Here is a 1,138,594-nt window from a genome sequence, read left to right as displayed (position 1 = left end):
CGTATGGAAGGGATAGAAGTCCTGGCTTCGTAACTTCATGCATGGTTTAATGTGCAGAATGGATTCCTGGTTGCATGTCTCACTCATTCTCCTCCTCCTTCTTCCCTACTCTGCTCCGTTGTCTTTATAAAAGCACTGACAACAAACGAGTTAATTCACACCGAACAGCAACCAAAAGGGTTATTCCAGACGACCTCCAGGGAGATAGATAGCTCAAGCCTTAGCCTCTCTGCTACGGCATCGCCAAAAGGTAAGTCTTGTCTTATCATTGCTGCAAATAACATATGCCCTTTTCTATGCTTTCCAGGTGGGTCGAGTTCCCCTCCTTTTCCTGGGTGAAGTATTAGAAAGTAAAAGGATAACGTTTTGACTAGTTAGTTACTGAATCTGCTAACAGAAGGGACCTTTCTAATTAGTTTATACAGCGTATTCATGAACCGATGAGTGACCCGAAAGTTGCATAGTTCTTAGCAGTTTACTCCATGAAATTAACTTCCCAGTATGATCTTGTAAACTTAATAATCAAAGCTTTAAACTTAGATACACTAAAGTCACAAATTTCTTGAATTCATGACCTAGGATGTTCGGTCTTGATTATCTTTTGTAGTTCTTCTCAATCGAATCTCCTAATCCCAGTGCTTTGACAACTTCCAAATAATGTCAAACGGTGATTTTGTTTGAAAATCTGGCCAGAAATAGCCATACTCCCAAGAAACCTCTTTCAAGTTTAAGCCATTACTAGATAAAGTTTGTTATCACTTTAGGCCAGTGATGGAGCCGTTTACGCCGGACATGAGGAATTGGTGGAAAGACTGGGAGCTCCGGTTAGTCGTACTCTTCAGCGCATTCATACAAGTAATTCTTGTCATCCAAGCACCGCGAAGGAAGTCCATAGGTAATGGGAAGCTCAAAGCGGTAGTCTGGGCCATATATTTAACCGCCGACTGGGCTGCGGTTCTTGCCCTCGGCATTCTCTCGAACCGACTAGCGGACATCAAGGAGAAGACGGGGAACATCAGCCCGGACGTCCAGCTCACCGCCTTCTGGGCCCCGTTCCTCCTACTCTACCTGGGTGGAATCGATTCAATCACTGCCTATTCTTTGGAAGACAACGAGCTTTGGCTCCGATACCTTGCAACGCTGGTTGTGAAGACTGGGCTGACGTGCTACATTTACTTCCTAGCCTTGAGAGGCTCCCCTCTGGCGGTCCTGGCCGCAACCATGATCGCAGTTGGGTTCACTAAGTACGGGGAGCGGACAATGTCCCTGTACTTAGCGAGCAAGAATCAATTACGAGACTCCATGCTCTCTCCTTTAGAATCTGGTCCCATATACCCCAGGATAATGGAGAAATACAGCCTGAAGAAAGATGAGGGGTACGACGTGATGGTTGATCAGGTTGTCGAGATTGCCGCCCAGGAAGATCTCTCTGTCAAGGGAGATCGACAGAGCTTACCATTCCTAGCAGCAGCTTGCTCAAGATTTTCAAGCTCCTCTTTGTCGATTTAATCCTGAACATAGAAGATCTCAGCAACTGCAAATCCTTGTTCATGGAAATGAACTCTGAGGATGCTTTCGAGCTTGTCGCCATTGAGCTCAGTTTCATGTTTGATCGACTTTACACAAAGGCAAAACTTCTCTACAGTATTTGGGGCATTGCTCGTCGATTTGTTACTCTATCTTTGACCTGTGGTGTACTTGTCTTCTTCTGCGTGGTGGAGTGGAAGAAGCACAAGAGAGTTGACATCTGCATAACTTTCTCACTTCTTGGAGTGGCTATTCTGATAGAGATTTTCATGACCTTGTCAATGATTTCATCGGATCATACAACTATTTGGTTGCTTAAGGGCCAAAATAGTTGTGAACGTCAGGTTATTAAGTTCCTTCGCTTTCCGTGGTGTGAACAATCCAGGTGGTCGGATAAAGTGGCACAGTTCAGCCTTCTAAATTTCTCTCTCAGAAGAAAATCATGGTTACGTGTCATTAAGCTCGAGAAGTTTGGAGAGACGGTGGAGAAGCATTTCTGCATAAACTATAAGAACTTCAGGAATGACTTGAAAAAATGGATTTGCAGGTATCTCAAGAATGAAAAGTTATGCGATTCAAATTTTAGTCCGACGTCAATCCCATTCGACGTAGGTGTGATCCTCCACAAGAACAACCAGTCTGACATGAAGTGGACTACAGGCAGCGGGTTCGACCAGACCGTCCTCATCTGGCACATTGCTACCGAGGTCTGTTACTTCTCTGACCGAGCTGAAATGGCCAACAATCAGGGTGACCTGATGACAAACTACAAGATGAGCAAGATGGTCTCTAGGTACTTGATTTATCTCCTCGTCATGCACCCTTCCATGTTGCCAACTGGGATAGGCTTCCTCCGATATGCTGATACCTCACATGAGGCCGAGAAGTACTTCAAGGAGCAAAGGTCGAAAATGAGACAGAAGCGTTCAATGTGCGCTCAGATTGCCAATCTGTTAGAAGTGACGCGGAGGAGCAGGGACCTGGCGTGCCCTGTCTGCAAGCGGCCACATAAATCCCCAAAATCAAAGGATGTCTGCCAGGCTGGTAACTGGTTGCGAGAAGTGAAGACCCCAATCTCGCCGAGCATGATCAAAGGTGGGAAGAGCAAGTCAGTGTTGTTTGATGCCTGTCGCCTCGTGTCGCAGTTGAACGAATTGGAGAAGACCCAAAGGTTGAATTTGATTAACAAGGTTTGGGCAGAGGCACTTCTGTATGCAGCCTACAACTGCGAAGGCTATGAACACTCAAAGAGGCTGAGCGAAGGCGGGGAGCTTTTGAGCCATCTCTGGCTTCTCCTGGCGCATTTCGGCATTTCCGAGCAGGTCAATACCTCCGAAGGCCATGCTATTGCCAAGCTCCTCACGAAATAAGAAAAGCCTCACAATCCACAGCGCAGTTTGCATGTGATGATTTCATTCCAATCCATCTGTTCATATTATTCCCCTATAGCAATAATACGCATGTTTGTACTTTCAGGTTATACAATACGATACAGACGAAAGCGCAACACCAGCAGTACATTAAGTTGCGCGGAGTTTATTTTTAAGGGATCCGGTTTCATTATTGACAATTGCATGTACTTCTTACTTATTGTTTGTGTCGGATTCATTGCGGAGATATGCAACAAAAAAGAAGTTAATAAATTCGATGTTCAGTTCAATATCTTCACTTGTGAGACAAAGATAAGCGTGGCATTTTCAACACGACGTGATAACGATAGCCGCTGACTTTTCTTTGTAAGTGCTCGGGGAGGCTTGGGGCGGTTATTAGTCCCGGTCAGTCATCTAACCAAATAAAAGACTAAAATGATGTTCCGTGAAATGTTTGGCTGAAACAAGAGGTTGCGGAATGATAATTATTGAATGGAAAATTAACATAGAGCCGTTGAAGGCCGAGCTCAGATTTATCTCTCTTGTCATGTAACTTGGCAGAGGGATTGAGAGAGGAATGTGGAGTGATGGTTCTTCGAGGTTCAAAAGAGAGGATTGAGTGGGTGGAAAGGTTTATATGGAATCTATATCTATATCTATATATTTATATATCTATCTATATTTATATTAATATCTATATCTATACTTTTTATAAGCTAAAGTAAAGTTATAAAGAGATCTACAAAGAGACGTAGCAAAAAAAAAAAAAAAATCTACTCTCAAGGGTGGGTGAATTTGTCAACTAACTCCCTTTTTTTATTTTCTTTATATTTACTTAAAATATTAAATATTTACTATTTTAACTATTAGAATTCACCTATGCACTAGCATCAAACCGACTTCTTTTTTCTTATTCATTTTTAATATTGTTGTGCTTTTTAAAATTCCCCCATTCTCCATCTTTTCACGAAAAAAATCCCATAAAATTATCATAACTCCAATTTCTTTTTATTTCTATTTTTCTTGCTCATTTAAGTTTCACAGAATATATTTATTATTAAGGTGAGGAAAAATATCTATTTTTATTAAGAGAAGTCTTTGAACATCTTTTTTTTATTATTTAATAATTAGCATGACGGGCGAGAATTGGCAAGAGCGATGCTACGGAAGAGGGGGAAGAAAAGGATCAAGGAACTGTTGACTTTAGTGAAGCAAAGAGCGTTAGAAGGCGATTGTTGAAGGCTGATGGTATTTTAGGAATTTTAAAAGTATTAGAAACATGTGATATTTTTAAAGAGAGAAATTATATATAACTGAAATATCGATAGATTTTATTTCACACTTTTTAAATTGAAAGCATCTCCGACTTTACCATCACTTGAGTTTCAAGCTGTACTTTTGTTTGCTTTATTCAGGGGAAACGTACTAAAAACAATTTAGGATCTCTTTTGTTCCCCGAGTAACATGTTTTACACCCTTTCTGTGGTCAAGTCTTAAGATCCAATTAAGTTGATCCGAAGGTGTGACAGGGATAATTAGGTAACGCCAAGATCTGCATACGGGAAGCACACAGCATTACTTTTTCTTAAACATGTCTATCACGTCAAAGACCGAACGCGACGGAACAATATGATACTGCTATGCACACGCTACGCTAGTATTGGCCAGGATCATATGTATCACCATTGGCACCTTTTAAGTTTTAAATATCCCTCTCTCTTGCTCGGCTAGTAGAATGTGTCCAAAGGTTTCTTGACTGGGAGGTTAAGAAGCCCATTCTCCTTTCGAAGTGGAGAGGATCTGAACAAGAGAAAGAGCTGCATATATCACCTGATCGCATAATCAGTCGCACAACAACATCAATTAAATAGTCTTCGTCAATGAATATATATTAAGCGTACAAAATTGATTTTTGGTGGAGCATTTTTCGCTCTTTTTTTAGGTTATACAAGGAAGGCTCATGAGCCTAGTACAATAAAATACTAATAGCAAATAAAGGGGCCGTGGAGTCCCACCACGAGAATTGAACCTGTAACCTCCGGGGACTGCACCCTCTTTCTCGAGTATTTTTCACTCTTTCCCTCTTTCTTTTCTCACACTTTATAAGACGATGGCCTGTCCTAATGGGGCTCATCTCTGATCTCACACTTTAAGTCTCCCAGAATTCAGGCGATCTGGTGCAGAAGACCGATCCAGTAAATTAACCCGTCCCTAGTTGTCGCAAATTTGCTTCTTTACTGTGGAATTGGCAAAGGTTAGCTTCTGGTCCAATTATCCCTCAGTACATGTATGTTTGCTGTATGTTTATTATCTTCATGGGACACATTCTCATTTGGTATTTGTCTGTTGCTTATGCGATTTGAAGTGCTGATAAATAATTAGCAAAGTACTCTCCGGAAAACAATCTTTTTCAATATTCGGATAGCAATTGGAGCCTGAGCTTCAATAACTAGCCACAGGAAGGTACCACAGGTTAAGGCCGGTTTAGGAATTCCGACTTTGCTCGTATTGTAAAAATGGAATTAAGATCTAGCATCCGTCACGGTTCCCCTGAATCCTTTGACCTTGGTGGCCAATGATTGCGTGATCACATCATAAAAATTTCCCCAAGTTTTATCCGTGACAAAAGGCTAACATTATGATTTTAGGACCACGATGGAGCTAGTTAGTGCAGACATCAGAAACTGGTGGAAGGCATGGGACTTGCGGTTGGTTGTCCTCTTCAGCGGCCTCCTGCAGGTAATACTTGTCATCACGGGCAGCCGAAGGAAGTCCATTAATAAATCCCCCCTTAAAGCCTTAGTGTGGTCCATCTACCTAACTGCTGACTCGGTCGCAACTCTTGCCCTGGGCATCCTCTCGAACCGGCTAGCAAACATCAAGGAGGCGACCGGGAAGATTGATCCCAATGACCAGCTCATCGCGTTCTGGTCCCCATTCCTCTTGCTCCACCTCGGTGGCCCCGACACAATCACGGCATACTCCTTGGAAGACAACGAGTTGTGGCTCCGTCACTTTGCTCGGCTGGTCGTGCAGACCGGGCTGGCATGCTACATATTTTTCCTGGCCCTGACGGGGTCCCCCCTCTCAGTCCTGGCCTCGGTCATGATCGTCGTGGGGTTCATCAAGTACGGAGAGCGGACCCTATCCCTATACTTGGCTAGCAAGGACCAGCTGCAAGACTCCATGCAAACTCCTCCTGAATCGGGTCCCATATATCCCAGAATAGTGGAACAGCACAGCTTGAGTAGAGAAGAAGGGTACAACGTGTCGGTTGATAGGGTTATCGAGGTTCAGGCACCAGAAGACCTTTCCACTGATGGGGATGTTCATGACGAGAAGGCAAGCGATCTGCTCAAGGCCTCCAGCCTCTTCCAGATCTTCAATCTCCTCTTTGTCGACCTGATCTTGAGCCTCAGTGATCTCGGCAGCAGTAAGTCCATGTTCAAGGACATGGCCTCTGAAAATGCATTCAGGATAATTGAGATTGAGCTCAGTTTCATGTTCGACATTCTGTACACTAAAGGGATAATCCTATACAAACGTTGGGGTATCCTTGGGCGCATTATAACTCTTTGTTTAACCTGTGGTGTGCTCGTGTTTTTCTTCGTGGCTGAGTGGAAGAACTACACGAGAGTCGATATATGCGTAACTTTCTCTCTTCTTGGCATAGCTATTCTGCTGGAGATATACAGCATCTTGCTAATGGTTTCATCCGATTGGGCAAGGGTGTGGGCTCTCAGAAACCGAAATCGATATGAAGCTAAGGTCATTGATTCTCTTCAGTTTTGCCGACAACCCAGGTGGTCGAACACAGTGGCACAATTTAGCCTTCTGCGGCTGTCTCTTAGCCAAAAACCTTGGATACTCCAGAACTCGCCAAAGCTAGCAAAGTTCTATGGGAAGCTGCAAATATACTTCAATATATCCTACAAGCCCTTCCAGAACAACATGAAGGAGTGGATTTGCAGCCATCTGAAGGAGAAAGCGGAACTGCTCAATCCTTCCAACATAAGGGGGGCTGACGTTAGGACGGTGTCTTCAGTTTATGAAGCTGGTGGTATCCTCCGAAAGAAGAACCACCACGAAATGACATGGAGCACCGACAACATCGAGTTCGACCAGAGCATCCTCATCTGGCACATCGCCACCGAGCTCTGCCATTTCTATGACCGGAAAAGGATGCGCGAGAGGCACGGTGAAGCCATGACGAACTACAAGGTGAGCAAGATAGTCTCGAGGTACATGCTTTATCTCCTCGTGATGCACCCTTCTATGGTACCAACAGGGATAGGCCAGCTGCGCTATGCGGATACCTCGCTTGAGGCTAAGAAGTATTTCGAAGACCAAAGGTCTAGGTCGACGAAGCAGGACACGGAGAATAAAGCAGCCTTGGCTAGGTGGCTTGACAAAATATTGAAAAGGAAGCGGGAGAGCGAGAGCGAGAAGAATTGCTCGTGCAGTGATGTGTTGCACAGGTCAGCCAAGTCACGGGCTCTCTGCGAAGCTTGCCACTGGTTGCTCGATGTGAACACCGAGCTCCCTCCACACCACACCAAGGGTGAGAAGAGCAAGTCAGTTCTATTCGATGCTTGTGAGCTCGCATCACAACTGAAGAAAATCGATGGTCCAAGGAAGAGATGGTCATTGATCAGCAAGGTGTGGGCAGAGGCGCTTCTGTTTGCGGCTTGCCACTGTGGAGGGTACCAGCACGCAAAGAGACTGAGCAAAGGAGGAGAGCTTTTGAGCCATGTTTGGCTTCTTATGGCACACTTAGGCATCTCCGAGCAAGTGCGAACCTCTGAAGGCCATGCCATCGCGAAGCTACTCAGGAAGTAATGCGATTTGACAATGGAAGAATAACACGAATAATAAGTTTTCCCTTACTTTTTTCGACTTTCGATCCCAATGCTTAACATATTTGGCATTTTTATGTAAGAGGTCATTGTTGGGAAGGGTATTCTTGTCACAGTTCGACATAATTTCCCCTAAAATTTTCGATATTCCATTATAAAAATTCAACTTGTTAAACAATCTCATAAAACTTCTAAATCAGCAGCTATTTCCAGCCAACTCATATCATACATAAATCATCTCAAAATAGCTTATCCCCAAACAAACTTCTGATATATTCCTCACAACAATACGTAAAAAGTTGAATAAAATGTTTCTGGTCGTAACATACATACAAATATTGGATACAAAATTTCCATACCTATAAGATAAACTAGATTAGAGCCCGCGCATTGCGCTAGAATAATTAATAATTTTTTGATAGAAACTAATATTTTAAATTAAATATATTATGAATTTTTCAAAAAAAATTATGGATTTAGAAATTATTTCACTTGAAATTAAATGAGTTTATTGGAGGACTAATCTTTCATCCAAAGATAGAAAGTATATTTTCTAAATATCCATTGACATACATATATAAAAATATTTAACTCATATATACATGATATATCTTTCCTCGATATTAAAGGAATACATATTATTTAAGATAATTATGCTAGAAGAGCAGAACAATCGAAAATTGTACATTTCTCATAGATGGAATTACCATATAATTTCCATGTATAACCAACTGGTAGTGAAAATAAAATATATCTTGCAAGATAATAATTTTAAGATTTATCTAATAAATAGTACCTAGTATAAGATTAAAAAAGAAAATCTATGGAAAATACAAAGGACAATATTAAAAATTAATCATGTTAGATTAGATCAACACAATTTTTATATTTTATGTGCAGACCCGAATTTCGTCTCATCGAGTCTTGCATGCGTACGTATAGTCACACGGCTTGGGAGTATTCACCTTTACGGGGGATGCGTGATGAACGCATGTGAGAATGAGTCGCAACTACCTATTTACAACTCGGAGGTCGAGGGCCGATGAGTTGTCCGGGTCTAGGGGTAAAGATACACCTAGTTTGCTAAGGCAAGTGGTATGCGAAATCGAGAATTCCGAATTCGGGGGTTCTGTTACGTGCAGGTCCATATCCTACACGTCCTATCGGTACTCTGATTTATCTAAAGTTTGCCGTTTTTAGTTTATTTATCGTATGGATTAGGTTATGCTCGTTTTACTTGGTTTAACACCGTAAATTCGTTGAGAAGCGATTAGACTAAGAGCCCAAGAGAGGGGTAAACCCTTGTGTCGAGGGTTCGGCCTGCCATCCTTGCGTCTTGGTTCGCCGGGCCATGATGACCAGTTTCCCGCACAGGCCGAAACCAAGAAACATAAAGCTTACTAATCTGTAGGGGACGTAGACCGACTCAACCGATTCAGCACTCGGACTATTCGCTCGCCGACCGGGATCATTACATGAATAAATGTACAAATAAATTCCTTACACTGTACTCTCAAATAAATACAAATTACATCAAACGGATCTCATTCGGTTTGTGGTTGGCCAATATTTCGCTCGCATTCATTGTGAGTTTGTAAGACCAAAATTGAAATTAATGCGATGCGGACTTGTGAGAGCCGGGGGTCGAGTCCGACTGAACCAACGGGTCCCAAGAGGACTGAATGGTCCTCGAGATGACCATAGGGTCGGTCGAGCTCTCGGGTGGTTGTCTAACCTCGTTTCAGGCGCCCCAGCCCAAGTCATCCTCTGTTTAGATACTGTTGGAGTTGAAACGGTGACTTGAGGCTGGACCTAATATCGCGCTCGGGTCGCGTGTACTCAGTATATGGGGGCGCTGGACCCCATGATGGATGGTTGGGGCATTGGACCTCGTATTGTTCATGTCCTATGGGTTCGGACTCGACCCTCAATAAAACAGACAGGGACATATAGGAAACAAATAAGCACAGATAAAACAAACAAGGTGTGAATTAATTGTCATGTTTACATGATTATTAGTTTATTGATCTGGGGTTGCTTAACATACATGTTTCTATCCTAAAAAGAAAAAAAAAAGGAATGGGTACACATGGTGAAGATTGGCATGGGCCACCCCGAACGGTTTGTAGCATTGGGCTTTACGTAGAAAGAACTCGACGGATATGATGTCTGTCGTCAAGCCCTGAGTGTTTCATTTTAAGTTTATCTGTTTTATGATATTGACAGATTAAAAGATAATGAGCGGAGTGTTTTTTGCCAGAATCCTGAAACCTACGGTTTTATCCTGTCTGTTCTCCCATGTTTGATTATGTCGATTCGAAGTTAATATGTTTTTGCATTTTATCCTAATCTAAACCCAAACTTAGAAAGGTGGGAACGCGAACCACCATGATGGTGCCAAGAACCCTGCTCTCAATCCCGAAGGAACTGGGCAGCCTTTCACAGGCCTTCCTCGCTCGTGTATCTAGTCCACGTTCCTAAGCGTCCGAATCTATGTTAGAATGGCAGAAACATTTCGGTCGAGTAAAGAGGGTTATGTAAATAATACCTGCACCTACATGGACTGCCCGTCTTTACTCGTGGCTCGGAGTGTTGCGATCACTCTAACCCTAGAGTTGTCGGTAAATCATAAACTGATCGTCATGCCCTTAAGTTAGAAAAATGATTTTGTGAAAAGAAATAAGAGATTATGTGGTGTGGGTGGTTGAAGCTAGTAGCCAATACCGACCGATCCCTTGGATCATCCAGGGCCGTGTGGACCCAGAAAGAGTCTAGTGTCAGTACCCTATTTTGGTCCACCGGTTCTAGGAGGGGACATCAACAGGGCTCCCAGCTACGACTCCCAAAACTCTAACAGAAGATGGCCCGACAAACCTCGGGTTACTATTTATAGTTGGGTCCTCAGGGTTAACCAGACAACCCCGAAGCATAACAATGAAGAAGACCTCAGGGTCCTCTAAAGAGCCTAGAGAGCAACCAGAGAGCCCAGACAATGACTGATCTCGAGTTAGCAGAAAGTCGGTTCCTATAGCACTATTCACCGCCGACTTACAGGGCCATCATAATGTATCCAATATGAGAATCTAAAAATCCCTCATGGTACCAAACTGATGAATAACACCTTTGAGCACACTCTGCAAATTAGCTGCTTGAGCTGGGGCACCCCCTAGTATTCGCAAACGGCTCTTCCAGTCGGGCTCCCGAGACACCAGCTTGCCAGGCGAATCGAGGATGCCTAAAAATAGGTTTAGCTAGCCCTAGGGGTTCTCAAGACCATGAGATATGCTTCAGACTAATCTCCGAAAATCATCATCGCCTCCCGAATGAGTCCCGAGTGGGAAAATGGGGCCATTTTAACGAGACTCTCAAGCAGAGGGCTAGTCTGGTGAAATGTTGACACCCGAGGTCTGGCCTGGCCAGTCCCGGTAATCCCAGGGACAAGGGAGGATATTTCAGTTCAGACTGCACAAATCATTTATGTTTTCAAGTAGCTCCCAAATCGTCTCAAACGCCGCCAGGCAAATCTTTAGGATCGGATTCTAACAGGCGGAGAGCGCAGTGGTCTCTGGGCACCTTGCTTAGGTCACCCGAATTGTGCACAGATGACTCCCGAGCCTGTGGGCCCTTAAGTCATCGGTCTAAGCAGAATATGTCGATATTAGGCTCGATGGAATTCTCCTCTCGCCGACATCGACGATGGCACTATCCATTCATGTCACAAAACTTGAATGTGCAACCAACCAAAACTTGAGCTTCCTTGACTAACCTCTATGGCCGGCCACCCTCCCATCTCCTTTCGCCGATTTGAGGAACCTTGTCCCATATCTTGAACACAAGACCATCCATCCGATCCATCTCTTCTTCAACTTCCATGAAACTTGTTAATCCGGCTATGAATAGTAACTCAAGGTTTGCCGAGCTGTTTTTTGTTAGAGCTCAGATGTTGTGGCCGGGCACCTTGTTGATGCCTCATCCTAGAGCCGGTGGACCAAAACGAGATGCTGACAGATAGATCCTGAACCGGTGGCCATTCCCTTTTTGAAACCCATAATTTTTAATGGAATACCGAGACACGTAGTACGTGTAGCATGGATATCTAGGGATGACTCATGCGTCCTGACTCGAGTTTGGGCCAAATTTGAGGCTGATTGAGTCAGAACATGGGAATTCTTCTTAGACCACTTTCGGGTTGAGGTATCAGTTTCTCGGCTCCTTCGGGGTCCACACGACCCTGGAGGATTTAAGGGATCGCTCGACACTGGCTATCGACCATGACGGTTTGTATCGCGCGGTCTCAATGTACCTTCACGCAAATACATTTTTTTCAAACTCAAGAGCATGACGATCGATTCATGACTTACCGACAACCCTAAGGTTAGGGTGATCGAAACACTTTGAGCCACGGGTAAAGACGGGCAGCCCGTGCAAGTGAAGGTCTTATCTGCATAGCTCTCTTTACTCGACCGGAGTGTTTATGTAGTCCTAACATAGATTCGGGCGCTTAGGAAAGTGAATTAGAGACGCAAGTGGGGAAGGCCCATGAAAGGTTGTCCGGTCCTTCATTGGATATGAGCAGAGATCTTGGTAAACTCGTGGTGTTTCACGTTCCCATTTTCCTAAGTTTGTGCTAGATCGGTTTTATCCATCATAAAACACAAAACCAGACTAATCATACACTCGACATAATCAAACACAGGGAAACAGGTGGGACAAAACCCTAGGCTTTAGGATTCCGACAAAACACAACTTTGTTATAACACATTAATCTGTTGGTATCATAAAACAGACAAACTTAAAACAAATCCACACATTTGGGGCTTAACAACAGACGTCATGTCTATCAAGTCCCTTCTTAAACAAAGCCGAATGCTATATGCCCTTTTAGGGTGGCCCTTGGTCGACTTTCACCACGCATACCATCCTGTTTTTATTTGCATATGATAGAGACATGTTTGCTAAACAACTTTGGTTCATAATTTGTTAATCACGTAAATTTGACAAATAACACACTACTTGTCTGTTTTATCTGTTTTCATCTGTTATTGTTTGCTTTCTCGTGGGTCGAGCCCAATTCCATAGAACACGGTTCACACTGAGTCCAACGCCCGAACCATCGATCCCGGGGTCCAATACCCCAACTATCGATCATGAGGTCCAACGCTCGAACCATCGATCACGGGGTTGAACACCCCCACATACACTGACCTCGTGGAACCCGAGCGCGGTGTGAGTCAAGCCTCGAGTCACCATTATGACCCGAGTAATATCCAAGTGGAGGATGACTAGGGTCAGGACGCGTAAAACGAGGTTAAACAATCACCCCGAGAGCTCGACCGATCCCACGGACATCTCGAGGACCATTTGGCCCTCCAAGGACCCGCTGGTCTGGTCGGACCCGACCTTCGGCTCTCATCAGCTTGCGTTACATTAATTTATATTCCGGTGTTTCAAACCCACGATGAGCGGGAGCGTAATATTGGCCGAATGCAAATCGACGGGGATCAGATTATTTGTATTGAAATTTATTATTGTGAGTACATTGTGAGAAATTTATTTGTACATTCATTCTTATAATAATCCTGGTCGGTGAGCACAGGGTCCGAGAGTCGGAGCAAGTCGAATCGATTTACAAGTCCCCAAGATGAGCAGAACACATGAGTCTCGAGCCCGGTCCACGCGATGAATCGGCCATCATGATCCGAATAGTAGAGACGCGAGGATGTGGACCGCGCCCCTAACACGAGGATCCGCTCCTCTCTCGAGCACTTAACTCAAATCGAGTTGTTTTCACGAATTTATCGCGTCCAACCGAATAAGACGAGTGAAACCTAATCAAGCGGTAAATAAACTATAAACGACAAACCTTAGACAAATCAAAGTAGCAATATGTCGTGCGGGATGCAGGCCCGCCCGTAACAGAACCCTCGAATTCGGAACTTTCGGTTCTGCATACCATATGCCTTAGCAATTAGGTATATCCATTACCCCTAGACCCAGGCAACTCTCTAGCTGTCAACCTCCGGATCGTAAATAGGTAGTGACAACTCATTCTCACGCGTGTCCGTCACGCGTCATCCGAGAAGGTGGATACTCCCAAGCCGTGTGATCGCTCGCGCGCACGCGGGCCTTGACTAGATGAAATTCGGGTCTGCATACTGAGAGACTGGTCGATCCACCCTGAAAAGGTCCAAGAAGAACTGCGACATTCCGACTCGAGCTGCCTCAAAACGGGCCCAGACTCAAGTCAGGACACGTAAGTCCTTTCTGGATGTCTATGCTACACAAACCACATGTCTTGGTATTTTATTAAAAAAATTATGATTTTGAAAAAAGGCGCGATTACCAATTCATGATTTATCGACGCAATTATAAGTTAACGGCCGGTTCGTGCAATTTATGTACATGTTGAGTGGATTAATTAGTCGAGGTGCAATTAGTTAATTTAATGGATTTACTGAATGCTTTTGTTGTGGATTTCGAATCACTGAATCGGTTATTGATGAACTGTTCGATTGGAATTCTAATTCCCCATCGTCTCGATTTTTGAAAATGACTCGCGATACGAGGATCGTAACAGGTCCTCACGGGCCAAGGAATCTTGGTCAAGGATGGCCGAGAGCCCCTTGGGCCCATGTGGGCCCGTGATGGTTATCATGACCTGAGTCCATGGAATTTTGTGTCTAACCTGTTAAAAGATCAATTAATCGTCAAATTGGCATTGGCACGGACATCGAGATTACACAAAAATCGAGAAACGAAGTCAAATTGAGAGGAGGAGGCCACCATTTGACCCAAGGTAGGTCAAAAGAATCTCGTGGCCGAGAGGCCCATTGACCCGTCTCGGGTCTCATGCGGTCTCCTTACTCTGATTTTTAAAGTTTCTTGCATGCTCCTCTAATTAAACACGATAATGAGCAAGTATACATGAGGCTGGCACCGCCATAGACCCGAGCTGAGCTGGCGGGGTCTCGGCCACACCCTCAAGGGTTGGCTAAGACCTCATGGACCCGGCATGGGTTTGGGGCAATCTCTTCGACCACAGTTCGCATGCAACATACATGAATACACATGCAATATATGATATTGAGCGAAATCGATAAAACGGTACTGGTATGTAGAACGAGGTAACGTAAAACAGGGGAAATGATCAAAATCGGAGAAGAGGAGTCCACCAAGGACCCGTGAGAGTTCAAATAAGCTCGTGGCCTCCTCCAAGAGGAAGTGGCCGAGAGGTCTCGTGGACTGTCTCGAGTTGAGGTGGCCTTCTGGGCCACAATTCTAACCTCTCTCGTCTTGCAACATATATTACACCATCACATTATCATTTAAACGAGCTCGCAACATAGTTCAAACAAAACATGCATTAAGTCGGTCAGGGACCGCCTTATCACCCCAAAAAACTCGAAAACTAAAAGTCCTAACTTATCTGAAGGGTTTAAGGATGTTATACCTACGCCTCGGGGTGTGAAAGAGATGGCTCGGAGGCTCGAGAAAGGTAGCAAGGAGGCTAGAGTTCACGAGTGGCTCGAGCGAGATGAGAATGGACTCGGCTGGACGGGATGGTGGGCACGGGTGTAGAGGCTGTGCTCGATAGCTCCCGGTCACTGGCAGGTCCCTAGCGAAGGTTGGAGGTGGCGCTCTAGCCATTGGTTCTCAAGCTAACTTGAAAAGAAAGAAAGGCTCGAGAAAGAAAGAGAGACCCGAGAGGAGGAGGAGCACAGGTAGAGCTGTGCATGGTGGAGAGACTCTTGGACTGTGACCTCCTTGTCATGGGGAAGAGAGAGGGTCATAGATGGCCCGTCAAAGGATGTGCACGAGAGACTCTTGGACTGTGAACTCCTTGTCATGGAGAAGAGAGAGGGCCATAGATGGCCATCAAAGGATGTAGGCATGACTCACCTTAGTTGTGGGGAAGAAAACTCGTCGAGAAATGGGAAAAGCTTGAAAAACCCATGACTGTCCAGAGCTAGAACATGCTGAAGGAGGCCTCAAATGGAAAAATGAACATCGTAAATGGACTTAGGAGGTTGAGTACGTGTGAGATATGAAGTTTGTTTTGAGTTCGGGTAGGGTTGGGGATCCGAAAACCGGGATGGTTTCTCGACAAATAGAGATGGATTCCGGTGGGATGAGGGCTGCTGCAGCTCCACCGAAAATGAGAGGGTTCAGAGAGGTCTTGAAGCTTGAGAGAGTTTAGAGCAAGTGAAGTTTAGAGAGATGGCGTGTTCTAGAGAGTGGTGTTGTTCTTCCTTGCTTTTTTCTTTTGTATTTGTTTCAAGAACAAAGGAAATCAATCAAGAGGTGAGGAGAGGTAGTGGGCTACAGACGCAAATGAGAGGGAGGAGGAGGGGAGCAAGATCCACTCTCCATGGAAAATGAGAAGGGATAAATCGGATGTCGTCCTCTTGTGTTCAAGATATGGAATAATGGTCCTTAAAATGAGGAAAAGAGAAGTAGAGGGGAGCTAGGGGTTGGCCGGCCATGTCTTGATCAGTGGGGGCCTACAGATGTGCTTGGGGAGTCGGGGAACCTCGGGTCTCGGTCAGTTGCGTGTTTAATTTTTGTGACTCGTACGGACGACGTCTTGTCGATGTCGGCGAGGAGAGGATTCCGTTGAACCCAATATTGATGTGTTTTGCTTATCTCGATAACTTGAGGGCTAAGAGGCCCGGGAGTCGCTTTTGATTAATTCGGGTGATTTGAACGAAGTTAATCATTTCTGTCGACTTTTCGAGTGTCAGTGGTCTGTGTTGGTCGTTTTGGTATGCTTTGCAATCGAGGAGGAACCGTGCACTCTGCAGCCCCGAATACAGATGGCAATTAGGGGACGACTAGAGAAGCTACAATCGGACTTTTCTAACTATTTCTTGAGCGTCTTGAGGGGTTTGGAGCTCACTGTATTCTTCGTATGTTGAAATCAGACCCCGAAGATTTGTTGGGCGACATTTAGTACCCTTCTGGAGCTACTCGGGAAGCTTGAATGATTTATTTTGTCTGATCTGAAATGTCCTCCCTGGTCCTTAGGGTCACTCGGATTGGTCGGGCCTGACCTCGGTTGTTAACATTTCGCTTGATGAGCCGCAGCTCGAGAACCTTGTTGGAAGGGCCCCCTTTTCCACTCGAGAATCACTCGTGAGATGATGGTGATTTCCAGAGAGCAGTTTGAAGAGTGCCCCATAGTCTTGAGAACCCTTGGATTTGGACGAGCCCGACCTCGAGAGCTCACGATTCACCTGACAAGTCGACGGCTTAGGAACCTCATTGGAATGGCCCATTTTTCCACTCTGGAGTCACTTTTGAGGTGAAGATGATTTTCGAAGAGTAGTTTGAAGAGTGTTCCATGGTCCTGAGAACCCTTGGGACTAGATGGGCCTGATCTCGGGCGCTCACGATTAGTTTGATGAGTCAATGACTCGGAAGCCTCGTTTGAAACTATCCGTGATTACTCGGGATTGCTCTGGCTCAAGCAGATGATTTGCGGAATATGCTTGGAGGTGCTCTTCATCAGTTTAGCACTATGAGGGATTTTTAGAGTCTCATATTGGATACTTTCTAATGGTTCAGTGAACCGGCAGTGAATAGTGCTGTTGGAAGCCGTTTGCTAGGTCAAGATCATGCGTCGTTCGTACTCTCCGATTGCTCTCTGAGATCTATGAGGAACTCCCGAGACTCTTTGCATGGTTGTGCTCTGGTGTCATCTAGTTGACTATATTGACCCGACTATGAATAGTAAGCCGAGGTCTGTCAGGCCTCTGTTAGAGTTTTGGGGAGTTGTAGTAGGGAGCCCAGTTGATGGCCCCAAAGAGTCGGTGGATCAAAACGGGGTGCTAATATTGTGCGTCATTTTTTAATTGAAACTTCGTAGCAAAAGAATTATTGACCACTAAAATAGTTCAAAAACACAAAATTTATAATGGGGAGTGATGGGAGTGACTTAAATAGTATCGTAAATTTCTTCATTCCAAGAATTTTCTAGAGAAATAATTGCATTTAAATATAAATCTTGTGATTACAACTAAAAGAAATCATAAAACTGTATAAATTGGACAAAAAATAGTTAATTTTGATAGAAATATTCTTAAAAATCAAGGAAATTTGAAAAGATAATGCTAACTCCATCAATCTTCCCATAGTACATGCCTAACTGTAGTTTGTTCATCGAACAATATAAAGCTAACCATAGAGATTTCAATAGAACAAAATATAATATCTAATTTAAACCTACTTAAAACTACTCTTTAACGTAAATATGCTAATACTCATCAAAATAATGTTAATAAGATTGTGTATGATGAATAATTAATAAAGCTTGGAATGCAAGAAGAACTTTTACGTAGAGTTAATACCACTTGTTGGGAAAGGATCACCGAATACTTATAGACAAGGAGTTAATTTTTCCCGCATTGTGATTTTCAATGTGGAAAACCCAACATGGGAAAAACTACAGGACGAACTTCGAATCAACTTACAATAGCGGTTACACATAGTTTTTTATCAAGGACAAACCCTTGGATCCGAACTCAAGAGACACACTTTCTTCAATCACAAAAACCAAAATTCGTCACCCGAAAAAGGCAGTTCACAAATTCAGCCAAAAGAGCACCTACAAAATTCAAATTAAAATTTTGAATTTTCAAAACCTAGCCCCAGAAGTCCTGATGCCATTGCCAAAATTTCATCTCAATCGGAGTTTGTTTGGCATCCCGATCAAAGCTTTATCTCGTGCTAGTCGGAGCTCCTTAACATGTGATTTTCTCCTATGTTCTTTCTATATGCTGCTACTTTGCTCTGCTTGGCTGGTTATCCTTGTACATATTAGCATATGTCGCTTGCACACATAATAATCCTCTGAATTCTCAACATTTATACAGAGAATGCAAACATATACTGATATAACATAAACGACACTATTAATAAAACTTGGAAGACGTATATGCATATGGCCAAGTAAATTATTTTAATGTCCTTATCAGGCTATATTCCATTATATATATATATATATATATTTATATCTATTATTCTACTACATATTTTCTTCCCTTGTATATACAATCCATATATTCTACTAGATAATTAATTAATAAAATTTAAAACAATCTGTATATATTTCCTTACTCTATGATGATGATATGACAAAGTGAGATAGCTCTGTTTTTTATTTTTGATGATGTGGCGGCGTGAGAATTCGGCTTCGACTTTGTTTTCATATATATATATATATATGTAGATAAGTCCATCTAAAAAGTTCTCCAAGATGATCCCCGATTTCATAAATGATTCTCCTGCGTAGCCGGGATAACTCCCTACTCATCGGAAAAATAATATGCAAAGTTTGAGCTGTATCTCAGTGAGCATAAAATTTCAAAGTAAAATGAACTATTAAATAAAGATTTATATTGAAACAACCAAGTATATATACATATATATAAATCATTCAATATCAAAGTTCAGCAATAATTCAACATCACATTACTGTCGGATCAGCGGTCTAGCGTCCTTCAATATGTTTAATGAAAATAATCATTCCTTGAACTGTTGAATTCAATTACTTCAAACATTAATATAACTTTACAAGGTTTTTAAGCTCATACCTTGCACGGGTTTTATAGACAAAAACTTATAATATTTAAAAAATTGAAGTAAAACTTATATTATATAAACAATTGAATGTGCGTCTATAAAATAAGAAATTAAGTTTAATAGTAATTGTTAATATGTACTATCTATAAAGTATATCACGTACAACATTTATTTCTATTCTATTCATTTTAACATGATAAATTTCAAACTTATGAGTACAACAAATATTTATTCAAGACATAATGGCCCAAAAATAAATACAATATACAGTGAAAAATATTCATTAGCTTCTATCGTCGGTAAGTTTATCTAATTTAAATTTTTAGTGGATAACTGAAAAATATTAGAAATCCTAAGAAAATTAGAGAAAATAAAAGTGCACATGATCATACAACATCATGCTATCTAGAGTCCATGATCTTACTACACTATGTATATATATTTCCAGAACATATATATTTATTTTTTATTTTGTTATTGTGAATTAATATATTTATTTATTTATTTTATAAACGTATCTATATATCCAGAATCTAATTTGTTAATATGAACGTATATATATATTCATTTTATATATGTATATATATTTGATAAATATTTTATTAATATAAATTAATAGTGTATATATTTACAATTATGCTACTATTTAATTTATTTGTATTCAACTTTATATATAGATATAGATTGGAGTTTGATTTCATTGGGCAACCTTTTGAATAGTCGTTTATGTAAAAAAATCCTATCTTTTATGATTTTAGATATTAAATTATTTGTATGAAATTTACTGTTATTGCTAATGATTGAATAATATCATTTGAAATAATAACAACAGTAGTAATAGTAATAATAATAATAATAATAATAATAATAATAATAATAATGATAATGATAATAATCATAGGCGAGGCTTGGTTACTTAGTGAGCATGTGCAGCTTACCTCTATTAAAAATTTTCCCCAGGTTCGAAGCCAGGAGATTTGTCAAGGTTAGAATCATAGGACGACAATTGCGAAGAGTCAAAGGCGTCTAAAGGATCTCAAACTCTTTTAACTTTTTTTGATGTGCACCCTGTTATTCGGGAGCCCAATGTGCCCCGACTAATTGAGTTCAAGTAGGATTGGCCATAGGGGGTAAAACTCTCACAACGTGGATTTTTCTATTCATAAGACTCGAATCCTATACCTTACTTAAGGGGATATGCACCGAACCACATGAATCAACCCACGTGGATTCAAACTATTTAACTATATGTTTTAACTAGGTGATAGCCGCAATTTGTACAACAATATTTGAGCAATTCTTTTATAATTAAATGTAAATAATCAATATATATGACACGGATAGATAAAAATAAAAAATCAAGTAAATACTTCCTCTAATCTTATAATAGAACGACAAATATACAGTAATCCATCTTAAAGTGATATCATGTAAGAGTAAAGGAATATAAAATACTAAAGCAAATTAAAGGTATATGTATAAAATGAATTGTCAAGTCCACCATTTGGAAAATTTTCAGTGCATTGAATTTAAAAAAGTATCTAGTATCTCGATGTGTTTTTTAAATACCTAGACTTTTAATATTTTCAAAAAAATACTCATATCTATATGCCAAACTGTACAAATAATATGGACATATATCCAAAGTTCATTATATCAAATAAAATAGCAAAAAAACATTTAACTAGAATTTGAATAGGCAAATATACGAATCTCCTCATTCAAAATTAAATTCCCAGTAAAATAAAATAAACCACGAACTAAGGATTTTAAAATAACGGCCTCTCGAATGACTGAGGACGTCTTACCAAGAGTTTAGAGTTATCAAATGGAGCTTTGACATTTCACAATTCAGCTTTTATATATTATAGTTAATAACCACGCGTTGCGGCAATTTTTGTCAATTTTTATGTAACAGAGAATAAATAAATAACACATATAAATATACTACTAATGTAGATAAAAATAGACATAATAAAAGCTATATATTTTACTGAATAAACATTACAAATTGTGAGTGAGAGTAAAAGAAGAAAAATCATGATGATAAGCAAATATTTACTCTAGTCTTACGAAAATACAAATAACAAATATATCAAGAGATAATGTTATGTATATTTGCATGTATAGAAAGAGTGGTAAATATCGTGTAAGGGTTATGGTATTGGAAATATATTGAATAAAAAAATATGCGTAAAATTGATTTTCAAATCTTCCATTTACAGAATATTCAATTACAAATTGTGAGTGAGAGTTAAAAAAGAAAAATCATGATGATAAGCAGATATTTAGTCTGGTCTTATGAATATACAAATAACATATACATTAAGAGATAATGTTATGTATTTGCTTGTATAGGAAGAGTAGTAAATATCATGTAATTATTGTGTTGGAACTATATTGAATACCAAATCAGATTGAACTTGCAAAAATCACCTATCTTGAAGAAGTTCTATTCAATCATCAAGAAAACTTTTATGGTGTGTTTGGTTTTAGAGTTAAGTAGAGTTGAGTTTTGATTTTAATTGGATTGTAATGATTGTGTTGTTGAATTATGAGAAAAAATGTGAAAAAATAATGAATAGTAAAGTAATAATTGTATTGTTGAATTGTGAAAAAGTAATTGATAGTTGAGAAAATTTAATATTAAAAATTGGATTGAATTGTTAAAAAATTGAAGAAAAGGGAAAAGGTAATAATTGTGTTGTTGATTTTTGTTGTGTAGTGAGTAAAGTTAATGTTAGAATTAAAATTTAAAAAACATGATTGTAAAACAAAACGGAACGAATATAATCCAAAAAAAATTCTTTAATTATATGATACCATGTGCAAAAATATGGATATACATGCAAAATACACTGAATATAATCCAATTAAAATATTGTGAAGGTTCATTTAACTAAAATAGAAAGATCAATTCACGTATTTGAAAGTTATCAAATGGAGTTTCCACACTTTGCGTGTCACTCACGTGCATTTAAGGGATACCAAATGGAGCTTTCACATTTTGCGCTTCAACTTCTATATTATAATAATATATTGATTTGGATATGTTAAGTTCTTACTTTTGTAAAAAAAGTTTAGTTTGGGCCTATTTTTTCAATAAGGAAATAGGGGTAAACGCCCAAAGATATTAAAGAGTACAAAGGCAGGGTGTGACGACCTCAACAAGATCTTCTAACAACAAAGTACCTAGGTAACAACAAAGTACCTAGGTCGTAGGAACTGAATCAAGAACATGTACACCAAGTGCACTATAAAAAAGTGACATATACCAATGGAAATCTATACTAACCGAAGATAAACTGCAAGTATAGAGAGCCCATACCAATAGCTTTGTCAATCATTGGTATACATGTATACTTTATTAATGAGTTATATTAAGAAGTATATACTGATGTCTATTGGAATAGATTTTTCAGGGATATACCAACTATCAAAATCTATTGGAACAGACTTTTACCAGCCGAGTTTTCCCAAAGCTTATTGATTGAAGGTATAGGCCTTGAAAATCCATTTCAAAACACATTATTACATACTTCTCATTGGTAAAAGTCTTGTTAAAAGTCTTTTCCAACAGATTTTGACTATTAGTATAGTCCTGAAAAATCTATCCCAATTGATATCAATATATATTTCTTAGAGTAAATAGGCAATTTCGTCCCTCACTTTCACAAGTTGCATCAACTTTGTACGATTACATCAAATTCGTCCCCGATTTTGCACAGTTACATCAATTCAGTGCCTGACTTTCGCAACACAAGTCCCTGAGTTTTGGCGTTACATCAGATCGATCCCCAGTGACATCAATCTAGTTTGAGTGGCTGAGGGGTAGATGGCGTTACTATTCCGTTAATTTGTTCGAGGACTGAATTGATGTAACGCTTGGGCAAATTCATGTAACCCTAAAATTAAATGATGTTCGTTACATCACTTATATCATAAAAACCTGAGGGCACGTTTCAGCTCTCCGAGACCCAAAAACCCAACAACTTCAATTTATTTCCAAAAATATGATAAATATTTATATTTCCAGAAAAGTCCTAGAAAATTACTAAAAATAGGAAATTGAAATACGAGTTCTTAGGCGCAAAAATCAGTAAAAATGGAGATCGGAGCGTGTCACATGAGCCTCCCGAAGTTGCTGGGCGTCACAAGCACGAACAGCACCAGATAGCCTAACGGGTCAACTTCGGTAGAGTGTTTCTATCTCCACAGGACTCGGATTTCTATGTTCTAGGTGTTTGTGGAAACCTCAAACAACGGGCTACAATTTAGAATCAAACGGAAGCGAAAAATATGGAGAAAACAGATCAAAAAACTAACTCGAATCCTCTATTCATCATATCCGCAGTCGACTTTAGAATGCGATAGTTTTCAAACGACTCGACCAAATTTGGTTCTGTAAGATCCTATAGCATCCTATTGATCTAAGCAATGAAATTATACAGTAATTCTGATCAAATAACATAGCTACGATGATTTGCCATTAACGAGCCTTCAAGCTTTCTGTCTCTAAAACCTAACGAGCTACACCTCAGCTTATGGAGTTGAGGGTCACCCCGTCACCCACCGCCCCAAAATCAGTCAGATTGAAGGCAGTCGCTCTCAGCCTCGGGAATGGTCAGGCCGTAACAGGGGATGCCACGCCAGCCCCGCGCCATCCGAACAGGGATCCTCCGGGAACATTGCGCTTCCACAGGAAAATCGACTCAAAGGCGGCGACCCAGAGGACGGCGAAGAGGGCCTTGTAGGACGAGAGGCAGGCGGATGCCCAGAACCTGCAAAGGCCATGGGCTTCGATCATTGCTATGTGGGTGTGGAGGAAAGGGGCAAAAGACTGGGAGGAGGGTCTGCTTCCGTTGTGGTTGCTACCGGTGGGGATTTAGAATTGAATAGTGGGGGTGAAGGGATTTAAGCATTGGCGAAGGGATTTGCTTCTGTTTTGAAGGTGGGTTTACTGTATGGTAGTAATCAGAATCATGTGAGATTTGTGCAGAAGAAGAAGAATGAGAAGGAGATGAGGAAGAAGAAGAGTAAACAAAGACAGATGGGTTAAATATTTTGGTGGGACTAATTTAATGTAGCACAAGGACCAAATTGATGTAACAATTTGCACCATTTAACCCCATCAGTATTAATACTTAACGGCGGACCAAATTGATGTGGCAAGGGGCCAAATGGATGTCGCATTGGGTCCTGATCGATGCAACCGCCTCATAGAAGGACCAAATTGACGCAATTGTAGCACTAACTGATGTAACTGCAGAAAGTCAGGGACTAAATTGATATAACTGTGCAAAGTCGAGACCAATTTGATGTAACCGAAAAGTTAAGGACTAAATTGATGCAAGAATGCAAAGTCGGGGACGGGTGCAAAGTCGGGGACGAAATTGATGCAAAAAAAAAAGTCCGGGACGAAATTAATGCAACCTGCGAAAGTCATGAACAAAATTGCCTATTTACTCTATTTCTTAATATAACTCAATGTAAAGTATACATGTATACCAATGATTTATATATATGTTGGTATAGGCTTTTTACGAACAATTTATCTTCTGTTGGTGCAAAACTTCTGTTGGTATATGTCTTGTTTTTTAGTGGTGGTGAAAGAATGGCTTGTCGAACAACTCAATCCGTGCAGGATTTTCCCTAACGAAACACATATTGGATATGAACCTCCCATTACTTAGCAACCAGTCGTCTTATATCTTCAGTCAGGGAACAGCGAAAGGGTCCGCTGGTAACCTTCCCTAAATCATATCATGAGCAACCAAAGAATTGATTTCGAGGACGGTCCACTGACAACCCTAAGGACCACGCAAGTTGAAGGCCTCAATAGACTCCCAACAATTCAGCTGTTATAGAAGAAACTGTTGGAAGATGGAGAGGTTTCGAGATTGGGTTCGTAATGGGGGGTCGGGACTGAGAGATATCTTTGAGGGCTGCGGTCTCCGATTTATTTGTGTAGTGAAGTCTCGTGTCCAGTCCGAGGGTGTTTTCTTGTGAGGGTTTTATCACGTATATCCGGCATTCGATTATGTTTTCCTTGTTACCTAATCTCGTGTTTTGAGCATCTTGTCACAATAGAAACGATTCCAATACTCTGCATAAAGCCGCCCATCCAATTCCAATAGTCATCTCGAATAAGATCTCCACCTCCTGTAGGACCCGGATTACCTCGAGCAGCTCCAGCCTAGTTTAACTTGAACCAACCACCTGGAGGTCCACTCCAACTAGTCATCTTCTATTTCCTAACAGCCTTCAAAACCTTAAATTTTATTACCAACTTTTTGGGGAATGTCAGTAGTTTTCTTTTGAAAACCTTATTTTCAAATATCGAAATCTTCGTAGAACTTTTTCATTTTAATGTGGAGGCTTTACTTGCTATTATGTTTAAATTTGACGGCCAACTGCCTGTCACTCGCAATCTTTTTATCCTGAAGAGAGATGTGAGACTTGATTAGCCCCCCTTGTTAGGAGGCATCTTTGTCCCCTTAATCGAGCAACTCAGTCAGTTTTGTGCTAAAGTAGTAGGTTTTTGAGTTCAGTGCAAGCAGATTAGGGGGAATCTGCAAATGGTCAGCAATTGCCCATCGAAACGTGACTTTGCCGCCAACAAATTCTTCTGCCAGTCCGGGGTTTACCCGGGTACATTTTTCTGGTGGATCATATAAGATTCGATGTATAATAGTTAACTGAAATTTAATCCATCAAGAGATCATTATTCGGACTTTGATGAACACATATACCGTACCTCATAGAAAATATAGAAAATCATTCAGTTAACTATAAGGCATATATTGCACGAAGCAGTACCAACAAGCAAGGTTGCTCGGGTTAATTATTACAAACAACATGTGGTATAATTGGAACCTATCCATGCATAATCGAGGAGAGCGACACGTATAAGGATATAATCTTTTCCACAGGACAGGCTGCAAATACAGATTTTATAGGTATACGTACTATATATATGGTTGTATGTTGAGCTTCTTCATCCATTAATCCTGGGCAACAATCTCGACACATTTGATGACGATCCTCTCCTTCCACTTGTCGTCTACTTGCTGCAAAGAGATATCTAACATCCCGATGGTGTTGTACGCGGTACGGAATGTACCAACAAGCAGTCTTTCCCACTTATCCAGGCTTGAAACACTTCTTTGAGTTTCCTGCTTGCTTCCGTCCGGAAGAACAAGCTTGACGTTGAGGGGAACATTCAGCATTTTCTGTTCCTTCACTTTCACCACAAAATACACATTATATGTCGCGCTTTGCTGGAGATTGACAGTGCTAAACCGGGTCCGCGCCTCTAGCCATCTTACTTTAACCGATTCTGCTACTTCAACTTTTCGATCTCTGCAAGTAAATTGCGAAGGGGAAACTCAATATATTACAACACCAATCGACACAATAGGACATATTTCAAAAGAGCGGGACACTCAATAATCATATAGCTAGGTCTGAGATAATAAATACACTATGAACATCCAATTTTTATTAATAATCTCTTCATAATTATTAGAAATTCGTAAAATCAAATCTAGCACTTACTCTGTCTCCTGGTCCTGATCCTGGTCCCAGATCCAGCACGAATTATCATCGCTTCCGGTGATTTGCAAACGCCTCGCATACAGTGCGAAACAATCCTTGCCACTGTTGCTTGCCCAGTATTTCTGCACCCACAATTTAATTGTGTGATTTTCTCGAACTAAGATACTATTTCTGTTCACCAGAGTAATCATCAGCAACCATGTCCTTGGAAATGACCAGCCCGCATCATCTTACCGAAACCATTTTAGGAAGCCCCCTTTAGATGTAAAAAGACACATAGTTTTTCATTTTCTATTCACAAACATCAATTCAACTGGCGTGTCCAGGCCTTTCCAGCATTTGTTGATGTGAGGTTCATCACATAGTCGAACCCAAGCCCGATAACACCTGGCCTAGGTGATGACAGCACAAACACCGCTTAAACTTGGGGAATGCTTGTGGGACCATAGTCACTCCGTATAGACACAGTCCGAGAATCTGAGAAGACTATGGGCAGGAAAAAAGAGAGGTGATTATGCAGTACAGGAGCTAACAGTCAATCTGTTACCAACTTACCAATGTATTGCTGAAGAATAAGCCATCCTGGAGCTTCTTCCGCAGATCACGTTGCTGGTCAGGTTTGAACCGGTTCTGCGGATCGACCCTAATGCGCGCATAATTCAGAATAGCATAGTGCTTCTGCTTCAGCGGCCACTCCTGCTGCGCCATCCGATGTCTGCTACGTTTTCTCTGTTTTCTTTTTCTGTATGGAATAATATTTGCCCACTTCTTCTACCTTCCTATCTCCCTTGCTTGCAATTATCTGCAGAGAGAGATGTTCCATTGGCTTGCCTTTTATAGTCCATGAGATAGGCCTCCTGGGAAGTTCTATTATACCCCGGGGACCACATACTCTTTTTTTCCTTCTTTTTTTTTTTTCCAAATATCCTTAGGCCATGTGGTGGTGTATGGATTGGTTTGAGTGGGCCATTCACGCTCGGCCTAAAGGATTCGCACTTCACAGGGATAAACATGCGGCTTGCACCCGAGGGAACTTAAATATGGGTGGCTTTCGAGGACAATTGCCCCACTTAACCACCGGGCCAAACCACTTAAGGTTCCTGGGCTGAGGATTGCTGGTTTTGTATTCTATTCCAAATCTGTCAAATTTTCCATCTTGATGCCCCCCACAATTAGATACCTAGAGTGTACAGTTTCTCCGGATTCAGTACTTCACCTTTATAATTTTGTTTCTTGGTCACAAATGAGGCTTACGAATTAATACTGAATAAGAAGAGAGGAAATAGAATGGCACGGAACCCCTCCGTTACCAAAACCACTTGTCACCCAATTTCGTGTTAAGATCGAGTACTGGGACTGCACTAAACCCCTTCATTCCTTGCGCGGTACTCACAATTGAGATATTCTTTTACTGATATGGATTAATTCAGTAATTTGTTTAATGATATATTTCGCAGAGAGGGGGAAGATAAATCATCGGTGCCGCAAACAAACTGACCCAAAAGGTTTTTTTTTTCCCCTGGAATCAAATGTCGGTATGATAAACGCTTTGTGAGCTTACCGCTTGCAAAAGCAGAGGTACCGATTCTAAGTTGGAGGACACGTAGATTGACAAGGAAACTCACTTGCACATAGAATTTTTCTTCCTGTTCCAATCTTCATGTTCAAAGCAAAGAACAAAAAAAGAAAACAAACACGGATTGAGATTCTAAGGTAGGACAATGGAGGCGAATAAGCACCCACGACTCTTATTGAAGAACAAGCTTTCTGTCCATTTCAAGGATCAGATTCACTCAAGGCCGCCGGTTTCCACCACTACTTTGACAGAAAGTTTTCCGTATAGCGGAAAAAGTAGACAGATCATTTTAAGAAAAGCATGAAGAGATTTGAAACATCACGTTCACACCCCTTTAGAAATCGGACTTACACATACAATCCCTTCGGGTTTCATGAATTGCATATGCATATCCTTCACATTCATCTATACAACCCATAATCTCAGTTTGGAACTGAATCTGTCAAATCATTGTTAACGAGTACACCAGTTACTTAAGTGTATACAATGTCTAGGCTGCTTTCTCCATTTTCCTTTGTCGACAATATATTTGTTTGGGCTCGTACCTTTTTCCTCGTACTTCATTATTCAATTAATACACTAGGACACGTACGTTAATAGAGATGAATGTGCCGTGTCACAATTTTCATCATATACTGACCCTTTGTCTTTTCGACACAGCCTACCTATGATATGTTGGCTAGATATCAAGAATTATTAACATTATCTTCCTTCGGAAAAGCATTTTATTCACCATGCAGTAAGGAAGGATCCTTTTCCTTGGGTCCTAAGTAAAATGAAGAAACACCCACTTGTAAAAGGGGGAATAGATTCTAATCTAAAGAGCAGATAAAGAACGAATTGATTCACCAATGGTAAACTCCAACTTAGCTTATTTAAAATTTCCAGGAAAAAGGCGACAATTATCAATTCAGATGGTGTGAATAAGAAGATAATCCCTCTTCGACACTACAACCTCTCCGCCGATTATCCATGAATTTTCGGGATGGAAAAACCCGGCTGAAAATTCTGACCCATTTTGCTTCATTGAACAGGAGGTTGTCCTTTCTGCTAATAGGCAATTTAAAATAAAAAGAAAGTACAAAAATCCCATTATGATTTGAGGTCAAGATAAATTGCACCATGTATTTTTATTAGGAACAATTAGCCCCATGTGGTGTACTCCGTTGGCTATAGGGGTTACAACGTTAGTTTTTTTTTTTCATTTTTAGTCCTCAATCTTTAGCCTGTTAATCATTTTGGTTATAAATATTTTTTCTTTTATTATTAGTATCATCAACTTTCCATTTTTTTCATTTTAGTTATAAAAGAAAAACGAAAAATAGGAGGAGTCGGGGATGTCGATTGGCGGCCCTAGCCCCCCGAATCAACCGGTGGCACCGAGTCTGAGTTCTCGATCCATTCGTGGGCTGGGGCCGCCAATCGACGACCCCAACCCCACCACTGAGGTTTACAGTACCCACGGAGGACGCTGGCGACCTCTATGGAGGGGTTGGGGTCGCCAATTACCCGCAAATCGAATGGGAACTCCAACTCGGAGTCCCCGGTCAATTCAAGGGTTAGGGCCGCCAATCGGCAACTCCTACCCCGCCACCGAGGTCTTCGGTACCCACGGAGAATGCAGGCAACCTCAGTGGAGGAATCGGCGATCTTGACCCCTCCTTCACTGTCGATTTTCTTTTTATTACTAAAATGAAAAAAAAAATGGAAAGTTGAGGATAGGAATGATAAAAGAAAAAAGATTTAGAACTAAAATGATTAAAATGCTAAAGATTGAAGAATAAAAATGAATAAAAAACTAACGTTGTAACCCCATATGGCCAACGGAGTACACTATAGGGAGGTTAATTGTCCCTAACAAAAAACACATGGTGCAATTTGTCCTGATCCTAAATCACATGAGGGTTTTTGTACTTTTTCCAAAAATAAATAAAAACGTGGGTTCAGTTTTTCCTTTTGGAGTATTGTTGAATGCCTCTCTGTCTCTGAGATTTCCTTCGCCTAGCTTTAGAGAAGTTTATGTACTTTTTTTCTTTTCGAATTACACGTTTACCTACTTCTTTCAATTGCCATCAATCATAATTTTGTTGAGTATGCTGGCGAGACATTCATCGACCCTTAGTACATTCCAAAAACCGGACAAATACTAATACTGCGAATCTGATCACTCAAAGTAAAATATATCTAATGCGTCTTGCATACTCAGTATGGTGAATCCAGTAGTCCAGGACAGGAGTCCATCCATGGAATCCCTCCTCTGAAGTCATGCTATCATTGTTGCATATACGATTTGGTGCGGTATTGCTTATATATGGGCTTGACTAAATTTCATTGGCCTGATCGAGGATATGAATAATCATGGGCGTGCGTAGTAGATGGTTTTGCAAAGTGCCCCCAATTTGGGTTACGATTTGAGTAATGGATGTGATTCACCGGTAATCCGGTAAGTTTAGTTCGACAAAAGAGATGATCCGCTAAAACAAAAACATGTCTAAATAAGGCAAAAGACATTGCCACCATCCACTTAGTACATGGGAAGTAAAAAAATAATTGGATAAGGTTGACAAGTTCAAAAATGGAAGTTCCATGTTCTCTTTCCCTCAAAGGCCGTTAGGGCTTTCCCATCCTAAGGCTCTCTTGTTGTCAACCAAAAGTCTCCCTAAAATCTCACAACCATGAAGGATGCACAACAAACTAGTGAGAGAAATCGAAAATTCAGCAAGCGGTTCACGAGAAGTATTACATTGACACGGGAAACTATTGTAGGGCATCATTTTGCGGCTAAGTAATGGCCGTGGCGCGCCTTCTCGGGCCACTGACTTTCTTGTGCATTATTCTCCTCTTGATCACCCTAACACCTGAAAGGACTGATGCGATGTCCCAGTCCGATGCTCTGCTCAAGCTGAAAAGATCGTTCACGAATACGAACAGCCTCGACTCCTGGTCGCCTAGCTCCGATCCCTGTGAGAGGACATGGGAAGGAATCATTTGCTACAATGGAATCGTTACGGGGCTTCGGCTGGGAGAAATGAACCTATCGGGGAAAATCGATGTCGATGCCTTACTTGCAATCCCGGGACTCAGGACCATCAGTTTTGTCAACAACTCGTTCTCCGGTCCGATTCCTGAGTTCAACCGTATGGGTACATTGAAGGCCATTTACCTATCGGATAACCAGTTCTCCGGAGAGATAGCGGGGGATTACTTCGCGAAAATGGGATCGTTGAAGAAGCTCTGGCTATCTGAGAACCAATTTACCGGGAATATCCCCTCATCGATATCGCAACTGTCACATCTCATTGAGTTGCATCTCGAGAACAATCAATTCAGTGGCGAAATACCATCTATCGACATACCAACATTGACGTCCCTCAATGTGTCCAACAACAAACTCAAAGGAGAAATTCCTCCAAGTCTCTCAAAGTTTGACGAGAGTTCATTCGCTGGGAATGCCGGCCTTTGCGGAGGAAAGCTAGGCCAAGAGTGTCCTAAGGAAGCTGAGGTGCCTATGCCACCGAACGGCAATCAAGGGTCCGGTAGCAATGACACTTCGAGCAACAATCAAGGCACTGACAGTGGAGGAAGCCATAAGAGTAGCTCCAAGATTATCATTGCGGTAGTCATAGTACTGGTGCTGATTTTGATTGTTGCAATATTCGTGATCCTCAGGATGCAAAGAAGGGGAAAGGTGGAAGAGGCCAACTTCGACGTGCTAGCCAAGGAAAGTGCCGATGAACCGCCCATTCAGAGAATCACATCGGGATCCAACAGGAAGGAAATGGAACTACCTAAAAAAGGCAGCCTGAGCAACTTGAGCCGCAAGGGATCCAACAGTCAGTCAAGGGGATCGGTGAGCGTAGATCTCGTTCTGTTGAACAGAGAGAGAGGGAACTTCGGAATGGCGGATTTGATGAAGGCTGCGGCAGAAGTGCTTGGAAACGGGGGACTGGGGTCGTCGTACAAGGCCGTGATGTCTAATGGGCTTACCGTGGTGGTGAAGAGAATAAGAGAGATGAATGGGAAGGAAAAAGATGAGTTTGACATGGAGATGAGAAAGCTTGGGAAGCTACGGAACCCGAACATCTTAGCGCCTCTGGCTTATCATTACAGGAGGGATGAGAAACTACTGGTTTGTGAATACGTTCCGAAAGGCAGCTTGCTTTACTTATTACACGGTATGCGATCTCGTGCATTAACAGCTCTCTGGCAATTTGTGTTGACATGCCATATTTTGTTCATCAATTCGTGTTGTTGTTCATTGATTTTGAGTTCTATCGCTTAAAGAATGTGCGTCAGTCATGTAAATTCAAGTTGGCATGTTCATGTCTCGTCGTGTTTGAACTGTCCCCTGCAGCTTCGAGTTCATAGTGTTCTTGTTATAAGTTCATGCATCGAGACTTGTTATCCTGGCTCCTACACCTCAGCATGCACTTTTTCTGAGTTTTATTCTAAGAAGCGATCGACATGACGTTTAGGTGATCGTGGACCTTCCCATGCCGCTCTTGATTGGCTGACGCGCTTGAAGATCATCAAGGGAATCTCCAGAGGAATCGGTGTCATACACAACGAACTTGCTTCTTCAGACTTGCCCCACGGCAATCTTAAGTCGAGCAATGTACTTCTTGGAACCGATAATGAGCCTTTACTTGCAGATTATGGATTTAAGCAATTGCTCAACACGTCCAATGCCCTACAATCACTATTCGCATACAAGGCCCCTGAAGCTGCACAGTATGGGATGATATCTCCCAAATGCGACGTTTACTGCCTTGGAATCATAATTCTGGAAATCCTTACGGGGAAATTCCCATCACAATACTTGCATAACGGCAAGGGTGGGACTGATGTGGTTGAATGGGTGATAGCTGCAATCTCCGAGGGAAGAGAAGCCAAACTGTTTGACCCCGAGATCACAAGCTCGACGAATTGCTTTAACGAGATGGAGAAGCTACTTCACATTGGCGCAGCTTGCACGGAAACTAACCCTGAGCTACGGTTAGACATGAAAGAAGCCACCCAAAGGATAGAAGAGATACAAATCGAGGGGAACCACGACGTGAGAGCAATTCAGGTTTTTCCATCGCTTCGAGATGGATATGCCGACAGTCCCACCAGATCGGCTGAATTACACAACCCATCGGCCCGCCGAGAAGATGATAGTTTCGTGTTCCCTATATCATAACTTACTAGTGATAGCTATTAAGGATCTCGTTCCCAATAGGCTTTTAGAGATCAGAACTACTTATTTTGTTTTCCATGGAGTTTAAAGCATTAGAAATGAGTTGTTTCGGGACAATATTGAAATGTTAATGCTTTCGAGAGCAGAGAGGGCGCACAAGATTGTAAAGATTCTTGTGCTGAAGTACATATTATAAGCTGTGAGATAAATCATGTACATTGTGAAACCGTGCTGCTTCTAACATACTACTAGTTTCCACGAGAATTTATGAAATCTCAAAGTATTAGCATCAAGATATGCGGACCTCTCGAGGAACCGAGCCTGCAGGGTTGAGTTTTCCCTTGAGGGTGGTCTGGGCCCTGTTCCTCCTCTGGCACCTCGGAGGCAGAGGCGCGATCACGAACCACTCCCTGGAAAACAATATCCTGTGTGGTAGAGCGACCCTCTCAATCTGCTTGTCCATGTGCTCGTGGCCCTCTGCATTCTCGTCAAGTCCTGGAGAGATGAACTGCTTGATCATTCGCGGTTCTCGTGCTCTTTATAGTCGGGACAAGTTAAGTATGGGAGAGGACTCTGGTCCTTAAGTCATCCAAGTTTGGGGAAACTGAGATGTGCTAATTATGCTACCACATGGAGATATTGGTGAAGATCTATGGAAGCTAATTATTCACCGGCATGCACCAAGTTACTCTTCAGAAATCACATTCCGTTCCGAGAAGAGGAACGTATTACAGATATGCTATCGCTCCAGAAACCCGACTTGGAGATGTTCAAGCTGGCAGAGATCGGCTTGGTTTCATCTACGACCTGCCGTACACCAAGTTTAACGGACTCTCAGTGGTAATGTTCCTCTATTTCCACGTTGTTTAGATTCACCCACATCGACTATTACAAGCTACCTTATCAGACGAGAAACAGTGATATTGCTGTCACTTACACGTTGATGATCGAAGCCGTAGCCACAGTTCTCGGCACTGATATATTATTTTTGCATCTTCTAATTGAGCAATGTAGTGGTTAGCCAAGCACCAGAAAAATTCAGTCTAAAGAGCTCTGTTTGACAATTCCTATGTTTCGCATTGTTGAACAAAAACCGATTTTATCGAGGGGTTTCTGGGTATTCCTCATTCCGAGGATCCATACAGCACTCCTCATGGAATTAGAGCCATGCTGGTGGAAATCGACAGTCATGCTCAGCAGGCTCCAGAATGAGCAACAACAGGAACCCTCAGGCTGGTATTAGCCGAGAGAGGAGACAGCACGACCAAGAAAAGACGCTTAACACAGATATCTGCAAATATGATTAAGACAGAGATAACATTTAGTTCCCCTTTCCTCTTGATAAAAATGATTGCTAGTATCACATATACGATCATATGCAACAATCTTAAGAATTTCACCTACAATGAAGTAAAAGCACAATGGAATCAATATTAATATCTACGTAGGCACTAATCACACAACTAAAATCAACACAAATACATTAGGCGAAGAAAAGAATGTATTTCTTGCGAAGACCCCAACTCGCAGGTGTTGATCTAACAGCGAAATTTGATCCACCGCCTCGCACTGATCCTCCACGAACCAATATAGTGTCATGATTATGACCTAACCGACACCCAGTGGGCGGTGATTCCAGGGCAGAATTCTCTAGAGCAAATTGCGGGATTTCTACCTGTTCATTGATGATAACTGTGATACAAGATAAGCCCCTAGTTCACTCAGTCTTGTCTTCTTCCATGTCGTTGTCAAACTCTCCATCACTGCCCTTCAAAGCTCTAGTTTCATCTTCATCAGGGGTCGATAAGTACGGTTTGATCTGGGTCATGTTTGTCTCGTCCTTCTCAAACTCTTCACCCAATTCCTCAGAATAAGCATACCTGAGGCAATAGAACAGAGTAAAAATGGAGAAACAATGTCCCATGGGAGCTCGTATTTCTTATCCAAAGACTGACGGATTCTAGGGTATTATTATTGTAAGCAAGAAAATTGGATTTCATGAAAGACTTGCAGTTATGTTTCGGTTATAAGTGGAGTTGGTGCAGAAATAAACAAGATACAGTGAAGTCCTTTTACCGCATAGAGTTCTGAGAAGGTGCCCAGAGGATACAAATGATGCACAAAAGGGAGAACGACAGAACTTGCCAGAATGCCGGGATGATCCATGCATTTTGCCACCGCTCGTTGTAAACATCATTGGCCTTAAAGTAAAGCTGCATGACATGGTCAACCGCATGGGTAAGTTGTTAACCCCTCATACCGAAAAATACAACCAGAATGCAGACAAATGGCGTATATGTATATTGGCACAGAACACTGCATTTTCCTAATCCATATATAAGCAAGAGATCAGATTACAATACTGGTATGAAATTTAAAACATCTCGTTCCTTCAAGCAAAAAGAAAAATCTCATTCCTGCCAACCTGTTAGATAATGACCTAGCAAAAATTCAGATAGTATTTTCAGCTTGCCATTAGAGCAAAGCATCAAGAAACTAAACTGTAGGTCCACTGCATGTCGATATCTCACACTATTTTTTAAAGTCAGCATCCATCGTTTAGTTGTTGGTGCGAAAAGTATTTGAATCATAGATGACAGATGGAAATAGCAGAACAAAGTCGAACCACCTAATATGCATAATGTAACGGTCTATGATCTTGAAAAAGCTTTACCTCATAACATATCCAAAATACAGAAAGAACCACGGCAACTGCTAAGGCATTAGTGAACTTTCTGTAGATATCCAGTTTCACAGTCATCCTTTTGACCTGCGACAAGCCATAGAGAAAGCATTACAAATCAAACTTGCTGGCGGAATATAGGTATACTGAATGGTTAGAGGAGAACCTAGATGACTAATATCAGTCCATGTAAAATCATGGGAAAGGAATAGATAAGTACGGTGAAAGAGATCTAGATCAAGTACCTGAAGCTTACTCAGAGTAGCATTGAGAGAAGTGAATATCCAGAGAATGAAAAAGGCATCCAGAAATGCCACAGGAAGCACCAGAAACAATCTAGCCTTTCCCGAAACATCGTTGACTGCGCCAACATTTTCTACCAATTCAAGAGCTTCAGAAGCCAAAAAGAAAGTCAGCCCCACCATGATGACTTTCGAGGTAAGCCCGCCAAGAGTGGGTCTCACAACACCATAGCCCATTGCCACAATTAGGATGATAAGGCGTGATATGGTCCGTTTAACTGTGCCGAAAGTAACGGCCCATACAGTGATCCAAGTAGGCCTGATTCCAGTCTGATTGAATGCAGCATAGTCAAAGTACCACATTAACATCTCAAACAGGCCGAGAATCACAACCAGGGATATACAGTTTTGCAATTGAAGAATTTCTTTCCAGAATCGTGCGTACTGAGAGAACCAGAAAACTGCGAGGATCACAAAAGCAAGAGACATGAACCGATAGAAGTTCATGAGTGGAGCCATTCGACCCGGCAGGTAACCAGTAGGGTTCTTCCAGACAGTCTTCCCCGCAAGAGCTAACTCTCTGAGATTAGGGTCACAATGGATAAAATACAAGTTGTACATGCCGGTTCTAGTGATAGGTATCTGTGTCTCCGTCATCCTCGCAACTACTTTATTCTTGTGGAATGAGACGCCAAACACCCTGGGCCAATCTGGGTCCTTCGAAGACGGGCGGCGAATGATTTGTCCCTGCGTGCAAACACCCAGCTTCGCAAGATCGGCCGTGCAACAGACTTCTCTCTGACCCCCGTAGGCCGAACCTCCGATGGTCTCTCTGTCTTCCACCTCGAAAACAACAGCCTGCACTGACCCCGAAGTAAAGTTTGCATTTCCCTTGGGCCTCCAGAACGCAACTTTATCAAACCTGGTACAGAGTGAATTACACCAGTTGGTGTTAAAAAAACATGATTTTGAGGGACATTCGAGGAACAAAACTTTTATTCGTAGCTCATGATCTTAGGACAGGACTACTTCTTGGGTTGTTTCTGTAGCTCATGAATTTGCAGAGAAGACAAGGGTGTCATCAAAACCGACAAAGGCTAGATCCAAAACCTCAGGTGCGGCGTTTCTCTTTCAATCAATTGACGGTAAAAAGGGGGAAGAAAAAAGTCCAAACTTCTCCTCCAATTCGCGTCAATGGGGAACAGAATCAAAGCACATTGATCTCACGAAGCGACAACAACGTCAGAAAAATTCATCTCGAACCTGATGTATGAGGTCTCGTTCTTGTCAGGGGAGGCAGCGACGATCCCCTCGCTGCCGCCGTGGACGACGAAGGCGTTCCCCCGGCTGACGAACCTCTCCCCTATGTACTCGTGGACGGACCCTTCGGTGACGACGAGGCGCCAAGCCAGGAGGAGCAGCAGAGCAGAGACGGCCGTTCCCCGGAGCCGAGTCATTGAAAACCACAGCTACAGAGAGAGAGAGAGATAGAGGATAACAATGGCGGATCGGGAGAAGAGACGATGAGTTTGGTGTGAAGTGGAGAGAGCTGAAGTTGAAGGCGAAGTCTCAACTCTCTCTCTCTCTCTCTCTCTGAGATGTGGAGTGAATGGGAAGTGAGAGCTGAGCTCCGAAAACAATCCAGCTGCGCCCGGGCGTATACGCCTCGATCCCCGAGGAAGAACCGACCGACACCCTCGCAGTGCCCCTCGGGGCCATGCACCGGGCGCATGTACAACTACACCCCGCTCAACCATCTCTGACAGGAACTCGAGTCTTAACCGATCTATAAATCCTAAACCGACCGCTCGTACAGTTGAAGGGAAACTCGGCACATTTGCTCTAAGGAGAGACTCCATTTCCGGCAAATATTTGAATTTGGTAGAAAGAAGTACCGCGAGATAATCTTCCTTCGGGTTCGTCGTCCATTCGGGACTGGGAGTACCATGGCAGCAGTTATGTACCGCTTCAAACTCGAAATATTGCAAACTGACCATTTTTATAGTACTCATCGAGATGCCCATGATGCCGATATGGTGTCCCATACTATCTATCAGACGCCGAACTTCACTGCAGTTTTCACTCTTGGGAGGCGTTTCCCCTTTGGGTGATAAGGCCCCAGTCACATCATCAAGAAATAAGTGTTTATAGACTTCAAGGATGTGAATCCACATCGTAGAAAGGGAAAACACAAAACTATAGGGAGTGAATTGGTTATCGACTGACTAGACGTGAAACTAAAACTTCATCGTATGAAATGTATTTCCCCCAGAGAAGTAGGGAGCAGACTCAATGGACTAAATCAACAGGATCCTGCTTCGAACCAGTGAAAAAAAATGCAATACAGCAGGAGCTCGATAGCTCGAATACATTTCCTCAAGGCAGGCAAAGCTAAAAGGATGAGAATACAAGAAGCGAAATCCACCTAGGCATCCCTCCACCCCGACATTGTAACCCGTAAAGCGTGGTCAATTCCCTGTGCTAGAATTCACTGAGAAAGGCATTTGTTCATTTGAAGGAGGATTTCAGTCGAAATCCAAGAACTCCATTCTTTTCCTCATAGTTCCTTTGAGGTCGGTAGCCTCCCTCTCAGCCTTCTGTGCCTGCCCATACATTCCGATCCAGTTCAGCATGCTCCATGTATTAACCACGGATGTCATATATAAGATACGAGAGATGGTAATTTTCAATGTGACAAGAGTCCAGAGGCTCAAGACTCCAGCCATAATAACATTAAGAATATCTGTAACAAGACATTAAAACAATCGATGAGGCGACACAAACATGATTCTCTCAAAACCAGCGTCTCTTCCCCAGTTTTGTCAAGAGAGTCATTTTTTTTAATCAAATAACACAGAAAAATTACCAGTTTCCGACCCTAGCGAACATAAATTACAGTCTGCAGCAGATACATGAATAAGTACGTATTTTGCATTAATAATCGGTTCCCCTCAAATATAAGTACCTGGGAATTGTTCAGACATTTGACAGTCACATGAGTCAACCATACTATAGTTCTCAAGTACACAGAATTCATAGTTTGAGTCATATGAGTAGAATGTGAGGAAATGTTCAAACTACCGAGTCCAACAAAAAGATAATGACAGCACAATACAAATCGAGATGAACACAAGACTAGACTCTCATCCAATCAAGAAAAGGTTACAGTTTCTAAATTTTATATACTTATGAATATCAAACTAAAGAACCAAGAGGATATTTCAAGGCATGATAACAGAACAGAGTACTAGTACTTACCCTTCTAATTTCAGCTACTGAGACCTCCGTCATGTGAGGCGGAAGCTCCTCTTTCTCCGCATCGAGTTCTCCAATCAGCACAACGTTTTCCCCACGGATCACATATAGACCCAGTGGGATGTCGCAGTACAAGTCACCAACAATAACTCTGTCACAAGCGCCTTCTAGAACAGCATTTGCTGCAAGCAAACAACAATTGAAGATGCGAACAGACTCAGCAATGATGGAATATAATCAACGAGGCAGGTATAATACGAATAAAAGACCCAAAAAGGAAAAATGTACCAAATTGATCAAAGGAACGAAGTACACCTAACAGCTTCCGACCGTCACGGAGCAGGATCAGAAGTTTCCCTGTATTAAGGAAATAACAACCCGAATAAGCAACAAGATTGCAGAATCATCCTTAACTATGAAGTTGGGGATGATGACGTTTCACGGATGGAAGCTTTTCGATATATCATCGCAGGACTTTCTCGGCCGCCTTATTGGAGGCAGAGCTCACTGAGGACCGGCACGACAAGAGGACCATATGCTTATCCAAGATCTTCTCAGTTCATTTTTAACCTCACTAACGTATTCCGAAAAGTCATGACCGAAGTTACCAGATCCCAGTTCTGCTCCCGAATCTAAGTTCATCAGCAACAAATAAGTGTAATCCATCAATACAAAGAATCGCATGACCGGCATGGGAACAACTACTGCCGCATGCTGCTGTCCAGCGTACACTACAACCATACAATTCTTTCAAGCTCATCAAATCAAATTTCATCGAACGTTCATGCCAAGTGAAGACGAAATGGGAGCTGAGAGCTTACTGTCGAGGTAGCTGGCAAGAGAAGTCGAGAGGTAGAGATCTTCCGGGCCCGCCCAAGACATTGATGGTCCGCTTCAACTTCCCAATCCTAACCCACAATTGGCATTGCATAACCCTAAAATCCCGAAATCAATCCCAAAGATTCGAACTTCGCGAAATCCTTCGACCTACGAACTCGAGTGCCGCAAACACAACAGCAGCAATCCTCGATCAGGGAAAAGGCCTAATTTTGCAGAAGGGTTTCAACGAAAGAGACCAATTTCTTTGGGAAGAGACACCCAATCGAATCGGAAGACTCCACCGAGAAGATACCGATTCGTCTGATTTCGGGAGTGGAGAAGACGGGAGGGACAATTTTGTGTGCTAGGGCTTGGGATCTTTCAAGTACTACTGGGAAGTAGATTCTGTACTACCAATCGTGCCGTGGGAAATTCTACCGTTACTTTCGGGACCGGTTCCTATTTCATTACCCTCGTTAGATTTTAATTTTTTGTGGACGTCACTTCCCGTGAAAAGTTGATCTAACCGTTACAGAAGCCTCATAGAAGCTAGTGGAGGAGAAATTCTGGTAAGAACGATCGGGGAGCTAATACCCACCGCAAATGGCTTCGACATGGCAAAAGAAAACCCAACTACAATGGACCTTGTTCAGTCTACATCGGTCCTCCAGGGGCCTGGTTGAGGTCATTAGGCTAACCTTATTTTGGTCGCCAAGGCCCATGTCGACTAATGTCCGGTGACTCTGGTCTTGTCCTTGAAAAGCCTGAGCGAGGCAATGCCTTCCTCTTTTGGATCACTAGGAGTCCGTCCAGTCTCTTGATGGTCAAGACGAGGGCTGGCAGCTCAATAGCCGAACCATGGTCAAGCCGACCTCCATCGGCCAGCTAAGGGCTTATCTCATTCCAGGTGAAGGTGTTATCGCACTTGCATGAGCATTCGAGCAGGGCCAGTGCACCATTACAGCAATGGCGTTGCTCGATTGCAGATGCAAGATTGATAATGCGAGTTGAATACAAGGCCGGCGCAATCATGTCATCCATCCCTGCAGCGATACCGCGTGGAATCCACTCCCAATCGTGGGAAGATCTATCTTTTGCGTATTACAAAATACGGAATTGTCACTCGTTTTATGGAGTTCTGCTCCTTGATCCTTCCGATGAGTTGATCTACCCTTTCGAAAAGTTGAACCCACACGAGATATCAAAGCTGATGTGCAGCGAATGACATGCTTTAATTATTAATCTCTCATAAACTACATGATGAAAAAGGGTTAAACTCAGCCCCAAAAAGTAGAAGAGTGCAGAAAATTATATATATGAGATGAAAAATGTAAATCTCTTCTAACTTGTGCAGCAAAGACTGCACAAATCCATGGACCGGGTGATTCTTTTTTGCCCATTACCATGTGCTGCACTGAATTAAACAGATACAATGCAACCATGAAAAAAAACGGAATCCCGTTAGAAAAAGTCTTATCGTGATCTCGATCATTTGGTATGTTGGGGCCACAACCAATTTCCGGACTTATTGATGCTTTTAAATGCTTCAGTTTCCCAGCTGTACGAGTCTCAGCGTTTTGATTGACTTCTGAATCTGCATATGAACTGCCAGATGTTATAGGTATATAACATGTAAACAAGCCGAAAGAATTGATGATAAGACGATGGACTACTTCTAAGAGTTTTAGTTAAGTACCGTTTAGAATTATGTTCATATTGCAGACGGCGCCTTGAACCAGCCGATCATATCTCCAGGACAATATCTACAACCATATCCAAGAGCACGATGAATGCCCATTCTCATCGCATGCTTAAATACACGAAAATATCACAACGTACAGATTAAGCTTAGCATTCAAATTCTGAAGGAAAGGAATGAACTTACAGTCAGAATCTGTCCTAACCCATTTAGATCCATCATCACTGATCTTTTCCTTCTTCTCATCGTCTTTATCTGCTTTCGGAGCAGGCCTGTCCTCTATGTACTTTTTAACGGATGATGCCCGTGAAGAGTTCCGCGGGTAGATCTTCTTGCGAAGCATTGTCCTCAGAAGCTTCAAGAGAACGTCATTCCAAAACAACATCAGCAAACACAAGTTAGATTAACCAGTTTTGCGTTCTGCATCTTTGAAAAGTTGTATTCATACCTTTTCCATGCGAGATTCTTGGAGCGTGTCTCTCAAGCTTGGTGTGGGTGCGAACCCGCTATGGCAAACAAACATTTTTTTGAGAAGGAAAGATACGGACTTCTTCCCAATAGCTTTCTTGCTATTATCCGTGCAAATCTCCTTACATTTATGAATTATAACGCTAATAGTCCGTTCAATCTCCTCATCTCTGTCATCTAAATCAGTTGCAATTGAGCTGCTGATCCGCCGATCGACCTCTAAGCTCGACGGGCAGTTTAGAAACCTGTCCAGCGGAAGATCAGTGGGCTCCTTCTCTGTTTTCAATGAGGATTTTCGGGTCAAGAGCTTCGTGAGCGCTTTCTGCAATTTCCCGACCTCCTCGGGGGTGAAATCGGAGAGATCGGGAGATGATGATGGCTCTTCCTGGTGTTGCTGGGTTTCCTGATTCTGGGTCTCTCCCAAATCACTATTTCCGAAAGTCCCAATCGCGAGCAACCCATTTGGCCAGTCGCTGAATTCCTCTCTAGATTCTTGTTTCGTGTGACGATCTGTGAGACAGAAAGTTCACAAAAAATTTTGGTCATTCATTTCCTGGAAGTTAAAGCAAAGGAAAGGATTCGTTCAGGCTCCAGTTTTGATTCCTCTTGACAAAATGCAGTCCAAATACATATGAATTGCAGATATGGGATACGAAAAGCTTACATACATTGAGATCAGGTAAGGTCTATTAACTGTGAAACTGGCTCGGGTTCCGCCAAAAAAAAAATGACACCATATGAAGGATTTTTACAAGCAGTGCAGACTCAGATTCAGTCAAATTATAGCCTGGGGATAGTTTTCTACTTAAATGATCTGATCGGCTCCATTTCACGAACTGAACTTCCAGTCACGGGATTGTACTCAAACCATAATGGAAATAAGTGTTCACCGACACGACAAATCACAGATGAATCGGGGTGATCTGCCTTTTGGAAGGAGCATTCAAAAGGAAAAGGCCAAAAGGTGGGAAATGTTAAACTCGACGTGTAACTTGGCCAACAAGGTACAGCGATAGGAGCACGAACATGCATTCCTGAGCTAATAAGATAAACGGAAACGAAACTAAGGCTGAACGAAGTGAAAAATGCCACGACTTAAAAGCTCTGCATTGGAAGAACAATTAAACGGTAAGATATTGCTTACAGTTAGAGGATGAAGCTGCAGGACCAAACTGCCCGTGTCCCGGTTTCCCATTTAGCTTGTTCTGCACCCAACTGAAGAACTGCGAAAATCCAAACCCACCGACCACATCACAACTCTCACCATCATCAGCAAATACACAACAAGCATAGATGAATTGAATCGACGAACAAGAAAGCGATATCGTTACCTTCATGATCAGTATGAGAAAAGACAAAGACCCTTTTGCTTCTTTCCGAGTTTGAAGCTCAACAGAGGCAATGGGGGAAAACGGTGGAAGCTCGGGTCGGGATAAATCAAGAAACAGAGGCAATGGAGGGAAGTTTGTGATAAAAATGACCAATGAGGATTCAACTTTGGGGTTGTCAAAGTTTGATGAATTTCATGGCCGGAAGATTCAAGTGGGGGTTGGGGGGTTCAAGTTCCCAGCCAATGAATCTTCGGACCCTTCTTCCCAAGTTCATCCGAAGTAAGATTTCCTTCTCATAGTTCACAGCTAATATACCCACCTGCAACAAGACATTCATTCCATTCTGTATCAGGCCCTCCTCATCCCAATGCCCTCTGCCTTAATCTTTGTGCAAACTAGTCATACTACGTGCCATTTTTACACCCTTCTCAAATTGCAAGCTCGGTCCTGATCTTTCCGTGATGCGCTGATTGGCCCTGCGACTTCGAGAGATGTCAAACCTGCCATCTCGAATAAAAGGTTCGATAAACCGACGATTTTAGGCGAGATGATTGGACATGTTGGTGTAGAGTAATGACCTATGAAAGAAGTACATACATTTTGAACACCTAATAGTTGTTGACGCCGTGTGTCGTATGTTAATGTTTCTTACGCTCAGTCTGAGGTTGCTGCTAATATTCATGAAAAGTACCGAAACATTTCATAAAAGCTAAAGTAGCTGAGAATGATTGCTAATTTAAAATTCTTGAACACTAAATCGGATGTGGTTGAATGATACTTAAGGTTACATTACAAGAGCAAATACAATTCACAAGTCACTTATCAATCTATCAGGCATAAGCATATATATATAAATCCAGCAGCCAAAATTAATCCGTAGTTCAGAAAACGCTCTAAGGTGCTTCCCGGATCTCTCGTCCCACTCTTATGTCTCAAAATGAAAGGAAGCAACGATCTGGCAGGGAGGGTTATCGGTGAAACTTCAAGAAACATGAGGGGGGCATCAATAATTTGCTACCAATAGAGGGGTGGGCTTGTAATTTACATAGTAATTTAATTTTCTCTTTTTATATAAAAAAAAGGGAAAAATAGAGAAATTGTCTTCCATAGTCATTGTACACAAGGAACTTTGAGAGGATACTACGGGGGGAACCTTTTTCTGGAACAAGCCCTTCCTTTACTGGGGGCCACCCCCAAAATCAAGAGCCCTCCTAACACCAGCCGTCGGATCATGATCGTGTGGTGATCCAAATGAGCAAAAGCTGTAACCACATCTCAATGGACGTACTAAAATCCAATGGTGTTGGGCTTGACACGAGTGAGCCGATGAAGATTGTTGTTGTTGAGGCTAATGAGGGAATTGACGCGAATAATTATCTTAGACCAAGTTCACTGGCATTACGATCGAGTTCACTTAGTTAAGGTCAATTAACATTTCTTTCGTTAAAAAGTTATACACGATATCGTCGAAGTTCTGCACCATCTGCCTTTTTTTTTTTTTTCTGCTGTCGATGGTGTCCGGCGCCGTAGCAACCGACTAGTCCACCAGGCGGTATATTGTATGGTCTGGGGCCTGCCCTTAAACCCCAGATGCCGACTCCTAAGAGAATAGAACCATGAACCTGGTCTACTGCTTGTTGTCAGCTTATCAGCGGATCTAACTCCTCCTTGGTCTGCACCATCTGTCTTAATTAATAGTCACTGAATCATCCAAAAAAGAGATATTAAAAGAGAATAAATAAATCTAATTGTAAGAAGTGCGGTCTTGATAATACCGTTTAAGTTTTAAGAAAAAAAATTTCTATCCAACTTAAATAAGCTAAATTTCACCAAAATGTTAACGAAATTGCTTTTCGTGAGACAGAGAATAACAAGTTGGTACTAGTGCTTCGGCCACGGTTTCCTGGCAAGGAGCAATGAGCAACGAGCAACTTGCATGTATCTCAATTACTATCATATTAGCTAGGTGAAACATATGATAGGTTAGTCACCAAGTACAACGTCACAAAACCCATAAAGTACATAAATATTAATATCAAGAGAACAATCCAGAATATACGAGTTTATAAATGCCACCAGATACATGGTAGTTTATCCTTAAAGAAAAATGCTACGTTTGTCCCAAACACGCCTTAAAACCTTTATGTAGCGAAAATGCAAAAGTACATATATTCAAGATAATACTATTATTGCACAAGAGCTAATTCACTCGATGGGTCGTGCTACTTCAGATTGTGGTTTCATGACAATTAAAGTGGAATTGGAGAAGGCGTACAATCGGCTAAATTGGGCTTTCACTAATGATACTCTCATGAAAGCTGGTATTCCTGACAAACTTCGAAGTACCATCATGGATTGTGTTACATCTCCTACTATGCGGGTGTTGTGGAACGGGACGTCAACAGATGAGTTCTCAATGGGACGAGGTATTCGACAAGGATGCCCATTATCACCTTATTGATTAGTCCTATGTGTAACGGCTAGCTCATTTGATACCGGATGCAGTCGAAGCGGGTCGATGGTGCCCTATGAGAGTTGGTAGACAGGGTCCAATGATTTCCCATTTCATATCTGCTGATCATTTATTATTATTTGCGGAAGCGTCGGAGGACCAGATGATTGAAATTTGTTCGGTGTTGAATCAATTTTGTCATGCTTCGGGTCAGCGGGTCAGGCACTCGAATTCGGTTGCCTTCTTTTCCAAAAATGTTGAACTCCACAGACAGGAAGCTATTCTGCCGCATAGCTCTTTCTCGCGCACGGAGGATCTCGGAAAGTATCTTGGTATTCCCATGGTTCATGGTCGTGTGAGGAAGTCCTATTTTGACTCCGTAGTTGCTCGGTTCCATCGAGGCTGAATGGATGGTCAGCTTCGATCCTTTCCATGGCAGGCCGTGTCACACTCATCCAATCAGTTCTTACAGTTGTTCCGAGTTAACCGATGCAGGTTATGCAGTTGCCCGTGAGTGTATATAAGGAGCTTGATAAACTTTGCAGAGACTTCAGAGGGGGTCATGCTTCGGATCGTCGCAGGATTCATCTCGTCAGATGGGATACTATTACAAGACCGAGAAATCTTGGAGGGTTGGGTATTCGAAGGTTCAGGGAGTTCAGTACAACGCTTCTAGGTAAATTGGGATGGAGTTTATTGACCCGACCCTCTTCCCTTTGGTCCCAGGTATTACGATACAAGTATGTTAATAGGGAAGGTCGTGATCATTCTTTGACCCGCCTTGTTCTTTAATTTTCTTGGGTCGTTGGCTCCGTTAACTTACCGAAAAAAATACATATATGCGCCAAAAATAACATCATCTTTCATGTTATTCGATATTGCCCAAAGTTATAGCTATCCTCTCAAGTGAAGTCGCATCAATATAAATAGTAAGTATTGCACATTACAATATTTATTGATATTTATTGGTAATTTAAATTACTAATCGAAACTAGCTTCTTTCTTTCTTTAAATATAACGTTTATATCAATAGTGTTGTTTCTGATTGTACCGTCAAAATTAATGGGATTAACAACCCCATATTCACTTCAAACCTCAATGCTTTCAACGGTTGATATGCTTGCTCTAAAGAATTGCCTGATGCATATGGCTTGTTGGCTTCTAAAGCACAACTTTCCATGTAGCAAAACCGTTCAAATCATCAATTAATTAATCAGTTAATAATCATATGAACTTGAAGATTAGTGGATCTAAACTTAGATACGTGGCGCAGAGTTAGATCTCATCTCATCATATGACAGACCAACACGTGTATCAAAGACGGGTCGGGTTGACTTCCTACAACCATCTAAAATTAAATTTCCAAATGTTAAGGGGCCAATTGGGCCATTGCTCTTTTCCCATGAAACCCAATTATGTGTATTTTAATTTTCTCCCTTTATAACTCGAAACTAATTAATAATCATAAACAAAATAATAATAATAATAATAATAAAAGAAAAAATGAGAGGAAAAGATCAATGGGGGCCTTTAGTATGAGCACCGATTGGTTAATACAATAATCAATGGAATCTAAGCCAAACCCTGACTAGGACATAATTAATTAATAATCGGATTCATTTAATTTTCTTATTGGTGACTTCCGTACACTAAATATGTAATCAAATTTATGTTTATTCATCTATAAAAACCAAATGAAGAGAGAAGGTTTAAGACTCAAGTCCGAAGCTTCTGATCGGTGAACATGATGAACGTACATTCTTTGCTTGGACCACCTCTTAGAGTTGCTTCATGCTCATATATATAAAAATTGGGATTAATCGATTGATTATGTGGTTCTGGTGGGTTCACGTAGTTTGCTCAAAAGGAACTGATTAGGGTTGAGAACCCGATAAGCTAGGTGTCGGATGTTGTTTGGCCTTGAGTACTGATAATATTTATTATATATATTTAGCAGCTAAAAGTAACATAATTTTAGCGTTATCTTTTTCGGAAATGCTTATTGAAAAATAGCACAAATTTAAATCACGTGATCACAGTTCAGACACATATCAACAAAAAGACCTGAAGTAAGTACCTCTATTAGTTTAACATTTGAAAGGACTGAAGGACGACATACAGATTATCATGTTAACACAACATAGCTTGGAAAAATATAATAACAAAACTTCCGCCAGTGCAATGACAATCAAGCTCATCCTTGCCATGATTAATCTGGAAATTAAGCTTACAGGGTACTTCTTTTATGGTTTTCGGTTCGATTTTTTTTATGACAGGTAATATCATGATTAACTATTTACAACTTTAGTTGTCTATTTATATATAAAAGAAACTAGCTACTTCTAATTAAGTAATGAGTCGATAGTATTAGAAATTCGGACATGACCAGTTTGGTTGTATAATTAACTCATTATCAGGTTCTGCTTCATAGCTAAAAGTTGGATTGTAATTTCATCTCTTTTAATTACCAGATAATTCCATTTGGATATGTTTGAAACATTAATTAGTGTACTAGCGAGATAAAGATTAATTCCATCCATCTATCTAATAAACACAGACAAATTTATGAGAAACCAGTTTCGGTTTTGGTCAAAGCAAAGATATCGTGGCAACTTCCCTAAAACGTCTTTCGAGATTGTCTAGGCTGATTTGCAAAGTCGGATCCCTTCTCCCAGCTTCTCTCTATATATATAGTCAAAATTCCAAAGTTGAACCAATCTTGCATTCCCTAAAACGCAAAAGTAAATCAAAATATCTACCCCGTATCGTCATGCATTTCGTCAAATCCGCTCTGTGATAATCTAAAGACTACTCCCCAAGCGTACAAAAGTTGTCTCGAGATGCATGTCTAACCGATCGAGTATACATGGAACCAAGTAGAAATCACTCCCACCAAGAAACCAAATCAGATTAAACTAATGAACACAAAAATTAATTGAAAAAATAATAGTCTTTTGCATGTGCCAAGTCTGGGCTTTGGGGAAAGCAAGAAGGCTAATCAGAAACAGAAGAGGGGAGGGTTCTAAGGGTTTCCAAAATTGGAAATATTGACATTTTGCCAAATCGAACTATGACCTTGAGTGATGTGGACATCTCTCATCCAGGAAAGTGGGGGCCACAAGGCCTCTCTGTTTGACCAGCTCGACTTTTGATTGGCCCTTCTTAATTAATAATCAAAAGAATTCAAATTAATTAGATTAATTCAATTCTCGACAACCTTCGTTATTATCGAAGCCAAGAAGAGGATGACAAACAAACAAACTCCCTGCATGCATGTGTGTGCTCCAAAGGGTAAAGTCTTGCACTATACTGTATAAGATACACGAGGGAATGATAGGCCTCATCTGTCCCGAATCATAGTTCGATAAGGGAACCTCAAACCGGGTTAGCCCGTGAATCCATGGATTCAACTTTCATCCGAATGATCCCAAACATAAAACTCAGGTTAGTTTGATCGGTCAATGTTCAAATCTTTATCTTTTCGGAGATTGAACTCGCCAGGAGTAGTTCCTAAAACGTAGTGGAAGCAGCAATATGTCTCGAATTTTGATACTAATGCATGTGCTGGCAATAACCCCGTAAAATGTCAAGTACTAGTCAATGGTGAAGGAATTTGCTGATGAGGAGAGTATGGATTCGATAAGGAACCATTCCCATTGTGTTATTTTAAAGGTCGCAGTATTGTTGGACATCCAACTGAATCATTATCGGATAAGGACCCATGAAACTCACATATTCTGGTCCTGTTTCCCAGCATAGTTACGATAACTTCAACTTTACTCGTTTATGGTGTTGGAGGACTTCCCTCAACCCGAGAAACATGCCGATTTCAAGTGAGCCAACATGGAATTGAGGACAAACAAGCAGTTTTCACTGAGATGAATTGTTCAGTTCATATGTGATATACGCACATAAGATTACAATCTTAACTCCGAACTCTTGTTCCTTTTGCTTTTCTCTCTCGTTTTGCAACTTACTCTAGACGATTGGCTGGGGCAAAATAAGTTAATTCGATAAGAGGCCAAGTCCGAGAGATTCACTAAATCGACATAACTCCGGACATCAAAAATTAAGCTGCACACAGGAATGACAAAGGCTATGCCTAGATTCATCCATGACTCTTGTCGTCCCATTTTTTGTGCCTTCATAACTTTCCTGCACATTTTGAAAAATTACTGAGCCAACAGAGACATTATTGCTCTTAACAGTGCATTGATAATGTACAATTTACCAAATCTTCTCAGGAGAAAATATTAAAAAGAATTTATAGTTAAATGATCCAAATAATCTGTCCGGTATTTCTTATTTTAGGCCAAGGTTCTCAATATCTGACCAGGAGCTCCCTAGCTAATATAATTTATTGTCTCTCTCTAGAAACGGTACTGAAATCATAGGCAGATTTGAGTACGGACCGAGTAGTTGCAGAGCAGTCATTTCATGCGCAAAAGGACTATGCTTTTGTACATCCAATCTAAAGTTCATCGTGTTGTATATCTCCCCTGCCTGTAAAAACAAAGAGGCAAAATGCAAAAAAGTTGGGATTCTGACATGACTTTCTTGCTTGGATCAAAGATGAAACTAAAATTTGGCGCACAATTATGCATTCATGTAACAGTCCACTGATTCTGGAAGTCTGTTTTCTTAACATCGATTTATGGCTAAGCTTGGGCCTTTCTGTGGAAAAATATCAAGAAACATATTCACCGCGACAAATCAAAAGGAGAAACTTATGTAGACTATGCAAACAAGAAGTCAATGACATACAGAGTAAAATTTACTTCATGATCTATTCAACCCATTCAATCTAAAACAGTAACCATCGGGTCAAAGAATAGGGCTCTGTAAAGGGAGGGCAAACCACTGACTCGTTGATGTGTCGAAGAAGAAGGATATCTCTCGCTGCGCTGATTGAGGAGAATCTGAACCATGGATGCAGTTCTTTTCTACATCAGTTCCGCACATAGCTCTGATACTGCAAACAGAAAACACAGAATGAGCAGATTGTCTAATAACAGACTCATTTGCATGTAAACACGAGGATTCAACTACATCAAAGGCAACAGAAATACATATTAGCAACTCCAACAACCTCAACCGACACAAGGTGAAAGGATCAGAACTAGAAATGAATGCACATGGTTTGTATATGAGTATACCTATTAGGATGAGTGATCTTAGCTTTGCTTCCATCTGTTGGTCCAATCAAAGCTCGCCAGTCAGAAATAGCATTCTCTTTCTCCAAAACCATAACCAAAACAGGGCCACTGACACAAGGCATTGGCAAACATACAAACAGATAGTAAATAGCAGGACAAAACAAGTTTATTGATGTGTAATATCATGAGTTTTACGAAAAAAGTGATATATTAACTGTCAAATTCTGCCGATACATTGATTAGAATCATAGCAACTCTATCCAAAGAAGTAATTAAAATTACTCTTAACAGCACTAAGTTTAGCCTCAAATACAGATTTGGGATTTCAGAACAGTATCTCACTCTTTATAGATAGTATTTGACATGGCAGATAAGAGGAACAGAAATTTTGTCCCACTCGAGAGAACAACTAGCTGTCAAGAATCCTCCGGTGCTTTCCAAAATTTTCCAGTTGAAGTTTTAATCATAATTGTGCCGAGAACAAAATCATAAATCAAGTTGCAACATAAGGGGATGATACCAAAGAATGAGGAGTGCTATTCATCAACTGGGGAAGAACTGTACCTGGTCACGTACTTGACGAGGCTATCAAAGAACCTCTTGGTGGAGTGCTCAGCATAAAAGCTCGACGCACTATCTTTATCTAGCTGAATGATCTTCTCTCGTGAGATCTTAAACCCCGACTGAAGAATGGTCGCCTTGATTGCATCAGTATGGTTGCCGAGTACTCCATCTGGTTTAATGATGGCCAATGTTGCCTCCTTTTCTGTACTCCAATCGCAAAAGGACCTGCATTTGTGAAGAATTTACACCAACAGTTACAAGTAAACAAAACCCTTTAACCCAACATTTCAAACTCCATTTAAAAATGTCACTGTCAAGGTCGAGCAAACTCAAAACTATGGTTTACGAGGTCCAAACTACTAGAGCAACCATTACTATAGACCTAACAGGATCCGAGATTTTAGTGCCACTATCTTATCTTTCTTCCCCTGTTCCTACCTATCATTTTTCAGATGGAACCTGGTCCTAAAGTACATCGAAACTCCTGGCCCTGCTATTTACATAGGAAACAGAACCGAAACTACACATTTTGACCGAAATCAAATTGACGTTGAGTTTCTACAGCATTTCGGAAACTTCAACTTAAATCGGACTACGGAAAGCTTCCAATATCGAGTACGAATAGAGCACACCGGTACCATTTTCAATTAAAATTGTACAAGGAAGAGGAAGAGCTTAATTGAATGGTAAAATATGCTGCCTGGCACACTAACGAAAAAAAGAAATCCATTTTTTCCCATAATTTCATCTGCAAAATCTTGCATTTATCCCAAATATTACTCAGCACAGCTACTACACAGTTTCTGCATGAATATGTTAATGGTTCTAATAGAAACAGTAATGAGCTTCAATTAAGCTCTTTAGTTGGTTCAGAGCTTATAGTTATGAGCTGACAATGAGTCCCAACTCGGTAATTGAGACGAAAGCTTTCCCAAATCATGGCAAATTAGAACCCTAGCTGAGGTGATTGATTTACCTGGAAGCGAGGAGGAGGAAGGTGAGGCAGCTCGTCGGGAATGGAATCGTATAGGCATTCATCAGAGGCATCAAACAGCACACTCCACACCCAGTGAAGCTGCAATCATCAAGCAAACACGAACGGGCACAGAAATCGAAGAATAAGAAGAAGAAGCAGAAGACGAAGTCACAGAGCTCAAAGCCTCAAATCATCAAATTTCAGTGTGAACATTTCTGATTTTTCAGTAATTAAAAAAAACGATTTTTTTCGGTAGGTAAAAAAAACAATTTTTATCTTACCTTCTTATTTTAATTTCCTTATATTCTGATAAATTTTACGATTAACAACCTAAAAAAACACAACATTTGCACTTTTTTTCTAAATATAGCACGTATTTTAGAAAATAACACAGAAAGACACGACTTCTGTTTTTTCCCTAAATATAGCACGACAATTGAAGAGTAACACAGAAAGGTACGATATTTGTATTTTTTCATAAATATAACACGATCTTTAAAAAAGAGCATAGAAAGGCACGGTCTTTAGGCACCATCTTCTTTTTTAACATGCTAGAATCGCAACTAAACCTGAAGGTTGTGTCTTTCTGTGCTTTTTTTAAAGGTCGTATTATATTTAGGAAAAAAATACAAAAGTCGTGTCTTTTGTGCTACTCTCCAAATGTTGTACTATATTTAGTAAAATATGCAAATGTCATGCATTTCTGTGTTATTTTCTAAAGATCGTGGTATATTTAGGAAAAAATGTAAATGTAGTCTTTTTATTAGGTGATTAACCTTAAATTTTATACATTTTGGGATTTTTTTTCAATAATTACTTAAAAAGTTGTAATAATTGTGTTGTTGAATTATGAGAAAAAGTGTGAAAAATAATAAATAATTGAGAAAAAGTAATGATTGTATTGTTGAATTGCGAAAAAAGTAATGAATAGTTGAGAAAAAATAATGATTGTGTTATTGAATTATAGAAAAAAAATAATGAATAGTTGAGAGAATTTAATATTAAAAATTGAATTGAATAGTTAAAAAAATTGAAAAAAAAATAAAAAAGTAATAATTGTGTTGTTAAATCGAAAATAAGTGGAATAAGTGGAGTAAGGTGGAATAAAGTTAAAAAAATTTTGTGCTCCCGAACATGCTCAAATTACTGTTAGTGCAATCCTTTGCTTAGACATATGGTGGAGGCCATCCGGCAGCTGCTGTCAAGGGAGTGGGAGGCGTCCGTTAATTACGCCCCGTTTGGGTTCAAAGAATCCTGATTTTAATTTTAACTTTAACTTTAACTCAACACACTACACAACAAAAATACACATTTCCCAATTTAAAAATTTTAACTTTAACTTTAACTCAACACACTACACAACAAAAACACACATTTCCCAAGTCAAATTTATAATCATATCTCATTTGTCATTTTCCACAATCAAAATCAAAATCAAAATCAAAGTAACTTTAACTCTGAATCCAAACGGCCCAAGGTTTTCCGAGAAGATAAATATTGTGCAAATTGACTTGCTCAACGAGTGATTTCTCTCTCTTCTGGTATTCATAGTTTATTTTCAATTTCTACTCGTTTAGATTCTTTGTTGTTAAGTGATATTTTTGGAATTATTACACTCATTCGCTTTACGCTTTAATTTATTTATGGGCTCTTGCCCTATTAACTTACTAAAAAAATTTATGTCAAATCATCCAAAGTGACTGCAGAAACACCTTTATTACGAATATTACATTAAGAGTTGCTATGGGTGGTCTATAAGCGAATTTCTCTTTTACCATAAGCAGTGTTTTGTTGAATTTTTCAAACGATGTTTTGGATTGCATTTGGCAATACAATGTGATTTTTCCCATCATATTAATCGGTTCGGTGACATTCTTATAAGATCTGATCATAACAAAAACGCATTAATCTTTTGCTGGAGACTGTGTCACAAAGCGATGTCCCTTTTTATGGTTGTTGAACAATATCACATTCCCAAAGCATATTAAGAGGTCCAAAGACAAAATAATATATTCTCACTTGTAACTTACTATTTCTAAGTGTTACTATAAATTTATTTCCCTGCTTTTCTCAAATTTTATTTTTTTGAAATAAAAGGCATAGTTTAAAAATTGAAAGGTCGATTGCAGAAAAAAGAGTCATTTACGATCAATTCTATTCTAGTAAGACATGTTTTCAGCATGATTTTTTTTTATAAGTGTTTACTGCATGAATACAAAATTTGAAAGATGCCCTGTAATTAGTGATAACAATATGCAACATCCCAAATTTTTCACGTGTGCTTTCCCATTTTACCAATCTTCACCGTATTTGGTTACAATGTAATCATTAATATTTTTATTTGATTATTTGATTATAAAGATAAATTTAAGAAATTAACTTTCCATGTGACCATTTTTCCTTAAGCTTGCTAACATAATTCTGATTTGCGTCTTTCTTTAGTTTCTTCCACGTGGGCCACTTATATTTATGAATTCCACCGCCTAACTTCATCGTGCTTTATATTTGTTGTTTTTCATTCTTCTGGCCATTTTACTTCCATGGCCAAAACACAAACTGAGAAAGAGTTTGAGAACGGAGGGAAATTTTAGAAAAGCATAAACATGATTGATGCGTTTGGTTTCAGAATTAAAGTAACTTTGATTTTGATTGTGAAAAATGGCAAAGGATTGTGTAGTGTGTTGAATTAAAGTTAAAGTTAAAATTTTTGACTTGGGAAATATGTATTTTTGTTGTGTAGTGTGTTGAGTTAAAGTTAAAATTAAAATTTTTATGATTTTAACTGCGAAACCAAACGGAGCAATCTATATGTTCGATATTTTATTGTTTGGGGGCTAGAAGCGCCTTGTGCGTCTAAGGATCGTCTAGGCCGAAATAGTAGTCAACTACGGCTCTTCTCAAGGTGGCCTTGTCGGGATGAGTAATCTATTCTTAAATTGGTATTTTTATTGTGCTTATAATCAGTTTACTATAATTGCATTGTCATGGTCATATTAATGATTCAGATCATGCATGTATTTTTCTATGACTGATTATGATATTTGTGAATGAATTATTGAGATTTTGAGATGTCGACTTTGATTGATGGAAATTGATGAGTCTTGTAGCGCCCTTAGCTAATCGTAAACCGAACAGTAGGAAATGGCTACCTGGAGCATAGAGGTTGCCAGTGTGGAGCCACCACTGTAGTCGGGAGCTAGAAATGGACACAAGGACGATCTGAGTTTTAGAGGTATCGGTGATATTTTTATGATATTACTAAACCCGTGCTATGATCCGGCTAGTTTAGGTTGTAGTTATTTACTTGGCACTAAGCTCACCTCCAAAATACATTCCCTCAACTGTTTTATAGGTCAAAGTGGTCGTGGATACGAGACATTTTATCAGAATTTTCACTGGTCCTGTCAAGATTGTAATTTTATGAATATTATTTTATATGTATGAAAATTCTTATGTATTTATCAATTTTCATCTTATAAATTTTTTTGGATTTTACATGTGATTGGACGAATTTGACCAAATAAATTTTTATTACCCGAGTGGGCAATGGCCGAAGATGTAGTACCGTTTGTGCGGACTATTCATCAAAAAGAAAAAGGAAAAAAAAAAAAAACAACAACAACAGTTTGTGCAGCCTGCAGACCATCGGATTCAGGAAACAGAGATTAAGAAAATGTTCAGTCCCTTGCAACTTTGACATCACGTGCTTGTTCTGTCAAATCTGGCTCCCCTTTGCCTCCTCTTCTTCTTCTTCTTCTTTTCAATCTGGATTCTGGATGTATTATGCCACTAGATTAGCGTTTGAGAGCATAATTCCAAATTAATTACACTGCACAAGATGGATTGAATTCCTATGAATCCTTCATCAAAGAAAAGAAGAATTTCCGATGATTCCATTACGAGATACAAGGGAAGTGCGCGGAGTTGGTCATCGTCTCGGGCTGATCCTAGCTTTCTTTGCAGTTAACTCGATTGGGTGTTCTCATCTCAAACGACAGAGAAAATCTGTATTTACTTTCATTGTTTTCTAATAATTTAATATCAGCTTATCCCAAACCATCTTGTATATTCCGATTATACTCATATGAAATTGCTTCGAGCAAATTATTGATGCCCCATTTGAAGAGCCCTATGGGACACGAAGGGTTAACAAGTTATCACAATAAAAGACATGAACGTGCCCACATGGGATTCATATAATTATTTTTTGGTGAACAGATTCTTGTATTTTTTTAATTATGTGGGAAAAATTGGAACGAAATATTATTTATTATCATGTCAGAGGAAAAAAAGAGCATCAAAATTATTTTTTAATTGCTCGGTAGACGTCCACTGGTCAGAAAATTAATGTCATGGGTACCATTAATATTTGCTCCTTTTCTTCTTCTTCATCTCTTTCTTGACTGCACTTCTCTTTTTCTTCCTCCCCCATCTCTCCGTGGAATGCCCTGGTCGATGTCGTTCTCGACTACGGCAATACAAAGGAGATACATGCATGCGGAGCATATATAGAGCTATCGGGGAGATGGAGAAGATGGACTGCAAAGGCGGGCTGAACTTCAAGTCTTCTTCTTCTTCTTCTTCATCTTCTTTGTCCTCAACATCATCGTTCGGGTCATCAATGATCGGCCCCAAGTCAGTCGGGGAGTGTCGATATTTATGGAAGGAGGAAGCAGATGGTCAGAGTTCAGTTGCCTGAGAGAGAGATTGCTTTTGTTGATCGAGGTGCCCCGCATTCGATCTTGGAGACTTGGAGATTGGGAGTCTTGGGAGATTCAAAGAATGACAAAGCAATCAATGAAGAAGATGGAGAGGGATTGGAGGAGCTGATCAATGGTTTAGGTAATCCTCTGCCCATGCTATGGCACCATGCCGCAGCATAGGAAAATTTATGGTTCTCTATCAAAGTCGTAATATCGCAGTGCATGCTGCAGCATCATCTGAGAGCTTAGCTAATATCTAGGCGAGCTTGACCCCCAATCCAACTCGGTTTTCTTTGTGTTTTTCCGACTAGAGTTTACCTCCTTTGACTCGGTTTAGGACCTTTAATATCTCTTTGACTTTCTCTTGTAAACATAACAATAAAAAACTACATTTATGCATCTTTGAGAGAGAGAAGAGGAGAAGAGGTTAGGTTCTTGCAATTTGGGGCTTTTGGAATCTTTGAGTGATCAAAAGTGTGTACACTTGTAATCTCCTGATCTTCTAGTGGATTTCTCCATGCTCTGGCGCCGTGGATGATTCTTGCTTCGAGCTTTTCCACGTAAATCCTGGTCTCTTGATTCTCCTCAATCTCTACTCTACTTTGTTACTTTGAGTTGTTGCTTGGCTTGCTCGTGCTTGAGATTCTCGATTTTGGGTTGTTTCCGCATTATTGTCACTACAATTAGTATCAGAGCCTAGGGTTGAGGATGCCGACGAGGTTTGAAGTAGAGAAGTTTGATGGGTCGAATGATTTCAAGTTGTAGAGGATTAAGATGAGAGCTTTGCTCGTTCAACATGGGCTTGATGGAGCACTTGATGGAAAATTACTGGCTAGTGTGAAGGATGAGGAGAAGAGTACATACATGATCAAAGCCCTTAAGTGCGATTCAATTGAGTTTGTCTAACGAGGTGCTTCGGGAGGTGTGTCACATGAAGTCGGCTCCAAAGTTGTGGAAGAAACTTGAATCGTTGTATTTGAAGAAGTCGTTGCCAAATAGACTATATTTGAAGCAGTGGTTATATAATTCTTGATGGCTCTGGGCATTTGGGTTGTCGATCACATGTACTTGTTCAACCAAATCGTCATGAACCTCCAAAATGTTGAAGTTGAGGTTGACGATGAAGACCAAGCTCTACTCTTGTTATGCTTGCTACCGAAGTCGTATGAGAATCTTGTTGATACGATGTTATATGGTAGGACGAAGCTCCTCTCAAAGATGTGAAGTCATCGTTACTCTCTAAGGAGTTTATGAGGAAAGTGGTTGAAATTCAATCGGGCGATAGCGACGATCTTTTTGCACGGGGTTCGGGGAATGAAAGGAATCCTCAAGGCCAAAGGAAGTCAAGGAGCAAGTCAAAAGGGAAGAATGTGATGTGTTGGAATTGCAAGGAGAAAGGGCACCTCAAGAAGAATTGTCCGAAGATGAATGGGAAAGGCAAGAGTGCTGGTCCTTTGGCCATCGTTGAAGTAGTTGAGAGGGATTCGGATGAGGGGGAGATTGTTCTTGCAGCAACTACAGACACTAAAGCCCACGAGGATGCGAGTGGTGATGTGGTCGCTACCATATCGGATAGCTCGAAGACTAATTAGATCTTGGACTCGGGATGCTTCTACCATATGTATCTTAACCCAGAGCTCTTCACCGTGTATGAGAAGATTGAAGTTGTTAAGGTTCTCATGGGCAACAACAACGCCTGTAAGGTGATTGGTATTGGTACGGTGCGGGTGAAGATGTTTGATGGGATGACTAGAACATTGTGTAATGTCAGGCATGTCCCCGAGTTGAAGAAGAATCCGATTAGTTTGGGTACTCTTGATAGCCTTGAATATGAGTACAGGGGGAAATGTTGAGTCTTGAAAGTGTCAAGGGGCGCCCTTGTGGGCATGAAGGTTGTAAAGAACAATGGCCTATATATACTGCAGGGAAGCACCATTACAGGAACTTTAGCCGTGAGTTCATCGGATCAAGATGCAATCACAACAAAGCTTTGGCACATGAGGCTCGGGCATATGAGTGAGAGGGGTTTAACTGAGTTGAGCAAGAGGGGATTACTTTGCGGTCATAAGATAGAAAAGTTGGATCTCTGTGAGCATTGTATTCTCGGGAAACAACGCAAGGTGAAGTTCAACACCGGAGTTCATCGAAACAAGGGTATTATGGACTATGTTTACTCAAATATATGGGGTCCTTCTCAGGTACCATCTAAGAGCGGGTACATGTATATGCTAACCTTCATCGATGACTATTCAAGGAATGTTTGGGTATACTTTATTAAACATAAGAATGATGTATTCTTGAAGTTTAAGTGTTGGAAAGCACTTGTTGGGAAGTAAACCAGGAAACTAGTCAAGCTGTCAAGAACTGATAATGGCTTGGAGTTTTGTAGTAATGATTTTAACAGGTTTTGCAGTGAGCAAGAGATCGCGAGACATCCGACAATTACGAGAACGCCACAACAAAATGGTGTGGCCGAGCGGATGAACAGGACAATCCTTGAGAGAACCCAGAGTATGCTCTGATGTGCAGGTCTCGAGAAGGAGTTTTGGATATAAGCTTGCAACACAGTTGCTTACCTAATTAACAAGTCTCCATTGGCCGCCATAAAGTGCATGACCGCAAATAAAAAGGGGACGGGTTCACCTGCCAACTATGCTGACTTGAAGGTTTTCAGGTGTCCAGCTTATGCTCATGTCAAAGAAGGAAAGCTAGACCCAAGAGCCAAAAAGTGCATCTTCCTAGGCCATGCAGATGAGGTGAAAGGGTACAGGTTATGGTATCCGGATGGTTCGAAACTCATCATTAGCCGCGATGTGACCTTTGATGAATCGGCTATGTTGAAGTTGAGTCAAAGCACTGAAAGGAAAGAGGTGGAGCATGAGAAGCGGGTAGAGTCCAGCGGGAAGCAAGTGGAGCTTGATATTGAACCATTAGAAAATTCACGAGAAGTTAAGGAAGTCCATCCCGAGCTTCCTTAAGGGCAGCCGCAACAACAACTTCTCCAAGACTATGTTCTCATCAAAGATAGGGAGAAGAGGCAAATAAAACCTCCCCTGAGATACGAGCAAGTAGATCTGGTAGCTTATACATTGAGTATAGCGGAAGAGATCGAAGGTGATGACTCGTCAAGCTACATAGAAGCTATTCAAAGCATGGACTCGGTACAGTGAGGAGAAGCCAAGACAGAAGAGATGGAGTCACTTCAGGAAAATCAAACGTGAGAGCTTGTGAAGCCTGCCAAGAATTAAAAGATTGTGGGGTGCAAGTAGGTCTACAAGAAAATAGAGAGAATCCTGCGAGTAGAGAGTTCGAGGTATAAGGTAAGACTAGTGACAAAGGGCTTTACATAAAGGGAAGGGATAGACTTCCATGAAATAATTTCTTTGGTTGTGAAGCACACTTTTATCAGGGTGCTACTTGCATTGGTGGACTTGTACGACTTCGAGCTCGAGCAACTCGATGTCAAAACCACGTTTCTTCATGGAGAGCTTGAAGAGCGGATCTACATGAAGAACCAGAGGGATTTGTATTTCCTGGAAAGGAAGACCATGTATGCTTGTTGCAGAAGTCCCTTTACGGGCTTAACCAATCATCCAAGCAATTGTATAAGAGGTTTGATTCATTTATGTGCAATAATGGTTTCTCTAGAAACAAGTATGGTTGTTGTGTGTATATGAGAAAGCTCTAGGATGGCTCATATATTTACCTGTTGTTGTATGTTGATTGCTGCGAAGAATATGGATGAGATAAACATGTTGAAGTCTCAATTGAATAGTGAGTTTGAGATGAAGGACTTGGGAGCTGCGAAGAAGATACTTGGCATGGAGATTTGCAGGAATAGAGTTGCAGGGATATTCTTCCTATCTCAGAAGGGCTACATCGAGAAGGTTTTGTAACGGTTTAATTATGCTAATTCCAAGCCGGTCGGTACGCCCCTTGCTTCGCACGTTAGTCTATCTGCAGCCATGTTACCATCTACTGATGAGGAGGCTCGGCACATGTCGAGGGTTCCCTATGCTAGTGCGGTAGGAAGCTTGATGTATGTTATTGTTTGTACTAGGCCTAATATAGCTCAAGCTATAAGTGTGATTATCCGTTACATGGCTAATCCAGGGAAAGATCACTGGAGAGCGATGCAGTGGATTCTACAATATCTCAGAGGTTCTGCGGATGTAGGCTTGATGTTTAGTAGAAGCAAAGATGTCTCGTACGGGATTGTTGGATATTCAGACTCGGATTATGCAACGGACAGAGATAAGAGGAAGTCTATAACCCAATATGTCTTAACTTTGTTGAGTTGTACTGTGAGTTAGAAGGCGGTTTTGCAATCCGCGATCGCCTTGTTGACAACAGAGGTAGAGTACATGGCCATGGCGGAAGTGGTGAAGGAGAGTATTTGGTTGAAGGGACTCATTGGGGACTTTAGTATTGATATTGAGAAGTCGGTGATGTATTCTGACAGTCAGAGTCCCATTTGCTTGACGAAGAACCAAGTCTATCATGAAAGGATCAAGCATATCGATGTTCGTTATCAGTTTATCCAGGAAGTTGTTAGTCAGGGAGTAGTGGAGATTGAGAAGGTCGAGACAGTCGAGACAGTCGATAATCTAGCGACATGTTGACGAAGCCCGTGACCACGAACACGTTCAGGCACTGCCTAGACTTGGTGAGCATTTGCAGAGCTTGAGGTGGAGCCCCTATGGGGCAAGCGTAGAGCTAGGACGTGTAAAAATTTGCTAAAGATCGGTAAGGTAAGATTGAATACGATGCAAGGTGAAGATTTGTTGATCGAGGTGCCTCACATTCGACCTTGGAGGCTTGGAGATTCGTGAGTCTAGGGAGATTCAAAGAAATCGACGAAGATGATAGAGAGGGATTGGAGGAGCTGATCGGCGGTTCAGTCTGCCAATGTTACAGCACAGTACCGCAGCATCACCTGAAGGAAGATTTCTGGTTCTCTGTCAAAGTCGCAGTATTGCAGTACATGTTGCAGCACCGTCTGAGAGCTCAGTTGAAATCTGGGCGAGCTCGACCCGCGACCCGACTCGATTTTCTTTGTGTTTTTCTACTTGAATTGAGTATGGTTCACCTACTTTGACTCGGTTTAGGACCCCCTTGTATCTCTTTGGCATTCTCTTGTAAACATAACCATAAAAGACCACATTTATGCATTTTTTAAAGAGAGAAGAGGAAGAGAGGGTTACGGTTCCTGCAATTTGGGGCTTTTGGATTCTTTGAGTGATCAAGAGTGTGTACACTTGTAATCTCTCGATCTTCTAGTGGATTTCTCCGTGCTTTGGTGCCGTGAATGTTTCCTGCTTCGGGTTTTACCATGTAAATCTTGATCTCTTGATTCTCCTCCATCTCTACTCTACTTTGTTGGTTTGAGTTGTTACTTGGCTTGCTCGTGCTTGATATTCTAGATTTTAGGTTGTTTTCGCATTATTGTCGCTACAGCTCTTCTTGAGATCCTGCTCTCTCTCTTTATAATTATCACATAATCCATGAGTTTGGCTTATGGGTCATATTAAACCACTATCACATATCACATAACATTTAATCAACAGTGGAAACATAACATAGCCCGAATAGGGCACGGTTTAAGGGCTAAACCAAAGTTATGCAGAGCCTTAACAAGTAGAAGCATAGAGCATCCCTGGGTATAGTTAGGCAATGCAAATCAATTTGCTCAAGTTCAAGAGAGAGAAAGCTAGTTCTCCTTATGAAAATTTCGTTTTTTTTTTTCGAGAGTATGGGTTAAAGTTAATCGAAGGTGTTCAAGTTGCTTCCGAATACTGCAAAGAGTATGTTTCAAGATCTTTTATTATGTTCTTTTTCGTTTGTTTTATGATTACTTCATTTGATTCGACCACACTAGATGTGTCTTGCAGACTCGATGATTTTATCGGGGCTAACACGGATCCTCTCATCATTCCCCCGTAGGTCTTACGGAACTTGAATATTGCTTTGGTCATCATATGCATATTACTTTCAATCTAATCCTTGAAGATTTCTTATGTCCTCCGGGGAGCGAGCAAAATCATATGTTTACCTCTTAGTGGACTAATCTAACTCGAATTGAATTAGTCGGGACATATTATACTTCTAGATACTAAAGTGCACACATGGGAAAAATGTTAAACATTCAGGTGCAAATGACACAAAATGAAAAGATCAGGGTGCCAATTAATTAAACTTTAACCATTTCCTTTCTGCTGAAACAAACAACTGTGCGTACTGATTGGAGATATCCTGTTTGCACTTTTGACAGAGAACAGGAAGCTTCATGTCTATACTATCAGTGGTGCAAGCGACTTCGGTACTTTCTATCTTTTAGCAAAGGAGGAACCAGGACTGTTGGATAAAGGGAGGCGCCCCTATCTAACGGTCCCGAGGCCCTTCTCGGACGGTCCGGCCTGGGACCATAAAGTTATCCAATTGATTTACATCAATATACAAGTTGGCCCTTTATGGATCATACATGATTGATCCATATGCCTTGATCGCATTTTGCCTCAAATTTTATGGATCATAGACTGAAGGACGTAGATGTCAATTAATTGTACAATCATCAGTTGCAGGAGAAAGTTTTGCGGTGAAATCCCAAGGATATGTTGCTTCAGTGGTTGCACTTGCCAGATATGTTGACCCGTCGAGGCTGCTTGACAGAAACGACTTGTGGGAGTTTCCATTGTTGTCCAAGGACGACATGCTCATGTCAATGTGAAAGTGTCACCTCTTGCTGTAAGTGCGACAAAACTTGCTGTCCTTCGTGTTTCCTATAACAAGTGATGAGCATAAGATTGAGCAAGTTACAATGGTTAGAATCCGTGGAAGTGCTTTCCTGTTGGAAGTTACCATTTGTTTTTTTTTTTTTTTGCTTTTTGGAGAGTCTTAATTGCTTTGAAGTTTACATTATGCGAACAGCTAGGATAAAAAGATTAGCATGATTCGGCATTGCAAATTGAGGTTCATCCGAGATTCAGTCAGTGGTGAAGTATAAGATATCTATCGTCAAAATGACGTCGCCGAGTATATATTGTTATCGGATTACCTGATGAGCCAATGATGATCATCAGAATTGTCATCGGAGCGCTCCGACTAAGAGGATGATGCTTCTGTTTGTTAGAGTCAATGTCAGCAAAACCAGACAGATAAACCAAATCCACCGGCCTCAAGCAAGCAAACTCCATATGAATTCTTTACAAAACCAACCAATGATCCGCCATGATCGAGCTGGGTGGATGGTCGTGTATGAGTTGCGTTGCTTCACTCACCAAAATTCGAAGACGATATCGTATCTTATCTGCGAAGGCACCTATCTGATCTTCCAACTGGAGCAAAACTATTTTGGCTAAGGTTAGCTGTGTTTGCACTTGGTGCTGCGACCTAAGGCTGCTATATGGTACGTAGAGGTAGAGAAATGAATTTCCTGAGATAGTGAATGCCGACGTTCTATGAAAACTTACGATATGTGCTAGTGAATTAACTTACCGAACTCTATTGATAGCCATGGAACAATCATGCATATTATGCAATATATATAATTTAATGAGAACATTTAGGCATCAGATCGACGGGGAAATTAATTAATAAGGGGATCATGAAATTAGATTTGATTATAAATTATAAGAAAATTGACCATTGCCGAATATTTATCTATATCTATTCTATACTATATTAAAAGTTCTGATCTAACGTTTACTTTTCGGTAACACCCATTGCAAAATTGAATTGAAAATTGAGTCATTATATAGGGACAAATTATTAAATTAAAAACTTTCTTTTTTCGGTGAAATCAAGAATGTCACCTACTCTTGTGGCTTACATCTATCCTTGATATTCCCTGATATTACTTGTTGTCAGCCTATTGTCTAAAACTATAATCACATGCGAACATTGTCTTGAGTTTCAAATCCGTACATCGTAGGTAAAGTTCACCCACTAAAAATTCAATTTTTTGTGGGCCATATTCTCGTGCTTAAATTAGAATCAAAAGTGTTGTTTGAGTTATTAGCAATTCACCCCCGTAAGGAGGAAAATACAAGTTCGAACACCGGGAAGCGCACTTATTGGGAGAGAGAATAACCTTTAATACTCGATTTCCCGACTGGATTAATCAGATCCCATTGGGTTCTGAATACCAGGGTACACACCTAAAAAATTATAATCTTTCTTGATTAACTATCAACTCCAACTCTTCCCATTATTTTCTCTTCACCCTCTTCCCTTCCTATTCAATACGTAATCCCATTCATTTATGATGATAAAAGGAAATTATAATATTCTTTAGGGTTTTAAATGGATAATAGAAAAATTAACAACGCCGACATGAAATCTTAGTGTATGCATATAGTGGTCAATAATTGTGAATATATATTTCAATATTTTGTGGATTACTTTTCAATCTTATAGTCCTTACAAAATGAATATAAACAACTAATAAAGAGCTTTGATTGATTACCTGCCAATCCTACTTTTCATTTTTGTTCTGCCATCATTAACAATACAAATCCATTACTAGTAACCATGGGAAGCTAATTTCCCACGTGTTTACACGATATAAATCGAATCATTTTTCGAACCGGGCAGACATGTGGATTGAACAAACTTGACATACTTGTATTGCAAACCTTCCTCATATTTGTCATCTATACATATCTATTTTAATAAAAGGCCAAATTTTCTTTAGCACGGATACTTCCTACATAGGCTCGTTCGATAATCTTAATTCATACAAGACGCATACTATCGTTGTAATCCGATTTTTCAAAATTGATTTGAAAACGTCCGAGATAGGAGATTTATCGTCTAGTAATTGGTTGAGTACGAGCCAAAGGCGTAGGTCCCACTTGCATAATTTGGTCGATGCAACCCCATGCCTTTCCAAATGATCACCAGTGCCTTTCTACCCAAAAGGCCACCAATCAGAATGATGCATCCAGCAAAACCATCGATATAAAAAATGAGGGACACATTAATTATGTCAAATTTGAATTAAAAAAAATTACATTTTTTTTCCTTTGTTTTTCCAAGTAAAATTTACAGGTTTTCCATGTGAGTGTTATTTAAGTCTATTTTAGAATTCCTTTATAGGTTCTAAGGTTGTTTCTCCCGGAATCTGATAACTGGACAGACAAAACTCTGCATAACTTTATAATTAGAAGATCATTTCTCGATCTTTAGCTAATATACTTTCATTGAATTGTTGGAGTTTGAACTGAATATGTTTCCTTTCCTTATGGCCAGATTCAGCAAGACTGTTGTCGCCGGTCCATCCTCGGACTCATTACCACGAGACCAATTATGTGACACTGGCGTTTAGGAGTTTATTATTTTAATTTATCTTCTGTGAAATCGATAATTACGAGTACTTAATTTTGAGTTAACTATCATTTTCGTTCCAAACTTTGAATCAGTGTCATACCTAAAGTTTTCAGATGCATCAAATTTGTTTCTGAACATTGATTCTATCCATCAATTCAATTGAAATTCTCAATGAACATCAACCACAATAAAAAAAAAAAAAGAGGTTCAATTAAGAAAATTTCAAATTACTTTTAGAAAATGCTTTCTCAGGTTAATAGGAGGGAGGGAGAGACCGGTAGCAGAGGGCTCTCGGTCGACCACCACCCTTAGATGAGGTTGCCTTTCTTTTAATTTTTGTCAATCTCTTTTAAATTGGACCTCTTATTTGTAGACGTCGTTAACGGCAAACGGGTGGTCGAACATAATCGATAGATGAACACATATCTCAGTGACGAGTTCGATGACCGAAATTTCACGGATAAAATTGATTATTGATTCAAACATTAGTGACCAAAATGAGAGCGAACTATTTTCATTTTTTACTGGACAAAGATCCCATGTTCCATCCCATCTTTATGTAATGTATCTCCCAAAGATTCTCTCTCTGTTCACTCCGATAAATACGGAACCAATACTTCCTCAGTCTCATCATCATCATCATCATCATCTCTCTCTGCCTCTCCAATGGCGGATTTCTCTCTGTTGCCTTTCTCCTCCATCTTCTTCTTCCTCCTCCTCTTGCCTCTCTCCCACCAAATCTCAACCTCGGATCACGAGGAGCCCCTGCAGACCTTCATCGTCCACGTCTCCAAGGCCCACAAGCCCGCCCTCTTCTCCACCCACCGCCACTGGTACTCCTCCGTTCTCCCCCGCCCCTCCCACCTCCTCTACTCCTACGACCGCTCCGCCTCCGGCTTCTCCGCCCGCCTCTTCCCCTCCCAGGCTGCCTCCCTCCGCCGCCTCCCCGGGATCCTCTCCGTCGTCCCCGACGCAGTCCGCCACCTCCACACCACCCGCACCCCCCACTTCCTTGGCCTCTCGGAGGGCTCTGGCCTCTGGCCCGACTCTAATTACGCGGACGATGTCATCGTTGGGGTGCTCGACACCGGGATTTGGCCCGAGCGGCCGAGCTTCTCCGACTCGGGCCTGTTACCCATTCCGAGCAGCTGGAAGGGGGCCTGCGAGGTCTCTAAGGACTTTCCCGCCTCCGCCTGTAACCGTAAGATCATCGGGGCAAGAGCCTTCTACAAAGGGTACCGAAGCTTTTCTCGACTTGAGCTGATTTCCGATATATTGCATTACATTTGGTACGAAGAAATGGAAACACAAGTTAATTCAAGCTCATGTTTTGCCAATCCCTTATGGCCAAAGCCTTCAATTCTTATTTTATTGGCATCCAATTGAGGCTGTTCTGATTCAATTCAGTTGTGATGATCTTATATCAAGTATTTCGAGTTCACGCTTGAGCAAAAAGATTCTCTCTAATTGAATTTCTATAATGATTGAGTATCCGGTTGATGCCTGCACTTGAGCTAATTGAGTGATGGTAGTATCCGATCGATGTTTCGTTAGTTACTGATGATTCTGTGTTGTATCAGATATGAGGCCTACTTGGGGAAGCCCATGGACGAGTCGAAGGAGTCCAGGTCCCCGAGAGACACTGAGGGCCATGGGACCCATACAGCATCTACAGCCGCTGGATCTCTGGTCAAGAACGCGAGCTTCTACCAGTATGCACCTGGGGAAGCCCGGGGGATGGCAACAAAGGCCCGAATTGCTGCCTACAAGATCTGTTGGAGGTTGGGGTGCTTCGACTCTGACATATTAGCAGCCATGGATCAGGCAATCGAGGATGGCGTCCATGTGATCTCCCTCTCGGTTGGTGCCACTGGTTATGCCCCACAGTACGACCATGACTCCATCGCGATTGGGGCGTTCAGTGCAGTTCAACATGGAGTCTTTGTCTCGTGCTCTGCCGGAAACTCTGGCCCGGGACCTTTCACTTCCGTGAACATTGCCCCGTGGATTTTGACAGTTGGAGCTTCTACTATAGATAGGGAGTTCCCGGCTAATGCTGTTCTTGGTGATGGAAGGATCTTTGGAGGAGTCTCCCTCTATGCTGGCGAGCCTCTTGGGGACACGAAGCTCCCGTTAGTCTATGCAGGAGATGCGGGGTCCCGGTATTGTTACACCAGGAAGCTCAATGAGTCCAAGGTTGTTGGGAAGATTGTCGTGTGCGATAGGGGAGGGAGTGCCCGGGTCGAAAAGGGGAGTGCAGTGAAACTTGCCGGTGGGGTCGGGATGATCCTCGCCAACACCGAGGAGAGCGGGGAAGAGCTAATTGCAGATGCACATCTCATTCCGGCCACTATGGTGGGTGCGACTGCCAGGGATAAAATCCGTGAGTACATTAGGACGGATCAATCCCCAACGGCAACAATCGAGTTCCTGGGCACAGTGATTGGGTCATCCCCTGCAGCTCCCAAGGTTGCTTCCTTCTCCAGTCGCGGCCCTAATCACCTAACGGCAGAGATTCTCAAACCTGATGTGATTGCCCCAGGGGTGAATATTCTGGCCGCTTGGACAGGCGCCAGTGGGCCTACCAACTTAGATATCGACCCAAGGCGGGTCGAGTTTAACATCATCTCAGGGACCTCGATGTCGTGCCCCCATGCAACTGGCCTTGCAGCCCTGCTCCGGAAGGCTCACCCGGACTGGTCTCCCGCTGCGATAAAATCCGCCCTGATGACCACAGCTTATAACTTTGACGATTCTGGGAAGAACATTAAGGATCTTGCAAATGGGGAGGAAGCAACCCCGTTCATCAATGGGGCAGGACACGTGGACCCAAACCGGGCCCTTGATCCGGGGCTCGTGTATGACATTGTCTCGAAGGACTACGTAGCATTCCTCTGTGCGATCGGGTACGATTCCCAGAGGATCTCCGTCTTTGTCAGGGAGCCCGTGAGCACGAATTCTTGTGAACAACAGGTCCTTGCTTCCCCAGGGGACTTGAATTACCCTTCATTCTCCGTCGTGTTCCAGTCGGACAATAACGGCATGGTTAAATACCAGCGGGCTGTGAAGAATGTTGGGAGCGCATCGGATGCTGTTTATGAAGTCAAGATCAATGCTCCAAATGATGTCGAGGTGAGCCTCTCGCCTAGCAAGCTCGTTTTCAGCGCACAGAACCAGATTCTATCCTATGAGATCACATTCTTGAGCCTCGGGTTTGGGTCACCGGGTCTCAACTCTCCAAGGTTTGGATCCATTGAATGGTCCGATGGAACCCATCGGGTAAGGAGCCCGATCGCCGTGAGGTGGCACCAGGAATCAGTCAAGTCCGTGTGAGCTGCAAAATCAGTCGAGTGCTTCAGCTAATGACGCAGTTTCTCGAGGATTTCTTGCAGTTGCTCAGGGATTTTAGCCATTGTAACGGGTTATATGCGTGTACATTTGTTGTCTCATACCCAGTAAGAAATTATTCTCGTCCTCGGCCTAACAGATCCTGCAATCTGACCGGTTACAAACACGGATGGGTCTCGATTCGGTTTATTGAGTCGCATGATCTTGTATGTGAATAGTACTTAAGTATTTGAAACCGGTGATTTTGTTTTCAGTGGTAACATGTCCTTTTGATTTCACAAACATCTGGACCTACAAAATAAGACCAATAGGTAGAGGGGCTGGGCCTAACCATATTAACTTCTTGGACCATCGAAAAAGTCAAATGGATGTATCCTTAAGATCATTAAAAACAACAATAATAAAGAGAATGAATTAATGTGGGCGTAAGCAAAAATTTTGTGAGCAGGGATTCAACCGATTAAGTTCGATCATCTATGTGCAATATATATATATATATAGATAGGGACGGGGTTTTGAACCGGGCCACGTAAGATAAAGGAGGCCTTATATTGAATACGCATACCTATCCCAATTAATTGGTGAAGGATCTTTGACTTAATATATGATAATTGACACATTGTATATTATGAAAGGAATCGTAAGGTTTAAGCAATTTGTATGAGACAAGCCTTTTGATTTTCTATCATTGTAAACCTGAATTGTATAGGAATTCTAAAAAATTATTTGAGAAAAATATGTAGAAACTATCTCCCTATTATATTCTTTAATTGCTCTCTCAAGAGAAGAAAAGGTAATAAATGAAGAAGAATATAGATTGAGAAAATTATCAATAGACATTTTCCAAACTTACAATAATAAACTAATTGGTCTGCGCATAGCACATGCCAATTGACTGATTTGTTATTATTTTTGGGGGGTAAATAGAGGAGATGCAATATGGCTATTTCAAATTTTAGAATATAATCACAAGCGAGGTGACAAGTTCGGCATATGGGTATAAGCAATTTGATCATCCTCATCAGATGAAGATGATATGGAATTTCAGTCTACGATCAAATTCTTTTTTCTTTGTTATTTTTAAATTTTTTTAGTATTTTTTTGTTCCTTTTTCCGCCTCTAGAAGAATTCTTTTCCATTACGCAACTTGAATATTTAGTCAAAGTGAACTAATTAATTACCATATTAATTTGGTTCCAAATTGTTCCAGAAATCGAATTTTTAGGCAAGTAAATAATTAACCATTGAGCAAATTAATATATTTCCAAATTCCTTTTTAGGAAGAATATAAGATTTAAATACTCAGAGTTATCATTTCACGAGGCGCTACACATAGTGCAATCTTCCAGTTGTAACGCAATATTACATGTTAATATCTATCATGTCGACGCATTATCAACAAATATAGTATATAAATAATTTATTGCAAGCTATATATATATATATATATATATATATTGTATATATATGACATTATGTACGTAGGTAGACGGCATAAATCTCAATATACCCCTAAAGTTTGCACACAATTTCAATTCGACTATTTTGTATATAGTTCTCCGAGTATTGTACTCGATACTTTGCCGATAATCCACCACGAACATCGCTGATATCTGACTTAGCATGGATTGTGTGACGAACTGCAAACACTACTTAAAAAGTCTTAAATAATCAGAAGAAAATTAATCTATATGCATTCTCAAGCAGGTGTCAGAAAAAGGAGACTTTCAATCTGTAAATTCTACTTGGATTAAACTAAAAATCAATCGATGATATTTTTGAGTTTCTCATGCATCATAGACATGTAATTTTTAAATATACAGGACAGGGGAGCTGTATATAGATACTCATGACAAATATGAGACTATCGGACTCACCAAATGAGGATTCTGTTGACTAGAAATCATGAGATTGATAGTTTAATTTTTCTCAATAAAACTCGCATACCCTTTTATTATTTTTTCTTTCTCTTACTCTATCGACCTCTCTTATGACTGAAAATTCTGGACAGATACTTTCAGAGACGAACTAAGAAAATTAAAACTTCATGAGCTCAGCTGCTACGAATGCGAACTATGGGATCGAATCGACGATTCTAATATATTGCATGATAGGGAAAGCACAGCTTTAACTAAACTCGTCCGTAGCGAGGTCCCATAGTCCCAAAAGATTCTTTCGTCTCATTCAGTCAACCCCACAAAATAAATACAAACCAACACCTCTCTTGCCCTTAATATAGTCCGTAGTTCCCTTTGCCTTACCACACCAATAGATCTCTTCCTAGAGGATAATGGCCACCGTCGGGAACTCCCTCTTGCAGTTGCAGCCCCGCCGAGGCATCAGCCTCCGGCTCCGGCGCCGCAGGAGTCTCCCTACAGTCAGGCTAGGAGGCGAGAGGCCGCGGCGGGGAGGTCTGCTCCTGAGGAGCTCATGGAGGAGGATGAGGCTGAAGTGGCTGAAAATGAAGTACCAAATCATGCTCCGACGGATGAAGGAGTACTACCATAAGCTGATAAAGGAGATCGTCGAGGCCAGTGCCTACACCGAGGCTTTTCAGCAGAGGGTCCTGATGGAGGCAGCCTGCGCAGTCCCCGTGATGGCCGGGGTCAACTTCACAAGCTTCCGCTCCGACTCCAGAGCCATGCCTGTAATTATGTGAAACTTTCCGGATCCCTTTATAATTCTAATTCTGTTTATCTTTTTCACCTAAGGAATCCCTTTACTATCTGATCACTCATAAGTTTCTTTTTTTTTCCTTTTATTTACTTATTTTCTTGTTCTTGATCTTATAATACATCATGCTATAAAGGTCCACAAGTCAGAAAGTAAAAGAAGGATGAAGATGAAAGTTGTGCAGTCTCTATGTAATTCTTTTAATTATTTGATTTTAAAAGAAAAATATGGTCGAAATTTTCTTTATTCAGCAACAACACAAGATGTTCTCAGTCCACAAACTGAAACTTGTCCTGATTCGGATAGTAACTTGGTATTGATTATAGAATACATTCAATAGGTTTCAATTTTTTACCATAAAATTTGTCCACCGAAAAATCATTATTTCGATGAGCCACGATTTTCTTGATTAAATATGATGGAGTTTTAGAGTGGAGAACGTGGGAGCCGAGGATTGCTTAAACTATTGAACTGATTCTCAGGTAAATATCAGAAATAAGGAAACCCGCAAAGCTTCCAGGAAACTTCAATCCCAGCATCAAAATCTTGGGATTTGAAGCATTCATTTTAACTTGATTGGAAAATTATGGCCTAAGCAGAGGATCTTTTTCAAACTTTTACAATATCATTTTATTTTTACTAAAGGGTAATATATTATAATTCATTATTCCTGAGCTTCGTTCCTCCTAATTATAAATTTTTCATAATCATGCACTGGAAGTTATAATATATATATATATATAATTCTTAAATTAGACGATGGTAATTCTTGACTCTTGGGAATGAAATATAAGAAAAATCTGGTCTTTTCCGAGCAATGCTAATCAAAGTAGATCAATTGAGAATTTTGTTTAAAAGCCCAACAGTTCAGAAGTTTTAGATTTAGGTGGCTCATGGATGAGGGCGTCCAAAATACTGCATTAAAGCTTCATTCGACACTACCCACGTAGATTAGTTTAGATGATTCGATTCGAGTCTTATGAATGAAGAAAATTTACCATTATGAGAGTTTTATCTTCAGTGGACCAATCCCAGTTCAAATTAAGATTAGTCGGATATATATAGTTTCTGAATACCATGTAGTACAATGCGGGGGCAAAAAAAAAAAATAAAGAGCTTTGTTTGGCACTTTGTAACATCATCAGACGTTTAGCATAGTCAAATATCACTTGATCGGCCTATGTATGGAGAGCTCTAGTATGAGCAATATGCAATCATGATCGAGTATCTCGGATCTGTATAAGAGATTAGTGTCGATAAATTGGAAAAAAAAAATACATGCGCTTATGCGTCAGCAATCTAAAAAAATAAATACCAAAGATATGTAGTTCATTATTGAATAAGTGTTAAAGCTTTTCCTATGATCTCCATTAATATATTGAACTATAAGGGCAGCTGATAATTTAATGAATGCCTTGGACTGTAGGTTGGCTACATAACTAGACAAATCGAACTGGCTAAGCTAGTCCTACCACATATTAATTCAATCCAGCATATATAGATCACTGCATACATCATTTGATGCAACTCTTTATTTATTTATTTTATCTATTTATTTATTTATTTATGATGATGAGTATTTGACGTCAATTTATATATAATTAATTCAAAGTTAGCTTAATTCCCTGAAGTTGAAAGGGCTCTAACATAAATTGACTCTATTACTAAGAGATCTTCATACTTTTTCGGTCAGAGAATGATATATCGTAAATTTATTAGTTATCTCAAATGATATGTTGAGGAATTAAGAATTAATAAGATTGTTATAATTGGTAATTTTTATGACAATTGATCACGTAATTAGCACTGATTTACTTATTTGTTTCAATTTAATTAGTATTTTTTCACATCACATGATGAAGTAAAATTACCGAATAATCTATCAAGGATTAGCAGTTTATTGAAGCATTAGTGAAATTTCTGTTGTCTTTAAGTAATAGGAATTTATCTAAAAGCGACATAAAGTCCATGACATATTCCCAATTGAGAGAAGCCAATAATCGAACATCATTTTGGTACTGCCATGTCAAATTAGTCAGATTCAGCCAAAAAAAATCAAATTAGTCAGAAACAAAAGGAAAGAGAATGGACGTTTATTATTATTTTTTTCTTAAAAAAGAAAAATCGAAAGGATTAATGGCGTCAGCCGGTGAGAGATGATATTTGTAATTTTTTTGGGTCAAATCGAGAGAAATTCTTGCCTCTGGTTGAGACTGATTTTGTTCGGCGTTCAATTTATTTAGACCACGAAATGCTTCAAATAGATTATAAATTCTTATATTGCAAATAAAATCTACTTACATGGAATATAATAATTTGTTAACTACACTGTATTTCGTTGATTGATATTTTGAAACCTTATGCAGAATGCATTGGAGGAAATACTGAAAATATTACCAACATTAATGATTGTTTCTCTATATGAGAACAAAAACATTAAACTGTCCAACTATTTTTAAATTTTGTACCACCGAAAATAATCATCAAAATGGTAAATACAGCCTGCAAGGCACGCAGAAAGTTTATTTCTGAATTATTGTTTTTAAATCTCTATTGAAAATGAAAACAAATTTATATGCAGTATCCCTATTAGTTTATAGATTTAGTTCATCCGTGATTAATTAATCGGATAATTTCGTCGGCTTATTATCTTAATTGATTAAATTATAATTCAGCAAACGACAATATTGTACAAACAAAGGAGGGGTCTCGATCGAGAATATGTGTTAAGAAAAAAACAAATAGAGTTACTGCTGAAACTGAAACATCATGTGATATCACCAAAATCACCAATACTTCATCACTTGTGTTCAGCTCAAAGATGCTTTTGATTCAAATAACTTTTATTCGTCCTTTTTTTTTCCTTTAATTTTTTTTTGGGCCCAAAGAATTTGTTTTTAATATTAAAATGTTACAAGAATATTACAAGAACAACACCTCATTTTGGCAAGATAATTTACTATAAGCTATCGACGAGTGAGACCCCATACAGGGAACAATACTCCGGAGGCCAACTTAAAGTAACCACTTTTTTCAATCAGATCACGTGACTATTTGGCGGAGGATAATCGATAATTTGACCGTTTATTTATTATTTTTGTTTTCGAGAATCATCGAGGATCATTATTCTTGTAACTTGAACATCTCGTTGGGGTGCTTTATTTTTTATTTGGACCCAAAATTAAACAATGTGACCCACATTGGGTTGGTTTTATATGCTTAATTATTTTCTCTTTTGGCCTCGCTTAATTAATAATTAATGTTTGCTTGCATTATGTTCACGATTGACCTACACGTATATAAAATGCAATTTCGTCAGGGAATCACCTAATCAGTGATCGAGGTTGATTCTCATAAATCTTTGAACAAATAATATATGGCTGAAATATATTTGTACATATATATTTTTCATAAGGGTATGTATATATGTATATGTCTGAATTATATATATAAATAAATATATATATATAATTACACAGGCACTGTTGGCCCAATACATTGGGCCAGCCCAGAGAAGTTGGCGGGCTGATAATCCAAGTTAAAGTTGAAACAAACCTCTTAGGTAGTTTTCTCTCCATCGCAATTGAGCGACTGAACAAATATTGCAATGTGGCAGAAAAAAAAAAAACAAAGAAACAAATATTATAAGCTTCATACTCCCGTTAAACTCGATATGCGGGTGCCGATGATAGACAACGAACTAACATTTATTGATGAGAATGTCTTTAGGTGTTACTTCATTCTGTGGAGTTGATTTTATAGCCCTTAATGAGCACGTTGTGAGCGAAAGCAGAGAGTCGATCAATGACTTACCGTCCTATATATATTCTTTTTTTTGCATACATTCAGTATTCGTCACTTGAGTAATAAGCCCAATAAACAATGTCGTGGATAAAATCAGTCAGTTGTCTACGCCTTTCTGACTCCCTGGTTAATCAGCAGAAGTTCTTAAGCATTTCCTTTTCGTCGACCCGACGCTTCATTGTCCTTATGATTTTTGTATCCTGCAATTCATACAATACCGTACCGGTTCCTTACTAAGGATATGATTATGGACACACTTCTTGTGCCTTAAAAACCAGAATGTTCACGACCATGTTCAAGAACGTGAACGGCTTGAGATTTCAACTCCAAGAGAACATTTCGAGAAGAAATTAACCATTCTATCGTCGTCTGTCCACAGTCTAGATCTCTCTTGCTACTGATAGTAACTTCTCGTCCAGTTGATTGAAAGTGACAGAGAAACAAACGGCCGAGATTCTGCAATTGAAAGTAAAATGAATCATTAAATTTATCTGAATATCCACCAAGCTTAGTGTCAGTCTATTTTTGCCTTTTGGTATCCTATTTGTTTAATTTGACAAAAGTTTTATAGCAGTCCATCTCAACGTGTGATTTTTGCCCCTACTTTGAAGCCTGAATACTGTGTGTATGGGTTCGTTAACAATCACGAATAACTCGACTACTTGATATAAGACGAAGTCGACCGACGACATGAGAATGAGGAGAACAGTTTGCCTGAAATCTGTTCAGGAGATCGGATGATCTCCCTCGGTCAAGGTCATAATCTGTACAATGGAAACAGGGATTAAAATCATACTTCATCAAATGATCAAACAACTTTTCGTACGATGAGAGTTTGTATTGCATATGATCTACGGCGTCCATATGAGACGGTTACCTTCACTAGAGTTCGGCACGAGCAACACGTTTTCATCTATTTCCAATTAATATGCAACAACATTAGATTTATAGGTGGGTAGATAATGATGTTTAGCCAATGAATTTGAGGCTCCTAGTGGGTTTGAGCATGACTTCAGAGTGTCTATCACACAGAGACACTAACTAGGCCGGTAGTGGTCCCCTCCACTAGCATGGTGCACATGATCAATCGTACATATAATTATGTTTCTGGAATTCATCACACATTCTGTTTTAAACATGGGAACCCAGCAAAAATAAATAAATAAACGTGGGTCACTACATAGATCTTACTTTCAAGTGAAACAAATGCTTCATCGAATCACTAATGTGTGTGTATATATATATATCTTCTTACGTGACTCGTGAATTCAATTGATAGTATGACCTATAGATGTCGTGAGTAGTTATAATTTTCCCGCATATACAGAACAAAGAAAGGATTCATAATAGAGTTGTTCGTGCATGGTCTATGACATCTCACAAATATATCTACATATTTATGCATCAACTTCTCCATCATGAAGTTTGTATAGACATGCCCTTCGACATTTAAGTAATGGAGACAGAGCTCGAGACGTACTACCTTATCTCCAGCCGCAGTTCACCCGATTAGCAGAGTTTATAGTCATAAATATATCAGGTACTCCTTTATATTTCAATATATATCAAAGGGCCTTTTTTTTTTTTGCTTGAAAGTGATATTATCAAAGGGACCATATTGAAAAAAAAAATTCGTACATCTTGATTACTAGTAAAGGGCATTTTGGGTAATCCGGATAGATGGTCGGAGCTTGTATGAACATCATCATCGCTTTGGTGGACGGTGATGAGTTAGGTATATGAAGTTTGACTTTTCCGGTCACTTTAGCCGGAAACAGCCAGTTGGGTCAAGATTTGGTATTTTTTTCTTCACAGAGCTCCGTCTAAATCTCTAAGTTAACAATATTGACAATTCATTTATATAACCTTTGAAAGATCGAGAAAATTTCCACTTTTAGTTTTCTTGTAATTTATTTTATTATAAACTTTTGATTTATCGAGAGATGACCATAGAATTATCACACAATGAGAAACAAGAGATCTTCTAAACTCGTAGTAAACTGAGGTGTTTTATTAATTAATCACGTCGTGTAATACATGGGCTCGGAGACCCTTTATTTATATCTTCCACGGCGCCAACGATCTGCTTAATTATATTACTTATTCGACCTAAATATAATTAGTCTTCCTTAAAAGATTATAATTTGAATAGAAAGGTCAATGGTCAAATGATCTCAAGTGGCCCTAGAAAATGAGATAGAGGAAGACTACATAAATTAGGTGACTCCTTTTTGGGAAAAAATAAATTAGTTTTTCGTATATATATATATATCGATCATACTTTTAATAAAATTTTCCTATTTCGTCGACTTCCTTCCTTGCTTGTTAAATTTCATCTTCCTATTCGCTTCCCATGCTCAAAATTTCTTGTTCCGTCCCTGATCATTTATGTAAATGCCTTGGTCAAAGTCTAATCAATAATATAGTCAATTAATGGCTAATTGTGACACACATGGTGAACACAATTTAACGGTCAAATTTGGAAGAGACCACGAGGGAAGAAACCTGTTGGCGTTTCGACATTTGTGTTTCCTTTGGAGCACCCAATATTAAGACTACATTGAATGTTGTCGAGGAACGCTCCTCTTTCCAATGTCTGCTGCAGAATTTTATATATAAAAAAAGTCAATTATTAAAACCTTTTTTTTTTGGTCTTTGACGAATCATATACACTCGGATTTTTTTTCGGTAAGGTATATACAGTCGGATTATATTTTTGGAAAATGATTTTCAACTCAATTGGAAAAGAGTATATATAGAAAATTAAACGACACATATATCATCATATATATTGATCCAAACTCAAGGAAAATACGTTAAGTAAGGAAAGTACATAAAATGATCATTTAAGGTCATACGTAACATCAGATGTAGATAAGCGGTTAGGGGAGGATTTTTAAATTTCCCACTTATGATTTTTTCTTTTAACCCTAAAAGTGTCAATCCAAGCATGCGTATTTGAACCGATGCGCTTTAGATTCATAGGGAAATGCAAATAGAGACGGGTACAAGGACAAAGAAAGATGATTCTAGCTAGTCGACGCTTATAAAATAACGCATATTAAAATCGACTTGCAACAATGTTTGCAACATGATCAAGAGAAACATCTTCAGCTATAAAAACTAAACAAATTAAGTCGATCCTTATTGGGAAGAATGTGTGGAACTTAAAATATGCAAAATAAAAAATAAAATAAAATAATTTTGCGAAAAAATAAAAAGGTATGAAAAATGGATGGCACGATATGCAAAAAGGACAAACTGAAATACAGCATGAGACAGTGAAATCTTGTAAATAATCATTTCCGATATGAATTTGCCCGGAGACTGCTCGGCCGAGTGGAGGGGCCGTCCAAAAGGGTATTCTCATCACTCTCGTTTGTGGAGGGATTTGAAGTAATGCCCAATAAGTCCAAACCATTATTTTCGTTCGTGAAAGATGATGAGGAAATTCTGGCTTCGATCCCCTATCTCACTGGAAAAAAAAATGATAATGGAAAAGAAAGAATTTTATTTTCATACGTTATTATTCACTTTTAAAAGAAAGAAGATTCGTTTTTAAGTGTTTCGAAAAATTCTTTAAACGTGTTTGAAAATGTATGTTTCTTTAAAGGATTGATGATGAAAAAGTCCGACAATCATCAGTGATGAACACAAAGTACCCAAAGATCATCTAACTCAAACCAATTATTGAGCCGAGCCGACTGTATGTACCGTAAATATGTCCGAGCACGTAACATATTATAATATTTCAACCCGACTTGTAACTTTTCCGTCGCATACAAGATCTAAATAAAGGGGACATTGGTATTTGCCAAAGGAAAAATCATGGTCACATTTACTTAGTTCTGGCTGGCCTTTACTAACTTTAAGAAGATCTCGAATCTTACTTGTTTTCGGACGGGGAAAGCAATAGTGAAGCACCACTATTGCTTAATCAGTTTGTGGGGACCTAAGTACTATAATCACCTTCAAGTAACATCGTTGCATTGCCCAACTCATCCGTTAACGAGTCGGGGTGACATACGAGCGGTACTGCTCCCAATTGCCTATTTAACATCGAAGGTGCCTGCAATAGTACTCCCCAGGAGTATTCTTCATCTGGAATGGATTTCACTTGCGGTCCAAGATTTGATATAAAGCTAAAAAATTAAGTTAGGTTTGTATAGATGTTGTCAACGAAACTGCTGTCACGCACGATATATATCACGCAACATCTGATCAAGATATCGTGTGATCCTAAAATTTCATGGGGTACTTCATCGCTTTACTTGTGGAAATAGAATTTTGGAGGACTGGGCCAGATTTGGTACGCCTTTTACTTTTCTAACACCCGGTCAAAAGGAACTTCTTTACACCATAATCTTCTATGTGGGTTTATAGATTGACCTTCTCCTGGTAATCTTCATATAGTGTGTGTGTATATATATATATATATATATATATTTCAATTAGTCTGACATAGGTGGATACGATCATTCTAAAAATTGACCGCTAATGTCATTATATATACCGATGTGTTTGGACTAATGGAAGAACCGGCAACGTACACTTTCAGTGAATCGACGGTATTGGTCTCTCCTCATGCCTAGTTGGGGAGGTTATCTAGTGTGGAGTAGGAGTTGCACAAATCAAATTTGTTTTTCCATAATGAAAACATTTCAACGTTCTTATATTAGTCAATGCAACATCCAAGTAACCTTCTTCGGCTAATTAATTAACTTTGCCTAATTAGTTATTCTAGTCTGATTATCAGCCGTCATTATTAAATATTACGTGTTTGAATTAATATGAATTTGTTCAAAAAGTTTGACGCTTATTCCCCTTAAATAAAATCTTGAATTCGAATCTTATGAATGGAGAAAATCTATGTGTTGTGAGAGTTTTGCTTTTTAATAGACCGTCGACTGGATTAATCGGAGTCTGTTGAGCTTTTAAATACTATGGTTAAAAAAAAAGTGTTTAACACGTAATTGAATGCCCCCCCCACCAGATGCAATTTGATGAAAGGTATCAAATTCACGAAACTAAAGTAACGTTGAAAGGACAATAATAGCGTACCTTTGCCCTTCCATTTTGCCCATTCTGCATTTCAAGGCTGCTGTGCCCATTTTGATGATGCATGCTTACGTCTCCATCTACCTATCTATCTATCTATCTATCTATCTATAATAATAATAAATAAATAAATAACATTAATAATAATAATAATAATAATATGAAAAATAGCACCAGATGGTGCAATTTTTTTCTTTACTTTCACCTCTTAACACGCTTTTAAACTTTAGCACGTCATAGCACAAAATGAATTTTCTTATCAAATTTAACACGTCATTAGGGATTTCCTTGGAAATACCATTAAAAAATTGAGTTGACCATAACGGTAGGTCACTCCTGCACGAAGAATAATATTAAAAATGTTAAAAAAAAATCCAACCACAAAAGTAGGGTTTCATGTTTGACCACGGGCTTACCCCCTACCCAAATGAGGTCGCTCGCTCTGGCCGCTACCCCCCTGTGGTGAGGTCATCAGAGGCCCAAGAGGTCTTCGACGACCTCGTTTAGGTAGGGGAGGCGGTTGGTGGCCAGACATGAAGCCTTACCCCTCCCCCTTACATATCTTTTTAATTTTCTTTATTTTTAATCTTGTTTCACCCACATATCGCATCCACATCGCATGGGCGTCTAACGGGGAAGGCCAAGTCAACATTCCATCGCAATTTTTAACTTGTTAGATTTGACCAAAAAAATAACTATTTGTATTATGACGTTCTAAATTTTAAAAGCGTGTCAAGAGATGAAAATAATGAAAAAATTGTGATATCAAGTACTATTTTTTTTCAAATAAATAATATAGTCCATTTGGATTTTAATAATTTTCTTTTACTTTTGGATCATTATGATGGGCAAAGACAATAATCTAATAATAAATCTAAGGTCCTTTCAAAACCTTTTTATTATTTTTATATATTTATTTATAGATGTTCAAACTCAGACGGCCACTTAAATAAATTGCTCTAGTGATACATATCTTTTAGAATCAAAGGCCATATATCAAGAATCCCGCGATTAATTCGAATGACATTTCATTCTTCCTAATATCTTATCTAAGCAATTCGATTAGTTAAGTTAAGTCGACATATGCTGAGAATAAACATCCCATCCCGTGCATATCTTCGGAATAAAGCTAAAAAATTGACGTAAATTTTGACTATAAAATCCACATTGAAAATATAATTTTAGGGCATAATCCACTAAAGAGGAAGCAAGTAGGAAATCCCACGTAAAGGAATACTTGGCAGCCTGGATAAATTACTGGCGGCACGCATGCAAATATTCCCTCATAATATATAGGTTGTGTTTGATTTTAAAATTGAGTAGAGTTGAGTTTTGGTTTTAATTGGTTTATAATAATTGTGTTGTTGACTTACGAGAAAAAAAGTGAAAAAATAATGAATAGTTGAGAGAAAGTAATAATTGTGTTGTTAAATTATGAAAAAAGTAATGAATAATTGAGAGAATTTAATATTAAAAATTGAATTGAATAATTAAAAAATAAAAAAAATGAAATAAGTAATAACTGTTTGTTTGTTTTTATTTATCCAATAATCCTAACATTTTAATCACTCTTGCCATCATAACGTACATTTTTTTTTCAACAATACCCTCCATTTTCTTCTATAGGAAATTTCATCCCCATTTAATTTGCTCTTATCAGTGTTTTTAAGACCCTGACCGCACCGGTCAAGGAATTGACTGCAAAGAGGAGCTAGGAATTCGATTTGATATCGACGATGCATATATGAATTATTTCTTGGATAATGATGATCACATGAATGGATTATTTGTCTATCTATTACGCGGGATCAAAGTGATTATTTGTTGAGATTTCTCTACCATAATAAAACTATTTTTGGCGCAAAAAGTACCCTTGGTATCTCAAATGAACATTACGTATTCTTTAAGTGTGAAGAAGATTATTATTTTTAAAATAATTTATTTCCAGAAAGTATAGAGTATGAAATGTCACTCCACTAAATGAGCAACATGAAGTTAGATGTGATGCATATTGTCCCGTAATTTCATTTTCAGTGGCCACGAAGGATTCATCAGAATGAGGGAGGCGGGCACCAAAATCTCATTGCAAAATTATTGGATATTTCTTCATGATGATTGGTCGGTGAGTCCACATGAAGATTATGAGTTGACTCGATTGAGATCCAAGGGTGCCACTTGCCAAGTTTTGTTGGGGGTATTATTATCATCCCTTCGAACACAACTTATGCATGTTGAATGTGAAATTTGCAATTATATAGTAAAATTACGATATTCCTGAATCGATTGTGGCCATATCATATGGAATTTGAGTTGCATTGGTGTATCATATCAGAAATAACCATAATGAATATAATTGGGAATGTCTCCGGTCTAATTCCACATAGTTGCAAACTTCCCTTTTAGTTTTTGATCTTCAAATACGTAGGGAATTCAATTTGATTTGATACTCCCCCACACATCATTCCTTTATTCGTCTAAACTCCGCATGCTTTTTACATGGAAATAGCTTCCACTCCTTTTCTATATTATATCTCTCAAATTTAAAGTAACAAGTCAATTATATGTGCGCAATGCACCGGCCATTAAGTTAAATAAATTTTAAAAGTATCTTGATAATTTATATTACATAAATTCAAGTAATTGGATCATTGCAATAATATATGCATGTATTAATGAGGAGATAAAATTAAAAAAATCTTATCAAAAAAATATTTAGAATGTCTAAATTCATTGCAGGGGACTCAAAGGGACAGGCAACTACAAGTTGGGAGATCTGTCCAGGAAGCCTACTTGAAAGCTTCTCGTTGAACAAATTAGGAGCTCGAATCAATATATATATGTAGACTATGTACCGGTCCACATAACACACGGATTTGTAGAAAAATTAATAAAATTTATTTTATTTCACTTTTATTTATGGAGAAATATTTAATTTATCTAGAGATTTTTTTATATTATTTTTAATATTTATCCATAATGAATTTTTTTAGGAAATATATATTGCTCCGTTTGGTTTCGTAATGCGATTTTAAAATCACAATTTTAACCTAATTCTACTCACAATAAAACAAAATAACTCATACAAAGTCAAAAAATGAGCCCAATTTATATCACTTTTTCCACAAACAAAACAAAATAACTCATATAAAGTCAAAGGGTGGACCCCATTTATACCACTCTTTTTCAAAATCAAAATTTAATTTTAAAATCCTACTTTGAAACCAAACGCAGCAATAATATCTATTCGCGAATTCAGAAGCTTTTAAATTTTTAATAAAATAATTAATTATGATTATTATGGCTAACCAATCGAAGAGTCATTTAACTATGAGTTATCAGGGAAAATCATTAGGGGGGATGACCAAGTGGTTTCAAGTTTACTTCTATGTGGTTTAGAGACTCCGGATCTCGAGTTTGAATGTCTCCCGAGACATATGCTGGGGTGGGTACTTTGGCTTGGACCTGACCATCTTCGACTTCTGTGAACTCTACTAGATCCCTGGTGGTACTAGACCGACGGGACCGGTACTTGCGCTAATTGTTCAGTTCGTCTGATATGTTCGCGGTTGAACATGAGAGCCCGAACATTATGTACCGGGAGTCGATGATGTGGCCATCACTGTTGGCAATCATATTACCTATCAAAAAAGAAAGAGCTATCAGGAAAAGCCTAATGTAGTATCTATTTATTATGCTTGCCCATATATATATATATTATACTATATATTTTGAAAAACGGAATCAGAGACAAGATCATCTAAGCAGTTTCAGAAGAATTCCATTTTCAATGTCAAAATTTCTTATGATTCATCCAATATCCTTATTTTTTGTCTTGATCTACGTGCTTAGTCGTTGAAAATAATAATAATAATAATAATATAGTTTTTCTCTTATATTTTATAAGCTGACATCAATGTGAAATTTGTTAGCACACAAGTTGAAAGTAGTGTATATAGCAAGAGTTTGAAGACATGGTCGCCTCGTTATTCCAATCCAAGAAGTAAGGAAAAGAAAAAAAAAAGCTTGCCTAGTGCATTAATTCTAATTATGTTTTTTTGGCTAAATATAATTCGCAATTATGTTATTCAAACGATAAACTCGACATTAGTTTGTAGGACTAATGTCGAACAATGCTTGGGTTCTGTGACTGAATTTTCAGTCACGGTCTAAGTACAAAATATTTACTTTTATTGTACAATAATTTTGAATTTTATACAAAAACTTTTTGTATAAACTGTACAAAAAATTCTTGTACAATAAGAGTTTTGGTTTTGTACTTGGTCTGTGATCGACTGAAAATTCAGCCACGTGACTCACGAATTTCCCCATTTTGCATAGCAGTAGATTCTTACAATTTCGACGGGATAGGAGGAATGACTTCTTTGGTACATAAACTGTACACGAATAATAAAGATAATAAGATGTGTCCTTTTGAATGCGAAGTAGTTCATAAATATGAGTTGATTCAAATAATTCGATATTTGTTTTCCTTAAATAAGGTTTTGGCTCTTGTGAATGGAAAAATTTATGCTGGAAGAGATTTATCCATTTAGTAGGTCGACCCGGCTCAAACTAAATTAGTTGGAATCCGTTGGACTTTTGAATACTAAAATATATACCCAACAAAGAATGTGAAGCATACGTTGTTAACGGGGATATAGGAAAGAAACTACTTTCCAACATATACTAAAGCAATTATTCATAAAAATAAAAATAAAAACTATTGTGCTTCACAAGGTAAAAATAATAATAATAGTTTGCAAAGATAATGATCCAAAGCTTTAATATGTCTAAAAATTATTCTTAGCATCGAACTTTTATAAGATCAAGAGACAACTTTGGAGCTAGTACTCGATATATTTTGATCGCAAGTCGAAGAAAAACGAGGTTATGTAACTAATGAACAAACGTCATCAAATTTAACATGGAGCGCGTAACAAGAGATATTGAAGTATGTATTAATAAATCCAATTATCCAATGCATAATTTAACTCGATATATCAACTCCCAAGTGATGATTTAATCTAATCATCTTTCCCTTTCGGAGTATTATGCATAAAGTAAGATATAACACTATATGACATCTAAAAACAATAATAATATATTGAAAATAGAGATCACTTTGCAAGTTGGTCATTAATTATAAATACTTATTTAAAATATCGAAACAATTGTCTCTAACGGCTGTGGCCCAAAGTTGCTCTAATTGCCTTTGTGTGTCCTAAAGTTTCACACTAAATCTATTTGGCACCATAAAGTTTACATATACGCATTCAAACCCTAAAATTTTATGAAAGGAATATTGGAATTAAATATACATATCATGTTTAATTGTTGCCAAAGAAACCATCTTGAAGGGATTTTGGTCGAAAAATTCATTAAGTTTCCGCATGTTATGGGTGGGCGTATGTTAAACCAAAATAAAAACACAAAGGTGGGTATGGGATGTAGACGTTAGGGCGCATACTAACTTAATTTGAAACTTTGAGGTGCAAATTGAGTAGTGGCAAAATTTAGGGGTACATGTAAGTATCGAAAAAAATTTAGGAGTACATGTGAAACTTCAGGGGGCAGGAAGCTTTTTGTTTTCCTCGATCATAAGGAGCCATAAGTGAAGTAGCAAAGGGACAATAAAAGAAAAATATGAAATCCCTTTAAAACGAGTCCAATGCGAAATTTAACGAATTTCACAAAAAAAAAAAGAGAGTGTCTATATCACTTTAATAATACACTCTTATTTTTCTTTTTCTTTTTTCTGGGGAAGACGAGGACAACATTTTTTTAAATAGGTTCCGACAAGGACAACATGCTCAAAGGAAGTGATGCAAATTAAAGGACACAGTTCACACACGAGGCAGGGACATAATTGTCATTTAATGGAAGTGAAGGGCCAAATTGTCAACCGAAATCCTGGGAATGACATTTGGGGGCATCCCACTTTCTCCCCCGCTTCCTCTTACCGCGTCAGCGGAATCGGGGCTTAGGATTATGTTTTGACTCAGCAGCCTATTCCCTTGAAGTTTGAACTCTCAAAAATCCATTAATCAAATGGGAAATTTATTTTTACAGAATTAATAATAATAATAATAATATTTATAAAAATAAATTAATAAAATACCCAAGCACTATGCGTGAATTACAAGAGCATGATATTTGGTTGGTCTATTAGGCAAATTACAAAGGAAAATAAAATGAAAAAGGCATAAGTAAGAGCATTACAATTGTAGTAAGCTATCCTAAAATCAAGAATCCCGATTAACCACCTTCCTGCAACAATTCAACCACGGACCTAGTAAAAATTGGGAAGGGAGATCTTCAATCCAATTCATTAATATCGGTATACTTCATATTCTATTGACGATATAAGCGGTGTCGATGGCTAATATGGACTTTTCATATGATGATTCTAGTGATCTTCTTACGAAGTAAATTTAATGAGGAGATGAAAACACACCCAAGCACATTGTACCGGCTTTTACTCAACGAGTTTCCTCAATTGTGAAACTAGTAAATACTGAATCAAGCCTTCGCATCAAAAGATGGGAAAAAATGAAAAAGAAAAGCAAAACACGACTGAGTTGATTGCATGATTTTGATCCCGTCGACGCTATCGGATTTACTATATATGTAAAAGAGTTCATGACAAAATCGAACAAGAGTACCTGAAACACGCGAGAACTTCCACTACGACCCCAGCCTTTTCGAGTCACTAGTACACCAGAGAATACCAAAGAATAGATAGATCAATAATTACTTGAGATGGAAAAAGGGAAAAGGGAAAACATTGAATGAGAAAAGGGAAAATGGAAAACATCAACATTAAGTTTACATTTGGTTTTCGAGTTGGATAATGATCTAATTTAACTTGATTTTGTGTAACGATTGTAAGTGTTGACAAGTACATTAATGCATGTAAATATATATGTATGTATATATAGATGTAAAAGTAAATGTGAAATTTGTTATTAAAAAATTAATATATTTATATAAATGTGAAAGTAAATAAAGAATTTATTATTAAAAAATTAATTATAAAAATGATGCGAAAAAAATTCGTGAGGAAATTTATTATTAGATTAGAGAAATAATATTGTGGAATTATGAAAAAAATAAAATTAAATTGAGTAAAATTATAATTTCGAAAACAATCCAAAGCCATGATTTCCAAAACAAGAGAAATTGAAAAACGTGTGGACGGTGTGATGAAAAAAAAAAAATTCTCCTTTTTCTCAGCTTTTCCATGTCGTCGTCTTCTTCTCTCTCTCTCTCTCTCTCTCTCTCTCTCTCTCTCTCTCTCTCTATACTTTTCCATCTGCAGATATATAAATTGAAATCCTACAGATTCCCACTCATCCCCACTTCTTGCCACCCACTACAGTTCCCTCCATTTCCACCTCCATTTCCCTCCCCCCAAATAAAGAAACGCCATTAGAGCCCACCAAGCTCATCAGCAAGCTCACCACACTCTCTCAGGGAAGAGTACCCGGGACCGAGGGAGTGGTAGATCACATGGCGCTCAGTAAAGAAATCGTGGGTAGCTCCCTGATCGAGCGGTCGTCGCTGGTCCCCTCGTCGAAACTGCGGTGGCAGAGCAGCCCCGTTTTGGTTCCGCTTAAACAGGGGAGGTCCGCGGACCTGTGGAAGAGGAAGAAGGTGGGGGCCGTGAGGGCAGCGGTCAGCGAGGACCTGGTCAAGGCGGTGTCTCCCACTCCGCCGGAGAAGGGGCCCGCGGCTGCGGAAGCGCAGGCGGCGTCGAAGCTCAAGGTGCGGGCGGTGGTGACGTTGAGGCAGAAGAACAAGGAGGACCTGCAGGAGACAATTATCAAGCACTTGGATGCCTTCACGGACAGGATCGGGATGAATGTCGTGCTTCAGCTCGTCAGCACCGAGGTTGACCCCAGTAAGTTCTTGAAATCATTTTCTTGATTTTTCCTTCGTTGATTAAGCCATGTTTGATTTGGGAAGAAAGTCTGAAACTTTTCGATTTCGGTTTGTTCTGAAGAGACGAAGGCTCCGAAGAAGAGCAACGAAGCAGCCCTGCGGGACTGGTCGAAGAAGTTAAATGTGAAGGCGGAGCGGGTTCACTACTCGGCCGAGTTCACGGTGGACTCGAACTTCGGGGTCCCCGGAGCCATCACGGTATCCAACAAGCATCAGAAGGAGTTCTTCCTCGAGAGCATGACCATCGAGGGCTTCGCCAATGGCCCTGTTCACTTCCCCTGCAATTCCTGGGTTCAATCCAGGAGAGATCACCGGGGGAAGAGAATATTCTTCTTTAATAAGGTATTGCTTTCTTCCTATGCTTTTATCTTTGGCCTGTTGCATTGGTGTTCGTCTCGTGCCGATGCCAGTTTACGCCGATTTCGAGCCTAAGTTATGCAGAATTGGTTTCTTATGCAAAACGATTAAGGATCTCTCCGTGTTCAGGGTAAGCGGTTCTTCTAGTGTCTTATTACCTTGAACTAAGGCTAGCAATTCGAACACACAACGATAGTTAATGAGAGAAGCCGCAAATTTCCGATCATGAAGCTCGTCGAGGTTAGCGAGGGCTGCGCATGTAATTTGACTGGGCCGGAAGGGGTATCAATGAAATTTCTCAGGTGATGGTCCTGTCAGCTGGCTGCTCTGACTTTCAGGATTGATCATGGCTGCAATTCCACAAAGTCATACTTGATCAGACCATTACGGTCAACATCACCTACCTCAACTTTCACCTTAACCTCCTTATTTGCAAGTTGAACCTTTCACCCATAAAGACTTGTCCTCTCTTGATCTTACGTAAAGGGTCGACATGTTTCGTCACGTATAATAAAATTAGCACATAACAGCAACATTTGCTGACAATTCTGCAGTGAACATTATTGGCTTATTGATTTGTCTACTTCTGTTGGCTGGAGCTGATAAGGACGCGTTATTTATAGTTTCCTTAGCCTCAAAAGTGGATCCAAACAAGATTCCTCTGTACCTGTCCCTAAGATGAATTTATTATATCTGTTGGGGGCAAGCTAATTGAATTAAGCCGAAGACTCACATCTCTTGGAAAATATGGCCTCATCTTAAGACCACCCAATGTCAATTTACTGCGTGAGAATTATTGTTTTCAATCGAACTTGTTGCGCCATTCAGTTCAAGTACAGTTTGAGCACCGAGCCTCCTGAGGTTCGACTTTTCAGTCAACATTGGTGCATGCCTCTGTATTGACTCAACTTTGTCTGATTATACATATGCTGCAGTGCCTTAAGGCCTATTATTGGACTGTACCATGCTTAAACTTATATCGTAAATAGTTAACAGGTCTGAGGTTCTTATCCTTGGAGCCTCTTTTCCTAGCCTAACGTGATCTCTGTTGTATGCGATTCTAGTTTGATTTACATTGTTCTTTGAGTTTCTTAGCATCAAACAAAGCAAATTGTTCTATTGTTGAAAATACTCTCCATTTTCCGAGTGCAGCCTTATTTGCCATCGGAGACACCGGCTGGGCTTAGAGCATTAAGGGAAGAGGAGCTGAGGAATCTGAGGGGAGATGGGAAGGGTGTTAGGAAGCTGTCAGACAGGATTTACGACTATGATGTGTACAATGACTTGGGCAACCCTGATAGGGGCATTGATTTCGTCCGCCCGACCCTTGGTGGATCCAAGATCCCTTACCCCAGAAGGTGTCGCACTGGCCGTGTCCCAACTGATACTGGTAAATAAATCCCTTTACATACCCTATCAATAAACTTCTCAGTTCTTGCTTTGAATACCGATACCTTACTGGACCCATCATTCGGCACATTTCAGACATAAATGCCGAGAGCAGGGTGGAGAAGCCACTCCCTCTATATGTCCCGAGGGATGAGCAGTTCGAGGAGTCAAAGATGGACACTTTCTCTACAGGCCGACTCAAGGCTGTCCTCCACAACCTGCTTCCGTCCCTGAAGGCGAGCCTCTCTGCCAATAATAAGGATTTCAATGGCTTCGCAGACATAGACAGCCTCTACAAGGAAGGGCTCCTCCTGAAAGTTGGGCTCCAGGACGAGCTCCTGAAGAAGCTTCCCCTGCCCAGAGTGGTCCAGGAATCTAGTCAGGGGCTCCTCAAATATGCCATCCCCAAGATTCTCTCGAGTGAGTAGTGGTTTTTCTTCAATTGCTTAATTAACTTTGATGAGGGAAATGTTGCTTGCTGGTCGCAAACATGCATCGTAGTTTATATTTTCCGGTGAAGAACTTCTGAGAACACTTTTAATCTGCCAAACCAATATATTTTTTATTCAGGATTAACTCAGTAATCTTATGCTTGCTTGGCCTATTTATCAGAGGACAAATTCGCATGGCTACGGGATGACGAATTCGCCCGGCAAGCAGTAGCCGGGATTAATCCAGTGAACTTAGAGAGGCTCACTGTGTTCCCGCCCCAAAGCAAGCTCGATCCTGAGATTTATGGTCCCCTAGACTCCGCTCTCAAGGAGGAACACATATTGGGGTATCTCAACGGCATGTCCGTCCAACAGGTAAGCCTAAATGGGATCACAACATTACTTACCAAAAAAAAAAAAAAAAGAGGGGGAGTTACAATTCTACTGTTTTTTGTCCTTTTTTAAGTAATTCTTGGAAAAATTCCACAGGCCATTGATGAGAACAAGCTGTTCATAGTGGACCACCATGACGCATACCTCCCATTCCTCGACAAGATCAATGCGCTTGATGGGCGTAAAGCCTATGGGACCCGCACCATTTACTTTCTGACCCCACAGGGCACACTGAAGCCCATTGCCATTGAGCTCGCTTTGCCGCCTGGGGGACCCAGTTCCCGAACAAGGCGGGTTGTCACACCTCCAGTTGATGCTACCGCAAACTGGATATGGCAACTTGCGAAAGCTCATGTGAGCTCTAATGACGCTGGGGTCCACCAGCTTGTGAACCACTGGTATGCTGGGCTTCATATTCTCATTCAATGTTCGATCTTGCATTTTGTGTGTTCCACAGCTAATCCTGGTTCGGCTTGGTTGGCTACAGGCTACGAACTCATGCTTGTATGGAACCATTTATACTGGCTGCGCATCGGCATATGAGCGCTATGCACCCGATATACAAGCTTCTTGATCCACATATGAGGTACACGCTTGAGATCAATGCGTTGGCCCGCCAGAACCTGATAAATGCAGATGGTGTCATCGAGGCTTGCTTTACCCCTGGGCGTTACTGCATGGAGATCAGCGCTGCAGCATACAAAAACTTCTGGCGGTTTGACCAAGAGAGCCTTCCTGCTGATCTGATCCGAAGGTAAACACTGGTATATTATTTCTGATTTCATTTTCCGTGAAAACGGCGATACTCATGTAATATTTTACTGCTCTTTTAATTATCTTATCTATGTTCCTTTGCTCATACAGGGGCATGGCAGTGCTGGATCCTACACAACCCTACGGGTTGAGACTTGTGCTCGAGGATTACCCATACGCTGCTGACGGTTTAATGATATGGTTTGCGATAGATAAATGGGTCCGGACCTACGTGAACTACTATTACCCAGATGCAAGTGTGGTGTCCAATGACCGGGAGCTCCAGACTTGGTATACTGAATCGGTAAATGTGGGCCATGCTGATCTTCGACATGCTGACTGGTGGCCAAGGCTGGCGAGCCCGGAGGACCTGGCCTCGATCTTGACAAAGATCATATGGCTGTCGTCCGCCCAACATGCAGCCCTAAACTTTGGGCAGTATCCCTATGGGGGTTTCGTCCCAAACCGACCGCCCCTTATGAGGAGGCTCATCCCAGAGGAGGGCGATCCTGAATACACCAACTTCGTGGCCGATCCGCAGAAGTACTTCCTATCCGCGCTGCCAAGTCTCTTGCAGGCCACGAAATTCATGGCCGTGGTGGACACTCTCTCCACCCACTCCCCTGATGAGGAGTACCTCGGGGAGAGGCAGCAGCCATCGATCTGGTCTGGTGATCCTGAGATCATCGAGGCATTTTATGAGTTCTCCGCGGAAATCGGACAAATAGAGAAGGAGATCGAAAGAAGAAACAGTGACCCAAAACTCAAGAACCGGTGCGGGGCAGGGGTCTTGCCCTATGAGCTCCTTGCGCCCAGCTCGGAACCGGGTGTGACATGCAGAGGCGTGCCAAATAGCATCTCAATATGAGCCCGAACTAGGAGCTTACCTACGCATACCTCTAGTCATCAGCAATAAAAACGCACCTCCCTTGAAAAAAAAAAGTGGGTTGGCTCAATGAGCAAGTCGGTTAATTAATTTGTATTTAGATGATTAGATGTTGAGCGAGTCAATTTTGCACTTGTTGGTATGTAGTCTGTATATGAACTAGAATCCCTTGAAGCATAGTGTTGTATCAATCAATGTATATCAGATCCAATTGAGTTCCTTGATTTTGCCGACCTCTATCACAGGTCTTCATGATGAAAACACAACTTACCAACTCATAAGATTGCCCGTCCTGACGATAACCGACTTACTTTGTAAACAGAGACAAGCACTGAGCTTGTTTACCATTCGTACCAGTAGTTGGTCTTGACTGTCAACCATGCTCTAGCCCAAAGAGAACGTACCGGGTTTTAGGGGATGCATCTTGCATTCACCACTTGCCTGTCGTCATCAAGAGATCGTCGCTTTGAGTGGCTGTGACATGAACTACTGCATTTGTTCATCGATTTCAACCCCGAATTCAACCAGCAAAATCTTTTAATCTGTACAGCTTGGGAGAAGCAGATATTTGATGGCAAAAGTCCTAAAGCGGGGGGAGAAATTCGAACAAATGCAAACAACCAAAGCGTGGGAGACTGAAACCAATGGATCAAGGGAGAGCCGATGCGAGCGTCCATGAGCTCTAACATTGTCAGATCCAATAATGGGCCTGGGCGGTTCCATATTGGGCCGAGGCTTGCCAAATTTAGCAGGCCCAGTTACCAATATCAATAATTCCTCGGAGGGAAACTTGTCAAATGGTAAATCGACAAGCATTAATAATAGTTAAGGAATGGTCTCGGATTTAAGCGGTTCTGCGCTTATTCTGCTTAAATAAGGTGTAGGATTCGAGTCCTTATTAATACAGAAAATCCGTGCTGGGAGAACTTTACCCATTAGTGGGCCGACTCAACTTAATTGAATTAGTTGGGGGCCAAATTAAACTTCCGAATACCATGGTTTACAAAAAAAAAATAAAATAAAGATCCTTACCGAAAAAATAATGGTTAATCAAATTGGGAAAAATCATTTATAAGATGTTCCCTAAGGATCATTACTAGAGAGAGATCTAATTGTACATTTATTAACTGAAATTTCTACCATCAACATATATATATATATATATATATATATATATACATTTTTGATAACGAGGAGTTTATTCTCACCGGGTCATGAACACCACATAAGCTCATAGATCCAGATAAGTTTATGAGCAAGCACATCTATGGGTGGTCTCACCAAGGGCTACGTGCCAAGGAGGGATTCGAATCTATGACCTTATGAACTACATAGCGTATGCATATCTTAATTACTTGCGCTAACCCTCGGGGGTTTACTATCAACATAATTATTGTTACCCAAATGAAAAAATTTAATTTAGTGCAATGGCACAAGATGTCAAGATTTCACATGAACCGAGAGATGCCATACTCGATTTTGTCAATATGACTTTATACATCCCTTTATTTAGCTATCCTTTTATTCGGATTATAATCGAAAAAAGAAAAATATTTAATTACATAACTTCGCCGCCTTTCTCTTCTTTATATTTTTTATATTTTTTGGTTATAATGAAATCCTGTGATCCTAGTATAACAATAATTTTTTTTAATGAACGAATATAACAATGGAAAAATTCAAAACAAAGAGACACGAAGAGTTTTATTAACGATGATCAAACCTGAGACCTCTTGACTTGAGATAAAATCAAAAGCAAGGGATATAAATTGTCGTGTCGTCCTGGTGCACTTCCAAATTTTATTACTTCAGTTGGGGCCAAGTCCTTCCTCAATATAGTTGTTCGAGATGAAGAAGACAAAGAACGTTTTACACATATGAAACGATTGCAACTTCAATCAATACTTACGCGTTTGGGAATCTCGGGATACAAAGCACGGCTCTCATTTATTTATTTTCTTTTTTTGTGTTTGTTTTTTCGTGTAATGCGGACGCTTAATATATTTTTTTGAAAGAAAACTTTCTAATCAATTCGGGAATTCTTCTGACACTGACTTGTCAGAAAAATTAGAAAAGATAAAAAATTATAAACCCGTGTTTCACGTTTGTTTTCGTAAAATTTTTCGATTTTATATTACTTAACTCAATTTATTTTCAATTCAACAACACAATTATTACTTTTTAATTTTTTTAATTTTTTAACAATTCAATTTAATTTTTTAATATTAAATTCTCTTAACTATTACTTTTTTTCACAATTCAACAATACAATTATTACAAACCAATTAAAATCAAAACTTAATTTTACTCAACTTTAAAATCAAACACAATTTAAACTTCTGCAATATACTACTATCATTGTTAATAAATCGAGACGAGCCGAGGGTCGATATAGATGCGGTCAGTATCATCGTGTCATGTACTTGGACACATCGAGATATAGATGGACTTTATCAATTATTGATCGGTGATGTACGACGAACGCTGTTGTTTTCCACCCCTTTGAAATTGTTCATTTCAAATTATTTAGAAACAGAATATAGGAATCTGAAATTTACTTCGAGAAAAAAAAAGAAGTATGTGAAATTTACTACAAATCCATGATACCTCCTCGCAACTTCTTTCTCTTTCTCTTGAGTAGTTCTTTTTTTTTTTGGTTAGGTATTTTGTTAGGTTGCTGGTTGCCAAGGAAATGACTTCTCTATGATACGATAGTTCAAAGGTTATGGGCCTCCCAAATTAAGGGTAACGGAGGCGTGCAAAGATTTTTTCAGTCCGGGTAGAAGTAGCTGTGAGATCCACTGGGAATTCCGGAACGAGTACGCTATGCTAAAGGGCTAGGGTGAATATTGCAGATGAGTGGATCTGGTGGTCGACAATCGTTCGAACTTGTGCACCCTAGATGGTGAGACTTCAGTAGCAATTAAGTATCGCTTTAGCATAAGTCGAGTCATTGGTTCTAATCCAATTTGGACTTAATTGGAAAGGTGTGTGTCTTGGGCATGTCCCTTTTCAAATGATTTTTCCTTTCCTTTTATGATAAAGAGGAATAATAATCTAATTGATTTAAGAATAGATTATCACTGTCGTCATCCACTTATTCATTATTAACCGTTTTTGTCCCTGACATATTTTTACCACCATTTAGTCCTAAACGTTGACATTCCGCCTAACATTTATATCGTTCTGTGACGGAAAATATAACTCCGTCCATGAATTTTTCGTCACGAAAATTAACAGCATGGTATAAATGTTAGAGTGAATGTCAATGATTGAGGTTAATTGGTGGCAAAAATATATTAGGACAAAAATAATGTTATGGATCTTCTTAGAATTCAAAAAAAAAAACAAGAAAAGAGGACCGACTCCCTACTATCAACTAGTGTAATCTTAGCATTCAATGGATATTCTTGAAAAATATCATTTTTTAATTATTCAACCATTTCATTTTACCAAGTTCAAATGTTAGCCAGATTAATCAACATATACACGTTTCAATGTAATAATAAGATGTGATTGGGACGTTGCTTACTTCAATTGATATAGTAAAAAATTTATTTCATCAACCAACTCTTCGATTTTCCCAATTAAAGGGAAAAGGAAGAAAATAATATAAAAAAATTTCGGTAGGAAAAATAATATAAAAATTAGAAGTTGCTAACTTGAAATTATGAAAGATTATTTTGCTGCAATCGCAGACACTGATATGGAGTATGGTCGCGAAGCACCCGAGGAAGGAGGTTGATGATAAAGACAAACAATATTTTCTACCACAACTTCTGAAAGCAACCAGGAAAATATCTTTTTTGAAGTTAAATTTTTGTCCAAATATGATATATTTTAGATGTAAAATAGTAAAAATATTACAAATGCATTAGATGTGAGAGCTCGTTTTTTTTTCTGAATGAAAGAGAATTTTAAATTATACAGACATATTAAATAATGATATGTAAACTACTTGCATTAATTTGAGTAGAAAAATATCATTGCTTTTGACGGTTTTTAAAGAGTTTGTACGATATCTAGCTATAATATTATTAGGAGAGTAGTGTATATGCTGAAACCAATTCCATTCGGGCTGGCCTCTATTATTTGGAAATATCAAAAGAGATACTTCTACTTTTAGTCAGTCCCGAACGTTATATTTATTGAATTTTCATTAAACTTATATGGATATGTGTCATTTTCACTTAAAAACTCAAGGTATTAAGTGGTAATACCCAAACTTCATATAAATCTACGATTTTCTCCTTAATTTTTCAATGTAAAATAATAACTTTCAATATATTTATGTGAGGAAAATTCGACAATTGGTACAAGTTTAATTTTAGCCAGATTAATCAACATTTATATGTTTTGATGCTATAATAAGATGTGATTGGGACGTTCCTTATTTCAATTGATATAGTAAAAAATTTATTTCATCAACCAACTCTTCGATTTTCCAAATTAAAGGGAAAAGGAGGGAAATAATATTAAAAAAAAATTCGGTCGGAAAAATAATATAAAAATTAGAAGTTGCTAACTTGAAATTGTGAAAGATTATTTTGTTGCAATGGCAGACACTGATATGGATTATGGAGTATGATAGCCAATCACAGGTATAGGTGGTTGATGATAAAGACAACAACATTTTCTACCACAGCTTCTGGAAAGCATCCGGGAAAATATCTTTGCCCTCTTTCTCGACCGGATAATGTCCTTCCGGTGGAACATGTCCCAGGAAGGACACTGACATGGAGTCCTTTCTCTTCTTTGATATGTGTACGCATGAACTTTCAAATAATATTTTTCATATTTTTTTAGTGAAATCACGGTATGTAGAAGGGTATGAAAGAAATATTTCTCAATATGTACCTTGATATATTCGGAAGCTCAACGTATCTCGATTAATCTAGTTTGCCCACTAAAAGATAAAATTCTCTCAATTAAAGATTTTCTCCATTCGCAAGGTTCAAATTCGAAATATTATTTAAGAGGAATAAACGTCGAATCGATTTCATTTATTAGCATTATTGGTGAGATTAATTCTTTATTAAATAGAACACATTACCAATCTCTTCTACTTACTTCCCATTTCCACTCCATATATACATACACACACCTACACTTGCACTTGCACTTCCACTTCCACTTCCACTTCAAACATTCTTAGCCCAACTTCCTCGTTGTACGAACTAGTAACGGCGCTTTACCTTTCAAATATGGACATTCCTTCCAATTGGGCTTCATATACTGCTGCATGGCTAGCAACCCTTGCCCTCATCCTCCTTTCCCGCCGCTTCTGCCGTGGCCGGCAGCTCAACTTGCCCCCCGGCCCGAAGCCTTGGCCCATCATCGGGAACCTCAGCCTTATTGGTCCACTTCCCCACCACTCCATTCATGAGCTCTCCAAGAAGTACGGTTCCTTGATGAGCCTCCGTTTCGGTTCCTTTCCTCTAATTGTGGCCTCATCTGTGGAGATGGCACGGGCGGTTCTCAAGACACATGATGTAACCTTCGCGGGACGGCCCAAGTTCAATGTTGGCAAGTACATCACCTACAACTACTCCAACATCACCTGGTCTCAGTATGGCCCGTACTGGCGCCAAGCACGCAAGATGAGCATGATGGAACTCTTCAATCCGAAGCGCCTTGAGTCTTATCGGTACATCCGAGAAGAAGAGATGAAGGCCTTCCTCCACGACCTTTATGACATGAGGAAGAGCCCGGTCACCTTGATTGATCACTTGTCTGACCTCAGCCTCAACGTGATCAGCCGGATGGTTCTGGGGAAGAAGTACACTCAGAAAACCGATGGGTCGATCATGAACCCAGAGGAGTTCAAGAATATGATCAATGAGGTGTTCTTCTTCAGCGGGGCGCTGAGCATCGGGGACTCGATCCCTTGGATCAATTTCTTGGACTTGGACGGGTACATAAAGATGATGAAGGCGTTGAGCAAGAAGTTTGACAGGTTCTTGGAGCATGTTTTGGATGAGCACAACGAGAGGAGAAGAGGTATGGAGGACTACGTAGCCAAGGACATGGTGGATGTGTTGCTTCAGCTGGCTGATGATCCCAACCTCGAAGTGAAGCTAGAGAGACACGGAGTTAAGGCATTCATTCTGGTGCGTATAGTCGATTAACTCTAGTACTTCATTCATTCCGCATTGATCCACACTTTTTAAAAGTTCAAATTTCGTTCAAATATGATATATTTTAGATGTAAAATAGTAAAAATATTACAAATATGTGATTTTTTTCTGAATGAAAGAGAATTTCAAATTATATAGACATATTAAATAATGATATCTAAACTACTTGCATTAATTTGAGTAGAAAATATTATAGCTTTTGACGATTTTTAAAGAGTTTGTACAATATCTAGCTATGATATTATTAGGAGAGTAGTGTATATGCTGAAACCAATTCCCTTCGGCCTGGCCTCTATTATTTGGAAATATCAAAAGAGATACTTCTATTTCAGTAAGTCCCGAACTTTTATTATTATATTTTATTAAATTTTCATTGAACTTATGTAGATTTGTGTCCATTTTTCCTTAAACACTTAAACTATTAAATGGTAGTACCCAAACCTCATATAAATCTATGACTTTCACCTTAATTTTCCAAAGTGGGATAATAACTTTCAATATATTTATGCGAGGAAAGTTTTACAATTGGTACAAAATCTTTTTGAAATGTAACACTTTCATATAAAAAGTAAAAATTATAATAATTTCATACAAAACGTTTATATTATGTTTCAATATTGAGCAATCCATTAATTTTTGTAGATGTGACTCTATAGTGGCAGTTGACGTGTCCGATAATGCTAATGTGACCTGCCACACCATTAAAATATCAACAAAAAAAAGAAGGGAAAGTTCCGTTATATTTCAAAAAAATGATAAAAGTTTTGAAACATACAATAAAATTTCAGAAAAATAACAAAAAAATTTCAAAAAATATTAAAAAATACTAAATGAAAATATTTTTCAAAGAAAATTTGAAATCACCACTATATACATAAATTCAACAATTTTTTTTAAAAATAACAAAATATTGGAAAAGTATCATAAAAATTCAGTAAAATAACAAAACTATTTCAAAGAATCCTAATATTAAAGATATTTTTTTCTATAAATTTTTTAAAAAAGACCACATAATCTTAAAAATAAAATGAAATTTTTAGAAAAATAAAAAAAATTGAAAAGGTACAATAAAAGTTCAGAAAATAACAAAAAACTCTTAAAAAATACTAAGCCTATGTTTGGTTTTCGAGTAAGATAAATGATTCAACTCAACTTGATTTTGTGTAATGATTGCAAATATTTATAAATATGTTAATGTGTGAGAATATATATATATATGTATGTACACACATATATAGATGTTAAAGTAAATGAAAAATTTATTATTAAAAAATTGATTATAAAAGTGGATAGAATACATATGAGTAAGAAATTATTATTAAATGGTAGAAAAAGGCAAATAGAAATAATTATATTGATGAATATAGGGATGAATATAGTTGAATTGAGTTGAATAAAATTATTATTTGAAAAACAAACAACTAAGTGGTGTTTTTGAAAATTTTGTAAAATATTATATATTTGAAAAACTTTGTTATTTTTCTGAATTTTTTGTAATTTTCCAAATTTAGTTATTTTCTGAAATTTTATTGTATTTTTACATTTTCTTATATTTCTTAAATTTTGATTGTATTTTTCAGATTTAGTGATGTTTCTTAAAAGATTTCTGAAAAAATATATTCTAATTTTCTTATTTTTGAACTTTTTACTATTTTCTTGAAATTTTATTGAATTTTCAATATTTAGTGGCTCTTTTAAAAAAATTCCGTGAAATTTTATTGTGTTTTTAAAAATATTTTCGTGGTGCTTTTAAAAAATTCTCTGAAATTTTATTGTATTTTCCCATTTTTTATTTTTATTTCTATATTAACGATGTGACATACCATATCAGCATTGTTGGACACGTCGACAGCCACCGTAGAACCACGCTAGCATAAATTGACGAATTGTTCAACATTGAAATATAATATAAACATTTTATATGAAATTGTTATAATTTTTAGATTTTGTATGAAAGTGGTACATTTCAAAAAGGTTTTGTAACAATTATGGTATCACCCCAATCTTTGCTTGTCTATAGGACTTCATAGCCGGTGGAACAGATACCTCAGCTGTTAATGTGGAGTGGGCTATGTCGGAGTTGCTGAGGAAGCCGGAGATCATCGAAAAGGCCAATGAAGAACTGAACAGGGTAATTGGAAAAGAAAGGTGGGTCCAAGAGACAGACATAGTGAACTTGCCCTACATTAATGCTATCATCAAAGAGGCCATGAGGCTTCACCCCGTGGTCCCGATGCTCGTTCCTAGGCTGTGCCGGGAGGACTGCAAGATTGGCGACTACGACATCCCCAGGGGCACTAGGGCGTTGGTGAGCGTTTGGACAATCGGTAGGGATCCAGAGATCTGGGGCGACCCAAATGAGTTCAGGCCCGAGAGGTTCCTAGGGAAGGAAACTGATGTGAAGGGCCAGGACTTTGAACTATTGCCCTTCGGGTCAGGCCGGCGAATGTGCCCAGGGTATCCCCTGGGGCTCAAGGTGGTCCAGGGGAGCCTCGCTAATCTTCTACACGGGTTTGAGTGGAAGCTGCCCGGGGAGATGAGGCCTGAGGATCTGGACATGGAGGAGGTCTTCGGTCTCACTACTCCTAGGAAGGTCCCTCTTCTCGCCGTTCCTAAGCCAAGGCTGCCTCCTCATCTATACTCTATGTATTAATATCTACGTACGGAATCAGGACGGTCTCATGGTGTTAGTCGATCTTAATTATATTAGGTTGGATCGGTAATATTAAGTTCCTGATTTCATCTTTTATATATTGGCTTTCATCGTGTGGGGATGACTGAAAAAATGCTTGCTTAAGATTTTGCTAAGTTTTGTCACAGTTCCATGTCCCAAAAGACCAGTCCTCTTGATAAACTCACAACCTAAGGATAACTAACCAACCAAATTGCAGAACGGGGCAAGGTCGTCTTTGTCTTGATGCTAACCGACTTACTACGTTCATGGGGCGAGCCCATTACATTTACGAAGTAATAATGGGCATGTCATGTCACGCACCGACCTTGCTAACCGAGTCCCTCTGAAAGAGGGAGTCGGTAAATGTTTCGTGTTAGAAAATGGTGTAATTAACTGCGCTATATCCGAAAGAGAACATATCGGGTGAAGGGAATGCCCACTGAAAAGCTGCAGATGGTAAATGCAGAGAGTTGCTGCGACATCATGCAATCAGTTCATCAAACCCATTGCAGCTCCACCTCGAGCCCATCAGAAAAACTCTATTCCTCCACAATCGGGATTGAACTGATTCGAGCTCCTCCGCAGCATTCGTTCATCGACTTCAACCCAGATTCAGCTGGCTAAAAATCATCTGTCTATGCCGCTTGCAAAAAGGTGGCATTTGATGGCAAAAAACCGAAGCCGGGGATCAAACTGGACGGAATGCGAACAACCAAAGCACGGAGACTGATCCCTCCAGGGATCAAGGGACGTCTAAGCAATAGAAGCGCGGGTTCATGCCCAGTAAAATTGTCAGATCTGATCATGGGTCGGGGCAGCTTACCATATAGTATATTGGGCCGAGGCCTTCCAAGGAAGGGTAAGCATGCGTTAATGCAGTGCTTTTTTTTTTTTAGGTGAACTAAAAAAGACACCTGTTTCGTTTATTTATTTTTTCTTTTTGTGTAATAATACCTAAGCTTAATTTTTTTTGGTGTGTTCTTTGGTCTTTGATATTCGAAAATCCAAAAAATCCAATTAATTCAATGCGAGTCAAGTATTAAAAGATAAAACTCTCACAGTATGAATTTTCTTTATTTACAAGACTTAAATTCGAAACCTAGAATTGGATTAGCCGGTATTCGTTGGACTTTCGGATATCATGGTGCATATCGAAAAATGATCAGCATCAAAATTAACTAAGCACGGAAGCTTAATATAATTTCTGAGATTTTGCTATAATATTCAGGCATTCTTCTGATATTGTTTGTCCGGAAAAAATGTTAAAAAATTAAAAATAAAAAAGATACGATAATTATAAACACCTGTTTTATGTTTCAGAACACATTTACTGATTTGTTTCTTTTGGGTCCGCAATTATTCTACCAAGCCTCCATGGTTGATCGGGAAGGAAGAGGGAGGGGGATAAAGGAGAAGGTAGAGGGACGAAGAAAAAAACGGCACTGCCGAAACAGAGAGGACGATCTCAGCTTTCCATTGACGGCGGCGCCCGGCCGGAGCCGGACTCGCCAGCGAGAGGGTTGGAACTTGGGGTAAATATTGTATTAGACAGATATAAGTTAATTCTGCATAATGCTTTTATTTGCAAATCAAGACATTAAAAGGGTTGAGGGCTGAGATCGATATTTCGGCATCCAGTTTCTTCCTCGATCTCTGTCAAATTAGCTTATTGACCTTCAGAGATATGGTCGGGGTCATTTTGTTTCACGTACTTAATTGGAAACTTTAACGTATAAAATGTTTGTTATCCAGGCCACTGGCCTTGTTTGTCATGTAAGATATACTATTGATGTCACGATCAACATTGAAATACGGATTGAACGTTATCAATTATTGATCGGAGATGTGCAGCGAACACTGTTACTTTTCAATTTCTTCCAAGTTCATTATTGCAAAAATCTAAGAATAGACTACATGTATATAAAATTTTATGAACGGAATAAGTTCACAGGGAATCGGAGTTATAACGCGCAATATCTTTTAGAAATCTAGAACTATATCCAGGACATGTTTGCAAATTCTTTAACTTACCACGATGGGTTTGAAATTTCTAATTAACCACATTGGGTTAAAAAATTTTAATTAATAAATGTGGAACTATATCCAGGAAGGTTTAAAATTCTATGTCCACATGTTTGTAGAAAACATTACTAATATGTACAACACATTGTTACAATTCGAATTGTAATGTGTTGGTTTAGGTAATATGTAAAACATTACGAATTGTAAGATGAGTTGGTTTAGGTAGTTTGACATTGCTATCTTTAAATAAGATTTCGGATTTGAATAATGTAAATGAGAAAAAAAAATGCATGCTAGGAGAGTGTTACTCTTTAATGGACCAATCCAATTCAAATTGGATTAATCGGATCCCGCTGGACTTTCGAACACCAGGTACACACTGAAAAAAACCCGATTTTGAAAAAGTTATATTCTTTATTGGACTGTCACGGCTGAACTTTTTTTTTTATTAGAAAGGAGGTCAATGGACTTATAAGAAAATTGAAATCCTCTTTCTATATACACACATTTCCCCACACTTTCACTTCAAAACAATCTTTAGCCCAAGCTTCCTTATCTTACTACTAATTGATCGATGTCTCAGTTCCTTCCATTTATGGAAATTCCTTCCAATTGGGTTTCATACTGCCTCATGGCTAGCAGCAATCCTTGCCGTCATCCTCCTCTCCCGCCACTTCCACCGTTGCGGCTGGCAGCTCAACTTGCCTCCTGGTCCGAAGCCCTGGCCCATCGTCGGGAACCTTAACCTCATCGGCCCACTACCCCACCACTCCATCCATGAGCTCTCCAAGAAGTATGGCTTGTTGATGAGCCTCCGGTTTGGGTCCTTCACTGTGGTCGTGGGCTCATCCATGGAGATGGCGTAGACAATCCTCAAGACGCATGATGTGACCTTCCCAGACCGGCCCAAGTTCAACGTGGGCAAGTACACAACCTACAACTACTCCAACATCAACTGGTCCCAGAATGGCCCAGACTTGCGCCAGTAGCGCAGGATGTGCTTTATGAAGCTCTTTAACGTGAAGCGCCTTGAGTCCTACGAATACATCTGAGTAGAAGAGATGAAGACCTTCTTCCACGGCCTCTACGACTTGAAGGAGAGTCCAGTCACCTTGAAGGACTAACTTAATGATACCGTGGATGATAATGGCGTTGACAATTCCTTAGCACCGAGCATTCTTGTGCGATCAAGAATCTCCCGTATGTCGTGATGCCGCGAGAGAAAGAGCCCAGATTTATTGTGAATCACTTCAATGCCGAGAGAATGGTGGAGGTCTCCCAAGTCCTTGAGTGAAAATTGTCCTGCCATGGCTTGGACGAACTCAGACAAGAATTTTTTATTATTCCCAGTGAACAGCAAGTCATCAACTAGACAAGAAAATAGCCCATGGCACCATTTCTTGAATAAATGAAAAGCGAGGCATCTGACTTAGATTGAACAAAGCCATAAGACAAATGAGCTTAGTGCCTTGTACCGAGCACGGGGGGCTTGTTTTCTTGAGCCGGCAAACATGAGACAGATGTGATGGATCAATAAACCCAGGGGGTTGAGCCATGTAAACATCATCAGTGATACCACCTTGCAAAAATGCATTATTCACTTCCAATTGGTGGAGTTACCAGCCCCGAGCGAGAGCAAGACAAAGTACAGTACGTATGGTCGGGGGTTTGACCACTGGGCTGAACGTTTCATGGTAGTCTATGCCCGGCCGTTGATGAAATCCTTTAGCAATCAACCTGGCTTTATAATGAGCGATACTACCATCTGGGCATCGCTTAACATGAAAAATCCATTTGCATCCCACAACATTTTGATCAGGCGATGTCGGAACTAACTCCCATGTGACGGAGGAAGAGATGCCTGATGTAAAAGAGTAAGACCGGTCTTGCCCATATGACGGTGACGATGCTTAGTAATGCCATTATGTCGAGGGGTGTGGGGTGGAGTTTGTAGATGGTTAATTCCATGGGTGGCAAGGATTCTTTTTTTTTTTTTTTGATACTCGCCCCCTTCAACAGAATAGAGTGAAAATAATTTTTGAACCAAAATAATTCTCAACCAAGCTATTGAATTGAGGAAAGAGAGAAGGCAGTTCATAGACACCATTCCTGTTCTGGCTTCGGGTTAGAACCCGCCCCGTTGATTCATCCTTCAAAAGAAAGAAGCCGGAGAAAAATTCAACTGAGGTGCTATTGGTCTTGCAAAATTTCGAAACAGAGATTAAATTCTCTTTAAGAGATGGGACGCACAAGAAATTAGAGAGAGTATAAGGAGAAAAAATAGTTGAACCAATGCGTGTGATCTTCAAACCTGATCCATCACCGATGATAACCTCTTCTGATCCATTATGTCTTGAGTGAATTGACAGGTTGTCGAGATCTGAAGTAACATGATGTGTGGCACCCGAGTCAATTAACCATCCTTGATTTGGAGGAATCGATGAATGGGCAACATTAGCGGCAGGGGCACCATCGAAGCCCAGAATACGCTTGGCTTGATAACATCTCTCGGCAACATGTCCTGGTCTGTCACATAACTGATAGAAAACTTTAGATTAGTTATTAACCTGACCACCAAGTGTGTTACCTTGGCGATGACGCTGATTCGAAGAATGACCCGAATTGTTCCCCCAGTTACTCTGTTGGCCGTGGTTTTCATTGAATGAAGACCCCATGAGTTCCGTCCTTGGCCTTCTTTTGTGGAGCTATTCTTTAACGAAGATTTGTTAGTATAGCGGGCACATACCAGAGTTGGCTCATGATTGACCTCTGCTATTTTCAAAAACTGCTCATAGTCCGTCAATTTATCACAAGTGGTACGAGTGAGCTTATCTTTCAAGCTCATCACTCGCGAGCGAGAGCAACGGGCATACAATTTAGCCAACTTATTCCAGGCTTCGGAAGAGGTCTTTGCAGAAGCGATTAACGGCATGACACCTTCAGACATTGAGGCAATTATGGCATGAAGAAGCAATTGATCTTGCCGTACCCAACAGGTATACTCGGGATTTGGCTGTCCTGTAACGACCTCAGGTGGGCAAGGACAAGAGTTGTTGATGTAACCCATGAGATCATGCCGACTAGAAGAGAGTTGAATTGTGCTCTCCAGAAAGGATAATTGGACGAAGTGAGCTTGACAGGAAGCTGCGTTGTGGTATTGATGGAGGTGGTGTTTTCATCAGCCATGGCAAAAAGAACTTGTCGGATCAGCACTTGTCGGAGCAATTTTGCCCTGGTACCATAACAATACTGAGATAGGAAAAGTATCTTGTATTCTCGTTATATCGTACAAAGGTTACATGGCCATATATACAAGATTGAAAAAGTTTCGGAAGAACAAGAAAATGGTAATTACAATAAATTACGTTATTTCAGCTTCTATGAGTGCAGTTGGTAAGTAGTTAGCATTTACTATTTATTCTTATTTTACTCTTACCTTCAATTTGGAAAGTGCTGTTTGTAGTCGCCAAGTTTTGGTCCTTTCTAGACCGACTGGTTGAAGTTCCTTTATTTTTTTACTAAATGTGAATACATATTTTGACACGAAATCAAGAACTTACTGTGTTGAACTGTTTCTGTTATTGATTTAGGCAATACTAAAGAATACTGGAGGTGTGTATATCCGAGTCTAGAAAAGATATCTCATATTGCTAAAGAAGAAGTATTTCAAGCTAAATGGTGGCTTATTATTGCAGGTGCAACTCCAAGGTTGGAATGGGTCCATCGCAAGTACGCCTGAGATCTTTTTGTCTAAAGAGACCTCCGAGAATTATGACAAAGACAGAATTATTGGCAAAGGAGGATATGCCATCACCTGTAGGAAAATCTTGGCTAATGATAAGATCATGGCAAGTCAAGAAGTCCAAAAAAGTGAATCAAGCCAAATCAAAATATTCGTGAATGAAGTGATCGTATCGTCGCAAATGGACCATCGAAATTTTGTTAAGCTTTTGGGCTGCTGCATAATGCCTTGCTGTGCAGCAATGACAAAAGCGGAAAGGGGAAAGGTACCTTAGTTAAGGTCCCTCCCAATGATTGCTTCCTTTCTTTATTCTAAACTTCTGCTAGCCATTCCATGAGAGTAGTAGTTTTTAAAGTCATGTCAAATTCTACCTCATTCCTATATTTTTCGATCTATTATTATTTGTTTGGTGTCTTCACATTTATATTTTTCATCTTTGGGCTCATCGTAATCTAGGTATTAGGAAGCTTATATTAGATCGTGAGACTACCCTTTTTATGGCTGAATATCATGAGACTAACTTATTGAAGACATGATTATACCCTGGATGATTAGTTTCATTCAATTAAAACTGTATTTTCTTTTCGCTTTCCTTTTCCCCCCTCTTCCGGTGGACCGTTTTGGACATTTTTTTTATTCTTATAATTTAGCTTATGATGCAAATGTACAAGAAGAAATGCTTACAGTAAATTGTTTCTTTCTCTTTATATGTATATCATATATATCAGCATCTATGATGGACACTCTAAATTTTCTTTTGATAGGTTGATGTGCACTCTAAATAATCATGCGTTTGATGTGTGATTTTGTAGTTACTTATGTAGAATATCACATTAGAAAAATTGGCAAAAAAAAAAAAGAGAGGATGTTTTACTAGCAATTGGAGCTTGTATACTAGCAGGGATGTAATTGTGTTTTTTTAGCCAACAAGATTAGACATTCAAAATGATAATATGTTCGTACAACTATACTATCTGCTCAAAATTCGATAGGCGAGCCCTAACACCACGTGTCTTAATTATGTCTCAAACTAAAGCTATATAGTTATAGTTTGTAGACATCTGTAGCTACGGATTTCTTAATTCTACCGGCACATTTTTCGTTTATAAGTAAATGTCTCTTTAGTTAAATTTTTTAATACATCATTTTGTTTTTCATAATTATGTTGTATAAGTAATATGTAAACAAGATTTATTGTTTTAGCCGTTACCCATATCAAATTCAATAAAATAATTAAACAAATACTTGTGAAAAATGTAACGTATAAATCACCTATCCATATTGTGACATATAAAGTACACTACTTGTATCATATTATACTGAAACTAAATATAAAGGATATATTGAATCTATGCTGGCACGTGCAACGCAGGTGCTGTTACCCTAGCATTCTAAAAGACAAGTCTTAATTCATGATGAAGATGCATTTTACCTATCAACCTCTCTAGCTATTGTTCCATCTGCAAATGGATTGTTATTCTACTGTTTTTTGTCCTTTTAAGTAAATCTTGGAAAAATTCCACAGGCCATTGACGAGAACAAGCTGCTCATAGTGGACTACCATGACGCATACCTCCCATTCCTCGACAAGATCAATGCGCTTGATGGGCGTAAAGCCTATGCGACCCGCACCATTTACTTTCTGAACCCACAGGGCACACTGAAGCCCATTGCCATTGAGCTCGCTTTGCTGCCTGGGGGACCCAGTTCCCAGACAAGGCGGGTTGTCACACTCCCAGTTGATGCTACCTCGAACTGGATATGGCAACTTGCGAAAGCTCGTGTGAGCTCTAATGATGCTGGGATCCACCAACCACTGGTATGCTGGGCTTCATATTCTCATTCAATGTCCGATCTTGCATTTTGTGTGTTCTGCGGCTAATCGTGGTTCGACTTGGTTGGTTACAGGCTATGAACTCACGCTTGTATGGAACCATTTATACTGTCTGTGCATCAGCATATGAGGCTATGCACCCGATATAAAAGCTTCTTGATCCACATATGAGGTACACGCTCGACATATGAGGCACTGCATGGACATCAGCGCTGCAGCGTACAAAACCTTCTGGTGGTTCGACCAGTAGAGCCTTCCTGCTGATCTGGGTATATTATTTCTGATTTCATTTTCCGTGAAAATGGCGATATTCATGTAATATTTTACTTCTCTGGGCATGGCAGTGCCGGATCCTACACGACCCTACGGGTTGAGACTTGTGCTTGAGGATTACCCATACGCTGCTGACGGTTTGATGATATGGTTTGCGATATATAAATGTGTCCGGACCTACGTGAATTACTACTGTGAGACCCAGAAATTTCTTTTTCCAAACATGCATACATTACATATACATACATATGCTTATATATATATATATATATATGTATTATATATGTACACGTTGCTGGAAAAAAAAAAGAAAAAGAAAAAAAGAAAAGGTAGAAATGGGCCCCACGTGGCCTTCATTTTTCCCTGCAATCCCTTCCACCGCCATCCATTTTTCCTTTCAATTGCTCTCTTTTTATTTCATTTTTGCTCTGTTTTGAGCTGTGGGGGAAACCGAAGAAGGAACAGAGTGAGAGAGAGAGAGAGAGAGAGATAGAGAACGAGACAGAGGGCAATGGAGAGAGTTCAAGGGAGAGGAAGCTAGGAATGGAGGCGATGGGAGATGGTCATAACGAGGAAGACGGGGAAGGCTACATAGAGAGGTCAAGGTAAGTGGAATTAAGAAATTGGAGTGACAAATTGGGGAAATTATGCCAGAAGGAATTTAGGTTGGAACTAAATAGGTTATTAGGTAGATGATTCTTTTTCTTCCAACTTCTTTTTCTATTCAATTGTGTTGTTCATGTTGTGAATTTTAAATTAATAGTTAATTAGATTGTTTAATTAAATGGTGGAAGAGGAATATGATATGTAAGAGTATATGGGAGACCTTAAATGTGTCCTTTCGTGCTGTGTTGGGTGAAATTATATAAGCTATTCTAGTTTGTTGGATAATTTCCCCGAGCACGATAGAATTCTTCCTCCTAAGACTGGTTTGGTGCATAGGCTAATTCTTAGCTGGTGACATGGGTTCGAATTGGAGAAGTTAGACTGGAATGTGTTGCTAAATCATGGAAGTGAATGCATGATGAAGTATTATGCTATGTATGTATGCATCAACCAATTGATATGAGCATAGATATGCTGGGATGAGGAAGGTTATATGCTTTAATGATTCTTATCCTTATAGTAATATACTATACTGAATTGTTTTGGTTAATGGATTGATATTTCTTATTAAATCCTATGGATGATAATTCATTCTTCGCACTGAGTTCTTGCTGATCTTGGCCTGTTTGGGTGGAAATTATAGAATAAGGTCGAATGGTGATCTCATGAGAGCGTTCAATTGACGGTTGTGAAGTTTGTTTTATAGTAGAATGTTTTGCTCAAATACGACTTAGAGGTCTTGAATTGATGTAGTGAATGTTCAGAAGCCTCCAGTTAAGCTCCCTTAATAATGTTCAAATAAAATATATGTAATGTGCAAGTTGATATGAATTGAATTATATATGTGATTTGGTGAAGTAGTTAAAGAATAATGATAACTGTTTGATTTGTATTAACTAGATATGGTTAGTGAATTCAATTATATATATATATATATTGTTGTTAAGTTACTAAAGTTTTAGTATTGCTATTTTAGCTTAGACAAGTTATTATAAATTTTTATAAATAATATTGGGTAGGCAATGCTAGGAGAGAAAGCTATATTGTCTTGAGTTTCATGATGTTGGATTTTTTATATAGAGTATTATCTGGCTGTTGCTATTACTGTTATTATATATATTTTTGGTCTTTTGTGAATCCCTCATTTACCTTGAAATTGCCAAGAACAATCAGGTTTGTTTAAATGAGAATTATAGAGATTATTTAAGTAATTTTTGATATAGATGAGAAATGGATATGATGAATATATATATATATATATATATATATATATATCGGCACTTATTGGAAATAATAGGCTAAAGGAGATTGTGGGAGGTACAGTAGGCCCGTAATGGTGCTATGTTAATTATTTTCTAAGTTTATTTTTGCAAATAATAGGAATCGAGGACTTTGAAGGTTCAACCCAATGAGCTATCTTTCTGGGAGTTATCGGTGAGTACTTCATTCTATTGTGAAATGATATATATATATATATATATTATGTGAGTACTCTATTCTCTTGTAAAATAATATATTATAGTTATATAAATTAATTAAGAAGAATATTGTGATAGTTAGAGATTAAGAAATTGGTCTTGTCATGTTGTGTGAATTGATTTGAGAGATGTTGCCTTTTATGTTTCATTTTAATTTGGAATATGCAGTGTGATTGTGAATGTTGATTGTGATGATAACATTCTGTCATTGTACTGTGATTGAGATTGTGCTTGTGTATGATAATATATGAGGTGAGATGGCATGGTTGCAATTGAGTATGCTTGTGTTGTTTAAATATACCCTAGGACCGCTAGACCCGGCGGATTATAAAATGAGCCTGATCGGCTGCTGGACTTGGCGGAATATAAATAGGGGCCTGATCGGCCGTTGGACCCAGCGGAATATAAATATGGGCTTGATCGGTCACTGGACTCTGCAGAATAGAAAAAGAGGCCTGATTAGCTGCTGGACCCGGCGAAATAGAAAAAGGGTTCCAATCGGCCGCTAGATCCGGCGGAATATAAATTGTGGTCAACTCTTATCGCCAGAGGTTTATAGGCGGCCCCCGCTTATGAGTTATGGATATTGCGAGTTGAGGATGATATGAGTGAGATGTGCGTGATTACGGTACTATCATAACTCTATTGCGAGGAAATACAACCCTATGGCTATATTCATTGGTTGTGTTGTATATTGTTTGTCTAGTATGATTGTTGGAGGTGTGATAATTGTTGAGATTGCTGGATATGTGATGATTGTTGAGATTGTCTGAAGTTGTTTTGTGAAAGTCGTATTATTGCTAGAGTATGATATGTCAAGTTATTGTGTTGTGAGTTGTTATGGAACGCTAATAAATGGATATTTGAAGTTTATATGATATTGGATATTAGAGAAATAGTTGGAAGAATTGTGTGTATTTGTTAAGACTTAAATTTAATTACTATATTAGATAAAATTAATTTTGTTAAATATGTATATATATAACATATACCGCGTATATATGCAGGTAAGCTGATAGTTGAATTGAATGTGATTGTATTATTTATTTGAATATTTGATTGTTTGCGATTGAATATTTATTTAATAATAAATTATTTTATTTTGGAATATAGTACTCACTAAGGCGGAGCTCACATTACATATATTTTTTAGATGAACTAGGAGCTAGAGTAGCAGCACATGATAACTCTTTTGATAACGGGATCAGCTCGAGGGACTAGGTAAGAACCTTAGTTATTTGATAAGTGTTCTTTTTGTATATAATATATTTAAATATGTTATGACTTGAAATTTTTGTTTTGTTTGGTTTAGTGATTGGTTGAGAAAAGAAAATTACTCTCTTTTGAGATGTATATACATATTAGAGCTTGCTGGATTGGTTTTATATTTTTGAGAGTCTACTAAAAACTAATTTTTATGTGAATAGTTATGTGGTAACGGATATCGAGGAAATATAGAAGAAATTCAGCTGAAATTTCGGGTCGTGACAGCTACCCATATGCAAGTGTGGTGTCCAACGACCGGGAGCTCCAGAATTGGTTTGCTGAATCGGTAAATGCGGGCATGCTGATCTTCAACGTGCTGAGTGGTGGCCAAGGATGGCGAGCCCGGAGGACCTGGCCTCGATCCTGACAAAGATCATCTGGCTCTCGTCCGCCCAACACGCTGCCCTAAACCTTGGGCAGTATCCCTATGGGGGTTTCGTCCCAAACCGATAGCCCCATATGAGGAGGCTCATCCCAGAGGAGGGCGATCCTGAGTACACCAACTTCGTGGCCGATCCGCAGAAGTACTTCCTATCCACGCTGCCAAGTCTCGTGCAGGCCACGATTTTCATGGCTGTGGTGGACACTCTCTCCACCCAATCCCCTGACGAGGAGTACCTCGGGGAGAGGCAGTAGCCATCGATCTGGTCTGGTGATCCTGAGATCATCGAGGCATTTTACGAGTTCTCCGCGGAAATCGGACAAATAGAGAAGGAGATAGAAAGAAGAAACAGTGACCCAAAACTCAAGAACCGGGGTGGGGCAGGGGTCTTGCCCTATGAGCTCCTCGCGACCAGTGCGGATCTGGGGGTGACGTGCAGAGGCGTGCCAAATAGCATCTCAATATGAGCCCGAACTGGGAGCTTATGTACGCATACCTCTAGCATCATAAGCAATAAAAACACACCTCCCTTGAAAAAAAATGTGGGTTGGCTAAATGATCTAAGTCGCTTAATTAATTTGTATTTAGATTATTAGCTGTTGAGTGCATCAATTTTGCACTTGTTAGTGTGTAGTCTGTATATGAACTGCATAGTGTTGTATATGAACCAGCAAAAACTTTTAATGGCAAAAGTCCTAAAGCGGGGGAAGAAAATCGAACGAATGCAAACAACCAAAGCATGGGAGACTGAAATCAAAGGATCTAGGGAGAGGCTATGCGAGCGTTCACGAACACTAGCATTGTCAGATCCAATAATGGGCCTGGGCTGTTTCATGCTGTGAGAGTTTTACCTCTTAATGGATCGATTCGGTTCGACTGGATTAGTCGGGGTCCAATTAGACTTCCAAATACGATGGTTCACACAGAAAAAAAAAATTTAAGATCCTTACCGAAATAAATAAGCCATACCGAACAAATAATGGTTTATCAAATTGGGAAAGATCTAATTGTACATTTATTAACTGAAATTTCTTCTATCAACATATATATATATATTTGATAACAATTTATTTTTCCCGGGTCCATGAACACCCCACAAGCCCATGTATCTAGGTAAGTCTATGTGCAAGCACATGTGTTGATGGTCTCACAAAGGGCTACGCGCGTAAGGGGGGATTCGAATCTACAACCTTGTAAACTACTCACATAGTGTATGCACATTCTAACTACTTGCGCTAACCCTTGGAGATTTACTATCAACATAATTATTGTTAACCAAATGAGAAAAATTAGTTAAGTGCAATGGTCCAAGATGTCACGATTTCACACGAAACCAAGAGATATCATACTCTATTTTTGTCAGTATGACTTTATACATCCCTTTATTTAGCTTTCCTTTTATTCATATTATAATCAGAAAAAGAAAAAAATTTAATTAGATAACTTCGCCACTCTTCTCTTCTTTATATATTTTGATCATAAAAGAAGCCTGTGATTCTAGTATAACAATATTTTTTTTTATGAATGAATTTAACAATGGTATTAGAATATATTTCGGGTATTCTTACCCTTATTAAAAGATACACATACCATGTATAAATATTTACCTTGTAATTCTGATATTATAAATATATGATGAAGCCAACCCTATTGGGTACGGCAATAACCATTCACATGGTATCAGAGCAAAAATAGTGGTTCAAAAAAAAAAATTCCTCACCGTCAGCCCCTCCAATCACCTCACATCGCTTGTCATGGCCTCAGAAAGAGAAAACCCCAACACCAACCCTTCTGCCTCCTTTTCACCTAACCCATCTTCTGCAGATTCAATATCCCTCAATCCACCAACTGCTCCACCATCCCTCTCCGCCCAAATTCTTCACACAAACACCGGAACCATCGCAACCCCTAACATCACAAATCTGATTACCATCACTCTGACCCAGAGGAACTACATCATATGGAAATCCCTATTTTCCACTTTCTTACTCTCTCATGATCTATTCTCTTATGTTGATGGCAGCTTCCCCTGCCCAGAAATCTCAAATGCCAATCACACTGGATGGATGCGCACAGATCAACACATCCGTTCTTGGATCTTTGCAACCATCGCTGAGGATCTTCTCGAAGAGGTGCACGACCTGCCGACTGCCAAGGCTGTCTGGGATTGTCTCCAGGCCCGATTCATTGAGCGTACACGCTCTCGGGCCGTCGACATCAAGATTCTTCTTTCCCGTGTGAAACTCACTGATCAAGGAACAGATAAATACCTTCGTGATCTGAAGGTGTTGGGCGATGAGCTTCGAGAAATTGGAAAACCTCTATCTGATGAGGACTTGGTTACATATGCTCTTGCAGGTCTCCCCAAGGAATACGAGTCCTTTGTCACCACAAATGCCAACGATCGGGACCCACTGACCTTTGAGACTCTTCGAACAAAGCTCACGCATCAGGAAAAGAGGCTCAAGCAATTCTATTCGGAGCCAACCTCCGTTTCAGTCACAACTCAGCCCACTGCGCTCCAGATCCATACCCAAAGTGCACGAGGAGGTACTGCTCGAGGGGGTGGCCATACTCGTGGAGGACGTGGCAATCGCGGTCGCAGTCGAGGTGGTCGTAACAACAATCAGTGGAGTAACAGTGGCCCCAACTGGGGCAATAGTCACTTGACACCCCAGATGTCTGGTGCTCGTGGAACTGGTGGACGAGGGACTTACAACCGAGGAGGCTTCTTTCAATCTCACATGTCCAGAGGTGCACCTTTCCAGTCTCCGAATTTGGTAAGGTCGTTCAATAATCCACCTTCTGCTAATGATGGAATTTTGGGACATGGCCCTGCTGCTGTGATTTGTCAAGTTTGCAATAGCCCAGGTCACACTGCCATTCAATGTCCCGAGCTATATAGTCATAATCCTGCCTTGAGTTATCCGAAGTCCTTGGCTGCCCTTAGTTTAAATGATACATCAACTCATGAGGCTTATCTTGACTCTGGGGCCTCCAACCATATGGTCAATACCGAAGGTATTCTCTTTCATTCGACTCCATATTCTGGTTCTGATGGTGTTATTGTCGGAAATGGATCTTTACTGCCAATAAAAAGCATTGGTTCTGCAACAATTCCTGCTATTGACACTAAACTTCAGCTTAAAAACGCTTTCTACGTTCCTGATCTTGATTACAATCTGGTCTCCATACAACGTTTGTGTAAAGACAACAATTGTTCTGTCATTTTTACTGACTCGGGGTTCTTTGTTAAGGACAACAACTCGGGGAAGATATTGCTCAGCAGCCATTCTGATGGGTCTTTATATCCGATCACACTGCCTCAACCTACTGCCCTTATCACCACCGCAACTTCTTTTACAACTTGGCATCGCCGTCTAGGCCACCCGAATAAAGTTCCCTTGGGAATTATTAGATCTCGTAATCTGGTTTCCAAACTCTCTTCTTTTAAGGATTTCTGCATATATTGTAATTTGGGAAAGTCTACTCGTTTGCCTTTCTCAAATGTTGAGCATTTATCCTCTTTCCCTTTGGAAATAATACATGCCGATGTATGGCAATCATCTATTTTATCTAATATGGACTTTAAATATTATGTTATCTTTGTCGATGATTTTTCCCGATATACGTGGATTTTCCCACTAAAACGCAAATCTGAGGTATTTCATAATTTTTGCACATTCAAAACACAAGTCGAAAATTTTCTTAATCGGAAAATTAAAATTTTTCAGTGTGATGGCGGTCTAGAATTCAATAATTCTCAATTTCGTAATTTATTTCAAGAGTCAGGAATTTCTCTTAGAATGTCATGCCCACATACACCACAACAAAATGGTGTTGCCGAACGTAAGCATAGACACATTGTTGATATGGTTCGTACTTTGCTAATTCAAAGTCAATTACCTCCAAAATTTTGGGTAGATGCAGCTTTAACTGCGGTTTACATATTTAATCGTCTACCATCTCCTTTTCTTCAAAATCGGTCTGCTTTTGAAAAACTATTTAAAAAAATTCCTGACTACAATTTTCTAAGGGTATTCGGGTGTGCCTGTTTTCCAAACCTCACTCCATATGTTGCTCACAAATTAGAACCCCGTTCGAAAGAATGTGTCTTTCTAGGATATGCTACAGAATACAAGGGTTATCGTTGCTTTGATCCAGCTGAAAACAAAGTTTATACGTCCAGACATGTCAAGTTTAATGAGACTTGTTTCCCTTACCAAAAATTAATTTCGGTCGCCCATCCTTCTGTTACAACTCATTCTCAGACCACAATTCGTCCCTTGCCCATAATACAATTCAACCCAGCTCGCCACAGCCCATTACAGCTCAACACAGCCCAACAAAGCCAAACGCAGCCCACAGACATTAATCAGTCCACTGTTCCAACTGGACAGCCCGATCACCTATCTGCTGATCCATCTGTGGCCTCACAAGCCCAATATCAGTCAGCCCAATCCTCCTCCACTCAGCCCGTCTCTGCCCAGTCGCATTCTACCTCATCGAGTCGAATCTTGCCCAATTCTCCTGATCCGACCCGATTACCTCTACTCCCTACAATGGACCGAGCCCAACGCATCACTCTACCGCCCACATCCGTCAATCATCATCCAATGATAACTCGTGCAAAATCTGGTATTCACGAACCTAACACTAAATTTTCTTTATTTACTTCCTCATACAATTCTGTTGTGGAACCAACATGCTACTCACAGGCAGTTAAAGATCCTAATTGGCGTCAAGCCATGGCCGACGAATTTAATGCACTTATTCAGAATGGTACCTGAAGTTTAGTTCCCCCAAATCCTCAGGTAAATGTGGTTGGTAGTACTTGGAAGTACAGGATTAAATATCGTGCTGATGGGTCAATAGAGCGATACAAAGCTCGTCTTGTAGCTCAAGGGTTTCGTCAACAATCTGGTATAGACTTTCATGAAACTTTCAGTCCAGTCGTCAAGCCCTCTACCATTCGTCTAATTATTTCACTTGCTCACTCTTACTCATGGCCTATACGTCAATTAGATGTCAAAAATGCTTTTCTCCATGGATTTCTAGCTGAGGAAGTATACATGCGTTAACCTTCGGGATTTGTCCATCCTCAATTTCCACATCACATATGTCACCTTCATAAATCTCTATATGGTCTGAAGCAGGCTCCTCGAGCTTGGTTCACTAGGTTCAGCTCTTTTCTCTCAACTTTACAATTTCATTCTAGCTCAGTTGACTCCTCCCTATTTATATATCACAGTGGTTCTCACACAATCTTACTTCTTCTTTATGTTGATGACATAATCCTTACAGGAAGTTCTTCTACTCTTCTAGAACGTTTCATCAAAATTCTATCAGATGAATTTGCAATGAAGGATCTTGGTCCTTTACACTTTTTCCTTGGCATTCACGCCACTCGTTCCTCTGACACGTTATTTCTTCTCAGCAGAAATATATTTCTGATGTCCTTTCTCGTTTTGGACTTGGTAAATCAACAGCGGTCAAGACACCCTTACCGTCCCGAACTCACCTATCACTATCAGATGGTGATTTATTGGATGATCCTACTGAATATCGCAGTATGGTTGGTGCTTTACAATATATTACTATTACAAGGCCTGACATTTGTTATGCAGTAAACTTGGTTAGCCAGTTTATGCACGCTCCGCGCACCACACACCTGCAAGCGGCGAAGAGGATTTTACGATATCTTCGTGGCACGTCCACCCATGGGCTTCGTCTCCGTCAGTCTCCTAATCTTCAGATAACAGCCTACACCGACGCTGATTGGGCTGGGTGCCCAAATACTCGGAGGTCAACAACCGGCTATGCTGTGTTTGTCGGACCAAACCTGATCTCTTGGCGATCTAAAAAGCAACCAACTGTCTCTAAAAGCTCGACGGAGGCTGAGTACCGAGCTCTAGCCTATGCGGTTGCAGAAACCTTGTGGATCCGACAATTGTTGCTCGACATTGGCCTGCATGCTCCAAGTCCAATAATAGCATGCTGTGATAATATTAGTGCCACGTATCTAGCCGCAAACCCAATTCAACACCAACGGTCCAAGCACATTGCAGTGGATTACCATTTTGTACGGGAACGAATTCAACGAGGGGATCTTCTTGTTCGCTATGTTCCTACATCAGATCAGTTGGCAGACATACTCACTAAGAATCTCTCGGTTTCGGCATTTCAAACACACTGTCGCAATCTGTCAGTGTCTTCGCCCCCAACAGATTGAGGGGGTGTATTAGAATATATTTCGGGTATTCTTACCCTTATTAAAAGATACACATACCATGTATAAATATTTACCTTGTAATTCTGATATTATAAATATATGATGAAGCCAACCCTATTGGGTACGGCAATAACCATTCACAAATGGAAAAATCAAAACCAAGGGAAGAGTTCCATTAACGATGATCGAATCTGAGACCTCTTAACTTAAGATAAAATCAAAAGAAAGGGAACATGATTGACGTGTCATCTGGGTGCACTTCCAAATTTTATTATTTCAGTTGGGGCCAAGTGATTCCCCTAAATAATTGTTCGAGATGAAGACGACAAACAACATTTTACACATATGAAACAATTGCAACTTCAATCAATACTTACGTGTTTGGGAATCTTGGGATACAAAGCACGGCCCTCATTTATTTATCCTAACAAATTCGGGAATTCTTCTGACACGTGTTTCATGTTAATAAATCGAGACAAGGCAAGGGCCGACAAATTTCTCCTTGCAAATGCTCTTCCACGAGCTCTAGATATGGATGATCAACATCGAGATATGGATGAACTTTATCAATTATTGACCGGTGCTGTGCGACGAACACTGTTGTTTTCCACCCCTTGGAAGTTCTTCAATTCAAATTATTTAGAAACAGACTATAGGAATGTGAAATTTACTTCAAGAAAATAAAAGTATGTGAAATTTACTACAAATCCATGATATCTCCTTGCGACTTCTTTCTCTCTCTCTTTCTCTTGAGTGGTTCTTTTTTTTTTATTATTATTTATTTATTAGATTACCATATGCTAAAGGGCTAGGATGAATATGGTAGACGAGCAGATCTGGTGGTCGACAATCATTCAGACTTGTGCACCTTAGATGGTATCGCTTTCACCTACGTCGAGTCATTCAGTCTAATCCAATTTGGACTTAATTGGAAAGGTGTGCGCCTTGGGCATGTCCCTTTTCAAATGGTTTTTCTTATCCTTTTATGGTAAAGAGGACTAAATAATTCATAGTCATTATTTGATAATGTTATGGACCTACATAGGATTCACAAAAAAAGAAGAAGAAGAAGAAGAAGCAGAAAAGGACCGACTCCCTCCTATCAACTAGCGTAACCTTAGCATTATGGATATTCCTGAATAATTTAATTTTTCAATTATTCATCCATTTCATTTTACCAAGTTCAATGTTAGCCAGATTAATCAACATTTATATATTTCACTGCAATGATAAGATGTGATTGGGACGTTCCTTACTTCAATTGATATAGTAAAAAATTTATTTCACCAACCAGCTCTTCGATTTTGCAAATTAAAGGGAAAATGAAAGAAATAATATTAAAAAAAACATTCGGTAGGAAAAATAATATAAAAATTAGAAGTTGGTAACTTGAAATTGTGAAGGTTATTCTGTTGCAATCGCAGACACTTACATGGAGTATGGTCGCCAATCACTGAGGTAGGCGGTTGATGATGAAGACATCATATTTTCTACCACAGCTTCTGCAAGCAACCAGGAAAATATATCTGCCCTTTTTCTCGACCTGATAATGTCCGTCCCGTGGAATATGAGTCCAAGGAAGGACACTAATATGGAGTCCTTTCTCTTCTCTGATATGTGTAGGCATGAACTTTCATATAATAACTTTCATATTTTTGAGTGAAATCACGGTACTTAAAAGGGTATCAAAGAAATATTTCTCGATGTGTACCCTCATATATTCGGAAACTCAACTTACCCTGATTAATTTAGTTCGCCCACTAAAGGATAAAGTTCTCACAATTAAAGATTTTATCCATTCGTAAGATTCAAACTCGAAATATTACTTCAGAGAAATAAGCACCAAACTGATTCCACTGATCATGATTGTTGGTGAGATTGATTCTTTATTAAATAGAACACATTACCAATCTCTTCTACGTACTTCCCATTTCCACTCCATAGATGCACCCACCCTAGCACTTGCACTTCAAACATCCTTAGCCCAACTTCCTCATTGTACCAACTCGTAATGGCGCATTACCTTTCAACTATGGACATTTCTTCCCATTGGGCTTCATATACTGCCGCATGGCTAGCAACCCTCGCCCTCATCCTCCTTTCCCGCCGCTTCTGCCGCGGCCGGCAGCTCAACTTGCCTCCCGGCCCGAAGCCCTGGCCCATCATTGGGAACCTCAACCTTATTGGTCCACTTCCCCACCACTCCATTCATGAGCTCTCCAAGAAGTACGGTTCCTTGATGAGCCTCCGTTTCGGTTCCTTTCCTCTAATTGTGGCCTCATCCGCGGAGATGGCACAGGCGATCCTCAAGACACACGATGTGACCTTCGCGGGCCGACCCAAGTTCAATGCTGGCAGGTACACCACCTACAACTACTCCAACATCACCTGGTCCCAGTATGGCCCGTACTGGCGCCAAGCACGTAAGATGAGCATGATGGAGCTCTTTAGTGCGAAGCGCCTCGAGTCTTATGAGTACATCCGGAAGGAAGAGATGAAGGCCTTCCTCCATGACCTTTACGACATGAGGGAGAGCCCGGTCACCCTGATTGACCACTTGTCTGACCTCAGCCTCAACGTGATCAGCCGGATGGTTCTGGGGAAGAAGTACACTCAAAAAACCGATGGGTCGATCATGAACCCAGAGGAGTTCAAGAAGATGATCAACGAGGTGCTCTTCTTGAGCGGGGCGCTGAGCATCGGGGACTCGATCCCTTGGATCAATTTCTTGGACTTGGACGGGTACATAAAGAGGATGAAGGCATTGAGCAAGAAGTTTGACAGGTTCTTGGAGCATGTTTTGGATGAGCACAACGAGAGGAGAAGAGGAGGTATGGAGGACTACGTAGCCAAGAACATGGTGGATGTGTTGCTTCAGCTGGCTGATGATCCCAACCTCGAAGTGAAGCTAGAGAGACACGGAGTTAAGGCATTCATTCTGGTGCGTATAGTCGATTAACTCTATTACTTCATTCATTCCGCATTGATCCACACTTTTTAAAAGTTCAAATTTTGTTCAAATATGATATATTTTAGATGTAAAATAGTAAAAATATTACAAATATGTGATTTTTTTCTGAATGAAAGAGAATTTCAAATTATATAGACATATTAAATAATGATATCTAAACTGCTTGCATTAATTTGAGTAGAAAAATATTATAGATTTTGACGATTTTTAAAAAGTTTGTACAATATCTAGCTATAATATTGTTAGGAGAGTAGTGGACATGCTGAAACCAATTCCATTCGGGCTGGCCTCTATTATTTGGAAATATCAAAAGAGATACTTCTATTTGGAGTAATCCCCGAACCTTTATTATTATATTTTATTAAATTTTCATTGGACTTATACGGACATGTGTCCATTTTCCCTTAAACACTTAAGCTATTAAGTGATAGTACCCAAACCTTATATAAATCTATGATTTTCTCCATAATTTTCCAATAATCTTTTTGAAATGTAACACTTTCATACACAAAGTAAAAATTGTAACAATTTCATACAAAAACGTTTATATTATGTTTCAATGTTGACCAATCCACCAATTTTTGCTGGCATGGCTCTATAGTGGCAATTGACGTGTCCAACAATGCTAGCGTGGCGTGCCACATCATTAGTATATCAATAAAACAAAAAAATTGGAAAAATACAATAAAATTTCAGAAAAATGAGACAAATTTAAACATACAATAAAATCTCAAAAAAAAATTGTTTCAAAAAATATTAAAACTATTTTTTCGAAACAATATTTTAAAAAACACCACTAAATAAAAAATTCAATAAAACTTCAAAAATATAAAAAAAATCCCAAAAATACTAAATGAAAAGAATTTTTAAAGAAAATTTAAATTCTCCGCTATATACATAAAATGCAACAATATTCTTAAAATAACAAAAAATTGGAAAAATATCATAAAATTTTAGTAGAATAACAATATTATTTCGAAAAATACTAAAACTAAAGAATTTTTTTCTATAAATTTTTTTAAAAATGCCACATAATCTTAAAAATTCAATGAAACTTTTAGAAAAATAACAACAATTGAAAAGATACAATAAAAATTTTAGGAAATAGTAAAAAACTCTTGAAAAATACTATGCTTGTGTTTGGTTTTTGAGTAAGATAAATGATTCAACTCAACTTGATTTTGTGCAATGATTGCGAACGCTGACAAATATGTTAATATATGAGAATATATATATGTACATATATATAGATGTGAAAGTAAATGGGAAATTTATTATTAAAAATTGATTATAAAAATGGTTAGAAAAAATATGAGTAAGAAATTATTATTGAATGGTAGAAAAAGGCAAACTAGAAATGACTATATTGTTGAATATATGGAAGAATATAGTTGAATCGAGTTGGGTAGAACTATTATTTGAAAAACAAACAACTAAGTGGTGTTTTTGAAAATATTGAAAAATATTATATTTTTGAAAAACTTTGTTATTTTTCTGAAATTTTTTTGTATTTTTATTTTTTTTATATTTCTTAAATTTTTTTTATTTTTTAGTGTTGGTTCTTAAAATTTTTCCGAAAAGTACATTCTAATTTTCTTATTTTTTGACGTTTTTTTTTCTATTTTCATGAAATTTTATTGAATTTTCAATATTTAGTAGCGCTTTTCAAAAAAAGTTTTGTGAAATTTTATTGTATTTTCCCATTTTTTATTTTTATTGTTATATTAACGATGTGGCATGCCATGTCAGTGTTGTTGGACACGTCAACAGCCATCGTGGAATCACGTTAGCATAAATTGATGAATTGTTGAACCTTGAAACATAATATAAACGTTTGTATGAAATCGCTACAATTTTTAGTTTTTGTATGAAAGTATTACATTTCAAAAAGGTTTTGTACCAATTATGGTATCACCCCAAGTTATGCGTGTCTATAGGACTTCATAGCCGGTGGAACAGATACCTCAGCCGTTACCGTGGTGTGGGCTATGTCGGAGTTACTCAGAAAGCCTGAGATCATCGAAAAGGCTACTGAAGAACTGAACAAGGTAATTGGAAAAGAAAGGTGGGTCCAAGAGACGGACATTGTGAACTTGCCGTACATTAATGCCATCACCAAAGAGGCCATGAGACTTCACCCCGTGGTCCCGATGCTCATCCCTAGGCTGTGCCGGGAGGACTGCAAGATTGGCGACTACGACATCCCCAAGGGCACCAGGGCCTTGGTGAGTGTTTGGACAATCGGTAGGGATCCAGAGATCTGGGGCGATCCAGATGAGTTCAGGCCCGAGAGGTTCCTCGGGAGGAAAACTGATGTGAAGGGCCAGGACTTTGAACTGTTGCCCTTCGGGTCAGGCCGGCGAATGTGCCCAGGGTACCCCCTGGGACTCAAGGTGGTCCATGGGAGCCTCGCTAATCTTCTACACGGGTTCGAGTGGAAGCTGCCTGGGGAGATGAGACCTGAGGATCTGGACATGGAGGAGGTCTTCGGTCTCACTACTCCTAGGAAGGTCCCTCTTCTCGTCGTTCCTAAGCCAAGGCTGCCTCCTCATCTATACTCTATGTATTAATATCTACGTACGGAATCAAGATGGTCTCATGGTGTTAGTCAATCTTAATTATATTAGGTTGGATCGGTAATATTAAGTTCCTGATTTCATCTTTTATATCTTGGCTTTCATCGTGTTGGGATGACCGAAAAAAATGCTTACTTACGATTTTGCTAAGTTCTGAAAAAGACCAGATTTTGAAAAAGACCAGTCCTCTTGATGAACTCACAACCTAAGGATAACTGGCCAACCAAATTGCAGAACGGGGCAAGGCCGACTTACTATGTTCACGGGGAGTCCCTCTGAAAGAGACAGTCGGTACATGTTTCTGTTAGAAAATGGTGTAATTAACTGTGCTATGTCCGAAAGAGAACATATCGGGTGAAGGGAATGCACACTGAAAGGCTTCACATGGTAAATGCAGAGAGCTGCTGCGACATCATGCAATCAGTTCATCAAACCCATTGCAGCTCCACCACAAGCCCATCAGAAAAACTCTATTCCTCCACAATCAGGAATGAACTGATTTGAGCTCCTCCGCAGCATTCTTTCATCGACTTCAACCCCAGATTCAGCTGGCTAAAAATCATATGTCTATACTGCTTGCAAAAAGGTGGTATTTGATGGCAAAAAACTGAAGCCGGGGAGCAAACTGGACGGAATACAAATAACCAGAGCATGGGCTGATACCCTCCAGGGATCAAGGGACGTCTAAGCAATAGAAGCATGGGTTTATGCCCAGTAAAATTGTCAGATCTGATCATGGACAGGGGCAGCTTAACATATAGCATATAGGGCCGAGGCCTATCAAGGAAGGGTCAGCATGCGTTAATGCGGTGCTTTTTTTTTTTTCCGTGAACTGAAAAAGACACCAGTTTCGTTTATTTATTTTTTCTTTTTGTGTAATAATACCTGAGCTTAATTTTTTTTGGTGTGCTCATTGGTCTTTGGTATTCAAAAATCCAAAATATCGAATTAATTCAGTTCGAGTCAGGTTGATCAATAAAAGGTAAAACTCTCACGGTATGAATTTTCTCTATTTATAAGACTCAAATTTGAAACCTGAAATTGAATTAGTTGAGATCCGTTGGATTTTCGGATATTATGGTGCACATCAAAAAATAATCAGCACGGAAACTAATTAAGCACGGAAGCTTAACGTAATTTCTGAGATAGAATTTTGCTATTTTATTCAGGCATTCTTCTGATATTGTTTGTCAGGAAAAAATATTCCCAAAAAAAAAAGATACAATAATTATGAACACGGGTTTTATGTTTTAGAACACATTTGCTGATTTGTTTCTTTTGAGTCCGCAATCATCCTATAGTAGGTATTTTTTGCTCAAGCAGATAAATGAATCCTTTATAAATCTACAACAAAAACGGATACAGGTTAAAATGTCTAATCAGAAATTACTAGACCGGAGACAAGGGGTTTATTCATCGGGTAAACTACAAAGGAAAAATAGGAGAAACATCAAAGAACGGATACAATTATAATTTGTTATTTTGAAGCCGTCGGCTCCAATCACTATCAGTATTTCATTGTGGATCCTAATAGTAATCGGAAAGGTGGACATCCTAAATCCACAATGAAATTCTACTTCAAAATAAAGTAGATGGCTAGGATATCTAGGGCTAGTATCCGAGCGCAAGATCTCACCAATAATAACAACCAACAGACACAATCAATCTACCCAATCCTTAATAGCTCAAGCCCTAAGTAATCAACCCAAGGAGCATGGTTGGTTCATACCAGCAATCACCACAGAGTCATCGGCAACCAAACCAAGGAAGCCTAAAGCCTCCTTGATTGGATTAGACCAACGATTACACAAGGAGCTGATACCTGCAAAAACAACACAAAAAAAGCAGAAGCCATAAAAGATTGGTTTTTGCATGTGGAAAGTAGAACAATCAGACTATTGTTGCGATCATATGTCATAGTAGGCGAGGATACAATCGCGGGGAGAAGACAAAAGACCAAGAGAAGAATCCATCACCGGAAAGAGAGGAAAGAAACCGATTAGTCTGGGTAGGTCGGGTAGGAGGAGGCCACGGTCATTGAGTCGTTGCAGCTGCCTCCGATGCGGGTGAAAACAGTGCAGCTTGGGGCCATTGGGCAATTCTGGAACTGTACATTGGGTTTAAAATTTTTAATTAATAAATCTGGAACTATACCCAGGATGTTTAAAATTCTATATCCACATGTTTGTAGAGAACATTACTAATATGTAAAACACATTGTTACAATTCGAATTGTAATATGTGCTGGTTTAGGCAATATGTAAAACATGATGAATTGTAACATGGGTTGGTTTAGGTAATTTGATACTATTCTTTTTAAATAAGATTTTAGATTTGAATCATTTAAATGGAAAAAAAATGAATGCTGGAAGAGTTTTATCTTTTAGCGAGCTGATCTAACTCAAATTGGATTAATCGGATCTCGTTGGGTTTCCGTATACCAGGTACACCCCAAAATAATGCATGATTTTGAAATAGTTATGTTCTTTATTGACTGCCACAGCTGAACTTTTTTTTTCTTTTAATTACAAAGGAGGTCGATAGGCTTATAAGAAAATTAAAATTCATTTAACGAAAAAAGAAAATTGAAATCCTAATATCTAATAAGTGGCATAAGTAGTCCTGTGCCAAATATCGAACCAGAATCTCTTTTAATTATACGTGAGAGTCGAAGCAAAATTAGTCATAGAGGTGGTCTACACAAAAGGAAAATATAGTTTAAACAAGATAAATTCTCGATCTCTTCTAGTTTAATTTTATTATTTCAGTTGGGGCCAAGTTATTCCTCTATATAAATGTTCGAGATGAAGAAGGCAAACAACATTTTAGGCGAGATGAAGAAAAACAACATTTTACACAAATGAAACAATTGCAACTTCAATCAATACTTACGTGTTTGGGAATCTCGGAATGCAAAGCACGGCTCTCATTTATTTATTTTCTTTTTTTGTGTTTGTTTTTTCGTGTATTGCGGCGCTACATATTTTTTTGAATGCAAACTTCCTAATAAATTCGGGAATTCTTCTGACACTTGTCAGAAAAATTAGAAAAGGAAAAAAACAATATATTAAACACGTGTTTCATGTTAATAAATCGAGACATGCCGAAGGCCGACAAATTTCTCCTTGCACATGCTCTTCCACGACCTCTAGCAAAGCTTGAGATGCGGTCGGTATCATTGCGTCACGTAATTGGAAACTGGAATGTATATATGTGTATATACTTCCCATTTCCAATTCATATATGCATCTTCCACTTCCACTTCAAACATCCTTAGCCCAATTTCCTCGTTGTACGAACTAATAATGGCGCATAACCTTTCAAATATGGACATTCCTTCCAATTGGGCTTCATATACTGCCGCATGGCTAGCAACCCTTGCCCTCATCCTCCTTTCCCGTCGCTTCTGCCGCGGCCGGCAGCTCAACTTGCCCCCCGGCCCGAAGCCTTGGCCCATCATCGGGAACCTCAACCTTATTGGTCCACTTCCCCACCACTCCATTCATGAGCTCTCTAAGAAGTACGGTTCCTTGATGAGCCTCCGCTTCGGTTCCTTTCCTCTAATTGTGGCCTCATCCGCGGAGATGGCACGGGCGATCCTCAAGACACACGATGCGACCTTCGCAGGCCGGCCCAAGTTCAATGTTGGCAAGTACATCACCTACAACTACTCCAACATCACTTGGTCCGAGTACGGCCCGTACTGGCGCCAAGCACGCAAGATAAGCATGATGGAACTCTTCAGTCCGAAGCGCCTCGAGTCTTATCGGTACATCCGAGAGGAAGAGATGAAGGCCTTCCTCCACGACCTTTTCGACATGAGGGAGAGCCCGGTCACCCTGATTGACCACTTGTCCGACCTCAGCCTCAACGTGATCAGCCGGATGGTTCTGGGGAAGAAGTACACTCAGAAAACTGATGGGTCGATCATGAACCCAGAGAAGTTCAAGAAGATGATCAATGAGGTGTTCGTCTTGAGCGGGGGGCTGAGCATCGGGGACTCGATCCCTTGGATCAATTTCTTGGACTTGGACGGGTACATAAAGAGGATGAAGGCGGTGAGCAAGAAGTTTGACAGGTTCTTGGAGCATGTTTTGGACGAGCACAACGAGAGGGAAAGAGGTATGGAGGACTACGTAGCCAAGGACATGGTGGATGTGTTGCTTCAGCTGGCTGATGATCCCAACCTCGAAGTGAAGCTCGAGAGACACGGCGTTAAGGCATTCATTCTAGTACGTTTAGTCTATTAACTCGCCTACTTCATTCATTCCGATTGATCCGCACTTTTTAAAAGTTCAAATTTTGTTCAAACATGATATATTTTAGATGTATAAATTATAATAGTAAAAATATTACAAATATGTGATTTTTTTTCTGAATGAAAGAGAATTTAAAATTATATAGACATATTAAAAAATGATATCTAAACTACTTGCATTAATTAGAGTAGAAAAATATTATAGATTTTGACGATTTTTAAAGAGTTTGTACAGTATCTATATAATATTAATAGGAGAGTAGTGTCCATACTGAAACAAATTCCATTCGGGCTGGCTTCTATTATTTGGAAATATCAAAAGAGATACTTTTATTTTGAGTAAGTTCTGAACCTTTATTATAATATTTTATTGAATTTTCATTGGACTTATACGGACATGTGTCCATATTTTTTTAAACACTTAAACTATTAAGTGGTAGTTCCCAAACCCAATATAAATCTATGATTTTCTCCTTAATTTTCCCAAATGGGATAATAACTTTCAATATATTTATTCGGAAAAAAATCTATAATTGTTACAAAATCTTTTTGAAATGTAACACTTTCATACAAAAAGTAAAAATTTTAACAATTTCATACAAAACGTTTATATTATGTTTCAATATTAAACAATCAACCAATTTTTTGCTAACATGGCTCCATACTGGCAGTTGACATGTGCAATAATACTAATCTGAAATGCCACATCATTAATATATCAATAAAAAAAATTAGGAAAATACAATAAAATTTCAGTAAAATGATAAAAATTTTGAAACATACAATAAAATCTCAAAAAACAACAACCATTTTTCAAAAAATATTAAAATTATTTTTTTCAGAAAATTTTAAAAAAACCATTCAATAAAAAATTCAATAAATCTTAACAAACTATAAAAAGAATCCCAAAAATACCAAATGAAAATATTTTTAAAGAAAATTTTAAATCACCACTATATACATAAAATACAACAATTTCTTTTAAAATAACAATAAAATGAAAAAATATCATAAAATTTTAGTAAAATAATAAAATTATTTCGAAAAATAGTAAAATTAAAGAAATTTTTTCTATAATTTTTTTTAAAAAGACCACATAATCTTAAAAATACAATGAAATTTTAGAAAAAAAAATGAAACGATATAATGAAATTCTAGAAAAAAAAAACTCTTGAAAAATACTAAGCTTGTGTTTGGTTTTCAAGTTGGATAAATGATTCAACTCAACTTGATTTTGTGCAATAATTACAAACGTTGACAAATATATTAATGTTTGAGAATATATATATATGTACATATATAGATGTGAAAATAGATGGGAAATTTATTATAAAAAATTGATTATAAAAATGGTTAGAAAAAATATGAGTACGAAATTATTATTAAATGGTAGAAAAGATACAATAGAAATAATTATATTGTTGAATTAGGGAAGAATATAGTTGAATTGACTTGAGTAAAATTATTATTTGAAAAACAAACAACTAAGTGGTGTTTTTGAAAATTTTGGAAAATATTATATTTTTGAAAAATTCTGTTATTTTTCTTTTTTTTTGTATTTTTCCAAATTTAGTTTGTTATTTTTCTGAAATTTTATTATATTTTTACATTTTTTATATTTCTTAAATTTTTATTGTATTTTTCAAATTCAGTCTGGTTCTTAAAAGTTTTCTGAAAAAATGCATTCTAATTTTCTTATATCTTAAATTTTTCTATTTTCTTGAAATTTTATCAAACTTTCAATATTTAGTGGCACTTTTAAAAAAAATTCGTGAAATTTGATTGAGTTTTTTAAAAAAAATTTGTGGTGTTTTTAAAATTTTTTCTAAAATTTTATTGCATTTTCTTATTTTTAATTTTTATTGTTATATTAACGATGTGGCATGGCATGTCTGCATTGTTGGACACGTCAACAGCTACCTTGGAACCACGTTAGCATAAATTGACGTATTGTTAAACATTGAAACATAATATAAACGTTTTGTATGAAATCGTTATAATTTTTAGTTTTTGTATGAAAGTATTACATTTCAAAAAGGTTTTGTACCAATCGTGAAATTTCCCTTATTTATGTGTGTCTATAGGACTTTATAGCTGGTGGAACAGATACCTCAGCCGTTACCGTGGAGTGGGCTATGTCGGAGTTACTGAGAAAGCCTGAGATCATCGAACGGGCTACTGAAGAACTAAACAAGGTAATTGGAAAAGAAAGGTGGGTCCAAGAGACAGACATAGTGAACTTGCCCTATATTAATGCCATCACCAAAGAGGCCATGAGACTTCACCCTGTGGTCCCGATGCTCATCCCTAGGCTGTGCCGGGAGGATTGCAAGATTGGCGACTACGACATCCCCAAGCGCACCAGGGCCTTGGTGAGTGTTTGGACAATCGGTAGGGATCCAGAGATCTGGGGCGACCCAGATGAGTTCAGGCCCGAGAGGTTCATCTGGAGGGAAATTGATGTGAAGGGCCAGGACATTGAACTGTTGCCCTTCGGGTCAGGTCGGCGAATGTGCCCAGGGTACACCCTGGGGCTCAAGATGGTCCATGGGAGCCTCGCTAATCTTCTACACGGGTTCGAGTGGAAGCTGCCTGGGGAGATGAGGCCTGGGGATCTGGACATGGAAGAGGTCTTCGGTCTCACTACTCCTAGGAAGGTCCCTCTTCTCGCCGTTCCTAAGCCAAGGCTGCCTCCTCATCTATACTCTATGTATTAATATCTATGAACGGAATCAGGACGGTCACATGGTGTTAGTCAATCTTAATTATATTAGGTTGAATCGGTAATATTAAGTTCCTGATTTCATCGTTTATATCTTGGCTTTCATCGTGTTGGGATGACTGAAAAGAAATGCTTACTTAAGATTTTGCTAAGTTCTGTCATAGTTCCATGTTCCAAAAGACTACTCCTCTTGATGAACTCACAACCTAAGGATAACTGGCCAACCAAATTGCAGAACGGGGCAAGGTCGTCTTTGTCTTGATGCTAACGGACTTACTATGTTCACGGGGCGAGCCTATTACATTTACGAAGTAATAATGGGCATGTCTTGCACCGACCTTGCTTACCGAGTCTCTCTGAAAGAGGGAGTCGGTACATGTTTCTGTTAGAAAATGGTGTAATCCGAAAGAGAACATATCGGGTGAAGGGAATGCAAACTGAAAAGCTTCACATGGTAAATGCAGAGACCTGCTGCGACATCATGCAATCAGTTCATCAAACCCATTGCAGCTCCACCACGAGCCCATTAGAAAAACTCAATTCCTCCACAATCAGGAATGAACTGATTCGAGCTCCTCCGCAGCATTCTTTCATCGATTTGAACCCCACATTCAGCTGGCTAAAAATCATCTGTCTATACCGCTTGCAAAAAGGTGGCATTTGATGGCAAAAAACCGAAGCCGGGGAGCAAACTGGACGGAATTCAAATAACCAGAGCATGGACTGATACCCCCCAGGGATCAAGGGACGTCTAAGCAATAGAAGCAGGGGTTCATGCCCAGTAAAATTGTCAGATCTGATCATGGGCCGAGGCAGCTTAACATATAGCATACAGGGCCGAGGCCTATCAAGGAAGGGTAAGCATGCGTTAATGCAGTGCTCTTTTTTTTTATCCCCGGGTTAACTAAAAAAGACACTGGTTTCGTTTTTTTATTTTTTCTTTTTGTGTAACAATACCTAAGCTTAATTTATTTTTTTTTGGCGTGCTCTTTGGTCTTTGGTATTCAAAAATCAAAAATCTAATTAATTTAGTTCGAGTTAGGTCGAACATTAAAGGGTAAAGTTTTCACGATATGAATTTTCTCTATTTATAAGACTCAAATTTGAAACCTGGAACTAAATTAGTTGAGATCCGTTGAACTTTCAGATATCATGATGCACATCAAAAAATATCAGCATGGAAACTAATTAAGCACGGAAGCTTAACATAATTTCTAGGATAAAATTTTTCTATTATATTCAGGCATTCTTCTAATATTGTTTGTCAGGAAAAAGTATTCCCAAAAACAAAAGATACAATAATTATAAACACGTGTTTTATTTTTCAGAACACATTTACTGATTTGTTTCTTTTGGTTCTGCAATTATCTTATAGTAGGTAGTTTTTGCTCAAGCAGATAGGTGAATCCTTTATAAATCTACAACAAAAACGAATACAAGTTAAATGTTCAATCAGAAATTACAAGACCGAAAACAAGGGATTTATCTATCGGGCAAACTACAAAGGAAAAATAGGAGAAACATCAAAGAACAGATACAATTAGAGCTTGTTATTTTGAAGTCGTCAGCTCCAATCACTACATGTATTTCATTGTGGACCCTAATAGTAATTGGAAATGTGAACATCCTAAATCCACGATAAAATTCTATTTCAAAATAAAGTAGATGGCTAGGGTATCTTGGGCCAGTATCCGAGTGCAAGATCCCACCAATAATAACAACCAACGGACACAATCAATCTACCCAATCCTTAATAGCTCAAGTCCTAAGTAATCAATCCAAGGAGTATGGTCGGTTCATACCAGCAATCACCACAAAGTCCTCCGCAATCAAACCAAGGAAGCCCAAAGCCTCCTTGATCGGTTTAGACTAGCGATTACGCAAGGAACCAATACCTGCAAAAACCAACACGAGAAAAGCAGAAGCCATAAAAGATTGGGTTTTTGCATGCGGAAGGTAGAACAATCAGACTATTGCCACGATCGTGTGTCATAGTAGGTAAGGATACAATCGCGGGGAGAAGACGAAAGACCAAGAGAAGAATCCATCACCGGAGAGGGGGGGGGGGGGGGGGGGGGGGGGGGGGGGGGGGGGGGGGGGGGGAAGAAACCGATTAGTCTGGGTGGGTCGGGTAGGAGGAGGCCACGGTCATTGAGTCGTTGCAGCTGCCTTCGATGCGGGTGAGAATAGTGTAGGTCGGGGCCATTGGGCAATTCTGGAACTGTACATTGGGTTTAAAATTTTTTATTAATGAATCTGGAACTATACCCGGGATGTTTAAAATTCTATATCCACATGTTTGTAGAGAACATTTCTAATATGTAAAAAATATTGTTACAATTCGAATCGTAATATGTGTTGGTTTAGGTAATATGGAAAACATGATGAATTGTAACGTGGGTTAGTTTAGGTAGTTTGATACTATTTTCTTTAAATAAAATTTTAGATTTGAATCATGTAAATGAAAAAGAAATGCATATTAGAAGAGTTTTACCCTTTAGTGAGCCGATCCAACTCAAATTGGATTAATCGAATCAAGTTGTGTTTCCATATACCAGGTACACCCCAAAAAAATGCATGATTTTGAATGAGTTATATTCTTTATTGGTTGCCATAGTTAAACCTTTTTTTTTTCTTTTAATTACAAAGGAGGTCGAGGGGTTTATAAGAAAATTGAAATCTTTTCAACGAAAAATGAAAATTGAAATCCTAATATCTAATAAATGGCATTAGTAGTCCTATGCTAAATATCGAACCAGAATCTCTTTTAATTATACGTGAGAGTCGAAGCTAAATTAGTCATAGAGGTGGCCTACACAAAAGGAAAATATAATTTAAACAAGATAAATTCTCGATCTCTTCTAGTTTCTTCATCTTTCTATATATATACACACACATTTCCCCACACTTTCACTTCAAAATATTCTTTAGCCCAAGCTTTCATCTTATTACTAATAGATCGATGGCTCAGCTCCTTCTATTTATGGACATTCCTTCCAACTGGGTTTCATATACTGCTGCATGGGCCCTCATCCTCCTCTCCCGCCACTTCCACCGTCGCGGCCGGTTGCTCAACTTGCCTCCTGTTCCGAAGCCCTGGCCCAACATTAGGAACCTCAACCTCATAGGCCCACTACCCCACTGCTCCATCCACGAGCTCTCCAAGAAGTATGGCTCGTTGATGAGCCTCTGGTTCGAGTTCTTCACTGTGGTCATGGGCTTATTCATGGAGATGGCGCAGGCAATCCTCAAGACGCATGAAGGACTACCTGTCCGACCTCACCCTCAACGTGATTAGCCGGATGGTCCTGGGAAAGAATTACGCCAAAAAGACCGAGGGAACATCAATCGTGACCCCGGAGGAGTTCAATCATATGTTCATCCTCAACGGGGTGCTCGGCAATGGTGACTCGATCCCATGGGTCAATTTCTTGGACCTGGAAGGGTATGTAAATGGTAACAATACTGAGATAGGAAAAGGATCTTGTATTCTCGTTATATCATACAGAGGTTACATGGCCATATATACAAGAGTGAAAAAGCTTCGGAAGAACAAGAAAATGGTAATTACAATAAATTACTGCATAAAATAATCCCATAATTATTCTTGCCTAATGCTAGCTGGTGATTGACGGTAATCTTGCTGAATCATCAGAGGAAATAACTCCATCAGAGGATGAAGGCAGTTAACAAGAAGTTCAACAGGTTCCTGGAACATGCTCTTGATGAGCACGAGAGGGGGAGAGGAGGGGAGGGCTATGGCGACAAGGACATGGTTGATGTGCTGCTTTGGCTTGCCGATGATCCCAACCTCGTAGTGAAGCTTGAGAGGCATGGAGTCAAGTTATTTACTCTGGTATGTCGATGAACCCGACTACTTAATTTGTTCTGTAATTCGCTTCTATAAAGTTATAAATTTGTTCAAACACGATTTGATTGGCAATTGCCGACTTTATGATGACCCAACTCGAGACAAAATGGGTCTCTTGGCCCATATACTGATGAAATTAGGTTTATGCATATGTCCACTCAATGGACCGTCTGAATTATATGCAGATACTGAAGTCCAAAATTGGAACAAGACATTTGCATGAATGTGACATATCCGTTTGTGGGTATTAGAGAGGAGATTTGGGGGAAAGAATTCATACTTACTAAAAATTTTCACCGAACTAATGAGATGCAGTTCAGTTAAAAATTAAAATGCGTTAGTATTCTAAGTACTATATTAGTTCGAACTCTTTGGTGATTAGGGAGCAAGTAAACTGAGGAATGTTATCCTATTTATTGTCGAATTTGCTTGAGGTAAAGATAATAGTACTGTAACAGTAAATTTGCGGATAGATAGTGTTTCTTTGAAACCCCGTTAGGGTCGCGATGATGAACCCAGATCGAAAGTTCTGATGTGCTTAAGACTTGAACCGGAAGCATGTCAAAATCAAAGAATTTGTCATCAACATAGAATCAAAAGATCCTAATTTAATTCTCACTAGTGAACTTATTGAACCTCTACAGTTTTGTCTTCTCAATTATTTTTCTCTAACCTCATGGTCTTCTCATTTTTTTTTCCTGAACAAATAGCCCTCATCTTTAATTGAAAAAAAAAAACTGACCCTAGTAATGATAACGACTCTATATTGTTAGAAAAGCTAAAATTCCAAATAAAAAATATACTTATATATATAGTTTGCCGGATTGCCCAATGTTTCCCTGATTATTTGTTGCTCCACTTTACAGTTTCGTTTGGATGAGCTAATGGGTGCTAAGTATGCTTGTAGCTGTTGAGAGGTCATGAGTTTCCCCAACGAGGAGGGAAGCCAGAGTGGATAGCCCCGCCAAATCCAGGAAGGAGGCCTTGGCTGAGGTTGCTCAAGAAGATTGCTGCGTCTGACCATTTGGTTTTGCAATTTGAGGTACATTCTTCTGCTTTGCTTTACTTAAATCTGATTGTAGAATATATTATATGCTTCCTACTATAGTTTTGTGAAATTCAATGATCATTTTAAGCAGACTTAGCTTATAATGTTGACCATAACCCTTATAAAGTGAGATGACTCTTTATAGGAGTGAAACCTCTAACACAGAGTAATGGCATATGGTAGCAAGCACCCTTGTTTCTAAAATCCATGATGCACTTTACTGGTAGAAGATAGTACCATTCAGTTCAACAAAGTGCTTCGTGTTGTTTATTTGTATTTCCTACGTAACCTCACCCTTTAGAAGTGGATCCACGAATAATGTTTCTACATCTTCATTCTTGATGGCTGGTTACTCTAGAGGGGAATCATCATAGACCAGAAACCAGTAATCTAGCTTTTTTTTAAGAGATTGGAACGTGTTTATCCTTTTTTTATGTGCTTAGTTTTTTGCTTATTGGGGATCAGCCTGTTGTTTTTCTTTTTATTCGTAAGGGACATGATAACATCCTCTCAAGCAACATGATTGTATTTCTGTTGTCTCTGTTCTGATGCCATTTTCTACTGCTTATTTCGCTCTTCTACAATCTTTTTCTCATATTTTCCTGCTGACGTGCTCACTGTGATTGTTTTATTGTAACTGTCCGTATGACATGTCACTTTATTGGTATTACACAGTTGATATATCCTAAGGAAATCTAAATGTAGTTGGGTTCCTGGAAAAGTCTAACCTCTTGAAATGATTTCAGTCTAAGAAATTTATGTCGCTATAAACTCTTGTTCTATACCCCCGTTATTCGTTCCCCCCTTTGTAGAATTTTGTATAGACTTTTACAATATAGGACGATGTTATTTTAGCTTCTATGAGTGCAGTTGGTAAGTAGTTAGCATTTACTATTTATTCTTAGAATCTTATTTCACTCTTACCTTCAATTTGGAAAGTGCTGTTTGTAGTCGCCATGTTTTAGTCCTTTCTAGACCAACTGGTAGAAGTTCTCATTTTGAAGTTCCTTTATTTTTTTACGAAGTGTGAATACATATTTTGGCACGAAATCCAGAACTGTTTCTGTTATTGATTTAGGCAATACTAAAGAATACTGGAGGCGTGTATATCCGAGTCTTGAAAAGATATCTCATATTGCTAAAGATACATCTTAAATCATGATGAAGATACATCTTACCAATCAACCCCCCGATAAGATCGCATCTCTTTCTTGATGCCAAACGACTTACTGTGTTGATGGAGCAAGTGCAGACCTTGTTTATCGAGTCTTCTAAAAGAGGGAGTCGGTGCGTGGTTTGTGCTAGAAGTTTGGTGTCAACTGGGCTCTGGCCTAAAGAGAACATATCTGGGGAGGGGCATGCTTATTGCGTTCACCACTTGCGCGAATCACCATTCTCAGTGTGCAAAAACACAGAGCGGCTGCGACATGATTCGGTCGTCAGTCCATCAAATCCACTGTAGCTCCGCCGCAAGCTCATCATAGAAATTTGCCCGATGCAGATTCCTACACCGTCCTGATTCAACCTCCTCCGCTGCATTTGTTCATTGATCGACTTCTGCCCCAGATTCAACTGGCTAAGTCATCTATCTATACAGCTTGCGAGAAGCTGGCATTCGATAGCAAAAATCCTAATGCTGGGGAACGAATTCGATGGACTGCAAACAACGAAGCATGGGCGGGGACAGGAACCGATGTATCAGATCTGATCATGGGCCCAGTTACAAACCTCAGCTCGCAAAGCTCAATGCCAAACTGACAACCATTAAATGATTAATCAAATTCGAAAATCATTTACAAGAAAGATATCTATGTCAGGATCATAAGTATAGATCTAATGCTGCATAATTAACTGAAAATTCCACTAACAGCATAATCAAATATTAGTTGAATGACTTCATAAAAGCTGCTGCTTTTTCCTTCTTGCTTTTTTTTTTTTTTCCCTAGTGACCCCCGGAAGTGGACTCATTCTATTAACTGAAACTAATATGTCCGGCATCGATACAATTCTACTTTGGATCTATACTCTTCTTTTCCAATTAAGAAAGAAAAGGACATTAATGATGAAGACTGTATGAAATATAAATTTATATGATAACCCTCTCTAATTTACTCCTCCATAACCCTCCTTAACCCGCGATCCAAACAAGCATAGAAGATATGTATGTAACCACTGGCACAGGGTTACCGATCAACTAATGCCTTAACCACGGAGTGATTTCAATCAGTTCTGACCCCAGTAATATAGGTACATATACAATTTGCCAATTACATTACGTCTAATGGTCGTTTATTATTTTTTGGACGTGCATATCTTTAACATTAAAATATAAGATAAAAAAAAGGACGGATTCACGTGTTTGTGTGAGGTCTGAGGTGCAATCGTAATCACTCGTGGTGCACGTCCACTTTTTTGTTCTTTTGCATTTTGGGCCAAAAAATCTTCTGTTTAATTCCAATATGGAGACATGACTGAGCTATCCATGCCCCACTGGCCGTTTGATCGAGCAGCAAAAAAACACGTTTGAGAGTGACCCACCACATATAAATTGATCGACACCAAACAATGCTTGCTTGAATGAAGTTGATCGGGCTCGTCACAAGCTTTTTCACGATAGCAGCATAAATTGGCTTGAGGATATATCTTAATTGGATCCTGGCACGTTATTATTGCACATCTTTGAGATGCTATAAAATGATGAGCGTGAGCATAGGCAGAGTCTGAGATGATGAATCCCATCCCATGCCACGCCCATAGTAGGGAAAAAAAAAACTGGGGAAGTAAGTATTACAAAACGCAAAATCTGAAGCTGAAAGGGGGGGGGGGGGGGGGGGGGGGGGGGGGGGGGGGGGGGAGGGAATCATCCGGGAATATCAACAATACGAAAAGAGGTGATTCGGCACAGCCGCAACCTCTGAATGGAGTCGAGAGATTTTTTATTCGGTTCTAATTGGTGAGCCTCTCATTACTCTTTATTTTCATTTCTCTAATTTCATACTAAACTTATTGGTCTCACTTATATCCGCAGATATAAAAATCATCGTTGTCTATGTTTGGTTATGCTTCTCCTTCTTGGACAGATCATTGATGATATATACGTTCATACAAAAGATTAAAGAGATCCGGTCTCACTTTATCAGGAGTTTATCATGAATTGGGATCCATTGGCCGATCGTGCTTTCATCCTAATGGACTCCATTATACCTTGCCTTGAGTTAGCATTAAAGTTTTTTTTTTAAGGATGCACTATAAGAAGTGGCAAGATATAAATGTAGTAACATAGGTAGTATTTCAATAAAAGTTGCTACTAACCTAAACTAATAAATGGGTAAATTCACCATGGCAAAACCATTGTGTTTCGCCTAAAATTCGCGATCCACTCGTATCAGGGCACAGTCCCAAGGTGTGAGTGAGGGCGAAACCACCAGCCGTCCTCACCGGACTAAAGCGTTGCACCACGGTCCCTGGGGTTCGTAGAAATAGCCAGCGATTGGGTTTCCGTTGTTGATGTCAGTTGGGAGGTTGTATAGATAGTGTAGACGATGTCACAGCTTCGAGGGTTAAGACATTTAAGTTCTCCCAAATGTGTGCGCAATTTATTGCCCAAAATTTATATGAAACGACTCGGAAGCCGGTCTCATGATGTCGAGACAACTCAAGACCAGTCTAGTGAATAGTGGTCACAGACTGGGGAAGGCCCGTGAAGATGTGTCTCAGCTAATATAGCCGAAAAAGATGAGCTTCGACTAGGAAGCCGTAGCTAGGGGAAAGCCTCCTTGTAGGTGGGTCTTGGCCAGAGGCAGTCAAAAGTGAAGTCATAGCCCTAAAACCGCTCGTGGAAGGATAAGATCACGGTCCTCGAAAGGTCCGTGTTGGTGGGTCTCGAGTACAAGGTAGCAGAAAAGAAGAGCCTTAGACCAGAACCTTTGACTTTATGGAGACCATTCTTAGCCCAGAAGCCTCGAGATGGATAGAAGGGATAGAATGGAACTGAGAGCTCCGGTGAGGAACGGTGAGAGAAAGAACGGAACGAGATGTTCCAAGTGGTAGGTGAGGAAGAATGGAGTCGAGGGCTCTAAGACTGAGGAGAAGAATGGAACCGAGGGTTCCGCGGGTAGGTGACGAAGATCAAAGGTAGAAAAGGTGCGATATGTAGATATTGAAGTGCATGTGCGATAAAGTAAATGATTGATGAATGTAAAGATAAATTAGATAAGTATTGTATTGTTGTGTTGTCGCGAGGACTACAATGAATGGCTTCGTCTACTCTTATAGGGCGCACCTAGGAACCCTAATGAGTAGAGATTCAAACATATTAAGGAAATAAACGAAAGAAAGCATGTAAAATTCGGACTGCCTAAGCAGCTAGCTAAACTAGGAAACATAAATAATATATCTAGCCAGGATATGAAAATTGCCAAGGTAAGACAATGTTCTTGTCAAATCTTCAAGGAATTTCCACGATATGCAATCCTTTGTCCAAGGAAACACCTCTGGATGTTGAGTAAGGGCACCGGCTGTACTTCTCATGCCTTACACGGATGCATCAACTCGCATAGGAAAGAAAACAACGCAATTTCCTTACATGAGCTTCTTTCCCTTGTGTGTCTGACTATTCCCATGTCTAATTTGATTCGCCAAGGAAATAATCCTCAACAGCCATGTAGAATCGCCATCCTTCCCGTATGTATGTCCAGGTTCGTGCGGCAATCTCATCTTGAAAAGAATCGGGGATCCTTTCCTTGTGAGAGCCGTTTAGCTGAAACTCTTAGCTAATTCGAACAGATCAGCCCAGCAAGAAATTACCATAATCTCCTTCTCAAATGACCAACCCAGCTGTCTGGATCGGATAATGCCGCGGATCCTCGAGTCGGGTCATCAAGGGCTCAATCATGGGCCGCCTCTTTACACGGGCCCTTTATGTGTCCAAAATGCAATAGTCGAGTCGTGGGCTTAAAATGAATCAAAATTTGACCAATTAAATTCATTAAGTCATCACGTCCATTACTAACTAGTAATATTCATTAGGTGTGAAAAATTGGTGTAAACACATTGATATCATGATCTGGGTGTCCCACTGTAAATGGACAAAAACCTTTTGAGGCATATATGGATGGAACTCAGGGGTAACTATTATGCAAATTTGACCCAAAAAGGAAAAAGAAAAAGAAAAAAAAAAGAAAGCAACAGACACGCCAAAAGGGAATTATAAATGTCCACTACGATAGCCAATGTATATAGTAGTAGTGCACGTAAAATATTTGTAAAAATCCATCGGTCCTAAAAGTGTTCGGGGTCCAGTCCAATAATTCAAAAGGTAGCGTTGCTCATTCCTTTTATGTTCACTGGTTTTTGTATATATTCTTGTCGTTGGAGTGTAAAGACAATCAATTCGGAACTTGGATGTGCTCTTTTTTACGTACTCTCCTTTTACAAGTCACGTGTCACTGCATCTGACCCGAGTTCTTTTCTGTAATCTGGCGAGGGCGGACAAAACTAGCCGGAGGCATGCTTACTCTTTGTCAATCGGGCTTTACTTGTCATGAGTTCTATACTCTGACTGGATTAAGATGAGGCCCGTAAATTGCTCTCGACTTTGATCTTGGTACAGCGAAGGTCCATACAGATGCGAATATGTTATGGTGGCATATAAAATTCCACCGAACTTAGACGTGATTGAACTCTTATTCAATTCAAAAATTCGAGCTAATACATGATGATATACAATCCTCTTACATTATGAGATTTTTCTATAAGATTTTTTTTTTTGGTGGATAGTCGATCCCCCCAATGCAGTACCAGCATTAGTATAGATAAAAAGCAAAACTTTTTTACTTTATTTATTGCCCAATTGTTTGTATGCATAACATGTCACCTCCTTGTTCACGTTGATCGACAAGGCCATTTCGATATCAAAAGCCAAATAATTGTCCAAGGACACCATTTTTTATAATGGCCATCATAGACTCGAAGAATATACATATATATATGATACTTTTTAAAGCGATGTGATCAGTCTTGGGTGGCTAGTGGAAAAAGGGAAAGCCACCGGCAGCGGAGACTCTGGGTCAACCAGCACATTTCCTAAGTCCTTCATGCTGTTCCCTTTCTTCTTATTAAAAATTCTGCATAGTTTTACCGACACGAGTTAGTTCAAGCGGTTCGACACTTATTTCACTTAAGTAAGGTCTTGAGTTGAAGTCATTGTGAATGCAAAAAAATTCACGCCGGAAGAGTTTTACTTTTTAGTGGGCCGACCCAGCTAAACTAGATTAGTCGAGACTCTATTGGAATTTTATGTACCATGGTTAACGCCCAAAAATTCTGCATAGCTCAATTGCATTTTTATATAACATGACTCAATTGCATTTTTATTCATTGACAAAGAGAAGAAGAAAAACATATTTGGCTTGCATTTAGACTATGACAAGATTTGGATCTCTCTCCGTCTCGATTTTTATTCAGTTTTTCTCATTATAAAATAAGGTGGATCATGCCGAGATCACTAAGTCCCTTCCATGAACAAGTTGTTCGCTCTAATGAGAACCATGCAATTATGGAGTCACACCACATTGAGATGAAGACACTTGCGACGAGGACCGGACAGAGAGGAATTCAAACTATAGGTGGGAATTGAGAAGGACAGCAAACTTAAGGGGCAACCAAAGGATGTTTTCCTGTTGAAAAGTTTACAAGTCAAGAGTCAACGGAGCCCATATTTCCAGTGTCATTTCCTCGCACACCCTGAGAACTTGCAAAGCAAAGTATGGCAGTCCTCTTTCCATATTTCAGTCATCTGAAAGTTTCATGGAAATTTCATGGTAATGATTTATTTAATTTCAATTTCCTGAAGTGATCATTACAATTTTTATTATATTACCCGAAAAGATTCTCTATTTTCAATGCAGACGTGATAAATGACAATAAATTGAATTGAACAAAACGCAACTCTATTTCTTTTTTTGTTTCCCCTTTCTTGTAGTATTTTAAAATAGAAATTAAACTTGCTGAAATATTCGGAAAATGATCTTCTGACACTTATTTGTCATAACAAATAAAAACAAAAACTGCTCGTCTTTTTTTTGGGTCCGCAAATGTTTTCCAACAAAGGACTTTATTAGCGTTCGGATCAACGACAAGTTCAATACACCGACGAATAGTTGCATACATCCATATGTACATCAATATATATACTTTCAATGCCATGATCAACAAGAAAACGTGGACTGAACGTCATCGATCAATTATTACCACATTAAAAGTAATTAACCTCTTCCCTCTGATATTGTACACTCGATCGATCAAGGCGCTAAAGACAGTATCAACATGTATGTTGGTCCAGTTCGAGATGAATAATGTTTTACCCATTATTTGAAAACAATTGTTCATAATCAGATGAAGGGGTCTGATACCAATCCCCGAAAATAATGTTATGTTGGATGAGAAAAGATATATGTTTACCAATATGAATTGATTCAAGTTATTCAGCCGATGTTTCTCTTAAATAAAATCTTAATTCAATTCTTGTGAATAGAAAAAATACATACTTGAAATGTTTTACTCTTTTAATGAACCAGTCCAGTTCAAACTGAATTAATCTAGATCCATTAGGCTCTCGAGTATTATAATATATATATATATATATATATGTATGAGTGTGTGTTTTGCAATGTTACCAAAATACTGGTAGGTGAGGAAAACTTCAAGGAAAGAACCATTTTTCAATAACAAAATAAAACACAACTTTCCACTCTCTTTTGGTTCTTCAATCCTTCTATATATACCCACACACACCTCACCACACTTCACAACATCCTTAGTCCAATTAAGCTTCCTTATCTTCCTACTAATTAATTAATGGCTCAGTTCCTTTCAATGATGGACATTCCTTCCAGCTGGGCCTCATATACTGCCGCATGGCTAACAACCCTTGCCCTCATCCTCCTCTCCCGCCACCTCCGCCGCCGTTGGCAGCTCAACTTGCCTCCCGGGCCGAAGCCCTGGCCCATCATTGGGAACCTCAACCTCATCGGCCCGCTGCCCCACCGTTCCATCTGTGAGCTCTCCAAGAAGTATGGCTCCTTAATGAGCCTCCAGTTTGGATCCTACCCTGTGATCGTGGGCTCGTCCGTGGAGATGGCACGTGCGATCCTCAAGACCCACGACGTGACCTTTGCGGGCAGGCCCAAGTTTAACGCGGGCAAGTACACCACTTACAACTACTGTGACATCACCTGGTCCCAATACGGGCCATACTGGCGCCAGGCACGCAAGATATGCATAATGGAGCTCTTCAGCGCAAAGCGCCTCGAGTCCTACGAGTACATCCGAGCAGAAGAGTTGAAGGCCTTCCTCCGCGACCTCTACGACTTGAGGGAGAGACCGGTCACCCTAAAGGACCACCTGTCTGATCTCAGCCTCAACGTGATCAGTCGAATGGTCTTGGGGAAGAAGTACACCCAAAAGACCGAGGGGTCGATCGTGACTCCAGAGGAGTTCAAGAAGATGCTCGACGAGCTGTTCCTCCTCAATGGGGCGTTCAACATTGGGGACTCAATCCCGTGGGTCAACTTCTTGGACTTGGAAGGGTACGTAAAGAGGATGAAGGCGTTGAGCAAGAAGTTCGACAAGTTCTTGGAGCATGTTTTGGATGAGCACGACGAGAGGAGGAGAGGCGTCGAGGGCTACGTCGCCAAGGACATGGTGGATGTGTTGCTTCAGCTTGCGGATGACCCCAACCTCGAAGTGAAGCTTGAGAGGCATGGAGTTAAAGCCTTTACTCAGGTAATGCTGAATAACTCAATCATTGTTAGTTCAAACAACAGATCTTATATTATTACCGACTTTAATAGTAACCCGACACGAGATGACATGAGCCTATTGACCCGAATACAAACGATAATAGTTTTACACAAATCCCGTGTTTCCGAATGGACCAACATATATGCATAATCAGATGATACTGTCAAAATAATAAAACAACGGGACGCTAGCTCTTTTAGTTTTTTAAAATAGATTTCGAATAAATTTAAACGGATTAGGAAGATCGACGACCGTCACACAATGCCTCTGTTTTCTTTGACCCAATTTCATGAAACTCAGTGTTGTCGAGATGACAATCCCATATATGGTTTTCTAAGCTACTCGCTATATCCTTTTTTTCTTTTTTTGAGCCGATAATAATATAGTCAAAATTTCATTAAGAAATGGGAAAAAAATTCTAACTGTATTATCGATGGTATTGAAGCAACATTTACACCCAAAATAGTTGTTATATTAACCATTCAACTCCTTTAGATCAGATATACAAGAAAATTGGTGTCATTTCAACTAAAAGTGGGCTCAAGATATAACGATGTGGTGTGGAGGGATGAAATTGAAAATCTTGTCTGCTTTTGTGGGCCATAGGTGGAATCGCATATATTATGTTCAATTGAACACCGAAGGTCGCATAATTTAAAACAAAAAAATTGTAATGCAGCGACTTATATTCTCTCTTACAATCAATATATTTCAGATTCAATTATCAAGTTAATAAGATATTTTATTTTATTTTTCAATTTCCTCCATTTATCGTTGTCCAAGACTCTCTAAACTTTCAATTGCTTTCAGAACATGAACGAAATCGACAAACAATTAAGAGTGCGTTTGGATTTAAAGTTGAGTTGAGTTTTGATTTTAATTAGTTTGTAATGATTGTATTATTGAATTATGAGAAAAAATGTGAAAACATAATAAATAGTTTGAAGAAAATAATGATTAAATAATGATTGTGTTGTTGAATTGTAAAAAATTAATGAATAGATAGAGTAATTTAATATTAAAAATTGAATTGAATGATTAAAAAAATTTAAAAAAAAATTAAAAAAAGTAATAATTATGTTATTGAATTGAATATAAGTAAATTTAAGTTGAATTGAGGTGAAATTTTTTTAAAAAATAAACACACCAATTGGTTAACAGTGATAGTGGCAGTTCGGGATTCAATAACATAATTATTAAAAAGTAATAATTATGATATTGAACTACTATTTTTTTTTAAATAGTACTTGAATCATTAACAGTGATCCTTTCAGAGAGAGCAAGCTAGCACGTGTTGGTCTTACTTATCTGCCGCAATTGGTTTATGTACGTTTATGCGTGTCTATATATAGGACTTGATAGCCGGTGGGACTGAGAGCTCGGCTGTCACCGTGGAGTGGGCGATCTCGGAATTACTGAGAAAGCCAGAGGTCTTCAAAAGGGCTACCGAAGAACTGGACAGGGTGATTGGAAGAGAGAGGTGGATCGAAGAGAAGGACATTGTGAACTTGCCCTACATTGATGCCATCTGCAAAGAGACCATGAGGCTCCACCCCGTGGCCCCAATGCTCGTACCTAGGCAGTGCCGGGAGGATTGCAAGATTGGCAACTACGACATCCCTAAGGGCACCAGGGTCCTGGTGAGCGTGTGGTCTATCGGACGGGACCCTGAGATATGGGGCGACCCCGATGAGTTCAGGCCCGAGAGGTTCCTTGGGAAGGTGATCGATGTGAAAGGGCAGGATTTCGAGCTGTTGCCATTCGGGTCAGGCCGGCGTATGTGCCCTGGCTACACCCTTGGGCTGAAGGTGATCCAGGCAAGCCTAGCTAATCTCCTGCATGGGTTCGACTGGAAGCTGCCCAAAGAGACGAGGCCCGAGGATCTGGACATGGAGGAGATCTTTGGACTCTCAACTCCTAGGAAGGTCCCTCTTGTCACCGTTCCTAAGCCTAGGCTGCCTCCTCATCTATACTCTACGAATTAAGTAATCTCGCTCTATGTATTAAACAATCTTGGGATGGTTATAGGATCGACGTTCCTCGTCCTTATGATATCAGTTTTGAGCCGTTATTTTAGATTGTAACCAGCCTGTCTTATGTTTTGTCACCCACTGCGTAAGACTAAGAGAAAATGCTGGGTTTGCTACATATGTAATTGATCCTTGTTTTTCTTTTTTTTTTCTTGTGGCTTATCAAGAGGAGAGAAGTCTCTAAATTTGATGTTTCAAATAGAAATCAGTAATCGGATTGAAACTTCAATAGTAACGGCAGTCAGCTGATACATATGGAAGCCGAGCCCGAGGGAATCAAAAGAACGATCAGACTGCCCGGAAGTGGTCCGAAGAGAACTCTCGTATCTCAACCCAAGCCGCCTGAAATCAAGCAAACGCCGAGTCAAGACACGCAAGTTTTCCCGAACATCCATGCTACATCGGGCCACGCGCCTCACTAATTTGCAAAATTTGAGTTGAAAAATGGCAAGATTACCCGTTCTTAAGTTATCGACACGGTTACCGATTATTTGTCGATTTATGCATTTTTGCTTAAAGCCAAGTGGTTTATTTAACCAAGTTAAACTTCCCTTTTTGTCTCCGTGTGTGAAATTTTTAAGTTAATTAAAATTTGTCGAATACTTTAATTTGTGGGTTTCAAGCCATCGAGGTAGCCATTGATGGACCGCTCGATAAAAGCCCTAATTCCCGACCGTCTCGAAATTAAATCCAATTTTAAACCGACTGTATTTGATTAATCCGGCTCATGTGAGGTTCTAATTTAAATTACAAGTAAGACTTTAAAACACATGAACCATGGACACACAATCACGTTAAATTCATCGAACATTGGAAGACCTATCGCATGATATTAAAATGGAGCTTCATATCTAATCCCAAGAGGTTCTCAGGATGGGTTAGCTCGAAAGATCCTTGACTACCGCATACCAAGGCAACCTTCAAGTCGAAACTCAACCTAAGCCTAGGTAAATCTCCACGTCGTCTTTGAGACCCACAGGCATTGACCTACTATCTTCTTGTCTCTCCAACTTTCTTCTCTCCATTCCAAGGCTCGAAATGACATACAAGACAAGAAACAAACACGAGAGAGGCCGGGCAAAGACAAGTATTCGAGTCATGAACGGGATCAAGGAAGATATACTTGGCAAAACAGGTTCTAAAACCTCAATTTAAATCTGGCCGTGACTTCAAAATTGCACATACCGACTCTATGACACCCAAAACGGCATGATGAGTAAGAGAAAGTGACCCCAAAGCATAAAGGCATGGCAAAGGCTCTTTATACGATTTAAGAACGACCAAGATGAGCTTCTAAGGCCATTAATCAACGAGGTCCAGCATGTAAAGTGCGTTCAATCTAGTTCGACACGATGAAACACGCAATGTTGGACCTCTAGGGACTTCACAATTCACACGTTAGATCAAAGAAGACCAAGACAAAGGATTAAAAAAAAAAAAAAAAGAGCAAGCACAACTTATCGCTTCCACAAATGAGCCCATGATAAGAGCGCAACCACAAGCCTTTGATGCCATATCGAACAATTATAGAGCGGGCGAAGAACCATCATGCATGCAATCCATATACATGTATTCCCAAGTCAATCACCTTTTAACCGAAGATGCACAAACGGATCGAAAATTATCACTCAGCTCAGCCATACATTCAAGCGCAGCAACAAATCCTGAAACTCATGCTCAAACATCACAAATTGAACAAAGAAACGTCCCCTAGTTCGGCCACACCATCGGGCTCAATTTTTTAAACACGATAGTCAAATCGATTAAAAAACTGTCACATAAACTAATCAAGCACTTCCATCAAGCATACATAACAAGTCGCGAAACTTGGAGCCTCACCAAACTTCACCATTAATCGGGACAGGGCTATGGGCAGAAAGGGCAACGGAGGAACCGAAGCTTGGACTTCGGCTGGCGAGGGATATGACTGAATAACTCGACTTGCAGCTGCATTGAGAAAGGCGGAGGTAAGGTCATAAGGAGCCTTCCCTCACAGCAGTGGCGGCCTAGGTCTTTCCTGCAAGGAGAAAGAGGGATAGCAGTACAGAACCGAGAGAAACAAAGACAAGCAAACACGGACAATCGCTGAGAAAGTGGGAGGAAGGAGTGACTTATCTCGGTAAAGAGGTCACGGTGGGGATGCTGCTATGTTGTAGCCGAAAGTGACAGAGAGAATGAAGAGCAAATGATGATGACAGTGAGTTGCTTGCAGAGAATCGGCTGGATGCTCCGTCTTCATTTTTGCCCGTCCCTCCCTTTGAACGAGAGAAGACTGAGAGAGGAGGAGTGAATGATAAGGATACGTCATCTCAGCTATCAGTCCTCCTCCTCTGACCCGGGAGTGAAAGGGCGAGGAAAGATGGACAATGTCGTGAAGAAGAAGATGAAGCCAAGGATCCAGAGGGCGCGGCAGTTGCAGGGGTTGTCGAAGAAAAAGAAAGAGCTGGACGGGATGGAGGTGGCAGGTGACAATGGTGAAGGCTATGGGGACCGAGAGTAAAGAGAATGAAGAAAAGTAGGGATGTTCGTGAGGCAAGGACTGATGGGAGGTCCGAATGAGGTGACCAGAAACAGAAAATGAAGGGGGGCTTTTGTCAACCGAAGGAGAACCGAAGAGGGAGCAGTGCAGCTGAACTGGAAGTTGGTGCGTGTAAAACTGAAGCAGTTATAGAGAAAACCCGGGGTCATGAAGAAGCAGAGTAGAAGAAGGAAAAAAAACGTCGATGGTGAAGTGCTGGTCTCTTCTCTTTCAAGAAGGAGGGCGGAGATCACGGGAATGGATGCTGGAGTGAAGAGGATGGGTGCTGGCATTGATGGAGATGAGCTGGGAGGTGATGGGAATGTTGTAAGCTCGGGAAGGAAAAGGCCAAAAAGTGATGGCCAGAAGGTAGAAAAAGAGCTGAGTCCTCTGTTGGTGGAGAGCGAAAGGCCGAGATGAGGAACCGCAGGACCAGAGCTCAGGGAAAACGGGAATGAGCTGAAAGCTAAGACCCTCATCTGTCGGTTTTTTCTTTTTCTTTTTTTTTTTTCCTGTTCTGTCCCTTTTCTTTTTCCCCACGTAAGTCAGAGATCCAGATGTTAAAAGAGATCAGATTGCATGATAAGGGAAGGAGAAGGGATCAGAAGGTCAAGATTGCATGTCTGTCTTTCATGCAGGTACGAGAGTGATCCGGAGGGGAAGATGTAGCCGCGTGAAGTTGCAGAGCCACTTGCAGGGTGGCTGAGGATGAGGGCTGCAGAGCTGATGCCGTGAAGAGGTGGGGATTGAGTGATGGTCCGGATCGGAAGCTGCAGGTTCCTGAAAAAGAAAAGAAAAGAAAAGGAATGACAGAGGAATGGAAGGAAGTCATCAGAGTGTGTAGGTCGTGGGCCCGATCAGCCGCAGGAAGAACAAGAAGAGGAAGAAGGGGAAGGAGAAGAAAGAGACAAAAGAAAAAGAAAGAAAAGTCAACTGATAAGGAAATAAAGAAAGATCATTTGTAAATTTATTATTATTATTATTTTATTCGTACGGACGTTTGCGGGTGAAATTCGATATTTCGATATTCGTCGACATTTTCAGAATGGTTTAAAATTGTAAGATTAGAAAAATAATCAGCTGTATGAGAATTTTAATTTGCTTCGATAGAGGTCAAATCCCGATAAAAATGGTCATCGACTCTCTGTCGTGCATAAATCGTAATTGCTCGATTATTTTCGAAATTCATATCTTTTCAATTAGATTTTCAAAAAATGTTCCAGGAACACCGTTGCTTTAAGAAAAATTCAAGGATCGTCTTTATGGAGAAAAGTGTTTTTCAATCCCGATCATCGTCCCGAATTTTTAAAAAATCCAAATTGATGCGCGTAAGACTTGGAATTCTTGTCTTTTCGATCGAATACCCGAAAGATGATCTGAGATCACCGTTGTGTTCAGAAAAATTCAGGGATCGATATTATGTCGAAAAATATTTTTTTAGTCTATAATATCATCCTGAATTTTGAAAAATTAAAATAAATGCGCGTAGGCTTGAAATTCTCATCTTTTCACTCGAGTATCGAAAAAATGATCCGAAACTATCATTGCATTCGGAAAAACTCAGGGATCAATTTTGTGCATAAAAATATTTTTCGACCTCCAGTTTTGCTTCGGATTTTGAAAACTGAAGCTGATGCGTGTGAAATTTATAAATGTCTCGTGGAGTTTTTTTCTAAAAAATCATAAAATTGGCTCCGAATTAGAAAAATGCCCAATTTTCAAAAATTGTGAATGTTCGAGTAATTAGCTGAAAATACTTCCCTATGATGAATGACAAAAATGACGATTTTACCCTTCTCTGAAGTCGATGGACCAAAACAGAGTGCCGCCATAATACATCGACAAATCGTTGCATACATCCACATGCACATCAATATATACACTTTCAATGTCATGATCAACATGAAAACGTGGATTGAACATCATCAATCAGTTATTACCGCATTAAACGTAACTAACCTCTTACCTCTGATATTGTACGCTATATCGATCAAGGCGCGAAAGACATTATCGACATGTACAAGTCGTTGTTGGCACAGTTTAATATGAATAATGTCACACACATTTGAAAACAATTGTTCATAATCGGATGAAGGGGTCCGATACCAATCCCCGAAAATAATATTATGTTGGATTAGAAAATATATATCTTTGCTAATGTGGATTTGTTCAAGTCATTTGGCGCATGTCCTCCGTAAATAAAGTCTCAGTTCAATTCTTAAATAGAAAATCCATACTTGGATTAATCTAGATCCGTTGCACTCTCGATTATTATAATACACATGAATAAATATATATATATATATATATATATATATATATATATATCAGTGCGTGTTTTGCAATGTTACCAAAACACTGGTAGGTGAGGAAAACTTCAAGGAAAGAGCCATTTTTAATAACAAAATAAAACACAATTAATGATTAATAAATATCAAGTTCCCGCTATCTTTTGGTTCTTCAATCCTTCAATATATTCCCCGCACACACCTCACCACACTTCAAAACATCCTTAGTCCAATTAAGCTTCCTTATCTTCCTACCAATTAATTAATTGCTCAGTTCCTTTCAATTATGGACATTCCTTCCAGCTGGGTCTCATCTGCTGCCGCCTGGCTAGCAACCCTTGCCCTCATCCTCCTCTCCCGCCGCTTCCGCCGCTGTTGGCAGCTCAACTTGCCTCCCGGGCCGAAGCCTTGGCCCATCATCGGGAACCTCAACCTCATCAGCCTGCTGCCCCACCGCTCCATCCATGAGCTCTCCAAGAAGTACGGCTCCTTAATGAGCCTCCAGTTTGGATCCTACCCTGTGATCGTGGGCTCATCCATGGAGATGGCACGTGCGATCCTCAAGACTCACGACGTGACCTTTGCGGGTAGGCCCAAGTTTAACGCGGGCAAGTACACCACCTACAACTACTCCGACATCACCTGGTCTCAATACGGTCCATATTGGCGCCAAGCGCGCAAGATGTGCATAATAGAGCTCTTCAGCGCAAAGCGCCTTGAGTCTTATGAGTACATCCGGGGAGAAGAGATGAAGGCCTTCCTCCACGACCTCTACGACTTGAGGGAGAGCCCGATCACCCTAAAGGATCACTTGTCTGATCTCAGCCTCAACGTGATCAGCCGGATGGTTTTGGGGAAGAGATACACCCAAAAGACTAAGGGGTCGATCGTGACTCCGGAGGAGTTCAAGAAGATGCTCGACGAGCTGTTTTTCCTCAATGGGGCGCTCACCATCGGGGACTCAATCCCGTGGTTCAACTTCTTGGACTTGGAAGGGTACGTAAAGAGGATGAAGACGTTGAGCAAGAAGTTCGACAAGTTCTTGGAGCATGTTTTGGATGAGCACGACGAGAGGAGGAGAGGCGTCAAGGGCTACGTCGCCAAGGACATGGTGGATGTGCTGCTTCAGCTTGCGGATGACCCCAACCTCGAAGTGAAGCTCGAGAGGCATGGAGTTAAAGCCTTTACTCAGGTATGCTGATTAACTCAATTATTGGTAGTTCAAAGAACATATCTTATATTATTACCGACTTTAATAATAACCCGACACAAGATGACATGAGCCTATTGACCTGGATACAAATGATAATAGTTTTAGACAAATCCTCTGTTTCCGAATGGAGCAACGCATATGCATAATCAGATGACACAGTCAAAATAATAGGACAACGGGACGACATTTGCCTGAATGTGACCTGCACGTCGTTTGCGGAAAAGCTCAAATTCCGATTAAAAAATGTATATCAATTTTCATATGACATGTGAGGGGTTCTTGTTTTTTCCATTCCCAATCAACGGGGTATTATATTATTTCCGGTTGGAAGATATTTCGGCACGCTAGCTCTTCTATTTTTTTAAAAATAGATTTCGAATAAATTTAAACGGATTAGGAAGACCGACGACCATCACACAATGCCACTGTTTTCTTTGACCTTATTTCATGAGACTCAGTGTTGTCGAGATGACAATCCCATATATGGTTTTCTAAGCTACTCACTATATCCTTTTTTGATTTCTCGAGCCGATAATAATATAGTCAAAATTTCATTAAGAAATGGGGAAAAAAATCTAAACTATATTATCGATAGCATGTAAGCAACTTTTACACCCAAAATAGTTGTTATATTAACCATTCAATTCCTTTAGATCAGATATACAAGAAAATTGGTGTCATTTCAACTAAAAGTGGGCTCAAGAAATAATGATGTGGTGTGGAGGGATGAAATTGAAAATCTTGTCTGGCTTAGTGGAATCGTATATATTATGTTCAATTGAACACCCAGAGTCGCATATTAAAAAAAAATTGTAATTATATTCCCTCTTAAAATCAATATATTTCAGATTTGATTATCACGCTAATAAGACATTTTATTTTATTTTTTAATTTCCCTTCGTTTATCCTTGTCCAAGACTCGCTAAATATTCAATTGCTTTCAGAACATGAACGAAATCGACAAATAATTAGGTGACAACTACAACCACTTTTTCCTTTTTAAGTGAAACGGTCTCTACCAGCTAATTGAATTATTGATGTAATTTATCTGCCTCATTACTGTTCTTGCCTCTGATCATGTTATTCCGATTTGCGGCTTTCTGCAATCCAAATCTGTTTCCCAAAAAATATCTACTCCAAATTTGTCTGGGGGCGCACAAACTTTTAATTTGATGCAATAGTACTCGAATCGTTAACAGTGACCCTTTCAGAGAGAGCAAGCTAGCACGTGTTGGTCTTACTTATCTGTCGCAATTGGTTTATGTACGTTTATGTGTGTCTATATATAGGACTTGATAGCCGGTGGGACAGAGAGCTCGGCTGTCACCGTGGAGTGGGCGATCTCGGAATTACTAAGGAAGCCAGAGGTATTCAAAAGGGCTACCGAAGAACTGGACAGGGTGATCGGAAGAGAGAGGTGGGTCGAAGAGAAGGACATTGTGAACTTGCCCTACATTGATGCCATCTGCAAAGAGACCATGAGGCTCCACCCCGTGGCTCCGATGCTCGTACCTAGGCAGTGCCGGGAGGATTGCAAGATTGGCGACTACGACATCCCTAAGGGCACCAGGGTCCTGGTGAGCGTGTGGTCTATCGGACGGGACCCTGAGATATGGGGCGACCCTGATGAGTTCAGGCCCGGGAGGTTCCTTGGGAAGGCGATCGATGTGAAAGGGCAGGATTTCGAGCTGTTGCCATTCGGGTCAGGCCGGCGTATGTGCCCTGGCTACACCCTTGGGCTGAAGGTGATCCAGGCAAGCCTAGCTAATCTCCTGCATGGGTTCGACTGGAAGCTGCCTGGAGAGACGAGGCCCGAGGATCTGGATATGGAGGAGATCTTTGGACTCTCAACTCCTAGGAAGGTCCCTCTTGTCACCGTTCCTAAGCCTAGGCTGCCTCCTCATCTATACTTTATGAATTAACTAATCTCGCTCTATGTATTAAACAAGCTTGGGACGGTTATAGGATCGACGTTCCTCGTCCTTTTGATATCGGTTTCGAGCCGTTATTTTAGATTGTAACTGGTCTGTCTTAGGTTTTGTCATCCACTACGTAAGATTAAGAGAAAATGCTGGCTTTGCTACATATGCAATTGATCCTTGTTTTTCCTTTATTTCTTGTGGCTTATCAAAAGGAGAGCAGTCTCTAAATTTGATGTTTCAAAAAGAAATCGGTAATCGGATTGAAAGTTCAATAGTAACGGCAGTCAGCTGATAGATGTGGACGCCGAGCCCTTTTTTCGTTTTGCCGCTCGAACGCGGTGATGGAGGGGTCGGTTCTGAGGATCGAAGTTCTTCTGTATATGAAACTATGCACTGCAGCAGTCCCAATTTCGCTTCCTAAAGGAAATGCATATAAAATTATTCTCATGAATGTATATAAAAAGGAGCCATGCACATTGATGTAGATAGAATAGTTTTCTTATGTTTTTAACTAAATTTATAGTTATACAAGAATTAATGATTGGTTGATTAATTTCCACCTATCCTTGAGCCTAATCACATATTTCCAATGCTTCTAAATTAATGAGACCGAGAGAGAAGAGCTGATGAGGCATATATATACATATCTATGTATATGTAATATATGTAAAATTCACATAATAATAGTACACCGAAAAATTTTGGATACTCTTGTCATAAATAGTTTGTGTTGTTCTATTCTTTATATTTATATTTATATATAAATTTATTGTATAATATTTCAAGCCTTTTTTTTAAGTTCAATTCAGAAAAATGAACTAAAAATAAAATGTTCAAACGCTCGCGCGTTGGACTAATTTCCACGAATCCTCCAGCCTAATCACATATTTCCAAAGCTACGCAATTAATGAGACCAAGAGAGAAGAGTTGATGAGGTTTATACATACATACCTCTGTATATGTAATATATGTAAAATTCACATAATAATCATACAACGTGAAATTTTGGGTACTCTTTATATAAAAATTTCATGTTATTCTACCCTTTATATTCGGAAAAAAGATAGCAATGATCCTAAAAGTTTACTAGTTTTTGAGTTTAAGTCCTATAAGTATGACTTTGCAAAAAGTAGTCCTAAGACGTTTAGAAAAGTGATAAATTTGGTATATCTTATAACCGACTGTTAACGGTTGTTGACGTGGACATAACACTATTAAAAACAATCTCAGTTGGCCGTCAATCGGTACATGTGGACTAACCATCGCATGCCAGGTCAATAATTCTTAAGGATTTATAAAAGACCATAATAAATTTAGAAAAATAGAATAAAATTAACTAAAATAAAATAAATTTTTAAAAAATGTAAAATAATAAATAAGCAAAAAATATTTGAAAATAAATAAAATTAAAAAATATTTTGGTGCTTTTTATAAAATACAAAAAAATAAAAAAAATAGAAATATAGTTTGAAATTTTTATAAATAAGAAAAAAATGTAAAAAAGCAAATACAAAAGAATTTAAAAAATGAAAAAGTAATTTGACATTTTATAAAATAAGAAAAATGTAAAAAAAAATTAAATCAAATCAAATAAAAATCAAATAAGAATTAGAAAAATGTAAAAAAAATACAAAAATAAAATAAAAATGGACCGGAGGAGGGAGCCTTTCCAGCCTCCCATCCCTCTTGACGAGGTCGATGGGGCCTCCAGTGCCTTCGGCGACCTCACTGAGAGAGAGGGGATGCCGGAAGGGCTCCATCGATTTGGACCTCCCCCACCCTTGACGGAGGCACTAGAGCCCCTATCAACCTAATTTAAGTGGGCATTGGTTATGAGCTAATTTAACATATATTATTGGGATAAATATTCTAGTTACATAATGAAAAGTTGTCTTGTTAATAAGTGTTAAGGGTATCTCATATTCAGCGGATAATTCGAAGACCCAAAAGCCAGTAACGAGATTGGACAAAAAAGGAAGGTGCAAGATCTCAGATTTTCCTGAGATTATGTCTCCTATTTTGTCTTGGTTTCGTTGCATCCCTTACATTTTTAAATGGGAAAATTATCTCTATGGGATATTAAAGATAATTCTAGAACATCTGTAGAATATTTCAAAGGGGAAATATCATAGAATTATATCAAGATATCGTTGAGAAATCGGGAGGATATTGTCTCAAGGGAGAGGGTCTTGTATCAAGACAACACTTGCGGGAATCACGGGTAATCTTTTTGGGAGTTCTCGGGTTTACTCTCTTGGAGTCTCTAGGGTTCAAGTGAGAGAGTAGTGAGAATTGAGAAGATTATAAGGCTCTTATCAGATTTGGGTCTTGTAAAGGGATGTTGGGAAACACGACTGCGATCTTGAAGTTGTGTTCTCCGATTTTATTGATCTAGTAAAATGTCATGCTTTTTCCGTGGACGTTTTCCTCACTCCGAGGGTTTTACCATGTATATCTCAATATTCATTATTCTTTCTTCTCGCTTTAAATTCCTTGAATTCGGCATCTTTCACAACAAATTGGTATCATAGCTACAGTCTAGGAGCGGGTGAAGTGTCGAGAGCCAAGTTTGAGGTGGAGAAGTTTGACGGATCGAACGACTTTGGGCTATGGAAGATCAAGATGAAGGCTTTGCTGGTGCAACATGGCCTTAAGGGAGCATTAAAAGGAGAAAAGAAGCTGCCCGCGGTCCCGTAACAGGTGGAGAGAAAGACAGTGATGTCGAAGGCTCTAAGCGCCATCCAGTTGAACCTATCGAATAAAGGTCTATGAAAGGTATACGATCAGGACTCGGCAACGAAAGTGTGGGAGAAGTTGGAATCGCTATATCAGCGGAAGTCTCTAACGAGCAAGTTGTACTTAAAACATCAATTGTACCATTTGAAGATGAGTCTAGGACCTTCATAGGAGATCGCGTGGACCTCTTTAATTAAATCGGGATGGATCTCGCGAGGGAAAATGTCAAGATTGAAGACGAGGATCAGGCTCAATTGTTGTTGTGTTCTTTCTCGGAAGCATATGATAGTTTCATGAATACCATGCTATATGGTTGGACAAGCATTAGAAGATGTTAGGGCATCATTGAACTCGAAGGAGTTATAGAAGAAGGTGATGGAGCACCATGGATGCAAAGGTGAGGGCCTAATAGTAAAGGGCAAATCGAGTGAGAAGGGGTCTTGTGGCATGCGCAAGTCAAGGGGTAGAAAGCCAATTTGCTAGAATTGCAACGAGGAAGGCTGTCTTAAGAGAGATTGCTCGAGGCGAAGAGGCAAGTAAGGTGAGCTCTCAGGTGATGTGGTAGTAGCAGAGGAAAGGTATGAGGAATGAGATATTTTGACAGCAGCAGATGTCGAAAATGCAGGTGCCAAATTCTCACTACATCTGGCACTTCAGGTATCACGTGGGTTCTTGACTCGGATGCACTTTTCATGTTTGCAATGATAGAGGATTCTTTTTTACTTATCGGTTTGTAGAAGGTGAGAAAGTTCGAATGACTAATGGTGACATGTATGATGTTGTCGGAATGGGCGAAGTGCGGATCAAGTTGCATATTGGCAGTGAGATGTTAGATGTTAAGCATGTCTCGGGGTTAAAGAAAAATTCAATCTCGTTGGGTACACTTAACAAGCTTGGCTATAAGTATAGGTGCCGAGGTGGAGTCATTAAAATCTCGAAGGGCGCACTCGTGGTAATGAAGAAACCGTTGCAGAAAAGCATGTATGTTTTGCAAGGAAAAGTTTTGACGACAGCGGTCGAGTGTGCGGCTCCTGAAGAAAAGTACTTGGAGTCACTTAGAGATGGCGGTGACTTGCTCGAGACTAATAAGGTGGAAAAGCACAGGTTGCACACGCATAGTAAGGCCTTGAAATTCCTTATCAGTAATGTGACTTCTGATGTTTCTGCTTTGGTCAAGCAGATCGAGAACACAAGCCGAGGAGAGGTGGAATAGCCTGGGAGGAAGATGGAGTTTAGGTTGAAAGCTCCGGTAACTCAGCCAACTGGCATGACAATCCCTCGAAGATAAAAATAGAGGCCTCTCCACGCACTAACCTGAGGAGCCAACTTTTAGATATTATAAATAGATTGTCATTACATAAATGATTTATATCTCTTCTCCGTATAATCTTTTACTCCATTCTTCATTTTATTCTCTTAATTTTTGTCCCATTTTACTAGCAAAATCTCATAATTTACAATCAATTCATTCAATATTTCCTTTTTTAGAGGATCAATTTTCACATTTAGAGTGCGTTAGATGTATTAATTCCCTATCCTATCAATTTTGAAATCTTGGATCAACCATTCGCTACTGGGTGAAGGATGTCTCTTCTTTATATTTATTACGTTTATCAAGAGACTAAGTTCAATAATAAAAATATGTGATCGAATTAGACCCCCACGAAGAAAGAGAATTGTGCTTCCTCTTAACATAGTGTTATTTGTCTTATTATATCTATATATATTATGTAATTTAAATTCCTCTCACGAGAACACGAGAGTTCTCCATTCGATTAATTAGCGCAGTTTCCGTTCGTGACTCTCAACTCAGGATGATTGATTATTCACATACCCTGTAAATTTGTTCACATTTTCATAATAATTTGTTTTTCAAATTTTATAATTGATTATTTATTTCAAAGTTTTTGTTATTATAGAATTCATGAATATAATAATATCAACATAAAATATAAAACTGCAAAAAAAGTCCGCGGACTCGAATTAAGATGACTGTTCATTAAGAACACAAAATTCCAAATCCAACCCTAGAGAGAGTCTCCTTTTCTTCCCTGCAAACAGAGCGTCAAGCCTCACACAGACTCCAAAAACCCTAGTCGCCCTACCGGCACTGCTCCTTTGAATTCATCCAATCTTTCTTCTCCGAGCAACGATTCCCATAGCTCGTCAGCTTCAATTCTTTCCAATCCTTATTCCTCTGGTTCTCTACCCCCGGAATCGAATCCAATCGAATCGGGACAGTCAAATAACCGCTCCTTTCTATCGACTCCGACGGTTACGTCTTTTGGGTTTTTCATTGTCGACTTTAAACGGAGCTGGAAGCCGGGAAGGTTTCCAATTGAATAGGGCTTCTCAACGTCCTAGGGTTTGTCGACCTATGGACCCTCTCGAGGAAGCGATAGTGATCAGTTTCGATGAATCGGGGAACATTGACTCGGGCTTAAAGGCACAGGCGGTAGCATACTGCCAGCAAATCAAAGAAACCCCCACAATCTGTCGTATTTGCATCGAAAAGCTGCGATTCTGCAAGCTCGTCCAGGTCCAGTTCTGGTGCTTGCAGACCTTACATGAAGTCATTCGGGTTAAGTACTCCCTGATGGGATTGGACGAGAAGGACTATGTCCGGAGCTCTGTCCTGTCCATCGCTTGCTCCGACGATAAGAATGTGGGTGTCCTCGAGGGCCCTGCATTCATCAAGAACAAGCTTGCCCAGGTCTTTGTCACATTGATCTATTTCGAGTACCCCGTAATCTGGTCCTCCGTATTTGTCGACTTCTTACCGCATCTGAGTAAAGGGGCGGCCGTGATCGATATGTTCTGTCGGGTCTTGAATTCTCTGGACGATGAGTTGATTAGCCTCGATTACCCTCGGTCCCCCGAGGAAGTGGCAGTCGCAGGGCGGGTTAAGGATGCGATGAGGCAGCAATGTGTGGCGCAGATCGTTAGGGCTTGGTACGACATTGTGACGTTGTACAGAAACTCAGACCCCGAGCTATCTTCGGGTGTATTAGATACTATGAGGAGGTACATTTCGTGGATTGATATCGGATTAGTTGCTAATGATGCATTTGTCCCCTTACTATTCGACTTGGTTTTGCTTGACGGGCTGTCAGAGCAGCTCCGTTGCTCAGCCGCAGGTTGCATCTCTGCTGTTGTCTTGAAGCGGATGGATCCACAGTCGAAGTTGTCCCTACTGGAAAGTCTTCAAATCAGTCGTGTCTTTAGTTTAATTACTTATGGTGATTCCGAGCTTGTGCCAGGGGTTGCTGCATTGCTCACAGATTATGCAACAGAAGTCTTGGAGTGCTTGAAAAGAGTGAATTCTGAGGAAGCAAAGAGGGAGTCCACAAAGCTATTGGATGAAGTACTACCCTCTGTATTTTATGTTGTACAGAACTGTGAGGTCCACTCGGGATTCAATGTTGTGCAGCTCCTGTCAAGCTACATGGCCACAATGAAGGGCATTTCTACCTTGAAGGACAAAGAGCTTCATCACGTGGGCCAGATCTTGGAGGTTATCCGCACTCAGATTCGATATGACCCTGCTTATAGGGAGAACCTTGACTCACTGGATAAGATTGGCATTGAGGAGGAGGACCGGATGGCTGAGAGTCGAAAGGATTTATTGGTGTTGCTCCGTAGTGTAGGACGTGTAGCACCTAATCTTACTCTTCTGTTCATTAGGAACTCGCTAGCTAGTGCTGTCTCATCCTCATCTGATAGAAATGTCGAAGAGGTTGAGGCAGCCCTTTCCCTCTTTTATGCCCTTGGGGAGTCTCAAAATGAGGAGTCGATGAAGAGTGGGAGTGGACTCTTGAGCGAGTTGGTGCCGACGCTTTTGTCCACAAGATTTCCATGCCACTCTCATAGGTTAGTGGCGCTGGTTTATTTGGACACAATCACAAGGTACATGAAGTTTGTTCAGGAGAATCCCCAATACATCCCCATGGTGCTGGCAGCTTTTCTCGATGAGAGAGGGATACGCCACCCAAATGTAAATGTTAGTCGGAGGGCAAGCTACCTCTTTATGAGGGTCGTGAAGCTCCTGAAAGCAAACCTTGTGCCTTTCATAGAGACAATTCTGCAGGTTGATAGATACCGTCCCTTTTTTCTTTAAAATAAAATTTTCAGCTTCAGTAAGTCTAATCACATTTGGTTGCATTGTTAGTGTCGTTAGATAGTGAAGGTTTAGCAGATTGATGGAGGAGCTTGTGATTTACAATGCTGTGAATTAGTGGAAAAACAGTCGGGAGTGGAAGGGAGGTGAATTTGAAAAATAGTCGCTTGTTGGACCTGTTTCGGCAGAAATCAATTTTCTAGAGTTGGGAGATAATGTGTTTTGCTATAGAGGGACTTTCTTGTTTCGGATCAGCCTGCTGATAAAGACAACTCTTCAAGGACAAAGTTGTGTGTATCTAATGGAGCTCATGCTAGACGGTTTAACAAATAAAAAATGAACAATTTTTTATTATTATTATCTAGTCTGTCAACTGAACACAGTTGATTACTTAAAATTGAAGATTTTTATTACCAAAAGGGAACTTGAAGTGCTGGTGAAGTCTATTTTTTTGTCCTTAGAGGGAAAGCACTGAGGTAAGCTAGAGAACATGTCGGAAAATATTTGAGTGTCCTGCTTGAATAGTATGATGAGCTGTGATGATAGGATTGGGAATTGTAGGAAGTGCTTTAGCATATCATATTGCATATCTGTCGCATTTTGGTTTGTGTTCACACGTTCAATGGGACATTTATGATGACTTTTGTACAGTACCTTTATCAGGGTTTGCAGGATGCAGTTGCAAGGTTTACAAATACAGGCTATACCTCTAAAGAACTCTCGGCATCTGAAGATGGGAGCCACATATTTGAGGTAGGATTATTTCCTGGCAATTCTTTGGGACATGGCCACCATTGAGCTTTTTGGATTGAGTAGGAGGAATTATGTCAAAAATGCTGACTCTTGTTTATACTTACCGATAACATTTGTAACAGGCAATTGGGTTGCTTATTGGAATGGAAGATGTGCCTCTTGAAAAGCAATCTGAGTATCTATCTTCTCTTCTGACCCCTCTGTGCCAACAGGTCTGTAAATAAAGTAAAATCAATTCTCCTCCTCTTAGAGTGGTTAAGTGAATATAATAATCAATCATTTCTTTGTGAATGCGGTCTGCGTTATTTATGTTACGAACCAGGTTGGATCTCTGCTTTCAACTCCCACAGATAGTATGGATGAGTCTTCTGCAAAGTTTGCTATCATTCAGCAAATAATCATGGCAATTAATGCCCTCAGCAAGGTTGTCTTCTTTAACTTCTTGCCACCATACTAATTTTTGATTTACTATGTTTCTGAATCCTTTGATGATGAAACGCCATAACTTTCTTTAGGGAGCTGGGGCTTACTCTTTCCCGCTCTTCGTTTGATATTAGGTTGCTCTACTTTTTCTTTTCTGATCTTGCACATGCATTGATAACTTCATCACATGTCTTTGCATTTCAGGGCTTCAGTGAGCGCCTTGTTACTGCTAGTCGACCTGCAATCGGTCAAATGTTCAAGAAGGTTGGTTTTCAGGATCTTTACTTTTTTCTAAATTATTTTTTTAAGCATAAGTATGCTTGAACTCGTGAATTTCCAAGTTTGCTCTTTTTAGTGGACTGTGTTTGACCATAAATAACATTTTGAAGAGGGCGTCTTTGTTCTCCCTATATATCGTTGTCATATCCTTCCATAATAATTCTCACAGAAAATATCAAAAATGATATTTCAATATTTCATTGGATTGAAGAAAGGGATTTTAGATGTGCATGCCATTTCATTTCCATTTTGTTATGGCTAGTGAAATTTTAAATTTGCTAGACTGTATTTTCCTTCTTTTTTTTTTTGGTGTTTTCTATTTATGCTAGTTGCGCAAATGGTATAGACATGCTATATTACTGAAGGGATATTGTGCGGACTACTACACTTCTCGGACTAGTTATCGTGATATTTACTTGCTAAAATCTCATTTGCTTTCTTTTCTAATGTAGACTTTGGATATTCTCCTTCAAGTACTTATTGTATATCCGAAGGTAGAGCCTTTACGTAATAAGGTAAGATCTGTATATAGTGTGCAATTCAGTAGGAGCACATCCTATTTTCAAATAATACTGCAATCCTCATTGTGGTATATGTGGTACTTAGGTTCTATCATTCATACACCGCATGGTGGATACTCTTGGAGCATCTGTGTTTCCTTACCTCCCCAAGGCATTTGAGCAGTTGCTAACGGAAAGCGAGGTATGTAGTCAAATATTCAGGGGTAGTCTGTCATTTTCTTTATCGGGAAAGATTTTGTCTCTCTACTTGGTTCTGAACTTGGGGTGAAATTTTTGACTGACTATTCTTGATTTCTCGCCCAAGAAAATAATTTTCATTTAAAGTAACTTTTTAATGCAGCCAGAGGAAATGGTTCGCTTCCTCGTGTTACTCAATCAACTCATTTGCAAATTTAGCACCTTAGTCCAAGAAATTGTAGAGGAAGTGTTTCCAGTCATTGCTGGTAGGATTTTTGGTATGATTCCAACAGATGCCATTCTTTCAGGACCTGGCACTAACACTGAGGTATGAAGGCACCGAGCCGTTTTAATGTATATTCATTGGAGAAACATCAGTTTACTTTTCTTGTCGAATCTGTCCATAATTTTTTTTCTGTCAAGGCTTATTCATAGTGAAACTATATTTGATTTCTCTTAAATTGTTGGTAGGAATTCCGCGAGCTGCAAGAGCTCCAGAAGTCATTTTATACATTTCTTCATGTGATAACAATGCACGGTTTATCATCAATCTTCCTTTCACCCAAAAGTAGGGGTTATCTGGACCGACTGATGCAGTTATTACTCTATACCTCTTGCAATCACAGAGACATTCTTGTGAGGAAGGTACGTTTTGGAGTTTCAAATTGTCTTATTGTCCCGTATTTGTATTTGTATTTTTTTTTTTTGGGGGGGGGGGGGGGGGGGGGGTGTGTGGAATTGGAGGATTTTGAAAGGGTGATTAGGGAGGATGGAAAAGCTAGTTCCAACTTCATCTCTAGCAAAGTTTAATGCTATTTCTAGTAGTTAGTGCGTTTTATATATATATTTTTGCTTTTGACTTTGCTTCTTCTCAGAGTAGTCAGCCTTCTTAGTACGGCTTGAGTTCTAATGTGATTGCTCATGCATCATGCAGGCATGTGTACAGATATTTACTAGATTAATAAAAGATTGGTGCACTGGGCCAAATGAAGAGAAGGTATTGTCTACTCTCCACATCGCTCTTGTTCTAGTTGAACCTGCAACTTGATCCTTGGAATCATCTCTGTTTGCACTGAATTGGCAACATTTATTGCAGGTGCCTGGTTTTCAAAGGTTCGTCATCGAGGCCTTTGCAACTAATTGTTGCTTGCAAAGTGTGCTTGATAAATCCTTCGAGTTTCGGGATGCAAATACTGTAAGATAATTTCCTTTATATTGCTTCTCCTCTAATAATTGATATCCGTATGTTAGATTTACAATTTTTCTATTAAATTTGGTGTGGACTTAGAGGATTGTGCAGGTTCTTTTGTTGGAAGCCAATAGAGAAGCCTATTCTTGATTAACTACACGAACAGAAAACCCTTAGAATTTTCATCATTGATTTGACCAGAGCTTAATGACTTGTTTGGTGCATTCCAATGGAAAGAGGATTCAGCTATGAAATTCTGTCGAGGATGCAATTCCATTGTCCCTTGTGACTCCATTGTATTAAACGGGCTGTTTCAGATATTTTTGGCCTTGGCTAACTTTAATGTTAATATAGTATTTTATGAAATTTCAGCCTTTCTGAAAAATTGAGTTGCTAAAGAGATATCCACTTAACATCTGATTATGGATATGCATTTTGATTTGTTAAATTGGATATCTGTTGCAGCTTCTCTTGTTTGGAGAAATTGTATCAGCACAAAAGGTCATGTATGAGAAGTTTGGCGACGATTTTCTTGTTTACTTTGTCTCGAGAGGTTTCCCAGCAGCACATTGCCCTCAAGATTTGGCAGAGCAATACTGTCAAAAGTTGCAGGTACTTGAGGTAGCTCCCTTGCTTTTTTCTTCAATGAATAAACTACAAGGCCCATCCGAGATAAACAAGTAATATGGAAGAGTAGAATAATGTTATATCCTCCTGATCACACCTGATCTCTCCCATAGATTGATCCCTTGGATATAATACTTGAAATTGCAGATGGCATGCTGCAGTGTGTTCTTGATCATAGTTGTCCATCTCGCGATTCTTCTTTGTCCTTCCTCTTACACCTTTAGTTTGCCTTTGCACAGGGCTGTGACATCAAAGCATTGAAATCATTCTACCAGTCCCTCATCGAGAATCTAAGGCTTCAACAGAATGGAAGCCTCGTCTTCAGATGACGGACTAGCACGAGAACATCTGAGAAGTTCCTTCACTGTCATTAAAAGGACATCCTTTGCTTTTACACAGAAAAACAAATTCCCCCACAGCAGGGAAAACACAATTTTGTCACAGCAGGTGAGATTCGAATATTCACGAAGTGGCTCTGTAGCTCGTTGTCCTTCCAGCGCATGTGCTGGTTTGGTTTTTATGTCTTTGCTGACACTGGTAAGAGATGCTGTGTAGGTGCCTCTTCCATTTGTAAATATCATTTTGCGGCAGATCCGAGGATGGGAAGGTGCATATACTCATTAACCCGAACCCAAACCCGAACAAGGAGGATGATGAGGTGTAAGAGCAAGCAAGAAAAAAAGATTTGATTGTTGGTTTTCATTCAATCTCGTGCTGTGATTCAAGCAGTTTGTAAATTTCCGCGAGGATGGTTGCCTTTTATTTTTTGAGATGGTAGCCGGTTTTGTCCATAGTAATTCTTTTTTTCGAGTTTCTGAATGCCGATTCATTCATTGCCCTGAATCTTTTCCTGTTGATCAATAAATACTGTCAGATTCTTTTGCCCTGTATCTCTTATCCAAACTTTGGTCTGTCTATGGAGTTTCTCCAGTCTCAGGATGCGACTTGACAACGAGTCAAAAATAGATAGGTGCATGAGTTTTACGTGAATCCTCCCTCTGGCTTGATTGATTACGAATCCTTTGGTACTCAAGTCGGGTTCCGCTATATCGATCCGGCTGGGGGAGTCTCTGATTGACGGTAATATTTTAAATGATCTTATCTCAAATGATGTGATGATGAATAATCAATAAGAATTTTTTAATAAAGAATAATTATAGTAATTATTCAAGTGATTAGCATTAAGTTTATAATTTCATGATTAGCGTTTTTTTATGTAATGTGGTAAGATCACCTAATGTTTTCTCATGGTTGACATCCATGTTTGCAAAGGGGTCGATTTTACAGTTATAACAGTTGGATCAACTTCGGAATGGGATGAAAACACGTGCCGAACTTCGACCAAGTTGGCTCTGTGGTTGGGTATACACGTGTGAGATGTACTAGCTGACCAAGTAGGCAAGCAGTAGCCAGTCGCTTCTGGTTGGCGGGCCACGTGGTGGCTGTTAGCCACACCAAAAATGAATCAAACAGAAAAAAAACAGCTGCTTCACAATGTTTTGCTCTAATCAGAAGCCCGACAGGAACCCGCGGGTGTCCCTATCAGTTCCCTCCTGAGCACGGTCCGGAGAGGGCCGGAAGATTCGTCTACTGAAAGTCAAAAGTCCATCCTACCCCTGATACTTACTTTCAAGTTAGACCGACCGATGAATAGAATCTCTAGAGGTGGGCCCCCCTATATCTTTTGGTGAATTTTCATTGGTCGCTTTTAATTTTCCTTTTTTCGTAATAAAATATATCTGAAATCTATCAAAAGAAATAAATGAAATATTTGAACCTCGCAGTGCGGCTGTATATGCTCAAGACAGACATGACATTGCATGTTGATGTTTTCATACACGGTATATGAAGACCAACGAGGAGATATAGATTATCGCTCGTTTGATCCAGATTCTATTCAATTAGAATATGGTGCAGACAGTCCAAGAGATAATCTGGACATGATTTAATGAAAAGACACACCCCACTAGTGCGATAAACTAATGGTTAATTGATGGAAGTCGATTATACTCTGAAATGTAGTAACCACCGCAATGCAAATAAAGTATCACATATGGATAGGCAAGATAGAAAATATTGGATGGTGGGCAGCTTTAGATAAAAGGCGGGATTACATCAATATATGCATCATCAAAAATGGACAATCTCCCGATTATTATTCCTTAATTAATGTTGAAGTGCATAAATTATATGCCTTTCCAATGTTTCTGTCGTTCCAACTATCAATGGAATAAAATAAACTAACTGGGAAAGATAAGCATCGAGCAAAAATAAACTTATCCCTGAAACATAATCATTGTTATTATCAACTTGGCCCACTCAACTTTAGATTTAATAGTTCTCCCAGATAGCGACATGATACAAATGAGTAAATCTAACGTCACCACACCGCGAGTTTGATATTAAAGATATCTATTTCAGTACGGTCATATAGTTTATGTTAATTAATATTTTGAGATAAGTGTTTGATATTAAAGATATCCATTTATCATACAATTTATGTTAATTAATATTTGAGGTAATTTGGAATGGTCAGATTTTTTTATTTTTCTCATTGGTACATTTATTTATTTATTTATTTAGGACATAGGGCTCTCCAAAATTTTCAAAAGGAATTCATTTTCCTTTTTCTTTAAAGCTAGCTAAAAATCTTAAGAAAATTGCTGTAGGGATTAATCTATTATAGTTTTTTTAAAAGGTAGGCTATTCGAGCATGTGCGATGAGGAATCTCCATTCGTGTGATGTGAGTCCAGCACATAAATTTATTAGTATTGTAGTGGTAGAAACATATATTGTGTTTGAAACTTTTCATCCAACTTTTCTTATTTTTATTTTGCTTTTTTCATATTTTATTTTTGCAAAAAAAAAAGACATCTTTAATGTGGACTTGACACCATTAATTTTACTTATGTGGTAATCTATCAGTGATTCCAAATTAAAATTATTTAAAAAGTAAAAGAAAAGAGAAATTAAAATAAAATTAATTAATTAAATCTTAAAAAATAAGGTCGAGGGGTTGGAAGGTCTTTGAGAGAGGGATAGATCAGGGGCTCCCCCTTTTGGGCCCGTACAAAGTGACACATATATCATGTCCAATATGTAATATAAATACGAAACTTTTAAGATAAGAGTTGCAATTATGTAACTCCTATTACTACAAATTGTAAAAATTGTTCTATTTTTATATTATTGATACGCGAAATATGTATTATTTAATATAAATATTCATATGAAAAATTGTATTGGATTTAGCATTATGTCGTATATTATTTTTGAATAAATTTTTATGAAAAATAAATAAGATCATCTATACAAATATATTACAAATAAATTTAAAAGTTTCTATTAAAAAAAGAGTAACATATAACAACAATAAATTTATACATTCAACCAATTTTACATCTACAATATATAATACCACAGATAAGCCATAAACATAATAAGCCATAAAAATGTAAAGATTTTATTTATTTATTTACGATAAATTAAAAAAAATATCAAAATTGTTTGCGCGTTGCGCGGATATCAAATCTAGTAAAAAAAAAAAAAGAAAGAAGAAGAAGAAGGCATTGTGTATACAAAATAGATCCGGCAGGGGCAGGAGGGTAGAGATGTAATTGCACTATTCCATATTTCCTGGCCGTGAGGCAATCCCATTCTCTGGAAAAATTTACGAAAAGAACTCGCTCAATCTCTCATCGCTCGTCTCTCTCTCTCTCTCTCTCTCTCTCTCTCTCTCTCTCATGTCTCCCCTCCCGGCCCTACAATTTCATTGCGTGTGCGACTCTAATTCCTCCGATTGTTAGTACTACGGCTGTAATTCCTTCCCATTTTCGTCCTTCGTGTAGTATTTCAGCTCAATTCAGCTCCGGATCAGCTTAAATCTGTACATGCTGGTTTCCCTTTTTGCGCTTCTCTGTTCATTGGGGCTGCCCTTTCCACCAGACCCATCTCAAATCTAGCTTCAAGGTTGAACCTTTCCCTGGAAAATCAGGCATTTCTCTGCAAGATTGTCGGTTCTGGGAGGAAATCAGCTCGAAAAATTGGGGGGTTTGTGGAGGAATTTTGTTGGGTTCCCTTTGTTTCTTTCAATTCATTGATTGCCGGTGTATGATTGCCATTTGCAGCCCCTAAAGATTCCGATTCTGCAAATTGTCTTTGAGGGAAGGCTGAATTTGGGGTTTACTGACGAAGGTTAGTATTCCATGGCTCCGACAATTGCTTTGTATGCAAGCCCACCGAGCACTGTGTGCTCCACAACCCACCAGATCAACTCCAATGTGTCCTACGATTTCGATTTGAACTCGAGGCCATCCACCTCGTCAGCCCCGTCGCAGAAGCCGATAGTTGGAGGCCTCTCTTGCCTATTCGCTTCACCGTCCACGGTGAAAAGCTCGTCTTCCTCTAGCTTTGGGGAGGAACTGGGCTCCTTCAGGCATGATAAAGGTGAAGAATTGAAGGAACTGAGCAGCTCTTTTGGGTACTCGTACTCGTCCAGCGGCAGATTTGCTGGGTCTTTTAAGAGAGATCATCATCAAAGCCCAGTGTCTGTATTGCAGGGACCAGTCTCTTGTAGTAGTAGTAGTAGTAGCTCTAGTGGGTCTATAAAGAGTCCCCCGATGAGGATCTTGCAAAGTTCTGCCGGGTTGTTCAATGGGTTTGTTAGGCACGCTTTGGGCTCTTCTTGTGTCGACTATGATTCACCAGCTATTGAGATCTGTGGTGGTGGAGGTGGTGGAGCTGTTGATATGGAGGAGTTGACCTTCAATTTAGAAGGTGCGTTTGGAGAAGTTAAGTCTACTTCGGAGCCACATGTGGAGGAGTTGCTATTGGGTGCCCAGTTGAGGCATGATATCTTCTATGATGACTTTGTAGTTAAAGCATTTCACGAGGCTGAGAAAGCGCATAGAGGGCAGGTAAGGATGGCAGCTCATGTTAATTTTCATGTTTCATAGGACATTAGTCTTGCGTTGATTACTGTGGATTACATTTTATTTGTTGATAGCCTAGATAAATTTCTGTGGAAGATTTTTTTTCTCTTGGGAGTATTACGATGTGGTGCTCAGGAGCTTTTCTTGCTCTGCTTTTGATGTAGATGCGTGCGAGTGGTGACCCTTACTTGCAGCATTGCGTGGAAACAGCAGTGTCACTGGCACTCATTGGTGCTAATTCAACAGTGGTCGCTGCAGGGCTATTACATGACACACTTGATGATTCCTCTGTGAGTTACACCCATATTCGCAGGACTTTCGGAGCTGATGTTGCCGATTTGGTTAAAGGGGTGAGAGATTGTGTCAAAACCTGTTCACCTTATTGAGATACTTTTTGGATTAGCAGTGCCTTTTGAAGCTTCCCGCTGTTCCTTTCTGCTCTGTATATATATGTACATGTATTTAGATCACAAAAGATGGAATCCGTCTATGACATGTTTTGCATTCACAAGTCAGCACATTGATATATCAGTATATGAATGGACGATGTCCATTGCATGTCATCATTATTCTGCAAATTCTTTGCATCAGCATATAGTCAGCAACCTTTATCCTTAATATGGATGTTTATGAATATTTCTACGATCACCTTTTGTGAAGACAATCATTAATTCAGTAGTAATGGTTGGAGAGCTCCTAGTTCTTTTATTAGTGCATGAACATCTACTTCTTTTTGTAACACATGCAACATACAAAATAAAGGCAGATCACGTGGTTGTCCCGAACTTCAACTTTGCTGATAATGTGTATCATTGTCTTTGCATCTTGTTAGAAGTTTACCCCCTCATTGTCTCTCTTTCTATGTATACTTCTATTTGTTCAGTGATCAAAGTTCAACTGCTTTTGTCCCTCTTTGGGCTTGGTTAGGTATCTAAGCTAAGCGAGCTGAGTCAGCTTGCCCGGGAGAACAACACTGCGAGCAAAACTGCTGAGGCAGACCGCCTTCACACCATGTTCCTTGCAATGGCAGATGCAAGGGCAGTCCTCATCAAGTTGGCTGATCGCCTACACAACATGGCAACACTTAGCGCGATCTCGTTGCCAAAGCAGCAGAGATTTGCAAAGGAGACCCTGGAGATATTTGCCCCCTTGGCCAATCGGCTTGGGATCTCAAGCTGGAAGGAGAGCCTGGAGAACCTGTGCTTTAAGCATCTCAATCCTGAGAAGCACAATGAAATCTCATCTCAGCTCGTGGAATCTTATGATGAAGCAATGATTACTTCTGCTAAAGAGAGACTGGAGCAGGCACTCAAGGAAGAAGACATCCCCTTTGACTTGTCAGGAAGGCATAAGAGCTTGTACAGCATTTACACCAAGATGTTAAAGTATGCTTTTTCTGTCAGTTTTTTTCTCTACATATATACACGCACGCATGTATTTACATATAGATCAATTGGCTTCAGTGCGAGCTGTCCATTTCTTGAACATTGTCTCTACACTAGATGCTGTGTCAATATTGTTTGCAAATAATATGTCAAAAGTTTGCAAAGAAGCTTCTGCTGGTCGTGCAGATGAGCTATTTTGTCAAACATCAGTACAAAATGCAGTAGTAATTTTAATTTTTCTGTCTCTCCTATTATTCTCAAGGAAAATAGAGAAAATTTTGTGGAATTTATCATTGGATTTGACCTATCAAGACTGACAACGGACATGTTTGTTATTGTGCAGAAAAAATCTCAGCGTCGATAAAATCCATGATATACATGGGTTACGTTTGATTGTTGAGAACGAGGAAGACTGTTACAAAGCATTAAAAATTGTTCATGAGCTGTGGTCTGCAGTATCTGGAAAGTTCAAGGACTACATATCTCATCCCAAGTACAATGGGTGAGTTGGTTTTTAGGGTCTGTCTATATTTCTTGAAACGTTGGACATTAAGAAACTTTTATGCACATTCTCTATGCTTATGATAGAGAATTGAAAGTGACAAGATAGACACATCTGAAAATACTCTTGTAGATCTTGTCTCCATTGAAATTCAGGTAAAGTCTAAAAAAATCCACCCCAGTAAAACTGTGCATTTGTTTCGGGCAATTTATAGAATTTGTTTTTTCTTTTTACTATTATATCAACGTTTAAAGAAATCCACTTTTTTTAGTTCAAATGATATATGGAAAACTTGAAATGTTTTCATTAGCAGATCATGGGGGTTTTACTTATTGTGGTATTGAATTGTGCTAATATGTAGGTATCAGTCGCTTCACACAGTTGTGATGGGGGAGGGGACTGTGCCACTGGAAGTGCAAATCCGCACAAGGGAGATGCACTTGCAGGCTGAGTTTGGGTTTGCTGCCCACTGGAGGTACAAGGAGGGTGACTGCAAGCACTCCTCGTTTGTGCTCCAGATGGTGGAGTGGGCTCGCTGGGTCATAACATGGCAGTGTGAGACAATGAGCAAAGATCAGTCATCCCTCACTTATGGTGCCAACTCTATGAAGTCATCATGCATGTTCCCTTCTCATTCTAAGGACTGTCCTTTCTCGTATGAGGCTTGCTGTAATAAGGAAGGGCCAATATATATTATCATGATCGAAAACGACAAGGTTTGTTAATTTAATCTACTGCCTCTATTCTCGTCCTTTTCTTCCATGTAAGTTGCTGAATCTTGGGTGGTTTAATAATTTTTGATGTCAAAAAAGAGTTTGCAACAAGAGGAAGAAAACTTGGGGGTATTTTTTCAGAAATGAATAGATCGAGTCTCTCTCGAGGATTCCGGTTACCCTGAGAGCACAGCGTAATGATCAGATTGTCGAATAACGCCTCTCAGCTATTTCTGTTCTGCGATTTCCTTTTTCTCTGTTGTGAATGTGCCAATCTGAGCTTCCGAATTCTTTTGGCAGATGTCTGTACAGGAATTGCCAGCAAACTCGACAATGATGGACCTGTTGGAGAGGATAGGGCAGGAAAGCACAAGATGGTCTCCATACAGTTTCCCCCGCAAGGAGGAGCTGAGGCCCAGGTTGAACCGGGAATCAATGGATGATCCCACTTGCAGGCTCAGGATGGGAGATGTCGTGGAACTCACCCCAGCTCTTCCGGAGAAGTCCCTGACAGAGTACCGGGAAGAGATCCAACGCATGTACAACCGTGGGTTAGCTGTGGCATCCTCTGGTCCCTCGGTTAGCACTGCTAGTGGATGGAGGAGCTGATCGGTCTTTTACAATCAGTGTTTCTCTGGGAAAATTAGGAACAAGAAAGGAAAAATCCATAGCACATTGACTTGGGGACAAAACAAATCAATTCATGTTCTTGGGTTCATGTTGTATATAACTGTAGCAGTGTTTAGATATTGACTACTGTAAATTTAGGAATGAATTATGAAATATTACTCTTCATTTTCACTTCATTGCCATATTGTGAGAATTTCTCTGGACCAGACTTTCGTACGCTCTTACTTTAGATCTTTCGATCGTGAATTGAAAACCAATATCTGATCTACATTCATGGAAGATTTGCCCGGTGGATGGTTAGTTCAGTCGTACGGTATATGAGATTTGAGACAAATGTGGCTTGGTTTCTGGGGAGAGGATCTTAGCCGCCTAGGTTCAGTTCCGAGGTATACAGTTGATATTCTGGAAAAAGGAGATCTCAAGTAGGAATTAGCCCAATCAATGAACCGATAATTCTCTTTCTAGTTGAAACAAATACATTACGATATGCATAATCCTACATTATTTTGAACAATTAGCTCGTTACGATCAAATAGGTAGAGCAAGCAACTCCTAAATGTCAAATCCCTATTTCCACAGGAATTCTTGAACCGAATGTTGCCAAGAGAGCACCATGACCAACATGACCAGAATCCCACCCAGCCCCCAGGATGAACTCCCGATTCTCAACACCCAGGAGGGATCCGAGCACGGGAGCATCGAACTCGATCCCATCGAAGGATGAGAAGATGAAGGCGAGGACGAGGCTGTCCGGATGGCGATTATTAGCCCTGCCAGAACCACGGGAAGGACGAGTGCTGAGCTCCACGCCGAGTCCTGACGATGCCAGAAGTCCTTACTGCCCCTCACGTACAATGGAGAGAGCACGACCGCTGAGACTAGGGCCAACACCATGGCCATTGGCCTCTGAGAGGACGAGCTTTGAGTTATTGTTGGGTTGTAATAAGTGTGGGTGGCCATTGTGGTGGTGCTGCTGAGCTCTGGCTGGCTACAGCATCAAGGGCTTAATATTAAGTGAGGGAATAAGCTCACTTAGGGACTACTTATAGTGACAAAAAAAAAGGAGAGAGCAAACACCGAACAGTGGAACTCAGCGGGGATCCAACGGTCACGAGAGTTGATCATAGTTTCTTACATACCGCGTTGTTAAATATTCAACTGATAGGAAGACGAGTTCCGGGGCGAAGGAATCTATGTGGAAAGTTTTCAACAGAGATGGCAAAAGTGATATGGAGCCGACCATAAATTTGGAGAAAAGTGGATTGTTTGAATTATAGGGGATGGTGGGACACACGACACAAGGGCATGGTTGAAAAAGTGAGCAAAAAAGATGGGGTTATTTATTGATAGAGCTCTTGGGAAGTAAAGTATCAATTAAGAGCTGTGTGTTCACATTGGGCTGCAAGTGATGCTGGCTTGGCTAGCTGTAAATTCACCTTGGAAGTCTCCAGTTCATCCTCTTTTCCAGCTTAAGTTCCTTGCTTTTGACTAAACCCTTTTGACATTTATGAGGATTATCTTAAGTTAATGAAGTAGAAAAGCTATGATGTATATAATATGACTGATGGCGTTCGTCACAGTTCGGCGTATAGATGGTTGAGGAAGATGCTTGAAACTTTCTGAACTTCGAGTTTTGTTATGAGCTTCTAGCTTCTTCTCGGATCAGCATTTGTGATGTAGATGTTAAAGTACATACTATAGTATAAGAGCTTGCAAGAGTGTCCGGTATATACAATTTTTCCATTTTCAAGTTCGATCATTAGTGGACTATTTCCTTTGCATTTGGTGCATGATTTAATATGCACGCATATAATCTCGTCCCGTCATGCATGATTGTGGCTTCACGACGTCAACCATGCCCAGAATAGACCGAGCTTGGCCTGCCTAATGCAGGCCGCGGCCTTGTGGGAGGCGAGCATCGACTTGGGACTTGGGGTTGCTGAATGCTAGAGTGGTGATGAGGACGTTGAGACGTCCTTTCAATGGAGGGATATTTTGGAAATTCTGAAAAGTAGCAAGGGCAGATGAGGCAATTTATAGGTTTCACTGCATGATCTGAATACAATTTTATTCAAAATGTGATGAAAAAGAGAAAATGTGGTTTGATACATGTTTTGTTTAAGTAAGATTTTTGGTTATCTCCTGTGAATAAAAGAAATTTACGATTGAAAAAACTTTTATCTCTTAGTGAGTGATCTAATTGGAATTCGGGATTGGATTTTTAAATACTAGGTGATCCATAACTAAGAAAAAAAAGAAAAAGGAAATGAAATTAAGAAGAAAATATCAAAATCACTGTCACATGAAGAAAAATCTCCGTGAATATATTTTGTCGGAAAAGAATTTCATTTTTCGTTGCCATTTAAAGGAAAATAAAAAAATAAAAAAGCTTGGAAGTCGGACCATGGAGGCATCAATGCCCATATATCATCCTTCGCAAGTTGCAACATGAAGTGGGACAAAGACAATTAATTATGAATTTCCATGTATGGTCCTTCCCAGGCTTCGTGCAGTGGCTACGCCAAGACAAGTTCATACAATAGACAGCATTTATCAATGGAGATAACAGTCCGAACGTGTCAATGACTTCCAGAATCATTTTGCAGAATGTAATTGTTCTGTGGGCGGCATTGACGGCGTAATCGGTCGCACATGATATGATGCAGCATAGTTTCATCGGCTTAATTTGCCCTCGAAACATCACCATCAAGCATTATATGACTTTAAAGCATTTTTAGGGAGATTATACCCATGCCAAAGTCAATGCTTGCAAGAGAGGAAGTGACGTGGGCTGCATAGACACCGTAGTCGGTTGCACATGATATGGTGCAGCGTAGTTTCATCGGCTTAATTTGGCCTCGAAACATCACCATCAAGCATTATATGATTTTAAAGCATTTTTGGGGAGATTATACCTATGCCAAGTCGATGCTTGCAAGAAAGGAAGTGACCGGTAAAACGTTGTTAAAGCCTGCAAGCAAAACATTTGAAATGAAGAAATTTGCGGCATAAAACGAAAAAAAGAAGAAAAGGATAATAAAAAACAAAAAGAATTTGATATGAGAAATAAGTGTAATGTAGTGGCTCACGATCTTACACGGCATTCGAGAGGATTGTGATTCGATTTTCGTGTGATATTACTCGTATCCTTTATCATATCTATTATAATTAAGATTTCTTTTTTATTATATTAGATTCATGTATCTCTCTTATAATAATAATAATAATAAAAGTTTGATAAAGGAATGATATTTGTCAAGATAAAGGATGATTTCAATTCCCTATAAACCTATTAAGAGAAGTTTTATATATTTTTCGACCATGAGTGCCATAACGAAATTGATTTCAAGAGACGAAGTGACGTGGACAGCATTGACAGCGTAGTCGGCTGCACATGATATGAAGCAGCATAGTTTCATCGGCTTAATTTGCCCTCGAAACATCACCATCAAGCATTATATGATTTTAAAGAATTTTTGGGGAGATTATACCTATTCCAAGTCGATGCTTGCGAGGGAGGAAGTAGCGCGTAAAACATTGTTAAAGCCTGCAAGAAAAACATTTGAAATGAAGAAATGTACAGCATAAAAAGAAAAAAAAAAAAAAGAGGAAAAGGATAATTAAAAGCAAAAGGAGTTTGATATGAGAAATAAGTGTAATGTAATGGCCCACGTTCTTACACGGCAATCGAGAGGATTGAGATTCGATTTTCGTGTGAAACTACTCGTATCATTTATCATACCTATTATAATTAAGATTTCTTTTTTATTATATTAAATTCATGTATCTCTCGTATAATAATAATAATAAAAGTACGATAAAGGAATGATATTTGTCAAGATAAATGATGATTTCAATTCCCTATAAACCTACTAAGAGAAGTTTTATATATTTTTCGACGAAGAGCGCCATAACGAAATTGATTTCAAGCCCATAACGATCTTCAAGCCATGGAATTTTTGGAACCGAGTAAAGTCTGAGACATTGTTAAATTCACGAAGAGCTGATTATCGGTATACGTGGCCTTCACTTTGCACATATAAATTATCTGTTAGATCACACAGAAAAAAACCCTTGAAAGTCTAAGGGCTGGAATAATAAAACTTAGAAACCATCGGAGGCAATGAAAAGAAAATATTAAGTAAAGAGGTCAAATTTAGAAGACTAAAGAAGTTCAAGCGCCAAAGATTTAATTATATAATAATCACATTTTTCTTTTCGAATTATGAGAGAGACCCAAGAATAGCGAAACCCAAATAAAAGGGTACATAAACCTAAAACCTTATATTTCCATATCGGTGATTTTTATCATTGCACCGAACGGCCTTCCTTAGTAATCATAAAATTTAAGGATAACAAATATAAATATAAACGTGACATTCAAATCGATATCCCTAAGAAGATTCTCTTGTTGACGTTTATAATCGGCAGTGACAAATGTTTGTCTCTTGCCTCATGCAATCCCTCATTTTCTTCGTCCTAACACTTTCATGAGGATGATCCCAAAGTTACTTTCCCATTAAGGTACGATCCGTCTAACACTAACAGTCTGTATTTTAAGCAATACATAACATGATTTTCACGCGATAAACAGTTCCGGGCATTCCATACCGTCCGCATTCTTGTCGAGAGCCCTCCTGGAGGCTAGAGCCTTTCTAGTATTTCTAGTCATACCCAATCTGTCGGATTAAACACGTGAATCCAAAATCCTAAGCATAAATCTGAATTGGCAACATCCATATTGAAAGAACGACAGCTGAATTTTACGGTACTGTACGAGTAGACGATATCGACGAGCAATAACTTGCCAAGATTTTGGCTTCGACTCATATGATTGGTTCAGTGCATGATTATGGATTGGTCTTACGGTCTGCATGCCATCGATTACGACTCCTCCTCGGTTGCGGTAACCCGAATCCCTTTTTTTTTTTTCCCGTTTTTGGGTTTTTTTTTTGTGGGTCCAGGTATACCCGATGGCTATATATTTATATATAGTGCCAAACTTATTCAACTGATTCAGTTGGCCCTCTTATCTGAAACAACGGATTTTTGTAGCATATGTAACCCCTCTGTCTGTCTGTCTCTCTCTCTCTCCCAGCCTGAGCCATATTCTCATGGCTTCCATGGAGAAGCTCTTGTCCATCTCCCTCATTCTCGCCTTCTTCAAGAACCTTATCTCCATTCTCCTGAACCTCCACAGGGCCCAATTGTTGGTTGCCCTCGTTGACGCGGTCCTGTCACTCTACTTCTGGTGGTGGTGCGGGCTCTGCCCATGCACGGTGGACATCGACCGCGAGACCACCGTGAGCTTCTGGGTACCGCTACACCGCCGGATTGGGAAGCCCGTACTCATCCCCATACACGGCTACGGCGGGAACTCCCAGTGGCAGTTCCTGGCCCAGGTGGGCCCCCTCTCCCGCAGCTTCAATCTCTTCATTCCTGGTAATTAATAATAACGATAGGGGATTCAATTTCTTATTAGTATTAAGAGTGCATGTAACTTGTGATGCGTGGTCTGAATAATGTTTGAGAGGGTAATTTTTTTATTTCACTAATCCACAAAACTGGATTTCCATGGGATTTTATTATTGAATAAATGACGGTCCGCTTAGGAGTTACTGTATTTTAAGATTCGCTTGTATGATATACAATTTCATGTCAACGTCTTTTATGAAAAATCAGATTTGCTCTTCTTCGGCAAGTCCAGCACGAAGTGCACGGATCGGACCTATGAGTTCCAAGCGAGGTGCATTGTTGAAGCGTTGAAGAGAATGGGTGTGGGGAAATTCTCTGTTTATGCTATCAGTTACGGGGGATTCGTGGGCTACCGGATGGCTAAGATGTACCCGGATGAGGTGGAGAAGATCATCATTGTGAGTAGCGGGATCGGGTGCACGGAGGAGCAGAAGAGTAAGCAACTCAGGAAGATTGGGAGGGATCCATTGGAGCTCCTCCTTCCCAATAATCCGCGGGACCTGCGGACCCTAATAGACCTGTCGCTTTATAAGTACGATCCGTTCAAGTGGGTTCCTGACTTCTTCCTTCGGGAGTTCATTGAGGTGAGTTATAAGTCACTCCAATTGTTCATTGCCCCGAAGCTGAAAACTCTTATGAGCTCTGCCTAGGAATATCCAAAGCAAACTGAGTCGTGTGTGATGGCGTTCAAGTAGAGCATCAGGGGCACAAAAAATATTCCAGTGATTCAGCTCGCATTAGAAAACAACCAACCGACACTGATCTTCAAGCAACTGAGTCGATAAGGGCAGACATAATTTGTTATTTAACTTTTGGATTTGTGTGTATCACAGGTAATGTGCAACGAACACCGGACAGAGAAGTCAGAGTTAGCAGAACACTTGCTCTCTGGATCAGCAGAAAAGGATCCCTCGGTGTTAACTCAGGTAATGACATAATCATAGAATTGAGAGCTTCGAATTATGCTCGGAATTCATTTCCATTAAGTATTGAGGTTGCCTTCGTGGATTGTAGGAGACACTGCTTGTATGGGGAGATCAGGACGAGGTCTTCCCAGTAAGCTTTGCCCATCATCTTAAAAAGTAAGAGCTTACGCCTGTTCCCACACCAAGTTTCTTTTTCTATGGAATTCGTTTGATCCGTATTGATTATTAGAAGCTACCATCCATTTGACAGGCATTTAGGGCCAAAGTCAAGGCTCGAGATCATCAAGGATGCTGGTCATGCTGTAAACATCGAGGCTCCTGGACACCTGAATGACTTGATAGAATCCTTCATCTTAGGGGAATGATTGTCAAGGATCAAGTAGATGAAGCTAGAGAAATGAGAGAGGAAATTCTTTTGCTCGACTCATAAGTTGTCGGGCTAAAAGGTAAGACAATTCCTTGAGCCCATGAACTGCCCTAAATCAGGCAGTTCCAGATCAGGCCAATCACGGCAGTTGCTCATTGAGGAACTCGTAACAACCAATGACCTTTGATTCAATTGGACAACAAAGACCTGGTTAAGGGAAAGAGATTCGTCCAGCCTAAAAAAGATATCATGTTCAGCAGAGACTGGGAGAAGAAAGTGCTGGAAAAACCAGAATTAGAAGCACACCACTGCCCTTAACATGACTGCAGCATTAAGGATCATATAGTTCTTGTTCTCAGAGATCATTGAACTGAATTTCACCATATTTTCATCCTGAAATAAACTTGTGTCCATGCTGATACATATACAAGTAATGCTAAGTTCGGAAAGACCGATGGCAACAATCATTCTATTTGTATTAGGAATATTCCTAATAATTTTATTACAGTTTACTTCTCTCCTGGCAACTGATGAAATCTATTCCAAGTAGAAAAGCCATATTCTATTTATTGCAATAAATTGCCACCAATCATATCCCTAACTGACTGCAGCTTCACTACAGCTTCCTTCATGTCCATCCTCTCCCCGGGCAATTCCTTATAACACAAGACGCCGATCTTGAACACCATAATCAGTGCTTCTTCATATTTGCTCTGAGATCTCCACTGAGAATTTTCCCTGCCGTTCTCTTGGTGATTCTCGAGCACTTCCTCAAGGAGGACTGGGTCAGTCACCTCGGCCACTCTCTCTGGAATTGCCCTCTCTACGAAGCTGTGGAGGCTCAGGTCTTCTGTGAACATCTCAGCCGTTGGTCTCTTCCCAGTGAACATCTCGAGCAACAGGATCCCAAAGCTGTACATGTCTCCCCATGTTGAGACCTCGCCAGCAAGTCCATATTCTGCATCAGAAAAATAGCCCCTTCTGTTTATAGCTTCCTGGTTTCCTAGGAAATAAATGAGAGCTCGGATTTGCTATTTCTTTAACAATCAGATACATCAATAGGAAAAGACAAACATTAGCAGCTGATTTATCTCTACAATCAAATTGCTATGAAGATAAGTCATAAGTGAACTACCTGGAGCCACGTATCCGATTGTTCCCCTAAAGGCATTAGTGCTCAAGCTCGATTGGATCACCTCCATGTTCCTGTCATAGAGGAGCTTTGCCAAACCAAAGTCCCCAACTCGAGCCACCATTTCCTCATCGAGAAGAATATTGCTTGGCTTTAGATCACAGTGAACCACTGGAGGATACACGTGGTTGTGAAGATAATCCAATGCATGAGCTACATCGACTGTAATCCTAAGCCTCTCTCGGAAATTCAAATTTCTGGCGCCACTTCCATGCAACCACTTCTCAAGGCTACTATTGGGCATGAACTCATATACCAGCGCCTTGAAGTCATTCCTCGCAGAATCAATGCTTGAGCAACAAGTGATAACTTTGACGAGATTCCGGTGACGAATGTTCCTTAAAGCTTCGCATTCAGCTATAAAGCTCTTCGTGGCCCCCTTCTGCTGAAGATCGAGGACTTTCACGGCTACAAGGGCATTTTCAGGGCCCAGGCAGCCTTTATACACAGAACCATAACTCCCAGTACCAATGAGATTGTCCGAGGAGAACCCATCTGTTATTTGGAACAGTTCCAAATAAGAAATCTTCTGTAACCTGTCCTCCAAGGAAGGACTTTCCACTGTCGTTTGCTTTGCCTTCTTTCTCTTGGTGAAAATGAGAATGAAAGCTAGAGAGGCCAAGGAAGCAACAATGCAAAGGGTTATGATTATTATCCTGAAATGTAAACGCTGCCATAGTTTCTTCGAATGGCTTGCCGATTGGCAACGATGTAAACCCATTCTTGGATTTCCTCCGCAAAGCTTGTCATTCCCAGAAAGTGAGATCTCGCTTGCATTCCTGAAAATCCCTTCGTTGGGGACTTCACCCTCAAGATTATTGAAAGAGATGTTTAATACTCTTAAGAAGCGCAAGGAGCCCAAAAAGTCCGGGATTCTTCCCGTGAAGTTGTTCTGAGAGAGATCGATTTCTTGAATGCCCTTGATGTACTTTAATGAGGAAGGGATAGAACCCTGAAAGGAATTCCTACTTAGATACAAGACCTCCAGGCTATCACAACTCTCTATCGAACTTGGGATCTCACCTGATAAGTCATTGTCTGACAAGTCTAGGAGTCTTAAGTTTCTGAGATTCCCGATTTCAATGGGAATTGGACCAGTTAATTTGTTTACGGATAGATCCAGCCAATCGGACAATGAAGAAAGGCCGATGATCTGTCTAGGAATGGACCCAGAGAGGCTGTTTTGAGATAGGCTGAGCCTCTGCAAGTGCAAACAGTCCCCTAAGCTTGAAGGTATGCTTCCCTGAAGATCGTTCTCGTCTAGACCGAGCTCTATAAGAGAACTCAAATTCCCAAGAGACTCTGGAATTTTCCCAGAGAACCTGTTCCCGAATATTGACAAAACTTGTAAATGTTTCAGGTACCCAATAGAACTAGGAATGCTCCCTGTGAACAAGTTTTTCTCCATCCCAATCATCAACAAATTCTCGAGCTTGCTGATCTCGCTCGGGATTTGGCCCAATATCCTATTTCCTCCCATGAGCAAATAGTTAAGTTGGATCGAAAGGTTAGCTATTATATGGCCAGGCAAAACACCGCTTAGACTGTTGTTATTGAAGGCAAGAACCTCTAGACTCGTACAGTTCACTAACGAATACAGAAAGTCGAGGTCGGTTCTGTTTCCAGTTCCTAGATTATTCATCCCAAGATTTAATTTCACGAGATTCTTCAAGTTCCCCAAATTGGTTGGCACTGAGCCTGCAAGATTGCTATTACTCACAAACAGCCACTCAAGCTTCGTAGCATTGGCTATTGACACTGGGATACGACCGGTGAACTTGTTACCGCCAAGGAGGAGCATCCGGACATTCGGGAGAGAGAACCCGATATCCTGCGGGATTTCCCCCAAAAGTTGGTTCTGGGAGACGGAGAAGTAGTCCATGGAGGAGATATTGAAAAGCTGGGGAGGGATTGTGCCTGTCAGGAACCGGTTTGCTGCGACTTGGAACATTTCAAGCTTCTTTAGGTTGCCGAGGTCACTGGGTATATCCCCACTGAGGGTGTTCTCTGACAGGGATAGCTGCTTCAGAGATGTCAGGTTTGAGAATGATCTGGGGATTACACCAGTAAGGTTGTTCACAGCCAGGCCCAGTCCCCTTAGCCTCAAGAGCCTACCGATCTCTTCGGGGATGGTACCTTCGAGGTTGTTGACGACCAAGTCGAGGATTATGAGTCTAGAGCAGTTACCTAGTTCGACCGGGATATTCCCCTATTGGTGACGGCAACGGAAAATAAGTACATGTATCTTGAAAGAACTTTGACAAGGAAACCTCACTCTTTGCAGAATGAAACTAGTATTCATGAAACGAATGGCAAGTGAACCGTACCTGCAGGAGGTTCAGAGTTAACCCCAAAGATTGGAGCCGAAACAGTCTACCAATTTCTCGGGGAATTTCGGCGTGGAAGAAGTTGTTCCTGAGATTGATGCTTCTTAGGAAGGACAAGTTCCCAATGTAAGGCGATATTGTTCCTGTCTGTACAAAAAGCGGGGGCGAACAGAACAGGACTTGAAAATTCAGTATGGGATTAGACAGACCATCATATCAGATTGCAATATTTTGAACAAATTCTAAGAGCATGTCATGACGACAAAATTATGTACATATGCAGATGTATAAGCTAAAAAGGCATTTACCAAGTTTCGGGCTTCGAGGTCGATTGCAATGACCCTCCCATGTCGGCGGCCGCAGAGCACGCCGTCCCAGCTGCATAAATGGGCAGAATGGTTCCATCGACTCAACGCTCCAAATGGGTCCTGAGATATGTCGCTCTTCAGTCTAAGCAGAGCTTCCTTGTCGGAGTCGGGGCTGAGTTTAGTGGCCGAGTGGGAGCTGGAGATGAAACAAAGAGCAAGGCAAAGGTGGAAGATGAGTGTGTAAGGAGTGATGTTGACAAAGCTTGTTGAGTCCATCTTTGCACACTCCCCTTTGATCATTCGTCCCATTACATGTGGTTTATATACCACTCTTTTTTTTTTTTATGGCACTATTAATTTACAGGTCTTCTATAAGTTTGCATCGAATGGAAGGTGCCAGTTTTGAGCACGCAAGACTGGTTTTATATGCGTAAAACCAGTAAAATAAGTCTATGGGCCACTACCACTGCCACCAGCACGGTGATCTAGAGTGTGTTTTTTTTTTAAAAAATGTTCAACTCAACTCCACTTATATTCAATTCAATATCACAATCATTACTTTTTTTTCATTTTTTAAATTTTTTTAACTATTCAATTCAATTTTTAATATTAAATTCTCTCAACTATTTATCATTTTTTCACAATTTAACAACACAATCATTACTTAATCATTACTTTCTCTCAATTATTTATTACTTTTTCACACTTTTTCTCATAATTCAACAATACAATCATTACAAACCAATTAAAACCAAAACTCAACTCAACTTAACTCTAAATCCAAACACACTCCTAGTGATTAAGCATCAAGCGCTCCACTTGAACATCATGAGTTCGAATCTCATTGAGGACGTATAACTCGCCACTATGTAGATGTATTATGGAATGGCAATGGTCGGCCCATAATACTTGATCCAGTGGCTTTGGACTTAATTTACTAGTGTGTTGATGGGGTTACGGTGATCAAGTTGGGCTAAAGTCTCAGCGAGCTATGGCGAAAGGAACATTCCGTGGCGGTTAGGTTTTCTTAATTGGAGCAGTCTTAGCGGGCTAATAACCCGACCTAACCATTTATTCAGAGGAAAAAAAAAAAGAGTCTATCAGCCACTTGAACTAAGATCAATTCATACATATGGCGAAAGGAACATTCCGTGACAGTTAGGTTTTCTTAATTGGAGCAGCCTCAGCGGGCTAATAACCCGACCTAACCTTTTATTCAGGAAAAAAAAAAAAAGACTATCAGCCACTTGAACTAAGATCAATTCATACATATGCAATGTTTTGAGACGACTTACAGATGCTTGATTCCTAAAGTTTCGGCTTCTAGGAAGGTGCCTTGGCCATGAATTAGACAACGGATAGTGAATATTTTTCATAGGGCCTCAACTTTTTTCTGTCCTAAATATAGTAAAATACAAAAGTTATTTGAAATTAAAGCATTTCATTTATAGCAATTGTGAGTTTTCCGTTGACTTTTCCATTTTCCATCCGTTTTTCCGTTAATTTTCCATTAACTTTTCAAACATTATTAAAAATATGATAATATTAGACAAATATCTATAAAATATAAAAAAAATAGAAAGGCTCGACAAAATTAGTCGGAGCTCAATTAAATTTCGGGATATCATGATTCACACGGATAAAGAGAAAGGCTAGGTGGGGTAGAACGTTGAGTCGATATTGGCCCAACATGGTCAGGATATTGTCCTCAATCTCTTTATCATGACAATTATGTAAATCCTTGGCGGCGGTGAAGAACATGTCGACCCCGTCCCTGGATAGCTACATGTAGCTTCCTCTTCAATCATATTTTATTTTTAAAAGTTTTTTCCATTTTATATTTTTAAAATTATTTTTTGTTTTCTTGAAAGTATGAATATTATTTTTATAACAAAAAAGTTCACGGAAGTTAAACATGGCTATAAACAAAGTTATTCTGAAAGTTCATGTTTTAATTTCAAAAAAGTTTTGGTTTTGGTTATAATCTTTTGTCAGTGGAAGAGGGAGACCAAAGCCTAATACAACAAAGAACAAATATACAAAAGACAAAACCGGGCATGGAGGCCCCAAGATTATCACGGTTATCACCCACCAGAAGCTGTCTGATGCCTTGAGGCGGATCTCGAAAACAATGAAGACCAACCAGGAGGGCAAGATAATAGTTTGGATACAGCAAAATAATTCTATTAGATCATAGTGTCTCGCCAATTAATCGGTAGAAGAGTTGCCTTCTCGAAAAATGTGATAGACCTCAACCGCTCAACCTCTCCTCAAGAGCTCTCTAATATCTCTGATCAGTGGAGTTACATGGAAGTTTTGATTCTGGTTATTTTTCCCTTCTTTTTGATATTAACCCTTTTCAATAACAGAAATGTGTATACATTACATTCTGATCGAAGGAAAAAAATGTATACATTAAACCATTGGTACGGTGGAGTTTGTGGAAGATACACCACCACATCATCATCATCATCTTAAAATGGGGCCGTTTGGATTCAGAGTTAAAATTACTTTGATTTTGATTTTAATTTTAATTGTGAAAAAGGACAAATGAGATGTGATTATAAATTTAACTTGAGAAACGTGTGTTTTTGTTGTGTAGTATGTTGAGTTAAAGTTAAAGTTAAAATTTTTGAATTGGGAAATGTGTATTTTTGTTGTGTAGTGTGTTGAGTTAAAGTTAAAATCAATGAACTCTGAATCCAAACGGGGCATAAAAATTCCTGGATCCCACCAAGGAGGCGAGTTGGGAGTTTTATCCCAATAACACTGTTTTTTTTTTCTCGTTGTTATTTCATGTTTTTATGCTCTACTACGAGAATATGGTATCCAAAAATTTCAATGAGTCCAAACTAATATAGGTTCGAGTCCTATTGGCCCACTAACAAGAAAGAATAATATTCATGGATTTTTTTATATTCATAAGATTCGACCCTAAGATCTTACTTACGAGGAAGAGATATCGAACCACCTACATCAATCAATGTTGATTGACATTATCTAATTTTAAGTAAAATAATTTGAGATGGATTTACCACGAAATGGTAACGTAGTGGATGACAAATGGCCTTCCCTCTTATCTTTAGTTATTAGTATTATTTGTTCTTTGTGAAATTTCTGATCTTTCTATTCTTTCTCATCATCTCTAGTATCTCTTACATGCGGAATCATCTAATCACGTCCATTTAAAATAAGAATACGAAAGAAAAGAAAACGATGACATACGTTGCAAAAAAGATACAATCACACAAAAATAGGTAGTTATCTTCTAATTTTATATTAGTATTCTCTCATCTTTTATCAAACACTTGCTAATTAATGATTTTCCCATATCATGAGTACCATCATAATTTCATTTTTACGAGGAGCACTCAAATTTTGTGAATTATTCTAGATAGTATTTTACCATCCTTCCTTGAAAAACATATGTAGGACTTTTACTTCTTATGTTCAAATTAAATCTTCCTTAATTACCTTCTCAAGGTGATATTAGATCCACACATATAGAGTGCTTATCATTAATATTCCATAAGCTACTCAGTTATTGAAAACTTCATATAAAGTAGTCATTTAATTCCAAATTGTTATTCAATGAACTTAAATATCTAAATTGTAACTCCTTGAAAATTAAAAATTTTAGTTCAGCGAATGTGGGATTTCATAGCTCATACAAATGCGATATATGGCTTATGAAATATAGTCAATAATTCGAGAAGATATTCCAACAACATAAAGATGATATAAAATCATGATAAAAATGTAATAATAACATTATTTACTGATATAAATATATAAATAAATTTATTCAATAATTTGAACAGTTTATAATTTATTCAAATAATACTTAACAAGTTATTATCCGGTCGTGAATTCCGGGTTCTCTTTTCCTAGTACAATTAGTAATGTGAAAGGCCCATAAAAGTCTATCGTCCTTTTGACCCGTGAAGACATGACATGAGGAATGAGAGTTTGATGTGACAGCCACGATGGCTTTATTAGCAAAGCTAGAGAGAGAGCTCTCGTGGCTATAGCTGCTCCACTCCGGGAGCTTTCCGGGGCCGGTTTCACCCGGTAAACCACACCCCTCCATCCACTTTTTCCTTTCCTCCTTCTTTCTTTCTTTCATTTTTTTTTTTGCGCCCCCAATAGATAAAAAACTCGATATGACATAGTCTACCTAGATTATCATGATCCTACCAAAGCGCATAGTGAATCAAAATAACTCCCATAGAGTAGAGGATAAGGATCTACTAACGAGAGCGCTTTCGTGTTTATGTCGAGTTTCAACCCCTTAACTTCCATTTTGGAAGACAAAGTCCATTACTTGCCGGGCTACCACCTTGGTGGTATTAATATGTGACTTTTTTCTTTCTTCTCATATATTAATAATAAATCAAAATATATAATAAATTTATTTATGAATTTATTATAATTTTTTGTATATTTAATAAATAAAAAAATTATAAAAAGGGTTTAATAATTAAATATATAAACGTGGAAATTATATTTGCGAGTTATCACAAAATATAAATAGGTTATCGCTATTTATAATAACCAAAGTTAAATTTGTGATAACTTATTCAAAATAAAAGTCATCACAACACGTGATTATCATGACTCAATTAATGATAACTTGTCAAGTTATCACTTATTGTTTTGAGATTATTACAACATATATACTAAGATTATCACAACTAGTGATAACTAGTTATCACGAAATGTAATGAGGTTATCACAACTTATGATAACTAAAGAATAATTTGTTCAATAAGGAATTATCACAAAATATATTAAAGTTATCACAATACATGATGATTAAGGGTAATTTGTGATAACTTGACAAGTTATTAGTCATAATAAATTATTTTTATAAATTTAGTAAAATATTTTTTATAATTGTTAAAATACTTTTAATAAATATAAATTAATTTATTTTCAAATTAACTAAAAATACAATAATATTCTCTAATTATTTTTTAATTAATATTTATTTTTTATGAAATTATTTTTTAAAAATATTTTATAGTTAATATTATTAATATCCTATTTATTCTACATTATTTACCCAAATATTTAAATAAATAAGTTCTTTCACAAATTTCCCGTGCTGGGCTCCCCAATCGATGTGCTTGCGGATGCACTGAGGACCTCCCCTCAAACATCTTCTGCGCTTGTTTATTAGAGATTCATTAACTCTCACGAAGCTTATCCGATGCCACGGTGTACTATTCGGAGTCCAAATGAATATAATTAACTGCACGCTAAAACCCTTGAATTTAGTCTGTTATATTATATTTTGCAATAAACTGTGTTTATTTAAATCCCTTCCCGAACAGTACAGGGGTAGACCGAATAAATATCGTAACTCTTATTTCTATGTGCAATGTGAGAGAGTACTGATTGGAAAGGACAAAGACCTCGAAAAGGGCATGTGGGGTTATGGGATTACTGATTTAATTAATTAGGTAGCCTCATATTTATTTCCATTTTTTACAGGCCTGAAATAATTTATTCATAAATAGATGCCTAACCTTTTTTTTTTAAAAAAAAAAGGACGTCAACAACAAAAATTAGTATGTGATTGGCTTATCGATAATCAATTAAGTATTCGATAATGCAGCATAATCAGGTGTATGTGATGCAGTTACTCTTTCAATAATGTTTTCTGGAATTGGATGTATATATATTATCATGCTTAGATAATACAATGTACACTTCTTAATAATCTTCGCTGGATTGAATAAAGAAAATCCCGATAATAACATTGGTTAGTTAAAAAGCTAATAGTTCGGTGGTCCATCTCAATATGGTTCAAAATCGCTACCATGAACGAATAATCTCGAACTAGCATCACTCGGGAAACTTGACAAGCCCACACCTTATCAGGTGATGCCAATGCTAAGAACTGTCATATCAATAGATATATATCATCAGGAACCCGAGTGACCTAATTTATTAGGTATTACCTAAAAATGCCCATACATGTAGACAAATTTTTAGTAATTCGATTTTCCCTCCCGATGAGCTAAGAGCAACTGGGACTGTGCCTTTTACAGCAGGGAATCCATTGAATGATAACTAAATTGTCCAGTAAAGTTGGGCCAACTTCGAGGTGAATAACATAAAGAGCAAACCAAATCTGGAAATCGTAAAACATACAGATACGTGGTTTGCAGATTGGTCATTGAGTATCATTTGCATGCCTTACTTTGATTTGATCTATTAGTTTTGGTGGATCAGCAAGCACATCGATCTTGAGATCTGTGAACAGAATGGAAGGAGACGGGGGGAGCATGACACCCGCCACCACGGGCCAGCATATTTGTTTCAGCGATGAATGATTGCAGATTTTATTGTATTTAATTGTTTTATATGCATATTTATTTCATTTAAATTACATCGGACCAATAGGACTTATTTTTAATGGAGTCGAGCCCATAAGACTTATTGAGAATATATAGGATCAGCTCGTGAAGTAACGTCTTTTTGGAAGGGATTACACCTAGAATTTGTAATTTTGTTTATATTTCACTATAATGTTTATATATCTATATTTTCATTTAAGGCTTAACGACCCGATGGGGATCGATTTTAAGAGGGCTGACCCAATAAGCCTTAATGGATCGGCTATCATATATATAAGTCAGTTCGTTTTACATCAATTTTTAAACAGTTCAGCTATCAACGATTGAAGATTTTAATGCATTTTATTGTTTTTTATGCATATTTATTTCAATTAAATTGAATTGAACTGATAAGTCATGTTTTTAGTGGACCCAACCCGATAAAACTTATTGGGTCACTATTAAGTCGGTTCGTTAAGTAAAGTCTTTTAGCGGGAGCCCATCAATATTTTTTTATTTTCATTATATTCACTACAACGTATCTATCTTTTTCATTTAAGGATTATCGACCAGATAAGGACTTATTGTAAGCAACCCAATGAGCCTTAACAGGTCACTAATGGTTTGATTTGTTATGCTTCGATTTTTTAACGGTTCGTCTATTGAAGATTGAAGATTTATTGTATTTTATTGTTTTTTTATGCATATTTGTTTCATTTAAATTGAATTGCACCGATAAGTAATCTTTTTAATGGAGTCTACTCAATAAGACTTATCGAATCACTATCAGGTCGGTTCGTGACACTAAGATTTTATTATTTTCTCTATATTTCACTACAATGGACATATATTTTCTCTTTTCATTTAAGGTTTATCGACCCGATAAGTATCTCTTTTAAGTTATTGACCCAATAAGGCCTATCGAGAAATTATTGGGTTGAATCGTGAAGGATCGTCCTTTAACGGAGAGCCCATCATGAATTAAAATTTTGTTTATATTTATTATTTTCTTTATATTTTAGTACAATGTACATAAATTTATTTTCATTTTAGACTTATCGACCACTTGAGGATCCATTTTAAGCGAGCCGACCCAATAAGTCTTAACAAATCACTAACGGGTCGGATCGCGGTGCTTCAATTTTTTAACGGTTTAGCGATCAGTGATTGAGGATTTTATTATATGCATATTTGTTTCATTTAAATCGCAAGGACCAATAAGACCTGTTTTTAATGGAGTCCAGCCGATAAGGCTTATTGGGACAGTATCAGATTGGTTCGTGAAGTCTTTTAGCAAGGATTCGACCTAATTATAATTTTATTTATATTTCATTATAATGTACATATATCTATATTTTCATTAAAGGCATATCGATCCAATAGGGATTGATTTTAAGAGAGCTGACCCAATAAGCCTTAACGGACCGGCTATCATATATATAAGTCAGTTCGTTTTGTGTCAATTTTTAAACGGTTCGACTGTCAAAGATCGAAGATTTTAATGTATTTTATTACCTTTTATGCATATTTGTTTCAATTAAATTGAACTGGACTAATAATTCATGTTTTTAATGGACTCAACCCAATAAGGCTTATCAGGTCAGTTCATTAAGGAACATCTTTTAGCAGGAAGCCCATCAAGATTTTGTTATTTTCATTATATTTCACTACAACGTATATATATTTTTTCATAAGGACTTAGTTTAAGCGACCCAATAAGCCTTAACGGGTCACTAACGGTTCGGTTTGTCATGCTTCGAGTTTCTAATGGTTTGTCTATTAAAGATTGAAGATTTCTTGTATTTTATTATTTTTATGCATATTTGTTTCATTTAAATTGAATTGCACCGATAAGTAATTTTTTTAATAGAGTCAACCTGATAAGGTTTATCGAATCACTATCAGGTAGGTTCGTCAATAAATGTCTTTTAGCAAGGAGCAAGGTTCAACAAGATTTAAATGAAAAAAAATATATGTACGTTGGAGTGAGATATAAATAAAATAATAAAATCTTAGAGCACTCTCTGCTAAAAGATGTTCATTCACGAACTGACACTATTGTGACCAGATAAGACTTATCAAGTCGACTCCATAAAAAACATGACTTATCGGTCCGATTCGATCTAACTAAAACAAATATGCATAGAAAGTAATAAAATACAATAAAATCCTCAATCTTTGACAGTCAAACCGTTAAAAAATCAAGGTATCACAGCCCGACTCATTAAGGCTTATTGGGTGGGTTCGCTTAAAATCGATCCTTATCGGGTAGATAAGCCTTATATAGAAATAAATATATGTACGTTCTCGTGAAACATAAAGACAATAATAAAATCTTGATGTGCTTCCCGCTAAAAGACGTTCCTTCACAGTGACCCGATAAGTCTTGTCGGGTTGACTTTATTAAAAACCTAACTTATCAATCCGATTTGATTTAATGCACCCAAATCCCCATTGCTTGTTTATGCATCGGATGACCTGTCTTGCACGCTTGCATAATCTTTTTTGTCCAGCAAAATCATGGGAGTTTGAGGAGGAGGGTATAGTAGTGTTAGTGACACGTGAACTCGCCTGAAATCAAGAGTTTTGATTTTTTAAGTTCAAAATAAGAATTGAACATAAAATCTCTCTACTGACATAATTTCAAGTTTTACTTTAATTTAATGGGACGTTTAGCAAATAACCCCTATTATTATCTAAACTTACCTTTCCGGAGCATCAAACTACAGAGAATTACCTCGGCTGATGCTTTTCTATTAAACACTTCAGAAAATTGTCCACAAAAGAAACGCGCATTGCAAGGCTCTGCTAATGCTTTTTTAATAGTCGGCTAAAAAATTTGATAACGTGCGTTGCTTTTTTGTTTTTGTTTTTGTTTTTGTTTTTTTTCCCTTTTTCCTAGTTTTATCGACCATACAAACATCTGTAACTAATCATAATCATCGTCGTCATCATCATCATCATCGTCTTCGTCATCTTAATCATCATCATCATCGTCATCGCCATCTTGGATTCCACTTCAAATATTCTTCCTAGTCTTCGTCAATGTCTTTTATTTTGTTTTAATAAAGAAGATTCTCAAATTGCGGAGAGTTGGATTTGTCCTGTCATTAGAGAAATAGAAGAAATTTCCCGACAACTGACAGGAAAGGAGTAATGAAGAGGCGTAGAAAACTTTACCATGGAAATTGAATTTACGACCATATGGCTCTAGAAAAGGATAAAGTGTCACTATGGCTGCATTCAAGTTTCCATTCATTCTGCTTTCGATTTTGATGGTAATATAGATATTATAGTAAACCTCTTCAACGAGATTTTCATGTCAGGCACCCCACTACAAGACGTTCCTTCGCGGTAACCCGATAGTCCTTCTCTGGTCGACTATATTAAAAACCTAACTTATCAATCCGGTTCGATTTAAATGGAATAAGCATGCATAACAATCAATTGAATACTATGAGGCTCTTGGTTCAGCTCTCCTAAGGCTGGAATTTCGGCCATATCTAGTGGTTGATGGGCTGGGCTGGGCGGTGATATCACTTACCCGTTCTTTCGAGTGAGGCCCTCGGTCTGATCGTGAATCCTCTGCGCTTGTGTTTCTGAGCACTAGGGGTATATGCATGAACCTTTTGATAAATAATAATGATAATTTTCATGAGCCGGTCGAGAAAGTACAAGATTAATTCATAATCATAACGAGAGTTCCTCATTCATAGAAATAGATAATGAACAAGGACATCTGAATGGTGTCTCTTGTGCCAATAATAACAAAGAGCAAAACAAGAAAAGGAATGAGCAGCTGTAAATTGTAATGCATGAGGTTCTAATTGAGGGGACCCCCACTGGGTTGAATTCGGATTACGAATACTTATAAGAGAAGTTGGCAAATGATTATTCAATCTATGTCCTAATTTTCAAGTTTTATAATCTTCATTGTCTAGCATCTTAAACACAGCTATAACCGCGAATATTGACTCGTAAGCCTTTAAAACGATTTTAATGATATGCAATTTGATTCCTTTCTTCTGGTGAATATATTTGTTCCTGAAGGACACTCCACCGACACCAATCATCATCAATTCATCTTAGATATAATACTAAAGAAACCAATGGCATCATTTTCCTCCATATATAGCTTCTGCCGGAGGCAAGGTATGCCAGAAACCTTTTCCAGGGGACTAAATTCACAATTTGGTCCCTAAAAGAAACACCTTGCTACAAATTGGTCCCTGAAAGATTTTTAGTATATTAATTGGTCCCTCCGTCTGAAATGTCAGAATAATTTGATCCTTCAGTCCAAGTTTTCATCCAGTCTCTAATGGAAATTGCTGATTTGGCTTGTTATCTGCTGACCTAGCCCGTTAAAAGTCACGACAACAATAAATCCCCTAAAACCACTTCGTTTTAGGTAACTTATTAATTTCTTTTCAAATAAAAAATAAAATAATTACTTTTCGAATATATATATATATATATATTTATTTATTTATTTTGAAGGGGCAGATCACACTGGAGTACCCCTGCACCCACTCTCCCCCCTCTAGGGAGCTCGTTGCAGGAAGAGTCGTCTCGGCGGAGGTCGAGCTTCTAAAGGCTGGTGAGGTTGGGTTGATAGGTTGGAAGCTGCAAAACTCATACAACATTTCTCTTCAGGTCCACTCTCTCTCCCCATCTCTCTGTCTCTCTCTTTACTAGTTTTCCATTTTCTTTTACGGGGGTTCAGATCAACAATGGCCTCCATCTTCACCTCTCAGGAACGGCGAGGCCAACTTTGGGAGCTCTACGCATGACAGCCACCATATATATTTTGAATCCTTTTCGACCCAATTTCCGACGGGTAAACTTTTAGGGCAGGCTCGTTCAGAAATCGGGTCGCCAGCCTTCATTATGTTCGGCAAGCCCGCCATCTTCTTGCTCCTTCCGTTGAGACCCAGGAGCCACCTGACCCTCGCAATCGAAAATGAAGAAGAAGAAGAAGAAGAAGAAGAAGAAGAAGAAGAAGAATAATAATAAAAATAGGAGGAGGAGGTGGTGTTGTAGCTCTGAGCTCTCCCAGTCACGAGGAGGTTGAAGTTCAGAATAGGGCAAGGGTTCGGTATTCGAGGCGTCGAAAAAGTCACTAATCAAGGGTCGAAAGGGTCGTCATGTCTTATAGGCAGCATGGCTCTAGACAGGTCAGGTCAGGTCAGCATATAACGGGCCATGTAAGTTTTTTTCTGTTAAGGACTGGATAAAACATTGACAGAACAGAAGAAACAAATTGAGCTAACGTTACAAACGGAAGGACCAATTTGTAGCGAGGTGTATCTTTTAGGGACCAAATTGTGAATTTTGTCTTTTCCAGGGGCAGAGATTTATTTAGGCTTTTTAAAGGTATCCAGACGTTGCTTGCTACCGCTACCTCCCTAAAGTCACAGAGATGATATATCTTTACTTTCCCACCCAAAGAATTTCATTCTTCGCTGACGACTACGTCCGGAGGGGTCGAAACTGCAGCAGCTTACTGAGATCGGTGTTCCCATGTACGCTTCACTTATCTGCTGAGAATTGTTTACGTTGCCACTCATTGTGAAGGTGACATCAGTTGACAGATCATCAACTTGTCCTGTCCCCATTTTGCACCTTTTAGTGTTGCAGAACAGGTCCTTTTTATCCTCGGTCCATTTTTTGTCCATAAACGTTCACTTCAGCTTAGTCTGGGAATTTTAATCATGTTTTAGGGGGAAGTAGTATGTGATCTTTTGCGTGCTTGAGGCGTCATAGGACAGCTTTACAAGCGCATACTGCTAATATCCTTGTCAGGACTTTTTTGCTCCATTATTCATGTTGGAAATTCAGACATTCTGGAGTTCTACGTGAAACCGAGGAAGAGTAACTTACATCATCTAAGGCTCTTCTAGCATGTGTTGCTTTAGGTATAATGAAGTAGAAATTGCTGTTCCCCTGCACCGACTTCTAACGGAAAAAGAGGCTGTGCTTACGATCTTGTGATCTATTATTTTCCAATCACGTCGCTGCTTTTGGCTATTACTTGCAAATGCCTTTTCTGCTCAACAAGAAGTTGGAGATCCTCCGTATGACATGTCAATGCTTGCTCTATTAAAAATTTTTCAGGAATCATTCAGTCCGGTAAGGTCGCAGGTAACTGTGAGCCCAAACTACCAAATGCTCCAACTCAACAAGAGGTGTTAGTGTTACGTACGCAGTTGAACAATGTCGATTGGTATCTTCCCTGTCTTGAAAACATGTTTCTTTGCATTCAATTCGAAATAAAATTTCCTTTTTACCTCAAAATGCCAGTGATTACTGATTATGCTTCCACGAATTCACTCTCTTTGTCAAATGATGTTTTCCAGCAGTTGCTAGCACTCTGATCCTCCTTGCAACGAGAAGGGCCATCGAGATTTTCCCAGAGAATGTCAAGAACTTGTGGAGCAAATGGCAGCTCCGCGTGCTGGTCTTACTCAGCCTCTCTTTACAGATCATCCTGATAGCCTTCGGTTCCAGAAGGAAGTGCACAAGGGCAATCTCGGTGTCCTTTCTCGTCTGGATGGCATACTTAACAGCTGACTCCTTTGCAAATCTCTCGCTTGGAAATATCTCCAGCACCCTCGGAGATGATTCTCCAAAAGCGGAAACAGTGCTCTTGGCCTTTTGGGCTCCGTTCCTTCTCTTACACCTCGGAGGCCCCGACACAATCACAGCATACTCCACAGAAGACAATCAACTGTGGTCGAGGCACTTGCTTGGCCTCATCACTCAAGTAGGGGCAACTCTTTACATTTTCCTAACGACCTGGAGTGGCAGCGCTCTCACGTTCTTAACCATTCCGATGTTTGTTGCTGGCACAATCAAGTATGGAGAGAGGACCTGGGCTTTGAGATCAGCAAGTTCCGATAACTTCAAAGTTCCTGCATTGTTATCTCCGACCCAGTTTGGGATTGACTCCATCAGTCCTGATGCCAAGTACCTTCATGAAGCGTATTACCTTTTCCTCATGTTCAAGCATCTCTTCACAGGCGTGATCCTTACTTCCGATGAAGCTGAGCATAGCTTTGCTATCATAAACAAGAAGTCAGCGACAGAAGCCTTCACAGCGGTAGAGATTGAGCTTGGATTTATGTACGATACTCTCTACACAAAAGGGGGGATTGTTTACTCTCCTGTTGGTCTTCTCCTCCGCTTCATTAGCTTCGTTTTTTCCTTGTGCTCGTTGATATTATTCTCATCCATCGTTGATAAGAATTCTTTCTCCCGCATTGATGTGATCATAACTCAATTACTGCTTGTGGGGGCCATTTCTTTGGAGGTTTATGCATTATTTATGGCTATATTTTCCGATTGGACGATGCTTTGGTTAACAAGAATGGGGAAACCATGTACCAGTTTCATGTTCCGGTCGATATCCTCCTCTCGGGTATTTTCATTCTACAACAAGAGGTGGTCAGACAACGTGGGACAGCTCAATCTTATAACTTATTGTGCAAGGGATAATTTGGTGAAGTTCGTTGAGGATGAGCCCTCCGGGTACCATTTCATGCTGAAAACACTGTGGGTCACGACTTGGGAAGGTGTCAGTACCGACATGAAGGACTTAATTTTTCAGCAACTTATGGAGAAGCACAGGAGGTGCGTTGAGTCAGGCTTCGATCTTAGAGTTGTGAAGGACCTGCTTTCAGAGAGAGGTGATTATGCACTTCGAAGGAGAAACATCCTTAATGAGCTCCAGTGGTGCACAATTAGCACAGAATTTGAGCGTGAGCTTCTCCTCTGGCACATTGCCACCGATCTCTGCTACTACTCGGACCTCAAGGAAAGCGGCAACACGAACTGCGAAGCAAGCAGATTGTTAGCAAATTACATGTTCCACATTCAAGTCTCGTGCCCGCTCTTGCTGCCCAAATGGATTGGTAACAACAAGTACATTGAAGAAACTTATGCGCAAGTAACAGGTTTCTTCCGCAGCAAATGTTTCAAGACCGACGCTGCAGAAGCCCGTGTGCTGTTGCTTCGGGAATATAAGCCAAGTTTGCATTCCCTGCAAATGAAAACGAGTGGGTTGGTGATACTTGATGCACTCAGGCTAGCTGGGGGACTGAAGGCTCTCGTTAACGAGCTTGGGTGGAGCAAGGAGCAGCTGTGGGAGATGGTCTGTGAAGTGTGGGTCGAGATTCTGATATATGGAGCAGGACAGTGCGAGTGGGAAGCGCATGCGCAGCAGCTTAGGTGGGGCGGGGAGTTGCTGACCCATGTCGGGCTTCTAATGGCACATTTGGGTATCACAGAGCAGTTTCAGGGGCGGAAGGTTATCATAAAAATTCCCGAAAGAATGCCCGGTGACCTCGCAGGGAGAAGCATTGACGACCCAATTTTCCATGAGTTTCCAGCATGAGGATTACAATCAAGAACAGGCTTCTCGTGTGCTATATTCAACCTTGAGAGAGCTGAGTTTAGTTCTCGCAGAATTCTTACAGTTTCTTCCATTACTCCGCTATGTACTTCAAATGCAAATTTGATTTTTGACTGTTCGATCATGTAATTCACGTCATAACCTTAAACCGCGTTCAAGGCAGTCACTGAATCTATTCCTATAATATCAGGCAGCTAAAAGTCTAGAGTAGGATTAACTCAGTCAATTGACTGTGCAGATTACAACCAGTAAAATGTACAAGTTAACGAATAACTCAGGATCTTAGCAAATGCCTTTGAGATAATAACTTAGTATCTGTGTTTGGAGATTCATGGAGTTCATATCCATCGACCAGATGCAGCTCACTCTCGAAATTCAAAATCTGTTCCTCTGAATGATGAATACAACAGTACATCATAGTCCATATCTCCGTCATTGTGCTGGGAGTGGATTTGGTGACCGAACTGCTGTTGTTTTACTGAGTTTTAACAGTCGAACTCTTTCAGTGCTGCCTAGATAAGTCCTTTGTATGGTTCAGAATCGACAGTCTTGATTAAGCCTGATCCATTAACCGTGCAGTATTAGAGCTATCTGAGTATGAGCTGCCATGCGGGTGTTGGAACATTTGCCCGGTACCGGAAGAGGTTCAGATACCTCAATCATTGAACATCAAAGACACCAGATTTAGGGAAAAGTTCTTGGCCAACATAAAATTAATGACCGATAATTGATAACATTAAGACCTTTGGGCACATGTCCAAGTGCTGACTACACTAACAACAACATAAAAGATAAACATTTGATTTGAAAAAGACCTCTTGAAATTAAACTATGATTTACTTTGCACATAAATCCAAATAGCATAAGAGGACAACAAGAGAGCACCCCCCATGGAAAAAAAAAAAAGACATAAAATTGAGAGCTCGGCCGGCTCGTTGACAATTCAAATCCAACCCATCCCTATCTACGATATTAAAAAATTATTACATTGCCTCAATTTAATTAGACGTATCGATCATAGTATATTAAAAAAATACGTGAAGTTTGGATGTAGCAGTAAAAAAAAAAAACGCATCCAATGTCAGAATTTTTATCAGTGATTGATTGCTGGTAAATTTATATCGTATTACCTTGGTTTTTCTATTTTTGTCTGACTTTTGCTTTGTTGAACTTTCTTGCCTTCAATGGTCGTTTGTAGATTTCAACTACCACAACCGTCCAAACACAATAAGTTAGATACAAGAACAAAGAAGAGACAATGCTTCCTGCCTCCTCCATGAAAAGTTTCTACTAGCATATTGCTCATCTATCTATAGCTAAAACGATGAACACAAACACGGTCGATCATCACAGTTTCCGATACGCATAGGTTTAACACGTCTTCTGCAGAATATGCGATGTGTCTCACGTTGAATGACCCGCCTAATATGTTCAACCGATCTGGTTGTATTCATACGGGAAAGTTACTATATAATACACAACGTACTAACAGTAGATGGTATGAGGATCACCAGTGGTCACGGAGTCTATATTGAATATCTCTTGTTTTCTATGATCATATCATGAATGAATATGAGTATGTACTTTGCGCATAATGATTTAGTTAACCTTTATTTGGTTCGATCTATGCGATAAGTTTCCGCGATGTTCATTGGCTTTAGGTTTCAATCGAATGGGGCCATCACAATGTCCAAGGAAACAGCACACCAACAATTAGAAATATGCTGTCCACCGGCCCTTTCCCAAAATACATCACTCCCAATAAATATCTTCTTTTTTTTTTTTGGGAGGTTAGTTTTTTATCTTTTATTTGTTTAAAAGAGTTCTTAGTAAATTTCCAATCTTCCCTCTTTAGTCAATGACTGATCAGACACATACACAACCTTAAAACACAATCCCTCTTTCCCTCTTTTATCAGCTCATATCTTCTCATTGCAAAATGACGCTTGGAGAAGCCGAGCCGAACCCAATGACGGATCACATCCTCGACTGGCTTGAAGGATCGGTCTCGTTCTTCCCAACCTTCCTGGACGATCCTTACAACTCCGACGATTATCAATGGTGGGAACCGAATCAAGAGATCAACCAGGATGTGCTCTATACTTGCTCTAATAACACCGCTTCCAACACTATCCCCACTGCCACGGCCTCGACGACGACTACCGCTAGTACCGTGTGCTTAAATCCCACGAGCCCTGGTCAGAGGCTCAAGAGGAAATCACCGGAAGAACCGATGCCAAGGCCATCTCTGGGTCAGAATCTGTCTAAAAGCCAGAGCCAGCAGATCAACGAGGCGGATGCTGCAGGACAGGGAAAGGCCATGCCTGCTAAGAAATTATCAACCGGTAAAAAGGGTTCCGGGAAACCTGCTGGACGTGACTGCAATAATGCTAATGGTAAAGATGGGAGGTGGGCGGAGCAGTTGCTTAACCCCTGCGCCTCCGCCATAACAGCCGGGAATGGGTCAAGGATCCAACACCTTCTGTATGTCCTCCACGAGCTCGCCTCCCCGTCTGGTGATCCTAACCATCGACTCGCCTCTCATGGCCTTCGGGCTCTGACCTATCATCTCTCCTCCTCCATGTCCATCACGTCCACCTCGGTGTCTCCAGTCACGTTTGCATCCTCTGAACCCCGCTTCTTCCGGAAATCTCTCCTCAATTTCAATGATCACAGCCCATGGTTTGCATTACCGAGCAACATAGCCAACTCTTCTATTCTCCAGGTGCTAGGTGAAGTACCTGACAAGTCGAGCAATCTTCACATTGTCGACCTTGGAGTTTCTCATGGGGCACAGTGGCCGACTCTGCTCGATGGTTTAAGCCGGAGTCCAGGAGGGCCTCCACCGCTAGTTCGTCTGACAATCATCTCTGCGAGCACAGAAAGTGATACTGGAACGCCCTTCTCCCTTGGCCCACCTGGGTATGACTATTCCTTGCTCCTACTAGATTTCGCCAAGAAAATTAACATCAACCTACAGATAAACCGGCTCGACAATCATCCAATCCAGAAGTTGGACTCTAATGCCATCAGCACGATTCCAGGAGAAACACTAATCGTCTGCGCCCAGTTCAGGCTCCATCACCTCGACCACAACATACCCGACGAGAGATCCAGCTTCCTAAAGGCCATCAGGAATCTAGAGCCGAAGGGAGTGATCCTGAGCGAGAACAATGCAGAGTGCAGCTGTGCCAACTGTGCGGACTTTGCAACCAGTTTCTCCAGGAAGGTCGAGTACCTTTGGCGGTTCCTGGACTCGGCAAGTGCCACCTACAAGAGCCGAGAGAGCAACGAGAGGAGGATGATGGAAGGCGAAGCTGCGAAGGCTCTGTTCAGTAAGGCCGAGATGAATGAGGGGAAGGACAAGTGGTGCGAGAGGATGCGAGAGGCCGGGTTCTCAGAAGAGGCTTTCAGGGATGACGTGATCGATGGGGCCCGTGCCCTGCTGAGGAAGCACGACAGCAACTGGGAGATGAGAGTGGAGGAGAAAGATGGCTATGTGAGCCTGTGGTGGAAGGGGCAGCCTGTCTCCTTCTGTTCACTGTGGAAGTTAGGGGCCAAAGTTTGATTTGATCAATCTGTTTGTTTCAGTTGAATTGCAAAATTTTTCTCCTGTTGTGTAAATTCCAGGAGAAGAGTAGTGGATTGCACTAATGGCTATTTTAGTTTGTTTTTTCTTCAATGTATAATAAGGTTACATATCTAGAAAGGAGGTGTGATATAGCAGCACACGCTCTCGCCTATAACCAAGATAACCAAGATGTTTCGGGTTCGATTCTTGAGTCGACCAGAATAAGGCTACATGTCCAACACCGAAGCAGTGTTCATGAAGAACCAAAACTAATAGATCAAATCAAAGAAAGGCATGTAAATGATACTCAGTGACCAATCTGCAAACCACTTATCGGTATATTTTACGATTTCCTATACGTTCGAAATGTTCTGTGATTTCGGTTTTCTCTTTATGCTGTTCGCCTCGAAATTGGCCCAAATTGCCTAGACAATGTAGTAGTTATCACTCAAATGGATTCCTTGCCGGTAAAGGCAAAGTCTTGGTTGCTTTTAGCTTTATTGGGAGGGAAAATCGAAGTACCAAAATTTGTCTATATGTATGTGTATTTTATTTTGGGTAATAAATCAGGTCGCTCGTGCTCCTGGTGCTATATGTCGATTGATATGACGGTTCTTAGCGTGGGTATCAGTTGGTAAGGAGTGGGCTTATCAAGTTTCCCATGTGATGCTAGTCCAAGATGATTTGTTCCTTGGTAGCGGTTTCGAAGGTGAAAGGTAGATTGAACCATATTGAGATGCACCACAGAACTATTGGCAGTTTATCTAAACGATGTTATTATCGGGATTTGCTTAATTCGATCCGATGAAGATTATTAAGAAGTGTACAATGTATGTAGCTAAGCATGATTATGAATATACATCCAGTTCCCAAAATATTAATGTAAAAGTATTTGCATCACATCCACCTGATTACGCGGCATTATCGTATACTTAATTGATACGCGGCATTATCGTATACTTAATTGATAATTGATAAGCCAATCACATACTGATTTTTTTGTAATTGACTTCATTTTTTTTTTTGGGCTCAAAAGGGTAGGCGTCTAATTATGAATAAATTATTTCAGGCCTGCAAAAAATGGAATAAATATGAGGCGACTTAATTAACTAAATCAGTAATGCCATAACCGCACATGCCCTTTTCGAGGTCTCTGTCCTTTCCAGTGGATTCCATCACTGATGGATTATATAGCATTATCATCTGCCTATGGATTAACCTAACGTTCCCAAGAGATAAGTATGTACTCTGACATCGCACATAGAAATAAGAATTAATGAGTCTCTAATAAGCACATGTAAAAGATGTTTGAGGGCGGAGGTCCTCGGTGCATCTGCAAGCACATCAATCGATAAGCCCAGCATGGGGAGTTCTCGATATGCCCGTTAGATGTCTATGCGACTGTCGGGAACCTTTTTGATCCGCATAACAAGCAGTCCAAATGCTAAAGAGGCAGAACCAGCAGCATGGATTCTCACTTTTAAACTATACAAGTGGATATTCTCGGCATTTATCATAGACTAAGTTACATCGAGCATAGTTAAATAATAAATACAATAAGCTTGGAAAGGAGAATCCCATATAAATGAAAACCGGAAATCCTTTAGGATATGCTATTGATTTCTTTTATCGGCAGATCGGTTCCCTTGTTTCCTCTAGGAATTTGAACTTATGGAACAAACGAGCTCTTCACACAGTTCCAAGGTACATAAAAATCGGAGCATAGCTTAAAAAGGACCCATAAGATCATTTGGGCCCCGTGAATTGGCCCAAGATCTTATGGACTTGGCAAATTCCTAGAGATATCCACATGCGGTCCTCATTCCTTTCCCTCGACTTTACCAGACGACTGTTAATGGCCGCGGATCCAATTTGACCGAATAGCTGAGATTGCATCGATCCAAACAGAATAGGTTGGAGCTCAAGTATCTCCGAATATCCGATGGAATGCCGCGCTCCAGCATGTTTCTTGTGCAGTTGCTCATCAGGCTTAGGGTTGATTTCATGGGATTGGCAAAAGTCCCCGCGCTTGTTATAGTAGATATGCGCTCATGGAATTGGCAAAGAAATGCTCCCGGAAGATTGATTTCGATTCTTTAGAGCCACTCCTGAGCACAGATTGCAGCATAGAAGGTGGCGCACTGCCCGCAGTCTGACGCATCTTCCTTACAATCAAGTGCTTTTCCAGTATCATGGACTCCAGCAATGTTCTACAGCTCTGCACAAGATTTATCAGCGACAATTTAGACCGAACTGTAAAGTACAAGCGTTGAATCATCGATTGCCTAGCTAATACAAATCATCTAATGCGTACCTGGGGGTTCAGAACATCCAACTGTTGGATTATATTATCCTGCAGAAATGATAAAGTGAGACTTCTATAAAGAGATACTATTCGGGAAACAACCAGCTTTTATAGTGAAGAGGCTTAATCACCAGTTTAGAACCTCGTATAAGTGGACTAAATTTTCTGCTAATGATATTGAGATAACAGATTGAGTTTCCTAATACCAACGGGATAACCCTAAAGAGAATCTGTGCACAGAATAACACCTAGCACAACAGTAATTTCAATCTGAAGTGAAGGCACGTTGAATTGAGAATTTATTTACCTCTAATATTCCAGGATTCAGCATCACGATACCGAGGACTCGCCGTAGAAGTCCTTTGTAGACAACTCTGTTGATCGTTCCATCACCATTCATCCAAGGAACTATGGGAACACAGAACTCACTCAAAGAAAATTTCTTAATTTCCAGATCAATGTTGCTTTCTGGGGGATTCACATTGTTGTGATAAGAAGAGCTTCCAGACACACTTGTGTTTTGAACTTCACTGAGGGTCCCATCTGTCTCCTCGGGAAGATTAAGCAAGGTGACTTTATGCATTTGATCAGTATCAACGGGAGTATCCTGCTTGGCTTTATCATCAGAATGATCGTGATTGGGTTCATGAATTGAATGGCCTTCACTGCTTCCTCCTCTTGACTCAATTGATGATTGCTGCCCTTGATCTTGACAAGTATCAGGGAGCAAGCTCAAGAAGTACTTGGGACGATATAGAGCATCGACTACACGAACAGCATCAAAGGCATTAACCTGTATTTTGAGAAGAAAGAAGATTCATTACATTAGGTCGTATACAGCATTAGTTTGCCATTTAAGGTTAGGAGAAAACTAACCTTAACAACCCTCCCAAAGGATTGGAGCACATCTATGAGAAGCTTAAGAGCTTTTTCTCCTGAGAAAGTACATACAAACCGGTTCAAAAAGTGGAAACAATTTATCATTATTTGCCAGCATGTTGATGTACCGTTACATACAGTACCAAACAGAAAAAGCATTCATACCAGGCTTGTGAGCAATTTGTGAGACTTCTTCCATGCTCAAACCTTGGTCACCAGCTCTCTGAATTGCACCATACATGTTTTTGAAGACTTCGGGACATAAGAATCTTCGGGATTCAGGGTCAGAAGGCATCAGCATTACTTTCTCTGCATAACATGCCATAGCATCCCAAGGTGATTCCACAGCATTTATTGTACTATTACACAGATCGGGCGATCTAAGAATCTCTCTTATGTGCCTATCGGGAGTGGAATCACTTTCTCCCTGCTCCACACCAGTATCCAACTCATTAAGAGGAGGATCCAAAATCACTTCGTGAGGATCAAACTCTGCGTTTCTTGATGATAATTCCACGACTTTTGCTCTTTCAATTGCCTCGCGACGAGCACAGACCATGATGCCTGGAAACCCTTTGTCCCTGCGAGCAGAAACATCATCTGCTACATATTTTGACTTTTTAGTCCTACTACTGTCAGGTGATTCATCAACAGCTCTACGACGTTTGGAGTTCCTCGGGTCCTCGGCTTCTCCAACACCTTCCTCAGGTAAGAGTGGAAAAATAGATATTTCGCCATGAGATACTAGAGAAAATAAATGAACAACATCCCCACACTGTAAATCACCAGCAAGAGCAATCTCCCCTTCATTAAGATCCTTTTCCCTCTCATGAAGCCATCTGGAACAGCGAGAAATTCTTCTTCCGGTATTGGCAGGAAACATGGATCTTGACATGTTCTGAATGAAATTTAGAGGAAGTTCATATTGCATATTCCCAGTGCCCCCAATCTGCCCAGAGAGAAAAAGTTAGAAGACGTAGACGCATACTAATGGAAGAAAAGCGCAACAATGATAGTCAGTTCTAGATACAGAGGCAGAAAGGCAGGCATTAATCAAATACATAAGTGATATATTAAAGTCTCTGATGGTTATGATCTTCAGTTGCAGGCATTTCCGGATCCCTCGAGATTAAGAATGACATAATTATCTTCCTATACTTTACCAGCAATTAGAAGCAACTAATTAAAACAGAAACTACATGAAATAGTTGAGCTCTACCTAAGCATTCACCACAGGCCTTAGAGAGAAAAACAGGTATGCTTTCATTTAGAACTTGATAGGTGGCACCACCAAAGGGGGATCATATATGGTAACGGAGATATTAACTTTTCTAGCTTTTGGGTAACTACATAATATGCAAAGCAGAAAAATGCACGATCAAACAAACATGGAGTCTTCTACCAATCTAAGACATTTGTCATGTAAGTCAAGCTTACAGATAGAAGCAGCATTTACCAGGATCTTCCTCTCCCTGAGGTATCTAAAAGCTGCAAACAGATCATGCTCCGAATAATGCCTCAAAGATTCTGCCAAGATATTTGACATTCCAGGTGCTGATGAGGTGTTCAGAAAGATGAGCTTAAATAGCTCTACAGCATTAGAGACGGCCAAAGATTCGTATATATGTCTATTGACTGGATATTCTTTGTTGAAAAGCCTGGTAAACTTCTTCTGAAGGCGACGGCGCTTCGATCTAGAAAGAGAGCCTTGTTGATTTCCTTTATCTTGTTCCTTCCAGTTATCCTCATGAGGACTGCCTGAAGAAACAGATTGCCGAACTTGGGAAGCCTGCATGTGTAATGATATTTCTTTAAATAGCACTTCATCACTAGGAATAATAAACTAGTTTATATGCTCTAGTTGGGCATAACGATGAATACAAGAAGTTACAGTAGATTGTATACTCATAATGTCAATCGATAGCAGTTGAATAATGAACAAAATTTTATAGATCCAGCAGTCCATGCAATGAATCTGAAAAGTTGGAGAAAATTTTCCACTTTTCCGATTTTCATTTTCTGAAAAATATAGACATTAGGTTAACAAGATAGTGTTGGTTCACATTGTCAAGTGCATTCTAACAAAGCTTCCCTTGATTTTCTATGTTTATCAAGAAGGAAAAGGGGTAGAATGCTCCAGAATAGAAAGAAAGCTAAATTGCTCCTCCTAGCTAACTCTAAATTTTCCTGGATCAGACAATATATATATATAAGAAAACTGGGTGATGTATGGGATAAGACTATTTCAAGAACTACTGTTGTACAATTAAACAGCTTCCAGAAAGTTGACAAAAGAGTATCAGAGTAACAGGCCTGCAGAGAGACAGAACAAATATTTAAATCCCAACAATACTATGAGAAAGAGCAGAGAATATACGTAATGTCCAGAGCGCTTATTCAGATTAGAGAACTCCTCGGAGTCGGATTGAATTTCTTTAGAGGCCTCTAAGTTAGTGATCCTCTTGCATCGTAGAACCTCCTCAAGAACTCGCTTAACACTCGGACAACTAAAATCATCCCACTGCTCTTCGTCTTCAATAAGTTGAGCCTCAACAGGAATACTTCTATCACCATCTCCTGTCAATGAACTCCGCACAAGGAGTCTGATACCATCTCCGATCTTGTTGTGTAATTTCTGCAAGTGCCTCACATATCGTTTACTGACTACGTTAATGAGCCTCATCAGAGCTCTCCTGAAGACTTTATTTTTCTTTAAACATGCTATTCTTTTGCCACAAGCACTTGGCGGCGCAGGAAGGTCTGAAAGTGACGACCAACCTGCACGTTGAAATTTTGCTCCTCGCTCTGCACGGTGTTTAACATACTGAATCACCATTTGCCTGACCAAAATAGAAAGTCAAATTTGAGCAGAAAGAGAGAGAAACTAAGTGAAAAAATAGACAAATATATGTACAGTTATAAATTATATCTCCATATACAACGAAGGAAGAAAAATCCCAACGGACCTCTAACTACACATTTTTTATAATTAAATTGTGGAAAGCTTCAGTTACAAACCAAAACAAGGTGAGTTAGTTATATTATCACAATTTAATCCTTAAATATATTATTTGAGGGATTCTAAAATGATAAACCACTTCTACATGATCAACTATCTGTCTGTGGTCTACCTATTCGCAGCCAAAAGCCGGTCCTTTACCCAGTACTTTATAAACAGCTTACCTATCCGCTTCATCTGTCCATGAGGACCTCTTCTGTCTTATTGGCTTTGTATTCTCATTTGAACATCCTTTCATTTCAATGTTGCGTCTTGGTTCCTCCGTACAGAAATCATTACGGACTGTCTCATGTTCTTCCAGAGAGACTACTGTCTCAGCAAGTTCTCCTCTAAAACGATTGGCGCCATCAGAGAATCTCACAATATCCTCATGGTTCAACTGGTCATTCACTGGATCAACATTATTATTTGCTGATGGCACTTTCGATGAGCTCCTACGTTTTCTGGTGGCTGAAACAGGTTGAGTTGCTGATGTTTGTGTCTGACCCCCTTCCTCGGCAACAGTACCTTGAAACCGAGTGAGACGTTTTTGGCGTTTATCATGATAAACCCGTAGAACCTGCATCAAACCATACCGCAGAAAGGAAATTTGAGCCCACAAGAATGCAAATTATGCTCTATTTGCTTTTTCTCTGGTCTTTCTTTGTCATTTTCCTTTTTCCTTCATGGTGAGAAAGATCAGGAGAAAACATGCTGAGATGCACTTCAAAGAAATGTTGAGCAAATATAGGCTAGCGATTTATGAAGTGTTCTTAATGCCTTCTTTTCCCATATTCACTTTGCTTTTAATTAAAAGGAAAATGACAGGACCTGCAGAAGTTTCTCAATTTAACCAAATAGATTAAATATTGTTAGATAAGCAGCACAAACAAACCCATCATAGTCAAAATACATCGCTCTGCATTCAGAGGTAAAACTCCTTACCAGCTTTGGCGTCACCAAGACCTCATTTAATCCCAACCTTTCCTTTAGGGACATAAGAGATATCCTTACCTGTTCTAAGGTGAGATTGAGATCTTTGGCAATCTTCTCACACTCCTTAAAAGAAAGTTTTTCACTGGTACTGTCCTTGACAACACGCTTTAGAAGCTCTGCACGTTGCTCAGCTGTCATTACGCGAGCTGATGCCCATGATCGGAAATAGAAAACCTGAAAAAATGAACCAAAAAAAAGAAGAAGTAAAACACTAGTTTAATGCCAAAAGCTGCATCCAAAATTGCAAATAGAGACAAGAAGCTGCAGAAAATGTAAAGAGTAACCAGAGCTCGTAAATGAAAACAGCTTAGGACTCCTAAATAAAGGGTCTTAGTGATGTATGAACAAACTTAAGTAACTTACCTCATGGACTGTCGATCCAGGAAATGCATGTATAGCAGCTTTGGGGTCAGCAGTAGCATAACAGTACTCGAGTGTATGCCAATATTCATCCACAGCTTCCTTACTAGATAAAATGAAATCATGCCTGACCCGAGGACGAAGATCAAGAGAAATGAAATTGAAAGAATGTGCCAACATTGACAGTGGTTCCTCGATGTAAGGTTTTAGCTCCATTGCATGTGTAAGAATGGCATGTGGAACCTTGACCCCTTCCTCTCTATGTCCATTGTTCACAAGTCGGATCAACTACAAAATAGAAGCCTATGTAAGGAACTCTGGCAGAAAATTTTCATAGAATCAAATTGTAGGAAAAATTGCAGCAACATCTAACCAGAGCTTACAGTTAAATATACAACTAGAATGTGATAGGACAGTTTATCATAAACTACATAGATGCACGAGCTGAAGACAATTTCAATGAGTAAAATCCCAAAAATACAAACAAGTAGTAACGTACCTTCAGCCGCCTTAAAATGTCAATGACCAATGATAGTCTAGCTGTGGCTAAAGTGTCCATCAAAATCCTATACTGCTCTACAGGAAGATCCACCAATCGCAAACCACTCCTGCACTTTTCCATCATATCATCAAATTTCTGAGCAGACCCTGCAACCTGGAGAAATAGCTCGACTGGAATTGCTTTAATAGCTTCTTCCAGAGAAAACAGCCAGTAACTGCTGTGAGGATTGCTTGCGCTGGACAATATGTCCAAATTATTATCAGGCAAAGAATGAAGATAATCCCAAATAAAGCAATGCAGCAGCTTTGCTCGGATCATTTTTGCCAACACAAATCCATTAGCACGCATAGCTTCATGTTTAGTATTTGATGTTGCATCAGAACCCACAGAACTCTGAATCCTTTGGACACCTTCTAACACGGGGACAGATTCACAGTCCTTTGACTTTGATGAGCCATGCCCACGACTCTGCATTTCGAAGGATCTCAGCCTATCATGAATTTCACTGAGCAGTGGAGGAGATAAATGTTCAACCGATGGGTGCAAAATCACTTGAGTCCTACGATTACGGCTACAATTTGTAAAGGATGGTACACTAATCTCAACACATTTGCAGTGACCTTGTTTCTGAAGCTTGTTTACAATTCGATCAATGGTCTTCCTATCCATTGTTGTGCATTTGTCCTTCTCGAGACTCACTAGCCACTTGTAAAGCTCCGCTCTTAAAATGAATTTCTCCTCCTGCGAAAGAGGCATTAAACAAAGATTTTTTATTAAATGCATCAGAGGACAATGGAAAATAAGGGGTAACAAAACAGAAGCTTGACAAGCATAGGGAGGCAAAGACCTGAACCCGTCCCAATATTCTTTGCTCCCTTTGGGTTGCGTCAGCTGTCTGTGATAGACAAGGATACCTTTGAGACAACCCCGATTTAGATGATTTTTGGGAAGCAGGAGTTTCATATAGAGTTACACTATTTTCATCTGATGGAACCACCAAGGCAAGATCTAAACCAACACCAGAAACTCCCGGCTTGGGGAGAACCTCTTGTCTGTTGAGCGCCTCATCTGCCTCACCATCTTCTAGAATTGCATTTTGAAGTTCTTCATCATTCTCTCTTTCACCCGTTTTTTCAGCAGAGATCAACTTGCCCTCGGAAACTGAAGGAGTGCAATCCAATAGATTTGGAGCATCACTCCCATGACCATCCAGGTTTAATGCCCGACTCTCATTATAAGCACTCTTAGACTTGCAGGGCAATGTATTAGTTGCATCTCCACCAAACGACTTTGGAGCCCATACTCGATATGCCACACCTTTACCATGATTTTCAGCAGCCAGATGCATCCCAAATCTTGAGACTATGTTCAAAACTCGAGTATGGTTCCTTTTGTTATCAAGCCCAAGTCTCTCACATACCTGCTTAAGTGATGAAAAATATAAAGGTGGTCCGTCCACAAGAAGTAGGAGACAAAAGCAATAACAATATTTCCCTATAAAGTATAAACATTGAGAAAATCTGCAAAATTAGAGGAAAAGTATGGACCTCCTTAAGGGTCACTCCAACCGATCCTTCAGCAATGACCATGTCAAAAACTTGATGCTCCAGTGGAAGTTCAATTACTTGTTCACTGATATGACGTTTCCTCCCAAATTGCGCCACCTCTTCATTCTTACCATTATTTCCAGATGAAAATAGGTTTGGCTCATTTGTCTCAACTGGAAACTTCTTCAGCAGACGTAGGCAAGAGTGGACCTGCAAAACGTTCAGTCTTTTAAGCACAGAGTAGATATAACCACGGGTAATCCCTAAAATAAAATAGAGTAAATCTCTCATAGCCACTAAAGAATATGCCAGAACTTTTGCTGCTTTCAAAACTAAAGCGAAGAAATGACATGATGACACAAAGCCCAAGTATATGAAAGACCTCCAGAACTTTTGCAGCTTTCAAAACTAAAGCGAAGAAATGACATGATGACACAAAGCCCAACTATATGAAAGACCTTATTCCAGTTATGAGTTGATATACGTAATCTCAGTATGAGAGTGATTAACACCCATAACTCATTATATCAAGGACAAGACAGAGTTGCAAATGAGCGATTTGAATATTTGGATGATATAATATCACCTTCTCATTCACTTTAGCCTCAAGTTCCTCCACTACACCAGCATCCTTCAATCGGCGACAAATCTGAGACAATGACATGTAGGAAACATTAGAAATACCAAAAGGTAAAACAAAATGCAACCATATGCAACTAAGAACAATATATATATATATATATATATATTATATGTAGCATTACAGTTCTCCAAGCCTTGTGGCCTGCAGGAGCTCCTGCATAGCCAAGATCACGCTTGATATCTGAGACAACAAGAACCTTGAATAAACAAAAAGTGCAGTTAAAAAAGGGTAATGGATTGATAACCTCAATGAAACAATAACAGCAGTTGAAAGGAAAGATTTACTGATAATTCAAAACCTGGCAGACCTTGCCTTCCGCCGATTCAAGTTTATCACAAACAGCTTGCATTGCTGGTAAGTAATCCTTCACGATCATGTCCTTAGTAAGATCTTCAGTTGGACATCCTCCAATAGCAAGAGCCTCACTGGCATTTCTGGAACTCCCAGCTCGCCCTTCCTTAGTAATTTCAATTTTCTGCTGCAAGCCCAAGTGCTTTGCATATCGATGCAAGTATACAACATTTGTGGTCACGCATGGACCATTCCTCGACTCCCCTTCACTGAAAGCCTCTTTAGTCCTCAATACTGCTGACTGCCTCATTATAAGTCCCCGAGATTCTAGGTTCTTTAGAATATAAAATATGTACTTCCCTTCCATGTTAAATTCCTTGCCCAGCTGACTTTGTGTTACACCATTCTCCCTGTTCACACCAAATGCAAGCGACAAGAATCGTGAAACAATACAACGTGGAGCAAGATAAAATTCAATCTTTTCATTAAGCCAAAGTTAGCTACTATGATAGCTTGAACAACCAATTGCAGCACCATTTTCATATGTGCCCAGGTCAAATATAAGCCCTGCGAGACTGTACTATGCTACCAGCATAAGGATATTTACTTCATTTTGATTTTCCTAATTCATGCAATCAGGAATTTTTCTAAGCCAGCAATCCACGCAACAGAAATGATCACAGAAAGGATCAAACTTGCAAAAGGATGGGCAGAAAAAAGCTCACCGAGCAGCAGCAAGACGCTCGAGGGTCTGTCGTTGACGCGAAGAGATGTTTGCGGAGGCGGATTGAGCATCATAGAGCCCGACGAAGTTATCCCTCAAGCTCTCCCTAGCCACAATCTTCAGCTTCATCTTCTCCGCGTCCTCAACGCACTGAATCGAAGGATCAGTCGGGGCAAGAGCCGCATTGCGAGCGTGGAACTCAAGCCCGGGGATTTTGAGGAGGTTCGCCCACACGGAGCTCTTGACGCCCAGCGAGAGGCCGAGGCCGGCGGAGGAGAGCTGAGGAGCTAGCTTGGGCCAGAGGGACGAAAGGGTGAGGCCGGTGGAGCCTTGGGCGCAGATCTCTTCGAGCGCGGAGGATGCCACGGAATCCATGGGAGGCGCATGAAGCCGAGGAGCGGAAAGCCGGGGACTTTGCCCAGAAGCTCTGTGTTGGCGGGAAGCAGAAGGGGGAGACGAGGAAGGAAAAAAAGGAAGTCTAGGGTTCGAAACTCTGCAGTTGCAGAAGAAGAGCTTCCATTGACGAAGAAGTGGATTTGATTCGTCTGTGGAGCCGACGACTGTTCATCGAACTAAAAAGTTTTGGCCAGAAAAAGGAAGAACTAAAAAGTTGCGGGGAAGAAATCGAAATGCAATATCAACCCGTTGAACTTTGAAACATTGAAAATGGGCACCAGAACTTTTCATTGTTTGGAAATGAGCCCCTTCTATTCCATCTGCGAGAATCGAAAAAAGCCTCACGGTAGTTCGTGTTGTGATTATGAATCGCCTCGTGGATAAAGTCGACTCACCAATGCGACGTCTCAGTGTAATGACGATCCCACAGTCGAGCATGACTACATATGAATAATACGATAATCACCGTGAACCAAAATATTCATTCAACTCATTCGCCTCTTTTCTTCGCTTATTCAGTGAGGCTTCGCTAATAATGGTCATAGTTCGAGAACAATTATGGGTTGGCATTATTGGTCCATTGTGATTTTCAGTGGCAATAACGGCAAGCATCATAGCAAAACATGTAACAGTTACGCAAGTCATTCGCGACAACACGAGGGGAGCTTATTTGAAATTCAAGAAAAATGAATAAAATTAATTTATACAGCATAACCTCAGAGTCAGATGCAGAAAAATAAACTATTTATTTTAAAGTCACATTCTTGGGTAAACGGGTAATTGCCAAGTGGATTCCACGTAAAAATGTGTGGGTGCAAGAGACCAACAGCACAAAAATCAGACATCTATTAACCAAATAATTAATTAATTAAAAAAAATAGATATCTCCGACACGGACATTGAATTGAAGACGACGAAAAACGTTTCTCGCTACGGTCAAGCAAACCCCTCTCTCTCTCTCTCTCTCTCTGTGTCTCTCTCAATCTCTCTCTGCGTTTCTTTCGTGGATGAATGAGATTTTCTGGCCAAGTCCATCAGTTTCAGACTACAGAGAGAGGCAGAGGGAGATTCAGCTCCGGTTCAGGCAGAATTCCTGGACCTTCCTCCGGTGGATGATTTCTCCCTTCTGGTCTCTGCGTCCCATGAGAAGCTTGATGGTCCGCTCTTGCGTCGAATCCATGAATCATCAGGTGAGGGTTTCTCTTCCTCTCCGTTAATGTCTCTCGCTTTACTCCTTTTCAGTTGCGCCCGTGACCTTGTGAGCTGATATTAAGGTTCTCTTCATCTCTGTGCTCGAGTTAAAAGAGGAAATTTTTCAGATAATGCGTCATGCCGGCTATTGATTCTTCATATGATACGATATTTGAGCTGAATTTTGGCGTTGTAATTTGATGCAGTTCTGACTGTAAATTGCTTGCTGGATGGTGACCTATGGGTTTGTGAAGTTTTTCTGTTTTATTTGTGTGTGTTGATGAAATCAAAGGGCTGCCAAATGAGATAGAGGCAGATAAATGTATGACTTTTTGTTGTTTCGCGGGGTTCAGTTGGATAGTTATGTTAGTCAAGATTTGAAAGTGCCTTTTCGGGTTCTTTCTTTCAATTGTCTGGTAAGAAATCTTTCCCTGTGGCAGCTGAATCGAATCAGCGTCCCTTATGGGGAACAGCAACTTAGAAATCCCATCAGTCTAGCTGCGTCCCTATTCTGTTGTTTCTTTTCGAAAAGATAGAAGAACTTCCTGCAGAAAAGTAATTTTAACGCAACCCGTCGTGGGATAGAACCGAACGTTCATGCCATATCATTCTCTTTGCAGTTCTTGGTGACCTGATGAAAACGGATAGCTGCTGCATCATCTTTACTTCAACCAAATATTTGAGTTGGCAAAGGAAAGGGGCTGTGGGGTGTTATATTTAGTGGTTCCATATGTTGGTCAAAGCTGATAGGAATTTCAAAGATTTGCGTGAAATCTTTTTTCATAATTTTTCGGAGGCATGAAATAATTCATCAGTCCCTGCCCCCACCCAACATAAATGCGTACACAGCTCAAGCCCCGGAATGTGCTAGATCGACTAGAAAATTACCTGTTATTTTCATTTTGGACAAGTGGTGAGAGATGTGAGATGTTTGCCGAACTCTTATTCTTCGCACTCTCATTGTATTCCTTTCTTTTCCCTTCGTGTTTTTCTCTTTGACAGGAGTAGCATCAGTCTTAATCGGAGCAGGAAATGGAAGGTGATACATTTTCCAGCATGAGTGATGGGACACAAGTAGATGCCAAGGTCTTGCAGACATTTCAAAAAAGCTTACTGCAAGTCCAAGACATATTGGACCAAAACAGGGTGCTCATCAACGAGATCAATCGGAACCATGAGTCAAGAATCCCAGATAACTTGAGCAGGAACGTGGGCTTGATTAGGGAGCTGAATAACAACGTCCGCAGAGTAGTCGATCTGTATACTGATCTCTCTACCTCAGTGATGAGATCGGTGGAAAGTACCTCGGAGGGAGAGTCCAGGTCGAATGGAAAATCCAACCCGAAGAGAATCAGATCAGGGTAAAACTTGATCCAAGTCGAGTTTATACAAGAACCATCTACTCTTTCATAACAGGAATAAGAAAATCTGAAAATAGAGGGAATAGGGGTTCGGTTTATGAAGGTGTCGAGCATAGTTTCTATTACCATAGCAGCCACAGTTTAGGTCTTAACTTTATTAATACTTCTCATCATTTATACTTGAATAAGATTTTGATAGTAATGCTGTTGTGATTCACATGAATTCGAACTAAAGTTGCGGCATCTTAAATGGATCTGTATTGAAGCCTTGGCTATGACCTGTTTCCCGCAGAAATTTTCTGATGAATATCAGATGTTGAGTCAGTTGATCTGCACGTTTAAATTTCTTAGTGTTGATAATTGGACCTTTTGAGTTCACTTGTACTATAAGGCTGAGACGAGTTCAGGTAGCTACCTGTGACGGGGTACCTATCCGTTGGGCTTCAAAATCTGGTTGGAAACCTTTTCAACGATCAAAATCCCTCGAGGAGTTTTATGGCACAAGATAAACCATTCGTGCTAGTGGAGTTCGCTGGTCGTGTTGCTTTGGACCAGCGGCATCCCGGCTGGAAACTTGACCACCGGTTTTGCAAAGATTACTCTTTGGCATTCTATTCTAGGCACCTTGGTTTGTATATAATTTAACACAAATAAAAATGAACATGTAGTTCTGCAGTTGACACCGTAACAAATGATCGGGGCGGTTTTTGATTGGTCATTGTTTCCATGAAACTAACTCAGCTGGATCGGGAAGGCACATTCTGAGCATGTAGTCTCAACTCACGAGCAAGAAAATCAGTTATTATAAACAAAAGATTACAAAATTAACTAGCCACTGAACCCCGATGACAAGTTTTATTCGATGTATTATAGTTAAGAGGTAATATGGAGTATTTCACTTGCAATATGACCCAATTAATGGAAACTTGCAGCCCAATCTATGTAGCTCATTCATATATTTCTATCAGGAAGCTCGGACGAATCAGCGTAATCCAATTATGATAAAAATTGACAGAAGACTCGTATATTCACACCCTAAAGCAACGAAAAGAAAACATAAATTCTCCCAGGCTGTACGACTATGGAGATTCACTTGGACATGGTCTGAGTCTGGGGAGGAACCGACTTTTGTTGATTGGCTTTCCGCTCCGGCTCCTTCTGCTGTTGAGCAACTGTTCCTTTCCACCCTGCAGTGGCAATTAATATTCACCCAAGTTCATTCCAAATAACAAATAGATAAAATTATTAAGGTGGTTGTGCATCCTACAAGAGTTGAGTCTTAAGACGCTTAGCATATCAACAACAGGGACAGTAGCCTTAGCAGTTAGCACAATTAAGATGACACTCGATGAGACCTTGATACTTCAAGTACTTAAAAGTCGGTTACGATGTAAAGACTATGCTCAGGCATGATAGTCCAGTTTTACACAGCAACCTTCGACTATTAAGTAGGTTGGGACTAAATGGATGAATTAAGACTTCAATTTCTTAATGGGAGTGGTGTTCGAATAATGTAAGGTATGAGAGGACCGCCTTTTTACATCCCGAGAGCTGGGTCCCGGCCTCTCCATTTGAGCTTTCTGAACTCCTGACAGAGGGCGCAACAAGGGCAGAAGATATGAGTAACGGTATCAGAACATGGAGCTGCTTTCAGATGAAACCTCTTCCTCAGTCGTTCCCTGTCGCTGCAGCCGATAGTCCATTGGCAACACAACAAAGGCATCAGCAGAAGGTATAGACGGCCCGCTTCGAAACAAGCTGCTCGTTCACCCAAACTGAAACATCAGTCAGCCGCAACAGGCAGTAGCCCCAGTCGTGCAGGCTACAAGGCTCGGTTTCTAGTAACTGTTAACCATGACATGTGAAAAGCGAAAAGAACAACAGAAGTTCGATATGATAATAAGCTTCAAAAGATACATAGTGCTGTCTTTCCCCTCAAATCATGGAATGGAAATTAAAGAGGGGAAGGGATGGGGCCTTACATGTTTTTCCCTCATCAAGGACTTCTCTGATCTGCCCGTACATTACATAAGGACAAAGCGCCGTTAAAATTGCTGCCAACGTGTACCATAAGATAGATTAGTTTAGTATCTGGAAATTATAACAGCACAAACTACATTGGACACGGCGAGGCCAAGAACTTGAGTGTGCTTATTATTATTTTTCGGTAATCACCTTGCAAGGTCTATTCAGAGCTAATCAAGCAAAGCCCCTTTTGCACTTTCATTACGCATAGCTAAACATTCCTACCTGCTAAAAGGCTCAGATAGACTTTGCAGCGATAACAAGGGCTGAAAGTACGAGGAACAGATTGTACACACAACTTGGAAGCCCCCGGTTAATTTGCCTACTCCTCTCCAGACATAATTATACACATGACATATGACATATGATCAGAAGTTACAGTTTCTTGGGTTTTGGAGGCAGCTGCATAACCCGGTTGTCCATGGACGGGGATCAAGAGCGGGATTGGGTAGGTGATCCCAACAATTGCAGCATCTAAGCATTATTTCTAGTACGATTTGTTTGATGTCAGAGACCGGAAAGTTGTTAGAGCAGTGAGGAGGATGTGCTGGGGTCTGAAATTCGCCATTGCGTTGCTGCTGCAGCAGCTTATGCTAGACGTTCCATCCCCTTGTGGAAGCGGCCAATGAGGGAAGCCAACGCCATAGACGTTCCAGGCTGCTGCCTGCAGCTACTGCTTGACATTCGAAGGTCGAAGCTGTCAGGTAGGAAGTCAATGCTATCTGCTATGGCACTTCGCAAGCTCGTGCATGAAGAGACCAAAAAGGAGAAATAAAATAAAATAAAAAAGCAGGAAAATGAGCGGAAAAAAACTCATTTATGCAATTGTGTCGGAGTTAAGAAACATTAAATTCAATATTTTATGCAATATGGTGATACAAACTGGTTAGAATCAGCATGATTTCCTGTGTATTTTGAGGAAAAAATATTTCCTCGAAAGAAACTCTTTTTGTAAATTTTTTCCAACGAATTTTCGAGGGGATTGGCCTCCAAAATTTCGGAAGAAAATTCCCTCGTAAATTTTTTTCTTTTTAAAATCTTTTTTTTTAAAATTTTCCCCTAAGAAATTCAAATAAAAAATCCAAGTGGGCCCGAGCACATAAATCGGGCCGCCAATTGAGCCACTGCCCAAACGAGGCCAGTTGAAGCCCAAAGCAGGGCTCCAGCATTCTTTGCATGAGGGAGAGTCAGACCGTATTTCCTTGCCCCTTGCCACTTAGGCTATGACTCTCTTTTTTTCTTTTTTTCTTTTTTTTATTATAAAAAAGGCTTATGTGTCTAATATAATGAAAAAAAATTTAATATCTAATAAAGGGACATGAATAGTCCGTTCGAGTATCGAACTTCAAATCTCTTAATTATCATGCGAGAGTGTGAGTCACTGTATTACACATTTTTTAATGGGCTATGCCTCCTTAATTGTCATTTTTGTGATATTTTTCATTTATTATATATTTAAGTAATATTTTTTATTTACATTATGAAACTTTTATTTTTTAAATTAATATTTAATTTTCATTTTTATGACTTTCTATTAATTTTTAAAATATTTTTGAGAAAATTTCTGTTAGAAATTTGTCAAAATATTCACAAGGAAATTAATGAGATAATCTTCTTGTTTTTTATTTTTTTTAGGGAAATTTCCTGAAAAATACTTTTAATTTTCTGAGAGAACTTTCGAATAGCAATTTTTTAAGGGAATTTCTGTTAAAAATTTTTTAGGAAACATTCCATCGGAAATTTGTCTCAAAAATTTGCAGTAAAACAGTCCGTCGGAAAAATTTTCTCTATTCACTAGACTTGAACCTAATACTATTTCTTAAGAGAAATATGTATCAAACCACTTGAAACAATCCACATAATTTATATTGACAGGTTAAGTTAAATTTATTATACACTATCGTGTGAAGACTTGCTTCCGTGTTTGTGCAAACAATTAGCTCCCAAATTGTTTTTACAACTATTCACAATAATGGATAATACTGATAATTGATATATGCATTTACCTTTTTTCAGTATACATATTTCTTTTTTATCTTTTCATTTACCAGAGAAAGTGATTTTTTTATTTTTTTTTATTTTGTAGTTCCCCACTTATCCGTGGAAAATTGACTACGTGAGCAATTGTGAGGGTGGCAGTTCTTGCTAATTTTATAGGATGTTTTCCATTTTATATTTTTGTCGGTAGACTATTTTTTTATTCTTTTATTTCCTTCAAAGTAGGAGAAGTAATTGAAGAATGATAAGTAAACTATAGAAAAAATTTAGTTACAAAATGAAAATTTTCTAAATAATAATATAAGATACTTATCCAAAAAAGGAAATAAATATGTAGTTTATTGAGTTCTTGTAGCATAAAAGTTCATGAGATTATATTAGAGAGTGTATAGCTCAGTAGTACGTGCATTCACTTAATAATTAAAAGGTTGTATGTTCGATAATTAGTGGGACTATCTTTATCCTTTTATTAACTTTTAAAATTTTTATTTTTTATACTAAATTCATAAAACTTCTTTGTAATCGAAAAAAAATCATGAGTCATTATGTGTACCACATTTAAAAGTTAAAAACATTTCTTCAAAGGTGCCATGTTGGATGAATCCGTTTTTTCGTTGCATGACTTTATGTCTGAAAACCATTAAAACTAATATAAAAGGCGGAAAATTATGGTGCCGTATCATGGAAGTGCAAAAGGCCAAAAATCAATTATGTTACCTAATGTCTAATGTCCAAAAATAATTTCACAAGTTTTAAATTCTTCAATTAAAAAATTAATTTTTTTTGGGAAAAGTATAAAGCACCCCATGTCTACTATATCTTCGTAATCCTTTTTTTGATTACATTGAAAATTCATGAGTCTAGTATATACGAAAAAATATAATTTTTAATAGTTAATAAATATCACAGATAGTCACATCACATTAAATTTTATTATAATTACTAAATTAAGATGTATGTCACCATACCCTCTTTCTTTTTTGGATAAGTACTACACCCTCCTCTGTCTTCATCAACCTTTATTTCATCTCTCTAAAACCAAGTTTAGCGGAAAAGATAGGAAGAACTTGTGAGCAACATTTTTTGAGACCTGATGCGAGCTTGACTGACTTTGCTCTGGCGACAAAAGATGAAAAGTGGTTGATGATTGATGATAAGTTGATGACTTTATTGGTGTTAGCAACCAGCAAAATTAGATAGCGATTGTCGTAATATTATATTTTTAAACTTTTTTTCAATAGATAGAAATTGTTGGGAGATATTATTATTATAATTTTAAAAAATCAAATATTAAATATTATTTTTTTCTCTTAATAAGTGTACTTTTTGGGATTCGAATTTGTATTCTTATTCTTACGATGGTTAAGACTGCTTTCTACTCGATCAACATTTTATTATTTTACATTTTAACTTCTTTCTTAAGATTCATCTTAGTTAATTCCATTCCAGTAATTTCTAGTTAGATCCATGAGCTGGCAGCTTAATTAATTGGTTGCGAAAGAGTTTACGCGACGCATTTTATTTAGTTGACTTTGATCCTTGATAGCATTGAACACCAGTATATGTTATAGGCACTGATTCCACAAATTAGTCATATTTTGTCATCTTCCGATTTTTTTTCAAAATAAATTCATTATAGCGTCCTTCAATGCCAGTACAAAAGAGGAACTTCAACATGTAAAATGGAGAAAGTGCACGAAATATTTGTCGATTCTATCGGAAAATGTTAGTCACCAATTCCACAAATTCATTATATTTTGTCATTTGCAAATTTTTTTTCAATAAATTCATTATAGCATAGGCTTTCCATCTTCCACAAATGCATGTTATTTCGGTTTCTAAAAAGCGAGATGACATAACTACATAATAACACTTATCAAATTGTTATTTGTGGTCATGCGAAAGGTCAAGCGAGATAGTCCTCCTCCATCCTATGTGGCATCGTGTGATGAGTCAACTATTTTATATCAATTTTAGAATACGCATGTTGAATAAGATATAAAAGATTAGCTTACACATAACTCCGGATTTCAATGTCAATTTGAGCCAGAAAGTTCATTAACTTCTCATGAACAAACTTGGAAATCACATACGCGCAACAGTTGCTAATTATCGATATATAGTTTCAGAAACGAAATTCAGAAGAAGACGGCTTTTGGCTTAAGTTCTTGCCCTTCGTCATCGAGTCATGAATTGATTTTGTGGAGGAATACTAATGTCCAGGTGACCATTATTGGGCGCCTGCTGTTGAGCCATTATACCTTTCCATCCTGCAGATAAATTTGTGACCAAGAAATTGGAGAACTCCAATTACCAAATCAATAAGAATAAGGCAAATAATTTCACAAAATCGAAGCCCCATAGGATCACCGAACGGTGAGCACCATTGGTGAAGATTATGAAGGGGCGATAAAGAGATTAAAAACGAGTGCGGGTGGGTTACCTAGAGCAGGATCATGGCCTCTGTTCTTGAGTTCTCTAAACTCTTGGGAAAGGGCACAGAAGGGACAGAAGATGTGGGTGATCACGTCAGTGTGAGGAGCTTCCACCAAGTTATAGTTCCTCCTAAGTTTCGCCCGGTACTTCGATCCCATCAGCCAGTGCGAGCATAATCCCGGCATCATCACTAAGTAAATATATCCCCCCAATGCCCAATCTGCAAATTCCCAAATCACAGCCCAACAATGAAAATCAGTTTGCGAATTGGCTAACTCGAGATTCCTCACTGACTGCCCAAATAAATACGGTATTATGAAACTGGCTTTTGCTCCTCAAAGTACAAAACCAGGAAAGCAATTACTACGCCAAGAAAGTACATAATACATACACATTCCAAGTGGCATATTTAGGATTACATCAGACTTACTCATCTCCCCAGAGCATCCGATACCTCTGCTATCTGTCCAAAGGTCACGCAGGGTAAGAAAGTTGACATGATAGCTGCAAAAATAAGGTAAAATTCAGACACATAATAGCCTCTCCATGATACTGAGTTAATCTCGGAAGTAAATAATCAGAGGTATTCTATCACTACCACTTCTTGGATGCTCTTGACAGTCGAACAACCCTGTCGTCCATGGATTCCCGACAGCAATATTCTCACTGACTCCCTGACAGATTGAAACATCTCCAGGATAACAGCTTTGAATCTGGGTCTGTCCTTGTTGTGGAACTGCTGCTGCGGGCGGGGGCTGAGCAGATTGATGCACAATCCCGTCAGGCTCAATTTGCTCGAGCTTTGCCATCTGATCAGTTGGAGACCTAATCAAGTTCCCTGGCTTACGATAAGTTCAATAGCTGCTACACCCCTCTCTGACCGGTATTTAATCTCAGTGTGACCAGGAATTTGAATGATTTTACAATCAGCTTCTCCTTGGACAGTCTGTCTCCATGAGGATATTCTAGCCGATGAATTGAGAGCTCGGAGACAAAACTCAAATAATAAAGAAAGCAAGGAAAGCTCACAAAGATGACCCAACTCATCGAAGAAATAATATTTTCCCTTAATGTTCTTAACAGCTTAACAATCCAATGCTTCAACAATTTCCTGCAAATGATCCTTTGTCCACATCTGTTTGGATCGTTTCCCATTTCCAAAGGCAACAGCTCGCTCTTCTGTTTATTGGTTGCTTTCATCATTGAAAATCACTAAAAACTAATACTGGAAAGTAACCTCATTTTCTCTAAATTGTCATTCTATAACTTGTTTTAGAGGGAAGAGACGGCAACTATCTCCAGCCCAATGATAAGAGATAATTGCTCAATCATCATGACTGAGGAGAAAGAAATTCAGAACATACCCGGTGCTCAAAATTAACACGACTCCCCTATGTTAACTATATAGACTAAAACTGAGGCAAAGTCACATACATATAATAGATTTATACTGCACCTAAAGCATGGGCATATCCGCGAGCTACTTGATCTCATGAACGAATAAAGCCATAATTTTCTCCGCCCTTAGGGTATTGTCACTGGAATGTTCCATAAAACGATCATTTGCCTCGCCACTTCTTCCACCAGGAGAAGGGACTTCCTTGAGTTCCTTGATGCGAGGGAGGCGGAGTGAGAAGATCAAGCATGGTTGCTCTCTCATTCCTTGTCAATGGAACACCTCTAACAAGGTTCAGTGCCATTACGTGGACATTCGTCTTCTGCCTGTGCCTTTGGAAAGCCCATACCCCCATAGCACCTCCAGCAACCAGCAGCTGTAGCCAAACCAATAACCAATCAAAATACCAAAACGGAATGCAGGAAGTGGAGGAAAAAGTTTTCTTTCCACCCCCTCTCCCACCCCCCCACCTTTTTCCACAAATGACATTTAACTAACCGGAGATAGCCACAAAGCTGCAGTCTGATAATCGAACTTAGGAGTATAAAGAACGGTCTCCCCAAAATCATCCTCAAGCTTCTTGTAAATGTCTCTGTCACTTTTTCCAGCACGAATCTCATCGCGGATCAACTGCATCAAGAATTGCAGTCCATCATGACAATTTGAAGTTATAACATAGTAGCTGTAAAAAGGACTCGTAAATCTAAGAGGAGGCAGCATCTGAGGATTCTTTTCATTTTATGCGCCAGGCAATGCCATTTACTGGAACAACATTTTCCAGAACTTTTCATACCATTTCTGCATATGGACTAAGTCGAATAGCCTCCCAATGTGACCTCAATGCCAGTTAATAGTTTATCTCATATCCTACACTAGAAAAACTAATTATTGCTGGGCAGACTCCTACTCAAAATGTTTCAATAAATCTTTATATGAACTTTCATGATTTCACATTTAGAATTCTCATTTCTACCAACCATTGCTAGCCTAAATTTCACTTAATGTCCTACCCCTTTACATGTCTTTCAGATCCTGCTTCCATCATTGATGATCATTTTTCTTTTAATTGCTCTATAGTTCCTCATTTTTATAAGCAATAAAAGCAGCAATAAGGTATACTGCTAATCTGATAGACAAAGGTGCGTCTCAGGAGAGGGGACCTTCCTGAGGAGAATAGCAATATCAGCCTGTGAATCTTCAATCGACTGGCTTCCACACTCAGTGCAGCGGACATTGTGACTGATGTTCCTCGCACGAGCATCGATCACCTGTGCCTTCTTCACTTCATCCTCGCCATCCTCCATTCTTATTGTTTTCGCTATAAAACTTCAAGCAAACGCCGCTAAAAGATCTCTAGTATGATTAACCTGAAAAGCAACAGGCACCATTCAGTCAGTCACTCATTTCATCAACATCCTCTGTGCGAGTGAAAGCAGGTAGTATACCTACATCGTTACATGGAAAGTTCTATTAGGAAGAAGATCCCTATAGCTCAGCATGGTTTTGAGCTTCCTAATCCTCTTGCAACGTGGTTCATGCTAGTGATGGGGAAAGCGGGATCGATTTACTAGGGGAAACCGTTTGTCCTAGGTTGAGTTCTATTTATGTTTATTTTTATTGCTCTAGTTTTAGATTTAGATTTTGCTTTAATTAATTCACTCCTTCCAACTATCTGATAGAATAACTGTTTATTTAGTAATTAGTGAAGGTTAGATTAGTCTCTATGGGAACGATAATCAAATTCACTTTGTATTACTTGAGTGATACGTACATTTGTGTGCATGCATTGGTTTTATTGCAACAGTGTTATAACTGATTAGAATATGTTTAGGATCGTTATTCGAGCCAATTTGTTTCTATGGTTGAATTATATCGATTGCTAAACACATTTCTCATGGCCATATCCTAAGACATTCTATCACTTCAGAAGTCATTTAACCCTAGCATCTTACTTGAATTTGTAGGAACATAAAAAACTCTAAATAAAACATTAGAAGTTCTTTAGGAGCATAGTGGGTATATCATTATTTACGTAGAATTCGTTTATGTAGAGTTGGAGTATGCAAAGTAAATCAAAACTGGATTATAATTAAATGTACATATAATTATTGCTCTAGTTTAATTTGGTTCATGAAACAATAACAACCCAAAATTTGTACAGACTCACATATGGCATCTTCCCTATCTGTAGATAAACATATGGTTTCTCAGGACGAGCTTAAATCAAGAATATTGTGAAGATATGATTTATAGCAGTGATTTGCTTAACTAAGATCATGATAAGGAGGTATGATATTTTTAAGGTTTGCTCAATATGATCTGTCCTGTCCTTGAATTGTCAAATCCAACCCTCACAATGCGTTGGATATTGTTGGACTCGACACTTTGCTTTGGTTCAATTGGAACATGTTAGTTACACTTCTGTTTCAGCTGTCAACTTTCAACTCTGTTTTGGACCTGAAATTATCTATTTTGTTCTGAAGTGGTGCTGAAACTTTTTGTTCTATTCTGGCATGCTTCCCCTGAACTTTCTGTTCTTACTTACATCATATCACAAGATTCAATTGAAATCACCAAGATTCAGAAACAGAAATCGCAATTTCATCTGGAACCATCATTCAGAAACAGAAATCACAATTTCATCTGGAAGACTGGAGCCATGAAGATTCAAGATTACCCATAAATAGAAATCGCCTATTATGATCTCTGGAACCATGAAGATTATGAATCTGATTCAGAAATCAATTAGAAGGAACAAATTCAGAAATCAATTAGAAGCAAGAAATTCACACACCATGGAGATTCTGGAGAATCTCGTTGCTGTGACTCACACCGCGTGAGGAGGCCGTAGACTGTCAGGGGGTCGAGACGTCGACGAAGGTGATGTCGTTGGGCGATGAGTCGGTGACAGCGGTCAAACCGTCGAAGCTCGTCGACGCAGAGTTGGTCACTGGGCAGAGGCAGAGCAGAGTCGGTCACTGTGGAAGCGGAATTCGGACTCGGAACCACGGACCCACGATCACCGAGCTTCAAGCTCGTCGGAACAAAGAAGAAAATCAGGCGAAATTGCTGCAGAAATGTCGAAGACGGGGAGGCTCGGTCACTGTGGAAGTGGAATTCGGACTCGGAACCACGGACCCACGATCACCGAGCTTCAAGCTCGTCGGAACAAAGAAGAAAATCAGGCGAAATTGCTGCAGAAATGTCGAAGACGGGGAGGCTCGGTCACTGTGGAAGTGGAATTCGGACTCGGAACCACGGACCCACGGTCACGTAGCTTCAAGCTCGTCGGAACAAAGAAGAAAATCGGGCGAAATTGCTGCAGAAATGTCGAAGACGGGGACGTCGGGGAGGCTAGGGCACAGAACAGAGGGGAGAAACTGAGCGCTGGAGAAGAAGGGGAAACCGAAGGGGGAGAGGGGGGGGCGGGGGCGCGGGGAAGCCTATCGGGCTGAGGCCTGGGCTTCGCCCGAATCAGGCTTGGGCTTCATGTGAATCTGGGCTGAATCCGGAATCGCAGAATCGGCCCGATTCTGCGATTCCGCGATCCAACACCCGATTCACATGCGATTGTACGTTTTCCGACTCAATCCCCTTACTCGGAATCGCATGGCCCTCTTTGAATCGTAGAATCGTACGATTCTACGATTCGAATCATGATTTTGAAAACCATGCTTTGGTCCATCCCTTTGGTCGTTTCAACAAGGCCTAACATGAGTCACTTAGCACGTAGACATTTTGAGGCGACTGCGAGTTAAGGGATTGTTCCACTTGACTTGAGCACCCTCCGGCCGCACGCTTCTGCATTTTGGATGTGATTATGAGGACATATAACATCATGGAACACATGATGGCCCTTATTATAATGATTTTGTTATGAACAAGACATCCTATGAGTAAATATAAATCCAACGTGATGTTTGAACGAGCCTAGACATTTAGGCCGGAATCTTTTCAATAATTAGTTTTCCGAATTAGGACCGTCTTATAAGGAAGAAATTTTAAGAAAACGAATGTGAAAATTGGCATTAAACTGGTTTCGTATCATATCAAAAGTTAAAAAAAAAGAAGGTAATAATCCAATATGTGTAAAAATAGAGGAAATATGCATTTAATGAGGTGTATTAACAAGGATAATATATAAATCCATTTAAATACATATAAATAAACATAATAGAATATTTTACGACACATGCATAATATGTATATATCTATATATATTATATATAATAACTAATTATTTGTCAATCTCATGCGCAAACAATCTCCCAAAGAGGAAGTCTCGTGAATTTGCATGATCTTGATTATGTAAATATTATGTAGTGGAATTATAATGAAATATTTAGTGAAATTTCGTTTGATACAATGAATATACCGAGGAATTTATCCATTAACCATTATAAGAAACATTCGAGGTCTTATATATGTGTGTACATGTATATATATCACCATTATAAAAAAAAATTCATGGTCTTATGTATGTGTATGCGTATACAAATATATATATACAATATATTGGAGAATTAAAGAACGGATTTCAAATTATACTAGAAAAAACCCCGTGCCATAATTGATTAAAATAATAAATTACAAATAATTAAGAAAATAAATTGTATTTCTTGTGAAGTTACGAATCAACTTGCCAAGTTCGAAAAATTGTTGGGCAATGCCAATTTTTTAATTAAGTTAGTTTGAAACATAACCTAAAAGATAATTTTAAAAATGAAAATAATAGAGTTAGACGAATGAGGGGGAAAAAGTTATGGGAGGGAAGAGAATAAAATTACAATTATAATCTTAATTTAAGGGTTACTATTAATTGAACTTATTATGCTAAAGGTATTTTCAAGAAGCAAAAGTGAGAAGAAAGGAGGTCTTTGGCTTTATAATATGGTAGAGAAGAGAAGAATATATAAATACGTAATGATTTTTAAATGAATATATAAAAATAATAAATAAATAAAATAATGCAGGTTAGCTTTTGGCTAATCTATGTCTGTAGTTTTTCCGGGAACCTATCTGTTGATTCGTCACAAATTCGAGAATCCAAGTATTAGCACCTCTAAAATATATATGAATACTAGATACTCTTTTCATGTAAAGGAAAGTGAAGTTTCTCTCACTCGATAATTTCTTAATTTTCCACTTTCTTTCTCTAATAATGTTTTTTTTTTTTTGAGTCTATCCATATATCATACGTGATCTTTGCAAGTCAAGCGATTTTTTCAATTAGTTATTCATGACTATAAACATTTTTTCTATCTTCTCTCTTTATTATTTTTCTATTTGATCAGAATTTATTTTACTCATTTTTATTTATAACATAGTAAATTTTGAGGTGTTATTTTTCTGCTCGGTCATTGTAGCTGTTAATATTTTTTCTATATTCTCTTTTCATTATTCTTTAATTTTGCATGAGAATTTTACTTTTATTTATTTATTTATTTATTTATAAGTTATAACATAGTAGATATTAAGGTGTTAAAATCGTTTACCACATGCGAACAAAAGTAGGATCTAAAACTAATACATCAATAATTAGAATGAGATTACAAGATAGCGGGACACCATAAACACATGGAGTAATGAAATCATCAATATGAGGACAAAATCACTATGTTTGTAGGATGCTTTATTAATTTTAGATTTTCATAATAAGGTTCACAACATAGAATATCATTTATCAATTTTATCTAGATATATGACAATTCATCTAATTTTCAAAGTTTAAGAAATTATTATATTTAAAAATCAATATTAATTATCTTCTATATTTTTCGAGAAAAACTTTACCTTTCATATTAGGGCCATATATACACTTCAACATTGTAATCCAAAAGTATTTTAAGACTTTTCCTTCTAAAATATCTTTTATGTGACATATATTATAAATTTAACTCTCTTAATTTACAATATAATATAGTTTTTATGGATATTATACTTTTTTCTGAAAATTTTTTACCATAACAAAGTAGGAATGTGTTCATAATTTAAATGTCAATATATATGTATGCAAATTTTTAATACACACTATCCAATAACTATGTTAGTAAATGTGATTCATTTACTTGTTATAATTTATGTCTATACATATCACCAAATCGAAATTAATAATTTTCTAAGTAGGAATAAATTTATTTTTTCAAATCTAATTTTCTCATTTATTATTTCTCTAATTACTTCGACTTTTTAATGCAACTATCATTTTCCTTGGCAAACAAAAGAATTATCTTACAGTACTTATTTTGTTGCCACCGCCGCATTTAATCAAAATCGGCGATTTCATTAATAATTTTTTGTTATGATAAGGAAATAATTAATTTTTCTTGACTATGTACTTCAATAATTATCTTTTGCAGTTACTTGCTTTCCTAAAAAATTATTTTACATTTAAGCTATATCTCTAATTATCTAATTATGAAATTAGTATTATCTGAATTTTGAATTTAGCAAGTCGATTTCAGACTTTCACTTTCTTAAACTATATAATTTTTATTGTTTTATTTTGTAATTCCATTATTAAAATTTAATCACCACCATTCGCAGCAGGGTTCCTCTTCTAGCCAGTACATGTTTATATATCTATATATACAAACAATATATAAGCAAGCAAAAAAGAAAAGTTTGGGACATTACAATACATGGAAAAGATTAAAGACATTTCAGCTCGGAAACGCAACAGCAAAAGGCTTCCGGTATTAAATGACGCATCCTCATCAAATAGGTCACCGGTGACACGCCCTCTTGATTAAATGACACTGTAGAAGAAAATAATATGGTATGGATAAGAAACTGGATATTAAAAAGGCAGAGAACTGAAAGCAATCCTTAAGGATCGTATAAGGAAGTAATAGACACGATGTCACTAATGAATTTGAAAAAGCTAAGTGCTTACTAACATGGATTGGTTTAAATAGTTCAGCGCTTGCCCCTTAAGAAAGATCTCGAGTCTGAGTTTCGTGAATGGAGAAAATTCACAATGGAAGAGTTTTACCCCTTAATGAACCAACTCGACTCAACTGAATTAGTCGAGTCCAAATTGGACTTCCGAATACTATGTTAAAAAAAAAAAGAAGAAAAAAAGAGGAAGCTAAGTGCTTGCCATATGTTTTCCCAATTCTTTATGGTCAAAAGGTAAACCCTTCAGTGGATGTCATTTTGGGAAGAACAGTGATTTCGTGGTGCCTTCCTACCGTAAAAGAATATACTTTTGAATATTAAAACTCGTCACACGAAAAGCATTACATTGTTCATACAATACTAAGAAATCTGCTACAGTGGATTTTCCTCTGCGGTTCTGCAACGTATTCAGCTTCAGTAATGAAAGCGTGAGTCTTCTTTCATGTCACTCCATCTTTAACAGGAACCCATACTGTATATTTGGTGTCGCGTTAGATTATCTTTTACGGACAGATGAGGTTAAGACTGGTGGATGAGAAAATCCGATGAGCATCCGACAGGAGGCTGGTGATGAGAATCCGACTGTTGATTGAAAGAAACAGCTCTCTGTATAAAATCAAAAGGAAAGAGTGCTTTGCAGCTGCAGCTGCATGCACTCTTCCCTTCCTATATAGCAGCTACAGCTGGTCCTGAAGTCACATGACGATCCATCCGACATTGTTGAGAAGCAGTGCAATGGCCAAAGCGCGCCTTCTTCAAGCCCCGTTGATGTAGTTAATCAACCAGGCAACCCCGGCTAGTACCCAAAGCTTGAAAGCCAATGAAATCAAACAGAATGATTTCAAATCTTATCAAAGTGCATTCTCGCGGATGACTACTGGGACTCTACAGCAATATCTAATACATACGGAAAGTTCCATTTAAACCAGAGAAATAAATGATTATAATGGAAAAGCATTCCTTCCCATTCAGTCGATCAATTAATAATATTTGATTTAAACATTAAAGGGACCGCAGGTTGTTTCCTGGTGCCTTCCAACCAAAGAAGACTGATAGAAGACTCCTATTGACCCTTGCAATTTCTTGTATTCGAGCTTCTGTTTGTTTTCTCACACATGCTTTTCTGCTACATCATACCAAGAAACCTGCGAATTAATTTCCTCTTTCCCGATTTCCACACACAAGAAGCAACAGCTTCATGGATCCATCCGGCAGCAGCGAATATATTGGCACTGTGTTCCGGAGAACCTCTGGGACCTGAATTGCTCTTTGCTTCACTGAAACTGGAAGCACTCGACTCACTTTTATCTGACCCATTTCTTTTTGGTATGTAGAAAGGAACACTTGTTGTTTATTTTATTTTATTGTGAATCCTGTTATCCGGAAGCTCAATTGGACCCCGATTAATGTAGTCGAGTCGGATAGGCCCGCTAAGAAGTAAAACTCTCCCCACATGGATTTCCTGTGTTCACAAGGGCTTACGCCCGAGACCTTACTTAAACAGAATAAGCGCCGAACAGCAGGAAACAACCATGCTATATAATCCTTTTCCAGTCTTTTGACCATTTTAAGGGATTCGACCATACTATGCCATCTGAGCCACAAAGTTCATTCTCTATCATTGTCTGCAGTCTGCTTCAACGGACTCCTATTATTATTATTATTATTTAACAGGGGGAGTAGGTGGTCCGCATGGGAACCTGAACACATCAGAAAGTTGACAAACTTCTAAGATCATTTGGGTCGGAACCTCCACCTCCTCCTCCTCCCAATGTTCACTTTATACTTTCTTTTACCGATTAGTATAATAATGATTGATCTAGTGGGCTTTTTCTATGTGCAGGGTGCCAGTCCACTTTTGTTCAAACACTTTTGCTGTTTTATGGTTAAAGTATACACACACAGTCGAGAGTCAAGTAAGCCACAAGAAATCGGACCTTTGGTGTTGTATACTAAGATCATTTGCCAATCGACTGACCATCCAAAAAGGACACAGGTAATTCTAGATTAATGATAATCTTCTTTCCTGTAAGCATTGTTTTCCCCCTCCAACCACCCCCCCTCCTTTGAAGACTTGCAGGTATTGGTGTAAACTTTTATAGCATATATTCTGCTGATGATTAGTTTTCAAGTTCTATGTGCTGCATACACATGTTCGTTGATATTTAGATAATTGAGTAAGAGTGGATCTGTATTTGCAGAACCCTGCAGCAGCTGATATGGGTAAACCGAAGCATTCGTCTTGGGAACATGTGAAGTCGATACTCGATCCTGCTAATCCAAATAAAAGGAGGTGGCAATGTAATTACTGCAACAAAGACTATGCGGGAGGGGCTTTGAGGATCAAGGTGCATTTGGGTTTAGAGAGAGACCAAGGAATTGAAGTTTGCCAGAAAGTCAAGGAAGGACAGATGAGTCAGGTGCCCAAGAATGGAACAAGCTCGGCTACAGAGAATACAGAAGCTACGGGTTTTTCATGCAGTGGACTCATCTTTAACCAAGACAGCGAAAGTGCCATCGTTTATGGTGAATAAGAATAAGATTTTGATAGTAATTCTGTTGTGATTCACATGAATTTGAACTAAACTTGCGATATCTTAAATGGATCTGTATTGAAGCCTTGGCAATGACCTGTTTCCTGCAGAAATTTTCTGATGGATATCAGATGTTGAGTCTGTTGATGTGCACGTTTAAATTTCTTAGTGTTGATAATTGGACCTTTTGAGTTCACTTGTACTATAGGGCTGAGACGAGTTCAGACAGCTCCCTGTGATGGGGTACCTATCCATTGGGCTTCAAAATCTGGTCGGAAACCTTTCCAACGATCAAAATCCCTCGAGGAGTTTTTATGGTACAAGATAAACCATTCATATCTTGAATATGAATCGGTCCTAACAACACGATATCTTGAAGTTTGCCAAAAGATGTTGTGCCAAGCAAAAATTGGAGTTCGGCCTCTATCTGATGAAGAGGCATGGACTTTGTTTGCAAGGACGCTTGGCTCTGATGTTGTATCTCCTAGACGGGAACCCATCGCAAAGAATATTGTGAAGGAGTGTGGAGGTTTGCCTCTTGCTATTGTCATTATGGCGGGAAGCATGAGGGGAGTGGACAGTGATCATGGATGGGAAGGTACACTGGAAAAACTAAAATAACCAGAAACCTTGCAAGAAGAGATGCAAGCAGGAGTTTTCCCGAAACTACAGCACAGTTATAACCGCTTAGATGCGAAGAAGCAACAATTTCTTTTACTGTTTGCTCTGCATCCTGAAGATGCTGCAGTCCATAGAGAAGAACTGATAGAATTTTATATTGATGAGTGGGTGATTTGTGGCGATAGCCGGTGGAAGATGTACAATGAAGGCTGCTGAATATTAGATGAACTTGAAAAGGCTTGTCTCCTTGAATCACATAGTCTTCAAGGTTAGGGAGAGATGATGGTAGGATGCATGATGTGATTTGGGATATGGCATTGTACATCATGAATGCAAACGGCCCATGCAAGGTGGGAGCTGGCTTGTCTCTCAACCGGATGAGGATGAATGGATACCTAATCTTCAAAAGGTCTCATTGATGATGAATTAAATAGCAGTAATTCCACCCATATCACCATACTGTCCTCAACTTTCAACTCTACTGATAAGCGATTGTAGAAGCCTGTGTAAAATCTCGGGATGTTTCTTTGAGCGGCTACAAGGATTGAAGGTCACCAATTTGAGTGAATGCCGCATCAGAGAAGTTCCAGGGTCTATCACGAACTTGGAAAAGTTGTACGCTCTAATACTCAGAGGATGCTTTGAATTATCTCTACTTCCTTCTCTGGCAAAGTTGACATCAGTAAGGAAGTCGGATCTCCGATGGTGAAGAGGTATTAAAGAAGTACCAGATTGGTTGGAGATGTTGGCATAACAGGGACGGGGATTGAGAGGACACCAGATGGAGTGGTAGGCAAATTGCTGAAGCTACAGGTCCTTGGAATGGGTTGGATTGAAGTGAAGGGGGAAGAAGTTGGGAAATTGAAGAAGTTGGAAGTGCTCCAATGCCGTTTTCGAAATGCGAATGAGTTGAACAAGTACACATAGGCACAACACGTGACGATAATAAAGTCATAGGTTCTCCTCATAGGAGCTTGTACAGATGTTTCGTATTGGAATGATAGAATTGACAAGATGGAAGTTCCCTGGGGATCTTTTCGGTTGGATATGGAATGAGAAACTGTTCGGAAAAATTTACAGGCTTATTTCGGACTCGGGTGTATCTGCAACTCAAAAACTTAAGACAATAACGATGCGTTTAGATTCAGAGTTAAAAGTAACTTTAATTTTGATTGTGGAAAAGGACAAATGAGTTGGGATTAAAAATTTGACTTGGAAAACGTATGTTTTTGTTGTGTAGTGTGTTAAGTTAAATTAAAGTTAAAATTTTTTACTTGGGAAATGTGTATTTTTGTTGTGTAGTGTATTGAGTTAAAGTTAAAGTTAAAGTTAAAATCAAGTTGATTTTAATTACAAACCAAACAAGTCATTATCTCTTATTAACTTATGGATTTCCTCTCAACATTTTCACGTGGAATTACCTCCAACACTCACTCTCACCATTTTCCATGTAGGAGAGAAACTGTCTCAACAAAAAGTAATTATTTTGGGTGAAGGACATTGCGCAAGAGAAACTTTCGATATCCCAATGGACATTAGAAGACTGCTGATTGAGTGTTACGGTTGTGTTGGGGCCCGAATTGCTTCCTCTTCTCCATAACATCAAAATATTAGTATTGGTATGGCCTCCAATATGGAGGAGATAATAGCAGTGCCATCCCTTTCCCCACCACCACCGCATCTTCCAGTAGCCACGTCCACCCTGCAGCTTCCTCTCATCGGGGAAATATTTGTTGAGGGACGTCATAAGATGAAGATGGTGCTAACTCTTGAGTTATTCATGCTCCTCCCCAACCTCCACGCAATCGGTGTTAGTGACTGTAAAGAGGTGGAGGAGGTGATAGGCGGCCAAGAATCAGAGCATCGACCTACCGCTAGCTCTAGCAGGGACACATGCACGAATCCCTCCACATCGAGAAGGCTACTAAGGTTAACTCTATATGATCTGCAGGAACTAGAGAGCATATGCAACTGGACTCCCATTCGCGATTTCATTAAGGTTCTTGAAATAGGTCGTCGTCCAAAACAGAAGAGGATTTCCATGCTCGATGACTTCCCACCTTATCTTCCCCCTTCTTTCGAGAGGGTAGTGGTAGATCCTTACGAATGGTGGGAAGCATTGGAGTAGGTCCACCCCTGAGGCAAATCTCGCCATCACCATGAATGGCGGGAACATCACCATGGCAAGACTGGCCAAGTTTCCACTTAAAGGGGGAAAAAGGGGGAAGAAAGAAGAAGAAGAAGAAGAAGAAGAAGAAGAAGAAGAAGAAGATTCTGTCATGCTCAGATTTCATCAATCATCTTGATTTGATTTTCCTTGAACGTACAACACCAATTTTTTATTTGCGTATGGTACGTGGATTTAGTTCTTTCAAGTCAATTGTCTCTCTGTTTTTTTTTTTATTTGCAGATACTAAGAAGAACTCCGAAGTTCATGTATTCGAGATTGAATAGCCTAGAAATCCTCTATTATACCATCGACCATCTTGAGATATCGCGATGCGAGGCAGAGACGGCCTCTGTTTTTTCAAGGATGAATAAGACTACAACAATGTTATTAATCATGTGATAATATTTAAATTCAACGTAATTGAGCACAAAAGTAAGATTTTAATTATGCTTTAACATAGCCATATACGGCTATAATACATATATATATATATATATATATAATAGATGATGATGACATGCACGATGCGTGGGATTGAAAAAGAAATTAAAAATTCTAATAAATATATTTTAGTATATATCTAAACAAAGTGTCTTTTGAATTAGTAGGAGATATATATAATCCTAAATAAAGATAAGAATACTAGTAATTAATATCAAGTAGATCATCTCTCTATATTTGGAATTAAAAAAAAAACTCAATATAAATTAATCTCCTAATAAAAGTATGGTCTACGGAAAAGTTATAATGAAAAATACTAATATAGACATTTTGATAGAAAAGTGATAATAAAGACTTGATTTGATTATAAAAGACATAACCAAAGCTACATGTATTACACACATTACAAATTGTGAGTGAGAGCTGAAGAAGAGAAAAGTAATCTTTACTCTATTCTTATGAATACACGACTATCACATAGATTAATAGATAATAATCATGTAGTGTATATATTTATATATATGCGAAAAGTGGTAGATATCATGTAAGGATTAGGGTGCCGGAAAAACTATATTGAATCAAAAGATGATGTGCAAAATGAATTTTTGATTCTTTTATTTATAGAATGTTTGAAACATTGAACTTGAAAATTTTCGCATATCTTGAGGAGTTCTATTTAGTAATCGAGAAAATTTCTTGATATCCTACATATATTGAATATATAAAATATTTTTTGGTATAATACGTACGTAGAACGGAGACAATATACCTACGCATATTAATATAAAAATGAACAAACATATGAATCTCTGACTTAGAATTAAATTCTCCAAACGGCTAAAAAAACGATTAACCATGAGCTAAGGCCAACCAATGGAACTTTCACGACATTGCTGCTTAGCTTTTATATATTACTAGAACTTGCATTCATGCCACGTGCAATTGATAAAATAATCAAAATTATATTAGAAATTTTCAAGGGGAAAAAAAAGAAAGTTCTATTAAAATGAGAAAAAAAGTAAAAGCAATGGAAGGTGACTGTCTATAGAATTAATGAAGGAGGAAACGAGGATGGACCCAAGATTTGGACTTTGAGGGGAGATCCTTAAAAGGGCGAACAATCGATAGTTTTTCCTCGTTATTAGAAGCAAATATAAGAAATTTTATTAAAATTTAACAAATTATATGTAAATTTTTCAAGACATAAAAATTATTTGGGGACTGAGACCCCGCCTCCCAAATAGGAAAGGAGAGGGACATGGGAAGTGTGACACATGGTGTAAGGAGAGGAGATGGGAGAAAGTTGTGTGGAATTGTAATTTTGTCCCTATATTTGATATGTTTGTTTCTCTCAATATAGTTAAGAGTTTTAAAGATAATATAGTGAAATCTCCATAAAATAACTAGTACGGGCACCAAAAGCCTATATTTGATATGCTATTTTTGTTTCTCTCAATATAGTTAGAGTTTTAAAGATAATTTAGTAAAATCTCTAAAAAATAACTAGTACGGGCACCAAAAGTTTCCTTTATATAGAATGCCATTAAACTGGCGATTTTACGTAATGACATTTAATATTTTCAATTAAAGTGTTCAATCCTTCATATTAGAATTTCGTGCCAAACTATTTTATTAATACCAGGTTGCAATCCCCCGTGATGACGCGGCCAAATAATTTTTCTTTAATTTTTAATTTGAATTCTCAATAATGTAATTAAAAATTATGACCACAATACAATAGACATTAAGAAGCCCGCTACTTTTAAGTGGACTAATAGAGAAGATTAAGGAGCAATACGGTGTTATTCCGATTTACGGCTCTAATACCATAAAGATTAGAAGAGAAGAGTTGACTGAATCCTCACTTAATTATGTGAGGTGACTTTTATTGCAATATATAGTCGTATACAATGTTCTATCGTGGAAACTATCTATACATGACTAAAATATGTAATATGTACAAGGTAAGCAATAATGACACAAGATATAAGAAGATTTTGGATAATCTTCTCTATTATGGACTAATTTTTTTTGGATGAGTAAATGGACAGACTTTATCCGTAATATAATATTGATATTCATTAAAAGTATCTATTCGTTACAGCTAAGTCAACCAAGTAAGAATTAGTCTCAATCAACATATTAGCTTAAACTTGTGTAATCCAACAAAAAGATAAATTTTAAAATCATAAATAAAAAGATACTACTTTAGTTGGTGATACATTTAAATAGGCCTTACTTACACGCGTTGGTTTTAGGTGATACGGTGTTGCGATTGGAGAGAGATTTTTCTCTCAGTGAATCTACCCCACTCAAACCTATATTAATTGGATTCGTTCAACGATAGAATATTAGGTGGTGTTGCTAATTATTTTGTATATTTACATTAAATAATAAATAATAAATGAAATTAAAAAAAACACGGTGGGATCCCAAATAATTTTTTTTCCTAAAAAATAAGGATTGACCCCAATCGAACCTAATTAATCGGGTTCATAGGACATTCAGATATCAAGTGGTGTCACTAACAAAAGTTTATATACGTAAATTAAAAAAATTGGAAATAAAAAAATTTAAAATTGAAAAAAAGAAAGAAAGAAAGAGGGGGTGAGGTCTCACGGATGAGGAAATCCACCCCACTCGCCTCAAGTGGCGATAGACCCATCATGATTTCTTTACTAGGCTGTCACCCGCACAATGCCGTCTGTTGAAAAATTTTTCTTCAACTTTTAATTTGAATTTTTAATAATTTAATTATAAAATCATGATCACAGTATAATTGGCTTTAAATAGTCCGCTAATTTTAAAACTTTACCTATAATGAGGGTAAAGTTTGTCCACTTAAAATTATTGTCGTCATTACAGCTAAATCAATCGAGCGAGAATTAGTCTCAGTCAACAGATTAACTTAAACTTGTGTTAATTGACAAAAGGATGTTTTTAAAATCTAAAATAAAAAGATGCTATTTAAATTGATGATACTTTAAAATAGGGCCTTTTACTTACGTTTATTAGTTTTAGGTGATTTAATGTTGTAATTGGAGAGTAAGATTTATTTCTTAGTGGATTGATCATATTCAAGCTTATATTAATTGGATTCGTTTGACGTTCAGATATTAGCCTATTAGGTGGTGTTGCTCGAAAAAAATAATTTGTATACTCACATTAAATAATAAATAAAAAATTGAAATTAAAGAAAATAAAGAAATCCTCCTTGAACATAAATTGTTCGGTTCGTAGGACTTTCGAATATCAAGTGGTGTGCCAATTAAAAGTTTATATACTTATATTAAAAAACTTAAAAATTGGAAATAAAGAAGTTAAAAAAAAGAGGGTGGTCCGACGAGTGGGGAAATCGAGTCCACTCGATTGGTGGTGGAGACGGATCGTAATCATTTTTTTTTATATATAATATACGATATATAATATATTATAATATAATAATATAGCGTAATGTCCCGATGGAATGATTTCTTTATGTTATCTGTTTTGGTGACGGTAATGAGGAATTCCTCAACTGACCGAAACTGAATCGGGTAATATCAGAGGACAGCATACTGTGTCGCGGCGGTTGGCTCGTCCCCTCGGCTATCAACGTTGGCCATGAAAGCAAGAAGTTTGCTGCTACGGAGGATGGCGACCCCAACCTGCTGCTAATCATCTTCTTCGGCTTGTCGAGTGTGTCTCTCTCTCTCCCTCTCTCCCTCTCTCCCTTCATCTATTCTGATTTTGCAGTCTTTTCCTCTAGCTTCGTGGGCTCTCATTCACCTCAATTGCTCCCAAATGTTTCGTGAAATTCGTCTTCTCCTCCAACTGTAGTCCGTCGGTGTCTCCGTATCCGGGTTCTTTCCGCCATTTCCGAGCATAATTTCGCGACAATCTTAATTTATTATCTCGTTCAGGCTTTTTGACGTCGTCCCTCTGAAAGTCTCCGTTTTTCAATTGCGCATATACAGTGCAGCAGCAGACTGACGTAATCATCCCGAAACGTAATGGGTGAAATCTTTTGATTTCGATGGCTAGGGATAATTCATTTCGCCGGTCTGCTCAATGATCTCTATGTATTCTATTGTCCTGTCGGGCTCTGCAAATTTGGCATCACGTGTGAAGTCCTTCGTATTCGAACAGAGCACTGTTTGAAGAACATGTTGGATTAAAGATTGCTGCTTTCTCCTGGATACTTTCACGCCACCTTAGCAATGAAACTGTTTGATTCGCATTGCCACTTGCAAGACCCGAGGATACTCGCGAGGGCACCCCGACTAATTGAACTGGCGAGCAATCACGGCGTAGTTCGGTTTGCTGTTAATGGGGTCCACGAGAAAGACTGGTACTTGGTAAAGCAGATGAGTGAGGACTTCCCCTGTACTGTCCCGAACTTCGGACTCCATCCTTGGTATGTCTTGGACAGGAGCCCTGACTGGTTCAAGACATTGAAACAGCTTTTCGAGGTTACTCCCACAGCCGCGGTGGGAGAAATCGGGCTTGATAAGGGCTCTCATGGGAAAAAGATCGATTTCGACGATCAGGTTCAAGTGTTCGAGCGACAGCTGGAGCTTGCGAAGGAGCTGAATCGACCGGCTTCAGTCCATTGCGTCCGTGCTTTCGCGGATGTCCTTGGCATTATGAAAAGCGTCGGGCCCTTTCCTTGCGGCGTAGTGCTCCACTCCTACTTGGGCTCGGCAGAGATGGTCCCTCAGTTTGCGGAGCTGGGGGCTTACTTCTCATTCTCGGGGTTTCTCATGTCAATGAAGGAATCGAAAGCAAAGAGGATGCTGAAGGCAGTCCCGCCAGAGAGAATTCTTCTGGAATCAGATGCACCTGATGCACTGCCCAAGTCAGAGCTAGAACCTCTGATTCCACTGGATAGTGACTCTGGGTCCCGTGAAGAAAGTTCGTCTTCGGACATCTCAGGGACTGAATCGCTCAATCATCCTGCCAATGTCCGACCCGTGCTTAGTTACGTTGCGCGGTTACTTGAAATGTCCACGGAAGAACTTGCAGATCGAAGTTATGAGAATGCAATGCGGGTTTTTTCCTTTTAAGGTATGATGCATTACTTCATAATCAATTCGCGGGATGCTTGAAGTCATCTCTCTGGACTGTTGTTTCATGTTATATCTAAAGTATCTTCAGGAGTTTGGGTGGGGAGTCATCCCCAAAACGAACTTCTATAGCCCGTGTATCTTTCTGTAGAAGATGTGCTAAAAGCTTATGATAATCACAACGTGATCTGTTTCGAAGTCGAAGTTCTATGTGAGCTGAGCTTCAATGTGATCTTTTCTGGATTCTTGGGATTAAAGATATGGATCGATATTTCTTCTGTGGCACTTTCTGACGGCATTTAAAATGCCGAGCGACATCTCCTCGGCTTCTGGCTACGGAGTGCTTCTGTTATTCTAGTTTCCCTCGTTACCTGCATAGCTATACTAATTTCCTTTCCCAGTGGATCCCGTGCTCAGTAGTATTGTATGCATAATGCATAGAGAGTGGTCTACTTGAGCTACTGTCGAGCTCTCGAAGCTTGGTGGCTCCAAGCATCGCATCATTTTCCGTGACCGAGCTATGCGAGTCTATTTAAACTGCTGTCAATCATGTGTCAATATGTCATCTTACGCAAACTGCAGGACTAAATCCCTTCTTTGAAACACTGAGATCTCGTCCGCTACATCTGAACAAGACCGACTTGAGTGCTGTCTCCATCGATCTCGAGAGAGTTCTATGTAGTGCTTCGTTTACTGATTTAACATGATACTTATTTTGACTGCACAGGTGCTGTAACCCTTGGATTAATCGCATGAAGCCGGCAAGACATGCGATCAGTCATCGGAGCTTCTCCAGCCTTTGATCTCACTGGTGCCAAGGTCACATGTCCTTTCTGCAGATGTAAATTCTATATAGACAGTGGTTCTGTAGTCTTATCATCGAACATATCGACCAGAGCAATGCATGCTTCAAAACTGATATTTGTGCATTCCATGCTCGGATCACGAACATGGCAAGAAAATTTCAGAGACAGCCATCCATCGGCCGTTCTTTTGAAGAAAAAGTTGGTGAAAATCCCCGGTGCTCTATTCCGCTTTATCTCGAACCAACCAAGCAACATCTCGAGTCGATTAAAATCGGACTGTTTGCACTTGTCATAACTTATAAGCAAGCGAATATCTCCATCTTGCCTATCACCGCCATGATCGAAATTACTGCAGAATCAAAGACCAAATAGTTTGAGCCAGTCACATTACGAACAGGACAATCTGTTGCGAAGAAATGGAATTTGCAGTCCTCCTGAGATAACATGGTGGATTTTTTTTCCTTATTTTATATATCAGGAAAAAAGGGAAAAAAAAAGAAAAGAAATCTACTTTCTATTGAGAATGAGAATAAACTCCGAAAATAAAAATATTTGGAGTAACTTTTCAAATTTAAATTGACGGAAAAACATATAAAAAGTCAAAATTACGCGGCGTCATCTTTCTTTCCATTGGCGGACAAAAGTTCACGTACGGCAAATTCCGCATGGTGGAGCAGTTATTCCCTGCATCAAGTGCACCAGTCTCAAGCTTAGAAAGTCAAAATCCACCAATCAGAGACAAGAGATTGTTGTTTCCCAGCTTTATATCGGGTACGAGGATGAAGAGAGCCAGAGCTGCTGGTGCAGACGATAATTCCTTTATAGACTCGAACAGGCGGATTCCGTAGGAATTATTGATTACAGTTGGGAAAAGTTTTCGAGTCCGAAACGGCGAGAATAAAATTTCTTCATAAATCCTCTGGTTAGAAAAGCGAGCAAGAGAAAAGATATAAACTTCAGTTTAGCCCCCAAAGTTCGTATGAAGTCTCAAAATGTTCTCTCGGTTCGATACCGTACCATTTCCTTATAATTTGTCACCGAATCCCAAACACACAAATGCAGTCGGAGTTTATTGACGAGAATGTGGTCACCATTTGAGGATGAAGACTGCGAATCTTTCTCAATCCCTTAGTAATATAACAAAATCATACTAATAACATTTATGCTGTCAGCATTTAATATTAAAATTGTATGACATATGTCGTAGCATGGATTCGATTAAAAAATGCATTGTTGATACTCAGTCATAGATTAAGGTCGAATTGTGACGAATGTCGAATCCACCATTCATCGCCCATTTTGTGATGATTAACGTTACTCATTTCTCCTGACGGTCTAGGCGGTATGGATAGAGTATGAGAGGGTAGTCACCTTAGTTGGCCGAGTTGAACCGAGGAAAGTAAAACTACGAAGAGCATTCTTGAGATGATTACAAACTATAGGGGTCAAATCGAAAATATATTGAGCCCTAAAACGATGAAAATCCGAAGAAAGCATCCGATTTTTATCCCAAAAGAATTCCTTTTCGTGCCACTGAAGCTTCTCTGCTCTTCTTCTCCTTCTCCTCGAAACTCGCTCTTCAACTCAGCTCAGCTCAGCTCCACCGGTACATCACTTTCTGTTGATTCCTCATCAGCAGCGGTGACTGAGTCAACTCGGCAGCGTCCAAAGTCACACTGTGAGTGGGGAACTGACTGTTCCGCTGCATTGAACTAACTGTCCTATTTATTCGATTATGATGTAATTTGTATGCAAATTGAGCGAGTTTGCTGCAAATGTTGATCGGTTTCTTGCGCATTCGCGTGCTCACTTGGCTTAATTTTGTGGAACTTGCATTGATCAGAGTGTGTGCTCTGTATGCTCATTCTTGATGGTTCTGTAATTGGGATGCATGCGTGATTGGATTTCAGCACTTGATCTTCTTCCTTCGGAGTGATAATTCATGAGCTATCAGATTGTTGTATAATTTGATGAATTTTTGTTTTTGGACAAGTTAATTTAATGGACTTGAGCACTTCTGAATTGCTAAATGCGTGGGATTTTATGCAATATGCATTGTGATTTCCAATTGAAATGGGTAATGTTCATTTCTGCTATGCGGTGTGTAATTTTTTGTTTTCCATTTTTGTTTGGTGATGATCCAGGAGCTGCATGATTGAACAACGATTCACATGCTACTTTGTGTTTACACCTTTTGAGCTTCCAGTTTAGTGTATTTTAGTTGCATGTGGTGGATTTTCCATGGAAACAGTGGTTGGAGTAGAGGGGAGTGACGACGGAAAGTTCGAAGACAGCGAAATCGAAAAGTTTATATATGACACATCTCCACCTAAACAGGCTGAGGACCCGGTTGTCTACAAGCTTGTTCGGGTAATCTTTTCTCTGTGATGGAATTTATCTTTGAAGTGGTATTGTTTTGATTTAGCTTTCAACCTATCCAAGTCAAAATCTGTTTTTCCAAGAGAAATGGTTCCCTCATACTTGTTTTTTCAGTTCTTAGTTTTCTCAGCAACCAATGTTCTGTATCCCCCTTAATAAGTTTGTAGGAAATGTCACTGTAATTCCTTTTCTTTTTTGGTATAAAAGGGCTGGGAATCTGATAATTCGGTTGTTCTATCTGTATTACTGTCTTATTTTCCATCTCATCTCCTCTTCTAGTTGAGGTGGGAATCGGGATGAAAAATTGGAAAAGAAAAGTGCTGCTTATATCACTCATAAGATGAATTTCTTGCGGATTTTGCATGAGCACTTTATTTTCTGAATTGATGTACATAGCATATCTAGCTCCGATGTTGTTAGGCAGATCCAGTGCTCTACAAATATAGATTATCACATCACTTTGGCGGCGCGACAATAGTGCAGATCATTTACATATATCAATACAACTTGTCAAAGCCGCTTCAGAATTTTGTTGGCTACTTTTGTGTGCTGACTGATCTGAAAGTTGAATTCTGATTCATTATTGGTCATATATCTCCTGAACTGAAGGTTGAAGGTGATGGAAGCCTAGTGCCTGCCACAGATGATGAAATCATGGAAGTGGCAGATCTGCTTAAAGATGAAAGTATCGACATGGACATTGTTAACGACAACGACAAAAACATGTGCATCACCATTGAGGAGTCTTCTAACGCAACTACCCTGTTAGAAAGCTCAGGTTTCTACATGAATAAACCCCAGTTATCTACCTGTGTTACTAGATGAGCTTATTTTACAATTTGGTGATTAGAGAAAGGATGATGGCTTATACATCTCCTTTAGTTTCATGATGTTTGTATGTTGTCTTAATTTTTCTTTCTATTTTGAATTTCAATCATGATTATTTGTATCGATACTACTTCCTTTTCCCCCTCTGTTCATGGAAGAGTTGCAATGACTATATATACGTAGAAACAACATACAAAATGTAACCGTGAACCACTGGATTTTCATAATAATGCTTCAAAAGGAGAGTGGAAAAGAAAAAAGAAAACTTTTGCAACATTTGGCTGGCCATCCTCTAATGCTTTATTGGGAAATATATGTCAGGTTTTCTACAATGTGAGAAGGATGAAACTGATGCAGGAAACATAGATGCAATGGTTCAGGTACTGGTCTGCTTTCTCACTAGTTGACCGCCCCTTTTTCAATTAAATACAAGTCAATCAGTAACTGCTTTTAGGAACTTCCTCTTATGGATGTGCACATGTTACTATATAGATCTTGGTAAATTGAATTGTTGTATCAATCTATAAGAGTGCGTTTGGATTTAGAGTTAAGTTGAGTTGAGTTTTGGTTTTAATTGGTTTGTAATGATTGTATTGTTGAATTATGAGAAAAAATGTGAAAATGTAATAAATAATTGAGAGAAAATAATGATTAAGTAATGATTATGTTGTTGAATTGTGAAAAAGTAATGAATAGTTGAGAGAATTTAATATTAAAAATTGAATTGAATGGTTAAAAAAATTTAAAAAATTTAAAAAATGTAATGATTGTGATGTTGAATTGAAGATAAGTGGAGTTGAGTTGAAAATTTTTTAAAAAACAAACACACCCTAAAAATCTCGCGAGAAGATCAACAACATTTTTTCAAATAATGAAGTTCCTTTATATTTAAACCTTTGTCTTCAGTTTGGTTAATCTTTTGCATTGGAACCATCCAATGAGTGTATCTGTTCTTTTATGAGCTTACCCTCAATCTTGTGAGCATTTTTCTGCTTTTGGCAATAAGCTTAGGACCTCTACTTCAGTATTTCATTGTCAAATTTACCCTGTCTTGATAATTTTGTAACTGTCAGTTGCAACTTGCAATGCCTCTCTACTTGGCTTACTTATCCTATGACGAGTGGACACTTATGCGTAGGTTTCTAGCTTGTTGGGCTAGTAATATTGTTCTTGATCCTTTCTCGGTGCTATAAAATCTCTTTTATTAGAGAATATATGGGAGACAAGAAGATCATCTCCTTTTATCTCGACTTATTATTCTGCTGATTTGAATCTGAGCTGGTTGACCAACCGGTCTGGTTTTCTTCCTCACACTGATGAGAAACTGCAATGCTTTCTCTTGTAGGATAGTGCTGTTCCTTTATTGGATAATTCAGATGCCAGGGATATTATCCGATACAGCGATGCTGGAGAATGCTCCAATCCTCCAGATCCAATGGGAAGTGAATTGTCACCTGCTGCTGTCTCTGGCAGTTCGAAGCCCGACTTTTCAAAACTAAAGGGAGAAATTTGCCTCGATAACCTGTCTATTAGAGAACTTCATGAAACTTTTAGGGCTACATTTGGGCGAGAAACTACTGTCAAGGACAAGGCTTGGCTGAAAAGGAGAATTCTCATGGGATTGACCAACTCGTGCGATGTCTCAGCGACAAATTTCACCATAAAAGATAACAAAGTACCGACAACAGGAAATGAAGGAAACTCTAAGAAAGAATGTAGTCTGGCTAAATTTTCTGGTCCAGTTAGAGCAATGGATGAAAGCAACAAATCCTCAGCAGTTGAGAACATTAACTATGAGGAAGATTCTCAAGTAGTATCTGCTAAGAGATTGAGATCTCATGTCTTAGTTGATAGTTACAAACCGGATGGCACAAATCAGGAGGAAGCAACTGCCAAGAGAATGCGGAAGCCAACGAGAAGATATATTGAAGAACTTTCAGATGTAGAATCCCGAGAGCGCACTAGCAGGCTAACAAGTTCATATAGGGGTTCTGGGCAGGGCTCTCCTCAATCGTATGCCACAAAAAGTGTCCGTTCTGATAGTAGAACATTTGTTACAAGGCTGGATTCTTTTGCTGGGTTTCAAGTGCCATGTGTCTCTCGACTCAGAAGAAGCCGGCCAAGGAAAGATGTTATGAGCCTTATGGTACTCATGAATTCTCAATCTCATTTTCTTGTTTACGAGGCTTAAATACATTAGACTACTTCTTTTTGTCATTTAAGTTTGACAACTTTGTTTTATTAGAAAGCATGGATTACTTCATCACTAATCTACCTTTTTCTCCCTTCTGATTTAATGAATAGTCTAGTCATTTTTACTATTTGGCTTGTATATGATGCCTCCATTTGTCTTATGCGGAAAAACTAAGCTTCTGATATGGCATCTCTCGGTTTCGGTAGTTACGTTTCTTGAATATAGATCTTATCATCAATTTACCACTTCTCCCTTCCAATTCAATGAATAATCTAGCAATTTTACTATTTGGCTTACATATAACGCCTCTATTTATCTTATGTGGGAAAACTGGTATCTCTAGGTCCGGGTAGTTATGGTCTTCAAATACATATCTCAGAATTTTTACCTGCAAAGAGATTGAACTTATATCTTGGACTTAGTACCTTAGAGGACTAGCAATGGCAAAGTTATCAGAATAACACGATCAGCTTGATTTTCATTCTTTGCTGTATTTTGTAGAAATTCCATCATAGCAGTATGGGAGCAGCAGCAAAGATAGTGAAGAAGGCTCTTCATAGTTATCAATCAGCTAATGAGGGTGGGAACAATTATGCAAGAGTCAATTCTATTCCAAAGCAGGTGCATTTTCTAGTTAATGAGATTAGTATCTCTCCATTTCCCTGTGTGGGGTGTTGAATCTGGATCATATGAATTCCCATCTAAGGATTCTGGTCTGAGGATAACTTTGCTATGCTTGTCAATTTTTCCCGCATTGACAGCATTATATTGTTGTAATTGGCATTTAATCTCCTTGTTTTTGGGTCCAAAGCTTCAAACATTGACGATCCTATCAATGCAATAATATAAATGCGAACTGGAGCTCAAATATTATATCTATTAGGGATAAATTCATACTCATCGTAGTTTAAGGTTACATTGAGATTTCCATAGTGAGAAGATATCACATATATATTCCTAGTATATCCCTAAGAGTATCTGTGGTTTATTACATTCTTCAATTAACCTTCACTTCAATTGATTCACTCTGATAAAGGATAACCTTGATGGGAATGTGATAATATCACGCAGTTTGCTATAAATAGGATTACTAACTTGAAACTTTATTCTGCCTTCAGCTTGTGGAGGAATCTGAGATATATGGACACACCGCGGTTACAAATAACACTGAGGGAGACCAGAATACGACCCAAAGAGATTCAGGCTCATCTGAGGATGTTTCCAACGATAATGTGGTAACTGTTCCGACGGCAAAAGGAGGAATGAGAAGAAAACACCATCGAGCTTGGACTCTCTCTGAAGTGATGAAGCTAGTTGATGGTGTTTCCAGGTATGGAGCTGGGAGGTGGTCCGAGATCAAACGTCTTGCATTTGCTTCATATTCATACCGCACCTCTGTTGACCTTAAGGTATAAAACAAATTATTTTCTGCTTGAAAGAAAGTCGATTCCCAAATATTTCTGTGCTGAATATGTTTCATTTTTTGTAGGACAAATGGAGGAACCTGCTGAAAGCAGCAAACTTTGCTTCAGCCCCTACAGATCTGGTTAGCAATATTTTCAGACATTCTTGGCTATGTTTAGTATTAATAAAAGTAGTCCTATAATTTCTAGCATTGTCGCTGTTTGCTTTTATGTCATTTATTGCTCATTAGGCTAGGTTCTCTGTCAGGTTGTGAGCTCATTTTATTTTTCTTGCTTCTCTTTTTGTCTCTCGTCATGAACTTCCCGAGTTTATGCTTTTGCTTTTCCTGCATCACTAGATTCTGATTCCATTTAATCAAATTATACTTGCTTCTCTCAATTAACAACTGCATGTTTATCTCTAATACTAGATGAACTCGAGGAAACATGCTGTGACTCCAATTCCGGCCCCTATCTTATCCCGTGTTAGGGAGCTTGCCGAGAGAAATGGCCAGGCCTCTCCTTCGAACGTAAGCTCAAGCAAATTCGGGCTCAGTGGGAGAACTCCGACTGGATCTGCACCAGGGTACTTGTGACAGTCCAAGTAAAACATCCAAGTGAGTAATCGCCTCGGTCTCTAACTCTGGATAATAAAGATGGCCCCATTGTATGTAACTTGTAGGGGAAGTATATTGGAGGACGACGATCAGTCTGTGTCATATGCTGACATGGGTGTATCTTTGTGTGCTAGTTTCAATTGGTGAAGGTAGGTATGTTAGCTTAGCATTGTAAAGTGCTTGGATCTTTGCCTTTAAAGTGACTTAGCAAACTGTCGAAATTGTTAAGTGAGAGCCAGCTTCTAATTGTCTATACTTAAGATTGATGTTTGTTGTGTGCATGAGGGTCGTCAGGTATGCTTCCACAAAAGCTTATAAACCATTCGGGTTACAAAGCTTACTGGGCTGTACCACTTGAAAATTACCTGGTTAGTACCAGGACGTCCGTTGGAACCAGCAGTATCAACCATTGCCATTATGTCTTCAGGAATTGCTCGGGAATCACTCTCACATCGAATTCCAATTGTTTGGATGAACTGAGCTTTTGCACTATTGAAAATTGATGACTAAAGGAAATTGTACCTGATACCTACCATTTTGGGATGACTTCGAGCGACTCCACTGGTACAGAAATACGGGGCCAGACTTCGTAATGAAACAATTCTGCATCAGTCGAGAAAGTTGCCTTTCAAAGAAAGGATGGTTTTGGTATCTAAATCATGGATATTGCCTACACGATAATGACATTTTATTTTATGTATTAATTTAAATTTGGTTCACATAAAGGAGAGGGAGAATATTGGGGGATTTTTCCACTCTCACGCCATCCTCCTTTTTTCTTTTTTCTTTTTTTTTCAAAAAAAGATTAATTATATATATTTTTATTTAAATTAAGTGTAAATAGTTCTTCCAGTGTGTATCATCTACCATTCAAAGTTGATTGGATCCGATTAATCAAAATTCGAGGAATATCGATTTACAATCATTGGTTTTTTTCAATTATAATATTCGAATTTGAAATATTATTTCAGGAAAGAACCACTGAATCAGTCAAAAACTAACCTACTCCATATGAAGGGGCAAGTAGGACTGATTTTTCTATTCTCACCCATCCTTCTTTTTTTTATTTTTTAATTATTAATTTTAAACTTTTTATTTAATTTAAGCGTACTTTTTTTTCTGGTGCGCAACACCTACTCATGTCAGGGGTGGCAAGTATGGGGGTTATCGCAATCTCACTCAACCCTCCCTTCTTCTTTTTTTCTCCCTTCTTTTTTTTCTCCCAAAAAAGGTTAATTTAAAATTTTTTATTTAATTTAAGTGTAATAGTATTTCCGATGTGTGCCATCTACCATTAAAAAATCGAATGAATTTGATTAATTTAAATTCGAGCGATGTCATTCTACGATTATGGATTTTCTCCGATCATAAGATTCACACTAACATCGCTTGAGGGACACAAGCATTAAATCAATGAAAAACTAACCCATATTGTAAAAAATCTATTTCAATTAATTTATTGCCAATTTAAGTCTTTTTTTATTCGTGACATTACAAGTGCCTTTTATGTTCTTTAAATAATTGGTACTTTAAAGTTTTCTTATTTAATTTGGGTATACTATTTTTTCGACGTGCACGATCTACCTTCCGAAAGTCTAATAAGCTCGATCAATCTAAATTCAAGCGATATTGGCATACAACTGTGACTTTCTTCGATCAGAAGATTTGCACCTGAGACATTACTTAAGGGGAACAAGTACAAAATCACTTCTGCGTTTGGTTTCAAAGTAGGATTTTAAAATCATATTTTGATTTTGAAAAAGAGTGGTATAAATAGGCCCACCTTTTGACTTTGTATGAGTTATTTTGTTTTGTTGTGGAAAAAGAGTGGTATAAATGAAGTCCACTTTTTGACTTTGTATGAGTTATTTTGTTTTGTTGTGGGTAAAATTAGGTTAAAATTGTGATTTTAAAATCACATTTGCAAATCAAACAAGCCTAAAAAACTAACCCACATAGTAAAAAACCTGTTCCAATCAATTCATCACCAATTTAAGTATTTTTTTTTATTCGTAACATCACAAATGTGTTTATCTTTTAGGTGAAACGTAAAGTTACGTCAACCTACTGATCGAAACTAATTTTCGCTTAGGCATAGACTTGATGGTGACACGAGATGCTTTTAATAAATTTGGAATCTAACGGCACGTTCACTTAAAATTAATGGGCAATTTCAAACTTATATATTATATTGCAATCACAGTTATCTAATTATATACTTTGAAAAATCTAGATAAATTATTATCAGCAGAGAGTTGTTAATTTTTATACATCAATTTAATTCTTTCATTAGATTCAGTTATACTCTATATTAATTGATTATTAACAGATTATTATGATAAATAAAAAAATCATGAAAAATGTCTTCGACCGCAGCACCGCCCGGGTTGATTGTATCTTAGTTGTCCATAATTGTAAAATCAAAACTTGACTTGCCACAAAACATACAACATGATCGCGCTTTTATCGCCCACGAATTTGAACCGCGATATTAAGATTGATTTGCTCGTCTCTTGCTTTTTGCTTGCACGCCAGTTTTCTTGGAGAGAACATCTTCATCATCTACGGCTATAGGCTCCACTGGTGGAACTGAACCGATGCAACTTCAAATTCCGATCCATCCTACAGCGGCAGAAGTTTGCAATATGTATTAACATCGAGACTGAACACCGATCGCAAGTTAAAAGGATGTTCAATTTATCAATTTACCTTGAACTTTGCCTTCAGTTCGGCCTTTTCTCGGTCCAATAACAAGGTGTGAAAGCATTCGGTAATATATTGTCAAAGTAAATGGCTAAGAAGAACCTCACAAAGAAAGTTGCCAGGAGCCATAGGTAGATTTCATTCTGTCAGGAAAAAGAAGAACAACTCACTTCGAAAGGACGAATATACAAACATCGAATAAAGTAGATGCCGAGAATTTAGTATTGATGACGTACGATTGTTATCACACACTCGGTATCATTCGGAGCACGTTCCATGCGGCCCTTCCAGCTGATTTCAGGATCATTGGGGGTGGAAGTTGCATTAGCTAGTAGCTTCACAGCTTCGGCGAGAAGATTAGAAGGAAATAACGACCAGATAATTCTATTCGTATATGAGTAGCTGGTGCTATAAGGGAACCCGAATTTCATCAGGAGCTGGATGATGAATTGAAAAATATGTTAGAGATGTTAATATCGAGTGTTAAGAGAATATTAAGGTGGGAGAGACTTTACATGTTCTTGCAGGAAACCATCAATGAATATGGTGCAACCGACCATCCCGGATGAAGAGGACTTGCTGAGGAAGGTCGATAACATGAAAGCAGAACCAATCTGATGACATAATTTTCCACGGAAAGATAAACACGTTAAAGGCAAATGCAGAACACACGAAACCGAGAAAACGAGTCAAAAAGAGAAAAATAAGGGAAGATGCCATGTTGAACTAGAAGATGAAGAAGCCACGAGAGCCAAGAAGCCGAATCGAGAAGGCCCTTTAAGGTCATCACCTGCATAACCGAAAAACCTGAAGGGAAACTTCGCTTTTGAAGATTATAGGTTCCCGAATTCGGTAGTACTAAGATGAGCAGCAGAAAGCCGATCCATTTCTGTACCACTCTTTGCTCTTTCTCGATTATCAGGCAGTTGATATGGAACCTGAAGCTGACCATGGCGATCGAGAGGAAGATGGTGTGCCCAATGTGGCCATAGCAGGGAAGGTCTCTATAGCAAGATGTGGAAACTCCTTCAGTGTGATTTTCTAGGTGAAGCTCGGTACCCAAAAACTTCACCGAAGATCATATAACGAAGCATAAAACATTAGCAAGACAATTAGCCGAACGTACCTCCAATCTTAGACCTGTCGATCTCTCGCTGGGCGGCGAGCGAAAGGGGCATCCCAAACTTGGAGGCCGAATCCTTGACTTGGCCATACATCATAATAGGCCTGGAGTCGATATATATTTCATGATTGAGAGAAGTCATAGTCACAGTCACCTAAGGGTTCTTTTTGAAATGCAGAGCTACAGGGCACCGCGTAAGATGATCATATAGCCACTGCTTCGCTTCCTCGAGTGTGCGAAATGATAAACCTACAACATTAATCCAATCAAACCGAATCGAATCATTGAACAGAGAACTCCATTTTTTCCAATAGTCTTTTTGCTAAATATTCCATTCCCAATAGTTGATCATACGAAACCATAACTGTACCTTACTGGGCGTATGACTCGGTTGTTTATTATTATTATTTTGGGATGGAAAAGGGCGTAAGACTCAGTTGAAAAATCGATCATTCAGGTAATATACTAATAATATGTATCTCATAGTAATTTTTATAATAGTTTTCTTTTTCAGCCAACTCTCTTTTATTTATCTGCAATCTCATTGAGACTTTGATTGATTCAGGTAGATGTAGTATGAACATTTCAAGAAATTAATTGTTAAATCCTTCTCCATTTAAATAGTATAGATATAGATATAGATATGGACACTTATGCTAATTTGTTTTAGTCGAATCACCCGTTTATCAAGTTATTCCGAACCCAATAGAAAGTCTCAAATCACATTACCTATATTTACATATTAATATTTACCTAGTCATAATTAAAATACTTCTAGTCTATCCAAAATATGTCAATCCTATGTTAATACACACTCGATTTTGGTCCGGTCACATTGAGGTCCTATAGATTGGAATATTAACATTTAAATACTGAATATAACCGTTGACGCTCGATTTTGGTCCCGCCGCCTGAAGGTCCTATATATTTGAAATTTTTTATGGGTTTAGAGTCTTTCGACCGTACCAGCTTGTATTTGCACTGATCGAGTAACCAACTCAATACTTATTTTTTGAATTCTCGTGTCGTATCAAAAATTGCCGCGTAGTAAGCCGGCGAGGCCCGACGTGAATGTATACCCATAGGAAAGCAGAGGTTTCATGGGCTGGACTATTCTCCGTTCCTTTTCAGGCCTAATCCATGGACAATCTCCATTGAAGGCCCTCTTCTTCTTCTTCTTCTTCTTCTTCTTCTGCTTCTCCCCTCTCTCTCGCTCTCTCCCTTCTGCAACTCCGGCTTGCCGGCGTCGATTTTAGTTCACCTGTGCGTCGGTCCGTCTCCTCTATCCGTCTGTGCTCTCCCCGGTTTTAGCACAGGAGGAGCTTCTAGTACGGAGATTAATCGCTCATCAGCTCAATCAGCATAATCATCAGCCACAAATAAAGGTGCTGCTTACAATCCGATGAATTGAGCAGAAGCAGCTGCTCAACACTGTTCTTCGAGAACCGCTTTTCTCTTCTTTCTTTCGATTGCTGCAAACGTGCTCGTGATTGCTTCAGTGGATGGGAGCAGTGTGATTGACTATCTCAATGTGATTGGGTGAATTGGGCAATTGGGTAGCTGAGCTTCTCACCGGAATGTCTTTTGGGCCGAAAGTTTTGTTCTTGCGGGTGGAGTTTGATGTTTTTTACTTACTTATAGTGAAAATTTGATGTCTTTGAATCTTCATGGGCTTAATTTTTTCCTTTGAACTTCGGCTTGTTCATTGATTGTTCTTGAATTTTCAGCTCCCTTGTTTGTCCTTCAATCCAAACTACTCGTTTGCCTGTTTATACCGGTGATCCATTTAGACCTGTGTTTTTTTTCATGCGTATGGTTGCCTGACTGCTTAACGATTTGTGAACTTTATTATCTGATATTCATGTTTCTTTATCAGCTGTTCTTCCAATTTGTGAACTTTATTAACCTTGTCGCATGTCCTGCTTTTGTATGACAGATATAGTTCAGGAAAATGGGTATCATTGAGAAGATTAAAGAAATTGAAGCCGAAATGGCTCGAACACAGAAGAATAAAGCGACAGGTCTGTACTCTGTTTTGTCTGAGTACTTGCAGATTGGAGTTACTTACCATATAGCAATGGTAGAAGATGAAATTATTAATTCTTCTGCAGTCATAACACATATCTGTATGTCTGAGCCTGACGTTTCTTGAGGTCGGCATTATAGGAATATTCCTGCATTTATCATTTTAGTTCCTGCTTTTTAATCTGTGCTCGGTTTTCAAGCATATCGTTTTACAACAATATGTTTGCTCTGGCATTATAAATCCTTTTACTTTCTCATATGCAGAGTATCATCTCGGTCAGCTCAAGGCAAAAATAGCAAAATTACGGACGCAATTGCTGGAGCCTCCAAAGGTGATGTGTCTTCTGGTTTTTCGTACAGTTCTTGTTGTAAATTTGATGAATCTATTCAGTGTCTGTTGACTAGCTTATACGCATCCACGCCGATGATACTGAATATTGAGAAAACCTTTTTTTGTCTACCTCCTTTACTTTGTTTTTTCCAGTCAATTAACTTCTTTCCTTGTCAAAGTGACTGAGGTTATATTGTATCATTATGATTTAGTTTGTATTTCTAGGATCCATCTCTTTGCTCTGTATCATCGATCCTGCTGGTTTCGTATTAGCGAGAGGACAATTCTTTTGTTATTTTAAAAATACAATTTTCATTGTTGTTTTTTAAAGAGAATGTCTCCTTTATCCTTCTCAGAATCAAAGTTCGTAGAATGAGTTAGCCTCTGTCACTCTAGAAATGTATTTCATGGTGATATGCGAATCACCAGATCCTTATACTTGATTAAACGCTTGTAGATTGTTCATAAAGTGGAACCTTTTAGACATGATTAATCTTCAACATAAAATTTTTTGTTGAACTGCATCAATTAACTCGTTGAACATAGTATTTAGGTTTGAGGTAACCAGATTGCAGTCTCTTTGGCTGATTTGCTGATCTGATATATGACTGTTTTCTCTAGCAATTCATTATTAGTTTTGGTTTGTGCTCCTTAATTCGATTTTGATCCCATGTATTATTTCGAACTTCACTCAAGGTAATTAGCTGATATTTTCGTCAAATCTCTGCACCAGGGTTCTAGTGGAGCTGGAGAGGGATTTGAAGTTACAAAATATGGTCATGGACGTGTGGCCTTGATTGGATTTCCAAGGTATACCATTTTTTTTAACCTCTAGCATTTCTTAGAATTCAACTTGTGCTTCAGGATGTTGTTTACAGTTTACCAATATTTGGAGGGCATTCCTCAGAAGATTTGTTTGCTGTCATAAAGTTCCTGTATTTAGAGATTTTTTCCTCTTGTTTATTCTTGGCTCTCTCTTCTGATGGATTTTAACTTTTTCATCTAGCAAGTGCTCTAGTAATTCTATTGTTCTGACACAGTCCTTGTTTAAATAGAGCTTGCTGCATTAGATGAAAGTCAAAAAAATGCAACGTTAGTGTATAATCTTTTGCAATTTAGATGTTATTTTTTGTCTAGGTGAACGGAATAGATCAATTTTTGTGAGGCCTTATTAGCAGGAAAAAGTGTAATCATTGCTCCATAACACATATGGCAGAATTAGATTCAAAAATTGAGAATCATAATTCCACCTTATTTGTGGCATCCTAGATGTGAACAGAGTTCTGCCAGTGCCATCTTTATGTTGTCTGTGAAAGGTTTCTAAGAGTGAATGTGTTTCAAAAGCCAATTATTCGAACTCGATTCTTTTTGATATGCAGTGTGGGAAAGTCAACACTCTTAACTATGTTGACGGGCACACATTCAGAAGCTGCTTCCTACGAATTCACAACGCTTACCTGCATTCCGGGAATCATTCACTACAATGATACTAAAATTCAGTTGCTAGATCTTCCTGGAATTATTGAAGGTGCTTCTGAAGGCAAGGGACGTGGAAGGCAGGTAATGATAACAGACACAGAATCTATTGAAACATGGCTAGTAACTGCTTGTTTAGTTATTATCACTCTAAACTGGATTCATATTCATGGTTTATTTCTTATGATTTATTTTTTTGTTGTCAAGCTTGATTTGAACTGGAACCAAATATTTCTCTCAGGTTATTGCCGTTTCCAAGTCTTCAGACATTGTGCTGATGGTGCTTGATGCCTCAAAAGTAAGTAAAAAATCTGTATAATGCATTGAAAATTGATACTAGTTGTAGATCTGTTGAGAGGTATTTCTATTTCCGTTGGGTTGCACGGTATCACCTATAGCTTATGCTCTCGCTCTCTCTTAGCATTTATATTTCTTTTGCTGTTACAGAGTGAAGGTCATCGGCAAATATTGACGAAGGAGTTGGAAGCTGTGGGTTTGCGTTTGAATAAGAGACCACCTCAAGTAATGGTTCACGATATGCGGGCAACATACTTGCATTTAATTTTACTTTCATTTATTTCTTCCAGAAATTGATCTTATTCAACCAGGAGAAAGAATTAGTTATGACTGGCTGGGCTTTTGTTTGGTTGGCAGATTTACTTCAAAAGGAAGAAAACTGGTGGTATTTCGTTCAACAGCACTGCTCCTTTGACTCACGTTGACGAGAAGCTCTGTTATCAGATTCTACACGAATATAAAATTCATAACGCCGAGGTACCCAATCTTATACTTCATATCTTTTGTTTATCAACCAAAAAAGTGGCTTTGACTTTGGCAAATGGAATTTGTTCCAGTTGCTCTTTCGTGAGGATGCCACTGTGGATGATCTCATTGATGTAATCGAGGGAAATAGGAAATACATGAAATGCATATATGTTTACAACAAGATAGATGTGATTGGTATTGATGATGTGGACAAATTGGCTCGGCAGCCCAATTCTGTCGTTATTAGCTGCAATCTGAAGGCAAGTACTGGATTTTACCAAATCTAATTTTGTTTGGAGCTCTTTGAATGGGTTTTCGAAAAATAATTAATTAATTAATTTTTGCCCATTATGTTGTTCAATCAGTTGAACTTAGACAGACTACTAGCAAGGATGTGGGAGGATATGGGGCTTGTGAGGGTCTACACGAAGCCACAAGGCCAACAACCTGATTTCACTGACCCAGTGGTTCTTTCTACTGTATGCACTTTCTACAACTCTTATCTCGCTGACTCCATATATCTTCTAAGCTTTAACATCCTCTTATTTATCCCCTTACATACTATTCCCGTGTGTTTGATATTAATAGGATAGAGGTGGCTGCACAGTTGAGGACTTCTGCAACCACATTCACAGAAGCTTGGTGAAAGATGTGAAGTACGTGCTTGTTTGGGGCACTAGTGCAAGACACTACCCACAGCACTGTGGCCTCAGCCATGTGCTTCAGGATGAGGATGTTGTTCAGATTGTAAAGAAAAAGGTTTGTTGGAAAATTCGTATCATCATTGTCATTCTAGTATGGTTCCTTTATCTATTGATATTTACCAGATATATGCTGCCTCTTGAGCAGCAATTCCATTCGAGATCCGGTACAGATCGTTTGAGTGTTATGTTATGGACTGTGGAAATAGACGTCGGGATTCACCTGGTTCCATATTGACTGGATCCTGTCAGTTTTAACGTTTGAAAAGCTCGGGCAATAAAAATGTCGTGAAGAGGATTCCATCACACAATGGTTAAACATGACTATTGATTGATGTAGATCCCATGTTGATGGGTGAAAGGAAACCACCCCCCCCAATCAACAGTGATGATTGATCCAGTTGAAAAGAATTTTTTCTTCTCGGTCTAGACAAGAATCTGCGCATTTCAAGGGCCACAGATACTGAAAGCAGAAATGATGTTCTCTGCTTTGCTGTTTGCAGGAAAAAGATGATGGAGGAGGGAGGGGAAGATTCAAGTCGCATTCAACTGCTCCAGCTCGTATATCCGACAGGGAGAAGAAGGCTCCATTGAAGACATAATAACTTTCACCCAAATGCCAGAGGTTCCTCAGTATTTTGAGGGCATCATGGAATATTTTTGGTAATTCATAAGCAATATGAACTCTTACTCGAGTAGTTCTAGTTCCGGCTATATTAAGATAATTGTTGTAGCCTTATGTTGATGAATCTACCCTGAGAAACGGTAATGTCTTTTTAGATTTTGTAATCTTAGAAATGTAATTCATTACCATGGATATTGAGTTTGTGATGATAATTGGACTTCACATATTTGCTCATGAGCAATCTGTTCCGGTAATAATTTGGTTTAAAGTGCTTCAAATGCACGGCTGCTCAATTCCCAGGAGGCTGTAAAGCAGGCTTCCTTATATGATGAGTAGTTCCCATGTAAGTACATGCGAACTGCGATAGCACCTAAAATTCATCCACTGTAATTCAGATTCTCGTGATCACAATGGGCATCAACTCATTCGTGGTGCACCACAAACGACCCTTACACGGAGAATTTGCGCGTAGTCAGCGCTCATAGGAAGCTGCTTCCTGGAGATTTTCTCATTCCCCTCAAACTTATCAGCCTCTTCAACTTTTCTGCATCCTCCCACCTATTCAGGGATGCATAAATATTCGCCAAAAGCATGTAATTTCCGGTGTTCTCGGGCTCGATTTCGAACAGCCTCTTTGCTACAGTTTCCCCTATTTCAACGTTCCCGTGAACCCTGCAAGCTCCTAACAGAGCGCCCAAAATCTCAGGATCATTAAAACCTGAACCATTTGCAACAATGCTATACGCTCTCTCGAGTTGCCCTGCCCTTCCGAGTAGATCGATTATGCTGGAATAGTGCTCTATTGATGGGTTAATGCCGAAAACTTGAGTCATCATAGCGAAGTACCTCATCCCTTCTTCTACCAATCCTGCATGGCTACAAGCACCGAGGACGCTCACAAATGTGATCTGATTCGGCTTGATTACATGTTTCAGCATCTCGACGAAGAAGCTCAGAGCTTCCATGGCCTTACCATGGTCAGCAAGGGCCGTAATCAACGATGTATAAGAGATCACGTCCCGGATCTTCATACTGTTGAATTCTTTCATTGCCTGGTCGATATTCCCGCATTTCGAATGCATGTGGATCAGTGCGTTTGATACATAAACTGTTCGACCTGAAATCAGAAGAAAACACGCATGACTATCAAAGAGGCATTCCAGAAGCAGATTTCGAACACTCCCGTATATATATCCACTAGACAACAAGAGTCGGGAAAGGACTCACGGCAAATTCCTTCCTCGATATGCTTAGCCAATTCGTTCGCCATTTTAACATCAGCTAGTTGGGTGCACGCTGAAATCGCCCCTACGGCTGCAACCTCGCTGACCGTAAGATTTTCTTTCCTCATTTCCACGTACAGCTCTAGAGCTGCTTCAGCACGCCCGTTCTGTGCATAACAAGCCAGCATTGCTGCCCAACATTTCTCGTCCTTTACTTCCGCCTTATCGAATATTGCTTTCGCCTCATCCACATTACCGATCTTCCCATAACCTGATATCATAGCAACCCACACAACTGAATCTTTTCTCGGCATCTGATCATACAGGTCCCTTGCCGGTCCCATATCTCCAATATTTGCATATCCAGCAACTACCGTGGACCAAGAAACGATATTCCTCTCCTCCATTTGATCAAACAACCTCCTCGCCTCACTCATCATGCCCATCTTAGAGAACCCGTGTAACATTGCGGTCCGAGTGACGATATCCTTCTCTCCCATCTCATCAAACACAGCAGTGGCATCGGATATAGCCCGATTTTTCACATACATGTCTAGGAGGCAAGTTTCCACTACCTTATTCCCCAAGAAACCCGATTGCAGAACTCTAGCATGGACCTGCCTGCCTTCAAGCAACACAGGTATCCTAGCACAGGCAGTGAGCACCGATGAGAAGGTAGTCCCACAAGGAGGCATGCCGTCCTGCTGAAATCTGGCATAGACTGATATGGCCTCGGTAAACTGCTTGAGAAGGACATGAGAGCGGAGGAGCAAAGCAAGGAGGGAGTGTGGTTTGGTTTTGCACTTGGGAATATTGTCGAACAAGTGACGGGCATACCAGAGGTTGTCGCCAGGAAAGCATAGAAGCTTCGACAGCAGACAACCTATGGTTTGGCGGTGTTTAATGGATCCGTTTGTCGGAATTTTCAATAAGACAGCGTGGACTTGTTTCAGTTGGGTAACGGTTTTGCTGACACGGATGTAATGTCTGATAAGATAGTGGTCGATTGGCAATGACTCAGAGGAATTGGACGGCATGAAGACAGATGAAGCTTTCTAAAAAATGCAAGTTGGGCTTATTCTTATGTAGGAACGAGGGGAGTAAAATGTAGATTTATAAGGCCATATCTGTCATCTGTTCGAAGCCGTAAAATATGACAGAAAATAGAGCAAATTTCCCGTAAGCGAATATTGCCCCTTGCTCCGATACATGAGGCAGTGTTTCTTTTATTAGCGGCACAACATTTCATATACAAAAGAATCACAATTATCCATGGAGTACATCGATCTATAATAATGTTATAGGTTCTCAACTCTCTTAATGTCTCATAATCGCACTGTAACAACGTATTCTCTCGTCTCTGACAAATTTTACATTCTTCTTAGATTATCCAACCTTGCCTGCAAGTCCTCGTCTATACCGCCTTCTCCAGTTCCTGCTGCCGATTCAGCTTGAGCAACTTTGTTCTTCGCAGCCGGCGCAGCAACAGCTCCCGAGGGTGCATTTAGAAGCTGCATTATAAACAGAAAAAAACAGTAAGGATGCAACAACCTGCTGAAAACTGCATTATATTTCTACTTTTCTGTTTTCTCAAATTACTTAGTGAAGGCTCCAGGTTGAGAAGATAAAAGATGGAAGTATCGGATATTGTACCTCCGAGTTCATGTCAATTCCGATTTCATCCAGCACCTGATTCACTAGCTCTTCAGTTTCTTCCTCTTCTTCATCACCCTCCATGGCATCATCTATGGCATCTCCCATAACCTCACTCACCAATTCCATTCGCTCGTTTTGTCTCTCAAATTCTTGCATTATCTTCTGCAATGACGGCAGGTTCATCTGCCTATTCATCTGTCCCATTGCCTTGGTAACACCCTTCATAGCCTGGCCCATTGCTTGAGTTGATTTTAAAGTCTGACAGGTTGAATTCAGGGGCAATTTCAGCCATCTCCATGATTTGCCAAAAGTATACAAAAATAATCTATAAATCCTAGGCGCACACACATGCACATTATATATATATATATATATATATATAAATGAGAGAGAGTTAAGTACCTGAATTCTCAGGGAAACCCCCTGAAGTTGTGATTTGAGCTTATAAAATTTCTCAATCTGATGTCTTGTTCTTATAAGGTCCTTGGCCATTACCCTGACAGCCCCCTGAAAGAGAAATAAAAAGATGAATACCTTGAAAAGCAACATGAAAAGCGATTGTAGCGTACAATTAAAGACTGGATCACTCAAATCTTACTGATAACTAGCAACTACTACTAAAAAGATGGTATTTTCATAACTGGAAAGTGCAAATGTATATCGCGATGAGTTTCGCAAGTAACACCATTTGTGCAACTACTCTACATAGACCAAGCATACACGATTGACACTCCTAAAACCTCACAATCTTGCTATTAGAAACTAGATTATTTTTTCCCCAACGAATGAGGAGCCTTAACAGATGAGTCTTCTTTATTGTTTAACTTCCACCATCCATCTGAACAAGAGTGTAAATGCAAAGGTGATATTGCAATAATGAGCAACATACCATCTGCCCTTGTTTGGCATGTTTCTTTATATCTACGATGAGCTTCTTTTCCTGTGCTTGCAGGCCTTGTCGTTCCCTCTCTATCTCCCTAATGGACTTATCTATCATTCGTTTATTTTCCCGCAGAAGCTCTGCACCAAAACCAAAAACTCAGATTCATAGGCGAATCTTCCAAAGTTCTTCTGAGCAATCAAAATCCGAACTTCAAGCATGAATGAGTTCAGAAAAATAACAAGCCATGACATTATCCTCCTAGTGACACATCTGATTGCAGATAATCATCACTGGAAACTCAAACCCGAGTCATCCTCATGCACAAGCTTTCCGATTTCAACTAACACGTGAACAATTACCAAGCGAGGATACAGTTTGAAATTACAAACCTAGCAATCACTAAACAGCCAAAGCTTACTCAGCTCACAGAATCAAGATATGATATCAACATTCAAGCACTGAAACCACGACGGAATGATCAAATTGAAGCGGAAGCGCGAAGGATGTTACGGACTCCGATCGAAACAAAGAGATCACGAACCAAAGAGGAATCGATACGACACAATTAGGACGAACGTGCCTGCGGGAGTCTTTCTCTGGCCGAAGAGGAAGCTCATCCTGAACGGCCGGCGGTGGAAGGAAGCGAAGATATTACGCCGGTGGAGCTCTGTTGCTTTTTCTTCTTGGCGGTGCTTTGATTCCACACTGTACAACAGTTGATGGAAGAAAGTGAATAGTGAAGGGCCCGTTTGGGAACCGCCACCCCCCACTTGCTAAAAAAGGAAAGCGGTTCCGCCAGGCTTTTTCCGGTTCGAGGCGGAGTTGATCAGGAAGTACGTAAAAAAATATCGACTCGAGGCTGCTAGCGGATCGATTGGATTATCGAATACCGGTTATTCCCGGAAGTCCATCCAGAGTCTAAAATCGGGTTGTTACGTGTAAAAGTCCGAGGCAGATGAAGGTCAATACAGTCGTTTTAACAACTTAAATAAGTTATTCTGCTATCACCTATCGACATACTCGCTGATACCAACTTGCTGCATCACATTGTTATCGACTGGAAGGCCCCATATCTGCCTCGAATAGGGGGGTCCAAGAGATCATCGCTCGAGGATTTCTACCACTCCCATCGGTCGGTATCGTGACGTCGCCGAGATTTTTCCGGTACTTTTCAATCTATCATTTTGATCCACATTAGGATGGACCAATGGGCCCTTCTTAAGTATTGTTTCACGTCTTGGGCTTAGGGGAAGCTAAGCACCATATCTGAAGCAAGTTCGTGGACTTGGGCCAACTAATTGCAAGCAACTGCCCCAACATTAGATCTTCATCGTCAACAAATGTCAGACAGACCTATGTTTACAAGGATGAATCGAATCATTCGTGCTACCTCGTCCCTCCTAACCTCACCAATTCTGAGGATATATTTCAGCTCGGGTGTTCGGAAATCATTGTTAAGAGCTTATCCGACCTTCTCGGTATGTTCTTTTGCCTATCTACATTTTGCAATTGGACATTCCACGCGTTAAGAACTCTGGAGTCATGTTTGATTTGAAGGAAGAGATAGCTCGGAGACCAATTGGAATGAGATCTCCGGTTAAATTTGGGGCAGGAATTATTGGGATGTGTCGTTATTTTCACTGTCGGGCCCAGGGGGATAAAAGGAAGTGGGATAGTGGGATTCACATTCATCATGTTTCCTAGCAAGAAGATTCTTCTTACGGAATCAACTATGGTCACCGTAATGTCTTCCCTGCATATAGTTGTCCTTTCTTTGACCCCTTTGAATCCACCCGTCGTGTCCATTCAAGTGGAACTAGTCGTCGAGGTCCTCGAAACTCTGTTCATGCAACATTATGGACGGCGCCTAGAAAATCGTTCATCGGAGTCGACCGACGATGTTGTAATTTTCCCAAGCCATCTAGGCCTTGACCTTTACCAAGTCCTTCAGATTTGATTGGAAGCCTCACCAAGTCCACCTACTTTCGAGCCCGCTCCATAATAAGCATAACACCATTACACGGCTAAGTTTTGGATGTACATATTTACATACAGTTGTGCCCTTAATTTATTGGATACTTACAGTAAAAATGGATTAGCAAGTGTCACGTCATTGGCCATCCGGTGAACAAAGAGCACGAGGATTTGGAAAAAAATTCTTCTATTCTCTTAGGAGGCTGGTTCAAACTTTCAATAATTGTCCCATCAATTTTCTATACTATGAATCTATAATACTTTGTTTGGATAATATCTTATGAAAGGTTATGGAGAGGTGGGTTGGGATGCGTTATGAAGGGATGGGATTGAGTGGGTTATGGAGGAATTCTTTAATTCTCCATAACTTATATTTGGAGAAATTTCATTAAAAGGTGAGGTGAAATAGTATGAGAATTTGAAAAAAATTTTGATTTGATTATATTTTATAATGTTATCTCCCTGAACTTATCTTTTTATCCCTCTATAACACTCCAAATTGGCCGGATTTACATCTAATTTGGATAGAAGATTATGGGGGGCTGTGGAGAGATTAAAACAATCCATGTTTGGCAATTAAAAAATAGAAGGCTATGAAAATTTATAATGGGATTACTTAAACCTCCATAACCCACCCAAAACTCATTCTTTCATTTCACCAATTTGGAGTGTTACGAAGGAATAAGTTGTCGAAAGTCATTTTTAACTGTCATCTTTTTACAAAATTGCAATAATGCAACTATCCAAACATGAATTATGGAGGATTAAGAATATCCTCTTATAAATCATCACACCCCATCCCTCCGCAACTAATCCCACCCCATCCCTTCATAACTCATCTCACCCCATAATCCAAACAAAGTGTTAAATACAAAGGTTGTAAAGGGTTATAATGAGATTAGTTACCTTCCATAATTCTCCACTCTTAAAAATTTTGAAAGGTAAACATAGATTATTATTCCCTTCATAACTCATCCTTTCATAACCATCCATAACTTTCAATCCAAACAAGATATTAACAGTCAAAAGAGGTCTAGAACTAGGCCCTCAAACGGGCCAAACTTATTATAAGCTTCCCGAGGAGCGATTCTTCCTCAAAGATGGCTTTCAATAGTCTGAATCTTGCTAATCAAATCAATATTGACCACTCTGCAATATCGTTGGTGGTGGAATTTTGTGACAGTAATCATGAAGAATTTGTCTCAGGGATGGGGCAAATACCAAAAGACAACTAATCACTAGCCGATATAGATATAGAATCCTTCCCTGCCTAATTTTCCCTCATCACGTAGACTTCTCTACAGTTATGAGTAAGCAAATATGGCAAAATTTGGAAAGCTGGGTCTTAGGTCTTACGTAACTCGAACTTACATATACACACACACGCACATATATATAAAAATCCAAATTCTGATTTCAGTTTCTATCAGGAGGACTTCTGTTCATGATTCTGAACTTCAACTGGTAATCTGAGTTTTCGTGGTTGATTCGTCTAAGTGCGAGTTCGGGCCTTACTTTTGACACAGGAAACGCTTGACTTAGGATGTTTCAATTTCTACTCATCAGTTCGAAAGACTATAAACAAGGTGCATACGTGTGACCACATGTATGATCCAATGTTTGTTCCAAGTTTATATGAATCTTTCCGGACTATTGTTCTAAACCATGGATGCGTTGGCAAGCTCGACCGACAGATCTCACCAAGGAAAATACTGGTTTATTTAATATAATAGATGAAAAGAGCTTGTATTAAGATATTCTTCATAAATTAGCTAGAATGCATGTCTGTCACAGATTCGAGACATTGCATCAGATCAATGGTCATTTGATACTATGGTCCAACGAACTGATGTCTCTCTTTCTCGATCTATGGTGTAATATTTCTTCCTTTTTACATGCTATAGTGAAAATTGTTCACTAATTGTCACTCTCATCGCGATGTGTCATGGTCGTAATTATCATCTTCAATGGTTCATTAATCATCGGCGTACCGTAGTACCCACGCACGAAGAGCCCCAACCCTCCATATTTGCTACGTCTAATTTTACTGTTCAGTTCCTTTCTTTGTAGTTATAATAATATTATGATACAGTGCCCTTATAATTCCCCATCAAATTGGCACATCCGATGTATAACCACGAAAACATATACTTTACATATATCTTCAAGTGGTTCATAGGACATGCTGTAGTTTCTAATGGAATATAGGCATTGATGGTGGCTGCCGTAGATAATGATCATGACATGCTCTAGGTTTTAGGGTTTGGTTCAAGTAAAGTAATGGCTCTTTTGACAATATATGTAGCTTACTAGCTAACATGTACAACGGGTCTCAATCTCAATTAGCTATGAAATGAAAATTTTAGGGTGCATAACCATACCTAAATTTACTATATCCATTGACTCTCTTCTTTTTTCCTATCTATTCATTTTATTTATTACAAAGAAGCCCATGAATCTAATATAAAAAAAATGAAGAAAAAAAGAAAGCTAAATAAAAGAACATTGATCGATAGTTCCACTGATGAAAATCTAATACGAAATCTCTAAATTACCGGACGATGGCTTGTGTTACTGCACAATCTCTTTCTCTTTATTAATGTTTTATTGATTTTATCGCACAACCTCTTTCTCTTAATTAATGTTTTATTGGTTTTATCTATAGATTATATCACTAGATATTTCGCTACTGGTTGGTGTCACGCCATGCAATTTTCTTTAGTTACAAACTGGCATACATGTGTATTAATTAAAGAAAATATTAATCGTAATGCATCTTGAATGCGTGAATATTTCAAATGTTCTTTCCGTTAGCGAAACCTATCGGAGGTTCCGCACCGAAAGAAAACCCGTCTTTCGAAAAATTCTAGTGTGAATGAACTAAAGCAAGAGCACATCAGATAATATAGTTTTCCCCGAGCCAGCTTCACAAATCAAAATCAGGGGTGGCTTTTGCTTTCTGGGGACGATGAGCTTATACATGTATGCTTTCTTTCATCTCCTCTCTTCCTCTTTGGTGCTGAGATAGACTCGCACAACACAAAAGAGAAAAAGAAAAGCTGCCCCTGAATGCCTTACTGCTATTCTGAGTACAACATCAAACAACATTCTCCCTTGGGATCATCACCAAAAATTCCCTCTCTCAACTTTCTCTTTTTTGCACATACCCCTCCCCTCTCATCTTTTTCTCCTCTTTTGCTAAAGTTGCTCTGCCCCTCTAATTATCTTCGCTTTTCCAACCATGCCCCTCCCAACCCCGACCGGCCTCTCAATATATACTCTCAGAACCTAAAAAAAGTTTGCGACCTTGATATAGATTCAATTTAAGTATATGTTTAGTTCGATGCCGGTGTAAGAATTTCTTTACCTTCGTATTACCAAATTATATGATTGATAGAGTCCATCACATTCAGTTTAAATTTGGGAGAAATATATGTTTTCTAGGGACTGATTAAGGTCTAAATAGAAAGTCTAGGACGTTTCTAATTCGGAGAGATGTATGTTTTCCATGGAAGCGTGAGACGTACACTTACACTGCTCTAGCCGGGTCATCAAATAATTTAAATTACGGTTGAAAATAATATTATCACAAGTACTGTCTGGCTAATATGTCAATATGATCTTGAAATTCACAATGCAGGTTGGATTGTATAAACCTGGACCACATGTCTAGGACAAATCTGAAATAGCAAGAACCGAATGCCGAGCTTATAATTTCGGACCAGAGCGATTGTTACTGTACTACATTTCATTTTCATGATAGCAGAGGAGTTCAGAGAAGAAATCTTGAGGGTATTTCGGACATTTTGATCAGAAAGACGAGAGGTGCCACACGTGGAGAAAGGGACAGGTGTCGAGGAGTGAGTGGTCCTGAGGGCAAATAATGGGGGCAGAATGATTTTTTTTTTTTTAGGGGGCCTCCTCCGGGTGATGTTTGGGAACCAAAACAAAGCGAAATCGTGCACGGGGATGCGTGCGGAATCACACGTGTGCGGGCGCGACAGTCATACGACACGCAGCCCCCACAGGGACTTGTCACGTGTGGCTGACATGAAAGCCCAAGAGCCTCCCCCAAAAGGTCAAAAACAAAAACAACAATAAAATTGAGGCGTTAAATTAGAATGTGTGTATCGACATTTATTTATGAATTGATGAATTTCTATGAAAATATAAAACTAAATTATGATTTTAGTAGAAATGTAAAAATAGTCTAAATTCATACTGGTGGTTTAGGCACATTCATTTTTTGATAAGTTTTTTTTATATTTTTTATAAATGGTTTAGGCACATTCATAGGGATATCCTTCATCGATTGACTTTGTACAATGAGGAAACTCTTAAGAACATTTTTGTGATGTCCATTACCATAGTTTCATGCATAGCTTCTTATTTATTTAGTCCATCTTTAGCTTAAGAACGTTATGATGATCGGTGTAGATAGTAAAAAAGAGGGGGAAAAAAAGGCAAAGGCGATATTGGAAAAAAGTGGACTCTAGAGGTACTATTGATTAATTAAGCTGAGGGATCAAATTATGTATCGATTTTTTTCTAGCTCGTTCCGCAAAGCTGTTCCACCTCTTTTCCTTTTTCACCCACATGTTGCCATGCGAGAAGGGCATGGAATGTCAAGAAGGAATCCTATTGACTTTGTTTTGGCCTAGGATGTTAAGCTCATGGTTCTTACTTCATCGTCCAGAAATGAAAGAAGGCAAAAGCTCTGAGCAAGGACATTTAATATGTGGCACGTACAATCGCCTGATAATTTAAAAAGTTTTGGGTTCGATCTCATATATTAAAACTATAGTATTTCTTTATTGAACTTTTATTTCATCTTATTTGATTATGAGTCTCTCCTATAACAAAAACAAAAACAAAAAATTATGATCTACAACAGCAACATATATTTGATAGTTTGATTTTGGACTCAGAATTAGTATTAGTATCTCCACAATAATCTTTAATTTGTCATTCATACCTTCACGATTTTGTCATGAAATTTAACTGGCACATTAAGGGTGTTTCTTTTTATTTATTTATTCATTCATGCAGAGAATTACTATAAAAAAAAATTTGACAGCCAATATCGTTTGATAACATAATGTAACTTAATTTAATTTAACTTAATTTTTCATTCAATTCAACAATATAATCATTACATTTTTATCTTTTTATTCCAAATTCTCTTTCATACATTTCTTATCTATTATTTAAATTCATTTTCTAACACTAAATTATTTTAACTATTCAACACTTTTTTCCTCAATTTTAAAATTTTTTCTTCAACTCAATAACACAAGCAATGCTTTTTTATCTTCTTTAAATTTTTTCATATACTTTTTTTCAATTATTTTTATATTTATCTCTTTAAATCAACTAAATCAAATTAAATTTAATTTAACTTCGATACCATACCAAATGCAATATGTATAATTCAAAATTGTGAGACAGCTGCTTTTTCTGGCAGGCCCGCCGCTTTTAGCTTTTCAGGTTACCGTTGGGAAACAAACATTCTCCACCGAGCCTTGTGCGGCTTGATTACTCTGTCCACTCCTAATTTGGATTTGGTGATTCGATTGATCAATCTCTCGGTTTGCATCACGCATCTATATAGATTGACCCTTTCGTGATGAGAATAAAAACCGATACCCGAATTAGAACTTGTCTCAACTAATACAGTAAATCACTAAATTCTCAGTTCAATTTTGCCTGTTGAACTTTCTATGTTCTTTCCTCTTTTCTATCATCTTCTAAGCGCACACAACTTTTTCTGTAAGGTGAAAATAACTAGAAGACATTTTACCCAATAAATAAATAAATGACAGTATGACACGCCATTTGTAATTACAAACGAGCTAGCTAAGAATTGTCGCCATTATAATTTCAATAAAAAAATTCATGAACTAGGGAACATATTTCGACAACTACGTTATCCCCAGCAAGGCCTTCGTCACCTAAAACTGTGTTCAGTTCCCACTTGTTGTTTTCATAAATTATTGAGAGCAAGTCGAAGAGGGGGCAACAAAATTAACACCCACTGACACATATCCATCACACGACTAGGAGATGCTATCAAGTGAAAATATAGCGTAGTGGAGCACGTCCCAGGTTTAATATCCAGTGGGACTACCTGTGCTAATTTATTAGATATTTAGGAGCCGTTTGGATTCAGAGTTAAAATTATTTTGATTTTGATTTTGATTTTGATTGTGGAAAAGGACAAATGAGATGTAGTTATAAATTTGACTTGGGAAACATGTATTTTTGTTGTGTAGTGTGTTGAGGTAAAGTCAAAGTTAAAGTTAAAATCAAATTCTTTGAAAACAAACGAGGCGCTACGGATTTTTATTTTAATATATTTGGGCCATAAGCCTTCCGAAAAAAAAAAACGATGGAATGCTCTGATATGATCTCCATCCCCAGCCCTTCCCATCAATTGCAAGCAAGCCACATACCTATGTGACCCCTCGTGCATCCTAATCGGTTGACATATTGAGTCGAGTTGTACCTATGGTAGCGTTTTTGTGGTTCCAGCTATACTGTGACCTAATTAAGATCTTCTCTATCCATCGAAAAGCTGATGGAAACAAAACAAAGATCATTAGAAACTATATACGTGTGAGATGTGCAGTTTTTCAATCATTTAGATCGGTGTAGGTAGCTATGGTAGATATGTGGTTCAGCTTCTTTAAGCATACGTCATTAAGGACGAATATAGCGATAATGGTACCATTTAATTACTGAACTCATCAATATCTCTGCCTCTATATTATTCAAACCCGAGTTCTGATTGGAACGAGACCGACTTAGTTAGACTTGCTAGTCGAGTGTATAGTACCCAAAGAGATATTTTATTCAAAAAAGAAAAAGAAAAAACGTAGAAGAGGCTCATATTCACAGGTAGTGACCTCAGCCCTTTTGGGACAATTCTTTGGAACATTGAGCTATACACATGACCCACCATGAACCCCCAGTGAGAGGACATGTAATGAAGAAGGTCCAGCCAAAGGGATCAGCTAATCACTTCCAATTTTGTGACCCTCATGGATTAAGGTCCTACAGAAACTATAAAATTAATTAGAGTTAGGGTTTCTCTTTCCCTTGGGGGATTAATTTCGTAATAATGTGGATGAGTACGTAGCTAGGGTTTGGTGCCCAGTGACTCTGTCGTGCATGGTTGGTGAGTGACATGCAATACATTGGCACTCAGGAGAAAAGCTATGATAGCTACAGTTCATTTGAATGCAATTTTAATTGATTTTACGAGTTTCCAAAAGGTGGCCAAAAATTGGGCCATCTCCCACGCATTCAAGTTGTGCTTAAAGAAAGGAAAAGGACGAATGAGAAAAGTGTACTCATATGTCCCCTTCAATCTTATCGTGTGATCTAGGAGGACGGGAACATATCGTTTCTAATTTAATGCAAGAACTATTCTTACGATATCATATGTTTTGCTTTTCTACATACGTGCCGTTCGCCATAAATGACATGTTTGAACCAAAATGGTGAGAGACCGAAGTCCAGATCGGAAAGCCAAGAATGCTTGCCACACAAATTTTTCATTTTTAAATAGATATTTATGTATTAGACTATTTTGTGCGTGTATGGTTGATATATAACTGAACTCTTGACTGTATACTATAACTTGCAACCGAATTTCGATATAACTAATAATATAAGCGCCATCTAATATTCATATATTTGTACAGAGGATGGGAAATGGTAAATGTGAAATAATGTTTTCTAATTTACTAATCGAAGATTCAACATCAAGAAACGAAAAATGGTACTTGTTGTACAACTATATGTACCTTTTTATTAATTATTAGGATATTTTTTATTAAGCTCATGATTTTCCTTTGTAACCAAAAAAAAATTCAAAACAACAAGTTTTGGGTAACCTTCTAACCTCATATTCATGTTGGTTAAATTTTCAATACAGAAGTGAATTTCAGCCAAAAAAATAGAAGGAAGGGAAAATGATCATTCCATATTAGTTGGGCCAAGATTTCTTTTGAAAAATAAGTCCGTATGATCGTGGTTAGTTAAAGTAATTTGATGCCTATCTTCCTTAAATAAAGTTTAAGATTTGAATTTTATGAATAAAAAACATTCATGATTAGGAGAGCTTCACATTTTAGTAAACAAATCCGGTTCAAACCTAGATAAGTGAGGACATATAGGGATTCTAAGAAAGTCAGTATGTGTTGGTGCAGGTGCTGTTGTATAAATTTACTCACTCGTAGCTACAATTAATTACATCCTTGTTCCCCATAACACCGACCTATGTTTAGGGATAATCTTCTATAATTCAATCGAAATTTTTTTGTGCGAGTATGTTTTATTTTTAATTTCAGTATTTAAGTTTCTTTTTCTTCACTATAATTAATTTAAATTAAAATAATTATGGTGGGATTTGTCGAATATTAATTCTTTTATTTTATGTATGCTTTTACATGTAAGCCAATCTTTTCCACGATCATGATTGCACATTCCCTGCATGTTCTTACAATGAATGAATTAATTAATTAACATTTCATATTAGACCCCAATAAATTTTATTTATTGTTTCTCTCTTTTTTTTTCTTGTGCAAATTTATGTGCCATTTTAAGCCTAGGAAGGCACTTTTGACCATAGAGATATAGCCTTTTCCTTTCCGTACATTATTTAATATAAACTACCCACAGCAATAATGGTATAAATTAATTAATTAACCAAGAATCTATTCAAAGAATAAGTATGATAACTTCATTAGAAGATCACACTGTTATGATTTAGTGGTCCTTAAACTCTTCCCCGATCGACTTTCCATTCACAATCTCTTTTGATTAGACAAAAGTACATCTAGGGCTACTAGCTAGCTACTACTATATTCATATATATATATATATATATATATTTATATATGTGTAGTATCAAAAAGTTCTTGTTTTTGGGCTTGGACGCATGGGAATAAGAAACCATGACTACATTTCTAAGTAACAACTATAATCGAGTGGCTTTTTTGCAATCTATTGCTGGTTTTATATGACTTTAAGCTTAATCATGTGTATGTGCATACAAATAGAAGACATGCAATTATCATGATATAATCGTTTTAATACACACATTGATCGATCTTCGGGAGGCATGCATAAAGATGAATATTTATAAACCTCTCAATATGTGCATAATATATATTAACAGCTGAATTAAGGGGAGTCAAGTCCAGTTTGGACTTAGCATTGTGTCTTGATTTGAAAAAATTATTGTGGAAGTCGACTCTAAGATTGTCCAACGCCTTTCTGTTAGCGGAGAGGATGTGGCTCGACTCATCTCCGCTCATAGTCTCTTCTATCTGTCACCTCTTATCCAAGGAATGACGGGTCCATGTCATTCCGATATTCAAGGAAGGCTACCTTTGTATTGACCGATTTGCTCGGAAGTCGTTGAGCCTCTTATGGGGTCCTCAATTCCTTTCTTCTTCATCGGAGGGCATTCAAACCCTCATTTCGGGTAATATCATTAGATTCCATACCTTCCTTTTGTATTTCTTAATTTTATTTCGCTTCTCCGATCAGAAATAATATATGCATAATAAATCATGTCATTGTATCAACTAAAGACTAAATTTTTTTATAGCAGACAAATATGATAATCTGGAACAACATTTACTAGACCAAACTTTTATTGTCTTTTTGAGGAATAATAGAAGGTACGTACAAACGAAATTTGTCACACTTGTTGGAGCTAGACATGGCTAGCTTTGTCAGAAGGGTGATTGTCTGATGCAACAAAATTGTCAAAGGGAACATAGGACCATAGCATGATCCCTCTCGAAAAATACACTGTACGAGTTTACTCAATTTTACTGTTGGTCACTTCAGGCATGGAGTTAAAGGTTCTGATGATCAAGAACAAGTTTCTTTTCACGGAGCACTGTGGACCGTTGGATTGCTCTGATTATGTATGTATATATGTATAAAGTATAGGTGAGCCATGTGATACAACAGTCTAGAAAGACATTGAACATCTACAGTTCCCCCATACCATTCTAGCAGTCTCCAGGAGCAACTTTCAATGCCCAAATGATATTTGGGAAGTTTCTAAAGTAAAAGAGGACACAAACACATGGAAATTGTGAAAAGGAAAAAGAAAAAAAAGGTAACACATATATAACTGAGAATACATGAGATTTCATTGCATCTCAAATTATTGATGTTGTTAGATTCAGAGCAGCTTCTGTTTCAAATCTTGTAGCTAAGTTTGAAGGTTATCGTTTTACGAATTGCTTAAATTTGAGAAAGTTGGTTTAGCTATTCTTTTATTTTTCATTCTGTTTATTATAACAAAATCTGCTGGACTATTGTAAATATGATTGGTTTACTCAGGTTGGATTGATATATCGCACTTATCCAAAAAAAAAAAAAGCAATCCACTAATTGTTATGTGTGGAGTTATGGAGCTTGAAGTACTGTGATTCCGGATCGAGAGCCTATTGGTGATGTAATTAGGGTTTGTTCCCTTTATAAATAGTAGTTTATATCTCTTGTAATCTTAACTAAAAAAAAATAGTAGAATACCTGACTTGCCGGCGTCCCAAGACGTAGTCAGAATTTCTTCTATGACGAACTGGATAATCAATTTCGTGTGTCCTTTTTTGCTTTTCATTCATATTTTCTTCTACTATCGTATATTTTTTCGTAACACCATGGGACTGTACCTCCTGTATCACTTTCTTTTCTATTTCTGCTAATTCCTATACAAAGCTCTTGAGCCATTCTTGTAATTGAAAAGTTCATATAATAGGAACCATATTTTTCTTATATTTTTTCGATATCTAAATTCAATAGCACTCATTCACTAAAACGAGATAATTCAAGTGGTTCAGTGTTTGTTCCATATAATTAAGATTTTGGATTCAAGTCTCATAAATAGAAAAATTCACGCTGTGAGAATTTTACTACTTAGTGGACCGGCCGAGTTCAAACTGAATTAATCTGGATATTTTAAACTTTCGTATATCAGAGTTCAGGTTGAAAAAAAAAAAGTCGTCTAGCACTTTAAATCATAAGATGCTCTTGGCTTACCCGATTTATCATTTCTTTAAATTTCACATTTTCAGTTAATTAAATAATAAAAGATAAAGATTAGGGAAGGACAGCTACATATATAATTATATTGAAATTTAAATACGATTTGATTTTTGTTTGTCTTTTATCTATTGAAGCAATTGATGAGGGAAAGCAATATATAGCTTTTACTTTGTGTGCGATGAATGATGAGACTGAGAGAGAGTGGAAGATCTGCCTTTGCTTTTAACCTCTTCTTCTTCATCTTCACCCTCCCCTCATCTCCTGATCTCTCTTTTGCTCTTTTCCCCAAATTTCTCGTGTGAAAGCGATTTTTGAAATCTGCCATTACTTTTTTATTTCTTCCCCTCCCCTCCTCTACTCATTCAAAACAAAAAATCCCCAGCCCCAAAGATAAGAACAAGGATATTTTTGAAGCCGTCATTACGTATATTTACGCAGTTGTGATAACGAACCGAACCATTCATGCAGTTCTAGCATATCAAATGCCACACGCCGTATAATCAAGTTCCATACAGAGCCAGAACTCATCACGCACCGTCACTTAGACCGAGATGAATTTATTTATTTTTTGGTAAACGACCAAGATGATTCTTATTGCATGTTAAGTTTTAACAATCATATAATCATCATGGAGAGAATTAAAGAAGCTGATCACATACCTATATATATACATCAATATACAAAATGCAATAACCATTATATATATGTAGATAACTAACAACACTTTGTGAACATTGAAAAGGACTGCCAGAAATTAAAGAGAAATATTCTAACCATAAAAGAGAGAGCAAGCAGATCTTATTCCCATGTAAACCCCCCCACACCATTCATTAATCTATTTAAACTTTTTTTTTTTTAATTTTCTTGGTGTTATACTATCAAACCGTTGGCAATGGCTCTGTTAGTGTCTAGATTGGTTGTCTCGTACACTGGCAATTCCTCACTATACCTATACCCACCAATCCCAATCCCAATCCCAATCCCAGAAAGATTTTCCAATTCAAATAAATCAGAACTTGCACAGCTTGCTCCGTCGTCATCGTCTTCTTCTTCTCGATCTTCATCATTAATCGATTCTTGATTTTGCCTCATTCTCGGGTAGCTCTTCACCGTATATTCAGCTTCCTGTTCTTTAACTGGGCTTTTTGGCCTCAAGTAGGGGTCTTGATGGTCCCCAAGCAGAACACTTTTCTGCCCGCATGGCCTGGAGTCTTCGTCAACAATCACACTCACGGGGCAAAACCTAACAGATCTTTTAGTCCCGTCGTTGCTCAACTTCCCTCTTGACGAAGGAGTTTTGCTTAGGCAGGACCTCGAGAATGAGGACGCGGAAGAGCAAGTCGATAAGTGACCCGACTTGGGCAATTTCCCGGGGAAATTCTCACCGTGCCCACTCGACATCTTCGCCTTCTTAGCATTGAAGAGAGCGTTTAGGAAGCTCGCGAGCTTACCGCCCGGTGAAATGGGTTGCTTGTTATTGTTGCCACTCACTCTCTTGAACTCTCCATAGATCTTCAATGCCTTAGACTTTGCTTTCACAACTCCTCCTTCGTGCTTATGGACACTAGGCCTAATAACTTGATTAACTCGAAAGTTATCATCCTCACCGAGTGTGTCAATTACCCGAGGCCTAACAGGTTGATCGATGGTGATGCTAGTCCGGATGGGCTTGAGCTTCTTCATGGAGTAGCACGAGGAGGAAGACCTCGACTTGCTCTCACTGCGGGAGGAATAATCCGACTCCGACGAAGAGAACCCTCCTTTGTTTGAGCTCGACTCTGAGGAGCTCGAGCTGGAATTTCTGAAGCTTCTAGGACTCCTCTGGAGATCGGTCATGGAATCCCGATGGACAGTCGCCTTCCTGTTCCCTTGCTTCTCCGTCAAGTTCTCAATCACATAGGCTCTTTGATGGTCATTGGTACCAGTGTTTGGTTCATACCCTTTCAAAGCCCCACCTACATATATTTGTCCGTCGTCAATTAATTAAAAGGACCGGATACATGACAATTGGAAATATAGGACAATATTAGCACACGTACTAACATATATAAATGTAACAAGTATATACGACTCAAATCATCAGATATTGTAGTGATATTATTAGCACACAAAACATATATGATGTGGAGATATATACCTCGGTGGTGGGGGGTGGTGTCTTGGTGAAAGAACTGTTGTTGGTGATGATGTTGAGGTTGATGATGAGGATGAGCTCCTCCTCCTACTCCTCCTCCTACGGCTTCATCGATGGAGCGGTAGATGGCGTCGAGGAGAGTGGAAGAGAAAGATGGAGAATTCTGGTAGTAGTACTGGTCTGATCTTCTGATGTTGCTGTGAGCAGCAGCAACATTGTAGTGGGGATGATCCCTCATTGATATTTCCTCACAGTACCCTTCTTCCATTATATCTCCAAACTCATATATATATATATATATATATGTTGTATACCGGTGTATGCAGAGATGTAAAAGTGAAGAGAGGGTGTTAAAGGGTGAGTGAGAACTGTATGTCTAGCTAGGAAGAACTAATAAGATCTTTTCTTTTTCCCATGTCATGACAACATGTGAATGGAAGAAAGAAGAGAGATGCAAAAAGAGCTGCTAAAGATTCAGAAGCAGAGGGACTCTACTCCTCATTAATGGAGTTCTCATGGAGATAGAGAGAGAGAGAGAGAGAGTAATGAAAGCCAAAAGCCACGCCTTGAGAGAGGTTAGAGAGGTTAGAGAGGGAGAGACTCTTCTTTTCCCTTTTTCTTCCCTCGGAGGTCTTATAATATAGGCTGCAAGAAGGGAAGGGAGGGGGCGCAAGGGTCCTAGGAGGGACCACGCGCCAGCTTGGCGTCGACTGACGTGGCACATAATTATTAGGTGTTCCTGTCGACAAATCTATCTATATGCACCAGGGTGCACGATTTTAGATGCATAGTGCGCTCAGCTAATCACACGATTTATGAGTTGATATAACTAATACTAGAGCTTGCCGAGAAAGATGGTATAATACTGTAGTCAAGGACGGAACCAGAATTTTCATGGAGAAGGCAAAAATGTTATTTACATAAATATTTTCTTTCATAATGACAAAATACTAATTTTACATTAAAAAAAACACATACTTTTTTGGCTAAAATTTTAAAAAATTCAAAGTTCATGGGGACAATTGTCCCCCTAACTATACATTGGCTCTGCCCCTCACTGTAGCGTATCTTTTTCCCTGAAAATCAACAATTTTCAAGTTCGATTATCATAATGTGAGATTACTCGTGTCTTTTTATTAGTTATTAGAATTTCTATTATTAAATCATGAATTCCCTTGTAACTGAAAAATATATTAGAGCTCACAGCTGTTGAAGTGATTGGAACTCATTCTGTCATTCATGCACTAGTTTAGTGCATATAAAATCGATATATATATATATATATATACATATATATTTATGAGAATATGCATATGATCATCGATCTCTTTTGGCCCTTTGAGGCATTGAGGATCCTAGTACCCCTATTCGTGAACATGAGCACGCGATCTCACCGCTTGGTGAGTTGGTTGAGCTCCCAAAAGTCCTGAACACTATGGATCCATTGAATTGTGCAGTTCCATGAAGTATATATCAAATATATGTCTTTGAATGATGCAATAGATATTGAGGCTTGCGTTATATTTTTATATTTGTAAAAAGTTAAGAGTTACGTATTTACTATCTATAAATAAAAATATAATTATTTAAACTCATAAACTTCTACAAATTTTTTTTGATATACTCTTCCAATTGAAGCGACTTGCGATGCTTTCTTATGCTTGGAAAAAAAAAAAAGTAGCGATAAGATGATCAAAGCTTATGATTAAGACCATGTAGAGAAAAAGAGGATGTTGATCTAAGCACTAAAGCCCATCGCAACCATTGGGCCCTTGAAACGCTTCTCTTTCATCTACATCTCTTTTCACCTTTTACCCAAAAAAAAAAGACATAATTTTAATTAGCAATTCTTTTTTTTGGGTTTTTGTATGCAGATTAAGGGGCAATGCTTCAAATCTTCATTAAAGTTGCATATGAATGTGAGATAAAGGCTAGTTCTCTTTATAAGAATGGCAAAGAAGAACTCTATCTACGAATTTCTGAATAAGAAGAGGAAAAAGGGAAGGAAAGTAATGCTGCTTCTTTTTTGGTATAGCGATAATTCGAAGGTATAAATGGATTCTTTGGTATGGAAATCTAATTTTACCCCGGATTAGTCTTTATACAATTCATCTACACGAGAACTAATTTATTCACGTAAGAAAAATAACTTTTCACACGGCTTCTAGTGATATCAGATGACTCAAAACTATGTGCATAGAAAAAATTATCGAACCAAATCAAGAAAAAAAAAAGAAAAGACTGAATATGTTATGTGCTAACTCAAGTAGAAATAGATATCTACCATCACAAAAATTCACATGTCAGTATATATGTACACTAAATCCCCGACTCCTTTTGGGAAAAAAAAATGTTATCTAAATATTAGAGCGGATGTATGGCCTGATAATGGGAAGATGTACTGGGATTTGGTTAATTTACGAGAAATAGATTTCAATGTTAGGGGTACTGATAATCAAGTGACTCTGCAAAATCGAAAGCTATGTTGTCTATTTCCTATCATTCTACATTTTCAAACTTCCAGTAAAATGTATTTATCAAAAAAATAAAATAAAATAAAGGGTACGAAAATTCTAATAAATAGATTATACTTGAGACCTTATGATTCTAAGTCGGTAATTTATACCACTGCACCAAACCCCGGCAGTAAATAACCTAAAATTAATTAAAGCCCTCATAAGAAAAGTTAAAACATGCACGCGTGTGCAATTGCTCTTTATACACAACTTTTCCCTTCACATTGGATTAAGCCATCATTCATATTCTTTCATACTTCCATTATAATATATTTCATATATATGTATATGTATGCCTTCAAAATCACGAAATTGCTCCATTATTATCATAGGGTACCCCACAAATATGGACTACCCTATACACACACACACCGGCCAACTATATTATTATCCTTAAATAATCAATCAACTCTGCAAAATCAAAAGCTATGTTGTCTATTACCTATCATTATACATTTTCAAGCTTCAAGTAAAAAAAAATGCCAAGAAACAAGATTTTAAATCAATCACCTCGCTCATTCCACGCGATGGCTTTGTGAGAAACCCAAGATATAGCTGGATTCATGTGCATAAAGATACTTTTAGTTCGAGGGAGTTCTATATACCAATACTTGTATTTGCATGTAGACTCCATTATAACTAACATAACATTTGGTAACAAAATTAAATTTGATTTGAAGAAATGGAGACAAAAGTAGTTGGGAAAAATATGCAAAAGAATTTGAAGAAGATATAAAAAAAAAGAGAGTAACGATTGCATTGTTGAATTGAGAAAGAACTATTGAAATTGAGGAAAATATATTGAATAGTTGAGAGAGTGTAGTATTAAAAAATTAATTTAAATAATAGAGAAGAAAAATTATTAGAGGAAATTTGAAAAAAAAAGATAAAAAAGTAATGATTGTGTTGTTGAATTGGAGGAAAAGTAAAGTTAAATTAAATTAAGTAAAAATCAAATTTTATTGCCAAACATGGCATTATTTATATATATTGTTATTATTCAGTTTTTCTAGTGGTGGGGCTACTTATCAGTTATCATGTATATATGGTAGCGAGTCATTCATCCAATAGTTTGATTTGTAAAGGTCATTTCTCGTCGGATGAAATTAATGTCATCAGCATTTTTTGTACTCTAGCAAATGATGTATATAGCTATACATACATATTGTACTACCTCAAGGTTTAATTCAATGCTCACTATGAAATACATGTTTGAAATCTCTTGGAGATTCCTTTGGGCATAGGTATATTCCTACTATGACCACTGAGTTGATGTAGTGAAGTTTTCGACATTTTGATTAATGACTATTTTCTGAAAAAGGAGCCAATTTTGCTAATCAAGTTCTTTGTCCATTTTAATTGAATACTTATACGAATATTAATTAAATCGATTGTTATGAAAGAGAGACTTTTCGTATTCACTATTTATGATAATTGATGTTAGAAATGCTCATATTATATCCTTATTGTACTGGAATCATGAGATTCTATCGAGCATTATGGGATCGAACATGTGCATCGATGAAAGTTTAAAAAAGTTGGCTAGGGTCCTTGGCCTCATCATTCGTTCTCGAATTAACCCCATTTTCATTCGTGGGTCAAATTACTTTTGGATTGTAACGCTATCTAGATCCTCCATGGCCCATCTGCACATAATTTCTTGGATCCATAATGGACTACAATTTCTACCAATAGGGAAATCACAACTATATGCAGACCATTTAACACTCCTAGTGATCATGAATGCAATTGGCCCTTGGATTGTTTCATTAATCATCCACTCGGGGACCTTGCTACACATTATGGCTTTATTTGACTTATAAAAATCATCCTCTTGGGGACCTTGCTACACATTATGGCTTTTTTTTTTTTGTGTGAGAGCGTGGTATTCGAATCCCAATGGACCCCGACTAATTCAGTTAAGCCGGGTCAGTCCATTAAGGGATAAAGTTCTCCCAGCGTGAATTTTCTCTATTCACTAAACTCGAACCTAAGACCTTACTTAATGAGAACAAGTGTTGAACGGCTTGAACCGACACATGTTGATACACATTATGACTTTATTTGACTTATAATATATCTTGATTAAGCCAAAAAGGAAAAGAAAGTTTGATGATTCTTGTTTGTCTACTTTGTAGTTTTTGTCCGTCTAGAGTTTCCCATTTTCATATTTTCTCAATGATTAAAACACATACGTTGTGAAGCAATGTACTTGAGGTTAATCTTTACCCTGGTCACAAAATGCTTAAAATAGGTTTTGAATTCATGCACTAAGTGCAACCTTTGACAGAACAATTTGTCAATTGCACTTATTGCTCTTTTATGTTTCGTAACCTCATATGCCAGTCTGTCATTAAGATTATTTTTGGATACGACCTTGTTTCTCGTCCTTCGTTTCTTCAATTTTAACCGCTTCCCTGTGATCCTTTCTGCATCAAGATATTGCGAGTGTTTTGGAATGAGCTAAAATGCTTAAAAGCACACACCGTAGTAGACTCGAACTTTTAACGGATTGAGGGTGCACGCGGTAGCTTGTAAGAGTGTTGGAATGGATATAATGTCTTTGGCATATGTCTCATTATGAGATGGCAATTAGGTGGAAAGCAATTCCATCATTTTGTTGGTCATGCTATGTGTTGTTCTTTTTGCATATGAAAGTGTGTTTTGAGAACTTCTTTCTCCCTATACATAGCTAGTTAGCCGCGCTGGAACCTTCCACTTGTTTATCGAGCTTTGGTCACTTAGTGCCATTAAATCACATCAAAGTAAAATCCAATCGATTAGTTCATTATTGATGTTTGCGGTTACGAGCACAATATGGAGGAGTAATCAAATGATAATTACTATTTAATCAAGTGTTGTTATTAACGGTCTGACTTGCGAACACAACGAATACGAAACACGGACTGCGAGTCTTGTCAGAAAAGACATGCCGCGAAACTGCTAAAGAAATTAACCCAGGAGAATTAGTCATGATATAATAGAACGCATTCCGTAGTACATTCGTATTAGAGCATAATTAGGACAAGAAGCGGATGTACTCGAATCTCTGAATCCATGAGCTGATTTGGAATCACAGGCAGAGAAGTTTGGTTTAATCAGCAGTTGCAAAGGCGTCCGGTGCAGATGTGCATGGAGAGGCCCAAAACTTCCATGGCTGGTAGATTCAGTTGACAGTTGCAGAAACCGTTCTTTCGGAAACCGTATGTGAATCTTCCACCAGACGTTAAGGTCCAGTAGCTTTCACAAGGCGCGAAGGTTGTGGCTCCACTAGATCGAACCATGGAGCACGGAAGCCATTGGAACATCGAGAATTAAACATTGTATCTCCACCTCGTTTGGACTAAACTGGGATGGGGATAATTATGATGAGAATAGGCTATGCACTTCAAAACACTTTGAACCTGTGCAACGGAGTCGCCACAAGTCAAATCAAGGTCTGGTTTTAGCATTACTAGCCAGCCACCTGATCCCTCAGACAAGTCTTGGTCGAGGTAGCTCGACCTCGATGTAATGCATGACCTCGATGTAATGCATCAACCCAATCGTTTCTAACTATCTGTTAATAACCATTGAGATGTCTTCCTTAGCACAAAAAGTCCATGAATTGAAGGGAATTTACGATTGTGCTGTACCTTTACCTAATTTGAGAAACACTCTTTGCCAGTACATGATTCGAAGACTTATCGATGCAATCATCATGTGTTTTACTTCAGTGTCTGACAACAATCAAGGTTAACTGAGGTTATTATTAAACCGTGGATCTTCTTTACAGGGGAAAAAAAAAATCAATTGTTTTCTGTGCAGCAAGTTCTGCAATTATCGATCTAAACAAGCAGTGGAGCATTTCTAAGCTAATTAAGATTATAATAATTAAACTTCGATCCCCATACTGCGTCACCAATCTCAGAGACCCACAACCCTTTTCCATTGCATTACACCGACGAACCATCTCTCTGTTAACGAGTTGTTCAGGTCGCTTACTGATGCTGTAATCTGTTTCTGAAATGCATTCACATAAGCTTAGAAGAGACATCCCGACGTGTCTGACCAGCCCGAACTGGGGGTCCACGATCTTTCAGTGTGCATGAAAAATACAGGCAATGCACTGGAAGCTCAGGAAAATACATCTAACCTGAACAAGTAAAGGTTTGGCACAAATTTGAATAGTATGAGAGCTTTGTGTACTCGAAGAAGATGTACTCTGAACCTAGGACTGCTAAATTTTAGGGTTGTGTTTAAATTAAGAAAGTAGAAGTTGCAAATCTCTAAGAAGAACCTCTTGTGCTATAAGATATGTTCCTCCACCCCTGGTTACAAGTACTGCTCCTGTATCCTCGCTCGGTTCTCCTCCCACCACAACCTCGCATGCATCTCACCAAACCTTTCTCGGCTGCATCAGAGATAGAGAAACGTGTTAAAAAGTCAATTTATATTGGTCTAAGCAGAGTTCGTGCAAAGAGAGAGGTTGATATATCATTACCTGAAACGGACTCGCCTAAGCTCCCGCACTCCGCCTGGCAGTGCTCGGATAGTGATGTAAACCCCCGGTTCATCTTCTTCAACCCATTCTGTCTCCATATCACTGGCATTGCTCACGGAAAGTTCTCCAGAGTGGTCTCTCGACGAAATGGAGCCATCGACTGATGACGTCTCTGTTTTTGCTACACTAGTGCCCGAGACCTTTGGGGTCAAAGCCAGACCTGCTGAGTCATAGTAGTGCCGAGATTGCATTGGGCGTTGATCAAGTGAGTCTGATGACGAGTACTTTGTGCCTGTTGGACATTGGAAATTACGAGGTAGGCGCTCTTTGCTCAGAGCTGGAGTCACGGGGCTGTCCTTAGCAGATTCATTCTTCAAGCCCTGAATGAGGGAAGGGAAGGTCATTTAGAAGACTGGAACTACACTCGGCATTCTTAGCTCCTACTGAGATTTTCCTAAAGTTCCCAGGGATCCAGTACGCCCAACACAGTAGAAAAATTTCTCGCTAGACTTTCAGGAACTAAGTTTCAGCTGCAGGCAGACTCACCTCATCTTCAGATCTTGGTGGGGCTGGAAGAGGAACAGCTTGATGATTGAGATGCTGAACATTGTAAAGTTCCATGACTTTATCATAATTCTCTGTCCACCATTTCTGAGCTTGCCATTTGTTGAACATTTCACGGCTGATTAAATAGTAAAGTATCAGCAACCTCTTAAAGGGTAAAACACTCCAAAGCAGAAAAAGTTCCGATCAAATCAGACAAAGCCAGTTAATAACTGGTACAGATGGGTGGTAAATTTACGGCCCAAAATATATACACATCATGCAAAAATCAGATCTATCGGTTTGTCCCATAGTTTGAGGCTTTGAGCGGGGTCTAAGCTCTGCAGGTGAAACTCCAAACCTGCTTTGCGAATCAACTAGGAACAATTACCCATATACTAGAATTAAACACATGCAATACCAGGATCCCCCAGTCAGACGCAACTAAAAATGAACATTGCCATGCCTATATGATAAGTATCTTCCTGACCTTAAAGAAATATGAAGACAAGTATTGGTACTTTCACTTGAAGATACTTCATCAAAATGTAGAAGTTTGCCAAAATTCAACTAAGAATTTACTGTGGACTCGAGTCTAATGTCACCTAAATTCAATGTTAGAGTGAGCTGCATGACATCGTAGGAGAGGGAGCTGAAATCTCATGTTAAGAGTATCTATCATGTCGGAGACATCTGGAAGACCACTAGATAAATCTGCTATAATATGGACAGAGGCCGGATAGACAAAATCTCATTCAACTTCATTGCTGAGCAGGAACAAATAATGATACTTAATTAGTACTTTGGGAGGAGATGAGAAAGCAATTTATGCTCAAAAGATCATTGAAATGGAACAAATCCAAGAGCCTTGAAGCAAAAATGTAGGAAACCCCACCATCCAGTGACACACAAGATGCAAGTGCTATTACTTTCAACTATCTCACCCTTTTTCACGATGATTACAGAATAATAAAAATTTAATAGTGATTATTTTTATTTCCATCTTAATTGCTGCAACTGGATTAAGCCAACATCCTTATTCAATGTATCCAAAAAGTCTCATTGGTTTGATAGAAGGGTGCTGCTCGTACCAGATAAGTCATAGCTGAAAATTTGATAATAAAAACAAAGTTAGCATCTAATTGAAAGTTAAAGCCTCAATTATGGACTGGGCTATCCAAACAAAGTTAAGACTTTTTAAGTGATTCTAATCTGCTAATTGCTGAATCTGAAAATGGATGAGGAAGATGGTCCATGTTGCATCATTCAAATAATGGATCTTATTAGTGGCAAAGATAAATAATAAACAATGGATCATACTGGAATGCAAGTCTTCTCTTCTTGATTGCCAGCTCCAGGGTACACTGGACCTGCTTGTCTAGTAACTTTTATTTTATTTTCCTTTCAACGAACTTCTTGGACCTGTTCAATCACAAAAATCTCTCCAAACAAGTCCCTCAAGCTATGTCCTTGCTTTTGTTCTCTTACCCAAAATTCGATATGGATAGTTTCTAATGTCAACAACTCTTGATGGACTGGGAAGCTAGAGATATGAGAAAACAAAGGTGCAGAGGCTTATATGGGTTGAAAAAGAAGGGAGATCAAAAGAAAGATGGGATGGTAATATCAAAAAGTCAGAAAAGTTGTGATGTACAATTGACAGAGGTTTGACAGCAGAGATAGTTTGTGCGGATGTGAAAGGAAATTAAAGCATGTGAGTTTTAAGGGTTTTTGAAACTGTCCATTATTTGCTCCAGATTCCAGTTGTAGGTGTTGGTTTGATTAACTAGCGGACAAATGAAATCAAGATTTGAGTCCTAAAATGTAAAGGAAGTGACCTCAAGACTCAAAGTTTGATGTAGTCTTCAAACCAAATCATCAAACAGAACTTCTTTATAACTTACAGGTGCTCACCAACTTTTCATGCTTCGCACAAAAATGTTACTTCACTATAGAAGTTATTTATATGAAAAAAAAACTATGGCATCGAAAAATATTCACATGGCTAGATTGGACATATACCCACCAAACGTCATGGTACATACACTATCAGTAAACACTCGTTAGCATCACTTGGGCCCCAGAGAATCTTCAGTTTCATAGAAATTTTAAGAATTAAATTCGGAAAAAGTCTTCTCGAATTTAGAGAGTCAGAGATGAAAAGTACTATCAGACGGTCGTAGGTTAGACAATGCCTTCATGTAATGTAAGCGGGAAGTATGCTTTCTTTGGGGACCACTTCAATCATGCCAAGAGAAAGTGATGTAGCAGAAAATCACAAGAGATTCCCATACAGCAAAAGACAAGGTCCTATTGAGTCCAGCATTCAAGCCCACAGAATAAAGCCACGCTAGGAATTAGAAACAAGTGGCCAAGTAAAACCAAACAAAATGAAGCCCTTCATGAGCCGATCCACAACCAGAACCAGTTCACTTAAGGAAAAACTCAAAGTTGTTTGCATCCAAGTACAAGTCCCAACAGAGACTTGTTGAAGCGTGAACACATCCAAACAAAGGTGATATCAAGCCAATCATCAAAAACAAATGGGAATCACAATAGCACGAAAATAACACATCATTTTTGTCAGGTTCCAACAGAATGAAACGAGTGTAAGTACCTGAAACGTATCCGTTTGAGGTCATTCCCTCCTTGAGGTAACGAAACAAAAGTGATCAGCACGCCAGGCTCCACCTGTGCAACCCACTCCTTGGGTTCATCTTCCTCCATGAAAACCACAGATTCCGTGCGCCCACTAACGGATGCTGGGGTAGTCTCGCCACTCGAAAGAACTTTCAACCTGGCCTCCATTTCTTTACCCCACAACCTCGGGGTGCCAGTGCCAGTCCTGCGGTAGGAACCATGGAATCGAGCCGAATCTGATGCGGCATCAGAGTCTGCATAGTTATGTTTGTGGTTGTTATTTGATCCTGAACATGGCTTGCAGTTCCTGTACGCCCCCGAAGCCTTCACAGCCATATCCTTGATCTGGGCAATTGATTAATTTTCTATCAGTAAAACTTCCAAGGACAGAGTCCACAAAACATTATAGATCTCGACCTGGATTCTTCAAAATCAAATGAAAGTTCAAGCGAAAAATAGGTGACCCCAGAAGCAAAATTTAAGCTGCACCATCCGGAATTATTTAGTCGATGTGGATTAACCCACCAAAAAGGCGAGGGCTTCCCAATCCAAATCAGCAATCTTTTCCACCAAAAAAGCAAAATTCAACCATCATGAGGACAAAATGTAACTCTCCTTCAAGGCTTGCAGCTCAGCCTTTAGCTGCCAGAAGTCCTTCTCCTTCGTGTGTTTTGGGAAAAAAAAAAATATTTGCGATTTTCTCGGGAAAGAAATGGAGAAGCTGAGACGTGAAAATGACCTGAGAAGTGAGGGCCTTGATGGCTTGCTTCGTTCGAGGAGTGGCCGCAGCGTCCTCGTCGTCTTGCTGGTGAAGGGATCCATCGTTCAGCCGTTGCTGCTGCTGCTTGGAGCACGCTATGCAGGTCAACATTCTCTCCCAGTTCTGCAGAGGAACATTCACATTCACCACCAGAGCAGAGTCCACGGATCAATCACTCATTCAATCAATCCATCAAATCACTCAACGAAAAAGAAAGAATCTTCTCTCCGAAACGGAATAAAAAATTTAATAGTGCAGGCAGGCTGAGGATCAAACAGGAGCAGCAGCATACATACACGCACAGATTAAACAACGAAGCCGCCGTACGGATCGGTCTCTTCCGATTTTTCAACGCAGCAACCAGTGAGAGCAGCAGAGGGAGATGGTGAATTTGAGGGAGGTGGGAGGTGACCGTTAATGGCGGAGATAGGGCAACAATGGAACGGGGCGAATCGGGTGAGGAGGGATCGGGAGGCGTTAATGGAGGAGGAGGAGGAGAGCAGGCATCATCACTGGCTCCATTTTCCACAGCGTTCACACGCGCGCGCACTCACTTCAGAGTTCAGAGTTCAGACCACTCCCTCTCCCCTCTCTCCACCTGCCTCTGACTCACTGAGTCCGTCCGCCATGGGAGAGAGAGAGTAATGCACAGAGAGAGAGAGAGAGAGAGAGAGAGAGGCAATGGCAATCTCGGAGTTAATGAAAGGTGCCGTTGAGCGAGATTTGGGCGCAGAGAGTGAGAGAGAGAGAACAAGCAACACCTCTCTTCTTATTATTTTTATCGATTTTAATTTCGTCGCGGTTGACGTGCTCCTCACCCGAGCCGGTTTTCGGATCCATGAACGCTCCACGAGCCGATTCGAGGAAAGCCTAACCTCATGAGAGAATTCGTGTTGATCGATGGCTATGTGATGCACCTGGATGAGAGCGCGAACAGACGAAGACGAAATGTGTACCATAGGTTGTCCTGTGTTCCGCATTATCTTTGATGGCACTGTCACAATCAACCATTTTGGCTGAACGCGCCATATGTTCTTATAGGACTTATAGGATTGATTATTTTTGTAAACATGTGGCATGTCTGCGTATCTGTATCTGTTCGTGTGAGCTCCGTCCCTCGAGCTCAGTGTCGTCTAGGACCGCTAAGTACACGTCGGCAGACTTCCGCGAACTTTGACTGGTATTAACGTATACGAACAAGCTCTAGAGATTGGACACCCGAGATGTATGGTGTTCCATTTTGTTTGGAAGTGTAGTTGATTGGCCCGGTAATTTTTGAACCAAGGGTGTACGCAATTGAGATGAAATTGTATAACTAACAATTCCCACGGCCACACAAACAACAAATGATGTCTACTCATGGAATGATAATCCGGACAGTGCCACCCACCCGCGGGCCTGAGGCTGCAACGTATGATGATCTCATGGGACCCACAATATTCCGTGGAATGTTCATAAAAAATTGTAATATTATTCCCTATAATTTATAAAATGATTAACGACATTTCTCTTTTTAAAAATTAATCACATACCACTCCTACTTATTGCTGACGTAACAGTAAGAGAACATTCATTTTGCTACGTGCATCCCATATACTGGACTGCACAAATCGAAACGTTACCGATTTATTTACCCTACCCAATTTAAGGAAAAACAATATAAATTAGCGAAATGAGGGTGGTGTGTGGCTAATTTTCAAAAAAATAAATGTCGTTAGTCATTTTATAAACCATAAGAGGTGTCATCGAAATTTATCAAAAAATTGTATATATACAAATATTCATTTCCTCTTTTTTTGGAGGACAGTACTCATTTCCTCTTTTTTTTTTTGGGTAGGAATATTCATTTCCTCCTTGCCATATTCATTGGTTGGTTTAATGCGACATTTATAGTCACTCGGATATTTTTGGTACTTTTTCAGTTTAATTATTTAGTATTTAGTATTTTAATAATTAATATTTTATATTCTTCATGAATAGTAAAGGTAATAAAATATTTTCTACCGAAAAAAAGATAATAAAATATTTGTACGAAAGTACCACACATTAAATCTTTTTTTTTTTGGTGAAAACAAGAGCGACGGGTGGAGGTGCGGGGAAAAGTACTAAATGTGTCTTGTGAATAATTTTATAGCAGAATTTTCACAGTCATATACTAGAGAATGGGATGCATCACACTAGTACATTTTTCCTAAAAATCAAGAGGTTTTCAATTTGCCTCTCACTATGGAAACTTATTATGCCCGTTTGTATTTTTTTTTATATTAGAAGCATGAGTTTTTTTTTCGATTATAGAGGAGGTTCATTGATATAATATAATGAAACAAAAATTTCAATATTTAATAAAGTTATCAGATGGGAGCGTACGTCACTGCATTACCTCCTATTTCACATTATCCTCTTTTGGCATCGCATGGGTCTTTTTTACTATGGAAAAATATTCTATACCTTGCTGCTATTACAATGAAAAAACTCATATTTTTGAATAATGCTTGGATAATTCCGCTATAGTAAGTTTTAATTCTTGGTTTATTTATTTATATGCTAAAGGATATCCAAATTTAACCTTGTAGTTCAAAGACAGAGGTCCCGGATTCACTCAAAATCTTATTGCTCCCACACGGAAGCCGAACACGAATAATTATGTAACTTCCATCAATTTTTGACCACATTTTTTTTTGGTGAATAATTTTTTACCACATTTCCTTTGATCCCAATCTTAGGGTATATTAATTAGTGCAAGTAATAATAATCCGACCTTTGAGGTGGTATTGATTTCCTTCATGGACAGGGACCACATACATCAAAAATCTTATCCTTATATCTGTTATTAATTTAGTTAATATATACAAGATAATTTCCGGTTACAAGGGAGATTGTGGCATAATACAAAAATAGAAATAGTAAAACTAAATAAAGAAGTATGGAAGTCCCATTGACGAGGATCGTGAAGCGAAGACTTGTATTACTACACTAAATTCCCTTCTTCATGTACAAGATAATTTTGATTGATAATTGTATGCTCTTCCTCAAAATCCGGGAAGGCAGCTTTTGGTTTCGTCGACTTGGCTGATTTGGCCCAACTTCGGAAGGAAAAGCCACATAAATTTGAGCTGATTAGTTTGGAATAATTTCATCGACAACATAAGAATCCTATTTACTCTTTTTCTTCTCATTCATTCATAATATGAAAAGAGTACATACATGATAAAATGCTCAAGAAATAAAAAATTATAATGTTAGAATAATGGATCCTTTTAGGCATATTATATAGAAGAATTTTAAATGAAACACCAAACAATATAATGACACATATAACGTGGCATCATTCTGAAATTCTCATCAAAACCCTCTATCGACACGCGTAGAACCCAATAGAATCGGGAGATGATCCTCAAGTCATAATTCCATGTAAACTCAGCCATCTGAAGCCAATGTTTTGATAAGACATCAACATCAAAGCCATAATTCCTATTTGCTAATTTTAAATATAATATTATTCAAAGATATATTTACCCACTTGTGAGTTGCCCTCCCACTTTTACTATTCTTACAGCCGTTAAAAACGCCATATATATATATATATATTTGTAGTTTAAAGAAAAATTTTAAAAGATTATAAAGGATAACGATGTAATAGAAAGAAAGCAATAAGATTCTTACTATTAACAAAAACTATCACTCAATTAATTATAGAAATTTAGTTTGTTATAATTTTATTTGTATTTTCTCGTGTTAATCTAATTAAAATCATCAAATAATTTCTCTTGGTCTAAGACATAAATGACAAGCACTTAAAAAATTCTTTATTTCCTCATAGAAATCACAATTTTCCTTATTATTTGTTTTTTTTACTCTGTTATGCGATATATTAAGGCAAATAATCTTGAAACTCGTTGGCTTAAAAAGAGGAAATTAATTTGGAATATAAGGTTTAGTGCAGCAACGTTATAATGAAAGAAAAAGAATAACAAAGATAAAATTAGAGCAAAGGTCAGTCCAAGCGCATAAGATGGAGTCAATTGATGAGCGACATCTGCGAAATTGGGGGATTAATTTTACGGGATTGAAGAACGCGTGTGAATATTTTCCGAACCCGCAATTTTCTTTCCGCTATAAAGCATAAGCTAGCTATATAGCTAGGTTTGATGACATTACTATATGAACAAAAGGAGTGAAGCGCATGTGGACTAATTGATGTCATAGATCCATGTAATAACGATTGTTCATGGTCTAGGGTGGCGCATATATTGCCTTTTTTTCTTTTTTCAATAAGTATCTTTAGGTTCTTGAAAGAGAAAAAGGTTTGAAGGCGACCCAAAAGCACTGATTTGGTGATGCACCTAACCATTTGAAATTTCATTAACAAATTTATTTAGCAAAAGGCAAAAAGAAATTGTTATTTGCTAAAAGACCGTACACTTGATCTATAAAGGGACATCATGCACTCACTCCCATAATTGATCTCAAAAAGCCTCTAATTTGAGTAAAATCATTAATCCCAAAATATTTCCCATCATCAACAAGTATTGGTTCAAATAGTTCGATATTTATTTCTCTTAAATAAAGTTTCAAGTTCAAGTCACGTGAATGAAGAAAATTCATATTGAGAGAGTTTTACTCCTTAATAAGTCGACCTAACTCGAACTGAATTAGTCGAAATCTGTTTGGCTTCTGAATACCATGGTATACATTGAAAAAAATATTCCCCCTCCACCCAAATTTCTCCAACAGAAACCATATGCACCTTGATAATCGAGGCGCCATGATATACATAAAAACCGAGGATTCGCCCCGATTACAATCTAATTATCCTTTGGTTTCTCGACTGAAATATGACAAACACTGATTTTGCTCACTCTTTTTTCCCTTTAATCTTTTTGTCTATTCTGGTTAAGATCAGTCATCTAATGGACAAACAAGGCCCCGTGAATAGTATATTTTGTCCGTTTTCTATAGCCAATATCAAGAGCATAGTACCCGAAGCCGAGTAAATCAGAAAGTTGCCCGACCTATGACAATGTGACAAGATATCAATATGGGTTGAGTCAAGCAGTTTGGTACTTATTCATCTTAAATAAAATTTCAAATTCGACTATTGTGAATATAGAAAATTCATATTGGAAAGGTTTTACCCCCTTAGTGAATTGACCCAGCTCGAATTGAATTATTCGAGATCCGATGGGTTTTCAAATATCAAGTTATACATCCAAAGAAACAATGCGATGAAGATCAAGTGCACGTAGAAATAACTAATGTGAAATTGAGAATTCATGATCCCAAGAACGATATTATCAGTTGAGAGAAGTACAGGAACCTCCTTTTCTTTTTTGTGGTTCGTGCACGTTTGGCTTTATATTATTTGCATGACATGTCTATGTCCTCTTGCTTCTTTTTGTTTTGTCCCGCACAGACCCTTCCCTTAGCTTTTCTTTTTGGCTGTGTTAGGAGAGATCGTGGATCGATCTTTGACATGAAGATCAAACTAGCTATATGGAACTGTGCGGGCATCTCATCTCCAAAGCAAAAGCAGACACCAAATCATAAGCCCCCTTTAGGGAAAGTGTTGTGGGATAAAACAAAGTTTCGGTTAGATTCTATATTCATATCGTATGTGTCTTTAAGGTTTCCAATCAGAAAAGCAACTCGATTGAGTATCTTTTTTGTTTTACTCGTGTTGGCCCGAGTCTTTCTTTTCTAACTTTCGTAATAGGATGTAGAGTTTGATGGAGATGAAAGCAACCATAATTTCTATCTTAATACAGCTTAGAGAGAAATTACTGGCAAGGATCTGATTATCTGAAAGATTCTCGACGTGCCCTTCCGGAAAACTATAACTCCTACACATCATGAAGGTCAAGCAAAGGCGAGCGGTTCCTATCCATCATCGTTTGGATTTGGAAGCGACGACGGATTGAAGAGAAAACAATATAGTCTATTATATATAACCTAGAGATTCCATGAAAAAAAAAACTAATTTTATGTCTGATCGGACATAGAACGAGGTTCTATGTCCCACTTAATGGTAAGTGGATCACACGTACAATTAATTAAGTTCATGGTAAATTTATGGTTGAAGAAAGGCAAAGCAAAAGAAAAAGCTCCTAGAGTGGTTTTCCAAGTAAGTCTAGCTATCTATCTACATAAATATATACATGCATGTGTACATATATATGTAATATATGTATAATTCACTTTTGCATTGGTCCTTTTGTACCTCCTTACCAACTAAGTATTGGACCTGTTGGCAATTTACTAAGCAAAGCTCATAGTTCTCATAAAGCAAAAAGAAAGAAATGTTGGAAACTTGCATATAGAGAAAAGGGTTATATGAAATCTTTAATTTGAAAATCTGCATGGGGAGGAGATGATGATGATTGTGCTTTGCTTACAATAAGAGAGAGCTTTCCATATGATCAAAATGCGAAAGGTTGTCCATTGGGATGGAAGGTCTTTAAATTAAAAAGCATAGAATAGAGCGGAGAAGCCTTTTGTTCTTTTAGCTTTGCACATCCAAATGCTTAACTGTCAAGGCTTGATGGGTTCTCATATGGAATGAATAGAATCATCGACCAATATGTTGACATTGAGGATGAATATAAGTGGTGCATTCTCAATGTTTAGTTTGCTTGCTAATTAATAATAACTACCTCCTTAAAAACTGTTTTTAACTATGATTGATACTCGGCCATAAACTTCACGACAAACAACTCTGCAGAGGGAGCTCGTACGTACGTGTGATATAAGGACGACTATGTGCAGTGTGATTAATGAAATCTTCCTGCATATGCAGTCTCGTCATATTTCAACGAAATTTGTGATAGTTTAGACAAGAGTAATTAACTGTACTGGAAATGAATTAATTTCGAGAATATTTGCGGAAACAGCACTCAATGTAAGAACATTTTCCTCTTTCCTAAGCTTATGTAGTCGCATGTTTGCCTCCAAATTTGTCGATTTAAATCTTGAAGCAATAAAATTGGAACGAGAAGGCCGCCAGATGAGAGCCATGATCGGGCCGAAAATTCCAATTATTTCATGGGCCTGGTCTCTGGATCCAGATGACAACAGGATCGCAAAAATTGCGGAGCCCAATGTCGAGCAGCTAATTTGATTTTTATGAAGATCTTAATTTATGCCAATTAACTAGCTAGCCATAATATTCCATTTTCAATCTTTTCAGCAAACTTCTCTTTTTCTCCTCCTAGCTAATTTTATAAGTTCACCTTGGCTTGAACCTACAACTAAGTCGAGATCTATATCTAATCTAGATTCAAATTTAGGAAATATATAGAGTTAGAAATCTAAATTAAGGCTAGAAAGGTCAGCACCTAAATAATATTTACTTATATATGTAATTTAAACTAAAATTAGTTTAACAATAGCAAAATTAGAAAGTTGCTTTGTTTGGTTTGTTAGTATGATTTTAAAATCACGCTTTAACTTAATTCTACTCACAATAAAACAAAATAATTCATACAAAGTCAAAAGGTGGGCTCCATTTATATCACTTTTTTCTACAACAAAATAAAATAACTCATACAAAGTCAAATGGTTGGCCCCCTATATAACCATTTATACAACTCTTTTTCAAAATCAAAATCTGATTTTAAAATGTTATTTACAAACCAAACGCAATATTTATGGTGCGTTTGGTTTCAGAGTTAAAGTAACTTTGATTTTGATTGTGGAAAATGACAAATGATTGTGTAGTGTGTTGAGTTAAAGTTAAAATTAAAATTTTTGATTTAGGAAATGTGTATTTTTGTTGTGTAGTGTGTTGAGTTAAAGTTAAAGTTAAAATTTTTGTGATTTTAATTGCGAAACCAAACGAAGCTAAATACTTGTTTGGTTTGCAAATGTGATTTTAAAATCACAACTTTAACCTAATTCTACCAACAACAAAACAAAATAACTCATACAAAGTCAAAGAGTGTGCCATATTTATACTATTTTTTTCCACAATAAAATAAAATAATTCATACAAAATCAAAAGGTAGGCCCCATTTATACCACTCTTTTTTAAAATCAAAATTTGATTTTGAAATCCTACTTTGAAACCAAACACAACATTAATAGTGTGTTTAGTTTTAGAGTTGACTTGACTTGAGTTTTGATTTTAATTGGGTTGTAATGATTGTATTGTTGAATTATAAGAAAAAGTGTGAAAAAGTAATGAATAATTGAGAGAATTTAGTATTAAAAATTGAATTGAGTATAATAGAGTTGTATATGGGTTTATGTATGGGGCTCACCTTTTTTATTTTGAAGAGTTGATTTTTGTTGTGTAGTGAGTAGAGTTAAAGTTAGAGTTAAAATTTTAAAATCTAATTACGAAACCAAACGGATATTAAAATTTCGTTGAATTAACTTTTATTTTTATGTTGTTTTAAAAAATGCTATTAACAAAATTAAAATTTATAATATAAATTTTTTGAGATTTTTAATTGTCGCTCTAATTAATAGGGACAATTTGATAGGTATAACATATTTTATAGTGAAAAAAAATTTAGAATAAAATGCACTACCTATCCCTCCAGATTTTCTTGAATGACAAAAAGCCGCAAGCTTGATCAAAATTGATACTACCCTACGATTGACCTAGTTCACTACAGGAACCCTTAATAGAACCAAAGAAAAAGTCAACTTTTAACTCTCTTTCATACCATGGTTAAACGATAAAAATAAAATAAAAACTATAGAATTTTTTTTGAGGTACAGTATTTTTTTAAAATTATAATTCTTTTAATATATATATAATTTAATAAGATGCATTTATTTATAGAACAATTTTTAATTTTTCTATTTTTGTTTAAAATACTTTAAACCCACATGTTGCGGGCTTTTTGTCTAGCATGTATATGTTTATGTATGTATGTATTTATGTATATATGTGAAACTTGAGGTGCGCTCAATTTGATGGCCTCAAAGTATCCAGATTATTCATTGGAATTTTCTCGATTTTTAATACTTTGAGTTTTTTATAATTATTTAAAATTGTAATGTTACAAACAAATATGCCTGAGAGTACAGATATAGATTTTGAACTTTTACATTTTACTGAAACTTTAACTTTTGCAAATATATATTTTTTCCCGACAAATGAATATAATTGATAATTGATAAGTTGTTGGATCTTGCATAATATTTTTAAAAATTTCGGTCTTCAAATAAGTGTTATCTAACAAGATTTTTCCGTAAATTATTTTTGAATTCTTAAAATTTTATTTGAATTTTTCATTTTATAATAATATAATTGATAAGATGTGCGGTAATTTACAGGTACTTTTTGAAGTTTGATAAGATACAGTTACTTACTGAATACATTTTTAAAACTTGAAGATTTATTTAATTATTTCGAAATTTTGAAACCGCGAATGGCATGGACCTTTTGCACCCTAAGAGCTTAGATGATCAAGAAGGAAGATGATATTTTTGGTTATAAAGGAGATACATGGGTTTAGTATATTGAAATAGAAAAAAAGAAAACTTTAATCGTTATCTTTGTATATATAAACTGAAGGGAAATATTTTTAAAAATTTTAGTTTTCAAATTGGTGTTATCTTCATCATAGTTAATTTCAAAAAAAATATTCTATAATTCTTATTTTATTTTCATTTTAGTGTTTTCTCATTTAGCCATTCTATTATTTCAGTTTGTTGCGAGAAGAAGGACCTCAACATAGTAAAGCTTTAAATCACATCTCATGAGGATGATGAACATAAACGGGAACACCTCCTTACATGAGGCAGAGGTGAATGTCCGCTGCGACATTGCCAAAAACATGATTCCCGACCCGGACGACGAAACCTGGTAAAATCTGAATGAGGATGGTAAGTCGCCATTGTATATTGCAATCGAAACGGGAGATTTCATAATCAATGAAGTTCTGCTGGTTGTTCGTGTATGTGAGGTGCTTAAGAAATTTGGAGGACATCCCCTTGTCCATACTGCCATTCTCAAGAATCGATTTACTATTATAATTTCTTATGAAATCAAGGCCCCGTTTGATTTGTAAGTTTGATTTTAGAATCATGATTTTGATTTTAACTCAACACACTACACAACAAAAATACACGTTTTCCAAATTAAATTTATAATCTCATCTCATTTGTCTTTTTCCACAATCAAAATCAAAATCAAATTTACTTTAACTCTAAAATTAAACGCACCACATGTGTTTCTTGCTCCTCTTCACTTGTAGGTTAATGTTTTTTAGAACACATGCATTCGAGTCGGGTGGGTTGCCTTTCCCAACTTGATTATTCAGAATAAACACACTCCCCTCCTCTCCATCCTTCTTCTATGTGGCATCTTTCTCCATTCCTCTTCGTCTTCTTCGCCATTATATTACTTATTTAAATTATTTTGAATATTATCTAGTTTACATAATTAAAAGGTTTAAGGTTAAATACGTAAAAATTTCCTTAGTATTATATGATGACGTGGGATTGCAAAAAAGTTTCGTTTCATATTTTTAATGATATAACAGCAGAATTCAACTTAAAATTTTATTTTTATGTATATTTTATTCATATATATATATAAATAGATAGATATATAGATATAAATTATAAAGATATTTAGTAAATATTACTTATTAACTGTGAATGAACAAAAATAATCAGAATGTGAATGTGAAAAAGTTTGAAATTTGGTTTTACCGTACACACATAAATATAATGAACGATAATATTATTAATTAATATTAATTAATAAACTGATAAAGACATCTCGACGTTTAGTGACGAATAATGGTGGCACTTGGCGGTTAATTAGCTGATAATTCCTCATCCACTGTTCGCTTCCCTTTCGATCGTAGCCTCTCGCGTCCTCTTGCCGGTCCCATCCATCAACGACCAGTCAGTCAATGGCTCCTTCTCCTTCATCCATTACCTTTACCAACCTAACGAACGTCGGTAGCATCAGAGACCCTCACCCTCGTCGGGTTTACTTTATCTCATCTCCACTATTCGGCCTTCTCTCTTCGTCGTACTCTGTCCCTCCTCCTTCCCGCTCTCCGGTAAGCTTCGGAGGAATATATCTTTTCCGTTCAACCGATTTCCCGGCGAATGAGGAGCTTTCAGCTTTAATCTAGAATCCGTTCCTTTCCCTTTCCGCCATTTCTGCTTCCTGAAGCTTCCACGGAAGAAACTGAAGATTTTTGTTTTTGGCATTGTCTTTATTGAATCTGAGCAATGAATGCTCCGGGCAGTCCTCGGATACTGCTATATTAGTAACTGGTCCGAGCTGGTTCCTCGAAGGGCGTCGCTTTCCCGACTGTGAAACAGCTGCAATTGCTTCTAAGGATCGAAATGAGTTTCCTTTTCACGAGATACATGAGGATTCGAGGTGACCCGTGCCTGTCCTTGGATGCTTTTCGAAGATGTTTCGAGCTGGGTTTGTGAGGAAAAGTAGGTTGCTTTCTTATGTTAATATGCTCTCGGTCGGATGTGATGCCGAGGGGAGCTGAAGGAGTCGTGAGATACTTGTAGGAATTGTTGCAAGATTTGTTTTTTTGAAGAAAATTGCTTCTGCTGGAAAATAGCAGTAGCTTGTTCTTGGTTGAGATAATTTTTCTCGAGAAGCAGATCTCGGAAATCGGAATGTCTTTGATTCGGCGGAGGAAAGCTGCTCCGGAGGCTGAGAAGGCCTCGAGCTCGCAGGAGAAGATCCCTGAGGACATTAGTATTACTGAGGAAGAGGAGTATAACAAGAAGGAACTTGGTGCGAAGAAGAGGAGCTCGGATGAAAAGAAGAGCAGCAAAGGAAAGGACAAGTGGTCCTGTGTTGATGGGTGCTGCTGGTTCATTGGCTGCATATGCACGACTTGGTGGCTGCTGCTGTTTCTGTACAACATGTTGCCTTCTTCGTTGCCTAACCACGTGACGGAATTCATCACGGGGCCGCTGCCCGATCCCCCGGGACTGAAGCTGAAGAAGGAAGGGCTGAGGGCGAAGCATCCGGTGGTGTTCGTGCCTGGTATTGTGACGGGTGGGCTGGAGCTATGGGAAGGGCACGAATGTGCAGAAGGGCTGTTCAGGAAGCGGATGTGGGGTGGCACATTTGGAGAAGTCTACAAGAGGTATTAATTTTTTGGATATATCAATCAGTTCATAGACATGGTTGTAGTTCAGGTGTTTTTGGTTTGTAATCTCGAACAATGTTTCTTGGTATTTGTTCATAGCTATTTATGACACGAGTAATCAAAGTTATAATTATTGTCTTTATAGAAAAGGAAACATGGCAGAGTAACCTTTTAAAGTCATTAGGAGAGAGACTTGGAAGAAGATCAGAAGCAATGCAAGGGTAATCTTTTCTTCAACTGTGTAAACTAGAGAAATAAGAGAAGTTTGCCTATTAAAGCTGGAAAAAGTTGAAACCTTCAGCTGACTTATTAAATATACAGCTGGATGAGTCTATGATCTTTCTTTTGTGGTCATATATAATGATGATAGAGGTCTGGGAAATTTGTTCGGATGGTTTGAGTAGTTGGTGGTCTCTTTGACTGGTGAAGTCGTCTGTTAGTTTCCTTTCTTTATTGGACTCTGTGGAGTCTTCTTGAAGCTAAGGCAAAAATGTGCTTTCTACGGAAATATCCTTTTTATGAACCTTGTACATGTCCTGTCCTTTTCTGTTCCACCTTTGGAACAGTATTGATGCCCCAACTTTGAGGAGCTGCATCATAAAACTAGCAGATTAGAACAAAAAAGTTGAGATTACATTTTAAAGATTGATCTATTAATCTGAGGAAATCTCGACATTTTCTTCGCTTCATGGACTTTAGGTGTGAGTAGGTTGTGTTGAGTTATTGAAGCTGAAGAAAATGTTGAAATCGAGATTTCTCTTTTATGCAGAAGAGTAGTTCAGTCCTTCACTTGCTGATTTTCTTTTGTAGACCTCTCTGCTGGGTAGATCATATGTCACTGGACAATGAAACTGGACTGGATCCTCCGGGTATAAGGCTTCGGCCAGTAAGTGGACTAGTAGCTGCAGATTATTTTATGCCAGGTTATTTTGTATGGGCAGTTCTGATTGCTAACTTAGCTAGAATTGGGTATGAGGAGAAGACGATGTACATGGCTGCATATGATTGGAGACTCTCATTTCAGAACACTGAGGTATAAGGGTTGATGACCTCCTCCTACAATATGCTCTAATTTCTTTCAAGCACTCAACATCATTTTGAATTTATTCCTTAGTTCTGATATATTTAATTATCCATTTCCATTGATCAGGTAAGGGATCAAACACTGAGCCGCATAAAAAGCAACATTGAGCTCATGGTGGCCACAAATGGTGGAAATAAGGCCGTTGTGATTCCCCATTCAATGGGTGCTCTGTACTTTCTACACTTCATGAAGTGGGTTGAGGCACCGGCTCCAATGGGGGGTGGTGGAGGACCTGACTGGTGTGCAAAGCATATAAAAACCGTGCTTAATATTGGTGGACCATTTTTAGGAGTTCCAAAGGCAGTGGCTGGGCTTTTCTCTGCTGAAGCTAAGGACATTGCCGTAGCAAGGTGCTTACTTTACATGTTAACGAGTTGCCTTTCAATCTCTTCCAGTATGTCACATTTCTGCTGAATTAACTCATTCTTTTCTCTGTATTCCTGACACAAAATTGGTCTCTTTTACTTGTTCCAGGGCTATTGCACCAGGTTTTCTTGGTAACGATATCTTTCGCCTCCAAACATTGCAGCGGGTGATGAAGATGAGCCGTACATGGGATTCTACTATGTCAATGATACCAAAAGGTGGGGATACAATATGGGGTGGTCTTGATTGGTCACCTGAAGAAGGTTATCGTCCTAGCAAGAGAAGAAAAATCACCAATCAGTCAGAGGTCAAGTTCGAAGATGAGAATGAGAGCTTGGTCTCTAATCAGAAAGTTAATTATGGAAGGATCATATCTTTTGGAAAAGATGTTGCTGAAGCTCCATCATCTGAGATTGAGAGAATCGATTTTAGGGTAAGTATAGATATTTTGAACCCACTGAGACCATTTTACCATAATCCCTTGTTGGTTGAGTCAAGGAGAAGAATGATTCTTCTCTAAAGTGCTAAGTACATAGTAGGAGTTGATATGAAGATTGTAGATTTTGGTCAAGACTCTTAGTAACTTTTCTAACAAAACTTTGGTGGAGTCATCCCACCAAAAGCTGCCTTATCACTTCGCAGTTTATCCTTATCAGCATTTTCATTTTAAAGATGCTCTTCTTATATATCGTTTTCCATTATACAGGACGCTGATAAAGGTCATAATGCTGCAAACAATACCTGTCGTGATGTTTGGACGGAGTATCATGACATGGGAATTGAGGGTATCACAGCTGTTGCTGGCTATAGAGTCTACACTTCTGATTCACTTCCGGACCTGCTTCAATATGTTGCTCCGAAAATGATGGAACGTGGGAGCAAGCATTTCTCCTATGGAATTGCAGACAATTTGGATGACCCTGAATATCAGCACTATCGATATTGGTCTAACCCCTTGGAAACGAAGTAAGGATTCGCATACTTTGACCGTGTTAGTTGTCAAATTTCCTTAGGTCATTTGGTATGAATGAATGGAATGGAATGGAATGAACTTTCCGTCCTCTCACTTCCAGTCGTTTAATTCGTTTCACTTTTGAGAGCTTGAATGATCATTCCTTGAGATAATATTTTTCTTTTAACTTGAAGGAATGAACATTCATCCAAGAAACTTGAGGAATACTTGTTCCACCATTTCAAGAAAAGAAGATTGAGATTATGAGAATGCATTTTTTAATGTTTATAGTAATACATTATACTTATCAAAAAGAGAAGGGGAAAAAAAAAGGCATATTCATAAATGTAAGTACAAGATAGGTTAGAGGTGTAATATATTAATTATATACTATCATGGATTCACTATCAACCAAAAAAAAAAAATCACATTTCTCTGTTCATACATTACATTTCTTTCTATTATACCCATTCCATTCCATTCCTTCGTACCAAAGGTGACCTTATTGAGATATTGCTTGGTTTATCGACATTATTTTAATTATCTGGTGGATGCACTTGTTTAAATTGGATGACTGCCAATTAGTTTGAAGGAGGAAATGTTCTTTTCCCCCAAATGAATTACCAATACTTGGAGCACTTTAACATGCCTGACGAGGTTTCTAAGACAAGAATCCGTTCAAAGGAAAAGTGAATTGGGTAAATTTATATTAAGCAATAAAAACTTTATTCTTGATGTGAGTTTCCTACAAAGTGCAGTACCTTGTACAGTTCTGGAAGCTTGGTGTTCTTTTCACTGGGCTTTCCAACTTATTCTTGGGCCGCCCTGCATCTGGATTTTACTGTTTTATATTGCTTCTATGCTGATTGGCTTGATTAAATACCCAAATGCATGCTTTAACCTTGCAGACTGCCGAACGCTCCTGAAATGGAAATCTTTTCCATGTATGGGGTCGGGATTCCAACTGAGAGAGCTTACATTTATAAGCTGTCTCCTGCTGCTGAATGCTACATCCCATTCCAGATTGATACATCAGCTAATGGCGAGTATGAAGATAGCTGCCTCCAAGATGGAGTGTACACTGTGGATGGGGATGAGACAGTGCCCGTATTAAGTGCAGGCTTCATGGGCGCCAAAGGTTGGAGGGGCAAAACTAGATTTAATCCTTCGGGTATCCGAACTTATGTCAGGGAATATGATCATGCCCCACCAGCGAATCTGTTGGAGGGCCGTGGAACCCAGAGTGGAGCACATGTTGATATTATGGGGAACTTTCAATTGATGGAGGACATCATTAGGGTGGCTGCTGGAGCTACCGGGGAAGAGCTGGGGGGCGATCAGGTTTACTCCGATGTCTTCAAGTGGTCCGAGAAGATCAACTTGGCACTCTAACATCATGTGGTACGTGCATTCATGCATATTATGCTATACAATAAGTGAGGAAATGAAGCCTCATTTATTTGGATGATAAAGCTGCGCTTTCTGCTGCTTTAGCATCATCAAATTTTTGAAGACGTGCTCTTCTTCTTCTTGTAATATTTGTTGCCTGGCCATATTTATCATGATTCCGATGTGTTTCTGGTGCAGATGCGCCGCATCAAGTGTTGTATTATTTTTTTTGGCAACTCTCATTCTTGACAGTGTATGTAGCACAAGTGTTATAATGTCCACGTTTCAATTCATTTACTAGCTGTCTGCTCAGTTTTTGAATATGGTCGTTCCTCATGATCGACGAGCTGGTCTCCGACATCAATTGCACCGGCAAAATATAGAAAGGAGAAACAAGCAAACAGACAAGTAGGATACGGTTCATCCAGCAAATGCCCAGGAAGGTCTAAAACAAGCTACATGCATGCGCAATACACACTCCGAAAGAATACTACTATCTGAATCCGGCCTTAAAAAACTTTTATCATACACCAAATGGCTCAAGAGTTTCATGTAAGTAAGGCAGCAAGCAGCAATTCGACTCCCTCTTCAAGCTATCCATGGTCCTCGGAAATTTGCCAGACAGAGAAGCAAGCTGAAGAACAGATGTATGGTTGTGAGGCTTTATACACACACACACACACACACACACACACACACGCACACACACACACATTTGCTGTTGGACCGAGTAAATGTGATATAGATAATACGTTTCTTATGTTTGGTTGCTGCTAGATGTCTTTGACTCGGATGGAATTTGTCGTATAAGCATGAATATATCTAACAAATATAAGCTGGAAATTGAGTAACGTGTTTGATTCCGTATTACATATGGATTGTTACTTATGATTTGTTTAGACAGCAAAATCACCATATGCGAATTAGATGAGAATCAAAGAGGGAAGGAAGGAAGGAAGGAAGAAAGAAAGATGATAATGAAAGGTTCGATGTAAGAGGTTACCTTCTAAGCGCTACAACTGATGGTAAAAGAATTTCCGGACCAAGCAGAACTTGAACGAACATAACATCGGTGCTGTCCAAGAAAAATCAAGATGCGGAAAAAAAATGAAGGGGGTTAAATCTATATATATTGATAGATAATGACAAATCACCCAGCGAGAGTGAGTTAAGAATTAATGAAAATCACAAATCACAAAAGAAAAGGATGATCAAAATCGAAAGGGTCAGAAAGGACTTACCAAAGTTTTGAATGGTACATCACCATTCCAGATCCATCCATCAGCTATTGGTTGGGATGAAGATAGCTGCCTCGAAAATGCGGTCTCAACCGTAAAATGGGATGAGACAGTGCCCATATTAGGTGCGGGCATATCCAAAGCATGATCCATAACAGATGCAGGCCTCTCCGAAGCATAATCAGTATATACTGGGAAAGGTGCTCCCAGAATCAATAAAATTTATGAAACACAAAATGGTTCAAGAGTTTCATTTAAGAAAGGCAGCAAGCAGTGCGCAACTATCGGCGTGAGCTTCCTTCCTCTGCAAGCTATCCACACGGTCCTAAGATATTGTCCAGAGAGAAGCAGCAGTGAGCTGAAGAACATATGTACGTGTGGATGTCAAACTGATCTAGGTCTTGGCTGTTGGACAGGGTAGATGTACGTGAGACCATACATAATTTCTTCTGTTGATTGTTACTTGATGTCTGCGATTCAAAGGAAGATGGTGGCATGAGCATTTCACGGATGAGAGTATTAAGATAGACAATTGAGTAACAACATGTTCGATCGCATATTACATACGGATTGTTACTTACGATTTTTTAGAGATATACTGAAATTGCAAGTGAGTCCAAGTTAGATGAGAATTACAAAAGAAAGAAAGATTATAACCACCAAAGATTCAATTTAAAAGGTACCTTTTTATTATAGAAAGTGTCAGTTGTCCGCCATATAGAGAAATTGTCTTCAGTCTCCCGAGTCCTTAACGAGCTGGCCTGGCCCGCACACCCCATACTGTCCCAAGGACAAATGAGATTATATTATAAATTTGACTTGGAAAACGTGCATTTTTGTTGTGTAGTGGGTAGAGTTAAAATCAAAATCACGATTCTAAAATTAAACTCCGTTCCCAAACGGAAGTAACCATATAATTTCTTCTCATTTATGAAATCAATACCTCTTTTTTTTTTTGTAGATGGTGATGGTCCCGCCGTTCTTGTAAAGGAATTTTTCGGCCAAACGATTTAACAAACACATAGGGTTCAAGGGCGGTCTTGGCCTCAGGGTGGACCCACTCCAGAGATTCCCACCATAGTTTTTCTGTATTTCCATCCCCTTCTTCCTCTAGTACTATCTCCTCAAGAGAAGGGGGAGGAGAAGCATTATCTAGCATTTCAATCCTCTTCAGCTTTGGACATCTCCGTATGTTAATGACATGTATGAGATCTCGAAGTCCGGTCCAACTGCATATGCTCTCCAGCTCCTCAAGGCAGTACAACTTCAAGGTCAGCTTTCTTGTACTTAATTGATTGCGAGGAGAGGCTGCTGTAATGGGCGACAAGAACAAGCTGCTGGTGGCTCCGTGGTCTAATTCTTGGCCGCCTATCACCTCCTTCATCTCTTTGCAATACCAAACCTGGATAAACTGGAGGTTGGGGAGGAGCATGAATAACTCAAGAGTTAGCACCCTCTTCATCTTTGAACATTCCCAGACACATATTGATGTAAGAAGAGGAAGCTGCAAGGGGAACGTGGCTGCAGGAATTGCGTTGGGTGGCAGTGATGATGTCAGTGATTCTTCTTCGTCTGTTGCTCCTCCTATTATACTCTCCAGCTCCTCGCATTCGTATATATAGAGCTTTTCTAGTTTCTTGAAGTACCGCACCAACAGATGCTTCAATTTTAGACAACCACGGATCTGTAGCACCTTGAGATTGGGGCAGTGGTCTCCTTGCTGTGATAGGAAAAGAAGTGCCGACACCTCCCTGCAGTCAAATATCTGGAGCTCCCCCAGGTCTTCAAGTCTGCAAATATCACTCCACGTCCCATTGTAATGCTCAACTGCCAATGTCTTCACATCTCGTGGGAGATGAAAAGTCTCCCCCATGCTGTATTGTCCAATATCACCCAAAGCTATGGATTTCTTACCCCACATGGAATTGACTTTCCCGAATTTATAATCCTCTTCGTCAATTGGACACAAACGTGGACCTTGATCATCATATCCATGAAATCCTATGATGAGAGCGTAGGACTTTATCATTGTTGGGTGTTGTATATGCTTGCTCTGCTCATTACCATATTGAAGACGACAATAAAGTGACTCCAACTTCTTCAATTTTGCAATTTCTTCTCCCTTTACTTTTATATAATTCGTAGTTAGATACTGTAGCTTCTGCAATTTACCTATTACTCCATCACTTATCTTCTCAATCCTTGTTTTTGAAAAGTCGAGATATGTTAGATTAACCAACATCCCCAGCCCATCTGGCACTTCTTGCAAACATTCGCACCCTTGGAGGTCCAACTTCTTTAAAGATGTCAACTTCGCCAATGAAGGAATAACATATAATTGACAGCATCTTTTGAGTATCAGTGCGTTCAACTTTTCCAGATTGGTGATAGATTCTGGCACTTTTCTGATCCCAGTGTCGCTCAAATCAATAACCTTTAACCCCGGTAGCCACTCAAAGAAGCAATCTGGAAAATCACCCAGTCCCCAACATCCACTTAGCAGCAGAGTTGTGAGTTTAGGACAATTCGGTGACATGGACGAAACTACTTTTACTCTACTCTTCATCAACGAGACCCTTTGAAGATTAGGCATCCACTCGTCCTCACCGGGCATGTCATCCAAATGCAAGCCAGATTTCACCATGCAAGGGCTGTTTGCATTCATGATGTACAATGCCATATCCCGAATCACATCATGCATCCTTACCCCTTTTGTAAGAGCAACAAAACCACCACCATGTATTGGTACATATTCTAGGAGACAGGCCTTTTCAAGTTCATCTAATAATCGGTGGCCTCTGTTGTGCATCTTCCACCTGCTATCTCCACCAATCACCCCCTCATCGATACAAAGTTCTATCAATTCTTCTCTGGGGACTTTCCAATCCTCAGGGTATAGAGCACACTGTAAAAGACATTGTTGCTTCTCTGCATCCAAGCAGTCGTAACTGTATCGTAGAATTGGGAAAACACTTGTTTGCATGTCCTCTTGTAAAGCTCCCGGATGTTTTAATGTTTCCAGTGTGTCTTCCCATACATGATCACTGTGCACCCCCCTCATGCTCGCTGCCATAACAACAATAGCAAGTGGCATACCCTTGCACTCCTCTGCGATACTCTTTGCAGTAGGTTCCCAACTAGGAGAAAGATCAGAACCAAATGTCCGGACAAACAATGTCCACGATTCTTCGTTTGATAGGGGCTTGACGCCAATTGTCTTCTGACACAACATCTTCTCACAAACATGACGATTTCGAGTTGTCAATACAAGCTGAATGCCATCTTTCATCACCGGAATCCCTACATCTTTGAGCTCCAAATGCTGCCACAAGTCGTCTAAAATAATTAGGGACTTCTTCTGCTTGCTTAAATGTTTGTACAACAAGGTTGGCCTCATCACTTTGTCCGCATCCTTGAAAAGGTCTGGCACATTTATTGCTTTCGCAATCTTGTTTTGCAGCTCGTGGATACTGCAATCTTTTGACACGGTGACCCATAATACATTACAAAAGTCAGCATTGGCGCATACTTTATTATAGAGGTGCTTTACAATTGTGGTTTTCCCAACTCCCCCCATCCCATATATGCCGACGTGTAAAATATTTTCCTTTGTTATGTAGTCCCAGATCTCATTGACGACTCTGTTAAATTCTTGACCCACTAGCTCTGGAACTAGGATTGCATCACAAGTCAAATCTGGAAAAGCAGCACCAGTACGCTGACCACTCTCCCTGCACGTATCTCGATCAACTTGCATTGCATCTGCCTGGTGGTATTCCTCTGGCAGATCAGGACTATATCGCAGCAAACCAGATTGTACTCCCGGTCCCGGGTTCTCTCCACCGATGTCAACCATTAGCTCACGATTCAAGGTCGAAGCTGACATATTATACTGTTGCGGCATAATATTAGATGGATCCACAGGTGGCTGAGAATCCACAACAGCACTGAAATAATTTATGGTGGCCGCAAGTATAGTTGAGTCCCCCATTGACAGATCTGAGGTATGCGCTGAACAATCCATTTCTGATTCTATAGACCTAATAGCTCCACCGAGACTGGTTTGCGGCGGAATATTTAGGCTTTCTTGATTAAAGACGAGTCCACCGCTTGGAAAACCTGCAACTTGAGCATTCTCTGCAGCTGAACTCATTCCATTCTCAGGCACCTGACTCATATGTCCTTTCTTGAATTTCTGGCAAGGTTCGATTCCTTGGCCTATCACCAAACCCAAATGCACCTGGATCCTTGCAGCCCCTCCCGAATAGTCTTTGTTGCAATAATTACATTGCCACCTTTTTTTAGATGGATTAGCAGGATCTTGTATCGGCTTTACATATTCCCAGCACGGATGCTTTGGTTTACCCGGTTTTCTCGGTTTACCCATATCAGCTGCATACAGCCAATAGAACTTAGAAACTAATTATCAGCAGAATATGTGCTATAAAAGTTTACACCAACACCTTGTAGTCCTTTAATAAAAAAAGAAAAGAAAAGCAATGCTTTCAGGAAAGAAGATTATCGTTAGTCTGGAACTACCTGTGTCCTTAGTGGATGGTCAGTCGGCTGGTGATTAGTATTCAATATGAAGGCCTGACTTCTAGTAGCACTTTACTTGAAGCTCGTAGTGTGTGTATACTTCCGAAAAATAGAAAAAAGAAAGTGTGTACGTATCGGACTGGGACACTCTGCTGCACATAGAGAGGTCACTAGATCAGTAATTATTGTTGTTATAAAGTGATAGAGTGAACATTGGTAGGTCTCAGACCTCACATCAAGCACTGGAACAGCAGGAGGAGGAGGAGGTTGTTGTGTCGACTCAAATGATCGTGGAAGTACCTGTTCGAATTTCTGATGTGTTCTTGTACGTTCCCATGTGGACCACCTTCTCACCCTGTTAAAAGGAAATCAATAGAAGTCTGATGAAGCAGACAATGACGAAGAATGAACTTCACAGCTCAGATGACATAGTATGGTCGAAACCCTTAATGTGCTCACGAGGCTGAAAAAGGATTTCATATATAACAGCAGTAAACCATGATGGTCTTTCCCTTTGGTGTTCCCTCTCACTTCCCATCAGACTCAGAGGTAGAAAAGTGAGTTGTCAGAGCAACTACTATTAGGCCATGTATGATATAGGAAGAAATGGAAATGTCATGGAAAATCTGCAGTAGATCCTATTCCATTCTTTGCACTCAAGTTTCACTAAGCACGTTTCATGTTTATCCTGTAAAAGATAATTCTGGTTTATTCCTCTGTGGCAAGTGTAGATCTCCCGTCACCGGCTGGTCTTGATGATACCCTTTCACCAGCCGATCGGGCGCTTATCAGATATAAATCAATATAACTTATTCATCCGGCATTCCTCATCCATCCCCAGTGAAACAATCGCCTTATTATCCCGACATCAAAATAAATAACGTTTGCTCCTTTCCACATATCAAAAGAAAATGATCAAATAAAGTGAGCCGAGTGCTTACAGTTTCACTAAAGCCAGAGCAATTCAGGTCCCAAAGATTTCCTGCAAGACAGATGAATATATTCCCTGCCGCCGCCTGAATGGACGAAGCTGCTGCTGCTGCTGCCTGTCATATATGGAAATTGGCACAGAGGAAATTATTCAGGATTCCTTTGCAGATTTCTTAGTATGATTTAGGAGAAAACATGCAGAAGCTAGAATATCAACCGCGGGTCTGTAGGAAGTCTCCAATCAGTCTTCTATGGCTGGAAGGCATCAGAAATTCTGGCCTCTTTATTATTAAGAATAATTATAATAATTAAATAGTCGCTTCGCCTCCCGTTGTCCCTATTGGACAATATATTTTGCCATATATCTTATGGAACCTCCTCGATAACCCGTCACTCAAAAATACTAAACACTTATGAGGTCTTTGACCTTATATATAAATCTCAAATCTCCTCCTAATTAATGAATTTGAATTCGCCTAATTATATTTTTCCATAAATAAGCATATAAAAATTATTTTGTGTATGGAAAAAATTCGTATGGTTGACGGACCGCTTGGATGTTGCAGTACACTATTAGATGGATCAACATGTGGCTGAAAATCCATCACAGAATCGAAGTCATCCATAAGAGACTCAAGTTTAGTCCAGTCGAAGATTGACAGATCAGGGCTATATATTGGAAAATACATTTCTGCTTATATAGACCTTAGGGGTCACTGAATTCCACCTAGACTTGCTTGTGGCGGAATAACAGTTGCTGAACTGTTCTCCTTTACATCCCACGATAGGTACAACTGGGAAGTGGATGGAGCAATTAGTTTTATGCTGCGTTTAATTTTAAAATAAGGTTTTAAAATCAGATTTTAATTTAAAAAAAGAGTGATATAAATAAAATTTATTATTTAACTTTATATGAATTATTTTATTTTGTTGTAAAAAAATAATGATATAAATGAGTCTCACTCTTTGACTTTATATAAATTATTTTATTTTATTGTGAGTAGAATTAAATTAAAATATGATTTTAAAATCTTACTATCAAAACAAACAAGCCTAATCATATGAAGAAGCGGTAACATTATGGAGATTCCGTTCCATCCTCTGCACTCTTTCTCGTTACCAAACTTTTGCATTTACTTTTACACGTTTCATTAAGCAAATTTCATGTTTGCCCCAGAAACATGATTGTCTTGAGCCCCAGTGTCAAGCGTAGACCTCCCGTCACCGGCAGGCCCAGCTGACAGTATGTACTCTTTGACCAGGCCATCGGATGCTTATCAGATATAGATTAATGGGAGCTTGTTCGGCCACCCTTCGTCATTATCTTCACAGAATCTCTTTTGCCTTGCCCTCACCCCAAAATTAAAACAAACAATATGTGTTCCTTGCTACATATCAAAACATAAATATCGGCCAAAATGAGACCAACTCCCCCCCTCCTTCCTTTAGCCCCAGATTCGGGCTCATGCGTAGCCCCCAGAAAGCCAACCCACGATCCCGCATGGTTGTGGACCATGGTCGATTTTGATCCCGCGAATCCCACATCGGTTATGCAAGGCGGAGATATGAGATTTATATGTAAGGTCAAATGACCTCACTAACAGTTAGCATTTTTGAGTGATGGACCTAGTGAGGACATTACAAATGGTATCAGAGCAGTGCAACAGCCGGAAGAGTGGGAGCTAAGTGCTAGACGAATAAAATGCTACATTCGATGGACTGAGTGGGAGCCACCTCTAGAATCCCACATACCCGATGAAGTGTCATGGGTTTGTATATAATTTGTTTGAGTAGTTTGAAGAGGACGTCAAGCCTTTGAGTGGGGGATATTGTAACACTCCGAAATCCCACATTGATGGAAAAATGAGTTAATGAAGAAATCCCACATTGATGGAAGAATGAGTTAGTAAAATGGTTTATAAAGATCAACCTATGGGATTACTATTAATTTGGGCTTAAGCATTTTGGACTGGTGATTGGGCTCGACAAGTCGCTAGGCCAGTCCCGTAGATTGGGTCAGGTCGTTACACACACCCTCTATAAAGTAAAATCAGCTTTCTGAAGATATATGAATTAACATTCGAATGGAGAAATAAAACTGATTCATAGAGACGAGCGTGAGGTTGGCGAAGGAAAATATGATGGAACTCCAATTCTCTTCACGTCAACATATTGATCGACTGAACAACATTTGCTGATCTATCTGGCATAGTTAAGTCCTTAAAACACATAAAGAAAGTAAAATCTGCTTTCTGAAGATATATGAATTAATATTCGAATGGAGAAATGAAACTGATTCATAGAGACGAGCGTGAGGTTGGCGAAGGCAGATATGATGGAACTCCAATTCTCGTCATGTCAACATATTGACCGACTGAACAGCATTTGCATCTCTGTCTGGCATAGTTAAAATTCTTAAAACACAAAGAATTTGATAGCTGACGTTTCTGGAGAATACTCTTGAGTGTTACAGTACTTAACAGAGCAGGCAAACGGTCAACATATGTTTCAAGTTCTTCAAAAAACAGTGCACTATATCTGCAGAGCAAATGGTTCAGAATCTCCTCATCACTATATCACATAAGCAGCGGTTTGCTATCTCCAACTTCCTTGTCTTTTAATCTATCCACGATCCGAAAATCTCTCCCAGCAGCAGCAAGCTAAAGAATCAGATTTCAAAATTTTAGATTTTGGTTAGCAAGACTTTGCAACTGAAACCTGACATAGCTAGATTGGCATAAAACTGAGACAGCACTCAAAATTTTCAAGCAATCGATGACTACAGGCAGTGAGACACAAGGTCCTGGACCAGTATAAGCAGGACAATCACGAGATGCAGTTCAATACTCTATCATTATATATGTGCATCGACACTATCATGTACTTCATAGCACCCTCATTTTGGTATAGCAACATACAAAAATATAAGCATTTCTGCTCGAGCTCGGTACAAAGAACAAAGCAAGAGGATGAGCGATTATTGTCACAGAAGACGAGAAAATCATCACATCAAAGGGCCAGAATTACAGGAGAATTACAGAAGATGGATGACGAAAGGGTTAGGACAAGGCTCGACTGCAAGCTTTGCATCAGGGTGCTTACACTCCCATGGTTCCCACCGAGAGTGAGTTAAGAATTAATGAAAATCACAAATCACAAAAGAAAAGGATGATCAAAATCGAAAGGGTCAGAAAGGACTTACCAAAGTTTTGAATGGTACATCACCATTCCAGATCGATACATCAGCTATTGGTGAGGATGAAGATAGCTGCCTCGAAAATGGGGTCTAAACCGTAAAATGGGATGAGACAGTGCCCATATTAGGTGCGCGCATATCCAAAGCATGATCCATAACAGATGCAGGCCTATCCGAAGCATAATCAGTATATACTGGGAAAGGTGCTCCCAGAATCCATAAAATTTGTGAAACACCAAATGGTTCAAGAGTTTCATTTAAGAAAGGCAGCAACCAGCGCGCAACTATCGGCGTGAGCTTCCTCCCTTTGCAAGCTATCCACACGGTCCAAAGATATTGTCCAGAGAGAAGCAGCAGTGAGCTGAAGAACATATGTACGTGTGGATGTCAAACTGATCTAGGTCTTGGCTGTTGGACGGGGTAGATGTCCGTGAGACAATACATTTCTTCTGTTGATTGTTGCTTGATGTCTGCGATTCAAAGGAAGATGGTGGCATAAGCATTTTAAGGATGAGAGTATTAAGATAGACAATTGAGTAACAACATGTTCGATTGCATATTACATAGGGATTGTTACTTGCGATTTTTTAGAGATATACTGAAATTGCAAGTGAGTCCAAGTTAGATGAGAATTACAAAAGAAAGAAAGAAAGATTATAACAACCAAAGGTTCAACTTAAAAGGTACCTTTTTATTATAGAAAGTGTCAGTTGTCCGCCATATAGAGAAATTGTCTTCGGTCTCCCGAGTCCTTAACGAGCTGGCCTGGCCCGCCATACTGTCCCAAGGAAAATCAGGATGTTAAAAAACGATTCGCCGAAAAAAAAGGTAGAAATACGAAGGGGCTAAATTCTTCTAAAAATGAACATTAAGTAACCATATAATTTCTTCTCATTTATGAAATCAATACCTCTTTTTTTGTAGATGGAGATGGTCCCGCCATTCTTGAACAGGAATTTCTTCTCCAAATCTTTTGATGTACACACAAGGCTCGACTGCAAGCTTTGCCTCAGGACATATTATTACCTTCTCGAGATAAGGGGGAGAAAGGGACCCTGTCGAGCATTGCCATCAACTTCAGTTTTGGACATTTCCTTAGTTCAAGGACCCTGATGAAATTGCGAACGTCACTCCCGCTGCTGCATATGCTCTCTACTTCTGGCAGATTCTGTAGATCTAAGTGTAATAGCCTTCTCGATGTGGAGAGAGGCGTGCATGTGTCTCTGTTAGAGCTTGTGGTGGGTCCATCGTCTAATTCTTGGCCGCCTATCACCTCCTTCATCTGCTCGCATCCATAAACACGGAGAGTCTGGAGGTTGGGGAGGAGCACGAATCAGTCAAGAGTTAGCACCCTCTTCATCCCTCCCTCCCTAATCCTGCTGTCGATTACGACCAGCTTTCTCGTAAAGGAAATTTTCGGCCTAACAAAATAACAAACACATAGGGTTCAAGGGTGGTCTTGGCCTCAGGGTGGATCCACTCCAGAGATTCCCACCATTGTTTTCCTACTACTCCGAATAATACCATCTACTTAAGAGCAGGGGGAGGAGAAGCATCATCTAGCATTTCAATCCTCTTCAGCTTTGGACATCTACTTATATAAATGACATGTATGAGATCCCGAAGTCTAGTCCAACTGCATATGCTCTCCAGCTCCTTAAGGTCTGACAAATTCAAGGTCAGCTTTCTTGTACTTAATTGAATGCCAGGAGATGCTGCTGTAATGGGGGACAAGAACAAGCTGCTGGTGGCTCCGTGGTCTAATTCTTGGCCGCCTATCACATCCTTCATCTCTTTGCAATCATGAACATGGATAGTCTGGAGGTTGGGGAGGAACATGAATAACTCGAGAGTTAGCACCCTCTTCATCTCTGAACATCCCAAGACAGATATTGATGTAAGAAGAGGAAGCTGCAAGGGGAACGTGGCTGCAGGAATTGATGTCGGGGATGGCACTGCTATTATCTCCTCCATATTGGAGGCCTCATTAACTCGAATCCGCCGGAGGTTATGGAGAAGAGGAAGCAATTCAGGCCCCACCACATTCTTCATCTTTGGGCAGCTCTCGATTTTAATTGATTGGAGTTGGGAGAAAGCGTCGTCGGGTGGCAGTGGTGATGTTGATGATGTCAGTGATTCTTCTTCGTCTGTTGCTCCTCCTATTATACTCTCCAGCTCCTCGCAGCTGCATATCTCGAGCTTTTCTAGTTTCTTAAGGTACAGAGTACTACTGCGACTACGTCCTGACATCACCAACAGATGCTTCAGTTTCGGACAATGGGAAATGTAAAGCTCATTGAAATTGGGAAAATGGTCTCCATGCTGTGATAGGAAAGGAAGTTCAAGTGATTCTTCTTCGTCTATTATACTCTCCAGCGCCCCGCAGTCTTCTATCACGAGCTTTTCTAGTTTCTTAAATTACAGATTGTAGCTGTGTCTGGGCACCAACAGATGCTTCAATTTTGGACATCAGAGATCCGTAGCTCCTTGAGATTGGGGCAGTGGTCTCCTTGCTGTGATGGGAAAGGAAGTGCTGACACCTCCCTGCAGTCAAATATCTTGAGCACCCGCAGGTCTTCAAGTCTGCAAGTCTGAAACAAAGGTATTTGCAGAGAAACTTTGAACTCTGCTCTCTATATGCCACTAGCAAGGGGACTATTCATCTTGGAGGAATGCCGCATATGTTCGATATCTCAGTGAGACTAATTCTTTAGGTAGATTTGTGTATTCCCAGTGTTTTCTGTATTTACAGATTAATATTCCTCTCATTGAGATATCTGTATCAACACACCGTCTATAAAGTAAAATCTGCTTCCCGGAGACATGGAATTGATATTGAAGGGAGCAATAACACCGATTCAAAACCACAAGCATGAGGGCGGCAAAGGCGGATATGTAGGAACTCTAAGTCTCGCCATGACTAACTTAACAGCCTTTTTGTCTCCTCTACCTGGAAATTTTAAGATTCTGAAATCAGAGGAGAAATTTTTAGGAGAACTATGAATTGGTAGCAGAGTTATGCAGACTCCAAACATTGAGATTACGGATTTCTGCGGGTGCACAAGTTAAGTTACACCTCCTCGATAGGTGACATAGTCACGTATCTGGAGATTACTTAACTGAGTGTTAGAATACCTGACAGGGCAGGCAAACAATCGACATATTGTCCAAGTTCATAAAAACAACACACTTAAACCTGCGGGCGATGGTTCAGAATCTCCTAGCAAGCAGCAGTTCGGCTTGTAATTTATCCACAATCCGGAAAATTTCCAATTACTTTTATTGAAAACCTCATTCAATGCCTGGACGGGAAGCCTCTTGCCCTGGTAAAAGCTGAAGATGGACACGTAAGGTTTGAGGGCAGCCTTGGCCCCAGGGTGGACCCACTCCAGAGCTTCCCCCCATTCTTCATCTTCAATTTATTATTATCTCCTTAAGGGAAGGGGGTGGAGAAACGAAGATTCCATCATCAACATCTAACATTTCAATCCTCGTCAGCTGTCGGACTTCACGTATCCCAATGACATGTATGAGATCCCGAAGTCCAATCCCAACTGCATATGCTCTTCAGCTCCGGGAGAAGGGACAAATATAAGGACAGCTTTCTTGACCATAATTGATCAGGAGATGCTGCTGGAATGGGGGGACAACAAGAAGCTGCGGCTGCTTGTGGTGGTGTTTCTGACCATTGCCCGTGATAAACTTCCCCTTTAGCCCTAGCATTCTCATTGGGCTCTTGGGTCAGGATCCAAAACATAACTCCCACGGATTTGGGCTTGTCGGTATCCCCCCAGGACGCCTATCCATGATCCCGCATGGTTGTGGGCCAGGGTCGGCTCTGATCTCGCAAATCCCATATCGATTGTGCAAGGGGAAGATATGAGATTTATATGTAAGGCCTAATGACCTCACTAACTGTTAGTACTTTTGAGTGATGGACCCAGCGAAGACATTACGAATGGTATTAGAGCAGTGCACTAGCCGAAAGAGTAGGAAATAAGTGCTATACAAACAAAGTGCTACAACCCATGGACTGGGTAGGAGCCACCTCTTGAACCTAGGAGCCACCTCTAGAATCTCACTTGCCTAGTGAAGTGTCCTCGATCTATATATAATTTGTTTGAGTAACTTGACGAGGATGACAAGCCTTTTGAGTGGAGAATGCTGTAACACCCCGAAGTCCCACATTGATGGGAAAATGAGTTAGTGAAGTGATTTATAAAGACCAACCTATGAGATTACTAGCCATTTGGATTTAAGCATTTTGGGCTGGCCATTGGGCTTGACAAGTTGCTAGGCCAGTCCCGTAAATTGGGTCAGTGGTTACACACACCCTCTTTAATGTAAAATCTGCTTTCCGAAGACATATTCGAATGGAGAAATGAAATTGATTCATAGAGACGAGCGTGAGGTTGGCCAAGGACAATGGATTGATTTAACAGAATTCTACACACTCTGCACACTGAGATTGCGGGCACATATGTAAGTAACACCTCCCGATAGCCGACGTATCTGGAGAATACTCTGAGTGTTACGGTACTTAACAGAGCAGGCAAACAGTCGACATATGTTTCAAGGTCTTCATAAAAATATGCACTATATCTGCAGAGCAAATGGTTCAGAATCTCCTCATCGCTATCTCCAACTTCCTCGTCTTTTAATCTATCCATGATCCGAAAATCTCTCACAGCAACAGCAAGCTGAAGAATCAGATTTCAAAATTTTAGATTTCGGTTAGCAAGACTTTGCAACTGAAACCTGACATAGCTAGATTGGCATAAAACTGAGACAACACTCAACTTTTCAGCAGTCGATGACTACAGGCAGTGAGACATAAGGTCCAGGACCAATATAAGCAGAAGAATGAGCGATTATTGTCACAGAAGACGAGAAAATAATCACATCAAAGGGCCAGAATTACAGGAGAATTACAGAAGATGGATGATGGAAGGGTTAGGACAGGACTTTGATTACCTTAATAGGCCATCTGATGATGCTCTGCTGTCCATTGTTCCATTTGAATGAATCCACCTCCCTACAGAAAATGACAGGGACTTATTTATTAATAATAATAATATAGTTCACGAAACAAAATTCTCAAAAAGAAATTGCCTTTGAAAATAAAAGACAAAGAACGTACTCATTAGTTTGTCGGTGCTTTTTAAAATTTTTTCTGAGTTAAAAATTTGGTCAGCAGGTGAAAATAAAATAGTAGCTATATCATTGGCTCCTCCGGCACAGTTTGGGGGCTCCGTCCCTCCCTCATTGAGACTGCTGCCGGCTATGCGCCATTTCCTATATAGGAATCTTTCTGTAGGGCCAAACTTTGATGAAACATAGGGTTTAAGGGCAGTCTTGGCTTCAGGTAGGACCCACTCAAGAGTTTCCCATCATTCTTTTTATGTATTTCCATGTAGTACGTTTATGAATTTCACAGAAGAGTAATTTCTCAAAAATAAAAAAGGAAAAAAAGAATACCTTTTTAAAAATAAAATACAAAGAAATATATTAATTCATTCGTCGGTGTCCCGTGGGAAAAAGGAGTAGATAAAAATAGTACCTTGACGGGTATCGTTACTTCTCCTGAGCACAGTTTGGGTCCAGCCCTCCCTCCCTAATCCTGCTGACGATTACGACTGGTATTCTCGCAATCGGGGAAACAAATAAACAAACACATAGGGTTCAAGGGTGGTCTTGGCCTCAGGGTGGACCCACTCCAGAGATTCCCACCATTGTTTTCCTACTTCTCCGAATAATACCATCTCCTTAAGAGCAGGGGGAGGAGAAGCATCATCTAGCATTTCAATCCCCTTCAGCTTTGGACATCTCTTTATCTTAATGACATGTATGAGATCCCGAAGTCCGGTCCAGCTGCATATGCTCTCCAGCTTCGGGAGAAAGGACAACTCCAAGGTCAGCTTTCTTGTACTTAATTGATCATCAGGAGATGCTGCTGGAATGGGGGACAAGAACAAGCTACTGGTGACTCCGTGGTCTAACTCTTGGCCGCCTATCACCTCCTTCATCTCCTCGCAATCATCAACACTGATAGTCTGGAGGTTGGGGAGGAGCATGAATAACTCAAGAGTTAGCACCCTCTTCATCTTTGGGCAGCTCTCGATTTCAATTGATTGGAGTTGGGAGAAAGCGTCGGGGGCAGTGGTGATGTTGATGATGTCAGTGATTCTTCTTCGTCTGTTGCTGCTCCTATTATACTCTCCAGCTCCACGCAGCCGTATATCTTGAGCTTTTCTAGTTTCTTAAGGTACAGATTGCAGCTGTGTCTGGGCACCAACAGATGCTTCAATTTTCGACATCCAGAGATATGTAGCACCTTGAGATTGGGGCAGTGGTCTCCTGGTGGTGGTGGAGAAGTTCGTTCCTCCAACTGTCTCTCTGGCTCTTCTGGCTGTCCCCCACTCCCACCCAGTGCTGACAGCTCATCGCCCCCTGTAATCCATAGCTCCTCCAGCTCTTCAAGTCCCGTAAAACTGGATATATTCCACGTCCCCCCATAATCTCGAATCCACAATGCCTTCACGTCTCTTGGGAGATGACAAGTTTCTCCTATCTTATACTCTCCTTCATACATAATAATAAATTTGTCACTGTTAATAAATTTTAATTTGTCAGCACAATGTCCAGGTACTCCCCGTCGATAGCTGAGATTTGTACGAGCTCCTATGATGAGACTGTATGACTCTATAGTCGTCGCACGCAGTGTGTACTCATTCAGCTCATTCACGTTTTCAAAACGGCATCGGAGTGCCTCCAACTTCCTTAATTTTCCAACTTCTTCTCCCTTCACTGCAATATCATCCGCTTCAAGGTGCTGTAGCTTCTTTAACTTACAGACTACTCCATCTGAAATCCTTTCAATCCCCGTCTCTCTTAAGCCGAGATATGTTAGATTAAACAACATCCCCAAACCATTCGGTACTCCTTTAATATTTTTACACCCTCGGAGGTCCAACTTCCTTAACAATGTCAACTTCACCAAGGATGGAATACGAGATAATCGAGAGCACCCGTCGAGTACTAGTGCGTTCAACTTTTTCAAGCTCATGACAGATTTTGGCACTTTTGTGATGCGAGTACGGCTCAAATCAATAACCTTCAACTCCCGCATCCGCTGAAAGAAACTAAAGATTAGGGCTAGAATGGCTGAATACCTCAGTTTAGGTGAGGTGATTATATTCTATTATATAGACACTATACATAATTGCTAAAGGAAAGTACATAAATGTATATTGATACATGCCTAGAATACAACAATTATAAATGGAAATCTATGATCGCATAACATTCTCTATTACTCCCCAGCAAGCCGAACGGGGAAGTCTCCACGTGAAGCTTGGATCGAATATCAGCAAAGCGGAATGACAATAAACCTTTTGTGAGTCCATCAGCTAGCTGATCGCTGGAGTTGATAAAATGAATAAGAAGTTGCTTGCCCATAAATTTCTCTCGCACAAAGTGATAATCAATCTCAATGTGCTTAGTTCTGGCATGAAAGATAGGATTCGCCGTAAGGTAAATCGCATAAATATTGTCACACCAGAGAGTTGGAAGATGACGTTGTGATATTCCCAGTTCTTTAAGAAGGGACTGTAACCATAAGATCTCCGCAGTAGCATTTGCAAGACTTTTATACTCCGACTCAGTACTAGACCGAGCTACAGTCCGCTGTTTCTTGGAGCTCCAAGAGACTGGATTGTTTCCAAGAAAAATCATAAACCCACTGACTGAGCGACGATCATCAGGATTTCCTGCCCAATCAGCGTTAGAAAAACCATGAATGGACGATGTAGAACTGGGATGAAGGTGAAGTCCATGAGTGATGGTGCCCTTTAGATACCGCAAGATTCTTTTCACGGCTTGCCAATGAGTAGTGGTGGGACAATGCATGAACTGACAGACTTGATTAACTGCATAGGCAATGTCAGGTCTAGTCAGAGAAAGATACTGCAAGCTGCCTACTACACTTCTGTAGAGTGAGGGATCCTCAATAGAACTTCCATCATGAAGAGAGAGCCGAGATCCTGTAGTAACGGGAGAGCTGATAGGCTTGCAATCTTGCATAGAGGTGCGAGCAAGGATGTCATGAATATACTTGGACTGAGTGAGATAGAGTCCAGTGGAATCCCTGCGAGCCTCCATGCCAAGAAAGAAATGAAGCGATCCAAGATCCTTCATAGCAAACTCCTTCTGCAGAGCAGTGATTATCGACTGAAAAGGTGCACCTGGTGTCCCAGTCAGAATGATGTCATCAACGTAGACTAGGAGATAAATAATGTATTGTGGTCCTCGGAGCGTGAAAAGAGAGGAGTCAGCCTTGGAATCTGAGAAGCCAAGACGCCAAAGATAGGTGCTAAGTCGCTGAAACCAAGCCCTAAGAGCTTGCTTAAGCCCATACAGAGAACGACGGAGTCGGCATACATGACCAGGACGGGAGGGATCAACAAAACCAGGAGGTTGGTCCATATAGACTTCTTCAGTGAGATAGCCATGGAGAAACGCACTCTTGACATCCAACTGTTGAATAGGCCACTGAGAAGAAACAACAATGGAGAGGACTGTCCGAATGGTGACCGTCTTGATAACTGGAATGAACGTTTCTGAATAATCGACCCCTTCCCTCTGATTAAATCCTTTTGCCACTAGTCGAGCCTTGTAGCGATCAATAGTGCCGTCAGCCTTCTGTTTGATACGATAAATCCACTTACAGCCAACAACATTGTGAGCAGGAGATGGTGGAACAAGATCCCACGTATTATTCTGAAGTAGCGCCGTATACTCCTCCTGCATTGCTGCTCGCCAAGCCAAATGTTTACGTGCTTGAGCAAACGATCGAGGCTCCTGTAATTCTGCAGAGACAGTGAAAGCAGAAGGATGACGAGATATCATAAAACGAGGAGGAGGAAGAGTTCCATCCTTGGACCACGTTGTCATCCTGTGTGTATTCTGAGGAACAGGTGTAGCATTAGAACCCACGGTTTCCTCAGCTGGTACTGTAGATCCTGCAGACTGGTCAGAATTCTCAAGAGTGGGGATTTGTGGATCAGTAGGAGTAGTGAGAGAGTTACGAGAATCATGAGGTGGTAGTGAAATAGATGAGGGGACAGGAATATGTGTAAAGGTGGTACAAGAAGAAGAAGGAATAGACGTACCAGCAGCACATACAGGTCCAGGGGAGGACCCTAGAGCTCTCCCCGAGATAGGTGACACTGTCTTGTAAGGAAATGAATGCTCATCAAAGACTACCTTAGTTGACAGGAAAATTTGACCTGTGATGGGATTAAGACACCTATATCCCTGATAGTGATAGGGATACCCTAGAAATACACAAGGCTGAGACCGATGTTCTAACTTATGACGAGTGTAGGAACGAAGATATGGATAACAAAGACATCCAAACACTCGTAAATTGGAGTAATCTAGAGTGTGACCATGAAGGACTTCATATGGTGATTTGAGTTTAAGAGACTCGGTAGGTAGTCGATTGAAAATGTGTACTGCGGTTTCAAAAGCATAGTCCCAAAATTTTGTAGGAAGCGAAGAATGAAAGAGTAATGAGAGACCCATATCAATGATATGACGATGCTTTCGTTCAGCAGACCCATTTTGCTGAGGTACACGAGGACAGGAGATTCGATGAAAGATGCCATGACTCTGTAGTTCAGACTGAAAATTTGCTAATAGAAATTCCTTAGCACCATCAGATTGAAAATATTTGATTCGATATCCATAAATATTCTCAATTTGAAGGCGAAAGGCACGAAAAACAGGAAGCACATCATGTTGAGATTTTAGGATATAGAACCAGGAGAATTTGCTATAATCATCAAGAAAATGAATATAGTAATGATGTCCAGTATGGGAGGTAACTAGTGCAGGTCCCCAAATATCTGTATGAATAAGCTCAAACAGAGATGTGCTTTTATGATGAGTCAAAGGAAATGAGTTATTTATTATTTTCCCTTGTTGACAAGCAGAACAAACATAGTCAACATGGTCATTATTAAGAGAACAAGAGGGACTCAAAGCAGGACGAATGATGAGGAGTGACCAAGACGCTGATGCCAAAGAATACTAGAACTAGATGTGGACAGATGAGCTTGAGGACTGTCAGTGTGCTTGTCTCTCTAGTGAAAGCAATAGAGCCCGTCCTTAACTAGACCATGCATAAGCTCCTGGCGAGTATGAAGGTCCTTCATAAGAAAACAGTCCGGGTGAAGCTAAAAAAAACATCTATTATCCTTGACAAATTTAGATATAGAGATAAGATTTTTGGAAATATGCGGTGCATATAGGATATGATTTAAGTGTAAAGGACGTTGGGAAATTTTAATGGCAGAGGAACCAGAGGCTAGAACTGGAAGTGCTTTACCATCACCTACGAAGACATTATTTGAAGTCGGAATGTCATCACGGAGATTAAGATTGGATAAGTCTGATGTCACGTGATGTGTAGCACCTGAATCCATATACCAGTCGAGGTCATGGAGTCCCGGAGAGGAACTGTGGGTACTAGCCTGAGCCCCAGAAATGTGACTGGATGGACAAAATGGTGCTGTGTGACCTGCACGATTACACAACTGACATAAGACCGCGGATCTGGGCCCAGAGTACTGAGCCGACCCAAAAGAAAGGTTGCTGAATGAAGCTGGGCCTCGGGCTGAATAAGTAGATGAGGTGGGCCGGTGTTGGAAAGACCCAGTTGGTCCAGTAAACATTTGCGGATCGCGAATTGGACGCGCGTATCTACCCGAACCGAAAAATTGATTAAATTGTCTGTCCGACCCGGGAGCTTCTCCTCCTCCACCCGACAACGAATTAGGGTTTTCGCCCGTTTCTCTGCTCGCCCCCTCTCCTGATGAATTCCTTCCAGAGCCGCCCTTGCCCTTCCCTTTCCCTCCTTTACCATTTCCTTTTCCATTCCAATTGCCACGACCCCCTTGGTTGCCACGACTATTCACATAATTAATCTCGGCCGGGACTGGTCCCAGAAGACCCGAGAGGGGCGCGGGAGAAGACACGGCAGTGGGCATCGTGTTCTGGACTGCTACATAGAGACGATGCTCCTCATGGCCGACCAAAAGAGATTGAAGTTCCTCAGTTGTCATGGTAAGCATCCTCTCCGATTGGGCAAGGACGATCGGTTCCCAGTCGGAACCGAGTCCTGTATAAATACGGCTGTTGATTTCTGCAGACGTTTTTGGCTTTCCAATCTGTACATATCGTAGGGCATGTTCCGTTCCTTTACCGTGTTAATGAATTTCACCATTGATTGATCTCCCTTTTTCAGGTCACGCCATTGTTGATCTAGAAGGTCTTCTTGTGCAGCGATTTGGGTGAGGAATGCAGTGGCAAGTGACGTCCAGGCTTCTGAGGACGTTTTAGCAGAGAGAATAGTTACACCAATTTCTTCGGTGACTGCCAACATTATGCAGGTAAGAGCAAAATTGTCCCTTGACTGCCAAGTGAGATAATCAGAATTTGCATTGACTGTGCCATCTGCTCCTGTTGTGGTTCTGCTTGGTATTGTGACTTTGCCCTCAACATAATCAAGTAGCCCATATGTAGTAAGCAGTGGAGTCATTATTCCTTTCCAATATAGATAATTCCTGCCATTTAGTTTGACAGGTATGGTTGGAAAGGACGAAGGAAGAGTAGTGAAATTTGAAGAGGAAGAGGGAAGAACTGTGAGGGTTGAGGAGGAAGAACTATCAGCCATTGATGCCGAAGAGAAGAAAGATAGCAGATAGGTGAGTAAGAAGAATAAGCAGAAGCAAGGAACCGAACCAAGTGGGTGTTACCCTGCTCAGGCTCTGATACCATAAAGATTAGGGCAAGAATGGTTGAGTACCTCAGTTTAGGTGAGGTGAGTATATTCTATTATATAGACACTGTGCATAATTGCTAAAGGAAAGTACATAAATGTATATCGATACATGCCTAGAATACAACAATTATAAATGGAAATCTATGATCGCATATCATCCTCTATTAGAAACGTTTTGAGATTCTACGCAAACTCAAACAGCCGCTTAGCAGCAGAGTTGCAAGTTGAGGACAGTTTGGTGATTGATAAGAGAGGATTTGTCCATGAAATGGGTAAAATTTAGACTCGGTTTTATGTTGTTTTCATGGTATCTGATGCTTGGATGACGATTTATAGGAAAATTGTCCAAGAAAAGAATTGAAGGCAATTTGATGCATGTTCGGGATGAATTGGAGACCATTGAAGTATCTAGATGGAACTTGCAAGGATACAAGGACTTCTGGTTAGTGGTGCACCACGTGCACAACCGATCCGAGAGGGAGTTTAGAATCAATTCTCGATTTATTTGCAAATCTTAGAATTCCCTTTCAGTTACAATGGGAGTTTTTAGGAAATCTTTAAGATATGTTCATTATTTGTTTCCTATTTTTGAGGGAGATATAAAAACCTATGGATCATTTAGGTTTAGGGTTTTTTTTTTGGCTGGAAGTTTAGTTTTCTGTGGAGAGAAACTGGGAGAGGAGGCTGGCGGCTGCGGAGTGTTCCTCCAACGATCATCAGTTTTCATGGATCCCTGCATAGCCATGCGTGGCTAATTTGTTTCGTTTGACTTGAGAACGGAAACCTCACGGTTTGGTTGTGAGGAGCAGGTTTTAATATTTCGATTTCAGCACTTATTTATTCTTGGATGTCATCGTTACAAGTATTCTGTCATGGTTGTGAATAGGATATTTGTAAATTAGCTTATCGACGACTACTACGGTGTTTGTAGAAATCGATTCGAAGCAAGACTAATTAGGAACAAACGGTAGTTGCTGCCCTAATTGGTTAGAGAATGATAGGACGAGTCAATTAATTGATGAATCAATTAATCGCTCAGGTTAAGGCATCCTTGCGCTTAAAGCTGTCGCTTAGTTAATTAGGGAATCGGTTGATACCTTGTTAACTAGTTGATGAACTTACTAGTTAGACGGTGTTTTGACTAGTTAGAATTTAGATGCTAGTTGATTCCTTGCGGTCGCGGGAATCGAATCTTAGCTGCTGAAATTTACATTCTGATGCTTCTATGATCAACCAAACGCTAGGTGGTTTTCGAACTCAAGTCATACGTCTCTCGATTATTGATTACTTACTCTCCCTTGCACTTTTAAATTGTTTTTGCTGCAATTTAGTTTCTTGATTATCAAAATTCCCCTATCGTTACTTTGCTAGCTCATTGGTTTAGAGAATCTTTTAGCCTCCTTTGGGATTTCGACTCGGCTCTCACCCTTTTCTTACTACAAGTTTTGGGGAAACCGATTTTATTTTGGGGGCTTCGACAGGCCTTGCCAAATTTGGCGCCGTTGCCGGGGAGGCAATTTAATTCTCTTAATTGTTGAGCTAATATATGCCCCGTTCTTCTCGTACAGGTGAAATTATCTTTGATCCAGAGATCGAGAAGACCGCAAGGGCGAATCGAAGAGCCAAAAGGCTAGCCGACGGGCTCGTGGAGCCAACCTCTTCTTTCGACGACAGTGAGAGTGAAGAAGAACAAGAATTGACTGCAACCACAATGGCTAGAGAACGAACATGGAGGGAGCTAGCAGCTCCTGACTTGAACCAACAACCATTGTGTATTACATACCCAGAAACAGAGGCCGCCTTCGAGCTGAAATCAGGGCTGATACACCTTCTACCTACCTTCCACGGACTTTCAGGAGAGGACCCACATAGGCATCTCAAGGAGTTCCACACCGTGTGCTCCACGATGAAACCCCGAGGGGTGACAGAGGAGCAGATTAAGATGAGAGCTTTTCCTTTTTCCTTAGCTGACAAGGCCAAGGATCGGCTCTATTACTTACCGCCGGGGTCCATCGCTACATGGAACGATCTGAAGAGACAATTTATCGAAAAATTCTTCCCAGCTTCGAGGCTAGGCACCATCAGAAAGCAAATCGGTGCCATTCAACAATTCTCAGGCGAGACGCTATATGAATATTGGGAGCGGTTTAATCAACTCTGCGAGAGCTGCCCCAATCATCAGATCTCAGACCAGCTCCTGCTCCAGTATTTCTATGAGGGTTTGCTCCCTATGGATAGAACCTTATTAGAGGCAGCAAGTGGAGGAGCATTAGAGGATAAAACGTTACGTGAAGCTCGAGATTTGATCTCTAGAATGGCAGCTCATTCTCAAAAATTTGGAGGTAGACAAGATTCAGTTCCCAGTAGAGTGAACGAGGTGGGAAGCTTGAGCCTAGAGGGCCAGATATCAGAATTAACAACTTTGATGAAGCAAGTGGTATTGGGCCAAGTACAAAACACCAAGAAATGCGGCATATGCTTCCTCCAAGGCCACGCCACCGACGCTTGCCCACAGCTACAAGATGAACCTGATCCGCAAGCAAATGCCATTAGCGGGTTCTCAAATCAGCAAAGGCGGTACGATCCATACTCCAATCAGTACAATTCGGGATGGAGAGATCACCCCAATTTGAGATATGGACAGCAGAATCAGCAGACACCACCACAAGCTTTCAGATATAAGAAACCCGATCCTCCACATAACCAGGAATCAAACTCTTTGACATCATTGGAAGACATCGTCAAGAGCTTAGCAACTAGCACCCTTTCATTTCACAAAGAGGCAAGGGCGAGCATTCAAAATCTGGAGAAACAAATGTCTCAACTTGCCACCACCGTAAGCAAACTAGAAGGTGCGAAAGGGAAGCTACCATCCCAAACGGAAATAAACCCAAGGGAGAATGCAAGTGCAGTCACGCTAAGGAGTGGGAAGGTGTTGGAACCTGCAGTTCCTTCTAAAAATCGGGCACAAGACAAAATTGATGAGGGTGAAACAAAGAAAGAGAAGTCGGTCGACGAGACGAAGGAAGACATCATTAACACTCCCATCCAAAAGATAGTCATTCCTCCACCATTCCCAAGTCGATTCGCGAGAGCTAAGAAAGAGGAAGCGGAACAAGAAATTCTCGAGACCTTCCGGAAGGTAGAAGTGAACATTCCTCTACTCGACGCGATCAAACAAGTGCCCAGATATGCTAAGTTCCTCAAGGAATTATGCACCAACAAGAGGAAACTGAGTAAGGGCGAAAAAATAAGTGTAGGGGAGAATGCATCGGCCGTCATCCAAAGGAAATTGCCACAAAAGTGCAAGGATCCAGGTATGTTTACCATTCCATGCACTATAGGTGAGAAAAGAATTGAGAAGGCCATGCTAGATCTAGGTGCATCCATAAATGTCATGCCTTTATCCATTTACAGGACTTTGAATTTAGGGCCTTTGAAGGACACTAAAATTATCATTCAGCTTGCTGATAGGTCTAATTCATACCCAGAGGGAATGATTGAAGATGTGTTAATTAAGGTCAATGAATTCATCTTTCCCGTAGACTTTTATATCATTGACATGGGTGACAAGCACAATTCTAACTCGTCACACATTTTGCTTGGAAGGCCATTCATGAAAACGGCCCGAACAAAAATCGATGTGCATAATGGGACACTTTCTTTAGAATTTGATAAAGAAACGATTACATTCAACATATTCGATGCTATGAGACATCCAGATACTTTGGAATCTATATCTTGTGTTGATGTAATTGATTCGTTTGTTCGAGATGTGGCAGAACAGATTTTTGTGCAGGAAGAGGTCGATTGGGCAATCCAACAAAACAAGGATTATGATGCCCAATGGGAAGAAGATGGAAGAGCAAAAGATTCAATTCAGCCTTTAAAATCACTTATAGATGTGTCGAGAAGGTTTGAAAGTTCAGTTTTACCATTACCGACTTCCACCGATCGGCTTCTCCCTTCTATTGTGCAGGCCCCCAAGTTAGAATTGAAGAAGCTTCCAGAGAATTTGAAGTACGTTTATTTGGGTGAAAAGGAGACCTTACCAGTCATCATCTCAAAGGAACTAACAAAGGTACAAGAAGAACAACTAATTCAGGTTTTGAAAGAGAACCAAACCGCCATTGGATGGACGCTCGCAGACATCAAAGGCATAAGTCCCTCTGTGTGTATGCACCGAATCTTATTGGAGAAAGATGCACAACCAAAGCGAGACCCACAGAGGAAGCTTAATCCAACAATGAAGGAAGTCGTTATGAAGGAAATACTTAAGCTCCTGGACTTAGGAATTATCTACCCCATATCTGACAGTCAATGGGTAAGTCCGATACATGTGGTTCCTAAGAAAACAGGACTCACCTTGGTGAAAAACGAGCGGGGTGAGTTGGTTCCGACAAGAGTGCAGAACGGGTGGCGAGTGTGCATTGACTACCGAAAACTTAATGCGGCTACTAGGAAAGATCACTTTCCTTTGCCTTTTATCGATCAGATGCTTGAAAGGCTAGCTGGTAAGTCATACTTCTGTTTTCTCGATGGGTATTCGGGATATTACCAAATAGTGGTAGCACCAGAAGACCAAGAGAAAACAACTTTTACCTGTCCGTTCGGTACTTTTGCTTATCGTCGTATGCCTTTTGGATTGTGTGATGCCCCTGGAACATTTCAACGTTGTATGATGAGTATCTTTTCTGACATGATAGAAAACTGCATAGAAGTGTTCATGGATGATTTTACAGTCCATGGTGATTCTTTTGATCGTTGTTTAGCTAACTTGTCCAAGGTCTTGCACCGTTGTATTGAGTCGAACCTAGTACTTAACTATGAGAAATGCCATTTTATGGTGACTCACGGTATAGTTCTAGGTCATGTGATATCTTCTAGAGGCATTGAAGTTGATAAATCCAAGGTTGATCTAATTTTAAATCTGCCATACCCATCTAACATTCGAAGTATTCGAAGTTTTCTTGGCCATGCAGGTTTCTATCGGTGATTTATAAAGGATTTTTCAAAGATAGCTCAACCATTGTGTCATTTACTTCAGAAGGACACTGATTTTGTATTCGGAAAGAATTGCAGGGAAGCGTTCGATAAGCTCAAGGAGCTCCTTACATCAGCTCCAATCATCCAACCACCTGACTGGAAGCTCCCTTTCGAAATCATGACCGATGCAAGCGACTACGCTATAGGAGCTGTTTTGGGGCAACGAATGGATAAACGCAGCCATGTGATCTATTATGCCTCCAAAACCTTGGATGCAGCGCAGCGCAACTACTCGACCACAGAGAAGGAGCTTTTGGCCATTGTATTTGCATTAGAAAAGTTTCGATCATATCTGCTAGGATCGAAAATTGTTGTGTTTACTGATCATGCTGCACTTAAGTTCTTATTGGCCAAGAAAGAGTCCAAACCTCGGTTAATTCGTTGGATCCTTTTGCTGCAGGAATTTGACTTAGAGATCAAGGATAGGAAAGGATCTGAGAACTCTGTGGCAGACCACCTGAGCCGACTTGTGCGAGATGAGGAACCCCTTCCTATCTCCGACTCCTTCCCAGATGAACACCTCTTTCACGTGCAAGGAGAAGAACCCTGGTATGCCGATTTGGTAAACTTCATTGTAACAGGTACATTTCCCCCTGGATTAACTAAGGCAAGACGGAACAAGCTGCGTAGTGACTCTAGATATTACATATGGGATGAACCATATTTATGGAAGTTGTGTAGCGATCAAGTCATACGTCGTTGTGTTCCCAACAATGAGATTCATTCCATCCTAGCACATTGTCATTCATATGCATGTGGTGGGCATTTTGGGCCCAAGAGAACAGCTAGGAAAATTATGGATAGTGGATTCTATTGGGAAACGTTGTTCCGTGATGCACATGGATTTTGTAAGGGTTGTGAAAGGTGTCAAAGAGTCGGGAATATATCTCGTAGGAACGAGATGCCTCAAGTGCCCATGCTATTTTGTGAAGTTTTCGACGTTTGGGGCATGGATTTCATGGGACCTTTTCCTAGTTCATTTGGTTTCAACTACATTTTGCTTGCCGTTGATTATGTCTCTAAATGGGTTGAAGCAAAAGCTACTCGGACTAACGATGCTAAAGTTGTTGTAGGATTCTTGAAGTCTAACATCTTTAGCAGGTTTGGAATTCCACGAGCCATCATAAGCGATCAAGGAACCCACTTTTGCAATCGCTCCGTCGAAGCATTGATGAAGAAGTATGGAGTCCATCACCGTGTAGCCACCACGTACCATCCTCAATCCAATGGCCAAGCCGAGGTGTCCAACCGGGAAGTTAAGAGCATTTTAGAGAAGACGGTCAACCCATCAAGGAAGGATTGGAGTTTGAGATTGGATGATGCGCTTTGGGCCTACAGAACTGCGTATAAAACTCCAATAGGTATGTCACCGTACCGTTTGATTTTTGGGAAGCTTTGTCATTTACCGGTTGAAATTGAGCACAGAGCCTTTTGGGCGGTCAAACAATGCAATATGGATTTGAGGCGTTCCGGTGAGGAAAGAAAATTCCAGTTGCAAGAACTGGAGGAAATCCGCCTTGAGGCATACGACAATGCAGCCATGTATAAGGAACGCGCTAAATTGCTTCATGACAAGGTACTCCTTCGGAAGGATTTCTCCATTGGCCAAAAGGTATTACTCTTTGATTCAAGATTGAAACTCATGCCCGGTAAGTTACGTTCCCGGTGGAAAGGTCCTTTTGTGGTTTATAATGTGTTATCTAATGGGGTTATTGAAATTCAAAACTTGGAGACGAACCAAATTTTCAAGGTGAATGGACATCGATTGAAACCTTTTGTCGAGAATTTTGCAGTGTCTCTATTGGAAGAAATGCGTTTATCGCACCCCATCTACATGGATTAGCAGGTCAACGGCATCGTCGAGCTAACGACATTAAACTAGCGCTAATTGGGAGGCAACCCAATCTTGAATTTTCCATTTTATTTTAGTTTCCCTTATTTTATTTATTTATTTATTTTTTTACGCGGACACATTGCACTGATCGAGTCTTATCCGATTCTCTAGGAACACAGTCCACTTCCTACCTCTTCACTACTGCCGCAGCGCTTAACTCTCCAGCTACCCATGGCGATCCAACACCCGCACTTGGACCGCTACGAGAAAGAACAGAGGCACCAAGGTCGGATGTTGGAACGCATCCCTATCACCGTCACCACAGCCCCACCAGTCGTAGGGGAGTCTTGTTCCTCTTTCTTTTACTTTGTGTATCTCATTCTGTTTTATAGTTTGTGTTTGCATCTTGCATATTGTGTTGTGTTGTCCACATGGAGGACCATTTGCGTCTTAAGTGTGGGGGGTTTTATTCTATATGCATATCACTTACATCTCATTGACATTCACATGTTGCATTCTAGATAGTTGCATACTCATGACATTTGCATGATAGGGACCCCCATATGATTAGCAAGATTATACATGTTTGAGTGAGATTAGCTAAGTCATGTGATAGATGAATTGCCTAAGAGAATTAGCCCATAGCTCGAGTTGTGAATCCGGTACCGAAGCGTGTTGATACAGTAATAAAAAAAAACACCTATGTGAGGTCTTGGGCCAATGATTGATACACCTCTCTATCAATCAATTTTTTTGATTGAATGTGTCATTTCATGATTAAGTACTCTAGAACTTGCTTGGAATCTTGTTGAAATTTGTTTAATTGCAAGCATGGAAATGATGAAGGCATAGGATTATCGATTGAGCCAAACAACCTGCCCATCATGTTTATCCCCTTAGTGAACCCCTTTGAGCCTTGGTGACGTAAGCCTTTCCTTTCTTCATCCATATTGCCTTATCCTAAACTATGCACAAGACGTCTTTTTAGAAAAACCATGTTCCTTTTTTCTTCATGATCATAAGGAAAGTCGAGCATTTAGCTTAGATGAATGGGGGAAATGAGTGGTGAATATTTCGTGTGCGAGAACAATGAGATGAAGTTATTTATTCAAAAAAAAAAATTAAAAAAAAAAAAGAAAAAGAAAAGAAAGAAGGGCTGTAAAAAAAAAGAAGAAGAAGAAAGAAAGGCTGCAAATGAAAATGATCAAAAGAAAGAAGAAAAAAAGGTGCTCATCCATATCGGTATCAATTGCACATCATCATGGGATCTGGAATATAGGGAGAAATGTGTTAATTTGTTTGAATCGTGTTCTAGTAGTCTAAATGCTCTGCTTTTCTTATGGTTGTCTTGTGCTTATATGAACCTGAATTTTTCCACCTCTTTTTGTCCAAGCTACATTACATTCAGAAAAAAGTCCTTCAGATTCATGTCTTGCAAGTTATTTATAATGGAGATGAGATGTAAAAGCAAGCTTATGGTAGTGCATGCTCATGAAATTGGATTTGAGTGACAAACACATAGCCTAAACACTTGAGAGAGAGCGCATACACATCCCTAGTGAGGATTTACTATGTCAACATGTTAGGCGACGTTTCTTGGAGTAAGAGGGAAGTTCATTTATGCAATTTTATGCTCTCAAATGATTTAGTTGTATACTCATTTGGGTATGTATCGTCTTGTTAATACTGGGGAGCTAGATTTTTCTTTGATATCTTACTCGAGGACGAGCAATGTTTAAGTGTGGGGGAATTTGATAAGAGAGGATTTGTCCATGAAATGGGTAAAATTTAGACTCGGTTTTATGTTGTTTTCATGGTATCTGATGCTTGGATGACGATTTATAGGAAAATTGTCCAAGAAAAGAATTGAAGGCAATTTGATGCATGTTCGGGATGAATTGGAGACCATTGAAGTATCTAGATGGAACTTGCAAGGATACAAGGACTTCTGGTTAGTGGTGCACCACGTGCACAACCGATCCGAGAGGGAGTTTAGAATCAATTCTCGATTTATTTGCAAATCTTAGAATTCCCTTTCAGTTACAATGGGAGTTTTTTAGGAAATCTTTAAGATATGTTCATTATTTGTTTCCTATTTTTGAGGGAGATATAAAAACCTATGGATCATTTAGGTTTAGGGTTTTTTTTTTTGGCTGGAAGTTTAGTTTTCTGTGGAGAGAAACTGGGAGAGGAGGCTGGCGGCTGCGGAGTGTTCCTCCAACGATCATCAGTTTTCATGGATCCCTGCATAGCCATGCGTGGCTAATTTGTTTCGTTTGACTTGAGAACGGAAACCTCACGGTTTGGTTGTGAGGAGCAGGTTTTAATATTTCGATTTCAGCACTTATTTATTCTTGGATGTCATCGTTACAAGTATTCTGTCATGGTTGTGAATAGGATATTTGTAAATTAGCTTATCGACGACTACTACGGTGTTTGTAGAAATCGATTCGAAGCAAGACTAATTAGGAACAAACGGTAGTTGCTGCCCTAATTGGTTAGAGAATGATAGGACGAGTCAATTAATTGATGAATCAATTAATCGCTCAGGTTAAGGCATCCTTGCGCTTAAAGCTGTCGCTTAGTTAATTAGGGAATCGGTTGATACCTTGTTAACTAGTTGATGAACAGCCGCTTAGCAGCAGAGTTGCAAGTTGAGGACAGTTTGGTGATATGTAGGATGGAACTACCATTATGTCATTGCACATCAACGAGACCTTCAGAAGGTTGCATTTCCAATCATCCTCATCCTCCGGCACATCTTCCAAACCGAAGCCAGATTTCACCATGCATGGGGCGTTGTTCGCGTTCATGATGTGCAGTGCCATATCCCGAATCACATCATGCATCCTAACTTGTCTATGGCCATCACTATTTGGCTCCAAGAGGCATGCCTTTTCAAGTTCATCTAACAATCTGTGCCCTTCGTTATGCATCTTCCGCCTCCTATCTTCACGAATCACCCCCTCATCAATACAAAATTCTATCAGCTCTTCTCTAGAGATTGACCAATCTTCAGGATATAGGGCACACGTTAAAAAACACAGTTGTTTCTTCTTATCCAAGCGGTTGTAACTGTGCACCAGAATGGGGAAAACACTCTCTTTCATACTCTGTTCCAGAACTCCTGGTCGTTTTAAATTTTCCCGCGTGGCTTCCCATACATGATCCTCGACCTCTCCCCTCATGCTTCCCGCCATAACAACAATAGCTAACGGCAAGCCTTTGCACTCCTTAACAATATCCTCAGCAACAAGTTTCCGACTAGGAGGTAGATCAGAACCAAGTGTCTATACAAACAATGCCCATGCTTCTTCATCAGATAGAGGTCGAACTCCAACTTCCGCTTGACACAACATCTTTTTGCAAACAAAACATGGTGAATTAGCTTAGATCCGCAAGGCGTAACAAACTCCCCCATTCTAGCTCCAGCATCCTCGCTGGGCTCTCGGGCCGTGGTCCAACACATACCCCCACGAATTTGGGCTCGTTGGTAGCCCTCAGAACACCTACCCTCAATCCTGCATGGTTGTGGGCCAAGGTCGGCTCTGATACCATATGTAATGTTCTCGTTGGGCCCGTCACTCAAAAGTGCTAACTGCTTATGAGATCATTCAGCCTTACATATAAATCTCAGTTCTCCCCCTTGCACAACCGACGTGAGATTCGTGGGGGTGTGACATGCTATTTGGGAAGGCCAAGTTTCCGAAAGACACCGCATGCGAGGGGCCAAAGTTATGCTGCATATGTTCGATATTTCAGCGACACTAATTCTTTAGGTAGATTTGTGCACCCTAAGGGTTTTTCATATTTACGAATTAATCTTCCTCTCCTCATGTTATCTGTGTTTACACACCCTCGGTAAAGTGAAATATGTTTTCGGAAGATGTGGAAGATATTGAATGGAAACAGTGAAACTGATTCAAAGACCACGAACACGAGGGCGGCTGAGCAGATGTGGTGGAACTCGGTTCTCATCACATCAACATATTGACTAACCTACCAAGTTACCAGCATATGCATCTCCTCTGTCTGGTAAAATCACATTCTGAAAACACAGGAGAACAATAAGAACAATAAATTGATTCAGCAGAGTTCACCACATCCACAAATGACACATTTGACATTCACCGATAGTTGATTTTCTAGTATCTGAAGAATATTTAGCAGAGCAGGCAGACACACACATATTGTAGAAGTTCTTCATAGCAAATGTTGATAATTCAAAGAGCAAACGTTTCAGAATCTCCTTAGCAACAATCACAGAAGCAGCAGTTCACTATCTCCGACTTCCCCATCTTTTAAGCTATCCACAATCCCGCAATCTCCCACAGCAGCAGCAAGCTGAAGCATCGGGTTTCAAAATTTCAGATTTTGGTTAGAGAGGCTTTGCAAACAAAACATGGTGAATTAGCTTAGATCCGCATAAACCATGACAGTGCTCAAATTGTCCACAAGTGAATGACATTAGGGTTGTGATGCATAAGGTTCCAGGCCAAATATAAGCAGGAGAATTGCGTAAAATGTGGTTCAGTGCTCTATTCATCATAAACGTATATACATGCATCGGCATATTTGTGCACTTCAAACACACTAATTAATGGTGTGATGGCATACAAGAATATCGGCATTTCTGCTCGCGCTTAGTACATAGAACAAAGCATCAGATGGCTGATGAGCCATTGATTATCCCCGAACAAGAAAATCATCACATCAAAGTGTGGGAATGACAGGAGAATTACAGAAAAGATGGATGATGGAGGGGTTAGAACACTAGAGGACTTTAATTACCTTAATAGGGAATCTGATGGTGCAATCCAATGCTACTCATTGCCCCCCTTGAATGAACACCCCCCTACGAAAGGGGGAAAAAAAAAGGAAAGGTGTGTTGTAGATTAATAGTATAATTTCCACGAACACAAAAGTCGTGAAATAATCAAGGTGATTTATGTGGGATGCGCGGGTTACCGTCTAGTACGTTTATTAATTCGGAAGAATAGTACTTTTTTAAAACACCAAATAATATAGTAGTTGTCAGAAAACGAAATTTAAAAAAACAAAAGAACACTTTTTAAAAATAAAAGACAGAGAGATATTAATTCATTCGTCGGTACCCCTGTGGGAAAAAGGTGGAAAAATTTGATCAGCAATTGAAAAATAGTACCTCCGTGCCATTTCTTCCTGCCGTCGCACAAGGTATTCTAACCGGCTCTCGAATAGAACACAGGGTTCAAGGGTAGTCTTGGCCTCAGGGTGGACCCACTCCAGAGATTCCCACCATTGTCTTTCTCTATTTCCATCCACTTTATCTATTAGTACTATCTCCTTGAGAGAAGGGGGAGGAGAAGCATCATCTAGCATTTCAATCCTCTTCAGCTTTGGACATCTACTTATCTCAATGACATGTATGAGATCCCGAAGTCCGGTCCACCTGCATATACTCTCCAGCTCCTCAAGGTCGTCCAACTCCAAGGTCAGCTTTCTTGAACTTAATTGATCATCAGGAGATGCTGCTGGAATGGGGGACAAGAACAAGCTGCTGGGGGAGCCGGGGTCTAATTCTTGGCTGCCTATAACCTCCTTCATCTCCTTGCAATTATGAACACGGATAGTCTGGAGGTTGGGGAGGAGCATGAATAACTCAAGAGTTAGCACCCTCTTCATCTGTTGACATTGTTCAACATAAATCTTTGTAAGAAGAGGAAGGAAGAGGGTAGACGTGGTTGCAGGAATTGGTGGTGGGGAAAGAGATGCCATAAGGTCTGACAAATTCAAGGCCAGCTTTCTTGTACTTAATTGATTGCCAGGAGATGCTGCTGGAATGGGGGACAAGAACAAGCTGCTGGTGGCGCCGTGGTCTAATTCTTGGCCGCCTATCACCTCCTTCATCTCTTTGCAATCCCTAACGATGATAGTCTGGAGGTTGGGGAGGAACATGAATAACTCGAGAGTTAGCACCCTCTTCCTCTCTAAACATCCCGAGACAGATATTGATGTAAGAAGAGGAAGCTGCAAGGGGAACATGGCTGCAGGAATTGATGTCGGGGATGGCACTGCTATTATCTCCTTCATATTGGAGGCACCATGAACATGAATCCGCTGGAGGTTATGGAGAAGAGGAAGCAATTCAGGCCCCACCACATTCTTCATCTTTGGACAATAGGAGATTTGAATTGATTGGAGTTGGGAGAAAGCGTCGGGTGGCAGTGGTGATGTTGATGATGTCAGTGATTCTTCTTCGTCTGTTGCTGCTCCTATTATACTCTCCAGCTCCTCGCAGTCCCATATCTCGAGCTTTTCTAGTTTCTTAAGGTACAGATGGCAGCTGTGTCTGGGCACCAACAGATGCTTCAATTTTGGACATGTAGAGATGTGCAGCTCCTCGAGATTGGGGCAGTGGCCTCCAGGTGGTGGTGGTGGTGGTGGGGAAAGGGATGGCACTGCTATTATCTCCTCCATATTGGAGGCCTCATTAACTCGAATCCGCTGGAGGTTATGGAGAAGAGGAAGCAATTCAGGCCCCACCACATTCTTCATCTTTGGGCAGCTCTCGATTTTAATTGATTGGAGTTGGGAGAAAGCGTCGGGTGGCAGTGGTGATGTTGATGATGTCAGTGATTCTTCTTCGTCTGTTGCTCCTCCTATTATACTCTCCAGCTGCTCGCAGCCGCATATCTGGAGCTTTTCTAGTTTCTTAAGGTACAGAGTACTACTGCGACTACGTCCTGACACCACCAACAGATGCTTCAGTTTCGGACAATGGGAAATGTAAAGCTCATTGAAATTGGGAAAATGGTCTCCATGCTGTGATAGGAAAGGAAGTTCAAGTGATTCTTCTTCGTCTATTATACTCTCCAGCTCCCCGCAGTCTTCTATCACGAGCTTTTCTAGTTTCTTAAAGTACAGATTGCAGCTGTGTCTGGGCACCAACAGATGCTTCAATTTTGGACATCTAGAGATCCGTAGCTCCTTGAGATTGGGGCAGTGGTCTCCTTGCTGTGATGGGAAAGGAAGTGCTGACACCTCCCTGCAGTCAAATATCTTGAACACCCGCAGGTCTTCAAGTCTGCAAATATCACTCCACGTCCCATTGTAATGCTCAACTGTCAATGTCTTCACATCTCGTGGGAGATGAAAAGTCTCCCCCATGCTGTATTGTCCAATATCACCCAAAAATATGGATTTCTTACCCCACATGGAAAAGGGATTCCCGAATTCATTATCCTCATCGTCAAATGGATCCGGAAGTGAACCTTGATCATCATATCCATGAAATCCTATGCTGAGCACGTAGGACTTTATCATTGTTGCATGCTGTATGTGCTCGCTCAGCTCATTCACATTTTGAAAACGACAATAAAGTGACTCCAACTTCTTCAATTTTGCAATTTCTTCTCCCTTCACTTCTATATAATTGGTAGCTAGATACTGTAGCTTCTGCAATTTACCTATTACTCCATCACTTATCTTCTCAATACTTGTGTCTGAAAAGTCGAGATATGTTAGATTAACCAACATTCCCAGCCCATCTGGCGCTTCTTTCAAACTATGGCACGATTGGAGGTCCAACTTCTTTAAAGATGTCAACTTCGCCAATGAAGGAATAACATATAATTGATAGCATCTTTTGAGTATCAGTGCGTTCAACTTTTCCAGATTGGTGATAGATTCTGGCACTTTTCTGATCCCAGTGTCGCTCAAATCAATAACCTTTAACCCCGGTAGCCACTCAAAGAAGCATTCTGGGAGATCACCCGATTCCCAACCTGCACTTAGCAGCAGAGTTGTGAGTTGAGGACAATTCGGTGACATGGACGAAACTACTCTTATTCCACTCTTAATCAACGAGACCCTTTGAAGATTAGGCATCCACTCGTCCTCACCGGGCATGTCATCCAAATGCAAGCCAGATTTCACCATGCAAGGGCTGTTTGCGTTCATGATGTACAATGCCATATCCCGAATCACATCATGCATCCTTACCGCTTTTGTCTCATAACCACCAACATGTATTGGTACATATTCTAGGAGACAGGCCTTTTCAAGTTCATCTAATAATCGGTGGCCTTTGTTGTGCATCTTCCACCTGCTATCTCCACGAATCACCCCCTCATCGATACAAAGTTCTATCAATTCTTCTCTGCAGACTTTCCAATCCTCAGGATATAGAGCACACTGTAAAAGACATTGTTGCTTCTCTGCATCCAAGCAGTCGTAACTGTATCGTAGAATTGGGAAAACACTTGTTTGCATGTCCTCTTGTAAAGCTCCCGGATGTTTTAATGTTTCCAGTGTGTCTTCCCATCCATGATCACTGTGCACCCCCCTCATGCTCGCTGCCATAACAACAATAGCAAGTGGCATACCCTTGCACTCCTCTGCGATACTCTTTGCAGTAGGTTCCCAACTAGGAGAAAGATCAGCACCAAATTTCCGGACAAACAATGTCCACGATTCTTCGTTTGATAGGGGCTTGACGCCAATTGTCCTTTCACACGACATCCTCTCACAAACACGACAATTTCGAGTTGTCAATACAAGCTGAATGCCATCTTTCATCACCGGAATCCCTACATCTCGGAGCTCCAAATGCTGCCACAAGTCGTCTAAAATAATTAGGGACTTCTTCTGCTTGCTCAAATGATTGAACAACAAGGTTGGCCTCATTGATTCATCCGCATCCTCGAAAAGGTGTGGCACTTTTATTGCTTTCGCAATCTTGTTTTGCAGCTGGTGGATACTGCAATCTTTTGACACGGTGACCCAGAATATATTACCAAAGTCAGCATTGGCGCATACTTTATTATAGAGGTGCTTTACAATTGTGGTTTTCCCGACTCCCCCCATCCCATATATGCCGACGCTTAAAATATTTTCCTTTGTTATGTAGTCCCAGATCTCATTGACGACCCTGTTAAATTCTTGACCCACTAGCTCTGGAACTAGGATAGCATCACGAGTCAACCCTGGAAAAGCAGCACCGGTACGCTGACCTCTCTCGCTGCACGTATCTCGATCAACTTGCATTGCATCTGCCTGGTGGTATTCCTCTGGCAGATCAGGACCATTTGGCGGCAAACCAGATTGTACTCCCGGTCCCGGGTTCTCTGCAACTCTGTCAACCATTGGCTCACGATTCATGGTCGAAGCTGACATATTTTGCTGCTCCATGGCATGCTGAGGATTGGCCTGAGGGTTTGGACATGGCATAATTTGGTTATCATACTGTTGCGGCACAATATTAGATGGATCCACAGGTGGCTGAGAATCCACGGCAGCAGCGAAATCATTTATGGTGGCCGCAAGTCTAGTTGAGTTCCCCACTGACAGATCTAAGGTATGCACAGAAAGATCCATTTCTGATTCTATAGACCTCATAGGTCCCTGAATTCCACCGAGACTGGTTTGCGGCGGAATATTTAGGCTTTCTTGATTAAAGACGAGTCCACTGCTTGGAAAACCTGCAACTTGCGCATTCTCTGCAGCTGAACTCATTCCATTCTCAGGCACCTGACTCATATGTCTTTTCTTGAAATTCTGGCAAATTTCGATTCCTTGGCCTCTCTCCAAACCCAAATGCACCTTGATCCTTGAGGCCCCTCCTGCATAGTCTTTGTTGCAATATTTACATTGCCACCTCCTTTTAGATGGATTAGCAGGATCTTGTATCGACTTTACATATTCCCAGCACGAATGCTTTGGTTTGCCCATATCAGCTGCATACCGCCAATAGAACTTAGAAACTAATTATCAGCAGAATATGTGCTACAAAAGTTTACATCAACACCTGTAGTCCTTAAAAAAATAAAATAAAAAAAGCAATGCTCTCAGGAAAGAAGATTATCGTTAGTCTGGAACTACCTGTGTCCTTAGTGGATGGCCGGTCAGCTGGTGATTAGTATTCAATATAAAGGTCTGACTTCTTGTGGCACTTTACTTGAAGCTCGTAGTGTGTGTATACTTCCAAAAAAGAGAAAAGAGAAAAAGCGTGTATATATTGGACTGAGACACCCTGCTGCACATAGAGAGGTCACTAGATCAGTAATTATTGTTGTTATAAACTGATAGAGTGAACATTGGTAAGTCTCAGCCCTCACATCAAGCACTGGAACAGCAGGAGGAGAAGGTTGTTGTTTCGACTCAAATGATCGTGGAAGTACTTGTTCGAATTTCTTATGTGTTCTTGTACGTTCGCACATGGACCACCTTCTCACCCTGTTAAAAGGAAATCAATAGAAGTCCGATGAAGCAGACAATGATGAAGAATGAACTCCACGGCTCAGATGACATAGTATGGTCGAAACCCTTAATATGGTCACAAGGCTGAAGAAGGGTGTCATATATACCAGCAGTAAACCATGACGACTCTCACTCCCCATCAGACTCAAGAGGTAGAAAAGTGAGTTGTCAGAGCAACTACTATTAGGCCATGTATGATAGGAAGAAATGGAAATGTCATGGAAAATCTGCAGTAGATCCTATTCCACTCTTTGTACTCAAACCCGGCATGAATATTATAAGTTTCACTAAGCACGATTCACGTTTACCCTGTAAAAGATAATTCACCAGCCAATCGGGTGCTTATCAGATATAAATCAATATAACTTATTCATCCGGGCTTCCTCATCCATCCCCAGCGAAACAATCGCCTTATTAACCCGACATCAAAATAAACAGCGTGTGCTCCTTTCCACATAACAAAAGAAAATGATCTAATAAAGTGAGCCGAGTGCTTACAGTTTCACTAAAGCCAGAGCAATTCAGGTGCCAAAGATTTCCTGCAAGACAGATGAATATATTCCCTGCTGCCGCCTGAATGGATGAAGCTGCTGCTGCTGCTGCCTGTCATATATGGAAATTGGCACAGAGGAAATTATTCAGGATTCCTTTGCAGGTTTCTTAGTATGATTTAGGAGAAAACATGCAGAAGCTAGAATATCAACCGCGGGTCTGTAGGAAGTCTCCAATCAGTCTTCTATGGCTGGAAGGCATCAGAAATTCTGGCCTCTTTATTGTTAAGAATAATTATAATAATTAAGTAGTCGCTTCACCTCCCGTTGTCCCTATTGGACAATATATTTTGCCATATATCTTATGGAACCTCCTCGCTAACCCGCCACTCAAAAATACTAAACACTTATGAGGTCTTTGACCTTATATAGAAATCTCAAATCTCCTCTTAATTAATATGTCATTGAATCTTATATATAAATCTCAAATCTCCTCCTAATTAATGAATTTGAATTCGCCCAATTATATTTCTCCATAAATAAGCATATAAAAATTATTTTGTGTATGGAAAAAATTCGTATAGTTGACGGACCGCTTGGATGTTGCAGTACACTATTAGATGGATCAACATGTGGCTGAAAATCCATCACAGAATCGAAGTCATCCATAAGAGACTCAAGTTTAGTCCAGTCGAAGATTGACAGATCAGGGCTATATATTGGAAAATACATTTCTGCTTATATAGACCTTAGGGGTCACTGAATTCCACCTAGACTTGCTTGTGGCGGAATAACAGTTGCTGAACTGTTCTCCTTTACATCCCACGATAGGTACAACTGGGAAGTGGATGGAGCAATTAGTTTTATGCTGCGTTTAATTTTAAAATAAGGTTTTAAAATCAGATTTTAATTTAAAAAAAGAGTGATATAAATAAAATTTATTATTTAACTTTGTATGAATTATTTTATTTTGTTGTAAAAAAATAGTGATATAAATGAGTCTCACTCTTTGACTTTATATAAATTATTTTATTTTATTGTGAGTAGAATTAAATTAAAATATGATTTTAAAATCTTACTATCAAAACAAACAAGCCTAATCATACGAAGAAGCGGTAACATTATGGAGATTCCGTTCCATCCTCTGCACTCTTTCTCGTTACCAAACTTTTGCATTTACTTTTACACGTTTCATTAAGCAAATTTCATGTTTGCCCCAGAAACATGATTGTCTTGAGCCCCAGTGGCAAGCGTAGACCTCCCATCGCTGGCAGGCCCAGCTGACAGCATGTGCTCTTTGACCAGGCCATCGGATGCTTATCAGATATAGATTAATGGGGAGCTTGTTCAGCCATCCTTCCTCATTATCTTCACAGAATCTCTTTTACCTTGCCCTCACCCCAACATTGAAAACAAACAATATGTGTTCCTTGCTACATATCAAAACAAAAATATTGAGTAAAATGAGGCGAACACTCACAGTTTCGTTTAAGCCAGAGAAATACAGTTCCAAAATTTACGAAATACGGCGATCAATTTGCTGCAGCTGGAGAGATGATGCCGATGCCTGTAACCGGAAAACAGGAAAAAGGCAGATTCCTCAGTATGGAACTGGAAACGAGAATGTCCTCCTCTTTAGCTTACGAGGGACTGATGCTTCTAGTACAGGAAAGAAGATTGTTATTAGTTGACAAGTACCGGTATACTTGGTGCGCTCTCGGTCGGTTGTCAATGACCTTAGTTCCTATAGAAAGGCCCGAGCCACCGAGGTCTTGGCCACCTTACTTGACTCCCGTGGGGGGGTATGTATATCAGAATATGACACCCTGCGCAGAGAGAGAGAGCGGTAAGTCTTGTGCTATATGCAAAAAACTGAAGTTGCTGCGGTACTGCTACTTGCCCTAACTCATCAGTACAAGTAAGGAGAAGGTGAAAATGGGTATGTCCCGGTTCTAATTTATCTTAAATTGAGAAGGAGGTTTTGACTCAACAAATATTAGAAGTTGGTCGACTTCCGATAGATTCAGGTCCCAAGCAGAGCACCTACTCGCCCAGTTAAAAGAAGATTAATAGGAGTCAGACGAAGCAGAATATACAAACAACTCCAGGGATCGGATTGAGATACGCTAGAATTCAAACCATTTTCACTGTCCTCCCCCATTTCCCAACAGAGGTATAAGGGGAAGTGATCGGACCATCTAGTTTTAAGAAGTTAGGCCATTAGACGAAATGTCGAAATGGAAACACCACCATATACGAAACATAATTTTCCCAAAAGTCCATTCTATTCTCTTTACTCTTATTCCTAACAAACTCTTTTAATTTTCCGTGTTTCATAAAACATATTTCATGTCGTTCATGAAGACATATTTCTAGTTTATGCTGCTGTGGCAAGCATAGACCTCCTCCCATCAGCAGCACAGCGGGTTCAGATGATACCCTTCACCATCCTATCGGACGTTTATTGGGTATAGATGATGTATTGAACATATATCATCCACCCTTCTCCTTATGCTCACAGAATCTCTCCTTCCTTCTCCTTAACCCGACATCATAATAAACAGCGTGTGTTCCTTTTGCATATCAATATGAAATGATCAAGTAAACTGAGACGAATACTCACAGCTTTGCTGAAGCTTGGGCAATTCAGCTCCAACAAATTTCTGGAACACTGAGAAGTAGTCGGAGGGATGAAGCCGTTGCTTGCCGTCAATGGAAATTCGGAAATAGAAGCATAATCAGATTCCTTAGCTGATTTTTCTAAATATGATTGAGGAGAACAAAGTTAGTGACAAACACAGAGAAGCTGAGAGACAGGAAACTGTGCTGGGGTCAACCGAAGAACAGTTGGTAGGAACGGACCAGGAAACTTCTTCTGGATCACGCGGTTCAACTAAAATTTTTTTTTAGGTGATGCTCTCTGGACATGCGAGCGTCAACCACTTTGAATAATTGTTCCTATTTTGAACCAACTAATTGATGTTTACTCATGTCATATTTTCTCATTACACTATTATGAGGTATAATTATTTAAAAATTTTGGGAAAGTACAAAAACTCACTTGTGATTTGTGATTGGGACAAATTACACCATGTATTTTTTTTAGGGACAATTAGCCCATATGGTGTACTCTGTTAGCCATAGGGGATTACGACGTTAGTTTTTTTTATTTTTTGTCCTCAATCTTTAAAATTTTAATTATTTTGATTCTAAATCTTTTTTCTTTAATCATTTATATCCTCAACTTTCCATTTTTTTATTTTAATCATAGAAAGAAAATCGAAAGGGAAGAAATGGTCAGGGTTGCCAATCCACCGAGATCACCGACGTCCTCCGTGGGTACCGACGACCTCGGAGGAGGGTCGGATCCCCCAGTCGATTCGAGGACAGGGGTCGCCAATTGGCGGCCCCAGCCCCTCCATAGAGGCCGCTGGTACCCATGGAGGTCACCGGCGACCTCGATGAAGAGGTCAAGGTCGCCGATTAACGGCTCCATCCCTCAAATCGATCGGGGGCTCGAAGTCGGAGTTCCTGGTCGATTCGAGTGTTGGGGCCGCCCATCGACGATTCCAACCCCTCCACTGAGGCCGTCGATATCACGGAGGTTGTCAGTGACCTTGATGGAGGAGTCGAGGTCGCCGATTGGCGTTCCCAGCCACGAATCGATCGAGAACTCCAACTTGGAGTCCTCGATCGATTTGGAGGTTGGGGCCGCGAATTGGCGACTTTGATCCTTCCACCGAGGTCAATGGAAATTCGGAAATAGAAGCATAATCAGATTCCTTAGCAGAGTTTTCTAAATATGATTGAGGAGAACAAAGTTAGGGACAAACACAGAGAAGCTGAGAGACAAGAAATTGTGCTGGGGTCAACCGAAGAACAGCCAGTCTCCTTTGGTAGGAAGTAGGAACGGACCAGGAAACTTCCTCTGGGTCACGCGGTTCATATTTTGTTTTTTTGGGTTTACCCTTTATCCAGAAGTCTATTAAGATCTGACAGTAGAAAGATCGAGCATTAAGATTATTCTCCCTCTCAATAAATATATTTTTTGAGATTTGAACTTGTATTATTCGCCTTATAGGGTAAACTGTTCACTGCTCAACCAATACTTTTATTGATAACTAAAAATTTTTTTAGGTAATGCTATCTCGACATGCGAGTACTAACCACTATGAATAATTATCATAATTATTTCTATTTTGAACCAACTAATTAATATTTTCTCATGTCATACTTTCTCATCACATTATTATAAGGTATGATTATTTAAAAATTTTCCATGTCATTGGATTTAGCTCTTGACTGAGAGGGAATGAAGGAATTTTCATTGGGCTGCGACATGAAGGCTTGGAGAAGGCACATTTTGGTCATTGCATTGCGAGGAAACAACGTTGGATGGACTGACATGTTGATTGGGGACCAGCTGTAGCTGCTACGAAATCCTGGATAATTTTAGGAGAAAACATGCAGAAGCTAGAATATCAACCCCGGGTCTGTTGGAAGTCTCCGGTCAGTCTTCTATGGCTGGAAGGCATCAGAAATTCTGGCCTCTTTATTGTTAAGAATAATTATAATTAAATAGTCGCTTCACCTCCCGTTATCCCTATTGGACAATATATTTTGCCATACATTTTAGGACAAATTACACAAAAAAAACCAAATTTTATAAAATATCTCAATTTTGTTCTAAATTTTATTTTGTAACAAAAAAAATATTATATGTTTTGAGAATCGTCTCAGATTTGACATCCCGTTACCATTCTGTTAAGTTTACCATCTATTTGCCTATATGGACTTCACGAGACCCACAAAATTTACACATCATCTGATCATCTTCTCTTTTCTTTACAAAAATGACTTAAGTTTTCAGAAAAGTCTCAGTTTTGTTCCAAATTTTGATTTGTAATTTAAAAAATATATATTTTAAAATTTTCTCAAAAATGATCTATGAGAGGAGATGCTAATAGGGGCCGACTTTAGGAGCAAAAAGATATGATTTTTTTCATTACAAACCAAATTTATGATGAAATTGAGATTTTTTTGAAAATTTGATTTTTTTTATTTAATCTATCTTACTTGTTTATTAATTTATGTCTGAAACTAATAGTCCACGTATGCAAAATTGACGGAATTTATAACGAATGTCATTTTTTAGACAATTTAGAAAAATTATAGTTTATTTTGTTACGAAACTAAATTTATGACAAATTTGTGACGTTTTACAAAATTTAAATTTTTTTGTATAATTTGCTCTACATGTTATACAGCCTCCTCGCTAAACCGTCACTTAAAAGTGTTAACTGCTTATAAGGTTATTAATCTTATATATAAATCTCAAACCTCCTCCTAATTAATATATGTCATTGGGCCTTATATATAAATCTCAAATCACCTCGTAATTAATGTATTTCAATTCGCCTAATTATATTTCTTCATAAATAAGTATATAAAAATTAATTTGCGAACGGAAAAAATTCATAGAGAGGACAGGGCCGCTTGGAGAAAGCACACCTCGATCATCGTTCCGTTGCAGTACACTATTAGATGGATCAACATGTGGCTGAAAATCCATCACAGAATCGAAGTCATCCTCCGTAAGAGCCTTAAGTTTAGTCCAGTCGCAGATCGACAGATCAGGGCTATATATTGGAAAATACATTTATGCTTCCATAGACCTTAGGGATCCCTGAATTCCACCTAGACCTGCTTGTGGCGGAATATTATTGGCTGTCTTGATTGAAGACGGGTCCACCGCTTGGAAAACTTGCAACTTGTGCATTCTCAGTCGCTGAACTGTTCTCCTCTACATCCCATCAGAGGTACAACTGGGAAGTGGATATGGAGATTCCGTTCCATTCTCTGTACTCTTTCTCGTTACCAAACTTTTGCATTTACTTTTATACGTTTCATTAAACAGATTTCGTGTTTGTCCTAGAAACATGATTTTGTCTTGAGCCCCAGTGGCAAGCGTAGACCTCCCGTCACCGGCAGGCCCAGCTGACAGGATGTACTCTTTGACCAGGCCATCGGATGCTCATCAGATATGGATTAATGGGAGCTTGTTCAGCCATCCTTCGTCATCATCTTCACAGAATCTCTTTTGCCTTGCCCTCACCCCAAAATTGAAACAAACAATATGTGTTCCTTGCTACGTATCAAAACATAAATATCGACCAAAATGAGACCAACTTCCCCCCTCCTTCCTTTAGCCCCAAATTCGGGCTCATGCGTAGCCCCCAGAAAGCCTACCCACGATCCCGCATGGTTGTGGGCCATGGTTGATTTTGATCCCGCGAATCCCACATCGGTTATGCAAGGCGGAGATATGAGATTTATATATAAGGTCAAATGACCTCACTAACAGTTAGCATTTTTGAGTAATGGACCTAGTGAGGACATTACAAATGGTATCAGAGTAGTGCAACAGCCGGAAGAGTGGGAGCTAAGTGCTAGACGAATAAAATGCTACATTCGACGGACTAAGTGAGAGCCACCTCTAGAATCCCACATACCCGATTAAGTGTTCTGGGAATTTGTTTGAGTAGCTTGACGAGGACGTCAAGCCTTTGAGTGGGGGATATTGTAACACCCCGAAATCCCACATTGATGGAAAAATGAGTTAGTGAAGAAATCTCACATTGATGGAAGAATGAGTTAGTAAAATAGTTTATAAAGATCAACCTATGGGATTACTATTAATTTGGGCTTAAGCATTTTGGACCGGTGATTGGACTCGACAAGCCGCTAGGCCAATCCCGTAGATTGGGTCAGGTCGTTACACACACCCTCTATAAAGTAAAATCAGCTTTCTGAAGATGTATGAATTAACATTCGAATGGAGAACTAAAACTGATTTATAGAGACGAGAGTGAGGTTGGCGAAGGAAAATATGATGGAACTCCAATTCTCGTCACGTCAACATATTGATCGACTGAACAACATTTGCGTCTCTATCTGGCATAGTTAAATCCTTAAAACACATAAAGAAAGTAAAATATGCTTTCTGAAGATATATGAATTAATATTCAAATAGAGAAATGAAACTGATTCATAGAGACGAGCGTGAGGTTGGCAAAGGCAGATATGATGGAACTCCAATTCTCGTCACGTCAACATATTGACCGACTGAACAGCATTTGCATCTCTGTCTGGCATAGTTAAAATTCTTAAAACACAGAAAGAATTTTTAGAAGAACAATGGATTGATTCAACAGAGTTCTACACACTCTGCACACCGATAGCTGACGTTTCCGGAGAATACTCTTGAGTGTTAGGAGAATACTCTTTGAGTGTTACAGTCCTTAACAGAGCAGGCAAACAGTCAACATATGTTTCAAGTTCTTCATAAAACCACGCCCTATATCTGCAGAGCAAATGGTTCAGAATCTCCTCATCACTATATCACATAAGCAGCAGTTTGCTACCTCCAACTTCCTTGTCTTTTAATCTATCCACGATCCGAAAATCTCTCCCAGCAGCAGCAAGCTAAAGAATCAGATTTCGAAATTTTAGATTTTGGTTAGCAAGACTTTGCAACTGAAACCTGACATAGCTAGATTGGCATAAAACTTTCAAGCAATCGATGACTACAGGCAGTGAGACACAAGGTCCTGGACCAGTATAAGCAGGACAATCACGAGATGCAGTTCAATACTCTATCATTATATATGTGCATCGACACTATCATGTACTTCATAGCACCCTAATTTTAGTATAGCAACATACAAAATATAAGCATTTCTGTTCGAGCTCGGTAAAAAGAACAAAGCAAGAGGATGAGTGATTATTGTCACAGAAGACGAGAAAATCATCACATCAAAGGGCCAGAATTACAGGAGAATTACAGAAGATGGATGACGAAAGGGTTAGGACAAGGCTCGACTGCAAGCTTTGCATCAGGTTGCTTACACTCCCATGGTTCCCACCGAGAGTGAGTCAAGAATTAATGAAAATCACAAATCACAAAAGAAAAAAAGATGATCAAACTCTAAAGGGTCAGAAAGGACTTACCAAAGTTTTGAATGGCACATCACCATTCCAGATCGATACATCAGCTATTGGTGAGGATGAAGATAGCTGCCTCGAAAATGGGGTCTAAACCGTAAAATGGGATGAGACAATGCCGTATTAGGTGCGGGCATATCCAAAGCATGATCCATAACAGATGCAGGCCTATCCAAAGCATAATCAGTATATACTGGGAAAGGTGCCCCCAGAATCCATAAAATTTGTGAAACACCAAATGGTTCAAGAGTTTCATTTAAGAAAGGCAGCAACCAGCGCTCAACTATCGGCGTGAGCTTCCTCCCTCTGCAAGCTATCCACACGGTCCAAAGATATTGTCCAGAGAGAAGCAGCAGTGAGCTGAAGAACATATGTACGTGTGGATGTCAAACTGATCTAGGTCTTGGCTGTTGGACGGGGTAGATGTCCGTGAGACAATACGTAATTTCTTCTGTTGATTGTTGCTTGATGTCTGCAATTCAAAGGAAGATGGTGGCATGAGCATTTTAAGGATGAGAGTATTAACATAGACAATTGAGTAACAACATGTTCGATTGCATATTACATAGGGATTGTTACTTGCGATTTTTTAGAGATATACTGAAATTGCAAGTGAGTCCAAGTTAGATGAGAATTACAAAAGAAAGAAAGAAAGAAAGAAAGAAAGATTATAACCACCAAAGGTTCACCTTAAAAGGTACCTTTTATCATAGAAAGTGTCAGTTGTCCGCCATATAGAGAAATTGTCTTCAGTCCGCCATACTGTCCATACTGTCCCAAGGAAAATCAGGATATTAAAAAATGATTCGCCGAAAAAAAAGGTAGAAATACGAAGGGGCTAAATTCTTCTAAAAATGAACGTTAAGTAACCATATAATTTCTTCTCATTTATGAAATCAATACCTCTTTTTTTGTAGATGGTGATGGTCCCGCCATTCTTGAACAGGAATTTCTTCTCCAAATCCTTTGATGTTCACACAAGGCTCGACTGCAAGCTTTGCCTCAGGGTGCTTCCACTCCCATGGTTCCCACCATTCATAAGGACATATTATTACCTTCTCGAGGCATTGCCATCATCTTCAGTTTTGGACACTTCCTTAGTTCAAGGACCCTGATAAAATTGCGAACGGCACTCCAGCTGCTGTATATGCTCTCTACTTCTGGCAGATTCTGTAGATCTAAGTGTAATAGCCTTCTCGATGTGGAGAGAGGCGTGCATGTGTCTCTGCTAGAGCTTGTGGTGGGTCCATCGTCTAATTCTTGGCCGCCTATGTGAGACCTGACATTATTTTATTTTATTTTTTATTTCACATAGTTGGGATATATGTATACACACACGTACACTTACTTACAGAGTATATATATATATATATATATATATATATATATTATATACGTGTGGCTGGAGTTTAAAAAAAAAAAAAAAAAAGAAGATGCGTGGAATGGGCTCCACGTGGTCCTAAGACCACTGCCCTTTCCACCGCCATTTACTTCTTTCTATTTCCTCCTTTGTTCTGATTTTGGGCTGGAAGAGTCGAGAGAAAACAGAGAAAACAGAGAGAGAGAAAGGGATGAGTGGCGAGAGAGAGAGAGAGAGAGAGGCTGTGAGCTGGGGACAAAGCAATGGAAATCGGAAGAAGATGGGGTACAACAGAGGTAAGAACCGAGTAGTTTGAGAAATTGTTTGAGTTTATGTTGTTCGAATTCTTCTTTTCATTAATCATTTCTCTTGAAACCGGGTAATAACGTGTGATTTCTTGGATTCTAAAATTTGAATTTGAGTAGAGCAAGGATAGGTAATATGCATGAGTAGAAGGTCGATAGTGTTTATTTTGATTGAATGGGAAATTTAATTGTGCATGCAAACTGAAGCTGATGAGCGTCCTTGACTCCGTAATTGAAATGGTTATCTTTGGGGCCGTGATGATGACATGCAATGAGATCAAAATGTGAGGTAATATATTTAGGGAGCTGTCTGTATTTTGGCTTCGCAATTCTGAGGCAATTCGCAGACAAGGCAAGGTTCCATACTCGGTTTTTAGAGTCTAGAAGGAGGAACCTGGTTGAGGCTCGTTAATGGCAGCTTGATGTGTAGATGTTATTAGTTCGGAAATTTGATATGGTTAGGCTCCTCTGATCATTTGAATGGCGTGGCTTTTTACGGAATTTGATTTCGTTATACGGTTTGAAAGTTATCGCGATTTTTTCAAATTCTGAAAATCATAACGAAACGTCAACTTCAACCGGCATTTTTGAACTGATTTCTTCATATTTTGGCATACCGTTTGTTTCTAAAACATAGCCCACATTGTAAGCTTTCCAGAGACTCCAAGATTGTGGTATTCGGAGAGCCGAACTTCCGAAGTTGGGCTATCGCACAGCCCGGGTCTGTTCCGTAAAGCCCGCATCAGCAACTTCGGGAGGCTCGTTAGGCTCGCTCAGATATCGGATTGCGGTGATTTTTGTTTGTACAGATTCGTGTCTGAATCTACTAGTTTAGATAATTTTTCGGGATTTTTAGTAATAGCGATACTAATTGTCATATTTTTCCGTAATGTGTGGGTTTATCGAATCTTCTTTCCTCAAATCCAAAACTGACCACTTTCATGTTCTTTAAGCTCGATCTTCCTTGCTGGTCATATCTGATTTTTGGTGTTTGTTAAGTCGATTTCTATCTTTTCAAGTTAGAGATGTTATTTTACGAACATTTGGACTTTTGACCGCAAAATTCGTTTTAAAGGTGCTGAATCCTTGTTAAATGATCAGAGGAAGTTTTAGGGTTTGGCTTAACGGGAAGAGACAGAGGATGAGAGAAGAGAGCGTAATCGAAGAAGTCGGTGGATGGTGAAATGAAATTTTCTTTTGTTGTTTGCCTTGTTAGATGATACGAAGTAATAGAGGTAGGCTTAAATTACTTAATTTCAAAAGTATAATTTTTAGTCCTTGCACCAAATGAAAAGAAGTTGTCTTTAATAAAATTCTTATGATGAATTCAGTCCTTTATTGATTAAACTATCCTACTAACGGTCAATGTGAAATCATCTATTTATGTACTTAAATAAGGTGTCAAATGGAGATTATTAAGTGGAGCTTGAGCAAAGATGAGAGGATTATAAGGCAAAATGAATAAAACATAAATAATTTTGCGTTGTATTGAAACAATAGGCTCTAAAGGAGATTGTGGGAGGTGCGGGAGGCCTGTAATAGTACTATGTTAATTATTTTCTAAGTTTATTGCAAATTATAGGAGTTGAGGACTCTGAAGGTTCAACCCAGTGAGCTATCTTTCTAGGAGTTGTTGGTGAGTACTTCATTCCATTGTGAAATGATATATATATATATATATATATTATGTGAGTACTTTATTCCATTGTAAAATGATGTATTATAGTTATATAAGTTATTTAAGAAGAATATAGTGATAGTTAAATTAATGAATCGGTCTTGCTATGTGGTGTGAAATGATTTGAGAGGTACTGCATTTTATGTTTATTTTTATTTGAGATATGCAGTGTGATTGAATATGTTGATTGTGTATGAGATATATGATGATAATGTGGTACCATTGTAATGTGATTGAGATTGTGCTCGGGTATGATGATATATGAGGTGCGATGGCATGGTTGCAATTGTTTGTGCTTGTGATTGTTGTTTGATTATAGCCATGGGACCGCTGATCCGGCGGGATACAAAAAGGGACGCTTAGACTGCTGATCTGGCAGGATACAAAAATGGACGCCTAGATCGCTGATCCGACGGGATATAAAAATGGACGCCTAGACTGCTGATCTGGCGGGATACAAAAATGGACGCCTAGACTGCTGATCCGGCGAGATATAAAATGGACGCCTAGACTCCTACTGTCGGAGGATAGTGGGCAGCCCCCGCTTATGATAAATGAAAGGAGGAATTTATGGATATGAGTGCGGGGTTACGGTACCGTCACAACTCTGTTGCGAGGAAATGCAACCCTATGGCTATATTGATTGGTTTGTATCGTATATTGTTTGGCTGGTATGATGGAGATTTGTTGATTGTTGAGATTGTTGAGATTGTTTGAAGTTGTTCTATGAAAATCGTGTTGTTGCTAGAGTTGGATCTGTTAATTGATTGTGTTGTGAGTTGCTATGGAATGCTAATGAATGAATGTTTAATGTTTATGTGATATTAGGTGTTAAAGAAACGGTTGGAAGGGTTGTGTGAATTGGTTAGTAGAACTTAAATTTAGTTATTATATTGGATATAGTTATTATTACAGTTTGTGTATATATATATATATATATTGTGTATGTATGCTGAGTGAGTTGATAATTGGATTGGATGTGATGATATTAGTTATTTGATTATTTAGTTATTTGCAATTAAATATTTATTTAAAAATGTCATTTTACTATGGGATATAGTATTCACTGAGATGCAGCTCACACCTGCATATATTTTTCCAGATAAGCTTCTAGCTGCGCGGAAGAAACACTTTTTGATATCGGGGATCAGCTCGGAGAACTAGGTAGGGACCTTAGTTATTTGATAGATATCCTTTTTGGTATAGAATGGATTTGAAAATGTTACGACCTGAAATTTTGTTTAGTTGTATTACTGATATGGGTGCGAAAAAGAAAATTTCTCTCTTTTGAGATGTATATACATATTGGAGCTTACCAAGTTGGTTTTATATTTTTGGGAATTTTATGGAAAGCCAGTTTTAGATGAATAGTTATGTGGTAATGGATATCAAGGAAAGATAGGAAAAATTCTGTCGAAATTTCGGGTCGTGACAGCCTATCACCTCCTTCATCTGCTCACATCCATAAACACGGAGAGTCTGGAGGTTGAGGAGGAGCATGAATGAGTCAAGAGTCAAGATTAAAGGAAGAGTGCAACTGCAATTTCCGATCACTGTCCATCCACTTCCATCACCAATTGCAGCAGAGAGGCAGCCTTCGTCTAGCCTATGTTCCTCGACTGTGAGTCCCGGTCCGACTGATGAGTAGATGTCCAATCGAGACCTGCACTCTCTTGTGGGGGAGCCTGTCAGTGGCTGGACCGGCAAGCATAGCCCCTCATTACCAAGTCTGGCTCGGGAGCGATGGTAGCAGCACCAGTGTTTAGCATGGCCTATGTTCAGCACCAGTGCTCAGCAAGGCTAGTTTTTCATTACGGTCTTACATTCTACTTTATTTTTATTAAATTTCGGATTTATAGAAAATATATAACTATGATAAAGCTTAATTAAAATCTTACTTTCTTGCTTAATTATGCTAAATAAATTCAAATATTACCACATCATTAATTAATAATTAATAATAATAAAAGGATATTAAATAAGAAAAAAGACAGATTATTCTTCTGAAAAACACCGGTCGGCGTTTCTGCCTCACTCTGTGGTCTGTTTGTCGCCTCTCGAAATCTCCTTCCGGCCAACCGCCGCTGACCCCGGCGACCACCATCGACTCCCCCCCAGGCTTCCACCCTCTGTGCGTCAGTTGTCTTCCTCACTCTTAGGCGCTTCAACATCAAATTTCAAGTTCGTCGCCCCACATGCTCTGTTATACTCTAATTTACTGTCGGTATCATGACGGGTCCATTTCACCTCGCGAGAGAGCTAACCCATCCTTTCACTCGATTTTACCCTTCAAAGAATTGATCGAATTCGGTATGGTTTCCAGGCAATGATTGGTGATCTCTGATTCCTGGTGTGGAGATTGGATGTGAATGAAATGCTTCAGAGCTAGGCACCTGACAATCCGCTTCTTCAGAGGTCAGTTATGGCCACACTAATCTGAAAGTAGGAATGCTTCCATTTGGGTTGCACAGAAGTCCTGTGCCTCCCATTTTCGTGGATCTATTGAATAGTTTGGCACTTTGCATGAGCCGTTATGGAAATTGTTGAAGTTTGGATTTTTCCTTGTGAGTAGTGGCAGAGGAATGGAGTTGCAGGGACTAGACAACAAGAAGAAGCATTCCTTGAGATCTAAACAGAAGGCGGACCTCGGCTCGGTCCTCAGGAAGTCGTGGTACCACCTTAGGCTGTCGGTGAGGCACCCCTCGAGGGTTCCCACCTGGGATGCTATCGTCCTCACAGCCGCCAGCCCTGAGCAAGCCCAGCTCTACAACGGGCAGCTCTCCCGAGCCAAGCGATTGGGCCGCGTCTCACCCTCGACTGTCACCCTGGCCGTGCCCGATCCTCATGGCCAGCTTATTGGTTCCGTTGCTGCCAGCGTCAATGCCATATATGCTCTCGCCCTTATCCTTCTTTGCGCGCGCTCTCTCTCTATTGAACGGACTCGAGGTCTACCCAAACCGCTCAGACAAAACATGTGGGGTGCGGCTCATTTGGCGCCCTCCCTCACTTGCCTCTGCTTATTCTATTGTCCAGGCATGATTGCACTGTCATGGTTATATCAACATTCTCTCCCCTCCTCACAGACAAATGCAGCATGTAATTCGCAAGCTTTGCTCTTTTTGTCGTTAACTTCGATTTAATTCGTCACAATCTACTTGCCATATGACATAAGTCGTCGCTATACAAATTAATGGATGGAGAGCGATAAGTCGTCGCTATACAAATTAATGGATGGAGAGCGATGCTCTCCAAGAAAAAAATTGACCTTTTCTAACGAGATTACTAGACCATGACATATTCACTGCATATTATTTAATTCTGAAGAATGAATTTGAGGATTTATTGTACAGTATGCACCGCTATTTATGATTAAGATTCTTTCGTGTGTATCCGGTAATGAGTTCAACATCCTGCCCTTTTTCTTTTAAAGTTCCATTAAGGATTAATACATATATATATATATATATGTCTATGAATGTGCTTATTTTCATTATGGAATAAATATATCATCAGAACCCAATAAAGTTGATTTTCTTAATTGAATACATTCTCAATTGACGCGTGCGAGGTACTTACATATATATATATATATATATCAATTACCTATTATTTATCCTCTATTATAAAATTAGATAGCTCAAAAGAGTGCTTGATTTTTTTTTATTTCTTTTTATCCTTCTAATATATCTAGACATATTTGAATTCTTACTGCATGTCCTTTCAAAGGAATTAGACCATCCTTATCCTTTTATTATATGTAGACTATATAATTCTTACTCTCCATTATGTTACAAGCATTCATCTCTTTATTTCTCTTGATTATTCGTTCAAAAAAATTATCATTATAGTATAAGAATCTCCAAAAATACAAATATTTCATTTGAATATATAAATAGATCTTTCAAATGTATTTCTCGAATACTTTTTTCACATTTATCTTTTAATTTATTACACCAATGTCCCTCCAATTTAAATTAAATTTAAGAAAAATCTCTCACCCTTCTGTAATATATTTACCTTTAAATCCTCATTGCCGACGAAGCACCCACTTTTTTTGAAGTTTCGTGTTACTTTATATTTGCTTCCATATATCATTTAATCAATATATGTTTTCCCTTATTTCTCCACTATTAATTAACAATCTTTGGAATATGAGTAAAATAATAATTGAAATACTTCTCCTTTCTTTCTCTCTCGATCTGTCGACCGTCTCTTTCATCCTCATCTCCGATCTGTTTTCATTTTCTGATGTCTGACACAGATAGAGATTATGGTTGTTTAGCAAGGAAAGGGGCCCCCGGGGTCTCAACTTCCTCCAAATTTTCCAGGATAAAGGCGCATTTGTGAGGCTAGAGGTGAGGGAATTAAAGTTTGCGAAGCAGTTGATGAAGATACAAACTACTCTGCCATCTCTTGGCCAGAGTAACCTCAATGCACCAATGCAGGTGAATCCTGATGCAGAAGAAAGCTTTCATCCACGCATCATCAAAGGCAACTGGTGCAGCTTCAAATTGAAGCATCGTATACACTCAAAGATATCAGAGTAATTAAGATTCAAACGGTATGGACTGCAATCTATAAACAGATCTAAAATGAAAGTTGACAGTTAACCCCACTAGAAATCTTCTCTCACGATCGTAGATTTTCTCACTAGAATTTGAGACATTATCTGATAATTTTGAAGGCCATTGACCATCATTAGCCAAAACCTTTCCATGCTTTTCGTTTTTGTCCCTCCTTTTCTCCCGGCTGTTTTGATCCTTTATATTGTTACATGCCTTTTCTGTCTCAGTCCTCTGTCAGTTTGCTCTGTGACACCGTTAGCTTAGTAAAAATGGTTTTCGATTCAAAAGATTAATAACAAAATAATGCGCAAAATAAATCCGAGACAAAAAAGATTTTCGAAGATGGTTTCTACACTGTGGATGGGGATGAGGCGGTGTCCGTATTGAGCGCAGGCTTCATGTGTGCCAAAGGGTAGAGGGGCCAAACTAGATTTAATGTTCGGGGATCCGAACTTAGGTTGGGGAATACAATCACGCCCCTCCAGCAAATATTTGGAGGGCCGTGGGATACAGAGTGGAGCTCATGTTAATATTATGGGGAACTTTCAATCGATAGAGGACATCATAAAGGTGGCTGCTGGGGCTACAGCATCATCAAATTTTTGGAGAGCCAAGAGGCTGCCTTTTGTACTGCTGCAGTATCATCAAATTTTTGGAGGCTCGAGAAGCTTTGCTCTTCTTCTTCTTTTTGTTGTAATGATTTTTGCCTGTGGAATGTGTGTTTCTTGTGCAGATGCGCCCGAAGTGTTGTATTGTTTATCAGCAACTCTCGTTCTCGTTGCAGATTATGTAGCACAAGGGTTATCCATGTCTGCATGTTAATTCATTTGCCAGTTCTCTGCATGGTTTTTGAATATGGTCGATTCCTCATGATCAACATGAGCTGATCTCCGACTTCTTTCCTTCTATCCATTGACAAAATATAGAAAGGATAAAGGAGCAAGCGAGCAAACAGAACAAGGTTCCTTCTGCAAAATAATAACCAGGATGGTCCAAACCAGATACAGCTGGCCATACGCAAATCATACGGGTATGTAATGCATGCTCCAAAAAAGTACTATCTGAATCCATAAAATTTATAATCAAACACCAAATGACTCAAGGGATTCAGTTAAGAAAGTCAGCAAACAGCAATTCACCATAATTAGCTTCCTCCTTCTTCGTCCTCAAATTCCAGAGAGAAGCATCAGCAAGCTGAAGAACAGATACACGAGTATAAGCATACTCTGGGTTGTCGGGCTGAGTAAATGTAAGGTTATACATTTGTTCTGTTTGGCCCAAACTCAATGTCTCTGATTCAAAAGGTAGTTCTCATATGAGCATGCAGTTACCTCAGTGAATATAAGCTAGAAGATTGAGTAACATGTGTACTTATGATTATTTATATTAGAGATAGCAAAATCAACGCATTGAGAATGTTCCTCAATTTGATGAAAATCACAAATCACAAAAGAAAAAAAAATGAGGATCAAAGGGTCAGGAAGGACTTAACATCCTTGAAGGATGGCAGATAATTTCCAGACTGTTCAAAGTTTTGAAACTTGTATCCAACCTTCCTTCCTTTAAATTCTAGCACAAAAAAATCCCAACATCTTCTCAGATTGTTGTGCGACAAAAGAGGAAGATGTGGGTTTCATTTCACCTCATGTTTTTTATAAGTGGAAACCTGGCCAGTCTCTCAGAATATAGAGTACCTGCTATTCCACAGATGGTGATGGTCTCGCCATGCCTGGATAGGAATTTATGTACTTGGATATTTGTGTTGAAGACAGAAGGCTCGATGGCAAACTTTGCCTTCCTTCTCCAATGATCCCCACCATTTGTAAGTTTGTACGTACTATTACCTCCTCAAGAGGAGGAGGAAGAGGAAGAGGAAGAAGGGAAGCCATGGAGCACTGGGATCCTCCTCTTCAGTTTCGGACATTGGCTTATTTTGAGAACCTGGATGAGATTGCAAATGGGAGTCCAGCTGCATGTGTTCTCTAGTTCAGGCAGATCAGACAGAACTAAGCTTAGTAGTCTTCTTGATGTGGAAGGAGCTGTGCATGTGTGTCTGCTGCTGTTGGTGGGTCCTTGCTCTTCTTGGCCTATCACCTCCTTCATTCGTTTACACCTGGAGACACTGATTTCCTGGAGGCTGGGGAGGAGCATGAATAACTCAAGAGTTAGCACCCTCTTCATCTTTTCACATCCCCTAACTTCTATTTCAGTAAGAAGAGGAAGGAGGGTGGACGTGGTTGCACGAGGAGGAGATGGTGGTGGGGATGGCATTACTATAATCTCCTTCATATTTGAGGCGTTAGAAATGACAATGCTCTGGAGGTTACGGAGAAGAGGAAGCAATTCAGACCCATCACATTCTTCACCTTTGGACAATTGATGATTCTAATAGATTGGAGTTGGGAGAAAGCATCAGATAGCAGTGGTGATTCTTCTTCTTCTGCTGCTGCTCCTATTATACTCTCCAGCTCCCTACAATACCATATTGCAAGCTTTTCTAGTTTTTTAGAGTACGTACTGCTGCAGCTATGTCCGGGCACCAGCTGATGCTTTAGTTTTGGACTTTTATGGATGCGAAGCATCTTGAGATTGGGAAAATTGTCTCCTGGTGATGGTGATGGGAAAGCGTCGTGCTGCCTCTGTGGCTGTCCCCTGCACCCACTCAGTGCCGACACCTCACCACAGATCTTTACCCAGAGCAACTCCTAGTTTTCAAGTCTGCAAGTATTACTCCACTTCCCATTGTAATGCTCAATCTTTAATGCCTTGACGTCTCTCGGGAGGGGAGAAAGAAAAATCTCTCCTACGCTGTAATGTCTATCATACAAAACTATGGATGTATTACCCCACATGGAATCGCGATACAAAGATCTCCCCATCACTTCCATCCGTTGAGATTTCCAAACTGAATTTTCACCAAATCCACGAAATCCTATGGTAAGAATGTATGACTTTATCATTGTTGCTTGCTGTATATACTTGCTCAGCTCATTCACATTTTGAAAACGACAACAAAGTGACTCCAACTTCTTCAATTTTGCAATTTCTTCTTCCTTCACTTCTATATAACCAGTACCTAGATACTGTAGCTTCAACTATTTACTAATCACACCATCTGGTATCCTCTCAATCCTAGCGCCTGATAAGTCGAGATATGTTAGATTAACCAACATCGTCAACCCATGTGGTACTTCTTCAATATTTCCACACCCTCGAAGGTCCAACTTTCTTAACAATGTCAACTTCGCCAAGGAAGGAAGAAGAGATAATTCAGAGCAATCTCTTAGTGTTAGTGCATTCAACTTTCCCAGGTTCGTGATAGATTTTGGCAGTTTTTTTATTCGAGTATGGCTCAAATCAATAACCTTCAATCTCCACATCAGCTCCAAGAAACGTTCTAAAACTTCATGTAGTCTTCTGCAGCTGCTTAGCGGCAGAGTTGAGAGTTGAGGACAATATGGTGATATTGATGGAACTACTCTTATGTCATTCCTCATGAACGAAACCTTTTGAAAGTTAGGCATCCAATCATCCTCATCCAGCATGTCACCCAAATCCAAGCCAGATTTCACAGGTTGCAGTGTGTATCCATGACGTTCAATGCCATATCTTGAATCGAATCATGCATCCTCACCGCTTTTTCCATGCTAAATGCATCAACATCTGATTTAAGGAGAGAGATCTTTTCAAGTTCATCTAATAATCGATGTCCTTCTTCGTACATCTTCCACCGGCTATTCCTACGAATCACCCCTTCATCAATACAAATTTCGATCAAGTCTCCTCTACAGACTGCAGGATCTTCAGGATATAGAGCACACAGTAAAAGACATTGTTGCTTCTTTGCATTGAGTTGTTGAAACTCTGTCGTAGGATTGGGGAAACTCCTATTTGCATGTCTTCTTGCAAGACTATAGGTTGTTTTAGTTTTTCGAGTGTGTCTTCTCATTCATTATCACTGTCCACTCCCCTCATGCTTCTGCCATAACAATAATAGCGAGGGGCAAACCATTGCACTCCTCTAAAATACTCTTTGCAATTAGTTCCCGACTAAGAGATAGATCATTGCCAAGTGTCCCGACAAATAACATCAGTGCTTCTTCTTCAGATAGGGTTTGGACGGTAATTGTCTGTTGACACAACATCTTCTCACAGACACCACGATCTCGTGCTGTCAATAGAAGCTGAATGCCATCTTTCATTACTGGAATCCTTACTTCTTTGATCTCAAAATGTTGCCACATATCATCCAGAATAATTGGAGACTTCCTTTTCTTGCTCAAATGGTTGGACAATGTTGATCTCCTCACTTCATCCACATCCTTGAAAAGGTTTGGAACCTCTACTGCTAGAGTAATCTTGTTCTGCAGCTCATGGATACTGCAATGTTTTGACACTGCGACCCTGAATACATTATTAAAGGCAGCACTGGCATGCACTTTATTATAGAGGTGCATCACAGTTGTGGTTTTCCCCACTCCCGGCATGCCATATATGCCGACATGTAAAATATCGTCCTTTCTAATGTGGTTCCAGATTTCATTGACAATTCTGTTAGATTCTTGACCCACTAGCTCTAGTACTAGGAACGGATCTTGATCAACTTCCATTGCATCTGCTTGGTGGCACTCCTCTGGCAGATCAGGACAATTTGGCAGCATACCTCTCGAGTTCTCTCCACTGACGTTGACCACTAGTTCATGAATTGAGTTTGAAGCTGGAATATCTTGCTGCACCACCGCATGCTGATGATTGGCGTGACAGCTTGTAGAAGGCTCAGTGTGGCTGTTGTGCTGCTGCAGGACAATATCGGATGTATGGTAGTTCATGATCTCATTGAGGACTCTGTCAAAAACTTGACCCACCAGCCCTGGTGCTAGAATTGCATCCCCTCCTGAATCTGGTGCATCACGAGTCAACTCAATAGAAGGCTGTGGAAATGCTGCACCAGCACACTGATCTCTCTCACTGCATGGATCTTGATCAACTTGCATTGCATCCTCCTGGGGGCGTTCCCGTGGCAGATCAGGACTATTTGGCAACAAAGTAGATTGTAGTCCCAAGTTGTCTCCTCCGGTGTTGAGCACTTGTTCATGAACTGAGGCTGGAGCTAACATGTCTTGCTGTTCCGCGGCATGCTGAGGATTGGCAGGACTGCTTGGAGAAAGCACATCTTGGTCATCGTTCTATTGTAGTACACTATTAGATGGATCAACATGTGGCTGAAAATCCATCACAGAATCGAAGTCATCCATAAGAGCCTCAAGTGTAGTCCAGTCGCAGATTGACTGACCAGGGCTATATATTGGAAGATCCATTTCTGCTTCTATAGACCTTAGGGGTCCCCGAATTCCACCTAGACTTGCTTGTGGCGGAATATTATTGGCTGTCTTGATTGAAGACGGGTCCACCGCTTGGAAAACGTGCAGATTGTGCATTTTCAGTCGCTGAACTGTTCTCCTCCACATCCCATCAGAGGTACAACTGGGAAGTGGATGGAGCAACTAGTTTTAATCACTTAACCACGTATAATATGAAGAAGCGGTAACACTATGGAATGTGTTCCCTGCGTAAAAGACTAATATACTTCTGAGGAAATTCCGTTCCATTCTCTGTACTCTTTCTCGTTGCCAAACTTTTGCGTTTACTTTTATACGTTTCATTAAGCAGATTTCGTGTTTGCCCCAGAAACATGATTTTGTCTTGAGCCCCAGTGGCAAGCGTAGACCTCCCATCACCGGCAGGCCCAGCTGACAGTATGAACTCTCTAACCAGGCCATCGGATGCTTATCAGATATAGATTAATGGGAGCTTGTTCGGCCATCCTTCCTCATTATCTTCACAGAATCTCTTTTGCCTTGCACTCACCCAACATTGAAACAAACAATATGTGTTCCTTGCTACATATCAATCCAAAATATCGAGTAAAATGAGGCGAACACTAAACAGTTTCACTTAAGCCAGAGGAATAAAGTTCCAAAATTTACGAAATACAGCGATCAATTTTCTGCAGCTGTAGAGATGAGGCCGATGCCTATAACCGGAAAACAGGAAAGAGGCAGATTCCTCAGTATCGAACTGGAAACAGGAATATCCTCCTCTTTAGCTTATGAGGGACTGATGCTTCTAGTACAGGAAAAGAAGATTGTTATTAATTGACAAAGCAAGAGAATGAGCGATTATTGTCACATAAGACGAGAAAATCATCACATCAAAGGGCCAGAATTTCAGGAGAATTACAGAAGAAGGATGACGGAAGGGTTAGGACAGGACTTTGATTACCTTAATAGGCAATCTGATGATGCTCTGCTGTCCATTGTTCCATTTGAATGAATCCACCCCCCTACAGAAAATAACAGGGGGTTATTTATTATTAATAATAATAATAAAGTTTACACAAACAGAATTCTCAGAAAAGAAAAATGCCTTTGAAAATAAAAGACAAAGAACATACTCATTCATTTGTCAGTTCTTTTTAAAATTTTTTCTGCGGTAAAAATTTAGTCAGCAAGTGAAAATAAAATAGTACCTTTACGTGTATCATTGGCTCCTCCGTCACAGTTTGGGGGCTCCCTCCCTAATCCTGCTGTCGATTACGACCGGCATTCTCGTAAAAGGAATTTTTTTCCTTCTAGCGAATAAACAAACACATATGGTTCAAGGGTAGTCTTGGCCTCAGGATGGACCCACTCCAGAGATTCCCACCATTGTTTATCTCTATTTCCATCCACTTCTTCTATTAGTACTATCTCCTCAAGAGAAGGGGGAGGAGAAGCATCGTCTAGCATTTCAATCCTCTTCAGCTTTGGACATCTACCTACCTGAATGACATGTATGAGATCCCGAAGTCCGGTCCAACTGCATATGCTCTCCAGCTCCTCGAGGCGGTATAATTCCAAGGTCAGCTTCCTTGTACTTAATTGATCACCAGGAGATGTTACTGGAATGGGGGACAAGAACAAGCCGCTGGTGGCTCCGTGGTCTAATTCTTGCCCGCCTATCACCTCCTTCATCTCCTTGCAATCATGAACAATGATAGTCTGCAAGTTGGGGAGGAGCATGAATAACTCAAGAGTTAGCACCCTCTTCATCTTATCACATCCCTCAACAAATATTTCCCTAAGGAGAGGAAGCTGCAGGGCGGACATGGCTACAAGAAGAGGTGGTGGTGGTGGGGAAAGGGATGACACTGCTATTGTCTCCTCCATATTGGAGGCCATACCAATACTGATACTTTGGAGGTTATGGAGAAGAGGAAGCAATTCAGGTCCCACCCCATTCTTCATCTTTGGGCAGCTTCCGATTTCAATTGATTTGAGTTGGGAGAAAGCGTCAGGTGGCAGTGGTGATTTTGAAGATGTCGGTGATTCTTCTTCGTCTGTTGGTGCTCCTGGTGCTCCTGTTATACTCTCCAGCTCCTCGTAGTGGTATATCAAAAGCTTTTCTAGTTTCTTAAGGTACAGATTGCAGTTGTGTTTGGGTACCAACAGATGCTTCAATTTTGGACATCTAGAGATCTGTAGCACCTTGAGATTGGGGCAGTGTTCTCCTGGTGGTGGTCGAGAAGTTCGTTCCTCCAGCTGTCCCTCTGGCTCTTCTGACTGTCCCCCATTCCCACCTAGTGCTGACACCTCATTGCACCCTGTAATCCGTAGTGCCTCCAGCTCTTCTAGTTCCGTAAAAATGGATATATTCCACGTCCCGCCATAGCCTCGAATCCACAATGCCTTCACGTCTCTTGGGAAATGACAAGTTTCTCTTATCTTATACTCTCCTTCATCCATAATAATAACTTTGTAAAAATTTAAATTGTCTTCATCATATGTAAATACACCCCGCCAATAGCCAAGATCTGTACGAGCTCCTATGATGAGCCTATACGACTCTATAGTTGTTGCACGCAGTGTGTACTCATTCAGCTCATTCTTGTTTTCAAAACGACATCGGAGTGCCTCCAACTTCCTCAATTTTCCAACTTCTTCTCCCTTCACTGCAATATAATCCGCTTCAAGGTGCTGTAGCTTCTTTAACTTACAGACTACTCCATCTGGAATCCTTTCAATCCTCGTCCCTCTTAAGCAGAGATATGTAAGATTAACTAACATCCCCAAACCATTTGGTACTTCTTTAATATTTATACACCCTTGGAGGTCCAACTTCCTTAACGATGTCAACTTCGCCAAGGATGGAATACGAGATAATTGAGAGCACAAATTGAGTACTAGTGCGTTCAACTTTTTCAAGTTCATGACAGATTTTGGCACTTCTGTGATTCTAGTCCTTCTCAAATCAATAACCTTCAACTCCTGCATCTGCTGAAAGAAACGTTTTGAGATTTTACGCAATCTCCAACAGTCACTCAACAACAGAGTTGCAAGTTGAGGACAGTTTGGTGATATGGAGGGTGGAACTGCTTCTATGCGATTGCACATCAGGGAGACCTTCTGAAGATTAGGCAACCATTCCTCATCATCCGGCACATCTTCCAAACCTAAGCCAGATTTCCCCATGCATGGGCCGTTGTTCGCGTTCATGATGTGCAGTGCCATATCCCGAATCACATCATGCATCCTAACTTCTCTATCTCGTTCACTATATGGCTCCAAGAGGCACGCCTTTTCAAGTTCATCTAACAATCTGTGCCCTTCATTGTACATCTTCCGCCTCCTATCTTCATGAATCACCCCCTCATCAATACAAAGTTCTATCAATTCTTGTCTAGGGATTGACCAATCTTCAGGATATAGAGCACACGTTAAAAAACATAGTTGTTTCTTCTTATCCAAGCGGTTGTAACTGTGCACCAGAATCGGGAAAACATTCTCTTTCATACTCTGTTCCAGAATTCCTGGACGTTTTAAATTTTCCAGCGTGGCTTCCCATACATGATCCTCAACCTCTCCCCTCATACTTCCCGCCATAACAACAATAGCTAACGGCAAGCCTTCGCAATCCTTAACAATATCCTCAGCAACAAGTTTCCGACTAGGAGGTAGATCAGAACCAAGTGTCTGTACAAACAATGCCCATGCTTCTTCATCAGGTAGAGGTCGAACTCGAACTTCCGCCTGACACAACATCTTTTTGCAAACACCAAGATATCGTGTTGTTAGGACCAGACGAACACCATCTCTTTTGACTGGAATACCAACGTCTGCAAGCTCAAAATGTTGCCACATATCATCTAAAATAACTAGACACTTCTTTTTCTCCTTCAAGTGGTTGAACAACAATGTTGGCCTCATCCCTTCGTCAACATCCTTGAAAAGGTTAGGGACCTTGAGGGCTCTGGCAATCTTATTTTGAAGCTCGTGTATACTACAGTCTTTTGACACTGTGACCCAAAATACATTCTCAAAGGCAGCACTGTCATGCACTTTATTATAGAGGTGTTTCATGGTTGTGGTTTTCCCCACTCCCCCCATCCCATAGACTCCGATGCGTAATATATCATTTGTCATTAAGTAATCCCAGAGCTCATCCACAATCCGTTCTTCACTAATTTGGGCGCCAACATCTCACACTGTGTAGTTTCCCTTGCAAACGAGTTCGGTGTAGAAGAAGGTAGAACTGAAGCACTATCCCCATTGTCTTCATTGTTGGGATCTGGATCAATCCGCATCGGATCAAAGTGATTGGTTTGCTCGAGCATAATGCTATTAGCTTCACGGACTTCAACTACCAGATCGGGCTCATCTTGCACTGGGTTGTCTCCACAGGAATTAACCTCTAATATCACCCACGGTGGTACATTTTGTGTGCTTTCAGGAAGAGATAGCTGAACATTCTCAGGTAGCAGAACATGACCATCTGGTTGCACGGATTGGATCTCGAGTGAGAGTGCATTTGCATTTTCAACCTGCAGCTCCTGTACATACAAACTCCACTGATCCTCTTGCAAAGGTGGCAGGTCTTCTAGTTGGGGGGTGCTGTGTTCAGGCCAACTCGATCGGTCTGCTGCTTCTGTGACAAAGCTTGAACATGGGATGCTACTTCTTTCACTGTTGTACACATGAGCATTTGATGGACCTTCCACCTCTGCTCCCCCGCAGACTTCTCGCAATAAGTTTGCACTAGAATCCCCAAAAATGCTGTGTGAATAAGAAATGTCATCTAGATTGTCCCTCGATGCAAATAGCAGAGGTAGGCCCATCAGGTGGATTGGGTCAGGACTCTGCTGCAGTGGCATCGGTGCATTGGGGTTGCTTTGGCCAGGAGATGGCAGAGTAATCCGCAAATCTGCCACCACCTGATGTGGGTTGACTTGAGCTGAATTGGTTCCAGCATCCACCTTTCTTCTCTTTGTACTCTTCTCAAGAGCCTCGTTAGCTTCTTTCTTTGTAGCTTCATCAACTTCACTTTCACAAACTTTAATTCCTTTTCCTTCAACCTTACCCAAATGCGCCTTTATCCTGGAAGCTCCCCCAGAAAATAGTTTGTGGCAGAACTTACACTTCCAACGATCCTTGGCTTCACCTTCATTCGGCATGACTTCAGCGTGATCCCAAAACTTGTCCCTTGGCTTACCCATGCCAGCTACTGATCCTCAGGCAACTATAAAACCAAAATACACATATATTGTGCTCAGAACACTATGTCATGAACTGTAACTCATGGAAACAGAACATTTCCAATGAATCTGATCATCACATGCATCATCGAACTTATGCAAACAAAATGAAAATTGGCAAGAAAAGATCGTCTCTAGTCGAAGAACCTTTACCTTTACCGTTCTACTACTGATGAATGAAGATTGGCCAATAGCAGAGCTACAATGAGGGAAAAGCTTTGCTAACTTCTCTTAAACCCAAGGACAGAAATATCTGTGGAGAACATAGACGTAACATGTTACAACTCCAACAGCATGCTCCATTAAAGGCGGAAACATAGTTGGCAGCAATATACATCTTTATGTGCATTTACAAGTGACAAAACAACTATTTGATAGGATAACATGATTACCATTAGATCCCCGTTGCTTACCTTCAAAAAAGGGTTATTCCAATCTCCATGATCTCAAAAATGATTGACTAAAAAGTTCCAAGTTATTCTGCAGCTGCATTCCCCACAGAAATGGATGAATCAAACGATGAAAAACGACTCCACTGCTATTAGTCCCCTCTCATCCCTGTTCCATTCCCATCCATCAGTGACTGGGTACACCTTTCCTCACCTAAAAAGCCATTCAAAACAGAATCAGAGCATGCCGAAGAGGTTCTCATCAAATTTCGTAACCATATGTATATAGGAGCATTTTAGTACATGCACTTTATTTAGCTCGGTTCCCTCAAAAAGGACCTGTCACACCATGTCGTCATCTACCCAACAAAATCAAAGTATGCTATCTGAGTTAAAGAATATATGAAGTAGCCATCCCAGTAACGTAGCACTCTCTATCATTAGTTTAACAGTGTATTTAAATTGAACCACAAGTGAATTTCTATGAATAGCACATCGGTCATTCGAAAGTTGCATAATAGGCAAATAAACAAAATAGTAACATGGGATGAACAACAAAGCCAGAGCTCACCTGACCTTGTATTGTAAGCTTGAGGTTCAGCTTCCAAGCAGAGCACCCACTCGCCTTGTTAAAAGAAGATTAATAGGAGCCAGACGAAGCAGAAAATACAAACAACTTCAGGGATCGGATTGAGATATGCTAGAATTCAAATCATTTGTTAGAATGGTCACAAGACTATATCAGCAGGAATCCATAATGGACTTTATTTTCACTGTCCTCCCCCATTTGCCAACAGAGGTATAAAGGTTAGTGATCGGACCAACTAGTTTTAAGAAGTTAGGTCGTTGGACGAAATGTCGAAATGGAAACGCCACCATATACGAAACTTAATTTTCCCAAAATTCCATTCCATTCTCTTGAGTCTTATTCCTAAAAACTCTCTTAATTTTCCGTGTTTCATAAAACATATTTCATGAAGACATATTTATAGTTTATGCTGCTGTGGCAAGCATGGAACTCCTCCCATCAGTAGCACGGTGGGTTCGCCATCCTATCGGACGTTTATTGGGTATAAATGATGAATTGAATATATATCATCCACCCTTCCTCATTATGCTCACAGAATCTCTCCTTCCTTCACCTTAACCCGACATCATAATAAACAATTTTCCTTTTGCATATCAATGTGAAACGATCAAGTAAACTGAGACGAATACTCACAGGTTTGCTGAAGCTTGGGCAATTCAGCTCCGACAAATTTCGGGAACACTGAGAAGTAGCCGGAGGGATGATGCCGCTGCTTGCCGTCAATGGAAATTCGGAAATAGGAGCATAATCAGATTCCTTAGCAGATTTTTCTAAATATGATTGAGGAGAACAAAGTTAGTGACAAACACAGAGAAGCTGAGAGACAAGAAACTGTGCTGGGGTCAACCGAAGAACAGCCACTCTCCTTTGGTAGGAACTGACCAGGGAACTTCTTCTGGGTCACGCGGTTCAACTAAAAAATATTTTAGGTGATGCTATCTTGATATGCTAGTGTTTAACCACTCTCAATAATTATCATAATTGTTCCTATTTTGAATCAACTAATTGACGCTTTCTCATGTCATATTTTCTCATCTCATAATATATGATTATTTAAAATTTTTCCATGTCATTGGATTTAGCTCTCGGCTGAGGGGGAAGGAACCCAACATTCATTCTGTGGATATTTCTGATTCATTAGTTTAACTCTCCGGTATTAGACATTGCAGAAGCCCGATTAAAATTGCGCGAGGCCATTCCTTTTGATTTCGGAAATTGTGTAATACCAGTGGTTGCCTGGCTGATTGGCTGAGACACGAAGGCTTGGAGAAGGCACATTTTGGTCATTGCATTGCGATGAAACAACGTTGGATGGACTGACATGTTGATTCGGGACCAGCTGTATCTTCTACAATAAAGGAAGAGGGTAACTGCAATTACCGATCACTTTCCATCCACTTCCATCACCAATTGCAGAAGAGAGGCAGCCTTCGTCTAGCCTATGTTCCTCGACTGTGAGTCCCGGTCCGACTGATATGTAGATGTTCAATTGGGAGCTGCATTACCAAGTCTTGAGTAGATGTTCAGTAAGGCGTATTAATAATTAATCATGTGGTAATATTTATTTTCATTCTACTTTATTTTTATTAAATTTCGTATTTATATAAAATATATACCTATGATAAAGCTCAATTAAAATCTTACTTTTTTGCTTAATCATGCTAAATAAATTCAAATATGACCACATGATTAATCATTAATTAATAATAAAAAGAGGATATTAAAATAAGAAAAAAGACAGATTATTGAAGTCGTCTTGTTCTTTCTGAAAAACACTGGTCGTCGTCTCTGCCTCACTCTGTGGTCCGTTTGTCGCCTCTCGAAATCTCCTTCCGGCCGACCGCCACTGACCCCGGCGACCACCATCGACTTCCCCGACCAGGTTTCCACCCTCTATGAGTCAGTCGTTCTTCCTCACTCTTCGGCGCTTCGACCTCAAATTTCAGGTTCGTCGCCCCACATGCGCTGTTATACTCGAATTTACTGTCGGTATCATGGCGGGCCCATTTCACCTCGCAAGAGGGCTAACCCATCCTTTCACTCGATTTGAGTACCCTTCAAAGAATTGATTAAATTCGGTATGCTTTCCAGGCAATGATTGGTGATCTCTGATTCCTGGTGTGGAGATTGGATGTGAATGAAATGCTTCAGAGCTAGGCACCTGACCATCCGCTTCTTCAGAGGTCAGTTACGGCCACGCTAATCTGAAAGTAGGAATGCTTCCATTTGGGTTGCAGAGAAGTCCTGTGCCTCCCGTTTTCCTGGATCTCTTGAATAGTTTGGCAGTTTGCATCAGCTGTTATGGAAATTGTTGAAGTTTGGTTCTTTCCTTGTGAGTAGTGGCAGAGGAATGGAGTTGCAGGGATTAGACAAGAAGAAGATGCATTCCTTGAGATCTAAACAGAAGGCGGATCTCGGCTCGGTCCTCAGGAAGTCGTGGTACCACCTTAGGCTGTCGGTGAGGCACCCCTCAAGGGTTCCCACCTGGGATGCCATTGTCCTCACTGCCGCCAGCCCTGAGCAAGCCCAGCTCTACAACTGGCAGCTCTCCCGAGCCAAGCGATTGGGCCGCATCTCACCCTCGACCGTCACCCTGGCTGTGCCTGATCCTCATGGCCAGCGTATTGGCTCCGGTGCTGCCACCCTCAATGCCATATATGCTCTTGCTCGTCACTACGAGGAGGAGCTGGGCCTTGCCATTGATCCCAAGGTTGGTAGCTTCATTTCACATTAATGGTTCCTCGATCCTGTGTCTGTTTCCTTTCTGTTAATGCCCTTTTCGGTTTTTGTGATTGTCTCCTTCCCTATGATCGGTCCTCGTTGGCAAGATTCAGTTATGCCCTCTACTACAGTTCTCCTTGATATTAGATGCTTCGTGATAGTCTCTTTACTTTCTCATATTGGGAATTATTGGCAGGTGACAAATTCAAATGACTGCAGTTCTGCATCACAGCAGGAAACTACTACGATCCGACTGGTAGGGCATTTGACCAAAAAGCATATACTTCTACTTCATGCTGGAGGTGATTCTAAGAGGGTCCCCTGGGCTAACCCCATGGGAAAAGTTTTCCTGCCACTTCCATTTTTGGCTGCTGATGACCCTGATGGACCGGTTCCTTTGCTTTTTGATCATATACTTGCGATTGCCTCGTGCGCCAGGCAAGCTTTTAATCATGAAGGTGTTTTCTTTTTATCTCTATCTTTCCCAATTGATGGAAGATGAGTTGTGCTGTTCCTATATAATTATTTACTTGCTGATCCACTTGCATGCCCCCCCCCTGATTCTGAAGGTGGCTTGTTTACTATGACTGGGGATGTTCTACCTTGCTTCGATGCATCCACAATGGTTCTTCCAGATGACGCATCCTCCATCATCACAGTTCCAATAACACTTGATATTGCTGCTAACCATGGGGTTATAGTGGCTTCTAAAAGTCATGCCGATGTAGAGGCTGTGAATTTAGTCGACAATCTTTTGCAGAAGCCTAGCGTGGAAGAGCTAGTTGAAAATCAAGCTATCCTGGAAGATGGAAGAGCCTTGCTGGACACTGGACTAATTGCTGTCAGAGGTAAAGCATGGGAGGCCTTGGTCATGCTTGCATGCTCCTGCCCACCTATGATTTCAGAGCTTCTAACATGCAAAAAGGAGGCAAGCCACTCTCTTTAGGCTTTTTTTTTCTCTTATTTTCTTTTACCTTCAAATTTTCGAAACTGAAAGACACGTAGGAAAGATTTGATTATGCTAGTGATGTCATAATTCCTAATCGTGTTTTTTTTTTAAGATAATGCTTACAGCTCTTTAGTTGCATTAAAAAAAAGTATATGATTTTGTGCAGTTCAGCTTGTATGAAGACCTGGTAGCCGCTTGGGTACCAGCCAAACATGACTGGCTGCAAAAGCGACCCTTGGGTGAAGAACTTGTAAGCAGATTGGGAAAACATTGCATGTTCAGCTATTGTGCCAGTAAGTTGTTCACTTCACATAACACTAGCTTATTTAGATCGCTCATTATGAACGGGCCTTTGATAGTGGTGTTGCTGTCTCAATTGCGATGCAGATGAGCTGTCATTCTTACATTTCGGAACCTCTGGCGAAGTTTTGGATCATCTTAGTGGGTTTGGCTCCGCAATTGTTGGTCGAAGACACTTGTGCTCCATTCCTGCAACAACTGTAGCTGACATTGCTGCATCTGCTGTTGTAATTTCTAGCAAAATTGCACCTGGTGCTTCAGTTGGTGATGACTCTCTTATATATGATTCTGCAATATCAGGTCTAGTTCAAATTGGTTCGCAATGTATAGTTGTTGGTATTAATATTCCCGAAGAGAAAGACAGGATAGCAGAACCATTTCGATTTATGCTACCGGATCGTCATTGTTTGTGGGAAGTTCCTTTGGTGGGATCTGCTGAGAGAGTCATAGTCTTTTGTGGCCTCCATGATAACCCAAAAAATTCCCTGTCCAAAGATGGCACATTCTGCGGGAAACCATGGAAGAAGGTCTTGCAGGAGTTAGGCATTGATGAAAAGGACCTCTGGAGCTCAACAGCCAATCAAGACAAATGCTTATGGAATGCAAAGCTATTTCCTGTGCTTTCTTATTTTGAGATGCTTGATTTGGCAACCTGGTTAATGGGCTTATATGATCAAAGAAGTGAATCATTGGTTCCTCAGTGGAGAGGTTCTCGCCGTGTTAGTTTGGAGGAGTTGCATAAATCAATAGACTTCTCTAAAATGTGTGTTGGCTCAAGTAATCATCAAGCAGATCTTGCTGCTGGAATTGCTGGAGCCTGCATCAGTTATGGGTTGCTGAGTCGCAATTTGTCTCAATTATGTGGAGAGATATTGCAAATGGAAAAATCCGGAGTTGAATTATGTAAGGAATTCTTAGGTATGTGTCCCCGACTTCAAGAACAAAACACAAAGATGCTTCCGAAGAGCCGGGCATACCAGGTGGAAGCTGATCTTCTTCGAGCGTGTGGAGAGGAAGTTGCGGCTACAGAACTAGAGGACAAGGTTTGGGCTGCAGTAGCTGATGAAACAGCTTCAGCTGTGAGATATGGTTTCCGAGGTAGTTTTCTCGCAGCACTTTCCAAGACATTATTATTGTGATTTCTAGTTCTTTGAAGAATTTCTGTTTGTGCATTTGCTCGATTATTCTATAAGTTACAAATGTTCAGGGAAAATGTTTTTTGCGTGACCTTGCAGCAATTTCTTCTTGTCGGTATGCTTAACGAAGTTTCTTTGCTGTCAGAGCATCTCTTGGAGCCCCTCAGCAGTTCAGCTCTGGACTGCAACATGAATGGATCTGTGGAGCAAATATTCCATTCTAAAAAGGTAGTAGTTGAATTACCAGTTCGTGTAGATTTTGTTGGAGGGTGGAGTGATACTCCGCCATGGAGCCTAGAGCGTCCAGGTTGTGTCTTGAATGTGGCAATTAGCTTGGAAGGCTCTCTCCCAATTGGTGCGATCATAGAGACCACAAAAGAAAGAGGTGTATTGATTAGTGATGATGCTGGAAACAGTTTGCGTGTCGACGATCTTTCTTCAATTGTTGGTCCATTCCCCAGCGACGACCTTTTCCGATTAGTGAAATCTGCACTGCTGGTGACTGGAATAATTCATGATAAGATAATTGGATCTGCGGGCTTGCGCATCAGGACGTGGGCCAATGTTCCTCGTGGTAGTGGGCTGGGGACTTCTAGCATTTTGGCAGCTGCAGTTGTGAAGGGACTTCTTCAGATAAGTGATGGAGATGCAAGCAACGAAAATGTAGCAAGAATTGTTCTGGTTCTAGAACAGATCATGGGAACAGGAGGCGGGTGGCAGGATCAGGTTGGGGGTCTCTATCCTGGGATTAAATGTACCACTAGTTTCCCCGGAGTGCCTTTGCGGCTTCAAGTTGTCCCTCTTTTGGCTTCTCCACAGTTGATAGCTGAGTTGCACCAACGGTTACTCATAGTGTTCACTGGTCAAGTAAGCATCTTCATCTTTACCTTTTATTTCTGCATGGTGGTTTTGTAAGAAAAGAAAGCCACGGTTCTCAGCATTGCTAATTATGTTACACTCGATGACAGTTAGGTGCATGAATGCTGAGGGGCGTTATTGTTTGCGTAATTCTTGATCGGGATCCTAACGACAGAATTTCATACCAGGATGCAATGCATTCTGCGGATGTGCAAATTTTCTTGATCCGCTGTTGTCTCGAAACTTATTGCGAGAGAAACTGTCATTGCAGGTTCGTCTTGCACACCAAGTCCTACAGAAGGTGGTGACGAGATACCTTCGGCGGGACAACCTTCTCGTTTCAAGTATCAAGAGGCTCGCCGAAATGGCGAAGATAGGGAGGGAAGCTCTGATGAACTGCGACATAGACGAACTCGGGGGGATCATGCTGGAGGCTTGGAGGTTGCATCAAGAGCTCGACCCTTTCTGCAGCAACGAGTTGGTCGATCGTCTCTTCACAATCGCAGATCCCTACTGCTGCGGCTACAAGCTCGTCGGAGCTGGCGGCGGCGGTTTCGCAATGCTGCTGGCTAAGGACGCGGAGTGTGCTGTGCAACTGAGGGAACTCATCCAAGACCCTTCCTGGAACCTAAACGTGACAGTCTACAACTGGGAGATCTATGTAGAGAAATGAAGCATCCACGAGAAGGCAAAACTCATCACCACATTGATTTATTTACTATTATTTTCATTATTATTATTTCTTATGTAAATCTAAAATGTAATATTGAATAAATGGAGAATATGGGAGTGATCATTTTGATTTGGGTGGGCCTGAGAAATAATAATCTCCCGGGCCTCCGCTGGGACGGGCTGGATATTCTTTCTAGTTGTTCGATTTTGTGCCATCGGCTTTCCGAGCACGTGATGAATTGATTCATGTGACACTATTGTGTTTTACATTCGTTTGCTTCGAACAGCTCCAGAGGATAATATCCACCGATCTCTCTATCTGTGAAGATGCTGCTTGTTTTTCATGCATTTAAACACGAGAGGACGAAAGAGCATTTCTCTCTTCTTGGCCTATGCTTCGGGGCGGACATGATTTTGCTCGATTGATTGTTCATTCAATTACGAAGGAGTTGAGTTCGTGTGGGCCAAAGTCCCTCATAGGATTCCTTGATGGAGTTAGGAATAGATGAGGAAAGGAATCGGAATCCTAAGGGAGGAAGGAAGACTTGGGAATGCAGCAAGCAATGAGTCGGAATTCCAATATGCTTTGATTACTTTGTAGGGAATGGGGTCCATTTATGTCCCTTGATTATGACTTGCTTTTATTCTCCGTCCTTCCGCAATTCCTTTCACTACTCCCAAAAAAAAAAAAGCAATTTTAAAGGAAAACCTTAAAATCTAATAATTGATTTCATTACATATATTTTTCATTTCACCGAACCAAAACCTTATGTCCTGTTAAGGTCAATGAGTAATGTTGTCAACAAATTAATAATCATTCAATGTAATAATAATAATTATTATTACTTTTATTATGAGCAAGAATAATGTCTTCCTCATCTTTCATGAAAATGACCCCTAAAAGGGATTCAAACAGAGTGGGGATGTATTTGGTGGAGTTTGTTAAGCAGATCCCTGCTTAAGATTGACCAAATTGAAACCTGCCAGGCTTGACTCAACAGTAATATTATTAGTTATTTCCGGGGAAAAGACGTGGAAACTGCAGCGAAACCCGATACTCAACGACTTGAACACACACATTTAAACAAAAGGTATAAATTAATAAGATCAAGTAAAATATCGAACGCAGCTGAAAATCAGCCTGAAATTGAAATTATTAATATTAAATAATTGACTAGACCCAAATATTAACATGAGCATTTATATTGTTAATTCACTAGTAATTAAAAGCAATTTACAGTAAGCAGCGCAACTGACCAAAGTCAATGAGAAATTTTCAGTATGAAAAAAGAAAACGAAAACAAAAACAAAAAACTGATTTTGTAGAACTGAACGGCATTGATAAGAAGCTGCGGCGGAGACCGCATTATACAGAGAGAGAGAGAGCTGTCGGAGTGCGACCGACAGAGAGAGAGCGAGGCGGAGGACGCGGCGGTGGCGGCCGAGGAGGAGGAGGAGGAGAGTGGGAGTGGAGATGGGACTGCTGAGCAACAGAGTGGAGCGGAGCGAGATCAAGCCTGGCGATCACATCTACACTTACAGAGCCGTCTTCACCTACTCCCATCACGGTACGCTCCCGCTTGCTTCTCTCCCGTAAAAGTGTTCGATGATGGTCCCATCGTTCATCACCCAATCCCTCTAAGCACAATTTCGCGGTTTGTTAACACTTAGCTCGAGCTGACTCCGATGTCATTGCCCAGTTCAAAATTTGGGCTTGAGCCTTGATTTTGTTGATCCTTCGAAACCGAGTTTGTCTACGATTGAGAGTTATGGTTTCAATGAATGTATGATGTCTGCTAAGCCTATGTGGTCCGGCATCAGGGATCTATGTTGGGGGAAGCAAGGTGGTCCATTTCCGGCCTGAGCGGGACGTGAATTCTTCGATAGTGGAGGCTTCTTCCGATGCGACGTTGTCCGTCCTGTCATCCTGCTCGGTCTTCCCCGACTGCGGATTCAGGCATCCCAGCAGCGGGGTGACTCTCACCTGCCTCGATTGCTTCCTCGGAAAGGGATCCCTCTACTGCTTCGAGTACGGGGTCCAGCCCTCGGTTTTCCTAGCTAAAGTTAGAGGCGGCACCTGCACCACCGCTGCTTCTGATCCGCCCGAAGTCGTGATCCACCGGGCAATGCACCTCCTTCAGAACGGGTTCGGCAACTACGATGTGTTCCAGAACAACTGCGAGGACTTTGCCCTCTACTGCAAGACTGGCCTCTTGATTATGGACAGGCTCGGGGTCGGGAGGAGCGGGCAGGCTTCTTCTGCGATAGGAGCTCCATTGGCTGCTATCCTTTCATCTCCTCTGAAGCTGCTGATGCCTAGTCCCATTGGCATGGCAACAGTAACGGCAGGGATGTACTGCATGAGCAGGTACGCCACTGATATAGGGATCCGATCTGATGTGATCAAAGTGGCGGTGGAGGACTTGGCAGTTAACTTGGGTTGGGCAGGCGGTCCTGTGGAGGAAGTGGCTGAGGATACTTCTTCAGCTAGATGATAACTGGACTCGGTGATCTCTGACAATGAGTTAAATTTACATTTCATCCATCGATATGCATATATGGCACCATGTGGACAATAATAATAGTAGAAGTAATGTTAATAATAGGTACCGTATTTGGTCGTTCCTGTTCAGTGATTGTTCATGAGTGAAATGTCAAACAGGGGCATAGTGAGATTGCAAGTTGCCCCTGCCTCATCTTTCGTGTTGCCACAAAAAATTGTATAGTGACAGAAGGATTGTACTGGGCAACCTATCTTGCTGTTGGTTTTGTTTAGTGATGCTGAGTGTCTTATAAATTATATCACGTTGTTTCTTCCGCTTGCTGGTTTTATTATGTCTAGTTTTCGTCACAGGGATGCTAGTTTCTTTGCTGATACCAAAGATTAGTAATGATGTGCACAAGTGCACCGGTGTAAAATAGGAGAGACTAGATCTATTATAGATAAAGGTCTATTGAGAATGTGAATACAGTTGAAGCAACTTAAAAAAAAAAAAAATTTACAGTCGAAGCAGGTTTAATCTGATGTCTTCAAGTGTATACGGTGCATCAATTTGAAGCAGCACCAGTTGCCTCAATGTTGCGTGGATGATAGCTATCTTTTGCACATTCCTTCCGTGGTTTAGCATGATCTTGTTTCGAGTGACTGTTGGTTTGGTAGTAAATAGCGGATTTTTTAATATTGAGTATGTTTTAATAAATGTCCTTTGGATGTCTGATAATTGAGGAATAGGCCAACTAGGTAGATGGATGTAGTTGAGGTCGGCACATTATTTGCACAGGAAAACTCACCTTTAAGTGAACAACAGGCAAAAGGAGAAGGAAGCCGAAGCTTGATTGGAATGCTGAGGGTAATTTTGAGGTGATAACGCGTAAATTAATATCTAGCTACTGTTTCTGTGAGGGTTAGAGATTGCAGTGGAGACTCGAAGAGGTACTATATGGATCTGGTATATCAAGATTTGATCTCTCTTTTCATTCCCTATCATTTGTTTTCGAAGATTGTACCATGGTTGTTCTGTTTTATTTCCTTTTCGGTACAGATTTTACTGAAGTCCGATATCAACAATGATCTGAAACAAAGGTATTTGCGCAGAAACTTTGAACTCTGCTCTCTATATGCGACTAGCAAGGGGATTATTCATGTGTTTGATAGTTATGCAGCATGTGTTTGATATTTCAGCGAGACTAATTCTTTAGGTAGATTTGTGTATTCCCAGTGTTTTCTGTATTTACAGATTAATATTCCTCTCATTGAGATATCTGTATCAACACACCCTCTATAAAGTAAAATCTGTTTCCCGGAGACATGGAATTGATATTGAAGGGAGTAATAACACCGATTCAAAAACACGAGCATGAGGGCAGCAAAGGCAGATATGTGGGAACTCCAAGTCTCGCCATGACTAACTTAACAGCCTTTTTGTCTCCTCTACCTGGAAATTTTAGATTCTAAAATCAGACGAAAAATTTTTAGGAGAACAATGAATTGGTAGCAGAGTTACGCAGACTCCAAACATTGAGATTACGGATTTCTGGGGGTGGCCATGTTAAGTAACACGTCCTCGATAGGCGATATAATCACGTATCTGGAGATTACTTAACTGAGCGTTAGAATACCTGACAGGGCACACATACAATCGACATATTGTCCAAGTTCATAAAAACAACACACTTAAAACCTGCGGGCGATGGTTCAGAATCTCCTAGCACTGCAACACAAGCAGCAGTTCGTCTTGTAATTTATCCACGATACGGAAAATTTCCAATTACTTTTATTGAAAACCTCATTCAATGCCAGGACGGGAAGCCTCTTGCCCTGGTAAAAGCTGAAGACGGACACGTAAGGTTTGAGGGCAGTCTTGGCCTCAGGGTGGACCCACTCCAGAGCTGCTCACCATTCTTCATCTTCAATTTATTATTATCTCCTTAAGGGAAGTGGGGTGGACAAGCGAAGATTCCATCATCAACATCGAACATTTCAATCCTCATCAGCTGTCGGACTTCACGTATCCCAATGACATGTATGAGATACTGAAGTCCAATCCCAACTGCATATGCTCTTCAGCTCCGGGAGAAGGGACAAATATAAGGACAGCTTTCTTGACCATAATTGATCAGGAGATGCTGCTGGAATGGGGGGACAACAAGATGCTGCGGCTGCTTGTGGTGGTGTTTCTTACCACTGACCGTGGGGCGTGATAAACTTCCCCTTTTAGCCCTAGCGTTCTCATTGGGCTCTTAGGTCAGGATTTAAAACATAACTCCCACGGATTTGGACTTGTTGGTAGCCCCCCAGGACGCCTACCCACGATCCCGCATGGTGGTAGGCCAGGATCGACTCTGATCTCGCTAATCTCATATCGATTGTACAAAGGGAAGATATGAGATTTATATGTAAATCTTAATGACCTCGCTAGCAGCTAGCACTTTTTGAGTGATGAACCTAACAAAGACATTACAAATGGTATTAGAGCAGTGCACTAGATGGAAGAGTAGGAACTAAGTGTTATGCAAACAAAGTGCTACTACCCACGAACTGGATGGGAGTACCTCTTGAACCATAGGAGCCACCTCCGAAATCCCACTCACCTAGTGAAGTGTCCTAGTTCTGTATATAATTTGTTTGAGTAGCTTGATAAAGACGACAAGCCTTTTGAGTGGAGGATATTGTAACACCCCGAAGTCCCACATTGATGGGAGAATGAGTTAGTAAAGTGATTTATAAAGACCAACCTATCAGATTACTAGCAACTTGGGCTTAAGCATTTTGGGCTGATCATTGGGATTGACAAGTTGCTAGGCCAAGCCTGTAGATATATGAATTAATATTCGAATGGAGAAATGAAATTGATTCATAGAGACGAGCGTGAGGTTGGCGAAGGACAATGGATTGATTCAACAGAATTCTACACACTCTGCACACCTCCCGATAGCCGACGCATCTAGAGAATACTGAGAGTTACAGTACTTAACAGAGCAGGCAAATAATTAACAATTATTGCGGGCACACATGTAAGTAACACCTCCCGATAGCCGACGCATCTAGAGAATACTGAGAGTTACAGTACTTAACAGAGCAGGCAAATAGTCGACATATGTTTGAAGTTTCTTCATAAAAATATGCACTATATCTGCAGAGCAAATGGTTCAGAATCTCCTCATCACTATATCACATAAGCAGCAGTTCGCTATCTCCAACTTCCCCGTCTTTCAATCTAATCCATGATCTGAAAATCTCTCACAGCAACAGCAAGCTGAAGAATCAGATTTCAAAATTTTTTAGATTTTGGTTAGCAAGACTTTGCAACTGAAACCTCACATAGCCAGATTGGCATAAAACTGAGACAAGACTCAAAAACTTTTCAGCAGTCGCTGACTACAGGCAGTGAGACATAAGGTGCAGGACCAATATAAGCAGGAGAATGAGCGATTATTGGCAAAGAAGACGAGAAAATCGTCACATCAAAGGGCCAAAATTACAGGAGAATTATAGAAGATGGATGACGGAAGGGTTAGGACAGGACTTTGATTACCTTAGTAGGCAATCTGATGATGCTCTGCTGTCCATCATTCCATTTGAATGAATCCACCTCCTTACAGAAAATAACAGGGATTTATTTATTAATAATAATAATAATATAGTTTACACAAACAAAATTCTCAGAAAAGAAAAATGCCTTTGAAAATTAAAGACAAAGAACGTACTCATTCATTTGTCGGTGCTTTTTTAAATTTTTTCAGAGTTAAAAATTTGGTCAGCAGGTGAAAATAAAATAGTAGCTATATCATTGGTTTCAGGGTCAACCCACTCCAGAGATTCTCACCATTCTTTTTTCTGTATTTCCATCTAGTACGTTTACGAATTCCATAGAAGAGTACTTTTTTAAAACACCAAACAATATAGTTGTTGTCAGAAAACGAAATTTCTCCACAAAAAAAAAAGGCAAAGAAACATATTAATTCATTCGTCCGTGCCCCTGTGGGAAAAAGGTTGAAAAATTTGATCAGCAAGTGAAAAATAGTACCTTGATGTGTATCATTAGTTCCTCTAAGCACAGTTTGAAAGTGGTGTAAACGGTTCCTTAATCCTGCTGACGATTCCGACCGGCATTCTCGTAAAGGAGTTTTTTGTGTAAACGTTTCAACAAGCACAAACACATAGGGTTCAAGGGTAGTCTTGGCCTCAGGGTGGACCCACTCCAGAGTATCCCACCATTGTCTTTCTCTATTTCCATCCACTTCTTCTATTAGTACTATCTCCTTAAGAGAAGGGGGAGGGGAAGCATCATCTAGCATTTCAATCCTCTTCAGCTTTGGACATCCACTTATCTGAATGACATGTATGAGATCCCGAATTCCGGTCCAACTGCATATGCTCTCCAGCTCCTCAAGGCGGTATAATTCCAAGGTCAGCTTTCTTGTACTTAATTGATCACCAGGATATGCCGCTGGAATGGGGGACAACAACAAGCTACTGGTGGCTCCGCGGTCTAATTCTTGGCCGCCTATAACCTCCTTCATCTCTTTGCAACCAACAACAATGATAGTCTGGAGGTTGGGGAGGAGCCTGAATAACTCAAGAGTTAGCACCCTCTTCATCTGAGCACATCCACTTAATTCTATTTTCCTAAGAACAGGAAGCGATTTTGGCACCACCATAGACTTCATCTTTGGACAACCGGCTATTTTAATAGATTGGAGTTGGGAGAAAGCGTCAGGTGGCAGTGGTGATGTTGATGATGTCAGTGATTCTTCTTCGTCTGTTGCTGCTCCTATTATACTCTCCACCTCCTCGCAGCATTCTATCTCGAGCTTTACTAGTTTCTTAAGGTACAGATTGCAGCTGTGTCTGGTCACCAACAGATGCTTCAATTTTGGACATCTAGAGATATGTAGCTCCTCGAGATTGGGGCAGCGGTCTCCAGGTGGTGGTGGGGAAAGGGATGGCACTGCTATTATCTCCTCCATATTGGAGGCCTGATTAACTCGAATCCGCTGGAGGTTACGGAGAAGAGGAAGCAATTCAGGCCCCACCACATTCTTCATCTTTGGGCAGTCCTCGATATGAATTGATTGGAGTTGGCAGAAAGCGTCGGGTGGCAGTGGTGATGTTGATGATGTCAGTGATTCTTCTTCGTCTATTATACTCTCTAGCTCCTCGCAGTCGTATATCACGAGCTTTTCTAGTTTCTTAAGGTACGGATTGCAGCTGTGTCTGGGCACCAACAGATGCTTCAATTTTGGACAACAAGAGATATGTAGCTCCTTGAGACTGGGGCAGTGGTCTTCTGGTGGTGGTGGAGAAGTTCGTTCCTCCAGCTGTCCCCCACTCCCACCCAGTGCTGACACCTCATTCCTACCCAGTCCCATAAAACTGGATATATCAACAGTATTCACCTCCGAAATCATCAATATCTTCATGTCTCTTGGGAAATGACAAGTTTCTCTTATCTCATTCTCTAGTTCATTCATTATAACATCTTTTCCACTATAAACACCATAGAAGCCATGTGGAAGTCGTCCTATGACGAGATTGAATGACTCTAATAGTTGTCGCATGCCGCGTGTACTCATTCAGCTCATTCACGTTTTCAAAACGACATCGGAGTGCCTCCAACTTCCTTAATTTTCCAACTTCTTCTCCCTTCACTGCAACATTATCCGCTTCAAGGTGTTGTAGCTTCTTTAACTTACAGACTACTCCATCTGGAATCCTTTCAATCCCCGTCTCGCTTAAGCAGAGATATGTAAGATTAACCAACATCCCCAAACCATCCGGTACTTCTTTTATCTCTTCACAGTCTCGGAGGTCCAACTTCCTTAACAATGTCAACTTCGCCAAGGACGGAATACGAGATAATCGAAAGCACCCGTTGAGTATAAGCGCGTTCAACTTTTTCAAGTTCCTGACAGATTTTGGCACTTTTGTGATTTCAGTATTGCTCAAATTAATGACCTTCAACCCCTGCGTACGCTGAAAGAAACGTTTTGAGATTTTATGCAATCTCGAACAGTCATTCAACAACAGAGTTGCAAGTTGAGGACAGTTTGGTGATATGGAGGACGGAACTGCTTTTATGCGATTCCGCATCAAGGAGACCTTCTGAAGATTAGGCAACCATTCCTCATCATCCGGCACATCTTCCATACCCAAGCCAGATTTCACCATGCATGGGGCGTTGTTCGCGTTCATGATGTGCAGTGCCATATCCCGAGTCACATCATGCATCCTAACTTTTTTACTACTCTCTGCAGTATCTCCAAGCAACCTGAATCCTTTATCGTGTCCCTCCAAGAGGCACGCCTTTTCAAGTTCATCTAATAATCTGTGCCCTTCGTTATACATCTTCCGCCTCCTATCTTCACGAATCACCCCCTCATCAATACAAAGTTCTATCAGTTCTGGTCTAGGGATTGACCAATCTTCGGGATATAGAGCACACAGTGAAAAACATTGCTGCTTCTTCTCCTCCAGGCGGTTGTAACTCTGCACCAGAATCGGAAAAACATCCTGTTTCATACTCTGTTGCAGAACTCCTGGTCGTTTTAAATTTTCCAGCGTGGCTTCCCACACATGATCCTCGACCTCTCCCCTCATGCTTCCCGCCATAACAACAATAGCTAACGGCAAGCCTTTGCACTCCTTAACAATATGCTCAGCAACAAGTTTCCGACTAGGAGGTAGATCAGAATCAAGTGTCTGTACAAATAATGCCCATGCTTCTTCATCGGATAGAGGTCGAACTCCAATTTTCGCTTGACACAACATCTTTTCGCAAACATCAAGATATCGTGTTGTTAGGACCAGCCGAATACCATCTCTTTTGACTGGAATTCCAACTTCTGCAAGCTCAAAATGTCGCCACATATCATCTAAAATAAATAGACACTTCTTTTTCTCGCTCAAATGGTTGAACAACAACGTAGCCCTCATCCCTTCGTCAACATCCTTGAAAAGGTCAAGAACCTCGAGGACTTGGGCAATCTTATTTTGAAGCTCGTGGATATTGCAGTCTTTTGACACCGTCACCCAAAATACATTCTCAAAGGCACCAGTGTCCTGCACTTTATTATAGAGGTGTTTCATGGTTGTGGTTTTCCCCACTCCCCCCATCCCATAGACTCCGATGCATAATATATCATTTTTCATTAAGTACTCCCAGAGCTCATCCACAATCCGTTCTCCACCCACTAATTTGGGTGCTAACATCTTGTGTTTTCTAATCTCCCTTGCAACCGAGGTTGACCCAGAAGAAGGCAGTGGGAGAACCGAAGCAATGCCCCCATTGGCTTCATTTTTGGGATCTGGATCAATATGCATTGGATCAAAATGATTGGATTGCACGGGCATAACGGTAATAGCTTGGCCAGCTTCGACTACTGGATCAGGCTCATCTTGCACTGGGTTGATATTAACCTCTGACGTCCCTTGTGGTGGTAAATTGTATGTGCTTTTAGCAAGAGATGACCGAGCAATCACAGGTAGCAGAATGTGGCCATCTGGTTGGAAGGATTGGATCTCGGGCGATGCTTCATTCACATTCTCCCTTTGTAAGTCACGCACCATCAAACTACACTGATCCTCCGACAAGGACAGCAGTTCTTGAGGTTGGAGAGTGCTGTGTTGATGCCAACCCGACCTGTCAGCTTCTGCAGTATCAAAACTTGAACATGGCACATTACTTTGGTCATTGATGTATCCTTGAGCATCCAATGGACCTTCTACCTGTATTTCATTCTCTAATTCTTGCATCCTTGCACCCACAATAGATTCCCCAAAGCCAGAGCTAGTCGAGATGTCAACTAGGTCTATGTGCTCACTTTGCCCAGAAAATCCAACTCTTTGAATTGCATCAGGACTCCTCTGCATTTGTCCATCGAGGTTGCTCTGGCCAAGAAATGGCAGAGTACTTTGCAAATCTGCCACCTGTGGGTTCACCGGGGTTGAACAGGTTCCAGAATCCAGCCTCCTTCTCCTTCTAGGCCTTTTATTTGAATCCAGCGCTTCAAGGGCCTCCTTAGCTGCTTTCATTGTAGCTTCATCAACTGCTTCACAAACTTTAATTCCTTCGCATTCAACCTTAGCCAAATGCGCCTTTATCCTAGAAGCACCCCCGGAAGATATTTTGTTGCATAACTTACACTTCCAACGAGTCCCTTTATCTTTACCTTCACCTTCATTTGGTATGATTTCGGCGTAATCCCAGAACTTATCCCTGGGCTTACCCATGCCAGCTACTGAACCTCAGGCAGCTGAAAAACCAGAAAACAGAGATCCTACCATAAGAGTCATTTTTGCACAGACAAAAGCGCATTTCTTCAATTCTAAATTTATCCTGTCATTTGAGAAGCCCAACGTCAACAATAAACTAGACGAGAAATGAAAAGGACATATTAATAATCAACTAAGAATTTATAATCTATAGTATATAATACATAATGTAAAGTAGAATTAGTACATTTATTATGCATTAAGATATTAATATAAATAAATATTTTTTTTAGAAAAAAGATTAAGTAATTTTAATTTTGTTCTCTAGGAAGTGATCCATAATAAAAACCCTTGAATTTTTAATGCAACGAATGAATATAAGTTTTCATTATAGAAGTTTACACTCTAAAATATTTTAAAAAGATGTCGTGAATAAGTTTTCTACTCTTACTAATATTACACCAATTTAAGTATATGTATAGTTTTAAAATCGATAATGTAATAATGAAGAAATTCATGTGCATTATAATTTATTTAATCTTATCTTTATGTTCCATATAGAAAATTTAATACACTAATAATTTTTCATTGGCAACTTTACATATGAAAAAAAATTTGAATATCGACTGTAAATTTCATTATAATTTCTTGTTGGTATCTCTAAACTTACAAAATTTACATATGTAAATATATTATTGTAATGTAAAATGATTGGAAGAGGTTATTTTTAGAAAAAAAAAAATTATTACGCATATCTATTTATTATTTATTTATTATGGTATCTTATTTGAAAATTAACTTGAATAATTTATATAATATTGGATTTATAGTTATGCAAACATTCTCTAGTCTCCAAATGAAAATATAGTACGTTCATTAGAGAAATCATTTTGTAAAAGAAGTAAAAATAATCTTTACATAATTGTGTTTTTATGACCTTTAATTATGCATACAATTTGTAGTTTTTTACTAAAACCATTGGAATACGAACTTATCAAAAAGCAAATGCTTCAATTGTAATATTAATCTTCTACGGTTATTTTAGTACAAAATTAAATAGAATAAATATATTTGAAATCCGTGCATCACATTGGTAGTAGATTAGGTGTGTATATATTTATATATATATATATATATATAACAAAATTGCCTGCTGACCTAATTAGTGAACCTGGTAAATATTTCTAACTAAAAAAACAATTAATTTCCCTAATAAATATTAGCATTATTCAAAAAATAAATATTGTTATAAAATTCAAACTATAAACATAAACCAACAAGTATTTAATTTGATGTCATACATCACTTCCACTGGAAAAAAAAAATTCATAACACATAAGATTGAAATCAATTATGACAAGATGTTGATTCTATAAACTTATGGTAATATAAGAATATTAAAAATAAACATCTGAGATGAGGACAATTATTTAAAATGTGCAAATCAAATTTGTATAAGAAAATTGTAAACTAAATATATATCATAAATTCATTTAATATATAGACTATTTAATAAATCACTATGCATAGTAATAAAAGAGCCGTTACTTTCAAAAAGTTATTAAAGTGTTCAACAGTCTAACTCAATGAAAATTATTGTTTAAAATTTGACATTGATTATTTAAAATTTTTACTTTTCAAAGTAAGAAAATATGTTTTTAAAAAATGAGTTATTATTATAAATAATGATATAAACATTTGGAAATGAATATATATCACGTAACAGCTAGAAACACTAAAAGAACAACTATCTGATCATACATATAATTTCCAAATATATTATACAAAACACTACTTTTTATATTTATGTTAAAAAAAAAAAGTAACTATGACTTAATTTGTGAGTTAACATTTTGTGAGTAACGATGTCCTTAATTTTTGCTTTCAAGTAAATGGTGAAAAAGAAATTTCCAATATGATGTTTGAAATTAATATATATGATAATATGAATTATTTAACAATAATTAAATATAGTATAAATATTAAATAAAATAATCAGTTGCAAAATCATTATTTAATCATTTAAATTAATTCTAAGTTTTTTTTACAAAAAATTATCCAAGATTCATTGAAGACTTTCAATTTTTAAATTATCAGTTGTCAAATATTATTACTCTTAATAAGAAAATTTGTCTTTTATAATAAAAATAATTAAAATAAGAATGATAAACTTATAATAAAAACAAAAATGATAATAAATACATGAAAGTGAACATGTGCAACGCAAAAGATAGAAAACTAGTTATTTAGTAAAAAAATTAATCCCCATTCATTAATTTTATATGATCTTATAATATAAGAATAGTCTTTAATGTATATCTATATATTTAAGAAAACAAATTCCCAAGCCAAATTTTTCATTACTGATGGAAACAAAACAATATCACATATATGAATCTGACCATCACATCCATATGGCCAAATCTACATGACTTACACTTCCAACGATCCTTGGCTTCACCTTCATTCAGCACGACTTCTGCGTGATCCCATAACTTGTCCCTTGGCTTACCCCTGCCAGCTACTGACCCTCAGGCAACTGTAAAACCAAAATACACATCTTGTGCTCAGAACACTATGTCATGAACTGTAACTCGTGGAAACAGAACATATCCAATGAATCTGATCATCACATGCATCATCAAACTTATGCGAACAAAATGAAAATTGGCAAGAAAAGATCGTCTCCAGTCGAAGAACCTTTACCTTCACCGGTCTACTGCTGATGAATGAAGACTATCAGTAGCAGAGCTGCAATGAGGGAAAAGCTTTGCTAACTTCTCTTAAACCCAAAGACAGAGAAATATCTGTGGAGAACATAGAAGTAACATGTTACAACTCCAACAACATGCTCCATTGTAGGCAGAAACATAGTCGGATGCAATATACATCTTTATGCGCATTCACAAGTGACAAAACAACTATTCGATAGGATAACAGGATTACTGTTAGGTCCCTGTTGCTTACCTTCAAAAAAGGGTTATTCCAATCTCCATGATCTCAGAACCGATTTGACTAAAAAGTTACAAGTTATTCTGGAGCTGCATTCCCCAGAGAAACGGATGAATCAAACTATGAAAAACAACTCCACTGCTTTAGTCCCCTCTCATCCCTGTTCCATTCCCATCCATCACTGACTGGGCAGACCTTTCCTCACCTGAAAAGCCATTCAAAAACAGAATCAGAGCATGCCGAAGAGGTTCTCATCAAATTTCGTAACTAATATGTATATAGGAGCATTTTAGTACATCCAATTTGTTTAGCTAGGTTCCCTCAAAAACGACCTGTCACACCATGTCGTCATCTACCCAACAAAATCGAAGTATGCTATCCGAGTTAAAGAATATATGAAGTAGCCATCCCAGTAACTTAGCACTCTCTATCTGTAGTTTAACTGTATATTTAAAATGAACCGCGAGTGAATTTCTATGAATAGCACATCGGTCGTTTGAAAGTTGCACAGTAGGCAACTAAACAAAATAGTAACATGGACGAACAACAAAGCCAGAGAGCACCTGACCTTCAGCATGCACCCTTCGACTGATGATATCCAGACACACTACCTGAGCGACAATATCAACAAGCCTCCAACCATTGAAGGTTATAGTTTCTACAAATAAATGTCGAGACGACTGAATATGCAGGAATTTCGGACTTGGAAAGACATTAGTACCAGCACAACCAGGCTGGATGCAGTACTGAACTTGCCCTTGTCGATGGTGAGGGTTGGTTCAGTTGCAATATCTTAGAATTGTCCAACTTCTAGGTAAGTTCAGGTTCCACATGGACCTGCCCAGTCAGACAAAGACAAAAAAGGAATGAATCCACATCAGAGTGATTAGATTTGGAGAAAACCTCTCTTGGCTAAGGAAGCAATTTCTCTGTTTCGGACCATTTCACAACCGAAAGAAGAAACAACTAATGGAAAATTTTTCAAAATGTTTTTGTATTTTAGTTTAGGCATTTAGTATTGTAAAAGTACATATGAAGTCGACCTAATTTTAGTACTTCATTGTAAAACGACATTGAAATTCGTTTAGTATCGTGAAAGAACTGTAAATTCTAATTATTTGGTATTTTGTGAATAGAAACAACTACTAGTCTTCATAACTTCGAGTACTAAAGTCTGATCTAGTTTTAGTACCTCATTTATGTTCGAAGTACTAAAGTCCATCTAATTTATTTGATTGTTTCTTTTTAAGTAAAGGCAGAAATTTTTCCAGAGAAGAAATGAACGAATAAAATAAAAAATAAACGTAGATTTGAACTATTCTAGAGGCCAAATTTCCCGGCGTGAGGGTTGATATAGTAGAAAACGCCTTCGCATCGCATCTCGGAATCGTGGATTCTCTCTCTCGATTGGGGGCCTGTAGCGACAATGGGAGTTGGAGAAGCTGCCATGGATGAAATCACAGAGAGAGAGAGAGAGAGAGAGAGAGAGATCTATCTGTTCCTGCTTACATTGAAATAACCAGACTGCCCTGCTGAAGCTCGGATGCGTCACAACGCCGAACTTCAGATATTTATCCCTACTTCCTTGTCCCTTCACGGGATCCATCAGTCACCAACCCAAAGTAACGATCGAAACATATACTATGAAACTGGTTAGAAAGAAACACGTACTCACAAATTTCCGCGGAGGCAGGGCAAGTAGAACTCCAAGATCTCCCAGAGATGGGGCGATCACCAACAGAAAGATTTCCAACAAGCTAGCACATCATTGAAACTCGGAAGCAGATGAGCCGAGTGAAACCGGCATTTTGAGAGAAAGGCGACGACTTTAGGGAAATGACTAGGAAATTGCTCCGCAGAAGGGAAAGTGTTCTCGTACTGGATTTCTTTGGATTTCTTTTTTTTTTTTTTAAATAAAAATCATGTCGGTGCAGTTGGATTTGATTCCGCTGCAATGGGGACGCCGCACATAAAAACCTTCTTTTTCTTATCAGTGGGGACGCTCTTTTTTCCACATTAATTATGGAAATCATAGTTTTTGAAACCTGATCGGACCACTTAAACGATCTAAAGCGGAAAACATGGAAAATGACTAGGAAGTGACTAGGAAACTTCATGCCCCGGGGTGGGGAGGATGATGATAAGTGGGCCTTGGGATGCAGGGGCTCGTTGACTTTACCTGAGGCCTGCATCCCATAGTTTATCAGAGTGGGCTGCCACTCATAAATGTCTTCACAGACACGCTGTCTCTGTCTCTCCTCACAAGGGAAATCCCGTTCGGGTCCCCACCCCACTCCTCGATAAACAAACACCAGCAAGTTGCCTGTTGGGTTGAGCCACGAACGAGGAACATGATACCTGAGATTTTACTGAGTCATCATCATTAGTTATTTATTAGTTATAAAACTTGCACCCAACTTTCTGTTTTTTTTTTTAGATAAAGAAAAAGGGTGAATCTTGAAAATGTTGTGTTAAGTGACCGGTTCCATACCATCTCTGTGAAGCTTCCCCACAATTGCTCAAGCACTTTTTCTCACAGCATCGACGGATGCTCTGCCCGTTTATCCAAATTTGACCTTTGCCCATCTCCTCCTCCCCCACCCCCACCACATGTTCAGAGCCAATGGCGTGTTGCCAGCTGGGGCATTAAATAGAAATCTTTTTTACTCTTACTTCGTAATTAAATAGAAATCTCCTCTTCATAAACTTCGAATTCAATAGCTTTATTTATTTATGTTTAGTCTTTGGTTAAATTTTGATTTGTAGAATAAATGTAAATTTCAAACTAATTTCCTCTTTTTAATAAAATATTTATTCCAATTTTACTATAGTTGTTGCTTTAATAATTGAAAATCCTTCAATATTTTCATTTTTATTCTTAATTTTTTTGTAATTCAATTGAGATCTTTCTTTAATCAACTTTGAGTTCAATATAATTAATTATTTATTTATTTTTATAAAGTTTGATTTGAGTAGTCATAAGAATGATAATATTAATATTTTGAGTTTCACCACCCTTTATTTGATACTTGATCAAATATATGGTAATTCTATCCTATGAGATTTCTTTTAACTTTTCACTTGTTTTAATTTTACTGGATAATTATCTTAGATGGTATAATATTGAAGAAAGATATTCCATATATTTCTACTTTAAATATTTTTGTATATGTATATTAGTAAGAGTAATAAGGGAATATACTTAGATCTCGAATTTTACATATTATAATGAAACCAAAAAAATATATTAGTATCCCGATCATTGTAGATAGCAAATTATCGACTAAAATATCATGGTGGCGGATCGACGTCCTAATTCCTCTAGTTCAGATGCATTCTTTTTTTTTCCAGGTAATTAAATAATGGAGACAATTTTACCATTTTATTTTGACATATGAGTGGCATATGCTCTTTTTTTGGACGGAATTTTGATCGGAAATTGGTTAAGGCGACATCTTACTTATTTTCCGATAAGATCAAGAGGTGTTCTGCAAATATTTGAAGGTCATGGAGCAAATCCAAACTCTCCTCATTGGTCGGGAGGAAAGTCTTTATTTTTTTCACCATTCCGTGACTTTTCCCATTAAAAGCCTTGACTTCGAAACTATCATGGGATCTACGTCAAAGGAAACCCAACACATGCAATTTCTTTCTCTATTACGATAAAACCGAACGGAAATTAAGAATTTCAATCAAAACATAGATCAAACCGGCTGAAAATTAACATTCGAAGAGAAACTCAATCTCACATGCATTGCATTCTTTTTGTTGCATTTTTTTTTTTTTGCAGCATGTTGCCTCTTCCTCCTTTCACGTTGAACATCTCAGCTAGGCATATTCTTTAAACCCTATAACATTACAAGTTCATCACGTTGAGGAGAAGAGAAGAGAGATGGAAAAATGACCCAATTAGAATAATAGAGAAAATAGATCAAAATTTGGTAGGAGTCCTGCAATAAAACGATAAAGAGATAACGGGATGAAAGAAGTTTTTAAAAGATAATAAATTAAGGTTAAAAACTAACCGGATGGAGAAAGAAGTTTTCGAGGCTAACGAGGGGTTGGATTCGTTGGTAAGCTGACAACAAGAAGTAGGCCAGATCCAGGATTTGCGAGAGAGAGAGAGAAAGAAGTTTTCGAGATGTTGTTGTTATTGCTTTCAAAGCTCTTTGATTTGCTTACTTTTGCACTTGTTAGCCCTTTTTCCTCCTTTAGCTTGCTTGGTGTTAGTTTCTATTCTCTTTGCCTTGAACTCAAAACTCCCCTGATATTGTATGCTGCCCAGTAGCACCTTTCTGGAAGTATGTCAGCGCTCATTGATGCAATATCAGATTTTTCAACACAACTCAATACAGAGGAGTCTTCGGTTCAGTAATGTTTAGCCTCAGATCTTACCACACTCCTTTCGCTTTGTCAATTATATTCCTTTAGAAAACCCGAATTTCAGCCCCAATGTATCGCGAGGACAATTTAGAAGAGAGATAAGAGATGGAGATAAAGAGAAAGAGAAGAAGCAAAGGAGAGGAAAAGATGGACAGGGGAGAAAGAGAGGAAACACGGAACAGTGAGAGATGGAGACCAGACCACAGCAGCGAAAATCAAGAGAAGAGGAGAACCTGAGACGGAGACGAGTCAAAGTTGGTCTAAACTGAATTAATTAATTAATCGGTTCGACCTGACTTGTGCAATCCAATCAGTTTAAGTTTTGTTTATACGAACCTTACAATTATTACACATCAGCATATTTAACAGAAAAGGCTACGGAAGGTGAAAATAGAAAACTAACAAAAGGTAGTGGATGAAAATAGAAAAAAATTAGGCAATGGATGGAGATAGAAAAGTAATAAAAGGTAATGGGTTAAAACTATACTTTTCCCTATTTCATAATATATAGTCTCTTATTAAGCAGTGGAATATACACAGTACATACAAATAACCCAACAAAATATATTATATTGGTTATATATATATATACATATATATATATTGGTTATATACAACAGAATATTACCTAATAAGGACATTATAATTTGCATGACCATTTACATAAACATAAATGCCGCTCACATTTACTAAAAAAATATATAGATCATATAACGCCATATATGTATATATATTGATTTTCTTTGCCTATAACATTCACTACCATTTCAATTTATATAAAAAAAATGAGTATGCATTTAAGAACGTTTAGAATAATTATAATTAATTATTTCATTGGAAAAAAATAAAATATTGATGAAATATAAGTTTAAGGTAAGTTAGAGAGGTCCGGTATCACAATTATGTAATATAATTATTATATGAACCAAAACAAAGTAGAATCCCATATTACAACACAATTAGTTCGATATTCACGTAACGAAGATTTCAAAATAATGTATTTGTTCTTTATAACATCACATATTACTTAATATAATCTATATATTTAATCAACAAAAACAACTGCACAACGCGCAAATATTTACCTAGTTTATTTATAATGTAGTTACTTAAACATGACTATATATTTTTGGATCAAATCCAACATGCTCTTTATTTGAATATCAAGGTATGTACAAGCCCACACTCTTTGGGCCATAGTAATAGATCCAACAGACTTACAGTCATAGTATAGGCGTGCATGTCTACATACTACACTTTGTACTTTTTCTCAAATCTCACACGAACTTTTTGAAATGATGTCAATTCTCCTATTGATTTTAACGGATTTTACTTAAACATGGCATATTTGGATTGAATGAGTGTACCCCATTGGATTTATTTAATATTTAACTACTATGAAAATGAAAAATAAAAAAGAAAAATCGATTGTGGCCGCCACACCCCAATCGAGGTCAACAACAAACTTTGTCATCACCGGTGACACCGATTGGGGCGTGGTGGCCGAGATCAAGTCGCCACCAGCCCCATTCAAGAGAACTCCCGAAATTGGAGGTTTTTTCGATTGGGGCGAGTGACACCTCCCCCCCCCCCCCCAATCAATGCACGGGCTACCGTGCATTGATTCCCCTGATGAATTAGGATGTCGATTTCACTCCCCCGATAAATTAACTTCCTTTTGATTAACTTCCTTTTGATGATCGACCATTAACTTAATAATAGGTGCTGTATTTGGTCGTTTCGTGTTCAGATATCGTTTATGAATGAAAAGTCAAATGGGGGCATAGTACTTCATCTTTCTTAGCACCATGAGATGCATTATGACGGAAGGATTGTACGGGACACCCTATTCTGCTGTTGGTTTCGTTTAGTGATGCTCAAAGTCTTATGAATTACCTCCTATTGTTTCTTTGGCTAGCTGGTTTTCTTATGCCTAATTTTCGTTCCAGGGGTGCTAGTTTCTCAGCTGATAACTAAGATTACACATGTGCACGAGTGTACTGGTTCCAAGTAAGAGAGTAGATCTGCTAATAGATTAAGGTCTACTGAGACTGTGAATACAGTCGAAGCAGGTTTATTCTATCATTATATTCTATCATGTACATCATAGCACCCTATAGCAACATACAAAAAAGCATTTTTGCTCGTGCTCGGTACAAAGAGCAAAGCAAGAGAATGAGCGATTATTGTCACAGAAGACGAGAAAATCATCACATCAAAGGGCCAGAATTACAGGAGAACTACAGAAGATGGATGACGGAAGGGTTAGGACAGGACTTCGATTACCTTAATAGGAAATCTGATGAAATTTTTAAAACACCAAACAATATAGTTGTTGTCAGAAAATGAAATTTCTCAAAAAAAAAAAACTTTTAAAAAATAAAAGACAGAAAAATATATTAAGTCATTCGTCGGTGCCCCTATGGAAAAAAGGTGGAAAATTTTGTTCAGCAAGTGAAAAGTAGTACCTTGACGTGCATCAGCACTTCCTCTCAGCACAGTTTGGGCCCATCCCTCCCTCCCTCCCTCCCTCCCTAATCCTGCTGTCGATTAGGACCGGCATTCTTGTAAAGGAATATTTCCGTCTACCGAATCAACAAACACATAGGGTTCAAGGGTAGTCTTGGCCTCAGGGTGGACCCACTCCAGAGATTCCCACCATCGTTTTTCTCTATTTCCATCCACTTCTACGGTTAGTACTATCTTCTTAAGAGAAAGGGGAGGAGAAGCATCATCTAGCATTTCAATCCTCTTCAGCTTCGGACATTCATGTATCTTAATGACATGTATGAGATCCCGAAGTCCGGTCCAACTGCATATGCTCTCCAGCTCCTCAAGGCGGTATAATTCCAAGGTCAGCTTTCTTGTACTTAATTGATCACCAGGATATGCTGCTGGAACGGGGGACAAGAACAAGCTTCTGGTGGCTCCGTGGTCTAATTCTTGGCCGCCTATCACCTCCTTCATCTCTTTGCAATTACTAACGATGATAGTGTGGAGTTTGGGGAGGAGCATGAATAACTCAAGAGTTAGCACCTTCTTCATCTTTGGACAATTGACGATTTCAATTGATTGGAGTTGGGAGAAAGCGTCGGGTGGCAGTGGTGATGTTGATGATGTCAGTGATTCTTCTTCGTCTATTATACTCTCTAGCTCCTCGCAGTCGTATATCACGAGCTTTTCTAGTTTCTTAAGGTACATATTGCAGCTGTGTCTGGGCACCAATAGATGCTTCAATTTTGGACATCTAGAGATCTGTAGCACCTTGAGATTGGGGCAGTGGTCTTCTGGTGGTGATGAAGAAGTTCGTTCCTCCAGTTGTCCCTCTGGCTCTCCTGGCTGTCCCCCACTCCCACCCAGTGCTGACACCTCATCGCACCCTTTGATCCATAGCACCTCCAGTTCTTCCAGTCCCATAAAACTGGATATATTCCACCCCCCGCCATAGCCTCGAATCAGCAATGCCTTCACGTCTCTTAGGAGATGACAAGTTTCTCCTATCTTATACTCTCCTTCACCCATAATAATAACTTTGTCTCTATTAAAAAAATTGAAATAGTCGTCATCTATACGAGCTCGATATGCGCGAGTCACAGAACGAGCTGTTATGACGAGACTGTATGACTCTATAGTTATCACAAGCAGTGTGTACTCGTTGAGCTCATTCACATTTTCAAAACGACATCGGAGTAACTCCAACTTCCTCAATTTTCCGACTTCTTCTCCCTTCACTGCAATATTATCCGCTTCAAGGTACTGTAGCTTCTTTAACTTACAGATTACTCCATCTGGAATCCTTTTAATCCTCGTCCCTGTTAAGTAGAGATATGTAAGATTAACTAACATCCCCAAACCATTTGGTACTTCTTTAATATTTACACACCCTCGGAGGTCCAACTTCCTTAATGATGTCAACTTCGCCAAGGACGGAATACGAGATAAATGAGAGCACAAATTGAGTATCAGTGCGTTCAACTTTTCCAAGTTCATGACAGATTTTGGCACTTTTGTGATGCTAGTTCCTCTCAAATCAATAACCTTCAACCCCTGCATCCGCTGAAAGAAACGTTTTGAGATTTTACGCAATCTTGAACAGTCACTCAACAACAGAGTTGCAAGTTGAGGACAGTTTGGTGATATGGAGGGTGGAATTGCTTCTATGCCATTCCTCATCAAGGAGACCTTCTGAAGATTAGGCAACCATTCCTCATCATCCGGCACATCTTCCAAACCCAAGCCAGATTTCACCATGCATGGGGCGTTGTTCGCGTTCATGATGTGCAGCGCCATATCTCGAATCACATCATGCATCATAACTCTTCTAGCGCCCGCACTACATGCCTCCAAGAGGCACGCCTTTTCAAGTTCATCTAATAATCTGTGCCCTTCGTTATACATCTTCCGCCTCCTATCTTCATGAATCGCCCCCTCATCAATAAAAAGTTCTATCAGTTCTCGTCTAGGGATTAACCAATCTTCGGGATATAGAGCACACGTTAAAAAACATAGTTGTTTATTCTTATCCAAGCGGTTGTAACTGTGCACCAGAATCGGGAAAACACTCTCCTTCATACACTGTTCCAGAACTCCTGGTCGTTTTAAATTTTCCAGCGTGGCTTCCCATACATGATCCTCGAACTCTCCCCTCATGCTTCCAGCCATAACAACAATAGCTAACGGCAAGCCTTTGCACTCCTTAGCAATATCCTCAGCAATAAGCTTCCGACGAGGAGGTAGATCGGAACCAAGTGTCTCTACAAACAATGCCCATGCTGCTTCGTTTGATAGAGGTCGAACTCCGATTTTCGCTTGACACAACATCTTTTCGCAAACATCACGATATCGTGTTGTTAGGACCAGATGAACACCATCTCTTTTGACTGGAATTCCAACGTCTGCAAGCTCAAAATGCCGCCACATATCATCTAAAATAACTAGACACTTCTTTTTCTTGCTCAAATGGTTGAACAACAACGTTGGCCTCATCCCTTCATCAACATCCTTGAAAAGGTCAGGAACCATGAGGGCTCTGGCAATCTTATTTTGAAGCTCGTGGATACTGCAGTCTTTTGACACCGTGACCCAGAATACATTCTCAAAGGTAGCACTTCCCTGAATTTTATTATAGAGGTGTTTCATGGTTGTGGTTTTCCCCACTCCCCCCATCCCATAGACTCCGATGCACAATATATCATTTGTCATTAAGTAATACCAAAGCTCATCCACAATCCGTTCTCGACCCACCAATTTGGGCGCTAACATATGACACTGTGCAGTTTCCCTTGCAAACGAGTTTGATGCAGAAGAAGGTAGAACGAAGGCATCGTCCCCATTGTCTTCATTGTTGGGATCTGGATCAATTCGCATCTGATCAAAATGATTGGTTTGCTCGAGCATAATGCTATTAGCTTCACGGTCTTCAACTATCAGGTCAGGCTCATCTTGCACTGGGTTGTCTCCATAGGAATTAACCTCTAATATCACCCGCGGTAGTACATTACGCGTGCTTTTAGGAAGAGATGGCTGAACATTCTCAGGTAGCAGAGTAGGAACATATGGTTGCACGGTTTGGAACTCGAGTGGGAGTGCATTTGCATTTTCGACCTGCAGCTCATGTACGTACGAACTGCATTGATCCTCTTGCAAAGGTGGCAGGTCTTCTAGTTGGGGAGTGTTGTGTTCAGGCCAACGCGATCGGTCAGCTGCTTCTGTGACAAAGCTTGAACATGGTATGCTACTTCTTTCATTGTTGTACACATGAGCATTTGATGGACCTTCCACCTCTGCTCCACCACAGACTTCTCGTAATAAGTTTGCACTAGAATCCCCGAAAATGCTGTGCGAATTAGAGATGTCATCTAGATTGTCCCTCGACGCAAATGGCAGAGTAATCCGCAAATCTGCCACCATCTGTTGTGGGTTGACTTGAGCTGAATTGGTTCCAGCGTCCACCTTTCTTCTCTTTGTACTCTTCTCAAGAGCCTCGTTAGCTTCTTTCATCGTAGCTTCATCAACTTCACTTTCACAAACTTTAATTCCTTTGCCTTCGACCTTTCCCAAATGCGCCTTTATCCTAGAAGCTCCCCCAGAAAATAGTTTGTGGCAGAACCTACACTTCCAACGATCCTTGGCTTCACCTTCATTCGGCATGACTTCAGCGTGATCCCAAAACTTGTCCCTTGGCTTACCCATGCCAGCTACTGACCCTCAGGCAACTGTAAAACCAGAATACACACATCTTGTGCTCAGAACACTATGTCATGAACTGTAACTCGTGGAAACAGGACATATCCAATGAATCTGATCATCACATGCATCATCAAACTTAAGCGAACAAAATGAAAATTGGCAAGAAAAGATCGTCTCAAGTCGAAGAACCTTTACCTTCACTGATCTACTACTGATGAATGAAGACTGGCAGTAGCAGAGCTGCAATGAGGGAAAAGCTTTGTTAACTTCTCTTAAATCCAAAGACAGAAATATCTGTGGAGAACATAGACGCAACATGTTACAACTCCAACAGCATGCTCCATTGTAAGCAGAGACACACTCGGCTGCAATATGCATCTTTACGGAAATGATCCATAATGAAAACACATGAATTTTTTATGCAACGAATGAATATAAGTTTTCATTATAGAAGCTTGCAATCTAAAGTATTTTAAAAAGATGTCGTGAATAATTTTTCTACTCTTACTAATATTACATCAATTTAAGTTGGATTTTTACTCCATATTGCCCATAGTTTAACCTTTTTTAAATCTATCCTATGCTTTAAAAATTGTCAAATATATCCCATAGTTTACATTTTGCTCCAAATCTATTCCTCCGTTATATCTCCATCAATGTTTAACGGCCTTGGCACTGTGGCCCCTATTATCCGCGATAGATTTGAGAAAAAAATTAAAATTATGAGATAGATTTGAAAAAAAAACCATAGGATAGATTTGAGAAAAAAATTAAAATCATGGGATAGATTTGGAGCCTACTAACGTTTCATTAACATAAAAGATAACGCCGGAATAGATTTGGAGCAAAATGTAAACCATGAGATTTATTTGACAATTTTTAAAGTATATGATAGATTTGACAAAACCGGTAAACCATGGGCTATATGAGATAAAAAAAAAACCCCATTTAAGTATATGTATAGTTTTAAAATCTATAATGAAGAAATTCACTCGTATTATAAATTATTTAATGTTATCTTTATAGTCCGTATAGAAAATTTAATACACATATTTGAAAATCAACTGTGAATTTCATTATAATTTCTTGTTAGTATTCTAAACTTATAAAATTACATATCTAAATATATTATTGTAATGTAAATATTGATTGGAAGAGGTTGTTTTAAGAAAAAGAATTATTATGCATATTTATTTATTATGTTACTTATTTGAAAATTAACTCGAATAATTTATATAATACTGGATTTATAGTTATGCAAACATCTCTAATTTCCAGTTGAAAATATAGTATGTTCATTAGAAAAATCATTTTGTAAAAGAAGTAAAGTAATCTTTTCATGATTGTGTTTTTATGACCTCGAATTATGCATACAATTTGTAGTTTTTTACTAAAGCTATTGGAATACGAACTTATCAAAACGCAAATGCTTTGATTGTAATATTCATCTTCTAGGGTTAATTTAGTACAAAATTAAATAGAATAAATATATTTGATATCCATATTCCATACATCACACGGGTAGTAGATTAGGAGCATATACATACATACATATATATATATATATATATATATATAACAAAATTGCCTGCTGACCTAATTAGTGAACCCAGTAAATATTTCTAACTACAAAAGCAATTAATTTCCCTAAAGAATATTAGCATTGTTCAAAAAATAAATATTTTTATCAAATTCATACTATAAACTTAAACTAACAAGTATTTAATTTGATGTCATACATCACTTCCACTGGAAAAAAAAAAGTTGATAACACATAAGTTTGAAATCAATTATGACAAGATGTTGATTCTATAAACTTATGGTAATATAAGCATATTAAAAATAAACATTTGAGATGAGGACAATTATTTAAAAATGTGCAAATCAAATTTGTATAAGAAAATTTTAAACTAAATATATATCATAAATTCATATAATATATATACTATTTAATAAATCACTATGCATAGTAATAAAAGAGCCATTACATTCCAGAAGTTATTAAAGTGTTCCACAATCTAAGTCAATGAAAATAATTGTTTAAAATTTGACATTGATTATTTTAAATTTTTACTTTTCAAAGTAAGAAAATATGTTTTTTTTAAATGAGTAATTATTATCAATAATTATATAAACATTTGAAAATGAATATATATAACGTAACAGCTAGAAACACTAAAAGAACAAACTATCTGATCATATATATGATTTCCAAATATATTATGCAAAACACTATTTTTTAAATTTATGTTCAAATAAAAAAAAAAGCAACTATGACTGTTGGTCATAATATAAAAAGTTAACATTTTGTGAGTAATGATGTCATTAATTTTTGCTTTCAAGTAAATGGTGAAAAAAAAGTTTCCAATATGATGCTTGAAATTAATATATATGATAATATGATTATTTAACAATAAATACATATAGTATAAATATTAAATAAAATAAGCGGTTGCAAAGTCATTATTTAATCATTTAAATTAATGCTAAATTTTTTTACAAAAAATTACCCAAGATTCATTGAAGACTATTTCAATTTTTTAATTATTAATTGTCAAATATTATTACTCTTAATAAGAAAACCAATCTTTTAAAATAAAAATAATTATAATAAGGAATGATAAACTTATAATAAAAACAAAAATGATAATAAATATATGAAAGTGAATGTGTGCAACGCCCAAGATAGAAAACTAGTTATTTAGTAAAAAAAATTAATCCCCATTCATTAATTATATACGATCTTATAATATAAGAACAGTCTTTAATCTATATCTGTATATATAAGAAAACAAATTCCCAAGCCGAATTTTTCATTTCTCATGGAAACAAAACATTATCACATAGATGAATCTGTTCATCGCATCCATATGGCCAAATCTACATGAAACAAAACAATAATCGGCGACAGAAAAGATCATCTCAAGTCAAATAACCTTTACCTTCACTGGTCTACTGCTGAGGAATGAAGACTGAAGAGTGGCAATAGCAGAGCTGCAATGTGGGAAAAGCCTTTGCTAACTTTTTTTCGGTTACAGGGGAGGCCCATAGGCCTAGTGCAATGAAATAAAAATTCTAATAACGAATAAAGAGGTATAGATAATCCCACTAAGTATCGAACCTGGAACGACTGCGCTACACCATCTTTTGATAAAGCCTTAGCTAACTTCTCTTATCCCAGGGAGGTAGAAAATATCTGCAGAGAACATAGACATATTACAACTCCAAACAACATTTATACTTTCAGTGCAGGCAGGGACGCAGTCGGCTGCAATAACAGGGCTTCATCCACATTCATGCGCGACTTAACTATGATTCCGATAGAATACAGGATTACCATTAGGCCTCTGTTGCTTACCTTAAACAAGGGTAGTTCCAGTCTCCCTGATCTCAGAACTGACTAGTTCCAGGTTATTTTTGGGCCGCATTCCCCAGCGAAATGCAAACAATGATGAAATAACACACTGGGCTGGCCTGCTGTCACCTGAAAAAACCAATCAAACATTGTCAGAGCATGCCGATGAGCTTCTCATCGGATTCAATAACTATCCGTATGGGGAAGTAACTAGACGATGCACAGAAAACATAATGGGAAGGATATAAAACAATCCATTCCTTTGGTGGTGGTGGAATTGAAGTAACTAGACTGCCCCGTGAAGTTCAGATGCGCAATAACGCCAAAATTCTAATGTTTAGCCCACATCCTTGTTCCATCACAGTATCTATCACAATTTCCGCAGAGGCAGTGAAACCGGTTGAAAAGAAACATACACTGAAACTGGTTGTAGAGAAACATGTACTCACAATTTCTGCAAAAGCAGGGCAAGTCAACTCCTCCAAGATGTCACAGATATAGGACGATCACAACTCACCAGAGGAAAGACAACAAGCTAGCAGATCTCTGAAACTCGGCAAAAGAAAAATCTTCCTAGCAGATGAGCTGAGTGAGAAGGTTTTCGACAAACTTCTGGATTGTTTCTTTCAATTGACTTCCATATGATCCTAACAGGGATCGTTTGGGTAGTCTTTCCTATACCAGGTACCGAACACGCAAAGCTGCTAAACAGAACACCCTACTCACATTTCAAAACAACAAACATCTCTTTGGGGGAACAGCAATACCATTCGCATATCATCGTATTCTTCTCGAAGCAAAACGCATCACTTTAACCATGGTCTCAAATCTCTCAGGAATTCTTACCGGCAGGGCGGTAGCACATAAATAAGAAATTGGTGAGAGTGAACATGACACTGACATGTAAACAAAGGCAACAGCAACTGAGCATGTCTACTCCAACATCTTGCCGAAAGAAACAGAACAATCATACGTTGGAAGATAAGAGGGTAGCAGATCGCCGATCACAGTCAATGCTATCCCTCGAAGTCGAGAGCCAAGAGAATAATGAAAGTTACCATATCTAATCTCCAGTTTGTAGATCTTCGATTTGTACACAAAATTGAAGAAGCACATAATCCACTTACAGTCTCCAACTAAGGACGATCCTCGGTGGAGAATGAAACCTGATTCCCATCAGATCGTGAATGTGAAGTCGAAAATAAAAAATTTTGGCAAGTCGAACGATGGAAGTGGAGAATTTCAAGGAAATTGTTCCCAGTTCACAACCTATGGTCAACTTATTTGGAGTTCTTTTATAAGAAAAGACATATTGGGGGCAGTTGGATTTGGCTCCCCTGCAGTTTTTAATTCGAAAAATACAAAAATAATAATATTAAGGAATAATGACGAAAAAATCACCAACTTTGCACTTTTTTTCTTAAATCTAACATGAACTTTTTGAAATGACACATAATATCACCAACGCACCTTTCATTCTTACATCTAGCATTCCGTCAATCCTCCCGTTAATTTTAACGGATTTTACTTTGCGGCGCCACGTGACGCATTTGGATTGAATGAGTGGACCCACTGAATTTATTTAATAATTAATTATTTTGAAAATGAGAAAAAAAAAATCTAACGAAAAGGGAGGAGGGGGACCAGCGGGCCACGGTGGCCTCAATCACGGCGGCCGTCGGCGGCGAACTTTGTAACGATGGAACCACATATTATGAAATTAGTTAGAAAGAAACATGTACTCACAATTTCCGCGGAGGCAGGGCAAGTTGACCTCCAAGATCTCCCAAAGATGGGGCGATCACCAACAGAAAGATTTCCAACAAGCTAGCAGATCATTGAAACTCGGCACACGTAAAAATCTTTCAAGCAGAGAGAGCTGAGTGAAACCGGCAGATTGAGAGAGGAGGGGGGGCGGGTGTTTAATGCTTCAACAAGCTTCTGGTCAATGCTTTCACATTGGAAAGGCGACTTTTAGGGAAATGACTAGGAAATTGCTCCGCAGAAAGTGTTCTCAGTCTACAATCCTTATGGTCATTTGGATTTCTTTTTTTTTTAAAAAAATAAAAATCATATTGGTGGTGCAGTTGGATGTGGCTCCAACAATGAACTAGACAAGAAATGAAAAGGACATTAATAATCAACTAATAATTTATAATCTATTGTATATAATACATAATGTAAAGTAGAATATTAAGTATATTAATATAAATAAATAATATTTTTAGAAAAAGGTTAACTAGTTTTAATAAATAATTTATTATGCAGTGTCTATCTTCCTCCTATCTATGTAGTTGCAATTGACTATCCATTTTGCAAGGCAACTGCTTGGGCTGCACCGGGACATATTACGAGAACCACCTCAATCCGGTGGAACCTTCTTTTTCTCATCCTGCATTGAACAAGAAAGGGTCACACTTCGCCACTGGCAATTGTTTTAGCTTCAGTGGGGATGCTCGTATTAGACCACACTTATAGTTGTTCAAAATTATGAAAATCATAGTTTTTGAAGAACGAGAAAATAGTAGTGAGACATGTCTTCTGAAGAAGCAACCTCCTTAAAAATTTTACTGGAATCAAAACATGATAGTGTGGAGGTTGGGGAGGAGCATGAATAACTCAAGAGTTAGCACCCTCTTCATCTTATGAGATCGTCCAACACAAATCATTGTAAGAAGAGGAAGGAAGAGGGTAGATGTGGCCGCAAGAATTGGTGGTGGGGATGGCGTTACTATTATGTCCTCCATATTGGTGGCATTAATAACTTGAATCCACTGGAGGTTATGGAGAAGAGGATGCAATTTACGCGTCGCCACATTCTTCATCTTTGGGCATTCCCTGATTTCAATTGATTTGAGTTGGGAGAGAGCGTCAGGTGGCATTGGTGATGTTGTTGACATTGATGGCAATAATGCCATTGCTGGCAGCTGTACTGATTCTTCTTCTGCTGCTACCTCTGCTGCTATTATTCTCTTCAACTCCCCGCAGCCATGTATCGCGAATTCCTGTAGTTTCTTTAGGTACAGAGTACTACTGCAGCAGCTACGTCCGGGCACCAACAACAGATGCTTAAGTTTTGGACAACTCGAAATGTGCAGCATCTTGAGATTGGGAAAGCGGTCTCCTGGTGGTGGTGATGGTGGTGGTGGGAAATGAAGTCCCTCTCCCTCTGTCTGTTCCCAACATTCACCCACTGCTGACACCTCAGGACACATGTCTATCACTAGCACCTCTAGTTCTTCAAGTCGTGTAAAACTGCCCAAAACATTATTACACGTCCCATTGTAACACATTGCCATCAATGCCTTCACGTCTCTTGGAAGATGACAGCTTTCTCCTATATTGTACTGTTCTTCACCCAAAATTACACCCTTGTTCAGAAAACGGGCAATAATAGTCAGAAATCATTAACATATGTGGATGATTCCAATGGCTTTGATCTGGACAAGCTCCTATCAGGAGATGGTACGATTTCATTATTGTCGCATGTTGTGATTGTGCCTGTGTGTACTGGTTCAGCTCATTCACATTTAGAAAACGACATCGGAGTAACTCCAACTTCTTCAACTTTCCAACTTCTTCTCCTTCACTTCTAAGGTGTTTGTCACAACCCAAAATTTCAATGGAGTTTTCCTTAAATTTCTTCAATATCCGTTACCATATAAACAATTCATATAAAAGCATGCTTTCCATAAACTCCCAAATATATGTAACCAATCCAGCAATATCTAATATCTATATACATCTCAAGAGAGTACTTTTTTCTCATCAACATCAGTAACTCAACTAAATAAAAGTTTCAGGTCGTAACATATTATAGCATTCTACATGACTAACTATCTACACTATGAGTGGGTCTAGCTACAAAATCTTTCACGCTAATTCTCGATGTCCAAAAAGATTTTCACGTGCTGCTAGTCTAGTTCCTAGCTCATTTGAAAAATATGTGCAGAGGGCGAGCTGCATCTCAGTGAGTATTAAATTTCACAATAAAATGAAGTATTATACTTGTTTATGCATTCGCATCAACAATTACAATCATATCACTTATTTCAAATTTCTAATGATATATATATACCTACTTTCCAGCCTGAAACCTTTCTCTTACCAACCAATTTAATATTACATAACTCAAGCAATCATTCTTAAGCAACAAATATTAGCCATAGGGTCGCAATCCTCGCGACAGAGTTTCTACAGTTCCGTGACCCCGCACTCATATCCACAAACTCCTCGTTTTATTTCTCATGAGCGGGGGCTGCCCGTTATCCTCCATGTCACGACCCGAAATTTCAGCAGAATTTCCCCCATATTTCCTCCAATCCATTATCACATAAAAACTATTTACATGAAAAACCTACTTTCCATAAATCCCCAAAATATATAACAAATCCAGCAAACTTTAATATGTATATATACTTCTCAAGAGATTACTTTTTTTTTTGCACCCACATCAGTAATACAACTAAACAAAATTTTCAGATCGGAACATTTTCAAATCCATTCTATACAAAAAGAATATATATCAAATAACTAAGGTCTCTGCCTAGTTCTCCGAGCTGATCCCCGATATCAAAGAGTAGTTCTTTCGCCCAACTAGAAGCTTATCTAGAAAAATATATGCAGAGTGTGAGCTGCATCTCAGTGAATACTATATTGCACAGCAAAATGACTTATTATTAAATACATATTTAATTGCAAACAACCAAATATTAAAATAAATAATACAATCATATCAAATCCAACTATCAGTTCACCCACACATATACGGTATATATATATATATAGATACAAACAATAATAATAATTATATTTAATACAGTAACTAAATTTACGTTCTACTAACAAATACACACAACTCTTTCAACTATTTCTCTAATATCCAATATCACATAAACATCAAATATCCATTCATTAGCATTCCATAGAAACTCACAACACAATCACCTGACAGATCAAACTCTAGCAACAGCACGGCTTTCACAGAACATCTTCAGACAACCTCAGCAATCATCACATCTACAGCAATCTCAATGATTATCACATCTTCAACGAACACACCAGACAAACAATATGCAACACAACCAATCAATATAGGCATATAGCTATAAGGTTGCATTTCCTCGCAATAGAGTTATGACGGTACCGTGACCCCGCACATCTCATTCGTATCATCCACAACTCCCAATATCTATGTCTTATCAACGGGGGCCGCCTATTAACATCTGGCGGTAAGAGTTGATCTCAATTTATATTCCGCCGAGTAGAGCGGCCGATCGGGCCCCTTTTTCTATTCCCCCTAGTCCAGCGACTGATCAGGCCCCTATTTATATTTCGCCGGGTCCAGCAGCCGATCTGGCCCATATTTATATTCCACCGGATCCAGCGGCCGATTAGGCCCATTTTATAATCCGCCGAGTCTAGCGGTCCCATGGCTATAGTTAAACAACAACACAAGCATAATCAATTACAACCATGCCATCTCACCTCATATATCATCATACACAACCACAATCACAATCACAATCACATTACAATGGCAGCATGTTATCATGACATATCTCATACTCAATCAGCATACACAATCACACTGCATATCTCAAATCAAAATGAAACATAGAAAGGGTAATATCTCTCAAATCAATTCACACAACATATCAAGACCGATTTCTTAATCTCTAACTATCACAATATTTTTCTTAAATAATTTATATAACTATAATACATCATTTTACAAGGGAATAGAGTACTCACCGAACACCTAAAATGGTTCATCAAACTTGACTTTCAATATGTACAATATTGGTGTCCTGAGCCCCTATCAATTGCAAGCATAACAAGAAAACACATCATGTCTCATATAATTCCATCTATATATATATATATATATATATTATGCCTAACCATTTGCAATTCTCAAGAGAAGATAGATTCAAACCCATTGGCTCTTAAATTCTAAGCACTCATGCAACTATAATGGTTGATCATATAATCAATAAAAAGGTCAACAAATCAAAAGGTATATTGAGGCGGCAAGTTCGTCTTAATAAACTTAACAGCACAATCCTTATAATTCAACATACTGAAATCCTATAAACTCACACAAGTTAAAACATAAATCTTAAGCTTAGAAACTCATTGCAATCACTTCTTCTAATCGTTCTACCTCCATTCCATCCTATTCACTTCCCATCAATATTCTTTTTGCAATAATAAGAACCAATCGATAACTGACTTAATCTTTTCCTCAAATCATCATTTTAATTTCACAATGTCAAACAATTAGTTAAAGAATATTAAATTGCTAACACAACTACGTTAGTAAAATATTAAATCTATCATCAAGCCCAATAAAGCATTTCCATAATTAATTAAATCATAAATCAACAACCTCCAACTTAATAACATAACTAACATTGCCCAAGCTATAGCAGCAAATGAAAGCTAAATAACTTGACAAATCTCAGCTTGTATTAGTCATTTAACCACCGTTAGAAATCCTAAAATCAACTATTAAACCAACTTCTTCAACTCAGCACCTAAGCAAACATATCAATTGGAATCATCAAGTAAAAAGTAGCATATAAACTGAATCTTCCATTGACCCCCATAAAGCATAATAAATCTCATTTAACAGAAGTTTAAATAGAGCCAAACCTGTAGATACATCTATCTTTCATCTAGAATGACACATCAAGATAGAATAATTAAACATAAAATCAACATGCGAACTAAATCCTCCATTGATCCCCATAAGCTTAAGCAACTTCATTTTAAGACAACCATATTCAATCCAAATGAAGGGGAAAACTCTAGACTTCACTAAACTCAGCAATTATCTAAACTAAGACCGTGGAAAGCTAACTTAGAGCAAAATCCCGCATCACTAATCGGAGCTCCTAATTGAGCTAGAACGAAGGGAAATGGCCCAATCCGCATCTAACCAATGAATAAGAACGTTTAAGGTAAAGAGAATCAACTTACTTCAAGAACCCAAGCGTAGCCTTCTTCCTTTTCTTCCTCCATTCGGTTTCTTCCCCTCAACCTATCCTTCCTCTTCTTCTTCGAGTAGGCTCGGTTCTCTTCCCTGTTCCCCATCCTCAGGTGAGCTCCATCCGATTCCCTCAAAACCCCCCCCCCCCCCCCCCCCCCCCCCCCCCCCCCCCCCAATTCTCTCTCTCTATTTCCCTTTCGGTTGAGAACACTGCTCTCTCCCAAATTAAAACCCAAGACAAACAAAAAGGGCTGAAGGAGGCATGGGAAGCTTCAAGAAGGAAAAATAAAAAAAATTAATTACAAATAAAATATTATGGGCTTAAGGATATTGGAGGCCTTGTGGGCTTAATGGCCTCAGCCCATAGATTTCCTTGAGATATATATATGTGTGCATAGTATGCATGTACATGTATAAAAAAAATGTGAGGTTACACACTTCAGCAGTAGGAGTCTAGGCATCCATTTTATATCCCGTCGAATCAGCGGTCTAGGCATCCTTTTTGTATCCCCTGGATCAGCGGTCTAGGTGTCCTATTTATATACTGCCGAATCAGTGGTCCCCTGGCCACAAACAATAATATCACCACACCGCAATTGACCGAATTCATTTACAATAAATTCTCAAAATCCTCATGCCATCTTCATTCAACTTATCTCACTCAAACAAGCATTGATATAATTAATTTACAAGTTAGTTTCATTCCATAGTGAAATAAAAATACTCACAAAGACCCCAAAATGATAACTCAATGAGTTGAGCCTTCCGGGTGTATAGTCTTGGTCTCTCAGCTCCTATAATTTATAAACACAGTTAGAAAATCAGGTATCAATATGTATATATGTTTATGTATCTCCAACTAAATCTGTCCATGAGTCCCTAGTATTGAAATTGACTTTACAAAGGATCATTCACACCAATATGCACACATGTGTATCAATCATATCACTTACCAGGGCTTTTGTAGTGATTAGAATCAATCTCACTCAACTTTCACAGAACCAATTCACACAAATGTCAACTCAACTTAGCCACATATACATAGATATCACCATTTCATTACGGCAATACTCTGAATTTAGCCAAGCAAACCATTACCAAACAGAACTTGGATCTCAAATATAGAGCTTTTGCCTAAACAAACATATTAGTTGAAATTATCGGGTTTAAACCAGCATATAAGCTCAATCACAAAGCTTAAGCTATTTCATCTATAATCTTATCCCTTCAGTTCAAAACAAATTAAACAAAATTCAACCTTCACACATAAAGCAAACCACGAACAGCCCACTTTCTTAATCAAATTCAAGCAGCAATACATTCCTTAAACTGAGCTAAATTGAACTAGATTAAGCCTCTAATTATATGTGAGCCTAATGCCCAACGACACCCTAGCCATGAATAACATTTTTGCAGCATAGCCTAATTCATTTTGCAACACATGGAACCATAAGCTCAGCTAAACGAAAGGAAATATGAACTAATCAGCCTCTAAACTTGGTGAATAAGAATGCTTAAGCCATGAATGCAAACTTGCAGCAAAGAAAACTAATGCACTGCCCAAGACAGAATGAACCCTGAGCTGACTATAATGAAGGAAAGATTGGCTTATTCTTCAGCTAACTTGATGAGTACCAATGCTTAAAGGATGGAAAACCAATTTACAATGAAATCCACATCAATAGTCGAAACCAAAACCGAGCTAGAACGAAGGAAAACTTGCTCAATCCGCATCTAGACTAATGGATAGGAACGTCTAAGATGAGGAGAATCAACTTACCCGAACTAATTAGCAACCTAACATCTCTGGCTCTTCTTGCAGCTACCTCACGAACCTTCAACGAAACTCACTCTCGCTCTCCCTCACTCTCTCTCGCCTGTTCTCCTATTTCTCTCTCCCTCTCAAGTGCTCTGTTTCCCCCGCAACAAAAACAGAACAAAGAAAGAAAAAGAAAGAAGTAAATGGCATAAAAACAAAAGAGGTGGAAAGGGTGGCTTAAGACCACGTGGAGCCCATGCTATGCACCAGCCACCTAAATGTATAATATATGTAATATATATACATAACCAAACCATATGCAAGTATATGTGTATGTATGCATGTTTACGTAAAGTGTCGGGTCTCACAGTGTTGTAGCTTCTTTAAGTTACCGATTACTCCATCTGGAATCCTCTTAATTCTCGTGACAGGTAAGTCGAGATATGTAACATTAACCAACATCCCCAACCCATCTGGTGCTTCTTTAATATTTATACACCCTCGGAGGTTCAACTTCATTAACGATGTCAAAAACTCTTCTTAAAGAAGAAGAGATAATTTGTTACATCCTGTGAGTTTTAGTGCTTTCAATTTTTCCAGGTTCGTGATAGATTCTGGAACTTTTTTGAACCACAAAAACTCAAATCCATAGCCTTCAACACTCGTATCTGCTCAAAGAAACATTTTGAGATTTTCCACAATCTCGAACGGCAGCTCAACAGCAGAGTTGATAGTTGAGGACTAAGTAAGTTCTCTGCTTTGAGTGAGAAAATTTCCGATTGGGAGAGCTTAACCATCTAGTGGGCCAACCCTGCTTCCACACTGAAAAAAGGATAGTACTGGATAACCCATTTTGCTATTGGTTTTTGCTTACTGATGCCCAACGTTATTTCATGTTGTTTCTTCAGCTTGCGAGTATTCTTATCTCTAGTTTCCAATGCAGGGATGCTACCTAAGATTTCTAGTGGTGTCAACTGTCAAGTTAGAGAGCTGTTTATAGATTAAGGTCTATATAGTCGAATCTGATCAACTCTGATATTTTCAAGTGCACACGATGAGTCAATTTGAAGCAGCACCAATTGCCTTCAACATTACCTGGATGCAAGCTACTTCTGCATATTTTTACTGTGGTTTAGCATAATCCTGCATCGAGTAGCTGTTGGTTCGGAAGTAAATAGCTGATCTTTTGATATTGAAATATGTCTAATAAATGACCTTTAGATTTGTGTGATGATTGAGGAATAGACAAATTGGTAGATCGATGCACATAAAGGTTGGCAGATGTCTACACCTAAAAACTCAACTTTAAGTGAACAGACAAAAGGAAAAAGGAAGTGGAAGCTTGATTGGAATACGGAGGGCAAGTCCGAGATAATAATACGTAGATTAATTTCGATGCAGCAACTATTGTTTCCGAGAGTATTAGAGATTGTGCTAGAAGCCCGAAGGTGTTATTGAATGCAGTATATAAAGTTTCAACGTCTATCTTGATTTCCCCATCATTCCTTTCTCTGCTCAATTCAGAAGATTGTACCATGATTGTTCTGTCTTATTTTTTTTCAAGTATAGATTTTACGGTCGATCGATAGCAATACTGACCTGAAAAAAATTTATTTGCATAGAAACGTCAAACTCTGCTCTCTATATTCCATTTTTGGAAGGAGAGGTATCCGAAAGAGGCCACTTCTGAGGGGACTATTCATCCTAGAGTTATGCCGCATATGTTCGATATTTTAGTGAGACTAACACTTTAGGTAGATTTATGTATCCCAATTCCTATGTGTTTTCTATATTTAGAGATTAATCTTCCTCTCCTTGAGTCATCTATATTTACACAATATAACATCCTCGCCGGGCCCATCACTAAAGTGCTGGCTATTAGTTCCGCATATAAATACCAGATCTCCCCCTTGCACAACTGATGTGGGATTCGTGGAGCATGACAAACTCCCCCCTTTTAGCCCCAAAGTCCTCGCTGGGCTCTTGGGCCGAGGTCCAGAACATTACTCCCACAGATTCGGACTCGTGGGTAGCCCCCCGAATGCTTACCTCGATCTTGCATGGTTGTGGGCCAGGGTCGGCTTTGATCCCGTAAATCCCACATCGGTTGTACAAGGGGGAGATATGAGGTTTATATGTAAGGCTCAATGACCTCACTAGTAGCTAACACTTTTGAGTGATGGACCCAAAATGGTATCAGAGCAGTGTACCAGCCGAAAGAGTGGGAACTAAGTGTTATACGGACAAGTGCTACACCCGACGTACTGGGTGGGAGCCACCTCTAGAATCCCACATGCCTAGTGAAGTGTCATGGGTTTGTATATAATTTGCTTGAGTAGTTTGTCGAGGACATCAAGCTAATCTCACATTAATGGGAGAATGAGTTAGTGAAGTGGTTTATAAAGACCAACCTATGGGATCACTAGCAACTTGGGCTTAAGCATTTTGGGCCGGTGGTTGAACTTGACGGGTTGCTAGACCAGTCCCGTAGATTGGGTCAGGTTGTTAATCACACCCTCTATAAAGTAAAATCTGCTTTCTGAAGATATATGAACTAATATTCGAATGGAGAAATGAAATTGATTCATAGAGATGAGCGTGAGGTTGGCGAAGGCAGATATGATGGAACTCTAATTCTCGTCACGTCAACATATTGACCGACTGAACAACATTTGCGTCTCAGTCTGGCATAGTTAAATTCTTAAAACACAAAAAGAATTTTTAGAAGAACAATGGATTGATACAACAGAGTTCTACAAACTCTGCACACCGAGATTAATAGTTATTGCGGGCACACATGTAAGTAACACCTCCCAATAGCCGACGTATCTGGAGAATACTCTGAATGTTACAGTACTTAACGGAGCAGGCAAACAGTCGACATATGTTTCAAGTTCTTTATAAAACTATGCACTATATCTGCAGAGCAAATGGTTGAGAATATCCTCATCACTATATCACATAAGCAGCAGTTCGCTATCTCCAACTTCCCTGTCTTTTAATCTATTCACAATCCGAAAATCTCTCACAGCAGCAGCAAGCTGAAGAATCAGATTTCGAAAATTTAGATTTTGGTTAGCAAGACTTTGCAACTGAAACCTGACATAGCTAGATTGGCATAAAACTGATACAGCACTCAAACTTTTCAGCAGTCCATGACTACAGGCAGGGAGACAAAAGGTCATGGACCAATATAAGCAGGAGAATCGCATGATGCAGTTCAATACTCTATCATTATATATGTGCATCGTCACAATCATATACTTCATAGCACCCTAATTGTGGTATAGCAACATACAAAAATATAAGCATTTCTGCTCGCCCTCGGCACAAAGAACAAAACAAGAGAATGAGCTATTATTGTCACGGAAGACAAGAAAATGATCCAATCAAAGGGCCAGAATTACAGTAGAATTACAGAAGATGGATGACGGAAGGGTTAGGACAGGACTTTCATTACCTTAATGGGCAATCTGATGATGCTTTTCTGTCCATTGTTCCATTTGAATGAATCCACCTCCCTACAGAAAATAATAGGGAGTTATTTATTAATAATAATAATTTAGTTTACACAAACAAAATTCTCAGAAAAGAAAAATGCCTCTGAAAATAAAAAACAAGGAACATACTCATTCATTTGTCGGTGCTTTTTCAAATTTTTTCTGAGCTAAAATTTGGTCAGCAAGGGAAAATAAGGCTGTTGCCGACTATGACGCCATTTCCTATATAAGAATCCTTCTTTAGGGCCAAACTTCAATGAAACATAGCGTTTAAGGGCAGTCTTGGCTTCCGAGATTCTCACCATTGTTTTTCTGTATTTCCATCTAGTAAGTTTATGAATTGCATCTAGTAAGCTTATGAATTGCATAGAAGAGTACTTTTTTAAAACACCAAACAATATATTTGTTGTCAGAAAAAGAAATTTCTCAAAAAAAAAAAGAACACTTTTTTAAAAAAAAGACAAAGAAATATATTAATTCATTCGTTGGGGCCCTGTGGGAAAAAGGTGGAAAATTTTGATCTGCAAGTGAAAAATAGTACCTTGGTGTGTATTACTTCCTCTGAGCAGAGTTTGGGTCCATCCCTCCCTCCCTAATCCTGCTGTCGATTACGACCGGCATTCTCGTAATAGGAATATTTCCGTCTAGCGAATAAACAAACACATAGGGTTCAAGGGTAGTCGTGGCCTCAGGGTGGATCCACCCCAGAGATTCCCACCATTGTTTTTCTCTATCTCCATCCACTTCTTCTATAAGTACAATCTCCTTAAGAGAAGGGGGAGGAGAAGCATCATCTAGCATTTCAATCCTCTTCAGCTTTGGACATCTACGTATCTTAATGACATGTATGAGATCCTGAAGCCCGGTCCAACTGCATATGCTCTCCAGCTCCTCAAGGCAGTATAATTCCAAGGTCAGCTTTCTTGTACTTAATTGATCACCATGAGATGATGCTGGAATGGGGGGCAAGAACAAGCTACTGGTGGCTCCGTTGTCTAATTCTTGGCCGCCTATAGCTTCCTTCATCTCCTTGCAATCATGAACATGGATATAGTTGAGGTTGGGGAGGAGCATGAATAACTCAAGAGTTAGCACCCTCTTCATCTTATGACATCGACGTAATTTTATTTCCCTAAGAACATGAAGCGATTTTGGCCCCACCATATACTTCATCTTTGGACAATTGTCAATTTTAATTGATTGGAGTTGGGAGAAAGCGTCGGGTGGCAATGGTGATGTTGATGATGCCAGTGATTCTTCTTCGTCTGTTGCTCCTCCTATTATACTCTCTAGCTCCGCGCAGTGGTATATCTCGAGCTTTTCTAGTTTCTTAAGGTACAGATTGCAGTTATATCTGGGCACCAACAGATGCTTCAATTTTGGACATCTAGAGATCTGTAGCACCTTGAGATTGGGGCAGTGGTCTCCTGGTGGTGGTGGAGAAGTTCGTTCCTCCAGCTGTCCCTTTGGCTCTTCTGGTTGTCCCCCACTCCCACTCAGTGTTGATAGAGCCGGCAATATTTGACACGACACGATAACACGACACGGAGTTAAATGGGTATGGGTTGACATTTTTTGATATTCGGTCTAAACGGGTTGAACCTGTATAACCCGTTTATACACAATTAAACCTGTTTAATCGTGTTATTTAATTGCGTAACCCATTAACCTGTTTATCTAACTGAATTTACTAAACTATCCTTACATAGTTACACTAACCCTAATTTCGAAATTACCTCCTTCCATCCAGAATTTCCAGCCTCCAGTTCCATCGTTCTGTTCCAGAGTAGGGGTCCTGTAGGTTCGATATCACCAACGCCGTTCTCTCCCCAGCTCGTCAGGTAGTGGTCGATTTGCTTCTGATTGACGAATTAAAACCCTGATCTCGGGAAATTCAGGGCTTTAGGGTCCTTGCTCCGATCATGGTGGCACTGCCCGTTTGCATCCTTGGTTTCTCCTTTTAGTGCTCGTTCTTACATTCTGAAGGCAGAGGTGAGCTCTCTGGGTGATACGGAACCTCTAGTTTCATCTGTATACTCATGACTGCTTGAGGGTCCTAATACTCCAATTTTGCTTGTGCAGAGTCGTCTTTGCGAATATGTGATGAAAAGAGTTCAGCCTCTAAAAAAAAACAGGCTCATCCCGACAGAAAGCCTGCGATTGGTCAAGTTCCTAAAAGCCAAGGTAGTGGCACAATGTAGAATAGAGACTGTGCTTAATCCAAAATTGCAATTAATTTCTTGGTTTCATCTTCATGTTGTATGTCATAGTATTTGAAATTCGTAATGGGAAGTGGAAACTCTTTCCAAGTTCCTGTCTTTATAATTATAAACTTACTGAAAGACCAACAGTTCAAAACTAAAGGGAAATTAATTAATTTATGAAAATAGGAAAAATTGTTCCTTTGGAAGTCAATTTGTTTTTTGTTTTTATGGATGCAGTTCTTGGTGAAGTGCAAGATTTTCTGGGAGTCTTATCTGAAGCCAATAAAAAACTGCAACTTGAAGCGAAGGTGTGAATGATCGTCTGACCGGATCTCCTCAGAATCATACTGGATTTTTATATGAAAACCCAATTCTTTGATGCATTGATCGTCTGAACGAAACCTATTTTTTGATGCATCCTTGTTGCATTTACTGTTTTGATCCTTAATTGCTCCGAGGGGATGTCCAGCTTCCATTTCTGTCTCACACTTAAATGAGTGCAGAAGAAAGAATTTGTTGGGTATTCATATCAAGTGAGAATCTAGGAGCTTATTTCTTTCCGGGTATTTTCGAGGACCGTGTTTGAGTGGAATTCTTTCCCGTGTTAGCCTGTCTTTGTTCCAGATTTTGCATTAACCAATTTCTCATTGTCTATTTTATTTAGGGATAATGAGTTCAGAAAATAATTTGGAGGTAAACTTGGAATCCTCTCAGAAGGAAAAATCCATGGCCACAATAAACGAAGATGATGATGTAGTGGAGCTCGATATAGACGAGATCCAAGACACTGCAACAGGAACTCAGGCAGGGGCATCGAAAGGCAAACGAAAAAGAAGATTGACCTCACATGTGTGGCAATTCTTTGAGAAGTTGGCAGAAAAGTCTATTGATGGTAAGAGTCGCTGTAAGTGCAAGAAGTGTGGCGCTATTTTCCTTTGTGATAGTCAATATGGGACAGGAAATCTGAAAAAACATAGTGAAAGATGCATTCGTAATGATACACGAGATGTTGGTCAGCTGCTTATGAACCATGATATGTCTTTGAGAAGTACTACATTTGATCCTGAACGCTTTCGTGAGCTGTTGATTGCTGCCATTATTATGCATGATCTGCCTCTTGTCTTTGTGGAATATGCTGCAATTAGGTCTATATTCTCATATTTGCGTGAGAGTGTACCTGTTATATCTCGAAACACTGCAAGGGCTGATGTGTTGAAAGTATATAAGAAAGAGAAGTCACGGGTTAAGGGCTTGCTTGAGGAAGCTAGTGGTAGGGTTTGTTTGACATCAGATTTGTGGACATCAATTGCTACTGATGGATATCTCTCTTTGATCGCACATTTTATTGATAACAATTGGATTTTGCAAAAGAGGATTCTGAATTTCTCCCCGATGCCACCTCCACATACCGGTGTGGCATTGAGTAATAAGATTACCTCTTTGTTGGCTGAGTGGGGTATTGAGGGAAGATTGTTTTCTATTACTTTGGATAATGCTTCTGCCAATGACGCTTTTGTGGGCTTGTTGAGATCCCATTTAAATTTGAAGGATGCACTCCTAGCCAAAGGTGAATTCTTTCATCAACGATGTTGTGCCCATATCATTAATTTAATTGTGCAAGATGGATTGAAAGAGATTGATGTTGCGGTAGACAAAGTGCAGGAGAGTGTCAAGTATGTTAAGGGATCTCAAGTTAGAAAAGAAAAGTTTCTTGAATGTGTGAAACTCTTATCTTTGAATTCGAAGAAAGGCTTGAGGCAAGATGTCCCTACTCGTTGGAATTCAACATTTCTTATGCTTGAAAGTGCATTCTATTATCGTTGTGCATTTTGACACCTAGAGTTAAGTGATTCCAATTATACAAATTGTCCTACCCCATTGGAGTGGCAGAAGATTGAGAAGATAAAGAAGTTTTTGGGGGTTTTTTTTGAGATCACGAACTTGTTTTCTGGGAGTAAGTATCCAACCACAAATATGTTCTTTCCTTCCACTTTCAAAGCATATATGATGCTCAAGGAGTATAGTGATGGGACAGATGAAGATTTGAAATCAATGTCGTTAAGGATGCTTATGAAATTTGAAAAATACTGGTATGAATTTTCAGTGATTTTATCAATTGCGGTGATATTGGACCCCAGGTATAAACTTGAGTTTGTGGATTGGAGTTACAGAAAGTTGTATGGTACTCAATCTTTAGAATTTCAGACTGTTTGAGATAAATTATTCTCATTTTATGAAGAATATACAACACATGAGAGGGAGAATCAAACATTTGCATCAAAAGAGAAGGTGGTGCCAGATCCTTATCAAGAGTCCGAATCCGTAGATATGCTGGAAGTAAATTTTTTAATGATGTTATGTGTTACTTTGTCAATATTTGTTTTGTTCTCCCTATATATTTTCACTTTCTTGTTGTTAGTTGCACTTGGAATACGTTTATCATTGGTCTTTCCTTGTTATTTTTAATTTTTTATCAGGAGTTCGATGATTATGCTGATAATGTGTATTCAGCATCTTCGAAAAAGTCTGAGCTAGAAAAGTACTTAGATGAGACAAGGAGCGATAGAAAGACAAATTTGGACATTCTTGAGTTTTGGAAGATTAACTCCCAACGATATCCGACAGTTGCAAGGATGGCTCGTGATGTTTTGAGCATTCCCATATCCACGGTTGCCTCCGAGGCAGCATTCAGCTGTGGAGGTCGTGTTCTTGATCAGTATCGGAGTTCTTTGAAACCCGACCTTGTGGAAGCACTCATGTGCTCTCGAGATTGGCTTTATGGATTAGCCGGTAAGTTTACTTTTCATATTTGATTTTTACAGATTTTTGTTGATCTTTCTCTTTTTTGAATGTAGATGGTTGTGGAATCTCCGTGAATCAACTCACAGAGGATGTGATGAACTTAAACATTAGCGAGGAGCCATCAACTCAAGGGTCCAATACTGTGGTTAATTAAGGGAGAGATTAGCTCTTGGGAACATCAACAAGTATATGAAATGGAATATCTCTTGGTATATTTCACGCGACCTTACCCGTGGAGCTGACTCATAGTAGGATTTGTTTGGTGCATTTTGGATTAGAGTAGAAGTGTAATTCATGGATTATGTGACTCTCATTTTCGGCATTCCTCATGCTATATGTTGTGTTCTCTGCATTCTATATATTCTAATTATTAGCTTATGATGGGTTCTTTCTGGACCTACGTTGAACCCGGTATTTTGGTCTAAGTTCGGAATTTGAGAATTCTAATTCATAAGGTTTTAGTATTTAATTTCCTGGTGTCTTTCTGTATTTCGTAAGTGGGTCTCGGTTGTTATCGGATGATATGGGATTTACCATTTTCTTCAGCATATTTTCTTGTAAACGTGTCCGGTAAACGTGTCCGGGTAAACGTGTCCGGATAAACAGGTCGTGTAAACGTGTCCGGATAAACGGATTGATCGAATAAACGTGTCGTGTAAACGTGTTCGGATACCGGTTATAATCGTGTCGTGTATACGTATACCTATTATGACACGTTTTGATAAACGGGTTTAAACGTGTCGTGTACGGGTTGACACGGATATAATCGTGTCGTGTACAAACCTGACCCGTTTAATAATCGTGTCGTGTACGGGTTATGACTTCGATGACACGAATCCGTTTAGACACGACACGTATAAACATGACACGATACGAATTGCCACCCCTATGTGTTGACACCTCACCGCACCCTTTAATCCGTAGCTCCTTCAATTCTTCAAGTCCCATAAAAGTGGATATATTCCACCTCCCCTCATAGTCTCGAATCCACAGTGCCTTCACGTCTCTTGGGAGATGACATGTTTCTCTTATCTTATACTCTCCTTCACCCATAATAATAACTTTGCCACCATTAAAAAAATTTAAGTTGTCAACACCATACGCAAGTACACCCCGCCAATAGCCGTGATCTGTACGAGCTCCTATGACGAGACTGTAAGACTCTAAAGTTGTCGCACGCAATGTGTACTCATTCAGCTCATTCACGTTTTTGAAACGACATCGGAGTGCCTCCAACTTCCTCAATTTTCCAACTTCTTCTCCCTTCATTGCAATATAATCCGCTTCAAGGTGTTGTAACTTCTTTAACTTACAGACTACTCCATCTGGAATCCTTTCAATGCTCATCTCTCTTAAGCTGAGATATGTAAGATTAACTAACATCCCCAAACCATCTGGTACTTCTATAATCCTTATACACCCTCGGAGGTCCAACTTCCTTAGCGATGTCAACTTCGCCAAGGACGGAATACGAGATAGTTGAGAGCAGAAATTGAGTACTAGTGCGTTCAACTTTTTCAAGCTCATGACAGACTTTGGCATTTTTGTGATGCTTGTATTTCTCAAATCAATAACCTTCAACCCCTGCATCCGCTGAAAGAAACGTTTTGAGATTTTTTGCAAACTCGAACAGTAATTTAGCAGCAAAGTTGCTAGTTGAGGACAGTTTGGTGATATGGAGGATGGAACTACCATTATGTCATTCCACATCAAGGAGACCTTCTGAAGGTTACGTTTCCAATCATCCTCATCATCCGGCACATCTTCCAAACCCAAGCCAGATTTCACCATGCATGGGGCGTTGTTCGCGTTCATGATGTGCAGTGCCATATCCCGAATCACATCATGCATCTTAACTCCTCTACCGCCTGCACTATATGCCTCCAAGAGGCACGCCTTTTCAAGTTCATCTAATAATCTGTGCCCTTCATTATACATCTTCCGCCTACTATCTTCATGAATCACCCCTTCATCAATACAAAGTTCTATCAGTTCTTGTCTAGGGATTGACCAATCTTCGGGATATAGAGCACACGTTAAAAAACATAGTTGTTTCTTCGTATCCAACCGGTTGTAACTGTGAACCAGAATCGGGAAAACACTCTCTTTCATACTTTGTTCCAGAACTCCTGGTCGTTTTAAATTTTCCAGCGTGGCTTCCCATACATGATCCTCGACCTCTCCCCTCATGCTTCCCGCCATGACAACAATAGCTAACGGCAAGCCTTTGCACTCCTTAACAATATCCTCAGCAACAAGTTTCTGACTAGGAGGTTGATCAGAATCAAGTGTCAATATAAACAATGCCCATGCTTCTTCATCAGATAGGGGTCGAACTCCAATTTTCACTTGACACAACATCTTTTCGCAAACACCAAGATCTCGTGTTGTTAGGACCAGACGAACACCATCTCTTTTGACTGGAATACCAACGTCTGTAAGCTCAAAATGCTGCCACATATCATCTAAAATAACTAGACACTTCTTTTTCTTGGTCAAATGGTTGAACAACAATGTTGGCCTCATCCCTTCATCAACATCCTTGAAAAGGTCGGGAACCTTAAGGGCTCTGGCAATCTTATTTTGAAGCTCGTGGATACTGCAGTCTTTTGACACCGTGACCCAAAATACATACTCAAAGGCAGCACTGTCATGCACTTTATTATAGAGGTGTTTCATGGTTGTGGTTTTCCCCACTCCCCCCATCCCATGGACTCCGATGCATAATATATCGTTTTCCATTAAGTAATCGCATAGCTCATTCACAATCCGTTCTCGACCCACTGATTGGGGCACTAACATCTCACACTGTATAGTTTCCCTTGCAAGTGAGATCTGTGCAGAAGAATCAATGTCCTCATTGGCTTCATTGTTGGGATCTGGATCAATTTGTGTCGGTTTAAAATGATTGAGTTGCTCGAGCATAATGTTGTCATCGGGCTTATCTTGCACTGGGTTGTCTTCAGAGATATTAGCCTCTGTCGTCCCCTGCGGTGGTACATTGAGGGTGCCTTCAGCAAGAAATGGTTGAGCGTTCACGGGTAACCGAACAGGACCATCTGGTTGCAAGGACTGGATATCGCATGATGGTGCATTTGCATTTTCATCTTGCAGGTCACGAACCATTGTACTACGCTGATCCTCCAACACAGGCCGCATGTGTGGTGGTGGGAGAGTGTCGTGCTGATGCGAACCCGATCGGTCAGCTTCTCTAGTCTCAAAGCCTGGGCATGGCATATTATTTTGGTTATTGATGTCCCGTTGAGCATTTGATGGACCTTCCACCGCTGTTTCATCCCAAATATCTTGTAATACAATTAAACTAGATTCCCCGAGACTCCTGGACAAATTAGAGCTGTCGTCTGGATACCCCGGCGCAAATTGCTAAGGTAGGACTGTTTTCTGGATTGTGTACAGACTCCCTTGCGGTGGTGCATTTGGGTTGCTTTGGCCAACCGACTGTGGGTTAACTTGAGCTGAATTGGTTCCAGTTCCTAGCCTTCTCCTCTTTGGACTCTTTCTATTTGATTCCCACGCTTCAAGATCCTCCCTGGCTTCTTTCACCGTATCTTCATCAACTGCTTTGCAAACTTTAATTCCTTTGCCTTCAACGTTACCCAGATGCGCCTTTATCCTGGAAGCTCCGCCGGGAAATATTTTTTTGCAGAACTTACACTTCCATCGAGGTCCTTCACCTTCATTCGATATGACTTTGTCAACTTTTTCCCAGAACTTATCCGGTGGCTTACCCACCTTTGGCCTACCCACCTTTGGCCTATCCATGCCAGCTAGTAACCCTCAGGCAGCTGTAAAACCAGAAACAAAGATCTTGTGTTCAGTGACACTATGTAATTTCCATAACTCGTAAGTGGAACTTATCCTATGAATCTAATCATCGCATGCATGATCAATACTACGGGAAACAAAATGAAAATTGGCAAGAAAAGATCATTTCAAGTCAGAAACCCTTTACCTTCATTCACTGGTCTACAACTGATGAATGCAGACTGGCAATGGCACAGCTGCAACGTGGGAAAGGCCTTGCTAATTTTTCTTATCCCAAGGGCTTAGAAGTATCTGCAGAGAACATAGACATATTACAACTCCAACAACATGCTCCATTGCAGCTTTTAATTATGCACCTATTCGGCTGCAATACACAGCTTTATGCGCATTCACGAGCGACTCAGCTACTATTCCGATAGGATAACAGGATTACCATTAGGAATTAGATTCCGATAGGACGATCTGTCACACCATGTTGTCATCCGCCCAATGAAATGGAAGTATTCTATCTGAGTTAAATAATAGATGATGCAGCCATCCCAGTGACTTAACCTCTCTATCTGTAGTTTAATAATATAGTTAAATGGAGGAACAAGTGATTTCCTATGAATTGCGCATCAATTGTCTGCAAGGAGCATGATAGGAAACTAAACAAAAAAGTAGCATGAGACGAAGAACAAATCCAGAGAGCGCCTCACCTTCAGCATACACTCTTTGACAGATGATAGCTGGGCGCGCTACCTCAGCTACAATGTCAAGAAGCCCTCCAACCTCCAAAGCTTGTAGTTTCTATGGATAAACGTCGAGACAACTATGTATGCAGGAATATCAGACGTGGAAGGACATGAGTACCAGCACAAGCAGGCTGGATGCAGTACTGAACTTTGCCCTTTTTGATGGTGAGGGTAGGTTCAGTTGCAATATCTTAAAACTGTCCAGCTTCTAGTTAAGTTCAGGTTCCACTTGGACCTGCATAGCAAGACAGAAACAAAAGGAATGAATCCAGATCAGACTGTCGATTTGGAGAAAGCCTCTCTTGGCTGAGAAAGCAATTTCTCCGTTTTGGACCATTTCACAACTGAAAGAAGAAACACCTAATGGAAAAATAATTGAAAGGAATGCTTCATGCACAAAAAGCATCATGGGAAAGACATAAATAAAAGCATTCCATTCCTCTTGTGCTGGTGGAATTGCAGTTCAACCTAGCAGGGCAGATCTATCTATTCCTGCTTACTTTGAAATAACCAGACAGCCCTGCTGAAGCTCGGTCGCGTCACAACCCCGAACTTCTGATATTTATCCCTACTCCTTGTTCCTTCACAGTATCCATCAATCAACAACCCAAAGTAACAACCAAACCACATACTATGAAACTAGTTAGAAAGAAACTTGTACTCACAATTTCTGCGGAGGCAGGGCAAGTTGACCTCCAAGATCTCCCAGAGATGGGGCGATCACCAACAGAAAGATTTCCAACAAGAGAGCAGATCATTGAAACTCGGCAAAGGTAAAAAAAATCTTCCAAGCAGATGAGCTGAGTGAAACCGGCGAGAAAAAAGGCTTCAACGAGCTTTTGGGTAGTGACCCCTGCAATGGGGTAGAACAGAAAAGCATACTCACAATCCTGCAAAAATTGGAAGTGTTCTCTGTTCACCGCCCTTATTGTCAGTGCTTACACGGTGGAGGCAACTTTAGGGAAATGACTAGGAAATTGCTCTACAAAAGTGAAAGTGTCCTCACCCCACGGGTTTTGCTAACATGATTCCATATCACCGTGACACGTTTAGTACTTTCAGTTCAAGCGTTTAGTACTTTAATTTAAGTATTTAGTACTTTTAGTAATCGTGATTATACAAGTGTTTTTTACTTCTACTTTCAATTTATGTGTTTAGTATTACGATTGAAGTGTTTACTATTTTGTATAATCCATCACAAATAGCAAAAGTATTAAACACTTTAACTAAAATACTAAACATTTGAACTAAAGTACTAAGCGCGTCACAGTGATACGGAGTCATATTAGAATTTCCCCTCAGTCCACAGTCCTTATTATGGTCATTTTGGATTTCTTTTATTAGAAAATAAAAATCATATTGGTGCAGTTGGATTTGGCTCCGCTGCAGTGCCTATCTTCCCACCATCTATGTAGTTAGTAAGGCAACTGCATGGACTGCATCGGGACATATTACTCGGACTAGAAATCATACCATTGAAATTGAAAATTAATTTTAAGTCAAGAAAAGAAGTAACACACTGATTTTTCAAGTATAGGAAAACGCATCATCTTAAATAATTATTTTTATGTACTTATTCGAGGAAAAAAATATAGTTTTGAATAGGTACTTTTTTCAATTACTTGTTTATCTAAAACAATTATTTAAGATTTGCATTTTCTTATAATTGAAAAACCGGCATATTACTTCCCTCTTTCCACAATATATTTAGGATATTAAAATTCCAGTCTTGGTGACATATAGTTTTTTGCGGAAATCATTTAATTTTTAAGTGAAATAATTTTAATCCACAATATATATTTCTTGAATAAGAATTCATAATGTACTTAGTTTTAATCACTTATTGTTAAAAAATAAAAAATAAAAATCTTTCTCACGCAACACGCGGGTTATCACCTAGTTTTGTTTAAAAAGAATAAAAATTACTTTTTAAATAATTTTTTATTGAAAAATAGTTTTTGAATAGAAAAATTAATTAACCGAAGGACTAATAAAACTTACACTATTTGAAAAGGTTGAGCACAATTTCAGCTCAAATAAAAATTTAGGACGAAAAAGAAAAAAGTTCAAAAGGTTGAAGAGTAAAATACTCAATATGGCCGTTTCCCTTTCTTTTCTCTGCTCAATTCAGAAGATTGTAGCATGATTAATTGTTCTGTGTTATTTCCTTTCAAGTATAGATTTTATCGTAGACCAATATTAACACTGACCCAAGATGGCGTGCAATAAGTGGTATCATGTGTGTCATTGCGGGTCCGCTTTAACATCCGTTAAGTTCATGTCAGCAAATTGCTGGAAAATATAAATGGAGTTAGACAACTGGACATGTTTGAGACAAAAATTAAGATACCGGTACTTTTGTGAGACAAAATTTAATTTTTTTTTTAAATCTAAGACAAATGTGAAAACTCGAGCTTGATGATTCTTTAATAATTATCTTGAATTATTTATGAAATGCTCGGTTTGGTTTGCAAACTCTCATTTCCAATAGAAAATACTGTGTATTCATTAAAAAAATTACTTTGTAAAAGAATTTAAATAGTTTTTTTCATAATAGTTTTTTTATATCAATCTTATGGCCTTAAATTATGCATACAATTTAATATTGTACTAAAGGTATTGGACTATAAACTAATTTTCAATAAACTAACTCTTCAATTGTAACGCTTCAATTGTAATATTCATCTTTTAATCCTCATTCATTGATTTTATAACATAAGAATAGTCTTTAGTTTTTTCTTTTCTAATAAAGTTACTTGAACATGACTACAATAAAAAAAGACAAAAGTCCGCTATTATAATTTTAAAATTTCAAAAGTATTTTCGAAAGTGCATCGAAAGTATATATATTGCTGAAAATAGACGTATCTTATGTTTTTTTAAATATATATTGCTGAATAAAAATGTGTATTATAGAAAAAGAAAAAGTATACTTTTGGTCCTTTACATTAAATGCAATGTCAATTTCGTGCTTTTGTTTTTTTTTTTTGGTGTAGTCCTTTTTTGTTTGTTATTGAATTTCGTTCTTTACATTTTGATAATTGTCTTATTTGGTTCTTCAAAGCTCGTGTGGTAATTAATTTCATGACACGTGTATAATTTCTTCTTAAGCGGCCATACAATACATTTATTTTCAATTTTAAATATTAAAGACTAATTTTGAAATTTTCAAAAACAACAAAATAAAAACCCAAACTAGGGGAAGTAAGGGCCGCCACTGCCCAAGCGAGGTTGCCGGTGGCCTCCGACGACCTTGCCAGCTCTAATGGTGGCTTAAAGGTGAGCCACCACTACCGCCTTTGTCCTTTTCCTATGTCTCTTCGAAGAGGGAAAAAGAGAGAGATGAAGGATAGAGGGAGCGGAGGCGGCTCGAACCAGATCATTGCCTCCTATTTGAGGTCATTGGTGGTTTCTAGTGGCTCTGGTGACCTCGAATAAGGGCAAGTGGCTTGGGGATGAGCCACCTCCTCCGCCTCCATCATCACTCTATCTCTCTTTACCAGAATTCACTGGCAATCTCAAAGAGGGGGCAGTGCTCCAGATTGAGCCACCTCCGCCTCTTCTATCCTCCCTCTCTTTCTCTCTCTCTTCAAGGAGAGAGAAGGAGGACAAACAAGACGGTAATGGCTCATCTTTGAGCCACCACCGCAACTATGAGGCTGCCAAAGGCTGCAGAGACCATTGGTGACCTTCCACATGAAGCGATGGTGGTCGGCAAGAAGCCACTAGTGCCCACTCTTTTCTTGGTTTGGATTTCTCATTTTTTATTATTAGAAATTGAAAATAAATGTGCTGTATGGCCACTTGAGAAGAAATTATACACATGGCATGAAATTAATTGCCACATCAGCATCGAAGGGCCAAATAGAATGATTTTCAAAACACAAAGGACAAAATTGAACAAAAAAAAACGAAAAGAATGAAATTAAACTTTTCACTTAATGTAAAGGACCAAAAGTGTATTTTTATGTAGAAAAAGATGTTTTTATTACATCTCTTAAGAGATATCGCACTGGAAGAGTGTGACAGAGATTATGAAACAAAACATATCCTATTATCCTAATTCCTAAGATTATCAAAACATACTTTGTCCACATACATCAGAAAATAGAATAAGAATTATGCGATGTCTCCAAGCACATTGAAAGGCGAAACGATGATTATGAAATATGGAGAAAACCAACCGTGAACTCACACTTTCATATACGTGTAATAGATACATATAAAAGAAAACTGTGTAATGTTTCGTGACTTGTAAAAGCATAACATATCCTATGAATCCGATCATTGCAGTTATGGCGAAATCTTCAGGAGATAAAATGAATAGCAGCGACAAAAGATCATCCCAATTCGAAGAACATTACCTTCACCGGTCCACTGCTGATGAATAAAATAGTTACGTTGCAATGTGGGAAAAGCCTTGCTAACTTCTCTTATTCCAAAGGCAAAGTAACACACATAACACCTCCGAGCAACATATATACTTTCAGTGCAGGCAGAGACGCAGTTGGCTGCAATAAACAGGGCATCATCGGCATTCATGTTCAACTTAACTATGATTCTGATAGGAAAACAGGACTACCCTTAGGCCCCCGTTTCTTACCTTAAAGAAGGGGTTGTTCCGATCTCCATGATCTCAGAATTAATTGACTACAGACAGTTTCGGGTTATTTTCGAGCTGTATTCCCTAGCGAAATGCAAACAATGATAAATGGCTCCACTGCTACTTAGTCCCCTCTCTTCCTTTTTCTATCCCCGTCCATCAGTGACTGGGCAGGCCTCCCCTCACTTAAAAAACCATTTAAACAGAGTCAGAGCATGCCGACGAGCTTCTCATCGGATTTCGGTAGCTATCCATATAGAGAAGTGACTGGACTATCCAGAGAAAACATCATGGGAAGGATATAAAACAATCCATTCCTTTTATGATAACAGAATTGAAGTAACTAGAATGCCCTGTGAAGTTCAGATGCATAACAACGCGGAAATTCATCTTTTGCCCTCGTCGTTGTTCCTTCGAAGTATCTATCCCACAACCCAAAGTAATATTCAAACCATACAACTGAACCGATTTAAGAGAAACATGTACTCACAATTTCCACAGAGGCAGGGCAAGTCAACTACTCCAAGATCTAGGGACGATCACCAGAGGAAAGACAACAAAGCTAGCAGATCACTGAGGCCCAACAAAGAAAATTCTTCCCAGAAGATGAGCTGATTGAGAGTGTTTCAACAAACTTCTGGATCGTTTCTTTTGATTGACATCCACTTGAACCTGACAGGGATCGTTTGGCTAGTCTTTACAATACCAGGTTCCAACCCCGCAATGTTGCAAAACAGAAAACAGTACTTGCATTTCAGCAAAACAAATATCTCTACGTGGGGAACAGCAATACCATTCATATATCATCATATTCTTTTCGAAGCAACGCGCATCACTTTTCCCGTGGTCTCAAGTCTCTCAAGAATCCTTAACAGCAGGTTGGTAGCAAATACATAAGAAATTGGTGAAAAGTGTACAACATACTCACATTTCAGCAAAGGTGACAACTCACAGAGCATGTCTACTACAAAATCTGGTGTCTAACTTAATCTGGTCCGCGTTATAAAGCCAACTGCATGGATGACACAGGACAAATTAGCACCAGCAGGACTAACTTAATCTGGTGTCTAGCCATGGATGGCCATGAAGCCCATAATTCTCTCAACCTGACCACTAAATGGTCAGGCCAAGGCCTCAGCCTCCACCACGGAGGTTGCAAGCTGTGAGTGTCAGCTCTATCTCTATGTGCTTGATTTCCAAAATCAGACCTTAACTTTGATTATTGAATAGCCGTCCCTTATCTTCATAAAATTTTAGATTTTTGCTGATGGAGTAATTTCTTTTCGACAATCAGCACTTCAATTTTATTTATGCGATTACCAATTTGGAAATGGGAAATGGAAAAAACTTCTCCATGCATCATGTGTTAGACAGACGATGTGCTGTATGAGCAGAAAGTAGGACGGATGTAGGGGTCCACTCTAATGTGGTCAAAGTATCCATCAACGACTTAGCAGGTAACTTGGATTCAGGGGGCGGTCCCCTGGAGGAAGCAACCAAGGAGACTTCTTCGGCCTAGATAATTGCTGAGACTTGGTGATCTCTGAAAATGAGTTGGAATCGCATTTCATCAATCAGTGTGCATATATAGCAGCAGATAGAGACTAATAATAGCAGAGATAATGACAATAAATAATAGGTGCCGTGTTCCTGTTCAGAGGTTGTTCATGAATGAAATGTCAAGTGGGGGCATCGTAAGATCCCAGGTTGTCCCGACATCATCTTTCTTAACACCACGAAAAATTGTATAATGACAAGCGATGTGGATTGGTTCAGGTGATTTGGGGCATTGTTTCCTTTAAGCAAGATCTCTACCTTGAGTGAGAAAATTTTAGATTGGGAGAGCTTAATCATATAGTGAGCCGACCATGCTTTTGCACACTGAAAAAAGGATAGTAGTGGATAACCTATTTTGCTATTGGTTTTGTTTACTGATGCCCAACATTATTTCATGTTGTTTCTTCAGCTTGCAAGTTTTCTTATCTGTAGTTTTCATTGCAGGGATGCTACATAAGATTTCTAGTGGTGTCAACCATCAAGTAACTGAGCTGTTTATAGATTAATGTCTGTATAGTCGAATCTGATCAACTCTGATATTTTCAAGTGCACCCGATGAGTCAATTTGAAGCAGCACCAATTGCCTTCAACATTACCTGGATGTAAACTATCTTCTGCATATTTTTACTGCGGTTTAGCAAATCCTGCATCGAGTAGCTGTTGGTTTGGAAGTAAATAGCTGATCTTTTGATAATAAATGACCTTTAGATTGGTCTGATGATTGAGGAATAGACAAATTGGTAGATGGATGCAGATAAAGGTTGTCAGACGTCTACACCTAAAAACTCAACTTTAGTGAACAGACAAAAGGAAAAAGGAAATTGGAGCTTGATTGGAATACTGAGGGCAAGTCCGAGATAATAATACATAGATTAATTTTGACACAGCAACTATTGTTTCCGAGAGTATTAGAGATTGTGCTAGAAGCCCGAAGGTATTATAGGATGCAGTATATAAAGATTCAACGTCTATCTTGATTTCCCTATCATTTGTTTTCTCTGCTCAATTCAGAAGATTGTACCATGATTGTGCGGTTTTATTTTCTTTCAAGTATAGATTTTACTGTCGATCATATCAATACTGATCTGAATCGAATTTATTTGCAGAGAAACGTGAAACTCTGCTCTATCTCTATATTCCATTTTTGGAAGGCAAGGTATCCGGAAGAGGCCACTTCTGAGTTCTGAGGGGACTATTCATCTGGAGTTATGCCGCATATGTTTGATATTTCAGTGAGACTAACTCTTTAGGTAGATTTATGTATCCTAATTCCTAAGTGTGTTCTATATTTACAGATTAATCTTCCTCTCCTTTAGTCATCTATATTTACATAGTGTAACGTCGTCACTTGGCCCATGACTCAAAGTTGCTAGCTACGAGTGAGGTCATTGGGCATATAAATCTTAGATCTCTCCCTTGCACAACCGATATGGGATTCGCTGAACGTGGCAAACTCTCCCCCTTTTAGCGCCAGCATCCTTGCTGGGCTCTGTGGGGCGAGGTCCATAACATTACTCCCATGGATTCGGGCTCGTGGGTAGCCCCCAAAACGCCTACCCACGATCCCCCATGGTAATGGACCAAGGTTGGCTCTGATCCCACGAATCCCACATTGGTTGTGCAAGGGAGACATATGAGATTTATATATAAGGTCAATTACCTCACTAACAGCTAGTACTTTTGAGTGATGAACCCAGTAATGACGTTACAAATGGTATCAAAGCAGTGCACCAGCCGGAAGAGTGGGAACAAAGTGCTGTGCAGATGAAGTGCTACACTCGACGGACTGGGTCTGTATATAATTTGTTTGAGTAGCTTGACGAGGACGTCAAGCCTTTTGAGTAGGGGATATTATAACACCCTAAATCCCACATTGGTGGGAGAATGAGTTAGTGAAGTGGTTTATAAAGATCAACATATTGGATTACTAGCAATTTGGGCTTAAGCATTTTGAGCCGGTGGTTGGGCTTGACAAGTTGCTAGGCCAGTCTCGTAGATTAGACCAGGTCGTTACACACACCCTCTATAAAGTAAAACCTGCTTTTCTGAAGATATATGTATTAATATTCGAATGGAGAAATGAAACTGATTCATAGAGACGAGCGTGAGGTTGGCGAATTCAGATATGATGGAACTCCAATTCTCGTCATGTCAACATATTGACCGACTGAACAGCATTTCCATCTCAGTCTGGCATAGTTAAATGCTTAAAACGCAGAGAATTTTTAGAAGAACAATGGATAGATTCAACAGAGTTCTACACACTCTGCATGCCGAGATGAACAGTTATTGTAGGCACACATGTAAGTAACACCTCCCGATAGCCAACATATCTGGAGACTACTCTGAGTGTTACAGTACTTAACAGAGCAGGCAAACAGTCGACATATGTTTCAAGTTCTTCATAAAACTATGCACTATATATGCAGGGCAAATGCATCTCCTCATCACTATATCACATAAGCAGCAGTTCGCTATCTCCAACTTCCCCGTCTTTTAATCTATCCATGATCCGAAAATCTATCACAGCAGCAGCAAGCTGAAGAATCAGATTTGGAAATTTTAGATTTTGGTTAGCAAGACTTTGCAACTGAAACCTGACATAGTTAGATTGGCATAAAACTGAGACAGCACTCAAACTTTTCAGCAGTCGATAACAAGAAGCAGTGAGACATAAGGTTCTGGACCAATATAAGCAAGAGAATAGCTCGATGCAGTTCAATACTCTATCATTATATACTATCAGGTACTTCATACCACCCTAATTATTGACACAGAAGACGAGAAAATCACCACATCAAAGGGCCAGAATTACAGGAGAATTACAGAAGATGGATGACGGAAGGGTTGGGATAGGACTTTGATTACTTTAATAGGCAATCTGATGATGCTCTGCTGTCCATTGTTCCATTTGAATAAGTCCACCTCCCTACAGAAAATAACAGGGAGTTATTTATTAATAATAATAATAATAATAATAATATATTTTACACAGACAAAATTCTCAGAAAAGAAGAATGCCTTCGAAAATAAAAGACAAAGAGCATACTCATTCATTTGTCGGTGCTTTTTAAAATTTTTTCTAAGGTAAAAATTTGGTCAGTAAGTGAAAATAAAATAGTGCCTTTACGTGTATCATTGGCTCCTCCGGCACAGTTTGGGGGCTCCGTCCCTCCCTCATTAAGACTGCTGCCGGCTATGACGCCATTTCCTATATAGGAATCTTTCTGTAGGGCCAAACTTTGATGAAAAATAGGGTTTAAGGGCAGTCTTGGCTTCAGGTAGGACCCACTCTACAGATTCCCGCCATTGTTTTACTGTATCTCCATCTAAGTACGTTTATGAATTTCACAGAAGAGTAATTTCTCAAAAAAGAATACCTTTTTAAAAATAAAATACAAAGAAATATATTAATTCATTCGTCGGTGTCCCGTAGGAGAAAGGAGTAGATAAAAATAGTACCTTGATGGGTATAGTTACTTCCTCTGAGCACAGTTTGGGTCCATCCCTCCATCCCTAATCCTGCTGACGATTACGACTTGTTTCTCGTAAAGGAATTTTTCGGCGAAACAAATAAACAAACACATATGGTTCAAGGGTAGTCTTGGCCTCAGGATGGACCCACTCCAGAGATTCCCACCATTGTTTATCTCTATTTCCATCCTCTTCTTCTATTAGTACTATCTCCTCAAGAGAAGGGGGAGGAGAAGCATCGTCTAGCATTTCAATCCTCTTCAGCTTTGGACATCTACTTATCTCAATGACATGTATGAGATCCCGAAGTCCGGTCCAACTGCATATGCTCTCCAGCTCCGGCAGAAAGGACAACTTCAAGTTCAGCTTTCTTGTACTTAATTGATCACCAGGAGATACTGCTGGAATGGGGGACGAGAACAAGCTGCTGGTGGCGCCGTGGTCTAATTCTTGGCCGCCTATAACCTCCTTCATCTCTTTGCAATCATCAACACTGATAGTCTGGAGGTTGGGGAGGAGCATGAATAACTCAAGAGTTAGCACCCTCTTCATCTTTGAACATCCCCAGACATCTATTGATGTAAGAAGAGGAAGGAAGGGGGTAGACGTGGCTGCAGGAATTGGTGGTGGTGATGGGGAAAGGGATGGCACTGCTATTATCTCCTCCATATTGGAGGCCCCACCAACTTTAATCCGCTTGAGGTTATGGAGAAGAGGAAGCAATTGAGGCCCCGCCACATTCTTCATCTCTGGACAATTGACGATTTGAATTGATTGGAGTTGGGAGAAAGTATCGGGTGGCAGTGGTGATGTTGATGATGTCAGTGATTCTTCTTGGCCGCCTATAACCTCCTTCATCTCTTTGCAATCATAAACACTGATAGTCTGGAGGTTGGGGAGGAGCATGAATACCTCAAGAGTTAGCACCCTCTTCATCTTATGAAATCGCTCAACATAAATCTCTGTATGAAGAGGAAGGAAGAGGGTAGACGTGGCTGCAGGAATTGGTGGTGGTGATGGGGAAAGGGATGGCACTGCTATTATCTCCTCCTTATTGGAGGCCTGACTAACATGAATCCGCTCGAGGTTATGGAGAAGAGGAAGCAATTCAGGCCCCGCCACATTCTCCATCTCTGGACAATTGACGATTTGAATTGATTGGAGTTGGGAGAAAGCATCGGGTGGCAGTGGTGATGTTGATGATGTCAGTGATTCTTCTTGGCCGCCTATAACCTCCTTCATCTCCTTGCAATCATCAACACTGATAGCCTGGAGGTTGGGGAGGAGCATGAATACCTCAAGAGTTAGCACCCTCTTCATCTTATGACATCGTCCAACACAAATCATTGTAAGAAGAGGAAGGAAGGGGGTAGACGTGGCTGCAGGAATTGGTGGTGGTGATGGGGAAAGGGATGGCACTGCTATTATCTCCTCCATATTGGAGGCCCCACCAACTTTAATCCGCTTGAGGTTATGGAGAAGAGGAAGCAATTCAGGCCCCGCCACATTCTTCATCTCTGGACAATTGACGATTTGAATTGATTGGAGTTGGGAGAAAGCGTCCGGTGGCAGTGGCGATGTTGATGATGTCAGTGATTCTTCTTCGTCTATTATACTCTCCAGCTCCTCGCAGTGGTATATCTCGAGACTTTCTAGTTTCTTAAGGTACATACTGCAGCTGTGTCTAGGCACCAACAAATGCTTTAATTTTGGACATCCATTAATACCTAGCAGCCTGAGATTAGGGCAGTGGTCTCCTGGTGGTGGAGAAGTTCGTTCCTCCAGCTGTCCCTCTGGCTCTTCTGGCTGTCCCTCATTCCCACTCAGTGTTGACACCTCATCACACCCTTCAATGTATAGCGCCTTCAGCTCCTCAAGTCCCATAAAACTGGATATATTCCACGTCCCGCCATAGCCTTGAATCCACAATGCCGTGACGTCTCTTGGGAGATGACAAGTTTCTCCTATCTTATACTCTCCTTCACCCATATAAATAAGTTTGTCACCACATGCATATCCCAAACGCCAATATTTGAAATCTGTATGAGCTCCTATGACAAGACTGTATGATTCTATAGTTGTCGCATGCCGTGTGTACTCATTCAGCTCATTCACGTTTTCAAAACGACAATGGAGTAGCTCCAACTTCCTCAATTTTCCAACTTCTTCTCCCTTCACCGCAATATAATCCGCTTCAAGGTGCTGTAGCTTCTTTAACTTACAGACTACTCCATCTGGAATCCTTTTAATCCCCGTCATTCTTAAGCAGAGATATGTAAGATTAACCAACATCCCCAAACCATCTGGTACTTCTTTTATCTTTATACACCCTCGGAGGTCCAACTTCCTTAACGATGTCAACTTCGCCAAGGACGGAATACGAGATAATTTAAAGCACAAAGTGAGTACTAGTGCGTTCAACTTTTTCAAGTTCATGACGGATTTTGGCACTTCTGTGATTCCAGTCCTTCTCAAATCAATAACCTTCAACCCCTGCATCCGCTGAAAGAAACGTTTTGAGATTTTATAAAAAAAACAGTCACTCAACAACAGAGTTGCAAGTTGAGGACAATTTGGTGATATGGAGGGTGGAACTACCCTTATGCGATTACTCATTAAAGAGACCTTCTGAAGATTAGGCAACCATTCCTCATCATCCGGCACATCTTCCAAACCCAAGCCAGATTTCACCATGCATGGGGCGTTGTTCTCGTTCATGATGTGCAGTGCCATATCCCGAATCACATCATGCATCCTAACTCCTCTACCGCCTGCACCATATGCCTCCAAGAGGCACGCCTTTTCAAGTTCATCTATCAATCTGTGCCCTTCGTTATACATCTTCCGCCTCCTATCTTCATGAATCACCTCCTCATCAATACAAAGTTCTATCAGTTCTTGTCTTGGGATTGACCGATCTTCAGGATATAGAGCACACGTTAAAAAACATAGTTGTTTCTTCTTATCCAAGCGGTTGTAACTGTGCACCAGTATCGGGAAAACACTCTCTTTCATACTCTGTTCCAGAACTCCTGGTCGTTTTAAATTTTCCAGCGTGGCTTCCCATACATGATCCTCGACCTCTCCCCTCATGCTTCCCGCCATGACAACAATAGCTAACGGCAAGCCTTTGCACTCCTTAACAATATCCTCAGCAACAAGTTTCTGACTAGGAGGTTGATCAGAATCAAGTGTCAATATAAACAATGCCCATGCTTCTTCATCAGATAGGGGTCGAACTCCAATTTTCACTTGACACAACATCTTTTCGCAAACACCAAGATCTCGTGTTGTTAGGACCAGACGAACACCATCTCTTTTGACTGGAATACCAACGTCTGTAAGCTCAAAATGCTGCCACATATCATCTAAAATAACTAGACACTTCTTTTTCTCCTTTAAGTGGTTGAACAACAATGTTGGCCTCATCCCTTCGTCAACGTCCTTGAAAAGGTTAGGAACCATGAGGGCTCTGGCAATCTTATTTTGAAGCTCGTGGATACTGCAGTCTTTTGACACCGTGACCCAAATACATTCTCAAAGGCAGCAATGTCATGCACTTTATTATAGAGGTGTTTCATTGTTGTGGTTTTCCCCACTCCCCCCATCCCATAGACTCCGATGCATAATATATCATTTGTCATTAAGTAATCCCAGAGTTCATCTACAATCCGTTCTCGACCCACTAATTTGGGTGCTAACACCTCACGCTGGGTAGTTTCCCTTACAAATGTGTTCGGCTCAGAAGAAGGTAGAACTGAAGCACTGTTCCCATTGTCTTTGTTGTCGGGATCTGGATCAATCCGCATTGGATCAAAACGATTGATTTGCTCGAGCATAATGCTATTAGCTTCACGATCTTCAACTACTGGATCGGGTTGATCTTGCACTGGGTTGTCTCCGCAGGAATTAACCTCTAATATCACCCACGGTGGTACATTACGTAAGCTTTCAGGAAGAGATGGCTGAACATTCTGGGGTAGCAGAACAGGACAATCTGGTTGCACGGATTGGATCTCGAGTGAGAGTAGATTTGCATTTTCAACCTGTAGCTCATGTACGTACGAACTACACTGATCCTCTTGCAAAGGTGGCAGGTCTTCTAGTTGGGGAGTGCTGCGTTCAAGCCAACCCGATTGGTCAGCTGCTTCTGTGACAAAGCTTGAACATGGTATGCTACTTCTTTCATTATTGTACACATGAGCATTTGATGGACCTTCCACCTCTGCTCCACCGCAGACTTCTCGTAATAAGTTTTCACTAGAATCCCCAAAAATGCTATGCGAATTAGAGATGTCATCTAGATTGACCCTCGACGCAAATAGCAGAGGCAGGCCCGTCAGGTGGATTGGGTCAGGACTCTGCTGCAGTGGTGCTGGTGCATTGGGGTTGCTTTGGCTAGGAGATGGCAGAGTAATTCGCAAATCTGCCACCACCTGCTGTGGGTTGACTTGAGCTGAATTGGTTTCAGTCTCTACCTTTCTTCTCTTTGTACTCTTCTCAAGAGCCTCGCTAGCTTCTTTCATCGTAGCTTCATCAACTTCACTTTCACAAACTTTAATTCCTTTGCCTTCCACCTTACCCAAATGCGCCTTTATCCTGGAAGCTCCCCCAGAAAATAGTTTGTGGCAGAACTTACACTTCCACCGATCCTTGGCCTCACCTTCATTTGGCATGACTTCAGTGTGATCCCAAAACTTGTCCCTTGGCTTACCCATGCCAGCTACTGACCCTCAGGCAACTGTAAAACAAAATACACATATCTTGTGCTCAGAACACTATTTCATGAACTGTAACTCATGGAAACAGAACATATCCAATGAATCTGATTATCACATGCATCATCAAACTCATGCGAACAAAATGAAAATTGGCAAGAAAAGATCGTCTCAAGTGGAAGAACCTTTACCTTCACTGGTCTACTGCTGATGAATGAAGACTGGCAGTAGCAGAGCTGCAATGAGGGAAAAGCTTTGCTAACTTCTCTTAAACCGAAAGACAGGGAAATATCTGTGGATAACATAGATGTAACATGTTACAACTCCAACAGCATGCTCCATTGTAGGCAGAAACATGGTCGGCTGCAATACATATCTTTATGTGCATTCACAAATGACAAGACAAATATTCGATAGGATAACACGGTTACTGTTAGATCCCTGTTTCTTACCTTCAAAAAAGGGCTATTCAAATCTCCATGATCTCAGAACTGATTGACTAAAAAGTTCCTAGTTATTCTGGAGCTGCATTCCCCAGAGAAATGGATGAATCGAACGATGGAAAACGACCCCACTGCTATTAGTCCCCTCTCATCCCTGTTCCATTCCCATCCATCAGTGACTGGGTAGACCTTTCCTCACCTGAAAAGCCATTCAAAACGGAATCAGAGCATGCCGAAGAGGTTCTCATCAAATTTCATAACTATATATATAGGAGCATTTTAGTACATTCACTTTGCTTAGCTCGGTTCCCTCAAAAACGACCTGTCACACCATGTCATTATTTGTCCAACAAAATCGAAGTATGCTATTCGAGTTAAATAATAAATGAAGTAGCCATCCCAGTAACTTAGCACTCTCTGTTTGTGGTTTAACAGTATATTTAAATTGAACCACACGAGTAATTTCTATGAATAGCACATCGGTCATCTGAAAGTTGTATAATAGGCAACTAAACAAAATAGTAACATGGGACGAACAAAAAAGCCAGAGAGCACCTGACCTTCAGCATGCACCCTTCAACTGATGATATCCGGACACACGACCTGAGCGACAATGTTGACAAGCCTCCAACCATTGCAGGTTATAGTTTTTATAGATAAACGTCGAGAAGACTGAATATGCTGGAATTTTGGACGTAGAAAGACATTAGTACCACCACAAGCAGGCTGGATGCAGTACTGAACTTGCCCTTTTCGATGGTGAGGGTTGGTTCAGGTGCAATATCTTAGAATTGTCCAACTTATAGGTAAGTTCAGGTTCCACATGGACCTGCAGAGTCAGACAAAGACAAAAAAGGAATGAATCCACATCAGAGTGATAGATTTGGAGAAAACCTCTCTTGGCTGAGAAAGCAATTTCTCAGTTTCGGACCATTTCACAATCGAAAGAAGAGACCTAATGGAAAAATAATTGAAAGGAATGCGTCATGCACCAAAAGCATCATGGGAAAGACATAAATAAAAGCATTCCATATCTATTGTGCTGTTGGAATTGCTGTTCCCCTAGCAGGGCAGATCTATCTGTTCCTCCTTACTTTGAAATAACCAGTCTGCCCTGCTGAAGCTCGGACGCTTCACAGCGCCGAACTTAAGATATTTATACCTACTCCTTGTTTCTTCACGGTATACATCAATCACCAACCCAAAGTAACGATCGAACCATACACTATGAAAATGGTTAGAAAGAAAGACGTACTCACAATTTCCGTGGAGGCAGGGCAAGTTGACCTCCAAGATCTCCCAGAGATGGGGCGATCACCAACGGAAAGATTTCCAACAAGCTAGCAGATCATTGAAACTCGGCACACCTAAAAAAAACTTCCAAGCAGATGAGCTGAGTGAAACCGGCAGTCTGAGAGAAAAGGCTTCAACGAGCTTCTGGTCAATGCTTTCACACTGGAAAGGCGACTTTAGGGAAATGACTAGGAATTTGCCCCGCAGAAGTGAAAGTGTTCGGTGGAACCTTGCTTTTCTTATCCTGCATTGAACAAGAAAGGGTCACACTTTGCCACTGACAATTGTTTTAGCTTCAGTGGGGACGCTCGTATCAGACACCACTAATTGCTGTTCACCAATTATGGAAATCATAGTTTTTGAACCTGATCGGATCAATTAACCGATCTAAACGGAAAAGACATGGAAAATGACTAGGAAATGACTACGAAACTTCACGCCCCAGGGAGGATGATAAGTGGGCCTTGGGATGCAGGGGCTTGTTGACTTTACAGGGAAATCCCGTTCGGGTCCCCACCCCCCTCATAAATGTCTATGAGGGGGGCTGTCTATGTTTATCAGAGCGGGCTGCCACTCATAAAGGCCCCGTTTGAAATTTGGGTTTGATTTTAGAATCGTGATTTTGATTTTAACTCTACCCATAACAAAACAAATTACACTCATCAAAGTCAAAATAATGGGCCCCACCCATAAATATGTACACCACTCCATTTTAATACAACTCTATAATTATAATATTCTCAAATGAATGTGGGCCCGCAAATTTGACCAAATACTCCGTAAAATCACAATCAAAGTCAAGTTAAAATCAAACTTAAATTTCAAACGCCACCTAAATGTCTGCACAAACACGCTGTCTATGTCTCTCCTCACAAGGGAAATCCCGTTCGGGTCCCCACCCCACTCCTCGAAAACAACCAGCAAGTTGCCTGTTGGGTTGAGCCACGAACGAGGAACATGATACCTGAGATTTTACAGAGTCATCATCATTAGTTATTTATTAGTTATAAAACTTGCACCCAACTCTCTGTTTTCTCTGAGATAAAGAAAAGTGTGAATCTTGAAAATGTTCGGTAAGTGACCGGTTCCTTACCATCTCTGTGAAGCTTCCCCACAATTGCTCAAGCACTTTTTCTCACCGTATGTTCCTGCATAATCACACCGACCACAACTTCCAGAGGCTTTATATGCTGGCCAATATCGACCGATGCTCTGCCCGTTTATCCAAATTTGACCTTTGCCCGTGCTCCCCATGTCCAGGGCCAATGGCATGTTGCCAGCTGGGGCATTAAATAGAAATCTTTTTTTTAATCTTACTTCATAATTAAATAGAAATCTTCTCTCCATAAACTTCGAATTCAGTAGCTTTATTTATTTATATTTATTCTTTGGTTAAATTTTGATTTGTAGAATAAATGTAAATTTCTAACTAATTACTTCGATATTGTTTTTTAATAAAATATTTATTCCAGTTTTACTATAGTTGTTGCTTTAATAATTGAAAATCCTTCAATATTTTCATTTCTATTCTTAATTTTTTTGTAATTCAATTGAGATCTTTCTTTAATCAACTTTGAGTTCAATATACTTATTTATTTATTTTTATAAAGTTTGATTTGAGTAGTCATAAGAATGATAATATTAATATTTTGAGTTTCACCACCCTTTATTTGATACTTGATCAAATATATGGTAATCTATCCTATGAGATTTCTTATAACTTTTCACTTGTTTTAATTTTATTGGATAATTATCTTAGATGGTATAGTATTGAAGAAAGATATTCCGTATATTTATGCTTTAAATATTTTTGTATATGTATATTAGTAAAAGTAATAAGGGAACATACTTAGTATCTCGAATTTTACATATTATAATGAAATCAAAAAAATAATACTAAATGAATTTCTATAGTTTTTTGTTCTTTTCTTTAATTCCTAATTTTCCATAAAACTCAATCATATCATATATATATAACATGATCAAATTTTACATTATTTAACATTACGAATAAGTTTTGATATTTCATGATTTTTATCTTCAAATTCCTTAGTAATCGTCCATGCAACGCGTCAGTCTTCATCTAGCATACATATAACAAAGTCTCGAACTAAATTCTCATGTCATCACATCATCAAAAATATAAACCGGAACTCTCTTATGATGCCACGTCATCATTTGTTCTAAGGAAATTGTATGTATTTATTACGGAAATATTCTCATGTAGATAGTCCTAACTGAATATGTTTCATAATATATAGTTTCTTGTTTAATTAAGTAGTGTAATATGTAAAGCATATACAATTAGCCCTACAGAATATATTATATAGATTATTGTACAATGGAGTATTACCAAATAAAAGCATTATAATTTGGGATAAATTGCACTAGTGATTCAAAAGGTTTTACAGATGTTTCAAGATGGTACAAAAAGTTTTTTTTGCTACTTGATGGTACAAAATGTTTCAAAGTTGTTTCAGTATAATACAAACCGTCATCTCGTCATTGACGCCGTCAAGCCGACGTTGACGTGACCACTACATGTCAGCTCCTTTCTGACGTGGCCGAAACAGTAACCTCTCTCTCTCTCTCTCTCTCTCTCTCTCTCTCTCTCTCTCTCTTCTATCTCCCCCTTTTTCTCTCGTCTCTGAAGTTCAAGGATGGGTTGGTAATGGAGTGAGGGAGGAGATCTGAAGATCGTGGATGGGGTTGAAGTTTGTCTTTTTCGCTGGTGTGACAGCGACTTCCTCGAGCTCGACAATGGTGTCCTCATCGGCGGGGGCGGCAGCATCCTCTTCTTCTTGTTCTGCTCAGAAAGGAAAATGGTTAGGGTTTTGAGGTCTTTGACAAGGGGAAAATGGGGATGGACGGACAATGGGACTAGAAAACAAAGTTTGGTGCACCCATTGCCTCGAACAACCCTTCACTCTCACTCCGTCTCAGATCTAAGCAGCTCTGCAAGTTGTAGAGCTCTTCATCAACAACAACAATGATGGACGGTGAGTACATAGTTGAAATTACAACTTTAAAACATTTTGCACCATCATGTAGTTTACGTAAAACCTTTTATACTATTCAGTTACGACTTTAAAACATTTTGCACCATCATGTAACATCCCACAAAAACTGGTAACAGTCATCTTCTTCCATTCTCCACATCAGTTCACTGTTTCAGCCATGTCAGAACGGAGCTGACACATAATGAGCCACGTCAGCGTCGGCTTGACGGCGTCAATAGAGATATGACAGTTTGTACTATACAGAAACAACTTTGAAATATTTTGTACCATCAAGTAGCAAAACAAACTTTTTGTACCATCTTGAAACATTTGTAAAACCTTTTAGACTACCAGTGCAATTTATCTTTATAATTTGCATAGCCATATACATAAAAATATAGATAATAAACATATAATAATGTATAGATGCCGTTTGCATCATGTATGCGTATATGCATATATATGCCAAATTATTATTTTTACTAAGGAAATTTTTATATGTTTATTACGGAAATATGCTTACGTAACTAGTCCTAATTGAATATGTTTCATAATATATAGTTTGTTATTTCATGGGGAACAATATAGTTTTAGCCCACCATCTTTAGTCATTTTTCTATTGTCGTCCACCGTCTAATTTATTTTCTATTTTCACCCATTATCTTTCACTACTTCTTTTTAGCCATTACCTTTTAGTATTTCATTTTTAAACTAAATACACTTTACCTCCCGACCTATGATGAGAGTTTGAATTTGCCCCCTAACATTTAAATTTTTGCATAACACCTCCCGACCTTACCGAAAAATAAGTAAGATGCTCCCTTAACCAATTTCCGATCGAAATTCCGACCAAAAAAGAGCACATGTCACTCACATGTTAAAATAAAAGAATAAAATTGTCTCCACAAATTAATTACTTGAAAAAAAAAATAGAAAGCATCTGAATAAGAGAAATTAGGACATCGATCCGCCACCATGATATTTTAGTCGATAATTTGCTATCTACAATGTTCGGACGAGTAGGAGTAAGAGGCAGAACAAAAAGATGAAGTTCTACATATCAGCATCGGGATCAGGAGAGTGACGATATCGAACTCCAGCGCAGGGAAGGCATCGGCGGCGACAGTGGCTCCCGCGTGCCGCCACACCAGTCGGACTCTGCTGCCGGTGGTCCTCGTGCTCCGAATCGTGCTCCCCGCCACCTGCTCGTCCTGAACCGATACGGTAATCTAGCCACTCTCATCCCACAACCTCCTATCGTGCATACATTTCATACACCTCGAACTCGTTTGTATATCTCCCAGGAAGTTGATTGTGCTGAAATCACACACCTCTCTGCTATCAATTAATATCATCATATCGGGTCAAATCGAAGCAGAAGTGATTTTTTGTCATTAACAGTAGATCAAGATGAAAGCTTTGTGGATCATGATGGGATCGACGCTCTAATTCCTCTGATTCAGATGCATTCTTTTTTTTTTCCAGGTAATTAAATAATGGAGACAATTTTACCCTTTTATTTTGACATGTGAGTGGCATGTGCTCTTTTTTGGATGGAATTTTGATCGGAATTTGGTTGAGGCGACATCTTGCTTATTTTTTGGTAAAGTCAGGAAGCGTTCTGCAAATATTTGAAAGTGACGAGGCAAATCCAAACTCTCCTCACATTTAACTCTTTATTTTTTTCAACATTCCGTAACTTTTCCCATTAAAAGCCTTGACTTCGAAAGTATCATGGGGTCTACGTCAAAGGAAACCCAACACATGGCAATTTCTTTCTCTATTACGATAAAACCGAACGGAAATTAAGAATTTCAATCAAAACATAGATCAAACCGGCTGAAATTAACATTTCAAGAGAAACTCAATCTCATATGCATTGCATTCTTTTTGTTGCATTTTTTTTTCTTTTTTTGCAGCATGTTTCCTCTTCCTCCTTTCACGTTGAACATCTCAGCCAGGCATACTCTTTAAACCCTATAACATTACAAGGTCATCACGTTGAAGAGAAGAGAAGAGAAGAGAAGAGAGATGGAAAAATGACCCAATTAGAATAACTGAGAAAATAGATCAAAATTTGGTAGGATTCCTGCAATAAAACGATATAGAGATGACGGGATGAAAGAAGTTTTTAAAAGATAATAAATTAAGGTTAAAAACTAATCGGATCGAGAAAGAAGTTTTAGAGATGTTGTTGTTATTGCTTTCAAAGCTCTTTGATTTTCTTACTTTTGCACTTGTTAGCCCTTTTTCCTCCTTTAGCTTGCTTGGTGTTAATTTCTATCCTCTTTGCCTTGAACTCAAAACTCCCCTGACATTGTATGCTGCCCAGTAGCACCTTTCTGGAAGTATGTCAGCTCGCATTGATGCAATACCAGATTTTTCAACACAACTCAATACAGAGGAGTCTTCGGTTCAGTAATGTTTACCCTCAGATCTGACCACACTCCTTTTGTCAATTATATTCCTCTAGAAAACCCAAATTTCGGCCCCAATGTATCGCGAGGACAATTTAGAAGAGAGATAAGAGATGGAGATAAAGAGAAAGAGAAGAAGCAAAGGAGAGGAAAAGATGGACAGGGGAGAAAGAGAGGAAACACGGAAGAGTGAGAGATGGAGACCAGACTACAGCAGCGAAAATCAAGAGAAGAGGAGAACCTGAGATGGAGACGAGTCAAAGTTGGTCTAAACTGTTTAATGAATTAATTAATCGGTTCGAGCTGACTTGTGCAATCCAATCAGTTTAAGTTTTGTTTATACGAACCTTACAATTATTACGCATCAGCAAATTTAACAGAAAAGGCTACGGAAGGTGAAAATAGAAAACTAACAAAAGGTAGTGGATGAAAATAGAAAAAAATTAGGTAATGGACGGAGATAGAAAAGTAATAAAAGGTACTGGGTTAAAACTATACTTTTCCCTATTTCATAATGTATAGTCTCTTATTGAGCAGTGGAATATACACAGTACATACAAATAACCTAACAAAATATATTATATTGGTTTTTTATATATATATATACATATATATATTGGTTATATACAACAGAATATTACCTAATAAGGACATTATAATTGGCATTACCATTTACATAAACATAAATGCCGCTCACATTTACTAAAAAAATATATAGATCATTTAACGCCATATATGTATATATATATATATATTGATTTTCTTTGCCTATAACATTCACTACCATTTCAATTTATATAAAAAAAAATGAGTATGCATTTAAGAACGTTTAGAATAATTATAATTAATTATTTCATTGGAAATAAAATAAAATATTGATGAAATATAAGTTTAAGGTAAGTTAGAGAGGTCCGGTATCACAATTATGTAATATAATTATTATACGAACCAAAACAAAGTAGAATCCCATATTACAACATAATTAGTTCGATATTCACGTAACGAAGATTTCAAAATAATGTATTTGTTCTTCATAACATCACATATTACTAAATATAATCTATATATTTAATCAACAAAAACGTCTGCACAACGCGCAAATATTTACCTAATTTATTTATAATGTAGTTACTTAAACATGACTATATATTTTTGGATCAAATCCAACATGCTCTTTATTTGAATATCAAGGTATGTACTAGCCCACACTCTTTGGGCCATAATAATAGATCCAACAGACTTACAGTCATAGCATAGGCATGCATGTCCACGTACTACACTTTGCACTTTTTTCTCAAATCGAGCACGAACTTTTTGAAATAATGTCAATTCTCCTGTTGATTTTAATGGATTTTACTTAAACATGACGCATTTGGATTGAATGAGTGAACCCCACTGGATTTACTTAATATTTAATTATTCTGAAAATGAAAATAAAAAAGAAAAATAGAAGGAAAAGGGAGGAGGCGATTGTGGCGATTGGGGGATAGCGGCCGCGATCGAGGTAACTGTGGCCGTCGGCCCCCCTCTCCCTTTCCTTATGATTTTTTTTAATTTTTTTTCTAGTTTTTTTCATTTTCAAAATAATTAGCTATTAAATAAATTCAGTGGGATTAACTCACTCACTACGAATTTACCACGTGGCGCCGATAAGTAAAATCGATTAAAATTAACGGGAGGATTGATGAAACGCTAAATTTGAGAATGGAAGATGAGTTGGTAATTTTACGTCCATTTTAAATGAACAGATGAGGGCTGCATTTGAAATTAAAAACAAGGCCATGATTGATCTCCCCGACAGATAAGAACATTTGGATTTACTAGGAAGCTAATAATTTGACCCGCTGTCGGCCAAAAAAAAAACATTTCACTCGGTGGAATGGGGCCAAGTGCTTTGATTCCATTACGAAAGCTCAGAGGGGGTTGCGTGTGTGAGTTCGAAACCCGGCTTTGATCGATCAGCCACATGCTGTTCTCCTCTCCTCGTTTCTACTTATAATGAATTTGTTGAAGTTGAACAGTCAGGTTAATGGGGACCATTCGTATGCTTCCATCCCGATAAATTTTCCAAGGACGGGATATACTGGACGAACAGGATATTGTTTCCGGGGTAGCATTTGCTTTACAAGAAACTCGTTCCGCATCAGAAGGTGAAATTAACCTAAAAAAAAGAACCTCGTGAAATTACTGTTATCTCCAGAAATATGAATACAGCCCCACAGAATGAAACTGCAATATTCCTATTTTTTTTCACTAGACATGATGATACTCAACTCCAGCCGACACTCCAGAAAGACCTCATCTGAATACTGAAGATGAATGGACTCCACAACCCACTGGGCAACACAATTTGAATTCTAAATGTCTCAATTTTGTAATACGATACATGTAACTCGTGCAATGGTTCGAATTTTTCAGGCGACCCAAGAGCCATCACCAAGGCTCATTTTAATCTGTCGAGAAGAGTAAGGCCATATAGCATGGCACAGCAGGCAGAGCACGATACTGGAAGTGATAATCTAAATGAAGCAGTAGAACTCCAATTCTTGTCATGTCAACATATTAATCAAACTTATTACCAGCATATGCATCTCCCCTGTCCTGCGAAGTTAGATTCTCAAAGCACATGAGGAACTTTTAATTTCCCCATTGTCGATTCCTCGTATCTGGAGAATAAACATTTCGGGCAAACATACATGAACACCATAGAAGTTCCTCAAAAAAGTACATGCTGAAACTGCACACAATTCAAAGAGCTAATATGGGTCAAAATCTCCTCAGCACTAATCCCAGAAGCAGCAGTTCACTAGCTCCGACTTAACCATCTTTTAAGCTATCCACGATCCAGGAATCTCTCACAGCAGCAGCAAGCTGAATAATCAGATTTTGAAAATTTTCAGATATTGGTTTGCCAGACTTTGCAAACGAAAACTGAAATAGCTAGATTGGCATAAACCAAGACGGTGCTCATATTTTCTGCCAGTGAGCGACTACAAGATGTGTGACGCACAAGGTTCCGAGCCAGAAATAAGCTGGAGAGTTGTGTGATGTGGTTCAATACTCTATTATCATATATATATGCAGCGGCACTATCATGTACTTGAAATGTACTACTTAATGATTCGGCATTCCTGCTTGTGCTCAGTACAGAGAACAAAGCATCAGATGAGCAATTAATTGTCACATAGGACATTAAAATCAAATATTATAATTTCATATAAATTTTTTATAGAATGATGGGTACTTTGTTTAATTATGGAAACATGATTTTAAATGGCATCGGAATCTATAAAGGCATAATGTAAACTAGCATCCGTATGTTTATTATGATTAAATATATCAATATAAATAATATATTTTATTTTTTATAAAAAAAATTTGGCAAATTTTAATTTTGTTCTCTAGTTCTCTAGGAAATGATTCATAATAAAAGGAATCTTAAAATATTTATATTCCGAGTAAATATAAATGTCTGTTATAGAAGTCATGCTCTAAGATGTTTTCAAGAGACTTTTTTCTCTTTATTTCAGCAATTTATGTAGATTTGATTACCCAAAAAACCATGAATTTTCCTTTTTAAAATTTTCATCGTGAAGGTTCTTTTTTTTTTGGTAAATCATGAATTATTATTTGTTTACAAATTTGTCATCCGTCAATAATTTTATTAACATTGCTGACATGATCGATAAACTACACTGAGGTGGCAAATGAAAGCATCAAAATATTATAAAATAATAAAGAAAAAAACTTTAAAGAAGTTTTTTTCTCAGAGAAGGGGTGAGGCATCCCCATATGTCACCATAATAATTAATTTTTTCTCTGATTCAGATATTCTTTAATTTTATTTTATTTTTAGTTTATATATTTTAAATGTGGCCCCCATAATAATGAATGTGGCTGAAATTGCTTGTCGCATCAACAAAATTAATGGAACTATTGACGGACGATGGATTTAGAAAAAATAACAGTTGCCTTGACTAACATGGACTTAATAGATATTCAAATGGATCCACAGCTACACATGTGCACCACTCCTTGCACATCACCTCATAAAAAGTATTTAAAAATTAAAAATTTTGCTGAATTTTATTTGATTTTAATTTTTTTTCTGAATTGTTACAAATTTATTAATTTTCTATTTTTATGAACTTTCAGAAATATTTGGCAATTTTCTTTAAGTTTTATTCTTTTTCATTTTTTATTGTTGATTTTTTTGAATTTTCTTTGATATTTTAATTTTGTTGAATTTTTTAATTTTCATTGATCTTTAAATTTTTTTTTAATTGTTATGAGGTGGCATGCAATAAGTGGTATCATGTGTGTCATTGCGGGTCCGCTTTAACATATGTTAAGCTCATGTCAGCAAATTGCTGGAAAATATAAACGGAGTTAGACAACTAGACATATTTCGGGCAAAAATTAAGATACTGATACTTTTATGAGACAAAATTTAAATTTGGTTAAATCTAAGACAAATGTATAAACTCGAGCTTCATGTTTCTTTAATAATTAACTCGAATTATTTATGAAATACTCGGTTTGGTTATGCAAACTCTCATTTCCAATTGAAAATACTATGTATACATTGGAAAAAAAATTACTTTGTAAAAGAATTTAAATAGTTTTTCCATAATTTTTTTATACGTCAATTTTATGAACTTCAATTATGCATACAATTTAATATTGTACTAAAGGAATTGGACTATAAAACTAACTCTTCAATTGTAACGCTTCAATTGTACTATTCATCTTTTAATCTCATTCATTGATTTTATAATATAAGAATAGTCTTTAGTTTTTTCTTTTATAATAAAGTTACTTGAACATTACTACAATAAATAAAGACAAAAGTCCACTATTATAATTTTAAAATTTCAAAAGTATTTTCAAAAGTGCATCTAAAGTGTATATATTGCTGAAAACAGACGCATCTTATGTTTTTTTAAATATATATATCGCTGAATAAAAAATGTGCATTATAAAAAAAGAAAAAGTATACTTTTGGTCCCTTTCATTAATTGCAATGTCAATTTCGTCCCTTTGTTATTTATTTTTGGGTGAAGTAGTCCTTTTCTGTCTGTTATTGAATTTCGTCCTTTACATTTTGATAATTGTTTTATTTGGTTCTTCAATGCTCATGTGGCAATTAATTTCATGCCACGGGTATAATTTCTTCTTAAGCGGCCATACAACACATTTATTTTCAATTTCAAACAATAAAAAGCAATTCTGAAAATTTCAAAAACAACAAATTAAAAATCAAAACTAGGGGAAGTAGGGGCCTCCACCGCCCAGGCAAGGTTGCCGATGGCCTCTCATGACCTTGCCAACTGCGATGGTGGCTTAAAGGCAAGCCACCTCTACCCCCTTTGTCCTATTCCTATGTCTCTTCGAAGAGGGAAAGAGAGAAAAATGGAGGATAGAGGGAGCGAAGGTGGTTCGAACCAGATCATTGCCTCCTATTCAAGGTCATTGATGGTTTCTAGCGGCTCTAGTGACCTCGGAAAGGGGCAATTGGCTTGGGGATGAGCCACCTCCTCTGCCTCTATCCTCGCTCTATCTCTCTTTACCAGAATTCATTGGCAATCTCAAAGAGGGGGTAGTGCTCGAGATTGAGCCACCTCAGCCCCCTCTATCCTCCCTCTCTCTCTCTTTTCAAGGAGAGAAGAGGAGGACAGACAGGATGGTAATGGCTCATCTTTGAGCCACCATCGCAACTATGAGGTTGCCAAAGGCTGTAGAGAACGTTGGTGACCTTTTGCACGAGGTGATGGTGGTCAGCAACAAGTCACTAGTGCCCACTCTTTTTTTGGTTTGGATTTTTCATTTTTTTTCTCATTCTTTATTATTAGAAATTGAAAATAAATGTGTTGTATGGCCCCATGAGCAGAAATTATACGCATGGCATGAAAATAATTGCCACATCAGCGTCAAACCGCCAAATAGAACGATTTCAAAACACGAAGGAGAAAATTGAACAATATTAAAAATTGAAAATAAATGTGCTGTATGGTCATATGAGCAGAAATTATACACATGGCAAGAAATTAACTGCCACATCAGCATCGAAGGACCAAATAGAACGATTTTCAAAACACAAAGGACAAAATTGAACAAAAAACGAAAAGAATGAAATTAAACGTTACACTTAATATAAAGGACCAAAAGTGTATTTTTTTTTGTAGAAAAAGACGTTTTTATTTAAATCTCTTAAGAGATATCGCACTGGAAGAGTGTGACAGAGATTATGAAACAAAACATATCCTATTATTCTAATTCCTAAGATTATCAAAACATCCTTCGTGCACATACATCAGAAAATAGAATAAGAATTATGCCATGTCTCCAAGCCCTTTGAAAGGCGAAACGATGATTATGAAATATGGAGAAAACCAACAGTGAACTCACACTTTTATATACGTGTAATAGATGCATATAAAACAAAACAGTGTAATAGATACATATAAAACAAAACTGTGTAATGTTTCATGACTCGTAAAAACATAACATATCCTATGAATCTGATCATTGCATTTATGGCGAAATCTGCATTACCTTCACCGGTCCACTGCTGATGAATAAAATAGTTGCGTTGCAGTGTGGGAAAAGCCTTGCTAACTTCTCTTATCCCAAGGCTTGGAAACATCTATAGAGAACGTAAGACATATGACACCTCCAAGCAACATATATACTTTAATTGCAGGCAGAGACGCAGCCAGCTGCAATAAACAGGGCATCATCGGCATTCATGTTCGACTTAACTATGATTCTGATAGGAAAACAGGACTACCCTTAGGCCCCCGTTTCTTACCTCAAATAAGGGGTTGTTCCGATCTCCATGATCTCAGAATTAATTGACTATAGACAGTTTCGGGTTCTTTTTGAGCTGTATTCCATAGCGAAATGCAAACAGTGATAAATGGCTCCACTGCGACTTAGTCCCCTCTCTTCCTTGTTCTATCCCCGTCCATCAGTGACTGGGCAGGCCTCCCCTCACTTAAAAAACCATTTAAACATCATGGGAAGGATATAAAACAATCCAATCCTATGATGCTAGCAGAACTGAAGCAACTAGAATGCCCTATGGAGTTCAGATGCATAACAACGCGGAAATTCAAATCTTTAGCCCTCGTCCTTGTTCCTTCACAGTATCAATCCCACAACCCAAAGTAATATCCAAACCATATAACTGAACTGATTTAAGCGAAACATGTACTCACAATTTCTGCAGAGGCAGGGCAAGTCAACTGCTCCAAGATCTTGGGATGATCACCAGAGGAAAGACAACAAAGCTAGCAGATCACTGAAGCCCGGCAAAGAAAATTCTTCCCAGAAGATGAGCTGATTGAGAATGTTTCAACAAACTTCTGGATCGTTTCTTTTGATTGACTTCCTCATGAACCTGACGGGGATCGTTTAGCTAGTCTTTACTATATAAGGTACCAACCCCGCAATGCTGCAAAACAGAAAACGGTACTCGCATTTCATCAAAACAAATATCTCTACGAGGGAAATAGCAATACCATTCATATATCATCATATTCTTTTCGAAGCAAAGCACGTCACTTTGCCCATGATCGCAAGAATCCTTAACAGCAGGTTGGTAGCAAATACATAAGAAATTGGTGAAAAGTGTACAACATACTCACATTTCAGCAAAGGCGACATCTAACATAGCGTGTCTACTACAACATCTTGCGGAAACGGGATGATCACAAATCGGAAGATAAGAAGCTAGCAGATCATTGATAACAGTCACTGCTACCCCTCAACGTCTAGAGCCAAGAGAATGATGAAAATAAACATATCTGATCCTCAGTTTCGAGGTCTTCGATTAGTACCTGAATTGAAGAAGCACATAATCCACTTACAGTGTCCAAATAAGGACAATCCCCCACAGAGAGGGACACCTAATTCCCAGCAGATCGTATATGTGAAGCCAAACAAACGAAACAAATACTATAAAAATTTCTAGCAATAAAGAGCTATGTCTATGAGAAGAGGAAGTAAAGCAAAAATGTTCCCGTTGAGAATTACAAAATCCCACGTAGAAAAGATGAAAGAACCACTATTGGTTTATATAAGGTTTTGATACCAACACTTGTCAGCTTGAGCTTTTAAGTGGAAGTAGGCTCGAACCCGTATCAGCCCATGAAAATTCAATATGGTATCAAAATAGGTTACACTTTCATGTGCCCACGTGGGATTACACTACGCCGACCCAATATCGAGAGTAGCCAAAAGAGCACATCGTGTTAGTCCCCCTCGCCCGAGCATAGAAGATGAGCCCGACTCAAGGTCAGTTGTTGAGGGCGGGTGTTTAAGGGCACGTGATAACGTATAGGCAGAAATAGATCACACGTTGCACGTGAGGAAGAGTGTTGAGAATTACAAAATCCCACGTAAAAAAGATGAAAGAACAACTATTGGTTTATATGAAGTTTGGATATCAACATTTGAAAATGAGCTGAAGCTTGTATCAGCCCATGAAAATTCAATAGTTCCCACTACACAGCTTTACCACTAGAAATTGCTCAGTCCACACCTAGTGGTCTCTTTTTATTTTATTTGGAATTTCTTTTATTAAAAAATAAAATCATAGTATAACCAAAAAAAGAATAAAAATCATAGTACTCGCATTTCAGCAAAACAAATATCTCTACGTGGGGAACAGCAATACCATTCATATATCATCATATTCTTTTCGAAGCAACACGCGTCCCTTTGCCCATGGTCTCAACTCTCAAGTCTCTCAAGAATCCTAACAGCAAGTTGGTAGCAAATACATAAGAAATTGGTGAAAAGTGTACAACATACTCACATTTCAGCAAAGGCGACATCTAACAGAGCATGTCTACTTAATCTGGTGTCTAACTTAATCTGGTCCGTGTTATAAAGGCAACTGCATGGATGGCATCGGACAAATTAGCACCAGCAGGACTAACTTAATCTGGTGTCTAGCCATGGATGGCCATGAACCCCATAATTCTCTCAACCTGACCGCTAAATGGTCAGGCCAAGGCCTCAGCCTCCACCGCGGAGGTTGCGAGCTGCGAGTGTCAGCTCTCTCTCTCTATGTGCTTGATTTCCAAAATCAGACCTTAACTTTGATTATTGAATAGCCGTCCCTTATCTTCATAAAATTTTAGATTTTTGCTGATGGAGTAATTTCTTTTCGACAATCAGCACTTCAATTTTATTTATGCGATTACCAATCTGGAAATGGGAAATGGAAAAAACTTCTCTATGCATCATGTATTTGACAATTGATGTGCTGTATGAGCAGAGTATGGGACTGATGTATGGGTCCACTCTGATGTGGTCGAAGTATCCATCAATGACTTAGCAGGTAACTTGGATTTAGGGGGCGGTCCCCTGGAGGAAGCAGCCAAGGAGACTTCTTCGGCTAGATAATTGCTGAGACTTGGTGATCTCTGAAAATGAGTTGGAATCGCATTTCATTAATCAGTGTGCGTATATAGCAGCAGATAGATACTAATAATAGTAGAGATAATGACAATAATAATAGGTGCCATGTTCGTGTTCAGAGATTGTTCATGAATGAAATGTCAATCGGGGGCATAGTGACATCCTAGGCTGTCACGACATCGTCTTTCTTAGCACCACTAAAAATTGTATAATGACAAGCAATGTGGATTGGTTCAAGTGTTTTGGAGCATTGTTTCCTTTGAGTAAGGTTTCTGCTTTGAGTGAGAAAATTTTCGATTGGGAGAGCTTAACCATCTAATGGGCCGACCCTGCTTCCACACTGAAAAAAGGATAGTACTGGATAACCTATTTTGCTATTGGTTTTTGTTTACTGATGCCCAATGTTATTTCATATTGTTTCTTCAGCTTGCGAGTTTTCTTATCTCTAGTTTCCAATGCAGGGATGTTACCTAAGATTTCTAGTGGTGTCAACTGTCAAGTTAGAGAGCTGTTTATAGATTAAGCTCTATACAGTCGAATCTGATCAGCTCTGATATTTTCAAGTGCTCACGATGAGTCAATTTGAAGCAGCACCAATTGCCTTCAACATTACCTGGATGTAAGCTACTTCTTCATATTTTTACTGTGGTTTAGCATAATCCTGCATCGAGTAGCTGTTGGTTCGGAAGTAAATAGCTGATCTTTTGATATTGAAATATGTCTAATAAATGACCTTTAGATTTGTCTGATGATTGAGGAATAGACAAATTGGTAGATGGATGCAGATAAAGGTTGGCAGATGTCTACACCTAAAAACTCAACTTTAAGTGAACAGACAAAAGGAAAAAGGAAGTAGAAGCTTGATTGGAATACGGAGGGCAAGTCCGAGATAATAATACATAGATTAATTTCGATACAGCAACTATTGTTTCCGAGAGTATTAGAGATCGTGCTAGAAGCCCGAAGGTATTATTGGATGCAGTATATAAAGATTCAACGTCTATCTTGATTTCCCTATCATTTTTTTCTCTGCTCAATTCAGAAGATTGTACCATGATTGTTCTGTCTTATTTTTTTTCAAGTATAGATTTTACAGTCGATCGATAGCAATACTGACCTGAAAAAAAATTATTTGCATAGAAACGTCAAACTCTGCTCTCTATATTCCATTTTTGGAAGGCAAGGTATCCGAAAGAGGCCACTACTGAGGGGACTATTCATCCTGGTGTTATGCCGCATATGTTCGATATTTCAGTGAGACTTAACACTTTAGGTAGATTTATGTATCCCAATTCCTAAGTGTTTTCTATATTTACAGATTAATCTTCCTCTCCTTGAATCATCTATATTTACGCACTATAATGTCCTTGCGGGGCCCATCACTAAAGTGTTGGCTATTAGTTCGGCATATAAATCCCAGATCTCCCCCTTGCACAACTGATGTGGGATTTGTGGGGCGTGACAAACTCCCTCCTTTTAGCCCCAAAGTCCTCACTAGCCTCTTGGGCGGGGATCCAGAACATTACTCCCACAGATTCGGACTCGTGGGTAGCCCCCCGAATGCCTACCCTCGATCTTGCATGGTTGTGGGCCAGGGTCGGCTCTGATCCCTCGAATCCCACATCAGTTGTGCGAGGGTGAGATATGAGGTTTATATGTGAGACCCAATGACCTCACTAGTAGCTAGCACTTTTGAGTGATGGACTCAACGAGGATGTTACAAATGGTATCAGAGCAGTGTACCAGCCAGCCGAAAGAGTGGGAACTAAGTGCTATGCGGACAAGGTGCTACACCAGACGTACTGGGTGGGAGCCACCTCTTGAACCGTAGGAGCCGCCTCTAGAATCCCACATGCCTGGTGAAGTGTCCTGGGTTTGTATATAATTTGCTTGAGTAGTTTGACGAGGACGTCAAGCTTTTGAGTGGGGATATTGTAACACCTCAAAATCTCACATTAATGGGAGAATGAGTTAGTGAAGTGGTTTATAAAGACCAACCTATGGGATCACTAGCAACTTGGGCTTAAGTATTTTGGGCCGGTGGTTGAACTTGACAAGTTGCTAGACCAGTCCCATAGATTGGGTCAAGTTGTTAATCACACCCTCTATAAAGTAAACTCTGCTTTTTGAAGATATATGAACTAATATTCGAATGGAGAAATGAAATTGATTCATAGAGATGAGCGTGAGGTTGGCGAAGGCAGATATGATGGAATTCTAATTCTCGTCACGTCAACATATTGACCGACTGAACAACATTTGCGTCTCAGTCTGGCATAGTTACATTCTTAAAACACAAAAAGAATTTTTAGAAGAACGATGGATTGATTCAACAGAGTTTTACACACTCTGCACCCCAAGATTAACAGTTATTGCGGGCACACACGTAAGTAACACCTCCCGATAGCCGACGTATCTGGAGACTACTCTGAGTGTTACAGTACTTAACGGAGCAAGCAAACAGTCGACATATGTTTCAAGTTCTTTATAAAACTATGCACTTATCTGCAGAGCAAATGGTTCAGAATATCCTCATCACTATATCACATAAGCAGCAGTTCGCTATCTCCAACTTCCCTGTCTTTTAATCTATCCTCGATCCGAAAATCTCTCACAGCAGCAGCAAGCTGAAGAATCAGATTTCGAAAATTTAGATTTTGGTTAGCAAGACTTTGCAACTGAAACCTGACACAGCTAGATTGGCATAAAACTGAGACAGCACTCAAACTTTTCAGCAGTCGATGACTACAGGCAGTGAGGCATAAGGTCATGGACCAATATAAGCAGGAGAATCGCATGATGCAGTTCAGTACTCTATCATTAGATATGTGCATCGTCACTATCATATACGTCATAGCACCCTAATTGTGGTATAGCAACATACAAAAATATAAGCATTTCTGCTCGCCCTCGGTACAAAGAACAAAACAAGAGAATGAGCTATTATTGTCACGGAAGACAAGAAAATGATCCAATCAAAGGGCCAGAATTACAGTAGAATTACAGAAGATGGATGACGGAAAGGTTAGGACAGGACTTTCATTACCTTAATGGGCAATCTGATGATGCTTTTCTGTCCATTGTTCCATTTGAATGAATCCACCTCCCTACAGAAAATAATAGGGAGTTATTTATTAATAATAATAATATAGTTTACACAAACAAAATTCTCAGAAAAGAAAAATGCCTCTGAAAATAAAAAACAAGGAACATACTCATTCATTTGTCGGTGCTTTTTCAAATTTTTTCTGAGGTAAAAATTTGGTCAGCAAGGGAAAATAAGACTGTTGCCGACTATGACGCCATTTCCTATATAAGAATCCTTCTTTAGGGCCAAACTTCAATGAAACATAGCGTTTAAGGGCAGTCTTGGCTTCCGAGATTCTCACCATTGTTTTTCCATCTAGTAAGTTTATGAATTGCATCTAGTAAGCTTATGAATTGCATAGAAGAGTACTTTTTTAAAACACCAAACAATATATTTGTTGTCAGAAAACGAAATTTCTCAAAAAAAAAAACACTTTTTAAAAATAAAAGACAAAGAAATATATTAAGTCATTCGTTGGTGCCCTGTGGGAAAAAGGTGGAAAAATTTGATCTGCAAGTGAAAAATAGTACCTTGATGTGTATTACTTCCTCTGAGCAGAGTTTGGGTCCATCCCTCCCTCCCTAATCCTGCTGTCGATTACGACCGGCATTCTCGTAATAGGAATATTTCCGTCTAGCGAATAAACAAACACATAGGGTTCAAGGGTAGTCGTGACCTCAGGGTGGACCCACCCCAGAGATTCCCACCATTGTTTTTCTCTATCTTCATCCACTTCTTCTATAAGTACTATCTCCTTAAGAGAAGGGGGAGGAGAAGCATCATCTAGCATTTCAATCCTCTTCAGCTTTGGACATCTACGTATCTTAATGACATGTATGAGATCCCAAAGTCCGGTCCAACTGCATATGCTCTCCAGCTCCTCAAGGCAGTATAATTCCAAGGTCAGCTTTCTTGTACTTAATTGATCACCAGGAGATGCTGCTGGAATGGGGGACAAGAACAAGCTTCTGGTGGCTCCGTTGTCTAATTCTTGGCCGCCTATAGCCTCCATCATCTCCTTGCAATCATGAACATGGATATAGTTGAGGTTGGGGAGGAGCATGAATAACTCAAGAGTTAGCACCCTCTTCATCTTATGACATCGACGTAATTTTATTTCCCTAAGAACAGGAAGCGATTTTGGCCCCACCATATACTTCATCTTTGGGCAGCTCTCGATTTCAATTGATTTGAGTTGGGAGAAAGTTTCAGGTGGCAGTGATGATGTTGATGATGTCAGTGATTCTTCTTCGTCTGTTGCTGCTCCTATTATACTCTCCAGCTCCTCGCAGTGGTATATCTTAACCTTGAGGGCTCTGGCAATCTTATTTTGAAGCTCGTGGATACTGCAGTCTTTTGACACCGTGACCCAAAATACATTCTCAAAGGCAGCACTGTCATGCACTTTATTATAGAGGTGTTTCATGGTTGTGGTTTTCCCCACTCCCCCCATCCCATGGACTCCGATGCATAATATATCGTTTTTCATTAAGTAATCGCATAGCTCATCCACAATCCGTTCTCGACCCACTGATTGGGGCACTAACATCTCACACTGTGTAGTTTCCCTTGCAAGTGAGATCTGTGCAGAAGAATCAATGTCCTCATTGGCTTCATTGTTGGGATATGGATCAATTTGTGTCGGTTTAAAATGATTGAGTTGCTCGAGCATAATGTTGTCATCGGGCTTATCTTGCACTGGGTTGTCTTCAGAGATATTAGCCTCTGTCGTCCCCTGCGGTGGTACATTGAGGGTGCCTTCAGCAAGAAGTGGTTGAGCGTTCACGGGTAGCCGAACAGGACCATCTGGTTGCAAGGACTGGATATCGCATGATGGTGCATTTGCATTTTCATCTTGCAGGTCACGAACCATTGAACTATGCTGATCCTCCAACACAGGCCGCATGTGTGGTGGTGGGAGAGTGTCGTGCTGATGTGAACCCGATCGGTCAGCTTCTCTAGTCTCAAAGCCTGGGCGTGGCATATTATTTCGGTTATTGATGTCCCGTTGAGCATTTGATGGACCTTCCACCTCTGTTTCATCCCAAATATCTTGTAATACAATTAAACTAGATTCCCCGAGACTCCTGGACAAATTAGAGCTGTCGTCTGGATACCCCGGCGCAAATTGCCAAGGTAGGACTGTTTTCTGGATTGTGTACAGACTCCCTTGCGGTGGTGCATTTGGGTTGCTTTGGCCAACCGACTGTGGGTTAACTTGAGCTGAATTGGTTCCAGTTCCTAGCCTTCTCCTCTTTGGACTCTTTCCATTTGATTCCCACGCTTCAAGATCCTCCCTGGCTTCTTTCACCGTATCTTCATCAACTGCTTTGCAAACTTTAATTCCTTTGCCTTCAACGTTACCCAGATGCGCCTTTATCCTGGAAGCTCCGCCGGGAAATATTTTTTTGCAGAACTTACACTTCCATCGAGGTCCTTCACCTTCATTCGATATGACTTTGTCAACTTTTTCCCAGAACTTATCCGGTGGCTTACCCACCTTTGGCCTACCCACCTTTGGCCTATCCATGCCAGCTAGTAACCCTCAGGCAGCTGTAAAACCAGAAACAAAGATCTTGTGTTCAGTGACACTATGTAATTTCCATAACTCGTAAGTGGAACTTATCCTATGAATCTAATCATCGCATGCATGATCAATACTACGGGAAACAAAATGAAAATTGGCAAGAAAAGATCATTTCAAGTCAGAAACCCTTTACCTTCATTCACTGGTCTACAACTGATGAATGCAGACTGGCAATGGCACAGCTGCAACGTGGGAAAGGCCTTGCTAATTTTTCTTATCCCAAGGGCTTAGAAGTATCTGCAGAGAACATAGACATATTACAACTCCAACAACATGCTCCATTGCAGCTTTTAATTATGCACCTATTCGGCTGCAATACACAGCTTTATGCGCATTCACGAGCGACTCAGCTACTATTCCGATAGGATAACAGGATTACCATTAGGAATTAGATTCCGATAGGACGATCTGTCACACCATGTTGTCATCCGCCCAATGAAATGGAAGTATTCTATCTGAGTTAAATAATAGATGATGCAGCCATCCCAGTGACTTAACCTCTCTATCTGTAGTTTAATAATATAGTTAAATGGAGGAACAAGTGATTTCCTATGAATTGCGCATCAATTGTCTGCAAGGAGCATGATAGGAAACTAAACAAAAAAGTAGCATGAGACGAAGAACAAATCCAGAGAGCGCCTCACCTTCAGCATACACTCTTTGACAGATGATAGCTGGGCGCGCTACCTCAGCTACAATGTCAAGAAGCCCTCCAACCTCCAAAGCTTGTAGTTTCTATGGATAAACGTCGAGACAACTATGTATGCAGGAATATCAGACGTGGAAGGACATGAGTACCAGCACAAGCAGGCTGGATGCAGTACTGAACTTTGCCCTTTTTGATGGTGAGGGTAGGTTCAGTTGCAATATCTTAAAACTGTCCAGCTTCTAGTTAAGTTCAGGTTCCACTTGGACCTGCATAGCAAGACAGAAACAAAAGGAATGAATCCAGATCAGACTGTCGATTTGGAGAAAGCCTCTCTTGGCTGAGAAAGCAATTTCTCCGTTTTGGACCATTTCACAACTGAAAGAAGAAACACCTAATGGAAAAATAATTGAAAGAAATGCTTCATGCACAAAAAGCATCATGGGAAAGACATAAATAAAAGCATTCCATTCCTCTTGTGCTGGTGGAATTGCAGTTCAACCTAGCAGGGCAGATCTATCTATTCCTGCTTACTTTGAAATAACCAGACAGCCCTGCTGAAGCTCGGTCGCGTCACAACCCCGAACTTCTGATATTTATCCCTACTCCTTGTTCCTTCACAGTATCCATCAATCAACAACCCAAAGTAACAACCAAACCACATACTATGAAACTAGTTAGAAAGAAACTTGTACTCACAATTTCTGCGGAGGCAGGGCAAGTTGACCTCCAAGATCTCCCAGAGATGGGGCGATCACCAACAGAAAGATTTCCAACAAGAGAGCAGATCATTGAAACTCGGCAAAGGTAAAAAAAATCTTCCAAGCAGATGAGCTGAGTGAAACCGGCGAGAAAAAAGGCTTCAACGAGCTTTTGGGTAGTGACCCCTGCAATGGGGTAGAACAGAAAAGCATACTCACAATCCTGCAAAAATTGGAAGTGTTCTCTGTTCACCGCCCTTATTGTCAGTGCTTACACGGTGGAGGCAACTTTAGGGAAATGACTAGGAAATTGCTCTACAAAAGTGAAAGTGTCCTCACCCCACGGGTTTTGCTAACATGATTCCATATCACCGTGACACGTTTAGTACTTTCAGTTCAAGCGTTTAGTACTTTAATTTAAGTATTTAGTACTTTTAGTAATCGTGATTATACAAGTGTTTTTTACTTCTACTTTCAATTTATGTGTTTAGTATTACGATTGAAGTGTTTACTATTTTGTATAATCCATCACAAATAGCAAAAGTATTAAACACTTTAACTAAAATACTAAACATTTGAACTAAAGTACTAAGCGCGTCACAGTGATACGGAGTCATATTAGAATTTCCCCTCAGTCCACAGTCCTTATTATGGTCATTTTGGATTTCTTTTATTAGAAAATAAAAATCATATTGGTGCAGTTGGATTTGGCTCCGCTGCAGTGCCTATCTTCCCACCATCTATGTAGTTAGTAAGGCAACTGCATGGACTGCATCGGGACATATTACTCGGACTAGAAATCATACCATTGAAATTGAAAATTAATTTTAAGTCAAGAAAAGAAGTAACACACTGATTTTTCAAGTATAGGAAAACGCATCATCTTAAATAATTATTTTTATGTACTTATTCGAGGAAAAAAATATAGTTTTGAATAGGTACTTTTTTCAATTACTTGTTTATCTAAAACAATTATTTAAGATTTGCATTTTCTTATAATTGAAAAACCGGCATATTACTTCCCTCTTTCCACAATATATTTAGGATATTAAAATTCCAGTCTTGGTGACATATAGTTTTTTGCGGAAATCATTTAATTTTTAAGTGAAATAATTTTAATCCACAATATATATTTCTTGAATAAGAATTCATAATGTACTTAGTTTTAATCACTTATTGTTAAAAAATAAAAAATAAAAATCTTTCTCACGCAACACGCGGGTTATCACCTAGTTTTGTTTAAAAAGAATAAAAATTACTTTTTAAATAATTTTTTATTGAAAAATAGTTTTTGAATAGAAAAATTAATTAACCGAAGGACTAATAAAACTTACACTATTTGAAAAGGTTGAGCACAATTTCAGCTCAAATAAAAATTTAGGACGAAAAAGAAAAAAGTTCAAAAGGTTGAAGAGTAAAATACTCAATATGGCCGTTTCCCTTTCTTTTCTCTGCTCAATTCAGAAGATTGTAGCATGATTAATTGTTCTGTGTTATTTCCTTTCAAGTATAGATTTTATCGTAGACCAATATTAACACTGACCCAAGATGGCGTGCAATAAGTGGTATCATGTGTGTCATTGCGGGTCCGCTTTAACATCCGTTAAGTTCATGTCAGCAAATTGCTGGAAAATATAAATGGAGTTAGACAACTGGACATGTTTGAGACAAAAATTAAGATACCGGTACTTTTGTGAGACAAAATTTAATTTTTTTTTTAAATCTAAGACAAATGTGAAAACTCGAGCTTGATGATTCTTTAATAATTATCTTGAATTATTTATGAAATGCTCGGTTTGGTTTGCAAACTCTCATTTCCAATAGAAAATACTGTGTATTCATTAAAAAAATTACTTTGTAAAAGAATTTAAATAGTTTTTTTCATAATAGTTTTTTTATATCAATCTTATGGCCTTAAATTATGCATACAATTTAATATTGTACTAAAGGTATTGGACTATAAACTAATTTTCAATAAACTAACTCTTCAATTGTAACGCTTCAATTGTAATATTCATCTTTTAATCCTCATTCATTGATTTTATAACATAAGAATAGTCTTTAGTTTTTTCTTTTCTAATAAAGTTACTTGAACATGACTACAATAAAAAAAGACAAAAGTCCGCTATTATAATTTTAAAATTTCAAAAGTATTTTCGAAAGTGCATCGAAAGTATATATATTGCTGAAAATAGACGTATCTTATGTTTTTTTAAATATATATTGCTGAATAAAAATGTGTATTATAGAAAAAGAAAAAGTATACTTTTGGTCCTTTACATTAAATGCAATGTCAATTTCGTGCTTTTGTTTTTTTTTTTTGGTGTAGTCCTTTTTTGTTTGTTATTGAATTTCGTTCTTTACATTTTGATAATTGTCTTATTTGGTTCTTCAAAGCTCGTGTGGTAATTAATTTCATGACACGTGTATAATTTCTTCTTAAGCGGCCATACAATACATTTATTTTCAATTTTAAATATTAAAGACTAATTTTGAAATTTTCAAAAACAACAAAATAAAAACCCAAACTAGGGGAAGTAAGGGCCGCCACTGCCCAAGCGAGGTTGCCGGTGGCCTCCGACGACCTTGCCAGCTCTAATGGTGGCTTAAAGGTGAGCCACCACTACCGCCTTTGTCCTTTTCCTATGTCTCTTCGAAGAGGGAAAAAGAGAGAGATGAAGGATAGAGGGAGCGGAGGCGGCTCGAACCAGATCATTGCCTCCTATTTGAGGTCATTGGTGGTTTCTAGTGGCTCTGGTGACCTCGAATAAGGGCAAGTGGCTTGGGGATGAGCCACCTCCTCCGCCTCCATCATCACTCTATCTCTCTTTACCAGAATTCACTGGCAATCTCAAAGAGGGGGCAGTGCTCCAGATTGAGCCACCTCCGCCTCTTCTATCCTCCCTCTCTTTCTCTCTCTCTTCAAGGAGAGAGAAGGAGGACAAACAAGACGGTAATGGCTCATCTTTGAGCCACCACCGCAACTATGAGGCTGCCAAAGGCTGCAGAGACCATTGGTGACCTTCCACATGAGGCGATGGTGGTCGGCAAGAAGCCACTAGTGCCCACTCTTTTCTTGGTTTGGATTTCTCATTTTTTATTATTAGAAATTGAAAATAAATGTGCTGTATGGCCACTTGAGAAGAAATTATACACATGGCATGAAATTAATTGCCACATCAGCATCGAAGGGCCAAATAGAATGATTTTCAAAACACAAAGGACAAAATTGAACAAAAAAAAACGAAAAGAATTAAATTAAACTTTTCACTTAATGTAAAGGACCAAAAGTGTATTTTTCTGTAGAAAAAGATGTTTTTATTACATCTCTTAAGAGATATCGCACTGGAAGAGTGTGACAGAGATTATGAAACAAAACATATCCTATTATCCTAATTCCTAAGATTATCAAAACATACTTTGTCCACATACATCAGAAAATAGAATAAGAATTATGCGATGTCTCCAAGCACATTGAAAGGCGAAACGATGATTATGAAATATGGAGAAAACCAACCGTGAACTCACACTTTCATATACGTGTAATAGATACATATAAAAGAAAACTGTGTAATGTTTCGTGACTTGTAAAAGCATAACATATCCTATGAATCCGATCATTGCAGTTATGGCGAAATCTTCAGGAGATAAAATGAATAGCAGCGACAAAAGATCATCCCAATTCGAAGAACATTACCTTCACCGGTCCACTGCTGATGAATAAAATAGTTACGTTGCAATGTGGGAAAAGCCTTGCTAACTTCTCTTATTCCAAAGGCAAAGTAACACACATAACACCTCCGAGCAACATATATACTTTCAGTGCAGGCAGAGACGCAGTTGGCTGCAATAAACAGGGCATCATCGGCATTCATGTTCAACTTAACTATGATTCTGATAGGAAAACAGGACTACCCTTAGGCCCCCGTTTCTTACCTTAAAGAAGGGGTTGTTCCGATCTCCATGATCTCAGAATTAATTGACTACAGACAGTTTCGGGTTATTTTCGAGCTGTATTCCCTAGCGAAATGCAAACAATGATAAATGGCTCCACTGCTACTTAGTCCCCTCTCTTCCTTTTTCTATCCCCGTCCATCAGTGACTGGGCAGGCCTCCCCTCACTTAAAAAACCATTTAAACAGAGTCAGAGCATGCCGACGAGCTTCTCATCGGATTTCGGTAGCTATCCATATAGAGAAGTGACTGGACTATCCAGAGAAAACATCATGGGAAGGATATAAAACAATCCATTCCTTTTATGATAACAGAATTGAAGTAACTAGAATGCCCTGTGAAGTTCAGATGCATAACAACGCGGAAATTCATCTTTTGCCCTCGTCGTTGTTCCTTCGAAGTATCTATCCCACAACCCAAAGTAATATTCAAACCATACAACTGAACCGATTTAAGAGAAACATGTACTCACAATTTCCACAGAGGCAGGGCAAGTCAACTACTCCAAGATCTAGGGACGATCACCAGAGGAAAGACAACAAAGCTAGCAGATCACTGAGGCCCAACAAAGAAAATTCTTCCCAGAAGATGAGCTGATTGAGAGTGTTTCAACAAACTTCTGGATCGTTTCTTTTGATTGACATCCACTTGAACCTGACAGGGATCGTTTGGCTAGTCTTTACAATACCAGGTTCCAACCCCGCAATGTTGCAAAACAGAAAACAGTACTTGCATTTCAGCAAAACAAATATCTCTACGTGGGGAACAGCAATACCATTCATATATCATCATATTCTTTTCGAAGCAACGCGCATCACTTTTCCCGTGGTCTCAAGTCTCTCAAGAATCCTTAACAGCAGGTTGGTAGCAAATACATAAGAAATTGGTGAAAAGTGTACAACATACTCACATTTCAGCAAAGGTGACAACTCACAGAGCATGTCTACTACAAAATCTGGTGTCTAACTTAATCTGGTCCGCGTTATAAAGCCAACTGCATGGATGACACAGGACAAATTAGCACCAGCAGGACTAACTTAATCTGGTGTCTAGCCATGGATGGCCATGAAGCCCATAATTCTCTCAACCTGACCACTAAATGGTCAGGCCAAGGCCTCAGCCTCCACCACGGAGGTTGCAAGCTGTGAGTGTCAGCTCTATCTCTATGTGCTTGATTTCCAAAATCAGACCTTAACTTTGATTATTGAATAGCCGTCCCTTATCTTCATAAAATTTTAGATTTTTGCTGATGGAGTAATTTCTTTTCGACAATCAGCACTTAAATTTTATTTATGCGATTACCAATTTGGAAATGGGAAATGGAAAAAACTTCTCCATGCATCATGTGTTAGACAGACGATGTGCTGTATGAGCAGAAAGTAGGACGGATGTAGGGGTCCACTCTAATGTGGTCAAAGTATCCATCAACGACTTAGCAGGTAACTTGGATTCAGGGGGCGGTCCCCTGGAGGAAGCAACCAAGGAGACTTCTTCGGCCTAGATAATTGCTGAGACTTGGTGATCTCTGAAAATGAGTTGGAATCGCATTTCATCAATCAGTGTGCATATATAGCAGCAGATAGAGACTAATAATAGCAGAGATAATGACAATAAATAATAGGTGCCGTGTTCCTGTTCAGAGGTTGTTCATGAATGAAATGTCAAGTGGGGGCATCGTAAGATCCCAGGTTGTCCCGACATCATCTTTCTTAACACCACGAAAAATTGTATAATGACAAGCGATGTGGATTGGTTCAGGTGATTTGGGGCATTGTTTCCTTTAAGCAAGATCTCTACCTTGAGTGAGAAAATTTTAGATTGGGAGAGCTTAATCATATAGTGAGCCGACCATGCTTTTGCACACTGAAAAAAGGATAGTAGTGGATAACCTATTTTGCTATTGGTTTTGTTTACTGATGCCCAACATTATTTCATGTTGTTTCTTCAGCTTGCAAGTTTTCTTATCTGTAGTTTTCATTGCAGGGATGCTACATAAGATTTCTAGTGGTGTCAACCATCAAGTAACTGAGCTGTTTATAGATTAATGTCTGTATAGTCGAATCTGATCAACTCTGATATTTTCAAGTGCACCCGATGAGTCAATTTGAAGCAGCACCAATTGCCTTCAACATTACCTGGATGTAAACTATCTTCTGCATATTTTTACTGCGGTTTAGCAAATCCTGCATCGAGTAGCTGTTGGTTTGGAAGTAAATAGCTGATCTTTTGATAATAAATGACCTTTAGATTGGTCTGATGATTGAGGAATAGACAAATTGGTAGATGGATGCAGATAAAGGTTGTCAGACGTCTACACCTAAAAACTCAACTTTAGTGAACAGACAAAAGGAAAAAGGAAATTGGAGCTTGATTGGAATACTGAGGGCAAGTCCGAGATAATAATACATAGATTAATTTTGACACAGCAACTATTGTTTCCGAGAGTATTAGAGATTGTGCTAGAAGCCCGAAGGTATTATAGGATGCAGTATATAAAGATTCAACGTCTATCTTGATTTCCCTATCATTTGTTTTCTCTGCTCAATTCAGAAGATTGTACCATGATTGTGCGGTTTTATTTTCTTTCAAGTATAGATTTTACTGTCGATCATATCAATACTGATCTGAATCGAATTTATTTGCAGAGAAACGTGAAACTCTGCTCTATCTCTATATTCCATTTTTGGAAGGCAAGGTATCCGGAAGAGGCCACTTCTGAGTTCTGAGGGGACTATTCATCTGGAGTTATGCCGCATATGTTTGATATTTCAGTGAGACTAACTCTTTAGGTAGATTTATGTATCCTAATTCCTAAGTGTGTTCTATATTTACAGATTAATCTTCCTCTCCTTTAGTCATCTATATTTACATAGTGTAACGTCGTCACTTGGCCCATGACTCAAAGTTGCTAGCTACGAGTGAGGTCATTGGGCATATAAATCTTAGATCTCTCCCTTGCACAACCGATATGGGATTCGCTGAACGTGGCAAACTCTCCCCCTTTTAGCGCCAGCATCCTTGCTGGGCTCTGTGGGGCGAGGTCCATAACATTACTCCCATGGATTCGGGCTCGTGGGTAGCCCCCAAAACGCCTACCCACGATCCCCCATGGTAATGGACCAAGGTTGGCTCTGATCCCACGAATCCCACATTGGTTGTGCAAGGGAGACATATGAGATTTATATATAAGGTCAATTACCTCACTAACAGCTAGTACTTTTGAGTGATGAACCCAGTAATGACGTTACAAATGGTATCAAAGCAGTGCACCAGCCGGAAGAGTGGGAACAAAGTGCTGTGCAGATGAAGTGCTACACTCGACGGACTGGGTCTGTATATAATTTGTTTGAGTAGCTTGACGAGGACGTCAAGCCTTTTGAGTAGGGGATATTATAACACCCTAAATCCCACATTGGTGGGAGAATGAGTTAGTGAAGTGGTTTATAAAGATCAACATATTGGATTACTAGCAATTTGGGCTTAAGCATTTTGAGCCGGTGGTTGGGCTTGACAAGTTGCTAGGCCAGTCTCGTAGATTAGACCAGGTCGTTACACACACCCTCTATAAAGTAAAACCTGCTTTTCTGAAGATATATGTATTAATATTCGAATGGAGAAATGAAACTGATTCATAGAGACGAGCGTGAGGTTGGCGAATTCAGATATGATGGAACTCCAATTCTCGTCATGTCAACATATTGACCGACTGAACAGCATTTCCATCTCAGTCTGGCATAGTTAAATGCTTAAAACGCAGAGAATTTTTAGAAGAACAATGGATAGATTCAACAGAGTTCTACACACTCTGCATGCCGAGATGAACAGTTATTGTAGGCACACATGTAAGTAACACCTCCCGATAGCCAACATATCTGGAGACTACTCTGAGTGTTACAGTACTTAACAGAGCAGGCAAACAGTCGACATATGTTTCAAGTTCTTCATAAAACTATGCACTATATATGCAGGGCAAATGCATCTCCTCATCACTATATCACATAAGCAGCAGTTCGCTATCTCCAACTTCCCCGTCTTTTAATCTATCCATGATCCGAAAATCTATCACAGCAGCAGCAAGCTGAAGAATCAGATTTGGAAATTTTAGATTTTGGTTAGCAAGACTTTGCAACTGAAACCTGACATAGTTAGATTGGCATAAAACTGAGACAGCACTCAAACTTTTCAGCAGTCGATAACAAGAAGCAGTGAGACATAAGGTTCTGGACCAATATAAGCAAGAGAATAGCTCGATGCAGTTCAATACTCTATCATTATATACTATCAGGTACTTCATACCACCCTAATTATTGACACAGAAGACGAGAAAATCACCACATCAAAGGGCCAGAATTACAGGAGAATTACAGAAGATGGATGACGGAAGGGTTGGGATAGGACTTTGATTACTTTAATAGGCAATCTGATGATGCTCTGCTGTCCATTGTTCCATTTGAATAAGTCCACCTCCCTACAGAAAATAACAGGGAGTTATTTATTAATAATAATAATAATAATAATAATATATTTTACACAGACAAAATTCTCAGAAAAGAAGAATGCCTTCGAAAATAAAAGACAAAGAGCATACTCATTCATTTGTCGGTGCTTTTTAAAATTTTTTCTAAGGTAAAAATTTGGTCAGTAAGTGAAAATAAAATAGTGCCTTTACGTGTATCATTGGCTCCTCCGGCACAGTTTGGGGGCTCCGTCCCTCCCTCATTAAGACTGCTGCCGGCTATGACGCCATTTCCTATATAGGAATCTTTCTGTAGGGCCAAACTTTGATGAAAAATAGGGTTTAAGGGCAGTCTTGGCTTCAGGTAGGACCCACTCTACAGATTCCCGCCATTGTTTTACTGTATCTCCATCTAAGTACGTTTATGAATTTCACAGAAGAGTAATTTCTCAAAAAAGAATACCTTTTTAAAAATAAAATACAAAGAAATATATTAATTCATTCGTCGGTGTCCCGTAGGAGAAAGGAGTAGATAAAAATAGTACCTTGATGGGTATAGTTACTTCCTCTGAGCACAGTTTGGGTCCATCCCTCCATCCCTAATCCTGCTGACGATTACGACTTGTTTCTCGTAAAGGAATTTTTCGGCGAAACAAATAAACAAACACATATGGTTCAAGGGTAGTCTTGGCCTCAGGATGGACCCACTCCAGAGATTCCCACCATTGTTTATCTCTATTTCCATCCTCTTCTTCTATTAGTACTATCTCCTCAAGAGAAGGGGGAGGAGAAGCATCGTCTAGCATTTCAATCCTCTTCAGCTTTGGACATCTACTTATCTCAATGACATGTATGAGATCCCGAAGTCCGGTCCAACTGCATATGCTCTCCAGCTCCGGCAGAAAGGACAACTTCAAGTTCAGCTTTCTTGTACTTAATTGATCACCAGGAGATACTGCTGGAATGGGGGACGAGAACAAGCTGCTGGTGGCGCCGTGGTCTAATTCTTGGCCGCCTATAACCTCCTTCATCTCTTTGCAATCATCAACACTGATAGTCTGGAGGTTGGGGAGGAGCATGAATAACTCAAGAGTTAGCACCCTCTTCATCTTTGAACATCCCCAGACATCTATTGATGTAAGAAGAGGAAGGAAGGGGGTAGACGTGGCTGCAGGAATTGGTGGTGGTGATGGGGAAAGGGATGGCACTGCTATTATCTCCTCCATATTGGAGGCCCCACCAACTTTAATCCGCTTGAGGTTATGGAGAAGAGGAAGCAATTGAGGCCCCGCCACATTCTTCATCTCTGGACAATTGACGATTTGAATTGATTGGAGTTGGGAGAAAGTATCGGGTGGCAGTGGTGATGTTGATGATGTCAGTGATTCTTCTTGGCCGCCTATAACCTCCTTCATCTCTTTGCAATCATAAACACTGATAGTCTGGAGGTTGGGGAGGAGCATGAATACCTCAAGAGTTAGCACCCTCTTCATCTTATGAAATCGCTCAACATAAATCTCTGTATGAAGAGGAAGGAAGAGGGTAGACGTGGCTGCAGGAATTGGTGGTGGTGATGGGGAAAGGGATGGCACTGCTATTATCTCCTCCTTATTGGAGGCCTGACTAACATGAATCCGCTCGAGGTTATGGAGAAGAGGAAGCAATTCAGGCCCCGCCACATTCTCCATCTCTGGACAATTGACGATTTGAATTGATTGGAGTTGGGAGAAAGCATCGGGTGGCAGTGGTGATGTTGATGATGTCAGTGATTCTTCTTGGCCGCCTATAACCTCCTTCATCTCCTTGCAATCATCAACACTGATAGCCTGGAGGTTGGGGAGGAGCATGAATACCTCAAGAGTTAGCACCCTCTTCATCTTATGACATCGTCCAACACAAATCATTGTAAGAAGAGGAAGGAAGGGGGTAGACGTGGCTGCAGGAATTGGTGGTGGTGATGGGGAAAGGGATGGCACTGCTATTATCTCCTCCATATTGGAGGCCCCACCAACTTTAATCCGCTTGAGGTTATGGAGAAGAGGAAGCAATTCAGGCCCCGCCACATTCTTCATCTCTGGACAATTGACGATTTGAATTGATTGGAGTTGGGAGAAAGCGTCCGGTGGCAGTGGCGATGTTGATGATGTCAGTGATTCTTCTTCGTCTATTATACTCTCCAGCTCCTCGCAGTGGTATATCTCGAGACTTTCTAGTTTCTTAAGGTACATACTGCAGCTGTGTCTAGGCACCAACAAATGCTTTAATTTTGGACATCCATTAATACCTAGCAGCCTGAGATTAGGGCAGTGGTCTCCTGGTGGTGGAGAAGTTCGTTCCTCCAGCTGTCCCTCTGGCTCTTCTGGCTGTCCCTCATTCCCACTCAGTGTTGACACCTCATCACACCCTTCAATGTATAGCGCCTTCAGCTCCTCAAGTCCCATAAAACTGGATATATTCCACGTCCCGCCATAGCCTTGAATCCACAATGCCGTGACGTCTCTTGGGAGATGACAAGTTTCTCCTATCTTATACTCTCCTTCACCCATATAAATAAGTTTGTCACCACATGCATATCCCAAACGCCAATATTTGAAATCTGTATGAGCTCCTATGACAAGACTGTATGATTCTATAGTTGTCGCATGCCGTGTGTACTCATTCAGCTCATTCACGTTTTCAAAACGACAATGGAGTAGCTCCAACTTCCTCAATTTTCCAACTTCTTCTCCCTTCACCGCAATATAATCCGCTTCAAGGTGCTGTAGCTTCTTTAACTTACAGACTACTCCATCTGGAATCCTTTTAATCCCCGTCATTCTTAAGCAGAGATATGTAAGATTAACCAACATCCCCAAACCATCTGGTACTTCTTTTATCTTTATACACCCTCGGAGGTCCAACTTCCTTAACGATGTCAACTTCGCCAAGGACGGAATACGAGATAATTTAAAGCACAAAGTGAGTACTAGTGCGTTCAACTTTTTCAAGTTCATGACGGATTTTGGCACTTCTGTGATTCCAGTCCTTCTCAAATCAATAACCTTCAACCCCTGCATCCGCTGAAAGAAACGTTTTGAGATTTTATAAAAAAAACAGTCACTCAACAACAGAGTTGCAAGTTGAGGACAATTTGGTGATATGGAGGGTGGAACTACCCTTATGCGATTACTCATTAAAGAGACCTTCTGAAGATTAGGCAACCATTCCTCATCATCCGGCACATCTTCCAAACCCAAGCCAGATTTCACCATGCATGGGGCGTTGTTCTCGTTCATGATGTGCAGTGCCATATCCCGAATCACATCATGCATCCTAACTCCTCTACCGCCTGCACCATATGCCTCCAAGAGGCACGCCTTTTCAAGTTCATCTATCAATCTGTGCCCTTCGTTATACATCTTCCGCCTCCTATCTTCATGAATCACCTCCTCATCAATACAAAGTTCTATCAGTTCTTGTCTTGGGATTGACCGATCTTCAGGATATAGAGCACACGTTAAAAAACATAGTTGTTTCTTCTTATCCAAGCGGTTGTAACTGTGCACCAGTATCGGGAAAACACTCTCTTTCATACTCTGTTCCAGAACTCCTGGTCGTTTTAAATTTTCCAGCGTGGCTTCCCATACATGATCCTCGACCTCTCCCCTCATGCTTCCCGCCATGACAACAATAGCTAACGGCAAGCCTTTGCACTCCTTAACAATATCCTCAGCAACAAGTTTCTGACTAGGAGGTTGATCAGAATCAAGTGTCAATATAAACAATGCCCATGCTTCTTCATCAGATAGGGGTCGAACTCCAATTTTCACTTGACACAACATCTTTTCGCAAACACCAAGATCTCGTGTTGTTAGGACCAGACGAACACCATCTCTTTTGACTGGAATACCAACGTCTGTAAGCTCAAAATGCTGCCACATATCATCTAAAATAACTAGACACTTCTTTTCTCCTTTAAGTGGTTGAACAACAATGTTGGCCTCATCCCTTCGTCAACGTCCTTGAAAAGGTTAGGAACCATGAGGGCTCTGGCAATCTTATTTTGAAGCTCGTGGATACTGCAGTCTTTTGACACCGTGACCCAAATACATTCTCAAAGGCAGCAATGTCATGCACTTTATTATAGAGGTGTTTCATTGTTGTGGTTTTCCCCACTCCCCCCATCCCATAGACTCCGATGCATAATATATCATTTGTCATTAAGTAATCCCAGAGTTCATCTACAATCCGTTCTCGACCCACTAATTTGGGTGCTAACACCTCACGCTGGGTAGTTTCCCTTACAAATGTGTTCGGCTCAGAAGAAGGTAGAACTGAAGCACTGTTCCCATTGTCTTTGTTGTCGGGATCTGGATCAATCCGCATTGGATCAAAACGATTGATTTGCTCGAGCATAATGCTATTAGCTTCACGATCTTCAACTACTGGATCGGGTTGATCTTGCACTGGGTTGTCTCCGCAGGAATTAACCTCTAATATCACCCACGGTGGTACATTACGTAAGCTTTCAGGAAGAGATGGCTGAACATTCTGGGGTAGCAGAACAGGACAATCTGGTTGCACGGATTGGATCTCGAGTGAGAGTAGATTTGCATTTTCAACCTGTAGCTCATGTACGTACGAACTACACTGATCCTCTTGCAAAGGTGGCAGGTCTTCTAGTTGGGGAGTGCTGCGTTCAAGCCAACCCGATTGGTCAGCTGCTTCTGTGACAAAGCTTGAACATGGTATGCTACTTCTTTCATTATTGTACACATGAGCATTTGATGGACCTTCCACCTCTGCTCCACCGCAGACTTCTCGTAATAAGTTTTCACTAGAATCCCCAAAAATGCTATGCGAATTAGAGATGTCATCTAGATTGACCCTCGACGCAAATAGCAGAGGCAGGCCCGTCAGGTGGATTGGGTCAGGACTCTGCTGCAGTGGTGCTGGTGCATTGGGGTTGCTTTGGCTAGGAGATGGCAGAGTAATTCGCAAATCTGCCACCACCTGCTGTGGGTTGACTTGAGCTGAATTGGTTTCAGTCTCTACCTTTCTTCTCTTTGTACTCTTCTCAAGAGCCTCGCTAGCTTCTTTCATCGTAGCTTCATCAACTTCACTTTCACAAACTTTAATTCCTTTGCCTTCCACCTTACCCAAATGCGCCTTTATCCTGGAAGCTCCCCCAGAAAATAGTTTGTGGCAGAACTTACACTTCCACCGATCCTTGGCCTCACCTTCATTTGGCATGACTTCAGTGTGATCCCAAAACTTGTCCCTTGGCTTACCCATGCCAGCTACTGACCCTCAGGCAACTGTAAAACAAAATACACATATCTTGTGCTCAGAACACTATTTCATGAACTGTAACTCATGGAAACAGAACATATCCAATGAATCTGATTATCACATGCATCATCAAACTCATGCGAACAAAATGAAAATTGGCAAGAAAAGATCGTCTCAAGTGGAAGAACCTTTACCTTCACTGGTCTACTGCTGATGAATGAAGACTGGCAGTAGCAGAGCTGCAATGAGGGAAAAGCTTTGCTAACTTCTCTTAAACCGAAAGACAGGGAAATATCTGTGGATAACATAGATGTAACATGTTACAACTCCAACAGCATGCTCCATTGTAGGCAGAAACATGGTCGGCTGCAATACATATCTTTATGTGCATTCACAAATGACAAGACAAATATTCGATAGGATAACACGGTTACTGTTAGATCCCTGTTTCTTACCTTCAAAAAAGGGCTATTCAAATCTCCATGATCTCAGAACTGATTGACTAAAAAGTTCCTAGTTATTCTGGAGCTGCATTCCCCAGAGAAATGGATGAATCGAACGATGGAAAACGACCCCACTGCTATTAGTCCCCTCTCATCCCTGTTCCATTCCCATCCATCAGTGACTGGGTAGACCTTTCCCAACCTGAAAAGCCATTCAAAACGGAATCAGAGCATGCCGAAGAGGTTCTCATCAAATTTCATAACTATATATATAGGAGCATTTTAGTACATTCACTTTGCTTAGCTCGGTTCCCTCAAAAACGACCTGTCACACCATGTCATTATTTGTCCAACAAAATCGAAGTATGCTATTCGAGTTAAATAATAAATGAAGTAGCCATCCCAGTAACTTAGCACTCTCTGTTTGTGGTTTAACAGTATATTTAAATTGAACCACACGAGTAATTTCTATGAATAGCACATCGGTCATCTGAAAGTTGTATAATAGGCAAACTAAACAAAATAGTAACATGGGACGAACAAAAAAGCCAGAGAGCACTGACTTGACCTTCAGCATGCACCCTTCAACTGATGATATCCGGACACACGACCTGAGCGACAATGTTGACAAGCCTCCAACCATTGCAGGTTATAGTTTTTATAGATAAACGTCGAGAAGACTGAATATGCTGGAATTTTGGACGTAGAAAGACATTAGTACCACCACAAGCAGGCTGGATGCAGTACTGAACTTGCCCTTTTCGATGGTGAGGGTTGGTTCAGCATGTTGCAATATCTTAGAATTGTCCAACTTATAGGTAAGTTCAGGTTCCACATGGACCTGCAGAGTCAGACAAAGACAAAAAAGGAATGAATCCACATCAGAGTGATAGATTTGGAGAAAACCTCTCTTGGCTGAGAAAGCAATTTCTCAGTTTCGGACCATTTCACAATCGAAAGAAGAGACCTAATGGAAAAATAATTGAAAGGAATGCGTCATGCACCAAAAGCATCATGGGAAAGACATAAATAAAAGCATTCCATATCTATTGTGCTGTTGGAATTGCTGTTCCCCTAGCAGGGCAGATCTATCTGTTCCTCCTTACTTTGAAATAACCAGTCTGCCCTGCTGAAGCTCGGACGCTTCACAGCGCCGAACTTAAGATATTTATACCTACTCCTTGTTTCTTCACGGTATACATCAATCACCAACCCAAAGTAACGATCGAACCATACACTATGAAAATGGTTAGAAAGAAAGACGTACTCACAATTTCCGTGGAGGCAGGGCAAGTTGACCTCCAAGATCTCCCAGAGATGGGGCGATCACCAACGGAAAGATTTCCAACAAGCTAGCAGATCATTGAAACTCGGCACACCTAAAAAAAAACTTCCAAGCAGATGAGCTGAGTGAAACCGGCAGTCTGAGAGAAAAGGCTTCAACGAGCTTCTGGTCAATGCTTTCACACTGGAAAGGCGACTTTAGGGAAATGACTAGGAATTTGCCCCGCAGAAGTGAAAGTGTTCGGTGGAACCTTGCTTTTCTTATCCTGCATTGAACAAGAAAGGGTCACACTTTGCCACTGACAATTGTTTTAGCTTCAGTGGGGACGCTCGTATCAGACACCACTAATTGCTGTTCACCAATTATGGAAATCATAGTTTTTGAACCTGATCGGATCAATTAACCGATCTAAACGGAAAAGACATGGAAAATGACTAGGAAATGACTACGAAACTTCACGCCCCAGGGAGGATGATAAGTGGGCCTTGGGATGCAGGGGCTTGTTGACTTTACAGGGAAATCCCGTTCGGGTCCCCACCCCCCTCATAAATGTCTATGAGGGGGGCTGTCTATGTTTATCAGAGCGGGCTGCCACTCATAAAGGCCCCGTTTGAAATTTGGGTTTGATTTTAGAATCGTGATTTTGATTTTAACTCTACCCATAACAAAACAAATTACACTCATCAAAGTCAAAATAATGGGCCCCACCCATAAATATGTACACCACTCCATTTTAATACAACTCTATAATTATAATATTCTCAAATGAATGTGGGCCCGCAAATTTGACCAAATACTCCGTAAAATCACAATCAAAGTCAAGTTAAAATCAAACTTAAATTTCAAACGCCACCTAAATGTCTGCACAAACACGCTGTCTATGTCTCTCCTCACAAGGGAAATCCCGTTCGGGTCCCCACCCCACTCCTCGAAAACAACCAGCAAGTTGCCTGTTGGGTTGAGCCACGAACGAGGAACATGATACCTGAGATTTTACAGAGTCATCATCATTAGTTATTTATTAGTTATAAAACTTGCACCCAACTCTCTGTTTTCTCTGAGATAAAGAAAAGTGTGAATCTTGAAAATGTTCGGTAAGTGACCGGTTCCTTACCATCTCTGTGAAGCTTCCCCACAATTGCTCAAGCACTTTTTCTCACCGTATGTTCCTGCATAATCACACCGACCACAACTTCCAGAGGCTTTATATGCTGGCCAATATCGACCGATGCTCTGCCCGTTTATCCAAATTTGACCTTTGCCCGTGCTCCCCATGTCCAGGGCCAATGGCATGTTGCCAGCTGGGGCATTAAATAGAAATCTTTTTTTTAATCTTACTTCATAATTAAATAGAAATCTTCTCTCCATAAACTTCGAATTCAGTAGCTTTATTTATTTATATTTATTCTTTGGTTAAATTTTGATTTGTAGAATAAATGTAAATTTCTAACTAATTACTTCGATATTGTTTTTTAATAAAATATTTATTCCAGTTTTACTATAGTTGTTGCTTTAATAATTGAAAATCCTTCAATATTTTCATTTCTATTCTTAATTTTTTTGTAATTCAATTGAGATCTTTCTTTAATCAACTTTGAGTTCAATATACTTATTTATTTATTTTTATAAAGTTTGATTTGAGTAGTCATAAGAATGATAATATTAATATTTTGAGTTTCACCACCCTTTATTTGATACTTGATCAAATATATGGTAATCTATCCTATGAGATTTCTTATAACTTTTCACTTGTTTTAATTTTATTGGATAATTATCTTAGATGGTATAGTATTGAAGAAAGATATTCCGTATATTTATGCTTTAAATATTTTTGTATATGTATATTAGTAAAAGTAATAAGGGAACATACTTAGTATCTCGAATTTTACATATTATAATGAAATCAAAAAAATAATACTAAATGAATTTCTATAGTTTTTTGTTCTTTTCTTTAATTCCTAATTTTCCATAAAACTCAATCATATCATATATATATAACATGATCAAATTTTACATTATTTAACATTACGAATAAGTTTTGATATTTCATGATTTTTATCTTCAAATTCCTTAGTAATCGTCCATGCAACGCGTCAGTCTTCATCTAGCATACATATAACAAAGTCTCGAACTAAATTCTCATGTCATCACATCATCAAAAATATAAACCGGAACTCTCTTATGATGCCACGTCATCATTTGTTCTAAGGAAATTGTATGTATTTATTACGGAAATATTCTCATGTAGATAGTCCTAACTGAATATGTTTCATAATATATAGTTTCTTGTTTAATTAAGTAGTGTAATATGTAAAGCATATACAATTAGCCCTACAGAATATATTATATAGATTATTGTACAATGGAGTATTACCAAATAAAAGCATTATAATTTGGGATAAATTGCACTAGTGATTCAAAAGGTTTTACAGATGTTTCAAGATGGTACAAAAAGTTTTTTTTGCTACTTGATGGTACAAAATGTTTCAAAGTTGTTTCAGTATAATACAAACCGTCATCTCGTCATTGACGCCGTCAAGCCGACGTTGACGTGACCACTACATGTCAGCTCCTTTCTGACGTGGCCGAAACAGTAACTCTCTCTCTCTCTCTCTCTCTCTCTCTCTCTCTCTCTCTCTCTCTTCTATCTCCCCCTTTTTCTCTCGTCTCTGAAGTTCAAGGATGGGTTGGTAATGGAGTGAGGGAGGAGATCTGAAGATCGTGGATGGGGTTGAAGTTTGTCTTTTCGCTGGTGTGACAGCGACTTCCTCGAGCTCGACAATGGTGTCCTCATCGGCGGGGGCGGCAGCATCCTCTTCTTCTTGTTCTGCTCAGAAAGGAAAATGGTTAGGGTTTTGAGGTCTTTGACAAGGGGAAAATGGGGATGGACGGACAATGGGACTAGAAAACAAAGTTTGGTGCACCCATTGCCTCGAACAACCCTTCACTCTCACTCCGTCTCAGATCTAAGCAGCTCTGCAAGTTGTAGAGCTCTTCATCAACAACAACAATGATGGACGGTGAGTACATAGTTGAAATTACAACTTTAAAACATTTTGCACCATCATGTAGTTTACGTAAAACCTTTTATACTATTCAGTTACGACTTTAAAACATTTTGCACCATCATGTAACATCCCACAAAAACTGGTAACAGTCATCTTCTTCCATTCTCCACATCAGTTCACTGTTTCAGCCATGTCAGAACGGAGCTGACACATAATGAGCCACGTCAGCGTCGGCTTGACGGCGTCAATAGAGATATGACAGTTTGTACTATACAGAAACAACTTTGAAATATTTTGTACCATCAAGTAGCAAAACAAACTTTTTGTACCATCTTGAAACATTTGTAAAACCTTTTAGACTACCAGTGCAATTTATCTTTATAATTTGCATAGCCATATACATAAAAATATAGATAATAAACATATAATAATGTATAGATGCCGTTTGCATCATGTATGCGTATATGCATATATATGCCAAATTATTATTTTTACTAAGGAAATTTTTATATGTTTATTACGGAAATATGCTTACGTAACTAGTCCTAATTGAATATGTTTCATAATATATAGTTTGTTATTTCATGGGGAACAATATAGTTTTAGCCCACCATCTTTAGTCATTTTTCTATTGTCGTCCACCGTCTAATTTATTTTCTATTTTCACCCATTATCTTTCACTACTTCTTTTTAGCCATTACCTTTTAGTATTTCATTTTTAAACTAAATACACTTTACCTCCCGACCTATGATGAGAGTTTGAATTTGCCCCCTAACTTTAAATTTTTGCATAACACCTCCCGACCTTACCGAAAAATAAGTAAGATGCTCCCTTAACCAATTTCCGATCGAAATTCCGACCAAAAAAGAGCACATGTCACTCACATGTTAAAATAAAAGAATAAAATTGTCTCCACAAATTAATTACTTGAAAAAAAAAATAGAAAGCATCTGAATAAGAGAAATTAGGACATCGATCCGCCACCATGATATTTTAGTCGATAATTTGCTATCTACAATGTTCGGACGAGTAGGAGTAAGAGGCAGAACAAAAAGATGAAGTTCTACATATCAGCATCGGGGATCAGGAGAGTGACGATATCGAACTCCAGCGCAGGGAAGGCATCGGCGGCGACAGTGGCTCCCGCGTGCCGCCACACCAGTCGGACTCTGCTGCCGGTGGTCCTCGTGCTCCGAATCGTGCTCCCCGCCACCTGCTCGTCCTGAACCGATACGGTAATCTAGCCACTCTCATCCCACAACCTCCTATCGTGCATACATTTCATACACCTCGAACTCGTTTGTATATCTCCCAGGAAGTTGATTGTGCTGAAATCACACACCTCTCTGCTATCAATTAATATCATCATATCGGGTCAAATCGAAGCAGAAGTGATTTTTTGTCATTAACAGTAGATCAAGATGAAAGCTTTGTGGATCATGATGGGATCGACGCTCTAATTCCTCTGATTCAGATGCATTCTTTTTTTTTTCCAGGTAATTAAATAATGGAGACAATTTTACCCTTTTATTTTGACATGTGAGTGGCATGTGCTCTTTTTTGGATGGAATTTTGATCGGAATTTGGTTGAGGCGACATCTTGCTTATTTTTTGGTAAAGTCAGGAAGCGTTCTGCAAATATTTGAAAGTGACGAGGCAAATCCAAACTCTCCTCACATTTAACTCTTTATTTTTTTCAACATTCCGTAACTTTTCCCATTAAAAGCCTTGACTTCGAAAGTATCATGGGGTCTACGTCAAAGGAAACCCAACACATGGCAATTTCTTTCTCTATTACGATAAAACCGAACGGAAATTAAGAATTTCAATCAAAACATAGATCAAACCGGCTGAAATTAACATTTCAAGAGAAACTCAATCTCATATGCATTGCATTCTTTTTGTTGCATTTTTTTTTCTTTTTTTGCAGCATGTTTCCTCTTCCTCCTTTCACGTTGAACATCTCAGCCAGGCATACTCTTTAAACCCTATAACATTACAAGGTCATCACGTTGAAGAGAAGAGAAGAGAAGAGAAGAGAGATGGAAAAATGACCCAATTAGAATAACTGAGAAAATAGATCAAAATTTGGTAGGATTCCTGCAATAAAACGATATAGAGATGACGGGATGAAAGAAGTTTTTAAAAGATAATAAATTAAGGTTAAAAACTAATCGGATCGAGAAAGAAGTTTTAGAGATGTTGTTGTTATTGCTTTCAAAGCTCTTTGATTTTCTTACTTTTGCACTTGTTAGCCCTTTTTCCTCCTTTAGCTTGCTTGGTGTTAATTTCTATCCTCTTTGCCTTGAACTCAAAACTCCCCTGACATTGTATGCTGCCCAGTAGCACCTTTCTGGAAGTATGTCAGCTCGCATTGATGCAATACCAGATTTTTCAACACAACTCAATACAGAGGAGTCTTCGGTTCAGTAATGTTTACCCTCAGATCTGACCACACTCCTTTTGTCAATTATATTCCTCTAGAAAACCCAAATTTCGGCCCCAATGTATCGCGAGGACAATTTAGAAGAGAGATAAGAGATGGAGATAAAGAGAAAGAGAAGAAGCAAAGGAGAGGAAAAGATGGACAGGGGAGAAAGAGAGGAAACACGGAAGAGTGAGAGATGGAGACCAGACTACAGCAGCGAAAATCAAGAGAAGAGGAGAACCTGAGATGGAGACGAGTCAAAGTTGGTCTAAACTGTTTAATGAATTAATTAATCGGTTCGAGCTGACTTGTGCAATCCAATCAGTTTAAGTTTTGTTTATACGAACCTTACAATTATTACGCATCAGCAAATTTAACAGAAAAGGCTACGGAAGGTGAAAATAGAAAACTAACAAAAGGTAGTGGATGAAAATAGAAAAAAATTAGGTAATGGACGGAGATAGAAAAGTAATAAAAGGTACTGGGTTAAAACTATACTTTTCCCTATTTCATAATGTATAGTCTCTTATTGAGCAGTGGAATATACACAGTACATACAAATAACCTAACAAAATATATTATATTGGTTTTTTATATATATATATACATATATATATTGGTTATATACAACAGAATATTACCTAATAAGGACATTATAATTGGCATTACCATTTACATAAACATAAATGCCGCTCACATTTACTAAAAAAATATATAGATCATTTAACGCCATATATGTATATATATATATATATTGATTTTCTTTGCCTATAACATTCACTACCATTTCAATTTATATAAAAAAAAATGAGTATGCATTTAAGAACGTTTAGAATAATTATAATTAATTATTTCATTGGAAATAAAATAAAATATTGATGAAATATAAGTTTAAGGTAAGTTAGAGAGGTCCGGTATCACAATTATGTAATATAATTATTATACGAACCAAAACAAAGTAGAATCCCATATTACAACATAATTAGTTCGATATTCACGTAACGAAGATTTCAAAATAATGTATTTGTTCTTCATAACATCACATATTACTAAATATAATCTATATATTTAATCAACAAAAACGTCTGCACAACGCGCAAATATTTACCTAATTTATTTATAATGTAGTTACTTAAACATGACTATATATTTTTGGATCAAATCCAACATGCTCTTTATTTGAATATCAAGGTATGTACTAGCCCACACTCTTTGGGCCATAATAATAGATCCAACAGACTTACAGTCATAGCATAGGCATGCATGTCCACGTACTACACTTTGCACTTTTTTCTCAAATCGAGCACGAACTTTTTGAAATAATGTCAATTCTCCTGTTGATTTTAATGGATTTTACTTAAACATGACGCATTTGGATTGAATGAGTGAACCCCACTGGATTTACTTAATATTTAATTATTCTGAAAATGAAAATAAAAAAGAAAAATAGAAGGAAAAGGGAGGAGGCGATTGTGGCGATTGGGGGATAGCGGCCGCGATCGAGGTAACTGTGGCCGTCGGCCCCCCTCTCCCTTTCCTTATGATTTTTTTTAATTTTTTTTCTAGTTTTTTTCATTTTCAAAATAATTAGCTATTAAATAAATTCAGTGGGATTAACTCACTCACTACGAATTTACCACGTGGCGCCGATAAGTAAAATCGATTAAAATTAACGGGAGGATTGATGAAACGCTAAATTTGAGAATGGAAGATGAGTTGGTAATTTTACGTCCATTTTAAATGAACAGATGAGGGCTGCATTTGAAATTAAAAACAAGGCCATGATTGATCTCCCCGACAGATAAGAACATTTGGATTTACTAGGAAGCTAATAATTTGACCCGCTGTCGGCCAAAAAAAAAACATTTCACTCGGTGGAATGGGGCCAAGTGCTTTGATTCCATTACGAAAGCTCAGAGGGGGTTGCGTGTGTGAGTTCGAAACCCGGCTTTGATCGATCAGCCACATGCTGTTCTCCTCTCCTCGTTTCTACTTATAATGAATTTGTTGAAGTTGAACAGTCAGGTTAATGGGGACCATTCGTATGCTTCCATCCCGATAAATTTTCCAAGGACGGGATATACTGGACGAACAGGATATTGTTTCCGGGGTAGCATTTGCTTTACAAGAAACTCGTTCCGCATCAGAAGGTGAAATTAACCTAAAAAAAAGAACCTCGTGAAATTACTGTTATCTCCAGAAATATGAATACAGCCCCACAGAATGAAACTGCAATATTCCTATTTTTTTTCACTAGACATGATGATACTCAACTCCAGCCGACACTCCAGAAAGACCTCATCTGAATACTGAAGATGAATGGACTCCACAACCCACTGGGCAACACAATTTGAATTCTAAATGTCTCAATTTTGTAATACGATACATGTAACTCGTGCAATGGTTCGAATTTTTCAGGCGACCCAAGAGCCATCACCAAGGCTCATTTTAATCTGTCGAGAAGAGTAAGGCCATATAGCATGGCACAGCAGGCAGAGCACGATACTGGAAGTGATAATCTAAATGAAGCAGTAGAACTCCAATTCTTGTCATGTCAACATATTAATCAAACTTATTACCAGCATATGCATCTCCCCTGTCCTGCGAAGTTAGATTCTCAAAGCACATGAGGAACTTTTAATTTCCCCATTGTCGATTCCTCGTATCTGGAGAATAAACATTTCGGGCAAACATACATGAACACCATAGAAGTTCCTCAAAAAAGTACATGCTGAAACTGCACACAATTCAAAGAGCTAATATGGGTCAAAATCTCCTCAGCACTAATCCCAGAAGCAGCAGTTCACTAGCTCCGACTTAACCATCTTTTAAGCTATCCACGATCCAGGAATCTCTCACAGCAGCAGCAAGCTGAATAATCAGATTTTGAAAATTTTCAGATATTGGTTTGCCAGACTTTGCAAACGAAAACTGAAATAGCTAGATTGGCATAAACCAAGACGGTGCTCATATTTTCTGCCAGTGAGCGACTACAAGATGTGTGACGCACAAGGTTCCGAGCCAGAAATAAGCTGGAGAGTTGTGTGATGTGGTTCAATACTCTATTATCATATATATATGCAGCGGCACTATCATGTACTTGAAATGTACTACTTAATGATTCGGCATTCCTGCTTGTGCTCAGTACAGAGAACAAAGCATCAGATGAGCAATTAATTGTCACATAGGACATTAAAATCAAATATTATAATTTCATATAAATTTTTTATAGAATGATGGGTACTTTGTTTAATTATGGAAACATGATTTTAAATGGCATCGGAATCTATAAAGGCATAATGTAAACTAGCATCCGTATGTTTATTATGATTAAATATATCAATATAAATAATATATTTTATTTTTTATAAAAAAAATTTGGCAAATTTTAATTTTGTTCTCTAGTTCTCTAGGAAATGATTCATAATAAAAGGAATCTTAAAATATTTATATTCCGAGTAAATATAAATGTCTGTTATAGAAGTCATGCTCTAAGATGTTTTCAAGAGACTTTTTTCTCTTTATTTCAGCAATTTATGTAGATTTGATTACCCAAAAAACCATGAATTTTCCTTTTTAAAATTTTCATCGTGAAGGTTCTTTTTTTTTGGTAAATCATGAATTATTATTTGTTTACAAATTTGTCATCCGTCAATAATTTTATTAACATTGCTGACATGATCGATAAACTACACTGAGGTGGCAAATGAAAGCATCAAAATATTATAAAATAATAAAGAAAAAAACTTTAAAGAAGTTTTTTTCTCAGAGAAGGGGTGAGGCATCCCCATATGTCACCATAATAATTAATTTTTTCTCTGATTCAGATATTCTTTAATTTTATTTTATTTTTAGTTTATATATTTTAAATGTGGCCCCCATAATAATGAATGTGGCTGAAATTGCTTGTCGCATCAACAAAATTAATGGAACTATTGACGGACGATGGATTTAGAAAAAATAACAGTTGCCTTGACTAACATGGACTTAATAGATATTCAAATGGATCCACAGCTACACATGTGCACCACTCCTTGCACATCACCTCATAAAAAGTATTTAAAAATTAAAAATTTTGCTGAATTTTATTTGATTTTAATTTTTTTTCTGAATTGTTACAAATTTATTAATTTTCTATTTTTATGAACTTTCAGAAATATTTGGCAATTTTCTTTAAGTTTTATTCTTTTTCATTTTTTATTGTTGATTTTTTTGAATTTTCTTTGATATTTTAATTTTGTTGAATTTTTTAATTTTCATTGATCTTTAAATTTTTTTTTAATTGTTATGAGGTGGCATGCAATAAGTGGTATCATGTGTGTCATTGCGGGTCCGCTTTAACATATGTTAAGCTCATGTCAGCAAATTGCTGGAAAATATAAACGGAGTTAGACAACTAGACATATTTCGGGCAAAAATTAAGATACTGATACTTTTATGAGACAAAATTTAAATTTGGTTAAATCTAAGACAAATGTATAAACTCGAGCTTCATGTTTCTTTAATAATTAACTCGAATTATTTATGAAATACTCGGTTTGGTTATGCAAACTCTCATTTCCAATTGAAAATACTATGTATACATTGGAAAAAAATTACTTTGTAAAAGAATTTAAATAGTTTTTCCATAATTTTTTTATACGTCAATTTTATGAACTTCAATTATGCATACAATTTAATATTGTACTAAAGGAATTGGACTATAAAACTAACTCTTCAATTGTAACGCTTCAATTGTACTATTCATCTTTTAATCTCATTCATTGATTTTATAATATAAGAATAGTGTTTAGTTTTTTCTTTTATAATAAAGTTACTTGAACATTACTACAATAAATAAAGACAAAAGTCCACTATTATAATTTTAAAATTTCAAAAGTATTTTCAAAAGTGCATCTAAAGTGTATATATTGCTGAAAACAGACGCATCTTATGTTTTTTTAAATATATATATCGCTGAATAAAAAATGTGCATTATAAAAAAAGAAAAAGTATACTTTTGGTCCCTTTCATTAATTGCAATGTCAATTTCGTCCCTTTGTTATTTATTTTTGGGTGAAGTAGTCCTTTTCTGTCTGTTATTGAATTTCGTCCTTTACATTTTGATAATTGTTTTATTTGGTTCTTCAATGCTCATGTGGCAATTAATTTCATGCCACGGGTATAATTTCTTCTTAAGCGGCCATACAACACATTTATTTTCAATTTCAAACAATAAAAAGCAATTCTGAAAATTTCAAAAACAACAAATTAAAAATCAAAACTAGGGGAAGTAGGGGCCTCCACCGCCCAGGCAAGGTTGCCGATGGCCTCTCATGACCTTGCCAACTGCGATGGTGGCTTAAAGGCAAGCCACCTCTACCCCCTTTGTCCTATTCCTATGTCTCTTCGAAGAGGGAAAGAGAGAAAAATGGAGGATAGAGGGAGCGAAGGTGGTTCGAACCAGATCATTGCCTCCTATTCAAGGTCATTGATGGTTTCTAGCGGCTCTAGTGACCTCGGAAAGGGGCAATTGGCTTGGGGATGAGCCACCTCCTCTGCCTCTATCCTCGCTCTATCTCTCTTTACCAGAATTCATTGGCAATCTCAAAGAGGGGGTAGTGCTCGAGATTGAGCCACCTCAGCCCCCTCTATCCTCCCTCTCTCTCTCTTTTCAAGGAGAGAAGAGGAGGACAGACAGGATGGTAATGGCTCATCTTTGAGCCACCATCGCAACTATGAGGTTGCCAAAGGCTGTAGAGAACGTTGGTGACCTTTTGCACGAGGTGATGGTGGTCAGCAACAAGTCACTAGTGCCCACTCTTTTTTTGGTTTGGATTTTTCATTTTTTTTCTCATTCTTTATTATTAGAAATTGAAAATAAATGTGTTGTATGGCCCCATGAGCAGAAATTATACGCATGGCATGAAAATAATTGCCACATCAGCGTCAAACCGCCAAATAGAACGATTTCAAAACACGAAGGAGAAAATTGAACAATATTAAAAATTGAAAATAAATGTGCTGTATGGTCATATGAGCAGAAATTATACACATGGCAAGAAATTAACTGCCACATCAACATCGAAGGACCAAATAGAACGATTTTCAAAACACAAAGGACAAAATTGAACAAAAAACGAAAAGAATGAAATTAAACGTTACACTTAATATAAAGGACCAAAAGTGTATTTTTTTTTGTAGAAAAAGACGTTTTTATTTAAATCTCTTAAGAGATATCGCACTGGAAGAGTGTGACAGAGATTATGAAACAAAACATATCCTATTATTCTAATTCCTAAGATTATCAAAACATCCTTCGTGCACATACATCAGAAAATAGAATAAGAATTATGCCATGTCTCCAAGCCCTTTGAAAGGCGAAACGATGATTATGAAATATGGAGAAAACCAACAGTGAACTCACACTTTTATATACGTGTAATAGATGCATATAAAACAAAACAGTGTAATAGATACATATAAAACAAAACTGTGTAATGTTTCATGACTCGTAAAAACATAACATATCCTATGAATCTGATCATTGCATTTATGGCGAAATCTGCATTACCTTCACCGGTCCACTGCTGATGAATAAAATAGTTGCGTTGCAGTGTGGGAAAAGCCTTGCTAACTTCTCTTATCCCAAGGCTTGGAAACATCTATAGAGAACGTAAGACATATGACACCTCCAAGCAACATATATACTTTAATTGCAGGCAGAGACGCAGCCAGCTGCAATAAACAGGGCATCATCGGCATTCATGTTCGACTTAACTATGATTCTGATAGGAAAACAGGACTACCCTTAGGCCCCCGTTTCTTACCTCAAATAAGGGGTTGTTCCGATCTCCATGATCTCAGAATTAATTGACTATAGACAGTTTCGGGTTCTTTTTGAGCTGTATTCCATAGCGAAATGCAAACAGTGATAAATGGCTCCACTGCGACTTAGTCCCCTCTCTTCCTTGTTCTATCCCCGTCCATCAGTGACTGGGCAGGCCTCCCCTCACTTAAAAAACCATTTAAACATCATGGGAAGGATATAAAACAATCCAATCCTATGATGCTAGCAGAACTGAAGCAACTAGAATGCCCTATGGAGTTCAGATGCATAACAACGCGGAAATTCAAATCTTTAGCCCTCGTCCTTGTTCCTTCACAGTATCAATCCCACAACCCAAAGTAATATCCAAACCATATAACTGAACTGATTTAAGCGAAACATGTACTCACAATTTCTGCAGAGGCAGGGCAAGTCAACTGCTCCAAGATCTTGGGATGATCACCAGAGGAAAGACAACAAAGCTAGCAGATCACTGAAGCCCGGCAAAGAAAATTCTTCCCAGAAGATGAGCTGATTGAGAATGTTTCAACAAACTTCTGGATCGTTTCTTTTGATTGACTTCCTCATGAACCTGACGGGGATCGTTTAGCTAGTCTTTACTATATAAGGTACCAACCCCGCAATGCTGCAAAACAGAAAACGGTACTCGCATTTCATCAAAACAAATATCTCTACGAGGGAAACAGCAATACCATTCATATATCATCATATTCTTTTCGAAGCAAAGCACGTCACTTTGCCCATGATCGCAAGAATCCTTAACAGCAGGTTGGTAGCAAATACATAAGAAATTGGTGAAAAGTGTACAACATACTCACATTTCAGCAAAGGCGACATCTAACATAGCGTGTCTACTACAACATCTTGCGGAAGCGGGATGATCACAAATCGGAAGATAAGAAGCTAGCAGATCATTGATAACAGTCACTGCTACCCCTCAACGTCTAGAGCCAAGAGAATGATGAAAATAAACATATCTGATCCTCAGTTTCGAGGTCTTCGATTAGTACCTGAATTGAAGAAGCACATAATCCACTTACAGTGTCCAAATAAGGACAATCCCCCACAGAGAGGGTCACCTAATTCCCAGCAGATCGTATATGTGAAGCCAAACAAACGAAACAAATACTATAAAAATTTCTAGCAATAAAGAGCTATGTCTATGAGAAGAGGAAGTAAAGCAAAAATGTTCCCGTTGAGAATTACAAAATCCCACGTAGAAAAGATGAAAGAACCACTATTGGTTTATATAAGGTTTTGATACCAACACTTGTCAGCTTGAGCTTTTAAGTGGAAGTAGGCTCGAACCCGTATCAGCCCATGAAAATTCAATATGGTATCAAAATAGGTTACACTTTCATGTGCCCACGTGGGATTACACTACGCCGACCCAATATCGAGAGTAGCCAAAAGAGCACATCGTGTTAGTCCCCCTCGCCCGAGCATAGAAGATGAGCCCGACTCAAGGTCAGTTGTTGAGGGCGGGTGTTTAAGGGCACGTGATAACGTATAGGCAGAAATAGATCACACGTTGCACGTGAGGAAGAGTGTTGAGAATTACAAAATCCCACGTAAAAAAGATGAAAGAACAACTATTGGTTTATATGAGGTTTGGATATCAACATTTGAAAATGAGCTGAAGCTTGTATCAGCCCATGAAAATTCAATAGTTCCCACTACACAGCTTTACCACTAGAAATTGCTCAGTCCACACCTAGTGGTCTCTTTTTATTTTATTTGGAATTTCTTTTATTAAAAAATAAAATCATAGTATAACCAAAAAAAGAATAAAAATCATAGTACTCGCATTTCAGCAAAACAAATATCTCTACGTGGGGAACAGCAATACCATTCATATATCATCATATTCTTTTCGAAGCAACACGCGTCCCTTTGCCCATGGTCTCAACTCTCAAGTCTCTCAAGAATCCTAACAGCAAGTTGGTAGCAAATACATAAGAAATTGGTGAAAAGTGTACAACATACTCACATTTCAGCAAAGGCGACATCTAACAGAGCATGTCTACTTAATCTGGTGTCTAACTTAATCTGGTCCGTGTTATAAAGGCAACTGCATGGATGGCATCGGACAAATTAGCACCAGCAGGACTAACTTAATCTGGTGTCTAGCCATGGATGGCCATGAACCCCATAATTCTCTCAACCTGACCGCTAAATGGTCAGGCCAAGGCCTCAGCCTCCACCGCGGAGGTTGCGAGCTGCGAGTGTCAGCTCTCTCTCTCTATGTGCTTGATTTCCAAAATCAGACCTTAACTTTGATTATTGAATAGCCGTCCCTTATCTTCATAAAATTTTAGATTTTTGCTGATGGAGTAATTTCTTTTCGACAATCAGCACTTCAATTTTATTTATGCGATTACCAATCTGGAAATGGGAAATGGAAAAAACTTCTCTATGCATCATGTATTTGACAATTGATGTGCTGTATGAGCAGAGTATGGGACTGATGTATGGGTCCACTCTGATGTGGTCGAAGTATCCATCAATGACTTAGCAGGTAACTTGGATTTAGGGGGCGGTCCCCTGGAGGAAGCAGCCAAGGAGACTTCTTCGGCTAGATAATTGCTGAGACTTGGTGATCTCTGAAAATGAGTTGGAATCGCATTTCATTAATCAGTGTGCGTATATAGCAGCAGATAGATACTAATAATAGTAGAGATAATGACAATAATAATAGGTGCCATGTTCGTGTTCAGAGATTGTTCATGAATGAAATGTCAATCGGGGGCATAGTGACATCCTAGGCTGTCACGACATCGTCTTTCTTAGCACCACTAAAAATTGTATAATGACAAGCAATGTGGATTGGTTCAAGTGTTTTGGAGCATTGTTTCCTTTGAGTAAGGTTTCTGCTTTGAGTGAGAAAATTTTCGATTGGGAGAGCTTAACCATCTAATGGGCCGACCCTGCTTCCACACTGAAAAAAGGATAGTACTGGATAACCTATTTTGCTATTGGTTTTTGTTTACTGATGCCCAATGTTATTTCATATTGTTTCTTCAGCTTGCGAGTTTTCTTATCTCTAGTTTCCAATGCAGGGATGTTACCTAAGATTTCTAGTGGTGTCAACTGTCAAGTTAGAGAGCTGTTTATAGATTAAGCTCTATACAGTCGAATCTGATCAGCTCTGATATTTTCAAGTGCTCACGATGAGTCAATTTGAAGCAGCACCAATTGCCTTCAACATTACCTGGATGTAAGCTACTTCTTCATATTTTTACTGTGGTTTAGCATAATCCTGCATCGAGTAGCTGTTGGTTCGGAAGTAAATAGCTGATCTTTTGATATTGAAATATGTCTAATAAATGACCTTTAGATTTGTCTGATGATTGAGGAATAGACAAATTGGTAGATGGATGCAGATAAAGGTTGGCAGATGTCTACACCTAAAAACTCAACTTTAAGTGAACAGACAAAAGGAAAAAGGAAGTAGAAGCTTGATTGGAATACGGAGGGCAAGTCCGAGATAATAATACATAGATTAATTTCGATACAGCAACTATTGTTTCCGAGAGTATTAGAGATCGTGCTAGAAGCCCGAAGGTATTATTGGATGCAGTATATAAAGATTCAACGTCTATCTTGATTTCCCTATCATTTTTTTCTCTGCTCAATTCAGAAGATTGTACCATGATTGTTCTGTCTTATTTTTTTTCAAGTATAGATTTTACAGTCGATCGATAGCAATACTGACCTGAAAAAAAATTATTTGCATAGAAACGTCAAACTCTGCTCTCTATATTCCATTTTTGGAAGGCAAGGTATCCGAAAGAGGCCACTACTGAGGGGACTATTCATCCTGGTGTTATGCCGCATATGTTCGATATTTCAGTGAGACTTAACACTTTAGGTAGATTTATGTATCCCAATTCCTAAGTGTTTTCTATATTTACAGATTAATCTTCCTCTCCTTGAATCATCTATATTTACGCACTATAATGTCCTTGCGGGGCCCATCACTAAAGTGTTGGCTATTAGTTCGGCATATAAATCCCAGATCTCCCCCTTGCACAACTGATGTGGGATTTGTGGGGCGTGACAAACTCCCTCCTTTTAGCCCCAAAGTCCTCACTAGCCTCTTGGGCGGGGATCCAGAACATTACTCCCACAGATTCGGACTCGTGGGTAGCCCCCCGAATGCCTACCCTCGATCTTGCATGGTTGTGGGCCAGGGTCGGCTCTGATCCCTCGAATCCCACATCAGTTGTGCGAGGGTGAGATATGAGGTTTATATGTGAGACCCAATGACCTCACTAGTAGCTAGCACTTTTGAGTGATGGACTCAACGAGGATGTTACAAATGGTATCAGAGCAGTGTACCAGCCAACCGAAAGAGTGGGAACTAAGTGCTATGCGGACAAGGTGCTACACCAGACGTACTGGGTGGGAGCCACCTCTTGAACCGTAGGAGCCGCCTCTAGAATCCCACATGCCTGGTGAAGTGTCCTGGGTTTGTATATAATTTGCTTGAGTAGTTTGACGAGGACGTCAAGCTTTTGAGTGGGGATATTGTAACACCTCAAAATCTCACATTAATGGGAGAATGAGTTAGTGAAGTGGTTTATAAAGACCAACCTATGGGATCACTAGCAACTTGGGCTTAAGTATTTTGGGCCGGTGGTTGAACTTGACAAGTTGCTAGACCAGTCCCATAGATTGGGTCAAGTTGTTAATCACACCCTCTATAAAGTAAACTCTGCTTTTTGAAGATATATGAACTAATATTCGAATGGAGAAATGAAATTGATTCATAGAGATGAGCGTGAGGTTGGCGAAGGCAGATATGATGGAATTCTAATTCTCGTCACGTCAACATATTGACCGACTGAACAACATTTGCGTCTCAGTCTGGCATAGTTACATTCTTAAAACACAAAAAGAATTTTTAGAAGAACGATGGATTGATTCAACAGAGTTTTACACACTCTGCACCCCAAGATTAACAGTTATTGCGGGCACACACGTAAGTAACACCTCCCGATAGCCGACGTATCTGGAGACTACTCTGAGTGTTACAGTACTTAACGGAGCAAGCAAACAGTCGACATATGTTTCAAGTTCTTTATAAAACTATGCACTTATCTGCAGAGCAAATGGTTCAGAATATCCTCATCACTATATCACATAAGCAGCAGTTCGCTATCTCCAACTTCCCTGTCTTTTAATCTATCCTCGATCCGAAAATCTCTCACAGCAGCAGCAAGCTGAAGAATCAGATTTCGAAAATTTAGATTTTGGTTAGCAAGACTTTGCAACTGAAACCTGACACAGCTAGATTGGCATAAAACTGAGACAGCACTCAAACTTTTCAGCAGTCGATGACTACAGGCAGTGAGGCATAAGGTCATGGACCAATATAAGCAGGAGAATCGCATGATGCAGTTCAGTACTCTATCATTAGATATGTGCATCGTCACTATCATATACGTCATAGCACCCTAATTGTGGTATAGCAACATACAAAAATATAAGCATTTCTGCTCGCCCTCGGTACAAAGAACAAAACAAGAGAATGAGCTATTATTGTCACGGAAGACAAGAAAATGAACCAATCAAAGGGCCAGAATTACAGTAGAATTACAGAAGATGGATGACGGAAGGGTTAGGACAGGACTTTCATTACCTTAATGGGCAATTTGATGATACTTTTCTGTCCATTGTTCCATTTGAATGAATCCATCTCCCTACAGAAAATAATAGGGAGTTATTTATTAATAATAATAATATAGTTTACACAAACAAAATTCTCAGAAAAGAAAAATGCCTCTGAAAATAAAAAAACAAGGAACATACTCATTCATTTGTCGGTGCTTTTTCAAATAAGACTGTCGCCGACTATGACGCCATTTCCTATATAAGAATCCTTCTTTAGGGCCAAACTTCAATGAAACATAGCGTTTAAGGGCAGTCTTGGCTTCCGAGATTCTCGCCATTGTTTTTCTGTATTTCCATCTAGTAAGTTTATGAATTGCATCTAGTAAGCTTATGAATTGCATAGAAGAGTACTTTTTTAAAACACCAAACAATATATTTGTTGTCAGAAAACGAAATTTCTCAAAAAAAAAAAAGAACACTTTTTAAAAATAAAAGACAAAGAAATATATTAAGTCATTCGTTGGTGCCCTGTGGGAAAAAGGTGGAAAAATTTGATCTGCAAGTGAAAAATAGTACCTTGATGTGTATTACTTCCTCTGAGCAGAGTTTGGGTCCATCCCTCCCTCCCTAATCCTGCTGTCGATTACGACCGGCATTCTCGTAATAGGAATATTTCCGTCTAGCGAATAAACAAACACATAGGGTTCAAGGGTAGTCGTGGCCTCAGGGTGGACCCACCCCAGAGATTCCCACCATTGTTTTTCTCTATCTCCATCCACTTCTTCTATAAGTACTATCTCCTTAAGAGAAGGGGGTGGAGAAGCATCATCTAGCATTTCAATCCTCTTCAGCTTTGGACATCTACGTATCTTAATGACATGTATGAGATCCCGAAGTCCGGTCCAACTGCATATGCTCTCCAGCTCCTCAAGGCAGTATAATTCCAAGGTCAGCTTTCTTGTACTTAATTGATCACCAGGAGATGCTGCTGGAATGGGGGACAAGAACAAGCTTCTGGTGGCTCCGTTGTCTAATTCTTGGCCGCCTATAGCCTCCTTCATCTCCTTGCAATCATGAACGTGGATATAGTTGAGGTTGGGGAGGAGCATGAATAACTCAAGAGTTAGCACCCTCTTCATCTTATGACATCGACGTAATTTTATTTCCCTAAGAACAGGAAACGATTTTGGCCCCACCATATACTTCATCTTTGGGCAGCTCTCGATTTCAATTGATTTGAGTTGGGAGAAAGTTTCAGGTGGCAGTGGTGATGTTGATGATGTTAGTGATTCTTCTTCGTCTGTTGCTGCTCCTATTATACTCTCCAGCTCCTCGCAGTGGTATATCTTAAGCTTTTCTAGTTTCTTAAGGTACAGATTGCAGCTGTGTCTGGGCACCAACAGATGCTTCAATTTTGGACATCTAGAGATCTGTAGCACCTTGAGATTGGGGCAGTGGTCTCCTGGTGGTGGTGGAGAAGTTCGTTCCTCCAGCTGTCCCTTTGGCTCTTCTGGTTGTCCCCCACTCCCACTCAGTGTTGACACCTTATCGCGCCCTTTAATCCGTAGCTCCTTCAATTCTTCAAGTCCCATAAAAGTGGATATATTCCACCTCCCCCCATAGTCTCGAATCCACAGTGCCTTCACGTCTCTTGGGAGATGACATGTTTCTCCTATCTTATACTCTCCTTCACCCATAATAATAACTTTGCCACCATACATGATCCTCGACCTCTCCCCTCATGCTTCCCGCCATGACAACAATAGCTAACGGCAAGCCTTTGCACTCCTTAACAATATCCTCAGCAACAAGTTTCTGACTAGGAGGTTGATCAGAACCAAGTGTCAATATAAACAATGCCCATGCTTCTTCATCAGATAGGGGTCGAACTCCTATTTTCACTTGACACAACATCTTTTCGCAAACACCAAGATCTCGTGTTGTTAGGACCAGACGAACACCATCTCTTTTGACTGGAATACCAACGTCTGTAAGCTCAAAATGCTGCCACATATCATCTAAAATAACTAGACACTTCTTTTTCTTGGTCAAATGGTTGAACAACAATGTTGGCCTCATCCCTTCATCAACATCCTTGAAAAGGTCGGGAACCTTAAGGCTCTGGCAATCTTATTTTGAAGCTCGTGGATACTGCAGTCTTTTGACACCGTGACCCAAAATACATTCTCAAAGGCAGCACTGTCATGCACTTTATTATAGAGGTGTTTCATGGTTGTGGTTTTCCCCACTCCCCCCATCCCATGGACTCCGATGCATAATATATCGTTTTTCATTAAGTAATCGCATAGCTCATCCACAATCCGTTCTCGACCCACTGATTGGGGCACTAACATCTCACACTGTGTAGTTTCCCTTGCAAGTGAGATCTGTGCAGAAGAATCAATGTCCTCATTGGCTTCATTGTTGGGATCTGGATCAATTTGTGTCGGTTTAAAATGATTGAGTTGCTCGAGCATAATGTTGTCATCGGGCTTATCTTGCACTGGGTTGTCTTCAGAGATATTAGCCTCTGTCGTCCCCTGCGGTAGTACATTGAGGGTGCCTTCAGCAAGAAATGGTTGAGCGTTCATGGGTAGCCGAACAGGACCATCTGGTTGCAAGGACTGGATATCGCATGATGGTGCATTTGCATTTTCATCTTGCAGGTCACGAACCATTGAACTACGCTGATCCTCCAACACAGGCCGCATGTGTGGTGGTGGGAGAGTGTCATGCTGATGCAAACCCGATCGGTCAGCTTCTCTAGTCTCAAAGCCTGGGCATGGCATATTATTTCGGTTATTGATGTCCCGTTGAGCATTTGATGGACCTTCCACCTCTGTTTCATCCCAAATATCTTGCAATACAATTAAACTAGATTCCCCGCGACTCCTGGACAAATTAGAGCTGTCGTCTGGATACCCCGGTGCAAATTGCCAAGGTAGGACTGTTTTCTGGATTGCGTACAGACTCCCTTGCGGTGGTGCATTTGGGTTGCTTTGGCCAACCGACTGTGGGTTAACTTGAGCTGAATTGGTTCCAGTTCCTAGCCTTCTCCTCTTTGGACTCTTTCTATTTGATTCCCACGCTTCAAGATCCTCCCTGGCTTCTTTCACCGTATCTTCATCAACTGCTTTGCAAACTTTAATTCCTTTGCCTTCAATGTTACCCAGATGCGCCTTTATCCTGGAAGCTCCGCCGGGAAATATTTTTTTGCAGAACTTACACTTCCATCGAGGTCCTTCACCTTCATTCGATATGACTTTGTCAACTTTTTCCCAGAACTTATCCGGTGGCTTACCCACCTTTGGCCTACCCACCTTTGGCCTATCCATGCCAGCTAGTAACCCTCAGGCAGCTGTAAAACCAGAAACAAAGATCTTGTGTTCAGTGACACTATGTAATTTCCATAACTCGTAAGCGGAACTTATCCTATGAATCTAATCATCGCATGCATGATCAATACTACGGGAAACAAAATGAAAATTGGCAAGAAAAGATCATTTCAAGTCAGAAACCCTTTACCTTCATTCACTAGTCTACCACTGATGAATGCAGACTGGCAATGGCACAGCTGCAACGTGGGAAAGGCCTTGCTAATTTTTCTTATCCCAAGGGCTTAGAAGTATCTGCAGAGAACATAGACAAATTACAACTCCAACAACATGCTCCATTGCAGCTTTTAATTATGCGCCTATTCGGCTGCAATACACAGCTTTATGCGCATTCACGAGCGACTCAGCTACTATTCCGATAGGATAACAGGATTACCATTAGGAATTAGATTCTGATAGGACGATCTGTCACACCATGTTTTCATCCGCCCAATGAAATGGAAGTATTCTATCTGAGTTAAATAATATATGATGCAGCCATCCCAGTGACTTAACCTCTCTATCTGTAGTTTAATAATACAGTTAAATGGAAGTACAAGTGATTTCCTATGAATTGCGCATCAATTGTCTGCAAGGAGCATGATAGGAAACTAAACAAAAAAGTAGCATGACACGAAGAACAAATCCAGAGAGCGCCTCACCTTCAGCATACACTCTTTGACAGATGATAGCTGGGCGCGCTACCTCAGCTACAATGTCAAGAAGCCCTCCAACCTCCAAAGCTTGTAGTTTCTATGGATAAACGTCGAGACAACTATGTATGCAGGAATATCAGACGTGGAAGGACATGAGTACCAGCACAAGCAGGCTGGATGCAGTACTGAACTTTGCCCTTTTCGATGGTGAGGGTAGGTTCAGTTGCAATATCTTAAAACTGTCCAGCTTCTAGTTAAGTTCAGGTTCCACTTGGACCTGCACAGCAAGACAGAAACAAAAGGAATGAATCCAGATCAGACTGTCGATTTGGAGAAAGCCTCTCTTGGCTGAGAAAGCAATTTCTCCGTTTTGGACCATTTCACAACTGAAAGAAGAAACACCTAATGGAAAAATAATTGAAAGGAATGCTTCATGCACAAAAAGCGTCATGGGAAAGACATAAATAAAAGCATTCCATTCCTCTTGTGCTGGTGGAATTGCAGTTCAACCTAGCAGGGCAGATCTATCTATTCCTGCTTACTTTGAAATAACCAGACAGCCCTGCTGAAGCTCGGTCGCGTCACAACCCCGAACTTCTGATATTTATCCCTACTCCTTGTTCCTTCACAGTATCCATCAATCAAAAACCCAAAGTAACAACCAAACCACATACTATGAAACTAGTTAGAAAGAAACACGTACTCACAATTTCTGCGGAGGCAGGGCAAGTTGACCTCCAAGATCTCCCAGAGATGGGGCGATCACCAACAGAAAGATTTCCAACAAGAGAGCAGATCATTGAAACTCGGCAAAGGTAAAAAAAATCTTCCAAGCAGATGAGCTGAGTGAAACCGGCAGTTTGAGAAAAAAGGCTTCAACGAGCTTTTGGGTAGTGACCCCTGCAATGGGGTAGAACAGAAAAGCATACTCACAATCCTGCAAAAATTGGAAGTGTTCTCTGTTCACCGCCCTTATTGTCAGTGCTTACACGGTGGAGGCAACTTTAGGGAAATGACTAGGAAATTGCTCTACAAAAGTGAAACTGTCCTCACCCCAGGGGTTTTGCTAACATGATTCCGTATCACTGTGACACGTTTAGTACTTTCAGTTCAAGCGTTTAGTACTTCAATTCAAGTGTTTAGTACTTTTAGTAATCGTGATTAGTACAAGTGTTTTTTACTTCTACTTTCAATTTATGTGTTTAGTATTACGATTGAAGTGTTTATTATTTTGTATAATCCATCACAAATAGCAAAAATATTAAACACTTTAACTAAAATACTAAACATTTGAACTAAAGTACTAAGCGCGTCACGGTGATACGGAGCCATATTAGAATTTCCCCTCAGTCCACAGTCCTTATTATGGTCATTTTGGATTTCTTTTATTAGAAAATAAAAATCATATTGGTGCAGTTGGATTTGGCTCCGCTGCAGTGCCTATCTTCCCACCATCTATGTAGTTAGTAAGGCAACTGCATGGACTGCATCGGGACATATTACTCGGACTAGAAATCATACCATTGAAATTGAAAATTAATTTTAAGTCAAGAAAAGAAGTAATACACTGATTTTTCAAGTATAGGAAAACACATCATCTTAAATAATTATTTTTATGTACTTATTCGAGGAAAAAAATATAGTTTTGAATAGGTACTTTTTTCAATTACTTGTTTATCTAAAACAATTATTTAAGATTTGCATTTTCTTATAATTGAAAAACCGGCATATTACTTCCCTCTTTCCACAATATATTTAGGATATTAAAATTCCAGTCTTGGTGACATATAGTTTTTTGCGGAAATCATTTAATTTTTAAGTGAAATAATTTTAATCCACAATATATATTTCTTGAATAAGAATTCATAATGTACTTAGTTTTAATCACTTATTGTTAAAAAATAAAAAAAATCTTCCTCGCACAACACGCGGGTTATCACCTAGTTTTGTTTAAAAAGAATAAAAATTACTTTTTTAATAATTTTTTATTGAAAAATAGTTTTTGAATAGAAAAATTAATTAACCGAAGGACTAATAAAACTTACACTATTTGAAAAGATTGAGCACAATTTCAGCTCAAATAAAAATTTAGGACGAAAAAGAAAAAAGTTCAAAAGGTTGAAGAGTAAAATACTCAATATGACCGTTTCCCTTTCTTTTCTCTGCTCAATTCAGAAGATTGTAGCATGATTAATTGTTCTGTGTTATTTCCTTTCAAGTATAGATTTTATCGTAGACCAATATTAACACTGACCCAAGATGGCGTGCAATAAGTGGTATCATGTGTGTCATTGCGGGTCCGCTTTAACATCCGTTAAGTTCATGTCAGCAAATTGCTGGAAAATATAAATGGAGTTAGACAACTGGACATGTTTGAGACAAAAATTAAGATACCGGTACTTTTGTGAGACAAAATTTAAATTTTTTTAAATCTAAGACAAATGTGAAAACTCGAGCTTGATGTTTCTTTAATAATTATCTTGAATAATTATCTTGAATTATTTATGAAATGCTCGGTTTAGTTTGCAAATTCTCATTTCCAATAGAAAATACTGTGTATTCATTAAAAAAATTACTTTGTAAAAGAATTTAACTAGTTTTTTTCATAATAGTTTTTTTATGTCAATCTTATGGCCTTAAATTATGCATACAATTTAATATTGTACTGAAGGTATTGGACTATAAACCAATTTTCAATAAACTAACTCTTCAATTGTAACGCTTCAATTGTAATATTCATCTTTTAGTCCGCATTCATTGATTTTATAATAGAAGAATAGTCTTTAGTTTTTTCTTTTATAATAAAGTTAATTGAACATTATTACAATAAAGAAAGACAAAAGTCCATTATTATAATTTTAAAATTTCAAAAGTATTTTCAAAAGTGCATCGAAAGTATATATATTGCTGAATAAAAATGTGTATTATAGAAAAAGAAAAAGTATACTTTTGGTCCTTTACATTAAACGCAATGTCAATTTCGTCCTTTTGTTTTTTTTTGGGTGAAGTAGTCCTTTTTTGTTTGTTATTGAATTTCGTCCTTTACATTTTGATAATTGTCTTATTTGGTTCTTCAAAGCTCATGGGGCAATTAATTTCATGCCACGTGTATAATTTCTTCTTAAGCGGCCATACAATACATTTATTTTCAATTTCAAATAATAAAGACCAATTCTGAAAATTTCAAAAACAACCTAATAAAAACCCAAACTAGGGAAAGTAGGGGCCGCCACTGCCCAGACGAGGTTGCCAGTGGCCTCCGATGACCTTGCCAGCTGCAATGGTGGCTTAAAGGTGAGCCACCACTACCGCCTTTGTCCTTTTCCTATGTCTCTTCGAAGAGGGAAAACGAGAGAGATGGAGGATAGAGGGAGCGGAGGTGGCTCGAACCAGATCATTGCCTCCTATTTGAGGTCATTGGTGGTTTCTAGTGGCTCTGGTGATCTCGAATTAAGGCAAGTGGCTTGGGGATGAGCCACCTCCCCCGCCTCTATCATCACTCTATCTCTCTTTACCAGAATTCACTGGCAATCACAAAGAGGGGGCAGTGCTCCAGATTGAGCCACCTCCGCCCCCTCTATCCTCCCTCTCTCTCTCTCTTCAAGGAGAGAGAAGGAGGACAGATAAGACGGTAATGGCTCATCTTTGAGCCACCACCGCAACTATGAGGATCCCAAAGGCCACAGAGACCGTTGGTGACCTTCCGCATGAGGCGATGGTGGTTGGCGAAAAGCCACTAGTGCCCACTCTTTTCTTGGTTTGGATTTTTCATTTTTTTCTCATTTTTTATTATTAGAAATTAAAAATAAATGTGCTGTATGGTCATTTGAGAAGAAATTATACGCATGGCATGAAATTAATTGCCACATCGAAGGGCCAAATAGAATGATTTTCAAAACACAAAGGACAAAATTGAACAAAAAAAAACGAAAAGAATGAAATTAAACTTTACACTTAATGTAAAGGACCAAAAGTGTATTTTTCAGTAGAAAAAGATGTTTTTATTACATCTCTTAAGAGATATCGCACTGGAAGAGTGTGACAGAGATTATGAAACAAAACATATCCTATTATCCTAATTCCTAAGATTATCAAGACATTACTTTGTCCACATACATCGGAAAATAGAATAAGAATTATGCGATGTCTCCAAGCACATTGAAAGGCGAAACGATGATTATGAAATATGGAGAAAACCAACCGTGAACTCACACTTTCATATACGTGTAATAGATACATATAAAAGAAAACTGTGTAATGTTTCATGACTCGTAAAAGCATAACATATCCTATGAATCCGATCATTGCAGTTATGGCGAAATCTTCAGGAGATAAAATGAATAGCAGCGACAAAAGATCATCCCAATTCAAAGAACCACTGCTGATGAATAAAATAGTTACGTTGCAATGTGGGAAAAGCCTTGCTAACTTCTCTTATCCCAAAGGCTTGGAAAGTAACACATATAACACCCCCGAGCAACATATATACTTTCAGTGCAGGCAGAGACGCAGTTGGCTGCAATAAACAGGGCATCATTGGCATTCATGTTCAACTTAACTATGATTCTGATAGGAAAACAGGACTACCCTTAGGCCCCTGTTTCTTACCTTAAAGAAGGGGTTGTTCCGATCTCCATGATCTCAGAATTAATTTACTACAGAAAGTTCGGGTTATTTTCGAGCTGTATTCCCTAGCGAGATGCAAACAATGATAAATGGCTCCACTGCTACTTAGTCCCCTCTCTTCCTTTTTCTATCCCCGTCCATCAGTGACTGGGCAGGCCTCCCCTCACTTAAAAAACCATTTAAACAGAGTCAGAGCATGCCGACGAGCTTCTCATCGGATTTCAGTAGCTGTCCATATAGAGAAGTGACTGGACTATCCAGAGAAAACATCATGGGAAGGATATAAAACAATCCATTCCTTTTATGATAACAGAATTGAAGTAACTAGAATGCCCTGTGAAGTTCAGATGCATAACAACACGGAAATTCATCTTTTGCCCTCGTCCTTGTTCCTTCAAAGTATCTATCCCACAATCCAAAGTAATATTCAAACCATACTCACATTTCAGCAAAGGTGACAACTCACGGAGCATGTCTACTACAACATCTGGTGTCTAACTTAATCTGGTCCGTGTTATAAAGCCAACTGCATGGATGGCACAGGACAAATTAGCACCAGCAGGACTAACTTAATCTGGGGTCTAGCCATGGATGGCCATGAAGCCCATAATTCTCTCAACCTGACCGCTAAATGGTCAGGCCAAGGCCTCAGCCTCCACCACGGAGGTTGCGAGCTGTGAGTGTCAGCTCTATCTCTATGTGCTTGATTTCCAAAATCAGACCTTAACTTTGATTATTGAATAGCCGTCCCTTATCTTCATAAAATTTTAGATTTTTGCTGATGGAGTAATTTCTTTTCGACAATCAGCACTTAAATTTTATTTATGCGATTACCAATTTGGAAATGGGAAACGGAAAAAACTTCTCTATGCATCATGTGTTAGACAATTGATGTGCTGTATATCAAAGTATCCATCAACGACTTAGCAGGTAACTCGGATTTAGGGGGCGGTCCCCTGGAGGAAGCAGCCAAGGAGACTTCTTTGGCTAGATAATTGCAGAGACTTGGTGATCTCTGAAAATGAGTGGGAATCGCATTTCATTAATCAGTCTGCGTATATAGCAGCAGATAGATACTAATAATAGTAGAGATAATGACAATAATAATAGGTGCTGGGCTCCTGTTCAAAGGTTGTTCATGAATGAAATGTCAAGTGGGGGCATGGTAAGATCCCAGGTTGTCCCGACATCATCTTTCTTAGCACCACAAAAAATTGTATAATGACAAGCAATGTGGATTGGTTCAGGTTATTTGGAGCATTGTTCCCTTTAAGCAAGATCTCTACTTTGAGTGAGAAAATTTTAGATTGGGAGAGCTTAACCATATAGTGAGCCGACCCTGCTTGCACACTGAAAAAAGGATAGTAGTGGATAACCTATTTTGCTATTGGTTTTGTTTACTGATGCCCAACATTATTTCATTTTGTTTCTTCAGCTTGGGAGTTTTCTTATCTGTAGTTTTCATTGCAGGGATGTTACCTAAGATTTCTAGTGGTGTCAACTGTCAAGTAACTGAGCTGTTTATAGATTAATGTCTATACAGTCGAATCTGATCAACTCTGATATTTTCAAGTGCACCCGATGAGTCAATTTGAAGCAGCACCAATTGCCTTCAACATTACCTGGATGTAAGCTATCCTCTGCATATTTTTACTGCGGTTTAGCATAATCCTGCATCGAGTAGCTGTTGGTTTGGAAGTATATAGCTGATCTTTTGATATTGAAATATGTCTAATAAATGACCTTTAGATTGGTCTGATGATTGAGGAATAGACAAATTGGTAGATGGATGCAGATAAAGGTTGTCAGACGTCTACACCTAAAAACTCAACTTTAGTGAACAGACAAAAGGAAAAAGGAAATAGGAGCTTGATTGGAATACTGAGGGCAAGTCCAAGATAATAATACGTAGATTAATTTCGACACAGCAACTATTGTTTCCGAGAGTATTAGAGATCGTGCTAGAAGCCCGAAGGTATTATAGGATGCAGTATATAAAGATTCAACGTCTATCTTGATTTCCCTATCATTTGTTTTCTCTGCTCAATTCAGAAGATAGTACCATGATTGTTCTGTTTTATTTTCTTTCAAGTATAGATTTTACTGTCGATCATATCAATACTGATCTGAATCGAATTTATTTGCAGAGAAACGTCAAACTCTGCTCTCTCTCTATATTCCATTTTTGAAAGGCAAGGTATCCGGAAGAGGCCACTTCTGAGTTCTGAGGGGACTATTCATCTGGAGTTGTGCCGCATATGTTCGATATTTCAGTGAGACTAACTCTTTAGGTAGATTTATGTATCCTAATTCCTAAGTGTGTTCTATATTTACAGATTAATCTTCCACTCTTTTAGTCATCTATATTTACATAGTGTAACGTCGTCACTTGGCCCATGACTCAAAAGTGCTAGCTACTAGTGAGGTCATTGGGCATATAAATCTTAGATCTCTCCCTTGCACAACCGACATGGGATTCGCTGGACGTGGCAAACTCTCCCCTTTTAGCGCCAGCATCCTTGCTGGGCTCTGTGGGTCGAGGTCCATAAAATTACTCCCATGGATTCGGGCTCGTGGGTAGCCCCCAAAACGCCTACCCACGATCCCCCATGGTAATGGACCAAGGTCGGCTCTGATCCCGCGAATCCCACATTGGTTGTGGGGAGAGATATGGGATTTATATATAAGGCCAATTACCTCACTAACAGCTAGCACTTTTCAATGATGAACCCAGTAATGACGTTACAAATGGTATCAAAGCAGTGTACCAGCCAGAAGAGTGGGAACAAAGTGCTATGCAGATGAAGTGCTACACTCGACGGACTGGGTCTGTATATAATTTGTTTGAGTAGCTTGACGAGGACGTCAAGCCTTTTGAGTAGGGGATATTATAACACCCTAAATCCCACATTGATGGGAGAATGAGTTAGTGAAGTGGTTTATAAAGACCAACCTATTGGATTACTAGCAATTTGGGCTTAAGCATTTTGAGCCGGTGGTTGGGCTTGACAAGTTGCTAGGCCAGTCTCCTAGATTAGGCCAGGTCGTTACACACACCCTCTATAAAGTAAAACCTGCTTTTCTGAAGATATATGAATTAATATTCGAATGGAGAGACGATGCTTTCTAAAGATATATGAATTAATATTCGAATGGAGAAATGAAACTGATTCATAGAGACGAGCGTGAGGTTGGCGAATTCAGATATGATGGAACTCCAATTCTCGTCATGTCAACATATTGACCGACTGAACAGCATTTCCATCTCTGTCCGGCATAGTTAAATGCTTAAAACACAGAGAATTTTTAGAAGAACAATGGATAGATTCAACAGAGTTCTACACACTCTGCACGCCGAGATGAACAGTTATTGTAGGCACACATGTAAGTAACACCTCCCGATAGCCAACATATCTAGAGAATACTCTGAGTGTTACAGTACTTAACAGAGCAGGCAAACAGTCGACATATGTTTCAAGTTCTTCATTAAACTATGCATTATATATGCAGGGCAAATGCATCTCCTCATCACTATATCACATAAGCAGCAGTTCGCTATCTCCAACTTCCCCATCTTTTAATCTATCCATGATCCGAAAATCTCTCACAGCAGCAGCAAGCTGAAGAATCAGATTTCGAAATTTTAGATTTTGGTTAGCAAGACTTTGCAACTGAAACCTGACATAGCTAGATTGGCATAAAACTGAGACAGCACTCAAACTTTTCAGCAGTCGATAACAAGAAGCAGTGAGACATAAGGTTGTTGTCGGAAAACGAAATTTCTCAAAAAAAAAAAACACCTTATAAAAATAAAAGACAAAAGAAATATATCAATTCATTTGTTAGTGCCCTGGTGGGGAAAAAGTGGAAATATATGATCAGCAAGTGAAAAATAGTACCTCGACGGGTATCATTACTTCCTCTGAGCACAGTTTGGGTCCATCCCTCCTTCCCTAATCCCGCCGTTGATTACGACCGGCATTCTCGCAAAGGAATTTTTCGGTCTGGCGAATAAACAAACACATAGTGTTCAAGGGTAGTCTTGGCCTCAGGGTGGACCCATTCCAGAGATTCCCACCATTGTTTTTCTATATTTACATCCACTTCATCTATTAGTACTATCTCCTTAAGAGAAGGGGGAAGAGAAGCATCATCTAGCATTTCAATCCTCTTCAGCTTTGGACATCCACTTATCTCAATGACATGTATGAGATCCCGAAGTCCGATCCAACTGCATATGCTCTCCAGCTCCGGGAGAAGGGACAAATGTAAGGACAGATTTCTTGTACTTAATTGATCGCCAGGAGATGCTGCTGGAATGGGGGACAACAACAAGCTGCTGGTGGCTCCGTGGTCTATCACCTCCTTCATCTCTTTGCAATCACGAACAATCATTCTCTCGAGGTTGGGGAGGAGCATGAACGACTCAAGAGTTAGCACCCTCTTCATCTTATCACATCCACTTAATTCTATTTCCCTAAGAACTGGAAGCGATTTTGGCCCCACCCCGTACTTCATATTTGGACAATTGTCAATTTTAATTGATGATGTCAGTGATTCTTCTTCGCCCGTTGCTGCTCCTCTTATACTCTGCAGCTCCTCAAAGCTGCTGGTGGCTTCGTGGTCTAATTCTTGGCCGCCTATCAACTCCTCCATCTCTTCGCAATCATGAACGTTGATAGTCTGGAGGTTGGGGATGGGCATGAATGACTCAAGAGTTAGCACCCTCTTCATCTTCATCTTTGGACAATTGACGATTTCAACTGATTGGAGTTGGGAGAAAGCGTCGGGTGGCAGTGGTGATGTTGATGATGTTGGTGATTGTTCTTCGTCTATTATACTCTCCAGCTCCTCGCAGTGTCTTATCTCGAGCTTTTCTAGTTTCTTAAGGTACAGATTGCAACTGTGTCTGGGCACCAACAGATGCTGCAATTTTGGACATCTAGAGATCTCAAGCGCCTTGAGATTAGGGCAGTGGTCTTCTGGCTGTCCCCCATTCCCACTCAGTGTTGACACCTCATCGCACCCTTCAATCTGTAGCTCCTCCAATTCTTCAAGTCCCTTAAAACTGGATATATTCCACGTCCCGCCATACTCTCGAATCCACAATGCCTTCACGTCTCTTGGGAGATGACAAGTTTCTCCTATCTTATACTCTCCTTCATCCATAATAATAACTTTGCCACTATTAAAAAAATTTACACAGTCTTCATCATATGCATGAGCTCCTACGACGAGAGTGTATGACTCTATAGTTGTCGCACACAGTGCGTACTCATTCAGCTCATTCACGTTTTCAAAACGACATCGGAGGGCCTCCAACTTCCTCAATTTTCCAACTTCTTCTCCCTTCACTGCAATACTACCCGCTTCAAGGTGTTGTAGCTTCTTTAACTTACAAACTACTGCATCTGGAATCCTTTCAATCCCCGTCTCTCTTAAGCTGAGATATGTAAGATTGACCAACATCCCCAAACCATCTGGTACTTCTTTAATATTTATACACCCTTCGAGGTCCAACTTCCTTAACGATGTCAACTTCGCCAACGACGGAATACGAGATAATTCAAAGCACCTGTTAAGTATAAGTGCGTTCAACTTTTTCAAGTTCATGACAGATTTTGGCACTTCTGTGATGCTGGTCCTTCTCAAATCAATAACCTTCAACCCCTGCATCCGCTGAAAGAAACGTTTTGAGATTTTACGCAAACTCAAACAGTAACTTAGCAGCAGAGTTGCGAGTTGAGGACAGTTTGGTGATATGGACCGTGGAACTGCCATTATGTCATTCCTCATCAAGGAGACCTTCTGAAGGTTATGTTTCCAATCATCCTCATCATCCGGCACATCTTCCAAACCCAAGCCAGATTTCACCATGCATGGGGCACTGTTCACGTTCATGATGTGCAGTGCCATATCCCGAATCACATCATGCATCCTAACTCCTCTACCGCCTGCCTCCAAGAGGCATGCCTTTTCAAGTTCATCTAATAATCTGTGCCCTTCGTTATACATCTTCCTCCTCTTATCTTCACGAATCACCCCCTCATCAATACAAAGTTCTATCAGCTCTTGTCTAGGGATTAACCAATCTTCAGGATATAGAGCACACGTTAAGAAACACAGTTGTCTCTTCTCATCCAGGCGGTTGTAACTCTGCACCAAAATCGGGAAAACACTCTCTTTCATACTCTGCTCCAGAACTCCTGGTCGTTTTAAATTTTCTAACGTGGCTTCCCATACATGATCCTCGACCTCTCCCCTCATGCTTCCCGCCATAACAACAATAGCTAACGGCAAGCCTTTGCACTCCTTAATAATATCCTCAGCAACAAGTTTCCGACTTAAAGGTAGATCAGAACCAAGTGTCTGTACAAACAATGCCCATGCTTCTTCATCAGATAGAGGTCGAACTCCAACTTCCGCTTGACACAACATCTTTTTGCAAACACCAAGATATCGCGTTGTTAGGACCAGCCGAACACCATCTCTTTTGACTGGTATACCAACGTCTGCAAGCTCAAAATGCTGCCACATATCATCTAAAATAACTAGACACTTCTTTTTCTCACTCAAATGGTTGAACAACAATGTTGGCCTCATCTCTTGGTCAACATCCTTGAAAAGGTCAGAAACCTTGAGGGCTCTGGCAATCTTATTTTGAAGCTCGTGCGTACTGCAGTCTTTTGACACCGTGACCCAAAATACATTCTCAAAGGCAACACTGTTATGCACTTTATTATAAAGGTGCTTCATGGTTGTGGTTTTCCCTACTCCCCCCATCCCATAGACTCCGATGCATAATGTATCATTTGTCATTAAGTAATCCCAGAGCTCATCCACAATCCGTTCTCGACCCACTAATTTGGGCGCTAACATCTCACGCCGTATAGTTTCCCTTACAAACGAGTTCGGCGCAGAAGAAGGTAGAACCAAAGCACTGTCCCCGTTGTCTTCATTGTTGGGATTTGGATCAATCCGCATCGGATCAAAATGATTGGTTTGCTCAAGCATAATGCTGTTAGCTTCATGGTCTTTAGCAACCAGATTGGGCTCATGTTGCACTGGGTTGTCTCCAGCACATGGTCGTACATTACGTGTGCTTTCAGGAAGAGATGGTTGAACATCCTCAGGTAGCAGATCAGGACCATCTGGTTGCATGGATTGTATCTCGAGTGAGGGTGCATTTGCAATTTCAATCAGCTCATGCACGTACGCAGTACACTGATCCTCTTGCAAATATGGCTGGTCTTCTGGTTGGGGAGTGTTGTGTTTAGGCCAACCCGATCGGTCAGCTTCTTCCGTGACAAAGCTTGAACATGGTATGCTACTTCTTTCATTGTTGTACACATCAGCATTTGATGGACCTTCCACCATTGCTCCACTGCAGACTTCTCGTAATAAGTTTGCACTAGAATCCCCAAAAATGCTTTGTGAATCGGAGATGTCAAGATTATCCATTGACGCAACTAGCAGAGGCGAGCTCATCTGGTGGATTGGGTGAGGACTCTGCTGCAGTGGTGCTGGTGCATTGGGGTTGCTTTGGCCAGGAGATGACATAGTAATCTGCAAATCTGCCGCCACCTGCTGTGGGTTGACTTGAGCTGAATTGGTTCCAGCGTCCACCTTTCTTCTCTTTGTACTTTTCTCAAGTGCCTCGTTAGCTTCGTGCATCGTAGCTTCATCAACTTCACCTTCACAAACTTTAATTCCTTTGCCTTCAACCTTACCCAAATGCGCCTTTATCCTGGAAGCTCCCCCGGAAAATTGCTTGTGGCAGAACTTACACTTCCAACGATCCTTGGCTTCACCTTCATTGGGCATGACTTCAGCGTGATCCCAAAACTTGTCCCTTGGCTTACCCACCTTTTTCCTATCCATGCTAGCTACTAACCCTCCGGCAGCTGTAAAACCAGAAACAAAGATCTTGTGTTCAGTGACATGTAATGTTCCATAACTCATAGGCGGAACGTATCTATGAATCTAATCATCGCATGCATGATCAAAACTACAGGAAACAAAATGAAAATTGGCAAGAAAATATCATTTCAAGTCAGAATGCAGACTTGTAATGGCACAGTTGCAATCTGGGAAAGGCCTTGCTAGTTTCTCTTATCCCAAGGTCTTAGAAGTATCTGCAGTGAACAGACATATTACAACTCCAACAGCATGCTCCATTGCAGCTTTTAATTACGCGCATAGTTGGCTGCAATACACAGCTTTATGTGCAATCACGAGCGACTCAGCTACTATTCCGATAGGATAACAGGATTACCATTAGGTCCCTATTGCTTACATTAAAAAAGGGTCGTTCTGATCCCGTAATCTCAGAATTGATTGACTTTAGATAGTTCCAAGTTATTTTGGAGCAGGAGCAGCATTCCCTAGCGAAATGGATGAAGCAAACAATGATAAAAGATTCCACTGCTACTTTAGTCCCCGTTCATCCTTGTTCCATCCCCCTCCATCATTGACTGGCCAGACCTCCCCTCACCTAAAAAACCATTTAAACAGAGTCAGAGCATGGCAACAAGGATCTCATTAGATTCTGTAGCTATTTGTATATAGGAGCATTTTAATACATTCATTTCGTTGAGCTTGGTTCCCTCGAGGACAACCTGTCACACCATGTTGTCATCCGCCCAACGAAATGGAAGGATTCTATCTGAGTTAAATAATATATGATGTAGCCGTCCCAGTGACTTAACCTCTCTATATGTAGTTTAATAATACAGTTAAATTGAAGCACAAGTGATTTCCTATGAATTGCGCATCGATTGTCTGCAAGTAGCATGATAGGGAGCAAAACAAAAAAGTAGCATGAGAAGAAGAACAAATCCAGAGAGCGCCTCACCTTCAGCATACACTCTTTGACTGATGATAGCAGGGCGCACTAAGCTACGAAGCCCTCCAACCTTCAAAGCTTGTAGTTTCTATGGATAAACATTGAGACAACTAAATATGCAGAAATGTCAGACGTGGAAGGACATTAGTACCAGCACAAGCAGGCTGGATGCAGCACTGAACTTTGCCCTTTTTGATGGAGAGAATAGGTTCAGTTGCAATATCTTAGAACTGTCCAGCTTCTAGTTAAGTTCAGGTTCCACTTGGACCTGCATAGTCAGACAAAGAAACAAAAGGAATGAATCCAGATCAGACTGTAGATTTGGAGAAAGCCTCTCTTGGCCGAGAAAGCAATTTCTCCGTTTCGGACCATTTCACAACGGAAAGAAGAAACACCTAATGGAAAAATAGTTGAAAAGAATGCTTCATGCACAAAAAGCATCATGGGAAAGACATAAATAAAAGCATTCCACTCCTCTTGTGCTGGTGGAAATGCACTTCAACCTAGCAAGGCAGATCTATCTATTCCTGCTTACTTTGAAATAACCATACTGCCCTGCTGAAGCTCGGATGCATCACAACGCGGAACATTAGATATTTATCCCTACTCCTCGTTCCTTCATGGTATCCATCAAGCACCAACCCAAAGTAACGATCGAACCATATACTATGAAACTGGTTAGAAAGAAACACGTACTCACAATTTCTGCGGAGGCAGAGCAAGTTTACCTCCAAGATCTCCCAGAGATGGGGCGATCACCAACGGAAAGATTTCCAACAAGAGAGCAGATCACTGAAACTCAGCACAAGTAAAAAAATCTTCCAAGCAGATGAGCTGAGTGAAACCGGCAGCTTGAGAGAAAAGGCTTCGACAAGCTTTTGGGTAGTGACCCCTGCAATGGGGTAGAACAGAAAACCATACTCGCAATCCTGCAAAAATTGGAAGTGTTCTCTGTTTACTGCCCTTATGGTCAGTGCTTACACGGTGGAGGCAACTTTAGGGAAATGACTAGGAAATTGCTCTGCAAGAGCAAAAGTGTTCTCAGTCCGGGGGTTTTGCTAACATGACTCCATATCACTATGACACGTTTAGTACTTTCAATTAGTTTAGTACTTCAGTTCAAGTGTTTAATATTTTTGGTAATCGTGATCAGTATAAGTGTTTTACTTCTACTTTCAAGTTAAGTGTTTAGTATTACAATTGAAATGTTTACTATTTTGTATAATCCATCACAAATAGCAAAAGTATTAAACACTTTAATTAAAATACTAAACATTTGAACTAAAGTACTAAGCCTGCCACGGAGTTATATTAGAATTTCCCCTCAATCCACAGTTCCATGGTCATTTTGGATTTCTTTTATTAGAAAATAAAAATCATATTGGTGCAGTTGGATTTGGCTCCGCTGCAGTGCCTATCTTCCCACCATCTATGGAGTTAGTAATTGCAGTTGATTTTTCATAGGCAACGGAAAATGTCTGTATGTCCTCCAGGACTCGTCCATGTTGTAGGGCAACTGCATGGACTGCACCGGGACATATTACTTGGACTAGAAATCATACAATTGAAATTGAAAAATAATTTTAAGTCAAGAAAAGAATTAATACACTGATTTTTTAAGTACAGGAAAACACATCATCCTAAATAATTATTTTAATGTACTTATTCGAGGGAAAATATATAGTTATGAATAGATACATTTTCCAATTATTTGTTTATCTAATATAATTATTTAAGATTTTCATTTTCTTATATTTGAAAAACCAGCACATTACTTCCCTTTTTCCACAATATATTTAGGATATTAACTGTGTGTTTGGTTTTAGAATTAAGTAGAGTTGAGTTTTGATTTTAATTGGGTTGTAATGATTGTGTTGTTTGAATTATGAGAAAAAGTGTGAAAAAGTAATGAATAGTTGAAAAAAAGTAATGATTGTGTTGTTGAATTGTGGAAAAAATAATTGATAGTTGAGAGAATTGAATATTAAAAATTGAATTGAATTGTTAAAAAATTGAAGAAAATGGAAAAATAATAATTGTATTGTTGATTTTTGTTGTTTAGTGAGTAAAGTTAAAGTTAAAGTTAAAATTGTAAAAATATGATTGTAAAACTAAAAGGAACGCAAAATTCCGCTCTTGGAGAAACATAGTTTTTTCACGGAACTCATTTAACTTTTAAGTGAAACAATTTTAGTCCACAATATATAATTCTTGAATAAGAATTCATAATGTACTCAATTTTAATCACTTATTGTTAAAAAATAAAAAATCTTTCTCGCGCAACATGCGGCTTATCACCTAGTTTTGTTTAAAAAGAATAAAAATTACTTTTTTAATAATTTTTTATTGAAAAATAGTTTTTGAATGGAAAAGTTAATTAACTGAAGGACTACTACAACTGACACTATTTGAAAGATTGAGGACAATTTCAGCTCAAATAAAAATTTAGGACGAAAAAGAAAAAAGTTCAAAAGGTTGAAGAGTAAACTACTCAATATGACAGTTTCCTTTTCTTTTCCCTGCTCAATTCAGAAGATTGTAGCATGATTAATTGTTCTGTTTATTTCCTTTCAAGTATAGATTCTATCGTAGACCAATATTAACACTGACCTGAGATGTCGTGCAATAACTGGTATCATGTGTGCCATTGCGGGTCCGCTTTAACATCCGTTAAGTTCATGTCAACAAATTGCTGGAAAATATAAACGGAGTTAGACAACTGGACATATTTGAGACAAAAATTAAGATACTGGTACTTTTATGAGACAAAATTTAAATTTTGTTAAATTTAAGACCAATCTTCAAGATACAGAGCACAAGTTAAAAAACTTAGTTGTTTCTTCTTATCCAAGCGGTTGTAACTGTGCACCAGAATCGGAAAAACACTCTTTTTCATACTCTGTTCCAGAACTCCTGGTCGTTTTGAATTTTCCAGCGTGGCTTCCCATAAATGATCCTCGACCTCTCCCCTCATGCTTCCTGCCATAACAACGATAGCTAACGGCAAGCGTTCGCACTCCTTATCCTCAGCAACAAGTTTCCGACTAGGAGGTAGATCAGAACCAAGTGTCTGTACAAGCAATGCCCATGCTTCTTCATCAGATAGAGGTCGAACTCCAACTTCCACTTGACACAACATCTTTTTGCAACCACCAAGATATCGTGTTGTTAGGACCAAGTGAACACCATCTCTTTTGACAGGAATACCAACGTCTGCAAGCTCAAAATGCTGCCACATATCGTCTAAAATAACTAGACGCTTCTTTTTCTCGCTCAAATGATTGAACAACAATGGTGGCCTCATCCCTTCGTCAACATCCTTGAAAAGGTCAGGAACCTTGAGGGCTCTGGCAATCTTATTTTGAAGCTCGTGGATACTGCATTCTTTTGACACCGTAACCCAAAATACATTCTCAAAGGCGGCACCGTCATGCACTTTATTATAGAGGTGTTTCATGGTTGTGGTTTTCCCTACTCCCCCATCCCATAGACTTTGATGCGTAATATATCATTTATCATTAAGTAATCCCAGAGCTCATCCACAATCCGTTCTCAACCCACTAATTTGGGCGCCAACATCTCACACTGTGCAGATTCCCTTGCAAACAAGTTTGGCGCAAAAGAAGGTAGAACTGAAGCACTGTCCCCATTGTCTTCATTGTTAGGATCTGGATCAATCCGCATCGGATCAAAATAATTGGTTTGCTCGGGCATAATGCTATTAGCTTCACGGTCTTCAACTACCAGATCGAGGTCATCTAGCACTGGGTTGTCTCTACAGGAATTAACCTCTGACATCACCCACGGTGGTACATTACGTGTGCTTTCAGGAGATGGCTGAACATTCTCAGGTAGCAGAACAGGACCATCTAGTTGCATGGATTGGATCTCGAGTGAGAGTGCATTTTCATTTTCAACCTGCAGCTCATGTGCGTACGAACTATACTGATCCTCTTGCAATGGTGGTTGGTCTTCTAGTTGGGGAGTGCTGTGTTCAGGCCAACCCGATCGGTCAGCTGCTTCTGTGACAAAGCTTGAACATGGTATGCTACTTCTTTCCTTGTTATACACATGAGCATTTGATGACCCTTCCACCTCTGCTCCACCACAGACTTCTCGTAAGAAGTTTGCACTAGAATCCCCGAAAATACAGTGCGAATTGGAGAAGTCATCTAGATTAGGACTCTGCTGCAGTGGTTCTGGCGCATTGGGGTTGCTTTGGCCAGGAGCTGGCAGAGCAATCCGCAAATCTGCCACCACCTGCTGTGGGTTGACTTGAGCTGAATTGGTTCCAGCGCCCACCTTTCTTCTCATTGTACTCTTCTCAAGAGCCTCGTTAGCTTCTTTCATCCTAGCTTCATCAAGTTCATTTTCACAAACTTTAATTCCTTTCCCTTCAACCTTACCCAAATGCGCCTTTATCCTGGAAGCTCCCCCGGAAAATAGTTTGTGGCAGGACTTACACTTCCAACAATCCTTCGCTTCACCTTCATTCGGCATGACTTCAACGTGATCCCAAAACTTGTCCCTTGGCTTGCCCATGCCAGCTGCTGACCCTCGGGCAACTGTAAAAACCAAAATACACATATCTTGTGCTCAGAACACTATGTCATGAACTGTAACTCATGGAAACAGAACATATCCAATGAATCTAATCATCACATGCATCATCAAACTTATGCAAACAAAATGAAAATTGGTAAGAAAAGATCGTCTCCAGTTGAAGAACCTTTACCCTCACCGGTCTACTGCTGATGAATGAAGACTAGCAGTAGCAGAGCTGCAATGAGGGAAAAGCTTTGCTAACTTCTCTCAAGCCCAAAGACAGAAATATCTGTGGAGAACATAGACGTAACATGTTACAACTCCAACAGCATGCTACATTGTGGGCAGAAACATAGTCAGCCACAATGTATCTTTATGCGCATTCACGAGTGACAAAACAACTATTCGATAGGATAACAGGACTACTGTTAGGTCCCTGTTGCTTTCCTTAAAAAAAAGGTTATTCCAATTCCCATGATCTCAGAACTGATTGACTAAAAAGTTCCAAGTTATTCTGGAGCTGCATTCCCCAGAGAAATGGATGAGTCAAACGATGAAAAACGACTCCACTGCTATTAGTCCCCTCTCATCCCTATTCCATTCCCATCCATCAGTGACTGGGTAGAACTTTCCTCACCTGAAAAGCCATTGAAAACAGAATCAGAGTATGCCAAAGAGGTTTCATCAAATTTCGTAACTATATGTATATAGGAGCATTTTAGTACATTCACTTTGTTTAGCTTGGTTCCCTCAAAAACGACCAGTCACACCATGTCATCATCTACCCAACAAAATCGAAGTATGCCATCCGAGTTATAGAATATATGAAGTAGCCATCCCGGTAACTTAGCACTCTCTATCTGTAGTTTAACAGTATATTTAAATTGAACCACGAGTGAATTTCTATGAATAGCATATTGGTCGTTTGAAAGTTGCATAATAGGCAACTAAACAAACTAGTAACATGGGACTAACCACAAAGTCAGAGAACACCTGGCATTCAGCATGCACCCTTCGACTGATGATATCCGCACACACTACCTGAGCGACAATGTCGACAAGCCTCCAACCATGGAAGGTTATAGTTTCTATAGATAAACATCGAGACGACTGAATATGCAGGAATTTCGGACGTGGAAAGACATTAATACCAGCACAAGCAGGCTGGATCCAGTACTGAACTTGCCCTTTTCGATGGTGAGGGTTAGTTCAGTTGCAATATCCTAGAATTGTCCAACTTCTAGGCGAGTTCAGGTTCTACGTGGACCTGCACAGTCAGACAAAGACAAAAAAAAAAGGAATGAATCCACATCAGAGTGATAGATTTGGAGAAAACCTCTCTTGGCTGAGAAAGCAATGTCTCTGTTTCAGACCATTTCACAACCGAAAGAAGACACACCTAATGGAAGAGACACAGTCGGCTGCAATAATAGGGCTTCATCCACATTCATGACTAAGGATACAGGATGACCATTAGGCCTCTGTTGCTTACCTTAAACAAGGGTAGTGCCAATCTCCACAATCTCAGAACAGATTAGTTCCTGGTTATTTTTGGGCTGCATTCTCCAGCGAAATGCAAACAGTGATGAAATAACACACTGCTACTTAGTCCCCTGTCATCCTTGTTCTACCCCCATTCGTCAGTGACTGGGTGGCCTGCTGTCACCCCAAAAAAAAACAATCAAACAGAGTCAGAGCATGCCGACGAGCTTCTCATCGGATTCAATAACTATCCGAATAGGGAAGTAACTAGACTATGCACAGAAAACATCATGGGAAGGATATAAAACAATCCATCCCTTTGCTGGCGGCAGAATTGAAGTAACTAGACTGCCCCGTGAAGTTCAGATGCGCAACAATGCCAAAATTCAAATTTTTAGTCCACATCCTTGTTCCGTCACAGTATCTATCACAATTTCTGCAGATGCAGTGAAACCGGTTGAAGAGAATCATACACTGGAACTGGTTGAAGAGAAACATGTACTCGTAATTTCCACAAAAGCGGGGCAACTCAACTACTGCAAGATCTCACAGATATAGGACGATCACCACTCACCAGAGGAAAGACAACAAGCCAGCAGATCTCTGAAACTCGGCAAAAGATAAATCTTCCTGGCAGATGAGCTGAGTGAGAAGGTTTTCGACAAACTTCTGGATTGTTTCGTTCGATTGATTTCCACATGATCCTGACAGGGATCGTCTGGCTAGTCTTTCCTATACCAGGTACCGGACCCGCAAAGCTGCTAAACATAACACCCTACACACATTTCAAAACAACAAACATCTCTTTGTGGGGAACAGCAATACCCATTCGCATGTCATATTCTTCTCGAAGCAAAACGCATCACTTTAACCATGGTCTCAAATCTCTCTAGAATTCTTACCAGCAGGGCGGTAGCACAAATATAAGAAATTGGTGAGAGTGAACAACACAGGGATATGTGAGCAAAGGCAACAGCAACTGAGCATGTCCACTCCAACATCCTGCCGAAAGACACGGAACAATCATACGTTGGAAGATGGGAAGATAAAAGATCGCCGATCACAGTCAATGCTATCCCTCGAAGTCCAGAGCCAAGAGAATAATGAAAGTTAGCATATCTGATCTCCAGTTTGTAGATCTTCGATTTGTACACAAGATTAAAGAAGCACATAATCCACTTACAGTCTCCAACTAAGGACGTTCCTCGGTGGATAATGAAACCTGATTCCCATCAGATTGTGAATGTGAAGTCGAACAAACGAATGAAATACAATAAAAAAATTTCGGCAAGTTGAATGATGGAAGTGGGGGAGAACTCAAGGAAATTGTTCCCAGTCCGCAACCTATGGTCAACTTATTTGGAGTTCTTTTATAAGAAAAGACATATTGGGAGCAGTTGGATATGGCTCCCCTGCAGTTTTTAATTCGAAAAATACAAAAATAATAATAGTGAGGGTTAATGGCAAAAAAAAATACCAACTTTGCACTTTTTTTCTCAAATCTAGCATGAACTTTTTGGAATGATACATAAAATCACCAACTCACCTTTCGTTCTCACATCTAGCATTCCGTCAATCCTCCACGTTAATTTTAACGGATTTTACTTAACTGCGGCACGTGACGCATTTGGATTGGATGAGTGGACCCCTTGGATTTATTTAAGACTTAATTATTCTGAAAACAAAAAAAAATCGAAGAAAAAGGGAGGAGGATGCTGGCAGCCATGGTGGCCTCGATCACGGCCGCTACACCCCAATCGAGGTCGGCGGCGGGGGTTCTCTCGATTGGGTCTAGTGGCGACTTCATCGCACTCGCCACCCCCCGAATCGGTGTCGTTGGCGGCGACTCAATTGAGGTGTGGCGGCCGTGATCGAGTGGGGGTTTTCTTGATTGGGGCGGGTGGCGCCTCCATCGTGGCCGCTACCCCTCAATCGGGGTCAACGGCGACCTCTATCATAGTTGATGCCCCGATTGGGAGGGGGGGTGGCGCGATCGGGGCCCTACCAACCCCAATCGGGAAAACCCTCGAAATTGGAGGTTCTCTCAATTGGGGTGGGTGGTGCCTTGATCATGGCCTCCACACCTCCAATCAGGGTCGCCGCCAACCTCGATTAGGGGGTGGCGGCCTCGATCAAGGTCACTCTGGCCGCTAGCCCCCTTCTCCCTTTTCCTTCTTTTTTTTAAATTTTTTTTCTAGTTTTTTCATTTTCAAAATAATTAATTATTGAATAAATCAAGTGAGATTCACTCATCCAATTCAAATTTGCCACGTGACGCCGATAAGTAAAATTCGTTAAAATTAATGGGAGGATTGATGAAATGTTAGATTTGAGAATGGAAGATGAGTTGGTGATTTTAAGTATCATTTCAAAAAGTTCGTGCTAAATTTGAGAAAAAGTGCAAAGTTGGTGATTTTTTCGGCAATTAATCCTAATTATTAAAAGAAGAAGAAGAAGAAGAAGCAGAAGAACGTCCATTTCAAATGAACAGATGATGGCTGCATTTAAAATTAAAAACAAGGCCATGATTGATCTCCTCGACAGATAAGAACATTTGGATTTATTAGGAATCTAATAATTTGACACACTGTTGGCCAGGAAATAAACAACAATTTCACACGGTGGAACATTTGGATTTATTAGGAATCTAATAATTTGACACACTGTTGGCCAAGAAATAAACAACAATTTCACACGGTGGAATGGGGCCAAGTGCTTTGATTCCATTTCGAAAGCTCAAATTTGATCGATCAGCCACATGCTGTTCTCCTCTCCTCGTTTCTACTTATAATGAATTTGTTGAAGTTGAACAGTCGGGTTAATGGGGACCATTCGTATGTTTCCGTCCCGATAAATTTTCCAAGGATGGGAGATATTTGACTAACGGGATGCTGTTTCCGGGGTAGCATCTGCTTTACAAGAAACTCGTTCCGCATCGGAAGGTGAAATTAACCCCAAAAAAAGAACCTTGTGAAATTACATCTGCAGAAATATGAATACATCCCCACAGAATGAAACTGCAATATTCCTATTTTTTTTCACTAGACATGATGATACTCAACTCCAGCCGCCACTCCAGAAAGACCTCATCTGAATACTGAAGATGAATGGACTCCACAAGCCACTGAGTAACACAATTTGCATTCTAAATGTCTCAATTTTGTTATATGATACATGTAACTCGTGCAATGGTTCAAATTTTTCAGTCGACCCAAGAGCCATCACCAAGGCTCATTTTAATCTGTCATGAAGAGTAAGGCCATATAGCGTGGCACAGCAGGCAGAGCATGATACTGGAAGTGATAATCTAAATGAAGCACTAGAACTGATTCAAAGACCATGAGCATGAGAATGGTGAAGGCGGATGCAGGGGAACTCCGATTCTCGTCATGTCAACATATTAATCGAACTTATTACCAGCATATGCATCTCCCCCTTCCTGTGAAGTTAGATTCTCAAAGCACACGGGGAACTTTAGTTCCCCCAGAGTCGATTCCTCGTATCTGGAGAATAAACATTTCGGGCAAACATACACGAATACCATAGAAGTTCTTCAAAAAATACATGCTGAAACTGCACAGAAGCAGCAGTTCACTATCTCCGACTTAACCATCTTTTAAGCTATCCACTATCTAGGAATCTCTCACAATGGCAGCAAGCTGAATAATCAAATTTTGAAAACTTCAAGATTAAAGAGTAAAGAAGAGTTGGCTGAATCCTCACTTACTTGGTGAGGTGAAACTCATTGGAATAAATAGTGGTATACAAAGATCTAACTATAGACGCTAGTTCTAAGTATGGAAACTATATATACACGATTAAAATACATGATCTGTACATGGCAAGCATTAATGATAATGATTCATGCTAATCTTCTCTATTACTCCCCAGCAAGTCGAACGGGGACTTTGCCATGTGAAGCTTGGAGCGGATGTCAGCAAAGCAAGAAGAAGATAAGCCCTTGGTGAGTGCATCAGCTAGCTGATCATCAGAGTTAATAAAGCGAACAGATAGTTGCTTGCGCATGAAATGCTCCCACACAAAGTGATAGTCGATCTCAATATGCTTGGTCCGAGCATGAAAGATGGGATTCGCCGTAAGATAAAACACAGAGATATTGTCACACCAAAGAGTCGGAGGGTGACACTGTGAAACCCCGAGTTCCCGAAGTAGAGACTGGAGCCATAAAATCTCAGCAGTGGCATTGGCGAGACTCTTGTACTCAGACTCAGTACTCGACCGAGCGACTGTCCTCTGCTTTTTGGAGCTCCAAGAGACGGGATTGGAGCCAAGAAAGACAATGAAGCCACTGACAGAGCGACGATCATCAGGGTTACCAGCCCAATCAGTATCAGAAAAACCATGAATTGATGAGATAGGGCCTGGGCGAATATGAAGACCGTAGGTAATTGTACCCTTGAGATAACGTAGGATATGTTTCACAGCCATCCAGTGAGCAATAGTTGGATAGTGCATAAACTGACAAATCTGATTTACCGCATAGGCAATGTCAAGTCTGGTGAGCGAGAGATACTGGAGGCTGCCTACCACACTTCTCAGAGAAAAGAATCCGAAATAGATCCCCATCATGAAGAGAAGGCCCGGATCCTGATGAGACTGGGGAGCTGATAGGCTTGTACTCTAGCATAGAAGTGCGAGCTAGGATATCATGAATGTACTTGGACTGTGTGAGGTAGAGTCCAGTACCATTAGGGTGAGCCTCCATCCCAAGAAAGAAGTGAAGAGGACCGAGGTCCCTCATGGTAAATTCTCATTGTAAGGCAGTAACTATGGAATGAAAGGGTGCACCTGGGGTTCTTGTCAGGATGATATCATCAACATAGACGAGAAGATAGACAAGATAAGTAGGTCCCCGAAGAATAAACAGTGAACGATCAGCTTTGGAATCTGAAAACCCAAGTCTCTGAAGATAGGTATTGAGATGTTGGAACCATGCCCGGGGGGCTTGTTTGAGCCCGTAGAGAAATTGGCGGAGTCGAAAAACATAATCAAGGCGAGAAGCATCGAGGAAATCGAGAGGTTGAGACATATAAACCTCATCAGTGAGATGCCCATGAAAGAAAGCATTCTTCATGTCTAGTTGTCGAATCAGCCACTGGGAGAAGACAGCAATAAAAAGTACTATCCGAATGGTAACCGGCTTGATGACTGGACTAGACGTCTCTGAATAGTCAACTCCTTCTCTCTAATTGAAACCCTTTGCCACCAATCGAGCCTTATAGCGATCAATAGTGCCATCTGCTTCCTGTTTAATGCGATAAACCTATTTGCAGTCAACCACATTCTGCGCAGGAGATGGTGGGACAAGATCCCAGGTATGATTCTGGAGCAATGCTAGATATTCCTCCCCCATTGCTGCCCGTCAGGCAGAGTGTTTACGAGCCTGTGCAAAAGTTTGAGGTTCCTGCAAGCAGCAGAAACAGAGAAAGCAGAAGAATGGCGAGATATGGTGAACCGAGGAGGTGGCAGAGTACCATTCTTAGATCGTGTCGTCATCCTGTGAGTATTCTAAGTACCAAGTACAACATCATTACCCACAGCATCCTCAACCAAAACTCCAGACTTAGTGGACTGGTCATGAATCTCAGGAGCAGGAACATACAACTCAAGAGATAGGGTGGCAGGACCACTAGGCTCATGAAGTGGTATAGAAATAGACAAGGGAATGAGAATATAAGTAGAAGTGTTACTTGAAGAGGAGGGAATAGACGTACCAGTAGCAAATGCGGGGCCATAAGAGAACCGACTAGCATCCACCGAGATAGGCCCACCTGTCCTAAAAGGAAAGGAACGCTCATTGAATACAACTTGGGTGGATAGGAAGATGCGACCAGTGATAAGATTCAGACATCGATACCCCTGATAATGATAATGAGCTTGAGGACGGTCGATGTACCTGTCTGTCGGGTGGAAACAGTAGAGTCCGTCTCTAACTAGGCCACGCATAAGCTCTTAATCCTTCACAATGAAATAATCTGGGTGAAGCTCAAAGAAGCAAATATTGTCTATAGCGAATTTAGATATAGAAATAAGATTTTTAGAAATATGTGGTGCACAAAGAATATGATTTAAGTGTAAAGGACGCTGAGAGAGTTTAAAGGTGGAGGAAACAGAAGCAAGGACTGAAATTGATTTACCATCACCCACGAAGATGTGATCTAAGTGTGAGGTGTCATCATGAAAATTGAGGTTTGTGACATGGTGTGTCGCCCTTGAGTCCATGTACCAATCTGAATCATGAATTCCCGGAGAAGCACCATGGGCTAGATGAGCTTGTGCCCCAGAATACTGACAAAATGGAGCGGTGTGGCCTGGACGATCGCAAATCTGGCAAATAATCATCGAATTGGGCCAGAAAGCTGAGTTGCCAAGGGGAGCTGGGCCTCTCGCAATATGATGGGCTGGATTGGGCCGGCCAGAAACGAATGGCCCAAAATTGCCCCCAGGCCCAAAGGAACCTGGGCTCAGCTGCGGGTCTCGGATTGAACCCGAGTTGTACTGACCTGAGTTGTTCTGACTCAAATTCTGCTGCCCGACTTGTCCATATCTCCTATGCCCGAGACCTTCTCCCCCATATTGAAAATTAGGGTTTCCTCCATAGCTTCGATCGACGAAATCTCCCGAGCCTCCTTTGCCGTCGGGATGCTTCTTGCCGCCGTAACTCTTTTCGGAGTTCTTCTTGCCACCGTTGCCTCCCTTCCGTTCGTCTGTGTAGAGGACTTCCGTGGGTCTTGCGCCGAGCAAGCCTGACAGCGGAGCTCTCGTAGATGAGGTGTTCATCTGAGTTCCCTGAGCGTAAAGGCGACGCTCTTCGTGACCAACAAGGAGAGATTGAAGCTCCTCGGTAGTAAGAGTAAGCATCCGTTCTGACTGTGCCAGAACGATCGGCTCCCAATCGGGATCGAGACCCGTGTATATACGTCGATTAATGTCTGCCAATGTTTTTGGCTCTTCGATTTGGGCATATCGATGGGCATGTTCTTTCATCGTTCCGATGATTGCCTTTCTTCAAGTCACGCCACTGCTGGTCGAGGAGGTCTTCCTAGGCGACAGTCTGAGTAAAGAATGAGGTTGCAAGGGAGGTCCATGCCTCCTGTGATGTCTTGGCAATATGGATGGTCACTCTGATTTCCTCTGTTACTACCAGCATTACATAGGTGAGTGCAAAGTTGTCTCTGGAATCCCACCTGAGATAGTCGGGGTTAGGTGCTACAACGCCATCAGCTCCTGTGATGGTTTTGCTTGGTGCAATAGCTCGACCTTCAACATGGTCTAGCAATCCATAGGTAGCAAGTAGAGGCATCATAATACCTTTCCAGTAGAGATAGTTTCTGCCATTCAGTTTGACAGGGATAGTCGGAATACTGGAGGGTGTTTGGATAACAATAGATGAGGATGAAGAATAAATGAGTGAGGAATTAGTGTCAGCCATAGAGGAAAAGGAAATAAGAACGGGAAAGGCTGTGAGAAGGGTCACGGATTAGGACCAAGAAAGGCTATGGAGCAATACGGGTGTTATCCTGATTTGAGGCTCTGATACCAAAAAGAGTAAAGAAGAGTTGGTTGAATCCTCACTTACTTGGTGAGGTGGAATAAATAGTGGTATACAAAGATCTAAGTAGAGACGCTAGTTTTAAGTATGGAAACTATATATACGCGACTAAAATACATGATTTGTACATGGCAAGCATTAATGATAATGATTCATGCTAAGCTGGAGAGTTGTGTGATGTGGTTCAATACTCTATTGTCATATATATGCAGCGGCACTATCGTTTGCTTGAAATGTACTACTTAATGATTCGGCATTTCTGCTTGTGCTCAGTATAGAGAACAAAGCATCAGATGAGCAATTAATTGTCACATAGGACCCTTAAAATCACCACATCAAATTGTCGGAATTAGCTACAGGAGAATTGCAGAAAAGATGCATGATGGATGGGTTAGGAAAGGACTTCAATTACCTTAATTGGCTATTTGATGATGATGCAATGCTATTCATTGTTACACTTGGATGAATCTACCTCTCTACAAAAAAAATAGCAGTGTGTTATTGATCAATCATATGGTTTAAAAAGTCCTGAAATAATCACTCCCGTAATGCACAGGTTACTGTGCATCGACTCCCCTGATGAATTAGGATGTCGATTTCACTCCCCCGATAAATTAACTTCCTTTTGACGATCGACCCTTAAGTTAATAATAGGTGCTGTACTTGGTATTTTCGTGTTCAGATATTGTTTATGAATGAAAAGTCGAATGGGGGCATAGTACACCATCTTTCTTAGCACCATGAGAAATTGTATTATGACAGAAGGATTGTACGGGACACCCTATTCTGTTGGTTTCATTTAGTGATGCTCAAAGTCTTATGAATTATCTCATATTGTTTCTTTGGCTAGCTGGTTTTCTTATGCCTAGTTTTCGTTCCAAGGGTGCTAGTTTCTCAGCTGATAACTAAGATTACATATGTGCACGAGTGTACTGGTTCCAAGTAAGAGAGTAGATCTGCTAATAGATTAAGGTTTACTGAGAACGTGAATACAGTCGAGGCAGGTTTATTCTGATACTTCAAGTGTATACTGTGCGTCCATTTGAAGCAGCACCAGTTGCCTTCAACTTTGCCTGGACGATAGCTATCTTCTGCATATTCCTTATGTGGTGTAGCATGATCTCATTTCGAGCAACTGTTGATCCAAAAGTAAATTGATGATCTTCAATGTTGTGTAGGTTGAAGAAATGACCTTTGGGAGAGTCTGATGATTAAGGAATATGAAATACTGGCAGATGCCCATGTATGGTCAAGGTGGGCAGATTAATTGTCTAAACTACACAGAAAAACTCAACTTTGAGGTGAATACTGAGGACAATTCCGAGATTAACACATAGATATTGTTGTTTCGTGAGTATATGCTGGTGGAATTCCAGTTCCGCCAAGCAGGGAAGATCTATCTATTCCTGCTTATTTTGAAAGAATTCCCCGCTGAATCTTCAGATGCATAACAGCACACCAACATCAAATCGTTATCCCTCGTCCTTGTTCATTCATGGTATCACCAACCCAAAGTAATGATCAAGCCATACAGAAGGAACTGGTTAAAAAGAAAATGAACTCACAATTTCAGCAACAACAGGAAGAGTCACTCTAAGACCTTGCAGAGATAGGACGAACACCGATGGGAAGATTTCCAGTAGGCTAGAAGATCATTGAAAATCGGCAAAAGAGAAAATATTTTGAGCAGATGAGCTGAGTGAATTTGGCAGTTTGAGAGAAAAGTTTTTAGTAAACTTCTGGACCATTTCTTTTGATCGGCTTCCACATGATCCCTACTGGGATAATTTCGCTTGCATTTATTGTACCAGGTAGTGATGCTGCAACGCTGCAAACAGAAAACCATAGTTACATTTCAGCAGAACGAGCAACATATCATTTGTATATCACAATATTTTTTAATCAAACCTAGTATCCAAAAGCCCAATTAGGCCCCGACTAATCCAATCGAGTCGGTTCAGCCCACTAAAGGGTAATGGCGCGTTTGGTTTCAGAGTTAAAGTAACTTTGATTTTGATTGTGGAAAATGACAAATGATTATATAGTGTACTGAGTTAAAGTTAACAGTTAAATTTTTTACTTCGGAAACGTGTATTTTTGTTGTGTAGTGTGTTGAGTTAAAATTAAAGTTAAAAATTTTGTGATTTTAACTGCGAAATCAAACGGAGCATTAGCTCTCACAGTATAAATTTTTTCCATTTACAATACTTACGGAGAACAATCGCTGAACTGCTTGAACCAACGCATATTAGTTGGTAACACATAAATTAGATATTGGTGTTAAGAGAACAACGAACTCACATTTCAACAGACCCAGAGCAAGTTAGCAGCTTGTCTACTCCAACATCTTGCAAACATGGGACGATCACAAGTCGGAAGATAAGAAGCTAGCATATCACCGAGCTTCAGCAAAAGATGATATACTGAGTGGGTGAGTGAAATCGACATCCTAATTAACAAGTGGAGATTTAAAATGTTTACATTGATAAATAATTTAGTTCGACGTAAACTGTTTTTGTTAGTCCAACAGTATGACTAAGATCCGTTTACTAGAAAAAAGAAAAAAGAAGAAGAAAGGTTTAGGTTATTGTAAATTATTCATGTGATAAAATTAGCAAATAGCATTCAGCTATATAATAACATTAAGACCGTATAGAACTCATCTGGGATTAGCCAAAGAAAACTTTCTATTTAAAGCAATCTCTGTATCCAAAATTTGTCTGGAAATTCTTTTCTTAAAATGAAAATCATGGAGTAACGGCATCGCAGTCTATGCTATCCCTCAAACTCTAGCCATGAGAATGATGAAATTAAACTGATATTGTCTCCAGCTTCTAGATCTTCTGTTAATACTCAAATCAAAGGAGCTCGGTCATAAACTACTTACAGTTCCGAGAAATGGGACGATCCCAGGCGGAGAAGGAAACCCCGAGTCCCAGAAGATCGTGATTGCAAGTGTCAAATGAATAGAATGTAATGAGAAATTTCCTGCGATTCAGATGATGGAAGTGGGGAAAAATCTGAATTATGTGAACAAGCACCTGGTCAATGCATGGTCACTGCAAAGGCAACTCGTGAGAAATGACTACGACATTGCCAGAGTCCTCTGCCTCGCTGCACCGAAAAAAAAGAGTCCTCTGCCTCACCTAATTTTGTTCAGCTTATTTGGAATTTCTTTTAATGGCAAAAAAAAAATCATATCGACGCAGGTATCATCCATTTATAGTTGCATTTCTCCTCTATGACTAGGCCGGGTTGTGAGGCGACTGCATGGTCGGGAGATGTGACTTGGACTAGCTCAATCCGGCTCAACCTTCTTTCTCCTGTCCTGCATTTGGGGCAAAAAGGGTCATAATTTCCCACTAGCAACTTCTTTAGCTTCAGAGCAAACAGTTGTGGTTCGATTAGAACCAAATTGCTGTCATGATGGTGTATCATATTTTTCGAAATCTAAGCGGGAACCAACCTGGTCCAGGCTCTGATCTGTGGATCATTTTTCCGTAATGAACCCAACGGGGGCCTTCAGAGTCAGCTAAGTTTCTAAAGAGCCCACTGAATCCAAACCATTCCTTAATCAGAAACAGAGTGAAGAATTTCAATTTAACAAATATTTGGCATTTGAATTGATATCCGATGGTTATCGGAGTTTTTGTCAGTCTAGCATTTAAATTTATGCATTTTCAGTCTAATTCGTGTCCGAGAGACTTATTCGTGTCTTTGCGCAGCGTCTTTGGATGCATCAGGATGTGCTGCGGCCTTGATCCAGCTATGAGGGACCATTTCATGGACCTAGGCGAGCCGTCACATGGCCAAACCAAGGCCGACGGAGCCCAATAATATACTGATGCGGTTCCTCTAATATGCTGTATTTCGAAAATCAGGCCTCAACTTTGATTTAATTACATATTCGTCTCTCATCTTCATACGATTATCGATTCCCCCGATGAATTAACTTATTTTCGATAATTGCCCCTTAAATTATATCAATTACACTTAGGTCCTTAATCTTTTTTCGGTCTTCGATCATACATTGATTATTCCATGTATCTGTTACGAGGCAAATACACATTATTTATGAGACTACCAATTTTGAAACCGAAAAAAGAGAAATTTCTCAAACTGCTCCATCGTCTTCCTCCTTCCTACCTTCTCCCCTTGAAACCCTAGAAGCTCCCTCACCATACTGCCCCGCCATATCCCTTTTGCTCATCTTCCTTCACTGTTTGCCGTACTTCAGTGCCGCAATCGAAGCTCTCTCCTCTCCGACGTCGATCGGGTCGAGGTTTCCCCCTCCGATGAATCTCCAGCAAGCCTCGCAGCCTAGGCCCTCTGCAAACGGCTATGGCCGCAGAAGGCAGGAGCGCGAGGGTGGCGGAGGTGGAGGTGGTGGAGGAGCTAGGGCTGATCAATACAGATCGCAATCGGGCAAATCGAGCTCCAACAAGTCCGCACACACAGGTGAAATTGAGAGTTCTTTGGAGTTACCGTTCCGGACGCAACGTTGTGTTCGGTTCATGATCGGTTCTTCGCTGCAGGTGGACTCGCTGCCGGCAAGATTGGAGGCCCGTCGGGCGACCGTTTGTTGTACTTGGCGACGTGTCTGATAGGGCACCCGGTGGAAGTCCAGGTGAAGAATGGTTCCCTGTACACTGGAATTTTCCATGCCACAAACGCGGACAAGGACTTTGGTATGCTGAACTGAGCTTGTTTCACTTCGTTTCATGCCCGAAATTTCGTCCCTTTTCTGCTCTGAATTCGATTTGGAAAAGAGAAAATTCACTTTTTAGAGTAACGGAAGCATATCTCGTGCACTGTAGTTTGTTTACTTGCAATATGCTGTTACGATTAAGACCTGAAGCATCATCTGGATCGAATGCAGGCTCTCCGATGCTAAAATGATAACTTGTTTGGGATTCTTAAGGAATTTTTATCACTCTACGTCTCCACTTGGTGCTGCAATTATTAATAGTTATAATCAAATGTCCATTTTATTGGTTGTTTCCAGGTATCATCTTGAAGATGGCTCACATGACAAGAGATGGCTCGGCTAAAGGCCAGAAAGCAGATGGAGAGTCCCTTAGCAAGGCTCCCTTGAAAACGCTCATAATTCCTGCTAAAGAGCTTGTTCAAGTTATAGCGAAGGTTCTTGCAGTTTACTCTATGTGCAGTCATCCTCTAATTTTTATGCATGAATTAATGCTCGGTGTGGATAATTTTTTGGGGGTTTCTCACAGCAGCTTGCTGCTCATGGATGATTCTCGATAGCCCTTCTGATTATACAGTTACAGTTATACTTTTGTCTAGTCGCAGCTACATTTGTGTTATGTTTGTGAATAATGACCTCAAAGAAGTATCAATTAACATTGCCAGGATGTGCCAGTGACAAGTGATGGATTGAATGAATTTCAACATGAGAAGCAGCAGGAGCTAATGCTGGACTCCTACATATCTCAATCTCGTCATGTAGATGTTGAGAGAGTGCTGGAGCCTTGGGTCCCTGATGAAGATGACCCGCGATGTCCTGAATTGGAAAATATATTTGATGCCCATTGGAATAGGTTGCTACCATCTCTTTATTGTCTCTACAGATTGCAAGACTATGTTTTGCTTTTGAAGATCTCCATTTTTATTCCCAATTACTTGCTTTAGATAATGGGCTTAGATTGTTTTGTTCCCTTTTTTGGCATCAAAGGTGCATCTCAATATCTTCAACTGCACTCTATTATTTCGTTAATGCTCGAAGTCAACAACCTTGAGCCCATTTCTCTCAAGGGAAGCTGAAAACTCGCACTCCTGTGTTGCATGCTTTCCCTGGTCTATATTTTCATTTAAAACTCTGGATTGCTATTTTTCGTTTCTGTTGACATGGTAATGATCTGTTTATCATCAACTGAACAGACTTTGTTCTTGGAAGAATATAAAGTCAATTTTCAATATTGGCATGTGAAAAGAGATGCTGCTTTTGAAAGGGCTTTTCAAGGATCAGTCTAATCATAATGCAATTTAGTTCCACTATTCGAATCTCTTTTGAAACATGTGTTGAATTTTAAAAAATGATAAATATTTGGACTAATTGTTCTGTAGCTCAATTCCATGAGTCTGCAAGGTCACCGACATATATTTTCTTAAAAATATTGTTCGACTGATCTGTCAATAATACATAGGAACTGGGATCAATTTGAGACAAATAAGATGTTGTTTGGAGTAAAAAGCACTTTCAATGAGGAACTCTACACAACAAAACTTGAGAAGGGTCCGCGAATGAAAGACTTGGAGAAGGAAGCATCACGGATAGCAAGAGAAATTGAGGGTGAAGTAACTCAAGATCTTCATTTGGCAGAGGTTTACTTCTTCTTTTTTTCTGGATCTCTTATTTGATAACATTGTCGGAGAGAGTATAGGTTACTGATGATTTTATACAACAGGAAAGGGGTCTTCACCTTCATGAGGATTTCGACATTGATGAAGAGACTAGATTTTCTTCAGTCCATAGGGGCAGGGTGGCAGATGATAGTGGATATGAAGAAGATGAAGACATACTGTTTAACTCGCGTAACACGGACACTTTTGGTGATTCTGTTGCTCCCGTCACTAGTGAGGTCTTTGGTGGTTTAACGACTGGGAAAAGCAGTCAAAGAATTCCTCCATCATCAAGCTCCTTAAATGTGGTTCGTGTGTCTAACCATTTTTATATTTCGAAGAGACATACTGATTGCTTTTCGAGAACAGAATGGGTTTTATATTGTGAAAGATCACCAAGGGGGTTTTGCTGTTATACATGTACCAAAAAATTTGTTTGCTTGAGTTTTGGCAACTCAAGCACATTTGGGAAAAGTTTTACACCAAGAATCAGTAGGAGGATTTGAAGCCTAGAAAAAAGTTCTTGTATCATCTGAACTTGGCTTCTAAAGTTAATAACCTTGATAAAAGCTCTTTGGTTCTCTTCTCTTCCTTGGGTACTGCACAATTTTGCTTCATAATGGTGTTGTCACTGAATTTTTTTCCTTTTTCTTTGAATGTATTTGCAGGAGGATCGACAAACTTCTGGATCTGCTTCTGATACAGATTTCTGTACTTCTGGTGCCTTAGATGCTACTAGACAGCAATCTTCTGGAGTCTCTTGTGGAACTTTTGCTTCTGCAATTAGTGAAAGCAGGTCCAGAATAGTTTCCCAGTAGCTTGTTCTCACATCTGTTTATTTCCTATTTCTATTTGTTAATTTAATTTTTTATATGTATATTTGTAATTATATATATTTACATGAAACTCAATTCTCAATTTTTTAAATAAGTTCGAGTGCGTGCGGGTGTGCGTGCGTGCGTGCGTGCGTGTGTGTGTGTGTGATTTAAACATACAATTACTTAGTCGAGTTGCAATCTTTTTGAGAACGCTAAAATTTATGAGTTCTGACCTCTTTGACAGTAATAATAATAATAATAATAATCAGTATTTCTTTATCGCAGAGTGCAGGAGAGTTCATCCAGTGATCTTGCAGGAGATACCGAGTCAAAAGTGCAGACAGCAAGGCAGCAAGTAAGATTGTTCTGCAAATTTCAGCATTTGTTATGAGAACATGCAGGTATTCCTTATAACTTTTTATAATGTCTTGTGAATGCAGCTTGACGAGGATGCTCGAACCTTGCAATCTGAAGGTATGAAACTCTAGCTGTGGCTGATCGCAAAATTATGAAGCTGCACTTGGTTACTTGTTTTCGGAGTAGATGAAGAATGTAAACTGAATTGACCGATATGTGTGCTTTGTAACTTTTTCATACCAGATGAAATAGGAAACTGCAACTGATATTGTTTTTCGATTGGATGGTCAATGCATCAGTACTCTGTAGTTAATTCTCTCTTTGGAAATTAAAAATCTCCTGTTTGGTTATATCAGGAAAAAAAGCAGATGCAGATTCTCGGTCATCTATGCATGGGAAGAAAGATGCTTCCGATAATGGGGTCTCATTGCCTGATGCTGTTGCCCGCCCTCCTCCAGAGGTCTCCATAAAGGATCAAGAAGAGAGAAAACCTACTAGTGAATTGGTGGAGGGGGTGACCTATGGAAGAAAAACACACGCGGAGTCACCTTCTGTTGAATCCAATCAACAGCCTGGTAGTTCCAGGTCTTCCATTTCCGATCATGTGGGTGCTACTTCAGCTTCGACTCGTGCTGGTCTAACACCCAGCTCCTCAATGGGCTCTTTATCTTCTGAGAAGTCAACACTGAATCCTAATGCAAAGGTGTGATTGGGTTCACTTCCTTTTCTTTTTCTTCACAAATTTGGTCGGCGCAAGCTATTTTGTTCTTTTTGCTTGGGCTTCTTGTTGATCTTTTAGCTAATCATGTTAATATGAACAGGAATTTAAACTTAATCCAAATGCAAAAAGCTTCATTCCTTCGCAAACACCTCTCAGGCCTCCATCCCCGGTTTCAGATGCCTCATTTTATGTCCCGTCAAATGTGGCTGCTGTCTCACATATGCATGGCATGCCAGTGGGTGTCGGGGTAAGGACCTAAATGGTCTTGCTTCCTATCACTTCAAGTTACTTCTTTCCCTCTTTCGTTTATATCTAAAATATGGTTTTTGTGGTGGTGATTGTTATGTTTCATGGTGGGTCTCTGATGGAACGAAGTTCTAATTTATTTGCAGATTGGACCTTCATTTGTGGGTCATCAGCCTGTAATGTTCAATCCTCAGTTTGCTCCAATGCATTCAGCTCAGGGATATATTCATCCCAATGCACCTCAGGTCAGCAATCCATTTTGCTGTTCTTACGGTATCATTTCAAGAAATTTGAAATAATAGTCTCAATATGGATCACTGTTTTGGTGGTGTTGACTGCAGTATGGACAGCAGGTGCTTTATGGTCATCCAAGACAAGTTCCTTATATGTCAAGCTATCCTCCTGTAAGAACACCTTCTACATATCTTCAATTTTCTTGCATATGTAGTCTTAGAAAGGAGCAAATAGTTAGATCTTAAAGGTAAATGGACCAATACATGCCTTTTCCATGTTGTTTACAAAGTACCACCATCCTTTCCTCCCGCTCCGGGACGAGCATACAGACTAGCTGATGAGTGAAACAGAATCAGTTTAGTTAGCATGCTTTTGACGATGTCTTTAATTAGTTTTTCCCATCATGGCCATTCTGCTCAGGAAAATTGTTGGACTTTGAGTAGTTAAAATTGCATTTTGATAGCGGTTAGTGCTCTGACTCGTGTTTTTAGCCAAGTCCCTAAAAATTTGTTTTTCTTCCCTTGTTTTCTATTGTCTACGATTAAAGAAGAATTTGTATTTTAGATATTATTCTCAACTATGTAATTTTCAAACATATTACAGGTATGCACTAAATATTCTATGGGTACAAAAATATTTATGAACCATTTTCAATTCATATTAGTTATAAAATATAGTTGAATGCATGAGTCGCTTCATAAGATCATAGGAGGATAATGCCCAAGAAAAGTACATTCTTATTCACGTATAAAATTGGCCTCTATACGGTGGCAAGCTCGTCAAATTGCTATTGTTTATTGATATTTCCTTCTCTTTTTTTTCCTTCTTTTGGTGCCAGGAAATGCAGTACAAAGGAAGGGACTTTTAGTGGGTTTTAGTTGATGACAGTATTCTTGGATCCTCTGCTCAGTAATTAATAAACCTATCAAACCTTACTGTCTGGGTTGGAACAAATTTTTTCGGACAAAAGCCCAGGGTGATCGTGAAGAGGATCCTGCCCCATCCGGTCTTGGGAGTTATCCTCTAGGGAAGGTTCGATTGGTGTTCGGGATTGATTGACTTTATGACCTTGTTGTACTCTCCTCCTAATGCCCATGACCCCTCGGACTTCCATTTTCTCTTAAGACAGCACACCCCTTGCTGGAACAATTTGTACTTTAACTCTGTATTTGATTGTGCGACTTAAAGCTTAGGTTTAGATGTATCATCTGTGCCCACTCTTTCTTCGCTTTCCGAGTTTTTTTTTGTTTTCCCTGTGTTTATACTCTCGAGATGTCGGAGACTGCAGATACCAGAATGAGCCAGAGGCCCATGACCCCTGAGATGCCCCGTGCATGAAGTCCCGGGGATTAGTCAAGTTTCCCGGTTCTCTTTGTATAGCTATGATCTTCCATCGAACCTGCTTAGTTCACCTCCACGACAATAGTACGACTTCTATGTAAGTCCCTTACCTTGCGTCTACACCTCACAAGACGTAGTTCGGAGACCATCCCTATACTGCAAGCTTCTATACCCAAGATCATTGAAATGAAAATGGATTTTTTGAGTCACACGGATGTATTGAGTTCACTGAGATATCGTTGTGTAGCTTGCATAGTTCATCTCCACGACATCGATACCGTAAGACTAACTCTCAAATCAAATCGAATTTGCAGTGCAAAATCTCATGTTCATGAGGTGATTCGCGAAATAAAGCATGTGTTGCATTCCAAAATATGCCTCTCGTGCTCACCGTCGAGTCTCGGCATCTAAATGCTGCGAGTAATGCTAGTGGATTGCGTAGGAGTCGTCTCAACCAGAAGCAACTCTCCGAGATAAATCAGAGAGACCAACAGGGGGCTGGGCTTCATCAGTCGAGAAACTACTGACAAACTATGGGGGAGGTATCTTCCCATGTTTCCTCATCGGAAGTGAAAAAAAAAATCACGCACTCTCTTCCGCTACTGTGACTGGTCATGCGCTCTATCGCCGAGCCGAATCGGGCGAATAAGTCGAGAAGCCTACACTACGAACTCTTTGGGGTTCGTATTGTTTTCTCCTCTTGTTGGATCACTTACATGAATTTATACGGTGGCCATTTGACCATCTCAATGGCTCGGCTCGGCTTTACCGATGAATAATTTCCGAAATGTGAGGCACCGTATTAATAGCTACTGAAAGGTCATTCGATAAAGCGTCAAATTAGTAAGCTATAAATTTAATGTCTCATACAGTAATGCATTCGAATATAAAACTCCAATAAGGAACCGAGAGTTTTGTCAGAAAGTAGACGTGAAAACATTGTTTGCATGATAGAAACTTTTTGGAAGCATAAATAAGAGTTTGTAATCTGCAAAATTCTTCGTGTAAAAAATATTTATTGGGAACAAGAAATGTGGGTCTCATGGGATGTGCAGTTTAGATTCCAAAAGGAAAGGATTTTTAGTATATAGAAATTGTAAAATTAAGAATAATAAAAATCAGACATTAAACTAACTGACAAAATTACTAACTATATCATTAGTTCATAATCGTCTCTTGCTAAGAACAGGAAACAGAAATGACATGGACAGACTCGAATACCCTCCCGGTGGCGAGAATGTATTGTATACAGTGAGTATACCGGGTGATATTGTGTCATTAAACACACAAAAATTTCTATTTTGTCAATAAAATATGTTTTGTGATAATTCTAGAAATCAAGAGGAATTGGTGAACACAATTGGCTAATAATACCGACACATAATATATCCGTTACATATAAGATTTTCTTCCCGAAGACAGGACTTCAAGTTCCAGGTCGGGAGTTCAGTGTTATTCAAGGGGTAATACGGCCAGTTTGGTTGCACCAGCTTTGGGGTATTCGGTCAAAAAAAGAGTTTACTATAGCAAGAGCGGATCCGAATCCTATCCACCCGACTATACCCCTCTCTCTAGTTATCCAAAGATGCTGCACATGTTAGGATTCTTCAAAAAATATATATATATTAGTCGAGCATTACTTTTTTTTTGACCCGCTATAAGAATTCACAATCAATTAAAACTAGCCATGAAGTACTTGTGTTACATGGGATAAAAGGTGATTTTTTTCCCCGCTAATCAATCATATATAAAATATGTGTTATAAATTGTTGAAAATAGTAATCTACAATCAATAGCAATATTATTATTATTATTATTATATATAAGATAATTGTTATTTAGTTTCACGAATAAGATTAACAACTTATAACACAAAATAAAAAGAAATCATATAAACCTTGATAACAAATATTTGTCAAAATTATGCATAAAAAATTTAAAAGGATAAATTCTAAGCATAGCATGATGAATTTTTGTCTTCAATATTGTCAAGTTTCATATGATGTTCTATCGTGTGTTATGTCAATTACTTACATAAATTGAAGAACCCAAAATTTCTACAAATTTTATGTGTAAGAAAAAGTAAAACTTAAAGAACATACCGTTGCACGCGTGCTTAAAATTGAAGAACTCCAATAGTAGCAAATATTTATTTGAGCCGAATCCGTCATGGTTTGTTGTAGTACCTCCGTTATTTATAATGCATCACACATAATATAATATAGACAATAAGTCACACCTATATCTATAAAAAGTGATCTAATTTTTTTGAAAAGCAAATATATATAACACATTAGACATATGAAAGTACGATTTAATTTAACTTTTGAATGATTTATTTTATCTAGATCTTCTCATAAATATTTATAATTTTAAAAAATTTAAATGACCAGTTCCATAAATCTAAATCTATGTCTTAAAGTTTTTTAAAAAAATTTGAAGCTTAAAAATTTGAAAAAAAAATGACTGGTCACAACCCTATATTTATATCTTCTTAAAAAATTAATAAATTGAAAAAAAGAATTTTAAAGAAAGCTAAAATAATTGAGAAAAATGAAGAATGATCCTACAAATTTATATCTATATATATTTAAAAAATTTAAAAACTTGTTTTCTAATAAAACTAAAAAATCGAAGAAAATTTCAATTAGAAATGAAGTATTATGAATCCATCCAGTCGGGCTCGCCATATTCATGCTTTTATATAGATAATAGTCGTGGAACTTGTATATTGCACGAGATAAAACATGATATATATATATATATATAATTGGATAATTAAAAAATTTCACAAAAATTTATGTTTGAAAAAATAAAAAAGCAATAAATTAGAGAACAAAAAAAGTATGCAAAAGTTTATGTGTGAGAAAAATGATAAAGTTGAAAAACTCACATTCAGAAGTCTAATTATATTGCGTAATAAAATAAATCCGTGTGCATGCGTGCAAAAAATTAAACAACTCTAGATGTAGCAATATTTTTTCAAGGTGGATTGGTCATGATTTATGTGCGGTACCTCTCCTATTTATAATGTATCATACAATATAATATAAATAACACATCATAACCATATCTATAAAAATAATATGATCCGATTTGTTTTTGAAAAAGTAAATATATCATATCTATAAAAATATGACCTATTTTGTTTCTTGAAAAACAAATAACATGTTTTGTTTTATTTAAATCTTCTCATAAAATATTTATAATTTAAAAAAATTAAAAAGAAAAAGAAATTATATGTTCTATAAATTTATATTTATAAATTTCAAAAAATTTAAAAATTATTTTTTCTTAAAAAACTTTAAAATCACATAAATTACCTTATCCGGTCTCCAAATCTATATTTATATCTTTTACGATGTTTAAAAATTAAATGATGTATATATAGATAATATATATGAGATCTCGGAGCTTGTTGTGAAGGAATAGATCGCTCAGAAAGCATTTTGAGTGGATGAGTTGGAGGGGAGGTCACGTCAATAGCAGTCGTCCAGGTCAAGTCGTCGCGGCAGCCCCCCTCACATATATATATATATATATATATATCTGGATCTGGACCCGTATCCGAACCCGAGTATGGATCCGCCCCTTCAATTATTTTTATTAACCAAATTTCATTTTTTAAATAATTTTGACTTCTTAATTTTTTTCAATCTCTGTGTGTGTGTGTGTGTGTGTGTGTAAATAATTGTTCTGCCTTCCTTCGTTTCGCAATTTCTGAAGAGCAGAGAGAGAGAGAGAGAGAGAGAGAGAGCTGAAGGAAGAAGAGAATGGAGGGAGGAGGAGGAGGACAGTACAACCCCCGCACGGTGGAGGAAGTCTTCAGGGATTTCAAGGGCCGGAGGGCCGGCCTCATCAAAGCCCTAACCACTGGTTCTCTCCCCCTCGCTGTCCTTCTCTCTCTCTTTTCTCATTCTGCCGGCGAAAAAGTCGATTGATTGAGTTGCTGCGTGCCTTCGTCTTCCTCTCGCTCCGTTTTGAGCCGAGCAGTGCGTCGAATTCGCATTGTGGGGCTCGCGACTGCTCGGTTCCAGGCCGAGATTGAGGAGCCGAGTGGAAATTCTCTTGAATTTCGCGCTTCTTAGTTTAGATATTGCAGTTCCAGCACCAACCGTTCCTGTCATGCTTGTCATCACTGTCAAAGTTGTTTCTTTGGTTTGTGGGAGGCTGAGGAGTTGTAGTCTTTGGGGGATTCAAGCTCCCAGTGTCGTCCATGGGTGGACCCAAGCTAAACTGCTCGCTCGGATTGTCTTCGTATTCAGGAGCTTTTGTCTTCCGTGGAAGTACTTGGTTTTGTAGATATAGTAGGTTTCGATGAGGATTTAGTGTTTAGATATGTGGCTAGCTTGTTTTCATGCTTCTAGAGATGATTTGCCTGCTGAAGTAGCTTCGACTGTATAATTCGTAACCCCATTCTATGGCGAGAAATTTACTTGTTTGCTTCTGTTGTGGCATACAGTTTCATATTACCAGTTTATGGGGTTTTGGAGTGACTCTTTGGAGGTGGTCAGAGTAAAGGATTTCAATGTGTTAATCGCTGTGGAATAACTGCGCTCTGGTTACTTTTGCGCTGTTGGAAGCATTGAAGTTCTGGGGTTGCTTTGGGTTTACTTTATTGGTTTTCTTCGATAGGAAGTCTGGAATTAAACTATGCAGCTCCATTTTTTTCATGTGAACTACCTGAAAGAAAAGAAAAAGTTGTGTGTCTTGCCTTTTCAAGTGGGTTATGCTGTTGTCAGTCTTAAAATTTGCATACCCCTTTCAGGGTTTTGGCTTTGAGTGGATACGAAATGCTTAAATTCGTGTCCAGCTTGATTTTACTGTTGGATGCTTTTCACTCTTAATTTATACATAACTTATTCCGCTCCTAATCTTGCAGATGTTGAAGAATTTTACCAGCAGTGTGATCCTGGTTAGTGTCCAATCGTTGCTCTATCTTTAACATGTCCACTTCACAATTAAAGCTACTGAAGGATTTCTTAATCATGGTGGAATTTGCTTATTCGTCTTTCATTACATCCATGGCATAATTCTCCCCTTAGACATCTCAATGCATGAGCTTTATTTATTTATTTATTTTTCTTTGTGTGAATATCTTATAGCTGACTTAAGACTTTCTATTGTCTTTCATTTGAACTCATTTGAAGTGTCCTTTTTTTCTTTGGTTCTTGGAGTATGCGTTCTTCTGAAGCCTCTTAAGGGCTTATTATGGCAGGATTCCCTCATCTTTTTGCCTCTTTGATTGTTGAAGCATCACTTTTTTGCTTGCCCCATTCCCTTGTCTCAGTTTTCAGTATTTTGAAACTTCCTTCCCAGATGCTCTTTCTTAAGTTGCCCTCATGAGTTTATATGTCTAACAGAAAAGGAGAACCTATGCTTGTATGGGTTTCCCAGTGAACAGTGGGAGGTAAACTTACCTGCTGAAGAAGTGCCTCCTGAGCTCCCAGAACCAGCTCTAGGCATCAACTTCGCAAGGGATGGCATGCAAGAAAAGGACTGGCTATCTCTAGTGGCTGTTCATAGTGATGCGTGGTTGCTTGCAGTTGCCTTCTACTTTGGCGCTAGATTTGGATTTGATAAAGCTGATAGGTATAATTCACTGTTCCCTTTTTTTATCCACTAAAGGTTTAACTTATAAACCTCTAATTTTGACTCCGGTCTCCTACTGCATGCAAAGCAGTTATAGTTTAACTGATCTTTGCCTACTTTCTTTTCAACTTATGGATCAAAGGAAATCGAGATTTCTTTTCATGTGGGAAGTTGATTTCCTTTATTCAATTGTGCAAGATTATTAGCTTCCAGTGTTAGTTTGGTTTCATGGCCGTCAGTTCCTCGATAAATTTTGTTTGGCTAACGGATTGTGTTCGTGGATTGTGCAATGGTCTATCAGAAAAATGGAATTGGAATGAACTTTTTCTCCCTTAGATTGTTTTTCTTTTTTCGGGACTTATGCTTTTTGGGTATATGTAGATTCTTTGTAATCTTGCTGTCCCTTATCTTTGTGGGTGCAGGAAGAGGCTTTTTAATATGGTAAATGAACTTCCCACTGTATTTGAAGTTGTAACTGGTGCTGCAAAGAAACAATCAAAGGAGAAGTCATCCAATCACAGCAGTAGTAAATCCAAGTCAGACTCCAAAGTGGTAATGGAACTTTTCTTCAGTCATTTTACTTAATCAGCAAAACAGAGAGTGTCACTCCATCATATGAATGGAATGTTCAACTTCTTAAATCACAAGGTTGTAGTAAATATGTTTAGGTTATTAGGATGGCAAAACCAATTCAGAAGATTATGGCAAACCTTTGGCATATTCCAAACTGAAAATGTATTTATGAATTAAGGAGTTGTGCGGCTGCTACAAAATGGGAGTTTGATGGAATATAAAATAAGGATATACAAACAGGAACCAATCCCAACAAAAAGGCATAGGTTGCTTCTTTAATTCTCTTTCCATGTTAGTAGTTCAGTCTCCATGAGTTGTCTAGGTTTCTCATCTCATATTACTCAGAGATTTCTTTTGCTTTTTGCTTAATAAGGTGACTTGTAGTCTTGATTGCTGGAACGGGCCTAGATTTTTGTCAACATGGCCTATTATTTTTCTTTTCCCTTCTTCTAATCCTTGCATACCTCACATTTTTCTCGTCGATTTTCAAAATCTGATTATTTGATAATCTTTAAATGAGTTTTCTTATTCTCCCTTTGAAAATACAGCGGGCACCTGAATCTCAGGCAAAGTATACAAAAACAACACCGCAGAAGGAAGAAGAAGAGGGTTTGGACGAGGAGGAAGACGAGGATGAACACGGGGAGACCTTGTGCGGGGCATGTGGCGAGAACTATGGGACAGACGAGTTCTGGATTTGCTGTGATATCTGCGAGAAGTGGTTCCACGGTAAGTGCGTGAAGATCACTCCTGCTCGAGCGGAGCACATTAAGCAGTACAAGTGCCCTTCGTGCAGCGGCAAGAGAGCACGCCCTTGATCCATCTGGTAAAGATCAATTTCTCTTCAGCTTAGTTAACTGCTCTGTCAATTAATTGTTTCCTTAGCTATCATTAGTTGCTGCTACTTGTGACTGGTTGCTCTGCCTTGGAGGTATCAGATTAGACAGTTCCTATTTATGTTGTACTTGGGTGCTTAATGTTGGATCTTGATGGAGATTTTCGAATGGATATGGATTCTGTGTCCTGATATTTTTTAAGTTGCTACATGTCTGGCTTCTCGCTAATTTCTCTCTTATTTTTTCTCTTTTCTATTTTGTTCTAAATTTTCCCAGTCATATGGCTTTTTTGCTAATGTTCACTCTGATGTTTCGACTAGTGACTCATCTCATAGTCTTAATATCCAACTAGTACTAGGTTGACTTGGAAAAACTGCCCGAGTCACCTGTATTAAGTTGACCCAGGAAAACTGGCCTAATGAGCCCAGAGGTTCTAGGTCCCGATGCATATGGGCCTCATGGTGAGGAAGAGTTGATGTCTGGTTACATAAGCCTCACTCGGTGCTGTTCCGAGCTGCTGCAGTTGTTTATCGGATTTACGTACGCATCTTCCAAGTCTAGGAAGCAGTTTACTATCACAACTTAGTTACATTCAATTGAAAGCTACTCCTGATCTCTCACGTGCTTCGGCGGGCTTTTCTAAAGATTCCAATGGCCCCAAATATATTTAAGACTCAGGCCGTACGGAGGCTTATCCTCCGAGCATGTCCACTTTGCATCTTATGATCTGAAATTCTGAACCATAACTTACTTTCAAATCGGGCAAAGTAGCCGACAGCACGATTCCAGACACGGGGTAAAAAAAAGATTCCCTTGACTCGGTTTACAGCACGTATCGAATGTTGTGATCTTGTTCGCTTAAAATGTAGGTGCGATTTAGGCAAATGGTGTCTTCTCAATGACGGCTATAACTGGTTTATGTATCCATAGCAAATCAAATACAATGCCCTCACATATTCCGACTCGAGATGTAACGTTCACGATCGGTTCACAGCGGGAGCTCCGCAGGCCGAGCAAGGAGTGTACGAACAAATTAAATCTTATCTCCTCTGGCTTAATATTTTATTAAGTGCCATTGGACATTTCATATTCATAATAAAAATCTAAGTGCAATTTATTAAACCCATTTTAGAAGATTCTTGCAACTACCACATCCAACCCATAAACCGATCGAGCCCCACCGGACATAATGAAAGCTTATCCACACCCCCATAGGCACAAGAAAACGTCAAAAAGACATCTCCTTTTTCCCTTAATCATGTTGGAATGAAAACATAATAGAATGAAATAGTTTTTTGAAAATGTCAAGTAGCAATCCCATTACATTCAGTTTCCACTTCATCGTACCGACAAACCGAACGATAATGAAACTGCCGATACCCCGTCAAGCAGCACAACAGAGGTAAGGTAACGGAGACGTTCGTCATATATTCATATAGAAAAGAGAGAAAATCTGCCATCGCTCACAAGAGGTTCCACTCCCAAAGGAAGGCAGGGCTAAACGAAAAAGCAGACGATTAGCTGAAGGAGAGATTAATTAACAGAATTTAGACACAGAATGAAAAAGCGAAAAGGTAAACTCTTTTTTTTTTTAATTTTACACTGTTTGATTCATCGTCGATCTTGCGTCAACCTAGACCATCCTGGTTCTTTGCGGATAGCCGTTTGAGGAACTCGTAGGTGGTGATCATAGTAGTTGCAGACATAGACATCGAAGCCCACCGCGGACCTAACCCTCTGTAACAAGCCGTCCACCCTCCTTCCTTGACTAGATTCCTCAGTGTCTGCCCGACTGTAGGACCCCGCCTCCCGTTTTCCTCCCCATCGAGAACTTGCAGCCTGGTCTTGATCGTATCGAGCGGCATTGTGATTAGAGCCGAGACTCCACCAGCCATTGCTGCACTCACTCCTTGCACTGCCACGACAGTCTTCGAGTCAGGCTTAATGGCATTTCCATTACTGCCATTTCCGATGCTATCATCATCCTTCTTGGTATAGTAGCATCCCATTCCATTCCAAATGAGTCTCTGCGTAACAGAGTAAGATGCCCACCACACGGCATTGGATGGGGCATACGTCAAGATCGATATCCCAAAACCTCTATAGAGTCCCCTGAGGCCGTCTGTGCTAAGAATCTTCCTAAATGCATCGATCCCATTGAGATATTTACATGCCGATGCATTAGAAAGGCCCGAGCTTGTAACACCCTTGACCGTGCTGCCATCACTGCCTTGAACCATAAGCCTCTGGCTCACAACATCAACTGGTGTCCAGACGAGTTGAGCTGCCATTGCTGCGCTCAACCCCGCGATGGCATTAGCAATCGCAGCGGCTGTTGGCTCGGGAAATCCTAGTCTAATCGTGGCAGTCCCCACATTACTCTTAGTCACCTCGAGGGCTCCCATGTAAAGCGCACGAGCCGGGATCGTGCCCATCAGCGACGTCCCGAATCCTCTGTACAGAGCCCTAAAGCCTTCATGCCTAACTATCATAAGCGCGGTCTTGATGCAAGAGACCTGGGACTGGGCTACTTGCTGCCGAGTCTTCAGCAACACGACAGGGTAAAGTGTCGCCGAGACGCCCGAGAAAAGTGCGGCTCCGAGGAAGAAGAACTTGGACTTGTCGAGCATTTGCCAGTCGATATCGGCCGGTATGTGTATCTCTTGCTTGGGCTCTTCCTCAGCCGCACTCAAATTCATCTTATCCACTTTCAACTACCGAAAATGAACTCCCAAAACTCAAAGCCAAACCCGACCCCGACCTGTTGCTCTGCCTCGCAATCAGCTCATAGCCCTAACTGTACAATCCCGAACTCAAGTTACTCAACTCTATCCCCCCAACAAAAAGCCAAACCCTAGAGAAGCTTTACAGCGACGGAACCATCACGTATGATACAGATTAGGCCGAAATCGATAAGGGCCGTTGTTTCTAAGTCGAGCAAGCCAAGCTTTTTTTCCGCTTGTGGAACCTGGTTTTGGATCGGACGCGCATCAAAGTGAAGGGATCAAACATTTCTCAGTTCATCTAGCGGGCACACAATCGGCACATTTTAGCGGAGGATCGATCATCCTCAGCTCCGAGAAGTTGGGATCTCGCCGGGGAAGATTCGGGGCCTAATTCAAGGTAACACACTCTAAAGCACTCGCCTATATGCACATGTCATGCATCGATATATACATACACCCATGTAAGAAACTCAGCTTCTAGAGAGAGAAAGAACAGCCATGGAAGGAAAGATTCTGAGCAGAGGAAGAGAGAGAGAGAGAGAGAGAGAGTGGCTCGGCACGATGGAGAGGAGGAGGAAGAAGGACGAGAAAAAAGATGAAGAAGAAGGGGTGACCGGAAACGGTGGTTGCCCTAGTAAATGGATAGAGAGAGGGAGATGAGGGAAACTGACACGTGGCGGTTTCCGGTTAGCGGGTGATCCAGTTCGGTTATTTGCCGGGCTCATGGGAGTGTCCCGACCAGTGAGTGACGTGTCATCCCTATCCATCAGGAGGCTGCGGGCGCAACGTTCCAGTGCGGGCGGGTGCACTGTAGACAGCTCTGCTTCAACCAATCACCTGATAGTCATATCCACAATGATTACGGCTATGACGGAGTGGAGATGAATTGGCATGGCAAGCCATTTGAATTGGCTTTGTTACAGCTTTCCCCTTTTTTTCTAACTTCCAGTTAATTACAGCAGTGTATACTGTGTATATACCATACATGACATTCAAATAACAAAGAGTACGTCAAATTAGAGATTATCGGTATACAGTATATACACTATCGGTAGACATAAAATAGGACAATGATATGTACATGGCAACATGAAGTAAAAATTTACAGTTGAGACTTTAGGAAACAAAATGATCCCAATGCCATTGCCATTTGCCACCACATGAACTACATACCATTAATGTACACATACTATACGTGCTGGCCCCAAAAAAAGTTGCAGCCATTGCTATGAGTGAGGCAACTGATGATAACCCCAAAAGAACAATCACAGGCCAATTAACCTTCGGGTTAGGTATATTTTAACCCGGTAAAATAAGACTTAAAACAATAAAATAATTTTACGGTGTATTCACAGATTCGGGGATGAGCTCCCTCGAACATGAAGTCCTATCATCAATCTGCACGCTGCAGTAAGAATGTGAATCCGGAGTTTTCACGGACTAGAGGTGGGGGGTCGATCTCAGGAACCTCGACCTGTTCAACTGACTTGGAGATATCTTCCAACGTGAATGGGATGCTGAACAACAACGAGAAGGGGATCTCAGTCAATGAATGGATGAAGAGCACTGATGGATAGAGAAATGTTTGGCAATTAAAGGGGACACGCTTGTTTTTGGGAGATGTCTTACCTCGAGTCGTCGTCCAACAGGAAGGAAGTGCTGACGGCGTTGTTGGAGTCCTCTGTCATCATGACTCTCATAGTCGAAATTACCTATGACCCCAGGAAATGAATCATTTTACCAGATCAGGCTTTCTTTAAAATGTAAAAATTTGCAGCGTCTTTTATCTTGATGAACATATAGAAGAATAGAAAAGGGTTGTACATCAGTAGAAACAGTATGGGTCCCATATTTGTCATCCCAATACATAGTACTGATCCTGTATAACTGCTGAATGCTAAGCACCTGCAAGAAGCGATAAAGGATAGTTAAGCGGATCCAGAAGTGAATCGAGAGACAGAGGGATGGGAGGGTCTAGAAGACTACTAACTGGGCAAAGATCGTTGGTTATCTCCTTCAGGCTCTTTTTTGGCTTTTGATGGATGACCTAACATCGCGAAAGGATCCAAGGGGCAAACAAGTCAACAGGATTGATGTAGGTTAACTTTGAAAGAAATCCAAAGAATCATAAAAAACTTAATAAACCGAACCAGGAAGCCAACTGCTTGTCGGATATGCTTCAACTCGTCCAATGCTGAGCCCACAAACTGGACGAAAGAAAGACAAATTTTCAGTCATCAAAAAGCAAAAGCAAAAATCGAACTGCGAATATCAACTGAATTACCTCTTCAGTTGCATCCTGGCACCATTGTTCCAATTCAGCTAGTCCAGCCTTCACATACTCTCCATTGCTAAAGGAGCAACACTCACGACGTAAAAGAAGACTGTAAAACAAGACTTTAAACTAGTCACCTACCGTGGTCAGAAGAATAATTGTCATAAAAAGTTGGTCATCGCATATGTTCACCTGTTGAATAATTGAACGTTTATGAACGAAAATATTTGAGTGAAGACCTTTCGGACAACAAATGGAGGAACCTGCAGAGACACAGCATATAAGCAAGCACTGGTACGAATATTTAATAATAACATAAGAAATTCATCTAGAGAATTTAAAATTCCACCCACATAGTTGGCTCTCATTGTCTTCAAGCAATTGTTCAGGCAGTTCACTATTCCCTTCCAATGAGCATTCAGAGCTTGCTGGGCTACAGCATTAGCTTGGGCACGCCCTTTAACCATGCTAGCACGGGATGTTCTAGGAGCCTGCCGAGAAATAAATGGACTCTCAAGCTTTCAAAATAATCTCATCTGATTGTAACAACAATTTAGAAGATTCACTTGATAAAGAAACCACAAAGAAAGATTTTATTCGAAAGAAAACTACAGATTGCGAATAAAAAGGACATACCTGAATACATAAACTGATTAACGGGGAAATCTCTTTCTTCAGATTATCTCTAATCATTCCATACATCTTCTCCAAGAAAGCAGTGAGCTGCTGCTTAAACAGCAAAGCTGGGTACTTGGCCTCGACTTGTCGCAGGTCATCAGGACCTCCAAGCACACGACTGCTCAGAAAGGAAAACCCGACACTCTGTGGAGATGCTCGAAGCCCCTGAAAATGAAATTGGAAGAATGTAAGGCAAACAAGAAATGACAGGAAAAAGCAGCAGGTCCTTCCAAAACATGCAAGAGAGGAAGACCACCAAGACAACATAAGCACAGTTTTATATACATATGGCCTGGGAATAAGTTGAAAGCCGTAAGATATTAAATACTCACTTGAGACACCCTCCCAAACAGAGAGGCAGATGTCCTGCGCCTCTGTGGAGTCATAGTAGCAGCCCCACTTGCTTTTAGGGTCCGTTGTAGGAGTATTAGTAGCATGCATGTATTCGATAACCAATAGGACAAGACATCATTGTTATCCTGGGTCTTACAAGCAAAAGTTCAAATGAGTCAGAGTATAGAATATGACATCAACAGACCTCTCAACATAGTCCCTCATCAGAGGAATTATTACCCTAACTAGTTGTCCCAAAAGAACATCTAGAGTGTTACAAAAGACTAAGCATAATCTTATACATCAAAACCAGTCCAACCAGGGACAAACTCCTCACTCTGGCTCTTTATAAAAATGGATCTGCAAATAAGCCCACTGAACTGACAGATTGTAGCTTCAAAATAGTTCCAAATTTTTTCTAATGAATGCTCTGTAAACGATATGTAATGTTACTCGAGTCGATACATCCAATTGGACCTCCTTGAAGCTCAGATTAAACTCATCAACCCATAGCTTAATCAGTCTATTCTTGGTCCAGATTTGAAACCTCTGGCAATGAAAATATATCTTCAGAGAAAAGCTTTTTAGCTTACTTCGATTGCGGCGCCTATTGTTTGGATAATGCGGTCAAATACACTTGTTCGATCAACCTCAAAAGATCTCCAATGGAGAAGGCATTTGAAGGTCAAACAGGCAGCCACAGGTTTACCTCCAGAGAATCCCAAATCTTCAGATATACACTTCATCAGGAGATCCTGATTCTCCTGCATCAAGAAACAAAAGATATTATATATATATATATATATATATATATATAGAGAGAGAGAGAGAGAGAGAGAGAGAGAGAGTAATTAAATACTACAAAAATAACATTGGACTACATTGAAAAAGAAATGACAATTTGAATATTACAGCTTCTTCCTGATGTTTTAAGGAAACCAAACCTGCTGCTTCTCATTAAGAGTTTTCTGGGGCTTTTCTTCAGTTTCAGGTTCCCGTGGATGAGCCAGAGCAAGCACTGTGTCCTGGAGATAAGAATATAATGAACTTAACTAAAGCTTTGTCATCCACTCGATGCAATAGAACACTCTAGAACCAAGAAACCACTCTTACCGGAGCTCTTCTCATTTCTCCATTCAGAATGTTTCCATTTTCTGGAATTTTCTCAGGAGTTCTCTGAAAATATGGAGCACATAAATTGGTATCCTCTGGTAAAATAGGAATACTACACAGATTACTAACTCAGGCATCTGGATTCACCATACCTGAATGATTGTTGTCCTTGATTTCATAGTCGAAGCTTTATTAGCCGGTGATATGGCAAGTGCCCGTTGACGAAGTACCTGATTCTCTGATTCCATATTTGAGACCTTCTCCTCAAGCCTGATTGCAATACATAGAAATCAAAAACTCCATAACATTATCTTTTACTTTCTCAAAGAAAAAAAAAAGAAAGAAAAAAAGGAAAAAAAAATCATGTATAGACTTGACGAACAACTGCTTTATTTTTCACCCTTAGGAGCCCATAAACAGCACTGTCCCGTAACTTCAACAAATAACCACAATACAATCAAGAAACTGTTGAATTAGTTCAGTAGCTACTGTCTTTCTCTGTCAAACAGCATCATTAAAGTACGCCAAGTTCAAACCACCAGCTTCGATTGTAAATTCAAAGAAGTGTATTACAAGAATTATACTTTACATGTAATTTTGACTTACAGTAGATGCAAAACTTTCGGGGGGAAAAATGAAAAAAAAAAAGATATCAGTGGCAGAACATCCTAGCAATATATGACTAAGGCACTTCATTTTCCCTCTCGGGGCCTAGACAACACTTAAATAAGAGAAGAGAGCGCATAATTCGATGTTCAAACAAACTGATGGATCACAAAATATACCAAAAACCTGGGCCGAAATATTGTCTGAGAATAACAATGAAACATTTCAACAGAATAGTCAAAAGATTGGTTTTTTTTTTTGTGGGGGGGGGGGGGGGGGGGGGGGGGGTGCTGTGGTGGATATCGTGTTCAAATCAACTGGAAGGATGAATTCAAATATCTTCCCAATGTAAACTGTTTTGTCTTTGTTACAAACCTTTGCACAACATCTTGAAGCCTATCCACTTTCTTCTTTGTATCATCAAGCTTCTTAATCAATTCTCCATTTCTGGCCTGAGCAAGGGCACATGCTTCATTAGCCTCCTCCGCTCTTTTAGTTTCTGATTGCAATAAACCCTGTGCAATAATGAATGAAAGCTCATTTGTTAGCAAATACTAAAATACAAACCCAAAAAAAAAAAACACATAAGGTTGTGATATCACACAACAACTCCAAAATAATCTTCAAAATTTATTTCTTGGTATTACAGTCATTATAATAACCAGAAAGTTAGTCTTCTACCTTTAACCTTTCGACCTCAGCTGTTAAGGAATCAATTTTCTTTGTATCTTCAACAATGACAGTGGTTTCTTTTGCAACTGGAGGTGCTTCTTCAATAGCTTTTCGGGCTGCCTCCCGTTCCTTAATAACCATAGAGTTAGCTCCTTCTACCTCGAGTTGCATTGCTTTTAATGCATCCTGCAACTTGGCAACCTCTTGGGCCTTTGCCTCCTCCAAATCGGTCTGCGCATGATGGATAAAGTAGAATGAACTCGCAAAGTTCAGCTGAATAGTGTCGATTGTACAGGTTAAATGTAAAGTAAAATATCTGTGAGACTCGGATGAATGTCCTACCCTTAGTCGCTTCTCTAACTGTAGACGCCATGTAAGCTCCTCCACACGCTTCTCTAGTTTATCCTTGGCTTCTTTTAGAGCACCAGTCTCTCTTGCAGCCTAGAGGATTTTGAATAAACTAATTAGAACCTGCTAAAAAATCTCAAATCGAGCACCATGAGCAAAAATGTTGATTTAAAAGCAAAAGAAAAAAGCGTAACCATTTTGAGCTGCCTAAGCTCCCTTCTCGCTACTCTGCATCTCCAGCCGCATTGAGAAATGACTGCTGCCTTCTGAAGCCTCTTGTAGTAAGAATAAGCATGGTAACCTCGCCAATGTGCCTATGAAACCAAAAAAGATAGGACGCATGTTAAACTGGAGGTCTTTATGAAAATTCCTCATAAGCAAAACCAGCAAAGCCAACCACGTAATGGGGAATTGAACAACTCCATCCTTTCAAGTGACTCGCCAACTGAAGCATAGCACGCAAATATGGTATGCTCATCACTGAATAGTAAGTATACCTGAATAATGGTAGCAGCTTTAATCCGCTTCCTTAATCTGAATTCATTCCTAGAGGCCATTGCCCTTAATCCAGTCTGCAAAATGATAGCACAAGACCTCGCTTTGAGATACAATTTGCCGGCAATGAAGGACCGCAATTGCGTCTGGATCTTCAGAGCTGCAGCTTCTCGTCTCAGCTGCTCGTACAATTTGCGGCTCATTATGCCTGCAAGGAATGATAAATATTACGTACTTATTGTTCTTCCTGATATTAATGACAAGAGCCAATGACTTCAGGTAGACAAAGAATTAGCTAGTTTTATTAAAAGCCTCAAGAAGACACCGCAAAACTTTGCTAAGCATGAGCTAATCAGTAAGGATTCATTAATATCAAGTCTAGCAAATTTACCTATTTTGCAGCACTCTTTCCCACAATTATCTCAAATATGTCAAACTGCATTTAACTCTCCCCGAGTTATTTCAGGTATGTCAAAGGGTATTTAATTCATATTGTCAGTGCAATGCCATCAAAGCTTAACCTTTTCAAGAGAAATGGACAGTTCTATTAGGTAATTGCAGGACTGTGGTTTCACGATCTCATGGCCAATGAGGACTTTACAGAAGCAACTCTATCTTATAAATCATAAAATATACCGCAAAGAACTTTTAAGTTTGATTAATCCAAGGAAGAGGGCCTGGGGAGAGTAAAATTGGCCAATTAACTTGAAAAACCTGCTTTGCACAAGGTCATTGAATAGGTTAACTGTGCAATCATGTTTTTCTAGGACGGGCGCAGTCACAGATCTGATTACCAGTCAGATCAGATTGGCCAGGTCCCATCTGGTTTTCAAAACACTGATAGAACCATTACTGTTCCAAATGATATTGAAGTACCTCGACTGAATGACTGCAACTTGATGGAAGCCTCTAGTAATGAAATGAACTGTTTGCGAGTAATAAAAGTCCGGATTCTCCTTTGAATGGTTTTCGCAGCATTCCCGAGCACCTCGGCCCTCCTAGCATCTAACTCTGCCATCTGGCCCGCTCTTAGAAATACCTTTGTTCTGCCAATCTGCCAATCATGCATCACAAGTATCATAAATATTAGCCGAAAGGGACAAGAAAGTTTGTCCATTATGAAATAGTTGTAAACAAGACCACCTGGTATCCTTTCAATCCCTTTTTATCAAGTATCATCTGGCAAGCAACTTTATCATCATAGCTGTAAGGAAATAGAACCATGGTAGGCGTCATCATATACATTAAAAACCAAACATTTATATGCATATCTGCAAAGTTGATATTGAGTTTTAGCAATAATGTGTTTCTATACAACTTACTTTCCCTCAAGAACTTCCGGGGCAAGAACACCAAAGCGGTTGAGAAATTCATAAAAGGTACGCCTGGTAGGATATCCAGCACAGCTTATCCTAACGGCCTCAAGAACACCCTGAGAATTGAGACAACCTTAGATTACACATCTTTCTCCACCAGTTGGAGGCTAATTCCAATCCAAATAAGAACAAAAGAAAGTATGGTGAAAGATCAGAAAATATGGTAAAGATCATTGGATTCATGCTATAGAAGTTATATACTCACCCCACAACGTAATTGTTGGATCACATTTAGATTCTCAAAAATAGCTGGTTTCAGATCATTGTTCGGCTTCACACATCGGATGTAGTGAGGTTCTGTCACACTCAAGATCTCCATCAGAGATTGAAGTTGCATCTGTCAAAAAAGTAAATTTAGAAGAATCACTTTTAAACTCAACAGAGCTTTTAAATAGCATAATTTACTTGCTTAACCACTAAAGCCTAGTATGAAGCCAGTGTACTAAATTACCTTAAATCGTGAGCCAATAGAGGAAAACTTGGATGACTTTGATGAATCTTCTGGAAGTGGGGGAAAGAGAGCAGACACAAATACACACTTTGAGGCAGTCATCAATGCTTGATGTTCAGCCACTACATAATCTTTGTTCTTATCCAAAAAGAGGTTGGCTTGATAGTTAACCTTTAAACCAGAAAAGATATTAGAAATTGCAGAAACACGATCAAAACTCCCCAGAGAAACTTGATAATTGGATGCTCACCTCCCCAGCATAATGCATTATAGTAAAATCAGTACGAGAGAGCTTCGGCTTGATGAAACATTTATGGTTCTTAAAAGTCTGGTACAACTTCTGGGCAAATGTGTCATGGGTAGATTTTGGAAACATGCTGCAATAGACAAAGAAAAATGCTTTAGGACCAAGCATGCATTATAATTCCAACGATTGTACTCAGTAAAGAAATAGAGGCTTATTTCATAATGTTGAGTACAATGGTTTGTACTCTGAGATTTATGTGCTGTCTCGCATGTATAGATAACTCTTACAATATCGTAGTGATCAACATTAACGCTCTACAAAGTTTTCTCCCAATCTTAGTATCATTAACATGGTGTCAAACTGAGTTCAAATCTTTATGATGAAACATAAACTCTAATTAATCAATTTGACATGTTGGGCCTTCATCATTATTCCAGCCCACAGGTGGAGAGAATTTAAACACCTTCATCTAACAGGGTAAATTTTAGAGAGATGGATATTGTCATCCTAAATTTTCAAAATAATTATCAGGATAACAGATCAAGAGAAGCATACCAGGCCTCATCCAGGAGTGCAATAATTCCTCCAGGTTTCTAGAAAAAATGGAAAGACATGTTGACGCATTAGCACATATTTGAGTCAAAATGAAAGTTGAATATATTGGAAACCATAAATTCATCCGTCCAGGTAAAAGACAAGAGGATCCCAATATTTTTATCAAGATTACACGTACTTTTTCAATCAGATCAAGCACATCCTGATTATCAATGAACTCAATATAGCTCCAATTTATCTGTTCTCGACTGTACTCCTCTTGCTCCATTTTAAACACATGCTGCAAATGCACAATTTAGATAAAATGCAGAAATAAGTAAGAATGTTAAGATCAAAGAGTGAGTAAAGTCAAGAGCTCATATGAGATATGCAAGACAAGACAACAAATTAATTTGGCTAACCTGATTGAAATGCTGCTGCAGTTTCTCATTGGTAAAATTAATGCAAAACTGCTCAAAGCTGTCAGTTAAAGCTATGAATTAGAAATAGCTTAAAGATGGTGAATAAAAATCCCCGCTTTTCACTACTCACTAAAACAAGCATGATGCAGCTCACGATGACATTGAGAGACAGAATGATAATTAAAGCCTATTTTCAGTGAAAACCTTCTCTTTGAAAAATTACAATGCCAAAACTTCTGACAATAGAACATCAACCCAATGCCAATTCTGCTGCAATTAACAAAAGATATAAAGAAAGAAAAAAAATCAAGGTTCAGGTCTAAAACTTCTTTTATTTTGGGTGAACGAAATTTGTTCTTCAGAAATGGGTTTATCTGAATCCAATTTGCCTTTTCCTTTAAATTCATCACCCAAACTAGGAAACTACCAAATACATGCTCTTCATGAACGGAAGAATGTAGAAGAAGCTATCTGTGTCATTAGCTGACTTACCTGTTGGCTTTAAAACTTTCAAAACCATAAATATCAAGAACACCAATTATAGACTTTGATGTCGGGTCCTGTCCAATCGAAATATTAATCTTTTCCACAATCCTGCAAAAAAGTTGTTGAGCATATAATAGCTAGTTAGATCCACATATCAAGAAATGACGAGAAGAAAATGTGATACTGATTTTATTGGAGAAACTTACCAATCAAATAAACGAGAATATAATGTCTTAGCCAGGGCATCCCTACTACCAACTGCATTAAGAGGGTCCAAAGTTCTTGTGATAACTTCTTCAGGTGTCACCATCACACGTTTGATTAGGGCATCTTCCAGGCTCTGGGCGTCACATCTATATATTGATATTGGTCAACTGTCAGCTGCAGCTCTCTTGGAAAAGAATTAAAAGATGACAAAGCAGAAAATAGACTTTCAGAGATTACCGAAGTAGTTCTGCTGCTGTATTTAGATGAAATCTAGACTTTTCATCCTTAATAACTGATGAATCAATCTCCTCTCCCTTAGCAAAACTAATATTGCCGAGATGAAGAATTGCTGCCACAACTCTGAAAATTGCCTCCTGAAGATATTTTTATGCATTTAGAATATAACTGAGTGACTATAAAAGCAATAAACGGCCTCCAAACAACAGAGAGACTAACTTGTTCCTGTTCACTGATGCCAACAATGTCCATAGCCCGTCTTGTTGCAAGATATTCATGAGCATCATTTACGCCATCCAACTCATAGCAATTGGATTGATTCAAGTAGTGAAATGTTTTAGGGCTTCCCAGTTTATATTTTTCAATGTCCTGTGAAAAAGTCAAAAAATGAGATCCTAAATAACTTACAATGTGGGAGAACATTAGAAATACACCGAACATAATGAGAGTTTCAGTACCTCAGGTGGAGCAGCACAGAGAAGGTAAAAGCAATGGTAGTTTCTTTCAGGATTGGAAATTTGGCAAACGCGTGAACGTTCAAGCAGATAGGTTTTAATAGCTGCTCCAGAAATCCTCCCATTTTTGTTAAATTGGATCTCAACAAACTTCCCAAAACGACTAAAGAACAAACCAATAGGAAAAGGTAGTTATTAGAGTTGCCGATGAATCATCTCTCTATAATTGAAGTACTGTGATAAATTAATACAGCTTTACAAGATTGCCATGAGCAAAAAATTTGCCTGACTACAGAACAACAAAACATAATAACAAGGATAACAAAGAAGTACCTCGAATTGTTGTTCCTGACAGTTTTGGCGTTTCCAAATGCCTCAAGAACTGGATTGGACTGCACAAAAAAGCAAAAAAAAAAAGTTTGATAAGCAATAGAATAATTTAGCTACTGCTTGATCGAGCAGGATGCTATTTTTACCAAATGATAGAACATCAGTTGTTATGATCATGTTACCTCTAGCACTTGTTGCTCCACAGTTCTGCCCTCTACTCCAGATCGTCCTCCTAAGTATGCAAGATATCTCATAAGCATCTTGGTGGTCTCTGTTTTACCAGCACCACTTTCTCCACTAACCAATATTGAATTGCTCTTTCCATCATTTATCATGGCCCTATATTCTTGTGCTAAAGTATGTCAGTGAGAAGATAACCTATAAAATTAAACAACACTGATAGGAACCTCATTCACCTGTATGCAGCATCCCCAACTGCAAAAACGTGAGGACTTAGCTCCCCTAGAGCAGCTCCCTTATATTGTTCCATCATGTGAGTATCATAGAGATGAGGCAATCTTTGGAATGGATTGACTGCAATCAGTATGTTTCCTGTGTATGTCTGAAAGTGCCAAATGATTTTCACAATTAACCTTATTGCTCAAGTACTTCAAAGCTAAAACCCTAATGATAACTGATTAAGAATAAAGAAAACAAAGATTAATTACATAGATTTCATTAAGTTGATATCTCATAGCCAGATTTTCCAAAACCCCTGGTTCATGCAAATACGAAAGCTTTGTCATGTCATCCACGCCTCCCGGTAAAGCTTCTGTATCCTTCGGATATACTTTTGATATATCTGTGACGACCTGCACAGATAAAACTGTGAGGAATCCCTCTCACTTCCAAATAAAACTGTGCCGTGTGTTAAAAGACACCACATCTTCATGCATCAATAGTCACTGATTTTAACCAAGACGCACTCCCATCAGAATCTTCTCTTTTAACATCACAAGGGTAATAAACATCCAGGAGTGTAGCAGCCCAGTGTCGGCTCATTCTACCATTTTTAGAAAGTACCTGGTGAACCCTATTACATGATCCTGAGAGGAGCGCTCTTACGCAAAAGGATGCAAAGCTTTGATAGAAAGGAGTGACCACCAAAAAACGTGGATAAAAGAGGTAGATCTAATTCATCCTTGGATTTAAATATGAAGAGCGCCCCTATAAAAAATGCTTCAGTAAAGTTCAATTGTAAGCATGTTCTCCCATTAACCATCTGCACTAGGACGTTCACTTCCACATTTGATCCAGAAAGATTTCATTTCCAATCTACTTTTCAGGGTCTAACTCCCATTTCAAGATGCAAATATGCATTCATCTTCCTTTCCTTCAAGCACCACTAATATGATGATATGTTTATTCCTTTAGCTGCATTGGTGGACCCCCAACAAACCCCCAGTCTTCTGATTGCTACTCCTGCCCTATTAGGTGCATTTCTCAAGTGAGACGGCTTATAATAACTAATTTTGAGCTTTCTTCTCCTTAAAAAGAAACAGGTTCTACTCCGGATTGCACCTAGGTTTACTGACTCTTCATATCTCATTTTTTGATTTTGCGTCCTTCATAGGCTCTCATGTTCCCCGATGATCATTTCTGTCAAAGGAGCAAATCTCCAATTTACAGTTTCTCCACAAGCTTCCACAAATTAGAGTTTATACATAAGCTAAATTGCAGAAAAAGAATGATTTGCTGTTTGATTATGCCAGTAGCATGTCGATATGCCTAATCACAAATCCTGGTTTGGTGCTGCCCAGAAGCTTTCTAGTGTTTATCGCAAGATAGATGGAGACCTTCAGTATCTCATCTGCCCTAAATCATTTTCAAACATGGGAATCTTCAAATAATATAGCTGGAAAAAGGATCTTCAGACTTAAATGCCATCCCACTCCTTCACTGAGTCAGCTCGATGGAGGATCGCTCCAACTTTTTTATTCTTTCCATGGGCAATAAGTTATTTAAGGAGAGCTCAAGACATTCCCTCTTTCATGTGCATGTTTTCTTCCTTCTGACAATTGTATTTCCGTTTTATGTAAATGTCAAGGGAGGTTGAGCATACGTAACTTGTATGCTCCTTCTTAGTGAACATAATTATTGCTCGCTAGAAGAAAAACTGGAATGGATGAGTATTATGGTATTTCTTGTAACAAATATTTCTGCTTTCAGAAAATTCAACGGCGAAAACTTTTCAGTCCTCAATTACGTGTCTGCCTAATCATTGACAAATATGAGCAGGTATCGGTCGATATGCCACTTACTCTCTTTCCATTTGTTGTATTAACATGAACCTTGTGACTGCTGATTGAAGTAACTTCTCCATCAATCCATGCAAGGACAGGATCCTCCACCCATACATGAGAACCTACAATTATCTGCACAGGCTCAGCCTGCAAAGAGAAATGACAAATGTGAACCTGTATGTTCCATTGGCATAAACATGAACATGCCCTAGTAAGGATAAAGAGGTTGTGTGCATGTTCGTTGTTTGATGCCAATATTTGGTAGTAGATCAATGAAGTACAGTTGCTTCGCAGAACAAAAAAGAGATCACGGGAAAAAATTCAATTCGAGCTTCTCCCTCAATCAATGCAAACTTAATTTTTCATCTTGAGAATGATGACCATTCCAATAAACCCCGCTGTAAAGATTAAATAAACATCTAGCTTTAACTTTCCCGTTTGAATGCTCAGATTACACTGAAATATCATGGCCTTGAAATCCCAAATTCCAACTATGCATGGCCTAATAAATGCAACAAAATTTGAACAAGTAAAGACATCCAATAGGAGCAACGCAGAACTAAGATCCTTATATCACGTAACATCTTAAACTCCCACCATGTAATTTCCTGAATTGCATAGACCCTACGATGTACCGCGTCAGAGTACAACAAGGCAGGCCAACCACGAAAACTCAGTATCTTCAAGTTATATCCATTACACAGTCTCCTGTGGATGCAACAATCATGTAGTGGCACAACACATGACATCGTTTGGAAATGCACTACAAACTTAAATCAGAAATGGCGAATAATGCCACTTCAACACCAGGAATCACATATGGAGGCACTAGACAATGACTTCCCCTTTTAAACCAGAGTGCCCAACTATGGCAATTGAGGTAACTGGTGAATGAAATACCAAGCACAAGGATTTTGGGTTTACCATTGGCAACACCGCGGGAGGGATTCGACCCTCAACTCATCAAACAGGGCTCCCCATCAAGCTTCAGAGTCGAATCAAGTCCTCGAGGAGTCAAAAGCTCTGTCCAACCAATATCCCACCTGTTTTAGCTCTCCCTCCCAACAGGAGGGTCCCCGAGCTTCTTCTTCCCCAAGCTTATCCAACAAACAACTTCCCCTTCCCTCTCACCAAACCGAAATTTCCCCTCTGGAGTCTATCCAATCTCTGCTGCACGGTTCGCTATCCTCTGCTTTCTCTGCAGCTGCTGAAGCTTCAGATATTCAAGCTTATGCACCAATCACACCAAACACCTCTCTACGTATCTCTCTCAGCTGAAAGGGACCGTGAATCTCTCTCTACAACTTCAGAAGCTTCCAACTTTGAAGCTTATATACCAAACCCACCTCCCGTTTTCTCTCCCCGAGCTCTGTCGTTTGGCGTATGCACCTCTCCGCAGCTTCTGAAGCTTCCAAATTCTCTCTCTCTAGAAATTGAATCAGTTTCTCCCTCTGGAAGTTGAGCTCCTCCTCCCTTTCTCTTCTCTCTCTGAAGCTTTTGGAAGCCTTTTTGGCAGTGCTTGTGGTGAGATAGAAGGCAGAAATGGCTTGTGGGGACAGATGTGGTCTCCCACACACAACACCAAAGCGTTTCTTACTCCGTCTCTCTTCTTCCGTTCGATTTTCAAAACCTCTCTCTCTCTCTCTCTCTCTGCAAATTCCTGTCAGATAAAGAGGAAGACGACAGCCATTGTAGCGTCATTATTGACTAATCAAGGCTTAATTTCGAAAATCCGGAGTTTAATCAATCCGTTGCTAAATTGGACGGCTCTTTCAGCTTATTTACGATTCTGTCACGAGCATGACGGAGTGTTTCATCGTGCCAAAAAAAAAAAGATCCTTAGAATGGTCTACTTCCATTACACTCCGGCCCCGGGCACCATCCCGCATGTGACGCGCAAAACTTAAATACGAATGCTTATAATCTTCTGTGTCGTACTTCGGTCTGATTGTGAATAGATTGAGAAACTGTGAATCCATTTGCATAACAATATTTTAAAAAGTTTTATCATACTCCGTAATGAAAGATTGTAACAATTTATTGAGTCGGTATGTTGGTGGGACAGTTGATCGTTCCACCGAGCCATTTATCCAATTTTGATTTTTGCATCCACATATGTTAATTCATATTTCCTTATTGACCCCTTTTATATGAGAAATTTAATTCAATGCCCATATGGAATATTTATTTTTGGATGTCTTTCGAGAAATCTTTTATTCGTAAGAGGAATCGGCTAGATCTCATCCTCGAGTGAACCTAAAATATCATTTTGTGGAAAAACAAAAAAAAATTCCCGTATTACCACCTTGATAATGTCTTTATCTATAAACACATTGCATTAAATTATTCATAAAAAATTGCATTAAATTGAGTTATTCAGTTATTTATGTTGCCTATTTGATATTATTATCATGTACCTTCCTAAATATAGCCACTCGTAAATATTAGAAGTTGCATCTAATGCATATAATTTGAAATGGTGTATATCCACCGACGAGGTTATTTTCGTCTCATGATATCAATTATTCAAATTTGAAATATAATGCTGACAAAGATTTTAAAATTTTCAAGATTTACGAAAAAAAATTTAAAAAAGATTGAGATCCCCCAAGTAAGGGCATTGCAGTAAATTTGGGTTCCTGCGAAAACGAGTTCTCCAACCTTTCACGACAAGACATAGGGATATATGCCTGTCTTTGCTGGCTCTTGCAAAATGTGTTAATTTAGTTTTAAAATGAAAATTAAATTAAAAATGTATTATTTTTATATCCAAATTAATGGATTTTTATGCTGCATTTGGTTTCAAAATTAAATTTTGATTTTGAAAAAAAAGTGATGTAAATGGGATCCACCATTTAACTTTATATAAGTTATTTTGTTTTGTTGTGAAAAAAAAAAGATATAAATGGGGCTTACTCTTTGACTTTGTATGAGTTATTTTGTTTTGTTATGGATAGAATTAGGTTAAAGTTGTCATTTTAAAATTATATTTGTAAACTACACAAGTCATTAAATTTAAAAAAAAAAAATTATTGAAGCAAATGTGTATATTAGTCCGCACGTGCGGCAAGCTGCCTTCCTATCCAAACCCCGTAAATCCAATTCCTAACCAGATCAATGTTTGGTAAAACTCCATTACAACTTCAATACACTCCATTTTTTTTTTGCCAAATTCATTGTTATTTTCTTTTCTTATTTAATAATAAAATTTCAGACATATTTATTCATAACCATTATTATAATCAATTTTTTAGTAATAAATTCCCTAACTCAACTCCATTTTTCATCAATTCCACAATATAATTATTACTTTTTTATTTTTTTCTATTTAATAATAAATCATTACATATACTTTTTTAACTATCGCTACAACCCAACTTAAATATGTACATTAACATTTGGAATGAAAAACTCCACCTCTATTACAAAACGCCACCTAATTGACTAAAAGCTCCTTCACCTTACTATCGAGTAAAGGTTATTAATTTCATTCTCATTGCGTGTATCGGCAATTCACCAGTTTCAAGTTCGTTCCAGCACCATTACATATTATACAATAAATATACTCGCACAACTGTGTTATACAGATCTAATAGATTGTTCGAACAAATATCTTAAATCTATATATATTTTTTATAAGTATCTTAAGTATATTGATTGCAAAACAAACGGCATATATTTTGGTTTTTAAATAGATACTGCTTATTAGTTCATGTGATTGACCAAATACCAAAGAGGGTACAATATAGTAGAGTACGTCTTTCCTTGGTAATTTAGAGGTCTTGGATACAATACTCATTGTGGGACCATCATTATCCCTTTATTAATTATTAAGATTTCTATTATTAAATTCATGAACTTCTATTGTAATTGGAAAAAATAGATACACAATTAAAAAAAAAGAGTAGTATATCAATCCTATCCTAGAAAGATTATAATCTGCCAAAAAGATGGGGAAAAAAAGTAATGCATAGGCATTTTATTCAATCACGTAAAATGTATATCTAAACATAAAAAAGAATATTAGATAATAATAATATTTATATTTCCCAGAAAATTAAAAATGTTTGAAAATTCTGAGCTTGCATATCTTGGCAATTTGACAGCAAAATAAATATATATTAGACGAGGGTATTGTTGCGCCATGCCCCGATAAGAATAATTTTTCGAAAATTGTTAATTTGTCATAATAGTTTGTGTAATAACTAATATATAATATAACTGAAATTAATGACAAAACTACTAATGAATAAAATTATGAACACTTGATTGATAGTGAGTGCTCCAAATTTCTTTCTCATAAATTTCATAATTTAAAATTTTGATGTTTTCAATTACAGTATCATGATCGTAATATAACCGACCTTAACTAGTGTGCTAATTTTAGGTGAACGAACTTTCTTGCAATAGGTTCGATATTTATTAAAAGCATATCGTAGTCAATGCCAAGTTAATACCTAAACAATAATTAAGTTCAGTCAATATGTTAGTCCAATATTACGTTTTACTATAAAAATAAGGACATTTATGTCATCACAAATCAAAAGAGAACTTAAAATATAAATTTAATATAGAGTTTTTTTTTTACCAATGTGGGTTGGTTTTAGATGAATCAGCACTTGTTATTCTTAGCTAAGTCCTCGAGTATGAGTTTTGTGATGGGAGAAAATCACGATTGGGAGAGGTTTATCTCTTAATTGATGGACCTCGTTGGAATCTAGATTAATCGGACCCAGAGGATCTTTAAATAACAAATGATGCACACTGAAAAAAGCATAAATATAAATAGACTATTTAAATTGTAAAAAATTGAAATAGGCTTTCATCAATGTTGGCTGATTTTTGGTGAGCTGCAGAAAATTCACAATCGGAAGAGGTTTTTCTATTGGTGGGTCGAGCTAGCACAAACCTAGATTAGTCAGATCTAGTAAACTTTCGAATATCAAGTAGTACGTACCTAAATAATATAATAAAAAAAATAAAAAATGAAAAGAAAATTTTTTTTTATACTTATTTAAAATACGAAAGGAAAAAAAATGAGAGCGACACATGGCTTTTCAAACAAGAGTTTTAGTATATATAGAAGATTAGGTGCATCATAATTTGGAGAATTGAAATATATAAATTGGACATAAGTCTGGGGAGCTTGGAAAATTCAATAGACCATCCACAGTTCTCTCTCCATTTTTTGGAAGGTCATTTATGGTTCAGGTTCATATATGTTCATGCATGCATAAATTTAGTCAACGTCAACAGAACATCAACCGCAAACTAAGAGAGCAGGTCAAAGTTTATGTGGAAAATTCTCCTTGAATGAATAGAAAACTATTATAAGAGTAATTTGAATTAATAATATATATATATATATAAATTAGACATGAAATCTGACATTTTTTTTACTTTTTCAATTATAAAAGAGGCCAAATTGGAGTGACTTTATATTTATTTTCCTCGTTATAAGAGGGGCTGCTAACTCCATTTCAACTCAAGAGGCATCTCTTAGGATTAATTGACCTCACTTGGGAAAAAAATGCTGCTGAAAAACTGGTCCACCAACGAATTGTTCACATCTCGAACCGGAACACATACCGGTTCGGTCGGTAAATAGATATGGTTCGGTTCGGTTTATTAAACATAATGGACGAACGTCCGGCTTGCTAATGCGTTCCAAAAACCCTAGCTATTTAATCGAGTACGTACTTTGAGCTGCTCCGTTCACTCTGGCAGTCGGCGGGCGGAAGGAAGCAACACTCCTCGTAACCCTCACGTCCCCTTCTTCTCCGTCTCCTTCTATCTCCAAAATGGTAAGTGATGTCCGCGTCCATCACGCTGTGCTTCACAGATCAATAGCTCGTCCGTAGATCTCCTGTCAATCAGTGCTTCCCGTTCGATTTATCGGTTTATTGGAGTCTAGCAATTTGTAATATGAGAGGATAAAAAGTTGTGCACTTGAGATGGGCGATTCTGGTTTTGGAGCTGTTTTAATGCTTAATTTCGATGTTTCTGTTCGGATTTTCCGATGTAAATAGCGGTAAGTAGTCGGCAGGAAGCTCGAGTTGTTCCCTTTGGCGTCTGACGTTTTGTGCTCTGCCATTTGTGCGAGGGATTTACAGTCGAAGAGAAAGGTTAGGGAGCCCAAGGAGGAGAACGTCACCCTTGGACCGGCTGTGCGTGAGGGGGAGCACGTATTCGGGGTCGCTCACATTTTTGCCTCTTTTAACGACACATTCATTGTAAGCATCATTGATATCTCTTGGATCGGCATTGTATCGTTGTCATAGTATTATTGCCTTTCCTATTCCTATTAATACTGCGTGCTTTAATATTGCAGCATGTTACTGATTTATCCGGCAGGGAAACAATGGTTCGCATCACTGGTACGATAACAATGTCTAGTTTCCGTCTCTGTGACCTGCATTGTTTTGGATTTGTTATGATAACTAGTAATATGTTAGGAGAATTGGAATGTAACGTTAAGACTTGGCTTGTTGTCCCTTATCTATTATTGAAGTTCAGATGTCCTGTAAAATCTTGCTGCCCTTTCAACTAGGCTGCACAAGGAATTTTCTGTTACAGATGTGCTTTAGCTTTTGCCCTGTTGTTGTTTCAGTGAGTTCTTTTGATAGTAATTATTCTGATGATAAATCAAGGATTCTTGATCAGTTGTTATTCTAGGCTTAGCTCGTAACTGGCTCTAACGATTAGTGACGGTCGTTTCATTTTCTGCATCTCTTATTCGATTGAAATGTCCATTTTCAGGAGGGATGAAGGTGAAGGCTGATAGGGATGAATCTTCACCATATGCAGCCATGCTTGCTGCACAGGATGTTTCTCAGCGCTGCAAGGTATTATCTTCTCCGACTTTATCAGGTTTACTTGTCTCTCCCCCCCCTGAATTGGGCTCTTATTGTGCTCGATCCTTTTTGCTAAATATGCAGGAGCTTGGGATCACGGCTCTTCACATTAAGCTTCGGGCAACTGGAGGAAACAAGACCAAGACACCTGGTCCTGGTGCCCAGTCGGCACTCCGAGCCCTCGCCCGTTCCGGCATGAAAATTGGCCGCATAGGCACGCTACTTCACCTTTCTGCCGACCTTTTCCACATAATTGTTAGTTATGAATTCTTGCTATCGGTGGCTTTGAGGAATGGAAGAGATACCTGTCCCCCCAAAGAACTGCCAGCACCTAAGAAACTAGTTGGCTGCTGTGGATAATATCATTTCTTATATGTTAGTAGAATTCTTGTTTTCTTATACGGGATTTTGTTTTTGCTGATGCTGCAGAGGATGTAACGCCGATTCCGACTGACAGCACTCGTAGAAAGGGAGGTAGAAGGGGAAGGAGGCTGTAATTGCTCTTCTTATCTCTTTGCTTTTGTTGGCCTGCTTTTCTCAGATAATTTTTGCACTAGATGTAATGCCTTAATCATCTGTTGAACTTTCAATACATTTGGTCGGTTTTATGTGTTCTGGTGACCTTTTAACATTTCGAACATGATGAAGTCGAAAAGTTTGGAGACAATCTCCTATTCCTGTGTTTTTGAGATTTACATTTTATTCTGCTCATCAAGTCATGCAGCGTTCTTCCTGTTCTTCACAATATCACAGATAATCCCAAGACAATTGTTTTTTTGCTTCGTTTTCCTTTGCTTTCGATGAGTTGAGAATTATATCGGACTATGGACTGGTCACTGAGCAAAATGAGATCAATCATGTTTCTTCATACATAAAAATTTCCCTAAAAATCACATGATTCACAAATTTCCTGGTTGTGTGCTAATGGCATGCAAAACACACTTACTTGCCCAACTGTAGAGGGATTCAATTTCAGAAGTTGGTCTTGCGTGGCCAGCTTAGCCGATCGTGTAAAATCCTCCCCACAGTTAAAAAAATGTTTAAATAAATTTTAAAATAAGGAATATTGGGATGATAACTGGGCTACATCTGATTAGATTCTATACATTCGAATAATTTCAATTTCACAAAATAGTTATTATTTAAGTATTTTTATTTGCAAAATCAAAAATTTTTAAGTGTAAATCATTTCTATAATCAGCGACACCTCTCTTTTCAAAAATTAGTCACAAACCATATGTTCTTTCGCTAACATGCCACCAAGATAACATTCACTTGGCTAGGTGAAGTCATGTGACAAAACTATGAAAAACGACCCGTTACCTGATTTTTTTTTTATCCGAACCAAATCTGATCCGATTTAAGGAAAAAAAGTAGATATCAGAGAAAGGAAGGGCGGCATGTGACTAATTTTGAAATGAAGGAATGTTGTTGACCATTTTAAAAATTATAAAGGTATTGTCGAAATCTTTTCAAATTTCATATAGAAGTTGAAAAATCAGTAAATATCCCCTACATAACCGCCCTACCATGTGTGTGAAGAATTTAAAATTCAAAAAGTATTTGGAAGATCACATTTTTAGTAATTATATTTATTCATAAAACCTCAAATATCAGATAATTATAAAACTAGAGAAAAAAAATGATAAAAGAGCCCAATTTGAAGGTGAAAGTGAGCCCAGCTCAGCTCCGTTTTCATATATATGAAAAGATAAAAGATAAACATATAATTTTTTTTATCGATAAATCGATAAGATATAGATATAGATAGATCGATATTAAATATTAAATGTATATGTATGGAGATAGATACAGATATATTAAAATATATATTTAACTTTTGAATTTAAAAAAGTTTTCAAAAACATTTTTCTGATAAACACATGATATTCGGTAACTTATCCTATACAATTAAAAAACCAAAAAATTATTAATCATTATATCTTTGGCCGATCGGATCGGACTGCTCCCCCAATAATCCTCAGTCCACAGAGTCCGCTGGGACCGAGAGAAACACACGGAGAGGCAGTGTCTTTTGTCTCTCCCAAACGCACCCTCGATTGATCTTGTTCATCGTGATAGATATCGACTAGAGGTCTGATATTTAAGATGGCTACGGGATTGATTGTGTAGCGACATCCTCGGAAAAACTGTGGTATGTATATTCCTAGTGATTCTTTTGGTTCGGATATGTTTTTTATTTTATATATCTTCAATATACAAAAATCTTTTTCAGAAAGGGACTGTCAGATTTATCAAAAAGAGGGGATCTATCAGGACTTCTTTTTTTCCCCTCAAATTATGATGATTCTGTTTGGCCCTAAGCTAATATATTATTATCACTTTCATTTTTTTGGGTAAGCACTTGATATCCAGAAATTTATTATTTTTATTTAAAAAAAATTATAATTATCCTTGGCCAATTGGGAGACGGACTGCTCCCTTTTATAAGCCTCACTCCGCTGAGAGTGACAGAAACACGCGCAGAGGCAGTGTCTTTCGTTTCTCCCAACTGCTAAACTCTCATGTATCAGTGCTGTATATATATATATATATATATATACTCATTATACACACTGGATTGATCTTGTTCATCTTAATAGATTAGAGGTCTGATAATTTAAGATGGCCACGGGATCGATGATGGCAGCAACCTCGGAGGAAACTGTGGTAATTACCAAGTACTTTGGTTAGGATCAGTTTTATTTTATTCTTTTCCAGCTTACGCAGTCTATCGATTCAGAATGATTTGCGATTCAATAGACTTGTGGATACATACATGTGTAGTGTGTATTTTGTTATGATCATGCTGGTTCATGCTTGGTATATAATTTGACGTCTTTTAATTGCAAGGATTGGATAAGCTCAGCACCGGATGACGTTCTCATCATGGTATTGTCTCGCTTACCGCTGAAAGAAGCGGCCAGAACCAGCATTCTGTCCCGTAGATATAGATACTTGTGGACACATTCCACGAAATTGGATTTTGATGCTTCTGAGACGTTGGCTCGTATCCTCGACGACATGTTGATCAAAGAAAACGATAGAGATGAGTATATGAGCTGGGTCGACCAAGTGATTGTGGCTTCCCAGGCCCCGGTCTTGGATTGCTTCAGAGTTCGCTTTTACCTGGATTCAAGACATTCAGACAAGATTGATTCCTGGATTAAGTTCGCCCTGGAAAGAAGAGTGCAGTCGCTTGAACTGGTCATGATTTCCGACCTCCGTGTGCTGTATCCGCACTATACTTTTCCCAGCTTTACATGTGGCGTCGAGTTCTTGACGTCCCTTGATCTGGTGGATGTTGACATCACTTCGGAAGGTCTCACATGTTTGCTATCGAAGTGCTTGCTGCTCGAGAAATTCCACATTGCACGGTCACGGAATTTAAACCATTTTGAGATTGCTGCTGGTCCCCCTCTCCGGTTAAAGTGCTTAAGTATACTCTGGGAAGTAATAACTATCACGATTTCGGCCCCTACTCCCGACCTCCTGTCCTTCAGGTTTTGTGGAGGAGTGAAAAGCTTGCACATTGAAAGCGCCCCTAAACTTATAGATTTATTTATCAACAGGCACCCTGCCCCATTGAGCCTTGTTCTCCGACCTCTTATGCACTCCTTCTCCCAGCTTCAGACCCTTAGTTTTTCGCTTTTCATGGGTTGGAAAAAGGTAAAACACATCCCAAGGTTCTTTTTTTTTTTTTTTATTATTATGTTAATATCAAGAATAATCATGACTTTGAGGTTATTTCCTACTTTACAGGCGATCCGCATAACACCACTACTTCCGGAGATGACTTGTCTGAAGCATCTCACATTGCGTGTTTACTCGTTTAACAGCGATACTAGACTCCACGGCTTAACTTCCTTGATTAAGAAAGCCCCTTCATTACAGCGGTTAACAATCAAGGTAAACACTCGAGTAGATTGCTCCGCATGAATATACGATGTCTTTCTAGTCTGCCTTAATGCGAGAATATACCTATATATGTATATATATTCTTCTCCAAAATACTTACTTTGATCAATTGCAAATTAAGGTCTGATTTGTTGTGCATGGACTAATTAAGGAGATGATACTCTTCTTTTTCACAGATGAGTCGGCTAGGTGCTCGAGTAAAGTTGAAGACGAAACGATTTCACAAGTACTCTCACCCATCCCTTCGAGTCATGGAATTGAGAGGTTTTGAAGGGTCGACAAATGACATCGAGCTGGCGTTGTATTTGCTCAGTATAGCTACTTTGCCCGAAAAGCTTATAATCGATCTGCGCCATGCCTACCTAGATGGATACTATGCTTTCGAGGAGCGTGCAAAACTGGAAGGGGCGGTAAATCGTGCTTTGGAGCTTCGTTCACTGATGGCTCCAGAGGTTCAGCTGGTTGTGAATTTGCTAGCGGATTCCCAAGAGGCTTGTATGGATTAACAATACAAACTATGTAGTTTTGATATTTATTTATTTATTTATTTTTGTGTGAACCTCGGTATTTGAAAGCCCAACTAGGCCTCCTCTAATCCAATCGATCTGGGTCGGCCCATTAAGGGGTAAAACTCTTCCAGCGTGGATTTTTTGCATTCACAATGATTTGAATCCGAGACATTACTTAAGTAAAACAAACGCCGAACCGCTTCAATCAATTAGTTATATTTGATATTTCTTTTACCAGAAGAGAATAAAAATGTTAATGTTGCAATGACTGATTTATGGGACATCAATCAATAATCAATCTTTATCTTTATATAAACCAGCGTGAGTTGATTTAAGCGGTTCTCTGCTTATTCCACTTAAACAAAATCTCGGGTTTGAATCATCGTCAATGCAGAAAATCTACGCTGAGAGAGTTTTACCCTTTAATGTACCGACCTGAATCGATTGGATTAGTCAGGGTCTAATCGGGCTTTCGGATATCAGAGTTGGCACCGAAAAATCTATATCTATATATAAGTAAAATTAATTCCCATAAATATTTAATAAGGTTATAGTTAATATAGTTAGAATGGTTAATTTGCTTCATCTATTAATAATTTTTATAAAAATTTCTTATATTATTTTAATATTTGAAAAAAATACTAAAATGAGTTCATCTATTTCCATTATTGATATAATTGCTAAATCATATTTTGATTATTATCAAATTCATATATCCATATTCTCTATATATAATAGAATACATTATTTAATGTATATAAGAGCAAACTCCTGAAAACTAATATAACCTAGAAAATTGTTAAGCAAGAAGTGACAATAAATGCAAAAATCGCTTTCTGGATGGAATTCAATTCAATTTATAGATTAATATGTATGTATAATTAATCTAATATTTTTAATACAAATGACAATGCATAATATCATAAATATGACAAATTTTAATTTTCAAACTAATATAATCTAAAAAATTAATAATTAAGAGCTGATAAATGTAAAAATCATTTTTCAAGATAGAATTCAATCCCATATGTAGATTAATATATATATATATATATATATATAATTCAGCTAATTTTTTTTATATAAATGACAATGCATAATTTCATAAATATAAAAAAATTAGACTAATATTGTTCAAATTATCAACATAATAATTTATTAATTAAATGACTTAAAAGCAAGCTTGGTTTGCAAAAATATGAATAAATGATTAATTTGAGTTTCAAATTAATTATTTATTTTTATTAATAAGAAATATTGTTGTTAAAATGTGATCAATAATTCACATAAATATGATAACATGTATATGATAATGAATTCGTGCAACGCATGTGATAGAATACTGTAAAGTAAAATTGACAGATTAAATGTGCATCTATATTAACCTTTATTTTATTATTAAATCAAATAAAAGTAAAAATATAGAATGTGCATATAGTATTTTAAGTATCTACATTCCATAAATCACGAAAAACAAAAATTTATGGCCCTAACAATATGTTCTTTATAAATTGATTAATTTAAAAAGCAATATGGTCACTTATATGATTAAAATTCAATATATCCAAAGCATTTTGACTGAAAAACGCATGCAATTTTTACAATGATTTATATTTAAATAACTATCGATGAAACATAAAAATTACAACTTGTGGCCTCAAAAGTATAATTTTGACAAATTAGTTTATTAGAAAAACAAAATATTGTTGCTAACTAACTTAAAATAGAAATATTCAAGCACTTGACCATGAAAATATTCAGTATGCTAATTTAATAATTTATATTATTTATTATATGCATGTATATGTATATCACTTGTATATGTAAAGTGAGTGGTCTAGGTAAAATATGTACACAATATATAAATAGATGTTTATGTTATATTTATATCAAGTGAACCACATTGGAAGAAAAAATATTACTAAGGTAATTATCCAAAAAAAAAAGAAAAATATTGTAATAATTGAGGCCAAAACTTTTCTCCATTATATTATATTTATAATTAAAAGATATTACTAAGGTAATTATCCAAAAATAGAAAGAAAAAGCTATGTAATAATTAAGACCAAAACTTTTCTCTATTTTATTATATTTATAGTTAAAAATGAAGTCGAGTTAATTATTCATTGGGAGTTAAAAAAATATGAGATAGAAATTAAAACATGTTCAAAAAATTAGAGAAAACTCAAGAGAATACTAATTCTATTAAAATCTGGTGCAAAATATTCGCTTCATTGCTAATACATAAAGAAAGTGATGCTAAAAATGTGTAAATAGAATTATAGGACATAAAATCATGCATAGAAATTTATCTTTTTCGGTTACAAGGGAGGCCCATGGGCATGACACATCAAATCAAGTATAGAAATTATACATTGATATTATAAGGATAATTAGTTTTACTAATTTTGATTAATAATTTATGTAAAAAAAACTCATGCAATGAACAGGTTAACACGAGCATATAGTAAACTAGAATTGTCACATTAAATGTGTGTTAATATTAACCTTTATTTTATTATTGAATGAAATAAAAGTAAAATATAAAATGTGCATAATATGCATATAGTATTTTAAGTATCTACACTCCATAAATCATGAAAAAAGGAATTTCTGGTCATAACAATATATTCTTTATAAATTGATCGATTAAAAAAAGTTAATATAGTCACTTATATGATTAAAATTGGGAATATCAAAAAATTCAACGAAAAAATGCATGCATTATTTACAATGAGTTATATTTAAATAATTAATTCGATGAATCATAAAAATTACAATTTATGGTCTCAAAAGTATAATTTTAACAAATTAATTTATTAGAACAACAAAACATAGTTGTTTAACTAACTTGAAATAGAAATACCTAAGCACTTGACCCTGAAAATATTCCATATGCTAATTTAATAATTTATATGATTTATTATATGCATGTATATGTCTATCAATTGTATTTGTAAAGTTGGTGGTCTAGGTAAAATATGTTGAGAATATTTAAATATATGTTTATTATATATATATAAATATATATATATATATATCAAGTGAACCACGTTGCAAGAATTTCTTTTTCTTATATGTTTAAAAAATATTACTACGGTAAGTATCCAAAAATAAAACGAAAAAACTTTGTAATAATAAATATTGTTGTTAACTAATTTAAAATAAAAATACTCAAGAACTTGACCTAAAAACATTTGATATGCTAATTGATTTAATAATTTATATGATTTATTATATGCATGTATACATATATCAATTGTATTTATAAGATGGGTGGTCTAGGTAAAATACGTGGACAATATATAAATATATGTTTGTGTTATATATATATATATATATATGGGTAAATTACACTGGTGGTCCAAAATGTTTTACAAATGTTACATGATGGTCCAAAAAGTTTTTTTCGTTATATGATGGTACAAAATGTTTCAAAGCTGTTTCATGATGGTACAAACCGTCAACTCGAGCTTGACGCCGTCAAGCCGATGCTGACGTGGCTACTACGTGTCACCTCCTTGCTGACGTGGTCGAAAAATTTTAAATTTTAAAAATAATTTTAAATTTTAAAAACTTTTAAAAATAATTTTAAATTTTAAAAAATTTTAAAAATAATTTTAAACTTTTAATTTAAAATTTAAAATAATTTTGATATTAAATATTAATTTTTTTAAAAAAATTTTTAAAAAAAAAAAAATATTTTAAAAAATTTAAGAAAATTTTAAAAATAATTTAATTTTTTTAAAAATAATTTTTAAAATTTACATTTTTTCAAAATAATTATTAAAATTTTGAAAATTATTATTTTTTATTTTTTTCTAAATTTTTTCTCTTTTATTTATTTATTTATTTATTTTTTTAAAAAAAAATTAAAATTTTTTATATTTCAAAAAAATAATTTTCAAAATTTTTTAATTTTTTTTTGAAAATTTTTACTCTTTTTTTGTATTTTTTAAATTATTTTTTTGTATTTTTTTGGATTTTTAAAATTTTATTTTCTCTTAAATGACGTGGCGCACTATGATTGGTTCCACGTAACAGAAGTGACACATAGGACGCGCCACGTCAGCAAAATGTTTACGGCGTCAGAGCCAATTGACGGTTTGTACCATTATGAAACAACTTTGAAACATTTTGTATCATTATGTAACGAAAAAAACTTTTTGGACCATCATGTAATATTTGTAAAATATTTTGGACCACCAGTGCAATTTACCCATATATATATATATATATATATATATATATATATATATATCTACTGAACCACTTTAGAAGAATTTCTTTTTTATATGTTTAAAAAATATTACTACTATAAGTATCCAAAAATAAAAGGAAAAAACTTTGTAGTAATAAAGACCAAAACTTTTCTCTATTTTATTATATTCATATTATAAAATAAGCCAAGTTAATTATATATTGGAAGGTTGAAAAAGCTGAGATAGAAATCAAAGCATCTCCAAAGAATTAGAAAATAATTCAAAAGAATACCAATCCTATTAAAATCTTATGCAAAACATCTGCTTAAGTTTTAAAAATAAGCAACGAAGCACTTATACTAACATAATTAACGTGTTGCATTTGATTATGTTGTTAAAAGCATTACAATATATGTATATATGTATTTTTATTTGAAAAATATTTGTATTAAATCGTATATGCCTCTTCATTGCTATAACATATAAAGAAAATGATGCTAAAAATGTGTACACAGAATTATGAGATATAAATAAACCACTGAATTTTCTTCTTTTTTTTTTTCGATTACAAGGGAACCCATGAGCGTAGTACATAAAATCAAGGATAAAATTATATATTAATAATATATGTATAATTAGTCTTACTATTTTGATTTATAACTTATGTAAACATCCCGTGCAACACACATGTAAAAACTTGTAATCGCATAAATTGATATTATTTTTACTTTTTCTTTTAATAATTTTAGAACTATTAACAAATTCTTACAAACGTTGAAAAAGAGGACGTATAACAGTGGAACTTCCTCTCGCCCAGTAATCAAGAGTTTTGAAGTTCAATTCTCAAGACTACATGTATCTTTTTATTAGTTATCATGATTTTCATTTCATTATATCAGATTTATGACTTTTCTTAATAAGCCAAAAAAAGTCATACAAACTTTAGTGTGAACTAATTGTGTTGTTCACACATTCCGCAGACAATCATTTGAAATGATTTTGCGAGTATTTTATGATTATTTTGAACTATTAAATTTATTCATGTCACGTAATAAAATATGAAATTTTGAAAATTTCCTAAATTTCTAAATACAGAATTTGCGAAGCCTTTCATATCGTCTTTCCTTGCAAAAATATGAACATATAAAAGCCAACTGACTATTATGATTTTTCACTACTCTCCATGATTAATTTGATCTGAAGATATTCTCAAACATTAGCAAATGATAATTAACGGAAATTTCTGGAAAATTGTCATAAAAATGATAATGATTGTTTTCTCTGTGCTACAATATTTATATATATATATATATGTACATATATTCTTTCAATATTCAAACAGATAATCTAAAAAGAGTACAAGATGCTACAGTTATTGGATTCTCAATGATTTAGGGAACTGGAGATGGAACTGGAGATTGGTGCAGGGATTAGAGATGATGTATAGAGAGAGAGAGAGAGAGAGAGAGAGAGAGAGAGAGAGAGAGAGAGAGAGAGAGAGAGAGAGAGATACCAAATCTTGTCAATCAATTATATTTATTTGAAAAATTAAAATTTCAAATAATTACCAATAACTTAAAAAATATTTATGAATAACCACATCTTATCAATAATATTTAATTGAAAATATAAAAATGTCACTAGATATTCTCTAGACTACAAAACATTATCAATAATAATTTTTATAAAATTCAAAGTTTAATTAATTATGCAAGACAAAAAAAAATGAAAATGCTCTGTAGCCATCTAGACATTTTGAAGCCATTAACTTAGGCCCGAGCCTCAGCTCCCTTTAATATAATACTAATCGTGGAGCTCGTGCATTGCACAATGCATAAGGTGATCTTTTTTCTATCAATTTTATTATGTATTCTATATATAATACATATATATATACATATATATCAAACTATTATAAATTGTAGTTTACAATGAACAAAAATACATTATATTAGCTATATATGACTAATGGTAACCAAATTAACTATATTAAAGACTACCAAGATTCAACCATATATTATCAAAAGAAATATATGTTAATATATTTACTTTAAAATAAATTATAAATTGTGGTTTACGATGAACAAAAATACATTATATTAGGTAAATATGACTAATGGTAACCGAATTAACTATATTAAAGACTACCAAGATTCAACCATATAATATCAAAAGAATTATATGTTAATATATTTATTTTAAATATTAATATATTGATGTAATTAGATATTAATTTTTATCTCAAATAAAAAAATTAGGATTATTGATAATATCTCCTCAAGAAGTTTCAAAAATATTTATTAAATAAATCTTATTGAAAATATTCATTAAAATCTAAATATTCAAAAGTTCGTGATTTATTATTATGATATAACTAACAACATCTCATGAAAAAATTTGAAAAATACTTTTTTACCATAAAATATTTAGAAAAGAAATATCATAAAATATCTTCAAATATTAAAAAGACATCTTTTTAATTAAAAATCAATATAAAAATCAAAATAAATATTTAGAAAATTCAAAAGTTCAAAAAAAAAGGAAGGAAGAACCCTAAAAATTTGAAAAAATACCACTAAGTAATCTACACATTCTAAGGCCATCACACCGGGCTGTATAAGTTCTGCTCTCATATGTGTTTATATATATATATATATATATTATTAGAAAATTGATATATTCATCACTTCATAAAAAGTATTGTCGAGTTTATAATTAATATCGTTGACATTCCATATGATATGTGTGATACCATTGCTTCCTGAAATGACTAATCTGAAGCATCTCGCGCTGCTTGTTTACTCGTTTAACAGTGACCCAAGACTCTATGGTTTAACTTTCTTGATGAAAATAGCTCCTGCTTTAGAGTTCTTAAAGTTGGAGGGAAACACCCTTATATATCAGATCATTGCACTCAAGCTGGAAGTTTTTTTTAAATATATTTTCATATTCAAAGGATCGTTAAGTTTAAATTTGGTTTGTTGCATGTATTTTTTTTCTTTGTCATAAATCGTATCGTGGAAGTCGGTAAAGCTGAAGACGAAACGATTTTACAAGTTTTCTCGCCCATCCCTTCAAGTTATGACATTGAGAGGTTTTACAAAGAACATCATGCTTGCGTTGTACTCGCTCAGTATAGCTAATTCACCTGAGAAGCTTATAATCGATCTACGTGCTGCATAGTCGGAGAAATAATATGCTTTAGATGATCTTGAAAAGGAATTAGAAGAGAAAGCAATTAAATAGTGCACTGGAGCTTCATAAAGGGATGTATCCCGAAATTCAGTTGATTATAAGTTGGATTTAATTAGCAGTGGCTTTTTGTGGGAGAATACATAGCAATTTAGCTATAAAATATTGATTTCATTTTTCAGTTACAAAGAAGGCTTAAGGCTTGATACAACGAGAAAGAAATTCTAAATAATTATTAAAGGGGCACTGATAGTTCTATCAAATATCAAAATGTTGGTTTACTTTGCAACTAGGTGTTATTAATTTTGATTATCTGTACTGTTATTTATAATATAATAATTTGCTTGTCATATATTGTTATTTACTATATTTTTATTGCCCATTCACAACTTACATACCAGGGAGAGATCAATGGTCATATGTTTGCCCTTACTAACGGTGGTTGTGATTTCATAAATAAATTCATGCTATAATATCTCATAGTGAAATGCAATTAACAAGCAGAACATTCTTATCTTTCTTATTTCAATCATGTACCTCAGTATAGATAAATATTTCAAACGTTACAATTAGATTCGTGGTGCCTCCTCAAGCACCTCGATTTTCAACCCATATTCCTTTTCACTCTTCAATTCAACAAGCTTTTTGTGGAGCTTCTTACAATGCCTTGAATCGAGAGTCTCGTCTGGAGCTATGGGCAGCCCACTATCAGCTAGGTACGATATGGCTATGTCAGCATCTTCAATCTTTTCGACTTGAATGTGACCCCACTGCACGAGTTTTTGCCTTTGGTTGGCAATTTCATCTTCAAGTTCAGCCATGCGGCGGATGACATTCTTCTTCTCGCGCTCTAGTGAGTCTAGCAGGTCCTTTTTGTGTGCGGCTTCAGCTTGGCTAATTTGATCTGGGAGGCAATCTGCTTTTGCGTTTTGCCGACGGAGCTCGACATGCAAGCTCTCAAGATGACGTAGTGCCGAAACCTTGTCAGAAGGCATTTCCCCTTTTTGAGATGTTTGCTCGAGAAGAGTTGTGGATCACAGATTAAAGAAATTGTTTTATTTATAACAAATTTGAACACCAATTGCATGAGCAAAAGGGATCAACATGCCCACAGCGAGATTAACATGTCCACAGGAATAGAAACTCTATGACAAAAACATGTCCACAGGAATAAAAACTTTATGACAAAAGTATATCATTTATTCAGTTTTGAAAGTATGGATTGGAAAATGAGTTATTTTTTTCTTTTCTATTTTACTTTTAATTTATTTGATGTGTAACAGAATTAGCAACTAGTATGTCCTGTTCCTATCGATCCCCATCGTATATGCCAAAAGGTACATTTGAATGATCGACTCATTCTGGACAGCTCCAGTTCACGTGATCATATCAGTTTCGAGTTTTCGAGTCCAAAACGAATTTACTGCTCGTGCTAGGATTTGCAACAAAAGCAGAACATGTTGAAAATTCATGCATCATAGACCAACCTTTATAATATGTATAGATTCTCTGAACCACAAACTATCCGTAATTTCGATCTTACTAATATTTCAATCAAAAGTACAGCTAATTATGAGAATTAAACCTGAAGTTAGTGATAACTCTTTAGGATTAGAGTTATTCCATACCGCATTGTGCTCAAATTCGTTGCCATGTCCTCGATGTGTTGATATCTTTGATGATTATAGGTTTAGATAAGAGTCATAGGAAGTTTTTAATCTTAAGTCCGAGTTTTGATAGTTTTTGGTACTCATGGTGATGTATTTTCATGTTTGATGGGGGCATTAGAAGGATAGCAACTCCTGCCAAAGTTGCAACGTTTTCTGGAAGTTGCAACGTTTTCTGGAAGTCGCAACTCTAGCTTTGGGCAGGAGAAGACTCAGGCTGCATCTCTTGGAGGAAGTTGCAACTTCCTCTGTCTGTCGGTTTTCCTCTCAAGAACCGACGTCGAGCCAACTTTTCAAGTGTGGGACCCCTCTCAAGCACAAGTGGATACACCTTATCCATGCTGGAGCTTCATTTACGAGGAAGAAACAAAGAAAGAAGATTGTAATTGATGCAAGAGCGACTTGGAACAAGGAAAATAAGACAAGCTTGAAGAGGCTGCAGGAGTCCGTAAAAGAAAGGGGAGGACGTAAGGAGGAGGAGGTGGTCTCTATCTCTCATTTTCTCTCTACTTTGGTGTTCATAAGTGAAGAAGAGAGTAGACAGAGCTGAAAATCAGAGCAAAGAAAAACAGGACAGACAAGAAGAAAAGGAGGAGGAGGTGCATCCAAGTTTGACAAGAAGAAGAAGAACTTGAACTCAAGTCGAGACATCGACTTCTAGAGTTTTTTTTCTCTTCATCTATACACTCTACTTTTCTCTTGTGTAATGATGTCTTTTGATGAAATGATGAAATCCATAGCCATGAGCTAAACTCTTGTTCTAGGGCATCGATGGAGCTCGATGTGGACTAACTTCAGGATACTCTCTTGATTGGTTTGTTGAATGAATATATGTGCTTATTTCATCCCGTACTTAACGCTCATGATTGTGTGGCCATCAATCTCATTGTTTTAGTAAACTCGAAGGAGTAAGCTAGGGTTTGGATTGGGGATGGAATAGCCTTTGTTCGATCTTTGTCTAGTTGTTAGTCGGGTTGTTTCGCAAGTATCGATAGAAATATACGTGCTTGCCTTAGGCATCCGTTATCGGGATTGAAACTAAATGAATCTATTTAGATCTTGGTTCTCATAGGAATATAGAGACATTGTTTAGATAGATATATCTCCTAGGCAATTCGAAAGATACCTAAGAGTGAATTTTGAATCTCGGGATAGTGCATTCGGTCATTCAAGAACGCGAGAGAGAGCGTGAGTGAGGTTAAAGAAAGCATCGAGGGAAGTTGAGACCCTAGATTTCCTAATCCTTGATTTACGATATTTAATCTAGATAGCAACTTAGTTAGTGTCCTGTTTTTAATGTGCATCTCACATAATCGATTGGCTTGGCTAATATTGGGGTGTGATAATTTTAGTGATTAGCAAATATATTAAATTAACTCCTTGTGGAAACAGTACTCAACTCATCTCTTTATTACTTGCACGACTCGTATACTTGCGGGAGACAACAGTTAGACGTCTAATATCTAATCTTAACGGAGCCAGTAGCGATGATAGCTGCACCCTCAGAAGAAACTGCGGTAAATTCCGAGTCTTTAGATTGGTCTGGCTCTGTTTTATGTAGGCCTGAGTTAAATATGTGTATCAATGTATCAAGTATTGATTTTTGCTAGTTCATGTTCGATATTTGATACATGTGCAATCACTGCAAGGACTGGATATTACTCGGTTCCGGATGATATTCTCATCCTCATAAATACAGTCTAGAGTCTCGCTAAATACCTGCAGACATCGAACTTGGACTTTGATGCCTTGTAGAGTATATCAATCGGGTGGACAAGGTGATCGTGGCTTCCAGCCCTCTGGCCTTGGATTGCTTCAGACTCCGGTTTTACTTGTATTTACGACATTAAGACAAGAGAGTGCCATGAAAACAATCAAAAGATGATACATCATCACTCGACAAGATAATGCCTAACCAAGATCAATTCTAAAATGGTCTAATGAAATGGACCCTTATTTAGGATGGGAGGCTTTTCTTAACAAGCGCCCAAACAGACAACCAATAGCTCGACCCAAAATCCGGTTTCACATCCCACTGGCAGTATGACCACGCAGCGGACAAAGGTACAAACGTTCTAAAAGCCGAAACTACAAAACAGCAACCTTAAAACGATCCGTGTCTAAACCAACGATGCAGCAAAATCGACATATGAGGAGACAAAATTGCTGCTAAATAGATTGCTAATAATTAGCATCTACTATTCAGGAGGATTTACTCAAGTACTTCTTCAGGACATCCATCACCGACCCGAAATCAGCTTTCACTTGCACGGGCGGATTTGCAAACCTGCAAGCCATGTCCTTGATATCCCTCGAATGATAATCGGTCTTTGACTGCGTGAACTTCAGCCCATGAGCCGTGCTGACCACCACTGTCCGATCCGTGGGGCCAATGATCCCACTATTCCTAAGCTTAATGAGGGCGGTCAGAGCCACCCCGGTGTGCGGACAGATAAACATTCCGGTCGAATCAGCTTGTGCCATCGCATCCATCAGCTCCTCTTCAGTCGCCTCCTCAACTATCCCATTAGAGTTCCTTAGAGCATACACTGCCCGATCAATCGACACAGGGTCACCAATCTGAATGGCCGATGCAAAGGTGGTGTTCGCCTTCACGGGTTTAAAGTCATTCCAACCTGACTTGTAATACAAATACAGAGGGTTCGCATTCGCAGCCTGCGCACAGACTAGCCTTGGAATCCTATCGACAAGGCCCAGCTCCTTGCACATATGGAACCCTTTGTAGAAGGCATAAATATTGCCGAGATTGCCGCCGGGGACGATGACCCAGTCAGGCACTTCCCAATCGAACTGCTGCAAGATCTCTATCGCAGCAGTTTTCTGGCCCTCGAGCCTCAGGCTGTTCAAGGAGTTGGCCAAATAAATCGGGAGCTCAGCAGTGACTTCCCTGATCAGCTGCATACAACCATCAAAATCAGTATCAATGCTCAGAACAAATGCCCCATTTGCTATAGGCTGGACTAACTGTGCGATCGAGATTCGATTCGCGGGGAGGAAGACGATGGAAGGGATCCCAGCAGCAGCACCGTATGCAGAGAGGGCAGCTGAGGTGTCACCAGTCGAGGCACAGCCAACCCCGACGACGGGCTTGCCCAATCGCCGGAGACGATTCACCTGAGAGACGAGAACCGTCATACCGAGATCCTTGAAGCTCCCGGTGTGGGAGATTCCACAGTGCTTAACCCACAGATCGCTCATGCCCAGGAACTGTTTGCCGTAACGCTCAGCCCAGAATAGGTTGGAGTTGCCCTCAAAGGCAGAGACAATGTCATCGGGGTGGATCTCGGGAAGCACCCACTCCTTCTTGGACCACACCCCGGAGCCATACGGCCAGGTGGTGCGGCCAACCCGGGAGTCAAATAGAGCCCGCCAGTGCGCCCCGTCGAAGCGGCGGAGGGCATCGAAGTCGTGGGCCACGTCGAGGAGGCCGCCTGACTGGGACCGGTAGACGATTTCGTCGAGGGAGTAGGACTCGGTGCAGGAGGGGTCCGCGTTGAAAGGGACGTACTTGGCGGAGAAGCCGTGGTCGGGGGAGGCGGAGCTGGTGTGGAGGAGGTGTGCCTCCTGGCGGATGTTCTGGTCGGCGGGGCGGCGATGCTTGGTTGGCGGAGGTGGAGGGGAAGCTGCAGGAGAATCGTTGCCGGCGGCAGATCTGATAAGGTTGAGATTGAGGTGGTGGGAACGCCTCCGGGGCTTGCTAGGGGTGAGGTGGAATGGGGATGATTGGAAGAGGGAGGAGGAGGCGGCGGCTGCGGCGGACATTGTAGATGTATGCAGAGCGAGGGAAGAAGAGAGAGAAAGAGAGATCACTCACGGGGAAGAAAGGTTAGAGAGAGATTATTATATGTAATCAATCATGGTGATTGGTGGACGTGGGGATGCGGGCACGGCGGCGGCCCAATGCTGGACCGGACCCCTTGATCAAGCTAGGTTTTGTTTAAGCAAGGAAGATCCTGGTTATGGCTCGGCGCACGACAAATCGAACGGTCGATCCTTATACATTCGATGACCTGATCAGATAATAAATCATGCAATACAAATCTATTCAGATTCGACTTTAGGAATAACGTGTGTGACGTACGATGTTCGACCACCAAAACGAGTGTGGCTGCTCTCATCACAGGTGGTCGCCTCAATATGTATCGGTTCTTGCTATAACTAACTCTGTTAGGACTCGAACAGATACGCTAAATTTTTACTGAGGAATGTTAGATGTAGTCCAATCTTCATTCATATCGAGTTACTTAACAGGATACTGTCAGTAAGTTCTTGCCCAACAAGATCGATAGTCATCTCAGAATATTTTGCGGGACCATTAGACGGAGCAGAAGAAGATAATATTTGCGTCTAATCGTGGTCGGGGCCCCTATATAGTTCTGCGCGAGCTTGTAATTCGATAGTTAGCTGCACCGGAAGGCAGAGTAGCCCGACAACGGAGACGGTCAGTCCCTTTACAACTTCGGCAAGCCAAATTGACAGTGTCATCTAGGGGGAGAAACATTTTCGACACTTCAAGACAAGACATGAGCATCAGCTGTATAACTGTCAATTCCGTTCGACCAATGGAAACAGCAACAGAGCATAGACAATACCTTCGATCCAATCGGGTCGTCCTATGCTAAAATATTGGAGCACTAAGCATTCCACTCACTCGTATCAAACCTCCTCACTGATCTGCTGCTGTGAGCTCAGAGGGAAGAAAAGAGAAGCCAAATGGATCAATTCAAGGGCCTAACGAGGCTCCCGAAGTTTGCCATCCCGAGCCACTACGATCTCCACTTGAAACTCGACCTGACATCCTGCACTTTCTCCGGTACCCTGCGGATTAACCTCCACATAGTCAAGGAGACCAGGTTCCTCGTCCTCAATGCCCTCGAGCTCGACATTGGCGAAGTGTTCTTTGCCACCAACAGCTCTGCCCAGAAGGTATTTGATCAGTGTTAGATATGGTTACTGTCAGTTCTGATTGATTCCGGGTTGCTGGAGGGATCTGTCTTTCCCTTAGACTTACATCTGATGTCCTCTGATGTGCAGAGGATTCGTCCCTGTGACGTTGCCTTGGGTGAGGATGATGAGATATTGGTATTGGGTTTCGACGAAGTGCTTGGTGTTGGAGAAGGAGTGCTGGCAGTTCAGTTCTCCGGGGTCCTCAATAGTCAGTTGAAGGGTCTCTATAGATGGTAGGTAGTTCTTTCTCCTCCGTATTTCATTGGATTCACGATAATTTCTTTCGAATATGATTTGACGTACTTCACGAAGTTGGTCCGTCTCTTTAGTTGTTTTGCCAAATGTGATTGTTCTCGTTCCTGTCAATGTAATTGTTATGATGAGCTGAACACAGTTCGTACGTGGTTGGAAGACAAGAGAAGAATATGGCTACTACCCAGTTTGAAGCTGTGGAGGCAAGACGGTGCTTTCCTTGCTGGGATGAACCCGCTCTTAAGGTATGTGTGCTGATTGTTTTCATTAAATGCTTCCAGATTTTCCAGCGGAAACTCCATTTTCAAAATAGTTGATAAGATACACTTCGCATAATATCTAAACAGGCCACCTTCAGGATCACACTTGATGTGCCCCCAGAGCTGACTGCCTTGTCCAATATGCCCGTTATAGAAGAGAAGCTCGATGGGAATTTCAAGACTGTTTATTTTGAAGAATCCCCACCGATGTCGACTTATTTGGTGGCCCTGGTGGTTGGTTTATTTGAACATATCGAGGATACAACAGTTGATGGTACAAGATCTTCGATAATTTCTTGCTACTTCAATCTGGTTAGCATTTTTCCTGTCTTTTTCATTGACCGCCCGATCTTCCTACAGGAGTTAAGGTCCGTGTATATTGTCCTCCGGGTAAGAGAAATAACGGGAAGTTTGCTTTGCATCTCGCTGTGAAGGCACTTGAGCTATTTTCTGAGTATGTATTGCACATTTCGGGATTTCTCTTGCCCAATCTTCATTCTCATTCAGATGCTTTTGGGGTCTGTTTGGCACACAAAAAAAAAAAAGGAAATGGGAATATCACTTCCGATTTGACAGCAATTCTTTTCCCAAATCCGATAGGTACTTTTCCATGCCATACCCGCTGCCTAAGTTGGATATGGTTGCAGTCCCCGAGTTCTCAGGTGGGGCCATGGAAAACAATGGTTTGATCATTTATCGCGAAAACGAGCTGCTTCACGATGAGTTGCTATCCACTGCTGCCAAGAAGCAACGGGTAAGTTCTGGTCTACTTCTATTCCGACAAATACTTTATAATGAGTTGTTTCTTTGTTTTCTTTTTCCTGTTCTCGGCTTTGAACTGTTCTGCTTCAGCTCACGATTGTCGTGACACATGAAGTTGCTCATCACTGGTTCGGCAATCTTGTGACAATGGAATGGTGGACCCATTTATGGCTGAATGAAGGTTTCGCAACATGGGTAAGTTGAGCATTGCGAGTGTGTGAATACATGGAATAATACCGATCTATTTATGTTTACATTCCATTTGAAACTGATAAGATTACGTTGTAAAAGCTTAGGCTTTTAGTGCTGCTGCACCAACTTTGGATATCGAGAATGGTTTACGAAGATTATTACAGTTCCATACCTTCTGTTTCTCAGGTCAGCTATATGGCAACCGATCGGTTTTTTCCAGAATGGAAAATATGGACTCAATTTCTGCAACAGAGTACTGGTGGACTGCACATGGATGCACTTGAGAACTCTCATCCTATCGAGGTAATGACCCGATTCATACCGAGATCAAGTACTTAATATTCTCTCTTCTACTGAAACTTGGAAGATTACTCGAGACAGAGAATAAAATCTCTCTAACTGAACTTCTCAAGACGAAGCTTCATTTTTCTTCTCTGTATGGAGACGGTCAAGTGATCATGCATACGTTCACTCAAAAAAGAACTTTTTGGATAAGGCAATTAAAGCATATCAGGACCTCTGCAATATGTTACCCATGTCGTCGTGGGTGATTTTCAGATAGAAGTATCCCAAGCTCGGTCGGTCCTTGAGATATTTGACGCAATAAGCTATAAGAAGGGATCAGCAGTCATCAGAATGTTGCAGGATTATCTCGGAGACAAAGTTTTTCAGGTAATGGTGTTCATCTTAGTTTAATAACTATATTTCCACGGTTATAGTAGGACCCATTCATCCATTGATACCTCTGTTGCTTGTTATAAACTTCATCACAGAAATCATTGAGCTCGTACATAAAAAGATACGCGTGGAAGAATGCGAAAACTGAAGATCTATGGAATGTTCTTACTGAGGAAACTGGTGTTAAAGTGAATGCCATGATGAACACTTGGACAAAGCGTAAAGGTTATCCTGTCATCTCGGTGAAGTTAAAGGGTCATATCTTGGAAGTTGAACAGGTTAGATCTCGAAAGCTATCGTAACAAAGCACATTATCTGCTTCAATATTAACTGCCATAAGTTTTACCTTCTTCTCTGCAGTCACCGTTCCTCTCATCAGGATCACATGGTGAAGGACAGTGGATCATTCCGATAACCTTATGTATCGGTTCATACAGCAGAACTAAGAAGTTTCTTCTGGAAACAAAAGTTGCAGAAGTGGACTTGTGCGACTTTTTTGATTCTTCGGATGGACAAAGATGGGTTAAGGTGAATGTCGATCAGAGTGGTTTCTATCGGGTCAAGTACGAACATAAGCTTGCAGTTGAATTATGCAAGGCAGTAGAAAGCAATTCTCTGACAGCAACAGACAAGTATGGTATGTGTTTTCTGCCGGTCTTATCCTATGAGCATGTTTTTAAGTGAATCTTCGGTATAAGTCTCTCGCATAACATTTTTATGTAGTCGAGTTTTTTTTCATTTGCCAATTCCAAAACTCAGAGACCCTCCTCTCTTGATGAGTACGAGAGGCCTAAAGACAATTTCTATCTCATTTAGCCGAACTAACAGAATATCTATTACCCGAACTAACAGAAGTTCTGATAGATGCCTTCTTAATCCTTTTTTAGGGATCTTGGATGATGCATTCGCTCTTTGCGAGGGTTGTGATCTGCCATTGTCATCTCTGCTAACTTTGATGGATGTATACAAGAAAGAGCTCGATTACATTGTGCTATCAAAACTCATCGATGTGAGTTTAATGTATTTACTTTTTATATTCTTTGACTTCCATTTCTAGGTCCTAATATATACACGCTCTAAACCATGCAACACGTATGTTACAGTGCAGTGAGGATATGCCACAACGCGATCCCGAGTTCAGTGGACAACTTGAAACGATTTTGTACAAATCTCCTCCTGTTTTCTGCCAAGTAAGTTAAGACTTTCTACCTTTATGTAGAAAATCACCACTGCAAATCTTTCCAGTCATTTTACTTCAAAAAGTCTCGATCGTGTTCCTTACTGTCTGGTAAACAAGGTGAAACATAGCCTTATTTGGTAGCAGAAAACCAGGAAAGCTTTTTCCAATTTATATAAAATTCAAGTATCTTCGATTATGTGCTGCACAGTCTTGATTCTGTTTTTCGTCGATAAAAATAGGTAAACTCGTGTTTTGAAGTCGGGAGATTGAAAAATAGTGAGGAAGCTCATCACGTCCTTATTAAAGTAGCAGATACTCCAATTTGATAGGCTTTTTTCCTGCAGAAAGTTAGGCTGGGAAGCCAAACCTGGGGAGTCTCATTTAGATGTACTGTCGAGGGGAGAAGTCTTGATGGCCATGGCTAATTTCGGGGATGAGACAATTCACAAGGAAGCGTTAAGGCGCTTTAAGTCATTACTTAACGATAAGGACACCCCGCTCCGCTCTGCTGACACGAAAAGGGTAAAGAAAACGCAGCAGTTCGAATTGACTCCTCCTTTTTACATTCAATTAATATCTTTGAATACGATTGCTTTCTATCTACATTTTAAGTTCTTTACAGGCTGCTTATATTTCTATAATGAGGAACACCACCGCCTCAAACCGAGATCACTTCGAGTCCCTTCTGAGAATATACAGGGAAGCTGATACCGTGCAGGAAAGGGAAAGGATTCTGCGTAAGCTCGAACAATATTATAAGCCTTTCTCTTTTTGCCGATCGAAACAGGATTTAATCAACGTCCGTTCAACACAGGTTTCCTGGCATTTTCTCCTGATCCAGATATTGTTTTAGAGGTTCTGAACTTTCTAGTATCTGACCAGGTAAGGCACAGTGAACCAACGCATAATCGCTTATGAGCTGAAAGTCTATGCTCATCAAACGTCTTTTGATTGCCTGCTTCAGGTTCGTAATCAAGATATCGTTTACGGGCTAGCTCAGATAAGCTTAGAAGGACGCGAAACAGCGTGGAAGTGGTTTAAGGTATGCTATCTTTTTACGGTAGGGCTCGAAAGTTTAAAATTGCTCTGCGGAGATGGTACTTTCCTAGAGTAATCTGCCCGAACTTAATATGAAAATGTTACTTCTGCAAAACGAAGAATATGAATGCTGTGGGTCTTAAATGCAGGAGAACTGGGACTTCATTCTGAAGAAATACGGGACTGGTGTTCTCCTCCCGAACTTCATAGTCGGAATCGTTAGCCCGGTCAGTGAAGAACCAACCTAAAATATTACACCCAATCCTTCTTATGTCGCTGGAATTGACGTTATTTTAAAGAAACCATAGTCATCTCATTTTAGGATCATACGTTTTTCTCGTGCGTAATATAGCCTCGTGCTGTTTGAATACTGCAATATGTAGGAATCGCTTATGCAATGTTCTTCCTGAAGTATGTCCGGAAAATGATGTTCTAATACCTCTGAACCCCATGTCATATGTCAGTTTTCTAGCGACGAGAAGGCTGATGAGGTTAAGGAGTTCTTCGCTGGCCGAATGAGTCCTGCATTTTCCATGAACTTGGAGCAAAGCATCGAGCAAGTTCGAGTCAAAGCAAGGTGGGTCCGAAGCATCAAGCGAGAGAAGTCTCTCGAAGACCTAATCAAACAGCTAGCATGCAAGGGATGAATTGTTGTGTTCAATATGTGCTAATTGTCCATGGTCGTTGGTCTTTGCTTTTTCACAATCTGTGCTATTGTCCATGCTCGTTAGTCTTTGCTTTTTCATGAGTCACACGGGAAACGAAACTCGAGGCTCATCGGAGTGCAAGAACATCCATTTTACTGCTGGAGCTAGAAGCAGTTCTGTACAATTCGTAAAACATTCCGAGTTCTTCGCTCCCATCACTTAGAAAGGATTATACACAACCCCCACTGGATGTACCACTAATCATACGCCAGGCCCCATCACATAGAGAGAGCAAAGAGCTGTTTTTAGACTTCCAGACTTTCTATCACGTTAGATGAAATCTTCTTTGTTGTTTGCTTAACAAGAATTCTTCATCTATGCGCCACAACAGATATGTTCTTCTATAAACTCTGCATATTGAGAGGATGATTTGAATCGTGGTCTCTCTTTTCGGTGCTATCCCGACATAATTACTGCCGCAGCGATGATAATAGCAACTGTACATATCATTGCCTACACAAATATAACACAAACCAATTATGAGCAACGGGGTGCGGCAGTATGGCAGCAGAATTTCCCGAGAATGATACCAAGACTTCTCTCGTTTTGAACCATCAAACGGCAGATGATGACACAAGGCAATTATTAAATCCTTACCTTCTCATTTTCCCAAACCAAGATGAAGGTCCATTCATTTTCTATTGGATTACGTATATAAACATAACTGCGTTTTAAAGAATTTCAGAAAACAAGAATGTTTTCTACAATGGAAGTCACTAAAAATAGAATTTCTGTACTTACAGCAATTGCAGAAGCTGCTAGTCCAGCTCTTTCTCTGGGATCCTTCTGGTAGTAATTGCAGAAGTATAGGATCGTCGCAAAGTACCACATTACTGGAAAAACAAATCCAAGCACAAGACTGCAAAAGGGTTCCCAAGCATTTCATAAAGAGATGCAGATCAGAGAGAGAGGCCACAAAAAGTTGGAGGAATGCCAACTTACGAGAACCATCCGATTCCGCAACCAAAACAAGGAAGAGGCTTGTCGTACAGTCCCAACTTTGGATCTTCTTCGTCTTTAAGGGGGGTATAGTCACCTTTTTCCTGGTCCACCCCAACATTTGAATGCTCTGTGAACAACGCAGATACAACAGCTAATCAACTTCCCTTATCATAGATAATCGAACATGGACAATTGACTGGCGATTAGCCTATTAAAGGAATTCTTGAAAATTGCCAGTTCAATGCATTTGAATTTTAAGGGATTAAAATCTACCATCAATCTTCAAATTTGAAAATCAGTTTCACACACACTAAAAGAAGAATGATAACAGCAAGGGATCTTGACATCCGGACCTTTCCCAATTCACACAATCATTAAATGTTTACTAGATAAAGGAAAATATACTATTATGACATTATACAGAAAGGCAGACCACATACAAGAGGATGTGAATGAACGGAACTCCCAAGGGTTTCAAATATTTTCAGTTACAAGCTACTAACACCACATAACTTTTACGTTTCCCTTCCCAATGGGAATCCAGGATTTCAAAAAAAAATAAAAAAGGAAGAAGAAGAAGAACATATTAGGCCTCTTCTATAGTGAATGCATCTTTTCATCCCATTAGTAAATTCCAGTCTTACGCATCACTAGTAGTGAATATTGAATACATGAATGACAAATATGATTGAAAAGAAATGAAGGAACTTTATGTACTCTGATCCATGTGTAGCAGCTGTACTTCAGGAAGATGCTCTCTAGACTATAAAGAGTCCTTGGCCACCTGATAAGCCGCAAAGTAAAATCAGCACAAAGTTTATAAAAAATGGTTGGAAACAGAAAGGGGGAAGTGATCTAGATAGTCAAAGGACTTGAATACTAATCAACCCCTACCAAAAAATTTCTTCCCCCATAAGACCTTTGCACAAGATTATATCATAGATCATATCAACAGTCCAATTTTCAGAAACACAAGATATCACAAGCAAGACAATTACGCTTATTAATTCTACAAGAAATATAGTACATATATTTTGAAATGAGATTAACCACCTTAGCAGACAAAATACATAGCTCATGGACTTCAATTGCTCAATTACTCGATGACAAGTAACCTCAACAATCAAATACGAACACGATTATACTATTACAAAAAGAGAAACATAAAACCTAAATTACTCACACGAGCCCTCAATCACACTTAGAGAAACTCAGCTAAGATAATGAATGTATAATACACGGATTACACCTGACCAGTGTTAACAAACCTTGCAATCTAAACGAGCCTCCAATTGCAGTATCTCTGTTCACCTTCCAAGAAGCTCTCCCTCAGGATCGATGCTACACGTGTAACTGCTTCATGGAATCATCTTGCTGCATCATTCCTTGGCATCAATCTTACTAAAATGAAGACTTTAGAACCTTACACGCACCTAAACTAGAGCAAAATCACCTTGACGTGGTCAATCAACTCATGACCCATTATGAACAATATCCTGAAATCATGCTGGTTAATGGAAATCAAAACTAACCCAAGACAAGACCAACAAAAAGACGGACAAGGTATCAACTTGAGAACAAATCTAAGTATCTGGATGTCACATTCAAACCAAACAAATGGTAGTTTCATGTTCCTTGCAAGCAAAGACAGGGCAATGGATGCACAACACGTAAGAGGGAGGGAAAAAGATCCCCACAATCAATCCAATTTCCAGAATATCCATCTACCAGTCAAAATCAAGAAAACCCGTGACAAAGTCAACCAATTCTGCAGAAACCAAAGAATCGAAAAGGCAAAACACTTCAGTGGTTAAAATTAGCAACAGGCATCCCCTACTCATGTTAATTTGTCAATCATTTGCAGGTCGGGAAAGTTGGAAAAACCCGACATTGGCGCCGTCGAGATATACACAAATGAAGGATTTTGTCATCCTGCCAATCTAATAGTTCACCTGCTAAATTCACCATCCGAATGAAACGTCAAACGGCGATCGCTTCCACTGAAAACTGACACGGGAAGCAATCAAGAACCCAGAATGCATGCCGGAAACAAACATTGCGAGGGAAACGAGGCTGCGAGGCAGTGGAATAAGCGATTCCAAGAGCTCGAATCAGCTCACCTTGGAGAAAGACGGATTCGAACAGAGCGGAGAGAAGGGTCACCGAGAGAGATGGGGTAGAAGACGACGTAAGAGCATCGCCATCGCCATCACCATCATCGTCCCCGCCGACCCAATTGATCAGCTGAGCAATTATGGTGATTGGAACGAAACCGCAAAGGAAACTCTCTCCTCTTCAGCTCTCCCTGTGCGATTTGGTTTGAAGGAGAGGAAATGTAGATGGACTCATCTGACCAGTCGAAACGATGCCGTTTTGGTCGGGGTACTTTCGGAATTCAGGGATATTCTCTCCATGCATTCTGTTGTTCTATCAAATGCATGCGTCTAGTGGGACACACAGGGGATAGTTGACACATGCTCGACCATTGAATAAGATATAGACTTAATTACATAAATATATATATATACATCATCTTTGCACTTATTTTCTAAATATAAAACGACTTTTAAAAAAATAGTACAGAGATGCACGACTTTTAGATTAAGCTGCGATTCTAGCACGACGTCAATTATTTTGTCAAACATAAAGATAACGGCTAACGAAAATTAACGATGTAATGTGGCACAACATAATTGAACGACTGACACTTGGCACCGTTAGCTCCTTGTTAGCTGTTATCATCCAATCATGTTCTATCACGTGACACCGTTATATTAGTTGTTATCGTTACAATTTGATTCAACAATTTACATTATACTAAATACGCAACTAAACATAAAGTCGTGCTATATTTGAAAAAAAGTGCAACGCTTTTTATATACTACTCTCCAAAGGCAGTGTTATATTTAGAAAAAAAAATATAAAGATCATGCATTTATGTGCTATTTCTTAAAATTCATACTATATTTAAGAAAAAGTGCAAATGTCATACTTTTTTAGATAATTAAGCCTGAGATATATGGCGCCTTCTGAGCGAGCCTTTGCGGGAAGTTTAATTACGAATAAACTCATACCGTTCGATGTTTCTGCTATTGGCACATGAATGTCATATGCTGGCACAACTTTGGTGAGCGTACATCCTCTTAGGCTTATGTTGCACGGCCGTTCCAAGTCGCGTTCCACCGTAGTTTCAAGACCATTCAAAGACACACATGCGGTGCTTAACCTAATAGAGACGTGCACATTAATCATGAGTCGGTGTATCTACTCTCACATCATTGATGCATGAAATATAGAGAATGTAATTACGTTATTGTATCTCGTTTATTAAATATGAAAAGATCGGGAACAATGATACCATAAAAAGGAATCATTGTAAAGATTCTTTCATTCAATTATATATATGAATTTATTATTGCTCGTTTTCCATGTGTTAATAAACTGATTTATCTATTTATCACAATCTTTTTATTGAGGGTTACCACGTGACGAGATAGGACGACCCATAAATGTCGCGGTTGGAGAGCATAAATGGTATGGATGCCTGCGGGCGATGGGCCAACGATCCGACCCGATCCTCTCGGTTATTCTCGAGCCGCTGACTGCTGACTTTTCGACGAGGCTTCCAACAAAACCACGGCCCGCCTCCTCTCTCCCCTTTAATCGCTCAAACCTAAACCCTAGCTCGCCACCACGCAGCTCCACCTCCATGGCTTACCGGAGTTCCTACCCCGATCCAGAGTCTTCCGATCAGCGACGAGAACGCCTCTACAACCCCTACCAGGACCTCCAGCTCCCCGCCAAGACCCTGTACAAGCTCCCCACGTCCCCGGAGTTCCTCTTCTCCGAGGAGTCCCTCCACCAGCGCCGCTCCTGGGGCGAGAACCTCACGTTCTACACCGGCTGCGGTTACGTCGCGGGCTCCATCGGCGGAGCCTCTCATGGCGCCTTCAACGGCATCAAATCCATCGAGCCCTCCGACACGCTCAAGCTCAAGATCAACCGCCTCCTCAACTCTTCCGGCCACTCTGGTCGCGCGTGGGGGAACCGGCTGGGCGTCATCGGGCTGCTTTACGCGGGAATCGAGAGCGGGATCGTGGCGGTGACCGACCGGGACGATTTGTGGAGCAGCTTTGGGGCGGGACTCGGCACCGGCGCGGTATACAGGGCTGCGAGGGGTGTGAGGTCCGCGGCCGTGGCCGGAGCTCTTGGCGGCGCCGCGGCAGCTGCAGCCGTTGCGGGGAAGCAGGTGATGAAGCGATACGTGCCAATATGAGGTCTTGTAATGCGATAACAAGCTCAAGGTTTCGTGTCTATTCTTGAGATAGTCTGTTAGTCTGCTCTCACTTGAGTTATATATCAATGAACCTTCAAAGAACGGTGCCCAATTTGTTGAATTGTTCTCTGATAAATAATGAAAGTGGGAAAAAGATACGGAGCTGTTAGCTTTGCATGGACAAATGCAATGGCTAGTTTTGATGTCGAATCATAAATCTCTCTGCTTTTGGCTTGAAGTCATTGTTTTATATGCTTGTGAAAGAAGAAATGGTTAGAAGGTTATCGACTGTGATGCATTCAGCGTGTGCATTTATGGTGTATTTGTTTTGTTTGAGCTAGATTCCATTTGTCTCTTTTAATTGGTTTCACGAAACAATATCGATGGGAATGCTACCGATTGTGTGATGTCTAATCCATTATGGTAGCATGGATACATTTATTCTTATCAATATGTTATGCTACTCATCGGGATGATTGTGGAAGTACATTATGCTAGAGAAATCATTGAGCTAGAGTTGTTTCCCGGCTGCTGCTTGTTCATTGTTGGTGAAAGGCATGCTGTACATATTCGGAAAAATTTGCTATGCATCTGAAGAATTCTTATAGTGCTAATATATCCCGTTTGCACTTCCTTATGGAATGGAAGATTAGGAATACATAGAAGAATCGAAAGCATAGCTGGCGGCTTGGTGCATATACTAATATGCATTCGGAGTGTCTCGTGAAGTGTATTTGTTGGCCGAGTCGACGTCCAGGGGAAATCCATGCTACCCTTACCTTTTAGTTGTTCTGTCTGCTGATATTTCTGTAGGTTACTGTTTGCTGACATCTCAAGGAATAGTCTGTAATCGACGGCAATTTTGTGAAAATTGAATAGATAACCTCTCTTGTCGCAGTCGGGAATTTCTATGTTGTCGTGAAAACTAGGTAGTTCATCTCTCCAGAGGCAGTGCTTGTCAGATAAAAGCAAACCGTGTCTTGTTTTGGCCTTCATTCTTTGTGAAGCACCCAATGCCGTGATGTTTGTTGTTGTATATTGCTATGCTCGCCGATGTTTGTTTTTCTACATCGTTCTTTCTCCAGAAGATTATTGACGTGGAGTGGTTGATGTTTGTTGAAACGGAAGATTACTGATGTGTAGTATAGTAGTCAATGTCTGTTGTTCCCTATCTTTCTTTCTCCGGGCCTGACCACCCTCCTCTTTCATGTCTATCCGCTTCATCGTCTGGTTCTCTCAATTCTTGACTTCTTGTGAGCAGATTTCGGCTTTCCATTTTCTTCGTCCCTTTTAAGCTAAAAAATAAGAGGACCTACATGTTTTTCATGAAACATGTTTAGTCCGATGAGTTTTACTCAGCATTGCTTATCGATATCTCTCTCATCTTCTGGAAACTGGAGAATGGAATAGCTTGTCCGAGCTTTCTCACGTGTCTTTTTCGGATTTTGTTGTAGTCTTTTCTCGTTTGCAATCAGTGATTGCCAATGCTCTGAGAAAATTGCTGCGGCGAATACCGAAGCTCTCAATCCCTATCTCATGGATGGACTCCTCGGAGGAGGTTTTCCTTTGCGATGATCGACTTTTACCCCAGACATGGCAAGAGCAGGAGTCGGGAATGATTGAGTTAAAATCTAAAACCGGAAGTCGGAGAAGAACCCGCTGGTTGCATGTAATGAATACATATTTACTACGCAAGTGCTTTTACTGTCGGGGATCTTGATAGAAAACTCCTTTTTGTTTTTAAGTTAAAAAAAACTCATGAATCTAATAAAGATTTATAAAAAGCGTGATAGTTCATTGAGAAGATATTAAATCTGGACTTTTATATATATATATATATATATAGAGAGAATTTAGCACATGATAATAAGAAAACATTAACTAGATTACGGCAAACGGATGAATGGATTTTTATTCGATTGTGTAAGATTTTCTCCATCTAAATAGTTTGGTTTATTATCTGATATGATATTTTGGATATGAAATAGCACTGTTTCAAGAGAAAAACCCTTGTCAAGATTTTCTTATCTTAAGGGGTATCCTATTCAAAAGCAGCTTATCTATTACTTAATAAAGTCTCGAAAATATGTATTAAAAAGATAATTTCCTATTATAGATAAGAAGAAGAATCAAATTAGTTCTTAATTTTTTATTTTTTTTTTACGAACAATCCTACCGTGGCATTTTCCAATATAGCACCTATACGAATCCCTCTTTTTAAGGAAATATCCATATCGAAATCAAATTCACAAAATGCATTGGAGGATCCAAGAGTTAAAAAGGCTTGTCTTTTGCTCTTATTTTAGGCAAAGAAAATCTTAAGGAAATCCGAACTGTCTTCTAATAGGCACCAGTTGGATGTTATGTAAGTAGAGATTCGAACTAATTGTATATTTATTTAATTGAAGATTTAAAGATAGGTAGAAATATAGAATACAACTAGTTATTTGATATTATGAAATGAATTTTTTTTTTTTAAAAAAAAAAGCAAAAGGGATTAAATCTATCTGGTAATTTGAGCGAAAATTCAGGGGCAAATCCGGGAATTGAATTGGAGGAGAGGCAGGACGGCTGGGTCTATAAAAAAGGCCTCCAACCCTTTTTCCTTCTCTTCGTTCTGCTCTGAGGCAATCAGTTTCCAACAGCGAAGAAAGACGAAAAGCCGTAGATCCGAGGAGTTAGGGGCTCAGATTTCCTTAATCTCCTCTCCGTCTCTGTCTCTGGGAAAGTGCAAATCTCTGTTCTAAGGAAGAAGCTCTTCGTGGTCGTCAATTTCAGGTTGTCTCTCTCTCTCCGATGTCCCCGTTTGTTGAAATTGGGGGTTGACCGGTTTGGATCTGTGGAGTGTGGTTTCATGGGATATTGAGCTTCTGGGTTTTGTTTGTAATTGACTATTGATTGAATGGTGCGTGGGGTAGTGTAGATTTGTCTAAGTTTGGTCCTGTCGTCGCTGTTAACAGTTGGTTTGCCTCAGATGGCTGCTATAGTCTAGAAGCTGAATACTTTGGTTGCGTTGCTGTATTGGTTGTGGAGGAAGTGTTGGTATATCGGACTTCGAAGAAAATTCTTCATCGTGGGAGGAGGAGTCCGACCCGGATTCTTTTTCCACATCGCACATAGTCATTCGGGGTTCGGATTTGGATGTCTAGGAGTGTTCGAAGGGTTGAAAGAATGTTGAGGTTTGAGGATTACACGTCTGTCAATGGTGGTATGGCTTGTTTTTATGAATTGTGAGGGAGTTTGTGCTTCGGAGTTGAGAGAGTGGCAAGCGATGTCATTCTCCAGCTCGTGGGCTTATATATGTATTTGTAATCATGATGATAGTTCTGAGCTTCTATGTTAAAATACTGTTTTCCTGGAAAGTGGTTAAACCCCGAGCATAAAGGTTGCTTATTCATCTTATTTTGTGTTGAAGCATCCATGGCAAGCTTGGCAACTGAAGGATCTCAATTTGACCCTCGTCATTATGATTCAAAGATGAGTGAGCTGTAAGTGGTGTCTTTTCTAGTGCTATCATTTAACAAAAGTATTAAGAGGTTAAAAATTAAAATAATTTAAAAAGAAAGAAAGAAAGAAGAAGAAAATTGCCTGATCAAACATTATGTATCCTGGTAATGTTAGATATATTTATTTCTTTTTTCAGTAGCTGATAATTTTGTTTTATTTGAAAAAATCTCGCAGGAATGTTGATGGCGATCAGTTCTTTACCTCCTATGATGAGGTTCATGACAGTTTTGATGCCATGGGACTGCAAGAAAACCTACTTAGGGGAATCTATGCTTATGGTATGTCATGTTTAGAATTTTATTAATTTTTTATTTTATCTTTTGGTTTCTGTCTGTTTGGCTTCCCATGAGTGATTTCCTTTGTCCTTCTTACTTTCTGCTGTGTTGAGAACTAAATAGTTTTCCAGTGTATAACATCTCGCCAACGTAGTTGCAGTTTTATAGATATTGTTGTTTATTTGAAGTATGACCTTCTGATTCATGCATCAATCTGAAGGTTTTGAGAAGCCATCTGCCATTCAGCAAAGGGGAATTGTTCCATTCTGCAAGGGCCTTGATGTGATTCAACAGGCTCAATCTGGAACTGGGAAGACTGCAACTTTCTGCTCCGGAGTACTTCAGCAACTCGACTACAATTTGGTTCAATGCCAAGCTCTGGTTCTCGCGCCCACTAGGGAACTCGCCCAGCAAATTGAGAAGGTCATGAGAGCTCTTGGTGATTATCTTGGAGTGAAGGTGCATGCTTGTGTTGGAGGAACAAGTGTTCGTGAGGATCAACGTATTCTCCAGAGTGGGGTCCATGTTGTTGTGGGAACTCCTGGGCGTGTCTTTGACATGTTAAGGAGGCAGTCACTCCGCCCTGATGATATCCGTATGTTTGTGTTGGATGAGGCGGATGAGATGCTCTCACGAGGTTTCAAGGATCAGGTTTGTACATCTTGCAGAACTGTTGATTCCATTACAGACATGCATGCATTTAATATGATAGTAAAATTTTCTTCTAATGGCATCTCCTCTCCAGATTTATGATATCTTCCAGCTCTTGCCTGGAAAGATCCAGGTTGGTGTTTTCTCAGCTACAATGCCCCCAGAGGCACTCGAGATCACGAGAAAGTTCATGAACAAGCCAGTGCGGATCTTGGTGAAGCGAGATGAACTCACTCTTGAAGGTATCAAGCAGTTCTATGTGAATGTCGATAAGGAGGAGTGGAAGCTCGAGACTCTCTGCGACCTATACGAGACCCTAGCGATTACCCAGAGTGTCATTTTCGTGAATACTCGTCGCAAGGTCGACTGGCTGACGGACAAGATGAGGAGCAGGGACCACACTGTCTCTGCAACCCATGGCGACATGGACCAGAACCAGAGGGACATAATCATGCGCGAGTTCCGGTCGGGTTCATCCCGCGTCCTCATCACCACTGATCTCCTGGCTCGCGGTATCGATGTGCAGCAGGTCTCCCTCGTCATAAACTACGACCTGCCCACTCAGCCAGAGAACTACCTGCACCGCATCGGACGAAGCGGCCGTTTCGGGAGGAAGGGTGTCGCCATCAACTTTGTTACGCGGGATGACGAGAGGATGCTGTCCGATATTCAGAGGTTCTACAACGTGGTCGTCGAGGAGTTGCCATCGAATGTTGCTGACCTCATCTGATTGGTAGGAGGAATAGAGAGGCTTAAGGGTCCTTGGTCATCAGAGCTTCGTAAGCTTTATCTTTGTTGTTTGAAAACAATGCACCAACCATCTTTACTGTTTATTTATATTTTTGGCAAAGAAGACGATCCTGCGGTTGTATTGTCGTCTTGGGAGTTAGTCAACTGCAGGTTACTTTTTGTAGGGCAAGAAGTTTTGGATCTGTAGGGCTTCCCTTCTTTCGTAGGATAATAGGTTTGTAAGTCGGTTTTGGATTTTAATGTGAGATTCTGCTTTCTTAATACTGTGCTTGTGCTCTGATCAATCTTATATATTTAATGCGATACATATTATTCCCACGAGTGTTGCATTTGAGCGATGGAAAGCTTTCGCATAGGTTATTTATACAATTTCTTAGTCCATTACGACTGTCTCTTCGAGTTCCTATATCAAAATCTACATTAAAGTTTGTGAAGTGTCAATTAACAGCAAAGTTTGGATCGAGGGAAAAAGGGGGAAGGTTTAAGTTATGGGGTTGGTTTTTCAAGATTTTGTACTAATTTTGTTTACGCCGGAGAAAATTAATCAATCAATGCAATCAGCCAGCATATGACATTCGTGCAGAGGTTTAATTTCTTTAAAAAAAAAAAAAAGTCACGTCAGTTCGAGCATAGCACGGGCACACGTGTTTATATTAACCGGAGCTATTCAGGGCCGGCTGCAAATGGACCAGTAATCGGGCCAGTTATCATTTAATGGGCCCCGAAAGCCTCTCCTGAATCCTCATGCACTCATTCATCGCAACGGACTAAGTCCTTTCTGAACTTCAAACAACTGGATATGACATTACGAATGAACCGTAAAAGAACCCCCCAGCTTACGGTTCAGCTACAATCACTAATCATCCTCGAGCTTGAGCTCAATGCTGATAGAAATTAAATTAACCATGGCACTACATCTCAACTCGGTATTCATCAACCATATGTGGCACCAAGAGCAAACTAGAGAGTAACATTCCGCGACTCCATACCCAAGTCGATGGTAAATACAGCATGTGACTTGAGTGTCTAATCAATGAAACGCTCGACTCAATCCTCCGTTTCTTCAGAAGTGAGTGAAAAAGATACAGAATGACAACTCACCTACTTACACTTTCTGCTGTTTTTAACTGATCAAACAACAAGAACCACGATAGAATCTCAAACATATAAAGATGACTTTGCAAATAGCAGCGGGTACAAACCCAAATTGGCACCTCCAGTGCAGCAAGCAAGCCCCGCTTATATCATCTAGTGTACCTCTTATTATAGGAATTACAGAGGAGAAAGTTGCGACATACTTGTTAAAATGCAGAGGGACTTTAGTGCTTCAGCTGTCCTTGAGCTGTATAGCTTTGCAGAATTTACAAGGGGCAGAGTGATTGCAAGACTTGGAAGTTACTAATGCTGCAATCTCTCGTCACCGTTGTTAAAGTTCAAGCCCTCGATGCCCCTTAAGGTGGACTCCAAATTCTTGATGTTTGAGACACCCCTTGAAGACGGGCGCTTCTGCTCTGAGGATATGATGGGTGAACTTCTTTGAGCACTGGAATACTTGTGACTTGCCCCGGGGCTCAAGTCTATCTTGCGATGGAGAGGATCAGGATCCACCCCAACATTCACTGCATCATTGCTGCCCGATACAGTAGGTCTCCTTGAAGATCCACCCGGACGCAAAGAACTGAGAGAAGATAACTGCAAAGAAATGGCCAAAATGCCAATTGCTTACCCAAAAAGTCCATTGATAATCCCGTTAACACTTCAGTGCAGTCCAAGGAGAATTTAGCACGAACAGTTTGTTTCAAGTCAAATGGGGAGGGAACTTACCAGACAAGGAATTTCCAAGTACCAGAGAAAAGTCCATTTGTTAATGCCATTAATGATTAAACTCACAACAGCCAACAAGTAATAATTGACATAAAATTTACGTACTGTTTCATGTAAAGTGCAGCTTCCATTCAGTCGATATGATATCAGTTATCAAATAATGCTTCCAATTAACCTCAAATACAGACTCATTTTTCTGCTACTTATTCACCTTTTTTCCAGGAGAAAAAAAAAGATATTTGAGGTCGAGTGATGTGCTTTTAGAACTGTCAATAAAATTAAGGCAGATTTCATCTATAATCTTCAAAAGCAAGATGCTAGAGCATCAGAAAATGTTATGAGGGGCAACTGCAGAGAAAGCCATAATTTATGCAAACTATCCTATAGCTTTGTATGCACAATGCATAAAGAACCCCAACCGTGGTAAGAAACTAAGAAATTATTATCATCTTGTGAATTTAATAGATTACCAGCAAAAATGTAAATAAAAGAGATTATCATAGCTCATGAAACACTAATGATCCTTGGAGCAGCCCATAAAACACCGTATTGCATGGTGTACAGCGCTCAGGACAGAAAATATCTGTTTATCAATAAAAAAATGACTTAATATCTCTTTATCAATAAAAAATGACTTACTATTCAACTCATGTCAAATATGAAAAAGCACTCAGGCCATGAAACCAGTCTCAATTTTACAGCTGCAGACTGGGTACTTACCATGGCATCTTTGGAAATAGTAGAATCATTTGCAGCTGGAGCTTTCTGCTTAAGCCCACTCCCAGAAGCCAGCATGGGTCCAGAGGGTCTTCTATGAGAAGGATCTGCTGGAGACCAGCCAGAAGGTCTTCCATCTTCACCTAGGAAATCACATGAACATAATGATCCTCTCAAATATCAAATGGTGTGTAGGCACCACTTTATACTCAGCCCCCTTTTTTCAGGTTTTGGCTTAAAGTACTACCTGACTGCCGATCTGGATTAGCAAATGGAGGCACTGCATGACTTGGTCCTGTGCCTGAACCCTGCATAAACAAGCAATACTGTTTAACTAGGCTGCTCAATCAGTTCAGCCGCATGTCCCAAAGCAAATATGAGTACATCACTCACGAGAGCACGGGTGGGAGGAGTAGCAATCTGGGATTGCTGGTACTTTAAAATGGTCCAATCAAACACATAATCGAACTGAAATCCTGATTTAAGAAGGGAAAAAAAATTAGCTGGTCGACCGATAGATCAGCGAACCATTTGCAACAGGCATATCAACTAAAAGATCAAACCTTCGCGGATAAAAAGGTCGCGGAAGAGTCTCTTCAGATACGCGTAATCAGGTCTATCATCAAATCTCAGTGACCGGCAATAATGGAAATATGATGCAAATTCTGAAGGGTAGCCCCGGCACAAGGCCTAAAAGAAAAAACATTTCAATCATTTTAGGAGGTGAAGCCTGTGCGTATTAATGAAAGCAATACTGCAGTGCAGATGGATAGAATTGCTTTCATAAGGATGATTCTACCTCAATAGATGTCGCAACTTTTTTTTCACTGATCTTTTCGTACTTCTGTTTCTTTGTTCCTGCTTTCAGTCCCTGCCAGGGAAGACTGCCAGAAAGGTGGCACCATAACTAACAGATTTCATCAAGGAAGAGAGAAGGTAAACCTGCCAGAATCAGTACCTTCCCCTCAGAAAATACATCAGAACATATCCAAGCGACTCTAGATCATCCCTGCGGCTTTGTTCTGGGCATATCAAGAAGAGAATATAAAGAAATCAACTTGTGATCTGAGTAAGAGCCACGTAAAATAAAAAAGATAATACAATAAAATAAAAGTGGCATCTCTGTTACGCACCTATCCCAAGGTGAGTATTCATGCTCGCATATCTTGCAGTCCCAGTCAAATTCTTATTTTCTCTGCAGACCTTAGAAACATGTTATGGACTAGAACTAGAATAATAAACCCGGTAAAAGCTAGCATGACCTTAATTTAGACAAAAAGGAATATGCAGATCTCGACTTTAGATAATCTAAAGAGAGACTACGACAAAAAAGCAATGGACAAAGCAGATCCATAGCATGACACACAAGGACAACAAACAAAAAATTGAATGGTCATGTGGAATATAAACAAATACTTTTTCATCAAGATCTATTTCCATGGCCAAGAATATAGCTTTCTTTGTAAAAACTAAGAAAATTGTTGCCATAGCATGGTCTCTAAAAATGAACCCTGAACTTGATTGCCATTAGTACCTACTGGAATGAAAAGGCTAAAAATATATAGACCAAATGAGCTCTCTTTAATAAATGCAACATCCCTCTTAAGTCAATTGCAGCTCCAATGAACAACAACAAATATATCAAACCTATAACATCAACGAGATTGAACACAGTGACAGCAATTACAGCATATTCCAAATGACAACATTTATTTGCAATAATGGCTTTACTCAACACATCTATAAGGACAAAGTGAAATGACCACTTTAGCTGTTCAGTTCGATTAACACATGCAGTAAATTATTTTTCACAACCAACCTGTAAGGAATATGTTGATGAGTTGAAGTGTCTCGATACTTCTTCGCGAGACCAAAATCAATAATATAGACCTACATGCAAGTAAATGTTAACATATAATAATTAATGAAAATCCAATAATCAAACATAATAGAATAAAATGTTCCCAGTGCGAACCTGGTTAGCACGCCTCCCTAAACCCATAAGGAAATTATCAGGTTTGATATCCCGATGTAGAAATGATTTTGAGTGGACGAATTCAACTCGATTAATCTGAAAGAGCAATGGGATCCATATAAAATACTGAGTTCAATGAATATAGGATTTAAACAAAATGAAGGAAAGCAGGGGAAGAAACCTACCATCTGATCCGCAAGCATCAGTACAGTCTTGAGGGACAACTTTCTACTGCAAAAGTTGAACAGATCCTCAAGACTAGGTCCCAGCAAATCCATCACAAGCACATTATAGTCACCTTCAACCCCAAACCACTTCACATTTGGAATACCAGCTGCAGTTCAGATAGCGTGCACAATATCACGTCACACAAATATGCACCGAGGAAATAGTATAAATAGCAATCATAAAGAAAGAAACATCTTACTTCCGCCTTGAAGAATTTTATAGAGTTTTGATTCATAATACAGTTGGGGATGCTTCGTCTTCACATTTTCCTAACCAAAAGCATGCCGCAATAATCATCAGTAATATTCATTATCAGCAAGAAATCTCTTTTGTCGACTTGCATTTCATCGAGTCATCTATACTGTGAAACCGCACAATAAAATTTTCTTCGCTACAAACAATACATCGTTAAACGGGACTGTGAAATAACTGGGGAACTAAGTTTTCTTCAGCTGGTAATGAGAAATGTATGAACAATTGTCTGACAGAAGCAACTGAAAAGTACAATAAGGACGCAAACTAACTAGTAAAAGTGCTGATTTTGTCAGCCAACCCTCTGCCAAATGTCAGCTGCTTGAACTGGCACTACTTTAAGGTTGTCAGAGTTCCCTCCAATAAACAAAGGAGGCAGTAACAGCTAATTAATATGCTCCAATTCCCGAAAGGGTGGAAGATAAAGTCAGACATGCTGCAGAGACCCAAACATTTGCAGAAACAGCTCCGAAGAAAGACCGTCACATATAGATGGGGACAGAAATGGCAATCCCATCCTCATTTACCAAATTAGGAAAATTCCAACGGGAAATCTAACTAAGAACAGCACTCACAAGCTTAATAGCAACCTCCTCATTTGTCTGGATATTCGTACCTGCGGAGTCACGAAAAATCGCAAACAATCAGTCACGATGAGGGGAAGCATTCGAAGCGGCTAAGGGAACAGAAGAAGAGAGAGAAAGAAGTCGAACAGACCGAGGTAGATCTCCCCGAAGGATCCGCTCCCGATCTTGCGACCGAGCCTGAACTTGTTCCCAACTCGAGGCTCCATCGAATCCGAAGCTCGGAGATCGGAGACCCTAAAAGCCGAATCAAAGGCTAAGCTCTACGGAACCAGGCGTGACGCAGCAGCCATTGATGAGAGAAGAGAATTTACGGGGAGGATGAACAAAAGTGAAAAGGGGGAAAAGGGAAGGGGAAGAGAAGGGGGAAATTGGAGCTTCTGTGACCCTCTTTTTCTCTCTCTATCTAAGGTGAAACGGATGAATTAGGGTTACAGTGAGAGAGAAAGAGAGAGAGAGAGAGAGAGAGGAAGAAGAGGAGGAGGGAGAAAGCGGGAGAGATTACGGTGGGGCGTAATATAGAGGATCACAGCCCATTGGGTCTCTTTGCTTTGATCTAATCGCTGCGGACCTTCTTATACGGCTTACTCAAATTATTAATTCATAATAATTCACTTATCCAAATCAGTAATTAATTATTAATCTTGCATTGCATTGTTGATTGTTCCATCATATATAATAGGGTAATGACCCAAAGACGCATGTTTTTAATTTTCACATCAACTTTATTTTTTGGCAAAAAAAGTAAAAATTTTGATTTTCTTGTTAAATTAGGCATATCATTTTCTATCCATTTTGCTGACGCGGCGGTGCCTACATAGCAAATGATGTCATCCCATGTTAGCAAATATAATAAAAATTTTAAAGAAAAAAAAAAGAAAGAAATGCTTTGATCGAAGGAGGGGTGAGGGCCTCGGCTAACCACCATAATCTTGATTGGGGTCGTCGATGACCTCAAAGGGAATCGACCGAGGAGTGATGGCCGAGATCGAGGTCCTACCCACTGAAATAAGGATAATCCCCAAGGCCTAGTGGCTGTGATCGAGGTCCTTGATTTCGTCTACCAATCCCCCCATTAGGCTCGTTGGTGCCCTTTAGGATCACCGGCAACTTCAATTGGAGGGCGTTTACCCATCCTTTCTCCGATCAATGCCTTTCTCTCTCTTTTTTCTTCCCCCTTTAATTTTTTAAATTTTTTGCTAAAGTGGCATGACACCATTTAACATGTAGATGTCGTTTTTTATCAAGTCAACAAAATGGATGAAAAATGATACAGATGTCTAATGTAACAAAAAAAAATTAAAGTTCGTACCAAAATTAAAATGGTGACAAAATTCATACATTTTTGTGTTATTAACCCTATATAATAAGGCAAAAAAATATCTTAATGCAACCTTGGTCTCATAATTTTCCTTTAAATTATCCATCCAAATTCAGTTGAAATTACGAAGCTTCCTCGACCTTGGGAGGTTCTTCCATCTTTAAGAACCAGTTAAGGTTTCATGTGACTTTCAAGTCAAACTATTTTGTAGGTACATATACTACTTTGAGAGGTTGATGCGACAGTTACAAATAATTGGTATCGATCCGATCCCTTTGATGTCCCGAATGAGCAACCCCGTTGATTTTCATAGTTCGAGAAATTAAACAGGACAGATGAGATACGAGTTGATATCATCACCAGAGTTACGAGTATGACCAAACGAATGTGCTGTCGATATCATCATTGATCATTGATGTACATTAGGTGGGTCCACATGTTTGGTCATTTATATAATTTCATGCCACTCCAACTAAGTTTTTAATATTCTTATTTGAAGATTATGTTAATCACATAAATAAACAATTATCGAAAAAAAATCACATAAATAACATAAATTATTTTTCCTCCGATTCGGACTATGCCGAATTTCTTTTCTCCGTTGAACAAAATGCCCTTGTTTTTAATAATATTTACAACCATGCCCCACAGAGAGATTCGCTATGCCGAATTCGGAGGTAATAGAATAACTACATAAATAAACGTGAGTGAATGGATAAAGGAATGTGGCCATTGAAAGGAACTTCCTTCATAACACGTCGTTCCATAAACATTCATAAAGAAGAGAACAAAGGCAAATGTTTGATACGAGGAATCCAACCGCCAGCCGAAGCCAGCTTGGATGTTTCATGGCGATCTCATTACAATACACTTCCCATACCAGAAGAAAAACTCACTAAATATTCCCTTTTTTGTCGAGTCCGATTGATTCTATAATCTGCGTCGTTTGTTCTTTGTATCGGTTCGAGCAATTTAAACGCAGCAAATCAACTTGGTGCCGCGCGAGGAAGCTGAAGTAAATAGAGACACGAGATGCAAACTCACAATCCTGGCGCTCAAAGCCAAAACCAAACACTAATATACAGGAAGAATGTGAAACAACGCGAGTACACGACTAAGTTTCTGAGTTTCTAACATCATCTTGGATCGAGTAACCGAAAACTCTTCGCAGAGACAAGTAAAGATCGAATGTTCTCACTTCAAGGATGATCAGCGATCATCAGAGTCCTTCTTGGGATGAACGGCCTCGGCAAGGGCTTCGATCTCCTCCTTCACGCGCTGGAAGACGTTCGGCCCCTTCACCTCATCGACCGGGGTGTTCTCGTCAATGTCATCACTCATCCCGTGCGTCTCTTTGTGATGGCGGTGCGGGGAGTCCTTCCCGGCGTGAAACACTGCTTCCATCTCTTCCTTGGCCCTCTCCAGTATATTCGGAGCCTTCACATCTTTCTCTTTCACTGCCGAGAGCGAAACACGGAAAGCGTAAGTCCATTACCAAAACCAGAAAGAACATTTCGCATTTAGCAGTGTACGTGACCCTTCCCAGTTTCCACACTTTACGCATATACAAACGGCGTTTTACGACTATGAAAATGCCTTCACGCCGCATTCATTCACAAACAGTTCTGAATTCCGATGGCATTTGTAATGGACATTGAAAATTTGATGTCAAGCTAAAAATATCCATGCCTTCAGTTTCTTTGCGACTTTCCGCAGGAGAGCTATACAATACGACCATACATCCAGGATTATCCAGTGATGAATAATAGAAGAAAATTGCATTGAAAATGGAGGATATGGAGAAGTGCTCATAATAGCTTCAGAAATTGAAAACAGAGTCCTTCAGGCGGACATCAAATACAACGAGTATGCTATGAGCTCATCAGTCGACTGTTAGATCAATAAATTCGAGCAAAAATTATCTGCAACGTCACCGCAAAGGAGGATCTAGCCACAAGCAAAGCTTCAATGCGATCCGATCAAGGACGAGATCGGAAATCAGAGGATAATATTGAAGAAATTGACGTGTGAGCGAATTGAAGAGCTATCGATGAATCCGAAACAGCGAGGTGGTAGTTGAGCAATTTCACCTGGCGATGGCGATGGCGATGAAGAGTGCGGCCCGTGCGGGTGCTGCTGTGGTTCCTTCGGTTCCGCCATTGCGCGCTTCCGCGAGAAACTCTTGTGGATGAAAATGAGAAATTGGAATAAGTTCGCCCTGGTAGGGAGAGGATGACAGGACAAGGAGATGAACCTTTTCTGATTGGGCCGAAGCTCCGTGGACCTCTCGGCCCATCTGGCCCAGAACAACGACAAGACGACTCCATTGCAACCCTTTCGGTTATGTGGGGATCAAATAAGGAACTTTAGACAGCAATCGATGCGGTCTTGCTAACAATGTCGAAATGGTGAAGGGGAATGCATGCTTAGATCAGCACTTGTCAATAATTCATTTGTTCGGTAGAGTTTCGACTGCCAGTCGTTACATCGGAAGTCATCGAAGTAAAGAAGGTGAGTGGGCTTCGGCCCGTATTGTACTGAACGTCAGTTAAGAGAAAGTATAGCATTCGCCCTCAAACTTCTGTCTCAGCACAATCCCCTCGAAATATGTCATGATTATGAAGCAGGATGAGCTTCCAGCTGATAACAATCGCAGATAACCACCATCAAGAATCATATTCCACACAAATAAGAAAAATAGCTTGATTAGAGCGAGGACCGAGAAATGTGACAGCATGGGGTTGTAAAATTCAGACCCGATCATTTTGCCATTACACAGTATGGAAAATAACTTTAATCAACAACTGTAAGTCTGTAATAAAACATCTCCATCCCCACCAATATTTTAGCTTACAAAAGAAAGATAATGATATAACATGAATTAAGAATGAAAACAACAGGGGAAGTAAAAGCCAAATCTCAAATAAATAGAAATTCTAAGGCGGAACAACCAGAAAGGTGCATACAAAATCGCGCTATGTTCTGGGTTTCCAGGGAATAGTAGTTCTTATTGGTCCTGTTGGAGGAAAGCCGATATCCAATCAGATGCTGCTGCCTGTGTCTCTGATGCTCCGTCCGAGGATAGAGAGAAGGGTGTTACTGCAACCTGTGGACCAAACAAGAAGTTAGAACAATGAACTGATACGAGAAACAGATCCTAGATAGTAGTAGAGAGAGAAAGGGCATTGCTCCAGGATACAATACGATATTAGACCTTTAAGAATAATCTATGTTTTTCATTTCATTAAGAAAAATTCTGCTCGTAAAGCCAAGTTCCCAATTCCTATGATCATCATCTTGATTTAGCTCAAGTCCAGTGAAAATATCAAATCGATAGTAAGACTTATTTTATCATGTACTTAATTGCCATAGGCTTAAAGCAAATGCAATATGGGAGATATTCACATGCAAATCACAGACCACTCGAGAGTTGAGAGTGCAACTTACAAATCCACTTTCCAGTGCTCTGATATCCAATTCCTCGTCTACATCTTCCTGGTCTTTCTGTGAAAACTGCAATAAACCATAGAGGAGAGTTCAATCCTTGGTCTGTGGAATTACGCAAGTTTCAAATAAAGTGGGAAATGTCAGAGCAATTTTCAGAAACTAGTGCCTCGACAAACTGCTCTGAATAGCACAAGCAAAAGATGACCAAAAATACTCCCTTGGCGTTCCCGAAAAAATTATGTGAACAAGCAACATAAGACAATCCCTCGGGAATCATTGCAATTTATAGTACAAGTATTTGGGTAACTGAAGATATGCTATAAACTCATCAGTACTTCAAGAATATGCAAGCAATTCTCATTATGGATAGACTGGTTGGAATGTGCTAAAGCCGAAGGACAACTAATTACGCCTTCCCAATAAAACATACAGGCTAACTTCACTACGTTGAAATTGATCATAGATGCGGCCCCAGCAGTCGAAATTTAATTACCTCTAGTCTAAAGTACTTTTTCACTTTATTGGTGTCAGATTTTCCTGCTGCCCCGATTGATTCAATTTCCACATTTCTCCTTTGTGTGTTTATACGCCGAGCCGCACCCTGATAGAAAAGAAGAATGCCGTCAGACCATTAAATGAACCAATAGTTTCAAAAGGATCCTACTTTTTAGGAAAGATCATACTTACCGCAGCAGAAGCATCTCGACTGAGCTGAGCAAGTTGAATACCCAAGCTTTGTTGATTGGACATGAATCCAGCAGAAGGATGCCTGTTAGCAGAAACAGCTAACCAGCTGGGGGTGGATCTCCACGTACTTTGCTTGGTGACTTTGAAGCCCTGTGGAAGTCATAGGTAAGATGGAAAACTGTGTGACAATGAGGATCAAGAGAGAAGAAATTGATATTCTCTAAGCTTTGAAAATATATTATAAGCAAACACTCTTCAAGAGAAAACATTAGAAGATGAATGCAGCTTTTTCATGCAGGAAGAGAGCGAGCTATCCAAGGAGAAGCCATGTGTCTATGCTTTCCATGGCATTTCTTATGCAAATGAAAAAAGTTGTAGCAATGATGATAATAAGTCTCAATTGAAGCCAGCCACATATTCCATCATCTTTGTCCATATATCAGGATGGATCCAATATCCATGTACACGTTGAATCAATAATAACGGAAGTGCTCATCAAGATTTATTTTACAGTATTCAAGAGTAGTCAAACCTTGTTTGCCGATGGTGAGGTAGGAATTTGTATTTTCAAGGAGCAATTTTTAGGAAAGCTCCCCTTTTCAATATCCCTAATAGCTGCATTTATCAATGGGAGGCATATGGTGACAGCATCCTTGAAATCACTTTCTTGGCTCTCATTCTTCTTCCTAAAATCAAACAAAACTCTTAATCAACAATGTCACCTGGCAAAAAAAGAAAAAAGGGGGCGAAACTACGAATATCCACAAAATAGGGAAATAAAGAGAGAGAAGAGAAAATAACCAAAAGTTACCAATTTAATGATATTGACAGAGATGGGACCCCGCAAATTAATGCCTCCCTTGCTCCGGCAATGGCACCTGAATAGAACCTGGTGGAATCTCTAATTAAACATTTTATGGAAAGGAAAACATTGGCAGAGCAAGAATAAACGGTACTAAGAAGTCTTAAGTGTTCTATTTGGTAAGAACCAACAGATAACCACCTAATACCATTATAACCCAGTAGACAGAGCTTCAAATACTTACAATTATGGTTTTCCTTTCGTTGAGAACATATAAATTTTAGTTACAAGGAAACCGATGGAGCACAAAAAACTGAAAAGCGAGCAACTCACGTGTCATGGCCACAGCTTGAACCCTGGTTGATACCACTTATAACCAGCAGAGGCTTTGACCATGAAAAGAGAGCCCCAGAGAGTGCTAATGACACGCAGTCCACAGGAGTGCCTAATTTTAAGAGAAATAACAAATGCCGGAAGTGAATAGACAAGACAAACTAAACAGATGAACAAAATGGTTGCTTTCTGAATTGACATACGACAGAGAAGAAAACATAGTCCTGATTCCCTCCCCCCCACCCCAAAAAGAATCAGCTTAAATTAAACAAGTCCCTCCTGTCACCATCTATAATTGCTCGGCTTAATTTCTCTCTTCAAATACTCAAAAAGCAGAAACTTTGCTAATCACTTGCAAATCGATATCAGATTTCCATATCATACAATGTAAATTATCATAAAGAGGAGGCAGAATAGCTCAAGTTCCATACCAGAAATTTCAAAAGCAGTAGCCCCATTTATTTCTGCAGAAGTGGCTGCCACTGTTTCTCTAAGGGTCACACAGTGACCTGAAAGTGATTTGTCCCTGAAAATACCAAAGGAGTGTGAAAACCATAGTGGCTACAATCATATGGACAGGTGAGCAAAACTACATTTCATCACATTTACATCACTGTCATTTTTCAAATCGACTAGTTTGAGCAGCTTCAGCTCTTTCCAAAACAGAGGAAAGACACAACAAATCTTGTGCAGAGCAAAGAAACAAAGGCAACTGCAAAAAAGAACCTAGTCTTGTGTACATTTTCAATTCACTGCAGTCTGAAACCAAACTAAGCTCACGAATTCTCATTATTCTCTCATATTTTCTCTCAAGCTCATTGCTTCACCCGAAGTCACCCCCGCGCCCCAACTTTACTGTTCATCCCAGCAAACAATCTTTCCCCTCAAACAATCTACATGACAGAGAATCGCTCGAGGCTGCTGAATGATGATATCCCGTAATCTCCATCTTAACATTAGTCCGATGCCTTTAGCAGGAAAACGCGGTTAGCCAAAGACAGGTTAAGAAATTAGAGAGCTCACGATTGAGGAGCGCAGACATGGACATCATAGAGCCCCTCTCGGACCAGGGCCTCCACGAGGAAGGTGAGGCCGGGGGACTCAATGCCGTCGCCATTGGTGACCAGAACGATGGGCTTTGAGGAATCACTGACAGGCTCCGAGGTGGATGGCTGAACTTCTTCCCCGGCGGCGGTTTCGGACGGCTCCTCGGACTTCCTGCTGAGGAGGACTTCCTGGAGATTGGAGACAAGGGCTTGAGGGAGGTGGTTGTCATTCACGGAGGTCATTGTAGCGTCAATGACGACGCGGGCTCGAGCTTTCCCTGCAGCTGAAGGGAGCGGATTTGGGGATTTTGGGGAAGGAAATGGAAACCTAGAGATGGTGGAGAAGGCTTGACGATGATGATGATGATGATGATGATGGAGAGAGAGAGAGAGAGGGGAATATTGTTGGACCGATTCTAACGGCGTTCAGCGTCTATGGAGACAGCGGAGAAATAGGAGAAAGCGAAATTCTAGTTAAGAAAGGCTATGGAATTTCTTTTCCCGGCAAAATTTTTGGATAGAAAGTAATTTATTTTCGAGTGCTTAAAGGTCGAGTCTGGTACGAGACGGCAGACCTACTCGAGGGTTGTAGTTCTCGTTGGATCGGGTTTGTCACTTGCATTCACATCGGTGCTCAATCGATTCTATTTGTATCCAGTTAGACACGCTTAGATAGGACAAACTTACCTAATAAGTCAATATTGATACGATTGATCTAGTCTATTAGATCAAAATGATCTGTTAATTGTTTGACTCGTCTTTAATGGTTACATTTTCGCATATCAAGACAATTGGAAACTATCCCGAGATAGGTAACGTATTGAAGCCTGCATCCGAGACAAAAGCTCCCTAAGGCAAGTATCCGTTCGTCCCGGGCCGCTTTGTCGGTCCATACGGCTAGATTTCCTGGCCCTAGGCCTAGGGCATGTGCCAGGGGAAAGTAAATTGGGAATTTGTGAAATGAGCAGTTAAAAAACACTTATCGAACCGTTGGCTTTGTGAGCCCACAAAGTTGAAATTTTCATATGATAGGACCAAAATCCTTTACACCTTTTTGAAAAGCACTGTAGACATTCTTTTTTTAAATAAAAAAAATCTGCCTGCTATTTTTTTTTTTAAATACAAATATATAAAACTTAAGGAAATTCATGTTAAACAACATCACACACTGATTTTCCATTGCGTAAATTCTTTGACAGTAACAAACCCAATTATCTTCTTTTTTTTTTTTTCTTTTTCTCATCTTCAAATTAGGTCAGTTTAAATTTATTAAGTAATCTTTTGGACCAAAAAAAATAGTGCACTAATAATGAAAATAATTAAGAAAAATAAACAAATTCATAAAAATAAAAATAACATAAACGCGTCAGAGAACTTCCCTAAATCTGATCCGCCAGCACGCATGGGCCAGGCGAAGTTCAGAAAGATAAAATATTCTTAAAGGTTACGCGTGTCCAGTAGCGCGTGAATCTACGATCCAGTACATTATTAAACTTTAGCCACGCGACGATTCAGACTTCGGACGTCGCGCCTTGCGTGTCCTTCACTCGCCAGGCGGAGCAAGATAATTCGCATCAACCTGGAGGTACACGTGGCATGCTTTTATTAGATGGGACCTGACTGCACATAATTTCATTTGACCATATGATCTGAGCCCCTTTAAATTTGGACCGGCAGCGACAAGAGACGTCCATAACTATGGCCCACTCGAAATTTTTTTTTTTTTGGAGGAAGAATCTCATTAATTACGTCGGCCCAAGATCCGTTACTATTCGAGGTGTAACAACTCCTCTAGCATCATCAGAACATACAGGACTTAAGAAAGCTGGAACATGTTGATAGCAGATAATTGGGACAGTCTGTCGTCCGCCTCTCTTGGCCAAGGAGTCAGCACAAGCATTCGATACCCGGTCGATGCGTCTTGGTCTGATATTGTGAAATCGGTTACTCAATGTCCTGCAATCATCAATCGAGGGTTTAAGAAGCACATTTTGGGGGCTGTTGTGGAATCGGAGGGAGGGAACGTGATAATGGCCAAGTTCTAAGGCCAATGCAGGGTTAACCGGCGAGGAAGGAGGCGGAGGAGGGGAGGAAGTGAAGCCATCGTAGCCATTGTCGGCCTTAGCAGGGAAGGGGGGAAAGATGGGGAGGGGGAGAGAGAGAGAGAGAGAGAGAGAGAATCACCAATGCCTTTCGATTTTTCACTTTCTAAGAAAAAAAAAAGAATAAAAACAGAAAGTTTGTTTTCCGATTAGTTATGGTTTGATGATCTCCTCTTAACCTACGGCTTACGCATTGTACAACATTTTCATAATTAAGGCCTAACTATTGTCATCGCAAGACTATTCAGATGGAAAGTCCCCTGCTACAAGGCCTTTCAGATGGTCTGGAGTTGTCTGTAAAAACTAGAAGTGTGAATGAGCTGAGCCGAGTCGAGCTCGAATATACTAGGCTTGAGCTCGGCTCGTTTATTAGTTCGCAAGCTTGGACAGGAGCTCGAGCTCGCGTGAGCCTAACACTTTGAGTTTGGGCTCGGCTGGTTGTATTTAGCAAAGACTCGGTTTGGATCTTATAGACCCAACATGCCAGCAGAGCTCGACTTGTATAAGGCTTGTGAGCTTGAGCTCGAGCTCGTATAGGCTGTGAGCTTGAGCTTGAGCTCATATAAGCTGTGAGCTCGAGCTTGCACGGGCTTGGATTGGGCATGAGCTTTGATCGGACTGCCGTAATAACTCATGATATATATATATATATATATATATATATATATATAACTTCTAAGAATATATATGTAAAGCTCGTTTAGGCTTGTGAGCTCCACAAGCCGATTACCATTGAGTTCAGCTCGGCTTCTTTAACGGGAGAGCTCGAGCAGAGCTAGGCTTGACCTTAATAAGAATGAGCCAAATTCGAACTTTCATCAAGCTGAGCTCGAACCGTTCGTGAATATCTCGACTGGTTTATACCCTTAGCAAAAACTCTCTTTCTAATGATTATTTTATTTTTACCATATTATTTTATTCAATATTTATATTTGTGATCTCCTTGCATTTCTTTCTCTTGGTAATCTATAATAACAACTAAACTCTTGTTTAGAGTGGACAAGTCTCAAGCTGTTGAATTTCTTCCTTTTTTATTTTGATTTTTCATTGTTTTATATATGTTGTGCTAAAACTTACAAGGTAGGAGAGAATAGCTTGGTGGTAAGGTGATTGTCACTTCCCCCGGTTGTTAATTGCACATTATACATTATACATTTTCTTATTTTTTGTTTTATTTTTCACATTCTCTCCTCCTCTTTCTTTCCTTTCTTAAACAAATAGCATATGTTAACATTTTTTTTTATTTTACAAATATTACCTCTCTCCTTTTTCTATTAAAAAACCAAATAATGGAAACTAATTATATATATTCTTATTCATATTTTCTCCCCTTTTTATCTTTCGTTAATTTCTTAAACCAATATTATTAATTATATCCGTATTATTTCTTTACAAATATAACATTTTTTTCCTTTTTTACATACAAGAATTGCCAAATAATTAAAATTAATGTCACCGTTAAAGTATTATCCACGATATCTTATAATATGATGGGTGTTCATTTTCTTGATTCTAAATTACATCGTCTATACTCAATCGTATTAGGGGAATGTCAATATTAGCGCCACTTTTTGTTTAGAAAAAATAGAAATCATAATTTCTACCGATGGCTACCCATTTATATCAAATAGAGAGTATGCATGCTCAACTTCATAGAAATAGTAATATCCATAAACAAATACATAAATAAGTCCCAAAAAAAGAAAAATAAAAGAATAATATTATTCTTTTGTTATGTGAATTTCGATTTAGTTTACATCCCAAGCTATCTCCTAGGGGAGTTACGTGGTGATATAATATCATTGTTACTCTCTTTTTTTTTTTAATGTATCATAAAAGTTAAAAGAATGACATTTTTCATGCTCTATACAAATCGATCGACGGTCGTATTAATATTCAATCGTTCCTTTGGCCCACACCGTGTTACATTTTTCCTGCCTTGCCAATTACCATCGATACTTATATTCTCTTATTTTTTCCTAAATAAGTTGCCTAAAAATTTTTATCACTCTCTTTAACATATTATTCAGTTTCAATGTTTAAATTAATGCCATTATTAGACTAACATGATTTCTAATATATAATAATCCCCATTATCGGTAACTTGAATTTATTATTACTTTAATAGCTATCATGCAACATAGAATAAAATAAAGGATAAATTTTCTCGCAAAAGTAAATTTTAGAATTATTGTTATTTATATTTATAATCAAATCAAATTTAACTTGAAATAATCAAATAAGATTTATTTTGCTAAAATAATGATACAGAAAAATAAGCATTATCCCAGCAAATCATTATAAACATTTTAATTGGTTCTTACTCATTAAATATTTTCTCTACATATTAAGATACGTCGTATGTAGCAACTTTATAAACAACTGGGGATTCACGGGACACATGTTGAATAAAATTCAAGCTATTCCGTACAATGTTGGGGTCAAATTCAAGCTTTTTAGGGAGAGATTGCTGCCCGCATTTGGCTGTGTACGAAAAGAATTTCAAAGATAAAAAGGAGACCATGTATGCATTAATTTATTTGACCTAGAGACGATGGCGGATAATGAAACACATGTCGATCAATCGACAGATTGACAACTGCCCTTGCTAACCAGTTTGCGTAAGAGTTACCCTCTCGGTAGACGTGCTTAAACTTCCACAAACCAATCCCGTCCAAGAGTTCACATATTGGAGAGACCAATATGGCAAGATGGGGTGCATAATGGTGTCCCTCGGCAATGATAGCTCAAACCATCTTCCTAATCCACCTCCAGCACTACATGACGATAACCAAGTAGTCACGCCTGCTCCAACTCAAGGACACCCAACAGCTCGGCTACTACAGCCGACGCAATGCCTTTACAAGGAATGACTTATCAGTCGAGACATTACGATATTCATATGAGACATTATAAGACATTTTTAAGCTAATACTACGCTATTAAAAATAATGTGATCGTCTAAGCAGTCATGGTCTTCCTTAGTAATTACAGTTGTCAACTAAAGGGGTGTCTCCCAATTGTCTATCTGTTATTTGGTACTTTGGTTTGATAAGATTCTCCATGAGGATTTGATCATAATGGATAGCATGGCCATCCTCTTTTCATGCATTGAGAAGAAATATCCCTTTTTCCTCAATAGAATAAAAAAAGGAATTCCAGGTTGGAACATTCCATTCCATCACGAGAGGGTTTTCCTGGAAAACAGTTTGTCTTAGAATCCATCATATCGGAATCAAGTTCATACAAAAGCTCTCTCTGTGACGGAAGCATATCAGAGACTATTCCAGCACATCTGCCATGCCACTCATATTTTGCATTCCGGGAAAGGATATGCTTTAGAGATGATCTTTCATCAGGGGAAAGGGCAGGAGCTAATTCTCAAGCCCTTAAGTTGGCTGACCTCAAAACGATGCAGGTCAGTGGCGATCTTCCCTCAGTTGGCAAACGGGGCCGACTGTTTTAATACCTTAGGCTTAGACTGACGGCCAATGAAAAACGGAAATACGATGCAACAGAGCAGTCCACGAAAGACCAGAACCCAATTGCACACAATAAAAAATGATTCATATTTCAGCAGTCTGTGAAACTTACAACAACGATAAATACCATTTCATCAAACTACTTGACTATATGAGAGATATGCCCCCTCCAAACGAATAAGACTGCCATTTCTCACCCAAAACTTGTGATTTCTCCTCCAAACCAAGCAATCAGAAGATAGAAGACAAACTGAAAACATATTCCCCCTCTTTTTCTGACCTTTTTCTTCTGGGATACATCACTGCTGCTTGCACTCTGGAGGCCTCTCACCTTGTTGACCTTCGCCTGCATGAGCCCTCCCACCCTTCTGCAGACATCAAGAGCGCGGCACACATTCATAAGCAAGAGAATTCTAGAAAGCAATGACAAGAAGACAGAGCAGAGCACAATCGGCAAGGAAAAAGATTAATCATTGACCCCCATGGAATCAATAGAAAGGACGAATTACTTTTCCGAGCTCAACCTACTTGCAGATCTATCTGTAACAGGGTATCATATTGATGATGAGGAAAACAGAATTGGTTTTCATCTTGCCATTTGATCAAAATTGAATCCAAATATAGTACAACCAGTCTATCAAAAGTACACGATAAGCATATGAAACAAAATATCTCGACTTGCATGGGAAATTGTATGAACTTAAGGAAGGTGACAATTATTAGGACTGGGATCACCAGGTAAAAGGATAAGGGAAATGATAAAATTTTAAATGGTACCTTCTTTCTCGTCTTCTTCTCATCTTCATCCTCGTCCTCATCCTCATCCTCTTCTTCATCTTCATCCTCATCATCTTCATCATCCTCGTCAATGTCACCTTCATCCTCATCGTCGTCCAAATCCCCAAATTCGTCTCCCTGAATAGCCTCCCCTGTGTACCATGAAACCGCATGAGGGATGATCTTATCTCTTATGGTTGACCTGCACAAAATCCAAAAGCTCAGAAAAAATTGAGAAACTTCTTAAAAGCATTTTCACCCAATTTCACAGATCACCAGAAAAGGCAAACAAAAATCAATCTGATCAATGCAAGACATCAATGACTGAAGCACTCACCCAATGTCATAATCTTGTTCCATCAGATTTTGAAGTTCCTCAGCCTGCACAAATAATTACATACATCTTAGACGGAAACGAGAAACCAATGTCTGGGACAGAATTTGTCAAAACAAATGTATTTTACATACAGTGTCTTCATCGATGTCTTCATCATCCTCAGGCACTTGAGGTGGACTAAAGAAGTTGAAAAAGCTTTCGCAATTCTCAGTTTTAGTAATGGGCTTTGCATTCTTAGATCCTTTCTTTGGCTTCTTCTTGAGAATCTTCTGGGTCAAGCATTTTCCTGGATACCATTCAATCTCCGTCCTGCAAAGAAGCAAGCACCAAGCACATTGGTCATCTAAATTGCAAGTAAAAAAAAAAGAGTCAAAAAACTCATGGAAGGATAAAAATTTACCCTATAGCTTTCTCTAAAATCGGCTCATCTTCATCAATCATGTGGTAGATCTTTGTCAAGACAGAGTTCTTAAAATAGGGATTAGTGTCAAAGAAGAATTCCAGTTTGAATCCCTTGGGTTCATCTATTTTACACCACTTAATATCCTTGAGATACTTAAGAGCCCCTTCATCACGCTCGTTAATCTGCCATAGAACGAGAAAAACAAACAGTTAGAAAAAGGTGAACTTTGAAGTACCCAATACATAATTTCAGAATGCTCACCTCCTCAGCTAGCACTTCATTATTTTTCATTGCATTAAGCCAGAAATCAGGCACCCCTTTTTCTGCAAGCAAAACAATAATTTCAGCCATTTTTGGAGCAATAATCTAATTAATCTATATAACATTTACGTCCATAATATCAGATCGATAGGGTACCTTCACCAGCCTTATCTTCTTCTTGGCTCTTTTCTGCCTCCTCCGGAATTCCTTCCACTTCAACGATACCATTCACAATATCATATCTCTAAAAGCATTTGGCAGAACTAGCAATTAGAGAAATAATAAGGCATGAATAGATTAACTGCCAATACAGACAGGTCACAATACATTGTATAAAAGTCGTACATAATGTGTTCACGTGACAGAGATGCTCAAAATATAACTGCGAACACACGCAAATCACCCACACCGATAACATAAAAAAGTACCTTGGTATACAGTGGTTGATAAAGTTTTTGGTATTTAGCTTCAAGTGCAGCCCTTTCCTCCAGGAATTTTGCTTCTAATTCATCATGCTGGCTCTGCATTGCAGCAAATTTGGAGTCCGTTAAAATTTGAGAATCTCCCCAGCGCATTAATACTAATAAGCACATTAACACTCATAAGGATTGATAGTACAATGGAAAGTTAAAATAGCTCTGTCACCCCAGATGCTAAATAAAATGCCACACAAGAATCCTAAATACGCAAGAAAGACAAACAGAAAAGATAATACATAACCACAGAACAATCCCAAACAAGATAAATACAAATTGCTGCATCATTGGAAGGAGGTAAAGAATGAAACAGGGCGGAGGCAAAATACTTGACAAAAACACAGGGGAGCTCAGTAATGAGGATCAGCTGAAAAGAAAATGACCAATTGGAAGGCAACAAAAACCTAGTGGAGGCACAGCAGAGGTTTGGCAGAAGGTACAGCTGCAACATAGGAAACACTTTTGAAAACAACCATGTCTAAAAGAGCATGTGGGAGAAGGGCTATTAATTTGAGGCTTAGGATATTGAAAATGTTCATATGTATGCACAAAATAAAAGTAATATTACAAGAGCAAGCTCTCGTGCAGACAAAAAGAGAAAAAGCAGCAACAAAGTGGAGATTCCAATAAGAAAGGACATGCCTGGATATCTCGGAGAACTTCGACGCGCTTCCTAACGACTGGTGAGAGGTTCTCGAGCACATCAGAATGCTGCCCTGCCAAATTCTGGAGTTTATTCTACAAACAGAACAAAAAATCATCAGCTTTTTAAACCACGGCACTTAATCAGGCACCCCATTTGGAGATTTTAGTTACTCCACAACCATTGCATCCTCAATTTCAGTCCAAAACACTAATTTGACATTGGTCCAGTCTCTATTTGATTTAAATCACCAGGATGAGCAAATAAAGGGTCGACTTTCCACAGTTATCAGTCTGCCAGTTAAAGAGTTCTCTAGCTTCACTCAGAAGATTCAGACAGGGGGATAGAGTTACAGACCTTGAGGGCGCTAACGAGCCCAGCTCGATCCTCGTCATTGAGGGCTACAAACAAACAAGGACATAAGAAGGAATCAATAAACAACCTCGAAGACACATGCGCACATAGCACACACAGACAGGGAGAGAACTGAAGTCACCGGAAGCGAGATCCGCAACGTTGAAGCTATCCTTGTCGTTGCTCATGGTGGACCCTGCGGAAGTGAAGAGGGTATTGCAGAGCAGTTGAGATGTGAGGCAGAGAGGAGAAACCTTTGGCTCTCTGCAACTGAAAAACCCTAGCTTTCAGAATGGGCGGGGATCAGATAAAAAAGAGGCGCCGGTAAATTGTTTCTAATTTTCATTTGCTCCCTTCATCTTTATTATTTTCGACATGTGATTCCTATACTTTTTAGATTTTTCAAATCATACCCTTCAGTATTTCAGGTCTCTGGCCTAGAAGGTGATGGTGTTGATGAAGATACTATATGTGCGAATATTCTCTATTATTAAATAACAAAATGCATGATTCTGGATATGGAAAGAAGTTGATGTATTAGCTAACACCGAGCTTGACTGCAATGTAATTGGCTTGATTTGTTTATGGCGAATTCCTTCAAAATCCATGGTAAATGAATTACCATCCAAATAGATCTGTCTGAACAAAACGTAAATTTAGTATGTCCATTATTATTTCAAAATAATGTTCGAAACCTGGTCTAAATGTCCGGCAACAAGCGAGGACAAAATGTCTCATAAGGTAGATTTTAGTCGTCCCTGTTTTGTTTAGTGAAGATGGGGCGACAACCTGAGGCCTCAAGGAAACTAGCAAATGAAAGCTGTGTCATCGCATTGTCATTGAGGCTGAGTTCAAGTCCAACCACAGCACGGATAAACCCAACCCCGTTAGGCTAATGACGACCTTAAGTCCTTCAACCAAGCCTTGCGAGGTTGAATCACCAAAATCCTTGTGACCTACTCCTCCTGATCCAAGATCCACCGAGAGGCTAATTTTCATAACTGGACACACAGAAAATGATACACGGGAAACTGGAAAAACATAACCTAACCAAGCGTGTGTACCCGACGAGACAATGTTACTGACAAAAAGAAGAAGAAAATGACTCGTATTTCAAAGAGTCTGTAAAACTTACAACATGGATAAAATCATCATCATAGCACACTACTTTGACTATATGACAGATACGCCCATCCAAGCCAACAAAAATATGACATTTCCCCGCCCACCCCAAAACTTGTAATTTCCCCCTCCCCAACCCAAAGCCAACAGAAGACGGAAAACAAATGAAAACAAATTTTCCCCCTCCCAATGTATTCTGGGAAACATCACTGCTGCTTGCATTCCGGAGGCCTCTCACCAATGTATTCTGGCAAACATCACTGCTGCTTGCATTCCGGAGGCCTCTCACCTTGTTGACCTTCTCCGACCTGTGCTCTTCCACCTTTCTGCAGATGTCAAAGGTAAACCACAATATTAAAAGCACAAAAGAGAATTTGACTCAGAGGGAGAAGGGAGGTGAAACAACTGCTTGACTAGCAAAACATTATGAGATCACCATAAAGTATGGAGGAATGTTCGGTGCACATCCTAGTTCCATATCTATCAGAACCGGGGTGCCCGCTTCATGGGATGACAAACAAAATAACAACATTGGTGTTCCACTCGGATTTTTTTTCAGAAAGGTATCACTATATTTCTGTCCAACCAAACCTAGTGTATCCAAAGTATATGCAATAAACAAGAGGGTATGCTTAGCCGGAAAGATGATGGCTGCAGCAAAAGTTCAAGCAAAATTAGTAAGTAGTTAGCATCACCTAGTAACTCGGATTTGCTTAGCCGGAAAGAAACTAACAAGGATTCAAAATACAAGGGGAACCACACGGCCAACGACATTAGATATGAACTGATAAAATGATTACAACACCTGTGAATAACCACCTGTTCTTTATGTTCAAATTCCAGTCCCTTTTTATTAGTACCAACAAGCGACCAATATAAATTGAGATAGTAAGTTAGAACTAACCTTCTTTCTTGTCTTCTTCTTCTTCTCATCTTCATCTTCGTCCTCATCCTCATCCTCTTCTTCATCTTCCTCTTCCTCATCATCTTCATCATCCTCATCCATATCACCTTCATCTTCGTCATCATCTAAATCCCCGAACTCATCTCCTTGAATAGCCTCTCCTGTGAACCATGACACTGCATGGGGGATGATCTTGTCTCTGATGGTTGACCTGCACAAATTCCAAACAAGTTGAAATCTTCACATGAATGTTCTGAAGACTACAAAGCATTGACAAACACAAAAGAGATACCATAGAGCCGACCTATTCGGTTACCAAAATAAAGGATGTAAGTATTCCTTCATTTCTGCGATCATATGAAGTAAATTGAAAACTCAAGCAATAAAAAAGGAGCATTTAAGCAATTTGAACACCACAGACAAGCAAAACAGGGAAATTGAAATCAATTTGACACAAGAACGATGTCAACAGATGAAGCACTCACCCGATGTCATAATCTTGCTCCATCAGGTTCTGAAGTTCCTCGGCCTGCAGCAATGATTAAAATAATTACAAACATATTGAACATAAGTGATAAACCAATCTTCGGGGCAGATTTTTCATTTAAAAAAAGAAGAAGAAGGTTTTACATACAGTGTCTTCATCAATGTCTTCGTCGTCCTCTGGCACTTGAGGTGGATTAAAGAAGTTGAAAAAGCTATCACAATTCTCGGTTTTAGTTACGGGCTTTGAGTTCTTGGATCCTTTCTTAGGCTTCTTTTTGAGAATTTTCTGTGTCAGGCATTTTCCTGGGTACCATTCAATCTCCGTCCTACAAAGAACCCGGCACCATAAATACTGACTAACAAAGGGAATTGCGGCAATAACAAATCAAACTGACTCCACTAAAGATAACATACAAGAAATTTACCCCATTGCTTTCTCTAAGATTGGCTCATCCTCATCAATCATGTGGTAGATCTTTGTCAAAACAGAGTTCTTGAAATAGGGATTGGTATCAAAGAAGAATTCCAGCTTGAATCCTTTTGGATCATCTATCCTGCACCACTTAATATCTTTGAGATATTTAAGAGCTCCTTCATCACGCTCGTTAATCTGCACCACGAGTAATCAACAAACATCAGGAAAAAGTTTACGCAGGAGGCCCCAATACATAATAATCAGAATGCTGACCTCCTCAGCTAGCACTTCATTATTTTTCATCGCATTAAGCCAAAAATCAGGCACTCCTTTTTCTGCAAGCAAAACAATAACGTTCAGCCATTTTCTTTTGGACAATATGCTAATAATGTATATAATATTTATGTCCCGGATATAAATTGACTAGATACCTTCACCAGCCTTATCTTCTTCTTGGCTCTTTTCTGTTTCTTTTGGAACTCCTTCAACTTCAACAACACCATTCACAATTTCATATCTCTAAAAGCATTTGGCAGAACTAGCAATTAGTGTAATAATAAGGCAATAAAAGATCAACTGCCAATACAGAAAAGTCACCTCACATTGTATAAAAGCTGTATAAATGTGGTCATAGTGAAGTGCAAAGTCATCTATGCAACATATTAGGTACCTTGCTATATAGTGGTTGATAAAGTTTCTGGTATTTGGCTTCGAGTGCAGCCCTTTCCTCAAGGAATTTTGCTTCGAATTCGTCGTGCTGGCTCTGCATTGAAGAAAATTAACGAGTACATCAGACCTGGCAAATCTCCTCAAGAAGGATCAATACTCTGGTAGCCAACAATGAAAAGATAAAACAGCTCTGTCACCCTGATGCACAATAGAATGCAAAACTGGAAATCTTAAAACACCCAATTTTTTGTTGTTTAAGATTAAGAAGATAGTGGGAATGTACTGATTCTGTTGTGGTAAAAGTGAAATTGGACACGAGCAATTCTTCAGATTGCACACTCAGCGGGAAACATTCTCAAAAACAACCATGTCCGATCACACATTGGAAAAACCTCATAAGACTTCCTGATTGTTTTCGTTTACTACTATCATCATACTTATTTAAAAGTAATATTGGACATGAACAATTCCTCGCATGATTACCCAAAAAAAGAAAACTTCACATCTTTAAGCAGGATTCGCTAGAACAGCCAGAGAAAACAGCCGCAATAAATGGAGAGTTTTCAAGAGAGAACATGCCTGGATTTCACGGAGAACTTCGACGCGCTTCCTAACAACTGGAGGGAGGTTCTCGAGAACGTCAGAATGCTGTCCCGCCAAATTCTGGAGCTTGTTCTGGATAAGCAGACAAAACGATTAGGATTTTTAGTTATTCTGCAATCATTAAATCCTCGGTTTCATTCCACGAAACTAAATTCGCATCGCCCAATCTCCGTTTGATGCAAAATTCGCCAAACCAAGCACAACCGGATCATACTTCCCCAACTATCAGACCGCCAATTTAGAGTTCTCTCTCTTCACTCATAAGATTCAGAGAAAGGAACAGAGTTACTGACCTTGAGGGCGTTAACAAGCCCAGCTCGATCCTCGTCGTTGAGCGCTTCAGGACATAGACCAAATGAGAAATCAATACAACACAACACAATACAATACAGTGGCCACCAATACACACATGGAGAGTTGAAGTTACCGGAAGCGAGATCCGCAACGTTGAAACTCTCCTTGTCGTTGCTCATGGTGAACTCTGATGAGGGAAAAAGGAATTTGCAGAGCAGTTGAGATGCGCGAGGCAGAGAGAAAAACCCTTTGCTCTCTGCAAATGAAAAACCCTAGCTCGAGAATGCGCGGGGACAGATAAAAAGGGAAGAGGGAAAATGGTCTAATTCTAATTTTCTCCCTACATTTTAATTCTCTTAGATATGTGATCCCCGTAATTTTAGATTTTCCGTCCCTAGCCTCTACTTCATTGCTCGAATTCGATTGAGATCTTCTTGATCCTGAGCTCGGTGCTGCTCTATAAGGAATGCTGATGAGACTCGCAGCCGATTGATGATCTTTGATCAGTACCCGTAACATCTGATCAACTCTAGTTGTCCGATATCACAAAGAGAAATCAAATTTGGAGATGACGATTCAATTTGATTCCATGATGCATAAATCAGTTCATATTCAAAACAATATAATTATGATATTGTATAAGAGGGGGGCTTGATTTAATTAAGAGTACATTGGCAATTTGATTATTGAATTTTTATGATTACATTAATTTGGTCCTTAAATTACTTTTTACATCAATTCGGTCCTTGAATTTATCAATTTGCATCAATTAGGTCCTCGTTACATCATTTAGGTTCCTCGTTGAGATCCAAAATGATGCAAAATTTGCACAGTGAGGGATCTAAATAATGTAACAAGGATCAAATTGATACAATTGTGGAAAGTCATGAAGCAAATTGATGTAATAGCGAAAAGTAAGGGATCGAATTATCTATTTACTCTTTAATTTATAGCACTGGGAATAAACCTGTTATTTAGTATGTTATGTATTTCAGTGTTTATGGAGAATAGGTAGCCCACGTGGTTGTCCTTATAAAGACAATGGCGTGGCGATCCATGTCGACTGCATTCTTAGTAATTTATTATTATCATGTTATTGTGCTTGTTGAAATGGTGAATGAAGTTCCTCAGTGCAACCAAAGTCATACCAATCAAACTCCCATAGTCAGGGTCAGAGCCAGAATCGGAATCGGTATCGGAGTCGGAATATGTTATATCCCCGTCAAAGATGAAGTGCTCCATGAGTCTTCTCAAGAGTACCCATACTGGCCCACGGGCCTTGAACTTGGAACATAAGGTCGTGTTAGGCTTGGTTGACTTATTCCTTCAACATCTCCAGCACTGTCAGAACTTTCAGCCTCGATCACGGGCCGGAGGCCCGCCCAGTCCGACTTTCCAAGCGCAGAATCGGCCAGGCATGGGTAAGAACCAAAGGCTTCCAGGGCCGTTCCAGAAATTTAGGCGGGTCTCGGCCCTGACACCCAAAAAATGCCATTAGAAGCTCGAGGATCGTTCCAGTGCGGACTAACATTTCAAAGTATATATCGCGACGCTCGAACATGATTAGTTTTAATCAATACGTTGAGGATATTCGGTGGTGTCATAAAAAAAAAAATTAGTGCAGTACACTAAGATAGCGTATAGATATCCGTCCAGGTAGGCTCGATCGTGGGGTGAGGCTTTCAATAAGCGGGCTATGGGATTCTTTCGAGACAGTTAGCGCTGCACGTGACCGGGTCTATATGTAACTTATGACAGATTCGATCGAACGATAACTCGGAAAAACACAGGGTACGATCGAGTTTGAAATTAATCATACGATGATGATGATTACGAATGATTTTAGTGCAGTATTTTATATTATTATTATTATTACCAGTCAACCAGGGAAGAGGACCATTGACTTGTTATGCATGGTTTAGTGAGGAGGCAGGCGTTTCTTCCACGCCAGCTTTTACTTGACAATATCCGAGGTTGGAACCATCGTACCGTCGACAGTTATTGTCATTATCGTTGCAACAGTTATAAAATCATAATAATTAATTACACCACAGCATCATCCTCGAGTTGGTGAACTCTATAGGAACGACGAATTTTCCACCCTTAGGTCCAAGACCTAATAAAATAAGCTAATATCCAGCTCGGGATTCTACGAGAAAACGAGTCCATTACGGTTGGAACGGGCAACGAATCCTAATGTGTACGTGTATTAAACTCAAGTTATAAGAGTGCATATACATATGTATACATAGCATGTCAAATCCCCATATAAGAAAAGGCAATTTTTCAAAGTACGCAGCCGTGAGGGGACAATTTTTTTATTTATTTACATATATCATGAAAATGCCACAACTAATTAAAAAAAGTATATTACTAATAAAAATGAGAAGAGAGACCAATAATGTTCCTTTGAAAGTAAAGGAAGAGAAGGATGTGGACAGGGTAGTTAAATAATGGCAAGATATGAAAATGATTTTTTGGTCTCTTTCATGCATGTTTGTAGGGAAGGAATAATTTTTTTTAACAAAAAGTTAAATTAAATTAAAGTTTAAGATGAAAGTACGTTTTACGGGTGTGCAGGTCCAGATATTTTCTTTTTTCACGATATTCGAACCCTACATTATAAGAGATAAGTTCCAAAATTTGTAACCGGACCCTACCTTATTAGAATTTGGACCCGAAACTTACTCGGAATCTGAATTATATTACAGGTTTCAGGTACCCTGTTGGAATATGTAACTTTTCTTTTATCTTTTTCTCTTCAAACATAATAAATGAAATAAATAATTAAAATCGAAAAAATCACATTCACAGTCATGCAAAACAAATAAATGTTAACATAAATTAATCGGATCACATCCATCCATGCATAAAACTAAAGAATTATGCTGCTCTCTTTAGGATTATATGATAGACAAAACAAATAAGCTACTAAAAGATTATATAGCTATTTAGCAAAAAAAAAAAAAGATTATATAAGTCTTCTTAGTAGACAAAGCAAATAAACTCTTCTTATGATTCTGTTACTACTTCGCACATATAGGATTATATAAATATAAAATAATCTTTTTCGAAAAAAAAAATATAGATCCCAAGTATTGCCACCGTGAGTGACCTGTATGTCGAAATCGGAACCGGAACCGGAACCTATTTTCACTGGTTCCTTAAATTATTACCTGGACCTTATCCTAACAGGAAGGATTCAATCAGTTCCGAGTATACTCAGTATCTATGCATACCCTAGTATGCATACCATTAAAAAAGGAGTGCTAATTTCAGTTTACCCCTGAAAATTGCTCTCCACATCAATCTGATCTCGTGAATATTTAGTTGTCTTAATCGACCCCACACTATAGGAGTGGCAATGGTTTTTGATTCGTATCTACGACTAGTGAGTATGTTTGCATGTGATAAAAATTTTCTGAGGAAAACAAATCAAATTAGAAATTGAGAAAATTTTATGCCGTCCACACATATCTGCAATGTGAAAGTTTAAACGAAAATTAAATTCTCAAATTGTTTAAAATATAATTTCAAAATGTTTATATGATATTGACAATATATTTCATATAATATTGACCCTGCAAATTGAAGGACATGAACCTAATATGTTGCCTTCTTGTTACGTAAGCTCTATACACCTTTCCCCCAACTTTGACTCCATGCCCTCTCTTTGCAATTGGGAGCCATCGGTTTTAGTCTCCCTCCCCCCCCCCCCCATTGCCGGTGGGCCATCCCTCCACCCGTTGATAACACTTCAAAAAATCAATTGCCATTCTATTTTTCTTCGTCCATTTTCAGACTTTTCAATTTCGCAAGACGATTTTTAATCAAAATAATTACATTTCTATAGGTTCCAAAAGGTCTCATCTGGACTTGAAAGCCGCCGAGCACTTAAAAAACGTCCCTATCCCATTGAATCCATGCTTAGAGAGGTTTTCGGTAGTTCATTACGTAGCTTGACATGCTTTTACACATCGATCTCCTCCTAACAATCGAACAGTATTTTAATTCTTAAATTATGGAAAGTCTGATTTAGCAAGTAGAAAGAATTAAATTATTATCGAGCAATAGAATTAGGAGATATCAACAACTTACTAGTTAAGATTAGTATCAGCTCATCTGTTCACTTATTTTGACTGTGAAATATTTTCAGTGAACTTGAAACCAATATTGTAAGTAAAAATTTTGTCTACTGATAGTACAATTTGATAATTGTGTCATATCTCGTGATGATACCAAAATTAAAAAATTATTTTATTTTTTTTTAAAGAAAGGAATTAGGAAGAGATAGAATGGCCGGTGTTGAAAGTGATGTTGCTGCCTCACATGACATCAAAGAATTTTACTAAAATAAGTGATTATTATGAAATTCACTCGTCTTTTGTCTTTCTCGCACTCTCTCTAATATTACGTGTTCAAAGTGAATTTTTGTGTGAAATCACCAAACAAACAGAACTTTGGTAATTATATATATGTGTGTGTATGCGCAAATGCATGGTTTTCGTCCGAATCAAGCCAATCAAGGTCAGCCACGTGTGCTTGTCAGGTACGAGTCCCCTCGATCCGTCCCTTTCCCGGGCTTGGGACCGCGACCTCCCAAGCCAAGACCAGAGAGGTAGCATTGCACGTCGTGATCAAAGCGGGCTTCATTTCCTGCGCTGTATTATTATGGTTAGATTCGTTCCGGGCATATCTCGAATTTCGAATTTGATCGCGACAGTGCCGTAATCAGGGTTTACATTAATCGACTGTTTTACTTTTCGTTATAAATCGATCTGATCAACTTGCATATAGTGAGGGAGCTAATTGAAATGGTTATTATCCGGTCCTCCTGGATTGCTTATATATTACCATATTGTATGTTCACTCTGTGCGCATAGACGACTCAATGAAGTTGGACCCCATTTTGCGAATGAACTATATATCGATGTACATCGTTTGCTCATTTGTCGTATGAAAAATTGAGCTCCTCATCAGCGATGCTCTGGGCTACATCGATCAATTCCTCCACAACCTCATTTATAGTTGTTCGATCTTGGTTTATAGGTCGTAAATCAGGTTGAAATCGCCAAAAATGGGCCGAATGCTCTCGATAACTCCAGCTTCTATCCAAGTTATGCATCGGTATTCTTGTCATTTGTACGTGTGAAGAAAATAATCATTCATGCAGTGTTTTAAGGATACTCGACTTCATCGAGATTTCATTTGAATCAGTAGAGGAGTGTTGTCCATTTGACACACAACACGGGTTTCAAGGTCGGTGAAAGTGCAGGCAGGTTGGATTTTTCTTTTCTTTTTCTTTGTTCAGTTTACTTATTTTCTTATCTTTTCTCCCCTTTTTTCCCTTTAATTTTTACCATTGACTTTTACCATCTCTGGAGACTAAATCGTACATTGGGATTTTTTTTTGTTTATAAGAAATAAAACTGATCGGCTAATACAAAAATGAGAAAATAAAGAAATATGAAAATCATACTTACAAGAGTTGAATTCATAACTTCATGATTTTGAATCGGTATTAAAATTTATCTACTAAAAAATTAATTTATCACAGAAACACATTCACGTGGTTTAATACTATCATCACATTATCAAATCACATATTGCATTGCCACATTACCATTATATCCTTTTAATCCCACTCCACCATATACACTCGAAGAATGTATGAGTGGCTGGCTTAGGCACTTTCTTACACTCTCTCTTTTAAATACATATGAAATATCGGTTACATATATGAATAGCAAATTAGCAAATCGATACGGATATACAATCTAGTGACATCAAGCTATAGAGACCGACGAATTACACGGACGAGTTCACCGTGTCTACTCGATCGAGCACGGGACTAAAACGAAAGGAAGTTATCTTCAATGGGTAACAGCTGCATGTAAGTATTTGAATAGCTAACTTAGGTACACTCACACCCTCGAGTGGTACCACAAACAGAGAAGAGGGGAAAAAAGAAAAAAAAAAAAAAAGAATCAGTTGTGGGAGCCCACACCTTTCTCCGTAGCTGCCTCGTGAATCCTCAGTGCCATTATATATATTCGCATCAGAACAAAATCAGACAACACAAGCAAATGATTTTTTCGATCTGCCGGGAGAATAATAAGGTGGCGCGGCCCTATTGGTTTTAAAAAAAAAATTTAAATTAACTCAACTCAATTTATTTTCAATTCAACAACACAATTATTTCTTTAATCGTTCAATTCAATTTTTAATATTAAATTCTCTCAACTATTCATTACTTTTTCTATAATTCAACAATACAATTTTTACTTAATCACTACTTTTTTTCTACTATTCATTATTTGTTCATATTTTTTTCTCATATTTCAACAACACAATCATTATAAACCAATTAAAACCAAAACTTAACTTAACTCAACTCAAATACCAAACATAATTCAAAAATTGGATTTTCTCTACACCTTCTCTTCTTATAGTTTTTCGTTTTCTTTACCGTTGAAATTACGAGGTATTATAACCTATTAGTTGGAATGAATCTCTGCTTGGCGCTCCTTAAATCTGATAATGAGATGCTTTTAAAAGATTTTGAACTCTTTTATTGGTCGCTGAAAGAGCAATTTGTTAAATGCACTAAACTTCGTGTTTTTTTTATATAGTTTATTGTCATTTCTTTTTTCGGGGTGGAATTATTATCATCTTAATTTCGGTTAATTTTCATTGAGAAAATTATACGTGGCTTGCCAGCTGGGTGTGGTCCCATGTATGTCACGACAATTACAAGCGAGGTGGAGAATATATGATTTAACCCCGACAAATACTCTTATGAGGTTCACCAGAAACAAAATATACTCTTCAGATATTAACTTTAAGAACTGAAATGTCACCAAAAGAAGGTGAGTCTTATATTTTTCTATTCGATAAGAAAAACAAAAATAAAGAGAACCAAAACAATCTTTTTTTCCCCTTGTTTTTTTATATAGGAGCAAGTACTAATTAACTGTTCGGAGTTTTTCTTTTCAAGATTAAGCTCTTCGAGTTCAATAAGGCTTATGTGTTTTTATACTCGCAGTAGTATCGGCATTTGGTAGGAGAGCGGGTCTTGTGCAATTCTTCGTCTTTGCATTGCCGAGTCGTACTCAAAAATAGGCTACGTCTTATCTAGTTGTTTCCGTATCTTGGCCTCCATGGTTGACGGTATGCACTACGAACAAGTCACCCAGTCAATGCGACGCCAATGGGCAACTTCTGAGAGAATCCTAGTCTAATATTTTTCATTTTCTTAATCTACAACATCCACCAACCCTTTCGCGATTTTCGTCTCTCGGCATATCACTTGTTCAAATTTTTCCACATGAGCACAAATTGTCTCGTTGATCATGCACCAAAATTTAATTCTAAAATATCATCTGCAAAAGTTCGTATGTCGATGGTCAGATTTGAAAGATCATATGTGAAAGTTCATATCTTCGATTTTTCAAAAATTTGCCTTAATAATTAAATTCAAATATACCAATTTCGGATATGCAATCTTTTCTAATCTAATTAGCCATCTACGTCGAGGGGTCTTGTCACATGTGACCTACGGAAAGCACATTTGATGCTAAGGGGGGAATCTCCCTCTCCAATCACACTGTTATGAATGTGTTCTCTCCTGGTTTTGTGGAAACACATTATCCTTATTTTCCCCCTTTTTTTCACATTAATCATCATTACTTTTGTGTGTGTTAAAGTAAATTACCGATGGAGCAAATGATTTACCACAAACACGGTGGTCTAGTGGTTAAATTCCAAACACTTCATTTGAACATCACGAGTTTGAGTCTTACTAAAGACGTATAACTCGCTATTATGTGGATGTATTATGGGATAACGGTAGCCGACATTCATAATACTTCATCCAGGTGACCTTGGACTTAATCTGCTAGTGTGTTGGTGGAGCTGCGGTGACCGAGTTATGGGCGAACGGAACATTCGGTAGCGGTTAGGTTCCCTTAGTTGGGGTAATTACAGAGAACCAATAATCCGACCTACCCTTTTTATTCAAAAAAAAAAGATGGAGCAAATGATTTGATGTTAAATTATTATTATTATCTCCCAATATTCCAAATCAATAGATATGTAAAAAATCACGTCGATTGACCGTGCCATTGATTAGATTATATTGCCTCGATTGCTCCATATTACAGGTGTGCCACGTTACGCAGTTTTACTTATAATATCTTCCTTCTAATTCCGCATTGAAAACGTTATGATTGCGATTATTAATTCTTTTACATCTTGATACACAAAGGTACTCATAATTTTACAACTAATAATCTTTTTCATGGAAAGAGTGATATAGAGCAAAATTCATTGACTAAAAACAGGCGTTTATAATTTCGTATGACAAAAATTTATGTGACACAACGAAAAATCCTTAATGTGGCATCGACCGAAAACAAGAAACTGACCAATTTCTTGGTAAGAAGCACATTAAATCGTGATTTTGTCACGTGTGGTGAAGTAAACTTTTCTTTTCCCCATTTTAAATAAAACCTATGCTCACTTATCAACGAGCCACTGGACAACATTTGAAAACTCAAAGATTATTATCATCGTTATTATCATCATCATCATTATTGTTAATATTATTATTTTCCGGAACAAGAGCTTGTGATGTCTCATGGGTTATGCATGAAATGCACAAGAAACAAAAGTAGAAAATATGTTAATATATCCTGTCATTAAGAAATTCATTCATATATTGTATACACTCGAAAGGAGCATAGGTTTTTCAGGTCTATATAGCTTATGCTGAAACTTTGTCACCCAAAGATGTATATCTCTTATATATCCCGAACCGTTCGCGAACCAACAAAATACGAAGTCATGCATGGGGCTGTTGTCTCCGCAATACTATGTGGCAGTTAACATGTAAGCGGTGATTAATGACGTAAGCTGTTGACATTTACCTTATCACATATCCACAAAATTCGGAGTGCAATGAATCGGTTTCCCGTATCATCAAGAATATCAACTAATAGCGATGAGCACCGATAAACATATATCAGATTCGGTTATTAGGATGGGGGTATTTTGGATTTTATGATAAGATGACGGGCTAGAAGTAGAATAAAATCATCCCAGTACAATTGCACCAATTGGACCAAACCATGCTAGTGGGGTTAGCAGCTCTAGGACATGCCCTAAATATGCAATGGTCGACTGGGCCCATACAACACCGCATGCGCAGGACCGACCCCAGCATGTATTAGAATCTCCTAGGTCGTCTACCAGAAAAGCCCTTACTCGTTACTAAAATTTAATCAATAAATTTATTATTTTTTGGCCAGTAATTAATTTATTAATTTAGAAAATAGAGAACTGATTTGTTTTTATTTTAAACCTGCATAGTCAAATCGGAAATATAATATTCTTACATATATATATATATATATATATGCATGGACATGCATACCATGAGTTCGTATGTAGTAGAAGGTAAATCCCCCAGCATAGAAGAGGAATCAACCTCACGTGGGTTTGCTCCATTGTGTAATTGTATTTTATGAGTAAATTTCGCAACTAAAAAACAGAAGTTCATGTGTTGCCTTGCTAAATGCCCCCAGATATACATGTATACAGATATATTACATAAGTCATATAATTTATTTTATTTTATTATATATATATAAGCTTAGCAAAGGAGAGAGGTCAAGGGGAATGAATTGATAAAAGTCCCATTCGCAACAACCGAAATTTAAACCTTCTTCACTTTAAAACGTCGGTCTACATATGTACTATACTATGTATCAATACCTATATTTATAATTATACCCTCATCTGATTCTGGGAAAAATTCACGTTGGGAGAGTTTTATTTTTTAATATGTCGATATGGTTTGACTAGATTGGTCGGAACCTAATTGGACTTCCGAAAATCAGGATGCACACCAAAAAAATATACTTATTTCCAAATTTTATGTGATACAAATCTGGTTTGTGTGTACATATAGATATATATTAATATTCAAGATAGCTCGACTACTTTCGATGTAGATCAATCGTCAATAATCTATGACCCTTTATGCTAGGCAGAATGATTCCGTCACAAATGGCATTTCACATTAGACCATTGCGCAATATGGAATTAGTAAGTCTCATTTCAGTTATCGTTATTACTGACATTTTTAATGTATTTTCTTGATGATTATTTCATCTAGTAAACTCTTTTTTTTTTCTTTTTCTTTTTTTGTGTGTGTGTGGTGGGTTGGGGGGGTGGGGGTGGGGGTGGGGGTGGTGTGGTGTGGTGTGGTGTGGTGTGGTGTGTTGAATCATCTAGTAAACTCTTTGATAAACAAGGCTATATATAGCTCTAGCTAGTACTGTAGCACCAAAAGGCCACTAGTAGCACACCACAATCACGGGAAACCTTTTCCTATATGCTTTTCAATATTTATATTCTCAATTTGATAACAAATTATAAACAATTGTCCTATTTATGTCCTTTTTTTTTTTGAAAAAGTTATTTTTTTAAAATTAATTGCCTCGTATGAGCTGGGAGAGCATATTGAAAATCGGGTCGATCGAGATCCCATTTCAAAACCCTAAATCATTGAAGAATAAAACAAGAAGATGACAAAGGGGGGTATTATTTTTTTATTAGCCCCCGATGTTATTCCTTCTAATATAATCTGCAAGAGGGAACACAAAACCATGAACAAACAGAAAGACAATGTAGCTCCACACCTAGCCCACATAATCATCTCATTTATCCACGTATTCTTTCCTTTATATATATATATATATATTTATAATGGTTTCCAGACAAGTATGTTCAAATGTCCCCAATAATTTTTCTTCTGTTAAAATGTGGTCTTTGTCTCTCCTTTGAACTTATTATGATGAAAAGAATAGAATTTCTATTATAAACATCTTAGCAGATTGAAAAACACCTTACAACGGTACCGGCACTTACAACTATGATATTTTCGATAATGCAAGTATGATGTAGAGATGGCACAAACGATTTCTGAATAATTTATATAAATGCATGCTCTTGATGACGAAGAGAAAGGATTTGATTCCAAACTAAATACATGAGAGAAGCCGTATTAATAACTATTTATAATACAGTACGTTATTGCAGGTTGAATTTTTCGAATTAATTACATGGTTAATTATCAAGATAAATATAGGTGAATGTTGTCATTAAATTGATACTAACCAATGTCATAGTATTTTAATCACCCAAATAATTTTTCTTTTTCTTTTTTTGTTTTTACTATATTTTTTCATCATTATTATCCCTCTGTTCCAATTTATATCTAAGTCCAACAATATTCAGTAAATTAGTTGATTTACAGTGGGATAAAAACTGAAAGCATATAAGGCTCGAAAGTCAATGAAATTATGTCGGGGTGTACCTTATGTACTGTAGTGTAAATAAAGAGAAACCCAGAATTTGCACTTTTTTTTTCCTTTTAAATAGAATTGTCCCTTGGAATTAAACTAGGGATTGTGTGTTGGGGGGTCAAATTATGTTGAAGGGGGCCATACCCTTCGTGACTTTATCTTGAAATCGAAGTCAACTGGTTAGTTTCTATGTATGCATGCGTCAGCTTTGGTACGTACTTCCAAATAATTTATCTTTACTTCACAAGCTTTTATTCAAGAATTAAAATGATATACCTTTTTTTCTTATAATCACCACTCATTCGTATGTTAGATAATTTAAATCGTATCGAAAATAAGTAATGACGAATATGTGCATGTCCATATGCATATGTTTAGCCTGATGTTGATGTGCTAAAGAATTATATATAAGGATTTCGAAAGAAGTGATATATTAAGTATATAGATATATGCTATAAGACTTGGAATACATAAATATAGACATGAATGGATATATGTTAGAAAAAGATTAATTTGAAAATCACAGAAAAATATTTTTAATGTCTTTAAATTTGATAACGAGATCGATGATAAAGAAATAGGGAAAATATGTGTAGGAGAAAAAAAGTATCAAATTATTCCCTTTTTAGGGTTCAAATACAATCAATGAATCAATCATGTCGCCATAATAATAGAGAAGATGCCACTATTATTAATAGAAAATGAAAATGGGCAAAAAGAAAAAGAAAAAGAAACAAAGAATTATGCAAGGGGAGTCGTCCTAGGAAAAAGGTTTGCTTCAGCAATATCTCTCTGTCTTCCTCCTCCACATATTCTATCTCGTGATCATATGTGTGTGTGTGTGTCTATATATATATATATGTATGTTTCTGCCAAATTTACTCATATACATTGGATCTTATAAATTAATCGACCATCATTGTTAGTATGCTACTGCTGAAAATATTGTATCTATGTAATGTACCTTGACCACTATGATATATAGTATACATGCAAAAAACCAATCACCTCCCAAAACAGAAAAACTGTAAATGCGACTTGTAAATAATATTTTCGGTTAGAGAATTATATCAATTGAATTGGATATGATTGGTCGACTGAGAGAGCAAATAATCATTTTCATAATATTATCATCAGATTGTCCATGAGAGACTTACAAATTGGAAGCATGGAAAACTCTATTTGCGTACGTATAGGTGTGCACGTATGGGGATATACTCTTTTTCTCTTTTTTTGGATAAGTATATGGGTGTATATTCTACAACGTACGGTAGGCTACTTTTTGGCTCTTCCTTACTTTACGAAGAGAAGGAAAGGTGCCTTTAGCAGAAAATAAATACTTTCATTGAAGGCCCCAAAAACAATTCACAATTGTACAAAATAATGAATATGTTTTTAATAATAAGTGGTAATAATTAATAGTAACAGTGTTTCCATAATATAAAAAAAATTGAAGCAATAAAATTAAATACTTTCTTTTCTCTCTTCGGGATGGGAGAAAACAAAAGAAAAGACAAAGTGCCAACGTCAATATATATAACTATATAAAAAATAACGTGATTTGTTTTAAGTGATTCGACACAAATTTTTTTAAGAAAGGTTTCGAATTCGAGTTTTATGATTAAAAAATTTAGTAATAGGGAGATTATTTGCTCCTTACAAGTTCAAACCCATGTCATATTCGGATTAATCACCCATTGAGTTTCAAAATACCGAGTAGTGTGAGAAAAGGGGTGTAGTGCAGTGGCTAACACCTCACCTGAAAACCTAGAGGTTTCAGGTTCGATTTTTATCAGTGAGACTACCCGTATCCCTTTATTTAGATTTCCTTTCAATTTTCTTGTATTAGGAAATGAGCCTCCTATTGTAACCGAAAAAAGAATACCTAGTGGGGTACGGGAAATATACATACACATATATATTGTATAAATATTCCATAATAAAAAGAAAATTAAAATTTCATCTTTCCTTTTGCCTTTTGCCTTAGGGTTGTGGTTTAGTGTGATCGGTGACTAGCTTGCTTTTGTGTCATCTTCTCCCTTTCTCCCTCCCTCTTTCTCTCTTTCTCTCTCTCTCTCTCCCCCCTCCCCCCCTCTGTCTGTGTTTGAGCTTGAAACTTGAAAGGCTTACAACACAAAAGCTCTCTCTCTTTCTCTCTCTCTCTCTCTCTCTCCAAGTCTGCAGAGAAAGAAAGAACTGGGTGGCAGCCTATACATATAAATATATATGTGTGTATGTATGCATGTAAGTTCTCTCTCTCTCTCCTGGGGTTTGATAAAGATTTAGGCCTTTGTTGAAGAAGATAGCTCATATCACACAAAGTTCTAGCTGTCAAGTGAAGCTTTCGACACGTCTTACGACTGAACTCCCGCCTGAGGTTGGCTACCATCGCATGGCCGATGACGCGATGATGAGAAGAAGAACGCGGCGGAGGAGGAGGAGGAGAGGGTTATGAGAGATTGTCACTTATTGGCTTCAGCACCACTACTAGTTGCAACGGATCAAATTAGATCGGAACGGGTAGAATTGCAGATGTCGAACTTGACTTCGGCTTCGAACACGGAAGCGAGCGTGAGCTCTTGCGGGAATAGGACCATTGAGACTACTGGAGGAGGAGTAGGAGGGCGGTCAAGTAGTATGTATCCTCTTGAGCATCAGTACAGTAGTTTTCATCCTCCACCGGCTCAGACTTCTCAACCACCTCTCAAGAAGAAGCGGAACCTCCCTGGCAACCCAGGTAATAATTTGATGACTCCATCACTTTCCCGATCCCGATTCCAGTCGGGTTCTGCATCGGTTACCCAAAAAGCTTAATTAGCTGATGACTCCATTTGGCTCCCATCTTTAAGTATATCCTGGCTAGCGAGCTAGCTGGGTAAGTAAATCTATCTATTATCTAAATACATAAGTATCACACTTCCATTTTTTGATAATTTCCGGAAGCACTTGCCTCGCTAATTCAAGCAGATCTTTGTTATTCCATTTCTAAGCATCCTAAAATTTTCTTCAAAAATTCTGCAGTATCGTATAATTCCATCTAGTATCAAATTCATTAGTTTTAATATTACCGACTTAAGCCAACAAGTCATCGGAAGCATGTTTATCTTTATTCAACAATTATTGGCATGAAACATATTTTATGTGTATTTCTTGTTTTGCTTAATTATCTTTTTCCATCAATTGATGATTGTACCCTTTCCATGGTTGTCTAATCAGACCCAGAGGCAGAAGTGATAGCCCTATCCCCGAAAACGCTCATGGCCACCAACCGGTTCATATGCGAGATCTGTAACAAAGGGTTCCAGAGAGACCAAAACCTCCAGCTCCACCGGCGGGGCCACAACCTCCCGTGGAAGCTCAAGCAGAGGTCGAACAAGGAGGTGAGGAAGAAAGTCTACGTCTGCCCTGAGCCTAGCTGCGTCCACCACGACCCCTCGAGGGCGCTCGGGGACCTGACAGGAATCAAGAAGCACTTCTCTAGGAAGCACGGCGAGAAGAAGTGGAAGTGCGAGAAGTGCTCCAAGAGGTATGCAGTTCAGTCGGACTGGAAGGCTCACTCGAAGATCTGCGGCACGAGGGAATACCGATGCGATTGCGGGACACTCTTCTCAAGGTATACCCTTTCAAATGATTATTCCTTGCTCATTCAACAAACCAAATCTTTTTTGGGGTTGAAGTTCTCTTAATGGGTTCTGAAGTAGTGCCTCCATTAATGAGCACACTAGAGGTCAAAGATATGCTCATTTATGGAAGAGAGAAGGGAGAGAGGGAGGGAACTAAATAATGAAAATTTGAAGAATTAATGGCTAGAAAAGAATATTAAATTATTAATTAAGCAAACTGGGGAGAAAGAAGAGTTAATTACGAGTACTCAATATACTAAAAATAATGTATATCATCAGGATTCAGTCCTGGTATAACAATTTGGAGTTACTCCAACTGAGACCATGATGGTTCAATACATACCATTAGCAATAAAGAAATTTTGTACATCATAAGTTTGTGAGAAATCTCTTAATGAGTGAATGTAAGTTCAATGTGAGATCATGAATTTGAAATATCTAAAGAATTAATTAAAAACAAGAATAATTAAACTCCCACTTCTCCTCAAAGCTATTGGACGAAAACTGGTGCATTAGTTGGGTTAGCCCTTAATGGTGAATGTCATGTACACATACTTTTAACGATATCGATGAGATTTAGTGTTAAACAATTTACCCCTTTAAATAAATGTTTAGGTGGGAATAGTACAATATAAGAGAAGCAAGCTCATCATCAGAGAAATTAGATTTAACCCGGCAAAAAATGCGAGAATGTATATATGGATCGTGAATATGTTAATTTAATGGGGTCACCGATGATCTCAAAGTCGATCACCATAATTTTAGTGAGAAATGTAATAAATGTATTATGGATAAGCTAAAGTCTTGGAAATTTCTAATGGAACAGAACAGATAGGGAGAATGTGTGTGGATCTGTGTCCTTTGGCTCTAATAGAAAGGGGAGAAGAACACAAAAAGAGAATGTGTCTACCGATCGGATCAGATAAAGATATATAAGGGCTCGCAAAAGGGGAAGATCAGAGAAAATAGAGCGAACAAAGTCAATGCAATTCTCCATTGTTAAGCTTTTTGGACACTTTGCCCTTTGTCCTCTTCTGTTCTGTCCTAATTTTGTTTTGGTATCATCTTTTTTCTTTTTTTTATATTTGGTTACAGGAGGGACAGTTTCATTACCCACCGAGCCTTCTGCGATGCCCTGGCAGAGGAGAGCGCTCGGTCGATTGCCCCGAACATTAGTAGTAACGACCCGAGACAGTTCCTGCACCACGGGATCGTGCAGCCCTCCCCGTCCTCCACCTCGAACCCGAACCAGCACAGTGGTTTCTTCAGTAATTTGCAAATACCCTTGCAGTTCGACCCGTTTCTCGCCAACCTTAAGAAGGAGCACGAGCCGATCCAGCAGCCTTTTCCCGGGCTCAGACATGACCTCATGATGCCCCCTTGGATCGGGTCGGGTCAGGATAACCCGTTCTCCCATCAGCCAGTTTTCGCCGAGGGCACAAACCCTAGCCAGGGACCTGGCCATGCGGGCGGAGTGGGCCCAGCAATGCAATCGTTCCAGCAGGCACCACCACTGCCGCCAGCAGGGCCAACCGCCGGCAGCATGTCAGCCACCGCCCTGCTGCAGAAAGCCGCCCAGATGGGGCACGTGTACTCGGACCCTGGGAAGAGTGCATCAGCCGTCTTCGGGCTTGCCCTCTCCTCGTCAAATGCCGAGGCTGCGAGTGGTCTCCACGCCCCGCCGCACCAGGCTGGGGGGCCGTCTTTGTCCCTGATGCAGGAGATGGTGTCGTCAACCCAGTTGCCCGGGACCTCCTACGACTTCCCACCGGCAAGTGGCGGCAGTGGTGGCGGAGGAAGAGTTGGGGCCGGCGGAAGTGAGGGACTAACCAGGGACTTCTTGGGCCTGCGCCCGCTCTCGCAGAGTGAGATTTTCGATATCGCCGGCTTAGGGAACTGCATGAGCTCTCCTCATGACCCCCAGAGCCAACATTTCCAGAAGCCATGGCAAGGTTAATCTGAGTACATCCAACATCAACCGACAAAGTGACTTACGGTTTAAGGTCGAACGGATATATGGTGGGGGTATACCGATCGTGAAGTTCGACACAGTATATATCACTTTTTTAATGCGATAATGAGCATGTCCGTTTCACGAAGAGTGGTGGTCTAGAGATTTATCTGAACCTATGGACCTGTGGGGTTCGGGATGCTCCGTAAGGAGTCCGTCCATTAGCAATAAAAACACAAGACAGGTAATTTTGAGAATATTTCATTTCGTTTTTCATTTTCAATATAATAGTGCCATAGTAGTATTATTAGCTGAATTAAATTCCATCTTTTGTCTCTTTCTTTTCTTTCACTCATAGTGCCAAATTACGTCCCAAAGGGAATATGGACTCGTCGGAATATATATTCTTGAGAGATACACCAACTTCTTTTGTCCTTTTTTCAGCATCTGCAGGTTTTTTTTAAGGGGGGAAAAAAAACAATGGTGCCGAGAAACCCTAGATTTTCGTTTTTTTATTTTATTTTGAAATTTGATTATTTTTTTAGAAAATATTTCTTCCTCATTGGGGGGTGTAAGTAATAAGAGGAGAGTAGACTTGTCGGGGGACCAAGTTTCAATGAAAAACAAAAACTTTCTGCTCATTTGCAGCGTTTTGGACGTTTAGTTGCAGTCTCCGGTCGTTTTCTGATCCCTCTCTCCCATCATCATCATCATTGCCTTCTATGTTTTGACCAAATTGTTGTACTAAGCATATGCAACAACATACGATTCTTGACGACATGGGTTTTACTTGTGATTTTTGTGCACGTACGTACCCCTTGTAGCACATTATTTTATTTTATTTTTCTCTTGACCAATATGATATCCCATGTTAATCACGCCATAAAAAATAAATAAAGCCCGTCTGTATATCTTATTGTCGACAAGAAGCTCGAGAGCAACGTTGCTAAAATAAATACAGTCCCTAGCATGAGGTCGTGTATATATAGTTCATGTCTCTCTAATGCCATGCATCATGGTTTCGTTAGTTAGCAACTTTTGGAAGGAATTGAAGCAACTATATATGTTCAGGAGGTTGTTGAGACTTGAGATAAGAGAGATATCCATACGGCGAGATTCGAACCATATGACCAACATTTGGAGCTAGCTAACTAGACAACAATTTTTCATGACACGAGGTTTAAGCTTAAGTACCGTGCATGCATGGATTAATATACAAAGTTGAATGGAAAAAATTTACGGGAATTATGGCTTCGTGTAATCGAAATATCATAATTAAATACATTTATCATCGCTGTGCTTTATATGTTTCACTCAAAAGAGGGACAAATTGTTTGACTGATGTCTGATCAGTTTGATGAGGAAGTACGTTGGTTTATTCTAAAAGAAAATTTAATTAATTTATTGTATGAAGGAAATACATACATCATAATTTGACCAAATTAATGGAATTATGTAGATCAATATGGGATACAAAGTTTTTTTTTTCCGGATGAGCATCACATGATATTTAATTCTGGCTTATTTGGTTTGCAAATGTGATTTTAAAATCACAACTTTAATATAATTTTACCCACAACAAACTCATACAAAATCAAATAATGTGCTACATTTATACCACTATTTTTCAACAACAAAACAAAATAACTCATATAAAGTTAAAGGGTGGACCCCATTTATACCACTCTTTTTCAAAATCAAAATTTGATTTTAAAATCATATTTTGAAACCAAACGTAGCATTAATGACTATGACTAATTCAGATTCAGACAAGGTCCGTTCACTAAGAAAAAATCTCTTCTAATCGTGATTTTTTTTTACAAGATTCAAATAGAAGATCTTATTTAAAGGAAGCGTGTTTTTTTTTTGTGAATTAAAGGAAGAGGTATTTGGTAGATGGAAAGAATGCCCCTTACTTCGCCATCGTCATGGAAATTAATTATGCCATGATATGGGGTGAGTCCTTTTCGGGATTTGGCTTTGTGCATATGATTAAGTGATGAGAGGCACGAATGATTTTCAATCTATCTCTCTCACCATGAAGAAAAGTGACAAGTTTCACTGCCTTTGGATGTGTAAAGCAGAGTTTCCATTATAAGTAAAATAAATGGAATGCACCCCACTATGATCGTGAGGTTGGGCCGCACTAAAACGATGTGTCCTTATTAATTAAAATAAGAAATATCATAGGTCATATAACCCAATCAGAAGAACAGGTGTATAATAAAAGTTTTCATCTCATTAGAGCGCCATTAAGTGTAAGTTATCGAAAATTTTCGATGATAACATTGCGTATGAATCACAGTCTGGAAATTTCCAAGGAAAATAACACGTATGTTTGCAATAGGGGTTTAGAGCCCCTTCATGGTGGTAATTATTCAAATTATTAATATTTTGAGTTTTATATGTTATATATCATCAAGTGGCATGCATATTTATAATTGAGGAGCGGGAGTGCATATTAAATTTATATAAATTGTTACTTAAATTTATTATTATTTTGTTTGAATATGCAAGTATGTTTCCGTAAGGAAAGATCACGAGTTTTAATAAAATTTAAATGTGCACCACAAGAAAAGGGCATTGGATTCTCTGAGACCAAAGAAAAGGTGCAAAATGAGAGAAAAAAACAAAAATGTGCCTATGGGGATGGACAAGTGAAGGAAGCTTATGGGTCTTTTTTCTTTTTGGGTTTATGAATAATGGAGGTTTTATGCATATTTGTTTATTTAGTTAAAGAAATAATGAAGAAAAAGGGGGTAAGAGATGCCTTTTGACAGCTGATGTGGGTACAATAGTTGGGATTCAATCCCGAAGTAGAATCCATATTTTTTAGATTTTAAGAGAAAAAAGAGCCAAAAAATATGTATAATTTGAGAAATGAAATGTAATATCGCGATACACACCTTTGTCTGAAATTGAGAAATTTTACGTTCAATTATTGAATAATTAATATTTATTTCTTTTTTTAGTCATTCTTCATAATTGAAATAAAATATAATTTTTATTTGAATGAAAAATAAAATATATCAAGAGATATGCTCTCTAGCTGGGAAATTATTCACATGACAAGAGGAGGAAGTGGAAGTGGGCCTTTGTTTCTCTTGCTTGTATATCCCGTGACTAAATATTCAGTTTGCAGTGCGAATATATGTCTGTCTATATCATATAATTTTACCCTCAGTTTCTACCATGTAATTTCTTTTTGTTTTCAAATTTACAAAAAATTTACGTATTCATCAGTTATCCTTACTAAAAAGTCTCTATCTCTCTAAGCATTATTCAGTAATTTCTTGTAGTAACTTATGAAAAAAAAAATTGCAGTTATTCTCTTGAAATTACCAAGTCCCGTATTTGCATGCGTCGACATTTGTATAATCATAAGGACATAATTAATTCTCCATTTTTTTTTCGTGCATGCCTTTTCTTTTTCACTGATAAACTTTCAATTGTTTTCTTTCCTGATTTGTATGAATATTCTCTCTATGAAATTTCCTGTCCATCATAATGAGATTAGGGCATTCATCGGGTCTTTCTTTTCAGTGATGTGTTGATGTCTCAGTAGCTTTTCTTGTGTATATGTACTTCTTCTTCTTCGATTATAGGCCGAAATAGGAAACAACCTCCGTGATTAGATTCTCTTCTGATGAAAAAGTCATGACAAGGAATCATTGCCCACCCTCAGGCCATGGAAAATTGCGAAAAACTAGAATAACAATTAAGTAAAATAACGATGAAAGAGGAATTAAATAAAGAAAGCAAACAAAAAATGAGATCATAGGATCCATCCCTCTCATAGTATTTTGGTCTATCAAGTATGAATATATTTAATTAAAAGAGCGTATAGCGTAATAGTACATGCTCTCTTATGATAACTAAGAAGTTTTAAATTTAATATTCAGTTGGACTATCCGTAATCCTTTATTAGCTATTAGAATTTTTATTTCATTGTACTAGATTACATACTTCCTTTGTAACTGAAAAAAAGCATGAATACGTTTATCATTATGGCTCATTCATCGTTGTTTATACTCTTACTTACGGTTTCATATTCGAGTTTTGTAAATGGATAATTCCCGTGAAACAAGCAATCTAATGCCGATTGGTAGGGGTGTAAGGAAAATGCCGAAAAATTGAAAACCCGAAAAAATGAACCTACCCTAACCGAAAAAACCGAACCCGAAAAACCTAAAAGCCGTTATGAGTAGGTTTTAAGGACATGAAAAATCCACCCGAAAAGGGACCAACTGAAAATCCCGGCGGTATCGTATCCACCCGAAGATTCATATATATATACATGTTTATATATATTTCCACTAAAATTGTTGATAAGATTGTTCAATTTTTTTGAGAAATAATTATGTTGTAGTGTTATTATTTATGTTAATTCATTTGTGTGGAAAAAGAAAGAAAATTGTCAATCTATTTTTTTCACGATACTTGATCATTTTTAAAATTTCTTCAACTGGTCTCACAATTTTTTCACTTTTGGTCTCTGAAAAAACCACCCGAAGAACCGAAACCATGGGTGGGTGGTTTTTCATACTCCCAAATAATTTTAGGGCAGTTCTTTTGTTCTAAAAAAATTGGTCCGAACAAAACGGGACCGAAATATTTTTTAAAAAGCACCCAAACCCACCGATTTCCCCCCCTACTGATCGGATGGAAATTGTAGAAATGCATGCTCCAAGGAAAAATCAATGCTGATCGCGTATTATAGCTAGACATTAATGATTTTGTTTTATATAAATTGTAACTTGGCTAGCTTAAATCCCACTCGTGGTGTCGGATACAAAAAAATATATAAAATGTTTTATGTATTGCACGCACAGGCATATATACCTATAGCGGGATAAGTACTTAGACTGTGGCTGGGAGTCGTCTTTTCAACTGATCGGAGATAATAGTTCGAGATGGAGATAGGCCATTATCGAGAATTACTTGGACCATCAGTAAGAGGCCAAGAGGGGCTCGAAAATGTTACAGATTTTTATTGAGTAGTGGTCACGAAAAAAGGGACACCGGCCATGCAATGGGAAAGAGAACAAAAGGAAATCATCATTAGCCCATCATAAGGTAAAGTAGCTGCCTATATTAGTAAAATATCTTTCGTTTTTTGGTTAATTTTTTCATGTGATCGTGAGCTTTACATAATAAATATTAGAAAATTAGAGGGAAATAATAAATTAGGAAAGCCGCGTTTAAAGCTGTCGTCTTCAACATCTCAAGAGATTCCCTGAATTTGTGTGCATGCGCGTAATATTAATTTACATAAATACAGTACAAATATACTATATAGTTTATATGATATTATATAATTTTTCTTAGTTACTAGGATTAAATAAGGGGTGGATTACTAATATGAGTTAGTCCAAATGATTCCATCTTTGATTTGAGCGTTGTAACGGAGAAAAAATTTATGATTAGGAGAGTTTATCTCCTTCGACAAATCGATTCAGTTTGAATTAGATTAGTCGAGGTCTATTAGAACTCTAGACGTTAGGGTGCGCATAGGAAAAAGGGGTGGATTGGATTAAGGGGAGATTTCCTGAACTTACGAATTGTAACTCTCAGTCCTTCTATCGGTCTGGGAAATTTTGGGGAAGAAACACTATTGAGTTGCAATAAAGTTGATCATAAGATGAACCAAAAAGTCGAATCGTGGAGCCATACTGCATGTGGATTTGTCTGTTCCATGCATATGTATTCATTCTTGTAGAGAGGCAAGATTGATTGAATCACTGTTGACTTCTCAAACTTCATACATTTCGTCTCCCTTGAAAAGATCTATCACATGTTCTGGACGATCCCCGTCCCGACAGTCGGATTCTTGTGGGTCCTGCCGAGGTGGTGATCAATGTCTTACTCCCTCTCATGTTGCCAGTTGGGGGGGCCGACATGACTTGAACTTGAAGTGAGGTTGCAGGGCAATCTTGATAGGATCATATATGATTCAACTCGTCCCTTCGGAATGACTTTGCTCACAAATCGACATAGGAAGAAAAATGGAAGTTCAGTTCTCTTATGACATGGGTAGTGATACCGACATCTTTTGGGAGCAACTGGGAATTGACATGAATGCGATAAGGGCGGTATCGAGAAAGTTTCGGTGCCGGTGAATGGTGAATGGTGATGGGCTCGGGATGTCTTTATGGGCCATGGCGCATTGGGACAAATCAAAATTGGGCCAGAAGATAATGACCGTCCTATTAGTTGCCGAGGTAGCGGTAGCCTCATCGTGCCTAATTTAATGCTCTCGGAATAGATGATCTTAGATTGGGACAAGTCAAGCCCAAAGAGCCAGCCCATTGGGATATTTTGCTTGAACTGACGTGGGCTCAGAAAAGACCTTTTTGTGTTTTTTTTTGAATCACCGAATCGAAAAAAAAAGGAAAAGTATTTATATATACTAAAGACAAAGGGCCAATGCAAATTTCTTGTTTGGTGCGATCATGAAATGTCTTTCTATATTTATTTATTTTTTGGGATAGGATAAGTAGTCCTTCTTCTACTTGCTTGTGGTAATCTCATCTTGACCATCGATTTGGTATTGGTGATGAGGTTAATGTATTTCCCTTTCGATTACAATAAAGATTCATAAGTATGGTATGATAAAATCAAAATCATAATAGCTAATAAAGGAGAACGTATAATCCCATAACGAATATCGAATTTATATCTTGAATATCAAATTAAGGCATGCGTTATAATAATACATTATTTTTGAATAATGCATATCTTTTCCTACTGCATAGTTTCTTTCCTTCCACGAAAAATATTGCCAAAAATTCCTCCAATGAAAGAGACTGCTTATATAATTCAAAATTAATGGCCAAATAAATTAGGGTAAAAATTTTTTTGTCTCAATTTTCACTCAGATTGTTTCTAGATGATGTAAACCCCAATCCTATTAATAACATTACGGACAACCGAGACAACAGCTATAAATGGACGATTTTTGTCGTCAGTTTGATGCGTTACTTAATACATGCGAGCTTCATATCTAGCAAAAAAATAAATCCAAGCTTCTATTTTATAGATCAATAATCGCTTTCTCATCCACCGTTAGAGCATAAATACAAAAAAGTATCGTTGTCGGATGGTAGGCACCTTGTCGATATCAAAGTTCAGAAAAAATAAGGAAGTATAGTTAAATCATAACATTCTTTCTTAAAGACTATGAAACCCAAAACAAAAATTATTGAATATACTATTTTTGAGAAGACAACGAAATACAATCACTATTCGAGAATTGAAACAATAATACCTCATATATAAGCAAGCATTAAATCAAGTACGATAAAAGTACAGGTCAGCGGCATCGCATATTTCACCTCGATGTGTTATTTTCACTCGGGCCAATTTTCATGAGATTCCGAGTTGTTGTATGTGAGTAGAGTAGATTGTGATCAAAGTTCAAGCACAGAATTTCCTGAGGAGCAAATCGGAAATAATACAAAAGTTAGCGGGGCTAGTTGGATAGAATATGAGACTTTGGGGGCTAAAAGAAGAATTTTCTGTCCACGTGTCAACGACTCCCAAAATTCCACAAGTAAACGACAAGACAGAAGAGCTCGAGCTCGACAGCCATGACGAACTCCGTAGAGAATCTGTTTGTTAGCTTTGAGTCCGCCATTGATGGAGGGGGGGACTTTGCTCAAATGAGAGCTCCCACTATTATGGATATTCCCGATTGTGTACAGTTGTATTGTAATTAATTTCTTGATATATTAGGAACTTTTAGATTTCAATCTTAGAATATTACCCAGTTTCCTTTTGGTTTGAGATTGTACAATCTATTTATTTTGCACTTCACCGTAATGCAATTCAAGTTGGATCAATCCAATATTCACATAGTATCAGAGCGCCTACGCTCTTGAACCAATTAAAATTTTATGACTTCAAAATGTCAGATGTTAGCGACGATGAGAAGAGTCCCATGAAAGACACAGGCTCGGCAAGGAAGGCTGGAGACAGCTCTGGGAGGGGCATGGAGGTTCCTCCAGTCTATCACCTAGCTTCATCAGATAGCACAGGGGTTCAGATAATTGGTTGCACACTCAATGGCAACAATTATCTCACATGGTCACGTGCAATGCTAATTGCACTTCGGGCAAGGAATAAACTGGCTTTTATTGATGGTTCTCTCGAGAAGCCGGGAGAAGACGATCCCTTAAGGAAGAGATGAGAGAGATGCAATTCCACGGTTATAGCGTGGATGTTCAACACAATGGAGGAAAATCTACGAGCTATAGTAGCTTATGCAGTAGACGCAATGAATTTGTGGGACGACCTCAAGGAGAGGTATTCCAAGGGAAATCAGTCTCGGGTCTTCCAGATAAAGACCGAGATATGTCTCCTCAAACAAGAGGGATCGAGTATACGAGATTACTACGGCAAGCTCAAGCTACTCTGGGACGAATTGGAGTTATAAAGACCGTGATATGTCTCCTCAAACAAGAGGGATCGAGTATACGAGATTGCTACGGCAAGCTCAAGCTACTCTGGGACGAATTGGAGTTTTACCTCGAGCATTTAGGATGTAGTTGTAGAGCAAGCGCCACGATTATTGCTCAGAGAGAAACGGAGAAATCGTATCAGTTCCTCATGGGACTTACCTCCTAATTCAACACGATTCGGTCAACGATTCTGAGTATCGAGCTGATGCCTGACTTGAATAAAGTGTACAAGATGGTGACGAATGAAGAACGACAGAGGCTCGTTACTGGGACTCGAGAATCCACCTCTGAAGCGGCGGTGTTCATGGCGAGAGGAGAAACAGGGCATGGAGGAAAAAGAGGACGCTTTCGCGATTTTCAGCAAAACCCAGAAGGAAGACTGGTCTGTGCTCATTGTGACAAACTGGGCCACTCGAAAAATACCTGCTGGGCCTTGATAGGCTACCCATCTTGGCATTCAAAGTCCAAGACAAATGCTGGAAAGGGGCCTGGACATGGGCAGACTAAGCCCAGAAGTGGGCCGCGGGCGAAACCTCACTTCCAGCAAGGCCCAGATTGTGCGAACATGGCCTAAACCGTGCAGGGAAGGGGCTCACGGGCTAAGCGACTGAAAGCCATACCCGACGAGCAGTTTCAGAAATTGTTCGATACGATCACCTAGGACACCGCAGATTCTAATCGACTCATTTATAGAGCGAGTGGATTTTGGATACGGGAGCTTCAAGGCATATGATCGGATATCTTGAAAATTTTTCAACATCTCTTCCGATTAGAGGGGGGGCACCGATTCATATTCCTAATGGGGGCATAATACAAGCCACCCGAATAGGAACCGTGAAGATTACTAATTCCGTCAAGATAACTAACGTGCTTTATGTGCCCACTTTCAATTGCAATTTAATCTTTATTGCTCGATTATCAAAGGAGATGAATTGTTTTGTGACTTTTTCCTATGATTTTTATGTGATCCAGGAACGCACCTCTCGGAGGACGCTTGAAGTAGGTGAACTTCGAGGGGGGTCCTATTATCTGAGGCGAGTGGGGATCGCACCGTAGACATGTCAGGCAGTCATAGAGGAATCCACTGACATCTGATATTGGAGGCTTGGTTATCCATCTCGCACCATAAGGTTGAATGGTATTAATTTGAATTATGAAGATGGAAGAAATAAGGAATGTGACGTATGTCTTGAGAGCAAAGCAGACACGCTCACAATTTGATTTGAGTATGAATAAGGCTGAGTACCCATTTCAATTGATACATTGTGACTTGTTGGGACCGTATAAAGTTAAGGCTAGCTGTGGGGCCAACTATTTCTTAACTATTGTGGATGATTTTCAGTCGGGGTGTGTGGCTGTATTTATTACGAGAAAAATCTGAAGCTCGACGATTCATTATTGATTTTTTCAATTTAATCAAGAACTAATTTGATCGCACGATTAAGACTATGAGAAGTGATAATGGGTTGAAGTTCTTATCAAGGGAGTTACAAGATTTCTTCTCTACACATGGTATTATACATCGGGCATCGTGTACAAATACGCCACAACAAAATGGCAGGGTTGAGAGGAAACATCGGCATATTCTGAATGTGGCTCGGGCACTCATGTTTTGGGCTTCATTGCTAACGCATTTTTTGGGAGAATATGTTTCTACTGTTGTTCATTTAATAAATGTCATGTCGACACCTTTACTTGGGAACAAGAGTCCACATGAGGTACTTTTCGGGAAACCGCCTAACTACTCGAATTTACGAGTTTTTGGATCGTTATGTTATGCACACACACGGACCAAGGATAAATTTGCGCCAAGGTCTCGGAAGTGTATTTTTATCGGATATTCCCATGCGAAGAAGGGTTGGCGACTTTCTTATATGAAGGATCAACATATATTCGTGTGGAAGGATGTTCGATTTTGCGAGACGATATTTCCTTTTGCCGCAGGGAATGGAGATTTAAAGCAAGAAAGAAAAGGGGGCCTATTATTTTTGGATGGGCATCAGTCAGCTTCTTCACCGGATGGGTGCGAAGAGTTAGAGCCCGGGATAAGTGTGGGTCGACAGCAGCAAGAAGCTGAAGTGAGGCCTGCAGATAAAGAAGGGTCCAGGTCGGAGACAGCACGGGCAGGGCCCAACTCAGAACGGGCAAATTCAAAGACAGCCCAGATGGATGGACTTGTGGGCCGAAATTTTGAAGCGAAGGAGAGCCCAATGAAAAAGGGAAACATGGGCCGAGATCCAGAAGTGAGGGGGAGCCCAATGAACTCTGCAGAGCAAGGGCATATTTCCGGGCCGGGTATTATTTTAGGGGATCCACAGTTAAGTCGGGATAATTATGGGCAGAATGAACAAATATCTACATTGAACACGGGTAATACTTCATCATAAATAAATTTGCGGAGATCTGGACGAGTATCTAATCTTCCCGAACGCTTCAAGGATTTTATTGTTCACACCGTACACTATAAGACCCCCTCTCCTGATTTACCCATCTCCTCGAACTCCTCGGGTATGTCCTATACCATTGAGAAATTTATTGGTTATTCGAATATCTTCAATCACCACAAAGTGTTCCTAGCGGCGATTGATTATGACAAAGAGCCCACGTCTTATCGAGAAGCCGTTTGAGATCGGAGATGGGAGAGTTGCAATGGCAGAAGAAATTCGTGCTCTCGAGTTAAATAAGACTTGGACGGTCGAACAAGTTCCTCCTGGCAAACGACCTATCGGCTACAAATGGGTGTAAAGGTAAAGCGTCGAGCTGATGGAAGTATAGAACGTTATAAAGCTCGACTAGTTGCGAAGGGATTAACCCAGGTGGAGGGCATCGATTATCATGAGACTTTTGCACCAGTGACCAAGTCAGTGACTGTGCGATGTCTATTGACGGTTGCAGTAGCAAAGGAGTGGCAAATACTTCATATGGACGTAAATAACGCCTTTTTGCATGGAGACTTGGATGAAGAGGTTTACATGGAGTTACCTCCGAATTTCTCTTCTTCGAAGAACGGCAATATGTGCTGATTACGTAAGTCTTTATATGGACTTCGTCAAGCATCGAGAAACTGGTTTTCAAAGTTCGCTGATGAATTGCGACAATATAGCTTTGATCAATCTGGTGCGGATCATTCCCTTTTTACTTTTACTCAAGGGAATGTCTTTCTTGGCGTATTAGTTTATGTGGATGATCTGATCATAGTTGAGAATAGTCCTAGCCACTGTGACGCTTTTAAGGATTATCGGGATAAATGCTTTCGGATCAAGAACTTGGGGCCTCTGAAATATTTTCTTGGGATTGAAGTCACTAAAATAAGCTTTGGTTTGTTCCTTAGCTAGCGAAAGTATGTCATCGACATCTTAACTGAGTGTGGTATGTTGGCATCACGACCATCACCTTTTTCTATGGAACAACATCATCGATTGTTCGTGAATTCAAGTGACTTGTTATCAGATTCGATCAAGTACATGCGCCTAATTGGGAGACTCATTTATCTGACCATCATTAGGTCAGAAATTAGTTATTCTCTCCATATTTTTGCCCAATTCATGCAGGAATCTCGTCAGGATCATTGAGATGCTGCCATGCGGGTCCTACGTTACTTGAAGCAATCTCATGGTCAATGGATCTTTTTGCGACCTACTTTTCTCAAGCTCGAAACATTTTGTGATTCGGATTGGGCAAGTTGCCTCTTGACCCATCGCTCCATTACGTGTTATTTTATCACACTTGCAGGATGTCCGATTCCATGGAAGAAGAAAAAGCAGACCACAGTCTCTCGCTCATCTGCCGAGGCAGAATATTGAGCAATGGCGGCAGTTGTTAGTGAAATTATATGGTTACGCGGTTTCTTTTTTCCCTTGGAGTACGGACGGTCGCACCAACTCCGCACCAACTCACTTACCTACGAGTCTTTTAACTAGTAGATATCTTCACAAAGGCACTGGGTAGAGACCGCTTCCGCTTCATTCTCCAAGTAAGTTGGGCATTCGTGACCCTCACGCTCTAACTTGAGGGGAGTGTTATGGATATTCCCCGTTGTATTGTAATTAATTTCTTGATATATTAGGAAGTCTTTAGATTTGAGTTTTAGAATATTACCCAGTTTCCTTTTTGTTTGAGATTGTACAACCTATTTTCACCGTAATGCAATTCAAGTTGGATCAATCCAATCTTCACACCCACCCCAGCTGCTGATAAGTTCACTGCAACGGCTCTGCTTCCACTCCACCGGGCATCAGCTCCGGCATCCAAGTCCAGGTCGGCAATGGCGCCGAGAAGCAAGCGGAGGGGAAGGGGCCTCAAGGCGACGGTTCTTCTCACCCTCGCCGTCTCCCTCATGGTCCTTGCCGCATTCTTCGTCCCCGTCTTCGCCCACCTCCCTTCCCTCTCCTCCTCCTCCTCCTTCGCCTCCTCCCTCTCCCGCCACCGCCCCACTCCTGGAAAAGTAAGCTCCCCGACTTCTTGAACTCTTCGCTATACTCCAGCTTGTAATTTTTAGTAATGGAATTTTATCTTATAGAAACTTTAGATGTAATGTAAAGAGTGGGAGAATTGATGTCACATGCAATTTTGGTAAAGGTGGATCAATTTGTTGTGCTTCAACGTACTACATATGAATAAAATTGGCCTGCGGCATCGAAGAATTGGAGAAGAAAGTGAGGAGTAAGAGCTGCCTTGATCTATATGTTGTGAAGAAGTAATTCATTTCAAAGCCGTGTCAATTTGAAGTATATGGTCATGGTCCATTGAAGTCGGGACTGATCAGAGAATATGTGGCATTACTAATTGAATTGATCCCGAAAATTCAAAATTTGTGGCAAAGATGTTGTCTCCATGATTCATAGTTTTCAGTCTTTGAGAAGATTACTCATGCCACTCTTTTCTTCAATAACTGATGAGTATAATACCGTGCCCTTATCAGCCAAAAATGCTAAGCTGAATGTACTCATGGATCATTGACTTCAATGTAGGATTTGGGTCATAATACGGAGATAGTCTTGTTTGGAGGAAATGACTATGGGACTTAAAGTTTTTAATTGGTAATGTAGGATATGTCTTGCATAAATCGCTTTAAAATCCGTCTGATTGTCGGCCTTCCATGATCAAATTTCATATTAAAGAATAGCTCTAGATATATTCGCTCCATTCTCTTTCCCATCAAATGATTTCTGAATATTGTACGGGACTCAATCAGCATCCACTTCTAGAAGCACATAGTTGACTGCCTTTTGAATGTACTTACTGATTTGAGGATAGTTTGTTGTGCATCCGAGTGGTTCGATATGCCAATCAATAAATTTACCAATGTTGAGTTTCCTATCATGCAAGTCCGTATTCCATCGTTGATTCTTTGATGCTGCCCTGTTTTATCATTCCAGTTTTTGCTAAACTGTGGTATATACATTGCCGAATGAAAATTAGGTTGGGCACCACAAATTTAAGATTTCTGAGGATAAATTTTGGAAAGATGGTCAGCATTTCCAAATCATTGGTGGTGATCTGCACTATTTCCGAGTCCTACCGGAGGTAATATTCTTTTTCTATCATCATGTGGTACTGAGATTTTTCTGTGACTGGATAGTATCCATAGAACTTCAAAATTTATTTCATTTTGTGGTGATGGCTATTACCATTTATCTATTTAAGTATTAAAACCAATTTCACTTTATGATATCTGGACAGAAAATGAAAACACAAATTTTAAAATGTGGGTGACAGCAGTGCTGCCTTGGATATTTGAACTTGAGAATATTGAGAAATGTGGGGATTTGCAAAGTTCTGAAGCTTGCTTTGATCTGCATAACTTCTAGCTTTTTTTAGTCTACCATTTTTAATTTTAATTAGAAATTCTGTTTCTAACTGAATATAACAGAGTCATGCTTACATAGTATACTGATTAAGGTGGCTATTTGTTGACACATGCAGTATTGGGAAGATAGGTTGTTGAGAGCAAAGGCTTTGGGCTTAAATACGATTCAAACTTATGTTCCTTGGAATCTACATGAACCAAAGCCCGGAAAGATAGTTTTTGAGGGTATCGCTGATATAGAATCATTTCTGAAGCTCTGCAAGAAACTTGATCTTCTTGTCATGCTCCGACCTGGGCCTTATATATGCGCAGGTAGTTACCTCAAACTTAGTTGTTCCAGAATCTGGTAGGATTTGCTCTATTTCATTGGTTTAAGAGTCTCCGATATATTTGGGGCCATATATATATAGATTTATTTCTGAAAGGACATGAAACCTTTTTACATATGTTCCTATTTGCAGCACAATACCTGTGATAAAATCTCACTATGGAAAAATTCTTTTGAAAATAAATTCATGGTTCTCTTTGGAAGAGATGATTTTATTTCTGAGGAATCTCTGTAAGTGCCAATTTGAATTTATATTAGGTTTCAAGTTGGAACATCTAGAAATTACAAAGTCGGGGTTTGATTGTTTTAATGATAGCTTATGGTCTAGATTATGAGTTTGTAGCATTCTTTGGAATTAAATCATATAAGTTGACATTTACCTGTGCTATATGAGATTTATGATCTTAATATAGGCCTCTTTATTGATAATCTGATGTAAGCAAAATTTCTTGTGTTTGACGAATCCATATAATTCCCCTCCATTAATACTTTTCCATTCATTCATTCATAAACCGTTAATTTTTTTTTGGATCACATATGACGTTATTATATTTCATACCCTTAAGAAAAGGTTCAAAGTTCTCTTTGGTTTTCTTATATTTGGTGTAATACAATTTTTATTGGATGTTCACTTATTTGTTTATTGCTTTTGTTTCAGAGTGGGATTTTGGAGGATTTCCAGCTTGGCTACTTGCCTTGGACCCAGCAGTAAAGCTAAGATCATCAGATCCCAAATTTATTCAGTTGGTATGTTATCTGACAATTACCTGTCCTCGAATAGGAATATGAGGACAACGTAGAAATCCAAGCGTCTAAAATTTTGAAGCTCACGCTGGTGAACAATCTTATTTTGATAGGTTTAATTTTACTGTAAATCTCTCTCAAAAGAAACCATTTTATGTTAATTATTATCTGATCCCAGACATATGAGCTACTCTGTGCCGATCATATTGATTTAAGTGGTTGTCTCAATAGCAGGTCATTCAGTGTCTTGGCAAATGTGCACGTGCAAAACTTTATTTACGACTTTCCAGGCCTGTATAAATTGGTCGATGGTTGGTGCTGAAATATCACAGGTTGAAAGCTGGTGGAGCGTCCTACTCCCGAAGGTAGCTCCTCATCTTTACGAGAATGGAGGCCCTGTTATAATGGTTCAGGTACACAAGCCTGCCTATTTTACTCACTAACTCTGGTTGATAATACAAATAAATATTAAGATTTGCAAAGAAGGGAACAGCTCTTGATTGGTAATTGGATGTATGCAATCGTGGCTATGCTCTTTTTCTTAGGTATTAGCATCGGAGAAAGAAAACTATTATGCACTTGATGGAATATGAGCCATAGCCTGTTTGGCAAAGGAGTAAAACTCTGTGTAACTTAACTTTAAACTTTTTAAAATTTCAAAACGACCCAAATTTTTTAAAATTTTCCAATTTTTCCCCACCCCTTCTCTCTCCTCCAGTTCACTATTCATCGACCCAAATTTTTGAAAATTTGAAATTTTAGCCTTTCAATGGCCCAATTTTATGCATGAATAGGAAGATGATGGGATTGGATACACAATTCCATTAATTTTTGCAATACTGTTGCACTTATATGCAGCTTTTTCTGTCATTTCAATCTTTGTTAACTATTACCTGCTTCTGCATCTATTTATATTTCAGTGTAAATGTGAGAATCTCATTTTTATCTAGCGATTTTCACCCAATGCCATTATCATTCCTTTCCTTTCTTGCATGTGAAACATATGGATTAGTGTAGTATCTTCTCTCGACTACAGTCTCCAACTAAGATGCTTATGTATGTAATCTTAATATTGAGTCAAGGAATTTGGAAAATTTCTTTTATTGGAATACAAATTGCTCTCAACTTGGGAGTGGCTGAATTTTGTTGTCCGTCATCAGCTTCTCATTTATGTTTTGAAATACTTGCCTGGGCTGTAAAAATATACTATTCGATACTCGCATAGTTGTCGAGCGACAATGATCTGACCTTGGTGATACCTACATTAATTGCTGAAGCTTGGTGTGGTATCTATCATGCAGCTTATTTGAACATCTGCAGTATATATTTTTTATTGGTAAAGGTTTAATAGATATGAATAATATAACACGGGGAAAAAAATTAAATATCTCAATTATTTCGAAGCGTTTTCATTCAATGTCAGGTAGTATTAAGTTTATCCGACTCCTAGACCATTGAATATATCCAAAACTCAAAACGGCCTTGATAGTTGATATTATTATTAGCATTTCTAATGAACGTACAATTTGTTCTTTCAGCTTTTGGCTGCTAATTCTGATGTCACTTCACTTCTAAACCGTCAAGTTGATCTCTAAAAATTGCTGTGCAGATTGAAAATGAATATGGGTCATTTGGGGAAGACAAATCTTACCTTAGTCATCTCGTAAGAGTGGCTCAAGGGCACCTTGGCAATGATGTAATCCTGTAAGGGTTCTTTACTTGAAAATGGTTTAGTCAGCATATGTTACTGTACATGTTAAATTTTAGCTTACTATTGCTGCGGAGTTTGCAATTTATTAACCCACACATAATTCTACATCCCACCCACCTCAAAAAGAAAAAAATGCATGCAAATCAGTTCATCTGAATTTCGATGCCTTGAATATAACTATTGCAAATTCATGATCATGTCAATCATTTAAATCTGTCTAGAAATGATTCTTTTATGGCTCTATAAATGCTGCCATTTTCTTTTTTTTTTTACTGCCTTTTTCACTTAGATATTTTTCTTGATTTTTCAGATACACCACAGATGGAGGTACACTAGAAACTCTTAGAAAGGGAACAATTGGCAGAAATGATGTCTTCTCAGGTGAAAACTCTGATTGAAATGGAGAGGCATGTCTTCTTTGTTTTCTCGGCACAAACTGTGCATATCAGTTACATGCGTCAGTGAATTCTCACTGGAAAGTTTGAGATTGTCATTTATCATGCTAGCTGCTTCTGGTTCTGGTTGACGAGTTATACATCTGTATTGCTGGTTTTCCAGAAACCCTTTTTTTGATGCTTAGGCTTTTGTTGATCTAATTTATTATGTAACAATTGGTCTACCTTTTTGGGATATGCAAAACGGATTGCACCCTCAATATACATGACAAAATTGACTATTCTATATGTGAAGGATGCTGTTCATTAGTTTACTATGATGACATTGGAAAGCTTGCGGACTTTGGAAAATGAGTTCCTGAAAAAATAACAGGTTATTGACAAACCTGTAAAAAAATAAGCATGGAGTTGTTTATCAGAAGAGAGAAATAAAAGAAATTCTCTGTATTTGGTAAAAGTGTTGCCTTGCAGAATGTGCTTATTGATTCACCTGTTTGGAAATAGCTCGTGCTACAAATTTGGTCAGATCTCCTGTATTTTTTGCTTCCTAGTTGCTTAGGTTGGAAGCAAAATGTTGAGCGTCCAATGCTTAACAGAAAAATGGCGTTATCCTATCTCGCCTAGGGATGCGTATATTTGTTTCGGTAGCTATTTTTACATTCTTAATAGAAAGTATCTTTAATAACATTGCTGTGAGAGCTTTTTCAGATCTAAAGGTTTCCTTATCCTTTGCTTTGTGAATTTTCTTGTATCAGCTGTCGACTTTCCAACTGGTGAAGAACCCTGGTCCGTATTCAGGTTGCAGAAACAGTTCAATGCCCCAGGAAAATCGCCTCCCCTTTCATCGTGGGTCTCTTCTGATATTTATGGACAGACAGTAAAGTTAGCCATTTTATCATACTTAACCAGCTCTCATTAGTTGCTCATGAGTCTCGTGTCATAGGGAGTTCTATACTGGTTGGCTTACTCATTGGGGGGAGAAGATTGCAACCACAGGAGCTGACGTTACTGCTGCTGAACTTCAGAAGATTTTATCAAGAAATGGTTCTGCAGTGCTTTATGTATTGCCCAAAATTCCTTTTCTATTTTCTCACTATTTTTTAGGATGATGCATAAGATGAGTGTCTCATATTTTTTCCATACGAAAACTTCTAGATGGCGCATGGTGGAACAAATTTTGGCTTCTATAATGGAGCAAATACCGGTCAAGACGAATTTGATTACAAGCCTGACCTCACTTCTTATGATTATGTAAGTTTGAGCTCATGTTTTTGTCTCTTGTTAAACTTGTTATATAAACAGAAGGATGGACCAACGAATGGACATGAATTTGAGTTCACTTTTCTCAGGATGCACCTATTTCAGAATCTGGTGATGTAAATAGTGAAAAATATAGAGGTACTTTCTTGGTCCCCAACTTTCAACCCAATAAAGACATTCTAGAAAGAGGCACCATAGTCAGATTCCTAAATTCTTATTTCTTGGTATTACTTAGAATGATCTCATTGTGCTTTGCTTTTTGCTTCAGCAATTCGTAGGGTGATAGAGCGTTATAGTGCGGCATCTCTTCCTTCGATTCCTCACAACAAAGAAAAGAAGGGATATGGCCAGATTCAGTTGCAGAGAAAAGGATTTCTCTTAGATTCGCTTGATCAATTAGATTCCTCCGATGCTGTCGAATCTGAGAATCCTCTCTCCATGGAGTCTGCTGGACAGGTACGCAGTGAGTTGTTCACTATAGTACTCACCTTCTGTGGAACTCAGCAATGGCACTAATCCAAGATGACTGGAGAGTATATATGTCTCACAAAACTCAGCTTCTTTCGTCCATGTTCAGATGTTTGGCTTCTTGTTGTATGTTTCTGATTATGGCGCTGTGGATGATGGAGGCATTCTTTCTATACCAAAGGTAAATCTTTGGATGATAGACATTGCTCTGCATTCACATATGTTGTTATCCCTCAATAAAATTGGAGGTGACAAGGATTGGTCAATTTGTTTCTCATATTATCAGTTATGCTTTTGATTGCTAGATTCAGCTTTGTCTATTCAAATTTTGCTTACTTTCAGGTACACGACAGAGGTCAAGTGTTCATATCATGCCGATCTCAAGAAAGAAGACCATTGTATGTGGGCACTGTTGAGAGATGGTCGACTCAAAGACTTCGTTTGCCAATTACCAAATGTGACTCCAGCATCACCATATACATTTTGGTTTGTTACTTCATTCTCCTTATGCTTATTGTATAGGCCTTTTTGTTCATTTTTGATAAGTTAAAAGTTACGCATTAAAGGTAACTATGCTTCATTCACTTTTTAATCAGCATAGCCATGACATGTTTAAGCTAATACAACTTATTTTGAATTCTTTAGGTTGAGAACTTGGGACGTGTAAATTATGGAAAGTACATTTTTGACCCTAAGGTAAATTCCCTGTCTTTTGATTGCTTTGAACACGTTGCAGTGAAATCCTCCCGCACTCTTGCCTTGTTCTATGACATTCCTAAACTTTTGCCTATTTTGGTAATCATGTGAACGAGGGCTCCACGATCTCTTTCTCTCTCTCTCTTTTCAATTTCATTATATACTATATTTGTTTTGAGAAACATCTGTAAATTCATGATATTTGATTTGTAATGGATAATTTCCCCTAAGATGATTGGCGAGGCTGAATGGAATAAAGAATAAAGAATAGCATGTAGCTCTAAGCACGGACACTATACAGATTCTACGAAGTCTACCTAGTCAGGACCTTACTGTAATCTTTGTTTGATATAATAATATATATTTACGTACTTGCACAACTTACCGACTATTCTTTTCCCGGTGATAACTTTTGGCATTTCTTATGTCAGCTAATTATTGAAAATTATACCACCCTTTTAATTGGACTTGCCCCTGCAGGGTATTCTCTCTCCAGTCTACCTAAACGAGAGAGCTCTCCTTGGGTGGAAGATGGTTTCAGTTCCTCTCCATAACCTGAATGAGAGTCCGAATATCAACAAAATCATTCAGGCTGGTCGTTCAGGATTCAGAAAAATTTCTTCCGGTAGAAACACAGACAAGAACTCTGGTATACTTGCTAAAACCTATCGAAAAGAAAATGAAGTTATAGTTTTGACTCCTTGTGTAATGCATTCTTATCTAATGCAACCATGCCTTTGGTGCCAATTATGTTTCCAATAATTATGGATTTTCTCTTGTTATCTGTTAAGTCGTGACATTTTTGGGGCCCTTCTTAATAGTCGGATGTGACAATCTAGACTACAAATTAAGTTTTTTTTTCCTCTCCTTTTTTTTTTCTTTCTTTTGGTTGATCATCAAATTCGGTTCACTCTCTGCAGAGAATGTAACAAGAGTACCAGCATTTTATACCGGCAGTTTCTTTATTGATGAAGCTGACCAAGTTAAAGATTCATTCATTTCTTTCCGCGGTTGGGGTAAAGGAGTTGCATTAATCAACGACTTCAACTTGGGAAGATTTTGGCCGGTAAAACCATTTTTTCATTCCCTCTGATATTTCAATTCCTCTCTCGCCATTAGAAAAATGAAAAAGACGATAGAAGATCGATTTTTGATATGCATCTTTTATCCCTTGTTGAGATATCTTGGGCTGCTCTTTTGCAGTCAGTTGGCCCACAGTGTAACCTCTATGTTCCTGCTCCGGTCCTTCGGCAAGGGAAAAATGTTGTGGTACGTCATCGACCTTACTGGTGTGATTGTTTTTTCTTTTTTGTTTAATCATGATATTTTGAGCCCATCTAGTTGAATGTTGTGCAATCAATCGTATTTCAAATCATAAGAAAAAGCTTTAATTTTGAATTTTCATGTTTGGATTATTGTCTTTCGATGAATCATGTTTGGAATATCATTGTGGAGCTGTTGTCAAGATTTTGGGATGTGCATGGCATGTCGTCTCAATATGGCTTCTTTCTCTGTTCATTTCAACAAACCGGTTGTACTCTGTTGTTGTTACAGGTAATACTTGAGTTGGAGACACCACACCCTAAGCTGATATTAGAGTCCGTAGATTACCCAGATTTTACATGTGGATCGACCAGATCGAGCGTGCATCAGCTATAGTGCGATACCGATTTGCATTGCATTGAACTCACCGAGGATCCTTCTCGGAAATGAAGTTGGAAAGAACTATTCCAGGCACTATTCTCCATTGGAGATTGATCACCCATAATTCCGGGGCTCCTCTCTGCCTCTCTGGAGTGCGCCTTCCGTGTTCTTCGAGAAATTTGGTGTCAGAGATTCATAGAAGATTAATGGGATTTGACTGGAGAACGAAATTGTCTACGGATTTGCAGCACATTTCTGAATGATGAATTCCTATGTGCTCCACCGATTAGATTATCATATCACACATATCGTATGCGACAGGACTCAGTTTGTCATGATATAATATAAGGCAACAACTTGAAAGCTCCTTCACGTGTATTTAGGTAATTGCTGAACCCGATTACGTCTTTATTCCAAATAAACACAGACTTCCATCAAATTAAATCGAAACCCGCAAACGAGGCCCCTTAAAGCAAAAGGTTACATACTTAGTTGTACGTACGGTACAGACTCATTGTAATTAGAGTTAGTTGTTGACGGGCACCTGGTCATGAACATCGAGACCGTGGCTTTTACGAGGCAAGGTGCCATGCAGGGAAGGCCAGTTCGGAAGGATTTCATTCACGCCAGTCATGATATATTCTTTTGTTGGTACTTTCCTTTGAAAATGTACGCCTTGTTGTAACGGTGCGACGCGAATGCAGCATCAATTCCGTCTTTGAAGATGGTATTCCTCAAACTCTGGAAGCCCTCAGCAATGAGACGGATCAAGGATTTAAATCACGGTCGTGGGTCATGTAATTGTTGCATCGCAGTCATAACGGTTTCGGACAATCGCGCTATTATATAACGGCGTTGGGGAGAGAAATTTTATTAAGCTTTCAGAAAGGATAAAATTTAGATATAACATTGCTCGTGCATTCTGGTAACATCAACCATATCAAATATTAATGTTTATAAATATCTATGATTTATACACTTTTTCTTTCTATTTTTTTTCTCTCTCATTTAATTTTATTAATCATATCTTCACTCCATGAACAATCAATTACTCAATTGCTTCCAATTGAAAGTGCAGTATCGGTCAAAAAAGAGTAAATAACGGTCGTATCGGCCGTAGACCAACCAATCATTTGGAGTGTTGGGTGCGTAAATTAATCAAGACTACCTAATTCCTCATGAATACGTAAGCTTGGTTCTTAAAAGATGATCGGAATGCTGCTTCGATATAGCTCCCACAGTGAACCACATCACGCTTATACCATTTGCCGATGGCTTCCTGCGATTTCCCTGATCGTAGGAAATTGCTGCTGACAGAATAATTAAGCGACAATTTTGAGCTTTTTCCTCCGATTTTCGTCCTAAAAATAATTTGCTGGTGTGAAGCTGGAAATGGGCATTGAACCGTACTGGATAATTCGCAGGATCTTCTCTCTCGAGTTTCGCATGCCTGCATTCAATCGATGCATGTTTATATATAATCATGTACATGTAATATGTTGATCTCTAGTCCCTCTTAAAGATTGATGTAAAAAGAACCGGTTTATGCTTCCACGTGATTGCTATAACCAGTGATAACGAAGAGTTGGACTGCTCGAATGAATTGTGGTGCGATGCTGGCAACAAAGGCTACATCATTATATCCGTTGGATCACTCCTCTGTGGGCTGCAGGTTAACTTGGAGCAATAAGGAAGCTGGATGGCCTCAGGCTAGGAAGTCGGATAGGATGTTGATACATGAGATTTGGCTGCAGCATGGAATATATTCTACTGTGGAATTCACTCCTCCAAGGATATCTGATCATTGCGCATCTATTTTGACTATCAAGCAGTGGAGAATGCAGGGCCAAAACCGTTTTAAGTATTTTAATTTTTGGAGTCAGCATAAGGAGTTCCGTGATTCGGTACGGAAAGTGTGGCAAGGGCTCTATTCAGGTTATCCAATATCGATCCTCTACCTGAAACTTAGAGGGCTGAAGAGTGAGCTCAATAGATATTCAGCTTAAAGTTCCTACTCTGAAGGCTGAATTAGACGGAGTGCTGTGCTTACGGATGTGGCCAATGCGGATTTGGTACTAGGGAGTCCTCTCTCCATATGTTGACGTTGGCATTTCTTTTCAGATGAAATGTCTTCTGTTACCCAACAAATAATATGGGAACAAACTGAACGCTTTATCAGTACAACAAAGTGACCCAACTGAGATTCACCAAAAAAAAAGGGCGAAAAAAAAAAGAGTGACTTGACTGAGGCATAAGTCCCATTGTCAACTTCCGATTCTTGTCAGGGATATCTAAGAGTTTACATAAGCTTAGTTCGCATTGCTGAGGAGGGGTCAATCTATATCCTCTCCAACGATGGTGGTGTAAAACTATATTTATATATCATGAGATTTTTAACGAAAGTCTCAGTTTGCAGAATTAGTGACCTCTTTAGTCCATTGTTGAGGAGAGTGCTTCATGTGGGTTTAACATGTTTCCATGCATCTCATCATATTGCCAAAAACAAAATTTCACATACCTTCCCCCCGGGAAAAAAAGAAGAAGAAAAACCCACGTACCTCCTTAACTGATTGGAATGTTCAGGAAATTCAATCAATGGGCTCTTTTTGATCCCAATAAATGTTTTTTATGAGCACAGAAACCAAAATTTGGCATTACATCTCTTGTGATTTGAATCACTTTACTTTGCCTAAAGCACGTGCAATGCACTTGCTACAACTGCTAGCGAATTAGAAGATTAGTTAAATTTGGATAAGTAGAGAGATGAGGCCTTGACACATGACACCACCATAGCAACCTGAGATGACACATGGCGCAAATTGTTAAACTTGATTTTTCGTTTCATCATTATATATTATCTATAGATACAATCATAGAGAAAGAAGAGCAACATCCAGTACTATACTACATTATTAATTCATCGGAAGATGTAATAATAGATAATATTATTTTCACGTGCATGCACGTGAATATTTTTTTTATATTCATAATAGCAAGTACATAATGATGTATATGTAACACCACGATACAATGCAAGCTAGCTAGGCCGCCTTGAAAGGAAGTAAAGAAGACTACTAGACTTCAGGTTTATGTAGGAACGACAAACACTGACGACCCATATACGACATATGTACGCACGTTGCTGCTGTATATAACTACCATGTGTGACCACGCAGCATGCATTATATATGCGGCTTATATAGATATAGATATGTGCAAGTACTTATGCTTAATTGATATAGATATCTCTATTTAAGCTCATCATGGACGTGGGCGGGTTTGTCCTTGGGGGGGTTGTCTTGAGGCTGGTCGTCAGCTGATGATTTGATGTGTTCATGGTCATGCACATCGACGCCCTTGTTCTTGCGAGGCAAGATTGGAGCTAAAGAGGGCCAATTGGAAACAATTTCCTTCACTCCATCGTTGGTAATGGCGCCCTGAGCAAAGTTGATGACCGCAAATGATTTCCCTTTGAAAAGGTATGCCTCATCTTTGCTGTGCGATGTGAAGGCCGCTTGGATCCCGCTTTCAAATATGGTGCCTCTCAGGCAGGGAAAGCCTTTGATGATGGGACCTTTAGCGATGAGTTTGTGTGAAACATAGTTTATACGAGCATACTGGCTGCTTTTGAAGAGATACGCTTCGTGCGTCTTGTTCACCTCGAACGCGGCATCGATCCCACTTTCAAACTCGGAGCCCTTGAAGAAGGGAAACATGGTACAGATGGTCAAGGGGCCTGAAGTAATCTTGTCGTCTTTGGCGTCTGGTGCATGGTTCACCATTGCGCAGAGATTCCCTGAGAAGATATATGCCACGAGGCGCTGGTCTCCGGGATGAAGCCCGAGGAATTCGTGAAGAGCCCTAAATCCACAGTCTATCCCGTACTCGCCGAAGGTTGTGTCCACAAGGGATGGAAATCCATCGCAGATGAGCGACGGTCCGCTTACAATCTTGTCGCTGCCTGGAGCATAGTTCATCAAGACGTACTCATTCCTCATGAATAGATAGGCTTCATTGGCGCTGGACGAAAGGAATGCGGCGTCTATATAGCTCTCCAAGTTGGCCACCTCCTTGGAATACCAATCTATGATGCCTGCAGGATTATCGGTTGTATAAAATTCAAGGGTGGCTGCAGGGTCATCGCTCTCGGGGTTAGGCACATAATCAGTGTATGATATTTCATCAGCTGCCTTGGAATCATCATCAGTATCGTGTTTTGCTAAGTCCCTCTTCTCTCGGATTGCGCGGAAGAGCCTAATTCTTAGAGGCACATAATGGCCCTCCTCATTTTTGTAATAGCAGCAAGGTCTATTAATCTTGATCAGCTCTTCGGGATGCGATTGTGGATTGAAGTACATGTTTATCACAACTACATTTTCATGTCTCTGTGTTCTGGGTCTGCAGGGCAAGATGCAAATCATGAAACTGTTGATAAAAGCTATATATGTTTATCCAAAAATTTAAAATTGTGCAATCAACACAAAGATATAAACTTACCGCCCCTGATCGTCATAACCAGTAACCTCAAAGATTTGGGCCGCCCGGATGTATTGGCGGTCAATACCGCCAACAAAGGCGATCTCTCGTTGGCCCACGAAGTTATAGCGATCCCCCAGAGTCTCCTGAACCAAAATGCCGCCGGGAGCATATATCTCGTACCGATAGATTAAGGTCCCAACTGGAACATTGAGCCTGAATCTCATGTCTGGATTCAGTGTGGTGCTGACAAAGGCCCTGCGAACATGCGGCTCCGCAAGAGGGATGCCGCCTTCGTTGACGTGGGCTAACAGGTTGTAGTACTGCAAATCCTGCGGCGCGGGGTTTCCCAGAGGCCACGCTTGGAAGCCGTTAATGAAGATGTCTCTGTAGTCCCTGCTGTCCCATCGGAAGACATGGTTCCGAAGGTCGTAGTCATTGTAGCTGTTTCTGAACACAACTTCGCTTAGCCTAGGACCTGTGTCGTTGACACAATTGATATCACGAACGTAACACTCCAGAGCCTGCGCTTCAAGAAAATCCTCGTTGTGCAAAGGCTGACGGAAGCGTGCTGCAACCCCCCTCTCTATATTCTCTGGCTGGATTGACATGATCTTGTTCTTTCTAGTTATGATCGAGCAGCTGACCCCTAAAGTATATATATTTGGAAATTAAAGACCGTTAGCATCGATCTATCAGCAAACACGATCACTCGAGAACATGGGTTTTCTACATTTAAATTTTGAAACGGAAAAGGGTAATATAAACCATTCGATTGGAATATTTTCGAATTTTGCGACATATATAACTTAAACGAAATATTTACTAATGTGAATTGGTTCAAATGATTTGGCGCTTATTCCCCTTAAGTAATTTCTCGGATTTTAATTTATGGATTAAGAAAATTCACGCTGGGAAAAATTTATCCCTTACTAGGTTGATCTTACTTGATTGGATTAACCAAGGCTCATTTTTCACCCAAAAGAATACCATCTCAAAAGGAGTGTAGCACTGTGACGCACACCTTTGCCTAATCAAAAATTTCCAAATTCAATATTCCTTATTGGAAAACCTATGCTCTTTTATTGGATGATAATAACTTCCCTAAGGAGGCTCCTTAAAAGGGATTAATTACAAAGACTAATCGGAGAGTGCCACATCATCACGTGTCAACCAATTATCGGTAATAAAATAATAAGAAACTTATTAAATAATAGGACACTTGTTATTTAACAAGAAATTTATTATTTTTTAGAGTAGAATACCACTGTCGCAATTCACTTATTTATTAGTAATCGTTTTTGCTCATGACATATTTTTGCCACCAATTAACCCCAAACGTTGGCATCCGTCTACCATTTATACCATTCCGTTAATCTTCGTGACGAAAAATTCATGGACGGCGTTACCTTTTCCGTCGCTTTTCCGTTACGTAATGGTATAAATGATAAACAAAATGTCAACGTTTGGCGCTAATTGGTGGCAAAAATATGTCAGAAGAAAAAACGATTGCTAATAAATAAGTGGATAGTGACAGTGATAGTTTACTCTATTTTTTAATATAATAAGATACCAGCTAAAAAATAACAAACTTATTATTTTATAAGAAAATTATTATTTTGTAAAAAAATTATTATCTTAAATAAAACAAGTCTTTTATTGAATGACAAGTTCAATGCTAAATAACGAGAATCTTGTTATTTTTTTAGAGGATCCGTAAAAGTTTACTTTTTAGCAGCTTTCTGACCTTAGACAATCTCTTATTAATATATTAAGATTTCTATTTCGTTATACAATATGTCCAGAGTCCTCTTTATAACAAAATATTATTTTGTATCGAAAAAAGAAGAAATACCCTTTTACTAGCTATTGCAAACACAAAGTTTGGAACAAGAATTGAAAATTGCACCGAACAGCGGCCCTACTTATGATTATGATGATTAAACTAACTAATAGTGACGACAGATATTATCCCTGTTAAACAAGCTATTGACATATGCCCCATCTTGAACTGTCTCAAGTTAGATTCTGATTAATGGTCTTTCTGGTATCCTTTAATTTTCGGTTACTAAAAAGGTCCATTATACTAATATGAGAGAATAGAAAATTTGAATAAAGAGGCACCGGATAATCTCACAGATTAAAATTGTACATGAAACCTCTTATTTCTTAAAGTGCCACTGTCCCATGTCCCCTTTCTTCGATCTCTCTTTATTTCCTTTTTCATTTTCCCTTATTAGGCTAATAAATCTCTCCTCAATCCCAAAAGGAACTCATTTAAAAAAAAAGTTTTTAACTTTTTTTTTCTTTTGATTACAATGAGACCCATGAGTAGAAAACGATAAAGTAAAAATTTTAATAGCTAATAAAGAAGCACGCGAAATCCCACTATAAAAATTAAACTTATAACCTCTTTAATTCACAAATAAAGTAGGCTCCACTTGAATATACACTTGTTTTCTTTTTAACCTTTTCTTCTTATTTTGTTTTACCTTTTTTCATGTTTTCCCCCTTAATGCGCGAAAGGACCAAACTTCTAGTTAACAATAGAAACTAGATTTCCTGATAATGCTACGTGCTAAGTTCATATATTTTAAATTTTTCGCTCATAGGCACAATAAAACAGCAATGCAATATTAACTTTCCTTTATTAATTTAAATTTACTCTTTTTTAAAAAAAAATTCTATGTTACAGGATAGTTTTGGAGAATTGTCAAAAAAATAGACAGACAACAAAGAGTGGAGCCCTTTTTTTTCCTGGTAAGTTTAAGAAGAGTCCTCATTTCTTAGTTTATTAGCTGAAATTAATATTTGTCATGATATTGGCTTGAATCTGGTCATGAGATATTTCCAACTAGTTCCAAACCGCAATGGTTTCCTAGTTTGCTTTCGAACTACATCCTCGTGTTTGAGGTCGGTTTTTCCAAGAGAGAGAGAGTGAAATCATTAATGTAACTTGTAAGATAACTTTCTACTGAAAAAAATTGGTAAGTTTGCAGGCAAATTCTATGATACAATCACCAAAAGTGATAATATGGTACATTTAAGTATTTTACTAAAAGTTAAAATAAAATTTCCTAAAAATTCATGTAATTCACTAACATTGGAAGTAAAGACTATTTGGATGTAAGTGATTCACTAAGAATTTAAAGTAATTTATCTCAATTAACTTATCAAAATACTTGTAACTCATTCGAAAGACGTGTAATTTACTTAATATTGAGTTATTTCTTCACAATATATAGGCATTTGTGGAGGGGGGATATACAATTAATAATTTTTTTTTCCTTTCATACAAGTACAATGACTATATTTCGTTAAGAGATAAACTTCCCCACAAAGCCTCCTTAAAAGGGATGCTTACCGAGGTCAATTGCAATGTGTCAAGTCGCAGTTTGTCGAATCATTGTCGGTCAGAAAATATTAAGAATCTTGTTATTCAACAAAAAAATATATTGTTTTTTATATAATAAGATATTAGCTAAATAGCAAGAAACTTATTGAAACTTAATATTTTGCATACGGTAACACTCTTATTAAATGGCAAATTTTCTTGCTAAAAGAAACTTATCTTTTATGGGGACTCCTTTTTAAGGAGGCAATTAATAGAACTGAGCGAAGAAGTTCGATGAACAAAAAAAAGTGACCGATGGCGAGAAATGGGATGTATTGCAATGACACACTTTCTCGTATGATAATTTAAGAATTTCAAATTTAATTCTCATTAGTGAAATTACATATACCTCTTTATTTAATTTTCTTTCCATTTCCTTATATTATAACCTTGAATCTCTTTTTACAACCAAAACTATGAATGCATTTTTCTGCTACTTGCAGTTACATATATATGTGTGTATGTGTGTATGCGTATTTATGATATATATCTTGATATTGATATTGATGATGAGGGGGAGACAAGACTTAGGAACCATGTAAAAAATGAGGTCTTATAAACTACAAGAAAAATATCCAACAAAACTCGAAAGTAGAAGTTAGAGACACGAACACATAAGATCACATTACCTTAATTACTTCTGGAACTTGAACGAAACTTTGATGAATGCGACCGTCGAGGCACTTCTAAGATTGCTAGCTAGTATATAGCTTGACTTCACCTTTGAGAAGGATGAGAAAAATGCGAGGACAGAAGGGGGAGTATTTATAGAGAATCGACCGTCTATATGGTTTTGGCAGTGGGATGAGGTTTGCGATAGCGAGTAGAGACCACAACAGCGCCTCGCACGTGTGTACAGGTTAATATTTCAACGTCAATTATTGATATGAACGACTTTTATGTCTGATGGACCCTGTGATACGATATGTTATGTCGAAAAATATTAAATATTAGTTCAAATCGTTCGGAAACATTATAAATGGAAAAAAAATCCATAATTGAGAGTATTTTACCATCTTAGTGGACTAGTTCAGCTTAAACTCGATTAATCGAGGCCCATTAAATTTCCAGACATTAAGGTGCACTCTGATATTATATGATGTCGATTAAGTAAAGAAGGCCGTCTAACTAGTTAAAAGCTAATTACACTCTTGTCCTTACAGTATATATAACGACTCCCCAGCTATGTATATAATTGCAATTTGTAGGATGGGGAACAAAAAATATCACTATAGATTGATTTAAACGGTTCAATACTTGTTTTTTTAAATAATACTTCGGATTTTATTGAATAAATTCATGATTGGGAAATTTTTATTTCTTAATAAGCTGATCCTGCTCGAATTAGATTGATCGGGGATTTATTGGGCTTTAAAAAATTAAGGCGCGTACAGAAAAAGGGACAGGGAACAAAATAGAGAATTTGCTCTCCAGCGTTTCGTTTTTTGCTTCAAAAGTAATTCTCTGTTTTACTAGCCAAAAAAAGGTAATTCTATTTTATCTCCAGCTTTTCGGGTAGGCCCATATATCCTCTCGGTTGATAGCTATTATAAATAAAAATTACATAGTAAAAGAAAATATAATACTGATATACATCATCGACCGTGTATATGGTTTTGGCAGGGGGACGAGGTTTTCGATAGCGAGTAGGGACCACAACAGCGCCTAGCATATGTGTACAGATTAATATTTCAAAGTCAATTATTAATATGAACGACTTTTATGTCTGATCGACCCTGTGATAAGATATGTTACGTCGAAAATTATTAAATATTAGTCCAAATCATTCGGGAATCGAACATTGTAATGGAAAAAGTCCATAATTGGGAGTATTTTACCGTCTCAATGGACTAGTCCAGCTTAAACTCGATTAATCGGGCTCATTAAATTTTCAGATATTAAGGTATACTCCGATAGTATGTGATGTCGATTAAGTAAAGAAGGTTGTCTAACTAGTTAAAAGCTAATTACACTCTTGTCCTTACAATATATATAACGACTTCCCAGCTATGTATATAATTGCAATTTGTAGGATGGGGAATGAAAATATCAATATACGTTAATGCAAACGGTTTGATACTTGTTTTCTTTAAATAAAGTCCCGGATATCATCGAGGAAATTGATGATTGGAAAATTTTTATTTTTTATTATGCCAATTCGGCTCAAATTAGATTGATCAGGATCTATTGAGCTTTCAAAAATTAAGGTGCATATGAAAAAAAAAGAGGATAGGGAGCTAAATAGAGAATTTACTCTCGAGCTTTTCGTTTTTTGTTTCAAAGGTAATTCTCTTTTTTATTAGCCAAAAAAAAGGTAATCCTATTTTATCTCCAGTTTTTCGGGTAGGTCCATATATCCTCTCGATTGATAGATATCATAAATAAACACTACATAGTAAAAGAAAATGTAATGCATTAATATACATCATTGTCATCTTCTGATAATTAAGAATTTTTATATTCGATTTCACTAATGAAATTATTTGTGTCCCTTTTATCTAGATTTTTTTTAACCAAACTCATGAGTACCCTTCAAGAAAACTATATTTCCGCCCAACAAACCCAATAACTCGAACCAAAATTTCACATTTATATCTAATTTAACAGGAGTGGTTTGATGGATGAATGACGCGGCCTCTGGAATTACCTTCAAAGCCAAATGAGCAAAAATAATATATATATATATATATATATATATGAGAAAAAAATAAGGAGTTTTTTATACAATTACACCATTCCCGGACCTCAGATATTTTTTTTTAATAAGTAAGGTTGATGATTGTATATTGAAATAAAATTCTTAAATATCTAATAAAGGGGTACGGGTGGTCCCGCTGTATATCAAATCTTGAATCTCTTAGTCCTCAAGTAAGAAGTGCTCCACTGTACTATATCCTCTCGGACCCCAGAGTTTCATAGCTACTTTCATGGGGCGGGACCCCTATCGAGGCGCTTAGTGAACAATATGGGATAACTTACCTGAATTCCCCTGGTTCGTGTACACCTCCCTATAGCCATTAGTGATTTCACGACGTGCAAGGTAACTGGTCAAAGGGTTACTACCAGATTGCCAAGTCTCGCTGGTCAAAAAAGGAATAATATTATATTTTAAGAGCATATGCACTTGATTATTTTACTAATACTTTTTGGGTGAATCAGGTTGGCATAATAATATTTTGTTATAATTAGTAAGTAGGTGTACATGTGACACCATCCGGCCCTAGCTTGGCCTGACCCAAAAAGAAGAAGAAGAAGAAGAAGAAGAAGAAGAAGAAGAAGAAGAAGAAGAAGAAGAAGAAGAAGAAGAAGAAGAAGACCACACTACATGCGTGAAGTAGAAGCCACGACAGACACTGACCCAAATATATAGATATATGTAGCTAGCCAGATATAACTAGCCTTATTCCATATATATGAATACCTATATGACGAACATCAAAATGAGTTACTTTCTGAACTCATCATGACCGTCGTCCGGGGTCTCTTACGCGCTCTACTTCATGCTTTTGCGAGGCTGTATTCCAGCCAAAGAGGGCCAATTGGCAACAATATCCTTCGGTCCGTTGATGATGTGGGTGCCCCTAGCAAAGTTAATGAGGGCATATGATTTCCCTTTGAGAATGTAGGCCTCATCTCTGCGGGTGACAAGAAGGCCGCTTCGATCCTGCTTTCAAATATGGTGCTTCCCAGACTAGGAAAGCCTTCAACAAGGGGACCTTCGGCGATGAGATTGCGCAAATCGTAGTTTATAAGGGCGTACCGGCTGCCTTTGAAGCGATGGGAATCCATTGGATATGAGCAATGGTCCGTTTATAATCCTGTCATCCGTAGTGCCTGGAGCATAGTCCTCCAAGGCGTACTGTTTCCCCATAAACAGATAGACTTCGTTCTGGCGAATCGAACGCGGCATCTATATTGCTCCCCATGGTAATTAAGCGATGGTTGTACACTAAGAAAGGACACGCTTCAGTTATCAATCGAAATTACACATAACCTAAGAACCATGAAAAGTGATGGCTTGTACACTATGAAGATCCGTGGATAACCAACAAAACTCGAGATTAGGCAAAAAAAAAAAAAAGAGAGAGAGAGAGTGGCAAAACACACATGAACACGCAGAGATTACATTACCTCTAGTCGTTGTGGAATGTAGTAAAGCTACGATGAATGCAAGATGGTCGAGGGAGCCTTATGATATATATTTATATACACACACATACACATACATATACATATACATATACATATAAGCTAACTGGCTTGATTTCATGACCTTTCAAACAACGAGAGAATAGGGAGAATGATGCGGCATAAGACCTGACAAGTCGGTACCTGAAAAAAAATAGGTTCTGACGACCCTATTTCGAAGGAAACGGCCTCCGGAGCAAAACTCACCGCTTTGCCGTGATTTTTCGATATTTAAGGCAAATTCCATCGTTTAGGGTCTCAAACAGGCAATTTATGTTAATTACGGTGTTTTTGTAATTTTTGAAAAGTTTAGTTCTTTTATGCAATTTAGGTTTATTAATACCTATTTAAGCCTTCTGTAAGCTTTAGGGCAGAGAGAGTCGTCTTTTTAGATTATAAATAAAATTCAGAGCTTTCGTGCTTTGTCCAATCTCGGATCGATTCGAGTTTGATGCCTATTTCCTGGTATTCGTAGAATCAACAGGTACAGAAGGTTGTAGTTTCGGTATTCGTGCGCGAATCAATGGGTTTGTGACGGTTACACACGTTGTACGCTGCGTCAGAGACGAAAAGTGCATGTTTGGTTGATCATGCCCTTTGTGAAGCGGTTGTTTCATGAACTGGCATGTTTGGTTGATCATGCACGTGAAAAGTGATTTCCCCTTTGTGGCACTGGCCTTGTTCTACTCCAACCTTTTAAAATTTTTTTGGCAAAATGCACTAAGCTCCCTTGAGATTTTAAGAAATGACACTTAACTCTATTTGTTGAGAATATATGTACTTAATCCCATTTGACTTAATTGACAAATTATTATCTTTTAGAAAAATCCCAATTTGGTTCATAAATTATAAATTTTTCTTTTCAAGTCCATACATTTAATTTTTTACTGAATAAAGTAACGACATTTCATAAAATATTTGTATACGGCCTTTCTAATAGTTAGAAATAAAAAAATATTTTAAAATAAAAATAAAAATAATAAGAAAGAATCTGGTCAAATAAGGAGGAGAAATGCCTCAGTAACATTTCTTGGGGCGATGGTCATTAAATGAAACGTTGGGCGTAATACTCGTAAGAAAAAAAAAACTAACTTCAGATGCAAACTCAAAATAATGTAAAACTGATACTTAGAAACCCTAAATTTATTTTGAAACTTAAAATTGGGTAGGTCGGGTACCTATTTGATTTATTCAAAAATCCAAGAACTAAATTAAGGTATGAAAACTTTTGGAATTGAAATTGAGTGTTCGATATTTTGATAGGGCCAAACATTGATTTTCAGCTTTCTACTTTCATTCCTAGCGCCCTACAACGGGCCACTCCTTTCCCTCTTTTTATTTGTCCCTCGAAGCTTTCAACTATTTTTATTGTTTTTTTTCTAAAGTTTACTCCTTGAAAAGAAAATAAGAAATAAAATAAGAAAGATTGTGTATGAACATTTTATGTAATGTGAACCTTATTGAGTAAAAAAATAATGCATGGACTAAAAAGGAATTAATTAGGAGTTATGACTCTAATTAGCATTCTCTTAAAAAATAATTTGATCAACAAAGTCAAATGAGACTAAGTGTATATATTCACGGGAGGTTAGTGCATTTTGCCCAATTTTTTTAATCCCCCTCCCTTTTTGTTCGACAAACAGAGGAAGTGGGGGACCAAATTCGAGGGACCCCTCCCTCCAGGCGAACTCGCCCCATCCCGACAAGTCTTCGTTAGTTGCTCCATAGTGCTTAACCATGGAATGTACCAAAATTGTCTAATAGACCAAATATATAGGACTGATTAGGCCCTTTTCAAACTTATAGTATCAAAATTGTCTTTTTCTCTTTTATTAGCTATTAGAATTTCAATTTCTATGTATTATGCCAATGAGTCTCTCTTATAACAAAAAAAAAGGCAAGATTTTTGTCTTGTACAGAGATTTCTGTCTCTCTTCTATCCTTGTATAAAAAAAGTGAAATTTTAATTGCGTATATGCATCCATAATACCGAGACTAAGGCTGCGTTTGAATTGTTAGTGTGATTTTAGAATCATGATTTTGATTTTGATTTTGATTTTGATTGTGGAAAAAGACAAATGAGATAGTATTATAAATTTGATTTGGGAAACGTGTATTTTTGTTGTGTAGTGTGTTGAGTTAAAATCAAAATCATGATTCTAAAATTAGTTTAACAATTCAAACGGTAAATATTCAATAAGTGTTTGGATGAGTAAGGACTAATAAAACATACATGTAAGTGGAGGTTTGTAGGACCATTGTAGGCCAAATTTACCACTTACATGTATTTTTATTTAATGTTACACAACTTAACAATCCATAAATTCATAAATACCTACATCTATAAATCCACATAGCAAAAAATCATCAACAATCCACAAATCCATCGCAATCCATAAAATACAAAACATTGCAAATCCTTAATAATAGTCGACATAAGGTTAAATTTGAAAACTTCAAATAAAACATAAATCTACAAACCTATATTAATACCTAAATCGTCGGCGAGAATATCTTCCTTGTTGGGCCATCGTTATCATCAGCACCATCATCGTAGTCATCACCATCCCCCTCATTGTCGTCCTCATCTTGATTGTCCGTCCTTAGCATCCTCTTTGTCCCCCTCAAGTGGTCGCGAGTAACCGGCTAAGACGTGAGGCTGTCCTTGTGAGAGCCCATGCGATCCTGCCGGATGATCAACCAATTACTGAGTCTGGAAATTAAGGCACTCTTCTCTGGTTAGGCTCTCTTGTTGCTTCTGTTGTTGCGCTAAGAGCTTCCTTCGTCTGTGGATCTCGTTGCCAGCAACTTTCACTCATCGTTCGCAGTCGCGTTCAACTCATCCACTTGCCTCCTCATTTTCTCCAATGAAGCTGCTGAGGAGCCCGTGATGCCACTTCCAAGACTAGAGTAGGGTGAGATAGTAATATTTCTCAACTCAACATGGCCGTGATCACCACCGTTCCCATGCTCGTGATGATCATGGTCATGAATGTCAAGACCACGATTCCGGCGAGGCAAGATGTTATAAAAAGAAGGCCAATCCTGAAGAATTTTCTTCAAGCTGTCATCGATCGAGCCAGTTGCGAAGTCGATGAGTGCGTAAGAATCCCCCTTGAATATATACGCCTTGTTACGACGATGGGAAGCAAATGCCGCCTCGATTCCATGTTCGAAAATGGTACCCGTCAAACCACCGAACTTATCAGCTATGGGCTTTATACGGTCAATTATCTGCGCGGTAGAACCGTAGTAGTTTATAAGAACATACTTGTCGCCTCTGAAGAGGTAAGCTTCATTTACTGCAGTTGCCTCGAATGCAGCATCTACGCCATCCTCGAATGGTGTGCCTTTGAAGAATGGGAACATCGAGACGATCGTCATGGGGCCGCTCATTATCCAATTATTACTTGTCGACGTGCCGCCTGGTGCGTAGTCTATCAACGCACACATATTCGAAGAGAAGATGTAAGCCTCCGTCTTGAAGTGATCCGCGAAAGCGCAGTCTATTCCGTGTTCTCCGAAGGCTGTGTTTCTAAGAGCCGGAAACCTGTCGCAGATGAGCAACGGTCCATCCTCAATATGAACGTCCGTGGGCGTAGACCCCCTGCTGCCCGGAGCATAGTTCACCAAGACGCACTCGTCCCTCATAAACAGATAGGCATTATTTGTCGTGTACGCACGGAAAGCTGCATTTACATAGCTCACTCTGTTAAGCACATCATGTTTATACCAGGGGTCTTGATCGCCGGGTCCGGGAGGCTGATAGATTCCAGATAATAATTGCAGTTGTTTCCGCTCATTATAGCTGTTGATATAATAATAACTGGGATTCTCAATCGTGATGTTCCCTGGTGGATGAGTTTGCAGGTTAAAAGACTGACTTAACCTGAAATTTTCATCCGCCCTCTCCAGTCTTGGATGCCTGCAACAAAAACGTATTATTTCATAATTTTTTTTCAGTTATAATTATAAGGGAGGTTTATAAACTTAATACAATAATATGAAACTAAATTAAACTCAAGCCTCTACTGGTCCGGAGTCAAATCACTGCACTAAGCTCTCCTTAGCTATTGCATCGTACTTAAAACTTAATTTGATGATGATTATATACATATATTTTATGCATATATGAAAAATATATGTTTATGCCTTTATGGTGTTGTGTCGTTACGTACCCCGGACTGCTTTCACCTCTAACAGTGAAGAGTTGATAACCCCGAATGTACCGAGGGGAAATGCCACCGACAAAGGCTATCTGATCTCTTTGGTTACGGAAACCGAGTCGATCACCAAGAGTTTCCCGGACTAAGATGCCGCCAGGAGCATATATCTCGTACCGACACACCATTGTCCCGATTGGGAGGTCGCCCATGAGATTATGCAAGCTAGGGCTCAGCGTGGCACTCAAGAAGGCCCGAGGAGTGACCTCGTTAGGATCAACAGGGGCACCAGCAGAATAGATGTAGTCGAACAGGTTATAGTAAACCTCGTCCGGAGTGTTCCCTTGAGGCCGAACGTGGAAACCGTTCATGAGGAAATCTCGGCCGTTAGTGCCGACGTAAAACATAAAGACCCGGCGGGCAATGTCTCGCTCTTCGGTGCTGTTTCTGTACACGATCTGCGGCACCCTGGGACCTTCGCGACTGACGCAGTTAATATAGTAAACAGTGTAAACTAAGTCCAGGGCTTTGCGCATATCTTGTGTGGTGACAGGTTGAGTGAAGCCGGACGCGCAGCCTCTTGCTGTCGTGTTTGGCAAGATCGACTCTGCGTGATCATCTTTTGACATATTTATGATCGAATTTCGAGGATCAAAGGAACATATGACAGATTGAGAGACAGACCAGCTATTTATATATGTATTCTCCATGGTAACGGAAAAGTTAAACTCACATCCGAGCTGAGGAGATTTGCAGGGAGATCAGCAGGAGATGTGCAAGAGGTCAAGCGTGTGTAAGTTGGAGAGATTTGGGAACGTTCAAGTACGGTGTACCAGGTGTTGCAATTTTTTTTTTCTGATTGCAAAGGAAATTTATAGATCTGGTTCAATGAAATATAAATCATAAATATTTAATAAAGAAGCACAGACAGTCCCACATGAATATTGAACTAGAAACTCTTGATTATCAGGTGACTATATGCACCATCACGTTATACCCTCTTGCTATATATAGTGAAAATTACACTGAAAAAAAAACACTATATATATATATATATATATATATATCACCGAACACTATAAATATATAGGAAAGTTTTTATATGATCTCGTGCCATGTAATACATGTATTGTACTTTATAAGAAAGAAAAAAAATATAACACAGTGACGAATGTCATTGATACCGAGAAATTCCAGAGTTGACTATTGCCGGTAATTTTTTTTAATAGCCTTTACTAAATCATCGAAGGACCAACATTATAATAATAAAGAAAAAAGAAATGTCAACTAGTACCCCTCAAAAGATCGTGCGTCGTTTGGCTTGATGCTGAGCACATTTATGCGTTTTTCCCCTATGAAGTTGGATAATATGATCTGTATATGCGCACCAAAAAGACAAAAAGAGAAAACTCTCCATTTATAAGAGAGCTGGATGTCACCACCATCTATCATATTAAATTTTGATTGTCTATAGGTTCAGCCACTTCTAAGCTCTAATAATGTGCGAGAAAAATATTTTCCTATCACAATTACAATGTGTAATTATCAAATTGCAAAAATTATTTTTCCAGTCACAATGTGATGAATATTTAATCTGTGATTATCACATTGTGAATAATGTTAAAGAAAAATATTTTCCGATCGCAACTACAATGTGATAAAAGAGTTACTCAAGACAGGTACGTTACGACATTACATGCATTTGGACGGTATGAGCCCAAATGGTCCAAAACATTAACGGTCCCCTCAGCTTTCCCGTTACTGTTCGTTAAGCACCCAAGCGTGCATGTCGGAAATGCTGCCATGCGTATACCCGATCCTTTGCATCGGCCCTAATGGATTAACTTCTTAAATGGAGTATATATTGTATACAAGCAGTACACATACACACACACACACATATATATAATGCGAGGAACGACAATTTAAATAATTGTTGAATAATTATCCTTTGAAAATTAAATTGAACTTGAAAGCGGGAATCTTATGAGAAGGTTTAAGGTGCAATTTTAGTTGTAGAGTCCAATCAGCTTTTTGCTCAATGGATGATCAATAATTTTTTTTTATTCATCAATAATTGCAACTCAATGATTCAAAAAATTAATTACAAAAAAAAAGTAATTGCAACATAAAATTTCCCGAACCCTACCACAATTATACATTCGACTTTTTACTTCAATAAATAAGTATCTCACATTTATATCCTCTAATAGACTTTTGGCTCTGGACCGGAGCTAAGCTTGCCCATAAGCCACATCCTTGTAGTACTAGATTGATACTATTAAGATTTTTCTCTTGGATATTGCTTTTCATTCTTATCATATTGTCGACTAAAGAAGCACGTGCATATATAGAATGAGGCATGTGTCTAAAACATAATTAAAGGCTGTGTGACTATGAGAGAATGAGCACGTGTGGGCTTTATTTGGACGTGGACTTACTCCCAGATTCCTTGCACCTATACCATGCAAAAGTTGGACAGATTAAACGATGTTTTATTCGTCATGTACAACGTACCACGTGTCGCAAATTAAATTGAAAGAACAATAATGCGTGCTTCATAAATGCGTGCTTCATAAATGCAACGTCTATAAGTCCAAGAACAAGAACAAGAACGACGTGGCCGGGCTCGTCATTTGGCTTGATCGATATTGAAAGAATTTATGCGTTTTTCACGTTTGAGGTCTGAAAGCTGTGGGTTCCATCAGGCCGTGGACATATATAGTGATTAATTATCTGCAATTAATCAACTCGTAAATGATATCTCTGTACGTACGACTATATATATATATATGGCTCATGGATATCGTGAAAAACATTTTTTTTTCATCACGACTGTCATGGCAAAAGACAAAGAAAAAAGAGTAATTCAAGACAAGTACGTGAAGAATTGGTAGGCCGGATCGGGCTCTCTCCACCTTTGTGCAAACAAACTCATGACGACGAGTTTTACAATCTAATTAATCAGGCTCTTCCTTGATGCATCTTCTAGCCCAGCCGTATTTAGTTTCTATGTGAAAGGTGTGCCCACACATTTTGTTGTGGTCTAATTGATAAATTGATAACTAGATGTAATCAATTTTCAGTGGGACCACATACAGAAGTCTATAACTATTACATGCATTTGGACATTGTTCACTTCTCGTGGTTCAAACTGACACATTTAAGACTAAAGTTTAAACTCTTAAATAATTTTATAATTTATGTTGTAAATTTATCCTTATGGAATTATACTTGTACACATACTATTTTGTATCACATGTAATATTTTTTTCTCCCTTTTTCCATCTAAGAACACACAAATATGAAAATTTCTTTCATTATTAATTTTTATATAAAATTATAAAATGCGAACCTTTTTCTTTTTTTATCAAACTACATCATGTTCTGCTTTATTGTAGAACTAGGGAATATGCCCGCGCCATCGCGCGGGCTAGAAATTTTTTGGCCAATAATATTAAAATCATAATTTATGTAATGTCTGGTGTAACACATAACCTCAATATATAATAATAGAATTAAATCATGGATTATTAATTCCAATAAAAATTTAGACTTCTTGCCAAGTATATTAAGTTATATATCTAACATGAGACGAAAGCTAATATATTTTTATGCTTATGTTGAAATGTTATGCTTAATAATTAGAAAGTCACTCCATGAAATAAAAAAGAAAATGTTATCATAGACATGATACCATCTTTTAAATATAAAGCTTGTAGTTTTACTCTTAGAAAAGAGGTACATATAAGACATGAAAAAAATATTAAGTAAAATTCGCCCCAAAAAAATATTATTAAATAAAGGAAGATATGATAGATTTTAAGAAAAAGAAAATGTTTCAATTTTCTAATTATATTAAAATAAATGAGCAACGACATTAATTTTCATCTTTAGGGTCTTCCTATATTGATAAAGGGGAAAAAAGTATCACTTGTAATTTAAAAAGTATGTGTTGGACTAGTATGATTTCTGAAAGATACAACATAGACGAAAAATGTGTACGTGAATGAATATTTACAAAGAAAAATAAAGTATAGAGTATATGTATAACTCTTCAGGAAAAGGTAAAATATATAGAGAGAATAGAGCAAGATGCATGGTGTCAAATCTTATAGCGATTGGGGAAAAAAATGAGAAAAGCTTGTGCATCATATGGTGTCAGCATATTTTTCCATCTCAAGAGCGAGATTACAGTTTATGATTTACCGATAACCCTAGGGTTAAAGTGATCGAAACACTCATAGCCACAGATAAAGACGGGCACTGATCTTATCTGCATAGCCCTCTTTACTCGACCGAAGTGTTTCTGTCATTTTGACGTAGATTCGAGCGCTTAAGAATGTGGAACAGAGGCACGAGCGGGAACGGCCTATGAAAGGTTGTCTGGCCCTTCATAGGGCATAAGCAGAGACCTTGGCACCCCCCGTGGTGTTTTGCATTCCCACTGTTCTCAGTTTGTGATTAGATCGGGTTTGTCCATCATAGAATACAAAATCGGACTAATCACACACTCGACATAATCAAATACATGAAAATGGGCGTGGCAAAACCCTAGGTTTTAGGATTTCGACAAAATACACTCCTATCATAATCTGTTTGTCAGTGTCACAAAACAAAAGAATTTAAAAGAAATCTACACACTTAGGACTTAGTAACAGACATCATGTCTGTCAAGTCCTTTCTAAGCAAAGCCAAATGCTACAAGCCCTTTCAGGGAGGCCCACGGCCAACTTTCGTCACATGCGCCTTTTCTATTTTTGTCTATTTAGAATAGAGTCATGTTTGCCAAGCAACCCCGGTTCATAATCTAATAATCACGTAAACATGGTAATCAATTCAAAACACCTATCAGCTTTTATCTGTTTTTAGATATTTTTGTCTGTTTTGTGACGGTTCAAGCTCGAACCCGTAGGATACGGTTCACAAGAGGTCCAACGTTCCTACACACTGAGAGCGCACGCCCCGAGTGCGGTATTGGGTCTAGCTTCGAGTCACTGATTCGATCCGAGTAGTGCTCGAGCGAAGGGCGATTCAGACTAGACTGTGTGAAAAGGGGTTAAACAATCACCCGAGAGCTCGACCGGTCCCACGGCTATCTCGAAGATCATTTGGTCATTCTGGGATCCGTTGGCTCGGTCATACTCGACCCCTGGCTCTCACAAGCCCGAGTCGCATCAATTTTGGTTTCAATCTTTCCAACCTCACTATAAGCACGAGTGGAATAATGGTTGAATGCGAACCGATCAGGGTCCATTTGATGTAATTTTGTATTTATTTGAGAGTACAGTATAATGACATTTATTTATATATTTATTCATGTAGTGATCCCGGTCGAGTTAGTTTATGGGTCCTCGAGACGAGCGGGATCACACCAGTCATAGACCCGGACCACGTGGTGAATTGGCCATCATGGTCCGATTAGTCGGGACGTGATGATAGTGGACTAGTCTCCTGACACGAGGGCTTGCTCCTTTTTCGGGCTCTTGGCCCGAACCGATCCATTCGACAAACTTACGATGTCAAATCGGGCAAGATGAGCGAAACGTAATTCACGCGGTAAATAAATTATAAAACGGCAAACCTTAGACAAATGTAGAGTACCGATAGGGCATGCATGATGTAGGTCCGCACGTAACAGAACCTCCAAGCTCGAAACTCCTGGTTTCGCAAAATCAAAAGCCTTAGCAAACTAGGTGTATCCATTACCCCATAGATCAGGGCAATTCACCGGCCCTCGACTTTCGAGTTGTAAAGAGGTAGTGGCGACTCCTTTCCACACGTGTCCGTCACGCGTTCTTCAAGATAGTGGACACTCCTAAGCCGTGTGATCAATGAGCACGCTTGCGCTGAGACAAAATTTGTGTTCGCACATATGGCGTAAAACATGACATGATATTTAAAGAATAACTAGTCAACCATATGATGGTGCCATTTGATCTGGTGGATCAATTAAGTTACACCACTATAAATATTGGACAAAAGAAGGAAAAAAAAAAGAGGAGAAGAAACAGATTTTGTTTTCTCATAAATTAAAACTTGAAAAAGAATATAATGTATATCTTAATTTGTATATTTAGTTGCTTTTAGTACGAAATCTTTTAGTGACTGACGCAGTTAATATAGTAAACAGTGTAAACTAAGTCCAGAGCCGTGGTGACAGGTTGAATGAAGCCGGAGGCGCAGCCACTCGCTGTCGTGTTTGGCAAGATCGACTCCACGTGATTATCTTTTGACATATTCATGATCGAACTTCGAAGATCAAAGGAACATATGACAGATGGAGAGACAGACTAGCTATTTATATATGTATTCTTCATTGTAACGGAAAAAGTTAAACTCACATACGAGCTGAGGAGATTTGCAGGGAAATCTGCAGGAGATGTGCAAGAGGTCAAGCGTGTGTAAGTTGGAGAGATTTGGGAACATTCAAGTACGGCGTACCACGTGTTGCAATTTTTTTTCTTTTTCTTATTGCAGAGGAAATTTATGGATCTAATACAAATATAAGTCATAAATATCTAATAAAAGAGCACTAATAGTCCCACATGAATATCGAACTAGAAACTCTTGATTATCAGGCGAGTGCGTGCGCCATTACGTTATACCCTCATTGATACAAGTATTGCAATTACATTGAAAGAAAAAAATAACACTATATATATCACTGAGCACTACAAATATATAGGGAAATTTTTAGATGACCCTGTGTCATGTGATAGATGCATTGTACTTTATAAGAAAGAAAAAAAAGTACAATACAGTGACGCATCTCATTGATACCAATAAATTCTAGAGTTGACTATTGCTAGTAAATTTTTTATTTTTTCGAATAGCCTTTACTAAATCATCGAAGGACCAACATTATAATAATAAAGAAAAAGAAATGTCAACTAGTTCTCTCCAAAAGATCGTGCGTCGTTTGGCTCGATGCTGAGCCCATTTATGCGTTTTCCCCCTATGAAGTTGGATATTATGATCCGTCTACGCACACCAAAAAGAGAAAACTCTCCATTTATAAGAGAGCTGGATATCACCATCTATCATATTAAATTTTGGTTGTGTATAGCTTCAGCCACTTCTAAGTTCTAATAATGTGTGAGAAAAATATTTTCCAATTACAATTATAATGTGTAATTATCAAATTGTAAAAATTATTTTTCCAATCACAATGTGATGATATTTAATCTGTGATTATCACATTGTGAATAATATTAAAGAAAAATATTTTCCAATCACAACTACAATGCGATAAAAGAGTACGTTACGACATTACATGTATTTGGACGGTGTGAGCCCAAATGGTCCAAAACATTAACGGTCCCCTCAGCTTTCCCATAACTGTTCGTTAAGCCCCCAAGCGTGCATGCCGGAAATGCTGCCATGAAAATACCCGATCCTTTGCATCGGCACTAATGGATTAACTTCTTATATGGAGTATATGTTGTATACACGCAGTATATATACATACATACATATATATATATGTATATATAATGCGAGGAACGACAAGTTAAATGATTGTTGAATAATAATTAATCTCTAACTAAGCGGTACATTTATCCTTTGAAAATTAAATTGAACTTGAAAGCGGGAATCTTATGAGAAGGTTTAAGGTGCAATTTTAGTTGTAGAGTCCAATCAGCTTTTTGCTCAATGGATGATCAATAAATTTTTTTTATTCATCAATAATTGCAACTCAATGATTTAAAAAATTAATTACAAAAAAAAAAAGTAATTGCAACATAAAATTTCCCCAACCCTACCACAATTATACATTCGACTTTTTACTTCAATAAATAAGTATCTCACATTTATATCCTCTAATAGACTTTTGGCTCTGGACCGGAGCTAAGCTTGCCGATAAGCCACATCCTTGTAGTACTAGATAGATACTATTAAGATTTTTCTCTTGGATATTCCTTTTCATTATTATCATATTGTCGACTAAAGAAGCACGTGCATATATAGAATGAGGCATGTGTCTAAAACATAATTAAAGGCTGTGTGACTATGAGAGAATGAGTACGTGGGGGCTTTATTTGGACGTGGACTTACTCCCAGATTCCTTGCACCAATACCATGCAAAAGTTGGACGGATTAAACGATGTTTTATTCGTCATGTACAATGTACCACGTTTCGCAAATTAAACTGAAAGAACAATAATGCGTGCTTCATAAATGCAACGTCTATAAGTCCAAGAACAAGAACAAGAACGACGTGGCCGGGCTCGTCATTTGGCTTGATCGATATTGAAAGAATTTATGCGTTTTTCACGTTTGAGGTCTGAAAGCTGTGGGTTCCATCAGGCCGTGGACATATATAGTGATTAATTACTTGCAATTAATCAACTCGTAAATGATTACGACTATATATAAATATATATGGCTCATGTATATCGTGAAAAACATTTTTTTTCAATCACGACTGCCATGCCAAAAGACAAAGAAAAAAGAGTAATTCAAGACAAGTTCGTGAAGAATTGGTAGGCCGGGTCGGGCTCTCTCCACCTTTGTGCAAACAAACTCATGACTACGAGTTTTACAATCTAATTAATCGGGCTCTTCCTTGATGCCTCTTCTAGCCCAGCCGTATTTAGTTTCTATGTGAAAGGTGTGCCCACACATTTTGTCGTGGTCTAATTGATAAATTGATAACTAGATGTAATCTATTTTGCAGTGGGACCACATACAGAAGTATGTAACTATTACATGCATTTGGACATTATTCGCGTCTTGTGGTCCAAACACATTTAAGACTAAAGTTTAAATTCTTGCATGATTTTATAACTTATTTTGTAATTTTATCTTTATGGAATTATACTCGTACACATACTATTTTGTATCACATGTAATATTTTTTTCTCCCCTTTTCCATCTAAGAAGACACAAAAATGAAAATTTCTTTCATTATTAATTCTTATATAAAATTTCTTTTCTGATACCATCTTTTAAATATAAAGCTTGTAGTTTTTCTCTTAGAAAAGAGGTACGGATAAGACTTGAAAAAATATTAAGTAAAATTCACCCAAAAAAATAATATTAAGCTAAGGAAGACATGATAGACTTTAAGAAAATGAAAATGTTTGCATCTTATAATTATATCAAAATAAATTAACAACGAAATTAATTTTCATCTTTTGGGTCTTCCCATATTGATAGAGGGGAAAAAAAGTATTATGTGTAATTTAAAAAGTATGTGTTGGACTAGTATGAGTTCTAAAAGATACAATATAGATGAAAAATGTGTATGTGAATGAATATTTACAAAGAAAAATAAAGTATAGAGTATATGTATAACTCTTCAGGAAAAGGTAAAACATATAGAGAGAATAGATCAAGATGCTTGGTGTCAAATCTTATAACGATTGGAAAAAAAATGAGAAAAACATGTACAACATATGGCGTAAAACATGACATGATATTTTAAAGAATAACTAGTCAACCATATTGACGGTGTCACTTGATCCAGTGGATCAATTAGGTTACACCACTACAAATATTGGACAAAAGAAGGAAAAAAAGGAAAAAAAAAAAGGAGAAGGAATAGATTTTGTACTCACAAATTAAAATTTGAAAAAGAATGTAATATATATTGTAAATTGTATATTTAGTTGCTTCTAGTACTAATTTTTTTTTCTAATTTATCTTAATAAAATATCGGGTAAATTTATTTTTTTGGAAATATTTTAACTATATCAATCGAATTATTTTGACATCACAGGTCAACCAGATAGTGGTACCTTATTTAGGCCAAATTTAAAAAAGCATAACTTTTCAACCTAATGATTGGATCGAGGCATAACGTGTCGACCGAATTACAAAAAACCTGATCAAGGTTGGGTCTAAAAATAGTAAAAAGATGTAACTCGTCAACCTAAAGATTTTGACATAATGCGTCGATCGAAGTTTGGATCAGATTTAGAAACACTAAAGAAAAGGGGCAGAATTTTAAAAAATAAAAATTACAAAGAAAAAGGAGTAAAAGGGAGGCGAGCGGGGAAAAGGTCCCCACTCCTTTGGATCAGATTTAAGAACACAAAAAGAAAAGGGCCAGAATTTAAAAAAATAAAAAATTACAAAAAAAAGTGAAAAGTAGAGGGTGGGGGGGGGGGGGGGGGGGGGGGGGGGGGGGGGGGGGGAAGGTCCCCACTCGCCCCCCGTTGGGGATGGACAAAGTTTCATGTTTTGTATAATAATAATAATAATTTGTAATCTTGTTTGGACCACTCTTTCTAAGGACAAAGCTATAGGCTTTATACTAAAATGTCAACCTAGTTAACGCGTTTAAAGCACACTCAACAAAATAAAGATAATAATATCATGAATAAATATACTTATAGTTGAGTTAAGTTTTTAAAAAAATGTCTTAGTGGGCCGACCCGACTCAATTGAATTAGTCGGAGCTCAATTGAGTGTCCGGATATCAGGATTCCAACCAAAAAAAAATGAAAATATGTATAAGAGCGATAAGCTCCACCATCTATCAATTTAAGATTTTATGTTAAAATGTGGCCATAAGAGATTTAGCTTTCATTATAAACTCTTATTATAAATGAAATAGAATAAACTTAAGTGGATTAGCATAATAAATTACCATATATATATTAATAGATAGAACGGTCTTAAATTCAAGTTAAATGTCAATAAAAAATTCAATATGTTTTATGAATTGAAACCAGTCTATGTAAAAGCACTTAAATAAAAAGAGTATCTAAATTGTCAGCCATTTTCTATATTTGGTCTTTTTAAATATCTACATCTATATCTATATGCATATATATATATATATATATGAAAGCAAAAATGTGGTGGGACCAATCGGGTGACCTCAGAACGCTCGAATGATTGTTTGGAATTTTCATCTTTTTTTTCTCCTTTTTATAGTTTTTAAATTTTCAATAATCATAAAATAATCGAATATGAATTTTTGTATTTTTAAATTCTACATATAATTTTGAATTTTAATTAAAGGTTAAGGATGAGTATTTGGAATTTTCTTAATTTTTAAGTATTTTTTAATTTTTTAATTCTTAATAATAGCAATAAAATAATAAAGTATGATTTTTTAATAATAATAAATAATAATAATAAAGTACCATTTTTTGTATTTTAATTTTAAACATAATTTTAAATTTTAATATAGTTTTTAGATTTTAAATATATATTTGTTTTTAAATAAATATTAAGGATCGATATTTAAAATTTTCTCAATTTTTGAGTTTTTTTATTCAGGCAAAGGATTCTGCTAACAGGTGAAGAACAAATTCAACCAAATCTCAGTAACATTGTCCATCAAGAGATTTTCCATGACTTATCTTGACTTCTCCGCTGTAATATTTTTTCCGACATTATCTTTAACATTATTCCTTCTGAATAACATGGGGCAAGCCGATTTCAGCAGTTGATATTTGTATTAGCATATCAATACTTTTTTAATGTCCGTGTAATTAAGAATTATTTAAACTAATTAAAGAAAATTTATTAATTGTCATAATATTTTTATAATTGATAGTAAAATTGAATTTTCAATATTTTGAATTACACAACAGTTGTAAAATAAAATTGACATAAATAGTACATCACGTTCTTGCGCGGACTCCGTACCTAATTCCTAACATGACACGATAACATGATATGATACAACAACTTAAACAAGCTCGGGTTGAGCATTTTTGCTATTCGATCAAAACGGCTTTAATAAGCTGCATGTCTCAAGCCATGTTGAACCCGTATAACCCAATTAAGATTCGTCATCGCCGTGATCAGTGCCACCATTCCCATGCGTATGATGACGGTGGTCATGAACGTCAAGACCACGATTCTGTCGAGGCAAACGTAAAGAAGGCCAATTTGGAAGGATTTCCATGATCACGGCACCGCCGATGATGTAATCATCTATCGAGCCCGGTATGATGCTGATGAGTGTGTAATATTCCCCTTTAAATAAATATGCCTCGCCGCGACGATGGGAAGCGAACGCTGCGTCGATTCCGTGTTCGAACACGGTACCCGACAAACCAATGAAATACTCAGCTATAGGCTTGATCCAGCCGATTATGCCTGCGCTAGAACCGTGGTAGTTTATGAGAGCATACATGCTGCCTCTGAAGATGTAAGCTTCATCAGTTGCGGTTGCTTCGAATGCAGCATCTATGCCATCCTCGAACACCGTGTGTTTGAGGAATGGGAACATCGAGGCGATCTTCATGGGGCTGCTGATTATCCGATCATTATTATTGGACGTGCCCGGTGCGTAGTCCATTAACGCGCACATATTCGAAGAGAAGATGTAAGCCTGGTCACCATAGTGACTCGCGAAAGCGCAGTCTATTCCATATTCTCCGAAGGTTGTGTTGGTAAGAGATGGAAACCCGTCGCAGATGAGCAACGGGCCATCCACAATCCTCTTGTCATCTGTACTGTCCGGAGCATAGTTCACCACTACGTACTCATCCCTCATGAACAGATAGGCTTCATCGGTCCGGGAAGAACGGAAAGCTGCATCTATATAGCTCACGACATCAAATACATCATGGGCATACCAACCGTCTTCATTATCACGGGGTACTATCGGTTCTACCTGGCCAGCATATTCAACTGAGGGACCGCGATAAAAGTTAAGACGCAGTGGTTGCCGCCGATTATCTCTGTCCATATAATAACAGGCTGGATCGCGAATAATGATGTCCCTGTGCGGATGACTCTGCGGGTTGAATGCGAGACTTATCATTATTGATGGAACCGTGGGATCCGACCTCTCCAATCTTGGATACCTGCATACACAAAACAGTATAACGTACTTGTCCCACTTAAGAAGTACTACTTTTTGAGGCCTTATATGTGTAATACATGTACAGGAACTTAATCGGTGCTACACGCAGAATGATATAATAATGCCAATTTAAAAGTTTATACATTGAAGCTAGCGTATTGTTGTATGAATATGTTTATTATCAATTATCGTACTATTAAAATATTAATGAACCATTTCAAAATATGGTGTACTGGATAGGCCATAGGCATGGAGAGAGAAGAAAGTTTGAGAGGGAAGGTTGTGAAAGAGAGAGGAGATGGAGGGGGGGAGAGAGAGGGGGGAAGAAGGAGAAGAAAGTTTGTCGGTTGGACTTTATGTGTTTCATTTTCCTCGTCTTCTCTAGGTTCGCTATTATTTTGCGATATAATTATTGGGCATTTGCCCCACTAATCAAAAAAAAAAGTTGATATTTGAAAAATAAGTAATAAAATGACTAATTTATCCTCAATTTTCACATAATTTAGTGGCTGATAATTAGCGGAATTACTTTGTTATGGGCGAAACCGCAAAGGGAATATGAGCCCGAGCACTTCTCTACTCCCTTTCGTAGCATAGAAGATGCATGTTTGTGCGTATGTTATGGTGTTGTGCAGTTTATTACGGACGTACCCCTGACTGCTGTAAGTGGTGATAGTGAAGAGTTGAACAGCCCGAATGTACTGAGGGGCAATGCCGCCCACAAAGGCTATCTCTCTTTGGCCCGGGAAACCGTATCGATTACCAAGAGTTTCGGCAACTGAGATGCCGCCGGGCGCGAAAATCTCGTATCGATACACCACCGTTCCAATTGGGTTGGTGAGTCGGGTATTCAAGCTAGGGCTCAGTGTGGTGCTCACAAAGGCCCGTGGAGTGACCACGCCAGGATCAAGAGGGGCTCCGGCATTGTTGACGTGGTCGAGTAGGTTGTAGTATACCTGGTCGGGAGTGTTCCCTTGAGGCCGAGCTCTGAACCCATTCCGAAAGACATCACTGTAGTCCCTGAGATCAAAGCGAAAGACACGGCGGAAGACGTCTCGGTCTTCTGTGCTGTCTCTGAACGCAATCTCCGGCAGCCTCGGACCGTCGGGGCTGGCGCAGTTAATATGCACTACCCGGTAAACCAAGTTCCGAGCTTCACGCACATCTTCTGGGCTGACTGGTTGAGGGAAACCCGATGCACAGCCTCTCTCGACTGTGTTTGGCGAGATCGACATGGGATCTTCTGATATATATATATATATATATATGTGTGTGTGTGTGTGTGTGTGGTCGAACTTCGAAGATCAAAGGATCGGCAGATTGAGAGTCGACGGACTTTTGTGTTTCTCTTTCGCTCCTGAATTAAATCCTCAAACGGTCGAGGAAACCTTACTATGGCTCACCATATCAATCGCAAAGAAGCGAGGGGTTAAGTGTGAATATATAGGAGATTAATTTGTAATGTTCAGGTACAGAGTACCACGTGTCAAGAATTGAACTGAAAGAAAGAACACCATATATATTTGTGTGCATATATATATATATTAGACCGGTACCCGTGCTAAACATGGATTGTCATAACTTTTCGTGTTATGGATGGACTAACCTAACTTTTTCTTCTTTTTTTTTCAAAATAACTGAAAAAGTGCGATTCATTATTTTAGATTTTCAAATTTTTATGTCATTAATTTTTTGTGACAGAGGATTTTTCATTAATTTCACTATTAATGAATTAAAATTAATTTGAAAGAAAAAGGTGAAATGCACAGAGAGAAAATAGGCAAAAGAATCGGCAATTTGAAGGAAGAGAGAGGGAGAGGAGAGAAGGTGTAAAGCGGAGAGATGAGTGAACAATCGATGGTTATTTGATACTTACGGGTAACATGTAAATTACTTATCTAATCCCAACTTCCTCCGTATTCAGTAGTTCTCAAATTAAAATGTTATACTGTTTTGGATATTTTGGGGAGAAGAAAGCGTTACACTAAAATTTTTTTTATTGTGAATTTTGGTATCCGAAAGGCCAATTGGATTTCAAAATTTCTTTTTTTCTTTTCTAATATAAATAAAGAATTTAAATATATTACACCGAAAAAAAAAGAGTTTAAATATATATATATATATATATATACATATATGCATCAGTGGAGCAACCCACTGGAGTGGGCCCGCAACACACTCAGCCCAAATGTTAAGCTGCTTCGCTTTCTGGGCTGGATCCACTCTGCTGTGCTGCTCCAGAGTGAGCGACCACTCGAGCAGTGCTTCCTTTTCTGCACAGCAACAGCAATTTTCTCTGGCGCCTTCACCTTTCGTCGCTCCAAATTCACCGTAACAACTCAACGGTAGCGCGTTAGATGTCGAGACGGTACCCCGATCATGCGTGGCAAAGGCGGGAAGAAGAGGATTTGTATTATGTTTTTCCCATGAGCATACCATGAAGCTGAAGCTCCAATTTATAATAGATTAGTATATCTCATGAATGAACATAGACTAGTGCACATATATATTATTATACACTATCAAGGCAATCATAGGTACACCGTTCTGATAAGTGATACCGTATATAAATTGGATTAGTTGCTCAGTTATTTTTTTTAATTACAAGTATTTATTTATTTACTGCAATTAAAATTGAAAAATCCAAGAAAGATTTATGTCATTGCCAGCAAGTCAATCAAACAATGGAAATCATCCAGAGCAATACTCAACAAAGTTTTGCATGGCAGAAAAAATAATACAAGAAGCAGCAAATCTTTAATTTCTATCAATATACATTACCAAAAACAATACCATAAAAAGACTATTTCATCCCGATACATTACACTGAAGGAAAAACAATAAAATGTTCAACAAAAATTGAATGGTCCAGAAGAACAATTTAATTGGAATTCTCCATGAATTACGGCTATGAGTAGTAGTATCTCGATATTTCTGCCATGGCATGTGTATGATTTAGTGCAGACGGCGTCCGATAATCCTGTCAAAACATTATTCTACACTGGGGTAATAATCCCTAAAGTACAGACAATGCCTAAAACATTATCATGCAGTTCTTAAGTTTTTTCTTGTTCCTTCCATACCCATCAAGTTTTTGTTAAAACTATCACAGTAGCGCCCGTTTAGCCTATTAATTTAGATATCGTAGATTTGATACTTAATGAAATCACAAATAATTTTGTGATTTATCTTTTACTGTACTAGATCTTGAATTTCCTTTGTGACGAAAAAATAATTAATACTTTTTCCTTATTTTCTTCCCTTGTCTGTGTATTTTTTTTTTGCTAGGAGACCGAGTAATGTACATTGATATTGAATAATAATATATAATATATAGATATTATTATATTATAGTAAAAAAATTAAAACTCGTCTGTATGATGTACAGGGCGAGTATGCCGCTTTTTCTTGCTTAGGCGCATGTGGTTTCCCAATATGTTTTCTTTTAAAATATCTTAAGCAGCATGGAATTTTCAAGACAATAGCTCTGCTGGTTGGTGGAAATTCTCCCAAGCTCTACTCCCGGGTTCAATCCCCATAGGCGTATAAGGACCTCTTTTCACTTTTTGAGTTTGCACTCGCACCATGCGCGATGTTGCCCATACTTTTCAAATTAAAAAAACTATATATTTCTAATCTTTTTTTTTATCGTTTACATCATATACCTTTGAATATTTTTTTTTATTTCAATCATTTTCCTTTTTCTTAGTTCGATTAATATCTTTCATTATTTTTTTGTTTAGATCCTTTCATCAAAATAATTTATTAAGAAAAAACTTAATTTTTGTCCTCAACATATTGTACTATTCCTTTTGTCCTAATTTTTTTTTGTTCGTCAAATATTGCCTCAAAGTTAAACTTATTACCAACATGACATATCTTGAAATAAAAAGTACTTTCTTATTCTTTTTAGTCTACCAAAAACAATTACTTTTTAAAATTAAAAAATTAATAATAATGTGAAGTATATAAATCTATTGGAAGTTTAGGGATAAGTAACCTTAACTTAGGTGGTGCTAACCGTTAAATGGGGGATGATAACTTGAGAAGGAGAGAGGCGATGGTAGGGGACGACGCCTAGCATTACCATCCTAAGAGAGATCACCATAGGCCTATAGATTTATTAACATTTCTCTTTGCAATTACAATCATCATTGTGCTTTACGACATCATTCATTGCATCACAAGTATGATTGATGGCTATCGAGGTACAATTGCCTCTATGTTTTCTATATTTTTCCGTTTCTTTGCTTGCGAATTCGGGTACTAATGGTTCCAATGCAAACTGCTCATGCCGAAATTGCCTACAATCTAAATGCTCGCTCCCTCTCATTAACTCAAATAGGTTCTTGATTTTGCTTTTATTATTTCAATTTTGGATACTTTTCTGTTGCAGTCCTTTTACTTTTTTTGGGTTCGTTTTCATCCAATTTCTTTGCCTACTTTATTGGATAAATTTTTAAATTTGATCCTTAACCTTTTGTAGCTATCTTTTTATATTAAATTCTTTTTTAAGTTCATCTTTTTTCTTAATATTAGACGTTTTATTCTTATAATTCTACTACTTAATTTTCCATAAAAAGGCTCACACAATATTTTAGAAATAAAATAATTTTTAAATAACTATAGGATGTAAATGATAAAAAAAGGACTAAAACAGAAAAACAATCAAACTTAGAGGATGAAATGTATACATTTCCCTTTCAAATTATATTATTAGGATAATAAAATTACTATTAGTGAAAAATAATAATATAGATAAAAACATAATTTAATAAACACGAAAAAAATGAATGATAGTTAAAGATATGTTATCCTCTTTTTTCAAATGTGATACTGGATTATAGCCTTGGTGGTTTTTACTGCTTATTATCAAAATAACTTCAATCTAATGGTCCATAGTTATTGAAGATTTTGTAAAGACGACATTTTGGAATATGAAATTAAGATCAAACGAAACTTTTGATTTTTATATATTAGTATAGATTAAATATTTAATGCAAGAAAACAAAATAGAATATATACATCAAGTGGTAGAGCACAACGCGCATGAGTATCCTTTATGTCATTAATGGTTAAAAGATAAATATTTCGTTTTCATATGAAAAAAGTTATGTATCATTCATACTAAATAATGGCTATTGGACATTTAGGTTAATAGTTTAGCACATATATCTTTCATAATCTATCAAAGGAAAAAAAAGTACGAAATCCTCAATAATATTATAGAAATTTATTTGTAATTACTTCCTAATTTATTTATTAAAACTTTATATTTTAAAGATAATAAAAATAAAGGAAGGATCCTGCAACGAAGTGCAAGGTCTTTGTTCACTAGTATGTATATATAGCTAGAAAATATTTGCTCTGTCCTCCCTCTCTCTCTCTCACATCTCTCTCTTGACAACTACCCATAAAAATGGGGCAGTCATGCAAACTTCCTTTAATAGTGTGGTTGATTATGAGAAGGTCAATGGTGCAATAGTTGTACCATACGGTCAAAATAAGTTATTTTAATTTGTAGTAAGTTATTTGAGTTTCTTGTAAGTTAGTAGTAAAAAAAAAACACATATTTCAAAGTAAATTACGCATATTTCGAAATAAATTACATACATTTTGAAATAAAAGACTCGGATTTAGAAAATTTTACTTATCTTTTAGTAAAATACAACCTTTACTCACGTGATTGTATGGTGCAACCAATTTTATTGATTGCACCATAGAATTTCCGCTCTTGATTACTGATTGTTGTCAATCGCAACAATCTTTCTCGGATTTATCAAATTTAATTGATATAGATGATATTTGTACTTGGAAAGAAAGAAAAACGAATCTTAATTGTTATAGGATATCAGAGCGGGGATATGCTAGCGTATAATAATAGAAGTATATTAGTCTAGTCCCATTAATTCATGTAATTGATATTTTTCCGGTCCATTAATTTCCTATCTTATTTCTGAAGTTCCATGCATAAATTGGAAATTTACAATGACAAGGATACCTCTTTGTCTCCTTTATGACGTGTGATTGTAATCATATTTTGATCACCTAAACGTGTCCATGAGTGGTCTTTCAATGAATTGGGAGCGAAGAGAGGCAAAGGGCCAGAGAAATGTGTCCGCCACAATGGAAGCGGCCCCGAACTCTTTCTCGGAAGCTCTAGGGACTGATGTGGTCGCTGGTGCAGCTCAAAACATAAAGTGAGTAGTCCATGCCCTGATTGTTCCTGATCTGTTTCCAGTGACATTTGATTTGTTGATTTACATATTTACATTATATTATTATGTTTGTTTTACTCAGGAGATCTTGTCCTTCGGGGGTCAAATTCCTTCGTTCATTTCGAAGCTTGAAGAGTACTCCTTCGGGAATGGGAAGGGTGACAAGGTGGCTGAGAGGCTTCTTCGGGATGAACAATGACAGACAAGATGTTGTCGACAATGTATGCCCCGCTTCTTCTGGCAACAAGAGAGAGTACAAGAAGTGGTTGAGCTTCAACAAGCCTGGAAAGGACCTGAACACTCACTCCCTGTCCAGTGATATTCCGGCAAACGGCTCTTCTGTTGTTGCGCAGCAGGAGGAACATGAGGAGCAGCAGCAGCAGCACAGCTGGCAAGTGAATGGGATGGCCATGGCTGCAACCCTGGACGCAGCGGTGGCTACTGCTGAGGAAGCAATGGCGGCAGCCAAGGCCGCTGTTGCTGATGCAGTGGCAGCGGTGGCAGTCCTGAGGCTTTCTGTGGATCAGAGGGGAGGGGCTCTGTCCACCATGTGTGGAAAGGAAGAAGTCCTTGCTGCAGTGATGATTCAGAGTGTTTTTAGAGGCTTTCTGGTAATTAATTATATAGAGAAAATGGAATTAAATAAATTTTATTTATCAAAATAAATTATTTTTATTTATTTGTTGTGATTTAGGCCAGGAAAGCCCTGAGAGCATTGAGAGGGCTAGTGAGGTTTCAAGCAGTGGTTAGAGGCTATCTGGTTCGAAAGCGTGTCAGGACGGTACTGCAGTGTATGCAGTCCCTGATCACCACCCAAACCAGGGTTCGGTCCCAGAGAGCTCGACAATTTATCGATAAGGAGAGGCAACACCCACTTGAGAACTGGTCCTGTCCACTGTAACGGCATCGTGACACATTTGCTCATATTATTTGTTGAACGGCATGCTGTTTACTTATTTTAAGGCTAAGACATCGGTTTTTTTTTATTTCATACTTGCAGGAAAGCTGTGACGAATCGACAAAGCATATTCTGCAGCAAGGGGCATCCTGGTTCTTCAGAAATCTCGGTAGGTTGCCCCGAAATGGTCAAGAGTGATTCAATCAAGCCCAAATCATCCCACCGATTGTGGACAACCGATTATGTGGAGCTATCACTTGGAGTTGGACACCCATCGGGTCCCAGTTCTTTTGAAATCTCAGTAGATAATTCCCCCAAAGTGGTTGAGATCAGTTCAGTCAAGCCCAGGTCATCCCGTCAATTGTGGGCAACCGATAGTCAGGAACTGTCACCCGGAGTTCTCACACGCGGTTGTGGGCAGCCATTGGATTTGGAGTTGTTGCAAGGAAAAGACTATGGAAGTCGGTTCAACAGTACATGCCATAGCACTCACAAGTTGCCTAACCTGGCTAAGAGAGAGGACTACTCAGGCTCCGGCCTCGCCTATAATCAGAAGCATGACCTGAATATGAAGTCGTTCAGGGCCATAGTTGTGCCCTGAAGGACAAAGTTGTAGCAATCTAGTAGTGTTTGCATACCTCACATTACACTTATGAGATTATTTGTATATTCTCTCCATATATAATGATAGATTATATGGTGGTACATATCACATATATTTCTTCAGCTTATGCGATCAAGAGGATAAAAATCGAAACTCCTCTCGAGTACTTCATCTTATTACTGATGTTTTCTTTTTCCTGTTTTTAGCCAGAAGTTGTTTTTGATGTTGAACCCGACTACTTTATACAAACACAAGTTTATTCAGGTGGGTTGTCATGATGTTTCCGCATTTCTGTTGTTCAAATGATATCGAGAATCAACCAACATCCATCTCTTAGTTGTTCTTTCGATTGTTACAAAGATGTGATCTCTACTGCTACATGGATGTGTCTCTGTTGCATAAAGGAAACAAGCACTGGTTCAGACATTTACGGCGCTTTAAAAGAGGAACGATTGCAAGAATTCCTACCGCTGAGAAGTACATGTCTTCAGGACATTTTTATATTTCTTACACAGACATGTCATTCGCGTAGTCAAATTCGATATATCTCCACCTAGCTTCCCTCTATGGTTGGCACTATCATAGTCATAGTTGGCTGGGACTGTTGATGAGCACGCTAGTAAATTATGCATTCGGTACCAATTTCAGAGTGATGGAGACGCTTGCAGGAAGGTAATTATAAACCTGGTTCCACTGCCAAAGAATTTAATGTGATCTATCACTAGAAAGCGATTGTTTAAGCACAAATTTAAATTTTCCTGGTCTTAAACGACCTGAGGTATTTGGCTGTTGAAAGCTGCTGGAACTTACCCGCCTACTCTTGGATTGGACTTGGAGGGTATTGATGGATCAGAACGAGGAGAACGATCTCTACTTTGCAACTACTTATCGATTGTATATAGTTGTTTCACGATAATACAACAATCTAGAAGCGGATTTCCCTTGCTGCCTCAGATAATACTGATAATCGATAAACATGTGAGGCTTTTCCCGAGCATTACTCGTCTTTCTGTAATTCCATATATAATCTGCATCATCTGTTTCCTAGTTTATTTATTTTTTCCCCTCGGATATATATTCAGGTGATTTCATCATATGGTCGTGAAAGAGCTGCAATAGGCCCCTCTTGAAGACTGGATTCCGGGGGACCCTCGTCTTCTCCTCATTGAAAGTATTCTAAATTTCTAGTGTACTAGTCAATAAGCCAAGTGTGTTGTACGTGGTGTCCATCTTTATGAATGCTGAATCTCTATAAATTTATTTAAAAAAAAAAGGAATATGCCATTATAATTCATATATATATATATATATATATTTTGGGGGATAAGAGAAAGATCCCATTACCACCAAGGGCTAAAGCCGTAGAGAGTTAAATTGAAAGTATTAAAGTTACATTTGTGAATCTATCGTAAGATGGCAGATTGCTCTACAAAACAATTTCATTGAGAAAGTGAGATATAATAAAAAAGAAAAAGAAATTTCATTTTTCAATAAAAATGAAAGCTTTTCCTACTTAGTATTAGCATCATACAGTAGACACTGCACCAAAAAAAAAAAGAATCATACAATAGACGCTAAATTTATTTAGTCGTACACAAAGCTGAATACAAGTTCCATGGTACAGTTCAACATATCTACAACATTTCAAATCTCCTATTTCGAGTGACTAAATCAAAATTTTATATTTGTAGTCCACTCTAAACCTGTGGACTAATAATATAGATTAACCGATATCTAAAAAAAAAAAATTACCGAACATGGCTAATTGTGATAAATTATAAATATATTAAAAACTGCAATACAAGGATGACCTGCTAAAAAGTTGTTCAGTTCACGGTTCTGCGAAGGTATTATAAAATTAGATTTTTTATTACTCATTGTTCAACTACAAAATCATTAGAAATAATGTCGAAATAATGACAACTCTATCATCTGGATCTATCCAAAAAAAAATTTATCTAGACGTGCTTTATGTCGGTAAAGTATTTCCATGCCGAAAAGGACAATCTTTGAACTGTTGAATAGTTGCCGATGAGTTTCGCAGAAATTACCACTCCGGCCACCATCTCTATTTTGGCATAACATTTCGCAAATATATTTTTGTCATGTCAAGCTCATATTTTTCTTTTCATTTTTCACTTTTAATTCCATTTTTTGCCTTTTCTTGTGTGTATATATATATATATATTTATTTATTTATTATTTTCTTATTTGTGTATTCATGTATAAAATTTACATGTGCATTAACTAGCACGACGTAATTTGCGCGTACTGTGCTCCAGCTGTAATGATTTTTTTCAATATATTCATGATGGATTAAATTTGAAGAGCAAGAGAAAAATTAAGGGTAAGAAATATAAAGATTAAGAATTGGCGATAGAATTTGAGAAAAAAAAAAAAAGAGGTTAAGTTGAACATGGGAGGAAAGAGAGAGTGGATAATAATATTAAGTGGGTCATATTACCCTTCAACACCTCGCTTTTATTTTAAGTCGTATTAAATTAAGAATAAGTGATATTTTCAACTTTTTAACCACATTCTATAAATAAAGTGATAGTTTCGAAATCGGAGTTTCGCTTATATAATAGTATAAGATAAAGCGTGAAAAAAACTTGAATTGGTGTCTTTTTCGTGGTTAGGATATTTTTTTATATATTTTTCTTATTTTGAAAATTCCTCATAAACATTCCGTATTCTTTCTTTTGATTAATATTTATTTATTAAATCGTACTATTCATATCGACACTGCCAATTGATCTCCCCATGTCTTGCTAATTTTGATGTTTTCGGTTTTTAGCAGACGAGACAGCTCACTGTTGTTCTACTCAAGTTATCGATGGAGATGGTGGATTTAATGTCAACGGACTTGAAAGTTTTGTCAAGGCAGTTGAAGTGGGTCCATGCGGCGTATCTTATGCCGTTATCATGGGTCCCCAGAGGAGTGGTGGGAAGCTCATTCTCTTTCTTTCTGTGATGTATGTGTTGGGAGTTACTTACTGGTAAGTTGCAGACACATTTTTCTTTTGATTTGATTACCACAGGGAAGAACAGGCTGCTGAACCATTTATTCGGAACCAACTTCCAAGAGATGGACGCGTACGCAGAGGAAGGCATGTTATGAAGCCACTTTTACTTCTGGAGTAGTTAGTTTGATTTAATGGTTCAAAACAAATGCTCGATTTTCCAGGTCTCAAACAACCAGAGGAGTTTGGCTGGCAAAAGCTGATGGTATTCAGCCACTTACTCTGGTCATGGATTTGGAGGGCAATGACGGGGATAGAACGAGCGGAGGTTTCTTTCATAGCTGTTTCAAATACGACAATATGATTATTTTTAACATTCCAAACTATATATGATCAGTGTTTGTCTCGGTTTCAGGACGATACGGCATTTGAAAAGCAGATTGCCCTTTTCTCACTTGCTGTCTCGGATGTAGTGCTCGTAAACATGTAAGGCTTCTACAGAGCATGCATAATTCTTCTGACTCTGCATATAATCAGCAGGTCTGGTTGCCTTGTTAACCGTTCCAAATCTCTTTTTCGGTGGTGCCATGATATAGGCCGTGATTCAGCTGCAAATAGGCCCCTCTTAAAGATTCTTTTTCTGGTGATTGTTGTCTTCTTGCCGGAAGTAAATATGTTTCTGTTGGGAGAAAGTATTTCACCTCACCGTGGAATTTACTGACAGGTGATGCCACGTATATTCAGTCCCCGCAAAACGACTGTGATGTTTGTTATTTGAGACAAAACGAAGGTAGCCACCTCTACTTCTTCCTTCTTCCTTTTCTTCTTCCCACCACGCCCCCAAGAGTAGGGAGCTCAGCTGTTTGCTTCGCCTCGTGTTAAGATCTTCATTCTGCTGTCTTTTGTTTTGGTTTTTGGCCTTTTGCAGACTCCTCGGACCACTTAGAGGAAATGTTAAGGAATGATATACAGAAGGTACAGAATTTTGAATTATCTCATGTATTGCAGATTTAGAGATAGCGCGTTCCTTTACACGCAACATCTCATTTTGATCTGCCGCGGATATGATATGGGATTCTGTTCCTAAGCCACTGGCGCACCAACAAACACCCCTACATTGAATTTTTCAATGTACGTGGCACCTTCACTCACATCCTGCTGTTGGAAGGCCAACTGCTAAATGTTGATACTGACTGACCCTCTGACTGAATATGCAGGTCGAAGTTGTTGCGCTGTCAAGTTATGAACACATGGAATATCAGTTCAAGGAGCAGGTATGCCAGTGTATACGTACTAGGAAGAGAACCAACCATCTCTCTGTTCGCAATTCGTACCAGTGAGGACAAACTGCTTTTGGAACAAGGAGTTCCTGGTAGTTGGAAGTAAAAGATTACAGTGTTTGTGTAATTCTCCCGTCAGACATCAGTTCTCAAAATGCGGAGGAGAGTACTAAATCTCGTGACTAACATGATAGTTTTCTTCTTCTAGTTTTATTTATATTTTTCTCTGAGCTGGTATAAAGGTTTGACAGTCTTACCATTCTCAGTGCAAGTTAATTTTCTTGGAAATTTGAAGCCATTCGTGACATAATCTGGGGATTTTTGCGTTCGAATGTTTAGGTGGCTAGCCTAAAACAAAGATCCTTCCACTCCATTACACCTGGCGGGGTTGCTGGAGATCGAAGCAGCATACATTCCTGGTTCAGCATTTTGTTTCAGTGCCTTGCAAATATGGAGAGTCATCAAGGAGAACAAGGATCTAGACCTGCCCACTCACAAGGTAATTAAAAAGTGTGTATGATCACTTGTAAATGGTGATGGTGGTGGTGCGTCCAATTATTGCCATTGGATTAACTTCCGCTTTTAAATCATGGTGGCTACTTTTAGTTGTGAAGAAATTGCTGCTGAGAAGTCCTCCACTTTTGCAATGAATGAGGTAATATTGTGATGCTTCTCCTAATAGTACATACATTGAAGCAGATCTCATGTTGCACCATAAATATCAAGCATGTCCAATTCATGTTTTAACTTAAAAATTAGAGTTTCTCTTGATAATGTCAGGAATGGAGCCAAATAGAGGAGGCTGTGCAGTCTGGGGTGCTGGCACCTGGTTTTGGGAAGAAGCTCGCTGGCGCTTACTGACAGTTGTTTAGAGGGGTAATAAAACTGTTGTTACAATTTGTTTTTTTTTTTTTAATGTTCTGGTATGATAACGTCCAATGCATGATGATCAAAATGTCTCATGTTCTCCCTAAAGAGTCGCTGTCCAAACACCAACTAGTGAAGCTTTGCTGATTTCACGGCTTTTGTTGCTTGAATGTGTCGTTCTTTGGGTTGGGACTGTAAAGAAATTAATTCCCTTTTCGCCGAGGGGTATTGTGCCTTTGTGGACATGCTAGCTCAGGTCAAACATTAATGTTTCTTCTGCCTTCTCTTGAATTCGTAGGTACAAATCGGAAACTATATATTTTGACAGAGGTGTCAGATCTATAAAGGGAAAGCAACTAGAAGAAAATTTGCTCCAAGTAAGATGCTGGCTGGCTGAGTGCATGTTCAATGATATTGTCATATTGCGGTTCTTACTCTGATACCTGCAAATTGTCAGAATTTATAGCGTTGTCCCATATATATTCACTTTAGGATGCTAGTCAAACTCTTTTGCGAATGTTTCTGCTCTGTTTTTGTTCATAGGATGTCTTCTTTTGTATTTCAGCTTGCGGAACCAACTTTCCAATTGCTGCTGAACCATTTACGGGTTGGAACTCTAGAAAAATTCAGGAGCGCATTTGATAAAGCTATAAGTGGAGAAGAAAGGTTTTCTTCAGCTGCTAGTATTCACACTCTATCGTACATGAGTCATTTCAACAAGGAATGTGCAGGGATGTGAGGAGTCAGTTCAGCCTTCTGCAATCATAAAGATTTTTATGTACGATTTGATTTGCGAAGTTGAATGGCACAAGAAGTTTATTGCAAACTTATGCTTGTTAGAGATATCATCTTGGTTACATTATAAGACGATTCGGCTTTTTTGGCTAATACTAAGCAACTTTTGCTCATTTCTTATTTTTATACTTCCCCTTTTGGCTGTAGTAGTAATTCATTGTATATATGATTTTCATCTGTATCACTCTAACTGATGCACTTATACAACGAGCAAAAGCAAAATGGGATGTTTCTAAAAAGACGGAAGAGCTTCTACGTGATATAGATGCTCATGCTCATATTGATGTTATCCGTGAAGCCTGAGACTCTGAACTCTCAGAAGAATACAAGGTATCATAATGACATATATAGGTGCAACTTTCACAATCCTCTTTGCACTAAATATTACTTGGATTTGGACCCTGAAAATTATATAATTCTGCAGGCAAAATTACGCAAGACTCTATCAAAACCTACAAGAGCTCTTTTGGATCAAGCTAATTCTGGAACCTGGCCAGCAATAAGGGAGCTTCTCGGAGATGAAATTGAAACAGCAATCTCTGGGTTATCTAAGGAACTTGCTAAACTTGGAGAGGACAAACAAAAAATGGTAATTACACTTGCCAATTTACAAGCTTATGCAACAGATTTGGTTGAGGCGCAAGCAATGAAAAAGGCTGCAACGGTCCTGATCGACATGTCAAACAGGTCATATTTCTGTCATATGAATCTGATCTTCTTTCTGTGCGATATGAATCTGGTTTACAAGAAGCTTCCACTTTTGTATGTTGACCACGAGTGATACATATTGGTCGTTCTATTCAGGTTTTTGAAAGTGTTTGATCATGATTCTGAATCAAACCCAAGAGATTGGACCGGGGAGGAAAATTTTCAAGCAATCAGCACAGCCGCCTGTTCTGCTGTATTTCACAATGCAATTATTAACTTTTTTGAGTGATCCATTCATTTAAAAAATCATTTGCCTCGACTCGCAAATCAATTTTACTCAAAACATATTCTGCAGTCCTTAGAGTTGATGTCAGTAATGGGCCAATGGCGGTAATCCGCCTGGACGATAAGATTGACAACATCTATGATACACGTTCTGCTTGATACTGAGGGTACCAGTATTGCAGCAGATCTATTGACTTCAAAAAACTGGGCAGAGGTTATTCTACGTTGCACTTGTGGCTTATGTCTGCAGTCTATAGAGCAGAATGGCCGATTAAGAAAATTTGTTTCAAGAAGGCAGCGCATTTGACTGTTTAACTGTCGTTCGCCCTTATTGCAGGTTCCATCCTCAAAGACATTGACAATGCCAGCTGAGTGCAACAGTCTGTGGACGCAATTTAAGGTTGAAATAGAGCATAATTTAACTAAGGGCAAGCAAGCATGGGTATGTTATAACTTATATTATCAGTTATTCTCATCTGAATCATAACCTGATGAAAAGCCAAGTGCACTCAGGGCAGTAGATGATCCCCGCAATGGTTTTTTGCCACGTTTTAGTATAGAATTTAATAGTTGTGGACAACATCATTTTCTGTTGTCCTCTCATAGTTGAGAAGTTCTTGTTCATGTATAAAGCATGTGCCACTTCCTGTGGCTGAAGCCCACCATGGTCAAGTTGACACTTTGGTGGACAAAAGAGTGAAAACATTGATAGCTAATCAAAAGTAGATCACGAAGAGCATGTACTTTGTTATAGAAGATGGAATTCTGTTGAATTGAATGCGCAGTGTGGCAGCTGGGGCATGAAAGGACAAAGATTGGTATATCAGTTAGCTCAATGTGACATTTTAAGTGGTGAGTTTAGAATGGGTAACACTGTATCTTTTGTCTGCTAATACTTGGATCTGGCTGCGCTGGGTAGAAGTAAACTTGCTCAAAGACTCCGACCTTAGATTGCATCATGACTGTCTTAGAGCTTTCTCATGTTTTCGCTCATCTATTTTTCTCAGTTTCTCACCACAATCATCAGAAAGCCGACAAGAAGAAGAGAACGCAAAAGAAAGTTGGCAGGGTGATCGCTTTAGCAGCCCGGGACCTAGCCATCGGAGTAGCTGCGACTGCAATTGGTACTGACATTTCAACCTGTACAGATTCGGAAGACCCTTGAAGCTACGTCGAGGTGCCGTTGTATCATCTTCCGAGTCCTCTTGGTTCTATGTTTCTTTGCTGCCCACTTTTTGTCTTTCTAAATTGCAGCTTTGCTTCTTCGTGAAGGATCTTGTTTCCATGCAGACTCGCAATGTGCCGCATTTCATCCAGCAGTCATTTTCTTGTCTCAATGTGTAGCAATATTATTGTTGTGTGTGCTATTTAGAATGCTTTTGTCAAAGAAGACCAGAGATCTTGTTTTCTGCTTTACATGATAATTAACAAAAGAAGTTCAAGCAGAAAGCCGAAATTCTTTCCACAACCCAAACAAGCATTAGAAAGTTCTTATTGATGATTTAACATACACGATGAGAACCTCCGAAGGCCACTTTGTGTGACCAGCAGAACACCCCTGCCAGTAGCTTTCGATGATTCTGGTCTACAATACCCCGTGCAGAAAATGAAAAACTCCCCTAGTCTCCACTTTTAGAAATGAGGAATGCAGATGGCAGTAAACCGGAATAATAAACAGTTTTCGGCACGCAAAATGATCATAACATGCATAAATTCTCATATGTTCTCCTTGCATTTCTCGGTTTACAAGCCTGCTATCTTTCGGCTCTGAAGCATGCACATAGCATTGTTCTGTTGCCCCAACACTACTTAAAACGTAAAAACTGATGGATCCAAATACTCTTATTCCGAGTAGCTAGAAATTCACATAGTGCTGCTAAAGCATAAGGGCAGCAAGGATCCTTTGTACCATGCTTTCTCGGGCCTAAGAACAAACAAAACCTTAATGCTAAAGAAACTACACGGCAACAGAACCCAACTATTGTACAATACCATCCCTCAATGACCGTCTGGGAAGGGTAAACATAGTACGTGTTTTATGATTTCTCTGGAGGATTTTAAGGATCCTGTTTGGAACCCGAAACTGCCGAAGTGGCTGCCGCCGTAAAAGCAGCTGCTGCTGACCCAAGCTTCACCCGACCACCAGCATTCATTGCGCATCCAATCTCGGCAAATGCTGCAATATTGCCTACGAGGATCACCCTCAAAGCAAGTGTTGGTTTGACCGCCATTATTTTCTTGTCATGAGCCTCGATAGCAGACAAACTCGAAAGGATTAGTTCATAATCATGTATAAACTAGAAAATGGAGGAACGTAGGTGGAAGATGATGAGGTTTGAACTCCGTACATCCAGCAGGTAATTTTGGGTGATGGCAAGCAAGTTTTTCAGCACTCAGAAAACTGATTTCACGATATCGTTCTCAACTTTCATAGAAAGCATGTGCCACTTCCCATAGATTGTATCTTCACGTCTTCGAGCTCTTTCTCGTGTTTTGTACTCTTCGATCTTTGATGGTGATGCTGAATTTTCCTGGCATTCTCATCACAATCATCAGAAAACCGTCGAGAAGAAGAGAAAGCAAGAGGTAATTGCCAAGGAGATCGGTGAAGTAGTCTTGGCTGTCGCTGAGGTAGCCTTTCCTTGCAGCTGGGATTGATCTTCAGGGATTCTTGAAGCTTTGTCAAGATCAGAATGTATGGAATAGTCTTCTTCCTGTTGGTTCTCCGTTTCTTCGCTGCAACTCCCCTGTACTCACTCTCTCAAATCACACCTCTTCCTACCAATATACTACACATTAGGTTGAGGAAAACGAAAACCATATGAAAAACTCGTGGATTTGCTTCATCATAAGGGTGTCGTTCGATGCAGACTTGCAACTGTGTCATGCGTAGCCCAGCACAGCCATTTCCTTGTTTATATACCACTTTTACACTCATGTATAAATGATTAGTGGAAAGTAAGGAAAACGTATTGGTAACACTGTTAATAATGTTTTCTCCAAAGAGAACATGAGAACTTGTTTCCATTTTACCTACGTTAAATTCAAATAGAAAAAACCGAAATTCGTTTCCTCAGTCAGAATAAGCATTAGAAAGTAGTTATTAATGATTTTAACCTATACGAAGATAACTTTCTAAGTCCACTCCTTGCAGAAAATCAAAAACTTAGTCTTGATCTCGAGAAGCTATGAATGTAGATAACACTCAAATAGAAAAATTAACAGTGCCCGGCATGCAAAATGATCATAACATGTCTCAATTCCTATCTCTTCTTTCCTCCGACTACTTGGTTTTACAAGCCAGCTATATATTTTTCGTATCTTAAGCCTGCACTCAGCATTGCCCTGGTGCCTCAACACTGCTTACAACATAAAAACTAACAAATCCGAATACTCTTATTCCCCGCAGCTTAAAAATTCACTGCTGCTAAGTATGAAGCCAGCAAGAATCCTTAATACAATGCTTACTCGGTTAATCACCTAAGAAAAGACAAAACCTCAACAGTAGAGAGACCAAGCAGCAACAGATCCCAATTGTTGTACAATACCATCCCTTAATGGCTGCCGTCTGTGAAGGGTTCACCTACTGTGTCTTTCATGATTTCTCTGCAGGATTTTTAGGGTCCTGTTTGGAACCTGAAACTGCTGCAGTGGCTGCCGCTGTAACAGCAGCTGCTGCTGCCCCGAGCTTCACGCTCCCGGCAGCCTTCATTGCGCCTCCGATCTTAGCAAATGCCGCAATTCCACCTATGAGAATTGCCCTTAGAGCAACTGTTGGTTTAACCGCCATATTTTTCCTATCTTGAGCTGCAATAACGGACAAACTCACAAGTCTTAGTTCATATTTTAGTATTCTTATGAAAATGGAGGAAAAGTAGGCGGAAGATTATGAGGTCTTAACTCCATACACAGCAGGAAATGCATTTACCGACTAAGTTTGGGTGTGTTAGGCAAACAAGTTTTCAGCTTGTTGGAAGCTGAATTCAGGATACTGTACTCAACTTTCATATGTTGCATTTGTCCAGCTGATACAGAGAATGTAGAAGAAGAAGAAGAAGAACGATGGACATTCATGAAATTTAACTTTCCTCTTGCCTAAGTTGGAAGAGAGGAAAACTGATGTTTTAAACAACTTCAAAACAATTAAGCTATTAAACATGTATTTTCAGTGATGTTAACCTCGAAGGATTTTCCCCACCAAGTAGAAGCACCATACTTCTTTTCAACAATCAAAATTGTTAACTTCAGTTTTCTATACTTACCAAATGCACATTTCTATGCTCTCTACACCAGAGAAAACAAGCTAGGCAATTTCGAGACGAATGAAAAGAAAACATCTAAGCGTGAGGATCAGCAGAACGAGAGCATGAAACTTTGGGCAAACGGGAATTTTAATTCGAGATTAGGAAGATGAGGGGCATCATGAATCCTTCCATCAAGGATCCACGCGATATCATGCCCTCTTACAATACTCCTCACCCCAGAGCTTGTTTGGATAGGAGGGAAAGGGAGGGGAGGAAAGGGAAAGTTGTACAGAATTTTCAAAAACTTTCATACAACTTTCCCTCCCCTCCCTTTCCTTTTTCCTCTGTTTGCCTTAATCCAAAAGGAGGGTAAAAAGATGAACTTTTCCCACAAAATCATCCCTTTCTAATGGCAGAATCAAAATATAATTAGACACCCTGACCCAACTAATTTCCAACAATGCAGAAAAAAGGAAATGCAGCTAATCTGTAGCTCAATACTACATAGCCTCCACACTCATCTCGTTCAACCGTTACACGTTTTGATTAATTCGACAAACCAAATCCACACAAAGACCACAAATTCCAATTAATTCCACCCGAATATAAATTTTGACCAAGACTTCCTCCCTTTGAGATCAAGCTAAAAGGGTCTTCCAAAGCCCATAAACAGAAGCCGTAAAGTTCGAAACGTTAGAGACATTAGTCAAGAAATGGCCGATCAACAAAGTGAATCCATCCCCAGAAGCATCTAAACCATACGATTCAACAAAGATCAATCAAGTGACACAGAAGCACACAATCAGAGAGCCAAGAGAGAGATAAAGATCCAACCTTTGTGAAGAATCTGGGGAAGAAAAGGGACGCTGTAACTCTGTGGATAAAATAAAAGTGAGGGGCCCTTTGAAGAAGACGAGGGAAGGGAAATGGCGAGAGTGCCCGTGGCTGTTTTCCTCTTCCTTCGGAGCTAGAAATCAGGTCTGCTTATAGCTCAAAGCAATGGCGAGCCGCTGGACCAAGGAATTTCTCCTGTCTCTGCTGCTCGCTGCTACGAGAACGAAAGATATGTTCGTCTGAATTTGGTCCTCGTCTTGTTTCATTTGTTGAATGTCACCCTCTACTTTCTATTTATTTCCAATCAAGTCATAGAACTTGTCAAAGTTCTACAGCTACGACTTAAGATTGTGGCTAACTGCATCCCAATCATCTATTTCACGATAGATATATTCGTCCTTATGCTCCCGATGTTTTCGGATTTGTTTAAGTACGCACCTGATTCGAGCTAGGTTGGCTCAACGCGACCCACCCTATTCATCTTAAGGTGTTAATAAGGATTGATATAAATTTTTTGTCTCGTATTCAGAATTGATGTCGTTTAAAATGATTAGATAATAAGTTACACTAGTATTCCCCTCAAGTACAATATTACTAAATTGAATTGCGTATTTAACATGAATTATAATACTATCCATACATACGACGCTCCAATTATAATGATTTTGTTCAATACGCTCATGGATGGATTGATTTGGAAGAGAAAAAAATTAAGGGCAAAGAATAAAAATTAAAAATTGGAGATAAAATTTGAAATAAAAATAAAAATAACGCAATAGAATATGAGATTGTGAGGTAGCGAGAGAAAAACAAAATAAAGAGAGTTCGATATGTAAGGGAAAAAAAGATATAAGAGGAAAATAATATTGTTATTAAACTCCGCTTTTTTATTTGAAATCTTATTATATTTATATACAAAAAAGAATGAATATTTTCGACTTTTCAATTACGTTCCAAGAAGAGAATTATTCCATGATTTACAAGAGAATTACTCCCTGATTCCAGTGTTTATACCAAAATTTCCCAAAGTGTTTCATCTTTGCCTCAAATGGAAGCATCAAGGCACCTAATAGTAATATTAAGGCTGGTTGAAGTCGAGTAATGGGTTTTGTCTTATATATCTACATTGGGCCTCACTGCTTTTGATCTAATGGACCACGCGGCCCGGTTTTTCAATCTGGCCTGAACAAAGTTGGACCGGGCATTACGGGCCCAGGGATTGGGTTTTAGCTATTCAAGCAAGTCCGAACTGCCATTCAGTGAGATTGAGATACTTCCTCGACTTATTAACTAACACTAATATCGCAGACGTATCTTGGTTTGCAGCTGATCACGAGATGCTTTTAATGAGCATGTTTAAGCATCTCTATCTTATATTAATAAAATTAGAGGCGGCATGAATAGCTGAGGGTCAGGGTCAAGTTGTTTCATCAGTGAATGCATAATAACCAATTCATCAACAAAAAATTTCGTAAGGAATCCGACTGTCCAAGGCTGGAGCTCTTTCTCTTCATGCATCAGTCTGTTGAGTAGTTTGATGTAACGTCATTCGGCGAATCGAAGCGAGCCATACTTCACGTGAAGGCAACTTATGTGCTTACAAGCTAGTTAGTATAACGATCAGGACCCCCATCAACCCTCATGGTGAATATTTCCTGCATTCTCCTTCCAGTGAGTTCGTTTTCTTTTTCCCCCTTCCTTCTTTTAGACGAAATTGTTCGAAGTTTCACTATGTAAGTTGCTATCTGGGAGCTAATATTGAGCTTTTCCTTTTCCCTTTATCCTTTGTGTAAAAGTTATGGGCGGGCGAGAATTTGCAATTTCTAAACTTTATTTTTTATTTTTTGAATTCTAAACACATTAGTTTGATAGTTTGGCCCCTCTACTTGTTACATATTGAAAGAGTTCTCTTCGAGTGCAACCTCGGCAGCACATTAGTTTGATATTTTGGCCCCTCTACTTGTTACATATTGAAAGAGTTCTCTTCGAGTGCAACCTCGGCCACCCTTATATAATATGGTTCGTCCAAAAGCAATGGCTTAGTCGTAAACAGAAACTTACTTATAAAGAAGGCAAAAGTATGAAATAGAGTCCTCTCCAAAACATACCGATTCACATGTTATGATTCAAATATAGTTCATAGAAATCATAGATGACCACAAGCCAAAGAGCCCACCCGAACATATCAGGGGATTCGAACTCGAGATTTGGGGCCTCCAAACCATATAAAAGTGAGTTTGGAACTATTAGGCAATTACCCTTTATGGCATTTTTTTTACTTAACTAATTTTACTTTACTTTTATCTCAATTCAACAACAGAATTATTTTTTTATTTTTTTTATTTTTTTCCAAATTTTCTCCCGTATTTTTTGTTATTTATTATTTAAATTAATTTTTAATACTAAATTCTTTTAAATATTTAATACTTTGTCCTCAATTTCAACACTTTTTTCTTCAATTCAACAGTACAATCATTATTTTTTTACCTTATTCTTCAAATTCTCTCACATATTTTTCTAACCACTTTTGTTTTCATCTCCTCAAATCAAACTAAATCAAATTAAATTAAATTTAAATAAAATCATAAATCACAACCGTGCACTTTCTAAAATTACTAGAATTCAGAAACCTTAATCCTAGTCGTAGGCTAGATTTCTTTGTTCTATTTCTAACACAATTTTCGAGCAAAATCCTAGTCGAAAAAACCTTATGGAATTAAAGAAAGCGAAAGTATGAAATGCAACATAATCGTCTTGAAAACAACTGATTCATAAGTTACATTTTATCGTAAAAACAAGTTTCACATATTAGTTCTTACTATGTGATCAAGTTACCAAAATATCCTCCATATGCGTGTCAAATGCTCATCGAGTTTGAACATTATGGAATTTCTAATTTCTGACACATTCATAGATCACAACCTTACACTTTCCAAAATTAGCCACGCTCCCTAAATCCGTCAAGACTGATTAAGATCCTCTTTCACCAAAAAAATTAAGATCCTCTTTCTCTCTCCCTGACCAGCTAATTAACCCCTATCCCACTCATTCTCTCTCTCTCCATATTGACCAAACCCAAATTTAACCCCTCTCTCTCTTTCTTGACAATTCTTATCTAATCTACTCTCTCTCTCTCTCTCTCTCTCTCTCTCCTCTCTAAATGATGGTTTATTAATCAAATTTAATTAATTAACTTGTTCTAAATTCCATAGCTATAACTATAAACATCCATTGGAATTAGTTTTTTTGTCTCTTCCCCCCCACCCGCCAACAATTTCTCTCCCCCACAAACCCGGCCAAAAGCAAAAGCAACAATTTCTCCCAACATTCTCTCCCCATCACAGCCTCTCCCCCTAATCCCTCTCCCCCTCTCCCTTCAATCCATCCATCCCGCATGCACCCCCGCCGGAAACGCCCCCGTTATCTCCTCCCCCCCACCACCAACACCATGCCCCCTCCCTTCATTAACTCCTCCTCCACCCCCACCGTCACCACCGCCCAGCTCCCTCACCCTGCCTCCACCGGTACCACCACCACTACAACCACATCCACCTCCGCCACCGGCCAGACCCATGCCTGTGCCGCCTGCAAGTACCAGCGCCGCAAGTGCACCCCGGACTGCCTCCTTGCCCCTTACTTCCCCCACGACCACACCCGCCAGTTCCAGAACGCCCACAAGCTCTTCGGCGTCAGCAAGATCACCAAGATCATCGAGCACCTCGGACCCCTCGAGAAGGACGAAGCCATGCGCACCATCATCTACCAGTCCGATGCCCGAGCTCACGACCCTGTCAGCGGCTGCTACGGCATGGTTCGTGACCTCCAGCGCCAGATTGAACTCTGCCAGGCCGAGCTCGAGCTCGTCCTCCGCCAGCTCGACTTCTTCCGCCAGCAGGAGGCTGCCGCCGCCCTTGGCTGCGACCTCATGTCCGGCCCCAATGCCACTGCCGCCACCTCCACCGACCCCTTTGTCCAGGCCTTTGGCGCGTTGCCCTCCGATGAGCCTCACCAGGCCAATAACAATGGCCTCGTGGACGAGTTTAATGTCAACCATAACAACGTTAACAGCGATGCTGTTGCATGGGCCATGCAAGACTGTTCGTCTCCCACTTCCAACGGTAACAATGGTGTCAATGTGATGCCTCATCATCACCAGCAGCATCAACAACTATTCCATCAACACGTCGGTGATGGTAGTGATGATCACGATAATGATAATGGCAAGCAGATGCAGGGTTTCAATATGGTCGATCAGTGCAACGATATGAAGCCGCTGATTCTCGACTTGCCACCGGATGATCATCGTGAGCAGCATCACGACCTTGGATTTTCGTCCGACGTAGCTATAAACAGGAGGTAATATATATATATATATATATAGATATATTTTTTTTTTCAGATCCGGATTTCGATTCAATAATACCGATCACATTGATAATATTAACATCATGAATCAGATAGGATCATCTTCTAGATTACATAATCGAACAATGTATAATCAACCTTCTGATTTGTTTTGTAAATGTTCTGTGCAGTAATCAACCGATACTGGAGATGGATCAATGCAGGATGACCAAGATAAGAGAAGATGATGAAGAAGACCAAAATAATCAAAGACAAGGAGTAATCGATTTTCATCAAGATCACAATGATCTAAAGGATGCAGCCACCTTCTTTACACTCACAAATTGTTCTTCGTAAGGAGGAAAAGAGAGATAGAGGAGATAATCCTAAACATTAGAGTCGAAAGCAGGCTACTGTGCTGCCATTTTCGACAACGATTTGTACCATAGTTCGACATTGAGTTAGATCATAATAATTTTTCTAATTTCTTGTGTAGGATTTAATTTCATGTGTTTTCAGTAAATTAATGTTTGAATTCGGTTCAGTTTTTCCGAAATCCAAATTGTCAAACGCGACTCTCTGGGGAGAGGGGCGTCTTGACTATACATTCAGGTTGTATGTAAGTGCTCTTACCAGCCTGCTTCACCGTGTTAGCCCAACACCCGTAAATGGGCGGGTCGGGCTGTCGGAGTAATGTATGCGCAGGGGCTAGAACAAATAGGCGGGTTGAGGGTACCAAGCATGTATCTCGGGCCTGGCCCGAGTTATCCTGAGGCTGTATTGCAGTACAAGTACTTTATTTATCTTTTACATTCATGCTGGAATTTTTGCAATAGGAAACAATCAAATATATGAGAATGCAGAATATAAAAATATATATGTGTGTGTATATCAATTTTGATGGCATATGCTAATATGAGAGTGCACGATATATATGTGTGTGTGTGTGTGTAGCAACTTTCAACAAAGAAATTAGCAGAAAGAGCAGGAGAAAAACTAGCCACTTGCATTATATACTCAATGATTTCAGTCAACAAAGTTTATGTGTTTATCCCGCGAAGGGCGTATCCAACTTTGAGTTACCCATCTGAAGCGTCAATTCCTCGAGAACCCGATAAACCTCCCCCAAACCTGCATCAGCAGAGCTCACATTCCCTGCAGAAAATACATGCACCTTCTGCTTCAGCTCGATCCAACTCTGCCCGGCAACTTTCTTCAACCCCTTCTCCCTTGAGGAGACCCTCACCCTTGCCGAATCATCCCACCTGCCATTTGTGGCGTAGATATTTGAGAGCAGCATATAACTCCCAGTCATCTCTGTACCAGAACTCAAAATTTGGGCAGCAGTTTCCTCTGCGATGGCTGTATCTCTATGCATCTGGCACGAATTGAGAAGAGCACCCCAGATGCAAGCATTCGGTTCAAATGGCATAGTCTTCACGGTCTCACTCGCCTCCTCGAGGGACCCGGAGCGGCTGAAGAGATCGATCACGCAAGCATAATGCTCCATTCTGGGCTCAACTCCAAATTCTTTTTGCATGCGCTTGAATAGAATACGGCCTTCATTGACAAGCCCAGAGTGACTGCAGGCAGAAAGAACTGCTATGAACGTCACCTCATCAGGTTGGAACCCATTCTTAAGCATTCGATCAAAATACTCCAGGGACTCCCTTCCATGCCCATGCATTCCGTGCCCTGCCATGATAGTGTTCCACGAGATCAAGTCCCAACTATTCTTGAGCATCTCAAACACCAAAACACCTTCCCTGAGGCTCCCACACTTCATGTACATGCTAATCAAGCTGTTCCCGACTAAGATATTACCGTCCATCGAGGCCCTGAGTACTAGGCCATGAATTTCACGGCCCAAGTTAAGAGCAGCTAAACCTGCACAGGCCGATAAGACACTAGAAATTGTTATGTTGTTGGGCTCAACTTTAGCAAGCCACATTCGTCTAAAAAGTTCAAGAGCCTCTTTTCCTTGCCCTGAGGAAGTAAACCCATCAATCACCGCACTCCAACTTATGACATTAGGTTTTACCATTGAACAATCGTCATCTAACTCCTCTAGCTGTGCAAATAGTTCATAAGCCTCATCACATAACCCACAGTCCACATAGGATGTTATCAGAGAGTTCCAACTCACTATACTTTTGGTTTCAATGTCAGAAAAAATTTTCTTTGCCCCTTCTATGTCTCCTTGCTTCCCATAGAGAGATATCAAAGCATTATGAACAATCAACTGATCTTCGCATCCGCTCTTTAATGCGAATCCATGAACAGTCCTGCCGTTAATCGACACAGAACCATCAGCACAAACAGATAATACAACTGCTAGCACTTCAGGACTGCAACCAATTCCTCTTCTTCTCATTTCACAAAACAAGCCGATCGTTTCTTCTCTCCGCCCGCAACGAGCGTGGCTCGACAGCAGAGATGTCCAAGTCACGATGTTCGGCTCCATGCCTTCTGATTTCATCAGTCTAACCATTTCCACAGCAGAGTCAGAGTCCAAATTCCGTGAAAAGCCGGAAACCATTGTGTTCCACGAAACTTGACTCCTTACTGGCATTCTATCGAACACCTGGCGAGCGACATCCATTTGGCTGATCTTTCCGTACATACCGATCAGCTCGTTCATTACATGGAGGTTGCAATGAAATCCCATCTGCAGGGATTGACAATGAAGAATCCTCCCCCAGTTGGAGCTCAAACCACCTTTCATCGCACAGGCCCTGATTACCAAAGGGACGGTGAACCCATCACCCAAAACGCCAAATTTTCTCATTTGACAATACAAACGCAGAGCTTCATCGCAATTCCCATTGGTTACATAAGCTCTTATGATGGAGTTCCATAGCAGCAAGTTCGACTTACACTCGACTGACGTTTCATCAAAAACGTCACGCGCAACTGCCAGAGACCCAAACCGGGCGTAGGCCGCGACCAGCCGAGCGGCCAAGAATGACGACCGGTGAGCGCCATTGACAATGATCTGGGAGTGAAGTTGTGGGGGCAGTGCAGAGCTCCGGCATTGGTGGAGGAGGTGATCGAAGAAATCGAGGAGGTCATCGGTGGCGGGAATAGTAGAGAGAGGAGAGCAGAGGGTGAGATGTGAGGCGAAGGGGTAATGGGATCCGCAGAAGGGCTTGATGCGACGGGTGGAAGCATGAAGCATGAAGGTCTCATCAATGGAGGAGTAACCTCTGTTTTGGCGGGAAAGAAAGAACGGTTACTGTCGGCAACGACGGTCGATGACTGAAAATTGCTTCTTTCAGATGAGACAGACGTCCTTATAGTTTGTGAAAATTAATTTTGTTCGCCTGCCCAAGTGTTCATTTCTATTCAATTTACTCCCAATAGTTTATTGGATTCTCAAATTGATCACTATGAGAGTAAAGTTCATTTAAGAATGCAGAGGAGTATGTATGAGTGCTTCTTTAGTGGTTTTTAAGCCAGTGTTTGATGAATTATTTCATGATTTGGTTAAATTAGTGATCGAAAATGTGATTCTTTTATGCAGATTAATAATTACTTATATAAGAACTACTTACAATTATTTCAAACATCAATTTTAACTTTAGCAATATTAAATTATTGTTTATCGAAAATTTTAATTTATTCTTATTGTTAGATTTTGATGAAGGGAGAAAGACGGTTTCTAATGTCTCTGTAAAGAAAGAAAACTGGAAAATCTATTTTCCTTTCAAATCCTATGTGCATTCTTTTGATAATGCCTTCCGTATAATGATTATGTGTATTAAAGAGATTTACTTAATAAAAGTAGACAATCAATGAGAAAAGGATACTTCATTAAATAAAGAAGATATATACAATGATGGAATTGTAACTCAACAAGATAGAAATAAACAACTCAAACCAAAATTACAAACGATGGCCTACTTTACTTTCCGTCGAGGCAGGTAGTTTAGGCTCTGAACTTAGGTACGAGGTTGCTTGTAGATGAAATAGAAGGAATGCAATCATTTTGAGATGCTCTGAGCGAATAGTCGTGGAATGGAGGCGAGACCTTCTATCAACAAGCTGATGAAGTTGTGACCGTGTCGTTGAGGATGTAATCCTGCTGCCACAGACTTGTGAACTTGAATCGTTGAGGGATCACCCTACCGCTACAAACTCGAAATATCTATATTACTCAAACTCCTAAGGATAAAAGCTCGGCTAAGCTGAGAAACTTGCACAGATTCTATCTATTGAATGAGTTGTATGTTAATCCTGTGAGATCTTCTGATATTTATAAATTTTCCTCCCTCCTTAACGATTACAAATATCTCCTATTTGATGTTGAGAACGTGAACTCTTTATTATCCAACTGCTTTTAACCGTCATCTTATTCCCACGTGATAATTATCCACAACTTTGACCTAGTTCACCTTGTATAAGTTTTATCTTCTCGATTTGTAATTGCTCAGCAATCGTGATTTAGAGACAACGTCGTGACTGCCCAAATTTAAGTAGTTATGATTCGAATACGACATCGTCAACGCTTATATTATAGGAGCCAGTCAATCACAGAATATAAATCATGCAATATCATGCAGAGTTACGTCCATATTCTGCCTATTCACATGCTCAAAATCTGAATCTGTTCGCTGTGCCAGAAACGACTCCATTCTTCTAGGGTTCTACTAATATTACGTTGATACCCTAAGCTTTTGTAATTTATAGGAATGCTCGATACGTCTAATGACTTAATTAGATCACATGGTAAAACTCTGAAAACCATTTTATTCTGGTAACAATTCTGAATGTTTTTAGCAATTATAAATTTGTATTTTTATGCCAGCAATAACACTCTCATACTAAATTAAGTGAAATTAGCTAGGTAAGATATATTTTTTTTTAGTTTCATTTTTTATTAAGAGGGATTTGATTAAAGCATAAGGCAATATAGGATATTATGCAGTTCCCCTTTGGCCAAAAAATCTCACATTCAAGTAAATCTAGATCTTAGATCATATAATTCACGGCGAATCGAGTCAAGTATCACAAGAACATAAAATTTCCCCCTCTTAGAAACACACGACTTTGTGTACCGTATTACATGCCATTTGAGGCAGCTACACCGACAGAATTGTAGCTGAAGCCTGACGCATTCAAACGCGTGAAACCCAACCCATATACATACTGAATTAAATGAGGAAGTTTCATTTTCGTACCATTTTTCGCACGTTCGAGCATGACAATCCACTCAACACATTCAAAGCCCAGCAAGACAAAACACGTGTGATGTGCCTTATAATGCCACCACTCACCGCATTGGGCCGGGCCCACATCTAATTACAGATGTAATACAGCTAGCTCGCCCAACAAACAAAACAAATTAATCATTATTCAAGTGATGATGTGAAATTTGGAGCATTTGCACCCATAAATTATTCTTGTATAATAAATGTCTACAAACTTCATCACTTTTTTACAGTTGTTATGATAATTATTTAGTCTACGTTGTAATGACACACTTGAAAATGTTTTTTTTTCTATGTTCACTCTAATATTCGAAAACATACGACCGTCTGATTAATTTTATTCAAATTATATTGATACACTAAATGATCAAATTCTAAATTATCAATTTTCTTTGTATATAAAATCTAAACACAAAATTTTATTTAAGAAACAACTGTCGAATCGAGTGAATCAAATCGTGCAATTTATTTTTTCAATCCTAGAGTTCCTAATTGAGGAAAAACCATCGACTGCAACAAATAAAGCGCCAATCATCATTTGTAATTTCAAGAAAATTTAAAAGCCAAGAACACATGATATATGATGACATCTTTAATATTACAAATAAAACATCACTTTCCCCCCTAAATTCCAATCAAGAACACTCCACACCCTTCCATTTACAAACCCATCACCATCAACAAAGCAAAAATCCAAATAAAATCTATAAAATGGAAATTACATTAACAAAAAAAAAGAGAGAAATTACACTAACATTTCAAAATAAATTAAAAGAAAAGCACAAAATGACCCCGAAACACCTCTAAGTTCTAACCATCCATGTGAGCTGCCATTTCTTATCCTAATAATCATAATAATTACGTAATTATAGGTGGGGAAAACATGGGTTCACATGGATTTAGGAAAAAAGAAAAAACATTTTTTTAGTTTTTATTCTTAAATAAAATTTGTCGGTGTAAATTTAGAAAAGATAAAGAATCTCCCTACTCTCACTTTTTTGTGAAATTTCCCCCTGTTTTACTAATTTTTCTCTAAAAAGTCCATTTCCAGATCTTGATCCTCGTATCGACCTTACACTTGACGTTCGCCGTCGACGCCACCGCCGGCGCTTTTCCGGCTGCAGGAACAGTAGCTCTGATCCCGTCGCAGGTGACCCTGATCCCGATCCTCGGAGTCTTCAAGCCCCCTGCCTTCATCTTCACCTTCGTATCCAACTTCACCTTCAACGGCACGCCGTTCTTGCCCTTCAATGCAGACTTCAGTTTGCTCAGCGAATCGCTGTCCAGTGGCTGATTGTTGCTCGTTATCGACGATCTGAGGACGGTCGAGTTCCGTTTGCCATGGACGAACGCCGGGAATTTCCCGTCTCCGACGTCGACGTCGCTCGCAAGGACCGAGATGGAAGTGGGGCTGTAGATGTAGACGACCTTCTTGTTGGGGTTGCGGGCGGTGACGGTGAGGTTGAACTTGGAGCTGACGCCGGAGGAGGTGGTGTTGAGGTAAGCGAGCCGGAAGGATGTGACCGAGAAGGAGGGGCGTTGGGGGCGGTAGAGGGCGTAGAAGATGGCGGCGGCGGCGGCGATGAGGAGGAGGAGGACAAGGAAGGCGACGGTGGTCCAGAGGCAGCATCTGCAGCAGCAGCCGCGGCGGTGGCGGCGGCGGCTGGGCTGGGGGCGATAGGCGGAGCGGGTGGTGGCTCCGTACAGCTGGGCCTTTGTTGCGGGGAATGTCGGGGTGGCGGTGCCGCCGTTCGCCGTGGGTTTGGCGGAGGGAAAGACTCTGTCGGTCATGGCTCGAGAGAGAGAGAGAGAGAGAGAGAGAGATGTCTGCTTGTCTGAGGTGTCTGCTTAGAGAGAGAGAGAGAGGGGGGGGGGGGGGAGGAATCCCAAATATACTCTCGCCTTCAGCAGGGAGTGAGCGCGTAGAGCGACGCGTCGCGGATAATGAGGAATATACCTACCAAGGAAAAAAAAGAAGAACAAACATAAAAGCTCACCAATTTCTTCTTGAGTCCTTATTTTCCTTTCAAGTTTGAAGAAGGTAATGAGTACCGATAGATATATATAATACATGCGATGCAAAAGACGACCTTTGAAGTGGGGTGATAACGGAAGTTAAATTGGTTTGGCGTACCCTTTGACTTGGACGATAATGTTTTTGACCTTCTTAGGATAACTAACTAACCATGTTCATGTTCTTCTCATTGGTCAACCCAAAAGTTAAGTCAACGCAGCCTTGCATGTGACTTAGCCCTGTTGGCATGTTACCCGTTTCAATTCGGTACGAGCATGCCGAACCTTGAGAAATCAGTTAAAGCACCAATCGCCACTCCTAAATTTTTATTGTCTAACCTATGGTTGCGGCAGTTTTTTTTGCTTTGTTAGGCTACTTCGGAACGTAACTTCGATATGAGTGATATACGAATGTGTGTGGGACCTTAGTTACCGTTGCGTCATCGAAGAGAGGTTGATTTTGATCCAGTTTGGAAGTTTTTGGTAGGTCGGAGTTCGGGTGCTTCGCATATTCCTGCATTAGTCAATTCGATTCAAGAACTAATTGGTGGCTAGAGAGTGGATAATTGAGTTGAGGTGACTTATATCTTTTCAGTAGATAATTCTTACGCGAATTGGTTAGAGCGGGAAGCGGCTTTATTGCCTCAAAGCATGCATTTTTATCATGATGTGCGCACCTTTACGTTCTTTGATTTGTAATTTGCTGGCTTCATCCTCTTCATCCAAAAAAGAAGAACTACACATGTCGAAGAATTGTTCCTCTTAATTCTAACTCACCATATATAGTTGAAGAAACTACTGATAAGTTTTGGTAGATGGATACATAAACTTAAATGTATCCGAATAACCACCCGCAAGTTTATATAATTGAAAAGGTTTTTATTATTTCTTCTTGATCCGCAATTATCAAGAATTATTATTTTATTATTTTTCAAAGAAAATTCTTTCAATTCATGTAAAAGAAAAAATTATTATATTTTGACGGAATTTTTATTTTATGCAATGTAAATCTGTAAGTCTCACCATAAAATATTGATCCCACGACGTGTAGGTACGACGGACAATTCATTAAGGGAATCGGTTAGGCTCTCACGTACAACTTTTGAGCAAAATATTCTTTTTTCCCCTCTTTTTTGGTGTAATGTTAAGCAAAAGATGGAATGTAAATGTCTGCATTATACGCAGTTCTTACCTAAATTGGATAGTATAAGATCATCATCATCAACTAAAAGAAAAAGTTATGTTCCGCGAAGAAAAAAAATAAAAAACAAAGAAAATTATTTGAAGAAGAAATGAAGATGGCAGGTAAATCACACGCGTCGGATTGCGTTTGGGGATGCAATTGCACGCATTTGCCAGATGGAATTGTGCCACCTAATACGTGATTATTATTGATCACCCTCCTTTAATTTCTTTTTCAATTTTAATTTCCCCTGGGTCAGACCGTCCCCTTCAATAATTAGATCCCTCAAACGTAATCAAAACACAAGTATCATTTCGCGAATACATCAAACTATCTAACAGACACATCCCGCTAATTTAATCAAAACCTCAAAAATTGTATGAACAGTTAGCTCGACACAGTTCGGCATAAAACAGAAAATTTAACGACATTCGATCACGAGACGTATATATCCTTTTGTACCGTGTTGATTGAGCAATTTTTGATTGTAGATGCATGTAACAGAACATGATTTATGATTTACCGCATGCGCGGATTTATACCAGAACATGTAACCACATGTAATAAATTTCTCTTAATTATCTTTTCGCAATTTGATGTAGTGCACGACGACAGCGACGGGCTACCTTCCATCACAATGTGGAGGCCCACATCCAAACTGTTCGATGATCGATCGGGCATGTCAGATCTGATGACTTCAAGCACTAACAACTACTTGCTCCCCACCTTAAAGTTTGATGAAGTGCACCGAATCAAATGGCCGAAATTTGGAGATCCAATTGCGGAGCGAAGATGATAAGTCATATCACGCCTTGAAGGGACGAACTATATTAGCAATCATGCAGAATTAAACGTGTAATTCCTTCTCATGATGAAATTCGACTTTAAGATAAAATTTCTCATTAGACTTTCGGATATTATAATGTACATTGAAAAAGAAAAATAATTCAACTTACGTGTCATATAAATCAATTTTAATCATTGTGATGATAGATATGGATCTGGATAAAGTATTTTTGGACTTTTTTTTATTCCGCAAGCTATTCGAATGTGTAATGAGTTTCGACAAATTCAAGTTCGACCCCAGTTAGTTAACTGAGGAGTAAAACTCTCTCAGTCATGGAATCTTAACCAATCATAAGACTCGAGCGCAAGATCGTACTTGTGAAGAACAAATATTTAAATACTTGAACCAATCCATATTGCTAGTATTTTTGGACTTTAATAGGTTGGATGGCGCCAATTATTGCCATTGCACTTCTTGGCTTTGTGTTCATATTGGTATTGATGATTGATCTCTAGAATTCTTCTATGCACACTTTTTTCGGTGAGTACACGAATTTTCTCAATGTATTAATTGGTTGAGACTTATTTCATTTGGTTTCCATTTGATATAATCGTAAAGTGCTTTCAGTGAGTTTTAAACTCTTATGCGATAACTAAAATTCATTCATTAAAACTTCAATATGTTGTTGATTCATATTCTCGTAGTATTCATGTACATACATATATATATATATATATATATATATATATAGTTTCTGTTCGATAAGTTTGACCTTTTCATCGTTACATTAACTGCAGCATGAAAACAAGATAGTGACCCCTTAATTCTCCCACCACTTCATGGTCCATGAATAGACTTTCTATTATATGGGACACCATTTAATGGTGAATTTCCCGATTGAATATGTTCTCGATGCGTGCAATCGTCCGTTGGTTAGATCAATTATTGCTCTTGATAACCATAAGTAGCATGATGATTGACTAATTAATGAAACCCCATATCTAACTTTGTTAAGGTCAATTAGCCATTGTTGCAATTATCATTATTTCATTATTTTGCCGTCAATTTTCGATTGTTCCTTCTAGTTCTTGTATTGAGCTGCTTTTGCGCAGACTAGTTGTCATTTTCTCTACAGTCACTACGAGGAGTTATAAGCCCATGAAAGCCCAAGTATATATAGCCATGGTTTCGGGCATTTGGATGCCAAAATGGCCCAAGTCCACCTTAATATTATTAGCTGATATAGTGAAAAATATTCTCTCTGTTTACAGATATATCAACGAACGTTTGCTTAATTATTATATGATCATATGGATTGGTCAGGTGGAAATTTTAAAACCGAAAGCCGACATTGATCAGTGTTGTCTCAAAGGGCCACAACTTCTACTAATTGCATGGTTTTTGACGGGATAGTCGACACTGAGCACCTGCAGATTACCTTGTGGCATGGGAATTGTATTTCCTTTTATGATAGAAAGTTCTTCAGTGTATATATACTCCGATAAATTCAATTCACATAGAAATATTAATTATGAGTTCCATGTTGGTTTAGTCTTCCCTCGTGATAACATAATATATAGTCACATCTCTATATTTCATGAGCTTGTCCACACATATATAGTTCATGTAATAGGCAGATAACAATATTGGCTATCTCATGCTTCCGATATTTCGACGCGAACACGAAAAATAGCAATTTCACCAACACATTTAGAGGTGGATTTGGTCATGTGCGTGCGTGAACAATGTTTGCATGCCCTTTGCATATATATATATGTATGCTTGAAGGGATCATACAAGTCAGCAATCACTAATCATTCTTGTCAACATTATTATAAATAGGGAATGTGGATCCAACCCTACATTTTGCATTTCAAAGCAACCACCCAAAACCTACCCTCTCATGTAGCCAAATGTCGTGGGGACCAAATCCATCACAGCCTTCGATGGCCAGTCATATATTTGTTTATATACGGGAATGATTGTTTTTCCTCTAATCCCATTAATTAATTCAATGCTTTTTGGCTTTTTGTTGCATTTTCTAAGCCATAATTATAGTGGATTGATTAATTCGAGAGAGTTATGCTATGTCTTTTCATTAATTGGTAGTCTGAACATACCCATGACACACAACGACAGAGATTCTTCAGAGAAAATTACAACCTAGTTAGCCAGACCTAGATTGTCCAGTGGAGTGGTAGAGTCCGATCGAACATTAATTTTCTTGTTTAATCATAAGCATTTGATATGTTATTAGTCATACTTTTAAGATATTCCAATTGATCAGACGATGCGAGATCCACGTGGATCAATTTTTTTTTTTTTAATTTTATTTTCAAAAGAGCATCAAAGGGGTTTATCCTCTTGTGTTGGATGTTGAATTGATTTCAACATGGAACTGCCTTTAACTTTATTTTACTTTCATGATTTCATTTACATCATGTCCATTGGTCCTCTCCTCCTTTACCCGCGGGGGTTTGCCTTTGTTAAGGAAAATAGAATAAATCACTTTTCTTTCTTCTATTATTTATTCTTTTAAGGTGGGGAGTCAAAGAATCAAGGGATGCATAAACCGACTGAGAAGAATGAGCCCATCTTGGAAGCAATGAAAAGTTTGAATTGAGTATATATATATATATATATATTTATATTTATATTTATGGTTGAAGATATAATATAATATATATTTGCTTCAGTTCATTAACAAGAAAAAGATAAAGAAGTTCAATTAATTTTTATATTCTTTTTTTTTTGGTAAGTTGGAATTCGAAGATATATTAGAATGTAATGCATTTATTTGTTTAATAATGAGTTTTTTTTTTATCAACTGGCCGAGGCTCAAGGAAAATAAAAACAAAACGGAAAATTAAACTAAAATAAATCGGGTTACAAGATAGTCCCAAAGATCTCCAGAAAGTAGAGTCCTGATGTCGTCTAGAACGTGTGGCAGACATGCAAATTCCAAAGCAAACTAATTTACAACAGAATTACCTTCCGGTACATAGGAGAGATAGTTTAGTATGGAGATTCTACATTAATTTTGCATGCAGGAACATTTAAATCATCATGAAATAATGATGAAATTGTAAGAACCTTTTTTGCATTACAGTACAATATTATGATCATCGGTCGAACTTCCTACCGAAAAAACAAAAAGCACGAATCGAACTGATGATGAGATCACGATTTCCTTAAAATCGGACTCATTAATCCTATTTGACTAATTTGACCATAATCATAGTTATGATAAAGTTTTCTTTGATAACGGAGACATTTCCCGACAAAGAAGATGGCCCCTTTTCTGAATCCCGACCACTTAGCTGACTTTAATCACCCCCAATCTATCTCCATAAAAGTTCTTCAAAGGTACAAATAATTCACAAAGAGACATCTGCAAGTGAGGAGTAAACAGTGCTTATCCTCGCCCCAAATCGGCCCCACGTTCGATTGTACAATCTTTCTATTTATTTAATTATTTGAGTCTTCTAAACTAAACTCTAATTAGTAAAATGTTGACATTATTCTTTACTCGTAAATCGCTATCTGCAAATCTCGCTGATGCGGGACGTGCGGTTGTCCAAATAACATCTACCAGTTTCATCGAGCTTTACACTTGCCATGTAATATATATTTATCTTGATATAACGACACGAAGCAACATTCGAGTCCGGGCACTGTTTGAAAACTTCAAAGACATATTAAAATTGTAAATTAAAAAACACACACTCACACAAAAGAAAGGGCGTACATATATATTTATGTGGCCATTGGTGTTAGGTGATAGTATTGGGTTGTTGATTGGATCTTTCAGTCAGTGTGACATCTAAAAATCTTTGAGATTGAGGAAAGAGGCTTTGCATAAATGATACAAGTCGTCGACTTAGAACTATCAGGTCTTTAATTCTATTTTCATGAATAAAACTTTCGTATTTGTATATTAGACGATATAAATCTCTCTTATCATAAGAAAAAAAAAAAGAGTGAGATCTTAGAATAGAAACATGAGGACGACTCCGCGCATTGAAGGGGGCCTCCTAAAATTCACGTCCCATTAATCCATATCTTGTCGGCTACTTGATCAAAAAAATTATATAATTTTTGCTGGAAAATTAAATCTACATCTATATATTATTGATTTTGTCCGATCCTCTGTCCTATACCTGCTGCGAACGTGGTAAATATTTGTAACTTGGATTAGAAAAAGTCACGAGCGCGTACGAGCTAGTGCCAATTAGATCTGTCGGTCGGGATCGCGATCGCGATCGCGAGAAAAATCTAGTCATCTTTCCGAATAACAGTAGCCTGTTACGAGGAGCGGGGGCGACTGCCCACTGATCCAAATCCCGCTCGAAAAAGGAAAGGATGGGCATGTAATAATTTAGGAGTGGGGGAGGAAGTAGTGAACTGTGCTCGGAAATTTCCCTTTCCTGACAGAACATTCCTGTCGGGAAGTTGAAAAAGTTCGTTAAGCCTCGGATACTGATTACAGCTGAGCTGAGCAACTGGGCAGTTGAATTCAGTCGAAATCATTAGTTTTAAACTAATACAAGGATGCCCCCAAGGACGGTGTCTTGGTTGGACTGATCGTCACCCTCTAAATATCTGACAAAAGTCACACCAAACATATATTATAGAATGAGAAAGGAAGAAAAAACATGCCCAAGATTCCAAATTTATGTCATATTTTCAACATGAATCTCTCTCTCTCTCTCTCTCAGCCCACATGCTTACAGACAGACAAAGCTCTCTTTGGTTGTTTAAAGTGCTCTCTATCTCTGGTCATTTAAGCTCCTCTAAGTGTACTGTGTACTGTTCTTCTTTTTCTTCTTCCCTTTGCTTGGATCAGTTCCTCTGCTGCGAAACCAAGCAGCTGACTGCTTTGCTTTAGCCTCTTCCTCCCTTCTGATCACATTTTCACATGCCTTAGAGAAGAAATACATCAAACTATTCCATTCCATTCTCCATTCTCATTCCTCATCACCACTTGGCCTCTCTCTCTCTCTCTCTACCAAACAAAATCCCATCTTCCTCACTCCTTTCAGTTAGCAGCACTGATACAGATTCTGGGTCTTCCACAGAATTGCAAATCCTAGCCTCGTTGTTTGATGGGGAGAGCTGAAGACTGAGAGATCTTGCAGAGTCGTTTGGTCTATCAGATCAAATGGGTGCAATGCAGTTGGGCTTGCTGGTCATGCAGCTGTGCCTGGTTGCCACTGCATTGCTGGTTAATGGATCTGCGGGTAATGGACTTTGGTTTATGAACATTGAGCTTTGTGATTGATTTGATCTTGTTTTAGTCTTCATCCAATTGTATGATTAAGGATCTTCTGCGAGTTTTGGGTTTGAATTGATTTTTGAGGAAAATTCTCCAAAGTTTGCTGCTTAAATGGAGAAGTAATGCTCACGTTAGGTGGAAAAAATGATGAACTTGCTAATTGGGATTACCACAAAAAGATAAAGAAAATAAGACTGTATATTTTGCTGTTATACATGCAAATATCCATTAATCGTTATTTACTTACCTTTTTCTTCATTTCTGAATTCATTACTAGAGCAAAGCCCATTCTGTGTGTCAGAACATTATTGAATTTGCCAGAATTTTAGGAGTTGATGTCTGTTCATCAAATGTCAGGAAATTTCTTTTTTGGCAATCTCCAGTATGAATGTGCTACTTTAGCTTCATACCAACCGCATGTGTCATCATAACTCGTTCTTCATCTTCAATAACAAGATCGATCTATCCACTCAAATCCGATTTATTTCGAGTAGGTGCAGAACGAGAATTGGTTCTGTGAAAACATTTTGATAAAAGACTTTCATTGACTTTAGTCAGTTCTTCCCTTCAATGAAAGTCCTACTTTCCCAGGATGTGTCAAAATTCTAAATCGAGAACATATTCGTCATTAAATGCACAATTCTGCCACTGTTCTCCGACTGTTTTCTCTAATGTCCTTTGACACTTAACAGACTACCATGCTCTGTCTCCTGCTTCAAGTCCTGTCCACGATGCGAGGAAAAGACGTGGAGATCTTCATAACAGTCCACCAACAAGCGGCAGTATGAGATCTCTTATGGATCTGAGAAAATTTCAGTATTAAATCTTAGAGAAAGATTTGCTTTAACAAAATGCTATTTTGATTAATTTCCTGTTACAGCCTCAAGTTCACATAAGCCAATGAGGCCTTCAGGTATCTCAGTTGCACCTTCGATATCGAACGAACCAGCATATCGGAGGAATCACTTTCCTGCAAATGCTCCCTCGATCCCATTTAATAAGCACCATCAGTCTAGAAACCGAATCATCGATTCTTCTCCGAGATCCTCTGTCTTTCCACCACATATTCACCACCGACTAAGAGGTTCGAATCATAGCTAATAACATTTTGATTAATATTATTTTTCTCATTCTCCAAGTTTATTAATTCTTAGAAATATTTTGTGAAGGTCCTTTCCACTCCCCTTTCCATTCTCACTGGGGCCATCGCAGTGCACAAGCACCTGCCCCATCACCGCAAATAATTCCGAACCGTTTCAATGGTATTCGAACAACTTGGTTGAAGTCCTCGGTTTATATCTTATATAAATGTTCTCAATGGCTTCTATTGTTGCGTGTTTTTCTGTTTCCTCCAAAGAGCCAGCTCTTTCGCCCGCATTCTCCCCTTCAGGTCTAGTGACGAAAGCGAAGGCTCCTCCTCTGTCACCTATATTGTCTCTTCCACCCCCACCACCTAATGAAGGTACGCTCTTAATTTCTGCTGGGGGTACTTCTTATGTCTTATCTTCAGTTTAGATGGGCTTCTTACTGACTCTCTTCATGAAGCTCGTGTACTAGTCGAATTTGAGACGGGTTGTGACCCTTCAATCTACCCCTTTAACTAGTCAGCCAGCACTCTGGCTCAACAAACTTACTTTAAACTCTCGAATTTCTTCTTTGGTTTCTGTTTTCATTCCATAGGCCACGTCATTTATTACATAAAGCTGCATTCGGCTTTGTAGATTGTGCATCAATGACCTGCACTGAGCCGATGACTTACACTCCTCCTGGGTCACCATGTGGCTGCGTGTGGCCAATTCAGGTCGAGCTTCGCCTCGGGGTGGCACTCTACACATTCTTCCCGTTAGTTTCCAAGCTTGCAAAGGAGATTGCATCAAGCATTTTGCTTGATCGTAGCGAAGTTCGGATCATGGGAGCGGACTCAGTGAGCCACCAACAGCTTGAGAAAACAATTGTCCTGATAAACTTGGTTCCTAGAGGATTGAAGTTTGAATATTCCGTCGCATTTTCTATCTACGAGAAGTTCTGGCGCAAAGAGATTCTAATAAAATCATCCCAATTTGGAGATTACGAAGTTTTATATGTCCACTATCCAGGTAATTCGATTCCTCGAAGATCTCTCTTTGTGGTGCAAAACTTGGAAGATAAGGAAATTATTTTCTTTGATGAGTTTTCTGTGAAACAAGCAGTCCCTTAAACTGAGACTTCTTTTACAGGTCTTCCACCATCTCCACCTTTATTGCCTTCTGGTGCATCGATCTCGGGCAGTCTACCGTACTCGGGAAGTCAAAGCAACAGACAGCCCATAAAACCGTTGGGAGTTAAAGTTCCGAGACAGAGGAAACATCACAATCTTGCTAGAATCACAATAACTGTCATTGTTCTCTCATCTTTCTCGGCACTAATTGTGTGTACAGTCGTAGTATTACTCTTGAAGCGTAAAGCTCATGCTCCTTCATCAAAAGACCCTCAGCTATATTCCCCCGCTAAACCTTCAGGTAACAAAGTCTGGTTATTAGTCCTCCTGCTGGTTTTTGAAATACGTGTTTTGACACATTTTGGGAGTTACCATGTCCTGTCACTACAGTGTTAATCCTGTGATTGACTGATTGGGATAACCATGCAGGAGCTGCGGCTTCTGTAGTGGACAAGAGTGTTCCTGCTTCGGCTTCAGTATCTTTCCGATCAAATAGCATGGCTTACATGGGAGCTGCCAAGATCTTCAGCCTGAGCAACATAGAGAATGCCACCAGCAGTTTTGACGCGTCAAGGATCCTTGGCGAAGGAGGTTTTGGGGTCGTTTACAGCGGAAAATTAAATAATTCACAGGAAGTGGCAGTGAAAGTTCTGAAGAGGGAAGATCAGCATGGGACCCGGGAATTTCTGGCAGAGGTCGAAATGCTGAGCCGCCTTCACCATAGGAATCTAGTTAAACTTATTGGAATATGCACAGATGAACGTGTCCGCTGCTTGATTTATGAACTGATCCCAAACGGAAGTGTTGAGTCCCACTTACATGGTAGGTAGATCAATCAAAATTTTGTGTCTCACACTTGTGGCCTAAAAATGTGTAATGCTGGGTCTTCTTGTTATTTCTTTAGGAGCTGACAAGGAAAAGTCTCCACTCGATTGGGGTGCTAGGATGAAGATTGCTCTTGGGGCAGCTCGGGGTTTGGCGTACTTGCACGAGGACTCGAATCCACGGGTTATACATCGAGACTTCAAATCGAGCAACATATTGTTGGAGCATGATTTTACCCCAAAGCTATCGGACTTTGGGTTGGCTAGGGCCGCACAGGACGAGGGGAACAGACAAGTTTCGACACAAGTCATGGGAACTTTCGGGTATGACATGATCTGGCCTGATAAGGAAAGTCATTTTCATTGAGTGCCTCCCAAGCAAACTGTTTTCACGTCTCCTGAAAATTTTCTTTAGCTATAACTGAAAAATGCTGGAACTCATTTTGCAGTTACTTGGCACCAGAATACGCGATGACGGGCCACCTCCTCGTGAAGAGCGATGTATACAGCTATGGTGTGGTCTTGCTTGAGCTCCTGACCGGAAGGAAACCCGTGGACCTGTCCCAGCCCCAGGGACAGGAGAACCTAGTCTCATGGGCCCGTCCCTTGCTCACGAGCGAGGAGGGCCTGGAGACTATTGCTGACCCGTTGCTGAAGCTGTCTGATGATGTCTTGCTTGACGGCTTGGCAAAGGTGGCAGCAATAGCCTCAATGTGCGTGCAGCCTGAGGCGTCTCACCGCCCCTTCATGGGTGAAGTCGTGCAGGCACTGAAGCTTGTCTGCAGTGAGTTTGATGAGACCAAAGGATTGATAGGCCGCGGAAGCTTCAGGCAGCTACCGGAGATTCCTGACTTAAAGGGAAATCCCGGAAACTACGAGATTTCTGGTGAGATCTTTAAGAATCCTCCAGAGAGCGATCCTCCTCAGTATTCCTTTGGCTCTGATCACGAGGCCCGACTAGGATTATCGGATCTAGGCGGGAAAGCCGGGTTCAGGGGCGAGGGGTTTTGGGATATCTCGAGCCATTTTAGCTCGGGGCCACTGAGGATGGGGAAGAGGAGGAAGTTTTGGCAGAGGCTCAAGAGTTTGTCTAGAAGCAGCATGAGCGAGCACGATTTCTCATTGAAGTTATGGCCTGAATCCTTTTGATTGGTTTTTTTTCTCCCTCGCCCTTGATTATCGAGTGCATTCGAACCCTTTTGGTGCCCGAAAAAGAAGTTTCCTGTAAATTCACCTTGAACCAATCGGTTCGCAGAAATCCATTCACATTGTTAGAGAAATGTATTGGAATTTTCAGATTGCAGGTTTCAGAAGAATTTCATTCAGTTCTGCTGTCTGCTGATGTTCTTAGTTTTCTTTTGGCCATTTTTGCGTATGTTCAATATACAGATGGATAAATCATTTAAGTTCGACTCCACCTCATCTGGGTGCGATTTCCGGGTTTGGCTTGTAAGTCCTGCAGCGATTAATCTTTCCGAACTCAGTCGGGAAACAGCCTTCAGCTCTTGCCAGCTTTTTCGGGATACCCATCATCCCTCCAAAAAATCCCCAATATATAGGTGTCCAGCGAAACAAACTAACGAGGCATTTCATCGGAAGAAGGGACTAAAGTAACGATTGGTTACAATCTGAAGTATTTATTTCTTAGTGCCTCCGCACTGAAACAATAATGTTAGGTCACAGGAAGAGTGTTATATTTTAAGTGAATGATAAACCAATCATAAGGCTTCCTGAAATACGACTCACTAAAATCATCACTCTATATTCTCAATCACAGGAGGATCCAGTACAAGAAGAATTACAGAAAATGAGAAAAAGGGAAAATCGAAAAGCATATATATGAGAACAAAACCCGTAACTAATGACTGGGAGACCCGATTACAACCCGGTCCCCTCGTATATGCGTGCCACATAATGACTCCTCAGAGACAAACTCAATGTTGTCTGTACAGGCCACATCCAGAGCTCTAAACCCGAAAGCCCATCACCAGGGAATGAGAGCACAAGACAGATGAAGGGCATGTGGCTTTGATCTTCCAAGTACAACACTTGTATTCAGAAAACTGACAAGATCTAATCTTCCTTTGAGGTGCTGGAATACTCGGTTGCGTCTTCTGGGAAGACAGCAGAGGAACCAGTAGAAGACACACTACTGCTCGTGCCTACTCTGCTGGCAAAGCTCTTTGATCCAGGTGCCGGATTCCTGGGAGGGTCGTTTGTTTGGGGAACCTGTCCTGCCTCAGCAAGTTTCTTGAGAAGGTTCATGATAGTTGGAAGGAACTTGTTCGACAAGGATAAAATCCCGGGAAGCTGTAACAGCATACAGATGCAGATATGAGTTTGTGTGAAACTGAATGTCCTCTAGAAGGATCTGACTGGCGAAGCCCAGTTCTACAACCATAAGTCAACCCTTCACCGAGCTTCATTAAAAATTTGAAAATACCAGCAAGGATGGAAAAATCTAGCAAAACCTGGTTTGATTGGACTTAGATTGTGGAAAGATATTGGACATTATGTGACCAATAGGGACCCAGATAAATCCATGCTCATGACCAAGTAGGTGTAAACCTGGAACCGATTTAAAAAGTAAGGAAATGAAATAGAAAGACTCACAGCGCCATGCCGAAATTCGCCCGATACATCTAGCTGCACCCAGACGGCTTTGATGATCAGATACCCAACGAAAATGACGCCCAGGTAAAGAGGATTTCTGCATCAAACATGAGTGAGAATGTGAAGATAAGTACCCAGTAGAATAACTGAGATACCGTCCCGAAACAACATGAAGGAAATAATCAAATAAACTCAAGTAGTAGTAGAAACCTTAAAAGCGTCATGAATTCATTGAAGCCGAGAACGACCATCGCAACTATAGCCCATGGTGGCGGCAGCCAGTTGTTACTACGCCGGGCAGCTTCCTGATGACCAAAATGAGATCACATAGAAAAACAACGTCAATTCATTAAGATCAGTCTTGTAACGTATTAAATAAAATAAATGAGACCCATGTGAAGCAGTTAGGAAATAGTGAAAAACCGTCTGGAAACTTGCAGATAGCTAATGAAGAAAAGGTTGATAATGGAATGAACAAATTAGGTTTACGCAACCCTGATGCATCATCAAGCCCGTAATTTTACAAGCTCTCATTTCATATTGTTGCAGACAACACCACTGAATTTCACAAAGGTCTCATGATTCCATCATATGCATTTGAAAAAAATTCATTCTTTAACAGACTTATGTTAATAATGTTCAACCAAACAAGCAAAAAACTGCATTATTAGTCTTTTGAATTATTAGTCCTTTCGGTTTTGATAACCTCACCAAAACCTACAGATGCACCACCATTAGATCTATTGTACAGGTGAAAAGATGTTGAGTGGAACTCAAAACAAGTCAAATAATTCAAACTTGGAAAAAGGCCAAGTTTTTGTATCATGATTGCCACTAGCAAGCGTTATTTCCCGTTAACTTAAGACTTGATGGGGATCTCAATAGTACAACCCAATAGTCAAAAGAAGTGGAAAAGCAATAATCCCAGGAAGGTCCAGCAAACAGTCCTTTTATACCGAAATATTGCTTAAAGAAGATCGTATTCAAAACTGAGAAGGTGAAAATATCATGCCTGAGCGGCCATAGCCTGAGCGACACTGTACTCTGTCTCAGCCTTAAATTGCCTCCAAAGATTTTTACACTGGACTGGCGTTATCAATGTCTTCGATGGTGGAACCTGATATCAAGAACTCCAAAAAGTTTAGTGCTTCATGTGAAAAGCCTCAAGTAAAAGCTAAGACATAAGTATCACATAGCCGCTCATTTTAGATCTGATACTTTGGTAGATTATTTATATTAATAACCATTAATTTTAATAAAAATTATTACAAATTACATAATCCCCCATGTATCTGGGTCCTTTGTTGGATGTGACTTTCTCTGCACAAGTGGGAATCAGAAAAAGGAACCAGCAGTATCACCCAGTGACAGTAGAACCAGCCCATTCATCAACAGAACCAGTACTGAAACAGCGTGGTTTATTTTCGATGTTGATGTATTATATAATTATACAAGCGATTGGGCAAATCCAACCTCTGAAGGCCCCACCAAAATCCTGTTTCAATTTACACGATGACCAATCTATTCTTGAAAACTGAACGATGCAACTCCTAAAGTTATCAAAGGAGTGACATGGAATCACCTCTTCCCAAGTGCTGGAAGCAAGGGGGTCTCCTTGAGATATTATACTCCGATCAGTAACAGTGGAGCCACTTTTGGAATCCAACAGAGCAAGAGATAACGACTTCTCAATATTGTCGACTTCATTGTCTAGTCGAACTGCTGCCATTACTGACAGCAACTTCAGTGACTGCAAAATTTTTTAAAGTGATTAAGAAGAAATAAAGTAATCCGCCATCGAAGGACAAGTCGTTCATTAAAGTAAGAGCAGTAAGTTTGTCATACAGCAGAGCGAGCAGTTTTGGTAATTGCCCGAATATCCTCCTTTCCGGTCCAAACTCTTGGCATCGAGTCAGCATCACGGTTAAATAATGTCTCAAATCTGTACAAAAACAAGAAGGTTGTAATGAACTTCAGAGGAATTTTCATTTCCGGTTTGGTTCTTTTCTTCAATTCTCTATTTTTATCATGCTATGAAGAAATAAAGGGACATGGTTGGAAAGTAAAATTGTCATTATAATAAAAGATATTCTCAATTTTTCAAAAACCAGAAAATCACAGACTTTCCATCAGCAAATAGCTAGAAAGGACTTTATGCTACACAATAAAGTAATCAACAGAATTAGAATTAGAGATTCTTACCGGTCTTTCATGCGGCTCAGAACTTTTCCAGCTTCGTGCTTTACTTTTGCTTCAACCGCACCTCTTGCATAATCTCGTAAATGAGAAATCATTTTCTCCATAGTTTCTTCACCCAATTCAAAGCCAGAGACAGCACTGGAGAACCCAGATACTGCAGATTCAGTTTCACGCTGAAGAAGTTTTCTTATCGCAGGCCATGTTTCATCATTTGCTTCATCTAAAAGAGCTTCCACGGGTCCTGACAATGCCTCATTTATCTTCATCTGCGAAGGGATACCAATGTCAGAGAGTTGAGTATTTAACTGAAAAACTAATCAATAAATGGTATTATAGATGTAATTAAGTAGAACCTATATGTTTGTATCACAATGATACCTCGAATGTTTTGGTAACTTCAGAGAGCTTGGCTTCACGGACAGCAGCAATATGGGCCTCTATATCACGCTTAAGTTTTTCCCTAACCTTAGATGTATCCCAGTTTGCTTGTTCAACAACAGCATCTGTCATAAGCATAAGCCATTAAAGTTGAAGAGAATTAATTCCCACTGCCAGAAGAAAAGAGAAAAAAATATCTCAAGGAATGTGCAAAATGCCCCCAACGGGATCTTTTGGCAATAATTCTCCTTTAATTTTCCAAATAAGGGGTCCTCTTTCCATCAATATTTTGCAAACAGAAGACGTTATTGACTCCTCTCTCCACGTACCTGTGCATTTCTCATCAAACCGAACCATGTACAATCTAGTGCAATCACGAGCAGCTGACGAAAAGGCTTCTCCTGCATTTAGGGCTTTGTCAAACGCCTGCTTGAAGTGTTCCACAGTCCCAGACCTTATATGTCCCAGAACCAATTGAAAAGCAGGTTGCACAAGCTGACATATAGAACAAAGGTCAATGATTATAGACACTGTAATGCAAATTTTCCAGAAGACAACAACCCCATCATAATCCACATGAGGATTAACATCTCACTTGCAGCAATTTTTCTTCAAGATGCTTTCTCTTTGAAGTTCTGACCCTTTCATCGAAATATATAGCTTCTGATTCATACCTATAAATTCAAGGAGGCAAGACAAATAGAATAAGTCATCCACAATTATAAACTGCATAACTTGTAGATAACAAAAACCCTTCAATTCACCCTGTAAAACAATTCAATGAAAACAGTCTTAACTATTGCACACATGACCAAATTATGTTGCCAGCAGACCATATAAGCTAGTACATCAAGCTCAGCAACTGCCATTACCCTGCTAAGCAACTGTTAAGAATTGCACTAAGCTTCCTCCCAAACCCAGGAACGAGTCCAGATTGCACAGCTTCTTCAATTTGGTGCCACTCCTAACACAATCATAGAGCTTATATTAGTGTTTCAGATATGGAAGCAACTTCAATGTCTTATTAGAAAAACATTGATACCTCGTTTGCAGTGAAACTGGAGAACTTTTCATCAGCAATTTCTTCACAGCGCACAGTGGCTACCATGACCTGAAAGTGGATGCTAATCAATTATATACTGCCTGTTGATGCTATCACCAGTGTATAAAAGTAGGCCTATAATAGATTCGCATTTACCTTGTGCGCCGGAAGGTCTAAGTCCTTATTCTCTTTAATGACTTTCCAGATTTGTTGGGCACTGAAAGAAAATCCTGATGCAGGAACTACGCCTCGTCGATCTCCTGCAAGGCCACCCGGTGCAATGGAATGAAAGAATCGTTCTCGTAGGCTTGCCACCTATACCACAACAAATATCAAGTGCATAGTGCAATTGTGCTCAGGACTATTCACTCAGTTGGAAAAAGAATGATTAAGAAAAAACACAGGATGGAAATGAATTAGCTTGGCGGTGTGTTTTTCACCGAGGAGAAATTTTATATCTATAGATTAATACCGGGTTATAACATACTCTACTTAGGGTGAAGAGGTGAAATAAAGAACTATAATTTCGATAACAACCATGGCTCCAATTCATGTGATTAAATTATCCATTTATCAGTAGCACAAAGTTGATCGTTCTAATTGGGCAATATCTACCGTCTCTCAGACAATATCTAACAAAAGCAAACCACACGTTCACCATGCATTCCATGGACAGAAGTATGGCTAATTCATTTGACAGTAGCATAGCAGCTATAGAAGTATACCTGCTCTTTAAATTGCTCTTCCTTCTCTTCATAACTAGAAAGAGCGACAACTTCTACCTGGATAGACATTTAATTAAAAATTAATAGAAATGTTCTAGAATCTTCCTTTCACCCAAAAAAGAAAGTAAAGGTTCCACCCACATTAAAAAATTCACTTAGAGGAGTCTCCTTGTGTGCTGGCGGCTTAGGAACATTGTCCCATATCTGCAGCAGAAGAAATAAATGCATGTTAAATGAACATAACATCATTAAGCGTAAGTATGCAATACAAGGGAAATGCTCCAAGGTCTGTACCTTCTGAATATCTTCCCGCAATACAGGTTCCAGAGCTTCCAATGGTGTCTGGGAAGAAGTGAAACGCAAAATTAAAGCTCAAAGTATAGAGTAGACAGTGAGAGGTGAAATAAATGAACAAGTAGTAGGGAATACCCTAGTTTTATCTCGAATGACAAATATCAGAGTTGTTTTGCGGGGACTGAACAATCGCATCATAACCTGCAGCCAGACTTGCAGATAAATACTTGTTTCTGAATAAAAGCATTATTGCGCACCTCATGACAAGAAGACAACTATTACCTGGAAAACAGTTTTTAAAAGGGGCTTATTTGCAGCTTGTTCGCGGCCTATATCATGGCACCACCTAAAAAAAGCTCAAAAGGTTATTTTATAAAAAAAATTTTAAAAAAAGAAAACGCTTTGCAGATTATATCTAGGATTGCAGAAACCCAACTGATGCTATGCAAGAGTCTCACATGTTTATGAGCACTATATCAGAGACGGCAAGGGCAAAAAGCGCACTCTGCTTTTCAAATGCAGTATCATCCTGAAATAAAGATAAAACATTGTTAAATAACTTCAAGCAAGACCAACTAAACAAAAGTCCGATGGGCTTTATGCAGTTTCAAGAAACTTATATTTCATATATATCAGGAAAAATCAACTTTACACTACACATGTACAAAATGACCCATCATGATCAAAGGGTCCAACAAAATGAAGAAAGCCCATGCTTTCTGAAACAGTTCAAATTTTTGCTAGAAGAAAATTTATATCCACAAGACATGCAACACAAAAACAGAGAAAAGCAGGGGGAAAAATATATATGCATGCATAGTTATGACATGGAGATACAACTCTATAGCTAGTTAGGATACCTCTCCTCGTTCTCTTCCATCAGTACCCTCCAAGTCCATTACTAGAGTAAGAGGTTCAATGCCTGCAGCTATTGCCAACCAAACACCTTTGGTTGTTTGAGATCTGGCAAATAAGACATGTAGTATTTGAGTAGTTGAACGGTTAACGTGTATCACAGATAAATTGATGAAAAGTAAAAGCACCAACAATACATGCCTTCCTCTATAAGCATCCATCTCTCTAAAGTTGGTACGAAATAAATGATTTAGTAGTGTGCTCTTCCCTGAACAAGAAGGAAAATGTGAGACTTCATACCCAAACTCACTGCTAACAAAACACAACTGTACCATTTATTGACACATCAAAGTGACTAAGAGTAAAGAGTGCAGATAAGATCACAGTAAATAATACATACCACTACTCTGTGGACCCATGATGGAAACTACTGCATATGATAGGCCGCATTCCTTCAATCTGACCTCGTTGATAAAATTCTCAAGCCCAGAAACATTAAAATTACCATCTCCATCAATAAGTTGAGTGGTGCAACATTCACTAGCCTTATCTGGAAAAAGAGAAATCTTATTAGCATCACTGAGAGACCACAAAAGGTAAAACACAGCTGTGGTAAAAAGACAATATAAATGACCGGATCTATCGGTTTCAAAAACTTCTGCAACAGATGCCTCTGTTGCTATGATTCATAAAGAAATTATCAGTTTGTCGTTTGTCGACCATCTATAAATTAGATCAACGTCATCCGGTACTTTTCCGACGAAATTTAAGCTTTTGGCATTCTCATAGATTTAATGCAAACAGAAGGAAAATGAAAAAAGGGATTTATGGTACAAAGAGAAAAAGAATACGAAATTGTAACTGTGACTGGTTTGAACGAAATCTAACTAAGAGCAAAATCATCTGAGAAAAAATTGTAACTTTTCGAAGTTCCTTGCGCCCCAGCAAGCCATCTAAACCCACCAAGGCCCCAGTATACCAAATAAGACAAGAAGAAGACTGTTTGCACCTCGCAACCAATGTAGAGCTCAAGATTCGGGTTGATTTCTTGCTAAATCATCCCGATTCGTGCCAATTCAAATCATTTACGAGTAATGCGCACAAAACGGATCTCAAAAACCGTTAAAATGACGGCAACCGAGTTCAGCTCAGTGTCGGCTAACTGCTTTCAGACAGCAGCCATTGGGGAGCTAAGAAACGGCCGCGAGTAGCACTCGCAACACAAGCTCAACGGAAACTCGAGAATTAAAAGCAGCAAGAGCAATGATTTGCGATCACCATGAGCATTAAATTGAGGAACAGGGGGCAGTACAAAATTCAGAGAAGTGAACTACAGTGGAAACGGGATTAGGGTTTTGAGTGATTACCCATTTCGAGGGGGACTCGGAGGGGGGCGAATCCTCGGGGAAGAGATGCGATCGGTCAGATGGGATTCAATCGGATTGAAAAAGACGACGACGGTGAAAGAAACAGTGAAGAACAGGTAAAGAATCTTACAGGGCCGCCATTTATAGTGGACTTGGACCGGCTAAAGAAAATATATTTTATTCTAAAAAAAGCATTTTAAAAGAAAATTCCAAAATTATTAATTCTCTTTACATAATCTTTTTTTTTAGATAAATTTTATCTATGACAAGTATTTGTCAGTTGCCAACTTGATGTCCGTTTGGATTCAGAGTTAATTGATTTTAATTTTAACTCAACACACTACACAACAAAAATACACATTTTTCAATTCAAAAATTTTAACTTTAACTTTAACTCAACACACTACACAATAAAAACACACGTTTCACAAGTCAAATTTATAATCACATCTCATTTGTCCTTTTCCATAATCAAAATTAAAATCAAAATCAAAGTAACTTTAACTCTGAATCCAAATGGCCCGAGAAACTTGTAGAAGTGGATAAACCAAAACAAAGAGTAAATGTCAACAAAATTGCCAACTTCTATTATATTTCGCAGATTCGTAAGAAGATTCGATAAAAAGAAATCAATTTTTTGGCTCGGATATTTATTGCTAGAGATCATGACTTTGTTAGTAGCGCTCACTAATATGAGATAAGTTTATCGATCGTTAATATTAGTTATTTAAAGATAGTTTAAAACAATCGCGAGGTGAAAGAGTTTACTCCATGGAACGTTCAATGACATCATTCTAGCTTTCTTACGATTTAACTTAATCCCATTATTTCACTAGTTTTGTCATATTGAGTTCATAATATATATATATATATATATATATATATATATTTCTCCTCGCTGAATCAAATTTATAAACATCATTTATAAAAAATTTAACATAAATATATAAATAAACAAAAAGACACTGGGGGGAAAGGCAGGCGGGACTGCTCTGGTGGGCCAACCTTCTACGCCGACTCGATGTGGCAGTGGCCCACTAGCCGCCCATCTTATTAAATTTCATCTTTTCCCCTTTTGTTTAATTTTATATTATTTCTGCCCCAGTACTTTCTTCATACAGCCAAAAAAGCAATTTTTTGCTTTTTCTTCTCCTCCTCCTTTTACAGATGGTAGCATTTGTAGCCCCATAACTTTGCTATTTTTTCTAATTACATATAATTTTGTCCATTTTCTTAGCATTGTTTTGAGAATTCCCTTTTTAATCATTAATCCTCTAATACTTTATGCTTCGTTTGGTTTCGCAGTTAAAATCACAAAAAATTTAACTTTAACTTTAACTCAACACACTACACAACAAAAATACACATTTCTCAAGTCAAAAATTTTAACTTTAACTTTAACTCAACACACTATACAATCATTTGTCCTTTTCCACAATCAAAATCAAAGTTACTTTTAACTCTGAAATCAAAAGCACCATTAATGTCTGTTTATGCGCGGCCACGTTATGATATAGATGACTAATATAAGTAAAGTGCCAGTTCCAAAATACAATTAGAAGAAGAAGATGATGCATGTACAAGGCTGTAGTTGCTTGACATGGTAGTTATGTCCTCCATCATCACCACCACCACCTCCTGCCGTGACACTAAGATCACGCTCGAGGTGAAAATGTCCTAGATCAATTGGTCGTGCTCGATTTGGACCCTAGATCAATCAAGGCAGTCTCAGTGATTGCTTTTATCATCCACAGTGCCAAGGACCGTCGCCTCAGCCACGAACCCCTCAGTTCTCATTATACATTGATTGCACCTTGCGAACAAATACAGGTGTTGCAACAAGTCTAGACACGGATCATCCAAAGTTGTGCCGTCAAACTATAGTATGTAATACGAGCATCGGTCTCTACTTTTGCGCAAAGAGGACGAATTAGGGACTACTAAATAAAAGTTCAAAAACTGTTTCATCGATGAGAAACTAGAATATAGAACGATTCTATCACAACTGCTATTGTTCTGAAAGTAACATGCACTAAACAATGATCCTACAATGCGTTCAAATCGACGGGTTTATTCCTGTCTCTAATTAGCACGGGTCACGGCAAAGAACATTCATATAGGACGTGCCATTCTGGTCAATGGTTCCGATTCACATAATAAATGAATGGATGCATTTATAATTCTCGTGAAATCTTGACCTTGCTGTTTATTGTGTCCTTGCTCCGGCCAGCAGATAACACTATTCGCATGTTTGATCGCCGAAACCTCACTTCTGCAGGGGTTGGGTCCCTGGTTCACCCATTCGAAGCTCGCAGTGGTACGGTCCTCTGTATCCAAGTAAGCTCTAGCTGACGTAAAAACCATCCAATCCCTGGACAATCGTGAGCGTGTCTGACGATGGCGAAAGTACCAGTGGAGGCGGCACACTTCAGGTAAGCTACAATTTCTCCTCTTGATGTTGGTACAACCAAGTGATCTCAGTCCAATTATTTTGTTACTACTACCTGCTCTCCCCCATTTTCTGATTATCTTTCCTTTGTTGTGCAGATAATGGAGGATGATCGATCTGATATACCGCCCTGAGGAAGAAGTGCTCGCGGACCTGGACTAGTTCAAGCCCGCGTTCTTTCCTGCTCGTCTTGAACCTCTTTCTAGTTGCTTGAAATGGGGAAGTGACAAAACGAGAGTTTACGCAATCGTGTAGGCTGAGCTGGCCCGACCATGTTTATGCAATATCGAACGTCCCTTAATCTTATGAACTGATTAGGTGATTAGGTCAGTTGTGTCCCTGCTGTTGCTTTTAACTTGGGTACCGAGTGTCTGAGTTGTGGAACTCTTTTCAACTCTATTTTAGTCCGGCAGTTGGCTTTTTATTGACAGAGGCCTTAGTTTCAGATTTGGCAAGTCCCTGCGGAGCCTGAGCCCGAGTTTCGATTCACGTCGCGTTATACTCGAAATCAAGCATGAGAGCAACCAAGATGTAAATACACTGAAAACAGAAGCAAAGACAAAATGGCAAATTATAGAGCAGGCTTTACATTGGAAGACCAGCCAAATTCTAGGCTACATAAAAACAACAAAAAATTCTCAGTTAATTTGGGGGCCATGTTTGATGCACTATGAAAATAAATATAATGAAGCATTCAACTTTTTCTTACTAAAGATCGATTCTATCGATTTGTCTGCCATTGGTGCGTCTCTTTGTAGATTTGGTCTCTCTTCGTGGATTTCCATGATAAAATTGTCTCCTTTTAGAAAGCATATATACCGTCATTATTGATGATCTGATATTTGTGTGCTATTTGGTGTGCTGCTGTTGGCACGTGTGGCCCAACCCTCATGGCAACAACACAGATACGGCGGGCACAAAACCCGCCAACGACATCGATCGGGGGTGGGGTGGCCAACGGAGCTCCCCACCCCCTATCCAAAGTTTTCCTTCACCGTAACCCTCATTGCAACAACCTAGATACGGTGGGCACAGAACTCACCGGCGACGTCAATCGGAGGGTTTCCCTAACCCCAATCCAAAATATGCCTTCACAAAGTTTATTTTAAGTATAGCGTATTTCCCCGCAATGTTCCAACGCGAGTTCAATTGAAATGTCTAATTCATGATACAAAATGCCCATGAGAGTAATCTTAACAGCGATTCAAATTACTCCTCACTAGAATCTAATGCGAAATATATGAATAATATATTATGTATTCTGAGAGAGTACCAAAATATATGGGAGCTTCTATCATCTTCACAAACACGTCATTTTATATAAAGCAAATGACATCAATTATATTTAGGACATAGTAATAGTAAATTAGTGTAAATGAAAGTTAATGTATGACAATTAAATTATCAATTCAAAGAAATTTTATTCAACCACTAATAATTCAACTCTGTCGGGCTGTTTTATTTGTTCAGTGGACTATCAAGCAAGTTCACGATTGGCTTCTTAGACTCTCTCAGACAGTAGACTGTATTGAAAATAAATTCAATAGAATCATTTTGACATCACAGAACATGAAAACAATCACTAACACATTTGTCTTCTGGAAAATAGACGAAAGAGACTCTCATACAGTAGACTGTCGTAAAATAGATGAAGATAGGTTTTTAACAACGTGGGCGATTGTGTGGAGCATCATTTTCTTAACTAGTTCATGGAGAAAGATAGATTTCATCGAAACGACGGAAAATTATAAACGACCTACGCAATGTATTGCCCGACCAGTAACTTCTTTTGTCCAGATGGAAGTCTGACCTCGAGCTTATCCACCTTTGCTCGATGTTTTATTGGAAGAACGCGGAGCTCCTCCGTCAGGCGGACACATTGTCGAACATTCTCAGGTGAAACAAAGTCGAGAACGACCTTAATGCATGACTGTTAAATACTGACAATCCGCAAAGTTAATGTATACAATAAAATATAAACCGAGTAATCAGCTTTCGGACCATGCACATGGGATTGACCATGAAGCAAATATTGGTTATTTCAGCCCGCACATTAGATTCAACCTCAAGCCGTGATAGTCGAGCGAAACAACTGCGAGTCAATGTAATAATCATCCTATGACTCAGCCCCTACTGCAGACACGGGATTGACCAAGCTAGAACCACCTCAATTGTTCGAGGAACCATACCACAATGCAGCCAAGTACTCTAACTCAAATTCTAGTCATCGAAAGTAAGCTAAGACATATCCAAATGGAGCCAAGAATCAATCTATAGCTGAAACCGCACCATAAACATGACCTCAGCTAAACACAAAGAACCAAACTCGGAATAGGAGGAATTCACCTAACCCTCTCTTTCGAATGGAGGCGAGCCGCTAATCGTGAAGCTTGAACCTATGGAGAACTGCTGACTAGAGATGGGGTTGATCAGAATTATGAAGTTGCCAAGCTGAGGACTTTGTCGGTCACGACCTGGTGTTGTCGCTAGCTTGCTGGTCGGAGGAAGAACCCAGCCTGGCGGAGCCGTACTCAGTAAAGAATTGTTTTCCACAGGAAGAGTACTGTTTCGCGCAGAAGGATTTTTCTTGTACAAGAAATCAAGGGAGAAGTACCAAATTATTTTGTACAAGAATAACATTGTTTCGCACTGAATTATTTCTCTTGTACGATATTCCAAGTAAGAAATACGAAAATTTTTGACACAAGAACATTATTTCATACTGAATGATTTCTCTTCTATAAGAACTGAAATAAGAAGTACTAAATTATTTTTCACAATATGAACAGTATTTCGCACTGAAGGATTTCTCTTGTACGATAATCGAAGTAGGAAGTACGAAATTATTTTGTTCAAGAATAACATTATTTAGTACAGAATGATTTCTCTTATACGAGAATCCAAGTAAGAAGCATGAAATTATTTTGCACAAAAAAATATTATTTCGTCCTAAAGAATTTCTCTGGTACGAGATTCCAAATAGGAAGTGCGAATTTATTTTGCACAAACAGTATTCTTTCCGCACGGAACAATATTCTTGTGCAAAATCTTTCCGTATTTTTTACTTGAAATTCGTACGATATTATTAATAATAAAATTAATTATATTAAGATTAAATATTTTAAACTGTGGGTCCCGCATAGTGTTTTGTCTTTGAGTGACGGGTGGCCCCAGCAGGATTTCGGCGAGGGGAGATGGAAAAGGGGTTGCATCTCCAGCAACCGGTGGAGGAAGAAAAAGACAAATCTGATTGAAATTATCCCAAGCATATAATAGCATAGATAATGACCAACCTCTCTCCCCCCCCCCCCTCTCTCTCTCTCTCCTCTGACCTCTCTCCCTTTTACATCTCTCATTTTACAGTTTCTTCTTTTATTATTATTATTTTTAATTAATTTGATCAAAAAATCATAGCAAACAATCTATATTCTATATACATATATATATATATAATAAAATTGTAAAAAGTAGTTATATTTTAAGATTTTCAAACTATTAAAGAAAAATATTTCAACTGTTCATGCGTAGCATATGTATGGGTCTTGTATTAGTAACATGCACATAATCGAAATAGAAATATATGCATACGCTATTATTTTAGATATATATATTAGTTTTGCCATACTAATTTCATATATATTTCTCCTTGTTGAAACAAATATATAGAACATCATTTATTAAAAAATTCAAAATAAATAAAATTATATACATTTATATCTATACTATTATAAAAGGAGATTTTCCTTTCGTCTCGCTTTCACTTTTCCAATTTAGCCATGATAAAAATGTCTTGATTGACGAGAGTCATTCATTTTGTGTTAAAACTACTAAAAAAACTACTAACCGCTCGATCCCGCACTCCCTATCTTTTCTCTCCTCTACTCTCCCCTTTCACCATCTTTCCTCCATTGTCTGCACGTTTCTTTATCTCTCCAAAAATCGTAGTTACATCATTATATTTTTTATTTTAATTTGCAATTTTATTTTGTAACCACTTAATGAATTTTCTTAAAACTAGCAAAGGGTCTGCGCGAAATCACGGGTCCAAAAATGATCTCGGTGCATATGATAGAAAGTACGAAAAATTATATTAGTAATATTGAAAAGTATAAAATATTAAAAAAATAATATTATGCGACTTATTTTACAGTTGACATAACACTCTAACTTTGAAATTGTCTTAGTCTAATAAATATATAGACGTGAAGAAAAAAATGAGACACTTAATTAGATAACATGATAAGAAAATATAAAAATATAAAAGTTTTTATGAAATATGAAATATAGAGATATAATTAACTTTACAAAATCAAAATATCAATTCATGCTTTGTATATATAATTATACCATATCTATTTGTATTACACATAAAATTGCCACTATGTTCATTAGCGATAACCCAGTTTAATTCCTCTGCATTAAGTATCTCATATTTTTTAAAATGTCACTATTATAGCTTTTTTCTTATTGCAATATATTTTATTTGATCCCTGTACCTTTTTGACACGTGATATCATGTAAAAATCTAAAATACTATGAGGATTCTCTATTTTTGTTTAAAATTACAAGGATTCTTTTATTTAGTAACAAAAGAATTATATCAAATGCTTATAGCATTTGAAGATATACACATATTATAATAATACAGTAAACCTATAACTACAAAATAGTATTAAAAAACTCACCATTGAGAACCTCGTCAATTTTAAGTGGTCTTTCAAATTTATTTAAAGTATCTTGCCACCATAACCAACCCAATCAAGGATTGTCAATAGGTTGGAGTGATCTTGCAATTCACCGAAAATTGATGGCAACATAAAATAAGAAATTTATATTTAAGTAAATAAATTATTAAATTATAAGTATGTATTATACACATAAGCCTTATATGATATTATTATAAACTAATATAAAAATATTTAAAAGAAAAGCAAAAAGCATTAGCTTGACATGTGTCATTACTAAAACAAGAGTTTTACTATTGTTTAATAGGGTATTCTCACGCGATGTCGGTTAAATTTTTTTTTCGAAAATTGTTAACTTATCATAATAATTTGTGTGATAACTAATATATAATATAATTGAAATTAATGATAAACTTATTTATGAGTAAAATTATGAACACTTTTGGTCGATAGTAATGATTCAATTTTTTAAACATTGTAGTAATAATTTTATATGGACGAATTATATTTATTAAAATCATATGGTAGTCAATGTCAAGTTAATACCCAAATAAGAATTAAGCTTATTGTCTTAAATTACGAGAGACAACTTAAATATGAATTTAAAGTACACATTTTATCAATATGAGTTGGTGACCTCATGTGTAAGTCTTGTGATTGAAGAAGATCACGATCGAAAGAGCTTTTAGTAGTTTGACCTCGTTTGAATCTAAAAAAAAATTGAACCTAGAGGATTTTCAAATATCAAGTGATACACCTTGAAAAATCACATATATAAAGAGACTATTTAAATTGTAAAAAAAATTAAAATAGACTTTTAATAATGTTTGCTTATTTTAGGTGAGTTGGCAATTTAGGTAAAGCATCGGGTGTAGGGATGGCAATTTTCAATCCCGAACTACGGTACCCACGGAACCCTCCCGGTTTAGACCCGTGCCAAAGATAGAACATGGCTGGGATGGTTATGATTTTACTACCTACGCAACAGACAGTACGGGGATAGTAGTCGCCTTCAACTTGCCCCATCCTTCTCGCCCTGTTTAGACTCACGCAATTTTTTAAAAAATATAAAAGAATAATAATAATAATTCTTTATTTTCTTCTTTGTTTCTAATATGGTCAAGAGCCCTAATCAGTAATTGATCTAATTGATGACGGACTATGTTGTATTTCTTCGTCCATGTGACTATGTTGTGTTTCCTCATTTTAAATTTATTTTTTTAACATATGTTGCGGCAGGATAAGACGGAGCAGATACCCGTGCACCTTCGTTGGTGCAAGCGTGGTGTCCTAATATCGACCAGTGCTTAAGCGTGGGGCCGGTTGGTACGTGTACCTATGAGCACTGTGCGGGTATAGTAATTGAAATGCCTGTACCAACCCCCCAAATTATCATTCCTAATCCAATGAGTCTTGTGATTGGAGAAAATTCATGAGAGAGTATTACCATTAGTGGGTCGAGCTTGCTTGAATCTAGATTAGTCAGATATATTAACTTTCAAATATCAAGTAGTACACACCTAAAAATATATATTAATATACCTAAATATAATAAAAATTAAGGAAAAAGAAAATTTTAAATAAACAAAGAAAAAAATGAGAGTGGCACATGTCATTTCAAACAAAAGTTTTAGTGTATAAAGATGGGAGGGATGGATGGATGGATGGATATGGATATGTTTGTAATTGCTCTATGTAAGTGCCTTTTAGTTTTTGAATCAACAGTAAAGTATTTATTGCAAATATTATCGAAACAAAATAATAAAAGTAATAATTAATATATATATATAATTAAACTGTCCCAAACAAATTTCTATTTTATTTTATTTTTTTAAGTTTATTTTAAAATGCATATTTCAATACAACATTATATACGGTTAATTTTCCTTTATCCGCAATTGATTTCTTATGTTAAACTTATTATTTTTTACTTATTTTAATGATCTACTATATGTGATTACAATTTATATTTTCTTTGCCGCGATTAATATTCATTTTATGTAAAAGTAACATATATTTTTTAGTTAAATTACTACTATATGGTATATTTTATTTTCCATTCTTTATGTTGTCGCGCATAGCGTGGTTCCTCAAGTATAAATAAAAAGATACTGACAGAAAAAAGAAAATAAAGAGTTGAACAGTTCTGGCGGGCCGACTTTCGACGCCGACTCCGGTGGCAGTGGGCCCAGTAGCCAGCCATCTTATTAAATTTTATATTTTCCCCTTTTGTTTAGTGTTATATTAATTCCACCCCAGTACTTTCTTCATACAGCTAAAAAGCAATCTTTTGCTTTTTGTTCTTCTCCTCCTTTTACAAATAGTAGCATTTGTAGCGCCAAAACTTTGCCATCTTTTCTATGTTCGTACCCGTCTAGCCCTTTTTTCTAAGAGAAAATTACTATTACAAATTATTCTCATCATTAATTATAATCTAATACTTTAATATCGTTTATGTGCGGCCACGTTATGATACAGATGACCAATTATATAAGTATAATAAAGTGCTAATTTCAAAATACAATTAAGCATAATTATAAATGTTATGAAAATTATTTATATATTAAAAAAAAAGTTGCATGAACAAGGTGGTAGCCACTAGCTAGTCGGAGTAGCTATCCTCTACAATGCCAAGGACCATCAACACAGCCACGAACCCTCAATTCTCATGACAAGTTGGTTACACGTCGTCAACATATACAATCTTCCAACGATTTTCAGTGTTGCAACAAGGTTTAGACATGGATCATCCGATATCGTACTGCCAAACTATTGAATGGACTATGAGCATTGCCGTCTCTACTTTCACGCAAAGGGGACGGACGAGGAAACTACAAAATAAAACTTCAAAATCGTATCACCGATGCGAAATTAGGACATAGAATGATATTTATCACGACTACTAGTGTCTTGAAAGTAATATACAATAAACAATGATCCTACAATTCGATCATTCGACGGTTTGTCCTATCTCTAACTAGCACTGGTCATGGCAAAGAACGTTCATACGAGACGTGCCGGTCTGCTCAATGGTTCCGATTCACATAATAAATGAATGAATGCACTAATTAATTACTCTTCACCTCCCTCAATTGTCATTTCACATCCACACGCTCTCTCTCTCTCAATTTTTACGTTCGCCTTTCATATTTCCGCCATCTCCGCTCTCCATCTTCACTGTGTACAGAAGGAGAGGATTGGGAAGGAGCAGAAGCAGAAGAGGCGGGAAAACGAGGAAGAGAGAGAGAGAGAGAGAGAGAGAGGAAATGAAGGAGAGGGGGAAAGGGACGGACCGATCGGTGGACGAGAGGTATTCGCAGTGGAAGTCCCTCGTCCCTGTCCTCTACGACTGGCTCGCCAACCACAACCTCGTCTGGCCCTCTCTCTCTTGCCGGTCTGTTCTCTCTCCCTCCCCCTCCCTCTCTAGGGTTTTCTGCTGCTTCCACCCTCGCGCTTTGCTGTTTCATATACCCGATAATGTCGCTTTTTTAGCTGAGGGATTGCATTTTGGCTTCATGTTTGTTGGATTTGCTGCATTTTCTCGTGCTTCTGTCCGACGGGGGAGGGAATGCAGCATCTGCTGGTGTAGTGGTAGGGACTAGAGAGTCCCATGCTTAGCATAAGGCTTCAATGCTCTGCCTTGAAGTAGTACTGCAGGGCGGAATGGGTCTTTTGCATGGGAATTTTGGAAGTTTTGGTTTTCTGCAAGTGGTGGTGTTGCTCTCTCTGTTGGGTCCTCGTTGACCAAGTTTGTAGCATGTCTTTATGCCGATATCTTAGTCTTGGGAGTGCAATGAAAGAGCTATAATTTGGTCTGGTAGAACTCGAACCTCCACGCTCTTTAGCACGAGATTTTGAGTCTCGCGTGTCTACCATTTCACCACCAAGGCATCTTGAAACTGAATCGTATTCCATGAATATGATATCTATCTAGTGTGATGTATGGAATATATGACAAAGGTGGAATATTGAAGTATTTGTATTGATCGGTCATGTCATGTAGGCCCAAGTCAGACATTCAATTGTTATTATTTGAATTATCCGGAGGATGCCTTACATATATTAATATTATATCAAATCAAAAAGATGGACAGATAGTATACATCATACCAATCAAACCTGTTATGTGAGGTGGTTGGATGAATTTTGAACCTTGATAACTTGTTGCACCAGTGCTCATGCCTTGGTCTTCCTTGCATTCTTTTGATCGTGAGTTTTATCTTCATTTGGGGATTTTATATTAGCTGCATTTGTACTTTGAGTCAACAGATGGGGTCCTCAACTCGAGCAGGCCACTTACAAGAACAGGCAGCGGCTTTACCTTTCCGAACAGGCAAGAGTATTACTTGTTGTCATAATGCATAGAACAAGGAAAAGGAAAGAGAAGTGGTTTTATGAATGACAAGCTACTATTTTGTTTTGAATCAGACTGATGGCAGTGTTCCTAATACGCTTGTTATAGCAAATGTTGAAGTTGTCAAGCCTAGGGTTGCAGCTGCAGAGCACATATCACAGGTATAATGGTCTCGACTAAATAGACGTCCTAGCAAAGCTTTGTCTGATCTTGTGTCATCAATATGTCATGAGTGGCCAAACTAATTGAGTGCTTGGACAGTTCAATGAAGAAGCACGATCTCCCTTTGTCAAGAAGTTCAAAACTATCATACATCCCGGCGAGGTACTTGTTGCTCGTGCTGTTTAAGTTGAAGTTTTGATGGAGAAATTAAAAAGATGTCTACTTGAGAGTGTTATTAACAAGCAAGTCCATCACAGGCCAATTATTTCCATGAATTTTGCTTCCAAAAAAAGGGCACTTCAACTCTTGAAAGATCTCAACCTTCATTATACTGTGAGTTACAGCTGATAAAATTTTTTTTGCTATGACTTTTTAGGTGAACAGAATCAGGGAGTTGCCGCAGAACAGCAAAATTGTAGCCACTCACACAGACGGCCCCGATGTAATTGTTAACCTTTACTATTTCCACTTTAGCTTAAGGAAATTGGAATGTTCATCATCAGTGTTTGTGTCTAAATTATATAGTATTACATGATGATAATTTTCATTGTGGTACTTCTGAATCAGGTTCTTATCTGGGATGTTGAGTCTCAGCCCAGTCGACAGGCAATTTTAGGTGCCCAGAGCTCTCGCCCTGATCTGGTGGGTTTCTCCCTAGTCTTTCACTCCAACTTCCCATTCACGAGAACTTATGTTGTTTTAATCTTCCCATTCCGAGGGCACATGGTTTGACTCAAAGCCAATTGTTACAGGTTCTCACTGGGCATAAGGATAATGCTGAATTTGCTCTTGCTATGAGTCCAACTGAGCCCTTTGTTCTTTCTGGAGGTTTGTAGTTGTGGACTGACTTATGTTTCACCTGGCTCTAATGTTTCCACTCTCCGGAGGAAATTAAGTTTCCTGTGTTGGGTTTCTTTTGGCAGGAAAGGACAGATGTGTCATTTTGTGGAGCATTCAAGATCATATCTCCTCTCTAGCCGTCGATACTGCATCTGGAAAGTCCCCAGGTTCTGTCAGTGCCAACAGCAAACAGTCCTCTAAGGTCAGTGGGACCAATGAGAAGCCAATGAACGGCCCTTCAATTGAGCCTCGAGGTGTCTTCCACGGGCACGGTGCTACTGTTGAGGATGTGACCTTTTGCCCATCAAGGTATATTGCTATATGGAATTTTAATATCACTTAGTTGCCTTTCTGAGCATAGATCGGAATATGGAAGCTTCTTCCACAAGGATCTTTTCTAGTCTTAGTTATGCTGTTCAACTCTGGAATGGCCAGATGGTTTGTTTCGGTTTAAGGACATGGACCATTTTGCCAAAGAGCTGTTAGGAACTAGATCAAACCAACCGTTAAATGGTTTAATATCTGGTCTGCTTCCAGTGACTCTGATTGTAGTTATTCCTCTTTTTTGTCCCAATGTTAATTGTTGTGTTGCGTTGTCTTGAAGTGCGCAGGAGTTCTGTAGTGTAGGTGATGACTCCTGCCTTATCCTTTGGGATGCAAGAACTGGTTCCTCCCCAGTGGTCAAGGTAGCATTTTTCCTTGAATTGCACATTTTTATTCGTCTTTTGTCTTTCTTGGTTATTCTTTATTCTATTCTTTTTTCTTCGTCTCGAAGAATTGTTGTTGCTCGGTATATTTGAACTGATTTTTTGTATCTGGTCATTTCTGTTATAGGTCGAGAAAGCTCATAATGCGGACCTTCACTGTGTCGATTGGAACCCTCATGATGTTAATCTGATACTGACAGGGTATGTCTTCTAGCTCATTTATTATATTCAATCATTTAGCATGAAAAGTAATTTTTCCTTTTTATTGTCTTTTTTTTTTTTTTCCTTCTCATAGATACACTTGTCCAGTTTGGTCGAATATTCTTGTGAAATCTTGACCTTGCTGTTTATTGTGTTCTACTCAGGTCAGCAGATAACACTATTCGCATGTTTGATCGCCGAAACCTCACTTCTGCCGGGGTCGGGTCACCTGTTCACACTTTCGAAGCTCACAGTGCTGCGGTCCTCTGTGTTCAAGTAAGCTTCTTGCTGACTTAAAAAACAAGAAGCCCATGTTCAGCAGAACAGAGAAGCTTATTGCCCGATGCATATAATTGCATTGATAGAGATGTGTCTAGGATAAAAAAATGGAAGACCAAAATATGTCCTAATTTCTCAGAGATGCTACACAGCCTCAATTTTTAGGATGATTTGTATTGGACTAAGATTATAGAGCTTCAAAACTTGGATCTTCCTGTTTCTCACATTTTTCGGTTTTATAAATGAGCTTGTTATGATGGATTCATCTACCTTTATCCAGTGGTGTCCTGACAAGACCTCGGTGTTTGGAAGTTCCGCTGAGGATGGCATTTTGAACATTTGGGATTATGAGAAGGTGCGGAATATTTCCATAATATTACCCTTAATTATTTCCATGTAGCTGGACGTTTGGGATCATGAGAATAAAATTATTTGTTGTAGCTGATGGTGAACTTCCATTGTTTCTTTCAGATTGGTAAAAAGCAAGAGGCTGTTGGATCAGAAGCCCCAAGCAGTCCTCCGGGCTTATTTTTCCGTCATGCTGGGCACAGGTGGGAGCAGAAGCCGTCCCACAATTAACTTTTATAGGCAATTTAACTGAGCTTTTTCTTACGGAGAAGTTTGTTTCCATTGCTCCCTCAGGGACAAGGTTGTTGACTTCCATTGGAACTCATCCGATCCCTGGACAATCGTAAGCGTGTCTGATGACGGCGAAAGTACTGGTGGAGGTGGCACACTTCAGGTAAGCTGCAATTTCTCCTCTTACTGTTGATACAACCAAGTGATCTTAGTCCAATTATTTTACTACTATTGCTTACCTTTTTTTTTTTTTTTGTTCATTTTCTGATTATCCTTCTTTTATTGCAGATATGGAGGATGATCGATCTGATCTACCGCCCCGAGGAAGAAGTGCTTGCGGAGCTGGACAAGTTCAAGTCCCACATTCTTTCCTGCTCGTCTTGAACTTCTTTCTGGTTGCTCGAAAAGGGGAAGAGACAAAGTGAGTAGGAAATCATGCGGGCAAAGCTGCTCGAACATGTTTTTGTAGTGTTGAAGACATCCTTAAACGAAGGAACTGATTAGTTGATTAGGTCAATTGTGCCTCTGCTGTTACTAACTTGGATCGGGTGTCTAAGGTTGTGGAACTCTTTTCAGCTCTATTTTAGTCCAGCATTAGGCTTTTGATTGAAAGAGGCCTTAGTTTCAGATATTTCAGCAAGTCCCGCAGAACCCCGTGTTTTCATTCACATCTCATTATACTCAATATCAATTATGAAAGCAACCAAAGTGAGATATTTCACTAAGTTCTACAGGGCCCAACTATCAGTTGGATGTTATAACCTCACAAGGAGTAAATACACTGAAAACAGAAGCAATATGACAAGTTAAAGAGAAGCCAAAGTCAAGCCTATATAGAAGCAACCAAAAATTCTCATTTGGGGCCATGCGCACCGCACCATCAATATTCTATCAAGCCTTCAACTTTTTCTTATCAAAGATCAACTCCATAAGGAGGCAAAGATTATAGTTTCTCCATCATCTGTGTCATCTTGATGTTTGTACTTTCGCCTCGAAGAGGGCCGAGCTGATTAGTCGAAGATCAAAGGGCTTTGTGTCTGTTTGTCTTGGGGAAGAGGCTCAAAGCAAAAGGCAGCGGGGAGAGAGATCTCTTTAGTGCTGCGAGGGTTTGCAGGATATATACATACTAGAAGTCACCGAGGGTTGTACCCAGGTGACCCGACATCTACATCATTCTCAGCCCGAGCATGATCTTGATTTCCCGAATTTCTGCCTGCAAGAGAGGAAGTGCAGGACCAAAGTGAAAAGGCTTTCTCCAGATTTTTGTTTTCAAAGTCATTCCTCTAAGTCGTAACCAGAAAACACTTACCACTATTTAGGCCAATTAAGAAAAAACAACAGAATGGTATTTACCAGCAGTTTGTGAAAACAGTTTCAAGAAGAAGGCTCTTAAAAAATACTTCATTAGAAACGTAACTGTTGAAAGTAAATTCATAATGTTCACAGGTGGCCTGCAAGAGAATGCAAGTATATTTTCTGTAGAGAGACACTAACCAAAAAGAATCTTTCTTCTCTTGAGCTAAAAACTCTTCGAATGAAATCTCAGGAAGATCTGCATCTTTAGATTCCACTAGCTCGCCCGACTTGGCCTTCAACTCCATGCTGGCACTGATCTCAAGCATCTAAACAAATAGACAAGAGTAAGAAATGCTTTCTAACTGGTAAGAAGTAGAATATTGCTTCACACGGAATCTGATAAACGTTACCGAAAACTAGCAACGCAGAACACTCTTCTTACTTTTCAGTGTTTTTTGCAGCAAAAGGAAGTGCATCATAATGCAATGAAATATGGAGAAAGAACCTTCTCCATGAACCCTTCCCCAAAAAGATGCGTCTTTAAAATATTTTCCAAAGAAAATTTGTTTCCAAATGAAATCTGAAAAGTTTGGGGATGAAATTATATTTCTGCAGATACAACAGAGTTCCTTGCACTAGATTTTCGTGGTCTTTAAAAAAAAATATATTTTCTTTTTAAATGTATGTATTTATTTATTTATTATTTCATTTGGGCACCAAACTTCATCTTCCCCTCCCTCTAAAATTTGATATAAGAAAAAAAAAAAGGGCAACAATCAATACCTTCTTATAAGCGGGTGAGATTTTGAGCTGCTGCTGGAGCCAATTATAAACAAAAGCATCTTCCTCAAGCCTCTTCTGTTCTAACTCAAGCTTATATATCTGAGACACCAAGGCATCAGTTCCAATATTTGTAGGACACTAAACTACTTCAACGGAACCGGGAAACCCAAATTTTAGGTTCCAGAGGAGAGACCTGCTGACGAACTCGGTCAAAGGAGGACTTATCCGCCTTGAAAAGAAGAGCCTTAGCTATTGAGAATTTGCGGTGAATGACCTCAGACCTGCAGAGGACAGTGAGGGTTAAGAGCAAATTACAACTTCTTGATTCCTTGTGTGTTATGAACACAAACAGCTGTTCCAAGAAACACTCCACATTCCAGGAAACACCTATCAGAAACACGTTCCTGAGTCTGTCATTCCTAATTCCGAAATACGGAGTAAAACTTACTTGTGCTGTAACTCATTTCTAGCCTCCACCAAGCATTTAGCAAACTCGCCAACCTGCAGAATAATGGCAATGCATAAACTTTTCAAGATGACCAAAAAAATGATGATGAAATGTTACCCATCGAGCAATGAAAATAATAGGTAAGATGATCTGTGGTTAAAGCTAGCACAGAAAAGAAACTCATCAGTACACATAAGAAACACCTATGCTGTATTCTATATAGTCCTGACGAAGGTTTTGGAGTAGATGCACAGCTCCTTCTAGACAATACAAGGAATATGTTAATGCTCGTGTTTAAAAAAACTATATCCACATTCTGTTTAGTTCCTTTTTTTTTTTTTCTTTTTTCATCAGGCAATTTTACTACAATAGAATTTATACTCTACACCGAATAATTCCACTTGAAATGGACGTAGAAGCTGATTCCAGTTTCCTCAAAAACCATCCCCAAAAATCTTCAGAGATCGCAAGATATACCATATGAACTCCCCCAAAATGCCAAATTCAGACCTCATATTTTTTTTCCTTTCATTTACAACACGGGAAAGCTTTTCTACTATTAAAATGATCGATAAACTGGCCTTTTCAAGAACATTGGGTACCCACCGCAGGTCTTCAAACATCTCCGGACATTAAAGTAAACACAAGCCAAAGCAATTCAATGAAAAATCCATCTTTTTGCATGCAAAAAATTTGCAATCTTTGACATAGTTGGAGAACATCAGACAATGAAAATGGAAGTAACTCCTATACGCAAGTAACAGTACCATCTATCACAAGAAGAAGCAACCTGATTCTTCAAAATGCCAGCAGAAAAACCATCTTTTGCAGACAAAAAGATTCATAATTTCCACATTTCGGCAGACACGAAAGACGGCAACATGAATGAAGGCCAATTGCAGAAGCAATCTCATCACCCTTCAAAGGCATCTGCTTCGCGTCCTCTCACATCACAACATTATAAGCAAATTACACTAAGTGGATACAAAATCAAGTTCTACCCTGTTGTGGAAGAAGAATCAGTAACAAAGTTCAAGAAAGGGTACCGACCTGAGCAAGTGCCAGCCCCTTGGAATCGTGGGACTTCACGAGCTCATCGTACTGCTGTTTGATCCTCCTTTGAGTGGCACTGCCCGAGGAGGTAAAAGGGTACAGGCAAATCAGCTCGGGCTTGTCCCGGGAACCCAAATCAGCACTCAATCCGGATCCCACCACCTTCTTCTCATCGCCCCCACCAATACTCTGCTCTTCTTCCTTATCCAAGTCCGGCCTCTTGCTCTTCTTCCTCGCCCTCTTCTTCTTCCTTTTGGGGCCCTGGCCCTGAGCCGGGTCCGAATCCCGGTCCAGCTGGCCGGACAGGCCCTCGGATTCCGCTAATGACAGTTCTGGAGCGGGTGGGCTGATGCTGTCGTCTTTGCATGCTGCTGTGTCGGGATTGGACTCGGGGCGGGGGCTGCGGAGCTTGTTGGTGTAGAGAGAGAAGGAGAGGAAGAGGAGAGAGAGGAGGGAGAGAGTGAGGAAGAAGGTGGAGAAGAAGAGGATGGAGAGCATGGAGGCCCGTACCGTAACTCGGTGCAGCTGTACTGCTCAAACTTCAAGCAGCAGATGGATTGTTATCAGTGAATGGGAAGAAACAGAGTCATCAAGTAGGATCCTTTCTCAGTGCTTTGTGGCATTAATGGTGGAAGGAGAGCAATTAGCCGCCATTGAAACGCGTCATTCAACAGATAGACGCTCTTAAGAGGGTTTTTGTACTTTTCTTTGCCTGCTTTAATGGTGGGGTAAAGCCTCGGTTTTGGAACATCATCCTCTTTGTTTCCTGACATCACACTGACTACAGTGAACTTCGAAGCTTCTTTCTAATAAAGATCTTTTCGAGTATCAGCCGAGTTTTCTACCCATCGGTAAACCCTAATCATTTTCGTTTTCTTTCTTGGAGAGTTGTTTGAGTCATTTTCAGTTAAAAGAGAAATTCGTGAATTCAGTGAATAGTAAGAAGGTGAAACAAAAAAACTCGATATGAGTTTTCATTTTTTTCACTATTAAATCATGGATGATCATTAAGCCAAACATAAACTATTCCGTTTGAGCATTGATTTGAATTAAGGTTATTTCACTTGAAAATTAAATGAATTTAATCTGGGATGAGCTGTCATTTTATCAAGAAATGGGTGTATCTTGAATGAAATCATACAATCTAAGATAGATATCATTAAAAAGTAAAATAACAAGAAGTCATACAATTGAAAAAATAATTTTAAGTCAAGAAAAGAAGTAATTTGTCGATTTTTTAAGTATAGGAAAACACATAATCTTAATTAAATATTTTTAAAAAATAACGGAAAAATTTTATTAACTAAGGTATTTATTCGAGGAAAAATATTTATTTCCTCATACTTTAATAAAAAAAATAGTTTTAGGGTGGAAAAGTTAACAAATTGACCGAGGGACTAAAACTGACAGTATTTAGAAAGATTGAGGACAATTTTAGCTCAAATAAAAATTTAGGACGAAAAAGAAAAAAGTTCAAAAGGTTGAAGAGTAAATATGACCCGTTCTTTTTTTTTTTTTGGGTAATAAAGAAGAAGCACATGCCTAGTATAAAGGAAGGAAATAAAACTAAATAAAGGGGCACATAAGGCCCATTAGTGAGGATCGAACCTCGAATCACCTCAAAAGTGCTAGCTGTTTATGAGATCATTGATCATTGGGCCTTACGTATAAATCTCAGACCTCCCCCTCGCACAATCGATGTGAGATTCACAAGGCGTAACAAACTCTCCCTTCTAGCCCCAACGTCCTCGCTGAGCTCTCGGGCCAAGGTCCAATACCTCCCATGGATTTGGGCTCGTTAATAGCCCCCAAAACGCCTATCCTCAATCCCGTATGGTCGTGGGCCAGTGTCGGCTCTGATACCATAAGTAATATTCTCGCTGGACCTGTCACTCAAAAGCGCTAGCTACTTATGAGATCATTCAGCCTTACATATAAGTCTCAGTTCTCCTCCTTACACAACCGTTGTGAAATTCGTGAGGCATGACATGCTATTTGGGAAGGCCAGGTCTCCGGAAGAACCCGCTTGCGAGGGGCCGAAGTTATGCTGCACATGTTCGATATTTCATCGACACTAATTCTTTAGGTAGATTTGTGCACCCTAAGGGTTTTTCATATTTACGGATTAATCTTCCTCTCCTCAAGTTATCTGTATTTACACACCCTCGGTAAAGTGAAATACGTTTTGGAAGACATGGTAGTAATATGGAACGGAAACACTGAAACTGATTCAAAGACCACGAACATGAGGGCGGCTGAGCAGATGTGGTGGAACTCGGTTCTCATCACATCAACATATTGACTAACCTATCAAGTTACCAGCATATGCATCTCCTCTGTCCGGTGAAATTACATTCCAAAAACACAGGAGAACTATAAGAACAATAAATTGATTCAGCAGAGTTCACCACATCCACAAATGACACATTTGACATTCACCGATAGTTGATTTTCTAGTATCTGAAGAATATTTAGCAGAGCAGGCAGACACGCACATATTATAGAAGTTCTTCATAGCAAATGTTGATAATTCAAAGAGCAAAATTTTCAGAATCTCCTTAGCAACAATCACAGAAGCAGCAGTTCACTATCTCCGACTTCCCCGTCTTTTAAGCTATCCACAATCCCGCAATCTCCCACAGCAGCAGCAAGCTGAAGAATCGGTTTCAAAATTTCAGATTTTGGTTAGAGAAGCTTTGCAAACAAAACATGGTGAATTAGCTTAGATCCGCATAAACCATGACAGTGCTCAAATTCTCCACAAGTGAATGACTTCAGAGTTGTGATGCATAAGGTTCCAGCCCAAATATAAGCAGGAGAATTGCGGAAAACATTGTTCAGGGCTCTATTCATCATAAACGTATATCCATGCATGGCCGCATCGGCATATTTGTGCACTTCAAACACACTAATTAATGGTGCAATGGCATACAAGAATATTGGAATTTCTGCTCGCGCTTAGTATATAGAACAAAGCATCAGATGACTGATGAGCCATTGCTTATCCCCGAAAAAGAAAATTATCACATCAAAGTGTGGGAATGACAGGAGAATTACATAAAAGATAGATGATGAAGGGGTTAGAACCTAGAGGACTTTAATTACCTTAATAAGGAATCTCATGGTGCAATCCAATGCTACTCATTGTTCCCCCTTGAATGAATCCACCTCCCTGCAAAAAAAAGAAGAAAAAAGTGTGTTGTAGATTAATAGTAAAGTTTCCACGAACACAAAAGTTGTGAAATAATCAAGGTGACTTACGCGCGGGCTACAGTCTAGTGCGTTTACGAATTCCATAGAAGAGTACTTTTTTAAAAAACCAAACAATATAGTTATTGTCAGAAAACGAAATTTCTCCAAAAAAAGAAAGGGTAAAGAAACATATTAATTCATTCGTCCGTGCCCCGTGGGAAAAAGGTGAAAAAATTTGATCAGCAAGTGAAAAATAGTACCTTGACGTGTATCATTACTTCCTCTGAGCACAGTTTGGGTCCATCCCTCCCTCCCTAATCCTTCTGCCGATTACGGCCGGCATTCTCGTAAAGGAATTTTTTTCCTGTGTGGCGTATCAACAAACACATAGGGTTCAAGGATATTCTTGGCATCAGGGTGTTCCCACTCCAGAGATTCCCACCATTGTTTTGCTCTATTTCCATCCCCTCCTACCCATAGTACTATCTCCTTAAGAGAAGGGGGAGGGGACGCATCATCTAGCATTTCAATCCTCTTCAGCTCTGGACATCTACTTATCTGAATAACATGTATGAGATCCCGAAGTCCGGTCCAACTGCATATGCTCTCCAGCTCCTCAAGGTCGTCCAACTTCAAGGTCAGCTTTCTTGTACTTAATTGATCACCGGGAGATGCTGCTGGAATGGGGGACAAGAACAAGCTGCTGGTGGCTCCGTGGTCTAATTCTTGGCCGCCTATAACCTCCTTCATCTCTTTGCAACCAACAACAATGATAGTCTGGAGGTTGGGGAGGAGCGTGAATAACTCAGGAGTTAGCACCCTCTTCATCTTATGACACCAACGTAATTTTATTAATTGGAGTTGGGAGAAAGCGTCGGGTGGCAGTGGTGATGTTGATGATGTCAGTGATTCTTCTTCGTCTATTATACTCTCCAGCTCCTCGCAGCGGTCTATCTCGAGCTTTTCTAGGTTGGGGAGGAGCATGAATGACTCAAGAGTTAGCACCCTCTTCATCTTAGCACATCCACTTAATTCTATTTTCCTAAGAACAGGAAGCGATTTTGGCCCCACCATATCCTTCATCTTTGGACAACCGGCTATTTTAATAGATTGGAGTTGGGAGAAAGCGTCGGGTGGCAGTGGTGGTGTTGATGATGTCAGTGATTCTTCTTCGTCTGTTGCTGCTCCTATCATACTCTCCAGCTCCTCGCAGTGGTATATCTCGAGCTTTTCTAGTTTCTTAAGGTGCAGATAGCAGTGGTGTCTGGACACCAACAAATGCTTCAATTTTGGACAATCAAGGATCTGTAGCACCTTGAGATTGGGGCAGTGGTCTCCTGGTGGTGGTGGAGAAGTTCGTTCCTCCTGCTGTCCCTCTGGCTCTTCTAGAAGTTCTTCAGTTCTTAGCACCTCCAGTTCTTCAAGTCCCGTAAAACTGGATATATTCCACGTCCTCACGCGTAGAATCCACAAAAACTTCACGTCTCTTGGGAATTGACAAGTTTCTCTTATCTCTACGTCATCCATAATAACAACTTTTCCACTATTAAGAGCATAGGAGCAATTTGGATGACCTCCTATGACGAGAATGTATGACTCTATAGTTGTCGCATGCCGTGTGTACTCATTCAGCTCATTCACGTTTTCAAAACGACATCGGAGTACCTCCAACTTCCTCAATTTTCCAACTTCTCCTCCCTTCACTGTAACATAATCCGCTCTAAGGTGTTGTAGCTTCTTTAACTTACAGACTACTCCATCTGGAATCCTCTCAATTCCCGAGACATGTATGCCAAGATATGTAAGATTAACCAACATCCCCAAACCATCCGGTACTTCTTTTATCTTTCTACACCCTTCGATGTCCAACTTCCCTAACGAGGTCAACTTCGCCAAGGACGGAATACGAGATAATTGAAAGCAGCATTTGAGTACTAGTGCTCTCAACTTTTTCAAGCTCATGACAGATTTTGGCACTTTTGTGATACTAGTATATCTCAAATCAATAACCTTCAACCCCTGCATCCGCCGAAAGAAACGTTTTGAGATTTTATGCAATCTCTTGCAGTCACTCAACAACAAAGTTGCAAGTTGAGGACAGTTTGGTGATATGGAGGGTGGAACTGCTTCTATGCCATTGCTCATCAAGGAGACCTTCTGAAGATTAAGCAACCACTCCTCATCATCCGGCACATCTTCCAAACCCAAGCCAGATTTCACCATGCAGGGGGGATTGTTCGCGTTCATGATGTGCAGTGCCATATCCCGAATCACATCATGTATCCTAACTGCTTTGCTGCCATTGCCATCACTACATGCCTCCAAGAGGCATGACTTTTCAAGTTCATCTAACAATCTGTGCCCTTCGTTATACATCTTCCGCCTCCTATCTTCATAAATCACCCCCTCATCAATACAAAGTTCTATCAGTTCTTGTCTAGAGATTTTCCTATCTTCAGGATATAGAGCACACGTTAAAAAACATAGTTGTTTCTTCCTATCCAAGCGGTTGTAACTGTGCACCAGAATCGGGAAAACACTTTCTTTCATACTCTGTTCCAGAACTCCTGGTCGTTTTAAATTTTCCAGCGTGGCATCCCACACATGATCCTCGACCTCTCCCCTCATGCTTCCCGCCATAACAACAATAGCTAACGGCAAGCCTTTGCACTCCTTAACAATATGCTCAGCAACAAGTTTCCGACTAGGAGGTAGATCAGAATCAAGTGTCTGTACAAATAATGCCCATGCTTCTTCATCAGATAGAGGTCGAACTCCAATTTTCGCTTCACACAACATCTTTTCGCAAACATCACGATATCGTGTTGTTAAGACCAGCTGAACACCATCTCTTTTGACTGGAATTCCAACGTCTGCAAGCTCAAAATGCCGCCACATATCATCTAAAATAATTAGACACTTCTTTTTCTTGCTCAAATAGTTGCACAACAATGTTGGTCTCATCCCTTCGTCAACATCCTTGAAAAGGTCAGGAACCTTGAGGGCTCTGGCAATCTTATTTTGAAGCTCGTGGATACTGCAGTCTTTTGACACCGTGATCCAGAATACATTCTCAAAGGCAGCACTGCCATGCACTTTATTATAGAGGTGTTTCATGGTTGTGGTTTTCCCCACTCCCCCCATCCCATAGACTCCGATGCGTAATATATCATTTGTCGTTAAGTAACCCCAGAGCTCATCCACAATCCGGTCTCGACCCACTAATTTGGGCGCTAACATCCGTTCTCGACCCGACCAGTCATTGACGTATCCTTGAGCATCCGATGGACCTTCTACCTGTATTTCATTCTCGAATTCTTGCATCATTGCACCCACAGTGGATTCCCCAAAGTCAGAGCGAGTCGGGATGTTAGCCAGATCTATCGACTCATTTTCCCCGGAAAATTCGACTCTTTGAATTTCATCAGGTCTCCTCTGCAATTGTCCATTGAGGTTCCTCTGGCCAAGAACTGGCAGAGTACTTTGCAAATCTGCCTCCTGTGGGTTCATCGGAGTTGAATCGGTTAAATAATCTGGTCTTTTTTTCTTTTTAGGCCTTTTATTCGAATCCAGCGCTTCAAGGGCCTCCTTAGTTGTAGCTTCATCAACTGCTTCGCAAACTTTAATTCCTTCACGATCAACCTTAGCCAAATGCGCCTTTATCCTAGAAGCACCCCCGGAATATTTTTTGTTGCAGAACTTACACTTCCAACGAGTCCCTTTATCTTTACCTTCACCTTCATTTGGTATGACTTCAGCATAATCCCAGAACTTATCCCTGGGCTTACCCATGCCAGCTACTGAACCTCAGGCAGCTGAAAAACCAGAAAACACAGATCCTACCATAAGAGTCATTTTTGCACAGACAAAAGCGCATTTCTTCAATTCTAAATTTATCATGTCATTTGAGAAGCCCAACGTCAACAAAAAACTAGACGAGAAATGAAAAGGACATATTAATAATCAACTAAGAATTTATAATCTATAGTATATAATACATAATGTAAAGTAGAATTAGTACATTTATTATGCATTAAGTATATTAATATAAATAAATTTTTTTTTTTAGAAAAAGGTTAACTAATTTTAATTTTTTTCTCTAGGAAATGATCCATAATAAAAACCCTTGAATTTTTTTGCAACGAATGAATATAAGTTTTCATCATAGAAGTTTACACTCTAAAGTATTTTAAAAAGATGTCGTGAATAAGTTTTCTACTCTTACTAATATTACACCAATTTAAGTATATATATAGTTTTAAAATATATAATGCAATAATGAAGAAATTCATGTGTATTATAATTTATTTAATGTATCTTTATAGTCCGTATAGAAAATTTAATACACTAATAATTTTTCAGTGGCAACTTTACATATGAAAAAAATATTTAAATATCGACTGTGAATTTCATTATAACTTCATGTTGGTATCTCTAAACTTATAAAATTTACATATCTAAATATATTATTGTAATGTGAATATTGATTGGAAGAGTTTATCTTTAGAAAAAAAAATTGTTATACATATCTATTTATTATTTATTTATTATGGTACTTATTTGAAATAATTTATATAATATTGGATTTATAGTTATGCAAACATCTCTAATTTCCAATTGAACATATAGTATGTTCATTGGAAAAATCATTTTGTAAAAGAAGTAAAAATATTCTTTTCATAATTGTGTTTTTATGACCTTGAATTATGAATACAATTTGTAGTTTTTTACTAAAGCTATTGGAATACGAACTTATCAAAAAGCAAATGCTTCAATTGTAATATTTATCTTCTAGGGTTATTTTAGTACAAAATTAAATAGAATAAATATATTTGAAATCCGTGCATCACACGGGTAGTAGATTAGGTGCATATATATATATATATATATATATATATAACAAAATTGCCTGCTGACCTAATTAGTGAACCTGGTAAATATTTCTAACTAAAAAAGCAATTAATTTCCCTAATAAATATTTGCATTATTCAAAAAATAAATATTGTTATAAAATTCAAACTATAAACATAAACCAACAAGTATTTAATTTGATGTCATACATCACTTCCACTGGAAAAAAAGAGTTGATAACACATAAGATTGAAATCAATTATGACAAGATGTTGATCCTATAAACAAATGGTAATATAAGAATATTAAAAATAAACATTTGAGATGAGGACAATTATTTAAAATGTGCAAATCAAATTTGTATAAGAAAATTTTAAACTAAATATATATAATAAATTCATATAATATATAGACTATTTAATAAATCACTATGCATAGTAATAAAAGAGCCATTACTTTCAAAAAGTTATTAATGTGTTCAACAGTCTAACTCAATGAAAATTATTGTTTAAAATTTGACATTGATTATTTAAAATTTTTACTTTTCAAAGTAAGCAAATATGTTTTTAAAAAAATTAGTTATTATTATAAATAATGATATAAACATTTGAAAATGAATATATATCACGTTACAGCTAGAAACACTAAAAGAACAACTATCTGATCATACATATAATTTCCAAATATATTTTACAAAACAGTATTTTTTAAATTTATGTTCAAATAAAAAAAAAGCAACTATGACTGTTGGTCATAATATAAAAAGTTAACATTTCGTGAGTAATGATGTCGTTAATTTTTGCTTTCAAGTAAATGGTGAAAAAGAAATTTCCAATATGATGTTTGAAATTAATATATATGATAATATGAATTATTTAAAAATAAATAAATATAGTATAAATATTAAATAAAATAATCAGTTGCAAAATCATTATTTAATCATTTCAATTAATTCTAAGTTTTTTTTACAAAAGATTATCCAAGATTCACTGAAGAGTTTCAATTTTTAAATTATTAGTTGTCAAATATTATTACTCTTAATAAGAAAATTTGTCTTTTAAAAAAATAATTATAATAAGGAATGATAAACTTATAATAAAAACAAAAATGATAATAAATATATGAAAGTGAACATGTGCAACGCACAAGATAGAAAACTAGTTATTTAGTAAAAAAAAAAATCCCCATTCATTAATTTTATATGATCTTATAATATAAGAACAGTCTTTAATCTATATCTATATATTTAAGAAAACAAATTCCCAAGCCAAAATTTTCATTACTCATGGAAACAAAACAATATCACATTATATGAATCTGATCATCACATCCATATGGCCAAATCTACATGACTTGCACTTTCAACGATCCTTGGTTTCACCTTCATTCGGCATGACTTCAGCGTGATCCCAAAACTTGTCCCATGGCTTACCTCTGCCAGCTACTGACCCTCAGGCAACTGTAAAACCAAAATACACATATCTTGTGCTCAGAACACTATGTCATGAACTGTAACTCGTGGAAACAGAACATGTCCAATGAATCTGATCATCACATGCATCATCAACCTTATGCAAACAAAATGAAAATTGGCAAGAAAAGATCGTCTCCAGTCGAAGAGCCTTTACCTTCACCGGTCTACTGCTGATGAATGAAGACTATCAGTAGCAGAGCTGCAATGAGGGAAAGCTCTGCTAACTTCTCTTAAACCCAAAGACAGAGAAATATCTGTGGAGAACATAGAAGTAACATGTTACAACTCCAACAACATGCTCCATTGTAGGCATAAACATAGTCGGCTGCAATATACATCTTTATGCCCATTCACAAGTGACAAAACAACTATTCGATAGGATAACAGGATTACTGTTAGGTCCCTGTTGCTTACCTTCAAAAAAGGGTTATTCCAATCTCCATGATCTCAGAACTGATTGACTAAAAAGTTCCAAGTTATTCTGGAGCTGCATTCCCCAGAGAAACGGATGAATCAAACGATGAAAAACGACTCCACTGCTATTAGTCCCCTCTCATCCCTGTTCCATTCCCATCCATCAGTGACTGGGTAGACCTTTCCTCACCTGAAAAGCCATTCAAAAACAGAATCAGAGCTTGCCGAAGAGGTTCTCATCAAATTTCGTAACTATATGTATATAGGAGCATTTTAGTACATTCAAAAACACCGTCATCTACCCAACAAAATCGAAGTATGCTATCCGAGTTAAAGAATATATGAAGTAGCCATCCCAGTAACTTAGCACTCTCTATCTGCAGTTTAACAGTATATTTAAATTGAACCACGAGTGAATTTCTATGAATAGCACATCGGTCGTTTGAAAGTTGCATAATAGGCAGCTAAACAAAATAGTAACATGGGACGAACAACAAAGCCAGATAGCACCTGACCTTCAGCATGCACCCTTCAACTGATGATATCCGGACACACTACCTGAGCGACAATGTCGACAAGCCTCCAACCATTGAAGGTTATAGTATCTACAAATAAACATCGAGACAACTGAATATGCAGGAATTTCGGACGTGGAAAGACATTAGTACTAGCACAACCAGGCTGGATGCAGTACTGAACTTGCCCTTTTCGATGGTGAGGGTTGGTTCAGTTGCAATATCTTAGAATTGTCCAACTTCTAGGTAAATTCAGGTTCCACATGGACCTGCATAGTCAGACAAAGACAAAAAAGGGATGAAACAAATACTAGTCTCCATAACTTCCAGTACTAAAGTCCATCTAATTTATTCGATTGTTTCTTTTTTGGATTAACTAAACCAAGAGTGCTTAGTTCAGGGGATGATATAGTTCAGGGGAATAAAGGGAAAAAAAATCCACTGGCTTTTTTATGCTGACAAATCTAATCCTAATGAACATAATCTTTGTCTCTCTTAACAGTTGTCACCAATGTCTTCCTCTGTTTAGCATTTACAGATAATCAACATTAAGTAAAGGCAGAAAATTTTCCAGAGAAGAAATGAACAAGTAAAAAAAAAAACGTAGATCTGAACTATTCTCGAGGCCAAATTTCCAGGCGTGAATTATCCAGAGAACTCCTTCGTATCACATCTCGGAATCGTGGATTCTCTCTCTCTCTCTCTCTCTCTCTCGATCGATTGGGGGAGTTGGAGAAGCTGCCATAGATGAAATCACAGAGAGAGAGAGAGAGAGAGAGGCAGAGGACGAAGATCTATCTATTCCTGCTTACTTTGAAATAACCAGACTGCCCTGCTGAAGCTCGGATGCGTCACAACGCCAAACTTCAGATATTTATCCCTACTCCTTGTTCCTTCACGGCATCCATCAATCACCAACCCAAAGTAACGATCGAACAATATACTATGAAACTGGTTAGAAAGAAACACGTACTCACCATTTCCGCGGAGGCAGGGCAAGTGGATCTCCCAGAGATGGGGGCGATCACCAACGGAAAGATTTCCAACAAGCTAGCAGATCATTGAAACTCAGCACAGGTTAAAAAATCTTCCAAGCAGATGAGCTGAGTGAAACCGGCAAGCTTGAGAGAAAAGGCTTCAACGAGCTTCTGGTCAATGCTTTCACTCTGGGAAGGCAACTTCCGGGAAGTTGCTCCGCAGAAGTGAGAGCGTTCCCACTCCACAGTTTTTTTTTTTTAGTTTCTTTCTTTCTTTTTTTTTTAAAAAAATTCCTATTGGTGGGGACGCTGCACATAAAAACCTTCTTTTTCTCATCAGCGGCATGCTCGTATTAGATTACCATCCGAAGCAATTCTTCAATACAACATAAGCAGATCGAACAATTGATTCTTAGGGAAACCGGTCTTCCACATGTTTAAGAAACCATTAAGACTTCCTAAGGAAATCAGAGGCTTTCCTAGAACCAACAAAGCACATGGACTCCAGTTGGTTGTCTCAATGTGCTTTGTTCACATCAAATCTCTCAACTCATCATACGATAAGGAATGACTAGCACATGTATATATACATATATGTTTGTATATATCCTAATCTATAATCCACCATCATCTTCAGAACCAGTGGGAGGCTTCATGCAGACATGAGTGTCTGTGTTGTGTTAGTGTAATTTTGTACAACTTCACCTCTGTAGATGCTCAACCCTGCATGACTCCAAGGACAACCGATTCGAGCTAGTAAATTACCCAGATGGTAAAAAGGGGAGCTTGGTTTTCTCAAGCCTTAGCTCTTCAATAAGTGGGAATTTCGTGGTTTGTTTTCTTAGCTGCAAATGACCTCAACAGAGAGCATCTTCATTCCATTCGTATGATGCCTTTTGGAAGACATCATACGAATGGAATGCATGACAGCTTCCTTCACGGAAACGTCCGCAGACCCCCTGGGGCATCCCAAAGCTAGCAAACTTAACCTTGGAGATCTTCAGCCCCGGGGAGCAAGATAAGTGGGCCTTGGGATGCAGGGGCTTTGTTGACTTTACCTGAGGCCTGCATCTCATAGTTTATCAGAGCGGGCTGCCACTCATAAATGTCTGCACAAACACTGTCTATGTCTCTCCTCACAAGGGAAATCCCGTTCGGGTCCCCACCCCACTCCTCGAAAACAACCAGCAAGTTGCCTGTTGGGCTGAGCCACAAACGAGGAACATGATACCTGAGATTTTACAGAGTCATCATCATTAGTTATTTATTAGTTATAAAAATTGCACCCAACTTTCTGTTTTCTCTGGAGATAAAGAAAGTGTAAATCTTGAAAATGTTCTGTAAGGACCCGTTCTTTACCATCTCGTGAAGCTTCCCCACAATTGCTCAAGCACTTTTTCTCACTGTATGCTCCTGCATAATCACACCAACCACAACTTCCAGAGGCTTTATATGCTGGCCAGTATCGACCGATGCTCTGCCCGTTTATCCAAATTTGACCTTTGTCCATGCTCCCCATGTCCAGGGCCAATGGCGTGTTGCCAGCTGGGGCATTAAAAACAGTCTAATAGAAAAATTAAAGCACGTCAATCTCTCTTCTAGAAACCAAACTAGTCTCACATGATAGCACCACCCAAGCTCAAGGGATGCTCACCTTGTACCAGGTTAAGGGCTACCTTCGTGATATTAGAGATCCCTGTGCCCATGTGAAACCTGATTTTTTTTTAATGTCCAATAGCATACAAACACATACACTTACAAACTTATGTATATGTTATATATATGTTGCTATAAAAAAAAAGGATGGAGCCATGGGCTCCACGTGGCCCAAATTCTTTTCCCCCATTTCCACCGCCTTCCATTTCATCTCACGTGGTCTTTCTTTATTTTTTTTTCTTCATTCTCAGCTCTGTTTTGAGCTCTGAAAGTCAAAGGGAAACAGAGCGTGCGCGCGCGCGCGAGAGAGAGACTATGAATCCGAGATAGAGCAAAGGGAATCGGAAGAAGATGGAGTAGAACAAAGGAAGAACGTGAGCTCGATTGAGAGCTCAGGTTGGGGTTTATGGAAGAGAAGGAGGGTTCTGGTTGGAGCAAAGAAAACGGAGGAGGAGCTAAATTTATTGGTAAAAATTTAAGTGGATTTCTATTTTATAAGGATTAGTTGTAATTGAGGCTATTGTCTTCTCCAATAAACCGTTGGGATAGTATAAGATTCTGCTCGATGAGGTTTGTGCTTCTATTCTTAATATTTGGCTACTAAGCTTTCAATTTTCTGTACATATGTCCAGTGTGAAGGTTCTTATCAATGTCATTGGAATTATTTTTGTGGTGATATAAAAATGGTAAGGGAAGGAGGTCTGCTCAGACTGTATTCTCTTTTGATTCTGTTCATTTCAGTACGATAACTATAGTGGCAATGAATTGTGGTGTAACTAATTACAGTGCATGCCCTTTACCGTTTTGTAGTGCAAGTTTTGTGAGAGAGAGGTTACAGTGACAATGGTTCCAAGTGGAGGTCTGTGATAGTCGAATTCTGTTAAATTTAAGACCATTATGCTACTGTGTTATGTGTAGGTATAGCTGAGCTCAATTAATATTTGTATGAATTGGTTTATTGAAGGATGACTGGTCTGGGTCAAAATTCCAGAACATATGGCTGATTTATCATATACCTATTTAGATTATTGACACATTAGGTACAGGTTACTGAGTTTAGAGTTTTGAGGACACATTTTATTCAATTGTGTCTTTTCCTTGGTGAGTTGAGGAGCACAACATAATTGAATTGTTAAATTGGATAAATTAAAAGGGGAATTTAAATCAAAACTTTTGAATCAAGTGTTAATTGTGCTGACAAAAAAAAAGATGATGTTGTTAGGCGTTATTTCTGATTTCCTTGTATTGCTAGTCATTGGTTTCTATCTATACACTTGGATTGAATTGGAAGAGAGCAACTTATTAAATGATGATACGATATGTTGTTGTAAGAGAGGTTTTCCCAGGATTTTATATAAGTAGTGTTCTATAAAGTTTGGAGGAGGCAGAGGAGGTTATGTTCTCATTAATTATTTCACATTGATTGATGAACTGGGGGATAATAAAGCTAGATCGAGTATGGAAGTGTTAATGTTGGTTTTTCTTTTGGAATGAAAAATCTACTATCAACAGTATGTATACTGAAACTGTTGTATTGTGTGTTATCTGATTTTTATTCTTATAATTAATAGGGATTATGGAGACTGAGTTTTGCACCTCAAAGAATCAACCCAACAAAATATTTTTGGCATTCGGTGAATACCTTACTCCATTGCGAAATGATATATATATATTGATATATGTATATGTATATATACATATATAGTACGTTAAGTGGATGGTAATGATGGTGTGATTAATAGGATTGATTATAATAAGAGGATTTGAGAGACGTTTTCTGTTTGTGTTGTAGTTGTCTGTTTGAGGTTATGTGATTATTGTGATTATTGCAAGAGCTTTAGCTGGTAATAATTGTATATAGTGTATAAATTGATTTATGTGGATATAGGATAAGTGATGGATTCTGACGTCATTATATGAGACATGAATTGTATGGATGTTATTATTAAAGGAAATATTATGATAATTTGGGAATAAGAATTTGGTGCGAGTATGTGATATGAGATGGCATGGTTGTAATTGATTGTGCTTGTGATTGTTGTTTAACTATAGCCATGGGACCGCTGGACCCTGGCGGAATATAAATAGGGGTTTGATCGGCCGTTGGACCTAGTAGAATATAAATAGGGGCCAGATCAGCTACTAGACCCGACGAAATATAAATAGGGGCCTGATCGGCGGCTGGACCCAGCGGAATAAAAAAGGGGCTCGATTGGCCGCTAGACCCGATGGAATATAAATTGAGGTCAACTCTTACCGTCAGAGGTTAATAGGCGGCCATTGCTTATGAGATATGAGTATTGGGAGTTGATGATGATATGAGTAAGATATGCAAGGTCACGGTACCGTCACAATTGTGTTGATTATGAGATATGTATATTGGAAGTTAAGGATGATATGAGTAAGATATGCAGGGTCACGGTACCGTCACAACTCTATTGCGAGGGAGTGCAACCCTATAGCTATATTGATTGGTTGTGTTGTATATTGTTTGTCTGGTTTGATTGCTGTAAATGTGATGATTGTTGAGATTGTCTGAAGTTGTTATGTGAAAGCTGTGTTGTTTGCTGAAGCTTGATGTAGTAAGTGTGTGAGTATTAGGTAGTGTTGAGTTAATAGTTAATTCTAATACTATTATATGGTTATAAATATAATTGATTGTTTACGAATGAATTTAGTAATTATTTGTATGTATTGTATAATATGCTGTGTTGATGAATTAAATGACGGACTTGGTTATGTTAGTATTATCTATATGAATATTTGGTTTTTAAAAACATATATTTATTATTTATTATTAATTTATTTTACTTTGACATATATTATTCAGTGGGGACGCTCGTATTAGACCACACTAATTGTTGTTCACAATTATGGAAATCATAGTTTTTGAAACCTGATCGGACCAATTAACTGATCTAAGAGGAAAAGGACACGGGTCACTACATTACACTCTCTTTTGAAGGGAAAGGACTGGTTTGCACGGTGAAAAGGCCATCTTTAGCTAGGATTACCAATTTTTTTGGGAAACAGACACTACTTGGACCAACGAATTGCCATTCCATACGAAATTGCAAATGTCCCATTCCCATGAACAGAAAATGCCATTAGATAAAACGAAGCAATTGGCGTCGTTTGATTACCAGCTGAAACAATTCTTCAATACAACATAAGCAAATCAAACAATTGATTCTTAGGGAAACCAATCTTCCACATGATTGAGAAACCATTAAGACTTCCTAAGGAAATAAGAGGCTTTCCTAAAACCTACAAAGCACATGGACTCCAGTTGGTTGTCTCAATGTGCTTTGTTCACATCAAATCCCTCAACTCCTCATACGATAAGGAATGACGAGCACATATATATATACATATATGTTTGTATATATCCTAATGTATAATCCACCATCATCTTCAGAATCAGTGAGAGGATTCATGCAGACAAGAGTGTGTGTTGTGTCAGGGTAATTTTGTACGACTTCACCTCTGTAGATGCTGAACCCTGCATGACTCCAAGGACAACGGATTCGAGCTAGTAAATTACCGAGGTGGTAAAAAGGGGAACTTGGTTTTTCTCAAGCCATAGCTCTTCAATAAGTGGGAATTTCGTGGTTTGTTTTCTCAGCTGCAAATGACCTCAGCAGAGAGCTTCTTCATTACGCTTGGGCATGGGTCTCCGCCAAATATCTCTGGAGTCACGGGCACGGTGCATGAGTTCTGGCCAGCGCAAATCGCCAAGTAGAAAGTGGAGCATGAGGCTTTTATTAAGATAATAGTGCTTTTCAAGTTGCTCAAGTTGCTCAGTTTTCTTTACAGAGCAGAGATGCACTTGGGACCTATTCAAAAGGTCATCTTGTCCTCCATATTCTGCCTCCAAAGATTAGAAAGGTTTCTAGCCATAGGCCCCCATCTCCAAGAGAAGAAACTCATCAGTGCACATAAGAAACGCCTATGCTGTATTCTATCTAGTCCTGGCGAAGGTTTTGGAGTAGATGCACAGCTCCTTCTAGACAATACAAGGAATATGTTAATAATGTGTTTAAAAAAACTATATCAACATTCTGTTTAGTCCCCCCCCCCCCCCCCCCCCCCCCCCCAAAACCCGGTTTTTCATAAAGCAATTTTACTAAAATAGAATTTATACACTACAACGAATAATTCCACTTGAAATGGACATAGAAGCTGATTCCAGTTTCCTCAAAAACCATCCTAAAAAATCTTCAGAGATTGCAAAAGACACCATATGAACTCCCCCAAAATGCCAATTCAGACCTCATATTTTTTCCTTTCATTTACAAGAAGGGAAAGCTTTTCTACTATCGAAACGATCGATAAACTGGCCTTTTCAAGAACATTGGGTACCCACCGCAGGTCTTCAAAAATCTTTGGAGATTAAAATAAGCACAAGCCAAAGCAATTCAACGGAAAGTCCATCTTTTTGCATGCAAAAAATTTGTAATCTTTGACATAGTTGGAGAACATCAGACAGTGAAAATGGAACTAACTCCCACACGCCAGTAACTGTACCATCTATCACGAGAAGAAGCAACCTGATTCTTCAAAATGCCAGCAGAAAAACCATCTTTTTGCAGACAAAAGATTCATAATTTCCACATTTCAGCTGACATGAAAGACGGGAACATGAATGAAGGCCAATTGCAGAAGCAATCTCATCACCCTTCAAAGGCATCTGCTTCGCGTCCTCTCACCTCACAACATTATAAACAAATTACACTAAGTGGATACAAAATCAAGTTCTACCCCGTTGTGGAAGAGGAATCAGGTGACAATGTTCAAGAAAGGGTACCGACCTGAGCAAGTGTCAGCCCCTTATAATCGTGGAACTTCAAGAGCTCGTCCTACAGCTGTTTGATCCTCCTCTGAGTGGCACTACCCAAGGAGGTAAAAGGGTACAGGCAAATCAGGTCGGGCTTGTCCCGAAAACCCAAATCAGCACTCAACCTGGATCCCACCACATTCTGCTCTTCTTCCTTATCCAAGTCCGGCCTCTTGCTCTTCTTCCTGCCCTCTTCTTCTTCCTTTTGGGGCCCTGGCCCTGAGCCCGGTCCAGTTGGCCAGACAGGCCCTCGGATTCCGCTAATGACAGTTCTGGAGCTGATGGGTTGATGCTGTCGTCTTTGAGTGCTGCTGTGTATGGGTTGGACTCGGGGCGGGGGCTACGGAGCTTGTTGGTGTAGAGAGAGGAGAGGAAGAGGAGAGAGAGGAGGGAGAGAGTGAGGAAGATGGTGGAGAAGAAGAGGATGGAGAGCATGGGGGCCTGTATTGTAACTCGGTGCAGCTGTGCTGTTCAAACTTCAAGCAGCAGATGGATTATTATCAGTGAATGGGGAAGAAACAGAGTCATCAAGTTTGCTATCAAAGCAAACGCTTAGGTAGTTATTTTATGGGTGATGCCTTTCATCTAATGGAGGGACTCCTTGCACAAAGGAAAAGAGAAGAATAGCTTTATCACCAATTGTTTTACCAATTCACTATTCACAATAACAAATTGGGGGAAAAAAGGAAGAAATTCTTTTGGTTTTTCTTTTGCAATTATCCTTTAATCTTCCTTAGAATTGGATAAAAGGTATCATCATCTACAAAACTCAGCTGCTTCATCATGTTATTTCAGCGAAGAGAACCTAATATTTAAATTATATATAATCAATTAGATGAGAACGTTATGCCAGAAGAACTTTTAATTTTTTTTTGTAGAAAATTCAAAATTAAATATATTATGCACTTTTACTCAAGAAAAAATTACTATTATGAATTAAGGTTATTTCACTTGAAAATTAAATGAATTTAATCCTGAATGAGCTGTCCTTTTATTAAAAAGCGGGTGTATCTTGAATGAAATCACACAAACTAAGATAGATATTTTTAAAAAGTCAAATATCAAGAAATCATACAATTGAAAAAACAATTTGAAGTCAAGAAAAGAAGTAATCCACCGATTTTTCAACTATAGGAAAACACATCATCTTAAATAAATATTTTGAAAAACAAATAACTGAAAAAATTTATTATCTAAGGTATTTATTCGAGGAAAAATATTTATTTCCTCATACTTTAATAAAAAATAGTGAGGATTGAACCTAAGACCTATTGGTTCTGAGCGGCGCCTTGTGCCAAGGGACCAAGACCCCTTCCTCCCATTTTTTTTCTGTGTTCATTGGGCCTTACATATAAATCTCAGATCTCCCCCTTGCACAACCGATGTAGGATTCGCGAGGCACGACAAACTCTCCTCCCTTTTAGCCCCTACGTCCTTGCTAGCCCCTACGTCCTCGCTAGGCTCTCGGGCTGGGGTCCAATACATACCTCCCACAGATTCGGACTCGTGGTAGGCCCCAGAACGCCTACCTGCAATCTAGCATGGTTGTGAGCCAGGGTCGGCTTTGATACCATATGTAACGTCCTCGCTGAACCCATCACTCAAAAGTGTTAGCTGCTTATGAGATCATTGGGCCTTACATATAAATCTCAATTCCCCTCCTTGGACAACCAGTGTGGGATTTGTGGGGCGTTTATGCGATTTTGGAAGGCCAAGTCTCCAGAAGACACCTTGCAAGGGGCTAAAGTTATGATGCATATGTTCAATTTTTTAGCGAGACTAATTCTTTAGGTAAATTTGTGCACCCTAAGGGTTTTTCGTATTTACGGATTAATCTTCCTCTCCTCAAGTTATCTGTATGCACACACCCTCAGTAAAGTGAAATATGTTTTCAGAAGACGTGGAAGTAATATTGAATGGAAACAGTGAAACTGATTCAAAGACCACGAACATAAGGGCAGCAGAGCGGATGTGGTGGAACCCGGTTCTCATCATGTCAACATATTGGCTAACCTACCAAGTCACCGGCACATGCATCTCCTCTGTCCGGTGAAATTACATTCCGTAAACACAGGAGAACTATAAGAACAATAAATTGATTCAGCAAAGTTCACCACATCCACAGATGACACATTTGACACTCACCGATAGTTGATTTCTCGTATCTGAAGAATACCTAGCCGAGCAGGCAGACACACACATATTATAGAAGTTCTTCATAGAACAACACGCTGAATATGCTGATAATTGAAAGAGCAAACGTTTCTAAATCTTCTTAGCAACAATCGCAGAAGCAGGAGTTCACTGTCTCCGACTTCCCCGTCTTTTAAGCTATCCACAATCCTGCAATCTCCCACAGCAGCAGTAAGCTGAAGAATCAGGTTTCAAAATTTCAGATTTTGATTGGAGAGGCGTTGCAAACAAACATGGTGAATTAGCTTAGATCGGCATAAACCATGACGGTGCTCAAATTCTCCACAAGTGAATGACTTCAGGGGTTGTGATGCATAAGGTTCCAAGCCAAATATAAGCAGGAGAATTGCGTAAAATGTGGTTCAGTGCTCTATTCATCACAAACGTATATACATGCATCGGCATATTTGTGCACTTCAAACGGACTAATTAATGGCGTAATGGCATACAAGAATATTGGCATTTCTGCTTGCACTTAGTATATAGAACAAAGCATCAGATGACTGATGAGCCATTGATTATCCCCGATCGAGAAAATCATCACATCAAAAGGTGGGAATGGCAGGAGATTACAGAAAAGATGGAAGAACACTAAAGCACTTTAATTACCTTAATAGGGAATTTGATGGTGCAATCCAATGCTACTCATTGTTCCCCCTTGAATGAATCCACCTCCCTGCAAAAAAGAAAAAGAAAAAAGAATGTGTGTTGTAGATTAATAGTATAGTTTCCACGAACACGAAAGTCGTGAAATAATCAAGGTGACTTATGTGGGATGCATGGGCTACCATCTAGTAAGTTCATGAATTCCATAGAAGGTACTTTTTTAAAACGCCAAACAATATAGTTGTTGTCAGATAATGAAATTTCTCAAAAAAAAAACTTTTTAAAAATAAAAGACAAAGAAATATATTAATTCATTTGTCGGTGCCCCTGTCGGAAAAGGGTGGAAAAATTTGATCAGCAAGTGAAAAATAGTACCTTGACGTGTGTCATTACTTCCTCTGAGCACAGTTTGGGCCCATCACTCCCTCCCCAATCCCGCTGTCGACTACGACCGGCATTCTTGTAAAAGGAATTTCTCAGTGTACCGACTAAATGGGTAGGTAACGTTTGAGCAAGAATTTAACACAAACACATAAGGTTCAAGGGTAGTCTTGGCCTCAGGGTGGACCCACTCAAGAGATTCCAACCATTGTTTTCCTCTATTTCTATCCACTTCTGTTATTACTATCTGCTCAAGAGAAGGGGGAGGTGAAGCATCATCTAGCATTTCAATCCTCTTCAGCTTTGGACATATATGTATCTTAATGACATGTATGAAATCCCGAAGTCCAGTCCAACTGCATATGCTCTTCAGCTCCGGGAGAAGGGACAAATATAAGGACAGCTTTCTTGTACTTAATTGATCACCATGAGATGATGCTGGAATGGGGGACAAGAACAAGCTACTGGTGGCTCTATGGTCTAATTCTTGGCCGCCTATAACCTCCTTCATCTCTTTGCAATTATGAACAGTGATAGTCTGAAGGTTGGGGAGGAGCATGAATAACTCAAGGGTTAACACCCTCTTCATCTTATGACATCCAAGTAATTTTATTTCCCTAAGAACAGGAAGCGATTTTGGCCCCACCATATACGTCATCTTTGGACAATTGTCAATTTTAATTGATTGGAGTTGGGAGAAAGCGTCGGGTGGCAGTGGTGATGTTGATGATGTCAGTGATTCTTCCTCGTCTGTTGCTCCTATTATACTCTCTAGCTCCGCGCAGTGGTATATCTCGAGCTTTTCTAGTTTCTTAAGGTACAGATTGGAGTTATATCTGGGCACCAACAGATGCTTCAATTTTGGACATCTAGAGATCTGTAGCACCTTGAGATTGGGGCAGTGGTCTCCTGGTGGTGGTGGAGAAGTTCGTTCCTCCAGCTGTCCTTCTGGCTCTTCTGGCTTTCCCCCATTCCCACCCAGTGCTGACACCTCATCGCACCCGGTAATCCGTAGCTCCTCCAGTTCTTCAAGTCCCATAAAATTGGATATATTCCACGTCCCGCCATAGCCTCGAATCCACAATAGCTTCACGTCTCTTGGGAGATGACAAGTTTCTCCTATCTTATACTCTCCTTCATCCATAATAATAACTTTGTAAAAATTTAAATCAACATCACCATATGCAAATTCACCATGCCAATAGTCGAGATTTGTACGAGCTCCTATGGCAAGACTGTATGACTCTATAGTTGTCGATCGCAGTGTATACTCATTCAGCTCATTCACGTTTTTAAAACGACATCGGAGGGCCTCCAACTTCCTTAATTTTCCAACTTCTTCTCCCTTCACTGCAATATTATCCGCTTCAAGGTGTTGTAGCTTCTTTAACTTACAGACTACTCCATCTGGAATCCTTTCAATGCTCGTCTTTCTTAAGCTGAGATATGTAAGATTAACCAACATCCCCAAACCATCTGGTACTTCTTTTATCTTTCTACACTTCATGAGGTCCAACTTCCTTAACGATGTCAACTTCGCCAAGGATGGAATATGCGATAATTCAGAGCACCTGCTGAGTACTAGTGCGTTCAAGTTTTTCAAGTTCATAACAGACTCTGGCATTTCTGTGATGCTAGTACTTCTCAAGTCAATAACCTTCAACCCCTGCATCCGTAGAAAGAAACGTTTTGAGATTTTACGCAATCTACAGTCACTCAACAACAGAGTTGCAAGTTGAGGACATTTTGGTGATATGGAGGGTGGAACTACTGTTATGTCATTCCTCATCAAGGAGACCATCTGAAGATTAGGCAACCATTCCTCATCATCCGGCATATCTTCCAAACCCAAGCCAGATTTCACCATGCATGGGGCGTTGTTCGCATTCATGATGTGCAGTGCCATATCCCGAATCACATCATGCATCCTAACTCCTCTACCGCCTGCACTATATGCCTCTAAGAGGCACGCCTTTTCAAGTTCATCTAATAATCTGTGCCCTTCGTTATACATCTTCCGCCTCCTATCTTCCCGAATCACCCCCTGATCAATACAAAGTTCTATCAGTTCTTGTCTAGGGATTGACCAATCTTCGGGATATAGAGCACACAATGAAAAACATAGCTGCTTCTTCTCATCCAAGCGGTTGTAACTGTGCACCAGAATTGGAAAAACACTCTCTTTCATGCTCTGTTGCAGAACTCCTGGTCGTTTCAAATTTTCCAGCGTGGCTTCCCATACATGATCCTCGACCTCTCCCCTCATGCTTCCTGCCATGACAACAACAGCTAACGGCAAGCCTTTGCACTCCTTAACAATATCCTCAGCAATAATCTTCCGATTGTGAGGTAGATCAGAACCAAGTGTCTCTACAAACAATGCCCATGCTGCTTCATTAGATAGAGGTCGAACTCCAATTTTCGCTTGACACAACATCTTTTCGCAAACATCACGATATCGTGTTGTTAGGACTAGCCGAACACCATCTCTTTTGACTGGAATTCCAACGTCTACAAGCTCAAAATGCCGCCACATATCATCTAAAATAACTAAACACTTCTTTTTCTTGCTCAAATGGTTGAACAACACTGTTGGCCTCATCCCTTCGTCAACATTCTTGAAAAGGTCAGGAACAATGAGGGCGCTGGCAATCTTATTTTGAAGCTCGTGGATACTGCAATCTTTTGACACCGTGACCCAGAATACATTCTCAAAGGCAGCACTATCATGCAATTTATTATAGAGGTGCTTCATGGTTGTGGTTTTCCCCACTCCCCCCATCCCATAGACTCCGATGCATAATGTATCATTTGTCATTAAGTAATCCCATACCTCATCCACAATCCGTTCTTGACCCACTAATTTGGGTGCTAACATCTCACACTGTGTTGTTTCCCTTGCAAACGAGTTCAACGCAGAAGAAGGTAAATCTGAAGCACTATCCCCATTGCCTTCATTGTTGGGATCTGTATCAATCCGCATCGGATCAAAATGATTGGTTTGCTCGAGCATAATGCTATTAGCTTCATGGTCTTCAACTACCAGATCGGGCTCACCTTGCACTGGGTTGTCTCCACAGGAATTAACCTCTAGTATCACCCGCGGTGGTACATTACGTGTGCTTTGAAGAAGAGATGGCTGAACATTCTCAGGTAGCAGAACATGTCCATCTGGTTGCGCTGATTGGATCTCGAGTGAGAGTGCATTTGCATTTTCAACCTGCAGCTCATGTACATACGAACTACACAGATCCTCTTGCAAAGGTGGCAGGTCTTCTACTTGGGGAGTGCTGTGTTCAGGCCAACCCGATCGGTCAGCTGCTTCTGTGACAAAGCTTGAACATGGTAAGCTACTTCTTTCATTTTTGTACACATGAGCATTTGATGGATCTTCCATCTCTGCTCCATCGCAGACTTCTCGTAATATGTTTGCACTAGAATCCCCGAAAATGTTGTCCGAATTAGAGATGTTGTCTAGATTGTCCCTCGACGCAAATAGCAGAGGCAGGCCCATCAGGTGGATTGGGTCGGGACACTGCTGCAGTGGTGCCAGTGCATTGGGGTTGCTTTGACCAGGAGATGGCAGAGTAATCCGCAAATCTGCCGCCACCTGCTGTGGGTTGACTTGAGTTGAATCGGTTCCAGCGTCCACCTTTCTTCTCTTCGTAATCTTCTCAAGAGCCTCGTTAGCTTCTTTCATCGTAGCTTCATCAACTTCACTTTCACAAACTTGAATTCCTTTGCCTTCAACCTTACCCAAATGCGCCTTTATCCTGGAAGCTCCCCCAGAAAATAGTTTGCGGCAGAACTTACACTTCCAACGATCCTTGGCTTTATCTTCATTTGGCATGACTTCAGCATGATCCCAAAACTTGTCCCTTTGCTTACCCATGCCAGCTACTGACCCTCAGGCAACTGTAAAACCAAAGTACACATATCTTGTGCTCAGGACACTATGTCATGAACTGTAACTCATGGAAACAGAAAATATCCAATGAATCTGATCGTAACATGCTTCATCAAACTTATGCGAACAAAATGAAAATTGGCAAGAAAAGATCATCTCAAGTCGAAGAACCTTTACCTTCACCAGTCTACTGCTGATGAATGAAGACTGGCAGTAGCAGAGCTGCAATGAGGGAAAAGCTTTGCTAACTTCTCTTAAACCCAAAGACAGAGAAATATCTGTGGAGAACATAGACGTAACATGTTACAACTGCAACATCATGCTCCATTGTAGACAGAAATATAGTCGGCTGCAGTATACATCTTTCTGCGCATTCACGAGTGACAAAACAACTATTCGGAAGGATAGCAGGATTACTGTTAGGTCCCTGTTGCTTACCTTCAAAAAAAGGGTTATTCCAATCTCCATGATCTCAGAACTGATTGACTAAAAAGTTCCAAGTTATTCTGGAGCTGCATTCCCCAGAGAAATGGATGAATCAAATTATGAAAAATGACTCCACTGCTATTAGTCCCCTCTCATCCCTGTTCCATTCCCATCCATCAGTGACTGGGTAGACCTTTCCTCACCTGAAAAGCCATTCAAAACAGAATCAGAGCATGCCGAAGAGCTTCTCATCAAATTTCGTAACTATACATATGTAGGAGCATTTTGGTACATTCACTTTGTTTAGCTTGGTTACCTCAAAAATGACCTATAACACCATGTCGTCATCTATCCAACAAAATCGAAGTATGATATCCGAGTTAAAGAATATATGAAGTAGCCATCCCAGTAACTTAGCACTCTCTATCTGTAGTTTAACAGTATAGTTAAATTGAACCATGAGGGAATTCTATGAATAGCACATCGGTCGTTTGAAAGTTTCATAATAGTCAACTAAACAAAATGGTAACATGGGACGAACAACAAATCCATAGAGCACCTGACCTTCAACATGCGCTCTTTGACTGATGATATCTGAACACACTACGTGAGCGACAATGTCGACAAGCCTCCAAACATTGAAGGTTATAGTTTTTATAGATAAACGTCGAGACAACTGAATATGCAGGAATTTCGGATGTGGAAAGACATTAGTACCCGCACCAGCAGGCTGAATGCAGTACTGAACTTGCCCTTTTCGATGGTGAGGGTTGGTTCAGTTGCAATATCTTGGAATTGCTGTACTTCTAGCTAAGTTCAAGTTCCACATGGACCTGCATAGTCAGACAAAGACAAAAAAGGAATGAATCCACATCAGAGTGATAGATTCGGAGAAAACCTCGCTTGTCGGAGAAAGCAATTCCTAATGGAAAAAATTTCAGATGTTTTTGTATTTTAGTTTAGGCATTTGGTATTGTAAATGTACATATGAAGTCGACCTAATTTTAGTGCTTCCCTGTAAAACGACATTGAAATTAATTTAGTATTGTGAAAGAACGGTAAATTCCAATTACTTTTAGGGGTTGTTTGGAAATGGAGTTGAGCTACTCTATTCCTACTATGTATATATGTGTATATATATATATAATTGGGTTGTAATAATAAAGTGGAGGGAGAAAATAAAAAAGTAATGATTATGTTGTTGTATTATGGAAAAAAAAATAGAAAAAAATAGTGAATAGTTGAGAGAAAGTAATGATTGTGTTGTTGAATTATGAAAAATGTAATGAATAGTTGAGAGAATTTAGTATTAAAAATTGAATTGAATGATTAAAAAAATTGAAAAAAAAAAGTAATAATTGTGCTGTTAAATTGGAGATTAGTAAAGTTAAGTGGAGAAAAGCGAAAAAAGAACTCCAAAATGTTTGGAAATGGAGTGGAGTTTAACTCCTTTCCATTCCAACTATGCATATATATATATATATATATTTAATTGGAGTCGTAATGATTGTATTGTTAAATTATGAGAAAAAGTAATGACTAATTGAGAGAAAATTGTTAAATTATAGAAAAAGTAATAAATAGTTAAGATAATTTAGTATTAAAAATTGAATTGAATGGTTGTTAAGATAAAAAAAAATTGAAGGAAAATGGAAAAAAGTAATAATTGTGTTGTTGAATTGAAGATAAGTTGAGTTAAGTGGAGTAGAGTAAAAAAAATTACTCTACCTCATTTATGTTTGAAGTACTAAAGTCCATCTAATTTATAGGATTGTTACTTTTTTGGATTAATTAAACAAAGAGCGCTTCGTTCAGGGGATGATATAGACCACGGGCTTTTTATGCTGACATATGAACTATCCAAAATCGCAGGCCGCACGGAGAGTTCATTGAGTAATTTTCTCTGTAAATCTAATCCTAATTAACATAATCTTTGTCTCTAACAGTTCTTACCAATCTCTTCCTCTGTTTAGCATTTACAGATAATCAAGCACTAAAACAATACTAAGTAAAGGCAGAAAATTTTACAGAGAAGAAATGAACAAATAAAACAAAAAAGCAAAACGTACATCTATGGAAACTGGTTGGAAAGAAACATGTACACAAAATTTCCGCGGAGGAAGGGCAAATTGACCTCCAAGATGTCCCAGAGATGGGCCGATCACCAACGGAAAGATTTCTAACAAGCTCTCTGTTGGGCGATGAGCTGAGGGAAACCGGCACTTTGAGGGAGGTGGGGGGGAGGCCTCAACAAGGTTCAGGTCAATGCGTTGACTATAGGGAAATGACTAGGAAATTGCTCCTCAGAAGTCTGAGCGTTCTCAGTCCACAGTCCTTACGGTCATTTTTGGATTTCTTCTTTTAAAAAAATAAAAATAATATTTGTGGTGCAGTTGTATTTGGCTCCGTCCGGTGGAACCTTCCTTTTCTCATCGGGCATTGAACAAGAAAGGGTCACACCTTGCCACCGGCAATTGTTTTAGCTTCAGTGGGGACCACACTAATTGTTGTTCACAATTATGGAAATCATAGTTTTTGAAACCTGATCGGACCAATTAACCGATCTAAGCAGAAAACATGGACCATAACTCAATCTTTTGATTTTCAAGTGCTTACTAAGGTGAAGAATCTATATCTAAATTATTTATTTCGCATTGACTATGTCGGTATACTTAGAAGTGCATTTTTATGGTCATATTAATAAATACGAATCAAGCATGTATTTTCAGTCAATTACAGTATATGCCAAGCTGTAGTAAAGGGTTTTTCTTTCACAAGGAAGACTCAAGGGCCTAATACAATAAAATATAAATCATAATAACTAATAAATGGATACGAAAAGTCTCACTGAATATCGAACACGAAACCTCTTGATTACTAAGTAAGGGCATGCGCTACTACACTACACTCTCTTTTGAGAGAAAAGAACTGGTTTGCATGGTGAAAAGGCCATCTTTAGCTTGGATTACCAATTTTTTTGGAAAACATACACTACATGGACTAACGAATTGCCATTCCATACGAAACTGCAAATGTCCCATTTCCATGAACAGAATATGCCATTAGTTAAATGAGGCAATTGGCTTCATTTGATTACCATCTGAAGCAATTCTTCAATACAACATAAGCAAATCGAACAATTGATTCTTAGGGAGACCAATCTCCCACATGATTAAGAGACCATTAAGACTTCCTAAGGAAATAAGAGGCTTTCCTAAAACCCACAAAGCACATGGACTCCAGTTGGTTGTCTCAATGTGCTTTGTTCACATCAAAACCCTCAACTCTTCATACGATAAGGAATGTCTAGCACATATATATATATATATATATACATATATGTTTGTATATATCCTAATGTATAATCCACCACCATCTTCAGAACCAGTGAGAGGCTTCATGCAGACAAGAGTGTGTGTTGTGTCAGTGTAATTTTGTACGACTTCACCTCTGTAGATGCTGAACCCTGCATGACTCCAAGGACAACGGATTCGAGCTAGTAAATTACCGAGGTGGTAAAAAGGGGAACTTGGTTTTTCTCAAGCCTTAGCTCTTCAATAAGTGGGAATTTCGTGGTTTGTTTTCTTAGCTGCAAATGACCTCAACAGAGAGCTTCTTTCATTACGCTTGGGCACGGGTCTCCGCCAAATATCTCTGGAGTCATGGGCACGGTGCATGAGTTCTGGCCAATGCATATCTGCAAGGTGAAACATACCTTTTGGAAGACATCATACGAATGGTATGCATGACAGCTTCCTTCACGGAAACTTCCGCAGGCCCCCTGGGGCGTCCCAAAGCTAACAAACTTAACCTTGATAAGTGGGCCTTGGGATGCAGGGGCTTGTTGACTTTTCCTGAGGACTGCATCTCATAGTTTATCAGAGTGGGCTGCCACTCATAAATGTCTGCACAAACACTGTCTATGTCTCTCCTCACAAGGGAAATCCCGTTCAGGTCCCCACCCCACTCCTCGAAAAGGACCAGCAAGTTGCCTGTTGGGTTGAGCCACGAGCGAGGAACATGATACCTGAGATTTTACAGAGTCATCATCATTAGTTATTTATTAGTTATAAAACTTGCACCCAACTTTCCGTTTTTTCTGAGAAAAAGAAAGTGTAAATCTTGAAAATGTTCCGTATGTGACCGGTTTCTTACCATCTTCGTGAAGATTCCCCACAATTGCTCAAGCACTTTTTCTCACTGTATGTTCCTGCATAATCACACCAACCACAACTTCCAGAGGCTTTATATGCTGGCTAGTATCGACCGATGCTCTCCCCGTTTATCCAAATTTGACCTTTGCCCATGCTCCCCATGTCCAGGGTCAATGGCGTGTTGCCAGCTGGGGCATTAAAAACCGTCTGATAGAAAAATTAAAGCACGTCAATCTCTCTTCTTGAAACCAAACTAGTCTCACAAGATAGCACTACCCAAGCTCAAGGGATGCTCACCTTGTACCAGGTCAAGGGCTGCCTTCGTGCCACTAGAGATCCCTGTGCCCACTCAACTGAGGAGCTCCCACTGAGAGAATGAAGACTCAATGCTTCTCCCTTCAACCCAACCTGGACCAAAATGATTTTTCCCAAATAGATCAAAGATAGTTCACATGCTTCCATCATAGTGAAAACGGATATATGAAAGTGCAAAACCAACTGACTTTTTGTCCTTCTTTGCCATGTTTTCAAAGAGACAGAAGACACAAACTACGGAAGTTCTACTTAGTGATATAAGCTGCAAAAATCAGTAAAAGGATAGAAAGTGGATGAGAACGGGAGAATAGACAGACCTTGTAAGACCACTTTTCCCACGTCAGGTCTCTCCTCCCTTCATTTAGACCACATAGGGTCACGGGCCCAAGAACACCGGCATTCCATCGCTCAAAATGGGGACCCACATTCTGGAGTCGAGCAAGAATAATAGTGTCAACAGTTTTGCTCAATGTTATCTGTCAATAATGTATACGCACATATATATAGAGATTGAGAGGAGAGAGTACCGGAAGACCAACAGCAATACTCAGGAGAGAGATCTTGTTGACACCGGGTCTAAGGTTTACACTTTCACTAAAAGTTAGTTTCGGGAACTCTAGACTTCCATATGCACTTCCTGAAAATAAGCAAGCAAACCACATTCCCTTGTTAGTCTTATTTAGACACCATAATTTTAACTTGAGTTAAAATCCCTACACACCCACACATGCGCTTGCATATGGACTTACCTGAATCCATGGGCTTGTGAGGTGTTCATGGGCCTGGAGAGAATAAACTTCTCGTGAAAAAAAAAAATAACAAAAAAAAATAAAATATGCCTACACACCTAAGTGTTGACCGTTAACAAAAAGAACGGGCCATTTTCCACCTCTTAGGAACGCTTCCTTGGAGTTGATGTTGACACTACACAGAGGTAAAAAATAATTCTTTTCAAATATAGGAAGAGTAAAAGCAAAGTGTGAAACCAGAACAAAAGGCAATAATTGTCAGATAGCTCTTGGTGTATATGCTTTTTTGATAAGAAGCATAACAAAACTGGAATCTATTTTGTGAAAAGATTGAAGGAAAAGGGAATTCAGATGCATTATTTAAACAGGCGATAACTGACAACGACATCTCAAAGAAATAGATCATAGGCATTGTAATGTGCGTTAACTCACTCTGTCATGTACCACAAGTAGTCGGAAATATCTCTTGTGGCATTTATCTGCTCCAACAGCCCGATCATCATGAAAGAACTGTCCTCAAAAGCTGTTGTCTCCTCGTCGTATGCTTGCCATGAGAATCCTCCACGTACAGGAACAGGAGTCATCTTCATCCTTGCAGTTTGTGCACCCACCTATATGGAAAAAAAAATTTATTAACATCGTTGCAGGGGTTCCATTTACTTCTTTCACCAACTGTTTCCACTTATTGAATTGGTACGAATTAGTCTTAAAGAACATGTTAGGTGGTCATCTCATTTCGGTCGCAAATCATTTTGTTTTTGCAATTTACAAAAAGCTTCTATAGTGTGCGATTTGAATATTCATGAAAATAATATTTTTGGATTCAGTCATCTGATTTTGGTCACAAATCATTTTGTATTCTTGATGCCACATCACATTTCCTCTTCCCATTGGAAATGGGCAATAGAAGATACACTCCTTTCGAATTTATCCAGATTTTGAGCAACTACTTTCGGCCCCATATGCAAGTGTTGCTAAAATGAAAACAAATATCTGAAAATTTCTCCCAAAGAAGAAAGAAACACATGGCAAATTACTCATTAAGAAAAAATAATGGGGAAAAAAGGGTTATTTCAGATGGTGTTCTTTCATCCCTAAAATATTTCAGTAATTTGTTGTTCTTTGTTAATTATCAGAGAAGATTCAACACAAGCAAGAATGAAACTAGGTGGGCGATATTTTTTTCTCACCCGAGCTGTGTTGTAGACTGTGTTCTTGCAGTCAGGAAGTATGCTGATGGACCAAGGAGGAAGGTTGTAATGCATATTCCCAAAAGAGACTTTAGCAAAAGATCTCGGGTTGTAGTTTGCAAGGAAGCCAGCACAGGCTCCATGTGACTTGAATACATGAGCCTGCAGAGGAAAAGGAAAACAGAAATAGAAACGATTAAGAAGCTGTTGTTTATGCTTTGCAGGACAGTATTGAAGGCTCTTGAGAAATTGAAGCAGCCTCTTCATAATTTCCCAGTCATGTTACTGAGATGACTGGGAAACAGATTACTTTAGATGGCCCCATTTGGGCTGCCTTAGAAGTCCTAGGAAGTGGAGGAAACAGAATACGCTCTTAAAATATTGCATTATATCAACATATAACTCAAGTAGCAGTTTCTCTGTTCATAAGCCAGTCCTTGAACACCAATCTCATGTCCATGAACACCTAACATGTTCTTGGATCCATATAACTTGAGCCTCTCAATGAAACCATACCATGAAATGAGGGGTATTGACAGTCCAATCAACATGCTGACATATGTCGAATTGCTATTAAGCAACCAACTATCCCATGGGGTTCAGCCAGTCATGTGGTAATAATAGGGGTGACTGAAAGAGCCAACACTTATGACGTAAACGTACTTGTTTATCCAACACTTTTGGATTTCTTTTTTAAAAAATAAAAATAATATTTGTGGTGCAGTTGTATTTGGCTCCATCCGGTGGAACCTTCCTTTTCTTATCCGGCATTGAACAAGAAAGGGTCACACTTTGCCACTTTTAGCTTCAGTGGGGCTGCTAGTATTAGACCACACTAATTGTTGTTAACAATTATGGAAATCATAGTTTTTGAAACCTGATCGGACCAATTAACCGATCTAAGCGGAAAACATGGACCATAACTCAATCTTTTGATTTTCAAGTGCTTACTAGTGTGAAGAATCCATATCTAAATTATTTATTTTACGTTGACTATGTTGGTATACTTAGAAGTGCATTTTTATGGTCATATTAATAAATACAAAACATGCATGTATTTTCAGTCGATTACAACTGGAGGAAAGTACTTTATTTTTTTCACAAGGAGACTCGGGGACCTAATACAATAAAATAGAAATCTTAATAACTAGTAAATGAATACGAATAATCCCACTAAATATCGATCCCGGAACCTCTTGATTACCAAGCAAGGATATGCATCACTATACTACATTCTCTTTTGAAGGGAAAGGACTGGTTTGCACAGGGAAAAGGCCATCTTTAGGTTGGATTACCAAATGTTTTGGGAAACAGACACTACATGGACTAACGAATTGCCATTCCATCCAAAATTGCAAATGTCCCATTCCCATGAGCATAAAATGCCATTAGATAAATGAAGCAATTGGCTTCATTTGATTACCAGCTGAAGCAATTCTTCAATACAACATAAGAAAATCAAACAATTGATTCTTAGGGAAACCAATCTTCCACATGATCAAGAAACCATTAAGACTTCTAAGGAAATAAGAGGCTTTCCTAAAACCCACAAAGCACATGGACTCCAGTTGGTCGTCTCAATGCGCTTTGTTCACATCAAATCCCTCAACTCCTCATACGATAAGGAATGACTAGCGAGCGCGCGCACACACACACATATATATACATAATATGTTTGTATATCCTAATCTATAATCCACCATCATCTTCAGAACCAGTGAGAGGCTTCATGCAGACGAGTGTGCATTGTGTTAGTGTAATTTTGTACAACTTCACCTCTGTAGATGCTGAACCCTGCATGACTCCAAGGACAACCGATTCGAGCTAGTAAATTACCAAGATGGTAGAAAGGGGAACTTGACTTTTCTCAAGCCTTAGCTCTTCAATAAGTGGGAATTTCGTGGTTTGTTTTCTTAGCTGCAAATGACCTCAGCAGAGAGCTTCTTCATTACGCTTGGGCATGGGTCTCTGCCAAATATCTCTGGAGTCACGGGCACGGTGCATGAGTTCTGGCCAATGCAAATCTGCAACAAGAAAGTGGAGTGCGAGGCTTTTATTAAGATAATAGTTGTTTTCAAGTATCTCATTTTCCTTTACAGAGCAGAGATGCACTTGGGACCTATTCAAAAGGTCATCTTTTCCTCCAAAGATTGGAAAGGTTTCTATTTTTCAAGATAATAATAGGTAAGATGATCTGTGGTTAAAGCTAGGCAAGATGCACTTGGGACCTATTCAAAAGGTCATCTTTTCCTCCAAAGACTGGAAAGGTTTCTATATTTCAAGATAATAATAGGTAAGATGATCTGTGGTTAAAGCTAGCAATAGGCCTCCATCTCCAAGAGAAGAAACTCATCAGTACAATTAAGAAACACCTATGCTGCATTCTATATAGTCCTGACGACGGTTTAGGAGTAGATGCACAGCTCCTTCTAGACAATACAAGGAATATGTTAATGCTCATGTGTTTAAAAAAACTATATCCACATTCTGTTTAGTTCCTTTTTTTCCCCCCTTTTTTCATAAAGCAGTTTTACTAAAATAGAATTTATACACTACACCGAATAATTCCACCTGAAATGGACATAGAAGTTGATTCCAGTTTCCTCAAAAACCATCTTCAGAGATCGCAGAAGATACCATATGAACTCCACCAAAATGCCAATTCAGACCTCATATTTTTTCCTTTCATTTTCAAGATGGGAAAGCTTTTCTACTATTGAAATGATTAAAGTAAACACAAGCCAAAGCAATTCAACGGAAACTCCATCTTTTTGCATGCAAAAAATTTGCAATCTTTGACATGGTTGGAGAACATCAGACAATGAAAATGGAACTAACTCCTACACGCCAGTAACAGTACCATCTATCACGAGAAGAAGCAACCTGATTCTTCAAAATGCCAGCAGCAAAACCATCTTTTGCAGACAAAAGAATCATAATTTCCACATTTTGGCAGACAGGAAAGACGGGAACATGAATGAAGCCAATCGCAGAAGCAATCTCATCACCCTTCAAGTTCTACCCTGTTGTGGAAGAAGAATCAGGTGACAGAGTTCAAGAAAGGGTACCGACCTGAGCAAGTGTCAGCCCCTTGGAATAGTGGGACGTCACGAGCTCATCGTACTGCTGTTTGATCCTCCTCTGAGTGGCACTGCCCAAGGAGGTAAAAGGGTACAGGCAAATCAGCTCGGGCTTGTCCAGAAAACCCAAATCAGCGCTCGACCCGGATCCCACCGCCTTCTTCTCATCGCCCCCACCAGTACTATGCTCTTCTTCCTTATCCAAGTCCGGCCTCTTACTCTTCTTCCTCGCCCTCTTCTTCTTCCTTTTGGGGCCCTGACCCTGAATCGGGTCCGAATCCCGGTCCGGCTGGCCGGACAGGCCCTCGGATTCCGCTAATGACAGTTCTGGAGCTGGTGGGCTGATGCGGTCGTCGTTGCGTGCTGCTGTGTCGGGATCGGACTGGGGATGCGGAGCTTGTTGGTGTAGAGAGAGAAGGAGAGGAAGAGGAGAGAGAGGAGGGAGAGAGTGAGGAAGAAGGTGGAGAAGAAGAGGATGGAGAGCATGGGGGCCTGTACGGTAACTCGGTGCAGCTGTGCTGTCCGAACTTCAAGTAGCAGTTGGATTGTTATCAGTGAATGGGGAAGCAACAGAGTCATCAAGTAAGATCCTTTCTAGGTGCTTTGTGGAATTCATGGTGGAAGGAGAGCAATTAGCCGCCATAGAAACGCGTCATTCAACAGATAGAAGCCTTAAGGGGGTTTTTGTACTTTTCTTTGCGTCCTTCAAAGGCGGGGTGAAGCGACGGTTTTGGAACATCATACGCACTGTTTTCTTGACATCACACTGACTACAGTGAACTTCGAAACTTCTTTCTAATAAAGATCTTTTCGAGTATTACCCAAGCTTTCAACCCATCAAATTAAAAAGCAACAGTTTTCTCTCCTTGTTTGAGAGCTCCCTCACTTCTCTTCCCTTTCTTGGAAGCATTCTCTCTTCTTCCTCCCCATCTCTTCTTCCTACCCATCGCTTTCATCAGGTGCATCATTGACATCTTCTTCTCCAATATGCAAGAAACAAAAATCAACACTCTGCAACATTCTTTAATTCCAATCACCCAACTCCCTTCTCTGTCAATTCATACAACCCTCTGCAACAACCAAAACATTCTCGGCTTTGCTTCACGCAACAGCCAGAACAATTTCGACTTTACTCCCGCAATCAACGCTCTGCTCGTGATCTTACTAGCATTTACCACCCTTTCTTTAAGCCCTGTGACAACCCCTACTTCATCATCACAACACCTCCATCGCAGAGAGAAACAACATCCATCTTCCACTCCAAAACCCACCCTGCAACCACAAGACACCCCACCACCAATGGAAATGTCTATGGTACAGGACCAAGAAGCTCTCGATCTGCCAACGAGCGAAGATGAAACGCAAGAGCACCTCAAAACTTTCTGTTACCATTGCGGAATCCTCGGACATTATCAAACCCACCGTGCGTCCGAATTACCAGTTACCCCAAATCTCTACGGCCCGTGGCTACGTTTTGATAGCCAATCCGACCTCCGACCACCTAAGGTCTCTGCAGACCTCACGGAAACTCCGGCGCCGGTCTGGGCTACCCACCACCCAGACACCGAAACCCCTTCCCCAACGCTCCCTCGAGGCACGACTCCCCAAAAAGAAAAATATCGGATCAATTTCAATCTCTCCGGAAGCAGCACAGACCTGACAGATGACAACGACAGCACATCCGAAGTCAATGCCGCGGGAGGAATGAACTCTGAGCAAGGTCAGAAATTTCCGACCGTTGAAACCCCGGAAAAGGCAGAGGAGACGGAAGCCACGCTGGATTTCTTGCACAGGGAACAAATCGAATCCGCTCGGTCTGGAAAGCAGGAAGCGAGGAGGAAGATTAGGGCTCAGGCTATGTCCACAGACACTTTCTACTACGGGCACATTGAAACACAGGCCCAAATGTAAGCCCAATACCAGAGACAGCCCAAAGAAAGCCCAGAGCGCACTGGAAAAGCCCAACCAGCAAAACAGGCCCGGAGCCTAGAACAAAACAGGCCCACCGCAATCAGGAAAAACCCACCGAGCCCGCTGCCTCTCTCTGAGGATTTTACCGATTCATATGTCCGAATGCTTGTTTTCCCACATAGGAAACAGAAGCATGAAATTACTCTTGACGACCTGCTCAATCTCTCAATCCCATACACCAGAATCGTCAACAAAGTGGCGAGGACTATCGAGAAGTCGATGCATATGCAAATGGATTGGACTAGACATATAGCACTGACTACAGTGGAGAGAACGGCTACCCACAATGCCAATCCATGGATGTCAGATTCTCACATATCCGGGATACCAGCCCATCAAAATCCAACACATGCAGGGACGCAATATCATGTCGAAGAGATGGAAGACAGAAATAACATTGAAGAAGTCCAAATGGCCGAGTAGGCGGGCCTTATCACGCCCCCGAGACAGCCATGAGTTTACTAGCCTGGAACTGTCAGGGTGTGAGGGAAGTGCCGACAGTTCGAGCTTTATGTCTCCTCGTCCGAAAGCACCATCCTAATATGATCTTTCTCGCGAAAACCAAAACAGATTTCAGGCAGTGCAATAAGATAGCAAAGAGCTGCAACCTTGATGGCATCTTCTCGGTAGAATCCTCCAATGCAGTTGGTGGCCTATGCCTTCTTTGGAACACGAAGCTAAAGTTAACAATCCTTAAATCTTCACCATACTAAATTCATGCTATAGTTGAGCATCATATTTTACCAGCCCCGTGGATACTTACTGCAGTTTATGGACCTCCTTACATGCATGCTAAACTTCTGTTTTGGGCTAAGCTAACTGATATTGCAAATATTATAGATTGCCCTTGGTTGATTGTGGATGACTTTAATGAAATCTGTGCTACTTCTGACAAAATAGGAGGTCGTAATTATGTCTCATCATCTCGCTCTTTCCTCGATACTTTTATTAATCAATTAGGTTGTGTTGATCTTGATTTAACTAGTAACCCATTCACTTGGAGAAATAAGAGAATAGGTCTAGCTTCCATAGAACAAAGACTTGATAGGGCTATAGCATGATGAATGGAGAACCATTTTTCCAAGAGCGAGAGTTTTCCATCTACCACAAATTCGATCTGATCATAATCCTATCTTGTTAAAATTGTGGATGGACTCTTCACATATTCCTAGACCTTTTCGTTTTGAGAAAGCTTGGACCCGTGATAAGTCAAGCAAAAAGATAGTCAAAACCGCCTGGAATAAATATGTCAATGGCTCAAAGGCCTTCCAACTCTCGTTCAAAATTAGAGCCGTAAAAACAGACCTTAGGAAATGGAACAAAGAAGTGTTTGGATATTGTGACACTAACATTGCAGGAGTCACGGAGAAAATTGAAGAAATCCAAGGAAAGCACCCCACAGCAGATACTAAAACGGAAGAAGAAAAACTCACGGCAGAGCTGGAAGAAAATCTTATCAGGAAAGATCTAATATGGTGACAGAAATCGAGAGAACTCTGGGTGAAAGAAGGAGACAGAAACTCAAAATTTTTCCACCTTTCAATTGTTATCCGAAGCAGATCAAACCACATTACAGCCACCAAAGACAATGACGGGGAATGGACTCTAGATCATGAAGGAATAGGCAACTATTTTCTCATGAACTTCTAGGAACTTTTTCAAACTTCCCATCCAGTCATACCCGAAGACATGGAAGATCTGATCAGCCAAATCATCACAAAGTTAGAGAATGAAAACCTAATCCAAATTCCAGATGACAAGGAAATCCTAAATTGCTCTAAACTCAATTCCAAATATCAAAGCCCCTAGACTTGATGAAATTCCTTCACTGTTCTATAAACACTACGGAGAAGTAGTCAAGCCACTCCTTTCTCTGCAGTAAAAAACTTCTTCATCTCAAGCTACATACTCAAAGAGTGGAACAATACATTTATTTGCCTCATACCAAAGAGTCAAGGAGCCTCATCTTTTAAAGATTTCAGACCCATCAGTCTTTGCAACGTTTGCTACAAAATAATCTCAAAAATTATAACAAACAGGCTCAAACCACTACCCCAAAAGATCATCTCCCCGAACCAAACTGCTTTCATCGAAGGAGATGGATAAATGAAAATGGACTGCTAGCCCAGGAGATCCTTCATACAATGAGAAAAACAAAGGCTCGTAGAGGCTGGATAGAGATGAAAATCAACTTTATGAAAGCCTTTGACAAGATAGAATAGAGCTTCATCGTCAAGATCTTGGAAAAATTGGGATTTCACTCGACCCTCATATCATGGATCTTCCAGTGCTTCTCAACTTCTACGTTTTCTATCTTGCTCAACGACTCACCCCATGGCCACTTCTCACCATCCAGAGGTATACGACAGGGAGGCTTCATTTTACCCTATTTATTTGTAATATCAATTGAAATTTTGTCTAGACTTCTGTATAGGGCAAAAGCAAATAGTGATATCAAGGGCATTCAGATCAGTAGAGGAGGACCACAAATTTCTCATCTCATGTTTGTAGATGACCTTCTCATTCTCTCAAAAGCAACTGATGCAAACATCAGAAATATAAAGAACATCCTCGACAAATTCTGTTCATGGTCGGGTTAAGAAGTCAACTACATTAAATCAGGACTTTTATTCTCCAAGAACTCCATAGCAGATATGAGGAGAAATGCGAAAACCATCCTAGGCATGAGGAAACTAAAGGAAGATGCTAAATATCTGGGTAACTCGCTGTTCATCAAGATAAAAAAGGGAAAAATCTTTCCAATTCCTAATTGACTGAATCAAAAACAAACTTGTATCATGGAAAGCAAAGGCACTCTCTTGGGCGGGTCGAGCAACCCTTATCAACTCGATGATTAATAGCACCCTGATCTACACAATGTCACTGTTTCGACTACCAAAGTCCACATTAAACACCATCGACAAAGTGGCAAAAAAATTCTAGTGGGGTACAAGCAAAGAGGAGAGCTCCTACTATGCATCGAAGAACTGAAATACCATTTGTCAACCGAAAGCAAAGGGAGGCCTTAGATTCAGAAGAGTGGAAGACTCCAACAAAGCAATGCTTTCCAAAACAGCCTAGGCATTGACAATAACCAATAATAACCTAGCGGGTAGGACTATCAAAGCAAAGTACGGTAACTTCCTAAATTCTTTCAACCGCTCCTCTCCCTCACCAGCATGGAAAGGCCTTCAATGGTGCAAAAACACCATCCATGTAAGCACTTGCTTCTCTGTAGGTAACGGCTCGACCATCTCGGCTTAGCACAACCCATCGATCCCAGGTATGGACAATCACAAACCCTCCCCTAGATTAAATGCAGCTCAAGATCCGGAGCTAAGGGTACGTGACTTGATGCTTTTCCATCCAAAGGATAGAACATTCCGCTACTCACAAACCTTTTTGAGCAAAGAACGGTGGACAACATACTCAAAATACATTTGGCCCAAGAAGACCTTGAAGACTTCGATGTATGGACTCCAAACACATCAGGGAAGCATTCAGTCAAATCCTTATACCTCTTAGATCAGCAGGACAAGTTCCAAAATCATAGTGGAATAGTGTGGAAAGCTATCTGGAAACTAAAAATCCATGAACATTTTAAACTCTATCTCTGGAGAATAGCTAGTGAAAGCCTCCCTTGGTTTAGTGAAGAAGAGACCCCATGCCCTCTTTGCTAAACCAGCTCCGATAGTTTAGATAATCTCTACGGAGAATGTATATTCTATCTTGTTGCCTGGAGGTAATCACCTTGGGATTTTCAATCAAGCGTTATCCCGAGCACTAGTGCCAAGGACTTGATTAATTTTGTTGCTTGCCCTCCACTTACGTTTCTATCAAACACTCCTGATAGGACTAGGTTTTTCGTATATGCAGTGATCACTCTCTATCAGCTATGGAACTCACGAAATGATGTTTTGCATGCAGGTAAACCACCAGACCTCCACGAAATTATTAAAAGAATCAAAAGGTCTTATATGGAGCACAATAGAAGTGGACGCAACACGGGTCAACAGGTAGATAGCTCACCCCAACTCCTCTGCAACTCAGCATCACAGGAACCTACAACACCAGAATGGAACATCATCAGCACAGACGCAGCCTGGAACAACAGCCGATCATGCCACTCAAGAGTTATTCAACACCCGAATAGCCCCCCAAAATTATCATGGTTCAAGATCTCATGCGAAGACAAACCGCTCCAGGCAGAGGCCCAAGCAACTCTTCTAGGCCTGTCCATTGTTGCAGAACGAGATTTGACTAAGATCTGTCTACGTTGCGACTCTTTGCTATTAGTAGACGCCATTTTGCATCCGCATAACTCTTCTTGGGAAATTAGAAACATTGTTCAGGATATTATCTCTATTCTCAATCTTTTCTCGGATTGGCTATGTTCCTGGATTCCCAGGTCAGACAATACCCTCGACCATGACTTGGGCCAATTCAGGAACCTGTCAAATTTTCATCCACTTTGTATTTTTGTTGGGTATCCTGACCTAAATCTAGTCGTAGATGTAATCGACTCTTGTTAATATTTATGAAGTATTTTATTCAGGAAAAAAAAAAGCTTTCTACCCATCGATAAACCCTAATCATTTTCATTTTCTTTCTCCCAGTATTATTTGAGTCATTTTCATTTAAAGGAGGGGCTCGTGAATCTAGTGGATAATAAGAAAGTGAAACAAAAAAAACTCGTTATGACTTTTAACTTTTTTTCACCGATAAATCATGAGCGATCATTAAACCGGACTTGAACTATCCTGTTCAAACATTAATTTGAATTTCAAATCTTGCTATTGTAAATATAAATAAAGTTTGAGAATTCAGTTTGTCGTTAAAGCAAATCCTTAGAAAGTTATAATATGGATGATGCTTTTCATCTAATGGAGGGACTCCTTGCACAAAGGAAAAGGGAATAATAGCCTTTTCACCAATTGTTTTACCAATTCACTATTCACAATAACAAATTGGGGAAAAAATGGGAGAAATTCTTTTGGTTTTTCTTTTGCCAATATAGTCATCAATTGCAATTATCCTTTAATCTTCCTTAGAATCGGATGAAAGATATCATCATCTAGAAAACTCGGCTGCTTCATCATGTTATTTCAGCGAAGAAAACCAAAAATTTTAATTATATATAATTAATTAGATGAGAACGTTATGCGGGAAGAACTTTTAATTTTTTGTAGAAAATTCAAAATTAAATATATTATGCTTTTTTACTCAAGAAAAACTTACTATTATCAATTAAGGTTATTTCACTTGAAAATTAAATGAACTTAATCTGGGATGAGCTGTCTTTTTATCAAGAAATGGGTGTATCATGAATGAAATCATATAATCTAAGATAGATATCTTTAAAAAGCAAAATAACAATAAATCATACAATTGAAAAAATAATTTTAAATCAAGAAAAGAAGCAATCCGTCGATAGGAAAAAAAAACAAATAACTGAAAATTTTATTATCTAAGGTATTTATTTGAGGAAAAATAAATATTTTCTCATACTTTAATTAAAAAAATAGTTTTAGGGTGGAGAAGTTAACAAATTGATTGAGGGACTAAAACTGACAGTACTTGGAAAGATTGAGGACAATTTCAGCTCAAATAAAAATTTAGGACAAAAAAGAAAAAAGTTCAAAAGGTTGAAGAGTAAGTATGACCCTTTCCTTTCTTTTTCTTTTTTTCCAATAATGAGGGAGACAAATAGGTCTTGTGTCACTACACCAAGACCACTTCCTCACCGTTTTCCTTATTTTTTTCTCTGCTCAATTCATAAGAGTCTTCGCGTCACTCAAAAGTACTAGCTATTTATGAGATCATTGGGCCCTACATATAAATCTCAGATCTCCTCTTTGCACAATCGATGTGGTTTGCACAACCGATGTGGGATTCGTGAGGCGTGACAAACTCTCCCCCTTTTAGCCCCAACATCCTAGCTGGGCTCTTGGGCCGAGGTCCAATACATACCTCCCACGAATTCGGGCTCGTGGGTAGCCCCCAAAACGCCTACTTGCAATCCCGTATGATTGTGGGCAAGGGTCGGCTCTAATTCCATATGTAATGTTATCGCTAGGCTCGTCACTCAAAAGTGCTAGCTATTTATGAGATCATTGGACCTTATATATAAATCCAGTTCTCCTCATTACACAATCAATGTGGGATTCATGAAGCGTGACATGCCATTTTGGAAAGCCAGGTCTCCGGAAGACACCACTTGCGATGGGCTAAAGTTATGCTTCATATGTTCGATATCTCTTGGGAGATGACAAGTTTCTCCTGTCTCATACTCTCCTTCTTCCATAATAATAACTTTGTAAAAATTTAAAATGTCATCACCATATGCAAATACACCATGCCAATAGTCAAGATTTGTACGAGCTCCTATGACAAGACTGTATGACTCTATAGTTGTCGCTCGCAGTGTGTACTCATTCAGCTCATTTACGTTTTCAAAACAACATCGGAGTGCCTCCAACTTCCTCAATTTTCCAACTTCTTCTCCCTTCACTGTAATACAATCCGCTTCGTGGTGCTATAACTTCTTTAACTTACAGACTACTTCATCTGGAATCCTTTCGATCCTCATCTGTCAGAGATATGTAAGATTAACCAACATCTCCAAACCATCTGATACTTCTTTAATATTTATACACTTCATGTGCTCCAACTTCCTTAACGATGTCAACTTCGCTAGGGACAGGATACGAGATAATCAAGAGCACTTTTGTGATGCTAGTACTTCTCAAATCAATAACCTTCAACCCCTGCATCCGCGGAAAAAAAAAACGTTTTGAGATTTTTTGCAGACTCAAACTGTAACTTAGCAGCAGAGTTGCAAGTTGAGGACAGTTTGGTGATATGGAGGATGGAACTACCTTTATGTCTTTCCTCATCAAGGAGACCTTCTGAAGATTAGGCAACCATTCCTCATCATCCGGCACATATTCCAAACCCAAGCCACATTTCACCATGCATGGGGAGTTGTTCGCGTTCATGATGTGCAGTGCCATATCCCGAATCACATCATGCATCCTAACTTCTCTAGGGCCTTCACTATTTGCCTCCAAGAGGCACGCCTTTTCAAGTTCATCTAACAATCTGCGCCCTTCGTTATACACTTCCGCCTCCTATCTTCACGAATCACCTCCTCATCAATACAAAGTTCTATTAGTTTTTGTCTATCGATTAAACTATCTTCAGGATATAGAGCACACGTTAAAAAACATAGTTTTTTCTTCTTATCCAAGCAGTTGTAACTGTGCACCAGAATCGGGAAAACACTCTCTTTCATACTCCGTTCCAGAGCTCCTAGTCATTTTAAATTTTCCAGCATGGCTTCCCAGACATGATCCTCGACCTCTCCCCTTATGCTTCCTGCCATAACAACAATAGCTAACAGCAAGCCTTTGCACTCCTTAACAATATCCTCAGCAACAAGTTTCCGACTAGGAGGTGGATCAGAACCAAGTGTCTGTACAAACAATGCCGATGCTTCTTCATCAGATAGAGGTCGAACTCCAACTTCCGCTTGACACAACATCTTTTTGCAAACACCAAGATATCATGTTGTTAGGACCAGATGAACACCGTCTCTTATGACTGGAATTCCAACGTCTGCAAGCTCAAAATGCTGCCACATATCATCTAAAATAACTAGACACTTCTTTTTCTTGCTCAAATGGTTGAACAACAACGTTGGCCTCATCCCTTCATCAACATCCTTGAAAAGGTCAGGAACCATGAGGGCTCCAAGATCTCCCAGAGATGGGGCAATCACCAACGGAAAGATTTCCAACAAGCAAGCAGATCATTGGAACTCGGCACAGGAAAAAAATCTTCCAAGCAGAGAAGCTGAGTGAAACCGGCAGTTTGAGAGAAAAGGCTTCAACGAGCTTCTGGGTAGTGACCCCTGCAATGGTGAAGAGCTGAAAACCATACTCGCAATCCTGCAAAAAGTGGAAGTGCTCTCTGTTCACCGCCCTTATTGTCAATGCTTACTGGGTGGAGGCAACTTTAGGGAAATGACTAGAAAATTGCTCTGCAAAAGTGAAAGTGTTCTCAGTACAGGGGATTTGCTAACATGACTCCGTATCACTGTGATACTTTTAGTACTTTCAGTTCAAGCGTTTCATACTTTAGTTCAAGTATTTAATATTTTTAGTAATCGTGATTAGCACAAGTATTTTTTACTTATACTTTCAATTTAAGTGTTTAGTGTTACGATTGAAGTGTTTACTATTTTATATAATCCATCACAAATAACAAAAATATTAAACACTTTAACTAAAATACTAAACATAAGTACTAAGCGTGTCCACCGTCCACAGTCCTTATTATGGTCATTTTGGATTTCTTTTATTAGAAAATAAAATTCATAATAGTGCAGTTGGATTTGGCTCCGCTGCAGTGCCTATCTTCCCACCATCTATGTAGTTAGTAGTTGCAGTTTCATAGGCAACGGAAGATGTCTGTACGTCCTCCAGGACTTGTTCATGTTGTAAGGCAACTACATGGACTGCACCGGGACATATTACTTGGACTAGAAATCATACAATTGAAATTGAAAAATAATTTTAAGTCAAGAAAAAAAGTAATACGCTGATTTTTCAAGTATAGGAAAACATATCATCTTAAATAATTATTTCAATGTACATATTCAAGAAAAAAAATATTTTTGATAGGTACCTTTTTCCAATTATTTATTTATCTAAAACAATTATTTAAGATTTGCATTTTATTATATTTGAAAAACCGCACATTACTTCCCTTTTTTTCACAATATATTTAGGATATTAAAATTTCGCTTTTGGTGAAATATAGTTTTTTGCGGAACTCATTTAAATTTTAAGTGAAATAATTTTAATCCACAATATATATTTCTCGAAGAAGAATTCATAAGTTTTTTGTGGAAAAATAAAAATTCTTTCTCGCGCAATGCGCGAGTTATCACCTAGTTTTGTTTAAAAAGAATAAAAATCCCTTTTTGAATAGTTTTTTTATTGAAAAATAGTTTTTGAATGGAAAAGTTAATTAACCGAAGGACTACTAAAACTGACACTATTTGAAAAGTTTGAGGACAATTTCATCTCAATTAAAAATTTAGGACGAAAAAGAAAAAAGTTCAAAAGGTTGACCGTTTCCCTTTCTTTTCTCTGCTCAATTCAGAAGATTGTAGTATGATTAATTGTTCTGTTTTATTAACACTGACCTGAGATAAATGCATTTGCGGAGGAACATCAAACTCTTCTCTCTATATGCCATTTTGGAAGGCCAGGTCTCCAGTTGCAAAGGGTAAAGTTATGCTTCAAATGTTCGATATTTCAGCGAGACTAATTCTGATTAATCTTCCTCTCCTCAAGTTATATGTATTTACACACACTCAGTAAAGTGAAATATGTTCTCGGAAGAGGTGGAAGTAATATTGAATGAGGGCGGCTGAGCAAATGTGGTGGAACTCCGTTCTCATCACATCAACATATTGACTAACCTACCAATTTACCAGCACATGCATCTCCTCTGTCCAGCGAAATTACATTCCGAAAATACAGGAGAACTATAAGAACAATAAATTGATTCAGCAGAGTTCACCACATCCACAGATGACACATTTGACACTCACCGATAGTTGATTTTCTAGTATCTGAAGAATACCTAGCCGAGCAGGCAGACACACACATATTATAGAAGTTCTTCATAGAACAACACGCTGAATATGCTGATAATTGAAAGAGCAAACGTTTCTAAATCTCCTTAGCAACAATCGCAGAAGCAGGAGTTCACTGTCTCCGACTTCCCCGTCTTTTAAGCTATCCACAATCCTGCAATCTCCCACAGCAGCAGCAAGCTGAAGAATCAGGTTTTAATTAAGGATTGAATGATAATGGTGATTTTGTTTTTCACCTATCCTTTATTGGGTCAATGACTTAAATCAAACAAATTAAACTCTTCTAGGAATACAAGTAAAAAAGAAGAATATTCTTGCATATTTCTCACTGGGCCAAGAACTTAAATAAAACAAATCAAAGTATTTTGAGGTATGTAAATGAATATATAAAATAATGTAAGTCTATTATGGAAAATTAGTTTGCAAAGAAGTCTATTATAAGAAATATTTTGCAAAAGAGATCTAATTTGGGCAAAAACTCTTGATTATCCCCGAACAAGAAAATCATCACATCAAAGTGTGGGAATGACACGAGAATTACAGAAAAGATGGAAGATGGAGGGGTTAGAACACCAGAGGACTTTAATTACCTTAATAGGGAATCTCATTGTGCAATCCAATGCTACTCATTGTTCCCCCTTGAATGAATCCACCTCCCTGCAAAAAACAAAAACAAAAATAAAAGGTGTGTTGTAGATTAATAGCATAGTTTCCATGAACTCAAAATTCGTGAAATAATCAAGGTGACTTATGTGGGATGCACGGGCTGCCGTCTAGTACGTTTATGAATTCCATAGAAGAGTTTTTTTTATAGGGTAAATAAATAAAAAAACTTAAATTTTGTAAAAGTTTTCAGTTTTGTCATCAATTTTACTTTGTAACAAAAAAATCACATGTTTTGATAATCGTCTCAGATTTAACCTCCGTTACTATTCTATTAATATTTTTCGTCTATTTGTCTACATGGACTTTATGGGACCCACCAAATTTGCACATCATTTGATCATCTTCTCTTTTCTTTACAAAAATAACCAAAGTTTTCTAAAAGTCTCAATTTTATTCTATATTTTGATTTGTAATTTTTTTAAAAATACATGTCAGTATTTCGTTTTGGTCCACCAGCTCCAAGAGAGAACTTCAACAGCATTCCTAACTACAATTCGAAAACTATTACAGAAGAAGACCCATCTAATCCCGGGTTACTATTCATAGTCAGATCAGCCATGTCAACCAGACGGCCCTGGGAGCGATGCATGGAGGATCGCAGCACGAGGAAAATTCGAAATCGACAAAGTAGCATGATCATAAGATGAGGGGCAAAATCGTAATTTCCGTCATCCATCGGTGTGAAGTATTTTTGACTGATTTTTTGAATATTCACGGTTTTTTTAAATCAAGGCACTTCCATAATTTAACCTTGATTTTTATTTTATTTTATTTTATTTCATTTGTTTTGAGAAAAAATACTCAACAAGACGTCTTCGGGCTTTATGAGCATCAAGTTCGATTTTCAAAATCCGGAACAAAACTCCGAATCGGAAAATATATTTCTACGTAATATTGATTCTCGAATTTTTCTGAGTGCAGTAGTGACCTTATACCAATTTTCTAATATCCGATTTGTGCGGACCCAGATTTCGTCTCGTCAAGGCCGTCCAATTGACATGGCTGACCCAGCTGTGAATAGTAACACGAGGGTCTTTTTCTGTAATAGTTTCCGGGTTGTAGTTAGGAATGTTTTTAATATTCTCTCCTGGAGCCGGTGGATCAAAATGGGATGCTGACATATATATTTTTTAAATTAAAAATCAAAATCTAAAACAAAACTGAGACTTTTATGAAAACTTTAATTATTTTTGTAAAGAAAAGAGAAGATGATCAAATGATGAATAAATTTAGTGGGTCCCTTAAAGTTCATGTAGGCTAATAGATGGAAATATTAACAGAATAGTAACGGAGGTCAAATCTGAGACGATTATCAAAATATATGTGATTTTTTTTCCAAAGTAAAATTTATGATGAAACTAACTTTTACAAAATTGATTAGAAAACGAAATTTCTCAAAAACAAAAGAAAAAAACACTTTTTAAAAATAATAGACAAAGAAATATATTAATTCATTCGTCGGTACCCAAAAGGTGAAAAAATTTGATCAGCAAGTGAAAAATAGTACCTTGACTTGTATCATTACTTCCTCTCAGCACAGTTTGGGTCCATCCCTCCCTCCCTAGTCCTGCTGTCGATTAGGACCGGCATTCTCGTAAAAGGAATTTTTCGGTTTGACAAATAAACAAACACGTAGGGTTCAAGAGTAGTCTTGGCCCAACATAAATCATTGTAAGAAGGGTTAGCACCCTCTTCATCATATGACATCACCCAACGTAAATCGTTGTAAGAAGAGGAAGGAAGAGGGTAGACATGGCTGCAGGAATTGGTGGTGGGGATGGCGTTACCGTTACTATTATCTCGTCCATATGGTGGCATTAAAAACTTGAATCCACTGGAGGTTATGGAGAAGAGGAAGCAATTCAGGCCCCACCACATTCTTCATCTTCGGGCATTCACTGATTTTAACTGATTGGAGCTGGGAGAAAGCGTCGGGTGGCAGTGGTGACGTTGATGATGTCAGTGATTCTTCTCCGTCTGTTGCTGCTCCTATTATACTCTCCAATTCCTTGCAGAGGTGTATATCGAGCTTTTCTAGTTTCTTAAGGTACAGATTGCAGAGATCTGTACCAATTTTGGACATCCAGAGATCTGGAGCTCCTTGAGATTGGGGCAGTGGTCTCCTGGTGGCGGTGGAGAAATTCGTTCCTCCAGCTGTCCCTCTCGCTCTTCTGGCTGTCCCCCATCATTCCCACTCAGTGTTAACACCTCATCGCACCCTTTAATCCATAGCACCTCCAGTTCTTCAAGTTGCGTAAAACTGGATATATTCCACGTCCCCCCATACTCCCGAATCCACAATGCCTTCACGTCTCTTGGTAGATGATAAGTTTCTCCTATCTTATACTCTCCTTCACCCATAATAATAACTTTGCCGCTAATAAAAAAATTTAGATCATGAACGGATGCAACTACACCATGCCAATAGTCGAGATGTGTACGAGCTCCTATGACGAGATTGTATGACTCTATAGTTGTTGCATGCAGCGTGTACTCATTCAGCTCATTCACGTTTTCAAAACGACATTGGAGTGCCTCCAACTTCCTCAATTTTCCAACTTCTTCTCCCTTCACTGCAATATAATCCGCTTCAAGGTGTTGAAGCTTCTTTAACTTGCAGACCACTCCATCTGGAATCCTTTCAATCCCCGTCTCTCTTAAGCTGAGATATGTAAGATTAACCAACATCCCCAAACCATTTGGTACTTCTTTAATATTTATACACTTCATGAGGTCCAACTTCCTTAACGATGTCAACTTCGCCAAGGACGGAATACGAGATAATTTAAGGCACTTATTGAGCACTAGTGCATTCAATTTCTTCAAGTTCATGACAGATTTTGGCACTTCTGTGATGCTAGTACTTCTCAAATCAATAACCTTCAACCCCTGCATCCGCTGAAAGAAACGTTTTGAAATTTTACGCAATCTCGAACAGTCACTCAACAACAGAGTTGCAAGTTGAGGACAGTTTGGTGATATGGAGGGTCGAACTGCTTCTATGTGATTACTCATCAAGGAGACCTTCTGAAGATTAGGCAACCATTCCTCATCATCCGGCACATCTTCCAAACCCAAGCCAGATTTCACCATGCATGGGGCGCTGTTCGCGTTCATCATGTGCAATGCCATATCCCGAATCACACCATGCATCCTAACTCTTCCACTGCCTGCACCATACGCCTCCAAGAGGCACGCCTTTTCAAGTTCATCTAATAATCTGTGCCCTTCGTTATACATCTTCCACCTCCTATCTTCATGGATCACCCCCTCATCAATACAAAGTTCTATCAATGCTTGTCTGGGGATTGACCAATCTTTGGGATATAGAGCACACAATGAAAAACACAGCTGCTGCTTCTTATCCAAGCGGTTGTAACTATGCACCAGAATCGGGAAAACACTCTCTTTCATGCTCTGTTCCAGAACTCCTGGTCGTTTCAAATTTTCCAGCGTGGCTTCCCATACAAGATCATCAACCTCTCCCCTCATGCTTTCCGCCATAATAACAATAGCTGACGGCAAGCCTTTGCACCCCTCAACAATATCCTCGGCAACAAGTTTCCGACTAGGAGGTAGATCAGAACCAAGTGTCTGTACAAACAATGCCCATGCTGCTTCATTAGACAGAGGTTGAACTCCAATTTTCGCTTGACACGACATCTTTTCGCAAACATCACGATATCGTGTTGTTAGGACCAGCCGAACACCATCTCTTTTGACTGGAATTCCAACGTCTGCAAGCTCAAAATGCCGCCACATATCATCTAAAATAACTAGACACTTCTTTTTCTTGCTCAAACGGTTGAACAACAATGTTGGCCTCATCTCTTCGTCAGCATCCTTGAAAAGGTCAGGAACCATGAGGGCTCTGGCAATCTTATTTTGAAGCTCGTAGATACTGCAGTCTTTTGACACCGTGACCCATAATACATTCTCAAAGGCAGCACTGTCATGCAATTTATTATAGAGGTGCTTCATGGTTGTGGTTTTCCCCACTCCCCCCATCCCATAGACTCCGATGCATAATATATCGTTTGTCATTAAGTAATCCCAGAGCTCATCCACAATCCGTTCTCGACCAACTAATTTGGGTGCTAACATCTCACACCATATAATTTCCCTTGCAAAAGAGTTCGGAGCAGAAGAAGGTTGAACTGAAGCATTGTCCCCATTGTCTTCACTGTTGGGATCTGGATCAATCCGCATTGGATCAAAATGATCGGTTTGCTCAAGCATAATATTATTAGCTTCACGGTCTTCAGCAACCAGATCGGGCTCATCTTGCACTGGATTGTCTCCACAGGAATTGACCTCTACCGGTGGTACATTACGCGTGCCTTCAGGAAGAGATGGCTGAACATTCTCAGGTATTACTTTCATTCGAGGTCCTTCACCTTCATTCGATATTACTTTATCAACTTTTTCCCAGAACTTATCCTGTGGTTTACCCGCGTTTGGCCTATCCATGCCAGCTACAAACCCTCAGGCAGCTGTAAAACCAGAAACAAAGATCTTGTGTTCAGTGACACTGTGTAATGTTCCATAACTCGTAAGCAGAACATATCCTATGAATCTAATCATTCCATGCATGATCAAAACTATGGGAAACAAAATGAAAATCGGCAAGAAAAGATCATATCAAGTCAGAAACCCTTTACCTTCACTCACTGGTCTACTACTGAAGAATGCAGACTGGCAATGGCACAGCTGTAATGTGGGAAAGGCCTTGCTAAGTTTTCTTATCCCAAGGGCTTAGAAGTATCTGCAGAGAACATAGACATATTACAACTCCGACAACATGCTCCCTTGCAGCTTTTAATTATGCGCATAGTCGGCTGCAATACACAGCTTCAGCATACACTCTTTGACTGATGATAGCAGGACGCGCTACAATGTCAAGAAGCCCTCCAACCTTCAAAGCATGTAGTTTCTATGGATAAACGTCGAGACAACTAAATATGCAGGAATGTCAGACGTGGAAGGACATTAGTACCAGCACAAGCAGTAAGTTCAGGTTCCACATGGACCTGCACAGTCAGACAAAGACAAAAAAGGAATGAATCCACATCAGAGTGATTAGATTTGGAGAAAACCTCTCTTGGCTGAGAAAGCAATTTCTTTGTTTAACAACCAAACGAAGAAACACCTAATGGAAAAATAAATAATTGAAACGAATGCTTCATGCAACAAAAGGATCATGGGAAGGACGTATAAAAGCATTCCAATCCTCTTGTGCTGGTGGAATTTGCAGTTCTGCCTAGCAAATCAAACACTTGCAAGTAATAGTCGCAGCAGAAGAAACAGAGACTTACTCGACAGAAGACGAGATTGAGAGAGGCAAGAATCAAGTGCCCGAGTGAGAGGAGACAACGCAGATGCTCCGACAGGAGGAGGAGAAGAAGAATGATAATAGCGGGATAGGCGACAAGCGTGCACAAGCCTGAGGCGGTGGCGGTTAAAGGCCTTAAATGGGGACCTCATTTTTAGGTCAAACTTATTGGGCACGCAATTAACTGGGCTCACAAGGATTCGCGAGGCGTGACAAACTCTCCCTGTTTAGCTCCAGCATCATCGCTGGGCTCTCGGGCCGGGGTCCAATACATACCTCCCACGGATTTGGCCTCATGGGTGGCCCCCATAATGTCTACCTGCAATCTCGCATGGTTGTGGACTAGAATCAGCTCTTATACCATCTATAACGCTCACGCTGGGCCGGTCACTCAAAAGTGATGACAGCTCATGAGATCATTAGACCTTACATATACATATCCCAGTTCCTCCCCTTGCACAACTGATATGGGATTCGTAAGACGTGACATGCCATTTTGGAAGGCCGAGTCTCCGGAAGACACCGCTTGCGAAGGGCTAATTAACATCATTTTCATTTTCTTTCTCGGAGAATTGTTTAGTGAATCAAGTGGATACTAAGAGAGTGAAACAAAAAAAACTCGACATGAGTTTTGACTTTTTTCACCGATATATCTTGAGTTATCATTCAACTAGATTTGAACTATCCCGTTCGAGCATTGATTTGAATTGGAAGCGAAACGTTCCCAATAAATTTCAAATTTTGTTGTTGTAAATATAAATAAAGTATGAAAATTCAGTTTACCTTCAAAGCAAATCATGATGAAGAAGTTATTTTTATGGAAGGTGCTTTTCATCTAACGGAGGGACTCCTTACACAGAGGAAAAAGGAATAATAGCTTTCACAAATTGCTTTCCCAATTCACTATTCGCAATAACAAATTGGGTAAAAATGGGATAAATTCTTATGATTTTTCTTTTGCTAATATAGTCATCAATTGCAATTATCCTTTAATCCTCCTTAGAATCGGATGAAAGGTATCATCATCTAGATAACTGGATTGCTTTATCACGTTATTTCAACGAAGAAAATCTAAAATTTAATTATATATAATTTAATTAGATCAGAATATTATACCGAAAGAACTTTAATTTTTTCGTATAAAATTTAAAATTAAATATATTATGCATTTTTACTAGAAGAAAAACTTACTATTTTGAATTAAGGTTATTTCACTTAAAAATTAAATGAATTTAATCCGGGATAAGCTGTCCTTTTATGAAGAAGTGGGTGTAACTGAAATGAAATCACACAATTTAAGATAGAAATTTTTAAAAAGTAAAATAACAATTTAGCTCCAGCATCATCGCTGGGCTCTCGGGCGGGGGTCCAATACATACCTCCCACGGATTTGGCCTCATGGGTGGCCCCCATAATGTCTACCTGCAATCTCACATGGTTGTGGACTAGAATCAGCTCTGATACCATCTATAACGCTCACGCTGGGCCGGTCACTCAAAAGTGATGACAGCTCATGAGATCATTAGACCTTATATATACATATCCCAGTTCCTCCCCTTACACAACCGATATGGGATTCGTGAGACGTGACATGCCATTTTGGAAGGCTGAGTCTACGGAAGACACCGCTTGCGAAGGGCTAAAGTTATGCCGCATATGTTCGATATTTCATCAGGGCTAATTCTTTAGGCAGATTTGTGCACCCTAAGGGTTTTTCATATTTGCAGATTAATCTTCTGCTCCTCAAGTTATCTGTATTTACACACCCTCGGTAAAGTGAAATATGTTTTCAGAAGACGTGGAATTAATATTGAATGGAAACAGTGAAACTGATTCAAAGACCACGAACATGAGGGCGGCAGAGTGGATGTGGCGGAACACGATTCTCATCACGTCAACATATTGGCTAACCTACCAAGTCACCAGCACATGCATCTCCTCTGTCCGACAAAATTACATTCCGAAAACACAGAACTATAAGAATAGTAAATTGATTCAACAGAGTTCACCACATCCACAAATGACACATTTGACACTCATCGATAGCTGATTTCTCGTATTCGAATAATACCCCTAGCAGAGCAGGCAGACACACACATATTATAGAAGTTCTTCATAGAACAACACGCTGAATATGCTGAAAATTCAAAGAGCAAATGTTTCACAATCTCCTTAGCAACAATCACAAAAGCAGCAGTTCACTGTCTCCGACTTCCTCGTCTTTTAAGCTATCCACAATCCTGCAATCTCCCACAGCAGCAGCAAGCTGAAGAATGAGGTTTCAAAATCTCAGATTTTGGTTAGAGAGGCTTTCCAAACAAAACATGATGAATTAGCTTAGATCCGCATAAACCATGATAGTGCTCAAATTCTCCACAAGTGAATGACTTCAGGGTTATGATGCATAAGGTTCCAAGTAGTTTTTCACAAATAAAAGGAATAGTTTTTCAAAATAAAAGACAGAGAAATTTGATCAGCAAATGAAAAATAGTACCTGGCATTCTCGTAAGGAATTTCTTGGTCATGCGAATAAACAAACACATAGGGTTCCAAGGTAGTCTGGCCTCAGGATGGACCCACTCCAGAGATTCCCACCATTGTTTTTCATTATTTCCATGCACTCCTTCTATTAGTGCTATCTCCTTAAGAGAAGAGGGAGGAGAAGCATCATCTAACATTTCAATCCTCTTCAGCTTTGGACATCTCTTTATCTGAATGACATGCATGAGATCCCGAAGTCCGGTCCAACTACATATGCTCTTCAGCTCCGGGAGAAGGGACAAATATAATGACAGCTTCCTTGTACTTAATTGATCACCAGGAGATGCTACTAGAATGGGGAACAAGAACAAGCTACTGGTGGCTCCGTGATCTAATTCTTGGCCGCCTATCACCTCCTTCATCTCTTTGCAATCATCAACAATGATAGTCTGGAGGTTGGGGAGGAGCATGAATAACTCAAGAGTTAGCACCCTCTTCATTGTAGTACATCCACGTAAGCTTATTTCCCTAAGAACAGGAAGCAATTTGGGCCCTGCCACAATCTTCATCTTTGGACAATTGACGATTTCAATTGATTGGCATTGGGAGAAAGCGCCCGGAGGCAGTGGTGATGTTGATGATGTCAGTGATTCTTCTTCGTCTGTTGCTGCTTCTATTATACCCTCCAGCTCCTCACAATCGTATATCTTGAGCATTTCTAGTTTCTTAAGGTACAGATTGCAGCTGTGTCTGGGCACCAACAGATGCTTCAATTTTGGACATCTAGAGATCTTTAGCACCTTGAGATTGGGGAAGTGGTCTCCTGGCGATGGTGGAGTAGTTTGTTCAACCAACTGTCCCTCTGGCTCTTCTGGCTGACACCTCATCGCACCCTGTAATCCGTAGCTCCTCCAGTTTTTCAAGTCCCATCAAACTGGATATATTCCACGTCCCGCCATAGCCTCGAATCCCCAATGCCTTCATGTCTCCTAGGAGACGACAAGTTTCTCCTATCTTATACTCTCCGACCCCCATAATAATAACTTTGTGAAAATTTAACTCGTCGTGCCAATAGTTGAAATTTCTACAAGCTCCTATGACGAGTCTGTATGACTCTATAGTTCTTGCATGCAGTGTGTACTCATTCAGCTCATTCACGTTTTCAAAACGACATCGCAGTACCTCCAACTTCCTCAATTTTCCAACTTCTCCTCCCTTCACTGCAATATAATCCGCTTCAAGGTGCTGTAGCTTCTTTAACTTACCGACCACTCCATCTGGAATCCTTTCAATCCTCCTCTCTCTTAAGCAGAGATATGTAAGATTAATCAACATCCCCAAACTATCTGGTACTTCTTTAATACTTTCACGCCATAGGAGTTCCAACTTCCTCAACGATGTCAACTTCGCCAAGGACGGAATACAAGATAATTGACAGCAGAAACTAAGTACTAGTGCGTTCAACTTTTCCAAGTTCTCGACAGATTTTGGCACTTCTGTGATGCTAGCAAGTCTCAAATCAATAACCTTCAACTCCAGCATCCGCTGAAAGAAATGTTTTGAGATTTTACGCAAATCCGGACAGTGGCTTATCAGCAGAGTTGCAAGTTGAGGACAGTTTGGTGATATGGAGGGTGGAACTGCTTCTATGTCATTCCTCATCAAGGAAACCTTCTGAAGATTAGGCAACCATTCCTCATCATCCGGCACATCTTCCAAACCCAAGCCAGATTTCACCATGCATGGGCCGTAGTTCGCGTTCATGATGTACAGTGCCATATCCCGAATCACATCATGCATCACAACTTCTCTATTCCCTGCACTAAATACCTCCAAGAGGCACGCCTTTTCAAGTTCACCTAACAATCTGTGCCCTTCGTTATACATCTTCCGCCTCCTATCTTCACGAATCACCCCCTCATCTATACAAAGTTCTATCAGTTCTGTTCTATTGATTAAACTATCTTCAGGAAACAGAGCACACGTTAAAAAACATAGTTGTTTCTTCTTATTCAAGCGGTTGTAACTATGCACCAGAATCGGGAAAACACTCTCTTTCATACTCTGTTCAAGAACTCCTGGTCGTTTTAAATTTTTCAGCGTGGCTTCCCATACATGATCATCGACCTCTCCCCTCATGCTTCCCACCATAACAACAATAGCTAACGGCAAGCCTTTGCACTCCTTAACAATATCCTCAGCAACAAGTTTCAGACTAGGAGGTAGATTGGAACCAAGTGTCTGTACAAAGAATGCCCGTGCTTCTTCATCAGATAGAGGTCGAACTCCAATTTTCGCTTGACACAACATCTTTTCGCAAACATCACGATATCGTGTTGTTAGGACCAGCCAAACACCATCTCTTTTGACTGGAATTCCAACGTCTGCAAGCTCATAATGCCGCCACATATCATCTAAAATAACTGGACACTTCTTTCTCTTGCTCAAATGGTTGAACAACACTGTTGGCCTCATCACTTCGTCAACATCCTTGAAAAGGCCAGGAACCTTGATGGCTTTGGCAATCTTATTTTGAAGCTCGTGGATACTGCAGTCTTTTGACACCGTGACCCAGAATACATTCTCAAAGGCAGCACAGCCATGCACTTTATTATAGAGGTGTTTCATGGTTGTGGTTTTCCCCACTCCCCCCATCCCATAGACTCCGATGCATAATATATCATTTGTCGTTAAGTAACCCCAGAGCTCATCCACAATCTGGTCTCGACCCACTAATTTGGGTGCTAACATCTCAACTTGCATTCCATCTGCTTGGTGGCACTCCTCTGGCAGATCAGGACTATTTGGAAGCATACCTCTCGAGTTCTCTCCACTGATGTTGACCACTAGTTCATGAATTGAGTTCGAAGCGGGAATATCTTGCTGCTCCACCGCATGCTGATCATTGGCATGACAGCTTGTAGAAGGCACATTTTGGCTGTCGTGCTGCTGCAGGACAGATGTATGGTAGTTCATGATCTCATTGGGGACTCTGTCGAAAACTTGACCCACTAGCCCCGGTGCTAGAATTCAATCCCCTCCTGCATCTGGTGCATCATGAGTCAACTCAATAGAAGGCTGTGGAAATGCTGCACCAGCACACTGATCTCTCTCACTGCATGGATCTTGATCAACTTGCATTGCATCCTCCTGGGGGCATTCTTGTGGCAGATCAGGACTATTTGGCAACAAAGTAGATTGTACTCCCATGTTTTCTCCTCCAATGTTGACCACTTGTTCATGAACTGAGGCTGGAGCCAACATGTCTTGCTGCTCTGCAGCATGCTGAGGATTGGCGGGACCGCTTGGAGAAAGCACATCTTGGTCATCGTTCTGTTGTAGTACACTATTAGATGGATCAACATATGGCTGAAAATCCATCGCACAATTGAATTCATCCATAAAATCCACTAGTCCAGTCCAGTTGCAGTTTGACTGATCAGGACTATCTATTGGAAGATCCATTTCTGCTTCTATAGACCTTAAGGGTCCCTGAATTCCACCTAGACTTGCTTGTGGCGGAATATTTTGGCTGTCTTGATTGAAGAAGGGTCCACCGCTTGGAAAACCTGTAACTTGTGCATTCTCAGTCACTGAACTCGCTCCGTTCCCAGACAGCTGACTCCAAGGTCCTTGAAATTCCTTGCAAATTTCAATATCTTGTCCTCTTTCTAAACCCAAATGCACCCTGATCCTCAAAGCCCCTCCAGCATAGTCTTTGTGGAAATAATTACCCTGCCACCTCTTTTTATTTGGATTACCTCCAGGTATCGCCGTCACATGTTTCCAGCATTCGTGCCTCTTTCTACCCATATTAACTGTTATGGGGTTCTGCAAATACATCAAGCATATGAAATCAGAAAATAACAGATCACCAATACCATCAATTCCTCGAAAAACATTGCAGGAAAATCAAAATGAAAACCGGCAGGAGAAGACCACTGTATCTTTCTTTTTTTAATTTCAAGGGAGACCGTTATTTTTCCATACAGGAAAGAAGATTCTTATTAATCGATAAGTACCTGGATCTGTGGGTCGGCTGTCGATGAGCTTATTTGCAATACAAAGGTCCGAGTTCTTGTGACCACCTTACTTGACTCTCATGATTATGTATAGATATTGGAATAGGACACCCTGCACATACATAGATCAGTAAATTTTTTACTATAGGCAAAAACTAAGCTTGCTCAGTCCGCCAGCTTGTCCTTACTCATCTGTAAAAGTGAGAGTGAGTATAAGGTGAAAATGAGTACGTCTGTCCCGGTTCTTATTTACCTTAAACAGCAGAGGGGAGCAGGAGGAGAAGGTTCTGACTAAAACAAAATTAGAACTTGGTCAACTTTCAGGTAGGTTCTGGTTCCACGCGCACCTAATCACCATGTTAAAAGGAAATTAGTGAGGGTCAGACAAACCAGACAATGACAAAGAAAGAGCTCCATGAATCAAATTTTTGTATGGTCAAATTCAAATAATCCCTTAAAAAGGCCATGGTGAGACCATAAATGATTACACCAGCGGAAGTCTATTGTTGATTTTTATCAACTGCTCTCCTCTACATCCATTCAGAGGTACAACTGGGAGTGGATGGAGCAAGTAGTTTTAATCCCTTAACCACGTATAATAGGAAGAAGCTGTTAAATTATGGAATGTGATCACTGTGTACAAGACTAATCTACTTTTGTGGAGATTCCGTTCCATTCTCTGTACTCTTTCTCGTTACCAAACTTTTGCAGTTACTTTTATACGTTTCATTAAGCAGATTTCGTGTTTGCCCAAGAAACATGATTTTTTCTTGAGCCCCAGTAACAAGCATAGACCTCCCATCACCAGCAGGCCCAGCTGACAGTATGTACTCTTTAACCAGGCCGTCGGATGCTTATCAGATATAGATTAATGGGAGCTTGTTCAGCCATCCTTCCTCATTATCTTCACAGAATCTCTTTTGCCTTGCCCTCACCGCAACATTGTAACGAAGAATACGTGTTCCTTGCTACATATCAAAACAAAAATATCGAGTAAAATGAGGCGAACACTCACAGTTTCACTTACGCCAGAGAAATACAGTTCCAAAGTTTACGAAACACGGCGATCAATTTGCTGCAGCTTGAGAGATGAGGCCGATGCCTATAACCGGAAAACGGGAAAGAGGCAGATTCCTCAGTATGGAACTGGAAACAAGAATATCCTCCTCTTTAGCTTACAAGGGACTGATGCGTCTAGTACAGGAAACAAGATTGTTATTAATTGACAAGTACCTGTATCCTTAGTGCGTTGTGTCGGCTGTCAATGATCTTAGTTACTATAGAAAGGCCCGAGTTATTTTGGAGCTGCATTCCCCGGAGAAAAGGATGAATCAAACGATGAAAAACGACTCCACTGCTATTAGTCCCCCCTCATCCCTGTTCCATTCCCATCCATCAGTTCCTCACCTGAAAAGCCATTCAAAACAGAATCAGAGCATGCCGAAGAGGTACTCATCAAATTTCGTAACTATATTCATGCCAAATTTCCCGGCGTGAGGGTTGATATAGTAGAGAACGCCTTCGTATCACGTCTCGGAATCGTGGATTCTCACTCTCTCTCTCGATTGGGGGCCTGTAGCGACAATCGGAGTTGGAGAAGCTGCCATGGATGAAATCACAGAGAGAGAGAGAGAGAGAGAGGACGAATATCTATCTATTCCTGCTTACTTTGAAATAACCAGACTGCTCTGCTGAAGCTCGGATGCGTCACAACGCCGAACTTCAGATATTTATCCCTATTCCTTGTTCCTTCACGGTATCCATCAATCACCAACCCAAATGCTTGAGAGAAAAGGCTTCAACGAGCTTTCTGGTCAAATGCTTTCACACTGGAAAGGGGACGTTTAGGGAAACGATTTCTCAGTTTTGAGTGGTCATTTTTGTGTTCCTCTTTTTTTTTTTTTTAAATAATAAAAAATCATATTGGTGCAGTTGGATTTTGGCTCCGCTGCAGTGTCTATCTTCCTACTATCTATGTAGTGGCAATTGACTCGTCCATGTTGTAAGGCAGCTTCTTGGACTGCACCGGGACACATTACTAGAACAGCCTCAATCCGGTGAAACCTTCTTTTTTCTTATCCTGAATTGAACAAGAAAGGCTCACACTTTTGCCACTGGCAATTGTTTTAGCTTCAGTGGAGACGCTCGAATTAGACCACACTAATTGTTGTTCACAATTATCGAAATCATAGTTTTTGAAACCTGATCGGACCAATAAACCGATCTAAGCGCAAAACATGGACAATACCTTTAATCTTTGGATTTTCATGAACAGAAAATGCCATTAGATAAATGAAGCAATTGGCTTCATTTGATTACCATCTGAAGCAATTCTTCCATACAACATAAGCAAATCGAACATAAATGTCTGCACAAACACTGTCTATGTCTCTCCTCACAATGGGAATCCCGTTCGGGTCCCCCCACCCCACTCCCCGAAAACAACCAGCAGCAAGTTGCCTGTTGGGTTGAGCCACGAACGAGGAACATGATACCTGAGATTTTACGCAGCCATCATCATTAGTTATTTATTAGTTATAAAACTTGCACCCAACTTTCTGTTTTTTCTGAGATATAGAAAGTGCAAATCTTGAAAATGCTCTGTTAAGTGACCGGTTCCTTAACACCTCTGTGAAGCTTCCCCACAATTGCTCAAGCACTTTTTCTCACTGTATGTTCCTGCATAATCTCACCAACCACAACTTCCAGAGGCTTTATATGCTAGCCAGTATCGACCGATGCGCTGCCCGTTTATCCAAATTTGTTTGCCCATGCTCCAAATGTCCAGGGCCAATGGCGTGTTGCCAGCTGGGGCATTAAAAACCGTCTTGACAGAAAAATTAAAGCACGTCAATCTCTCTTCTAGAAACCCAACTAGTCTCACTAGATAGCACTACCCAAGCTCAAGGGATGCTAACCTTGTACCAGGTTAAGGGCCGCCTTCGTGCCACTAGCGATTCCTGCGCCCACACGACTGAGGAGCTCTCACTGAGAGAATGAAGACTTCAAATGCTTCTCCCTTCAACCCAACCGACTTTCTGTCCTTTGCCATGTTTTGAAAGAGACAGAATATAAGCTGCAAAAATCAGTAAAAGGGTAAAAAGTGGATGAGAACGAGAGAATAGACAGACCTTGTAAGACCACCTTTTGCCACGTCAGGTCTCTCCTCCCTTCATTGAGACCATATAGATAGCATCACGGGCCCCAGCTATTTTTGCCTGTGATGAATTGGGGTGACTTCTTTGCCATTAGAATGTTACGAAATAGGTGCTCGTCAAACAATTTTCGAGCTTGTTCCGATCGATGGGTAAGGAGGGTGCTCCGATTTGGACCACTGACAGAGCGAGGAGAAAATCCGAGCCTGCTGAGTCCCGTTACACGTCTATGCATTTGACGAAATTGTATCTCTGGATGCATCATCGGATACGTATGGTTGGCATGTCCCTAGCAAACGTTATTACTACATTTAGGTATATTTGCATCTATTCCAGCTCCTGCTCTGTCTCTTTTTGTTCTTGGCCACACCCAACACGATGCTATCTGATGTTGAGTTGAAATGAATGTGAAATAAATAGTATGAGGCTAAGGGAGAGTGGTGGCGGGAAGCATGAGGGGACACATTGATAAGTAATATGGACGAGTACACTTACAAAAGCAATAAACTAGGCAACGAGACCTCCGTACTATTAATACATAATAAAGCTTAAGTAATGAGAACTTACTACACATGATTAAAAAGTGGTGATAAAAGTATAATAAATCGGCGAGTGGGATCAACATATATATTGTATTTCAAGAATAATAGTGTCAACAGTTTTGCTCAATGTCATCTGTCAATAATGTATACGCACTTTTATATATATATATATATAGAGAGAGAGAGAGAGAGAGAGATTGAGAGGAGAGAGTACCGGAAGACCAACAGCAATACTCAGGAGAGATATCTTTTTTTGACACCGGGTCTAAAGTTTAAACTTTCACTGAAAGTTAGTTTGGGGAACTCTAGACTTCCTTGTCTGCCTTATTTAGACACCAACAAAATTTTAACTCGAGTTAAAATCCCTACACACCCACGCATATGCTTGCACATGGACTTACCTGGATCCATGGGCTTGTGGGGCGTTCATGGCCCCGGGAGAATAAACTCCTCGTTATAATAAAAATAAAAATAAAAAATGCCTACACACCTAAGTGTTGACCGTTAACAAAATCATGCAAGGCATGCCCCGTTGATCGGACAGAAAGAACCGGCCATTTTCCACCTCTTAGGAACGCTTCCTTGGAGTTGATGTTAACACTACACGGAGGTAAAAAAACAATTCGTTTCAAATATAGGAAGACTAAAATCAAAGTGTGAAAAGTAAGGCCTGTAAAGGACAATGTTCTACTTTCCCTTTTGACATATACAAGAACAAATGGCAATAATTGTCAGGTCGCTCTTGGTATATATGCTCTTTTGATAAGAAGCATAACAAAACGGTCATCTATTTTGTGAAAAAGATTGAAGGAAAAGGGAATTCAGATGCATTATTTAAACAGGCAATAACTGAAAATGACATCACAAAGAAATAGATCATAGGCATTGTGATGTGTGTAAACTCACTCTGTCATGTACCACAAGTAGTTGGAAACATCTCTTGTGGCATTTATCTTCTCCAACAGCCCAACCATCATGAAAGAACTGTCCTCAAAAGCGGTTGTCTCCTCGTTGTATGCTTGCCATGAGAATCCTCCACGTACAGGAACAGGAGTCATCTTCATCCTTGCAGTTTGTGCACCCATCTATATGGAAAAGAAATTTAATAACACCATTACAGTAGATGAACATCTTTGCAGCGGTTCCATTTACTTCTTTCAGCAACTTTTTCTAGTTATTGAATCGGTACGAATTAGTCTTAAAGTTCACAAGTTTGTTGTTTCAATTTACAGAAAGTTTGTATAGCAAATGTTTTGAATATTAATAGGAGTATTTCCTCGTTTAGTCATCTCATTTCGGTCCCAAATCATTTTGTTTTTGCCATTTACAGAAAGCTTCTTTAGTCTATGTTTTGAATATTCATGAAAATAATATTTTTGGATTCAGTCATCTGATTTTGGTCACAAATCATTTTGTATTCTTGATGCCACATCACACTCCCTCTTCTCATTGGAACTGGGCAATAGAAGATACACTCCTTTCCAACTTATCCAGGTTTTGAGCGCCTACTTTCGGCCCCCTACGCAAGTGTTGCTAAAAAATGGAAACAAATATCTAAAAAATTCTCCCAATGAAGAAAGAAAGACGTGGCAAATTACTCATTAAAGTAAAATGATGGGGAAAAAAAGGTTATTTCAGATGGCATTCTTTCATCCCTAAAATATTTCAGTAATTTGTTCTTTGTTAATTATCAGAGAAGATCCAGCACAAGCAAGGATGAAACTAGGTTGGCGATAATTTTTTTCTCACCCGAGCTGTGTTGGAGACCGTGTTCTTGCAGTCAGGAAGTATGCTGATGGACCAAGGAGGAAGGTTGTAATGCATATTCCCAAAAGAGACTTCAGCAAATGATCTTGGGTTGTAGTTTGCAAGAAAGGCGGCACAGGCTCCATGTGACTTGAATACATGATCCTGCAGAGGAAAAGGGAAACAGAAATAGAAACGATTAAGAAGCTGTTGTTTATACTCTGCAGGACAGCATTCAAGGCTCTTGAGAAATTGAAGCAACCTCATCGTAATTTCCCAGTCGTGTCACCGTGGGGTTCCCCAACACTAAAGCTGGTTCGTACAGTTTTATTGCCCTAAGACTTGGTTTGGTAGTTATGGAAGACATTCCAAGCTATCACTATCAGGCGCGCGTTCATCATTTTCTTTCAGTCTTTCGGATTACGAAAGCAAGTCCCAAGTTTTAATTAACTGTAAAATCGTTTGCTAATTTAATCACTTTATTTTCCCACTATCTGGGAAAACAGAAATAGAGAACTAGAATTATTTTTCATTACTAAGCCAAATAGAAATATGACATAACTAAGAACTTTTACAAAATTTAGTGTTTTTTTTTTAATTTGCCCTTTTTTAAAACACTTTCCTCGAAGTATCTGTATATACACTCCCACGGTAAAGTGAAATATGTTTCGGAAGACGTGGAAGTAATATTGAATGGATACTGTGAAACTGATTCAAAGACCACAGAACATGAGGGCGGCAGAGCGGATGCGGTGGAACTTGGTTCTCATCACGTCAACATATTGGCTAACCTACCAAGTCACCAGCATATACATCTCCTTTGTCCGGCAAAATTACATTCCATAAACACAGGAGAACTACAAGAACAATAAATTGATTCAACAGAGTTCACCACATCTATAGATGACACATTCGACACTCACCAATAGTTGATTTCTCGTATCTAAAGAATATCTAGCAGAGCAGGCAGACGCACACATATTATAAAAGTTTTTCATAGAACAACACGCTGAATATGCTGATAATTCAAAGAGCAAATGTTTCATAATCTCCTTAGCAACAATCAGAGAAGCAGTAGTTCACTATCTCCGACTTCCCCGTTTTTAAAGCTATCCACAATCCTGCAATCTCCCAAAGCAGCAGCAACCTGAAGAATCAGGTTTCAAAATTTCTGATTTTGGTTAGAGAGGCTTTGCAAACAAAACATGGTGAATTAGCTTAGATCCGCATAAACCATGACAGTGCTCAAATTCTCCACAAGTGAATGACTTCAGGGTTGTGATGCATAAGGTTCCAAGCCAAATATAAGCAGGAGAATTGCGTAAAATGTGGTTCAGTGCTCCATTCATCATAAACATATATACATGCATCGGCATATTTGTGCACTTCAAACACGAATTAATGGTATAATGGCATACAAGAATATTGGCATTTTTGCTCGCACTTAGTATATAGAACAAAGCATTAGATGACTGATGAGCCACTGATTATCTCCGAACAAGAAAATCATCACATCAAAGTGTGGGAATGACAGGAGAATTACAGAAAAGATGGATGATGGAGGGGTTAGAACACTAGAGGACTTTAATTACCATCATAGGGAATCTCATGGTGCAGTCCAATGCTACTCATTGTCCCCCCTTGAATGAATCCACCTCCCTGCAAAAAAAAAAAAAAAGGTTGTGTTATAGATTAATGGTATAGTTTCCACGAACACAAAAGTCGTGAAATAATCAAGGTGACTCATGTGGGATGCGCGGGCTACCATCTAGTACGTTTGTGAATTCCATAGAAGAGTACTTTTTTAAAACACCAAATAATATAGTTGTTGTCAGAAAACGAAATTTCTCAAAGAAAAAACAGAACACTTTTTAAAAATAAAAGACAGAAATATATTAATTCATTCTTCGGTGCCCCAGTGGGAAGAAGGCGGAAAAAATTGATCAGCAAGTGAAAAATAGTAACATGACGTGTATCATTACTCCCTCGGAGCACCATTTGGGTCCCTTCCTCCCTAATTCCCAGGCATTCTCGAAAAGGAATTGTTCTGTCTCGCGAATAAACAAACAAATTGGGTTCAAGGGTAGTCTTGGCCTCAGAGTGGACCCACTCCAGAGATTCCCACCATTGTTTTTTCTCTATTTCCATCCACTTCTTCCATTAGTACTATCTCCTTAAGAGAAGGGGGAGGAGAAGCATCATCTAGCATTTCAATGCTCTTCAGTTTTGGACATCTTCTTATCTTAATGACATGTATGAGATCCCCAAGTCCGGTCCAACTGCATATGCTCTGCAATTCCCCAAGGCGGTATAATTGCAAGGTCAGCTTTCTTGTACTTAATTGATCACCGGGAGATGCTGCTGGAATGGGGGACAAGCTGCAGGTGGCTCCGCGGTCTAAATCTTGGCCACCTATAACCTCCTTCATCTCTTTGCAATCATTAACATGGATATAGTTGAGGTTGGGGAGGAGCATGAATAACTCAAGAGTTAGCACCCTCTTCATCTTTGGACATTTGACGATTGTAATTGATTGGAGTTGGGAGAAAGCATCGGGTGGCAGTGGTGATGTTGATGATGTCAGTGATTCTTCTTCGTCTGTTGCTGCTCCTATCATACTCTCCAGCTCCTCGCAGTGGTATATCTCGAGCTTTTCTAGTTTCTTAAGGTGCAGATAGCAGCTGTGTCTGGGCACCAATAGATGCTTCAATTTTGGACATCCAAAGATCTTTAGCACCTTGAGATTGGGGCAGTGGTCTCCGGTGGTGGAGAAGTTCGTTCCTCCAGCTGTCCCTCTGGCTCTTCTGGCTGTCCCCCACTCCCGCCTAGCGTTGACACCGCATCGCACCCTGCGATCCGTAGCTCCTCCAGTTCTTCAAGTCGGGCAAAACTGGATATATTCCACGTCCCACCATACTATCGAATCCACAATGCCTTCACGTCTCTTGGGAGATGACCAGTTTCTCCTATCTTACTCTCTCCTTCACCCATAACAATTCTTTTGCCGTAACTCCTAAATCTAATATCACCATCACGTTTCATAGGGTCATAACAATAGTAATGATCTGTACGAGCGTGATCTGCATGAGTCGTAGAACGAGCTCCTACGACGAGACTGTATGACTCTATAGTTGTCGCACGCAGTATGAACTCATTCAGCTCATTCATATTTTCAAAACGACATCGGAGTGCTTCCAACTTCCTCAATTTTCCAACTTCTTCTCTCTTCACTGTAATATAATCCGCTTCAAGGTGTTGTAGCTTCTTTAACTTACGGACTACTCCATCTGGAATCCTTTCAATCCCCGTCTCTCTTAATCTGAGATATGTAAGATTAACCAACATCCCCAAACCATATGGTACTTCTTGTATCTTTCTACACTTCATGAGGTCCAACTTCCTTAACAATGTCAACTTCGCCAAGGACGGAATACGAGATAATTCAAAGCAGTCGTTGAGTATAAGTGCGTTCAACTTTTTCAAGTTCATGACAGATTTTGGCACTTCTGTGATGCTAGTACTTCTCAAATCAATAACCTTCAACCCCTGCATCCGCTGAAAGAAACGTTTTGAGATTTTACGCAATCTCGAACAGTGGCTTAGCAGCAGAGTTGCAAGTTGAGGACAATTTGGTGATATGGAGGATGGAACTACCATTATGTCATTCCACATCAAGGAGACCTTCTGAAGTTTACCTTTCCAATCATCCTCATCATCCGGCACATCTTCCAAACCCAAGCCAGATTTCACCATGCATGGGGCGATGTTTGCGTTCATGATGTGCAGTGCCATATCCCGAATCACATCATGCATCCTAACTCCTCTACTGCCTGCACTATGTGCCTCCAAGAGGCACGCCTTTTCAAGTTCATCTAACAATCTGTGCCCTTCATTGTACATCTTCCGCCTCGTAACTTCACAAATCACCCCCTCATCAAGACAAAAGTTCTATCAGTTCTACTCTATCGATTAAACTATCTTCGGGATATAGAGCACATATTAAAAAGCATAGTTGTTTCTTCTTATCCAAGCGGTTGTAACTGTGCACCAGAATTGGTAAAACACTCTCTTTCATACTCTGTTCCAGAACTCCTGGTCGTTTTAAATTTTCCAGCGTGGCTTCCCATACATGATCCTCGACCTCTCCCCTCATGCTTCCCGCCATAACAACAATAGCTAACGGCAAGCCTTTGCACTCCTCAACAATATCCTCAGCAACAAGTTTCCGGCTAGGAGTTAGATAAGAACCAAGTGTCTGTACAAACAAGGCCCATGCTTCATCAGATAGAGCTCGAACTCCAATATTCGCTTGACACAACATCTTTTTGCAAACATCAAGATATCGTGTTGTTAGGACCAGCCGAACACCATCTCTTTTGACTGGAATTCCAACGTCTGCAAGCTCAAAATGCTGCCACATATCGTCTAAAATAATTAGACACTTCTTTTTCCTGCGCAAATGTCTGAACAACTTTGTTGGCCTCATCCCTTCGTCAGCATTCTTGAAAAGGTCAGGAACCATGAGGGCTCTGGCAATCTTATTTTGAAGCTCGTGGATACTGCAGTCTTTTGACACTGTGACCCAGAATACATTCTCAAAGGCAGCACTGCCATGCACTTTATTATAGAGGTGCTTCATGGTTGTGGTTTTCCCCACTCCCCCCATCCCATAGACTCCGATGCGTAATATATCATTTGTCATTAAGTAATCCCAGAGCTCATCCACAATCCGTTCTTGACCCACTAATTTGGGAGCCAACATCTCATGCTGTGTAGTTTCCCTTGCAAATGAGTTCGGCGCAGAAGAAGGTAGAACTGAAGCACTGTCCCCATTGTCTTCATTGTTGGGATCTGGATCAATCCCCATCGGATCAAAATGATTGGTTTGCTCGAGCATAATGCTATTAGCTTCATGGTCTTCAACGACCAGATCGGGCTCATCTTGCGCTGGGTTGTTCACCCACGGTGGTACATTACGTGTGCTTTCAGGAGAGATGGTCGAACATTCTCAGGTAGCAGAACAGGACCATCTAGTTGCACTGATTGGATCTCGAGTGAGAGTGCATTTCCATGTTCAACCTGCAGCTGATGTACGTACAAACTAGACTGATCCTCTTGCAAAAGTGGCAGGCCTTCTAGTTGGGGAGTGTTGTGTTCAGGCCAACCCGATCGGTCAGCTGCTTCTGTGACTAAGCTTGAACATGGTATGCTACTTCTTTCATTGTTGTACACATGAGCATTTGATGGACCTTCCACCTCTGCTCCACCGCAAACTTCTCGCAATAAGTTTGCACTAGAATCCCCAATGCTGTGCGAATCAGAGATGTCATCTAGATTGTTCCTCGACGCAAATAGCAGAGGCAAGCCCATCAGGTGGATTGGGTCAGGACTCAGCTGCAGTGGTGCTGGTGCATTGGGGTTGCTTTGGCCAGGAGATGGCAGAGTAATCTGCAAATCTGCCACCACCTGCTGGGTGTTGACTTGAGCTGAATTGGTTCCAGCGTCCAACTTTCTCAAGAACTGAAACCAAACCCGTAATCCACCCCACTGTTCTCCTCTCTGTCTGAGACATTCTCGATTTCCCCCTTTCTCCTTCAGTAACCTACCCTATTGTTGTGTGAGATCGTATTACGGATGCTTAGTTTTGCAGATGGATTGATGAGACATATTATTCTTTGTTGTAGATGTATTGTGGATTAATCTAAATCTACGTCGACATTCTATTTTACATGATTATTGATTATACATACATTTTTTGGTTTTATTTAGCAAGAAATTTTTTTTTACAGGTTCCAATAGGGTATCCGGAACCTGTGGTATAATACATGTTCCGGTTTCAGGATTCAATAAGGTAGGGTTTGGTTCTAAAATCTCGGAACTTATCCCTTACAAGGTAGGATCCAGGCATCATGAAAAAAATAGAGTACTCGAACCCGAACACCCTTAATGGGTATTGCCATCATTTTGTTCACTTGTAGTTTGTCCATCGTGATGGAATGCCTTATTTGGGTCGTACATCTGTAATACCAATATCTCATGCCGCGTTAATGGGGTTCTTAGGACTTTAATGAGTATTCTCAAGAGCCGCGTTACCTTCTTTCATCATAGCTTCATCAACTTCACTTTCACAAACTTTAATCCCTTTGCCTTCAACCTTACCCAAATGCGCCTTTATCCTGGAAGCTCCCCCGGAAAATAGTTTGTGGCAGAACTTACACTTCCAACGAACCTTGGCTTCACCTTCATTCGGCATGACTTCAACGTGATCCCAAAACTTGTCCTTTGGCTTACCCATGCCAGCTACTGACCCTCAGGCAACTGTAAAACCGAAATACGCATATCTTGCGCTCAGAACACTATGTCATGAACAGTAACTCATGGAAACAGAACATATCCAATGAATATGATCATCGCATGCATCATCAAACTTATACGAACAAAATGAAAATTGGCAAGAAAAGATTGTCTCAAGTCGAAGAACCTTTACCTTCACCGGTCTACTGCTGATGAATGAAGACCGGCAGTAACAGAACTGCAATGAGGGAAAAGCTTTGCTAACTTCTCTTGAACCCAAAGACAGAGAAATATCTGTGGAGAACATAGATGTAACATGTTACGACTCCAACAACATGCTTTATTGTAGGCAGAAACATAGTCGGCTGCAATATACATCTTTATGCGCATTCACAAGTGACAAAACAACTATTCGATAGGATAACAGGATTACTATTAGGTCCCTGTTGCTTACCTTAAAAAAAGGGTTATTCCAATCTCCATGATCCCAGAACTGATTGACTAAAAAGTTTCAAGTTATTCTGGAGCTGCATTCCCCTGAGAAATGGATTAATCAAACGATGAAAAACGACTCCACTGCTATTAGTCCCCTCTCATCCCTGTTCTATTCCCATCCATCGGTGATTGGGTAGACCTTTCCTCACCTGAAAAGCCATTCAAAACAGAATCAGAGCATGCCAAAGAGGTTCTCATCAAATTTCGTAACTATATGTATATAGGAGCATTTCTATGAATAGCACGTGACAAATACAAAAAAAGGAATGAATCCACATCAGAGTGATAGATTTGGAGAAAACCTCTCTTGGCTGAGAAAACAATGTCTCTGTTTCAGACCATTTCACAACCGAAAGAAGAAACACCTAATGGAAATTTTTCAAATGTTTTTGTATTTTAGTTTAGGCGTTTAGTATTGTAAAAGTACATAAGAAGTCGACCTAATTTTAGTACTTCACTGAAAAACGACATTGAAATTCGTTTAGTATTGTGAAAGAACTGTAAATTCCAATTATTTAGTATTTTGTGAATAGAAACAAATACTAGTCTTCATAACTTCAAGTACTAAAGTCGATCTAGTTTTAGTACCTCATTTATGTTCGAACTACTAAAGTCCATCTAATTTTTTTTATTGTCTCTTTTTTGGATTAACTAAACAAAGAGTGCTTAGTTCAGGGGATGATATAGTTCAGGGGAATAAAGGGGGAAAAATATCCACTGGCTTTTTATGCTGACAAATGAACTATCCAAAATCGCAGGCCGCACCGAGAGTTAACCCAGCAAGCATTGTCGCCATTGATCTTTCACCGGAGACGAAGGAAATTTCATAGAGCAATTTTCTCTGTAAATCTAATCCTAATGAACATAATCTGTCTCTCGAACAGTTCTCATCAATCTCTTCCTCTGTTTAGTATTTACAGATAATCAAGCACTAAAAAAACATTAAGTAAAGGCAGAAAATTTTCCAGAGAAGAAATGAACAAATGAAAAAGAAAAAAAAAACGTAGATCTGAACTATTCTGGAGGCCAAATTGAGGGTTGATATAGTAGAGGACGCCTTCGTATCGCATCTCGGAATCGTGGATTCTCTCTCTCGATCGGGGGAGTTGGAAAAACTGCCATGGATGAAATCACAGAGAGAGAGAGAGAGGCAGAGGACGAAGATCTATCTATTCCTGCTTACTTTGAAATAACCAGACTGCCCTGCTGAAGCTCGGACGCGTCCCAACGCCGAACTTCAATCACCAACCCAAAGTAACGATCGAACCATATACCATGAAACTGGTTAGAAAGAAACACGTACTCACAATTTCCGCAGAGGCAGGGCAAGTCTGGTTAATTGAGACATCAAAAAAATCATCCGCGGCTCGCAGTTTGAGGTCATCCTCATTCGATTTGCTTTGTAAGCTCGTACCAGAAGAAACAAGAATGATCATGAAATGAACATGCTTCCCCTTGTGATGAACCGATATTAAAAACCGACTTAGAGGTTTGCTTGTGCTCGAGATGAAAGAAAGTGTGTTTTTGGAAAGCGAAAGCCGAGTTAAATATAGCACAGCGCCGCATGCACCACGGGACGCAATTATATTTGCATCAACATATATATAGATAGAGCCTCCCAAAGCGCATACCTCGATATTCATCGACCGTAAATTGATATTAACCGGATTGATGGTGGCTTCGGTGATACTTGGAGTCGAATCCTTTTGAGTGGCATCTCTACTTTATTCTGAGTGTAAGTTCAGGTTGCTTCTGCTTTGCCTCTAACGTTTAAAATTGAATAGGCAGTTGAATATGCCCTTTAAACGTCTGGTGGTGTTTGCTGCCCTGCCCTTGGGGAACTTGGAGCGGAGCTTTAGAACTCGTTGATGCTTTTATGTCGATATTAATGTTGAATCCTGCTCGGTGGCTTTGTGAATGCGGGAAAGTTGCGGCATTCCCCTTGAGGTTTCAAACACGGCAAAGTAGGGGGTGCTAGTATCCTGGCCGTTTCTGGATAAGAATTCTCACAGCTGTAGAATTCCATGGAGTTTGAACTTGTTCCTTTGTCGACCTAAAATATTTCAGTAATTTGTTCTTTGTTAATTATCAGAGAAGATCCAGCACAAGCAAGGATGAAACTAGGTTGGCGATAATTTTTTTCTCACCCGAGCTGTGTTGTAGACCGTGTTCTTGCAGTCAGGAAGTATGCTGATGGACCAAGGAGGAAGGTTGTAATGCATATTCCCAAAAGAGACTTTAGCAAAAGATCTTGGGTTGTAGTTTGCAAGAAAGGCAGCACAGGCTCCATGTGACTTGAATACATGAGCCTGCAGAGGAAAAGGAAAACAGAAATAGAAACGATTAAGAAGCTGTTGTTTATACTCTGCAGGACAGCATTCAAGGCTCTTGAGAAATTGAAGCGACCTCATCATAATTTCCCAGTCGTGTCTCCGTGGGGTTCCCCGACACTAAAGCTGGTTCGTACAGTTTTATCTTTGGCGAGTTTCTGTCATTAAATTGAAGTCAAGAGTACCTTAGTATAAAGATAACTTATATCAATGTCTGTGACTTATGATCAAAATCTTTCTGAGGTGGCAACGAAAAGAATACTCTCAAACAGCTATCACTTTATCCTCCACAATAGATCAAATCATCATGGCGAAACCTTCTAGAACCCATGGAGGACTAAAATCAATTAGAATTACTTGTACAATGGAAAAAGAGATCATGTCTTATTGAGAATACCATATTCGTCGATGGAAGCATCGTAGTCGTAGCTAGTTGCAATGAAGGATCCACTGGCAGTTCGGCCAAAATTTGTACCCCCGTGATACTGATAAGAAATGAAAATATCATCAGACTTTGGAGGAAATAATAAATAAAGATTTGCTCGATAAATTCGAACAACTGGTACCATGTAGTAATTGACGAAAGACCCTCTCTTCTGTATAAACCTCGCAACTCAAAACGCCAAATTTTCTGCTGGCCGATTAGGAACTGCACCTCCAAATTCAGTAAACCTGTACAGAAGCAAATAAGGCAACAAAGAAAAAAAATAAAATACATTTGACTTAGGACTCATCTATTAGAACTCCAAAATGAATGATGATCAACCACACATTACCATCTTTGGTTTGTAAGCCTTGTTAGGAGAGAAGTAATCGCAGTAAAACCCATTGCAGGTGTTGATCTGTTACGACAAACGGAAGAGTTTGACTTTTAATGAACAAATCTTAATCAGGATCTATAAAGCACAGCTCTGAGAACTAATATTTCACAGAAAGCCACAGTCATTTCATGCGTAATGAGGCCTAATACTTCATAACAGCCTCGACCATTAGGGAGAGATAGGGCCTTCTAGCATCTAGCCCACCAACAAAAGGGGTCATTATGTTAGATTTGGGTAGAGTAAGAGCTGGAAGGTTAAATATAGTGACAGAAAAGAAAATTTAGTATTGCTTGTACTGAGAGATGAAGCAATTTCAGTACAAGATGATAGAGCCACTAGGGCCCAGTGCTGACTTGGTTTGGTAGTTATGGAAGACATTCCAAGCTATCACTATCAGGCGCGCGTTCATCATTTTCTTTCAGTCTTTCAGATTATGAAAGCGAGTCCCAAGTTTTAATTAACTGTAAAATCGTTTGCTAATTTAATCACTTTATTTTCCCACTATGTTTTGTCCTTGAGGATCCGACATTAATCCTCTCATACCTTCTAATTGGTGCACTTGAGATGCATTTCCTCTGGCTCTCGAAAAAGACATTACATGGACTGGATTAAAAGGGTCGGTCATCCTAAAATTAGGTATGAAACCGAGATAGTTAACTTTCAGAAAATTCTAGCGAGAGTGGAAATACATATGCTTTATTCTTTTGAAAGTGGGAGAAAAGATAAAACTAAAAAAAAAATGATTAGTAATCAATATTCAAGTTTGAAACTGGAATACCACAAAGAGAAAGTGTACCCACTAAAAAGGCGGTTTTTGTAATTGGGACAACCTATTTTAAACCTCCCATAAGAACCAGGAAAACAGAAATAGAGAACTAGAATTATTTTTCATTGCTAAGCCAGCTAGAGAAATATGACATAACTGAGAACTTGTACAAAATTTAGTGTTTTTTTTTTTTGCCCTCTTTTAAAATACCAAACAATATAGTTGTTGTCAAAAAACGAAATTTCTCAAAAACAAAAGAAAAAAACACTATTTACAATAAAAAATTGGGGAAAAAAAGGGAGAAATTCTTTTGGTTTTTCTTTTGCCAATATAGTCATCAATTGCAATTATCCTTTAATCTTCCTTAGGATCGGATGAAACGTATCATCATCTAGAAAACTCGGCTGCTTCATCAAATTATTCCAGGGAAGAAAACCTAAAATTTAAATTATATATAATTAATTAGATGAGAACGTTATGCGGGAAGAATTTTTTATTTTTTTTTAGAAAATTCAAAATTAAATATATTGTACATTTTTATTCAAGAAAAACTTACTATTATGAATTAAGGTTATTTCACTAGAAAATTAAATGAATTTAATCTGGGATGAGTTGTCCTTTTATCAAGAAGCGGATGTATCTTAAATGAAATCACACAATCTAATATAGATATCTTTAAAAAGTAAAATAACAAGAAATCATGCAATTGAAAAAATACTTTTAAGTCAAGAAAAGAAGTAATCTGTCAATTTTTCAATTATTGTGGCTCCCCTGGAGGTTATGGATTAAAAACTTGAATCCCCAAATGCATTCATGCCTTATTTTACAGAGTCATCATCATTAGTTATTTTTAGTTATAAAACTTGCACCCAACTTTCTGTTTTTTCAGAGATAAAGAAAGTGTAAATCTTGAAAATGTTCTGTAAGTGACCGGTTCCTTACCATCTCTGTGAAGCTTCCCCACAATTGCTCAAGCACTTTTTCTCACTGTATGCTCCTGCATAATCACACCAACCACAACTTCCAGAGGCTTTATACGCTGGCCAGTATCGATCGATGCTCTGCCTGTTTATCCAAATTTGACCTTTGCCCATGTTCCCCATGTCCAGGGCCAATGGCGTGTTGCCAGCTGGGGCATTAGAAACCGTCTCATTGAAAAAAATTATAGCACGTCAATCTCTCTTCTAGAAACCAAACTAGTCTCACAAGATAGCACTACCCAAGCTCTCGGGGGTATAGTAGGTGAAGTTCTCGGGGGTCTGTTAATTAAATCACTTGTCTTGAATGATCGTATCGTAAGACATATTGCACATGGTAAAAGCCAGGATCTTCGGAGGAGTTGCATCGTACATGCATGTACTGCAGTCAATATTGAAAGATGGGATATCTGCGGAACAGAGTTCGGGATTTTGTATATGGATGAAAACTGAGACGGATCTATTGTTTGCTTGTGGCTGGTCGCGATTCGAAATAACTTGAATGCGATGGCTGCTCAGTGGCCCATGGCACACACGGATGGCGATGAGGCCGACCGAGGAATGTCTGCAGTCAATTTTGAATTAACTTTATCTAAAATTTAATTAATTAATAAAACAATTTGGGTTGAGTGCCATGCTTTGAGTCACAAAAGCACTATATCTGTATAATAATGTACAAATACATAGTAATTCTTAATTAATTAGACCATCATCACACTTCTCCATGGGGACCAAAAAGTCATTGTCTACTAATAATAGTTAAACTAATTTTAGCTAAATAGAAAAATCAAAGGAGGAGGAGGAGATGGGGGTGGGCTTGTCAATGGATAAAGACATCATCTCTGAGAGGCAAAATTCAATTAACGAATTTTCCCCATACGAAAAAGATAAGAGGATCAAGAGAGGTATAACGTAGTTACGCACCTCTCGTCTGATGACTAGAGGTTCCAGATTCGATACCTAGTGCAACTACCCGTATCCCTTTATTAGATATTTAATATTTCTATTTCAATACACTAAGTTTACGAGTCTCATTTGCAACCGAATATATATATATATATATATATAAAAGAGGAAAAAGAGAGGGAGAGTAGGTAATAAACTTCCATTCATGCACCCCAAAATCTGCGAGCTTGGAAGTTGTGATCCTTATTTTCCTCCTAATTAATTAATTAATTAATTTTTTCGATATGCATCTTAATATCCGAAAACTTAATATATTTCGATTGACTCAATTCAAAACAAAGCTCTTCAATCATGAATTTTCTCTATTCAATACTCGAATTCAAGATCTTATTTAAGGGGAATAAGCGTCGAACCAATTGAAATCGATCTATATTGATTTAATTAAATAATTAATTGATTAATATGTTGTTTTCAAATCACCATGATTCTTTGGCAGTTTTCTCATTGGCTTAAAAATGTATAAGTTAATTTTCTTTATATATATATATATTTTTTAACTTAGGAACAAGTAAATCTTTGTAACATATGGTGACCTTCGCAACACTAATGTGCTTGTCTTACATTGAAATTCAAGGAAATGAGGCCGAACAACAATTGTCAGCATGTTGGATTCTGAAAGACAGGATCCATCTAATTGATTCTAAATAATAATTCCGTAATTATTACAAGACAACTGCACGAACATTGGATAAACTGATGGAAACCTGAAATTGTTTTTACTACATACGTTTGTAGCTAGCTAGCTAGCTTTTCCTAAGGCATTTAATTTTTCACTTGTTGTAAAGAAAATGTGATTGATATACACATGATTATATCTAATACACCCTTTTTGAGATATATATAAAAATAATAACTTTCTGATATACCTAACAGAAACTAATTTTTTATATTGATTGATGATAATTGAAAGGATAAGTTGGTTGTACATTTATCCATAAGCTTTTGTGTCCAGTGACTCACTTATCTGGTGGCAAATGGATAGTGGGTGTTGCATTGTATGCAATGAGGATATGATAATTAACTCATGATCAGAGAACTATGGAAAGGTTTTACTAAGAAACTTAGTGGACTAACATCATCACAACACATTAAAAGAAAATGATAGTCTGACTAATTTAATTTAGAATATTGATAATTGATTGATATAAGTCAATTGAATTCACATCTCAAAAGCAAAAGCAAAGAATAAGAAGAATTAATATGCAATAATTAAGCATGTGAACCGCATAATAACCTAAACTCATGTTAATTAGATGATGGAGGAGCGATCACTTGCTGATGGATGATCCCTCTACCGACGTATGCAACCACAACCAACTTCCTTTTCTCCTCTTCTATATGTAAATAGACAGATTCGTTTGTAAAACCAATTCGTTTCAAATATAGGAAGAGTAAAATCAAAGTGTGAAAAGTAAGGCCTATAAAGGACAAATGGCAATAATTGTCAGGTTCTACCCTGTTGTGGAAGAAGAATCTGGTGACAAAGTTCAAGAAAGGGCATTGACCTAGCAAGTGTCAGCCCCTTGGAATCGTGGAACTTGACGGCTCATCGTACTGCTGTTTGATCGGGCTCGTCCCGGAAATCCAAATCAGCTGTGATGAACTGGATTCACAGTAACGACAACAGAAAAGAGGAGAAGAAGAAGAAATCGAGAGAAGAAGAAATTCAGAGATAGAGGGAAGTCATCAGAGAGGTAATTACTTCATTCATCTAGATAATGTCCGAATTATTACATCAGTGTCCCTTTTATATCAGGAATCACTGGTTCATACGTTCCCTGCTTCTTTGTAACTAACTGTGCCAGCAATTACGAATTATACCCTCCTTTTCTATTTTCTTCCATTTACGTCCCTCACTTTCTTTTTATTACAATTTGGCCCCATTCCTCTTTCTACCCCACGACATTCCCCTCCCCTTCAGAACCCTTGCCCTCAAGGTCAAACTGGGGAAATCGCCACCGTAGTTCATCGGCGTACTCCCAGGTCGCCTCGGCTGGCGAGGTGTTGGTCCAATGCACTAGCACCTGGGCCGCTGCCTTATTTCCCTTCCTGACCATCCTGCGTTCTAATATCGCAGAGGGTTTTTTGTTTGCGTCTCCTGAGACATTGTCCGGCGTCGGTAGCTCTATTGAGCAATTAGTAGACCCGATTGCCTTCTTTAGCTGAGAGACATGGAAAACTGGGTGGATTTGTGCTGAAGTTGGTAGCTTGAGTCTATAGGCCACCTTTCCGATCCTGTCTATAACCTGGAAGGGACCGAAAAACCTAGGAGAAAGCTTATCAGATGGCCTGTTGGCCACGGTCCCTTGTCTGTAGGGTTGTAGCTTTAGATAAACCCAGTCTCCTATGGCGAACTCCCTTTCTGTCCTTTTCTTGTCTGCTTGCGTCTTCATCCTGTCTTGTGCTCTCTTCAAGTGATACTTAAGGGTTTTGATCATACCCTCCCTGTCTGTCATATATGAATCCACAGCTGCAACTGTTGAATCGTGAGGTAGATAGGGCATGTTTATTGGAGGTTGGAACCCATACAGTGCTTCAAAAGGGGTCCTTCCTGTAGAGTTGTGATAAGTGGTGTTATACCACCATTCTGCTAGAGATATCCACTGAGCCCACTTAGTAGGTTTGTCTCCAGTCATACACCTCAGATAGGTTTCGAGGCATATATTGACTGCCTCCGATTGCCCATCGGTCTATGGATGGTAGGCAGTGGACGCCAGTAGCTCCACCCCCTGTAGTTTGAACAAATCTTGCCAGAACTTGCTTAGGAATACCGGATTCCTGTCACTCACAATAGTCTCTGGCATTCCATGTAATTTAAAGACATTGTCTAGGAATTCTTGAGCCACTGAGGCTGCTGAATAGGGGTGAGGGAGTGCCATGAAGTGTGCATATTTAGTGCATCTATCAACCACCACAAAAACTACCTCCTTCCCTCTAGACTTAGGGAGCCCCTCGATGAAATCCATAGTAATGTCAGTAAAGACTGATCTAGGCATAGGTAATGGTTGGAGAAGTCCCGGATATGCCAAATGTTCAGCCTTGTTTTGTTGACAGACCTTGCATTCCCTCACGAACTGTCTAACCTGCCTCCACATTCATTTCCAATACAGTAGGCTGGCAATCCTTTTGGTCGTAGCTTGAGCTCCGGAATGTCCCCCAACTGAACTCGAATGATAGGCTGCCATGATGTCCTGCTGTAATGAAGAGTCGTTACCCACCACTATCTTTCCCTTCCTCCTCAGTTGTTCACCATTCCAGGTGAACTTTGGGTGTAATTCGGGATTCTCCTTTAATTCAGATAGGAGTTGTCGCGTCTTAAGATCTGTGCTCCAACTTGCTTGAATCCTGTCAAAGAAATTAGTAGACACCACAAATAGTGCCATACAATGAAGTTCCTGACCTGATATGCGTGAGAGAGCATCAGCCACCACGTTCTCTTTACCCTTTTTGTACCCTATCTCGTAGTCATAGCCCAACAATTTGGCTAACCAGGTGTGTTGTAGGGGGTGTTGAGCCTCTACTCTAATAGGTATTTCAGACTCTGATGATCAGTCTTGATGATAAAGTGCCTCCCCATAAAGTAGTGATTCCACTTCTTAACTGCATAGAGTATGGCAAATAGTTCTCTTTCGTATACTGATAGTGCTTGATGTCTAGGAGCAAGTACCTTACTGATATAGGCTAGTGGGTGCCCTCCTTGCTGCAGGACAGCCCCAATCCCTACCCCTGAAGCGTCTGTCTCTACCACAAATTCCCTTGAAAAGTCCAGTAGTGCTAGCACCGGGGTGGTTATCATAGCTTGTTTGAGTCCATCAAAGGCTTCCTGTGCCACTTCACTCCACAGAAAAGAATCTTTCTTAAGGAGTTCAGTGAGAGGCTTGCTGATACTTCCATAATTCCTTACAAATCTCCTGTTATAACCAGTAAGGCCCAAGAACCCCCTCAGCTGCTTCACAGTCATAGGTACAGGCCACTCTTGTACTGCCTTAAGCTTCTTAGGGTCTGTCAACACCCCTGCAGCTGACACATAATGCCCTAAGTATTCCACCTTATCTTCTCCGAAATTGCATTTGGATAGCTTGGCAAATAGAGTGTTTTCCCTGAGTAAAACGAAGACCTTCCTTAAATGTTCCCTGTGTCTGTGCCAATCCTGGCTGAAGACCAAGATGTCATCAAAGAATACCAACACAAACTTCCTGAGGTGGGGTCTGAACACCTCATTCATCAACCCCTGAAATGTAGAGGGTGCATTGGTGAGCCCGAAGGGCATCACTAGGAACTCGTAGTGACCTTCGTGAGTCCTGAAAGTTGTTTTATGCACATCCCCCTCATGCATCCTGATTTGATGGTAGCCTGATCTCAGGTCAATCTTCGAGAAAATGGTCGACCCATGTAGCTCATCAAGTAATTCTTCTACTAGGGGGATAGGAAATTTGTCCTTGATGGTCAGGCTATTAAGGCTCTTGTAGTCTACACACATTCTCCACGAGCTGTCCTTTTTCTTCACTAATACCACTGGAGATGAGAAGGGGCTGTGGCTAGGCTGAATGATACCTGTCTCCATCATTTCCCTAGTCATCTTCTCAATAACATCTTTCTGTAATGTAGGATATCGGTAGGGTCTGATGTTTACAAGCTGTGCCCCTTCCTTCAATGGAATCCTATGATCCTGTAATCTTTTGGGAGGTAAGCCCTTAGGCTCTCTAAAAACATCTTCAAACTCCCTTAGTAGAGGTTTCAGGTCTAGTGACTCCTGATTACCTTCGCTGCTGCTCAATTGCACCTTACTGGTGCAAGCCAGCTCCAGAGTGCAAAGCTGCACCGTAGCCAGTTGGTCCTTCTTTTGAAGCAATTTCTCCATTTGTTCTTCTCTGATAGTCTTTAGCTCTTCCGAGTTCTTTCCCTGCAAAACAATCTCCTTGCCATCTACCACAAACTTCATTTGTAGTTCTCTGAAATTCCACAGTATATCTCCCAAGGTAGCCAACCATTGTACTCCTAAGACCATGTCATAGCTTTCCAGTGGCAATAACAACATGTCATCCACGTATTCCTTGCCTTGCATTCTCCACCTGAACTTCTTGCACACTCTTTCACACTTCAATTCATTCCCATTGGCTACAGCCACCCTAACAGCAGACATTAATTCTGTTTGGCAGCCCAACTTCTTTCCCACTTCTTCATTTAAGAAATTATGCGTGCTCCCTGAATCCACCAGAATGTGCAATAAACGTTTGCCCATTATTCCTACTATCCTCATGGTTTGACAGCTTCTAGTACCCAAGAGAGCATGTAAGGATATCTGTGGTGATGGTATCTCCTCCAACTCTTCCTTCGTTACTTCCTCTTGCCCTTCTTCCACTGCCTCTACCTCAACGAGGAAGGCTTGCCTCCTCGAGCATTTGTGCCCAGGTACGAACCTTTCATCACACCAAAAACAAAGATTCTTAGCCCTTTTTTCATCCATCTCCTTCTGGGTAAGGGTTTTGTGGGGTCGGTTATGTATGTTTGGTGTATTTCTTGGGTGGGTAAGGGTTGGCAAAGGCAGTAACCCATTGCCTGTACCCTTGTAACTTGTTGTCGGGATGTTTTTGTGGGTGGTTATAGGGTTGTTTTTAGGTGTATTGGGTAGTGTATTCTGGGAGGAAGTATAGCTGTTACTGGAAAAGATATTGTGTAGTTTAGGGATAGATGAACCAGGTTTATGGAGGGCTATGTAGGTAGACTCTTGTAGTTTGGCTATAGAATAGGCTTGGGTCATTGTAACAGGGTGGAACATACGAATAGGTAATTGAATTTCAGTCTTTAGTCCTCCCAGAAAATGGCTGAGGGCATCTGCCTCAGTAATTGTTACCTTATTCAACAGGGCATCAAACTCAGTCATGTAATCCTGTACAAACCCTACTTGCCTCAAATTCTTTAAATCTGCCATCGGATCATCATACCCAGAGTCACCGAATCGTGCCACTATTGCAGCCACATATTCATTCCAGTTTACAGTTTTCCCTTCTATTCCCCATGATCTTACATAAGCCTGATGCCATTGCAAGGCTCTTCCCTCCAGATGAATCACAACTAGCTTTAATTTGATATTTTTCGGAGTTTCATCCACTTCAAAAAACTGCTCACACCGATATAACCATTCTCTAACCCCATCACCACAAAATCTAGGGAATTCAAGTTTACCAATCCTAGTGGTAGTAGAGTAATGCCCTACCTCAGATCCCCCAAGTTGATGAGAGATGGATTTCGACTCACCAACTTGCAGATGCTGCATCAGTCGACTCTGTTGCAGTGCTAGCCCGCTGATCATCTCAGTCAGTTGGTTGATCCTGTTGTTTGTGTTGCTTGTGCTGCTCTTGAGCTCGATGATTGCTTTATCTTGTTCCTCCAAGGCTGTGGCCATCGTACTGACTTCTTGTGCGCGTGTTCCAGTCCCCATAGGTGCCAGGAGATTCTCTGATACCACTTGTGATGAACTGGATTCACGGTAACGACAACAGAGAAGAGGAGAAGAAGAAGAAATCGAGAGAAGAAGAAATTCAGAGATAGAGGGAAGCCATCAGAGAGGTAATTACTTCATTCATCTAGATAATGTCCGAATTATTACATCAGTGTCCCTTTTATATCAGGAATTACTGGTTCATGCGTTCCCTGCTTCTTTGTAACTAATTGTGTCAGCAATTACGAATTATACCCTCCTTTTCTATTTTCTTCCATTTACGTCCCTCACTTTCTTTTTATTACAATTTGGCCTCATTCCTCTTTCTACCCCTCGACATCAGCACTCAACCAGGATCCCACCACCTTCTTCTCATCGCCCCCACCAGTACTCTGCTCTTCTTTCTTATCCAAGTCCGGCTTGTTGCTCTTCCTCGCCCTCTTCTTCTTCCCTCTTCTTCTTCCTTTTGGGGCCCTGGCCCTGAGCCGGGTCCGAATCCCGGTCCGGCCACTAATGACAGTTCTGGGGCTGGTGGGCTGATGCTGTCGTCTTTGCGTGCTGCTGTGTCGGGATTGGACTCGGGGCAGGGGCTGCGGAGCTTGTTGGTGTAGAGAGAAAAGGAGAGGAAGAGGAGAGAGAGGAGGGAGAAGAGTGAGGAAGAAGGTGGAGAAGAAGAGGATGGAGAGCATGGGGGCCTGTACTGTAACTCGGTGCGGCTGTGCTGCTCAAACTTCAAGCAGCAGATGGATTATTATCAGTGAATGAGTCATCAAGTAAGGTCCAGTCATCAAGTAAGGTCCTTTCTCAGTGCTTTGTGGAATTAATGGTGGAAGGAGAGCTATTAGCCGCCATAGAAACGCATCATTCAACAGATAGAAGCCCTTAAGAGTCGTCGAGTAAGGTCAAATATTTACTCAAAATTCCACTCAGCACAGACATAAGGGCCAATCCTGAGATGGACATACAGCCTGTTTGTTTATCCAGCATAACAAATCTTACCAGATCACAATTATCCTCAAAATTGTACTGCACCAAAATAGGCAAGTGAATCTTTCTAAAGCTCCAATAGAATGAAGAGCTTTTACGTTTCTTTCGATTTAGTTTTTACTTTGCCAGGTGAAGGTTCATGCCCATTCCAGAAGACATAAATCTGAGTCACATCTATGCCACCTTCATTTGCCTTCTGAGTGATATCTGGCCACATCTGCCCAAAATAAAACTAGGATTAATTAAAATAAAATAATTTTTAATTTTTTACCAGAAATTAACTACAATTGAGTGAAGAAATGAGCTCATTCCATCAAAAACCAAGAACAACTATATTGCTACAAAAAGGAAAACTTTCAGTTTTAAAACCTCTGTTCTCACATAACCAAAAAGAAATGAAAAAAGAGAACAGTATGAAACACAATATAAAAGAAAAGGGAGTTATTGCAGCAAATGGAGCTATTTGCTGGAATCTTTTTACTTTGTTCTTCCATGTTGAAGCCATGTAGATACAAATATTGGACTCAGATGCAGATTTTTTTCCAAGAAGAACGAGAAAAGTAGTTAGACATGTCTTCTGATGAAGCCACCTGCTCAAAAATTATACTGGAAGCAAAACATGGAATCAACATCAAGACAGCCCCATCTGGGTAATAACACATTGCATGACAAAAGAAAAAGAACAAAGAAAAAAAAAAGATCGGGAAAAGGAAGTACATTTCTGGGAGAACATATGTTTGTACCTCAGGGGTGCTTCTGGGGCAGTGAATGGACCCAGAGATGAGAATTTTCCCGTGCCCATTAATGGTGATGGCTCTCGAATCATAGCTCACAGAGGCTCTGACCGTAAAGACCCAGAAACCCAATAACATCAGAACCACATTCCACATTACAAAATCAGCCCTTTTCAGAACCATCATTGGAACATAAGAAGAAAACCCCCCAGAGAAAGAGGCAACAATATATTCCCTCTTTCCTCCTCCTCTTTCCTCTTTCAGTTGGATATTATAACCTCACATGGAGTAAATACAATGAAAACAGAAGCAAAGACAAAATGACAAATTATAGACCAGCCAAACTCAAGCATACATAGAAGCAACCGAAAATTCTCGTTTGAGGCCATGCGCACCGCACCATCAATATTCTATCAAGCCTTCAACTTTTTCTTATCAAAGATCAACTCAATAAGGAGGCAAAGATCATAGTTTCTCCATCATCTGTGTCATCTTGAAGTTTGTACTTTCGTCTCGAAGAGGGTCGAGCTGATTGGTCAAAGGTCCACGGGCTTTGTGTCTGTTCGTCTTGGGGAAGAGGCTCAAAGCAAAAGGCAGAGGGGAGAGAGATCTCTTCAGTGCTGCGAGGGTTTGCAGTATATAGGCACTAGAAGTCGCTGAGGGTTGTACCCAGGTGACCCGACATCTACATCATCCTCAGCCTGTGCATGATCTTGATTTCCCGAGTTTCTGCCTGCAAGAGAGGAAGTGCAGCACCAAAGTGAAAAGGCTTTCTCCAGATTTTTCTTTTCAAAGTCATTCCTCAAAGTCGTAACCAGAAAACACTTACCACTATTTAGGCCAATTAAGAAAAAACAACAGAATGGTATTTACCAGCAGTTTGTGAAAACAATTTCAAGGAGCAGTCTCTTAAAAATACTTCATTAGAAAACATAACTGTTGAAAGTAAATTCATAATGTTCACTGGTGACCTGCAAGAGAATGCAAGTATATTTTCAGTAGAGAGACACTAACCAAAAAGAATCTTTCTTCTCTTGAGCTAAAAACTCTTCAAACAAAATCTCAGGAAGATCTGCATCTTTAGATTCCACTAGCTCGCCCGACTTGGCCTTCAACTCCCTGCTGGCACTGATCTCAAGAATCTAAACAAATAGACAAGAGTAAGAAATGCTTTCTAACTGGTAAGAAGTAGAATATTGCTTCACACGGAATCCGATAAACATTACCGAAAACTAGCAACGCAGAACATTCTCCTTACTTTTCCGTGTTTTTTGCAGCAAAAGGAAGTGCATCATAATGCAGTGAAATATGGAGAAAGAACCTTCTCCATGAACCCTTCCCCAAAAAGATGTCTTAAAAATATTTTCCAAAGAAAATTTGTTTCCAAATGAAATCTGAAAAGCTTGGGGATGAAATTATATTTCTGCAGATACACCAGAGTTCCTTGCACTAGATTTTCCTGTATTTTTAAAAAAAATTCTTATTTTTTTAAATGTATGTATTTATTTATTCATTTATTATTTCATTTGGGCACCAAACTTCATCTTCCACTCCCTCTACAATTTGATATGAGGGAAAAAAAAAAACAAAAAGGGCAACAATCAATACCTTCTTATAAGCGGGTGAGATTTTGAGCTGCTGCTGGAGCCAATTATAAGCAAAAGCATCTTCCTCAAGCCTCTTCTGTTCTAACTCAAGCTTGTATATCTGAGACACCAAGGCATCAGTTCCTATATTCGTAGGACACTAAACTACTTCAACGGAACCGGGAAACCCAAATTTTAGGTTCCAGAGCAGAGACCTGCTGACGAACTTGGTCAAAGGAGGACTTATCCGCCTTGAAAAGAAGAGCCTTAGCTATTGGGAATTTGCGGTGAATGACCACAGAACTGCAGAGGACAGTGAGGGTTAAGAACAAATTACAACTTCTTGATTCCTTGTGTGTTATGAACACAAACAGCTGTTCCAAGAAACACTCCACATTCCAGGAAACACCAATCAGAAAACACATTCCTGAGTCTGTCATTCCTAATTCCGAAATACGGAGTAAAACTTACTTGTGCTGTAACTCATTTCTAGCCTCCACCAAGCATTTAGCAAACTCGTCAACCTGCAGAATGATGGCAATGCATAACTTTTCGAGATGACCAAAAAAATGATGATGAAATGTTCCCTATCAAGCAATGAAAATGATAGGTAAGATGATCTGTGGTTAAAGCTAGCAATAGGCCTCCATCTCCAAGAGAAGAAACTCATCAGTACACATAAGAAACACCTATGCTGTATTCTATATAGTCCTGACGAAGGTTTTGGAGTAGATGCACAGCTCCTTATACACAATTACAAGGAATATGTTAATGCTCATGTGTTTAAAAAAACTATATCCACATTCTGTTTAGTTCCTTTTTTTTCTTTCCCTTCTTCATCAAGCAATTTTACTAATTTACACACTACACAGAATAATTCCACTTCAAAGGACGAAGAAGCTGATTCCAGTTTCCTCAAAAACCATCCTCAAAAATCTTCAGAGATCGCAAGATACCATATGAACTCCCCCAAAATGCCAATTCAGACCTCATATTTTTTTCCTTTCATTTTCAAGATGGGAAAGCCTTTCTACTATTGAAATGATCGATAAACTGGCCTTTTCAAGAACACTGGGTACCCACCACAGGTCTTCAAACATCTTTGGAGATTAAAGTAAACACAAGCCAAAGCAATTCAATGAAACATCCATCTTTTTGCATGCAAAAAATCTGCAATCTTTGACATAGTTGGAGAACATCAGACAATGAAAATGGAAGTAACTCCTGTACGCAAGTAACAGTACCATCTATCACAAGAAGACACAACCTGATTCTTCAAAATGCCAGCAGAAAAACCATCTTTTGCAGACAAAAAGATTCATAATTTCCACATTTCGGCAGACATGAAAGATGGGAACATGAATGAAGGCCAATTGCAGAAGCAATCTCATCACCCTTCAACGGCATCTGCTTCGCATCCTCTCATATCACAACATTATAAACAAATTACACTAAGTGGAAACAAAATCAAGCTCTACCCTGTCGTGGAAGAAGAATCAGTTGACAAAGTTCAAGAAAGGGAACCGACCTGAGCAAGTGCCAGCCCCTTGGAATCGTGGGACTTCACGAGCTCATCGTACTGCTGTTTGATCCTCCTCTGAGTGGCACTGCCCGAGGAGGTAAAAGGGTACAGGCAAATCAGCTCGGGCTTGTCCCGGGAACCCAAATCAGCACTCAACCCGGATCCCACCACCTTCTTCTCATCGCCCCCACCAATACTCTGCTCTTCTTCCTTATCCAAGTCCGGCCTCTTACTCTTCTTCTTCTTCCTTTTGGGGCCCTGGCCCTGAGCCGGGTCCGAATCCCGGTCCGGCTGGCCGGACAGGCCCTCGGATTCCGCTAATGACAGTTCTGGAGCTGGTGGGCTGATGCTGTCGTCTTTGCATGCTGCTGTGTCGGGATTGGACTCGGGGCGGGGGCTGCGGAGCTTGTTGGTGTAGAGAGAGAAGGAGAGGAAGAGGAGGGAGAGAGTGAGGAAGAAGGTGGAGAAGAAGAGGATGGAGAGCATGGAGGCCCGTACCGTAACTCGGGGCAGCTGTACAGCTCAAACTTGAAGCAGCAGATGGATTGTTATCAGTGAATGGGAAGAAACAGAGTCATCAAGTAGGATCCTTTCTCAGTGCTTTGTGGCATTAATGGTGGAAGGAGAGCAATTAGCCGCCATTGAAACGCGTCATTCAACAGATAGAAGCTCTTAAGAGGGTTTTTGTACTTTTCGTTGCGTGCTTTAATGGTGGGGCAAAGCCACGGTTTTGGAACATCATATGCTTTGTTTCCCGACATCACACTGACTCCTGTGAACTTCGAAGCTTCTTTCTAATGAAGATCTTTTCGAGTATTAGCCAAGTTTTCTACCCATCGGTAAACCCTAATCATTTTCGTTTTCTTTCTTGGAGAATTGTTTGAGTCATTTTCAGTTAAAAAGAGAAATTAATCTAGTGAATAATAAGAAGGTGAAACAAAAAAATTCGGTATGAGTTTTGACTTTTTTCACAATCATGGGTGATCATTAAACTAGATATAAACTATTCCGTTCGAGCATTGATTTGAATTGGACGCGAAGCGTTCCCAATAAATTTAAAATCTTGCTATTGTAAGTATAAATAAAGTCTGAGAATTCAATTTGCCATCAAAGCAAATCCTTATAAAGTTATTTTATGGATTATGCTTTCATCTAATGGAGGGACTCCTTCCACGAAGGAGAAGGGAACAATAGCTTCTTCACCAATTGCTTTACCAATTCACTATTCACAATAACAGATTGGGGTAAAAAGGAATAAATTCTTTAGGATTTTCTTTTGCCAATACAGTCATCAAGTACTAGAAAACTCCCCCCTTCTAGCCCTAGCATCCTCGCTGGGCTCTCGGGCCGGGGTTCAATACATACCTCCCACAGAGTTGGGCTCGTTAGTAGCCCTCAGCCTATCCTCAATCCCGCATGGTCGTGGGCTAGGGTCGGCTTCTGATATCATAAGTAATGTTTTCGCTGGGCCTACCACTTTAAAGTGTTAGCTGCTTATAAGATCATTCAGCCTTACATATAAATTTCAGTTCTCTCCCTTGCACAACCGATGTGGGATTCGTGAAGCGTGACATGCTATTTGCGAAGGCCAAGTCTCCGGAAGACACCGCTTGCGAGGGGCAAAGTTATGCTGCATATGTTCGATATTTCAACGACACTAATTCTTTAGGTAGATTTGTGCACCCTAAGGGTTTTTCATATTTACAAATTAATCTTCTTCTCCTCAAGTTATCTGTATTTACACACTCTTGGTAAAGTGAAATATGTTTTCGGAAGACGTGGAAGTAATATTGAATGGAAACGGCGAAACTGATTCAAAGACCAGTAACATGAGGGTGGCTGAGCAGATGTGGTGGAACTCGGTTCTCTTCGCATCAACATATTGACTAACCTACCAAGTTACCAGCATATGCATCTCCTCAGTTCGGTGAAATTACATTCCTAAAACACAGGAGAACTATAAGAACAATAAATTTATTCAGCAGAATTCACCGCATCCACAAAATGACACATTCGACATTCACCGATAGTTGATTTTCTAATATCTGAAGAATATTTAGCAAAGCAGGCAGACACAAATATTATAGAAGTTCTTCATAGCAAATGTTGATAATTCAAAGAGCAAATGTTTCAGAATCTCCTTAGCAACAATCACAGAAGCAGCAGTTCTCTATCTCCGACTTCCCCGTCATTTAAGCTATCCACAATCCCGCAATCTCCCGCAGCAGCAGCAAGCTGAAGAATCAGGTTTCAAAATTTCAGATTTTGGTTAGAGAGGCTTTGCAAACAAAACATAATGAATTAGCTTAGATCCGCATAAACCATGACAGTGCTCAAAATTTTCCACAAGTGAATGACTTCAGGGTGGTGATGCCTAAGGTTCCAGGCCAAATATGAGCAGGAGAACTGCATAAAATGTGGTTCAGTGCTCTATTCATCATAAACGTATATACATGCATCGGCATATTTGTGCACTTCAAACACACTAATCAATGGTGTAATGGCATACAAGAATATTGGCATTTCTGCTTGCGCTTGGTATATAAAACAAAGCATCAGATGACTGATGAGATTATCCCCCAACAAGAAAATCATCACATCAAAGTGTGGGAATGACAGGAGAATTACAGAAAAGATGGATGATGGAGGGGTTAGAACACTAGAGGACTTTAATTACCTTAATAAGGAATCTCATGGTGCAATCCAATGCTACTCATTGTTCCCCCTCGGATGAATCCACCTCAGGTGAATCCACCTCGGATGAATCCACCTCGGATGAATCCACCTCCCTGCAAAAAAAGAAAAAGAGAAAAAAAAAAAGTGTGTTTTAGATTAATAGTATAGTTTCCACAAACACAGAAGTCCGGAAATAATCAAGGTGACTTACGACGGGCATTCTCGTAAAGGAATTCTTCCTCTGTCTAGCGTATCAACAAACACATAGGGTTCAAGGGCAGTCTTGGCCTCAGGATGGACCCACTCCAGAGATTCCCACCATCGTTTTCCTCTGTCCACATCTTCTGATAGTACTATCTCCTTAAGAGAAGGGGGAGGAGAAGCATCATCTAGCATTTCAATCCTCTTCAGCTTTGGACATCTACTTATCACAATGACATGTATGAGATCCCGAAGTCCGGTCCACCTGCATATACTCTCCAGCTCCTCAAGGTAGTCCAACACCAAGGTCAGCTTTCTTGTACTTAATTGATCGCCAGGAGATGCTGCTGGCATGGGGGACAAGAACGAGCTGCTGGTGGCTCCGTGGTCTAATTCTTGGCCGCCTATAACCTCCTTCATCTCTTCGCAATAATCAACAATGATAGTCTGGAGGTTGGGGAGGAGCATGAATAACTCAAGAGTTAGCACCCTCTTCATCTTTGCACAACTTGAAATGGTAATTGATTGGAGTTGGGAGAAAGCGTCGGGTGGCAGTGGTGATGTTGATGATGTCAGTGATTCTTCTTTGACTGTCATACTCTCCAGCTCGTGACAGCCGCGTATTTTGAGCATTTCTAGTTGCGTAAGGTACGAACTGCAGCTATGTCTGGGCACCAGCAGACGCTTCAGATTTGGACAGTATAAAATCTCTAGCTCCTTGAGACTGGGGAAGTGGTCTCCTGGTGGTGGTGGAGAAGTTCGTTCCTCCAGCTGTCCCTCTGGCTCTTCTGGCTGTCCCCCACTCCCACCCACTTCTTCAAGTCCCATAAATCTGGATATATTCCACATCCTCCCACACTCTCTAATCCCCAATGCCTCCACGTCTCTCGGCAGAAGACAAGTTTCTCTTATATCACTCACTACATTCATAAAAATAACTTTGCCACAATTAGAAAGTCCTGAATCAGATGGAAATAAACCATGCCAAAAGTCGTACAGTGCAGAGTCATTTGTACGATCTCCTATTAAGAGAATGTATGACTCTAGAGTTGTCGCATGCAGTGTGTACTCATTCAGCTCATTCACGTTTTCAAAACGACATCGGAGTACCTCCAACTTCCTCAATTTTACAACTTCTTCTGCCCTCGCTGCAATATAATCCGCTTCAAGGTGCTGTAGCTTCTTTAACTTACAGACTACTCCATCTGGAATCCTCTTAATTCCCGTGCCAGATAAGCGGAGATATGTAAGATTAACCAACATCCCCAAACCATCTGGTACTTCATTAATATTCGTACACCCTCGGAGGTCCAACTTCCTCAACGAGGTCAACTTCGCCAAGAATGAAATACAAGATAATTGAGAGCACCCGTTGAGTATAAGTGCGTTCAACTTTTCCAAGGTCCCGACAGATTTTGGCACTTTTGTGATGCTAGTCTTACTCAAAGCAATAACCTTCAAACCCTGCATCCGCTGAAAGAATTGTTCTGAGATTTCATGCAATCTCCTACAGTCACTCAACAACAGAGTTGCGAGTTGAGGACAGTTTGGTGATATAGAGGGTGGAATTGCTTCTATGTCATTCGTCATCAAAGAGACCTTCTGAAGATTAGGCAACCATTCAGAATCATCCAGCACATCTTCCAAACCCAAGCCTTTCACCATCCATGGGGCGCTGTTCGCGTTCATGATGTGCAGTGCCATATCCCGAATCACATCATGCATCCTAACTGCTTTGCTACTGCCAAAACCACATGCCTCCAAGAGGCACGCCTTTTCAAGTTCATCTAATAATCTGTGCCCTTCGTTATACATCTTCCGCCTCCTATCCTCCCGAATCACCCCCTCATCAATACAAAGTTCTATCAGTTCTGGTCTAGGGATTGACCAATCTTCGGGATATAGAGCACACAGTGAAAAACATCGCTGCTTCTTCTCCTCCAGGCGGTTGTAACTCTGCACCAGAATCGGAAAAACATCCTCTTTCATACTCTGTTGCAGAACTCCTGGTTGTTTTAAATTTTCCAGCGTGGCTTCCCACACATGATCCTCGACCTCTCCCCTCATGCTTCCCGCCATAACAACAATAGCTAACGGCAAGCCTTTGCACTCCTTAACAATATCCTCAGCAACATGTTTCTGACTAGGAGGTAGATCAGGACCATCAAGTGTCTGTACAAACAATGCCCATGCTTCTTCATCAGATAAAGGTCGAAGTCCAACTTCCGCTTGACACAACATCTTTTTGCAAACACCAAGATCTCGCGTTGTTAGGACCAGCCGAACACCATCTCTTGACTGGAATACCAACGTCTACAAGCTCATAATGGTGCCACATATCATCTAAAATAACTAGACACTTCTTTTTCTCGCTCAAATGGTTGAACAACAATGTTGGCCTCATCCCTTCGTCAACATCCTTGAAGAGGTCAGGAACCTCGATGGCTTTGGCAATCTTATTTTGAAGCTCGGGGATACTGCAGTCTTTTGACACCGTGACCCAGAATACATTCTCAAAGGCAGCACTGCCATGCACTTTATTATAGAGGTGTTTCATGGTTGTGGTTTTCCCCACTCCGCCCATCCCATAGACTCCGATGCGTAATATATCATTTGTTGTTAAGTAACCCCAGAGCTCATCCACAATCTGGTCTCGACCCACTAATTTGGGCGCTAACATCCCACGCTGTGCAACCAAGTTCAGCGCAGAAGAATCAATGTCCTCATTGGCTTCAGTGTTGGGATCTGGATCAGTTTGTGTCGGATCAAAATGATTGGGTTGCTCGAGCACAATGTTGTCATCGGGCTTATCTTGCACTGGGTTGTCTTCAGAGATATTAGCCTCTGTCGTCCCCTGCAGTGGTACATTGAGGGTGCCTTCAGCAAGAGATGGTCGAGCGTTAATGGGTAGCCGAACAGAAATATCTGGTTGCAAGGATTGGATATCGCATGATGGTGCATTTGCATTTTCATCTTGCAGGTCATGTACCATCGAACTACAATGATCCTCCAACACAGGCCGCATGTGTGGTGGTGGGAGAGTGTCGTGCTGATGCGAACCCGATCAGTCAGCTTCTCTAGTCTCAAAGCCTGGGCATGGCATATTATTTCGGTTATTGATGTCCCCTTGAGCATTTGATGGACCTTCCACCTCTGTTTCATCCAAGAAATCTTCTAATGCTCTGATATCAGATTCCCTAAGACTCCTGCACAAATGAGAGCTGTCGTCTTGCGCAAATTGCCAAGGTGGGCCTGTTGTCTGGATGGCATACAGACTCCCCTGCGGTGGTGCATTTGGGGTGCTTTGGCCAACCGACTGTGGGTTAACTTGAGCTGTATCGGTTCCATTTTCTATCCTTCTCCTCTTTGGACTCTTTCTATTTGATTCCCACGCTTCGAGAGCCTCCCCAGCTTCTTTCACCGTAGCTTCATCAACTCTACCTCCACAAACTTTAATTCCTTTGCCTTCAACCTTACCCAAATGCGCCTTTATCCTGGAAGCTCCCCCGGAAAATTTCCCGTCGCAGAACCTACACTTCCATCGAGGTCCTTCACCTTCATTCGATATGACTTTGTCAACTTTTTCCCAGAACTTATCCGGTGGCTTACCCCCCTTTGGCCTATCCATGCCAGCTACTAACCCTCAGGCAACTGTAAAACCAGAAACAAAGATCTTGTGTTCAGTGACACCATGTAATGTTCCATAACTCATAAGCGGAACATATCCTATGAATCTAATCATCGCATGCATGACCAAAACTACGGGAAACAAAATGAAAATTGGCAAGAAAAGATCATTTCAAGTCAGAAACCTTTTACCTTCACTCACTGGTCTACTAGTGAAGAATGCAGACTGGCAATGGCACAGCTGTAATGTGGGAAAGGCCTTGCTAATTTTTCTTATCCCAAGGGCTTAGAAATATCTGCAGAAAACATATACATATCACAACTCCAACAACATGCTCCATTGCAGCTTTTAATTATGCGCATAGTCGGCTGCAATACACAGCTTTATGCGCATTCACGAGCGACTCAGCTACTATTCCAATAGGATAACAGGATTACCATTAGGTCCCTGCTGCTTACATTAAAAAAGGGTCCGCTGGATCTCCATAATCTCAGAATTGATTGACTTTGGATAGTTCCAGGTTACTTTGGAGCAGCATTCTCCGGCGAAATGGATGAACAAACAATGATAACGATTCCGCTGCTACTTTAGTCCCGGGTCATCCTTGTTCCATCCCCCTCCATCATTGACTGGCCAGACCTCCCCTCACCTAAAAAACCATTTAAACAGAGTCAGAGCATGGCAACAAGGATCTCATCAGATTCCGCAACTATTCGTATATAGGAGCATTTTAATACATTCATTTCCTTTAGCTCTGTTCCCTCGAGGATGATCTGTCACACCATGTTGTCATCCGCCCAACGAAATGGAAGTATTCTATCCGAGTTAAATAATATATGATGTAGCCATCCCAGTGACTTAACCTCTCTATCTGTAGTTTAATGATACTGTTAAATTGAAGTACAAGTGATTTTCTATGAAATGCACGTCGATTGTCTGTAAGTAGCATGATAGAGAACTAAACAAAAAAGTAGCATGAGACGAAGAACAAAGCCAGAGATCGCCTCACCTTCAGCGCACACTCTTTGACTGATGATAGCAGGACGCGCTACCTGAGCTACAATGTCAAGAAGCCCTCCAACCTCCAAAGCCTGTAGTTTCTACGGATAAACGTCGAGACAACTATATATGCAGGAATGTCAGACGTGGAAGGACATTAGTGCAGCACAAGCAGGCTGGATGCAGTACCGAACTTTGCCCTTTCCGATGGTGAGGGTAGGTTCAGTTGCAATATCTTAGAACTGTCCAGCTTCTAGATAAGTTTAGGTTCCACTTGGACCTGCATAGTCAGACAAAGAAACAAAAGGAATGAATCCAGATCAGACTGCAGATTTGGAGAAAGCCTATCTTGGCTGAGACACCTAATGGAAAAATAATAGACAGGAATGCTTCGTGCACAAAAAGCATCATGGGAAAGACATAAATAAAAGCATTCCATTCCCCTTGTGCTGTTGGAATTGCCGTTCCACCTAGCAGGGCAGATCTATCTATTCCTGCTTACTTTGAAAGAACCAGACTGCCCTGCTGAAGCTCGGATGCGTCACAACGCCGAACTTCAGATAGTTCCTTCACGGTATCCATCAATCACCAACCCAAAGTTACGATCGAACCATATACTACGAAACTGGTTAGAAAGAAACACTTACTCACAATATCTCCCAGAGATGGGGCGATCACCAATGGAAAGATTTCCAACAAGCTAGCAGATCATTGAAACTTGGCACAGGTAAAAAATCTTCCAAGCAGATGAGCCGAGTGAAACCGGCTAGTTTGAGAGAAAAGGCCTCAACGAGCTTCTGATCAATGCTTTCACGCTGGAAAGGCAACTTCGGGGAAATGACTAGGAAATTGCTCCGAAGAAGTGAAGGTGTTCTCCGTCCACAGTTTTATTTGGATTTCTTTTTTTAGAAAATAAAAATCGTATTTTTGGCTCCGCTGCAGATAAAAACCTTATTTTTCTTATCAGTGGAGACGCTCGTATTAGACCACACTAATTGTTGTTCACAACTATGGCAATCATAGTTTTTGAAACCTAATCGGACCAATAAACCGATCTAAGCGGAAAACATGGACCATAACTCAATCTTTTGATTTTCAAGTGCTCACCAAGGTGAAGAATCTATACTTCCTCTCCGTCAATTGCCACTCCATATGAAATTGCAAATGTCCCATTTCCATGAACAGAAAATGCCATTAGATAAATGAAGCAATTGGCTTCATTTGATTACCATCTGAAGCAATTCTTCAATACAACATAAGCAAATCGAACATTTGATTCTTAGGGAACATGATTAAGAAATCAGAGGCTTTCCTAAAACCCACAGAGCACATGGACTCCAGTTGGCTGTCTCAATGTGCTTTGTTCACATCAAATCCCTCAACTCATCATACGATAAGGAATGACTAGAACATATCTATGTACATATACATAATTGTTTGTATATATCCCAATCTATAATCCACCATCATCAGAATCAGTGAGAGGCTTCATGCGGACAAGAGTGTGTGCTGTGTTAGTGTAATTTTGTACAACTTCACCTCTGTAGATGCTGAACCCTGCACGACTCCAAGGACAACGGATTCGAGCTAGTAAATTACCGAGATGGTAAAAGAGGGAACTTGGTTTTTCTCAAGCCTTAGCTCTTCAATAAGTGGGAATTTCGTGGTTTGTTTTCTTAGCTGCAAATGACCTCAACAGAGAGCTTCTTCATTACGCTTGGGCATGGGTCTCCGCCAAATATCTCTGGAGTCACGGGCACGGTGCATGAGTTCTGGCCAACGCAAATCTGCAAGAAGAAAGTGGAGCATGAGGCTTTTATTAAGATAATAATCATTTTCAAGTTGCTCAGTTTTCTTTACAGAGCAGAGATGCATTTGGGACCTATTCAGAAGGACATCTTTTCCTCCATATTTAGCCTCCAAAGATTGGAAAGGTTTCTATTTTTCCATTCTCTTATTTTTCAATGGGCAAAAGGCAAGGGAGAATGAAACATACCTTTTGGAAGACATCATACGAATGGAATGCATGACAGCTTCCTTCACGGAAACTTCCGCAGGCCCCCTGGGGCATCCCAAAGCTAGCAAACTTAACCTTGGAGATCTTCTGCCCCGGGGAGCATGATAAGTGGGCCTTGGGATGCAGGGGCTTGTTGACTTTACCTGAGGCCTGCATCTCATAGTTTATCAGAGTGGGCTGCCACTCATAAATGTCTGCACAAACACTGTCTATGTCTCTCCTCACAAGAGAAATCCCGTTCGGGTCCCCACCCCACTCCTCGAAAACAACCAGCAAGTTGCCTGTTGGGTTGAGCCATGAACGAGGAACATGATACCTGAGATTTTACAGAGTCATCACCACTAGTTATTTATTAGTTATAAAACTTGCACCCAACTTTCTGTTTTTTCTTAGATGACAGGTTCCTTACCATCTCTGTGACGCTTCCCCACAATTGCTCAAGCACTTTTTCTCACTGTATGTTCCTGCATAATCACACCAACCACAACTTCCAGAGGCTTTATATGCTGGCCAGTATCGACCGATGCTCTGCCCGTTTATCCAAATTTGACCTTTGCCCATGCTCCCCATGTCCAGGGCCAATGGCGTGTTGCCAGCTGGGGCATTAACAACCGTCTGATAGGAAAATTAAGGTACATCAATCTCTCTTCTAGAAATCAAACTAGTCTCACAAGATAGCACTACCCAAGCTCAAGGGATGCTCACCTTGTACCAGGTTAAGGGCTGCCTTCGTGCCACTAGAGATCCCTGTGCCCACTCGACTGAGGAGCTCCCACTGAGAGAATGAAGACTCAATGCTTCTCCCTTCAACCCAACCTGGACCAAAATGATTTTTCATAAATAGATCGAAGATAGTTCACATGCTTCCGTCATAGTGAAAACTGATATATGAAAGTGCAAAACCAACAGACTTTTTGTCCTTCGCCATGTTTTGAAAGAGACGGAAGACACAAACTATGAAAGTTCTAGTTACTGATATAAGCTGCAAAAATCAGTAAAAGGATAGAAAATGGATGAGAACGAGAGAATAGACAGACCTTGTAAGACCACTTTTGCCACGTCAGGTCTCTCCTCCCTTCATTCAGACCATATAGTGTCACGGGCCCAAGAACACCGGCATTCCATCGCTCAAAATGGGGACCCACATTCTAGAGTCGAGCAAGAACGAAAGTGTCAACAGTTTTGCTCAATGTCATCTGTCAATAATGTATACGCACATATATATAGCGATTGAGAGGAGAGAGTACCGGAAGACCAACAGCAATACTCAGGAGAGAGATCTTGTTGACACCGGGTCTAAGGTTTACACTTTCACTGAAAGTTAGTTTGGGGAACTCTAGACTTCCATACGCACTTCCTGACAATAAGCAAGCAAACCACGTTGCCTTGTTAGGCTTATTTAGACACCAACAAAATTTTAACTTGAGTTAAAATCCCTACACACCCACACATGTGCTTGCACATGGACTTACCTGGATCCATGGGCTTCAGGGTATTCATGGGCCCAAAAAGAATAAACTTATAATTATATAAATAACAATAAGAATAAATGCCTACACACCTAAGTGTTGACCGTTAACAAAAACATGCAAGGCATGCCCCGCCGATTGGACAGAAAGAACGGGCCATTTTCCACCTCTTAGGAACGCTTCCTTGGAGTTGATGTTGACACTACACGGAGGTAAAAAAACAATTCGTTTCAAATATAGGAAGAGTAAAATCAAAGTGTGAAAAGTAAGGCCTGTAATGGACAATGTATATTTGCCTTTTTGACAAGAAGCATAACAAAATTGTCATCTATTTTGTGAAAAGATTGAAGGAAAAGGGAATTCAGATTATTATTTAAACAGGCGATAACTGACAATGACATCGCAAAGAAATAGATCATAGGCATTTTAATGTGTTAACTCACTCTGTCATGTACCACAAGTAGTCGGAAACATCTCTTGTGGCATTTATCTGCTCCAACAGCCCAACCATCATGAAAGAACTGTCCTCAAAAGCAGTTGTCTCCTCATTGTATGCTTGCCATGAGAATCCTCCGTGTACAGGAACAGGAGTCATCTTCATCCTTGCAGTTTGTGCACCCACCTATATGGAAAAGAAATTTAATAATACCATTACAGTAGATGAACATCTTTGCAGGGGTTCCATTTACATCTTTCAGGAACTTTTTCTAGTTATTGAATTGGTATGAATTAGTCTTAAAGATCACAAGTTTGTTCTTTCAATTCACAGAAAGTTTGTATAGCAAATGTTTTGAATATTAATAGGAATATTTCCTTGTTTGGTCATCTCATTTCGGTCGCAAATCATTTTGTTTTTGCAATTTACAGAAAGCTCCTGTAGTGTATGTTTTGAACATTCATGAAAATAATATTTTTGGATTCAGTCATCTGATTTTGGTCTCAAATCATTTTGTAATCTTGATGCCACATCATATTTCCTCTTCTCATTGGAACTGGGCAATAGAAGATACACTCCTTTCGAACTTATCCAGATTTTGAGCAGCTACTTTCGGCCCCATATGCAAGGGTTGCTAAAAAACGAAAACAAATATCTGAAAATTTCTCCCGATGAAGAAAGAAACACATGGCAAATTACTCATTTAAGGTAAAATAATGGGGAAAAAAAGGTTATTTCATCCCCAAAATATTTCAGTAATTTGTTGTTCTTTGTTAATCATCAGAGAAGATTCAACGCAAGCAATAATGAAACTAGATGGGCAATATTTTTTTCTCACCCGAGCTGTGTTGTAGACTGTGTTCTTGCAGTCAGGAAGTATGCTGATGGACCAAGGAGGAAGGTTGTAATGCATATTCCCAAAAGAGACTTTAGCAAAAGATCTCGGGTTGTAGTTTGCAAGAAAGGCAGCACAGGCTCCACGTGACTTGAATACATGAGCCTGCAGAGGAAAAGGAAGACAGAAATAGAAACGATCAATAAGCTGTTGTTTATACTCTGCAGGACAGTAATCAAGGCTCTTGAGAAATTGAAGCAACCTCTTCATAATTTCCCAGTCGTGTCACTGTGGGGTTCCCCGACACTAAAGCTGGTTCGCACAGTTTTATTGCTCTATGCAGATCCTTTAGATGGCCCCATTTGGGCTGCCTTAGAAGTCCTAGGAAGTGGAGAAAACAGAATATACTCTTAAAAATTTGCATTTTATCGACATATAACTCAAGCAGCAGTTTTCCTTGCACACCAATCACACATGTTCTTGGATCCATACTACTTGAGCCTCTCAATGAAACCATATCATGAAATGAGGGGTATTGGCAGTCCAATAACATGCTGACATATGTCGAATTGCTATTAAGCAACCAACTATCCCATGGGGTTCAGCCAGTCATGTTGTAATAATAGGGGTGACTGAAAGAGTCAACAATTTTGACGTAAAAGTACTTGTTTATCCAAAAAAACCCTTTTTCTTTCTTTTTTGTCTTATTATATTCTTCAAATAATTCTTTTTCTTTGTGTGTGTGCATGGATTCGACTCGAAACTGTCGATATCTTTGAAGAAACTTATATCAACGACTGTGACTTATGATCAAAATCTTTCTAACATGGCAATGAAAAGAATACTCTCAACCAGTAATCACTTTATCCTCCACAATAGATCAAACCATCATTATTTATGATGGCGAAACCTTCTAGAACCCATGGAGGACTAAAATCATTTTAAATCAATTAGAATTACTTGTATAATGGAAAAAGAGATCATATCTTATTGAGCATACCATATTCGTCAATGGGAGCACCATAGTCGTAGCTAGTTGCAATGAAGGGTCCACCAGCAGTTCGGCCAAAATTTGTACCCCCGTGATACTGATAAGAAATGCAAATATCATCAGACTTTGGAGGAAATAATAAATAAAGATTTGATAAATTCAAACAACTGGTACCATGTAGTAATTGACGAAAGACCCTCCCTTCTGTATAAACCTCGCAACTGAAAACGCCAAATCTTCTGCTGGCCTATTAGGAACTGCACCTCCAAATTCAGTAAACCTGTACAGAAGCAAATTAAGGCAACAAAGAACAAAAATAAAATACATTTGACTTAGGACTCATCTATTAAAACTTCAAAATGTATGATGATCAAGAACACATTACCATCCTGTCCAAGCTTCAGTCCACATCTTTGGTTTGTAAGCCTTGTTAGGAGAGAAGTAATCGCAGTAAAACCCATTGCAGGTGTTGATCTGTTACAACAAACAGAAAAGTTTGACTTCTAAAGAACAAATCTTGATGAAGATATTTCCAGTTAAGTTTGATGTGAGCAATCAGGATCTATAAAGCACAGCTTTGAGGACTAATATTTCACAGAAAGCCACAGTCCTTTCATGTGTAATGAGGCCTAATACTTCATAACAGCCTTGACCATTAGGGATAGATAGGGCCTTCTAGCATCAAGACCACCAACAAAAGGAGTCATCATATTAGATTTGGGTAGACTAAGAGCTGGAAGGTTAAATATAGTGACAGAAAAGAAAATATAGTATTGCTTGTACTGAGATGTGAAGCAATTTCAGTACAAGATGATAGAGCCACTAGGGCCCAGTGCTGAGTTGGTTTGGTAGTTATGGAAGACTTTCCCAGCTATCACTATCAGGCGCGCGTTCATCATTTTCTTTCAGTCTTTCAGATTATGAAAGCAAGTCCCAAATTTTAATTAACTGTAAAATCGTTTGCTAATTTAATAACTTTTTTTTCCCACTATCTGGGAAAACAGAAATAGAGAACTAGAAACATTTTTCATTACTAAGCCAGATAGAAATATGACATAACTAGACATATAGTTACCAAGATTAAGATAAAAGGTATTGAAGTTTAACCAAGACCTGTCACAGATTATGATACAAGAAATAAAATGTCCTTTACTTACAACGGGATCAGGGGCATCGTCTTGCTTGCACATAACCCACGGGACACCAGTGCCTAGGCCCACAGCCATTTTTGCCGCCCAATTTGTGTAAGCTTTACCAGCGGAGCCCAGTTCATACTCCATGGGTCCATATTCATTCTCAATCTGTTACAGAACAACGAAAGAGAATATACACTCTTTTATTCTTCCCAGAACAATTTCACCATACCACCAAGTAGAAGTGTACAAGGTAAAAGGTTCTTTTATGTACCTGGGAAAGAATTATTGGACCCCCTTGAGACTCAAATAACCTTTCTGCTTTCATCATGTTGACTATCTTGGTTGTGAATTTTTGCATGTAGTACTTCAAATGACAGTACAGAAACACAACAAAAGAAACTAGTTCAGTCCCACACCACCAAAGATGATATTAAGAAAGTTCAACATTAAGGGATGAAGAATATTAACCTTGAACGGTCCATTATCGGTTCTAAAGCTGATCCCAGGGATGTATTTCAGCCAAACAGGGAATCCACTGCAATTAAGCACACACAACTGATTAGCTCATCGAAAAGCAGAAAAGAATTCCAAGCAAAACTAAAAACAGAACATGAACAGAAGTGCTCTTTGTTTGACTATTTCTGGTTGCAGGAAAGGTCAAATATTTACCCAAAATTCCACTCAGCACAGACATAAGGGCCAACCCTGAGATGGACATAGAGGCCTGCTTGCTTCACCAGCTTAACAAATCTTACCAGATCATAATTATCCTCAAAATTGTACTGCACCAAAATAGGCAAGTGAGAATCTTTCTAAAGCTCCAATAGAATGAAGAGCTTTTATGTTTCTTTCGATTTAGTTATTACTTTGCCAGGTGAAGGTTCATGCCCATTCCAGAAGACATAAGTCTGAATCACGTCTAGGCCACCTTCTTTTGCCTTCTGAATGAGATCTGGCCACATCTGCCCAAAACAAAACTAGGATTAATTAAAATAAAATAATTTTAAATTTTTTTACCAGAAAATTAACTACAATTGAGTGAAGAAATGAGCTCATTCCATCAAAAACCAAGAACTATATTGGTACAAAAAGGAAAACTTTTAGTTTGAAAACCTCTGTTCTCACATAACCAAAAAGAATTGAAAAAAGAGAACAGTATGAAACACATATACAAAAGAAAAAGGAGTTACTGCAGCAAATGGAGCTATTTGCTGGAATCTTTTTACTTTGTTCTTCCATGTTGAAGCTATTTAGATACAAATATTGTACTCGTATGCATATTTTTTTCCAAGAAGAACGAGAAAAATAGTGAGACATGTCTTCTGAAGAAGCAACCTCCCCAAAAATTTTACTGGAAGCAAAACATGGAATCAACATCATGGACAAGACAGAGCCCCATCTGGGTAATAACACATTGCAAGACAAAAAGAACAAAGAACAAAGAAAAAAAAAAGATCAGGAAAAGGAATTACATTTGTGGGAGAACATATGTTTGTACCTCAGGGGTGCTTCTGGGGTAGTGGATGGACCCAGAGATGAGGATTTTCCTGTGCCCATTAATTGTGATGGCTCTCGAATCATAGCTCACAGAGGCTCTGACCGTAAAAACCCAGAGACCCAATAACACCAGAACCACATCCCACATTACAAAATCAGCCCTTTTTTTACCCATCATTGGAACATAAGAAGTAAACCCCCCAGAGAAAGGGGCAACAATATATGCCCTCTTTCCTCCTCCTCCTCCTCCTCCCTCCTTATGGCTGCACTTTATTCTATGCTTCTGAAGCTCTCTCTGGGTTTCCTCCTGAGAAGGGAAAATGGCAAGAGAAGGAGAAAGAAAACACACAGAAGAAATGGGAACAATGGGCCTTAATAGTTTCTGAAGAGGAGCTTAAGTGAGTGTGTGTGGTGAGAATAAGCTCAGGGAAATGGTGCTTATAAACACACAGGCATAGAGGGTTTTGAAAGTGAAAGCGGGACCTTTTTCCGCTGCGGAGCTTTTGGTCCCACTCAACATGTAACGACAAGCAGATGAGCTTCCCAATCCTTCAAAAATCGCTTTTTTATTCTCCCTCCCCTCTCTCCCTCCCTCTCTCTCTCTCTCTTAATTTCTTGATTCCTTGGCTTTTTCAAGTAAAACAACGTTCATCAATGTCAAGAAGAATGTGGTAATATGTTTTTGTTTGAGGTTAAGGTCATGTTTTGGAGGCAAAGGTCTTGCCTTTACCCTTTCAAACAGAGCACTTGGCACAGACTGAACATGGGAATCGTTGAAATCGGGAAAGGCAAAAAAATTATCCAGCTTTTCTATCTTCACAAGAGGACAGTGAATTCTGATTCTCTCTTTTTTTTTTTCATGAAATAGAAGAAAAATAGATTGATTTATTTTCATGAAAGAAAATTCTGATAAATGAAAGAAGACAAAAGAAGAAACACTCAACATTGGCAGGGTTCATGGGCAATATGAAATTTTACAGAAAATCAAATTTCCAGATAATGTAATCAAACGAAACATGTAACATGTCTTTTTTTTCGATATTTACTTTAATATATAGAATTTCAAACGTGCTCCGACTAAATTAATTCGAGACGAGTCTAACTTACTAAGAAACAAAGTTCTCACAATTAAAAATTTTCTCTATTTATAAAATTCGAATTTAAAACTTTATTCAAGGGGAATAATTATCATAACGTAAATATCAGACCATCGAATTTCAAAAAATATTTCATCAGATGAAAATAGGAAATTGTATTTTTCTTTCACATCGATAATTTCCACTAGTATAGAGGTGATCATCCTCTCTCTTTTGTTTCTGTTTTATTTTTATTTCTATTTTTTGGGTTAAGACAATCTTAATACATGGGTTTGTTAAAATGTCAATTAGGATCTATCTCAAATAAAACAAGTAATAAATTAATTAGATAAAAGGCTCAGGTATTGTTTGGATTTTGCAATAAAAACCAAACGCGGTTTTGGTAAAGCGCTTTTGTTGTGTAATGGACAGCGCGCATTGATTCTTTCCCCGATCGCAACGCTTTCCCAAGACGGACGGTCGGATCCTTCCAGTTTAATTGGCTAAAAAATCTATTATAAAGATTATTTTTAAATCCACGCGCGAAGGAGCGCGTGTTTCCCACCGGAAGATTTTGAATGGCTCCTCGTCTGTCGAGAATTCATCACGCGCCGCATAAATCGTCCTGAGATTACGGCAGTGACTCGTAGATTTTTGTAACTTTTCATGTCACGGGGTCGATTTTTGCATTGAATTAAATTCCGACTCATTCATAAATATTTTTTTTTTATGCTGACGGTGATTTTAAGATGGTTGATTGAAAAAAAATTATAATAGCTGTTTTTATTTAACTTTTAAAATTACAACGACTACTATAATTTTTTTCCAATCAATTACCGTAAAATCTTCATTTTGGCATACAACTCTTACTAATAATTGGAATTCGAATAGAACTTGATTAATTCAGATTGGAACAAATTTATTCAATTAAGAGGTAATTTTTTACAATCATACGTTTTATCGGTGGACTTCCAACTATAAATTTGGTCGTAAATAGTATTTGATAAAATGAATTTGTTTAGTTAAAATAGGAAATCACATTTCAATGCTTATTTGCTTAAGATGAGAATATGACCATCAAAGTTAGATCGTATATTCGATCCAGGAAAACATCACTCTAACCTCGGTGCTATAGGTGTAACAAGCACGGCCAGGAACTGCACGCAAAAAAAAAGGGGGGGCTAGGAAGCACGACATGAAGTTTGATACTAGCATTAATAGTCGCTTGTAAAATGATGAAAATGACTTGTGGTCTTAATATATACTTACGATCTTATTATAACTTACTAGGACAACCTATGGTTGGGGAAAAGTCATCTCCATGTGATGAGTTATTGAAGGAGACAATAATCATGTAAGCTTTAAAAAAAATTAATGTCTGCATATGCATTAAGAAAGCAAGAAAAATGCGGCAATCTTCATGTATGTATATATAGCTCATTAAATGAATGGCATAATGTCATCCGCCATACTGAACAAGTAGGAACCTCCAAAGAGTTGAGACCCATTACAAGCATATGATCTATATCTTTTTTATGAATAGCATGTGATCTACATAGTTTTTTTTATGTAAATCAATCGTCATTTGAATTGAAACCCTACGAAGATAGGTAGAAATTTCAGGTTTGATTATCATAGTAAGACTACTTGTACTCATTTATTAGTTTTTTTACTTTCTTGTATTAAACTCATAAATTTTCCTCGTAACCGAAAGAAAAATAAAATCTAAATTAAATCGAAGATGAATTTGAACAATGTGCACAAAATTATGATATAATATTAGTAATGATAATAGATAATTAAGCCACACCGTGTCCAACAAAATTAACTTTTTTATATTGAATGGTTCTTGGCTTTTAATTAATATCTCATATGGTATCAAAACATATGTTTGATATACCATAACTGTGCTCCCTCCTCAACAACAACCCCCTCACCCCCAAAAAAAAAATAGTTTTATGTAATGATATGTAATTAAAACATCCCTTATCTAATAATATTAATATTTTAGATTAAACGGTTATTATATCTCAATATCTCACAACTAAATTACATAATCAAGCTCGTTGTATTGAAATTGCTTGCAAGACTACTGGACTGTTGTAAGTCAATCGTCAAATTCATCGCAACCACCCAATGATTAATGTGTATGAAAAGGTGGTTATATGGAGAAGATTAGGGGGGGGGGGGGGGGGGGGGGGGGGGGGGGGGGGGGGGGGGGGGGGGGAAATCAGGGATCTTTCTCTTTGAGAAATGGGAAAAGAATATGTAGGCATGGATTACTTGCCGGGAGGAGAAAGACATAATTAAAAGTAAAGAAAAACATAACAAGATTATGTATTCGAGTTTTATAAATTGAGAAAATTCATACTATGGTCCCGTTTGAATTCTGAATTCAATAATTTTAATTTTAACTTTAACTTTAACTTTAACTCAATACACTATACAATAAAAATACACATTTCCCAATTCAAAAATTTTAACTTGAACTCAACACACTATACAACGAAAACACACGTTTCCCAAGTCAAATTTATAATCACATCTCATTTATCCTTTTACACAATCAAAATCAAAGTAACTTTAACTCTAAATCCAAACGGCCCTTTAATCTTTAATGAGTCAACACAAATTGAACTAAATAGTCAGAGCTATTGGCTTTTCGATACCAGTACACGCACAAAAAATGTCCCTTTTAGCCTAAAAGAATAGGAAAATGTCTTTGAAATATTTGTTCTTAATATTGTTAATTTATTGTTACTTTTGAATTAGATAGTGATTTCCGTTAGTAGCTTCTGTTACAAAGACTAGTCCGATAAAGAAAGCAATATCCATGACAGAAAAGCTTGCGTCCACTCATCCCCCCCACATGCATGATTACAACAACAGATTGCACCTAACCTCCCTCGGCTTCCAAGTTTTCTCAAAATCCAAATGATATTGTTTTTGGTGGATTTTAATTTTTATTAGCTAACAACTTGTTTTCCTATATGAAATTGGCTCTTATTTAGCCTATTTAGCACTCAAATGTACAGTGAAGGTTGTTGAACATCACTCATATCTTAATGGAATATTATAAACCTGGTCTCGAGCCGATTATTATCATGTCTCTCAGTTTTTTTCCGTTCAGAATCAGTCGTATTGTATCAATGATATTTGTATCTCGTACAAAACTTTTCTTTCTTGGTCTTCTTATGTTGAATGGAGATTCCAATCAAGAAAAGGAAAAGGAAATTAATCGATCCGTTTGTTGTGAAAGGGTTCGTCGGATGAATTCGAGTGGTCCTGAACTTGCCGAGCTTATGATTATATCTCATGATACGAACTCCATATAGGTGATGATTAAAAATGCAACTAACTAAAGCTAATGGGGGGAAAAGTGGGGGAGAGAGCACAAGTCTTGAAAGGGGAAGATCTTTCAAGCCATCGTGATTGCCTAAGTAGATAGATCAGAAGGACAGGCCTTTCTGGTTTATTGATGGGCATGTGGGGTCTTCATCATGTAGGTGACCATCAAACACAGAAATTTATGGTGCTGTTTGATTTTAAAGTTAAAATAACGTTGATTTTGATTGTGAAAAAAGATAAATGAAATAGGATTATAAATTTAATTTGAAAAACGTGTGTTTTTTGTTGTGTAGTGTGTCGAGTTAAAGTTAATGTTAAAATTTTTATAATTTTAACTGAGAAAATAAACAGGCCATTGAGGTCCAATTTTTGGTTGAAATAGCTTGAAATTTTTTTTTTCAATCTCTTTTTTTTTCTTGGAAAAATAATTATTCTTAAAGAAGAGTATTATTAGCTTAAAATCCTTTTTCTTTTGCAAAAAAAAGAAAAAAAGAGTATGTTTCGTGAAAAAGTTGAGATACAAAGATATAACATGTTTATCATGCGTGAAATTAATCAAATTAAAAAGATTATTATCGTTCTTTTCTTACTGTATTAATTTCTTGATAATTGAATGACTTCTTTTTAAGGATGGTTGACGGGGTTATTCATTCATTTTTATGGGACTATTAAAAGCTATACATGTGTGACTAACCCTTATGTTAACTTTCCTGTCAATGCATGTCTATTCTGATGGAGCAAGTTCAATCAGAAAGATATATATAGGATATTTTTAAGAAATGTTTTATGAATTAATTATTTGCTTCAGAAGATGCTAGTTGTCTCCTTCAATATGGGTATACTTGATTTTCATGGCTCAATGCACCAAAGATGCTTTTTCTAAATTTAAGTGAGCGAGCAAAATTAATTGAAAAGGAGTTATGATGCTTAATCTATATAAGTCGTTTCCGCAATGCCAATATGAAAATATATATTTACAGCTTTCCGAAGACCTTGAAAAAGGGATCTATACGAAAACCAAATTGGATCGTCGGTGCACATGAAAAAAATACATTTTATTCATTTTTCTGTTTCCACGTCCAATGCAACCTAAATATCTTAAGGAAAAAAATTCTTACATGAATATCTTTTTCAAGATTATGTGTATATATTATACTAACAAAATCCTAATAAAAAAAACTAAATATAATATATTAAGGGTTTATTATTAATTATGTTTGCTCTTGTTTATAAATTATGCCGGCCTCATTTTTTTCCCCAGCAAACAAAGATGAGGCCGACTAATGGATGATATATATATATATATATGTATGCATGTATAACGTTTGTCATGTGAATGTCTCAGTCTGTCTCTGAGATTTGGTGAACTACAGCTAAGTGTTATACAGCAAACATTGACAAAATTTTTCAAAATTTCCCTTTGATTGTGGAGTGGACCCTTTTTTTCTCTGTAGATTTCAGCCACCAACTCACTGATTACATTTAATGACCCTTTATTAAGCCAACTGGAATTTAACACAAAAATTATGATTCAGTACATTTTATCTCAGGAGGATTCAACGAATTAGATCATCTGCTATTGAAATTTGATGCAATTAGTATAGCCGTGAGTATTTTATGGACCAATCACGACCATAATGACTTGCATTTCAATTACATGGCGGCTTCAAAGGGCCGGTTAGTGTTAAGTGCATATACACAGAGGGCAGTGAAGACGGTTAGTTTTTGCGAGAATGTGTTATGCGAGTCTCGATTACGATTCATTGCTCGAAAATTATAACTGATTATCTAGTCTTACAGAAATCATTTCATGAACTTTGAGATTTTCATTCTAGCCGTGAGGCAGTGGAAGATGTAAAAAAAATTATTACCGTGAAAAACCAAATCCGAAAGATAATACTTATCCAAAAAATAAAATCTGAAAGATAATTGGAGCTTAATAATTTATGTAATAATCTATTGCATTGCGTAAGTGAACGGTGGACCCAATGGAGTAGCTTGGCCCCACTGATAGCCGACCCCATTGGATCATCAACTTTCATATCAGTGATTTGATCACCGGAAGCAACACACAAACACAACGTGCTCTGCAATGCAGGGGAGTACGGCCCACATCTAGTAACAACTAATGTCAACTTTTTTTCTTTTTCTTTTTCTGTTTTTGGCCAACTAAATCGATTTGAAATTGTGAATTAATTGCCAGTATTTGAGCGATTATCATGAAAACAGCAACTTTCGAAAATGAGAAATTACATATATTAATCATTTTATTCAAATACAAAAAGAGCTCATCACTCACGAGTCTAATATAAAAAATATATATTTAAATAAATAATTTTATTCAAATACAAAAAGAGCTCATGAATCTAACATAAAAAGTATATATATTTAAATAAAGGACAAGGATAATTTAATGAGTAAATATGAAACTTAAAATCATTCGACTTTTAGATAAAAATGCATGTCACCAAATTATACCTAATTTCTCTATGCATAGAGTCACTTGAAGGATAGATCGATCTAAGAGGCCATTAATTGAAGCACATATAATCACGTTCAATTAAAAAATATCTTAAGTGATTTGTCTATGGATGAGGATTGATTGTACTCATGTGGTATATCATTTATGTATAATCACTGCAATAAATAGCTCTATTCTTTATCAGAATTCACCTTCTTCTTCTTTTTCCAAAATTGCACTTAAATGAACTATTTTTAGAATTCTTCTCAAGCCGCGGGCAAGAAACTGAACAATTTTTCCTGTTTTCAGTTTTACCGCGGGATTCAATCATGTCAGGCATAAATTTTTTCAAGACCACGAGGACATTGTTCCATAGCAATGCATTTTACGTGCAATACAGGAATCTGAAAACTAATGGAAGAAATTTATGATAGTACAAAACCAAAATTCTCACGAAATTAGTCTCAGAATATATTGAAGATACCCATAAGCTCCTATTATCTCAGCCTTCGATCGCGTCAGTGGTACTTTTTTGCAAATTATATTATTTTATATACGAAAAGGGCATTTACTGGGCCTTCCTTGGGCCTCAACTACAGTAGCATTTTCGATTGGATTGAGCGTAGTGACTATTTTATTAAAAAAAAGGAAAAAACGATAAAAATTCTTCAATTTATTTGGAATCAGAACAAATCGCACTATATTTTTTTATTTGGAACAATTAATCTCCATGTGGTTTGCTCCGTTAGACATAGGGGTTACGGTGTTAATTCTTTTTTCATTTTCAGTCCTCAATCTTCGACCTTTTAATAATTTTATTTTTATTTTTTTCTTTTATCATTCCTATCCTCAACTTTTCATTTTGTTTCATTTTAATCCTATAAAGAAAATTGAAAGAAAAAGAGGGATCGGGACTGCCAATTTTAAATCAAAATGATTAAAATGTTAAAGATTGAGAACTGAAAATGGAAAAAGAATTAACACGGTAACCCCTTATGTCTAACGGAGCAAACCACAATAGAACTAACTGTCTCAAATAAAATAATATGATACGATTTGTCCTGACTCCAAATCAGGTTTTTTTTGTCTTTTTTCCAAAAAAAAATCAGCCATTTATACTTCTAATGCAATAATTCTTTCTTTTTTCTTTAATGCTATATATTTTGGTTGAATGGCTTTGGAGATGAGGATGCCATGTCAGATAAACCCAGTGGGCCCAGGTTACGTGGCAGGATGATAACCTCAAAGCCCGACAAAGCAAGGCCTATTGAATGGTATTTATTACATCTGATAATGATGGGTTCGACGAGAACATTCGGGTCGGGAATGGCTGCACGCGGCTAGAAGCATTCGAGCGCGCCCCCCCCCCCCCCCCCCCCCCCCCCCCCCCCCCCCCCCGTCTCCATTTTTCTTCGTTCTTCGAACAATATTATGTAATAAAGAATCGGAGCTCATCACGGACAAAGTTAATATCAAACATTCGAGTAGTCTTGAATTTGAATGCCATCAATCCAATAGAGAATCACTCGCACATCTTCATGATGTATCGTTTCCCATTGGATCCTGCCAATCAACAAAAACTCACTATGAGCACAATAAAACTCAAGACAACATATTCTATGCGTGCATGAATCAGGTTGACAGGGGAGATTGATTACGAACAAGAGTGTGACCACGCGAGCGCAACTTTTAAGGTATAATTTATATTAATGTCGGCCGAATTATCATGCTAAACATGAAATAATAGCAGTACGATGATTGGATTGTTCGCGAACATGTAATGGATGAGTTTGCCACACACACACATTTGTGGATAGCACAAAGAAGGGGTCAACATCTATAGTACTCGATCCAACGGATTTTGTGGGGCGGAACATCACTTTTCTTTCATTTGATCCATTCCAACTGTGCTTGGTCGTGGCATTTGCATGAGCTTTTTCCGAATAGAAGTGCACATAAAAAGTGGATAAAAGGGTAATGTGTGGATCTCAGGTTCCACTCATTTGCTATCCAATTTCTTGTGATGGAATTTTAATGTTGTAGCCACGTCGGATTTCATTGGACGTGTAATGTACATCTACACACACACATATATATATATACGTATATTAATATTGAGAATGTGATATTATAATTCTATAAATAATTTGTTAATTTCGTTTTGGAAGGAAGTCGAGATCAAGGGAAAGATCCATGAAGAGCCAAAATTCTACTAAACTCCTGCATCGGAAGCCATGGCTACCTGATTAATGCTCCTTAGTCCTTACATCTAATTGTTTTCCACATCTATATACATATATATATATATATATATATATATATAAGCAATAATATGGTGGATCCAATCAGATGGCCTGTAATTACTCCATCTAAATGAAATTTTCTCAATTTTTGAGTTTTTTTAGAAACGAATTTTTATTCACAAAAAAGAACAAAATTTAGTTTTTTTAAATATATAGATATAGATTTGTGAGACCGTTCTTTTATTTTCTCGATTTTTAGCTTTGTTTAATTTTTTTATTTTTTAAAAAAATTCAAAAGATATAAATATAGGTTTATTGGCTTAGTCGTTATTTTCTCGGGCTTTTAAGCTTTTTTAAAAATGAACTTTTAATTTTTTTAAACATATGGATATAGATATAGATCTTCGGGATTAGGCATTCTCTTTTTTTTCTAAATGATAAATATTTTATGAAAAAATCTAGATAAAACAAATCATATAATTCATATTTCAAAAACACAATTAGATCATATTTTCATAGATATGATGATGTGTTGTATATTTGATTTTCAAAAATAAATCAGATATTATTTTTTATAGATATAGATATGATTTGTTATTATTATCAATAACAGAGCTATCACACATAAACTGTGACCAATGTCCCTATGAAAAAATATTGATACCAATAGAGCCCTTAAAATTTTTCACATTGCATGCATGCGAGTTTATTTTAGTACATCTATGATTAGACTTTTGACGGTGAGTTCTTTACTCCGTTTGGTTTCGCAATCGAATTTTAAGATTTTAACTCTAACTTTAACTCTACTCATTACACAACAAAAATCAACTATTCAAAGTTAAAAAGGTGGGCCTCATACATAAACTCACATACAACTCTATGATACTCAATTCAATTTTAAATACTAAATTCTCTCAACTATTCATTACTTTTTCACACTTTTTAACAACACAATCATTATAACCCAATTAAAATCAAAACTCAACTCTAAAACCAAACACACCTTAATTTTTTGCTTTTTTCTCAAAGATAAACTTTTGTAAAATTTTTGGATTCTTCGATTTTATGTATGTATTAACATAATATAAGATGTAATACCGTATGAATCATGACAATATTGAAGACAAATAATCATTTTGCGGTGGTCGGAATTTTTCATTTTAATTTTTATACATAATCTTGACAATATTGGATTTTTCAAGACTTATATTAAATTTTCTTTTTTATATTTTTTTCATTTATCTTATTCGTGAAAATTAAATTACTGTTAGTATTATATGTCTTAATAGCATATTGTTAGAGATTGTAAATTATAATTTCTTCGATGTGCAATTATAAATTACTATCACAACAATTCAAAACAAATATTTTATATAATAAAATTAGCAAAGAAAAATATCACATTTTATTCCGTGCAACGCACGAACTTTATTACTAGTTGAAATAATTGATAACTTTCACACGTTTTGATTGGAAAATCCTAATAAAAAAGAAAATAACATTTAATGAGTTAACAAGTTGACCTCGATCTAAATCAGGAATTCCACTTGTTGCATTTAATGAGTTAAATCATCAGTTGACCTTGATTTAAATCTTGAGCTCCAATATGACAATTAATTATACTTTCGAATTCAAAATTACTGATATTTATATAAGAGAACTACAATATTTAACTTCACGTGGACATAAACCTTTTTAAAATTAAAAATCGAAAAAAAAAATATTCGAGGTGCAAGACTTCGAATTTATTCAATTCAAATGCAGATCATTAACAGTGCTCTCCGCTTATCCATTATTTCTGAGATTTGAATTTACATAATTTGTATATGAATGGTGTTAAGCTCGTACGAAATCAAGAATTCATGACAAGTAAAGAGTACATATTAATTGATTGCTGTGATCCTTTTCTATTGATCCTTTTGTTTTTCTTCACTCATAAATAAATTTAGCCACCGTGCAGAAAATCATCTGAATAAATTACGAACCACGAAAATCATGAGCTAGGTTCCATTCCAACTCCAATGATTGAATGATAATTTTTCTTTTTTACTCCAATCATGGTCCCAAAGTTCACGTCCCGGTCACATCCTTACGTGACTAAACCATGAACCAAAAATGACATAATAATTATTATTTTTCATCATTATGGAAGCAACTAATCCGTGCTTAATCCAAACCTAACTCATGCAATTATTAATTGCGCATTTTGAGTTGCACACGGCAGTGGGCAGTTGAATATATATATTGGAATTTTTAAGATTTCATGCATCATGATCTCTATTGTTGCCACATATTTCCTTTTCTCAATATTTTTAAACGGAATCAGTTTCTTAATTATTTGTCAGTAGCACCGCCACATAATTCAATTTTTGACTCGTAGTTCGAAATCATGCGCTCATCACGAAGCCCACTATTTTAGGATTGAATAATTAATCGCAGGAGTCATGATAAAGTACATTATTGAATTTAGTCTATATGTGGCTATATAAATATTCAATCGTGCCTGTTTCATTGATTTCAATTTTTTTTCAAGGAAAAGATAAATACCTCGATCATCGATAACAGTTCTATATATTTGTTAAACATATTAGTTAATTAGGACAATGCATATGTGCGTTGATTATTGAAGTTCTGATTTGAAGTTTCAACCGTTTGGTGGGGAAGATTGGGTTGACTTTTCGGTGCTTAGAAGAGATCGAAGATTCCTTGTTTGGCTTAGAAGGAAGGCCTTCAACCAATCGACAATTTTATGGACTCATTAATATGTCTTTAACACATGCACGTCATGGTTATACGCTGAACAAAAAAAAAGTCATGTTTTTTCAAGAATCTACCTCAAATTGGATTTCATCTTAATAAGTTTAGCTTATATTTTGCTAAAAAATACGCTTCCAATTTCTAAATCAAAATGGATTGACACTATATCTTAGCCATTCCATTGAATATCGACATACATTAAAAAACTTTTTCTCGTTTATCTATAAAAAAGGAAAATGAACGAGCGTAGGAAAAAGTTCCTTCTGTACCGGTTTGTCCTTCAATTTCATTTCGTGACAAGAGTTATGGACCTAATTATAAGAAAAGGGAAAAATGATTTACTTAAATCTTAACCTTAATATTTTAAGTTTCTTAAAAATTAACCAATTAGGGGAAAAATAAATGGTAGATTTAGAAAATGAAACAAAAGACGTAGAAACAAAATTAATTAAATAAAATGGTGAATTTAGAAAATGAAAGAAAAACACGGAAACAAAATTAATTAAATAAAATGGTAGATTTGGAAAATGAAAAGAAAAAAAACAGAAAACAAAATTAAGTAGTTCACCCACCACATGAGGTCCCTAAACTTCTAGGGGCCAAATCGAATAATGGCATTAATTCAAATTCGAACCTGTGTCGTTTCTCTCGTCAAAACCCACTTTTTCTTTACTGTCCCTTTCACTTTGGTCCCCCAGCACCCTGCCAAATTATTTATGTTAAAAAAATATATATAGTGAATGAAAGAGTATGTAGTGTAGTGTAATATGGAGCATACTTTCATTTAATAATTAAGAGATTTCAAATTTGATACTTGTTGTGAAATTATTCGTGCCTATTTATTAGATATTATGATTTATATTTCATTGTCCTTTAACTATGGACTTTCTTGTACCATAATATCTATATGTATATCTATCTATATCTATATATCTATCTATGTAATCGAAAGTATTTTGAAAGTTCTTGCAAAGAGTACGCTCGTTTTTCATACTCTTGAGTTTCTCTTTTATTATTTTAAAAAATGTGAATAAATTAATGTAAATATAGACACTATTTAATCAAGAAGTAAGTAATATAATAGCAATAATATAAAATAATAATATGATATGATATAATACAATATAATATCGTATCGTATCACGTATGATATTATAAAACTTGAATAAGTTAATAATATTATTGATCAAATACATCAATATAATGGTATAATAAGGGTCGGTCAAATAATACGTCATTTATTTTTAATAAGGGTATTGAATTGTGAAAATTTTTAAATACTTTATAATGATTGTATTAAATTGAAGTAAAATTTAACCATGAAGCAAGCAATTTCCCATCATATCTACTGTGCATGATTTTATTTGTTAGTTTCCCTATGCATTGCACGGATAACCCTACTAGTTTTATATATATACTTTGTCATCCCGGTTAAAATGATCCAAATAATTCCATCTATACCCGAGCATTAAGGTGTTAAGGAAGATAAGCGGGACAGATCCAGCATTTCGATTTGTGAGGGTGAGAGAGTCGTGAGACCTTACATCTTAGAGAGACAAATAATAAGATAATCTTTCCAAATTAGGGGCGAATATAAGAAATTTAATCAAAATTCAAAAAATTATATGTAAATTTTCTTAAGCTGTGAAAATTTTAGGGGATGGAGATGGCCACCACCAGTCTCTCTCGGTCCATTTCTGAAGATAAAAGTATAATTACGATATCACTGTAACATTTATTTATGTATTTTTTAGATGTTACGTACTGTCAAGGAAAAATGTTTAAGAAGATTGAACATATTTCTGTGAGATTTTGTTACCACTGCTAGAATGCTGCACAGTGTACCGATGACCCTGATCTGAAGTGCAATCACAAAGTTTTTCTTGACCCGTTCAACCATGTTCAATTTCATTTTTTCTAGGCAAAGAGCTCGACCCGGTTTACGACTATATTTAGTTTCACCAGGTTCTTTATTTACGTCTTGAAATAGTTAAAAGTACACTTCTAGCAATTCAAAGTGAGAAAATCAGTCGTGATAGTGGATAAATACATATGTCAAACAAAAACGCAAATTCAGTCTTAAAAGAGAGGATTATACGTTCATAGGAACTTTTTGTAGTCGATAATAATCAATAACTATGATTAATTCGAATAAAGGACTAACTGCAAAACGCCAATTCGCGGAATATTAAACGGATTGAGAATGGATTTTGCCCCTTTCTTTCCAATGTATTTAGACCAAACAATGAACCAAAAATTGGGTCCCATTTCCACGTTTACTCAAGGCCTCTGTCTCTGTCAAGAGGCAATGGAAACATGGTACTTTCCTTGTCAGACTCTGATTTGGTCTTGGATCGTATTAATCCATTCATGCAGCTTCTGGCCTGTTGCTAGGAAATATTCGTAAGGCCATGCCCTTAGGCCTTATCCCTTCTTACAACAAATTCACAATCAAATATTGTTAGGCCCTCGAATTTTATGTTTTCCTAATTCGATCCTTGGACTACCTCTTTATTTATCAATACGTCAAAATTAATATTAGACATTTGCATGAACTAGCTTCTGGCAGCTGTATTTGAGAGGACAAAGGATATGATGGATCAATTATAATGAAAAACAAGCCATCATCATGTGCATTTGACGAACTAAACAGTTTATGAATTTCAACTGTAGATCATGTTTTCGCATTCGACTCTCACAAAAACGGAGTGATCCGCTTGAGAAACAACGAGTTGACAAAACCTGAGCATATATTTTATCTATTTAAGCACGGATTATGAAACATCGTTGGATTTATGCGACCGGCCTTTTCTAGAGATATTCCCTTCAAGACACCGATAGCCAATTATTTCTGAGCCATCACCAGATACGTATATGCGCGATTGTCGGATTTGAACTGATCCATCGATCATCTATCCCAGATAGGATAGGTTGGATGACACCTTGGAGATTAACATCAAACTACAATTGTATGATCGGAAGAGGGACGCAGCCATCATTTATGTATCAATCCTGTTGTCAGACATTGACATGTTTCTAGTTAATTTCATTGCATGCAAAAGGACACTGATGTGTTACTTATTTATCGATTCCGCCGACATATTAAAGGGATAAGCCTTATCAATGCCATCATATTGTCCTAGTCATAAGGAGGGCTGCCCAATTGTTTTGCTTATCTAAAAATTAAAGCTCCTGTTTCAATCTGCAGAGTATGCAACTTGAGAAAAAGGAATTAAACATTTGGCCCCACAGAGAAAGTTCGGGGGAAATGACACTTTGGTTTAACAAAAGCTAAGTTCGATTTTCAAATTATCAGGCCAATTGTATATGAGATGAACCGTTGTCGGATCGGATATGTAGATGTGACAGATGTCTATATGCGGAAATTCATGGGACGACTGAACTCGTTTTCGCGTGGCATAACTACGAACAATTCGGTTGTTATCCGTATAAAACGGATAGACGGTAAAACACCCAAGGGAAAGAAGTCCGGCTGTAGCATAACTGATTTATATATGTTCAAATGCTCAAGAGTCATCCCTTTCTTTTTCTATTGGAATTCTTTTTTTTAAATACACATGTATATACATACATATATATATATATATATATATATATGTGCGTGTGCGTGTGTGTGTTCGGATTGCCACATAACGAATGAAACCAGTGGACGTACAAGAGCCATGTATCTGCAATTCTTCCTGTTTGGCTTCGAAAAATTTTTGAACTAAATTTTTTTAGAACTAAATTTTTTTAAAACTAATAATTATTTATTTACTTTTTCTGAATATAAAAATAATAATTAGTGGTTGGTTCTTCTTCGACGGTCCATTTATTAGAAGATATATATGAGTTCTATGTTCGTGGCTGCCATTTCATTCACATTGCAAGCAGGCATCCTTTTAATTATCTGAACTGCCCTCATCCGTGTCCGAGGATTCCCGTGGTTTATATCCATCACAAATAAGCCTTTAAGATAAGCGAGTAAAGTGCCTCCAGTTACCATAAATTTTCTCAACCGTTTGTCTAACGCGTTTGCCCGGGCTTTGGCCGTCCCGGGTATGCTGGTTTATACGTGGTGTAGTAGGTTTCATGAAGACTTGAAAAGCGATTTTGGAACTTCAGTCATTTATTTGCAAATATAAACATTCTACTTATTATCGATGAAGGATCATCGGTGCATAGCTTCTCACGGGTAGCTGTATCATGGTGGAATTTCATTGTTGTGCATACTATGGTCCTATAAATCGGAGCAATCACTGAGAATGGTGTATGTGCTTGTTTGCACTAAAAAAGAAGTCAATTGTATGTTCAAAGACAAGTGGTTTTTGATGGTCATTGCAGTCTAAGAATCGGTAATATCCGTCGTGATAACTTAATTTTTGACATGTCTATGAACTCGATAATACTACCGATTCGATTATAATACTAAACACGAATTATGAGCTCTCCTCCAAGCCTCGTCGGGTTTGTTTACACCAGCAAGTTTTTCTTCGTCACGGGCCTGCAGCAGCCTGCTCCTTCGGTTTGAGGAGTCCGACAAGAACTTATGCTCATGTCTGCTTCCCTTCAATTGGGCTACAGTTAGAGATCGTTGGGCCTTAAGTTCGGCCCGGCCAAAAGCTCATAACGCGCCCACGTCATCGACAGTATTGCAGCTCTACTGCTCGATCGCTCGCTCGCTCGGGAGTGTTCGTCGTCTTCATCGGCCAGCTGCAATTAGGGTTAGTTGCTTCTCCCAATTCGTTGTTCTGACACTGAAACCCCGGAGACGGTGCCCTTTACCTCGAAGTCCGCAGCTTCAGTTAGCTCAAACTCCATTTATTGTCCTTCCGGTAACGCAACCATGAGCCGCTACGACAGCCGGTCCGGCGACCCCACTTCGTACCGTGACCGGAGAAGGTACGATGATACTGAAGTTCAATTCTGGGCTTTTATACTGGCCTTCGCTTTCGCGAGCCTTAATGAGCTTAATTTCGAGGTGGATTAGAGTTATGAGTGCTTCGGTTGCTCGGAAGCTTGCAAAGGCTAGTCTTTCCTTTTCAAATATGCAACTTATAGAACTTTGTCAACAGCCGAATGTTTCGGGCGTAAAAATATGAATATTTGAGTTGCTAATAAATCTTAGTATGAATATTTGAATAATCTCAGCAGCTTGACGCCCGAATTGATTTTGTTGAACTACAATGTTACGTGAGAGGCTGAAATTTGTCTTTGATTCTTGTAAATTCCTCGTCCATCGCTCATGCAAAGGCATTCTGAATGCTACGAATCTTATGAGTGACTGGTTCCAAGGCTGAACTCACTTGAGATACTGGGCTCCTTTATTTAGGCAATGGGCATGGAAGTCATTTCGTGATAGAGAATTTATATATTAGTTTGTTGTCACCTAGAGATTGCGAAGTGGTTGCACCTGAACATTTATGGTGCCGTTGGTTATACAATCTAGATGGAGTTCAATCTACCGCGTATTATTTTAGCAGCAGTTCTTCAGTTCGGTAATGTCAAATGAGTACATTGATTTGTTTATGGTTAAAGCATGAGAAGTGGCCTCCCTACACTTTATCAAATAAAGTTTCCATGCTTTCAGAATTAAGAGTTGCCTTTTCAATGTCGACGGTTTGGCTTTATTCATCATCATTGGCTACGTACACAGCTTATGCTGTTGTCTTCTGGGTGATTGCGTTTGTTCAGTGACTCTGGATTTGGTGGAGCATCAAGTTATAGTGCTCCGGTCCGGTCATCAGCAGGAAGGAGGGAATATGACGGTGTCGAGTCACCAAAGCGGACGAATTTGGATGGCCTGCCTCCGTTCGAGAAGAACTTCTATATAGAATCACCGTCAGTGGCTGCAATGTCTGAGAGGGAGGTTGAGGAGTACCGGAATCGAAGGGAAATTACAGTTGAAGGTCGTGATATTCCAAAGCCTGTTAAAAGTTTTGAAGATGTGGGTTTTCCTGGTAATTGGTGCTCAAATTGAAACCAATGTGGCTATTTTTCCTCACTGTGAAGTGTCATTTAATATTTCTTTCTTGTAGTCGTGACATTAAAATAATGCTTTCTTGCAGAATATGTTCTGCAAGAAATTGAAAAAGCTGGATTTGTTGAACCAACTCCCATTCAAGCCCAAGGATGGCCCATGGCTCTTAAGGGTCGAGACCTTGTTGGAATTGCTGAAACAGGCTCAGGGAAAACACTCGCTTACCTTTTGCCTGCCATTGTTCATGTTAATGCACAGCCTATTCTAGGTGAACGTCCTACTTCCTCAGAATATATTAGTGTCTCAATTATATGGATGTGGATCTGATATATCTTCTTTTATTTTCTCAGCTCCTGGAGATGGCCCTATTGTATTAGTTTTAGCTCCAACTCGCGAGCTTGCTGTTCAGATACAGCAAGAAGCTACTAAGTTTGGTGCATCATCACGGATAAAGAACACATGCATTTATGGTGGGGTTCCAAAGGGACCTCAAGTACGTGATCTCCAGAAAGGTAGGTGGCGATTAGATTAAAGATAAGTATGCTGATCTGAAGAGGCAGGACTTTCAAAAAGTATGCATCCTTTGGTAATAGAATTTAAATGTCTCCTTTTGTGCTGTCTCTCTGTATAGCATTCCTTTTGCTGATGCAATTTCATATCATGCACAGGTGTGGAAATCGTTATTGCCACCCCAGGAAGGCTTATAGATATGTTGGAGTCTCATCATACAAATCTGCGAAGGGTAACTTATCTTGTGTTGGATGAGGCAGATCGGATGCTAGACATGGGATTTGATCCGCAAATACGGAAAATTGTAAATCAGGTCTGTGTTTTCTGATGGATTTAGAAACAATTTTCCTTCAACCCTGTTGCTCTCATCAGACTTCCTTTCTTGATGTTATGGAAGAGAACAATCTGTGAAATCCCTAAGGAATACACACACACACACACACACACACATATTGTCACTAAAAATAAAATAAAAATATACATATATATATGGTGTCATATAATTTCAATCTGCCTTTAGTTGTGTTACTGGCACACACTTGAGTCAAAAGTTATATGACCTTCCTGAGAGATTACTTTCCTCTTCTCGCTGCAGTTTTGTAATATAATATTATTGTCATTGCTGGTCTTCATTGCAGATTCGCCCAGATCGCCAAACTTTGTATTGGAGTGCTACTTGGCCTAAGGAGGTGGAACAGTTGGCTAGGCAGTTCCTTTACAATCCATATAAGGTGAGACTCCTTAAATCCCTAGAAATTATTATATTGGGTGGGCAAGTCTCTTCAGCATCGTGTAAGCTCTGTTCAATGGAGATTGTTATGTCCTCTTACTCTGTTTTTATGGGCTGTCAGGTGTCTTTCCTTCTTCCTCATAGAAGACAACATGGATCGATTTTGCTGAACATAATATGCGGATTCTTGTAAAGTCTATTAATTCCCTGGAATTTTGGCAGGTGATAATAGGGTCTCCAGACTTGAAGGCTAACCATGCGATTCGGCAGATTGTCGAAATTGTATCTGAAAGTCAAAAATACAAGAAGTGCGCTTCATTGCATATGTTGATCTGGTTCTATCACAATTACATTACATTGATTTATAGTTGAGGTAAACCTTTGAATCTTTGTCTTAATATTCAGACTGGTCGATTTGCTAGAAGACATAATGGATGGTAGCAGATTACTTATATTTTTGGATACGAAGAAAGGGTGTGATCAGATCACTCGGCAGCTCCGCATGGACGGATGGCCTGCTCTTTCTATCCATGGGGATAAAAGTCAGGCAGAAAGAGATTGGGTCCTCTCAGAATTTAAAGCAGGGAAGAGCCCTATAATGACTGCAACAGATGTTGCAGCCCGTGGTTTAGGTTTGTGTTTCACACCTCTTTGGAAAGTGGAAATGACTTGGGACCTTGATCTTTGTTCATTTTTCTTTTTAGTATATGAATAATAATGTCATGCCATCATGTTAACCCTGGGGTGCATTTCATGACAGATGTGAAGGACATAAAATATGTGATCAATTATGACTTTCCTGGTTCCCTGGAGGACTACGTCCACAGAATAGGTCGAACAGGAAGGGCTGGGGCAAAAGGGACAGCATACACTTTCTTCACTGCTGCAAATGCTAGATTTGCTAAGGATCTGATAAACATCCTCGAAGAAGCTGGGCAGAAGGTCAGCCCCGAACTGGCAGCTATGGGGCGTGGAGCTCCTCCCCCTCCAGGTTCGTGTAATTTAAAGCTCTCTCTCTTCTCACGCTTGGAATGCACAGATATATAATGGAATATAGCCATATTAAAGGGTCCAATTTTATTGGGAAATTTCTTTACTTTTCATTTTTATTCTGGCGTGTGCCCAACTCAACCTTCGAGTGTTTCATGTGGGATTTGATCCTTCCTGAGTGCTTACCTAAGTGATGCATCATGCTGTGTTATGGACTGTATGTATATTTGTTTGCCATATGGATCTGAGCGTCTGCTAAACCACCATTAATGACCAGGTCAAGGTGGTTTCCGAGACCGTGGAAGGGGCTACGGCGGTCGTTCTTGGAACTGATTAGAGCCCTCGATAAATGGGGAAGGAAGGTGGCTGCAAATTATAGGAACTCTTGACTTCACCCTCGTAATTGAGGATCTTGTATTAACATATAACTCCTTTTTGCCATTTGCCTTATCATTTGGGAAGTTAGGTTCAGTCCTCTTTCTTTGTATCGGCATCTTTTGACTTTTGTAGTTGCATTTAGGATTTGATTGTGTAATTCTTTTTGGTTGATGGTTTAAGGTATATATATATGCACATATGTTTCGAAGCAGCGGCATCAAAGGTTTGATGTACATTTCGTGCTCCCTTTGCTAAGGTAATGCTTTACTGGAATATAATTTCGGTCGAACAGGAATAGTCAGTCATGATATCTGAGAAGTGATGCGTGCCAACATAGGTCCATTCTGATTCGGAACGAGTCATGTAGTTCCATCATGATTGGAGCATATGTCGGACGTTCGGTCATGGGTTTGGTCACTCAACTGTCAATTTCAGGCTTGGCTTGGGTCTCTCCGTCCGCTAGGGGTGTAAGCATAAAAATCGAACAATTCGAGGCCTGAAAAAATTTGAAAATCGAATAACTGCTTACTAATTTGGGCTGTTTCCATTTTTCATGGGGTTGGGTGTCGGGTTCAAAGAAAGAAACTCAACGTGGCCCATCCAACGCAAATATGTGTACATATATATATATATAAAATATTTAAATTAATAAAAAAGGAAAGACGTAAATTTCTTGCTTTTGACAGCGTAGAATTTGAGCCTCTTTCTCTTTTAGTTTAGGGTGTTGATTTATTTCATTTTAATGACGACTAAGATTTGAATTTGGCTTTGTCTTGTGTCAATTGCTGAATCAATTTGAGATTTTGATGCATTACACTTGGACATTTTCGATTACTTTCGATCATTGTATTGTGAGTAAATGTGTCATTGTGTTAAGCTGTTACATTATATATTAGAGATTTCTTTCCCCCTTGAAAAGTTGGATTAACCCGAACCCAACCCGAAAACTGGATCATATAATGGATGGTATATATATACTCTATTTGGCTCTTGGGCGGATTTTATGCTTGGAAAATCCGACTCGAAAAGATTCGAGATCCGACATTTTTGCGCAAAAACCGACCTGACCGTATACACATCTAGTCCACTAAAATAAAATGATAATCTCATCTCTCGCCCTACCACACCGGTCCGGGCCTGGACTGGCTCTGAAGAGTTCGGGCTCCAATTCGGTCCAGCCGGATAGGACCGACTCGAAAAGCAGTTAGGCGAGAAAGACCTTCTAAAACGACACCGTTAAACCTCATCGAGTTGCAACTGCTGCTGCTGCTTCGTCATCACGGGGAAGGAGCCACGCCTACCTGCGAATTTCTCAGGCAGTCTTTTGTTGAGAGCTCCTCCGCAAGAAAACCTCTCCTCTCCTCTTCTTGTTCTCTCGGGAAGCTGCTCGATCGAGTTCGATAGTGTTCTCTCCGTCGTCTCTAATCCTTCTTCTGATCAGGTAATACAACTCTGTTCTTCATTGCCAGCCGCTCTATACGTAATTTATGCGTATATGCGTTGTTCTGTTCTGCGTCCGGAGCTTTCCTTATCATGGCCCCTCCCGTTCGTTTGGATTTATGGAGTGTTAAAGCAAGAAATCCAGCTCAATAACTTGCGTTTTTAGCTGACAATGGCAATATTTTGAGATACTGAATGAATACTTAATTCTTATTTAACTATGAGGACTTAAAGGTCACATCACAGTTTATAGCATAACTCTCTTGCAGTTCACTCGGCATAGTTTATCTAAGCTGGGATGTTATCAGCGTCTTTTAGCTTTTTTCCTGGGCAAGTGTTGATTAGAAAGATCGACCCTTGAATTTGCTGGGTTGGATAGATAGATGTAGTTATTTAGCGTGTTTTCAGTCAACGGGCTTTCGGGGATTCGGTGGCTTTAAATTTGTTTACAAAATTGTGCAGGCTGACATGGCGGGAAGAAACCGCGTGCCTCGTGAGTTAATGAACAACCGCCGGGGTTACCCTCCTGAGGGACCTTATGTTCGTGGGCCGACTTTGCATCGGCCGCCCCCACCCACAGCGTTGTTGGAGGAGGAGCTTGACATACAGCATGCCGAACTTCAGAGGCTTTTGGCTGATAATCATCGATTGGTTGATGATCGGATTGCTCTTCAGCGAGAGCTTGGGGGGGCTAAGGAGGAAATTCATCGCATGAATCTTGTTATTGGTGATCTTCGGGCGGATCAGGAAATGCAGTCGAGGGATCTCATTGATAAGGGCTTGAAGCTGGAGGCTGATCTTCGTACCGCTGAACCTTTGAAGAAGGAGGTGATACAACTCCGTGGGGAAACTCAGGAACTCAATAAACTTAGGCAAGATCTCTCCAGGCAGATTCAGACATTGACCCGAGATATTGCTAGATTGAAGAATGAAAATCAGCAAATTCCACTTCTAAGAGCTGAGATTGATGGCTTGAACCAGGAGCTCATGCATACTAGGTTTTGTTTTCTTGTTTCCCTTTCTCTCTAACCTTGCTCTTGTGCCCTTCTTTGAGATTGCATCTGGCTTGTCGTTTGTAGGTCTGCTATTGAGTTTGAGAAGAAGGATAATGTTGAGCTGATGGAGCAGAGACAGGCGATGGAGAAAAATTTGGTTACTATGGCACGGGAAGTTGAAAAGTTGCGTGCAGAACTAGCTGCTGGTGATTCCAGAATGTGGGGCACTGGTAATCCCCCTACTTCTCCATGTAAATAAGTACAGTGATTTCCTGCTTCGCACATGAACTGCACGACTTATTTTCTACTTTGGCACCTTTCCATCTCTAGAAAATGAATTAAATCTGATAGTATAGAATGTAGCTATTGATCTCATGTTGTTTATTTTACATATTTGCAATAATCTCAACTGGTCTTTGGCGTTGCTAGGCGTGCAATATGGAATGAATTTCAACAGTGCAGATGGGGGCTTCTCCGCTCCTTATGGAGATAGTTATGGTGTTCAAACGGTATGTCAGAAACTGTGTCGGAGCAAGTCCCATTTGGATGTGTAGGTTGTTTATCTATATTCTCTTTCTTGTGTTGCATAGGGTGGTAAGAGCAATGGCCCTCATTATGGTTCAAGTTCTGCTTTCCGTGGAGGAGCTGATAAGACTCGCTTTAATCGGCGTTGAAACATGTTTGGATAAACTCCTGAGGAACTTACAGCTGCTGTTCATTTCAAGCGGTGGATTCGTCCATATTCGCGTGCAACAACAGTAGTAATTATCTTACAGCTTTGTTTGTCTCCCTTAACTTTTTAATTGGAATATTTACTGTGATGATGCAATTCCTGAAAAGCTAGAGAAGTGTTATTCTTCAAAAACTTGCTATTATGTGCATGTCTCCTATAATGGTTTAATTCTCTACGCTATTGTGATGTTGATTCTTCATACTACATTTTGCACTCTGTGGGGGTGGTCCTGTTACATGGGCGATTGTGGAATTAATTTATATATCAAAAGATGCAAAGTTTTAATTGGCGACTTTGGCAATGCTTTTTTGAGTCATTGCTGTTCAGTTGACTAATTGAATGTGGTGAAAAATAATATTTTGTGGAAATTCCTTTGGGCTGTAATCCTGGATGGATCTGCTATTTTCAAACAAGAACATAATTTTAGGTCGGATTGATTTAGAACAAGAGTTATTCATATGGAGCTACTATACATAATAAAAGAAATTCTCTTTTAGTCAACTGCTTTCAGCAGTGAGTGGCTTCACCTTGGAGGTAGATGAAGTAAATATTTAGGCTCTTATGGCAACTATTGATTAGCAGTTTTGCTTTAATCATGTCTTTGTTTGCTATGTATGTTAGGTGTATATATTGTGAAGCTGTAGAATTTTTAGGTACAGCTGTTCATTGCAATATATCTGAGGTGGGATGTTTCTTTTTTGAATTTTGCTGCTTTGTTTTTTATTTTCTTTTTTTATATTGAGATTATAGTGTAGCTGTGATGTAAAACCTTCTATATATTTGCTGTGAGGTTCATCCTCTGATGTTCTTTAGTGAAAGTGTTTGCATTAGATTAGCAATATATAATTTGTTTACCCACTGATTGTCTATATATGGACAAGAATGGTGTCTTCCAGGTTCCTAGGAATATTTATAGTTTTAAGGCACCCCTGTGAAGAATGTGGTTCATGCTGGTGGGCAGAAGGTCAGATCAATTGCACGGTAACTGGGCATTCAGTTTGAATGCTCTGGAGCTTGCTACCGCTCATGTTTAGTTAGAGAAGCTTGGTGGGAATTTAGTTCCAGCTGGTGAGCGGTTGTAAATTGGACATGTAATTTCTAATAATATACCTCACTGCCATGAAGTTAGATGATCTGCTACTGGGAAATAGATAGAATATAGGACTCCTATGGCTATTATGGGTCCTGTTTTTGGTCATTGGAGAAGTTCCGGTAAGATTATCCCTGGTTAGGATGTGGATGTTTCTCTAATATCTGATGGGGAAGAAGGAAAGAGGAGAAGTGGATTAGATCTGCTCTATCCAATGATGGTAGTGAATACAGTGAGTTTCTGAATCATTTAGGGCACAGCATACATTCACTTGCTCCTCTTAAATGTGGGAATCTGTATCATCGCCGAAGCTAAATACAGCCCGGAGGAGTTATTTCTATTCAACCCAAAAGTACTGGAAATCCCATTTACCCAATTATAATGTCCAGGAAAGATCCCTTCATGCAACTCACACTTTGGCAGCAAGATAGTGTTCCATCACTCTGCTCATTGATGAAGCTTCTTACACGCATATTATCTGCGACATGCAACGGGAGTTGGTTATTGTGCTTTGCAGATGAGAGAGATGCTGATCCAATTTCCATAGGCAAGTATTCTGACTCTGCTCGGTTGGTCTCACAGATCCAAACCTTCCGTGAGCTAATCCCGTTTACCCAATTACAGTGTCCAGGAAAGGTCCCTTCAGGGATTTCACACTTTGGCAGCAAGATTGTGTTCCATCATTCTGCTCATTGATGAAGCTTTTTACACTGCTTCAGCATATTATCTGCGACATGCAACGGGAGTTGGTTAATGTGCTTTGCAGATGAGAGGGATGCTGATCCCATTTCCATAGGCAAGTGTTCTGACTCTGCTCTGTTGGTCTTACAGATCCAAACCTTCTGTGAGCTAATCTGGCTGAACTTTTAGTTAAAGTCATTTCCATATGATGCTGCTCTTTGGTTGCATCAGCTGTTAAGTTGACTGCCTTAACTTCTATATAATTACTGTAGGAGAAGTAGGAAACATGCTCATATTCCTGCTACTTTAGTGTATTAACATGGCTACCTGAAACGCATGCTGCAGCAATTGTAGAAACTATTGAGTTCCAAAGGAAGTAGCTCTTTTTGCCCTTCATGGATTACTTTATATCTCATAGGTGGAAATTTTTAAGCAATGGGAAGTTGGTCCTCATATTCTTGGAGGCTGGGGATTTTAATGAAGGAAATACGTATAAGATGGATTGCAGTTACATAACCCGACACTACATGATGCCGCAATAATAAAGAGCGTGTATTTTTCTTCTAGCTATCTAATACTATAGGTGATTGCTTCCAGCGAGATATCTTTTGACCAGGGTCATGCCTGTGGCAACATCTGGACTCTGTCAAGAATAGGATGGAATCATTCTGGTTTGCACAGTTATTAAGTAATCAAATAAGTGAATGTCTTATGGTTTTCTTTTGTCTGAGATATCAAGAAGGTCGTCTGAGGTCTTAGAATTAGACTTGGCGCTTGGTTGGCAGTGAAGGCTGGTTTTAATTTGCATACACATGGAGTTTTCAAAACGTTTCAGCATTATTAATTATATATTGATTAATTACAAAAATTCATTTAAGATTCTTTCATCGTCACCTTTACTGCCTTGTTACATAACCCTCCAAGTGAGAAATTTTTGTGCACATGGGTTAGAATCTAGACTGGCGTGCTGTAATACGAGCTTGAAATTTGACTATCAGATTCTGCTTGCTGGTTGCCCTGGTTATCTGTGAAGTCTAAAGGTGAAAAGATCACAGATGTGTTTAGATTAGTGGAGCTCCTTTCAAAAACCTGATCCTGTGAGGATGGAATATACTTGTGTTGGTCAGCTTGGACTCAAACTAGTGGTCCCCAAGAAGGTATTGATGATAGTGCATCCTCTGGAGATGGATATCTCAAGTGTGCAAGGAGTGCATCTTATGTTATGTTGAGGTGATGTTACACAATGTAAGGTAGATAATAGATAGCCTCCTCTATTTTCCAGCCTCTGTAAGTTTTATTGAAGAGTACCGACATTGTCTTTGGATAAAGAGTTCTCTAATGACTTCACCTAGAGACTGCCACGATCAATGGAAAGGTGATACCTTGGGATTTTAGTGTTTCCATTTAGTACTACATGAGGATGGCTCGAAGTTTTATGGACCTTCCCTACATTCTGGAGCTTTTACAAGGCAGAGGTTGAATTATTGTAGCATGGGAATGTTGGTGCTTTAGGCTTCTTTGATGGCAAGCTGAAGGATTGTGCTATTTATTGAACTGGGGCATGCAATAATTAATAGAAATGGCTATTTATTGTTTTCTCTGAGTTGTGTCTTTCTTTTCCTTTTTTCTTGGTCAATCATTATGAAATTCTGACAAACTTTTCAATTTCTGACTCCCTTGCAAGCTGATGTAGTTTCCGATTCAGTTTGATACTTGCAGTTACGTACCCTTGCTGGCTGGTATTTATTCTTTCTGACAAAGAGGCTGACTAATTAAGTCACTGATATCTACCAACTGCAATTTCTTTTGTGGTGCAGATGTGGGGCTGCTTTTGGGCTATAAGGCTGAAGCTGGTTCGGAGAAGAACGTCAGGTACATGATCGGCTATGCAGAAACCGAAAAACATTTATGTATGTCTACAATTTGTATCATTTTTGGGGCAGGATTTGTGGTGAAATTAGTGCTTAAAACTCATGTTTCTTAGATTAATTCTGATCTGGATGGTTTGATATGATATGCTATCAGTTACAATCCTCTCTTCCTTAACTTTAGGTATAGTTATTTAGTTATATTTATTTTGGTTTCTCAGCCTAGATCCACTGTAAGTACAGAGTGACTAGTGAAAGACTTTCTTATTTCTTATATTGATTGCCAAGGTGAATAATTTCAACTTGCGAGAATGATGTCTAATGTTTTGAATGTGCACCGGTGGTTGTTTGATGGGTCGATATATAATTGGTTTTGAGAACATAGACATTGGGAGAGAGAATCGTATGTCGGATCAGCCACACACCTCTATTTATATACTTTACTGTGGTAATTACACAAAGAATAGAAAGTAAAGACTATTTACATTTAAGTTGCTAATCTATTAACTTCTATATATTGAACACAACCCCTCAAGTTGGAGCATATATATTGTGTATGCCCAGCTTAATTTACTCGGGGATCCCTATGCGCTTTAGTAAAAATATATGCCAATTGATCATTTGAACTAACAAAGGCTATCACAATATTTCGAGACTGCAACTTCTCTCTAATAAGGTGACAGTCGACCTTGATATGTACCGTGGCCTGATTATCACAAAATGGCTTCATAGGACAAGGTTGTTCTACTCCTAACTCTCCAAGCAATTGCTTCACCCACAACAGTTCACAAGTAATTAGGCCATTGCCTTATATTCAGCTTCGGCACTCGATCGAGCAAATGCATTTTGCTTCTTACCCTTCCAAGAAATTACATTTCCTCCAAACAATACACATAACTTCTTGTGATTTCTATTTGATGTTGAATTGGTCCAATCTGCATTAGTATATCCAACTACATTATTATGACCTCGATCTTGATATAACAATCTCCTATCTGGAGCACCCTTAAGATGCTTTATAATTCGAATTACAGCATTCCAGTGAGTTTCAGTTGCTGAATTTAGGAATTGACTGGCAACACTCATCGCGAAAGATATGTCTGGTCCTAGTAACTGTGAGATAGTTCAGCATACTGACTAATCTGCAATATCGCCCAACATCTAAAAAGGGGTTCCCTTCTCCTTGTTTCCTCTAAGATGTCTTAACACATACTTCCTTTGTGATATGTAATGTTAAATGTCTAAAGTACGTACTTAACTTTGACAATTTTTTCGAATGAAATTATTGCTGTAATTACTGTAATGTTGTTTCAATGCATATTTTTTTTTAAAATTGAACTGGTAGATAAATGTTGTTAAATTTTTTATATATATTCTAAATAAAAGAAAATAACAATGGATATTCAACAAAGAAAAGTGTAATAGCAAATATGGATCTTTTGTAATTTTAAAACCTTTAAGGGCACTTGGATAAATAAAACTGAGAAAATGATTTTAGCCAAAAAGGAATGGAGGCAATAATGATAATTTGCTGCACAGATTATTGGTGCAATCTCCCTGTTGAATATTTACAAAAAAAAAACTCTAAAATCAAATACAGAATAAAAAATTATATAAAAATGAGTTATAAATCAAAATTGAAGAATAATGCAGAAGATTATTGAAGAGTTAAGAATATATAATACAGAAAGCAAATCTTTTTGTTATTCACCATGATACACGAAATGAACTGCATATTTGAACAATATGATGTATACACTACATAAAGCATATATAGATGTATATCCCCTAAGTAGAAATTGTCACTTCAACAAACTACTATATTAGCATATATGTTTATATATAATATTAGAAAATCCTATAATGGAAAATTATGAATATATTATTTCAAATTACATAACTAAGGGAAAGAAATCAAAGAATAATGGGAAAATAAAACCTCTTTGATAAAGAAGGAATTGTATTATAGATAATAAATGCCTTTCCAATAGTTGATCACTTTTCGGAATTTCTAGATTGGTGTGCAATTTGGTGACCATAGATGTGGAAAGTATATATTGTCCTGCAATTTTTTCAATGAAGAAGTAACTTTGAGGAAATAATATGGAGGATTCAATATATATCCAAATTAATTTGACCAACTTATTTCAAAATTCCTTCATGATTGTTGATGTAATAATGAAGATGGAATGTTCCAAGTCCTCATGCAAGAAAATCTCTTCAATCTGTTTTGTCATGAGCTTCTATAGTGTCACCTTTATCTTTTCATCCCTAAAATATTAATTTTATGAATTTTAATTAGTTATATCATGAGTATAAATCATTCATCAATTAAATTAAAAATAATTAAGTAAAATAATACCCAAAAAGTAGTAGCTCAATATCAATTTTGTGAGTAACACCAGTTGCATTATTAATTTTTTCAATGTCTCTAATAGTTACCAATAACATTTGTAAGAAAAAAATAAGATATAACGTAAATAAAACATACTAAGGGTATAACAACTAGCGCAAAAGTATTGATTTACCTGTCAGTTGAATATTCATGTCATTGTATCTACTTTTTATTATTTGCATATCGGCCGACCCAAACTTGTGTCGGTCGATAAGTAATTGATCTTCTTTCAACTCGATCACTAACGTTGTAAGTACAAACAATATCTTTACATCAGCATTTACAAGGTGGTGCCTCGATGAGGCTGTAATTATCTTGAAATTCTTGACGGCACGAAGTAACGATCTCAACAAATCGATCCGAGATTTTCTTATGCTTGCATACAGTAAAAAACCTTGATTTCATTAGAAATAATAATTATAAAATATAAATAATCAAGTTTTGTATTTCGGAATATTATAATTAATCATAAATACCAAAATATACCTCTTCATCAAGAAAAATCATATCAAGACTAATAACTTCATTTATCCTTGTGTTCACGGCATTCCACAATTTTGATAATCACACCCCAATTGTCCATGTGTCTTTCTCACGGCTCAATTCTTTCATTATGTGATAAATTATTGCAGCGTCTCAAAACCTGCAATATTATACATTTAGAAAAATAAGTAAATGAAAAATAAATAAATTGAAGTATGTCTCATGTAAATACGATTTTAGTCTTTCTTAAGCACGTAATCAATCAGATTTAATGAAAAGGAGAGGAAGATAGTTCCCCCATCGTACGATCTGTTGGAAACGTAAGCTATATATTAGTCTAAAATTAAAATATTTGAGAATAATGCCGTGGTCATGTTGGGATATATATTGATTTCGGTATCATCATATTCAGATATTGGCAACATTCTTTTAGATTGAATAGTGCAATTTATATAATATTACCTGTCGATGCGCTCTTTGATCCCATGCAGCCGAGGAGGATCACCATCGTTGACTATCCTCCAAATATATCTAGTACCTTTGTTGAATTCCAAAGTTTGGCTGCACTATAAACTATGTGTACATATATATATATATATATATATATATACACGTACAAACTAAACGGCAATTTTATTAACACACAATATGATACAAATGGTAATTTGATTGTAGTTAATATTATAAAAATATATTTTCAAACTTTATATTTTGCTACAATACATATGAATGACAATTTGATTGATAATATAAAATATTTTTTTGAATAACAGTTAATGTATATAGTCCATTGCATATTTTGTTGAGTTATTACAAATAATATATATTCTATTGCATAATTAATGATAAAAATTTTCTTAATACATAATAAAGCGAGAGAACTCCGTTTTTGTATTTTTGATGATGTGACAACATGAGAATTTGGCTTGTGCTTCGTTTATATATATATATATATATCGATATAGATATATAGATTAGGTATATAATTATACGCCTGTGCCTCCTCCTCTGCTGGTGATACTCTTTCTCCCGCCACGGTTCCATACTGCTGACCTACATATCGAGGTCGATCCTTGGTTTAACAATTTGGATGTTTTATATATCGATGATTATATATCTATCTGATAGGAGATAGTCCCACCCATCTTCGATCAGAAACACATTGGGTCTTTCCTCATCGGGCGATCAACCTGGTTTCAACTATGTTTATGGAAGATTCAAAGGAATAACCAACGCTTTGTCCTTCGAAGGACGACGTTATTTCTTTGGCGATCATTCATGCAAGTATTTCTTCCATACTTGCCACTTTTGTTTCCTCCTTTATATAATACATATTTCTTTCAATTATATTGATATGTACGAGTTTGTGAAAGTGACAAATTGGAATTCTAATTATATTTTGGTTTCATCCATTGAGTTTGTTGCTTTGGCCCTCTCCGTTTTCAATTATATAAGCCCCAACTTCATTAATTCTTCATATCCAAAATATACTTTCTATTACAACAATTCTGTTTATAATTTGACAGGTGCTTTTTCACACAGTTATCACTTGAGTTGACCCGATGAACCAAATGGAAGAATTATACTTTGAGATGCAGCCCAATAGATATACAATTGTATTCCTGTTCTGGTTCAATATATAATGTGATATATCATATCGATTTCCTCGTATATTATATATATTATATTGAAAAAAAAAGAATTAGAAAAAACTTGTGTGGGAGAACAAGTCTGATATCCAACACTAATCTTTTATTGGTTGGGCTTTGACTTAACTTTCCTGTCCAAATATATCATCCAGCAAAGCGATTACAACTCAAGGAGTACCACAACTGAATTGCAATATGAGAGTCAAAATGAATTTTGAAAGCAAAATGTCATCACCCCATGTATACCGTACTTCCTCCGATGTAAGACTCCATTCGTTTTGGCTCGATCATATGATCATCAGTCAAAATGACCAGGAGCCTCAGCGGAAGCATGAACGGACTGAACACATTGAGTCCAAACTTGGTCGCTTCTCTTAAGCAAATCTTCAGCGGACCCCACAAAATCATGGACCTTAAGATGACGTTCCTAATAAGGAGAGACAATGTGTAATTGTGAAACTACCTCCATAAAAGGAAAGGTGTTTTCCTGAAACTTTTTCACTGCTAGTTTATAATAAAAAGGAAATAGAGAAATATGAGAATAAAAAATATCGTACATACCTGCACGTATGCATCATGGCAGGGCTTCCCAACCGTTACGAGTTCTTTGCAGCAATCATTAGTTGGCGGCGGCCCAACGTTCATAGCCACACTCAAACGGATGGATTCTCCACATTGTTTGGTCATTTTTCCATTTGCACATGTCTTGACGTCGACTTGTGCAGCCACGGGATTGAGATCGGTGGACAATGCGCAACTATATTGATGATGAGGAGGATCATCAGAGAGCAAAACCCATTTAACAATCCCATGGCTTCTCACTCTTTCGCTTTATTGGATGACTCTCTTCTAAAGTTATGAAACTTTGTTATTTTTCTTGCTAGAACTATAACTTGGTATTTATATAGGTGTCAAAATTGGGACTTGCAATGATTGAAATAAATTTATGGAAACAGGTTTAGCTGATCAATGAAGATATGAAACGGTTTATCATTACTTGAACGTAAGAATTGGAGAAGTGATTCCCTTGACCATTGGCAGGTTTGCCAACTTATCATATATACCACGTAGAGATGCCCGCGTCCGGTTGTGCATTTAGTACACCATTTTTAATTACTCATGCAACTTTTATTGTAACTTATCATATATACTCTGTCTGCATCAGCTTCATTAGAAATGGCGGTATGCATGCATGCACCTGTAAGATATCAGTTACCGTAGGGAGATATGTTTATTTGCTTTGGCCCATTAATTAAGCACTCGAATGTAATTAAGCCATGTTTTTCAATCACAGGGATCTTATTGGTTATTCCATAATACCGTAACAAACAACCACCCAAAGTTATTCGTTCAGCCTTCGGTCGCATATTAATCTTTTGAAGACAGAGTCGAGAGATCTTTTTGTATTGACTAGTGCACTCAACCCAACTCAACTCTATTCTTCACCAAAATTACTTTTTCTTATCTTTTTCTTTAGTTTAATATTAAATTCTCTAGCATACTTTTTGAGTTTTTTCTACCAATTTTTATAATTAATTTTTAAATAATAAATTTTCCATCTACTTTCACATCTATATATACGTATCGATTTTTTAATAATAAATTTCACATATACTTTCACATCTATATATACATACATATATATATTCATCAATATATTCGTCAACGCTTGCAACTTGCACAAAATCAAGTTGAGTTGGATTATTATCCAATGGAAAACCAAACACAAGCTCAGATATAGTTTCTCTGTATCTGAAATGAAGTTTATGTTTACATTACATCAGCTGGAAATGCAACAGCTAGAAATGCACTTTTCCGCACCTCCATTTCCACATTCAATATGTTGATTGCAATAGAAGCCCTAAAGAGCTCGAGGAAGGACAAATTAAATGATCAGCGATCTAAGAATCGACATTAGATAGGGAAAGAAACGGAAAACTGTCTGAGAAACAAAGAGAGGGGGACCGGAACAAAAAAGGAGCTGAGTATGAAGAACAAAATGTTTAGCCTCACCCATCCCCCTCAATGGACTCGAATTGCAGAGAGGAGTTTGTAGCCGAGAATGAGATCATTGTCTCGATATGCTGCTCGAGGTCTGTCAATCGAGATCTGAGGCTTTGGATGAATTGGGGAGGCAGATATCTGATGGTCACTATACGGACCACTTTTAGCTGGGTTTGCACTAAGGCCTGCACAGAGAATATTTTGGTGCCAGCACGGATGCCCCAATGAAAGCAGTCACTATATGCTCTGTTTCTAGTAGTGGTAGTCTTTGTTTTTCTTTTCATATGTGGATATGTGCATTGTTCAAAGAAGTTTGCCTGATCCTAAAAGTTCTCATACAAATCGGAGGAGAAGGTTATCCAGATGCTTATACATAACAATGTCCCCTGAATAACAATCATCTCTTCTCTCTCTCTTTGTGTTTCTTACTCCTACAGATGCGGTATTAAGTTGTTATTACCTGCAAACAAGGTGAAACGAAAGCCACTACTTTATATATATAATATTATACTATACTGGACTGTACTGTACTAAAGTGTATGTGTTTACACCTTCCATCAAGACGGATTGATCAAAACAAATTACTTTTAATTTTTTTTTCCTTTTCCTTTATTGATTTGTGATGGACAAATGAAATATGTTGGCATTTCAACGCAAAGTGAGAAATCAGGCACCAAGAAAAATATAGAGATGTAAGGAGAAACGCAATGACATCAACTGAAAAGTATAAATATAGATATTGGGTCTAAGTTATATATTCGGAATTCCATGACCTTTTTATGATCTGATCAAATGCGTAAAGCCAATAGAAGCAACGGCAGACAAAATCTTTTTTTTGTCGATAACCTCAGAGGCCCAATCAAACCCAATCAAACTAAGTGGAGATCTAACTGGCAGATGCTGAAGAATAGTGGAGAAGTTGTGGTTAGGGGTGATATGCCACTTGAATCCAGAGTTAGTTATTGTCAAAATGTCCACAACGATATTCCCAGACGCCATGCAGGAGAATGCCCCTTATTGGGCCACCTGCATGGCCTCTGGCCGGATTTACCTGTTTCGTGAGCTTACAGGGTGTTCACGTAGACCGTGGGATTAGTCGGGCGAAGCCCGGACACCCTCATTATAAAAAAAAAAATGTCAAGAATGGTAGAGTCAATAGATATTTGGAATGAAATTGACGATTTCAGATACCATCTTCCAATTTCCAATCAACAATAGGGGAGATCTATTAGGGGAAGATAGATCAACGGGTAATGGATGGGAAAGATGGCAAAATTGGAATAAAGGAACCAATTTCAATGTGAATTTGATGGGTCAATTCCACCAGATTCAAAGGACTAGCACACCGTTCATTCATGGATCTCGGACCAATGAAATGGGGTTATGAGATTAGACGAATTGGCTGAAACCTCAACTTGCTGTTGGAGGTGTTCTGTATTGAATTAAATAGAGTTGTACATAACATGTTTTAGGAAATAAATAAATGCAGAATAATTACATAATTATGATACAATCACTATACTAGGAAAGCTAGGATTTGAAATCACTATTTCCTCTATTACTCCCCCGCAAGCGCAACGGGGAGTCTTCCACGTGAAGCTTGGATCTGAGAGTAGAGAATCGAATAGAGGAGAGTCCCTTGGTAAGACCGTCAGCGAGTTGATCTTCAGAATTAATAAATTGAATATGAAGCTGACCTCGCATAAAACGTTCTCGAACAAAATGGTAATCAATTTCAATATGTTTTGTTCGAGCATGAAAGACAGGATTCGCCGTGAGATAAATGGCGGATATATTATCACACCAAAGCGTAGGAGCTTGATGTTGTGGAAAACCCAACTCTTGAAGCAGCGACTGAAGCCAAATTATCTCTGCAGTAGCATTAGCAAGACTTTTGTATTCAGACTCAGTGCTGGAACGAGAGACCGTGCGTTGTTTCTTCGAGCTCCAAGAAATTGGATTAGATCCAAGAAAAATGATGAAGCCACTAACAAACCGCCTATCATCAGGATTGCCTGCCCAGTCAGCATCAGAGTAACCATGAAGTGCTGAAATGGAGCCCGATCGAAGATGAAGACCATAAGTAATAGTACCTTTGAGATACCGTAAAATGCGTTTTACTGCAAGCCAGTGAGTCACAGAGGGTTTATGCATGAATTGGCAGACTTGGTTAACGGCATAAGCAATATCTGGTCTAGTGAGAGACAGATACTGTAGACTTCCAACAACACTGCGGTAGAGAGAGGGATCCTCAAACGGGTGACCATCATGAAGAGACAGTCGAGAGCCAGCAGAAACAGGTGAACTGATAGGCTTGCAATCAAGCATGGATGTCCGGACAAGAATATCATGAATATACTTGGACTGCGTCAAATATAGGCCAGCAGAATCAAACTTAGCTTCCATGCCCAAGAAGAAATGAAGCGGACCAAGATCCTTCAGGGCAAATTCTTGGTGTAGTGCCGCTAAGATGGACTGGAACGGAGCACCCGGAGTCCCAGTTAAGATGATGTCGTCAACGTATAGCATAAGTCGAATGTTGGAGGATGAAAAGAGAAGAGTCTGCCTTCGAGTCATGAAATCCGAGCTTAAAGAGAAAATTACTTAGACGTTGAAACCATGCACGCGGAGCTTGCTTAAGACCATAGAGGGAGCGTTTGAGACGACATACGTGATGAGGCCGTGAGGAGTCAATGAAACCAGGAGGTTGGGACATATATACCTCTTCAGAAAGGTGCCCATGAAGAAATGCATTCTTCACATCAAGTTGTCGAACAGGCCACTGTAAGGAGACTGCAATGGAGAGAATAGTGCGAATGGTGACCGGTTTGATGACCGGGCTGAAAGTTTCCTCGTAATCAACACCTTCTCTCTGATTAAAGCCCTTAGCTACCAAGCGCGCTTTATAACGGTCGATCGTGCCATCTGCCTTTTGTTTGATCCGATATACCCACTTACAGCCAACAATATTCTGCATGGGATTCGATGGAACTAAATCCCAAGTATCATTCTGAAGTAAGGCCTGATATTCCTCCTGCATGGCAGTACGCCATTGAGAGTGCTTGCGTGCCTGGGCAAAGGAACGTGGTTCCTGCAAAGCAGTAGAGACAGAAAAGGCCGCAGGATGGCGTGAGATAACAAAGCGTGGAGGAGGAAGAGAGCCATCTTTAGCCCGTGTCACCATCTGATGTGTGTTTTGAGGAGCAGATGGACCAATGGTAGTCTGGACAGTTTCCACTGGGTCAGGAGGAACTGAAGTATCCTCAACAGAGGCAACAATACCTGTAGATTGGTCAATATCCTCGGGTGCAACATCTATTGGAGTAGTGGATGTGGTTGGGACAGGATGGAGGATATCGGGTGGAACAGGAATATATAAGTTGTCAGGAGAAGCAGGAAAAGAAGTATTGAGATTAGAGAAGAGGGTACCAGGAGCTGAGGCAGAGCCCGAGGATGTCCTTGCATGTTCCACTGTGGTAGGCACGCCAGATCGAAGCGGAAAAGACTGTTCATCAAAGATAACTTGAGGAGATATGAAGATACGACCACTGATGGGATTGAGACATCGATATCCTTGATAATGTAATGGATAACCGAGGAAAACACAGGGCTGTGAACGAGGTTCTAATTTATGACGAGTATAAGGGCGCAAATATGGAAAGCAGAGACAACCAAAAACCCGGAGATGGCTATAATCAGGAGGGTGACCAAGCAAAATCTCATAAGGAGATTTAAACTGTAAGGATTTTGTGGGTAACCTGTTAATGAGATAGACAGCTGTTTCAAAGGCATAGTCCCAGTATTTAGAAGGTAAAGAAGAGTGAGAAATTAGGGAAAGACCCATATCTACTATGTGACGGTGTTTACGTTCAGCAGAGCCATTTTGCTGAGGAATATGAGGACACGAAATGCGGTGAAAAATTCCATTATTTTGCAATTCAGATTGAAAGGCAGCGGAAAGAAATTCTTTGGCACCATCGGACTGAAAATATTTGATTTTATGACCATAGAGATTTTCGATTTGGAGACGAAAGGCACGAAAAATTTGTAGCACTTCAGATCGAGATTTCATGACATAAAACCAGGAAAATTTACTATAATCGTCGAGGAAATGAATATAGTAGATGTTCCCAGTATGTGATTGAATTGGGGCTGGTCCCCAAATGTCAGTATGAATGAGTTCAAAGAGAGAAGTGCTCTTATGCTTGGTGAGAGGAAAAGAACAGTTTATTAATTTGCCTTGTTGACATGCAGAACAAACGAGTCCTACATGATCATTATTCAATAGGAAGGAAGAACTAAGAGCACGACGAACAATTGGAAAGGACGTATGACCGAGACGTTGATGCCATAGAGTACTGGAGACGGATGTAGAGAGATGAGCCTGAGGTTGACTGGCGTGCTTGCCTATCAGAGGAAAGCAGTAAAGTCCATCCTTAACTGGGCCTCGCAAAAGTTCCTGGCGTGTCTGTTGATCCTTAACAATAAAGCAGTCAGGATGAAGTTCAAAAAAGCAAGTGTTATCTTGAGCAAATTTAGAGATGGAAATGAGATTTTTGGAGATATTAGGAGCATATAAAATATGATTCAAGTGGAGGGGGCGAGATGAGATTTTGATAGTGGAAGAACCAGAGGCAAATACAGGAAGAGATTTACCATCTCCAACATAGATGTGATCGGAGTGCGGTGCCTCATCATGAACGTTTAGATTGGCTAAATGGGAAGTGACATGATGTGTAGCACCCGAGTCCATATACCAATCAAGATCATGAAATCCCTGAGAAGATGCTTCAGCAATGTTAGCCTGAACACCAGAAAAATAATTGAATTGACAGAACGGAGCAGTATGCCCGGGCCGGTTGCAATTCTGGCATACAATAGATGCAGTCACTGGGCTGGAGGCAGAAGATGGGCCGCCCGGCATGTGAAATGGGCCGGTTTGAGTAGAGCCCATCGAATTAAAAGAGCCGGGCTGGGAGAAGAAACCGGGCCGGATAGTTCGCGTGTCTCGGGCCGGGTTGATGTTATAACCCGAACCGTAACCCGAACCGTTTCTGCCAAAATTAGCCCGTCCTCCCCGATTGCCTCATGCAAAATTAGGGTTAGGGTTCGACAGAGGGCGTCCCTGTCCTCCTTGCCCTCTCGTGCCGCCGTGACCGCCATAGCTGGAGCTTCGGTGTTCATCGCCAGGCCCGTGATCACGGTAAGTAATCCCTTGTCCGATTCCCTTTCCTTTGCCTCTGTTTTTTGCTTTTCAACCGTAGTTATTTCCGCGATAATCCATCCTTCCGCGACTGTCGGTGTAGTGGACTTCGGCCGGGGGTGGTCCAAGGATTCCGGAGAGAGGAGCAGGAGTCAGTTGCTGCGGTTGTTCGCGGGTAGCAGTGTACGACCGCCGTTCTTCATGTCCCATGAGCAACGAGGTTAGTTCATCAATACTCATTGTCACCATTGCATCTGATTTAGCTAGAATAAGCGGCTCCCATTCAGGACCCAATCCAGTATAGATTCGTCGATTAACTTCTATTGGGGTTTTGGGATTTCTTCAGTCACGGCTAGCATGATGCAGGTGAGTGTGAATTTGTCTTTAGACGTCCACTGCAAGTGTTCTGGATTCTGTAAAATGCTGCCATCTGGTCCTGTGATTGTTCTGTCAGGTTCTGATACTCGTCCTTCGGCATAGGGAAGAAGCCCGTAGGTGTCGAGTAGAGGGCTCATAATACCCTTCCAATATATGTAGTTTCGGCCATTTAATTTGACCTGAATAGTAGGGATTGAGGAGGGAAGATTGATGGTTGAAGTTGGGTTAGCCATAGGGGACGAATGATTAGGAGGATCGGGAGAGAAAATTGAGATAGATTAGCCTAGTTGAGATCGACTGTATAGCTCGATCGCAGGCTCTGATACCATATGAGATTAGACGAATTGGCTGAAACCTCAACATGCTGTTGGAGGTGTTCTGTATTGAATTAAATAGAGTTGTACATAACATGTTTTAGGAAATAAATAAATGCAGAATAATTACATAATTATGATACAATCACTATACTAGGAAAGCTAGGATTTGAAATCACTATTTCCTCTATTAGGGGTATTCCTAAAATTGGTCAAAATATGCAAATTCCCTTACTTTTCGTTGGAGGGTTTGAAATCCGATTAATTCTTAACAAGGTAGTATATTCAATATGTGAGGGTCGAATACAGAAGAATTATGTGGGGGCGAATGGTGGTGAGGGTGGCCACGGATTTGCATTTTGGATTTTCTCGAGGCATACACCATAGTTAAGCTAACAAAGTGACAAACACTCCAAGTTATCCATTCGATTGTCGATCGAAACTTCGTTCTATAGAAGAGAGTCGATATATGCATTTGTATTGGCCAGCGTAAGTCTTCCTAGAACACAGAAAACCTATTGAGCAAATAGTCTTGATTAGTTTTCTTAGCGTTGCCATTGTTAGTAGATTCATAAATTTACTCGCAATTTTCCATTGACACATAAATATAACAATCGATTATGAATATAACAAATGGTAATGCAAGATGAAACGAGTCGTACATACACGTGTATACACTTCATGCCACAATTGATAGATATAACTCGTCTACAAGAATCGAAGGATAATATAGAGTTCCGTCTTCATCCCTTGAAGAGGCTGACCCACTCCACCTCCGATTGCCAATTCGCCACAGTTAAAATTGATCAATGGATGCAAGACGAAGTATTCCTTCCCAATCTTCAACGATTCACAGCAATTCAACCGACAGAAGTAGATCAATCAGGCAAACACTAAAATTCAACTGATAATTATTTTGACAAATTTGGAAGTTAAATATTTAGTTTTAACTTTTAACACGAGGCACTCAAAGAATACTACATACCATCAAATCGAACTGAACTGAAGTAGTGCCATTTTTGGTCACCTGGGTTGTGAATGTCGATGTTTGTCATACCATTGATTTCGTCCTGGAGGTGGTCTTCTTCTGCAACAGTCACTCTTCCACCATGACCCACGTGACTTCTCAGAAACTGATCGACATAGTGTCCGAGGATGCAGCGGTTTTCAACTCAAACTCTTGACCCACTGAAAGGAGTATATATGTCCTAGAATTAACCTCCACTAATTAGTGGGTCATAAGGTTGTGAGAAACCCCCAGAGCACATTTCAAGGACATCCATGTCCCAGTTCCTTGAAGTTCCACTCCGGGTTGTTGTGAAAAAGTAATTACTGAACGTAATGTTTATAATTTGGGAGGTGCTTTCTCACACAGATATCACTTGGGTTGACCCGATGAACCAAATGGAAGGATTATAATTTGAGATGCAGCCCAATAGATATACAATTGTATTCCTGTTCTGGCTCAATATATAATGTCATATATCATATCGATTTCCTTGTATATTATATATATTATATTGGAAAAAAAAAGAATTAGTAAAGCAAAAAACTTGTTTGGGAGAACAAGTCTGATATCCAACGCTAAATCTTTTATTGGTTGGGCTATGACTTAACTTTCCCGTCCAAATATATCATCCCGCAAAGCGATTACAACTCAAGGAGTACCACAACTGAATTGCAATATAAGAGTCAAAACGAATTTTGAAAGCAAAATGTCATCACCCCATGTATACCGTACTTCCTCCGATGTAAGACTCCATTCGTCTTGGCTCGATCATATGATCATCAGTTAAAATGACCAGGAGCCTCAGCGGAAGCATGAACGGACTCAACACATTGAGTCCAAACTTGGTCGCTTCTCTTAAGCAAATCTTCAGCGGACCCCACAAAATCATGGACCTTAAGATGACGTTCCTAATAAGGAGAGACAATGTTTAATTGTGAAACTACCTCCATAAAAGGAGAGATGTTAAAAAGGAGAGAGAGAAATGTGAGAATAAAAAAAATATCGTACATACCTGCACGTATGCATCATGGCAGGGCTTCCCGACTGTTACGAGTTCTTTGCAGCAATCATTAGTTGGCGGCGGCCCTACGTTCATGGCCACACTCAAACGGATGGATTCTCCACATTGTTTGGTCATTTTTCCATTTGCACATGTCTTGACGTCGACTAGTGCAGCCACGGGATTGAGATTGGTGGACAATGCAACTATATTGATGATGAGGAGGATCATCAGAGAGCAAAACACATTTAACAATCCCATGGTTTCTCACTCTTTCGCTTTACTGGATGACTCTCTTCTAAAGTTATGAAACTTTGTTATTTTTCTCGCTAGAACTATAACTCGGTATTTATATAGGTGTGCAGATTAGGAATTGCAATGATTGAAATAAATTTATGGAAACAGGTTTAGCTGATCAATGAAGATATGTAACGGTTTATCATTAACTGAACGTAAGAATTGGCGAAGTGATTCTCTTGACCATTGGAAGGTTTGCCAACTTAACATATATACCATTTTTAATTACTCATGCGACTTTTATTGTAACTTGTCACATATACTCTGTATGCATCAGCTTCATTAGAAATGGCGGTATGCATGCATGCACCTGTAAGTGATCAGTTACCGTGGGGAGATATTTTTATTTGCTTTGGCCCATTAACTAAGCACCCGTATGTAATTAAGTCATGTTTTTCAATCATAGGGATCTGATTGGTTATTCCATAACACCATAACAAACAACCACCCAAAGTTTTTCGTTTAGTCTTTGATCGTATGTTAATCTTATGAAGACAGAGTCGAGAGATCTGTTTGTATTGACTAGTGTAAGTCTTTCTGAACCAAGCAAAACCACCTAGACCCGGTGGGCCCCGCATGGTGAGAAGGGGAGAGGCTAGTCGGGCCTAGACGCAGCAAGCCCAGACCCAATATGAACATACAATATGAAATTGCTAATTAAGGAATTACTTAAATAATTGAGAAATACAATCGTAATTTCCATCATTTCGGACTGTCAGCTATGTTGTAGTCAGATTACCATTAATGGGCAAGGTAGCTAATTCAGTCAAAACATGCCCTCTGCACCGACGCGTCTTCTCTTTACCTCATTCTTTTCGATAAATTAACATGCGAATAACACTTGAGGTAGCCCACAGCATTTCAGAAGAAGAGGAAAACTTTTAATGAAGAAAGGAAAATTGGACAGAACGTGGATACAAAGTTTCTCTGTATCTGAAATGAAGTTTATGTTTACATCAGCTGGAAATGCAACAGCTAGAAATGCACATTCAATATGTTGATTGCAATAGAAGCCCTAAAGAGCTCGAGGAAGGACAAATTACAGCGATGGACTCGAATTACAGCGATGAGTTTGTAGCCGAGAATGAGATCTTTGTCTCGATATGTGGCTCGAGGTCTGTCAATCGAGATCTGAGGCATTGGATGAATTGGGGCGGCCGATATCTGATGGTCACTATACGGACCACTTTTAGCTGGGTTTGCACTGAGGCCTGCACAAAGAATATTTTGGTGCCAGCACGGATGCCCCAATGAAAGCAGTCACTAGATGCTCTGTTTCTTGTAGTGGTAGCCTTTGCTTTTTATTTTTCATATGTGGATATGTGAATTGTTCAAAGAAGTTTGCCTGATCCTAAAAGTTCTCATACAAATTGGAGGAGAAGGTTATCGAGAGATGCTTATACATAACAACATCCCCTGCATAACAATCATCTCTTCTCTCTCTCTGTGTTTCTTTCTCCTACAGATGAGGTATTATGTTGTTATTATTACCTGCAAACAAGGTGAAAGGAAAGCCACTGCTTTATATATATAAAATATTATACTCTACTGTACTGTACTATACTATATGTGTTTACACCTTCCATCAAGACGGATTGATCAAAGCAAATTACTTTTAATTTTTTTCTTTTTTCCTTTATTGATTTGTGATGGACAAATGAAATATGTTGGCATTTCGACGCATAGTGAGAAATCGGGCACCAAGAAAAATATAGAATTGTAAGGAGAAACCCGATGACATTAACTGAAAAAGTATAAATATAGATATTGAGTCTAAGTTATATCTTCGGTATTCCATGACCCTTTCTATGATCTGATCAAATGCGTAAAGCCAATAGAAGCAACGGCAGACAAAATCCTTTTTTTTTTTTTTCGATAACCTCAGAGGCCCAATCAAACTAAGTGGAGATCTAACTGACTGATGCTGAAGAATAGTAGAGAAGTTGTGGTTAGGGGTGATATGCCACTTGAATTCAGAGTTAGTTATTGTCAAAATGTCAAGAACGATATCCCCGGACGCCATGCAGGAGATACCCCTATTGGGCCACTTGCATGGCCGGTGGCCGGACTTATCTGTCTCGTGGGCTTGCAGGGTGTTCACGTAGACTGTGGAATTAGTCGGGCGAAGCCCGGACACGATTGTTATTAAAAAAAAAAAAGAATGTCAAGAACGGTGGAGTCCATAGATATTTTGAATGAAATTGACGATTTCAGGTACCAGCTTCCAATTTCCAATCAACGATGGGGAGCTCTATTAGGGCAAGACTGATCAACGGGTAATGAATGGGAAAGATGGCAAAGTTGGAAGAAAGGAACCAATTTCAATGTGAATTTGATGAGTCAATTGCACCAGATTCAAAGGATTAGCACACCGTTCATTCATGGATCTCGGACCAATGAAATGGGGTATTCCTAAAATTGGTCAAAAAATGCAAATTTCCTTACTTTTCGTTGGAGGGTTGTGAGGGTCGAATACAGAAGAATTATGTGGGGGCGAATGGTGGTGAGGGTGGCCACGGATTTGCATTTTGGATTTTCTCGAGGCATACACCATAATTAAGCTAACAAAGTGACAATATCCCAAGGTTTAATCCATTAGTCAATCAATCGCACAGCCCCATGAACTCACCGCATTTGTATTGGCCAGCGGAAGTCTTCCTAGAACACAGAAAACCTATTGAGCAAATAGTCTTGATTAGTTTTCTTAGCGTTGCCATTGTTAGTAGATTCATAAATTTACTAGCAATTTTCCATTGACACATAAATATAACAATCGATTATGAATATAACAAATGGTAATGCAAGATGAACAAGTCGTACATACACGTGGATACACTTCATGCCACAATTGATAGATATAATATAACTCGTCTACAAGAATGAGGAAACTGGCAATTTCGTCCCTGACTTATGCAAATTGCATCATCTGGGTCCCTGAAAATTTTTTTACATCGAATTCGTCCCTGGTCACATCAAGTTCATCCCTGAGCACATCGAATTCGTCCCTGGACACATCGAATTCGTCCCTGGTAACATCAAGTTAGTCCCTGGTCACATTAAGTTCGTCCCTACGCACATCGAATTCGTCCCTGGTAACATCAAAATAGTCCTTATACGCATCAATTCGGTCATTGGTAACATCATATTAATTCCACGGTCCCTTACCGTTAAAATTTCGTGAGAGGCCCATATTGATGTGTATCAAAAAGGTCCTTATGTCTGTATTTGTAATTTAGGCTTTTTTAATCATTTTTATACAATTTTGGTTTCCAAATTGAAATTTGACAATTTCAAATTTGGCAATAAATTGAACAGTTACATAGAAGGACGATATTGATGAATATAGTGTTTTCCGTCCAGTGTTAACGATAGATTTGTCGGAGGGATGGATTTGATGTTATCAAGGACCAAACTGATGTGACGGAGAACCGAATTGATGTGACGAAAGACTGAATTGATGTGACCAAGGACGAATTGGATGTGCCCAGGGACAAACTTGATGTTACCAGGGACGAATTCGATGTAATCAAGGACGAGTTCGATGTGACCAAGGATGAATTCGATGTAAATTTTTTTTCAGGGACCCAGATGATCAATGGATGCAAGACGAAGTCTTCCTTCGCAATCTTCAACGATTCACAGCAATTCAACCGACAGAAGTAGATCAATCAGGCAAACACTAAATTCAACTGATAATTATTTTGACAAATTTGGAAGTTAAATATTTAGTTTTAACTTTTAACTCGAGGCACTCAAAGAATACTACATACCATCAAATCGAACTGAAGTAGTGCCATTTTTGGTCGGCTGGGTCAGCTGGGTTGTGAATGTCGATGTTCTCATACCATTGATTTTGTCCTGGAGGTGGTCTTCTTCTGCAATAGTCACTCTTCCACCATGACCCACGTGACTTCTCAGAAACTGATCGATATAGTGTCCGAGGATGCAGCGGTTTTCAACTCAAACTCTTGACCCACTGAGAGGAGTATATATGTCCTAGAATTAACCTCCACTAATTAGTGGGTCATAAGGTCGTGAGAAACCCCCAGAGCACATTCCAAGGACACCCATGTCCCAGTTCCGTGAAGTTCCACTCCGGGTTGTTGTGAAAAAGTAATTGGGGAATGAGAAGAGGACCTCGAGACAACTATCGCATCCAAGTGACAACTGCGTATGGATGTTGTAATTGTATGTACCTATTGGTGTGATGACGGATGCGAAGAAATTAAGGAAGAAATGAGGGATTCATATAGTTGAAGATGAGAGGGGAAGAAAAATCCATAGCAATAAGAAAATCAAAACAAAGTGGAATGATTCTTCAGGATTATCTGGTATAAGTTTGTTATGGATTCACAAGAGTTACCTTCCTTTTCGGCCCTTGCAACCCAAATTATCTTTTACTGCAAAAGCTGATAATACTTGTAATTATTCATTCAATAATGCCGAGGTCATGTTGGGATATATATTGATTTCGGTATCATCATATTCAGATATTAGCAACATTCTTTTAGATCGAATAGTGCAATTTATATAATACTACCTCTCGATGCGCTCTTTGATCCCGTGCAGCCAAGGAGGATCACTATCGTTGACTATCCTCCAAATATATTAGTACCTTTGTTGAATTCCAAAGTTTGGCTGCACTATAAACTATGTGTACATATATATATATATATATATATATACACGTACAAACTAAACGGCAATTTTATTAACACACAATATGATACAAATGGTAATTTGATTGTAGTTAATATTATAAAAATATATTTTCCAACTTTATATTTTGCTACAATACATATGAATGACAATTTGATTGATAATATAAAATATTTTTTTGAATAGCAGTTAATGTATATAGTTCATTGCATATTTTGTTGAGTTATTACAAATAATATATATTCTATTGCATAATTAATGATAAAATTTTTCTTAATACATAATAAAGCGAGAGAACTCCGTTTTTTATTTTTGATGATATGACAACATGAGAATTTGGCTCGTGCTTCGTTTATATATATATATATATATATATATAGATTTAGATATATAGATTAGGTATATAATTATACGCCTATGCCTCCTCCTCTGCAGGTGATGCTCTTTCTCCCGCCACGGTTCCATACTGCTGACCTACATATCGAGGTCGATCTTTGCTTTAACAATTTGGATGTTTTATATATCGGTGATTATATAATTCTATCTGATAGGAAATAGTCCCACCCATCTTCGATCAGAAACACATTGGGTCTTTCCTCATCGGGCTATCAACCTGGTTTCAACTCTGTTTATGGAAGATTCAATGGAATAACCAACGCTTTGTCCTTCGAAGGACGACGTTATTTCTTTGGCGATCATTCATGCAAGTATTTCTTCCATACTTGCCACTTTTGTTTCCTCCTTTATAAAATACATATTTCTTTCAATTATATTGATATGTACGAGTTTGTGAAAGTGACAAATTGGAATTCTAATTATATTTTGGTTTAATCCATTGAGTTTGTTGCTTTGGCCCTTTCCGTTTTCAATTATATAAACCCCAACTTCATTAATTCTTCATATCCAAAATATACTTTCTATTACAACAATTCTGCTTATAATTTGATAGGTGCTTTTTCACACAGTTATCACTTGGGTTGACCCGATGAACCAAATGGAACTATTATACTTTGAGATGCAGCCCAATAGATATACAATTGTATTCCTGTTCTGGTTCAGTATATAATGTGATATACATATCGATTTCCTCGTATATTATATATATTATATTGAAAAAAAAAAGAATTAGAAAAAACTTGTGTGGGAGAACAAGTCTGATATCCAACACTAATCTTTTATTGGTTGGGCTTTGACTTAACTTTCCTGTCCAAATATATCATCCAGCAAAGCGATTACAACTCAAGGAGTACCACAACTGAATTGCAATATGAGAGTCAAAATGAATTTTGAAAGCAAAATGTCATCACCCCATGTATACCGTACTTCCTCCGATGTAAGACTCCATTCGTTTTGGCTCGATCATATGATCATCAGTCAAAATGACCAGGAGCCTCAGCGGAAGCATGAACGGACTGAACACATTGAGTCCAAACTTGGTCGCTTCTCTTAAGCAAATCTTCAGCGGACCCCACAAAATCATGGACCTTAAGATGACGTTCCTAATAAGGAGAGACAATGTGTAATTGTGAAACTACCTCCATAAAAGGAAAGGTGTTTTCCTGAAACTTTTTCACTGCTAGTTTATAATAAAAAGGAAATAGAGAAATATGAGAATAAAAAAATATCGTACATACCTGCACGTATGCATCATGGCAGGGCTTCCCAACCGTTACGAGTTCTTTGCAGCAATCATTAGTTGGCGGCGGCCCAACGTTCATAGCCACACTCAAACGGATGGATTCTCCACATTGTTTGGTCATTTTTCCATTTGCACATGTCTTGACGTTGACTTGTGCAGCCACGGGATTGAGATCGGTGGACAATGCAACTATATTGATGATGAGGAGGATCATCACAGAGCAAAACCCATTTAACAATCCCATGGTTTCTCACTCTTTCGCTTTACTGGATGACTCTCTTCTAAAGTTATGAAACTTTGTTATTTTTCTTGCTAGAACTATAACTGGGTATTTATATAGGTGTGCAGATTAGGACTTGCAATGATTGAAATAAATTTATGGAAACAGGTTTAGCTGATCAATGAAGATATGAAACGGTTTATCATTACTTGAACGTAAGAATTGGAGAAGTGATTCCCTTGACCATTGGAAGGTTTGCCAACTTATCATATATACCACGTAGAGATTCCCGCGTCCGGTTGTGCATTTAGTACACCATTTTTAATTACTCATGCAACTTTTATTGTAACTTATCATATATACTCTGTCTGCATCAGCTTCATTAGAAATGGCGGTATGCATGCATGCACCTGTAAGATATCAGTTACCGTAGGGAGATATGTTTATTTGCTTTGGCCCATTAATTAAGCACTCGAATGTAATTAAGCCATGTTTTTCAATCACAGGGATCTTATTGGTTATTCCATAATACTGTAACAAACAACCACCCAAAGTTATTCGTTCAGTCTTCGGTCGCATATTAATCTTTTGAAGACAGAGTCGAGAGATCTTTTTGTATTGACTAGTGCACTCAACCCAACTCAACTCTATTCTTCACCAAAATTACTTTTTCTTATCTTTTTCTTTAGTTTAATATTAAATTCTCTAGCATACTTTTTGAGTTTTTTCTACCAATTTTTATAATTAATTTTTAAATAATAAATTTTCCATCTACTTTCACATCTATATATACGTATCGATTTTTTAATAATAAATTTCACATATACTTTCACATCTATATATACATACATATATATATTCATCAATATATTCGTCAACGCTTGCAACTTGCACAAAATCAAGTTGAGTTGGATTATTATCCAATGGAAAACCAAACACAAGCCAGATATAGTTTCTCTGTATCTGAAATGAAGTTTATGTTTACATTACATCAGCTGGAAATGCAACAGCTAGAAATGCACTTTTCCGCACCTCCATTTCCACATTCAATATGTTGATTGCAATAGAAGCCCTAAAGAGCTCGAGGAAGGACAAATTAAATGATCAGCGATCTAAGAATCGACATTAGATAGGGAAAGAAACGGAAAACTGTCTGAGAAACAAAGAGAGGGAGACCGGAACAAAAAAGGAGCTGAGTATGAAGAACAAAATGTTTAGCCTCACCCATCCCCCTCAATGGACTCGAATTGCAGAGAGGAGTTTGTAGCGGAGAATGAGATCATTGTCTCGATATGCTGCTCGAGGTCTGTCAATCGAGATCTGAGGCTTTGGATGAATTGGGGAGGCAGATATCTGATGGTCACTATACGGACCACTTTTAGCTGGGTTTGCACTAAGGCCTGCACAGAGAATATTTTGGTGCCAGCACGGATGCCCCAATGAAAGCAGTTACTATATGCTCTGTTTCTAGTAGTGGTAGTCTTTGTTTTTCTTTTCATATGTGGATATGTGCATTGTTCAAAGAAGTTTGCCTGATCCTAAAAGTTCTCATACAAATCGGAGGAGAAGGTTATCCAGATGCTTATACATAACAATGTCCCCTGAATAACAATCATCTCTTCTCTCTCTCTTTGTGTTTCTTACTCCTACAGATGCGGTATTAAGTTGTTATTACCTGCAAACAAGGTGAAACGAAAGCCACTACTTTATATATATAATATTATACTATACTGGACTGTACTGTACTAAAGTGTATGTGTTTACACCTTCCATCAAGACGGATTGATCAAAACAAATTACTTTTAATTTTTTTTTCCTTTTCCTTTATTGATTTGTGATGGACAAATGAAATATGTTGGCATTTCAACGCAAAGTGAGAAATCAGGCACCAAGAAAAATATAGAGATGTAAGGAGAAACGCAATGACATCAACTGAAAAGTATAAATATAGATATTGGGTCTAAGTTATATATTCGGAATTCCATGACCTTTTTATGATCTGATCAAATGCGTAAAGCCAATAGAAGCAACGGCAGACAAAATCTTTTTTTTGTCGATAACCTCAGAGGCCCAATCAAACCCAATCAAACTAAGTGGAGATCTAACTGGCAGATGCTGAAGAATAGTGGAGAAGTTGTGGTTAGGGGTGATATGCCACTTGAATCCAGAGTTAGTTATTGTCAAAATGTCCACAACGATATTCCCAGACGCCATGCAGGAGAATGCCCCTTATTGGGCCACCTGCATGGCCTCTGGCCGGATTTACCTGTTTCGTGAGCTTACAGGGTGTTCACGTAGACCGTGGGATTAGTCGGGCGAAGCCCGGACACCCTCATTATAAAAAAAAAAAATGTCAAGAATGGTAGAGTCAATAGATATTTGGAATGAAATTGACGATTTCAGATACCATCTTCCAATTTCCAATCAACAATAGGGGAGATCTATTAGGGGAAGATAGATCAACGGGTAATGGATGGGAAAGATGGCAAAATTGGAATAAAGGAACCAATTTCAATGTGAATTTGATGGGTCAATTCCACCAGATTCAAAGGACTAGCACACCGTTCATTCATGGATCTCGAACCAATGAAATGGGGTTATGAGATTAGACGAATTGGCTGAAACCTCAACTTGCTGTTGGAGGTGTTCTGTATTGAATTAAATAGAGTTGTACATAACATGTTTTAGGAAATAAATAAATGCAGAATAATTACATAATTATGATACAATCACTATACTAGGAAAGCTAGGATTTGAAATCACTATTTCCTCTATTACTCCCCCGCAAGCGCAACGGGGAGTCTTCCACGTGAAGCTTGGATCTGAGAGTAGAGAATCGAATAGAGGAGAGTCCCTTGGTAAGACCGTCAGCGAGTTGATCTTCAGAATTAATAAATTGAATATGAAGCTGACCTCGCATAAAACGTTCTCGAACAAAATGGTAATCAATTTCAATATGTTTTGTTCGAGCATGAAAGACAGGATTCGCCGTGAGATAAATGGCGGATATATTATCACACCAAAGCGTAGGAGCTTGATGTTGTGGAAAACCCAACTCTTGAAGCAGCGACTGAAGCCAAATTATCTCTGCAGTAGCATTAGCAAGACTTTTGTATTCAGACTCAGTGCTGGAACGAGAGACCGTGCGTTGTTTCTTCGAGCTCCAAGAAATTGGATTAGATCCAAGAAAAATGATGAAGCCACTAACAAACCGCCTATCATCAGGATTGCCTGCCCAGTCAGCATCAGAGTAACCATGAAGTGCTGAAATGGAGCCCGATCGAAGATGAAGACCATAAGTAATAGTACCTTTGAGATACCGTAAAATGCGTTTTACTGCAAGCCAGTGAGTCACAGAGGGTTTATGCATGAATTGGCAGACTTGGTTAACGGCATAAGCAATATCTGGTCTAGTGAGAGACAGATACTGTAGACTTCCAACAACACTGCGGTAGAGAGAGGGATCCTCAAACGGGTGACCATCATGAAGAGACAGTCGAGAGCCAGCAGAAACAGGTGAACTGATAGGCTTGCAATCAAGCATGGATGTCCGGACAAGAATATCATGAATATACTTGGACTGCGTCAAATATAGGCCAGCAGAATCAAACTTAGCTTCCATGCCCAAGAAGAAATGAAGCGGACCAAGATCCTTCAGGGCAAATTCTTGGTGTAGTGCCGCTAAGATGGACTGGAACGGAGCACCCGGAGTCCCAGTTAAGATGATGTCGTCAACGTATAGCATAAGTCGAATGTTGGAGGATGAAAAGAGAAGAGTCTGCCTTCGAGTCATGAAATCCGAGCTTAAAGAGAAAATTACTTAGACGTTGAAACCATGCACGCGGAGCTTGCTTAAGACCATAGAGGGAGCGTTTGAGACGACATACGTGATGAGGCCGTGAGGAGTCAATGAAACCAGGAGGTTGGGACATATATACCTCTTCAGAAAGGTGCCCATGAAGAAATGCATTCTTCACATCAAGTTGTCGAACAGGCCACTGTAAGGAGACTGCAATGGAGAGAATAGTGCGAATGGTGACCGGTTTGATGACCGGGCTGAAAGTTTCCTCGTAATCAACACCTTCTCTCTGATTAAAGCCCTTAGCTACCAAGCGCGCTTTATAACGGTCGATCGTGCCATCTGCCTTTTGTTTGATCCGATATACCCACTTACAGCCAACAATATTCTGCATGGGATTCGATGGAACTAAATCCCAAGTATCATTCTGAAGTAAGGCCTGATATTCCTCCTGCATGGCAGTACGCCATTGAGAGTGCTTGCGTGCCTGGGCAAAGGAACGTGGTTCCTGCAAAGCAGTAGAGACAGAAAAGGCCGCAGGATGGCGTGAGATAACAAAGCGTGGAGGAGGAAGAGAGCCATCTTTAGCCCGTGTCACCATCTGATGTGTGTTTTGAGGAGCAGATGGACCAATGGTAGTCTGGACAGTTTCCACTGGGTCAGGAGGAACTGAAGTATCCTCAACAGAGGCAACAATACCTGTAGATTGGTCAATATCCTCGGGTGCAACATCTATTGGAGTAGTGGATGTGGTTGGGACAGGATGGAGGATATCGGGTGGAACAGGAATATATAAGTTGTCAGGAGAAGCAGGAAAAGAAGTATTGAGATTAGAGAAGAGGGTACCAGGAGCTGAGGCAGAGCCCGAGGATGTCCTTGCATGTTCCACTGTGGTAGGCACGCCAGATCGAAGCGGAAAAGACTGTTCATCAAAGATAACTTGAGGAGATATGAAGATACGACCACTGATGGGATTGAGACATCGATATCCTTGATAATGTAATGGATAACCGAGGAAAACACAGGGCTGTGAACGAGGTTCTAATTTATGACGAGTATAAGGGCGCAAATATGGAAAGCAGAGACAACCAAAAACCCGGAGATGGCTATAATCAGGAGGGTGACCAAGCAAAATCTCATAAGGAGATTTAAACTGTAAGGATTTTGTGGGTAACCTGTTAATGAGATAGACAGCTGTTTCAAAGGCATAGTCCCAGTATTTAGAAGGTAAAGAAGAGTGAGAAATTAGGGAAAGACCCATATCTACTATGTGACGGTGTTTACGTTCAGCAGAGCCATTTTGCTGAGGAATATGAGGACACGAAATGCGGTGAAAAATTCCATTATTTTGCAATTCAGATTGAAAGGCAGCGGAAAGAAATTCTTTGGCACCATCGGACTGAAAATATTTGATTTTATGACCATAGAGATTTTCGATTTGGGGACGAAAGGCACGAAAAATTTGTAGCACTTCAGATCGAGATTTCATGACATAAAACCAGGAAAATTTACTATAATCGTCGAGGAAATGAATATAGTAGATGTTCCCAGTATGTGATTGAATTGGGGCTGGTCCCCAAATGTCAGTATGAATGAGTTCAAAGAGAGAAGTGCTCTTATGCTTGGTGAGAGGAAAAGAACAGTTTATTAATTTGCCTTGTTGACATGCAGAACAAACGAGTCCTACATGATCATTATTCAATAGGAAGGAAGAACTAAGAGCACGACGAACAATTGGAAAGGACGTATGACCGAGACGTTGATGCCATAGAGTACTGGAGACGGATGTAGAGAGATGAGCCTGAGGTTGACTGGCGTGCTTGCCTATCAGAGGAAAGCAGTAAAGTCCATCCTTAACTGGGCCTCGCAAAAGTTCCTGGCGTGTCTGTTGATCCTTAACAATAAAGCAGTCAGGATGAAGTTCAAAAAAGCAAGTGTTATCTTGAGCAAATTTAGAGATGGAAATGAGATTTTTGGAGATATTAGGAGCATATAAAATATGATTCAAGTGGAGGGGGCGAGATGAGATTTTGATAGTGGAAGAACCAGAGGCAAATACAGGAAGAGATTTACCATCTCCAACATAGATGTGATCGGAGTGCGGTGCCTCATCATGAACGTTTAGATTGGCTAAATGGGAAGTGACATGATGTGTAGCACCCGAGTCCATATACCAATCAAGATCATGAAATCCCTGAGAAGATGCTTCAGCAATGTTAGCCTGAACACCAGAAAAATAATTGAATTGACAGAACGGAGCAGTATGCCCGGGCCGGTTGCAATTCTGGCATACAATAGATGCAGTCACTGGGCTGGAGGCAGAAGATGGGCCGCCCGGCATGTGAAATGGGCCGGTTTGAGTAGAGCCCATCGAATTAAAAGAGCCGGGCTGGGAGAAGAAACCGGGCAGGATAGTTCGCGTGTCTCGGGCCGGGTTGATGTTATAACCCGAACCGTAACCCGAACCGTTTCTGCCAAAATTAGCCCGTCCTCCCCGATTGCCTCCTGCAAAATTAGGGTTAGGGTTCGACAGAGGGCGTCCCTGTCCTCCTTGCCCTCTCGTGCCGCCGTGACCGCCATAGCTGGAGCTTCGGTGTTCATCGCCAGGCCCGTGATCACGGTAAGTAATCCCTTGTCCGATTCCCTTTCCTTTGCCTCTGTTTTTTGCTTTTCAACCGTAGTTATTTCCGCGATAATCCATCCTTCCGCGACTGTCGGTGTAGTGGACTTCGGCCGGGGGTGGTCCAAGGATTCCGGAGAGAGGAGCAGGAGTCAGTTGCTGCGGTTGTTCGCGGGTAGCAGTGTACGACCGCCGTTCTTCATGTCCCATGAGCAACGAGGTTAGTTCATCAATACTCATTGTCACCATTGCATCTGATTTAGCTAGAATAAGCGGCTCCCATTCAGGACCCAATCCAGTATAGATTCGTCGATTAACTTCTGTTGGGGTTTTGGGATTTCTTCAGTCACGGCTAGCATGATGCAGGTGAGTGTGAATTTGTCTTTAGACGTCCACTGCAAGTGTTCTGGATTCTGTAAAATGCTGCCATCTGGTCCTGTGATTGTTCTGTCAGGTTCTGATACTCGTCCTTCGGCATAGGGAAGAAGCCCGTAGGTGTCGAGTAGAGGGCTCATAATACCCTTCCAATATATGTAGTTTCGGCCATTTAATTTGACCTGAATAGTAGGGATTGAGGAGGGAAGATTGATGGTTGAAGTTGGGTTAGCCATAGGGGACGAATGATTAGGAGGATCGGGAGAGAAAATTGAGATAGATTAGCCTAGTTGAGATCGACTGTATAGCTCGATCGCAGGCTCTGATACCATATGAGATTAGACGAATTGGCTGAAACCTCAACTTGCTGTTGGAGGTGTTCTGTATTGAATTAAATAGAGTTGTACATAACATGTTTTAGGAAATAAATAAATGCAAAATAATTACATAATTATGATACAATCACTATACTAGGAAAGCTAGGATTTGAAATCACTATTTCCTCTATTAGGGGTATTCCTAAAATTGGTCAAAATATGCAAATTCCCTTACTTTTCGTTGGAGGGTTTGAATTCCGATTAATTCTTAACAAGGTAGTATATTCAATATGTGAGGGTCGAATACAGAAGAATTATGTGGGGGCGAATGGTGGTGAGGGTGGCCACGGATTTGCATTTTGGATTTTCTCGAGGCATACACCATAGTTAAGCTAACAAAGTGACAAACACTCCAAGTTATCCATTCGATTGTCGATCGAAACTTCGTTCTATAGAAGAGAGTCGATATATGCATTTGTATTGGCCAGCGTAAGTCTTCCTAGAACACAGAAAACCTATTGAGCAAATAGTCTTGATTAGTTTTCTTAGCGTTGCCATTGTTAGTAGATTCATAAATTTACTCGCAATTTTCCATTGACACATAAATATAACAATCGATTATGAATATAACAAATGGTAATGCAAGATGAAACGAGTCGTACATACACGTGTATACACTTCATGCCACAATTGATAGATATAACTCGTCTACAAGAATCGAAGGATAATATAGAGTTCCGTCTTCATCCCTTGAAGAGGCTGACCCACTCCACCTCCGATTGCCAATTCGCCACAGTTAAAATTGATCAATGGATGCAAGACGAAGTATTCCTTCCCAATCTTCAACGATTCACAGCAATTCAACCGACAGAAGTAGATCAATCAGGCAAACACTAAAATTCAACTGATAATTATTTTGACAAATTTGGAAGTTAAATATTTAGTTTTAACTTTTAACACGAGGCACTCAAAGAATACTACATACCATCAAATCGAACTGAACTGAAGTAGTGCCATTTTTGGTCACCTGGGTTGTGAATGTCGATGTTTGTCATACCATTGATTTCGTCCTGGAGGTGGTCTTCTTCTGCAACAGTCACTCTTCCACCATGACCCACGTGACTTCTCAGAAACTGATCGACATAGTGTCCGAGGATGCAGCGGTTTTCAACTCAAACTCTTGACCCACTGAAAGGAGTATATATGTCCTAGAATTAACCTCCACTAATTAGTGGGTCATAAGGTTGTGAGAAACCCCCAGAGCACATTTCAAGGACATCCATGTCCCAGTTCCTTGAAGTTCCACTCCGGGTTGTTGTGAAAAAGTAATTACTGAACGTAATGTTTATAATTTGGGAGGTGCTTTCTCACACAGATATCACTTGGGTTGACCCGATGAACCAAATGGAAGGATTATAATTTGAGATGCAGCCCAATAGATATACAATTGTATTCCTGTTCTGGCTCAATATATAATGTCATATATCATATCGATTTCCTTGTATATTATATATATTATATTGGAAAAAAAAAGAATTAGTAAAGCAAAAAACTTGTTTGGGAGAACAAGTCTGATATCCAACGCTAAATCTTTTATTGGTTGGGCTATGACTTAACTTTCCCGTCCAAATATATCATCCCGCAAAGCGATTACAACTCAAGGAGTACCACAACTGAATTGCAATATAAGAGTCAAAACGAATTTTGAAAGCAAAATGTCATCACCCCATGTATACCGTACTTCCTCCGATGTAAGACTCCATTCGTCTTGGCTCGATCATATGATCATCAGTTAAAATGACCAGGAGCCTCAGCGGAAGCATGAACGGACTCAACACATTGAGTCCAAACTTGGTCGCTTCTCTTAAGCAAATCTTCAGCGGACCCCACAAAATCATGGACCTTAAGATGACGTTCCTAATAAGGAGAGACAATGTTTAATTGTGAAACTACCTCCATAAAAGGAGAGATGTTAAAAAGGAGAGAGAGAAATGTGAGAATAAAAAAAATATCGTACATACCTGCACGTATGCATCATGGCAGGGCTTCCCGACTGTTACGAGTTCTTTGCAGCAATCATTAGTTGGCGGCGGCCCTACGTTCATGGCCACACTCAAACGGATGGATTCTCCACATTGTTTGGTCATTTTTCCATTTGCACATGTCTTGACGTCGACTAGTGCAGCCACGGGATTGAGATTGGTGGACAATGCAACTATATTGATGATGAGGAGGATCATCAGAGAGCAAAACACATTTAACAATCCCATGGTTTCTCACTCTTTCGCTTTACTGGATGACTCTCTTCTAAAGTTATGAAACTTTGTTATTTTTCTCGCTAGAACTATAACTCGGTATTTATATAGGTGTGCAGATTAGGAATTGCAATGATTGAAATAAATTTATGGAAACAGGTTTAGCTGATCAATGAAGATATGTAACGGTTTATCATTAACTGAACGTAAGAATTGGCGAAGTGATTCTCTTGACCATTGGAAGGTTTGCCAACTTAACATATATACCATTTTTAATTACTCATGCGACTTTTATTGTAACTTGTCACATATACTCTGTATGCATCAGCTTCATTAGAAATGGCGGTATGCATGCATGCACCTGTAAGTGATCAGTTACCGTGGGGAGATATTTTTATTTGCTTTGGCCCATTAACTAAGCACCCGTATGTAATTAAGTCATGTTTTTCAATCATAGGGATCTGATTGGTTATTCCATAACACCATAACAAACAACCACCCAAAGTTTTTCGTTTAGTCTTTGATCGTATGTTAATCTTATGAAGACAGAGTCGAGAGATCTGTTTGTATTGACTAGTGTAAGTCTTTCTGAACCAAGCAAAACCACCTAGACCCGGTGGGCCCCGCATGGTGAGAAGGGGAGAGGCTAGTCGGGCCTAGACGCAGCAAGCCCAGACCCAATATGAACATACAATATGAAATTGCTAATTAAGGAATTACTTAAATAATTGAGAAATACAATCGTAATTTCCATCATTTCGGACTGTCAGCTATGTTGTAGTCAGATTACCATTAATGGGCAAGGTAGCTAATTCAGTCAAAACATGCCCTCTGCACCGACGCGTCTTCTCTTTACCTCATTCTTTTCGATAAATTAACATGCGAATAACACTTGAGGTAGCCCACAGCATTTCAGAAGAAGAGGAAAACTTTTAATGAAGAAAGGAAAATTGGACAGAACGTGGATACAAAGTTTCTCTGTATCTGAAATGAAGTTTATGTTTACATCAGCTGGAAATGCAACAGCTAGAAATGCACATTCAATATGTTGATTGCAATAGAAGCCCTAAAGAGCTCGAGGAAGGACAAATTACAGCGATGGACTCGAATTACAGCGATGAGTTTGTAGCCGAGAATGAGATCTTTGTCTCGATATGTGGCTCGAGGTCTGTCAATCGAGATCTGAGGCATTGGATGAATTGGGGCGGCCGATATCTGATGGTCACTATACGGACCACTTTTAGCTGGGTTTGCACTGAGGCCTGCACAAAGAATATTTTGGTGCCAGCACGGATGCCCCAATGAAAGCAGTCACTAGATGCTCTGTTTCTTGTAGTGGTAGCCTTTGCTTTTTATTTTTCATATGTGGATATGTGAATTGTTCAAAGAAGTTTGCCTGATCCTAAAAGTTCTCATACAAATTGGAGGAGAAGGTTATCGAGAGATGCTTATACATAACAACATCCCCTGCATAACAATCATCTCTTCTCTCTCTCTGTGTTTCTTTCTCCTACAGATGAGGTATTATGTTGTTATTATTACCTGCAAACAAGGTGAAAGGAAAGCCACTGCTTTATATATATAAAATATTATACTCTACTGTACTGTACTATACTATATGTGTTTACACCTTCCATCAAGACGGATTGATCAAAGCAAATTACTTTTAATTTTTTTCTTTTTTCCTTTATTGATTTGTGATGGACAAATGAAATATGTTGGCATTTCGACGCATAGTGAGAAATCGGGCACCAAGAAAAATATAGAATTGTAAGGAGAAACCCGATGACATTAACTGAAAAAGTATAAATATAGATATTGAGTCTAAGTTATATCTTCGGTATTCCATGACCCTTTCTATGATCTGATCAAATGCGTAAAGCCAATAGAAGCAACGGCAGACAAAATCCTTTTTTTTTTTTTTCGATAACCTCAGAGGCCCAATCAAACTAAGTGGAGATCTAACTGACTGATGCTGAAGAATAGTAGAGAAGTTGTGGTTAGGGGTGATATGCCACTTGAATTCAGAGTTAGTTATTGTCAAAATGTCAAGAACGATATCCCCGGACGCCATGCAGGAGATACCCCTATTGGGCCACTTGCATGGCCGGTGGCCGGACTTATCTGTCTCGTGGGCTTGCAGGGTGTTCACGTAGACTGTGGAATTAGTCGGGCGAAGCCCGGACACGATTGTTATTAAAAAAAAAAAAGAATGTCAAGAACGGTGGAGTCCATAGATATTTTGAATGAAATTGACGATTTCAGGTACCAGCTTCCAATTTCCAATCAACGATGGGGAGCTCTATTAGGGCAAGACTGATCAACGGGTAATGAATGGGAAAGATGGCAAAGTTGGAAGAAAGGAACCAATTTCAATGTGAATTTGATGAGTCAATTGCACCAGATTCAAAGGATTAGCACACCGTTCATTCATGGATCTCGGACCAATGAAATGGGGTATTCCTAAAATTGGTCAAAAAATGCAAATTTCCTTACTTTTCGTTGGAGGGTTGTGAGGGTCGAATACAGAAGAATTATGTGGGGGCGAATGGTGGTGAGGGTGGCCACGGATTTGCATTTTGGATTTTCTCGAGGCATACACCATAATTAAGCTAACAAAGTGACAATATCCCAAGGTTTAATCCATTAGTCAATCAATCGCACAGCCCCATGAACTCACCGCATTTGTATTGGCCAGCGGAAGTCTTCCTAGAACACAGAAAACCTATTGAGCAAATAGTCTTGATTAGTTTTCTTAGCGTTGCCATTGTTAGTAGATTCATAAATTTACTCGCAATTTTCCATTGACACATAAATATAACAATCGATTATGAATATAACAAATGGTAATGCAAGATGAACAAGTCGTACATACACGTGGATACACTTCATGCCACAATTGATAGATATAATATAACTCGTCTACAAGAATGAGGAAACTGGCAATTTCGTCCCTGACTTATGCAAATTGCATCATCTGGGTCCCTGAAAATTTTTTTACATCGAATTCGTCCCTGGTCACATCAAGTTCATCCCTGAGCACATCGAATTCGTCCCTGGACACATCGAATTCGTCCCTGGTAACATCAAGTTAGTCCCTGGTCACATTAAGTTCGTCCCTACGCACATCGAATTCGTCCCTGGTAACATCAAAATAGTCCTTATACGCATCAATTCGGTCATTGGTAACATCATATTAATTCCACGGTCCCTTACCGTTAAAATTTCGTGAGAGGCCCATATTGATGTGTATCAAAAAGGTCCTTATGTCTGTATTTGTAATTTAGGCTTTTTTAATCATTTTTATACAATTTTGGTTTCCAAATTGAAATTTGACAATTTCAAATTTGGCAATAAATTGAACAGTTACATAGAAGGACGATATTGATGAATATAGTGTTTTCCGTCCAGTGTTAACGATAGATTTGTCGGAGGGATGGATTTGATGTTATCAAGGACCAAACTGATGTGACGGAGAACCGAATTGATGTGACGAAAGACTGAATTGATGTGACCAAGGACGAATTGGATGTGCCCAGGGACAAACTTGATGTTACCAGGGACGAATTCGATGTAATCAAGGACGAGTTCGATGTGACCAAGGATGAATTCGATGTAAATTTTTTTTCAGGGACCCAGATGATCAATGGATGCAAGACGAAGTCTTCCTTCGCAATCTTCTACGATTCACAGCAATTCAACCGACAGAAGTAGATCAATCAGGCAAACACTAAATTCAACTGATAATTATTTTGACAAATTTGGAAGTTAAATATTTAGTTTTAACTTTTAACTCGAGGCACTCAAAGAATACTACATACCATCAAATCGAACTGAAGTAGTGCCATTTTTGGTCGGCTGGGTCAGCTGGGTTGTGAATGTCGATGTTCTCATACCATTGATTTTGTCCTGGAGGTGGTCTTCTTCTGCAATAGTCACTCTTCCACCATGACCCACGTGACTTCTCAGAAACTGATCGATATAGTGTCCGAGGATGCAGCGGTTTTCAACTCAAACTCTTGACCCACTGAGAGGAGTATATATGTCCTAGAATTAACCTCCACTAATTAGTGGGTCATAAGGTCGTGAGAAACCCCCAGAGCACATTCCAAGGACACCCATGTCCCAGTTCCGTGAAGTTCCACTCCGGGTTGTTGTGAAAAAGTAATTGGGGAATGAGAAGAGGACCTCGAGACAACTATCGCATCCAAGTGACAACTGCGTATGGATGTTGTAATTGTATGTACCTATTGGTGTGATGACGGATGCGAAGAAATTAAGGAAGAAATGAGGGATTCATATAGTTGAAGATGAGAGGGGAAGAAAAATCCATAGCAATAAGAAAATCAAAACAAAGTGGAATGATTCTTCAGGATTATCTGGTATAAGTTTGTTATGGATTCACAAGAGTTACCTTCCTTTTCGGCCCTTGCAACCCAAATTATCTTTTACTGCAAAAGCTGATAATACTTGTAATTATTCATTCAATAATGCCGAGGTCATGTTGGGATATATATTGATTTCGGTATCATCATATTCAGATATTAGCAACATTCTTTTAGATCGAATAGTGCAATTTATATAATACTACCTCTCGATGCGCTCTTTGATCCCGTGCAGCCAAGGAGGATCACTATCGTTGACTATCCTCCAAATATATTAGTACCTTTGTTGAATTCCAAAGTTTGGCTGCACTATAAACTATGTGTACATATATATATATATATACACGTACAAACTAAACGGCAATTTTATTAACACACAATATGATACAAATGGTAATTTGATTGTAGTTAATATTATAAAAATATATTTTCCAACTTTATATTTTGCTACAATACATATGAATGACAATTTGATTGATAATATAAAATATGTTTTTTGAATAGCAGTTAATGTATATAGTTCATTGCATATTTTGTTGAGTTATTACAAATAATATATATTCTATTGCATAATTAATGATAAAATTTTTCTTAATACATAATAAAGCGAGAGAACTCCGTTTTTTATTTTTGATGATATGACAACATGAGAATTTGGCTCGTGCTTCGTTTATATATATATATATATATATATAGATTTAGATATATAGATTAGGTATATAATTATACGCCTATGCCTCCTCCTCTGCAGGTGATGCTCTTTCTCCCGCCACGGTTCCATACTGCTGACCTACATATCGAGGTCGATCTTTGCTTTAACAATTTGGATGTTTTATATATCGGTGATTATATAATTCTATCTGATAGGAAATAGTCCCACCCATCTTCGATCAGAAACACATTGGGTCTTTCCTCATCGGGCTATCAACCTGGTTTCAACTCTGTTTATGGAAGATTCAATGGAATAACCAACGCTTTGTCCTTCGAAGGACGACGTTATTTCTTTGGCGATCATTCATGCAAGTATTTCTTCCATACTTGCCACTTTTGTTTCCTCCTTTATAAAATACATATTTCTTTCAATTATATTGATATGTACGAGTTTGTGAAAGTGACAAATTGGAATTCTAATTATATTTTGGTTTAATCCATTGAGTTTGTTGCTTTGGCCCTTTCCGTTTTCAATTATATAAACCCCAACTTCATTAATTCTTCATATCCAAAATATACTTTCTATTACAACAATTCTGCTTATAATTTGATAGGTGCTTTTTCACACAGTTATCACTTGGGTTGACCCGATGAACCAAATGGAACTATTATACTTTGAGATGCAGCCCAATAGATATACAATTGTATTCCTGTTCTGGTTCAATATATAATGTGATATACATATCGATTTCCTCGTATATTATATATATTATATTGAAAAAAAAAAAGAATTAGAAAAAACTTGTGTGGGAGAACAAGTCTGATATCCAACACTAATCTTTTATTGGTTGGGCTTTGACTTAACTTTCCTGTCCAAATATATCATCCAGCAAAGCGATTACAACTCAAGGACTACCACAATTGAATTGCAATATGAGAGTCAAAATGAATTTTGAAAGCAAAATGTCATCACCCCATGTATACCGTACTTCCTCCGATGTAATTCGTCTTGGCTCGATCATATGATCATCAGTTAAAATGACCAGGAGCCTCAGCGGAAGCATGAACGGACTTAACACATTGAGTCCAAACTTGGTCGCTTCTCTTAAGCAAATCTTCAGCCGACCCCACAAAATCATGGACCTTAAGATGACGTTCCTAATAAAGAGAGACAATGTGTAATTGTGAAACTACCTCCATAAAAGGAAAGGTGTTTTCCTGAAACTTTTTCACTGCTAGTTTATAATAAAAAGGAAATAGAGAAATATGAGAATAAAAAAATTATCGTACATACCTGCACGTATGCATCATGGCAGGGCTTCCCAACCGTTACGAGTTCTTTGCAGCAATCATTAGTTGGCGGCGGCCCAACGTTCATAGCCACACTCAAACGGATGGATTCTCCACATTGTTTGGTCATTTTTCCATTTGCACATGTCTTGACGTCGACTTGTGCAGCCACGGGATTGAGATCGGTGGACAATGCAACTATATTGATGATGAGGAGGATCATCAGAGAGCAAAACCCATTTAACAATCCCATGGCTTCTCACTCTTTCGCTTTATTGGATGACTCTCTTCTAAAGTTATGATAAGTTGGCAGGTTTGCCAACTTATCATATATACCACGTAGAGATGCCCGCGTCCGGTTGTGCATTTAGTACACCATTTTTAATTACTCATGCAACTTTTATTGTAACTTATCATGTAGACTCTGTATGCATCAGCTTCATTACAAATGGCGGTATGCATGCATGCACCTGTAAGTGATCAGTTACAGTAGGGAGATATTTTTATTTACTTTGGCCCATTAATTAAGCACTTGTATGTAATTAAGTCATGTTTTTCAATCATCTTATTGTTTATTCCATAATACCGTAACAAACAACCGCCCAAAGTTATTCGTTCAGTCTTTGGTCGACTGTTAATCTTATGAAGACAGAGTCGAGAGATCTGTTTGTATTGACTAGTGCACTAAACCCAACTCAACTCTATTCTTCACCAAAATTACTTTTTCTTATCTTTTTCTTTAATTTAATATTAAATTCTCTCGCATATTTTTTTCTTATTTATTAATTTTTAAATAATAAATTATCAATTTACTTTCACATTTATATATACGTATCGATTTTTTAATATTAAATTTCACATCTACTTTCACATCTATACATACATACATACATACATATATATTCATCAATATATTCGTCAACAATTGCAACTTGCACAAAATCAAATTAAGTTGGATTATTATCCAATGGAAAACCAAACACAAGCTCAGCTATAGTTTCTCTGTATCTGAAATGAAGTTTATGTTTACATTACATCAGCTGGGAATGCAACAGCTAGAAATGCACTTTTCCGCACCTCTATTTCCACATTCAATATGTTGATTGCAATAGAAGCCCTAAAGAGCTCTAGGAAGGACAAATTAAATGATCAGCGATCTAAGAATCGACATTAGAGAGGGAAAGAAACGGGAAACAATCTGAGAAACAAAGAGAGGGGGACCGGAACAAAAAAGGAGCTGAGTATGAAGAACAAAATCCTTAGCCTCACCCATCCCCCTCAATGGACTCGAATTACAGAGAGGAGTTTGTAGCCGAGAATGAGATCATTGTCTCGATATGCTGCTCGAGATCTGTCAATCGAGTTCTGAGGCTTTGGATGAATTGGGGAGTTAGATATCTGATGGTCACTATACGGACCACTTTTAGCTGGGTTTGCACTAAGGCCTGCACAAAGTATATTTTCGTGCCAGCACGGATGCCCCAATGAAAGCAGTCACTATATGCTCTGTTTCTAGTAGTGGTAGTCTTTGTTTTTCTTTTCATATGTGGATATGTGAATTGTTCAAAGAAGTTTGCCTGATCCTAAAAGTTCTCATACAAATTGGAGGAGAAGGTCGTCGAGATGCTTATACGTAGCAATGTCCCCTGAATAACAATCATCTCTTCTCTGTCTCTCTGTGTTTCTTACTCCTACAGATGCGGTATTAAGTTGTTATTACCTGCAAACAAGGTGAAACGAAAGCCACTACGTTATATATATATATATATATATATATAATATTACACTATACTGGACTGTACTGTACTATTGTATATGTGTTTACACCTTCCATCAAGACGGATTGATAAAAGCAAATTACTTTTTTTTTTCTTTTTCCTTTATTGATTTGTGATGTACAAATGAAATATGTTGGCATTTCGACACAAAGTGAGAAATCGGGCACCAAGAAAAATATAGAGATGTAAGGAGAAACCCACTGACATCAACTGAAAAGTATAAATATAGATATTGGGTCTGAGTTATATCTTCGGTATTCCATGACCCTTTCTTTGATCTGATGAAATGCGTAAAGCCAATAGAAGCAACGGCAGACAAAATCTTTTTTTTTTTTTTCGATAACCTCAGAGGCCCAATCAAACTAGGTGGAGATCTAACTGACTGATGCTGAAGAATAATGCAGAAGATTGTTGAAGAGATAAGAATATATAATACAGAAAGCAAATCTTTTTGTTATTCACCATGATACACGAAATGAACTGTATATTAGAATAATATAATGTATACACTATATAAAGCATATATAGACGTATATCCCCTAAGTAGAAATTGTCACATCATCAAACTACTATATTAGCACATATATATATATATATTAGTCCCCTAAGTAGAAATTGTCACATCATTAAACTACTATATTAGCACATATATATATATATAATATTAGAAAATCCTATAATGGAAAATTATGAATATATTATTTCAAAAGTAGTAGCCCAATATCAATTTTGTGAGTAAGGCCAGTTGTAGTACTAACTTTTTCAATGTCTCTAATAGTTACCAATAACATTTGTAAGAGAAAATAAGACATAACATAAATAAAACATACTAAGGCTATAACAGTTAGCGCAAAAATATTGATTTACCTGTCAGTTGAATATTCATATCATTGTATCTACTTTTTATTGTTTGCATATCAGCCAACTCAAATTTGTGTCGGTTGATAGGTAATTGATCTTCTTTCAACTCGGTCACTGACGTTGTAGGTACAAATAGTATCTTTACATCAACATTTACTAGGTGGTGCCTCGATGAGGTTGTAGTTATCTTGAAATTCTTGATGGCACGAAGTAACGATCTCAACAAATCGATCCGAGATTTTCTTATGCTTGCATACAGTAAAAAACCTTGATTTCATTAGAAATAATAATAATTAAATAAATAATCAGGTTTTGTATTTTGAAATATTATAATTAGTCATAAATACGAAAACATACCTCTTCATTAAGAAAAATCATATCAAGACTGATAACTTCAATTGTCCTTGAGTTCACGGCATTCCACAATCTTATCAATCTCACTCCAATTGTCTATGTGTCTTTCGCAAGGCTCAATTCTTTTATTATGTGATAAATTATTGTAGCGTCTCAAAACCTGCAATATTACACATTAGTAAAACAAGTAAATGAAAAATAAATAAATTCAAGTAAGTCACACGTAAATATGATTTTAGTCTTTCTTAGGCACGTAATCAATCAGATTTAATGAAAAGGAGAGGATACTTCCTCCATCGTACCATCTGTTGGAAACGTAAGCTATATATTAGTCTAAAATTAAATATTTGAGAATAATGCCATGGTCATGTTGGGATATATATTGACTTCGGTATCATCATATTCAGATAATAGCAACATTCTTTGAGATCGAATAGTGCAATTTATATAATATTCCTGTCGATGCGCTCTTTGATCCCGTGCAGCCAAGGAGGATCACCATCGTTGACTATCCTCCAAATATATTAGTACCTTTTTTGAATTCCAAAGTTTGGCTGCACTATAAACCGTGTATATATATATATATACACACGTACAAACTAAACGGCAATTTTATTAACACACAATATGATGGTAATTTGATTGTAGTTCATATTATAAAAATATATTTTTCAACTTTATATTTTGCTACAATATATGAACGAACAATTTGATTGATAATATAAAAATTTTCTTGAATAGCAGTTAATGTATATAGTCTACTGCATATTTTATTGAGGTATTGCAAATAATATATATTCTATTGCATATTTAATGATAAAAAATTTCTTAATACATGACAAAGCGAGAGAGCTCCATTTTTCATTTTTGATGGTGTGATAGCGTGAGAATTCGGCAACTATTTCGTTTATATATATATATATATATTTATAGATAGATATATAGATTCGGTATATAATTATACGCCTATGCCGCTGCAGGTGATGCTCTTTCTCCCGCCACGGTTCCATACTGCTGACCTACATATCGAGGTCGATCTTTGCTTTAACAATTTGGATGTTTTATATATCGATCAGAAACACATTGGGTCTTTCCTCATCGGGCGATCAACCTGGTTTCAACTCTGTTTATGGAAGATTCAGAGGAATAACCAACGCTTTGTTCTTCGAAGGACGACGTTATTTCTTTGGCAATCATTGATGCAACTATTTCTTCTATCCTTGCCACTTTTGTTTCCTCCTTTGAATAATACATATTTCTTTCAATTATATTGATATGTACGAGTTTGTGAAATTGACAGATTGGAATTCTAATTATATTTTGGTTTAATCCATTGAGTTTGTTGGTCTGGCCTTCTCCGTTTTCAATTATATAAACCCCAACTTCATTGATTCTTCATATCCAAAATATACTTTCAATTACAACAATTCTGCTTATAATTTGGGAGGTGCTTTCTCACACAAATATCACTTGGGTTGACCCGATGAACCAAATGGAAGGATTATAATTTGAGATGCAGCCCAATAGATATACAATTGTATTCCTGTTCTGGCTCAATATATAATGTCATATATCATATCGATTTCCTTGTATATTATATATATTATATTGGAAAAAAAAGAATTAGTAAAGCAAAAAACTTGTTTGGGAGAACAAGTCTGATATCCAACACTAAATCTTTTATTGGTTGGGCTATGATTTAACTTTCCCGTCCAAATATATCATCCAGCAAAGCGATTACAACTCAAGGAGTACCACAACTGAATTGCAATATAAGAGTCAAAACAAATTTTGAAAGCAAAATGTCATCACCCCATGTATACCGTACTTCCTCCGATGTAAGACTCCATTCGTCTTGGCTCGATCATATGATCATCAGTTAAAATGACCAGGAGCCTCAGCGGAAGCATGAACGGACTTAACACATTGAGTCCAAACTTGGTCGCTTCTCTTAAGCAAATCTTCAGCGGACCCCACAAAATCATGGACCTTAAGATGACGTTCCTAATAAGGAGAAACAATGTTTAATTGTGAAACTACCTCCATAAAAGGAGAGATGTTAAAAAGGAGATAGAGAAATATGAGAATAAAAAAAATGTCGTACATACCTGCACGTATGCATCATGGCAGGGCTTCCCGACCGTTACGAGTTCTTTGCAGCAATCATTAGTTGGCGGCGGCCCTACGTTCATAGCCACACTCAAACGGATGGATTCTCCACATTGTTTGGTCATTTTTCCATTTGCACATGTCTTGACGTCGACTTGTGCAGCCACGGGATTGAGATCGGTGGACAGTGCAACTATATTGATGATGAGGAGGATCATCAGAGAGCAAAACCCATTTAGCAATCCCATGGCTTCTCAATCTTTCGCTTTACTGGAAGACTCTTTTCTAGAGTTATGAAACTTTGTTATTTTTCTCGCTAGAACTATAACTCGGTATTTATATAGGTATGCAGATTATGAATTGCAATGATTGAAATAAATTTATGGAAACAGGTTTAGCTGATCAATGAAGATATGTAACGGTTTATCATTAACTGAACGTAAGAATTGGAGAAGTGATTCTCTTGACCATTGGAAGGTTTGCCAACTTATCATATATACCACGTAGAGATGCCCGCGTCCGGCTGTGCATTTAGTACACCATTTTTAATTACTCATGCAACTTTTATAGTAACTTATCACATATACTCTGTATGCATCAGCTTCATTACAAATGGCGGTATGCATGCATGCACCTGTAAGTGATCAGTTACCGTGGGGAGATATTTTTATTTGCTTTGGCCCATTAATTAAGCACTTGTATGTAATTAAGTCATGTTTTTCAATCACAGGGGTCTTATTGTTTATTCCATAATACCGTAACAAACAACCGCCCAAAGTTATTTGTTCAGTCTTTGGTCGACTGTTAGGGCACGCTTGGTTCGCCGGATTAGGTAGGGCAAGGATTAACTATTCCGTACGGAATAGATTTTCGGTCGTTTGGTTCAACGGAATGCGGAATAGCTATTCCGACTCGGGATCCATATCCGGTTTACATGCGGAATACGGGTGCCGCCCATCACGGTCCGGATTGGCTTATCCGGATGCGGAAATGGAGGCGAATGGACAAAAATACCCTCATCTTCTTTCGATAATTACAATGCATGCCATCCCATAAAAGCCTCATCTTCAGCGATCGGACATTTCCTGCACGATTGAAAATTGTAAACCCTAGCAGAGCTCCAGCCGTGCTCGCGATCGGACATTTCCTGCCCGCGGTCATCCACGGATCCGCCGCCGTCGCCTCCTCCATCGACCTCTGCACCTCCTGCACCCTCCGCTTCCCCTCCCAGACCGGTACGCTTTGCATTTCTCCTTCATCCCGGGTGATCGTTTTACCTGTGATTTCATTCACCCGATTTCTCATTCCCTTTGTCCGTTTGGGGGGCGAGAATCCTGCACCTGGTGCATTAGGCTGCGAGTCTGTGGTTGGCTCCGAATCTGTTCTGCGTGTTTGTGATATAAAAAGGATCGGCTGATTACAGTTTACATCTCTGGTGCAACCGATGCCTCAGGTTTTAGAATTAGAGCTTGTGTATGAGGAGAATGAATATGATGCGCGTTCTTCGATTGGAGTTTTCAACAGTTTATGGTGATTAGCTTAAGCTGTCCTCGTTTTCTTGAACTCGCCTGAGACTGTAGGTGTATTTTCCATTCTGAAGTGAGAAAGTATTACGATTGAAATGCAGCAATGTATTCTTTGTGTATCTCAATCTTACCGTGATGACTAGGATAGAATCGTTTGGTTGGTCAGCTCATTGTTCTTCGTGCTGAGAGTGACAAGGAGAGGGTGGCCGTGATGCATTTTTTATTTTCCGAGGTTGTCCTGTATGAATTCCGAACACTTGGCTGAATTCAATTCTCACCTTTTAAGTGCTGAGAGTGACAAGGAGAGGTTGTCCTGTATGAATACCAAAGGGTGGCCACAATGCATTTCATTCCTATCCAAGTTTTCTTCAGATTTTGGCTGAATTCAGTTCTCCCCTTTTAAGTGTGTATCTGACTTTTGGCTTGTTTGATCTCTTTTGCCAACGGGCATAGTGTTGATGGATCTTGATTCTGGTGCTTCCCGTTCTTCCTTTTGTGTGAGTTGGTTGCTGTTCCCTGATACCGAGCGTAATACTTTTCCAGCTTCTCATTATCATCATATGTGGTGGAGCTTCCGCTACCACACCAACATATGATGCCTGTTTGTTGCTTTGCTGAATGCTGATCTCCTGTATAATATTAGTTAGATCACCTACATTACTAAGTTCTTGCCACTGATTCTTCTAGGGCCTTGTCATGTCATAATATCTCTCAGTTCATTTATTTTCCAGCTCCAATACTTGCAATATATCATGTCAACTACTTGTTAAATTTGATTCGCATCTCATATGCTGTTATACATGGTCACTATTGACTTTTTGAAATTCTTAAAGAATGAATTTGTGTCTGTAAATATACAGCTATTCTTTGCCCATTAAAATACCCTCCTTGTTTGTAGATTGATCTCTCCTGAGTCGATACTGTCATTTTAAAGAGTTAATGGCTCGTGATAAGTGGGCCCTTATCAAGTACTAAGCTTGTGTCGGTGTTTAAACAGGTATATCAAGGAAGGTAGCACGGTGAGTGTGATGGGTGTTGTCCAGAGGAACGACAATGTGCTTATGATTGTTCCACCGCCCGAGCCATTGACTACAGGCTGCCAGTGGGGTCAATGCATCTTCCCAGTAAGTTTGGATGGGATTGTCTTGAGATGTGAAGATACCTCAAAAATTGACGTAATACCCGTGTGACCTGTGTCTTGTCTTGAGCAAAGACTTTGTTTGTCTTAAGCCTCTTTTCCGTCGGGCAAAAGTTAATTTGTTGGCGCTATTGGTATTCAATGGTGGTGGTGGTGTTTGTCAAGTGATATGTTGAATCAGTCTGTGGGATGGTTTTTTTTTTTTTTTTGTGAATAGCTTTCAAGAGATTCTTTCTTTGCTATCAAACCTTATTTTTACTAGGGGAGTCTTAAAACTTTTGTAGTGGGAGGCGGGGTTGGGTGGGCTTTTCCATGTAATTTGGGAGAATTTGAAGGATGGGTCCGGGGGGTAAATTTTTATGTGGTTTGGAGGCAACAGCACTTTGTGTTTTATGTTATTAAGGTCGGGGTTGGGGGTGGGGGAACGGAGTGGAAAGTTATGGAGAAGCCTGTCATTGAGCTTTAATATCAGGAAGTATATCCATTTTGGTGTTTTCGGTTTGTTCATCTTTCCAGAGTTTTGCACCTATCTCTGTTCTGAATGTTTTATTTTGATGCTAAGGTCCCTTCGATTCACATACAATACAAAGTTGTAGTAGCACGAAGATCCCAGTGGTTTTGTTTTGGCACTGTGTAATATATCATTTGGCCTTTTTTCTCTTTTTCTTTTTTTCCTGGTCATCAGTATGTAGCCTGTATATTCACTTTCTGCAAATTTAGTTCTATCTGTTGGAAGCAACTAAACTGATCTCTCTGCCTCCCTCGACCTCGATTGAATGTGAAAAATGCACTTAACCATGTGAAACCTTGTGAAGGAAGAGAGAATGGCGAATGAATTCTAGAAGTGAACATTGCTGGCTGAAACTTGAAAGCCGTCATGAATAATTTCTCTAGATAATAGGTTCAATGGTATATGCACGGCAGTTGGTGTTAAATGTGGCTGCACAATGCAGAAGGAAAAGATGACTGAAATAACCAACTAAAACAATCAACTTCCTGGAATACATATATACACCATATAAAAATGAAATATTAATACATACATAATATATATTTGGTAAAGAAAGAATTTATTTATTTTTCTTTTGTTTTTTTGGCAATATTAATAATTTAGATCAATATTCTAACCCGTGTATTGGACGGATTTGTTTTTAATAATAATAATTCATAATTTTCAATAATAATTGTAATACTATAGTGGCAATTTTTTTTTACTAATTCTACTTAGATTGGATTAAGGTCGCTTTTTCTTTATTTGTTTAAATTATGTTCAATTATGTATGGAGTTGTACCGCAGAAGTTGTTGATTATCAAAACTATTGGACTTAACTACGACCGATGCAATTTCTTTTGGTTAAGACAGCATAAAAGTTCATTTTAAACAGGGTATTACGTGGATAATAAATTAATCGTTTATATAGTGAGGCCTGCAAGTTGGAGGACGATATGTAAACTGGTCTTTCGACATTCTAATAATGGATATGTAAACTATGTTTATATTTTTTTATTATAAAAATAGATAATTATGCTTATTACATTATTAAAATAATTAATTTTATTAATAAACAATTTTTAGTAATTTAATTAAATTTTTTAATTTTTAGAATTACCTTTCTTTATATTTTTTAAAATTTTTATTTTTTATTAATTATAAAAATTGTCATTAAAGTTATCTATTTATCTTATAAAACCCATTATATTTATATGAAGGGCATTTCTGTCTTTTTATCCTATTCCTGTTCTTTCATTCCTTATTCAACCCAGCCAAACATCAGAATTATAATTCTATTCCCTGTCTATTCCCTCCAACCAAACACAAAAATTTCATCAGAATTTCCATTCTATTCCCTGTCTATTCTAATCACAGTCTATTATATTCCCTGTTTATTCTAATCCTGTGAACCAAACGTGCCCTTAATCTTATGAAGACAGAGTCTAGAGATCTGTTTGTATTGACTAGTGCAAGTCTTTCTAAATAAAGCAAAACCACCCAGACCCAGCGGGCCCATATATGGTGAGAAGGGGAGAGGCTAGTCGGGCCTAGACCCAGCAACCTAGACTCGACGGGCTCAGAGTTGGCGAGAAGGGGCGAGGCTCATCAGGCCTCGACTCGACGGACCTAGACCCAACGGGCGCAGACCCAATGAGAAGGGGGAGGCTTGTCGAGCCTAGACCCGACAGGCCCAGATAGGGCGAGAAGGGGGGAGGCTTGTCAAGCCTAGATCCGGCGGACCTAGATCGGCGAGAAGGGGGAAGGCTAGTATGGCCTAGAACCGACGAGAAGGGGAGAGGCTAGCTTGGCCTAGACCCGGTAGGCCCAAGCCCAATAGGCTCAGACCTGGCGAGAAGGGGCGAGGCTCATTGGGCCTAGACTCGACGGACCCAAACCTGGCGGGCCTAGACCCGACGGGCCCAGACTTGGCAAAAAGGGGGCGAGGCTAGTTGGGCCTAGACCGGTCGGGCCCAAACCAAGCCGAAAGGGCCCAAACTCGCCGATCACAGGGGAGGTTCATCGAACATAGACCCAGCTTGCCCAGACCATGCGGGATTAGGGGAACTCGTTGGGCCACAATCCAGCAGGCCTAGACCTGGCGAGAAAGGGGGAGGCTAGTTGAGTCTAGACCCAGCGGGCCCAGACCAGAGACAACGGGGGAGGCTCGTTGAATCTAAACCCCGTGCCTGGCGGGTCCAGACTCGTCGGGAAAGGGGGGAGGCTCATTAGGCCTAGATCCGGCTTGCCCAGACCCTGCAGGAATAGGGGAGGTTCGTTGGGCCCCAATCTAGTGGGCCCAGACCCGGCGAAAAGGGGGGAGGCTAGTCAGGCCTAGATCCGGTGAGAGGGGCCCAGACCCAGCTAGGGGGCCGAGGGGGGGGGGGTCCTGCGGCCTAGATTCAGCTAGTCCAGACCCGGCGAGAAGGGCCCAGGCTCATTGGGTCTGCATTTGAGGGGCCTAGACCCTGACGAGTAGGGGAAAACTCATCCGGCTTTGATCCAGCGAGAAAAGAGAGGCCCGTTGAGTGAGAAGGGGGAGGCTCATTGGGCGGACACTCGACGGTCCGAGACCCGGAGTGCCTAAACTCAGGTTACCCAGACCCGGCATGCTTAAAGAAAGAGGCACTCAAAGAATACTACCATCAGATCGAACTGAAGTAATGCCATTTTTGTTCAGCTGGGTTGTGAATGTCGATGTTCTGATACCATTGATTTTGTTCTGGAGATGGTCTTCTTGTGCAACAGTCACTCTTCCACCATGACCCACGCGACTTCACAGAAACTGATCGATATAGTGTCGGAGGACGCAGCAGTTTTCAACTCAAACTCTTGACCCACTGAAAGGAGTATATATGTCCTAGAATTAACCTCCACTAATCAGTGGGTCATAAGGTAGTGAGAAACCCGCAGAGCCCATTCCAAGGACACCCATGTCCCAGTTCCTTGGAGTTCCGCTCCGGGTTGTTGTGAAAAAGTAATTGGGGCATGAGAAGAGGACCTCGAGACAACTATCGCATCCAAGTGACAACTGCGTATGGATGTTGCAATTGTATGTACCTATTGGTGTGATGACGGATGCGAAGAAATTAAGGAAGAAATGAGGGATTCATATAGTTGAAGATAAGAGGGGAAGAAAAATCCATAGCAATAAGAAAATCAAAACAAAGTGGAATGATTCTTCAGGATTATCTGGTATAAGTTTGTTATGGATTCACAAGAGTCACCTTCCTTTTCGGCCCTTTCAACCCAAATTATCTTTTACTGGAAAAGCTGATAATACTTGTAATTATTCATTCAATAATTGCCCGAAAATTGTAAGTAAATTCCAAACCTCTATCGTTAGTAAGCAGCGGTGCAGCGTCCCGGATCTTTATAAGGCTTTGTCGGTAAATTACTGAACGTAATGTTTAGTTGATCACGTTGGGATATTAGTTATTCCTGACACGATCTGGTCAAAGGATTCCCCATTATTTAAGGCCTTTGAATTCATTACTGAGAAGCCAGAAGATGATGCATTTTAATTGACTCGGTGTCTGGGCAGAACAGAACAGAGAACAGAGGAAGGAGATCACGACTCATGAGATATCGGGATTGAGAGATGGAGAGGAAGAGGAGAGCCTTTCAGGACAGAGCTAACAGAGGAGGCTCAGCTCAATTTTTAACAGTAAAAATTAAGTAAAAAATAAAAATAAAAATATCTCATCCACATTTATCCTTATTTTTAACATGTTTTGAGTCTCCTGACTTGCTGTCACGCACTCGGAATACTGTATACCATTAGACGGAGTACAGAACACGTAAAAATTATTCACGATCGGTATATCTCTTTTCCTTTGAGCTTGAAATATTTCACGCAAATCGGTTTTTTTTTTTCTTTTTAATTGTTGCTGTGATCCTTATTGTCACAGACCGTCCAGTTCTTACACCGATGTCTCAGATTTCCACATCTATGCCAGAAGCATTCCATGGTCTTCGTTTTCACAATTATGTTAACTTATTGAGCAATCAGACAGCAGCTAGAACAAAAAAAAAAAATCATATTCATTAATTTACAACTATTCAAATTACATCAGAAAAGTAAGACAGAAGACTCTTCGCTGGAGATGCACTGTCGAGATCCAGCAGTACCATGCTTTAAACATCTCTACATAAAGAACAGGCATAGATAGTCCCAATAGTTGAAGTACTTGCTTAGTGCAATCCGGCGGGCAATACATTGAGGATATAGGGAGATGGGAGAAGAAAGTACAGTGACGGACTGATTCGATAAATACAGAAAACAGAGATGGAGAGGAGTCTGCATGCAACACTTCTATATAGATACCAATTTGATTGAGTCTTTCCATACCAAATTACTCAAAACATTTTCTAAATTTATTTTCGTCGTTGAAGGTGAAGACTGAGGTGTACAATGCCATGCAGAAAAGAAATTTCATCGTCGTACACGCTAGGATGCAGTTTCTGTAGGATCAACGGGAACCCCAACCAAAGAATGCATGCAGGGAGAATAAAATCCTGCAATCTATGTGGTAAAAGAACTCTTCCAAGCAGCTGACAGTTCGAGTCGAAAAAAGTCAGTAACGAGGATGCTCATCTACCGTATCTTCGTATGGAGAAACCTCTACGTATAGCTGTGCTTTATGGACGCTTAAAAATTGTAGAGATGTCAGCCGAAAAGGATAAGAAACAGTTATTCATCCACATGAAAAGTATGCAAAGGAAGAACTCAAATCACTAAGAGCACGTTCCTGATTTGCTTGCAATGAGGAATTTTGTTCAGATCGAACTTATTTCACGCATTCATTTGTAATTTTGGATCATCCTCCATATGAATTAAGTCCAGTTAACAATAAATATAGATTGAAAGCGGCACATACAGAAATTCTTCAATTTATAAATCTGCTAAAAAAAGAAACTGTATTTAAAAAATTTGTCAAATTGTCCAAACAATGAAATAAGTTTTAGAGACCGTTAATTGATCATAATTGTGATTGAGCAACTGTGGCAACATGGATAGTACGAGAAGGCAAGTATTTACGGCTCAAGGATTGGGCGAAAGACATGAGATTACTCCCTGTCAATGTAGCAATATTGACGCCTCAAACGTGTCAGTGGTACTAATGTTGGACACAGACTTATGATCGTTACTCGATCATATAACAGCTGCAAGATACAACATGAGAAAAGGAATGCTTATTAAGATGTGTTCACAAGCACAAGGCCAAAGGATACAAAGGTTCAAAGGTTCGTATATTTAGAAGAAAGCCAGGAGCAGATCTGGAAGGACATATAGGAGAGTTTTGCACGGAGATGAATCGAATCGAAGCTTTCCCATGATGAAATGGCAAGAACATAAGTTAAGTGCGCAGTTTGCGACAGAAAAATTAGGTATTACCTCACGCTTTCTCATAGAAAGTAGATCTTTTAAGGAGTCTATATAATAGCTAGGCCAGCACTCAGCATAACAACTCATCCTGATTATCCGTTCGACAGTTAGGCAAGTACACATCATTATTACAGTTATCATTACTAACATAAAACTGGCTCTAAAATCATTAGAATGTTGTCTGCTCTAGGCACCTATCAACCAGCCGGACACCGCTGTTGAATCTCAGTAACTTGAATAAATTAGCTGTAGCTACCGGTCATGCATGATCTTCTCCATAAGTGCTGAACCAGAATTCTCAAATCGCCATAATTTATATGCTACTTAAAATAGCTTTTCTCTCTTTTCGGTTTTTCTAGTTCAGAGGAACAGAGATAGAGATTGATTCCCTCGAAACAAACTAACAGAGACATGAGGTCTTGTGCAAGAATAAATACGTTCGCTTTGTCTTATAAAAACACTGAAGATAATCTGAACATTCAATCTTGTTGCATTCCAGCCAAAGAAACAAAATGATGAACAAAGGAGAGAAATACGTGGAGGCCGAAAGCCTCGTTGAGGAGGACAAATTTGATGTGCGTCCTGCCAAGAGCATATCAACCCATATGATAGTAGCAACCATGCTGGCGATTTTTTCATCGGCATCAATCCTATATCCGCCAACCATGGCAGTTTTCAAGGAACAGTGGGATCCGTTGGAACAACATTGTATCGTTGTAATGTGCTTTGTTGTACAGACTGTTGCTCTGGTTTCTTCTCTCGGAGTAGTGTACATACAGCTGTTCCCGGTGGATGTGGACGAGGCTGATGGTGGTCAAACCAAGCATTTGATCTGCCGAAAATGTTCACGTTATGGTCATCAAATCCTTGCTTTAGCAATCAAGGCGACCACTGCGGGAACCCTCTTCCGGATTCTCCTCAGATGGGGACTGCTTACATTTTTTATCGTGGCTTTCGGGTCCATGGCTTTATGTTTAAGTTTGTTGGAGAAAAAGTGGTGATGTGAGAGGACACAATGTCCCACATCGGTTGAAAAAAAAAATGGAGAAGTTTATAAAAGACAAAGGCCTAGTAATCCATTGACTTAAGTTTTTAGGTTGCATATGGGCTCGAGTCTGAATTAGGCTCATTTTATTTAAAAATTTATCCAATTGGTATCAGAGCCCATGATTATAATCCTGGGCGTGTAAGGCCGCTCGAGTGTAAGCGTAACGTGCGCCTCGAGCAGGCACCCGTTGTGTCCGATGTCGGGATATCAAAGTGAGGGCGGGTGTGATTAAGTTGTGTGGTCTCGTCGATTGGTTTAGGTCACGTGGCTTGTGTAAGACGACACGATACCACGTGAGAGCGGGATGTTGGAGAAAAAGTGGTGATGTGAGAGGACACAATGTCCCACATCGGTTGAAAAGAAAAAAATGGGGAGTTTATAAAAGACAATAGCCCAGTAACTCATTGGCTTAAGCTTTTGAGTTACATATGGGCTCGAGTCCGAATTATGTACATTTTATTTAAAAATTTATCCAACTGGTATCAAAGCCCATGGTTATAGTCTTGGGTGTGTAGGGCGGCTTCGTGCCGTGAGGTGCGCATAACGCACATGTATGCACGGGTCTGTGTGACCCGTAGGCTCGAGTATAAGTGTAACGTGCGCCTCGAGCAGGCACCCGTTGTGTCCGATGTCGGGACTTCAAAGTGAGGGAGGGTGTGATTAAGTGTGTGTATACAAGTGGTCCCGTCGAGTGGTTTAGGTCACGTGGAACGTGTAAGACGACACGATACCACGTGCGGGCAGGATGTTGGAGAAAAATTGGGGAGTGTGAAAGGACAAAATGTCCCACACCGGTTGAAATGAAAATATGTGAGAAGTTTATAAAAAACAAAGATCTAGTAACCCATTTACTTAAGTTTTTGGGTTGCATATGGGCTCAAGTCAGAATTAAATCTATTTTATTTAAAATTTTATCCAACTTAATGTTTGGAATTTCGAGCAACATTAAATAAGGTTTTCAAATCTTCGACAATACGACTGATCAACACACCTGGAAGATCAGTCAGCCTTATGATAAATAAAGGGAAATGCAAATATTGTTGTATGGAAATCGTCTGTTCTTTATGTATATGTTGTATGAAAATCTCCTTAAATGTTTATTATACAATAATAATCAATCGTCGATACCGTGTCAAATCTCGAATATGTTGTTTTCTTTCCTATGTGATTTATCACAATATTATGTGTTGGAGTGAATCTACCGATTAATTATTTATAACGAAGATAAAGAGAACTGATATACAATCGCAATTCGTGAGCTTAACTTTGTCTAGAATTCAATTCGAAGGAAATTTTTTTATTCTTCTTAATCCCTGAGCTGTACATACTAAACATGAACCGACTTGCTCCTCTGGCTCTAATTAGCCAAACATTCGAAACGGCCAACCACTAATTAGAAGATTGTTAGCTTCATCTTTCACTCATTTTTGAGTTGTTCTTTCTGATAGTGATCAGGTCGGTCAAATTAGTTTCTTGTCATCTGAAGTTTCCTCTCATAAAATTGTGTTACATAATTCTTGCTGGAGGGGGCAAGAAAATGGAATTCTTACTGCGCCTCACATCGATAATTCTTCTTGATGCTTTTCAGTGTGATGAATATATAATTATTAATGCCGTGGCTTTGATGACAGCTGCCATTAGCGCAATTCGGTTAAGTGAATTGTCATGACTCGAAAATTTGTCAAGGTTTCCCTTAAAATTATCAGTAAAACACATAATAACATGTTTTGAATTTTCATAAAAATATCCAAAATTCCAGTAATTATATCAGCCGACTCCACGGTAAATACATTCTAAGAAAATAACTCATCTCCGAGAGATACTACTAACGTATAATTATAGATAATCTATTAACAACTAACCAAGATTTTAAACGTTACGAGAATTCTATACAAGACTTCTATACCTATAAAAATAAGTCCTAACTATAAAGTCCTCCAAGCTGATCCCCGATGTCCAAAGAATTCTCCTATACGACTAGGCCAATTCCCATCTTATTTAAAAAAATAATATGCAGGGTGTGAGCTGCATTTCAATGAGCACGATATTCCAAGGTGAAATGACGAATTAAATAAATATTTATCTTGAACCAAACAATATATATGTATGTATAAATAGCAGCACATCAGAGTTCACCAACAAGGCAGATGTCTAAATTTAAGTTAATCATAACGATTCATCCTAATTACTAGGTCAGCAGTTTGATCGAATGCGGTTGTTATACTTAAGTTAACCATGCAATGTTCGAACAACGTCTTCTCTTCCTCCAATTTCCTCGATCCAGGTCGGCTTCATATGAATAATGAAGTGTTCTGTGAAAAATCAACAAGGTGAAAAAATTTAAGAAATTAATTAGATTAGAAGTTCTTACCTCTTATTATTAAACATGTGGTGTTGTTTTTGGCAGAGTGCTATGTGGAAGACAGCGTGGACTAGAAATGCAAGAAGAAAGAGGATTGACAATTCAGCAATTTACTTGGAGATCTGAGGCTCTAGAAAATATGAGTTCTGATGTGTGCTTACGATAAATAAGGAAGAATGATTTTCTGGTTAATTTCACCGTAAATCATGATATTTTTGAAAATTTACGATATTTTTAAAAAATTTCACCACATAGCACATATCTTTATAATTTCATCAAATCGCACAATATTTTGAAGTTTTTTCACGGCATAGCACGAAACACAATAATTTTATCGTATGATACAAAATTTCAAAAAAAAATTATGGCATAGCACGACGTTAGTTTTCCATTAATGACCTAACGGAGCTCTCTCCTCTCTCTCTCTCTCTCTCTCTCTCTCTCTCTCTCTCTCTCTCTCTCTCTCTCTCTCTCTCTCTCTCTCTCATGCCATGAAAATCTTTTAAAATTTTGTGTCATACAGTGAAATTATTGCATTTCGTACTATACTGTGAAAAAATTTTAAAATATCGTACGATTTGGTGAAATTATGATGATATGTGTTATGTGGTAAAAATTTTCAAAATATCGTGTTGTAAGGTGAAATTAACCCTTGATTTTCAGATGCAGAGTACGAAAAATTAATTTTAAATCTTACCGAAACGTTTAACAAGGAGTTGTTAACTGTGTATGGTACTCTAGGGAAAAACTGAACCTTATGGATCGACAGGAGGAGAGTGTCGGCTACATTAATTACCGAGAAATTCTCTAATCCATGTGCTCATTAATACAAGTCATGGCTCTGATATTGTTCAGAGATAATCTACATGAATCACGTGAAATAATTTTTGATCCAAAAGTTCGAAGCCCCTCTGCACCTTGATTTCTGTACAAAGTACCCGGGTAATGATGAAGCTAAATCTGTAATGTTTGTCTCATATAAAATCGATCGAAGAAGAAAGAAAGGGAGAGAAAAGCAAAGCATAAAGAGAGGAAGGAAGGAGACAGATGTAATTTACTAAGGAAAAAGTATAAAAATTTCCACAGTAGTTTGAGATAGAATAAATTACATCATATTCTTTTATTTTGGACAATTAGTTTCTTGTGATTTACTCCGTTAGACATAGGAGTTACGGTGTTAATTATTTTTCATTTTCAGTATTCAATCTTTGACATTTTAATCATTTTGATTCTAAATTTTTTTTATCATTCATATCCTAAATTTTTTATTTTGTTTCATTTTAGTCTTATAAAGAAAATCAAAATGAAAAGAGTGGTCGGGGTTGCCAATCGGCAACCTCGACCCCTCCACCGAGGTCACCGGTACCCACGGAGGATGCCGGCGACCTCAGTGAAGGGGTTTGGGTCGCCGATTGGCAGCCCCAACCCCGAATCAATTGGGGACCTTGGTGGAGAGGTCTCTGAGGACCCCGGTAGATTCAGGATTGGTCAATCGGCGACCCAGACCCCTCCACTGCGGTTGCCGTCCTCCTCTATGGGTATAGGTGATCCCGCTGGAAGGGTCAGGGTCGCCGATTAGCGGCCCCGACCCCTCTTTCCATTTTGATTTTTTATAGGACTAAAATGAAGTAAATGAAAAGTTTAGGATATAAATAATAAAAGAAAAGATTTAGAACCAAAATGATTAAAATGTTAAAGATTGAAGATTGAAAATGAAAAACAATTAATGCCGTAACCCCCTATGTCTAACGGAGTAAATTACATGGGACTAATTGTTCCAAACAAAAGAACATGGTACAATTTGTCTCGATTCCAAATCACAAGGGGTTTTTATACTTATCCCTTTTATTAATGGTGAGGGTGACGATTAATCCTACAGGAAACTTAGGCTTGCTTTTGATCTTATAACTGCTAATTGTACTACCCTTAAATATTGACAACACGTTCTCTTGTCACAAAATAGGTTCATGAACCTCCTGCCGATAATATTAATTCATGTGTAATTTAACATTTGGTTGAACATATTAGTCCAATGATATATTCTTCTGAAAGAAATATGAGTTACTATATGCTTTGATATGAACTGCAACGCGTACCTAACTAGTAACACTTATCAATATTTTCAAATAAGGTATATTTTTCTTAAAATAAGGTGAATTACACAAATTTTGAAACTCCATGACTCTACCAGGCTTTTGCCAGTGGAGATCAAAATTTTAACGTTAAGCCAAGAAAGTCAAATTGAGTTTTGCGACAATTTATCATACAATTCCGGAGTTTGCACATAGTCCTTCTTTAATAGGATAACCTACTTTTAAATATTAAATTACTTTTTGCATTACTGTCTGCTGGTAATAACAATATCAGTACACTAGATCTTTTTGGGAACCTTGTTCATGGAAATTAATAAATTACTTTAAAAATAAAATTACAACAAAGCTCAATATATTTATTTTTCTTTTTTTCGTAAATAACATATTTATTTTTCTTTACTTATATAATTATACAATAAATATATAACAATAATTTTGATGGTAATTGTGAAAAGGTTTGATTTTATATATGTACAAAAATTAATTTTGCGAACCCCTTGCCAACTGGGATTCACCATAATTGGAGATAATTGTGTACTTACTTATATCCTTTTCACTTAGCACTGACTCCCATAATCTAGTAACAAGGAGAAGAAAAAGGAAAAAAAGAAAAAGAAAAAGCAAAACAAAACAAAACTGAAGAGGGAGATAGTGAAAATGGCTGCCAAAACTAAAAGCGTTGCTTTGGTGATTTTGGTGCTAGGGATGATTTTAGGGCAAACAACTGCGAATTTCGCCACATGTTACGGGAATTGCTACTTCCAGTGCATCCTCGATATGAAGAAACTAGTTCCGTACGTCCCGAAGAAGTTCCTTCCTTGCGCATGGAAGTGTTTGAAGCACTGCATCTTCCACGGTGGAGCCGCCAGCACTGCTGCTGACTATTGCAATCTGGGCTGCTCCTTATCCACATGCGAAGACTTCATAGATGGTGAGATTTCCATATACAAAAAGAAAGTGAAACAAAATAATAATAATGATGATGATGATGATGAAATTAGTTAAGTTTAAATATATTTTATAATGCATGAATTTCTATCTTAATAGGTTGCTTCAGCGAGCAAATTTTACGCATAATACCAATACATCATGAAATTTTAAAATGACCGCAATTGTCTTTTATTAATATATTAATTTTGGTAGAATAACACTAATTTTTTATTTATTCATTATTTATTGTCTGCTATTATCAACAAACCTCGCTATATATAATCACTTGATTGGACTTGTTGTTTATGCAGATGCCACCAAGCTCGAGACTTGCACCGTCGACTGCTCAAACAATCATTGCAAAAGCAAAGTTTAGACTAGCAGGGCAATTTTTTTAGATTTTTAATTATCAATTCATAATGAAAATATCTATAATTTTGCTGGTCTCGATATTATTATGCAGGGAATCGTCATTGAACTAGTTCCCTTCATTATGTCAATGTTGGTGCGATATGGCAATACAAATGCCTTCTTGTTGATATGGACCGGCTTCAAAAGTTAGGCTAATAGTCCAATAAAGAGGCCAGCGGGCTAATTTCCTCTAATTCTTTTAGTTGTAGCAAGGAGGAGAGGAAGAAGAATATTTTATCTTTTCATTGAGAATGATTAACATAATAAATTAAATCACATTGAAAAAAATATTAAAAGATATTCTTAACTATTCATTTTTGCATCTCAAATAGATATTACTAAGTAAATTAATTTTTCCATTTATTTATTTATTTTATAAGCATGGACGGAATATATTAAGAAGGAATAAAACCACTGAGTCCATCATTTAAAAGTCTACTTTTGGTCCTTTGAATCATTTTTCCCCTTATTTCCACCGTATATGTCAGGGTCAATGTTGCATATCTAATATTCATTTCCGATGCACTAGATACATGGACCTCCTTATGTAATCCACATAAAAAAAGAAATTCATTTTCGGTCATCCACTGAACATCAAATGAGAAAACTACGACAAGAAATGAATAATAATAAAAAAAAAATTTGAGGGGTCAAACATTCAACTTTCTAACATCTAATAAAATTAAACTAGATGAGATTTAATCAGGAATACTCAATAATTCATACGGGATGACGGCTATAGTTAATTTTTTCTTATATACTATCGTAAAATTACCCCAATACTTGTCCTAATTTCTGGATAAAATTTAATTAGTCCTAGTTTAAGCACGCTGAGGCTGAATAGTTTTCACGAGCACCATGCTTTAGAGGAAAAGTACTCCTGAAATGTGAACCCACCAAAAGTCAACTCAACTTAAATTGAGAAAGGATTATTATCCAGTGGCACACCGCACAACTTAAACTGAGGTTTGATTATCATTACTGGAATTATTTAAGTCTTTTTTATTTAAGCCTTTTATTTTCAGGTACCAAACTCACGAGCTTCCTAAGTAACCAGAAAAAAGAAGGGAAAAAAGAAGGTCAACTCAAGTTATTAATGCAAAATTTGTTCGTACTCTCCATGATGAAATCCTCATCAGCAAAAATCCTAAATGCAGTCTTGCATGCGTATACAAGGGAAAAAGGTCGGTCATCAATGCTCTACATGAAATATGTACATGAAATAAAAAATATTATAATATATTGTCTCAATTAAATAGATTTTTTTCGAAGTGCACTCTAATATTAAAAAATTGTTGAGATATGTTGTCTTACATGAAAAAATTGATAAAGAAATTACAAGTTTATGTGAGACTTTGATCCAGCAATCTATCAACTTAAACTTTTGAATTGCATATGGGATTAAGTTCGTATAGGCTCAAATCGAAATTTTATAAAAATCCAATAGGGCTTGACTTATCCAGTTCGAGTCGAGTAGACCCACTTCGGAATAAAATTCTCTCAGTATAAATTTTTTTCATTTACAATACTCGAACTGAAACCTTATTTAATTTTAAATTTCCAATTCACGTTAGTGCAATTAAATAGATTAGCTCTGTAATCTCATTACATCAGATACTTGAGATAAGAAAATTATAAGAGGAAAACAAAAAGAGAAGAAGACAAGAGTATCAGTTCAGGAATCAGTTAGAATTGGTGTCTGCCATCTCATGACCTTTCGCCTTTTCTGTATAATATATTTTGCCTAATTATATATACATACATTCGAACCTCTCCTTCATCGGCAAAATAGACAACTCCAAATATATATAATTTAGTCCCCACAACAAAGAGAGACAGAGAAAGCCATGGAAGAAAGTCGAATGATGAAGCTCGTGATGGTGATGGTGGCGGCGATGATTCTGGTGAAGAGGTGTTAATTATAACAATTAGTCACATCATCATTATGTCCAATTTTGGACGGAATACCTATAGCGTGCTATACGATGAAAAAAGCCATGCTTTATTGGAAAAATATTTCGATTTGAGTTACTACGTGAAGAGAAGTCAAAAAATAAAGTTGTACAGTGCTATTTCCACCTTTTTTTTTAATATACTTCTAATTATAAGGGATTTGGTATTGCAATGCTAAAACTAATTCCATTTATTACACTCAAATTAGTTTTAGTGTATATATAGATAGATATTTATATTCATTATTAAGGGATTTAGTCTAGTAATGCTACATGCAATTGCATTTACTGCACTCAAAGTACTTTTCACATATATACACATTAGGTAATGTTTTAATAACAAAAATTAAAATCACTTACTTTTGACTTTTTCAAGTGAATTAACAGTGACTGGTTATACCACCTTATTAATTATAATATATTTTTGCCTCATTATAAATACATACTCTCGAACCTCTACTTCATCCATAAAATAGCACAATTTCACAGCATAGAGAGACACAGAGTAAGCCATGGAAGGAAGTCGAATGATGAAGCTCCTGATGGTTATGGTTGTGGCGATGGTTCTAGTGATTGGCGCTAATTGCAAAGATGTTGATGATGCGCCAGAAAACTTCGACATCGGCGCTGATGTGGTGCCAAACATGAGCAAGCAATGGTGTTTCAGGTTTTGTTTGGCAACATGCGTCGACCGAGCTATTCTCAGTTGCGTTCCTTCATGCAGGAAAGCATGTCATATCACGATGTCTGACCTCATCTTTGAAGTTGGGCGCATCATTGCTGATCCTGGGCAAACAGACTTAGCTGCTCTACCTAATGCAGCTCCGGCTCCACCTCCAATGGTAGTGCGTCGGGTATGTATATGGCAACTTGATTAGCGATTAATTCATCGATTGATGTATGAACGAAAAACTAACCTACCGAGAAAAGAGAATAGAATTTGGACAAGATCAATATACAAGTTAACTATAAAGTCATAAAGCTATATAGTTACTCACCATTTCATTTCTCCTTTTTGCAGATGCTGAATTGATGACTTGGGAGGCTGCATATATTCTTGCTTAAAGGAATGCGAAAATAAAGACTAATTACTATAGCTATTTCTCAAGCAGTCTTTTTTGACGAACTATTCGTCAATTAATTTAATTGGAGATGATAGCTAAACTCTATGGAATTAAATGTATGCATAAGCATTCAGCACATAATATAGTACCTTCGACAAGACCCCTTTTTTTTTTACGCAAACGAGGCCAAGGCCAAGAAAGAAAAAGAAAATCGACAAATATAACGCGGGGTATGAAGACTCCAATGATATCGGTAAAAGAGTTAAATACTCCTAGGCCAGTTGCTGTATGTACGTAACAATACGAACCAAAGGCAAAGCAATGAGCGCCTAATCAATCAGTCGGCACAAAAACGTTCCCCTCTTGGTATGTGCGAACTACCTTGAGGAACCATTCCCAATTGATCAGCTCCTTGCATCAACAAAAGGAGAAATACCTCCTTATTTTTCAGATCTATAATAGCTTGCTCATACTATCGAACCGGAATGATAGATAACATATCACACATTAAGGTCATCTACTTGGCATACTTATACAGGCTGCAGTATCTATATGAATAGTTTCTAACCCTTAATTAAATTTTTCTAATTAGAATGGGAGTGATCCATTGATAAAACTGAGTCCAGCAAGTCCAATAATAATGCAAATGTTTGACATATAAATGAATGACTTATATGGGCCACTCCGATTGATACAAAAAGCAGATGTAGTCAATTGATGTTCATGAACATGTACACCTTCGTAGTTAATCCCTGTCACATTAGATAAAAGACCTGGGAATTTCCACAGGTGATAATTTGGTGACCCAAAAGCGGAACATATCCGAGAGCCACCAAAGATTAGTGCAAGGGGCCATGTTTGAGGCATGATATTATCTCGTTGATCATCGATTCCAAATAAGCTATCAAAGACTTAAAATGAAAGAAAATTATTTTGGAATTGCAGCGAATCCTCATTTTCTGTGGAAGAAATATTTATAGAATCTTTTTTCACTCCCTTTATATATTAGTGTAAGTATATGTATATAGTTACCAGAACGATAAACGTTATAACATAAATTATAAACTTCAATAGACTTCATTTCATCTACGGTCCCTAGTCTGAGTATCTCCTAGATTGGGCTCCTTATAGAGGATCACAGAACATGAGACCCATTTAATTATTGGTTGGGCATGAAAAATGTGAAGTGCTAGCTAGCTCTTAATGATTAGGCACGTCCCATTTCTTGATTTCTCCAATTATTTCAATTCAGTGAGAATAAATTTCACTTGTTACGCCCTCTTGATACGAAAAAGGTAAATACAATTCTTATATTGCTCGAATTTTATTGATTTTTTCTTTTCTTATCTTTTTTTGTCATTAATTAGTGAATTAATTCGTCAATTTGTACGAATTTACTTATTTACGGGGTGGACCAAATAGATTCGGTACAAACTCGTACTTGGATGTAAATTCAATAGATTCACGAATTAATTCTGTAAATTCGCGAATCGGACCAAATCTATATTGAAGGCCCAACCAAAGGAAAAACTTGAAAAACGGGCTGGCTCAACCCCAAGTCCAACTAGATATTACATGTGCTAGGCCCAAAAATGATTTAAATAGTTAGGGTTAAAGAAAAAAAAAAGAATTTTAACATATTTTTCTATTTTGACACGAACTTTATTTTTGGCAAAAAAAATGCACGAACTTTAATTGTTTTTGTCACGTTAGGTATTTGTACGATTTTCTATCCATTTTGCTACTTAGCGGAAAATGGAGTCTACGCCGTAAATGGTATCATGTCACTTTTGGAAAAATTTATAAAAATTAAAGAAAAAAAAGTAAGGAAGGCATTGATCAGATTTGAGCTGGATTAGAGTTATTTTTAAACAACCGCTACAAGATCAAAAGTTATTCTCCACAAAATTAATGAAACATACAGCTTTAAATACAAATAAATTTGTAGATTTTAAGGTTGATTTTTTTTTTACTTTAAAATTTTCAATTCCAATGTAACTCATTTGTAATCTCTTAACATTTTCAATACATATGACTATAATTATAATAAACCCAATTTTATTTATTGTTTTCAATCATAAATTATAATAATTCTCTATGGTCGATCTATCCTTTCCTTTTTAAAATTCTTGTTGTAATTTAGTTTCATGCTCTAACTTTGGATTACAAAGGACATGATATCAGTGGATCATAATTTAGTTTCATGCTTTAACCTATATCTTTTATGGTTGATTTTCCTTTTAAACTGTTTTGTTCGAATTGTATTTTAGTTCATTTATTAAAAAATTAATTACTGCTTATATTTTTTTTGGGGTAAATTCATATTTTTCCGGTAAAATAATTACTACTTGTCTTTAACTTTAGGAATTGATTTCATTTATTTTTCTTATTAAATATCATTAGTTATCATTCTCTGTTTTTTGGAAAAATAGAACCACATGGCACGATTTGTTTTTTTTTTACTTTTTTAGTGCAGCAGCACAAATCGAAATATTTTTTCCATGTAGCACAAAAAAAATTACATCACACAATATATCATCGGTATTCCCTAAAAAATAGACAAAATGCTGACATGTTGACCTTTTTAGGGAGAAATTTGCACAAATAACAACTTGGGGACCCTAAAACAAATAAATTAAAGTATAATTTAATATTGTAATGTAAAATTAAAAATCAAAGCCGGAATCGGAGGAGGGGGTAGGGGCATCCTTGCCAACCACCACCCTCCGATCAGGGTCGCCGGCAAGCTCACCATGTCGGTCACCATAATCAAGAGGTGGGTGATCGACGGGAGCACCCACAACCCCCCAATCCCCCAAACAGGGGGGTAAGTGGTTGGCTGGGTGCCATTGACCCACCCAATTTGAGGGATCTCATCGGGGGTGGTCGGCAAGGGCATCCCCGAAACCCGCCCTTGCGTCTCCCACCTTGTACCCCCAACGCTCCCCCCTCACAAATTTGGGGATCCAACTGCAGGGATCACTCGAATTGGGAAGGTTGTGGGTGACCCCGCCGGCCACTCGTCCCTGATTGGGGTCACCATGAGGATCCATCATACTGAGAGGCTCGTGGCCCCCCGTCGGCCACCCACCGCCGACCGGGGTCGCCAACATGGTCTAAGCCAGCAAGCGACCTTGATCGGGGGTCGGTGGCCAATTGGCCTCCCTACCTCGGCCTCTAATCCCAATTTTTTTTTCTTTTTAATTTTAGATATATTATTTTACTTAACTAGTTTTGGGTCCAAAATTTGTAATTTCTGAATATTTCCCCTAAAGAAATCACCACATCATCATTTTGTCTAATTTTTGACGGAATACCTATGGCATTATACGGTGAAAAAGACCATGCTTTATTGGAAAAACATTTCGATTTGTGCTACTACCGCACTACGTCAAGAAAAGTCAAAAGATCAAGTTATACAGTGCTATTTTCCCCTTTTTTTAAAAATATACTTCTAATTATAAGGGATTTGTATTGCAATGCTAAAACTAATTCTATTTATTACACTCAAATTAGTTTTAGTGTATATATAGATAGATATGTATATTCATTATTAAGGGATTTAGCCTTGTAGTGCTAGATGTAATTGCATTTACCGGACTCAAATTATTTTCACATATAGACACATTGGGAAATGTTTTAACTACAAAAATTAAAATTAATTACTTTTGACTTTTTCAAGTGAATTAACAGTGACCGGTTATACCACCTTATTAATTATAATATATTTTTGCCTTATTATAAATACATACTCTCGAACCTCTACTTCATCCATAAAATAGAACAATTCCACAGCATAGAGAGACACAGAGTAAGCCATGGAAGGAAGTCGAATGAGGAAGCTCCTGATGGTTATGGCTGTGGCGATGGTTCTAGTGATTGGCGCTAATTGCAAAGATGTTGATGATGCGCCGGAAAACTTCGACATCGGCGCTGATGTGGTGCCAAACTTGAGCAAGCAATGGTGTTTCAGGCTTTGTTTGGCGACATGCGTCGACCGAGCTATTCTCAGTTGCGTCCCTTCATGCAGGCAAGCATGTCACATCACGATGTCTGAACTCATCTTTGAAGTTGGCCGCATCATTGCTGATCCTGGGCAAACAGGCTTAGCAGCTCCTCCACCTAATGCAGCTCCGGCTCCACCTCCAATGGTAGTGCGTCGGGTATGTATATGGCAACTTGATTAGCGATTAATTCATCGATTGATGTATGAACGAAAAACTAACCTACCGAGAAAAGAGAGTAGAATTTGGACATGATCAATATACAAGTTAACTATAAAATCATGAATCTATATAATTACTCACCATTTCATTTCTCCTTTTTGCAGATGCTGAATTGATGACTTGGGAGGCTGCATATATTCTTGCTTAAAGGAATGCAAAAATAAAGACTAATTAGTATAGCTATTTGTCAAGCAATTTTTTTTACGACCTATTTGTCAAATAATTTAATTGGAGATGATACCTAAAATCTATGGAATTAAATGCATTCATAAGCATTCAGCACATAATATAGTACTTTCGACAAGCCCCCTTTTTTTTTTTTGGCGCAATCAAGGCCAAGGCCAAGAAAGAAAAAGAAAATCAATAAATATAATGTGGGTGTGAAGACCCCAATTATATCGGTAAAAGAATTAAACGCTCCTAGGCCAGTTGGTATATGTAAGTAACAATACGGACCAAAGGCAAAGCAATGACCGCCTAACCAATCAGTTTGCACAAATACGTTCCCCTCTCGGTACGTGCGAACTACCTTGAGGAACCATTCCCAATTGATCTGCTCCTTGCATCAACAAAAGGACAAGGGAAAAAGACAAAAATCTCATTTGTAGTTTGGAATCAGGATAAATCGCACCATATTCTTTTGTTTGGGACAATTAACCCTCATGTGATTTGTTCCGTTAGACATAGGGGGTTACGACATTAATTTTTTTTCATTTTCAGTCCTCAAACTTTAGCCTTTTTATCATTTTAGTTTTAAATCTTTTTTTATCATTCATATCCTCAACTTTTCATTTTGTTTTATTTTAGTACTGTAAAGAAAATCGAAAGGGAATTGGCGGCCTCGACCCCTCCACCGAGGTCGCCGGTACCACCGACTCTGAGTCCTCGGTCGATTCGGGATTGGGACCGCCAATCGGCGAACCCCGACCCCTCCTTCCCTTTTGATAATTTTTATAGGACTAAAATGAAACAAAATGAAAAGTTGAGGATATGAACGTTAAAAGAAAAAGATTTAGAACCAAAATGATTAAAAGACTAAAGATTGAAAACTAAAAATGAAAAAAAAAATAACGCCCATATGTCTAACGGAACAAATCACGGGAAGGTTAACTGTCCCAAACAAAAGAACATTATGCAATTTGTTCTGACCTCAAACTATAATGAGGGTTTTTGTCTTTTTTCCAAAGGAGAAATACCGCCTTATTTTTCAGACTATAATAGCTTGCTCATACTATCGAACCGGAATGAAAGATAACATATCACACATTAAGGTCATCTACTTGACATACTTATACAGGCTGCAGGATCCATATGAACAGTTTCTAACCCTTAATTTAATTTCTAATTCGTCAATTCGTGCGAATTTACTTATTTAGAGGGTGGACCAAATTAATTCGGTACAAACTCGTATTTGGACGTAAATTCAATAGATTCGCCAATTAATTCTGTAAATTCGCGAATAGAACCAAATCTATATCGAAGGCCCAACCAAAGGAAAAACTTGAAAAATGGGCTGGCCTAACCCCAAGTCCAACTAGATATTACATGTACTAGGCCGAAAAATGATTAAAATAGATAGGGTTAATGAACAAAAAAAGTATGAATTTTGACCTATTTTTCTATTTTGACACGAACTTTATTTTTGGCAATAATGGCACGAACTTTAATTTTTTTTTGTCAAGTTAGGTATTTGTGCGATTTTCCATCCATTTTATTGACTTAGCGGAAAATGGAGTCTACGAGGTAAATGATGTCATGCCACTTCAGGAAAAATTTACAAAAATTAAAGGAAAAAGTGATGAAGGCATTGATCAGAGAAAGGGTGGGCCATCGCCTGTTGATTAGAGTTACCATTAACCCTAGATGGCACCAACAAACCTAATTAAGGGAGTGGTGGACGGGCAGAATCAAGAGAATCCTCAAATTGTAGGTTCTTCCTATTTCGGCTGATGGGGCCTTGATCTCGGCTACCACCCTTGCAAATTCTCTCGATTTCGACGAGTAAGGCTTCGATCCCTGTCACCACCCCCTTATTGAGGTAGCCGACGCCCTTTGAGGTCATCGACGACCCCAATTGGGGTTATGGTGACTGGCTAGGCCCCTGACCCTTTCTCCGATAAAAGCATTTCTTTCTTTTTTTTGTTTTTTCTTTAAATTTTTTATTATTTTTGCCAACATAATGTGACACTGTTTACTACGTAGTCACCATTTTCTTTTACATCGGTAAAATTGATAAAAAAATGACACAGACGCCTAACTTGAAAAGAAAATCAAAGTTCGTGCTTTTTTTGCCAAAAATAAAGTTTGTGTCAGAATTGAAAATGGTCAAAATTCATGCTCTCTGTTTTATCTTTTTGGCTCATTAACCTAAATAATTAAAATAAAACTTCTAATTTCCCAAAAATTACTTTTACCATGCTCAGAGACTCAAAATCCCTAATGCATGAACAAATGTCCCTCACCCCTGCCTTTCAATCAGAAGTTCAGAACTGAAGTTGGTGGCCACAGTTGGTGTGTTTGGTTTTAGAGTTAAATAGAGTTGAGTTTTGATTTTAATTGGATTGTAATAATTGTATTGTTGAATTATGAGAAAAAGTGTGAAAAAGTAATGAATAATTGAGAAAAAGTAATAGTTGTGCTGTTGAATTGTGAAAAAAGTAATTCAAAGTTGAGATAATTTAATATTAAAAATTATTTTGAATGGTTAAAAAATTGAAGAAAATAGAAAAAGTAATAATTGTATTGTTAATTTTTATTATGCAGTAAGTAGAGTTAAAATTAGAGTTAAAATTTTAAAAACATAATTGTAAAACCAAACAGGGCAGAATCTCAATTCTCGTCTCCTATAGTTAGTCCCCATAGTTCACTGTTGTCCATTGTTCAAGATGTTTTGGAATTTGGAATTTTTTTTATTTAAATGATTTTGAAGTTTAGTCTATTACATATATATATATATATATATATTTAGGTCTTTACGTGAATAAATAGTGACAGGTGTTCTTTGTATACAACTTCCGTAAATTCACGAATTTACGAATCGAATTTAGGGGGAGCCCCACCGATTCAATTTGAATTGGCGAATTCGATAACCTTGGGTTGCATCGGTTCCTTCTCAAATAAACGCGGGTATATAGATTAGAAGCTGCTCTTTAATTATGTTTTGCTGCACGCTACATTAACATACGTACATATGTGCACGCATGTATGCTAAATTAATCCTTACCGTATACGAATATAAACGAAACAACTTATATATGAACATAATGCATGCTCTGTCTTGATAATTAAGAGGTTCTAAATTCGATAATCAGTAAGAGTACATGTGCCGCTTTAATAACTATTAGGATTTATATTTCATAGTATGGACCCATTAGTCTCTTTTGTGACAAAAAAAAACTATTTACGCATGTATCTGGTGTGAGTTGCGCCTATGTCTCTAATTGTATTAATATATTGATCAAAAGCTAATCAAATCACGTAGCAATGATTAATTTACATGTAAATTATATTTGTAATTTAACGTAAAATAGGAAGCAAACTTGGAAGTAAATCTTCTAATAATTGATATGTATCAACGAAGCCCGAGAATCCGCATAGTCTATAAATAGTTCGATTGTTTCAAGGGGGATATTGCAGATTGAGATATGCTCTTGATTGATCATATTTAAAATTAACCAAATAATTATTTCTTTAAAAGCCATTTTTTTTAACTATATATCACTTCTAGGTGAAAAACACATAGGAAAACCGGCCCATTGGACGCATAATATGTTGAATGAATTGTGGTCCACGCGAATTGAAAAAACATATACATATACATATATATACACATATACGTATACGGTGACAGCATATTGATATGAATATACATTAATGGGAAGTATTATATATTACACGTGGCCGCTACATCATATTTTCCTAGGACGGGCGAGGACATTTTCTATGTGTCATGAAAAGAGTACGGGCATCACTCAATTAGTTGGTAAATGAATTTCAACTATATATATGTATTTAAAAAAAAAACTGGAGAGCCAAAGGACATATTCTACCGACCAAAATACAAGAGGAAATTATTTTAAGCAATATGATCCCGATATGGAATTAATATTGAAGGAGATATGTAAAAGAGAGAAGAAAATTCAATATAGTGAAACTCGTTGTTGAATTAGAATCAAGATATTTTATATTCATATCGTCGAAATGGAATTGATAATGGATTCATATTACTCGATTTTTTGGCCAAATAACAAATCTCTTTCAATTTATGTAAGAATTGCTGAGCAATGCTGGAAATGGAATATATATATATATATATATATATTTATTTATTTATTTATGGAAGGATACCGTGGAAAAACTGAAAAAGATCATAGTATTGATTAATTGGTCAAATTATGTTTCACTTATATATGCATTAAGTAATTTTTTAATTAAAAATTAAAATTAATTTCTGTTGGTTCTGTCAAGTGAATCGACCGTGATTGGTTATATACCACGTTATTAATTACGATATATTTTGCCTCATTATAAATACATACTCTCTAATTTCTAATCTCTCCTTTATCTAGTGGTACTGCGCCGGGTATGTATGGTAATTTTTTTTTTTCGGTGGAAAGGTATGTATGGTAATTTGATTAGCGATTAATTCATTGATTGATTCATGAACGAAAAACTAACTGACGGAGAAAAAGAAAGTCGAATTTGGACATGAATATACAAGTTAACTATAAGGTCGTGAAGCTATATGTGATTACTCACCATTTCATTTGTCCTTTTTGCAGATGCTGAATTGATGACATGGGAGGTTGCATATATTCTTGCTTAAAGGAATGCAAAAATAAAGACCAATTAGTATAGCTATTTGTCAAGTAAATTTTTTTTGATGAACTATTTATCAAGTAATTTAATTAGAGATGATAGCTAAACTCTATATAATTAAATGTATGCATAAGCATTCAGCCCATAATGCAGTACTTTTGACCAGACAATTTTTTTTAGGTCAAGTAAAAAATTGATATTAAATAGATAATACGTGGATTTTTGGTCAAGAAAAAAATCCGTATCGAAATTGATAAAATGTGAAAAATTTGTGTTTTGTTAGATAATTAACCATTTAATATATCATGCAAATAATTATATTTTAATAATTTTTCAAATTTAATTCTGATCAATCTTGGTCAAATTATTATGCATATACCGGAAGCGCTGAGATTAGCAGAGTAAGTGGACTAGAGGAGGGGCAATGGCCAGCGATGGGGTTCTCGATCCCGGCCTCCATCCCCCAATTTGGGTAACCATAGAGGGGTTGGTGACCCCAATCTTGAGGATGATGGCCGTCGACGAGGCCCGACCCACTGCTAACCACTGCCATTCTCTATTCCCCTTTCGATTTTTTTTAAATGTTTTTTTTCATTTTTATAGAATTTTTTTATTAAATAAAATTTAGTGGGTCCCACTCAACCTATCATCATGAGCCATGCGGAATCGATAGCACACGTCAGCAATTTCTATTTAAAATTAACTGAAAAATTGATGTCATGCTAAATTAATATCAAATTAATAATTGTGCATTTCAACAATATAAAATTTACCTATGTTTAAATTTTGAGAAATCCAACGGCATGAAAAACATTCATGTGATATTGAAAATTAATTTAACGGTCAATTTCTTTTGTTATTAGGTATAAAGTTATTTAAATTGGAAAATTTGGATCGATAATTCAAACAATATTTTTCATAAAATGTCATATTTCCTGTTATATTTGTTGTTTTATGAACTTTGTTAACTATTATTTTACATTTAATTTTTAAAAATGTTACTTAGAATTAATTAGTAGTATATAAACTGAAAGTTATATATATATATATATATATATATATATCCTGCCTAATTATTTTTTTGTGATTATTGAACGTATATATAATATATAAAATTAATTTTTAATGCGAAGCGCGCGAAATTTTCATTGGTTTCTGTAAAAGCCATGTACTATCACTTCCAGGTGCAAAACACATGCGGAACCCTCCAAATTGAAAAATAAAATGTTAAATGGGTTGCAGCCCACTCTAATTATGCGTCTGTATAGAATTAATATATATATATATATACACACACACAACACACACACATAATGTGTGTGACATTTGGAGACAGAATGATTTCGTCACTAAGCATGCTTTCAATAAATAGATTAATGGGAAGTATTACATATTACACGTCGCTGCCACATCATCTTTTCCTAGGACAGTGGTGTAGGACTTTTTTCTATGTGTCATGAAGAGAAGACGTGCATTACTCAATTAGTCGGTAAATAAATGAATTTCACCTAAAAGAAAAAAGCGAGACAGTGAAAGGAAAAATTCTACCGACCAAAATACAAGAGGAAAATTATTTTAAGCAATATGATCCGGCCGATGTGGAATTAATATGGAACGAGATATGTGAAAAAGAGAGAAAAGGAAGATTCAGTGCAGTGAAATTTATTTTTTAAATTGAAATCAAAATATTATGTATTTAATTTTCATTAAAATGACACTTTTAACGGAATTATATTATTCCATTCTTGATCAATTCACTGGCAAAAAAAAAAAAGATCTCGTTCAATTAATGTAAGAATTGCTGAGCAATGCTGGAAATGGCATTTATATGGGAGGACGTAGAATTTATATAATACTAAAATTCAATTGGGTGTATAAAATGGGTGCATAACAAATGCAATAAAAATGGGTGCATAATAAATGATATAAAAGGAATTAGTTATAATTAACATGAGTGTTTAAGACATGTATCTTTATTACTTTAATTTGGGTGTACAAAATGGATGCATAATATGAGTGCATAAGAAATGTACCTCTTTTACTAACTACAATTTGAATAAATTTGAAAATTAAAGGAATATAAATGACCACCTCATAAAAAAAAGAAAAGAAAAAAATAGTAAGCTGGTCGAATAAATGGAATTAGTAAGTAATTAAAATAAAAGTCCCTATAAAAAGAAATAAAAGTCCTACCAAATTGAATAAATTTGAAAATAAAAGGAAAATAATTTTCGGTTGATTACAAAAAGCAAATATAAGTAATTAATCGTTAATTGACAATCCAATTCCAATCAGTCTTCTTTCAAGGGAATAATAAATGTCTGCCTTATAGAAAATAAAGAAATGAAAAAATAAATGATCGCATTCCAAATTGAACAAATTTAAAAATAAAAGAAAAATAATTTCCGGTGGTTTATAAATAGTAAATAGAAAGTATTTAATCATTAGATGTCAAAGTATTATTAATTAAGAAAGAAAATTAACTAGTTCCAAGTTGCCCATTTTATAAAATATTAGAAAGGAATTTTAAAGAAAATAAAGGCATGTTTTACTCTTTCAAGGGAAACAATAATTGATTGCCTTATAAAAAGCTAAAGAAATAGAAAAAAATAAGTGCTCGCCTTCCCAATTGAATAAATTTGAAAATAAAGGGGCAATAATTTGCTGTCAAAACAAAAAGTAATAGTAAGTAATTAATCATTAAATAAAAAAGTGCTATTATTTAAAAATGACAAACTATGGACGGAAATCTTTTGGACGAATAACAAAGAAAGAAATAATAAATTGATGCCTTCCGTTTTGAATAAATTGTAAAATAAAAAAGGAAAAACGAATAATAAATGTCCACCTTATAATTTAAAACTCAACTATATATACATAGGCTCACACTGTAAACAAACTCGCGTTATATCTAAATTTTGGATTCAGATTCGAATTACATCTAAAATTCGACTTATATCTAATTTTCAGATCAATGGCTCCTGCTATGAAGTACATAAATCAATTAGTTCTCACTAATTTCAACAATTTTTCAAATTCGATCATTTAGTTTATGTAAGTGTATTTTAATCATCGTGGGTGCATAATAAATGAGATTGAGTGCATAACGATACTAATTAAAAAATTTCAATAAATGCAATTAATGTATCTAATCTCCTACTCACCATATATAATAATCAAAAAATTAAAATAATATGGAAAAAAATAAGGAATAATGATTCAAAATATTTAATAGATGCAATTAAATGTACCTAAATCTCTTACTAAATACAATTAAGAGAAAAATTTTGGTGTAATTAGTAATTACTTAGTTATATATAAGTGATAAATGCATATGAACAATTAACTTAACGTGACATTATTAAAATTGAGCATTGATATAAAAATTTTGATGTTCTTACGAAAATTAATGAAACACAAATATAATTTATCATATAAAATTAACATATATATGTACAAGCATATAGAAAAGTAAAATCTAACAAAAAATAAAAATCATGAATAATAGAAATTAGGGTTAATTATCTAAAAAAGCACGATCTTTGCACTTTTTCCTAAATATAGCACGACATTTGAAAAATAGCATAAAAGACTCGATCTTTGTATTTTTTCTAAATATAGCACGATCTTTGGAGAGTAGTGTATAAAGGCACGATCTGTGCACTTTTCTAAATATAGCACGACCTTTAGGTTTAGTTGTGCATTTAACATAATGAAAATTATTTAGTCAAATTGTAACAATAACACTTAACTTAGAGCTAACAGTACTACGTGACAGAACATGATTAGACGATAACAGCTAATATGGAGCTAACATTGCCAGGTGCCACTCGTTCAATCATGTTGTGCCACATTACATCATTAATTTCCGCTAGCTATTATTGTTACAATTTGATTGAATAATCTACATTATGCTAAATGCCCAACTAAATATAAATGTCATGCTATATTTAGAAAAAAGTGTAAAGGTTGTGTATTTATTTGCTACTCTCCGAAAGTCGTGCTACATTTAGAAAAAATACAAAGATCGTGCATTTCTATGTCATTTTTCAAGGTCGTGCAATATTTAGAAAAAAGTGAAATGGTTGTGCTTTTTTAGGTAATTAAGCTTAGATATTATTACCTTTTAATAAATTCTAAAACTATAAGAAATATATAATAAGTATATATAAAAAATATAGTTAATATACACATATAAAATATATATAACATCTAATTATATAAAACAATAACAATCCTTACCCACGAACGAAGATTATATAAATTGAAAAATGATATTATACAGAATAATGACAATCTTTGTCCAGAAGGAAGATTCCATAAATTTGAATACAATATAAAAGAATAAAAGTCTATAAATAATTATATATAATACAAACTAAAATTGTGAAAGAAACTAAATAAATTTACAAGACATAATAAGAACGTTGATTATAAAATTAAAATTGAACTATTTAAGAGCATTCATGCAACTCCATCAATTTTGTTTATAAAAAAAAAACTCTATCAATTTCTGAAAATTAATTGGTAAGAATTTTTATTTTCAATATTAATAATAATATTAATAATTAAATCAATATATTAAAATGCGATGATTATTATTCGTACAAAATATTAATATATGGATACAAATCCGTACAACGCCCGGGATTGAACACTAGTGAAAGTGGAAAAAGACATTGATTGATTTGTCACAGATTTGATTTGTTCGTATTAATATCCATTTATTTGGATCCAACCCATTCTAGGAACAGTTAAATATTTCACATTATTATCCTAAGTAAGTGGATTGTAACATCATTCTTTTCTCAATCTCTCACTAATTGCAGTGCTCTAATCACTGAAATCACAAATTCATTTAGGGAATCTTTACCATTTAAAAACTAAGCGTTAATTATGATGAGCACATTCACAGTAAGTATGAGCATTTATCCCATATATATGTATATATGTAATATACGTATATATATATATATAGGGCTTGTTCACTTGCTCCCATCCCATCACTTTCACAGTCACTCAGAAGAACAAAGTCACTTTCACAGAGTCAAATTTCCAATAGAGAAGGAAGAATTTAGCAATGGAGAGGAGACCATCACTTGCCATGGTGTGTGTGGTGTTGGGCCTGTTGATGGGGACCCACCTCTCCATGGCCGACTTCCAGATGTGCTACGGGTCCTGCTTCGTCCTCTGTGTGTTCAAGCCTGGGGAGAACGTCTTCAAGTGCGCTTACCAGTGCTTGAAGGACTGTCTTCTCCCTCCTTCGGCTTCCCCACCGGGCTCCTCGGCCGTCAGCACCCTCAGCGCCGACAGACTGGACGCCAGTTACTTCTGCACGCTCGGGTGCTCTACGTCCATGTGCACTCACTTCAGCACCAAAACTAATCCCGGTATGTTATATATATCTCTCTCCTTTTTCAATATGCTTTCTTTGTCTCGTCTTCGATGAGCTGTAGAGCTTATTCAACGGTAGAGCGGCCATTCCCGTTCGACCGACGTACGTAACGTGGTTCATTTATGAATTTATCTTTATCCTAACGAATGTGTTCTATTTTTTTTTTTTTTTGGGCGTTATAGGTGAAAAGGAAGTGGGTGGCTGTGTGGAGTCCTGCTCGGGGATGTGCTCCAAGCACTGATGATTGATCTTCTTCTTCACCACGTGCTATATATATAGCTGTTCTGGAAGAATTGCTCTATATTTCTCTTTATGTTTGCACTAAATAAATTCAATTTCTATTCGAACAACGAAGAGAGAGAGAAAAACCAAAAGTTGTTCGAGTTCAAATCTTCATGTATTTTTCTTAATCATAATCTAGATGAATGTTATATATATAGATATATATATATCTTTATGTGTGTGCGAGTTCACATTTTAGTGCGTATGCGGAAATGAACGATCGATTCCTGATCTAATTAAGAACGAAATTAAAGAGAGAATACTGTCGATAATCTAATATCATTGCCCAGTGCTTATCGAAAATATTGTCACAGGATGGAAAACCCGAAGAGCCCGTGCGGCCATAAACAGAATAGATATATGAAAGAGATATGCTTGTGTGTCGCGGGTCTGCCTACTAAGGTGGGGGTAGCGATAAAGATCCAAATCAGGTCGAACTGAATGTTTCTGCAAATGATAACCTTAACTGTGATTTTGATTTAATCGATGTGGGAACTGAAAATATATTTCTCGAGCAGTCAAATAATTGACAGGAGATGATTTGGCCTGAGACTTGTTCATCTATCAATCATGTAGAGCTGACCCGTGAAACCTCATATGCCAAGCTCTCGAGAGAATGCCCGTGATGCCTGTCAATCATCGGTATAAGGGAGTTCAATGTCGTTGTAGCTCATTGTTATATGGACCGTATGCTCATGGTGCCACGAGCTTGTCAATGTTCGACGGGCAACCTTGAAACCACTCCACTGATGAAATTTTTCAGGAAGCAGTGAGTGCGGGCATTGGTTGTCATTATAGAGGCGACGAACCGATAAGTCCTGTCGTATAGAGAAGGCGTATACCGTATATTCCCAAAGTCGGTCCAAACTCAGTTGAGGGATAATCCCAAACCGCCACTGCATTTTGGAACACATTGACAGTAGTTTCTTAATGACCAGACAAGACAACCAAGGAAGGATAGAGAAACTCTAGCTCATGAATAAGATGAGCTTAACAATCCATGAAGTATCAACAGGCATGTAAATTTACCGACATAAAATACTCATTCAGTTCCGAAAATTTAATCCTGAAAAGAATGTCAAGCTCAGTTATATAAGTACCGACTCGCTTGTTTACCTTTTCTCTTTCGAACTAAGAGTATTAAATCCTCAAAACCGGACACATTGTAAAGGCGAAGAGACACACCCTAAAGGCTAGAACAACAAAAAGGAGTCGATTACCGACACCTCTCAGTTCCACTACACCAAAGGCCTTGAAGGACTTGGACAACTCTACTCTGAGATACATGTTCCTTTCCTTTATGATGTTAAATAAAGAGGGGCAGCTTAGGTATGCCTCCTTCTACTCTGCCGATGCCTTCGGGGAGTTCTCAGGTGTCTTCAGAGCTTCGCTCCCCTTGCCTTTATGTGCTTCGACTGCCTCCTGGAAACTTTCCACGAAGGTCCCATCTTTGAATTTCAGAGCGAATGTAGAAAGACTGGTCTTCCCTTCGCTAATGCTATTCATGCAAGCAAAAGTTATGCCCTTCTTGTCCATGTTCGTGAGCTTGATTTCAGGATAGAGACTTGCATTCATCACAAGCCGGAGGTTTCCCTTTGTCCTCATGACGAGTCGGGCCTTCTCAGTCCCCGTGGAGGATACATTCACCTTGATTTCACCCTTCCCTCTTTCCTTCCAGTTCCCATCAGTAAACTCAAACAAAACTGAATCAGCTGAGAAAACTACCTTCTCATTCTCCTCTCCAGTCTCAATCACAATCTCTTCCTTAGAGGGAAACCCGGATCCTTCAGCCTTGGGAATTATTGGAGCCCCAGATGACCCGAAGACTGAAGAGCTGCCATTGCCAGTGAGGCCAAAGCTGAATGAAGGCTGGTCAGGTTTGGGTCCAAAAGGAGATGCAGATCCATCCTTCGCGATAGAGCCAAATGAGAATGCGGAACCTGAGAACCCAGTACCAGCAAGGCCGGTGAAGGCATTTTTAGTGCTTGAGAGCTGTTGGAACGAGCTGAATGATGTGCCACCAGAAGCAGAATCACTGTTCTCTTCATCTTTCTTGACTTCACTCTCAGCCTTATCCTCTGTCTCGGTTTTGGGTGCTTCATTCAAATCATCATTCTCACTCTCATCTGCAGCATTCTTCTCTGGAGCAGATTCAGCTTGAGCTGCTTCGATTTCAGTGTCTTGTTCAGCCTCTTTTCCCACTTCGACTTTTTCTGCAGCAGATTCAACCTTTGTCTCTTTGCTTCCACTCTCTGCTCGTTCATTCTCTCTGCCTTCTTCAACTTTCTCCACAGCAGATTCAGTTTGTGGCTCTTGGGCTTTGCTCACTTCAATTTTCTCCACAGCACCCTCATCCTTGCGTGCAGCAGCTTCATTTTCCGACTCCTTAGTTTCACTTTCTGATTGTTCACTTCCTTTGGTTTCAATAGCAGTAGCTTGTCCTTCTTGGGTGAGAGCTGGTTCAGGAGGAGGAACCAAGCGAATTCCAGCGAAGGGATTTTTGGATGGCTGAGCAGCAGCAGCAGCAGTCGCTGGATTGTTATTCCGACGAACTTTGAGAATTCTTCTTGTCGCAAGAACTTCCTCGCTTGCTCTCTTGAAAGTTCCAGACTCTATCTCAGATGTATCCTCCTCCTCTTCAATGTCAAGCTTGTCCCTGTTCAGTTCCCTTCCAGCAGCCCTCTTCTTCGAGGGGGGAAGAGTGTCCTCTGCATCTCCCATTGAAAGATTGGGTTTGACAAATTTCACTTAAGCACCTGAGAAAGGAGAGAGTAATGTCGACATCAAGTTTTAAGAAAAAAAATATGACTAACCCTAGTTATGCATATGACTACGACTAAGATTTGCAGTCCTCATTGACCTTTCTATGAAGCAGTCAATAGCATACGCAGTGGAACAAGCATTTATCATGTTCAAAGCTTACAGAAGACTTCCACATGCAAAGAAATACAAATGAGAGCACAAAACAATTCTCAATTGTTAAATCAAAAGGAAAAGAAAAGGCTTGTCCAGCTCTAAAATCTTTCTCCCTCAAAATAAGCAGGTTCTGAAGTCACAGGAGATGCAAGTAGATGTGAAAAGATATTTCACATAAAAGAATAACTGTCCTGCAAGCATATCACTAAGCACAAGATTTTAAGTTTCTTATCTAGTGTCAATATTATCTCAGGTCACTGTTTCCTATATACTCCGGTGTGAACAAAGCCAAGTGCTTTACAAAAGTAGTTCAAATAATAAATTCATTAAAGCATCTTTGCAGCAATATATTTGTGCAATACTTACTATCCAAAAAAATATATACTTATTTATATATATATATTGGTGCAACCGTTGTCACTTTTTTGTCATATAAAATATGATTTGTGATACGAAGAATACTAGCAACCAGCCACTCATATCTCCTTCTGATAAAATCTTGAATAACAAAGACTATAGAGTGAACGAATAACAAAGATCATCACACCTATACATAAGCAATAGCCATAAAATGCATAAACCAGGTTATGACACACGTACACATCCTACATACATATCCACATCCACATAGACACACATACACGTACACATATGAGAAATTGTGCACATACGCACTAATGCCTACTGATTAAAGACTGGGGGCCGGATCTGGTCTCAGTATCAAGATGGATATCAAGGAAAATCCAAAAATGCAGGAGTGAGAAAGACAAAAGGGCAGATACATGCCTCCCTTGAAAACTTGGCAGGACAAGTTAATGAATCAAAGAGAAACACTACAAATCTGAGCACATTAGGACAAAGAACGAACTGGTAGTATATCAGAACTAAAAGAATGAAACAACTCAAAAAGGACAAATATCATGAACTGAAACATCTAGCAACCAACCTACAGCGGCAGAGTTCGAGAGATGTAGGTATCAGATGTAAGAAATTTTCCCCTCTTTCGAGAGGGTGACAGAGGACAGTGAAAGGAAAATGTCTGCCCTTATAGAGTTGTTCCTAAGAACAAAAGGTCCACTCTTTAATAGAGAGGGTCCACAGGACCAATAAGGAAATTAAAATTACATAAAATTTTGTCGGCAAAAACGACAAGGACAGCGAAGATTTTCTCATGCCGACATAGCAAATAATCCTATTAAAGTAATTATGTAACCAATTTTACATACACAACAATTTATTTAAACCTTGGGGAACTCAAAATTGAATTTTTGAACCGCATCATATAAGCAAATCATCACAAGATAATGGACCATGACACTCCCTCTGCGATGATAACACTATGCACAGGGAAAAGTAAACAATTAAGGAAGCATAGTACAAATTAAATTTGGAGTCCAGAGAGCCCAGAGACAAACAATGTCTGGAGCGTCCAGGCAATTATGAATCTATTTTCTTATTCAAAACGTGTCCATGCTTTTCTTAGGAGAAAATAAAAAAGTCGGCCATTTGCAAGAGTTTTAGCAAACACGAAATTGTCCTGCCCTCAAAACCCCAAAGCACCAACCCCAACCTGAAATATGCATAAAAACCAAACCTACTCGGTAATACCGTTTTTGATAATTAAAATTTTTCAAGAAAGTGTATTAGCCTACCACAACTTACCTGACCAAAATGATAAACAATTACTACTTAGACAATTTATCATTTCCTTACAGCCACTCATCATGTATAACATGCGGTCAGGACAACCACAGGAGCAACTTGACATCAGACCAGGTTTAGGAAATCCCATGAGAAAACCACACTCCAAGAGAGCCAACACACGCGCGCGCGCGCGGTGTATAAATAGCAAAACTTAGAACACAGGTATCTATATGATTCAGAAAGGAAAAAAGCAAAATTTCAACCCTAATCTAGCAGGAACTAACATTTAGTTTAGTATCACCATTGTAGCAGCTATGAGCACTACGAGCAAACAAAATTTTCCCGCAATAGTAAAACTTCAACAGACCGATTTTCGAACATCAGTGAATGATCTCTGCTGAAGAAGCTGAGAGCTGCGGCTTCTTAATCCAATCTACTCTAATGGGATTTTCTTTCCCCCTAAACTCCTAGCATCTTTCATCAGCAACGAAAAAATGCAAGCCAAACCACGACTCAAATCTAATCTAGACGGGTGAAGAGAGCTGTCAAGCTAAAACAAACAGGTAACAGGGAAGCAGCTAAGGGGGACGAAATCCCAATTGTTTCGAAGCTCAATTCCGAACTTAGGGTTCGTCGTCTCCATTACTTCAATCAAATCCATGTTCGACCGACTATGGTTGCGCTGGAAGAGAACTTACCCGAAATAAGGAGAACGAATACACAGAGGCAGCAATCACAGCATGTAATGAAAATGCTTCAACATGTGTTTATGGAAGTAAAGAGTGGAGAAATGGGGATAATATTGGTGACTTACCTGAAGTGGAGGAGGAAGAAGAACAGAACAGGGCAGAGTAGAACTAAAACCCTACTCCGTCCAATAGAGGGAGGGAGAAGGAAGACGGAGAAGAGAGAGAGAGAGAGAGAGAGAGACTAATATGCAATAAGAAGGTTTCTTATTAATGATCATGTAATATATACGAATTAATGCTTTTTTTTTAACCATCAAAAAAAGAATCAATGCCTTTTTTTTCCTTGTAAATTAAATTTATGTGGAATTTATTCGTCGAAAAAAATGTGTGAAATTTTTTTTTTGAAGCATTTTATTATTCGAAAGGACGATGAGTCTATACAAAATTGGTTCCAATTGAATCGTAAGATTCGATCCGCGTGAAATTTTTATTCGTAAGATTCGATCCCGAACACTTATTTAAGATAACGAACATCGAATTATTTAAACCAACTTATGTTCGTAATTTGTGGAAATTTTATTAATAGCATAAAAGGAGCAATGGATTTGAGCTTGCTTTGCATCTTTACTCAAAAGGAGAAGTCTTTATTTTGCCTTGCTTTTCTTGATTAATTAATTAAATTAAGCAGACGTAAAAAAAATAAAGAAATTCGCCATCCAAATTTTTAAAAAATTGAATAATATTACGAAATTCGAGTAGCCTTGCTCTGTAAGGACACGTGTTCTAACTTTCAAGTTTCAATAGTTCCTTCCCATTCTGAATGGGCCTTAGCCCATATGTATTTTGTTAATGGTAAGAAATTCGCCGACGGCCCAAATCTTAATATAACTGTCCATTTTTGAGCCTTGGTGGAGAGAGTATGGCAAGTTTCCATACTCTTCAATGCCTTTTCATTTTTTATTTTAATGATCAATTTTTTTATTCAGCAAAAAAAAAATCTTAAAAACCTAATATTACTGTCCATTTTTGAGCCAAGAAATTCACTAAAGCAGAGCAACCAACAAATAAAGATTGTCAAAAAAGTTGCAGTAATAAGAGGAAACAACACCGAGATTTGAGGATGGCGCAACTAACACTACCAGTAAGTTCTTCACTTTTATTGTTTCATTGCAATAAACTACTACCTTCCATTCATTGTTTGTGTTTGATGAGAATGTCAGCATGAATGTTCTTCGCCTGCAAGGTCCTGCAGAGGCTGAAAGAAGAGAATACAACGACAGGGGCAAAGGTTCAGTTGTCTCTTAATTTGCTACACCATTCATAACAGCACTAACTTTGAAAGATTTTTTTTTTTGCCAGCTAGCTTTCTTGATTGTTCTCTTTACAGCATTCCTAGAGAAGGAAGAAGCTGCTGCATATCCAAAAATTTTTTATTTCAGCTAACCACAACATGTAAGTCAGTTTATAATTTATTCTATCTAATTATTCTCATTTGGCCTCTCTTTGCAGAAACTAACTTCTCACAGAAGCTGAAATAGAAGACAATATCAAGGGCTGATTTTAGTTAAACGTTAAGTGTCTCTTATAAATCGTAATATGTTCTTCATAACATTACCTTAAAATAATTTTTTCGCAGGATTAGTTGATTGTCACCAGCAAATTCTCCATCTTAAAGAAGCAAGACAACACTGATGCCGGAGGCAAAGAGACTTACCTGTAAGGTCTTCACTTTTTTCAATTTTATTGTGTAGCACCGCCTAAAATTTAAGCAATCAACTTATATAACTGTTGTTTTCCCTTGCAGAATTTTGGATACAACTTGGATTTGTATCAGAGCTCAAGCTTTAGGCTGAACAGAGACTTTCCAATAAATTTCATGGAGTTTTTGTCACGGAGTTTCCTGGAAAATTCGAATTCAAGGGTAACAGAAACTTACCAATAGGTTCTTTCTTCCGTAACAATTCCATTCCCTTCTATATTATACACTAAAAGCTATGTCCACATTGCCTTCACTTGCAAATACGAAATCACAGAGAAAATCTTGATGAGAGAGACTAACCCGTAAGTTTTTCACTTCCATTTATTGCATAATTCATACTTTCCGATGAAAACGTGTTCACAGTTTCCTTTTTATGATTATTGTCTTCTTCTCTGCAGAATTTCTGCCCTTTTAGTTTTATTAATATTAGAGCAAAGGCTTACAACTTAAGAAACTTACGAAGAAATTGTCAACTTCAATACTGTAAAATTGAAAAAAAAAATAGTTCATTATTCCCCGAGTATCCGCAAGCAGTTGAAGCATCCTATTTTATAAAATATCTTCTGGTAGATTAGAAGCTAGCTTCCGTTACTGTTATTCTCTTCTATGATGTTTCCAGAGAAGGTCGATGCTGTATCTTCAAATTCTTATCCGACTGACAGAAGAGTGCAAGTCAATAATTAATATATGGTTGTAACTTACTCTTTCAACATCTCTGATATTGCTAAGTTGTTATGGAAGCTGAAAGAATAGAAGATGGAAGCAGCATTGAAAATGAGAGAGACTCAAGTTCTTCCCTTCATGAATTTTATTATTTTATATATTGACTAAAAATATTTTTTTTTGCAGGTATGTCAATCTCTTCTGCAGTGCGTCCATAGAATTTTGAAGTTGAGAGACATTTATCCATAAGTTCTCCACTCCATTACTTAAATTCTTTTGTACTAAGAGAAGCATCTCTCTTATATAAAACATGTACAGCCTTTACAGCAGGACAGAGACTCCTAAGTTTTAACATACACATACTTATTTATAAGTTCTTATATCAGCTCTCCTTCCACGATAAGGATCCAAAGGCTACTTCGCAGTCTGAAAGGTAAATTATAAACGACTTTTTATCCACTTTATGTACAATTAAAGTGATAGTGAAAATATGATGTTACTATATATATGTAAATATTCTTTTTTATCCCTTGACCAAAAAGGAAACATTAACTTCCAGTTTGTACACTAACTTGCAGAGTATCCAATTCATCTTAATAGGAACTTAGAATCCTTTAGAAGAGGTTTTCTGAAGCAGGAGGCCTATTGATGAAGTATATAACATGTTCTTTATTCTGTTAGACATATGTTTGATTTTCTTTTTCCTCCATTCGATGTATTATTACACCGTAGTTAAACCATCCTTATGCAAATATGCCACAAAATATATGTAATTGTCTTTTATTAATTTTAATTTTAATTTTAATTATACGGTGACATTTATCACTGAGCTCTTATATTGGACAATAAAAAAGAGCGACAACAAGATATTACACTAAGAACAAGAGCATGGGGAGGGCAAGCAGGATCAGAAGTTACAGCAGAGAGCAAAGATTGAAGGAGAGAATGCATATTTGGAACAAAGAACAAGGTAAAGAATTTTATATTTCTCATGAAAGATGAGTTCCAATTTCACTACCATGTTTTGCGCATTTAAGATCATAATCTGCGTAAACAGGGTAATCATCATTTGATGTGATGAAGAAATGGGATAGAGCTCATAACTAATTATGCAATTTACCATTTTCCAAAGGTAATATGTGAAATATAAAAAGATTTTCAATCAAATAATACTAATAAGTGCAAGATTGATAAGGAAAAGAGTGGTCTAAGGATAATTTATCGAGTTGCATCAAAACCAAAAATTGTGTCAAAGGTCGTACATTTCTCTCTCTGTGAGCAGTTATATGTGCTATCTCAGTCGAGCAATTTCTAATCTAGAGTACTTATTACTGTTGTGCGGTGAAGGCAGAGTAGGCAAAAAAAACACATTTTAGCAGCAATAGTGGATATGCAGTTTTTACAAAGATCATCATAGCACAACTGACCCTAGCTGCAGAAGCAAAAATCATATGGAAAGGAAAACCAGAGACGTAATGCATCCTTACTGAAGTTTCTTGTATTATCTGCAGAATTACAGAACTCCCGACCATCGATCGGGAAAAAAAAAATCAAGACCAGCAATACTAACCATATAAAGGAAAAATAGAATCGAAAGCGATAATGACAACCTACCAAACTAATCTGAAGTCATGTGCTCTTCGAGCTCCAAACTTCGAAAAGGAGATGGGCCGAGAATCAACAACCCAACCACAAAATTATGGTGGAAGAATAACAATATAAGCCGTGATTACATGCATGCAGAGAAAACAATGGTTAGAAGATGAAAAACGGCTGTCGTTTATTACCAAGGCATCGGCAGTGCAGAGGTTCTTTCACTCACAAAATCCCTGTCAGCGTGATAAATAAGCCGAATGACATAAGTTTGTGCCCCCTTTCGATCCATTTTATATATCGAATAGTGAACTATGCTTTTATGGCCGTTTCTGATTGATATCTACTGTTGGCAAACCATTTTAACGTACCCGGAACTTAATTTTCTCAAATCAAAACGAAAGAAAGAATGTTATTAATTATTAAGATTTCTATTTTATTGTATAGGACATTCTTTGTAATTGAAAAAAAAAATTATTAGGAGATAAAAGAACTACTACATCTACATATAATACTAAAAACTAAGTCGATGTGTCAAGAAGCGCCTCGTAAGATGACGGAGACTTCTCCTCTCGTGATCCTTCGTGTGACTCTAAATAGTTTCAACATTGCGATGCCATCTCACTCCTTGAAATCATAATGACCTGCAATAATGCATTCATTAAATTGCCATATTGAGTCCTCCAAAATGGAAAATCATTCGGATTCACTTGAGACACTTCTAATAAACTTTAATGGCTCTGTTATGTATGCTCCACTAGGTAACAATTTTGAACTCAGGAAACTGTGGACTCCATCTATTGCAAGACGGCAATCACTACGGGGTACTTTTGGTTCGATGAAATAAAATTGATGAATAATATAATAGACAATGATTAGAATTGGAAAGGAATAAAATTGAAATTATGATCAAATTCATTTTGTTTGGCTGGACATAATAGAAAAATGGTGAAAATCGGGAATACATCATAAACAAAATAAAAAGACATATATAACCCTCAAATATTAAAATAATATATAAAATTAATTTTTTTTTAAAAAAAAGAGAAGTCCATGGTGGGTTTGCGTTGGGCTCATGAACCTATCCTGGGAGTCGCGAGCCCTCGATCTCGATGAACCCAAGCTCCCAAGCTTGGGTTTTTAGAGAGAGAAACTCCTTCTCTCTGTACAAGCTTAGGCCTCCTGAGTTTGGGTTCGTCAAGACCTCTGGCTCGTGAACATAGGAGCTTGAGCTCACGAGCCTTGGGTTGCTCAGAAGGTCAGATCTGGGGCTTGCGAGCCATGAGTTCGTGCGGTGGAGTGGTGGCGACGACGGCGACGATGGACGGGCGGCGGAGTAGCAACGACGACAGACGGGCGACGGTGGCAGTGGAGGATATTGTCGGCTTTTCACATCTATTCCTGATGGAGAATAGATATTACCCATGGACATTGGATGAATGGGCATTCCGAATCAATTCTTGATAGGAGGGCAGCCATTCCGGATTCAAATGTTCCCAAACAACGGAATATGTATTCCGCATGGAATACATAGGGAAGGGAATGATTTTTCACCTGAATCAAGCATGCCCTAAGCCTACAAAGGCGAGAAAGTTCCTGTTGAAACCTCTTCAGATTTTCATACTGAGTTATAATACTAGAAAGCATCGAGTGATGAGCCTTTTATCTGTTGTAGCCTCACCGTATATGTTTTCAACTTCTATTTTATTAGATGGGGACAAAACTAGCCACGCTAGATGAAGGACTCAAGTTACAAACCAAGTCGACGACGTACCCGGATGCATGCCGGCTGTACTGACGTATTTTTCCACTAAGATCAAAGGAAAGAATGATTTAAGTTACCAGTCAAGTAGACGATCTTTGAGGAAATGCAAAATTTTTACAACTGCTACATGGCACTATTTTTCAATGATGATCATCGTGGGTACGAAATTTTTTTACCATTACTATCTCTTCGGGACATAAAAGGTATACAATCAGGCATTGTCGAGGAAATTTCAGACAGAAACTCATACATAGCTGCCCACACTTGGGAGATCGACATTGGGATAGGACACGAATTGCATGAATATTATAGATGAATTTGAACTACACATGACGTGTCAATTCTATATTGTTGTATAAAATATTCATATTAAAGTTGGGTCTTATTTAAAGAGCTGCATTTGAATATGTTGAAAGCTCTATTAAAAAATTATAATAAATAAAGAAAATAAAAGAATGTCTCATCTTCTCTTAACATTTGTTACGACTCCATTCAAGATATCAACTATCAACTATTATGTTTTATATATGCTAAATTAAATAATACTAAAAGAGAAAACGATTATTCCCAATAATTCTAGTCCGTGTATATGCACGAGCCTGTCATCTAGTTTACATAATGATGGCTTACTGGCTCACTGTAACATAATTTACAGATTATAACTAAACTCTCCGTCTGTATGCATATATATTCCTTCAGCATCAGCTCCCAATCAAGAATAAAGCAGTAATAAAACAGACCCCCCAATAGTCCACGGCATGTTTCATAAATTCCTCAGCCATTTCCAACTGCACCAAAATCAAATATATCTAGTCAGTAATTTAATTAAAAAATATAAAAGTTAAAAATCCATGATTGGGTTGGTTGGAGTGTTGTGAATAGAGTTCTATCCATTAAAAGAGAGAATGATTAATAAAATGTTAAATAACTCTTTAAGTATGCTGGAAGAAAAAAAGTGAATGACTTATCCTAAAGAGCATCACGCCTCGTCATGCACTTTGGGAATAGAAAGTGAAATAACATTGCCCCTGTCCAAGTCTCCACGCATAACCTAAGTCTTATTCTTGACCAAACTGAGAATTAATGTTATCCCAAAAGGCTAAAAGTTTGAATTAATACTTATAAAACTAAAACCTTTTAAAAAGTTCGAACGATGTAATAACAATGCTCACTTAAATTCTTTAATACTTAATTAGAAAAGGAGGGGTCACATCCGGCTGGGGACTCCCCGCCAACCACTGCCCCCTCGGATGTGGTAGCTAGCCAGACTCCGACGACTAGTAACAAACTCCATATCGGTTAAGAGAGTTTTCTAAAACTATTTCCGAACCAAGAAAGTTTTAGCTAGAACAAATAATTATATATCCATGTTCAACTTATATTTCCTCTATATCCAAGGAAATATATAGTAATATACTATATTTTAAGCCGTGTTTCATATCTACTGTTGAAAATTGAAATGATCAGAAGCAAGTTTACTCACCTTGGTATATTAATTAGGGATTAATGAAGCATCGGGAACTTAGTTTTATCTCCGATCAATTAAAGCTAGCGATAATATTATTTGAGAAAACAACCAGTGGATGACCCGTGTGTTATTTAAAATTAAAGCAGATCAACTGAGTAACCCGGATTTTGATGACACTTTAGAATACGTAATCACCAGAGGCAATTTGGATTTTAACAATGGCTTCAATCTGTTCCTCCCATTCTGCTCGATTGCCTCCATTCTCTTCGGTACGTAGCCTACAGAGGTAGTTAGACAAGCAGATTAATATACTTAAAAAAAACACACGTGAAAATATTATTGTTTACATATTACCAAAAGATTTCTATCGAACAAATTAATCAATAACTCTCTTCTGCTTTGATCTGTCCAAATGATTAGATACAACCGCGCTGGCTTTGATTGGCAAGATATCTCAAGATTCCCAACATGTACATAGGACGGCAAATGGAACATTGTGGTGATCTGAAATAGTGACATGACAATATAACTCAGCAAAGAGAAATTCTCTATGACCCCAATTTGGCACATGAAACCTCAGAAAACATAGGAGAATAAAAGGAAAATACAGAAGCTAGGCAAAAGAGGGATGGGGAGCATCATACCTCACCACCAACATGATAACTCAGCCTCCAAGAAGAGTTTCGCCAGCCCAGGTTCCAACGCTCACGCATTCAGGTCACCACAATGTTCCATCTAGACCATATTATGTACAGTACACAGGATGGTCCAAATGGAACCGGTTGCGACCTGAAACCGTGGCAGCATCACTCAACGAAACTAATATACGACCCAATTTTGATGCATGCAACCTCAAAAAAGAGATGAAAAACATTTAACATCTTGTCCGTTTCTGAAAGCCTCAACGAGATTTATATATATTATTATAAATATATATCTACGACCCAAATATATATCTACGACCCAACGAAGCAGGTCCAGTAGATATATATAGTGGTGGCTCTGGCCATGAAATTGTATAGAAAAGATTCAGTCATTTTTTTTTTCGGTAGAAAGATTCAGTTATATTTTTTAATGTGAGCTTGTCGGGGAAACACACAAAATTCGGACCTAAAAGAAAGAAAGGAGCATTAGTAAGGAAGAAATCACATGTAAAAGAGTATTCTGTGCCAATTTTTTATTGGAAATTCACTTTGCTCTTGAGTGTGTACGAGTGAAAGTGTACAATATGTCTGTGTGTGTATATGTAATGGTGGTTTTTTTTTTGGCCTTGAAATTAATAGTAAAGAAAAGATTTAATCTTGTTTTGATGATTGTGAGCTTCTGCTTTTACCATACAAAAAGTTATATATTAAAATAAATGGGAAATGCGATGAGGATATTTGGCCAGAATACTGAGATACTCAATATACTGGGTGATATTTTTCCTTTTTTTTTTAACTGTCAACCCCTTTGGATGAGTTATCGAGGACTTTTTCCTCGATAATCTTACCGACGAGATTTTTCTCGGTACAACCTCGGTGTAATCGACGGATGCTGCACAGATATTTCCTCGATTATATCGAGGACTTACGAGGAAAGTTTCCTCGATAATATCGAGAACTTATAGAGAAATTTTCCTCAATAAAGTGGCTGATTATTGAGAAAAAAAAGTCATCGATAAATTTGTCATAGAAATTTATGATTTTGAATTTTTTTTCTTTTTTCCTTTATTTTTCTTTTAAACTATCAACCCTTTTGGACAAGTTATCGAGGACTTTTTCCTTGGTAATCTTACCGACGAAATTTTCCTTGGTTCCTTCTCGTATTATCGACGAACGCTCCACTGATATCTTCTCGATAATATAGACGACTCATCGAGGGAATTTTCCTTGATAAAGCGGTCAATTATCGAGAAAAAATTCCTCGATAAATTTGTCATAGAAATTTATGATTTTGAAATTTTTTCTTTTTTCTTTATTTTTTTAATTGTTAACCCTTTTGGACGAGTTATCAAGGATTTTTTCCTCGATAATCTTACTGACAAAATTTTCCTTGATACCTCCTCGGTATTATTGACGGATGCTCTGCCAATATTTCCTCGCTAATATCGAGGACTTATCGAGGAAAGTTTTCTCAATAATATTGAGGACTTATCAAGGAAATTTTTCTCGATAAAGCCACTGATTATCGAGGAAAAATTCCTCGATAAATTTGTCGATAAGAGCAACAATTTTTCGAGGAAAAACTCCTCGATATCATCAAGGACTTTTCGAGAAAACTTTCATCGGTATTTTTACCAAGGAAAATTTCCTCGATAATGCCTCGAAAAGAATTATCGAGGATGGGTTTACTGAGGGATAAATTTCCTTAATATTCCGTCGAAATTTTGTTGGTAAGCGTACGGAACCTGCGGATTTTCAGCGACTTCACTCGTCGGTAAGGGCAGTGTTTTTAGTAGTGGTATTTCAATATTTTGGCCAAATATCCTCACATTTCCTCGTTTATTGTAATATACAACTTTTTGTAGTAAATGCTATTTTACAAAAACATATATTGATAATGTTATATTTGTTCTAAAAATTATGATTATAAGTAATATATTGATATGACGAATAAAATGAAAATGAATATTAAAATTTTCCACTAAAAATAATCGATTGATCATATATAAAAAAATTTCACAAGTCACTAATTATATCAATTTGTGGAGATGATATTTAATATTTAAATAAAAACCTAGGAAAGATATCCTGAAAATAAGCAAAATTAAATTGGTATGTCTGAATTGAATATTTGCAGTACAATCTCCCTATCTATCTATCTATCTATAACAAAAACTAAAACTCTTGCGTTAGTAGGACATGTGTCGCGCCATCAAATTTTTCCCTATTGTTTTATTTGCTTGACTTACATGTTTTCTCTTTTGTATTTAATTTAGTTAACAAATTATACACTTGATTAAGTTGGTACGAGTAGAGTACTCCTTCTTTGAAAAAGCAAATATCTATCTATAGCAAAAACTAAAAATCTTGCATTAGTAAGACTTGTGTCGCGCCATAAAATTTTTCCCTTTTTTTTTATTTGCTTCACTTACATTGTTTTCCCTTTAGTATTTAATTTAGTTAACAAATTATATACTTGATTAAGTTGGTACAAGCAGAGTACTCCTCAACCTAATACTCCCATTATATATATATTTTATATTTAGATAAGTTACATATATATTTTTCAAGCCAATTAAAAATTATAAATACATTTTTAATAATTTGTTTGGACTAAGATCCAGATTAGAATAATGAAGAGATATTATCCATACATATCTTATACATTTTACATAAGAGAAGAGAAAATATATATAATAAAAGTGTATACCAATATGTTTTGAAATTAATATTTAAAAGAGATATTAAAAGTTGAATGAATTTTCTGCAAGCTACATAAAGAATTTCATCACCCTCAATTAAATTATTGAGTGTTTGCTTTTTGTTGTAGAAGTTCATTTCTTCAAATCAATTTTTCATCCTTAAAAAAGCATTAATCAGATACAAAATTTTAGTTGTTATTAAGCAAAACATTAGATTTGGTCCATCCGGATTGGGAAGCATTAAACTTGTCCATCGGGATCAAGAGCGAGTATGGGCCTTTTCGATACTCGGGTGTCTTTTTTGTCTTTATCCGTATAAGGATGATTAAAATTATTTAATTAGGTCCATGGAAACATAACTGTCACTTTGATTAGACAATAGTTGAAGGGAGTTGGTTGTCTTTTCTCAAATGGAATAGTAGGGTAAGTATCCCTGGTTATTTACTATTTAATTATCAAAATAATTTCAATCTAATAATTCATAATCATTTATGTAATAACGGTATTTTAGAGAAGCAAGAGTGAGATCAATTGGGAAATATTTAGCTTTATATATTATTATAGATTACATATTTAATTTAAGGAAGCAGAATATAATATATCCCTCAACTGGTAGAACATGAGCGTTTATCATGTCATTAATATACAAAAAAATATACATTAATCATTTTAATAATGATTATTAGAGAGATTTAGGTTAATAGTTTCACGCATGTTTTTCGTAATCTATGCTAGAGAAAAAATACGAAATACTCAACAATATTATAACGATTAATTTCTAATTTATTTATTAAAAATTTATTTTTAAAAAATAATAAAAATAAAATATGGTCCTGCAACGAAATGCAGACTTTTTCACTAGTAGTATTCTATAATTCATATGGATCAATGAATCCCTTAAAGAAATAAAAAATTTGGGACAACCCACCGAAAAAAAAAATGGACAGTCCAGGAAAATGAAAATGGTTTTGAAGTATTGGATTAATTAAGAGGTTTTTTTTTTTAGGCATAATATCTTACCAAGATAACAAAATGTTGTTTAAAAACCTGAAAAGACAAATATGATAGACGAATAATCGTAAAAATCAAGCCATTCACTTTATTTGACTTTTTTCCTTGGTTCGAGTCTCCACCACCTCTGTTTTTTTGCTTCTCCGAAAAAAAATTAAGAAACAAAAAAAAATGTGATACTACCAAATGTAAAAATTCTTTTGGCAGTTAATTGCATGAAATAAAAGTTAAAATATGAGAAAGGGGTTCGGTATAGTGGCATTGAAATCGACTGAGACGAAGAAGTCTTACGTTCAATCCTCACAATATCTCTTTATTTTCCTTCCTCTATCTATTGTCGTCCACACTCATGTGCCACGGCAAAAAAAAAAACTGTTAAAGATTTCATGTAACTGGAACAAACACTGGTTAATGGATCAATATGTCCTTTAGAAATAATATATTGGATCGGATATTCCAAAGACTATCTTTTATATATATATATACATATATATATATATCATAGTGATGAATGGTACAATGATAAAAGCATATGAGATAAATATTTCGAGTAGAAAATAATATAAAGTTTAAGATATTACTTGATAAATATTAATGGAGGTAGCATTATAATAATTATACTCCTGTACTGCACAGGCGAGTTGCTAGTATATCGTCGTCTACATATAAACAAAAAATTAGGGATATAATGCTACTAATTTGAACTCTGAACTGTCATGATCAAATGATGATAAAGCTTGCGGACTTGTATCGATTTTGTCCACCGAAATTCTACACCTGGGATAGCTAACCTCCGATTTATGTTATATGGACAATGCCCAATCATTAGTTTGCCCTAATGACAAACTTGTTATCAGATCTTACCATTCCGTAAACCAAATTAAATATTAAGGTTTATGGAGATCTTCTCTCTGTTTTTTTTTAGATTACGAGGTGTTCCCGATTTTTTCCATATAATAATTTCTCTTTCCATGTTAGCTTGATCTTATTCATAATATGCTTACAATGAATTTCGAATCCTTACGTCGAAGCCACAAGGTCGCATCCTCATGGTAGAAATTTATATGGAGATCTTTACCATGTTTTGACATAACAACACTTTAATTCCATGGACTATTTATGTAGCATATGTTATATATACACATATATAAAGGAATCTAAACTTTATGCTATTATTTTATCTATCAATTGGTTTAACATTTTCAATCGAAATCCTTGTATATATCTATCATTAGTGAATTTTTTTAATTATTTAAAATTTTCATATATACCAATTGGTGTAACATTCTCACTCCTCAGCAATGTATATAGTTGGCATGTATGTGTCTAAACGTATTACAGGCCTAAGGGAGCCCTGAAATTTGCCTTTGACCGACACCACAAACTCTGCGATCCCATTGGCTGATCCGATATCCACTTTCCAGTTTTCGTAGAATAACGTTGTCTTTTCTAACAGCAATTTCCCTTCTGTAACCTCTGCACAGCAATAAGCCAAAACATTTATTGAAATTACAGAAAATAAATAATGGCCAATGTAGGAAAAAATAACAATAATAAATTAAAAAATGATGGCCTAATTCCATGAATATATATTCCTCTCAGATTTTCATCTCTTTGCTTTGATTTGCACGCACTATTTTAATATCCTCATATTTTTACATAATTGAATATTAAAGATTATTCTTCATCTTAACAAATGCATTTTTTAGAATTCGAATTTGTGTTCTCTTACTTACTAAAGATTGAAGATGTATATTATTCTACCAATGCTTTGTAGGTCAAAATGTTCGAATTTCATCTCTACATAAACGAACTTGTCTATCTGTGCTGACATGAGTCACGGCCAACCATGACGTTGTTACCATGTCAACTTATGACTGATACCACTAAGTTTCGTTAATTAAATAAATATCAAATCCTTCATAATAAAAAAAATAAAAAAATAAAAGGAAATAATAAATACTGGTGCCTAATGAGCTACCTAACTAACCAATCTGTGAGCCAAAGCAAGCCTCAATCGAGGCCGTCAACCAGTTGATGGGAGATCCTTCTTGCTCTATGTTGAGGCTTCTTTTGTCTCAAACGAGGTTCCACAATATTCGTTGGTTGGGCATGGGGATCTAACGTGAGATTTTCAAAAGATATTGAATTTGCATTTTCAAAAGACTTTTCTGCAAAGAGAAATTGTTAGCTCTACTCATAAAATCTACTTTCTCCTCCTCTTTATTCACCGGGGGATGATACCCTAGCGCCTCAAAATAGGAAGCCGTTTGCTAATGAAGACCATTACTGGATGTCCTTCTGTCATGTACGAGAATAAGGTTGCCCACTAGTTATTATAATAACAAATAAATAAGTATGCAATGCATGTGAAACTAAATAATTAGATGCAAAATTTTCATTGAACAGTATATAATTTTATTAGAATATAAATAACTGAGTCCAAGAAGATTTCCAAAAAAAAAAAAATCATAAGTTACTAACACTACATAAATTATGGTCCCAAAAAGTTAAAAAAAACTTAATTTATGATAGTAAGAATATTACAAAATATAATATTAAAAAAGAATTTGCAAAAATGTGAACTTTATACATGTAACGATTTTGTGTAATATAATGGCGATTAAATAAATATGCCACGCAAACTAATCGGGGCAATTAGTTACAAAATTAGCCACAGAGCTTTTAAAATTAGTCTAATATATTAGAATTATTATTTGAAGCTGGAAATGAATTCTTGGATATTCTTATTGTTCTCAATAAGTAGATTTATCTCTAAAAATTACAGGTAATACTTCCATAAGAATGTGCAATGCCCGGAGGAGAGCACTATACATTATACATCATCGTACTGCTGTTTGATCCTCCGAGTGGGACTGCCCGAGGAGGTAAAAGGGTACAGGGGGCTTGTCCCAGGAACCCAAATCAGCACTCAACCCGGATGCCACCACCTTCTTCTCATTGCCCCCACCAATACTCTGCTCTTCTTCCTTATCCAATTCCGGCCTACTGCTCTTCTTCCTTTTGTGGCCCTGGCCCTGAGCCGGGTCCGAATCCCGGTCCGGCTGGCCGGAAAGGCCCTCGGATTCCGCTAGTGATAGTTCTGGAGCTGGTGGGCTGATGCTGTCGTCTTTACGCGCTGCTGTGTCGGGACTGGACTCGGGGCGGGGGCTGCGGAGCTTGTTGGTGTAGAGAGAGAAGGAGAGGAACAGGGGAGAGAGGAGGGAGAGAGTGAGGAAGAAGGTGGAGAAGAAGAGGATGGAGAGCAGGGGGGCCTGTACTGTAACTCGGTGCAGCTGTGCTGTTCAAACTTCAAGCAGCGGATGGATTATTACCAGTGAATGGGAAGAATTAATGGTGGTAGGAGAGCAATTAGCCGCCATTGAAACGCGTCATTCAACAGACAGAAGCTCTCTTTGCGGGGTTTAATGGTGGGGTAAAGCTACGGTTTTGGAACATCGTGCACTCTGTTTTCCTGACATTACACTGACCACAGTGCATTTCGAAACTTCTTTCTAATAAAGATCTTTTCGAGTATTACCCAAGTTTTCTACCCATCGATAAACCCTAATCATTTTCGTTTTCTTTATCGGAGAATTGTTTGAGTCATTTTCAGTTAAAAAAGAGGCTCGTGAATCAGGTGAATAATAAGAAAGTGAAATAAAAAAACTCGATATGAGTTTTGATTTTTTTTGTTCACAATCATGAGTGATCATTAAGCCGGACTTGAACTATCCCATTCGAGCATTGATCTCAATTGGAAGCGAAGCGATCCCAGTAAATTTCAAATCTCGTTGTTGTAAATATAAATAAAGTCTGAAAATTCAGTTTGCTGTCAAAGCAAATGCTTAGAAAATTATTTTATGGATGATGCTTTTCATCTAATGGAGGGACTCCTTGCACAAAGGAAAAGGGAATAATAGCATTTTCACCAATTGTTTTACCAATTCACTATTCACAATAACAAATTGGGGATAAAAGGGAGAAATTCGTTTGATTTTTCCTTTGCCAATTTAGTCATCAATTGCAATTATCCATTAATCTTCCTTAGAAGCGGATGAAAGGTATCATCATCTAGAAAACTCGACTGCTTCATCATGTTATTTTAGTGAAGAAAACGTAAAATTTAAATTATATATAATTAATTAGATGAGAAATTTATGCGGGAAGAACTTTTAATTTTTTGTAGAAAATTCAAAATTAAATATATTATGCATTTTGACTCAAGAAAAAATTACTATTATGAATTAAGGTTATTTCACTTGAAAATTAAATGAATTTAATCTAAGATGAGCTGTCATTTTATCAAAAAGCGGGTGTATCTTGAATGAAATCACACAATCTAAGATAGATATCTTAAAAAAAAAATCATACAATTGAAAAAATATATTTAAGTCAAGAAAAGTAGTAATCTGCCGATTTTTCAAGTATAGGAAAACACATCATCTTAAATAAAATATTTTAAATAACAAATAACTGAAAATTTTTATTATCTAAGGTATTTATTCAAGGAAAAATATTTCTTTTGTCATACTTTAATAAAAAAAAAATAGTTTTAGGGTGGAAAAGTTAACAAATTGACCGAGAGACTAAAACTGATAGTATTTGGAAAGATTGAAGACAATTTCAGCTCAAATAAAAATTTAGACGAAAAAGAAAAAAGTTCAAAAGGTTGAAGAGTAAATATGACCCTCTCCTTTCTTTTTCTTTTTTTCGGATAATAAGGGAAGATCCAGGTGGCACCTTGTAACTACTTATGAGATCATTGAGCCTTACATATAAATCCCAATTCTCCCTCTTGTACAACCGATGTGGGATTCGTGAACGTGACATATCATTTTGGAAGGCTAGGTCTCTGGAAGACACTGCTTGTGAGGGGCTAAAGTTATACTGCATATGTTGGATACTTCAACGAGACTAATTCTTTAGGTAGATTTGTGCACCATAAGGATTTTTCATATTTACAGATTAATCTTCCTCTCCACAAGTTATCTATATTTACACACCCTCGGTAAAGTGAAATATGTTTTCGGAAGACGTGGAAGTAATATTGAATGGAAACAGTGAAACTATTTCAAAAACCACGAACATGAGGGCGGCAGAGCGGATGTGGTGGAACTCGGTTCTCATCACGTCGACATATTGGCTAACCTACCAAGTCACCAGCACATGCATCTCCTCTGTCGGCAAAATTACATTCCGTAAACACAGGAGAACTATAAGAACAATAAATTGATTCAGCAGAGTTCACCACATCCACAGATGACACATTTGACACTCACCGATAGTTGATTTCTCGTATCTGAAGAATACCTAGCTGAGCAGGCAGACACACACATATTATAGTAGTTCTTCATAGAACAACACGCTGAATATGCTGATAATTCAAAGAGCAAATGTTTCAGAATCTCCTTAGCAACAATCACAGAAGCAGCAGTTCACTACAATCCTGCAATCTCCTACGCCAGCAGCAAGCTGAAACACACTAATTAATGGTGTTATGGCATACAAGAATATTGGCATTTCTGCTCGCGCTTAGTATATAGAACAAATCATCAAATGGCTGATGACCCACTGATTATCCCGGAACAAGATAATCATCACATCAAAGTATGGGAATGACAGGAGAATTACAGAAAAGATGGATGATGGAGGGGTTAAAACACTTAGAGGACTTTAATTACCTTAATAGGGAATCTCATGGTGCAATCCAATGCTACTCATTGTCCCCCCTTGAATGAATCCACCTCCCTGCAAAATAAAAAGGTGTGTTGTAGATTAATAGCATAGTTTCCACAAACACAAAAATCGTGCAATAATCAAGGTGATTTATGTGGGATGTGCAGGCTACCATCTACTACGTTTATGAATTCCATAGAAGAGTACTTTTTCAAAACACCTAACAATTTAGTTGTGGTCAGAAAATGAAATTTCAAAAAAAAAACACTTTTTAAAAGTAAAAGACAAAAAAATATATTACTCCATTTGTCTGTGCCCGTGGGAAAAAGGTGGAAAACTTTGTTCAGCAAGTGAAAAATAGTACCTTGACGGGTATCATTACTTCCTCTGAGCACAGTTTGGATCCCTCCCTCCCTCCCTAATCTTGCTGTCGATTACGACCGGCATTCTCGTAAAAGGAATTATTTGGTTTGACAAATCAACCCACACATAGGGTTCAAGGGCAGTCTTGGCCTCAGGGTGGACCCACTCCAGAGATTCCCACCATTGTTTTTCTCCATTTCCATCCGCTTTGTCTAGTAGTACTATCTTCTTAAGAGAAGGGGGAGGAGAAGCATCATCTAGCATTTCAATCCTCTTCAGCTTTGAACATCTATGTATATGAATGACATGTATGAGATCCCGAAGTCCGGTCCAACTGCATATGCTCTCCAGCTCCTCAAGGCCGTATAATATCAAGGTCAGCTTTCTTGTACTTAATTGATCAGATGCCGGAATGGAGTGCAAGAACAAGCCGCTGGTGGCTCCACGGTCTAATTCTTGGCCGCCTCTAACCTTCTTCATCTTATGAGATCCACGTAATTTTATTTCCCTAAGAAGAGGAAGCGATTTTGGCCCCACCATATGCTTCATCGTTGGGCAATTGACGATTTCAATTGATCGGAGATGGGAGAAAGCGTCGGGTGTCAGTGGTGATGTTGATGATGTTAGTGATTCTTCTTCGTTTGATGCTGCTCCTATTATACTCTCCAGCTCCTCGCAGTCATATATCTGTAGCTTTTCTAGTTTCTTAAGGTACAGATTGCAGCTGTGTCTGAGCACCAACAGATGTTTCAATTTTGGACATTCAAAGATCTCCAGCACCTCGAGATTGGGGCAGTGGTCTTCTGGTGGTGGTGGAGAAGTTCGTTCCTCCAGCTGTCCCTCTGGCTCTTCTGGCTGTCCCCCACTCCCACTCAGTGTTGACACCTCATCGCACCCTTTAATGCATAGCTGCTCCAGTTCTTCAAGTCCCATAAAACTGGATATATTCCACGTCCCGCCATAGCCTTGAATCCACAATACCTTCACGTTTCTTGGGAGATGACAAGTTTCTCCTATCTTATACTCTCCTTCACCCATCATAATAACTTTGCCACTATTAAAATGATTTAAATCGCCACCACCATATCCAAATACACCATGCCAATAGTCAAGATCTGTACGAGCTCCTATGGCGAGCCTGTATGACTCTATAGTTGTCGCACGCAGTGTGTACTCATTCAGCTCATTCACGTTTTCGAAACGACATCGGAGTACCTCCAACTTCCTCAATTTTCCAACTTCTTCTCCCTTCACTGCAATATAATCAGCTTTAAGGTGTTGTAGCTTCTTTAACTTACGGACTACTCCATCTGGAACCCTTTCAATCCTCGTCTCTGTTAAGCAGAGATATGTAAGATTAACCAACATCCCCAAACCATCCGGTACTTCTTTTATCTTTCTACACCCCATGAGGTCCAACTTCTTTAACGATGCCAACTTCCCCAAGGACGGAATACGAGATAATTCAAAGCACATGTTGAGTGTAAGTGCGTTCAAGTTTTTCAAGTTCATGACAGATTTTGGCACTTTTGTGATGCCAGTACTTCTCAAATCAATAACCTTCAACCCCTGCATCCGCTGAAAGAAACGTTTTGAGATTTTACGCAATCTCCAACAGCCCCCCAACAGCAGAGTTGCAAGTTGAGGACAGTTTGGTGATATGGAGGGTGGAACTGCTTCTATGCCATTATTCATCAAGGAGACCTTCTGAAGATTAGGCAACCATTCCTCATCATCCGGCACATCTTCAAAACGCAAGCCAGATTTCACTATGCATGGGGCGTTGTTCTCGTTCATGATGTGCAGTGCCATATCCCGAATCACATCATGCATCCTAACTTCTCTACGGCCTTCACTATTTGCCTCCAAGAGGCACGCCTTTTCAAGTTCATCTAACAATCTGTGCCCTTCGTTGTACAACTTTCGTCTCCTATCTTCACGAATCACCCCCTCATCAATACAAAGTTCTATCAGTTCTTGTCTAGGGATTGACCAATCTTCGGGATATAGAGCACATGTTAAAAAACATAGTTGTTTCCTCTTATCCAAGCGGTTGTAACTGTGCACCAGAATCGGGAAAACACTCTCTTTCATACTCTGTTCTGGAACTCCTGGTCGTTTTAAATTTTCCAGCGTGGCTTCCCATGCATGATCCTCGACCTCTCCCCTCATGCTTCCCGCCATAACAACGATAGCTAACGGCAAGCCTTTGCACTCCTTAACAATATCCTTAGCAACAAGCTTCCGACCAGGAGGTAGATCAGAACCAAGTGTCTCTACGAACAATGTCCATGCTGCTTCATTAGATAGAGGTCGAACTCCAATTTTCGCTTGACACAACATCTTTTCACAAACATCACGATACTGTGTTGTTAGGACCAGGCGAACACCATCTCTTTTGACTGGAATACCAATGTCTGTAAGCTCAAAATGCTGCCACATATCATCTAAAATAACTATACACTTCTTTTTCTCGCTCAAATGGCTGAACAACAATGTTGGCCTTATCCCTTCGTCAACATCCTTGAAAAGGTCAGGAACCTTGAGGGCTCTAGCAATCTTATTTTGAAGCTCGTGAATACTGCAGTCTTTTGACACCGTGACCCAGAATACATTCTCAAAGGCAGCACTGTCATGCACTTTATTATAGAGGTGCTTCATGGTTGTGGTTTTCCCCACTCCCCCCATCCCATAGACTCCAATGGATAATATATCATTTGTCATTAAGTAATCCCAGAGCTCATCCACAATCCGTTCTCGACCCACTAATTTGGGTGCTAACATCTCAAGCTGTGTAGTTTCCCTTGAAAACGAGTTCGGCGCAGAAGAAGGTAGAGCTGAAGCACTGTCCCCATTGTCTTGATTGTTGAGCTCGAGCATAATGCTATTAGCTTCACGGTTTTCAACTACCAGATCAGGCTCATCTTGCACTGGGTTTTGTCCACAGGAATTATCCTCTAATATCACCCACGGTGGTACATTACGGGTACTTTCAGGAAGAGATGGCTGAACATTCTCAGGTAACAGAGCAGGACCATCCGGTTGCACGGATTGGATCTTGAGTGAGAGTGCATTTGCATTTTCAACCTGCAGCTCATGTACATACAAACTACATTGATCCTCTTGCAAAGGTGGCAGGTCTTCTAGTTGGGGAGTGCTGTGTTCAGGCCAACCCGATCGGTCAGCTGCTTCTGTGACAAAACTTGAACATGGGATTCTACTTCTGTCATTGTTGTACACATAAGCATTTGATGGACCTTCCACCTCTGCTCCACCGCAGACTTCTCGTAATAAGTTTGCACTAGAATCTCCAAAGATGCTGTGCGAATCTGAGATGTCATCTAGATTGTTCCTCGATGCAAATAGCAGAGGCAAGCCCATCAGGTGGATTGGGTCAGGACTCTGCTGTAGTGGTGCTGGTGCCTTGGCGTTGCTTTGGCCAGGAGATGGCAGAGTAATCCGCAAATCTGCCACCTTTCTTCTCTTTGTACTCTTCTCAAGAGCCTCGTTAGCTTCTTTCATCGTAGCTTCTTCAACTTCACTTTCACAAACTTTAATTCCTTTGCCTTCAACCTTTCCCAAATGCGCCTTTATCCGGGAAGCTCCCCCAGAAAATAGCTTGTGGCAGAACTTACACTTCCGACGATCCTTGGCTTCACCTTCATTCGGAATGATTTCAGCGTGATCCCAAAACTTGTCCCTTGGCTTACCCATGCCAGCTACTGACCCTCAGGCAACTGTAAAACCAAAATACACTTATCTTGTGCTCAGAACACTATGTAATGAACTGTAACTCGCGGAAACAGAACATATCCAATGAATCTGATCATCACATGCATCATCAAACTTATGCAAACGAAATAAAATTACCTTCACCGGTCTACTGCTGATGAATGAAGACTGGCAGTAGCGAAGCTACAATGAGGGAAAAGCTTTGCTAAAGTCTCTTAAACCAAAAGACAGAGAAATATCGGTGGAGAACATAGGCGTAACATGTTATAACTCTAGCAGCATGCTCCGTTGTAAGCAGAAACATACTCAGCTGCAATATACATATTTATGCGCATTCATGAGTGACAAAACAACAATTCGATACGATAACAAGATTACTATTAGGTCAATGTTGCTTACCTTCAAAAAGGGGTTATTCCAATCTCCATGATCTCAGAACTGATTGACTAAAAAGTTCCAAGTTATTCTGGAGCTGCATTCCCAGAGAAACGGATGAATCAAACGATGAAAAACGAATCCACTACTATTAGTCCCCTCTCATCCCTGTTCCATTCCCATCCATCAGTGACTGGGTAGACCTTTCGTCACCTGAAAAGCCATTCAAAACAGAATCAGAGCATGCTATCAAATTTCGTAACTATATATATATATATATAGGAGCATTTTAGTACGTTCACTTTGTTTAGCTTGGTTCAGTCAAAAACGACCTGTCACACCATGTCGTCATCTATCCAACAAAATCGAAGTATGCTATCCGAGTTAAGGAATATAAGAAGTAGCCATCCCAGTAACTTAGCACTCTCTATCAGTAGTTTAACATTATATTTAAATTGAATCGCGAGTGAATTTCTATGAATAGCACATCGATCGTTTGAAAGTTGTATAATAGGCAACTAAACGAAATAGTAACATGGGACGAACAACAAAGCCAGAGAGCACCTGACCTACAGCATGCACCCTTCGACTGATGATATGGAACACACTACTTGAGCGACAATGTCGACAAGCCTCCAACAATTGAAGGTTATAATTTCCATAGATAAACGTCAAGACAACTGAATATGCAGGAATTTCGGACGTGGAAAGACATTATTACCAGCACAGGCAGGCTGGATGCAGTACTGAACTTGCCCTTTTCGATGGTGAGGGTTGGCTCAGTTGCAATATCTTAGAATTGTCCAACTTCTAGGTAAGTTCAGGTTCCACATGGACCTGCACAGTCAGACAAAGACAAAAAAGGAATGAATCCACATCAGAGTGATAGATTAGGAGAAAACCTCTCTTGGCTGAGAAAGCAATTTCTCTGTTTCGGACCATTTCACAACCGAAAGAAGAAACACCTAATGGAAAATTTTTCAAATGTTTTTGTATTTTAGTTTAGGCATTTAGTATTGTAAAAGTACATAGGAAGTCGACCTAATTTTAGTACTTCATTGTAAAACGACATTGAAATCCATTTAGTATTGTGAATAGAAACAAATACTAGTCTTCATAACTTCAAGTACTAAAGTCTGATCTAGTTTTAGTACCTCATTTATGTTCGAAGTACTGAAGTCCATCTAATTTATTTGATTGTTTCTTTTTTTGGATTAACTAAACAAAGAGTGCTTAGTTCAGGGGATGATATAGTTTAGGGGAATAAAGGAAAAGAAAAATCCACTGGCTTTTTATGCTGAGAAATGAACTATCCAAAATCGCAGGCCGCATGGAGAGTTTACCCAGCAAGCATTGATGCCATCGATCTTTGACCGGAGACAAGGGAACTTTCATAGAGCAATTTTCTCTGTAAATCTAATCCTAATGAACATAATCTGTGTCTCTCTTAACAGTTATCATCAATCTCTTCCTCTGTTTAGCATTTATAGATAATCAAGCACTAAAACAACATTAAGTAAAGGCAGAAAATTTTCCAGAGAAGAAATGAACAAATTAAAAAAAACGTAGATCTGCACTATCCTCGAGGCCAAATTTCCCGGCGTGAGGGTTGATATAGTAGAGAACGCCTTCGTATCGCATCTCGGAATCGTGGATTCTCTCTCTCTCTCTCTCTCTCTCTCTCTCTCTGTCGATTGGGAAAGTTGGAGAAGCTGCCATGGATGAAATCACAGAGAGAGAGAGAGAGAGAGAGAGAGAGGAGCAGAGGACGAAGATCTATCTATTCATGCTTACTTTGAAATAACCAGACTGCCCTTCTGAAGCTCGGATGTGTCACAACGCCGAACTTCAGATATTTATCCCTACTCCTTGTTCCTTCACGGTATCCATCAATCACCAACCCAAAGTGACGATCGAACCATATAATATGAAACTGGTTAGAAAGAAACACGTCCTCACAATTTCCGCGGAGGCAGGGCAAGTTGACCTCCAAGATCTCCCAGAGATGGGGCGATCACCAACAGAAAGATTTCCAACAAACTAGCAGATGAGCTTCTGGTCAATGCTTTCACACTGGAAAGGCAACTTTAGGAAAATGACTAGGAGCATTGATGAGTCGGCTGTTTATTTCGTTTTACTTGTCGTTTTGTCTGTGTTCGTGTGCTTTTTGTTGGTGTCTTTTCCTGTTTGTCTAAGCATGATTCTTCAATCAAACAACTCTTTAATATAGTTTGACAATTACCGTGCTGGGTCCCGGTACAGTCACCTCCCACATTTCTCATTAGTAAAATCATTGGTAGTTTGGGTTGTTATTGTTGATGCCTTATAACGTAGCTCGGCGCCGTTCTTCGGTTCTTGTTGTGGCTCCCTTTGAGGTTATGATGACTCGTAATCAGGGTCACTTGATCATGTTAATCCGTGATTGGGTAGCCCTAGTCCATATCCTGTCAAGTCAGCAAGGCTCGTATCGTCGCCGATTGTCTATTTGGTGTCCCAATATACATTATGTTAAAATCTATTTACTATTGACAAAAGAAAAAATTAACCGCCTAGCTATAACTTTTTCCTTACTATTTTGGCCTCACCCCCCTAGCCATAGCTAGTAGCTAGCTGTTATAAGCCACCTCAATTATCAATCACATTTCTCAATTTTTTTACGTATGTATATGATAAATGATAAATAAAATACTAAATGTAATATCGCCGAAGATTCATCCAACATTTTCCATTGTCCCATTCCATTGTCTTTTACATCAGATCTGAAAAAGATCTGACGTGGACCTTTCCCCAGCCTAGCCTTTGCTCCGAGTCAGGGGTGTGTACGGATACCAGATATAATCGAAACTGGTCGGAACCTACCCGTTAACGTAAGGTCCGGGTAGCTCGTATTGAAAATAGGATAGGTTCCGGATATTAAAATCAAGAATCGATGAAAATCAGTTTCGGTTTCGGTTCTTACCTACAAGGTATCCGGAATCTGTTACTTATTAAAAAAGAAAAGGAAAGAGTAAAGTTACTATTTCCTCTAATGAATTAGAACAAAGACACTTTGTTGTGTGGGATCATTATTATGGATATTTAATTTTGTCGATAGATTGATGAGACATATTATTTTTTTGTTGTTGTGGTTTAATTTAAATTTTATTGATATTCTATTTGGCGTGATTACTGATTATGTATGTGACATTTTCGGTTTTATTTAGCTAGAGAAAAAAATTTATAGGTTCCAAAAGGGTATCCGGAACCTGTGATATAATATAGGTTCCGGATAGATTTCGGTTCCAGTATTCAATATGATAGGGTCTGATTCCAAAATCTTGAAATCTGTCCCTTACATAGTAGGGTCCGGATATCTTGAAAAATATAGGGTACCCGGAACCGATCACCTCTACTCCAAGCCTCCAGTTTCCTGTGGTTCGCGGGTCGCGCTTGAGTACAACTCAAGACATCTCCTATTTTGCTTTCCTGTGAAAATTTATTCGGAATTTTCGTACGAGATTTCTGCAATGCTGCTTGGATTGACTGGAGGACCATCCTATCTCGGTTTTCATTGGTAATTGACAGACGACGAACTGAGAACAGTAGCGGCTGTCTTCTTCCTGAAGCACCGCAGCATGTTCCCGTATTCAACAGATACAGTAACTCAAATTCAGCAAGTACATTCTTATATAAGGGCCGTAAATGATCATCTGGAAAAACCCGAATCTGGGTTTGTAGTTCGGTTAAAACACTCGGAAACACTGGCAAGACCTAGGCAAGAGTGCCCTTTGCAGAAGCTCAGTCCACAGTCCTAATGGTCATTTTTGGATTTCTTTTTTTTTTAAAGAAAAATCATATTGGTGCAGTTGGATTTTGGCTCTGCTGCATTGTCTATCATCCTACTATCTATGAAGTTGCAATTGACTCGTCCATGTTGTCAGGCAACTGCTTGGACTGCACCTGGGCATATTACTAGAACCACCTCAATCCGGTGGAACCTTCTTTTTCTTATCCTGCATTGAACAAGAAAGGCTCACACTTTGCCACTGGCAATTGTTTTAGCTTCAGGGGGGATGCTCGTATTAGACCACACTAATTGTTGTTCACAATTATGGAAATCATTGCTTTTGAAACCTGGTCGGACCAATTAACCAATCTAACCGGAAAACATGGACCATAACTCAATCTTTTGATTTTCAAGTGCTTACTAAGCTGAAGAATCTATATCTAAATTATTTATTTTACATTGACCATGTCGGTATACTTAGAAGTGCAGTTTTATGGTCACATTATTAAATACGAATCAAGCACGTATTTTTAGACGATTACAATATTTATCTAGCCGTAGGAAAGGACTTTTTTTTTTCACAAGCGGGACTCAATGGACTAGTACAATAAAATATAAATCATAATAACTAATAAAGAAATAAGAATAGTCCCGCTGAATATTGAATCCGAAATCTCTTGCTTACCAAGTAAGGGCATGCGCCACTTCACTATACTCTCTTTTGAGGGAAATGACTGATTTGCATGGTGAAAAGGCCATCTTTTGCTTGGATTACCAATTTTTTTGGGAAACAGACACTACATGGACTAACTAATTGCCATTCCATGCGAAATTGCAAATGTCCCATTTCCATGAACAGAAAATGCCATTAGATAAATGAAGCAATTGGCTTCATTCGATTACCAGCTGAAGCAATTCTTCAATACAACATAAGCAAATCAAACAATTGATTTTTAAGGAAACCAATCTTCCACATGATTAAGAAACCAGTAAGACTTCCTAAGGAAATAAGAGGCTTTCATAAAACCCAAAGCACATGGACTCCAGTTGGATGTCTCAATGTGCTTTGTTCACATCAAATCCCTCAACTCATCATACGATAAGAATAGACGAACATATATATGTACATATACATATATGTTTGTATATATCCTAATCTATAATCCGCCATCATCTTCAGAATCAGTGAGAGGCTTCATGCAGACATTAGTGTGTGTTGTGTTAGTGTAATTTTGTACAACTTCACCTCTGTAGATGCCAAACCCTGCATGACTCCAAGGACAACGGATTCGAGCTAGTAAATTACCGAGATGGTAAAAAGGGGAACTTGGTTTTTCTCAGGCCTTAGCTCTTCAATAAGAGGGAATTTCGTGGTTTGTTTTCTTAGCTGCAAATGACCTCAGCAGAGAGCTTCTTCATTACGCTTGGGCACGGGTCTCCTCCAAATATCTCTGGAGTCATGGGGACGGTGCATGAGTTCTGGCCAACGCAAATCTTCAAGAAGAAAGTGGAGCACGAGGCCTTTATTAAGATAATAATAAAAGGGGGCTCGTGTTATTATTAGGAGATAATTATTGTTAAATTGTGATGATGGCTAACTGGCTCCCTGTTGGATAATTTACAAATTAACAGAAATCACCGTCAGTATGTATGTATATTCCCTCAGCACCTCCCACTGAAGAACAAGGCAGTGATACAGGGCACACAATAGTCCATGGCATGTTTCCTACTTTCCTCAGGCATTTGCAACTGAAATAAAATGAAATATATCTGGTCAGTACTTTAATATATATATATATATATATATATATTATAAGATAAAAATCCATGATTGGGTCACATGATGTGAATGTTGAAAACCTTTCATTGGAAGAGCTTTACCCCCCAATACGTAGGCCACTTTGGACTGGAATTGGATTAGTCGGAGCCCGTTGGGCTTTCGAATATCAAGGTGCAAACTAAAAGATAAAATCTGGACAACAAACGATAATTTACATATATAGCTAATTCAACCAACTGTCTCCATTTTTAGAATAACTTTGCACTTCAATTGCTATAGCCTGCAATAAAGGAGGGATTGATTCATCCCAAATTCTACGGTCCATATTTTGGATTTTTTCACACCATATGTAACTAATTTGGGCCTTTAGATCCCATTCAATCTAATCTGGACTGTCCATTTTTATAACTTTTAAAATTTCAAAAAACACTCTAGAAAAATCACGATCTAGTTCATTTATTTTGTAAATGTGATTGATCTCTGTCATCTCAGCTCATCCTTCGGTTCGAGAAGGAGGGAATGCATTGGAGATACCGATAGATATATTTGTTCTCCACAATATGAGGCAGTTTGTGAAGTACAACCGCTTTAAAACAATTTGCTTTGAGGGTGAGCGAACAATACTTCCTTATTTTTAGAAACTGATGTTTCACAGCATACCATTTTGGCATCTAACAATGTTACTCATCTCAGGCATTTGCGAGCACTCTTGACGAAGATGAACTGGCTGATATGAAGGATCAGTTTGATGCTATTGATGTGGACAAAAATGGTTACATCAGTCTCGAGGGAATAAAACAGGTGAATTTTTATTCCAAACTTGCAATGTTGATTCCTCATTAAAGCTTCTTCTTGGTGGCTTACTTTGATAGTTTTCATGCATGCCTTGCTAAGGATCTTCCCTGGAAGTTGAAAGAATCTCGTGTCTTAGAAATTCTCCAAGTATTAAGCTTCCTCTTCTCTTTTTATTATAAATCATTCTTGTTATCATCGAGGAAAACTTTTTCGAGTGACATTATGGTTTATATCTTTTGAAATGGAATGACAACATTTGATGTTTCGGTATAGATTGATACGAATGCATACAGGTCTATGGATTTCGGTAATATTGTTGAAAGTTTGTGGGAGGAAAATTGGAAAGTAAAGAATGGAAGTACTTTAAAAAAATTATGTACAACGGATGGTCAATATTAAATGGAGGGGGATCTAAGGGCTTGTATTGATTTTGTACGGTATGGAAGATTTAAAAATCTGCACTGAAGAAGCAGCCTTGATTCATAAAATGTTAAATGACTCTCAAGTAAGTGAATGATGAATCCTCTATCAAGCCTCGCAACCGGAGAAACGTCGAGTAACACTAGCAATTGATGTGTGATTTCCAAGATAAAGTTCGCCCAAAAGGAAATAAAAAATAAAAAATCTGAGCCACTCAAAAGATTCAAGAAAATAATCAAGTCGAAGAAAGTCTTTATGTATAATGGTTAAGTCTTATGTATAACGGTTATATGTAACCTAACAAATTTATGTTTATTTAATGTCTCTTGGCTTGGAAAAGTTTCTGTATATTATAAATATGATGTAAGCATGATATTGGGTGTGACTCTAATTAGGTTTCGAGTGGAAGACACTGATTATGCGTGGAGACTTAGAGAGGACCAATAACAATTTACCTTCCATTCCTAAAGAGCATCGCTCCTCGTCATGCACTTTAGGAATAGAAAGTACAATAAAATTGCCCCTGTCCAAGTCTTCACGCATAACTTAAAGGTGTGTTTGAGAGTTGAATTTGGAGGGAGAGGGACGGAGAGGATTTGGAGGGAGAGTATTTCTTTTATTTGGGAGATTCATTTTTGGGGGAGGGGAAGGGAGAAGGAGGGATTTGGAGGGAAGCACTCTTGCTCCCTTCATTTTCCTTCATTGTCAAGAAATTCTTAACCCTCCAAATTAGAGGAATTCGGAGGAACTCATTTATTCTCTACTCTCTCTTCTACACAACTCTTTTTGCAATATTTTTTTTTTCTCTTCACTCCTCTCCTCTCATCTCCCTTGTCAATTACTTTCAAACAAGAGAGTTCATTTTCCTCCATTTCCTCTCCCCTCCTCCCCTCTCCTCTTCTTTCCATCCCTAAAAACTCCCAAACATAGTGTAAGTTTTATACTCGACCAAAATGAGAACTAATATTATCCCAAAATGCTAAAAGTGTGACCAATACTTATAAAACTAAAACCATTTTAAGTTCGAAAAATATGAAAATAATACTCACTTAAATTTTGTATCACTTATAAAAGGAGGCAGATCCCGGCTACCGCCCCCTCAAGTGTGATAGGTGACCAGACTCCGGCGACGAGTAACAAGTTCCAAAAATCGGGGAAGAGAGGTTTCTATAACCATTTCCAAACCAAGAATAAATTTCTGAATTATATTTTAAGTCATTTTTCATATATTACTGTTGAAATGAACAGAGGCAGGTTAACTCACCTTGGCATTAATAAGCGATTAACGAATCAGCCAGGAACTTAATTTTCCCCGATCAAAGCAAGTGATATTATTGTTGAGTAAAAACTGTCGAACAATGAAAGAAAGAATTGTTATTAATTAGGAGAAAAAGATGGCCAGTGAGCCATCACATAATCATATCGTATAAAAATATAGATAGTGGATGAAGAACATATAATGTGCGGCAAGCTATATGAAATAGGAAGGAAAAAAAACAAATGAAATGGATGGTCCTTGTGTTACTCATGAGCAGATCAACTGAGGAATCGACATCATGATTTTGAAGGTTTAGCAGTAATAGTAATTTCGAAGGGACACTGATCAACCCATATTCCAGTCCTCACGCATTTAGGTCACAACGATGTTCCACTTAGATCGTCCTATTTATATAGTTCATAGGACGGTTCAAATGGAGCACGCCATGACTTGAACCAGTTACACCCATCGCTCAGAACTAATCTACGACCCAATTTGACGCATGAATCAAAAGAAAAGAGAGAGGAAAAACATTCAACCCGGAACCCAAATCAGCTCATCGTCCTGCTGTTTGATCCTCCTCTGAGTGGCACTGCCCGAGGAGGTAAAAGGGTACAGGCAAATCAGCTCGGGCTTGTCCCGGGAACCCAAATCAGCACTCAATCCGGATCCCCCCACCTTCTTCTCATCGTCCCCACCAATACTCTGCTCTTCTTCCTTATCCAAGTCCGACCTCTTGCTCTTCTTCCTCGCCCTCTTCTTCTTCCTTTTGGGGCCCTGGCCCTGATCCGGGTCCCAGTCCCGGTCCGGCTGGCTGGACAGGCCCTCGGATTCCACTAATGACAGTTCTGGAGCTGGTGGGCTGATGCTATCGTCTTTGCCTGCTGCTGTGTCGGGATTGGACTCGGGGCAGGGGCTGCGGAGCTTGTTGGTGTAGAGAAAGAAGGAGAGAAGAGAAGAGAGAGGAGGGAGAGAGTGAGGAAGAAGGTGGAGAAGAAGAGGATGGAGAATACTCTGACTTCCCCGTCTTTTAAGCTATCCACAATCCTGCAATCTCCCACAGCAGCAGCAAGCTGAAGAATCAGGTTTCAAAATTTCAGATTTTGATTAGAGAGGCGTTGCAAACAAACATGATGAATTAGCTTAGATCGGCATAAACCATGACAGTGCTCAAATTCTCCACAAGTGAATGACTTCGGGGGTTGTGATGCATAAGGTTCCAGGCCAAATATAAGCATGAGAATTGCGTAAAATGTGGTTCAGTGCTCTATTGATCATAAACGTATATACATGCATCGGCATGCATATTGGCATTTCTGCTCGTGCTTAGGATATAGAACAAAGCATCAGATGGCTGATGAGCCATTGATTATTCCCCAACAAAAAAATCATCACATCAAGGTGTGGGAATGACAGGAGAATTACAGAAACGATGGATGATGAAGGGGTTAGAACACTAGAGGACTTTAATTTCCTTGATAGGGAATCTGATGGTGCAATCCGTTGCTACTCATTGTTACCCCTTGAATGGATCCACCTCCCTGCAAAAAAGAAAAAAAGAAAAAAAAAGTGTGTTTTTGATTAATAGTATAGTTTCCACGACTTAAAAAGTCGTGAAATAATCAAGGTGACTTATGTAAGAGGCGCGGACTACCGTATAGTACGTTTATGAATTCCATAGAAGAGTACTTTTTTAAAACACCAAACAATATAATTGTTGTCAGAAAGCGAAATTTCTCAAAAAAAAAAGACTTTTTCAGAAATAAAAGGCAAAGAAATATATTAATTCATTTGTCGATGCCCTGTGAGAAAAAGGTGGAAAATTTTGATCAGCAAGTGACAAATAGTACCTTGACGTGTATCATTACTTCCTCTGAGCACAATTTGGGTCCGTCCCTCCCTCCCTAATCTTGCTGTCGATTACGACCGGCATTCTCGAAAAGGAATTTTTCCGTCTCGCGAATAAACAAACAAATTGGGTTCAAGGGTAGACGTGACCTCAGGGTGGACCCACTCCAGAGATTCCCACCATTGTTTTTTCTCTATTTCCATCCACTTCTTCTATTAGTACTATCTCCTTAAAGAGAGAAGGGGGAAGAGAAGGGACAAATATAAGGATGACAATCCTTATATTTCAATCCCCTTCAGCATCGGACAACTACTTATCTGAATAACATGTATGAGATCCCGAAGTCCGGTCCAACTGCATATGCTCTCCAGCTCCGGGAGAAAGGATAAATATAAGGACAGCTTTCTTGTACTTAATTGATCACCAGGAGGTGCTGTTGGAATGGGGGACAAGAATAAGCTGCTGGTGGCTCCGTGGTCTAATTCTTGGCCGCCTATCACCTCCTTCATCTCTTTGCAATTATGAACATGGATATAGTTGAGGTTGGGGAGGAGCATGAATAACTGAAGAGTTAGCACCCTCTTCATCTTATGACATTCACGTAAATTTATTTCCCTAAGAACAGGAAGCGATTTTGGCCCCACCATATACTTCATCTTTGGACAATTGACGATCATAATTGATAATTGATTGGAGTTGGGAGAAAGCGTCGGGTGGCAGTGGTAATGTTGATGATGTCAGTGATTCTTCTTCGTCTGTTGCTGCTCCTCTTATACTCTCCAGCTCCTCGCAGTCGTATATCTTGAGCTTTTCTAGTTTCTTAAGGTACAAATTGCAGCTGTGTCTGGGTACCAACAGATGCTTCAATTTTGGACATCTAGAGGTCTGTACCACCTTGAGATTAGGGCAATGGTCTCGTGGTGGTGGTGAAGTTTGTTCCTCCAACTGTCCCTCAGGCTCTTCTGGTTGTCCCCCATTCCCACTCAATGTTGACACCTCATCGCACCCTGTAATCCGTAGCTCCTCCAGTTCTTCATGTCCCATAAAACTGGATATATTCCACGTCCCGCCATACTCTCGAATCCACAATGCCTTCATGTCTCTTGGGAGATGAAAAGTTTCTCCTATCTTGTACTTTCCTTCACCCATAATAATAACTTTGTCACTATTAAAAAAATTTAAATCTGCATCACCATATGCAAATTCACCATTCCAATAGTCAAGATCTGTACGAGCTCCTACGACGAGACTGTATGACTCTATAGTTGTCGCACGTAGTGTGTACTCATTCAGTTCATTCACATTTTCAAAACGACATCAGAGTGCCTCCAACTTCATCAATTTTCCAACTTCTTCTCCCTTCACTGCAATATAATCCGCTTCAAGGTGTTGTAGCTTCTTTAACTTACAGACTACTCCATCTGGAATCCTTTCAATGCTCGTCTCTCTTAAGCAGAGATATGTAAGATTAACCAACATCCCCAAATCATCTGGTACTTCTTTTTTCTTTCTACACTTCATGAGGTCCAACTTCCTTAACGATGTCAACTTCGCCAATGATGGAATACAAGATAATTCAAAGCACCTGTTGAGTACTAGTGCGTTCAACTTTTTCAAGCTCATGACAGATTTTGGCACTTTTGTGATGCTAGTACTTCTCAAATCAATAACCTTCAACCCCTGCATCCGCCGAAAGAAACGTTTTGAGATTTTATGCAAACTCAAACAGTGGCTTAACAGCAGAGTTGCAAGTTGAGGACAGTTTGGTGATATGGAGGGTGGAACTGCTTCAATGCCATAACTCATCAAGGACACCTTCTGAAGATTAGGCAGCCATTCTTCATCGTCCGGCAGATCTTCCAAACCCAAGCCAGATTTCACCATGCATGGGGCGCTGTTCGCATTCATGATGTGCAGTGCCATATCCCGAATCACATCATGCATCTTAACCCTTCTTCCACCTGCACCACTATATGCCTCCAAGAGGCATGCCTTTCCAAGTTCATCTAATAATCTGTGCCCTTCGTTATGCATCTTCCGCCTCCTATCTTCACGAATCACCCCCTCATAAATACAAAGTTCTATTAGTTCTTCTCTATCGATTAAACTATCTTCAGGATATAGAGCACACGTTAAGAAACATAGTTGTTTTATCTTATCCAAGCGGTTGTAACTGTGCACCAGAATCGGGAAAACACTCTCTTTCATGCTCTGTTGCAGAACTCCTGGTTTTTTTAAATTTTCCAGCGTGGCTTCCCATACATGACCCTCGACCTCTCCCCTCATGCTTCCTGCCATAACAACAATAGCTAACGGCAAGCCTTTGCACTCCTTAACAATATCCTCAGCAACAAGCTTCCGACTAGGAGGTAGGTCAGAACCAAGTGTATGTACAAACAATGCCCATGCTGCTTCATTAGATAGAGGTCGAACTCCAATTTTCGCTTGACACAACATCTTTTCGCAAACATCACGATATCGTGTTGTTAGGACCAGCCGAACACCATCTCCTTTGACTGGAATTCCAACGTCTGCAAGCTCAAAATGCCGCCACATATCATCTAAAATAACTAGACACTTCTTTTTCTTGCTCAAATGGTTGAACAACAATGTTGGCCTCATCCCTTCGTCAACATCCTTGAAAAGGTCAGGAACCTTGAGGGCTCTGGCAATCTTATTTTGAAGCTCATGGATACTGCAGTCTTTTGACACCGTGACCCAGAATACATTCTCAAAGGCAGCACTGCCATGCACTTTATTATAGAGGTGCTTCATGGTTGTGGTTTTCCCCACTCCCCCCATCCCATAGACTCCGATGCATAATATATCATTTGTCATTAAGTAATCCCAGAGCTCATCCACAATCCATTCTCGACCCACTAATTTGGGCGCCAACATCTCATGCTGTATAGTTTCCCTTGCAAACGAGTTTGGCGCAGAAGAAGGTAGAACTGAAGCACTGTCCCCATTGTCTTCATTGTTGGGATATGGATCAATCCGAATTGGATCAAAATGATTGGTTTGCTCGAGCATAATGCTATTAGCTTCGCGGTCTTCAGCTACCAGATCAAGCTCATCTTGCACTGAGTTGTCTCCACAGGAATTAACCTCTAATATCATCCTCGGTGATACATTGCGTGTGCTTTCAGGAAGAGATGGCTGAACATTCTCAGGTAGCAGATCAGGACCATCTGGTTGCACAGATTGGATCTCGAGTGATAGTGCATTTGCATTTTCAACCTGCAGCTCATGTACATACGAACTACACTGATCCTCTTGCAAAGGTGGCAGGTCTTCTACTTGGGGAGTGCTGTGTTCAGGCCAGCCCGATCGGTCAGCTGCTTCTGTGACAAAGCTTGAACATGGTATTCTACTTCTTTCATTGTTGTACACATAAGCATTTGATGAACCTTCCATCTCTGCTCCGCTGCAGTCTTCTCGTAATAAGTTTGCACTAGAACCCCCGAAAATGCTGTGCGAATTAGAGATGTCGTGTAGATTGTCCCTCGACGGAAATAGCAGAGGTAAGCCCATCCGGTGGATTGGGTCAGGACTCTGTTGCAGTAGTGCTGGTGTGTTGGGGTTGGTCTGGCCAGTAGATGGCAGAGTAATCCGCAAATCTGCCACCACCTGTTGTGGGTTGACTTGAGCTGAATTGGTTCCAGCGTCCACCTTTCTTCTCTTTGTACCCTTCTCAAGAGCCTCGTTAGCTTCTTTCATCGTAGCTTCATCAACTTCACTTTCACAAACTTTAATTCCTTTGCCTTCAACCGTACCCAAATGCGCCTTTATCCTGGAAACTCCCCCGGAAAATAGTTTGTGGCAGAACTTGCACTTCCAACGATCCTTGGCTTCACCTTCATTCGGCATGACTTCAGCGTGATCCCAAAACTTGTCCCTTGGCTTACCCATGCCAGCTACTGACCCTCAGGCAACTGTAAAACCAAAATACACATATCTTTTGCTCAGAACACTATGTCATGAACTGTAACTCATGGAAACAGAACATATTCAATGAATCTGATGATCACATGCATCATCAAACTTATGCGAACAAAATGAAAATTGGCAAGAAAAGACCTTCTCAAGTCGAAGAACCTTTACCTTCACTGGTCTACTGCTGATGAATGAAGACCGGCAGTAGCAGAGCTGCAATGCGGGAAAAGCTTTGGTAACTTCTCTTAAACCCAAGGACAGAAATATCTGTGGAGAATATAGACGTAACATGTTACAACTCCAACAGCATGCTCCATTGTAGGCAGAAACATAGTCGGCTACAATATACATCTTTATGCGCATTCACAAGTGACAAAACAACTATTAGATAGGATAACAGGATTACTATTAGGTCCTTGTTGCTTACCTTCAAAAAAGGGTTATTCCAATCTCCATGATCTCAAAACTGATTGACTAAAAAGTTCCAAGTTATTACGGAGCTGCATTCCCCAGAGAAATGGATGAATAAAACGATGAAAAACGACTCCACTGCTATTAGTCCCCTCTCATCCCTGTTCCATTCCCATCCATCACTGACTGGGTAGACCTTTCCTCACCTGAAAATCCATTAAAAACAGAATTAGAGCATGCCGAAGAGGTTCTCATCAAAGTTCATATATATATATATATAGGAGCATTTTAGTACATTCACTTTGTTTAGCTTGGTTCCCTAAAAAATGACCTGTCACATCATGTCGTCATCTATCCAACAAAATCGAAGTATGCTATCCGAGTTAAAGAATATATGACGTAGCCATCCCAGTAACTTAGCACTCTTTATCTGTAGTTTAATAGTATATTTAAATTGAACCACGAGTCAATTTCTATGAATAGTACATCGGTCGTTTGAAAGTTGCATAATAGGCAACTAAACAAAATAGTCACATGGGACGAACAACAAAGCCAGAGAGCATCTGATCTTCAGCATGCACCCTTCGACTGATGATATCCGGACACACTACCTGAGCGACAATGTCGACAAGCCTCCAACCATTGAAGGTTATAGTTTCTATAGATAAACGTCGAGACGACTGAATATGCAGGAATTTTGGGCGTGGAAAGACATTAGTACCAGCACAAGCAGGCTGGATGCAGTACTGAACTTGCCCTTTTCGATGGTGAGGGTTGGTTCCGTTGCAATATCTTAGAATTGTCCAACTTCAAGGTAAGTTCAGGTTCCACATGGACCTGCCCAGCCAGACAGACAAAAAAGGAATGAATCCACATCAGAGTGATAGATTTGGAGAAAGCCTCTCTTGGCTGAGAAAGCAATTTGTCCGTTTCGGACCATTTCACAACCGAAAGAAGAAACACCTAATGGAAAAATAATTGAAACGGATGCTTCATGCACAAAAAGCATCATGGGAAGGGCATAAAAAAGCATTCCAATCCTCTTGTGCTGGTGGAATTGCAGTTCAGCCTAGCAAATCAAACAATCATACGAATGGAATGCATGACAGCTTCCATCACGGAAACTTCCGCACGCCCCCTGGGGCGTCCCAAAGCTAGCAAACTTAATCATGGAGATCTTCTGCCTCGGGGAGCATGATATGTGGGCCTTGGGATGAAGGGGCTTGTTGACTTTACCTGAGGCCTGCATCTCATAGTTTATCAGAGTGGGCTCCCACTCATAAATGTCTGCACAAACACTGTCTATGTCTCTCCTCACAGGGGAAATCCCGCTCGGGTCCCCACCTCACTCCTCGAAAACAACCAGCAAGTTGCCTGTTGCGTTGAGCCACGAACGAGGAACATAATACCTGAGATTTTACAGAGTCATCATCATTAGTTAGTTATTAGTTATAGGACTTGCACCCAACTTTCTGTTTTCTCTGAGATAAAGAAAGTGTAAATCTTGAAAAAGTTCTGTAAGTGACCGGTTCCTTACGATCTCTGTGAAGCTTCCCCACAATTGCTTAAGCACTTTTTCTCACTATATGTTCCTGCATAATCACACCAACCACAACTTCCAGAGGCTTTATATGCTGGCCAGTATCGACCGATGCTCTGCCAGGTCCGAATCCCGGTCCAGCTGGCCGGACAGGCCCTCAGACTCCGCTAATGACAGTTCTGGAGCTGCTGGGCTGATGCTGTCGTCTTTGCGTGCTGCTGTGTCGGGACTGGACTTGGGGCGGGGGCTGCGGAGCTTGTTGGTGTAGAGAGAGAAGGAGAGGAAGAGGAGAGAGAGGAGGGAGAGAGTGAGGAAGAAGGAGGAGAAGAAGAGGATGGAGAGCATGGGGGCCTGTACTGTTAGTCGGTGCAGCCGTGCTGTTCAAGCTTCGAGCAGCAGATGGATTATTATCAGTGAATGGGAAGAAACGGAATCATCCAGTAAGGTCCTTTCTCAGTGCTTTGTGGAATTAATGGTGGAAGGAGAGCAATTAGCCGCCATAGAAACGCGTCATTCAACAGATAGAAGCCTTAAGGGGGTTTTTGTACTTTTCTTTGCGTCCTTCAAAGGCGGGGTAAATCGACGGTTTTGGAACATCATACGCACTGTTTTCTTGACATCACACTGACTACAGTGAACTTCGAAACTTCTTTCTAATAAAGATCTTTTCGAGTATTACCCAAGTTTTCAACCCATCGATTGACCCCAATCATTTTCGTTTTCTTTCTCGGAGAATTGTTTTGAGTCATTTTCAGTTAAAAGAGAGGCTCATGAATTCAGTAGATAACAAGAAAGTGAAATAAAAAAATTTCGATATGAGTTTTACCTTTTTTCACCGATAAACCTTGAGTGATCATTCAGCCATACTTGAACTATCTCGTTCGATCATTGATTTGAATTAGAAGAGAAGTTTTCCTAGTAAATTTCAAATTTTGCTATTGTAAATATAAATAAAGTCTCAGTTTGCCATCAAAGCAAATCCTCAAAAAGTTATTTTATGGATGATGCTTTTCATCTAATGGAAGGACTCCTTGCACAAAGGAAAATGGAATAATAGCTTTTTCACTAATTGTTTTACCAATTCACTATTCAAAATAACAAATTGGGGAAAAATGGGAGAAATTGTTTTGGTTTTTCTTTTACATATATCGCATCAATTGCAATTATCCTTTAATCTTCCTTAGAATCGGATGAAGAACTTTTAATTTTTTTAGAAAAGTTCAAAATTAAATATATTATGCATTTTTACTCAAGAAAAACTTACTAATATGAATTAAGGTTATTTCACTTGAAAATTAAATGAATTTAATCTAGGATGAGCTGTCCTTTTATCAAAAAGTGGGTGTATCTCGAATGAAATCACACAATCTAAGACAAATATCTTTAAAAAGTAAAATAACAAGAAATCATACAATTGAAAAAATAATTTTAAGTCAAGAAAAGAAGTAATCCGCTAAGTTTTCAAGTATAAGAAAACATATCATCTTAAATAAATATTTTAAACAACAAATAACTAAAAAAATTTATTATCTAAGGTATTTGTTTGAGGAAAAATATTTATTTCCTCATACTTTAATAAAAAAAAGTTATAGGGTGGAAAAGTTAACAAATTGACAGAGGGACTAAAACCGATAGTATTTGGAAAGATTGAGGACAATTTCAGCTCAAATAAAAATTTAGGATGAAAAAGAAAAAAGTTCAAAAGGTTGAAGAGTAAATATGACATTTTCCTTTCTTTTCTTTTCTTTTTTCGATAATAAAAGAGACACATAGATTTAGAACAATAAAAAGAAATAAAGCTAAATAAAGAGGCATATAAGTCCTACAAGAAATAAAGCTAAATAAAGAGCACATAAATCTCACTAGTAAGGATCGAACATGGGATTTCTTGGTTCTGGGCGGCATTTTGTGCCACTGCACCAAGACCCATTCCTCACAGTTTTCCTTTTTTTTTTTTGTGCTCAATTCAGAAGCGTTCCCACGTCGCTCAAAAGTGTAAGCTACTTATAAGATCGTTGGGCCTTACATATAAATCTCAGATCTCGCCCTTGCACAATCGATGTGGGATTCACGAGGCATGACAAACTCCCCCCGGGCTCTTGAGCCCAGGTCCAATACATACCTCCCACGGATTCGGGATCGTAGGTAGCCCCCACTTTTTTTTTCTGTGCTCAATTCAAAAGTGCTAGCTAGATCTCCCCCTTGCACGATCGATGTGGGATTCGCGAGGTGTGACAAACTCTTCCCCAAGCTCTCGGGCCGAGGTCCAATACATACCTCCCACGGATTCGGGATCGTAGGTAGCCCCCAGAACACCTACTCACAATCTCGCATAGTTGTGGGCTAGTGTCGGTTCTGATACCATATGTAACGTCCTTTTTGGGCTCGTCACTCAAAAGTGCTAGTTGCTTATGAGATCATTGGGTCTTACATATAAATCTCAGTTCTCCCCCTTGGCCAACTGATGTGGGATTCATGGGACATGAAAGCCATTTTTGAAGGCCAGGTCTCCTAAAGACACCGCTTGCGAGGGGTTAAAGTTATTATGCATATGTTTGATATTTCCGTGAGACTACTTCTTTAGGTAGATTTGTGCACCCTAAGGGTTTTTCATAATTATGGATTAATCTTCCTCTCCTCAAGTTATCTATATTTACACACCCTCGGTAAAGTGAAATATGTTTTCGGGAGACATGGAAGTAATATTGAATGGACACGGTGAAACTGATTCAAAGACGACGAACATGAGGGCGGCAGAGCGGATGTGGTGGAACTCAGTTCTCATCACGTCAACATATTGGCTAACCCACCAAGTCACCAGCATATGCATCTCCCCTGTCCGGCGAAATTACATTCCGTAAACACAGGAGAACTATAAGAACAATAAATTGATTCAGCAGAGTTCACCACATCCACAGATGACACATTTGACACTCACCGATAGTTGATTTCTCGTATCTGAAGAATATTTAGCAGAGCAGGCAGACACACATGTATTATAGAAGTTCTTCATAGAACAACATGCTGAATATGCTGATAATTCAAAGAGCAAATGTTTCATAATCTCCTTAGCAACAATCACAGAAGTAGCAGCTCACTATCTCCGACTTCCCCCTCTTTTAAGCTATCCACAATCCCGCAATCTCCCACAGCAGTAGCAAGCTGAAGAATCAGGTTTCAAAATTTCAGATTTTGGTTAGAGAGGCTTTGCAAACAAAACACGGTGAATTAGCTTAGATCCGCATAAACCATGACAGTGCTCAAATTCTCCACAAGTGAATGACTTCAGGGTTGTAATGCATAAGGCTCCAGGCCAAATATATGCAGGAGAATTGCGTAAAATGTGGTTCAGTGCTCTATTCATTATAAACGTATATACATGCATTGGCATATTTGTACACTTCAAACACACTAATTAAATGGCATACAAGAATATTGGCATTTATGCTCGCGCTTAGTATATAGAACAAAGCATCAGATGACTGATGAGCCATTGATTATCCCCGAACAAGAAAATCATCACATCGAAGTGTGGAAATGACAGGAGAATTACAGAAAAGATGGATGATGGAGGGGTTAGAACACTAGAGGACTTTAGACCACGTTACCAACAGCTTGTTCTTGTCCCCCATTCGAGCAGCATCTCCTGGTGATCAATTAAGTACAAGAAAGCTGACCTTGGAGTAGTACGACCCTGAGGAGCTGGAGAGCATATGCGGTTGGACTGGACTTCGGGATCTCATACATGTCATTGTGATACGTAGATAGATGATGCTTCTCCTCCCCCTTCTCTTAAGGAGATCATACTAATAAAAGATGACGATGCAGAAAAAGAATGGTGGGAATCTCTGGAGTGGGTCCACCCTGAAGCCAAGACTGCCCTTGAACGTTATGTTTCATCGAAGTTTTGCCCATACCTATACAGTAAATGAGGGAGGGAGGGAGCCCCCGAACTGTGCCCGAGGAGCCAATGATACACGTAAAGGTACTATTTTATTTTCACTGGCTGACCAATTTTTTTCACCTTTTTCCTGCAGGGGCACCGACGAATGAATTATCATATTTCTTTGTATTTTATTTTTAAAAAGTGTTTTTTTTTTGAGAAATTTTGTCTTCTGACAATAACTATATTGTTTGGTGTTTTAAAAAAGTACTCTTCTATCGAATTCATAAATGTACTGGACGGTAGCCCGCGCATCCCACATAAGTCACCTTGATTATTTCACAACTTTTGTGTTCATGGGAACTATACTATTAATCTACAACTCACTTTTTTTTTTTGCCGGGAGGGGTTGTATTGAAGGGGGAACAATGAGTGGCATTGGATTGCACCATCTCCCAAGAGACGTGAAGTTATTGTGGATTCGAGGCTATGACTGGACGTGGAATATATCCAATTTTATGGGACTTGAAGAACTGGAAGAGCTATGGATTACAGGGTGCGATGAGGTGTTAGCACTGGGTGGGAATGGGGGACAGCCAGAAGGACAGCCGGTGGAACGGACACAGCTGCGTCTTTACCTTAAGAAACTACAATATCTCGGGATTTACGACTGCGAGGGGCTGGAGAGTATAATAGGAGCAGCAACAGACGAAGAAGAATATCACTGACATCATCAACATCACCATTGCCACCCGACGCTTTCTACCAACTCCAATCATAGCATGCAATGAGTACTCATTCAGCTCATTCAAGTTTTCAAAACGACATTTGAGTGCCTCGAACTTCCTCAATTTTCCAACTTCTTCTCCCTTCACTGCAATATAATCCGCAAAAAGGTACTGTAGCTTCTTTAACTTACAGACTTCTCCATCTGGAATCCTTTCAATACTCGTCCATGTTAAGTCGAGATATGTAAGATTAACCAACCCCCAAACCATTTGGTACTTCTTTAATATCTATACACCCTTGGAGGTCCAACTTCCTTAACGATGTCAACTTCGCCAATGACGGAATACGAGATAATCGAGAGCACTAGTTGAGTACTAGTGCGTTCAACTTTTTCAAGTTCTTGACAGATTTTGGCACTACTGTGATGCTAGTATCACTCAAAGCAATAACCTTCAACCCCTGCATCCGCTGAAAGAAACGTCTTGAGATTTTACGCAATCTCCAACAGTCACTCAACAACAGAGTTGCAAGTTGAGGACAGTTTGGTGATATGGAGGGTAGAACTGCTTCTATGTCATTCCTCATCAAGGACACCTTTTGAAGATTAGGCAACCAGTCCTCATGATCCGGCATATCTCCCAAACCCAAGCCAGATTTCACCATGCATGAGGCATTGTTCGCATTCATGATGTGCAGTGCCCTATCCCGAATCACATCATGCATCCTAACTTTTTTACTATGGCCTTCACCATTTGCCTCCAAGAGGCACGCCTTTTTGTTCAGCCATCTCGGGCTCATCCTGCACTGGGTTATCTCCACAGGAATTAACTTCTAATATCACCTGCGGTGGTATATTACATGTGCTTTCAGGAAGAGATGGCTGAACATTCTCAGGTAGCAGAACAGGAGCATCTGGTTGCACGGATTGGATCTTGAGTGAGAGTGCATTTGCATTTTCAACCTGCAGCTCACGTACGTACGAACTACATTGATCCTCTTGCAGAGGTAGCAGGTCTTCTAGTTGGGGAGTGCTGTGTTCAGGCCAACCCGATCGGTCAGCTGCTTCTATTACAAAGCTTGAACATGGTATGCTACTTCTTTCATTGTTGTACACATGAGCATTTGATGGACCTTCTACCTCTGCTCCACCGCAGACTTCTCGTAATAAGTTTGCACTAGAATCCCCAAAAATGCTTTGCAAATCAGAGATATCATCTAGATTGTCCCTCGACGCAAATGGCAGAGGCAGGCCCATCAGGTGGATTGGGTCAGGACTCTGCTGCAGTGGTGTTGGTGCATTGGGTTTGCTTTGGCCAGGAGATGGCAAAGTAATCCGCAAATCTGCCACCACCTGCTGTGGGTTGACTTGAGCTGAACTGGTTCCAGCGTCCACCTTTCTTCTCTTCGCACTCTTCTTAAGAGCCTTGTTAGCTTCTTTCATCGTAGCTTCATCAACTTCACTTTCACAAACTTTAATTCCTCTGCCTTCAACCTTACCCAAATACGCCTTTATCTCGGAAGCTCCCCCGGAAAATAGTTTGTGGCAGAACTTACACTTCCAACGATCCTTGGCTTCACCTTCATTCGGCATGACTTCAGCGTGATCCCAAAACTTGTCCCTTGGCTTACCCATGCCAGCTATTGACCCTCAGGCAACTGTAAAACCAAAATACACATAGCTTCTGCTCAGAACACTGTGTCATGAACTGTTACTCATGGAAACAGAACATATCCGATGAATCTGTTCATCACATGCATCATCAAACTTATGTGAACAAAATGAAAATTGGCAAGAAAAAATCGTCTCAAGTCAAAGAACATTTACCTACACCGGTCTACTGCCGATGAATGAAAACTGGCAGTAGAAGAGCTGCAATGAGGGAAAAGCTTTGCTAATTTCTCTTAAACCCAAAGACAGAAATATCTGTAGAGAACGTAGACGTAACATGTTACAACCCCAACAACATGCTGTAGGCAGAAACATAGTCGACTGGAATATACATCTTTATGCGCATTCATGAGTGACAAAACAACTATTCGATAGGATAATAGGATTACTGTTAGGTCCCCTGTTGCGTACCTTCAAAAAAGGGTTATTCCAATCTCCATGATCTCAAAACTAATTGACGAAAATGTTCCAAGTTATTCTGGAGCTGCGTTCCCCAGAGAAATGGATGAATCAAACGAAGGAAAACGACTCCACTGCTAATAGTCCCCTCTCATCCCTGTTCCATTCCCATCCATCAGTGACTGGGTAGACCTCTCCTCACCTGAAAAGCAATTCAAAACAGAATCAGAGCATGCCGAAGAGATTCTCATCAAATTTCGTAACTATATGTATACAGGAACATTTTAGTACATTCACTTTGTTTAGCTTGTTTCCCTCAAAAACGACCTGTCACACCATGTCGTCATCTATCCAACAAAATCAACGTATGCTATCCGAGTTAAAGAATATATGAAGTAGCCATCCCAGTAACTTAGCACTCTCTATCTGTAGTTTAACAGTATATTTAAATTGAACGACGAGTGAATTTCTATGAATAGCACGTCGGTCATTTGAAAGTTGCATAATAGGCAACTAAAAAAATTGTAACATGGGACGAACAACAAAGCCAGAGAACACCTGACCCTCAGCATGCACCCTTCGATTGATGATATCCGGACACACTACCTGAGCAACAATGTCGACAAGCCTCCAACCATTGAAGGTTATAGTTTCTATAGATAAACGTCGAGACGACTGAATATGCAGGAATTTCGTACGTGGAAAGACATTAGTACCGGCACAAGCAAGTTGGATGCAGTGCTGAACTTACCCTTTTCGATGATGAGGGAAGGTTCAGTTGCAATATCTTAGAATTGGCCAACTTCTAGGTAAGTTCAGGTTCCACATGGACCTGCGCAGTCAGACAAAGACAAAAAAGGAATGAATCCAGATCAGAGTGATAGATTTGGAGAAAACCTCGCTTGGCTGAGAAAGCAATTTCTCTGTTTCGGACCATTTGAAAACCGAAAGAAGAAACAACTAATGGAAATTTTTTCAAATGTTTTTGTATTTTAGTTTAGGCATTTAGTATTGTAAAAGTACATATGAAGTCTAATTTTAGTACTTCATTGTAAAATGACATTGAAATTCGTTTAGTATTGTGAAAGAACTGTAAATTCCAATTATTTAGTATTTTGTGAATAGAAACAAATACTAGTCTTCATAACTTCTTGTACTAAAGTCGATCTAGTTTTAGTACCTCATTCATGTCCAAAGTACTAAAGTCCATCTAATTTATTCGATTGTTTCTTTTTTGGATTAACTAAACAAAGAGTACTTAGTTCAGGGGATGATATAGTTCAGGGGAATAAAAGGGGAAAACAAACAATCCACTGGCTTTTTATGCTGACAAATGAACTATCCAAAATCGCAGGCAGCGCGGAGAGTTTATCTGGCAAGCATTGTTGCCATTGATCTTTCACCGGAGACAAAGGAAATTTCATAGAGCAATTTTCTATGTAAATCTAATCCGAATGAACATAATCTTTGTCTCTGACAGTTCTCATCAAGCACTAAACCAACATTAAGTAAAGGCAGAAAATTTTCCAGAGAAGAAATGAACTAATAAAAGAAATGCATATCTGATTTTTTACATTGTAGGGAATCGTGGACTCTCTCTCTCGATTGGGGGAGTTGGAGAAGCTGCAATGGGTGAAATCACAGAGAGAGAGAGAGAGAGAGAGAGAGAGAGAGAGAGAGAGAGGACGAAGATCTATCTATTCCTGCTTACTTTGAAATAACCAGACTGCCCTGCTGAAGCTCGGATGCGTCACAACGCCGAACTTCAGATATTTATCCCTACTCCTTGTTCCTTGACGTTATCCATTAATCACCAACCCAAAGTAACGATATGCTATGAAACTGGTTAGAAAGAAACACGTACTCACAATTTCCGCGGAGGCAGGGCGATCACCAACGGAAAGATTTCCAACAAGCTAGCTGATCATTGAAACTCGGCACAGGTAAAAAATCTTCCAAACAGATGAGCTGAGCGAAACCGGCAGTTTGAGAGAAAACGCTTCAACGAGCTTCTGGTCAATGCTTGCACTTTTGGATTTCTTTTTTCAAAAAACAAGAATCATATCGGTGTAGTTGGATTTGCTTAAATTTTAGGCGGAACCTTCTCTTTCTCATTCTGCATTGAACAAGAAAGGATCACACTTTGCCACTGGCAATTGTTTTAGCTTCAGTGGGGATGCTCGTATTAGACCACTTATGGAAATCATAGTTTTTGAAACCTGATCGGACCAATTAACAGATCTAAGCAGAAAACATGGACCATAACCCAATCTTTTGATTTTCAAGTGCTTACTAAGGTGAATAATCTATATCTAAATTATTTATTTTACATTGATTATGTCGGTATATTTAGAAGTGCATTTTTATGTTTATATTATTAAATACCAATCAAGCATGTATTTTCAATTGATTACAATATTTGTCAAGCTGTAGGAAAGGGCTTTTTTTTTTCACAAGGGAGACTCAAGGGCCTAGAACAATAAAATAAAAATCCTAATAACTAATAAAGAAATACGAATAATCCCATTGAATATCGAACTCGAAACCTTTTTGTTACCAAGTAAGAGCATGCGCCACTACATTACACTCTCTTTTGAGGGGAAAGGACTGGTTTGCGTGGTGAAAAGGCCATCTTTAGCTTGGATTACCAAATTTCTTGGGAAGCAGACACTACATGGACTAACAAATTGCCATTCCATACAAAATTGCAAATGTCCCATTTCCATGAACAGAAAATGCCATTAGATAAATGAAGCAATTGGCTTCATTTGATTACCGTCTGAGCAATTCTTCAATACAACACAAGCAAATCGAACAATTGATTCTTAGGGAAACCAATCTCCTACATGATAAGAAACCATTTCCTAAGGAAATAAGAGGCTTTCCTAAAACCCACAAAGCACATTGACTCCAGTTGGTCGTCTCAATGTGCTTTGTTCACATTAAATCCCTCAACTCATCATGCGATAAGGGAATGACTAGAACATATATATGTACATTTACATATATGTTTGTATATATCCTAATCTATAATCCATCATCATCTTCAGAATCAGTGAGAGGCCTCATGCAGACAAGAGTGTGTGTTGTGTTAGTGTAATTTTGTACAACTTCACCTCTGTAGATGCTGAACCCTGCATGACTCCAAGGACAATGGATTCGAGCTAGTAAATTACCGAGATGGTAAAATGGGGAACTTGGTTTTTCTCAAGCCTTAGCTCTTCAGTAAGTGGGAATTTCGTGGTTATGACCTCAACAGAGAGCTTCTTCATTACGCTTGGGCACGGGTCTCCGCCAAATATCTGGAGTCACGGGCACGGTGCGTGAGTTCTGGCCAACTTAAATCTGCAAGGTGAAAGTGGAGCACGAGGCTTTTATTAATATAATAATCGTTTTAAGGTTGCTCAGTTTTCTTTACAGAGCAGAGATGCCCTTGGGACCATTTCAAAAGGTCATCTTTTCCTCCATATTTCGCCCCCAAAGATTGGAAAGGTTTCTATTTGTCCATTCTCTTATTTTTCAATGGGCAAAAAGCAAGGGAGAATGAAACATACCTTTTGGAAGACATCATACGAATGGAATGCATGACAGCTTTCTTCACGGAAACTTCCGCAGGCCCCCTGGGGCGTCCCAAAGCTAGCAGACTTAACCTTGGAGATCTTCTGTCCCGGGGAGCATGATAAGTGGGCCTTGGGATGCGAGTGCTTCTTGACTTTACCTGAGGTCTGCATCTCATAGTTTATCAGAGTGGGCTGCCACTCATAAATGTCAGCACAAACACTGACTATGTCTCTCCTCACAAGGGAAATCCCGTTCGGGTCCCCACCCCACTCCTCGAAAACAACCAGCAAGTTGGCTGTTGGGTTGAGCCACGAACGAGGAACATGATACCTGAGATTTTACAGAGTCATCATCATTAGTTATTTATTAGTTATAAAACTTGCACCCAACTTTCTGTTTTCCCGAGACAAAGAAAGTGTAAATCTTGAAAATGTTCTGTAAGTGACCGGTTCCTTACCATCTCTGTGAAGCTTCCCCACAATTGCTCAAGCACTTTTTCTCCCTGTATGTTCCTGCATAATCTCACCAACCACAACTTTCAGAGGCTTTATATGCTGGCCAGTATCGACAGATGCTCTGCCCGTTTATCCAAATTTGACCTTTGCCCATGCTCCCCATGTCCAGGGCCAATGGCGTGTTGCCAGCTGGGGCATTAACAACCGTCTGATAGAAAAATTAAAGCACGTCAATATCTCTTATAGAAACCAAACTAGTCTCACAAGATAGCATTACCCAAGCTCAAGGGATGCTCACCTTGTACCAGGTTAAGGGCTGCCTTCGTGCCACGAGAGATCCATGTGCCCACTCGACTGAGGAGCTCCCACTGAGAGAATGAAGACTCAATGCTTCTCCCTTCAACCCAACCTGGACCAAAATGATTTTTCATAAATAGATCGAAGACAGTTCGCATGCTTCCATCATAGTGAAAACGGATATATGAAAGTGCAAAACCAACCGAGTTTTTGTCCTTCTTTGCCATGTTTTGAAAGAGACAGAAGACAAACTAAGAAAGTTCTACTTACCGATATAAGCTGCAAAAATCATTAAAAGGATAGAAAATGGATGAGAACGAGAGAATAGACAGACCTTGTAAGACCACTTTTGCCACGTCAGGTCTCTCCTCCCTTCATTGAGACCATATAGTGTCACGGGCCCAAGAACACCGGCATTCCATCGCTCAAAATGGGGACCCACATTCTAGAGTCGAGCAAGAATGATAGTGTCAACAGTTTTGCTCAATGTCATCTGTCAATAATGTATACGCACATATATATAGAGATTGAGAGGAGAGAGTATCGGAAGACCAACAGCAATACTCAGGAGAGATCTTGTTGACACCGGGTCTTAAGGTTTACACTTTCACTAAAAGTTAGTTTGGGGAACTCTGGACTTCCATATGCACTTCCTGACAATAAGCAAGCAAACCAAATTGCCTTGTTAGCCTTATTTAGACACCAACAAAATTTTAACTTGAGTTAAAATCCCTACACACTCATTCATGTGCTTGCATATGGACTTATCTAAATCCATGGACTTACTTGAATTCATGGGCTTATAGAGTGTTCATGAGCCCAGAGAGTTTCCACGTTATATAAAAAAAAAAAAAAAAAAAAAAAAAAAGCCTGAACACCTAAGTGTTGACAGTTAACAAACATGCAAGGCATGCCCCGCTGATTGGACAGAAAGAACAGGCAATTTTCCACCTCTACAAGAAACTAGAATTCGCATATTTATATATATTAAATGCTTTCAACATACATTTTCAAATTAATTGTTTTAGCAAAATAATTATTTTGTTCAAAATCTATTTCTAGGAAATAGTTCTATGAAAATATTTTAAAATTTGCTTTTTTAACCATATATAAATAAATTTTGTAAAAAGAAAAAGGTTATATATTTTATAAAACAAATAAATTTATCTATATTATTAGTATTATTATTTATTTAAATAAACTAAAATGGATCCATGCCAATCTAATCTTGCCACGTGTGCCCTTCTTTTCATTTCTTAATTTCTTACTCAAATTTCTTTTTTGCTATTTTGAAAATTGCCTTAATTTTTTAAAGTTTTTATTTAATTTTTCCTTTTTAAACATCTCTCAATTACTATTTTCTCTGTCTTCCATCTATATCCTTCAGAATAACTTATGAGATCATATCCCATTTACTTTGCAAAACAGGGTAATTATGATTATTTGGGTATTGACAAAAATAGGCATGTGGTTTGCACATTGTCATACGTCTAGTACGTGTTTTATAAAAAAGGAAAAAAACACTTCGCCTTCTGACCTGTACTCTTAGAAAAGATTTGCCCCTAACCTTTAAAAATTTACGTAGTGGCCCCCTGAAGCTTATGAAAAACTAAGCATTTTGCCTTCTCCGTCATTTTTCCGGAAAAAAAAAAACCGAGTCATGTGCTTGACATAGGACTTCTTTAAGGGGTAAATATGACATTTCACAAATAAAAATCATAAATAAAAGAAAAAAAATAAAACAACAGATCGGAGTGGGGGGAACATGTTCCTGCTCTCCCTGCCCGCATCAGGGCCAGATGGGCAGAATGTCCGAGACCACGGTCATGCACAGCGAGGACCGTGAGAGCGAAGGGGGCTTATGTTATTATTAGGAGATAATTACTGTTAAATGGTGATGATGGCTAACTGGCTCACTGTTAGATAATTTACAAATTAACAAAATTCACCGTCTGTATGTATGAATATATGTATGTATATTCCCTCGGCACCTCTCACTGAAGAACAAGGCAGTGATACAGGGCACACAATAGTCCATGCCATGTTCGCTACTTTCCTCAGCCATTTGCAACTGCAATAAAATGAAATATATCTGGTCAGTACTTTAATATATATATATATATATATATATAGGATAAAAATCCATGGTTGGGTCACGTGATATGAATGTTGAAAACCTTCATTCGAAGAGCTTTAATCCCCTAATACGTATGCCAATTCGGACTGAAACTAAATTAGTCGAATCATGTTGGGATTTCGAATATCAAGATCAAAATCAAAAGATAAAATCTGGACAACAAACAATAATTTACATATATAGCTAATTCACCCAACTGCTTCCATTAGACTAACTTTGCACTTCAATTGCTATATCCTGCAATAAAGGAGGGATTGTATCATAAAATGTTAAAAATGGTTCTCAAGTAAGTGAATGATGAATCTTCTATCAAGCCTCGCCAACTGAGAGAAGTTATTGAGTGATCTTACCTCGTCACGTGATGTGAGGAAATACCGATTAAATTGTATAATATAAAAAATTTATCCTAATCACTCGGATAATTGTCATAATTATTTTTTATTAAATAATTCTTATAGATTCTTCCTCATCACGTCAGTGTGAGGTAGGATCACTTAAAATTTTCTCCTCCCAACCGGGGAAACTTCGAGTAACACTAGCAATTGATGCGTGATTCCCAAGTTAAAGTCCGCCCGAAAGGGTAAAAGAAATCTGAGTCACTCAAAAAAGATCAAGGAAAAAAATTGCTCGAGTAGAGGGTAAAAAGAACAAATTCATGTTTATTTAATGTCTCTTGGCTTGGAAAAGTTTCTGTATATTATAAATATGATGTAAGCATTTTATATTGGGTGTGATGGGATACACATGACTTCTAATTAGGTTTCGAGTAGAAGACACTGATTATGCGCGGAGACTTAGAGAGGACCAATAACAATTTACCTTCAATTCCTAATGAGCATCACACCTCGTCATGCGCTTTAGGAATAGAAAGTACAACAACATTGCCCCCGTTCAAGTCTCCACGCATAAGTTAAGGGTGTGTTTGGGAGTTCAATTTGGAGGGAGAGGATTTAGAGGGAGAGTATATCCCTTATTTGAGAGACTTATTTGAGGGGGAGAGAATGGAGAAGGAAGGAGTTGGAGGGAAACAATCTCTCTTCATTTTTCTCTATTGTTAAGAAATTCTTAACCCTCCAAATTGGAGGAATTTAGAGGAACTCGTGTATTTTCTACTCCCTTTTCTGTACAACTCTTTTTGCAATTTTTTTTAATTTGTGTAACATATTTTTTTGTCTTCACTCCTCTCCTCTCCTCTCCCTTGTTAATTACTCTCAAACAAGGGAGTTCATTTTCCTCCATTTCCTCTCCTCTCATTCCCTCTCCCCTCCTTCCCTCTCCTCTCCATCCCAGAAAAAACTCCCAAACATAGTGTAAGTCTTATACTCGACCAAAATGAGAACTAACGTTATCCCAAAATGCTAAAAGTGTGAATAATACTTATAAAACTAAAACCATTTTAAGTTCGAAAAATATGAAAATAATGCTCACTTAAACTTTGTATCACTTATAAAAGGAGGCAGATCCCGGCTACCGTCCCCTCAGGTGTGGTAGAAGGCCAGACTCCAGCGACGAGTAACAAGTTCCAAAACCGGGGAAGAGAGGTTTCTATAACCATTTCCAAACCAAGAATAGATTTCTGAATTATATTTTAAGTCGTTTCTCATATAATACTGTTGAAATGAACAGAAGCAGGTGAACTCACCTTGGTATTAATAAGCGATTAACGAAGCAGCCAGGAACTTAATTTTCTCTGATCAAAGCAAGTGACATTATTGTTGAGTAAAAACTCTCGAACAACGAAAGAAAGAATTGTTATTAATTAGGAGAAAAAGATAGCCAGTGGGCCATCACATAATCATATCGTATAAAAATATAGATAGTGGATGAAGAACATATAATGCGCGGCAAGCTATATGAAATGGGAAGGAAAAAAAAAACAAACGAAATGGATGGTCCTTGTGTTACTCAAGAGCAGATCAACTGAGGAATTGACATCATGATTTTGAAGGTTTAGCAGTAATAGTAATTTCAAAGGGACTCTGATCAACCCATATTCCAGTCCTCACGCATTTAGGTCACAACGATGTTCCACTTAGATCGTCCCATTTATATAGTTCATTGGACTGTCCAAATGGAACACGCCATGAATTAAACCAGTGACACCCATCGCTCAGTTAAACTAATCTACGACCCAATTTGACGCATGAATCAAAAGAAAAGAGAGGAAAAACATTTAACTACTTTTTGGTTTCTGAAAGCTTCGACGTGAGATATGAGGGTGGTTCTGGCAATGAAATTGTAAAGGAAAGATTCCATAATATATATATATGTACTATGGGCAAAGGCCGCGCTTTGCTGCGGCAATCGGTTATAATATAGGGATATTATATATTTGTATTTGCAAAAATTGGGGATGGGCGGCCAAAAAGGGAAGAGAGATGAAAAAAGAGTAAAAAGTGGGAACGGGAGAGAAAATAGGGTGAATGGAGAAAAAATAGTGGGTAGTTTTTTCTTCTGCTTTTACTTTTTTGCCCCAAATCTGATGGTCCTAAATAATTGAACAGCAAATAGTAAGGATGATTTTGGAAAACAGAAGTGAGTCGGAAAGCGGAATCCCCGGCTTTATATACTAGTATAAATAAAATAAAAGAAGTGAAATTACATTTACTCTTGTGCCTTAGATGAAGTCTAATGTGTACTGTTTGTTTGTTTTTCTAATTATAAAGTGTAAATTGAAAAAATCCAATATGAATTTAATTAAATGAAATAAATTTTTACATATATAAACTCGAGGGTGACCATTTTCTTTCAAGTTTCCTTTTCCTGAAACCAACAGCCCACCTGAGTATGGTATCCTTATACAAGCATATAATTATATCATTTGAGTATTATGTGTTTTAACTTAATTAAAGAACATTCACGTGCATGCACGTGTAATTTCACTAATAGTGCTAAAAAAAAATTCCTTTTCGCTGTCCAACTCATCATCATATAATAATTGACCAAAAAAAAAAAGAATTACAAAATCCCAGTAGCCTTGTTGTATAATGATACGTGTTCTAGCTTCTTTTTTTTTAACAAAAATAGGGAGCTTTTGTAGTGCTAAATGGTCAGCAGGGGACAACTTAAATGAGCTTTCCCTGTTTGTGTACACCCCCTACAGAGACATTCTTGGCTACGTACAAGACTCTTTGCCTTAGGATAAGTTGCACATGAAAAGACTCAAATCGTCCAAGGCAATTGCCCCAAACCTTACCACCAGGCCGCTAGGCCTCGGTGGTATGTGCTCTCGCTTTTAACTCCATTTTGAATGTCAACAAGAGGCCCGTAAATGGGCCTACTCCAGATGCATGTGTTACTGAATCGGAGCGGGTCAATATGAATTGATTTCGATGATAAAGCACTTGTTCCCTCAAATGAGGTCTCGAATCCATTCTCAATGAAGAATGTTTATGTTTGAAGAACTTTACTCCTTAATAAATCAACAGTGCTTAAACTTGAATTGGTCCGGAATCATTGAGATTTGACATATCAAGTGATACACAGCGGAAGCTGACAACTCAGTATAAATATGGGGACATGGAATGACTGTGAGGGCAGAGGTCTTCACTCACTATTCCATGGGATAAGTAATCTCATTGATCTAATATTATACCGACCTTGGCAGTGCAAAATTCTCAGTGCATCACTGTCATAAAGTTAGACCCAAACAGAAAATGCCAGCTGCGGTTCATACATGTCTGACATCAACTCAGGAGTACCAGAACTGAATATAGAATATCGGAATTTATGAGCTAAATCACTGTTGTAATAGCTACTGGGGGATTCATTGCTCCAGTTATCTAGCTTGATCTTGTGAGGACGAAAAGCTCGGGAACAGAGTACTGCTAGTTTCACGTTGGAAGAAATTTGGAAAATTGTAAGGGGAGAGAGATTAATGGTCATCGCTCGAGTTGAAACTTCTTCTACATACACAATGGCACAAATGGTGTGAAAAGAGGGTGAAAGAGGGCCTCAAAGAATACAATATATGCTAAGAAAAGAGAAATCATAACAGTCGCTAAGGCTAAGGAACTCTCTTTTATACTATGTGATCCAATGCCAAAAACAAAAACCAATTCACTACAATTGATACACCACTAGGGAAATGAATGGCAATTGACCCCGACAATCGCCTCATGGAGCTACATCTATGAGACCTGCCAAGCACAAAAGACCAGTGAATTCGTATACTCATATCTGAGATTCACTAAAAATGTAATATACTGCAAGTAACAAATTCCTTTTTCGGGAAGAGAGATTGCAAAATTTTCAAAAAAGAATGGTTTTAAGGCAAAAAACTAATCCTCCATGTTCTTGATATGAGACATCCTTAAGAAGCAAGTTATTCTGAACAACTTTCAGAGCCATTTCCGATATCTACAGATACATGAACTGAAGCAAGTCATAACTTACCTTGGTAGGGAAGCCGGACTTGATTTCCTCTAGTCACAACTAGTGGTGTTGAGTAATAACTGTTGTACAACGAAGAAGAAGGAACATCAGTAGAGAAATAGCCACTGAGCCATCACATAATCAAGTAAAGATTTAACCAGTGAAAAATAGATTAAGAGCTAATGTGCCATAAGTTGTGAAACGGGAAACCATTAGCTCAAAAGGGGAAAAAAAAAATCAACTTAAGAGAAACAATGTCACCGTTGTGTTTACTAGAACTAACAAAAGCTTTCTGACTGTTCGAAAGAACCATTGTATGTTCTCAAAAGCAGATCATCTGACACCAACATTTTGAAGGTTAAGCAGCAATAGCAACTTTGAAAGGACAATCCAGACAATGACTCATGGAAATGGGAGTTAGAGATGCACTTTAGAATATATTAATCACCAGAGACAAAATTTGGATTTTCACACTGGTCCAACCCAATTTGCTTTTTAGGCCGATGGGGTTCCTTCATTGTTCGTACCCCACTCTTCTTCGCCCTCGTTGCCATTAACAAGTACCGCACCATCAGTGGAATCAGCATCCACCACAACGGCCTCTTCTTGGCTCCCTTCTTCTGCATTCTGCTCCTCCCCATTCTGCTGCTCTCCATTCTCTTCAGTAGCCTATAGAGGTATTGCACGATCAGAATATCGGTTACATATTCAATCACCAGGAGATTTCAATAAGCATCCACAATACGAAAAGAGCACAACGTAGCCTTCTAATAGGAGGCAAAAGAGAGGTGCTAGTTCCTCGGGTATTTATTCCTTGAAGATTAGAGAAAAATTAACCAACAAACAAACCAAATGATTGCCAGAATGATTAAGATCAGGTAATCAAATCAAATCCTGCCAGACAACATTCAAAATCAAAAGGCACAATATCCATTGATAAAACATCAGTTTTGGACACGCCCCAAACATCATATCAAGCAAATTATACCTCATAGCTCAAGTCACCATTTTCCGCAGGTTCTTCCTCCTCTTCTTCCACCTGCATGTTTTTGAAAGCCTCGACAAGAGGTATTTTCGATCTGTCTGAATAATTTACGTACTCATTTGCATGAGGATAGACACCCCTGTAGAACACATAGACGAACTGTCAGCAAGAGTGTTCAAATCAGAGTGCATTTCGCAAAAGATCGGCACAAATTTTTAACGTAACAAAAAAAATCATATTCAAATTTCAAGTAATGGAAGACTAGTAAAAGAAAAGCAAAAACAATTGGTGCAACATGTGCTGTGCCAATAAATGCACAACAGACATGATGATGCAGTAGCAAAATAAGTAATCATTGCACTCCAATCTTCATGAAGAGATGATTCAAAATTATTAAATACCTTCACTCCTATGTTCATGGAGATGATTCAAAAGCTTTATTCAAGTACCTTGTCTCAGCGGCTTTAGATTCAACAGAAACAGCCACTTGCCAATCATCAAACAGGTTAGGATATTCTTCAGGGTCAGCCAATGATTCAGCAGCTTTAGGATTAACCTGTATAAATAATTAAAGATCTGTTACTCTGGTCCTACAAATCAGAAACTGATGCTAGAAGATATATCTTAACATGGTTCAGATCAGTAAAAGGACAAGGAAATCTAGAATATATGGATAAATGAAGCAAAAGATAGATAGTTAGAAACCATCCATACTTGATGATCCATGAGTTACCTTGTTAAGGTCTCATCAACTGTGGCAAAATTAATAACAGAAGAAACTAGTTACCTTGTTAAGGTCCTTTCTCCAAATGGCAACAATTTCAGAAACTTTACTTGGGAGATAAGATCGGGCCATCAAAGCAGCCTCAGGTATCCGATTGCTGAAAAGAAATGCTTCATTGTTATTTTATGACTTCTCGGTTACTAATAGAGGTAGATATTGCTAGACTTGCCTTTCCACCAACAGCTGTAGACACTCCTCTAATTTACCCAGCATGAATAAGCACAGGAACGCTACGTTGTTCTTTCCTTGCTCTTTTGCAAGGGATGCGAGTTTTGAAATTCCTTCAGCATCTCCCAGTGAAGAATAAAGCAGTAGCAAACCACTCAGGTCAGTTGCGTGTTTCATGCATTCCTCAGCCATTTCCAACTGCATAACATCAAGTCTAGTGAGTAATTCAGATAAATATATCAACAAATAAAGCAATGAAGAGACTGCAAGTTTGACCCTAAAAAAAAAAAAAAAGAATCTCAAAAATTCGATTGATGCAAAATAGACCTTTCCAGTTGACATAGCTAAGTCACCCAACTGCTTCCATTTAGACTCGCTTTGGACCTCAGTTGCTATATCCTGCAATAAAGGAGGGATTGATTCAGAAAATGTGCAAAATTAAATCAACATGTAAGGAAGAAAAGTAAAAGAAGAATCCGATTCTCAAGTTTTTAACAGTGACACGTAATTTCACCCAATAGACTTCTATGCTCACCTTTGCAATTTCAAGTCTACCGAGCTGAATAGCCAGCTCGAACCTATAATCAGGATCCGTGGCCACTTCAAGTGCATCCTCTACCATGCCTCGAGACTCCAAGAAACGAGCAACACTAAAATTAAATGTGACTTTCCAAGTTAAAATCCACCAAGAACGTATTACTTAATTTCACATCATAATAGAAAATATCTGAACCACTAAAGGAAATTCTGGAAAAAGAACACTGGGATAGAGGGTAAAAGAACAAAATCATGTTTAATTAATATCTCTTGGCTGTTGGCATTTTGCAACATCAGAGAAGAGATGAATTCCCTGGAAAAGGCTAAAAGACTGACAGCAAGGGCAAAAAATCAGTAAAGCAACTGAAGACTAGAGCAACTTATTAAGTAGGCAAATATCAACATATCAAGAAAATATCTCAAGATATCAGAAAAAGCATGTTTCAAATAAGATAGCCAAATCAATTAATATACAATTAGTCATCCCGTCTAACCAATATCATCCCGTGCCGAATCTTTACAACCATGATTTCAGAGATTTGATGTACCTGTTGTGATGCTCTTTAGGGATAGAAGGCAAAAGAGCATTGGCCCTTTCAAAATCACCACGCATCACCAGTGTCTTGTACTCTATCAGACTTAGAAGCAATGTGTATCCCATGACACTGCAGAAAAGAGAAGCAAAACAATTTATTATAAATATGATGATACTGAAACCAACTTTAGTTCCAACAATGTGCTAACAATACTCACTTAAATTCTTTATCAATTAGATACACCCGGCTTTGGTTGGCAAGATATCCCAACAAGTACATGGGCCGATCCAAATGATACATGGTGGTGACCTGAAATAGTGACACCATCAGTCAGCACAAAAATAAAAAAATAAAGAGAGAGAGAGAGAGAAGAAAAAACATTTAACTATTGTTGAGACGGGGAAAGGAGAAGAGAAGTCAGAAGGCAAAAGAGGGATGGGTGCATCATACCTCACCACCAATGCAGTAATTTAGCCGCCAAGAAGAGTTGTTATAAATGAAACAGTCACCAACCCAAATTCCAGTCCTCACACGTTCATTGACTTCATGAAGCAGCTCAAATGCATCTTCAACTCCCTGCTCATCTACAGGTCTCCCACTGTCCAGATATGAAGAAACTATATCGCGCTGCAAAATAGCAAGAAGTTCCAACTCAATCAGTCAAAACAGGAATTGTACAGCCTCAAGAAAAGAAATTCCGCAGACATTCTATGAGGAGATCCAAGAAACTATACTTACATTGTATTTCAGGATGTAGAATGATGTATCACTGGCAATGGCTACTAAATCACCACTATCAGCCCAATACAGATTCTGAAAGGTGCAAATGAGTAATGATATTAGTACATAAAGCAAACTGACAACGAGCGTTAACAGAAGTTCACTATAAAGTAGTGATAATGGTGCTTACTTTCACGGTAACATCAATTCTTCTAATTAATCTGCATTCTGCCCAATCATAGAAGCAGATAAAGTCATTTGAGCACATAGCCAACAAGGTTCCACCATAAATTCGTTCAGCAGAAAAGGTTGGCCGGACACTCCTCTTCTCCTGAAATTCAACATGCCAGTTAGAATACATCCACATGCAAGAAGAAAGGAATGAATCTTATCTCTTCAAACCAAAAAGCACATTAAAGCAGAATATAAAGTAGCATTTCAACTTCTAAAATTTAACCTATTCATCATTCAAGCATCCAGATTAATATTTATAATGTAGGAGCATAATATGTCGGCTTCCATTCATTCTTTTCAGAGAAGACAATAAAAGGTTACAGAAACAGTATGACCAAACAGTTTTCTGGATAAAGGTCATCAGATCATCAATAAAGGCTAGTCCCACTGATATGAAAGAAAACAAACCTGGAAATTTTTACTGAAGATCTTAATCTTTGAGGTACTTTCTCTAGCAGCATATTCTCCATCAGAGGACCAAGCAAATTCCAGTGCTGAACCAAATGAACGGTTTCTCCATGCAAGGGCTGTATAAATAATGTATTCACCATCTCCACAGACAACAACAAACCTCCCATTTGGATTGTGTTTTAAGCTCTGAAGAGGGGAGAAAGAACCATCAAACTATGCCTTATCGAAGAGAACAAAATAATAATCCATGTCATATAGAGCCCTAGTAGATATCTAAACATCAACCAGTCTGCTTGAAACTCAAATATTTTGTCAAAAATCCAAGAATAGACAGTCTCTCTTCTATTTGGAGTTCACTCTAAAAGTGGAGGTAGACAAGGGGAAGGCTTTTTGTTTCTAGCAGAAAATTTCACATTCCAGTTAAACAATGGAGCATTGATTTGTCCTTATTGTAAATTTAGCAATACCTCTTATAGTGTGAGTCACCACAGTTGACAACCCAATAGAAGGAAGGGGAGAAAGAATGCTACTCACCTGGGGATAAAGATCGCATGTTCCCAGCTCCTTAACAGCCAGAGGCAATCTTTCTCCATCTGTAACCTACACATATAACTAACCATAAATGACTCTCAACAAATATAATTCCATTAGCAATACAATATTGTTACAGATCAATTTCAAACCTCAAAATCTGCTCCAACACTCTTAATGTTCACAGTTTGAATTTCATTATGCTTAGCCCAGATGATCTTCCCACTGTTGTCCATACTAGCAACAGGCACTTCCCGTCCAATTTTCACCATAATGGTTCCTTCATCATAACCAATCACAACACTGCAAAATACAGCGAGTGTCAAAACACATATACATCCACTCTCCAGAAGCTTATCCACTCTCCAGAAGCTTTGAGGTGAATATACCCGACAGACATTGCAAGGAAACTGATAAATAAAATAGAAAATAATACAAGTTCATGTATATTTCTGAAGTTCTTTTTTTTTTTTTTTTTGCATAGTTGAAGTAAATTAGCAAAATCAAAGAAAAAGCACCTCTTAAAACGCAGCAAGGTACTCTTATGCAAGCATTCAACTTTATCTGGGTAAAAAGGAAAACCGCTGAAGATAAAATAGAATATTCCAGCCCCTTACCGCCGTGAGCCCTTCATATATCCGATTGCCCAAACTCTTTCAAGACCATAATTCAATGTGTTCTCAAGCCTGTAAAATAACATGATTGGACTGAGAAAAAGAAAAGAAGAAACGAGATTTGACATTAAAATTGCCAGTTGTTATCAAGCTTATTGCTCCTCATACTAACCTGTATGTGGTAGAATGCCAGATGCGAACAGTACCATCCTCAGAACCGGTAATAATGATCGGAAGGTCGGGATGAAAACATACAGCAGAGACATTATGAGTGTGGCCATCAAGCGTCTGGACGCAACTTTTTGTTTGGTAATCCCAGACCTGTTTTTATATGATTGACTCAGAATAATTCAAACCTCAATGCCTACAGTTTATCAAATTGTTTGACAAACCTTAGCTGTGTGATCATCAGAGCCGGTGATGAGATATGGTTTATCACCCCCTGTAAAGTAGTCCACACAGTTCACGCCTTTCTGATGGGCATCTAGCGTAAAATTAGGATCAGGAGATCCAAGATTCCAAATCTGGTAAATAAGCAAGTCATGAGAAAATTAACCAACTGAAAGAAGATTAGACTACCAGAACAGCAAAACCAGACTCAGCAACAAGAGCAACCAGTAATATATACCTTTATTGTGCGATCAAGAGATGCACTGGCAAATGTATTGGTGTCTTTTGGGTTAAACGTCACTTGCATCACATAATGCGAGTGACCTTCGAAAATCTGAGTACAGACCCAACCCTTCTCCCAGTCCCAAAGCTTAATCAGCATGTCATCAGATGAGGAGAGCACATACGGAAGAGTTGGGTGGACTGCCACACACCTAATGTAATCGGTGTGTGCTTCAAACAATTTAATCTTATCCATTGTATTGTAGTTGTATACACGAATAAACATATCATCAGCTCCAGCAACAACCCACTGCTTGCGTGCAATGAACTTCGCGGACCTTACTGCAGAGATATAAGTCAACCAAACATTACATAAAACCTTAGATTTACAGAAGAGAGAGAGAGGAGAGAGAAGATAGCCATGGGATTCTCCAACAAAATAAAATTGCAAAAGCAAATGGATGAAGGATCATGAAGTACCTGGCAGCTCGGTGACTTCGAAAGACTTCACCATGGTCTAGAGAAGAATCACAAAATTTAAGTTAGCCAAAGATTCTTAAGATTCCCCATTGAATAGAAGCTAATCATCATTCCAAAAAGTGCATGCAAGAAGAATTCTTCAAATCGTTCCACAACATTAATTTTCTTATGGTAAAATGTGTTTCAGTTGGATCAAATATATAATATCATAAGCCAACTGTCTAGTCGCCCCAAAAAAGAAGTGCTGATGGATATGTACTTAAAATAACCATGAGATAAATCACCAGCAAAATGTCTACAAATATTAACCGCTTTTACAAATTTTCTCTGAAGAAAAAACTTTGCAGCAGAGTGAAGCTGCCAAAAAAAATATGTATCAGATATGATAACAGAAATTCTAATCACACTCCCATACCTGTGTCTGGTAATTCCAGATACAAACTGTTCCCGAATACAAACTTGTTAGGATCCTGTAAGCACCACATTGTAAAACGGCATTAATATCAACTTGTGGAAAATTGTGATGATACAGAACTATGGCACGTTAAAGAATAGGGAAGCATGAAGCTCACCATGGTTCTGTTGGATGTAGATCTACGGACTTGACTCTTTCCGACCGTTGAGCAAGTTTTCTCTGATATAAGCACAAATCATAAACAGATATCAGCAGAACAATTCAAAACTATGCAAAAGAAATGAAGATCTACTGCCAAAATGATAAAAATGAGCTCACCTTGATTTCGAGTCTGAGAGGCTGTCAATACACAAACCACAAAAACAAGTCATCAGTCCCCGATCAGAAACCAGATCTCTCCATTTATTGATAACCGAGAAAATGTGAAATAAATTGAAGCTGAAGACAAGAATGAGCTCACACGAGCTCAATTGTTTCCTCCTACTATTTCGTAAACAAGCATCGCCATTTCCATTTCAATTCCGCACAATGAGCAGAAACAGTATCGCCATTAATCTATGACTTCATCTCTCTGAGTTTCGCGGCATACAGCTCAGAGGAACACTGATCCGGAACCTCATATCCATTTTCAGCTCCTCAAAAAACGCGATTGGGACTAGCCAATTCGAAATTGCATACTCGCATCAAATCGAAGCCTAATTTCACCAGATCTAAGTTGTTTCTAGCATGACAGGCGATTGAGAATCGGAGTCGCGCGGAGATGAAGCACGTACCATTTTCGATCGATATCGCTGCTGGTCCGGAGAGTTGAGATCCTCGGAGATCCAATCACAGCAAGAGCGATCCGGCGACGAAGAGGGGAGACAGAGGGAGAGAGGGAGGGGGAGAAGAGTTCGGTGTGTTCTTCTGTGTTAATACGAAGGAGACGAGAGTTAAAAGATCGACGCTTCGGAGGTATGGGACCGGAATTACGAAACTACCACTTGGCAGTGATTGTGTGCAGTCGGTTGCAGGGTATTAGGCCAACTGTGGGACCAGACGATTGACTATTTTGACGGCTGAGATGCAACGAGTGGAGCATCGTCGACGGTGTGATAAAGCGTTTCTCAACAACGTGTGCGTTGCAAGAAAGCAAGCGCATTGGAGAGATCTGCCACGCTGGCAGTCGATAGACTTCCAAATATTAAGATACACGGTATACAACGAAGAAGATGGAAAACATTTCAAACACTTAGTCACCAGAGCAAAACCGACCCTTGAGCCAGAATTAGTCCCAACTGATAAGTTAAGGATCATTGTGATCTCACTTAATACTACTTATCAATTCGTCAATGTGATTGGATTGATATATTAGGAGGCATAACCCAAAAGACGATTGCCAAACTGAAGTAAGCGATCCAGGGAGCTCAAAGACAGCTGATGAACCCAAATTATCTGTTTCCCAACAGCTCCCAGTTGATCGGAAAGCTATGAACAAAATGGCCTGTAATGAGCAAAAAGAATGCAAAAGCTCTGTACAGCATCCAAAAGAAAGAGAGAGAGAGAAAGCATTTACACTCCTAAAATGGCCAAAAGGAAGATCAAGTCATCAATGTTTGTGCAGCCATAGCCTTGTCACACTTCCCCTGCAACCAGGTCAACCTGATCTTGTGACCCTTCAGAGAAACAAAGGTCTCCCTCAAGCTTGGTTCCTCGAAGAGATCAAGAGCAGCGAAGTACACCCTATCCTCAATGCCCTCGATCTCATCTAACGCCCTTATACACTTCTCTATCGAGTAGAAATCCTCCTTCAGTGCCTTTTCCTCTGTTCTCATGGACTTTGAAGCATTGACCATCTCCATCATGGCATGGCCCATCTTATCGAGGATTTCCTGGTCCCTCCTGACCTGCTCCTCTGGACAGCTGCTCTGTTCAGCTTCTAATGGTCGTTTCTTTTTCTTGTTGGAGTTGGATTTTGAGACCTTTTCTGCAGGTGTTTCTGGGCTAGGAGCTGTGGTCAAGTCTGGTCCAGTGGGCTTATCAATTTCCTCATAGTGGCTTGATTGTGCATATTTTCCTTCTACAGCTGACTCCGTGAATATTGTGCATAGTTGCCCATATATGGGGCAGTCCCTTATCTTTGCAGATTCATTCCTTGGCTGTGTCTAAGAGAACAATCTATCAAGAGTTTGATTCTGTGCAAAGAGCGAAGAAAAGAAATAAGAGTTAAAAGAGTTACCCCGATATCTTCCCAGAGATCAAACCCAATAACATAAGTATCATCCATGGTGAACTCATTCTGATCTAATGAAGACTTGAGATTATGAAATCGCGTCCTCAGGACGTCCAAATGCTTCCTCAGCTGATTGTTATTGAAATTAAGATCTGTTTGCCGATTGAACTCCTCACGTATAGTGTTCCATGTCTTCTTGTCGAAGTAATTGTCCGGTCTATTGCCAAGCTGAATTTGCTTCACAATCAAGTCAGCAAAGATCTTGTCGAGAGCTGCTGTCCACCTAGTCCTCGAGCGCTCTTGCTTGTGTTGATGATCATCTTCTGCATCCATCTGAGCTGATGGTGTCGTAATAGAAAAAGAACTCAAATCATTTAGCCACAAAACTTTAAGAAAATACAGGGAACACACTCAAAAGAAGTCTCGAAGACGAAATGGAGTATAAACATCCAACTTCTTTAATTCCTTCTTGTTCAATATCACACTAAAACGCTCATACAGACCCTTCTCTTCCTATATTATGCTAAGAATCTCATCAGTCGCTGTCAGGAGATAACAATCTCAGTAAACCCCAATACCTCAACAATACGATTTTACAACCAACAGAGCCAAGAAGAAATTCTAACTGAATGTACTAATGTCTACATCACCAGCTAGCAAGACATCCCATCTGTGAGAATCTACAGTAGAATATTATTTACCGCTAAGCAAAAGATTAAGAATAAAAAAATGAGCCTAATATGTATCAGGACTGTTCTATATTAAAATCAAGAAGTTTTTTGGCTTCGACAAAGTTTCAAACGTTAATGGCGGCCCTCAGATGTCAATTAAGTTTCATCTTCTGCAAGGAATCCACAAAATAAAATATATATCCATCTTTTCTTATGTGCAAATGTTCCTATCTCAGCTCTCGAGCGACCAGCATCTAAAACGCGAAGAACGCCGCAGGAAAACACCAATATCATCATATAAATTTTATGCAGAAGTTCAAGTCAATTCTCTTTCCTTCAGAAGTTCAATCTAATATTATAGCATTACTGCTATGAACATGATTGCCAGTTCAGAATACATTCTTCATTTTCGATACGAGAAATCTTCCGTTCTTTCTTCTCCATTGAAAGGACCGGAGACAGGGCACTGGCGAAAGCTCTATAGCGTAAGAACTGAAGCTTGGAGAATTCTTGCTTAGTTTTATGACCAAAATGATGAGACAAATTAAGGCAAATTACGCCTAGATGCATCAAATTTCGGGGAAAAATGACGAAAATTGAAAAACGGAACCAGAATCAAAAGCAAAACCGAGAGCTCTACGAAATACAAAGACAGAGCAGCTCAGGCAAAGAATCTGACGACGAATACAGTTCATCCTCCATCATGAAGGGGCGCCTACTATCAATGGATCACTGGAGCAACTGAGGGACCGAAAATTACCGCAATCTCGCGTCGAATTGGAGGCCAGAGAATCAATTCCGGTCGCTAGTTCGCCAACTAAGGAGGGAGAGGAGAGAAATGGTGTCAGAGCTAGACGAGGGATTCGGATGGAGGGAATTAGGGTTTCAAATGGGAGAATTTATTACTCACCCCTGCGTTAATTCATTATTCATCGATGTAAATAAATGCCATTAAATAGCATTAACAACTTCCAGAGTTCAGACAAAAAGATGAAAAAATTAATGGGGAGAAAAATAATAGAAATTCTTTGATAATATTGCATAATATTTTGTTAATTGTGTCCTCGCTCGAGCATCAGCTTATATAAATCGAAGTGATGTGATAAAAATCAAAGCAATGTAATGTAATGTAATGACAGGCCGTATTCAATATTTCCTTTTCTAGAGGGGCAATTTATTATTAGCCCTCAAATTTAGGCCCAGCTTAGGCTGCACGGTCCGGGCCTCGTTGGAAGCCATCAACCTTGGCAAGGACGTACAAGCTAAGCTTGCTCAACATTGACGCCGTGAATTAGTAAGATCTCCTTCGAAATTCGTCAAGGTTGAGGTTTATGCATGTTAAGTCAGGCCAGCTGAACAGTTAGACGCCGACAAACCGCTAGGACCAATCCAATCTTAACATAATGATCCCTGCTCGTGGCATCCTCTCCAACCAATCTGCACACCGAGATCTAGCTGCATAGAGAACTGAGGTGGCTCATATGGAGACCACATCTAGTCTTCACGAGGGTGACTAACCTCAATTAGTTAATCCACACTCACAATTTAGACTTCATGATCAAATATGCCTCATGATGAAACATTTATTTGGAAAAGATCCATCTTGTGGTGTCTAAATTCGACTTCATAAAGGCCAAGTGACCAGGTCAGGCTGCACGAAACATTTTGACATTACAATGAATGAATCCGAGCCGGGTCCTTGTCTTTCCATCCTACTAATATGACTCACACATATCGAAACTTAATTTGAATATCAATGCCATAAAACAAACGGCGTATACTCTGTTACATTGTTTTGTTGAAGTACACAAGGGTCATCGTGGTTTCCCCTCCGAGGAAACAATGGACTGATTAACGGAAGGGGCTCCCCATTACCACAATATGAAGTATAACATGCTCCATTGCTCGACGACTCATGGGAAAACCATCTGTCAGAACCCACAAGAATCAATCTAACTAAAACAAATGAATCAAAAGAATCTACCCGCATGATACAAACATTCTCTTTTGAACCGATGTATTCATCACCTCCGCCGACCCCACCAGTCAGGAATCTTCAACCTGCGGCTCCTATGGGTCGCCAATCTAACAGTAGGCACCTTGTGCCTTACCTGCCTCCACAGCATATCCACCGCGTCCTCCTTCTTCGGGGGGAACTGGAACTCGAAGTGGTGAGACACATTCTTGAGCTTCCTCCACATTTCGACCCACCTCTCCTTCTCGAACTTCCGCAGCTGTTCAACCATGTAATTGGGCCTCAGCGCCTCCTCAACAGAGAAGAAGAGGGAGAATTCGGTGTAGTCAATCTCGTCCTCATATGGGAGCTCGATCTGATCGCTCACAATTACAGGCACACAGTGGCTTACAATCGCATCAAAGAGCCGACACGATGATGGGGTGTCCCCCGCTGGATGGAGGCAGAACTTCGACAGTCTCATTCCCTTTGTGGACTGGTGAAGGAACAGAGAGATGGATCAGCCAAATCAATTTATACGAATTTCGTGAGGAGCAAAAATGTGAGGTTCAGCACTGAAGTCTAGGATGCTTTATAGGGAATTAATCGACACAAAATCCATGATATGATCCTGCAACAGCTTTTTATCTGTCCCTATAAAACTCTAACAGCGTAATCACATATATATTCTCACTGGATCAATCATGCTTCCCACTTACTAACAAAGACTATGCAAGCATTCCACATTCGGCACATTATTGCATTTCCTAATGAAAAAGATTAAAACTACGAACAGTAAAAATTTGTGTAGTACTAGGATATCACCTACCAATCTTATGTTTTCCGTATTTGCAATGCTCCGCTCATAGTGAACATCATCATAACCAGCTAGTACTTTTGCCAGTTGAGCACGGACAATGCCCTCCTGCAAAAAACAATGCAGGATAGAGATCGTTTATGGCTCCATAGAGATGTAAAAGTACGTCTGTTTGGTTCAGGAAAGTAGAAAACCAGGAATAGTTTCTTACAACTCGAAAGGCCGATTTATTTAACTCAACATGATGCCAAAATCTAGCAAGCTCAAGCTAATGTACGTACATCTTTCCTGATGGTCCTTCCGCGGAAGAATAGAAGTGTAGGGCGAGACTCGAAAGGATCTGGAGCAACATCATCTACAAAGGAGTCTACAACATGTACATATGGAGCTACTACATCCTTTCTCAGATTTGACAGGGTTTTGGGGTGTCGTCCGAAATCTACAACGATGAGAATGGATGCATTGACCTGTTCCCCGAGAAATCTGAAAGCATTTGGGTGTGTCATGGTAATTACGTGATCTCTACCTCCAGACCTCTGCCAGTATTTCGATTTCCGCAAGAACTCAAGAAGATCAATCTGCATCCAGAAGCAGCCCATGTTCATTTGTAATACAAGAAGAGTATTAAGAATTATACCAAGGAATAAAACAGCAGCAGCAGCAGCACTGCAAGCAGATCAACACAGCTAAAATTCTAAACTGGAGAATTGGTAAAGTCACCTGCAATTGGTGATCAACCTCGGTCTCTGGATCTGTCATGTTACGACCATGAGTGTTAAAGCTCAGGGAAGAGAAGAAAGGCACGAAGAACACATCAGCAGATTCGGGATCAGAAACTCTAACAGCCTCCATGTCCTCAGCACTACCATCATACAGTAGTGAAGCCATCATCCAATATTCCATGCTGTGCTGCCTCTTCAGACCAGAGTTGCGCGGCCATGGGTGCAGGTTCTGAGCAGTCACTGGGGAGTCATCAGTGCTCCGGCGGTTCAGCATTCCAACATGGAATTTTCGGGGGAGATCATACATGTAGACTCGGAGAGGACGGTCTGTACAGGTGGAGGCTGCGATTTGAAGAGGCTGCTGGAGCAGCGGGAAGAAGTATGATCGGAGATCAAAAGAACCGATGAAGATAGAGTAGGACATTAATAGGACAAAGCCAAATGTGAGAGAGAGCAGAACAGCTTTCGTATTTCCTTTCATCACTAGGTATCTACTGGCACTGTCAGTGAAGGATGTAGGATTGAGAGGTCGCAGACGTAATTATTAAATACGCAGATCGATGACTAGCATATGAGGTTCAGATGACCTATGGGGATCATGTTCGACAAGATTGCAAAAGAATGCAGATGTAGCATTGATTCAGAAGAATGCGGGGCAACCCATTGAAAGAAGTGTTATGCCATACGCACTTCACCGGTGTGGTGGACGCCCGTGGTTACCTGAAAGAAAACACAGCATAGTAAAATAAATAAATAAATAAATAGTACAAAAAACCGAAGGACTATGGATATACGATTCGCGGGCCATAAACAACACCGGCAAAATAATAAATACCGGTTGAATTCAATGAGCTAAAACTTCCTTCCAAGCTAAGAAGGATTCCATCGATGCAAGTTAATATCAAGGCAGACATGCTACATCAATAAAGAATGAATCTCGCTTCATCTCTCAACTGCTAATGAACGCTGAATCTCACCCAACAGAAGTAATTAACAAACACAATGCGTGCATATTTCTCATGAAAAGCTCGGATCCCAGCTCTAAAGAGAGTATTGCAACGACTAATACACAGAATTCAGTATTTCGGATGGGGACTTGAGTAAAGAATTACCGGAATCGCGAGTCAAATGGGGAGCTCAGGCGGGGCACTGCTGCGGAGAACTTTAGGTCACCAATTTGCGAATTGAGAACAAGAAGATGAGAGAGCTGGAGAGGTGAAGAGAACTCGGTGAGGGATTCACATGGAGGAGAATTAGGGCTCGAAACGCACAAGACTGGGGATTGCTGGGGAAGTAGAAGAAGAACGAAGTTCCCTCCAAATCTAGTTCAATGGAGATCTGAAGGAAGCTCCTTTATTTATTTATTCCTTCCTTCTTTTTCCCCCGGAATTCACTGTCAGCGAATAAATAAATAATAATTTATTTTAAAATATTAAGGGCCTGTTTGGGAATAGATCTCCATTTTTTCATTTTCCCGTAATTTTTGAAAACTATTGAAATGGTCCATATCTTTTTCAACCTTTCTCAAACAGCCCCTCAACTGTAAACCGGGGCTTCCGGCCGAGGTTGCGGACATCCGCCACCACTCACAAATGAGCCCACCACCATGAGTTTCTAGCATCTGGTCTATCTGGATGCAAATGAGGCCGAGCCACCTTCCCCTCGTACCAAGTCACCAGAGTATGCTATTGCCTTTGATAACAAATTCCACCTTAGTTGATGGTCAAGGAGGTTGCCCGCATTGGGCTACCTCGACCTGATTTACCTGTTGTTATCTGTGAGAGGACTGAGCAGAAACTCGGTCTACTTGTTTGGATCGCAGGTTAGGGAGGGTTCTTCCCTAGCCCATGATGAAGACAAGTTCCATTGCATCAATTTTCGTTTTCGTGCCTTTATTGATTTATCATATATCCGCAACTATCTATGTTAATAAGATGGATGAACAGCACCAATTGGGAAGAGTCTTCATCGTTAAAATTCTATTGAATGCAAGCCACATTCCTGATGGAGAAAAGGAAAACTCAAAAGTTAGCCTTATATGATCTATAGCGAAAAAAAGAAAACAGGGTAGTCCGGTAAGTCAAACACGGCATGGAAGTCTTGGTCTTCTTGGAGTTTTGCTCCGATGTCAATTCACTTGACTGTTGTGTTGTGGATATCCATTTCATGATGAACAATCCTATAATATCCTGCATAAATCGTGACTGTGATTTGCTCTGTTCATCGTGTTGTTTCCAATCCTAAAACTACATAAATGAGTTGCTGCTGGATTCGTAAACGGTCAGGTCCCTTATTATACAGCACTTCAACACTCTCTTGCCCCAGCACCATGGAGAGATATTGGCCTCACCTCTTCATGTTCTCAAATTTATTGCTAACTCTGCTTCCATCATCATCATCATCATCATCATCTCTTTCCATAGCCTCCTCTGGCTCTTCCTCCCTCCTTCAACAACCACCACAACCAAAGTGCCGTGAGGACGAGCGGTCTGCCCTGTTGGAGTTCAAACAAAGCTTCAGGTATCCGATTGACTCCTATTATTCCTATGGACTTGAAGTCAAACTAGAACCATGGAAGCTTGATTCGTGGAAGCCAGATGGAGGACATGGGAATTGCTGTATTTGGGACGGGGTTGAGTGTGATGCCAAGAGTGGCCATGTGATAGGGCTCGACCTCTGCTGCACTGGTCTTCATGCTTCCATCAACTCCAGTAGCAGCCTCTTCCGTCTGGTACATTTACGGACGCTTAACCTTGCATACACAAACTTCGACCAGTCTCCAATACCATTTGCAATAGGCAATCTTACTGGGCTAACATATTTAAACCTTTCTGCGTGTGAGCTGTCCGGCCAAATCCCAAAATGGATCTTAGGCCTGACCAACTTGTCTTCGCTTGATCTGTCCCTCAATTCCAAATTAGAGCTTATGAGACCCAGCTTGGGAGACTTACTCCGGAGTCTGACCAACTTGGAGGAACTCGATCTCACGTGGGTCAATATATCATCTTCACTTATTGATTTTCCAACAAACTTATCCTCTCTGAGCTCGCTTACACTCCGTGATTGTGGATTACATGGGCATGTCCCAGGATCACTGTTTACTCTACCAAACCTGCAAGTTCTAAACTTGGATGACAATTCCCTCTCTGGTCATATGCCAGAATTTCACTGGAGCAGTCGTCTGAAATCACTATTCCTTGTTGAAAATGATTTCTCGGGGGAGCTCCCAGCTTCAATTGGAAACTTGACACAACTCATTGAGCTCGACCTGTCATTTAATAGATTGCAGGGCCCGATCCCTATATTTGCAGATGGAACTCAGCTTACAACACTATTCTTACCGTTTAATCAATTAACTGGTTGTCTCCCATCTTCTCTAGGTAACCTTTTTCAAATCCAGAGTCTGCAATTAAGTTACAATCATCTGACAGGCCAAATTCCGCCCCAGCTTTCGAACCTCAGCCATTTAGTCAGTCTTGACCTCTCTTTCAACATGCTCTCTGGATTGGTACAACTGGACACGCTTTTGGAATTAAGCAATCTAATGGTCCTTGTTTTAGATTTCAATAATTTGTCGGTGATCACTAAGTCAAACATCACTGCAAGTCGACATTCCACTGGACTTGCTCAGCTGAATCTGGCCTCGTGCAATTTGCACAGCTTCCCAAGAGTCTTACTGAAACTTGAGAAGTTGTCGATTCTTGACCTCTCATCCAACAAAATTCATGGGGAAGTGCCAATGTGGTTTCAAGATGTTGCTCGAGAAAATCTTATGTACTTAAACCTTTCATGCAATTCTCTGACAGGCTTTTCGGGAAACCTTGCTGCCTTAAGATGGAAAAAACTTATACACCTCGACCTCAGGTTCAACATGATGCGGGGACCACTACCCCTCCCTCTAGAGTCCATTGTCATGTACCATGCCTCGAACAATAGACTCTCTGGAGTTATACCTTCGCTTCTTTGTAGTAGAAGGTTCATTCAAGTGCTCAATCTGGCAAAGAATAACTTCACGGGTGTAATTCCAGAGTGCTTTGGCAATCTAACAAAGACTCTCTCTATCCTAAGTTTGCACAACAACAACTTACACAGTGGAATTCCTCGGTTGCCTGATAAGAATTGTTCATTGAGAATGTTGGATTTGAACAACAATCAACTTGAGGGCCCACTCCCAAGATCGCTGGCAAGCTGTGCTGCATTGGAGTTTCTGAACTTTGGGGATAATGCGATTGAAGATACATTTCCTTCTTGGTTGGGTGCAATTACCACCTTGATGGTACTCATTTTGCGTTCTAATAGATTTCATGGTGCGATGGTGGAACCTACAGACAATTGTGAGTTCCCTGCATTACAGATCATTGACCTCTCACGGAATAATTTTAAAGGTCGACTCCCTGCCAAGTACTTTCAATGTTGGAAATCCATGAGAGTTTCGAATGTGGAGGAGGGAGAGTACATTGGTGAATATATGGACTCACCTACAGCACTCGGATACGTGCCTGACACATATGATTACTATATGACTATCATGAACAAGGGAATGGAAATGGAGTATGCAAAAATCCTGGATTACTTCCAGGTGATCGATTTCTCGAGCAACAATTTCAGCGGGGAGATTCCAATGTCTACTGCAAATTTGACGGGACTTCGTTTGCTCAACTTCTCCAACAACATTTTGAGTGGACCCATCCCATCATTTCTAGGTAATCTGATGAACTTGGAAGCTCTCGATCTTTCCAAGAACAGACTGTCTGGGGAGATCCCCCAGCAGTTAACTCAGCTCACTTTTCTCGAGTTCTTCAATGTGTCCGGCAACAACCTCTCGGGGCTAATTCCTCAAGGTAAACAGTTTTAACACATTTAAGAACACCTCATATGAAGGCAACAAAGGACTGTGCGGAGTTCCACTGTCCAGGACCTGCAGTCATCTCACAGCACCAACTCCATCTACCCCAAACCAAAAGGAGCGAGACAGGGATGCATCAACTATAATCGAGTGGAAAGCGGTCGTGATGGGATATGTTGGTGGGTTTGTCATCGCAGCAGTGATTGGTCACAAGATAATCACTGTAAGACCAACTTGGTCAGTGGGAGCTTTGCTACTTATCAAACTAATAAGATGGAGGTAGAAGAACGGATGATCATCCTGTATCAGTGCAACTTCAAAGCACAGTAATGAAATTATCTGATTAATCCCAATCCGTGCACATGAAAAATTCTGCCAGAGGTTACCACCTTTTGGCTTCATTTTCTTTTTCCTCTAGATTAATTTTTCTGTCTGGATCGTCAAGGAAATAAAAGGAAAGTGCTTTATTGGTTACTTAGACGAAAAGAAACTGTGTTTTCAACAACTCACTTTCCGTTTCCGAGGACATAGTTTTCACAGCATCCATTAACTATGATTTGCTTGATCTGATTAGATCAGGATCTGCCTATATTCACTATGATCATAAAAAAAGATATAAAATTGGAGAATTCCGACCAATCTTCAACAGTTCGTTCAAACAATTCGTCACCATGTCTTTTGAAAATATCAACTGCCCAATTATAATTCGTCACTGCAGTGCATGCATGCAAATATCGTGCTAAAATGCTTGGGTGATGCATCGTCTGATCTTGACATTTGATCCTGGCACAAGATTTATGGATCACATATTATGAGTGAGGATTAATTATGAGCAACATTATTATTTTTAATTTAAAAGTGCTCATTCAGATAATTTCTTTCATAAATTTTGCAGGAAAACCCTGATACGCGCTCTGCCAGCAGTTTGTTTCATGCAAGATGGTCCATTCCGAAGGAGTTGCAGGTTACAATTTCATCAGCAGCATAGTGAATAAAAATGTACTCATTATCTGGTCTATTTTGGGACGGATGTCTTTCAATTTGTCCTCCCAATACCGCGTAGTATTGTTCAGACACTCTGTTTTGTTAAATTTCACTGTCTATCTGATACCAGAACTATTACATTTTCCTGTGTATTCAAACCTTTGGTAAGCTTCTTCTCCTACATACAACCTCTTCCCAAATCACATACATCATTTGGGCAAAGGTCTCCTTTTTGTGTTCTATTCTTTGTTATATTTGTGAACAGGCTCCATGACTATATACTTAAGCTATTTTTGTGGAAGAATTCAGCAATTGCTCAACCAAGATAAAAATTGGAGAATGATGGATCTGAGGAATAATAAACTGCATCGCCAATTCCAAGGTCGTTCTTGAGTTGTACAACTTGGAGCGCACTGAATTTGGGGGAAATATGATGCCTGATCTTTCCCTTGATAGCTAAGCTTCAATTGCTAGCGTGAGGCTATTGCAGAATATATCTTGCCAAGATTAGCGGAGATTTATTATCCTTGTATATTAACTAGCCTTATTAGTTACATACAAATTAGGCAATAGATAAATTAGAATTTCTTTCCTCTTTTGATGTAATCAACAGTATATGTACACGTTTGAGTATCAATGAAAATACTTAAGCTTTTCAGCTCAACAATTAACATGGTATCAGAGCAATATCAGGTTCGAGAGATTTCTGGGAGAGTGTTACCTTCTCGAGTTTAGTGTTTGCTGGTTGATCGTGAGTGAAGGCTGATATGGAGAAGGAGGTTGAAACCTCAGGAAAGGGTGCAAGGAACGTGGAAGTAGATTGGCTTTCTGCTCTCACTGTTAATCCATCAGACTACACTGGAGTTAGTCTGATTAATTGCAAATTGAATGGATCGAATTACCTGACGTGGTCGAGGGCCATGTTGACTGCACTAACTGCTAAGAACAAGGTCGGGATGATTGATGGAACGGTAGAAAGGCCACCGGAAGGAGACCCAAATCAACCAAAATGGGAAATCTGCAACGCCTTAGTGATATCCTGGATCTTTAATACGCTGGACTCGGAGCTCCAATCCAGCGTGGCCTGTGCGACGGTGGCTCGGGACCTGTGGGAAGATCTCAGAGAAAGATATTCGCAAGGGAATGAGACAAGGATTTATCAATTAAAGGCAGAAATTGGAAAATTGAAGCAGGACGACATGACGATTCCGAAATATTACTCTCGGCTAAAGGGGCTTTGGGATGAATTAGATAATTACCTCCAAATTCCGGCGTGCACCTGTTCGGCGGCCAAAACGTATGCGGCTCAGAGAGAACGAGAGAAAATTCATCAATTCTTGATGGGATTAGGGTCGGAATATGCCGTGGTGAGGTCGAATATCCTCAGCCACGAACCGGCCCACTCTCTGAACAAGGTACATGCCCTAATTTTGCATGAAGAAAGACAAAAAATGGTGGCTTTGTCTCATGAGAATTCTGCACCGGATGCCGCGGTATTTCTGAGTAAACTTACCGGGAACAAGGCGGAGATGCAAGGCGGTAGCGGCAGCTCTAACTACGGAGGACAGATAGGAGGTAGAGGAGGAACGAGCAAGACTTGCTATCACTGTGGTCGTCCCGGGCATCTCAAGAACTCGTGTTGGTTGCTCCATGGCTTCCCGGGTACCTGGGATTCGAAGAAGGAAAAGGGAAAATTAGGGTTTGCAGGGAAGAGGATTGGGGAGACGATGGCAGGGCAACAGCGGACGGGCTTGGGCTCAGGCCAATTCCGTGGGCTAAAAGCCCATCAGACGCAGATTGGGTCCTTTAACCCGGGGTCGGGCCAATTCGGTGAGATGGGCCAATTTGGTGGGCTACAAGCCCATCAGGCGCAGATTGGGCAGTCCAGTTTAGGCCCAAATGAAATGGGCAGGCTTCAGGCCCATCATGCGCCTTCTGGGCAGCCGAAAAGCGGGCTGAACAGATTATCCCAACTTTCAGACACAGCTTTTCAAAAGCTTCTCAATTTTTTGGGTCCAGATGATGACAACATGTACCCAGCCTCTGGTAAAAATTTTATTTCAGTAAATTTTGGACATGATTGGATAATTGATAGCGGGGCTTCTAGGCACATGACAGGAGATGCCAACTTATTTGCTGAGTCGCAACTACTTACTGAGAGGCCAAGAATTCATATACCAAATGGGGGTGTCTCTACTGCTTGCAGAACTGGACGAATACATATAGGCACTCTTGTCTTATCAGATGTTTTATTGGTCCCAGAATTTAATTGCAGTCTCATTTCCGCATCTCAGTTATCAAAAGATTTGGATTGCTGTGTAATATTCTACACTGATTTTTGCTTGATACAGGACCGCACCACGAGGAGGACGATTGGAGTGGGTGAGCTCCAAGGGGGTGTGTATTATCTTCGGCGTGTGGCAATTCTAGAGCAGGCTAATCGGGTCATCAGTGAAGAGACGGGTGATTTGTGGCATATGCGTCTTGGACATCCATCACGGCGAATCAAGTTTAATGGTATTACTTTAGAATTGAATGCAGCTATGAATAAGGAATGTGATATTTGCCTTCGTGCAAAACAGACTCGGTCAAGTTTCGACCTAAGTATGAATAAAGCTGTTTTTCCATTTCAACTGATTCATTGTGATTTGTGGGGACCCTATAGAGTGGCATCTATGTCCGGTGCTCGGTATTTTTTGACGATTGTGGATGATTACAGTCGTGCAGTGTGGTTATATTTATTGCGGGAGAAATCAGAGACGCAGCGACATCTTATAAATTTTTGCAAGTTGGTGAAGAATCAGTTTAATCGCACTGTGAAAATAGTGCGAAGTGATAATGGAAAGGAGTTTGTTTCGCGAGAGTTGCAGAATTACTTCTCTGCTGCAGGGATTATTCACCAAACATCTTGCACAGACACACCTCAACAAAATGGGCGTGTCGAGCGGAAACATAGGCATATCTTGAATGTTGCACGATCGTTACTTTTTCAGGCTGGACTTCCAACTGAATTCTGGGGGGAATGTGTTACTACGGCAGCACATTTAATTAATGTGACTCCCACATCACTTTTGGGAGGTAAGAGTCCATATGAGGTCTTGTTTAAGAGATCACCGAATTATTCTAACTTGAAGGTATTTGGGAGCTTATGTTATGCACATGATAAACCGAGAGACAGGGATAAGTTCAAACCTCGTTCTCGTCGATGTGTGTTTGTTGGATATCCGTATGGAAAAAGGGGGTGGCGAGTTTATGATCTTGAAAAGAACGAGATATTTGTGACTCGAGATGTTCGGTTCTGTGAGAGGGAATTTCCATTCTTAAAAATGAACGATGCTGGGAAGGAAGATAGTACACGGGTTCATTTCTTCACTGACAATGAGAAGCATGTCGGTCAAATGAGGAGTCAGGGGGAGTCGAGATTTGAGAACTCGGATGAAAGGGAAGCAGAAAATGGACATCAACATTCTTCAAGCCCGATGGGTAATCAACAAGAAGTTTCTGAAGAACTACAGATGGAAGAAATTGAAAGACCAGAAGTAGAGACTGCAGACCATCTGTTGCGGCGTTCCGGTCGAATTAAGTCCACGCCCAGATATTTGAAGGATTTTGAAGTTCATATCCACACTGCTTTACACACACCCCCCAGTTCACCTACTTCATCGAAACCCTCAGGTATGGTTCATTCGATTAAACAATATTTATCATATTCTGGTGCTTCTAATCGATATCTTGCATATGTAAGTGCCTTGGATTCGGAGGTGGAACCTGTGTCTTATCAAGATGCGGCAATTAATCCATGGTGGAAGGAAGCTATGGCCGAGGAGATCAGAGCACTTGAGGCCAATAATACATGGACTATTGAGCGATTGCCACCGGGGAAGCGCCCAATTGATTGTAGATGGGTATATAAGATCAAGCGTCGAGCTGATGGGAGCATAGAGAGGTATAAAGCTCGACTTGTTGCAAAAGGATTCACTCAGGTCGAAGGAGTGGACTTCAATGAGACATTCGCACCCGTGGCAAAATTGGTCACTGTACGATGTCTGTTGGCAGTGGCTGTAGCGAAGGGATGGGAGATACATCAAATGGACGTGAATAATGCATTTCTGCATGGAGATCTTGATGAGGAAGTTTATATGCGTTTACCTCCTGGATATTCTTCCCGGGGACAAGGATTGGTGTGTCGACTTCATAAATCACTTTATGGGCTGAGGCAAGCTTCACGAAATTGGTATGCCAAACTTGCTGAATCTATGAGACATTATGGATTCCGACAGTCTGGAGCAGATCATTCATTATTTGTTTTTAATCGTGGAGATATTTTTCTTGCGGCATTGGTATATGTGGATGATATTCTAGTTGTTGGCAATAGCCATGAGCAATGCATCTGCTTCAAGCGATACCTTGATCGTTGTTTTCGCATTAAGGATTTGGGACCAGTACGGTATTTTCTTGGAATTGAAGTGAGCAGAATGGAATCTGGTCTTTTTCTTAATCAAAGAAAATATGCGCTCGATATTCTCACAGAATGTGGGATGCTTGGTGCTCGACCATCCTTATTTCCAATGGAGCAACATCATGGATTGTCAGCAGGATCGGGAGTTTCTTTTGATGACCCTGGGAGATATAGGCGGTTGGTTGGTCGCCTGATTTATCTAACAATTACACGGCCGGAGCTTAGTTATCCTGTGCATATTCTATCTCAGTTTATGCAAGCTCCTCGTCAGGAGCATTGGGATGCTGCAATGCGGGTACTTCGTTACTTAAAACAGTCTCCAGGTCAAGGAATTTTTCTTCGGCCAAAATCATTGGAGCTTGAAGTTTATTGTGACTCGGACTGGGCTAGTTGTCCCATGACTCGTCGTTCAATTACAGGGTATTTCGTTACATTAGGAGGCTGTCCTATCTCCTGGAAAACGAAGAAACAATCCACGGTGGCTCGTTCTTCAGCTGAAGCGGAGTATCGAGCCATGGCAGGGGCGGTCAGTGAAATTTTATGGCTTCGAAGTTTGCTCAATTCTCTTGGAATCAAATATAGTGAGCCTACTCGACTATTTTGTGACAACCAGGCTGCTTTACATATTGCAGCAAATCCAGTGTTTCACGAACGAACGAAGCATATAGAGATAGATTGTCACTTTGTTCGTGAACACATTCGGTCTCATATCATTAAGACTTCGCATGTTCCTACGAAGTTGCAACTTGCAGATATTTTTACGAAGGCTTTAGGACGAGATCGATTTCGCTTTCTCTTGGGCAAGTTGGGCATTCGGGATCCTCATGCTCCAACTTGAGGGGGGAGTATTGCAGAATATATCTTGCCAAGATTAGCGGAGATTTATTATCCTTGTATATTAACTAGCCTTATTAGTTACATACAAATTAGGCAATAGATAAATTAGAATTTCTTTCCTCTTTTGATGTAATCAACAGTATATGTACACGTTTGAGTATCAATGAAAATACTTAAGCTTTTCAGCTCAACAATTAACAGAGGCTACTCATTCTGTGGCATAAAAGAATTCACAGATACATAAACAAAACCCATAACTAATGTGCCATTGTGTTCGCTGCCTTTAGAAAACTGTAAATCTGCTGTTGTAATGAGCCCCTCAGGGATTAATTTACATGAACGAACGAAAAATAAGTCGTCATGGATAAGGGTACAAGAAAACCAAAATTAGTTATTTTTCCATTGGAATCCTCGGGTATATCGAGGACCATTTTGCATGGGACTTTGATCCAGTTACTTCTGTTGCTCTGTAGCACATATACTCTTCTTCAAGGATCAATAATTGCAGGATAATTGATGGCATAGGTTGCCGTTATTGACTTGTTTGAGCTAACAAATGAAGTCCCCATCAGTCATGGCCCAAAAGTCCATTGCTTCGGAAGTAATCAAGGGGCAAAATTGATTGGATGTGCACTTCTTTCAGGAATGTTGGTGATCAAGAATTTTGCCGTCTTTGAGCTACCCTGACTCAGATCTGCTTATTATCAGTGGGGAGGCAAGTAAAACATTGTTGCCTCTGACATTAGTGATGGGCAATAGATTATTGCTACAGGTCACCTTAGGCGATGTCATTAATTCTTTTCGTGCAAAAGCTAATCAGATGACCGAATCAATTTTTGTGTGTATGCTTATATTGGCTTTATCATATCCGCTGCTATTGGTACTAATCAGATGAATGGCAGCAATTTATGAAAAGTCTTCAGCATTAAATTCGATTGAATACCAATCACGTTCCAGGCGAAAAAGAAAATTACAAATTTCAGAAAGTCTCTGCTATATAGTCTCTCTATCAATGAGAAGAAAGACGCGCAAGCACTGCATTATAAGTCTTGATTTTCTGCTATAGTCTCCCAAAGCTATAGTTTTCACGGCATCAAATAACTTGATTTGCTCGACCTAACCAACCGATCAAACAATCATCAGCAAGTCTTTGGAAAATATGTACTGCCCAACTCTAATTAGTCATTGCGGTGCGGCCATGCAAATATCATGCTAAAGTGCTTGGGCGATGCTTGCTTTAGAGATGATCTTGCAGATAGTGAATTCCATTCGGAGCCTGCACAATATTTATGGATCAAATATTATTAGTGAGATTCACCCATTGATTATGAGCAATGTACATAGTTTTAAGCTATAATTGCTCATCCAAATAATTTCTTTCATAAATCTCGCAGGAAGATCCTCATACGTGCTCTACTAGTAGATCGTTTCATGCAGGACAATCCATTTCGGAAGCAGTTGCAGGTTACGATTACATCAGCAACATAGTGAATAAAAATGAACGCAGTTTATTTCTGCTCTGTTTTATTTTGGATGTCTTATATCATATTGTCCTTCTGATACATAATATAGTTCAGAGTTCTGACACTATTTAGTTATACTATCCGATAAATAGAAATATATTTTACTTTTTCGTGGTTGCTTCTTATCCTTCATACCATCTCCTTCCAAATCATGTACATCTTTGTCTTCGCTGCCGTCATGTAAACCCGCTTTCACAGTGAAGCCCTCGGGGATAAATTTAGATGAACGGAAAAAAAAACCGTGGAAAATGGTACAAGAAAGCGAAAATTAGTCATTTTCGATTGCAATCCTCCCCGTATATCAAGGGCCATTTAACCAGCACTTTGATTCATTTTATTTCAGTTGCTCTGCCTGTATCTAAAAATACTTGTCTTCAGGGATTGATAAATTTCAGGATAAACTGATGGGATACCTGTTTGCGCTAACACCGAAGTCGTTATCATTCATGGGCCGGCCAAAAGTCCAAATGCGTTGGCAGTCATCGAGCGATGACTTTGACTGTAAATGAACTTCTTGTGTGGAAAAGAAGAGTGAATAATTGATAATTAATAACTTATAATTTGAAATATCAGATAACTCCATAATAATCTCCTCTCTCTTTTTTTTTTTTTTTTTTTCTCTTTCCATAAGTTTTTAAATACTAAAAATGGTCCATAACTATTTTGATTTTTCTAAAACAGACCCTCAACTGCAAGCCCAAGCTTTGGGCCGAGGTTGCAGACATCTGCCACAACACCCATAGATGAGCCCGCCAGCATGGTTTTCCAGCTCCTGGCCTAAGCGGATGCAGTTGAGGCCGAGCCACCTTCCCCTTAGACGAGGTCGCGAAAGTAATCCTATCGCCTTCAATAAATTTAGTCAATGATCAGGGAGGTTGCCAGCATTGGCTATACCTTGATCTGATCTACCTGTCGTTGTCGTCGGCAGAGGCTGAGCAGGGACTTGGTGTCCAGATGATTATAAATATGTTCACTAGATTGTTGCGAACAGGTCAGGTCAGCTTAGGCAATATCAACCTTTTCACCTAAAAACTTAATTGATCCCATTTTCATAGGGTCTGCATTTTATAATGATTTATCTATCATACCCGCAACTATCAATACTAAAACAAGGTGAATAAGTGGCACCCATCGGCGAGAGCCTTCACCATCAAATTCTAGTGAAGATCAATCACAAATTCCTGAAGGAGAAAAAGAAAATCACAAGTTGTAAAACAGTCTTGTCTTATGGTCTCTTTCAAAAAACAAAAGCAAGGCAGTCTTGTTTTGTGAAGCACGGCATATGAGTCTTAGGTCTTCTTGGAGTTCTACTCAGATTTCAATTCACTTGACTGTCAGTCGTGCAGCGGATATCCACACGCAGTGGACGGTGCGATATTATGCCGTGGAAATCATGGACTCTGATTCGCTTTATTCGCTGCGCCATGTTAGTCCCGATCCTTAAAACTAGGCTTATTAATGAATTATCACTGGAGTAGAGACGGTCAAGTTCTCTTTATATTATACAGCCACTTCTTTAGTAGGAGGTTCATTCGAAGTTTGATTCCAACCGTCATGCGTTCGATTATCATGTCAGAGAAGTCTTATTACTGTTCAGTTTGATCATCATTGAACGAGTAGTCTTTATTTTGTGATTCCAGCGTACGATGTAAGATATAAGATTAAACCCATGTCAAGTTATCTTTGTTTATACTCGTACAGGTTCATCTCAACTAAACACCATCCAAAATTTTTACACACCCCCTTTTTTTGTGTGAACCATTGTATCTAGATACTCAATGAGCCCCAACTAATCCAATTCGAATCGGGTCGACCCGCTCAGGGATAATAAAGTCTTCCCAGCGTGAATTTTCTCCCTTCACAAGACTCGAACCCAAGACCTATGCTTAAAGAGAATAAATGCCGAACCACTTGAATTAACCTAAAACGATTAATTCTATCACTTTTTGTGAGAAAAAGAAAAAAGCACACGGAAATATAAAATGAGATATATTATTAATTCTCATAGTTGATGTACCCCGCATATGAGAAATTTCACCTGCATGATATATGCTATCTAGATATTGTTTAATATGGAATTACTCCGGAAACGTAATCTAGTCAGACGATAATTAATAAGAAAGAAAATTAACTGAAAGCTCCTGGGAAAGAATCTTGCTGCTAGCAGAGGGTGTGGTTGATATATCGCCCCGGACAACCAACATTTCAACTCCAGGAGGCAGTTTCCGGCCGATCTTCCTCAAGGCTCTCTCCGGTGCTTTATCTGATTTCCTGTAAGCTGGAACCATCTACTCCAGAGGACATCCCACAATATCAGGTTCATGTAGATCAATGAGTAGCTTCTGGGGTGAAATCGCAACACGGGTGATCATATGCAAGGCAAGTTTGACTTCGCCCCTCGACCCTTTGAAACCCACCAGTTCCACCACACGGAGGCATCTGTGATGGCCATCCCCAGTAACAAAATGAGCTACTGTCTCCTTCAGGTCCTCACATGAAGTTTCGCCAACCTACAACTAAAAGGCTCCGCATAATACGAATCAATTCACTGATCAAGTGTCTGTCCAACCAAGATTCAAAAACTGCAATGCAGGGTATTATTTTAACACTTGAAGAAAATATGCATAGAGATCATTGTATATCATGCTGCATTACATATCGCTTGAATTTAATTAAGCTCATTCACGCTCACCTTGATTGTCAAGTGGTGCAAGAAAGGTGTTGCCTCAATGACAAGGAATGTCGAGCCTTTATACGAGGGTTTCTGGTAATCACTTAACTCGGCAAATCCGCCTAGCTTTACATGTTTCAGGCAAGTCAATCCAGGAAAACCACGCAGCGTGCGTACAACCTGTAAAAAGACAGTTTGCTAAGGACGAACTCTATCTAATTCACGAAATTAGCAGCACATGCACAGGGTGGCATCGATTGATTAAATGCACGATAAGATTATGAACTCACAATTGGAAGTCATATGAGGCGCTCAAGAAGCATTAACCGAATCCCAATCATTGCATGTGATAGCAAGGGTTTGAACTTTGAAGAGGGGAAGAGTAGCGAGTGAAAGGCTGGAACAGAGGCAGAGGGTCTTTCAGCCAAGTTGAAACAGATTGGTGAACGAGCCGAGGGGCAGATTCTATGTGAAAGCTTGTTGCTGCTCCCTCATAGATGAATGACACGAGATAGGGGGTCGGGGCAAATATCATGATGCTTTTGGACCGTGTGTAGCCATAGCTACATATGTTGAGATACTTCAACCGGAGCGGAGGGCCCTTGGCGACCCCTGAGATGGTTAATATCCATGACCGACGGATACACACTCTTTTGAGGAGCTTGCATTCGCATAAGAAAAGCCTGAGCTGTTCCCCGCTGATATCAACTTCTCTCAAACAGAGAGATCTCAGTAACTTAATGCGAAAGAGAAAGCTAGGCTGCAGTTGGGGGAAAGCGCACTGTGGAAGATCATCGTCTATAGTATAGCAGTTTAGCTCAAGCGCCTGAACTCCCCTGTCAGCTGCAAACTCTACCCAACTATTGAATTAGTGCGAATGGCGGCCATCAATATAGAAACAGAGGACACATCTTATGAGGGCAATAGAGGATTGTGTGGGTATCCACTGTTGAGGAAATGCGGAAATCATGAAGAGTTTCCTCCTACCCGGCCGCCTCTGCAGAATGAGAAGAACAAAGGGCCTGGAAGTGGTCTTGAGATTGAGTGGAAATCCGTGGCAGTGGATTATTGAAGTGCATTTGTAATTGCAGCAGTTTTTGGCAACAAGAATATCACAAGATGACCCGATTGGTTTGCGAGAACTTTGGACTTAGAGATCGAAGAAGAAGGAGGTAGCAGAAGGATCAGTGATCTTTTCTAGCTAGTCGTTCAGCAGCAGAGGGAGGTACAGAGTTGAACTCAACGAAGTACTATTGTGAAATACGTTACACTATTTGATCAAAGATCTTTGTTAAAAATATTACAATCTATTATTGCTTTAGGAACATCTCCGAATTTTATCAAACTTCCTAATACTTAAGATAAATCTTTGCAGGCAGCTTCATTATGTGATGGAAGGAATGATAAACAAGGTGTACGATAAACCTCATGGAGCATGTACGTGGTCGGGATATCTCTTTTTTTTCCCCTGTTTCTTACTTTCTACGATAAGTTAGGGGGCAATGACTTGCAGCTAGTTTCTTAATCTTCTAGCTGTAAAACTTGGAGTGCATAATCTTGTATGCTGAATATCAAACTTCTCTCCACCATTTCATACATCTATATAGATCAAAGTTCAATCATTCTTGAGGACTCAGGTGGTAGGTCGATCATAGAAAAAGACAACATCGTGGGGAACATCTACAAAGTCAAGGCTTGGACTTGGTCCAGCCATGTGTAAACTAGGCATGTTGTGACCGCTGATGTTATGTTTTTACCCTCTCAAAGACGGCAAAGGAAAGAGACATTTTTTAGAGAAGACTTTGAATTGAGGAAGAGCCCATTCACTAGAAACAATATTCTATCAATTGAGTTGCTGGCCGTCCTTGATCCTTCCATATATAAAGTTTTCAGGAGGGCCTTTTCCTACAATCCAAAAGAAACGGGTTAAACGAGAATTCTACGCAAGGACTATGGGTCGCATTCCACATCTTGGGAGTCAAGAATCATCTATAAAATCACCTTTACACTAGCATAGCTTTTCTTGTCTGAAATTCGAGTTATCGGGGGAGCTCATGGGGAAGGGCTTGTATCTCTTCATGTCCTTGCAATTTATTCTTCCATTTAAAATTCTCCTAGCAGCCCAATCTCCCCTCCCTCCGCCGCAGCTCTGGTGCCATGACGATGAGAGGTCTGCCCTGTTGGAATTCAAGGGAAGTCTCGTACTGAGATATCCTGATTTTGATACGTGTTTTAACTCATGGAGGCCAGAAGGAGAAGCTCGGAATTGCTGCTCCTGGGAAGGTGTCGAGTGCGGTGGCCCTCACAACCACGTGATCGGCCTCAACCTCATTCAGTGTGGCGGTGACCCCTACAGTTCGATCAACTCCAATAGTAGCATATTCCGGCTTGTGCACTTACAGAAGCTCAATCTCAATTCATTCGACCTCAATTACTCTTCCATACCCACTTCACTTGGAAACCTCCAATCCTTGAGAGAGCTGACCCTCAGTCGATGCAATCTTCAGGGTATGATTCCTCCATCAATAAGTAACTTGACCAAACTCGTTACCCTAGACCTTACATTCAATAGTCTTCGTGGCCCAATCCTTCCTTTTATCTCAAACTTGACACACCTCGTAACATTAGAGCTGGCCTATAATCAATTCACCGGTGAGATACTGCCATCACTTGGGAACCTCATCCGACTTACTGGGTTAGATCTGCGCTTGAATCAATTTACAGGTGAAATTCCAACTCAAATAGCGAGCCTCACCCATTTACAACGCCTTGGCCTGTCTTTCAATAAGCTTCATGGCACAATCCCGGCCTCGCTCTCTGAACTCCAAAGCCTCACCTATCTTTTTCTTCGTTCAAACAATCTCAGTGGAACAGTGCAGTTGGACATGTTCTCAGAGATGGAGCACCTAGAGCAACTCATCTTATCATTCAACAATTTCTCACTCGCCATTGGACCAAATGGAAGTGATAGTCTAAAAAATGTCCAGATTCTCGGTTTGGCTCAATGCAATCTGAGTGAGTTCCCGGAGTTCCTAGAGAAACTAGATAACTTGTTTCAGTTAGACTTATCCTATAACAATCTCTCTGGACAAATACCAGAATGGTTTCTGAATACAACACTGCAAACTCTAGCATATCTGAACCTTTCACGTAATTCTCTGACCAGTTTCCCAAGGGATCTCTTCTATTACAATGCAACTTATCTTCAATCTCTAGACCTTCGGTTTAACAAGCTGCAGGGATCACTTCCCATTCCTCCAAAACAGATTGGGTATTACCTGGTGTCAGATAACATGCTATCCGGCGAATTATCACCACTTTTATGCGATTGGAAGTATGTAAGTTTACTTGATCTCTCGAAGAACAACTTTACAGGTGAGCTCCCACAATGCTTGAGCAGCTTGAGCGAGAACCTGGTGATGCTAACTTTGCATAGCAACAACTTCCATGGAAGAATTCCTCTCTTCGGAAGCAACACCAGCACCTGTGCACTGGAGATGATAGACCTGAGCAATAATCAGTTGCAAGGGCCATTGCCGAGATCTCTCTCAAATTGTTCGGAGTTAACATTCCTTAATGTGGGCAGCAATAGGATACATGATACTTTCCCATCTTGGTTAGGGTCACTTTCCGGCTTAAGGGTACTCATCTTGCAGTCTAATAAATTCCATGGAGGAATCGAAAAACCCAAGAGGGACCCCGGATTCCCCAAATTACAGATCATTGACCTCTCTTACAATAACTTTCAGCTATCCCTGCCATCCTTATACTTCCAGAGTTGGAGACACATGGGTGTTTCTAGTCCTGAGCGGAACTATTACTTAAGTGGATACAATGGGCCGTTTGGGATCTTTCAGGGCTTTGAATATTCATCCTATGATTTCTCAATGACAATCATTAACAAGGGGGTGGAGATGGAGTATGAAAAGATATTCGGATACTTCAAAGTGGTCGATCTTTCAAGCAACAACTTTACTGGGGAGATTCCAGATTCTATTGCCAGTCTAGACGGACTTCATCTGCTCAATCTTTCCAACAATATGCTCATAGGATCAGTCTCTCCATCCATGGCAGCTCTGATGCAATTGGAATCTCTTGACCTTTCCCAGAACGAGCTCTTGGGGGATATCCCCCTACAGCTGACGCAGCTCACTTTCCTTGCCTTCTTTAATGTGTCGTACAACAACCTGTCAGGCCCTATACCTCGAGGGAAGCAGTTTGATTCATTTCAAAGCAACTCGTACTTGGGAAATGAAGGGCTGTGTGGAGATCCTTTGTCAAGAAAATGCGGAAGTCCCCCACAACCGCCGCCTCCAAATAGTGCCGAAAATGATGAAGGTTCTGATGCAACATTTGAGATTGAGTGGAAAGCTGTTGCTGCAGGTTACGCGGGTAGTTTCATTGTCGCAGCAGCTGTTGGACACAAGATAATCACTAAACAACCGGGTTGGTTTGCACAAACTTTTGGACTCAGACAACACAGGAGGAGGACGTAGAAGAAAGCTATCAACCGGTTATCTATAGTCGAAGATAAAGGTAACAGATCTCAGTAGTTTCCCCATATGAAAATATTGTTTATGTGATATCTAGGATCAGATGCAATCATAAAGTATATAACTTACCTGATTAAAACTTTTTGTTTGCTTTCTTAATGGCAGGAAGCTGTATCACAGGCTCGGGCAAGAGCAACCCTGTCCATAGAAATAAATCGCCCATTTATTTCCCCTGCTCGGCAGAAATTTATGGCTAGAATTTGTATAAGGCATCATTGGCCTAGCGTGATATGTTCTTTTTCTCTGTTAGTTTTCCAGTTGTTTACAGCTCAAGGAGGAGTCAACACATACAGCATTGTATATAATATTTCTTCGGATTCCATGTGTTAAAGATGTTTGTGATGCAGAACCTGGTACAATTTGCAGGCAATCATGCATTAAATCGAGAACAAATGAAATAGTTTAGCTTATTACCTAATTTATGATTGCAGTGACTAGCGGTGATTTGTACTTGTTTGCAGATTTTGACAGACTAGAGAAAGTAGTTTCGAATTTTCAGTTTTCTGGATAACTTTTTTCTGGTCCAAACTCTATGGATTTTTTTAGGTAATGTCTTGTGCATGAGAATTTCGTGATAATAGAGAGAACAAATAATTGCAAAGCAATTGAATGAAAATGACTTTAATAGCCTGTTTGTTTTCAGAATTAAAATCATAAAAATTTTAACTTTAACTTTAATTTAACACACTACACAACAAAAATACACATTTCCCAAGTCAAAAATTTTAACTTTAACTTTAACTCAACACACTACACAACATTTGTCATTTTTCACAATCAAAATCAAAGTTACTTTCAATGCGTTTGTTTTCGGAGTTAAAGTCACGAATTTGTGATTGTGATTGTGATTGTAGAAGAAGACAAAAATATATGGGGCTCACCAGTTTGACTTTTGAAATATAAAATGAATGGAAGGTAGAGATAATTAATTATAATGGGATTGTATTTTAATAATATATGGGGCCCACCAATTTGACTTTTGAAATGTGTGTTTTGTTGTGTAGTGTTTTGAGTTAAAGTTAAAGTTAAAATCTTAAATCACGACTTTGAAAACAAACGGAGCTTTTAACTCTGAAACCAAACGCACTATTATCTTTAATAACAATATGGGAATTACAATTGGAATATTAAAAGAAATCAAACTCCAAACATAGTTACAAAAGATGGCCCGCTCTGCTTTCCATCGACAGAGGTAGTTTATGCTCTGAAAAACCTTAACTGAAGCTCGCCCAAGTTCAATAATTTGAAAGAATTATAACCACATTGAGATGCTTGGAAGAAAATGTCGTGAAATGGAGACAACCTTCCTAAACAGGGAATGATGGAGTCGTGACCGTGTCGTTCATGAACTCCTACTGCCACAGACTTTGAACTTGAATTGTTGAAAGATAAGCCTTGCCGCTACAAGTTCATTTATCTAAATTGCCCTACTCTTAAGATAAGAGGAAGGATGCTCCCGAACTAAGCTAAGTAGCAATATGTCGATAATCGTGTGTTGAGTTATTGTTGTTGTCCCAAGAGATCAACTGGTATTTATAGGCCTCCAAACTCCCCCGGTTGTTATGCTAGTTGCTCTGAGGTGGAGATCGTGGACAAAGTGGCTAAAGCGAACTTCCTTGCTGATTAAGGAAAGTCTTGGCTTGCTCCCCGCTCCAAGTAAATCCGTTAGTAGCCGTTTGGATCGTGTCTTCCATGCACATTTTCCACGTGATCTTATCCTTAAGGATCATGTCTTCATTTTTATCTACCCGAAATTCTCGTCAAACCGTTCTTCTCCTACTCATAATAATTCGGCTGAATGTGCCATTCAGTTATCTTTCACTCATGGGTGATTCAACTGAGCATATCATTCGGTCCATATTCTAAAACGCAATATATCATCTTTCTACGTTTGACGATACGGAAAATTCAAGTCATGAACTTATTGCTATAGTAAACAAGTCCATGACCTTCATCTATTTATGCCACTGTTCCCGAATGTACTGACTTAGAGATGGCCCATTAGATTTATGCCACGTGGCATGGGTTGGAAAACTAATTTCGTATTGCCAACAGTACCATTGAACCAAGCTCCCCGTAAGGATCCGGTGAAAATCTCTGCCACATGTCATCCTTATGTTGTCATCCCCGGAAGGCTTTTCCCTTATTTGTTTGTTCCAGTCGATGTTAACCATTTTCCAGCGCCGGGAGCCTTTACATATTGGGCCATGTCCATTTATTGGGGGATTTTAATGGGCCAGCATGACAGAATTATGTCGGCCCATATGGCTTGTTCTATGATTGATCGATTTGCCGTCCGATGCAGTAAGCCTGTCCGGATGCACCTGCCCGTGCGGTGGACCGCCATGCACTGGATGAAATCCTCGCGCGTCTTCACTGACCACCTCGGAATGGCCATAGTCGTATACGCGTTGATACCCATCGTCCCATCCGATCACGATCCAAGCAATGCTTAGAACAAACTTTACAGATCTCACTGCAAACACGATCCTCCGAAACGGTATATCTGGTTTATTAGGACGCATTAGTACATTCAAACTTCACGGATCTTCTTCCCTTCATTTCTCGCTCTCTACCAGACTGGATGGTATTTAATGTGTCCAAAACGGGATGTGAAATGGTCCCAAGCTGCTGGGCAGGAGTATTCGCAGTAGGCTGCTGGTTGCTATGGAGTTGGCGTAACAAGGAATTGTTGGAGCCTCACTATACCAGGCCGAGCAATGAAAGTGCTACCCATTTTGAGGATGGCTTCAACTTTCCGGCAAGCTAGTAGTTGTTAACGGAAAGTCATGGGTCCTGAGACACAGTGGAAATGGATTGTGTGCAGGCCTCCAGGTCCCGAGTGGTTCAAACTCAACACCTACAGCTCCTCTCAGGGTAACCCGGGGACTGGCGGGTTGTGGTGGAGTGATGAAGTGTCACGACCCGAAATTCCGACAAAATTTCCCTTAAATTTTGTAATAACCATTCCAACAATTAACCTGTGTTTCATATATATATATATATATATAACATCAACTCTTAATTACATTACCAGACCAACCAACTTGATGCATATATATATCCATCACAAAAGAAAACCACCCATCTCAATAAAAGAAAAAAAAAACATCTAACATGATCATCACGCATCACCCAAAGGACACACAAACAAAAATTTTCGGGTCGTAACATATTAACATCATTCTACATATGCTTACTTCCTAAACTCAAAGTAGATCAAGCTGCAAATCCTTCACGCTGATCACCGATGGTCAAAAGTGTTTCCTTCACTAGTCTAGCTTTTAAGTTATCTGAAATTCTCATGATGAAATTCACTTAAATGATTAAGATCCACCCCCCAAAATATTACACATTAGCAGACCAGCTACAAGGCACACCTTACTAAGGAATGCAACTCAATAGGAGATGGAAGAGGGCAGCAAAAACAATTCGTCTACGCAATTTCCCACCTATATCCTCTCATCTACTTATCCCCTACTGTAAAACAATAAATTCCAACTTCCATCACTTCCCTTGAACTTCACATTAGGCTACCTCAATTAATCCTACAGAAAAAATTTCCATGCGAGAACACTCCCCCAAATTGAGAAACTGAATTGGCATTGTTGGGGATTATTTGACCAACCTCTAATTTGCAATTAGCTCAGAGAACAAGGTACATGCATATATATGTATATATACGCCTATATATATATAGATATATATATACTTTCATGAAGGCATAGATGGTCTTAACAACTTAGCTCCTCTGGTCGTTTAAGTGAAATTCAACATAAAACAACCTATATCAACCACATGCAAGATAACTAAATTGCAAAATAAAAGAAAACCAGCATGCTGATTAACCACAGGCAAGATAACCCAAAGGACAAATAGAAAGAAGATAAAAAGACACAACAAAGACAACAATTTCGGTTCGAACATACCGAACCGTGTTGATTATCTAAGCAAATGCAAGTTTCAGCTTCAATTCCGAGGTTTCCTTTCTATGTCCCGACTCTCCCCACTTCGTTTCCCCCTATTCTCCTCTGAACGATCCCTCTAGCTTTGAACCTTAACAAAAAGAAACGGAGCCCAACTTTTAGGGACAGAGGTAGTGGAAGATGGAAGAGATCTTATGGGCTTAATGGGCTGAGGTCCATACAAGGAATTTTATTTTATCTATTTTATTATTTATTTATTTATTTTATGCCCAATGGCTGCTGCAAATCCTATATATATGTATATATGTATGAGTATGTATTTAATTATATGTATAATGCATGATGTTCACAATCTCGCCACTAGTAGAAATTTCGTCCCCAAAATTGTTTAAGTATCTCCTCGCAATTGTTTTCGTTTCTTTGACTCTAAAACTTGCTCTTCTTTTCAGGTCTTATTCATCAGGAAACTTAAATTGGTAGAGCGATGTTTAAAATTTCGATATTTTTTTCTAGTGAAATTCGTAAAAATCAAAATTTTATCACATGCATAATAAAATTGAATCCTGAAATCACATGTCGGGTCATGGCATCACCTTCTAACGACATAGATAACGAAACCTAATAATTGTACAAGAAAAGTTTATACATTTATTCACTTATCCTTGTACAAATCGATTGGCTCAATTGATCAACGAAACCGTCCAAATATCCTGTCTCTTGTTCGTCCACATGAATGTGTTCTTCGCCAAGGTTTGCTTCCTCTCAAGCCATCTATTATGTTCTCTCATGTTGCCACGTCATCATGAAAATATAAGGAAATTTTATATTTTTTGTCATTAATATTTTCATATAGATTGTCAACTGACTATATAGATTATATCCATATATAACCAACATAATATATATATATATATATATATATATATTATACACAAGATAAGAATATGTAGTAAAAAACGTAATATATATATATATATATTGCCCAATATATAGATTATATACCATCGAATAATATAGCCCAAACGTATATATATTGTTTGCATAGATGTATACATATGACGTATGCATATATATATATATAAGCTATTTGCAAGATCATACATATAAACTATATATGCCGTTGGAATATATATACATATAAATAGTGTATTGATTATATATGTCGATTGTATATAGATATATTTATGAAAAATATACGCCGTTCTGACCCTGATCTATATATATATATCCCACCAACAATTAGAAATTGAACATGGGAATGGATTCTTAAAAGAAGAACATCCTGGTGCACCGCGTGAGTATATGTAATTATGACCTCTCCTTTCCTGCAAACCTGATCAACTGTGTGCTAGGGAAAGTTAAATTCATGCTCATGCGTGACATAACTCGATTTTCTTATTAATTATCGTTTCTTTGTATAATACTGTAGATTTTTGAGATGTTACAGTGAAATCATATGATAAAAGAATTGAGACTTGAAAAAGACACACGAAAAGTTAAAGTGAAATTCACAAATTGTGAAATGCCGTGAACGCAAGGTGCCGTGAATGCAAGGAGTGACGAAATCATTAGTTTTTTTGACATGATTTTCTTTTATGAAGAGGTATGTTTTGCACTTTTTAACTAAATATAATTCTTTTAATGTAAGATTTGATTAATTATTAAATTATTACTTCTAATGAAATTAGATGACATTAATGCATGCATACGTAAGAAAGTCTTAGATCGATTTGTCACGATCGTTAATTCGTAAGTAGACTTATACACCATAAAAAACTTCAAGATAACTACAGTTCCGTTTCTTGTACTACTAAATAAATGCTAATGTAAAGAGTCATATATTGGTGGATAAGCTCTGTCCAATCAGTATGAGTAGCAATGTTGCACTTTTTCTTTCTTGGATAACAATTTTTTTTTTCTGTGTGAACCATAGTATCCAAAAGTCCAATTAAATCCCGACTAATCCAGTTGAGCCGGGTCGATTCACTAAAGGTAAAACTCTTCCAACATGAATTTTTTGCATTTACAAGAACTCTAACTCGGGACCTTGCTTAAGCGGAGCAAGCGCCGAATCGCTAGAGCTAACCCATATTGGTTTGGATGTCAATTCTTATTTTCTTTTAATTATATCATATTTAAAAATTATGAAATATTATTATACCTTTAAATTTAAATAAAAATAAGTATACATATAGAACATTTAGATCCAAATGTAGAGTTAGGTTTTATTATTTACATAGCAACCAAAAAAAAATTTATAATCGCATATTATGACATAATTAATTCGATATTCATGTGAAGAATATTTTAGAATATTGTATTTAATCTTTATATCATTTAATTAATATGGGTGCCCGTGTAACGCGCGGGTATTCATCTAGTAGAAGCTCGGAATGAAAAATGAAGCAAGAGTCAATCTGAACTCAAGCTAGAAAGCTCAAATTTGGTTCGACCAGAGGCTGTACAAGCCTGGATTATACCTTCTTCAAGCAACTTTCGGGTATAGCGATCTCCAAGAGACTAATTTGGGCTAATAATCCTCAATTCCTTACTATACGTAGCTAGATGTAGGTGTATAATGGACTTGATTTCGGAATTTTGGGTGTATTTTGGCAGTGTCTGCATTTGAGAATGGCCAAAAGATCCTTTCTCCTAAAAATAACCGGTATTCATAGAGAACGGGACTCGGAGGTCGTTCTGCAATTTCGAAAACCGTTGGGGTCAAATTTTTTTTTTTTTATTTCAGAGGTCCAGCTCGTGCCAGCTGGCCATCTAGATGGTAACTGCGCCTCCTACTTACTTAAACATAAGGGTTTTAATTTTATTTTTTCAAATTTCAAATAGGCTTGAAGGTCAACATCTAAATAATCTTTACTTCTATGTAAAATTTAAATTAAATTAAATTTAAAAGTAACAAAATTAGTAAAGAAATTTTACTTGAATTAGTTTATATAGGTATTTTTGCCCTCATTCTGAAAATTTTTATTTTTCTATGTCAAATTAAATTAAATTAAATTTAAAAATAATAAACTTAGTCAAGAAATTTTACTTGAATTAATTTATGTAGGTATCTTTGCCTCTTTCTGGAAAATTTTATTTGTAAAATATTAATATTTAGTTGATAGGTTAACTATACAATCTATAAACAAATTAAAACTCATAGCTACAACATATTATTAGACTCTCGCAATACAAATCTCCTATTATTTTAAATTTATGTTAGAAAATTAATTATTGAAAATAAAATTTATATTATATACAAAAAATAATTATTTTATGTGCATAAAACTACAATTATCTGTACTCTAAATCCTGCATAAACTTTACTTGGGTTAATCTATATATGTATTTTTGCTCTCAATCTGAAAAATATTATTTGTAAAAAATTAAATTCCAAGTAATAAGTTAACTGTACAATTTATATTAATGAACTAATAATTTATAAGTACAAAATTCAATATATTATTAATATATCGCAATATAAAGCTCCTTACATTTTAAATTTATTATAGCAAATAAAATTTATATTGCACATAACAAATTAATTATTTATGTGCATAAAAAAATTATATGTACTTTAGCTACAACACAATTTATGAAAACTACTTTATTCAAAATCAAAATATAGTTTAAATTTGAAAAACATAAAAGAATTCTCCATGAAAAAATAAAATTATAATCACATTTAAAATAAAAATTCAATAAATTTCTGTAAAAAAATTACTTATGCAACGCATGGGTGACAAGAAGACTAGTTATAGTAAATAAGAAAATGAGTTCTAATCACTACATTAATTAACATAATTATTCTAATTTTTGGATTATAATTATAAAAAATGTCATGTGTCTAATACATTAAAATAGAAATCTTAATAACTAATGGAAAGTGTGAATAGACTTACAGCAAAAATCGAACTTAAAATTCATAACCTCTTAATTATCAAAGGTGAGTGAACGTATCTGCGTTGTGCCCTCTTTATCAATTGACATATTTATTCTTAATTATAACAATATCATTTTAAATTTACTTCCTTTTCCTTCCTTGCATGAAAGAAGAAATAAAACACAAGAAAAATTTCCATTATTAAAAAAAAGAAGAAAAGAAAAAAGAAAAAAAAAGCACACAAACTTGTGGTTCATAGGCTGACACACCAGAGAGAGACCCGCTCGCTGCCCTGCCCAATGCCTATCTCCACTTCTCCCTCAGTCCCTCTTGCACCCACCAACTGAAATCCACCACGTGTCGAAAGGGGCCCCACCAGTGTCTGATTCCAAATTCTGAAGCGGCCAGGCAGATGCTGATGCGGATTTATTCCTAACAATCGGTTCTCTTCTTCCACTGGAATTAATATTGAGTGTTTGGATTTAGAGTTAAGTTATGTTAAATTTTAATTTTAGTTGATTTGTAATGATTGTATTATTGAATTATGAAAAAAGTATAAAAAAGTAATGAATAGTTGAGATAAAGTAATAATTAAATAATGATTGTGTTGTTAAATTATGAAAAAAAATATTTTAAAAAATAAATAGTTGAAATAAAGTAATGATTAAATAATAATTATGTTATTAAATTGAAAATAAGTGAAGTTAAGTTGAGTCGAAATAAAAAATATTCAAAATTCAAACGCACACCCTTCGGTTTCATTTTAATAATAGGGCCTTCTTCAATTAACTACTCACCATATTGCATTTAGGGTTCTGCATCGAAGTGAGTCTGTATGCAAAGAAAGTAACACTTCACCTAGTGAACAAAATTATCCTCGGAGTGCACGACCGCCATATCTAGTAAGTTCATCAAGTTGCTGTCACTGTCTTGACTTTTGAGCATAGCTGATTTGTGGCTGTTGCGCGCCTGAAATATATATGAGGTTTCTTCAGTTCTCTGTGTAGCTATGCACTGCTAATAAGTTAGCCTTCGAAAGATGACTATTTCGTAAATTATGGCTGGTGATCCCCTGATGAAGGACAACTACTTGATAATCTTTTCCGAACAACCGGGTCTAGACTGATATACCAATATATTTACTCAGTAGAACATATAACATCAATCATCAATTAATGTTTGATTTATTGCCATATACGTAAATTTTACGCGTTAGAATGATTACTTGGGTTTTCTATTGTGGTCCATGATTAATTGGTTTTGTCCCTGTCATTGAGTCTTTGGCCTAGCCACCAAAGTGTCACATTAATTGTGCGATATAGATTGACACTCAACATTGACCTAGCCAGGCCATAAAACGTAATTCATTAAATCAATCAACTTTGGTTATATTATATCATTGCTGTTTTATATCTGAGATATGTATCTTAGACTTATTCAAAGTCTTAGTCGTCTCCTTCCGAAGGCTTTAGATTAGATCACGAGAATTAAACTAGGAGTGTGCACGGATACCGAGTATATTCGGAACTGGTCGGAACTTACCTTAACGGATATGGTCCGGATAACTCGTATTGAAAATAGTGTAGGTTTCGAGTATTAAATTTAGGAACCTGTGAAAATCGATTTCGATTTCGGTTCCTGCCTACGAGATACCCGGAACCGATTATTTATTTTAAAAAAAAGTAAAGTTACTGTCTCCTCTAATGAATCAGAACAGAGGTACTTTGTTGTGTGTGATCGTATTATGAATGTTTAATTTTGTCGATGCATTGATGAGACATATTATTATTTTATTGTTGTGGATTAATTTAAATTTTATTGATAGGCATGATTACTGATTATGTATGCGACATTTTCGATTTTATTTAGGGAGAAAAAAATCACAGGTTTCAATAGGATACCCGGAACCTGTGGTATAATACAAGTTCCGGATAGGTTTCGATTTCAGGATTTAACAGGATATGGTCCGGTTCCAAAATATTAGAACTTGTCCTTTATAGGGTAGAATTCGGGTATCATGAAAAATACAGGGTACCTAGAATCGATCACCCCTAAATGAAACTATTCTGTAGATGGAATTAATTAGTTTTCACCGATGTGCTGTAGCTAGAGCACAATGAAATGAAAGTAAAATGCATCGGAATGTTACCAGCTATAAGAGCGGATTTCCTTAACGTAAACGAAAATAACGGGAGCTAGCTTTTATCTCATGGGTATGTACTCGAGGCATCTCCGCTTTTCTGTCAGACTTCAGTTTATATATTTGTTCCGCCTGAAATGCGTAGCGGGCCAATCTCCAGTACACGCGCGTGGCAAGGTTAGAGAGCCAGGCGTACTAGAGTGCAGTCCCAAGAAACGGCGAAACCACCAGTCGTCCTTATCTGCTTATAGTGTAGCGCAACGGCCTTTGGGATCTGTAGGTATAAGCGGTAATTGGGTTTCAATTTGATTGTAGATTGAATGTGCTCGTATGCTTGTTGAGGTGTTCAAACGATGAAGTCGTCGCAAGAGTTAGAGTACCGGAGTCCTCCGAATGTGTGCGCGACGTATGCTTGAAGTACGAGGGAACGGCCGGCCAAGTAGCCAATGCAGAATTCATTTTATAAAGCATTAATTTCAATGCCGTGGATTGCAGAATTCTCCATCGTCGTACGGATGGTGCTATTTCCCTTCAAGTTGGGCCTACTTACATCTCCTTCAAACTCTTTTCGTTCATTGACTTCACTCCAAAAAATGGATATGAACCATGAGATATAGTTGCCAAACCGCGCTTCGTGTGAGCGAGATTTCAAAACTGACCAAAAGTACTATCTTGCCAGAACCAAAGCGACACCCAAGCAACAACTAGGCTTTCTCAGGGCAATTGAGTGAGAACTAATCTTAATCAATGGGCTTGGAACATCAATAAATAAAATAACGATCAGACAAAAATGGTAATCAACTCAACCCAAAGAATACGTATAGATCATGTTGCAATTCTAGCAGTCTAACTTCTTTGTACAATTAATCTACTAATTCAGATCACGAGGTTCATGCGTGAAAATGAAAGGACCAATGAAGTGAAGGCTCAATTGGTAATGCATTGATGTTCCAAATTGGGGGTTTAGGAGACGTGGGAGTAAATTAATTAATAAGGGAGAAGGTCGTCATATTTGTTGTAGAACCTGGTTGCGGTAATAATAGTGTCCTAACTATGGGCTTGCGGATGGAAGGTTTCTCTTTGAAATCTCATTGGTGTCATGGTGACGAACCTAAATCCATGGATCCTACCGTAGCAATGCCTCAACACGAACATTCCATGGGAGGATTTGAACCCATGTAGTTATACCCTGCGAGGGGCTTCCCAACTCCTCTTTATCCAGCCAAAAGAAAATTTCTTGAAGATGAAAGGTAATCAGGAAAAACAGTAAGAGAAGGAAAACAAGAAAAGAGAAAAATAGGAAAAATAGTGAGATGGGGACGGGAGTGTGGGGAATTAAGTGACCAAAATTTTGCAACAGCTGGACAACAATTTTTCTTTGAAAAGAAAAAACACAGCTGAAAACATATATAGAACCCAAAACTCAATTACCGTTGTAAATATTATTAGATTGCCTTTTTCGCAATTCTATCGCTTTATTATCTCTCAGCAAATCTTTGTTTCCTTTTTCTCATTTCTGAAAGTTCCCTTTGAAGCCAGGGACAACGGTTTTTTTTTTTTTTAGGGTGGGAGGGAGGGGGGAGGGGGGAGGGGGTGGGTTATTTTGATATTAGCACATGGCTTGCTAAAAATGGTTTCCTACACGTCTTTTCCGGGGAGATTATTATGTGTCTTCAATCAGTTGGCTTAGACTAATTCCCGTCCAAGCATCGACACGTAGCCCTGAGCTAGTTGAGGGTTGAACATATCTTTAGACTGTTGCACTGTGGGGAAGGAAAACAGATGAAGATGCATCACGCAGAAAAAAAATTGAGTAAAGACTGGGGGTATAGCTGGGCACAAAGTCAATGAAACGTATCTTTGGACTGTTGCACTGTGTGAAAGAAAAACAGATGAAGATGGCATCATGCAGAAAAAAATTTGAGTAAAGACTGGGGGTATAGCTGGGCACAAGTCAATGTACCAAGTATGCTAAAATTTCCAGAAGTCATTAATTCTCTACCCACTCATAAGGTAATTAATTAATGTACTGATTTAAATTTGTCGTTATGCAAAGAAAATTACAGGCTTTGAGAGTAACCACATGGACGAGCTGCGATGATCTACTCGTGAACATAAATTTTCCATCTGGGGGAGATAAAAAGATTGTAAGGTAGTAAAATACATCCCGCATAAAATCATGAAATTCCGAGTCTATTTCTCTTCAGTGAGATTTTCTATACGTGCGCCTCTTTATTTCTCTCTCTTCATAAATCATGACCCTCAATTGTCAGGAAATTGACTCGGTCCAATTATCTAGAACTGGGGGAGATGATTTCTCCGAAGACTTCCTGGAATGGTCGCGCTTACAACCCCCTATTAATAACTTCTACTACATTCCTATATAACATCGTCGAATCTCACACTCATTTCTAGTATACCTCAACTTTCTCAACATTAGAAAAAAAAAAATGGAAGGACCGAGGTTGTTGTCGTCGTCGTCGTTGTTTTGGTTAGCAGTGTGCATGCTTTCATTGGCTCCTAAAAAGCTGGTTCTTGGGCTAGACCCGAACAATCCAGGTTGGTGTCTCTCTGTCTGGCTCCGCTTTTGGTTTATTTCAGTGATTTGCTTTGAATATTCCAAGACCGTATTCAAGATCAAGACGCATATAATAACCACCAAGAGTGGCCACAGTTAATGCGTTAATCAAAGATTGCGAAATTTTTAATATAATTCATGTGTACTTAATGGCTCTATGGATTATATGTTGCCTCACCTTATAGTGGTTAATGCTCGAATGAATGGTAGAATAAAATGTATAAGGGCTAAAATTATGGATACACGATTGCCCAAATCATTAACTTCTTTTCACTTATGGCCCCCATCTTTTTATGTCTCACAAAAATAAAAAACGAAAAAGAAAACAAAAAAAAAAAAAAATATATATATATATATATATATATCGAAGGGTCTCCAATCTCCATTGGAGAGGAGGCACCCCTAGTGTGGCCGGCGTCCTCGCCTTGGTGGTGCTTGCCGTCCGATAAAAGCACCACTTCCGGAATCTCCTTGACTCCCTCTCTATGAAAATTGGGGGTGGGTCAGTTGCCTCTTCCCTCTCTTTTTATCAGGTGTGGCCCGTGTGGGTGACGGGGTGGACTAATCTGCTGATTACAGAAAAATTTTGAGGGCACCGGTGCAATAATAAAGAAAGGCCCTCCAACTGAATGAATAAGTTGAAAAAACTGCATAAAAATGATTAAATAAGTCATCCACTACTTAAGATTAAGCCTTTTTTTTTTTTTTTACTTTGGTCTACTAAATTAAGCCACTTTCAAAATATAACACAAAATCTGAGTGCAATTAAGTATTGAAAATTTAACTTCAGCACTTAATTAGTGTACTTATCAAACACATACGCTTAGTCGCTAAATACTTTCACATTTAATTAATTATCTCCCTACATTCGAGGGTATTTGTTATTAATATTGTTGAGTAAGCTATTTGTTATCTTCCTTTCTAATATCTCTCTAAATTCGTAGGTTACATTAGCATCGATTGTGGAGCACTGAATAATTACCCCCACCCCGATCTTCAAATTTATTATGAGACGGACGATGGATATATCGACTCCGGAGAAAGCAAGCAGGTATCGAGCGATGGCATGGCTGAGAGTGTACGAGCGAGTGCGAAGACCCTGAGGGAATTTCCCGATGGAGTTCGAAACTGCTATACAATCCCACCAATAACAACGTCAGATGAAGGCAGCCGCAAATACTTAATAAGGGCTTCTTTCTATTATGGTAATTACGACAGCCAAAACCGTACCCTGAAATTCGACCTGTACATTGGAGTTAACTATTGGACGACGGTTGATATTTCGGACCCCGGCAGTTACATCCATAAGGAGATAATTCATGTGGTTCCACCAACTGAAGATGCTATACAGGTGTGCCTTGTAAACACCGGCACTGGAACTCCACTCATCTCTTCTTTGGAATTGCGGCAGCTCGCCGACACCATGTACCCGAGCGATGATCAGTTTCCGACACTAGCCCTCTATAAGCGAATAAACATGGGCAACACAGCCAATGAGTCCGTGTTCAGGTATATTTGCGCATCAAACGAATGCATTCTCCCCCTTTATTGTGCATATACTAGACCTTATATAACCATTCTCCAATTTATTCTCCTACTCTTAAGGAATTAAAAGAAAATATAAAAATGAATAACATCATACAAAATCAGTTCGAGCTGCCACCCCCACAATTTTTGCTCGCATAGACAAAATTTTCACGGAAAGCGGGCAACTAAAATAAAAAAAAAATCCCGAATAAGTCTAAAGATAAAAAAGAAATATCAATTATCAATATTATCAATTACTATATAGAGTTGCGGAAACATTTGCGAGCTAATTGCTTGCACAAACACAAAAATAATTCCGCAGGCGCCTAGTATTGATTAATGCATCTATATTTAGACATTAAACTGGCACAACAAAATATAGTTAGCTAACACTTAATACTTATATGAAGAAAATTCCAAATCAAATCTTAGTTCGATGCTTGGGAAGTACTCGTGTCCCTTCAGTAATTAGAAGGATTTCTATTTTATTACATTATGCCCATAAACCTTTTTTATAACCGATAAAAAGAAAAAAAGAAAAACTCTAGGCCTAAGCATGGGTTTTTTTTTGGCGGTCTTGATTGTGTCTTGCAAAATTGAATGAAGAAGTTAATTTTGCAGCTGAGTTTTATGCTTGATTTAAGTTAGCGGTCCCTGCCATATGTGCTCCTTGAATAAAAAGTTGATGTGACCGTCACATGAGGCGAGGACTGTCCTTTACATAAAGCGAAGCAGCACATGGGCTCTCCTTCAGTTTTAAATTATAGGGTTAAGTTAACTAACCAATATCATTATGGTAATCTTTTCCGGTTGCTTTATCAGACACCCGTCAGATTCGTATGATCGCTTTTGGAATGTTGATCATACGAACTACGATGGTCCACTAAGTTCGGCTTGGAATGGCACATCGCCCCCTGCTCTGGACAGAACTAATGACGCATATAAAGTTCCAACGGAAGTTCTGAGAACATTTATTACGGTGGAAAGCTCACATAACTTCAGCTTTTCTTCGGAAGCACACGAACCTCGTGCTTCCAAATGGATCTCATATCTTCACTTTGCCGAAATGGAGAATGTGTCATCACCTAGGGAATTCACGATTTACAGCAACGACGCGTTCATTAAAACAGTCAGTCTCGATTACCTAGTGCCAATGACTGTTCCGACCAATCAATTTACCAGTGACATTGGCTTCAAATTCAAGCTTCTCACCAATTCTTCGTCCTCTGCATCATCTGCTCCTCCAATCATCAATGCGGTCGAGTTATATTACCTGCCCGATATTTCAACCAGACCAACCGACCTCAATGATGGTACGTACTGTCCTTTAATCATTCAACATAATGACCTCAATCAGGTTTATGACTTGACTGATATTAGAACAGCCATAGCTCTAATGATGACTAGCCACCCTAAAAACCAAGATTCATTGCTCTGTATCGATCTATTGTGTATCTTCATATGTCTTCTTTTTATTTTTATTTTCTGGTAATCTCTAAAGTCTTGATTGCATATTAATTAGAACTTGCATGGCAGTTAATGCTATGAAGGGTACCAAGAGAGCATACAATGTGACGAATAAGAGTTGGCAGGGTGATCCATGCGTGCCAACCAACTTTACATGGGATGGTGTCAAATGTATCACCGAGAATCCTCCAAGGATCACTTCGTTGTGAGTATTCCTCTTCGTTCTTTTACTTTTATCTTTTATGTCATAATCAATTTGCTGAAGGCGATTCCACTGCTAAAAATATTGGTAGGAACCTGAGCTCCTACGGCCTAAAAGGGAAAATAGCAGATTCACTGGCCAACCTAACAGAACTGATATCTTTGTAAGTATCCGGGTGATTTCTTTTGCTAGCTCGTTATTGATCCAAACTTCTATCTACGAATATCGCAACCATTGTTCACTTCCTCCCTCTTTCCTGCAGGGATCTGTCTAGCAACCAACTATCTGGGCCGATACCAGAACTTTTAGCTAAATTGCCAAACCTGAATATCCTGTGAGTCGATCTCACTAAGACAATTCAGTGAAGTATCGGAGATTATGACCAAGCAAGATGATTAACTATTTGCGTTGCTGTCTTGTTTGCAGTAACCTAAGTGGAAACAATCTCACTGGTCCGATTCCTGAGAGCCTTCAGAAGAAAATCAGTGATCGAAAACTGGAATTAAGGTTTTTTTTTTTCATTACTCTCGAATCTTCAATATTAATGAATTTTACGGCACGATTGAATATTCTTATAACCCTATAAAAATAAATTTCGGTTTTCTCGTGACAGCGTGACAGATAATCCTTATCTTTGCCTGGAAGATTCTTGTAAGCCGAAAAAGAAGAGGAATTCCTTTGTTGTCCCCTTAATTGCTGTAGGTTCGGGCTTAATTGTCATCCTGTCGATTGCTCTAGCTGTCATTTGGAAACTTAAAATGACAAAAGGAAAAGGTAAATAATCATTCTCGAATTTGTCCTCAAAAGGTAGTTGGTTAACTTCGCATCTTGTTATTTTAATGTTCATACGAATTTCCTCGGTACACAGGACAGGAAGGGACAGTCAAACTGAAAAACCGGCCCTTTACATGTAATGAGGTTTTGAAAATCACCGACAATTTCAAGACTGTTATTGGAAAAGGAGGATTCGGAATGGTTTACCTCGGAACACTGGCAAACGGCACCAATGTTGCTGTGAAGATGCGGTCTCAGACGTCAAAACAAGGACGCAAGGAATTCCAAGCAGAGGTAAGAATCTCAGCGCTTTTGCTATAGGAACCTTAGCATTCACTAAAAGATTCCGCAGCAGTCATTACCGATGTAATAATGTGCCTTTTGGAAGTACAGGCCGAACTGCTCAGGATTGTTCACCATAGAAACCTGGTTTCTCTGGTTGGATATTGCGATGATGCCAAGAATATGGCGTTGATATATGAGCTCATGGAAAATGGAAACTTGCGGCAGCACTTATCGGGTACTGGAAGGCCTTCTTTTTAAGTCTTTCCACATTAATATAACTGAGGGCTCATTAGAGAGAGATTCATGTTCACTCAATTATGTAATTATGGAGCAGATCAAAGTTGCAATGCACAAGTCTTGACTTGGAATGAGAGGCTACGAATCGCAATTGATGCTGCACAAGGTAACTACTGCAAATTATATAGAATTTGGCTGATGTGGTAAACCCTGATGTACCGATTTACTAATTAGCACATGACTGAGTTTCAGGATTGGATTATTTACACAATGGTTGCAAGCCTCCTATCATCCACAGAGACTTGAAGACTCAGAACATCTTGTTAAACAAGAGCATGCAGGCAAAGATTGCTGACTTTGGGCTATCAAAAGCTTTTGCAGCGGAGAATGATTCCACCATTTCCACTCGTCCGGCTGGAACTCCAGGGTACCTAGATCCAGAGTAAGGATTTAAGCAATTGTAAATTATGAGCTTGACTTTTTTCAAGTATCATTGGCTCACAGTCATTTTGATTTCTTTGACTCTAAAGCTAGCTAGCTCTTCTCTTCAGGTATCAGTCATCGGGAAGCTTAAATAGGAAGAGTGATGTTTACAGTTTCGGAGTCATTCTCTTCGAGCTGATCACAGGACACCCTGCCATGATAAGGAGCGCAAGCAGCAGCATCCATATACTCCAGTGGGTGACTCCGATCATTGAGAGAGGAGATATACATAGCATCGTGGATCCACGGTTGGATGGGAAGTTCAGTGTCAACTCTGCTTGGAAAATGGTGGAGATAGCAATGTCATGTGTGCCGTCGACTGCAGTCCAGAGGCCTGACATAAGTCGTGTACTAACGGAACTGAAGGAATGTTGGGCCATAGAGATGGCGTCTGAGAGAAGCCAAGTGATGGGAAGCAGCAAGAGCAGATCGATGGGTCCTTTCCAGATGACGTCCGTGGAAGTTGGCTGTGACTCTTTACCTGTTGCAAGATAGCCAAGTATCCGTTCGAATTTCTTGGGGCTGAATATTTCAGAGCACAGGTCATTAGTGTGCTGCATAGAAGGGCTCTTTCCAATATTAGTAATTTATAGCGTCTTCATTTCCACATAACTTAAATTTCGTTATTAAGAACATGTAACATTTGTATTTTGAATTTCCTTTTCCTTGACACTTGAGGTGATAACCAGTGTTATTAGAATCGGATCGGATATCTAACCGGTCAAGATATAGGTTCATGGGTTTATGGATTTAATCGGAAATTCGATGGGTCGTACTGCATATTTAATTATAAAATAAATAACTAATTATTATTTTAAGTAAATAATATAAAATATTAGAAAATAGTTGGAGAAGGAGAACTGGAGAAGACCCACCTCTCAAGTCTAAATCTGAAAAAAAAAAAGACAAAATACAATACGAGCCGCAAAAGACTAAAAAAGCCGGCAAAGAGTAATTTCAATCAGATAAGGTCTCCTCCTCCTTCCGGCGAGGGTTTTGAGCTGAGAAAAAAACACCGTCATTCCATCACAAGCTTGGGAGTTGATTCCGCTTCGCCGAACCCTAGCGATGACTGTCCTCCAAGATTCTCTTCTCTGCAAATCCTCAATGGCTCGCATTTCTTCTTCTTCTTCATCCTACTGTCTTTATCCTTATTCCAGCTCTCCTTGAAAGCATAGTTATCACTTCCTTTACCCCACAGGCATGGTAAATAGTATTTCATTTCGGCAAAAAGGATCTACCCAACGAAAGTGCGGAGCACGATAGATTTGGGGAGCCGCTTCGCTTCTCTCGTTATTGTTTAAACTCTAAACCCATCCAACTGGCCGGTTCATATGGGCTCGTTAGATTTGCCCAAAAGCCATCCGGTTTTTTGCATTTTCGGTTTTTTAGCTGACTGGAAATAAGTTCGATTTCCAATTCGACCAATCGAACCGCCCGATTCGGTCAGGTTCCGATAACACTTGTGATAACGGGTGCTAAATGGGTTGATTTGTTGTTTTTGCGTCTAGCGAAGACCAAAACTTGACTTGTACCTAAGTAGAGGCATGCTGATCAAATCAATGATAGTCCTGACAGATCGAATCAACACCCTAAGGTTCCAATCCAACTTCCTAATGATAATCAAACTCATACAGTAGTTCAAGTTCAACAATTCCTTTGGTGAAATGTTCCTTCCACTCTTCACCACTATCGGATATTTTCGTGAAACTTATACGCAGCATGGTCCATTATACACACCTATAATCAAATCATCGCTGTAACCAGTAGCAAAAAACGAATGTACAGCGAAATAGCTAATATTTTGAGTAAATATAACCTCTTCGTGGGCCAACATCACAAGGAAGCTCATGTTTTGTTCGAAATCTTTGCGCAAATTTTGTACATGGACATGTCATTCGACCTTTTACATGCATAACTTTAGAAAGTCTTGGTCTCCTTTTGAAGGTTATTAATTATTTTATGGGAAAACTACCTTTTTCCTCTTCTAAATTATGCTAGTGAGTTATTTCATTGAAGAGGTCCATAGGTGTCTCCTTTTATGACCAAGAAAAATTATGCTAGTGAGATGACACTTTATCCTACTCTTTTAGGAACATTTGCCTCCTCAAATATGCCAATGAAAAATGACTCCCCTACTGTTGACTTCAGAGTTAAATTTAACGGACATTTAACAGGGTCCTACTACTAAATCAGAAAATTGAAACAAGAAGACTAAAAAAAAAAGGTTAAAAGATAATAAATTTGGAAAAATAAATATAGAGGCGTGACATTGAACTAGATAATGTGTGACATCGAACTAGATAATGTTGGGCCACGCAGCCACGGTGATGTATGGTACAACCCCACAAATAATCAACGTCAGAGCTTACGCGTAAATGTCTAGAAGCCGAGATAATTAGTAGTGAGATATGTGCCATACTCTCTAAGACCTATTAGGATCACTTAATTACCAGGATATGCAAGGACTACGGAAATTTTATGTTGTTCGATATCCGGTAGCACAAAATCTGAACAATGTTTTGATATTGACACACCAAAATAGCTGAAGCCCGAAATCAATTCCTTCTGCGACAATCATGGCAGAGAAGTACATTTCCAGGTGAGCTTTGGTCGCTTTCAGTCTAGCTGGGATTAGGATCCTTGGGTTAATGAAGTCTGCGTCTAAAGGGTGACGTATATGAGAAAGATGGCCCGTTGTCGGGCCACTCATTCTCAGAATACTGAAGAGACCTGAACTCAGTCTTCATTAGCAAAACTTCCGATATCCATTTATATTTCTCTTCTCTTGTGGCCAATTTATTAGGCCAATAGACCTCCATTATGAAGCGAAAGAGGGACTAATTTATAATAATATAGTAATGCCCATTTATCCTCTTTATTATTATTTTTTTACTTGGTTCAATCAATGATGTAACGTCTAATTTGTTGAATTTTTTTTTTTTCCCAACGATGATAAAAACATACCATTTCCCGATCATTTTATGTTGAATATGGGGTATATATATTCTAATTATGGTAAATTATACTGGTGATCCAAAAAGTTTTACTAATGTATCAAGTTGGTCCAAAAAGTTTTTTTTGCCACTTGATGGTACAAAATGTTTCAAAGTTGTAACATGATAGTACAAACCGTTATTTCACCATTGACGTCGTCATCTCGCCGTTGACATGGGTGGACCTTTAAGTTAATTAAAGAAATATTTTGTACCATTATATTACATCTGTAAAATATTTTATACCATTATGTTACATCTGTAAAATATTTTGGACCATTAAGTAACGTTCCATCAACTCCTAAAAACATATCAGAGTCACGTGTCGGCCACGTTTTGGCCACGTCAGTTTCGCTTGACGGTGTCAATGGTGGGATAACGATTTATACTATCATGTTACATTTTTTAAACATTTTGTACCATCAAGTAACAAAAAATACTTTTTGGACCAACTTGATACATTAATGAAAAATTTTGGACCACCAGTGTAATTACCTCATTCTAATTAAGGCAACGGAAGAATGATTTTCCCTATAACACGTGAATGATTAAAATATCTGGAATTAACACTTAATGTTATGGGGTGGCCGGGAGCTCGATCACTTCTGTCTTCCACATAGGAGATCTTTGTCTATGCATGCATTAATTAACTGTGATTAGGAACGATCACCTGTCCTTCGTTTTGACAGAGATCATATGCAAGCCGACCGAATTCGAAAGAAGCCACTCCGTATATGGCCACGGACACATAGATAACCGGAATTGCTCATTCCAAATAAGAGCGTTTCAATTGTTGAGAAAATATCGCAAAAGCAATACTTTATATTATCCATATGATGCAGGTTTACCACGCGACTTGCTGGGATGCCGGTATATATACAAATGAGATGACCTTGGTGAACAGGAAGAGCGAGTGTAACTTGCATCATTTTCACTCCCTTCCAAAGTTATGATCAATATCCTACTCCCCCGTGCTACTAAGAGTCTTGTTCGGCTAAGGACGTGTGCCCGGGACTGGCACCGGTTGTTAACCAGCGTGTATTTTCATAAGACGGCAACTTGACAGGTCTAGGGGGAGGCTGGGATTAAAGGTGTCCACCGTTCGGGTAGAACCGCAAAACTGAACCGAATAATAAGTTTAGTTCGGATTCTTCGGTTCTCGGTTCAGTTCTGGATCCGAAACCGATATTTCCACGGATTACGGTTCGGTTTCGGATTCCATCTTTTCGAAACCCGAAATAAACAGATTAAATTAACTTTAAAAAAAAAGAAAGACCGTCACTTTTAGATTGATTACCCCAATCGACTCATTCACTTCTAGACGAACTGGTTGGAGTTGTTCCTGAAGCAGAGAACTTGTTGCCGGAGGTGGGGTTTTGCAGGGGGTTGCAGCGAGGATCTCGGAGGGGGTGGCGAGGCGGCGCACGAGGAGGCAGCGGATCATGAGGGAGTAGGGCTCGGCGTTGAAGGTGTAGAATTGGGAGGAGATGTGGGGCTACGGGCTGGTGTAGGAGGGACGGTCTGGGTTCTTGGGGTGAGGGTCGTTGGGGGGTAGGATTAGGGTTAGTGGAGAGGTGGGTGGAGTCGGCATGGCGTCGTTGTCGAAGGAGTGGTAGGGGGAGTTGGAGGAGCAGAAGTGAACGATTTCCGGGAGAAGGAAGGGGGGTCGGGCTCGGGTGGACCGGGCTGAGGGACAGCCAAGGTTGAGGCAGAAGACGTCCTGTTCGACTTTGTTGGGATTCGTGGAAGGAAGACCGGAGAGAGAGAGAGAGAGGGGGGGGGGGGGGGGTTGTAGAAGGACAAGAATCAGACATATACGTACATACATACACATAGATATATAGAAGATATTAAGATTAGCTGGGCTTTTTTTTTTCCCCTCTTTCTCTAAAATGAAAATAAAAAAACTTTAAAAAAATCTACCTTTTTTTTTTCTTTTTCCGCTTTTTTTTGGGTTAGAGACGGCAGATTCTATCCTTTCTTCTTCCCGCAGCCTTCTCTTTTACTCTGCTTTACATATCAGGTCCTTCTGGCCGACCCGAAATTGAACCGAACCGAATTCGGTTCGATTCGGGTTACCCAGTTTGGACAGCCCTTGCTGGGAGATGTTAATTGAGTTACCCAAAACATAGGGGCAAGCGGGGTCGTTGAAGGAGTTAGGGACACCTTATCGTTGCACGGTTGGAGAAATGTCAGGCTGGAGAGCGGTAGGCGTGAGCTAGGCCGTCATATACTAATGCTAATTTAATTTTGAAAAATAAGTATGGAAAAATTATATATATTTAGTCAGAAGAGAAAAACCATAATGAAGATACAAATTAGTACATGACACAAATTCAAAAAGAGCCAAAAGGATACTTCGAAATTAAAAATTAAAAGCCAATAACGTATTGATGACTGGATGAACAAAAAATTGAAAAGAAAAATTTCAGGCATGGTAGGATGAAATTTCTTGGTCAGACTGACAACATACTCATATTAGAGCGTTTATTATGTTAATTCATACATTGTGGCAACTCTTATTCTGAATTCTGATATGATATATACAAATTAGAAAACATGAAAGTTTCATTTAGTAATCGGACATTCTAAGGCTATAGGGCGTGCATAAGTGATAGAAAATTGAAAAACTTAGCTTCATAGTCACTGTTTATATGCCGTGCTTCTTATTTACAAAGTATATCGTATAGAATATTTTATAAATATCCTAAAAATATCCAAACTAATTCTCCACCGAGTCAAATGAATAATTTTTCCCAATCAGTAGTATCTTTTGAAATACAAAAAGTACATTATTCAAAAACCAATCAGTTTTGGAATACAAATACAAAATATATTAGTTCAAATATAAATGATCCATAAAAAAACTCAAAATCTCCGTAAAAATTAGTAAAAAATTATTAACAAGGGTTAGTTGAAAGTATTTGGCACATATTTCCCTTAAACAAGGTCTCGAATTCAAGTCTTATAAATACAGAAAATCCTTGACTAGAAGAGTTTTATTCTTTAATGGGCCGATCTTGAAATTTGATTAATCAGGACCCATTGAGGTTTTAGATATCAGAGTACATATTGAAAAAAAAAACTAAAAAACTCGAGAAATTTTCATTCAATATGCATGTACAAAATATCATAAGATATCCTAAAAAGATCCACGTCAAATCTTCATCCCCACCGAATTAAGTGAGTAATCTTTTCCAATCAAAATCTTTTGAAGCAAGAAAATCAAATATTTTAGTTCAAAAATCAATAAAAATATTTTGAGATACAAATATAAGGTATATTTCAAAAAACAAATCGACATGATAATTTCTCTGCCTGTATTTTTAACTTTGAATGAAAAGTGAATCAAAGTTCATTTTTTTCTCTTTTTATTCCCGGTAGTAATCAAAGTGGAAATTTTTTCATTTTGTAACTACTAGAATCATGCCCGCTCTACGTGCGGTTTTTTAAAGTTTTTTTGTTACATTATTAATCATTATTTTAACATATTAATTTGTTACGTGTATTATATGAATAATTTTATAGAATTGAAAATTGTAAATTTTCCCTTTTTTCAATTATATATATTTTATTAGTGAGATTAATATTTGTGAGGTTAGACAGAGAAGAGCGAGGGAGGGTGACGTGTGTGAGAGAAATTTGGAGAGAGAGGAGGTGAGAGAGAAGTGGGGAGAGATGGTTATTATCTGAATTTACTATTTCAATCCTGTTTTATGTATCATTTAGGGTGTATTTGTTTTATAAACAATGTTCAACTCAACTCCAATTATCTTCAATTTAACATCACAATCGTTACTTTTTTTACTTTTCAAATATTTTTAACTATTCAATTCAATTTTTAATATTAAATTCTCTCAACTATTCATTACTTTTTCACAATTCAACAACACAATCATTACTTAATCATTATTTTCTCTCAATTATTTATTACTTTTTCACACTTTTTCTCATAATTCAACAATACAATCATTACAAACCAATTAAAACCAAAACTCAATTCAACTCAACTCTCAATCCAAACACACTCTTAGTGATTCCCAATTTAAGATATTTTATTATGGATATATTTGGAAAGCAAAAGTTAGATGAAAGTTTCGTTCTTGTCTTTTAGTATTATAGATATCTAGTAAGTTCATCAAGTTGTTGTCACTGTCTTGACTTTTGAGCATAGCTGATTTGTGGCTGTTGCACGCCTGAATATATATATATATATATATATATATGGTTTCTTCAGTTCTCTGTGTGGCTATGCAGAGCTAATAAGTCAGTCTTCGAAAGATGACTATTTCATAAATTATGGCTCGTGATCCCCTGATGAAGGACAGCTACTTGATAATCTTTTCCGAACAACCGGGTCTAGACTGATATAGCAGTAAAATTACTCAGTAGAACATATAACGTCAATCATCAATTAATGTTTGATTTATTGCCATATACGTAAAGATTCACGCGTTAGAATGATTAATTGGGTTTTCTATTGTGGTCCATGATTAATTGGTTTTGTCCCTGTCATTGAGTCTTTGGCCTAGCCACCAAAGTGTCACATTAATTGTGCCATATAGATTGACACTCAATCACTGACCCAGCCAGGCCACAAGAAGTAATTCATTAAATCAATCAACGTTGGTTATATTATTGCTGTTTTATATTTGAGATAGATATCTTAGACTTATTCAAAGTCTTGGTCGTCGCCTTCCGAGGGCTTTAGATTAGATCACGAGAATTTAACTATTCTGTAGATGGAATTAATTAGTTTTCACCGACGTGCTGTAGCTAGAGAACAATGAAATGAAAGTAAAATGCATCGGAATGTTACAAGCTATAAGAGCGGATTTCCTTAACGTACATGAAAATAACGGGAGCTAGCATTTGTCTCTTCGGTATGTACTCAAGGCATCTCTGCTTTTCTGTCTGACTTCAGTTTATACAGTTGTTCCACCTGAAATGTGTAGCGGGCCAATCTCTGGCACACGCACGTGGCAAGGTTAGAGAGCCAGACGTATCAGGGTGCAATCCCAAGAAACGGTGAAACCACCGATCCTTACCGGCTTATAGTGTAGCGCCACGGCCTTTGGGATCCGTAGGTATAAGCGGCAATTGGGTTTCGATTTAATTATAGATTGAATGTACTCGTATGCTTGTTGAGGTGTTCAGACGATGAAGTCGGCACGAGAGTTAGACCACCGGAGTCCTCCAAATGTGACATATGCCTGAAGCACGAGGGAATGGCCCGTCAAGTAGCCAGTGCAGAATTCATTTTATAAAAGCATTAATTTCAACGCCGTGAACTGCAGAATTCCCCATCGTCGTACTCGTACGTATGGTGCTATTTCCCTTCAAGCTGGGCCTACTTACATCTCCTTCAAACTCTTTTCCTTCATTGACTTCACTCCAAAAATGGATATGAACCATGAAATGCAGTTGCCAAACCGCTTGGCAACCGCAGTTCGTTTGAGCGACATTTCAAAACTGACCAAAAGTACTATGTCGCCAGAACCAAAGCGACACCCAAGCGACAACTAGGCTTTCTTTGGGCAATCGAGTGAGAACTAATTTTAATCAATAGGCTTGGAACATCAATAAATAAATAATGATCACACAAAAATGGTAATGGGCTCAACCCAAGAATACGTATAGATCTCGTTGCAATTCTTGCAGTCGAACTTCTTTGTACAGTTAATCTACTAATTCAGATCATGAGGTTCATGCGTGAAAATGAAAGTACCAATGAAGTGAAGGCTCAATTGGTAACGCATTGATATTCCAAATTGGGAGTTTAGGAGATGTAGGAGTAAATTATTTAATAAGGGAGAAGGTCGTCATATTTGTTGTAGAACCTGCTTGCGGTAATAATAGTGTCATAACTATGGGCTTGCGGATGAGTGGTTTCTCTTTGAAATCTCATTGGTGTCACGGTGATGAACTTAAATCCATGGGTCCTACTGTAGCAATGCCTCAACACGAACATTCCATGGGAGGATTCGAACCCATGTAGTTTTGCCCTGTGAGGGGCTTCCCAGCTCCATTTTATCCAGCCAAAAGAAAATTTCTTGAAGATGAAAGGTAATCAGGAAAAACAGTAAGAGAAGGAAAACAAAATAGTGAGATGGGGACGGGAGTATTGGGAATTAGGTGCCTAAAATTTTGCAACAGCAGGACAACAATTTCTTTTAGAAAAGAAAAAACACAGCTGAAAACATATATAGAACCCAAAACTCAATTACCGTTGTAAATATTATTCGATTTTTTTTCGCAAGTCTATCGCTTTATAATCTCTCTGCAAATCTTTGCTTCCTTTTTTCTCATTTCTGACCGTTCCCTTTGAAGTCAGGGACAACCTTTTTATTATTATTATTATTATTGTAGGGAGGGAGGGAGGGGGTTGGGTTATTTTGATATTAGCACATGGCTTGCAAAAAATGGTTTCTTACACGTCTTTTCCGATGATATTAAGAGGTATTTTCAACCAATTGGCTTAGACTAATTTCTGTTCAAGCATCGACACATAGCCCTGAGCCAGTTGCTGGTCAGACATATCTTTAGACTGTGTGAAAGAAAAACAGATGAAGACGCATCATGCAAAAAAAAATTGAGTAAAGACTGGGGGTATAGCTGGCCAGAAGTCGATGTAACATAACTTTGGACTGTTGAACTGCGTGAAAGAAAAACAGATAAAGATGCATCATGCAGAAAAAAATTGAGTAAAGACTGGGGGTATAGCTGGGCACAAGTCAACGTACCAAGTATGCTAAAATTTCCAGAAGTCATTAATTCTCTACACACTCATAAGGCAATTAATTAATGTACTGATTTAAATTTGTCTTTATGGAAAGAAAATTCCTGGCTTTGAGAGTAACCACAGGACGAGCTGCGATGATCCACTTGTGACCATAAATTTTCCATCTGGAAGAGCTAAAAAAGGTGTAACGCAATGAAACACATCCTGTATAAAATCATGAAATCTCGAGTCCATTTCTCATCAGTGAGACTTCCTGTGCGTGTACCTCTTTATTTTTCTCTCTTTTCATGAATCATGAGCCTCAATTGTGAGGAAATTGACTCGGTCCAATTATCTAGAACTGGGGGAGATGATTTCTCCGAAGACTTCCTGTAATGGTCGCGCTTACAACCCCCTATTAATAACTTCTACTACGTTGCTATATAACATCGTCGAATCTCACACTCATTTCTAGTATACCTGAACTTTCTCAACATTAGGAAAAAAAAAATGGAAGGACCGAGATTGTCGTCGTCGTCGTTGTTGTTCTGGTTAGCAGTGTGCATGCTTTCATTGGCTCCTAACAAGCTGGTTCTTGGGCTGGACCCAAACAATCCAGGTTGGTGTCTCTCTCTGTCTGGCTCCGCGTTTGGTTTATTTCAGTGATTTGCTTTGAATATTCCAAGACCGTATTCAAGATCAAGACGCATATAATTAACCACCAAGAGTGGCCATAATTAATGCGTTAATCAAAGATCGGAAATTTTTTAATACAATTCATGTGTACTTAGTGGCTCTATTGGTTATCTGTTGCCTCACCTTATAGAGGTTAATGCTCGAACGAATGGTAGAATAAAAAAAAATAAGGGCTAAAATTATGTATACAAGATTGCCCAAATCATTAACTTCTTTTCACTTTTGGCCCACATCTTCTTAAATCTCACAAAATTAAAAAAGAAAAGAAAAGAAAATTAAAAAAAATTAAAATGATCGAAGGGTCTCCAATCTCCATTGGAGAGGGAGGCACCCTTGGTGTGGCCGGCGACCTCGCCTCGGTGGTGCTTGCCATCCAGCAAAAGCATCACTTGCCGGGATCTCCTCGACTCCCTCTCTATGAAAGTTGAGGGTGGGTGAGTTGCCTCTTTCCTCTCTGTTTATCAGGTGTGGCCCGTGCAGGGGACAGGGTGGACTAATCTGCTGATTATAGAAAAATTTTGAGGGCACCGGTGCAATAAATAAAGAAAGTCCCTCCAACAGAATGATTAAGTTGAAAAAACTGCTAAAAAATGATTAAATAAGTCCTCCCCCGCTTAAGCGATTTTTTTACTTTGGTCTACTAAATTCAGCAACTCTCTAAATATTTATAACACAAAATCTGAGTGCAATTAAGTATTGAAAATTTAACTTCAGCACTTCATTAGTGTACTTATCAAACACATACTCTTAGTAGCGAAATACTTTCACATTTAATTAATTATCTCCCTACGTTCAAAGGTATTTGTTATTAATATTGTTGAGTAAGCTATTTGTTATTTCCCTTTCTAATATCTCTCTACATTCGTAGGTTACATTAGCATCGATTGTGGAGCACTGAATAATTACACCAACCCTGATCTTCAAATTTATTATGAGACGGATGATGGATATATCGACTCCGGAGAAAAAAAGCAGGTATCGAGCGACGACATGGGTAAGGGTTTCCGAGCGAGTGCGAAGACCCTGAGGGAATTTCCCGATGGAGTTCGAAACTGCTATACAATCCCACCAACAACAACAACGTCAAATAAAGGCAGCACCAAATACTTAATAAGGGCTTCTTTCTATTATGGTAATTACGACAACCAAAACCGTACCATGAAATTCGACCTGTACATTGGAGTTAACTATTGGACGACAGTTGATTTTTCGGACCCCGGCAGTTACATCCATAAGGAGATAATTCACGTGGTTCCACCTACTGAAGATGCTATACAGGTGTGCCTTGTAAACACCGGTAATGGAACTCCACTCATCTCTTCTTTGGAATTGCGGCAGCTCGCCGGCACCATGTACCCGAGCGATGATCAGTTTCCGACGCTAGCCCTCCATAAGCGAATAAATATGGGCAACACAGCCTATGAGTCCATGTTCAGGTATGTTTACGCATCAAACGAATGCATTCTCCCCCTTTATTGTGCATATACTAGACATTATATAACCATTCTCCAATTTATTCTCCTACTCTTAAGGAATTAAAAAATATATTTATAAATGAATAACATCCTACAAAATCAGTTCGAGCTGCCACCCCCACAATTTTTGCTCGCATAGACAAAATTTTCATGGAAAGCGGGCAACTAAAAAAAAATCCCGAATATGTCTAAAGATAAAAAAGAAATATCAATTATCAATATTATCAATTACTATATGGAGTTGCAGAAACATTTGTGAGCTAATTGCTTGCACAAACACAAATAATTCCGCAGGGGCCTAGTATTAATTAATGCATCTATATATTTAGACATTAAACTGGCACAACAAAATATAGTTAGATAACACCTAATATTTATATGAAGAAAATTCCAAATAAACTCTCAGTTCGATGCTCGGGAAGTACTTGTACCACTTTAATAATTATTAGAATTTTTATTTTATTACATTAGGTCCATAGACCTCTCTTAGAACTAGTAAAAGAAAACTAGGCTAAGCATGGTTCTTTTTTTTTTTTTGGGTCTCGATTGTGTCTCGCAAAATTGAATGAAGAAGTTAATTTTGCAGCTGAGTTTTATGCTTGATTTAAGTGAGCGGTCCCTGCCATATGTGCTCCTTGGATCAATTTTCACTGGAGAAGCCATGCAATAAAAAATTGACGCGACAGTCACCTGAGGCGAGGACTGTCCCTTACATAAAGCAAGTAGCAAATGGGCTCTCCTTCAGTTTTAAATTATAGGGTTAACTAACCAACCCCAATGGATTCGATCTACTAGTTAATGTGCACCCAAGTTTGCACCGAAACCCAAATTCGAATCATCTTGGGGCCACCGGAGCGCCTTTGGTGTAATTACCCACTCTGTGGGCCGCCGGAGGTTCATGGAGTCCCGAGAATTAGTCGGGCGAAACCCAGACACCTCGAGTTAGCAAAAAAAAAAGGGTTAACTAACCAATATAATAATGGTAATCTTTTCTGGTTGCTTTATCAGACACCCGTCAGATTTGTACGATCGGTTGTGGGATGTTGATGATACGGACGACGGAGGTGCACAAAGTTGGGCTTGGAATGGCCCATCGCCCCCTGCTCTGAACAGAACTAATGACGCATATAAAGTTCCAAGGGGAGTTCTGGAAACATTTATTATGATGGAAAACTCATATGACTTGAGCCTTTTTTGGAAAGCACATGTCCCTCGTGCTTCCAAATGGATCTCGTATCTTCACTTTGCCGAACTGGAGGACGTGTCATCACCTAGGGAATTCACGATTTACTGCAACGACGTGTTCCTTAAAACAATCAGTCTCGATTACCTGGTGCCAATCACTGTTCCGACCAATCAATTTACCAGTGACATTGGCTTCAAATTCAAGTTTGTCACCAATTCTTCTTCCTATGTATCATCTCCGCCTCCAATCGTTAATGCGATTGAGTTATACTACCTGCTTGATATTTCAACCATACCAACCGACCTCAATGATGGTACGTACTGTCCTTTATGCATTCAACATATATGACCTCAGTCAGGTTTATGACTTGACCGATATTAGAACATCCATAGCTCTAATAATGACTAGCCACCCTAAAATCCAAGATTCATTGCTCTGGATCGATCTATTGTGTATCATCCTATATGTCTTCTTTTTATTTTTATTTTCTGGTAATCTCTAAAGTCTTGATTGCATATTAATTAGAACTTGCGTGGCAGTTAATGCTATGAAGGGTACCAAGAGAGCATACAATGTGACGAATAAGAGTTGGCAGGGTGATCCATGCGTACCAACCAATTTTACATGGGATGGTGTCAAATGTAGCACCGAGAATCCTCCGAGGATCACTTCGTTGTGAGTATTCCTCTTCGTTCTTTTACCATTATCTTTTGTGTCATAATCAATTTGCTGAAGGCAATTCTACTGCTAAAAATATTGGTAGGAACCTGAGCTCCTACGGCCTAAAAGGGAAAATAGCTGATGCACTGGCCAACCTAACAGCACTGATATCTTTGTAAGCATCCGGGTGATTTCTTTTGCTAGCTCGTTATTGATCCAAACTTCTATCTACGAACATCGCAACCACTGTTAACTTCCTTGCTCTTTCCTGCAGGGATCTGTCTAGCAACCAACTGACTGGGCCGATACCAGAACTTTTAGCTAAATTGCCGAACCTGAATATCCTGTGAGTCAATCTCACTAAGACAATTCAGTGAAGTATCAGAGATTATGACCAAGCAAGATGATTAACTATTTGTGTTGCTGTCTTGTTTGCAGTAACTTAAGTGGAAACAATCTCACTGGTCCGATTCCTGAGAGCCTTCAGAAGAAAATCATCGATGGAAAATTGGAATTAAGGTATTTTTTTTCATTATTCTCGAATCATCAATATTAATGAATTTTACGTCAGGATGGAATATTCTTATAACCCTATAAAAATAAATTTCGCGTTACTTGTGACAGAGTGGCAGACAATCCTTATCTTTGCCTGGAAGATTCTTGTAAGCCGAAAAAGAAGAGGAATTCCTTTGTTGTCCCTGTAATTGCTGTAGGTTCAGGCTTAATTGTTATCCTGTCAATAGCTCTAGCTATCATTTGGACACTTCTAATGAAGAAAGGAAAAGGTAACTAATCATTCTTGAAATTATCCTCAAAGGTAGTTGGTTAATTTCACATCTTGTTATTTTTAATGTTCATATGAACTTCTTTGGTATACAGGACAGGAAGGGACAATCAAACTGAAAAACCGGCCCTTTACATATAATGAGGTTTTGAAAATCACCGACCATTTCAAGACTGTTATAGGAAAAGGAGGATTCGGAATGGTTTGCCTCGGAACACTGGCAAACAGCACCAATGTTGCTGTGAAGATGCTGTCTCAGACGTCAAAACAAGGACGCAAGGAATTCCAAGCAGAGGTAAGAATCTCAGCGCTTTTGCTATAGGAACCTCAACATTCACTAAAAGATTCCACAGCAGTCATTACCAAGTAATATTGTGCCTTTTGGAAGTACAGGCCGAACTGCTCATGATTGTTCACCATAGAAACCTGGTTTCTCTGGTTGGATATTGCGATGATGCCAAGAATATGGCATTGATATATGAGCTCATGGAAAATGGAAACCTGCGGCAGCACTTATCAGGTACTGGAAGGCCTTCTTTTTAAGTCTTTCCACATTAATATAACTGAGGGCTCATTAGAGAGAGATTCATGTTCACTCAGTTATGTAATTATGGAGCAGATCAAAGTTGCAATGCACAAGTCTTGACTTGGAATGAGAGGCTACGAATCGCAATTGATGCTGCACAAGGTAACTACTGCAAATTATATAGAATTTGCCTGATGTAGTAGACCCTGATGTACCGATTTACTAATTAGCACATGGCGGAGTTTCAGGATTGGATTATTTACACAATGGTTGCAAGCCTCCTATCATCCACAGAGACTTGAAGACTCTGAACATCTTGTTAAACAAGAGCATGCAGGCAAAGATTGCTGACTTCGGGCTATCAAAAGCTTTTGCAGCGGAGAATGATTCCAACATTTCCACTCGTCCTGCTGGAACTCCAGGGTACCTAGATCCAGAGTAAGGATTTAAGCAATTGTAAAATATGAGCTTGACATTTTTCGAGTATCATTGGCTCGCAGTCTTTTTGATTTCTTTGACTCTAAAGCTAGCTAGCTCCTCTCTTCAGGTATCAGTCATCGGGAAGCTTAAATATGAAGAGTGATGTTTATAGTTTCGGAGTCATTCTCTTCGAGCTGATCACAGGACACCCTGCCATGATAAGGAGCGCAAGCTGCAGCATCCATATACTCCAGTGGGTGACTCCGATCATTGAGAGACGAGATATACATAGCATCGTGGATCCACGGTTGGCTGGGAAGTTCAGTGTCAATTCTGCTTGGAAAATGGTCGAGATAGCAATGTCATGTGTGCCGACGACTGCAGTCATGAGGCCCGACATAAGTCATGTATTAGCCGAACTGAAGGAATGTTGGGCCATAGAGATGGCGTCTGAGAGAAGCCAAGTGATAATGATGCGACAGAAAACGTGACAAATCGGTACATCGAGAAAAACATGTTCTGACGACCATGTCTCGAGTGAAACAGCCTTCGGAGCACAACTCACTGCCTTTAGCTGTGAAAAGACGTGATTTAGCTCGAATTCCATCGTTTATGTTATTTAGGTATTTTTGTAATTTTAGGAAAAATTTATTCCTTTTGTGTAATTTGGACATTTTTAATCATATTTAAGCGATGTAAGCCCTAAGGCTAAACAGTTGTTTTTTGGATCATTTAATAAAGTTTAGAGCTGCCATGCTCTTTCGCCCATTCTCGGATTTGATTCGAGTTGGATGCCGATTTCCTAGTAATTCGAAGAATCAATAGGGTATTGAATTACGTAGTTCCGGTATTCTGCAGAATCAACGGATCTGTGACAGGTAGTTCGCGTGTACACTGCGTCAGATGGGAAGTAGCAAGAGCAGATTGATGACGTCCATGGAAGTTGGCTGTGACTCTTTACCTGTTGCAAGATAGCCAAGTATCTGTTCGAATTTCTTGGGTCTTTAGTATGCTACATAGAAGGGCTCTTTCCAATATTAGTAAATTATAGCGTCTTCATTTCCACATAACTTAAATTTCGTTATTAAGAACATGTAACATTTGTATTTTGAGTTTCCTTTTCCTTGACACTTGAGGTGATAACGCTTGCCAAATGGATTGATTTGTTGTTTTTGCGTCTGTTTTACTAACGAAAACTTAAAACTTGACTTGTACCTAAGTAGAGGCATGCTGATCAAATCAGTGATAGTCCTGACAGATCGAACCGACACCCTAAGGTTCCAACTTCCTAATGATAATCAAACTTATACAGTATGTTCAAGTTCAACCATTCCTTCGGTGAAATGTTCCTTCCTCTCTTCACAACTATCGGATATTTTCGTCAAACTTATACGCAGCATGGTCCATTATACACACCTATAATCAAATCATCGCTGTAACCAGTCGCGGAATTATAATAATTTCACCAAATAGCTAATATTTTGAGTAAATATAACCTCTTCATTCCCACGCCAACATCACAAGGAAGCTCATGTTTTATTCGAAATCTTTGTGCAAATTTTGTGCATGGACATGTCATTCGACCTTTTACATACATAACTTTAGAAAGTCTTGGTCTCCTTTTGAAGGTTATTAATTATTTTATGGGGAAATTACCTTTTTCCTCTCCTAAATTATGCTATTGAGTTATTTCATTATACAAAGGTCTATAGGTGCCTCCTCTTACGACCGAGAAAAATTATGCTAGTGAGACTACACTTTATCCCTGATCTATTCTTTTAGGAACATTTGCCTCCTCAAATATGCCCAATGAAAAATGTCTCCCCAACTGTTAACTTTGGAGTTAAATTTAACGGACATTCACCAGGGTCCTACTGCCAAATTAGAAAATTGAAACAAGAGGACTAAAAAAAAAAGATAATAAATTTGGAAAAATAAATATAGAGGCGTGACATCGAACTAGATAATGTTGGGCAACGCCGCCACGGTGATGCATGGTACAACCCCGCGAATAATCAACGCCAGAGCTTACACGTAAATGTCCAGAAGCCGAGATAATGAGTAGTGAGATATGTGCCATACTCTCTAGGACCTATTAGGAGCACTTAATTGCCAAGATACACAAGGACTACGGAAATTTTACGTTGTTCGATCTCCGGTAACACGAAATCTGAACAATGTCTTGATATTGACACACCAAGATAGCTGAAGCCCGAAATCAATTCCTTCTGCGACCATCATGGCAGAGAAGTACATTTCCAAGTGAGCTTTGGTCGCTTCCAGTCTAGCTGGGATTAGGATCCTTGGGTTAATCAAGTCTACGTCTAAAGGGTGACGTATATGAGAAAGAGGACCCGGTGTAGGGCCACTCATTCTCAGAATACCGAAGAGACCTGAACTCAGTCCTCATTAGTAAAACTCCCAATATTCATTTATATTTCTCTTCCCCGTGGCCAATTCATTAGGCCAATGGACCTCCATTATAAACTAAAAGAGGACTAATATATAATAATATAGTAATGCCATTTATCTCTTTTATTTTATTTTTTAATTTTTACTTGGTTCAATCAATGATGTAACGCCTAATTTGTTGAAAAATAAGTTTTCTCAATGATGATAAAAACATACTATTTCCCGATCATTTTATGTTGAGTATGGGATCATTATATTCTAATTAAGACAATGGAAGAATGATTTTCCCTATAACATGTGAATGATTAAAATATCCGGGATTAATTTAATGTTACGGGATGGCCGGGATCTTGATCACTCGATCACTTCAGCTTTCCATATAGGAGATCTTTGTCGATACATTCATTAATTAACTGTGATTAGGGTGGATCACCTGTCCTTCGTTTTGACAGAAATCATATGCAAGCCGACCGAATTCGAAAGAAGCCACTCCGTATATGCCACGGACACATAGATAACCAGAATTGTTCATTCCAAATGAGAGCTTTTCAATTGCTGAGAAAAAAATCGCCAAAGCAATACTTTATATTATCCAAATGATGCAGGTTTACCAGGCGACCTGCTGGGATGCCGATACATATGCAAATGAGATGACCTTGGAGAAAAGGAAGAGTGAAACTTGCATCATTTTCACTTCCTTCCAAAGTTTTGATCTATATCCTACTCCCTCGTGAGTCTTGTTCGGCTAAGGATGTGTGCCCGGGACTGGCAGCGGTTGTTAACCACGGTGTATTTTCACAAGACTACAACTTGAAAGGTCGAGGAGGAGGCTGGGAGTAGAGGTGTTGATGCGGCAGAAAACAAGTTGGCAAATAGGTACCTGGAGAAAAACAGGTTCTGACGACCCTGTTTCGAAGGAAACGGCATCAGGAGCACAATTTACAGCCTTTGGCTGTAAAATGACGAGATTTAAGGTGAATTCCATCGTTGAGGGACTCAAAAGGGAATTTTTATGTTATTTGAGCATTTTTACAATTTTAGGAAAAAGTTTATATCTTTCGTGCAATTTAGATTTTTTTAAAATTTCCATTTAAACTTTGTAAAATCCTAGGGTTAGAGGAGTTTTTTTTTAATTATCAATAAAAATTGGAGCTTTCGTGCTCTTTACCCAATTCTTGGATTCGATCCGAGTTGGATGCCAATTACCTAGGTATTCGAAGAATCAATAGGGAGTTGAAGGTCATAGTTTCGGTATTCGTGCGCGAATCAACGGGACTGTGATAGGTTATTTGTGTGTACGCTGCGTCAGGTGTTAACTGTTAGGCTAGAATCGAAAAACCGAACCTAATAATGAGTTTAGTTCGGGTTCTTCGGTTCTCGGTTCAGCTCTAGATCCGAAACCGATATTTTCTCGTATTATGGTTTGGTTTCGGATTCCATCTTTCGAACCCGAACCAAACCGAAGCCCAAAATAAAAATATTAAATTAACCAAAAAAAAAGAAGAAGAAGGAAGACTGTTACTTTTAGATGGATTGCTTTAATCGACTCATTCACTTCTAGACGAACTGGTTGGAGTAGTTCTTGAAGCAGAGGAACTTGTTGCCGGAGATGGAGTCTTGCGGGGGGTTGCAGCGCGGATCTCGGAGGGGGTGGCGAGGCGGCGCTCGAGGAGGCAGCGGATCATGAGGGAGGGGGGCTCGGCGTTGAAGGCAGCGGATCTTGAGATCGATTCGCCGACGTTCTCCCCAACTCTACCACCACCTCGAGACCGGCGCCGCCAGCACCTCGAGGACAGCGCTTACGTTCTCCTCGAGCCGCGGCCACCACCTCGAGACCGACTCGGCGACGTTTTCCCCCACTCTGCCACCACCGCGAGACCAGCGCAGCCACCATCCCGAGGCCAACGCTGACGTTCTCCCCGAGCTGCCACCCTCGTCGACATGTTCGCTGTCCTCGTCGCTAACACCATCTCTCCCCTACACCGCCACCAAATTGAGACTGAAGCTGCTATTATCACTTCTCCCTGACGCTGCCACTGCTCTCCCCGACATCCATCGTGTCTCTCTACGGTGCTGCATTGAGGATCGATCAATTGTCATCAAGTGGAGAAGTAAGCCAATTGCCTCTGATTTTGATTTTTGGCCGAATGCAACAATTGCTCATGGCAATGATATGTTACTCTTCCTTTGAGCATGCAAATTTTGTTGGGTATACCATGTTGCTGCAATTTGCTAAAAGGTTAATCAATTTATGTTCCTTTTTTTGCTTCAGTTATTGGAACGTAAATGCTTTTTCCTTTTTCTATTGAAGGTTAATCAATTTATGTTGTAATTGATTAGTAATTGATCTGTAATTTGCTTAATACTAATGGAAAAGCAATAAGGTTGTTCAGTTAGGTCGAAAATCAATACTTTTGTACACAAGTAGAAATATGTTTTTGAATGTTGATTTTCATATAATTGGTCAAAAATCATTTTATGTTGTCCTTATGCTAAAGAAATGTCACTTTTTAGACTTTCTAATTTTAGTAAGTTTTTAACTGATCTGTGATATGTTATTGCCCTTGTTGATATATGTTTTTGCTGATTAGATCCACTTTTAATTTCGTTTTTCTCATAATGTTCAGATTTGTTTTCCCCCCTTTTCTAATATGTTTTTCATGCCCTTATTTTCTTCTATAGGTCTAGTTTAATATTGTTGAGTGGTAAGCTACCAGAGTTACCTTATGGATGATATTGATGAAAGTTGGATGAAGGCTTGTAGGCTTAGTGCACAATATATGAAAGGATTAGATCAATTTTTGGACTATGCCTTCCATAATTCAACTCGAAATGACAACCGAATCAAGTGCCCATGTCTTAACTGCAACAATGTCTTCTTGAAAGTCAGAGAAGAAGTTAAGTAGGACTTATGTACGAAGGGGATAGTGCTAAGTTACACTATTTGGTACTTCCATGGTGAAAAGGAAAGTGTCGTGATGCAAGATGATGAGGAGTCGAATGAGGAGTTGGATAAAGAGTTTGATGGAGATGATATAATTACAATGTTAGAGGAGGGGCTAGGGATGCCAAATATGAGCAGTGGTGTTGATGACTAACTAAACAATGATGGAGAACCAAATGAAGAAGCGAAATTTTTTTTTTTTGTATTTATAGTCTTATGGTATATAAGCTTGTTTATTATATAATGAAACCACATTCTTTTGCAGGATAAGTTCGGGGTTCTATCAGCTCAAGCGTCGGAATCTGGTACGGCTATTAGTGATGATGAGCTGTATCACCAGGTTGTTGGACCTGAGAGGCATGGTCGTACTCGGGGTTATGGGTTTGGTCCAACTCCGAGTACTGTCTTTGGGACTACCCTTGGGCGCATTGAGCTTGCATCCCAACTTTGTGTGGCTAACACTCAAAACATTGAGCTAAGATCAAAGATAGATAACTTGGAGAAGAAAATAGAAGATGATAGGAGGAAGATAGAGGAGAGGATGGAGAAGAAGATGATGGAGGAAAGAAGGATGATGGAGGAGAGGATGGAAATGGAGAGGAAGAAAATGGAGGAAAAGATGGAGGAGGATCGAAGGAAGATGGATATGCTACTTGCTTTCGTTGAGGAGATGAACCGGAAAGGAAATGCTTCAGTTGGAAAATTAATTGGTAAAGTTTTCCTTACTATGTTTGCTTTGTTAGATGTCGATCTTAATCATCTAAATAAGCTGAGTGTTGGTTTTCTGTTAGTTTGAGGATTGGTTTCACTGCATTGATAAATAGCTCAGTATTGATTTTTGCTAAAATCTTCATAGTAAAAACTGTTCTCTAGTTTGCTGAGTTCTTAAATCTTAATAGTTTTTCTTAGTGCTTAAAGTATGGCTTTTGCTGAGTTCTGTTGGGAGTCTGTTTGCTTTTGCTTATTTGGAAAAAGTAATTGCTTTTCTTTTAGTCTGAATTGCATTTATATTCACATATCGTTATCTATTAATTGAATTTATACTTGTTTTTATTGCAGCTTCGTTGATAGTATTATTATTGTTTCAAGTGTAATGAGATTCATATCACATTTTATGACTTTTTTGTTGTAATGTATGGATATAGTTAAGGTTTTAAGTAATTTTTGTTTAACTAGATGCAACAACAGGTATGATTTGGAATAACTTCAGGCCATTTTGGTGTATTAAAAAATAATTTCACTTTTGGTGGGGGCCATGGTCGCCAGTAAAACGGATGCTAATGTATCACGGATTTACTGAGGCTAAGCTGGCCCTCAGGGATAAATCAATAACTAGTGGGGATTGCGACCCCATAAAAAGCTGTTTTCTGGGGGGTCAGGACCCCCAGCAAAAACTTGTATTTACCAGGGTGTCGGATAACCACCAGCTTTGCACGTGCCTTACTGGGGGTCGGAACCACCAGCAAATATAAGTTTTCCGCTCGATGACCCCCCATCTATACCTTTACCGACGCATTCTTTCCTGTCGACATCTGGGGGTTGGGCGACCCTCGGTAAAGGGCTTTCCCGGCAGTTTTTGACAGTTCTTCTGTGGGTCTTGACGCCCGGAAAATATCGGTTTTCTTGTAGTGAGTATATATGTTCGAATTTCTTGGGGCTCTATATAACTATTTGATGGTCCGAAATTAAATATTTCAGAGCATAGGCCTTTATTATGCTACATGAGGGGCTCTTTGAGTTAGTAATTAATAGTGTCTTCATTATTTTGATTTTCTTTCAATTATACTGTGTTGATAGTTGGCATACATGTTTGGAAGTTTAGATATTGAATATGTTAATAAGGCCCTATAAATTAAATGTTATCATGAGGCCCAAGAAAAATCATTGGATATATACGAGGCGTGAATTTCATCACCTTATAGCAAATGTTTCTGGAATATGGAACTTCCAGCTGAATGGTCATGGAGCTGGAGGAAGTTACTTCAAGTTCGTTATTTCGTTGGATCTCTAATTAAGCATGTCTTTTTTTTTTTTTTTGGCATGATGTTTGGTTCTTGTGCAGGTCTCTATCTGAATATTGCAATACAGGCACGTTATGCTTCCCTGCTATTGGAGAATCAGCTAAGGTGAGGTTGATCCTTAAGCAAGGGCACTGAAGCTGGCCCCGAGCAATTTAGAGTTTAAGATGAGAACCTCCTAATCTGCTCGAGCCCTTTTGAATTAGTTACTCAGTGCTGTAAATGATAGTCCCTGGATAAGCTTTTGTACCATGTTAATATTTTTGTTGATTAATGAGAAGCACCAACACTAATAGAGAAAAAAAAAGGACATGGTAATGAATTGGCAGTGAATTGAAATTGAGACTGACAAAATTTCGTATGTTTGGTTGGAAGGAATAAAAATGAATTATGAGTTTTTTTGTTTAGTTGATCTTTGGCACAAAACTGAACGTTAAAAGATGAAAATGAACAACAAGGATTAGTCCATTCGACGCATCATTTTTTTTTCCCTTGATCAAGGTCTTGGGTTTGAGTATTGGAAATGGAGAAAATCCTTAATTGATAGAGTTTTACCCTTTAGTGAGTCGATCCGGCTCCAATTATATTAGTCGAGGCCATAAACTAGGGTGTACACCGAAAAAAAGATGAAAATTCCCCTATAATAATTATTAAAACGATATAAATATAATAAATATTTCAAATCTAAAAAGAAAACGCTATGCGATGGTGCAGTGGGGCTCGCAAGAGATGGAGTCAACTAGCCGTGAGCTCCCAAGCCACCCAGCATCCATGGGCCCAGCAAAGGAGCTCGCGAGCCACGAGTTCTTCAAACTAGGGCTCAAGTGGCCCTGGTTCATGGGGAGAGGGAGAGAGAGAGAGAGGCTGGGCTGACGATCCTTATGCGAGGCCAGACAGGAGCTCGTGGGTCCTGGGTGGCTTAGGACCTTGAACTATTTAGGTGACTCGAGCCTCTCCGCAAGGTACCGAGTTAGATTTAGCTCGACAAATTCACCAAGGTAGTTTCTCCGATTCGAGGGCAACAGGGAGGGTGTTGCGGTTTCGCCAGAGGAGTAAGTCTGGGGCAGCAGCAACGGCGGAGGAGTGGTGGCAGCGGCAATGGAGGGGTGGCAGAGGAGTGGTGTAATTTTGAAAATTTGATACGTACTTGAGGGTAATTTAGTAATTCCATTTGCTTTTATCTGTGCATACTACCTATAACTTTCAGGGTAGGTGAGGCATTGTGATTCGCTCTCTATCATGGATAATAAGTCTATCAGTAATCACGATTATGGGTCAAAACGGACAGTAATGAGCATTACATACGCAATACATTCGTAGTGGAATTTTTATTTGTGCGAACCAAAAGCAGCCTTAAGTTTTTAAGTTAATTAGGTGATTACCCGTGCATTGCACGGACAAATTCATAAGTAAAATATGTAATTATCTTCCTAAAAAAATGTAATTACCTATATCGAAGAAAAAAAATGTTATATGGTGTATTTAATTAGTGCTTTTTGGTGGATTTTTTTAAATACATGTTTTGTAATAAAATTCGTGACGCTGATATTTAATATTCATGTGATATTTTGATGAGATTGTCTATCTAAAAATTCTTAATATTGTGTAACTTTCCCTCATAAAGTAACAATCCAAATAGATTGATTGGAGACCTTCTTATGCTTGCATGCATCAATGAGCCCTAATTTCATTAGAAAAATAATTTATTTAATAATTAAATTATAACATAAATAAAATAATATATTTACTCAAAACATGCAAAGCAATACCCTCTTCATCAGGAAATATCACGTTGACAAATAACTTAATTAGTCTTTATGTTTACAGCATTTTATAATCTTGTTAACCTCGCACTCCAATTGTCAATGTATTCTTTTCTAGTCCCAATTAAATCTATGAGAAATAAAAATAAAGTGCCATCCAAATATGTGAAAAAATTAATGAAAATATATGAAGCAAATATAACAATAAAAAAAAATTAATGAACTTACCAAGTAAAATCTGATGAAGCCTTTCGGAAAAACTAAATTGACGTCAGATTAAATCAAATTGATGAACGATAGATGTTTGCGTTGGATATATATATCAAGTCTGGAAAGATAGTCACGCTTTGCAAAAGGAAATAGAATTATAATAAAAAAATTACGGTGTGTTTATTTTTTAAAAAATTTTCAATTCAACTCAGCTCAACTCTACTTATCTTCAATTCAACAATACAATCATTACTTTTTAAAATTTTTAAATTTTTTTAATCATTCAATTTAATTTTTAATATTAAATTATCTCAACTATTTATTATTTTTTTACAATTCAACAACATAATCATTACTTAATCATTACTTTCTCTCAACTATTCATTACTTTTTCACACTTTTTTCTCATAATTCAACAATATAATCATTACAAACCAATTAAAACCAAAACTCAACTCAACTCAATTCTAAATCCAAACGCACAAATCTCCTAAATCAAGTTCCCCTTGTCTCTCATAAAAGAAAAAAAACGGCTACATATATCTATATATATATATATTTCTGTATATATCAACGATATATACATATATATTAAATTATAAATATATATATATATATATATTATATCAATATATATCAATATACGTTCTGTTGATATGGGATCTGCACAATACTCAAAATTTCCACTATATATTATTTTTAGGGCTAATAACTCAAAAAAGCACAAACTTTTCACATTTTAATAATTCTATCACGAACTTTTTTCATTAATATAAAAATACACAAATTTTTGATTTGATAACAATTATCGCAAGACGTCAAAGTTTATGTTAATTTGGACAGAATTAAAGTCACAGAAGACGCCGATGACCGCAATCAGGGGAAGGCCCCGGTCACTCCAAATGGGAGGTTAGTGGCCGGAATGAGGCATCCATCCTCCCGAATCTAGAGAACCCTCAAATTGGGGATTCTCTCGATTCCAAGGTGTGGGGGCCTCTTTCCGACCACTGGGGATTTTCCCGATTCCGGCAGGTGAAGTCATGACTTCAGTCATCACCCCTCGATCGAGGTCGCCCGCGTCTCTTATAGCCTCGATTTCGTCCAAATTAATGAAAAATTTGACGTCGTGCTAGAATTATTATCAAATTAAAAGTTTGTGTATTTTTAGATTAATGAAAAAAGTTCATGCTAAAATTGTTAAAATGTAAAAAGTTTATACTTTTTTTTGTTATTAACCCTTATTTTTATTTATATATTGACAACATTATTTTATTTATACGATATATTCATTTCAATGATATTTCTAAACGGCTATATATATAATCATAAAAAAATTGCACTATATCATAATTATATTAATAAATCATTATAACGTTTCAAAATTTGAAATATTATATATTAAAAAAATAAGTAAATGAAAAGTCAAAAGAATTCAAGTATTCAAAAGTGAACATGATTTTAATCTTTCTTAGGCACGTAACCAAAAGGATTTAACGGGAAGTAGAGATCATGGTTACCTTTGGTTGCACTATCCTCCAAAGTATAATGGAACTTGATGTGGTTGACTACTCAAGCCCTTATCTTTTATCAAGTCTGTAAAGATAGCCACGTTTTTGCAAACGGAATATAATTATAATAAAAGTTTACATATCCCAAATCAAGTTCAACGTTGCCTCTCATAAAAGAAAAAACGTCTTCATAGATCAGTATATATATATGTTTCTGTATATATCAACGATATATACATATATCAAATTATCAATATATATATATATATATATATATATGTATTCCTACTGACAATTAGTCGACATATTCACCAAGGCCCTTGGTCGTGATCGGTTTTCCTTTCTCTTTCGCAAGTTGGACGGGACTTTCATTATCCAATTTGAGGGGGAGCACGACGGATTATATCGCATCTTTGATAGTTGTATATATCATATTGGGTAGTCCTAGACATTCCTAGATTAGAGATTTACATATTGGGTAGTTGTATACATTCCTAGATTACAGATTTCGTCCTTAATAGTTGATTCCTTGTAATGACCTATATATGTAATTCAATTACATCAATGAAGCTAGCTTTTTGGGCTCATTCATTATTTTAGAAGAGACTTTTCTGGCCAAGATTCGGGTATGGTATCCAGCTGGGATTGGGATCGATCATTCCATATACAAACTGTTTCGGTAAAATTAATAGTGAAGTCTAGGCCAAGCTTTTTCATGCAGCTGCATGCTCACGGCAGCATAAATATGTCAAAGCTAACTACAGGACGGAAATTCGAGCTTTCTGCTTGCACACTGATCCAGGCACCCCATAAGAACCATAGTTAAACTACATACTATGGAGTTCTTTTTCACTAGCCTTGGTCAGGAACCAGATCCCTGGTCTGCGTCTAGATGGGAATAAATATTGTGGAAAAGGAACATGATTAACGCGATCCACTTTTGAGCGATGATCTTATCTTCTCAAATGTACGGTTTGATTAACTATGTGGTATAGTTCATTATTGTGACTTCAGCAGCATTACGCCATTACCGCATTCTATGATTGATTCGCGATAAGTGGGAACCTAACGAGGAAATATCCTAGAAAGCACGAAGCCACCCCAGCTTCCACTAAAAGCAGAACAAGTACTCCCAAGACATAACAAAAGCAGTGAGTGAAAACCTTTCTTAAATATATATATATATATATAAAATACAGGATATATGTTCCTATTTGATAATTAAAATATTCAACATTTAATATTAAGTAAAATTACTCTTATTTTTTTATTAATTATTAAAATTTCTATTATACCGTACTACCCCATGGACAGTAGCTTTTGCAATAAAATTTATGCACATGGGAGTCCAGCTCCTGTTCATCCTCAATAATTGTGTCCACTTTTCTGATATTTGTTTTGGAAAAGTAAAAAACATATAAACGGAACGAATTTGATGGCTGGGAAAAAGAGCGATCATGAAAAGCCCCTCCACTCATGCAAAAGCTAGCTCTGCTTCCCCTTGGGACATTTGGGCCTACTTATCTTCACCTGATTAAATTATTATAATAACAAAAATGTTGTACCTCTAAAAACTTTTTCTTCATTGAATTGACTTAGACTTTGATCGTATAATTTCCAATCCACTAACAAAAAATGCACAAAAATAAATTTTAATATTTTGATATAAATATAGGAAAGAAGAAAATAGTTGGAATAATCGTGGGAAAAGAAATGGAAGATTATAGAAGGGGGAGGTGTGTTGTGGCTTGCGAATGTGGTGAGTCCCATTCCGATCGAGCCATTGACAAGTGCGAAGGTGAGAGACCAGTGTGTTTTGGTTGCATAACAAGATTTCACGTGTTCTTTTTTTTCCCCTCTCTTTTCTTGATAAGTTTTTGCAAGTTCATTCGTGTGGCGGGATAGATTGAGAGCTTAATTAGATACTTCCATCCAGGACATTTTTCGAAATTTTCTAGATAGTGCAGTTCGGAAGAAGATATGCCTCCTGCAAATTGCCACCCGGTTTCACTGTTGCAAGGTTATAACTATAAGAATATATGTATAATAACTAATCAAGATAGAAATATGACTGGACAATCATACCAAACATGTGTCACAATCTCGCTTTGTGTATATACGAGTGGATCTACATGTGATTTGCATGTAAAAAATTATATGATCGAATTGTAATACATACCAGTAAATTTTAGAAAATGTATACAAGATTTAAATTTCATTAAAAAGATATTATTATCTATATCATGATTAATTAGCTTATTGATTAGTTTGAATGTAGCGAATCAATATGAATTATTTAATTAATTTATTGAAACCATTTGATTATAAGGTTTTCTATCAAAATAAAACATAATTCACATTACCATAATTCAATAAGTGGTTAAGGGGCAAGAATTTCTCAGTGAAGACCCACATTCAAGTCACACTAAGATCATGTAGGAGAATACTCTCTATTATGCCATCTGTACGGCTTGTGTGGTTGGACCGACCTATTTGATGGACTTGCAAGGTATTCAAGTGAATCTTGAAGATGATTTGGGCGAAGCACGGATATTCCTTCTTATAAAAAAAATTAAGTCAGATTTACATGCAAAATTATGTTTATATAAGAAAATTGCTAAAATGATACCAATAATGAACCATACTTCTTACACCATCAACTAATAAAGTTACTGTATTCTTCGCTATCGTACTTGTGTAAGCAATTTCTTGGACTTGAATATCTTAAGTTGGTAGTGCTCACAAACTGGATATTGTAATTACAAAAATTTAAGTGTTAAACGGTTTATCTCACTTGAGAATTCGCGTTGTTTATCCATGTGAAAGGTGGAAGACTCACTCCCCCTACGGCACAACCTAAAAAAAGATTAACACTTGTATATATGAAAATATTAAAAAATTTAAATAGTAATTTTTGAAATAATGTACTAATATCTGATAAAATTAGAAAGAGTTTCAATATATAATTGATAAAGATGAATAACTAATATTGAACAAAGAGCATCAAATGTAGACAATTTAAGAGAAATATTTCATTTATTGTACTAGCTTCATGGGCCTCCCTTATAACAAAAAAAAAAAAAGAAATATGCCATAAATTTCTAATAATTTGCCTTGCTTACTGTAATATAAATAATGTCTTTTTATGAGAAATGGGATACCTTCTTTGAAATATAGTAACATGAGTTCTGAGATTTTTGAGCAACTTGACTGAGAATTTGTTGAGACAACTCAAAGAACTATTTGGCAGGAGACGTTTAGGAGAAGGGTTGAAATGGCTTTTGAAGTATCTTTGAAAATTGAATGCTATATTTACTATGTGTAAATATAAATTTTCAAATTGTCATATCTCTTTATATCACGGTCACTTCATTTCACTGAACAATCATATTAATTTCTTCAAATATGAAAGTATAAAATATATTTTTCTCTTATTTTGCTATTTACTATGATTAAATATATCTATAAAACTTAACTATTACGTTAGTTTATTAATAAAATTATAGTGTTTTTGTAGTTTTCTTTTATACTAAAGAAATAATTTTCTGGATAAAGATATAAATTTCTAATAAAATTGTGATGATTAAATATATCCTGTGTGAATTTTATTCGGCCGTAAGTGTGCAAGAGCCTTTTAAAAAGTTATTTGACTTTGAGTGAAAGAATACTAATCAAAAGGGTACAATGGTTCTTTTCAAGGATATGACGATCTATTTAATCATATGATGATTTCAAGAGTTGGTCTGGTGGTGTTAATCATGTGAAAGGAAAGAATTGTAATATTATTATTTATGTGAGGGCAAATTTGGAAAAAAGGTTGGAGAAAGGGGAATTATACCATGCCAGAAAGAAAAAGATAAAACGATTGGGATATATATCCGATGAAAGACCCACAACGGAAATGGCATTGGCAGACGCTTTTATTTTTTTTTGGCACTCTGGTTTTTAAAATTCAAATAAGACTAGACTAATCGGTTCAAACTGGGTTTGGCTCATTAAGGAAATAAACCTCTGCGATAATAGATTCTTTTTTTCTTTTCACAAAATTTTGATTGGAGACTTTATGTAAAAGGGAACAAATGTGTTGAACTGGAGGCTCGTTACCTCGCACAAAAAAATGAAAAAGAAATATTAATAAAGAGGTACATGTAATCTCACTAATGAGAATCGAATTTGAAATTTCTAGATTTTCAGACAATTTCAATTTCTAGATTGCCACCGCACTACATTTGCTTTCTCAATTGGCAAAGACAATTTTAATTTTTGCTAACAGGGTTCACGCCGAAAAAAGAAAGTTGATGTTTTTATTATGCAGATAAAATTCCTGAGAGCACGAGGGTGATTAGTCAGTGAAATAAATGAAATCCATAAGTGAGAGAGTATATGCACACGCTAGCTGTGATCGATCTACTTCCATTTTCTAGTGTAAAGTAATTTGCCTAGCACGACAATTCATGTACCATACCAGCTGGCATGGATATTACCTCATCTGCATGAGGTAATCGCAGGGCTAACTAAACCCTGACGTTTTCCGGGAATCATCAGACCCGTGGAAAGCATGTTGGATGGGCCATACAAGGAATTAACAGGGTCCATCTCACTTAGATGTTTAAATACACCATATCTCCCCATAGGCATAGGCGATGATCATTTCAGTTTTAATTTCCAAAGCTAGCTGTCTCCATCTCTCTCTCTCTCTCTCTCTCTCCCTCTCTCCCTGTTGGTTTGAATAACAAAGAACAAAATGCAAATAACAAGGCTTTTGTTGTTTTGGTTTGTTGTCTTATGGACATTCTCAGCTACTGGGATGCTGGTTGTAGGGCAAGACCCAAAACATCCAGGTTAGCTATTTCTCTGTTTCTCCATATCTCTTGATCTTTATTAAATCGATCATCCTTCACTTCCTGTGAAATATTATGGATTTTTCAGCGATGAAAAAGAAGAAGAAGAAGAAGACATATTTATGATGTTGGGGCTGTGTACCTTGAGGGATGATCGATATATAACTTGAAACTCAGACGTTACTTTTGTGGTGTGGAAACGCTCTCTTTGAAAGGTGTTATTCATAGATAAAGTCCGTAAAAGGTTTTTGGCGATCGTTTTTGTGGAGTTTATAAAAAATTCAATTCGTAAATCTACCTAAGTGCGTGACCTCATGAGGTGGTTGGTGGTCTGTGGTGACCCCCATCCTGTAGAAATTGAATGTAATATGAGAAGGAGAGATAAAAGATATCGATACGTGACAGCTAAGAGGTTAAAGTCACTGGAGTAATATTATTTGGATGAATTATATAAAAAAAATTTGAAATATCAACATAATAGCTAAAACATATATTAACCAACCTAATTGATCAATAAGATCTTATTTCAAATATTCAAGTTCCTAAAATATTGCAATAATATGTCAGACACATGGGCTTCTCTTGCCCAATAATCAAAAGAGAGGAGAAAAAAAAAATCGACTTGAGCGTCCTGACTTCAAAGGTTGAAAAAATAATTATTGACTTGAAGCATCTCGCCTCCGGAAGTCCAATGAAAGAGCTTGAGCGAGCCTTTTGGCTTCGGAGGCTGGAGAGATTTCCTTGAGCTTTTTAACTTTGGAGATCACTTATTGTCATCTTCGTCTTATTAACACTTTGATCTCTTGCTTTGATATCAATATAGAAATTGAATATAATATGAGAAGGTGAGAGAAGAGATATAAAAATGTGGTGGCCAGAGTTCAAAATTGTGGGAGTAAATTATTTGGATTGAGTCAATGAATTATATAAATAACTAACCTATTTATAGGCTCAACGAGACAATTAACTAGAAAACAAAAAAAGTATTAATATTTCAGTATGATATCTTAAGCGGATATTGAAAAATCTCTAAAATATCAACTAAACTAATTGATTAATAAAATCTTATTTTAAATATTCTAATTTCTAAAATATTAAAATATAATATCGAAATAATATTTCTAACACCTCCCATCCCTTTTTGTGATAAGTAGACCAACACATCCCATCCCAGGTCTTTCTCTGCACTGTTTCTTCTTTCATAAAGTTTTGTTTCTCTTTCTTATTATTTTTGGTGTCAAGCGTGTTACACGTGACTTTTCCGTTTACTTTGACGGTAATTGTCACGGTGGGGAGCCTGTATACCCCACTATAATTGAGGGAATTTTGGTTTTCTATCTTTTTATTTTTCATATTTATTGTTAAATGCAATTTTTGGGAGGTCTAACATTAAATATACAAGTTTTAGTCCATAGCAAAATTCTTGAAATGAACTTTTTCTTTTTTCGCTGTACTTAAATAAACTATTTATATGGCAATATCAGTTATGTATATTGAACATGTAATATAATATGGATCATGCACTGAATCAAAATTCATTTTTTGAATACTTGTTTAAAACTTTCAAAACATATCACATGCCATTAAATTGTAGCAGATTTCTCATTCTGAATAGGATCAAAATTGTTATTCCTAGCTATTGACCAATATTTTTTATTTGGTAGTTCCATTAAAATCTTGATCTCTCTGTTAGGAAATAGACGGAAGTTATTGTTTTGGTTTGTCGTATGGATGTTTTCGTCAGCTCCTACAATGCTCTGATTCAAGACCTTAATTAAATTTCAAGACCTTGTCTGAGAACATAAATATGGAATGGCCTTAAATTTGACTTTTTGCTCTCTTTCTTTCCCTCTCTAATTTTCTAGGTTTCATTAGCATCGACTGTGGGGCATCCAAACCTTCCACTGATCCTGTTCTTCAGCTGTATTATCAAACAGACGATGGATTTATAGACTCCGGTGAAAACCGGCAGGTCACTGGTGATTTCACAAACGGGGAAGTAATAAGACCTACTGCAGAGACTCTGAGGGCATTTCCTATTGGGACTAGAAACTGCTACACAATCCGGCCTATAACAGAGACTGATGAAGACAGCAGAAAATATTTAATCAGGGCTTCTTTCTTGTATGGGAATTACGACAACCAGAACCGTACCCCGACATTCGACTTGCACATAGGAGTTACTTTTTGGGTGACCGTAAGGCTTCCGAATCTCTATACTCACGTCCATAAGGAGGTGATTCATGTGGTTCCACCAACAAGCGATGCTATACAGGTGTGCCTCGTAAACACTGGCAATGGAACTCCTCTCATCTCATCTTTGGAATTGCGGCAGCTCAGCAATGCCACGTACCTTACCGATGTTCACTTTCCGACACTAGCTCTCCATAAGCGACTGAACATTGGCAGCACAAAGTATTTATTGTACAGGTATATATAAAATGGACTTCTCTTTGTTCCGTCCATATATTAGAAGTGAGTCAGCATTACGCACGAAACTCATTAAATAGTATTTTAGTATATCGACATAACAAAACTTCGCTTATAATTAATAGAAAGTAAATAGTAATTACTTTAGAATTCCAAATTAAATCAACTGTCTTCCTTAAGCACAGCTCTTTTCGATCTCAATCTTCATTGCAAAGTGGAATGAACTTAAATTTGCAGGATAGTATGTATATTGTCCATATCTCTATGGGAGTGGTCTCGACCTCTCTTGTCTGTCATATCAACTTTCTGTGAAGTGGGCTTCACAACAGATAGTTGATCCAGCAGACTCAAGAGGCAGCTGTGACAATCAGCTGGTTGCAAGGGCAGGAGAAGCACCAAGGACTCTCTCTTTCTTGGCATTTCTTCAACAGTTTTATTTCAAAGCGGTAACTGAACAATTATATACCATATCTCAGTGGTAATCCTTGTCATTTGGTTTGGCCAGGCACCCATGTGATGTCTATGATCGCATATGGAGTCGTGATGATAAAAACTACGGTGCAGACAAAGTTTTTTTGTCCTGGAACGGCTCCTCAGACCCTTCCTTAAACAGAACTAATGACCCATATAAAGTTCCCACAGGAGTTCTCGACACATGGGCAGCTGGGCTGGAAAGCACTTTTAAGTTCGAGCAAAATTGGGGAGCAAATATGGCTGCCCCTTCCAAATGGATTGTTTACTTTCATTTTGCCGAACTGATGAACAAGACCTCACAAAGGAAATTCACTATTTACAGCAACAATAAGGTTGTCGAAACGATCGACCTCAATTACCTTGAGCCGGTGACTGTTTGTACCCATCAGTTTACAAGTGACACTGGCTTGCAGTTCCAGTTTGTCACCTCTGGGTCATCCTCACCTCCAATACTCAATGCCCTCGAGCTTTACCGCCTGCTTGATATTTCAACTGCCCCAACAAACATTGATGATGGTGCGTGCTGTCTTTTTATGCAATATGTGTGTGTGTGTGTGTGTGTGTATTGTTAGTGCTTTACTGTCCCATATTAAAGAACTTGTGAACAAAATGAGTTGGGTGCCACCACTTAATATGGTTTAAGCTTTTGGGCTAGACATGATCAAGCTAACCACTTCTAGTTGTAGTTTTTTTATTTATTTATTAAGAAGAGTAATTTCATTGATAAACAGAACTGTACAACGAAAAAGCCGAACACAACAAGTCTCTAAGGGTTTTCCCAACACATCTTCTAAATCATCTAATTACAATGCCATCAACAGATCTAACAACTGATATCTGAAGAGCTCCATGGCTGGTTCACCGCATTCAAAGGGTCTGTTTCAATAATTAATTTAGTTCTTGATGCATCCGGGTCACTAGCTGATATCTGAAGAGCTCTTTTGATAGCCACCACTTAAGCCTCATTAGACTCATTGATACCAATTGGAAACATGCAAAGAAAATTGTTGGTGCAGGCTTAATGGAATTTCGATATATGCATATAGAATTAATCATAGCTTACTACGAATTATAATTAGAAAAGCCACAGGTCTAATATATATACTGCATCTTAAACCAAAACCCCAAATTCATTACTTTGTTATCATGTTTTATCTTGTTTGCGAGATTGAAATTTTGTCAGCCCCTACAGCTCTTTGATTGGATATATTAAATGTCATTGCGCAGTGACTGCTATGAATGTTATCAAGAAAACATACAGTGTGAGAAAAGAGAGTTGGCAGGGAGATCCATGTGTCCCTACTAATTTTACATGGGATGGTGTCAACTGCAGCACCGAGAGTCCCCCTAGGATCATCTCATTGTGAGAATTCCTCTTTGTTGCTTTTTTTTTTAAATAGTAATGATTTTGTTGAAGACGATTTCATAAAAAAAAAAAAATGGCAGGAACCTGATCTCCAGCGGCCTGAAAGGACAGATAGCAGATTCACTGGCCAACTTAACAGCGCTAGTATCTCTGTAAGTGTTTTCCCAATTGGCCGGCCGACGTTTTCTGAAATATCAGATTTCCTGATGATATGATTATTTTTAAAAGTCACATGCATGGTAAAAGTCATTTAGAATGCTTTGTGCCTTGGAATATCATCGTCCGTCTATTATTTTACTCAATAACCAATAATTGATCTTTCAGGAATCTTTCGCACAATCAATTGTCCGGGTCGGTGCCTGGATTCTTGGCAGAATTGACAAACTTGAAACACCTGTGCGTGATGTTATTGCATTTTGTTGCACTGGCAATATACATGTCTTGATAGATCGATGTATGTCCTTAAATAATTATAAGGTTTATTATTATTTTTTTCTTCACCTGGCTTTTGCAGTGACTTAAGTGGAAATGACCTAAGTGGCTCAGTTCCCAAGAACCTGCGGACAAAGGCTGATGATGGAACTTTAGACTTACGGTACGTAAGGCATGCATAGCAATCACAAGTCTCTCTCTCTTTTTTTTTTTCCCCTTTCTTTTTGGGTTTCCGGCAGGCCGGGATAGGAGAAAATCCGCAGTAGATGTGCCTAAATTTCCCTAGAAAAGGGCATAAACAAAAATGACCTGAAATATATGGAAACCGACTGTAATTACATTCTACTCCCTTCTCATGGAAAACACATCTTTCCTTTCTGAGCCATTAGCTTGATCATTTACTTGGATTCTGACATATTACTTAGTACTGCAGCCATCATCTTAATTCCTCGTTTTGATGCAGTTTGGATGGAAACCCCAAGCTCTGCAAGTCAAGTTCTTGTGGGTTGTCTAAGAAAACGAAGTACATTATAATTGGAACCGTACTATTGGTCGCTGTCGGCAGTGCTTCAGCGGTTTGGAGCTGGACAACCCACTGGAAGAAGGAAAACGGTTATCATATATACTTCTCATCTCTTTTGTCTAACTTGAAGCAATTATAGTTTGATAATTTCTTTCACAAGGTCGTAACGAAGATTATCAGAATTTAAAATTCAATGCACTGAATGACCGAGAATTTACTAGCGGTTCGACTGCAGATTGCAACTAGAAGTGGGCACGTCTTGTCCACCAGAAAATGGCAACCCAAAGATAGACGAAATCATTCACATTTTTCGCAGATCTAATAGTTAGACTGTGTTGTTGTCCAGCTCAAATAAGCCAAGGCGTGGAATCTCAAGGCCAGGAATTCCAAGACGTGGAATCCAACAAGACGACATCCAAGCCCGAGGGGCAGGGAACTCCAACGAAGGTGCGTTATGCATTCATTGAGGTTGCAAGAATCACTTGCAATTCACTATTAAACTTTGCGGGCTCACTGGGGAACATTGCCGAGGGAATAGTTCCCTTAGTAAACTTCCCTGCCAAACCGCCAATGATTCGCTGATAACATTATTCGCGGCTGTATCAGCAGCCTACCAACGGAATATTCCGTCGGTATTGTACTGAGGGATTAGGCCATCAGTAATTCCTCATTACAAGAAAATAAAAAGGCTATGTCAAGAGAATCCTTCCCTTAGTATTTGGTACCAAGAAATCTATTCCCTCAGTACTCCGGCCCCCTGCCCCCACGCGGCCCAACCCAAAAATCTCTCATTCGCTTCGTGCCTGCAAACGAGCAGGTTCCCTCATTAGATGATAAGTGTTGCTATTTATTTGAATGCATCTCAGTAATATTTCTATACCATCAAATGATCATTTCTTTGCAGTCGACTGGGGAATATGAAGAAAACAACAAGGAGGAGGATAGATCCTCCTTGAAGGAGGGCGATGAGCAGTACAAGAAACTGAGTCAGGAGGTAAGCTCGTTGAAGAAGATGTTGACCAAGCAGGTGACCATGTGGTCCCAGGTTCCACGGTTCATGGGCCAAATGAAAACGATCATCGGGGGCATGTCAGGCCAACCTGCTGATGCTGTCTTTCCACAACAGCATGACTCCCAGCATTGCCGTCTCGACAAACGTCAGCAGAGAGATGGAGATGATGAGAACGAGAAAGACAGTGGCCAGAACGATGCCCAGACTGTAAGTTCTCTTATTCTTCTTCTTGTTTACAACCAAGCAGGTTCCCTCATTAGATGATTGGTGCAGATTTTTATTTGAATACATCTCAATGATACTAACATACTGTCAAATGATCATCTCCTTGCAGTCGAATGAACTTGGCAGAGAGCTCACACCTGTCAAGGAGTATGAAAAAAGCCACAAGAGGAAGCAGGATGGATCCGGGGTTAACCCACATGCTACGAAGACAACTGTAAGTTCAAACGTGTAAATACCTCATTGACCAGTTGAGCAGCTTTCCATATGAGGATGTTTAATATTTTTAACCATTCGTATTGATTCTATCATAGGAGGCTTACCGCCAAGCAAGGTCCCAAGAGGACAACTACCTTGCCACTCAAGAGTCGGTGGCCCAGAAGCAGGGGAAGGCTACAGGGAGGAAAAAGAAGGGACTAATACATTGGATGAACTGGCTCCGTCGCCATGGCTTTATCAGTGCATTGGCCGGTTCCTCTGAGACAGCACATCTGAGTGAGGAGCAGTATAAGCAACTGAGTCTAAGCTCATTGAAGGAGAAGTTGACCGAGTATGTGACCATGTGGCCCCAGGTTGAACAGCTCATGGACGAAATTACCGTGAGCATGGAGGCCTTGTCAGAGCAATCTGCTGATACTGTCTTTCCGCAACAACTTCAGTCTCAGCAACAACGTCCAGGTCAACGTGAGCAGAAAGGCGGAGATGATGAGGATGGGGAAGACCATGGCCAGGACGACGCCCAGATGGCTGTAAGCATGACAACAATGTCAGGCCAACCCACTGCTGCTGTCTTTCCGCAGCAGCATTACTCCCGGCAACGCCGTCCGATCCAACATCGGCTGAGAGGTGGAGATAATGAGGCTGAGGAATACCATGGACAAGATGACGCCCAAATGGTAGTTCTCTCATTCTTCTCCTTGTCTGCAACCGAGCAGGTTAATAAGTGAGGATTCTTATTTGAATGCATCGCAATAATATTAATATATTGTCAAATGATGATTTCCTTGCAGTCGAAGGAACTTGGCAGTAAGTTCAAATGTATAAATACTTCATTGAAACGGTTGTGCATGTTTCCGTCAGGGAATGTTTAACATTTCTAAACATTTGTGTTGATTCTTTTTATTGGAAACCCACCACCAGGCGGAAGGCTTTAGGGATAACAACCCTGCCACTCAAGAGGATAACAGCCCTGCCACTCAAGAGTTGGTGTCCCGGACATGGGCGAAGGCTTTAGGGAGGAATAAGAAGGGAATTATCCATTGGATGAACTGCCTCTGTCGCCTCGGCTCTGTCAGTGGATTGGTCGATCCTTCTGGGATGGCACCGCAGCAGCATCACTCCCGGCAACGCCGTCCGATCCAACATCGGCCGAGCGGTGGAGATAATGAGGCCGAGGAATACCGTGGACAAGATTACTCCCAGATGGTAGTTCTCTCATTCTTCTTCTTGTCTGCAACCAAGCAGGTTTCCTCATTAGATAATGAGCGCGGAGTCTTATTTGAATGCATCGCAATAATATTAATATACTGTCAAATGATGATTTCCTTGCAGTCGAAGGAACTTGGCAGTGAGCCGACACCAGTCGAGGTATATGGAAAAAATTACAAGAAGAAGGAGGATGGATCTGGGGTCAACCCACATGCTACAGAGATGACTGCAAGTTCAAATGTATAAATACTTCATTCAAACGGTTGTGCATGTTTCTGTCTGGGAGTGTAATATTTCTAAACATTTGTATTGATTCTTTTTATGGGAAACCCACCACCAGGCGATGTCCCAAGAGGATAACGGCCCTGCCACTCAAGAGTTCGTGTCTCGGACGTTGGTGAACGCTGTAGAGAGGAATATGAAGGGAATTCTCCGTTGGATGAACTGCCTCTGTCGCCTCGACTCTATCAGTGGATTGGTCGATCCTTCTGGGATGGCACAATTGAGTAATCAGTACTATGAGCAACTGACACAAGGGGTAAGCTCTTTGAAGAAGATGTTGACCGAGCATGAGAACAAGTGGGCCAACGTTCCGCAGTTGATGGCCCAAATGACCACGAGCACGACAGCCATTTCAGGCCAACCCCATAATGCTGCCATTCTAAAACAACATCGTTCCTGGCAACATCGTACAGACCAACGTCAGTGGAGAGGTGGAGATGATGAGGGCGAGGAAAACCATGGCCACGACGACACCCAAATGGATGCGAGCATGGCGGCCATGCCGGGCCTACCCGCCGATGTTGTTTCTCCGCACCCACATCACTCCCGGCAACAACGTCTGAACCAACGTCAGAAGAGAGGTGGGAATTACGAGGACGCGGAAGACCATGGCCAGGACAACGCCCAGATGGTAGTTCTCATTCCTCTTCTTGTCTGCAACCAAGCAGGTTCCCTCATTAGATGATAGGAGTAGATTTTTATTTGAATGTATCTCAACGATTTAATATACTGTCAAATAATCATTTCTTTGCAGTCGAGGGAACTTGAAGAAGAGCCCACAGTGGTCGAAATGCATGATATAAACGACAAAAGGAAGGATGATGCGGAGATAATTGTAAGTTCAAAAATGTAAATACTTAATTGAAACGGTTGTGCAGCTTTTCATAGAGGGAATTTAAGATTCTTAAATACTCGTATTGATTCTTTTTACAGGAAACCGACCAACAGACGAGGTCCCAAGAGGATAATAGCCCTGCCACTCAACAGTCGAAGGCCCAGATGTGGGCGAATCCTGCGGGGAGGAATAAAAAGGGACGTTTACAGTGGATGAACTGGCTTTGTCGCCAGAGCTCTATCAACGCATTGGCTGGTCCCTTTGGGACGGCGCAGATGAGTGATGAGCAGTTCGACCAACTGAATCAGGAGGTGAGCTCATTCGAGAAGATGTTGACGGAGCAAGTGAACGTGTGGTCCCAGGTTCCAGAATTCATGGCCCAAATGACAGCGAGCATACGGACCATGTCAAGCCGACCGGCTAATGATGTCTCTCTGCAGCAACATCACACCCGGCAACGCCGTCCAAACCAACGTCAGCAGAAAGATAGAAACGATGAGGGTGAGGAAGACCATGAGCAAGACGACGCCCAGACGGCCACGAGCAAGGCTGCCATGTCCGGTGGACTCGCTGATGTTGTCTTTTTGCAACAACATCACTCCCAGCAATGCCATCTGAACCAACATCAACAGAAAGGTGGAGATGATGAGGACGAGGAAGGTCAGGGCCTGGACAACTACGAGATGGCTGCGAGCATTGGGGCCATGTCAGGCCAACCCGCTGGTGTTGTCTTCCCACAGCAGCATCGCTCCCAGCAATGCCATCCGAACCAACGTCAGCAGAGAGGTAGAGATGACGAGGTCGAGGAAGATCGTGGCTTGGACGATGCCCATATTGCCACAAGCATGGTGGCCATGTTAGGCCAACCTACTGATGCTGTCTTTCTGCAGCAGTATCACTCCCAACAACGTCGTCCGAACCAACGTCAACAGAGAGGTGAAGTTGCTGAGGATAAGGAAGATCGTGGCCAGGGTGCCGAGATGGCTGCAAGCATTGCAGACATGTTTGGCCGACCCGCTGATGTATTTTCACAGCTGCATCACTCCCAGCAATGTCGTCCAAACCAACCTCTACAAAGAGGTGGAAATGTTGGGGACGTGAAAGACCATGGCCAAGATGCTGCCCAGACGGCCACTAGCATGGCGGTTATGTCAAGCCAACTTGCTGATGCTGTCTTTCCACAGCAGCGCCATCCGAACCAACGTCAACAAAGAGGTGGAGATGAAGAAAAAGAGGAAGGCCATGGCCAGGACGACACCCAGATGGCTGTGAGCATAACAGACATGTTAGGTCGACCCACTGATGTTGACTTTCTGCAGCAGCATCACTCCCAGCAACGTCATCCAAACCAACGTCAGCAGAGAGGTGAAGTTGCTGAGGACAAGGAAGATCGTGGTGAGGATGATGCTGATATGGCTGCGAGCATTGCAAACATGTTAGGTCGACCCGCTGATGTTGTATTTTCGCAGCTGCATCAATCCCAACAACACCGTCCGAACCAACGTCAACAGAGAGTTGGAAATGTTGAGGATGCAAAAAACCATGGCCAGGACCATGCTCAAATGGCCGCGAGCATGGCAGCCATGTCAGGCGAACTTGCTGATGCTGTCTTTCTACAGCAGCATCACTCCCAGCAGCGCCGTCCAAACCAACGTCAGCAGAGAGGTGGAGATGATGAAGAAGAGGAATACCATGGCCAGGACCACGCCCAGATGGCTGTGAGCATGGCAGCCATGTTTGGCCAACCCACAAATGTTGTCTTTCCGCAGCAGCATCACTCCCAGCAACGTCATCCCAACCAACGTCAACAGAGAAGTGGAGATGAGCACGAGGAAGATCGTGGCCAGGACGACGCCCAGATGGCTGCAAGCACTGAAGCCATGTTAGGCCAAGCCGCTGATGTTGTCTTTCCACAACAGCATCACTCCCAGCAACGTTATCCAAATCAACGTCAGCAAAGAGGTGGAGATGATGAGTTCGAGGAAGATCGTGGCTTGGATGATGCCCAGATTGCTGCAAGCATGGTGGCCATGTTAGGCCAACCTACTGATGTTGTCTTTTCGCAGCTCCATAACTCGCAGCAATGCCGTCCGAACCAACGTCGGCAGAGGGGTGAATATGATAGAGACGCGGAAGACCATGGCCAGGACAATGCCCAGATGGTTGCGAGCATGGCAGCCATGCTAGGTGGATCCGCTGATGTTGTCTTTCTGCAGCAGCATTACTTCCAGCAACGTCATTCGAACCAACGTCAGCAGAGAGGTGAAGTTGCTGAGGACAAGGAAGATTGCGGCCAAGACGACGCTGATATGGCTGCAAGCATTGCAGACATGTTAGGCCGACCCGCTGACGTTGTATTTTCGCAGCTGCATCACTCCCAACAACGCCGTCCAGACCAACGTCAACAGAGAGGCGAAAATGTTGGGGAAGCGAAAGACCATGGCCAGGACGATGCCCAGGCGGCCACGAGCATGGTGACCATGTCAGGTCGACTTGCTGATGTTGTCTTTTCACAGCAGTATCACTCCCAGCAACGTCGTCTGAACCAACGTCAGCAGGGTAGTGGAGATGACGAGGACGAGCAAGACCGTGGCAAGGACGTCTCCCGGACGACCGCAAGCATGGTGGCCATGTCAGGTCGAACCGCTGATGATGTCTTTCTGCAGCAGCAACACTCCCAGACACACCGTTCGGACCAATCTCAACAAAGAGGTGGAGAGAATGAGGACGAGGAAGATCATGGCCAAGATGACGTCAAATGGTCGAAGGATGGGTAGGTGATGGTGGTCATCCATTTCTCTTGTGTCTAGACTGATGGTTAATGGGATTTTTACGCTTCGGTAGCGCATGGAGCGGATAATCACTCTAAAGGTGCTCCGGTGGCCCCAAGGGGATTCGAACCGGGATCGGATGCAAACTTAAGCGCATCTTAACCACTAGGCCAAACTCCTTGGGGTTGATTTTTACGCTTTTTAAATGTATTTAATGTGTGTGATTTGGGAGACTTTGAATCTGGATTATTAAGTCCCTAGACTACTGGAATGTTTGTTTAGTTGGTTATGAGTGTTAGTAAAAAACATGTGAGAAGTTTGTTATGTAGATGTGACCTGTTTCTTGGGATATATGAAGACGAAGTGGTTAGACGAAATGGTTGCTAAGTTGGGGTTTTATGAAATCATTTGAACAGGTTTATGTTTTGGAATGAAATATTGAGAATTTGGGAGAGACTCCACTGAATTTTCGGTTTGTAGCATGTTAAAGAAATTCGTCAAAAACATTAATAAAAAAAATGAAGGATTATTAGTAATGTTCCAAAAAAAATTAACAACGTCAAATTTTTAAGTGAAGAAATCCATAGATGCTGCCCTACACTTTCCGTTATAATTCGTTTTAAAAATTTTATATTTATTGAAGTACATATTAATTCACACTTGATAACGTCAAAAGTGCTCTAGAACGTGTAATTGATAAAGAAATTTAAAAAAAAAACGATTTTGATTAGTTATATATATATATATCATAGTATATTTTATGGGAGAAACATTATAGGCCGAGACGGCTTAGCATGATAGTTTTCAACTTGGACTTCCGCGAGGGGATTTCCCGGATTTTTTTTTTATCTTAACAACCATTTAATGTAATTTTAATACTAAATTCTCTTAACTATTTATTACTTTTTCTACAATTTAATAATTTTCTCTCAACTATTCATTATTTTTTATCACTTTTTCTCATAATTTAACAACACAATCATTATGATTCCAATTATATATATATATATATATATATATATATACATAGTTGGAATGGACTGGAGTTAAACTCCATTCCATTTTCAAACATTTTGGAGTTGTTTTTTTTTTTACTTTTCTCCACTTAACTTTACTAATCTCCAATTCAACAACATAATTATTACTTTTTCCTTTTTCTTCAATTTTTTAACCATTCAATTCAATTTTTAGTACTAAATTCTCTCAACTATTTATTATCTTTTTCATAATTCAACAACACAATCATTACTGTCTTTTAACTATTCACTACTTTTTCCATTTTTCCCATAATACAACAACACAATATTACTTTTTTTATTTTCTCCCTCCACTTTATTATTACAACCCAATTATATATATATATATATATATATAAGACATAGTAGGAATGGAGTAGCTCAATTCCATTTCCAAACAACCCCTAAATAATTGGAATTTACAGTTCTTTCACAATACTAAATGAATTTCAATCTCGTTTTACAGGGAAGCACTAAAATTAGGTCGACTTCATATGTACATTTACAATACCAAATGCCTAAACTAAAATGCAAAAACATCTGAAAATTTTTCCATTAGGTGTTTCTTCTTTCGGTTGTGAAATGGTCCTAAACAGAGAAATTGCTCTCTCAGCCAAGCGAGGTTTTCTCCGAATCTATCACTTGATGTGGATTCATTCCTTTTTTTTTTTCTTTGTCTGACTATGCAGGTCCAAGTGGAACTTGAACTTAGCTAGAAGTTGGACAATTCTAAGATATTACAACTGAACCAACCCTCACCATCGAAAAGGGCACGTTCAGTACTACATTCAGCCTGCTGGTGTGGGTACTAATGTCTTTCCACGTCCGAAATTCCTGCATATTCAGTTGTCTCAATGTTTATCTATAAAAACCATAACCTTCAATGGTTGGAGGTTTGTCGACACTGTCGCTCAGGTAGTGTGTCCGGATATTATCAGTCAAAGGACAAAGGAACTGTCCGAGGAAAGGACAACGGAGAAATTCACATGCACATAATACTGTTAGCAAATACTTATGCACAATACATACTACTTGGGGCATTCGAAATAAAAAAAAAGCATGTTAATATATTTTTCAGTAATTGTTACTTGCATATGAAATCAATAGGACTTCCTTGGTGGTGAGCATTAATAGGACATTTTTTTTTAAGGGCAGCGATGCCTCACAGGTTTTTTTAGGGCCTAGAATTGCTCCATGTCCATAGTTAAATATGAAACTTAAAAACTTACTAGCAAGTTGCAAAGTGGGGCAAAAGCCCAAACTAATTTGAGAAACCAACAGTTATTTTGGGATAATTGGCGGAGAAAACCAACAGTTTAACTGATGTAAAACATTATATTTATCTCTTACTTAAGAAAAAAATATATGTATATTTATCTACCAAAAAAAATAATATATTTGATGAAAGCATAAAAGTGCATTTTGTTACAATTTTTTTTTTATTTTGTAGGCAGGAAGAACAGCAGAGGCCTAAAACATGAAAATTGAAAATTGGTACTCAAAAATGTGCCACGCCGGGTCTTTGCAGATTTGGACCTGAGCTTTGAGTCTTGACCTTATGAGGAATTTTAATTAACATCTTGCTTTTTAATCTTATAAAAGTTGAAGTCTGTGTATGAAAGCATGGTGATGTACCTATTATTCTATATATCATGACAAATTTCTTGCTTGGAGTTTCAGGGCTGGATTACTTGCACAATGGCTGCAAACCCTCTATCATCCATAGAGACTTGAAGCCTTTCAATATTTTGTGGGATGAGAAAATGCAAGCTAAAATTGCTGACTTTGGGCTATCGAGAGCGTTTGCATCGGAAAGCAACTCTTATATTTCAACCCGTCCTGCCGGCACTCCTGGCTAGCTTGACCCTGAGAAAGGACTAAGATCAATATCTTTAAAGAATTGTAGGATTAAAATATATGATATATATATATATATATATCCCTTCTTAATATTATGTTCAGCTTCTTTTTATGAGCTCCAGTGATGTGCAACTTTCTATTTTTTTCCTTCACTACCCCCTCGTAGGTTTCAGATCTGTGGAAATTTTAGCCGAAAAAGCGATGTACATAGTTTTGGAGTCATTCTTTTGGAACTTATCACGGGGCACCCCGCAATTATGAGAGCACTTGAGGGCAACTTTCACATAATCCAGTGGGTGACTCCATTCATCGAGGTAGGAGACATACATCATAGACCCCCGGTTAGATGGGAAGTTAACGCAGCGTACAACGCGAGTAACCATCACAGACCCGTTGATTCGCGCACGAATACTGGAACTATGACCTTCTATACCTGTTGATTCTACGAATACCAGGAAATAGGCATCAAACTCGAATCGATCCGAGATTGGACAAAGCACGAAAGCTCTGAATTTTATTGATAATCAAAAGACGACTCTCTTTGTCCTAGGGCTTACAAAAAGCTTAAATAGGGTATTAATAAACCTAAATTGCATAAAAAAACTAAATTTTTCAAAAATTGCAAAAACACCCTAATTAACATAAATTGTCTGTTTGAGATAGTGCCGTCATAACCTATTTTTTTCCAGGTATTGACTTGCCAGATCTTCTGCCGCATCATTCTCCCCTGGGTAGAGAGAATTCGTCCTCGAATCGTCATCGTCCAAGCTATCACATGTGTAAGGAATCAGGTGCTTAACATTAAACACATCGGCAGTACGAATGTGGCTGGGAAGTTTAAGCCGATAGGCGTTTGAATTGATCTTCTCAACGATCTCCACAGGACCAATCTTTCTAGCAGCGAGCTTGTGGTAGTCACCAACAGAAAATCGATCCTTCGTAAGGACAGCCCAAACAAAATCACCAGTTTCAAACTCCACGTGCCTTCTCCTTCGGTCAGCAACAACCTTGTATTTCATGGCAGCATTCTTCAAATTATTATGCACAGCTTCATGACTCTCTTGCAGCCCGTTAACGAAGTCAGCCGCCTTATCATGAACCCTGGTCTTATCCGGCACGGGTAACAGATCAAAGGGACCCCGAGGAGTAACAGAATATACCACTTGGAATGGACTGAAACCAGTGCTGTGATTAATAGCATGGTTGTGCACGAACTCCGTCGGACTTAACTTTTGATCCCAGCTCTTCACGTGCTCCCCTACTAAACCTCTCAACAAATTGCCCAGGGACCTGTTAACCACTTCTATTTGTCCATCTGTCTGCGGGTGATACGCTGTGCTGAAGTTCAACTGGGTGTTCACCATCTTCCAAAGGCTCCGCCAAAAATGACTCAAGAAGCGGGTGTCCCTATCAGACACAATAGAGACTGGCAGACCGTGCAGACGGTATACCTCCCGAAAATACAACTGAGCAACTCGCATAGCATCAGTGGTCTTCTTGCACGGAATAAAATGTGCCATCTAGGAGAAACTGTCGACGACCACATATATAGAATCATTTTCTCTTTGGGTACGAGGCAGGCCGAGTACGAAATCCATACTGATATCCACCTATGGCGGTGAGGGAATCGGCAGGGGCATGTACTACCCCGCGTTAGTTGCTGTACCCTTGGACACTTGACAAACCTTACAGCGCTGCATGTACTTCTCCACTTCTTTACGAATTGTAGGCCAGAAATACGATGACTGGACCAGCTGTAATGTCCTATCTCTTCCCACATGGCCCTCGCCGTGTAGCTGCTGAATAATGTGGGCTCGCAAACTACAATCAGGAATACAGAGCTGATTTCCCCTAAAAAGAAAACCATCCTGCAACACGTATTCTGTTCTTTCTCCAGCCCGAACTTTAGCTAGCGTTACAGAAAAATAGGGATCAACTTCAAGCAACTCAGCAAAAGAACTAAAACCAGGTACTTCAACCGTCATCTTATTTAGAATGCTACGCCTCCGACTAAGAGCATATGCAACGCGATTAGTGACTCCACTCTTGTGCTTTACCACGAAAGTAAAACGCTCCAAGTAAGCCACCCATGATGCATGACGAGCAGACACCTTATCTTGGCTTTGGAGGTGCTTCAGGGCCTCGTGGTCGGTATACAAAATAAACTCCTTGTGGAAAAGGTAATGTCGCCAATGCTTAATCGCCTGCACTACCGCATAGAATTCCACGTCGTAAGTGTTGTATCTCATTTTCGCCCTCGTTAGCTTCTCGCTGAAGAAAGCAATTGGCCTGCTGTTTTGGCTCAAGACTGCTCCAATTCCCACCTTCGATGCATCAGAATGCAACTCAAAGGGCTGATGAAAATCTGGCAGGACAAGAATCAGGGCGGTCGTCAAACGCTCCTTAATATTCTGGAATGCCGTTTCTGCCCCTTCAGTCCACTCTAATTTGCCTCCCTTCATGCAGTCAGTTAAGGGAGCCATAATACTGCTGAAATGAGGAATAAACCGCCTGTAGAATGAGGCTAACTCATGGAAACTCCTGACTTCAGTAATGCTCGTTGGTCTAGGCCATTGCCTGACTGCCTCGACCTTAGATGAGTCAACCCTCAAACCATCAGCAGCAACAATATAACCAAGAAAAAGAACTTCTGACCTCATAAAAACACATTTCTTCAACGCCGCATATAGTTTCTCGCATCGAAGAACAGAGAGGACTTCACGCAAGTGGGCCAGGTGTTACTCGGGGTCGGCGTTGTAGATCAAGATGTCATCAAAATACACAACCACACATCGACCAATGAAAGGCCGCAGAATCTGGTTCATCACTCTCATGAACGTACTCGGTGCATTCGACAGCCCAAACGGCATTACCAGCCATTCATATAACCCCTCCCTAATCTTGAATGTGGTCTTCCATTCATCTCCAAGACGAATCCGAATCTGATGATATCCGTTCTTTAAGTCCAGCTTCGTAAAAATCCTGGCACCACTCAGCTGGTCAAGCAAATCATCCAAGCGAGGAATGGGAAAACGATACCTGACCGTTATCTTATTGATGGCTCGACTGTCTACACACATACGTCATGATCCATCTTTCTTAGGCACTAGAAGTGCCGGGACAGCATACGGGCCCATACTTTCCCGAATAAACCCTTTCGATATCAGCTCCTCCACCGGTCTCCTTAACTCTTCATGTTCAGTCGGGCTCATCCTGTAGTGTGGTCTGTTCGGAAGGGCCGCACCAGGCTGCAAGTCGATATGGTGCTGGATGTCCCGCAAGGGTGGTAGACCATTTGGCAGCTCCTCAAGAAAGACATCCTGAAATTCTTTCAAGATTGGTAAAGACTCACAAGACGTAAGACCTTCCTCCACAACCTCCCTGCCCACGAGAGCAAACATATACTCTGCATCATGCAACTCCTCCTGAAATCGGGCAAGGGACAGCAAGTTGGTTACGGTAATTGGATTCGCAGGTTCGGGCTCAATAGCGTCAATCCCTCTATTTAGGACCAGCACAATCTTTAATCCCTTATGCGTGAAGCTGTATTTATTGGTCCGTCCATCATGGCTCACGCTCCTATCAAACTGCCAGGGCCTTCCCAACAATAAGTGGTACGTGTCCATCATGACAACATCACACCACACAGAGTCCTTATACCGGGGGCCAATAGAGAAAGTAACCAACGCGCGCTTCAACATACTCACTTCACCTCCTTTCTTCAGCCATGCTAGCTTGTATGGTTTGGGATGTGGCTCACTTCGCAGGCTCAACTTCTGCACGGCCTCAGCAGATACGATGTTCTTGCAGCTGCCCGAGTCTATCATGAAACGACAGACTTTATTTCCGATGGTGCAAGTGGACTGGAAGATGTTATTACGCAGCCAGTCTTCGTCCGCAGCTCTCGGGGTCATACAAGACCTTCTCACCACCAGTTTGGGCACTCTATCTCCAGTCACAATTTCTTCCTCCTCGTCAAACTCGACCTCTCCATCGCCTCCAGCTACATAAACTGCGTCATCAGACAATTCCTCTTCAATAAACATCGCCCTTTTTTTCCCCTTTTCTGCACTCAGATTGCCGATGCCCAGGTTCTCCACACTTAAAGCACTTCGCCCCGCTACTGCTCGGCCCAATGTTGGCAGGCCTCATCGGACGTTCAGGAACAACACTACTACCACCAGCTCGGACGACCCCACCGGTTCCTGCAACAGCAACACCTCCACCGAACGGCTCGCTGCTCGTTCGCTTCTGCTATCTTTCGATAATCAGGGCCCTCTGATGGGCGGAAGACACGTTAATAGGGTCGAACAAATTAACCGTGTCCTG

General features: G+C 39.0%; 105 protein-coding genes, 13 long non-coding RNA genes and 4 pseudogenes across 266 annotated transcripts; 53 read left to right on the top strand and 69 right to left on the bottom strand.

Moving 5' to 3' along the window:
- The first annotated feature begins 5,014 nt into the window (after nt 1–5,014).
- LOC116198826 lies at nt 5,015–7,852 on the top strand. 2 transcript variants are annotated; one of them, XM_031529081.1, is made up of 3 exons: nt 5,015–5,151; nt 5,546–7,118; nt 7,186–7,324. In XM_031529081.1, the coding sequence occupies exons 2-3, from the start codon at nt 5,553–5,555 to the stop codon at nt 7,189–7,191; spliced, it is 1,572 nt and encodes a 523-aa protein (XP_031384941.1). In that variant the 5' UTR covers nt 5,015–5,151; nt 5,546–5,552; the 3' UTR covers nt 7,192–7,324. The 2 variants fall into 2 exon arrangements, with proteins under 2 accessions (XP_031384941.1, XP_031384940.1); XM_031529080.1 differs by having other exon boundaries at nt 5,017–5,151; nt 5,546–7,852.
- Nucleotides 7,853–26,101: 18,249 nt separating this feature from the next.
- On the bottom strand, nt 26,102–27,700 carry LOC116201872 (uncharacterized protein PHLOEM PROTEIN 2-LIKE A4-like). Of its 2 annotated transcripts, none has more exons than XM_031533313.1 (3): nt 27,446–27,700; nt 26,891–27,012; nt 26,102–26,695 (listed from the first exon to the last, which is right to left on the bottom strand). In XM_031533313.1, the coding sequence occupies exons 1-3, from the start codon at nt 27,596–27,598 to the stop codon at nt 26,338–26,340; spliced, it is 633 nt and encodes a 210-aa protein (XP_031389173.1). In that variant the 5' UTR covers nt 27,599–27,700; the 3' UTR covers nt 26,102–26,337. The 2 variants fall into 2 exon arrangements, with proteins under 2 accessions (XP_031389173.1, XP_031389174.1); XM_031533314.1 differs by having other exon boundaries at nt 26,891–27,376; nt 27,446–27,687.
- Nucleotides 27,701–31,086: 3,386 nt separating this feature from the next.
- Nucleotides 31,087–33,902, top strand: LOC116199610 (pollen receptor-like kinase 3). The gene is made up of 2 exons (XM_031530041.1): nt 31,087–32,641; nt 32,942–33,902. The coding sequence occupies exons 1-2, from the start codon at nt 31,255–31,257 to the stop codon at nt 33,646–33,648; spliced, it is 2,094 nt and encodes a 697-aa protein (XP_031385901.1). The 5' UTR covers nt 31,087–31,254; the 3' UTR covers nt 33,649–33,902.
- Nucleotides 33,903–34,662: 760 nt separating this feature from the next.
- LOC116199611 (transmembrane protein 87A-like) lies at nt 34,663–38,174 on the bottom strand. 2 transcript variants are annotated; one of them, XM_031530043.1, is made up of 6 exons: nt 37,834–38,174; nt 36,574–37,492; nt 36,320–36,415; nt 35,722–35,858; nt 35,321–35,525; nt 34,663–34,936 (listed from the first exon to the last, which is right to left on the bottom strand). In XM_031530043.1, the coding sequence occupies exons 1-5, from the start codon at nt 38,025–38,027 to the stop codon at nt 35,363–35,365; spliced, it is 1,509 nt and encodes a 502-aa protein (XP_031385903.1). In that variant the 5' UTR covers nt 38,028–38,174; the 3' UTR covers nt 34,663–34,936; nt 35,321–35,362. The 2 variants fall into 2 exon arrangements, with proteins under 2 accessions (XP_031385903.1, XP_031385902.1); XM_031530042.1 differs by lacking the exon at nt 34,663–34,936 and having other exon boundaries at nt 34,949–35,525.
- Nucleotides 38,175–38,700: 526 nt separating this feature from the next.
- On the bottom strand, nt 38,701–41,047 carry LOC116199612 (sm-like protein LSM1B). 4 transcript variants are annotated; one of them, XM_031530044.1, is made up of 5 exons: nt 40,647–41,047; nt 40,434–40,457; nt 40,114–40,182; nt 39,829–40,007; nt 38,701–39,173 (listed from the first exon to the last, which is right to left on the bottom strand). In XM_031530044.1, the coding sequence occupies exons 1-5, from the start codon at nt 40,705–40,707 to the stop codon at nt 39,096–39,098; spliced, it is 411 nt and encodes a 136-aa protein (XP_031385904.1). In that variant the 5' UTR covers nt 40,708–41,047; the 3' UTR covers nt 38,701–39,095. The 4 variants fall into 4 exon arrangements, with proteins under 4 accessions (XP_031385904.1, XP_031385906.1, XP_031385905.1 ...); XM_031530046.1 differs by having other exon boundaries at nt 40,141–40,182; XM_031530045.1 differs by lacking the exon at nt 40,434–40,457.
- A 251-nt stretch (nt 41,048–41,298) lies between these two features.
- LOC116200304 lies at nt 41,299–44,148 on the bottom strand. Its single transcript, XM_031531164.1, has 5 exons — nt 43,956–44,148; nt 42,792–43,321; nt 42,530–42,698; nt 42,341–42,407; nt 41,299–42,238 (listed from the first exon to the last, which is right to left on the bottom strand). Exons 1-4 carry the CDS (start codon nt 44,146–44,148, stop codon nt 42,388–42,390), a joined length of 912 nt encoding a protein of 303 aa, XP_031387024.1. The 3' UTR covers nt 41,299–42,238; nt 42,341–42,387.
- A 6,295-nt stretch (nt 44,149–50,443) lies between these two features.
- Nucleotides 50,444–53,498, bottom strand: LOC116198615 (probable nucleoside diphosphate kinase 5). Of its 2 annotated transcripts, XM_031528806.1 has the most exons (6): nt 53,291–53,498; nt 52,315–52,539; nt 51,751–51,858; nt 51,460–51,566; nt 51,007–51,097; nt 50,444–50,749 (listed from the first exon to the last, which is right to left on the bottom strand). In XM_031528806.1, the coding sequence occupies exons 1-5, from the start codon at nt 53,359–53,361 to the stop codon at nt 51,066–51,068; spliced, it is 543 nt and encodes a 180-aa protein (XP_031384666.1). In that variant the 5' UTR covers nt 53,362–53,498; the 3' UTR covers nt 50,444–50,749; nt 51,007–51,065. The 2 variants fall into 2 exon arrangements, with proteins under 2 accessions (XP_031384666.1, XP_031384665.1); XM_031528805.1 differs by lacking the exons at nt 50,444–50,749; nt 51,007–51,097 and having other exon boundaries at nt 51,168–51,566.
- A 14,414-nt stretch (nt 53,499–67,912) lies between these two features.
- LOC116200676 (subtilisin-like protease SBT1.4) lies at nt 67,913–70,921 on the top strand. The gene is made up of 2 exons (XM_031531520.1): nt 67,913–68,555; nt 68,901–70,921. The coding sequence occupies exons 1-2, from the start codon at nt 67,987–67,989 to the stop codon at nt 70,651–70,653; spliced, it is 2,322 nt and encodes a 773-aa protein (XP_031387380.1). The 5' UTR covers nt 67,913–67,986; the 3' UTR covers nt 70,654–70,921.
- Nucleotides 70,922–72,846: 1,925 nt separating this feature from the next.
- On the top strand, nt 72,847–73,529 carry LOC116198757. The gene has a single exon (XM_031528988.1). The coding sequence runs from the start codon at nt 72,959–72,961 to the stop codon at nt 73,325–73,327; it is 369 nt and encodes a 122-aa protein (XP_031384848.1). The 5' UTR covers nt 72,847–72,958; the 3' UTR covers nt 73,328–73,529.
- Nucleotides 73,530–89,543: 16,014 nt separating this feature from the next.
- On the top strand, nt 89,544–94,590 carry LOC116199781 (linoleate 13S-lipoxygenase 3-1, chloroplastic). The gene is made up of 8 exons (XM_031530270.1): nt 89,544–90,103; nt 90,206–90,486; nt 91,654–91,891; nt 91,987–92,310; nt 92,503–92,696; nt 92,811–93,112; nt 93,202–93,468; nt 93,579–94,590. Exons 1-8 carry the CDS (start codon nt 89,713–89,715, stop codon nt 94,333–94,335), a joined length of 2,754 nt encoding a protein of 917 aa, XP_031386130.1. The 5' UTR covers nt 89,544–89,712; the 3' UTR covers nt 94,336–94,590.
- Nucleotides 94,591–99,423: 4,833 nt separating this feature from the next.
- On the top strand, nt 99,424–103,298 carry LOC116198478 (trimethyltridecatetraene synthase-like). Its single transcript, XM_031528631.1, has 2 exons — nt 99,424–100,463; nt 102,511–103,298. The coding sequence occupies exons 1-2, from the start codon at nt 99,558–99,560 to the stop codon at nt 103,141–103,143; spliced, it is 1,539 nt and encodes a 512-aa protein (XP_031384491.1). The 5' UTR covers nt 99,424–99,557; the 3' UTR covers nt 103,144–103,298.
- An 11,259-nt stretch (nt 103,299–114,557) lies between these two features.
- Nucleotides 114,558–115,459, top strand: LOC116198525 (annotated as a pseudogene).
- A 7,452-nt stretch (nt 115,460–122,911) lies between these two features.
- Nucleotides 122,912–126,696, top strand: LOC116199770 (trimethyltridecatetraene synthase-like). Its single transcript, XM_031530250.1, has 2 exons — nt 122,912–123,940; nt 125,908–126,696. Exons 1-2 carry the CDS (start codon nt 123,011–123,013, stop codon nt 126,538–126,540), a joined length of 1,563 nt encoding a protein of 520 aa, XP_031386110.1. The 5' UTR covers nt 122,912–123,010; the 3' UTR covers nt 126,541–126,696.
- Nucleotides 126,697–129,778: 3,082 nt separating this feature from the next.
- Nucleotides 129,779–133,682, top strand: LOC116199769 (trimethyltridecatetraene synthase-like). The gene is made up of 2 exons (XM_031530249.1): nt 129,779–130,778; nt 132,889–133,682. Exons 1-2 carry the CDS (start codon nt 129,852–129,854, stop codon nt 133,519–133,521), a joined length of 1,560 nt encoding a protein of 519 aa, XP_031386109.1. The 5' UTR covers nt 129,779–129,851; the 3' UTR covers nt 133,522–133,682.
- A 2,591-nt stretch (nt 133,683–136,273) lies between these two features.
- LOC116199111 lies at nt 136,274–140,384 on the top strand. Of its 3 annotated transcripts, none has more exons than XM_031529404.1 (4): nt 136,274–136,971; nt 137,182–137,382; nt 138,305–138,439; nt 139,698–140,384. In XM_031529404.1, exons 2-4 carry the CDS (start codon nt 137,203–137,205, stop codon nt 139,905–139,907), a joined length of 525 nt encoding a protein of 174 aa, XP_031385264.1. In that variant the 5' UTR covers nt 136,274–136,971; nt 137,182–137,202; the 3' UTR covers nt 139,908–140,384. The 3 variants fall into 3 exon arrangements, 2 of the variants coding, with proteins under 2 accessions (XP_031385264.1, XP_031385263.1); XM_031529403.1 differs by having other exon boundaries at nt 136,274–137,089; XR_004155466.1 differs by lacking the exon at nt 139,698–140,384 and having other exon boundaries at nt 136,274–137,089; nt 138,264–138,986.
- Nucleotides 140,385–146,249: 5,865 nt separating this feature from the next.
- Nucleotides 146,250–149,467, top strand: LOC116201926 (trimethyltridecatetraene synthase-like). Its single transcript, XM_031533386.1, has 2 exons — nt 146,250–147,229; nt 148,600–149,467. The coding sequence occupies exons 1-2, from the start codon at nt 146,303–146,305 to the stop codon at nt 149,230–149,232; spliced, it is 1,560 nt and encodes a 519-aa protein (XP_031389246.1). The 5' UTR covers nt 146,250–146,302; the 3' UTR covers nt 149,233–149,467.
- A 4,765-nt stretch (nt 149,468–154,232) lies between these two features.
- Nucleotides 154,233–157,409, top strand: LOC116202083 (trimethyltridecatetraene synthase-like). The gene is made up of 2 exons (XM_031533602.1): nt 154,233–155,275; nt 156,586–157,409. The coding sequence occupies exons 1-2, from the start codon at nt 154,370–154,372 to the stop codon at nt 157,216–157,218; spliced, it is 1,539 nt and encodes a 512-aa protein (XP_031389462.1). The 5' UTR covers nt 154,233–154,369; the 3' UTR covers nt 157,219–157,409.
- A 4,541-nt stretch (nt 157,410–161,950) lies between these two features.
- LOC116200172 (exportin-T) lies at nt 161,951–168,930 on the top strand. 5 transcript variants are annotated; one of them, XM_031530916.1, is made up of 14 exons: nt 161,951–164,041; nt 164,735–164,824; nt 164,947–165,036; nt 165,147–165,248; nt 165,452–165,511; nt 165,979–166,041; nt 166,133–166,228; nt 166,388–166,552; nt 166,696–166,869; nt 167,159–167,221; nt 167,321–167,419; nt 167,879–168,034; nt 168,280–168,487; nt 168,596–168,930. In XM_031530916.1, the coding sequence occupies exons 1-13, from the start codon at nt 162,332–162,334 to the stop codon at nt 168,367–168,369; spliced, it is 2,958 nt and encodes a 985-aa protein (XP_031386776.1). In that variant the 5' UTR covers nt 161,951–162,331; the 3' UTR covers nt 168,370–168,487; nt 168,596–168,930. The 5 variants fall into 5 exon arrangements, with proteins under 5 accessions (XP_031386776.1, XP_031386775.1, XP_031386772.1 ...); XM_031530915.1 differs by having other exon boundaries at nt 164,723–164,824; nt 167,879–168,025; XM_031530912.1 differs by having other exon boundaries at nt 164,723–164,824.
- Nucleotides 168,931–171,746: 2,816 nt separating this feature from the next.
- Nucleotides 171,747–176,405, top strand: LOC116199569 (probable GTP diphosphokinase RSH3, chloroplastic). The gene is made up of 6 exons (XM_031529967.1): nt 171,747–172,957; nt 173,137–173,322; nt 173,900–174,357; nt 174,701–174,859; nt 175,221–175,575; nt 175,873–176,405. The coding sequence occupies exons 1-6, from the start codon at nt 172,247–172,249 to the stop codon at nt 176,179–176,181; spliced, it is 2,178 nt and encodes a 725-aa protein (XP_031385827.1). The 5' UTR covers nt 171,747–172,246; the 3' UTR covers nt 176,182–176,405.
- Nucleotides 176,406–181,204: 4,799 nt separating this feature from the next.
- On the top strand, nt 181,205–183,729 carry LOC116200746 (lipase 1). The gene is made up of 6 exons (XM_031531618.1): nt 181,205–181,644; nt 181,885–182,261; nt 182,511–182,603; nt 182,692–182,759; nt 182,854–183,049; nt 183,593–183,729. The coding sequence occupies exons 1-5, from the start codon at nt 181,317–181,319 to the stop codon at nt 182,966–182,968; spliced, it is 981 nt and encodes a 326-aa protein (XP_031387478.1). The 5' UTR covers nt 181,205–181,316; the 3' UTR covers nt 182,969–183,049; nt 183,593–183,729.
- On the bottom strand, nt 183,333–187,155 carry LOC116200745 (probable LRR receptor-like serine/threonine-protein kinase At3g47570). The gene is made up of 4 exons (XM_031531617.1): nt 186,798–187,155; nt 186,490–186,636; nt 184,106–186,371; nt 183,333–183,928 (listed from the first exon to the last, which is right to left on the bottom strand). The coding sequence occupies exons 1-4, from the start codon at nt 187,104–187,106 to the stop codon at nt 183,537–183,539; spliced, it is 3,114 nt and encodes a 1,037-aa protein (XP_031387477.1). The 5' UTR covers nt 187,107–187,155; the 3' UTR covers nt 183,333–183,536.
- A 10,471-nt stretch (nt 187,156–197,626) lies between these two features.
- LOC116201942 lies at nt 197,627–201,713 on the top strand. 8 transcript variants are annotated; one of them, XM_031533423.1, is made up of 4 exons: nt 197,627–197,794; nt 197,896–198,663; nt 199,256–199,364; nt 199,501–201,713. In XM_031533423.1, the coding sequence occupies exons 3-4, from the start codon at nt 199,355–199,357 to the stop codon at nt 201,531–201,533; spliced, it is 2,043 nt and encodes a 680-aa protein (XP_031389283.1). In that variant the 5' UTR covers nt 197,627–197,794; nt 197,896–198,663; nt 199,256–199,354; the 3' UTR covers nt 201,534–201,713. The 8 variants fall into 8 exon arrangements, with proteins under 8 accessions (XP_031389283.1, XP_031389284.1, XP_031389282.1 ...); XM_031533424.1 differs by having other exon boundaries at nt 197,896–198,715; XM_031533422.1 differs by having other exon boundaries at nt 197,628–197,794; nt 197,896–198,325; nt 198,486–199,364; nt 199,498–201,713.
- Nucleotides 201,714–203,395: 1,682 nt separating this feature from the next.
- Nucleotides 203,396–205,260, top strand: LOC116198662 (protein NODULATION SIGNALING PATHWAY 1). Its single transcript, XM_031528866.1, has one exon. The coding sequence runs from the start codon at nt 203,491–203,493 to the stop codon at nt 205,117–205,119; it is 1,629 nt and encodes a 542-aa protein (XP_031384726.1). The 5' UTR covers nt 203,396–203,490; the 3' UTR covers nt 205,120–205,260.
- A 1,419-nt stretch (nt 205,261–206,679) lies between these two features.
- On the bottom strand, nt 206,680–216,895 carry LOC116198940. 3 transcript variants are annotated; one of them, XM_031529215.1, is made up of 17 exons: nt 216,369–216,885; nt 215,651–216,053; nt 215,474–215,548; nt 215,296–215,358; nt 214,710–214,919; nt 214,010–214,582; nt 213,160–213,903; nt 212,664–212,948; nt 212,319–212,474; nt 211,490–211,884; nt 210,684–211,146; nt 209,763–210,095; nt 208,472–209,255; nt 208,304–208,362; nt 207,735–208,220; nt 207,437–207,475; nt 206,680–207,340 (listed from the first exon to the last, which is right to left on the bottom strand). In XM_031529215.1, exons 1-17 carry the CDS (start codon nt 216,740–216,742, stop codon nt 207,155–207,157), a joined length of 5,628 nt encoding a protein of 1,875 aa, XP_031385075.1. In that variant the 5' UTR covers nt 216,743–216,885; the 3' UTR covers nt 206,680–207,154. The 3 variants fall into 3 exon arrangements, 2 of the variants coding, with proteins under 2 accessions (XP_031385075.1, XP_031385076.1); XM_031529216.1 differs by having other exon boundaries at nt 215,660–216,053; XR_004155439.1 differs by lacking the exons at nt 206,680–207,340; nt 207,437–207,475; nt 207,735–208,220; nt 208,304–208,362; nt 208,472–209,255 and having other exon boundaries at nt 210,027–210,095; nt 210,684–211,111; nt 216,369–216,895.
- Nucleotides 216,896–218,956: 2,061 nt separating this feature from the next.
- LOC116202038 (protein ELF4-LIKE 4-like) lies at nt 218,957–219,650 on the top strand. Its single transcript, XM_031533546.1, has one exon. The coding sequence runs from the start codon at nt 218,987–218,989 to the stop codon at nt 219,317–219,319; it is 333 nt and encodes a 110-aa protein (XP_031389406.1). The 5' UTR covers nt 218,957–218,986; the 3' UTR covers nt 219,320–219,650.
- A 5,680-nt stretch (nt 219,651–225,330) lies between these two features.
- Nucleotides 225,331–226,741, bottom strand: LOC116200726 (protein PLANT CADMIUM RESISTANCE 8-like). The gene is given in 5 exon segments (XM_031531583.1): nt 225,331–225,608; nt 225,782–225,994; nt 226,205–226,217; nt 226,220–226,278; nt 226,373–226,741. Coding segments are annotated over 5 exon segments (588 nt in total). The 5' UTR covers nt 226,584–226,741; the 3' UTR covers nt 225,331–225,516.
- A 79-nt stretch (nt 226,742–226,820) lies between these two features.
- Nucleotides 226,821–230,574, bottom strand: LOC116200727 (cytochrome c-type biogenesis CcmH-like mitochondrial protein). The gene is made up of 4 exons (XM_031531584.1): nt 229,965–230,574; nt 228,331–228,537; nt 227,669–227,800; nt 226,821–227,546 (listed from the first exon to the last, which is right to left on the bottom strand). Exons 2-4 carry the CDS (start codon nt 228,472–228,474, stop codon nt 227,334–227,336), a joined length of 489 nt encoding a protein of 162 aa, XP_031387444.1. The 5' UTR covers nt 228,475–228,537; nt 229,965–230,574; the 3' UTR covers nt 226,821–227,333.
- A 3,732-nt stretch (nt 230,575–234,306) lies between these two features.
- Nucleotides 234,307–236,887, top strand: LOC116201028. 2 transcript variants are annotated; one of them, XR_004155788.1, is made up of 3 exons: nt 234,307–235,812; nt 235,914–236,066; nt 236,272–236,887. XR_004155788.1 is itself a non-coding variant. In XM_031532093.1 (2 exons), exons 1-2 carry the CDS (start codon nt 235,842–235,844, stop codon nt 236,602–236,604), a joined length of 558 nt encoding a protein of 185 aa, XP_031387953.1. In that variant the 5' UTR covers nt 235,829–235,841; the 3' UTR covers nt 236,605–236,886. The 2 variants fall into 2 exon arrangements, 1 of the variants encoding a protein (XP_031387953.1); XM_031532093.1 differs by lacking the exon at nt 234,307–235,812 and having other exon boundaries at nt 235,829–236,066; nt 236,272–236,886.
- A 6,415-nt stretch (nt 236,888–243,302) lies between these two features.
- Nucleotides 243,303–245,813, top strand: LOC116201026 (uncharacterized metal-dependent hydrolase YabD). Of its 4 annotated transcripts, XM_031532091.1 has the most exons (4): nt 243,303–243,514; nt 243,585–243,678; nt 243,793–244,882; nt 245,609–245,813. In XM_031532091.1, exon 3 carries the CDS (start codon nt 244,036–244,038, stop codon nt 244,879–244,881), a length of 846 nt encoding a protein of 281 aa, XP_031387951.1. In that variant the 5' UTR covers nt 243,303–243,514; nt 243,585–243,678; nt 243,793–244,035; the 3' UTR covers nt 244,882; nt 245,609–245,813. The 4 variants fall into 4 exon arrangements, with proteins under 4 accessions (XP_031387951.1, XP_031387952.1, XP_031387950.1 ...); XM_031532092.1 differs by lacking the exon at nt 243,585–243,678 and having other exon boundaries at nt 243,860–244,882; XM_031532090.1 differs by lacking the exon at nt 243,585–243,678.
- Nucleotides 245,814–247,148: 1,335 nt separating this feature from the next.
- On the top strand, nt 247,149–253,389 carry LOC116200848. Of its 3 annotated transcripts, none has more exons than XM_031531782.1 (9): nt 247,149–247,365; nt 247,939–248,057; nt 248,676–248,844; nt 249,216–249,274; nt 250,240–251,040; nt 251,590–251,709; nt 252,207–252,497; nt 252,578–252,634; nt 252,923–253,389. In XM_031531782.1, exons 1-9 carry the CDS (start codon nt 247,164–247,166, stop codon nt 253,085–253,087), a joined length of 1,983 nt encoding a protein of 660 aa, XP_031387642.1. In that variant the 5' UTR covers nt 247,149–247,163; the 3' UTR covers nt 253,088–253,389. The 3 variants fall into 3 exon arrangements, with proteins under 3 accessions (XP_031387642.1, XP_031387643.1, XP_031387644.1); XM_031531784.1 differs by having other exon boundaries at nt 247,208–247,365; nt 247,832–248,057; nt 252,923–253,320; XM_031531783.1 differs by lacking the exon at nt 251,590–251,709 and having other exon boundaries at nt 252,923–253,320.
- Nucleotides 253,390–255,429: 2,040 nt separating this feature from the next.
- Nucleotides 255,430–257,094, bottom strand: LOC116201505 (ABC transporter A family member 2-like). Its single transcript, XM_031532767.1, has 6 exons — nt 256,938–257,094; nt 256,602–256,815; nt 256,327–256,425; nt 256,048–256,248; nt 255,818–255,954; nt 255,430–255,730 (listed from the first exon to the last, which is right to left on the bottom strand). The coding sequence occupies exons 2-5, from the start codon at nt 256,761–256,763 to the stop codon at nt 255,832–255,834; spliced, it is 585 nt and encodes a 194-aa protein (XP_031388627.1). The 5' UTR covers nt 256,764–256,815; nt 256,938–257,094; the 3' UTR covers nt 255,430–255,730; nt 255,818–255,831.
- A 981-nt stretch (nt 257,095–258,075) lies between these two features.
- LOC116200223 (developmentally-regulated G-protein 1) lies at nt 258,076–263,083 on the top strand. Its single transcript, XM_031531020.1, has 12 exons — nt 258,076–258,319; nt 258,871–258,955; nt 259,224–259,291; nt 260,024–260,100; nt 260,670–260,850; nt 261,008–261,064; nt 261,214–261,288; nt 261,421–261,540; nt 261,621–261,791; nt 261,897–262,010; nt 262,120–262,290; nt 262,736–263,083. The coding sequence occupies exons 2-12, from the start codon at nt 258,886–258,888 to the stop codon at nt 262,832–262,834; spliced, it is 1,203 nt and encodes a 400-aa protein (XP_031386880.1). The 5' UTR covers nt 258,076–258,319; nt 258,871–258,885; the 3' UTR covers nt 262,835–263,083.
- Nucleotides 263,024–265,149, bottom strand: LOC116200222 (putative pentatricopeptide repeat-containing protein At5g37570). The gene is made up of 2 exons (XM_031531018.1): nt 264,085–265,149; nt 263,024–263,974 (listed from the first exon to the last, which is right to left on the bottom strand). Exons 1-2 carry the CDS (start codon nt 265,115–265,117, stop codon nt 263,337–263,339), a joined length of 1,671 nt encoding a protein of 556 aa, XP_031386878.1. The 5' UTR covers nt 265,118–265,149; the 3' UTR covers nt 263,024–263,336.
- A 111-nt stretch (nt 265,150–265,260) lies between these two features.
- Nucleotides 265,261–267,492, bottom strand: LOC116200224 (vacuolar protein sorting-associated protein 2 homolog 1-like). Of its 2 annotated transcripts, none has more exons than XM_031531021.1 (5): nt 267,161–267,492; nt 266,626–266,756; nt 266,139–266,243; nt 265,734–265,994; nt 265,261–265,591 (listed from the first exon to the last, which is right to left on the bottom strand). In XM_031531021.1, exons 1-5 carry the CDS (start codon nt 267,234–267,236, stop codon nt 265,451–265,453), a joined length of 714 nt encoding a protein of 237 aa, XP_031386881.1. In that variant the 5' UTR covers nt 267,237–267,492; the 3' UTR covers nt 265,261–265,450. The 2 variants fall into 2 exon arrangements, with proteins under 2 accessions (XP_031386881.1, XP_031386882.1); XM_031531022.1 differs by having other exon boundaries at nt 267,200–267,479.
- A 12,850-nt stretch (nt 267,493–280,342) lies between these two features.
- On the bottom strand, nt 280,343–282,402 carry LOC116198572 (protein BIG GRAIN 1-like A). Its single transcript, XM_031528755.1, has 2 exons — nt 281,804–282,402; nt 280,343–281,621 (listed from the first exon to the last, which is right to left on the bottom strand). Exons 1-2 carry the CDS (start codon nt 282,066–282,068, stop codon nt 280,537–280,539), a joined length of 1,350 nt encoding a protein of 449 aa, XP_031384615.1. The 5' UTR covers nt 282,069–282,402; the 3' UTR covers nt 280,343–280,536.
- Nucleotides 282,403–288,045: 5,643 nt separating this feature from the next.
- LOC116201932 (protein Brevis radix-like 2) lies at nt 288,046–293,665 on the bottom strand. 3 transcript variants are annotated; one of them, XM_031533399.1, is made up of 7 exons: nt 293,039–293,665; nt 292,722–292,865; nt 291,960–292,327; nt 289,346–289,481; nt 288,800–289,179; nt 288,596–288,709; nt 288,046–288,451 (listed from the first exon to the last, which is right to left on the bottom strand). In XM_031533399.1, the coding sequence occupies exons 2-6, from the start codon at nt 292,851–292,853 to the stop codon at nt 288,631–288,633; spliced, it is 1,095 nt and encodes a 364-aa protein (XP_031389259.1). In that variant the 5' UTR covers nt 292,854–292,865; nt 293,039–293,665; the 3' UTR covers nt 288,046–288,451; nt 288,596–288,630. The 3 variants fall into 3 exon arrangements, with proteins under 3 accessions (XP_031389259.1, XP_031389258.1, XP_031389257.1); XM_031533398.1 differs by having other exon boundaries at nt 288,048–288,709; nt 293,045–293,665; XM_031533397.1 differs by having other exon boundaries at nt 288,048–288,709; nt 293,039–293,663.
- A 10,612-nt stretch (nt 293,666–304,277) lies between these two features.
- LOC116201205 (phospholipid:diacylglycerol acyltransferase 1-like) lies at nt 304,278–308,919 on the top strand. 2 transcript variants are annotated; one of them, XM_031532347.1, is made up of 7 exons: nt 304,278–304,828; nt 304,977–305,052; nt 305,642–305,864; nt 305,982–306,265; nt 306,390–306,714; nt 306,988–307,247; nt 308,142–308,625. In XM_031532347.1, exons 2-7 carry the CDS (start codon nt 305,045–305,047, stop codon nt 308,623–308,625), a joined length of 1,584 nt encoding a protein of 527 aa, XP_031388207.1. In that variant the 5' UTR covers nt 304,278–304,828; nt 304,977–305,044. The 2 variants fall into 2 exon arrangements, with proteins under 2 accessions (XP_031388207.1, XP_031388206.1); XM_031532346.1 differs by lacking the exon at nt 304,977–305,052 and having other exon boundaries at nt 304,350–304,828; nt 308,142–308,919.
- Nucleotides 308,920–309,013: 94 nt separating this feature from the next.
- LOC116201204 (probable disease resistance protein At4g27220) lies at nt 309,014–315,725 on the bottom strand. 8 transcript variants are annotated; one of them, XR_004155833.1, is made up of 9 exons: nt 315,547–315,725; nt 315,341–315,445; nt 314,629–314,754; nt 314,400–314,551; nt 310,804–314,252; nt 310,544–310,642; nt 309,864–310,330; nt 309,626–309,697; nt 309,014–309,256 (listed from the first exon to the last, which is right to left on the bottom strand). XR_004155833.1 is itself a non-coding variant. In XM_031532343.1 (7 exons), the coding sequence occupies exons 5-6, from the start codon at nt 314,245–314,247 to the stop codon at nt 310,593–310,595; spliced, it is 3,492 nt and encodes a 1,163-aa protein (XP_031388203.1). In that variant the 5' UTR covers nt 314,248–314,252; nt 314,400–314,551; nt 314,700–314,754; nt 315,341–315,445; nt 315,547–315,724; the 3' UTR covers nt 310,193–310,330; nt 310,544–310,592. The 8 variants fall into 8 exon arrangements, 1 of the variants encoding a protein (XP_031388203.1); XR_004155835.1 differs by having other exon boundaries at nt 314,400–314,548; XR_004155836.1 differs by having other exon boundaries at nt 314,634–314,754.
- A 1,940-nt stretch (nt 315,726–317,665) lies between these two features.
- On the bottom strand, nt 317,666–322,272 carry LOC116201746. Its single transcript, XR_004155933.1, has 4 exons — nt 319,436–322,272; nt 319,213–319,303; nt 318,532–318,995; nt 317,666–317,989 (listed from the first exon to the last, which is right to left on the bottom strand). It is a non-coding gene; the product is annotated as an uncharacterized LOC116201746 (long non-coding RNA).
- Nucleotides 322,273–322,893: 621 nt separating this feature from the next.
- On the bottom strand, nt 322,894–325,124 carry LOC116201745. The gene is made up of 3 exons (XR_004155932.1): nt 324,086–325,124; nt 323,500–323,560; nt 322,894–323,225 (listed from the first exon to the last, which is right to left on the bottom strand). It is a non-coding gene; the product is annotated as an uncharacterized LOC116201745 (long non-coding RNA).
- Nucleotides 325,125–329,452: 4,328 nt separating this feature from the next.
- LOC116201750 lies at nt 329,453–330,604 on the top strand. 2 transcript variants are annotated; one of them, XR_004155940.1, is made up of 3 exons: nt 329,453–329,652; nt 329,834–329,978; nt 330,164–330,604. It is a non-coding gene; the product is annotated as an uncharacterized LOC116201750 (long non-coding RNA). The 2 variants fall into 2 exon arrangements; XR_004155939.1 differs by having other exon boundaries at nt 329,460–329,652; nt 330,172–330,604.
- Nucleotides 330,605–341,312: 10,708 nt separating this feature from the next.
- LOC116201676 (probable disease resistance protein At4g27220) lies at nt 341,313–350,861 on the bottom strand. 3 transcript variants are annotated; one of them, XM_031532983.1, is made up of 9 exons: nt 350,843–350,861; nt 350,604–350,740; nt 349,679–349,806; nt 349,461–349,547; nt 347,988–348,092; nt 347,348–347,465; nt 347,112–347,265; nt 342,415–346,966; nt 341,313–341,594 (listed from the first exon to the last, which is right to left on the bottom strand). In XM_031532983.1, exons 8-9 carry the CDS (start codon nt 346,959–346,961, stop codon nt 341,552–341,554), a joined length of 4,590 nt encoding a protein of 1,529 aa, XP_031388843.1. In that variant the 5' UTR covers nt 346,962–346,966; nt 347,112–347,265; nt 347,348–347,465; nt 347,988–348,092; nt 349,461–349,547; nt 349,679–349,806; nt 350,604–350,740; nt 350,843–350,861; the 3' UTR covers nt 341,313–341,551. The 3 variants fall into 3 exon arrangements, with proteins under 3 accessions (XP_031388843.1, XP_031388845.1, XP_031388844.1); XM_031532985.1 differs by lacking the exon at nt 350,843–350,861 and adding an exon at nt 342,042–342,105 and having other exon boundaries at nt 350,604–350,802; XM_031532984.1 differs by lacking the exon at nt 350,843–350,861 and having other exon boundaries at nt 347,112–347,262; nt 350,604–350,804.
- Nucleotides 350,862–355,048: 4,187 nt separating this feature from the next.
- On the bottom strand, nt 355,049–357,240 carry LOC116201743. 2 transcript variants are annotated; one of them, XR_004155929.1, is made up of 4 exons: nt 356,888–357,240; nt 356,686–356,755; nt 355,991–356,456; nt 355,049–355,465 (listed from the first exon to the last, which is right to left on the bottom strand). It is a non-coding gene; the product is annotated as an uncharacterized LOC116201743 (long non-coding RNA). The 2 variants fall into 2 exon arrangements; XR_004155930.1 differs by lacking the exons at nt 356,686–356,755; nt 356,888–357,240 and adding an exon at nt 356,550–356,645.
- A 191-nt stretch (nt 357,241–357,431) lies between these two features.
- Nucleotides 357,432–362,477, top strand: LOC116201741. Its single transcript, XR_004155927.1, has 5 exons — nt 357,432–357,640; nt 359,232–359,285; nt 360,430–361,508; nt 361,651–361,742; nt 361,900–362,477. It is a non-coding gene; the product is annotated as an uncharacterized LOC116201741 (long non-coding RNA).
- A 3,946-nt stretch (nt 362,478–366,423) lies between these two features.
- Nucleotides 366,424–376,365, bottom strand: LOC116199545. The gene is made up of 8 exons (XM_031529931.1): nt 376,074–376,365; nt 375,423–375,476; nt 374,876–375,065; nt 374,616–374,715; nt 370,489–374,446; nt 367,902–369,078; nt 367,615–367,693; nt 366,424–367,513 (listed from the first exon to the last, which is right to left on the bottom strand). The coding sequence occupies exons 5-8, from the start codon at nt 373,351–373,353 to the stop codon at nt 366,988–366,990; spliced, it is 4,647 nt and encodes a 1,548-aa protein (XP_031385791.1). The 5' UTR covers nt 373,354–374,446; nt 374,616–374,715; nt 374,876–375,065; nt 375,423–375,476; nt 376,074–376,365; the 3' UTR covers nt 366,424–366,987.
- Nucleotides 376,366–377,185: 820 nt separating this feature from the next.
- LOC116201687 (bifunctional fucokinase/fucose pyrophosphorylase) lies at nt 377,186–382,343 on the top strand. 2 transcript variants are annotated; one of them, XM_031533033.1, is made up of 9 exons: nt 377,186–377,386; nt 377,532–377,623; nt 377,781–378,150; nt 378,358–378,619; nt 378,731–379,089; nt 379,277–379,403; nt 379,498–380,508; nt 380,692–381,413; nt 381,676–382,343. In XM_031533033.1, the coding sequence occupies exons 3-9, from the start codon at nt 377,791–377,793 to the stop codon at nt 382,075–382,077; spliced, it is 3,243 nt and encodes a 1,080-aa protein (XP_031388893.1). In that variant the 5' UTR covers nt 377,186–377,386; nt 377,532–377,623; nt 377,781–377,790; the 3' UTR covers nt 382,078–382,343. The 2 variants fall into 2 exon arrangements, with proteins under 2 accessions (XP_031388893.1, XP_031388894.1); XM_031533034.1 differs by lacking the exons at nt 377,186–377,386; nt 377,532–377,623 and having other exon boundaries at nt 377,946–378,150; nt 378,358–378,599.
- A 1,060-nt stretch (nt 382,344–383,403) lies between these two features.
- On the top strand, nt 383,404–384,894 carry LOC116201728. Its single transcript, XM_031533117.1, has 2 exons — nt 383,404–383,644; nt 383,898–384,894. The coding sequence occupies exons 1-2, from the start codon at nt 383,551–383,553 to the stop codon at nt 384,569–384,571; spliced, it is 768 nt and encodes a 255-aa protein (XP_031388977.1). The 5' UTR covers nt 383,404–383,550; the 3' UTR covers nt 384,572–384,894.
- A 2,556-nt stretch (nt 384,895–387,450) lies between these two features.
- Nucleotides 387,451–406,338, bottom strand: LOC116201690 (probable disease resistance protein At4g27220). 12 transcript variants are annotated; one of them, XM_031533044.1, is made up of 10 exons: nt 397,414–397,683; nt 397,252–397,333; nt 396,464–396,579; nt 396,311–396,353; nt 395,758–395,947; nt 395,497–395,597; nt 395,228–395,329; nt 388,604–392,831; nt 388,112–388,171; nt 387,451–387,832 (listed from the first exon to the last, which is right to left on the bottom strand). In XM_031533044.1, exon 8 carries the CDS (start codon nt 392,806–392,808, stop codon nt 390,067–390,069), a length of 2,742 nt encoding a protein of 913 aa, XP_031388904.1. In that variant the 5' UTR covers nt 392,809–392,831; nt 395,228–395,329; nt 395,497–395,597; nt 395,758–395,947; nt 396,311–396,353; nt 396,464–396,579; nt 397,252–397,333; nt 397,414–397,683; the 3' UTR covers nt 387,451–387,832; nt 388,112–388,171; nt 388,604–390,066. The 12 variants fall into 12 exon arrangements, with proteins under 12 accessions (XP_031388904.1, XP_031388897.1, XP_031388903.1 ...); XM_031533037.1 differs by having other exon boundaries at nt 396,311–396,579; XM_031533043.1 differs by lacking the exon at nt 397,252–397,333.
- On the bottom strand, nt 402,251–416,805 carry LOC116201682 (probable disease resistance protein At4g27220). 10 transcript variants are annotated; one of them, XM_031533010.1, is made up of 7 exons: nt 416,654–416,805; nt 415,424–415,487; nt 409,673–409,798; nt 409,436–409,510; nt 409,257–409,308; nt 406,510–406,554; nt 402,251–406,340 (listed from the first exon to the last, which is right to left on the bottom strand). In XM_031533010.1, exon 7 carries the CDS (start codon nt 406,315–406,317, stop codon nt 402,676–402,678), a length of 3,642 nt encoding a protein of 1,213 aa, XP_031388870.1. In that variant the 5' UTR covers nt 406,318–406,340; nt 406,510–406,554; nt 409,257–409,308; nt 409,436–409,510; nt 409,673–409,798; nt 415,424–415,487; nt 416,654–416,805; the 3' UTR covers nt 402,251–402,675. The 10 variants fall into 10 exon arrangements, 9 of the variants coding, with proteins under 9 accessions (XP_031388870.1, XP_031388872.1, XP_031388867.1 ...); XM_031533012.1 differs by lacking the exons at nt 415,424–415,487; nt 416,654–416,805 and adding exons at nt 410,119–410,835; nt 411,416–411,667 and having other exon boundaries at nt 406,510–406,608; XM_031533007.1 differs by lacking the exons at nt 415,424–415,487; nt 416,654–416,805 and adding exons at nt 410,119–410,835; nt 411,416–411,648.
- A 36-nt stretch (nt 416,806–416,841) lies between these two features.
- On the bottom strand, nt 416,842–418,578 carry LOC116201748. 2 transcript variants are annotated; one of them, XR_004155936.1, is made up of 4 exons: nt 418,444–418,578; nt 417,392–417,457; nt 417,102–417,226; nt 416,842–416,933 (listed from the first exon to the last, which is right to left on the bottom strand). It is a non-coding gene; the product is annotated as an uncharacterized LOC116201748 (long non-coding RNA). The 2 variants fall into 2 exon arrangements; XR_004155935.1 differs by lacking the exon at nt 416,842–416,933 and having other exon boundaries at nt 416,940–417,226.
- A 2,488-nt stretch (nt 418,579–421,066) lies between these two features.
- On the bottom strand, nt 421,067–422,600 carry LOC116201751. The gene is made up of 3 exons (XR_004155941.1): nt 422,464–422,600; nt 421,883–421,943; nt 421,067–421,463 (listed from the first exon to the last, which is right to left on the bottom strand). It is a non-coding gene; the product is annotated as an uncharacterized LOC116201751 (long non-coding RNA).
- A 5,112-nt stretch (nt 422,601–427,712) lies between these two features.
- Nucleotides 427,713–432,405, bottom strand: LOC116201697 (disease resistance protein At4g27190-like). 4 transcript variants are annotated; one of them, XM_031533067.1, is made up of 5 exons: nt 432,114–432,405; nt 431,949–432,029; nt 431,413–431,683; nt 430,902–431,005; nt 427,713–430,734 (listed from the first exon to the last, which is right to left on the bottom strand). In XM_031533067.1, the coding sequence occupies exon 5, from the start codon at nt 430,163–430,165 to the stop codon at nt 427,721–427,723; it is 2,445 nt and encodes an 814-aa protein (XP_031388927.1). In that variant the 5' UTR covers nt 430,166–430,734; nt 430,902–431,005; nt 431,413–431,683; nt 431,949–432,029; nt 432,114–432,405; the 3' UTR covers nt 427,713–427,720. The 4 variants fall into 4 exon arrangements, with proteins under 4 accessions (XP_031388927.1, XP_031388926.1, XP_031388928.1 ...); XM_031533066.1 differs by lacking the exon at nt 431,949–432,029 and adding an exon at nt 431,148–431,274 and having other exon boundaries at nt 432,114–432,404; XM_031533068.1 differs by lacking the exon at nt 431,949–432,029 and having other exon boundaries at nt 432,110–432,404.
- A 7,329-nt stretch (nt 432,406–439,734) lies between these two features.
- On the bottom strand, nt 439,735–484,304 carry LOC116201685 (disease resistance protein At4g27190-like). 10 transcript variants are annotated; one of them, XM_031533032.1, is made up of 8 exons: nt 447,503–447,871; nt 446,804–447,072; nt 446,253–446,442; nt 445,992–446,092; nt 441,071–445,823; nt 440,739–440,937; nt 440,435–440,537; nt 439,735–440,147 (listed from the first exon to the last, which is right to left on the bottom strand). In XM_031533032.1, exon 5 carries the CDS (start codon nt 444,545–444,547, stop codon nt 441,125–441,127), a length of 3,423 nt encoding a protein of 1,140 aa, XP_031388892.1. In that variant the 5' UTR covers nt 444,548–445,823; nt 445,992–446,092; nt 446,253–446,442; nt 446,804–447,072; nt 447,503–447,871; the 3' UTR covers nt 439,735–440,147; nt 440,435–440,537; nt 440,739–440,937; nt 441,071–441,124. The 10 variants fall into 10 exon arrangements, with proteins under 10 accessions (XP_031388892.1, XP_031388891.1, XP_031388885.1 ...); XM_031533031.1 differs by having other exon boundaries at nt 440,477–440,537; XM_031533025.1 differs by lacking the exon at nt 440,739–440,937 and having other exon boundaries at nt 447,503–447,868.
- LOC116199542 (beta-galactosidase 1-like) lies at nt 445,806–448,808 on the bottom strand. Its single transcript, XM_031529925.1, has 4 exons — nt 448,630–448,808; nt 448,364–448,500; nt 445,992–446,092; nt 445,806–445,823 (listed from the first exon to the last, which is right to left on the bottom strand). Exons 1-4 carry the CDS (start codon nt 448,806–448,808, stop codon nt 445,806–445,808), a joined length of 435 nt encoding a protein of 144 aa, XP_031385785.1.
- On the bottom strand, nt 464,687–469,678 carry LOC116201703. Of its 4 annotated transcripts, none has more exons than XM_031533080.1 (7): nt 469,402–469,678; nt 469,237–469,317; nt 468,701–468,971; nt 468,190–468,293; nt 466,000–468,022; nt 465,428–465,488; nt 464,687–465,008 (listed from the first exon to the last, which is right to left on the bottom strand). In XM_031533080.1, the coding sequence occupies exon 5, from the start codon at nt 467,997–467,999 to the stop codon at nt 466,011–466,013; it is 1,989 nt and encodes a 662-aa protein (XP_031388940.1). In that variant the 5' UTR covers nt 468,000–468,022; nt 468,190–468,293; nt 468,701–468,971; nt 469,237–469,317; nt 469,402–469,678; the 3' UTR covers nt 464,687–465,008; nt 465,428–465,488; nt 466,000–466,010. The 4 variants fall into 4 exon arrangements, with proteins under 4 accessions (XP_031388940.1, XP_031388939.1, XP_031388941.1 ...); XM_031533079.1 differs by lacking the exon at nt 469,237–469,317 and adding an exon at nt 468,436–468,562; XM_031533081.1 differs by lacking the exon at nt 469,237–469,317 and having other exon boundaries at nt 469,398–469,678.
- On the bottom strand, nt 477,023–483,732 carry LOC116201686 (annotated as a pseudogene).
- An 8,230-nt stretch (nt 484,305–492,534) lies between the features above and the next one.
- Nucleotides 492,535–498,210, bottom strand: LOC116201749. Of its 2 annotated transcripts, none has more exons than XR_004155938.1 (5): nt 498,089–498,210; nt 497,468–497,703; nt 497,059–497,243; nt 496,803–496,966; nt 492,535–493,120 (listed from the first exon to the last, which is right to left on the bottom strand). It is a non-coding gene; the product is annotated as an uncharacterized LOC116201749 (long non-coding RNA). The 2 variants fall into 2 exon arrangements; XR_004155937.1 differs by having other exon boundaries at nt 497,897–498,184.
- Nucleotides 498,211–501,981: 3,771 nt separating this feature from the next.
- Nucleotides 501,982–782,358, bottom strand: LOC116201683 (probable disease resistance protein At1g61300). 5 transcript variants are annotated; one of them, XM_031533019.1, is made up of 10 exons: nt 782,086–782,356; nt 781,921–782,001; nt 781,293–781,377; nt 781,109–781,198; nt 780,594–780,783; nt 780,334–780,433; nt 780,087–780,164; nt 774,115–777,669; nt 773,768–773,834; nt 773,034–773,314 (listed from the first exon to the last, which is right to left on the bottom strand). In XM_031533019.1, exon 8 carries the CDS (start codon nt 777,644–777,646, stop codon nt 774,185–774,187), a length of 3,462 nt encoding a protein of 1,153 aa, XP_031388879.1. In that variant the 5' UTR covers nt 777,647–777,669; nt 780,087–780,164; nt 780,334–780,433; nt 780,594–780,783; nt 781,109–781,198; nt 781,293–781,377; nt 781,921–782,001; nt 782,086–782,356; the 3' UTR covers nt 773,034–773,314; nt 773,768–773,834; nt 774,115–774,184. The 5 variants fall into 5 exon arrangements, with proteins under 5 accessions (XP_031388881.1, XP_031388879.1, XP_031388880.1 ...); XM_031533020.1 differs by lacking the exon at nt 781,921–782,001 and having other exon boundaries at nt 782,082–782,356; XM_031533018.1 differs by having other exon boundaries at nt 781,109–781,377.
- On the bottom strand, nt 504,384–504,773 carry LOC116199541 (probable disease resistance protein At4g27220). Its single transcript, XM_031529924.1, has one exon. It carries the CDS (start codon nt 504,771–504,773, stop codon nt 504,384–504,386), a length of 390 nt encoding a protein of 129 aa, XP_031385784.1.
- LOC116199540 lies at nt 504,770–507,725 on the bottom strand. The gene is made up of 4 exons (XM_031529923.1): nt 507,432–507,725; nt 506,731–507,001; nt 506,220–506,323; nt 504,770–506,052 (listed from the first exon to the last, which is right to left on the bottom strand). The coding sequence occupies exon 4, from the start codon at nt 506,027–506,029 to the stop codon at nt 504,770–504,772; it is 1,260 nt and encodes a 419-aa protein (XP_031385783.1). The 5' UTR covers nt 506,030–506,052; nt 506,220–506,323; nt 506,731–507,001; nt 507,432–507,725.
- On the bottom strand, nt 514,558–527,582 carry LOC116201677 (disease resistance protein At4g27190-like). 10 transcript variants are annotated; one of them, XM_031532989.1, is made up of 13 exons: nt 527,406–527,582; nt 527,125–527,224; nt 526,696–526,997; nt 526,233–526,399; nt 525,716–526,007; nt 524,931–525,377; nt 523,094–524,760; nt 522,806–522,887; nt 520,924–521,124; nt 520,205–520,463; nt 519,647–519,844; nt 515,250–519,254; nt 514,558–514,970 (listed from the first exon to the last, which is right to left on the bottom strand). In XM_031532989.1, exon 12 carries the CDS (start codon nt 519,229–519,231, stop codon nt 515,320–515,322), a length of 3,912 nt encoding a protein of 1,303 aa, XP_031388849.1. In that variant the 5' UTR covers nt 519,232–519,254; nt 519,647–519,844; nt 520,205–520,463; nt 520,924–521,124; nt 522,806–522,887; nt 523,094–524,760; nt 524,931–525,377; nt 525,716–526,007; nt 526,233–526,399; nt 526,696–526,997; nt 527,125–527,224; nt 527,406–527,582; the 3' UTR covers nt 514,558–514,970; nt 515,250–515,319. The 10 variants fall into 10 exon arrangements, with proteins under 10 accessions (XP_031388849.1, XP_031388848.1, XP_031388855.1 ...); XM_031532988.1 differs by having other exon boundaries at nt 526,233–526,396; XM_031532995.1 differs by having other exon boundaries at nt 524,925–525,377; nt 526,233–526,658; nt 526,797–526,997.
- On the bottom strand, nt 519,783–523,652 carry LOC116199539 (disease resistance protein At4g27190-like). Its single transcript, XM_031529922.1, has 4 exons — nt 522,991–523,652; nt 520,427–520,463; nt 520,205–520,283; nt 519,783–519,844 (listed from the first exon to the last, which is right to left on the bottom strand). Exons 1-4 carry the CDS (start codon nt 523,650–523,652, stop codon nt 519,783–519,785), a joined length of 840 nt encoding a protein of 279 aa, XP_031385782.1.
- Nucleotides 537,860–543,736, top strand: LOC116201705 (polyadenylate-binding protein-interacting protein 4-like). Its single transcript, XM_031533082.1, has 14 exons — nt 537,860–538,253; nt 538,331–538,483; nt 538,801–538,937; nt 539,166–539,353; nt 539,960–540,137; nt 540,221–540,463; nt 540,824–540,951; nt 541,259–541,328; nt 541,414–541,447; nt 541,687–542,033; nt 542,152–542,298; nt 542,444–542,542; nt 542,639–542,701; nt 543,370–543,736. Exons 1-14 carry the CDS (start codon nt 538,091–538,093, stop codon nt 543,397–543,399), a joined length of 1,980 nt encoding a protein of 659 aa, XP_031388942.1. The 5' UTR covers nt 537,860–538,090; the 3' UTR covers nt 543,400–543,736.
- LOC116201729 (PHD finger protein ALFIN-LIKE 4-like) lies at nt 547,567–551,083 on the top strand. The gene is made up of 5 exons (XM_031533118.1): nt 547,567–547,748; nt 548,755–548,787; nt 549,236–549,464; nt 549,887–550,016; nt 550,586–551,083. Exons 1-5 carry the CDS (start codon nt 547,646–547,648, stop codon nt 550,853–550,855), a joined length of 765 nt encoding a protein of 254 aa, XP_031388978.1. The 5' UTR covers nt 547,567–547,645; the 3' UTR covers nt 550,856–551,083.
- On the bottom strand, nt 552,277–554,187 carry LOC116201722 (solute carrier family 25 member 44-like). The gene has a single exon (XM_031533109.1). The coding sequence runs from the start codon at nt 553,570–553,572 to the stop codon at nt 552,502–552,504; it is 1,071 nt and encodes a 356-aa protein (XP_031388969.1). The 5' UTR covers nt 553,573–554,187; the 3' UTR covers nt 552,277–552,501.
- Nucleotides 554,652–568,740, bottom strand: LOC116201675 (myosin-17-like). Its single transcript, XM_031532982.1, has 39 exons — nt 568,032–568,740; nt 567,126–567,254; nt 565,533–565,676; nt 565,281–565,426; nt 565,047–565,203; nt 564,868–564,926; nt 564,538–564,697; nt 564,299–564,448; nt 564,080–564,216; nt 563,842–563,988; nt 563,642–563,743; nt 563,150–563,207; nt 562,927–563,028; nt 562,749–562,786; nt 562,197–562,323; nt 561,947–562,117; nt 561,701–561,832; nt 561,442–561,551; nt 561,263–561,323; nt 560,996–561,173; nt 560,122–560,327; nt 559,819–559,938; nt 559,619–559,717; nt 559,286–559,507; nt 558,980–559,119; nt 558,151–558,268; nt 557,999–558,061; nt 557,830–557,910; nt 557,479–557,649; nt 556,885–557,037; nt 556,511–556,717; nt 556,228–556,365; nt 556,067–556,137; nt 555,884–555,983; nt 555,750–555,806; nt 555,590–555,646; nt 555,424–555,504; nt 555,229–555,311; nt 554,652–555,116 (listed from the first exon to the last, which is right to left on the bottom strand). The coding sequence occupies exons 1-39, from the start codon at nt 568,032–568,034 to the stop codon at nt 554,993–554,995; spliced, it is 4,602 nt and encodes a 1,533-aa protein (XP_031388842.1). The 5' UTR covers nt 568,035–568,740; the 3' UTR covers nt 554,652–554,992.
- On the top strand, nt 572,752–574,647 carry LOC116201732 (40S ribosomal protein S14-3). Its single transcript, XM_031533123.1, has 6 exons — nt 572,752–572,911; nt 573,221–573,340; nt 573,439–573,484; nt 573,867–573,952; nt 574,046–574,175; nt 574,391–574,647. Exons 1-6 carry the CDS (start codon nt 572,909–572,911, stop codon nt 574,456–574,458), a joined length of 453 nt encoding a protein of 150 aa, XP_031388983.1. The 5' UTR covers nt 572,752–572,908; the 3' UTR covers nt 574,459–574,647.
- Nucleotides 575,913–578,510, top strand: LOC116201715 (putative F-box/LRR-repeat protein At3g28410). Of its 3 annotated transcripts, XM_031533098.1 has the most exons (5): nt 575,913–576,116; nt 576,565–576,631; nt 576,815–577,630; nt 577,724–577,870; nt 578,056–578,510. In XM_031533098.1, exons 2-5 carry the CDS (start codon nt 576,587–576,589, stop codon nt 578,383–578,385), a joined length of 1,338 nt encoding a protein of 445 aa, XP_031388958.1. In that variant the 5' UTR covers nt 575,913–576,116; nt 576,565–576,586; the 3' UTR covers nt 578,386–578,510. The 3 variants fall into 3 exon arrangements, with proteins under 3 accessions (XP_031388958.1, XP_031388960.1, XP_031388959.1); XM_031533100.1 differs by lacking the exon at nt 576,565–576,631 and having other exon boundaries at nt 575,914–576,116; XM_031533099.1 differs by lacking the exon at nt 575,913–576,116 and having other exon boundaries at nt 576,305–576,631.
- Nucleotides 589,310–591,388, bottom strand: LOC116201709 (threonine synthase, chloroplastic-like). The gene has a single exon (XM_031533087.1). The coding sequence runs from the start codon at nt 591,230–591,232 to the stop codon at nt 589,652–589,654; it is 1,581 nt and encodes a 526-aa protein (XP_031388947.1). The 5' UTR covers nt 591,233–591,388; the 3' UTR covers nt 589,310–589,651.
- Nucleotides 591,687–597,515, top strand: LOC116201691 (aminopeptidase M1-like). Of its 2 annotated transcripts, none has more exons than XR_004155924.1 (19): nt 591,687–592,396; nt 592,505–592,650; nt 592,812–592,914; nt 593,017–593,203; nt 593,290–593,383; nt 593,530–593,683; nt 593,782–593,886; nt 594,070–594,186; nt 594,442–594,555; nt 594,657–594,839; nt 594,922–595,198; nt 595,449–595,570; nt 595,665–595,751; nt 596,090–596,263; nt 596,354–596,478; nt 596,556–596,623; nt 596,706–596,783; nt 596,929–597,006; nt 597,244–597,423. XR_004155924.1 is itself a non-coding variant. In XM_031533051.1 (19 exons), the coding sequence occupies exons 1-19, from the start codon at nt 592,184–592,186 to the stop codon at nt 597,424–597,426; spliced, it is 2,598 nt and encodes an 865-aa protein (XP_031388911.1). In that variant the 5' UTR covers nt 591,687–592,183; the 3' UTR covers nt 597,427–597,515. The 2 variants fall into 2 exon arrangements, 1 of the variants encoding a protein (XP_031388911.1); XM_031533051.1 differs by having other exon boundaries at nt 596,364–596,478; nt 597,244–597,515.
- On the bottom strand, nt 597,563–600,775 carry LOC116201733 (60S ribosomal protein L18a-like protein). Of its 15 annotated transcripts, none has more exons than XM_031533128.1 (7): nt 600,549–600,771; nt 600,381–600,435; nt 599,697–599,802; nt 599,146–599,212; nt 598,429–598,555; nt 598,228–598,319; nt 597,563–597,939 (listed from the first exon to the last, which is right to left on the bottom strand). In XM_031533128.1, exons 4-7 carry the CDS (start codon nt 599,153–599,155, stop codon nt 597,752–597,754), a joined length of 417 nt encoding a protein of 138 aa, XP_031388988.1. In that variant the 5' UTR covers nt 599,156–599,212; nt 599,697–599,802; nt 600,381–600,435; nt 600,549–600,771; the 3' UTR covers nt 597,563–597,751. The 15 variants fall into 15 exon arrangements, with proteins under 15 accessions (XP_031388988.1, XP_031388992.1, XP_031388989.1 ...); XM_031533132.1 differs by having other exon boundaries at nt 599,697–599,781; XM_031533129.1 differs by having other exon boundaries at nt 600,381–600,428.
- On the top strand, nt 601,967–603,044 carry LOC116201731 (mitochondrial import inner membrane translocase subunit TIM23-1-like). Its single transcript, XM_031533122.1, has one exon. The coding sequence runs from the start codon at nt 601,982–601,984 to the stop codon at nt 602,702–602,704; it is 723 nt and encodes a 240-aa protein (XP_031388982.1). The 5' UTR covers nt 601,967–601,981; the 3' UTR covers nt 602,705–603,044.
- Nucleotides 605,309–608,171, top strand: LOC116201718 (eukaryotic initiation factor 4A-10-like). The gene is made up of 5 exons (XM_031533103.1): nt 605,309–605,482; nt 606,120–606,192; nt 606,386–606,489; nt 606,707–607,137; nt 607,232–608,171. Exons 2-5 carry the CDS (start codon nt 606,125–606,127, stop codon nt 607,865–607,867), a joined length of 1,239 nt encoding a protein of 412 aa, XP_031388963.1. The 5' UTR covers nt 605,309–605,482; nt 606,120–606,124; the 3' UTR covers nt 607,868–608,171.
- LOC116201712 (casein kinase 1-like protein 2) lies at nt 608,849–613,989 on the bottom strand. Of its 2 annotated transcripts, none has more exons than XM_031533092.1 (14): nt 613,601–613,989; nt 613,459–613,499; nt 612,831–612,900; nt 612,589–612,737; nt 612,404–612,499; nt 612,248–612,318; nt 611,562–611,623; nt 611,387–611,450; nt 611,228–611,312; nt 610,992–611,118; nt 610,822–610,904; nt 610,676–610,736; nt 610,432–610,565; nt 608,849–609,579 (listed from the first exon to the last, which is right to left on the bottom strand). In XM_031533092.1, exons 1-14 carry the CDS (start codon nt 613,674–613,676, stop codon nt 609,286–609,288), a joined length of 1,413 nt encoding a protein of 470 aa, XP_031388952.1. In that variant the 5' UTR covers nt 613,677–613,989; the 3' UTR covers nt 608,849–609,285. The 2 variants fall into 2 exon arrangements, with proteins under 2 accessions (XP_031388952.1, XP_031388951.1); XM_031533091.1 differs by having other exon boundaries at nt 610,432–610,571; nt 613,601–613,988.
- On the bottom strand, nt 615,594–617,030 carry LOC116201738. Its single transcript, XM_031533143.1, has 2 exons — nt 616,879–617,030; nt 615,594–616,245 (listed from the first exon to the last, which is right to left on the bottom strand). The coding sequence occupies exons 1-2, from the start codon at nt 616,946–616,948 to the stop codon at nt 615,998–616,000; spliced, it is 318 nt and encodes a 105-aa protein (XP_031389003.1). The 5' UTR covers nt 616,949–617,030; the 3' UTR covers nt 615,594–615,997.
- Nucleotides 617,530–621,555, bottom strand: LOC116201719 (5'-nucleotidase SurE). Its single transcript, XM_031533105.1, has 9 exons — nt 621,081–621,555; nt 620,489–620,583; nt 620,058–620,169; nt 619,734–619,811; nt 619,455–619,608; nt 618,923–619,072; nt 618,729–618,836; nt 618,236–618,301; nt 617,530–617,894 (listed from the first exon to the last, which is right to left on the bottom strand). Exons 1-9 carry the CDS (start codon nt 621,344–621,346, stop codon nt 617,796–617,798), a joined length of 1,128 nt encoding a protein of 375 aa, XP_031388965.1. The 5' UTR covers nt 621,347–621,555; the 3' UTR covers nt 617,530–617,795.
- LOC116201720 (nucleosome assembly protein 1;3-like) lies at nt 626,738–630,239 on the bottom strand. 2 transcript variants are annotated; one of them, XM_031533107.1, is made up of 11 exons: nt 630,081–630,239; nt 629,942–629,985; nt 629,584–629,679; nt 628,894–628,986; nt 628,622–628,709; nt 628,466–628,527; nt 628,202–628,386; nt 627,933–628,110; nt 627,802–627,845; nt 627,465–627,666; nt 626,738–627,055 (listed from the first exon to the last, which is right to left on the bottom strand). In XM_031533107.1, the coding sequence occupies exons 1-11, from the start codon at nt 630,124–630,126 to the stop codon at nt 626,987–626,989; spliced, it is 1,107 nt and encodes a 368-aa protein (XP_031388967.1). In that variant the 5' UTR covers nt 630,127–630,239; the 3' UTR covers nt 626,738–626,986. The 2 variants fall into 2 exon arrangements, with proteins under 2 accessions (XP_031388967.1, XP_031388966.1); XM_031533106.1 differs by having other exon boundaries at nt 630,072–630,230.
- Nucleotides 630,998–634,723, bottom strand: LOC116201721 (nucleosome assembly protein 1;3-like). The gene is made up of 11 exons (XM_031533108.1): nt 634,565–634,723; nt 634,431–634,474; nt 634,114–634,209; nt 633,536–633,628; nt 633,297–633,384; nt 633,139–633,200; nt 632,876–633,060; nt 632,599–632,776; nt 632,450–632,493; nt 631,965–632,175; nt 630,998–631,386 (listed from the first exon to the last, which is right to left on the bottom strand). The coding sequence occupies exons 1-11, from the start codon at nt 634,608–634,610 to the stop codon at nt 631,318–631,320; spliced, it is 1,116 nt and encodes a 371-aa protein (XP_031388968.1). The 5' UTR covers nt 634,611–634,723; the 3' UTR covers nt 630,998–631,317.
- LOC116201710 (protein indeterminate-domain 7-like) lies at nt 647,820–651,797 on the top strand. Its single transcript, XM_031533088.1, has 3 exons — nt 647,820–648,537; nt 649,017–649,413; nt 650,519–651,797. The coding sequence occupies exons 1-3, from the start codon at nt 648,252–648,254 to the stop codon at nt 651,378–651,380; spliced, it is 1,545 nt and encodes a 514-aa protein (XP_031388948.1). The 5' UTR covers nt 647,820–648,251; the 3' UTR covers nt 651,381–651,797.
- Nucleotides 663,902–673,256, top strand: LOC116201702 (beta-galactosidase 17). 2 transcript variants are annotated; one of them, XM_031533076.1, is made up of 19 exons: nt 663,902–664,277; nt 665,255–665,359; nt 665,759–665,954; nt 666,629–666,717; nt 667,047–667,127; nt 668,324–668,418; nt 668,736–668,806; nt 669,576–669,666; nt 669,764–669,881; nt 669,976–670,071; nt 670,170–670,218; nt 670,349–670,536; nt 670,658–670,729; nt 670,891–671,034; nt 671,194–671,244; nt 671,725–671,893; nt 672,165–672,310; nt 672,448–672,513; nt 672,799–673,256. In XM_031533076.1, exons 1-19 carry the CDS (start codon nt 664,098–664,100, stop codon nt 672,901–672,903), a joined length of 2,112 nt encoding a protein of 703 aa, XP_031388936.1. In that variant the 5' UTR covers nt 663,902–664,097; the 3' UTR covers nt 672,904–673,256. The 2 variants fall into 2 exon arrangements, with proteins under 2 accessions (XP_031388936.1, XP_031388937.1); XM_031533077.1 differs by lacking the exon at nt 663,902–664,277 and having other exon boundaries at nt 666,949–667,127.
- On the bottom strand, nt 675,830–681,479 carry LOC116201707. The gene is made up of 3 exons (XM_031533084.1): nt 681,388–681,479; nt 677,386–678,013; nt 675,830–677,286 (listed from the first exon to the last, which is right to left on the bottom strand). The coding sequence occupies exons 2-3, from the start codon at nt 677,973–677,975 to the stop codon at nt 676,137–676,139; spliced, it is 1,740 nt and encodes a 579-aa protein (XP_031388944.1). The 5' UTR covers nt 677,976–678,013; nt 681,388–681,479; the 3' UTR covers nt 675,830–676,136.
- LOC116201706 lies at nt 687,162–689,960 on the bottom strand. The gene is made up of 2 exons (XM_031533083.1): nt 689,125–689,960; nt 687,162–688,871 (listed from the first exon to the last, which is right to left on the bottom strand). Exons 1-2 carry the CDS (start codon nt 689,817–689,819, stop codon nt 687,758–687,760), a joined length of 1,809 nt encoding a protein of 602 aa, XP_031388943.1. The 5' UTR covers nt 689,820–689,960; the 3' UTR covers nt 687,162–687,757.
- Nucleotides 700,609–703,314, bottom strand: LOC116201708. The gene is made up of 2 exons (XM_031533086.1): nt 702,536–703,314; nt 700,609–701,885 (listed from the first exon to the last, which is right to left on the bottom strand). Exons 1-2 carry the CDS (start codon nt 703,117–703,119, stop codon nt 700,853–700,855), a joined length of 1,617 nt encoding a protein of 538 aa, XP_031388946.1. The 5' UTR covers nt 703,120–703,314; the 3' UTR covers nt 700,609–700,852.
- Nucleotides 707,966–709,848, top strand: LOC116201716. 2 transcript variants are annotated; one of them, XM_031533102.1, is made up of 4 exons: nt 707,966–708,084; nt 708,185–708,713; nt 708,797–708,987; nt 709,103–709,848. In XM_031533102.1, exons 1-4 carry the CDS (start codon nt 708,011–708,013, stop codon nt 709,599–709,601), a joined length of 1,293 nt encoding a protein of 430 aa, XP_031388962.1. In that variant the 5' UTR covers nt 707,966–708,010; the 3' UTR covers nt 709,602–709,848. The 2 variants fall into 2 exon arrangements, with proteins under 2 accessions (XP_031388962.1, XP_031388961.1); XM_031533101.1 differs by having other exon boundaries at nt 708,797–708,999.
- LOC116199530 lies at nt 712,794–717,879 on the top strand (annotated as a pseudogene).
- Nucleotides 719,621–720,249, bottom strand: LOC116201739. Its single transcript, XM_031533144.1, has one exon. The coding sequence runs from the start codon at nt 720,230–720,232 to the stop codon at nt 720,038–720,040; it is 195 nt and encodes a 64-aa protein (XP_031389004.1). The 5' UTR covers nt 720,233–720,249; the 3' UTR covers nt 719,621–720,037.
- Nucleotides 724,969–726,367, top strand: LOC116199527 (LOB domain-containing protein 27-like). The gene is made up of 2 exons (XM_031529900.1): nt 724,969–725,876; nt 726,056–726,367. The coding sequence occupies exons 1-2, from the start codon at nt 724,969–724,971 to the stop codon at nt 726,219–726,221; spliced, it is 1,074 nt and encodes a 357-aa protein (XP_031385760.1). The 3' UTR covers nt 726,222–726,367.
- LOC116201700 (putative pentatricopeptide repeat-containing protein At1g17630) lies at nt 726,852–729,113 on the bottom strand. The gene has a single exon (XM_031533074.1). It carries the CDS (start codon nt 729,040–729,042, stop codon nt 726,913–726,915), a length of 2,130 nt encoding a protein of 709 aa, XP_031388934.1. The 5' UTR covers nt 729,043–729,113; the 3' UTR covers nt 726,852–726,912.
- On the bottom strand, nt 731,597–732,956 carry LOC116201730 (NDR1/HIN1-like protein 6). The gene has a single exon (XM_031533119.1). The coding sequence runs from the start codon at nt 732,863–732,865 to the stop codon at nt 732,107–732,109; it is 759 nt and encodes a 252-aa protein (XP_031388979.1). The 5' UTR covers nt 732,866–732,956; the 3' UTR covers nt 731,597–732,106.
- LOC116201693 (receptor-like serine/threonine-protein kinase ALE2) lies at nt 739,746–744,678 on the top strand. The gene is made up of 10 exons (XM_031533057.1): nt 739,746–740,297; nt 741,025–741,114; nt 741,213–741,416; nt 741,502–741,594; nt 741,690–741,794; nt 742,054–742,428; nt 742,549–742,830; nt 742,959–743,351; nt 743,434–743,677; nt 743,803–744,678. The coding sequence occupies exons 1-10, from the start codon at nt 740,219–740,221 to the stop codon at nt 744,500–744,502; spliced, it is 2,565 nt and encodes an 854-aa protein (XP_031388917.1). The 5' UTR covers nt 739,746–740,218; the 3' UTR covers nt 744,503–744,678.
- LOC116201694 (protein ROOT HAIR DEFECTIVE 3-like) lies at nt 745,081–752,980 on the bottom strand. 4 transcript variants are annotated; one of them, XM_031533059.1, is made up of 23 exons: nt 752,827–752,980; nt 751,860–752,009; nt 751,661–751,727; nt 751,465–751,567; nt 751,063–751,133; nt 750,887–750,950; nt 750,740–750,805; nt 750,605–750,652; nt 750,452–750,514; nt 750,311–750,367; nt 749,742–749,900; nt 749,586–749,654; nt 749,416–749,507; nt 749,139–749,217; nt 748,873–749,038; nt 748,544–748,668; nt 748,169–748,431; nt 747,812–747,908; nt 747,549–747,716; nt 746,979–747,083; nt 746,177–746,271; nt 745,967–746,063; nt 745,081–745,663 (listed from the first exon to the last, which is right to left on the bottom strand). In XM_031533059.1, exons 1-23 carry the CDS (start codon nt 752,828–752,830, stop codon nt 745,427–745,429), a joined length of 2,445 nt encoding a protein of 814 aa, XP_031388919.1. In that variant the 5' UTR covers nt 752,831–752,980; the 3' UTR covers nt 745,081–745,426. The 4 variants fall into 4 exon arrangements, with proteins under 4 accessions (XP_031388919.1, XP_031388918.1, XP_031388920.1 ...); XM_031533058.1 differs by having other exon boundaries at nt 750,452–750,652; XM_031533060.1 differs by having other exon boundaries at nt 750,452–750,652; nt 752,738–752,836.
- Nucleotides 763,045–767,709, top strand: LOC116201714 (WD-40 repeat-containing protein MSI4-like). 2 transcript variants are annotated; one of them, XM_031533097.1, is made up of 15 exons: nt 763,045–763,354; nt 764,230–764,293; nt 764,389–764,475; nt 764,576–764,638; nt 764,853–764,918; nt 765,044–765,118; nt 765,229–765,304; nt 765,400–765,625; nt 765,921–766,002; nt 766,151–766,224; nt 766,389–766,500; nt 766,784–766,858; nt 766,975–767,054; nt 767,146–767,245; nt 767,371–767,709. In XM_031533097.1, exons 1-15 carry the CDS (start codon nt 763,227–763,229, stop codon nt 767,464–767,466), a joined length of 1,404 nt encoding a protein of 467 aa, XP_031388957.1. In that variant the 5' UTR covers nt 763,045–763,226; the 3' UTR covers nt 767,467–767,709. The 2 variants fall into 2 exon arrangements, with proteins under 2 accessions (XP_031388957.1, XP_031388956.1); XM_031533096.1 differs by lacking the exon at nt 764,576–764,638 and having other exon boundaries at nt 763,059–763,354.
- LOC116201724 lies at nt 767,799–771,367 on the bottom strand. The gene is made up of 6 exons (XM_031533110.1): nt 770,660–771,367; nt 769,610–769,662; nt 769,355–769,442; nt 769,162–769,260; nt 768,577–768,704; nt 767,799–768,295 (listed from the first exon to the last, which is right to left on the bottom strand). The coding sequence occupies exons 1-6, from the start codon at nt 771,158–771,160 to the stop codon at nt 768,259–768,261; spliced, it is 906 nt and encodes a 301-aa protein (XP_031388970.1). The 5' UTR covers nt 771,161–771,367; the 3' UTR covers nt 767,799–768,258.
- A 4,495-nt stretch (nt 782,359–786,853) lies between the features above and the next one.
- Nucleotides 786,854–789,153, bottom strand: LOC116201744. The gene is made up of 2 exons (XR_004155931.1): nt 788,269–789,153; nt 786,854–787,747 (listed from the first exon to the last, which is right to left on the bottom strand). It is a non-coding gene; the product is annotated as an uncharacterized LOC116201744 (long non-coding RNA).
- A 1,472-nt stretch (nt 789,154–790,625) lies between these two features.
- LOC116201679 (disease resistance protein At4g27190-like) lies at nt 790,626–798,435 on the bottom strand. 6 transcript variants are annotated; one of them, XM_031532998.1, is made up of 7 exons: nt 798,161–798,435; nt 796,656–796,924; nt 796,104–796,294; nt 795,843–795,943; nt 791,753–795,673; nt 791,381–791,447; nt 790,626–790,947 (listed from the first exon to the last, which is right to left on the bottom strand). In XM_031532998.1, exon 5 carries the CDS (start codon nt 795,648–795,650, stop codon nt 791,823–791,825), a length of 3,828 nt encoding a protein of 1,275 aa, XP_031388858.1. In that variant the 5' UTR covers nt 795,651–795,673; nt 795,843–795,943; nt 796,104–796,294; nt 796,656–796,924; nt 798,161–798,435; the 3' UTR covers nt 790,626–790,947; nt 791,381–791,447; nt 791,753–791,822. The 6 variants fall into 6 exon arrangements, with proteins under 6 accessions (XP_031388858.1, XP_031388861.1, XP_031388857.1 ...); XM_031533001.1 differs by having other exon boundaries at nt 796,809–796,924; nt 798,194–798,435; XM_031532997.1 differs by having other exon boundaries at nt 796,809–796,924; nt 798,161–798,434.
- Nucleotides 798,436–817,107: 18,672 nt separating this feature from the next.
- LOC116201747 lies at nt 817,108–817,877 on the bottom strand. Its single transcript, XR_004155934.1, has 2 exons — nt 817,808–817,877; nt 817,108–817,397 (listed from the first exon to the last, which is right to left on the bottom strand). It is a non-coding gene; the product is annotated as an uncharacterized LOC116201747 (long non-coding RNA).
- Nucleotides 817,878–819,478: 1,601 nt separating this feature from the next.
- Nucleotides 819,479–823,329, bottom strand: LOC116201698 (probable disease resistance protein At4g27220). Of its 2 annotated transcripts, XM_031533070.1 has the most exons (4): nt 823,199–823,329; nt 822,880–822,913; nt 822,545–822,648; nt 819,479–822,376 (listed from the first exon to the last, which is right to left on the bottom strand). In XM_031533070.1, exon 4 carries the CDS (start codon nt 822,351–822,353, stop codon nt 819,918–819,920), a length of 2,436 nt encoding a protein of 811 aa, XP_031388930.1. In that variant the 5' UTR covers nt 822,354–822,376; nt 822,545–822,648; nt 822,880–822,913; nt 823,199–823,329; the 3' UTR covers nt 819,479–819,917. The 2 variants fall into 2 exon arrangements, with proteins under 2 accessions (XP_031388930.1, XP_031388929.1); XM_031533069.1 differs by having other exon boundaries at nt 822,545–822,913.
- A 3,084-nt stretch (nt 823,330–826,413) lies between these two features.
- On the bottom strand, nt 826,414–829,501 carry LOC116201701 (disease resistance protein SUMM2-like). Its single transcript, XM_031533075.1, has one exon. The coding sequence runs from the start codon at nt 828,670–828,672 to the stop codon at nt 826,543–826,545; it is 2,130 nt and encodes a 709-aa protein (XP_031388935.1). The 5' UTR covers nt 828,673–829,501; the 3' UTR covers nt 826,414–826,542.
- Nucleotides 829,502–856,325: 26,824 nt separating this feature from the next.
- On the bottom strand, nt 856,326–859,835 carry LOC116201726. The gene is made up of 6 exons (XM_031533115.1): nt 859,088–859,835; nt 858,031–858,083; nt 857,775–857,862; nt 857,582–857,680; nt 856,988–857,115; nt 856,326–856,706 (listed from the first exon to the last, which is right to left on the bottom strand). The coding sequence occupies exons 1-6, from the start codon at nt 859,565–859,567 to the stop codon at nt 856,670–856,672; spliced, it is 885 nt and encodes a 294-aa protein (XP_031388975.1). The 5' UTR covers nt 859,568–859,835; the 3' UTR covers nt 856,326–856,669.
- Nucleotides 859,836–861,039: 1,204 nt separating this feature from the next.
- Nucleotides 861,040–867,494, bottom strand: LOC116201699 (disease resistance protein At4g27190-like). Of its 2 annotated transcripts, none has more exons than XM_031533071.1 (7): nt 867,233–867,491; nt 866,596–866,865; nt 866,045–866,235; nt 865,778–865,881; nt 861,969–865,609; nt 861,759–861,870; nt 861,040–861,316 (listed from the first exon to the last, which is right to left on the bottom strand). In XM_031533071.1, the coding sequence occupies exons 5-6, from the start codon at nt 864,197–864,199 to the stop codon at nt 861,795–861,797; spliced, it is 2,307 nt and encodes a 768-aa protein (XP_031388931.1). In that variant the 5' UTR covers nt 864,200–865,609; nt 865,778–865,881; nt 866,045–866,235; nt 866,596–866,865; nt 867,233–867,491; the 3' UTR covers nt 861,040–861,316; nt 861,759–861,794. The 2 variants fall into 2 exon arrangements, with proteins under 2 accessions (XP_031388931.1, XP_031388933.1); XM_031533073.1 differs by lacking the exon at nt 861,040–861,316 and adding an exon at nt 861,331–861,487 and having other exon boundaries at nt 867,233–867,494.
- Nucleotides 867,495–867,757: 263 nt separating this feature from the next.
- On the bottom strand, nt 867,758–875,387 carry LOC116201696 (beta-galactosidase 1-like). 2 transcript variants are annotated; one of them, XM_031533064.1, is made up of 19 exons: nt 874,942–875,387; nt 874,336–874,431; nt 874,139–874,251; nt 873,938–874,004; nt 873,741–873,833; nt 873,491–873,634; nt 872,719–872,807; nt 872,508–872,613; nt 872,343–872,430; nt 871,605–871,723; nt 871,346–871,507; nt 870,515–870,693; nt 870,164–870,273; nt 869,850–869,959; nt 869,640–869,750; nt 869,308–869,418; nt 869,012–869,217; nt 868,582–868,918; nt 867,758–868,372 (listed from the first exon to the last, which is right to left on the bottom strand). In XM_031533064.1, exons 2-19 carry the CDS (start codon nt 874,429–874,431, stop codon nt 868,262–868,264), a joined length of 2,352 nt encoding a protein of 783 aa, XP_031388924.1. In that variant the 5' UTR covers nt 874,942–875,387; the 3' UTR covers nt 867,758–868,261. The 2 variants fall into 2 exon arrangements, with proteins under 2 accessions (XP_031388924.1, XP_031388922.1); XM_031533062.1 differs by having other exon boundaries at nt 874,968–875,387.
- A 16,120-nt stretch (nt 875,388–891,507) lies between these two features.
- LOC116201711 (DEAD-box ATP-dependent RNA helicase 20) lies at nt 891,508–895,650 on the top strand. 2 transcript variants are annotated; one of them, XM_031533090.1, is made up of 10 exons: nt 891,508–891,753; nt 892,546–892,760; nt 892,920–893,099; nt 893,182–893,343; nt 893,500–893,654; nt 893,980–894,072; nt 894,294–894,379; nt 894,477–894,703; nt 894,832–895,062; nt 895,339–895,650. In XM_031533090.1, the coding sequence occupies exons 1-10, from the start codon at nt 891,698–891,700 to the stop codon at nt 895,392–895,394; spliced, it is 1,461 nt and encodes a 486-aa protein (XP_031388950.1). In that variant the 5' UTR covers nt 891,508–891,697; the 3' UTR covers nt 895,395–895,650. The 2 variants fall into 2 exon arrangements, with proteins under 2 accessions (XP_031388950.1, XP_031388949.1); XM_031533089.1 differs by having other exon boundaries at nt 891,509–891,753; nt 892,546–892,811.
- Nucleotides 895,651–896,708: 1,058 nt separating this feature from the next.
- On the top strand, nt 896,709–902,520 carry LOC116201727 (protein FLX-like 3). 3 transcript variants are annotated; one of them, XR_004155925.1, is made up of 6 exons: nt 896,709–896,880; nt 897,342–897,877; nt 897,959–898,104; nt 898,304–898,383; nt 898,465–898,635; nt 902,196–902,520. XR_004155925.1 is itself a non-coding variant. In XM_031533116.1 (5 exons), the coding sequence occupies exons 2-5, from the start codon at nt 897,348–897,350 to the stop codon at nt 898,546–898,548; spliced, it is 840 nt and encodes a 279-aa protein (XP_031388976.1). In that variant the 5' UTR covers nt 896,709–896,880; nt 897,342–897,347; the 3' UTR covers nt 898,549–898,892. The 3 variants fall into 3 exon arrangements, 1 of the variants encoding a protein (XP_031388976.1); XR_004155926.1 differs by lacking the exon at nt 902,196–902,520 and adding an exon at nt 900,087–900,243; XM_031533116.1 differs by lacking the exon at nt 902,196–902,520 and having other exon boundaries at nt 898,465–898,892.
- A 20,487-nt stretch (nt 902,521–923,007) lies between these two features.
- On the bottom strand, nt 923,008–923,520 carry LOC116199521. The gene is made up of 2 exons (XM_031529892.1): nt 923,272–923,520; nt 923,008–923,136 (listed from the first exon to the last, which is right to left on the bottom strand). The coding sequence occupies exons 1-2, from the start codon at nt 923,518–923,520 to the stop codon at nt 923,008–923,010; spliced, it is 378 nt and encodes a 125-aa protein (XP_031385752.1).
- A 21,841-nt stretch (nt 923,521–945,361) lies between these two features.
- Nucleotides 945,362–947,693, top strand: LOC116201742. Its single transcript, XR_004155928.1, has 2 exons — nt 945,362–945,525; nt 946,814–947,693. It is a non-coding gene; the product is annotated as an uncharacterized LOC116201742 (long non-coding RNA).
- Nucleotides 947,694–962,082: 14,389 nt separating this feature from the next.
- LOC116201737 lies at nt 962,083–962,853 on the top strand. Its single transcript, XM_031533142.1, has 2 exons — nt 962,083–962,483; nt 962,651–962,853. Exons 1-2 carry the CDS (start codon nt 962,142–962,144, stop codon nt 962,660–962,662), a joined length of 354 nt encoding a protein of 117 aa, XP_031389002.1. The 5' UTR covers nt 962,083–962,141; the 3' UTR covers nt 962,663–962,853.
- A 3,649-nt stretch (nt 962,854–966,502) lies between these two features.
- LOC116201736 lies at nt 966,503–967,093 on the top strand. The gene is made up of 2 exons (XM_031533141.1): nt 966,503–966,856; nt 967,024–967,093. Exons 1-2 carry the CDS (start codon nt 966,512–966,514, stop codon nt 967,033–967,035), a joined length of 357 nt encoding a protein of 118 aa, XP_031389001.1. The 5' UTR covers nt 966,503–966,511; the 3' UTR covers nt 967,036–967,093.
- A 9,631-nt stretch (nt 967,094–976,724) lies between these two features.
- On the top strand, nt 976,725–977,571 carry LOC116201735 (thionin-like protein 2). The gene is made up of 2 exons (XM_031533140.1): nt 976,725–977,127; nt 977,315–977,571. Exons 1-2 carry the CDS (start codon nt 976,818–976,820, stop codon nt 977,371–977,373), a joined length of 369 nt encoding a protein of 122 aa, XP_031389000.1. The 5' UTR covers nt 976,725–976,817; the 3' UTR covers nt 977,374–977,571.
- An 846-nt stretch (nt 977,572–978,417) lies between these two features.
- Nucleotides 978,418–982,944, bottom strand: LOC116201713 (nuclear pore complex protein NUP50A-like). Of its 2 annotated transcripts, none has more exons than XM_031533094.1 (2): nt 982,789–982,944; nt 978,418–980,170 (listed from the first exon to the last, which is right to left on the bottom strand). In XM_031533094.1, exon 2 carries the CDS (start codon nt 980,133–980,135, stop codon nt 978,756–978,758), a length of 1,380 nt encoding a protein of 459 aa, XP_031388954.1. In that variant the 5' UTR covers nt 980,136–980,170; nt 982,789–982,944; the 3' UTR covers nt 978,418–978,755. The 2 variants fall into 2 exon arrangements, with proteins under 2 accessions (XP_031388954.1, XP_031388955.1); XM_031533095.1 differs by having other exon boundaries at nt 982,673–982,901.
- A 3,494-nt stretch (nt 982,945–986,438) lies between these two features.
- LOC116201752 lies at nt 986,439–986,904 on the bottom strand. The gene is made up of 2 exons (XR_004155942.1): nt 986,700–986,904; nt 986,439–986,606 (listed from the first exon to the last, which is right to left on the bottom strand). It is a non-coding gene; the product is annotated as an uncharacterized LOC116201752 (long non-coding RNA).
- A 12,414-nt stretch (nt 986,905–999,318) lies between these two features.
- LOC116201681 (disease resistance protein At4g27190-like) lies at nt 999,319–1,006,502 on the bottom strand. Of its 5 annotated transcripts, none has more exons than XR_004155919.1 (7): nt 1,006,212–1,006,501; nt 1,005,139–1,005,254; nt 1,004,442–1,004,630; nt 1,004,181–1,004,352; nt 1,000,312–1,004,047; nt 999,551–1,000,019; nt 999,319–999,448 (listed from the first exon to the last, which is right to left on the bottom strand). XR_004155919.1 is itself a non-coding variant. In XM_031533004.1 (6 exons), exon 5 carries the CDS (start codon nt 1,004,022–1,004,024, stop codon nt 1,000,326–1,000,328), a length of 3,699 nt encoding a protein of 1,232 aa, XP_031388864.1. In that variant the 5' UTR covers nt 1,004,025–1,004,047; nt 1,004,181–1,004,352; nt 1,004,442–1,004,630; nt 1,005,139–1,005,254; nt 1,006,212–1,006,501; the 3' UTR covers nt 999,483–1,000,019; nt 1,000,312–1,000,325. The 5 variants fall into 5 exon arrangements, 3 of the variants coding, with proteins under 3 accessions (XP_031388864.1, XP_031388865.1, XP_031388866.1); XR_004155920.1 differs by lacking the exon at nt 999,319–999,448 and having other exon boundaries at nt 999,483–999,743; nt 999,953–1,000,019; XM_031533004.1 differs by lacking the exon at nt 999,319–999,448 and having other exon boundaries at nt 999,483–1,000,019.
- A 3,049-nt stretch (nt 1,006,503–1,009,551) lies between these two features.
- Nucleotides 1,009,552–1,031,961, bottom strand: LOC116199515 (annotated as a pseudogene).
- On the bottom strand, nt 1,012,560–1,020,850 carry LOC116201692 (probable disease resistance protein At4g27220). 5 transcript variants are annotated; one of them, XM_031533054.1, is made up of 9 exons: nt 1,020,170–1,020,850; nt 1,019,869–1,020,041; nt 1,019,354–1,019,469; nt 1,018,649–1,018,838; nt 1,018,390–1,018,488; nt 1,015,536–1,018,220; nt 1,014,287–1,014,434; nt 1,013,862–1,013,977; nt 1,012,560–1,013,509 (listed from the first exon to the last, which is right to left on the bottom strand). In XM_031533054.1, the coding sequence occupies exon 6, from the start codon at nt 1,018,195–1,018,197 to the stop codon at nt 1,015,603–1,015,605; it is 2,595 nt and encodes an 864-aa protein (XP_031388914.1). In that variant the 5' UTR covers nt 1,018,198–1,018,220; nt 1,018,390–1,018,488; nt 1,018,649–1,018,838; nt 1,019,354–1,019,469; nt 1,019,869–1,020,041; nt 1,020,170–1,020,850; the 3' UTR covers nt 1,012,560–1,013,509; nt 1,013,862–1,013,977; nt 1,014,287–1,014,434; nt 1,015,536–1,015,602. The 5 variants fall into 5 exon arrangements, with proteins under 5 accessions (XP_031388914.1, XP_031388913.1, XP_031388912.1 ...); XM_031533053.1 differs by having other exon boundaries at nt 1,012,560–1,013,977; nt 1,019,244–1,019,469; XM_031533052.1 differs by having other exon boundaries at nt 1,012,560–1,013,977.
- A 5,206-nt stretch (nt 1,031,962–1,037,167) lies between the features above and the next one.
- Nucleotides 1,037,168–1,045,630, bottom strand: LOC116201689 (coatomer subunit beta'-2-like). 3 transcript variants are annotated; one of them, XR_004155923.1, is made up of 26 exons: nt 1,045,477–1,045,630; nt 1,045,022–1,045,042; nt 1,044,861–1,044,922; nt 1,044,704–1,044,758; nt 1,044,289–1,044,325; nt 1,043,825–1,044,150; nt 1,043,589–1,043,720; nt 1,043,369–1,043,517; nt 1,043,200–1,043,268; nt 1,042,735–1,042,885; nt 1,042,586–1,042,651; nt 1,042,049–1,042,237; nt 1,041,597–1,041,737; nt 1,041,425–1,041,499; nt 1,041,137–1,041,313; nt 1,040,904–1,040,995; nt 1,040,699–1,040,815; nt 1,040,149–1,040,263; nt 1,039,941–1,040,012; nt 1,039,615–1,039,811; nt 1,039,449–1,039,542; nt 1,039,111–1,039,217; nt 1,038,665–1,038,800; nt 1,038,106–1,038,345; nt 1,037,698–1,037,756; nt 1,037,168–1,037,441 (listed from the first exon to the last, which is right to left on the bottom strand). XR_004155923.1 is itself a non-coding variant. In XM_031533035.1 (26 exons), the coding sequence occupies exons 1-25, from the start codon at nt 1,045,477–1,045,479 to the stop codon at nt 1,037,737–1,037,739; spliced, it is 2,745 nt and encodes a 914-aa protein (XP_031388895.1). In that variant the 5' UTR covers nt 1,045,480–1,045,630; the 3' UTR covers nt 1,037,168–1,037,441; nt 1,037,698–1,037,736. The 3 variants fall into 3 exon arrangements, 1 of the variants encoding a protein (XP_031388895.1); XR_004155922.1 differs by having other exon boundaries at nt 1,038,125–1,038,345; XM_031533035.1 differs by having other exon boundaries at nt 1,038,204–1,038,345.
- A 423-nt stretch (nt 1,045,631–1,046,053) lies between these two features.
- Nucleotides 1,046,054–1,048,570, bottom strand: LOC116201725 (L10-interacting MYB domain-containing protein-like). 3 transcript variants are annotated; one of them, XM_031533114.1, is made up of 3 exons: nt 1,048,347–1,048,570; nt 1,046,922–1,047,253; nt 1,046,054–1,046,841 (listed from the first exon to the last, which is right to left on the bottom strand). In XM_031533114.1, exons 2-3 carry the CDS (start codon nt 1,047,246–1,047,248, stop codon nt 1,046,284–1,046,286), a joined length of 885 nt encoding a protein of 294 aa, XP_031388974.1. In that variant the 5' UTR covers nt 1,047,249–1,047,253; nt 1,048,347–1,048,570; the 3' UTR covers nt 1,046,054–1,046,283. The 3 variants fall into 3 exon arrangements, with proteins under 3 accessions (XP_031388974.1, XP_031388972.1, XP_031388971.1); XM_031533112.1 differs by having other exon boundaries at nt 1,046,054–1,046,847; nt 1,046,922–1,047,248; nt 1,048,347–1,048,535; XM_031533111.1 differs by having other exon boundaries at nt 1,046,054–1,046,847; nt 1,048,347–1,048,526.
- Nucleotides 1,048,571–1,049,318: 748 nt separating this feature from the next.
- LOC116201839 (probable arabinosyltransferase ARAD1) lies at nt 1,049,319–1,052,425 on the bottom strand. Of its 2 annotated transcripts, XM_031533265.1 has the most exons (6): nt 1,052,192–1,052,424; nt 1,051,770–1,051,799; nt 1,051,078–1,051,437; nt 1,050,639–1,050,935; nt 1,050,370–1,050,465; nt 1,049,319–1,050,036 (listed from the first exon to the last, which is right to left on the bottom strand). In XM_031533265.1, exons 3-6 carry the CDS (start codon nt 1,051,384–1,051,386, stop codon nt 1,049,611–1,049,613), a joined length of 1,128 nt encoding a protein of 375 aa, XP_031389125.1. In that variant the 5' UTR covers nt 1,051,387–1,051,437; nt 1,051,770–1,051,799; nt 1,052,192–1,052,424; the 3' UTR covers nt 1,049,319–1,049,610. The 2 variants fall into 2 exon arrangements, with proteins under 2 accessions (XP_031389125.1, XP_031389124.1); XM_031533264.1 differs by having other exon boundaries at nt 1,051,078–1,051,799; nt 1,052,192–1,052,425.
- A 983-nt stretch (nt 1,052,426–1,053,408) lies between these two features.
- Nucleotides 1,053,409–1,056,913, top strand: LOC116199514 (receptor-like protein 7). The gene is made up of 3 exons (XM_031529882.1): nt 1,053,409–1,055,920; nt 1,056,015–1,056,148; nt 1,056,821–1,056,913. The coding sequence occupies exons 1-3, from the start codon at nt 1,053,409–1,053,411 to the stop codon at nt 1,056,911–1,056,913; spliced, it is 2,739 nt and encodes a 912-aa protein (XP_031385742.1).
- Nucleotides 1,056,914–1,068,360: 11,447 nt separating this feature from the next.
- Nucleotides 1,068,361–1,071,430, top strand: LOC116198867 (receptor-like protein 20). The gene is made up of 2 exons (XM_031529120.1): nt 1,068,361–1,070,935; nt 1,071,058–1,071,430. The coding sequence occupies exon 1, from the start codon at nt 1,068,454–1,068,456 to the stop codon at nt 1,070,893–1,070,895; it is 2,442 nt and encodes an 813-aa protein (XP_031384980.1). The 5' UTR covers nt 1,068,361–1,068,453; the 3' UTR covers nt 1,070,896–1,070,935; nt 1,071,058–1,071,430.
- Nucleotides 1,071,431–1,083,246: 11,816 nt separating this feature from the next.
- Nucleotides 1,083,247–1,089,215, top strand: LOC116201555 (senescence-induced receptor-like serine/threonine-protein kinase). Its single transcript, XM_031532817.1, has 13 exons — nt 1,083,247–1,083,460; nt 1,084,424–1,084,988; nt 1,085,829–1,086,319; nt 1,086,543–1,086,678; nt 1,086,767–1,086,838; nt 1,086,938–1,087,009; nt 1,087,102–1,087,182; nt 1,087,289–1,087,449; nt 1,087,544–1,087,743; nt 1,087,843–1,087,969; nt 1,088,069–1,088,137; nt 1,088,224–1,088,413; nt 1,088,523–1,089,215. Exons 1-13 carry the CDS (start codon nt 1,083,352–1,083,354, stop codon nt 1,088,947–1,088,949), a joined length of 2,700 nt encoding a protein of 899 aa, XP_031388677.1. The 5' UTR covers nt 1,083,247–1,083,351; the 3' UTR covers nt 1,088,950–1,089,215.
- Nucleotides 1,089,216–1,098,551: 9,336 nt separating this feature from the next.
- On the top strand, nt 1,098,552–1,104,712 carry LOC116201556 (senescence-induced receptor-like serine/threonine-protein kinase). Of its 3 annotated transcripts, XM_031532819.1 has the most exons (14): nt 1,098,552–1,098,790; nt 1,099,736–1,099,999; nt 1,100,069–1,100,303; nt 1,101,351–1,101,841; nt 1,102,068–1,102,203; nt 1,102,292–1,102,363; nt 1,102,463–1,102,534; nt 1,102,627–1,102,707; nt 1,102,813–1,102,973; nt 1,103,068–1,103,267; nt 1,103,366–1,103,492; nt 1,103,592–1,103,660; nt 1,103,747–1,103,936; nt 1,104,046–1,104,712. In XM_031532819.1, the coding sequence occupies exons 1-14, from the start codon at nt 1,098,682–1,098,684 to the stop codon at nt 1,104,407–1,104,409; spliced, it is 2,571 nt and encodes an 856-aa protein (XP_031388679.1). In that variant the 5' UTR covers nt 1,098,552–1,098,681; the 3' UTR covers nt 1,104,410–1,104,712. The 3 variants fall into 3 exon arrangements, with proteins under 3 accessions (XP_031388679.1, XP_031388678.1, XP_031388680.1); XM_031532818.1 differs by having other exon boundaries at nt 1,098,553–1,098,790; nt 1,099,736–1,100,303; XM_031532820.1 differs by lacking the exon at nt 1,098,552–1,098,790 and having other exon boundaries at nt 1,099,859–1,099,999; nt 1,100,091–1,100,303.
- A 3,155-nt stretch (nt 1,104,713–1,107,867) lies between these two features.
- LOC116201598 lies at nt 1,107,868–1,111,653 on the top strand. Its single transcript, XR_004155904.1, has 3 exons — nt 1,107,868–1,108,441; nt 1,109,540–1,109,984; nt 1,111,337–1,111,653. It is a non-coding gene; the product is annotated as an uncharacterized LOC116201598 (long non-coding RNA).
- Nucleotides 1,111,654–1,119,410: 7,757 nt separating this feature from the next.
- On the top strand, nt 1,119,411–1,131,836 carry LOC116200111. 3 transcript variants are annotated; one of them, XM_031530821.1, is made up of 18 exons: nt 1,119,411–1,119,614; nt 1,121,480–1,122,044; nt 1,122,550–1,123,034; nt 1,123,746–1,123,881; nt 1,123,965–1,124,036; nt 1,124,209–1,124,280; nt 1,124,399–1,124,479; nt 1,124,780–1,124,928; nt 1,125,186–1,125,286; nt 1,125,744–1,126,058; nt 1,126,186–1,126,290; nt 1,126,388–1,127,008; nt 1,127,214–1,127,498; nt 1,127,625–1,127,741; nt 1,127,842–1,128,414; nt 1,128,538–1,128,618; nt 1,128,717–1,130,013; nt 1,130,088–1,130,290. In XM_031530821.1, the coding sequence occupies exons 1-18, from the start codon at nt 1,119,518–1,119,520 to the stop codon at nt 1,130,144–1,130,146; spliced, it is 5,211 nt and encodes a 1,736-aa protein (XP_031386681.1). In that variant the 5' UTR covers nt 1,119,411–1,119,517; the 3' UTR covers nt 1,130,147–1,130,290. The 3 variants fall into 3 exon arrangements, with proteins under 3 accessions (XP_031386681.1, XP_031386679.1, XP_031386680.1); XM_031530819.1 differs by having other exon boundaries at nt 1,119,413–1,119,614; nt 1,128,717–1,131,836; XM_031530820.1 differs by having other exon boundaries at nt 1,119,414–1,119,614; nt 1,126,388–1,126,969; nt 1,128,717–1,131,836.
- The last annotated feature ends 6,758 nt before the right edge of the window (nt 1,131,837–1,138,594 follow it).

The sequence above is a fragment of the Punica granatum genome, chromosome 3 (genome assembly GCF_007655135.1).
Source record: "Punica granatum isolate Tunisia-2019 chromosome 3, ASM765513v2, whole genome shotgun sequence".
Lineage (NCBI taxonomy): Eukaryota > Viridiplantae > Streptophyta > Magnoliopsida > Myrtales > Lythraceae > Punica > Punica granatum.
This window is presented reverse-complemented; position numbering and strand designations above follow the sequence as displayed.

Bases quoted from the DNA above. Each gene is read 5' to 3' on its own strand.
- LOC116201719 (XM_031533105.1), bottom strand. From the start codon at position 621,346: ATGACCTCCGTGAATGACAACCACCTCCCTCAAGCCCTTGTCTCCAAT. The intron at 620,584-621,080 runs GTGAGCTCTCTA...TGGTATTTTCAG, and splicing joins CATGTCTGCGCTCCTCAATC to GGACAAATCACTTTCAGGTC. The intron at 619,073-619,454 runs GTTTGACTACTC...TGACTTCCACAG, and splicing joins CCTCACCATCGGCAAACAAG to GGCTTCAAAGTCACCAAGCA.
- LOC116201722 (XM_031533109.1), bottom strand. From the start codon at position 553,572: ATGAATTTGAGTGCGGCTGAGGAAGAGCCCAAGCAAGAGATACACATA.
- LOC116201731 (XM_031533122.1), top strand. From the start codon at position 601,982: ATGGGCCAACGATCCGACCCGATCCTCTCGGTTATTCTCGAGCCGCTG.
- LOC116198867 (XM_031529120.1), top strand. From the start codon at position 1,068,454: ATGGGGAAGGGCTTGTATCTCTTCATGTCCTTGCAATTTATTCTTCCA.
- LOC116199539 (XM_031529922.1), bottom strand. From the start codon at position 523,652: ATGAAACACCTCTATAATAAAGTGCATGACGGTGCCGCCTTTGAGAAT. The intron at 520,464-522,990 runs GTCTTAAATTTA...CTGACTATGCAG, and splicing joins GCTCTGTATCTTGAAGATTG to GTCCAAGTGGAACCTGAACT. The intron at 519,845-520,204 runs GTGAGGCGCTCT...ATGGTTTTTTAG, and splicing joins TCAAAGAGTGTATGCTGAAG to GTGAGGGGAGGTCTGGCCAG.
- LOC116198757 (XM_031528988.1), top strand. From the start codon at position 72,959: ATGGCCACCGTCGGGAACTCCCTCTTGCAGTTGCAGCCCCGCCGAGGC.
- LOC116201691 (XM_031533051.1), top strand. From the start codon at position 592,184: ATGGATCAATTCAAGGGCCTAACGAGGCTCCCGAAGTTTGCCATCCCG. The intron at 593,887-594,069 runs GTAAGTTGAGCA...TCTGTTTCTCAG, and splicing joins ATGAAGGTTTCGCAACATGG to GTCAGCTATATGGCAACCGA. The intron at 596,624-596,705 runs GTAAGGCACAGT...TGCCTGCTTCAG, and splicing joins ACTTTCTAGTATCTGACCAG to GTTCGTAATCAAGATATCGT.
- LOC116201708 (XM_031533086.1), bottom strand. From the start codon at position 703,119: ATGTCGATCTCGCCAAACACAGTCGAGAGAGGCTGTGCATCGGGTTTC. The intron at 701,886-702,535 runs GTACGTCCGTAA...TTGTGTATGCAG, and splicing joins ACCACTTACAGCAGTCAGGG to GTATCCAAGATTGGAGAGGT.
- LOC116201697 (XM_031533067.1), bottom strand. From the start codon at position 430,165: ATGCCATGCCCAGGCTTTGAGACTAGAGAAGCTGACCGATCGGGTTCG.
- LOC116201714 (XM_031533097.1), top strand. From the start codon at position 763,227: ATGAAGGAGAGGGGGAAAGGGACGGACCGATCGGTGGACGAGAGGTAT. The intron at 764,294-764,388 runs GCAAGAGTATTA...GTTTTGAATCAG, and splicing joins GGCTTTACCTTTCCGAACAG to ACTGATGGCAGTGTTCCTAA. The intron at 764,919-765,043 runs GTAATTGTTAAC...CTTCTGAATCAG, and splicing joins CTCACACAGACGGCCCCGAT to GTTCTTATCTGGGATGTTGA.
- LOC116202083 (XM_031533602.1), top strand. From the start codon at position 154,370: ATGGACATTCCTTCCAGCTGGGTCTCATCTGCTGCCGCCTGGCTAGCA. The intron at 155,276-156,585 runs GTATGCTGATTA...GTCTATATATAG, and splicing joins GAGTTAAAGCCTTTACTCAG to GACTTGATAGCCGGTGGGAC.
- LOC116201732 (XM_031533123.1), top strand. The intron at 573,341-573,438 runs GTAAGCATCATT...TTAATATTGCAG, and splicing joins CTTTTAACGACACATTCATT to CATGTTACTGATTTATCCGG. The intron at 574,176-574,390 runs GCACGCTACTTC...CTGATGCTGCAG, and splicing joins CATGAAAATTGGCCGCATAG to AGGATGTAACGCCGATTCCG.
- LOC116200172 (XM_031530912.1), top strand. From the start codon at position 162,332: ATGGACCCTCTCGAGGAAGCGATAGTGATCAGTTTCGATGAATCGGGG. The intron at 165,037-165,146 runs GTCTGTAAATAA...GTTACGAACCAG, and splicing joins TGACCCCTCTGTGCCAACAG to GTTGGATCTCTGCTTTCAAC. The intron at 165,249-165,451 runs GTTGTCTTCTTT...TTTGCATTTCAG, and splicing joins CAATTAATGCCCTCAGCAAG to GGCTTCAGTGAGCGCCTTGT.
- LOC116201727 (XM_031533116.1), top strand. From the start codon at position 897,348: ATGGCGGGAAGAAACCGCGTGCCTCGTGAGTTAATGAACAACCGCCGG. The intron at 898,105-898,303 runs GTAATCCCCCTA...TGGCGTTGCTAG, and splicing joins TTCCAGAATGTGGGGCACTG to GCGTGCAATATGGAATGAAT. The intron at 898,384-898,464 runs GTATGTCAGAAA...TGTGTTGCATAG, and splicing joins ATAGTTATGGTGTTCAAACG to GGTGGTAAGAGCAATGGCCC.
- LOC116201556 (XM_031532818.1), top strand. From the start codon at position 1,098,682: ATGGAAGGACCGAGATTGTCGTCGTCGTCGTTGTTGTTCTGGTTAGCA. The intron at 1,100,304-1,101,350 runs GTATGTTTACGC...TTGCTTTATCAG, and splicing joins GCCTATGAGTCCATGTTCAG to ACACCCGTCAGATTTGTACG. The intron at 1,103,268-1,103,365 runs GTAAGAATCTCA...TTGGAAGTACAG, and splicing joins GCAAGGAATTCCAAGCAGAG to GCCGAACTGCTCATGATTGT.
- LOC116199611 (XM_031530043.1), bottom strand. From the start codon at position 38,027: ATGACTCGGCTCCGGGGAACGGCCGTCTCTGCTCTGCTGCTCCTCCTG. The intron at 37,493-37,833 runs GTTCGAGATGAA...ACTCTGTACCAG, and splicing joins AACGAGACCTCATACATCAG to GTTTGATAAAGTTGCGTTCT. The intron at 35,526-35,721 runs GTAAAAGGACTT...CTATTGCCTCAG, and splicing joins CCTTCTCAGAACTCTATGCG to GTATGCTTATTCTGAGGAAT.
- LOC116199612 (XM_031530044.1), bottom strand. From the start codon at position 40,707: ATGTCTTGGGCGGGCCCGGAAGATCTCTACCTCTCGACTTCTCTTGCC. The intron at 40,008-40,113 runs GTACATTTTTCC...GTTTGCTTGCAG, and splicing joins TCGTTCCTTTGATCAATTTG to CAAATGCTGTTCTAGAAGGC. The intron at 39,174-39,828 runs GTAAGTACTAGT...ATGTATGGGCAG, and splicing joins CAGTAGCTGAAATTAGAAGG to GCACAGAAGGCTGAGAGGGA.
- LOC116200223 (XM_031531020.1), top strand. From the start codon at position 258,886: ATGGGTATCATTGAGAAGATTAAAGAAATTGAAGCCGAAATGGCTCGA. The intron at 259,292-260,023 runs GTGATGTGTCTT...TCTCTGCACCAG, and splicing joins AATTGCTGGAGCCTCCAAAG to GGTTCTAGTGGAGCTGGAGA. The intron at 260,851-261,007 runs GTAATGATAACA...TATTTCTCTCAG, and splicing joins GCAAGGGACGTGGAAGGCAG to GTTATTGCCGTTTCCAAGTC.
- LOC116201683 (XM_031533021.1), bottom strand. From the start codon at position 777,646: ATGGGTAAGCCCAGGGATAAGTTCTGGGATTATGCTGAAGTCATACCA.
- LOC116201716 (XM_031533101.1), top strand. From the start codon at position 708,011: ATGGAAGCGGCCCCGAACTCTTTCTCGGAAGCTCTAGGGACTGATGTG. The intron at 708,714-708,796 runs GTAATTAATTAT...GTTGTGATTTAG, and splicing joins GTGTTTTTAGAGGCTTTCTG to GCCAGGAAAGCCCTGAGAGC. The intron at 709,000-709,102 runs GTAACGGCATCG...TCATACTTGCAG, and splicing joins GAGAACTGGTCCTGTCCACT to GAAAGCTGTGACGAATCGAC.
- LOC116201675 (XM_031532982.1), bottom strand. The intron at 565,204-565,280 runs GTGAATGAGGTT...ACAAGAATATAG, and splicing joins GTTGGGGATGCTGCATACAG to GGCCATGATAAATGATGGAA. The intron at 561,833-561,946 runs GTAATTTAGTAC...CTTTTTTGACAG, and splicing joins CTATTGGCTCACGATTTAAG to ATGCAACTTCAATCTCTGAT.
- LOC116201026 (XM_031532092.1), top strand. From the start codon at position 244,036: ATGAAACTGTTTGATTCGCATTGCCACTTGCAAGACCCGAGGATACTC.
- LOC116201705 (XM_031533082.1), top strand. From the start codon at position 538,091: ATGAATCTCCAGCAAGCCTCGCAGCCTAGGCCCTCTGCAAACGGCTAT. The intron at 542,034-542,151 runs GTGTGATTGGGT...TAATATGAACAG, and splicing joins CACTGAATCCTAATGCAAAG to GAATTTAAACTTAATCCAAA. The intron at 542,702-543,369 runs GTAAGAACACCT...TTTTGGTGCCAG, and splicing joins ATATGTCAAGCTATCCTCCT to GAAATGCAGTACAAAGGAAG.
- LOC116199769 (XM_031530249.1), top strand. From the start codon at position 129,852: ATGGCGCATAACCTTTCAAATATGGACATTCCTTCCAATTGGGCTTCA. The intron at 130,779-132,888 runs GTACGTTTAGTC...GTGTGTCTATAG, and splicing joins GCGTTAAGGCATTCATTCTA to GACTTTATAGCTGGTGGAAC.
- LOC116199527 (XM_031529900.1), top strand. From the start codon at position 724,969: ATGCCCCCTCCCTTCATTAACTCCTCCTCCACCCCCACCGTCACCACC. The intron at 725,877-726,055 runs GTAATATATATA...TGTTCTGTGCAG, and splicing joins GACGTAGCTATAAACAGGAG to TAATCAACCGATACTGGAGA.
- LOC116201028 (XM_031532093.1), top strand. From the start codon at position 235,842: ATGTTCACTTTATACTTTCTTTTACCGATTAGTATAATAATGATTGAT. The intron at 236,067-236,271 runs GTAATTCTAGAT...CTGTATTTGCAG, and splicing joins ACCATCCAAAAAGGACACAG to AACCCTGCAGCAGCTGATAT.
- LOC116201505 (XM_031532767.1), bottom strand. From the start codon at position 256,763: ATGGTCAGCTTCAGGTTCCATATCAACTGCCTGATAATCGAGAAAGAG. The intron at 256,249-256,326 runs GTAAAGTCTCTC...TTCATCATCCAG, and splicing joins ATGGTTTCCTGCAAGAACAT to CTCCTGATGAAATTCGGGTT. The intron at 255,955-256,047 runs GTACGTCATCAA...TTTTCCTGACAG, and splicing joins CCGAGTGTGTGATAACAATC to AATGAAATCTACCTATGGCT.
- LOC116201720 (XM_031533106.1), bottom strand. From the start codon at position 630,126: ATGAGCAACGACAAGGATAGCTTCAACGTTGCGGATCTCGCTTCCGGT. The intron at 628,528-628,621 runs GTACCCTATCGA...TTTTGCTTGCAG, and splicing joins AGAAGATAAGGCTGGTGAAG to AAAAAGGGGTGCCTGATTTC. The intron at 627,056-627,464 runs GTACCATTTAAA...TGATGTCTGCAG, and splicing joins AGAAGAAGACGAGAAAGAAG to AAGGGTGGGAGGGCTCATGC.
- LOC116201685 (XM_031533028.1), bottom strand. From the start codon at position 444,547: ATGGTTCCTAACCTTTTCAAGGACGTTGACGAAGGGATGAGGCCAACA.
- LOC116199111 (XM_031529404.1), top strand. From the start codon at position 137,203: ATGAAGGCAGTTAACAAGAAGTTCAACAGGTTCCTGGAACATGCTCTT. The intron at 137,383-138,304 runs GTATGTCGATGA...GTATGCTTGTAG, and splicing joins GAGTCAAGTTATTTACTCTG to CTGTTGAGAGGTCATGAGTT. The intron at 138,440-139,697 runs GTACATTCTTCT...GAGCAAGTGCAG, and splicing joins ATTTGGTTTTGCAATTTGAG to ACCTTGTTTATCGAGTCTTC.
- LOC116198940 (XM_031529215.1), bottom strand. From the start codon at position 216,742: ATGGATTCCGTGGCATCCTCCGCGCTCGAAGAGATCTGCGCCCAAGGC. The intron at 215,359-215,473 runs GTAATGCTACAT...TCATTGTCTCAG, and splicing joins GCCACAAGGCTTGGAGAACT to ATTTGTCGCCGATTGAAGGA. The intron at 211,885-212,318 runs GTAAGGATATCT...GGTTTGATGCAG, and splicing joins TCAATCTCACCTTAGAACAG to GTTCTACGGGTTTATCATGA.
- LOC116199514 (XM_031529882.1), top strand. From the start codon at position 1,053,409: ATGGAGAGATATTGGCCTCACCTCTTCATGTTCTCAAATTTATTGCTA. The intron at 1,055,921-1,056,014 runs GTAAACAGTTTT...GTCATCTCACAG, and splicing joins CTCGGGGCTAATTCCTCAAG to CACCAACTCCATCTACCCCA. The intron at 1,056,149-1,056,820 runs GTAAGACCAACT...TAAATTTTGCAG, and splicing joins TTGGTCACAAGATAATCACT to GAAAACCCTGATACGCGCTC.
- LOC116200727 (XM_031531584.1), bottom strand. From the start codon at position 228,474: ATGGAGGATGGCGAGGATGAAGTGAAGAAGGCACAGGTGATCGATGCT. The intron at 227,801-228,330 runs GTCCCCTCTCCT...TTCTTGATGCAG, and splicing joins TTGCTATTCTCCTCAGGAAG to TTGATCCGCGATGAGATTCG. The intron at 227,547-227,668 runs GTTAGTTAAATG...GTTTGGCTACAG, and splicing joins CAGCTTTGTGGCTATCTCCG to CTGCTGGTTGCTGGAGGTGC.
- LOC116201728 (XM_031533117.1), top strand. From the start codon at position 383,551: ATGGGACTGCTGAGCAACAGAGTGGAGCGGAGCGAGATCAAGCCTGGC. The intron at 383,645-383,897 runs GTACGCTCCCGC...GTCCGGCATCAG, and splicing joins CTTCACCTACTCCCATCACG to GGATCTATGTTGGGGGAAGC.
- LOC116201839 (XM_031533264.1), bottom strand. From the start codon at position 1,051,560: ATGAAAGGAAATACGAAAGCTGTTCTGCTCTCTCTCACATTTGGCTTT. The intron at 1,050,936-1,051,077 runs GTGACTTTACCA...TTCTGGATGCAG, and splicing joins AGGTTGATCACCAATTGCAG to ATTGATCTTCTTGAGTTCTT. The intron at 1,050,037-1,050,369 runs GTAGGTGATATC...TTCCTTCACCAG, and splicing joins ATACGGAAAACATAAGATTG to TCCACAAAGGGAATGAGACT.
- LOC116201681 (XM_031533006.1), bottom strand. From the start codon at position 1,004,024: ATGGGTAAGCCAAGGGACAAGTTTTGGGATCACGCTGAAATCATTCCG.
- LOC116201715 (XM_031533098.1), top strand. From the start codon at position 576,587: ATGGCCACGGGATCGATGATGGCAGCAACCTCGGAGGAAACTGTG. The intron at 576,632-576,814 runs GTAATTACCAAG...TTTAATTGCAAG, and splicing joins CAACCTCGGAGGAAACTGTG to GATTGGATAAGCTCAGCACC. The intron at 577,871-578,055 runs GTAAACACTCGA...TCTTTTTCACAG, and splicing joins TACAGCGGTTAACAATCAAG to ATGAGTCGGCTAGGTGCTCG.
- LOC116201682 (XM_031533010.1), bottom strand. From the start codon at position 406,317: ATGGGTAAGCCAAGGGACAAGTTTTGGGATCACGCTGAAGTCATGCCG.
- LOC116201699 (XM_031533073.1), bottom strand. From the start codon at position 864,199: ATGTTGTGTCAAGCGGAAGTTGGACTTCGACCTTTATCTGATGAAGAA. The intron at 861,871-861,968 runs GTAAGTCACCTT...CTTTTTTTGCAG, and splicing joins CCTTTACGAGAATGCCCGTC to GGAGGTGGATTCATCCGAGG.
- LOC116200304 (XM_031531164.1), bottom strand. From the start codon at position 44,148: ATGAAGGTAACGATATCGCTTTCTTGTTCGTCGATTCAATTCATCTAT. The intron at 42,699-42,791 runs GTATGAATACAA...GTTCTCTTGAAG, and splicing joins AAGAATCTCGCATGGAAAAG to CTTCTGAGGACAATGCTTCG. The intron at 42,408-42,529 runs GTAAGTTCATTC...ATATGGTTGTAG, and splicing joins GGTTAGGACAGATTCTGACT to ATATTGTCCTGGAGATATGA.
- LOC116201709 (XM_031533087.1), bottom strand. From the start codon at position 591,232: ATGTCCGCCGCAGCCGCCGCCTCCTCCTCCCTCTTCCAATCATCCCCA.
- LOC116201736 (XM_031533141.1), top strand. From the start codon at position 966,512: ATGGAAGGAAGTCGAATGAGGAAGCTCCTGATGGTTATGGCTGTGGCG.
- LOC116201700 (XM_031533074.1), bottom strand. From the start codon at position 729,042: ATGCTTCATGCTTCCACCCGTCGCATCAAGCCCTTCTGCGGATCCCAT.
- LOC116201735 (XM_031533140.1), top strand. From the start codon at position 976,818: ATGGAGAGGAGACCATCACTTGCCATGGTGTGTGTGGTGTTGGGCCTG. The intron at 977,128-977,314 runs GTATGTTATATA...TGGGCGTTATAG, and splicing joins CAGCACCAAAACTAATCCCG to GTGAAAAGGAAGTGGGTGGC.
- LOC116201692 (XM_031533053.1), bottom strand. From the start codon at position 1,018,197: ATGGGTAAGCCAAGGGACAAGTTTTGGGATCACGCTGAAGTCATGCCG.
- LOC116199542 (XM_031529925.1), bottom strand. From the start codon at position 448,808: ATGCCATTGGCCCTGGACATGGGGAGCACGGGCAAAGGTCAAATTTGG. The intron at 448,501-448,629 runs GTAAGGAACCGG...GTAAAATCTCAG, and splicing joins GGGGAAGCTTCACAGAGATG to GTATCATGTTCCTCGTTCGT. The intron at 446,093-448,363 runs GTTTGAAATTTA...TGTTATCCACAG, and splicing joins TGTGCAGACATTTAGGTGGC to ATATTTCCCTGTCTTTCGGT.
- LOC116201204 (XM_031532343.1), bottom strand. From the start codon at position 314,247: ATGGGTAAACCGAGAAAACCGGGTAAACCAAAGCATCCGTGCTGGGAA. The intron at 310,641-310,803 runs GTATTGATTTCA...TCCTTGGGACAG, and splicing joins ATCTACAAAAAAAAAAAGAG to TATGGGGTGTGCGGGCCAGG.
- LOC116201713 (XM_031533094.1), bottom strand. From the start codon at position 980,135: ATGGGAGATGCAGAGGACACTCTTCCCCCCTCGAAGAAGAGGGCTGCT.
- LOC116199770 (XM_031530250.1), top strand. From the start codon at position 123,011: ATGGCGCATTACCTTTCAACTATGGACATTTCTTCCCATTGGGCTTCA. The intron at 123,941-125,907 runs GTGCGTATAGTC...GCGTGTCTATAG, and splicing joins GAGTTAAGGCATTCATTCTG to GACTTCATAGCCGGTGGAAC.
- LOC116201693 (XM_031533057.1), top strand. From the start codon at position 740,219: ATGGGTGCAATGCAGTTGGGCTTGCTGGTCATGCAGCTGTGCCTGGTT. The intron at 741,115-741,212 runs GTATGAGATCTC...TTCCTGTTACAG, and splicing joins CAGTCCACCAACAAGCGGCA to CCTCAAGTTCACATAAGCCA. The intron at 742,429-742,548 runs GTAATTCGATTC...CTTCTTTTACAG, and splicing joins TTTATATGTCCACTATCCAG to GTCTTCCACCATCTCCACCT.
- LOC116201721 (XM_031533108.1), bottom strand. From the start codon at position 634,610: ATGAGCAACGACAAGGAGAGTTTCAACGTTGCGGATCTCGCTTCCG. The intron at 634,475-634,564 runs GTAACTTCAACT...TATGTCCTGAAG, and splicing joins CGTTGCGGATCTCGCTTCCG to CGCTCAACGACGAGGATCGA. The intron at 633,385-633,535 runs GTACCTAATATG...AAATGCTTTTAG, and splicing joins ATCAACCACTATATAGCAAG to AGATATGAAATTGTGAATGG.
- LOC116200848 (XM_031531782.1), top strand. From the start codon at position 247,164: ATGAAAATCCGAAGAAAGCATCCGATTTTTATCCCAAAAGAATTCCTT. The intron at 247,366-247,938 runs GTGAGTGGGGAA...CCATGGAAACAG, and splicing joins GCAGCGTCCAAAGTCACACT to TGGTTGGAGTAGAGGGGAGT. The intron at 252,635-252,922 runs GTTAGCAATATT...CTCTAATACTAG, and splicing joins CTTCAGCCCCTACAGATCTG to ATGAACTCGAGGAAACATGC.
- LOC116202038 (XM_031533546.1), top strand. From the start codon at position 218,987: ATGGAAGGTGATACATTTTCCAGCATGAGTGATGGGACACAAGTAGAT.
- LOC116201687 (XM_031533033.1), top strand. From the start codon at position 377,791: ATGGAGTTGCAGGGATTAGACAAGAAGAAGATGCATTCCTTGAGATCT. The intron at 379,090-379,276 runs GCAAGCCACTCT...GATTTTGTGCAG, and splicing joins TTCTAACATGCAAAAAGGAG to TTCAGCTTGTATGAAGACCT. The intron at 381,414-381,675 runs GTAAGCATCTTC...CTGTCATTGCAG, and splicing joins TCATAGTGTTCACTGGTCAA to GTTCGTCTTGCACACCAAGT.
- LOC116201872 (XM_031533313.1), bottom strand. From the start codon at position 27,598: ATGGCGCAGCAGGAGTGGCCGCTGAAGCAGAAGCACTATGCTATTCTG. The intron at 27,013-27,445 runs GTAAGTTGGTAA...TTGTGGGTGCAG, and splicing joins TATTCTTCAGCAATACATTG to AAATACTGGGCAAGCAACAG. The intron at 26,696-26,890 runs GTAAGTGCTAGA...ATTTACTTGCAG, and splicing joins GATCAGGACCAGGAGACAGA to AGATCGAAAAGTTGAAGTAG.
- LOC116201711 (XM_031533089.1), top strand. From the start codon at position 891,698: ATGAGCCGCTACGACAGCCGGTCCGGCGACCCCACTTCGTACCGTGAC. The intron at 893,100-893,181 runs GTGAACGTCCTA...TTATTTTCTCAG, and splicing joins TAATGCACAGCCTATTCTAG to CTCCTGGAGATGGCCCTATT. The intron at 894,380-894,476 runs GTGCGCTTCATT...CTTAATATTCAG, and splicing joins GAAAGTCAAAAATACAAGAA to ACTGGTCGATTTGCTAGAAG.
- LOC116201718 (XM_031533103.1), top strand. From the start codon at position 606,125: ATGGCAAGCTTGGCAACTGAAGGATCTCAATTTGACCCTCGTCATTAT. The intron at 606,193-606,385 runs GTAAGTGGTGTC...AAAATCTCGCAG, and splicing joins GATTCAAAGATGAGTGAGCT to GAATGTTGATGGCGATCAGT. The intron at 606,490-606,706 runs GTATGTCATGTT...ATCAATCTGAAG, and splicing joins TAGGGGAATCTATGCTTATG to GTTTTGAGAAGCCATCTGCC.
- LOC116201926 (XM_031533386.1), top strand. From the start codon at position 146,303: ATGGCTCAGTTCCTTTCAATGATGGACATTCCTTCCAGCTGGGCCTCA. The intron at 147,230-148,599 runs GTAATGCTGAAT...GTCTATATATAG, and splicing joins GAGTTAAAGCCTTTACTCAG to GACTTGATAGCCGGTGGGAC.
- LOC116201707 (XM_031533084.1), bottom strand. From the start codon at position 677,975: ATGTCAATCCAGCCAGAGAATATAGAGAGGGGGGTTGCAGCACGCTTC. The intron at 677,287-677,385 runs GTAAGTTTATAT...CTTGCCCTGCAG, and splicing joins GGTTATGACGATCAGGGGCG to ACCCAGAACACAGAGACATG.
- LOC116198662 (XM_031528866.1), top strand. From the start codon at position 203,491: ATGACGCTTGGAGAAGCCGAGCCGAACCCAATGACGGATCACATCCTC.
- LOC116199541 (XM_031529924.1), bottom strand. From the start codon at position 504,773: ATGAGGCCAACATTGTTGTTCAACCATTTGACCAAGAAAAAGAAGTGT.
- LOC116201698 (XM_031533069.1), bottom strand. From the start codon at position 822,353: ATGGATAGGCCAAACGCGGGTAAACCACAGGATAAGTTCTGGGAAAAA.
- LOC116201703 (XM_031533081.1), bottom strand. From the start codon at position 467,999: ATGGATAGGCCAAAGGTGGGTAGGCCAAAGGTGGGTAAGCCACCGGAT.
- LOC116201702 (XM_031533076.1), top strand. From the start codon at position 664,098: ATGGCGCCGAGAAGCAAGCGGAGGGGAAGGGGCCTCAAGGCGACGGTT. The intron at 665,955-666,628 runs GTAGTTACCTCA...CTTTTGTTTCAG, and splicing joins TGGGCCTTATATATGCGCAG to AGTGGGATTTTGGAGGATTT. The intron at 666,718-667,046 runs GTATGTTATCTG...GAAATATCACAG, and splicing joins ATCCCAAATTTATTCAGTTG to GTTGAAAGCTGGTGGAGCGT.
- LOC116201689 (XM_031533035.1), bottom strand. The intron at 1,044,759-1,044,860 runs GTGAGCTTCATG...TGGTGCTTACAG, and splicing joins CTACATCCAACAGAACCATG to GATCCTAACAAGTTTGTATT. The intron at 1,044,151-1,044,288 runs GTACTTCATGAT...ATATCTCTGCAG, and splicing joins CGAAGTCACCGAGCTGCCAG to TAAGGTCCGCGAAGTTCATT.
- LOC116201729 (XM_031533118.1), top strand. From the start codon at position 547,646: ATGGAGGGAGGAGGAGGAGGACAGTACAACCCCCGCACGGTGGAGGAA. The intron at 547,749-548,754 runs GTTCTCTCCCCC...CTAATCTTGCAG, and splicing joins CATCAAAGCCCTAACCACTG to ATGTTGAAGAATTTTACCAG. The intron at 548,788-549,235 runs GTTAGTGTCCAA...TATGTCTAACAG, and splicing joins TTACCAGCAGTGTGATCCTG to AAAAGGAGAACCTATGCTTG.
- LOC116199569 (XM_031529967.1), top strand. From the start codon at position 172,247: ATGGCTCCGACAATTGCTTTGTATGCAAGCCCACCGAGCACTGTGTGC. The intron at 172,958-173,136 runs GTAAGGATGGCA...CTTTTGATGTAG, and splicing joins AGAAAGCGCATAGAGGGCAG to ATGCGTGCGAGTGGTGACCC. The intron at 173,323-173,899 runs GTGAGAGATTGT...GGGCTTGGTTAG, and splicing joins TTGCCGATTTGGTTAAAGGG to GTATCTAAGCTAAGCGAGCT.
- LOC116199521 (XM_031529892.1), bottom strand. From the start codon at position 923,520: ATGGGATTGTTAAATGGGTTTTGCTCTGTGATGATCCTCCTCATCATC. The intron at 923,137-923,271 runs GTATGTACGATA...TCTCCTTATTAG, and splicing joins GCCATGATGCATACGTGCAG to GAACGTCATCTTAAGGTCCA.
- LOC116201932 (XM_031533399.1), bottom strand. From the start codon at position 292,853: ATGTTGACCTGCATAGCGTGCTCCAAGCAGCAGCAGCAACGGCTGAAC. The intron at 292,328-292,721 runs GTCATTTTCACG...TCAATTGCCCAG, and splicing joins TCAAGGCCCTCACTTCTCAG to ATCAAGGATATGGCTGTGAA. The intron at 289,482-291,959 runs GTACTTACACTC...CTATTTAATCAG, and splicing joins CTCAAACGGATACGTTTCAG to CCGTGAAATGTTCAACAAAT.
- LOC116201733 (XM_031533135.1), bottom strand. The intron at 598,320-598,428 runs GTAAGTTGGCAT...TTGTTTTTCCAG, and splicing joins TGCGGAATCGGATGGTTCTC to TAATGTGGTACTTTGCGACG. The intron at 597,940-598,227 runs GTAAGTACAGAA...ATATTTGTGTAG, and splicing joins TAGCAGCTTCTGCAATTGCT to GCAATGATATGTACAGTTGC.
- LOC116201726 (XM_031533115.1), bottom strand. From the start codon at position 859,567: ATGCTCTCCATCCTCTTCTTCTCCACCTTCTTCCTCACTCTCTCCCTC. The intron at 857,681-857,774 runs GTCTCTGCTCTG...TTGGTGTCTCAG, and splicing joins TTGACCAAGTTCGTCAGCAG to ATATACAAGCTTGAGTTAGA. The intron at 856,707-856,987 runs GTTAGTGTCTCT...CCTCTCTTGCAG, and splicing joins GAGAAGAAAGATTCTTTTTG to GCAGAAACTCGGGAAATCAA.
- LOC116199781 (XM_031530270.1), top strand. From the start codon at position 89,713: ATGGCGCTCAGTAAAGAAATCGTGGGTAGCTCCCTGATCGAGCGGTCG. The intron at 90,487-91,653 runs GTATTGCTTTCT...TTCCGAGTGCAG, and splicing joins GAATATTCTTCTTTAATAAG to CCTTATTTGCCATCGGAGAC. The intron at 91,892-91,986 runs GTAAATAAATCC...GGCACATTTCAG, and splicing joins CCGTGTCCCAACTGATACTG to ACATAAATGCCGAGAGCAGG.
- LOC116201730 (XM_031533119.1), bottom strand. From the start codon at position 732,865: ATGACCGACAGAGTCTTTCCCTCCGCCAAACCCACGGCGAACGGCGGC.
- LOC116199545 (XM_031529931.1), bottom strand. From the start codon at position 373,353: ATGACAAATGATATATTACGCATCGGAGTCTATGGGATGGGGGGAGTG. The intron at 367,694-367,901 runs GTTTGCCCCTCG...TATATCCTGAAG, and splicing joins TATTTTAGAGGAGTGCAATG to ATCCTGCAGTCTGTAGAGGA. The intron at 367,514-367,614 runs GTACGAAGAAGG...TGAGGATGCATG, and splicing joins AGGAATAGCCGGTGGAAGAT to ATTCGATTCAAGATATGGCA.
- LOC116200745 (XM_031531617.1), bottom strand. From the start codon at position 187,106: ATGGGACGAATGATCAAAGGGGAGTGTGCAAAGATGGACTCAACAAGC. The intron at 186,372-186,489 runs GTACGGTTCACT...CGTCACCAATAG, and splicing joins TAACTCTGAACCTCCTGCAG to GGGAATATCCCGGTCGAACT. The intron at 183,929-184,105 runs GTAGTTCACTTA...TTTCTGATGCAG, and splicing joins AATCGGATACGTGGCTCCAG to AATATGGACTTGCTGGCGAG.
- LOC116201555 (XM_031532817.1), top strand. From the start codon at position 1,083,352: ATGGAAGGACCGAGGTTGTTGTCGTCGTCGTCGTTGTTTTGGTTAGCA. The intron at 1,084,989-1,085,828 runs GTATATTTGCGC...TTGCTTTATCAG, and splicing joins GCCAATGAGTCCGTGTTCAG to ACACCCGTCAGATTCGTATG. The intron at 1,086,679-1,086,766 runs GTGAGTATTCCT...AAATATTGGTAG, and splicing joins CCTCCAAGGATCACTTCGTT to GAACCTGAGCTCCTACGGCC.
- LOC116201694 (XM_031533058.1), bottom strand. The intron at 747,717-747,811 runs GTATGACAAACT...AAAATTTTGCAG, and splicing joins CCAAAACTGCTCGCTCTGCT to TCACTGAAGTTGCTGTCAGT. The intron at 747,084-747,548 runs GTGATTCCATGT...TCTTGATATCAG, and splicing joins CTTCCAGCACTTGGGAAGAG to GTTCCACCATCGAAGACATT.
- LOC116200676 (XM_031531520.1), top strand. From the start codon at position 67,987: ATGGCGGATTTCTCTCTGTTGCCTTTCTCCTCCATCTTCTTCTTCCTC. The intron at 68,556-68,900 runs GTACCGAAGCTT...GTGTTGTATCAG, and splicing joins GCAAGAGCCTTCTACAAAGG to ATATGAGGCCTACTTGGGGA.
- LOC116201710 (XM_031533088.1), top strand. From the start codon at position 648,252: ATGAGAGATTGTCACTTATTGGCTTCAGCACCACTACTAGTTGCAACG. The intron at 648,538-649,016 runs GTAATAATTTGA...TTGTCTAATCAG, and splicing joins GAACCTCCCTGGCAACCCAG to ACCCAGAGGCAGAAGTGATA. The intron at 649,414-650,518 runs GTATACCCTTTC...ATTTGGTTACAG, and splicing joins TGCGGGACACTCTTCTCAAG to GAGGGACAGTTTCATTACCC.
- LOC116201696 (XM_031533062.1), bottom strand. From the start codon at position 875,144: ATGATGGGTAAAAAAAGGGCTGATTTTGTAATGTGGGATGTGGTTCTG. The intron at 869,751-869,849 runs GTACTCTCTCCT...GCTCGACTCTAG, and splicing joins GTATTGCTGTTGGTCTTCCG to AATGTGGGTCCCCATTTTGA. The intron at 869,419-869,639 runs GTCTGTCTATTC...ATTTTGGTCCAG, and splicing joins GGCAAAAGTGGTCTTACAAG to GTTGGGTTGAAGGGAGAAGC.
- LOC116199610 (XM_031530041.1), top strand. From the start codon at position 31,255: ATGGCCGTGGCGCGCCTTCTCGGGCCACTGACTTTCTTGTGCATTATT. The intron at 32,642-32,941 runs GTATGCGATCTC...CATGACGTTTAG, and splicing joins CTTGCTTTACTTATTACACG to GTGATCGTGGACCTTCCCAT.
- LOC116201737 (XM_031533142.1), top strand. From the start codon at position 962,142: ATGGAAGGAAGTCGAATGATGAAGCTCCTGATGGTTATGGTTGTGGCG.
- LOC116200224 (XM_031531021.1), bottom strand. From the start codon at position 267,236: ATGAGCTTCCTCTTCGGCCAGAGAAAGACTCCCGCAGGCACGTTCGTC. The intron at 266,757-267,160 runs GTTCGTGATCTC...GTTTTGGTGCAG, and splicing joins GTCGTATCGATTCCTCTTTG to AGCTTCTGCGGGAAAATAAA. The intron at 266,244-266,625 runs GTATGTTGCTCA...TTTCTCTTTCAG, and splicing joins ATGCCAAACAAGGGCAGATG to GGGGCTGTCAGGGTAATGGC.
- LOC116200222 (XM_031531018.1), bottom strand. From the start codon at position 265,117: ATGCCGTCCAATTCCTCTGAGTCATTGCCAATCGACCACTATCTTATC. The intron at 263,975-264,084 runs GTGAGTCCTTTC...TTCTGATTTCAG, and splicing joins TATCGAGGAAGGAATTTGCC to GTCGAACAGTTTATGTATCA.
- LOC116201690 (XM_031533049.1), bottom strand. From the start codon at position 392,808: ATGGGTAAGCCCAGGGATAAGTTCTGGGATTACGCCGAAATCATACCA.
- LOC116201724 (XM_031533110.1), bottom strand. From the start codon at position 771,160: ATGCTCTCCATCCTCTTCTTCTCCACCTTCTTCCTCACTCTCTCCCTC. The intron at 769,663-770,659 runs GTCGGTACCCTT...ATTATTCTGCAG, and splicing joins AGGGGCTGGCACTTGCTCAG to GTTGGCGAGTTTGCTAAATG. The intron at 768,296-768,576 runs GTTAGTGTCTCT...CCTCTCTTGCAG, and splicing joins GAGAAGAAAGATTCTTTTTG to GCAGAAATTCGGGAAATCAA.
- LOC116198826 (XM_031529080.1), top strand. From the start codon at position 5,553: ATGGAGCTAGTTAGTGCAGACATCAGAAACTGGTGGAAGGCATGGGAC.
- LOC116201739 (XM_031533144.1), bottom strand. From the start codon at position 720,232: ATGGCGGTTAAACCAACAGTTGCTCTAAGGGCAATTCTCATAGGTGGA.
- LOC116198478 (XM_031528631.1), top strand. From the start codon at position 99,558: ATGGACATTCCTTCCAATTGGGCTTCATATACTGCTGCATGGCTAGCA. The intron at 100,464-102,510 runs GTGCGTATAGTC...GCTTGTCTATAG, and splicing joins GAGTTAAGGCATTCATTCTG to GACTTCATAGCCGGTGGAAC.
- LOC116201738 (XM_031533143.1), bottom strand. From the start codon at position 616,948: ATGGCGGAACCGAAGGAACCACAGCAGCACCCGCACGGGCCGCACTCT. The intron at 616,246-616,878 runs GTGAAATTGCTC...CGCTCTCGGCAG, and splicing joins ATCGCCATCGCCATCGCCAG to TGAAAGAGAAAGATGTGAAG.
- LOC116200746 (XM_031531618.1), top strand. From the start codon at position 181,317: ATGGCTTCCATGGAGAAGCTCTTGTCCATCTCCCTCATTCTCGCCTTC. The intron at 181,645-181,884 runs GTAATTAATAAT...ATGAAAAATCAG, and splicing joins CTTCAATCTCTTCATTCCTG to ATTTGCTCTTCTTCGGCAAG. The intron at 182,760-182,853 runs GTAAGAGCTTAC...TCCATTTGACAG, and splicing joins TTTGCCCATCATCTTAAAAA to GCATTTAGGGCCAAAGTCAA.
- LOC116201725 (XM_031533112.1), bottom strand. From the start codon at position 1,047,248: ATGGATGCAGAAGATGATCATCAACACAAGCAAGAGCGCTCGAGGACT. The intron at 1,046,848-1,046,921 runs GTAACTCTTTTA...TTGTTCTCTTAG, and splicing joins ATCTCTGGGAAGATATCGGG to ACACAGCCAAGGAATGAATC.
- LOC116199540 (XM_031529923.1), bottom strand. From the start codon at position 506,029: ATGGATAGGCCAAAGGTGGGTAGGCCAAAGGTGGGTAAGCCACCGGAT.
- LOC116200111 (XM_031530819.1), top strand. From the start codon at position 1,119,518: ATGCAAATAACAAGGCTTTTGTTGTTTTGGTTTGTTGTCTTATGGACA. The intron at 1,124,281-1,124,398 runs GTGCGTGATGTT...TGGCTTTTGCAG, and splicing joins TTGACAAACTTGAAACACCT to TGACTTAAGTGGAAATGACC. The intron at 1,127,499-1,127,624 runs GTAGTTCTCTCA...ATTTCCTTGCAG, and splicing joins GACAAGATTACTCCCAGATG to TCGAAGGAACTTGGCAGTGA.
- LOC116201712 (XM_031533091.1), bottom strand. From the start codon at position 613,676: ATGGAGCCTCGAGTTGGGAACAAGTTCAGGCTCGGTCGCAAGATCGGG. The intron at 613,500-613,600 runs GTCTGTTCGACT...GTGACTCCGCAG, and splicing joins CTTCGGGGAGATCTACCTCG to GTACGAATATCCAGACAAAT. The intron at 610,905-610,991 runs GTTTGATCTTTT...TTCTTAAATCAG, and splicing joins CGACCTTTTTATCCGCGAAG to GATTTCAGTTCGATTATGTG.
- LOC116201701 (XM_031533075.1), bottom strand. From the start codon at position 828,672: ATGAACTACCATACATCTGTCCTGCAGCAGCACGACAGCCAAAATGTG.
- LOC116201677 (XM_031532989.1), bottom strand. From the start codon at position 519,231: ATGGATAGGAAAAAGGTGGGTAAGCCAAGGGACAAGTTTTGGGATCAC.
- LOC116198572 (XM_031528755.1), bottom strand. From the start codon at position 282,068: ATGGAAGAAGGGTACTGTGAGGAAATATCAATGAGGGATCATCCCCAC. The intron at 281,622-281,803 runs GTATATATCTCC...AAATATATGTAG, and splicing joins CACCACCCCCCACCACCGAG to GTGGGGCTTTGAAAGGGTAT.
- LOC116198615 (XM_031528805.1), bottom strand. From the start codon at position 53,361: ATGCCTCTGATGAATGCCTATACGATTCCATTCCCGACGAGCTGCCTC. The intron at 52,540-53,290 runs GTAAATCAATCA...TCACAAATGCAG, and splicing joins TTCCTCCTCCTCGCTTCCAG to GTCCTTTTGCGATTGGAGTA. The intron at 51,567-51,750 runs GTATACTCATAT...TTCTGTTTGCAG, and splicing joins AAGATCACTCATCCTAATAG to TATCAGAGCTATGTGCGGAA.
- LOC116201706 (XM_031533083.1), bottom strand. From the start codon at position 689,819: ATGGAGAATACATATATAAATAGCTGGTCTGTCTCTCAATCTGTCATA. The intron at 688,872-689,124 runs GTACGTAACGAC...TTTTTGTTGCAG, and splicing joins AGAGGTGAAAGCAGTCCGGG to GCATCCAAGACTGGAGAGGG.
- LOC116201205 (XM_031532346.1), top strand. From the start codon at position 304,350: ATGTCTTTGATTCGGCGGAGGAAAGCTGCTCCGGAGGCTGAGAAGGCC. The intron at 304,829-305,641 runs GTATTAATTTTT...TTTCTTTTGTAG, and splicing joins TTTGGAGAAGTCTACAAGAG to ACCTCTCTGCTGGGTAGATC. The intron at 306,266-306,389 runs GTGCTTACTTTA...TACTTGTTCCAG, and splicing joins AAGGACATTGCCGTAGCAAG to GGCTATTGCACCAGGTTTTC.
- LOC116201679 (XM_031532998.1), bottom strand. From the start codon at position 795,650: ATGGGTAAGCAAAGGGACAAGTTTTGGGATCATGCTGAAGTCATGCCA.
- LOC116201676 (XM_031532983.1), bottom strand. From the start codon at position 346,961: ATGGGCAAACCAAAGCATTCGTGCTGGGAATATGTAAAGTCGATACAA. The intron at 341,595-342,414 runs GTACTATTTTTC...CCGATGCTTCAG, and splicing joins CAGGAAGAAATGGCACGGAG to CTTGCTGCTGCTGTGGGAGA.